Here is a 1153433-nt window from a genome sequence, read left to right on the forward strand (position 1 = left end):
AAGTCAGGAGCATCCAGACATTACTCAATATGATTTTACATGTGATAATTCACAAAGAAAATCAACATTTCCCAAGTATTTTACATTTAAAAAATTCAGGGAATTTTTTTAAACTTTTTTTTTTATTGGAGTTCAATTGCATACATATGGCATATCACCCAGTGCTCATCCCGTCAAGTGCCCCCCTCAGTGCCCGTCACCCAGTCACCCCCCCCACCTCTCTTTCCACTACCCCTTGATCGTTTCCCAGAGTTAGGAGTCTCTCATGTTCTCTTTCAGGGATTTCTTAAAAAGGGAGGAGTCCTTATCTTCTTGTTACAGGCTATTTTTCTAGAAAAGGTAACTTTTTTTTTTTTTTTTTAAGGTTTCATTTATTTATTCATGAGAGACGCACAGAGAGAGGCAGAGGGAGAAACAGGCTCCATGCAGAGAACCTGATGCTCGCAAGACTCAGTCTCTAGGATTCTGGGATCAGGCCCTGAGCCCAAGTTAGCCATTCAACCACTGAGCTACCCAGGCATCCCTAGAAAAGGGTAATATTTTAAGAACGTTTGCCATTCCTGGGTTCAAAGAAGAATGCTAGATAAAAAGCCCTGGGTTATCGTGGCTGCTTATACTGCTTTACATCTCTAGAATCGTACTTATGAAACTTTAGATACTTCACTTTTATACTATTGTAGTACTATCCTTATTTTATGAATACAGAGACAAAGGTTGAAGACTAGGGGACTCCTCCATGATCACAGACCATGGGATCACAGTAAGGAAATAAATTATCAGAGTCAACTCTCTTGGTGATTTTGCTGATGACATCTGATCACAGGATAGAGAGAATGACTTATGTGAGCATCATAATGAGTTTATCTACAAAGGGTTAATCAGTGATCTTATTTAAGAGATTTTCTAACTAGGGACATCTGGGTGGATCAGTGGGTTAAGCCTCTGACTCTTTTTTTTTTTTTTTTTTTTAATTTTTATTTATTTATGATAGTCACACAGAGAGAGAGAGACAGAGACACAGGCAGAGGGAGAAGCAGGCTCCATGCACCAGGAGCCCGACGTGGGACTCGATCCCGGGTCTCCAGGATCGCGCCCTGGGCCAAAGGCAGGCGCTAAACCGCTGTGCCACCCAGGGTTCCCCAAGCCTCTGACTCTTGATTTGAGCTCAGGCAGGTCCTGGTTCTTTTGGGGTTGTGAGATCAAGCCCCAGCATCAGGCTTTGCCCTGGGCATGGGGCCTGCTTAAGAGTCGCTCTCTCTCCCTCTTCCTCTACCCCTCCCCTCCACCAAAAAGAGGTTTTTCTAACTCAAATACACATTTTCCTGGAACTGCTTTTCCCCAACAAACCCTGTGACTGGTAGGCATTTGCCCTAGTCATTATTTTTCATCTGGTACCACAGGAACAGTATTTGGAGACTAGGAGTTTTCCAAGAGTCTAGGAAAATGTTGGAGAAAGGGGACTTGTAATATGTGTTGTTAAATATATGAAAAAAAATCACAGAATTGAATTAATTAACATGTAATTCATGGTCTACAAAATGTAGCATTACAGTATTGTGGCAAATGCAGTCCAACTCTTATGATTATGTGTAAATTATAAAGTACACTTTAATATCTGATATAGGTACGTTTTAAACATGTTTGATGTGACATTAAGCATTTCAAAGAATATCTAGAGCTTATGAAGGACCTCTTTCCCAGGCCTACCTGAAGACAACTATTCATCTATCAAATGCCAGCTCAAGTGCCACTTCCTCCGAGAGGCTGCTTATTATTCTTCATTTCTGCTTCCTCTAGGCTAAAGAGGTAAGCACTTATTTCTCTGTGTCCTGATGATGATTTGTTCAGATCACTATTTTTTTTTTATTTGAGGTTAAGATTATTTATTAATGAGAGAGACAGGCAGAGACACAGGCAGAGGGAGAAGCAGGCTCCATGCAGGGAGCCCGACGTGGGACTCGATCCCGGGTCTCCAGGGTCACGCCCTGGGCCGAAGGCAGCGCCAAACCGCTGAGCCACCCGGGCTGCCCTCAGATCACTATTGTAATAGTTTATTATAGTTTTTGATTGTTGGTTGGTATGCTTTAACATGCTGCGTGGATTCTTAGTTTATCAAGGGCAAGGACCACATATTTCTCATCTCTGTATTTCTAGTATTGAGAACAGTGCTGGTAATATGATAGGTGCTCCACAGTCGTTTAATAACTTAAATTCTTTTTCCATGTAGATACCCGAGCATCTGAAATTCTACCAATGTAGTTAAACTTCTGGGGGGGGGGGGTGTCCAGATATATTTATAAAATGCACATAATCTTGGAACTTATATTGGATTATTTTCCCTGGATCTCTTTGCATCTGTAGTAGTTTTTCCCAGAACTGGATAAGCAAAGAATGATAGAATTATTTTTGATCATTTAACTTTCTTCACAGGTTGGCCAGTGGGGGACCCCTGGGTGGCTCAGTGGTTTAGCGCCGCCTTTGGCCCAGGGCATGATCCTGGAGACCCAGGATCGAGTCCCATGTTGGGCTCCCTGCATGGAGCCTGCTTCTTCCTCTGCTTGTGTCTCTGCCTCTCTCTCTCTGTGTCTCTCATGAATAAATAAATAAAATCTTAAAAACAACAACAACAAAAAGGTTGGCCAGTAGCCTAAAATTTCCCTGATGTGCCTCTCTCCTCCATTTTTTTTTTTTTACTAATTTATTTTTTATTTATTTATGATAGTCACACACAGAGAGAGAGAGGCAGAGACATAGGCAGAGGGAGAAGCAGGCTCCATGCACCGGGAGCCCGACGTGGGATTCGATCCCGGGTCTCCAGGATCGCGCCCTGGGCCAAAGGCAGGCGCTAAACCACTGCGCCACCCAGGGATCCCCATCTCCTCCATTTTCTTATTCTATTTCTTCTTTCTGTCATTTATCTCCTCCACTTTGGAGAAAATTTTGGACCTATCAATAAAGGTTTTACTTAGAATCAGTTCTCTTGAGAGCTATTTATATATAAGAACTCTGAGGATTCAAGATTTTCCTTCCTTTAAATCTTTTCATAACTTACTCATTCTACCAGGCTGTTTGTTTTCTATTTAAATGGAGGGAGAGGGATCCCTGGGTGGCGCAGCGGTTTGGCACCTGCCTTTGGCCCAGGGCGTGATCCTGGAGACCCGGGATCGAATCCCACGTCAGGCTCCCGGTGCATGGAGCCTGCTTCTCCCTCTGCCTGTGTCTCTGCCTCTCTCTCTCTCTCTCTCTGTGACTATCATAAATAAATAATAAAAAAAAAAGTTAAAAAAATAAATAAAAAATAAATGGAGGGAGAAAATGCAAGAGACAGAACATGCTTATCCTCTTAGTATTTTCACTTACCCACTTTTGATTAATTACAATGATACGCTGCAGATGTCCAGCATCATTTAATGTGTAATTACACCTTTTAGATGAATTCCACATCCTACTGCTGTTATTTTCCATGGCCCAGAGCGGTTATGTGCCTGAGCACATATCATGTCCATGATAATTTCATGGAAGATGAGAGTGAAATAGAAACTAGCTTGAGGATAAATTTTTCTTATGATAGAAAAAGTGGTACTTTGGGAATGCTTCGAGGTTCCTAAATGACAAGAGACTGCCAAATGTTACTATTAACTCATGTGAAAAAATAAACTCCATTTTTACAGATGGTGAAACTGACTAAGCACATGACTGAGTACTATTGTCACTAGAGGAATAGGTTTTTCAAGATATATCGTATCATGGAGTTGGTAACAAAATACTGCAAATATGCTCCAACTTTCTTCATATAGGAGAATATTTATCCTTTAAACCCAAGAAAAAATATTTAGTGTTCACTTGATAAAAGGGTTAAAAAATATAAAGCATAATTTTGGGGGCTTCATTTTAAACTTTATTTTTTCGAATTGGCATAGAGCTGACAAGATGGATGTGCATTTTTTTTTTTTTTCCCTGAGCATAACTATTATTCAAGACAGCACTGATCATGTTTGGCTCAGTTTTTAGAAATAACAGTAACCTTTTAAAATTGATTGGTTTAATGTCATAGCAGCATCAGAGTTTTAACACCAACTCAAAAAAGTCAATATCAACTATATCTCCAAATTATTTAGTTGAATTGTAGACTCAAAAGTTTGATTTGATTGTAGGTTTTGAACATTTGTCTCCCTCTTGGAAATGTTTAACTACTCAGGTGATAAACTACTGTAAGTGCTTTCAAAGTCAAAAAACTGTGTATCAGAGTTCCTTCCATGTGCAGTATTTCATGGATCTATTTTATTGAATTCCAGGGTAAGTTCCAGAAAGAAGGATGAATGTGGAGCCTCTGAACAGATTTGATATGGCAGACTTATAGACTGAGAGTCAGAAGCTAGACATGCAAGATCAGTTCTGGAACTATACATACTTTGTGACTGACCATGTTCAGACAAGTCATAAGCCTTATAAAATGAGGGTGATAATATCTGCTTCAAAGGATGGCTGTGAATTTGATCAGATGAGATGTGAGAACGGACTTTGAAAGTGCAAATATGAAACTCTATTTAATATTTTTCTGCTCTGCTACCTCAAAGTATCAAACTTGACCTAAAGTTGAAGTATTTTGTTAACCCACAAAAACGTACCTTGAAGTACTTCTTTAGACTTAACTTCAAATATATTATATACTCTCTGTGGATTATTGAATTTATTTCTGTTAATCCAGATAACTTCAAAAATAGATAGCAACAAGCTGTCATTTTTTGAGTTGATGTGCATGCTATTTAGTCACCCACTGAAACTCTATGAGGTAGCTATTACTGTCTGCATTCTTATTACTTTTATCCAAGTATAATTAACATTGTTTATTGGTTTCAGGTGTACAATATGGTTCAGCAATTCTATACATTTCTCAGTGCTTATCAACATAAGCTACTACTCTTAATCCCTTTTATATATTTCACCCATCCCCCTACTCGTCTCCCCTCTCATAACTACCGGTTATATATTGAGTCTGTTATTTTTTTTTGTCTTTTTTTCCCTTTGATTCTTAAGTTCCATAGATGAGTGAAATCATATGGTATTTGTCTTTCTCTGACTGAATCATTCATTTAGCTTTATACCCTTTAGGTCCATTCATGTTGTTGCAAATGGCAAGATTTCATTCTTTTTTATGGCTGAGTAATATTCTGTTTACATACACATGTGTGTGTGTGTGTGTGTGTACACCACATTTTTTTCTATCCATCTATGGATGGATACTTGGGTTGCTTCCACAATTTGGCTATTTAAATAATCCTGCAATAAACACAGGGGTGTATGTATCTTTTGGAAGTAGTGTTTCTGTATTCTTTGGTAAATATCCAGTAATGGGATTACTGGATCCTATGGCCATTCTATTTTTTTCTTTTTTTTTTTTTTTTTTTTGAGAAACGTACATGCTGTTTCCCCCAGTGGCTACATTACATGAGGGTTCCTTTTCTCCACATCCTGTCCAACATTTGTTATTTCTTGCGTTTTTTATTTTAGCCATTCTGACAAGTGTAAAGTGATACCTCTTTGTTGTTTTGATATGCATTTCCCTAATGATTAGTGATGTTGAACATCTTCTGTGTCTGTTGGCCATCTGTGTGTCTTTGAAAAAAATGTCATGACTTGACATTGAGGACCTGAATACTCAAGTCCTCTGCCCATTTTTAACCAGACTTTTTTGGGTGTTGAGTTATATAAGTTCTTTATATATTTTGGGTATTAACTCCTTGTCAGATAGTATCTTCTCCCATTCAGTAAGTTGCCTTTTTGTTTTGTTAATGATTTCTTTTCTGTGCAAAAGCCTTTTGTTTGGTGTAGTCTCAATAGCTTGATTTTGTTTTTGTTTTCTTTGCTAGAGGAGACATTTCTTGTAAAAATGTTTCTATGGCCAATTATCTGCACTTTTAAAAAGAAGTTAAAATAATTTTCCAGGAAAACCAGGACATAAACTTTCTTGTCGTATAAGTTGGTGGAAGATTTTACCTGTGGATACATTTACCTACTGTTTATTATTTTTATTATTTTTATTTTATTTTAATTTTTTTAGAGAGTATGAAAGTGGGGAGGGCCAGAGGGAGATGAAGAGCAAGCATCTGAAGCAGGCTCTATGCCCAGTGTGGAGCCTTATGCAGGGCTCAGTCTCACAACCTTGAGATCATGACCTAAGTTGAAACCAAGAATTGGATGCTTAACTGACGGAGCCACCCAGGTGTTCCTACCTACTATTTATTAGAACCTTTACATTGGTATCACTACCACCAGCAGCTATTCCTTATCCAAAACCATCTATCACATTGAAACCAGTGATTTTGTAAAATAATAACTAAAAAATAAGTGGTCATTCTACTTCTGTGCTAAAATAACCACCATGGCTTTTCTGGTCAATATACTAGAATCAAAACTCCTTATCAAGACATAGTGTCCTTTTTCATTTGCCTTGACTTAACATTTCTGGTCTTATTTCCTGTCTCCATATCTTATATTTGTCTCACACTCATTAAAATCTTCTAGAAATTATCCAGTACTTCTCTGTTTCTGTGTTTTTGTTCAGATTTTATTTCACTGGACTTTCCCAATATTTCTTGCCATAAAAACTTTCATTCAGTCTTCAGACTAAGCTTATGCTACCTCTTTATTGAATCTGTCTTCTTTTTTGTGGTTCTAAAAACTGTTTTTCTTTATTGTTATTTTACAGTGTACCATATACATCTTCTCCATGTACATGGGTGAAAATCCCCTACAGAAAGACAGAGACCACTGTAGTCAGATTCAAAGGCTGCTGGCAACAAGAGTAACACCTAAAGCAAAGTTATCAGTTTAAGGTTAAAGCACATAGCCTGGCAAATGCCTTCCAGGGAAAGCAGGGTCAACAATATTCTCTTCAGATAAATTAGAATTGAAGGCTCAGGTTATTAAATATATGAAATATCATGTAAGCCCCTTTGGCCCCTACCTCTGTCCTGCATTCCTCTGATACCTCGTTGCTTCCTTGGAGTGAATGGATCTTGTACATCTCCTTGCATCCAATGAAAACCACCCATTTTTCTGTTTTTTTTTTTTTTTTTTTTCTTAGCTCTTCCTGAGCCCTTGACATATCTCCGCATTCTTCATCATCTCCTCACTGCCCAAGTGCCTTTCCTCTAAATCCTCCTGATAGTCCTTGGGGGAATCATCCATCCCCCTATCTGTTTTTCTTTTTGCTTTCTTGGGTATGTAATCTTCATGTAGGCACTTGTTGGCAACTCACAACTCACTCTCAGCCTTTGACAGATTCTAGCTTGCCTTCATTTTGTGGTTTTCCCTTATTTTCAGACTTGCCCTACTTTCTTGCTTTTCCTCGTCTTCTGGATGTTTCTTATCATCTGGCTGTCCCTCATTGTGGAGCTTTCCATTATGCCCTGGCTTCCCCTCTACTTCACCTTTTCTTCCTCATCTGATTTTTCTTCGTCGTTAGGCTCTACTTAAATCTTCTGGCTTTCCCTCAATTTCCAGCTTTATCTTCATTTTCATTGTAGAGTTTCTCTATGTTGAGATTTTCCCTTGTTTTCCTGTCCTGTAGAGATTCTGGACAGGCTCTTCCTCCTTATCCAGCCTTACAGAGTACTAGCGACAGACACACAGACCTGTGGGGCCCCGGGAAAGCGCTGCATCTCATCTAGCTCACTAAAGCCCACTGGCTGGAGGCCTGGGAAACTCATGAAACTGGTTTTGCTTGGGGAGTTGGAGTAGACCATACAGGGACAGGATCACAGGATGGGTGAGTGGCTGTTGAATCTTTCTTTAGTTTTCTGTCTACATGTATTTCTTCTAGTAGACTATGATCTTCTGAAAGATAAGACTTAAGGTTTACTCCCTGACAACCGCAGCACAGAGTATCATATATAGAAATGTTTGCTAAATAAATAATTGAATTAATAATCTATTTCTGAACACACTAGAAATTCAAAGGATAATCAAAAACATAGCTTATTTAATAATGTCTGGGCATATTTGTACTCAAGAATATTGTTTAGATATAGAAAGCTTAGGATAGTTTTGTTATTTTCTCATTCTGCCTCCTAAACTGCACCCATTATAGTTTTACCATCTACAAAGTAGGAAAGCTAAATAAAATCTACTTAATATGGGATCCCTGGGTGGCGCAGTGGTTTGGCGCCTGCCTTTGGCCCAGGGCGCGATCCTGGAGACCCGGGATCGAATCCCACGTCAGGCTCCCGGTGCATGGAGCCTGCTTCTCCCTCTGCCTGTGTCTCTGCCTCTCTCTCTCTCTCTCTCTGTGACTATCATAAATAAATAAAAATTAAAAAAAAATCTACTTAATATGAAAAATAAAAACAAATAACAACTTAGGATGTAGAAAGTAAAGAATGTATCACCCCAACCTAACCATGTAAAAAATCCGACAACCTACAATATCATGATTTGGGGTGAATCTGTTAGAAAGCTGGGGATATAAGGTAAAGCAAGTTGACTCAATTCCTTAGTTGTTTCTCAGAGAAAAAGAACAAAACAACTCTTCTATCCTGACAGAATGGAGGTGATAGAGGTGACTACCTTACAAGTAGGTAAGAGGAAATCTAGTGATAAACTTCCAAATGATAGCATGAGGAGCTATGCTGCCTGTTTTCCAGTGAAACTGGTGAAAACTGTTTTTAAAACAAACAAACACTTAACATCTCTGGAAATGGTCCCAAAGGTAAATAGTGAGTGAAGAAACATCTGTTCAAGAACGCCTCTGAAAATTTAGTAATAAAAGTGAGTTTTTCATATTTGAACTAGTACTCTTTTGCTGCCCATTCCCAGGTTGGTGAAGCAGATGCTCTATTCCACACTACTGCCTTCAAGGACTTCAGATATTGTTCTCCTAGCTCCCAGAGGGAGACTTTCTTCCCAGGATGAGTAGAGAATCAGTGTTTCCTATTTCAGTGATCAGCTACCTGTTACTGAGGCTAAGTCCTGGATGAATACAGTTGAGAGGTAGAGGGTCTCTTCTTCTACTCAGCCCCTACTCATTGAACAGAGAGTCTGCCTTCGGTGCAGCATGCTAAAATACTGGAGCCCTGGTCACTTTTGCCCTGACTTTGGAGCTGGTGCTTTCTTACTAAGATCGGCAAGTTAAGAGAACCCTATACTCTTGCCCCCACCTACAAAATGCTGGATTCCTAGAGCAGAGTGTCACTCAGAAGACTGCCATTGCCCCCACATCAACTCCAGAACTTTAGCTCAGAGATTTTGTCCAGGAGGAGAAACAGGCCAAAACAACAAAACAAAACAAAACCCACAAAAAAGCAAAACCAGTTTCCTACTAATTTCTTCCTAAGGAACTTAATTCATTTGCAACAGAGTGAAGAAATTTAAGCCTGAAGGCACTCTGAAGAATAGTGGAGATTGTGGTGAAGCCATATGGGAGGAGATTCAAGCTACAGGCTAAACTGTAGGTCAAGTAGTTTGAAGGAAAGAATTTAGGGAATAATGGAACAGAATAGAAGTCCTGGCATCAGAACAAAATGAAATGCTTATCAGAAACTGTTAACTTCAGAGAAGTCATGTTTGATTGGATTAGTTTGTAGAACAATTTATGCCCTGGGCATTATTAAAAACAATAGATCAGCTAGCTGGTAATTGGTACAGTTTAACTTTTAGAGGCGGTTAGGGATATAGATGAAAAGAGTCCCACTAGTACCACTGTCATTTCAGTCTGAGTGTGGGTATACCTGATGTACTCCTTTGAGGAACAACATCAGAAGCTGATGCTGATGGTGAGGGGAGATCAACTTCATTAAAATAATGTAGTCACTAGATGACCAAGCAAATAATGATAATAACAAGCCCCATGGAAAGGGGTGGAATAATAGAGTTGCTACTCTGTATTATATAAAATTTTCAGTTTTGCCCCTCTCCCCCAATTATAAGAATATAAAGAAATGGGAGTATATTGATAAAAAGGTCAATATGTCAGGAGGGTATAGTGATTATAAACATGTATTCAGTAAATAATAGAGTACTGAAGTATGTGAAGCAAAAACAGGGAAGTAAATAATTCAACAATAATAGAGACTTGAATATCCCATTTTCAATAATGGGTAGAAAATCTGACAGGAGATCAGAAAATAGAAACTTAAACTGCTCTATAAAGCAACTAGAACCAACAGACATTTTTAGAACGTTCTACCCAACAAAAGCAGAATATGCATTCTTCTCAAGTGCACACAAAACATTCTCCAGAATAGACCATATGCTAGGTCATAAAAGAAATCTCAATTACATTTTTTCTTTTCTTTCTTTCTTTCTTTTTTTTTTTTTTTTTGATTTTACTTATTTATAGAGACAGATCATGAATGGGGGGGAGGGGCAGAGTCAGAGGGAGAAGCAGACTCCCTGTTGAGCAGGGACTAGACGCAGGGTTGATCCCAGGACCCTGGGATCATGACCTGAGCCAAAGGCAGTCTACTAACCAACTGAGCCACCCATGTGCCCCAAATCTCAATGACTTTAAGGATAGAAATCATACAGAGTATGTTTTCTGGTCACAATGGCATGAAATTAGAAACTCCTAGTTGGTTGGAGTGCCTGGGGTGGCTCAGTTGGTTAAGTGCCTGACTCTTGAGACTTAAGTTTGGCTTAGATCATGATCTCAGTGTCCAGAGATCAAGCCCTATATTGGACTCCCTTCTCAGCAGGAGGCTACTTCTTTCTCCCTCTCCCTCTGCCCTTCTCCTTTTTTTTTTTTTTTGATTTTTTTTTTTTTTTTTTTGCCGTTCTCCTTCTTGAGCGCATCTGTATGCACATGCTCTGTTTCTCTCTCTCTCTCTCTCTCTCAAATAAAAAAAGAAAAACAAAAAAACAAAAAGAAAAAAGAAAAAACAACCAAACATGATAGCTGGAAGAATTTGGAAACTCATAATTATTTGATAATTGAATGACACACTCCTAAATAACCAGTGAGTCAAAGAAGAAATCAAAAGGGAAATAAGAAAATATTATACAATAAATAAAAACAAAGATAACACACTAAAATTTATTGGCTGAAACTAACCAGTAGTGGTAGATTTATAGTAGTAAATGCCTATATTAAAAAGAAAGGAAGTTTGAAAATTAACAACCTAAACTTTCACTTTTGAACACTGAAAAAAACTACACCTTTAAAACAAAGAGGAGAAATAAAGATTAGAGCAGAAATAAAAGAAATAGGGAATAGGCAAGCAATAGAGAAAATCAATGAAACCAAAAAGTTGGTTCTTTGAAAAAGTTGTTAAAATTAACAAAACTTTATCTAGATTGACAGGAGTAAAAAGGACTCAAATTATTGGAATCAAATGAAAGAGGGGAATTTATAGGGCTGACCCTGTAGGAGCAAAAAGGATTTAGGAAGAATCCTATATAAACTCCTATGCCAACAAATTAGGTAATTTAAACGAAATGGTAAAATTCCTAGAAATGCACAAACTACAGAAACTGACTCTGGGGGAAAAAAAAGAAATGAACATTCTGACTTGATCTATATAACTTGAAGACCTTAAGTAATTTTTTTAAAAATACACATTTAAAAAAATATATATATATAACTTCTTTGTTCATCAATTGATAGACACTTGGGTTGCTTCCATAATTTGGCCATTGTAAATAATGCTGCTATAAACATAAGAATATGTTATGCTTTCGAATTTGTGTTTTGGTACTCTTTGGGCAAATACCCTGTACTGTAATTACTGAGTTGTAGGGTGGTTCTACCTTTAAATTTTTGAGCAACCTCCATACTGTTTTCCACAGTGGCTGCCCCACTTTGCATTCCCACCAGCAGTGGAGGAGGGTTCCTTTTCTGCAACATCCTCACCAACACTTGTTATTTCTTGTGTTTTTGATTGTAGCCATTGTGACACGTATGAGATAATCTCCTTTTAGTTTTATTGTTCATTTCCCTAATGATTGGTGAGATTGAGCATCTTTTCCTTTGTTGACCATTTATATATCTCCTTTAGAGAAATGTGTGTTCATGTTGTCTTCCTATTTGGTATTTGGGTTATTTGTAATTTTGGTGTTGAGTTGTATAAGTTCTTTATATATTTTGGATACTAACCCTCATCATATATATCATTTGAAAATATCTTCTTCCATTCAGTGGATTATCTCTTAGTTTTCTTAATTGCTTCCTTTCCTTTGCAGAAGCTTTTTATTTTGATGTAGTCCCAATGCTTTAGTTTTGCTTCTGTTTTCCTTCCCTTAGAAGACATTTCTAGAAAAATGTGATCATAGCAGATCTCAGAGAGATTACTGCCTATGTTCTCTTCTAGGATTTCTGTGTTTTCAGGTCTCACATTTAGGTCTTTAATCTGATTTGAATTTATTCTTTTGTATGGTGCAAGAAAGTGGTCCAGTTTCAGTCTTTTTGCATATAGTTGTCCAGTTTTCCCAGCACCATGTGTTGAAGAGACTTTTTTCCATTGCATATCCTTACCTCCTTTGTCATAGATTCATTGACTACATAACTGTAGGTTTATATCTGGGCTCACAGATCTATTTCATTGATCTGTGTGTCTGTTTTTGTGCCAGTACCATACTATTTTTATAACTACAGCTTTGTAGCCTATCTTGAAATTTGGGATTGTCATACTTCCAGTTTTGTTCTTCAAAAGATTGCTTTGGTTATTTGGAGCCTTTTGTGGTTCCATACAAATTTTAAGATTCTTTGTTCTAGTTCTGTGAAAAATGCTATTGGTATTTTCATAGAGATTACATTAAACATGTAGATTGCTTTGGATAATTTTGGGCATTTTAACAATATTTATTCTCCCAATCTATGAGTATGGAATATCTTTCTATTTGTGTCATTTTCATTTTGTGTTGTCAGTGTCTTATAGTTTTGAGAGTATAGGCCTTTTACCTGCTTGGTTATGTTTATTCTTAGGTATTTTATTATTTTTAGTGTAATTGTAAATAGGATTCTTAATTTCTTTTTCTGCTACTCATTATTAGTGTGTAGAAATACAACAGGTTTCTGTATATTAATTTTGCATCCTGTGACCTTACTGAATTAATGTATCAGTTCTAGTAGTTTATCGGTGGAGTCTTTAGCGTTTTCTATAGATAGATTCATGTCACCAGCAAATAGTGAAAGTTTGACTTCTTTGTTATGAATTTGGATGCCTTTTATTATATTTTTCTTGTCTGATTTCTGTGGCTGGGACTTTCAGTACTTTGTTGGTTAATAGTGGTGAGAGTGGACGTCCTTTTCCTTCTTCTCTTAGGGGAAAAGCTCTCAGTTTTTCACCATTGAGTGTGATGTTAGCTGTGGGTTTTTCATATATGGCCTTTATTATGTTGAGGTGTTTCTCTAAGTCTAATTTTTATTGTGTATGAAGATTAAAAACTTTTTTGATCATAGAATATCATCTAGAAAGTTAAAAGACAAAATCCAGAATGGCAAATTATTTGCAAATCTTACAGATATTGCTGATCATGAAGGTGAAGCTGGAATACTGAAAAAAACCTTAAGTACCTCAGGTCCCAATCTAAGAATAAGGTAACAATAGCTAATTGCTATAGGTATTTAAAGTCTGTGGCAAAGAGAAGGTTATGACATAAATAACAAAATCTACAGAAAGCCAAAAAACTCCTGTTTAGAATAGCAGTTCGTCATACTGGCAACATGACAAAAGAAAAGTTATACTGCTTTTAAACCATAACTGCTACCTTGCTTGGTCTCTATATTCCACATATGATACCCAGCACTTAGTAAAAAATTAATGAGATAAATAGGAAAACCAATCAATAATCAAGAGGTAAAGTAATAAAAAAATCTAGTTTCAAAATGACCCAGTTATTGAAATGATGTTAAATTTTTAAATAACTATAATTAACAACTATTGAAAAACTGAGCATCATATAGAAGCAGATTGGAGATTTCAGCAGGCTGAAAATAACTTTCTTAAATATCAAATAAGAACACTATAAATAAGGGGTGCCTGCATGGCTCAGGTGGTTAGGTGTCTAATTGTTGATTTCGGCTCAGGTTGTAGTTTCCCAAAAACACACACATCATAGTCAAATAGCTAAAACTCAGTGATTAAAAAAGAAAGTAAACAAAGAAAAAAACTACAAACAAAGGGGCAAAGGTAATAATTTCATCAGACTTTTACTTAGAAAATATACAGCCCAGAAAAAAATGAAATGATATCTTTAATGAAAGAAAAATCTTTCAATATAGACTTTGTTAGCTAGGAAATGTATCTTTAAAAATAAATGCAAAATAAAACTTTTGTTAGGTAAACAAATAAAAGCTGGAAGATTTACTGCCTCAGGCCAGTGCTAAAAGAATTTTTTAGGGAGTTCTTTTTAACAAAGGAAAATGGTAACAGAAATTGAGAACTAGTCAGAGAAATAGTACAGTGGAAAGGGTAAAAATCATGGTAAAATATGGGGCACCTGAGTGTCTCAGTTGGTTGGGCATTCAATTCTTGATTTTGACTCAGATCCTGGTCTAGGGGTTATAGGAACAAGCCTTGCAAGGGCTCCCTGCTCAGTGGGGAGTCTGCTTGGGATTCTCTTCCTCTGCCCCTCCCTCTGCACTCCCATGTGTGCACACTGTTCTCTCTCTCTCTCTCTCTCTCTCTCTCTCTAATATAAATCTTTAAAAAAATCATGGTAATATATAATAGATATTTTTCATAATCTTAATTGCTTTAAGAGAATGATGCTAAAGTACTAACAATGCCTTGTAGAGTTCTGACATATATAGAGGTAAAAAGAATGACAAAGCATATAAAATTAAGAAGGAAATGGATACTATTTTAAGATTCTTACACTATATATGAAATGATACTTAAAGGTTAACTACGCTAGGTTAATGATATATACTGTGAGCTCTATAATAGTCACTTAAAAAATAGGATGACAGTGTTCCAGTATAATGTAGAAAATCTGTAGGAAAAACTACTATAGTCTAAAAAGTTATCAATTAAAACCTGTTATCTTAAAACACATTTGTTATGCCTTGAAAATTAGTAAGTCTTTAATCCTAAAATCAGTAAACTTTGCCTTGAATAGTTATAATTAATATAGTAAAGAATTTAGTGGAAAACATGGACATTTTGTTCTGTTCATACAGCACTATCAAACCTACTAGTGGACGTTTAAAAATATTTTGTTCTAAAGAGCAAGCAATAAGATGAGATCTTTCCATTTTTTACTATGGTAGGAAAAATAGCAAACTTGCTTTATAAAATACCTTTCAGAGCATCACATTTCAAAATATACCATCAAAAATCTATAGACAGTATGAAGAGCCCCAGGCAATAAGAGGAATGTTAAATGTAGAGCCTTCCATGTGAAGAAATAACACTGGTCATTTTTTCCTAATACTTTCTATTTTATTTTTACTTACACTGATGTTTTAGATTCAAAAGGCATTGGGAAAATAGAATACTTGTTTTTTCAGTTGTCATACAACACATTTAGTTCTAATAAAGCAAAATAAAACAAAAAAATAAAGTTGATATTAGGATTAAAAATTCAACTTTTTAATTTTCAAATTATAGTTATTACTGTAATATGATTGATAGAAACACATCAAACACATTTTCTTGCATTAGTTGGACTACATTTTTTCTAAACTTTGGCTCGGTGATATTTTTATGCTCTGCATGGGAATGAGCAGTGACTGGTTTTCTGTAATCTCTTTCCATTCCCCTTTCTTTCTTTTCAGTTCTGCCTCTAGATGCTGCAGTAGATCAAAGCTTTTCAAAAGCAGTATCTTGCTCATTGTCTTTCGAGTCATGGTATGATAGTGACAAAGAGGAACAAGAATGTTTGGAACAACTATAATAGTATCTATTATGCATCAATCATAGAAGGATGAGCTGAATTGTGTAGAATTGATATGTGCCTATTGTCAAAGCTTTTTCTATAACATCAGATAGAAATAATCATTCTGAGGCAGGCTTTCCTGGGAAAGATATCCTCTGTCTTTCGGACGTGTGTTTTCAGTATAGTAGGTGGTTTTGCAGTTAATGTAAGGCACATCAAATGAGTAATTCAATTTGAAAGAATTGGTTTTAATTATTGTGGAAATACTAAATGATCAAGCATTAAAATATGTAATACTAAGCACTGAACTGGCAATCCTCTGAATTAGAAATTGTCTTTTTTCGTATTTGTATCTGGCAAGTAGCTTAAGTGTGGAGAAATGCAAATGCTTCAGGGAACTGCAAATGGGTATCTGCCAAAAAAAGTACCCATTAAGAGTAAAATATCTGGTGCTCTTGAGAATCTTGAAATTTGTTTTCAGAAATCTGCAGATCACAAAAGTCTTACTTGGCATTTGTATAATTTGTCCTGTGTCCCTACTTATGGCACAGGTTACTTTGCACCATTTTCTTCTGTTAACATTTATAATTTAAATGAAAATGTTAAATGTTTTATTCTATTTACTTTTATAATAAAATATCTTTGATTATGGTATACTTCATTAAATGTCCTTCAAAAAATGAAATTCCAAGGTCTTTTTCTAACAGTTTCTCTGGGACTCATTTTGTGTTTTTTTCTAACTATTTTTCAGGGATACATTTTGTAGGAAAATATACAAATTTATTAAAAAGCAGATGGATCTTTATAGCTTTATAAGCACTAACAAAAACATAATTTTCCAAAAGACACGTTATTAAGAATGTAAATTGACAAATTTTAGATTAGAAAGGGAAAATAATCTATAAAAACTTTCCTATAAGTTCTTCAGTATTTTCCTCTTATAATATCTTCAGGGAAAATATCTGTCACTAGACTGTCACAATTGGTCCTTCTTACGCAGCAGAGTTCTTGAACCTAAGAACTATGCAGACATAGAGAAGGTGACGTAAGAATTTGACTAAGAGCACTTTCTGTCTGGGCTCAGATAGGCAGGTTTGGAGAGGTGACTTCTCTCTATAATGCACAGTCAAGATTTAGGCCTCAATTTCAAGATATGACACAAGCCAAAATATGATCTCTCATTCTCTCTCTCTGGATCTATTTACTTATCAACCTACCTGCCTACATGCACATCCATACATAATCGGCATTGACAGAGTTCGATACCTATATCTATTTCTACAAATGTCTTTATTTTTAAATTTTTTTAAAAGATTTTATTTATTTATTCATGAGAGACAGAGAGAGATAGAGAGGGGCAGAGACACAGGTAGAGGGAGAAGCAGGCTCCACACAGGGAGCCCGACCTGGGACTCGGTCCCAGGTCTCCAGGATCACACCCTCGGCTAAACCGCCGAGACACCCAGGGATCCCAATATGTCTTTATTGTAGTTGAGAGTCTTGGACTTGAGGCAGTAGTTAGTACCATCACTACAAAGCTCTTTATTGAATTACATGTTGTTTGGACATAAGGACTTTTCCTTTCCTTTTATATAATGTAGACATTGTAGACTGAATATAGACATAGTATAGAATTGCACATGGGCTTGAGTGTGCTACTTAACCTATGTGGACAAAACTAATGTCATTTAAATGAACATATTTCCTGCTAATCAAAGCTGGAAGATCATCACTAATTTGCAGGCACACATAAATTGTTATCATTCTTGATACTAATGTAATTATGTCAAATTCTAGCATTACCTAGCAATACGTATGCTTTAATATAGCAGTAAATACCCTTTGATTCTTGAAAATTATTCTCATGTACAGATTACACTCAGGCCTTTATTTTATTTAGTTTCCAAGTTTAATACACTTCAGTAGTTTACACATTTGTATCTGAAACAAAAGCAACACCCTATAAATCAATTTCTGAGGAATACCATTTTTCCAAATCTTCACCATAGAATGTTTATTAAGACAGTGAATGTTAAGTGGAATTTTATTTGTTAGGAACAGAGTTTGGCAAAGTTAGATGGAATCTATATAAATCTATATAAATTTGGCAGATAAATATTATATGGTTCTTCATGCTTTATTTATTTTTTTAAGATTTTATTTGTTTATTCGAGAAACAGAGAGGGGCAGAGACACAGGCAGAGGGAGAAGCAGGCTCCATGTAGGAAGCCCGACGTAGGACTCGATCCCAGGACTCCAGGATCAGGCCTTGGGCTCAAGATGAAGCTAAACCGCTGAGCCACCCAGGCTGCCCTAAAGAAAATATTTTATATTATAATGATTTTTTAAAAACTTAATTTTTAATTACTATAATTAACACATAATAATGAATGGCATGCGGGATTTATCTGTAAAGAAGACTGAAGGAATTGTTAGAAACTTAAAGGAATAAATGTCTTAATTCATTCTTTTTTTTCAATAAATTTATTTTTTATTGGTGTTCAATTTACCAACATACAGAATAACACCCAGTGCTCATCCCGTCAAGTGCCCCCCTCAGTGCCCGTCACCCATTCACCCCCACCCCCCGCCCTCCTCCCCTTCCACCACCCATAGTTCTTTTCCCAGAGTTAGGAGTCTTTATGTTCTGTCTCCCTTTCTGATATTTCCCACACATTTCTTCTCCCTTCCCTTATATTCCCTTTCACTATTATTTATATTCCCCAAATGAATGAGAACATATAATGTTTGTCCTTCTCCGATTGACTTATTTCACTCAGCATAATACCCTCCAGTTCCATCCACCTTGAAGCAAATGGTGGCTATTTGTCGTTTCTAATGGCTGAGTAATATTCCATTGTATACATAAACCACATCTTCTTTATCCATTCATCTTTCGAGGGACACCGAGGCTCCTTCCACAGTTTGGCTATTGTGGACATTGCTGCTAGAAACATCGGGGTGCAGGTGTCCCGGCGTTTCATTGCATCTGAATCTTTGGTGTAAATCCCCAACAGTGCAATTGCTGGGTCGTAGGGCAGGTCTATTTTTAACTCTTTGAGGAACCTCCACACAGTCTATGTCTTCGTCTGTGAGATTTCTGTTCATGTCTTTTGCCCATTTCATGATTGGATTGTTTGTTTCTTTGGTGTTGAGTTTAATCAGTTCTTTATAGATCTTGGAAACTGGCCCTTTATCTGATACGTCATTTGCAAATATCTTCTCCCTTCTGTAGGTTGTCTTTTAGTTTTGTTGACTGTATCCTTTGCTGTGCAAAAGCTTCTTATTTTGATGAAGAACTTCTGAAAGAAATTGAGGAAGACACAACGAGATGGAAAAATATTCCATGCTCATGGATTGGCAGAATTAATATTGTGAAAATGTCAATGTTACCCAGGGCAATTTACACGTTTAATGCAATCCCTATCAAAACACCATGGACTTTCTTCAGAGAGTTAGAACAAATTATTTTAAGATTTGTGTGGAATCAGAAAAGACCCCGAATAGCCAGGGGAATTTTAAAAAAGAAAACCATAGCTGAGGGCATCACAATGCCAGATTTCAGGTTGTACTACAAATCTGTGGTCATCAAGACAGTGTGGTACTGGCACAAAAACAGACACATAGATCAATGGAACAGAATAGAGAACCCAGAAGTGGACCCTGAACTTTATGGTCAACTAATATTCGATAAAGGAGGAAAGACTATCCATTGGAAGAAAGACAGTCTCTTCAATAGATGGTGCTGGGAAAATTGGACATCCACATGCAGAAGAATGAAACTAGACCACTCTCTTTCACCATACACAAAGATAAACTCAAAATGCATGAAAGATCTAAATGTGAGACAAGATTCCATCAAAATCCTAGAGAACACAGGCAACACCCTTTTTGAACTCGGCCACAGTAACTTCTTGCAAGATACATCCACGAATGCAAAAGAAACAAAAGCAAAAATGAACTATTGGGACTTCATCAGAGAGAATTTAATTGGCCTGCTTGACTGTGGGTAAAATGTAATCCAGGATATTTGTGTCAATTTTTCTAAGTGACAGGAGTCAAAAACATATTTTTCTTTGCCATTTTTTGTTTTGTTAAGATTATTTTGCAGGTATTTAATTAGAAAGGGGAATATTGGTTTAGAATATCTTAAGTAGCAAGAAATCTGATCCTAGATTTTCCTAATTTCCTTGAAAGCCATTTGTGCTTTTGAGTTCTCAATTCTATTGTTAATACGTGATTGTCAGTCATCTGTTGAATCAATATTTTGTAATTGGAATTTTCCTAGAAAATCACTGATTTTATCCTGAATTTTCAAGTTCCTTACCATTCACTAATGCAAATTATGTTTTATAGTGAATTGTTTTTTTTCCAGATTTATTGAGACATAAGTGACCTATAATATTGTATTAAAACTATATAACATAATGATTTGTTATATGTATATATTTTGAAATGATCACCATGATAAGTTAACATTTGTCAGGTCCTGTAGTTACAGCTTTTTTTCTTGTAATGAAATCTCCTAATGTTTACTCTCTTAGGAATATATATATAATTTAATAATATATTAACATATAATATTTAATATATAATTTATTAAATATATAAATAAATTTATTAATATATAATATTTAATATATAACTTAATAACATTTATGTATGCATGTATGTATGTCCCAGAGAGAGAAACAGGCTCCTCTCAGGGAGCCCAATGCAGGACTCAATCCGCGAGCCCAGGGTCACACCCTGAGCCGAAGACAGATGCTTAACTGCTGAGCCACACAGACATCCCATCTCTTCGGGTATTATATATACCCTAAGAGGCATATTATATATACCTTAATATATAAGTTATAATTAACCAGGGTCAACATGCTGTGCACTTTCTCTCCAGAACGTATTCATCTTATAACTGGAAGTTCATACCTTTTTTCTTCTACTTTCATTAAAAATAAATAAATAGGGATCCCTGGGTGGCGCAGCGGTTTGGCGCCTGCCTTTGGCCCAGGGCGCGATCCTGGGGACCCGGGATCGAATCCCACGTCGGGCTCCCGGTGCATGGAGCCTGCTTCTCCCTCTGCCTGTGTCTCTGCCTCTCTCTCTCTCTCTCTCTGTGACTATGACTATCATAAATAAATAAATAAATAAAAATTTAAAAAAAGAAAAAGAAAAAAAAATAACATTTTAATTTTATTTCATTTTTTTTAAGATTTATTAGAGAGTGTGCAAGAGAGAGCACAAGTGGAAGTGATGAGGGTTGGAGGGAAAGGGAGAAGCAGGCTCTCCACTGAGCAGGGACTGTCCCCCCTCCCCAACATGGACCCAATCCCAGGCCTCAGGTTCATGACCTGAGTGCAGGGCATACGCTTGACTGAACAAGCCACCTAGGCACCCAATTTTATTTCACTTTAAAGTGTAATTAACATAGTGTTATATTACTTTCAAGTGTACAATATAATGATTCAGCAATTCTATACATTTCTCAGTGCTCATCAACATGGTGTACACTTAATCACCTTTTTTTTTCAATCCCCCAACCACCTCCCTTTTGGTAGTAGCTACCAGTTCTCTGTATATGATAGTCTATTTCTTCTGACTCTTCTTTGTTAAGGTTGTTTTGTTTCTTAAATTCCATGTATGAGTGAAATCATGTTGTATTTGTCTTTCTCTGGCTTTTCACTGTGCATTATACCCTCTAGGTCTATCCATGTTGTTGCAAATGGCAAGATTTCATTCCTTTTTATGGCACTTAAGCCAAATTCCATTATGAGTGTATCTGTATATCTGTAACATCTTCTTTATCCATTCAACTATGGATGGATACTTGGGTTGCTGCCATATCTTGGGTATTGTAAGTAACATTGCAATAAATATAGGGGTGCGTCTGTCTTTTCAAATTAGTATTTTCTTTTTCCTTGGGTAAATGCACAGTAGTGGAATTATCAGATCCCAGGGCAATTCTTGTTATTTTTTGTTTCCTGCAGTGGCTGCACCAATATACATTCCCACCTGTCATGCACAAAATTTTCTTTTATTCCAGTTATTGTCAACACTTACTATTTTTTGTGTTTTTGATTTTAGTCATTCTGACAGGTTGAGTTGATACCTCATTATATTTTTGTTCATTTTCCTAATAATTACTGATACTGAGCATCTTTATATATATCTCTTGGTCATCTGTGCATCTTCCTTGGAAAAATATCTACTCAGGTCTTCCACTCATTTTTATTTTTTTTATTTTTTTATTTCTTTTTTGTTTTTTGTTTTTTTTCCACCCATTTTTAAATTGGATTATTTGTGTTTTGGGTATTGAGTTTTAGAAGTTCTTTATATATTTTGGATATTAACCCCTTATTGGATTTATCATTTGCAAGTATTTCCTCCTATTCAATAGGTTGCATTTTTGTTTTGTTGATGATTTCCTTCACTGTATAAAAGCTTTTTATTTTGATGTAGTCTCAGTAGTTTAATTTTACTTTTGTTTCCCATGCCAGAGAAAACATCTAGAAAAATGTTTCTGTGTTTCTCAAAGAAATTACTCAAAGAAATCTCAAAGAAATTACTACCTGTGTTTTCTTCTAGGAATTTGATGGTTTCAGATCTCACATTTAGATCCTTAATCTATTTTGAGTTTCTTTTTGTGTGTAGTGTGAGAAAGTGGTTCACTTTCATTCTTTACATGTAGCTGTCCAGGTTCCTCAGCACCACTGACTGAAGATGCTATCTTTCCCTCATTGTATATTATTGTCTCCTTTCTTAGATTAATTGACCACGAACACAGGGATTTATTGCCACATTCTCTATTCTGTTGATCTATGTGTCTGTTTTTGTGCCAGTACCATACTGTTTTGACTGCTATGGCTTTGTTTATCTTGGCTTATGATACCTCCAGCTTTCTTGATCTTTCTTAAGATTGCTTTGGCCATTGAGGGTTTTTGTGGTTCCATACCAAATTAGGATTCTTTGTTCTAATTCTATGAAAAATGCTGTTGGTATTTTCATGGGGATTGCGTTAAATCTGTAGATTGCTTTGGGTAGTATGGACATTTTAACACTGTTCTGCCAGTCCATGAACATGGAATATCTTTCCATTTGTGTCATCTTCATATTCTTTCATCAGTGTTTTATAGTTTTCAGAATAGAAATCTTCCACCTCCTTGGTTAAGTTTATTCCTAAATATTTTATTATTTTTAGTATAATTATAAATGGAATTATTTTCTTAATTTTTTCCTGCTATTCCATTAGTAGTGTATAGAAATGCAACAGATTTCTGTATATTAATTTTGTATCCCATGACCTTACTGAATTCATGAATCCGTTCTAGTAGTTTTTTGGTGGAGTCTTCAGAGTTTTCTATAGACGGGTTAATGTCACCGGCAAATAGTGAAAGTTTTACTTCTTTGTTACAAATTTGGGTACCTTAAAAAAAATTGGTATGCCTTTTATTTCTTTTCCTTGTCTAATTGCTGTGACTAGGACTTCTGGTACTCTGTTGAATAAAAGTGGTGGGGATGGACATCTGGTCTTATTCCTAACCTGAGGATGCGCACTCAGTTTTTCACCATTGAGTTTGAGGTTAGCTGTGGTTTTTCCTATACAACCTTTTACTATGTTGAAGTATGTTTCCTCTAAACCCATTTCGTTAGGACTTTTAATCATGGTTGCATGCTATACTTTGCTAAATGCTTTATCTGCATTTATGGAGATGATCATATGGTTTTTATCCTTTATCTTGTTAATGTGATATATCACATTGATTGATTTATGAATATGAGACCACACTTGCATCCCGGGAATAATTTTTACTGGTTTGTGGTGAATGATTTTTTTTTAAAATACATTGTTGGTTTCGGTTTGGGAATATTTTGTTGAAGATTTTTACATGTATATTCATCAGAGGTATTGGCCTATGTTTTCTTTTTATTTTTTGTCTCCCCTACCTCAGCCCCCTGTGTCTTTAACTGGTCTTAGTATCAGAGTGATGCTGGTTTTGTCCAATGAATTTGAAATTTTTCTTTTATCTGACACTTTTTGGAAAAGCTTGAGAAGAAGAGGTAGCAACTCTTTAAATATTTGGTAGAATTCACCTTTGAAGCCATCTGGTCCTGGACTTATGTTTGTTGAGAGTTTTTTGATTACTGATTCAATTTCATTGATAGTAATTGGTCTGTTCAAATTTTGTGTTTCTTCCTGATTCATATTTGAGGTTTATATTCCTAGGAATTTATCCATTTCTTTTAGGTTGTTCAGTTTGTTAGCATATAATTTTTCATAAGCTCTATAATCCTTTATATTTCTGTGGTTTTGGTTGATGTTTCTCTTCTTCATTTCTGATTTTATACATTGAGTCCTCTGTCATTGGATAAATCTGGCTAAAGAAATATGAGTTTTGTTGACATTTTTTAAAAAAGTAGTTGGTTTCATTGATGTGTTGTTTCATTTTTTTCAGTCTCTATTTCATTTATTTCTGCCCTAATCTTTATTATTTTGTTCCTTCTACTGAGTTTGGGCTTTGTTTTTCTTTTTCTTGCTCCTTTAGGTGTAAGGTTTGGTTGCTTATTTGAGATTTTTCTTCTTGAGGTAGACCTCTATTGCAATAAGCTTCCATTATAGCTTTTGCTGCATCCCAGAGATTTTTGGACTGTTGTTTTCATTTTCATTTGTTTCAATGTATCTGTTGATTTTTCTTTGATTTATGAATTGGCCAATTTGGTGTTTAGTAGTATGTTATTTAGCCTCCATATATTTGTGTTCTTTCCAGATTTTTTCTTGTGATTGATTTACACCTACATACTATTGTGGTCGAAGAAGATGCATGATATGATTGCAGTCCTTGTGAATTTCTTGAGACTTGTGTTGTGCCCTAACATGTGATGTATTCTGGAGAGTGTCCCATGTGCCATTGAAAACAATGTGTATTCTGTTGTTTTTTGGATAGGATGTTCTGAATATATCTCTTAGATCCATCTTGGCCAAGGTGTCATTCAAAGCCATTGTTTCCTTGTTGATTTTCTGTCTGGATGATGTTGATGTAAGTGAGGTATATTAAAGTCCCCTATTTTTAGTATATTAATGTCAGTTTCTTCCCTTTTTTTTAATGGTATCTTTATATATCAGGTGCTTCCATGTTGGGTGCATAAATATTTACAATTCTTATATCCTCCTGTTGGATTGTTCCCTTTATCATTGGGTAGTGTCCTTATCTCATGTTAGTCTTCCTTCTCTATTTTATCTCATATTAAGTACTGCTACCCAGCTTGCTTTTTGCTTCCATTTGCATGGTAAATGTTTTCCCATCCCTTTGCTTTCAAGCTGCATGTATCTTTATATCTGAAGTGAGTCTTATAGGTAGCATATATATATATAGGCCTTGTCTCTCTCTCTCTCTCTCTCTTTCTTTCTTTCTTTCATTAATTCATTCATTTTTAAGATTGAGAGATAGAAACCAGAGGGAGGAACAGAGAGAAAAGGATAAGAAGATAAGCAATCTTTGTGCTGAGCATAGAGCCCGATGCAGTGCTTGATCTTACCATGACCTGAGGCAAAACCAAGAGTCAGATGCTTAACCAACTCAGCCACCAAGGTGCCCCTTCATCTTATTTATTATCTATTTAGTCACCCTGTGTCTTTTGATTGGAGTTTTTAGTTCATTCACAGTCAGTCATTACCAATAGGTATGTATTTACTGACATTTTGTTACTTTTTTTTATGGTTGTGTAGTTCTTCCCTGCTACTTTCTTGCTCTTTTCCCTTGTGGTTTGCTCTCTTTCTTTAGTAACATGCTTGGATTTCTTTTTCTCTACCGTTTGCATATCTGTTATAGATTTTTGATTTGTAATTATTATGAGATTCATATATAGCATCCTGTGTGTACGTACAGTAGTCTACAGTGAGTTGATGGTCACTTAAGTTTGAACCCATTCTAAAAACACTAAGTGTTCACTCCCCTCCCACCCACTGCCACTTTTTATACATACGATATTGTACCATATATCCTTTTTAGTTTTTGAGTCCATTGACCAATTTTATTTATAGAATTGATTTTACTGTGCTTGGGATTTAACATCTGTACTTGGTGTGTTTCTGTTATTGAGGTTTTTTTTTTTTTTTTTTTTTTTTTTTTTAATCTCTGTTTGGTTCTTTCTTGTTTTCTGTCTTTGTTCAGTGTCTCACTGAGATTTTCCACTCTTTTCTCTAGTCCACTAAGTATCTTTATGACCATTTGAGTTCTCTATCTGGTATATTGCTTATCTCCATTTCATTTAACTTTTTCATTGTTATTTTGTCCTATTTCATTTGGGACACATTCATTAGTCTCATTTGTCTAACTTTCTGTGTTTGTTACTATGTAGTAGGAAAGTCAATTTGTGTATTATCTTAAAATAGTGGCTTTATAAAGAAGAGTTCCTGTGGTGCTTTGTAGCACAGTATCCCCTGTTCACTAGAACTAGGTGCTTCAGGGGTGTCTCCTATATTAATTGTATGTCCTTTACTGTGGTGGCTGATCCTTGTTTACTTTTAGCCCAGTGAGCTGCAGTGGTTTACTTTGCCTATTTTGGGAAGAGTTTGGTTCTTGTCCTGTTAAGAGGCCAGTCTGGGGCCATTGTGGGCTTGTAGTTAGGCAATGTCAGCAGTCAGACCAGAGGTCTGCCTCTGTCTATCTGTTGGGGCTGCAGTAGCACTGGGCTGCAGGGTGTTCTCCCTGCCTTGTACTCTGAGAGGCATTTGTTGGTAGGTGGAACAAGAATTTAAGCCAGATGCTGGGCTGCAGATGCATGGATACATCTCTTGTAATGTCAATTATGAGTGGTGCTGTTTCTGACAGGGTTGCTTGCAGGAGTGAGATGTGCAGGAGCTGCTTTGGAAGGACTCCTGCTGAGTTGAACTGGTTGGATGGGTCAAATCTTCAGGAGAATGGGCAGGTAGGCTTGTGGGACTCAAGCCATTAGCAAATTAGGTGAATGACATTCTTGCTATTTCCAGCAAATGACTGGCTATCTACACTGCAGGGCAGGGGGCATGTGGAAATGGCGTTTGTGAGGTCTTTTGTTCTTGGAGAAGGCCCCTCCAGGATGAGTTCTGAGATTCTTAAATAAATCTACTTCTTGTATACTCCAGGTGCTGTTTAGATTGCTCTTACTGTGCTCTATCTTGGCAAGATTGCTATATGCTATTTGGAAGGGCTGGAACTCAGTTTCCTATTATCCTCCTGCTCTCTCAGGGCAAGCCTGCTGATTTTTAAAGTATCCAGGTGTAAGCCCTGCTGGTTATAAAGACTCACAGAGTTAAGCACAACTGGTTTTCAAAGCCATTTGTTATGGGAACTTGTCTTTCCAGTGCAGGGTCTTTTGTGTTTGAGATGCCTAGTGTTGAGTTTGCTCCTCTCCTTTTTTTGTGTGGTAGTATCCCTCCAGGTTATGATTAGTCTTTGAGGAATTCGGTTTCTGACTATGTCTCTGCTTTTTGTACCATTTTTGGTCTGTCCTCCTCTTTAGGATTAACTGTGGAAGGACTGTTGTGCCCGGAAAGTCTGTTCTTTGGTCATTTTCTGGGTTGGATGCACTGATGTGGCTGATATCTTAGTAGGTCTCTAGGGCCAGATGAGCTTAAGATACTTCTACTCTGCCATCTTTTCAGAGGTGGAATTTTGTACCTTTTGACAACCTTTACCTATTTGCCAACATCTCCAAATTCCCATCACCTCATTTCTGACAACCAATGATCTGTTCTTTGATTCTGTGAGGTTTTTTCTGTTTGTTCGTTCGTTTGTTTTTTCCACATGTAAGTGAGATCATGCAGTGTTTGTTTGTTTTTGTTTTTTTTTTTCCTCCTGTCTGGCTTATTTCACTTGGCTTAATACCCTCAAGATCCATCCATGTTGTTGCAAATGGCAGGATTTTCTTATTCTTATTTCTCATAGCTGAATAATAGTACTGTGTGTGTGTGGGAGGGCACATTGTCTTTATCAATTCATCCTTTGATGGACACTTGGAAAATTTCCATGTCTTGGCTATTGTAAATAATGCTGCAGTGAACATGGGTGTGCAGAAAGCTCTCTGAGATAGTGATTTTGTTTCCTTCAGTTTCCTTTGTTTCCTTCCTATACATCTGGCAGTGGATTTGCTGGATCATATACTTTTGTTTTTAACTTTTTGAGGAATCTCCATGCTGTTCTCCAGATGACTGCACCAATTTACATTCCCACCAACAGTGCACAAAGATTCCCTTTTCTTCACATTGTCACCAACACTTGTTATCTCTTGTCTTTTTTTTTTTTTTTTAGAGATTTTATTTATTTATTCATGAGAAACAGAGAGGAGAGAGAGAGAGGCAGAGACACAGGCAGAGGGAGAAGCAGGCTCCATACAGGGAGCCTGATGTGGGACTTGATCCCGGGTCTCCAGGATCATGCCCTGGGCTGAAGGCGGCACTAAACCGCTGAGCCACCTGGGCTGCCCTCTCTTGTCTTTTGATAATGACCATTCTAACAGGGGTTTATATCTTATTCTGGTTTTAATTTGTATTTCTCCCGTGATTAGTGATGTTAAGTACCTGTTCATATATTTTTGGTCATTTGTATGCCTTCTTTGACAAAAAACAAAAAACAAACATATATATCTTTTAGTTCCTCTGCTCATTTTTTAATTTGATTGTTATTTTGCTGTTGAGTTGTATTAGTTCTTTATATATTTTAGACTTCAGTACCTTATCAGATATATGATTTGCAGTATTTTATCCCTTTCAGTAGATTGCCTTTTCATTTTGCTGATTGTTTCCTTTGCTGTGTGGAAGCTTTGTTTGATATAATCCCTCTACCTTAAATTTCAAAATCTGCCCAGTATTTGTGAAAGTTTTCCCTGACTCATTCTTCATGTTTTCATATTTATTTTCTTTATTTATTAGAATAGCTTTTGGCTTTTCTCTTATGTTGGTGTAGTGCATGAGTTTTTTGTCAGTTGTAATATATGTATATGTTATAATATTTTTAAATTTTCTATTTGGCCTTCATTAGACACATTTTTATGTAATTCATTTGTTCAGTTTGTTGTTCTTTTGCCAACTTAAATTGAATATGTAAGTAGATTTGTATTTATTGGTAAAGAATAAAATAATAGAATTTCATGTGCATACAGCTTTGGTGATACCTCATACAATGATTAATCATTATGTTGTATGTGTGTTTGTGTGTATGTTTTCTCCTCTAAATATTACACAATTGAATAGTTATTTTTCCTCCTTTACCTGGTCTTCAATAGTGAAACAATTCTGCCCATCTGTACTACATGTCTTATGACCCTCCAATGGTGCTATTCTGTGGGATCAATAGAACACTGTAAAACTGGTACATTTCTTTATCCTTTGCCTCTTTACTGCATTGCTCCAATAAGTGAATAAAAATTTGATTGGTATTTTCATTTGGGCTTGTTATCCCAATTGACTGCCTTGACACCTAACAGCTTGACAGTAAGATTCAAAATGTCTTTTGATTATATCCAGATGTCCCATTTTCAATAACATTTATGAGGCATATAAGGAACAAGAAATTATAATACAAAATTGTATCTGACAAGGCTCAAATGTTGGACTTATTAAAGACAGAATGATTTAAACTATTTTAAAAGTACTAAAAGAAACAATGTGTAAATAATTAATATATGGGAATGAGGTCTTATAGACTATCAGAAAAATTATAAAATGCAACTAAATTGAAATTATGGAGATAAAAATATAGTAACATGAAAAATTCACACCCAAGGCTTACCAGCAGATTCAAGTATGCAGAAAATAGTAGGTAGGGCACTTAAAGATAGGACAATTTTCTACTGTAAGAGAAAGAAAAATGAAGACCTTATAAACCTATGAGATACCATTAGGTACACAAATACATGCATATGGGAAGTACAGAAGGAGTGGGAAAAGAGAAAAGGAACAGAAATACTGTATGAAGAAATACAGGCAAAAACCTCCTTAAATTTGATTAAAATGATTATTGAGGGATGCATGGGTGGCTCAGTGGTTGAGCATCTGCCTTTGGCTCAGGTTGTGATTGTAGGGTCCTGTGATTGAGTCCCATATCAGGCTCCCTGTGGAGAGTCTGCCTGTCCCTCTGCCTATGTCTCTGCCTTTCTCTCTGTGTCTCTCATGAATAAATAAATAAAATATTAAAAAAAAAAACATTGAACACATTTATGAAGCTCAAGAAACCATATATCTCTTAGTAGAAAACATTGATATAAAAATCTTGGCCTTCCTGTTGGCAGTAATTTCTTAGCTTTTATACCTAAGGCATAAACAACTAAAGGGAAAAAAAAAAACAGATAAATTTGATTTAATCATATTAAAACATTTTCACATCAAATGACACTATTAAGACCATGAAAAGACAACCCAAACGATGGCAGAAAAATGTGTGTGAATCATTTGTCTAGTAAGAGTATAATATTCAGATTATATAAAGAATTCTTACAATTCAACAATAAGAAATGTCTATTAAAAATGGACAAAAGTATTTTAATAGACACTTCTCCAAAGAAAATACACAAATGTCTAAAATTACATAAAAAGAGGTTCAACATTATAAACTATTAAGGAAATTCAAGTTAAAAACAGAAGGTACCGCTTCATAACCACTGGGCTTGCTATTATAAAATATATGGACAATAACAAATCTTTGTGAGGGTGTTTGTTGGTACCTGAAAGAGTCAAACATAGAGGTACTATATGATCCAGCAGTTGCACTCTTTGGTAAATGCACAAAAGAAGTGAAAGCACATTTTCACACAAAAATTTGTACATGAATGTTTATAGAGGTTCTATTCAATAATAGCCAGAAAGTGGAAACAATCCTGATGTCTATCAATTGATGCATGGATAAACAGAGGTGGTATATCCATACAATGAAATTTTGTTCAACAATGAAAAGCAGTGAAATAATCATAAATGATACGTAATGGATAATCTTGAAAACATTATCCTAAGTAAAAGAACCTGACAGAAAAAGTCACATACAAATCAATTTATCTTAAGTGTCTAGAATTGGCAAATCAATAAAAAGTATATTAGTGATTGTCGAAGAATGTGAACGTACTAAAAATCTTTGAATTTTGCAGTTTAAAGTAGTGAATTTTATAATACATCAGTCATATCTCAAAAACATTTAAAAGCACCTAGTTAATTATTACAGTTAATATTTGTGTAATAACACCTAAATAAAACAAGTTAGGGCACTGTCAATATTGCATCTCTTTTAATGTTTTTTTTTTTTTCCATAGCTTTACCATCTGGATTTGCACACCCAAGTACTATATTCCTAATATATGATGTTTTTTCACATACTCTTTTTTTACTTTAAATTATGCTTGTGAGAGTCATCAGTGTTGTTGTAGGTAGTTACAGTTCACTTTCATTGCAGTATATTTTTTCTATTTTATTACTGTGCTACATTTGATTCTTTATATGCATATTCAATTGACAGAAATTTGAAATTTTTCATATTACAAATAATGCAGTAATCATTCTTGTATATGTTTCTCAATGCACATATGCATGCAGTTTTCTTGATTGCACATTTTCTTAGATGCACATGTGTATGTAATTCCTGAGAGGGTGAATTGTTGGACAATATACATATGCTCAGCTTTAAGAGATAATGACTGACAAATTTACACTATCACCATCCCAAGTATGAAGAGTCCATTTGCTTCATTTCCTTAGTGTTGTCAACACTTCCTGAATTCAGGATCCTTGGTATTAGTTCACTGTTTTAGTCAGCTCTTGCTGCCATGAGCAGGTGGCTTCTTTTAAAAAATGATTTTATTTATTCATGAGACACACACACACAGACACACACACACAGAGGCAGAGACACAGGCAGAGGGAGAAGCAGGCTCCATGCAGGGAGCCCGATGTGAGACTCAATCCCGGGACCCCAGGATCATGCCCTGAGCTGAAGGCAGACACTTAACACTGAGCCACCCAGACAGGTGGCTTAAACAACAGAAACTTATATCTCAGTTTTGGAAGCTGGAAGTCCAACATTAAGGTGCTTGGTTTCATTCTGAGGCTTCTTTGCTTGCAGGCAGCTACCATCTCACGGTGTGTTTACATGCTTTCCTTATGCTTATGAGAGAAGACAGAAAAGCAAATTCTCTGCTGTCCCTTCTCCTAAGGGCGCTAATTCCCCACACTCATGACCTCATACCTAATGACCTCTCAAAGGTCTCATTTTAAAATACTATCATATTGAGGGTTGGAGTTTCTTTTTCTGTGTCTGTTGGCCATCTGTATGTCTTCTTTTTTAGGATATATCTGTTCATGTCTTCTGCCCATTTGTCATTTGGGTTATTTATGGTTTTGGTGTTGTATAAGTTCTTTATATATTTTGGGTACTAACCCTTTATCAAATATGTCATTTGCCCTTATCTTCTCCCATTCATTAGATTGTATTTTATTTTTCTTCATCATTTCCTCTGCTTTGCAGAAGCTTTTTATTTTGAGGTAATCCCAATACTTTGCTTTTGTTTCCCGTGAGTTAGGAGACATATCTAGAAAAATGTTACTATGGCAGATGTCAAAAATGTTATTGCCTGTGCTCTCTTCTAGGGTTTTTATGGTTTCAAGTCTCACATTTAGGTCTTTAATACATTTTGAGTTTGTGTATGGTGAAAGAAAGTGGTCCAGTTTAATTCTTTTGCATGTAGTTGTCCAGTTTTGCCAACACTGTTTCTTTAAGAGACTTTTTACCATTACGTATTCTTGCCACCTTTGTTGAAATTTAAGTGACTATAAACACCTGGGCTAATTTCTGGGATCTCTACTCTGTTCCATTGATTTATGTATCTGTTTTTGTGCCAGTACAATACTGTTTTAACTACTATAGCTTTGGTAGTATATCTTGAAATCTGGAGTTGTGATACCTCCGGTATTATTATTATTTTAAAAGATTACTCTGGCTATTCAAGATCTTTTGTGATTCCATCCAGTTTTAGGACTCTTTTAATTCTGTGAAACATGCTCTTGGTATTTTCATAGGGATTGCATTAAATGTGTAGATTGCATTGGATAGTATGACATTTTAACAATATTCATGCTTCCAGTCCATAAACATGAAATGTCTGTTATCCTCCATTTCTTTCATCAGTGTTTTGTAGTTTTCAGAGTACAAACCTTTCACTTCCTTGGTTAAGTTTATTCCTAGGTATTTTATTTGGTATAATTGTGAATGGGATTGTTTTCTCAATTTCTTTTTCTGTTACTTCATTATTAGTGTGTAGAAATGCAACAGATTTCTGTGTATTTATTTTTTTATCCTGTGAGCTTACTGAGTTTATCAGTTCTAGTAGTTTTTGTTGGTGGAGTCTTTTAGGCTTTCCTATAGATAGTGTCATGTCATCAGTAATAATGAAAGTTTTACTTCTTCCTTACCAATTTGGATGCTTTTTTTTTTCCTTTTTGTTTGATTGCTATGCCTAGGAGTTCCAGTACTGTGTTTAATACAAGTGGTGAAAGTGGACATCCTTCCTCTTCTTGATCTTAGGGGAAAAGCTCTCGTTTTCCACTCTTGAGTTTGATGTCAGCTATGGTCTTTTCATATGTGGCCTTTATTATGCTTTTTGTTTGTGGGTTTTGTTTGTTCTTTTTTCCCTTTGGCCTTTATTATGTTGTAGTATGTTCTCTTTAAACCTACTTTGTTGAGAGTTTTTATCATGAGTATGTGTTGTATTTGGTCAGATGCTTTTTCTGTGTCTGTTGAAATGATTATTTTTAAATCTTTTTTTTTTTTTCTTGTTAAAGTGATGTATTATGTTGATTTGTGAATATTGAACCGCCCTTGCCTCCCTGAAATAAATCCCTTTGGATCATTTTGAATGACTTTTTAAATGTGTTGTTGGATTTGGTTTGCTAATATTTTGTTGAGGATTTTACATCTATGTTCATCAGAGATATTGGCCAGTAGTTCTCTTTTTTAGTATTGTTTTTTATCTAGTTTTAGCATCAGGGAAATGGTGGCCTTCTATAAATAATTTGGAATACATTTTGGTTGCATATTTCTTATTGATTTGTAGGTTTTTAAAATACATTTGCTGTGTAAGTTGGTTTTATGTGTTGCAAATAACTTCTCCTACACTGTATTTCATTCTTTATTATCTTTCATTGATATATTTTATTGAGCAGATGTTTCTAAATTTAACATCTGGTTTATCAGTCTTTTATTCTTTTTTTTAAAGATTTTATTTATTCATGACAGGCAGAGAGAGAAAGAGAGGCAGAGGCAGAGAGAGAAGCAGGCTGAGATCATGACCTGAACCAAAGGCAGGCACTTAACTGACTGAGCTGCCCAAATGCCCTTTTTTTTTCATTTTTACTTATTTGATTGTTTCAGAAGTCTCTCTCTTCATGGAGATAATTATCATATTTTTCATATCTTATATTCTAGGTCAGTATAGGGTGCTTATTATTGTTTGTGTTATTATTGTTCACCTTTACGTATACATAAAAATATACCTAGAATTGATTTCTATGTAAAATATATAGTAGGAGTCAAGTTTCACTCATTTTTCAAAATGCAAACAAAATTTTCAACCAATTGTTGAAATGCCTTTCTTTATGTACTGTTCTTCAGTGCCACATGGATAGATCAGATACCATATATGTTTGTATGTATTTCTGGGATCTGCAGTCTATCTCATTCTTCCATATGCATATTTTTATGCCAACAGCACTATCTTCAAATTATTCTAGCTTTATATATAGTATCCAGTAAGGAAATCCTCATGTTTTTTCAGTTTCTTGGCTACATTTGTCCCACTGTATTTCCATATACATTTTAGAATCAACTACTCAGGTCTTAAGCATCTGGTAGAAATTTGATAAGGATTTTCTTGACCTTACAGATAAATTTGGGAAAAAATGAATACTGCATCTCTATGTGTCTACTTTAGTATTGCAATATTTTAGATTATATATGTCTTTGGAAGATTTACTCCAGCATATTTACTTTTACATTTATTATAATTTCACTTAAAATAATTTTTTAGTTTGTTCAAGATACATAGGTATTCAATTGGACATTATATATTACTCTTCTATGTGACACATTTGTTAAAGTCAATAATTAGTGTTAATTAACCTAGAGATTGTTCCGAATTTTCTATATACACATCATGCAATCTGTAAATGATGACAGTATTATTTTTCTTTCCAATAACTCACTAAATTTTTTTTAATATCTTATTTTCTCACTAGTATTACCAGTGAACAGTTCAAATATTTTGGAAGGTGTGGTAATAGCCGTTTAAAATGGCTCATTCCTAACATCAAACTGAAGGTAATGTTCCATCATTTAGTATAGTTATCAGTTTTTTTATAGTTGTCATTTATCACATTAGGAAAGTTTTTTTAGTTTTCTAAGATATTTTTGCTTTGTTTTAAGATTTTATTTATTTACTCACAAGAGACACAGAGAGAGAGAAAGAGAGGCAGAGACACAGGCAAAGGGAGAATCAGGCTCCATGGAGGGAGCCCGACGTAGGACTCGATCCCAGGTCCCTAGGATCAGGCCCTGGGTTGAAGGCAGGCGCCAAACCGCTGAGCCACCCGGGCTGCCCTAGTTTTCTAAGATATTTTTATTACAAACAAATGTTGTATTGAGGTGCCTTGGCACTGCAGTTGGCTGAGAGTCCAACTCTTAGTTTTGGCTCAGGTTGTAATCTCAGGGTCCTGGGATTGATCCCCCATGTAGGGCTCTGCACTTAGCATGGAGTCTGGTTACGATTCTTTCTTTCTCTCCCTTTGCCCCTTCTGCTCATGCTTGCTCTCTTTTTCTCTTCCTCAAGTAAATAAATCTTTATAAACAAATGTTGTAATTTTACAATACTTTCAATGCACCTATTAAAACATGTGTGCTTTTTTGGTATTTTTTTAATGACTGATTTTTAAAGTTCAGCTTATATTCATGGAATAAATATGAAAATGGTAATGTCTTCATTGTATGTTTGTTTTTGTTTTGTTTTTAGTACTTCATATTTGTATTTATGAGTAAGATTGACCTAAAATTTTCCTTTAGTGTGATATCTCTATCAGGGTTTGTATTAAAATTATGCTTTCCTCATAAAATATGTTGGGAAGTAGTACCTGTTGTCTTGTTGTTTTGAAGTGTTTTTATAAATTTGGCATTATTTCTTAAAGATATTATAATATCTGCTAGTGGATCTGATGAACTTAGAGCTTTGTTTGAAGGAAGATTATGAAGTATGGATCAATTACTTCGCTATAGGACTGCTTGTATTTTCTATTTCTTCTTATGTTTGCTTTAGAAAATTATATTTTCCAGGAATTTGTTTATTTTCTCTAAAGTTCAATATTTTTGTCACATTTTTTGTTGTTTTTTTTACAGCATCTTTATTACCTTCTCACTGTTTGTAGACTCTGGTGATAATACTATTTCCATCTCTGACATAGGCTATTTATGCATAATCTTTCTTTGGTTCATTTTTTTTAGGTGTTTGTTAATCTTGTAATTTAGTTCACCAAATGTTTTTTTTTTTTTTTTTAATTGTTGGTGGTGTTGTTTCATTAGGGGTTTATTATTCTTTTTAAAGAACCTGCATTTAGTTTTATTGATCCACTTCATATGTGTGTGTGTGTATATACATATATATACATATATATTTCATTTTATCAATTTTTTACTTTATATGCTTAAAGATATATGTTAGCACTGGATTGCTAACAAGGTAGAAAAAAGTTAAGTGGTTCCCATCTAGGGCAGAATAGAAGCCCCAGATGAGAAGAGGCCACATTATATATTTTATTTTTCACTCTCCTCTCACTGTCTCACTTATTTCAATGTAATATTTATGTACAAATATTTGTTGAACAAATTAATGGCAATTATAATTACCCCACAGTGACTATTTTTTGTCTTTAACCATTATTTTATGAGTAGCAATAGACTAAGTGATTACTTAATATCTGTTGGGGGAGAATCTAAGTAGAGAAACTAGGCCTGATTTCTTTTGCTGACTTTTTTTTTTTTTAATTGACTCCAAATTATACTGACTGAAGAAAATTATGCTAATTTCCTGAGCTGATTTATTAGTAACGCAGCTCTGGACAAATATGTTATTTGTCATCTTGATAGAGCCCAGACCTAAATAAATAATGTATAAAAATTTAGAAAAGTTAAAAAGCTCTTTATTATTGCTTCCACATTCTAGAAAAGAAAATCTGCTCTTTAGAGCACTCCACTCTTGTAGAATGTTTAATGACGTGACTCAGTATAAATTTTTAAGTGTAGTTAAGTATTTTGTTTATTCACTTATTTATTTACCTATTTATTTTCGTGTATGCATAGTTATAGAATTTTTTTATTCAAGATATGACATGTATCTAGTTTCATCGAAATTTCATAAAGTATGTGCTCATACAAGTGTGGTGCCTTTCCACTTGTAATTATTTAAAGAGAGGACATTGAGTTTGATGACAACTTTAGATATTAACCCTTGGATTTGTTTTCTAGACACATTGGCAATGAAATGGAAAACATTTTGCAAGTTGATATGAAGAAAAGCAGAATAACATTAAGACTCACAAACCTGTCATTGGTTTGGCAGTGAAATACATTCTTGAAATATTTTTAAAAGGCATTTGGAGTTTAAAAAAGTCACAGCTTTTTTACAGATTTTCCTTGGTTTTTATCTTTAAGAATGAAATTTAAGACTACTTATTGCAAAAGACCTTGCCACAAATACAATTGTTGGTTTACCTGAAACACATGCTTTTAATGTGCTAATAAACACAAGGCAGTTATTTAAAGGATTTGTGAATTTTGTTCTCAGTGTGACATATGTGAAAAATGATTGATGGTCAAGAAGATTAATAGAGAAAAGAAAATTCTTATACAATTTCTTCAAGGTACCACCTAAAGGAATAGGCAAAGATGATATGATATAATAGAATGATATATGACATTTATGTCGAGAGCATTGTTAATATGTACTTGTTTATCACATATTTGTGAGTTTTCTTATAGATAAATACGGCTTATTTATAATTTATTATTATTCTAGAAATTGGCCAGTTCTAGTTAAAATACATATACTAGGCAATATTTTTAGTGCTTATTAAGTTTGTAGAGATTACTGTTGTGCTATTTATAGCAAAATATTTTAACAGTGTTCTAAACAGTGCTGTCTGAGAGCATTTTATATGATAAAAATTTTTCCAGTATTTTCCATTACTGTGGCTACTGGTTACACATGGCTATTGAGTACTTAGAATGTGGCTACTGCAACTGAGGAGATGCATTTTTCAAATTTTATTTAATTTTAATTAATGTAAACTTCACATTAAATCTACACATGTGGCTGACCACCATAGTATATGGCATAATGTTTTCATTTATCTGTGTTAAAACATGTAAAATATTTAAACAGCATTTTTAGATAATCAGTACTTATTGTCATTTGTTATTATTATTGATATTATTATGTACTTATAGTATATTTTGGGAAATAGGTTGGCCACATGAATTCAGTTAACAACATGTTGTCTGAAGTATTTGTGCAGCAAAACTCTTAAGAATCAGCTATACTCATTAGACTCCATTCTCCTGACATCCACTTATCTAAAAAAAAAAAAAAATTCTTTTGATGGGTTTTGTGTCCCATGTGACATTTAATATCTTTTCATGTTTTAAAGCTGAGTTATATAATTTGTGAACTCTCTATACCACTTGTTCTTCAATTCTGTATTTCTCTTCTTTTTATATTTTATAAATCATAATGGTATAGATTTGGACTTACATCAAAAAATTGTTAGAGGACGAATGGTGCAAATAAATTTTTATTTCTGAATGTTACATTAAATTATGAAGCACATACCTCTTCTATCTACGGGATAAGAAAAAAAATCAGTTTCATCCTTTTAGTTTTATAGAATTGCCATAGGTACTTATAGATACCACAAAATGTTTGATTTAAACATTTTATGGAGCACATAACTTGTACCTAAAAAAATTTAGCTTTTGAAAACAAAACAAAACAAAAGACAAAAAAACAAAAAGAATTGCTCTATATCCCACTTTCTCGATTTTAGGGATAATAATTGCCATATTATTTAAACCATTGGAGTAGGGACTTTTCAGTTTTTTGAAGTTCAAAGCTTCTTAACTCATGTATCGGTATTACTTTTATACCTATATGAAGATATGTATTAAATAATTATTTGAATAAAGGCAAGTTTAGGATGACAATTTCACATTTTTTTCAAGATGCGGAAATAACTTTTACTCATGGTTATGTGGATTAGGTTTACTATGATTTGTCCATTCCTGTTAATTTGTATATTAACTTAGTTCACCTTTTTGTTTCTAAGCTCAATCTTATTTAAATAAGCATTTTAAAACTTACTTATACTCAGGATATAAAACAATTTGATTTATAATTTTAAAAAATGACCACAGTAAAATCAAAGGAAAGCAAGAAACTCAAGTAGAAAATTTTATTAAACTACTCAGATATACAATAAAACTAAGGTTCTGATTCAGATTCCATGAAAACGTTTAATATATTCAGTAAGAAAATTTATCTGTGTATGTATAATAATTGCAGTAGTATTCTGAATCCCTTCTTTTTTTACTATTGCACAGGATGAGTTTCTGTCAGGTTTCAGCGTAGGATTTTCTATAAACTATATACCCTAGATCACACTTGATTTGGATGGTGCTATTTCAGATGATTAGATATGGTCTCCAGGCATCCTGATGTGCCATACAATGGATTTGAGAAGGAGTATACAGAACTCTAAAGAGAAACACATTGAGAAGATTAGGATTTTAGGCATTAAAGTCTTTCAAGATCATGCAGAATACAGTGAGTTTTAAATGGATTTCCACTGGAGTAATAACTAGAGCATTTCTGACTTTCCCTCGATCACCTGTAGTGCACACTGCCTACACTGCTGACAGGCCTAGGGCTGGTATGTGTCCACAGCCCTTGGGGCGTGGGAGTCACTGCCTTATCCTTACCCTTGGTGGAATGGGGAAGTACCGTGGGAGAATCTTAACTACATCTTTCTGTAGTGTTGGTTTCTCTAAGCCTGCTGTATTGATCATAGGTGAATTAAACAAACAAAAAGAAATACAAAACAAACAAACCAGACTTAATTGAGAGGGTAATATTTTGCAGAGTATATCAGAAAACCTGTAATGTGGAAAGTTCATAGTTCAAACACTTTGATTTCTTCAACAAATAAATTGCAAGGAAAACATGGGAGACAAAATAGAACCTAGAGACTAAAAGAGTCTTAGGAGACATGTCTATCCATTTGAATATATACACCTTATATCTCTCCTGACTAAAAACATAGCAACATCAATATATATAACCTCCCTTATTTATTTGTGAGATTATTAGGGTAGGTTGACTGCTGATTGAATATTTCATGGCATCAAATACTTATTAAATGTGTAGATATGACACTGTGTTTATATTTTTTAAAAGTCTTCATCCCTTAATGTTATAACTTAAGTCTTTACAGGTGAAATTAAATGATATCTGGAATTTGTTTAAAAATACCCTGGTTGACACCAACAGCGAACCCTAATATAAACTAGGACTCTCGATGATAGGTAGATATAGGTTTGTCAGTGTAACAAATGTACCACTCTGATGTAGAATATTGATAATGGGGGAGACTGTGTGTGTGTGTGTGTGTGTGTTGGCAGGGGGGATATAGGAGAACTCTGTGTATGTTCTGCTCAGTTTTGCTATAGACCTAAAGCAGCTCTAAACAAAACAGTCTTAAAAAAAAAAAATAGAAGAAAGAGAAATTAAGGAGTCAATCCCATTTACAATTGCACCCAAAAGCATAAGATACCTAGGAATAAACCTCACCAAAGAGGTAAAGGATCTATACTCTAAAAACTATAGAACGCTTCTGAAAGAAATTGAGGAAGACACAACAAGATGGAAAAATATTCCATGCTCATGGATTGGCAGAATTAATATTGTGAAAATGTCAATGTTACCCAGGGCAATTTACACGTTTAATGCAATCCCTATCAAAATACCATGGACTTTCTTCAGAGAGTTAGAATAAATTATTTTAAGATTTGTGTGGAATCAGAAAAGACCCCGAATAGCCAGGGGAATTTTAAAAAAGAAAACCAAAAAACAAAACAAAACAAAGAAAGAAAGAAAGAGAAAGAAAGAAAGAAAGAAAGAAAGAAAGAAAGAAAGAAAGAAAGAAAGAAAGAAAGAAAGAAAGAAAAAAGAAAGAAAGAAGAAAGAAAACCATAGCTGGGGGCATCACAATGCCAGATTTCAGGTTGTACTACAAAGCTGTGGTCATCAAGACAGTGTGGTACTGGCACAAAAACAGACACATAGATCAATGGAACAGAATAGAGAACCCAGAAGTGGACCCTGAACTTTATGGTCAACTAAAATTCGATAAAGGAGGAAAGACTATCCACTGGAAGAAAGACAGTCTCTTCAATAGATGGTGCTGGGAAAATTGGACATCCACATGCAGAAGAATGAAACTAGACCACTCTCTTTCACCATACACAAAGTTAAACTCAAAATGGATGAAAGATCTAAATGTGAGACAAGATTCCATCAAAATCCTAGAGGAGAACACAGGCAACACCCTTTTTGAACTCGGCCACAGTAACTTCTTGCAAGATTCATCCACGAATGCAAAAGAAACAAAAGCAAAAATGAACTATTGGGACTTCATCAAGATAAGAAGCTTTTGCACAGCAAAGGATACAGTCAACAAAACTAAAAGACAACTTACAGAAGGGAGAAGATATTTGCAATGACATATCAGATAAAGGGCCAGTTTCCAAGATCTATAAAGAACTTCTTAAACTCAACACCAAAGAAACAAACAATCCAATCATGAAATTGGCAAAAGACATGAACAGAAATCTCACAGACGAAGACATAGACATGGCCAACATGCACACGAGAAAATGCTCTGCATCACTTGCCATCAGGGAAATACAAATCAAAACCACAATGAGATACCACCTCACACCAGTGAGAATGGGGAAAATTAACAAGGCAGGAAACAACAAATGTTGGAGGGGATGCGGAGAAAAGGGAACCCTCCTGCACTGTTGGTGGGAATGTGAACTGGTGCAGCCACTCTGGAAAACTGTGTGGAGGTTCCTCAAAGAGTTAAAAATAGACCTGCCCTACGACCCAGCAATTGCACTGTTGGGGGTTTACCCCAAAGATACAGATGCAATGAAATGCCGGGACACCTGCACCCCGATGTTTCTAGCAGCAATGTCCACAATAGCCAAACTGTGGAAGGAGCCTCGGTGTCCATCGAAAGATGAATGGATAAAGAAGATGTGGTTTATGTATACAATGGAATATTCCTCAGCCATTAGAAATGACAAATACCCACCATTTGCTTCGACGTGGATGGAACTGGAGGGTATTATGCTGAGTGAAGTAAGTCAATTGGAGAAGGACAAACATTATATGTTCTCATTCATTTGGGGAATATAAATAACAGTGAAAGGGAATATAAGGGAAGGGAGAAGAAATGTGTGGGAAATATCAGAAAGGGAGACAGAACATAAAGACTCCTAACTCTGGGAAATGAACTAGGGGTGATGGAAGGGGAGGAGGGCGGGGGATGGGGGTGAATGGGTGACGGGCACTGAGGGGGGCACTTGACAGGATGAGCACTGGGTGTTATTCTGTATGTTGGTAAATTGAACACCAATAAAAAATAAACTTATTATTTAAAAAAAATAAAAAAATAAAGGGTTAAAAAATGAAAAAAAATAAAAATAAATAAACCAGCACCCCACTCTGATGTGTAGTGGGAATGGGTGATAGTAGAGGTGAAAGTAGAATGACCATGAGTTGGATACATGGCAGTTCGTTAGACTGTTCTTACAATTTCTATGTCAGGACCTGAGAATTTTTACTAAGAGTTTTTAGAAGGGTATTTTGGAGAAGTCTATTTCTCTGACACAAAGTCAAGGAAGGCACACTTAGTTTAATACAAACTCATTGTTTCTGAAATAATAGAAATCAAGGCAGCAAGAAAGTTCAAGAACTGTGACAGAATTTCTTTTCTAGCCATTCTTAATGGAAGGGAAAAAATGTGAAAGAGGAATTGTTTTTTTATTTGGATAGAAAAAAAGAAATTGCTTCTAAGTTTCTCTAGAGTCATTGATTGCACTGCCATATGCATGCATAGTAGAGTCTTGAAAGCACCCTGAAAGTGGGTCTTTGATAGGAACCCTCATCCATGTGCCAGAGAGGCCATTTTTTTTTTCAGTAGAAAGTAAAAGATATTTCTAGCAGCTCTTTAATTATTACAAGTTTAAAAGATATTAGGACGCCTGGGTGGCTCAGCAGTTGAGCATCTGCCTTTGGCTCTAGATGTGATCCCAGAGTTCCGGGATCGAGTCCCACATCAGGCTCCCTGCGTGGAACCTGCTTCTCTCTCTACCTGTGTGTCTGCCTCTCTGTGTGTCTCTCATGAATAAATAAATAAAGTATTAAAAAAAAAGAAAGAAAACTCCAGTTAAAAGAAGTTTAATAGATATTAATATAAAAATGTCAAATTTAAAACAGTATATTTTCTTTCCTTATATCAAATTTAAAACATTATATTTTCTTTTCTTATATCATTTGTATCTTTCAGATACTAAAATTAAACTAAAGATCTAAAAAAAGATTGAATTTCCTTTCCTTTCCCAAAATGAAAATAGGTTTGCAAAAAAAACCAAAAAAACAAAAGAGAGAGAGAGAGAGAGAAATAGGTTTGCATTACACCTACTTACTTTGCCAACAAGATACATTAGGCTTCTTAAGTATCCATTTATTTATTTATTATCCATTTGAAATGTGGGAGCTACATTTTAAGTTTTTCTCTGTGTCTTGATTGACTTGAAATTTCATCCAAATTAATTCTCTGCACCCTGGGAAAATTTTTGTTTTCATTCCTACCAAAACAGTAATAACCCAAAGCATGTATGTCATCATTATTGAATAAAAGCACATATAAAAATGTCAAGTGTTGTTTTAGCCTTCAGCCATATCAACCAAGGCTACCAAATTATTAGAAACCATCTAATCTTGCACCATAGTACTCATTTCAATAATGGTAACAGCTGTTGGTGGCCTATTTTTCATGTAAAAATAATGGGGCTATGAAAGTTTTAGCATTCTATATGCTCACTTACACAAGAGAATGAATCTGATGTAATATTTCTAAAATCAGATGTAAGGTTTTCATGGATAAGAAGTGATGTGTCATGGCTAATCCTATTTTATACCCAAGTGTATGCTCATATTATCTACTTAAGAAAGAGATGAGAAAGATTTTATTTCATTATCTGTCTAGTCTACTTTTTATTGCGCTGATAAGGAAATAGCCCTAAAAGGTCCCAAAAAAGATGTAATACACTTTAATTTCTCCTTTAGTCTTCTAAATGATCAGGTAATAGCCCTTTACTGCTCACATCTCAATTTAAAGCACAGCACAGAATGCTGTCCTTCTTTTGTCTTTGGGAATAGAATATAAAGAACAGTCAATAAAGAGTTACTATGGGTAGCTGACTAATACTCTGGGTTAAACTGATGTTTTCCAGAGTTGTCAGCTCTTGTTGAGTATGAACAGTGACCACAAAGCCACTTAAGAGTGAACTGACTTTACAAACAGATTGAATCTGTCCTGGAATGGAAAATTCTCATTGCATATTTAGAGAGACTAAAAACTCCTTCCCATTTCCAATGAAATAATTCCGTTAAAACATTATTCTTAGCCATGATATGGAATCATGTCCAAATAACACCGTGTGTGTGTGTGTGTGTGTGTGTGTGTGTGTGTGTGTGTGTCTGTGTGTCTGTGTGTTTGTGTGTTTCTGCTTCTGAAACAATACAATTCACCATTACCACTTACCTCTCTTTTCTCTGGGTCACTCCAGTTGCCATAAACTGGATTAACAAATGCACAGTTCACACTTCCTTTAGTTTTCCTTAAAGCACACAAGGCCATAAAAAAAGTATAAGTTTTGAAGTATAGCACAGTACATTTTTAGTTTATTATCTGGTAGACATCTTTGAGAGACATATTGTCTAGCCAGCATACTTATTTTTATGAATGTATTATCATAAGTAAGGCTATTACTTTTTTTTTCAGGACACAAAGGCAACTACATTCTTATAAGTAAATATAATTTGAATTCTGAATACTTAGATCCAAATAAACACAGACAAATAAGAAGTGGCATAAATTGGTCTTAAAATCGATTTCTTCAAATATCACTCAAGCGATACATAAGGTACAACATTATAAAGAGCTGGCTATATGGAAAGGCTACCATAGACTTCAAAAGTGCTAAACCACCAAATCCTGAGGACTATTTTTTCATGACAGTGTTGGTCATAAAGATCTATAGCAATGGGTCATTCCATAATGTTTTAAACAGCAAATTTAAATATGAGTGTTTTGAAGAGTTCTTAATGTTAGTGTTTCCTTTAAATGAATCAAAAAGAGATGTGTCCTTGATAATCTCACCTGTTGGTCTAGATCTGCTTAATATATTCTGATTGACTAGACTCCTAAATGATCATTTCTTTTTGTGATTTACTTAATTACTCAAGTGTCAACAGATTTATTAGAAGACAACAAACCCTGAAATAGTTGATCACAACTATGCCCACCACAGAAATACAAAAAAAATATAACCAGATAACTAAATATATCCCATTAAAGATTTATAGAATGATCCCATCATGCACACACACATTATAAGAATAATGGAGAATAGAAGACCAATTATAGGATGATTGCTAGTGTCTTGAGGGCAGCTCAGTTATGAGGAAAAAAATATGTAATACATGAATATTTTTGCCTAATCAGGGTATAATGACAGTAAGTCTGTCAATAACATACCCTTAGATCCTAAGGGAAAATGTAGTAAAGAGGGAAACTCTTACTGATTTGTTTTTTGGAAAGAAATCTTCAGTTATGACTTCTTTTTGTCACCTACCAAAATACGCAATGAGTCCAAGAGTCTAATCTGGGTAATTGTGTTTGGCTGGCCATATGTTCTTCCTATGGATTCAATCTTCAAAGTTTCCTAATCTCCACTATTTCTATACAATTGGCTTGAATATTCAGTAGCTTAACCGTTCGCCCTCATTGAATCTACATTTTGGGTATAATGTATATATATATATATCATGCATATATATATATATATATGGCATATATATATATGGCAGCTATATTTGTGGGTTGTTATTTGAAAACAGTCATAGGTGCAAGAAATATCTGTTAATTCCTTAACTACGGTGAATGAATACTTATTTCCTATAGTTAGATTGAATAAGTGGTATTTGATTCTTTGCCTTTCCCTCCTCCAAGACTAGTCAACATAAAGTTCTCAGAGTGGTAAGCTCAGTAATGATACAGTTAGGTGCAGAAATAGGCAGGGCTGCTTTTACAGTTGAGACTGGATAGGGAATTGAAGGGAAATTTCAAAATGTGTCGAAATGCCAAAACAAAGCCTGGCACAGGAGAGACTGAACATTGAAGTAAGGAGTAACAAAACAAAATGGAAATTAGGAACTAGATAAAGATCAGACAAATGCCTCAGAAAAATTAATCTCAGCTGAAATCAGGCATGAAATCAGGAAGCAAGAGGAAATCCAAACCATAGGGCTAGATAGGACAGATGGTCCAAAGGCCAGGCAGGCAACCAGGAACTGAAGGGATAGGCTTGGCAGTCAATTGGATAGAAGTGAAGTACAAGCAATACAAAAGATCTTGATATGAGACAATTATTTTTGGCTTTGGAGTTTGGACCCCAGATGACCTAGACCAAGGTTGGCAGGTAGAAGGCAGTAATTAAACAGTCTTCCAGCTCTGTTAAATTCAGCTATGGGAGCTACTTTTCTTCTGAGAAGATTTTAAGTCTTAAAAATTTTTTCTATTAAAGTGAAAAAAATAATAAAGACCTGTAGGTGGCTAGACTTTGGGGGTTGGGTGACTACAAAAAGGGTGACACTTAAGGATGTGGAGTTGTAGTAAAAGAGGAAAGGGTCACAGTATAAGTAGTAGAATGTGAGCAATGGTAAATTTACCCTCCTTTAAATTATGTTTATTAGCAGTCACAAACTACTACTATTTTTTCCATCAAAGGTATGCCCCCCAATATTAGAAACCTCTGAATTGTTAGGCTTAATTTTCAATGTCTTTCCTATATATAGTGTAAAATATCACCCATCATCAAAAGATACTTCCATTAAGTAAATTTCTAGTGTCAACTCCATACGTTTACTCTTTCAGGACTATGATATATTTTCCATATGTATCAATTATATGTAAATTTGATATTAAAACATAATTCCACTTCATTTCCTCATTTCTATGAGGAAAATGAAACATCTGATTGTAAAGTTTTCTGTCAGTACATTACACTGTTATGTGCAATGATAAGCCTGTATTAGGCTAAAAAATGCTACATTTAGCTTATACTTTGTCAGTCTGATGGGCCTAGAAGAGTTGAGGTGTCAAAGAATCTCACCACCTCCAGGATCAGCAAGGAACTGACTTAGAAGTTTGGAGTAGAGAGAAAAAGCAGCATGAATCACATGGGTTTTTCCATCCATAATTTAAATTCACTTAAATTATCCTTGAGGTCCCGCTATATCAGTATGTACAGAAACTGTAGAGGGTGGCATTTTGAATGGGCTGAAGAGAGAGATGTCAGTGCAGAACTGGGATAATTCTCATGAGAATTTGTAATTTAAACTTAGTGAGCATATGTATAACTCTAAAAGCATTCACTTCATGGCTTATTAATTAAAATTATTTTAGTGTTGATTAAAAACATGAAAGTGTAGGTATCTGAAATTACTGTAAATGATTAGTGAAGAAAAACAAAGATAAAACAAAATTCATCTATGTTATTTACATCCACTAAACATGACTTTGAGATAAGTGTTTATTATATGTATGTTTTAACAGCTTTCTTGAATTACCACACACCATATCAGTTTACTCATTTAAATAGATGGTTCAATTTTAGTAATATTAATTTTATTTTAATTTTATATAACATAAAACTTGACATTTTAACCACTGCCACTATATAGTTCAGTTGCTTTCATTATATACACAGTGTCACACAACCATCACTTCTATTTACAAAATGTTTTAATAACCAGAAATAGAAACTCAGTAGCTATTAAACCATAATTTCCCACTCTCCTATCTCTCCAGCCTCTGGTAACCTCTGGATTTACCTTCTGTTTCTCTGAATTTGCCTGTTCTAAATGCTTCACAAAAGTAGAATTGCACAATATTTATCATTTTCTGTCTGGCTTATTTCTCTTAGTGTAATGTTTCAAGTTTCATCCATATTGTAGCATGTATAAGAACTTCAGTAATTTTTATGGCTGAATAATACTCCATTGTGTGCATATGTTACACTTTGTTTACTCCTTCATCTGATGATAGACACTTGAGTTGCTTTCACCTTTTGGCTATTGTGAATGATTTATGAATGTTGTCCTAGAAGTATCTGAGTTCCTATTTCAATTATATATCTTTCATGGGTTTATTTGCCATTTGTATATCTTTAATAAAGAAATGTCTACAAAAGTCTGCTTTTAAGTGGGTTGTTTTTCTTTTTGAGTTGTAGGAATTTTTATATATTCTGGATATTAAACTCTAATCAGACGTATAATTTCAAATATTTTGTTCTATTCTGTAGGTTGTCCTTTGATTTTGCTAATATCCTTTGATACATGAAAATTTTTGATGAAATCCAACTTATCTTTTTTGATTTGTTTCTTGGGCTTTTGGTGTCATATCTAAGAATGTCTTGTTATCTTTTCACATGTCTGTTGGTCATTTGTATGTATGTCTTCTTTGGAAAAATATCTCATGTCCTCTGCCCATTTTTTAATTGGATTGTTTTTTTGATGCTGAGTTGTATAATTCTTTGTATGTTTTGGATATTAACCCCTTTTCAGATTATATCATTTGCAAATATCTTCTTTGTTGATTATTTCCTTTACCAAGCAAAAGCTTTTTATTTTGGTGTAGTGCCAATAGCTTAATTTTGTTTTTGTTTCCCTTGCCAGAGGAGACACATCTAGAAAAAATATTTCTATGGTTGATGTCAAAGAAATTACTGCCTGTTTTCTTCTAGGACATTTATGGTTTCAGATCTCTATCACATAATCAGTGAAATGAAAATAAAAGCCACAGTGAGATATTACCTCAAAATAGTAAAAATAAAAGACACAAGAATTAGCAAGTGTTGGCAAGAATGTGGAGAAAAAAAGAACCTTTTGTGTACTGTTGATGAGAATGAAGATTGGTATAGTCAATCTAGAAAAATCTAGAAAAATATAGATGTTCCTGAAAAACTGAAAAAAGAGAATTACTATATGATCCAGTAATTCTGCCACTGAGTACTTATCCAAAGAAAACAAAACCACTAATTTGAAAAGGTATATGTTTATTGCAGCATAATTTATAATAGCCAAGATATGGAAGCAACCTAAGTGTCCATCCATAGATGAATGAATAAAGAAGCGTGTGTGTGTGTGTGTATATATATATACATATATATATGGAATATATAATATATACATGGAATATATATATGGGATATATATATGGAATTACTCAGCCATAAAATAATAAAATAAAAAATAATGAAATCTTGCTATATGTAACAATGTGGGATCTGAGGGGTATAATGCTAAGTGAAATAAGTTAGGCAAAAACAAATACTATATAATTTCACTCATATGTGGAATTAAGAAAACAAATGAAAAAAAAAAGGAGACAGTAAAAACAGACTCTTAAATACAGAGAAAAGACTGGTGGTTGCCAGAGGGGTGGTAAGTGGGGGGGGGGGGGATAGATAAAAGGGGTTTAGGAATGCACTTATCTTGATGAGCGCTGAGAAGTATATCAAGTTATTGAATCATTATATTGTATACCAGAAACTAATTTTATGTTAATTATACTTGAAAACAAAAATAAAAATGCGCTGCTAAATACCAGGTCTTCAAGATGAGTCCTACAGTTTCCTCTAAATATTTTATGGTTTTAGTTCTTACATTCAGGTATTGTATCCATTTTGAGTTAATTTTTTCTGGGGTATGAGTAGGGGTTCAGCTGTATTCTTTTGCATGTGGAAATCTAACTGTCCCAGAACCATCTGTTGAAGAGACTGTTTTTCCCCATTGAATGGACTTGATCCTCTTGTCAAAAATCAGTTGGTCATATATGTATGGGTTTATATTTGGCTTTTAATTTTTAGTCCATCAATCTATATGTATATATTCATATGCCAATGCCACGGTGTTTTGTTTGCTGTAGCTTTGATTTTTTGTTAGCTTTGTGGTAAGTTTTGAAATCAAGAAGTGTTAGCTCTACACCTTTGTCCTTTGTCAAGATGGTTTTGGTTTTTTTGATGCCCTTATAATTCCACATGAATCTGAGGATTGGTTTTCTATTTCTGCAAAGAACATTGTTGGAGTTTTAATAGGGATTATGTTGAATCTGTAGATCACTTTGGGTAGCACTGACATTTTGACAATATTAATTCTTTCTGTGAACTGGAGATGTCTTTCCATTTATTTAGGTTTTCTTTAATTTCTTTTGGTAATACTGTGTAATTTTAAGTATAGAAATCTTTTACTTCCCATGTATTTTATTATTTTCCATGCTATTGTCAGGTGACTGCTTTCTTAATTTCTTTTTTCTGATTATTCATTGCTGGTTTCAGAGCACAACTGATTTTGTGTTTTGAATTTGTATCTTGCAACGTTGCTGAATTCATTTATTAGCTTTAGTGGCTTTTGTGGATTCTTTAGAACCTTCTATGATCATGTCTTTTGTAAGTAGAAATAGTTATATTTTTTCCTTTCCAATTTTGATGGCTTTTATTTACTTACTTTGTCTAATTGCTTTGGTTAAGGTTTCTTATTTATAAACACATTTATCTCTAGCTTCTTGGGGCTAAAACCTTTACTAATATAAAACTAAATTGTGGGCTGCTTGGGTGGTGCAGTAGGTTAAATGTCCGATTCTTGGTTTTGGCTCAGATTATGATCTCAGGGTTCTGGGATCGAGCCCCAAGTCAAGCTCCATGCTTAAGATGGAGTCTGCTTGTGATTCTTTCTCCCTCTGCCTCTCTGCACCGCCCAACATGTGCTCACTCGTTTTCTGTCAAGCTTAAAACTTTAGTACAAATTATAAAAGTTAAGAGGAAATGACATTTGAAAGGGCAATGCATGATGATTCTAGGTGGACTGTATTATAAAACTCTATTGCAATAACCTGTATGCTAAAAAGTATAGAGAACTGTACTCTCTGAAATGGAGGAGGTGATCATAATGCAGCTATCAGGTGATTTGAAGGATAAGCATGTTACTTTATTTACCAAAAAATATTTGTTCCTGCATGTGTTTGTTTGTAGGGATCTGTTGTTCTCTTGCTTCCACTAATGAAATGATTTGTATATATTGTTTCTAAATGTTGAAGTACATTCTAAAAATATAAGAAATGATTGTTCTGAGTTGAGTGCCTGAAGGAAAATGGTGCTCTAGAAAGTGATGCTCTAGAAAGTGAGTGCTATTCTCTTTACCTTCTTTTCTTATTCTTTTCTCCGTTTGTCATTTGTATCTTTCTTTTAAACTTCCTACTTCTTTCTCCTGACTTCAAAGCCTGGGTTCAATGAAGGGATATTGGGATAAAGAAAAATAATAAGGAAGTGTCAAATTAGAAATGGTATTAACCGTAATAGTTTTTAAATATTAATTTACTAATTTAGAGCTAGATCTTTGCCATCATCTTGTTCATGGCCTACTTTACAGATGGGGCAACTGAGACCCTTCTTCTACTAAACCAGAAGTCTTCTGGAGGATAAAGACCTTGTCTGGTTATTCTCTCTATCACAGTACCTAATACAGCAGGAAACAACTGAATATTTATAGAAAAAATTAACAATTCATATAGTCCAAAGCATCTATGATGGAACAAAATCCACTAACCTGCTTTCTTTTCTGTTCCCTTATGCTCACTCCCACCAATATATTTCATCAATTCCCGGAGAGAAAAGATAATCATATTTACTGTTGTTATCACATTTGTATTTAGCTTTCTGTTCCACTTAGCACAAAACTTCAAGTAGGCCAGGAACCTCCTTTTGCCCTCTCTTTTCATTCTTTTTTCAGTGGATTAAGTGCCAGCCCAGATGAATACTTTGGTGGCTTCCCTGAAGATGAGAGGAAAGGATAGGGTGTGGCCCTTCTATCTTTTTCTATTCATTAGAAACTGAAAAAGTCATGTGACTGGAGAAAAAACAATTTAGTACAAATAACTCATTTTATAATATTTGAAAAATAAGGGTATGAGTTCTTCATATCTCATGTATCTCGAAAAATGAGAGGTATGAAACATCCATGTATAAATATAAGGATCTTGAAATAAATTTTCAGGCTATGAAGTACTTGTTATTGCTAGAGAAAAATGTTTTCTAACCATAAAAGTACATGTGACATGTTTTTAAAGGATACATCAAAATTATGAAATACAGTAATTTCAGTGGTTGAGAAAGAATTCATTTATTCTGAGAGCCATGCCTGTTACATTAAATTTTGCTTTGCTGATCACTGGTAAATCTGGTGTGTCCTAGAGAAGTAAATCTCAATTCTACTCTCCCGGTTTCCACCTGTCATTTAAAATTCTTCGATTTGTTTTTTTTCCAAATGTTTCTAATTTTAAGACTTTGTTAGTATGCCTCAGCCTTTCTGAGTGTGCTATTCTTTCAGATGAAAGGAAAATATAAAATTTTAATAAAAATAAAGTATTCCTGAGTTTCTACTTTTACTCATCTATTTCTAATGTCCACTAAACATATTTCTCTCTGTCAAGAAGAGATTTTTTAAAGAAATAATTGTGTCTTAACCAGGGTACTACTAATTTTTTTCTCTGTCCCATCATAAAGGTTAATGAATGAATTTTTTTTTGCTTCCCAGTTTGAGTATGATGCACTGTGTTTCCCATCCAGTTGTCAGTGCCATATGATTCACATGTATCATTTTTTTTTCTCTAAGCTTTAAACAAGCTTTCTTTTACACCTGGTCTCTGTTCATTTCCAGACCAAATTTTAGCCTGTTTGAATAAGCTACTTTTAGGAGAATTATTACAGATTATGATATTTACACCTTATTTTGTTCTTTTTGTATCTTTCAGCTTGCAAAGATAAGTACAAGAGAAGAATATAAAATAAATAAATAGGTAGGAAATTAAAGAAAGGAATTCTGAGAACTGAAAAATAAAGTCAGATGTAGTGAAATAATATGTGAAATGAAAATCTATTTATTTACTAAATGAAGGATTCAACTTTAAGATTCTTAAATTTAAGCAAGATAATCAGTCACATAGGTAGTACATTCAAAAGTAAACAAAGCAGGTGCTTAGTAGCACCTCTCCAACTCAGGAGAGAAGACACATGCATATATGTGTGCATCCTCTTAATGTAATATAGGCTAAAAGAGCACCAGGTCCTCACAACATTATTTTAGAGAGAACACAATGGGTTTCACTAGGTTTCAATCAAGATTCCATCAAAATCCTAGAGGAGAACACAGGCAACACCCTTTTTGAACTCAGCCACAGTAACTTCTTGCATGATACATCCATGAAGGCAAGAGAAACAAAAGCAAAAATGAACTATTGGGACTTCATCAAGATAAGAAGCTTTTGCACAGCAAAAGATACAGTCAACAAAACTCAGAGACAACCTACAGAATGGGAGAAGATATTTGCAAATGACATATCAGATAAAGTATCCAAGATCTATAAAGAACTGATTAAACTCAACAGCAAAGAAACAAACAATCCAATCATGAAATGGGCAAAAGACATGAACAGAAATCTCATAGAGGAAGACATAGACATGGCCAACAAGCACATGAGAAAATGCTCTCCATCACTTGCCATCAGGGAAGTACAAATCAAAGCCACAATGAGATACCACCTCACACCAGTGAGAATAGGGAAAATTAACAAGGCAGGAAACCACAAATGTTGGAGAGGATGAGGATAAAGGGGAACCCTCCTGCACTGTTGGTAGGAATGTGAACTGGTGCAGCCACTCTGGAAAACTGTGTGGAGGTTCCTCAAAGAGTTAAGAATAGACCTGCCCTGACCCAGCAATTGCACTGTTGGGGGTTTACCCCAAAGATGCAGTGAAACGCCGGGACCCCTGCACCCCGATGTTTCTAGCAGCAATGTCCACAATAGCCAAACTGTGGAAGGAGCCTCGGTGTCCACCGAAAGATGAATGGATAAAGAAGATGTGGTTTATGTATACAATGGAATATTACTCAGCCATTAGAAACGACAAATACCCACCATTTGCTTCGACGTGGATGGAACTGGAGGGTATTATGCTGAGTGAAATAAGTCAATAGGAGAAGGACCAACATTATGTGGTCTCATTCATTTGGGGAATATAAAAAAAGTGAAAGGGAATAAAGGGGAAAGGAGAAAAAATGAGTGGGAAATATCAGAAAGGGAGACAGAACATAAAGACTCCTAACTCTGGGAAACGAACTAGGGGTGGTGGAAGGGGGAGGTGGGTGGGGGGTGAGGGCGACTGGGTGATGGGCATTGAGGGGGCACTTGATGGGATGAGTACTGGGTGTTATTCTATGTGTTGGCAAATTGAACACCAATAAAAAATAAATTTACAAAAATATATATATATAAAAAAAGAAAGAGTTTTCAAAATATCGGACTGAGTGACAAAGTGTGCTTCAATAAAAATTATCTAGAAGAAGGTGATAGCAAGGAGGGGAATGAATTTTATGGAACCCTTGAAGCACAACAGTGCCTCAGAGAATTTGATTTCAGGAGCATTTTCATCTGTTTTTGTTTATTGTAAAAAAGTCAACGCTAAGATTACAATTTTTAGTTGGTAATTACAGAGCAGATATTAAATCTGTTATAAGAATCTATAGGTAGAATAAAATCACATAACATCATGAGGCATTATAAGAATAAATTGAGTCCATTAAATCAACTTTTCTCATTGAATGTATGCTCCTATAAAATACTGTATAATTTGACTAATGCTAAAGAAAAAAAAAGGAAAAAAATCATGAAGGGTTGCAATAGAAATATTCCAGGTCTATAATAGTCTCTATTTCTAGCAAATACTGGCTTTTTTTTTTTTTTTTTTTTTTTTTTTTAAGAAGTAAATCTTGGAGGAAAAAAAAAGAACCAAGCCAATTTTAAAAATTGGGGATAAATTAGGGGGGAGTGTCCATGATCTCAAGTTTTCATTTTCAAGTCTTTAAGGACAAGCTGAACCAAATGTTTGGGTGAAAAAGTTCAGAAAGAATTGGGTTTGCAAACGTAACCAGAAATGCCACAAAAAGGGGAGGAAAGGATTAATCATCTGGGGTCACAGAACCAAACAACTGGGACACAGAATTTTGCTAAACTCATTCACATGACATAGCAACATATATTTCTTCTACTTTTTTCAGGCGGGAAATAAATACCACTGGCTACAAACCTGTCACTGTTTAATGCGATCTTGCTGTGGCAGAGTGCCTAAATAGGAACATGCCCTGGAATATGGATTCAATTAGTATGAATAAAGCTGACCCAAGTTCCTATAGCTTAACCTTCGGGAGACCCCATGCTGCCAATGTGAGCATAGTCTCTACTTGGCTTCTCATCTGAGTCCAGTGTTAGCACATTCACAACTGCCTAACAGGAACCAGATGCAGAACTGGAGTCCCTTTGGAAATATATTTGATAGCACACTTTGAAAATCTTTCTTGACCTAGTCAAATTACTAAGAGTCAATCTTTAGGAAATAATTAGAGAGGAAGACAAAGATTTATGTAGAAAGAGGTTCATCACAAATTATTGGTAATAATGAAAAATTAGATACAACTTAAATGTCTAATAATAGGGTAATGGTTAAATGATGATACATGTACTTGAGAGGACATTAAATAGCCCTTTCAAATAATGCTACTTTATATTTAGTGGTGTAAGGGCAGTGTTTCTCAAAGTGTGGTCTGTGGACTGCTGGAGGTCTTAGGGACCTCTTCAGGGGGCGTACAAATTCAAAACTATTATAATAATAATAAAGGTCTATTGGTAAAAGATTCATTCAAATGCAAGCTAGATCAGTGAATTTTTATTTTCACAGACGTTTAAACTATGTTGATATTTGCACTGATAGTGCAAATATGGTGTTGGTTAAAACTTTCAGTGCCTTAGCAGGAGATAAGACAATGGTATGTACCAAGCTGTATGTTACATTCTTTACCACCAGGTATTTGCAGTAAATTTTTTGAAAAGTCAATTTCATTTCAAAATGACCTTGTTGAAGGAACAAAATTGATTAAATCTCAACTGTTCATGCAAGTTTCTTTTTTAATATTCTGAGAAATATGAAACAGAATTATATAATATAAAATATATAATTTTGTTTCATAATGTGTATTTTTTCTTAACATGTAATGGATTTTTTATTTTTTTATTTAAAAAATCTTTTTTAGATTTTATTTTATTTATTCATGAGAGAGAGAAAGGCAGTGACATAGGCAGAGGGAAAAGCAGGCCCGATGTGGGACTTGATCCTGCGACTCCAGGACCATGCCCTGTGCCAAAGGCAGACACTCAACAAGTGAGCCACCCAGGTGTCCCAGATTTATTATTATTTTAAAATAAACTAATACATATAATTTAATAAACTTCTCAATTTTAATTTTTAATATAAATTTTGATAGTTATAAACCACACAAAAATTTCTTTGGGGTTCTCAATAATGTTTAATGATGTAAAGGTACCTTGAGAGTAAAATATTTGAGAATGATCAGCATAAGGAAAAAAAATTGGCAGACAACACAGATTTCAAGATGCAAGCATGTATTCATGTGTTTGTGCATATTGATAAAAATTTAGAAGATACATCAAAACGATAATAGTATGGATTTCTTGATGGTGACACTAAAGTTAATCTTAAATTCTTTTCTTGCACTTTGTTGTATTTCAGTTGTGCATTAGAATCTTGGGGTGGGGAGTAGCGAGGTAAGATGGTTTTACAACTTGGAAACTATCAGGAGGCGTTTCCCCTGCTTGAGCTTCACACCATCCTGCTCCAACCCTGGTAAGTGATTTGCCTAAAAGATAAGATCTGCTTCCCTCACTAGTTTTTCCTCATTGCCCTCTTTTAGCATTTCTTCTCAAAGTCAACTCGTCAGCCTTGCTGCCCTGCTTAACAGTTTGGATAGGCTATGCTTTTTCATAAATCCCGTTTTTGCTCTTAAGTTCACTCTTCACTGGCCAGAATCTTTGCTAGATAAACTAGCCACATAAACTTCTGGAGCCAGATAAACTTCTCTTCTTTGTATTCCATTGTGCCTGGTACATTTTACTATCAGGACATATAGTACTTTTTAAATTGGAATGAAATATTTTTCCATGTAAATTGCTCTATATGAAAACTCTCTCTAATTTCCTTATTGAATTCTCTTAGACACATAATCTGTTTGATTGAAACTGATTGCAATGTTGAAGTTAATTATCAGTTTTCATGATTTCCCTTAGCAATCACCTAGTACTTGCTGCTTTCTAAATGTTTTTTAGGAACTTTAAAATTTACAACACTATATGAAAATCTGTTTAGAAAAAATTGACTTATTTTATTATGACTCACGAGTTTCTACAAATTTTAAAAATATACTCTTTGAGATTTATTAGTATATATAGTTAAAGCTCTCTTAGATCAGTGAATAAATTTAGCTTATAATATTTAAAAGTTTGAAAAAAAACAAAATTGCATTTTCCTATTTTAAAACAATCTCTTTTTAAAAAAACATATTTAGAAATTGTAAGCACCCAATCACACAAATTAGCATTATATGTAGATATCTTACAAATATTCATTCCTTATTCCTAGTGAATTTACCACATTTTAGTCACACTAACCATCCCATTCTCAAGCCTTTACACAAGTTGTTTTTTTGTGATGTTCTTCCTCCTTTTCATCTAGTGGGTTTCAGCCCATGAATTCAGACTTTACTGATGCTACACATCTTCAGGAAATCCTTCAACCTCTCTACCATATCCTTCTCACCTCTGAAGCAACTCTTTATCTGTTTCTCCACTGCTGTGCTGTTAAGTGTCTGTATGTGCTTAATATATACTTGTTGAAGAATTGGTATTCTTTGCTTTTCTGCTTTTCTATATGCCTTCTTCACCAGAGTATAACTTATTATTTATTTTTATATTCCCATCTTTAGCATGGTGCCTACCATGAAATAGGAACTTAATAAATGTTTGCTAACAAACACATGAATGGATTACTAAGAGTTTATAATTCATCGGTTTCTTTTTATAAAGATGAATATAAGCTGGTCTTTTAATTCTTTTGTCATTTGTCCTTTGATTCATTAGTGAGCTAGAAATTTTAACACAGTAAATAGATTGTTGAACTTGTAGGTGTATCGCTAAGGGTATTTTAAGGAGAAGTTGTGTGAAATATGATTCAAAAGCAAAAGAATCTCTCAGGAGGATAGCAAAGCAATTATTGAAGAAAAATTATGAAACTCATCCCATCCCCCCCCTCCAAATTTCCCACCCTTTAGTAACCCCTAACGAAGAAAAACATTTAGCATCCTCATTCTCCAAAGATGCTGAATGTGTTTGATGCATGCCGTGGTGGAGCTGTATGATTTACTAATCGTAACTTTCCCCAGCTTACCTATACTACCTTCTTACCCTTTCTCATCTAAACAGGTTACCTCTTTCAAGGAGCAGCTCTGATTTCTTGACTATGAGAAAATAAATGTAACATAATGTTTTCTTGCTATATAAGATTTAAACAGAGACAAGATGCTGAAAAGATCCTGGGGATTATTTCTGCCAAATAGTTACTCTATTAATATGGCAAAATGTCTGTCTTCAGATCAAATAATTAGAACATGGAGCTGTTATATGGTAAAGTGCTCATTTTAAGTTTTATATAGATTTTACTTAAACTATTTGGAGTCTGTGTCCAATGACCATAGATTTGAAACAACTTGGGATAGCTAGTAACTAGTAACTACAACATATACACTCACACCAATGAAGTTTGTATTATTCAAGACTTGTATTTCTCACACATTATATATAAAATGGTTTTGTTTAGTCAGTATCTTAAATGATCAGAGAATTAGTTATTTAAAGAATGACTTAATATTTAGTAAAAATAGTGAATAATTTAGGTATTCATATGAAATTTCTAATTTTGTTCCTCTGGAAAGTATGAATATTACTTTCTTAAAAAGATTTCATCTGTACTCTAACTTAGAAATTCCTTCTCAAGAAAAGAGAATGAGAGATGTAATATAAGTAATTTTTAAAATATTTTATTTATTTATTTGAGAGAGAAAAATCAAGAGACAGAGCACGAGCAGAGGGGGAGGACCAAAGGAGAGGAAGAACCAGAGTCCCCATTGAGCAGGGAGCCTGATATGTTGCTCCATCCCAGGACTCTGGGATCATGACTTGAGCTAAAGGCTAATGCATAACCAACTGAGCCACACAGGCACCCTAATATAAGTAAAATTGTTAATCAGATTACCAGCCAGGCTGATTAGATTGTGTCAGATGCCAGGCAATGTTTTCAGAAATCAGGGCAAAATCTGTCATAAAGTTGGACATCAAATTAAATGGTCTGGTATGAGGACAGTATTGAGAGTAAAAACAATTACTCATTCAATTAAATTCAATTTCCTAAAATGCCCAGGTTTTTGGATGCTCAGTTTCTTCCATAGATTTTGAAAGCTTATACTTGTAGGTTTTTGGTATCCTCTAATGTTCATCATTAATATTCTAGGATTTAAGCTTCTGATTATGGATTGGTTTTGTAGCCCATCATTGGTCCCATTAATGAGTTTGAAAAGGGTCATACATGTAAGGCATCATTTTGTATTCCTTTATTTGCTTTCAGCCTCCACAGAATGAATGAAAATTGGTCAAGCTAGATAGAGATTTTCAGGAATACCCAACAATAATATCCCAACGTTTAGAGTCATGTGCAAGGATCCTAATATAAATAAATTCTGGAGCATAAGGCACGTAAAATATTGCTTTGGAATATAAAATGTTCATTAGGTCCCAGTATCCTATTGTAGATAGCCTGAAAATTCAATTTAATAAAATATTTATTGAGATAAATTCCTACTTGCTATTTGTTGAATTTAGGAATATAAATATAAATAGAGTAAAGATCCTGCCATCAAGAGGCTCAGAGTCTGTTATGGGAGACATCAAACCAAAAGTGAAAAGGCTGAGAACAATGTACTTTGGAAGCTCAGCGGTGGTTGCTTCTATCTAAGGTGATCTGGGAAGATTCACAGAGGACACCACTTTCGTGATTGGCCTTTGAAAGTCTTCTCTTTTTTTATATTTTATTTCTATGGTAAAAGAAGAAGTAAACTTAGCATTTCTGGAATTTGCCCTATATTTCCTTTGACCAGTAAGTTCTTGAACGTTATAGTCTGGAAAGATGGCAGTTGGAATCACCCATTCTATGTTTTGGGTATATTTAGTCCATAGAATCACAGTTCAAAGATTTTCATATATGATTGCAAATTTATAGATTCCGGCCATCTGCCTTTTCACCTGCCCTACATGTTATTTTTGAAATGCACAGTTTGTGTCAGGCAAGGTGCAAGAAAAACATTGCTGTCCCTGCTTTTCAGAGATATATCCACAAATGGAATTATGAGTGTGTTCCAGACATACCGTTTTTAATCATCAGATTGTTGTTTGGTCAAGACTACCATGCAGATAGATTTGCCAAGTGTCTATTATAATATTGAATTGTAATTTAGGAACTTTTTTGGGGGGAGGGGATAAGCATGAACTATCTCAGGGTATTGTAATGCAAATATAAAAGGCAGATTACTGCCCAGTCAGATTGAAGACACCCTAATATCTGAAGGTGTAATGCAGCTACATTATAACCAAGGGACTACTCAGGGCCTAAAGAATTAAGTTCAGTATTCTGTTTGAATCATGCAGTTTTGGAACTGGGAGAAAACTTTAAAATATTTTATCATTTCCCATGTAGAAGGGTATAGCATGGGTTTATAAGAAGGAGTAATTTAGGCAACTTAAACATCTTAACTTTGTAGTTATATTTTATATTAGAGGTAGAACAAAAACATGAATGGCACATCAAAACATACTTTAATGAATATGATTTTCTAGGAGAAGGCTAAGAAAGAGAAAAAAAAGTCTATTTAAACATGAATATATAAATAAAGTGATAGTAAATGTAATACATAGACCCTAAATTGTGGGATTAGCCTGTAAGTGATAGAAGCTTGAGAAAGATTGATTGGGTTCAACTTCCTTATTTTATACATAATATAGACTATCAAAATAGTTTTCTTCCTATTGCCCAAAACCGTCTCTCTTCCTGGGTTTTTGATCTCTGTTAGTGTGGTAGTATTAACCATGCAGTTGCCTAAGTACAATATCTCAAATCAACTTAGTTGTTTTTTTTTCATCTCCTATATTAAGGCATTCAACCACTGTTCAGATTCAAGAATTCATAATCTCTTATCTAAACCTTTTGAGTAGGCTTATGTCCTAAAAGATTAGATCTTTTCTAATCTATTCTCATGCTCTGCATTTTCATGTTTTGTTTTTATTTTTTTGTTAAACACAGATATGATCTTGTCATTCTTTTGATTAAAACACTTTCCTGGCTTGTATCAATTAAAGCCTGAGCAGGAAATAGCTGACATAGTCAAATTGGAAAATTGAATCTTTGATAAAGTGAAAGTTTGCAAAGGTATGGCCAGGATGTAGAGAAACAACACAGCTTTAGGAAATCCCTGGCCACAGGGAAGGGAGAGGAGCAGAAATGTGACTGTCTTAGGAAAATTGCTCTTTATCCTCTAAATACTTATGGGCCTTTTTTTGCCATTTTGGGAAAACAATTCTAGGATTAGGGGGGAAGTATCAGGGAATAAACAGCATAGGCCTCTCTTTAAAATAGAGAAGAGAGAGAAGAGGAAGTGGAGATATCACGTGTGGTCCAATACCCTTTTTAAGGAGAGGATTTTGAAATCCTGTTCTCAATTTCCCTTTTCCAGCAAAGCAGACATTCAGCAGCATTGGCAGAGCATGGCTCTGATATACACAGGGACTGAGACTGGGGAGTTAGGTTCCTACATTTTAACAGCTGTATTTCTTGTGGGCAAATGCACACGAATGGAGAGAGCAGAGGTTTGCCAGCATTATGAGATAGCCTGGGTTTTTGCCCCTAATGGTGGTTGTCTAAGGCTAAGTACTCAATTCTGGGATCAGGGCAGGCTCACTAGTGATGCTGTAGCTGTAAAAAGCAGCTGAATTCCTTGAGACACAGAGTAAGAGAGGTTCTGGTTTATGCTAAGGATAAATATTCATTGCTGGGCCCAAGTTAGGCCTGGATATCCAAGGATCTCGAAGTAGAAAAAGTAGCTATACTTCTGCCTCCAAAACTCCAAATTATCACACTAGTGGCAAAGGGTCTGGTTGAGAGAATATAGTATTATAGGGGTAAATAACTTTATTTGGGTGCCAGGGCCACTCATTCAAGCATCTCAAACAACAAGAACACCTATATCTCCCTGAGGTTAAAGGCAGCTGGCTCAGCTTTGGGGAGCTTAATCCCCTTTTTCTTATCAGAAATATGAACACCAGTCATTCTCTTTATTATCCTTTCCTTCCACTTTACCCCCAGAATATTCTGGTTCACATTTTTACTATTATAGTCATATTTAAACATATGCTATGAGTAAGAAAGCAAGGTATCATCATCATCTTATATATCTTCAAGCTCTCTCAACTAGCCCATAAGAAATCTTAATAAATGTTTGTGGAGTTGAATTATGAGGCATTCCCAAGATCACATTCAGGTCTTATAATTTCCAACTTAGCAATCTTTCCACTGTTGCACATATTTACAGTCCTATGAAATTATTTAGAAATTTCCAGATGCAAACTAAAACAAACAAAAATCCTCACATGGATGTATTTCATTTCTTAGCATAACTAAAAGAAATATGTTTATTTTTAACTTTTATTAAATTAACACAATACTTCAGGAGTAACTGCCACAGTGCAGCATAATAAAAAGTTATTTATTGCCATTTTTCCCCAGGTAAAGAAGATATAATCTAAAATACAAAAGCAATGGGTATTATGTAACTTCAGGTAAGGTAAGAATAAATAGTCCACTATTTATTTGAATCCTTTATTCTTCATTTCTGAGTATATGTTTGATTATAACATCTACTTTTGATTACTGAAACAACTCTAGAAGGCTGCCATATTTGTTACTTTCTCTAAAGTGTCATGAGTTAAGTTTTAGTGGCTTTTGGACCATGGGGAGAGGGATACTAGATACTTTTTGGAGACCTATCATGATGACTCCCAACTCCATAATACAGTGCCTTGCTTGTGAAGAGTCCTTGCAGCCATGTTTGTATATTGATCCTACCCCATATCTCTCTGATCTGGTTGATTTGACCAGCAATGGAATCTTGATCCCCAAGTGGGCTGATCAGAAGGGTTTCCTTTGGAATAAATAATTAGGCAAAAAGAGAAAAATCTAGTATCTCCACATGTCTGAAGACATTATGGGTAACTAACACCCACCTACAAGGCAGCACCATTTTGTTATAAAGATGGAAGCAGAGGAAATATATGTTCAGAGAGAGAGAATCACCAAACAAAGAAGCAAAAAGAAGCAGAGATGAGAGGCAGATGAAGAATACTACTGGGTCCAGCCCTTCTCAACCTCATTCATTATTATCTTTGAGCTATGGGAAAAGTACATTTTAATACTAAATATTCATTTTGATTAAGCTAAGCTTTGAGATGCTTTCTTCCCCTCACTAATATATTTGGTAGTAAATAGCTAGAAGAAGGGTCACAGAATATATAATAAAATATAGGAAACAGATCTCTAAAAGCAAGTTTAAGAAGCTTATTTCTGTGCTTAGAATTGTCTGAAGCATACAGTGCTCCATCCTTTTTTAAAAAATGGAAAATAATAAATTTTCTTTAAGTCGCTGAAAAGCTTCTTATGCTACAGATTCTTTTTACAAAATCTGAAAAGTCTTCAGTTTTATTTAAAGAGAATAACAAATTTCCTGCTTATATTAATTCCTGTATATTTCAATTTCAATATTATTTTCAGAATGAATCAAAAGATTTAAAATTTGATGTGAAAAAAAATTTTGATGTGCAGCATTTTTACATAAATATAATCAGTAGACAAGCTGTTTTTGGTGATGCTCAAAAACAATAATGATCAATAAAGTATAGAGAGTCTTCAGTAGTCATGTATCAGATACTAATTATTCATTCAGAGCTAGATACTGGGGACATAAGAAAAGGACTTTAATATGGAAATAGTTAAGTAATAACACTACGTAATAGTGCCGTAACTGTCTTCCTGAGGACAACATTCTGACAGCTCAGTGACTAAACCTGAAGGTATGCCAGTTTTTGCTTAGTATCAAAAATATATGGATTTGGATAGCTCTGCCAGTAAGAGGGTGTGGGAAGCCATGTGTTTTGAGGAATGGTGAGACTTTTCCAAAGAGTAGGGGGTGGAAGGGTGAGGCTGGTGGAAAGTTAAACTTGGTGCAGTGGTCTCTGAATGTCATTTGAGTTTCCCTAAAATAATTTAGAAAAAAAATAACTATGCATCTCCTTTTATATTTTTAACATCTAAAATTTTTATTGTTAAGTTTAGTGGTTGCAAAGGATATAATTTCTGAAATATTTTATGTGAGCTCCTTACAAATATTGGATTTGTCTGCCATTAAATCTAAATGAAAAAGTCAGTACTGCTCTCTACTCAAATCAAACTTAATTTTCAGAAAAAGACGGACTTCATTGTTCAACTCAAATAGAAATGTAAAATGTGTTTCAGGGCAATCATCTCAATTAATTGTGATTTCAAATCCTAAGTGGGAAAGGGCAGAGAGAAGGAGAGAGAAGTAACTTGGCAAAAGATTCTTTTCCTGCTGAATTCTCAGATCATGCCTCTATTTGGCACCCCCAGAGGGTATTTCTCTGCCCTTCTCCTTATAATGTATTTTGATGAGATTAAGAATAGGTGTGAGGTAAAGAGGACACCTATGAAAGAATAAATGAGTAGAGAGAAGCAGTAGGACAGATGTACCTTTTTCAACCATAAGAGAGTATGTTAAATTTTAATGTCTCCTTGAAACTACTTACACTGCATACCTTCGAACAATGTCTGAGACCCTGAGCATCCTCTCATCAGGAGACCCCTGGTAGAGAGAACAGGGGCAGCTCCAGTTTTGGCCTATCTTGTTCCTTTGAGGGCCTCCTCTCTTCAGTCCCACAAATAAGAACTTCATTATTGTGGCCTCTGGGGCAGGATATGTAGCGAGCAATTCGGAGGTCATTCACAAGACTGAGAATACAGGCTTGGGTGTTAGTGTTGGGCAGTAATAGGGAATAAAAACCTTTTGAGATTTTAGAATTCAGAAGAGAAGGTACTATAGTGGACAGCAATGTAAATCAGACAGTCACAGAGAGAAATACTGTCTGGAACCTCAAGTGTTAGACTTTGTCTCTTCTAGGAAGTAAAGACTAAGTGTTGGGTATCTGATTCAATGAGCTATTTCAAGAAAATAATTTAAAAACATCTACGTACTTTTCTTCTTTTACAATCATTTATTTCTAACATGTTCTATTAATCATCCTTTGTTCTTGGTCCAGTTCACGTATCTTAAGCAAATTTCATAACTATATCATCACTTTTAATGATTAAAAGTTAGTTTTTTTAATGACTAAGAGGTAATTCAATCCACTTGAAAGGTGCCAAGTAATATCAGACTCTAACCTCAGTCTGTGTCCTGCTCCTTCCCCATTTCAGACTTGATATTTGACCATAACTACTGCTTAGAGTAAGGAAGAGGATGAGGGTCATGATCTAATTTAGAAATATTCCCTGCCCCCCCCCCCTTTTCTTGAGGCTTAACTCTGGTGTAGAAACTGTTCTCATTTCTGAGGAGGAAATGGAAGGCTGGAATATTCCTAATACGTAGTCAGCTAGCGTTAGTAGGGAACCCCTCCTCTCATCCCTCACCACTTGCACAATGCAAATGTAGTTCTGACTTTTTTGGTGGACTTCTCTCATGAACTTCATGGTGATAGCCTATGGATTTTGATGAGAGAGAGAGAGAGAGAGAGAGAATATGAATGTGTGTAAATCAGTTTCATTGGCCCCCTTCTATTATTAAATAAAAAAAAAGAAAAGAAAGGCAACTATGTCAGCCTTCAGTTCAGCCTGGTCCCCAGTGCCCAGTCCAGGAGGGGCATCACCTCACCTAAACTGGCAGCTGCCTGAACAGCCCTACAACTCCATGTCCTCTGTGCTTCTTCAAATGGACAGAAGAAGGAAGCTCTAGGTTCTCTTCCATTCCTTTGGAGGATCATGCATAACTGGGATACAGTATAATCCCCGCCTCCCCTCTCCTGTCCTCTTATTGTTCCCAGGTATATTATACCACAGGCCTTTTAAGGCCAGTGAATGCAGAATATTCCCATAACTAACTATTTTCAGAACATTAAACCGAAAATAATCTTTCTGTCTGTCTGAAAGGGTGCATGTGTCAGATACTCCTAAGAACTTTTCTTTGTCTATACTTGGCTCTAATGAGCATCAGGAAACAGATTTTATAGTTTTTTCACCTTTTTTTCTGGATATCACAAGTCTGAACTGTTGATTCCCTTGGGACCTTCTGATCATTGGTGTTGGGTAGTGCTGGTGGTGGCATATCCTTCCCCTCCTTCACTGGAAAGAGGTAAAACTTCATACCAAAAATATTTTACTACCCCAAAGATAATGAGTCCATGAATGCCTTTTACCTCTTTTCTTTCCAGTCCTTTCCTAGTGGTAGATGGGAGAAATGAGAGGTTGGGTGATGACAATATAAATGGTTCTGCTTCCATTAGTAAGCCTCAGTGAGTTGTGTCTGATAACCCCAATTATTGGTAGTCTTCGACAGCTCTTCAAAATGTGTGATACTTGGAGCCTCTTATTTGAGGAATGTAGCCAGTTTCACTCAATTTCTTATGAATCTTCGGCAAGAGGAGTTTTTGTCACCTGAGTCCTGGTGTTTTCAGAAAGGGTGATATAAGCAATTATGTCTAAGCTTTTCATCTTTAATAATGAAATTTCCCTTTATTTCTGGGACCTCAAAGGTAGGTTCTAGAATATGGAAATAAAATATACTAAACATATCTAGAAAAAAATCTATGTAGAAGAAATAATTGAAAGCAATAATATGAATCTGGAGCTTGGAGCAGAATTTCAGTAAGAGAAAGATGATTTGAAGCCATTAACATTTAGACAGCATAAAACCTTGGAGATGAATGACCTCTCCCATGGAGAATGTGTAGAATGGGGATGGAAGCAGATATGGAGGGGAACTTTAAAATTGAAGGACAGAAGTGAGAGAGAAAAAGGAGAAGTGGCTGCCAGGCTATGGTGTAATACCAACAGCATTTGCCTGAGAGATCTCTCCATAGTCCCTGTGGTATAGACTGTCCAACATGTATTTGCAGAAGTGAAATTGAGGGTTCTTTTTGTTTATTCTCACTGGTTGTGTTAATATGACAACTTGTTCACATATTGTGATGATTAATTTTATGTGTGATCTTGGCTGGGCTATAATACCTGTTTACCCAACACTAGTCTAGATGTTAACTTGAAGGTTTTTAAGGTATTATTAACATTTACAATCAGTCAGGTTTAAGTAAGGCAGATTCCCTCCATAATGTGGAGCCTTGTTCAATCATTTAGAGGCTTTAAGGACAAAGACTGAGGTTTCCAGAGGAAGAAGGAATTCTGCTCCAGCCATACAATATAGAAATCTTGCCTTTGTTTTTAGCCCAGTACACTTGCCTGGTGGATTTTAGACTCAACCCAGCACCATGAACTCTGAATTGAGTTGAATTTCCAGCTTAGCAGCCTGCCCTCCCAAGTTTGATGTTTGCCAGCCCCCACCATTATCTGAGCCAGTTCTTTAAAGTAAATCTGAAAATAAATAAATAAATAAATAAATAAATAAATAAATAAATAAATTAAAAAAATAAAGTAAATCTGTATTTCAGTATATTACTATTTTAAATTATTAAAATGATTTCATTAATATTATGTGTAATTTGTGTAAGTATGATAAAACAATAATAGAATGAGTATGATAATGCAATATCTTAAGATATATCAAACGTGTTAATATATAATTTGTCAATATTCTATATTATATGTGTTAATATATTTAGATATTTAAAGATACAAATATACACATAGACAAAGAGAAATTATACAATATCTAATAATTTCTGTTTTTCTAGAGAATCCTAATACATGTGTGCATTCTAGCACACAAGCTTTGTGTGTATCTTTCTCACTAAGTTACAAACTCCTTTAAGTCCAGACAGCTTCTCATTCATGTGTATATCCACTTGTCTGGATATTTTAGGCATATAAGAAATAATTAAAAAATTAATTAGATGAGTAAGATCTCCTTGATAATAATAGGTAGAAGATGTCATTTTTTTTTTTCTGATGAACACAATAGTTCTATAAGAACTGCTTTAATTGATGATATCAAGATTGGTGTCTCCTAATTACCATGATTGCAGGCTAGAGATCTGAGAAGAATTCATAAAGTATAAAAAATTGGCACCAAAGAAAATGCAGTTATCCTACTGGATATCTCTGACACATTGATACTGGTGCAGCTCTAAATCTTTGATCACAAATTCTGGCATGCAAGGGATGATGCATTTCTTTAATTTCTTAAAATATTAAATCTTATTCTTAGCCCTTATCTTGCTCAGTTTGTGGAAAAGTCAATCACTTTTGTTAGTGGCGTGACCTGTATCCCATAGGGTGATAAGAAGATGTATATTGGGCAGGAAGCTCCCTGGATCCTGAATGGCAATGTAAAGTGAAGCTCTTACATATTGTTTTGGTTTTGGTTTTTAATCCAAATATGAAAAAATATACAGTGTTATATTAGATTTCAGGTATACAATATGATTCAAAAAATTCTACACATTTCGCATTGCTCATGAAGTGTACTCTTAATCCCCTTTATCAATTTCACCCATTCCCCACCCACCTTCCCACTTACCCATCAGTTCTCTATGTATGAGTCTGATTTTTTGGTCTCTTTTTTCTTTGTTTTGTTTAAAAAATTCTACATATGAGTGAAATCATATGGTATTTGTCTTTCTCTGATAGATTTCTGTCACTTAGCTTTATACCCTCTAGATCCACTTATTTCTAGTCTTTATTATTTTGTTCCTCCTATTGGCCTTGGGCTTTTTCTTTTTCTTGCTCCTTTAGGTATAATATTAGGTTGCTTATTTGAGATTTTTCTTCATGTATTGCTATAAACTTCCCTTTTAGAACAGCTTTTGCTGAATCCCAAAGATTTTTGGACTCATTTGCTGTTTAGTAGCATGTTATTTACCCTCCATGTATTTGTGTTATTTCCAGATTTTCTCATGTGATTGATTTGTACATTCATACTTTTGTGGCCAGAGAAAATGCTTGATATGATTTCAGTCCTTTTGAATTTGCTGAGACTTGATTTGTGTCCTGACAATGATCTGTTCTGGAGAATTTCCTGTGCGTCCTTGAACACAATGTGTATTCTGTTATTTTTGTATGAGACTATCTGAATATAGTTATTAGATCCATCTATTCCAATGTGTCATTCAAAGCCATTGTTTCCTTTTTAATTTTCTGCCTGGGTACTTTATCCATTGATGTAAGTGAGATGTTAAAGTCTCCTGCTATTGCAGGAGTCCTCCTGCAATATTGCTGTCAGTTTCAATTTTAATGCCTCTTAATAGTTCTTTTTTTTCCCCCTTTTTTAATGTATTAGGTGCTTCCGTGTTGGGTGTGTAAATATTTACAACTGTTATAGTCTCTTGCTGAATTGTTCCTTTATCATTGGGTGGTGTCTGTGTTTCTTGTTATAGTCTTCATTTAAGGTCTATTTTATCTGATATTAAGTACTGTTACCCAGCTTTCTTTTTACTTCCACTTGCAAGGCAAATGTTTTTCTATCCCTTCGCTTTCAACCTGCATGTGTCTTTAGATGTGAAGTTTATCTCTCGTAGGCAGCATATACATAGGTCTTCGTATTTTATCCATTCAGTTATAATGGATGTCTATGATTACACTATGTCTTTTGAAGATTTTATTTATTTATTTATTTATTCATTCATTCATTCATTCATTCACTCATGAGAGACGCAGAGACACAGGCAGAGGGAGAAGCAGGCTTCATGCAGGGAGCCCGACATGGGACTCGATCCCGGGTCCCCAGGATCACACCCTGGAGGCGCTAAACTGCTGAGCCACCTGGACTGCCCTGGAGTATGTCTTTTGATTAGAGGTTTTATTTCATTTACATTCAAAGTGATTAGCAATAGGTATGCACTTATTAACATTTTGTTACTTGTTTTATGGTTGTTTGGGTAGTTCTTCCCTTTGTTTTCCTGCTCTCTTCCCCTGTGGTTTGCTGGCTTTCTTTAGTGATATATTTGGATTCCTTTCTCTTGTTTTTTTGCATGTCTGTTGCAGGTTTTTGATTTGTGGTCAGCACTGGGTTGATGTATAATATCCTATGCATATAGAAATTTATATTAGTTAATGGTTGCTTAAATTGGAACCTATTCTAGGGATGCATGAGTGGCTCAGCCGCTGAGTGTCTGCCTTTGGCTCAGGGTGTGACCCCAGGGTTGTGGGGTATCAGGTTCCTCTCAGGGAGCCTGCTTCTCTCTCTGCCTCTGTCTCTGTGCCTCTCATGAATAAATTAAATCATTCAAAAAAATTGGAACCCATTCTAAAAGCACAAAATCTTTAACCTCCCTCCATCTTTTATGTATATAATATCATACTTTACATCCTTTTATTTTTGAATTTCTTGACTGATATTCATTAATTGATCTTACTGCTTTTATGTTTTAACCGCTGTATTTGTGTTATAGGTGATTAATCTAGTATGTGTATATGTATGCATGTTTGTTTTAAAGTTTTTTTGTTTGTTTGTTTATTCTCTACACGCAACTTGGGGCTTGAACTCACAACCCAGAGGTCAAAAGTTGTTTGCTTTTTTGATTGAGTCAGCCAGTGCCCCAAATCTGCTACTTTTTATTTTGTTTGTTTTGCTTATGAAAACTCTCTTTTCAAATTTATCTTCCATTTATGGCCTTCTTTCCAGAGTCTATTTGAACAATTCTTGTGTGACTGATCTAGTGGTGATGAACACTTTTAACATGTTTGGAAACTCTTTGTCCTTGTATTGTGAATGGTAGTCTTGTTGGATAGAGTATTCTTGGTTGTAGTTTTTTTCTTTTCAGCATTTTGAATAGATTATGCCATTTTCTTCTGGCCTGCAAAGTTTCTGCTAAAAAAGTAGTTAATAAGCTTTTAAGGTTTCCCTTACAGGTACCTGTCTTCTGTTCTCTTGTTGTTTTTATATTTTCTTTTTATCACTACTTTTTGCCATTTTAATTATTATGTGTATTGGTGTGAACCTCCTTGGGTTTATTTTTGTTGGGGGCTCTCTCTGCCTCTTGGATCTCGATTTCTGCTTTCTTCCCCAGATTAAGGAAATTTTCATCTATTATTTCTTCAAATAAATTTTCTGCCTCCTTTTCTCTTTCTTCTTCTGGGATTCCCAAAATGTGAATATTGTTACACTTGATGATGTTGCTGAGTTCCTTTAACCTATTCTCAATTTTATTATTGTTTTTCTTTTTGCTGTCCCACTGGTTGTTTTCCATTATTATGTCCTCCAGGTCACTGATCTGTTCTTCTACTTCCTCTAATATACTGTTCATTTCATCTAGTGTATTTCTAACTTGTTATGTTTTCTGTCTCTTTGTTGAATGTCTCACTGAGATCCTCCACTCTTTTCTCTAGTCCAGTAAGTTCTTTATGATTGTTACTTTGAGTTCTCTATTAGGGATTATTGCTTATCTCCTTTTTCTTTAGCTCTTTTTCTGTGATTTTTGTCCTGTTCCTCATTTGTGATCCATTCCTCTATCTCCTCATTCTGTTTAAGTCTCTGTGTTTAGTACTATAGAGTAGAAAAGTCAGTTGTGTCTTCTGATTTAAAATTAGTGGCCTTACAAAGAAGAGTCCTGGGATGCCTGGGTGGCTCAGTGGTTGAGCACCTATCTTCAGCTCAGGGTGTGATCCCGGGGTCCCAGGATTGAGTCCCGCATTGGGCTCCCTGCATGGAGCCTTCTTCTCCTCTCTCTGCCTCTGTCTCTGTTTCTCTGTGTCTCTCATGAATAAATAAATAAAATCTTAAAGAATCCTGTGGTGCCTTATAGAACACTGCTCCCTATTCACCAGAGATAGTAGCTGCATAGTTGGTTTCCTTTACTTATTGCATGCGCCCCAGTGTTGTGCATTCTGTCCAATAGGCTACAGTGGCCCCCTTTCTCTGTTCTGGGTAGGATTTGGTCCTTGTGCTATTAAGAGGCTAATCTGTGGTTGCCTTGGGCTTTAAGTTGGTTCAGACCAGATGCCTGCCATCAGCCCATTTTCTGGGGCTCTGGTAGCACCAAATTGTAGGATGTTCTCCCTGTATTTTCCCTGAGAGGTTTTCATTGGTGAATGGGGTCTTTCATGAGACCAAATGTCTGCCTCCAGTCTGTTGAGGTTGAACTACAGCCCTGGACTACAGGGCTTTTTCCTTGTGCAGCTCCCTGTGAGTTTTTTTGTTGTTGGTGAGTGGTATTGGCAATCTGATGGGATGTCTGTCTGTAGTCCCCTGCTGGGAGCTGCAGTGGAACTGGTGTGTATGATTATTTTCCCCTCTCCCCAGGGTAGCAGTTACTTTGGAATGGTGCTTTTCACTATTGTAGTTGATTGCAGGATGATACTTGTCAGAAGCTGCTACGGAGGGACTCCTCCCCAGTGGAGCAGGTTGGATGGGATGAGTCTGCAGTAGAATGCAGGGCGTGTGCTGTTAGAAAAGTAGGTGGGGAATGATACTGGTTCCTAGCAGGGCTACTTGTAGAATGAGATTTGCCAGTTGCTGCTTTGGAATGATTCCTGCCTGGTTGGGTGGTTATGATGGGGGAGGATCCACAGGAGAATGCTGGGGCAGGATATACAGTGTCAGCAGGCTAGGTAAAAAGTATTCATGCTCATTCTTAAAGATGCCTGATTGTCTAAGCTGGCAGCAGGGAAACTGTCACCTGCCAGCTCTTATGTTCTTGGATAAGTCTCCTAAAGATCCTTGCCCTTGCAGAATACATTCTGAGATAAGTAAAGAAATCTAGGGCAGCCTGGGAGGCTCAGTGATTTAGCACCACCTTCAGCTCAGGGTGTGGTCCTAGAGACCAGAATCGAGTCCCACATCAGGCTCCCTGCATGGAGCCTGCTTCTCTCTCTGCCTGTGTTTCTGTCTGTCTCTCTCTCTTTCATAAATAAAAAATAAAATAAAATAAAATAAAATAAAATAAAATAAAATAAAATAAAATAAAATATAAATATAAATAAAATAAATAAAATAAAATATAAAATAAAATAAAAAAATAAATCTACTGTATGCCTACCCCAGATAATTTTCAGACTGCTTATGCTTTGCTGTATCTTAGCAGCATTGATTGTTATGTTCTATCTTTAAGGGTGGGGACTCAGTTTCCTATTGCCTTCCAGCTCTTCCAGAGTAAAGCCTACCGATTTTTAAAGTACACAGGTTTAAGCTCTGCTGGTTATAAAAACTCTGAAAGTTAAGCCCCACTGTTTTTCAGTGTGTAACAAACGTTACACAGTTTGTCTTTCCAGTGCAGGCCCCCCATGTTTGGAGTGCTTGGTGTGGGGTCTGTTCCTCTTCTTCATGATTGTGGTATCCTCCTGTTTGTGGTTAATCTTGTAGGAGTTTGGTTCTTGACTATTTCTCTGTCCCTCCTACCATTTTTGATGTGGCCACTGCTCTGGACTTAACTGAATGGAGCCTGTTCTGTCAGTCTTTGGGTCATTTTCTGGGTTAGTTGTACTGATGTGGCTATTATCTAGGTATATCCATGGGAGGAGGTGAGCTTGGGATCTTCCTACTCTGCTGTCTTTACAGGCTCTCTCCTTCCAGTAATTGGGTTCTTCTTAGTTTTGCATGAGTTCTTTAGGTTCAGCAGCTTCTGATCTCTGTTCTGTGTATTACCTAGAACCTGGGAGTCTAGGCTTGAAATACTGATGTTTAGAGCATACTCAGAGGGCCAAGAAAGCATCTCTTTTGCAGTTCTGCTGCCGTCCCCCAGGCATCACCAACCAGTGTGACACACTCACTCATCCCTTTCATGTCTTTTAACCAACCTCTAGAGAATGCGGCATTCCCTTTCTTGTTGTCATCAAAACTGCTTTTAACATATGTGAAAAGTAAACTTAAGGCTTTTTACTGAAAAAAGAATGATTATTGTTAAGTAGCTTCTATGTTCTGCCCAGAAAGAAAGAAATCCATAAAGCATAGACACACTAAAGTTACCTGCATGTAAATGGAGTGAAAGAAAAATAGAGCAAATGAAGTGTTTCAGAAAATTGCTCTGCCACGGTATATTTTATTCAGCAATCAAAGGCATCACTTACCTGACTGGTACTTTTCTATTTGCAAGAAAACACTCAGCTGTGACTATAATATGAGTCATCAGGAAAGCTAATCCAATGCCCAGGAGAGTCCATATATCTGGAATTTCAAACCAATTAAAAAGATAAATATGCAGTGAAAAACATTAAAAACTCCAAAATCGAGCAATTATTTAGTCACAATGTCACCTACTATTCTGAGTGTTCATGAAATCTGTAGGGGAAGGGTTAACCTGGATGTGGCATTGATTTCCTTTCCATCCTTGTCCACATCTGAAAATGAGATAAAATGTGATAGCTAAATTAAGAAAAAAAGTTGAAACTTATTTTAGCAACATTATAATGGAATAAAATGATTAATGTCAATAGCTAATAATACAAGCAATGTGGATAACTTTGATAAGAAACCAAAAATATTAAAACAGAGCAAAAACAAAATTAAATCTTATTATTTTCATAATTGTATAAGATGATCTTAAAAAATATTTAGCACCGTTTGATTTTATCTCTAAGGTGAGAACTTAGTTTTCACATGTCCCTTTCTTATTTTCAGTATTGATTTGATTTATAGTAGTGTCCAATCCAATATTACTTTATTGATCATTTGTCTCAAAGCTAAAAGCTAGTACTTTTTTCACTAGTGAACAGATTTTTTTCAATATTGATGGAAATAGTAAAATTACTAGATTTACATAAATCAGTATATTTGTCACTACATCTCGATGATCCTTCAAGTGCATAGATTTGAAACCAGGTTAATAATGTCATTGGATATACCTGCAATACTACTATGATATAGTTAACTTTGCTTTATTTAGGAATATCATAATGAAACCTAAAACATAGGGAGTATTTTCTTTATAGTTGGCTTTCAGAACATTCAGAAATGGGGACTAGCTTATACTTCAAAGGGAAACCAGGTTTGTTTTTAAGCAGTAAATAGATTTTTTTTTCTGGCATAGTATGTGTTTCCATGTGAGTGTGAAAGCTTATAAATTCATAACTTTTTATCAAAACTAACAGGATACAAATTATTTTTATTTATGTTTGGTTGAATCTTCTATCAAGTTCATAATACATACCACAAAATCAGATTTAAAAATAGCTTTTAAATCTGTGTGCACTGAAACTGTGTTACAAGCAATGCTTTTTCAGCATATAGTTGTATTTTCCCTTTTTTAATTTGAAAATTTAAATGTTTAATGGCAATTTCTTCATTAAAAAATACTTCCATAAATATAAAAAGCTTAAAGTTTTCAAGAAGGTCCATAATAATGCCTTCCTTTCAGGGTGCCTGGGTGGCTTAGTCATTTGAGTGTCTGTCTCTTGGTTTTGGCTCAGGTCATGATCTCAGGGTCATAGGATCCAGCTCTGCACTGGGCTCTGTGCTCAACACCCAGAGTCTGCTTGTCCCTCTCCCTCTGCTCTCTACCCTGCTTGCACACTCTCTCTCTCAAATAAAATCTTTAAAAAAAAAGAAAAGAAAAGAAAAAGGAGTGAGAGAATGCCCCCTCACAGAACTAGAAGAAATAATAGTAAAATTTATATGAAACCACAAGAGACCCTGAATGGCCAAAGCGGTCTTAAAAAAGAACAATGCTTAAAGGTAAAATCCTGGATTTCAAGATGTACTGCAAAAAAAGTAGTGTTCAAAAGAGTATGGTACTGCCACAAAAATACATAGAACAAAATAGGCCGGAAAGAAGCCCATGCTTATATGGTCAATTAATTTATGAAAAAGAAGGCAAGAATACACAATGGAGAAAAGACAGTCTCTTCAATAAATGGTTCTGGGAAAACTAGTTTCATACAAAAGAGTGAAACTTGACCACTTTCTTACACCATACACAAAAATAAACTCAAAGTGGATTGAAGATCTAAGTGTGAGATTTGAAAATGTAAAACCCTGAGGAAAACATAAGCAGTAATTTCTTGCATTGGATTTAGTGACATTCTTTTAGGTAAATCTCAGACAAGGGAAATAAAAGCAAAATTAACTATTGGGACTACACCAAAATAAAAAAGCTTAATAAAAAATAGCCTTTGCCGAATGAAGGAAACCATTAGCAAAACAAAAAAGCAACCTAAGTAATGGGAGAAGATATTTGCAAATGATAAGGAATTAATATCCAAAATATATAAAAGCCTTATATAACAATACTCAAAAAACAGTCTGGTTGAAAATGGGCAGAGGACCTGACTATTCAGATCCTTACTGTCAAGTCATGACATTTTTCCAAAGGAGACATCCAGATGGCTGACAGACACATGAAAAGATGCTCAACGTCAACAAATCATCATTGAAATGCAAATCAACCACAATAAGATATCACATCGCTTCTGTCAGAAGGTCTGGAATCAAAAACACAAGAAATAACAAGAATCGGCCAAATGTGGAGAAAAAGGTACCCTTGTGCACTGCTGGTGGGAATGTAAATTGGTACAGCTACTATATAAAACAGAATGAAGTTCTCTCAAAAAATTAAAAATCTTATGTTCAGTAATTCCCTTACTTGGAATTTTCCCAAATAATACAAAAATACTCTTTTAAAAAAAATAAATGAACCATTAAGTTTATTGCAGTGTTATTTAAAATAGCCAAGACATGGAAGAAATCTAAGTGTCCATCATAGATGAATAGATTTAGTACGTGTGTGTGTGTGTATTTTATATATATATGTATATATATATAAATTATATATATAAAAATTTTATATATATAAATTATATTTATGCATATATATATAGTTGTTAGCCAAAAAAAATTAAGATTTGCTGTTTGCAGCAACATGGGTATACCTAGAGGGTATAATACTAAGTGAAATAAGTCAGACTGAGAAAGATAAATACCAAATTATTTCACTCATATGTGGAGTATAAGATGAAAAATGCATTAAGGGAAGAGGGAGGAAGGGAAAATTTTCCTTATGTTTTTAAAGTAAAAATGTAGGAAAATTTGATCGTTTTGATGTCTCTGAAACTGATTTTTTTTACTCTTGTCATTCATAAGATGTGTTCTTTTTCATTCCTTAGTTATTTTTGAATCTACATGCCAGTTTTCACATGTGTACACACTGATGTCATATAGATACGGGGGACACTTTTTCCTTCTGGGTTATTTCGTCTCCTTTAGATTTTGAAGTTCCATTTCACTGGCATCAGATTAGAACTCCAACAATATCTAAGCAAATTATAATTTTAGGCAAACTGTAGGTGTTTGAATGTGCCTATTAAATTCCAGTGGAAAGTATCTTGGAATACCAGTGAAAAAAATAATGGGAGAAACTTCCAGTTAAGCTGGCAGAGAAGAAGGATCCTAAGTTTTTATCATCCCATGGATGCAAATAGGTAATACTCATATAAGTATAAATAACCCAGAAAATGACCAAAGACTGACAGAACAGACTCTGCACAACTAAATATAGAGAAGAGACCATTTTGAAGAATAGCAAGGGCAGAGATCTGGCTGGGAGCCAAACTGACCCACAAATGTATATTTTGAGGAAGGATGTCACATGTGTGGAGAGTGGCACACTAGATACTCCAGGCATAGGGGAACCACACTGGAAAAACAGAGGCCCAAAACATTTGGTTTTGAAAATTTGGTTTCATGAGTTTTGATAATCACTGGGGCTTAACACCTGAAACTTTAAAAATCAGCCAGTTTAGCTGTGGGAGAATCAGAAGGCTATAGGAAACTGAGTCCCCACCCTTAAAGTGACAGTGTAACAGCTCCCCTAAGATATGGTATAGAAGCAGCAGTTTGAAAACACCTAGGATTTATGGGAACATTTATGTTCTAATCACAGAACATATGCGGAGGAGCATGGATTTTTGGGAAACTACTCCAAGAACAAAAGAGATGGCACAATTTCCTTATACCATCCCCCAGCCTAGATACAGGGATACCTGCAGGAACCGGTGCAACCTACCTAGTGGCCCTAACCCCACCCTTTCAAACCATGCCTCAACAATTTTCCAAAGCAGCCACAGGAGGTCTTTTCCCACAGAAGACCAGTGCAAATGTTCTAACACCACTCAGCCTGCCTCTGTGTTTTCCTACAGACCTGCTTCCTCCAGCCTGGCTTTGGCAGAAGTTTTCCAAAGTAGCTACAAGTCTCCTCCTACAGTGGACTTGTGCAAACCTTGCTAACACGGAACCACAACCACTGTGTTCTCTTGTGGACCTACCCCATTCAACATGCCCTTGGCTAGAGTCCATCCAAAGCTGCACCAAGCATAGCAGTGTGCAAGCAACCCATATAGGCACTAGCATCATTTCAAAGTGATTCCTGCACGGTGGAGAGGGGAAAAAAGAAAAGAAAAACAAAACAAAAACAGTTCAAGTGTAGCCACAGCAGTGTAGTCACAGCAGTGGGCTGGGGGCAGACATCTGCTCTGAATACAGCTGTGCCCACCAATGAAAGCTCTGGGGATGGCACATGCTACTGTGGCCCAGTCTGATCCAGCTCAAGCTCAAGGTGGCCCCAGCCTGGCCCCTTAATAGAAGGACCAACCACTGCCCACAATAGGAAAAGAGAACCACAGAGCTGACTGAGATGAAGGCAGGTGTGGCTCAAACACAGTGGTAGAGTGTAGGCAAAACACATAGGATGCACCTCTGAAGTGTCAGGTTCTGGTGAATGGGGGACATTGTACTGCAAGGCCCTATAGGACCTCTTCTCATAAAGCTACTACTTTCAAGAAGAGGAGATGTAGCTGAATTTCCTAACACACAGAAACACTCAGAGTGATTTAGACAAAATAAGACAGAGGAATATGTCCCAAATGAAAGAAAAGAACAAGATCTCAGCAAGAAAGCCAAACAAAAATGGAGATAACATGCCTCATAGAGAACTTTAAGTAACAGTTATAAAGATACTCCCTCAACTTAAAGAAAGAGTAGAGGGTCTCAGTGACACCTTCAACAAAGAGATGTAAAACATAAAAAAGAACCAGTAAGGGGCACCTGGGTGGCTCAGTGGTTGAATGTCTGCTTTTGGTTCAGGTCATGATCCTGAGGTCCTGAGATCGAGTCCCACATCAAGTTCCCCACAGGGAGCCTGCTTCTCCCTCTGCCTGTGTCTCTGCCTTTCTTTCTTTGTCTCTCATGAATAAATAAATAAAATCTAAAAGAACCCAATGATATGAATAAATAAATGAAATTAAAAATACACTAGAGGGGGCAGCCTGGGTGGCTCAGCAGCTGAGTGCCACCTTTGGCCCAGGGCATGATCCTGGAGTCCTAGGATCGAGTCCTGCATCAGGCCCCCTGCATGGAGCCTGCTTCTCCGCCTCTCTCTCTCTCTCTCTCTCTCTCTCTCTGTTTCTCATGAATAAATAAATAAAATCTTAAAAAAAAATACACTAGAGGAAATAAGTAGTAGACTAGAGGAAGGAAAATAATGGATCACTGACCTAGAAGACAGAATAATGGAAAGAACTCAAGCTAAACAGGAGAAAAAATAAATGAAAAAATGAAAAAAGATGAAGGGAATCCAGCAACACCACCAAGTGTAATAACATTTAGATTACAGAAATCCCAGAAGATAAAAAAGAGAAAAGAGAGTGCAAAATTTATTTAAATAAATTATAGCTGAAAATTTCCTGAATCTGGGGAAAGAAACAGAAAACATATCCAGAGCCCACAATAAAACCAACCCAAGGAATTACACACCAAGAGACATAGTAATTTAAACTGCAAAAAGTAGTGATGGAATTTTAGAAGCAGCAAGAGAGGAGATTCCCTGGGTGGCTCAGTGGTTTAGTGCCTGCCTTTGGCCCAGGGCGTGATCCTGGAGTCTAGGGGTCGAATCCAGGGGTCGAGTCCCACATCGGGCTCCCTGCATGGAGCCTGCTTCTCCCTCTGCCTGTATCTCTGCTTCTCTCTCCCTCTCTCCCTCTCTCCCTCTCTCTATCTCTCATGAATAAATAAATAAAATCTTAAAAATAAAAGCAGCAAGAGAAAACAAAAACAAAAACAGAAGATACCTATAAGGGAAACCCCATAAGGCTGTCAGCTGATTTTTTTTTTTTTTTAGCAGAAGTTTTGTAGGCCAGAAGAGAGTGGCATGATCTATTCAAAGTGCTGAAAGGAAAACCAAACAAAACCTAAAACCAAGAATACTTTATCCACCAAGGCTGTCAGAATAGAAAAGATTGAAGAGTTTTTCTGGCAAACAAAAGTTAGAAGAATTTATCACCATTAAATCAACCTTACAGGATATATTAAAATGAGACCCCTTGAAAGGAAAGACTATAAGCATCAGTAAGAAAAGTAAGAAGCACAAAAGCAGTAAAATTAAATATATCAGTAAAAATCAGTCAAGGGATTCACAAAATGAAAGAAGGTAAAGTATAGCATCATATACCTAAAATGTGGAGAGGAGAAAATTGTAGTGCTTTTAAAATGCTTTCAAATTTAAGTGACCGTTAACTTAATACAGACTACTATAAGCGTAAGTGTTACAGATAAACCTAATGGTAACCTCAAATCAAAACACAAATGTTGTGTAATAGATACACAACACAAGGGGCAGGGAGAAGGGAACAGAATCTTCATTGTGCTGAGCTCAGAACCTGATGTGGGGCTCAATTTCACCACTCTAAGATATCAGGACCTGAGCCAAAACCAGGAGTTAGATGCTTAACCACTGTGCCACCCAGGTACCCCCAAAATAGACTTTAAAACAAAAAGACTGTAATAAAAAACAAGGATAGTACATAATAATAAAGGGAAAAATCCAACAAGAAGATATAATTTTAAATATTTGTGCACCCAGCAGGGAGCACCTAGATATTTAAAGCAGCTTTTAACAAATGTAAAGGAAATAATCAATACTACAATGACAGTAGGAGACTTTAATACCCCATTTACACCAATGAACCCATCATCCGGACAGAAAAGCAAACAATAGCTTTGTTTGTTTATACAATATAATAGCATTTTTTAAAATTTATTTTTAATTTTTTAAAGATTTTTATTTATGAAAGACACACATATACACACAGAGGCAGAGACATAGCCAGAGGGAGAAGCAGTCTCTCTGTGAGGAGCCTCATGGGGGACTCAATCCCAGGACCCCAGGATCACAACCTGAGCCAAAGGGAGACACTCAACCACTGAGCCACCTAGGTGCCCCTAAAACAGTGGCTTTGAATGACATATTGGACTATACGGATTTATGTGGATCTAACTATATGGATCTAATAGATATATTCAGAACATATCATCCTAAAACATCAGAATACACATTCTTTCAAGAGCACATGGAATATTCTTCAGAATGGATCATATGTTAAACCACAAAAGAATTCTCAGCAGTGGGTGGGTAGAAGAGGAAAGAAACTTTCCAACTTCATTCTATGAGGCCAGCATTGCCCTGCTCCCAAAACCAGATAAAGACACTACAAAGACAGAGAATGAGAAGCCTGTATGTCCAATGAAACAGATGCAAAAGTACTCAACAAAATCTTTCCAAACTGAATACAATATTACATTAAAATCATTGACCATGACTTCACCAAGTGAGATTTATCAATGAGATGCAAGGGTGGTTCAGTATTCACCAATCAATGTAAAATATCATATCAACAAAAAGAAAGATAAAAAAGCATATGGGCATCTCAACGGAGGCAGAAAAAGCATTTGACCAAGCACAATATTCATCCATGATAAAAGGGCTCAACAGTGTATATCTAGAGGGAACATACCTCTAGATATATAAAAATACCACAACCAACATCATACTCAATGCTGAAAAACTCAGCACAGTCGTGGAATTCTTAAATAAAATAGCATTTAAATTGGTAGGAAAGATTCAAACCTTTCACTATTTGGAGATGACACAATACTATCTGTAGAAAACCCTGAGGATTCCACCAAAAAAAAACAAACCAAACTAACCAACAGACAAAAAAGAAATGACAATTGAATTCTGTGTCATTAGATACAAAATCAACATAAGTAATCTGTTGCATTTCTGTACACTAAAAATGAAGTAGCAGGAAGAGAAATTAAGAAAACATTACCATTTACAATTACACCAAAAATAATAAAATACCTAGGAATAAACTTAACCAAGGAGGTGAAAGATTTGTACTTTTTATTGTTGTTGTTTAAGTAATCTCTACACTCAACGTGGGCTTGAATTTATAACCTTGAGATCCACAGTCACATGTTCTACCAAGTGACCCAGCCACTGCCCCCCTATACTTTGCAAACTATAAAACTTTGATGAAAGAAATGGAAGATGACACAAACAAATGGATTCCATGTTCATGCAAGTGGGAGAACAAATATTGTGAAAGTGTCCATACTACCCAAAGCAATCTGTAGACTTAATGCAATTCCACTGAAAATACCCATAGCATTTTTCACAGAACTAGAACAACCTATCCTAAAATTGGTATGGACACACACACACACACACACACACACACACACAATAGCCAGTGATCTTGAAAAAGAAAGAAAAAAAAACCCTGGAGGTATCACAATTCCGAATTTCCAGATATACTACAAAGGTGTAGTAATGAAAACAGTATGCTACTTGCACAAAAAATAGATTAGTGGAACAGAATAGAGAGCCCAGAAATAAACCCATACTTATATGGTCAAGTAATCTCCAACAGAGGAGGCAATAATATGCAGTAGGAAAGAAGTCTTTCAACAAATGGTACTGGGAAATCTGGACATGTACATGGAAAAGAATGAATCTGGGGCACTTTCTTACATCATACACAAAAATAAAATCAAAATTGATTAAGGACCTAAATATGAGACCTGAAGTCATAAAATTCATAAAACATAGGCAGTAATTTCTTTGACATTGGCCATTGAATCTTTTCTAGATGAATCTCAACCAAGGGAAACAAAAGCAAAAGTAAACTATTGGGATTACATTAAAATAAAAAGCTTCTGCAAAGCAAAGGAAACCATCACCAAAACAAAAAGGCAACCAACTGAATGGAAGAAGATATTTTCAAATGATCTGACAAAGGGTTAGTATCCTAATATATAAATAATTTATATAATTCCATGCCAAAAACAAATAATCCAGTTTAAAAATGTGCAGAAGACATGAACAGACACTTATCTAAAAAAAGACATAGGAGGTCCATAAACAAAAAGATGCCAAATATCACTAATCATCAGGAAAATGTAAATCAAAACCATAGTGAGATACCATCTAACACCTGTGAGAATGGCTAAAATCAGAAGCACAAGAAACATGTTGGTGAGGATGTGGAGAAAAAGGAATATTTGTGCACTATTGGGAAATCAGGTTGGTTCAACCACTGTCAAAAGATGCTATGGATTTTCCTCAAAAGATTAAAAATAGAATTACCATCTGATTCAATAATCTTAATACTGATTATATACCTAAAGAACATGAAAATACTCATTTGAAAAGCTATAGGCACCCTTTTGCTTATTGTGGCATTATTTACAATAGCTAAGTTATGGAAGCAATCCAAGTGTTCATCCATAGATGAATGGATAAACAAGATCCACACACACACACAGTAACTTTACTCAGCCTTAAGAAGAATGAAATCTTGGCATTTGGAACAATATGGATGTATCTAGATGATAGAATGCTAAGTGAAATAAGACAAAGACAAATATATGATTGTATTCATGTGACATTTAAGAAACAAAGGAACAAAGAAAAAGACAAACAAACCAAAAAAAACAGACTCTATGGAGAAGCAACTAACAGTTTGTGACCAGAGGGGAAGTGTGTTGAAGGGAGGGGGAAACAGGTGAAGGAGATTATGACTACCCTTAACATGAGAGGCACTGAGTAATGTATAGAACTGTTGAATCACTATGTTGTACAACTGAAACTAATACTGTACATTCATATACTGGGAATAAAAAAAATGGGAAAAAATACTACACACACACACACACACACACACACACACACGCACACATATACATATATCCCCCATTCAGGAGAATGGAGAACGGAACTGCATATGGGGATAAAGGGTTATGTTTTAACATATGTTTGTGCATAATTTCATTTAAGACTTGAAGCATATATTATTTTTAATCTGGTAAACATCAAATGATTGAGTAAAAAGTAATCATTTGAGAATCAGTTTGGTGTGAGGGTTAGTTTTTTACTTCCAGAAACCATTTATTCATTTATATTCAGATTTATTAGAATTTTAAAAATCTGATTTCATGATATAATTAAGTTTCTGGGTCAGTGGGACTGGCCAAGGACAAAATTTATGCTTCCTCCACTCCACAGTAAAAGTGCACACTGGAACAGGGTCAGCACACAATAACCAAGTTGTAGCTTCTAAACAAGTGTTGGGTTAACCCACAGCAGCTCTGGTCTGCTTGGGGCATGGGGGAAAAACTGGGTTTAAAAGAGTTACTGTATATAAAAGGGCCAGCCCTAGAATTCAATCAAGTGGTGAAGGAGCTGCTGAAATTCTCTCTGGGTGGGAGAGACTGATGGTCATAGTCTGTGTTCCCCACACACCTTAAAAGCATAGAACAGTATACAATCCAGGTGCCCTAACTGACCTGCCACCTTAGTGTACCCTACCCCACACCAGCTCCAGCTGTCCCACCTAAGAGGCCAAAAGGCAACGTACAGTGGGATACCTCTGATTAAATGTGCTCAATACCACTCCAGCCTTTGTGCCAAGGTGAGACATGCACAAAGCACCCTGGAACACTCCAAGCCCATACCACTTCAGCTTTAGACAGCTTGCTAGGCACCCCCAGTTCAAAGTGCTCTGGAACCTTCTGGCTTCAGAACCAGGTGCCCTGTCAGGGTGTCCCAATGTTAAGCACCCTGAGAACCCCTGGTCCTTCCCTGCATTGGTTCCATTCATTCCTCCCCCACCCCCAGGGAGCACCCCTCCACCTCCTGTGTGGAGCACAAGAACACTCCCATCCACACTGGCCTCAGCTTCAGTCATGTGGTTAGGGCACCCCCAGTGCTGAGCACCCAGGGACTCCCTAGCTTTCACCACATTCAGCATCAGCTATCCTGTATGGGCAGCCCCAGTGTGGAGAGCCTGGGGATGACCCAGATTACAACTGCTTAGCTTCAGCTGCCCTGTCAGGACACATTTTACATAAAGAGCTCAGAGACCACACTGGCCCGCAAGTGCTTTAGATTTACCTGTCCTGCCAGGGTACCCCCTTGATCCCACTCCTTACCCCACCTCAGCTCTAACCACCTTTCCAGGGCACCCTCTGTGTGAAGCCCTGGAACATGGTGATTTACACTCACTTCAGTTTTACTTATCCTGCCAAAGCGCCTTCTGCTTGTAGAGCTTTGAGACAACCCAAGCTTACATCCAGGTTAGCTTTAACTACCTTGCCAGGGGATCCACTGTGTTCAGAGTCCAGGGACTACACTAATGCATGCTCACTTAAGCTTTACCTGCTGCACTAAAGCACTCACTTGATGTGGGGAGCCCTAGAAACCCCAGCCCAAGGCAGCCGCAGCCACAGCTCCAGCCAGCCAGGAAAAGTGACCAAGAACACATAGTATACATAGGGCATGACCATACACAAACCATTCCCTGAAGTTGAGAGGAAATTATGCCACATAATATATAGAAACACAATGTACAGCAAATCGGGACAGAGGAATATTCTTCAAAAGAACAAGACAAAATCTCAAACAACTAAATGAAATGGAGATAAGCAATATGTCTGATTTTTTTTAAATTAAAGTAGTGATTATAAAGATGATTACTTAGCAGGGAGAAGAATGGAAGAACCCAGACCTTCAACAAATAGATAAAGAAATAAAATAACCAATCACAGTTGAGAAATACAATGACTGAAAGTCCTCTAGAGGGAATCCTCTAGTGGATGCAGATGAACATATCAGTGGTCTGTGAGACAAGTGAATGGAAAGCACCCAAACTGAATAGCAAAGAGAGAAAGTAATTTTTAAAATTTAGGAAAGGTTAAAGGATATCTCGGATAGCATAGATGAACAAATATTTGCAGAGTAGGAGTCCCAGAGGGAGAGAGAAGGAGACAGAAAACTCATGTGAAGAAATAAGAACTGACTTGTTCTAACCTAGAGAAGGAAATAGACATCTATGTTCAGGAAGCACAGAGAATTCCAAATAGATGAACTCGAGGAACCCCAGGCTACAGCACATGACTATTAAAACATCAAAGGTTAAAGAGATAGAATTTTAAAAGCAGCAAGAGAGAAGCAAAAAGTTATGTATAAAGGAAACCCTGTAAAGTTATCAGCTGATTTTTCAGCAGAACTTTTGCAAAGAAGAAGGTGACAAGACATATTCAAGGAGCTGAAAGAAAAAAAAACCAAAGAAAAAAAAACCTGCAATGAAGAATACTGAATCCTGAAAGTCTTTCATTTACATTCGACAGAGAGATGAAGTTTCTCAGATAAAAGTGAAAAGAGTTTATTGTCATTAAAGAAGCCTTACAAGAAATGTGAAAGGGACTTCGATAAGTTGAAAAGAAATGGACATAATTAGACATAAGAAAATAAGGAATAAAAATATGTAAAATATAACAGCATATACATCAAATATGGAGAAGGGAGTAAAATGGCTTTCTTTTTTTATTTTTTCATAATGTATTTGAACTTACATGACCATAAATTTAACAGAATACTATATATACTTAGGATGTTATAGATGGACCTTATAATAACCACAAACCTTATGCCTGTAATAGATACACACACAAAATAAACAGGAAATCACACATAACACTACAGAAATTCATCAATGACAGAGGAAGAGGAAGGAACAGAGAACTATAAAAATAACCAGAAAACAAGTAACAAAGTAGCAATAAGTACATACCTATCAACAATTAATTTAAATGCCTGGAATATTCTAATAAAAAAAAGAGTGACAGAATGAATTAAAAAAAAAGACATCGATATGCTGCCTACAAGAAACTCACCTTGAACCCAAAGATACATATGGACTGAAAGTGAAGGGATAGAAAAACATTTATCATGCAAATGCAAGTGAAAAAAAGCCAGGATAGCAATACCTATATCAGGGAAAATAGACTTGAAACAGACTGGAATAAGGGACAGAGGCAATGCATATTGAGAAAAGAATCAATCCAACAAGAAGATATAACGGTTGTAAAGATCTATGCACCCAACAATGGAACACCTAAACATAAAGCAAATATTAATGGAATAAAGAGAGAAATTGATGGTAATATAATAAAGGACTTTACTACCCCACTTATATCAATAGATAGATTATCCTGGTAGAATGTCAGTAAAGAAAGTGTCCTTGAATGACACATTAGACCAAATGGACATAACAGTTATATGTACACAACATTCCATCCAAAACAACAGGATTTTTTCAAGGGTACATGGAACATTCTCCAGAATCGATCACATGTTAGGCCACAAAACAAGGCTCAATACAACTATATACTGACAAATTAGACAACCTAGAAGAAATGGGTGAATTTCTAGAAAATACAAACTTCCAAAGCTAAATCATGAAATAGAAAATCTGAGCAGACCAATTACTAGTAATGAAATTTAATCAGTAATCAAAAATTCTCAACAAACAAAAGTCTAGGACCAGGTGGCTTCAAAGGTGAATTCTACCAAACATTTATTTTTTTTATTTTTTTTTTCTACCAAACATTTAAAGAAGGGCTAATATCTAGTCTTCTCAAACTATTCAAAAAAAAAAAATGTTAAGAGGAAGGAAAGCTTCTAAATACATTTTACAAGGCCAGCATTATCCTGGTAACCAAAACTAGACAAAGGCATTATAAAAAAAAAAAAATCCTATAGGCCAATCTATCTGATGAACATAGATGCAAAGATCCTCAACAAAATATTACCAAACCTCATTTAAAAATACATTAAAATGGCTATTTGCCACAATCAAGTGGGATTTCTTCTGGGAATTCAGGAATGTTTCAGTATTCATAAATCAATCAATGTGATTTACCACATCAACAAAATAAAGGATAAAATTCATATCATCTCAATAGATGCAGAGTTTTGATAAAATTCCTGATCTATTCATGACAAAAAATCAACAAAGTAGAGTTGGGGAAACCTATTTCAAACTAATAAAGGCCATATATGAAAAACCACAGCTAACCTACTAAATGACAAAAAACTGAGCTTGTCCTCCAAGATCAGGAACAAGACAAGGATGCCTATTCTCACCAGTTTTATTCTACCTACAGCTGGAAGTAATAGCCACAGAAATCAGACAAGAAAAGGAAAGAGAAGGCATATTGGTAAAGAAGAAATAAAGCTTTCACAAGTAGACTACATGATATTCATAGACAGCCATAAGGACTCCACCAAAAAATTACTAGAAGTAATAAATGAAATCAATAAACTTGTACCATATGTAATACCCAGAAATCGGTAGTGCTTCCATACACTAATGATGTAGCAGAAAGATAAATTAAGAAAACAATCCCATTTACAGTTGCACCAAAAGTATTAAAATACCTAGAAATAAACTTAACCAAGGAAGTGAAAAACCTGTACTCTGAAAACTATAAAACATTTGTGAAAGAAATGAAGATAAAATAAATGGAAAGACATTCCATGATCATGGATTGGAAGAATTACTTTTGTTAAAATGCCCATACCCAAAGCAATCTATAGATTTAATGTAATCTCTGTCAAAATAGCAACAATATTTTTTCAGATAACTAGAACATATAGTCCTCAAATTTATATGGAACCACAAAAGACCGTGAATAGCCAGAGCAATCTTGAAAAAGAAGAACAAAGCTAGAGGTATCACAATCCCAGATTTCAACATACACTACAAAGCTGTATTAATCAAAACTTTATGGTATTGGCACAGAAAATAGATACATAGATCAATGAAACAGAGGGAGCTCAGAAATAAACCCACATTTACATAGTCAATTTATGACAAAGGAGGCAAGAAGGTACAATGGAAAAAAGTTTCTTCAATAAATTGTGCCGGGAAAACTGGACAGGTACATGAAAAAGAATGGAACTGGCCCACTTTTTTATACCATACAAAAAAAAATGGACTGAAGACCTAAATGTGAGACTTGAAGCCATAAAAACCCTAGAGAACAGAAGCATTAGGTTTTCTGAAACTGACTATAGCATTTTTCTAGGTAAGTCTCCTGAGGAAAAGGAAAAAAAATTAAACTGTTGAGACTATGTCCAAGAAAAAGCTTTTGCACAGTGAAGGAATCAATTAACGAAACAAAAAGGCAGCCTACTGAATGGGAGGAGATGTTTGCAAATGATATACTGTATAAGGGGTTAATATCAAAATATATCGAGAACTTACACAACACCGAAAAATATCCAATTAAAAATGGGCAGAGAACCTGAAGATACATTCTTCCAAAGAAGATACAGATCACCAAAAGACACATCAAATAATGTTTAATATCACTATCATCAAGGAAATGCAAACCAAAATCACAAATATCCCCTCATAGCTCTCAGAATGTCTAAAATTAAAAAGATAATAAGTGTTGGTAAAAAGATGTGGGGAAAAAAAAAAGGAACACTTGTGTATTGTTGGCAGGAATGTATGTTGGTACAGCTAAGGTGGAAAAGAGTGTGGAGGTTTTTAAAAAATAAATACAGAAATACTCTATGATCCAGTAATTTCATTACAGCGTATATACCCAAAGAATATGAAAATAAAATTTTGAAAAGATATTTGTACCCCTCTTTTTAATGCAACATTCACAATAACTTTTTTTATTTATTTATTTTTATTTTTTTATTTATTTTTTTATTTATGATAGTCACAGAGAGAGAGAGAGAGGCAGAGACACAGGCAGAGGGAGAAGCAGGCTCCATGCACCGGGAGCCTGACGTGGGATTCGATCCGGGGTCTCCAGGATCGCGCCCTGGGCCAAAGGCAGGCGCTAAACCACTGCGCCACCCAGGGATCCCGCAACATTCACAATATCAAAATTATGGACTCATTCTAAGTGCCCATCAATAGATGAATGGGTAAAATAGATGGGATGTATATACACACACATGTGAGCATTATGCAGCCATATGGAAGGATGAAATCTTCCCATTGGAGACAACATGAATGGACCTAGAGTGTATTATGCTAAGTTCAATACCATATGTGGAGTCTAAAAAATGAAAATAAATAAGGAAACAAACAAAAAGCAAAATCAGACCTGTAAATACAGAGAATAAATACATGATTGATGGAGGTTAGGAAAGTAGGAGGGTGGGTAAAACAAATGAAGAGGGGTGACCATACAAGCTTCCAGTTACTTTTTTTTTTTTTTTTTTTTAGTTTATTCCTGACAGAGAGAGAGACAGAGACACAGGAAGAGGGAGAGGGAGAGAAGCAGGCTCCATGCAGGGAGCCGATGCGGGACTCAATCCCAGGACCCCGGGATCACTCCCTGAACCAAAGAAGATACTCAACCGCTGAGCCACCCAGGCATCCAGTTATGGAGTGAATAAGTCATGGAATAAAAACCATAGAATAACAAATGTAGTCAATAATATTGTAATCGCATGGTAGGACGACAGATGGTAGCTGCACTTTTGGTGAACGTAGGATAACCTATAGAAAAGTTGAGTTATTATGCTGTACACCAGTTGCTAATACAACATTTTATGTCAGCTATACTAAAAAAATATGCAAAACAAACTAAAGATTCATGCAGAGACATGGAGATAAGTTTTTCCAGTATGCATTTTGTGAGGTATACATTCTTTGGATAATTAGTGGTAAAAGACATCCTCTCTCCAACTCTGATGTTAAAAGGAAGTATGTATCCCTATTAAGAAGTACTCTTTATCATTTTGGTACAAAAGCCAGCCTGAAGATAAAATAAACTAATAGGAATACAGAGCCTGCAGAATTACTGAAAAATGGAAGTACAACCTTAATGTCATTGCAGACATCTGTCAGTTCATCTTTTAAGACTGCTCTACATTTAGACTTTTTATTTACACACAGCAATATTTTTTTAAATCCTTTAAGTCAATTTGAGTTAGGTTTTCTATTACTAACACATATAGAACTTTAACTTTTTAACTCTCATTTTGATCTCCAAAGTTTTCTTCATTAAATCAATAATCCCTATTCATAAAATATTTATTGAATGTCTATTATGTGCAGGATACTCTACTGGATACATATAGATGGAAAAGAAATATTTGAGAATTCATAGCAGCATAAGCTTAGGAAATTTAAACATTTGAAAATAAGACACAAAGTAGAAAATAAAATATATGAAATATAAGAAAGCTTTAAAAAAAAGTGCTGAAAGAGAGGATGAAAGTTTTGCTTAAAGAATATTTTTTTTCAGATCCAGAAAATTTTAATTTTTTTTATCTCAACTAGACTTTTATGGAACAAGTGATAATATTAAATCTATTCCAAAAAATGAAGCGCTTATATATGTATTATATAACTGTTTCAGAAAAACTAGTTATGTAGTATATACAGAAATCACATATAACTGATGAAATCGGGAGATACGTTCAAATTTTTTCAGATTGTAAAGGGGATCCTAGACAAACCTAGATTTTCCAATTGTTTCTGTAGTTATTTTTTTCAGCTATACTTCCTCTAATTTTACAGTTCTTAATAACGTAGAGGGAAAATTCCTTCAGGAGCCATGTGAATTTTGGATATATTCCAGATTAGATTTATATTTTGCTGTAATAGCAGACTTATTTTTCTTTGATCAGGCATTTCTGTTGTAACACTGAGTATTAAATTCATGTATATATTTTTTATTTATAGAACCTATGTTTTTCTACCTTTGCATTCCATGCTTCAGAAAATTCCAATGTAGAAAGCCCAATAGGAATTGAACACCTGCTGTGTGCTAAAAATTTTTTTCTAAATGCTCTAATATCTTACTTGTAATACAGAAATGTTAAAAGGTAGGAATTATTTCCCCATTCTATAGTTGGGAAAATAAAGGCACAGAGAGGTTGATCACGAAGTCACCCAGAGTTATATTCTGAGTAAGCTTTATATTATGTCTCTGGCTTCTCGCGAGATGCTCTGTTCACTAAATGGCTTTCCTTCCCATAATCTTCCTAAAGTTTATAATGGTATTTAACTTGAAATGTTTTTTCTGTTAGGACAGAATTAGGACAGAAATAAGAGGAGAAATATTTTGTCCTAATGGTCTGAGAAAGTCCATTAATCACATTAAGGCTCACCCTGGAAGCACCTCTAGGTAAGAGGGTTCTCAGAAGTGGCCCAGGGGAAAAAAAATTAAGTAATAGTATCAGGGTAAATGGATTTGAGTCTACACTCTGCCACTTTCTACTTATGTGGCTTTGGAATAGTCAAATAATTTCAATTTTCTGTTATAAGTAATAAAAATTAGGACTCATAGAATGTAGCTGTAAATTAAACAGTGACATGAAAGCATACTGTTAACTGTAAAATGTTATTTATACCAAGCTGTTTGACACCCAGTCTTTTGCTTTCTGGTATAAATCATGGTGATGCCTGTTATGCTGACCTTATGCCTACATGCCCTAGGTCCTCAGATACCTGCCCTATTTCCCATTGTTTCCTGAACATCATTTAAGAATTAGGAATGAAAAAGACTTTGCCTCAGCTTCTGTTTTCATGGCTTATTAATTATGCCATTAAAAAACATTTTTCAATTCACAATTCAATTCACATATTCACATATGAATATGCCTGAGGGTTCTTCATCCTTTGCACACATACGGGAAGAAAAAGCAGGTGTTGAAGATGCTCACTGTCTGCCAAGCACATTCTTCTTCCTAACACCCCCTGGTGTTTTCTACCCACTAGAGTACTGCAAGCAGGGAGAAAGTAGTGCTGTCTCAACATAACATGAAAGCATCAGCTCAAACCAAGTGTTTTCTGGACCATGTGCTGAGCCTATGTCAGCAGAAAGGCAGTGGGACAACTGAGGTAAACCCTTAAGGAGCCATCCTTACTGTCATGGGTGAATTCATTTTAACAGAAAACAAAAAAGAAGGAAAAGCCACTAAATAATCCTGGAGCCACAAAGCTCTGAAATTTCACATTGAGTACCAGTGATTAATTTGCTTGAACTAATTTCCTGTTGATTAATTGGCTCCAACATAGTTTGTAACATTAAGTATTAGGTAGAGTCCACCTGAAAGAGAAAGATAAATGTCCCATTTCATCCATGCATAAGGGCTTGTTTTCTTCGTACAAACAGGAGAAAAGGAGAAATTATATGTAAGATGACTCTTGGAGCCAGAACCAACACCCTAATCTTTCCTAAATTCAAGCAGGTCTTCTGTTATTAATAGGTTATAACTGAAGAGTTATGAAACAATTTATTTCTCACTCTGCTTGGTAACACCCATTCATTACTCACTAATACCGAAAAAAAGCTCCTCCCATCCTTGTTGTCATTTGTGTGCCAGCCTTAGCTTAAATGTCAGGGAAAACAAATGAGGAGCTAACACATTTTCTAAGTATGTGTTCACAGAATAACTTGGTCGGAACTGGCAGAGGGTTTACTCTGGTTTTTAAAGTAGTTAGATTTTTTTTTTTAATTTTTTTTTTTATGATAGTCACAGAGAGAGACAGAGAGGCAGAGACACAGGCAGAGGGAGAAGCAGGCTCCATGCACCGGGAGCCCGACGTGGGATTTGATCCCGGGTCTCCAGGATCTCGCCCTGGGCCAAAGGCAGGCGCCAAACCGCTGCGCCACCCAGGGATCCCGGTTAGATTGTTTAGTAAGTCTAAAGTAATAAGACAAAAGTCAAGTGTTAATGTAGAGGCATGGTTATTTCATAAAATTTTTGATACTGCATATTCAAATTTAGAAGAAATTATAAATTAGCTGATATCCAATATTTTTCACTGATTCAGAATAATCAGGAAAATTGATTTGATTACATTTTTTCCTAACAATTATGAAATTAAAGGGAATCTTAATCCTATTCTGAAGTGGGACATTTCAAAGGATCAGAAAGATAAGAATTTTATGAGAAATATGTATAAATACAATTTCTGAAATTCGCATATCCATTCCTCTATTTTATCATCTCAGTCACAAAAATTCTATCAGATTACCTTCTAAACTTACCTAACATGGTCTCCTGCCCTATACTGCTCTGACCATGTAGCCAGAGTCACTCATTGCTGTATAGTAACAGGTTCCTAACTAGATGCCTTGCCTTCAGACTGATGTCACATTGTACAGCTTCCCTAATTTAAATCCTTTACCACTTTCTTACAGCTTTCAGAATCCTGTGCAGAAAAAGCAGTTTTACACGGAGGCTCTTATCTGATATTCTTGATAGCACAACTGTTATGTTCTTAATTCTGCCTTTGCTCATAAATCCTTTACTCTCATTTTTTAAAAGATTTATTTATTTTAGAAGGGGGAGGGAGACAGAGAGTGCAAATGGTAGGGTGGGGAGAGCAGGAAAGGGAGAGAGAATCTCAAGCAGACTCCCTGCTGATCACAGAGCCTGACATGGGGCTCGATTTCATGACCCTGAGACTGTGACCTGAGTTGAAACTGAGTCAGACACTCAACTGATGGGGCCACCCAGGTGCCCCAGTACTTTAATCTAATATGAAATCCTTTCATCTGAGAGATACAATCTTCCACACTTCAAGAACTTCCCATGATGTCTATTCTCATTGGCCAAAATATGGCTTCACTCCTTTTCAATCTAGCTAAGTCATTTTTACCATTAAGGACATAGACCAAATTATATTTGCCCCTGAGAAGCTTGATCAGTGCCCTATCTGACTTAAGTGTACCATCTTTGGTTCCATGGCACCCTGCAAACTCCTATTACAGTACTTACTACCCAGTACTGCAAATGTCACTTTCCTTATAAATACTAAGTTATTAAAGGAAGGTACTAGCTGTTATACTCTTCTATAGTTAGCATGATCCTGCTCATAGATATTTGCTGAAAATATTATAGTCATAGTAATGGGGGTAAACATGTGGATACTGTGTTACAGTGATCAAAGCACTTTTATTTTGTTATACACATTATCTTGTTTAAGCATTAGAAGTTATTTACAACTTTTGCATGCATCATTTACCTGGAACATTTGGTAAAACACAGATTGTTAGGTCCAACCTCAGAGTTTCTGATTCAGTAGGCATGGGGTAACCCAAGAATTTCATTTTTAATAATTTTTCAGATGATACTGACTCTTTGGGGCCATACTTTCAGAACTATTGCCTTAGATCATTCCTGTGTGGTTAAATGCTCTTATTCCCAATTTACAGAAGAAATTGAAGCTCAGAGAGCAATGACTTCATAAGTGCTGAAATCAGGTCCTAGGAACTGCTTAGTTTGTGGTCTTGTCATCGTTCCATATGAATATTTGTGAAATACTTACTATTTTCCATTCCCTCACAAAAAGCAGTGTATATATTATCAGATTCTGTCCTTAGGGGATAATAGTCTGAAAATGCAAATGACATGCCCCTGTGTGGCTTTTATTGTGATTCCATTTGAATTGATAGTTCAAGATGTAGAAGATTGCAAATGTGGCAAGGAAACACATTCAAACATTATTTCGAATTATTATAGCACTATAGAAAAAACTGATTACTTCAGAGTAAATACCAAGTAGATTAAAAGTGCTCTTTTATTTTACCTTTTGTTCAGACAGATTGGTGTGTGGTGGTGCAGGTGCTCTAATACCAAAATAATAATAATAATAATAATTTTAAAAATTTAAGTAATAATCCTAAGTTGATGTTTTGAGTTTTCCATTTCTACTGATTTTTTTGCAGATTTTATGAAATGATATTTCCCTAGAGTTGAATGGAAGAGGGGGAAAAGAAAGGAAGAAGAAATAAGGAAACTAACTTACAAACTGGGCAACTAAAAGTGCATTTCAAGTCAATAGAAAGTAGTCTAGTTCTGAAATGAAGAAAGTAAACACATTGTTTTTTTTTTTTGTTTTTCCTGTGGAGTATATAGTATTAGCAAGAAATACGTTCTTGAAAATTTTCTCTGTCATCATATGAAGTTATGAAATAATTATTTTTAAAGATTTTATTTATTTGACAGAGAGCAGAAGCAGGGGGGAGGGGCAAAGGGAGAGGGAGAAGCAGACTCCTTGCTGAGCAGGGAGCCCAACACAGGGCCTCATCTCAGGACCCTGGGATCATGACCAGAGCCAAAGGCAGATGCTTAATGGAGTGAACCATGCAGGTGTTCCAAGAAGTATTTTTTTTTTTTTTAAATACAGATTCTGATAGAGGTCCAGTGAATCTTATTCATGTTTCCTCTCCTTCACATTGAAATACACATGAAAACACACATATAAGCACAAATGGAAAGGCTGAAAATCAGGAAGAACAGACAATGAATGGTTGGGCTCTGGAAGGAACTTCCGGCCAGGTTTAGGATCCATGAGTGTTTAAGACTCACTTTGACCTTTTGATAAAGTAACAAGGTCCTTTACTTGCTTAGTACAAAACAAGAAATCCTCTAATGGCTTTCCACCAAATTGAGAGAAAAGACTAAACTCTATACTCTTTGTTCACTAAGCAATTATTCAGCATCTTCTTTTGGCTAGGCCTTATACTTATAAACAGCTTTACTGTCTATCAAATTGCATGCTTTCTGGCCTCCAAACTCACTCAGTCACAATATAGTAATGCTTTTCACTAAACATACTAAACTTGTTCTTGTATCAGAGACAATGTTTTCTGCTTCTTCTGATAGTTATGTAGTTTACCCAAATCTTGGACACTCATTTTCATGGAATTGTGATCTTGGTTCAAATTACACCCTCTCAGAAAGGCCTTAATCAACAAGCCTATCCAATATATACTACTGCTATCATTCCTTCTCCATGCCTTTCTCTTATTATCCCAGTTTTATGTGCATACACAACATGTACACTGTATATTTAAATATATTTATAAGTATAAATATTAATTTGGAAATACAGATCATATATATGTGAAAAAATAAATTTATATATTGTGTATATACCTACATAGATGTTAATTATATGAACAGAAACTTAAAAATCTCAATGAATGGTTTTGCAATGACAATATAAATTATAAAATTGTTAGTAGAAATTCAGAGTAGTTCAGTAACACTTATTAATAACACATGATACTGAAAAAGCCTTAAAAACTGCTTCAAGATGAGGCTGTTTTGCTTTTTTGTTCATTCAGAGTTTCAGGAAAAGGTAATTCTCATGCTTTACATGCTGTTTCAGAAAATAAAAGTCTACCCTATTTACTACATGGAATACATGTTTGCCTGATAACAGAACCTCAAAAAATAATTTTGCTCTGAAGGAAACCAGAGAACAATGTCACTTATAGATGTCAAAATCCTAAGCAAAATCCCAGCAATCTGAATACATTATAATGTAAGATTGAGTAAAAACTCCCTCTTCCGTGGGTATACAGTTACAATCCATGAGGAAGAGGCAAAACAGTCTGTATAAGGAGCAGGAGGCCTTATAGGTTAGTAGTATAAATATAGTAGAAAACCTACTATTCTCTGTTACCAGCAGATTCCCTTCCACTAATATTTCCATCTTGAAATCACTATACTGAGGAATTTTCTTAGCTTCTAAATGAATAAATAATCCTAGTGTTATATAAACTCTCCTAAATATATAAAGTGGATAAGAGCAATAAAACTTATATTATTTTTTTAAAGATTTTATTTATTTATCAGAGACATAGAGAGAGGCAGAGACATAGGCAGAGGGAGAAACAGGCTCCCCAGGGGGAGCCTTATGTGGGACTCGATCTCTGGGCCCTGGGATCACAACCTGAGCCAAAGGAAGACATTCAACCATTGACCCACCCAAGTGCCCCAAACTGTTTTATTAATGAAAAATCATGGAATATATTTTTGGTCTAGATCAGTTGATTTATGAATTCTCTCAAACTTCTTAACAGAAAATTTCCATAATAAATAAGCCCTTCTAAACATATGAAAAGATTCAAAGTTAATGAATTTGTTTCATAAAGCTACATATTCTCTGTTACATAAATCACATATAGCATATCCACAAAATCAGAGGTCAGTTTTACTCCAAGATGTGCAGAAGTCTAAAAGAGAGGGAAAAAAAGCCTATTAAGGAGTCTAAACAGCAGACAGTTGTGTATGTATATGTGTGTGTGTGTATAATTCCATTGTGTATATATCTGTTGTTAGAATACATGATCTTTTAAGAATTTACATTCTTGGACAAAATGAAGAATGATGGTCTTTAATGCTTAATCCTAGTAATGATAGAGCTCTAGGTGACTGGCTGGAGTTAGCACAGAGGCAGAATCTCTGAATAAGAGTAAGGTGGTGTGCCCAGCTAACAAAGTCCAGGACCAGATGGCTTCACAGGTGAATTCTATGAAACATCTAAAGAGTTAATATCTATTCTTCTCAAACTATTTGAAAAAAAAAAAAAAGAAGAGGAAGGAAAGTTTCCAAATTAATTCTATGAGGCCATCATTATCCTAATGCAAAAACTGGATAAAGACATCACTAAAAAAAGAGAACTACAAGCCAATATCCATGATGAATGTGAATGCAAAAATCCTCAATAAAGGGGGACCTGGGTGGCTCAGTGGTTGAGTGTCTGCCTTTAGCTCAGGTCGTGATCCTGGGGTCCTGGGATCTAGTTCCCACATCAGGCTCCCTGTGGGGAGCCTGCTTTCCCTCTTCTTATGTCTCTGCATCTCTCTGTGTCTCTCATGAATAAATAAATAAAATCTTAAAAAAAAATAAATACTGGCAAACCAAATCCAACAATACATTAGCAAAATGATTCACCACAATCAAGTGGGATTTATTTCTGCAATACATGGGTGATTCACTATTCACAAATCAATAACATAATATATCACATCAATAAAAGGATAAAAACCATCTGATCATTTTGATAGCTGCAGAAGAAGCATTTGACAAAGCACAACATCCATTCGTGATAAAAACCCTCGACAAAGTAAGTCTAGAGAAAACATACCTCAACATAATAGAGCCTTATATGAAAAACCCACAGTTAACATTGTACTTGATGGGGAGAAACTGAAAAATTTTCCCCTAAAGTCAGAACAAGAAATCAATGTCCACTCTCACCACTTTTATTCCACATACTACTTAGGTGGAAGTTCTAGCCACAGCAATCAGACAACAAAAAGAAATAAAAGGCATCCAAAGAGATAAGGAAGAAGTAAAACTTTCAATATTTGGAGATGACATGATACTACCTATTGAAAACCCTAAAGACTACCAAAAAAAAAAAAAAAAAAAAAACTTCTAGAATTGTTAAGTGAATTCAGTAAGGTCATAGGATACAAAATCAATATACAGAAATTCATTGCATTTCTATATGCTAATAATAAAACATGGAAATTAAGAAAACAATCCCATTTACACTTGCACAAAAAATAATAAAATACCTAAGGAATAAACTTAACTAAAAATCTGAATGACCTATACTCTGAAAACTATAAAACACTGTTGAAAGAAATTGAAGAGGGCACAAACAAATGGAAAGATATTCCAAGCACATGGATTAGAACAACAAATGTTAAAACATCTATACCATCTGAAGTAATCTACAGATTTAAAGAAATGTCTATCGTGATATCAACAGCATTTTTCACAGAACTGGAACAAGCCCAAAATTTGTATGGAACTGCAGAAGACCCCAAATAGCCAAAGCAACTTTGAGAAAGAAAAATAAAACTGGAGGTATCACAATTCCAGACTTCAGGTTATATTACAAAGCTGTAGTAATTATAATTAAAACAGTATAGTACTGACAAAAAAAAAAGATATATAGATCAGGGGATCAGAATAGAGCTCAGAAATAAACCCACAATTATATAGTCAATTAATCTTTGACAAAGGAGGCAAGAACATGCAATGGAAAAAAGTCTCTTCAACAAACGGTTGAAGGGAAACCTGGACAGCCCATGCAAAAGGATGAAACTGGGTCACTTTCTTACACCATACACAAAAATAAACTCAAAATGGACTAAGGACCTAAATATGAGACCTGAAACCATAAAAAATCCTAGAAGAGAGAATAGGCAGTAAAACTGACATTTGCTGTAATGACATCTTTCTAGAAATGTCTCCTCAGGTAAGGGAAACAAAAGCAAAAATAAACTGTTGAGACTACTACATCAAAAAGATTCTGCACAGCAAAAGAAATCATAAATAAAACTAAAAGACAACTTACTGCATAGGAGAAGATACTTCCACATGGCATATTTGATAAAAGGTTAGTATCCAAAAATAAAAAGAGCTTATACAACTCAACACCAAAACACAAAAATTCCAATTGAAAAATGGGCAGAAGATAAGAACAGACATTTCTCCAAAGAAGAAATACACTTGGCCAACAGACATATGAAAAATGCTCAATATCACTCATCATCAGAGAAATGCAAATCAAAAGCCACAAGGAGGTATTACCTCATACCTGTCAGAATGGCAAATATCAACAACACAAGAAATAACAAGTGTTGGTGAGGAAGTGGAGAAAAAGGAAACCTGTGCACTGTTTGTGGGAATGCAAACTGGTGCAGCTACTGTGAGAAAGTGTGTGGATATCCCTCAAAAACTAAAAATAGAACTACCATATGATTCAATAATCACACACCTGAGTATTTACCAAAATAAAAACAAAACACTAATTTGAAGTGATACATGCACCCCTGTGTTTATTGAAGCATTAATTACAATAGACATTATGGAAGCAGCCCAGCTATCCATTGATTGATGAATGGGTAAAGAAGTTATACACACACACAGAGGAATATTATTCAGCCATAACAAAGCATGAAATCTTGTCATTTGCAATGACATATATGGAGCTAGAGTGTATAATGCAAAGCAAAATAAGCCATTTGGAGAAAGACAAATACTATATGATTTCACTCATATGTAGAATTTAAGAAACAAAATAAATGAACAAAGGAGAAAAAAAAAAAAAAGCCAGAAACAGACTCTTCACTACAGAGAACAGATGGTTGCCAGAGGGAAGATGGAGGGGAGGGATGGGTGAAGGGGGTGAAGGGGATTAAGAGTACACTTATATTGATGATCACTGAGTAATGTATGGAGCTATTGAATCACTATATTGTACAACTGAAACTGTACTATATTTTACATTGGAGTTAAAAAAAAAAGTGGTGTGGCTAGCAGTGGAAGAAAAATGACTCTGTTAGGGACTATTTCCTGTTGTAAAAATCTCATAAATCTTAAGGATAATAGGCCATTAACTACCTGGCCAGGAATATACTAGTTGCATTGGGTGAAAGAGAAATTGTAAAAAAAGAAAAGAGAAGGAAAAAAAAAAAAAAAAAAAAAAAAGGCAGGGCAAGCACCAACTGATGATGATGCTGATGGATCTTCCCAAAGAAATGAGCACTGTATATGTTGGCATATTGAATTTAAATTTAAAAAAATTAAAAATAAATAAAAGCATGCTATTCATATCATAAAAAGAAATGTTATATTATGTTTTAGTTTCTGACACAATAAATCCTGTTAATAAACGATTTTGCCACACCCCATATGCACAGCAACAAGCATTTCCTGTTAAATTTGAAATGTTTTAATTATTTCTGAGCACTTGACTGCATTAGCAAGGAAACAAATATGGACTAAAAATAAAATTTCTAGCAATGAAAATTGACCTGCAGTATATGTTGTATGTTTATGTTACTAAATAGTTAGCTATTTTGTAGCATATTGTATATACATAAATACAGATTGGTGTAAAGAAATAATGAAATATATCTTTACATTTGATTTACATTATGAATTTATATAAATCCAGGGTTTTATACATATATTTAAATTTTTATTCAAGTAATTGTTGGATTATTTGTTCCATACTATGTACCGCACGTTATGTACTAAAACATCTTTTTTAAGGGACGCTTGGGTGGCTCAGGGATTGAAGGTCTGCCTTGGCCCAGGGCATGATCCTGGGGCCCTGGAATCAAGTTCTGCATCAGGTTTCCTGCAGGGAGCTTGCATCTCCCTCGAGTCTGCCTCTCTGTGTCTCTCATGAATAAATAAATGAAATCTTTAAAAAATAATAAAATAAATAAAATATCTTTTTTAAAAGTCCATGTTTTGAAATAAGGTTTTGTACTTGATTCATTTGTTTGAAAATATAGCAGGCCAGGTGCTAAGTCCTAAGTTTTTGGGTAGCAGCAGAAAAGACAAAGTTCTAAACTCAAGATGTGAATGTTTTACTGAAGAAGGGACATATGGAGAAAGACAATAAGCAAATGTATAAGCAATTGTGGTGCTATCAGAGAGGTTGTAGTGCCAATGTGAGGACTGAGTTGAAGACAGTGAATGTGGATAGCTCTTTTGAGAATTTTTTTTAAAAGATTGCATTTGTTTTGTTTGAGAAAGAGAGAGAGAAAGAGGAGCAACAGAGGGAGAGGGAAGGGGAAAGAATCTCAAGTAGTCTCTGTGCTGAGCATGGAGCGTGATATGGGGCTCAATCCTGTGACTCTGAGATCATGACCTGAGCTGAAACTAAGAGTCCAACACTCAACTAAGCCAGCCAGATGCTCCTGAAAATTTATATTAAGAAGTGGAGAACACAACTTTTTTGAAAGCTAGAAAAGAAAGTGGGAACATGTGAGGGTTGTCTTGTCTTCTTTTTAAAAAGAGGATAGCTACAAGAGCATGTGTTGATAATTCAGTAAACGAGGAGAGACTAGTGTCTGAGGGAGAGAGAGGGGTGACACAGGAGAAATTCTTAGGATGAGGGGAAGGAATGGGTTCCAGAGCCCATGGGGTAATGGGTCTTTCCTGAAAGAAGATATGGAGCATAAGAACAGATCATTTGCTGATGGAACAATTTGAGAATTTCTTTTTTAAAGAAACTGGAGGTTAAGTAATTGACAAAGATGATGCAGTGAGATGGGGGCTTGAGAAGCAGGGGAGAAAGCCTAAAATTGGCATAATTTCTGACTTTCAGAAAGCACTCAATTTAGAAACACAGTGGCTTTTCATGCAGTGTTTAGTTATTTGAGGTCCAAATTGTGTGTGTGTGTGTGTGTGTGTGTGTGTGAGAGAGAGAGAGAGAGAGAGAAAGAGAGAGAATGAGAGAGAGAGAGAGAAAGAGAGTAGTGGGCATTTTGCTATATTTAGATTTTCATTAAATGATTATATACAAACTGTTCAGAAACTCAAGTTGCACTAAAACTCTTAGGCTCTTAAGACAAATACTTTCAATTTCCTTAACCATTTCTTCTAGTGTGAACTTCCATTTTTATTAATAATACACATATGTGGGGTTTTTATTTATTTATTTTACTGTTATGGTTAAAAATTTCACTGCATTATATAACCAGCAGTTTCTTATTGCCTCTTAGAGGCCTCCCTCCACCACTCAATAAAATTAAATCCATACTCAGAATTTTTAATATTATTACTAAACAAATATTGCTGCTCACCACTGAACCAATAGAATACAGAGATTAAACATCCATTTCTTTTTTTGCTTTCTGTAGTTAATTTTCCAATTTATTTAAATTTGTTTAGTCTTCTGTGCTTTGTGCCCAATTCTTAAACCTTCCAACAATTTCTCAATATAATATTCCATCAGATTAAAATATCAGATAAACTATTAGTACTGTTTCTTTTGGAAACCTCCAAAGCCCCCTCTTCCTGTAAGCCAACCTGGACTGCTTACTGTCTAGGCTGCTTTTCAATAACTTGTAGGACTTCTGTTCATCATCAGCCCTGTGTCCTGGATCCCATTTGGTCCTCTTTGGTTTCCTCCCTCATTTTGCTAGGGCACAGTGTGTGGGGGATGTTTATTTTTAAAAATATGTTGTTTGGGAGCACCTGGATATATCAATCAGTTAAGCATCTGACTTTTAATTTCTGCTCAGGCCATGATCCAAGCTTGTGAGACCAAGCCTGGAGTCTGGCTCCGTGATCAGTTCAGAGTCTGTTTGGTATTCTCTCTCTCCTCCCTCTGCCTCTCACCCTGCACATACACTGTCTCTCCCTTAATAAATAAATATTTTAAAAATACCTGTTGTTTGAAATGCTACATTTACATTCAGTTTTTGGTTTGGTTGGCTTTGGCTCGCCAGTTTAAATATTATATAATCAGTCAGAAGATTTAGTGTCTTCTAGATATTTCCATCATTTTCTAGTTTCCAATATTTCTCTGATTATTCCTCATTTTTTGTATACAAACTTTTACATCACATATAGAGTTATCATCCCAGGTTTTTTTGAAATTTCCCCATGGAGAGTCCTAGTATATTTTTTCTTTACTCATTGTACCTGACACTGCATCAATCTGGAGATATTTTTTGCATTATTTCTTTGAAAATTCTTTATTTGCCTTATTTTCTCTTTTTGGAGCTCTTTGGTATTTGGATATTGAACATCCTGAGCTGATCCTTAAATTTTCTTATTTTTGTCACATATTTCCTTGGCTTTTCATATCTTTATTTTAGGAGAATGCTCTGGTTTTTTCTTCCTGCATTTTTATTAATGTTTAAAAATTTTAAGAGTTATGTTTCCTAAGGCTGTTTTTTCTCTATTTTTCATAGATAACAGGCATAATATATTTCCTCACCCTGAGCACACTGAATAGAATTAAACATTTTCTTTAGATCTCTCTATATTGTTTGTTTCATAGGAGTTCGATTTTTCTAATTGAATCTATTATTAGCTCAATCTGTCTTTTATATTAGTGTCTTTCATATTAGTGTCTTTCCTCCATGTTGGTTATTGTCTAGTTTTTTAGGTGTATTTAAGAGTAAAGCCCTAAAAAAGATGATCACTAGGTCTCTGTCATGGACTGAACTGGTTCACTGATGGGCTAAAGTTTAAGACAACAAGCCTCCTTTTTTTTTTTTTTTTTTTTTTTTTTTTGGTGCTGCCCCATTATAGAATTTGTAGGTCTTTATTCTGGGGTCATTCAGCCTCTCAGTTGAGAGAGACTTCAGTGTCTCACTTTGTGGTGAGGGTGGGAATTTGGCATGGGGAAGATACAAGATTATCTGCTGCTGTTTTGGGATCTGTGAAGGAAAAGGAAAAGACGGTTTTCATCATTAAACATGTAAACAGACAATTCTTGGAATAGCACCTCATGAGGGCTCTCTGCTAAACCTGTGTCCGGAGTCTTTGGCACAATTTTTTCAGAGAATAGATCTGCAGAATGGGTGGGTACAATTGGGGTTTGGCTAAGAACTTATAAACTTTGAACACATTATTTTCTGAGTGTTTCATTCTGACATTAAGGTACTCAGTACCCCTAACTATTGGGCATATTAGGGTGTCTAAAGTGAATGCACTTGCAATTCATTGGAAGCTCCTTCTGCATGTGCTGGGGTTCAACTTCTTCCACTCTGATAACTCACCCTCCACCTATATATTGTGTCTGAAAATGTAATCAATTTTTCTTGTTCTTATCCATTCTTCATTGCCTACCCTTGTCAATTTATATGGCTTTATTTCCCTGTTGTTATTTTGATGGGTGTGGAAAGAAGACAGGGTAAATGCTTGACCTACCAGCTTTTATAATTTTTGTTCACCTACATTTAGTTGCTCTGGTGTATTCATAGAAAAGACACATTTGGGTTCATTGAAAAGTGAAGTTTCAAAAAAAAAAAAAAAAGTGAAGTTTCTCCCAACAAATGATTCAGAAAAAAACTGGGAAAGGAATTGAAAATATCACCAAGAAAATACTTTTAATAATGGACCATGGGATTTTAAGTTTGGTAAGAATGGAAATAAAGACATGAGGAAGATGATAACAATGTAAAAACTAGCTTGAGGTCCATAGTTTGGGAATCTGAATAAAAGTAGAGACTATTGCGGTGAATATACTATGTTAATTATGTCATCTGGAAGAATAAGGCACTAGCCCAAAAGAGTATTATTGTAATCTAAATAATGTAGCTGTAGGTCATTATGGTGTCCAGAATGTGACTGTGAAAAGGAATAGATCTGCAAGTATAAAAGAAAAGCCAATTGGGGAAAAATCAGAGAATTGAAAGGATCAAGAGTATTTTGAACTCATATTCATTGATTTTTAGCTCACTAAGAATGAGTACGGGAATGGAAATGGATATGGCTGAAAGCCAAAACTCCTGCAGAGAGACAAATGCCAAGAACAATGAGGAGTGGCAAATGGTGGAGCCAGATAGCATAGTTCTCAAGGGACTCTGCTAAGTCTGTTTTCTGTTACAGCAGGGAGGTAAAGAAAATAACTAGAATATGTTGAGGCTATAGGAAAGTTTGTTGATCATGCATCTGGAGATGGGACAGAAGGAAAGAAATAGAGGTGGAGATTGATTTAGATTAGCAGATATATTTTCACAAAATGAGACTGAAAATCCTTGATCATAATAGATGGAAGAAAAAAATGTAGAAAAGTTAAAATTTAAACTAAGATCCTGAATGTCTAAGTTTTGGTAGGGTTCAAGGCAGCTGGTCTCTTCAGTAGTGTAAGGTCATTTCTTGTCTTAGTGAAGGAAGGGAATGAACATGGCCAATCCTAAATAAGTGCTCATTTATCTTTTGACAGTGGCCTTTTGATTAAATTCTTGATGATATATGAAAAATTAATATTATTTAAAAATGTTTTTATTGCAACAAAATGCTTATGGTAAAATAAAAAGTAAAAAAAAAAGAAAAAACACCCATATGCTTCAAATAGTACACAGACACTATGATCTTAATTTAAGAGTAAACATACATCAAGATACTAATTTTGATTATTTCCGAGGTTTTTCTCTTTGGTGCACTTCTAAATTTAAAAATTTTCTACAATAAATACATTAACATATAGATTTTTAAATAATAAACAAACAACCAGAATCTTTAAAAATATATCACATGAGAATGGAATCTTTTATTTAGATATGGGCTTATTTAAAACAAAAAAATTCACTGTGTGAAACTTTCAGAGTAGTAAGCCAGTCCACTCTGAGATATACAAAGGCCATGACACTTTCATCCTAAAACTGAAGGAGCACTTTAAATCAATGATTTCCAGGCTTCTCATCAGCATCTCTAAGAAAGCTATTTTAAAAAAAGAAAGAGAAAGAGATCCCGTGGTCCCACCTGAGAATTACTGAAGTGAGGCATCTTTCTGCTGATTAGACAACACTTTGGAACTGCTGTCATAAAGCAGTGTAAAATGAAAAAAGAATTATATAAAATGAAAATTATATTAGATCTAATGAATCATTAAATTAATGATCTAGTTAGCAGGTAAATTGAACTACTCATCAGGTGGGTGTTTTTTGTTTGTTTCTTTTTAATTTAAAACTATAATCTTAGATGGAGTAAAGCCATTCTATTTTACTAGGAAAAAAAAAAAAAACAAGAAAAAAAAAAAAAACAGTGGATGCATAATACTAAAATCATCTTTTTTCCTGAAAGGAAAAGAGTAGGAAGCTGGCTGGAGAGCTCAGGAATGGAGGAACCCCCGGGGGGATGAGTTTCATGTAGTTTTTATTTTTTCCTTGTCTCTGGTATATCTCTGCCTGAGTAGTAGAAAAGAGCACAGCCCATACACATCCATAGTTTTAACCAGTAAAGGTCCCCTGCAAAGTCTGTTTTCTCCCTACCCACAAAACTGGTCAAAGGTGCCCCAGCAGAACAGAGACCTTTCAACCATACTCATTATCTAGACCAATACCAGAGAAGAAATTATGCCATTTCCTCATCCTATGGGGGGAATTCTTTTGAAATGATGTGAAAAAGCACCTGGCTTGAGAGTTGAGGAGCCAAGTGGGATAGGACTCACTCAGCCCAGCCATGATAACTTTGTTTTGTTTTGTTTTGTTTTCCACAAATGGTTGTTACACTGAATCTGTTTACATATTCCAAAGTTATTCAAAACCTCAAATTCTCTCATGAGAGCAAGTGAGACTGTTTTCCTTGGTTTTCTCTCTGCGATTACATTGTTATTAATATCATTTATTTTTCTTTCTACCAAAGAAAAATTGTTAAGTGTGTTAGGTATGATGGTATTGGAATAACTGAAGCATCTAACACCTCTCCCTGACAGAAAGACAGTTTAACAAGCAAAGCCAATTGTAATACAGTTCTTTAAAGAATGATGGTCACTGTTCCTAATTATGTTTCTCTTTAAAGAAAATGTAAAGAAGTAGGAAAATCCTTCTAGTATTAATGCCACTATTTTGATAGCCTGTTATTTTTGATTAAGGGCTTATGGGAGAAAATATTCAATGTTCTTAAGTGATTACAGTGCTTGGAGAAAAGGGAACCCTCTTGCACTGTTGGTGGGAATGTGAACTGGTGCAGCCACTCTGGAAAACTGTGTGGAGGTTCCTCAAAGAGTTAAGAATAGACCTGCCCTACGACCCAGCAATTGCACTGCTGGGGATTTACCCCAAAGATACAGATGCAGTGGAACACCGGGACACCTGCACCCCAATGTTTCTAGCAGCAATGTCACAATAGCCAAACTGTGGAAGGAGCCTCGGTGTCCATCGAAAGATGAATGGATAAAGAAGATGTGGTTTATGTATACAATGGAATATTCCTCAGCCATTAGAAACGACAAATACCCACCATTTGCTTCGATGTGGATGGAACTGGAGGGTATTATGCTGAGTGAAATGAGTCAATCGGAGAAGGACAAACATTATGTGGTCTCATTCATTTGGGGAATATAAAAAATAGTGAAAGGGAATAGAGGGGAAGGGAGAAGAAATGAGTGGGAAATATCAGAAAGGGAGACAGACCATGAGAGACTCCTAACTCTGGGAAATGAACTAGGGGTGGTGAAAAGGGAGGTGGGCGGGGGGTATGGGTGACTGGGTGACAGTCACTGAGGGGGGGCACTTGATGGGATGAGCACTGGGTGTTATGCTATATGTTGGCAAACTGAACTCCAATTAAAAAAAATATGTAAATAAATAAATAAATAAAAAGAAAGAAAAAATAAAAAAAAAAGCAAAGCAAACCAAAGAAAAACAAAACAAAACTTTTTCACATGGAGAAAGGTGAAGGTAGCTTATAAAACAATTTGGACATTTTGAAATAATATCTGACTACTGTAAATATGCCTAGTATCCTGTTCTTCCATTTTCATAGACTCATCATAGATACAACAACTTGTTAAGAGTGTTTTTCTCCTCCTAAACTCTAAGGCCCACGAAGGCAGCAGTAATGTCAATCTTGTTAACTGCTTTGTTCACCACAGCCTGGGACAGGGAACACTATGTGGTCATTCAGTATACTATTCTGAATGCTTATAACTTCTTGTATCGATATCTCTGATGACCCAGGAAAAGAAAACTCAGAAACCCCAAACTAAAATCAGTATCCCATCTATTGCCAGAGACTGGGAGAAATTTCTTCAAATAACAAATCAGGCAGATTAAGATGAACATACCCGGGCTTCACCATCTTGTATAAGCAGACTTTAACTATAAATTCTGGGTCTGTGTATAGCAAAAAACAAGGAGTCATTTTGTTACTGCCATGGTCTGCTTTTATCTCTCTCTGTCTTTTCACTGGATGACTCCCACCAGAAAGCAACATGACACAAAAATATTGATTAGGGCAAATTATGTCCTGTGAGGTAATGTCCCCACAGCTTAAGTCACTGAAGGTAGGGATGGAGCTGGGGAGAAAATCTTCAAAATAGCACAGGCTATGCGTTGTTTCTTACACAATTCAGTGTCTGTTATTCATCAATCCAGCAGATCCAGGGGCCTGCTGGCAAGGGTAGGAGATTCTCCAGTTTAGCAACTCAGAGTGGAGCCAGAAATAGGACTGCTTGTGCCCATCAACATGCTCACAATTTGATTTGTGATGGACTTCAGATCACCTGAGCAGAAATGGAGATGGGACATGGGTACCTTATATATATCTATTGTCCTCAATCCACAAGGAAAAATAAATACGCCACTTTAAAAATTATGTCAGGAAAAGCTGAAAGAACATTATCCTAAAGATCCAGAGAATGATCTATTGGAAGAAGACATGGCTTTTCTGAAGCAGACAATTGGTAAGAGAGAAGAAAATGAAATACATTTGAATAGGAATAAGAAGATTATGTGGAAATTTTTAAAAAATGGTTAAAAAAATTAGAATTCATGTTGGAGGCAATGGATGTGGAAATCGGCACTTCACAAAATAGTTTATTGATAAAGAGGATAAACCTGAGAATCTCATCTAGTATGTAAAGATAAAGATAATTACATAATCTGTGCTTCAGTTTCTTCATCTGTAATATACATAAACATAATAATACCTATTCCTGGGGCTTCACTAATACATATCAAAGTGCTTATAATTGTACCTGGTACACATTAAGCACGAGATGAATATTAGCTCTTATTATAATAAAGATTTTAGTAAGCTCCTAATGTATGCAGTGTATGATGCTAATTATTGAAAATTTAAAGGCTAAAGTAACTGACATATTGACAAAAAGTGAATCAAGTGATTAGCAGAGTAAATACTAAAAAACTGAAATAGGTAGGGAAGAGCTCCCTGTCCTAAAAGAGTATCTATGGCTTAAGAGCAGAAAGTAGGAAAATACATAGACAAGTCATTTTTATGGTTGGTTTGGTAAACAGGCAACTTTGTACTTTGCCAGTTAAAACATAAGATATCAAATCATTTGTCTTCCAAAGTGAACATTTAGTTCTATTGATTTTTCATTTCTTCTTTAAAAACATCATAATTGTTTTTAATGCCATCCCTCTAATAAAATCAGGGCAGCAATATCATTATTTTGAGAGGTAAGCTACCAAGAGAGACCTGGAGTATTTTTCAATGGTGGCTAACATTACATTGAAAAATAAATTATATGAAACTAGAGGTCATGCCAAATACCATGGTAGTTAAATAGGAAAGGGAATAAAAATTCACATGAACACTCATGGTTCATTATATTTCTATCTCTCCGAATTAAGTGTCTGTAATGTTTGTACTCATAAATTTTGTTTTGAACTGACAAGAATATCAATGTTATCTAAAAGATCCTTAAAAACTGACCATACAGTTATAGTTCTGTTATTTTCATTGTACATAACTCTCAACTCTATTTTGCTCTTTTGTGTTAAAAATTATTATCTTCTACTTTACCTGAGTACCAAAATGTGGCATACTATTAGTGTGAGCCTAATCGACAAATCAACAAATATTGGCTGAGCACCATACTGACTGGAAGAGATATCAAAAAGTATAAAAAATAGCTTCTTTCAGAGTTTATCGTCTTTTTTACATCTACATAATATAATTTTCAGAGAACTCCTGTACACATTATTTTATTCAGTTCTCAGAATAGCCCTATGAAGCAGCCAAGGCAAATACTGCCAACCCATTCTAAAGATAGAGAAGTCAAAATTTACAGAAGTGTCACAAACAATAATAGCAAAAGACAAGAATAATCACCTAAGCTCTTAAGGAGATCATGGAGGTTTTAAATGATTCATGGCTTGTGCATTTTGAAATTAGTGGTATATTTAACCAAATATGTATATAATATGTAATATTTGATTACTCTTTATACTTTTACTTCCAAAGTTGAGCAAAAAAACAATAACTATACTGTCCTTGCAGTCATTTCATAGTGACTGGACAGGGCTCTTCCTTGACTAGGTCTGTCAGGCCACCAGAGGCTGCTGATGTGGACACTGGAAAATGCTTTCACTGGGTTCTTCAGGGGAAGCGGCTCTGAACTCTGCATTCTTAAAAGAGAGAAAAGCAAAGGCCCGAGGACCATTTAGAAGATTGTATATTGTTAGGATGTGGAAAATGGAATTCAGTGAAGAATAAAAATCCAATTAGTGTTAAGGCAATAGACAATAAAGCAAAGCCTGGACAGGTCAATAAGGAAAAGGATTAAATTTGATGACTAGGATAGTTGGATAGCTGTGACAATGTACCAAAATATAAAGGTAAAGTAGTGAAAAAATTGTAAGAGAATGGGGATAGCAGGTTTGATCTACAAATGGAGATATTTGGTGATAGACTGTAGTAGGCATACAAAAACACAACTAATAATTTTGCCCAGACATTATTTGATCCATAACTATACTGGCATAATATACTGATTCAGCAGCAACTATCCACTTAGATCTTACAAATGAAAAAATATATGTATCAAGATACTTAGTTTGCAATAGAACAGAGTATAGGCAGAGTGAGGAAAGCCAATTGAGCAAAAGAGATTGAGGATCTCATAAAGGGAAGAGTCCCAAAGGAAAATGTTTCATGAAGACAAGGTCAAGAGCAGTACGGGACAATCTGATGGACAACCCTAATGAAGAAACTGTTGCCTGTTGTAAAATCATCATGTTACTCATAAAGCAACTGTATAGCTTAAAAACATTTCTTAGAATGCCAATATTCTATCTACTTAGGAAGTTTTTATAAGACTACATGGAGGCTACAAACAAATGCATAGGGTTGAAGGTTAGTTTGGGTCAGACAGAAAAATCAAAGCTCGCTGTGTAAAATATTGCCAGAATTTTCAGGACCACAACACTAAAAGGAGTACTGAGAATGAATGTTGGCAATTTAGCATGATATAATTTAGCAAGAATTTAAAATAATATTCATAATATTTTAAAATTAAGCCAATTAATATTATTTTAAATTCTATTTAATAAGGAAAACCTATAGAATTAGTAAATTGGAAAATTCCAGTAAATATGTCTGATTATTGTTCTCACATATATTAATGATAACATCAATATATTGGCTATTGTGAACAAGATTAAAGCATTCTAAGATAATTGATCTTTCATAGATAGTTTTCAAATATGAGATAACTGATTAGCATAATTAAACATAAAAATGACCTGGAGCCTTTATATCCAGAATATATTAGATCTAATATATTTGGGTTAAGATATCAGATACAGTACTCTGTTTTGGTAAGCTCTGTAATATAGAACTTTTTCTTAATGCCACACCACCAAAATAATTATAATAGCTTCAAGAATTGATATGTGCTAGGCATTGTTTTAAGAGTTTTACCAACATTAACCCACTTAACTTTCACACGCACACTATGAGGTAGATTCTATTATAATCTTCAATTTTCACATGAGAATTTTAGAAAGAGTAATGAACTTGCCCAAGCTTATGCAGCTAGTTCATGAGAGCTAGAATATCAATTCAAACACCCTGAGTGAATTCTATACACTCAGTCATGATACTCTGTTGTCCTAAATCAAGATTTTATGCAATTAAGATCTGTGTGTAGCCCTCTAGTAAAGCAGAGATATGTGGAAATTTTAAGAAGATAAATAAAAAATGTGACAGGTCTAAGGTTACATCTGGTATTTTTTCAGCAATGCCTGTATCATATGTCTAGATATATCTCATATAGCAACCCTTACATCTCAGGTATAATGGGAATAATTTTGAATAACACCATTCATTGTCCTATCTCCACAAATATAATGACTTTCTGGATATCTGGCTTATTTAATATCAAGTGTATCTTCAAATCATCTAAATAGTTGACTTTGAACAACATGAGTTTGAACTGCTTGGGTCCACTAAAGGCAGATGGGTTATTTTTGGTTTGTTTTTTTGTGGGTTTTTTGATAAATACAGTATAGTACTGCAAGTATATTTTCTCTTCCTTTTGATTTTCTTTATAATATTTTTCTCCAGCTTTCTTTATTGTAAGAATACAATATATAATACATATAACATTCAAAATGTTTTGTTTTGACTTTATGTTATCAGTAAGGCTTCTAGTCAATAGGCTATATTAGCTATATTAGTAGTCAAGATTTGGGGGAGTAAAAAATTATATATGGATTTTTGACTGTGTGTGAAGAGTTGGTACCCCTAACTCCTGTTTTGTTCAGGAGTCAACTGTAGTTAAATTTAATAAAGTCAGGTCTAGAGTAGTAAATAATACGGAGCTATTAGGGCCAGTGATGGTCTATAAAATCACTTTTTTCTGTCTGCATACAAATGGCATGTCCTAGAAAGATCTTTCTCTCCAATCTTACTGTAGAAATTTAAAGATTCTTCAACTTGCATTTTTAAAAATTAATTTAATTTGAACATAAGACTGTGGAAAAACAACCACACCAAAAAATCCCCAAACTGATGCGTAGGTTTCTTTTTTATCTCAAATGAAGTTTCTCCAACTTTTGTAGCTTTATTCTGTATACAAATTCCTATTATGTATGATTTTTTTATCCCATTAGAATAGCACAAAATATTGACCAACTGCATTATATGTCCTGTTCTCTAAAATGAATCTTTAGTTTTACATAAATTCTCTGATTAAAGTTATTTATCAGAGGAGAAGGACTATTCCTTTCTGTTAAATAAACAGGAAAAAAGTTACAGTTCTTTACTCTTTAAGCCAAATACCTCGAATCTTCATAAGAGTTTTATGTAGCAGGTGGGGCAGGAAGCTGCAACAATCCATAAATATTCAGGAACTCAGCCCCAGCACACACTGCTGTGTCTTTCACATTTCTTTTTTGCATCTGACTCTCTTGATACTCACTTCCTGATTTCCCCTCTGTATGTGGATATTTTCAGCTTCAATTTTCATGCTTTCTCATTTTCTTTTTTACTGTATTCAACGACAAAGTATTTTCTTATGGGAGCTTTGTTCCCTAGCCTCTTTTTACTTTAAGAACATTGAATTTTAGATTCATCTGAGTTATTTGTTTGTGATTGGGAGTAAGTGAATGCAAAGAAATCCAGCCATTTATTACATCACAGGTTTCCTTTCCAAAATATAGTGAGAACAAGAAACTGCACTATTTAATATGACTCTCCTTTTGAGTTTATCTATGTAGAAATATGAATAATGGTCATTTGTCCCAGCCAAATACAGCCTTTATATCTGTTTTCTTATATCTTTCTTAGTGATGCTTACCTTATAAATCAGCAGAACATTAATAAACAGGCCTTCACTTAAAGGCTTAAATTACAACTATGTTTGATGGAATGTGTTATACTACATATCTTGCTAATAAGATGCATTAAAAAACACACCATTTTTTGATAATTTTTTCTTTCCCTTCTCTTAATCTTGGTTTAGTCTTTTATCCATCAAAACTGTTTTTTTCCCATTGGAGGGAGCCTGCCAGGGGAAACATTATTCCTGCCAGGTGGATGGCAGTGCATATGGGAGGTGATAAATCATTTTGTCATTTCAAGAAAATCACAAATTCATCTGCTCCCATAGGAGACAATATTATGCTATAAAGTCTACAGCTGCCTATTCTTAATGCTGTGCATGTCAGGAAGGCACTCAGTATATCAATGATAACGCTACTCATTGTTAGCAAAAAGCTTAATTAAACTGTTAACATGTGATTACAGTTCCACTTGGATTTAACCCTCCGGGTGACTGCTGGAATCAGGGATTGCTGCTCAGCAGCAGAGGAGTGCTCAAATCATCTCATCAAGGTTAAAAAAAAAAAAAAAAAAAAAAAACAGAGGAGGGAGAAAAAACCTAAATGATATTTAAAGTTCCTTTCTATCATCTATAGAAGTTTTTCTTTCTGCTTCTACTATCCTATTCCTCTCATTATAAAGTTAATTAGTTAGTTAATTATACCCTAAAATAAGTGTTAAGAGCTGTAATGCTGAAGAAGTCATATTTATCTTTATAGTTAGTACTTCAGTGGAACTAAAAGGCACAGGGGTTTTAAGAGAAGGATGTCCACAATTTATAGATTATCCAAAGGATGTGATGGGTAAACAGACTGGTTTAAAAGTCTTCAGACAACTGAAAACTTTATTTTGCAAGATAATGGTAATTATGAGCTACAAGCAATGATGCAGAATTCAGACATCTTTATTAATAGTGGAAAAACTATTAAAACGGATCACCAAAAAACAAAACAAAAAAAAAAAAACGGATCACCATGAGCCATCAAAGAATAACCAAGATATTATTCTGAAGTTTAGATAGACTATTTAGAAGTTGCCTTTGAATTATCTGAATAGAAGTAAAGAAGCCAGTCTTCTAAGAGCAATGAAAAAGTTGCAAAGAAAAACTGGAATAGAAGAGAGCAAATGTACTTTAAAGTCTTTTCCAAAGATTCCTCACTGTTTCCCCCCACCCCCACTTTTAAACCTATGAAAATGCAACTTTGATCTGAGGAAAAATAATATTCAGTAATTGTTTAGATTTATTCTTGCTAGGGATCTAGAGGATTCTTTGCATTTTTAAGCTGAAAGTAATTTCAGTACTCTCTTTTTAAAGAAATATCATTAGCTTCTCAGGTATACTCTGTATTTTTTGAAGTATTTATATTTATATCCCATGTACCTCCCCGATTCACTGAGACTGCTCTAAGGTTGCTGATAGCACTGTAGTGGTTCACAAGTGGACATCTTCCAGCATTACCTTTCTGGGCTCTTTTGATAATTAAGATGACTCTGGTTGAATCTTCCCTAGGGTTTCATGATACGAACTATCTCAGTTATCTTCCTTAGTCAGATTGTTCCTTAATTTTTTTTTCTGCACTCAGCCCTTGCATTTATATTATTCTGACGATTCCAAAATTAAAACCTCTAGTTCTAAATGTTAAGAGCTATACCTGCTTAGCAGGTATACATCCTGATTGATAAACGTTTCTTCATATATATGAAACCTATAAGTTCAAGTTATTCCCATTCTATAGTTGAAAAACTGAAATTCAGAGAGTTAGGTAACTTGCCCAGGTCACATCCTGTAAGTAGTAGAGTGGTGACTCAAACCAAAAACAGTCCAACCACAACCATCAGCCCCTGCCACCATATACACAGATTCTGATCAACAGTCTTATTTAAGCCCTGTTCATACTAAACTCTCCAGAAGATAGCTCCCTATGGATATTCTACAGGTGATTCAGGGTCAATATGTCCAAGGTTGAATTCAACAGCATCCTGCAAAACTGTCTAACGTATCTTCCTCACTTAGTTCAGAGGCTGTTATTCCATTTGCAACCTAGTTGTACAAACCTGAGTGTTATCTTAAGCCATGAGCTTTCACTCATGCCTATAGCTGATCAGTTTTCAAGTCTTGCTGATTTTTCTCTTGTGTATATATCTATATTTTCACCTTTGTTAGCTATAACCCATAGCTATAGCTAGAACCATCATCCAGGCCTTCATCTCCCCTCACCTTAATTTACTTCAGTAGCCTCATAATCGATCCTTCTTGCTTCTGTGTAGTACTGACCCAAACTCAGAGCATCATCCATTATGTATACAGAGTTTTAGAACATTAAAATCCAATGTGCCTCTTCATTTCTCTCAGGATAAGACTTATCTTTCTTATTGTGGCATACGTGAACTTCCGTGGTCTGGATACTGTTTGCCTTTAAATTTTAGCTTCCATGCCTCTGGAAGGGCTACATACATGATGAGCAAATTTAAGAGTAGTCTTTACACATTTGGTTCCTTTTTTGTAGAATATGTAACTCTTTGTCTGTTTGGTAAATATCTATTTATTTCTCAAGATTCACCCCAAAAGCACTTCCTGTCATAAGCCAGAGGCAGAGCCCACATCCCATTGGAGAAATTGAACAGTCCAGATACTTGTTTTCCCAGCTTCCATGGCAAGTAAGATGTCAGCAGATGCCTTTACTCTGCCAAAAAGAGGTTCACACTCTAGACTTTGACTTTGGAGCTCAGATGCATTACGTGCATCCTTGCTGGTATTATTGGTAATCTCATCACTTACTAGTTTCTGAGACAATATTGTACAACAGTGCTATAGGCTCAACACCAGTGTTGGGCAGCCACAATGATGCCCTTTCACCATCCGTTCTGGGGCGTGAATTTGGCCATTGTTCCTCACTTCATACTCCCCGAGCAGTGTTCTTCAGCCCTTCAAGTGTTGCTGCAGATTATGTGGTATTTTTAAAGTAAATTCCTTTCTACTTAAATCTACTGGAGTCATTTCTGTTGCTGGCAACTAAGAGCATTGATTGTCGTGCCCAGGCAAGATTAAGAAAGCTGTACTGTGATCTCATAGCATTCTTTTTGCAGGGTTGTTCTGCACATCTTTCATTATACTGTGTCTCTAATGCTTACCTGTCTTCCTCATTATTATTAATCATTCTGAAACTAGGATAATTGCCTTCTTTATGTTTCTGTCCACATCCTATCACAGCTCCTGATACATAATAGTGCTCAGTAAGTGTTTGTTTGTCCTGAATAGGGACACTATTTAACGAATAACTAAATAATTGTGATTCTGAAGTGGTCTGCTTTTCTATATTATGCTTTTTCTCCTTCAAAGAATGACCTTCTCTTAAACAATGAAGCCTAAGAAGGCTCAATCTGCCTATATTGAATGTGATGATTTAAAGTGTTTCCTAAAGATACATAGTTGAGAGACCAAACAACACACTGTTTATCTAGTAAAAAAAAAAAAAAAAAAAAAAAATATATATATATATATATATATATATATATATCTGAAATTAAGTAAGATATAGGTGACCACAAGACATCTCAGCATATTCAAAGCTGTCCCAGTCCCAATCAGTTTTACTAACTAACCTTAACCAGAAATATCAATTTTCTAACCATGATAGTTACCTCCAAAGATTACTCTAATTAAAGCAATGCCTAAATTCTTTAGACTTGTGACCATTTAATTAACTTTTTTAACAAAAAAAAAAATGGTATTATGGGAAATATTCCATTACTGACTTCAGTTATTCTGTTTGGTTCAGAGACTACCCTTTGATATGGACAATGGTTCTAGAGAGGATGAGGAGACTGGTTTTCTACTGACCACTCTGTACACTTAGAAACAACACCAAGACTCTTAACTATAAAGAACAAACTAAGGGTTGCTGGAGAGGAGGTAAGTGGGAGGATGGGGTAATTTGTTGATGGGCATTAAGGAGGGCACTTAATGTAATGAGTACTCAGGGTTATATGCAACTGATCAATCATTAGAGTCTATCCTTGAAGCTAATAATAATACAGTATATGTTAATTATAACAGTTATATATACTATATATCTATGTGTTTTTAAAATATATTTATAAATATATAACATATATTTAAAATTTATATATTTTAAATTATAAAAACAACAACAACACCTAATGCATTTTCTTTTTTTTTTTTTTTTTTTTTTTTTAATTTTTATTTATTTATGATAGGCACACAGTGAGAGAGAGAGAGGCAGAGACACAGGCAGAGGGAGAAGCAGGCTCCATGCACCGGGAGCCTGACGTGGGATTCGATCCTGGGTCTCCAGGATCGAGCCCTGGGCCAAAGGCAGGCGCCAAACCGCTGCGCCACCCAGGGATCCCACCTAATGCATTTTCTGATAGTCAATACAGTCTCCCAAATGTCGAAATTGGCTATCAGGCTGAAATGACACCAGTTCTCACTCTCAATAGGAACTGCAACTGCAGATTTAACCTAATGAGACACACAGGAAACAGTTAGTAGATACCTAGCTGACTTAAAAAGATGCATATGAATTGGTTGGAAACCTGGAATGTTAAGAAATACCAAAAGGCTACTATAAAGATATTATCTGAGGCTGAAATCTAATTTTATTGACCTTACAACTATATATTACAATTATAAATTGATGTGTCTCTCTGCCACAGTCTACCTTGGGGGTAAGAACTATGTTGGACTTTACCATTCATCTTCATATATCTAAAATAAGTACTGTGCTTGGCAAATTTTTAAAAGTGAGTAAGCCATGATAGGATAAAACCTGTAAGCCAGTTCCCCTTAAAATAAAAGTTTAAAAGTTTATTATTTAAGAGTGTTATGACCAAATTGCTGTTGGCAATAAGGTGACAGAATCTAAATAGGAAAACAAAGACACTCACCATCTACTTACAATTTTTTTTTTTAAAGAAAAGCAAGTTAAATCTTTAGTTAGCCTGACTAGAGGCTTACTGATTTCATTGATCTTTACTAAGAACCAGCTTTTGGTTTCATCAATGTTCTCTATTGACTCCCTGTTTTCAAATTTATTGATTTTTGTCCTAATTCTTTACTACTTTTCTTCTTCTTACTTTGGATTTGATTTGCTATTCTTGGGACACCTGGGTGGCTCAGTGGTTGAGCATCTTTGGCTCAGGTTGTGATCCCAGGGTCCTGGGATCGAGTCCTGCATCGGGTTCCCTGCAGGGAGCCTGCTTCTTCCTCTCTATGTGTCTCTCATGAATAAATAAAAAAATAATCTTAAAAAAAATAATTTACTCTTCTTTTTCTGGTTTCCTAAATGGAAACTCAATCTATTGATTTTAGATCTTTTTTCTAATATTCAAGTCTATAATTTTTCCTCTAAGTGCTGCTTTCAGTGCATCCCACAAATTTTTGTTATATTTTCATTTAGTTTAAAATATTTTTTTCAATTTCTTCTGAAATTCCTTCTTTGATCCATGTGTTATTTAGAAGTACATGGTTTAAATTCCATGAATTTTGATAATTTTTCCCGGTATCTTTGTATTGCTGATTTCCAGCTTAATTCTTCTGTGGTCTAAGCAGACATTGTATGATTTACATTCTTTTAAATTTTTTAAGGTGTGTTTCATGGTCCATGATATGGTTTGTCTTGTGAATGCTCCATGTGAGCTTGAGAATAATGTGTATTCTGCTGTTGTTGGATGAAGTAGTCTATAGATGTCAATTAAAGCAGTTGATGGTGTTACTGTGTTTATGTCTTTTGGATCTTTTGCTTGCTGGAACTGTCCATTTCTGACAGAGGGGGGTATTGAGGTTTCCAGCTATAATTGGACAGGTGGATTTACCTGTTTGTTTGTTTTTCTTGCAGCTCCATCAGTTTTTGCCACATATATGTCTTCTTGGAGTATTGACCCCTTTATCGATATATGATTATGTTCTTTATCTCTTATAACTCTCTCTGCTCTGAAGGCTACGGTGTCAGAAATAAAGCCTTCTTTTGATTCATGTTAGCATTTTTTGTTTTGTTTTCTTTTGCCTTCTTTTGATTCATGTTAGAATGTTTTTTGGGTTTTTGTTGTTGTTTTGAACATCCATTTACTTTTAATCTATATTTAAAGTTTGTTATAGATAAAATATAGTTGGGTCTTGTTTTTTTATCTACTCTGACAATTCCTAACTTTTAATTGATGTATTTAGATCTCTTGACATTCAGAATGATTATTGATATACTTGAAATAATATTTACCATATTTGTTAATGTTTTCTACTTGTTGCCCTTATTCTTCACCTTATTTTTCTTTTCCACTTTTGCTCCCTTTTTGATTGAACATTTAAATAATTCAATTTTCTCTTTTCTTAGTATATTGGTTATGCTTCTTTTTAACTTTTTTTTTCACTTTTAGTGGTTGCCCTAGAGTTTGCAGTATGCATTTAAAGCTAATCCAAGTCTACTTTCAAATAATATACCATTTCATAGGTAATGTGAATGCCTCATAATGACAAAATGATCCTGATTCTTTCCTCCTGTCCTGTGTCTTTGCTATCATTCATTTCACTTACATATAAATATACATAAGTGTGTGTATATGTAATTGAATAATTATTATTTTGAACAAACTATCATCAGTTAGAACAATTAGGAATAAGAAAGATAAGTTTTTATTTTAGCTCCACTTATTCCTTATTTGATGTTTTTTTAATATACATCCTAGTTTCTGACCTATAGTATTTTTCTTCTCTCTAAAGAACTTAAACACTTCTTACAAGGCATGTCAACTGGCGACAAATTCCCTTAATTTTTGTCTGAGAAAGTCTTTATTTCTCCTTCACTTTTGAAGGACAATTTCCCATGGTACAAAATTCTGCATTGGTGTCTTTTTTTCTTCCAATGTTCTAAATATTTCACTTCACTCTCTTTTTGCTTACAAGGTTGCTAACAAGAAGTCTGATGTAATTATGTTTTTCCTCTACAGTTATATTTTTTCTTTGGCTTATTCCAGAATCTTTATCTTTTATTTTTTGTAGTTTGAAAGTGATATGGCTAGGTATAGTTTTCTTTCTTTTTTCTTTTTTTTTTTTTTTTGATATTTATTCTGCTTAGGTTCTCTGAGCTTCCTCAATCTTTGGTTTTGTATTTGACATTAACTTGGGGGAAATTCTCAGTCATTTTTTTTCATATATTTCTTCTGTACCTTTCTTTCTTATCCTTTGCGTATTCCCATTATGCATATGTTATGCCTTTTATAGTTGTTCTATAGACCTTGGATATACTGTTCCTTTTTTTTAGTCTTTGTTCTCTGCTTTTTCATTTTTTGAGGATTCTAATGGTATATCCTCCAGTTCAGAGACTGTTTCCTCAGTCATTTTCAGGTTGCTGATGAGCCAATCAAAGGCATTAATAATTTCTTTCTTTCTTTTTTAATTTCTAGCATTTCTTTTTGAGTCTTAGAATTTCCATCTCTCTATTTCCCTTCTGTTCTTGCATATTGTGTACTTCATGCATTAGAGCCCTTAGCAATTAATCATAATAGTTTTAAATTCCTAGTCTGATCATTTCAATATCCTTGTCCCATCTGGTTCTAATGCTTGCCATATCTCTTAAAACCGTGGTTTTTTGTTGTTGTTGTTGTTGTTGTTGTTGTTTTGTTTTTTTTTGTTTTGTTTTTTTCCTTTTGGTATGCCTTGTAACTTTTTTTTCCTGATAGCTAGACATTATATACTGGGTAAAAAGAACTGATATAAATAGGACTTTAGTAATAAAGTGCTGAGGTATAGGGGAATGGGAAGCATTCTACAGCCTTATAATTAGACCTCAGTCTTACAGTGTCTGGATTTAGGAACTTTGCAAGTGTTTTTCAGGTTTTTTGTTTGTTTTTCTTCCCTCAGGTGGGGCAGGATGGCTAGAATGGACTGGAGTTAGGTATTTCTCTTTCCCCAGGTCAGCTAAGCTCTGATTAACTAGTTTTCCCTGAGGGCAGTCCTTATTAAGAAGAATAGAATGTTTATGGAGTAAAATAGTTCCCTTTTTCCTGCCTCTGCTGGAAGACTAAGGGATTTTTCTCTGATAGTCAATGTGGGAATCATGTCAAACTCCTGGAGGTAAATCTTAGAATACTATGGGAGTCCCTTATGACACTGTTTTCCTGGAGTTTTCAACTCTCAGCTATGTCCATATTGAGCCTCTAGCAATTTGTCAATTACAGATCAGGTTCTCCTCTCCCAGCATTGATTTCTGCAGTGGTTTCTGCTTTTGAGTCTCTGCTCTGCTAAGCCTAGACTTCCTGTATTTGCCTGACTCTCCAATATTGGGAGAAGCAGATTCCCTTTCACCCTACCTTCTCTTGTTAGTCCAAGAAGAGTTGTGAATTGTTCAGTCATTTTAGCATTCCTGCTTTTTGTTATGATCTCATCCATCTCAGATTTTTAATTTAATTTAGATTCCAAATGTTTGTTCTGTAGTTGTTGAGTTCAGTGTTCTATGGATATCATTCGGGTCAATTTGGTTGATAGTGTTGTTCAAATAATCTTTATACTAATTTTGTTTACTTTTTATCATTTACTGTGTGATGGTGTTTAAAATCTTCAACTGTGATTATGAATTTATCTTTCACTTCAGCCACTGTTTGGTTAGTGGGTTCTGAAGTTCCGTTGTTATTTGTTTATTTTTATTTTTTTAAAGATTTACTTATTTATTCAGAGAAAGAGAGAGAGAGAGAGAGGCAGAAACACAGGCAGAGGGAGAAACAGGCTCCATGCAGGAAGACATATTTATGTCTTTAGAATTAGTAGACAGAATATAATTGAGTCTTGCTTTTTTATCCAATCTGAGAATCTTCCGAGTGTTTACACATGGAACAGTGGATATAGATATCTATCTTTATCTATCTATATAATTTCCCATTCATTCTTTCTTTTCTTGCTTTTTTGTTTTTGATTTTTGTAATGCTTCATTCCTACTTTTGGATTTTTTGATAGTCCATTTTAGTTCTTTCGAGTTCTTTAGTTATATCTTTTTTTAATTGTTTTAGTAATTGCCTTAGGGGTACAAATAATGCATCCTTAACTTAGCAATTTCTACTTAGAGATTTCACACTTCTATCTTTCCGCTTAACTTCCTATTCCCCACCTTGTAAATGTAATAAACTTTTATCAGTATAATTCCATTTATCCATTTTACCTGATCCTTTTGCTACTGTTATTTCTCTCACTTTACATTTTTTATTTCCTACCTTCCAGTCTCTTTTGCTCTAAAAATTCAGTTGTCCTTTAAGGAAAAAATGAAAAAAATTGTCTTTTTTATTTCCTACTTATTTGCCATACCTGATCCTCTTACTTTTCCCTTATTTTTCTGTCCCATTTCTCTTCAGCTGAATATTCTTTTGTGATTCTTATACTGCATGGCTGCTTGTGAAAAATGTTCTGAGTTTTTGTTTATCTGAAAATGAACTGTATTTCACCTCTTTTTTGAATGATATTTTTTACTGACCAGTTTCTTTTTCTTTAATCACTTTAGATTTTGGCTTTTTTTTTTTTTTTTTTTTTCTTCTATTGCTTCTGACAGGAAGTCAGCCTTCATTTGTTTTTTTTTTTTTTTTTTTTTAATTTTTATTGATTTATGATAGGCACACAGTGAGAGAGAGAGAGGCAGAGACACAGGCAGAGGGAGAAGCAGGCTCCATGCACCGGGAGCCCGACGTGGGATTTGATCCTGGGTCTCCAGGATCGCGCCCTGGGCCAAAGGCAGGCACTAAACCGCTGCACCACCCAGGGATCCCCCAGCCTTCATTTGTATTACAGTTTCTCATAGATAATGATTTTTTTTTTCTGTAGCAACTTTTAAGATTGTTTATCTTTAAATTTGGTTTTCAACACTTTTACTATGATGTGTCTAGATGTGGCTTTCTTCATATTTATCTTACTCGGGATTTGCTAGGTTACTTGAATCTGTAAATTGATAGTTTTCACTAAATTTGGTAATTGTGTTGGTCTTATGTCCTTAAATATTTTTATAGACAATTTCCATTCTTTTCATCTGAAATTATTATAAATATGTGATATAATAGGTCACATTACCTAGTAAGTCCCTAAGGCTCTGCTCATTTTCTTTGTTATATTTCTTTCTCCACGTTTTTCAGGTAGGATAATTTCTATCCTCAATGAAATTTTTTCTGCCACTTATAATCTTCTCTTAATCCTATTCAGGGAATTTTTCATTCCAATTATTGGAAATTTAAGTTCTAGATTTTTCATTTTTTTCTTTTTTATAGTTTCCATTTCTCTGAGATGCCAAGTCTTTTTTACAAATTAACCCCAGATTTTCCTTTAATTTCCTGAACATATTTATAATAGTTGCATTGTAGTCTTTGTTAAATGCAATAACTGGCGTATTTAGAAAATAGTTTCTATTGAGTATTTTTTTCTTTGACTGTGGGCTATTGTTTTCTTCATCTCTGCATATTGGATGATTGTTGATGATATATTGTAGAGACCTTGGTCATCTTCCTTTGAAGAGTGTTGATTTTTTTTTTTTTTCCTAGAAGACAGCTCAATTATTGTTTGATTACTTTGAACTTGTGAAGTCTTGGTTCTAAGCTGTGTTGAAGCTGATTTGTTCCCCCAAAGAGTTTCCCAAGCTCCTCTAACTTGTCATGTCTCTACCTTCAAAATTTCTCCTTGACCTATTTGTTAAGGTGTGGTAGACTTTGTTAAAATGGTACAGATTAGGCTTTATTTTGGTCCTTATGTGGTCTTTAATCCTAAAATGAGGTTTTTATCTCACATCTGATTTTATGTGTTTCAGATGAATGCCAGTGGTGTTAATAGGTGTTAACAAGGTCTTTGTGGACAGCCCCGGTGGCTTAGTAGTTTAGTGCCACCTTCAGCCCAGGGCATGATCCTGGAGACCTGGGATTGAGTCCCACATCAGGGTCCCTGCATGGAGCCTGCTTCTCCCTCTGCCTGTGTCTCTGCCTCTCTCTCTCTCTCTCTCTCTCTCAATCTCTCTATTTCTGTCTCTAATAAATAAACAAATTCTTAAATAAAAAAAAAAAAAAACAAGGTCTTTGTACTATGGCTGAATTGGACTTCCAACACTGCCCCCAACACTACTTGACTGATCTCCAGAATTTCTCTTCCATTTTTGATCCCATAACAGATGTTTTCTGGTAATCATTGAACAGTTTTGCATTGTGCATGTAAAGTACAATCTTCAGAGATTTCTGGGTCTTACCTCTTCATAGTTTTTTCTTAAGTGGTGCCCTACTTTGCAAATGCTAGTAGCTTCAAATGCCCTAAACATCATGTTCTGCTTAGACACCTCCTTTTTCTGTGCCACAGTTGGGAAATTATGTCCAGGCAGAGAGTATATGAAATCAGAGACTTACCTCATAAATTTATTTACTTTAATGGATTGCAGACTTGTGCTACCTGTTAACCTAGTGTTGGAAAAATATTAGCATCATAATTTTTGCCCAGTTTTATTATTGTTTACAATAAGATGGCTAGTTTGGTATCAGTTCATACAGAATAGCTGAAAGTAAAGGTCTTAATATTTAATATTGTTGATTAAAATATTCCATGTAGTCTCTTTCCTGCCAGTCTTTTTGATATATTAGATGTCTACATTCCAGGCTAAATCTTCCTTGCTTAACCAGTTAAATTTAGATTACTATATATCCTGATGTGATATAGTAGGGAATATATATTTTGGTCTTTGTCCTCAGTTCATGACACAGAGTTTCTAAAACTCTTGGAAATTCCTGAGTAATAGAGGTGAAAAGGATTATCTTTTTGTATTCATAACCAGACCCTTGCAACCATAACTGAGCTTATGCTAATGAATTGACTCTAGGTAGGCTCCTAGATAGCTTCTGCCTAAAAATCGTTGCCCAAGAAGCCCTTCATGGAACTTTCAGCCCTATCCTTGGACCTGAGAGAACATGAGAAGGGCTCCAGATTGAGTTCAAACACCAATGGCCAATGATTTAATCAATTGTGCCTGTGTAATAAAAATTTGATTAAAAACAAACAAAACAGGGGGATCCCTGGGTGGCTTAGTGGTTTGGCGCCTGCCTTTGGCCGAGGGCGCAATCCTGGAGTCCTGGAATCGAGTCCCGGGTTGGGCTCCCGGCATGGAGCCTGCTTCTCCCTCCTCCTGTGTCTCTGCGTCTCTCTTCCCTCTCTCTCTCTAAAATAAATAAATAAATAAATAAATAAATAAATAAATAAATAAATAAATAAATATTTGAAAACAAAACAAAAACACTGAGGTTTAAATGATGAGGTTTCGAGAACTACTGAGTTGATGAACACATTCAGGTGCTGCAGGGTGCCATGCCAAGAGAAAGCATGAAAAGTTCTGTGCCTTTCTCCCATACCTTGTTCAATGCATATATTCCATTTGGTTGTTCCTGAGCTGTATCATTAATAATATATGGGTTATAGTAAGCAAACTGCTCTCCAGAGTTCTGTGAGCTATTCTAGATAATTACTGAAAATGAAGAGGGGGTTGTGGGAAGCCCCAATTTATAGCTGGTTGGTAAGAATTATGAGAGGCCCAGTACTTGTGCTTGTTGCCTGAAGTGGGGACCATCTTGTGGGACTGTGCCCTTTAACTTGTGGGATCTGATGCTAATTCTAGGTAGTGTTAGAACTGAACTAAATTGTTAGACACCCTGTTGGTGTCTGGAAAGTTAGAAAATTGGTTGGTGTGAGAAATATACCCACACAGTTGGTGTCATAAGTGTTTTGAGTAAAAACAGTTCAGACCTGGTTTATTTGAGACAGTCTTGTCTTGGCTAATTTATCCAGCCCAAGTATGCCCCCCTTTGATATTCAAACATGTTCCATTAGGAGAATAAATTATATCGTCACTTTTACTTAGCTATATAACTCTGCTCGGGTGCAGTTAATCCATAGTTGTGACTTTTTAATGTAAAATTCATTGCCATGTATGCCCAAGAAGACTGGACATGTGAAACCTCTCTAGGTTAGTTTTATTCAAACAGACATATAAAATTGGTATACTAAGGAGTATACAAAACATTATAGAAATGCTGTACCTAACTTTGGAGCATCAATTATACCTAAAGAGTTTTGAAAAACATTATAATATAATATACATTATATATTATATTAATTATAATAATATATATTATATATATATGAGAAAGAGAAACATATAATATGGTATTCACTGCAATTCTTGCTAACTTTTTAGATAAAGCAGCAGGCTATCAGGAAATGCCATACTTGGAATGAGCTGCTTCAAGCTGCACCCCTAAACTTCTCAAGGGATATGCATTTGTTTCTTTCTGTTACTACTGCTCTTTGGATGGAAAAAAAAGTTTCAGGATACTTACTTCTAGGTCATTTGAGGGCATTTTTCAAATCTTATCCAGCTTAAAAAATTTCCCCCTGTGCCTTTCCTGTTTGCCCATTCACCTCCATACATCTTTCATCACTCAATGCTTGGGACAGCTGTTATAACTTTTCTGTTAAAGACTACATATATATCCAGCACATTTTATATTTTCCACAAAGCATTGCATACTCCTGTCCCTTATACTCCTGAATCAGAAAGAGTAAAAGGCTATCCATAGGTTATCTCATTCAACACAGAAAATAACTTTATGAAAAAATGTATTATTATGTGCTTTATTTTTTTTTAAAGCACATGTGCCAAACTCTGCCCTGAATGCCAGGGATATTGACATAAACATGTACTCAGCCCTGTAATTGTGAAACTGACAGAGGAAGCTTTAAAACCTACTTTAAACCTAAAATATTTTATGTTCTGCAAATATTTTGGGTCATTGGTTAACCAAAAGTTGGAAATAATGTAACAGATGAGACACTGGAATGAGTTCCCTTATTAATAATCCCAGCCAGCGGCTACATGCCAGCACTCTCTCTATCTAATGAACTGCTGAAAAAGGAAATACTAACCTTTGAATGTGTCTCAGAGAAAATAAAAGAAAAAACAGTGTCATGTTTTAGAAAGGAAAAGTGGGGGAAAACTTCATCCACATTCAACATAGCAAAATTTTGCTTTTCCTTATTTACATGAACTATAAAACTTGCATTTAGTCAACAAAGGAAACACAAATAAAGGAAAACCAGACTTTGTTTTTGTAGGAAAAAAGATATGCTGTTGTTTAGCATACTGTTTGGGAGTTAAGAAAATAATTTGATTCCTACCTATTTCTTATACGCTGATTTCAGAAATCATTGTCCAAGATTTTATGAGATCAATGAAACCACTAAACATGATAGAAATGATGAAAATTACTTGATAATGTCCTTATATAATGAATTAATATATAGTCCATTCCAAGTTCTAATCTGTACCAGAGAACTGACTGTATACTGCTACCAAAAACATAGCTAATATTTACAGGATCTGTACTTACCCAAATAGACAGTAAGTAGTTTTATGAACTATTGGTTTTCTACATATGCAGCAAAAGGCTAATTATGAGGTTGGTGGTTAAGAGAGTATTATTTATAGTCAAGCAGATTTCATTTATATTCCAATTTTGCTACTTGTTAGCTCCATGACTTTGAGAAACCTAATAAAATGTTTGATCCTCCGGTCCATCATCTGAGGACACCCTTGTGGAGTTTTTTTTCTTAAATGAGACCGTGCTATCTGATTTACAGTATTAAAAAAATGATCATCATATTAGGTGAATACTGTCCATTAACAACAACTGTTTTGGTCTTGTCATGGGATCTTGTCATGAAGTAAGATCTTGGAAAATGCTAATTTTTAAGATCTTATAGCTTAGAATCTGAAGCTATCTTACATGTAAGCATAATATCATACAGGTATTATTTACAAAAGTATGAATGACCCCCCCCCTCGTCACTGCACATGGCCCAAATGAATGAACTGCTTCCTTTTATCTGTCTCTGAAACCCACAAGCAGACTTCACTGTCTCTGTCAAATCAATAACAAGAGGGCTTCGTTAGCAGACAGGTATCTAAAATGAGCTCAGGAAGATACTATCAAACAGGATCTCTGGTTTCCATACCTAGGGGCCCTATAACCTTACAAAGCACTACCTTTAGTCTTTTTCACTCCTTTAAATCAGGGAGTGATTGGAGGGGAAGTATTCGGTCAGGGATCTGGCCAAACACAGAGGACACAGATAAATTTGGCTTATTGAAGAGTTTATTAAAGGGAATTTTTATAAAAGTGAAGGCAAAGCTTAGGCAAAGCAACAGGAAATGGTGCAGTATACCAGGACAAGTGCCCATGGGATGTTGAAGGAGCAAAAAGAGCTCTTTCCTGAACTCAAAAATATAATTGTGGCAGGAAGGGCTCCCATTCAGAAGCAATGTCTCAGAAGAGTAGTCAGTCTGCAAGAGCCCAGAAGGGACTGGGCCAGGGAAAACACTCCTTATAACCCTTGGTCTCTACCAGTGTATCCCACTGGCTGAATTCATAAAAGCCATAGGGCAAGGGATGCGGTTCACAAAGGTCAGCATCCCAGGCACAGAGTATGGAAAAAGAGGGTGGAGAATACATTGAGGGGGATGGAATATGTGCTTCAAGGTGGGGGACAGAATATGCATATTTCTAATGTTGACACTACATAATAATAAATAACCCTCTTTTTGGAGCCAATGTTAACACTTTCATTTGCATAAGTCTAAGACTATTCCCTAAAGATGATTAAAAACACTTTCTCTCATGAGTTTCCTCTAACCTCATAATCCATACCCTTTAAAAGTAATACCTAGATGCCAGAAACCTTGAATTCCTTGACTTCATGCTCTCAAACTTGAGGCACCTAACATGGGATTTCAAATTTTAAGACTCATATCTTTAAAGAATGTTATCTAAATTGAACTTCAGAATTTCTACGTAGATTATATTTTTGTTGTTGTTGTTCTTAGATCTTTCTAAATTATTCAGAGTATCATGCCTTAAAAATAAGCTTGTCCAGTTGGATTAGATGTTTATTAATTAATCATTAATAATTAATTTATTATTAATTATTATTATTAATGTGTATTAATTTTTCGGATTTCCCCTTCCATTCTGTTCAGTTTCTAGCTTGTTTTTGTTTATTTTTTTCTTTTTATCTTTCTCTTTTATGACAAATTGGAAGTAACAGTGTAAGAGGGTCAACTAAGCAGGTAGGTTGAGTTTTAATAAAGAAACTCACTATTATTTGTTGCTTAGGTTGGCATTTCATAAATATTTTGTGTATCTCTAAGTGGATTTCAAAAGCAGGAGAACATTCTGCCAAACCTGAAAATCATGGAGTCCCTTGATATATACCCTTATATATACCCTTATAGCAGAATGATAAGATTAACCACTAAGACAATTCAAGAGATTTCCTGGAACAATCTGTTATCTTGTTTCCACAATGAACCAAGACAATATAGGGAGACACATAAACAAACCAAAAAAAAAAAAAAGGTTTGCTTGACACCTTAAAAACAAAGCAAAGTTTTTATAAAGTTAGTATATGGTTAAACTCAAAATATATCATTTGAAGATTTAAAAAATATGCCTTAAATGATCAAGATCAATTTTCATTTTGAGGGAAAGTACTCATTAATCTTTATTTCATTCAAAGATAATCTCTAATTCTGACCATTATAAGCTCATTTGTTATTACTCGAAATAGGACAGGTTTTAGATGTATGGACTGTAACACAATTTGGGTCATTTAACATCTATCAGTATTGAATTTACAGTTTAACTTTGAGAAAGCCAGGTCTAGTGACTAGTAAATATCTTGTAAAGTACACTTGTAATAAAACTTAGACTGCTTGTGACAGGCATTAAAAATCAACTAATGAGCTTGCATAAGAAAGGTAAATCCACACCAGATTATAAGTAGAGGAACAAGCTGCAAAATTCATTCTCTCCTAACAAAAGCTTTCCACTCTAGGAATATAGCAGATGGCTTCTAAGATTCCTTGAAAGTCTGAGTGTTCCATTCTTTGTTTACTGGATCCTATAATCTATAATGGAGAACTAGAGCACCAAAAACAAAAATCCTAAGCAAAGCCTAATATTGTAATGGGAAAAATAATTTCTTCAGTAAGAAAACAAAACAAAATTATTAATATGTCTCAAAGTGATATCTTTGCTTATAAGAACCACACTTTTATAAAGTATTATATTTCCCTTTTTTTGCATTTTAGAATAAACCTTTTCCTCTTTCATATAGTTTTTTTCTGATGATAAAAGGGTAATGTATGTATACATATAATTATTGTTTGACACCTTGATATGTATAGTTTATTTATAATATTTTCAGTGTTATTCATTATTTCCTTTAACCATTTTATCTAATAATAAAATTTTGAATATTCTAAATGTTACTATGCATTATAGTTTATCAGATTCATCATACTATGTATGCTATCATATAAAAACATAATCCACCATTACAGAAACTATACTAAATATATCTTTGGGAGAACCAGGAAGCAATTAACAAAATGACAATAAATATGCAGCTATCAGTAATTACTTTAAAAGTAAATGGACTAAAAGACCCAGTCAAAAGGTATAGAGTGGCTAAATGGAAAATAAAAAAAAAAAAACAAGACCCATCTATATGCTGCCTACAAGGGACTCACTTCAGATCTAAAGACACACACAGATTGAAAGTGAAGGGATGGAAAAAGATATTCCACTTAAATGGAAACAAAAAGAAAACTGGAGTAGTAATACTCATATAAAACAAAATAAGAGTTTAAAACAAAGACTATGACAAAAGACAAGCCTATCACATAAAGAGGTCAATGGAATTTTCTCCAAGATGGATCACATGTTAGGCCACAATACAAGTTTCAATAAATTCAAAAAGACTGAAATCATATCAAGCATTTTTTCCAACCATAGGGTATGAAACGAGAAATCAATTTCAAGAAAACTGGAAAAATACAAACATGTGGAGACTAAAGAATATGCTATGAAACAACCAATAAGTCAACAAATTAAAGAAAAAATACCTTGAGACAAATGAAAATGGAAACACAACTTTTTAAAATTTATGAGATACAGCAAACAGTTTTAAGAGGGACTCTGATACTGATTCAGGCCACTTCAAGAAACAAGAAAATGCCCAAGAATCTAAATTTATAACTAAAACAAGAAAAAAGAGAGAGAGAGAGAGAGAGAGAGAGAGAGAAGAGGGAAAATAAAGCCTGAAGTTAGTAGAAGGAAGGGGATGATACAGATCAGAGTAGAAATAGAGACAAAAAAATAGGAAAGATCAATGAAAGTAAAAGATGGAGGTTATTTTTTTAAAGATAAATTCAATAAACCTCTAGCCAGATTTACAAAAGTGTGCCCAATACATAAAATTAGAAGTGAAAGAGAAGTTACTACTGACACTACATAAATATAAAGGAAGAAGCTACCAAAAACAATTACACACAAATTGGAAAACCTAGAAGAAGTGAATAAATTTCTAGAAACAATCTTTCAAGACTGAGTCATAAAAAAAAAAAAAAAAAAAACATTTACAAGTGATTAAACTCAATCAGTAATTTAAAAACTCCCAAAAGTGATACCTGGGTGGCTCAGCAGTTGAACCTCTGGCTTCGCCTCAGGGTGTGATCCCGGGATTCAGGATCCAGTTCCATATCAGGGATCCTTACAGGAAGCCTGCTTCTCCCTCTGCCTGTGTCTCTGCCCTCCCCTCCCCACTCTGTCTCTCATGAATAAATAAATAAAATCTTAAAAAAATAAATAAAAATAAATTAACTCTCCAAAAACAAAAGTCCAGAATCAGATGGTTCCATAGGTGAATACTACTAAACATTTAAAGAAGTGTTAGTACCTATTCTGCTCAACTTATTTCCAAAAAGCGAAGAATGAACACTTCCAAACTCATTTTTTAGGCCAGCATTACCCTGATACCAAAACCAGATAGTTACCACACACAAAAAGAAAATTACAGGCCAGTATTCCTTATGAACATAGTTGCAAAAATCCTCAACAAAATATTAGCAAACCAAAATTCAATAATACATTAAAAGAATCATACACCATGATCAAGTGGTATTTATTTCACTGATTCAAGGATTGTTCAACATCAGCAAATCAGGGGTGCCGTCTAAGTGCCTCAGTCACTTAAGTGTCTGACTCTTGATCTCAGTTCAAATCCTGATCTCAGGGTAGGATTTAAGCCCTGCATTGGGCTCCACACTGGGTGTGTAGCCTACTTTAAAACAAAATAAAATACAACATCTGCAAATCAATCAACACGATATACTCCATTAGCAAAATGAAGGATAAAAATTATATGATCTTAATCTATGCAGAAGAAAGTAATTAGCAAAATTCAACATCTATTTAAGGTTTAAAAACAAAAAAACAAAAAAACAAAAAAAAAACCACTTGGGCAGCCTGGGTGGCTCAGCAGTTTAGCGCCGCCTTCAGCCCAGGTCATGATCCTGGAGATGCGGGATCGAGTCCCACATCGGGCTCCCTGCATGGAGCCTGCTTCTCCCTCTGCCTGTGTCTCTGCCTCTCTCTCTCTCTCTCTCTCTCTCTCTCTCTCTGTGTGTGTTTCTCATAAATAAATATTAAAAAAAAGACTCTCAACAAAGTGGGTATAGAAGGAATATACCTTAACATAACAGAGGCTATATAAGACAAATCCACATCTAACATCCTATTCAATGTTGAAAAACTGAGAATTTGTTCTCTAAGATCAGTAATAAGACAAGGATGCCTATCCTCATCTCATTCAATACAGTACTGGAAGTCCTAGCCTAGCAATTAGGCAAGCAAAAGAAATAAAAAGCATCCAGATAAGAAAAGTAAAACTGCCACTATTTAGAAATATGATACTATATATAGAAAACTCTAAGGACTTAAAAAAGAAATGAATAAAATAAAACACTAATGACTCCATCAAAATATTTCTAAAACTAATAAATGAATTCAGTATAGTTTGTAGGATACGAATCAACATACAGAAATCAGTTGTATTTCTATGCACTTAATGCAATAGCAAAACAAATTAAGAACACTAGGGGCACCTGGGTGGCTCAGTCAGTTAAACATCTGCCTTCAGCTCAGGTCATGATCCCAGGGTCTTAGGATGGAGTCTCACATCAGGCTCTCTGCTCAGTGGGGAGCCTGCTTCTCCCTCTCTCTCTGCCTGCCATTCTGCTTACTGGTGCTCTCTTTCTCTGTCAAGTAAATAAATAAAATCTTTTTTTTTTTTTAAAGGAACAAAACAACTCAACTTACATTTACAGTTGCACAAAAAAAGAATAAAATACCTAGGAATAGCCTTAACAAGGAGGTAAAAGACCTATACTTTGCTTATTATGAAACACTGATGAAAAAATTGAAGATAAGAAGGATAAATGAAAAGATATACTGTGCTCATGGATTGGAAGAATTCATATTGTTAAAATATCCACACTACCCAAAGCAATCTACAGATTCAATGTAATCCTCATCAAAATATCAGTGGGGTTTTCACAGAATTAGAACAAAGAATTCTAAAATTTGTATGGAACCCAAAGACCCTGAATGACCAAACAATCTTGAGAACAAGCAATAATGCTGGAGTTATCACAGTCTCAGATTTCAAATTATATTACATAGCTATAGTGATCAAAACAGTATGGTAGTGGCACAGATATCAATGCATCACTGATCAGTGGAACAGAACAGAGAGCCCAGAAATTAACTAATAAATGTATAGTAATCTATGAAAAAGGAGCCACAAATATACAATGGGAAAAGTCTCTTCAATAAATGCTGCTGGGGAAACTGGACAGCTACATGCAAAATTATGAAATTATTTTCATTACCCCTACTTTATACCATATCCAAAAATATATTCAAAATGTATTACAGATTTGACTGTAAGACCTGAAACACAGAACTCCTAGAAGAAAACAGAGGCAATAAGCTGATTGACACCAGTCTTAGCAATATTTTGAGGGGCTGGTCTCCTCAGGCAAGGGCAATGATAGCAAAAATGAACAAATGGGATTATATCATACTAAAATGTTTCTGTACAGTGAAGTAAACCATCAACAAAATGAAAAGGCAATTTACCAAATGGGAGAAGATATTTGCAAATCATACATTTGATGATGGTTTAATATCTTAAATATATGGAATTTACACAATATAATATAAAAATCACTAAACAACCTTACCAAAAAATGGGCAGAGGACTTGTACAGACATTTTTCCAAAGACGATATACAGTATCAACAGACACATGAAAAGATGCTCAATATTGCTAATTACCAGGGAAATGCAAATCAAAACCACAATAAGATATCACCTGATCCCTGTTAAATTGCTTTTTATCAAAAAGACAAAAAAAAAAAAGTATTGTTGAATATATGGGGAAAAAAGCAACCCCTGTGCACTATTGGTAGGAATGAAATTGGTGCAGGTACTGTGGAAAATATATAGAAGTTCCTCAAAAAATTAAAAATAAAAATGCCATATGATCCAGCAATTCCATTTCTGGGTATTTATCCAAAGGAAATAAAAACAACAAATTTGAAGTGATATATATACTACCTTATGGTCATTGCAACATTATTTACAACAGCCAAGATATTTGCTAAGAAGCAACCTGAGTGTTCACTGACAGATAATGGATGAAGATGTGGTATATATTTATGTGTGTATGAGCATACACACACACACACACACACACACACACAGAGGAATATTACTCAGCCATAAAACAGAAATGAAATCTTGCCATATGTGACAATATGAATGTACCTAGAGGGTATTACACTAAGTAAAATGAGTCAGACAAACAGAAATACCATGTGATATCACTCATATGTAGAATCTAAAAATCAAAACAAATGAACAAACAGAACAGAAGCAGACTCACAGAATGGGATACGGATTGATGGTTACCAGAGTGGGGAGGGTTTGGGGACCAAACCAAATAGGTGAAGGTGATTAAGAGGTACAAATTTCCAGCTATAAAATAAATAAAGCATGGGATATACTGTGTAGCATAAGGAATATAGCCAATAATACTGTAACAACTTAGTATGGTGACAGAAGGTAACTGACTTATGATGGGTATCAATTTGTAATGTATAAAAATATTGAATCACTGTGATACACATCTGAAACTAACAGGATATTGTATGTCAGTTATATTTCAATATAAACTTTGGATGTTTAAGTCTTATAAATTCATGATAAACATACCTTGGGGTATTTAAACCTGAGAATTTTACCCTTTTTCTCTTATGTAAGCCTAAAGTTTTTCTTCCTTTGAAACCATTAGTAAATGCTAATGTACAAGATAAATTACAGATGGCACTAAGATGATAATAGAATGAGTTGAAAGCAATTCCTAGATGCTTTCTAGTTGGGATATGAAAACTATGTAGCATATTTTAAAGCAAAACTCCATTATTCTGACACTTTCCTTATTAGTCTTTTTTTCTTTTCATTTGGTAAACAAAACAAAAAATTATTATTTAATTTCCACATCTTAGCTGTTTTGCTGTGTAATAGCATGAATGCAGTTATTTCTAAATTGTGTAGAGAGGGGAAAGGAGGAAACTAGATAAGTTCAAGAAATGAAATGAAAGGAACTTTTTAACCACACAGTAACAGTGACCCAGAGAGATTATGAATTAAAATTAGATGCTGCTGGATACCACATTTTCCAAAACAGTCTAGTGCTATGAGACTCCACAAAATAATCTGATACAGAATATGGTCAGAGTGGATAGGAATATTAATAAAATGTTTAATGCTGAGTTTCAGTTTTTTGAAAGACCTCATAGATATTTATTTATTTATTTATTTATTTATTTATTTATTTATTTAAGAAACTAAAGCAGACTTTTTTTTTCCTTCCCTTCTCCTTTTTCAGGATTGGAGACACCCTTGTATACTACAATCTTAGACTTCAGGTAATATTAGCTGAGGAGTAGAACCTAAAGAAGCAGTATCCCCTGATGGGCATCAAGTCAATGGGGAGTCACTGCAACAGGTACACATTGAGGGGAGGGGAGGTGACTTGAGATAATTTCAAATTATTTTGTGCGGCTCTGCTGTAGAAATAGACTCAGTCTCTATTACCACAATTCCTCCCGGAAAAAAAAAAAAAAGAAAAAGAAAAAAACCCCCACAAAATTCTGATATATTGATACAAAATCACAATTGGCTCTTTAAGACAGTAGCAATTCTGAGGTTTAATTAATGGTGACTCCAAGTATTTCTTGTCTTGAGTTAAAAACATTTAAATGATCTGTATTCTGAAAGTGATATAGTGGTTAACTTCCGGCCAGAGGCATGCACACTACAAATATGATAAGAGAAAATACTAATGTTCAACTGTTAACATTCACACTCTCTTATTTTAATTCCCTCTGCCAATGAAATAATTTGTATATGTCATTTCTCACACTGATTTTATGTGGAAAGGCTAGAAATGTATGCTGATTTCTATGTCAAAGGAATGGATCACTGAAATGTTATGGAGGGTCAAACTCTGATTTTGAGTGGTTATCTTATTTCTATTGATTGACTGCTAATTGTATATTTCCCAAATTATATAACAATTTATTTTACCTTATTTATTTATGAGAAATACAGAGAGAGGGGCAGAGAAGTAGGCAGAGGGAGAAGCAGACTCCCTGCGAGGAGCCTGATGGAGGACCCGGTCCCAGAACCCCAGGATCACAACCTGAGCCAAAGGCAGACACTCAACCACTGAGCTACCCAGGAGTCCCAATGTACCATTTAAGCTAGGGAAAAGTTACTTTAAAGCATATGGGATCCTCTTTGGGTAGTGGGCAGAGAGTTGTTTCGAAGGATTCTTGTGGGAATCAGAGATGTGCCTGTTGAATTTGAATTACTTCATTTCAGCCATTTTCCTAATCAAGAGCATTTAAAGATGGCTATATCCTTCCATGGTTCTACAGAAAAATAATTACATAAGTTCCATCCACCTATGTACAACTGAACCCTACTAGGTGATACAGTGGATGCTTTTTCTGAAATAAAAGCAGTCTCAAGACTAAGAGTTTTTTTCTTTGCTATACTTTTTTTTTTCCTTTTGAGTAGAAAAATGTTAATTGTTTTTGACACTATATTTGTTTCTGTATTTGAACTTCTGGACCATTCCTCACTTCTATTTCCTAACTTTTACTTTCTGTTTAGTCGTATGCCTGTAGAGCTCTGAGCTATTTTTTTCTTTTCTTTCTTTTCTCTTTTCTTTTCTTTCTTTCCTTAGATAACACAAAGCTTAAGAATTTCATTTTCATGAGACTTCAATAAAACAACAACAGCAACAACTAGCATTCCTGTTACTCTAGTCACCCACATGACAAAAAGGAAGTTAAACTGTTTGCTGACATGTCTCTTATGGTTTAAGTCTGGGCTTCCTTCACAAGGAGTCTTGCCAAATACTCAGTTTCCACAGACAATCTTTTGTGGGAGGTGACCTCATTGGAACCTAAGAGCAAAGGGTAAAAAAAAAAATGCCATAATAATTGCAAATAAACCTTACTCTGGTGAAGGATTGCTTGGTTCACATTCCTAAAGTGGCTAGAAATACACTTCCTGGAGAGTTTAATAGAATAGTAGGTCTCCTTTCTTAAAACAACTCCTCTTGCAGACATTCAAGTTCTGGCTTACAGTGCCTCTATCTTCCAAGTTATTAGAAAGGGTTTAGGATAATCTTTGATTCTTCCTTCTTCTCCACCATCCTTTACTCATATTCATTAATTATTAAGTTCTAACATCTCTTTTCCAAAATTAATCTTCTGCTATTCTCTTACTACAATATCATTTTACTTTTAGACTAGTGGTGTGCCTGTAAGTTTTATGATTAATCAAGCTCTCTAAACATTCTTTCCAGTTTCTCTTCACTCTGTTTATCTTGTGCCTTTAATGCATTTGACTTGCTTTCATAATCCATAGAGAGAAACCAATAAGGAAAAAAGAAGTTGGCCATTGGCACACAATCTTATTCATTGCCTTGTCTAAATGCTTACCTTATCTCCTTTGGCATTCCTTTTGTTGACCATTAAGGACGAAAACTTTTGCCTTCTTTCCTGAATTCTTTATCTGTCATGTGGTGCTGTCTTTCTAGTACCAAGTGGTTCCTTTCTGGGAAAATGATCTTAAACTTGTTTTGGAGACTGCATTTATACAAGCATACTGGTACTATGACATAACCCCTGGTGCCCACCCCATTATGGGGCTGGTACATCTATTAATTCATGTGTTATTTTTGTAAAAGGAATGGGATGTTAACCTTCCTAAATGGAATTATGACCATATGATTAATGTGGTTATAAACTCAACAACTCCTCTTTGACTCTGATTCTGGAACCAGGTAGGCCCATAGCCAGTTTTGTCACTCAAAAAGTGGCAAGCTGCTGAACCTCTCTGTGACTAAGTTACTTCATCTGATAACAACTGATAAGTTGTTTGCAAATATTTCACTTTAAATTTTTGCCTTTGTGTTTAGAAGTAAAATTGGTCTCTCTTTGTTCTATTGGTGTATCAACATTATCCTGTTTCATAAAATGAGTAGGATAGTTTTTCCACTTCCTTTCATATCTCTGAGTAATTGGTATAAAATAGGGATTATTGTTCTATGAAGATTTACTAAATTTCATTTTAAAAAATCATGTTGGGGCAGCCTGGGTGGCTCAGTGGTTTAGTGCTGCCTTCAGCCCAGGGCCTGATCCTGGAGACCCAGGATCAAGTCCCACGTTGGGCTCCCTGCATGGAGCTTGCTTCTCCCTCTGCCTATCTCTCTCTCTCTCTCTCTCTCTCTCTCTGTGTGTGTCTCTCTCATGAATAAAAAAATAAAATCTTTAAAAAAAAATAAAAAATCATGTTAATTAACATAGTTTTTCTTCAATTTTTTCTATATTTTATATCCTTTCATTATGTGCTTTTTCTTGACTAACTTTTACAAATTTACTTTTCTGCTTGCTATTTTTCTTACTCTTACTTATGGTTTTTCTTTTCCAGTTATAGAGCCCCCTTTGACATTTCTCCCTTTTTAGATTTTTTATTTAAATTGCAGTTAGTTAACATACAGTATATTATTAGTTTCAAGTGTACAATACAGTGATTCAACACTTCCATACAACACTTGCTGCCATTAGGACAGGTGCATTCTTTAATCCCCATTACCTGTGTCATCCATGCCCCCCCCCCCCCCCCCCGCCCCATCCACTGCCTCTCTGGTAACTATCAGTTTATTTTCTATAGTTAAGAGTTAGTTTCTTTGTTTTCCTCTCTCTCTTTCTCCCCCGAACCTTACCACCCCCCACCCTGGCTTTGCTTGTTTGTTTTGTTTCTTAAATTCCACATATGAATGAAATCATATGGTATTTGTTTCTTTCTGATTGCTTATTTCACTTAGCAAAATCTTTAGCTCCATCCACGTCATTGCAAATGGCGAGATTCCATTCTTTTTATGTCTAAGTATTATACAGTTTGTGTTATCCGTGTGTGTGTGTGTGCGCGCGCACATATACATATATTATGTTTCCATAATTTGGCTATTGTAGATAATGCTGCTATAAACATCAGGGTATATGTATTCCTTTGAATTAGTATTTTTGTATTTTTTTAAAGATTTATTTATTTATTCATGAGAGAGAGAGAGAGAGAGAGGCAGGCAAAGACACAGGCAGAGGGAGAAGCAGGCTCCATGCAGGGATCCCGACGCGTGACTCGATCCAGGGACTCTATCCAGGGACTCCAGGATCACACCCTGGGCCAAAGGCAGGCGCTAAACAGCTGAGCCACCCAGGGATCCCCTATTTTTGTATTCTTTGGGTAAATACCTATTAGTGCAATTTCTGCATCATAGGGTAGTTCTATTTTTAACTTTTTGAGTAAACTCCACACTGCTTTCCAGGGTGGCTATACCAGTTTAAATTCCCACCAGTGATGCAAGAGGGTTCCCCTTTCTCCACATCCATCCTCCTTCTTATATTGTTGATTTTAGCCATTCTGAGAGGTGTGAAGTAATATCTGAAGTTTTCATTTGTATATCCCTGATGATCAGTGATTTTGAACACTTTTTCATGTGTCTGTTGGCCAAGTGTATGTCTTCTTTGGGAAAATGTCTATTCATGCTTTCTGCCCATTTTTTAAATTGAATTATTCATTTGCTGGGTGTTGAGTTTATAAGTTCTTTGTATATTTTGGATACTAATTATTTATCAGATATGTCATTTGCAAATATCTTCCCCCATTGCATTGATTGCCCTTTAGTTTTCTTGATTGTTTCCTTCACTGTGCAAACCCTTTTATTTTGATGAAGTCCCAAAAGTTTATTTTTGCTTTTTTTTCCCTTACCTCTGGAGACATGTCTTGCAAGAAGTTGCTGCAACCAAGGTCAAAGCACATAAAACGTGCTGCCTGCATTCTTCTCTAAGATTTTGATGGATTCCTGTCTCACATTTAGGTCTTTCATCTAGTTTGAATTTATTTTTGTGTATGGTGCAAGAAAATGGCCCAGTTTCATTCTTTTTAATGTTGCTATCCAGTTTTCCCAAAACCATTTGTTGAAGAGACTTTTTTTTCCATTGAATATTCCTTCCTGCTTTGTTGAAGATTAATTGACCATATAGTTATGGATTCATTTCTGGGGTTTCTATTCTGTTCTATTGATTGATGTGTCTATATTTGTACCATATTTCACATTAAAAGATGTAAGAAAAAAACATTATCTGGTTTCAAAGGCCATTTGGTGGGGGCATTTTTCATCAGTTTATCTAAGGTTATTTTTGTTTCTTCATAAGTCATTTTTGGTAATTTATTTTTTCCAAATAATACCTAATTTTAAGTATTTAAAGATTGTTAAGAAATATAGTAATCTCATACTTTGAATAATAGCTACTCTATACTTACATTCTTTTTTTAATCATTGAAATTAATTTTCCTTTTGATTAATTTTTGATAACATGCATTTGATGTATTGTCATATGTGTTTCAGTTCATGAGAAATTATTCTTTTATCTACTTTTATTCTTGTTATACTTTTGTTTTCCCTTTTCATTCTTATTTTATTTTATTTTATTTTTAATTTTATTTATTTATGATAGTCACATAGAGAGAGAGAGAGAGGCAGAGACATAGGCAGAGGGAGAAGCAGGCTCCATGCACCGGGAGCCTGACGTGGGATTCGATCCGGGGTCTCCAGGATCGCGCCCTGGGCCAAAGGCAGGCGCCAAACCTGCTGCGCCACCCAGGGATCCCTCATTCTTATTTTAAATTAACTTTTGCCTCATTTTTACTTTGTCTAGTGCTACGGCAGTGTTATTTTTATTATTTTATTCTTGGAAATATTTTCCAACCAATTTTTCTTCAGTCTGTCTGTATGTATCTCTTTAAGCAGCATATAACTGATTATTTTTTTTAAAAAGTAATATAATTGATGGCAATAGATAAGCGATAGGTACTTTTCATCATTTAAATATAATTACTGATGTTTTAATATTCATTTTATTTATTTTGTGCTTCCTGCTTATACTGTTTTTGTTTCATTTTTTTCCTGTTAATATTGAAGTTACACATTTTATTTTTATTCTCTGGTGGTAATCTTTAAGGTTTAAAATATATTCATAGCTTTGAAAGCAGGGACTCAAACAGATATTTTACACCCATGTTCATAGCAGTATTGTTCTCAGTAGCCGAAAGATAGAAGTACTCTCAATGCCCACTGATGTATGAATGGATAAACAAAATTGTGGTAGGTATATCCATACAATAGAATATTATTTAGGCTCAATAGGATGGGAATTTTGATGCATGCTATAACATGGATGAACCTTGAGGCATTATACTAAGTGAAATACAGTCACAGAAGTACAAATACTGTATGATTCCACTTATAAAAGGTTAGAGTAGTCAAATTTATAGGAGACAGAAAGTAGGAGGTGGTTGACAAGGGCTGGGAGTAGGGTGAGGAGTTATTATTTAATAGGTAGAGTTTCAGTTTTATTAGATAAAAAGTGTTCTGGTAATGGATAGTGATGCACAACTACTTAACTCTACACTTAAAGGTTGTAAAATGCACATTTAATTTTATATATATTTCGCTGCAGTAAAAATATATTTATATTTATAGACATTATACAAATATAGTATTTCTCAAACAAATCCTAATTTTGGAATGTCTAACTTCTGAAATGAAAAAGAAACTTAGCACATAGAACTATCCTCTTAACTCTCTTCTCTTTAAACTTAGAGCTGCCTAATTACTTGAAACTTCTTTTACAGTTTGTGGATTGTATTTCTTCCTTTAGATTTTTGAGGATCTTTAACATACCTATTTTAAACATATTTTAAATTGCTTTTTAAAATTTTTATTTCACCAGAAGTATACTTCCTAATTGTTGAATTTGCTTACTGTCTCTCTTTTATTATTAGATTTTCTTCTTGCCTTTGAGCTTTATTTTGTGAACTCATCAGGAGTTGGAGTTCTCTCTCATGTTTCTCCCCATGGAATGGTTTTAGGTTACTATTTCTTAGGTTATTCTCCATTGTCAAGGGCTGCCATGATACTACACATCTCTCTCTTTTTTTTTTTTTTTAGAGTTTTTAAGATAAAATAAATATATTTATTCATGAGAGAAACAGAGAGAGAGAGGGGCAGAGACACAGGCAGAGGCAGAAGCAGGCTCCATGCAGGGAACCCAACGTGGGATTCGATCCTGGGTCTCCAGGATCAGGCCCTGGGCTGAAGGCAGCGCTAAACCACTGAGCCACCCGGGCTGCCCAATACTACACATCTCAAAAATACAGTTCTTATTCCCATAGGTAGCTTGGTCCAAGTACTAGTTGCAGTGCAATCTGTGTTCCTTGCTATGACAGGCATTTTTCTTCACAAAAGGTATAAAGATCAACACTGCAATTGCACTTTTCTTCATCCTGATTTCATAGGTGCAGAATCTTGCTTGCACACCTCATTTCACATGTTCATCCCCCAAAGTGGAAGTACATCTAGTACAGGTTTTTCTACAGGAGTCAGATGTCCAGCTAATTTGTCCTTTCTTTCTTTTTTTTTTTTTTTAAGATTTTATTTATTTATTCATGAGAGACACACAGAGAGAGGCGGAGACACAGGCAGGGGAGACGCAGGCTTCCTGTAAGGAGGAGCCTGATGTGGGACTTGATCCTGGATCTGGGATCACGCCCTGAGCAGAAGGCAGATGCTCAACCGCTGAGCTACCCAGGCATCCCCAACTTGTCCTTTCTATAGTTCCTTTTATTTGGCTTTAGCCAAATAAGTCTCTGAAATCAAACTCTTCTTACTAAATTTTTACACCTTACTTTTTCATGGCCTATTATTTCTTATAGCTCTGCAGTCATATTTGAGGACCCCAGTCTAGTTCATCCCACTTACTTTTTTTTTTTTAAGATTTTATTTATTTATTCATGAGAGACACACACAGAGAGAGACAGAGGGAGAAGCAGGCTCCATGCAGGGAGCCTGATATGGGACTCGATCCCAGGTCTCCAGGATCACACCCTGGGCTGAAGGCAGTGCTAAACCACTGAGCCACCAGAACTGCCCAATCATCCCACTTAATTTGTAGATGAGTTCTATAGAACAGACTTCTCAGCACCTAGCCATATCCATTCTTTCCTTCTTCCTTACCTGAGAACCCTGAAACACACCCAGCTGAAAAATTATTAAACCTCTACATTGGATAAGCATGGCTTTGGGGATGTAGTAAAAGTAAGACCCATTTTGTCTTCCATGGTCTTTAAAGCTACAACATATAAATAAAAATTCTAATAGGCCTCATGACTCTCTTAGTCAGTTTAGGTAAATTAGTAATGTGATGGTTACCTTAAATGATAAAAGCATCATTTTGGCAATTTAATTGCTCAATCTTATGTAGTAATCAAAACACCGAACTTAATATTGTGTTTCTTCCCTTCTTTAGCAGGGGCCAGCTTTAGGATGGTTGCCACATTTTGGGAACACATTTTGGGAACTTGGTATTTTCTTTCTCCCTCAGCCTCTCCTCTCCCAACTGCTTCCCGTCCATCTGTTCATCTGTCACTGGAATCTGGGAAGCAGCTGGGTGACATTACTAATTGAGTAGAATATTTTGTCTCCAGGATTTCTGTACTTTTGACCTACTTTCTAGGGGAGGCATGCAGTTCTTATCCAGTGCCCCAGCTACTGTTCCACTGTGCCTTGCTACTGTAGGGCAACAGCCACCACCAAACACCTCTAGACATCTCATATGCATGACAAACTCTAGTCCTATGAGCTCTTACAACTACAGAAACTACATTAGTGCTCTCTGAGAAGTCTCTTTGAGGCCAATCTTACTGCTCCTTGAGGAACAGCGTGGGACTCAGCATGGCCAAGAAATCTTCAGAAATCAACACCTTCAAAAGTCCTCCCTCAACACTTTTAATAGCCTCAATGTTGAACAAGTTGTCTAAAACTCAGTATCTTTTAACTTGATATTCTTACTGATTTTTACCTCTTAATCCAAAGTTCCCCCGAATAACATACTACATTTCTTAGAAAAATGAGATATATGTGAAAATTATTATGTGAGAATCTGGTTAAGCTCCTTTTTCCTATCTGATTTTGTTTGTTGTGGTTTTTGTTTTGTTTTGTTCTTGTGTTTTTTTGTTTTTTGTTTTTGAGTTGTCTAGGAAGGGGTTATGATGAAGTAACAAATTTAGACTTCAAATTTAGGAAAATCACATATTTAGTTTTGGGCTCCTTGAACATGTGAAATGATGTCAATAATCATTTATCTCTAGACTTTTTAAAGAAAAATAATTTTTCATTAGGTTTTAATTTAACAAGACCCAGGTATCTTCTACTAGAAGCTAAACTGGGCTTTCTAATTGATACATATACTTAGAGAGGTTCAGAGCCAAAGTCAGTCTGCTGACTCAGACCTCTTTCTATGCCCTAATCTATGGCCTGAGAGAAAAATGCTAAGGACTGCATCCTTATCTCTGTTCCTTTGTTGGCTTTCTGTTGGGGTTAGCCAATGGAATACAGAAGCTGGAGTCTGAATGGTTGTAGAGAAAATTTGAATATGTTTTGTCTGTTTCCTCCAGCTTCTCTGTCAGGGCAGTTGTATCCCTGCCCAACTACCCTAGAAGCTTGAACTCCCCCTCCCCCCACAAACACATACATAGCTCTCACTGGGAACTGGTTATCCGTGATCCACCCCTTGTCTCTCCAATTTAGGCTTTCCACTGCTGCTAGTCCCTTAGAGTCTCAACATCCCTTGTCATTACTTTAATGTTGCCTATACTGTCTTTAAATAAGTATTATTGAAAGTTTTGTTGTGTTAGCCATCCGGAGTGAATTATTTTTCCTGCTGGGTCCCTTACTAACACTGCTATATAAGTATTAAATGTAGCCTGGAAAGAACTTCTAATTCTAAGCCTAGTCTTCCTTTCCTTGAACTGCACAGTATTTCATTAAACTTGATTTTCAGTGACAAAGTTTTATATATTGTCATGTTTTATCATAAAAACAAAGAAACTTGACAAAATACTTGTCAGTATGGGTATATATGTGTTCACTAGGGTGATTTATCCTGGTGAACAAATATATTACAAAAATAATATATACCATTTATCAACATATACCTTTTTACGTTCATAGCTTGTATTCCCTCAGCATCATAAAATGCATACATAGCCAACAGGACAATAAATGCATAATTATTTACCTTGTTACAGAGAAATCTCTTATAATATCCCTTTTAATTCCAACAAAATGGAAAACAATAATATATGGAAAGCCTCATTTCCTATATTGAAATTTTTTTTAAACTAGACAGATTTTCATTCTGATATTCTAAAAAGAAAATAATGGTTTTCAATTTTATCTACAAAGGAAAAAATGCAATTATTATAAGATATTTATTACAAAATTAGAATTCTCCATATATATTCAGAAAGCATGCCCCATTGGTCCTCAACATTATTAGACAGCAGTGACATTAAAATGAAAAGATTTGCTGTAAAGTGATCTTACATGCTTTACTCTGGATCCTCAAGCAGTAGATTTAAAAGGGATGCATTACTCTGTTCAGTACCAAAATGCATGTTCTCTCCTTTTATCTTTTTCTTGCTGCTCCTAGTGGCATCTGCTATAATGCTTTTGTGTGTTCAGTTCTTGCCCCACACATAGAGAATGAAAAGGCAAATGTAAATTCTATCGACACATCACTGTAATTTTTAGAAAATTATTTTTCTATATTGTGCGTTAGACTTTCCAGGTTTTGTATGTGTGTCTCTCATAATTCATTATTCTTCTAAAAATGGTAAATAGAAGGATAATATGGATCTAGAGATTTATAGATTACATAAAATCTAACCACTGACCACGAATTGTCATAATTTAATATTAAACTTGAAGACATAAACAATTCCCATTACCTCCTTCTTCCTCTTAGTGGACTTAAGGAAAATAAACTAAGTCTATGAAGAAAACAAAAAGCAGCCCTACATCTCAGAGGTGTATAGATGGACAGCAGATTAAAGCAATGGCAAACATAAACTAAGGCTTTCAGAGGATAAGAAAAGGCCCACAGGGGTTTCAAAATTAAAATGCATTGAACTACTTAGATCTGTCAACATTTCGCTAGTAAGAAGGATAGGTTCAAAAAGTTCTACCTCATTTGCTAGATTTTGCTTCTGTATGGCAGAGATCAGCCACCTAGCAACAGCACAAAAGATTCTACTCAGACATAGTTAAACTCATGCTGGCTGAGCAGGAAGAAAAGCTATGTAGGATCAGGGCAGAGCTGGATGGCCTGCGGTTCCAGTGCCACTAGGGAGCCTGGTTTGGGAAATTGGGAAATTCATTTTGAGGAATGACTTTTTGTCAGCATTCTTCAAGGCTCAGGTCTCTGAGTGGCTCCATTGGGCTTGCTTCTCTCTTCCATTCAAGAGTACGTTGGACACATACACACACCACATACAGCAAAGAAAGAAAAGATGTCATTTCCAAACAACTGCTACTCCGTTAAAGCTCAGTTGTGCACATGCTAGAAAAACTAATAAAATAAAAATTATATAGATTAAGAGGAAACATTTTCCTATGCAGCTCTTTTAGGATCAGTGAGGTAGTGAGGTTTTTCAGGTTACTAATCCTGATAATATAGACAGCTATCTCTTGTTCTCTCTTTTAAAGCAAGTCTTTTGGCATTAGATACTGCCCCAGAAATAACCCACTACTTTTCTTCCAGGAGGAAAGAAATATCTACTTAACAGTCAGGTCATACCAGAGACTTTGGAAAATATCTGGATCACAAATCCCTGTCACCAATGACCACTATACGAAATCTGGGCCATGGCCTTCCTTGCAGAATGCCCTCCCTGGATGAGTCAACAGGTCATTCAAGAGGCACTTACATCAAATTGTCAAAGCAATGCAGTTTTCAGCTGTGAAAACTTATGCCTGGCATGAAAAATCTAAACACAATTTAACAGTTAAGTGTACAGACACGTCACAACACTTTTTTTTCTGGGAAAGGAACAGAGAAGGAAAATTAGGTATTACTGTGCTTTTCATTTTCATGACTCTTTTGGCACATGTGATTGGAGAAGGATTGAGCTTTGGGAGTGAGGCAGGGAGGGAGGTTTGGTGAGAGGTTACTTGCTTCATCTTCAATCACATTCCTAGTCTGTCTGGCTTGTTTGGCTCTGCATGAGGCAGAAAGTGTGTAATACTTTCTGACAACAAGGGAGAAAAACCAAGGGACAGGCACATTTATCTTGGAGACACTGTTAAAAGCAGCCAGTAGGTTCTGCCTTTTACTGTAAACAAGGTTATTATTTTTTAAATACTGTAACTACTTTAAGGTCTCCTTAACAAAATGCATTTCTAAGTTACAGAAGCAGTGTTTGTTAAAATGAAAAGGGAGAAACTGAAATATGAAATTGCCCTATCTCCCAAAGCCAGTTTTCTTTCTAGAGAGGTCACTTACAACTAACACTTTGATGTATACACTGCTAGACTTGTTTTTCATTTTTTACGTACACTCACATTTACACGTCTTCTCTTCCCATAGAAATTTAATATTGGAACTTGCATTTTTCACCTAACAATGTAGATACATTTCTATGTCAGGATTTATATTTTCCATCCTAAAAAAATTATTTATTTATTTATTTATTATTTATTTAAAATATATTATTTATTTTTCATGAGAAACACAGAGAGAGAGGCAGAGACACAGACAGAGGGAGAAGCAGGCTCCCTGCAGGGAGTCCAATGTGTGACTCAATCCCTGGGCCCCAGGATCACTCCCTGAGCTGAAGGCAGGGGCTCAACTGCTGAGCCATCCAGGTGTCCCTATATTTTCCATTTAAAAAATGGTTGTATAAAACCACATTACACTTTTCTGAACTTGTTTGTTTTCAAAATAGTACCATAGGGGTGCCTGAATGGCTCAGTTAAATATCTGCCTTCTGCTCATATCATGATCCCAGGGTCCTGGGGCTTGTCCCTCTCCCCCTGCCTCTTCCTCTGCTTGTGCTCTGTCTCTCGGTCTCTGTCTCTCTCTCTCCTTCGCAAATAAATAAAATCTTTTTTTAAAACCAGTACTATACTATACCAATTTTAGCACATTTTCCTATCTATTTCTTGTTAATACTCAGTAGGCTAGATTCCTAGACCAGAGATTCCTGAGTTAAACAGTGATAACACCTTGAATGGGTATTTCCACTTCGTCTTTCTTAAAAGTTTCTTTCCCTAAGAATTGTATATTTTGTTTCCTAAATAATACAGATTTATATTCCCATAATCTATGTATAAAAGTGCCAGTGTTTTTCTACATGCTCACAAATAGTGGTTATTACTAATTTTTTTGTCACCTTAATAGGTAAAACTGGGATTTCAAAGGTTTACTTTGCATTTACATATTAATGGCGGTTGAACTTTTTTCAGGTATGTGTTGAGCATTTATATTCCTTCTTCTGTGAATAATCTTTGTTTGTTGTTTATTACTTTGAAGGAATACTATATATAAATAATTAATGTTATAATTAATCCCTGTCTATATTATGTGCTGCATATCTTTCTTGTGGCCTATTACTGTGTTATTAAAAATACGTGATGTCTTTCACCATACTGTAGTTTTAATTGTTTGATAACTATCCATATGATCACATTTTCAAATTTGTTCATCTTTTCTCTTATGGCTGCTGGTAAACTTATAAATGGTGTCTATACTTCAAGATTTAAAAAAGAGTTCTTTATTCTGTATTTTCTCTAAAAAATTTTACAATTTTAACCTGTTCATACCTTTATTAAATCTGGAATTAATTCCTTGTGTAAAATGTCAATAATAATTTGTATTCTAAATAAATGGGTAACCAGTTGTCCTAATACCAATTATTACTAGTCTAATCCATCCATTCTCATCAACTTGAAATGTGCCGGTCTTATCCCAATTTCACATAGCTACATTAACCTATTTGCAGAATCTTTATTCTGTTGCAATAGCCTCTTTGTCTATGTCTGTCCTGGCTCCCCAGTGTATATTACCATGACTTTGTAGCATACTTTAATATCAAGTACAACAAATATATATATTTTTTAAAGATCTAATTTTTTTAATTTTATTTTATTTTATTTATGATAGGCACACAGTGAGAGAGAGAGAGGCAGAGACACAGGCAGAGGGAGAAGCAGGCTCCATGCACCAGAAGCCCGACGTGGGATTCGATCCCAGGTCTCCAGGATCACGCCCTGGGCCAAAGGCAGGCGCTAAACCGCTGCGCCACCCAGGGATCCCAAGTACAACAAATATTAATTCTTAAGTTTGCCTTTAAATATTATACTTATGTTTCCAGGTAACCATTAAAATTCACTGGTGTATTTGAAAAACAAACAAAAATCTAAAACACTGAAAATGTTCTTTGGTGTCTACACTGCTAAATATTGCTAACTCTAGGAAATAAGTTTATCTATTTCTTTTTCCTATCTATGTAATCAAGTCCTTTGCAGTTTTCTGTGTGTGAGTCTTCAACATTTACTGTTAAGTGTAGGCCTGTATGTATTATAAAAATTACTGCTATTTCAGAATATAGTTTAGTTTTTTTAAATAGACACATTTAAATTTTTGGAAGCGAGAGACTACATCTTTGACTTTTAAAATTTCTACTATATCATTCAATCTACTCAACTTTCATACCTCCTCTTCTTGGGACAATTTTGGTAATTTATATTTCACCAGAAAATTATTTCTTCCATGTGTTGGACTTGAAAAACAGACATCCGCATGGTCTCTCAGGCTTATAGCATAAAAGATATCTAAATGCCCTCGTCTTTAAATTGACTTTTTGAAATTTTGAAGTGATTTTCATTTACAAAACATTTAAGTTTTTTTTTACGAATATTTGTTAGTCCTTAGCACATAAGTACTGTGTTTGAAAAATAACAGAGGCCATGATCTTAAATTTTGATGGTTTGTTCTGTATTCCATCTCATAAAGAACTATTGTTGGTTGCTATAGAGATGATTTTGATGATATCAAATAAAAAATTGGAGAACAGATTATTAATGCTTCCCATTTAGATACATTTAAAAAATGTTAAGTAAATAAAACAATTATGAATTATTTATTTCAGCAATACAGAAGCCCTTTTCAGTTCACAGCTCCATGGTAGCAGAGGATGTTAGTTTCTTAGTGAATATCAATTTTTCTCTTCCTCCTTTTAGAAAAAGGTTAAGTAATTCATTCAAAGTCATGGCATTAGTAAGTAGTGGATGGAGTTCATACCTAAACTCAGATTTTACCTGTTTTTAGATTCATATCCCAGACTTCTTTTGTGCATTGTACACAGGATAGGACTCACATGCATGTGGGTTCAGGTTAAGGTCTGGAGAGGAGGGTCTACATGGGTTGGCACATAAAAGATGAATTGATAATTTTTTTTAGGTAACCCAGTGGGAAAGTATAAAATTACAAAAAGGGACAACATGAACACCCAAAGGAATAAAAGTGCATAGTGTGTTTTAAAAAGTAGCAAATAGCCAAGTGCAAATAAAGCTTAGTTCTAGATTTTCTGTAGGCATTTGATTCATATCTCTACTCACAGAATCTTGCAACCATATAACCATGAGCTACCTAGTCAAATCTCTGAAGAGGAAACATGCCACAGTGATTGAGCTTGGCCAAAAGACTTAGTTTTGAATCTGAACTCCACCATTTATTTATTTATCCTTCCTTCCTTCCTTCCTTCCTTCCTTCCTTCCTTCCTTCCTTCCTTCCTTCCTCCTACCTAGTTTTGTGTACATACACAGTTGTCTCTGAATGCTAATTTTATAATCCCCAACCTTAGTGAATTGTTTTCAATTTTTTAATTATTTTTTATGATTTTTCCTAGGGTTCTTCTGGGAGACTATCATGATAATTTAACTTCTTTATTAATTTTTTTGAGAGAATCTCAAGCAGACTCCACACTGAGCTTAGAGCCTGATATAGGGCTTGATCTCAGGACTGTGATCATGACCTGAGCTGAAATCAAGAGTTGGATGCTTAACTGACTGAACCATCCAGGTGCCCCTTTATTAATTTTTTTTCTTTCTTTCTTTCTTTTCTTTTTTTTTTTTTTTTTTTTTTTTTTTTTGCTCAAATGTTACTGCCTACTACCTCCCATTTGATATTAAATACCAAAGAGGACGGAGGTCATATATGCCTACATTCCTAATCTTAATGGTAATGTCTCTCATAATTTTCTATCAAGTAGAATGCTGAATTTGAGAATAAGGATTTATACTAGTTGGATACCAATTCATATTTTCATTAGTACTTTTTAAAATTTTTTTATTATTAATTTTATTTTTTTATTTTTAAAAATTTATTTATTTATTCATGAGAGACACAGAGAGAAAGAGAGGCAGAGACACAGGCAGAGGGAGAAGCAGGCTCCATGCAGGGAACCTGACATGGGACTCGATCCTGGGTCTCCAGGATCATGCCCTGGACTGAACGTGGCGCTAAACCACTAAACCACCCAGGCTGCCCCTCACCCCCTTTAAAAAAAAATCAGGAATGGCAATTGAATTTTGTCAAAGACTTTTTTTGCAACTCTGGAGATGATCACAATGGATTTCTTTGTTTCTTTGCTTTCAGAAGTCTAATATTAGACAATATCTTTCCTTATTATTTGGTCTTTTTCCCTAGAGACCATGAGGAGAGGTGTGTATGTGTGTGTGTGTGTATACACATGCATGCATATAGATAGATAATATTAGGCAAAATACCTATTCCTCCCATTCTTTTTTTTTAAGATTTTATTTATTTATTCATGAGAGACACACAGAGAGAGAGAGAGAGGCAGAGACACAGGCAGAGGGAGAAGCAGGCTCCATGCAGGAAGCCTGATGTGGGACTCAATCCTGGGACCGCAGGATCATGCCCTGAGCTGAAGGTAGATGCTCAACCACTGAGGCACCCAGGTCTCCCCTATTCCTCCCATTCTTGAAGCAGTATATTTTTCTTCATTTTGAAGTCTCATTTTTAGTAGGATATGTCTTGGAGTTTCTGGCTTTGTATTAAATTTACCAGGTAACTTCTGGCCCTTTTATCATGAAAATTCATTCTTCTTTCATTTCTGAATATTTTCTGAATATTCATTTCTGAATATTTTCTTGGATTACAGCTTTACGTATTTGTTCCATTCCATTGTCTTGTTTTCCTCTTTAGAGACTCCAATTATATACATTTTTTTTAAGATTCTATTTATTTATTCATGAGAGACAGACAGAGAGAGAGAGAGAGAGAGAGAGGCAGAGACATAGGCAGAGGGAGAAGCAGGCTCCATGCAGGGAGCCTGACATGGAACTCCATCCCAGGTCTCCAGGATCACGCCCTGGGCAGGAGGTGGTGCTAAACTGCTGAGCCACCCGGGCTGCCCTATATACATTCTTTATCTTCCATTTCAACTACTTTCTCTTTGGATATTTATAATTTATCTCCTTTTTATTCCCTTGCTTATTTTTCCAACTTTGTTCAGAATTCTTTAATAGATTTAATTTGAATCTATCCTCTCTTGGGAGAATGTTATAACTTAGTCTTTCTTTTCCACCCTATTTCCTTCCTGGCTTTAATCAATTCTTATTTTAATCTTATTGTTTTATTATCCATTTGTACTTAGACTTTAAAATCTCAATTAAGTTTTACCTCCCCCTTATTTCCCTAAATTTAACTGAATTAATAGTTAATTCAGTTTGGAGTCAGGGTCTTAGATCACTTTTCTTTTTTGCTTCATGTTTGTTTTTGTTTTGTTTTGTTTTTGATGGGGAGAAGGAAAGTGTTCATAAGCTTATTTTAATATATTTTTTAAAATCTATTCATGATAGACATAAAGAGAGAGAGAGAGGCAGAGACACAGGCAGAGGGAGAAGCAGGCTCCATGCAGGGAGCCCGATGCGGGACTCGATCCCGGGACTTGAGGATCGCGCCCTGGGCCAAAGGCAGGCACTAAACCACTGAACCACCCAGGGATCCCCTGAATTTTATTTTAAACAGTGGCTTTTTATAGGCGGAAAACTTATCTCTTCAAGCCCAGTGTGGAAGAGTTGAGGTAGTTTATATGATTCCTGGTTTAAGCGCACCCTCTCCTATCATTGTAGCAAAGTAGAGTTTCTTTAATGGATATTTTTCTATTTTGGTATCCATCCATTCTGTCCTATAAACTGGAGTGATTTTTGTTTTTGGTATAATGAGCATATAATATCCTCACTCAGTATACTGCTTGCTACTATTTACAAAGTCCCCAACAGTTCCTTTGTGACTGGAAATTTGGACCATGGTAGGTCATTTGCTCATATCTTAATAGATTTTAGGTACAAATTTAAAAGTACTGCCACTTTTCCTTGAAATTACAGGACTTTCCCTTTGTATTCATTAATTTATACTTCATTCAGTTATTATTCAAATAGCTCCTACAATGTCAAGTATATATTAGATACTATTCATGAAAAGGTGTGGAAAATATGACTCTTATTTTCTGTGACAATAGTCTTTAAAATTTTGCCCACACATTCTGTCTTTAATATTTAGAGATTCCAATTTCCATTTTCCAATTTTCCATTTTCAATTATCCTTAAACTGATATTTTTATTCCATTTTCTAGCAAATATTTATCCTAACTTAATATATTTTATATTTACATCCTTTAAATATGTTTTCTATCTTTTTTGCAACAAAGATATGAAAATAGTTTATTTTTTAAAAATTTTCAGTGGCCATGGTTGTTCAAGTCTTATTCTTACAAATAAAACTAGTAAAAACTGGACAAAATAAATTTTGATAGTCATAAAGAATAGTTTTAATCGGAAATATATATCTTCACAGCATAGGACAGGTTTTCAATTGGTAGTTTAGTGAAACCAATACTTGTTAAATAACAGAATGAGGGAAGCAATAGAGGAGCCCAGAAGGAGGAATAAGGCATTCTCTCTGGTTGCTCTGGGAAAGGCTTCTCAGAGAAATTGCCATTTATATTGGACCTAAAGGATTAAAAGGCATCTTTTGGCAAATAAGGTAGAAACATAAAATTTTAAGTAGAGGGAACTGTGTATACAAATCTTAGAGAAAGAGAAGAATATGGCCTGTCTAGGCAACAGGTATTTTTGCACATGATAAATCTGTAATGAATATGAGATATCCAAATGAAATCTGCTGCCTTATTGGCAAGTGAATTTAAGAATGTAGCATCTAGTGGGATAGGGTAGCTGTTGATAAATTGTATTCAAAGTCTATAAATTAACTCAAGCTTTAATATTTTTCTGCCTATCTTCACTATGTGAGCTCATATATACATATATGAAGTATATAATAAATTTATATATATGTATATGTATGATAATATATGTGTATATATTATATACAAACATATGTGCATTAATTTGATATTGTTTTCTATTTCTTTCTTTTAGCCTTGATGACTTGATTTTTTTCCCTTGTAACCTCTTTCCTGCCCTTTGGAATTTATATTTCATAGCTCAGTCTATTTTTTAAGCAAACATATTTATATACCAAAATAATATAATAACCAAGCCTTCTTAGGTGAAGAATAATTTCCCTCCTTTGGCTCATGGTTCACATCTTCGGTCCTCAGACATACCACCCTGTTGGTGGTCCTCAAGTAATGGAAAACCATGGTTTGCCTAGTAGTGTCTACTGTTGTGGATAATGATAAGCTTCCAGCAACTCACATGATCTTTTTTAAAAGTCTCTCTTGGGGATCCTTGGGTGGCTCAGTGGTTTAGTGCCTGCTTTTGGCCCAGGGCGTGATCCTGGAGTCCCGGGATCAAGTCCCACATTGAGTTCCCTGCATGGAGCCTGCTTCTCCCTCTGCCCGTGTCTCTGCTTCTCTCTTTCTCTGTGTCTCTCATGAATAAATAAATAAAATCTTTAAAAAAATAAAAATAAAAGTCTCTCTTGTCTATGATGATAGATAAAAATTGAATGTCCTTTCTTAAGGAACCTTAGGTCCTAAGAGAAAATCCAAAGGCTCTGGTTATGTCCTCCTTTTTGATACCATGAAGTTCTTATATTCACAATGCCAAGGTGAGAAAAGGGCTTTGTTTTTCTGTCATTACTTCTTTGGGTGACAAAGACCACAAATTCTCACACTTGAGAATGACAGGAGTTTGACATAAAGCCAGTATCCTTCCATAGTGCTTTATATGTACTCTAAACCTTTGCATTCTGAAGCCACCCTCGTTTAACTTTAAATCAAAAAGAATACCAGTGTGTGACAAATGACCTGGATACAAAATTTAATTGGAAATGAATTTGAAACTAAATGCAACTAGAAATAAATTATGTGTTATCTTGCATTTCAGTAAGATGTGTTATGCTTAAAGAATTGTGCAACGACAAGTCAAAGGATGGATGTTACAAGATTATTTGTGAAAGCAAATATTTAATAAAGAAACTAAACCATTAATAGGATTAATGAGGTTATTTAAATGATGACTAACTCTACATTAAATATTGTAGACTACACAGCATAAAAAAGGATGTTATAATAGTTCTGATGGCTAGTTTTCCTGTAGTATCTTTTGTATGTCAAACATGGTACCGAGTGTCTCACATATATTAACCCCTTTAAGTCTCAAAATTACCCTATGACATAGGTGCTATTATCTTCTTCAGTTTGCCAAATAAGAAGCTGAAATAATTAGATAAAGATATTTACTCAAAGCTACACAGCCAGTGCGTGATGGATCTAGAACCAAACGTACTGACATGGAAGAACAGAACAATATTTTATGAAGAGAAAAAAAAAACATAAGGTACAAAGTGAATGTGTAAAGTATAATTTACATTTCTGTAAGAAACAAATGTGTGCTTGTTGCAAACCTGTGTTAGTAAAAGGAAAACCATACTGAAGTAGATAGAAACCATAATACTACACAGTGGGATTTAGATGTTCGGGTTTCTACTTTTTGCATGATATACTACTGTATGCCTTCTAAAAGTTTATTATAATATACATATGTTTATTTTTGCAGTTCATGGTTTTAAAGTAATTAGAATTTGAATAAAGAAATTACCATATTATAATATGGAAAAAAACCTTAAGTCATTCTTCACACCAATGTGGAAAAGAAACATTACAAACCTTTGTTTATACTGATAATGATTAGTTATTTAAGTATTTGAAAAATACTATTTACCATCAAAAATACTATTTTAAAATTTCTTTCTACATTTTGCTGCAGTGATTTCCTTCCTCCAGTCCCTTTGCCTCTTAATCCTCTCATTGCATTTTTCCCCCATGTTAGTTTTCTCATGTGAGAGAAACACATTTCAGACGTCACCATCTGGATATCCATTTTTAAAGTTTATTTAAGTACCAGAGGATGTTGCCCAGAACGCAAAACTCTTCCTGCTTAGATGAGACTAGCTATAGTCCGAGAGAGCTCTTTTGTCTGGCATGGTTAGAGAGGACAAAAACACAAACCTCCTTACTGTAAACAGTTGACACTATACAACAGTATCTACTCAGCTGACATTCGATAGACATTATTTATGGCATCATTCTCCATTATTTTAGGAGATTTTTAAAAATTAATACTGTGTATCCTGTCTTTCCATCAACCTACAGTTTGTGACAAATTAATTTCCGTGGAAACTGATACAGGGAATGTGTAATTTGTTGAGATGTTGTGAAATAAATTATGTAATGAAATAGACAAAACACGTAGAGACACCCATTAATAATTCGCTTTCAACAATGTTAAAGCAGTGTCTAAACATATTTCATCATAAATTTTTTTGTTGTGTTAATTGGTAGCAAGTTTTGCTTTTTTAAGGGGTAAACAACTTTTCGTAAAACACGAGTGTTGACTCAGAAGGATATAAGAATTTAAACAACTATCAATCAGTGTTTCCCAGACACTTCTATCTGTCTGTATTTTGTTATGACTTGAGAATCAACGTACAATCCATTCTCTAATACGCAAAGCAATATATCCATTGGTCTGCTAGATTAAAAAGTCATAAACATAAACATAATGGAATATGCATCATTTCCTTTGGAATTTATGAAACTGTTTTGCACAATTCCCTAAAGGGTGAGGGAAAAAAATCAAGCAATCTTTGATATGCAATATAAACAACTCCCCAAAGAAATCACAATGACTGTTTTTGTTTATTTTTGCTTTAAGTATGCAAATGTATTCCTTATCTGTACCTTAACTTTGGCTACTCATAAACATCCATTGCACAAACTAGAAAAAGGCCTTATTTATGAATTAATTTTATCCTTTGTTGTCAGAAAAGAGAAATATGAAATGGGAAATAAAAAGGGAGTAAGGAAATAGAGATACTAAGTTCATCTGAACTAGGATAATGCCCATATAAAAAGTCTTTTTACAATTTGATATAAATATTAAAAATAAGAATTAGTATTAGAACTATACCCTATATACCATGTTAAGATATAAAATCATGTTAAATAATTGCATTTTTTCCCTAAAATATACTCACATCTTCCTTTCTCTTCTTCAGACAGAGAAATGGAAATAATGTCACTATCCTCTATTTTTGCCTTATTAACCTTGTGTTCATTGGTGTTATATTATATTGGATTCAAGAAATATAAAAATAATTTATTTTTCTTTTTTCAAAAGAAAAAATAGACAATGCTCCTTACCGACACACAGGACTGTTCTTCTCCACTACACAATTCCCACCATTTCTGCAGTAACCGAATGGGCACTCTAAAAAGAAGCATCACAAAACCCACAGATTGTAGATATTATTAGGAAGGAGGAGGACATATTGCTGTTAATCACTGCATTAAATCTAGCCACTGAGAATATATTGCTTCCCAGTTGCTAAAAGTGCAAGAATTCCCCTGTGCTCCACAAATTTGTTCATTGGCCCTTGCTGCGTTCATCCTCTTCACATGCCTGAGTGGTGAACCACAAGAGGATACTTTTTCTCTTCCCCTGGATTAAGTAAAATATACTTATTTAGATCATGTCTACATGACAAATTTGTGATTATACTGAAATTTGTTCTTTAATGCAACATGTATTGTCTTCAGTTCCACACAGTAGTCACTAACATGGCAGACAATGCTTTGCATGGAGGACCTTGACTTTTTGGCAAAATGTCACTTGTGCATGTGCACATCCTACATCCTACCTTTGCATCCATGACAGACATCAGCATAGCTCAAATTGACCTTCATTGCCCTGGGCCTGCTCCTTTGCTGCTTGTATCATTCCCTCCTTCAAGGCTAGCATTAATGTTTACTTTCAAAGATAATTTGCGTATAGATTAAAAAGAAGCTAGATAGGGGCACCTGGGTGGCTTGGTGGTTGAGGATCTGCCTTTGGCTCAAGTCGTGATCCTGGGGTCTTGGGGTCCTGGGATTGAGTCCCAATCAGGTTCCCTGCATGGAGCCTGCTTCTCCCTCTGCCTATGTCTCTGCCTCTCTCTCTCTCTCTGTCTCTCATGAATAAATAAAATCTTAAAAAAAAAAAGAAAGAAACTAAATATTGTCACATAGGTATGACCCTGGAAATGGTTGGTGCCTTTAGTCCTTCAGGGTTCTTTTTTTTTTTTTTTTAAATATATTTTTTATTTATTTATGATAGTCATACAGAGAGAGAGAGAGAGGCAGAGACACAGGCAGAGGGAGAAGCAGGCTCCATGCACCGGGAGCCCGACGTGGGATTCGATCCCGGGTCTCCAGGATCGCGCCCTGGGCCAAAGGCAGGCGCCAAACTGCTGCGCCACCCAGGGATCCCCAGCTCTTCAGGGTTCTTTACGGTCTTGATCCTCACATTCATCCTGATCTGAGAAACCTGTTGGTTTCTCTACTCAATACCCAAATTGCTTTTCTTCGCTTTTTTTTTTTTTTTTTTGACACCTCCTCTCTTGCAGGATACCATTCTTCCCTGGTTGGGCTGTCTTAACTCTAATACTTGATAGAAACCTCCACTTCCTCTAACTTGTAATTCAACACATCTATTCTGAGCATCTGTTAATGTCTGGCACTAGGCTAGGCACTAGATATGTAACAGTAAATAATCCAGGAAGTTTACAAAGTTGTTAAAGCTGCAGGCACCAGAGCCAGACTGCCTGAGTAAGAATCTCAACTCAACTTATTAGCTGTATAATATAGGATAAGCTAATTAATCTCTCTGTGCCTCTGGTTCCTCTCTGTCACACAGGGTTAAAAATAGTACCTATCCCAGAGTTGTTGAGAATGTTAGAAAAACACCCAGCTCATAGCACATGGTTAAGAAATGTTGACCTAAAAAAGATACAGTTGTGATCTTTGCTCTTGTTGACCTTCCAGCTTCATGGAAAATACAAACAAACAAACAAAAAATGACTGGGGCATTAAAATACACTATTAAAAGTAATATAATTTGGAATGGATATAACAAACATGATGGGAGTACCATGGAGAGCACCTAAATCAAATTTGGGGAATAAAGAAAAGCTTTCCAGAAGATAATCAGGCATTCATTTGGGCAGGTGTGTGTGTGTGTGTGTGTGTGTGTGTGTTTGTGTGTGTGTGTAAAGATAAGAATAAAGACTCAAAGGCTCAAGAAGAGAGTGGTGTGTTTGAGGACCTGAAGGAAGTTCAGCCTGATTGGACTGATAACATGAAGAAAGTATGGGAGAAGGTCAGAGCCACACAGGGGCCAGATCATATAGGCTGAATGAGGAGTTTAAACTTTAACTTAGGAGGCCAGAATTTTAAGAACGGAGGTAGATGTTTCTTTCTTTCTTCTTTCTTTCTTTCTTTCTTTCTTTCTTTCTTTCTTTCTTTCTTTCTTTCTTTCTTTCTTCTTTCTTGATATTATTTATTCATGACAGACAGAGAGAGAGAGAGAGAGGGCAGAGACACAGGCAGAGGGAGAAGCAGGCTCCACTCAGGGAGCCAAAGTGATATGGTTATCATGTCTGTGATATAAAGAATATAAAGAATAAAATTTCAGTGGTTTCTTTTTGCTAGAATCAGAGATAACACCTACATTTATAAATCTTAAAGTACTTGGTGATATTCTAAGTATGACATCTTTAACACCAGGACAGAGCTACTGAGAGCCACAACCTCCTTTTTAAATCTAATTTTGATGTGTGTTGTATTACTAATCTATTCAGTTTTATGGTTTTTAGAACCCATCTTTGCAAAAATAAAATGCCCTATGGATATTAAATATTTATAAATTTAGTATCCTCCATGGTTCTGAAGAGTACATTATACTCTGAAATAAATAGAAAAAAAAAAAAAAAACACGACACGGGACTCGATCCCGGGTCTCTAGGATCTTGCTTAAAACAAAACAAAACAAAACAAAACAAAACAAAACAAACAAAACAAAACAAAACAAAACAAAACAAAAAAAACACGACATGGAACTCGATCCCAGGTCTCCAGGATCACACACCGGGCTGAAGGCGGCGCCAAACGGCTGGGCCAATGGGGCTGCCCAATGGTGTAGCTGCCTTTTTTCTTTTTTTAAGATTTTAATTTATTTATTCATGAGAGAGAGAGAGAGAGAGAGAGAGAGAGAGGCAGAACACAGGCAGAGGGAGAAGCAGGCTCCATGCAAGGAGCCGGACGTGGGACTCGATTCCAGGACTCCAGGATCAAGCCCTGGGCTGAAGGCGGTGCTAAACTGCTGAGCCACCCGGGCTGCCCTGTTCCCTGTTTTAAAAAGACAATTCTGGATCCAGTATGTAAGATCAACAGAAGGGCTAAGACTAAAATTCAGGAGCCCCGTTAAAGGTTTGTTGTAATAATCTAGTAAAAATGATGAAATGAATGAAAGGGATGTAGTAGGAAGTGAGAATTGTGGGGATCTGTGAGATATTTAAATGTTGGGATTGAAATATACAGTGATAATTTGCAAGAGTCAAGGGTGGTGTTCAAGTTCCTGGCTGAGCCACAGGGTAATTGGTGGTTTCATTCACTGAATTGGGGGATTTGTAGGGAAGGAAGAATTTATAGGGGAAAATGCTGGCGTTTTAGGTACCTAAGGTGATATGCAAGGAAGTATTCCTTGGCCAATATTATTTGCAGGTCTGAAGCCCAGATAAAACATAGGCTAGGGCATGAATTTGAAGCTTTGGATTTCTCATTCTGCCTTTCAGATATCATCACTTTTCAGGCTTGCCCCTCAGAAATCACTTGATCACTTTTTAGGCGTCATGGGGTTACAAAGATACAGTCTTTGTCTTTACAGGAGCAGACTAACCTTAGCAGAGAGAGAAACAATTTACTTGGGCAGAGAAAAGATAATGATAATGAACATTAATAGAAAAGTAATAAGGAGAAACAGAAATTTTATATAGGAAAATATCCATTGGAAGAAGACTTTGAAGGGCAACTAGAGAGAGTCTGATTGTGGAGCTAGTCATTGAACATTGGGAAGGGAGTGGAAAGAGGAAAATCAGGGTAAGAGGGAAGTTGCAACAACAGGGAGGTGCAATATACCACATGTCCAGTGTCCTTTATGTTTTCAAAGGTTTCCAGTGATTTGCCCTTCCAGAGATATCCAGCTGGCCCCTGAACAATGTGGGGCTTGGGGCACTGATCCTCGCACAGTTAAAAATCCACAGATAACTTTTAACTCCCTCAAAACTTAACTACTAATAGCCTACTGTTGACTGATATCATAAATAGTCAGTAAACATATATTTTGTGTGGTATTTCTATGATATACTGTATTACTGCAATAAGGTAAGCTAGAGAGAAGATTAGGACAATCATAAAGAAGAGAAGTTGCACCTACAGTACTATACTGAAAAGACTGCATGTCAGTGGGCCCGCACAGTTCAAACCCATGCTGCTGAAGGGTCAGATGTAGTTCCCATCTTGCCTTCCCTACTTTTCCCCGTTTAATTATGATAGGGGAGCTATACCCTGCAGGCTTCTGGGCCATGCTGTGCTAAACAGAACAGATGTGAAATTTCCTTCATAAACGAGAAATTAGCTGTTTTGACTAAAAATAGCCCACCAGTATGGTAAAGCATAAATAGCTACAAACCTTTCAGATAAACCATTTTATAGTCATGTTTGGTCTTAAGTACAATTTTAGTCTTCCTTATATAAGGGCTTTGTTTTTATAAGAAAAACCAGTAGAGTGTCTGATACTGAACTACATCAAAATACATACAGCTGCATATTTTTTTTTCTGGGGTCGTTAATATTTACTTTGATGGCTGAGAGTAAATCATCGGCTTGCTTTACATCAAAATAATTCTGTGGAAATTTAAATATGCATTTTATTACACTGTATAATGGAGCACAGTGGAAAGGACACAAGCATTGGCCAGAGCAAGGAGTAAAATTTGGTGTTTTGGTGGGGAGATGATTTGTAGTTTACCTCCACAAGGCATTCTTTTCAGTTTCTGCTTAGACCCAGGTTCTTTATCCATAAGATGCAAAGACATAGTACAACATATTTTCACCTTACTCAAAACAGTTTATTTTTATTTTTTTAAAATTATTTATTTATTTATGATAGTCACAGAGAGAGAGAGAGGCAGAGACACAGGCAGAGGGAGAAGCAGGCTCCATGCACCGGGAGCCCGATGTGGGACTCGATCCCGGGTCTCCGGGATCGCGCCCTGGGCCAAAGGCAGGCGCCAAACCGCTGCGCCACCCAGGGATCCCTCAAAACAGTTTAAAGCAGGAAACAGATGAAATGGGGAGGGAGATATCCATGACTAGTTAGCAATGAAGGGATTAAATACTTCCAGGAGATAAGTAGATAATTCTCAAATGGGAAGTTGGATTCTATGGGGTTGATATTAGAATTAGCCTGAGTTCCCAGACTCTTCAGCCACATCAGTGTCTCACTGATGTTTTGCATTGGTTACTGTGACCATGTATCTGGAGGCCAGTAGGACTTAACTGACTACATAGAAATAGCATTCTAGGAAGAGTTCAAGTTCAGTTCCACTCTGGTGTATCACCCTAGAAAAACAGGAACACATATAAACCAGATGCGTGTGTGTGTGTGTGTGTGTGTGTGTCTGTGTTGTGTGGTCTCTTTCAATGTACATGGAGGCTTGGGAAGTGATAGCTATTGCATGGATCACTGAGAAGACTGACAGTCACCTGAGTCCTGGTTTTGCCTCATTGGTACATGGCTCAGTTAATGGGTTGTGTGACTTCGGGCTAGGTACTTTAAAGATAAGGTTTCTCATATTTCAAGTGAGAATTATATCGCCTTGCTTTCTAGGGCTGCTGAGAGGAGTATAAAATGAAATGTATTTATAACATTTCTACACTAGTGAGTGGTATGCACAACGTATTAAATCATTGTTCTCACCCAGCTCTCTATATTTGGGGATTCTTTAAACTGCCCATGAAACCTAACTTCTATTACCAGTGTCTCTCTGGCTTTTCCTTTTCCCCTTTACCATTATGAGCACCATTACCACTTTAATTTACTGAAAACCTGCTCTGTTTTAAGACTATCCTAAGAGTTTTGGCATTACCTCATTTAATCCTCATAACATTGTGTGGTATACCCATATATATCCTTTTTCACAGAGGAGAAAAACTGGTTAATAATATAATTTGCTCAAGTTAATAGAGAGGGAGCAGCAGATATGGAACCCAATTCTAGTCCTCTAACTCTCAAGTCTGTTAGTCTAAAAATGTCAAATGATCTGCTGTTCACATCAGAATTTCTATAACTCCCTGCTATTCCGATACTATGATCATGAACTTCTTTAAATGGTAAGGTATTTATGTACATTCATGGATTAAATATACACATATACAACAACTTGCACATAGTTTTGGTTTATGTATGGATCTGAGAGTCTTCCAGAAAACCAAATGGTTTGATGCAGTAAACCAAATACCCAGTGGGCACAGACTGTTCTCTTTATCTTGAAATCCCAGCACAGGGACTGCAGGGAAGATTAACTATGGCTTAGAAATTTGGCATAGCTCTATAGGGCTTCGATTTGGTGTCTGCTTCAAGTACAAAATGTTCTTGTTGAAAAAATAATAACTTTAACTGAGGGAATTCATTTAAAATAGAGCGAGGGGGGTGAAGGAGAATGGGTGAAATAGGTGAAAGGGATGAAGAGCACACTTATTATGATGAGCACTGAGTAATGTATGGAAGTGTTGAATAACTACATTGCACACCTGAAACTAATAAAGCACTATGTTGAGTCTCCTGGAATTAAAATAAAAAAGTTAGTAAAAAAATAAAACTTTTGAAACATTATTAGGTGTTACTGTTATTGTTATTAAATATATATTAAATCATACTCATAAAATCTCATATTACAACTTTATATTTTTTTCAAAGATTTTATTTACCTATGTGAGACAGAGAATGAGCATGAGTGGTGGGGGAAGCATGGGACAGAGGAAGAAGCAGGCTCCCCGCTAAGCAGGTAGCCCAACATGGGGTTCAAGCCCAGGACCCCAGGATCATGACCTGAACCAAAGGCAGACACTTACCTGATTGAGCCACCCAAGCACCCTTACAACTTTATATTTTTAATACTTTTTCCTAATTCTCCTTCACATGGATGATTGTCATAATACAGTATAACCTTAGCATAACTTTCATTAACCTCTGCTACTACAGATGACTGGATAAAGACTCCCAATTTAAATTAAGCCAGGCACATTCTGTTCAATAATTTTCTGTTGCATAAGCAACCAAAACTTGAAAATAACATGCCTTTCTAACATAACTTGAGAACAAACAGGCCTTGTTGAAATATACTTAACCTGCAACACTTACACAGGGCCTGAGGTCAATGTTCCCTTTAATAACTTAAACCTCAGGTGAGGGTAGGCCAGATGCTCACCACCTGCCATGTGACCAGGGACATTACTGGATGCTGTCAGGATTGGGCTCATAAAGCCTATGAAATGCCATCCATAAAAGGATATGATGTTTGGAAAGAAAGAGGAGGGCAGCCCGGGTGGCGCAGCGGTTTAGCGCCGCCTGCAGCCCAGGGCGTGATCCTGGAGATTCGGGATCGAGTCCCATATCGGGCTCCCTGCGTGGAGCCTGCTTCTCCCTCTACCTGTGTCTCTGCCTCTCTCTCTCCCGCTCTGTATCTCTCATGAGTAAATAAAATAAAATCTTTAAAAAAAAAAAAAAAAGAAAGAAAGAGGAAGGTGTCACGGGCATTGACACATCTTAGTGTGTTAGTGTGGATTAAGCTTAGACACATTTTTTTTAAAGATTTTATTTATTTATTAATGAGAGACACAGAGAGAGAGGCAGAGACACAGGCAGAGAGAGAAGCTGGCTCCATGCAAGGAGCCCGACGTGGGACTCGATCCTGGGTCTCCAGGATCACACCCTGGGCCAAAGGCGGTGCTAAACAGCTAAGCCACCAGGGCTGCCCACTTAGACACATTCTTAAACACAGAAGCATTGACTTCATCATATTTGTTTGACAAACTAAAATAAGCAGAGATAATAGAAATAGAGAACAAAAATATAATGTGGATTTTATTTCTGAAAACAGTTTCATTAAATCTTTATATTACTGTAAGCCAGTAGCTGGGACAATACGACCTATATTTTATAAATGAACTATGAATGAACTGGTGAATGGCTAAACTAGATAGGGCAACCAGAATGTGCTCTCTATTATCACTATAGGTTGTCAATCCCTCAGGATGAATGGCCAGTCTTCTGTTTTTCTGACCATATTTTTAAAGGCAAAATATGTAAAATCAGACAATAAACCATAATATGTTATATTTGTTCTCATACAGAACTGTCCTGAACAAAATCTCACCTTTATGCAAATAAGTTTGGGTATCATGTATCAGTGCTTTGTCTTAGTGGTTTCAAAGAATGAAACTAGCTCATTAATATCTTTCTCACTCTGAAAAGAAAGTGAAAGCATTTCCTTTTGGGTATCAATCTAATGTATAAGAATGCCTGGTACAGAAACAATGGCAAAGAGCATTCATCTTTGCATATTTTATGGGACCAGATTTACCTGGTTCTTGATTTCTTTTTGTACTCATAAAATTCAGTGCTCTATGAGTATTCATTTTGGCAGCATGAAAAATAAGACTTTTTTGTACAGTGATTTGATTATAATTATCATGCTTTTGTCACTTATCTCATAATAATCAGATAAAAAGAATATATTCTCACCTAGTTTTGATATTAAATATCTCCAATTTATTTAGAAAATATGATTGAATATATATTTTATTACCAATTTATATTATCTTTTAGATGTGAGAGATTTATATTGCCCCAACCTATTATTTCATATATCTCCTACATGAAATAAAAGTTCAATTACTCAGGAGAGATGTTAACAATGGACTGTAATAAATTAGAGAATTTTAAAGCAGTTTTGATAAAAGTATACTCACAAACATACATTATCAGCTCTTATAAATATTCTGGGGTCAGGAGAGAAAAATGTTTAAAAGTCAGTGTAGGGCAGCCCCCGTGGCTCAGTGGTTTAGCACTGCCTTCAGCTCAGGGCATGATCCTGGAGACCCGGAATCGGGTCCCACGTCAGGCTCCCTGCATGGAGCCTGCTTCTCCTTCTGGCTCTCTCTCTGTATCTCTCATGAATAAATAAACTCAAAATGGATGAAAGATCTAAATGTGAGACAAGATTCCATCAAAATCCTAGAGGAGAACACAGGCAACACCCTTTTTGAACTCAGCCACAGTAACTTCTTGCAAGATACATCCATGAAGGCAAGAGAAACAAAAGCAAAAATGAACTATTGGGACTTCATCAAGATAAGAAGCTTTTGCACAGCAAAGGATACAGTCAAGAAAACTAAAAGACAACCTACAGAATGGGAGAAGATATTTACAAATGACCTATCAGATAAAGGGCTAGTTTCCAAGATCTATAAAGAACTTATTAAACTCAACACTAAAGAAACAAACAATCCGATCATGAAATGGGCAAAAGACATGAACATAAATCTCACAGAGGAAGACATAGACATGGCCAACACGCACATGAGAAAATGCTCCGCATCACTTGCCATCAGGGAACTACAAATGAAAACCACAATGAGATACCACCTCCCACCAGTGAGAATGGGGAAAATTAACAAGGCAGGAAACCACAAATGTTGGAGAGGATGCGGAGAAAGGGGAACCCTCTTGCACTGTTGGTGGGAATGTGAACTGGTGCAGCCACTCTGGAAAACTGTGTGGAGGTTCCTCAAAGAGTTAAACATAGACCTGCCCTACGACCCAGCAATTGCACTGCTGGGGATTTACCCCAAAGATACAGATGCAATGAAACACCGGGACACCTGCACCCCGATGTTTCTAGCAGCAATGTCCACAATAGCCAAACTGTGGAAGGAGCCTCAGTGTCCATTCGAAAGATGAATGGATGAAGAAGATGTGGTCTATGTACACAATGGAATATTACTCAGCCATTAGAAACAACAAATACACACCATTTGCTTCGATGTGGATGGAACTGGAGTGTATTATGCTGAGTGAAATAAGTCAATCGGAGAAGGACAAACATTATGTGGTCTCATTCATTTGGGGAATATAAAAAAAGTGAAAGGGAATAAAGGGGAAAGGAGAAATAATGAGTGGGAAATATCATAAAGGTAGACAGAACATGAGAGACTCCTAACTCTGGGAAATAAACTAGGGGTGGTGGAAGAGGAGGTGGGCGGGGGGGGGTAGTGACTGGGTGACAGTCACTGAGGGGGGCACTTGATGGGATGAGCACTGGGTGTTATTCTATAAGTTGGCAAATTGAACACCCAAAAAAATAATAAATATATTATTAAAAAAATAAAAAATAAAAAGATAAAAGTCAGTCTAAAGCTTAATAAGTTGACTTTTAAACATGACTAGATCATGCAAATAGGGAGCTTTTATGAAGAATTGGGAAAATTAAAAAAAAATGTTAGGTTATTTCCTTATTTTAGAAACCAAGCAATTTGCATCAAAGAGATTTTCAAATACTAATAACTTTAAGTTACATTAAATTAAAATTAAGTGTTCGTTTTTTCTTTATTTGGGGACATCCTTTATATAGAATAGGCATGAGTTCATTATGTTATATATTTATAAGTTTATGTGTGTAGCAATGTTAGTATTCTTCCCACCCCAAATCAATAATAGAAATTCAATTATTCCATACTTGCAATTATTTAGAATTTCAAGTTTTGATGTTTTTATCATCTACATGGTTAAATCACTGGCTCATATTGTAAAGAATATTTTAATGGAAATAGAGTACCTGAGCAGCTGGATTCATCAGGCTGGAAATCTGCGCAGTTGGCAAAACCATCACAGCACTCATGAACTGGGATACAGCTGTTCGATGAAGTGCACATCAAAGCACCATCAGAATAGCTCTCATTGGCTGGGGGAAAAAAAAAGAATCATCTCTTTTTTAAGTGAATTTCTTCTAATGAAATAAGACAGTTTATTGTGTCATTCCTCATCTTTCGGTCCTATACTTAAATTATATAATTCTTTCTGATTCTTCAAAAAGTTTGTTGATAGAATCATTTCCCAGCTGTGCACTATGTACTATTATACTGGTATGTATGTATAAAGTTCACTATGTGTATACTATGTAGTCTGAATTGATTTTAGACTAGAATAAACTATGTCAAGGCAGAGCTCCCTCTATTTCTGCTTCCCTCCTTAATGTCCCGGGCATTATGTACAACTAAAGTGACAGCAACCATTACTTGTTTGAATGTTCATCCATTTCCACATGGTTTAAGTCATGGGTTGTCATATAGGTCATTGCAGCTCAGTGCCCTTATGACTATGTGCCTTTATAACATGGTGCATTTTACTAATTCCAGAGTCTCTCATCAGCCTGATTTCAAGAGACAAGCATAAGTCTTGCTGGTAAGACTTGGGTTGTTTCAGAAAAATGACTTCACTGATGTTAACTAAGGGTACTGACAATTCTATAACAATCTAGTTTGCCAAGTACTCAACCTCTTTTGGATGCTATTCTTAGTCATGAAACTGTATTTTTGTCTTCCTGCCTCTCTATCTTTTGTCTCATTAGGATGATGGTTTCCTGTAAAGCTGTATATCATGTTTATGTTCTTTTTACAAGTTAGAGCTGAACCAGAACAGAACCCTTCATTCCAGGCTGCCATCAGGCATTTCTTGTCTCCTATTTGCTTGAGAACCTGGAAACCAGCAGGCTTAGGTTTCAGGCCTAATCTCTGTTCTCTGGTTCCACCTGTTTTGTTCCATGCTGATATTTGTCATGTCTTTAAGACTTTTGATGTGATAGTTCTTCCATCTAGCATTGCTACATGTTTGGAATAGAGGGAACATTGAACCTTGGACCTACTGCACCATCCTGTCAAGAATTCTGGATATATTTCAAAAGCACTAAATAATGATTATATGATCTACACTGATTTTCTGTTCCTGATCCTTTGAGTCCTTCAGTTCTGCAGAGAGAAGCAGAGGGCAGCAGTGTACAGTCAAGGCTTTGTGGTGCCTAATCCAAGTTCAACAAGAACAATTCTGCCTTTCTCTGACTTACCTAATGGTGTCACATGCAATACCTGATTTGAACATTTTAATCCAAACCTGCTGCTAGAGTTAAAAAAAAAAAAAAAAAAAAGAAGAAGAAGAAGAAGAAGAAGATTGACCTGGGAAGTTACTTCTACTAGAATAAAGACAATTAAGTTCAAACTTCTCAACCTAAATTGATATTTTTAGAAGACTTGGAAATAAGCATCCCCATGGATGGGTCTTACACAAATTTTGTCAGTATTAATCATGATTTTTTTCTCTCTTTCTTTTTTTTTAATTTTTATTTATTTATGATAGTCACACAGAGAGAGAGAGAGAGAGGCAGAGACATAGGCAGAGGGAGAAGCAGGCTCCATGCACTGGGAGCCCGACGTGGGATTCGATCCCAGGTCTCCAGGATTGCGCCCTGGGCCAAAGGCAGACGCCAAACCGCTGCGCCACCCAGGGATCCCTTTTTCTCTCTTTCAAGTATATTTATGGGCTGGAATTTTTGGAGTTATCATAGGTTATTGACACAGTTTGATAGCTGCCTATCAAAATTAATTTTCAAATTGGACATGAAATGTTTTTAAGAGTCTTTCCATTGATTAAAAAAGCCAGTTCTGAAAACTTAAGTGATACTTTTCACTGAGTAATCCTGAGGTGCTAGAACATCAGTTCCTGCCAGTAAATATCATGGAGCTGCCACTACATTAAGACTTTATGCTTAGCACTTCAACTGGAGACTGCAGGGAAAGATTTTTTAGAAAGAGTGAATGGAAAAAAAGAAAAAGAGTGACCAGAACATAACGAGCAATAAGAAGCAAAATGACAACACAAAAGCAGTTAACAATTTAAAATAATAATAAGAGAAATGCCATAAGGACAGACTTAATTGGTAAAGTATCAGTACAGATAAGTATTATAAAAATAAGAGGTGCCTTTTAGTGCATGAAGTCTGTAAAGACTGAAAGAGTAGAGTCTTGAGATGTTTTAAATTTTCATGTTTCTAATAAGCCATTTAGCAGAGTGGGAACAAAATCTATAAATGGGGGATCAATAAGTTTGACATTAGAACAGTGAGTATAGCAGTTTGCCTTTCACTGGGGAGTTTGTGTAGGGAGGTACTGCAGACAAACTTAAAGCACAGGACTGAAACCAGATTGTAGAAATGTCTGAGGTCTCTGAAGAGATGTCTTTAAGCTTTTTCAACAGGTTAAATGATTTTAAGATCTACATTGACAAGATAAATGATATTGCAAACCAAGTAAACTAGGAAATAGAATGATCTTCCAACTCTTATAAGATGAAGAGTTGTATGTAAAAAATGAATATGTATGTATATACATGTATGTTTGTGTATATATACACATTGTTATCACCGTTGTTTTGCATTATAAGGGGCTGAGAAATCAGATTAGTGTTACAGTTTTATTTAAGATTTATTTATTTATTTTAGAGAGAGAACACAAATGGTGGGACAGGGGGCAAAGATAGGGAGAGAGAATCTCAGTCAGACACTGCTGAGCATGGAGTCTCAATGCAGGACTTGATCTCATGAGCCTGAGATCATGACCTGAGCTGAAACTAAGTGTTGGACGCTTAACTGATTGAACTACCTGGGCACCCCAACAGTATTAAGTTTTAAATAATACAGTATGTTTAATTTGTATACAAAGATGATAGATAATACGCATCTACTATTGAAACATTATTTCAAACACTTCTACACTTGAAAATGCTAATCCATTCACATACCTTCACTCAATTTCCTGTGTGACTGATAACTTATTTTCAAGTTGACTATACAATGAAGAGCTCTACCTGTAAATGGCCTAAATCCTCAGCTTAGGCCCAAATAGTATTGAAACACATAAAAAAAATGTAACAAAATAAATGGTTTCCAGTTATAAAAAGTCTTCCTTTTCCCCTTTATAGAAATTTTATATCTAAGAGACACTGTATGAAATTAAAAACAAAAATCTTAGTTTCTATGGCATTTAAAATAGTATTAGACACTGTATGAAATTTAAAACAAAAATCTTAGTTTCTATGGCATTTAAAATAGTATAACATTAAAGTTAATAGATATTTATCAATTTCCTTCTAAAAGTAGATGGCAAATAAGTTATGAATGCAATTAATATGTACCAAAACCTACACAGCAAAGGACATTGTACTGAATATAGGAAAATTAAACCATTACTGTCCTTTTCTCCTTATCACTACATACACAACAAAGAAAAATTCCAAAAGTACTCCAAATAATCTATATATAAAATTTAGAGGAAACTTAGATTTCAGAATTTCCCTGGACAATATCTACTTTCACCACATTCAAACATGATGGGTTAATGTCTATAAAAACACTTGTCTCAATCTGTCATCCTAGAGATTGACATTCTTTCTTACCAAAATGAGCCAAGTAACACAGAACATTCTGTGGCTTTTAGCTTATTCACTCAGGTATTAAACATGCATTAAATATAAGCAATTCATGAATGGTTCACTGGAGTTACTTTCCTAAAGCAAATTCTCTTTTATAAATTATTGTTGTTACGTACAAAATATAGACAAAAGTAAAGTACATGTGTCTAGGGATGTATATCCATTTACTATGAATATGAAAGCACATGTATGCAGTCCCACATTTCAAAAAGCAGAGTGACTATGATCTTGCATCTTGAGAATGAAGGTTGTCAGCCCTTCAAGGCATGTCCACACCTAGCACAGAGCAGGATGGATATTTACTCTACCCTTGAGCTAAAACCAACTACTACTCTTACTGAAATATCTTAGCAGTTTAAATAAGTTTTATAAATAAGTTTAAATAAGTTTTATAAAACTTTTTGTATAAAACTACAAAAACAATTTAACAGGTAAACATAATAATTTATTATGTGCATTATGCAACTGACCATATTCATCCAATTCTTCAGTAACTCTGGAAAATAGACAATCACCATGGTTTTAATGTTGAATAAGCTGAGGAACACTTTTGTGAGAAGCTATCAAATGCAAAGTGATGATCTTTATACTATCATAGAGAATCATAGAGAACCACCATAGGATGTTGGGATCAAAGCTAACATATTGAAAGGCTGATCATAAAAATATTGATGATAAAGGTTGACCCACCAATCTGAAGAGCCTGACCCATTTTAAATCTTCTAAATGGCAACCAACTTCATAAGATACACTGACTACTATTGGAATATGAATTAATGGTAGAAAGTGGGTTGGGTAGACTATTTGCTTCCTCATCTTTTTCAGTCACATCCATCATTGACAGATAGCTTCCAGTGCCTCTCCCAAAACATTCTGCATCTTCCCTCTCTGCTCAGAATCCAGAAGCCTGAACTATAAAGGGCACATCAACACACCTCTAGCCCTCTAGCTTCTTCTTGGTTTGGCTGATGTATAGAACCAGCAAGAGGTAAAAGGGATGGAAGAGGCTGTGAGATCAGCATGGGCTAGCTGTTCTCTGACCTTTTACCAAGTAGCCCTCTCTGATTCCAGGTTAAGACACATCTTCCCTCTCACATCCTTTGGGTACTAACAGCTCCTGCTTTTACTACCTAGTGTGGTTTCCTTATGCATACTATCTCCCTATAAATAAATAACCTCTTTATTAAAATACTCTCAGATTTTACAAAATCAATGTACCATCTGTGTCTTGTGAGGATACGACATCGGATGAACTGGAGGAGTATCAGTAGAAGAAAGCTCCTAACTTTGTGCTATATTTCTATATAATTAAACCATACTAGTTTTTTCTCCTTTTACAGGTTTATATAAACATTCTGATTACTAGAACACTTATTTTTACAAGAATAAAAGGCCATTTGATATTGATTTCCCTGCTTAAATTGTGACCACTTCAGAAATCTTATTCCCACAACATTTAAACATGTGCAAGCCTCTCAAAAACAACTTAAAAAAAAAAAAAAAAAACTTATTCCTCTTCTTCCGACTACATCACATTCTAAGTGCCAACTTCTTGGAAGAGGTGTCTATAGTTGATTTCTCTGTTTGCCTACTTTCTCTATTAAAGATTGGCTTCAGAATTCTGGCCTCCCTGCCCACCCAAGTTTCCTTTCCAGGATCACCAGGAATTCTGTTATGCTTTTCCTGACCCGATATGTTTTAGGCCTAATCTTACATGATCTCTCAGAAACATTCCAGCCTGTGAATACTCTGTATTTAAGGCTTTATACGTTTCATTTATGGTTGTCACTCTCTTACCAGTGTCCTCTCATGTCTCTGACCACATCTCAGGGTCTTTCAATGTTTGTTTTCTCTTAACTGTCCTCTACCTTTTGTTTTCTTCTCTATCCTCTATATTATCTCATCAACACCTACAGCTTCAAGCATGTATGCTGAAGGCCATGTGTCTTTATATATCTTGCTTTATCTCCTTCCTGAGTTCCACTTATCCATTCTGAATACATCTTCAATACTTTCATGTGGATGTGTCACAAACCACAAACACAACAAGTTTAAAAGTGAGGCCACAATCTTCCCCTAAGCAAAGCTTCTCCTCCCATTTTCCCCAGCTCAGGAAATGGCCCATTCTCTGTCCTGTTGTCCAAATCAGGAACTGCAAACTATTCTTGATTACTTTCTTTTTCCTCTTCATCTGAACGTTTCTAAAATCTAGTCAAAATCTTTACTTCACACTGTTATGCAGTCAATTCTTTGTACTTCATCTGTGACACCTTCTAGCCAGCCCTGTGTCTCACTCCAGTGCATTCCATGTACTACTTGAATGGTGGGTGTCAGTTGCATGATGGATGAGGAAGGACTCTTCAAAGTCTAGTCCCTGCTCATCTCTCAAGACTTATTTCTACATTTCTCACCACAAACTCTATTCCAATTATACAAAATATTCTTCAAGGCAAACAACTTTTTCTCAATTTCTGGACTTTTAGTGGAATCAAGCACTTCTATACTTTACTTGCCAAATGACTACTGTCTTTCCAAATTTGCCCCTGCAATCACTTCTCTTACTAAAGTTTACAGATTCCCTAGCACCAAAAGTATGACCTACCCTATGTTTTCAATAACATTGGGTTTATCTCTGTCACAGAACTTATTTTATCCTCAACTATCACCTTCAGTAATATATCATGAATCCACAATCTGAGCCGGTCTATGCACATCCATCTGTATTGTCAATGCCCACAACAATATGTGGCATAAATAACATTATTAATGAGACCTTGTGAGTGAATAAATAGCTGTGAGTTTAAAGAAAATACCATTCTAAATCAATAGGTAAGCCCAGAAAAAAAACAAAAACCTAGTATATCTTCAATTGTGTGAGTCATCATTAGGAGCTTTTATTCTGTAAATTTGCCCTAGCATTTTTCCCCTAATTTTCACACAATTTTCTTTATAGACTCATAACTTAATTAAATATTTCAGAGATGGATGGAAGCAATACTTTCACGATACTAGTTCCCAGCATGGGCTTATTTCCCTTTAGGAGTAGAACTTCACATGTTACTCCATCATCAAACACCAGGTTCCCAAAGAGTGTTTGAAAGTATAAGGATACTGTACTTTCCTAAGCTTCTATTTAAATAGCATTCTTATTTGAAGTCAAATATCATATGACTCTATAGAACTTAATAAGATTTCTATCAACCAAATTACTTAGAGCCCTGATGGGAATAGGGATAAATTATTTGGCAGGCTTTTTCTTCTTCATTCACTTCCATTTGTTTACTTTCCTCTAAGAAAATATTATAAGACTTGACAAGTTGGCTTTATTACATAAAGAATATACATGTAGGAAATAACAGGGGAATGGAATACCAATCTCTAAGCCTAAACTAGGAAAGGAAGTTCATTTATTTATGACTGAAATCTTTAAACATCCAAATGCTGTATCCCCTTTCTTGTATTCATCTGTCCTCCTTTTCTAATACTTATAATTCCGATGCCCACTCTAAACAAGACACTAAAATAGCTTTATATTTCTTTCAAGGTCCCCTTAAAGTTACATTCAAAGCTGTTTTTTACTACTTAAAAAAATTGTGGTCATTAACATGTGGTTTGTGTAGCTCTATCACTGCAACCTATGTCAAAATATAAAATACAATATAATGAAACACCAAGCAAACAAATAATTAACGAGATGGTAGCGGTGCTTTGACTCACCATGCTTTTGTACTCACCTTAATGATTTGTGTAATTCTTAACCAACATTCTCCCTTCCCTCTATGAAATAGGCTAGTTATAATAAAAGTAGAAAGTGCTGAATACAGGGCTGAGGATTTTCCATATATTTTCTCAAATCTTCACAGTTCTATAAAGCAGTATTACATGGATGATAAGACTGATTCTAATAATGTTCTCAAGCCTGCACTTGCAATAAGTGATAAGGATTATATTCAAAACCATGTCCTTAGGATTTACTTCCATGAATCCTTAATCACGTGACATCTTCCCAGGTAGTAGTCCAGGTCCAACCCCTACCTACATATCTTCATTAAAATGAATATTTGCCTATGTCTCTTTGCTTGATCCATCTTCATAAATACATTGGGAAGCAATTAAAACTACATGTCCTCAGTCATTTCCACAAACATTTGTTAAAACGGTAACAAGTCCCATTTATAGGTGTATCCAGAAACATCTAAAAATAAATTTAACCAAGGAAGGGAAAGATCTGTATGCTGAAAACTATAACACATTGATGAAAGAAACTGAAAACAATGAAAATAAATGGAAAGATATATCATGCTCATGGATTGGAAGAATTAATTTGCTAAAAGGTCCAAAATACTCAAAGCAATCTACAGATTCACTGCAATCCCCATCAAAATACTAATAGTATTTTCTACAAGACCTATTTATATGGTACCAAAAAAGACTCCAAATATCCAAAGCAATTTTGAGAAAGAAGAACAAAGCTGGAGGTATCACAATCAGATTTCAAAATATACTACAAAGCCGTAATAATCAAATAGTATGGCACCAACAGAAAATCAGATGCACAGATCAACAGAACAGAATACAACACAGAGGTAAGCCCATACATATAAATAGGCAATTAATCTATGACAAAGGAGACAAGAGTACACACCAGGGAGAAGACAGTCTCTTCAATAAATGGTGCTGAAAACTGGATGGCTACATGCAAAGGGATAATTCTGAAACACTTTCTTACATCACATACAAAAATGAAGTCAAATGGATTAAGGACCTAAATGCAAGACCTGAAACCATAAATTAAAAGAAAACATAGGCAGTGGACTTTTGGGCATTGGCCTTAGCATATTTTTTCTGGATTTGTCTCCCCAGGTAAGGGAAACAAAAGCAAATTTATCAGTTTGAAGTACATGAAACTAAAAAGCTTTTGCACAGAGAAAGAAACTATCAACAGAACTAAAAAAAAAAAAAATACTAAATGGGAAAAAATATTTGCAAATGATGTACTTGATAAGGGCTTAATATCCAAAATATACAACTGAACACATACACATACACACACACACACACACACACGTAATCAGATTAAAATGAGCAGAGGACCTGAATAAGACATTTTGCCAAGGAAGACATCCAAATGGTCAATGGACACATGAAAATTTGCTCAACATCACTCATCACCAGGGAAATACAAATCAAAACTACAATGAGATAATCACCTCTAAGATTGATTAGTGTCAAAGATAGGAGATAACAAGTGTTGCCAAAGATGTAGAGAAGAAGGAACACTTGTATTGTTGGTGAGAAATGTAAAATGGTACAGCTCTGATAAAAACAAAACAAACAACAACAAAAACAAATACTACAGAGGTTCCTCAAAAAATTAAAAACAGAACCACCAGACAATCTAGTAATTCTGCATCTGGGTATTTACCCAAAGAAAACAAAACACTAATTCCAAAGGATATATGCACCCTTACATTTATTGCAATGAACATAGCCAAGATGTGGAAACAAACCAAGCATCCATCAATAGATGAATGGATAAAGAAGATATGAAACGCACACACACACTAGTAATATAAACGATAAAAAACAATGAAATCCTGCCATTTATGACAATAAGGATGGATCTAGAGGATATTGTGCTAAGCAAGTCAGTCAGACAGAGGGAGACACATACCATATGACTTCACTCATATGCATAATCTAAAAACCAAGCAAAAACAGAAATAGAACCATAAACACAGAGAACAAACTGGTGGCTGCCAGAGGGGACAGAGGTTGTGTGGTGTGCAAAGTCAGTCAAGGAGATTAGGGGATGCAAGCTTCCAGTTATAAAATAAATAACTCATGGGGAAGAAAAGTACAGCATAGGAAATGTAGTCCGTAATACTGTAGTAACTTTGCATGGCGGCAGATGGTAATAAAAACAACAAAAAAGATAACAAATACATAGGAGCATCCTCCACATAAATGGCCCAGATGTAAATAAAAAAGGAAATCAGGTAAGTTTAACAGAAATTAGTGTGACTACAAACAGAATGTTTCCAGAATTCTAAGCAAAGTCTACATGCTTTGATTAGCAACAAAATACAAGCAACTACGTTACTAATGATAGAATCATGGTAAGACTCTAGAGAACTTTGCTTCATCTGTCAAGTTCTCTTTATAATTTCCAAACTGCATTTCTTCCCTGACACACTGAGTTAGTGAAAGTAACTCACAGCAGCTGGATTCGTCTTCATTAAAGTGTCAGTCGGACACTCCATCACATAGCAGGAGAGATGGGATACACTCGTTGCTGGAGCACTGGATCTCCATTTCACCACAGCGCTGAGGAGGGGGGCTGAGAGAACAATCCATTTCATCAGAGCCATCTATGCAGTCTTCCTGTCCGTTACATTTCCCTGGAGTGTGTAGATACAAGAAAACTGATGGGCTTCACAGGATGATGGCTGGTGGGGGGGGAGGGGGCACAGGACCTAAACAGAGAGCAAGTTGTTTTCATAGTAGGAGAATTATTGCTCTGTCCGGTGTTGAAATATTATAGGATACATTTATTCCTGGGTAAAAATGAAACATTATGGTAATTTAAATAAATTAATCTTCAATTAGGAATGATGTGAGCTCCGCAAAACATCCAGGTGTTATTAGAGACTATGCCCCATCTTAACCTTAGAAACAACATCCTTTAAAAAATGACACTTTCAAACTAAAGAAGAGATTTTGGTTCGTGTGTTTTAAATTTGACCACTACATCAGATTTCCCTTGAGAGTGAAGCTATTTTACACAGTAAGTTAAGTACTTTGGAAAGCTGCATTCGCAATTCTAGAATTATGTGAAGGAAACTGTCATTCGACCAGTAGGTAGTTTACAAACTTTTTGTAGCCTCCACTTGGGAAATTTGGCTCCTGAGACCCTGGTCAGGGCTGAGTCACAGAAATAGACGTCTGCCATGAGTTTGTCACACTGCTCTAGGCCCTTGGGTCTTGATGACAGCTCAAAAGTCATGTGCTGTCATATGGAAAGCACCAATGAAATCATAATGGATGGCAAGATACTGCCCTAGCAGGAATCTTGAAGATAATGTGGTTCAAATCCAATCGCCTTATTTTACAAATGGGGATGCAGAGGCCCATAATAATACTAGTTTACAAATTTTTATCACATGAAACTCTTCTGCAGCACTGGTTTGTTTGTCTGTTTGTTTGTTTATTTATTTATTTTTGCAGCACTGGTTTAAATCAGCTCTAAGCCAAAACTTAAAGCATGAGCAAAGACTGATGACTTGCTACAATTTTTAGAAGTCAGAAATATATGAGAATATACCTAATTGCATTAATTTGCTGGAATATTATTGGTGCAATGGTTCTTAAGCTTCATATTATCTCTTTAACAGTTGTTGATGAACCTGTCAGTATATTAAGGGGAAAAATAGATAATGGTGGGGACCAGTTCAGGAATAGTTTTGTGTTCTTTACATTTTAGAACAACTTTTATTCATATTGTTATTTAAATTATATATAGGATTATATATTCTATCTTATACAAAAGATATATAATTATAATTACACAATTATATAGAAGATATTGATTATATATTATATATAAGATTATATAAGAATAATTTGTTTTATGTATTAAGATGCTGTTGTGAATTTCTTAAAAAAAATGAAACTTTAAAGTTCTTTCTCCCGACTCAATCGAGTAGTGGTAATATATGTAGGATATATTTAGACTCAAACTCTGTGGTGAAAGCCATATATTTGCGGGAAATTTTCCAGGAAACCACCTTATTGGACTGGGCTAAATGTATGACTTTAAGACACTGCTACCATGTTTTTAGCTCACGACTAACAGGTCATAGTGGCATATACACTTGTAGTGCTCCGTTGTACGCATCAGAAACTCAAATTTAGAAGGTAAATTGGATTTAAGCTTTTGTTTTGTTTTGTTAAAGATTTTTTTTTATTTATTCATGAGATACACAGAGAGAGACAGAGACACAGGCAGAGGGAGAAGCAGGTTCCCTGTGGGGAGCCTGATGCAGGACTCGATCCCAGGACCCTGGGATCACAACCTGGGCCAAAGGCAGATGCTCAGCCACTGACCCACCCAGGTGTCCCTGGATTTAAGTTTTTATATCTTTATACCTACACACACACACACACACACACACACACACACACACATCCATTAGATTAAACTCACATTTAAGGAAAGGTAGACATTCTTAATTTGATTTTTTTCTAAAATATTTTATATGCTGAACTTTCATCTTTACGAACTCATCAAAGGTTGAGAAGTTTGAATAAACTGCATATGATAAAAATTTAGAATCAGATTTCATTATACACCTATTACTTAGATGAGGTACTAACCTTTCTGAAAAAAGAATACAAAGGAAGTAATTTTTCCATATTCCAAGACAAGCACAAATTCCCAGTGCTTCTCCCCTGTTCAGAATGAGGCATATATGTGTGTCTGTGTGCATGCACACGCACACATGTGGGTGTGTTCCCCTACATTTTCCCTTACATTAGATACATAAATATAAATAATACCTTTTATTTGGAGGAATTATTCAGAATTATTTATGGCAAAAGGTACTCAGAGCTCACGTCCTTCTTTACAAGGAAATTGGTAGACTTGTCCTGCCTTTTGTGGATTCTGTCTTGGGCTGAGGTTTTTCCACCAAGATTAAGGTGTTTTATCCCACAGCTGCCTGGCAGGGGGGATTTGCAGACAGCTCCCAGAGTCCAACCCTGGGAGTTTCCATCTGAAGTTACAACCCCTCCCGGGAAATGGCTCCATTCACTGACTGGTGCACTGGGGATAGACAGGCCCAGCCCCTGCGCCTCAGCCAGGGACAACTATGAAAGGGCCAGTGCGGCTCCAGAGCCCCCATGGCATGGGCTGAGGCCCCCCTACGGCACCTGCATCGCACCTGAGCGTCCCTCCGGCCAGTCCTGCTCCCTTCCTCCACGGGGCTTACTGCTGGGAGAATTTCCAATCGGCTTTCTACAAAGGAATCTGTGTCTCAAGGTCCACTTCCCTGGGAACCTGGCCTCAGATACACTCCAAGCACCAAAACGTATCCGGTTTTAAACTGAATTCCTCTGAATCACTTCCTAAATTTTCGCTAAAGTATTTCTGATGTGAGAGGAACATGAACTTGCATCCCTAGGGGGGTCTAAATAGGCTCTTAGCCAGAAGCACTTCTCCATAAAGCCCAGCATTTCTCTTAAGTCTCTTGTTTTATCTGATGAAAATTCTGTATTCTGCTACACAATATATCTGTGCTTAGCTTGACAGTAAAGTGCTCAGACAGTAAAATGCTCAGAAGTTGCCAGGGGTTGGGGAATAGAAGAGATAAATGATGTTCTCATTCATTTGGGGAATATAAATAATAGTGAAAGGGAATAGAAGGGAAGGGAGAAGAAATGGGTAGGAAATATCAGAAAGGGAGACAGAACATAAAGACTCCTAACTCTGGGAAAGGAACTAGGGGTGGTGGAAGGGGAGGAGGGCAGGAGGTGGGGGTGAATGGGTGACGGGCACTGAGGGGGGCACTTGACGGGATGAGCACTGGGTGTTATTCTGTATGTTGGCAAATTGAACACCAATAAAAAATAAATTTATTATTTAAAAAATAATAAAAAAATAAATAAAAATAAATAAAATCTTAAAAAAAAATGAGTGTGGTACAGGGGATTTTTAGAGCTAGGAAATTCTTCTGTATGACACTACAATGGTAGATATATGTCGTGCTATAGACCAAATGTCTGTGTCCTCCCAAATTTCATATGCTGAAATGCGATGATATGTAGAGGTGATTAGCTCATGAGGTGATCAGCCCTCGTGAACATAAAAATGACTCTTGCTCCTCCCACCTTGTGAGGACACAGCAAGAAGGCATCATCTAAGAAAAAGCAGCAACAATATACCTCAGAATCTGTACTTGAGGGACACCTGGGCGGCTCAGTGGCTGAGCATCTGCCTTTGGCACAGGTCGTGATCCTGGGGTCCTGGGATCGAGTCCCGCATCAGGTTCCCCACAGAGTCTGCTTCTCCCTCTGCCTATGTCTCTGCCTCTCTCTCTGTGTCTCTCATGAATGAATAAAATATTTTTAAAAAATCTGTATTCTAGCCTGTATCTCCTATTTGATGTTTTTCTTCTGAAATCTCTATGTTCTAGTTTCTTCAAATCCCTTTTAAATTTCAACATTTAAAGTACACAATACTTTAAGAGTGCCTGAGTGGCTCAGTCAGTTTAGTGTCCAACTCTTGATTTCGGCTTAGGTCCTGATCTCAGGGTTGTGGATCGAGCCACACATTGGTCTCCACCCTCAGTGGGGAGTCTGCTTGTCCTCTCCCTCTGAATCTCCCCCGTGTGCTCTCTCTCTCTCAAATAAATAAAATCTTTAAAAAAGAGTACACAATACTTTGATAAATGTAGTGTGCATAGGCCAAGCACACTGGCCCATTATTTACCATCCCCAGTGAGCTGCTTAGGCAAGTTGTTTAAAACCAATGGACCTAAAGCACAGTGGACACACAAGGAGCATAGAGCCTTATCAGTGCCAACCTTGGTATGCTGCATTGGAAATGCATGCTGCTGTACCTACATGAGGGGGTAATTTTGTGGGAGAGAGGAACGTGATTAGAGCAAAACTAAGACCTCCAGGAAACCAAGCTGAAAAGAGCACATTCAGGTGTCACTTCCATATGCCCCAAGGGGCACCATCAGGATAGAAAAAAAAGAAAGATAAAGTAAGAGAGAGGGTTGTTCACATTTTGGAGAGTGTGACAGAGGGATGGGAGCAGGAGAAAAGACACTCCAAAAAAATGGTGCACTCATTTTAACAAAATGATTCACTGTTGAACTTAAAGTCACTTCTTGTTAAGTCAACATCTCTCAAGCTGTATCTGATAAGAGGTATTGCATAGACCTGACGCTGGGCAGGGAGATGAGAGGCTGGTGTGAAAGCTTCGTGCACGCGTGTACGCGTACACACACACACAAACACGCACACACACTACTATACTATCTCATAATAACTGTAGGGGAAAGTTCGTCAAGTGAATTACAAGTCTAAAGTGTACTGGGATCAATAATGAAGTAGATCTCATGTTGTAGTTTGCAACTGATTTGTTCTCTATATATTAGAGCTAATTCAAGGCGGTATCAACAGTAAAGCTACATTCACTCACTATATCCCACCAAGTGCGCTTCCTCCAGTGGAGAATAAGTGTGGATGTACAGTAAGCATCTTAAATTGTTCATAAGTCACTGCTGTATTATATTGCATGACGAGTGGATAAGCACATGAGCATTCGTTTTTGTATGCTTCAGCAGAAAATAAGGTAAGAAATGCTGCTTGGGAGTATAGGGAATTTGTATTCAAGTTTGTTTTGAGAAAAGTGATTCTGAAACCAGCAGAAAATTCCACAATTGAAGCTCTTCTGGCACCACCACAAAAAAAAAAAAAAAAAAAAAAAAAAAAAAAAAAGCAGAATCACTACAACTGCAAAAACTGCATATTTGTCATGTCTTTATCCATTTTTTTTGCTCAGAGTTGTGATTTCACATTGAATTTGGCCATTCCAAATCAGAGTTGAAGAAGTTTCAAACTTCATTTGAAAATACCGTGACATTTTAATGTCCAAATAATTGTCATGAAGTGTTGCTCAACAAATATTTCTTAAACTGATGAATAATAAATCAATGGTTTAAATAGTAGTTTTACTTTCCTTGATCTTTCCTTGATCGTAGGCAGTGAGATAAGCGAAATGGATAAAACTAAGAATGCACTGACAAATTGACAATTTTCATTTATTTAATAAGCCACAAGATAGAGTAGATCAGAAAAAATAGAAACTCTAAAGTTCTCTAAAAAGATAAACTTCTTATATATTTAATAAATCTGTAGTTTAGCAACTAAAGCTATCACACATTCATATAGAAACTATGGGTTTTTACCAATTGCTTCAGAAGTTTTATGGGATCTTACGTAAAGAGCTTTTAAAACAATGCTCTCTATATGAATACATCTTCCCTTTTTATTTTGCAGTAAATCTCAGGAGAGGGAAGAGGAAAAAACCAAAAACAAAATACCTGGGATAAAGAAGTTTAGGAACCGACATTGTTGACTAATTTTCCTATTCCTAGTAACTAAGGCATTCCTCTGAACACCACTTTCTATTTCATTCTGTGCTCTGCAGACAGTTACAGTTCCTGACATTTTGGGTATTTCTTTGTCCTCCTACAAGATGTTGGTTCCTTGTTCACTCAGTTTTGGAAGAAGCTGAAATATCTTTCTTATACCAATAAAAATTATTTCATACTAATAATTTACAGTGAAACACTGTGAAACATTCTTATGATTTTCATGTAAGTTCAATAAAAGCCTAAAAGTCTCAAGGATAATCTGATGGATTTTTATCTTGATAATTAATATGTTTAGTGAAAGCAAAATTGATTGCCTATTTTGAAAGGAAAAATATACACACAAGGAATTTCAGTTTTAAAGACCAGGAATTAAGCTCTTGCCAAATATTGCTGTACTTAAGGATATAAATGGTAAAACGCTCACTGTTAAATACATCAGTTATAAATTGGTAATTGTTTATCTCTGCCACATATCTCAATAACAATACTTAAAAAGATCACAAAAAAATTAAGACTATAGGAGGGGAAAATATTGCACATACACACACATAATTCTTCAGAACTTTTGGTTTGAGGATATTTTGAGCTATAATTTTTGTTCATATTTCCTGAAGGATCATTCACAGAGTATAAAAATCTTCATTTCTTTAAATATTTTATTTATTTATTCATTAGAGACACAGAGAGAGAGGCAGAGACACAGGATGAGGGAGAAGCAGGCTCCACGCAGGGAGCCCAATGTAGGACTCGATCCCAGGACTCCAGGATCACACCCTGGGCCGAAGGCAGGTGCTAAACCGCTGAGCCACCCAGGGATCTCCCTTTTTTTTTTTTTCATTTCTTTTTTCTTTCTTTGTTTTATTTTTTAAATTTTTTTTCTTTTTTCATTAATAATAGTTATCTCTAATTTGGAGCCCTAAGAGGATCATAGTGATTTTCTTATTTAATTTTAATATCTAATAGCTTAAATATTCCTGGAAAGATGGAAGATGACCTTTGTTCGGACTAAAGAAAAACAGAAGAGTGTGGTACAAACAGAGATGTATGGGGAGCATGCAGAGTATAGATGAGTCAGGAGGGCTTATTTGGCTGTCAGAAGGCCTACACGAAAGAGAAAAGCCAAATGTCTGACCAAAGAGACAAAAGGAAAGGATATCTAACAGTTTCCAGAAGTTGGATCCAGTGTAAAAGCTGATAAGAACCTGAGAACAGATGCCAAACAGAAAATAATCATTATTTTCAAAGTGAAGAGCTGTAGCCACTCAAGGCTAAACTAAAATAAGTATAGAAGAAAGCTGAAAGAATTAAAAATGTATATAGAGATACATATAATGCCTTTATATATGTATACGTGCATTTGTACAAATATCATATGTAAGCATGCATGTGTGCACATGTGCCCATTGGTGCGTTGTTTGAAACCATGGAGCTCTTCACAAGTGATGGAAAGAGCGCGGATGATGGGCAACATAAGTGAGAGAGCACACAGGCTGTGGTGGAGGGGTGAACATCCTACTGCCAGAGAACCTGCTCTCCCCTAGCTCACATGGAGCTTGCACACTTGAAAGAAAATCAAGAATATACTTAGGGAAAATCAAGAGCTGAGGAAACAGAACATATTTCAGAACATATTTCCCCCAAAGAGTTATCACTTTTATTCAACATTGATGTTTGCCACGATTATAGCCAGTTCTTTACTAACTAAAAAATAGTGATAGCAACGTAAATGATTGAAATTGCATAAATGAAGAATTTTCTGTCATCATCTAACTCCAAATAATCTAAAACGTGTGTGAATGTGGGAACATATATAAAAATATAAAATGTTAGAGTGTTTTTTGGTCATTTCTTTCTTGTCATGAGGCCTGGAACCCAAAGAGACCCTAGTGGATAACTCATTCCTATTTTATGGTTTCCAGATGGTACAACAGTTCCTGGTCGAATATTTCTATGCTGGTGTGGCTTCTATTATGCACAATATTGGACTAAGTTATATATTTGACCTAATTTAATGCTATTGTTCACTTGGTAGCTCTGGCCCATATTAACTGCAATTTTATTTAACAGTTAAAAAAATTCCCCAAATGCTGAACTCTTGACTTCTAATTTTAAGACCATTATTATTAAATAAGCTTTTTAAATTCATGCTTCGTATTGCTTCCAGTTTACATTTCCCAAAGGAGGACTCCTGCTAAAAAATGATGCTTCAATACCTTACAGGATTAAGCCCACTGTCCTTGCATGATGAAGTACCATTGTCCTGATGCCTGACTCAGCCTCACCTCTCTTCTCCCTATCAAACCTACAGTTGAAGAGGAAAATAATGAATTTTTCAGATAAGATGGTATCATACTCTTTGCTGGCTCAGAAGGAACCAGGAAAGAAAATGCCATTCTCATTCCTGTGAGTGGGAAACCTTTTACTTACAGAAATGTTGAGTATCTTGACACCAATCAATTATTAAATTTTTGTCTAAGTGTAGAAGACTTGAGGTGGAGAGTGGGAAACTATTTCTCCATCATACACCAGAAATATATACAACTGAAGGAAATCGAAAGGTTTTAGGAAGGCCAAAGGAAAGACGGATGATTTGCTGAGGCTAGTGATAGAGAAGACCACTCAGGAATCAAATATAATTCTATGGTGATCTTTCAGAGATCTCTCAGCTGTGTTGTCTTGACTACTTCTATGACCCAACCCGAGAAAGTGACTGTGATCCCATAACTTCCAATTAATAGGGCATCAGCAGTAGAGATAGAGATAAATATAGCTATGTTTAACCATTATTTACTTTTGAGAAATATTAATGAGTAGCTTTATCTCTAAGTTCAGAGTGTTGTATATGATTGAATTATTATTTTAAAAAACACATGATTTTTAAGACTAATTTTTGCCTTTCTGATAAAATGATTAAAAGATTACTTTGAAGTTTATTGGGTTATCTTGCCCCATATGGGATACTTCAGTAGGCATGGCTAATATTACATTAATTGTATTACAATCAGAAAGACCAGAAGAGGCAAATAGCAAGGTGAGGATATTCTAGAACTTATGCTGACCTCCTCATTAATCAATCATTTACTCTATCTGGCAGAAACAACCCAGCCCGTCATCTCCTTATACCTGTTTTTACCAAAACTTAGTTATTTCTCTAACCTCATGTTTTCTATTTTGAGCAAGTTTGTATTAGCAAAAAGAACTCATACATATAAATCAATTTATTCTTTCTGAAGCCAAGAAAGTTGTTTTTGTTGTTTTCTATTTTTGCCACTTCCAACTATTTCCAGAAAGAGTAACCAGTCCTTTCTGGGTAAAGTGCTGTCACATGCTAATAAGATGGTATCAGAAAAACCGTTATCAGAATTGTTAAAGCCACTTGAATTTTAATTTAAAAAAAAAAACAAACTCTTCTTAAAACATTTTTTTTTTTTTTTTTTTTTTTTTTTAGTGAAGTAGTGTCACTTTCTTCTTCTATTTCTTAGGCAACAAACAAACAAATTTGTTTTCATAAAGTCTGGATGTTTTCCAAATAACAACATATGTGTTCCAGGGAATCAGGAAAACCATAATAAAAGTAGACTCTAATAGCCCAAGAGAACAAAACAGAGCCAGATTGACCTTGGCAATGCAAAGCTCCCAGAATCTCTCAGACATACTTGGCTTGGTAGACAGTTGGCCCTACTTCTGAGTGAAAAAAAAAAAAAAAGGTCTTAGCAAAGGTTATGATAATTTCCAAAAATGATTAGGAATTTAGAAGAAGACTATTGTTTTTACATGCTAGAGAAAGTACTATATCACTACACCATGCTTTGTTTTATGTATACATTATATTACTTAGACATTAAAGTGTATATTATGTATATATTTGTCATACATACAAAAATATATGTTTATATGATAATATCAGTGCTCACATAAAAGCATTTACCTTTAAGAAGAATAGTAACCTGTGGTTTATCTTCAAGTTCAAAGAGAGGCACTTGTCAAATCCAGCCAGGCTAATGGCATATAGTTCATACTGGGACTGAGTCTTCCATGGTTTTCATTTGGATTTTTCCCCCTAATTAAACAAAATTCCTTCCAGCTTGATGATCAGCAAAAAAATCAAATAAGAACCATCTCATAGTATAATATGCAAGTTTCTCCAAATGCAGACCATGGTGGGGGGGTGTGGGTCCTGCTCACATATGCCTGTCTGGTATTAGCTTTTAATGCCATTTTCTGGTTCTTGTATTTTGTTTTGTTCTTCCTTTAAATGTAATGCCCCTTCCCAGAGCAAGTAGAAATTGTCCCATCTTTTGATAAACGGTGAGGACTTCATGACCCACAATAATAGACTTAAAGGCTAACAATATTCTAGAAGTCAATAAGTGAACTATAATTGACTGATTATCATTTTCTTTCAGCTTTCTGTACATTCATCACTATTCATTTTAAAATTAGGCTCATGAGGGCATCCCTGGGTGGCTCAGCGGTTTAGTGCCTGCCTTTGGCCCAAGGCACGATCCTGGAGACGCGGTATCGAGTCCCGCGTCGGGCTCCTGGCATGGAGCCTGCTTCTCCCTCTGCCTGTGTCTTTGCCTCTCTCTCTCTCTGTCTATCATAAATAAATAAATAAATCTTTAAAAAAATAAATAAAATTAGGCTCATGAATTACTAACTGAATCAAAATTATAAAAATGAACCATATATTAAAATTGCATTTTAAATAATTTATGTATACTTGGTATATCACTTTGATATAAAATAGGTATCTATTCTCAGGGCAGCCCTGGTGGCCCAGTGGTTTGGCGCTGCCTTCAGCCCAGGATGTGATCGTTGAGATCTGGGATCAAGTCCCACGTCAGGCTCCCTGCATGGAGCCTGCTTCTCTCTCTCTCTCTCTGTGTCTGTCATGAATAAATAAATAAAATCTTTTTTAAAAAAATAAGTATCTATTCTGTATCACATGCTGACTTGAAATTTATTTTATGCTTTTCTCAATCAACCTAAAAGTTAAAGATCACTCATTCTCACTAAAATTAAAACACACACACACACACACACACAAAAACAGGATAATGACAACGGTGACTTTTTTTTTTTTAACACAGAGGGACCCAAAAAAAGACAGAAAATAAGCCATGCAAATCACAAAATACCATAAGATACATAATAGGAGAGTCACAAATTTCAGGCTAAGAGAATCTGCCACAAGGTTTGGCTTCCTGTGGGGAAGTATTAAGGATAAATTCATGACAAAGGCTGCTTTGCTCTGCCCTTGAAAGTGGGAAAGCATTTACACAAGAGGAGGTGAAGGGCAAAGCGTTCCCAGCCAGAGAAGCGGTGGGACCAAAGTCATGGAGGTGGAAGAGTATGGAGCACAGCTGGACAGAGGAGGTGGGGGGGGGGGAGGGTCATATTTTAAGGGATTATTTCATAGACACAGATAAGAGTTGTACTAAACGATAAGAAACTTATTTAGTAGGTAATTGAGAGCCTGTAAGCATTTTTCTTCTCTTTTATAACTTCTATGAATTTGTGTATTTTCATTAGTTTCCCCTTTTATTTCCTCTCTATTAGAGTACAAACAGATAATTTATTATTCTTGGTTAGCTTTATAATTTGGTCCATATACTACAGAGTATTGAAGCTTGATTATGATTAAAGAGAAAACTGGCCATCATGCAGACCTGGATGATGTGGAGATTAGATATGAGAGTATAATTTAGGGGACCCCGAAGCATGGGCTTGGTCAGGGCGCTTCTAACCAGCTCTTTTCTGACAGAGTGGTGCAGGGACCACTAGAGACCATTCATAGTGATGGCAGGGGAGTAGATAGACCATTTTCCAAAGCAAGTATTCAAAGACCATGAAATTAGCCAGTCTTACCCACTGATTTAGTTCATTTCACTTTCTTCCCATTTGTCTTTCCAAGTTAGATTCTCAGTATTACATTTAATTTTTGGACCTATCCAAAATCCTTTCAATAAACTTAGTTTCTACTTAAGTTAGTGCAAGTCAGATTCTGTTGCTTACAGGTAAAAATCTTTTTGTTACTGTGTTGAGTAAGAAAGATACCAGATCCACTTTTCTGGAACTTACTCTATAACAGGTACTAGAAGATGAATATTGTGTTTCTATACATGTCAGTAAATTAGATAAATCAGTTATGCAGCCATTACAGAGATCCTACTGAGTAATAAGGAAGTCTTGAACTAGAGTTTGAGCAGAAAATGGAAGGGAAAAAAATAAGAAGGCAAAATCTATAGAATTTGTTGCCTTAGGTGTGTTTAGAGTATGGTAATGGAGAGGTAAAAAAATAAACAAATGAAAAAAAACCACACAACTTATATTCATAACTGCCCTTGCAATCCAAATCCAGTGCAGCACACTGTAGATTCTCAACCAACACTGAGTGGATGAGGGGCAGGCCTGCTCAAGTTTACCAACATACCAAAGAGTGACAGGTCTTCTCTAACTGCAGTGACACCTCTGCTTGAACCTATCTGCCCTCACTCCTGTAGCCCCTTACCTGCCCCCTCCTTCTCTATGGACTCTCTCCCTTTTTTTTTTTTTTTTTGTCATTCTCTATGCTATTCCCTCTACTTTCCTGATCCTCTGTACAAATCCAGCTGCATGTAATAATAAAATGGAAGATTTGGAAGGGACTTAAGACATTATCTATTTCATTTCCCTGATGACAAAACATGGTCTAAGGAGTTTTAATGATTTTCTCAGAATTATATAATTATTTAGTGACACAGTCATGATTTAGACTTGCGTCTCCAAATTGTAGTCCAGCTGTCACCTCTCCATCACTCAATATATGTCTACAATATATATCATGTAATACTTTATGGAACTTCTCTCCCCAGATCTTCAAGTAAGTCAAATGGAATTGCAGTTTATTTGGTGGTATTGCATGCTCCTGACATGTCATTATTGAGGTCCTCACATCTCTGTTTGAGAAATATCGGTTTAATGGATGATTTTCTAAAAACATCTGCCTGAATCAACCATGAAGCAATCCTGTAAAAACTATACCTAGAAGTTCTGGATTTTGGATGGGCATTTGTTTGGAGGTGCTTCTTTTATAGGAAATCACAGAAAGAAGACATGGGTTAATGTGAAAGATCTTACTGTTTGTTGTTGTTTGTTTTTTTAACTGTCCACAAAAATAGAATCTGTTCTATAACATGGTGGTTAATAACCTACTTAGGCAAATGTTAGAAACCCAATCAGTTATTACTGTTATTATGATTATTTAGAATTATAGTAACTATACAGCTCAGATTTCTTAGGCCTTGTATTAAATTAGGCTCTGGAGAAGAAACAGACAAGTCCTCTTGCTCTTGAAGAGCTCAAAACTAGTGGAAAGTGATACGAAATTCATGTATGTATATGTATGTATGTGTATGTACATATGTATGTATGTTTATATGCATGTGGCAAGAGCTAAGAATAAGTAGGGAAAGGAAAAAAAAACTGGAGATAGAGGACAGAGAATACTTTGATAGAACAGTGACTGGAAGGAACTAAGAATGGAAATGACGAAGAGCATTTACTCTTGGAAAGACAGAGTTTTCCCTAAGACAGGTAGTGACAAAAAAGACTTTGGTTGTCGATACAGGTACATTTAGAGGTAGAAAAGAAACATTGAGGGAATTTGTAACCAAAGGGAGTTATCTTCTATTCAAAGATATAAGAACATTGGCAGAGTAAAGAAAGTTGAAGGGAACAGCTGGGAGACTTGAAGATTGTTGTAGAAGAGCAGTGTCAGGGAATGGGAACCTTGACCACAAGATAAGATGATAAGCCAAAATTTTTTGTGGTCTCAATAAGCATGACCAGCAGCAGCCTGGAAAATACAAATGGTTATAATAACCCAACTTCAAAGACTGATAAGGCCATTAAGACTGAACATGACCTGAATACTTGTATGTATTACACGAAGTTAGTCTGATCAATAAATATGTTAATACATGTGAAGTGCTTAGCACAATGCCTGGTACATAATTATAACCCAAATTTATCTTTAAAAAATTGGATACAGGGGCACCTGGGTGGCACAATCAGTTAAGCATCTGCCTTCAGCTCAGGTCATGATCCCGGAGTCCTGGGATAAAGCCCTGCATCAGGCTTCCTATTCAGCTGGGAGTCTGCTTCTCTCTCTTCCTCTGCCCCTCCCCTCACTTGTGCATGCACATGCACACTCTCTCTCAAATGAATAAATTTTAAAAATCTTTAAAAAATAAAAAAATGTACATAAAATAACTCAAATTGCTGATTGAGAATGGAATTGAGATGCTAGATCATTGGATCTGAGATTATTAGGAAAAAAGTATAAAGGAGCTATTTTCTGGAAGAAAGTAGGAAGCACTGAGAATCTAGAATTGTATTTTTTCTTGTTAATTATGTTTGAAAACAGGTTTAAGAGTAGTAATCAGAAAGTAGAGGATATAATGATTAGATGAGGTTTTCAACCCTAAAATTTCAGACAGGATAATAAGATCCAGGATGTTAGTGTGGGAGCGGGTTATGGAAGAAGAATATTTATAAAGATGACTAGAATTAAAGACATCAACAATTTACCTAGGCTGAGTGACCTGGAAGTTGAAATTGCCCAGAATTTAGCATTCAGAGAAAAACCATTTGGAGGATAAGAACCCAGATGTGGGAGTTAAAATGAAGAAACTTAAATTTTTTTTTAAATTTCTATTTTTCTAAAGTAATCTCTACACTCAGCATGGGGTTTGAACTTACAACATAGGGCTTGAACTCACAACTGAGCTAGCCAGGCACCTCAAAAAGAAGAACCTTTTAAATAACCCTGTAAAAATAAAATTTTGAATGAGGCATAGAATAGCCAGAAAGACAATGAATGGCTCTGTTATTTAACATTGAAAATCTGAAGACTTTAAAATGGCCACTGAAGTGGAAGCATCATAAATAGCAGACATTCAGATTTCAGTTAAGGGGATGATTTCATACAAAAAGAGTTATTGATAAGATTCTTGTTTTGACTAAGAATTCTAGATTGTACAGTAGAAACAGTGAGGAGAAGGGAGATGGCCTAGGAAATGGGAGAAAGCTAATATGGATGGAAAAGGTAGTTTGCAAGATGGCAGGTGATCAGAAGAATCCTTACCTTGTGCAGTTATTGTGAACCTTTAGAAATAAAGAAAGTAGACAATAATGCTCTTTTAATGAAACTAAACTTTCCTCTACATCTCGTAAGGAACCATAATCAATTTGGCTACCTGGAGGACATGAAAACTTTATGGGCAGAAAGCAACATCTACTGTTCTTCCTTCAGTGTATACATAGTATTGTACCTGGAAACAAATGTTATTCATCAGGAATTCCCAATTCTTCTATATATGGATAGCAAAAACAATACTTGCACACCCCATCTACTGAAGAATCACTTACCTCCAAAGACACATTCTGGGGTGAAAGTGATGTCATCAAGGGCAATAAAGATGTCCTCATTTCCAGCCAAATCAGCTTCAAATGCCACTTTAAATGCACTGTTACTGGAGAGAAGCACATGTCTATACCGCCAACCGCTTCTTTTGTTTCCAATCACTGACCACACCAGGATGTTTAGTCCAGATTCCTCAATGGTATATATCTAATAATAAGGGGGGGGGGAGAGTCCACTCTTTACAGCTTGAATGTTAGAGATATATGGGCATCCTGGTTGTTAATGAAAGAATGGAATCTGGCAATGTGACAGCACGACACCTTGACTATCATACTTTTTTTCAGTACAAATTGGAGTTACAGAGTGAGTTATATTTTCTTTAAGTAGTCAGACCTCTGTTTGATTTTGTCATGTCTATTTTTATTTTTATTTTTTTACTGTTTTAAGATTTTATATATTTATTCATGAGAGACACAGAAAGAAAGAGGCAGAGACACAGACAGAGAGTGAGAAGCAGGCTCCATGCAGGGAGCCTGATGTGGGACTCGATCCCAGGAATCCAGGATCACGCCCAGGGCCAAAGGCAGGATCTAAACTGCTAAGCCACCCAGGCTTCCCTTTCATGTCAATTTCTGTGCATCATAGTAGGCGAGGCCAAAACCTGTAACTGTCGTAAGATTCTAAAAGGCTGGAAGAACTATAAAACTAGAATTTCTCATTGCTAAAGGACTTTGTCCATGTTTTGCCAAGGTTGTTTTAAAAGAAGAGAACATTTATAATAAGTGAACATGACTATGTACAAGCCATTTCAAAAGCCAAAGTAATGCACAGGACATATTTACTATTTGAACAAATGGGGAATCTTCCTGAATTAATTAACATCAATATCCAAGACTTTTTAAGTATAAGGACTAACAGATTCAATAAATAAAAGTGAAATAGCCATAAAGTTAGCTTTGAAACCAACCACCAGGTCAAGTTCTAGTAATCTTTAAACAGTAAAAAACAATTCAAAACAAATTTTAAAAATGCCATTTCCCACTGCTCTTCAAAAAAAAATCTGTATTTTAAACAACAAAAACACACAAGGTTGTAAATATATTTTTTCTATATTACCTTTCTATACCTAAATTATTTCCCTAGAATAGTAATGTATGTTAGCAATCACTTACACAACTCTTTCTTTTTACATGGGAAAAATATGACTCAGAAAAAAGAAAACCCATGAATAATTTTCTTCTATTGAAACAGTTTTCGCCCAATGACATTCTTCCCTACTAAAAAATTATATTTTCTCATTTTTCTCAGCATCTAAATTTATCTAAGGATAATTTATCCTACAAAAGTTTATCCAGGGACACCTGCGTGGCTCAGCAGTTAAGCACATCTGCCTTTAGCTCAGGGTGTGGTCCTGGAATCCTGGGATCCAGTCCCACACCAGGTCCCCGGCATTGAGCCTGCTTCTCCCTCTGCCTGTATCTCTGCCTCTCTCTTTCTGTGTCTCTCATGAATAAATAAATAAAATATTTTTTAAAAAATGTATCTAAATGTTATACTATCAGGAGAAAATTACTACTCCTCATTCTGCTACATGTAATGATACTATATTGGCATTCCAGAAATTTTTCCAAGAGCCACCAAATTATGTAGAGCCAGAAATTAGCATGCTATTAATATTCACTATTATAAAAAATCTAAGTCAGAAATCCAACTATTAATGGAAGATTAAAAATCAGTAACAAGGGATCCCTGGGTGGCGCAGTGGTTTAGCGTCTGCCTTTGGCCCAGGGCGTGATCCTGGAGACGGGGATCGAATCCCACTTCGGGCTCCCGGTGCATGGAGCCTGCTTCTCCCTCTGCCTGTGTCTCTGCCTCTCTTTCTCTCTCTCACTGTGTGCCTATCATAAATAAATAAAATTTAAAAAAAATCAGTAACACAATATGATGATCACAGAAGAAGAAAAATAGAAAAACTTGCCCCAATCTGGAAATCTGAAAAGTGAGATTTAATATCAATGGTATGGAAAAGCACACATTTTGTAAGCAAAAATTAGTTTTTATATTGATTCCTCAATAAATGAAATAAACTAAGATTCAGTATGAAGAGATTTTGGCTCAAAACTGCATTTCCAGTCTCACACATAAGCACTCTAAGATTTAAAGCTCTAAGATCAGGTGGGTACCTATTTCTCAAATTAATACAAAATTTCTACATTTTTAAAAAATTAAAAAGGTAAGAAGCTTCCAATTAAATGTGATAGCAGGACAACTGTATAAAGTCAACCTAAGTTGAATTATCTTTTTTATCTTTATAAATCCTGGCTTACAACATAAAGATTTAAAAGGGGATGGCTTTATTTAGAACTCTTTTTCCAGAAAAACCAATTCCGAAAAACAAATTACATGAAAATACAACCCAATACTTTCTTTTTTCAAAACCCTAGTGTAAATGTATTTTGTTAATTTATCTATTTTTATTGTTTTTCATTTCATTTTTCTCTCTGCTTCAATCATGTTAATCTTCAATTAATCTTACTTGCTATTGCCAAATTCCATTTCCTTCATTCTCCTTTTACTCTGCTTCTCCTAAATCCATAATGACATCCCCTGCCTGTTCTCCCTCCCCCTGTGCCTTTATGAGCATTAACTGTCTAATAGACTTCACCTATGTTACCCATTATTTCACCATACAACAGTCCACATTAATTCTCATCAATTTCACTAATTCACTAATTAATTCCAATTAAACTTTTTGACAGTCTCAAGGGTTGTTTCAATTGTAACATGTATTTATAATGCTACTAACATATTAGATTGAATAATTGCATGTTATGTACAGTGTTTCTGTAGCTACAATGGCCAATGGTAAAAATAGGAGAATCATTTAAGGACTCCATATAATTTTAGGGTTTTTTTATGGCCAATGAGAAACCCACAAAAGGCTAATATTATTTATTTCTGTTTTCCAATAAAAACAACATTCATTATATTCAGAGAAATTTCTGTGATAACTGTCAGCAAAATATTTATTTTTCAAAAATCTATTACTTTGAAAAAGTAAAATGGCTTATTTCCTTAAATAATTCTAATTTATTCATTATATTTTATTACACATATTTTACTGAAAACCATTTTGTTTCAATAATAACTTATTATTTGAGATAGCCTCTAAAATCAGCCACTGAATAAATAATTTGGCTACTTCAATTCTGATATTCTAAGTTGTGGTTGGACACACACCCATTAACATAATAATACTTAACATTATATATTATAAAACAATAATTTTATCATGATTTTTATAAAACAAGATGGATTCAAGAATAAATAAAAATGATATAATGTTTAGATATTAAATCAAGATTATTATATTCAAGAATGATATAATTGTAACTGCTTATGACATAGGGCAGGGAAAACTCGAAGAGAACTTTCTAAATCAAAACATAGAAAAAATGATATGTCATCTAAGTGCAAATATAATACTATTCAATTAAATATATGTTACATTTTCTGAGGAGGAAACTCTTCAACACTGATTTAGAATGAGCACACCTTTGGAGGAAGATGTTCAATAAAAGATACAATGAGGTAACAGAAAATATGAGTTAATGTTTAAATTACAGGATAGTATGAAAACCAGAGACCAGCTATATCAACAATACCCACAAATGTAGGTTTTCCAGGTGAAGAAGTAAAAGAACATAATTAGCAGATTATCCTAAAGTTCCTCTCCAGCCAGCCACAAAATCCAAGTGCCTGCAACATGCAAGGTAGGCTGGTACTGATTTAGGTTTTCTAATGGACACTTCCAGATATCAGAAACTCTTTATCCATTTCATTATATATTTAGGTTATTGAAATTAGTGCATGAAATGCATCAGAAAGATAAAACCTTGGGTTTGCTTGATCCCAGTTACTCCTGGCTATTCTGCTAGATGTCTTTTCTTTAATCACCACTGATAGGGTAAAACAACGAACTGAGCTACACGATCCTTTTTAATGCAGAGTTTCTCTTGACTTCATTTGAAAACACTCAAATTTATAAAATAAAGAAAAAAATCAAGAGTAATGAAAAATTTCCTTCAAAAAGAAGAATTTATGGGCATTAAAATTATTTAATAAAAGAGAAATAACATCCACATTAATGAAAATTTAGCACTTTCACATATGTTATGTGATCTTAGTACACAGCTGAACATAGAGTAGGACTATTGACTGCCATCTACAAATCTGGAATTAGAATTGTAGACAGAGATTAAACAACCCATTACTTGTACACATCAGAGGCTTCCAATCCTCCATATGTCATAAAGAAGAGATTAGAAATCATCATACTAGTTCTAAAAAGAAAAAAGCTGAGCTAAAAATCAACAACTATTCTTAGATCCATCCGACAATTGATGTCAAAGAGCTATCATGAATACCACCCCCAAAATTCAGAAGAATAATAGGTAGACACAAAGAATCACCGCTTACTGGGACAGAAGCCTCAGGACAGAAACGCCAGTGGGAACCAGCAGCAGGGTAGGGAAACTTGGACTGAAACTGATGAATTGCTGAAGGCTCACTATAGACAAGTTTCAGGTTAAACACTCTTTTTATTTTCTTTAAAGACTTTTTCTTTATTTATTGATGGGAGACACAGAGAAAGAGGCAGAGACATAGGCCAAGGGAGAAGCAGGCTCCATGCAGGGAGCCTGATGCAGGACTGGACCCCAGACTCAGGATCATGCCCTGAGTTGAAGGTAGATGCTCAACTGCTGAGCCACCCAGGCATCCCAGGGTTAAACATTCTGAAGGGACTCTACACTTTTGTGAGTTTGACCTATGGGAATGTCACCAGTTTCTCATATTGAAAATTAGAAAAAAAATTCCCTCAAAATTTTGGCAAATGAAGGGAAAAGTTGCCATTGGAAATACACCCCAACCATTCTGTTCTTAGCAAAACCTGTGCTCAAGACTCAAGACAAACTACTTAAAGAGATTGTAATTTACTGGGGTTTAACCAAACTGGAGAGAGAAAAATACCTAACTCTAGTCCTAGCAGCTTTCCAGGTGGAGAAAGGGAAAGAGGCAATTTAGCAACTTCTAGCCTTCCTATATTACCTCAGGAGTGGGAAAACAACCAACTAACCAACCAACCAACCAATCAAAAACAAAACACACAAACAAAAAAACATCTGAGAGGCAATTATGAAGGCTACAACCCAGTGGCACTAAAAGACTCCCTGAGACCTAAGCATAGGCCCCACAATTTACCAAGGACATGAGTCAGGCATCTGTGTAAGAACAGGCAAATACAAGGAAATAATAGCACATGGCAGACCTTATTTAAAATAAATATCTCTGGAAACAGAAAGGTAACCAGAAAGACAAAAATAGACAACAGGGAAATGATAACTGATACCCACACTTACAGCAAAGAGTAAACACATCCTAACCGCCAAGAAGGGATTAATATGGTAAGGGCTATAATGGAAAAAGTAGACAATAGGCAAGAAGAGATGCAAGAAGTGTAAACAGAGAGATGGAAAGTCTAAGAAATAGCCAAAAGGAAATACTAGAAATAAATAAAAAAGTCTTTACAGAAATAAAACATGGGCTCATCAATAGATTGGACACAGGAGAGGAAAGAATGAGTGAGCTTGAAGATATGTCAATAGAAACTACCAAATATAAAATGCAAGGAAAAAAAAAGACAGGAAAAAAAATGGAACAGAATATCCAAGTACTGTGGAATTGTTCCAAAAGGTGTAATATGCAAAAACAAACAAACAAACAAACAAAAGGTGTAATATGCATAATGTAAATACCAGAAGAAGAAAAAAGAAGAAATATTTAAAGTGATAATGAATGATAATTTTCCAAAATTAATGATAAACACCAATCCACAGATCCCAGAAGATTTATAAGCACCAAATATTTATCTATACCTGGGCATATGATACTAAAACTGCAGAAAATCAAAAACAGGGATAAATCTTAAAAGAAGCCCCATATGGGTGTGGTGTGTGGGGGTAAATACCTCACTTACAGAGAAGCAAGAATTACATCAGACTTCTCTTTAGAAATCATGCAAACAAAAGAGTGTGTAATAAAAATATTTAAAGTATTAAAGAGGAAAAAAAAAGACTCCCATCTGGAATTCTTTATACAATAAAAGTATCCATCAAAATAAAGAATAAAGATTTTTCTCAAACATAAGTTAAATAATTTTTCGTTAGTCTACCTGCAAGTAAAGTTAAAATAAATTCTTTAGACAGAAAGAAATTCTATCAGTCAGAAAATCCAACTATATAAATAAGAAAGAGAATAAATGTAGTAAATAAAATATTTTATTATTAATTGAACAGGTAACAGTTTGTTAAAAATAATGATAGGAAGAATGTATTCAGTTAATTTAGGTTTGAGGTAAGTGAAATAAATGAATGGCAGCATGTTATAAAGATAGACAGGGGGACTTGAAAATGCTGTTTATAATGTTTGTGCACTACCCATGAAGTCACAGTGTTATTTGAGAGTGAGCCTGGATTACTTAAAATTGCATATTGTAAGGGGCAAAAATAGGGGAAACAAAGTTTTAAAAGAAGTATAATTGATATGCTACAAAAGGAAGGAAAAAAAGGAATCATACAAAATAATTAAGACAAAGGCAAAAAAGAATAGAGGACCAAAAAAAAAAAAAACAGAAAAAAAAAGAAAAGAAAAGAAGGTTAACAATTATAAAAGAGAAACAATTATTCTAGATATTAATCCAACTATCTATAATCCCCTTAAATGTTTTCTAAATATACCAATTAAAGAGATTGTTAAAGTAGATTTTTTAATAGGACTTAACTCTATGTTGTCTATAAGAAACTCAAGTTAAATATAAGGACAAAGATACATTAAAAAGTAAAGGGATAAAGATACGCTATGTTAATATTAATGAAAAGAAAGCTGGAAAAGCTAAATTAACTTTGGGCAGAGCAAATTTCAGAGAAAGGAAAATTATCAGGGACAGAGTATTACAAAATGAAGACAGTGCTCAATTCTCTAAGACAAAGCTGTCCTCGATGTGTATCACTAACAGCACAATGTCAAATGCTTGAGACAATAACTAGAAGAGCTGCAAGAAGAAATAGATGAATCTACTCATATAAGTGGAGACTTCAACATCCTTTTATTAGTAATTGGCAATCAGGAGGCAGCAAATCAGTAAGGTATAACTGAACTGAGCAGTGTCCATCAACTTTACATTTATAAAAAAAAAATTATCCAGGAACAAGAGAACACACATTCCTCTCAAATTCACAGTAAACACTCAGAAAGACTGATAATATTCTAAGCCATCCAATACATTACTGCAAATTTGAAAGAACAGAAATAGTACATTGTACACTCTCTGGTCACAATGGAGTTTAACTAGAAAATAATAACAGGAAGATATATGGGAAATCCAAAACTACCTGGAGATTATACAACATATTTCTTAATACCACATGAGTTAAATTGGAAATCACAAGAAACAACTAAAACCATTTCAAATTAAATGAAAATGAAAGTACAATTCATTAAAACTTGTGGGATGCAGTAAAGCAGTGCATAGAGAAGAACTTTATAGAATTAAATTCGTATAATAGAAAATGAGGAAGATCTAAAATCAGTAACCTAAGCTGATTCTTTGAAAAAATAATAAAATTACTAAACTTCTAGCCAGATTACTTAAGGAAACGAAAGAAGGTATGAATACAAATATCAGAAATGAAAGAGGGACTATGACTACTGATCCCATGAAAGTATAACAAAGGATTATTATTAACAACTCTATGTCCACAAATTTGATAAATCAGATGAAACTGACCAATTCCATGAAAGGCATACCTATTAAAGTTCACACAAGGACATATAGAAAATCTGAATAAGCCTGTAATATTAAAGAAATTAAATCAATTATTCCAAAAGAGAAAGCACCAAGCCCAGATAGATTCACTGGTAAATTCTACTAAACATCTAAGAAAGAAATTACACCAATTGTCTATAATCATAACCAGAAAATAGAAGCAGAGGAAATATTTCCAAATCTATTCTATGAGGCCAGCAAAACTAGACAAGATATTATTAGAAAGAAAAACACACCAATATCTACCATGAACATAGATTCAGAAATTTTCAACAAAGTATTGGCAAATTGAATCCAATAATGTATAGGAAGAATGACAAATAGCACTAGGTGAGATCTATTCCAGGTATGCTAGGTAGATACACACTGGGAAATCAATTAAGTAAACTATCATATCAGCAAGATATAGAAGAAAAATCATATAATAATATATATAATAATATGCACAAAAAAGCATAGGACAAAATCCAATACCCATTCATAATAATAAGTCTTAAGAAACTAGAAATAGGAAAGAAACTTCAACTTGATAACAAACATTTACAAAAAACCTACAGTTAACCCTATGCTTAATGGTGAGAAACTATAAACTTTCCTGCAAAGATCAGAAATAAGCAAGGATATGTGCTTTCACTGCTTCTCTTCAACATTGAACTGGAAGTCCTGGATAATACAATAAATAAAGAGAAAAAAGGAACTAAAAGATATACTGATCAGGAGTGTTTGGGTGCCACAGTTGCTTAAGCTTCAGACGCTTGGTTTCAGCTTAGGTAGTGATCTTGGGGTCATGAGATTCAGCCCCATGTCAGGATCTGCACTCAGTGAGGAGTCTGCTTGAGGTTTTCTCATTCCCTCATCCCCTCTCCATCTCTCTCTCTCTCCTCTCTCTTTCTCTCTCTCTCAAATAAACAATTAAATCTTTTCAAAAAAGATATACTGATCAATAAAAAAAATGTTTTTTGTTTGCAAATGACATGATTGTCTACATATAAAATCTCAAAGAACAACAACAACAACAACAACAACAACAAAACACCCCTGAAATTATTAATTTACAGCAAGGTTTCAAGATACAAGGTTAATATACAAAAGTCATTTATTTTCTTATAATCCAGCAATGAAAAATTGGATTTGAAATTTAAAACATAATGCTATTTATATCAGCAAAAAATACATGATTCATATGAACATTATAAAACCGATGAAAAAATTGAAAGACCTAAATAAATAGATGATATATTATGAGGAAGACTCAATATTGTCAAGATACAAATTCTTCTCAACTTGATATTCAGGGATCCCTGGGTGGCGCAGCGGTTTAGCGCCTGCCTTTGGCCCAGGGCGCGATCCTGGAGACCTGGGATCGAATCCCATGTCGGGCTCCCAGTGCATGGAGCCTGCTTCTCCCTCTGCCTATGTCTCTGCCTCTCTCTCTCTCTCTGTGTGACTATCATAAATAAATAAAAATTAAAAAAAAAAACTTGATATTCAGATTCAATTTAATCCCAGCAAAATCCCAGCAAGTAACTTTAAGGCTACTAAAAAAGTCATTCTAAAGTCTATAGGGAAAGACACAGAATAGCCAATAGAATATTGAAAAAGAAGAACAAAGTCAGAGAACTGACACTACCTCACTGGGATTCATTTTAAATTTACAGTAATCAAGGCAAGGTAGTATTGGTGAAAGATAAACAGAACTGAAAAGAGAGCCTAGAAATAGACCCATGTATATCTAGTCAACTGATTTTTGATAAAGGAACAAAGACAACTCAATGTGGGAGATTGGTATTTCCAACAAATGGTACTGAAATAACTAGATTCACATGCCAAAAAAAAAAAAAAAAAAGTGATCCTAGATATAGAACTTCCATGTCTCACCAAAATGAATTCAGAATGGTTCATAGACTTAAGGTCCACTGCAAAAGAATAAAACTTCAAAGAGAAAACATAAGAGAAAAATCTATGTGATCTTAGATTTTGAGATAACTTTTTAGCTATAAAACCAGAATCATGATCCATCAGTGGAAAAACTGGTAAGGTGGATTTCACTAAAATTAAAAACTTCTGCTCTGTTAAGGACACTGTCATGACAACCAAAAGAAACACATAAACTGGAGGAAATATATGTTTTAAAGATTTATTTATTTGAGAGCAAGAAAGTGTGCAAGTGGGGGGAGGGGAAAAGGAGAGAGGAAGAGAGAGAATCTCAAGCAGACTCTCTGCTGAGTGCAGAGCCCATCCCATTACCCTAAATCATGACCTGAGCCGAAACCAAGAATTGGATGTTCAAACAACTGAGCACCCCCAGGCACCCCGGAGAAAATATTTTAAAACACAAATCTGATAAAAAGACTAGTATACAAAATATGCAAAACATTTAAAAGAGAAATAAGAAAATAACCCAATTTAAAAAGGGACAAAAGACCTCATCAAAGCAGCAATGAAGATAGCAAATAAGCATAGGAGAAATTCTCAATATCATGTATCATCAGGGAATTACAAATTGAAACAGCTAAAACACCTATTAGAATGGCTAAAATCCAAATCACTGAAAATACCAAATTCCAGCAAGGAACAAAAGAAACCTTATCATTGCCAGTGGAGATGCAAGATGGTATAGCTACTTTAGAAGACAATTTTTGCAGTTTCTCACAAAACTAAACATACTCTTACCATATGAGCCAGCAACTGTACTCCCAAAGGAGTTGAAAACTTATATCCACACAGGAATCTGTACATTTATAGCATATAACTTATAATTATACTTTATAAATATGCAGATTTATAATTCTCAAAACTTGGAAGTAACCAAGAGATTCTTCAATAGGTCAATGCACAAAAAAATGCTGGTGCATCCATACACTGGAATTTTATTTAGGCATAAAAGAAAAATGAGCTATCAAGTCACAAAAAGACATGAGGGAACTTCAGTGTATATTTCTAAGTGAAAGATGCCAATCGGCTATAAAACTTCTAGAAGATAACAAAGGTAAAAAGTCTAGGTGACTTTCGGCTTTGCTTTGCTTATTGCTTTTTGGTTTTGTTTGTTTTTATTTTGTTTTTTGAATTAGAGATGAGTTTATGGATAGTAGTATGGGACAAAGTGGGTAGAAGCCAGGGCCTATAGTAATGAGCTTCCCAGGAATAGACAAATAGACAGGAATGGCCCAGACAAACAAACTGAGAGATAGACAAGAAAACAAAGCTAAATGGGTAAGAGGCCAGGACCAGCCTCAGCAGCTGTGTCTGGGCTTCAGATCTAGTTATGCTCTGGGGACCTAGAAAATGGACATGGCTGGCACCGACCTCAGTGCCCTCCTGCTCACTCGCTCTTGTGCCTCACCAGAAGCCAGGGACCTTTTGCACGTGGTCTCCTGAAATACAGAAAGGTTGTTCTGGGAGTGTGTGGACACAGAGGATCAAGGTGCTTGGAGGCTCCCTGGGGAGGTGGAGACCTGAGTGACTTGGGGTTAGCAGCAGCAATGGGGAGAATCCGCTCACACCCTGCCCACCACACCAACATGGGGCAATAAATACCATTTCAAGTAGAACTCTAACCTTATGAATTTCTGGAAAAGGTAAAACTATCTATAGACACAGTAAAGAAGATGAGTGGTTGCCTGGGGTGTTGGAGAGGAAGGAAGGGATGAATAGGTTGATCACAGGATTTTTAGAAGAGTGAAACTGTTCTGTACAATACTGTAGATACAGGTCATTACACGTATGTGAAAACCCATGGAATGTATAACACCAAGAGTGAGCCCTTATGTAAACTATAGACTTGAATAATAAAGTGCTAATATTGACTCATCAATTGTAGTCAATATGCCATAGTGATGTCAAATGTTAATAATAATGCAAAGCTGTGGAGGGATGGGGGGGTATACGGGAACTGCCTACGCATTCTGCTCCTTTTCTCTGTAAATCTAAAACTGCTAAAAAATTAAAGTACTGATTAAAAAATATTTTTAAAAACCCAAATATACACAGTTTAAGAGCGATAGAGCTAGTATGGAATTTTTCTTACTCGCTTTGATCCACTCAATTGCCTATTTTATTGGAAAAAATACTAATATCCATTTCAACACCAATTGAGCATTATCCAAGTGGTCACTTGGTTCTCTCTTTTTAAAAAATATTTATTTATTTGAGAGAGAAAGAGAGCGAGTACGTACACAAGTGGATGAGAGACAGAGACGGGATCTCAGGCAGGCTCTACGTTCAGTGCAGAGCTTGACACAGGACTTGATCTCATGACCCTCAGATCATGACCTGAGCCTTATCAAGAGTCTGACACTTAACAGACTGAGCCACATAGAACAGTCCTCTAAACACATTATTGTCTCTTTCCTCCTTTCCCTCTTTCCATCACACTTTCTACTTCCAATATTGGACATTTTAAAAAGTCAGGAGGCATACCATCTCAAACATTTACCTCAATTTCCTCTTAAGAAACTACCCATTTTTGCCTATTAGATGCATGAATTATAGAAGTACTAGGTATATTAAGCTAACAAAGGAAGCACTGAAGAACTCAGTAACAGCAATTTTCTAGAACTGGGTCTCACAACACAGGTAATAAAAATGTCCTTCCAATGGTATAAACATTTCTTCAAGATCTCTGTCCTGTCCCCCTTCTTCCATAGCTCACTACTCTTTCCCTCCATGAGGCTACCTTGCCAATCCTCTTAAATACCAAGGACACTCACAACTCAGGGTGTTGCACTGTTTTGTTTTTTTTTTTTCTCTTTATCTGAAGTGTTCTCCCATCATGGCCCCCATATTTCCATGGCTCACTCCTTGGTCTCTTTCAAGGGTTTGCTCAAAGTTTACAATCTCAGTGTGGCCCATTCTGACCATACCCAGCTCTGTTAAGGTGGTTTTCTTTGCATGTGACTTTTTTGAAATACATTGTCCCTCCCTGTGAGGACTCTGAAGCCCCATGTGGGGACATCTCTGACTAACTCACTTCTAATCCTCTTACTCTGTCTCATTTTGTTACATGGTCATTGCAAAGACTAACCAACTTACTAATTTATCACATTTCTTGTTTAATGTCTGCTTCACCATGTAGCATAAATCCTATTAGGGCAGGGAGTTTGTTTTGTTTATTTAGGTATGCCTAAAATACTGTCATGTTCATAATAGGTGCTCAGTAAATATTTGCTAAAGAATGAAAGAATGGAAAGTTTCCAGATTTAAGAACTTTATGTTGGAAAGCATCTTGGAGATTTTCTAGTCAAGAACTTCATAGGGGATTGGAAAGAATACCTGACTCACTCACTAGTCAGTGATGAAAGCAGGATTTCATGTTTCTCACTGTGCAATTTCTAACTTAGCAAACTCATTATTTCATTTGAAAAATAAATGTAACTATCTAGAAAAATAAAGATTATTTAGCTACAGCAGTGAAAGCTAGCAATGCTCTCATCTCTAAGTTTACAAATAATTGCTCATTCACACTAAAATGTCACCACAACTTGGAGGTCACTGAGTTATAAATAAGCTACACTGTCTTAAAATAAGAAATTTACCCTAGATTAAATAAAGGAATGGGTGATTAAAAAAACAAACAAGCAACAACAAACAAAAAACAAAACAAAACAAAACAAAACAAAAAACTTGGAATGATCAGAATTTGAATTGAAGAATAATCTACATCTCAGCTCTGTCTTTAAAATGTGAAGAGATATAGCACTCTTTTTTTTCTTTCTCTTTCTCATTTGAGATAGGGGATACAGAATCTCTGTTATCTAATATCTCAAAGCAAATTAAGTAAATTTATTCACACAAAACCATTGCTCAAATTAAACAGGACCACCCAAAATTGATTGCTGATTATTTGTGGTTTAGGGAGACATTTCTGGTCATCTCTATCATATTTTATTTATTTATATATTTTTTCTGTCATATTTTAAAAGCATGAAACCCTGCTTTAGTGTTTAACTTGCCTAGTAATAAGAAGACTGAACAGTGTTATGATCAGAGGCTATGACCCAGAATCCAATCCTAGTCATGCCAATAATAACTGGATGTCTTAGGCTAAATTATTTAATGTCTTTAAACTTTGACTTATCCTCTATTAAATAGAATATTAATATTTACCTGAAAAGTCTGTTATTAGGTCTAAATAATGTATATAAGGTACTAACATTAATAAGTGCACTTCCTTTTTATTATTTGTTATTCACATGTCTGTTATCATATATCCTATTTCATCTATTCTAAGAAAAGAGTTAACATACTAAGATGAGTATGTTTATGAGAATGTTAACTGGATGATTTCATTAGGAAAACTGATACCCTTTGGTGGGATTTGAAAGAATGACTTCATGGTGCAATTTCAGGTTTATCAGATTTTTTACAGAAGCATTGCTAGGATTCTTATAAATAAGGGGAATGAGAACCAGAGAGCTTTCTAAATGTTCTAAGTTTCCAGTCATTAGTAACTTGGGAAGCTGAGTCTAGGACATAGGTTTCCTATATTCTAGTCAATTGCCTTTCCTGAGCATTACTCTGTTTGCAATAAACATCACAGGCTATATCAGAGGAGAAAAGAGCTAAGAAAAATTACAGCTGAGAGAAATTACAGTAGAAATTGAAATGGTTGATTTGTATGTAGCTCTACAACATTAACTTCACTTTCTTTGAAAGAGACAGACTATTTAGGAGTAATCAGAAATAAGGAAGCAACCAATGTCTTAATGGCAGAATGACCCGAGTAGCTTTCAATGTTAGGCTGATACACATTTTTTCCCTCCCACCAAACAATATTATGGTACAGACCAACTTTAAAATGTTTCAGAACAACTTACCTCAAAGTGAGGGAAAATTTGGACTGCAAAACAGCAAAGAGAAAAACATGGAACTGTGATTTGATTTACTTTTCTTAGTGTGTTCTGCAAAACTGCAAATATATGGAGAAAAATAGTCTCTGGTTCTGTGGGTAACTGAAAACACATATTTACCTATATTCCTTAAAACTGTTCTGCTGTAAAGACAGGAGAAACTCTGAAATAAATCCCCAGGGTCACTGAAAGAACAGGAGAACAGATCCCAACATACAAAAGTAGTTTCTTACAGACTTTCTGCAAACCAAATGGAAACTGTATTTTTTTTAAATAATAAATTTATTTTTATTGGTGTTCAATTTGTCAACATACAGAATAACACCCAGTGCCAATCCCGTCAAGTGCCCCCCTCAGTGCCTGTCACCCAGTCACCCCACCCCCCACCCTCCTCCCCTTCCACCACCCCTAGTTCGTTTCCTAGAGTTAGGAGTCTTCATGTTCTGTCTCCCTTTCTGATATTTCCTACCCATTTCTTCTCCCTTCCCTTCTATTCCCTTTCACTATTTTTTATATTCCCCAAATGAATGAACCATATAATGTTTGTCCTTCTCCGATTGACTTATTTCACTCAGCATAATACCCTCCAGTTCCAACCACGTCGAAGCAAATGGTGGGTATTTGTCATTTCTAATGGCTGAGTAATATTCCATTGGATACATAAACCACATCTTCTTTATCCATTCATCTTTCGATGGACACCGAGGCTCCTTCCACAGTTTGGCTATTGTGGACATTGCTGCTAGAAACATCGGGGTGCAGGTGTCCCAGCGTATAATGCATCTGTATCTTTGGGGTAAATCCCCAGCAGTGCAATTGCTGGGTTGTAGGGCAGCTCTATTTTTAACAATTTGAGGAACCTCCACACAGTTTTCCAGAGTGGCTGCACCAGTTCACATTCCCACCAACAGTGTAAGAGGGTTCCCCATTCTCCGCATCCTCTCCAACATTTGTGGTTTCCTGCCTTGTTAATTTTCCCCATTCTCACTGATGTGAGGTGGTATCTCATTGTGGTTTTGATTTGTATTTCCCTGATGGCAAGGGATGTAGACCATATTCTCATGTGCGTGTTGGCCAGGTCTATGTCTTCCTCTGTGAGATTTCTGTTCATGTCTTTTGCCCATTTCATAATTGGATTTTTTTGTTTCTTTGCTGTTGAGTTTAGTAAGTTCTTTATAGATCTGGGAAATTAGCCCTTTATCTGATATGTCATTTGCAAATATCTTCCCCCATTCTGTAGGTTGCCTTTTGGTTTTGTTGACTGTATCTTTGCTGTGCAAAAGCTTCTTATCTTGATGAAGTCCCAATAGTTCATTTTTGCTTTTGTTTCTTTTGCCTTCGTGGATGTATCTCGCAAGAAGTCACTCTGGCTGAGTTGAAAAAGGGTGTGGCCTGTGTTCTCCTCTAGGATTTTGATGGAATCTTGTCTCACATTTAGATCTTTCATCCATTTTGAGTTTATCTTTGTGTATGGTGCAAAAGAGTGGTCTAGTTTCATTCTTCTGCATGTGGATGTCCAATTTTCCCAGCACCATTTATTGAAGAGACTGACTTTCTTCCAGTGGATAGTCTTTCCTCCTTTATTGAATATTAGTTGACCATAAAGTTGAGGGTCCACTTCTGGATTCTCTATTCTGTTCCATTGTTCTATATGTCTGCTTTTGTGCCAGTACCACACTGTCCTGATGACCACAGCTTTGTAGTACAACCTGAACTCTGGCATTGTGATGCCCCCAGCTATGGTTTTCTTTTCTAAAATTCCCCTGGCTATTCAGGGTCTTTTCTGATTCCACACAAATCTTAAAATAATTTGTTCTATCTCTCTGAAGAAAGTCCATGGTATTTTGATAGGGATTGCATTAAACGTGTAAATTGCCCTGGGTAACATTGACATTTTCACAATATTAATTCTGCCAATCCATGAGCATGGAATATTTTTCCATCTCTTTGTGTCTTCCTCAGTTTCTTTCAGAAGTGTTCTATAGTTTTTGGGTATAGATCCTTTACCTCTTTGGTTAGGTTTATTCCTAGGTATCTTATGCTTTTGGGTGCAATTGTAAATGGGATTGACTCCTTAATTTCTCTTTCTTCAGTCTCATTGTTAGTGTAGAGAAATGCCACTGACTTCTGGGCATTGATTTTGTATCCTGCCACGCTACCAAATTGCTGTACGAGTTCTAGCAATCTTGGAGTGGAGACTTTTGGTTTTCTATGTAGAGTATCATGTCATCGGCGACGAGGGAGAGTTTGACTTCTTCCTTGCCAATTTGAATGCCTTTAATGTCTTTTTGTTGTCTGATTGCTGAGGCTAGGACTTCCAGTACTATGTTGAATAGCAGTGGTGAGAGTGGACATCCCTGTCTTGTTCCTGATCTTAGGGGAAAGGCTCCCAGTGCTTCTTCATTGATAATGATATTTGCTGTGGGCTTTTTGTAGATGGCTTTTAAGATGTTGAGGAATGTTCTCTCTATCCCTAAACTCTGAAGAGTTTTGATCAGAATGGATTTTGTATTTTGTCAAATGCTTTCTCTGCATCTATTGAGAGGATCATATGGTTCTTGGTTTTTCTCTTGCTGATATGATGAATCACATTGATTGCTTTACGATTGTTGAACCAGCCTTGTGTCCAGGGAATAAATCTTATTTGGTCATAGTGAATAATTTTCTTAATGTATTGTTGTATCCTATTGGCTAGTGTCATGTTGAGAATTTTTGCATCCATGTTCATTAGGGATATTGGTCTATAATTCTCCTTTTTGGTGGGGTCTTTGTCTGGTTTTGGAATTAAGGTGACGCTGGCCTCATAGAACGAATTTGGAAGTACTCCATCTCTTTCTATCTTTCCGAACAGCTTTAGTAAAATAGGTATGGTTTCTTCTTTAAACGTTTGATAGTATTCCCCTGGGAGCCATCTGGCCCTGGACTTTTGTGTCTTGGGAGGTTTTTGATGACTGCCTCAATTTCCTCCCTGGTTATTGGCCTGTTAAGGTTTTCTATTTCTTCCTGTTTCAGTTTTGGTAATTTGTGCTGTTCTAGAAATGCATCCATTTCTTCTAGATTGCCTAAGTTATTGGCATATAGCTTTTCATAATATGTTTTTAAAATCATTTGTATTTCCTTGGTGTTGGTAGTGATCTCTCCTTTTTCATTCATGATTTTATTAATTTGAGTCCTCTCTCTCTTCTTTTGAATAAGGCTGGCTAATGGTTTATCTATCTTATTAATTCTTTCAAAGAACCAACTCCTGGTTCTGTTGATCTGTTCCACAGTTCTTCTGGTCTCGATTTTGTTGAGTTCTGCTCTAATCTTTATTAACTCTATTCTTCTGCTGGGTGTAGGATCTATTTGCTCTTTTTCTCTAGCTCCTTTAGGTGTATGGTTAGCTTTTGTATTTGAGTTCTTTCCAGTTTTTGAATGGATGCTTGTATAGCGATGTATTTCCCCCTTAGGACTGCTTTTGCTGCATCCCAAAGATTTTGAAGGGTTGTATCTTCATTCTCATTAGTTTCCATGAATCTTTTTAAATCTTCCTTAATTTCCTGGTTGACCCTTTCATCTTTTAGCAGGATGGTCCTTAACCTCCACGTGTTTGAGGTCCTTCCAAACTTCTTGTTGTGATTTAGTTCTAATTTCAAGGCATTATGGTCTGAGAATATGCAGGGGACGATCCCAATCTTTTGGTATCAGTTCAGACCCAATTTGTGACCCAGTATGTGGTCTATTCTGGAGAAAGTTCCATGTGCACTTGAGAAGAATGTGTATTCAGTTGAGTTTGGATGTAAAGTTCTGTAGATATCTGTGAAGTCCATCTGGTCCAGTGTATCATCTAAAGCTCTTGTTTCTTTGGAAATGTTGTGTTTAAAAGACCTATCGAGTGTAGAAAGTGCTAGATTGAAGTCACCAAATATAAGTGTAGTATTATCTAAGTATGTCTTAACTTTGGTTATTAATTGATTGATATATTTGGTGGCTCCCACATTCAGGGCATATATATTGAGGATTGTTAAGTCCTCTTGTTGGATAGATCCTTTAAGTATGATATAGTGTCCCTCTTCATCTCTCACTACAGTCTTCGGGGTAAATTTTAGTTTATCTGATATAAGGATGGCTACCCCTGCTTTCTTTTGAGGACCATTTGAATGGTAAATGGTTTTCCAACCTTTTATTTTCAGGCTGTAGGTGTCCTTCTGTCTCAAATGAGTCTCTTGTAGACAGCAAATAGATGGTTCCTGCTTTTTTATCCAGTCTGAAACCCTGCGCCTTTTGATGGGGTCATTAAGCCTGTTCACACTCAGAGTTACTATTGAAAGATATGAGTTTAGTGTCATCATGATATCTATTCAGTCCTTGTTTTTGTGGATTGTTCCATTGGACTTCTTCTTAAAGGGGAATTTTGAGAGTCCCCTCAAAATTTCTGCAGAGCTGGTTTGGAGGTCACATATTTTCAGTTTCTGCCTGTCTTGGAAGCTCTTTATCTCTCCTTCCATTCTGAATGAGAGCCCCGCTTGATAAAGTATTCTTAATTGCGTGTTTTTCTCATTTAGGACCCTGAATATATTCTGCCAGCCCTTTCTGGCCTGCCAGGTCTCTGTGGAGAGGTGTGCTGTTACCCTAATACTCCTCCCCATAAAAGTCAGGGATTTCTTGTCTCTTGCCGCTTTAAGGATCTTCTCTTTATCTTTGGAATTTGCAAGTTTCACTATTAAATGTTGAGGTGTTGAACGGTTTTTATTGATTTTAGGGGGGATCTCTCTATTTCCTGGATCTGAATGCCTGTTTCCCTTCCAAGATTAGAAAAGTTTTCAGCTATGATTTGTTCAAATACATATTCTGTCCCTCTAGCCCTTTCGGCGCCCTCGGGAACCCCAATTAAAAGTAGGTTTTTCTTCCTCAGGCTGTCATTTATTTCCCTTAATCTATCCTCATGGTCTTTTAATTGTTTAATCTCTTTTTTCCTCAGTTTCCCTCTTTGCCATCAACATGTTTTCTATGTCACTCACTCGTTCTTCCACCTCATTAACCCTCGTCGTTAGGACTTCTAATTTGGGTTGCATCTCATTCAATTGATTTTTAATTTCTGCCTGATTAGATCTAAATTCTGCAGTCATGAAGTCTCTTGAGTCCTTTATACTTTTTTCTAGAGCCACCAGTAGCTGTATAATAGTGCTTCTGAATTGGCTTTCTGACATTGAATTGTAATCTAAATTTTGTATCTCTGTGGGAGAGAGGACTGTTTCTGATTCTTTCTTTTGAGGTGAGGTTTTCCTTCTAGTCATATTGCTCAGTGCAGAGTGGCCAAAAACAAGTTGTATTGGGAAATGGAGCAAAAGAGAGGAGAGAAAGAAGGAAAGAAAAGAGAAAAAGAAAAAAGGAAGAAGGAAGAAAAAAAGAAAAAAGAGAAGAAAAAGAGAAAGAAAAAAGGGTGGGGGAAGCAAACAGAAATCAAAAAGCAAAAAAAAAAAAAAAAAAAACACGGGGGAGTATCTTCTGATTCTGTGTACTTTAAGTCCCTTGACTTCCCCTGGAACTTGTCCGTCTAGCTGGTCTTCTGGGGGAGGGGCCTGCTGTGCTGATTTTCAGGTGTTAGCACTTGGGGGAGCTGCTCTGCCCCCTGCCTGGTGCAGGGCTCAGTGGGGGTTGTTTACCCCGTGAGGCCCCTGGAGGAACAACCGCAGTGGCAGGGCCAGCTCTGCAGCCCTGGAGTCAGCTCCCGCAGTAACTCGGAGCTCTCCGTCTGCAGGGCCTGGAGGCTCCGGGGCGTGCCGCTGATCTGCTCAGCTCGGGGCAGGAGCGTCCTCGCTGTCCTGGGCCCTCCCAGCCTTTGCCTGTCCCGGGGGGAGGCCGGATCCTGGGCTGTGTCCCGGCGCCCTGTGCTCCCGGTCTGCGCTGTTGGATTCGTGCTCCCGCCCCACAGCCCCCTCTGCGCGGAGCCGCCGCCCGAGCTCCCCTGAGCTGCTCCCGCCCCGCAGCCCCCTCCGCGGAGCCGCCCCGAGCCCCCACGAGCTGCTCCGGGTCCCGCCGTGCGCGCTGCAGCCCTTAGGGAGCTCGGCCCATCTCCCGGGGCGCAGGTGTCTGTTAGTGTCCCCGGGAGCCCGAGGGCATCCCCGCCCTCCTGGGTCCTGCTCCACCTCCCCGCGAGCCCCTTTCCGCCCGGGAAGGTCGGTGCAGCTCCTGCTTCTCTGGGACGGGGCTCTCCTGTCCTGGGGACACTAGCCCCGGCCTCAGCCCGGCTCCTCACGGGGCCCCTCCCCCTTGGAGGCCTTTTGTTTCTTTATTTCTTTTTCCCCGTCTTCCTACCTTGAGAGAAGCGCGAACTCTTCTCACTGTAGCGTTCCAGCTGTTCTCTCTTTAAATCTCAGGCTGAATTCGTAGATTTTCAGGATGATTTGAAGGTTATCTAGGTAATTTGGAGGGGACAGGTGACTTGGTGACCCTACTCTTCCACCATCTTGCCCCACCAAATGGAAACTTTTTGATAAAAATACATAAAATTGAGAAACATGCAAACACCTACAGGTGAAACAAAGATGAACCAAAAAAAAAAAAAAAAAAAAGTTCCCAGCAGAATTCTGGAATACCCCAAATTGTAAGAAAGCATAATGAAGGAGCTGTGTATGTGTCAACAAATTAATCAAAAAACTTACTTAAAAAAATAAAGCCAGGTCAATCCCTTGGGTTAGAAGCTATTGATTCTAGCATTCATACTTAGGATACCCAGTGTAGGTAAATATCACTGATGTGGGAGATCCGACACAAGAGTTTCAATGAGGGGGCAATGGGACAGGAGAAGTGACTGCTAAGAAGAACTTTTTCCCCCACCCCACCGAACAGAAAAGCTACCAGGGCATCATTAACACTAGCCCGCTGGAAAACACTACTCCTTCTTTACACTGAGAGCAACATACAAAACAAGAGATCTTGAATCAGAACACGTATTCCCTGCTAGAGGAATGAAATTTCTTTCTGGGTCTAAGGCAATAAAATACATACAGTAATACTATTCACTCTGGATTCATCTAAATACAGGAATAGAAAACCAGTAGTAAGTAACCTGACAGTTGTGGAAAATTCTTAAAGAGACACATTATATTAAACAGAACTCTGAACCCCATGAGCACGACTGCTAAGAAAATAAATGGAAAGAAAATAAGGAACTATAATTAATTCCCTTGAGATATTGGGGCATCCATCATATCTACAAAATAGAACAGCCTTCAAAAGAAGCATTTAGAGTTCTTAGAAATTAACAAACTGATTACTAAAACAAAACTCTCAGAGAAGAACTGATGAGTGGAATCAATGCAGATTAAATGCCAAACAGTGAGCTGGAAAACTAAACAAAGTGATCCTCCCAAGACTATAGCACCAGAGAACCAAGAGATCAAAACTTTGAGAATAATTGTTGAGGGATGGCAAGGACAGATCCAAAAGTTCTCATGTAGGTCTCACAGACCTTTCCAGAAGGAAAGAATGAGATAAATTATAGATAAAATTCTCCCTGAGATGAAAAATGTTAAGAGCCCATCAAAATGCTATAGAGATCTATGAACTCCAAGGATAAAAAGAACACTTTATCCACATCCTGACAGAAAAATATGTAAAAAAAAAAAATCAGAAGAGAAATAATTGGATATCTGTCTTCTAGGCAGGTGGATAATGCATGTTAGAATGCATCGCAGCAATGCTGTCAATTATTTAAGGAGAAGTCATTTTGAACCTAGAATAAACTACTTTTTAAATATAGGTATTTATTTATTTATTTATTATTTTTTATTTTTTTAAAGATTTTATTTATTTACTCATGAGAGGCACAGGAGAGAGAGGCAGAGACACAGGCAGAGGAAGAAGCAGGCTCCATGCAGGGAGCCCGACGTGGGACTCAATCCCGGGTCTCCAGGATCACGCCCTGGGCTGAAGGTGGCACTAAACCACTGAGCCACCTGGGCTGCCCACATATTTAAATTTATATACTCACACACATATTATATAAGTTTATATTTATACATACACACATATTTTTTTCAATTAGGAACTCAAGAAACTTACCACCCATGCACAATTTCTGAAATGTGTGAGAAAAACATGGTATTGGGGCTGAATGTGTCTCTCATACCTACTTCATGTTGAACCCTAAGCCCCAGTACTTTAGAAGGTGACTGTATTTGGATACAGGGCCTCTAAAGAGATTAGTACATTAAAATGAGGCCATTAAGATGAGCCTTCATCTAATCCTGCTGCTGTTCTCCTAAGGAGAAATTTAGACCCCGGAAGAGATACCAGGATGTACACACCATGTTAGGACATGGCAAGGAGGCAGTCATTTGCATGCCAAGAAGAGAGGACTCAAGAAATCAAACCTGCCTGTAATTTGACCTTGGATCACTAGCCTCCAAGATTGGGAAAAAATAAATTTCGGTTGTGTAGACCATCCAGTCTATGATATTTCATTAAGGCAGCCCTAGCAAAGTAATATGTACATCAAACAAAAAGAATCCAACATAGCGATTGCATATAAATTAATAAAATGTTGTGGGCAAAGAAGACTATAAAACATATGTAACCATATAGTATAAACATACACTTGATAATTAGGTACTACTGCCGTCGACAGCGTTTTTAAGAATATGACTGCCAAGAGAGCAGATGAATTGCTTACACTCTGAATCTCAGGTTCCAGCCAACAGGAATGAGCCATAGAGTTGTTTGAGAAGATGAGCAGGATCAATAGAACTTGCCCAGGTTGTCTTTTATTTGAAGGGTGGGTGGAAGTATGCAATGAATTTTCAGTGATAATGGATAAATATTTTAAATGGATTTATTAAAACTGGGTCCACTTTAGAAAAAAAGGCAGCAATGAAAACTTACTGGAGGTAAGCAAGAATTAAGAAAATCTAGTCAACCCAACTAAAGATAGAGCTAAATGGGAGAACAATAAAACAAAAGACAAACAGAAAACACACCAAAAATAAGTCCACATCATGATGAAATAATAACACATGTGAAAAGCGCTGAATTAATTTATAAAAACCAGAAGCTCAGATTATGGGAAGAAAATAATCTAGCCATATGTTATTTATAACTGATATAAGTAAAGCCACGTACCATGAGATAGTTAAAAATAAAGGCATGGGTAAAATACTAATAAAATTATTTTTAAAATGGAAAAATTTCCATATAATTAGCAGAAAAAATGAGATCTAGGGAAAAGTATAAAGAGGGCTATTTAATATTGATAAAAATTATGACTTTTCAAGCACATAAAAATGTCTTGAATCTCTCTACATTCAACAATATGGCTTTGGAATATAAAGGGCTGAGACTGATAAAAACAAATTGTGACTTTTATAATTTCACTGAAGGAATTTAAAATACTATTTTCCTAAACTGACAAATTAAGTAGAGATAACAGTAGAAATGTAGAGGAATATGATTTAATTTATCTTTGTGTTTCTATCATCTCTCTAACCATCTAACTATCTTTGTACCAAAGAAGCAATCATTTTTTTCATATATCCATAGAAAATTCACAAATACAAATATGAATTTTACATGTGATAACAAAAGTATGTCAAAAAACCAGGGAGAGGACACAGTATTGAATCAATGGTATTTAAAGAACTGCCTTGCTATTTAGGAAAAACATGAGCTTTACATCTCTTAACATACATACACAAAATGAATTATAAGTGGCTTAAATAATTGAATGTAAAAATCAAAATTATACAATAACTAAAACAAATGAGAATATTTTGGGTTTTTAAAAAAGATTTTATTTATTTGAAAGAAAGTATGGGAGTAGGGAGGAAGGAGGAGAGGCAAGAGGGAGAGGTAGACTCTCCACTGGGCAGGGCGCTGGGGGGAGCCCATCCCAGACCTGGGATCATGACCTGATGACCTACGCAGAAGACAGAGAGGCTTAACTGACTGAGCCACCCAGGCGCCGTGAGACTATATTGTTATTTTATGACAAGAAAGGGCTTCCTAAACACTAAATCTGGAATCTGTAAGTAAAATAGAGATTGACAGATTTCACAAAATAAAAATGTAAAAAAAAAAGTTGCTTTTAACTTTGAGTATGTTAAACGGTTTTTTCTTAAGAAGTCATATTCAGCTTGGGACCCAGACTTCTAAGCAAAGCTGACTTTTGGTTCTTTCTCAAGGTGACTCTGCATCTAGCCCGTTTGTAGGCAGGTGTAAGAAATATCTTCTCTTGCAAATTCCCACATCTCTGTCTTAAAACTGTGACTTGATTTTAATTTTTAGTAGCATACTTCTTTGACTTGAGGTCACTTTTCTCTTTCTGTTTTTATGACAGTCTAAAGGGAAAGTCTAATTTGAAGGTCAAATTAGATTAGCTCTTTCTCTCAAGTGTTAACCTTTGTATTTCCTACGGTACTTTCCCATTCTTATAATTTATAATTTAATAGCAACTTAACAGTAGTGTTTTTACCATCCTACAGTGAACTTTTCTATTATCTACAATGGAAGATACACAGCACATATTGGCATAATTTTCTCTACCCAACCTATCAAAATATCACTGCTGTGAAGATGTATATGCCTGCCTTTGCTCTGCTGTTAATACAAGCCCATGCTTCTTCCTATGTTATAGGTGACATGTGTGTGTTTGACACACTTTTCTACATGTAACCCATTGCAGGGTCCTAGGTGTGGAACTGTCTAGCAGAATGCCTGGCATGCTGTATATCACCCTACCTTTCTCTTCTATTCAGGGAGACCTATCAGATTAAAATATGGGATATGGATATTATATAGGGAGAATCTTGAGGCTATTCACAAAAAGGAAAGAAATTGCTAAAAACTACTCCGGTTCATTTTAACTATTGTTCTTGATATTATCTCTGCCACACCAGTGTGTGTGACACATTTAGAACTAATGCCCTAGTACATTATTTTCTGTATTTCTGCTTAAAATACCCTGAATTGCTCAAATTCAGAGCAAAATCCAGATTTTCTACAGGTCTGGAAGACAGAAATTTGCTAAGTATGTTGAATGGCTCCTATGCACATCTCTCTACCTTTTATGTAAAAGGATATTTGCATTAATTATTATTTCCTGTCTTACATATTATCTAATTGTATTCTCAAAAGCTGCCTTCATAAACAAGGTGCATTTTGTGCAAAAAAAAAGACTGTGAAAAAAAGAAAAGGAAAAGAAAAAAAAAAGACTGTGAAGTTCAGTATTTTAAGAGAAGTGAGAGGGAATTGATTAGTCAGGAACATCAGTTAAAATGTACTTTACAAAAGAATAAGATTATAGATAGAACACTGATAGTGCCTCTCAAAAACTTTCATAATAACATACCATAAAAATGCATTTTAAAATTAAGCATTAATAGTAAAGAAAATGAATTTAAAAATCTATAAATTGCCTTAAGCACATGCTATGCAAACTAGTGCTTATTTAATTTTGAATATGTATTTTTGTAAATGCAAGTATATATTAAACTTCTTTGAATATATTTGCTCCCCTTTGGAAACTTTACATTTTTGCTCATTTCTGTTTTTGTTCAACATGGGACTAGAAGAATTCTGCAGCGCTAGTGGTAATTAGGAAATGGGCTAGGTCCTCATCTATGTGGTGACATCTCATGGTAATAACCAGAGCCTTTTAGGCAACTCATTAACACAGATTATCATTCTATAAATTATCACTTCACTTCACTGAGTGGTAAGCTAATGCCTTGATTAAATGAATGCAAATCTGAAACACATTTCCTCTATTACTAGCGAGTGTTTATATACCGTATTTCATTGATCTGTTATTTAATTATTTTTTAATATTTTATTTATTTATTCACATACCTGACTACACAATGATTATGCCTTTTTTTTTTAAATTTGCAAATTCAAACCAAATCTACACTGACAACCACAGTATGTAGAACATATAATATGCAAAGCACCTTTTAAAGAATAACTATTGGCATAACATATGATTTTGAATAATAAAAATATAGAACATAAAATATGCCATAAAAATAACCATCTAGTCCTAAGAGGCAGTATAGCTGAGTACTTGAAAGCACAGACTGGAGCTAGTGGATCGGGGGATACCCTGGCCTGCTGTCTGTCATCCCCCAGCTCTCTGACCATGAACAAGTTCATGAAACTTTCTTGATCTCATTTTCCTCATCTGTTAAAACGTAGATAATGTCAGTATTGCTTCATTGAAGGGTGTAAAGACTATATACATACAGAACTTCAAGCAATGTATGGTACGTAGTAACTATCTGATATTTCTGTTTTTTTTTTCTTCTGCTCTTACTATCTTCCTAAACTTCACATTAAAAAAACAAACAAACAAACAAAATTCACAAACCCCAGACCAGAAGAACAATAGTTTCCCGCATAGAACCTGTACATGCTAAATTCTAAAGGTTTTAGCAGAAATCATTTTGGTCGAAGACGCAACTCTAAGATAAAGATCACTTCAACATGGCTAAGTGTTCTGAAATATGAACAAAAGGCTTCCAGAAGCCCATTTAGAAATATTAATTCATCTGTTATCACTGAAGGAAGTAGTTCATTTTCCCCCGAGCAATTAGAAACTTCTGTGAATTACAAAAAAAATGTTATAAAAAGTATTAATTATAAAAGTTGCCTATTCATTTCCTTTCTGAGTCTTTAAAAAAATGAGGCTGGAATAAAATAAAAGGATATTAGTCACTTTTAAAGAAATTCTCTTTTCCTGTAACAAACTTTACTTCTTTTTCGTAGACATTAAATAACTCACCTGAGTTGGCCAAATATCAAAACCAGCCAGAAGCTAGGAAGCTGATCTAATGGAACTAAGTAATCTCGTGGGAGATTATTTGGTTCACTTAGGGCTCTTTTAGCAATGTGGATCAAAAAGTGACCAGCCCCATTTTAAGGAGTGCTTTTAATTTTATATGTAGGTAGGTAATGGAAAGACAGAAAAAAAAAAACTGTCCTAGAAAATAAAGTATGTATTAGCATTATTCTCTTATTTCCTTAGCCTTTGAATCAAAGGACACTGATGCCTGTGTGGACATTGTATTATTCTGAATATCATCCATTTCTTATTCTAAATATTATTCCTTTACCATCAGGCTTCCACGTTCCTATAAAACACATGCCTTCTTTATGCAGGCTTATTTTGCCAGCTTTGCTGGCTGGGATAAATCTGAATTGTTTGGCATTTATCCTGAAAACTAATAAGAAAATCATAATTGGTTTTCACCTTGATCTCACTGACTGTGCAAGTCTTGTCTGCTTTGGCTTTATATGATGCCCTTCATTAATATACTAATAAAATTAAAGTATGTTTAAAGAAAATAGTCTTTTATGCCAGGTGAAAATCCAGGTATTCATTATTTGTAGAAATTGCCTTCCAATTTATCCTTAGACTCGACTCTAAGCAAAGCTACACCTTCTCTGCTCCAGACACGTGGAAATCATCTCTTACTTGCCTCCTTGTTTCACTGTCATCTCTGGCTGCCTCCTACCCACCAATCCCCATTCCTTTCCATAGAGCAGCCAAACAGATCTTTTAAAATTTCAAATGAAGTAATATTATTCCACAATTTAATACTCTCTACTATGGACTGAACATGTTCCCCTAACCCCAATTCACATCCAAAGCTCCAAGTCCCAATGTTTTGGTTTTCAGAGGTGGGGTTTTTGGGTAGCATTTAGGTCATGAGGGTAGAGACCCCACCATGAATGGGATGAGTGTCTTTAAAAGAAGTGTCTTTAAAAGAAGAGTGTCGGGGAATCCCTGGGTGGCTCAGTGGTTCAGTGCCTGCCTTTGGCCCAGGGTGTGATCCTGGAGTCCCGGGATCGAGTCCCACATCGGGCTCCCGGCATGGAGCCTGCTTCTCCCTCTATGTCTCTGCCTCCTCTCTCTCTCTCTCTGTCTATCATGAATGAATAAATAAATAAAATCTTTAAAAAAAAAAAAAAAGAAAAAAAAAAATAAAAGAAGAGTGTCTTGGGACTCCTGGATGGCTCAGCGGTTTAGTGCCTGTCTTCGGTGTGATCCTGGAGTCCCCGGGATCGAGTCCCACGTCAGGCTCCTGGCATGGAACCTGCTTCTCCCTCTGCCTGTGTCTCTGCCTCTCTCTCTGTCTCTATCATGAATAAATAAATAAAATCTTTAAAAAAAAAAGAAGAGATCATCTCTCTTGCTGTAGGTGAGCACACAGTGAGAAGGCATCCATCTGCAAACCAGGAAGAGGATTCACACCAGGAACCAAATTCAGTAACTTAAACTTCGACCTCTCAGCCTCTAGAACTGCGAAAAGTAAAATTCCATTGCTTAAGCCACAATAATCTGTTATAGCAGCCCAAAATGACTTCCTGTGGTTCTTAGAATAAAAGCTAATTTCCTTGTGTCCCTACAAGGCCCTGCTTACATGAGCTGGCTCTTGCCTGTTTCATTATCATCATCATCATCATATTCTCTCTCTGTTTCTCTCTCTCTCTCTCTCCTCCTTTCACTTATTTGCTCCAGCTATACTGGCTTTCAAGTAGCTTCTACGTTGAGCTTTTTCACTGGCTTTTTCTGCCTTCCGGGGGCATCCTTGCTCCATATGTTCACAAGGCTGGCTTCTTCGTTTTTTTAAGCCTAAATTCAAATAACATCCTTCTCAAAGACTTTCTTACCATTCAGTAGAAACTGTCTCAGCAGACCATGAGTAACTATTTATTACAGAAACCTGTTTTATTCGCTCTAGAATACCATATCACAAGCTGAGGTATTCATATTTGTATTTTTAAAAATTTGTTTTCTGTCTTCCCCAACTGAAGGGCATATTTCTTATAAGTTAATATAAGGAGGACAAATTTAAGCTTACTCAACATTTTTCATTATGTTACAAGTTATTATCTTCAAAATATTTGCGTTTTCTTTGGAGTGGGCACTTGTATCAGACAAGACCAAGCTAGAAAATATAAACTACTCTAATGCACTTCAAACAGAGAAACTTTTATGTAGAGCACTGGTCACAAAGTTTATGGAAGAGACGATAAATTGCCAAGGAAATCATGAAGCATCCTATAAATTAATAATTACGTATAGGAAGAAGGTCTCACCTCTTAAACGAGTCAAAGGGAGGAAGTCACTGAAACTGAGCTGCTGGAAGATGGAGTTTGGCAGGCATATTTAGTGGAGGCAGCGCTTATCTAGAAAAAGCTGAGTCATAAATGCGGTTATGCAGTTAGAAACTCAGCTGAGAGAGAAGAGGGGGAGGGAGAAAGTAAAGAAATGAGAGGAGAGAGGGAGAAAGGGAGGGAGAAGAGATAGGCTTGTCTAGTCTTTCTGTTCTCAGATTTTGGGCCAGGGGAAGGCACTGGCCAAACCTAGATGGGAAAGCCGAGAGCAAAGGAGCCGGGGTAGTGCCGTTCTCTGGGGTACAGAACAAAGCACGGAAGGGCTGGGGATGCACAGCACTTAATACAGCTGCATAAAATGCGCACTGACAAGATAGCATCCTACCACAAACTAAAATCTGGAAATTCTCTCAGAAATGCCTTGCTATTTTTATTGCTTCCTAGACCCTCCACTATTAAAACTTCACCATAGGTGTTTTGTCATATTTTTTTCTAAAGGATTTTTATAATAGGTTTAAGAAATAGTTTCAGATTAGAACAATTATGATGCACCATGTGCTCCAGAGCCACACACATAGACACACACACACACATACACAGATTTTCCAGACCTATAGCTGAGAAAGTGAGACTCGTCCCTTATGTTCATCAGTGACATAAGGATATAGTACATTATGAAAACAGTTTCTCCTGGGTTTCTGTAAAAGTTAGAAATTTTCAGTAGCGAGTCACAAAAAGGGAATTTTACTGGCTCAGACAAGGTAGGATCCAAGATTTAAACTGAATAAATAAATAAAATTCTGTCCCTTCCTCTTTCTTTAGCTGGAGTCCTTTTTGTGTCAGCTTCTTTCTCAGATGGTTTATCTCCCCACGTTGGGAAAGATGGCCTCCGAGAGCCCAAATCTAGCCTATATCCTTGTGATTTATAATACAGAGGAAAGATAAATCATCTTATAATCTGCACCAAATATTAGAGAAGACTATGACTTGGGTCAGCTGTGGAGGTGGCAAAATAACTTCCAGTGACAGTCAATCCTATCAAGACAGTTTAGAGTGGGGGATATGATTCTTCTACAAAAAGCAGATGTCAGACTAATTCCCCAGCACTATTTTTTCCAGCAGACCTCGGGGAAGCAAAAGCGCACAGCTACAGTTACCTCTGCCTTCTGGTTAGAAAAACCAATAGTCATCAAAAGCAAGATATCAAAAATCAAGACTTGAGGACATTTCATTTCCAAGTTTCCATGTCTATAGAAACATGGCTAAAAGCAATGGGTGACTAAAGCAGCAGTCTCAGGATTTCACATATGAATTTGGTATGTGCCTGCGGGTGTGGAAACATTCTGTCTGTAGCACTGACCAACCAGCTGATGAATAGCTAAAAGATAGAAGGATGTTCTTTTTGAATTGAGGAAGCAACATTTTGTGAAAAAGTGACATAAATCTACTTTTCTGTTGAAAGATCTCTAGGCCTTTCCATTGGGATTTGCTTCCATAAGTAACAACCACTGACTTGTGTCCTCTTCAATCACAGAAATCTGTGTTTAAATAACGTATTGTGTAGAAATAATGTATTGTGGAGTCTCCCTAAAGTTAGTGGTTGTAAGTTACCCTGGATAAAATTTTTAAAAATGCTGTATCTAAAAACAATGACAAAAATTCCAAAGTTGTCACATGATCTTCATTTACTCAATTCTCCACTGTTAAAAATGAATCTTTTTCTCTTTTGTTTTTACTGGCTTCTCTTTAGGAAAATAGACATGCATGGAGAATCGTAAAAATTCTCTACTTTCTTTGCATGTTTGTATATTTACTTAAATAGCTCTCTTTTCTATCAGTGGTTAGAACTTTTAAGGCTTTTTTTTTTCCCCCCATACTCCTCCTTAGACTTCCTTGGTGTATACCTTTCAAACCATGCTGGGTAAGGGATGTCAGGTTTTTGAAATCAGATTTTTTTGTTACTTTTGCAATCATGGAAAAGTTACTATGCCACAATGAGTCTCAGTTTTTAAACTGTAAAACTGGGGAAAATATACTACCTCATGAGGTGAATAGGAGAATTAAATTATATGGGGGATACAAAGTTTACAATACTCAGCTTGAAAGATAGGAATCACTTAACAACTATTATTATTTATAAGGGACAATGTTTGAGATAAAGTCAAAGATTCCAGTTGTATTTATTCAGACAACAGGTGGTTGTACAATTACAAAGCATTAACACCAGGTATGGTGTTCTGATATATAATCTTTCAATTAGAATTCAAGATTTCAAAAGTGCTTCAAGCTGACTGAAAAGCCTGATATTTCATACCATGAAAAGTAAAAATGCAGCAACCTGCTTCTTCAAAGATGTTTGCATTTGATGCAGGTTCTCATCTTAATTAGTAAAAAACGGAGCAGGCTTGTTTTTTAGGGTAAGCTGATATATGCTTAAGATCTTAAATTTATTTGCCTTTATCTTGTTTTGGGAAGAAAATTCTTTTTATCATTATCCCTCCCATCACATATCTGCATTTTCCCTAAGTTGTCAGTAGAGGATGCATGGAGAATCTGCCCATACTCTTATCTCTAGATGATCTTTTAAATAGTATGCACCATAATTGAGGTCAGGTGGCAGCCATGAACGAGATAAATCTTGAATGAGATTAAGATGAATGACACTCTGCTGGCCAAAGTCCCACTGTTCCAGAAAGAAATGATAAATTAATGGAATCGACATTGGTGTGATTTTAAAAAAGAATGTTTAAACATATGCTATGAATATTTCAGCAAAACATGAATCTCTGCCTTCCTTTTGTACCTTTAATATCCCCATACTCCTGGGATCAACCGTGTAGAACCAGAACCGAACAGTACATATTCCGAGACTTGCTGGAAAGTACTGGGAAGTAGTGACTCTTGCCGTGTGTCCTTCTTTGGGTCCAGATGAGTTGACATATAGGAAGTGCTGGCCGCTCCCTTGAAACAGATGAATACAACTCTTTCAGTACAATGTTAAGTGTCACAGCATGAGGAAGAATATATTTAAACTATGTGCGAATTTCATGTCGCCCACCCGCACACAATTAAACACAACTCATTTTCTTTCTGTGGAGTCACATATCGATAATGTTTAATTCTTTTGAACCAAAAAGAAGAAAGAAAGAGAAAGAAAGTAGAAAGAAGAAAGAAAGAAAGAAAGAAAGAAAGAAAGAAAGAAAGAAAGAAAGAAGAAGAAAGAAAGAAAGAAAGAAAGAAAGAAAAAAGAAAGAAAGAAAGAAAGAAAGAAAGAAAGAAAGAAAGAAAGAAAGAAAGAAAGAAAGGGAAAGAAAAGGAAAAGGAAGACTGTCACTATGATTCTATGATTTACAAAATTCACCTGGGTATGTGACTTTCCCCTAAAGTGATCAAATATCTGTGCTGAGTCTGAAGGTATATTCCTTTTCTTTTCTAATTTGCACAAACTTCTTCAGTTTCAGGTAAGTAAAATATTTTGTATGCTGTGTAGAGAGCAGAGACACAGGGTTTTGGAGGCCGACTGATAGTATATCTGCTTTGCAGTTGCTCTGATTCCCACACTGACCAGAGCAGTAATAAATGGCAGTCACAGTAAGTGAAATCTAATTCTGAAAGTCACCATGCTTTTTTTTTTTTTTTTTTTTCTGAGCGGTGACTTCTATTCTCCTCAACTGCAGATCTCTCCATTTACACACAAATGGATTTTGTTCTGCAGACATCGTCAAAATTCATCATAGCTACTATCCCCTGCATTGCTTTTACTAGGAAAGAATGAAAAAAATCTGTGTGTATTTTCTAATATATATAAAAATATTTTCTAATTAAAGGTATTCTTTCCCCCCTATGGGAGTTTAGTATTGTTACTGAGACATATGGTTTTAAATCATCAATTGTGAGTCAGTAGCACATGAGGCTTCTTTCATGAAGCTTTCCAATTTAAGAGCTTATTGTCTGGTGAACCTGTGGAATCAGTACACATATTAGTTACCTTTATCCCCTATAGCCACTGAATTCTTCAAAGCAAGGAACACTCATGCATTACTCCCTTGAATAGAGTTAACAGAAGTAGCCAGAGCGAATTACAAAGAACAGTTAGGAGATCCCATTCATGCCGACTAATGACTTTTTGCCTACTCCTGTTCACAAAGAACATTATTTCATCAAATGGGTCATCAATAAATACAGATATGTGGTAAATAAGACAGCCTGGCTGTAGTCCTCAGCAGGCCTAAGTAGAGACAAAATTCTTAAGGGGTTGCTTGTTCTTGTATCCACTTAAATAATAATAATAATGGACTTTATTTTTCAGAGCAATTTTGAGCTTAAAGGAAGTTGAGAGGAATTACAGAGTTCCATATATGCCCTCATCCTCCCCAGCACCTGTGACTTGCTTCTTATTAACACCTTGCATTAGTGCAGTACATTTGTTACAATTAATGAATGAGCCAATGACTGACGCTTTATTATTAACTAAAGTCCATGGTTTACATTAGGGTTTATTCTTCCCCTTGTGCATTCCATGGGCTCTGACAAAGGTATAACGATACGTCCACCACTACAGTCAGGATTGTATAGGATTGTTCTCTGCTCTAAAATCCTCTTTGCTCCACCTCTCCACCTTTTCCTCTCACTCTTGCCCACCAAACATCTGGCAACCATTGATCTTTTTACTACATCCACTGTTTTCTCTTTTCCAGAATTTTTTTCTCTTTTTCAGAGTTAGAATTACATAGTCTGTAGCCTTCCTAGGTTAGCTTCTTCACTTAGCAATACACATTTAAGGCTCTTCTGTATGTTTTTTGTGGCTTGATCGCTCATTTCTTTTTATCACTGAAGAATATTCCTTTGTATAGATGTACCACAGTATGTTTATCCATTCACCTATGAGGTTTCTTGGTTTCTTGGTTTCTTCTAAGTTTGGCAATTATGAATAAAGATCCTATAGCAACAGAGTGCATGCTTCTGTGTAAACATGTTTTCAACTCATATATATATATATATATATATATATATATATATATATATATACACACACACACACCAAGGAACACTATTGTTTTTTTTGTATATTTTTTATTGGAGTTCAATTTGCCAGCATATAACACCCAGTGCTCATCCCATCCAGTGCCCCCCTCAGTGCCTGTCACCCAGTCACCCCAACCCACTGCCCACCTCCCTTTCCACCACCCCTTGTTCATTTCTCAGAATTAGGAGTCTCTCATGTTCTGTCTCCCTCTCTGATATTTCCCACTCATTTTCTCTCCTATTGGATCCTTTGGTATGAGTATGTTTAGTTTTGTGAAAAAACTGCCAACTTGTCTTCCATCAACAAAGGACAGTCCCCATTCTTCTTTATCCTCAACAGCATTCAGTGTTGTCAGTGTTTTAGATTTTAGTTATTATAATAGTTATGCAGTGGTATTTCATTTCAACTCAATGTCATCTCAATTTGCATTTTCCTGATAACATATGATATGGAATATTTTTTATACTTATTTGCCACTTGTGTATGTTCTTCAATAGGTATCTGTTCACATCTTCTGTATGTTTTCTACTTGGGTTGTGTTTTTTAATTAAGTTTTAAGCATTTTTTTTTGTTTGGACACAGATATGCATTTACAAATATTTTCTCCCACTCTGTGGCTTATCTTTCTTTTAGTTTTCTTAATAGTATCCAATGTAGAGTGAAAGTTTTAATTTTAATGAAGTGCAACTCATCAATTTTTTTCATTCACAACTCAAGTTTCTAGTATTGTGTCTGAAAACTCATCACCAAACCCAAAGTTACCTAAATGTTCTCCTGTTTTGCCTTCTAGGAGTTTTATAGTTTTACACTTTACTTTTAGGTCTATAATCCACTTCGAATTAATTTTCATGAGACGTTTGAGCTCTGTGTCTAGATTTTTTTCTCATATGAATATCCATTTGTTGAAAAGATAATCCTTTCTGTGTTGAATTGCCTTTATTCCTTTGTCAAGTATCAGTTGATCTTATTTGTGTCCGTCTATTTCTGAGTTTTCTGTTCTATTCCATTTATCCATTTCTCTATTATTTTATCAATATCACACTGTCTTGGTAACTACAGCTTCATAGTAAGTCTTAAAAAAGATAGTATAATTTCTCCAGCTTTGTTTTTTTATACTTTGTGTTGTATACATTGTGTTGGCTATTTTGGGTCTTTTGCCTCTCTATATAAACTTTAGAATCAGTATCTTACAAAATTATGTGCTAGAACTCTGAATGGAATTACACTTATATATACATCAAATTGGGGAGAATTGACATCTTCAAAATACTGATCCTTCCTGACCACAAACATGGAATATTTCTCTATATATTTAGATCTTTGATTCTTTACCAGTTTGTATTTTTCCTCATGTAGACCTTGTATTTATTTGTTAGATTTATACTTAAGTAGTTCTTTCTCTCTCTGCTATTAATGAAAATGTTATTGTGTCCTAAATTTCAAATTCCAATTTTTCGTTGACTGTATATAATGAAGCAAATGACTTTTATGTATAAACCTTGTGTCTGACGACTGTTATAACTTTAATTCCAAGAGTTTTCATGTTATATCATTGAGATTTCCTATATAGACAATCATGTCATCTGCAAAGCACACAATTTTATTGCTTCCCTCCCAATCTGTTCTGTTTTCCTCTCTTGCTTTACTATATTAGCTATGACTTCCAGGATGATGTTGAATAGGAGTACTGAAAGCAGACAACCTTGCTGTATTCCTGCTAGCTTCTGACAATTATGAATGATGTAAGCTATAGGTTTTCTTTCTTTTTTTTTTTTTTTTGGTATTTCTTTTTATTCTAAAGAATGAAAACCAAATAAGGTTGGTCAAGTAGTGAAATCAAGTACACTTAATTATTGTTTTGTGAGTTTGTATAAGTCATCTAACCTCTCTGGGCCTCAGCTTCTTCCTCTGCAAAATAAAGGAGATCAGATAATTGCATGGTTTCTTTCCACATAATTTGATTCTATTAAGCACTACCATAGTTATAATATTAGCTAGGTGCTATACAATTGTCCTTAATATACTTGAAGATTGTTATTAACTCATGCCTTAGCCTTTGTTATCAATCATAGGAAAGTTTAGGGAGTTTTTGTTTCTACTGTATGTATTCTTAATCTCTGTAATGAGTTTGAGAGTCTCAGATTCTATTTTTCTTTTTTTTTTCTCTAGCTCCTTTATGTGTAAGGTTAGCTTTTGTATTTGAGTTCTTTCCAGTTTTTGAATGGATGCTTGTATTGGGATGTATTTCCCCCTTAGGACTGCTTTTGCTGCATCCCAAAGATTTTGGATGGTTGTATCTTCATTCTCATTAGTTTCCATGAATCTTTTTAAATCTTCCTTAATTTCCTGGTTGACCCTTTCATCTTTTAGCAGGATGGTCCTTAACCTCCACGTGTTTGAGGTCCTTCCAAACTTCTTGTTGTGATTTAGTTCTAATTTCAAAGCATATGGTCTGAGAATATGCAGGGGATGATCCCAATCTTTTGGTATCGGTTCAGACCCGATTTGTGACCCAATATGTGGTCTATTCTGGAGAAAGTTCCATGTGCACTTGAGAAGAATGTGTATTCAGTTGAGTTTGGATGTAAAGTTCTGTAGATATCTGTGAAATCCATCTGGTCCAGTGTATCATTTAAAGCTCCGTTTCTTTGGAGATGTTGTGCTTAGAAGACCTATCGAGTATAGAAAGAGCTAGATTGAAGTCACCAAGTATAAGTGTATTATTATCTAAGTATTTCTTCACTTTGGTTAATAATTGATTTATATATTTGGCAGCTCCCACATTCGGGGCATATATATTGAGGATTGTTAAGTCCTCTTGTTGGATAGATCCTTTAAGTATGATATAGTGTCCCTCTTCATCTCTCACTACAGTCTTCGGGGTAAATTTTAGTTTATCTGATATAAGGATGGCTACCCCTGCTTTCTTTTGAGGACCATTCGAATGGTAAATGGTTCTCCAACCTTTTATTTTCAGGCTGTAGGTGTCCTTCTGTCTAAAATGAGTCTCTTGTAGACAGCAAATAGATGGGTCCTGCTTTTTTATCCAGTCTGAAACCCTGAGCCTTTTGATGGGGTCATTAAGCCCGTTCACATTCAGAGTTACTATTGAGAGATATGAATTTAGTGTCATCATGATAACTATTCAGTCCTTGTTTTTGTGGAATGTTCCACTGAACTTCTTCTTAAAGGGGAATTTTAAGAGTCCCCCTTAAAATTTCTTGCAGAGCTGGTTTGGAGGTCACATATTCTTTTAGTTGCTGCCTGTCTTGGAAGCTCTTTATCTCTCCTTCCATTTTGAATGAGATCCTTGCTGGATAAAGGATTCTTGGTTGCATGTTCTTCTCATTAGGACCCTGAATATATCCTGCCAGCCCTTTCTGGCCTGCCAGGTCTCTGTGGAGAGGTGTGCTGTTACCCTAATACTCCTCCCCATAAAAGTCAGGGATTTCTTGTCTCTTGCTGCTTTAAGGATCTTCTCTTTATCTTTGGAATTTGCAAGCTTCACTATTAAATGTCGAGGTGTTGAACGGTTTTTATTGATTTTAGGGGGGGGATCTCTCTATTTCCTGGATCTGAATGCCTGTTTCCCTTCCCAGATTAGGAAAGTTTTCAGCTAGAATTTGTTCAAATACATATTCTGGCCCTCTGTCCCTTTGGGCACCCTCGGGAACACCAATTAAACGTAGGTTTTTCTTCCTCAGGCTGTCGTTTATTTCCCTTAATCTATCTTCGTGGTCTTTTCATTGTTTGTCTCTTTTTTCCTCAGTTTCCCTCTTTGCTATCAACTTGTCTTCTATGTCACTCACTCCTTCTTCCACCTCGTTAACCCTCGTCGTTAGGACTTCTAGTTTGGATTGCATCTCATTCAATTGATTTTTAATTTCTACCTGATTAGCTCTAAATTCTGCAGTCATGAAGTCTCTTGAGTCCTTTATGCTTTTTTCTAGAGCCACCAGTAGCTGTATAATAGTGCTTCTGAATTGGCTTTCTGACATTGAATTGTAATCCAGATTTTGTAACTCTGTGGGAGAGAGGACTGTTTCTGATTCTTTCTTTTGAGGTGAGGTTTTCCTTCTAGTCATTTTGCTCAGTGCAGAGTGGCCAAAAGCAAGTTGTATTGGGAAAAGGAGAAAAAGAGAGGAGAGAAAGAAGGAAAGAAAAGAGAAAGAGAAAAAAAAGGAAGAAAAAAACGAAAAAAAAAGAAGAAAAAGAGAAAAAGAAAGAAAGGAGAAAAAAGGGGGGTAGGGGAAGGAAACAAATCAAAAAGCAAAACAAAACAAAACAAAAGAACCACGGGGGAGTATCTTCTGATTCTGTGTACTTTAAGTCCCTTGACTTCCCCTGGAACTTGTCCGTCTAGGTGGTCTTCTGGGGGAGGGGCCTGTTGTGCTGATTTTCAGGTGTTAGCAGTTGGGGGAGCTGCTGTGCCCCCGCCTGGTGCAGGGCTCAGTGGGGGTTGTTTACCCTGTGAGGCCCCAGGAGCAACAGCCCTAGTGGCGGGGCAGCTCTGGAAACCTGGATTCAGCTCCGGCAGGAGCTCCGTCTGCAGGGCCTGGAGGCTCCGGGACGGGGCCGCTGATCTGCTCAGCTCGGGGCAGGAGCGTCCTTGCTGTCCTGGGCCCTCCCGGCCTCTGCCTGTCCCGGGGGAGGCGGGATCCTGGGCTGTGTCCCAGCGCCCTGTGCTCCGGGGCCTGCGCTGTTGGATTCGTGCTCCCGCCCCGCAGCCCCCTCCGCGGAGCCGCCGCCCGAGCCCCACCGAGCTGCTCCTGGAACCGCGCAGCCCCCTCCGCGGAGCCTCTTCCTCTGCCCGAGCCTCTCCGAGCTCCCGCCCCGCAGCCCCCTCCGCGGAGCCGCCCCCGAGCCCCTCCGAGCTGCTCCGGGTCCCGCCGTGCGCGCTGCAGCCCTTAGGGAGCTCGGGGCACTCTCCCGGGGCGCAGGTGTCTGTTAGTGTCCCCGGAGCCCGAGGGCATCCTCGCCCTCCTGGGTCCTGCTCCACCTCCCCGCGAGCCCCTTTCCCCCGGGAAGGTCGGTGCAGCTCCTGCTCCTCCGGGACGGGGCTCTCCTGTCCTGGGGACACTCGCCCCGGCCTCAGCCCGGCTCCTCGCGGGGCCCCTCCCCCTTGGAGGCCTTTGTTCCTTTACTTCTTTTTCCCCGTCTTCCTACCTTGATAGAAGCGCGAACTCTTCTCACTGTAGCATTCCAGCTGGTCTCTCTTTAATTCTCAGGCCGAATTCATAGATTTTCAGGATAATTTGAAGGTTTTCTAGGTAATTTGGTGGAGACAGGTGATTTGGGGACCCTACTCTTCCACCATCTTGCCCCTCCCCCCAGCTATAGGTTCTCTGAAGATATTTTTTACAGCTTTATTGAAGCATAATTGACAAATACAATTGAAATATATTTAAAGTGTACAACATGATGATTTGATATTTGTATACATTGTGAAAGGATGCCCACAACTTAATCTATCCAACACCACACATTTACTTTGTGTATGAGAATTGCTTAAAATCTACTCTCATAGCAAATTTCAAATATATAATTTAGTATTAACTATATAACCATAAAAATATGGAATCTATCACAAATTCATGTGTCATCGTTATGTAGGGGCCATGCTAATCTTATGTTTATCATTTCAATTTTAGTATGTGCTGCGGAAGCAAGATATTCTTTATCAAGTTAGGGATATTCACCTCAATTCTTAGTTTACTGAGCTATTTTATCACAAATGGAGGTTATATTTTGTCAAATGCTTTTTCTGCATCTATTGACATGATCATTTAATTTTTCTGATTTACTCTGCTGATGTGATGGATTGCACTAATTGAATTTCAAATGTAAAACCAGTCTGACATACTTGAATAATTCCCACTTGGTTGTGCTGCATATATATATATATATATACACACACACATTATATATATACATATATATATAATGTTTCCGTGAGATTAGAGATTAGATTTGCTAATTTGTTGAGAGTTTTTGATGAGAGATACTGATTTGTAGTTCTCCTTTCTTGTGTTGTCTTTGTTTTTTATTTGAAATGCTGGTCTCATTGAACATGGTAGGAAATGTTCTTTTTCCTTGTCTTTTCTGGAACATATATAACTGGTATAATTTTTTTCCTTTGGGAGAATTCACCAGTGAATCCATCTAAGTCTAGCGCTTTCTGATTTGGAAGATTTTTAATTACATATGCATTTTTTAAAAAAGATTTATTAGGGAGAGAGCACATGAGGATGTGAAGCAGGGTTCCATCCCACAGCCCTGAAATAAAAACTTGAGCCACAATCAAGAGTTAGACGCTTAACTGACTGAGCCACCCAGGTGCCTTTGTAAGCAATTTCTTTGATACAGATATATGTAGATGATCTATTTCTCATGTGAGTTTGGTGGATTGTGTCTTTGAAGGAATTGCCTTACTTAGGTTATCAGATTTGGGGCATTTAATCGTATATAATACTTCTATTATCCTTTTAGTGTTCATGAATAAATAACGATGATTCCCTTTTTATTTCTGATAATTTGCAATTTGTATTTCATTTTAGGTTTGTATGTCCAAAAGGTCTTCAATTTTATTAATCTTTTCAAAAAACTAGGTTTTAGTTTTGATTTTCCCTTTATTTTTTTTGTAATTTCAGGTTCTTATTTAAATTCCGGTTGGTTAATATTTAGTGTAATAGTTTCAGGAGTAGAATTTAATGATTCATCACTTACATATAATGTCCAGTACTCATCACAGGTGCCCTCCTTAATACCTATCCCGCAATTACTTCATCCCCCCACTAACCTTCACTCCAGCAACACTCAGTTTGTTCTCTATAGTTAAGAGTCTCTTCTGGTTTGCCTTCCTCTCTCTTTCCTCTCCCTATGCTCATCTACTTTGTTTGTTTCTTAAATTCTACATATGAATGAAGTCATATAGAATTTTCTTTCTCTGGCTTATTTTGCTTAGAATAATACACTCTACCTCCATCCATATCATTGCAAATGGCAAAATTTCATTATTTTTTGTGGCTAAGTCATATTCCATTGTGTGTGAATATATAATCTTTTTAAAAAATATTTTATTTATTTATTCATGAGAGACACAGAGAGAGGCAGATACTTAGGCAGAGGGAAAAGCAGGCTCTATGCAGGAAGCCTGATGTGTGGCCCTGGGATCACGCCCTGAGCCAAAGGCAGAAGCTCAACCACTGAGCCACCCAGGTGTCCCTATATCTTCTTTACCCATTCATTAGTTGATGGATATTTGGGCTTTTTCCATAGTCTGGGTATTCTTGATAATGCTGCTATAAACATCAGAGTTCATGTGTCCCTTTGAATCTTTATTTATTTGAGAGAGAGAGAGAGAGCGAGAGAGAGCATCCCTGATCATAAGAAGGGGGAAGGGAAGAGGGAGAGGGTGAAAGAGAATCTCAAACAAACTCCCTGCTGAGCACAGAGTCAATGTGAGGCATAATCCTGAGATCTGAGGACCCTGAGATCATGACCTGAGCCAACGTCAAGAACCAGATGCTCAACCAGCTGAGCCACCCAGGAGCCCCACTTCAAATCTGTATTTTTCTATCCTTTGGGTAAATGCCTAGTACTGTAATTGCTAGATTGTAGGGTAGTTCTGTTTTTAACTTTCTGAGGAACCTCCATACTGTTTCCCAGAGTGGCTGAACCAGTTTGCATTCCCACCAACAGTGTAAGTTCCCCTTTCTCCATATCCTCACCAACATCTGTTGTTTTCTGTGTTGTTAATTTTACCCATTCTGACAGGTGTGAGGCAATATCTGAATTGTAGTTTTGATTTGTATTTCCCTGATGATGAATAATGTCGAGGATCTTTTCATGTATCTGTTGGCCACCTGGATGTCTTCTTTGGAGAATGTCTATTCATGTCTCCTGTACATTTCTTAAGTGGGTTGTTTTAAGATTTCCTGATTTCAGTTTTAAAATTACTCTTCCTAGTTTCCTAAGCTGCAGGTTACTGATTTTAGATCTTTCTTCTAATACATACATCTGATGCTAAAAATTTCCCTCTATATACCATTTCACTAAATTTCACACATTTTTATTAGTTGTATTTGCTTTTTCATTTAATTCAAAATATTTCAAAATTTCTCTTGAGATATTTTTCTTTGATCAATATGTTATTTAGAAGTCTATTTGGTTTTTTTTGTTTGGTTATTTGTTATTTTTTTGAAGTCTATTTGTTTAATCTTTAAGTACTATGGAATTTTCTGGTTGTATTTCTGTTACTGATTTCTACCTTAATTCTGCTGTGGTCTGAGAGCACACATTGTAGGATTTCCTTTAATTTTGTTAAGATGTGGTTTATGAATCAAATGTGGGCTGTCTTGGTAAATGCTTCATGTGAGGTTATGAGGAATATATATTCTACTGTTGAAGTATTCTACAGACATCAATTATGTCCAGTTAATTAATGACACTGTTCCCTTTAAGTATGTCCTTATTGATTTCTGCCTGCCCTATCACTGACAGAGGGGTGTTAAAGTCTCCAGCTATACTAGGGATTCATCTATTTCTCCTTGCAACACTATTTAGGCTTGCTTTGCGTATTTTGATGTTCTGATGTTAAGTACTTAACATGCTGAGGGATGTTTTGTCTTCTTAGTGTAATGACCTTTTTATCATTTTATAATCCTTCTCTTTATCCCAGAATGTTCTCTTTCCTCTGAAATCTTATTTGTCTGAGATTAAAGTAGCCACTGCTGGTTTCTTTTGATTAATGTTAACATCGTATATTTTTCTCCATTCTTTCATTTTTTCCCCATTTATCCACTCTATGTATTTATACTGGAAATGGGTTTCTTACTGACAATATACGATTCTTTTGTTTTGCTTTAATTTTCTCTTAGTCTTTTAGTTGGTGAACATAGACTAGCAACATTTAAGGTGATTATTGAGATAGGTGGATTAACGTTTACCTTGTTTGTTATTATTTGCTATTCACTGGTATTGTTCTTTCTTGGTTTCTCTTTTTTTTCTTTCACTTTTTCAGTCTTCTCTGACCTTAATTGAGCATTTCATACGATTTCATTTTGTATCATCACTTAGGATTCCAATATTTTATATATATATATATATTTAAAACGTTTTCAAAAAAAAAAAATAAATAAAAAAAAAAATAAAACGTTTTCTAGTATTTGACAATGAATTTGCAATATACATTCCACTAACCCAATTACTCTTTAAGATGTCATTATATCACTTCATGAATAGTGTAAGAAACATACCAGAGTATTCCCAGTAATCTCTCTCATCCCTTATCTCTTAGGTCAGCTTTTTTTCTTTCTTTCTTTCTTTCTTTCTTTCTTTCTTTCTTTCTTTCTTTCTTTCTTCTTTCTTTCTTTCTTCTTCTTTCTTTCTTTCTTTCTTTCTTCTTTTTCTTTCTTTCTTTCTTTCTTTCTTTCTTTCTTTCTTTCTTTCTTTCTTTCTTGTTTTTTCAGGTTAGGTTCTAGTAAAATAGTTTCTCTTGAGGGTGGGCTTTGTTATAAAAAACAGAAAGCTCTGGGAAATTTTCAGAATGGCTATTTTTCCCCTCTACTTCCTGAAAGCAGAAAGTTTTCTTTGGTCTTCACTGTCAGAAACTAATAGGGCTTCAAGTTAAAACTTACAAAAGTGCGTGGGCTTCCTAATGCTGATTCCCCCGGACTATCTCTCCAACTTGTTCACATTGAGCCTAGAGCAATTCATCAATAATAGTATTGGATTTCCTCCCCTGTACTGACTTCTGCAGAAACTTCTGCTTATGGGTATCTGCTCCAGTAAGTTGTGATTCTCAGTTTCCACCTGCTTGTCTCCAGTCTGGGAGCTGTGGTTTGCCTTGGAACCTCAATTCTCTTAATAAATCTAAAAAGAGTTGTTGATTTTTAGTTTGTTCAGCTTTTTATTTTTTCCTATTATGAGGAAAGAAATAATGACTTCCAAGTTCCTTACATGCTAGACCAGATACTGGAAGTGACTTGCATCTATTTTTTTTTAAGATTATTTGAGAGAGAGTGCATGTGCAAGTGTGCATGCAAGTGAGTGGAGGGAAGGGCAGAGGGAAAGAATCTTCAAGCAGGCTCCCCACCAAGCACAGAGTCCAATGTAGGGCTAGATCTCACAACTCTGAGATCACAACCTGAGCAGAAAACCCAAGAGTCCCACGCTTAACTAACTGAGCCACCCAAGCGCTCCTATATTTTTTAAAATTCTTTACTGAAAATATTTATCTTCATTCAGAACATTTTATAAAGTCTGGCAAATTAAAAAAGAAATCTTAATCAAGAAAAATAACCAAGGAATATGCCATATGAGTGACTGGTGCAAGATTTTCCTCAGTATAAAATAGTGGAAACTACTTGAAAAATTTCCTGGCTTTCACCAGTGGACTGTCTTCTATACTCACCGTTTTATAAATACATGACTAGCAAATATTGGATTAGGAAAATTATACCAAATATTTTAATTCAGCCACAGAAAAGTTTTCTTTCATATTTCTTTGCAAGGATGTCATATATTTATTTTCTTATTTGGAAAATGAAGACATTCATGTGGCATGTGCAGCCAAGATACACCTAGACTCCCTCAGTCAAATCTACTAAAAACTGTGGCTTATTCATTAAGAATACACATTCTTTAAATCTATGCTATCTTTGATTATAGAAGAACATCTAGGTGTATCCTCATTTTATTGCCTTTCACACCCGTAAGCGCACTTAGAGTACAATATCAGACAAACTTTACAGTGTTATCCTGAATAAAAGAAATGTAGCATAATCCAAATGAACTATAATAATAACTTATATAGTTAAGATGAAAGCATGGACTCTAGTCAGACTAGAGTGGATATGAAGAAATAGCCCTGACCTAGTTCCAAATAAGGTAAATTAATACTAAGTATGTTTGTGTAAAACTACTCTATATTTCATGGTTCAGCTCTTAAATAGTATGACATATATAATGGGAACTAATATACCTCTATCTCAAAAACAAATCATGTTTAAACCATACTTTCCTGCTTACCTGATATTGAAAGTCAAACATTTAGAGAAGAAGAAATAGAAGTAATTGTGTCTACTGGCACAAATTAATCCATTTTAAAAATTAAGAATTCTGATTTAAAACCTTGTATTTTGGTAAATTTATTCTTCTAACTACATAAATACATTAACCTTTCACTAATTCAGAAGTTTGTTTTGAATAATTTTAATCATGTGATACATATTTTTAAAAGTTAGATTTTAAGTTTGCATAGCAATCTGAGTGCAGGTTAACCGAATTCTCCATCCTTAGTCATTGCCAATTGGCTCTTCGTGGAACTCCACTCACAGCATTCTCAGTATCTTAATAATTTTTCTCATCGCACCCCAGGTGGGAAGCAACATTTTGGTTTTGTTAATTAAGTCCTTAACAACTTAATGCTTATTAATATTCTAACAACAACATGGGTATTCAAAAAAGTAATACACACAAATTGAAAAATATCATTCTAAATAACCACAATTACTTTCCACTGAAGAGTGTACTCATTAGGCACTTCTTGAACTCTCTAACATTGAAATTACATTGACCATCACCATCATCATTTCCTATTTCACTTTTTTTTCCCCCAGTATTTACTTTTATCATAGCAACTACCATAAACCAGCTTAGCAAAGAGATGACAATCTTTGAAAGGAATGTAGAACAATATAATATTTGCATTTTAGGGCTATATTATGAAACTTAATGTAAAAAAATATGTAATTCACTGGGGATGATAATAATCCAGCATGTTTCACTGAAGCATATTTATTTAAGTATAAGACAATGCTATGTAAAATTCAGCATCAAAGACAACATTTCCAATCATTAGGGGACTCTGAGTGAGTTTTCAAAGTGTACCCCATCTAGCCTCTCCTAATTTGCATATTCAATTTGGTCTTACAACATCCTGCAGTGAAACACCAAAGTCAGAAAGTCAGTTTCTGGCTGATGTATTAATGCATGCAAATGTGAACTTTTATCCATTTTAAGATTTAAGAATACAAAACTATGCCTGGAAATTTAGAAGCAACATTGCAAATTTGGTCTCTGGGGATTTTAAATTCTAGAACACTAGTGTATCCAAGCCTGACTTTGAAAGGGGACTAGACTTGTTGCAATGCTAAATTTTTTCCCGAGACTCACAAAGGTGAAAAGTTGCTTAGCCTCTTGAAATTATTAATAGAAATATATGAATTATCTGGGAACTATGTACTGTATCACAAAGTTATAAAACCTTACATTGAATTATATTTTCAGAAATAGACTCATTCTTTATCTAGAAAGCTCAGACGAGACCTACTTTCAAAAGTTTGTAAACTTTCAGTCGCTTCATTGAGAACTACCTATTTATATCTAGCAAAACCTTGGGGAAGGTCAATCTAGCTTCCCACACAAAGTTCAGAATTTGTCAAAGCAGATAATAAAGCTTAAAAATCTCAACTGCCACAACATATTTAGAATTTAATGGTAAATCATTGAACCAGTTGACTTTGTTTATATGTGGCTCTGGAATGATCAACCACCTTCATTTCCAATTCTACATTTATTTTCCTCGACACTTCCTTTTCCCAACGTTCATGGGACAGACTTTCACAGAAGCAGAATTTTTTGATTGTTGGTTTGATTTTAGACTGCTTTATAGTTTTCTGTTGGCCATTTTAAAAGTTACTTAATTTTCATATATTACATCAGAATGTACACAGTTAGGTTTGTAAAACTTTAACATGGCCAGATGTAGTACTGTGGAATGTGAGCATTTACTAAATATGTCTGAATGTTACTTCTCCCTCCACCTCCTGATATTTTCTGTACATTTCAATGTAATACTTCAATTTTACTTATACAGGTTTTAGGATTACAAGTTCTTAAGCTTCCTAAAGAACAAATTTTATATGTCATATCTTAATTAGCTAAAATCAGGCACTGGATAGAAGTTTCTCATCAATATTCACTTTTTACCTTAAAAGCTCTTTAAGAATTACACACATTTTCAAAAACTGGGGCCACTTAGTGTCAAATAGTGTACATTCAGCATCCTTTTGTTCAGATCACCATTGTTATTTGACAGGAGAGAGCCAAAAGATATCAGCCACATTCAGAATCCATCAGTGTGCTTAGTGGACATTCTTTTTCACTTTGGCGTTAGCATGCAGTAAAGACTCTAATTTGTCTTTTGGATGTTATTAGCTACAATCTTGAGTTTTTGAAAATGTTTGAGTCATTATGCCATAAGGTAATAAATTTGACATTTCTTTTAAAAAAAGACTGTTAATACTTTCAAAAGAAAGCTATATTTTTTTCAGCTCCAGTGCCCTCAGAAGAATCATACTCACTTATACGAGGGTCAAATCATAAAACACAATTTCCCACTTCAAATGATCTGAATTCACTTCCTTTTTAAATTGTAAGCAGTTTTAGTCTTTTTTTTTATTGTTCATAAAATAAAGCTGCCTAATGTTTTTTTTTTTTTTTTTTTTTTTTTTAATGTGATACGGTATGCCTCTCTTCTAAAATAACAAATGCTCCCTGTTCAGCGTTAGACTTACTTAGTTTGGTTCCACATCCTCTGTAATTTCTGCCTGTCCCTCACCCTACAACAGAAGGGGGGTACAATGATTATCAGCTGAAATGCCTCAATCTCTTTTTGTCTGCAAGTTTTAAAGGCCATGAAATGTAAACATGCTCAGAGGGAGAACGAAGGTTTTCCTTTGGTTGTCAAAATGGCAACCACAGATACAGTGCCTCTGAAGTCAAATGAAATGTTTTCATGGCATTTGATGAAAATGTCTGTCATTACATCACTTCTATTTGCTTGTTGAAAGGCTGTCCAATGAATTGATCTGGCATTTCTTTATTTCTATCTACCTTTTCCAAAAGTTTATTCCTCAGGCATTACTCTTCATTGATAATAATTATTACCTGTTTAAAAAAAAAAAAAAAACTTCTCAACAGCATGTCTCAACTTAGCTCTATGTACTATTACCAAATTTTGGTGCTATAAACTGTTTCCCTCAGTAATCATTCATCTGGTATAAAAATGTAGCTTATAGTTGAGACATGCCAAAACGGGGTATGTTCATCTTATTTTGAAAGCTTTTAATTTGCTTATTAGAAAGTATACCTCAATCACATGAAGGTACCGTATGAATGGAATTGGTTGGCACTTCCTATAAGTGTAGCTAGAGACACGGATTCTGAATCTCTTAATCTTCATAATGGAGGAATCCTGAAGAACCTCTTTACGTGTTATTGTTGATGCCTTGAGAAACATGCATTTGCTTAATAGCACTTGTGTAACTTGATTTTATTTGCCAAACTGGGATCAAAAAGAAAACTAGCTGGGGATCCCTGGGTGGCTCAGTGGTTTAGTGCCTGCCTTTGGCCCAGGGTGTGATCTTGGAGTCTCAGGATCAAGTCCCACATCAGGCTCTCTACATGGAGTCTGCTTCTCCCTCTGCCTATGTCTCTGCCTCTTTCTCTCTCTGTGTCTCTCATGAATAAATAAATAAAATCTAAAAAAAAAAAAAATAAGTAAAAAGAAAAAGAAAACTAGTCATGTAGGAAGGGAGAACTAATAAAGTATATACCTTTTAGGTAATTGATAAATGGTATGAACTTTAACTTTGTTTAGATTTCAGAGCCATTTTACCTGAAAGAGTGCGGAAAGCATATAAGAACAGAGAATATTTATTTTCATTGAAACAGAAACTAGTATTATTAGGTTATTTTAATGAATATGTAATGAGCAGAAACCTTCAGCATGGTGGACCAATGGTGAAGCCTGCAGGCACTTTAGCTGTAGGCTTCCATTCAAATCCTGACTTTACTACTTATTAGGTATGTGACCTTGAGTAACTTATGTAAATTCTTGAGGATTTAGAAGCAAGAAGAGATAGTTATTGTAGGTACTTTACCTCATGGGGTTGTGGTAAAGATGAAAGGATACACTACTTATAAAGTGCTTAGAACAAAGTTGCAAATTAGTGCTACTCTCCTGGGAAATTTAGAAAATAGATATAAAGATAATTCTAGTAGTAGAAAAAGACAATCAATCACAAGTTACTGATTGGATAAGTACCACAGAAAAGGCACCATGTCTTGCATTTGGATATTAAGACAATGGACAAGTTAGCTAGGAAAATATGAAACATGTCCCAAAGAAGCTAACAGTAAGTCTAGCTAATAAAAGCCAGTAGCATATACTATTTGGAAGACACATTCTGGGTCAGACTATCTGGGTTCAAATCCAAACCCAGGTACTTGCAAGCTTTGTGACTTTGGGAAGATCACTGAATCCCCACTGTGTCTCATATCCATCATCTATCAGATGGTGATAATAATAACAACATACAGCTCTTGAAGATTATTGTGAGCCTGTAACACCAGATATTGACGTAGGTTGTAAATGTCATGTAGTTCAACTGATAAAAGACGGCTTAAATTGGGTGACTAAGAAAAGAACTTATAAAAGATATGTCATTATATTAAGATGTTAAAGAATATAATGGAGATGGTAATAGGCAAAGAAAGTCATGTAGAGTGGCAAAAATTCATTCTTAAAAAAATCAGTAAGAGAATCCTCTAGGTTTCCAGTTTAGCATGAAAGAAGCTTAGAAGCACAGTCTCATCTTTACAACAACAAAAAAGCCAGACAAACTAATAGTTAAAATTCTTCCTATATCTATCAGAGAATTAGAGTAGGCATCACAGGGAAGGAAAACCAGGGGAGATAGGAAGGCAGGTACAGAGAATCACAATTGATTGGAGCAAAACCACAGAAGCTGGAACCACTGAAGAAGCCAGCACTGGGTGAGGAAAACATAAATTGGAATTAACAAATTGCTAGGGGCTCAGCATGGAAAAGCTTGAGAGAAATGAACTCTAGGGATACAAGTGTTAAGGGTATCACCAAAGTCTTCTCTCCAGAAGCCTTACCCAGTTCCCAAAGTGAAAACTGGAAGATAATCCCCTCTGTTTCTTTCCAGGACATATGAAAAGTAGCCATTTTGAAGTACACTTATTTTTCTTAGGAAGGTCTAGACTTCCTATCTTATCTAAGGGGAGGGAGAACTGAGAAGCACTTGTCAAGGTCACAGTAAAAGACCACAAGCTCCCTGAAAGACTGTGATACAACACAGAATAGTGGAAGGGCCCCATTCCTCTGACTTTACCACTCAATACCTTTACACCTTAACTCCACCTTGACACCACATCAGTAGGCTACTATATACTAGCAGAGGGCTGCAACTGAAAGGACTCCATCTCTCAGACCTTATTTAAGAAGTCCTAAGGAAACCAAAATACAACAAGAGAGAAGCCAGAGGAATTAGGATGCCAGAGGAAGTTACACCTTCAGACTCCTATAGCTACAGCCTATAGTAAATAGTAAACATGGCCTTACTTCCTGCCAGATCAACAGAAAACTTCACACACAAGGCCTGTTTACCTTGGTTCCTTTTACCTGGTACATCATATCCACTATCAACAAAAAAATTACAAGTCATCCTATAACAATGATACAACCAAAAGTTGACATTTATAATGCCCAGAGCATATTTGAGGAACAAGAACACAGAGTTTATAGGAGAATTAAAATCAGAAATGCAATTTGGGGAAGAACACAGAAAGTCCTTAATGCTACCCTAATAGTCAATGAAGAGCGTCTGATGATTTGCAGGATTAGGAGTCACCATTTAGGAGTATTAATGCTGCATCAGTGAGGAGAGTAGCCTCGTTTAGGAGAATATTTGCATTGGAGATGAATTTCCTTGACATTTGCAATAGCCCAAGAGTGACTTAAGATGACAGAAGTGAAAATGCAAAGAAGTGAAAACACGTAAGTTGAGAATGAAAAGCTGAATGAATTGGAAATTGAGAAAGAATTGTGTTAAACAATAATAATGTCAATGACAGAAATATTAGGAGCAGCAGGAGATTCTTTCTGAAAGGAAGGTAAGTCTGAGTGTCAATATGTGACTTGAAGACATTGAAAATTATGCAGCTGACAACTGACAATGTGAAAGTACAACATGGAAATAAAGACTAAAACATTAAGAAATTAGTAAATTTTGAACATTAGAAAGAATGAAAACTGAGCAAGCAAAAAATATAGGAAGAGATATAAAAAAGTGAAAGTCAGAATACTGGGTAAGACTTACATTGAGGTTTTAGAAGGAAGAAGAAAAAGATCAAAGATAAGTATAACATTAGGAGATATATACCACTGTCTACTGCAGATGAAAACTCTAAGAAAGTGTGCATTGATCAGTAGCAGTGTCGAGTGAAACATAAGAAGAAACAGAATAACACAAGAATTATGAAATCATAAAGTCTTCAAATGAGCTAGTACATAAACTCCATGAGAGCTGGGACTATGTTTGGTAAATGTGTTTAGATCAGTAACCAAGAGTTGGTGGCCAAAAATTATTTGCTGAGGAAATGATATTTTTGCAGAACACAAATTGTAGGGAACCAAAGAAGTGCGTATTGTTTGGTAGAGAATACACATACTTTTTGTATTCTCTATATCTTTGAGATAAAAGAAAAAGACAACAGTACTTAAGAGGTGAAGTTGGGGTTAGATATTTTTGGGGGGAGTGAGAAAACTGTAATGCTTGAAGGCAAAAAGTATGATACACTAATAGGCAGTTTAAGGACACTTAGAAAAAGAGTAAATACAAAAAGAAAAGTTTTTGAGAAGATATAGGAATAAGTTTAATGGTTCATTATTTTACTGAGAAATAAAATATATAATAAATGTGAACTTGGTAAATTCTTTTTAGAGAAACTATAATACCTGAATACTTATAAAATGATGAACTAATTAACCTGAAAATTATGGAACAAAGTATTATCATATTTGAGCAATAATGCCAAAAACATTTGAACATTAGAAAGAATAAAAACTGAGCAAGCAAAAAATATAGGAAGAGATATAAAAAAGTGAAAGTCAGAATACTGGGTAAGACTTTATTTATGGACATGAAAATTGCTGATATCATAAGAAGACTGTGTATTACTATTTAATGTATGTACTTTGTTAATATGCATAATGAAATATTCTGGAGATAATATATTGGATTAAATTATTATGATTGCAACACTTTGTAAGTACCTTCCACTTAAAATAGATTGGAAGCTGCACAGATTGTCTTTGGAGGTTCTAGCTGGAAGTGTGTAAATTCATCGTCAAAGACATCCAGAGATGAACACTTTCCAGCATTTCTTTAGTTGATTCCAGTGTTTTATTTACTTTGTAGTCAAGAAAGCCTTCACTATGTGTGCAGTATAATATAGAACAGGGCTCTCCCATGGAAACATACTGTGAGCCACATATATAGTCTTAGAATTTTTAGTAGTCACAATTAAAAGAGTAAAAAGAAATAAATGAATTTTTAGTAATATATTTTATTTAATCCAATATATCCAGTGTTATTTCAATATATAATCAATATACGGATAAATGTTAATATATTTTTTTTATATTGTGGTTGGCTTTTTTTTGTACTACATCTTTGAAGTCCAATGTGTTGTACTCTTATAGCACATCTCAGTTTGTACCAGCTACAGTTCAAGAGCTCATTAGTTTGTGTGGCTAGTGGCTGTTATGTTAGACAGTGGAGGCTATAGAACAAAGTCTTTTGAATCAGATTTTCGTATTCAAATCCTACTCAGTCATGCCCATGACTTGATCGAATTTTTTAACCTAAGAATTTAGTATCTTCCATGTCACAATGTTTTAAAAGGTTAGATGAGACAACATGTATATCTCCTTGTACACTGCCTGACTCTTAGAAAACATTTAACTGATATTAATTCCCTTTCTCTAGATCCCTCTGAAATTTCTGTCTGGAAAAAAAAAATATTTTGTTTGGATTTGAGTGAATGGATAAGAAGAGGAACTATTCAACATCCATTCAACCCTTCATAAAACTGAAAACAAGTAATGCAAGACCCCTCCTTCCAGCGGCTAAACATGAAAATTTCCTTAACTTACCTCCTTTCTGTACCCCCCATAACTTCTAAGCCACCCCTCATTGGCCCTGGCTCCTGATTGTTCCTTCTTTTACTGCTCTACTTTTTCCTTTTTCCTCCTTGGCACTTACTAATTTCCAACAAACTATACATTTTTTTGGTTTTAATTTATAATACTTGATACTGATTTTCTATCCTTCTCTGCTACAATGTTAGCCATGAGATGGCGGATATCCTTCTCTGATTTGATCTACATGTGTTCTAAGTACCTAAAGTAGTAGCTGGCAAAAATTAACTCTATAATTATTTGTTAAATGAATGAATGGAGAAAAAAACATTTTTTCATCATGCCAATTCATATCATTTTACCTTCCATTTCATCACATAGATCTTTAAAGTGGTGGCTGAAGCATCACACAAATCATGTTTCCTCTTAATACTCTTCTCAGTCTTTATTGTGATTAGTATTATTATGGTACATTAGGAATTAACTCCCCTTAGTGTAACCAAAAATATACAACTTTAAATAGAAATCTATTCGGAACTGGTATCATAATAAATTCTAGCATATTATTAAATGATTAGATAAAATAAAAGACAGATTTACAAATTAAATCCTTTGATATATCTCAGTGGCATTTGAATATCTAGAGAAGATATTATTTTTATTATTATCATTTTTGAATCTTTACTTCTCCCTGTTGACAATTCTCTTGGTGTTTTCTGACTACCCAGTTCTTATTGAGGGAATAATTTTTAAAACATCTCTCTGGTAAGTTTCACATTTATACCAAAGTAGAAAGAATAGTATAATGAACTTGCACCTACCTAAGAGCCAGCTTCAACAATTTCAACCCATGGTCAATTTTGTTTCTCCTGTATTACCACCTACATCCTTAACAACACTAATTTGAAAGTAATCCAGATATCAAATTACATCTACTTTCACCACATCAGTATATGTTTCTATAAGACTAGGATTAAATTTTTCATAACTAGCATTTCATACTTAAAAATAACCATATTTCCATATTTTAATTAAATTTTTGGTCAACAGGACAACATATTTTATATTAAGTTATATCAATATAGATACACTTGTTGGGATATTACAAAGATATTATATAGATGTCCCTATATTTTTTTATCATTCTGCATATAAAAATGGTTATAGTCATATAAAGTGTGCTGGGGTAAAAGAGATGGATAATGAGCCTTGCAGGCATGCATCTGAAATGCCAACTTTCATCCTATCCATGAGAAGCTGGGTGAGATGGGGTTCCTACAGTTCAATATTAAATAAACACAGCAACAGTTTTTTAAACAGCAAGAAGAGAATAGAACAAATATCCATTACACGGAGTTATCCATTTCCTCCAGGGATAAATGTTCTCTTTTCACAGCCCCATCTCTCTCTTTCATGATGTTGGCTGTCTTTAATTGCCTGGTGGATTCTTGATAATTCACTGAAACTTCTGAATGAAGGCTTTTGTTGCTTAGTGTAGGCAACTTGAAAGAATTTCCACTGCTGTTATATAGAACTGTTTTCCTGAAAGGCTTCTCCCTTGGAAGAATGAAAAGCAGGTGCTGTATAGGTGGGCTGGGGATGTAAGCTTCCCCAACTTAAGCTACATGCTAAAATCATATGAGGAATTCTTAAAAATCTTGATGCCCAGGCCACAATATTAACCAATGAAATCAGGATCTTAGTGGGTGGATCCAGATAATTAAGGGTTTTTTTTTGTTTGTTTGTTTGGTTGGTTGGTTTTTTAACTCTTCAGAGGATTCAGATATGCAGCCAAGTTTGAGAACCACTTTCTTTGGTGGAGTGGCAAAGGGCTAAGTAAGCATGCAAGCAAACTGCAATGCTCCAATTTTTCTTTTAAATATTTTATTTATTTATTCTAGAGAAAGAGAGACAATGTCTGAGTGCAAACAGGGGAGGGGCAAAAGGAGAAGAGATGGAGAATCTCAAGCAGACTCTATGTTAAGCATGCAGCCAGATATAGTTCTCAATCTCATGACCCTGATGTCATGACCCTAGCCAAAATCAAGAGTTACTGGCTCAACCCCCTGAGCCACTCAAACTCCCCTTAATGTTCCACTTTTTAACTCTTGGAATTATCTTTATTTCCCCTGAAAACCTACAGTATTGATCCCACATAACTCCACACATGACTGTGCCTCTTTTTTAGGCTGTAGGTATCTTATGATAATCTCTTCCCAGACAGATGTCTGACTGTCTTTACATGGCAGTTCTCTGATTTAACTGTGAGCATAAGAGGGAATGTAAGGGGTGGGGTCAAGTTCCCATTTCTGCCAGGTGATCTCAGTGCTGGTTTCTAGGGAGTTACTCAGAAGAATTCTTCACAACCTTTTGGTATTTGTAGAAGTCAGTTTGACCTGCCATCACAAAATACCACAGACTGGGCCGCTTAAACAACAGAAAGTGATTTTCTCACAGTTCTGGAGGCTAAAAGTTTAAGATCAAGGTGCAGACAGGGTTGGTTTTTCCTGAGACTTCTCTTCTTGGCTTAGAGGCTTCTCTTTATCTCGTCTGTGTGTACACGTCTCTGGTTTCCCTTCCTCTTTTTTTTAGGACATCAGTCCTATTGGATTCAGGACTAAACTGAAGACCTCATTAATTACCTTTCTGCCCTATCTCTAAATATAGTCACACTGGGCATTAGGGCTTCCACATATGAATTTTAGGGGGACACAATGCTGTCCAGGACAGTTCTTACTTTGATCTTAGAATATCTATGTAGCTTTCTTGGAAGACCTACAGTGAACCATGTTCCCGTGGGCTGGAATTTCTGCTGTTTTTATCCATCCATTCTGCTCCCATTGGCCTCCTCCCCAGCTTCCTGAAATATCTCAAAAATTGCTGGTACAGTGATTGGATTTTAAATGTAATGATTTAAAAAATGTGTTACAGTAATTATTTCTTTTTTTTGAGTGTGTATTGTGTGTATGCGTGTGTGTGTGTGTGTGTGTGTGTGTGTGTGCATGAGTGTATGCAAGTAAGATCAAAGTGAGCAGTCTGGTAAACTGTGAGTGAGGGCTGGCTTTTATATCTCTAAATCCATATCCTCCGCCAACCCCAACAGTCCCAAGCAAAGGAATAGGAGGGTCTCCCTCTACTCTATCAGAGGCCAGAGTGAGATGGTAATATCACCTAGACTGAAAGAGAGGAAAATGGCCCTAAATATAGAGGAAGGAGATTGAGGCAGAGCTTGATGTATCATGATTTATAAAATGATCTAATAGTAAACTCCTAAATTTAAACTCCTAAATTATTTCTTAACACTTTCCTATAGTAAACAACACAATAGTGAGTGTACATTAAGGACAAAGCATGCTTCCAGGAGGTGTGCTTGGATGAGCCTCCATACGCCAGGTGTTCAGTTCTGGCTTTGTTGTTCATTATATAGGCTTAGGCAAGTCATCTAGCTTTTCTTGTTCTTCATCCCTAGTAATAATAATAATATTTGCACTATCTAATCAAAAGGAAGTATAGTTATCACCTGCCTTGCCTACAGGGCTCTGTCAACCCAAGTATCAAGTAAGTTATATTTGTTGAACATTTAGTACTTTCAACTGTCATTATACACATTACAGCATTAGTATCATTAAGGCTATTTTGGAATATTTTTTGATCTTGTGTTGTGAATATACAATTGCACAACAGTAACCTCCTGGAGGTTATATCAGGCAGCAGATTGCATCCCAGTTACTTTACAATCATCTCCTTGACTCATACCCTCAGCTACCAACACACTGTATATTTAGTAGGCACTCAGGAAATGCTTGTTGCATTAATTAATGCAAGATACTTTGCTGTTAATAAACACAGAAGGACACAGATAGGTAACATGAGACCTACACAAGTATTATCAAGTGCTTTTCCATCTTATATGCTGGGGGGAATTTAAAAATAGCAAAAAAATGTGACTCCTATCCTTCCAGATAATTAGAGTTTAATTGTGGATATGGTCAATTATACCATGAAAAAGAAAATAAAGTTGTGAAGAAAGAATAAAAAGGAGACAGCAGCTTTTGTTTTATAACTTCGTTAGTTCATGTCCCCCAAATGTCACTCTTGCCATTAAAGCCTGTATACACTAAGCCTGAACGCTATTCATGCACACACGAGAGTGAATTAATGTCTGCAGTTTTCCTCTACAAGATCCCCAACGGCTCCAAAAAGACTCATAAATAGACCTGTGATGGGCATTGAAAATGTTCTCCTTATGGATCTAATTCTTCATCTTGGTAACAATAAGTGAAAAGATCCATAAATACAGTTTTAATTAACAGCAGCGTTGAGATGTTTGGAAATAGACCACAGGCTCTTTGAGTCTGTTGGCTGTCTCATAAAGAATTTTGTTTTTCCCAGAGGGTCAAAATTAATTAACGTCCTTACAATTTATTTAGCCGCCCACTGTTTCAGAGATGCCTACACAAGTTCACTGAGCCGTATTAGTATATCAAGGAATGATATCATCAGGCTGCTTTGAAGAGAGTACTTTGGAAAAATATACTGTTTCAAGTAATGATTAACAGGGAGGATAATACAGTATTCTGTCCAAATGATTACTTTTCTTTATCTGTGGACGTTACTTGTGTATGGTCTTGAATAATGACCAGATCCAATTTTCATGTGGCCTTTCATGAACTCACACAAGCTATAAAAGTTCAAAAAAGAAAATAAATATGGCCCTTAATAGTCTCTAATTGTTCCATTAAAAGGTATCAACTGATCAGTCATGTTTGTCTCTTTGAATAATGTACAGAATATTTCCCACATCCACTGATTATACTTTTATCTTTTCCTAAACTGAGCCTATGATACTTTTGTACCATTAGTAGTATTATACTAGCAGACATGTTCTATGGTTTCCAAATACTGCCTTAAGATACGGAAAGATTGCTGCAGATGTTATCAGAGGACCTCACAGACATCGTATCTAAATGTTACTGTCCAGATCTTAGCAGCAAAAATGAAAATTGGTTTATTTCTCATAAGTTCTCAAGAAAGAGAAATATGTATTTATCCTCAGGAACTATCATAGAAGTAAAAAAAAAAAAACACTTCTAAATGTATTTTCACTGTTGTGATGTTTACTATAGTGAAAATGTTGGAAAATAATTTAAGAGTTTACCAGTAGATAATTTTTTTTTTATAAATTATGCTATGCCCAAAAAAGTAGAATATCATGTTAAAAATATTTCATAACATATAAACTTCTTCATACTATATCCAAACTGCTGAATCTAGTAGAAAACTATTTTTATTTGAAAAGTGTACATTAAGAAAGAATTGCAAGATACACAAATATAAAGCTTATAGATGATTATATCATTCTATTGGCATTGCTAGAGAAGGTTTTTTTTCTGTTTATACATTTAAAATTTTAGAAAAAAGATGTATTGCTTAGTAATATGAAATTGATGAAAAGAAATATTGAAGTAAAAATAAGTATTAAAAAAGCAAAAAAGATAGCCATTCAGGGTCTTTCCGTGGTAAAACTTAAAAATATCCACCACATTTTCCATAAACACATGTAGATGCTACCATCATGTATATTACATTTTCTTTTGAGGTGTAGTTGCTGTTTTTACCTGTTTTGTTTTTATTTTTAGATTTATTCTCCCTCTCGTCTATTTCAACCCTATCACTCATCCAAGTAATCCACGTTAATAAACACATATATCCTTTTCTTATCTTTCTCTCCATGCTCATACAGTTATTCAAAGAGATATCTATATAGAGTTCTAAATGTGCACAAATAAGACAGCATCAGTCATTGTTGGTCTTAGAAAACACTGGACCATACTACAGACTCATTTTGTGCATTGCTTTATGCCTTTAATAATACGTTTTGGAAATCCCTACAAATCAACTGTATAGTGCTAAACTCTCTCTTTTTACTGGCTGCATGGTATTGAATGCTGTGGATTTAACAAGTTACACTGACCTCCAGGCTGTGCCTCCAGGTTCTCAAAAGGAAGTGATGTTATCCCCCAGGGGATAGCTAGCAGTTTTTTTTTTAATAATAAATTTATTTTTTATTGGTGTTCAATTTGCCAACATACAGAATAACACCCAGTGCTCATCCCGTCAAGTGCCCCCCTCAGTGCCCGTCACCCATTCACCCCCACCCCCCGCCCTCCTCCCCTTCCACCACCCCTAGTTCATTTCCCAGAGTTAGGAGTCTTTATGTTCTGTCTCCCTTTCTGATATTTCCTACCCATTTCTTCTCCCTTCCCTTCTATTCCCTTTCACTATTATTTATATTCCCCAAATGAATGAGAACATATAATGTTTGTCCTTCTCGGATTGACTTATTTCACTCAGCATAATACCCTCCAGTTTTTAAAGACCTTTTGAATTGTCAATAGCAGGGAGAAGAATGCTCCTGGTATCTAGCGGCTGAAGGTCAGGAAAACTGCCAAACATCAGTGTGTACAGGACAACACTATAATCATTAATCAGATTACCTAAAATGTTACTTGTGGCCAGAAGCACACCCACCAGGCATACTCTGATTTTAGGGCACTTGGCACTGATTGACCCTTTGGCTGCAATACTTCCTTTGGTTGTTTTGTTTTTAAGTTTTATTTAAATTCAATTAATTAACATATAATGTGGTCTTGGTTTCAGAGGTAGAGGTCAATGATTCATCAGCCTTAGATTAACACCCAGTGCTCATTTCATCATGTGCCCTTCTTGACTTGGAAATCCAAACATCTCACAAGTCATCTCCTTCAAGTCTTTTTGGAATGGTATTTTTCCCACCACAACCTAAATAACCCTTCTAGAAACTGCAATCCTTCCCCAACTGTAACACACACAACCATCCATATGCTTTCTCAATCCTACTTACTCTATTCCTTTTTCCACTCACTCGACTTCCAATGAGCCACATATTTTACTTACTATGTTTATTCAATTCCCTTTTCCTTCCTTCTAGGATGTGAACTCCACAGCAACAGTTGTGTTTTATTCACTAATGTATCCCCAGCACCTAGAACAGTGCCTAGTATTCAAAAGGCCAATTAATGAACGAACAAGGGAACAAATAACGATTGTATGAATGAGGAACATTCAATTTCTTTCCCATTACTTTCAACTACAAATGATGCTGAAGTAAATATCCTGATACGTACGTGTTTATGTGTTGGTCTTATTCTTTCTATATGGCCAGAATGCTTTCCAAAATAGAAAACTTCCATCACCATGGATGTATCCTACTCTGACTACCTGTTCTCCATTTCTCAGCCATCTATTGGTGGTTTTTGAAAACCTTTCCCCATATTTTTTATTTTGATTTGTATTTTTCTGATGACTTATGGACTTGAGTATCCTTTAATATTTTTGTTGATTATCCAAATTAGATCATCTGTGAATGAGTTATGCAGATCTTTTCTGATCGTTCAAACTTTTATTTCTAGTAAGTCTGTATCTATTTGGTTACTACTTGTAATTGACACACAAAAATTTGTTTTCTAACCTATTGTTTGCCTGTTGATTTTGTTTATAGAATTTTTAAGCCATACTTATAATTTTTCACCATCAAATATATACATCTTTTCTTTTGTGGCTTCTAGGCTTTTGGAAGTGAGATCCTACCTTTATATTGCACATAGTTTACCCTCTGTTTTCTTCCAAGAGTTTTCTTATTTTTATTTGTTGCATTTAAGTCTTGAATCCATCAAAATATATTTCTATATATGAAATCAATACAAAAGTAAAACTGGGGTTTAATTTCAATTAATTTCAGCAATATAACCATACTAATAAAGACTATCTTTTTCCCCCATTGAATTGATGTCTGTTATATATTAAATCCTCCTAATTATTGACCTCAGTGTCTTGATTCCCTATCCTGTTCCATTAACCTATGATCCAGTGTATACTAACTTCATGCTTTAAAAACAAAACAAAAACTCACAAACCAAACTTGGTGAGGAAGAGGACATACAACTTGGTAGGTCAAAAGGAATAAGAATATTCAATTTGGAGATTAATTAGGATCCAACTTTAAAACAAAAATGATCACCTAGGCTATACCTAAACATCATGATATTTTCAATCTGCCTGAATATATAAATAATAAAAGTATTCTTTTTTTACTAGTCATAAATTGGTTGAAACAACCTTGCATACTTTTTCTTTGAAAAGTCATTTTAATTAATCCCATTATAATCTTGTTCTTTTTCATTGTACCTATGCTTCAATTGTTTTGAGTGATATTGTATTAGAGTTCTCCAGAGAAGCAGAACCAATAAAATGTGTATGAATCTAGAAAGACATTTACCATAAAGAATTGGCTCATGTGATCACAGAGGCTGGTAGGCCCCATATCTGCAGTGTGGGCTGGCAAGCTGGAGACCAGAAAAGTCAATGGGGCAGAAGTCTGAATGCAGCCTTGTGGAGAATTACCTCTTGCTCAGAGAGGCCAGTCTTTTTTGTTCTATTTAGGCCTTCAACTGAATGGATGAGCCCCCCCACCCCCTCCCCCCTATTATGGAGGGTAATTTACTCAAAGTTCACTGATTTAAATGTTAACCTCATCCAAAGACACCCTCCAAGCTGACACATAAAATAATCATCACAAATATCTAAAGTTATTTTATATCCCTAAGAAAAGCAAGATTTTATCCCTAAGAAAAGTTATATCATAAAAAATTATTTTTTAATCCTTAAGAAAAGTTAGAGTCTTATGGGAGGAAGAAAAAAGTGCTGAATAGGCAACATTTCAGGGTAAAAGTAAATAAGAATACAAGCTTACTTTTACTCTCACCCTATTACCTATAAGACTATTAAAGATTCCATGAACCTCAAATCACAAGGGAGGAGGCAAACCTTGTCAAGAGTTTGTGATGTTCATTCCTTTTATCACCACTTACCTCTTATATCTCTGCTCCTACACTTCAGAGGGACTGGAACCAAAGAGTTGGCCAACTACTGGCCATTGTGGCAGTAGGAGAACTCATTTTTCATTGCTCAGCTTTGCCTACTGCATGCATTAATCTGAATGTCTTCTACTCATTTCTGCCCCCAACTGGACACTTTATGAACACCATTAGGAAAAAAAAAAAAAAACACCATTAGGGGAGACTGGATAAAATCTGTGAGTCTCTTAAAATATGAGTCATGGATTTCCTTGCTGTAGCAATGTCAGTCTGTGTCTATTCAATAATTCAGAGGTTACAAAAAAGGACTAACTCTCTTTTCATGAAGCCTATAGAGCTCTACCCACACACAGACATAAGAAATGCTCTCTGATATTCATTCCAAGAGTTAAGTAGATGTCCAGGAGTGAATCACTTGGCCTGTGTATCTCTGCTAGCTAGACTCACCTGGGATGTGATCAAAGTCTGGACTCAATGCTCCCATAGGAATTCTGTTGCCAATGGCCCAGTCCAAGTCATCTTGAGAGTCCTGAGTAAGACTGCAGTCTATGGTCCAGTTTCCTGAAGTTGTTTCAAAATTGCAACTTCCTGCTGTGCTTGTATAGTGGCCTAAGGAAATGAAAATTTTGATAAAGTGTTCTGGAAATGTATTTTACACTTGGTATTATACTACATTTGTGATTATTTAAAATTAGTGCATGCATATTTTAATGATTTATTAATAAATTTAAAGAACCAGGACATTTGCGCCCATTGGTAATATCAATTGCACATGTAGCTTTTTTTTTGTTGCTTTATCAGAAATTCTAGAGGCAGTGCATGGATATTGTCATTTATCCATGAAGGAGTTGTATGGATTGACTAATTATATCATAGATGATAAAACTGTGTCTACATATGAGCAATGAACATAATATTATGATAATATAGAGAAGTGGGGTCAAATAAGTCAATAGCTTAGTTGTCTAGAAGTTTAATTCAGTCCTCTATTCCCTCTGGTGTTTGAAGAGCATAGACCATTAGAGGGACAAAGTCATTAACTAAAAAAAATGGTGCCTCTGGAGAAGTAGAAATGGTAGAGGGCACAGACCCTCTCAGCATACCATACCAAGCATCCACATACAACATTTCAAAGTTAGCCACTAAATACTGGGTTCTTTTCTAAGAATTGATTGATAACTCATTAAAATTATGTTACTCATAATGAGAAAAATTACCAGATAATAGCTGAATGTCTACTACTTAGTCATCTGTGGAAATTATCATCACACAATTGATACCTACCTTCATTTTTCTTTTCTTTTTTTTCTTTTCTTTTTTGCAGAGGTTATTATTTTTGAGCATTCACTGTAAAACTGTGTTGTACAGACAGAATGTTTGCATGATTTAACCAGTATGAATCAATTGAGATTGTTATTGACTTTTCCTTCCTTTTTAGAAAGATGACATTTATGTTGCTTTTAATATTTCTTCTCCAGATTGTTTCCCGTTCATAACTTCCTCTTAACATAAAACTAATACCAGCATATAGAAACTGCATCAGAAGAAAACCATGCTGTTAAAATCGATACCAAACATATCACAAACAAGGTTTTAAATATTTCTACAGAAAATTTTCTGGATCCCTGACAATAGTTTCATTAATCAGTATTTATCTTCTCAGGCATGATTGCATCTTATCCCTAAAATCTAGAATTATTTTTAATTAACTGAATTTCTTTCATTCATTTGATATGACATAGATTGTATTTAATTTTATATGCTCATTTATGGGCTCTCTATATCCTCTTTTTATGTTTATTATTCCAGTATCATGATATAAGTAGGTTTATACTATGCTATACAATGTGGCTAAAGCAAGAAATCCAGTTTTCCAGGTGTTTAGCTAACACAACTGCAAACATGAAGAATCTTCCAATATAAATACGAAACAACCATTATGTATTCCTTAGAATGATGTCACAACAGGTTCTACACTATTACATTTTTACATAACTGACTCCCTACCACATAGGACCTATAAAAATTATTCTATCCTTTATGATTCTTTGTAACCACCCTTAAACCTTCTGTTCCACCTTATCTAACATATGACTTTATGTATGACTCTAAATATGTTGATATAATCAGGATCAATTCTCTTATATTTCATTCTCTCTACAGTTAAATTATGTCATTTTCTCTTTTCTAGGGCTAATCTCAGTTTATGATCTTAATACTTTATCAAGCATTCTATAGTTATTAGCATTCTACAGCTCCGTTTTTTTTTTCTGTTAGAGATAAAGATAGAGTCCTTTAATCTCACATTTTCTACAATTCATTTCTTATAACTTGTAGACATAGCCAGGGTACAGTGCCCCACTTGATTTAATTTTATATGCTTAAATTTCTCAATCTGTATAACTTTCACTCATCCTTTTCCTTGGTACTTCACACTTTAATGCAGATGACCTACAAATCTACAGCCAGGATGGAATGCAGGTGTTTATCTTCAAATGCCTGTTGAATATTCCACTTAGAAAATGCAACTGCTATCTCAAAACCAAAAAGCCTAAAATGAACTCATCATTCACCTCTGCAAATGAGTTCTTCTCATTGAGATTATTGATTAAATTCAGAGCATGGATCTTCACTCTTCTTTTAAAGATCTTACCTTTGGAGTTATCTTTGATTCTATATTCCTCATTTCCATATTCAATCTACCACCAACACTTGTAGGTTATCCCTTTGAGAGCTTAAATCACTCTTTCCCTTGGTCTATAATCCCTATTCCACTTCCATTGGTCCAAGCCCCTAGTTTATTTCAAGAGTTCTTTTCCTTTTTCAGTAGAGCCTTCATTGTATCAACTCCACAAGCCCAAACAACATCAATCATCTTTAAGAATGCTCTTGAGTTACTTCCATTGCTCAAAATATCAGGTTTTTTGCATCGTTTAATATACTCTCCTAAACCCTTTGTATTGCATATAAGAACTGTTCCTTTGATGCAGAATGTTTTTGAAATGGAATCTTAATATTGCGTCTATGCCAACCAAATTTTTCAGAAAATTTTTTCTTAAATAAAAACTGATTTTTCCCAACTTTTATGTTTCCTCTCCTTTTTAAATGTTTCTCTAGCAGCTGGGTGTTCATTTATCAGTCATTCCTTCTCTTTCTTGTGGAGGACAGAACTGTATTTTGTTTGACTCTTCAATTTCTTTCACTCAGATAGCCAGAGATGACTTATAATTTATCTAAGCAATCGTGATGTGCAGTGTTCTCTTTTTCCTCATCTTGATTAGTTTAGCCATAGTCCTTGGGATACAATTCTAGACGAGTCTTATTCTGGAAAAGGTAAGTAGGAAAAGTTTGTCTTGCAGTTAAAAACAAATCAAAGGAAAGAAAAACCATTTGTTCTTCCTCAGGATATTGCTGTAAAGACATAATCCTTGGGATTGAAGAGTTTATATGAATAGCTGACCTTATTACAAAGTTAGTTATATGAAGATGGCACAGGATAAAGGGAGGAGCAGTCCACGTGGTTCTAATCTTTTGATAACAGAAATTGCTAAAATTAACCAGCTCTAGGGCTCCTTGCTTTTGACCTCTATGTGAGATAATACATTTTCCTTATTGTATTAGTTAAAAATGCAGTTGGTTCCAAGTAACTGAAAACTCAAGTACGAGGAGCTGAAACAGACAGGAATTAATTCATCTCAATTAAAAAGAAGCCAGGAAGTTGTCCATTTAAGGTTGGTATTGCGGTTCAACTATGTGGTTGTGAAGCACATATTTTCCATCTGTTCTTTCTGTCATCTTGTCATCCTCAAGCTCATTCATGGTTGCAAGATGATTTTGGTTCTTCCTAGTATCACGTTTTTTGTTTTTTTTTTTTTGTTTTTTTTATTTATTTATTTATTTATTTATTTATTTATTTTTATGATAGTCACACAGAGAGAGAGAGAGAGAGAGAGAGGCAGAGACACAGGCAGAGGGAGAAGCAGGCTCCATGCACCGGGAGCCTGACGTGGGATTCGATCCCGGGTCTCCAGGATCGCGCCCTGGGCCAAAGGCAGGCGCCAAACCACTGCGCCACCCAGGGATCCCCTCTTCCTAGTATCACATGTTATTCAAGGAATTGAAAGAAGTGGGAAGAGGAAAGGAGAAAAGACTTTTTTCCCCTAGTCTGGTGTTTTTCTTTCAAATTGCCACATTATCTCATTGGCCTCTGGTGGCTACAAGGAAGTCTGGAGAAGATGGTATTTGTAGTTGGTCACAATGCCAACCCAAATAAAATTGGGGGTTCTGTTTTTAAGAAACAAAAAGGGGTACAGGCAATCAATAGGAACTATCATGATGTTAACTAGTTAGGTTTGAAGATTCTGCTACAAGTATATTAATCAATTTATCTCCTTCATGCCACCTAGTAAATCATACTTATATTTGAATGTTCAGCTTACATCCTATTTTTCCCTTTCCAGCCCATAACAGAGTATATGTGCATGTGTGTTTTATGGCACTTAACATTGATTATAATTTCTATTCATTTGGAAATTCATTACTTCTTTATTGTGGATTGTCATTGTAATGTTTACCATTGAATCACTATAAACATTTCCATGTGGGCAGTATCACTACTGAACTGTTACATCCATAAGTAATTCTATATATAACTGTTAAATGGTAAATGATACAAGGAACTTTGTACTATTTCTTGATGATGATTATTGTGGTCAGTATTTTCAAAATGGTTATTGCTCTTGATAAAATATTTTCTAAATTGTGATATTTGCCATAATTTCTCAAATTGATTCAAAGCAGTACCAACAATGTTTAAACAAATAGCATTTTCCCAGTGGTATGATTAATGTAAATACTGATCAACTTACTCATATATTTTTAAGAACTGGCCCTATAATTAGTTATTTTTAATTCATCATATTCACATATCTGCCTTAGTTTGCTATACCACAATGCATAAGACAGGGATATTTAATACTTTCTCCTCAGCATGAAATGGCCTCATAGAGTGCTGCATTGAGAACAATTTTGAAAAATCTGGGTTCAGTGGGAAAGAAGGCTATGGATAATGATGTTTGCAACTGTTGTAAAAGGCAGCAGAGAATAGAGAATACACCCACCCACACCCTGCACATCTCTGGCCTAGAATACAAGGCACACTTAATACAGACTTGAGGGAATAATTTTCTTCCATGTCAGAAAAGAACACTTTTTTTAACTGTTTCTTTGAAAAAGAACTTAACTGTTTCTTAACTGTTAACTGTTTCTTTGAAAACTTAACTGTTAAGTTTAACAGTTAAGTTAAACTTAACTGTTTCTTTGAAAAAGAATCAATTTCATTTATTCTAAACCACAAATTTTTGCAACAGGAGTTAGAGATGCAAAGAAAATATTTATCTTTGTTTATAACTTATAGTAAAAGTTTACTTATGAAGAATTCCTGAACTTATATAAATTACATGTAATACATCCACTAAGACTAACAAATTTCAAGAGTATAAAAATAATGAAATAGAAGAGGCTAACATTATTAATCCTAGAAGACTGAACAAATATACTCTTTACATCATTTAATTCTAAAAGTGCTCTATAGAATGGATGTGATTTATAATATATCTAATATAAAGATAAGGAAATGAATCTCAGAATTTAAATAATTGCTCAACATGTAAGGGTCAATATCAAAATGAAGACTTCAGTTTAATAAACCAAAGGTCCATTTTTCCTTTATATTTGTCCAAAGGTCATTTTGAAAATTTTGTAACTTACTTCATCATCCACAACAGATTATCTGATTGCAGGAACCTAACCCTGATGCCTCCAATGCATTCAAAAGACTAACAAAAAATACTGATGAAATCAATTTGTAGAATCAATGAGTCACCTGTATACCCCTGTGTGTTTTGTAATGCTCCTTTTGGATTTGGACAAAGTCTATCAAAGGTCTTAAGGAAAGTGACTATTTCATTTGTCAACATATTGTTTTAATTTTAATACAATAAAATACTGCATACAGTTGGACACCAAAGCTGTAGGTAACATAAACAAATATGAGTATGCAACTGACTCAGGTTCTGAAAATCAAAACTTTCTTCGTGTATTTTTATATCAATACAAAGAGCTGTGGGAAAAATAAAAATCATATGTGGCAGTCTGAGAGAAAAAATGAGTGAAGCCAAGGGGGAAAAAAAGCAGCATTCACATTTGAAAAAGCAAAATACTTAGTAACTGTTTATGTTTTACAAGCCAATATTTATGTTGCATGGGCACATGGATGCACATATGCACACGTGAGCTCACACACACACTATATTCTTCATTAGTACTCACCAAATAAACTGTGATAGTCTTTTTATTAATGGCACAGGTTACATTTCAAAAGTAATCATAGTTCTTTTATGACCAACTTTTTCAAAAAGCAAAGAAACTGTATTTTAATATATCCCCCAGTTCCCTCCCAAAGTAAAAAGTTAGTTTCTGAAGTCTAAGAAAATGTCTTAACTTTATATATTCAATATTTAGAAAGTTGTTCCTAGACCATGCTAAGGATAGGAATAAATGGAAGAATGTATTTTTTATATAAACATTTCCAATACATGTGCATCTTAAAATGAGAGGAAGAAAACTTACTTTCTGTAACTCTTTTTTCTATGTGCATGTGACAGCTGTCCTTTCCACTCACTGGATTATGCATGTCGATGTCATTATGTTCAAATTATTTTTCCTTTAGAATCTTCATTTTATTTTGATGGTGGTTTTTAAATATTCTACTTGTTATGCCTAGTGGGAAAAAGAGTGATTCTGCAAATGTTTTGGAGCGTTTTTTTTTAGAGCTCCATTGGAATCCGTTCTCGACAGTCAGTATCAAAACTGTATTTTTTGATGTACTTTTAAAAAGCTAGAACGAACAGTTGGGAAAAAAAACTAACCTATATTAAATATGTAGGCTTTTTAAAAAAGAACAGCAGAAAGTATTTTTCAATGTATTATAAATTTCATTTGAGAATACATATAAAGGGAATACACAATAATTTATAAAATTAAGTTTATAATACTGTGGCATTGATAGTAGTTTTAGGAAGTGCCAGTGATTTTCACTCCCTTTTACACTTTGACTTAAATTTAAAATATAGCATTAATGTGTTAAGAAATTTAAGCCCATCACAGAAAGACAAATACGGTATGATTCCAAATACTGTCTTTGATATCTAGATTGTCAACTGCATAGAATCAGAAAATCAAGCGGTGGCTTTCAGGGGTGAGGACAGAAGATGGAGGATTATTGTTTAATGGGTATAAAGTTTCAATTTTTCCAGATGAAAAATGTTCTGGAGATGAAGGGTGGTGATGTCTGTACAACAATCCAAATATATTTAATGCCACTGAACTATACAGTTAAGAATGGCTAAAATGGTAAATTGTATAATATGTATATTTTACCACAATTTTATAAATGTAATATATGCAAAAAAAGATAAACTTCTGAGGCATCATTACTATAAGATCCTAAGGAATAAAAATGACATTCAGTTAAAAATAAAATTTAAACATGACTTCTGTGGTACTCCCTTCCTGTACATACATGACATTTTCTCAAAGGTGGAGTCTATCCCTTTAATCTCTTTGAATCTAAGCTAGACATTTTAATTTGCCTGACTAGATTAGGTTAGATTAGAAAGAGCCAAGAGTGACAGTTTAGAATTTCTAAGGCTGTATCATAGGAATTCTTCTTGTCTTTTCTGTGACTTTTGGAATGCTTACTCTTGAGAGGGCATTTACTCTGTTAAAAGCCAATCCCATGCAAGATATCTGTCCTATGATAGCTCCTTTATGGAAAGCCCAAGCCACATTAGATTACCCTGGAGGATGAGATGTTATGTCAAGACAGACAGAGAGACCAAAGAGTACCGATGCACCAAACATGGAAGGGATGAAGCCATTTTGAAAGTGACCCTCCAGTTTCAGCTCTTCCAGCTGGAGCCATGTGGATGAGAAATGACTTGTCTCGCTGATTCCTTTCTGAATTATTGATCCACAAAATTGAGAGCAAAATGAAACTTTTTGAGGCTACTAACTTTTAGGGTAGTTTGCTATTTGCTATACAGCAAACACTAACTGCAACAGGTAGCCTGAATGGTAGCGAGGTTCTCTATGAATGCTCATCACTAAGAAATAGGAAATAAAAATGTTTGCCGATTTAAATATATGTTCATGTTTTAAAACTACATACTTGGTTTTTCACATGACTTGGAGATATCACTTGAATTAAAGTTTGAATAAAGAAATGAAAGTGCCCAATCTAGTTCTCTTTTCCCAGAGCAATATAGTTGATAAAATTAATCATTAAACTAGTATTCATTTGACGTGTTCATTTTTAGCCTCATCTATAAAATTAACCATCTTCTGGAAAAGGAAATGAAAATCAATAAAGAAATGTAAACGGATAGGTCAGTTTCTGGCAATTAAAATTCTGACACCTCCTCCCATGCAGTTCTGCACAATGACACATTGCAACTTTTTTGTGACAAGATTGGCTGCAGCTTTTAGTATAGGGGTAAAACTGTTGACAGGGCTGCAATTTGGCTATGTGTATAGTGAAGTGGGAAAAAAACTGTTTTGGCTATTTTAAATATACTCTAGTGCATGAAAAGAACATTTCCTCCCTGTCATCGATGCCAATGTGTTCCTTTCCTTAAAAAGTGAAATCTGTGCTGAATGCTCGCATCAGAGCAGCCAAATCCACTTACCACAGTGAGCCTCATCAGATCCATCAGAGCAGTCTGGTTTATAGTCGCAGATAAGGTGGGATGCAATATACTTCTTGTCGTGGCACAAGAAATCAGTGGCTTCTGGACAAATCTCTGAAGTCTCTCCCACTGGGAAAAAAACAAAAACAAGGTCATTTTTATAATATTTCATTCAATTTTAATATTCGTTTTAGTGGTTTTATAGATTCTATACTTAAATAGGTTACTGATTTTAATAGCTGTCCAAGGCAGACTTCTAGATACCTCCCCACTCTCAGTCCCACGTCCAATTTTTCAGCTACTTCTATAGGCTGTGCTTTCAAAATCATCCATTCCCTAAATCCAGTGTCTTAATCCAGACACTAAAAATGTTTTGCTTTTGGTTTCTGCTTAGTTTTCTAGTCTCATTTTCTGCAACTGACCTCATAAGTGCCTGCACCAAAACTACAGTATTTCCTACTACTGAAGGTTTCATAAATAAACCACTTGCTCTCATCTTTCTATGTGTGCACCCATGCTACTTCCTTTACCTACACTGACCATTTCCTCTTGTGCTCCTGCTGGTCTGCTCAACCTCAAGACTCAGGGAAACAGCTTCTTTCTTCCCTCGTTTTGCCTTTTCTTTGTCAGCCAAGCCCCAGGTTGGGTACTCTGTTTCATGCCAGCCAAGAACCTTTCCATTCCTATGTTAACTGTTTGCCATCTCTTATAAGAGCCATATTATATGTCTGTCTGACCCTCCAGACTCCAAGCCCCTTAGAAACAGGAGTGTGGGATGTGTTTTTAGGCTAAACATAGTACCTAATCCATAGTTTGTGCTTAATAAACTATGGGTATAATTACTGAAGGCATAATGCCTTCATTTACAGGAAGCTTAGGAATATAAGTAGAATTTGCAAAGCAAGTCACACTTTTTAATTGAAGTATAATTAACATACAGTATTATATTAGTTTTAGGTGTACAATACAGAGATTCACCAATTCTTATTTTTTTAAGGATTTTATTTATTCATTCCTGAGAGACACACACAGAGAGAGAGAGATACAGACAGAGGGAGAAGCAGGCTTCTCATAGGGAACTCGATGTGGGACTAGATCCCCAGACAAGGATTACGACCTGAGCCAAAGGCAGATGCTCAACCACTGAGCCACCCAGGCTTCCCAGATTCACCAATACTATGTATTACTCAACGGTCATGTAAGTGTATTCTTAATTCCACTTACCTCTTTCATCCTCCGTCACCCCCATTGATACACTTCCTCCCTGGTAACATTATTTTGTTCTGTGTGTTTAAGAGTCTGTTTTTTGTTTGTCTCTTTTTTTCCTTGTTTATTGGGTTTCTTAAATTCCACATATGAATGAAATCATATGATTGTTTTTCTCTGACTTATTTCACTTAGCATTATACCCTCTAGTTCCACCCATGTTGTTGCAAATGGCTGAATAATATTCCATTGTGTCTGTCTATATTTATATAATATATATATATATATATATATATATATGTAATGAATGAATGGATGTACATCTTTATGTATAGGGTATGGGGTGTGTGTGTGTGTGTATCACATCCATTTATCTACAAATGGATGCTTGAATTGCTTCAATACCTTGGCTATTGTAAATAATGCTGTAACAAACATAAGAGTGAATATATCTTTTTGAATAATTGTTTTCATTTGCTTTGGATAAATATCTAGTAGTAAGATTACTGGATCATGTGATAATTTACTTTTAAGTTTTTAAGGCACCTCTACACTGTTTTCTACTGTGGCTGTGCCACTCTTCATTCCCAACAGTGCACAAGGATTGTTTTTCTCCATATTCTTGGCAACATTTGCTATTCCTTTATGTCTGTGCTTTGTTTTAGTTTTTTGCCATTCTAACAGGTATAAAGTGGTATCTCATTGTTTTGATTTGCATTTCCCTGATGATTAATAATGCTGACCTCTGTCCATTTTTTAATGTGATTATTTGTCTTTTTGGTGTTGAGTTTTTTTTTTGGGGGGGTTAATACAAAATAATTTATTTTGTGTTTGATACCAAATGAGACTATAAGGGTGATGGTGCTTATGCCCATATGCCATCCCCAGGTGAAGTGCTCTAGGCTTCTGGCTCACTCTGCTACCTAAGAAGGTCCTAAAGGGGGAAAGGAGAAAAAATGAGTGGGAAATATCAGAAAGGGAGACAGAACATGAAAGACTCCTAACTCTGAGAAACGAACTAGGGGAGGTGGAAGGGGAGGTGGGCAGGGAGTGGGGGTGACTGGGTGAAGGTCACTGAGGGGAACATTTGACAGGATGAGTACTGGGTGTAATTCTATATGTTGGCAAATTGAACATCAATAAAAAATAAATTTATATATATAAAAAAACAAAGATACAGATGCAGTGAAATGCCAGGACACCTGCACCCCGATGTTTATAGCAGCAATATCCACAGTAGCCAAACAGTAGAAGGAGCCTCAGTGTCCATTGAAAGATGAATGGATAAAGAAGCTGTGGTCTATGTATACAATGAAATATTACTCAGCCATTAGAAATGACAAATACCCACCATTTGCTTCGATGTGGATGGAATTGGAGGGTATTATGCTGAGTGAAGGAAGTCAATTGGAGAAGGACAAACATTATATGGTCTCATTCATTTGGGGAATATAAAAATTAGTGAAAGGGAATAAAGGGGAAAGGAGAAAAAATGAGTGGGAAATATCAGAAAGGGAGACAGACCATGAGAGACTCCTAACTCTGGGAAACAAACTAGGGGTGGTGGAAGGGGAGGTGAGCAGGGGTCGGGGTGACTGGTTGAAGGGCACTGAGGGGGGCACTTGATGGGATGAGCACTGGGTGTTATTCTATATGTTGGCAAATTGAACATCAATAAAAAATAAATTTACAAAAAAAAAACCTGAAAAACGTCCACTTCCTGTAAGTTCTTCCTATATTTTGAATATTAACCCCTTATCAGATATGTCATTTTAAAATATCTTTTCCCATTGAGTAGATTGCTTTTTGGCCTTGTTGATGGTTTTCTTTGCTGTTCATAAGCTTTTTATTTTGGTTTAGTTTGCTTTTGTTTCTCTTGACTGAGGAGACATAACTAGAAAAATATCTCTACGGCTGATGTCAAAGAAATTACTGCTCATGTTTTCTTCTAGGGATTTTATGGTTTCAAGTTTCATATTTAGGTCTTTAATCCATTTGGGTTTATTTTTGTGTTGGTTTAAGAAAGTGGTCCAGTTTCTTTCTTTTCCATGTAGTTGTCCAGTGTTCTCAATACCATTTGTTGAAAAGACTCTTTTCCCCATTATATATTTTTATCTCTTCTGTTGTAGATTGACAACATAAGTGTGGGTTTATTTCTAGGCTTTCAATTATATTTTATTGATCAATATGCCTATTTTTTGTACCATTACCATACCATTGTGGTTACTATGGCTTTACAGTGCACCTTGAAATCTGGGATTGTTATGCCTTCAGATTTGTTTTCTTTATCAAGACTAGTTCAGCTATTTGGGTATTTTGTGGTTCCATATAAATTTTAGGAATACTTGTTCTAGTTCTGTGAAAAATGTCATTGGTATTTTGATAGGGGCTGTATTAAATCTGTAGATCCTTTGAGTAGTATGGTCACTTTACCAATATTCACAGGTAAAGTCTACCAAACATTTAAAGAGTTAAGGTCAATTCTTCTCAAACTATTCCAAAAAATAAAACAGGAAGGAAAGCTTCCATATTCATTCTACAAGGCCAGCTTTACTCTGATACTGAAACCAGATAAAGACTATACCAAAAAAGAGAACTACAGGCTCATATCTCTGAACATAGATGTAAAAATCTTCAACAAAATGTTAGCAAACTGAATCCAGAAATACATGAAAAAAAAAAAAAAAGATTCACCACAATCCAGTGGGATGTATGTATTCCTGGGATGCAAGTGTGGTTTAATAGTCATAAATCAATCAACATGATACATCAGATAAATAAGAGACAGACAAAAACCATGTTATCATTTCAAGAGATGCAGAAGAAGTATTTGACAAAGTACAGCATCCATTCAGGATTTTATCAACAAAGTAGATTCCGAGGGAACATAGCTCAACATAATAAAAGCTATATAGGAAAAATCCACAGCTAATATCATCTTCAAGGGAGAAAAACTGAGAGCTTTTCATCTAAGATCAGGAAAAGGATGTCCACTCTTACCATTTTTATTCAAGGTAGTACTGAAAGCACTAGTCATAGCAATCAGACAAGGAAATAAAAGATTCATATTGGTAAGGAAGTAAAACTTCTACTATTTGCAGATGAAATGATACCAATAGAAAACACCAGAGACTCCACTCGGAAACTGCTAGAACTAATAAATGAATTCAGAAAAGTCACAGGATGCAAAATTAATATACAAAAATGTTGCATTTCTATACCCTAATAATAAAGTAGCAGAAAAAAGTTAAGAAAGTAATCTCAAAAAAAAGAAAAGAATATCATTTATAATTGCACCCAAAATAATAAAATACCTAGGAAGAAATTTAACCAAGGAGTTGAAAGACCTGTACTCTGAAAACTATAAAACACTGATAAAAGAAATTGAAGATGATATCCAAAAAATGGAAAGATATTCCATTCCCATGTATTTGAAGAACCAATATTGTTAAAAGTCCATATTACCCAAAACAATCTATAGAAATTTGCGTATTTGAGTATAATTTTAAATCACAGGAAGTCCAATGATGATACTTCATACCTTTAAAGATCTACATGAAAGGTCCCAAATTATTTTATCTTGTTCAACAAATTAAATAAAGCTCATGATTCCTTTGTTACCTAGATTATTATAGGTCCAGAGCTGATGTGCCTGTGGTGAGGGTAATTTACTCAAAGTTAGGTAGTATTTCCATGAAGAAAAATAGCTAATCTCACAGATTTGATAAAAATGCAAGTTTTAACTTGTGTAATTTCCAGAAATAATTTACCAGTAAAATGTAGTATAAATACAGAGAATGAAGAGAAGCCATCTAAGAAAATGGCAAATATTTTAACTGTGGGCATCATCAAGAGAAAGAAAGAAAGGTCATGTACATTGAGTAGAATCTTTGCCAGATAATTTTTAATTAACACTAGTGAGAATTTATAGTTAACCCAGAGCAGAATGTGGACATTATTTAGTATGCAACTCTATGCATTGGGGATTATTTTATTTCTCCATGCCATAGGCTATGAAGCCATATATAATTACTCCATAGAGGAAAGGTGTTTTGACTTTAAATAATTCATTCTTTAGTTTTTGAAAGTGACTAAAATAGACTACATCTCTAAATGAAGCTTATTTCTTAATATAGAATAGCAATGACATGAAAAGAAATCAAGTCAGTGCTTTGAACTGCAGTAAAGAAAGCAATAACGAGAATTTTTATAGCATAGGCATCGCACCGAGAAAAAAGAAAAGTGCCTACGATTCTAACAAAAGTAGATCAAAAAAAAAAAAAAAAAAGTAGATCTTTAAGACAAGAATGTAGTCAGACAGTTGTTAACAAAAACATTGTAGTAAACAGAAAAGGCAGATTATGTTAGTGGGAATGTCTTACATGTATGTAGCCATTTTCAATTTCCTAATTCAGTCAAAATGATTAAGTAGCACCTACTCACCTGGTTGACAAATATGTAGAATGAGAGATAATCTTACTTATTTATAGTTAATGATATAAGAATGGGAAGAACATCGGTGCTCATTATAGTTAAAGATAATCTGGTGGCAGTGGGTTATGTAAAAAAAATACTAAACTGAATATTTATTTTAGAAAAAACAAAAGTTGAGGTGCCTGAGTGGCTCAGTCAGTTAAGCATCTGACCCTTGATTTCAGCTCAGGTCATGATCTCAGGTGAGTGATCTCAACATGGAGCCTATGTATTAAGATTCTCTCCCTCTCCCTTTGCCCCTACCCACTTTAACTTTTGAAGGGGGGAAAAAAAGAAAATAAAAAAGAAAGAAAGAAAAAAAGATGACAGGAATCCTAAAGATCTAAAACTAAAGCATGACAAACTGAAAAATCCTACCAACAAGAAAAGGTCTATAAACTAAGGTAGGTGAAATATTTACTCTAATAAAAGCATGATGTATACATAAGACTAATTCATTATGGATTTGAACAAACTGTCACCAATCTGAAAGTGACTGCAGTTTAAAACTGGCTTTATTCTGCTTTGAAACAGAACTGACAGTCAAGAAGCTTTCGCCCCTTTAAATTTCTATTCGGATTAATATAGCTTTATATGCAGGGTTCGTTATACAGAACTAGATATAATCATTCTATAGATTGTATTTGTGGGCAAACATGGGTTTTACCGTCTTCTTCAAGTGATATTCAATATGCTCTGCAATTTCAGACAGTAAATTTCACATGGGCATTCATTTTTAAGCCCCTTCATTTCTTATATAGAACATACTAATCATATGCAAGATATAAAAGACATAATGGGCATATTTCCTGCCTTTCAAGACCATGCTATTTAGTTGGTAATGCCATGTCTTTGTAGATGACTCTGCTCTGACAGTTTCTCAGGTTTACCCTGTTTCTGATGACTTTTCCTAGAGTACTGGTCAAGTATTTTGTAGGATGCCTTTCTATGGGAGTTTGGGTTTTTTTGTTGTTATTGTTTTGTTTGTTTTCCTCTCAAGATAAGATAGAATTAATGGCTTTAGAAGTGCTATTTTCATCATGTAATGACAAATATATAACTATTAACACAGCTTGGGAGAGTTCACAATGAACTTGTTCACCTGCCCGGTGTAATGCTTGTGATGATTCTCCACTATAAGGCTCCCCTTCTATCCCTTTCCGTAAACATTCTTTGGAGGAAATCACTAGGTGTAGACCACCTAGTGGTCTACCACCCACTATGGGATCTATACTCCCCTCCTCCAGGGCAAGGAATCTACATAAATTATCTAGAATTTTTACACATGGGAAATTTGTCTCTTCTCTTTCATTTACTTATATATTCAGTAAATATTTATATCAGTTTAGACTCAGAATGGAGTATTTTATAATTTGAGTCATATTACGATGCAATTTTATTTTATTGCTCAAATTGTCCCAACTTGGGATCCCTGGGTGGCGCAGCGGTTTGGCACCTGCCTTTGGCCCAGGGCGTGATCCTGGAGACCCGGGATCGAGTCCCACGTCGGGCTCCCTGCATGGAGCCTGCTTCTCCCTCTGCCTGTGTCTCTGCCTCTCTCTCTCTGTGTCTCTCATGAATAAATAAATCTTTAAAAAAAAAAATTGTCCCAACTTTGGCAAAAAAGAGCTCTTTCAGTTGGCTTTTGTGTCTCTTTGACATACCCCATCAATATAGGCTTTTCTTTTTACACACTACCTTATTTTCTAGGACTATAAGTTGCTTTCAGCTCATCTTATATGTTTCCTGACCAAGTCCTACAATCAGTCATCAGCTGTTACTCCAAGAATCCCTGGTTCCTTTTATTGGAAAATGCTTTCAGAAGTCAAGCTCTGGGAACTAGTTTGATCCTTGCCACTGAGGTGTCTAAGTGTTTCTAAACTATAATGACTTGAAAAGTCATGCCATTTTTCAGTTATAAAATAATGATCAGTATTATCTCTTCAACTAGTGTCTTTCCCTAAGTCTCTACCTCTGTAGCTCCAATTAGCAAGTGTTGAATTTGCTTATCTGATCCTCAGGGCTTCTTAATCACTATTTCATTACCCCCTCCCTCTTTATTGTGCTGCATTCTGGTGAGTAAACTCATATTTTTTTAGGATTGATTGATTTAGAGCATATGCAAGTAGAGGAGGGGCAGAGGGAGAGTCTTGAAGCAGACTTCCCACTGCGCACAGAGCTGGGGCTGATCTCATGACACATGACCTGAGAAGAAACCAAGAATCAGAGGCTTAACTTACGGAGCCACCCATTAATATGCCCAAACTCATATTAATTTGATTATTTACTCTTCAGTTGTGTCTCTAAACTCTTTGTTTCACTCTTCCATTGATGCTTATGTTCAGTTATAATTTATTCATTTCTAGAAGTTTAATTTTATTATTTTTATTTAACATCCTGCCTATTCTTTTTTCCATGCTTTCCCTTTTTCTGTATCATAATCTCACTAGCAGATGGCCCCAACAGGATAAATTTACACTGGATTCTGCACTGCCCTTGAAGTCTCCATGGTCCTAAAATTTTTAATATTAATTTATTGTGTTGGAATTCTCATTCTTACATCATCTACTATCCTATATGTGGTGTGGTACAATTTTACAGTTTTGGTTTTATGATGGTAACTCCTATTTCGTTTGTTTTTTCCAAGTCCCTAGACAAACAATAAATATCTGAGGCTTCCCTAAAAAGGACCAGGCTTTATGCAAAGGGTTCATATTTAGCTCTCTTGTTCTCCAACAGAATTAAAAAATCCAGTCCCCAGGTACCATATTCCATGTACAGGTCCCCATATCCTTTAGGCCACTAGGAAATTTGCTTTTCTACCTATGATCTCAGTTTTGAATCCCTTCTCATCATCCTGGGACTGGTATATTCTTCTCTTTTTTAAAATTTTAGAGTATTAGTTTGGGGTTTTAAAAAATATTTTTATGTTTTAGTGAGTGGGAAACATATCCCATGATATAATTTTGTCGATTCTTCTTTAGTCTAAATTTCAATATAAATTTAATATCTAAAAACTGTTAATGTCTTAGGTTACATATTCTAAAAATAATCTCAAGAAAGCCCCATAAAACATTTTACCCAAGGGATGTTCTTTATTTAATATAAACATTATGCTACTCGCATTTTGTCCAATGGTAGATCTACACTTTTAAAAAATCCCTGAAATTGACATATACAACTCTTTGTATCTTGTGTTCACATAAAGGTAAACATATATCAGCATCTGAGTGCATTTACTGAAAGAGAAACAGGAAGATGCATTTGTCATGGCTGTAAGGAGGAACTTTTCCATAAACATGATTTTTTTACTTGTTGATATGTGATTTGCTTGTCATTTGTCTGTTTTAACTTGTTGATAAATTATCATTTGGATAGTATTTATGGAAGGTATGTTTCAAAAGTTTTATCATTCTAAGTAAAAGTTTATGTCTAGTTAGAATTAGTACTAAACAGTAAATGTTGATTGCTAATGGGAAGTCCAAATATGAGGATCAAGATAATGATTTGAACCCCCATTCTTATAAACGCTCTGTGATCTTAGGTAAGCCATTTAATATTAATCTCTAAAATACTGAAAATCACTCTCTCATACAAAGTACTAAATGTTTACATCGAGTTATATCATCAACTTAGAAACTTTTATTCATTCCAAGCAGATGTATTGAGCAACTATCAGACAGCATGGTAGATACTACAATAGTTCTTACCTTTAAAGAATTTATAACCTAGTGATAAAAATTTATTAGTAAAACAGTATGTGTAGCACTATAATTGAAGATATTTATGTGTTGCTGTCAGAGAGCAATAAAAATTAGCCCTAGCTTCCAGTGTTGCATTAATAAATATTTAATAGTTATTTAGTTGATGGCCTTTCAAAGTGTCTATCATCTCAGCTACATTTAACCAAATAGAACGACACACCAGACCATTTGATTGAGACAAAGCAATTCCTTTATGAATTTACTTTATAAAACTCCATTCTTCTCCAGTTCCTTAACAAGTAAGTTTGGCAACATATTGAAAATATGGAAGGTTCAGATCTATTGGATGGAAGAGCAACATCTTGTGTAGAAAAGAAAAAGGGCAAAATGCATTTTGGAAAAAAAAATCATGCACCCCAAATCTTCCTTCACAGATGAGCTGCTTATTTCACTTGAGTGCTCTCTTGCTCTAGAAATGCTCTCAGGGGCAAGTTTGCAAATGAAAGGAGATCTCAACTCTGCTGACAGCTTAATATCGCATGACCAGTATTTTCAAACATCCGGAAATTAACAATACATCTCATAGTTTCTATTCAGCAGGACCATTTAAATCTATCTTATGTTAGAAAAATATGGTAGGTTTTAAGAAGGTCAATGCACATATCAAACAATTCTTAGCAAGACATCTGAAAATGCAACCCCAGTGATCTCTGTCATAGCAAAGTTCAGCTTGTGTTGAGATTATCAGAACTGTTATCAGAGTTACTGGACCATGTCTTGGTTTACAGTAAGAGTTTATGAACATATAAAAAATGAGATTCAACCCATGATGCACAGGGTCAAAGTGCCCGTTAAATGGAAAATCTCCTAATGACTTATTTTTTTCATGTTTTTACACAAAAAGGTGACTTTATGAACTGTTTCCGTTTGTCTGAAAGAAAATGATATATCTCAACCTCTCTTTTCAGACATGAGACTCAAATTTTCACTTTTATTTTTATTTTAGATCTAGATATATGTTAAATATCCAGTTTTCTTTGAATTCTTCATATTGTTTAAGAACAATAGATTGCGGAGCCCTAGGCAATATCTAAAATCAGTGACTTAAAGGTTTAGACAGAAAAACATTATTAGATGGCCTGAGAAGGAAGAAAAAATAATAAGGAAATAAAACACCACCAAGAACAAAACTCAGAATGTGATACTTTTATGCATGAATGCTTTTAGTGGTTTATGGATTCAGAAGTCCTCACCCATTCCCACCTCTTTTCTATTCTTCATATGCCAGGAACAGAACCTTTGTTCATCAATCTGATGAGTTCTGACTACCATTTTAAAAGAAGTATCAACCTTGGGATCCCTGGGTGGCGCAGCGGTTTGGCGCCTGCCTTTGGCCCAGGGCGCGATCCTGGAGACCCCGGATCGAATCCCACGTCGGGCTCCCTGGTGCATGGAGCCTGCTTCTCCCTCTGCCTGTGTCTCTGCCTCTCTCTCTCTCTGTGACTATCGTAAATAAAATAAAAAAAAAAAAAAGAAGTATCAACCTTTCTATTTGGGACTTCAGTGTTACCTCTGGTATGGCCAAAAGGCCATCTATTCTGAAATCCTGTTTCTTGAGCTCTTTGCTAAAGGAATAACATTCCTAGTACTTTGCGATTTCTTCACCTTCCTTCTGATCTTGGCTTCTCTTTTAGGCCAACTCTTTTATTTATTTTTATTTTTAATTATTTACTTATTTTTGAGAGAGAGTGAACATGCGCAGGTGCACACATGTGTGTATGTGGGGCGGGGGAGGAGAAGGAAAGATAATCTCAAGGAAGCCACAACCCCTCCAAGGAGCCTAATGCAGGGCTCTATCTCAGGACCCTGAAATCATGAGTTGAAATCAGGAGTTCAATGCTTAGCTGACTGACCTACCCAAATGCCCCTGACCAATCCTTAAATGCTAGCAGAACAAATTGTGATCCTGCTTTATTTCTCTTTCCTCTTCCTTGGGCATCATGGTTTTATCTGCCCCCTGGGGGCTGATGATCTGATATCCACATCCCAATCTATACCTTTTCCTGAATTTAGAAACTTACAATACATTTTCTATTGGATTTCTCTACAACATATCAGACACAATAAACCTAACAAAAAATGCATACACTTTCTTCTTTTGCCTACTACTTTATCTTTCCCACCTACTTGCTTCATAAATAAGCCTCGTAATTCCTACCTATGTCTGGTCTACAGATGCACATCTTTTTCATCTATTTCTTGCCCTTATTCAGGTTTCTATACTTTTACCCTAGAATTGTTAGCAAAAAAAAAAAATGATCTTGATTTTCTTTAGGTTAGTAAAATCGATTTCCAGGACAAGAACTAAAAAACAATGTAAGCAGTTAATTACAACTATTACTGATCTATCTTGATTCTATGGTAGATTAAGTGGGCTAAAGCGATGACTAATATATGTAATGAAAAACAATCCCATGGAGGAAAATACATGGCCTTCTTAAAAATATAAGGTTCTAGAACCTCTCTGATTTTGGTACCATTCATGGGCTTTACTGAAGTATAAGAGATTCAGAAATGCTGAGCAATCTAATTCAGACTTTTTAATTAGCCAATCTTGTCTATTATTTATGTAGTAAGGTTACCGTGGAACACTGTTATATAATTTTCAATTTATGTGCAAATTTCAGGGTTACACAATGATCAAGTTATGCTTTTGTGCATAAAATTAATACAAACAAGTCTAATCATAGTAAATATTATCTTTGACCCTTTCCATTGAACTCCCTCATATTTGTAAGATGTGTAAAATTTTATTCTGCACTGTATTGTCAATACACTATTTCAATCAGCTTTTCAGAATTTAATAGGAGTACTGTAGATTGAAGATGATTATTAAAACTGAGACTCAAAAAAGATATTTAGAGGTACTTTATGATTGTAAACAAATAATTCCCCCCAAAAAGAAAATTTTAAATATTTTTTAACAAAACCTTAAAATCTCCCTGAGTAGAATCTATAACAACAGTGTGGTTTGGTTAAATTAGGTAATCTTTCTGAGGCTCAGATTCCTTTTCCGATAAATTGAGATCCTGAAGTTCCTATATGAACTTGTGTATTAACACTAAATGAGATGTTTAAAGCAAAGTTTTCAGTATATGCTTGCCATTTTGGTAAATATCCTATTAATATTAGTTTTTCCATTTTTTTCTTAATTCTTGACTACTTGCCCTCTCAAAACCTTACTTTCTTTATGTATAGAATAGGTTCCTCTAAATTTTAACTAAGATAGAATATATAAAGTGGATAAAACTGTTCTTGACTTCTGGATGCTTGATGTCCTAATTCATTCAACCTAGGTCCGCCTTCTTTCTACAACTAATCAGTTTTGTGAAAACATTAATAATATTTTACATTATCATTCACTTTCTAAACAGAGTTAAAAATGAAACCAATACTAATAGATGATATTAATTGTTGATTTACCATGGGGTAAGTACTGTTTTAATCACTTTGCAAGGATTAAATGAATACATTTTCACAATAATTCAAATGTATAGAAGAAGCAAAGAGTGGTTAGCTAACTTGTCTCAGGTCACATAGCTGAGAAATAGTAGAGTTAAAATTCAAACTCAGGTAATGATCTGAAAGCCTATTATCTTTTATAATATCTAAGATAATTGCTTTTCAATCAAAAGAATAAAATTCTTTTTTGAGAGAGAATTGAGAGAATATATAATTAAAGTGCATTTTCTACACTTTAAAGGAAATTCGAAAAATGGTAAAATAGTTAATGTTTTCTTGGAATATAACCTAATATTTCCAGACTAGAAAATCCTAGAAGCTCGCTGGATTAATTATCAAATTTAATATTTAAATTACTTAAAATGTTTTGCAAGTTATTTTAAAGAGAAGCTCATTAAATAGTACAGTAAAGAACAAAGCAGTATTGACATCTTGGGAACAGATGTACATTTTGAATGGCTACACTTTCAAAAAATGATATTAAAATTTTTCATAACATATGTTATAAAACTTCCAAAACACCTTTATGTTAATAGTATATTTTACATTTTAAAATATTATGGACAGGGATCCCTGGATGGCGCAGCGGTTTGGCGCCTGCCTTTGGCCCAGGGCGCGATCCTGGAGACCCGGGATCAAATCCCACGTCGGGCTCCCGGTGCATGGAGCCTGCTTCTCCCTCTGCCTGTGTCTCTGCCTCTCTCTCTCTCTGTGACTATCACAAATAAATAAATAAATACCTTAAAAAAAAATTTAAACCAAAACTAAAATATTATGGACAGAAAATCATTTTGATTAGCATTTCTGGCAGTATGAGATTTTAGTCATGTAATTATTATGACCAACTGAGAAGAAATATCTACATTGTGTAATAAAATATTGAAATATGTATTTACATGCAAGAGTCTCAAAGCCAGAAATGGAATGGATTCAGCCAACTGGAAATTTTTTTCTTCCTTTTTTTTTTTAAGATTTTATTTATTTATTCATGAGAGACACAGAGGGGGAGGCAGAGACACGGGCAGAAGGAGAAGCAGGCTCCCTGTGGGGAGCCCAATGTGGGACTTGGTCCCAGAACCCCAGGATCATGACCTGAGCCAGATGCAGACCCTCAACCACTAAGCAACCCAGGTGTCCCTGTCAAATGGAAATTACTGTTGAAATCTGGAGACAACTTCATTGGCTTAGAGCCAATTCAGAGCAGGGGAAGTAATGGAGGTTCCTGCACAAAACTGAGACCAGCATGGCTTATACCTGCTGCATTACAGTAAATGAGATACCTACCTTAGTGGTAGATGGGTATATATTTGTATATATGGATGCAAATATGGATATTTGTGTGTGTATTCATATTCACATGAATCTAAAATTTATATAAAATAACAAAAGGCTAACAAAGAGCCAAGACACTCTTGTGAAAGATCAAAATCAAGAGACTATATACTTCAGACAACAAAACTTATGCATTTTAATAAGCAAGATGGTGTGGAATAACAAAGGGATAGACTAATAGACCTCTGAAACATAAAAGAAGACCTAGTCTGAGCCTCATGTGTTTAGAAATTTGATTTTTGACAGACCTGACATGCAGACTGGAAGGAAAAGAATGAACTAAACATACATTATCAATCTTCAGGCTGAGCTACGGGGATGTCAGAGTACATAAAGATTTTACAATGGGGACAAAAGAATATAGTTTTAAGGAAATCAATTTTTAGATCTCCATTTCCAAAGATGAAGCTTTTCAAAGCAGATCTTCTCAAGAATGCACCAGTGATCATTCTGATTCTCCTCTGTGCACTTGGTTTTGCAACCATACTCCACATTTTATAGAAGACAGACCTTTGCATCTTTCCTCTATTTGACATTCAGAAATATATATGGCCAGGTTGTGACAGCGGAAATGTGGTATTTCTAGTGCATTTAAAGTCTCATACTTTTAATTCCATGATTTAAAAAAATGATTCATCTAGATGAGACTAAAATAAAATTAGCATGAAACAATTTCATACAATATTATTTACTACCAATGTTACATAACTAAAAATAAAGCTATATTTTTTAAATTAGGAAAACTGAAGTACAAATGTAAATATATTTGATATTTACAAGCTCTCATCAAAGTTGCCTTTGGAAGTCGGATACAAATTAACACTGCTCAGAGTGAAAGCTAGAGAAGTATATATATCTATAGAAATATAGAAGTCTTCAGTGTACTGTTAGTAGCTACGAGTTAGATGTTCAGCCCTTCATCTCACAAAACTGATTCTCTGTAATAACATCACTGCCCCTAATAAATATGGTGGTAGAAGACACTTCAACAGATTGTATCACAAATTATGGTAGATTAAAAAGAAATTTATGCCTTAGAGCAAAGAAAGAAGAGAGACAAATGGCTAACATGCACATGAAAAGTTGCTCATCATCATAAATGCAAATTAGGGAGATGCAAATCAAAACCAAAATGAGATACTACCTCATATTCATTAGGATGACTAATATTAAAAAAAAAATAAGATAAAATACTCAGAAAATAATAAGTCTTGGTGAGAATATGGAGAAACTGGAACACTTATGTACTGTTGGTGAGAGTGTAAAATGGCAGAGTGACCGTGAGTAACAGAATGGTGGTCCTCAAAAAAACAAAATATAATTGCCATATCATCTAGCAAGCCTGCTTTTGGACATATACCTACAAAAACTGAAACCAAGGACTCAAACAGGTATATACACCATATTCTTATTATTCACCATAGCCAAAAGGTGGAAGTAACCCAAGTATAAACTGACAGAGAACCCATAAGCAAAATGTGGTATACACATATAACAATATAATTCAGCCTTAAAAAGGAAGGAAATCCTGATATGTGCTACAAGATGGATGAACTTTCTATGCTAAGTGATGAAAGCAAACCATAAGTAAGTCTGGTTCCACTTTTTGAGGCACTTAGTGTAGTCAAATTCATAGAAACAGGAAGAATGGTGGTTGGTTGCCAGGGGCTGGGGATGAAGGAAATAGGGAACTACTGTTTACCTGGGATAGAGTTCCTGTTTTACAAGATGAGGAGTACTTGGATGGATGCCAATGATGGCAGCACAACAATGTAAATATCTTAATGTCATTAAACTGTACATTTAAACATGACTAATATGGTAAATTTTATGTCCTTTATGTTTATGAACATAGAAGGGTAGGCACTGTGCTAGGTGCTGGTGTAATAGGCAAAGCCTAACTTTATCTTCAACTTAAATTTGGAAACACTATTACTAATCAACAAGTGTTGGATGCCAAACTGTCTTGCCTTGATTTGCATGGACTGTAGGATATTAGCACTAAAAAGGCAAACAGTATTGTCTAGGATATTAAACTTGCATATGTTTTAAAGAAATACGTGAGGAATGTGGAAGAAATTCATATTCTGCAAGTACTGCATTTACAAGTGGGATAGGGGATGTGTTTTTATACATTTATATGAATTTTAAAAAAGACAGGCTTATTATAACAAAAAGTAAGTCTGACTTAACCTGTTTGACAATGAGAACCGTCTTTTGCCAAACAGTACACATGGCAGACATTTTCAAATCAGTAAGTGAGCTAAGTCTACATCTCCAGAGTTTGATATAAATATGTCTGAATCATGTCTGAATGAGTTAAAATCACATTAACTTATTTTATCAAAAAATAATTGACAAAGCTACATTAAAATCATTCATGTTTCAAATTTTCCACATCTTGGGATGCCTGGGTGGCTCAGTGTTTGAGCATCTGCCTTTGGCTCAGGTTGTGATCCTGGAGTCCTGCATCGAGCCCACATCGGGCTCCCTGGAGGGAGCCTGCTTCTCTCTCTGCTTGTGTCTGTCTCTCTTTGTGTGTCTCTCATGAATAAATAAATAAATAAAATCTTTAAAAAATTTCCACATCTTTATGAGTATATTGAGTTAAACAAGGAGCTTCTAAATGGAAGCACAAAAGGTTTTTCAGTAGTGATTCTGTAAGTCTTAGTGGGTAAATCATTTTTGGATATTGTTCCCAGAAAGTGAGAGAATGAATGACTCTACCACCTGTATTATAATAAGTACTTTTATAAGTCAGGTGGTGTCTAATTTGTTGCTTTCAAAAATCTGAGGAGTGACTTAATATTCTGAATCTGGGTCAAAAAATAAGTTTTAATTAGACAGCAGTTTTTAATTTACAACCTATTTTGACATGTAATCCAGTTCAAACACTTGAGAGACAATGCTATGACAAAACTTCAGTCATAACAAATATCACAATCTTATATGGATGAGGCTGTTTAGCACTTAAGTCTCTAAAGCAAAAATTAGAAATAGAATCAAATTTCTTTTAGCCAAGGAGTAATCATCCGCAACAACATAAAACAACTGATGAAATTAATGAGTCACTGTTCCATGCATAGTGAAGAATCTCAAAAATATATAGCTAAAGGAGGAGCAAGTCACGAAAAATGCACATGATTTTACAGTGTAACTATTTATATAAAGTGCAAAAAACTGACCAAGTTAAATTACATTATTTAGTACAATCAACTGTGCTTCAACTAAAAATGAATTCCAGAGGATGATTATCATAAAAGGCAGGGTAGTGATTTCCTCCTGTCAAAAAGCACACATAAGAAATTTCCAAAGTATAGCTAATGCACTTAATTTGTGTATAGTAACTTGGGGGATCATTTTATTCTGACATTAAGCTGAACATATAATTTAAGATACTGTTTTATATGTATAAGAAGGGCTCATAGTACTAGCTACATGTTAGAATTACCTAAAGCTTACCACTCTCTTTCACCATACACAAAGCTAAACTCAAAATGGATGAAAGATCTAAATGTGAGACAAGATTCCATCAAAATCCTAGAGAAGAACACAGGCAACACCCTTTTTGAACTCGGCCATAGTAACTTCTTGCAAGATCCATCCACGAAGGCAAAAGAAACAAAAGCAAAAATGAACTATTGGGACTTCATCAAGATAAGAAGCTTTTGCACAGCAAAGGATACAGTCAACAAAACTCAAAGACAACCTACAGAATGGGAGAAGATATTTGCAAATGACATATCAGATAAAGGGCTAGTTTCCAAGATCTATAAAGAACTTATTAAACTCAACACCAAAGAAACAAACAATCCAATCATGAAATGGGCAAAAGACATGAACAGAAATCTCACAGAGGAAGACATAGACATGGCCAACATGCATATGAGAAAATGCTCTGCATCACTTGCCATCAGGGAAATATAAATCAAAACTACAATGAGATACCACCTCACACCAGTGAGAATGGGGAAAATTAACAAGGCAGGAAACAACAAATGTTGGAGAGGATGCGGAGAAAAGGGAACCCTCTTACACTGTTGGTGGGAATGTGAACTGGTGCAGCCACTCTGGAAAACTGTGTGGAGGTTCCTCAAACAGTTAAAAATAGACCTGCCCTACGACCCAGCAATTGCACTGTTGGGGATTTACCCCAAAGATACAAATGCAATGAAACGCTGGGACACCTGCACCCCGATGTTTCTAGCAGCAATGGCCACTATAGCCAAACTGTGGAAGGAGCCTCGGTGTCCAACGAAAGATGAATGGATAAAGAAGATGTGGTTTATGTATACAATGGAATATTACTCAGCTATTAGAAATGACAAATACCCACCATTTGTTTCAACGTGGATGGAACTGGAGGGTATTATGCTGAGTGAAGTAAGTCAGTCGGAGAAGGACAAACATTATATGGTCTCATTCATTTGGGGAATATAAATAATAGTGAAAGGGAAAATAAGGGAAGGGAGAAGAAATGTGTGGGAAATATCAGAAAGGGAGACAGAACGTAAAGACTGCTAACTCTGGGAAACGAACTAGGGGTGGTAGAAGGGGAGGAGGGCGGGGGGTGGGAGTGAATGGGTGACGGGCACTGGGTGTTATTCTGTATGTTAGTAAATTGAACACCAATAAAAAAATAAAAAAAAAAAAATAATTACCTAAAGCTTGAAAAATTTTGGATGCCTGAACCCCACACCCAGAGATAAGATTTGAAATGGTCTAGAAGAAGGCCTGGGTAGAAACAGTATTTTAAGCTTCCCAGGAGATTTTAGTGCGCAGCCAGGGCTGACTGCCACATTCACTGATGCATTTCACAAAAAATAAGTAAAATTGTTTTAGGAAAGAAGAAAGAAAGAAAGAAGAAAGAAAGGAAAGAAGAAAGAAAGAAGAAAGAAAGAAAGAAAGAAAGAAAGAAAGAAAGAAAGAAAGAAAGAAAGAAAGAAAGAAGAAAGAAAAAAAGAAAGAAAGAAAGAAAGAAAGAAAGAAAGAAAGAAAGAAAGAAAGAAGAGACAGAAAGAGAGACAACAAAAAATAAGGAAAACAAATGCTTGCCTTCTCAGAATAACACATTTGTCATCATAGACTATACTAACATTAGTATCAGAACCAGTAAGGAAAAAGGCTGAAATGAGGGAGGGAGTTGGCTAATTTCTGGAAATGGGTTTTCTGGGATCCTGGAAAACTGGAGATTCTGAATTTTTCAGATCAACTAATCACTGAGGTTATTGACCCTTTGGAGAAAGACCCCACATACCTCACTATGCATATGTTCTCGTGGTTTCTTGAAGATATCCCATAGCTTCTTGGGAAAGAGCATGCCCTTAACTTCATTTCAATGTGCTTACAATTTTTAACATATCCTGAGATAACATTCAATCAATGACTCAATTCATAAAAATATATCTAGGCATAAAATAGTTCTTGCTAAAGATGATCTCAAGATCTATTAACAGTAATAGATCAATTAGTGAATAATAAAATGATGAACTTCTAAATATTCTCATTTCTTTTTGGTTTTCTTTTTTTAATAGTTCAACACATTTAGCTTTAGTATATATTAAAAGAACCTTTAATATGTTGGACTAGACTTATATTTAAAGCAATTAAGAAAATGAAAGCATCACTCTGCCAAATGAATTCCTATGAGTCCTTGATAATCACCTAATTCCACATTTTAGTTTCCACCAGAGTAAGACAATTAAGAGAATTCTAATTAACTACTAAGAAATAAACAACTAAAATGAAACCAGGGTGTTCCCTCAGTGCAAAGCACAACAAATTAAAAAATAAAATAGTAGATCACAATACTAGGAAAGTAAAATGGACCAGCATGTTGTAAGGAAAACAACATCAATGTTATGGTGAATTGTTTTTGGTAGGGTACTTGGGAAAAAAGAACAAAAAATATAGAGTGTAATTAAAGTTAGACAAAATCTCTATGGTGATGGAGAAGTGTGGTGCAAGGACCTTTAAACGTAAGTACTAAAATTAAAGATGAAAAACAGAAAAACATGAACATCTGAGTGTTTCTGAAACTTAATGACAAAAGTAAACCTATATGGTAAAACCTTCATTAAATAAAATTGAACAGAATTAGGTGAATGAAATGTTCTCAGTGAAAGTACTACAAATATGAAAAGACAATGAAAAGCAAGAAAAATATATTTAGAATATGTCTTTTAAAATATGGTTTCTATAGTTAGTGAAGAAAGAGCATGTCCAAATCAACGCAAGAAAGCAATGGCCCAATAGAAATCTCTGGCAAGGAAATGAATGGGCAATTCTCAAAATAAATGTAATTGACCTATAATGCACACACCGGTTAATAAAAGATTTAACTTCAGTATTAATCATATATATATAAAAACACTATCAATTCACCTACTAAATTATAAAAATGCATTGCTCAAAAAATATGAAAAGGGAAGTGATCTTGATGAAAGAGATGGAGATTAAAGAAAGAGTTAAGAAGATATTATGGAGATGGGGGGGGGGTAGGAAGGAAGACATGCCCATGCCCAAGGATTGAGAACTAAGCAGTTGGCAATCTTAGCAGAGAGCATATGGAGAAATAGAAGAAAGAACAGGGTACTCTAAAGAAAGGTTTGACAATATATTTTTATTTATTTATTTTTATTTTAGATTTATTTATTTGAGAGAGAGAGTTGGAGTGAGCATGAGCACATGGAGAGGCAGAAGGAGAGAGAGAGAAATCCTCAAGCAGACTCCCTGTGAGCTTGGAGCTAATCATGGGGCTCAATCCCAGGACCCTGAGATCATGACCTGTGGTGAAATCAAGAGTCATAGATGCTTAAACAAATGAGCCACCCAGGATAATATACCTTTAAAGTCCTAATTCTGTATGCTCTTAGGCTTAAAAATTGCCCAGCAGGAAACTCTGGTAAGCTACTAGTTCTCTAAACAAATATCCACCCCCTTCCTCTTCCTTAGTGTTGAATAAACCCATGTCTTAGATTTTTTTATGGTTTGAACATGAACAAAATGTCGGCTAATTAGTTGTAAGTGAAATTGATGTGCAATGGTTTTAAGGAAATCTTTTAAAGGACAGTTAGTACATGCTCTTTGCCTCTTTCTCCATCTTTTTTTTTCCTGCCAGCTTGAAGGTAGACATACTGACTAGAGCTAAAGCAGCCATCCTGAACTATCAGCTCTCCCACAATTTTTCACACACCCTTCACCTCTTTCTCCATTCCTACTGCATATTCTAGGGTAGTTCTTTGATTTTTACCCACACCATTAGACTAGTCATCTACTGAAACAGTCAATTAATTACTTTGTGTACTATATTTCAACACTTGATTATAGGAAGTAGTGTATTAATATTTGTTGAATGAGTAACATCCTAAGAATACATTGTCAATGGACCCACAATGCAGTTGTTTACCTTATTTCCTTCATCTGATGATTCCCTCTCATCCATATGGTCACAAAGCTTGGGTCCCAGTAGGCTTATGTGTATAAGGACAATGTCCCTGCCATTGAGCATCATTTGACCCAAGATCAGTTGATCAGAATCCCCTACTAGGGAATTTAGAAATATAACTAATGAGTTACTGCAGCAATGTATTAGGGCCCTTAAACCATGAGGTGTAGTCATGTTTTCTATCTATGAATAGTGAGGCAGAGAAAGCTGGTTCTACAGGGTGAGGGAGTAAAACACGTGCAGAGATGCAGTTAAGAGAGATAAAAGGAACAGAAAAAAGCATGGCTCAAGTTCCCTCTTCAATCTTGGTTTTAGAATCTTCCTGAAGCTGGACTGTGTTGCTGATCTTGGGTTTCCTGAGATTCCTCCTATCCTTACATAAACTCTCTTTGTGTTTAATGCTATTGGCAATTAAACTAGACCTAATTAACCTAGAGAATTCCCAGAAATTATCATGAGAATGCATAAAGACCAAAAGACCAAAAAGTAAACTAGTGGGAAGAAATCCAAACCACACTTGGTTTCTTTTGCTGAGCTCCTTCCTGACCTTTGAGTCAACAATTTAAAACTCTGTATTTCCCAAATCTGCTCAGGCAACTTTCCAGACAATTTGTGTGACTTATTTTGGTCAAATCCTTCAAGAAGCCATTCTGTATTAAATATCTTTCTTCCCTCCTTAAAAGAAATCATGCATGTGCTGCATCTAGTTTGACCTTGGCACCCACAAATATCCAGTATATACCAGTTTCCTTCTACTGTCTTGATGCACAGGCAATGCATGTTTCTGGAGAACAATGAAGACTGTATGCAACTAACCAGTGGGGGGATTAGGCCTAATACAACACAGAAGCAGTGCTGATTCCCATATGATTTTCTCCACCTCAATAACGTCTTGTGTCACCAAGGAAGACAACAAACACAGCTGAGCCAGAGAGCCAAGAAAGAATGCAGGGCTGTTTGGGGTGTGCTTTACCTGTTTCTCCACATGCTTTTTTGCAAGTGCTTATTTATTGTATAGCTTTTTCAGCCTTTGGGCACTTTCCCCTTGTCTCCATACTTAAGTTACTTAAGTTACTTAAATTACTTAAGTAAGGCTGTTACTTAAACAGCCTTAAACATTATTTTTAAAGATTTATTTATTTATTCATGAGGGATGCAGAGAGAGAGAGGCAGAGACACAGGCAGGGGGAGAGGCAGGCTCCCTGTGGGGAGCCTGATGCAAGACTCAATTCCAGGACCCCGGGAGCATGCCCTGAGCCAAAGGCAAACAACTACTGAGCCACCCAGGCATCCCTAGCCTTAAATATTTTTAAACCAAACTTCCACCAAGGTTTCTTGCTTCCCAACTCACCTTTTTTTTTTTTTTTTTTTTTTTTTAGGTAAAGTAATACATTTACTGAAAAGTTCCTCTATTTGGACTTTAAAATATTTTGTACTGTGCTAGTACCTATTATGGTTGTTACTGTTTATATTAGTATTTAACTTAGTTACTTATGCTTCCAATAGCTTTCCCTAATCCTATTTTCCCACAAGCCCTTTCTTTGTGTTACTATTCAAAATATGAGATTTTTCAGAAACTCATATATGCCTCTGTGTATAAGTACATGTGTGTTATATCAAATATAAGACAAGAAAATTTGTTCCTATTCTTGGCTTTGTACATGTATATATACATGCAAATTTTACTAAAACCAAGTTCTTTATGTTTGCTTCAACTGATATAAATTTCTTGAGCTCCACATCTATTTATTTAAAACTCACCTATAGCTTGTATATATTACATATATTTGTATTAATGTTTCAGGACTGAAGAATATATCTTTCAACTGTGTAATGGAAATTAAAAAAAATCATTAATGTAAAATGGAAGTCCTGTTGATATGAATATTAACCTTGAACAGAAAATAATTATTAAAACATAATTCAATAAAAACTGAGTACCATATTGTCACAAATACTCTATGAAATTATCTTACTGACCAAGGTATTAAGTGTGGAAATGTTAACTGTAATTAAAAAAAAAATTCTAATTAGAAACTATATGAACCAAGGATAATGTTAGTTTTCAGATCTACAGTACCCTTCATTTGAACTTAGGGGTATTTCAAAGGCTATTTAAACCTTACTGAAGTGTATGCTTAATTATTTTTCCTTAATATTATGAATGAATTATATCATTGTTCTTAGATTACAATCAAGTATAATCACATCAATTATAATATTTACTTTGTCATTGTAATAAGATTATAATTACAGCGTCAAATGTGGACCTTTTTGACACTGGAACACTAATCTTATCAACTATTTTGATAGATAAAGTAGTATCTAATATTTTCTAGGTATGTAACAAATGATTTCAATATACTGCTAAGAAATTAGATCTATCCATGGCTTTGATTTTTTAACTTAAAATAGCTGATTAAAGATATAATAAACTTAAATGCATAGTCCTGATTTTAAAAATGTGGGCATGGTGCCAAGAGCAAGAATCGATGCCCTGATTTTACAAGAAGCAAGTAACTTGGCTCTAAGGCTTATTGAAGAACGATGTTGTTGGTTGACTGTGACAATGAGGCTTCTCTCCTGAGGCCTGTCTCAGATCAATTCAAGCAATAAAGCAAAGCGAAGACTATAGCCGGAGCTCTGATTTCACTTATTGCCAGGGTTGATGGCACAAGGACTCTCCACCTCTTGGTTCTGAATTTTGTGTAGTGTCAACTTTTTCCTCCTGACTTACTTTCCCCACAAGGCTAGAGTAGCAAGTTTGCTAAAAGCTCTTTCTTAACATATTTAGAATATTAGAATCTGAAAAGTAGGTAGGTATCTTTCTCTTTTACATCTTCAGTTTGAAAAAACCTGCAAAGGATTGATAGCTTGGTTGTAATTTCTTTTTTGTTCATTAACTAAGCAACCGCAATCCTCATGCGGTAACCTCAAAGAAAGCAAATTTATCTGATGTGAGGGTCACAATGCTGGACAACCCAATGTCGAATACAACCCTACTGATGTATAGTACAATTCTATAATAGCTCTATCAAAATACTCCCTGTAGTATAGGAAATTGCATGGAGTTGTTAGATATGACCAAGTAGATTATATGACACATAGTAAATAAACCAAAATCTCAAAAACACCATTTCTCAAGGGTCACTTACTATACATATTTAGAACAAATTGGTAGAGGGACTTTACCAATTCAGAAGACCAGGAAGATGTAGACACGACATCTGGAAAATAAAGCCTCTTCTATGACAGTATCAGAAGGGAGACATGGAGGGTCTCCAGCGTGTAAATGCCTCAACCTGGAAGTGACATGTTACTTGTTCAGAGCACACTGGTCACATTGATTCACCTACCCAAAAGGGTCTGAGACACATGGAAAGAAAATGGATACTTTGCAAATAGTTAATAATCTCTACCACAAACAATTATAGGTTTAAAAATGTGTAGTATTTGTTTATAAGTCAGTGGATTGATATAACTACTTCTGCATTGATGAAGAATCAACATTTTGAATCAATAAAAATTAGCTACTTTTCTTTCACTGAAAAGTCAAAATATTAATATTTGCATCACTATATGGTATATATTTAATAAAACATGCATTTATATATGGACATGTTAGTAATACAGATATTTAAGTTAGAAAGGAGATCTAATCAGGGTATAAATTTATCATAACAAAAATCTTAAAACATGACCTTCACACTTTTTGTTTTTTAATAAAAGATATTTCCAGGTAGGTAAAGTAGTTACTTCAAATAAGGTTATTTTTTTCCACTTGAGAACCACTGAGTATTTTACCTAGCCTATATATATATATTTTTTTTTTTTTACCTAGTCAATATATATTTATATATTAAACAGTCATCAAAAATAAATGCTACTATTTATAATGATGTGTATGGAGCTAGTGTATAGCATGCTAAGTGAAATAATTCAGTTAGAGAAAGACAAATACCAAATGATTTCACTCGTGTGAAATATAACGAAACAGATGAATATAGGGGAAAGGGAAAAGAAAAAAGAAGGAAGGAAACTATATGAGACTCTAACTATAGAGAATAAGTTGAGGGTTGGTGGAGGGGAGGTGGGTGGGCAATGGGCTAGATGGGTGATGGGCATTAAGGAAGGGCACATGTTGTAAAGAACACAACATGTGTAAGTGATGAATAGGTGAATTCTACCCGAGACCAATATTATAATATATGGTAACTAACTAGAATTTAAATAAAAACTTAAAAAAGAACAGTTGAAATTACTGACACACTATATATGGCAGGTGCTGTGTGTCCGCTTTTACTCCCGAGGTATTTATCAGAATTTTAGTACTATTCCACATTTTTATGACTAACTATGGCTAAGGTTCTTTGCTGTTAAGCATCAGTAAGGGAACTGACCTGGCTGGTATTAGTTATTGCAATGTCTGGGTACCACAATTTTCTGGAGATTTACTGAGGATTAAATTAAATATGATGGTGATGATTGTGATGATAATTGTAAGTTTAGCATTTATTGAATAGTGAACATAAAGCGTTTTTGTTCAAATGTCTCGGCATATGTTAATTTGTTAAATCCTTACAATTACCTATGAAGTAGGTCTGATTTGGAGGCAAATGGAGGCAACAGAGTTGATAAGCATTTATTCAAGGTCACATGGCAAGTAAGTGGCAGCGACAGAATTTAATCCTATGCAGACCGATGTCAGTCAGCTTGTTTAAACCCGTGCTGTGAAGAAATCTTCAGTACAGAGCAGGCATTTCTGATGACAAAGTTCTGAATAATGAAACCCATCACTATCCTCCTACCCTTCTTTCTTCAGCTTCATCAACATGCTTTCCTCCTGATAAATCTGCCTGGCTGGTCCCGAGGTCTGAGGAACTCTTCATTGAGATGTTTGCATGGTCATCTCTTATTTCATTTAAGATTCTACTCAACTGTAATCTTCTAACAGTTTCTTACCACTCTAATCAAGGTAATAATTCTCCACTGTTTTCTCCCTCTATCATTCACAGCATCTATTACCCATGATACAATATTACATGTTACTTTATCAAATGTAAATCAGGTGAAGGCAGAAACTTGCTCTGAATTTGCACACATATACCAAGATATGAGTAAATGGGTTCTATTAATCTAACTGTCCATCCATCCATCCATCCATCCACCATCCATATATCCATTCAGTCTTTATTTATACATCCTTATGTTATACAGAGCTACAAATCAGTTAGTCATTAGTTATTAAAAACAAGTGACTTAATTATTTCACTAGGATACAATGTTCAGTTATTATATATATATATATATATATATTTTTTTTTTTTTTACACACTTCCATCCTCCTTTTCTTTTTTCTTCTCTTTCCCTTTTCTCATAACATATGCTTTGAAAGAAAACTGTGTGAGATCTAAAAGCAACACTTGGGGCACTCATATGTTGAGTGAAAACACAGCTCTTCATCTAAACTAAGTGAAGAATGTTAAGTTTTGAAGGCAAATTCTACAGGCTTCTGTTTATAGATTTATGTATTCGTGAACTTTATATAGAGCAATCACTGTTTTGTGATCTCCCAAGTTCCATTTGAATCCAGAGTAATGCTGCACTGAAATCATTATCATCAAGCCACTATTTTTCACTCCAGATCAATTACCTGTTTAAAGGACACTTAGGAGTCGTACATACAGTTTTTGAGGGGAAAAAAATGAAAGATGTGAAAGTGCTTATAATAAAAGAGAAAGCTATTCAGGTTATGTGTGAAGACAATGCACCAGACATCTAAAATTATAATGACACTGGCTTCTCTTACTTTATCCCCAAACTATTTCCTTCCTTTCACATTTAGGATTATTTGGGGAGCATGATGAGCTTTGTTCAGTATGTATTTAGAGAAAGGCAGAGTCACTACTGTGCTACTGTCTACTTAGAAGATTTTATTGACTTCTAGAAGCATTTTCTATTCCCTAAGATATTCCTTCATTTTCCCTGAAAGAAAATCTGGTCATCATTCAATTGAATCTTTTAGATGTTTTAGTGGTAAAGGCAACATCTTATACTGTGATTGGCCCCGCCCTAAGGTACCAGGCTAAGGGACCCAACTTATGAGTTTCTTGGAAACAGTTCACAGAGCAGTTGAAGAAATATAAGGCACAGGGGCATGTGGGGAAAGGGAGGAGGTGCCGGGAGTCCAGGAAGAAGCACTGAAAAGGGGAAATGGAAAATCAATAAAGCCAAACACTATAACACGTGCATCTCAGCCCTGTTCTGAGCAGATGTGTACAGTACATTGCACAGAGCTTTCTGCAGCTCAGGCAATCGATAAATGTTTGCTGAACACGTGAACAGAACAGAACCAGATCTTAAATGATGATGACATAAAAAGTGTTGTGCCTAAAACACTATCAAGTCTTTTGAACTGGTTGTTCCTTTATACATTTAGCTAACATATATTCAGTGTTTATCTCATGCATTCTTCAAAGCACTTTGCATAAAAGGAAATGATTTAGTCCTTCTAAGAGCTCTCTCAGATGGAAGCAGTGTTATAGTTTTGTAGCTGAGAAAATGAGACAAGGGAAAATCATGTGACCTGCCTAAAACCACAGAGCAGAAAGCAAGAGGGTAACTGGAATTTGCACCTAACCTAATGGCTTTGTAGAACTGGGCTCCCAACAACTAACATAAATGCTACTTAGTATTCATAGTAAACTCAACAAGTATCAGCTGAAGGATTGTACTTAATAAATAATACTCTTTGAAAAATGAGTAACCACTTAAATTTAGAAATGACACTTTGATAATTACAATGATGGAATATTACTTTCCTGTCTACATAAATTTCAGTCCCACTTCTCTCTTCTATAGGTTGGTAGTTGCACTTTACAAGATTTTTATTTAAAAAAAATCATTTTAAATCAACTTGAATTTTAAAAAGAGGAGATATCAAGTTCATAATCTGTCACTTACTTTTTCATGAATAAGCTACTTGCCTCTTTGTTAACTTTATCCAGAAAGGAGATAAGCTTCCTAGTGTGTCCTTGGACAGACCATATGCCTAAGCTTTTTTTTTTTTTTCATATGCCTAAGCTTTTGCTTTATTTTTCTTTTTTAGAAAAATATAATAGATTTGATAGTAAATTGAAGATAGTACTATGATGTATTCAGAATGCAAAGAAATAAAAAAATAATACATATAGCTTTATGTCGGTCATGTACTAAACATTACCTAATAAATTGAGTTGTAAGTCTTTGAAAGGAAAGTTAAAAGTAATCACAAAGCTCAAATAGCTTTCTTACCTGCAGGTAATGTAGATAACCACCAAATACAAATATAAACACATATAATTTATATATATCCTCTACCTTCTTCCGATTTCATCAATTTTAAACTTTGTTCTCGGTTATTCTGAACTTTTTAAAAATATGCCTAGATTCCAGAGTTGTCAGATAGTTCTAGGAATATCTCAGAGAATCCATTATGATCCTGCCATTGTGTAAATGTGAAAACTGAAGCTCTATAATGACCTAGCCAAAGTTAGAGGATTAGTGTTAAACCTCTGAAAAAGGTTATAAATCTATAGAATCTACATAAGTCCATAAAAACATATAATACCTTGCTTTTTGAGATTTTCTGGCTCTGCCCCACCCCCTACTTTGATGTAGGTCTTCTCTTCCCTTCATCTGTTCCTAGCCTACTCAATTTTGATACCACTCCCAGTGCTGTGTCTGTTAATACTTTGTTTTGTGGGGTGTTTGAAAATGAATTGCTGAAATGGAAGAGGATTATGTTGTACCCAGTTTGAGAGTTCAGTGTCAACTGCCTCAACCCCACAGAACTTACCACAGAGCCCTGCACCCACTCATTCCATAAGTGAGTGAAACCCCTCCAGTTTTAGCTGACATTATCAAATCACCTGACTGCATATTCCAGGGAATATCTATTGGCTCTTTCATGATTCTCATGTCTTCTCCTTTATAGACATAAATAACACAAAGGTCTTGTGGTTGTTAGTGGTGTGTCCCTAATTGCTTGTATACTGGCTTTTGTAGTGATGCGTTTTCACTTCATTTTGCTGTCTATGTTTTCTGTGACTTACTGACTTTGCAAACTAGGTGCTCTGACTGTCTTGATGTGAGACCTTGGGAAAATCCAGCAACTACTACTCCACCATCACCACCATCAGCACTCATGTTTCCATAATTCTCTTGCTTTTATATACTTTGTTTAAAAGCATATTGATTTAGCATTTAGAATTTATGTACCATTAAGGTCACCTATATTAAGTTTATAATTTTATGGCTTTAGTATATTTACAAAGTTGTGCAACAACTGCCATAAAAAATGTAGACTATTTTCATCATCCAATGCAGAAATGCCAATAGTCATTAGTAGTCACTCCCCACCCCTTTTCCCTTCAGTCCTAAGCAACCACTAATATACTTTCTCTCTCTCTCTCTCTCTCTCTATATATATATATATATATATATATACATCTGCTGTTGTGTATATTTCATATAAATTGTATCATATAATATATGGTCTTCTGTTATCAGCAGTATGTGACAGAGAAATAAATAGGAAGCAATGTTTTAAGTTCTTCACCTCAAATAGAAAACAGCAATAATTCCATGATAGACTTTATGGCAATGTTGGTTACCTAGTACAGAGAGTGGGCAAGTGAAGGAGGGAGGGGAGCAGGGGCAGAAGGACAGGGAAGAGAGAGAATCCCAAGCAGACTCCTGCTGAGCATGGAGCCCAATCTCATAACCCTGAGATCACAGTCTGAGCTGAGACCATCACCTGAGCTGAAATCAAGAGTTGGATGCCTAACCAATGGAGCCATCCAGGTGCCCCCCCAAGATTCCTTGTTTGTTTGTTGTTCTTTTTTTAAGATTTATTTTATATATTTTAGAGAAAGCATAAGTAGGGGGAGGGGAAAAGGGAGGGAAGCAGATTCCCTGCTGGATGGGGAGCTTGATCTCACCACCCTGAAATCATGACCTGAGCTGAAATTAAGAGTCAGACACTTAACCTACTGAGCCACCCAGATGCCCCAAGACTCCTTGTTCTTGACCACTGTTCTGTAGTGCCTCTCTGATTTTTAGGTGTTTAATTAAATGCCATTTACTTCTAAATTGGTGATAGTGCCAAGGAACTTAAGGTAACATATTCTGAGTAATACTAATATTTTACTAGCATATAGTACAAAACTAAGGAGACAAAATAATCATTTTCTTTTAGTTCCATAGATATTCTTTCACACTTTCTCATAATGTTTTTTTTCCTCTTTCTATCCCAACAAAAACATAATTTGAAAACCCTTATTATTTATAGCAGATTGGGCTTTAACTGCTTTTTAATAAAGCAATGGTTGGGCAGCCTGGGTGGCTCAGCAGTTTAGCGTCGTCTTTGGCCCAGAATGTGATCCTGGAGACTCGGGATCGGGTCTCCCATTGGGCTCCCTGCATGGAGCCTGCTTCTTCCTCTGCCTGTGTCTCTGCCTCTCTCTCTCTGTCTCTCATGAATAAATAAATAAAATATTTAAATAATAATAATAATAATAATAATAATAATAAAGCAATAGTTACTTTGTCCTAAAACATATTTGTTACACAACTGTCCGTATTTAAGTACAATTGGCCACAATTGGCCTCTTTATTTTGAGGACACAGAAAGAACTATAGTCCCCAAATGTAGTTTATCACTAAACATAAGACATTAAAGTATTTCTCAGTAAGCGGAGCATTGGATTGAGCTGAGAAAAATTAACTAGAATCATGTAAATTCTCACAGGACTTTACAGGAATAGAGGGAAAAAAACAGTGCAAACTTCTCTACGAAACTGGCAAAGTTGGAATAATAACTCTCGGATTTCTTCTGTCCTGAATCAACCCATCTAATAATCATTCTGCCTCCTTTAGGAGGAAAGGAATCTCTCTTGTTTAATAAAAGCTTCTTTCTTTCTAAAATCTTAGAAAAAAAGTTTTTAAGATATTTTTAAACTTGTCAGAATCATTTATAGATTGAACTAACTATAACAGAAATTTAGCTTATTACTAGGAAGATGACTAGCAAAGAACCAAAGAAGCACATTCTTCTAGAATAAGCACATATATTCTAAGATAAATTTTCATGATTATATGTTTATAACCTCATTTTCTGTTATCCAGTACTCTCTCCCAAACATCTCCAAGCCCAAATCCCATCCCTCTCCTGACATGGATACTTAGAGCTCTGTGCTCCCTAGATCACCTGGGATCTTTGAAGCAGCCTTACTCATAAAAGAGCCGATGCTGTAACATCACCAAATACCAAACTTTTGGCATTTTGAAATGCCTCAGTGAAAAGATACTTTAGTGTAAGAGCGATAATAAAATTAAACAGCACTTAACTTTAGCTTCCTATTTCAGGATCTTGCCTCTGAGTGAATCTGTGTAGAATTCATTGGCAGTGTATGTCACATGGCACTATCTTGGAAAATCAAATGGAATAGTGCCTCCAAAAGAACTTTGCCAGTTGTGAAACTGTACAAGGATATTTATAATTATTTTTGACATTTTCTGGGTAGTTTTGTAAAGAAAATCTAAGTAGAGTTAAACTTCACACTTTTGGAAGTGAGATAAATGATAGCAAAACTTTTCAAGTTGCTGTTCACTTGCTGTAGTAGCATAAATACCCAAAGCCTTGCTCTCAACTCAAGTTCTGCTTGAATTACACCTGGTTGAATTTATTTCTCATATATCCACTAAGTGACAGCTTTCAAACATTTTTTTTTACTGGCTCACTTTAAATTACTTTAGATAAACATATGTAAATATTAGGCATACACTTAATTCATGTTGAAAAATAGTGCAAAGGAAAAAAGTGCAAAGAAGAACACTTCTACATGTTAGAAAAGGGATGGTCTGGAACAAAGGAAGGAATTAAATGTTTGTGCACTTGTGGGAGGGAGAAGCTATCCTCTCTTAACATGTAAGTTCAACAATTATGGAATGATGGCTTCCAACTTATTTTTATGGAGGTACCAAATATGTAACAGCAGAACATTTTGTAAATGAGAAATAAAGATAAAATGGCTAGAGTATGAAAACTGTTCCAAGTAGAAGAGATTTCCAGAAACTTACCAGTCATGCAGTTTTTAAATTCAATGTGATCAATTGCAGCTCCTCCTCCTAGATCTCTTGTTCTGATACCTTGGAATATGACTTCAAAATTCCTTAGCTTTCCTAGCAGGATGACAGCCTTTTGCCAATGACCACTGGAGTTCTGCTCACTCTCTTGCCATACTCTTGAAAGTCCTTTTTCTGTCTGAAGGTAACAAGTGTGTATGAGAGTAAACACAAAAGAAAAAAAAATCAATCATTTAGAACAGAGGCATTTTATTAGTGAAAACTGATTAAAAAACAAACAGTGGAACTCCAACAATATCAATGCTATACTTGATCTCATCAAAGCAAAGAAGGATGTTAATTTACTACAGTGCTTCCTACAAGAAGTACTGATAAATCTGTTTTGGTGTTTTCAGAGACACCACTATTTAAAAGGGCTCTATCCAGGTCATTCTATCTCTCCTTTGCATGAACGCAAAATTCTCGATATCTTAAGGGATCTTAACATTTTACAGAAGCCCTGGTTTATGGCTCTGGATGCTCCCTCAACCTTCTATTCACATTCTGTAATTATTTAGATTGTATCTTCCATCAAAGAGTGGATATAATTTCCATAGGGAAAGAGAAAAAAGGATTGAAGGAGGAATACGTGGGAGAGTTCTCTATTCCTGATGGATACAACAGAGGGATTGTGAAGTGAGCCATGGTGGCAAAGTGATGCTTTCTAAGATTAGTAAGATTTCAAAAATTCTGTTATTCTCTTAATTTGGGTATTTAAAAATTATATTATAATATGATTGCTATATGAGAATCAACTACAACTGTGTCTATATCACATTCTTCAGTTGTAAAGGAAAAATTAACTTCCTAAAAAAGCTTATGTAAGTATCCCCTCTGAAGGTTTAAGTTTGGTTGTCATTGTTCTTTGTGTTTCTGGTCCCTGGTCATCCTGAGAATTAGATGTTTTAATAAATCATGATGATAGTGGACACATTACAAAGAAAGAGAATAAATAAACCATATATTTGCTATATATAACATTATAAATAATATATATACTTGCTGTATATATTATACACGTACATATATGTTAATGGTTATGGTTAGCCCCAAATGTTTAATATCTCAGGGTCCACTATTTTGTTTTCATAACAAATTAGCATCAACAACAACGAATAAAACCTTTGTGTCTGAAGCTTGTAATAAAACTTGTGGAGTTGAGGGGAATACTGAGGGGAATGGCAGTCAGAAAATCAAGCAAGCTGTTCCAATAGATTTATGGCATGCAACTGTGAAGTACATAATTTATAGGTACTTTTAAATATAAGCTGAAGAAAAAGGAGAAATAATTTTAAAAGGATCCAAAGGAGTGACATTTCTGTAGATCTGTGCTTTTTGGGCACTAATGTTGATAAATAAGGCTGACACATTGTTCTTCTGAGGAAGACCCAATCCAGGAGTTCTTCCTTAGCTGAATTACAGAGAAAGTGGGGCCACCTATCAGTTAATCCAAAATTAACTTTGCAAAACAACTAATAGTGTCTAGACAGATTTCTGAACATCCTTTCAAAAAAAAAAAAAAAGATAAATCTTTATACCCAGAGACTCATGTAACTTTTGCCTTGAAGGGAATGGGAAATTCACACCTACTTAATGGAATATCATATTTTTTTGATGACTGAAGAAGAGAAGCCTTTTTCAAGGTTAATCTTTGACTGTCATGATGTTGTAGTGATGTGGAATCAAAGGAATGATTAGTTAAAGATTAAAGTAGAGAGGCCTGTCTGACACATAGCAACATAACAAGGCATGGATATTGATAAAGTCTGTCTCAATTTACAAACTTAATTCACTTTGCTAATATTTTCTATTAATTTACTTCTGAAGTTTCTAGAGCCACTCATTAACTATGACAAATCCCCATAGGGTTTTCAACAAATACCATCACAGAAGGTTGTGTGATCACTTTAATCAATAACATAAAAACCATTTCTTCAATCTTACAACTGACCTTCTAGTGAAAAAGATATTCGAATAATATATCCATTATCATTTTATGTAGTAAGAAAAGGAAACAAGGGTGAATTCTTTTGAAAACCAATCATGGATCAACCAAATGGCACTTTGCTATAGAATATCATTCTAATATATTTGCTATCATTCCTCATAATTATCAAAATTATATGTATCCAAATGTAAAATGGAAGTTTATTTACTTACTGGCTTATCATTCATCCATTCATTTATTCTGCAAATATTTGATGTTCACATGCACTATGTTAGATACCAGGAATAAAAAGGTGGAAAAAAAGAGACTAACTTGTGGAGAATGTCATAAAAATAAATTACTAGAAAAGTTATATACAGATTTTATTTATTTTCTGGTATGTATTAATATATATCAGAACAATTTTTTAGAACAGTAATAATATATCAATCTAATTTGTGCTCCACATACATTGTGTTTTATTTACTTAATATTCTGATTCTTTCCAAATTGGAAAAAAAAAAAAAAAAAACAAAACCTCTTACTTTCAACTCATGATTCTGCCACTGGCCAAGGATATATCTCTTGCATGCATTCATATGGATGTTAAATTCAACACCTCAAAATAATAAACATATGAAAAGTGGCCACAATAGTAAAAATAGACATAATATAATAATTAAATTGTAGAAATTGAAGGAATACTCTCTTCTCATAATTCAGTCATTTACCCAACTTTGAACTGATTTCCCATGTATTATGTTATATATATTGACCGTTTTTTTTTCATACTGCATATTCGTTTTGGCAATGTATTTGCCTCATACTGTATGTTAAAGTTTCTCTTTAGTGTCATGAAAAGAAAAGCAGTAAGAAATACTAAAACTCTGTCCCCATTCCCCAAAAACAAAGGCTGAGCAGAGCCTAGACTTCAACCCAAATCAGGTCCAGTGGCCCCAAGACCCCTCCTTCCAAGACTTTTTCAAGTAAAGGAAAACTATGAGAATTTGTCACCAGTAGACATACCTTAAATGAATGTCTAAAGGAGTTTCTTTAAGCATAAAGGAGATGATAAAAGAATGAATCTTAGAATATCAAGAATGAACAAAAAAACACAGCTAAAATATTAATAATATAGTAAACGTTTCTTATCCTCTTGAATTTTGTTATTTTGATGGTTGAGGAAAAATTAAAATACCATCTAATATGGTTCTCAATTTATATAAAGGAAGTAATTAAGGCATAAATATTATAAGTGCAAAAGACCGAAGACATGGGGATCCCTGAGTGGCGCAGTGGTTTGGCGCCTGCCTTTGGCTCAGGGCGCGATCCTGGAGACTGGGGATCGAATCCCACGTCGGGCTCCCGGTGCATGGAGCCTGCTTATCCCTTTGCCTGTGTCTCTGCCTCTCTCTCTCTCTCTCTCTCTCTCTCTCTGACTATCGTAAATAAATAATAAAAGAAAAATTAAAAAAAAAAAAAAGACCGAAGACATGAAGGGAGGTAAAATTGCTACGCCTGAGTTGACTGTCTTAATGTTGCCTTTTAATACATCACATTTTCTGTTTCTTTTAATACATCACATTTTCATCCTTAATTTTTTTGTTGTTGTTGTTCTTTGGGTTTTCTCATACATTCAGTCTCCCAAATGAATCTTAAAATAATTTAATGAATAACTAACATTTTAAATATTGACTTATTTTACCCTGAGTTATCATTTGTTTTTTGGCTTGGTCAGGACTCTTCATGCCACTTAACTAGAATTTTAGTCTTTTTAATAAATAAGTTACATACTTATTATAACATTTATTTATAGATATATGACAACATGTGTTACAGTGGTGAGTGGGTTGCTGGCAAAGGGTTGGCTTTCACCAAATGTATGAGTTCACAGGTCAAAGTTACTAGGCTATCATAGGCCAAAAGACCATTACAAGATGACAATAATTGAATAACGTATAACATCTAAAGCAAAATTTTAAAAACAAATTAAATCAGAGTTTTAGCACTGGGTGTTGAATGGAAGTGTTGAATCCCTATACTGTACACCTGAAGCTAATATTACATTGTATATTAACTGGAAATTAAATACTTAAAAAATATATAGAAAAAATAAAAATAAAAGGCTTCATGTATATACCTAAGGAGATAAGCAAAGATATATTAATATAAAATAAAACAGGAAATGATGAAAGCAACTAAATTGAAATATTGGGTAAGAAAAATATAATATGTACACAAAGAATAAAACAGGTTTGAAAACAGCAGGACAGTCACAATTGAAGAATTAATGAGTAGAAAGATCTGATTCCAAAACTTTTAGAGAAATCAGCAGGAAAATGAAGAGTATGAAATATTAAAAATCAAAATGATATTTTAAGGATAAAAATAGAAAGGCTTATATATGGATAAAAGAAGTTCTACAAAGATTAAGAAATAAGAGAAATAGAAACAAAAATATTAAAGATAATATTTCAGAAGTGAGAGAACACTGAAAGAGATCATGAAGTGCCAAATGAGATAAAAAAGAAAGACAAATGCACTTATGAGCTATAGTAAAATTTAAGAATATCAAAGGAAAAAAAATGCTAAATGTTTCCAGAAAAAGGAAAGGTCAATAATTAGATAGAAATCAGACTTCTTCATAGCAACCTTGGATACAAGAAGACAGTAAAGTAATAACTGCATGTATTCAAGGAAATGACCTTGAATCTTGAGTTTTATGTAGAGTCACGCTGGCAGTCAAATATGAAGGCATAAAAAAAGTGATCATCAGATATACAGGACTTCAAATTTGACATAAAAGAGAGCCCTTCACAAATACTGGAGTATATGCTAACATAAGAAAAAAAGATCTAAGGGAATCTCACAGAAGATATAGAAAGTAAGATCAGTTTTAAAATATAAAAGTTAGGGCGTGCCTGGGTGGCTCAGTCAGTTAAGCATCCAGCTCAGGTCATGATATCAGGGTCATGAGATCAAGCCTGGTGTCAGGTTCATGCTCAGTGTGGAAAATGTCTGAGATTCTAAAATAAATACATAAAATCTGGGGATCCCTGAGTGGCTCAGCAGTTTAGTGCCTGCCTTCAGCCCAGGGCATGATGCTGGAGTCCCAGGATCGGGTCCCACATCAGGCTCCCTGCATGGAGCCTGCTTCTCCCTCTGCCTGTGCCTCTGCCTCTCCCTCTCTCTCTCTCTCTCCCTCTCTCTCTGTGTGTCTCTCATGAATAAATAAATAAAATCTTAAAAAAAAAACATAAAATCTTAAAATATAAACATCCCTTCGTCTTGGGACCAAAGAACAGAGAGAGTTATTACAAATAATCCAGAGTCAAAAATATAGAAAATATTAACATAATCAGTTCTTAGGGCAGAAAAGAAAGAAGGACAGAAGGAAAGAATAGAAGTAACTTTGCCATGAGAGCATGGTAAATGGCTTACCTAGTTAAGGGGAAGAAATTAATAGGGATAAATGAGCACAAGTATATACTTTAAGTTAAAGACCAAAATCAGCCTAAAAAATAAAAATAAAATGTAGACTTAAAAAAATGAGAAAAAATAGCAATAATGTCTTACCATGGCAGCAATAGAAATATAAAAAGGTTAAATGCCAAAAACTTAACTATAAAAATAATTCCAAAAAGTTCAGTAGGAAAATGACAAGGCAGAAAAAAATGTGTAAGATATTTACAAATAATTTATGTAAGAAGAAACTTTAAAGATCAAATAGCTTATAAGGAGATGCTCAGGCTCTGTGGAAGTTAGATAAATGGAGGATGAAGTGGCAAAACATGATGAGTACACCTTGTAGAATGTTTTGCAGTAATGGGAAATAATCAACTGGATGCATATATTAAAACAAAGATGTATCTTTAATATACAGATTGAAGAGAAAAAATAGTAAAATGAAAGTTAAAACATTCAAAAAGAGCAGCACATATATTATAGAATGCATACAACTAAGCATATATATTAAAATGGTTGTGGAGGGAAAGAGTTATTAGAAATGAAGATAAAAAATTAATATAGATACAAAATGAAAGATAAGACACACTTGAAACAATAGCACACATAAAATAAATTAAAAAATTGGTAAAACCTATGGTTTTTTTTTAATATAATTATATTGTCCCTGGCTAATGTGCTGGACTCTAGATAGTTTTATTAAATTTTCAATACATAGGATTTATAATTAGAGAATTATATTGTCTTTTTTTTAGACTTTAAGTTATCTCTACATCCAATGTGGGGATCAAACTCACAACTCCAAGACCAAGAGTTGCATGCTTTCTAACTGAGCCAGCCAGGCACCCCACCCCCATTTTGTCTACTTATTACATGGGTTTTATTTAATCCTTGGCAATATTTATTCTTTTTTTCTTTTTATGTTATTCTTATACTGTCTTGAACTTTCAGAACACTGTCAAACAATGGGCACTGTTTGGCAAACAGTGGTCGTTTCTTTTCTTTCCTTCTTTCTTTTTAAAGATTTTATATATTCTTTTTTTTTTTTATTGGTGTTCAATTTACTAACATACAGAATAACCCCCAGTGCCCGTCACCCATTCACTCCCACCCCCCGCCCTCCTCCCCTTCTACCACCCCTAGTTCGTTTCCCAGAGTTAGCAGTCTTTACGTTCTGTCTCCCTTTCTGATATTTCCCACACATTTCTTCTCCCTTCCCTTATATTCCCTTTCACTATTATTTATATTCCCCAAATGAATGAGAACATATAATGTTTGTCCTTCTCCGACTGACTTACTTCACTCAGCAGATTTTATATATTCATTCACAGAAGACACAGAGAGAGAGGCAGAGACATAGGCAGAGGAAGAAGCAGGATCCCTGCAGGAAACCCGATACAGGACTGGATCCCAGAACCTAAGCAAAAGGCAGATGCTCAACCACTGAACCACCCAGCTGTCCCACAGTGGTTGTTTTGGGCAACTTTTAAGGGAAATAAAATCTAACACAAAAAATTCAACCTATAAGCATTTTAGAAGTATAATGTGAAAATTTCAATGCAATTAACATCTTATATACACATTCATAACTTAATCATTCTCCTGGTTTCCTGCTGGAGGATAAACAACCAGTGGTGTCAAGGAAAGGAGTGGTCTGCCTGTGGAAGTTAGATGTATCTTCCCCATGCCCCAGGAGGTCATTGAGTAGAACTTGTAGAAGGGGTTTTTTTATGGGCCATTATTCACACTGCAATTATAATAAACGGCTATCTATATGAGCTGGTATGGGCCTGGTAAGTACCAGGAAAAATCACTCACTATTAAAGAGGACTCATTAGCTTAGATGGATATTAAAGTCAGCAATAACAAAACAACTTCAATGTGACACCTTACAGCTGTTAGAATAGCTATTAAAAAAAGAAGGAAGGAAAAAGGAAAGAGAAAGAGAGAAAGAAAGAAAGAAAGAAAGAAAGAAAGAAAGAAAGAAAGAAAAAAAGAAAGGAAAGAAGGAAGGAAGAAAAAGGAAGAAAGGAAGAATAGTCCTTTAAGGTCCGCAAATAGGAAAGAAAGGAATTAAAGAGGAAAGGAAAGGTACCGGCCACGAGGAACGTAAAGGTACGCTGCGGAGGCCCTAAGGCGCCCGAAAGCAATGAAGAAATACCCCTCCCTCCCCCATACGAAATCCCTCCTCCCTCCCGCCCTACCCTCACCTCACTCCTCCCTCCCTCCCACCCTCCCCCCCCCCCCTCCTCCCTCCTCGCCCTCCCCCCCTCCCCCTCCCCCCCCCACTCACTCCGACACGCCCCTCCCCGCCCCGCATCCGACCTAACAACGCATCCGCACGACAAGCCAGAAAAAGAAGAAGAAAGTGTTGGTGAGGATGTAGAAAAACTGAAATCCTTGCAGACTGTTGTTGATAAGTAAGATGGTGCAGTCACTATAGATATTAGGCAACTCCTCAAAGACTAAAGATATAACTACAGTATTATCCAACAATTCCTCTTCCAGGTACCCAAAGAACTGGAAATGGACTTGAAGAGAAATATTTTTACACCCATGTGCATAGCACTGTTACTCATTATAGTGAAAATGTAGAAGCAATCCAAATGCCCAATAACAGATGAATGATAAATAAAATGTGTTAATTCATACAATGAAATGTTTATTTATCCTACAAAGGAAGGGTATCCAACCTAACCCACAATATAGATAAACCCTGAAGACATTATGCTAAGTACCAGTCACAAAAAGACAAATACTATATGATCTAAAGTAGTCAAAGCCATAGAGACAGAAAGTAACATGGTGCCTACCAGGACCATCAGCCCTCAGCCCTCAGGTAAGCCTGAGTCAGAGTCCAGGGGGCTTGCCCCTGCCCACTGAGTCTTCTTGTGAGGGCTGGATGGGTCATAGATCCTATCTCTGACTCTTCTAGCACTATAAGCCAACTTCCCCACCCAGTTTACACCACAAGCTCAATAAGCATCTTCAACAGAGGGATTGGGGGACCTGAGGCTCTCCCCTGCAGCCTGAGAGACCATTGTCCCCCTCCTCCTGTTCCTTTAATAAAAACTAAAAAAAAAAAAAAAAAAAAAAAAAAAAAAAAAGGACAAAAACAAGAAAACATAAAGTTTGAATAGAAACCTGAAAAAAAAAAGGGAGGATGAAAAGGTGGCTCTTTTTAATAGGTAGAGTTTCAGTTATTCACCATAAATTCTTGGATAGATGATGGTAATGATCACATGATAATATGAATGTACTAAGTGCCACTAAACTGTACACTTGAAAACTGTTAAGTTTTGTGTGCTATGTATTTTACCATAATTTAAAAAATAGATTTAAAAAATCACATTGAAGTCTCCTGTTGAGGTATATTTAAAAGCAAAGAGAGAAGTGTTCCAAAAAAAGAAACTACCAGTATAAAGGGATCAATTTTACAAGAAGACATAACAATTTTTAACATGTAAGGACCTAACAATAGAGCATCCAAATTATATGAGATAAAAATTGATAAAACTGCAGGGTGAAAGAGATGAATCCACTATCATAGCTGGAGACCTCAACATCTCTCTTAGAAATGGACAGACCCAACAGGCAGAAAGTCAATATAGACAGAGCTGAACTCAACAGCAGAATCAATCAGCTGGACATAATTGACAACTATAGACTACTTCATCCAACAACAGCAGAATACAGATTTCTCTTAAGCTAACATGGAGCAGTTGCCAAGATAGATCATACAATGGACCATAAAACAAACCTATCAAATTGAAAAAAAATTAATACAAATCATACAGAATCTGTTCTCATACAACAATTGAATTAAACTAGAAATCAGTGACAGAGAGATAGTTAAAATGCTAAGATACATGGAGGTTAAACAACACATTTCTAAGTAACAGATGAATCGAATAAGAAATCTCAAGAAAAATTAAAAAATATTTTGAACTAAACTGAGATGAAAACAAAACATCAAAATTTGTGCAATTCAGAGAAAATGATATTTAGAGGGAAATTTGTAGTATTAAATGGATATATTAGAAAAGAAGAAAGATCTAAAACTATCTAACTTCTTCTTTACCAATACATATGCCTTTTATTTCTTTTTCTTGTCTGATTATTGTGGCTAGGACTATAAATCTGTACCTGGAAAACTATAACAAGAAGAGCAAATTAAGTCCAAAAAAGGGAGAAGGGAAAAAAAAAAAAAAACTAAAAAGCTATAGCAGAATTCAATGAAATTGAAAACAGAAAATCAATAGAGAAAATCAATGATACCAAAAGCTATTTTTTTGAAGATAAGATAAAAACTGATAAATCTTTAGCCATGCTAAGACAAAACAGAGAGTGAACAAATACAAACAGAAATGAAAGCGGGGACATCACTCTAGATCCTATGGAAATTAAAAAGATAATAAAGGAAAACTAGAAACAACTCTTTTCCCACTAATTTGATCACACAGATAAAATGTACTAACACTATGAAAGGCACAATTTGCCAAAACTCACACAAGAACAAATGATCTGACTATGCTTGTAGCTATAAGAGAAACTGAATCAATAATTAATAATCCACCAAAAATAAAAGACTCAGACACATATGAGTGCATTTGTGATATCTACCAACTATTTAAGAGATACATTATATGAATAATCTACATTTTATTTCAAAAGATGGAAGCAGAAGGAATAGTTCCTAATTCATTCCATGAGGACATGGTTATTCTCGTCCCAAAACAAACAAAGACATTATAAGAAAGGAACTATACACAAATATCTCTTTCCAACTTGACCTATAAATTCAATGCAACTCCAATCAAAATTCCAGCAAGCATTTTCTGGATATTGAAAAACTAATTCTGAAGTTTGTAAAGAGAGGCAAAAGACCTAGAATAGTTAATATAATATTAAAGGAGAAGAACAAAACTGGGGGACTGATGCTATCTGACTTGAAGACTTTCTATAAAGCTATATTAATCAAGACAAAGTGGTATTGATGAAAGAATAGATAAATAGATAAATGGAATAGAACAGAGCCCTAAGTAGACTTCCACAAACACAGCAAGCTGATCGTTAACAAAAGAACAAAGGCAACACAATGAAACAAAAACAGTTTCTTCAACACATGGTGCTGGAACAACTGGACATCCACATGAAAATAAATGAAGACACAAACTTTGTACCCATCACAAAAAGTAATTCCAAATGGATCACAGACCTAAATGTGAAATGTAAAACTAAAATCTCCTAGAAGATAACATAGGAAAAAACGTACATGAATTTGGGGTATGGTGATATCTTTTTAGGTTCAACATCAAAGACAAGATCCATGAAAGTATTAATAGAAAAGTGGGACTTTATTAAAATTCAAAACATCTACTTTGTGATAGAAAGTTAGAAGAGAAGCCTACACTGGGAGGATATATTTGCAGAAGACACTGCTGATAAAGGATTGTTATCTAAATTACACAAGTCAACAATCTTAAAGGTCAACAATAAATCCAATTAAAAATGGGCAAAGAGGAGGAGGGGCGAGATGGTGGAAGAGTAGGGTCCCCAAGTCACCTGTCCCCACCAAATTACCTAGATAACCTTCAAATCATCCTGAAAATCTACGAATTCGGCATGAGATTTAAAGAGAGAACAGCTGGAACGCTACAGTGAGAAGAGTTCGCGCTTCTATCAAGGTAGGAAGACGGGGAAAAAGAAGTAAAGAAACAAAGGCCTCCAAGGGGGAGGGGCCCCGCGAGGAGCCGGGCTGAGGCCGGGGCGAGTGTCCCCAGGACAGGAGAGCCCCGTCCTGGAGGAGCAGGAGCTGCACCGACCTTCCCGGGCGGAAAGGGGCTCGCGGGGAGTTAGAGCAGGACCCAGGAGGGCGGGGATGCCCTCAGGTTCCCCGGGACAGTAACAGACACCTGCGCCCCCGGAGAGTGCGCCGAGCTCCCTAAGGGCTGCAGCGCGCACGGCGGGACCCGGAGCAGCTCGGAGGGGCTCGGGGGCGGCTCCGCGGAGGGGGCTGCGCGGCCCGGGAGCGCGAATCCAACAGCGCAGGCTCCGGAGCACAGGGCGCCGGGACACAGCCCAGGATCCGGCCTTCCCCGGGACAGGCAGAGGCTGGGAGGGCCCAGGACAGCAAGGACGCTCCTGCCCCGAGCTGAGCAGATCAGCGGCCCCGCCCCGGAGCCTCCAGGCCCTGCAGACTGAGAGCTCTGGAGTTCCTGCGGGGGCGGAATCCAGGGCTCCAGAGCTGGCCCCGCCACTGGGGTTGTTCCTCCTGTGGCCTCACGGGGTAAACAACCCCCACTGAGCCCTGCACCAGGCAGGGGGCAGAGCAGCTCCCCCAACTGCTAACACCTGAAAATCAGCACAACAGGCCCCCTCCCCCAGAACTTCTCTCTTTTTTCTTTTTTTTTCTTCCTTTTTTCTTTTTCTCTTTTCTTTCCTTCTTTCTCTCCTCTCTTTTTCTCCTTTTCCCAATACAACTTGTTTTTGGCCACTCTGCACTGAGCAATATGACTAGAAGGAAAACCTCACCTCAAAAGAAAGAATCATAAACAGTCCTCTCTCCCACAGAGTTACAAAATCTGGATTACAATTCAATGTCAGAAAGCCAATTCAGAAACACTATTATACAGCTACTGGTGGCTCTAGAAAAAAGCATAAAGGACTCAAGGGACTTCATGACTACAGAATTTAGATCTAATTAGGCAGAAATTAAAATTTAATTGAATGAGATGCAATCCAAACTAAAAGTCCTAAAAAATAAAAATAAAAAACTAGAAGTCCTAACGATGAGGGTTAACGAGGTAGAAGAACGAGCGAGTGACATAGAAGACAAGTTGATGGCAAAGAGGGAAACTGAGGAAAAAAGAGACAAACAATTAAAAGACCATGAGGATAGATTAAGGGAAATAAATGACAGCCTGAGGAAGAAAAACCTACGTTTAATTGGGGTTCCCGAGGCCGCCCAAAGGGACAGAGGCCCAGAATATGTATTTGAACAAATCCTAGCTGGAAACTTTCCTAATCTGGGAAGGGAAACAGGCATTCAGATGCAGGAAATAGAGAGATCCCCCCCTAAAATCAATAAAAACCGTTCAACACCTCAACATTTAATAGTGAAACTTGCAAATTCCAAAGATAAAGAGAAGATCCTTAAAGCAGCAAGAAACAAGAAATCCCTGACTTTTATGGGGAGGACTATTAGGGTAACAGCAGACCTCTCCACAGAGACCTGGCAGGCCAGAAAGGGCTGGCAGGATATATTCAGGGTCCTAAATGAGAAAAACATGCAACTAAGAATACTTTATCCAGCGAGGCTCTCATTCAAATGGAAGGAGAGATAAAGAGGTTCCAAGACAGGCAGGAACTGAAAGCATATGTGACCTCCAAACCAGCTCTGCAAGAAATTTTAAGGGGGACTCTTAAAATTCCCCTTTAAGAAGAAGTTCAGTGGAACAATCCACAAAAACAAGGACTGAATAGATATCATGATGACACTAAACTCATATCTTTCAATAGTAACTCTGAATGTGAACGGGCTTAATGACCCCATCAAAAGGCGCAGGGTTTCAGACTGGATAAAAAAGCAGGACCCATCTATTTGCTGTCTACAAGAGACTCATTTTAGACAGAAGGACACCTACAGCCTGAAAATAAAAGGTTGGAGAACCATTTACCATTCAAATGGTCCTCAAAAGAAAGCAGGGGTAGCCTTCCTTATATCAGATAAATTAAAATTTACCCTGAAGACTGTAGTGAGAGATGAAGAGGGACACTATATCATACTTAAAGGATCTATTCAACAAGAGGACTTAACAATCCTCAATATATATGCCCCGAATGTGGGAGCTGCTAAATATATCAACCAATCGATAACCAAAGTGACGAAATACTTAGATAATAATACACTTATACTTGGTGACTTCAATCTAGCTCTTTCTATACTCAATAGGTCTTTTAAGCACAACATGTCCAAAGAAACGAGAGCTTTAAATGATACACTGGACCACATGGATTTCACAGATATCTACAGAACTTTACATCCAAACTCAACTGAATACACATTCTTCTCAAGTGCACATGGAACTTTCTCCAGAATAGACCACATATTGGGCCACAAATCGGGTCTGAACTGATACCAAAAGATTGTGACCATCCCCTGCATATTCTCAGACCATAAGGCCTTGAAATTAGAACTAAATCACAACAAGAAGTTTGGAAGGGCCTCAAACATGTGGAGGTTAAGGACCATCCTGCTAAAAGATGAAAGGGTCAACCAGGAAATTAAGGAAGAATTAAAAAGATTCATGGAAACTAATAAGAATGAAGATACAACCGTTCAAAATCTTTGGGATGCTGCAAAAGCAGTCCTGAGGGGGAAATACATCGCAATACTAGCAGCCATTCAAAAACTGGAAAGAACTCAAATACAAAAGCTAACCTTACACATAAAGGAGCTAGAGAAAAAACAGCAAATAGATCCTACACCCAGGAGAAGATGAGAGTTAATAAAGATTCACGCAGAACTCAACGAAATCAAGACCAGAAGAACTGTGGAACAGATCCACAAACCAGGAGTTGGTTCTTTGAAAGGATTAAGAAGATAGATAAACCATTAGCCAGCCTTATTAAAAAGAAGAGAGAGAAGACTCAAATTAATAAAATCATGAATGAGAAAGGAGAGATCACTACCAACACCAAGGAAATACAAACGATTTAAAAACATATTATGAACAGCTATACGCCGATAAATTAGGCAATCTAGAAGAACTGGATGCATTTCTGGAAAGCCACAAACTACCAAAACTGGAACAAGAAGAAATAGAAAACCTGAACAGGCCAATAACCGGGGAGGAAATTGAAGCAGTCATCAACAACCTCCCAAGACACAAAAGTCCAGGGCCAGATGGCTTCCCTGGGGAATTCTATGAAACGTTTAAAGAAGAAACCATACCTATTCTACTAAAGCTGTTTGGAAAGATAGAAAGAGATGGAGTACTTCCAAATTCATTCTATGGGGCCAGCATCACCTTAATTCCAAAACCAGACAATGACCCCACCAAAAAGGAGAATTACAGACCAATATCCCTGATGAACATGGATGCAAAAATCCTCAACAAGATACTAGCCAATAGGATCCAACAATACATTAAGAAAATTATTCACCATGACCAAGTAGGATTTATCCCCGGGACACAAGGCTGGTTCAACACCCGTAAAACAATCAATGTGATTCGTCATATCAGCAAGAGAAAAACCAAGAACCATATGATCCTCTCAATAGATGCAGAGAAAGCATTTGACAAAATACAGCATCCACTCGTGACCAAAACTCATCAGAGTGTAGGGATAGAGGGAACATTCCTCAACATCTTAAATGCCATCTACGAAAAGCCCACAGCAAATATCATTATCAATGGAGAAGCACTGGGAGCCTTTCACCTAAGATCAGGAACAAGACAGGGATGTCCACTCTCACCACTGCTATTCAACATAGTACTGGAAGTCCTAGCCTCAGCAATCAGACAACAAAAAGACATTAAAGGCATTCAAATTGGCAAAGAAGAAATCAAACCCTCCCTTTCGCCAATGACATGATACTCTACATAGAAAACCCAAAAGCCTCCACCCCAAGATTGCTAGAACTCATACAGCAATTTGTCAGTGTGGCAGGATACAAAATCAATGCCCAGAAATCAGTGGCATTTCTATACAATCCAGAAGTGGACCCTCAACTTTATGGTCAACTAATATTCAATAAAGGAGGAAAGACTATCCACTGGAAGAAAGACAGTCTCTGCAATAAATGGTGCTGGGAAAATTGGACATCCACATGCAGAAGAATGAAACTAGACCACTCTCTTGCACCATACACAAAGATAAACTCAAAATAGATTAAAGATCTAAATGGGAGACAAGATTCCATCAAAATCCTAGAGGAGGGATCCCTGGGTGGCGCAGTGGTCTGGTGCCTGCCTTTGGCCTAGGGCGTGATCCTGGAGTCCCGGGATCGAGTCCCACGTCGAGCTCCCGGTGCATGGAGCCTGCTTCTCCCTCTGCCTGTGTCTCTGCCTCTCTCTCTCTCTCTCTCTCTCTCTCTCCTCTGTGTGTGTGCCTCTCATAAATGAATAAAATCTTTTATATATATATATATATATATATACATATGTATATGTATATATATATACTTTAAGGAATGGAAAGGAGTGGTTAGAACTCAGAATAATATCTATATCAAGCAGATTAATATGTATAATTCTAAATCCTCTAAAGTATTAAGTATTTAAAAACAAATCTAGAAATATCTTTAAAATGGCAAATATACCAAAATGTTATAGTTTATGTATAGGTTAATGCTACTTTGAGTTTTCAAAAATAGAATGAAGGGTAGGTTATTTTGAAATGGCATAAAATCTCTTCCAGAGAAATATCTAGCAAACAGTTATTATTTTGGAGTAATATCTTTAGTCAGCGGTTCTTGTGTTTATAGGAATTTTTCTGCTGAGGGGGAATAACATTGAGAGATCAATATACTCATTGGGTAGACAGATACATGTGGTTTTTAAACATATATTTGGTAAAACCATTTTAAACAGAATACTGTTACACTTTCTGCTAGAATATTATACCTTCAAATCCAAAACATGCATGTCTTGTCAAATTTCTTAAAAAATTTAGGCTACTGAAATGTGTCACTTAAGTAAAATAGTTTGTGAGTACAGAGATCAAGGAAGTTGAAGTTATATAATTATTTTCTTATAATCACTTCCATTTTACCATACCAATCCTCCCATTTTCCAGGATTTCCAACCACAGAATCATAGTCATTTATAGTGTATAACATAAAAAGTTTGCTTCCTTTTTCATTCATAAAAACACATAAATCTGATATAAATATCTCTATTCACATTCATATGTATTTTTGTCATATCACAGCAGGTGAAAGCTCTTTAAGGATCTTCCTTTGGGTTTGGGAGCCACATGTTTACATGGTCTGGAGAAGTTCATGCAAGTATTTGTCCTCTTTGTTTATAGAGTGATCACAAAGTCCCCATGAATGACTCTTATTTGATTTCTTCCATTTCCCACACAAATATTATTTTTTTTCCTCCATGTTCACAAGGTCACTTTCTTCCACATTCATTGTTGAAAGTAAATAAGGTAATACCTGACAGCTGTCTTTACATCTTCAGATATAGTTAGTAGAGCTAAGGAATTTTTCTACCATGATGGCCTAGAATGAACGGTCATTGTTTGTTGGGTTTGGACATCAAGAGTGCCACAACATATCTGACCCATGACCATGTTATCATCCAGTGAATATGTCAAGATATTCTTTCACCAGGAAAGCATGAGATGCTGGTACACCAACTTGTAGGTGAGCTGTTGCATGGACACGTCTATCTTGGTGGCATAGTAAATCATGAATAAGTGCAGTGTATATATGTTCAATAGGCAATATGGCTGATACGCTATTAAGGAAAATTTGGCCCCATCAAGTGATCTCATAAAATCAGTGTTCACATTATGAAATAGGGAGGCTGCTACTGTTCAATTAGCAGATATTTACAGTCTCTATATTAAAGTGGCTCAGAGGCCCTCCTGCCCAACCTCATTTCCTACCAGGCTTCTCTTCCCTCCTCCTGCTTTAACTGCGCTCACTCTCTTGCAGTCCTCCAATGGTCCATGTTCCTTCTCTTTTCAGTACATTTATATAAAATGGTCCTTTTCATTCCTCCTTTCTCAATTCCCACTCACGTTTCAGGAAGGTCATCACTTCCTCGTGCAATCCACATTGATGTCTTCAAAGATCATACCTCCCTGCCACAGATTCTGAGAGCATTATGCAATCCTCCTTCATAGCACTTACCACACTTATAACTATATAAAGTCTTCACTAGTATGATGCCCAGATAAATATCTGCCTCTCCCATTAGATACACAGAATGCAAGGCTGGGCAAAATCTGATAAACAGTGCCTAGCACGGTGCCTTGCATAGAATAACCGCTTAATAACCACAAACAGATTGCATGTATCTATGTAGACATATTTGTATGAAAAGAAACAAAAGCACATTGTGTAACTGATACTAAATGAGTATGTAATATATAGAATATCATCTGAAAACGTTTTTATAATAAAGCATCTAAAATATTTAAATTTCCTTTTCAAACTGTTGACAAGGATTGAGAATATTTTGAGTTTAGGGGAACAAAAAAAAAAACATATCGGGAATGCAATTAATGGAATTATAGAAATGCACTATTTAGTGATGGGACTTTTTCTTCCAGTATCACCTTAGAGAAATAGAACCTTCAGGGTGGGTTCTATCCTCACTCATGTAGTATCATCTCACCTTGTTGTTGAAGTACCTTTTACTTCTCATTTTTCAATATCACCTTATGTTTCAATTACTTCAACATTTGTTTATTGTCTGTCTTTCCCAAAACAATTCAAGGTCCATGAGGATGAGAGCTTTTTTCATCTTATTCACCTCTCAATCCTCATGCCCCACACAGAGCTGGGCATAGTGTAGGTACTACAAAAGCATTTGTTTAATGAATGTGTATTTAATTTCAGCTTGGTGAATTAAGATGTTGCATGGAATTACTAGTACAGCTGAAAACTGTCCCAAAGCTTCCCTATAAAACTTCAAATTGATTTCAGATTCTTTTCCTGATATAGGTAAAAACTAAATTTAATAGGTTTAAATTATATTACTTAGTTGTAATAAACATTTAAAAACTAAACAAAAGTTATGTTGTCTAAGCAGTGAGTTACTACATTCTAATAGATAATTTTCCTGAGACATACTACAATTGTCCTAAATCTTAGGTCATACAAAAAGAAGTAAGAATTATCCATAATAAGGAACAGGCCATGGAGCTGAAAAAGCTGCACTCAGAATGATTCTTGCAAGGTCTTTCCTGTACTCTTTATAGACAAAGTTCACTAACCCAATTAAAATTCCCAATTGATGATATTCAAGGTGATTTCCTACTTAGTGGTTGATGGCTAGTTTCTACTGTCTTTCACACTACATTTGGTTCCTGAAGGAGAAAAGCATTCATATGGTTGAACATAGAAGAACAATGGGAAAAAATAAAAATGAGAAGTCCTTAGGAAGCATCTGACAGGAAGACTAATAAGAGGAGACAGCAAGGTCTGGAGCAAAATGTCAGTCATGAATGATTGTATCTGTCCCTTGGCACACTGCTGCTCATGAGAGTAGATAACAATTCAATGCAAACAGAAGAGCAGCATTTTATGACAAAATTATTGGACATAACTCAGTTTGCTGTCCTTCTTGAGGGGTAGGGAATAATGAGAGAGAAAATAAAACAAATATATGTACGTAAAACAACAAATGTGTACAAATGAATAGCAAACTTCAAGCTAAGATCCTTGCTCAAATTTTTCTTCCCAAAGGGACACCAGTATACATTGTTTATAAAATGTAAATAAAAATCTTTCAATAGAATGTTAAAAGTAATATTCTCAATTCAAAATCCTCTAAAAATCAATACTATCCAATAAGCACAGAGTATAATGTATAAAGGAGCTACTACTCAGGAAAGTATACATTATGTATATATAAAGAATGGGAGAATTTTCTTGCTTGAATAAACCATTGGATTCCCCAAAATAGGAATAATGTTTGATACTTAACAGACACATCAGGCAGCCCGGGTGGCTCAGCGGTTTAGTGCCACCTTCAGCCCAGGGTGTGATCCTGGAGACACAGGATAGAGTCCCACGTCAGGCTTCTGGCATGGAGCCTGCTTCTTCCTCTGCCTGTGTCTCTGCCTCTCTCTCTGTTTCTCGAATAAATAAATAAAATCTTTTTAAAAATTAAAATTAAAAATAAAAGATCCTTAACAGACATGTCAAAAATACCCAAACTTTTATTCTCAAAGTATACTAATGAAATTAAAAGATACATTGAAAAAAGATCACAAACTTAAAATATAAACACAAAGACAAAAGACCATACTAGTAAGAGAATTAAGTCAATAGCAAAAGAGATAAGACTAGCCATTAATTCACACAGGATTGGAATTAAACAGGATAAACAATGGTTTATTAATTAAAGATTAAAACCCTAACACGATAAAATAAATTTATTCATTTTTCTACTTATTTAACCCATATATTGAGCATTGACTCTAAAGCATTCTTCCATTTGCTGATAAAATGTTATAATGATAGAAATAAAACTTTAAGTTTTCTTTTGCATAAACTCAAAGAGAGCATGTTTAAATTGCTAACTACTTTTTAATATTCCCTGATGCATGTGAGGACAAGTAATGAAATCTGAATAGATATGATTCACATGAATGCTGTATTTTAATTTCAATCAATTATTATTAGATATCTTTTACATGCCATTAATTCAGCTGAGGGTTGAGAAGAAAAATAAGTTATGATTTAAATGGCTCACAAATAAAAAGGAGGAAAAACACCACATATATTGCACTTGAGTGTGAGCAAATCCCATGCTATTATGGAAAAACAGTACAGTGCTTTGGTGGGATTGTTATGAGATGAAGGGCGTATGTGAAATTAGCAAGGTATATTAAAGGATGTAGCATTTGAATCAGGCTTTGAAAATTGAGAAAGATACTACCAAGTACATAAAGTGTAAGAGAACATTTCAAGCAAAAAATATCACATGATTAAAGGCACTGACATATAGAAATGTTTGAATATATGGGGCCTTGAAGAGTCTGATGCAATTAGAATATCAAAAGTGACTTAAAGACTGAAGAGTCAAGATCAGACATAGAGAACAAGGCCATGTTAAGGCAAGTGTTTTTAATGCCATTGTGAGAAATGAAGACTCAGTCTTGTAGCCAATGGGAAGCCACTGGTAGCTCTTAAGTAATGGAGTCATCTAACAAGACGGCTTCCTCGGTAGCCTGAAACTGAGAACTAGAAATCATACAAAGACTGTTGAAAATATGAAGGTAAAATTTGTAGGACAGAGTTCAGAAAATTTAGAGCTAAAGAATTTATCAGAAGCAGCACAGGCTTAGAGATCAGGTTCCAGATACAGAAGGACTTTGGAATTTTAGTTATGTCAGTTGCTAGTGTATGACTTTGGGCAGGTCGCCCCACTTACTTTGGCCTCTTCCTCCTTAGCTGTAAACTGGACATGATAGCAATACTCATTCACTGCTTGTTATTTCAACCCTTTGTGATTAAATGTGTTTTTTAACTCATAATTGTTTAGATTTTAGGAAGACATTACAGTACACATACCTTATTTTAGGTCTATATCCAGCAAGTTTGTGCTATTTATTCCATAATAAGATATGTGAATAATTCCAAAGTAAAATATGACTATTTATGTTCAGTGGAATAAATAAAGATTACAAGTAGCCTTGTCTCAGTTTGTGTCAGGGCTTGATATCAGATGAGTAAAAACATTGTTTTTAATTTTCAGAGCTTTTTAGGTTTTGAATTTATGGGTAGGGAAGTATGGACCTATAGCACCCAATACATAGGGTTAAAATGACTAAAAGAGATAATATACATAAAGGATTTTGAAGATCACTTAGCATAGGGGAAATAATCCTCTCAGGATGGGGAAGGGTGTGGTGGTCATGATAGAGAAGAAAAGGCAGAGACTAGGAGAATAAGAATTGGGCTCACCATGAGATAGAAAAGAATGTTTAGTATTTTTTAAAGATTTTATTTATTTATTTGAGAGAGAAAGAATAGGGGAGGGGCAGTGTGAGAAGCAGGCCCCCCACTGAGCAGGGAGTTGGGCATGAGGCTTGATCCTAGGACCCGAGGATCATGACCTGAGCCCAAGGCAGATACTTAACTAACTCAGCCACTCAGGCACTCCAAGAATGTTTAGAATTTTGAGAAATAAATTGATAGGACATAGTACTTTGAGATTAGAATTTCAGAGTTAAAGAATGCAGAATTAGACCAACTTCAGAAATACCTTTTGAGCACCTGCCTGGGTGAGAAGCTTGAAGAGAGGGGGAAAGAGGGAGGAGATAAACATATACCTGTATTTTATAAAGAAGGAATATCTTTGATGTAATTCACCAAATACGGCGCCTCCAACAAATGCTAGCTAAATCTTTTAGAGATCATCCACTCACGTCCAGATTGCTAGCACTTCATCTACCAAAGCCTCTCTCCCCACCCCAAGAAGACACAAAAGCAGTAAGGGAAAGTAATGTGGGGTCAGACTCTTTATTATGTCCACAAGGTTTGAAGGTTGGCCTGGAACAGTTGACAGTGGGCAGAGATTCTGGACAGGTGGTGAGAAAGAGGTCAAGTACTTACAGCTCCTGATATTTCTAATTCAGGAAATTATTGCATGTGATTTTATATTTAGTCTGCTTGCATACATACACATATATTTAGTGTGTGTATATATATACATATAAATATATAAATATCTTATTTATCTTATATCTACATCTATATCTTATTGGGATGAATTCCTTCATGGGAAATTCCAATTTCTATGTTCCTCTATCAAAGTTGCCATGTAAATTATCTCCTATACAGAAGATGCTCAGTAAATTATAAAATAAGTGAGCTTTTGATTTGCTTTCATATATGTATATACTGTATGTGAATAATATATAATATACTATATGTATAGTAATTGCTGTAATTATTCCGGCATCTGAGATATAGTCTTATAATGTTAAAAATAACCCTGAAAGTACCTATTATTAATTCACTTTATAAATAAGAAAACTGAATCTCAGTAATTAGGAAACTTGAAGCCAAGAACACACTGCAAGCAATTTAAGGGTAGAGCAGAGACTTTTTTTTTTAATTTTTATTTATTTATGATAGTCACAGAGAGAGAGAGAGAGAAGGGCAGAGACATACGCAGAGGGAGAAGCAGGCTCCATGTACCAGGAGCTCAACGTGGGATTCGATCCCAGGTCTCCAGGATCGTGCCCTGGGCCAAAGGCAGGTGCCAAACCGCTGCGCCACCCAGGGATCCCCTAGAATGGCGACTTAACTCACATTTGTCTGAATCTAATGCCCATGCTGCTTCTATGACCTGGAATTGGAGAGCTTTGCTAGGGGAGGCCATCTGTAAGACATGGTTTATGCCCCTTTAAAAAGGTAGGGACAATGTTTTCTCTATAACTTATTATCTGGATAAAAAATTGCTGAAATGCTAGAATAAGATCTATAAATCAAAGTTTTATTTGGTTTAGCCTTTCAATTATACACACACACACACACACACACACACACACACACAAAATAGGAGAGCCATAATAAGATTTAATATAAAAGAGCTGTGTGCATCCCTTAAATTTTTAGGCAACATCACTGTGACCCCAGTGCCTATGAGTGGTGGGTTAATTACTCAGCATAAATGTTAAGAAATTTACTAGGGACAAGAACATTACATGTAAGGAATAATTATTGCATTTATTGCATTTATTGAGTTTATTTAGTCCTACTGTTGTTCCAGGGATTAGGAACGGTGATACAAGATGAAACTCAGTGATAATATTGTGGTTAAGAAAAAGTTATAGTAAAAATTAAGCAGATTCTAGTACACTAATGAATGTACCAAAAGAAGCGGCAAATAGACAAACATACAAACACACACACACAGAAAAGAGGAAGGTAATTAGATAAGTATTAGGGAAATATATTCAATGAGTAGATTAAAATAATAAAAATGACCATAGATTTCTAACAATAGATTTGAGATGCCAAAGTTTCTTTCCATTTATCAAAGACTGAAAATTCGAAAACTGCACATGGGCTTAGCAGAAAAACCACAATTAGTGATGTCTTCCATGAAACTTGGATGGGAGGGCAGTGCTGGTTTTTTTCCAGTATTTTCCATTCCTTAAACCACATAGTCAGTGACAGAGAAGCCAGAGCATCCCACTATTTTCTAATCTCACTCAAATATATTTATTTTGAGCTCAATGGAGTGTAACAAAAGTAAACCAGTTCTTTACTAATTAGACATCTTGTTAACTGCCATAACCTTCATTTTATTTATGTGAAAAATGAAAACTATCATATTTACCTTGTCTTTTGTGAGAATTATAGATTATTTAAGGTTGCTCACACAATGCCTGGAATGTAGAACACATGAATATTTTTCCAATATATTCATGCATGCATATTTAAAATTATTAGTAGTAAATTAAAAATATATTTCTAAAATATAAATCATAATTATTTAAACAATGTCATCCCTCATTCTATTTTTTTTTCCAGTGAGATGACTTGGGAGAGCAATGAAGAAAAATAAAAATAAAGAAAAAAGACAAACATAAATATGTAAATATGAGATATACAGATCTCTTCAGTCTCAAGGATTAGATTAGTGCCCTAGCATACCTGGGGAGAGGAGACTAATGAATGAGCTGGAAGCTTGTCACTTGAAGGACACTCTAAGGACAAAACAGTTACCCAGCAATCATCCTACTGCACAATGCCCTGGACCACAGAGGTCTGCACATTTGTCCTGTCAAGAAGTACAGCCAAATGTCTGCTGGAGATCTTTCCCCTCTTACTTCCTTCTGCAGTTCTAATCATCTCAGGAGAATGCATGCAGCTCTTTTAACACAATAGACAGAAGAGGCACAGGGTCATTTGCTTCTGCTCCATGCTTGTAGTTCACTACAGCCCGCTAAGAACAATCATATCCTCCCTCTGACTGCACATTCATTGAGATCCAGTGAAAACATATATGTAGGCATGTATACATACACCTGTACACACAGGCATGTGTATATATGTATCTACTATACCATGGATATAAACACTTGTGTATATGCATCTACTACCATACCACGTATACACACCCACACGTATGTATATTCACCAGAACATTTTCCATGCTACTGCTCCTCAAGAGCCGTTCTCTTAAAGGGAGAAATCATAAATAACAGGTGAAGACCAAAATGAGGTGAATCAAAATGAGCAGCCAAGATTCTATTACTGAGGCTAAAACTAGTTTTTAAGGTCCAGTAAAAAGAGTAAGAGTTTACATTGTCATTTAACAGCTGTTTTAGGGCAGATTACCATTGTTTCGGAAAACCACTCTGGCTGATAAAGAAAGGGAAGACATAGCCCCTAATTATCTTTCAATGATATGATTAAATATACACTATCATATTTAGAAAGACAAAGCCCAAAGTAATTCATGTAAACCATTAATATCTTTTTAGAAAGTGTCTCCCTGTTGCAACCCTCCCCTCTTACCCTTTGTTTCTTTTTTTTCCCCACTCTTGCAGTCCCTTGACATCCAGTTTTAAAGAGCTACCCATTTTGTGGCTCAGCAGTTGAGGCTCAGGGCATGATCCTGGAGTTTGGGATCGAGTCCTGCATCAGGCTGTCTGCATGGAGTCTGCTTCTCCCTCTGCCTGTCTCTGCCTCTCTCTCTGTGTGTCTCTCATGAATAAATAAAAACAAAATCTTAAAAAAAATAAAGAGCCACCCATTTTCACCTATGCCCCCAAATTTTCTGATATCAGAATTGCTGGCATCTGCTGCCAAGCAAACTCTAGCTCAGAATTTTATCATTTTTGGACAAAGGCCATTTCAAGACTTAAAGAGCATGAACTTGGGATTTTTAGGGTAAATGTTAGTACTTAATATACCAAACACAACTGGAGGAATTTCTGAACACAAAAGCAGGTAATAGTGAATTGTCCATTTCACAAAATCAGCAAATCCATTTCTGTAATATTTTAATTGTATATTGAAAATTACTTTAGCTTTGATTTTTGAAATGTCCCTATAAAAAGGCAGATCTCACAATAACATGTTTGTGTGAAGGACAATCAGTAATGTCTTTTAGTACTACTTGAGCTGAAATTAGTTAAGATTACATTAAGAAACAATTGGCATAATTCCAAAAATATGAGCTGGATTTCCAAACTTTTGGTTCAATTCATTTAATTAAATAGGTATCCCAAACAAATTGTTTTTCTTTTTCTTTGCTCTATTTTAGACTCTACATGTTAGTTATACTAATCTCTTTTTGACTGGTTTCTATATATTTTTACACATCATTTTTAATTAGATTAATGCCTAATGTAAATGACCCAAATGACATAATCATCTCATTTCATCCTTGTGATATTTGTTAGTCTCTTCCTATGTCACACTGTGCTCCTTGGTAGGATGGTTGTCCTTGTGCTGATTGAAATTGGAATCCCTGCTGTGTCCTGGCCTCCATGAACAGCAGAAGGAAGTGCTTCAGGGTGACATAGAGCTGCCAATAATACAAGTCTCTTTTCAGCCTTGTCGATAGTTAGGTTCTGGGCATCATGTGCAGAAGGAATGCACAGCCTTTCTCCCATGGCTCCAATCCATTGACTTTTCCTCTCTTCCTTCTTGGCAGCAGGGTCAGTTGGTTATCTCATGTCTTTATACAGATGATGACTTACCGTTGGGGTCTCTCAATACTCTGATATTCTTCTGTGAGTACTCAAGGTGCCAACTGTACTATATTTCTGTGCGTGTGTGTGTATCTCCTGTGCAAGCAGGATACTCATGATTTAATGCATTTAGTTTAAACCCTGATGTCATTTGCAAAGAGTACTTCATTGTAGGGTGTTTACTTTTGGTCATTTTAGTTTCAAATTGACTTTAAAGCCAACTATTCCTAAATCATGGTCATTTGAGTTTAAATAGACTACCTTAAAGATAGTTGAAATAATTATTATGACATTTGTTCACAAAGTTATAAATTCCCATCTCCAAAGAAACAGATTCAGAGTAAAACTTAGTAAATAGGATTACATTTTACCACAGAATGGCAGGAGTATAAAATATGTATATAACAGAGCTATGCTTTGTTAGAACAATACAATTACCACCTTATAAAATCTACTAGGCCAGATTTAGCTGAGCCTCATATAGCCATCACTAGGCTTCACAAAACTTCTTCAGTTAGAATGAGCATTATTTTTTTGGCTGAATCTCTCATTCTTTCCATCCTAAGGGGCCTCTTCCAACCTGACAGCATAACCCAGCAGCCACTGAATACAGAGTGAGCACTGCAAGGGCTTGAGAAGCTCTTTGGGGACTTCACTGCTTAGGAGAAGATTAGTTATGTTCATGACAAGTGAGGGAATGGAAAGATGGAATTGCCCTAAAGTGGAACAGAAAGAAGAGTGTAGACCCAAACTACTTCTCTTTGGGGTATACTGGAAGCACAAAAGTGAAGAATGAGAATGCTATCATTATTCCATACTTATATACTATATATTTTTCTCATAGAAATTTCCAGTCCAATTAGTGAGGCTTCATAAACTTCTCACATTGAAGGGAAAATGAAAACTCAGACAAACTCTAGGAAAAATTCTAACAGGAAGTGAAATCTGACTTGGAAGATTATATAATGCAGTAATTATATTACATTGTTCCCATAAACCATAGATCCAGAGTACTCTACATCTCATCATTAGGTATAAAAATACAATTCTCATTTGTTAAATTTCAGCCTAAATTTGTATCTTTGGAGCCAGAAAGCAATTACCACTCTATGCACAAATATTATGGGGTAATAATTATCTTCATCATTCTTAAATTCTAATGTGTTATTTCATAAGCCTTCAGGTTTTAATTCATGACTTCTCCAAATATTGTAGGTCTTCTGGTTGTAGTATATGTGTTGCAATGTTTATTTTCTATATGTGACATTTTTAATATCTAAAAGATATTTATCTTGCTAATACTTTTATTATTGTTTTGTTTGAAATTCATTTCTCATGCATTGATTACTATGTTCTGGCATAAGGGTATTTTATTGATCATAAAACTGCAAAGATATTGCATAGTGGCATTCCATCTCAGGGCTTCAGAGTCAATCTTACTAAATGTTATTAGTGCCGATACGAGGGTAGAAAAGAATGTTAATGGGACAGAGCCCACATAGAAACAGTAAGACTTCTTTAAAGGTTAAAGAAATGAATTTTCCTTCTCACAATTTCTTCCTGAAAGAAATGCTGTTTTTCTGCACCAGAATCTTTATCAGCCTTCCAGAGGATTTTGTTCACTACTGGGATCATTCAATGTTCTTTGTTGTGTTTTAATTATTTTTTGTTGCATCATCAAAGGCAATTTGCTACAGATGGGTCCAGTCATATGCTCCTTCCATCCTTCTTCTTGGCACAAACATACTAACTTTGGCTCTGGTCTTTGAAATCCCTGTAACTAAGCCAAACTTTCTACATGTCTTTCAAGTTGAGGGTTTTAACCCTGTCCTGTTTTAAAAGAAATAAAAGAAGATGTAGTAACAGTCTGCTTTTGAAGACTGGGAGGGATATGATGAATTATAAAAATCTTCTTTATGTATTACTGACAAGCCAATGCTCTGAGAGTGGGAAAAAAACAGTGATATTTCTAACCATATTAATTTGAGAGGGATATACAGGATATGTTAACTAAAGCAGCAATTAATCACTGCTGCGTTTGGTCAAATTTGCAATGATAAAATGTGTTTCTTTCTTATACTCTGCAATGTATAAGCCTTTTAAACATTCTCTAACCCTGGAGTAATTATCCAGGGATATAGTAATTATAAGACTTTGGTGTCTGTAATGCTTTGTACTTATTTTACTTGGCCGTTAACCAAGAATTAAAAGTGCCCTCTTTTAAGATTGTCTTGTCCCACAAGGACCCCAAGTGAATTAGGTATTACTTGTTATTCCTTATTTAAGTTAGTGAGTTTCTTTGCACATCTCCAAAGCCAGAATTGTAATGTCAGTGCTTGGAAGCAGAGTGCATTAGAGACCCAGGGTTCAAACCCTAGTTCTCATTAGCAGAATTTCTGTAATATACTGTGTCCTAAATTCCAGGTTCAAAACATACACTCATGCGTGTGCACATGCACACACACACACATACACCCACACACCAGAAACATCTATAGCGACACAACTATAGTTATTATTGTTTTGACAGACCTGAAAGGAATCCCTTTGAGACAGATGACAAAAGCACAAGATCTTTCCCATTAGCTTAGCTACTGTGCCCTACCTATCTTTGGTAAGATTTATCTTCATCTTTGAGAGTCCATAGTGGGCCAATAGATAGAGCCATTCTGCAAGTATAACGGAAGGTACTGAGGTGAGTTATGTGAGCAAAATAAAAATGAATGAAAAATGAAAGAAAAGTAGCCCCTATTTTTTTTAAAGAAAATGGAATATATTCATTTCACACTGGTGGTGAAGATGATTTCACAGCCCTGTACTTTGTAGTTTCTCATAGGAGGGATATTGTGAGCCTTTGGTCATATCAATGCCCCCTATGTGTTGTTTCAAACCTTCATCCCTGAAAATTTCTGCAAAGAAAATACATTCTTTTGTTTTATAAAATTGTTGTCCAACATGGACAGCAAAGATGTGATCCAGGCAAAGAGAATAAATGCACAGAATACTGTAAGAGACACAAAAATAATAGGGTTTTAAAAACAATATGCTTCATTTCTAGTTGAATCATGTTTCACTGATGAGCATCAGTTAACTATAGAGATGACTTCAGAGGAAACACTCTTCACATCTAATGAAGAAAACAGTGATTCCACAAATAAGATATGGAAACAAATAAATAGGTGATTGCTCTCCTTTCTGCAGATAAATTTTATCATTACCTTTAAAAGAGGGCAAGGAAAATAACACTTCACTTTAGGTCATCTTGTTTTTTCCCTTGCTAACAACAGCACCATATTTAGTCCATCGATCCATTCAGTAAACATTCATCACACCTGGTTCTAAGCCTATGAATAAAGAAAGTTCACTGTCTTTGGGAACTCATAGACTACAGGAGTAGTAGGACTAATATTTATATTATATTATATTATATTATATTATATTATATTATATTATTATATTATATGGCAGCCCCGGTGGCTTAGCGGTTTAGTGCCACCTTCAGCCCAGGACCTGATCCTGGAGACCTGGGATCAAGTCCCCCATCAGGCTCCCTGCGTGGAGCCTGCTTCTCCCTCTGCCTGTGTCTCTGCCTCTCTCTCTCTGTCTCTAATAAATAAATGAAATTTTAAAAATATATATATATTATATAATATATTAATGTATTATATAATATATAAAATAGTACAACCACTACAATTGAAGTATGAGCAAAATGCAAAGGCCACATGTTTTTGGCTGGAATATTTCATAGAAGTGGTGATACTGACTTGGTTTTGAAGAGTAAGTGGGATCTTCCCCCCCTCATTTGAAATAAGGGAGATCATTCTGCAAGGACCATGCACAAAATGATGACAACCACAAAGGAGCATTCATTACTGAGGGAAATGTAAGTATGAATAGACCAGTGTGGCTAGAGTATAGACCGTGTGGGACTCAGCTGGCAGTGGAGGAAGGTGGGAAAACAAAGCAGCTAGCTGGAAAAGGTTGTGCATATTGAAACCATTTGAGTTCACCCTCGAGGGTAATAAGAGTCTGCCAAATGATTTTGAATAATGAAGTGAAATGATCACATATGTTTCAGAATCCTGCTTTTTGTGGATTGATATGGAGGCAGAAAAGACAGAGTGCTATCCTAGCTGGTAAAGGACATGTGAGGATAGAATGTTAGAGAAGCCAATCCCAAGGTTTCTGTGTGAGGAGGGACTGAAGTAAGATGTTGGCTATAAGAAACAAGAAATTATAAAAGGTTTATTTGTTAAATCGGTAGAAAATTATGATCGATTTATTTTGGGAAAGGAAGTATATAATATTTTTCTTGAATTTATGGATAAGAAGACATTCTCTGTGACTCTGAAGAGATTTTCATCATGTTTAATGTATAGAATATGTGACAAGGCTTCATTTTGCAGTAATTTCAATAATCAGAAATATACCTAAGGAAAGCCAGGTGACCATTAGAGTGTGGCTACCATCCTACTCTGGAATTATTCTCAGTGACAGTAAACAACTTGGACATCATAGAAGGCACTGCAAACCAACATTTATTATAATTTTACCACATGTTAGACACTACAGTGGGTGCTGGAGCATATTCAAAGAACAAAACCCTAATCCCAACCTCCAAAATGCTTATGCTAAAATTCCAAAGAAAATATAAAATATACCTTAAAATAGTGAATTATGTTGAAAATTATCATCTTTGTTTTATTATTATTTTTATTTTATTTTTAAATAAATTTATTTTTTATTGGTGTTCAATTTGCCAACATACAGAATAATGCCCAGTACTCATCCCGTCAAGTGCCCCCCTCAGTGCCCGCCACCCAGTCACCCCCACCACCTGCCAATCTCCCCTTCCACCACCCCTAGTTCATTTCCCAGAGTTAGGAGTCTTTCATATTCTGTCTCCCTTTCTGATATTTTCCACTTATTTTTTCTCCTTTCCCCTTTATTCCCTTTCACTATTTTTTATATTCCCCAAATGAATGAGACCATATAATGTTTGTCCTTCTCCGATTGACATATTTCACTCAGCATAATACCCTCCAGTTCCATCCACGTCGAAGCAAATGGTGGGTATTTTTAGTTTAAAATCTTCTAAACTATGACATTAATGTTTGAAAGCAATGCATATGTGTATAGGGGTGGTGGTATGCATTTTATCCATCTGGATATACCTCTCTCTTAAGCACCAGTATGATACTTTATCAGCACATAGTTATCTATGAAGATTTATATTTATCCTAAATCTATGCATTCTTTGTGATGATAAATAATACTTATGGGTCATGAAAATAAAATTGTTAAGACCTCTCTTAGGTGAATCTACTTGTCTTAAGAGAAATTAATCCAGAGGGCAGGGGTCAATGTGTTTGCTGCTATAACTCCAGGGCTGGGCACACTATAGGTACTTGGTAAACATCTGTTGAAAGAAAAGGAAATGATATTAACATATTTATATGATGTTATATGTAATGTGATATATATGCTTACCCTATCATCTATCTATCTATCTATCTATCTATCTACCTACGTACCTACCTACCTACCTACCTATTGGAACTTTGAATTGAGAACCCTACATTCTACACTGTAGCAAAGAAATGAATAAAAGTAGCAGTGAAAATAATTGCACAAGGCATAAATAAAAAGAAAGGGTGTCAATCTAAGAAAAGTATTTTTTTATTCATTTAAGCCAATCACGAAAGCATATTCTATCCACTTGAAAATATTACATGTGCTTAAGACATAGTTTTAGATATTTCTGTTTGTGTAAATTATTATAGAAAGATTAATTAACAACTGCTGATAGAAGTAAATTTGTTTCGTTGCCTAGAGCAAAGACTGCATTTATTTTACAGAGTTTATTCTTCCTGCCATATTGATACATCAATTGAATTTGATGAGTATTGAGTACCAAATAACTCCTTCATGATAAAGATAAAGATGTAAAATACAATTTCAAAACTATATCCTTACAACCACTCTGGAGAAGATAAATCATGAATACATGAAGCTATTATAAAAATAAGGGAACATTAAAGCATGCACCAAAATCAAAGTTTAATTTGGATATGTTAAACTCATTGGAAATCGAATTCAGTAGACAGTTTGATGTGAGACAAGGAACAGTGGACGCTTAAACTATATAAAGGACAAGATAAGATAAGGAGACACAATAAAAATAAGGAAGTAAGGATTCTGTCCTGAGGTCAGCCAGTATTTTACAAATTGAGCAGAAATGAAGAGTTTGGAAAAGGATGTGAAAGGAAAAGATGAAGGAGTTAGAGTAAACCATTAAGGTGGAACATCCCACAAGCTAAGAAAAGAAAAAAGAAAGTGTTTCTAAGCAGGAATGGACACAGATGTAGAATACTGCTGAGCAGCCAAGCAATTTGGGCACAGAAAAGTGTTAATTGGCTTCGGTGAGAGAAAACTGGTAACCTTTCCAAGAGAAGATTCAGTGCAGTTTTGAGAGGTGAACATAAGCTGAAGAACTGAGAGCTGAGAAGCTGAACAAAGAGATGGTAATTGAAGTCAGAAATGAGATAGGTAAAGGATTTTTGGAAGATGTGCACAGGCTGACTTGATGCAGTGAAATGGCGAGACTAAAAACACAGGAGAAAGGACAGGGTCAAGGAAGCAAATATAGAAGAAGGAGAATGGATTTCTGGGTGGCTCAGTTGGTTAAACATCTGACTTTAGCTCAGGTCATGATCCCTGAGGGTCCTGGGATTGAGCTCCTTGTCTGGCTCCCCACTCAGAGGGAGCCTGCTTCTCCCTTTGTCCCTCTCCCTGCTCATGCTCGTTCTCTCTTAAATAAAATCTTAGAGAAAAAAAAAAAAAAAAGGATGAGAGAGATTACAATCCAGAACATGAATGGATGGTAACAAGAGGTCCCACAGGGACAAGGAGGTGAACACTGGTTACTGACAAACCAGTGAGAGCAACTGAGCAAGGATTACAGGTTTGAATTTTCTTTTTTCACCCAGGCATGAGGCACTGCTGAATATATATGAGCAAAGAAGGAGTATTAGAATTTACATCAGTGCAGATTAATCTGGTAGTGATTATCAGGCACCCAGCCTCCCAAGTGGTCCTCAGTCCCCACCTAGGTGGTTAAAGACACTGTGACCTCTGCCTTGTTCCCTTGGGCAAATTAGTTGTCAGGCAACCATTGTTTTCTTACAAACAGACAGACATTTGTTTACAGCCAGAAATAAACTACAAGGCTCCCCTTAAATTATTTTTCCTTAAAAGTCTAATTCATTTAGTAAATGAGGAGTTGAGTGTCTCTCTTTACCACGCCTGATCCTGATGCTTGAAATTAATCTATGAACAAAATAGACAAAAAAATCCTTGACCACTTCAAAACAATTGTTCAGAGATCAGAAAAACCATGAGTGCAACCTTTCCTACTGGCAGTATTACATAGTCAGGGTTTTTCCACTTCTTAAAATTCTTTTATTATGCCCAATTAAATAAGGAAACCATCCTATGATCTTTTAAAAAATGATCATTATGTGGAAATCTACCGAAATCATCTACTCTCTAGGATCTGTTTCTTAAAAGAGCACATTCATGAATTAAAACAAAAAACAAAAAACAGCCATTAAAATGGTCTCGTAATTTGTGTATCTCCTATTTAAAAAGTTCTGCTTTCTTGTCTGATCAACACATTAAAATGGCATGTTGTCATTTATCATGTTTAAATATGCAAATCAACTCAATTAGCCTGAAGACAGTGTAATAATACATTATTTATGAAAATACAAATCGTTTTAAAAGATTCTCAAAAATTACAGGGATTATGTCTTTAAATTATTGATTTTGTCTAATAACTCAGAAGGGGAATTTCAATATCATTATTTTTTTTAAAAGATTATGCAACTAACCTTCATTTAAATGAATACACAGGGGATCCCTGGGTGGCTCGGGGATCCCTGGGTAGTTCAGCAGTTTAGCATTGCCTTTGGCCCAGGATGTGATCCTGGAGTCCTGGGATCGAGTCCCATGCCAGGCTTCCTGCATGGAGCCTGCTTCTCCCTCGGCCTGTATCTGCCTCTCTCTCTCTCTCTGTATCTCCCTGTCTGTGTGTGTGTGTGTGTCTCTTGTGAATAAATGAGTAAAATCTTTTTAAAAATAAAATAAATATACAAATACAGATCTTATACTAATTTGAAGGTATGACCAATGCCCAAACAGAAAATTCTTTTATAGCTGTGTTTCCCTAGTATGTGCACTTTAGCTCGATGGCCAACTATCTGCGGGGTTATTCAGGCTCTTATCATCCCCACCCAGGTCCTACATACCCTGTTCATCACCCATTTGGCATCCTTTAGTTTATCTGTTGGACTGAGTAGACTGGGTGAGCTGCCCTTCCATGACCACAGTAGCTGATTCAGTGGCCTTCTTCCCATTCCAATCCTACTGCTTTAGTTTTGAAGATATAATGTTACTTTTGGTAAGAGGCCATAGTACTCCACAACCAATTGCTTAAAGCAGTTCACTGGAACCTTTTTTTAAAGATTTTATTTATTTATTCATGAGAGATACAGAGAAAGAAGCAGAGACATAGGTAGAGGGTGAAGCAGGCTCCATTCAGGAGGCCCGATGTGGGACTCGATCCCAGAACCCTGGGATCACACCCTGAGTCAAAGCAGACGGTCAACCGCTGAGCCACCCAGCTGTCCCCACTGGAACCTTTATAACACCTTACGTCCTATGGATTAGTCTATACCTCCAGGGTAGAAGAATTTGAATGTGTTGCTGGGAAGTGCCAGTATAGGAGTTTCTCAGGGAGTGACACCTGTCAATTAAAGAGGCATCAACATCACTGTGAAGACCTGAGCCCCTGAGCTCAGATACTTTCTGGTTAAAGACTGAGTCCAGTCATAGGCAAAAAGTAAAACAAACAAATATGTAATAGAAAAAAAGGAGACTGATGAGTCAGGAAGGATCTTCTACTAAGGAACTAAGCAAAAAATAATAATAAGAAGAAGAAAAATATAATGCAGTAAAATAGAGAAAATTAATCTAAAGGAGATCAGAAGAACTTTTAACCATGAAAGATTAGGAGAGGCAGTCAGAGAAGCTTGGTGCTTTCAAATAAAAACATATGCTTTAATTATAATTCAAATAAATAAAATTAACTTAATTGCTGGTGTTGGCAATCTATAAATACCAAGGGAAAAAGTAAAAAGTATTAAAATTAAATGAACAGAACATAAATAAATAAATAAATAAATAAATAAATAAATAAATAAATAAATAAAAAATTACAACAAATGTTCAAGGACTCTGAGACTGCCCACGAATTCCTGTTAGTCTTCACATCTCTCCATTTATTTTATCACTCCCAAAATAAATTTAATTTTTCTCAATTGCTAACATCCAAAAGCAAATCTAAAAACCCATTTTACTGAAGGCATGTTTTCCATTTGGTTTAGTTATCTCTAATTCAACACATTTAAAAATTATTGTATCTACTGAAGGTTATTTTGTCTTTCCCATTTGCCTAATTATGTTTCTGATGTATACAAAAAAGGAAAAGAAAAAGATGTTTTCTCTATGTATGATTTTAACTTCAGATATAGAGCTGCCTTATAGTTTCAATAGGGTTTTTCAGACTAGTTTCTGAAACAAACCATGATTTACAATATTGTTTCTACAGAAAAATGTCTTGCAAGTTCAAACCAGCTGATTTACTGATGATATTTTGAAAAATAAAATATCCATGCATTTAGGGCTGCCTAGCATCACTGTGAGGAAGGTTTGGTTTGTAGTAAAGACTTACAGTGTATTCAAGATGCTTTCTGCTATTTTGATATTTATGTAAAAAGTTGTGCCACTCATAAATTTTGTAAGAGATTTCCTAAGTCCCACAATGGTCCAGAAAACTGCTAACCTATAGAGTTCTTGGGGGAGTGGGTGGTTCAGAGGATGCTGATTACAATACTCATTGTCAGCAGCTGTCACTAAGACCTCCTGACATTTCTCTTACACACAGATATTTAATCTTTAGGTCTTTTCCCACAATTTTAGTACATTTTTGAAAGTAACTACCAATTCTACATCTCCCACTCCAGTGTCTTCCTGGTCACAGCTGCACAATTCAAATTATCGTTCCATGCATGTAAGTAAGCACTAAAACACAACCTAAAACTAATTCATCATCTTCCTTCTTTATTTTAGTTTGGTCCTCCTCTGATTTTCCTTTTATTATTTTTTTAAAGATTTTTTAAAAATTTATTCATGAGAAACACACACACATACACACACAGAGAGAGAGAGAGAGAGAGAGAGAGAGAGAGGCAAAGACACAGGCAGAGGGAGAAGCAGGCTCCACTCAGGGAGCCCAATGCAGGACTTGATCCCTGGACTCCAGGATCACGCCCTGGGCTGAAGGCAGGCACCAAACTGCTGAGCCACCCAGGGATCCCCTCCTTTTCTTACTACTTATAATTTTTACCCCAACCACTTAAATTCAAAACTTAAGAATTTTATACTTCTTTTTACCTGACTTTCCAATTCCAAGTCACAAATCACTTATTTGACAATGTGTTTTAAAACCTTATATAGTGTCCATCCTATTTGTGACAAAATGATTTATCAATAACTACTTTATGAATTTTAAATTATACCCGAACAAAGTTTGTTTTTATTCCCCTTCATGTGTATTCCATGTGCTACCATTAGAACGACCATCTAGAAAAGAAGTAAAGATTATTTATCCAGAAGTCTAATTACAGAACAGCATCTACAACTAGGAGAATTGGAAAAAAGTACAGAATAATGTATTACATTTAAAAGGAAATTAGCTTAGGGGGATGGAGCAGGAAGCAGTGATGAGGAAAGAAATAGTTAAATAGAAAGTTAACAAAACAAACCCAAGTCAGTGGCTGTGTACTGGAATAGGAAAACAAGGAGAAACTGAAGAATAGTAACATGAAAGATGGACGGAAAAAGTTGGGAATGCAAATAAATGATTTCAAAAGTTTTTATATTTTTAATGATTAAAAGAGAAATAAGTCAATCAGAGAAAGATAATTATGATTTCACTCATACATGGAATATAAGAAATAGTGCAAAAGATCATAGGGGAAGGGAGGGAAGCCATCACATGGCTTAAACCATAAGACCTTAACACCAAGAAACAAACTGAGGGTTACTGGAGGGGAGGTGGGTAGGGGAATGAGGTAACTGGGTGATGGGCATTAAGGAGGGCATGTGATGTGATGAGCACTGGGTGTTATACGCAACTGATGAATTATTGAGCACTATGGCTGAAACTAATGATGTACTATATGTTGGCTAATTGAATTCAAATAAAAAAATGAGAGGGGCATCTGTGTGGCTCAGTGGTTGAGCTTCTGCCTTTGGCTCAGGGTGTGATCCCCGGGGTCCTGGGATGGAGTCCTGCATCAGGCTCCCTGCAGGGAGCCTGCTTCTCCTTCTGCCTATGTCTCTGCCTCTCTCTGTCTCTCATGAATAAAATAATAAAATCTTAAAAAAAATGAGAAATAGTCTAATTGAACCATGCACACCAACAGAAATTTAGCGTATATTTTTCTAAGCACAAATAAAAAATCTTGAGTAAAGAAGCAGAAGGAAAGAAAGCCTAGCAAATTGAGTATTAATATTGAAGTATTGTTATGCTTCCTCTAAGAACTTTAATCAGTCTCTCAGTCCTACATGGAACTTGTGTTGTAAAATGATAAAAAATAATTAAAGGTATTTTATAAAAGGCCAGCATAAAATTATCAATAGCTCCCAAATTTCAAAACTAGTAGTAGTTCATTGTTATCAAATGCTATGAAGTCAGATTTCAAATCTCTGTGTCTTGGTTCCTCATTTGTAAAATATAACAGACAACTATTTCATAATGCTTTTCAGGGGAATTACAAGAGATCATGCATACATGTGCCCGCACATAGAAGACACTATATACTGGTATTTACTATCACTTTGTTTTTGACGATTTTGATCTAGGTATATCAAGAGAGTTTAACATATAAGGATAAAATTATCTTCTAAAATGCATCATCCAGGAGTGGCTTTATTCCCCTTCCTTGTAAACTTTTAATTTACTCAATGTTATAAGGATCCAACACTTGCCATGACTATGAGAGAGAATAGGGACACACCAATCATGGAATTCCCTGGATGATGGGCAATTTTTCAGAAAGAAGCATGGCAAGATCTCAGGAACAGAAATGACATTATAGTTCTTCAGTTTTATGGTGGCTGATACAAACTTGAGGTGGCCCATTTACTATCTTGGTTTGTCATTTTCCATTGTGAATCCATCCTTTGCAGGAGATTGTGTGTTTAAGTTATGACTGTCTCCACAGGACTTCAAGATCAACCCTAAAGTTTCTAGCTACCGTACGTTCATGTTAATCCTAAACTTCTAGCTCAGTCTGTCTTCAACACGCAGATAGTGTACATCGGGATTTCCCCATGAAGCATTTTATAAATCTGGGTTTTCAAGTTATTTTTGAGACTTTCTAGGCCCACACAAGACTTTGAGAGATGGCAAACTTCTTTGTCACCTTTCCTTACTGGTTGAAGGGGTTTTGCTAGTACCATTTTTATTGATTATTGGTTGACTCAATAATCATTATTCCAGACCCATTATTCCTTCCTTAAAAGCATGAATTCATTCTGAACTTTCAAATACAGTGTGTGTTATGCAATTTTTTTACACAGTAATCAATGTGAAATAAAGGTGACAGAAATGTATCAGAAAAAAAATGTGTGTAGATCTTCTACACCATTCATACCTTCTTCAAAATTCTTTAATAGAGTTCTATAATTAAGCAGGAAAATGTTCCCTTACCAAACTACAAATCACTGTTACACTTAAAGAATTCTATGACAGTGCTAAGTGTCTTTAGGTTTTGCCTGCTGGATGTTGAGTGAAGGCTATATATGGAATTTGCAAATCTGTAAGTTCTACAAGTTGACAGGCAGCCTGAGGTAACAGGAGCCTGAATCCTCCAGCTGGACTACCTGGATTTATACTCCAGCTCAGCTATCAACTTGAGCAAGTTAATGAGAACTCTATAAGTTGTTCCTTCTGAGTAAGAGTATAATGAGAATGCATTTTTCGTAGAATTATTATAAAATGAGATAATGTATTTAGTTAAAAGAGGGCTTAGTAAGAACAGATGACTAAGATTTAACTACCACTTGTTTCATTAAGCACACGTTTATCAATTGCTGATTAGGTGTTGATAGTCTTTCGATAATATTGGCATTAGACAATAATGGGTAAAAGCTAGCTGCAGCTGCTGCTGCTACTAGATTTTAGAACTAAGCTAATCCATTCACAAACCCAAACATTTTAAGTTATCTTCTCCATATCTTTCCTGAGCCTAAAATAGTAAGAGGATAGAGTCAAACAAACAATATCTTCTTATAAGCCCGAATTTTATACATTCAAGGGTGGCCCACACATCAGTGTAAACAATTGCTACAGCATATTTGAAAATGTCCTTCCTCCCCACTTGCTGTTGTCTAAGACTGTGGCCCAATATCCAATTTCTTCATCAAAACGTGTCCAGAAGGAGGGGCAAGATGGCAGAAGAGTAGGGTCCCCAAGTCACCTGTCCCCACCAAATTACCTAGAAAACCTTCAAATCATCCTGAAAATCTACGAATGTGACCTGAGGTTTAAAGAAAGAACAGCTGTAATGCTACAGTAAGAAGAGTTCGTGCTTCTATCGAGGTAGGAAGACGGGGAAAAGAAATAAAGAAACAAAAGGCCTCCAAGGGGGAGGGGCCCCGCGAGGAGCCGGGCTGAGGACGGGGCGAGTGTCCCCAGGACAGGAGAGCCCCGTCCCGGAGGAGCAGGAGCTGCACCAACCTTCCCGGGCGGAAAGGGGCTCGCAGGAAGGTGGAGCAGGACCCAGGAGGGCGGGGATGCCCTCGGGTTCCCTGGGACAGTAACAGCAACTGCGCACCCAGGAGAGTGCGCCGAGCTCCCTAAGGGCTGCAGCGCGCAGGCGGGACCCGGAGCAGCTCGGAGGGCTGGACCCGGGAGGCCTCAGACGGCGGCTCCGTGGAAGGAGCAACCAAGAATACTTTATCCAGCGACGCTCTCATTCAGAATAGAAGGAGAGATAAAGAGCTTCCAAGACAGGCAGGAACTGAAAGAATATGTGACCTCCAAACCAGCTCTGCAAGAAATTTTAAGGGGGACTCTTAAAATTCCCCTTTAAGAAGAAGTTCAGTGGAACAATCCACAAAAACAAGGACTGAATAGATATCATGATGACACTAAACTCATACCTTTCAATAGTAACTCTGAACGAGAACGGGCTTAATGACCCCATCAAAAGGCGCAGGGTTTCAGACTGGATAAAAAAGCAGGACCCATCTATTTGCTGTCTACAAGAGACTCATATTAGACAGAAGGACACCTACAGCCTGAAAATAAAAGGTTGGAGAACCTCAAATGGTCCTCAAAAGAAAGCAGGGGTAGCCATCCTTATACCAGATAAACTAAAATTTACCCCGAAGACTATAGTGAGAGATGAAGAGGGACACTATATCAAACTTAAAGGATCTATCCAACAAGAGGACTTAACAATCCTCAATATATATGCCCCGAATGTGGGAGCTGCCAAATATATCAATCAATTAATAACCAAAACTAAGACATACTTAGATAATAATACACTTATATTGGTGACTTCAGTCTAGCGCTTTCTACACTCGATAGGTCTTCTAAACACATGTCCAAAGAAATGAGAGCTTTAAATGATACACTGGACCACATGGATTTCACAGATATCTACAGAACTTTACATCCAAACTCAACTGAATACACATTCTTCTCAAGTGCACATGGAACTTTCTCCAGAATAGACCACATATTGGGCCACAAATCGGGTCTTAACCAATACCAAAAGATTGGGATCATCCCCTACATATTCTCAGACCATAATGCCTTGAAATTAGAACTAAATCACAACAAGAAATTTGGAGGGACCTCAAACACTTGGAGGTTAAGGACCATCTTGCTAAAAGATGAAAGGGTCAACCAGGAAATTAAGGAAGATTTAAAAAGATTCATGGAAACTAATGAGAATGAAGATACAACCGTTCAAAATCTTTGGGATACAGCAAAAGCAGTCCTGAGGGGGAAATACATCGCAATACAAGCATCCATTTAAAACTGGAAAGAACTCAAATACAAAAGCTAACCTTATACCTAAAGGAGCCAGAGGAAAAACAGCAAATAGATCCTACACCCAGCAGAAGAAGAGAGTTAATAAAGATTTGAGCAGAACTCAATGAAATTGAGACCAGAAGAACTGTGGAACAGATCAACAAAAACAGGAGTTGGTTCTTTGAAAGAATTAATAAGATAGATAAACCATTAGCCAGCCTTATGCAAAAGAAGAGAGAGAAATCATGAATGAGAAAGGAGAGATCACTACAACACCAAGGAAATACAAACGATTTTAAAAACATATTATGAACAGCTATATGCCGATAAATTAGGCAATCTAGAAGAAATTGACGTATTTCTGAAAAGCCACAAACTACCAAAACTGGATCAGGAAGAAATAGAAAACCTGAACAGGCCAATAACCAGGGAGGAAATTGAAGCAGTCATCAAAAACCTGCCAAGACACAAAAGTCCAGGGCCAGATGGCTTCCCTGGGGAATTCTATCAAATGTTTAAAGAAGAAACCATACCTATTCTACTAAAGCTGTTCGGAAAGATAGAAAGAGATGGAGTACTTCCAAATTCGTTCTATGAGGCCAGCATCACCTTAATTCCAAAACCAGACAAAGACCCCACCAAAAAGGAGAATTATAGACCAATATCCCTGATGAACATGGATGCAAAAATTCTCAACAAGATACTAGCCAATAGGATCCAACAGTACATTAAGAAAATTATTTACCATGACAAAGTAGGATTTATTCCCGGGACACAATGCTGGTTCAACACTCATAAAGCAATCAATGTGATTCATCATATCAGCAAGAAAAAAACCAAGAACCATATGATCCTCTCAATAGACGCAGAGAAACCTCTTCTATTCAACATAGTACTGGAAGTCCTAGCCTCAGCAATCAGACAAAAAAAGACATTAAAGGCATTCAAAATGGCAAAGAAGAAGTCAAACTCTCCCTCTTTGCCAATGACATAATACTCTACATAGAGAACCCAAAAGCCTCCACCCCAAGATTGCTAGAATTCAAACAGCAATTTGGCAGCATGGCAGGATACAAAATCAATGCCCAGAAGTCAGTGGCATTTCTCTACACTAACAATGAGACTGAAGAAAGAGAAATTAAGGAGTCAATCCCATTTACGATTGCACCCAAAAGCATAAGATATCTAGGAATAAACTTAACCAAAGAGGTAAAGGATCTATACCCTAAAAAGTATAGAACCCTTCTGAAAGAAATTGAGGAAGACACAAAGAGATGGAAAAATATTCCATGCTCATGGATTGGCAGAATTAATATTGTGAAAATCAATGTTACCCAGGGCAATTTACACGTTTAAAGCAATCCCTATCAAAATACCATGGACTTTCTTCAGAAGGTTGGAACAAATTATTTTAAGATTTGTGTGGAATCAGAAAAGACCCCAAATAGCCAGGGGAATTTTAAAAAAAGAAAACCATAGCTGGGGGCATCACAATGCCAGATTTCAGGTTGTAGTACAAAGCTGTGGTCATCAAGACAGTGTGGTACTGGCACAAAAACAGACACATAGATCAATGGAACAGAATAGAGAACCCAGAAGTGGACACTCAACTTTATGGTCAACTAATGTTCAATAAAGGAGGAAAGACTAGACTATCCACTGGAAGACAGTCTCTTCAGTAAATGGTGCTGGGAAAATTGGACATCACAAACAGAAGAATGAAACCTGACCACTCTCTTGCACCATACACAAAGATAAACTTAAAATGGATGAAAGATCTAAATGTGAGACAAGATTCCATCAAAATCCTAGAGGAGAACACAAGCAACACCCTTTTTGAAGTCGGCCACAGTAACTTCTTGCAAGATACATCCACGAAGGCAAAAGAAACAAAAGCAAAAATGAACTATTGGGACTTCATCAAGATAAGAAGCTTTTGCACAGCAAAGGATACAGTCAACAAAACTCAAAGACAACCTACAGAATGGGAGAAGATATTGGCAAATGACGTATCAGATAAAAGGCTAGTTTCCAAGATCTATAAAGAACTTATTAAACTCAACAGCAAAGAAACAAACAATCCAATCATGAAATGGGCAAAAGACATGAACAGAAATCTCACAGATGAAGACATAGACATGGCCAACACGCACATGAGAAAATGCTCTGCATCACTTGCCATCACCAGGGAAATACAAATCAAAACCACAATGAGATACCACCTGACACCAGTGAGAATGGGGAAAATTAACAAGGCAGGAAACCACAAATGCTGGAGAAGATGCAGAGAAAAGGGAACCGTCTTACACTGTTGGTGGGAATGTGAAATGGTGCAGCCACTCTGGAAAACTGTGTGGAGGTTCCTCAAAGAGTTAAAAATAGACCTGCCCTATGACCCAGCAATTGCACTGCTGGGGATTTACCACAAAGATGCAGATGCAATGAATTGCCGGGACACCTGCACCCCGATGTTTCTAGCAGCAATGTCCACAATAGCCAAACTGTGGAAGGAGCCTCTGTGTCCCTCGAAAGATGAATGGATAAAGAAGATATGGTTTATGTATACAATGGAATATTACTCAGCCATTAGAAACGACAAATACCCACCATTTGCTTCAACGTGGTTGGAACTGGAGGGTATTATGCTGAGTGAAATGAGTCAATTGGAGAAGGACAAACATTATATGGTCTCATTCATTTGGGGAATATAAATAATAGTGAAAGGGAATAGAAAGGAAGGGAGAAGAAATGGGTAGGAAATATCAGAAAGGGAGACAGAACATGAAGACTCCTAACTCTGGTGGTGGAAGGGGAGGAAGGTGGGGGGTGGGGGTGAATGGGTGACAGGCACTGAGGGGGGCATTTGATGGGATGAGCACTGGATGTTATTCTGTATGTTGGCAAATTGAATACCAATGAAAAATAAATTTATTATTAAAAAAAACAGTGTCCAACTTGGTATCATATTAAATCATGCATTCATAGACAATACTTTTCTGAAAATGAAATTATAGCACATTTATTTTTTAAAAAGGCCATTAGGAAACACTAAAACTAGTCTTTTTTTTTTACTATTTTTTTTTATTGCAGTTCAATTTGCCAACATAGAGTATAACACCCAGTGCTCATCCCATCAAGTGTAAAACTAATCTTGAAGAAAAATCCTTATGGTTGTATGTTTAAGCTATTAAGAGAAACTATGTTGCTAAGAAACATTGACACAAAAGAGAATATTGTTTGTTTTTAATGTTTTACACAAGTTCAATTTCTGATAGAGTGAGGTACAAATCTGAAACCTCTTCAGTACTCCACAAGCTAAAACAAAATGGTAGAATATTAAATCAATTATCTATTTGCTGCTACCATGCAACATTTATTCTCACCTGTGCCTAGTTTAAAGTAGGTCCTCATTAAAAAGCGGAAGAATGGAAGGAAGGAAGGAAGAAGGAAGGAAGGAAGGAAGGAAGGAAGGAAGGAAGGAAGGAAGGAAGGAAGGAAGGAAAGGAGGGGAGGGGAGGGGAAGGAGGGCAGAGTGTGGGGAGGGGAAGAGGAAGGAGGGTAGAGGGTGGGGAGGGGCGAGGGGAGGGGGGAAGGAAGGAAGGAAAGGAGGGGAAGGGACAGCAGGGGAGGGGAGGAGAGGGGAAGTGGAGAAGAAGAAGAAGAAGGGGAGAGGGCAGGGAGGGGCCAGGGGAGGAAGGAGGGAAGGAGGGAAGGAAGGAGACGGACAGACAGGTAAGCTAGATCACCAACTTCTCTCTGTTCCACTCTCCCACATCTATTACCAATATTATTTTCTTAACATGCACAATATTCACAGTTAGCTGAGAGATTTAATTTAGATTTCCAGAGGTCAAAAGCTAGTTTGTACACTATGTAATTCTGCATTGAAATACCTGACTACAGCTTCATCGCAAGGTGAGGTGTTTCACCTAAAATTTCCAAAGTTGTGAGAGAAGTATGTTCTGAACTTGGCACAAAATATCAAAAAAGCATTTATCATGCTCTCAGTTAAAATCTAAAACTTAACATGGGATAATATAGACAATATGAAAAGCAGAGAGTGTGAAAATAATACATTTGGAAATAGGAATTGCTGAAGTAAGGGTAAAATTGAAAAGAAACTCTAAGTAGCTAGGGATACTATCTGTGGGTTAATTTCAAGACATGGCTTATAATAGATACAGAGCAAGTTTCCAATTAACTAAAATCTGGAATATCATAACCCTATTAGGGCACCCATTTTGTAATATTATAAACTACAGATTTTATAGGGTTAAATCTAATGCCACAATTAAGAAGATGGAAATACATTCAGACTGTACAAATTGCAGAGACAACGTAGCTATATATTAGCAGAAACAAAACCACCAGTAGGATTTGAATTTTAGACTTGTAGCTATTTTTAGTTAAACTTATTTTGAGATAATTGTAGATTTTCACACAGTTTAAAGAAATAATGCAGAGATGCCCTTTGTCCAATTCCTCCAGGAGAAACATGTTATAAAACTATAGCACAATATCCTCACCAGGATATTGCTGTTGATACAGAATGTTTCTATGACCACAAAGATCACCCCATCCTAGCTGTTCTCTCCCTCTTCTACCCCTCCTTATCGCCTATCAACCACTCATTTGTTAGTCATTTTTTTAAATAATTCTTTCACTCCAAGAATGTTATATAAATGAAAATGTACAGTTTCTAAAGTTCTGGGATTGTCTTCTCTCATTCCGCATAACTGGAAATATATCCAGGTTGCTGCTCCATGTATCAATAATTTGCTCCCTATTTATTGCAGACTTAGTATTCTATGGATGTGCCACAGCTCAGTTAATTACTTGCCCACTGAAAGAAATATGGGTTATATCTAGGCTTTGGCTATCACAAATAATGCTGCTATAAACATTTGTATGCAATTACTTATGTAAACGTAAGTCTTCCTTTTCCTAGGATGAACACTTGAAAATTCAGACTAGATCATATGGTAGTTGTATATCTTTCTGTTGTTTTAAGAAACTGCCAAACTGTTTGTCAGAGTGGCTGTACTATTTTATATTCTCAGCAACACAGGAATAACCCAGGATCTGTATATGCTTCTCAGCATTTGGTGTGGACATTATTTATATATTTTTATTTTAGCCATTCTGGTGGGTGTGTAGTGATATTTCACTGTGGATTTAACTTGTATTTTCCCTAATAGCTAATAATATTGAAAAACCTCTGATGCTTTTTTCTTTCCTTGCCAAATGTCTCCTCATGTCTTTTGTCTGTTACCTAATTGGATAGTTTGACATTTTGTACGTTAACGTATTTCACTATCATATGATTAACGTTGTTTTAACATACCACACATTTTGAAAGATTTTATTTATTTAAATTATTTATTATTATATTAATAAATATAATCCATTTATTGATAAATATATTTATAAATAAATTAAATTATTATTATTTATTTGTTATTTTAATTTATTTTTATTTTAGAGACACAGAGAGAGAGAGGCAGAGACACAGGCAGCAGGAGAGGCAGGCTCCATGCAGGGAGCCCGACGTGGGCCTCGATCCCATATCTCCAGGATCAGGCCCTGGGCTGAAGGCAGCACTAAACCGCTGAGCCACTCCCACCAAGAGTGCTCAAAATCTTTCATTTGCTTGTTCTGCATTCTTGGCAATATTTGGTACAGTCTTTTAAATTTGTTGTTGTTGTTTTGATTTGATTTGGTTGTTATTGTTGTTTGGTGCCAAAATGCCTTTTGAAATTTTTTCTCAACAACTCAGTATGAAATAAGATCTGCCTATGTTTTGACTTGCATTACCCTGATTATACCACAGTGGTAGAGCATCTTACATATGTTCACTGGCCATTTTGTACTTTCTCTTAGGTAGACTACCTACTTAGGTCTTTTGCTCATTTGGCTATGTTTTCACAATTTGTAGGAATTCTATATTTATTTACAGAGGAAATATGGTACAATGATTAAAAGTACGGATTCACAAGCTTAAATTTTGAGATTTAATCCAGGCTGAGGTTGGGATGCTTGGGCAGCTCAGCATTTGGGCACCTGCCTTTGTCTCAGGATGTGATTCGGGGATCCGGGATTGAGTCCTGCATCGAGCTTCTTGTGAGGTGCCTGCTTCTCCCTCTGCCTATGTCTCTGCCTCTCTCTCTCTCTCTCTTCTGTGTCTCTCATGAATAAATAAATAAATCTCTAAAAAAAAATCCAGGCTGAGGTCAAGCCAGATTCTAGGATGAAGGTACAATCAAGACCAAACATGGAAGATTTAACCTATATCAGGAGCACAGGTCCTATCATCATTTATGACAGCTGTACATATATTTATTTACAGGTGGAAGACGGATACAATGTTATACATGGAAAACTTAAAATAATAATCTAAAATAAAATTAATCATTAGATTATCTTTGTCATATGCAGTGCTTTTGTGCAGAACTGGCATTCTGATAAAGTGTGAGCATTGTATTTTTTTTCTCAGCAGAGAGCTACTAAATGAGTTGTCTGCAGCACTATGTCATGTGAATGCTCTTCTACCGTGAGAATTGGTGATTATTTGAACATTCATTGTTTGGGGAAGGGGAAATAATGTATTTTTAATAGGATATGTGGACATATCTCAATGCCCTTCCTTTACTTTAAAAACAAACATCTTGGTTTTGCCTGGATATTTATTTGTCATGAATTATCTACGTCATGACAACATTCTGCTATTTTAACATTATCTCCTAAATGACAGACATCCTTAGCCAGGTTATGGGAAGCAAACAATAACAGCTTGTACTCTAAGCTTAACATCTGACATAATCTCATCATGGCTCAGCTATGAGTGAACATAGGGACAAAGTTCTATGCACACTCATCCAAGCAGACAATGTGTGAGAATAAACAAGATAACAAGTTACGTCATTAGAAAAAAAAGGATCCAATAGGAAAACTCTCATTTTTTTGGATGATACATATAGTAATAATTTATTTTTAACAAAAGAACAAAATAAATATCCTGAGTTATTCTTTTTGTTCCTTTCCCATGCTTATTTTTCATTAATAATAGGAAAAATGACCTAAAGTTTGTTAAGTGCCTTAGAGTATCCAAAGCACACTCCCACGTATAGCACCTGATGATCCTAAAACTATTTTAGTTCATGTTAAAACTATCATTTTATATAGATAGATGGTGGTTCAGAGATGCTAAATGATTTGCCCAAGGTCATGAGTCATAAGTGGCAGAGGTAGGATTCAAATCTAAGTTTCTCTGTCTCCATGTCCATACAAGATATATAAGAAAGTTTTCAGGCAGCCTGGGTGACTCAGTGGTTTAGCACAGCCTTCAGCCCAGGGCATAATCCTGGAGACCCAGGATCGACTCCCACGTCGGGCTCCCTGCATGGGGCCTGCTTCTTCCTCTGCCTGTGTCTCTGCCTCTCTCTCTCTCTCTCTGTGTGTGTCTCTCATGAATAAATAAATAAATCTTAAAAAAAAAAAAAGAAACTTTTCATATGAAATAGAAAGTACTACATCTTAGCTACAGATAAAGTATCTGGAGCTCCAGGTCAAAGATATGCCTCTAATTGTTTTACAAAGTATAAAAACATTTTTAGAATTATATATCCTGACCCACTGATCATTCTTAGTACCACACAGTGTTAATTACTATAGCCTTAAAGTACTTATTGAAATCAGGCATTGTATATCTGATAACTTTTTAGCTAATCTAGGTGCTTTACATTTTCATAAACATTTTAGATTCGTTTTTAAATTTTTACAAAATCCTACCGAAATTTTGATTGTGATTAAACTGAAATTATAGATAAATTTGAAGAGAATTGAGTTCTTAACAATATTAAGATTTATGATGCATAAACCTTATATCTCCATTTATTTAGAGTCTCTTTTCCTATCAATATTTTGTAGTTGTCAGTGTAAAGGCCAGACACCTACTTTGTTAAATTTATTCCTACAAGTGTACGTTTTGAAATGCTCTTTTAAAAGACTTTTTAAAAATTTCAGATTCCAGTTATTTATTTCTAGCATACAGAAATGTAATTGATTTTTGTATATTGATGACATATAATTTTTAATATTGTTATTACAAAGAGCTCTCTGTAGATTTTGTATTATTGTAAGGTGAATGCATTGAGCACACTTGTGCTTTACTTTCTTTGTCTGAAAATTTCATCACCTCTGTTGTATCTATATTTGCTTTTATTGACTATTTTTTCACCTGGTTATTGATCACATTTTCATGCTTCACATTCTAGTAATTTTTAATATGATGGTGGAATTGTGAAATCTGAATTGCTAAGTGTTGAAACTTGGTTAGTTCTTTAAAAAGCATTGAACTTTGTTTTAGAAGAACTTAAGTTGCTAACAGCTCTGTTTGGTCCTTTTGAGGTTTAGTTTTAAGTTTATTTAAAGACGTATTTGGGTTAGAAGTTGGCAATTTTTTTGCTATTAATTTTTTGAAGTATAGTTATACAATATTATATTATTTTCAGGTGACAACAGTGATTTGATAAATACATATATTACAAAATGCGCACCACAATAACTGTAGTTACCATCTGTTATCATATTAAGTTATTACCGTATTACTGATTATATTCCCTATGCTGTACTTTTCAACCCTGTGACTTATTTATTTTATAACTGGAAGTTTGTATTTCTTTATCCCTTTTCTCTTTGTGAATTTTTTTCTGTATGTTTTTTCAACTCAGGAAACTTTAGTTTTTAAACTAATCTAATGTAAAAACAAGTTGAGATTAAAAGAACATGTTCAGAAAGTTATTATGTTCAGTTTTGCAGGCCATATGGTCTTGATTCCAACTACTTAACTGCCATTTTAGTGTGAGAGTAACCATAGATGATGTGTAAACAAGTGGGTATGGCTAAGTCCCCATAAAACATTATTTACTTAAACAGGTGGTAGGCCAGATTTGGTTTTAAGATTATAGTAGAGACTATTTCCTTCCAGAGTTACTTTGCCCCATACTAAAATGTGCCTTTCTGGAGTTCCTACTGAATACCCTGTGTATTCACCAATCACTCTCTCTCTATTCTGGTGGGTAGAAATTCACATATATATGGCCCTCTGTGGATTCTGGCAGTTTTTCAGCTTATAGCTCCTAGTTATTGCTGTCTTAGAAGTTTGTTTTCTATCTATTCTTTTGGATTTTACCTACAAATATAAAAACTAGAATCCAAAGACTTAAGCATATCTCTGGATCTCCTTCTCTGTCTAGCTCCCTTTCCTCCACCATTCAGTATTGAAAATTCTAGATGTCCCAAACTCTGTCTCCTCCTATGTGTAAGTCCATTTTCTGGTAGGCTGACCCTTTTGGAGTTATAGTTCATAAGTGCCTCCATGCAGAAATCTAGGGGTGATCATAGGGTGTGCCTTTTTTCACACAGTCCTGTGTTTCCTTATGTTCAATATCTGAAAACACTTGTTTTATGTATTTTGCCCAAGTTTCTAGTTGTTTGTTGCTGAAGAATAATTTCATACTTTTTTACTGTTTCTTACTGTGTTTAAATTGGGCACAAATTACTTAATCTTGATATTCTAATTGCCTCTGATTTGACCAGTAAGTTTCTCTAAAAGCTGGATCCTTAAAACTTTCATCATAATGCTATAATTTTTTGAGCACTTTCTTATTTTCTGGTACAGAAATAAATCTAGGCTCATTTTGAATTTTTTTGTTTTTAGTTCTAAACAGACCATTTCTCAAGAGGACCTGGCTCGTTTTAATGGGAAATAGTATTTAAATAGAGGTTGGAATAGAGGAGTGACATTCAGTTATGTTAAAATATCATATGGTTATCTTTTGTTTAATGGACCATAAAGGGTCAAAGGAGATCAGAAAGGAAAGCATTGTAATAAAGTCACACAAAATGATAGCCACTTAGACCAAAATAGTAATGGTGAAAAATTGTATATGAGTTATGAGATAAAAACTTGTACACACACACAACTTGGGCCAATACTTAGAAGGTGGGCCTCTATTCAAAATTTGGTTTGGATGTTAAGACTGACAATACCAGAGGCACCTGGACGGCTCAGTCAGTTAAGCATCTGCCTTCAGTTCAGGTTATGATCCTGGGGTCCTGGGATCAAGCCCCACATTTGGCTCTCTGCTCAGGAGGAGAGTCCGCTTCTTCCCCCTCTCTCTGCCACTCCCCTGCTTGTGCTCTCTCTCTCAAATAGAAAAATAAATTTAAAAATATAAAACTACTTTCAGATATGCCTTGGAGCTACCCTTATGTCACAGAAAGCCTCATTATGTGAGTAATAGACATTTTCAATCCTTTTTAAGAGACCAAGGAAAAGAAACTGACTTAGAGTTTTATAGTATTTGGAGGATGGGTCTGGGGTGAGAATTTCTGTGCACAGATAAGGACGTACTTGGTTTGAACCTCCTGCCAATAAAGGGAGCACCTGGACTATCTTATTAGGTTTCCAGATGTGGAACACAAAGGAAGAGCTGTCAGCAATCAAGTCTAACATCAAAAAGTAGAGTCAGACTCAATTACACAGAGCTCCTTACAAGATTTGTTTTCCCTCTGAGTAACTGGCGTTATAGAATTGCCATAAACACAGTTGAAGAAAGCTGTTAACTTGAAAAAATTTGGAGGGGAAGAATCAGAGTTTGCATCTCAGCATGTTAAGCTTCAGATTCCGTCTCTAAGATTTATTTAGATTGGAGATTTTTTACTTTCATAATTTGTTCTTTTTTACAAAAAAAAAAAAAAAAAAAACCTGCCCACTAAGAAGTTCTCTGCCTAATTTAAAAAATATATTTTTACTAAAAATCAAAGTTACATAATTTCATAGAAGCTTTAATATCAGAATCACTTAAAGATATACACCCTCCCCCTTAGTAGCTGATTTCTTTGGACAAAACAACAGACATGGAAAATAATTTGGAAATAGGTAAATAACATTAGTTGATAATTTTGATTATTGCTTGATATTTAGCAAAAAAGTGTTTTATGGGTAGGATACATGATAGCAGTAAAATTGTCTTTATTAATGTGAAGGGTTTTCTGTTCAAAATTAATATTATATAATATTTAAATTAATGTCTTTTTTAATTATGTAGCTATTATGTTTTAGAACTTAAAAATTATGATTATTCTAAAATATGAGCTGTATTGAATATGTAATATATTGGGATTTGTAATGTGATTCCATTTAGAAACATGTTCAAATTATTTTCTTGTTTGTTTTAAAAGAATTAAATATAAGCTTGATTCAGTCACTTTGGAGAAAAGTATCTTAAGAACCAGTTTTGTTTTTACTCCCCCAAACAAATTGGAATTGACGGAATCAATACAAATGCCTACTTGTGTAAAATTAAGTGATCTAGTAATTTCACAAGTTTTCAACAGTCCCATGAGAAATAATTTGTCTGGTAGTCAACATCACCATTTCTCTTTCTTGGTGGTCTAGTCTTGTGATAGTTGAACCTGGATCACTGCTCTTCTTTTCAAGTCAATAGATTTTAAAAAATAGTTCAGAAGATAATAGACCTGGGTGCAAATTGTACCTCTGCTATCAAAAAATCATCAAGTCATTTAACATCTATAATCCTCATTTATTTTTCATCTATGAATGAAGGTTAATGTAAATGATCTCCATTTCTATGTAGCTCTGAAATGCTTTAAAGTTCTGATTCTGAGTCAAGCTCTGTGATTGAAACATTAAAGGTCTTTTGCCTTACCCCCAATCTGCTAAAACTGAACTGGGCAGCTAAATAAAAATAGTTTAATCCCATGCTGCAAGAAAAGAAAATGTTAGCAATTAACCCAGACAAGAAAGTTTTGTTAGAGGCAGAATGCATGGTTGAAACTTATTTTCAAAAGCTTTGCAAGTGTAAAGGGCATTTAATTAGGCAATTTTGAACAAACAGTCCAGAAACAGCTTAACACACAAAATGGCTAGAAGCTTCCAGAACACGTCTTCTCCCCTCAGTGGTTTCTACATGGCATCACATCCATCTCCTCCCACTTCTTCCCTCTTAGCCATCTATTTTCTAAAATGTGGGACTGATCGAGGACATGAAAGCTTCTTTGTAAAATCTTTGTAAGATTTTATCAGCAGGAGATTTTAGCTCCCAGAACACCTTCCCAAATCACTTCTCAGCTCTAATCCACACCAATCCTCCGCCACCAGACAACCCCAGGCCACAGAAGCTCAAGTAGAAGTAAAATAGGAAGGCATTATTGGTTCCTCTACCTACCAGATGGGAAAGACAGGAAGGAAGAAAATCTCAGATACCATAGTGTCACAGAGCACCCGGAAAGTGGATATTCCAAGATGGATCTTCAAATGACTTTTTCTACTGAAATATTGTTACCCTGGTGCTATGCCCTATTGTAATATTGGAGCAGGATACCAATTATACCCTAAATGTGAATATGGAACTGCTTTGTCATTTCCAGAGCACTGTATTTCACTTCTCTCTTTATTTGACTCATATTTTTTGGTCACCTACAAATGGCCAGGCACCATTCTAGATGCTGAGAATAACAACAGTAGTCTCTTTAATGAGCTTAGCTAATTAAGCCAAGTCTCATAGCTGAGAAGTATCAATACTAGGATTCAAACTCAGGTCTTCAAAAACATTGCCCTTTATTTTAAGCTTTGTGGGAAAAAATATTTATTGTTGACATTGCTATGTAGGGAAATTGGTTCTAAAATTCTAAATGATTGACAGATATATATGCATTTTGAAGGAGAATATCTGTTAGAATGTTGAATATTACTTATATATTCATACCCCTGCTTTTGAGGAAGTACCATGTATATATTTGGTTTCTGATAAATCTTGAAATGTGTAGGTGGTAATGGAATATACTTCCAAATACACCATAATACATAAGCTCTGAGTACCCTAAAGATTTTGTTTCAGGATAAAAAATTGAAAGCCTCACTTTGGCTTTCAGATCTAATTTATATCCTTGAACTTACAGGAAATGCTGTATTTGAGGAGACTTGGGATACTTTCCTAGATCAGTAAAATGATACTTTTTTTTTTTTTTTTTCATTTTGAGTAATCCTTGTGAGTGATCTATTGGCCAAAACCCTGGAGGGGGAGAGGGATAGGGATAGGGGTCAGATAACTGACATTCCTAAGAACACCATGTTTCTTTATGTGTTAAAGTGAATCTACTCTTACTAGCTTTTAAGCTAAGTAAGGATGTCATGTAGCTTTTCAGATATGTTAGTAGTATTTCCTCATCTTCATTTGTTTTCTGTTTTCTGGGTGTCTGTCCCCCTGGCTTTCGAGAATGTCAGAATGGCAAATGTTATAAACCAGAGCAAAGCTGTAATTTTGTAGATGACTGTGGAGATGAGACTGATGAAAATGAATGTGGTACCTCCTGTACTTTTGAGAGAGGCTGGTGTGGCTGGCAACACTCCTTGGTTGAAAACTTTGATTGGGCTTTGGGAGTTGGCTCTCATCAAACCCTAAGACCTCCTAAAGACCACACACTTGGAAACAAAAAAGGTAGGTTATGAGGCTTTTACAGCATCTCTAGAGAGATTACTCTGGTACCATGGCAAGCGAGGCAAACATTTAGTGAGCCTATTTGTCTCCTGGGTCTGCCATCACAAAGTACCAGATATGTAAGCCACAGGCATTGTTGCACAGTTCTGGAAGCTAGAAGTGTGAGATTAAGGTGTTAGCAGAACTGGTTCCTTTTGAGGGCTGTGAGGGGAAATCAGTTATTTGCTTCTCTCTTAGCTGCTGTAGACTCACACGTTACTTGGCTTGTAGATGGCCCTCTCCTGTATCTTTACATTGTCTTCCCACTGTGCATGTCTGTCTCTGTGTCTGAATTTATCCTTTTATTTTTATTCTTAGTATGGACTGAGGCCTGCCCTGATGACTTCATTCTAATTTGGTCATCCATAAAGGACCTATTTCGAAATAAGATCACGTTCACAGGGAATGGAATTGGGACTCCATCATCTTTGGGAGAGCGGGGGATGTAATTCGACACATAACGGGGGAGTTACCAAATTTTGAGAGAATCAAGTTTTCCCAAACAAGGATTAGAGAAATGGGATGATATGTGTGAAGGGAAGGTAGTTGGGAAGCTGCAGAGTTGATGTGACTGTAAGGTCACACATGTCAGAAGTGTTGGGAATGCCTCAGTTTTGCCATGAGTAAATGAGGTCAAGTCTCAGACTCAATGGTCAAGGGATATCAGTAAAGAAGGGACCCCGAATTCCTGGAAGCTATCAAATAGGAAAGATGGTGTCTAAGTGTGGAAACTCCATGGGCTTATGATGAAACAAAGTCCTCCAGGAGCCCAAACTGACCACACCAGAGAAAGGAAGGTCTGAGCCCCAAACACTCAGTTCTACGTACATAAATAAAATGTTTCAAGTATTTGGATACGCAATATAAAACTCAATATCTTTTTTTAAAGATTTATTTATTTATTCATGAGAGACACAGAGCAAGAGAGAGACAGAGGCAGAGGCAGAGGGAGAAGCAGACTCCCTGCAGGCAGTCCAATAGGGGAGCCAAAGGCAGACACTCAACTGCTGAGCCACCCAGGCATCCCAAAACTCAATATCTTTCATGTTACATATTAAGATTCTCAGCATTTTACTTATGCATTCCATAGGTGACTGAATTTGTGAAAGTATACCATAATTCCTTTATATATTTTTCGTAGATACTATTTTTGCATTGTTTTACAAACGGGTAGTTTAGGGGGTCCATGAAATGATTTCTATAACTATTTGTTGATTCAGTGGCATAAATATCCTGTCACATCAGTTAATCTGCATACTGTGAAGTACTTTGCTCAAAGCACAGACAGTTGGAAATTGTTCTGTCAGTGAGCTAGAAGTAAGGCTATTGGGTTTTCTTTCTGTTTCAAATGGAAATGCCTTTAGCAGCTCATAGCCTATGAAATATACTTAAAAACCCTAAGTAAGATGGAAGAGCTAAAATGATCCCCTCATTCTTGTTCGCGCCCTGTCTGAATGCCGTCCTTGTTCCTAGGACACTTCTTGTATCTGGAGGCTACTCCATTGGGTCTTTGGGGTGAAGAAGCACACCTCAAGAGTGCTGTGTGGCAAGAATCCAGTGCTGCCTGAACCCTAAGTTTCTGGTATTTCCTATCTGCAAAAGCCACGGGGTTCATTCATATCCTCATTAAGGTAGGATCTTTGCCTGTGATTCCTCTGGGCTTATCAAAGTGTTCTACAGGCAGCCCATGGCCAAAGGGAGTTTTTACAGTTCTGCTAACTTGGCCAGAAGAAGCTTCCTTTCATCTGGGATGGGAGCTTCTACTTGTGGTTCACATGTTCTGTGGGGTTTGATAAGCATGGCATGGGAACTAGCTTTGAGCTCAACATCATACCCTGTGATTATGACTGAATCCCAGAGACTCCTTTTATGATAACATGTAGTCTAAGACTCATAAATTTCTTCTTGCTGTTTTGACATTTCCTTCCCTATCCTTCTCAGAAAAAAAAAAAAAAAAGAGATTATTTGTTCATCTGAAGGGAGAGTGACTTTTCATTTTAACTTCTGTTTGAGCAATCATTAAGGGAACTAATATTAGACATTTTGGTTCTAACCACACCATGCAAAGGACTGAACTGCTCCAGAGAATGATCAAGGTGTGATTACATTGAACTGCTTATTAACTATGACACAATAATGCATTTTCTTAGTGAGGATTAATTGGATGTTTCTGTCAGGGCTTTAATTTAGTATAACAAAGTGACAGTGTTCAGGGAGCAAAATAACAAAGTATATATTAATATTAATAAGACCTGATTCATATACCTTTACTCTTTGGCAAGTTAAAACAGCAGCAAAAATGAGATGAGTGTGCATGCATATGTGTGTATGTGTGTGTGTGTGTGTGTGTGTTCATTTGAGAAATCTAGTTAGAATTCTGAGAGAGCTGACTTTAAAAACATGCTCTAGAGGCCACTGCTGTTTTATCACACATGAGCTTTGCTGAAGTACCCTAGCACTGTTAGAGAACACCTGACTAGAATACCGAAGGGCTCCTCTTTTGGAATAGCTGATGGCTGAATAGTCTGCATTTTATCCAAAAACCAAGTTAACTGTATATTCTAGGGTTATTCGATAATCAGAAATGCCTACCTAATAAAATACGTGCAGCAAATACCGCTGTGATTTATGCTTGCATATAAATATAGGAACTTAAATATAATGATTAAAGTTTGCACAAGAGTGTCCTGTGAGTACACTGCTGCATGTGACACCTGGCTACACAGGGAAGGATTTCGCACATGAAAGATTTTGCACTGCCTTGTGCACTGCCTTTGCTTTAGTATTTGTTTCCCTCATATTCACCTTAGTCTCTCTTCCATCATAGTAACAAACTTTATATTACTAATAATATGTAAAATTAAACTATTGTGAGAGAGAAGTCTTCCTGTCAAGTCAGGTTGAACTCCTATGATTCTTCCGATTGATTCCTATAGACATTTAACAGTATTTTTTAAAAACTATCTTTCTGCCATGTTTTTTTTTAAACCCAGTAACACTTTTTTTTTTAAGAAAAAAAAACATGATTATCGCATTTAGTGATATTTATTGCAAAAGAGACATCTTTCATTGTGTATATTATATTCAGGAATTTTAGAGCAATCATTTTATTTTGGTAATTAATATGATACGTATTTTTGATCATCATTACAGAGTACTTCTTAGGCTTCTCTCTTTGTGGAACCATGCTGGATTTTGACCTGCTCATTAATTTGAAAGCATCCTAGCCAGATGGCAGACACAATAGGGGCAAGAATTCTGCCTTTTATTTCTTTCTTTCTTTACTTCTCGTCTTTTGAAATGGTCTCGATTTATGCAGGTGTTGCCTCTGGCTCAGTCTCCCCTGTCTCTTCCCAGGAATATCTCCTTCTGTGTTTCCCTCTTTTGCCTCCATACCAAACCCAACACAATCTGGTAGGTTGAGCTTTTTGCAAAACTTTCCTTGACAAATTTTGCCCACCATGATTACTCCTCAGAATAATAAGCTGTGTCCTTCACAGCTCCCAAAATTCTTCTTTTTCACTAAATGTTCAATTTATATATTCTGTTTCAACAGGCAGGTCATAAAATCTCGAGAGAAATTTTAGTGTTTTTTTTTTTTGTCCTTCTGGGCTCTTCAGAGAAGGGACTGCAGAAGAGGAGTGGTGCCATGCCAAAGCACCCTTTTTGGGGACAGTCCTTGTGAAGGAATGACTGTTATGGGTTACCTGCACAAAAGTAAAATCTAGTCTGGGAAGAGAGGGTGGTTCAAGATGATGGTGTAGGAATACCCTAAATGCAACTCCTTCCTTAGACACAACAAATTTCTAGCTATACATGTAATAATTTTCCTCTGTAAACAAACAAGGGAAACCCCCCCATGAGAACTAGATGACTAGCCTTTCTACAATAAAAGACAAAAAAGACATTTGGCAAAGGCTAGGAGAGGAAGAGGCATGGCCTCCCTGGGGCCCTGCCCCAGATGCAATAACCCCACAATAGGGACCAAAAGAATCATAGAACTATAAGGAACATATATCCCACTCTGAAAGGGCTCACCTGCAAACGCACTCACATGAAGATCTAGCACAAGAGGAATAGACTTGAAAGTACCTAAACCATAAGCAAGGGAGATGCACTAATTTTAAAATGACTGCCAGAGGGTCAGGAACCTGTGAGGACATTATCCAGGGATGGAAGTGCTGGTGTGTGCCATTTTTGCCACTCATCTTAACTTCCTGATGATAGAACAAATGGGTGCCATCTTTGGTGCCCTCCCTCTAGCTAACATATGGAGGTCATGGTCCGCTCTCCCTGCCACATAACCAGGCTGGGGGAAGCTCCCCACATTTCATTCACTCTGTGCATTATCAGAGCTGCATCAAGACCAGGCGAGTGACAGGAGCCCATCTTCCCCATGTAGCAGCCAAGCCACAAGCAAGTCAGATGAGCACCCTAACTCTACCTATCTGGTGCATAAATGGAGTGGGCAAGTGGTGGGAGCCCTAATCTCCCTGCACAGCAACTGTGGCTCTTTCAGAGCCAGCAGACTTTTTTTCTTTTTAAGATTTTATTTATTTATTCATGAGAATACACAGAGAGGAAAGAGAGAGAGAGGCAGAGGGAGAAGCAGGCTCCACGCAGGGAGCCCGATATGGGACTCGATTCTGGGTCTCCAGGATCACACCCTGGGCTGTAGGCAGCGCTAAACCGCTGATGCCACCAGGGGTGCCCCAGAGCCAGCAGACTTACTCAAGCCATACTGTAGATGCCCATAGAGTGCCTGGTTCTGGTGGCCAGGGGAGGATGTGCTTCTGGCTCACATGGAAAAACTCCTACACAAGACTACTCTCTCAAGATGAAGGGAGGTAACCATTTCACCCAATACATACAGAGAAACAGAGAGAGGCAAAATGAGGAGACAGAAGAATATATTCCAAACCAAACAACAAGGAAAATCCTCAGAGAAAGACCTTAATGAAACTGAGATAAGCAGCACACTTAGTAAAGAATTCATAGTAATGGCCATAAAGAGGCTCACAGATCTCAGGAGAAGAATGGATGAACACAGAAAGAACTTCTACAAGGAGATAGAAAATAGATGAAAATACCAAAGAGAAATTAAAACTGAACTGAGAAACACACTGTAGGGGTTCAACAGCAGAATGGATGGAATAGAAGCATGAATCAGTAAAATAGAAGCAAATCCATGGAAAACACCCAATCACAGCAGGAAAATGAAAGCAAAAAAGAATTTTTAAAAAGACAAAATGCCTTAAGGGACCACTGGGACAGTATCAAGCAGAATAACATTTTCATTATAGGAGTCACAGGAGGAGAGGGAGAGAAAGGGCCAGAAGAATTCTCAAAGAAATAATGGAAGAAAGCTTTCCTAATTCAGGGAAGGGAATAAATATTCAAGTCCAGATAGCCCGAGAGTTTCAAATAAGGTAATCTGGTGACGCCTGGGTGGCCCAGTTGGTTGAGTGACTAGCTCTTGGCTTTGGCTCAGGTTGTGATCTTGTGGGTCATAGGATTGAGCCCTCATGTTGGGCTCTGCACTCAGTGGGAGGATTGCTTGGAGATTCTTTCCCTCTGACTTTCCTCCTGCTCTCTCTCTCTCTCTCTCTCCCCCCAAGTAAATAAATAAATCTTTTTTAAAAAAAGAGAAAAGATGAACCCAAAGAGAAAGACACCAAGACATGTTATAATTAAAATAGTAAAAATTAATAATAAAGAGAAGATATTGAAAGCAAGAGAAAAGCAACATGCTGTATAAAAGGGAGCCATTATAACTCTATCAGAAGGTTTCTCAGCAGGAAATTTATACAACAGAAGGGCATGCATAGCATAATATATTCAAAGTTCTGAAAGGGAAGAACTCCCAACCAAGAATTCTCTACCTGGCAAGTCTGTCATTCAGAATTGAAGAAGAGATTAAGAGTTTTCCAGGAAGCAGAAGCTAAAGGAGTTCATCACCACTGAACCCAACCATACCAAAAATGTAAAGGATGCTTTTCTAAGCTAAAAAGAAAAGGTACTAATTACTAGTAAGAAAACATATGAGAGTTAAAAATCTAACTGGAAAGGACAAGTAATCAAGGTAGTGAGTGGATCAACAACTTATAAAACAAATATGAAGGGTGAAAGACAAAAGTAGTAAAATAAAACTACCGCAATGAGTTAAGGGATAAATAAAATAAAAAATATGTTAAATGTGTTATCAAAAATATAAAAATGCAGGGGAGAGGAGTACAAATATAAAACTTTGGGATACGTTCAAAATTAACTTACTGTCAACTTAAAGGAGACAGTTATATACGTGTTATATGTGAACCAGACAATAACCACAAAGAAGAAAGCTTATAGTTAAGAACACAAAAGTAAAAGACAAAGGAATCTAAATATAAAGAAAACAAACACAAAGTAACAAACCAAGAAAGGAAGCGAGAAGGACAACAATAACAGTGAGGAAACAATTAACAAGATGACAGTAAGTACATACCTATTAATAATGACTTTAAGTGTAAAGGAACTACTCTTCAATCAAAAGACATAAGATGGCTAAATGGATAAGAAAAACAAGACTCTTCTATAGGCTGCCTTATCCAAACCTCAATGAGATATCACCTCACACTTATCAGAATGGCTATTATCAAAAACACAAGAAATAAGTGTTGGTGAGGATGTGGAACCCTGGAACCCTCCTGCACTGTTGGTGGGAATGCAAACTGGTTCAGCCACTGTGGAAATCAGTATAAAATTTTCCTCAAAAAGTTCTCAAAAGTAGATTAGATATCATGTGATCCAGCAATTCCACTTATGGGTATTTATACAAAGAAAACAAAAACGCTAATTGGAAAATATATATACATGCCCGTGTTTCCTGCAGCATTATTTACAATAGCCAAGTTATGGAAGTAACCCTAAGTGTCCATTGAGAAAAATGTTAAAGAAGATGTGATATACAAAAGAATATTTTTCAACTGTAAAAAAAAAAAGAATGAAATCTTACCATTTGCAACAACACAGATACACTTTAAAGGCATTGTGTTAAGTGAATAAATCAGAAATAGACAAGTACCATATGCTTTCACTTATGTGTAGAATCTAAAAAAAGTAAACAAACGAAATAGAAAGATACAGAGGACAAACTAGTGGTTGCCAGAGGGGAGAGGGTCAGGGGACAGTTGGGATAGGTAAAGGAGATTAAGAGTTACAAACTTCCAAAAAAAAAAAAAAAAGAGTTACAAACTTCCAGTTATAAAATAAGTAATTTATGGGCATGCAATGTACAGCCTATGGAATATAGTCAATAACATTGTAATAATTTTTTATACTAATAGGTAATAACCAGACCTCTCCAGGCGATCATTTCATAATATGCAAAAATATTGAATCACTATGCTATATACCCAAGACTAATATAATATTCCATGTCAATTATAATTCAATAAAAAGTCTGATCTGAAAAATTTGTATTCTGAGATACATACATGCAATCAGATGCAAAAGGTATGCTACCATTGAGCAATAATTCAATATCAATGTTGTTGTAAAGTGTAGTTTTGATTATACATCACAACCACAGTAGTGGATACATTCATTGAACATCAAATATTTAACATTTATTGAACATAACACTTAATACTATTTTATGTAATTAATTCTTAGCACAACCCTCTGAGTTAAAGAATGCAAGCTCCATTTTACTGAAGGATGGTAAAGGGAGTTTCATAGAAATGTCTACCTAACCAGTCACTGACAGGCTGGGACTTTGAATTTAGGTATATTTACAACCAAAACTTATGTTTTTATCCTCACCTTTATTCCCAAGAGTTTTTCACTGATACTAATGAGTTCTGCTTTTATAATGAAATACAGATTCTATTTTAGTGAGATCTATTTTCATTGGCTCAAATCATGAAATAATTTTCTTTTTTAGGAAAACAAAATGAGTAACAGTTCCTAGCATACATATTTGTGACTCTTAAACTACTCCTGTAATAAAGGAGTTAATTTAGGGAAATACCAGGAAAGCAAAACTATTTGTTTAGGAAACATTTAGTAAAAAACTGCACAATTTTCCATATTCTATATGCTATATTTTTATTCTATGTATTTTTATTCTATATTGCTTGCCTACAGTCACATGACAATAAATTTTCACTAAAGTGATGTATCTGGAACAAATGTAATCTTTGTGTCTTAAGGTGACGAGTGAATTACATGAAGATGGAAAAAAGTATTTCATTTAGAAATTAACTTATTTTTTCTTTCCTTTGAATTTGCTTTAGTTATATGTGTAGAAACACACAAAATAAAATGAAGTGAATTTTTCAAGAGAAATAACTTTTTAAAACATAACTAATTTTTTTAATAACATTGGACAATTTACCATATAGGAGGATAGATCTGTCACTCTCATTTCTTGGACCAAACCACTTTGTGAGTAGGATTTAGTCAATGGTGACTAGTTGTGTCTTCATTTATGATGAGTCAATGAAAACTCAGAGGGACTAAGTATTAAGTTCAAGGTTGTAAGTAAGTGGATGAGCTAGGACTAGAACTCAAGTGATTAAAAATTAAGCTTAGAATGTTACGCAATCAGTTTTGTTTCTGTCTTTCTATAGAGGAAAATCAGATGTTAATAATTTAAATTACATTGCCAGGTCTTTTCCTGATTTAGTAATTCTTTTTTTCTTTTCTTTTTTTTTTAATTTATTTTTTATTGGTGTTCAATTTACTAACATACAGAATAATCCCCAGTGCCTGTCACCCATTCACTCCCCCGCCCTCCTCCCCTTCTACCACCCCTAGTTCGTTTCCCAGAGTTAGCAGTCTTTATGTTCTGTCTCCCTTTCTGATATTTCCCACACATTTCTTCTCCCTTCCCTTATATTCCCTTTCACTATTATTTATATTCCCCAAATGAATGAGAACATATAATGTTTGTCCTTCTCCGACTGACTTACTTCACTCAGCATAATACCCTCCAGTTCCATCCACGTTGAAGCAAATGGTGGGTATTTGTCATTTCTAATAGCTGAGTAATATTCCATTGTATACATAAACCACATCTTCTTTATCCATTCATCTTTCGTTGGACACCGAGGCTCCTTCCACAGTTTGGCTATCGTGGCCATTGCTGCTAGAAACATCGGGGTGCAGGTGTCCCGGCGTTTCATTGCATTTGTATCTCTGGGGTAAATCCCCAACAGTGCAATTGCTGGGTCGTAGGGCAGGTATATTTTTAACTGTTTGAGGAACCTCCACACAGTTTTCCAGAGTGGCTGCACCAGTTCACATTCCCACCAACAGTGTAAGACGGTTCCCTTTTCTCCGCATCCTCTCCAACATTTGTTGTTTCCTGCCTTGTTAATTTGCCCCATTCTCACCGGTGTGAGGTGGTATCTCATTGTGGTTTTGATTTGTATTTCCCTGATGGCAAGTGATGCAGAGCATTTTCTCATATGCATGTTGGCCATGTCTATGTCTTCCTCTGTGAGATTTCTGTTCATGTCTTTTGCCCATTTCATGATTGGATTGTTTGTTTCTTTGGTGTTAAGTTTAAGAAGTTCTTTATAGATCTTGGAAACTAGCCCTTTATCTGATATGTCATTTGCAAATATCTTCTCCCATTCTGTAGGTTGTCTTTTAGTTTTGTTGACTGTATCCTTTGCTGTGCAAAAGCTTCTTATCTTGATGAAGTCCCAATAGTTCATTTTTGCTTTTGTTTCTTTTGCCTTCGTGGATGTATCTTGCAAGAAGTTACTATGGCCGAGTTCAAAAAAGGTGTTGCCTGTGTTCTCCTCTAGGATTTTGATGGAATCTTGTCTCACATTTAGATCTTTCATCCATTTTGAGTTTATCTTTGTGTATGGTGCAAGAGAGTGGTCTAGTTTCATTCTTCTGCATGTGGATGTCCAATTTTCCCAGCACCATTTATTGAAGAGACTGTCTTTCTTCCAATGGATAGTCTTTCCTCCTTTATCGAATATTAGTTCACCATAAAGTTCAGGGTCAACTTCTGGATTCTCTATTCTGTTCCACTGATCTATGTGTCTGTTTTTATGCCAGTACCACACTGTCTTGATGACCACAGCTTTGTAGTACAACCTGAAATCTGGCATTGTGATGCCCCCAGATATGGTTTTCTTCAGAGAGTTAGAACAAATTATTTTAAGATTTGTGTGGAATCAGAAAAGACCCCGAATAGCCAGGGGAATTTTAAAAAAGTAATTCTTTTTTTCAAAAAATTTTACTCATTTTTGGTAAGATGTCTCCTTTTACTTATATTTACTTACCTTTTACTCATTTACATCCAGTATTAAATTTCTTGTGAAATGTAAGTGTATTGCTTTTCAGATCATCTAAGATTTAAAACAAAAAATGAAACAAGTTCTCAGAGGTAGAACAAAGCTGTATTACATAAAAAGTCAACTTGTTTTTACAAATATATTTAATTGTACCTGTTTTTCTGGTTACTTGTTTTCTGATCAGGTTAATTATGGATGAGTTATATGTAGATTTTAATGCTCGAAAAATAATTTGAGAGGGGTTTTTCAGTGTACCTGTGTTTGACAGTTTGTTTTCATAGGTAAAATTCTGTCTAACCTCATCAGGAAACAAAAGACTTTTGCATCTTTTCAGTCAGCCATTTGAATAAATGCAGGAACACCTGCTACCTGAAGAGTATTAACCTGTTTTGGAACTACTCCATCTGTAATAAACTGTTGATATTTTAATCAAGATGACTGTATGCTGTAGGGAATTTTGATATATTTGACTGAAGGCATTCAGGGCTGTTACACTGTTATGATAGAAAAAATAATATATTCAAGCCAGAAGTGGAGAAAAATAATGTATTTCAGGAGAGTCCTCCTGATTATAGCAACCTAGTTATGCTGAAAGACCATTACTAAATTAGTTCATTGTTTTATCTTGCTTAGTGGTTCAGAGAATTTTAGAGCAGATGGGGTCGCCTGTAATTTGTTTAATCTAAACTATTCATTTTGAGATAAAGGGGCTAAGATTATGAGGTTATATTTCTTGCCCCAGCTCACATGGTATTTTAAGAAAAAGAATATGAATCCAGTTTTTTTCTGACTTCTAATTTAGAGCTCTGATATTTGTCTACCTAGAAATTCTATCTGAAGATCATATTCAGTATGGAAATACAGATTTTGTTCAATAGGCTGTGAAAAATGTCAAATCAACAAACGAAAGGCCAGATCCCTTTGCCTACTTAGAAGACTGGTTGTTCTGGGTCTGCTTTTACCCTGAAGCTAGTGAACAGTGAACCTCAGTTTTGTTAAGGGTTAATCAACAAAGCGAACATTCTCCATCCTTCCGAACTCACCACTATGCCACCCCTTACACATATGCTCACCACAGTCTTACTCTGAGAAGATTTACAACTAATTGCTAACACTACAGGTGTCTAACTATTGGAGTGTATCAGAAACATTTTCGGATTTAGGCGTATTTTGATCTGTCCAGCCAACCAAACATCTGATACTATTTTAGTCATCTTGGCATTTTATTCATTATTTCAGAGAAAGGAATATAGAAAACATGGATAGAGAAGATACATAGAATCAGGATATAGAAAATCGATTTTTTCAAAGACTGCCTTGTAGATTTTAGATTGTAAATCGATTAAACTAAGTCTTTAGTGCCAGAACTTCACTTGCTTTTCCAGAATTGCTTCAGCATGTTAGCAATTCAATTTACATAATTTTGGCTATATTATATTATTGACCTGGACCAAATTGAGAGAGAAAACAGTTTGATTTTGGCATTTTAAGCTATAGCACACAAGTAGCAACACCTTTAGAGTTTTATTAAATTAGTTGTCACAGGCTCACAGTGCCCTGATTTATATAAAATCAATGTTCCTTTTTATCATCTTGGGGAGCGTGGCAGTATTTGTTCAAGGCATATTTTTGACTGAGATGTTTCTAAAGTTCTTTCTCCCCCCCTGCCATGATTTACCTCTTTCAGATGTCTTGAATGCTACCCACTATGGCTTCTGAGAAGCTGGTGCCTCTGGAGTCCCTTGTGTCATGAAGAGAGAATTTCTATTAAGATACTAACAATTTTAATTGATTCCAGTAGTTTCTCTTTTAAGAGAATGATATGGCCAATTCTAAAGAATATAATTTTCATGCCATTTCTGCTATTTTGCTTTCATTTCTTGTCCCACAACTGTTGCTACTCTTGTGATCGATTCCTGGTTACAAACTGATTCCTTTTTTCCTGTGTGATGTGCTAATTCTTTTGCACTTATTAACTCTCTTAATCTTCAGAATAAATTTACAAGATATTGATATTTTATCCTAATTTTTCAGGCCACAAAATTGAGACTCAAGTTATATAAATTGTAAATAGTATAATCAGCATTAAAAACCAATTCTAACTCCAAAATCCATCCTCTAAACCATTGCATTCAATTTCTGTTTTTAGAATTTAAAACATTTAAATTAAAACATTTAAAACATTCTCATAGCCAGGAAACAGTGTATTAGTGATGATCAGTGCTTTCCAGGGGCTCTGATCCACATATGTTAGAGAAGGGAAGTGATTACTTTGTGTTTAGCAACTATTATAGTTTTGTTTGTTTTCTAACTTAGCTTGTCAACAGCTGGCAACAGTAATTATATTTATCTAAATCATTCTGCCTCACATCTAACTTAATTCAAAAATTTCAAAATCATATTTAATAGCATTTTAAAGTTGGTGAGGAAAGAATGAATTAGAAACCATGTAATTTGATTTTTGTAAGAGCAAAGCTAACTAGATACAATCTCTTAATTATATTATTTTTTGTTCAAATACGAAATCTTTAAAACCATTGCAAACATCTATTCTTTGGGAGTCTTCCTCTCTCTTGGCTTTTTAAACTGGGTCAATAACAATTTTTCCCTCTGAAGACAGAGACATTGTAAATTAAAAGCAGAATTCTTCACAGCAGTTCTTTTTTTAAAAAATATTTTTTATTTTTATCTTTAGAGAGAGACAGAGTGCACACATGTCGGGGGACAGGGAGAGGGAAGGGATCTCCAGAAGACTCCATGCTGAGCATAGAGTCACATGTAGGGCTTGATCCCAAGACCCTGAGATCATGACCTGAGTAGAAACCAAGAGTTGGACACTTAACCAACTGAGCCACCCAGGCTCACAGCAACCAGTGGTTCTTAATCATGTGTGTTATGTGTCTCTGTGTGTCACAGATCTCTTTGGCAGTCTGATGAACTTCTTAATAATACTGTTTTAAATATATGAAACAAAATACTAGCATTACAAAGGAAACAATACCAATTATTAAAATAGTTTTTAAATCCCAAAATTTGATTTAGTAAATGTATATTAAGTGACAAGGTCTGAAGGAGAATGGAATAAACATAAATGACTGATAAGCATAAATGACATTCTTGAGATATTTTCAGCTCTGTAAAGTGATATTATTTTTATTTTTGGTGAGAGAGTCACAGGTACTACTATTACCATGATGTATTGCTTGCATTCATTAAAGATTAAAGAAAACACCAAAGTTTAGTTGAGTTTACCAAAAATAAAGATGTATTTCCCTCATCCATGTTACAGTCCCTTGAAAACCAGTATCTTATATATAAGAAGCCTTGAAAAGTTTTATTGTGTTCAGCATTTACATTTATTTTTTAAGAAAAATCAGTGTGCCTTCAGTTTCCAGTAACTGAAGCACAGACACTGAAGAGGGCATTCCATCTGAACCAAGGTCAGAACAGGTGAATTGTACATAGACGTAGGTGACACCACAGCAAAGAACTGGTTCAGCAGGCTAGGTATCAGGTTCACAGCCAGGTACAAGTAGCCATTTACAGACTTCTGCTGGGGGATTAATATATTGAGATTTTTTACCCAGATTATGAGTTGTTTTTTTCAAAAGTCGTAAGTAGCCGTAGCTATTGATTCTCTGTAATATAAAATAGGGGAGAAGGCAGAGAAGAGAAACTGTTGTAATTTACCTAGTTTAAGATGTCTTTAGCTAGTTGCTTCACAGGTTTACTGTTCATTTGTTTACAGAAAAGTCAGGTGCAATTGTGTACAGAGTTGCCTCTTGTAGGAATCCCATGTGCCAGTTAATTTCACTTGTTTGTTTCCTGCCAATGTTCGCTTTTTAACTGTTTCAAACAAATTTTTCATGGGAAAACAGTCCTTTGTTCTCTCACTACATTTCACTTTTTTTTAAAGGACATTGCCTGAAAAATCATAATAGTCTTCAGCACATGGTGGTAAATTTTTGGAATTCACAGGTTCTCATCAGTTAATTTTTAATGCCTGCTCTGTTAATTTTCTATGCAGCCTGTAACATAGGCTTCTATCAATATAAGTTGGAATTGCTTATCTGTGGGTTGATTATTCTAACCAAAATCACATCTCTGACTCAGAGGCTGCTACAAGATTGGCAATATGTGTTTACTAATTATAGATCGCAGAGTCCAAGTAGGGAGAAAACCCCTGTAATTCACCCTCATATGCATTATCAAAATAAACAAAATTCTAGTAATGTTAGTAATCTTTGCTCTATAAGAGATGAATATATCACATGTTCCTATTTGTACTCTTTGGTGAATTTCAGCTAAAACAAATGTTTAAAACCTATTATTTAACAATGAAGAAATATTTAGGCCCAAATTCACATTTTCCAGATGAGTGCATCTCTTCACATCTTCTAAAGAGGCCAGGAATATTTTCTATTAATGTATGAATTGTTTCAACAAAGGCCCTCGGTGAGTTCTGCTGGGATTCCGCTTCTGTGGATAGCATTATGTGACACATAAATAAAAAAAAAAAATTGGGGCACTTTAGGGTATACTGTGCACTAATTTATACAGTCTCTTGCTAACTAACCATTTCTTTATTGGACTACAACTTTCCTTTGCAAATACTGAGTTCTGTCTCAGTCCCTACTCTGTCCAGGCCTTACTTCTAATTCATGCACTCAAACAAATCTTTGCTGAGCTTCTACTAAATACACTCCTAGCTGACATGAAGCTTGTGAGTTTGAAGTGGAATTGACTGTTTGCAAAAGGCAGCAGTATGCCAGTCAGTCTTTCTACCAGAAGCGGCCAAGGCTCTCCCATTAGTCCTTGGGTGTTCTTCAATATTTAATCGTCCTCTTTCTGAAATTATCCTCTTTCTGAGAAGTGACTTATGACTTCCTGTGCTGTATTCTTGGAATGGAACCTCTCCAAGCCTGCATCCTCACTGAGTGGCATTGTATCCCATACCCCTGGGGCTTTTTTCATGGTCCTACTCCCCTGCTGGATGACTCTGTGTATAAAGTTCTGTTTTCCAATGACTAGGAAGCTTTAATGATGAACAGAGACTGCATCTGCCTTGTTTACTGTCCTATTTCTAGCTGTAGCAGAGTGCCTAGCATATAGTAGTTACTTTAATTGCATGAGTTGAAAGGACAAGCAGTGCATAATTACATGCCAGTTACCTACAAAAAGCATTTAATATTCTAGGAATTCAAAAGCTATAACATGTTTATGTACTGAAAGTGCTGGGAGGAAATAAGAAAAAAATGAACTGGATTTTGAGAGTTAAGGATTTGGATAAATAGAGGAAAGAAGAGAAGGTATTTCAAATGAGAAAACAGAAACATAGGGAAGCATAAGATGTATTCAAAAAACCTTGAATTTACCAATTATCAGTAACTAAAGATATAAGATTAAGGAAAGTAATAAAGTAAGCATTAATTTAACTCTTCAGTTTATATCTGATACTGCAAAGTAACTGTTATTCAACACAATATTGCTTACATTTATTTTTATAGTTGTCAGTTGTTTCTGATGTCTTATCTTTACCTTTTGTCCTTTTTGGGGGGAATACTCTATTTTATCCATGCATTTAATTTTTACTGAAGTATAAATGATATACAAGATAATATTAAGGTATATATCATAGTGATTTGATATTTTTACATGTTACAAAATGATCCCCATGATAAATCTGCTTGTCATCTCCCACTATGTGAAGTTAATACAATACTATTGACTATATTCTTTATGCAGTACATTACATCCCCATGACTTATTTCTTTTATAACTGGAAGTTTGTGCCGTTTAATCCACTTCACCACATTTACCTGTTTCCCCCATCAACTCATATCCTCTCTGGTAGCCTATAGTTTGTTTCTTGTACCTATGAGTCTGTTTCTGTTTTGTTTTGTTTTTTTAGAGTTCACATATAACTGAAATTATAAAGTTTTTCTCTTCTTCTGTCTGACATATTTCACTTAGTGTAATAGCACTGATCTAAGTCCATCCATGTAGTTGCAAATGGAAAGATGTCATTCATTTTTATGGTTGAGCAATATTCTGTTGTATATACCTACCACATCTTCTTTCTTCATTCATCTATCACTGGACCATTAGGCTGCTTCCACATCTTGGCTGTTGTAAATAGTGCTGCAGTAAACCTAGGGTGCATATATTCCTTCAAATTGGTGTGTTCATTTTCTTTGGATAAATAAGTGAAATTGCTGGATCATATAATAATTCTAAATTTAATTTTTTGAAGAACCTCTATAATGTTTTCCATAGTGGTTGCACCAATATACATTCCTCCCAACAGTGCATTGGAATTCCCTTTTCTAAGCAGACTCACCAACACTTGCTGTTTTTGTCTTTTTGAAAGTTAATCTGGCTAGAGTGATTTGCATTTTTCCCTGTTGTTGAGTGACTTTGAGCACCTTTTCATATGCCTGTTAGCTATGTTTGTCTTCTTTGGGAAGATGTCTATTGAAATTCTCTACTCATTTTTAAATCAGATTGCTTTTTAAATATTAAGCTGTATAAATTCTTTCTGTATTTTGGATGTTAACTCCTTATTGAATATATGATGTGCAAATATCTCCCACCATTTGGTAGGCTGCCTTTTTGTTTTGTTGATGGTTTCCTTCACTGTGCAAAAAGATTTTTACTTTGATATAATTTCATTTGTTTGTGTTAACCTTTGTTCTCCTTCCTTAAGGAGACTAGTCCAAAAAATGTTGCTAAGATGAATGTCACAAGTTTATTGCCTGCGTTTTCTTCTAGGGGTTTTATGGTTTCAGGTCCTACATTCAGGTCTTTAGTCCATTTTGAATTTATTTTTTGTATATGGTAGTAAGATAGTGGTTAAATTTCATTCTTGTGGCTGTCCAATTTTCCCAAAATTATTGATTGAAGAGAATGTCTTCTCTATTGTGTGTTTTTGCTTCCTTTGTCATAGATTAATTGACCATATATATGTGGATTTATTTCCAGGGTCTCTATTTCATTGACCTATGTGTTTTTTTTTTAATTTTTATTTATTTATTTATGATAGTCACACAGAGAGAGAGAGAGAGAGAGGCAGAGACACAGGCAGAGGGAGAAGCAGGCTCCATGCACCGGGAGCCGGACGTGGGATTCGATCCCGGGTCTCCAGGATCACGCCCTGGGCCAAAGGCAGGCGCTAAACCGCTGCGCCACCCAGGGATCCCCGACCTATGTGTTTTTGTGTCAGTACCATACTGTTTTGATTACTATAGTTTGAAATTAGGGACCACTATGCCTCCAGCTTTGTTCTGTGCCAAGATTATTTTGGCTATTTTGAATCTTTCATGGTTTCATACAAATTTTAAGGATTCTTTGTTCTAGTTATGTGCAGAATGTCATCAGTACATTGATGGGAATTGCATTGAATCTGTAGATTCCTTTGAGTAGTATAGACATTGTAACTATTAATTCTTCCAATCCATAGCACAGTATATCTTTCCATTTCCTTGTGTTGTTTTCAGTTTCTTTTTTCAGCATTTTATAGTTTTCAGAATACAAGTCTTTCACCTCCTTGATTAAATTTATCCCTAAGCTTTTAATTTTGATGCAGTTGTAAATGAGATTGCGTAATTTCTTTTTCTCATAGTTACTAGTATAGAGAAGAAACACAATGAATTTCTCTGTATGCTAATTTTGTATCCTATAACTTTATGAAATTCCCTTATTAGCTCTAATAGTTTTTTTTTTTTTTAGTCTTTAGGGCTTTCTATATATAGTGTAATGCCATCTGCAAATAGTGACAGTTTTACTTCATTTTCAATTTAGCTTTTTTTTTAAATTATCTAATTGCTATGGCTAGGACTTTTAATACCATATTGAATAAAAGTGACAAGGTTGGGCATCCTTGTCTTGTTTCTGATCTTTGAGGAAAAACCTTCAGTTTTCACCACTGAGTATAATGTTAACTGTGGATTTGACATATATGACCTTTATTATGTTGAGATATGTTCCTTTATACACACTTTGTTGAGACTTTTTTTTTATCATAAATGGAAGTTGAATTTTATTATATGCTTTTTCTACACCTGTTGAGAAAAATCATATGATTTTTATTCTTCATTTTGTTGATGTGGGTACATCATGTTGATTTGTGAGTGTTGAACCATTCTTCCATCCCTGAAATAAATCCCATTTGATTATAATGTATGCTTCTTTTAATGTGTGTTGAATTAGGTTTGCTAATATTTTGTTGAGGGTTTTTATATCTGTGTTCATCAGAGACTCTGGCATGTGATTTTCTTTTTGTGTGATGTTTTTGGATTTGATATCAGGGCAGTGCTAGCCATTTAAAATGAATTTGGAAGTGTTCCTTTCTCTTCGGTTCTTTTTAGGGGGAGAGGAATAATTTGAGAGGTATAGGACTTTGACTATTTGGTATAACCATCAGTGAAGCTGTCCAGTCCTGGACTTTTGTTTTGGGGGAGTTTTTATTCCTAATTCATTTTCATTATTCATCATTGACCACTAAGATCTTCTTTAAAAAAATATTTTTAAAGATTTTATTTATTTGACAGAGAGAGAGAGCACAAACAGAGGGAGCAGCAGAGGGAGAGAAAAAGCAGGCTCCCTGCTGAGAAGGGAACTGGATATTGAGTTCAATACAAGGACCCTGGAATCCTGACCTGAGCTGAAAGCAAATGTTTAATTGACTGAGCCACCCAAGCATCTGTATAATTGACCTACTAAGGTCTTCTGTATCTTCATGATTCAGTGTTGGAAGATTGTGCATTTTTAGGAATTTATCCTTTTTTTCTAGGTTTTCCATTTTGGTTGTGTATAATTGTTTGTGGCCATCTCTTATAGTGTTTTTGTATTTTGTGGTGTCACTTGTAACTTATCCTCTTTCATTTCTGATTTTATTTGTGCCCTCTTTCTCTTTTGATGATTATGGCTAGTTTATAGGCTTTGTTTATCCTTTCAAAGAACCAGCTATTGATTTTATTGATCTTTTCTATTGTGCATATTGTTTTGTTTGCTTGCTTGTTTCTTTTTTGTTGTTGTTTTGTTTTGGTGGGGTTTTTATTTTAAGTCTCTAGTTCATTTACTTCTGCTATGATCTCTATTATTCCCTTCCTTCTACTAACTTTGGGCTTCCTTCAGTATTCTTTTCTCTTTTTTTGTTCCTTTAGGTGTAAAGTTAAATTGTTGGGATTTTCTTGTGTGAGGTACACCTGTATTGCTAATGGGTTTCTCTTTTAGAACAGTTCTTGCTGCATGCCCCAGATTTTGGAAAGTTGTATTTCCATTTTCATGCTTCTCAAAATATTTTTGATTTCTTGCTTGATTTCTTTGTTGACTCATTGGTTTTTTAGTAGCATGTTGTTTAGCCTTTACATTTTTGCCTTTTCACTTTTTTCTTCACATGATCTATCCTAGAAAATGCTCTCTGTGCATTTAAGAATTTTTATTATTCTTCTTTTTGATGCAATGTTCTCTATATATCTATTAAATCAATCTGGTCCAATATGTCATTTAAGTCCGTTGTTTCCTTATGGATTTTCTGTCTGGATGATCTATCTGTTGATGTAAATAGGGTATTAAAGTTGTCTACTATTATGCCATTACTGTCAATTTCTCCCCTTATGGCTATTAATATTTGCTTTATATATTAGATGCTCCTATGCTGAGTACATGAATATTTCTGAATTCTGAGTCTTCTTTCTTTTTAAGATTTTATTTATTTATTCATGAGATACACACAGAGAGAGAGGCAGAGACACACAGGCAAGGCAAGACGCAGGCTCCATGCAGGGAGCCCAATGTGAGACTCAATCCTGGAACTCAATCCTGGGATTCCAGGATCCTGTCCTGGGCTGAAGGCAGGCGCTTACCCACTGAGCCACCCAGGCGTCCCCAAGTCTTCTTTAATTGACTTCTTTATTATAATGTAATGTTCTTCTTTGCATTTTGTTACAGTCTTTGTTTTAAAGTCTATTTTGTATCGGTGAGTGTCGCTACTCCAGCACTCTTTTCTTTTGTTTTGTTTTTTGTTTTTTGGTTTGGTTTTGTTTTGTTTTACTCTGTTCATTTGCACTTGCACAGACTATCATTTTCTGTCCTTTCACTTTTAGAATATATGTGTTTTAGATCTGAAGTGAATCTCTTATAGACGGCATATAGATGGGTCTTATTTTTGATTGTTTGTTTTTATCCACACTTAATGTTTTTTGATTGGAGCATTTACATTTAAAGTAATTATTGATTGGTATGTATTAATAGGTATTGCCATTTGGATTTTTTTGTTTTTGTTTTGTTTTGTTTTGTTTGTAGTTCTTCTCTGTTCCTGTTTTCTTCTCAAGGTCTTTTCCTTTGTGGTTTGATGGTTTTCTTTAGTGTTATATTTGGGTTTTTCCTCTAGTTTGTATGTGTGTGTGTGTGTGTGTGTGTGTATCTAGTGTGTTTGGTTTGGTTTGTAGTTACCATAAGGTGCATATATATCAACTTGTATTTAGGGCATCTATTTAATTTGATAGTCACTTAAGTTCACACACACTCCAAAAGTATTACCTTTTTACTCCCCTTCATGTTTTATGTTTTTGCTGTCATATTTTATCTTTTTATATTTTGTATCCTTTCACTACATTATTAACTTTACCTATTTATTATAGTTGATTTTACTAATTTTGTGTTTTAATCTCAATACTACCTTTTTAAGTAACTGATCCACTGTTTTTACTATAGATTTGCCTTTACCAGTAAACATATTTTAATACAATTTTTTTAAAGGTATTTATTCATTCATGAGAGAGAGAGAGACAGAGACAGACATAGGCAGAGGGAGAAGCGGGCTCTTCTCTGGCTCTCAGGGAGCCTGATGTGGGACTCATTCTTGGACTCAAGGATCATGCCCTGAGCTGAAGACAGATGCTCAACACTTAGCTACCCAGGCGTCCCTTTACTATACTTTCTTATTTCTAGTTATGGCATTTACTTTTCCACTTGAAGAAGACTCTTTAAAATTTCTTGTAAAGCCTGATTAATAGTGATGAACTTCTTTAGTTTTCTTTATCTAGGAAAGTTTATTTCTTCTTGAGATCTGAATGACAACCTTCCTGGGTGCAGTATTTCTGGTTGTCTTTCCATTTCACTACTTTAAGTATATCCTGACACTGCCTTCAGACCTATAAAGCCTATGCTGAAAAATCAACTAATAGCATATGGGGTTTCCCATATATGTGACTATTTGTTTTTTCTTGCTTCCTTTAGGATTCTCTGTTTAATTTTTGCCATCTTAATTATGCTATGTATGGTTCAGGATACTCATGCTTCCTGGACTTGGATGTCCTTTTCCTTCCACAGGTTAGGGAGGTTTTCAGCCATTATTTCTTCAAATATGTTTTATACCCCTTCTCCCTTCCTCTCCTTTCTCCTTCTGGGATTCCTATGACATGAATGCTACTATGCTTAATGTTGCTTCAGAGCTCATTTTACTGTCCTCATTCTTAAATTTATTTTTTCTATTTGCTGTTTTGACTGGATAACATGATTCCCTCTGGTATATTTCCATTTTAGTTATTGTATTTTTCAGCTTCGAGGGGTTCTTTCATGAATTTTCTAAGTCTTTGTTCAAGTTCTCACTGTGTTCTTTTATTCCTTTCCTGAGTTTAGTGAGCATTTTTATAACCATTAATTTGAACTCTGTTAGGAAAATTACTTATTTCATGTTCATTATATCTTTTTTTCCCTAGATTTTTTTTGCAACTTCTTTTGTTTGCAGCTTAGGGTTTTTTTTTTTTTTCTTTTTTTTCTCCTCATTTGTTTGATTTTCCAGTTTAGTTTCTATGAATTAGGTGGAATAGCTTTACCTCTCCCACACTTGAAGGAGTGGCATTGGGTAGGAGCATCCTCTGGTAAATTGTGTGTTCCTGGGGGCTTTGGTAGGTGAGCTGTGTCATTGTCACTTGATAGGATACCTGGAGCTGGACCAAGTGTAGGCTCTGGGATTCCTGCGTATGCTGTGCCAGGACCACCTTAGTAGGATGACTGGAGCTGCCTAGGACACACTTTGCTGGGTCTGCCTTTGGAGATAGCTAGAGCTGATACAAATGTGGTCTGGTGAGAGAGTCTCATAGCTGTACTGGGGCCATGTTTGCAAGATAGTTAAAAATGGTGTGAGTACTATCTGGGGTAGCTTGGTCACTTCACATGAGGATCACAATGGTAAGATGGCTGGCTTGGATGCAGGCTGGGGTGGAGGGCTGTAGAACACATACTGTCTGAGTCAACTGTAGCTTTAACTTAACTTTATAACCACATTTCTTGAGTAATTTATAATGTATTTACAATAAATAAATTGTAATGCATCAAATTATAATTGGAAATTAGCAAACTGTAAACACTAGTTATAGCAGTGTAATCAAATTAAAAATAATTCAAATTGCTACTGAAAAGCAAAACACTTGAAAATTAAGTTCTTAAAGATTATTTTCAATGAATTTAACTTTTAAATTTTCCTTGACGTTGGAAAACAAATTTCAACTGAGCTGTTATATATTCATTCAGGCATTATTGATATTTTATTTTCAGTAATTGGCATGATGGTTTGTGTAACTTCTGTAGAATTAAATTAAAAATATATATAAATTTTCTCATAGCTTAAATTATGCACAAAATATCTTAAGATCAAATATAAGCAGTATTGATAGAGACAGCTAATTGCAGCCAAATATACACAATGTCCACCTTTAATGATACGACTTTAATATTGAGCATTTATTTATTGCAGAGCAGCATTATTTATAATAGCCAAGATATGGAAGCAACTCCCATCCCCATTGATAGATGAATGGATAAAGAAGCTCTGGGTTTTGTGTGTGTGTGATATAGATATCTATAGATATATATACATAGCCACAGAAAAGGAATGAGATTTTCCCATTTGCAACAACATGGATGGACCGAGAGTGAATTATACTAAGTAAATAGGTCAGAAAGAGACAAAAACCATATGATTTCACTTATATATGGAACCTAAAAAACAGAACGAAATAAAACAAACTAACAAAGAAAACTGAACTCATTAATAGAGCAAATTGGTGGTTGCCATGGGAGAAGTGGGCAGAGGTTTGAGTGAAATAGATAAAAGGAATTAAGAGGTACAACTTTCCAGTTATAAAAGAAGTCATGGAGATGAAAAGTACAGCATAGGGAATATAGTCAATAATATTGTAATAACATTATATGGTGACAGATGGTAACAGCACTTACTATGATGAGCTTTGTGTATATTTAGAGTTGTAAAAAATCAGTATGTATTAAACCCCAAACTAATAAAACATTGTATGTCATTAGCCTTTAAGTGAGGTAAGAGAGAGGGGAAAGGCTTCGGTCTGTTAGGTTTCTGGAAGATTCAGTCATGGGCCAACTGTCACAGATGTCACCTCAGCATCAAGACCTAGTGCTCATACCCACCTTTTCCCAAATAGGTCTGAAATATTCTAAAATCTGTGTGCTACTCAACCTAATATCCATATGAGTTTTATATCCACCTTTATCCTAATTTTTAACATTGTGTGCTTGCCTGCCTAATTTCCTGTCTTCTTGCCTTCATTTTTAAAATATCAACTTTAGGATAGCGTTTTGTTGTTTTGGTTAAAACTGCTGCCATAGAGAAGTCTTAGATTAATCTCTAACCACAGAAGTCTAATGTATGTTTGGGGTGTGATGATACATAGTGCTGTCTTGGAGAGATTTGCACAGATTTGTGATAGAATCTGTGCAAATAGGTTTGATGGAAATCTATTAGATGATGGAAATCTCTTTTGCATGGGATAGTCCTTGTATAACTGTCCCCATGTAATTATCAGTAGCTCCCATTCACTCTCAAAAGTATCCCTGTTGGGATGGTAAAGCATATGATTACCCTAAGTATGTTATTACCTAGTAAATCAGTGAAATGTTTAGATTTAAGAAAAACACTTCGTTAGAAAAAATAAGATTCTCAGTATTCTCAGTATAGGGGGAACAGTATATTAATACATAATAATAGAAATTTGGAAAGTGGAAGATTTGGGGTAAATGTTGATGGGAGTTGAAGAAGAATTACCTATGCAATCTAGATAGATTGTTCATTCTATGCAGAGCCACTGCTTTAGTGGCCCTAAACTAAAACCTCTATCATGTTGTAGTTGGTATCAATCCCTTAATAATTGAAAAAAAAAATAGAAAGATGGTTAAAGTGGATTTGGCTGAAATACTATTATTTTTATTAATTAAACCATCTATTTATGAATTTACTTTATAGGTCAGACCATACATATCAAATTTCCATGAATTATACATTGTGAAGACTTTGATATGGGTTCAAATACTGGTAAATTTTATTTTTCACTAACTGTGTGCTATTTACTGTATTTTCTAGATGATCATTGTGCATTGCTTTGTCCTCTTTTATGTTAACCTGGTAGTGACAAGAAAGCGTACTTAGTTCTTCAGTTTTGTGAGCTGAGGGATCATTATTCTGAGTGCTAGCCCATGCTAGACATAGAGACTTGAGGTTAAAAAGAAGGGTAAAATAATATTTTCTGTGAATTCATGGATTTCTTTTCACCAGCATTCAAGAGCCCTAAGGATTTTAGGGGTCATATTTTTAATGAGTTATCTTGACTCTTTTTTAACTTCAGTGGGGGTCATTCAGCAAATAAAATCTCACCAAAGTTAGAGGTGCCTATGGTTCATGAATGACAGAATAGTGAGAAAATTCTTTAAGTTACAGGAGGAAGACTTAATGGGGGGGTGGTCATTGAAATTACTGTTGAGAGAATCTTTAAATTATAAGGTAGAATGTTAATAACTGTCTTAGTTTCCTTAGAACTGGAGCTAATGTTTCCTTGTAGTCAAAAGAATATATATATATATATATATATATATATATATATATACTATATATACACAAACACATAAAAAGTAGAAAATAAAACTTTAAACAAGCTAAGCCTTTACAAAACAATTTTGTTCCTTTTGAGGTTGATTTTCTTTTCTTTCAATAAATGTTGAAGAGAAGGTATATTAAGAAAAAAGTCACAATTACAGGAAAATTTTTTTCTTTTTCATTTTCCTCCTACATTTGAGCACAAAATATGTTTGGACCATAGATATGAACTTTTTTGCAATTTGCTTTGTTTACTTAGATGTGGAGAGATTGTGAGAAGTTTACAGATATTCAGTTAGTAGTGATTTTAGAGTGCATTTATGCTTTTTTATTACTATTCTGTCCATGCAGTAATATATTTCATTAGGAAAAACTCATATGATACTTTTAAACAGATATTTCAGTATTTTAAATGGATTCAGAAACATGATCAATGGATGTTCAAGAAAAAGTAACAAAATAATAGATATTATTTTGACCAAGAAAGAATGAATTGAAATTAAATATAAAGAGAAATCAACAAACACCAATTGAAGGATACTGTTTAAAAAAGGTCTATATTTTTCAAAGAAGTCAATGTCAAAGAAGGCAAAGAAAGGCTGGGAAATTGCTGTACATTTAAGAACTGAAAACAAACTTAAAAACTAAATGCAGTGATCCTTGATTAGATCCTGAACCAGGCAAAAACCAAAAATAAAGGACAATTGATAAAGTCTGAATGGGGCCTATAAATTGAATAATACTACTGTATCAATGTTAATTAAATGTACATGTAAGCGAACATCTTCTATTTTAGGAAACAATGAATTATTTAGACATAAAAGGGTGAGATGGTATCTGCAATGTGCTCTGAAATGATTGGGAAGTAAAATTTATATAAAACAAATGGATAAACTGATAATAATCTGCAAATCTTTATGGAGTACAAATTCTGTATAGTCATTATAATATTTCTGTGAATGGAAACTATCACAAAATCTTTAAAAAATATAAAATTTTAACAGTTAAAAAAAATCCTCCAATGGCATCCCATCTTACTCGGAGTTAAAAGCCAAAGTCCTTAAAAGGGCACACAATCTTGACTCCATTTTCTCTGTCTTATCATTGCCTTCCAGCCAAAGACTACCAGGCACTCTGTAGTTGAATAAAGTTGGGTTTATTACTTGTTGCAGTGATGAAGAACACATACCATGGGGAACCATTGGACAGTTCAGTGAGAAAGTATAAAAAATGGCTTAATAGGATTAGGGCTTTGCATAGGTTATTTTCCAGAGGGTCATAGAAAGTGGAGTTTTGATCCAGATTGGATGACATCAAGAAACAGGTATAATTATGCAATTGGCTATCTGAATGTTTCCTACCTAACAAAGGGAAGACTATAATAGGCTGAAGTTATAATTGGTTGAAAACACACCTATGAGTCCAGATAGGGGGATGTTTGGTCATTTCTTTGGCCAAGGAAATGTTCATATTTTTTCTGTGTTCAGTCAGATTACATAGTGATCTTGTTTTTATCTTGATCCATGGTTCCAGAGTGGCTTTGTCCGATGTTGATGCTCTGTGAAATTGTTTATGTTCAACAGGGGAACCACCAGTTCATAGCAATACCGAGGCCTAAATGAAATAGTACCAGGCCAGGGCCCAGACACCAGGGGCTGCTTTTCTTTTTCTTACTTTGCAATTCTATTTATGTGGCAAAAGAGTTCAATGGAGCAGCCAATCCTACTAAGGAAACTAAGGAAAATAAGGATAGAAAATCCTATGTTTCTTCTCGGTTTTTTTGCAGTAGATAAAAAAATTTTAAAATTTTAAAAAATGGTAGACCAGTTGCTTTGGGAAATCCTGAAACATTTATATTTGTTACTTTTTAAGTGTCTTGATCTCTCCCCTTAGTAATTTGCAGCAAAAACTTGAAAATGTGGACAGCTGGGTGGCTCAGTGGTTAAGCATCTGCCTTTGGCTCAGGGTGTGATCCTGGGGTCCCAGGATCAAGTCCCACCTTGGGCTCCCTGCAGGGAGCTTGCTTCTCCTTCTGCCTATGATTCTGCCTCCCTGTGGGTCTCTCATGAATAAATAAATAAAATCTTTTTAAAAAAACTTGAAAATGTGAAGGTGCTGTGGCATCTACTTTACTGTTAGTACAAAAGGAGGTAACGTGGAAAGATATTCCATAAAATAGATGACAGTAACCTTAGGGAATGGACAAAGAAAACAGATGAATTGTGATTTGCATTAAAAAAAACAAGGAAAACATGGAAGGAAATCTAGGCAGAGCAGAAGCCCCTAAGGAGAAAGGCCAACTGGTTTACTATTGCAGGGTGGCTGAGGCTCTCATTCAAAAAACAGTAGTTTCTGTATTTATGTTTCTTGGGCCCTCAGCTTATCCCTCAAATGAGAACTGCCAAGTGGCTCAAATACTGTTCCAGCAGCTTCCATCTTCTTAATTCCAAATAGTTGCAGTTCAAATATTCAAAGAATACTTTCTACAGCCTTGATCAGCATGGTATAAATTTACGCTAAATTGTTTCTTGTAAAATAAATAATAAAATAAAATAAAAAATAAAAAAATAGTTTCTCGTATTCATTCAAAAAGATATTTCCAAAAAGAATGGTTTATTCCTCAGTTTTTTAATTACTCAATTTTAATACTTAATAGTTAAAAAATGCTATGCTAACATTACATGCTAACATTCAATTAGTTCTAACCCTATACTAGAAAAGCTCTCAAACAATAAATCTAAAGGTACCTTTTAAAAATAAATATTCCTTCATGATTCTGACATGAAGGAAATTGCTAGTAGTTTAGTGGTGAACAATTTGTATACTCGGAATTTCTAGTGTATCATATTTAAAAAGGTAATGAGCTTGATCATTAAAATCATCATTTTCTGAAGTTTCAAATTCAACTATCAGGGATAACATATGGACAGGCCAGTGAATTATTTCTGCTGTCAGGAAATGTAAAATGTAATAATATTTTATTGTTTTTCACTGTACGTGATAGAGGCTTTGAGTATTTAAGGAGAATTGGTTCTAAGACATCACAAATGGAGCCACTTACGTAAGACAGAACTAGAGCTGGAAGTATGACCTAAGGATAAATCTCAAGATCAAAACCGCTTCAGGAAAATTATATTTTGTACTTTTATGCAGTCAAATCTGTCAATCTTCCTTTGATGGTTTTTGACAATCCAATATTAAATAAAAATTTCCCATATTTTTTCTAGTACTGTATGATTGCTGTATAATTTCATTTCTAAAAAAATTAAATATTTTAAACCTTTGAAATTTACTTTGGCATATAGAAAAATGATAGTATTTTTAAGTGAGGAAGAGGAATACGTACATACAACATGCACATGTACTGGTGTGTGTCTGTTTTCAGATTTATTTATCCATTTTGGAGAGGGAGCGAGAGAGCATGGGCAAGAGGAACAGAGGGAATGGGAGACAGAAACTCAAGGAAACTCTGCACAGAGCACAGAGCCCAATGCGGGGCTTGATCCATGACCCTGAGATCATGACCTGAGCTGAAATCAAGAGCTGCTTAACCGACTGTGCCATCCAGGTGCCCCCATGCTAGTGTATTTAATGCATGTCTCCACAAAGGTACATAAGAAATTAGCAGTTCCTCTGGAAACAGAACATAAGGACAGAAGTCAGAAGAAAATATTTTTAATCTAGCCCATTTTTTATAATACTATGTGTATTTAAATAAATGTTTGCTTTATGTAAAAATAACATACTAAGGCCTCTACCTAAGATAAAGAAAAGGTTCCAGTAGTAAAGTTATAGGGGGGAATCCAAAACAGGTTAAACCTCCTCTGAGGAGTATTAACCTGGACAGAGGGAAAAGAATGTTGACAGTTTTCTGTACACCATGGTTTATGACAAATAGAAGACTGAACATTCTCCACTCCAGGTGGCTATGGAGGAAATGGTGAAATTAAGGAAGAACTAAGATCCAGTTTAGAATAGTAAATGTAAGGATTGAAATGCTCTACAAAATATCTGAGATCTATACTATATTATAGTCAAGTATGAACTACAAAAAGGTAGAATAGGGAAGGTAGGCAGTCGCAAAAGAATTCAGAAGAAATCCAGTACTCATCATCAATCTCTGCTTCTTCATTTCCCATATTTCAATAAACCACTAACGCTGTCCATTTTACTTTCTAAGTATTTCTTGAATCACTCACTTTTCAAGGGACATTCATGTCTCTCCTTGACTAATAAAACAGCTTCCTAAATGATGATTCTGTGTCCATATCAATCCTCCTGAAATTCATTTGTACATTGTAAACAGAATAATGTTTTCGAAATGCAAACCGGATCACTACGCTAGTTGAAAGTCATTAAATGGGGGATCCCTGGGTGGCGCAGCGGTTTGGCGCCTGCCTTTGGCCCAGGGCGCGATCCTGGAGACCCGGGATCGAATCCCACATCAGGCTCCCGGTGCATGGAGCCTGCTTCTCCCTCTGCCTGTGTCTCTGCCTCTCTCTCTCTCTCTGTGACTATCATAAATAAAAATTAAAAAAAAAAAAAAAAAGAAAGTCATTAAATGGCTCCCTATCAGAGTTAAGGTAAAGAGCAAATTTGTTAATAGTGTAATGGACACAGGTTCAACTCAAAATGTGTGCACTACTCACCTTTCCAGCCTCATCTTCTGTCATCGTCCCCATCCCTCTCAACTCCCCACCACAAAAATCTACAAGCATTTGTGCAGTCCCTCTAACCACAGATACTTCACATATGCTGAGCAACTTGCCTCTAGAAATCTTTGGAAATCTTGCAGATTTCAGCTCAATATCAACTTTCTGCAAAAAGTCCTGATTGGTCAGGAGTAGTCTTGATTACAGCCTCTTGATGTACTAGGCAGCTCTTCTTCACAGAAATTAAAAACATTCATTGTACTTTTCTACATAGTTATGTGCATAATGATTCTTTCCACTGCTATTTAGAACCCATGGAGGATAAAAACTGCCATGTATTCATAGAATGCTCACTGTGCACTTTTCTGGGTAAACAAAAAATAAATGAATGAACAAATGAATGAATGAACTGAAGAGAGCAAGGAGGAAGGGAACATAACAATGAACAAATGAGAGCCCTCCAGGAGATGGCTCACTAGAAGATGAGTTGGCATTTTGTTGACAAAAATGACAAGGATAGAGCTACATTTGGATTGCTGAACTTTGACATGTCAAGACTGAGGGTATCCAAGAAAGAGAGTCAATCACCTCTGACCTATTTACTATGATGAAAATGACAAACATTTCTGAGTTTCTTTCTTCTGTTCTAGATAGTAACCTTGGGTAGTCAATTTGTTCAAAATATACATTTCTGACACTTTCAGCAAAGATTTCCCTATTATGTCTATAGACAGATTTCTAGAGTTACAATCCCAATTTAATACTATCTTTGTATAATTTGATCTATAACAAAGATATTTCCATTTGTAAACCTTATCGACCTGATAAAAACAAATTCTTTGTAATGAAGCTAAATAATTATCTAATTCAAAGGGGAAAAGGAAACCAAGTGATCTAAGCTAAATTTTATTAATAGGAAGCAAAATAAACTCTAAGTATTTGTATGCCTAAACACTATTCCAGTTATGCTTAAAATTAAGGGGACAAATTATGTTTGGATTTGTTTCAATGTATATATTTTCTACTTCATATATATCTTTAATAATGAATAGAGTACAAAATCTTTTGAAACAGGAATAGCATATGGGCTCTCTTTCCTTAAAATATATATCATCAAATGAGGTAAAATTGTTCTCTAGTATCTGTGTGTGTGTGTATATGCATGCATGCATGTCTGTATACACACACATACAAAGGAAGGATGTGAAAGAATGAAATCTTACATTTGTGACTTAAGACTGAAAGAATTGAAAGAATGAAATCTTACATGTATGAATTATATAATTTACACATTAGAGATAGCCTATTTTGTGCATGGATGCATGAGTGTATTACATACATGAATTTACATTTGTATAAAAGGTGTAGTTAAAAACGACTGCAGAGCAATATATAAGTGGATGATAAAATTAGTCATGATGATTAACTACCAGTTACTCATCACCTCCTACATGCTGTGCTTTGTGCTGGGTACTTAATGAATATTATCTCTAATCCTTATACCAACATTATAAGAAAAGTTAGTTACCGTTATTTTCTTTCCTTTTCTTTTTTTTTTTTTTTTGGTTTTCATTTATGTTCCAGTTAGTTAACCTATAGTGTAATACTGGTTTCAGGAATAGAATTTAGTGATTCATCATTTAGGTATAACACCCAGGGCTCATCAAGACAAGTACCTTCCTTGATGCCTATCACCCACTTAGTGCATTCACCCTCCTCCCCTCTGGTAATCAGCAGTTTGTTCCAAAGAGTGAAGAGTCTGTTTCTTAGTGTCTCTTTTTTCCCCCTTTGCTTGTTTCTTAAGTTCCACATATGAGTAAAATCATATGGTATGTGTCTTTCTCTGACTGACTTATTTCACATAGCATAATACTCTCTAGCTCCATCCAGGTCATTGCAAATATAAGATTTCATTCCTTTTGATGGTTGAGTGATATTCTGATATTCTGATATTCTGTTGTACATACTTCTTCTTTATCTGTTCATCAGTTGATGGACACTTGGGCTGTTTCCACAATTTTAGTTAACTCTATTTTCAAGTGTAGCAATTAAGAATGAGAAAGCTAAAGTGCAATTTCCAAGGTTATTACATCTAGTATATATCTGACTTAAAGCTTCCTAACATTATTAAAATTCATCAAATATGTACAAAGCAAAATAATAAGACATTAATAATAGCTTATAATATAATTACCAAGTGTTTAACTCTGCCTGTCCCTGTGGCAGGTGTTTGCAGTGCATTATGTCATGTAATTATCAAAATCACCCTATGAGGGTGATACCACTGGTACACTGAACATCTACGATAGCATTGTGCTAGAACTGGACAATTTATCTCATATTATCAAATATGTAATCTCATTATTAAATATGCAATCTGATTAACATATCAAATATATAATATGCTCCCCGGAAGAGCTAACAACCCTATTGAAATATATATGTTTGAGATGTGAATTCACACACTATACCCCTGTTTTTGTGCCTATCTATGACTCTTAAAATAATAATGGAATGAATATGATTGTTCTATTCCTTTATGTGGTAATGAGCAGGGATAGAATACCTGAAGCTCTTTGTTTAATATTGAACGGATAGTAACTATCATGGACATGGCAACCCTGAGAGCACTCCATTCAGATCTGTTGGGCAATCTTCCAACAAATGTGAGGATAAACAGATTAAGGAGTCAACATGGTTAGAATCACCTAAAGATTTCATCTAACAAACTCTAGCCTCTTGTATCAAGGGCAAGTCATTCTCTTAGTTTAAAGCATGATGAGCTAATACACATGTCAAATAATGGATAAACACAATTTCAGAGATCAATATAGATACATTTTAGTATTTTAATATTTTATTTCTTTTCAGTAAGAAGTGACCAAATGGGTAAAGTAATTGAATCACCTCTCTATAAAGAAGCACTAGTACAATGAATCTAGATTACAAACTTAGAACACACAAAAAAAAAATCATCCTGCAGTTATAACTGGGCCACAAGATCACACTGAGAATACTATAAAAGGGAGGCATGAAGAATTATAAAAAATCAGTATCTGTAAGATAAAGTCACATTATTTGCTTAGGAGAAACATAGCACTCTCTGACAGTGCTGTAAAGAAATTTCTCCCATGGATCTTCAATATTGTAAATATTATAAATAAATAGGACATTGAGAATTAAACTTTGTAACAAGCTTTTGATAAGATCAAAAGTATCACAAGAGTTTTCACGTCATTACTTCACTTATTCCTTTATACAATAAAGAATTAACAATTTTCTCTTTTGGGCCAGGCACACTGCTCTGGCACAGGGAGTATAGTGTCGAAGAAGACAGTGTTTGTCCTCATGGTGTTTCTCCTCCAACAGGGAGAAAGATAATGATGGAATACACATACAGAGGGAGTGAAAGTAAATTGTATGGGGGTGGAAGAGGAGGTGGTCCTTTGTAGGCACCCCTAAGGATGTAATATTGGAGAAGGGAACCTAAATAATGTGAAGCAGAAAGCCATGGAAGGTAGGACAAGGGAAACAGTTCAAGTTCAAGGTTCTCTGGTGGGAAAGAGTCTGGAGTTCCGGAGGGGCATCAGAAGCCCATGTAGCTAGATCCTGATGAGCATGGTTCTGAGTTATAGGAGGAGAGACAGGGAGGACCAGTAGGCAGGCTACATGGCCATTGTGAGGACTTTGGCATTACTCTGAGATGGGGAGTTATTGGCAGCTTTTGCCTAGAACCTTGGGAAAACTAATAAAATTTAAAAATTCTAAAAAATATATATTTGGCTAGTACGTAGAAAGTGGACAAGAGAGAGTAGCATGAATGCATAAAAGGAGACCAATTAGGAGTCTGTTACAGTAACCCAGTTAGGCAGTGAAGTAGGTTCACACTAGCAGTATTAAGAGTATTAAATAGGCAGTGCCTGGAACATAGTGAGTACTTAACAAATGAGAGCTATCATTATCATCATTAGAGTGATTGCAGGTTTGATAGTAAAAAGGGGATGAAATTTGAAAAAGTTTTTAAGATAGAGCCCACAGAAATTTTTGACAGATTGGAGATGGATAATCAGGTGGAGAGGTCAAGAATTGCCTTGAAATTTTGGCATAAAAAACTGAGTGAATGATGTAAACTTTTCCTTGGGGGTGGGGGGAAGAAGTTTGAGGCAGAATAAAGTTCTATTATTATTTGCAAAAAAGAAAAATTAGAATCATGCTTGGAAATAATATAAATACTTTATTTTATGGGATATTAGCATGTATTATTATATATTACTCTCATCTCATTCCCTGGGGACATGTAGAAACTAGGATTCTTTTGTATAGAAGAGGAAATCAAATTGGCAGGAAACATAAAAGGCTTCAAAGTCTATAAATCAGCCAACATATATTATCACAGCTAATCATGCCTTGGTAAATATTGACTATACTGTCATATTCAACTCTTATCTCTGGAAAAGGATAATACTGAATTTTCCCTGAAATTTGCTAATGAGTAACCATATCTATCATCTATCTATCTATCTATCTATCTATCTATCTATCTATCATCTATCATCTCTCTATCTATATATCTATCTATCTAATGTATTAATAAAGAGAAAGAGGAATAGTTATAAATTACAAAGAATAGGTTGAGAAATGAAGTGTGAAGTAACTTAAGCAATTAGGTAACCCAAGGTACCTTCCTTTTGAAGTTTTTAAAACATATAACACTTTTGTAAATAACAAATAACCAAAGTGAAGAAAAGCTCTCTACTTTCTTTTTATATTTTCTGCTGCATAATCAAGAGGGTAAATAATTTTTATGAAGATGTACAAATGCCAGATAGTCTTAGCACCACAAATGTCACCTTTGGTGAATTGCAGGAAGCAAAATAGTTAACTAATACAAAAAGTACAAAGTACAAAAAATCACCACATTGAGGTCAATTCACAACCTTCCTAGATTCAAAGTCTGGTCTTAATTAGTTCTTTTAACCTTTCTGTATAAAAATGTTTCCATTACTGTAACAGTTATTATAACCAACCTCAATTACAAGGCTGTTTTGAAATATAAATAAATAATTAGGGGGATCCCTGGGTGGCGCAGCGGTTTGGCGCCTGCCTTTGGCCCAGGGCGCGATCCTGGAGACCCGGGATCCAATCCCACATCGGGCTCCCGGTGCATGGAGCCTGCTTCTCCCTCTGCCTGTCTCTGCCTCTCTCTCTCTCTCTGTGACTATCACAAATAAATAAAAATTTAAATAAAAAAAAATAATAATTATAAGATATTTTGGGGGGAAAAAACCTGATCATGACTTAAAGAACAAAATAAATGTAGGTGAATATACATATGCTTTGGTTAAAAAATGAAAACATTCATTAATAGTCATCACTTTCATCATCACAGCTAAAATTAATTGAATGCCAACCAATATCAGATATTTTATATATATATATATATATATACACACATATATATAACTTCTAATTCTCATGACACTGAAAAATAAATATTATCTTAATTTTACACCAAAATTAATTAGCTTGTGCATTTATATTGTTGGGATATAGCAGAGCCAGGATTGAGACCCAAATGGATCTAATACTGAAATTGTGTTCTTTTCATTATAGTCCATTGTCTAAAATCCTAGGCAAAGCAGAAGAGCTAAGAAATAACAGGAAGCAAATGATTACATCACTGTCCTAAAAATAACACCCATATATGCAGTTATAGTACAGATTCACTACTAACACAGTTCAATGTATGGTGAAAGAACTGAATGACATTGTGAATGCCATGAAAGATCTCTGACATCAGGGGACATGGTGTGACTGAGGTCATAGCAACTGGATGCTAAGGAAAGGAACTGGATACTGAGTTGCCTTAAAAAGAAGAGTAGTATTCATGGAAGAAATGCAGAGAATAGAAAATGCCTTTCCAGCAATTGAAAACTGGCAGATTAATAAAAATAGTCATGAGTCATAGCACGCTTTCAGATAAGAATCAAATTGATCTTGTCTGAGATCCAAACTAATATTTTATAGCACTTGACAATTTACACACACTTTCATATGTGTGCGTGTGTAGAAATATATGCACATGTGTACGATATATTTGTTCTGCATTAAACTGGAAAAGCAACCATGGAGAAAATAAACTGGAGGCAGAACCCAATCCATGTCCCCTCACTCCAAAATTAATGTACGGAATTAATGGAGATGTAATCATGTGGGATTTTCAGCTGTCTACTTCATGGTCAAAGCATTTCCTCATCTCCATCTTCACTGCGATTTCCTCTCAATTCCTGAATACATTACTCAAAGCCATTCACAAGGCAGACCCAGTCCATCTTTCATTCACACCATAAATCTGACCATTCCTCTAAACACACATGCATGGATCCTATGTACCTGAGTCTTTAACCATGTTCCTCCTAGTTTCAGGTATAATCTATCTCCTAAAAAGCTACTACTCCATTAGATCCAACTAATTGAACTTTATCAGATACCATATTCTTTAGGGGGGAAAAAAAAAGCATAAAGAAACAGAGTGGTAGTCTGAATAATGTCCCTGCTCAAATCTCTGCAAATATGTTGCTTTACATGGTGGAAGGCTGGGGTGGAGATGTGATTTTGGAAGAGGTGATGAAAGGTAAGGACCTAGGGAATAATATCCTGAATTCTCCTAGTAAACCTAATCTAATCTCATAAATCCTAAAATGTCCCAGAGTTAGGCAGAAGAATAAAGTGCAAAAACTGAAAGAGAGGCAGAAAATACTCAAATTATGAGAGGGACTGGATCCACTATTACTTGCTTTGAAGATGGAGCAAAAGAGCCACTAGCCAAGGACTGTGGGTGGCCTCAAAAGCTGGATAAAACCCTCCAGCTGACAGCCAGCAAGGAAATAGGAAGCTGTGCCCTACAACCATGAGGAGGTGAATTCTAACAACAGCCTGAATGAGCAAAGAAACATTTCTCCTAGAGCCTCTGGAAAGAAATGAATGCATCCCTCACACAGTGTGATATTCCACTCAGTGAGACGTGAGTCACAATTCTGACCTACAGAGCTATGAGATAATAAAAACGTGTCCTTTAAAGCCACTAAATTTGTGGCATTTTGTCATGGCAACCTACATAAAACCAATATGGTGAGGCATGGATGTTGTAATTAGGCAGATCTGAGTGTGCATTCCACTTACCTTTATGCAATTTGGTAAGTCATGCTTACATTAAATTATATCATTTGTAAAAAGAAGATAATCTTTCGAAAAAATGCATCTAAACTTCCAAACAGGGCCCTGGTTGCACCATACATCTATCAAAAAATAATGGCTATCATTATTAATATTATTACTAACATAATGGATAGTATTACTATTTTAATTAATATTGCTTTTGGGGGATCTTCATAACACTTATGTTTATCACAGTACTACTGCATATAGTATGATTTAAAAAAATAACTGTGGGGATCCCTGGGTGGCTCAGCGGTTTGGCGCCGGCCTTTGGCCCGGGGCGTGATCTTGGAGACCCGGGATCGAGTCCCATGTCAGGCTCCTGGCATGGAGTCTGCTTCTCCCTCTGCCTGTGTCTCTGCCTCTCTCTCTCTCTCTCTCTATGTCTATCATGAATAAATAAATAAATAAATCTAAAAAAAATAAACAAAAATAAAAAAATAACTTCCTTTACAAAGATGTCTCTCCTATTAAACTCTAAGCTCCTTACAAAAAAAAAAAAAAAAAAAAGAAGGAAGAAGCCTATGGCATTCATCTTTGCATCTCTAGAGCTTGGAATATTATTATATATAAGCATCCACTCTATAAATGCATGTTGAATTGAAAAACAAAGTGGCATACCCATCTGAGAAGTTTGAACTTTATCTTTCAGCATAGGAAATATTGAGAAATTCTCAGCAGGGGGGTGATGTGGTCAAAATATTGTTCTAAGTTTAATCTTTTAAAAACTGAAAAATGAATTGAAATTGGGAATGACTGGAGGCAGGAAGACTAGTTGGATTCAATTAGTTTCTTTTATTTGAGATTTGACACATTAGAAAACTGGCAGAGATTGAAGTCACTTAAGGCTCTATTTTTAACTCTGAGGAGACAAAGGGCTAAAACTCATTAAAAATATCAAGTCCAATATTCTTTCTACCATGCGGTACTACTACTCCTGGTTTACAGTCTGGTGGGGAACTTAATGCAGAAACCTACGAAGCAATATCACCTGCCAGACAGTATCCACTTTCCAATGTATAATGGAAAATTAATGATGGGCAGCCTCCTCTGCTCTAGCTTAATAATTTCCAAGGAAGCACTGATTCAGAGGGCTGAAGCTTGACATAAAATCATGCAATGCTACTCCTGTGATTCTATGCCCATAGTAGTTTCTGGTTACATTAGGTCTCATAAGACTCAATAATATTAAGAATCATGAAGAACTAAGTATAATTACTGGTGGCAGTAGCTCTGGGTAGGGATCATTCAGCTTAACAGGATTCTTTGAATCAAAGAGACACACCTCTCATGAACTATTGGGACTTCATCAAGATAAGAAGCTTTTGCACAGCAAAGGATACAGTCAACAAAACTCAAAGACAACCTACAGAATGGGAGAAGATATTTGCAAATGATGTATCAGATAAAGGGCTAGTTTCCAAGATCTATAAAGAACTTATTAAACTCAACACCAAAGAAACAAACAATCCAATCATGAAATGGGCAAAAGACATGAACAGAAATCTCACAGAGGAAGACATAGACATGGCCAACATGCACATGAGAAAATGCTCTGCATCACTTGCCATCAGGGAAATACGAATCAAAACCACAATGAGATACCACCTGACACCAGTGAGAATGGGGAAAATTAACAAGGCAGGAAACCACAAATGTTGGAGAGGATGTGGAGAAACGGGAACCCTCCTGCACTGTTGGTGGGAATGTGAACTGGTGCAGCCACTGTGGAAAACTGTGTGGAGGTTCCTCAAAGAGTTAAAAATAGACCTGCCCTACGACCCAGCAATTGGACTGCTGGGGATTTACCTCAAAGATACAGATGCAATGAAATGCCGGGACACCTGCACCCCGATGTTTCTAGCAGCAATGTCCACAATAGCCAAACTGTGGAAGGAGCCTCGGTGTCCATCGAAAGATGAATGGATAAAGAAGATGTGGTTTATGTATCCAATGGAATATTATTCAGCCATTAGAAATGACAAATACCCACCATTTGCTTCGATGTGGATGGACTGGAGGGTATTATGCTGAGTGAAATGAGTCAATCGGAGAAGGACAAACATTATATGGTCTCATTCATTTGGGGAATATAAATAATAGTGAAAGGGAATAGAGGGGAAGGGAGAAGAAATGAGTAGGAAATATCAGAAAGGGAGACAGAACATGAGAGACTCCTAACTCTGGGAAATGAACTAGGGGTGGTGGAGGGGGAGGAGGGCGGGGGGTGGGAGTGAATGGGTGATGGGCACTGAGGGGGGCACTTGACGGGATGAGCACTGGGTGTTATTCTGTATGTTGGCAAATTGAACACCAATAAAAAATAGATTTATTATTAAAAAAAAGAAAAACGAAAACGAAAACGAACAAAGAGACACACCTCTCAGGAGCCAATACCAGTCCATTCTCTCAGTGCATCTGAATGGGACAAATAGACCATGGAGATTTGCACCAGGACATAGTAGGAATTCACCACTATCTATACCCAAACCTCAGTCTACAAGTCATCTAAATATTCTACTTATAGTAAGATGAACTGTTGTGTGGCATTATGATTATTTTTCAAAAACTAACAAGGATGTTAGATATTCAAACAAATAAACTAGACTATATGCTTCAAATGCATTGAGGCAAGATACAAAATAAAAATATACCGTTAAAACATAAAATTGTATTTAAATTCACTTAAGTGATAAATTCCTTTGAAACGTGGATCTTGAACTAGGGGACAATTCTTGTAGGACTTGGCATGGAAGCATGTGATGTGGAAGATATGATCCCTACCTTCCAAGAGTTTAAAATCTTCCTGGTAAATTAAGACATTCAGAAGCAAAACATACACAATAAAGACCAGTTTGCAAATTACTCCTCTAAGACAAGGGTTAATAGTCAGAGTACTTACTGGGGCTGGATGACTGCTGCCACCCAGTGGACACCAGCAGCTCTTAATCTGGCCAAGCCATCAATAAATCGAGTCCAAGCATTCTCAAGAAATTCCTGGAAGAGGGCTTGGGAGGTAGTCAAATCTTCTTGGTTATTGGTCAAGGGGGAGGTGAAAGGCTCTAAAGATGTGCCTGTGACCATTCTGCATAAGAAAGACATAACTGCAGAACCAGATGGCTTCTGTGTTGAATATACCATCTTCACCTAATAAGAGAAGACTTGAACCTTTCCAACTCTGTGGCTAGCACTTGAAGGGCTCCCAACCAACACAGGACTATCTGGGTACAACGTTTCACCTGGAAACCCTATGAAAGGCACTTGGTCTCCAGGAGTTTCCAAAAGCAGGCCAATATCTGTCTCTCAAGTGAATATAGCGGTAGATCTATTGGGCAAGCAAGGTGTCCTGCACTTACAGAGAACTGCCACACAGAAGCTGCTTCCCTTGGTCAGAAGGCGGCAGTCAGTGTAGTCTTCAAAGAGATATTTGTAGTTCAGATGAAACCTTGGGAAATTTAAACCCCAAGAGGAATGTTGCTGAGACAGCCTGATGTCCTGCTTCCAGTGCTGTGGGCTGCTCAAGACCCCAGCCACACGGAGTATATTTTCTGGTCAACTTATACAAAGTTCCCAGACAAGGCGAATATTGTCTCTAATATCCAAGCAGTCTGATTAAGTGCTGGACTTCCTTTTTGATATTGAGGGCCATAGGGCCAAGTAAATTCTCCTTTCCTGTCTCAGAGATCAATCTTTGAGCCTCAAACTTATGGTGCTCCTTAGGATCTGACTTGGTTATCAAGAAACTGTGTATGTTAAGCAACATGCATGATGGAAGAGTGTAAGAATCTGAATGGTCATACCCAAACTGTTGTAGTTATCTCCCTTCCTGATTTCACTTCATTTCCAAAATCCTGCCAACTGAATGTTTGGCTCACACCTCTCAAGGGAACCTGATATTCAGAGAGCATAAATGCTTAATTCTATCATTTTTTGCCCCTATACCAACTGTATCTTCACTGGAATGTCAGGCTTTCTGCTCCACCTGCAGATAGGAAACCTAAGGTCCTCCCTGATTCTTCCTTTTCCTTCAAGGCTTTTAAATGAGAATAAGGAGGTCCAGGGTCATATAGTAGAGAAGCATAAGGATTAATTGATTATTAAAAAAAAAAAAGCCATACCCTTGGTTTTTCCAGTAAAGGAAGATTTCTATGGAAGAATTTGGTTCTGTAGAAATACCTTCTGTTTCAACTAGTTGCATAATTGCCTGATTGGCTTGGATTACATACTTTGCTTGGTTTATGGAAGAGTCTATATTTATCTCCAGCATCCTTTGGCTCAAAATGATCACAGCCTGCTACATAGGGCCTCCTGGCACTAACAACAAATTTAGTGAAGTCCTCCATATTGTGACTGCAGCAGACCTTCAAACTTATCAGTCATTCTCTGTATGAGGAATTCATGTTCAGAGCTGTCATTCTGTCAAATGATAGAGCCAGGATGAAGCAGCTTTCACTAGCATCCTCCATGGGATTGCATGGAATTTTACTGGCCTTGGAGAAATGTCGCTGTGTTCACTATAATGTAATCACAGAAACAGAAATCCAAAGCAGCAAGCTCTCTTCAGGGCAGATGAGGACCTCACTTGAATCACAGTAACTTGAGGTATGAAGTTTTGTGTGCACTATTTGCCATTTGCCCTCTAAGAATATAACCTTTCTTACTGCTGCTTCTCATAGAGGCACCAGCCCAGGCTCTAAGAGCATTGTGGAATCTTGTTGAAAGTGGTCCTGGATTGCCCTTCTCTTTGTCTAATTATAGATCAGCATCTCAGTAGCACAGAGGCACTTTGATATTTGGTGATGGTTCACCATGTGCCACATCTGAGGCCTTCACTCAGGGCTCTACTTTTATAACCAGCAGCAAACAGAAACCAGTTTCTCTCCCCTAGGGAGAAACCAGTCACAGGAAAGCCATCCTGTAGTCATCTTGACCTACTTAACTGCCTTTGTGACTAGCTACAGGGAGTTCTCAATGTCAAGGGACAGATTGGTACACTCGGCAAGAACATGAAATGGGCTGATGGTCGACTTTATGTCCCAACAATAGATTAACACTGAAAAATAGCAGTTAAATTCTTTGTAGAATAGTAAAATTGAGTTGACAATGTCATATGATGCACACTCTAATAAAATCCACTTTTCTGGATTTTAACACTATACATTGTAAAAAAAAAGTTGATAAACTTTGAGATATCAAAGTAAAACCCCTAAGAATACACATCTGTAGATTTGAAATAAAGTCTTAATTTTTAGTTACTAATAAGTTGATTTAATGGCACTGCCTTTTTTTTTAATGGCACTGCTTTTTAATGAAGAATACAAAGTTAACAAAAACACTAACTCAAGAATATACAAATTGGGACCTTTGTTGGAGGCAATAATGGATCACTGCGCATGTGAGATGTGCCTATTTCACACCCTCCTCACAGGTAGTAGTCCAACCTGGGTACCTTGACTCTAAGAAACATGAAAAATAAACAAAAGCTAGAAAGGAACCTTTGTCCTTTTCCCACATTTATATCATAAGACAAGTTAAACATACTCATCATCTAGGATGTTTGTTCCCAATACCTTAAACAATGCACTCTGTGTTTCAAATATTTACAATGGTATCAGTAAAAAGAACTATCTGATTCACTCAAAATGGGAACTTAGTAAATACAAAATATTTTTGCTGTATCATTTAAAACCTGCATTCCATTTCTAAGACTGTGTTTAACAATTTTACAATTCATGCATGTCTTGCACATAGTAGGCATTCTAAGTACCTGAACTACAATACGGTTCTAAAAACAATTCACAATTTTGATGAGAATCGCTCAGGTATGAATAGGTTGGTCTTGGAGCGGTCAGAATAAATGCAAAAAATTAATAAAATGAAACACAATGAATACCTGTGAAACCATCAAAAATATTTTAAGTAGTGCTGTAGACATAGAAAAATACACCTTGAGAGCTGTGCTGTTTGAGAGCAAAGACAGCTGGGGAGAATCTTATGATTTATTTAGATGTGCTTTTCAGTGCAATTCCCTACGTGGCTAAGGGCCATGATTCCAGTTTTACTATCCACATAAAGCATATATTATTTAAAGAAAGGAAGAGAGGTTAGGAAAGAAGAGAAAGGAAGAAGCGGAAGAAGTTTACTATAAAATTCTTGTTTTTGGGATGACTGGGTGGCTCAGTGGTTGAGCATCTGCCTTTGGCTCAGGGAGTGATCCCAGAGTTCTGGGATGAGTCCCACATGGAGCTCCCTGCATGGAGCCTGCTTCTCCCTCTTCCCATGTCTCTGTCTCTCTCTGTGTCTTTCATGAATAAATAAATAAAATCTTAAAAAAAAACCTTTATTCTTGGTTCTTTATTACTGAAATAAACAATATTAACAATCAAGAATCATGGTGACATGGTTCACAACCACATACTCATTAACTGTAGTCTTCCAATCCCCTTATATCTGTCACTTCTGGAGTTAAAGTTTTGGGGTTTGGCATGGGTTATGGTTCCTACTTCTCCAGGTACATGAAGCTTAACGCCATTTTCTGTTATGTACTCACTAAAGAGAAATAGTTCTCCTCTATAAACATGACCTCCATTTACGGATTTTTCAGAGAAGGAAATGAATGGCAGTATGACTTTAACCAGGTATTTATCTGGAAGCCTCATGACTGGCTTTAGTGTATAAGACAAACTCTGAGCTGGTCTGTTAAAAAAATAAATAAATAAAAAAGGGAAAAAAGAGCTCCTGAGGGCTCTTTGTGTTCCCTAAAGTCACAGTAGAACAATTCATTTATGTGACGCTTCCTTTCCTATTTCTTTAATATCAGTGGCCTCTGGACTATGCAACTCACTTGACAAGGCAGCTTAGGAAAGTGCTCCTACCCCGACAATGGATTGTAGAAAAAAGTCAGGAAGCTATTTTCAGAAGACACTGGAATTAAGAAAACTTAGGTAGGGGCACCTGGGTGGCTTAGTTGGTTAAGTGCCTGACTTTTCAGCTCAGACCATGATCTTGGGGTCCTGGGATCAAGCCTCACTTCAGGCCCCCTGCTCAGCAGGGCCTATGCTTCTTCATCTCCCTCTGTGCCTCCCCTCTGATCATTCTCTCTCTCTCTCAAATAAATAAAAACCTTAAAAGAAAGAAAATGTATGTAAAACTGACCCCCCCCCTTTTTTTTTTACGATAGTCACACACAGAGAGAGAGAGAAGAGGCAGAGACACAGGCAGAGGGAGAAGCAGGCTCCATGCCGGGAGCCCCACATGGGACTCGATCCCAGGTCTCCAGGATCGCACCCTGAGCCAAAGGCAGGCGCCAAACCGCTGCGCCACCCAGGGATCCCCCAAAACTGACACTTTTTAAAAACTGATTAAGAGGTACATCCTCAGGACTCCTGGATGGCTCAGTGGTGGAGCATCTGCTTTCAACTCAGGGCGGGATCCAGATCCCTGAGTTCCTGGATCCAGTCCCACATTCAGCTCCCAGCAGGGAGCGCGCTTCTTCCTCTGCCTATGTCTCTGCCTCTCTCTGTGTCTCTCATGAATAAACAAATAAAATCTTAAAAAAAAAAAAAAGAGGTACATCCTAGTAGCACCTATTGTGATAATTTTAATAGGCTGTATTTTCAGCTTAAAATGTTTTCAAGTTTCCCTTGTGATTTCTTTTTTGATGACTGATTTATTTGGAAGACTCTGCCTTAATTTTGTGTATCTGAAATATTCCAGATATGATAACATTAATGCCTAAGTAAATTTATTATGTTTAAAGAACATAATATATGATTTTGGTGATTATTTGTCTAATTTCTATTCGTTTAAATTTATTGAGACAAGCTTTAGGTTCAACATCTAGTTGAATGTTCTTTGAACACTTGAAGTCAGGGTTTTTGCTATAGCTGCACATAAGTTTCCTATTGCCATGTTATAAATTTCCTCAAGTTTGGCACCTTACACGACATCCATTTATGATCTCAAATTCTAGTTGTTAGAAGTCTGGATAGGCTATACTGGCTTTTCTGCTTAAGGTCCCACGAGATGAAGTCAAGGTATTGATTAGGCTGAACTTCTATCTGGAAACTTGGAGAAAATTATACATGGAAGCCCATTCAGATTGTTGGCAGAGTCCAAATACTTGCAACTGTAGGTATAAGATCCCAGTTTCCTTGTTGTTATCCAGGCATTGCTCTTCTGCTCCTATAAGCCACCTGCACTCCTTTCAAGTGCTCTTCATCATTCTCAGAGCCAGCAACAACTCTGCCTACCAGCCAGAAAAATGGTTCTACTTTACCTTTTTTTTTTAAGATTTATTTATTTACTTGAAAGAGTGCACACACAAATGGCAATGGTGGCTGGAGTGGCAGAGGGAGAGGGAGAGAGAAACTCAAGCCGACTCCATGCTGAGCATGGAGCCCGATGCGGGGCTCAATCTCCTGACCCTGAGATCATACCTGAGCTGAAACCAAGAGCCAGATGCTTTAACTGACTATGCCACTCAGGTGCCCCTAAAATTGCTCTACTTTGAAGGGCTCACTTAGGCAGGACTCTAGAGGCTAATCTCCTTATCCTAAGGTTAAACTGACTTGAGACTTACATGATGTAGACAAAACACCTGGATTAGTGTTTGAGTAAACAGGGGACAGGAATCTTGATGGGGGTGAGAAGGTATCAATAGAATTCCTCCAGTGAGACACTGGGTCAAGTGTCCCAAAGATGTAAATTATAACAGTACAGTTGTTAATGATTTTTTCAAATCTAGACTTTGCTCTCTTCTTGTTCCCTCGAATACTGAGAACAAAACACTAAAATTTAGTATATTTTAATTTTTTTTACTTCTCCTTTTAGTTGTCAGTTTTTCACGTGTTTTCATGTATTTTGGATCCTAGCTATTGATTGCATATACTTTTAGTAATGTATGACAAGTTGACCCTTTTATAATACATCATTTTTCCTGGTAATACTTTTTTTTTAAGATTTTATGTTTTCATTCATGAGAGACACACAGAGAGAGGCAGAGACATAGGCAGAAGAAGAACCAGGCTTCCTGTGGGGAACTCGATACATGACTGGATCCCAAGACCCCAGGATCAGGCCCTGGGCTGAAGTCAGATGCTCAACCACTGAGCCAGTCAGGTGCCACTCCTGGTACTACTTTTTGTTTTTAAAATCTATGTGCGTGAACTTATTATACCTACTCCAATTTCTCATTGTTTGCATTCCATATCCTTTTCTCTCTTTACAAAAAGAAAAAAGCTTTTTTTTTTTTTTTTTTAAGATTTATTTATTTGGGACAACTAGGTGGCTTAGAGGTTAAGCATCTGCCCTCAGCTCAGGGCCTGATCCTGGAGTCCCAGGATTGAGTCCCACATCAAGCTCCCCATATGGAACCTGCTTCTCCTCCCTCTGCCTATGTCGCTGCCTCTCTCTGTGTGTCTCTCATGAATAAATAAATAAAATCTTTAAAAAATAATAAAATAAAGATGTATTTATTTTAGAGAGACAGTGTGTTAGCAAATACAGGGAAGAAGTAGAGGGAGAGAATCATAAGCAGATTGCCCACTGAGTGGAGAGCCCAACACTGGCTAGATCTCAGGACCTAAGACATCATGACTTGAGCCAAAATCAGCCACCTATGGGCCCCTTTTTCATTTGTTTTTAAAGTAGGGTTTTTTTTATAGCAGTATGCTGTTGAATAGTGCTTTTTAATCTAATACTTGCCTTTTGAATGAAGTGTTTAGGGTATTTGTGATTATACTTAAGTCTCCCTTATTAGTAATTGTTTTCTATTTGCTCTATGCATTGTTTGTTCACTTTCATATATTCCTTCATTTATATTTTTACATTATGCAAGCATTATTTTGCATTTTATATCTTGCACTGATTTTCTAATGGTTCCATCTGTCCTTCATTCCTCCTTCTTCCTCTTTTTTTAGCTCCTTTTGAGTATTTGTAATAATTCACTTTATCACTCTACTGGTTTATTAATGTACTGTTTTTAAATTTTATTTTAGGGGATTACTCTTTGATTTAAAAAATCCATCTTTAACTTATAATAGTCTACACTCAGATACTCTTATTTCTGTTAATGAACATAAGTAAGAACCTTACAAAAGTAGACTTCATTATTCACGCTCTCCCTGTGATTGTGTTGTCACATATTTTCCTACTTTATTATTGCTTTGATGAATTCATTACAATACATTGTAAATATTATTCCTTTAAACAATTATCTTTTAAAGTTTTTTTAAATGAGAAAATTATGCTATATTAATCCACATATTTAACTTTTTGGCGTTCTTCATTTCTTATTTACATCTGAGTTTCTGGATGACATAAGTTCCTTCACCTGTAGAAATCCCATCAGCAATTCTTTAGGCACATGTAGGGTGATGAAGAATTCCCCCAAACTTAAAAAAAAAGTTCCAGTTTCAGTTTGAAGGCTAATTTTACAATTCTCTTTTCACACAGAAGTTTGATTACTTACGTCTTAGAATTTTTTTTTTTAATTTACACTGGTGCTAAGATTTTGTGTCAGTAGGTACAGAATATACAGTATCAACTATGTAGAAATTGTAGATACTTCTTCAAATTATTTTCTAGTCTCCATTTCATTCTAGGATTCAAACTAGCAGTATTTTAATTCATTTGATATTTTCTTGCAGGTCACTAAAGCTGTTTATTTTTTAAATTTTTTCTCTCTTTGCTTTAATTTAGATTATTCCTATTGCTTTGTCTTCAAGTTCACTGATCTTATGTTCCACACTGTCAACCCTCTGCTAAGTCTACCTACTGAATTTATTTCATAATATTTTTCATCTCTATAAATTCCATGTAGTTTTTCTATATATCTTCCATTTTCCCATGTTCATATTTTTCTTTAAAACATTGAGTGAATTAATAATTTCTAAATCTCATTCTCTATTAATAATTCTATTATCTCTGTATTTTTTTGGTTTCTATTGATTAATTTTTACTACCATTCTTGTGTGTTTGTATATCAGCCATATCTAGCAAGCTTTTTAATAATTTTTTAAGATTTTATTTATTTATTCATGAGAGACATAAAGAGAGAGGCAGAAACATAGGCAGAGGTAGAAGCAGACTCTGTGCAGGAAGCCAGTTGTGAGACTCGATCCTGGGACTCTGGGATCATACCCTGAGTCAAAGGTAGATGCTCAACCACTGAGCCACCGAGGCATCCTTAACAAGTTGTTTTTTTTTTTTTTAATATTTTCAGGAGAGAGAAAGAGAGGTAGAGACATAGGCAAAGAGAGAAGCAGGCTCCTCACAGGGAGCCTGATGTGGGACTTCATTGCCACATCCGGGATCATGCCCTGAGCCAAAGGCAGACACTCAACTGCTGAGCCACCCAGGTGTCCCCATATCTAGCAAGTTCTGATTGAATGATGGAGATTGAAAATGTAACTTTACTGAGTGTCTCATTGTTTCTTTCATTTAAAGAGTCTGGTCTTGAGAAGGACATCAGCAAGATGTTAAAATAGGAAGTCATAGCTCTGTCAGTGCATGGAAAAAATAAACCAATTTACCACCAATAGATGGGCTAAAATATCCTTATGAAAAGTCTAGATAGAACCTAGTTGATAGAGTACTCCAGACAAACATAAAACTGACAACAGTTATGTTGAAATAGACTAAGAGTAATTTCACCTTACCTGCAGTCTCTCCCCCAAGGTGGCCCAGCTAAATACCAAAAGAGAGTGTGTCAGCTTACAATTTCCTCCCTGGAGAAAAGAGAGAGTGGAATGTGCGCCCAATATCCCAGCCACCTAGTGCACTGCCTGAGAGACTAGGTTATATCTCACATAACATAGGGCACTGATGAAACCAGCTTAGTTTTGATAGCTGGAGGCAACAAAGAATAAGCAATTATTGCTTGTGTGAAAGATTCTGTAGGGCTGGGAGAAGGTGCAAGTTTGTGGCTTCTCCCCTAGGTGATAATAAAAGATTGGAACTTATCTAACCTCCTGTCTTTCAGTGCACTACCCTAGAACCAGTTTGTGTCTCATCTTACTGAGAGTGCTAAGGGAATTAAAGGCTTGGCTGCCTAAGGAGAGCTAGGAATAAAGGAGTGAGCAGCTTACTGAACCCAGCATGGTTCTGCAAGATTGGAAGAAGGGAAAAAAGACTGTAAGATGATGCAAACCTTGAGGCTTCTCCCCCAGGAAGAAGGGAGAATGTAGAGCACGTATACCTCTAAATTTCAACTTTTCAGTGTACAATCCTTGAGACTGGTTTCTCTCTCACTTCAACTGAAATGCTGATGGAACTAGCATGACTTGGTGTGGACAGATAAAAATAAAGAAAAATGGTCAGCATCTTATTGTGCCCAGCAAGTAAGGAGATAGTGCAAGATAAGGAGAAGGTACAGAACTCAAGCTTTTCCATAAAGAAGAAGGGAGAAGAGCAGAACATGCCTCCAATGCCCCATCCCACAGTATAGCAGGAAGACATCATAAAGAACAAGGGATTATGGGATGCTGGGAAAAAAAAAAGAAAAGAAAACACCCTTCTATTTAGGAATTTACACTCATAAGTCCAGAGTATAATTCACTGAAAAGAATTAAGTGGCTCTTGGAATTTCAAGTTGGCCTCGCTGTTGAAGCCAGACTATAAGACTAGGAGAAGTGCCTGTTTCTTCTAATGACACCAATACTAAGCCACAATGAACATGAAGATTCAAGGAAACAGGACACAAACAAAGGAACCAAATAAATCTCCATTAAAGATTGAATAAATGGAGATCTATGAATTTCCTGACAAATAATTTGAAATAATTATCTTAAGGCAGCAAAGTGAGTTACAAGATAACATGGTCAAATGAAATTAAGAAAATAATATCTGAACAAATGAAAACATCAACAAAAAGATAGAAATTATATAAAAGAACTAAACAGAAATTTTGGAACTGAATAATTGCCTGAAAAAAATACACAGAAAGCTTCAGCAGCAAATTCGATAAGCAGGAGAATTAGCAAATTCAAAAAGAGATCATTTGAAATTATTCAGTCAGAAAAGCAAAAGAAAAAATTGAAAGAGTGTGAAGAACAACAGAGGGATTTATAGGACAATAATCAAGTGAACCAACATATGCATTATGAAAGTCCTACATGGAAAGTCTAGAGAGAAAGACACAGAATGCTTATATAAAGAAACAATGGCACAAAACTTCCCCAAATCTGGGGAAACAAATGGACATCCAGATTCATGAAATCCAAAAGACTCCAAAGAAGATAAATCATGAGAAGTCTATACTGGGATACATTATAATTGAATTGTCAAAATTTAAGCACAAAGATGGGGATCCCTGGGTGGCTCAGGAGTTTAGTGCCTGTCTTTGGCCCAGGGTGGGATCCTAGAGCCCCGGGATGGAGTCCCACATCGGGCTCCCGGCATGGAGCCTGTCTCTCCCTCTGCCTGTGTCTCTGCCTCTCTCTCTATGTCTATCATAAATAAATAAAATATTTTTGGGCAGCCCCGGTGGCGCAGTGGTTTAGCGCCACCTGCAGCCCAAGGTGTGATCCTGGAGACCGGGAATCGAGTCCCACATCAGGCTCCTTGCATAGCATAGAGCCTGCTTCTCCCTCTGTCTGTGTCTCTGCATCTCTCTTTCCCTGTGTGTCTCTCATGAATAAGTAAATAAAATCTTCTAAAAAATAAACCTCATATTCTTTAAATATATATATATATTTTAAAAATTTAAGCACAAAGAGAATTTTGAAAGTTTTGAAAGAAAATTGTTCTTCAAATGTGAAGGATAGACAAAGACATTCACAAACCATCAAAGAGTAAGGGAATTTATCACCACCAGAACTGATTGAGGAAATATCAAAGGGAGTTCCTCAAGTTAAACTGAAAGGATAAACCACAAGAAAGCATGTGAAAGCATACAATTCACTGATAAAGGCAAATATGTAAAGGCTAATATATAGAATGCTGCAATACTGTAATGGTTGTGTGTAAATCACTTTTAATTCCAATTTAAAAGTTAAAGACAAAGTATTAAAAATAACTACTACAAAAATCTATTAATGAATGTACAATATAAAAAGATGTCAACTGTGACATTAATAACAATATTGTGTGCAATGGAGAAGTAAAATTATAGATAGTTTTGCACACAGTTATCAGTTTAAAATAAACTATAATTATTATACATGTAGGTCTCATAGCATCCACAAAGAAAATACCTATAGAAGATACATACAATTTAAAAAGGAAGGAATTAGACCAAAACACTACAAAGAATCAACAAATCTTTAAGGAAGGCAGCAAAAGAAATAAGGAGGGACAAAAGAACTAAAAGTCAGAAAACAATTAAAATGGTTATAGTAAATCCTTAACTATCAATAATTACTTTATACATAAATGGTTCAGCTGTCCAATCAAAATACAAAGCTGAATGAATTTTTTAAAAAATCTGGCTATATGCTGCCTTTTAAGAGACTCACTTTAGGTTTAAGGACAGACATAGGCTGAAAGTAAAGCGATAGGGGAAAAAAAAAGATATTCCATGCAAACAGTAAGCAAGAGACTTATATCTACAGATAGACTTTGAGTCCTTTTGTCATAAGAGATAAAGAAGGCCATTATAAAATGATAAAAGGGACTGTTCTTCTGGAATATGAATATATATATAGTTATTATAAATATATAAGCCCTGAACATCAAAGCACCTAAATATATAAAGCAAACATTGATGGATCTGAAGGGAGAAACAGGTTACAATACAATAATAGTAGGAGAATTCAATATCCTGTTTACAATAATGGACATATCATCTACACAGAAATTCAATATGTCAAGAGCAAACTTGATCAACTGTCTAGAGCAAATGGGCATACAGACATACATAGAATATTCCATCCAACACCAGCAGAAAATATACATTTTTCTCAAGTGTACATGGAACATTCTCCAGGATAGATCACATGTTAGGTCATAAAACAAGTCCTAACAAATGTAAAAGATAAAATCTGTATCAAGTATCTTTTCTGACCACAATGGACTTACCTAGAGATTAATATAAGAAAGAAAACTAGAAAATTCTCAATATGTAGAATTTAAAACATTCTTGAATAGTGGGACAAAGAGGAAATTAAAAAGAAAATTAAATATCTCAAAACAAATGAAAATATACTAAAATTTAGGATGTAGCAAAGTAAGAACTGAGTGAGAAATTTATAAGTGACAGTCAGCTATAGTGAAACAAAACAAAAATCCAAAACTTAACCTCACACTTCAAGAATTTAAAAAATAAAGATCAGAATAAGCAGAATGTAATAGAACAGAAATAAATAGAGACTAGAAAGACAGTAGGGTCAAAAAAACTAAGAGTTGTTTCTTGTTTTTTGTTTAAAGATAAATTAAATTGACAAACATTTGCTAGACTAACGAAGTAAAAGAAAAACCCAAAATCAGATATGAAAGATGAGACATTACAACAAATATAAGAGAAATACAAAGGATCACAAGACTACTAAGAACAATGATACAACAATAAATTGGATAATCTACAAGAAATGGATAAATTCCTCGAAACATATAACTTACTAAGACTAAATTATAGAGAAATAGAAAATCTGAACAAATTACTGGTAAGGACATTGAATCAGTAGGCAAAAACCTCCAACAAACAAAAGCCCAGGACAAGTAGGCTTCATTGGTGCTTTCTATCAAATACTTGAGTAATTCTCACCAGTCCTTTTCAAGGTCTTCCAAAAAACTAAATTGGAGAGACTATTTACAAACTCATTTTATGAGGCCACCGTTACCCTGACACCAAAACCAGGCAAAGATACTAAAAGAATAGACAACTATAAGTCAATATACCCGATGAATATAAATGTAAAAATTCTCAACAAAATACTAGCAAATCAAATTCAGGAGCAGATTAAAAAGATAATACACCATTCCTCAAGTGGAGATTATCCCTGCAATGCAGCAGTGGTTCAAATTATGCAAATAAATTAATGTGATATTCCACATTAACAGAATGGAAGATAAAAATCAGATGATCACCTATTCAAAAAAGAAGAAAATCATCTGACAAAATTCAACATCCATTCATGATAAAAACTCTGAACAAATAGAGGAACATAACTCAAATTCATGGAGGATATGTGAAAAGCTTTCCACTAACATCATACTCAAGGGTGAAAAACTTAAAGCTTTCCTTTCCTCTAACCCTGCTTCCACCATTTCTATTCAACACATACATCTGTTTTCAAATGACATGATCTTACATGTTGAAAACTCTAAAGACTCTACAAATAAAAACTGTTATAATAGATTCAGAACAGTATACAAAATCAACAAAAATTACTTGTGTTTCTACAGTCTAACAACAAAGTCTCTGAAAAGAAAACAAAGAAACAATCTCATTTACAGTAGTATCAAAGAGCATTAAATACTTAGGAATAAATAATCTTAACAAAGGAGGTGATTAACTTATATAATGAACAATATAAAACACCCATGAAGGAAATTTAAAAAGGCACAAATAAATGGAAAGAACCCTCTTGTTCATGGATTGGAAGAATTTATATTATTAAAATGTCCATACTACCAAAGGAACCTACTGATTTCATGTAATACTTACTAAAATCCAAATGTTATTTTTCCCAACAAAATCAATCCTAAATTAAAATGCAACCACAAAAGATTCTAATTAGTGAAAGCAATATTGAAAAAGAGGAACAAAGCTGATAGTACCATATTTTCTGATTTTTAAAAAATTTACAAATGTACAGTAATAAAAAGAGCATGATCCAGACATAAAGGCAAACATAGAGACCAACAGAACACAACAGAGAGCCTCAAAATAAACTCTTGCTTGATGTGGGGTTATCATAAATCTTCAAACTATAAAAACTACAGTATCTGTGAAGTATAATGCAATGAAGCAGTCTAAGACACTATATGCCTGTAGTCTTAATTACAAGAGATGACAACGGACACAGTTACCATTATATACCATTTAAACAAAGGATTATTCAAAAATAAAGATTTCTTTTTCCTGGGGAAGAAAAAAATGTATAGTGCTACATGTCTCTGCATCCTTTAAAAAAAAAAGATTTTATTTATTTATTCATGAGAGACACACATAAAGAGAGAGAGAGAGAGAGAAAGGCAGAGACACAGGCAGAGGGAGAAGCAGGCTCCATGAAGGGAGCCCAACGTGTGGGACTCAATCCTGGGTCTCCAGGATCACACCCTGGGCTAAAGGCATGCTAAACTGCTGAGCCATCAGGGCTGCCCATGTCTCTGCATCCTATTTCAATCCCATAATCATTAACATACACTTAAATATTATTTAGGAAGATAATTGGGTGTAAAAATATCTGATCCCTAAAATCCACATTATTTATCTGCATTTACCAGTGTATATGAGGCTTCTTAGCTGCTTCTTCCACTTCTCAATAAAATTAGCCCACATGAATTAGAAATAACTACTTCTGTGAAGCACAATGATCCCTCGTGAATAGTTCAAAAAAAGGAAATAACATAATATTAATTATGTGCCTTGTTTTGTTTTTACCCCTTGTCGCACTAACTTTATATTAGTGTCTTTAAGACTTCAGCATGAGTCAGCTCTTGTTTTTGTATCTATTGTAAAATGTTCATCTTTACATCTTTATATTCAATTCTCTCAACATTACTGTGTGCCCATTTCTTTATTTTTCATTTTCAGATTATGCTAATTTTTATGTTCACGCACACTTTTCTGGCAAAAGAATTAACTCTAAATTGTGTTGATGCTCCCATGCTATTGCACTTAGTAAGATGAGGAGCCAGGTAGTAAGTGCAATGCTTTGCTATCAAGCTCATTTTAACCATCCCTGCAACACTGACCTAGGCCTAGTGTTTTTCCAGGACAATATTAAGCACAGTGGTTAGAAACACCAAACATTCTATTTAAAAAACTGGATTTCTCTAGCATCTTGACAACTGCAACAAGAATTATTTTTGAGTACAGCATCTTATTTACATTAGCCCTAAATATTTCTAATGGTTATTTTTAATGTTGCCATGTCTGTTATGAGATTAAAGCATATGACTACATTTCAGTGGTTATGCCACACAGCCCTAAATGGATGTAAAATATTTGCTTGATGGCCTCACTGAAAGGCTCAATTCATTTTGAAAAATAAAAGAAAATAGCTATAAAATTTGGCTGTCTCTTGAGTCTCTGGTAATTAAATCCCCATGCATATGTTTTGTGTGGAGTGTTGGCTGTTTTCAGCTATTCTTGTGGCTTTCACTTCAGACCTCCAATTTTTTTTCTGTCCTTTCAGCTTGGCATGCCTTCATTAGGCAAATAACCCACTCAAAACAACTGTTTGGTAAGTGTGTTTACGCTTCTGTCATCTGTTAAAGGTCAATGTTTACCAAATTGTTCGATCTTTTTTTTTAATTTGTTCAACTTCTTCTTACATCTGTGTGCCTTATATACAGAGTAAGTCTGTCAGCAAGAAGCTACACAAAAGAGACTGTCATGAAGGTAGTGGCATTAGTGTCATGAAGGTTATTGTTTGTTTTGTTTTGTTGTGGAATATGATTGGAGGCGAATTGTGGCTTTTGCATCCACCCTACTCTTTTCATCTGTTCAACAATCACTAAAATGTCATTAGTAAAACTGTAATTTACCAGGTCTTTTAAGGACTGATAAAGGTACATTTTCTAGCAACGGTGGCATAGTTATTCCTACTTTTCTCCTCCTTTACTCCTCTCACCACCATTCTGATGGGACTGGTACATGTCTGTTATGATGTAACCAAGACAGCTCCAATCTAGTTATCTAAAAAGCATCCATATTTCTGGGGTCACTATTTCCTCCAGGATTAAGGAAAGAGACTAGATAAAGCATCCATCCCGTGTACTATGGAAAATCCAGAGCCCTACTCAAAATTTCTCTGGATGATAAACATTTTTAATTAATGGGCTCTCTATCCACAAAAATTTTGCCTTATCTCCCTACTAGTAAACTTGTAATACTGACTACGGACTATTTGGCTTCTTAATTCCAAATCCCAAGATTTATCTTGATTATATCCCAGGTAGACATTTTCTATGTCCAGTTGCTTCAACAATCTTTAATCAATTTCTCACTATAGTGGGTAATGATCAACTATATTCTGGCCTATTTTATTAACAAAAATTATCCAATACTTGGAATAAAACACAAAGGTTATATATTCTTTCGGTATCTATGGGGGCATTAATAAGCTCATCATAAGATTATTTAATTTTCTAGGACAATGTACCATTTTTGGAATTGCTAATTAATATTAAGGGATAAGAGTATTCAAATTGTCTATTTCTTCATGTGTGAGTTTTGGAAGATTATGACTTTTAAGAAATTGGTCCAGTTCATCTAAGTTATAAAATTTGTAGGAACAGAGTTGTTTATAATATTCTTTTATTATCCTTTGCCCATGTGATCTATAGCAAAGTTCCCTCTTTCATTTCTGATATCAGTAATTGTTGCCAAAAGATTAAGAAACATGTATTAGGTCCTATAAACAAGTTTGTTTCTGAAAGGTGGTAAGAATCTGATTATTGAAGACATCCTTTTACTTTCTGGAGAAACATGGAAAGTCCTAATGGAATTTCCCCATATAAGCCTCCTGATAGGCATTCAGGTGTATCAAAAGGTCCTACTCCCTGAACCTTCTGGATAATTGAGGTTGAGGGTTTCCTGACTTTGTAAGGATTCCCACAGTAGATGAGGCAAGTTTATAGAAAGCACAAAGTTCCTAAGGGAAAGAAAGACAGAATCAAGTCCTTTATCTTAACTGCACAGCAGGTAAAAAATTTCAGGTTATTACTTCCTCAGCCCTATGCTATATGAACTCAAATAAGACAAAAGAAACTGTATTATAAAAATCAGAGAGTTATTAAAATTAAGAGACATAAATAAGAAAATGTCACCTAGGTTGTAATCATGTAAACCTTAGCAGATAAGCCAAGAATAAAGCCACTTAGCTACTCTGACATTATGCCAATGCTCTTTTACCCTCTTTCCCTATCTTCATCTCCCAAATAGACAGACAGACAGACAGACACACACACACACACACACACACACACACACACACACACCACACAGGCACACACATCTCCATCTATCACATAATATCAAATGTTATATACATCATACTATTGCACAAATCTATGAAGCCTATTTTAAACATCAAATTTTCACTTATTTTTACAATCACTTAGAAAAGGGTATCAAAACAGTGTGCTGTGAAACTATTTTTATTCATTTGTATTTTTTGTAATGCTGTGAGATCAAAAACCCTTAAGCTATTTTCCTTAATTGATAAAGTCAGGAGGCATTTGAAAGCAGAGATAGATTCTTGACATTAAGGATAGTGTTTTTAAGTTCAATACTCTGTAAGATATTTCTCAAAAAGTACACACACCTGAATATATACACATACAAGTTTTATAGCATTTGTGATCATGTTTTAACAGATGCCAGAAAGTTCAGTTAAAACTTAATTCAGAAAAAATAAATAAATAAAATAAAACTTAATTCACTTGGAAATATCTTTTTTCCCTGAACTCTTATATTTCTTTATGTTCCATAACATTAACAATAACCCTATTTTTTAGTGAGGCAATAATGAAAATTACAGAAAATAAGATATACTATAGATCTATAAGGAGAGCTACTTAGAGATAAAACATTTGGTTAATGTGCCTGCAACAAGTCCAGTATCTTAACTCACTACTGTGAAATGAAATTTAATGCAAGAATTTGTTCAGCATTCTCTCCTCCAGACTAGGTGCATTCATCTTCTGGGAAAATATGTAAATGATATTTGCATATCTTCAATCTTGAATGTAATAGTATGAAATTAGCAGTCATGTTATAATCTATATTGTATTTTTATGAATATTTTACTAAGATAAAATGGCTACAATTTCTATGTATGATATTATTTCTTCCATTAATTCTGATTTCATGTACATTAGCTCTTAAGATAAAAATGAAATAGATTCCTTTTTTTTAAGATTTTATGTAGTTGTTTGAGAGACAGTGAGCACAGAGGTGGGGAGATGGAGAGGGAGAAGCAGACTCCCCTCTGAGTAGGGAACCTGATGTTGGGCTCAATCCCAGGACTCTGAGATCATGGCGTGAGCAGAAGGCAGATGCTTAATGGAGTGAGCCACCCTGGTGCCTCAAAATGGATTCTATAAAGGAAAATTTTAAACCAAATAAGAAGTAGAGTTGCAACTATTTCTTCTTTTCTTTGATATTTTGTATTTCTGTTTTTTTAAATTTGTTTCCTCAAATGGTTGACAGTGGAGAACTACTGGATAATACCCAGATTTGATATCTAAAAACCTTTTAGCAAATAGGAAATTACAATATTATAATTTATATAGACATGCAATTTATATAACAATGTTAATTATTTACAACATCACTATCATGTATCCTATTTTGCCAATATAATATAAATTTACACGTGCCTTTTTTTTTTTTTCTGGGAGCTTAGAAAATAAGAAAGGCCCATTCACAGTAGACAGGAAAGAAAAAAAAAGGCAGAAAAATTCTTCCCAAATTATTAAAAAAAAGGTGAGCACCATTGTTGAAAATCTCTATCCCTCAAGTAAAAATCATGCAGTAAGGGTTCCCTTTACAAGAAATACAGTAGAAAAGGCCTTTTGAGGTTCATGCCCAAAGTAACAGATAATTCTGTGAGTCATAAGAATAAATGTATAGGGACAAAATTAAAAATTTGTGCAGTGCATGGAATTAAGACGTAATAAGTTGTTAGGCCATAAGAAATTTGATGCAGGGCAGCCTGGGTGGCTCAGCGGTTTAGCACTGCCTTCAGCCCAGGGCGTGATCCTGGAGACCCGGGATTGAGTCCCACGTCGGGCGCCCTGCATGGAGCCTGTTTCTCCCTCTGCCTGTGTCTCTGCCTCACTCTCTCTCTCCTCTCTGTGTATTCTAATGAATGAATAAATAAAATTTAAAAAAATAAGCTTGATACATTATATTATGGAATATGACATTCTAAGTAACTGACATTGTATACGGCTTAGGCAAGAACAAGATAGTTTTGGGTCAAAAATAAATGATATTAGATATCCACCATAAAGAACCTTTTCAAAAGAACTAGAAGATTCACAAACCATGAAATTCACAAGGGGCAAGGTAATGACTTTGCTCTCTTAGGAAATGACTCCTGTGCATAGGCCACACATGGGTGAACATGTGTAAGACCAAGGCTGTAGTAGACTATATCTACTGACAATAGACAGTAAGCTTCTCCTATATAAATTTAGGGTCAAAATCTGAAGTAATGTCATGGTCTATATATGATGATTAAGCAAAATGAAACCCAACTATCACATGGCTTAAGTTCTCCATACTTTCTATGACATTCTAAAACCTCAAATAATTCCACTTGAATGGAAAAGGGATCTTTTTTTTTTTTTAATTCTGTCATTCTGTCTTTCTTTTTTAATAATAAATTTATTTTTTATTGGTGTTCAATTTGCCAACATACAGAATAACACCCAGTGCTCATCCGGTCAAGTGCCTCCCTCAGTGCCCGCCACCCATTCACCCCCAACCCCGCCCTCCTCTCCTTCCACCACCCTTAGTTCCTTTCCCAGAGTTAAGTCTTCCTTGTTCTGTCTCCCTTTCTGATATTTCCTACCCATTTCTTCTCCCTTCCCTTCTATTCCCTTTCACTATTATTTATATTCTCCAAAAGAATGAGACCATATAATGTTTGTCCTTCTCCGATTGACTTATTTCACTCAGCATAATACCCTCCAGTTCCATCCACATCGAAGCAAATGGTGGGTATTTGTCATTTCTAATGGCTGAGTAATATTCCATTGTATACATAAACCACATCTTCTTTATCCATTCATCTTTCGATGGACACCGAGGCTCCTTCCACAGTTTGGCTATTGTGGACATTGCTGCTAGAAACATCGGGGTGCAGGTGTCCCGGTGTTTCATTGCATCTGTATCTTTGGGGTAAATCCCCAGCAGTCCAATTGCTGGGTCGTAGGGCAGGTCTATTTTAACTCTTTGAGGAACCTCCACACAGTTTTCCAGAGTGGCTGCACCATTTCACATTCCCACCAACAGTGTAAGACGGTTCCCTTTACTCCGCATCCTCTCCAACATTTATGGTTTCCTGCCTTGTTAATTTTCCCCATTCTCACTGGTGTGAGGTGGTATCTCATCGTGGTTTTGATTTGTATTTCCCTGGTGATGGCAAGTGATGCAGAGCATTTTCTCATGTGCGTGTTGGCCATGTCTATGTCTTCCTCTGTGAGATTTCTCTTCATGTCTTTTGCCCATTTCATGATTGGATTGTTTGTTTCTTTGCTATTGAGTTTAATAAGTTCTTTATAGATCTTGGAAACTAGCCCTTTATCTGATATGTCATTTGCAAATATCTTCTCCCATTCTGTAGGTTGTCTTTTAGTTTTGTTGACTGTATCTTTGCTGTGCAAAAGCTTCTTATCTTGATGAAGTCCCAATAGTTCATTTTTGCTTTTGTTTCTTTTGCCTTCCTGGATGTATCTTGCAAGAAGTTACTGTGGCCGAGTTCAAAAAGGGTGTGGCCTGTGTTCTCCTCTAGGATTTTGATGGATTCTTCTCTCACATTTAGATCTTTCATCCATTTTGAGTTTATCTTTGTGTATGGTGCAAGAGAGTGGTCTAGTTTCATTCTTCTGCATGTGGATGTCCAATTTTCCCAGCACCATTTATTGAAGAGACTGTCTTTTTTCCAATGGATAGTCTTTCCTCCTTTATCGAATATTAGTTGACCATAAAGTTCAGGGTCCACTTCTGGGTTCTCTATTCTGTTCCATTGATCTATGTGTCTGTATTTGTGCCAGGACCACACTGTTTTGATGACCACAGCTTTGTAGTACAACCTGAAATCTGGCATCACGATGCCCCCAGCTATGGTTTTCTTTTTTAAAATTCCCCTGACTATTCGGGGTATTTTCTGATTCCACACAAATCTTAAAATAATTTGTTCTAACTCTCTGAAGAAAGTCCATGGTATTTTGATAGGGATTGCATTAAACGTGTAAATTGCCCTGGGTAACATTGACATTTTCACAATATTAATTCTGCCAATCCATGAGCGTGGAATATTTTTCCATCTCTTTGTGTCTTCCTCAATTTCTTTCAGAAGTGTTCTATAGTTTTTAGGCTAGACATCCTTCACCTCTTTGGTTAGGTTTATTCCTAGGTATCTTAGGCTTTTGGGTGCAATTGTAAATGGGATGGACTCCTTAATTTCTCTTTCTTCAGTCTCATTGTTAGTGTATAAAAATGCCACTGATTTCTGGGCATTGATTTTGTATCCTGCCACGCTGCCAAGTTGCTGTATGAGTTCTAGCAATCTTGGGGTGGAGGCTTTTGGGTTTTCTATGTAGAGTATCATGTCATCGGCGAAGAGGGAGAGTTTGACTTCTTCTTTGCCAATGTGAATGCCTTTAATGTCTTTTTGTTGTCTGATTGCTGAGGCTAGGACTTCCCGTACTATGTTGAATAGCAGTGGTGACAGTGGACATCCTTGTCTTGTTCCTGATCTTAGGGGAAAGGCTCCCAGTGCTTCCCCATTGAGAATTATATTTGCCGTGGGCTTTTCGTAGATGGCTTTTAAGGTGTTGAGGTATGTTCCCTCTATCCCTACACTCTGAAGAGATTTGATCAGGAATGGATGCTGTGTTTTGTCAAATGCTTTCTCTGCATCTATTGAGAGGATCATATGGTTTTTGGTGGAAAAGGGATCTTTGATGATAAAAGTCAAACTATGATGATAGTCTTTATTCCTCTTAATCTAAATTTTCATCATCAATAAACTCATTTTCTCACTCCTCAAAAATGAGGGCTTATTAAAGGCACTTTCAGGTGAACAAAAATTGTAAGCTTATAATCCAAAGACCCCTATTAAGGAACTCTACAAAATGTTTTCCAGGATTAAGTCAAATGATTCTAGAAAAATAATCCGAGATGTTAGAAGAGATACAAAGTAAAGTAAATGCTTCGGGAAGGTAAATATTACAAAACAATGACAGCAGTAAGGTCAACTTTTGATATGAAAATATCAAAATAGAGATAAAGCACTTAAAAATTCATGTAAATGATTAGATGGAAAAATAAAGTTAAATTATTTTAAATTCTAAGTAATTTTAAGAATGATGGTAAAGATATCAAATTGCATTAAACACTATGTGTGCACATTAAAATTCTAAGGTAAAATCTAAGTTTTTTAAAAAATATTTTATTTATTCATTCATAAGAGACACACACACAGAGAAAGAGAGAGAGAGAGAGAGAGGCAGAGACACAGGCAGAGGGAGAAGCAGGCTCCATGCACCGGGAGCCCGATGTGGGACTCGATCCCAGGACTCCAGGATCACGCCCTGGGCTGAAGGCAGGTGCTAAACCACTGAGAAACTCAGGGATAGTCTAAATTAAAAGTGTGTATTTTCCAAAAGAGGTAGGGATTACAAGTAAAATAAACTTTATTTATTTATTTATTTATTTATTTATTTAGATTTTATTTCATTTATTCATGAGAGACAAAGAGAGAAAGGCAGAGATACAGGTAGAGGGAGAAGTGGGCTGGATCTGGAACACTGGGATCACGCACTGAGCCGAAGGCAGATGCTCAATCACTGAGCTACCCAGGCGTCCCAGTGTAAAATGAACTTTAAAAGTCATTTTTTTAAAAGAAGAAAACTAAGAAAACTTCAAAACAAATCCTTTAACTCCCAGAGGTCTGGGAGATCTTATGATTTCATCTCATCAGAGAAGATAGAATAAGTAGAGTTCAAGGTGAGAAATACTTACCAACATAAAGAGGGACGTTTTACAATGATAAAGGCTCACTTTAACCCAGAAAAATGTCAGAATCCTAAGAGTATATACATCTAATTGCACAAAGCAAAAATGGAACAGATCTAAAAGAAGAAACAAGAAAATCACAATTTTACTTGTGAATGTTACCACTACTCTTCTAGTATTGATAGAACCAGTTTAAGGATAAAAAAGACTTGAATCCATTAACAAGCAAATTGCCTAGTTAACATTCATAGGACACTATGGCCAACAAGAGCAGAATACACATTATTTCCAAAGGCGTATGGAAGGGTCACTAGGACGGACCATATGCAGAGCCATAAAAAATTTAAAGAAATGAAATCAGACAGAATGTGTTGTCTGAGCATAAAAGAATTAAATTAGAAATCAGAAACAAAAAGATCTCTGGAAAATCCACCAAATATCTGAAACCAAACAACATACTTGTAAATAAGCCATGAGTCAAAATAAACACAAAGGTAATTAGAATACATTTGAATTGAATGAAAATGAAAACAGCATTTCAAAATTGAAGGGATACAACTAAAGCAGAACAAGTAAATACATAGCTTCAATGCTTCTATCAGAAATTTCAATTGTCTTAAGTTTCTATTTTAAGAAGCTACAAAAAGCAAATTTATCTCATAGAAAGTAAGGGAAGGAGGGACACCCAGGTGGCTCAGCGGCTGAGCATCTGCCTTCTCCTCAGGGAGTGATCCTGGGGTCCGGGATCGAGTCCCGCATTGGGCAGGAGAGCCTGCTTCTTGCTCTGCCTATGTCTCTGCTTCTCTCTCTCTGTCTCTCATGAATAAATAAGTAAAATATTTTTTTAAAAGGGAAGAAAATAATAAAGAGGAGATACCAGGGAAAGGCAAAATTAAAAGATGAAAAAGATTAGTCAAACTAAAAGCTGTTTCTTTGCAAATATCAATAAAATTGATCATCTTCTCCATTTACACCGATTGAAAAAATAAAAATGAGACCCAGTTTATCAACATGAGAAATGGAAAAAGGGCTATCACTACATGTTGTACAGACATTAAAAAGATAATGGGGTTTATATGAATAAGTTTACAATAATAAATTTGACAATTTTGGTGAAACAAATTCCTTCAAACAAAATGCCAAATCTCACTCAAGAAGTAACAAAAATGGTAAATAACTCTATATGTATTAATTAAATAGAACTCATAATTAACACCTTCCCACAAAGAAGATTCTAGGACAAAATTTAGCTGATGAATCATACCACACTTTTAAGGAGAAAAGCCTGACAAACAAATATATGCTCTTCCATCAAAAAGAAGAGGAAACACATTTTATGAAATCAGTATTACTATATCCCAAAAATGACAGATCGATATTGCTCATCATGAACATGGCAAGATATTCTTCAATAAATTAGTGAATAAAATCCAGTGATTCAGAAGATATAATAATGAAGATGTTTATGCCTGGAATTTGTCTGAATATTAGTATAAACAGCCATATAAACAAAATAATGAGAAAAAAGCACAAAGTTTTTTAAAAGATGCAGAAAAATATCTGCATGTATCAGAGTAAGAGCTAGATAACACATCTGGTGACAGGCTCTGTGTTCTTTCAGCTATATGAGAACACCACAGGTTCTCATTTCCATTATCCCTTTGTTTCTGCAGATCAGGATGATTTACCATGACAGCCACAGAAATACTATCTGAATTGGAGAGCATCTGCTGGTAAGGTGGTATAAAGGGAGTCTAGAAAATTCCATCCAGTAAATCTGCTTCCACTGGTAGATTGTATCTCACTATCATCAAGATCATCATCAAGTATATCTGGTAAGTCAGAGTAGAGAAATACCTTTTCTTCAATGAGGCTTTGTGAAATTCAAAACTATTAAATGTCTTTTTTCATAAATTTAATACATATTATTAAAGCTTCAGTGTAATTTTAGTTCAAGAAACAGAGATAATTTCCATTTGGTAAAATATTTAGTGCCCAGTCTTCGAGAATTTTAATTTTAGTGTGAAAAACTCATATGCATTGAGAAAGCTAAATCATTAATGTTTCCTTTTTTTTTTAATGTTTCCTAATAAGGTATGTAATGGGAGGTATGGAAAAATAGTGTCAATTAATCCAATTAAGTTTTAAAATCTATATATCAAGTTTAGTTTTCTCATGAAATCCCTGAGGATTCTTAGGTTGACAAAATGGGGAAAAATGTGAATTTAGTTGTATTGGGAATTTATTACTGGTAATTATCAGTTATGTCATAAAACTAAGCAAATAATTGCTCAACGAGTATTTAAAAGTCTACTCAAAAAATTACATGTCAATTTTATGAACTGTGGGCTTATTAATTTGTCTATAGATTGCTGGCAATATAAAAAAAAACTCAGAAATCATAGTCTACTATGTCTTGACATCACATTTAAACTATACCTTGTATTTTCTTTGAACAGAAATGCCCACAGTAACAAACTTGGCCCTAATTCATCAATAGACAAGTGATGAGTGGTAATTATTAACAGCAATAACAGAACAACAAATATCACTAACACTTATATTTACCAGGGATCCCTGGGTGGTGCAGCGGTTTGGCGCCTGCCTTTGGCCCAGGGCGCGATCCTGGAGACCCGGGATCGAATCCCACGTCGGGCTCCCGGTGCATGGAGCCTACTTCTCCCTCTGCCTGTGTCTCTGCTTCTCTCTCTCTCTCTGTGTGACTATCATAAATAATAAATAAAATTAAAAAAAAAGAATTTGCCAATTGCTAGTCACTCTTATAAATGCTTTACATATATCTTATTCAAGCTTCACAACAGCACTGTGGGGGTTGATTTGCTTAGTCACCCCATTTTACAGGTGAAAAATCTATGAATAGAGGGTAAAGCACCTTATTCAATGCCACATAGGTAGTAAGGAGCACAGCTGAGAGGTGATTCCAAGGTAATTTGGTATGAAAGTCCATATTCATAAATTTTATGCATTTTGCTGCTTGCTTAAGGGCATGAAATGCATTTTTTAGCTCATGGACATATACTTCTTAATTTTTACTTAACAGCTAAAAATCACCAACATATGTTAATTTTTCCTTATTGTTTTAAACAATAAAATACCAAACCATCTTTTTTATTTTTTGAAGTGGCCCTCAGCTTTCTTTCCATTTTATAAGCATTAATGAAAAAGTTCTATATAGATGGCTCAAAAAATAGTGTTTGAATAATTGTTTTAAACACAGATTTTGCCTACTTTTATTTATGCCTCAATCTCAACAATATGTTATTTTTTTGTTATACTTTTTAACTATTTTGTACTAACAAAGAATCATGTTGTGAGAATTGTAGAACATGTTTTATTTTCCTTGCCTTGCCAATCTTCTCCTTCTACTTAACAAAATTTGAAAAGAGAGTCCCTCTGCTATTCCTAGTTTTTTTTCCTTGATAAATCAAGTTAGTACAGTCTCTTCATAAGAACAAAATGAATTCCTCCCTTTTAAAATAATATCACTTGAATAGGATAATATATCAAACCCTTCAGCTTTAAAATCTTTTTATTCTCAATTGTTCAAGCAGTGCCCAACATCAAATAATATCCACCAACATGCTGTAGGGAAAGTAAGGTTATGGTGTCTGGAGACCTCTCTTCTGAAATTCTTTTGCCACCACATGTAATTGCTTCTTGAGGGACCCCTCAGATAAGCAGAAACTAAGTGTAATATGACTTGAAAATCCTTGTACTAACCACAGAATCATTAGCCCAGATTAATTTGGGGTAGGAATTTGAGGAAATAAAATATTTAACAGTTACAATTTGAAGGACATGAGGACAGAGGAAAGAGATCTTTAACCGCTTTGAAGAATTTTCCACTGAAACCATGAGAGACTGAAGATTTCATTTTAGGAAGCTTTGTAATTATTAATTCAAGTTCTGTAATGGTTATAAGACTGATTTTCAGGTTTTCTATTTCATACTGGTTGAGTTTTGGTAGTTTATAGCATTTAAGGAAATGGTTTCTGTATCTTCTTATAATAAGTAAATGAAACTTCTGACTTCTATCCCAAAGGTTCTCAACCATATCATGTATCAAAATAACCAATGTGTCTTAAAAAAATACATGTAGTTAGGCTGGGCCTGAGGCCATCCACCTTAATAAGGGAATATGAGGAAAGGGGTAGTGTGGCTGAATGTCTGATTTTTACAAGGTTTTATAGGTTATTTTGGTATGTCAACAAAGTCAAGACTGTTATCATAAAGTCCGGTATACTTTTCTATGATTACAGTCTTTTCTCCCAACATCCATCCTCACCATCACAGTGAAATTCTTTCTCTGTAACAAACACTACACTAAATCAAGCTATATCATCCTAAATCTGTGTATATTTCTTATTTTTCTAAGTTGCTATTGATGAATTTTACCTTGGCATACTCTGAGAAATACCTATTATACCTACGACTGAGAATGTTGAAAGTGGGCCAACGGTAAACGCTATCAGATCCTAAACTAAGGGAAACTGTTTCTATTGAGCTGATTATTGGTTATGGCTATGGACGTTGTTATATCTTATCATAATTTTATTTTCCCTTTGGTCAGTAAGAGGCTTTTAATAACAGTTTGGTCTACCTATAGAAAATGTGTAATACTATTGGACATGACCTTTTGTTGTAACTCTTACTCTACAACATATTATTTCATAGCACAGCCCACAGTTTTTCCTGTATATCTGTCCTCTGCTTCTGTTATAAAATTTCTAGCTGGATGCTTGGTTACCTAGAAAAGAGTCCATTTTCCAGAAACCCTTCCTGTGACCAGGTGACTAGATTCTCACCGATATCATGTAACCCCAAGTATGTTGTGGCAACTTCCAAAAATGGTCCTTAAATTTCTTTACTTCTTCATCCATCATTTTAACTCTCTCTCCAACCATCTCCCTACTACCATCTTTGATGATGAAGACTGAGGACTGTGACTAATTGCCTTAAATGGAGGGCAGTGAATTAGTAGAAACTTGGCTCCGTATACCCTTAAACATACACACACATATACACACACTCACTCTCTCGCCCCATAACTTTTCTATATATAGATAGATTTTATATATATATATATATATATATATATATATATGAATGTATATATGTATGTGAATATGTACTTATGGATATGTTTCTTTAAATCACTTATGAGATAAGATGCGATACTAAATAAAAGCATAAAACTGTCTCAAAAATTTGCACAGAATTTCAGAAAATATGCTAACTAGGTTAGTGATAGCTTAAAAACAGCCTATAGCATTTGTGCTACTGGGGTTTTTACCAATCATAAATTCTTTAATGTGAACATTTATTATGAAAAATATTACATTAGAATTTTTAATTTATCTGAAAGAAACTATTGTATTGTACTGTATTGTATTGTATTAATATAAATTGAAGTCTCACACCAAATGCAAAAAGCTCTATGAGAACAGGGCCCCTTTTTGTATTCTACTGAATCCTGAGTGCCTACATTTGAAACAGACACATGAAGTAGGAGCTCAACAAATCACTGTTGGAGAGGTGGTTCAAACTGGTGGCATAGAAAGATCCTGAAATCACCTCATCCTGTAGACATGACAAATCCACAGCTACATATGGAAACAGCAGTGAGGACTAGCTGAATGGCTACTCCATAAAAGAGGATAAAAAGGCCATGTCAAGACAGAAAGAAGAGAGTAGACATCACACCACCAAACTCCAGTCCTGGCACAGTGAGCTACCAGCACGAGGAACCTACAAATATGGAACTCCTCCCTTTGGAACAGGAGTTTGTGCTCCACAGGAGGCACCCCAAACCTCAAAACCTGGACTACAAAACCAAGTGTCCAGAACATCTGGCTTTGAAAGCAACTGGCTCATGTCCCAGAGAACCATAAGGCTGCAGAGAATGGAGATTCTGCTCTTCAAAGATCACATGCAGGTTCACTAGCCCCAAGGCCTAGATCATATGTGAAAGAGATTCACTTACTAATCTTAAAGAGACTACAAGAGGCAAAAGCCTCGAAATGCTATCCAGAGAAAGAGGTGCTAGTGAGCATCATTTTTATCTTCTCCCTGTACCTGGTTAATGCTGGCACTGCCAGGCACAATTTTTGCACTATCATTCTGTCCAGTTCATGCCTGCCTCCATTCACAGGTGTCATGGCTCTGCCAGAGGCAAACAGTGAGCACAGCCATCCCTACTTCCACAGCCCTGAGCACCGCAAGCCACCATGCCATTCTTGTAGCCCCAGCAGAGACAGTAGGTGAGTGCCTTACCCCACCATTCACACGGACTTGCCGGAGGCACACACCCTGTCTATTCCTGCCTTTAATGGTGCCCCAAAGCCAGCCCGAGCATGCAGCCCACACAGGGGATACCCCTTGAGTGCCGATTTGTGGTGGACAGGTGTGACTACATTTCTGGACCTAATGGGACTGAAACAATCAGGGACATAATTTGAGAGACAACCAAAAATAAGATTAAACAATAAGAGAGAGAGACAAACCATAAGACTCTTAATCATAGGAAACAAACTAAGTGTCACTGGAGGGGAAGGCGGCAGGGGGATGGGGGTAAATGGATGATGAACATTAAGGAAGGCACATGATATAATGAGCACTGGGTGTTATAGAAGATGAATCACTGACCTCTACCTCTAAAACCAATAATGAATTATACATTAATTAATTGAATTTAAATAAAATTTAGGAAAAAAACAACAAAAAAAGAAATAGAACTATCAAAAATATAAAAAATTTTTAAAAATTGGGGCACCTGGGTGTCAGTGGTTGAGCATCTACCTTTGGCTCAGGTCATGATTCCAGGGTTCTAGGATTGAGTCCCACATCAGGCTCCCTGCAGGGAGCTTGCTTCTCCTTCTACCTAGGTCTCTGCCTCTCACTCTGTGTCTCTCATTAATAAATAAATAAAATATTTAAAATAAATAAATAAAATTATTGGCCTCCTGCTGTGAAAAAAATCAAACCATAAGTTACATCTCCTATAGAAAGCCACCTATTAAGGAATGGGAAAAATAGCTATTTTGTCTAATACACAGAACTGAACACAGACTCAACCAAAATGAGGAAATGGGAATATGTTACAAATAAAAGAACATGATAAGACCCCAGAAAAATCCTTCAATGTAATGGAGATAAGTAATTTACTTGATAAACAGTTCAAAGTAATTGTCAAAAAATGTTCACTGACCTTGGGAGAAGGATGGCTGAACACAGAGAGAACTTCAGTAAAGAGGCAGATAATATAAGAAAGTACCAAGTGGAAATGACATAGTTACAGAATATAAAAACTAAACTGAAAAATACATAGGCGGGATTCAACAGTATATTAGATGAAGGACAAGACAGACGAGGGATCTGGAATTCAGGGCCATGGAACCCACCCAAATGAAATACAAAAAATAATTTTTTAAATATTTTATTTATTTATTCATGAGAGGCACACAGAGAGAAGCAGAGACACAAACAGAGGGAGAAGTAGGCTCCCTGTGGGAAGCCCCATGCGGGACTCAATCCCAGGACCTCAGGATCACAACCTGAGCCAAAGGCAGACACTCAACCACTGAGCCACACAGGTGTCCCAGAAATAAAATTTTAAAGGGTGAAGATAGCTTATGGGATTTATAGAATAACATCAAATGAAATAACATCACATTCTAGGGGTACCAGAAGAAGAGAAAAAGTAAAGGGCAGAAAATAAATTTGCAGAAATGATGGCCAAAAACTTTCCTAACCTAGGGAAGAAAACAGACATCCAGCTTCTGGAAGCCTAGAGGGTTTCAAATAATAAGAACCAAAAGAGACTCATGACAACATGCATTATAATTGAAAAGTCAAAAGTTAAAAATAAAAAATCTTTTAAAAAGCAAGAGAAAACAACTTGTTACATACAAGGAAACACCATAAGGTTATCAACAGATTTCTCAGCAAAAACTTTGCAAGCCAGAAGGGAAAAACACGATGTATTCAAAGTGCTGACAAGAAAAAACTTCCAACCAAGAATTCTCTACCAAGAATATTCTACAAAGAGAATTGAGAGATAAAGAATTTTCTAGACAAGCATAAGCTAAAGAAGTTCACCACCAATTAAGGAATCCTATAAGAAATTTAACAAGATGATTTTTAGCTGAAAAGAAAGGGTACTAAATTATCAATAAGAAAATATGAGAAAGTAAAAATCTCACTGGCAAAGTTAAATATATAGGAAAAGGAGTGTACTAATCACTTAAAAAACTAGTACCAAGATTAAAAAGACAAAAGTAGAAAAAATAACTCTAATAATTAGATAGGGGACACATAAAAATGTAACACCAAAAACATATTGATAGGTGGGGAGTAAAAATGCAGTTTTCAAATGAATTCAAGCTTAACTTGTCTGCTTAATTTAAAGTAGACTGGTGTGTATGTGTCCTCTTATGTGTGAGCCTCACAAAGCAAAAATCTATAATAGATATAGAAAGAATAATGAGAAAGGGATTTTAGCATAATACTACAGAAAGTCATGAAACCACAAAAGAAGAGAAGAAAGGAACATAGAGAAACTACAGAACAGCCAGGAAATAATTACCAAAATAGCGCTTCTCAGTACCATACCTATCAGTACACACCCATCGGTAATTACTTTAAAGGACTTTAATGGATTAAATTCTCCAATCAAAAGACACAGCCTGATTGGATTAAAAAACAAGACCCAACTTTATACTGCCTACAAGTGACACACATCAGATGTGAGGATATGCACAGACTGAATGGAAAGAGATAAAACAAGATGTTTCATGCAGATGGAAACCACAAGAAGAGTGGGGTAGCTCTACTTGTATCAGATAAGAGACTTTAAAACAAAGACTGTAATAAAAACAAGGAGGCACATTACATAATTAAAAGGGATCAATCCAACAAGAACGTATAATGGTGTAAACATTTATTCACACAACACAAGAGCACAAATATATGTATATATATATTATATATATTATTATATATATAATATCACCAGACATAAAGGGAAAATTGAAAATACAATAATATTAAAAGACTTTAATATCCTGCTTCTATTAATGGACAGAAAATAAATAAGGACACATAAACATTGGCGTTAAATAACACATTTGACCTAAAGGACTTAACTGACATACAGAACATTACATCCCAAAGCAGGAAAATACATTATCTTCTCAAGTGCACAGGAACATACTCCAGGATATACCATATGCTTAACCACAAAACAAGCCTCAATAGATTTAGGATTGAAATCATACCAAAACAACTTTCTGACCAAAATGCTATTAAATTTGAAATCAACTATAAAGAAAAGTGGAAAAATAAAAAAAAAATATTTAGTGATTAAACAAGATGCTACTGAACAACCAATGGGTCAACAGCAGAGTTAAAGGAGAAATCAAACAATACTTTGACACAATGAAAATGGAAATACAACATACCAAATGCTACGGGATGCAGCAAAAGTAGTTATTTAGAGGAAAGTTTGTAGCAACACAGAACTGTCAAAACAAGGCAAATCTTAAATAAGCAATCTAACTATACATTTTTGGGAACTAGGAAAAGAAGAACAAAGCCTAAATTAGTAGAAGAAAGTAGAAGACAGACCCGAGTGGAAATAAGTAAAATCATGACTAAAATGACAATAGAAAAACATCAATAAAACCAAGAACTGGTTCTTTGAAAAGATAAAATTGACAAAACTTTTTCACTAAGAAAAAAAAAGAGAGAGTTCAGATCAATAAAAACAATAATAAAAGAGGAATAATTAAAACTGATATAATAAAAATATTAGACTACTATTATTATATAATAAATATAATAGACTACTATGCAATTACAGATGAACAAATCAGATAATTTTAAAAAATGGATAAATTCCTAGAAAGAAACCATCTTCGGAGACTAAATCATGACAAAACAGAAAATCTGAATAGAACAATTATTAGTAAGGAGCTTAAATTACTAATCAAAAAACTTTAAACAAGAAAGGTTCAGGACTAGAGATCTTCCCTGGTAAATTCTAGCAGACATAAAAGATTTAGCACCTTATCTTTCTTAAACTCTTCCAAATAACTGCAGAGGAGGGAATATCCCTAACTCATTTTATGAGGCCAGTTTTACCCTGCCACCAAAACCAGACAAGGATACCACAGACACACACAATGGTAATAAATAATAGTAATAATAATAATAAATAATCATAAGCCAATAACCCTGGAACAAAGAGGCAAAAATCTTCAACATAGTAATAGCAGAGTGAATTCATTGAGAGGCTCATATATCATAATGAAGTGGTACTTATTCTATAGATGCAAGGATGTTTCAACATCTGCAAATCAAGCAATGTGATGTGATATACCACATCAACAAAATAAAGTATAAAAATAGTGTGATCAGGGACATCTGGGTGGCTCAGCAGTTGAGCAACTGCCTTTGGCCCAGGGCGTGATCCTGGGATCTGGGATTGAGTCCCACATCTGGCTCCCTGCATGGAGCCTGCTTCTCCCTCTGCCTATGTCTCTGCCTCTCTCTCTCTGTCTCTCATAAATAAATAAAATATTAAAAAAATAGTGTGATCAAAAAATAAAAAAATAAAAAATAGTGTGATCATCTCAATAAATGCAGAAAAAGCATTTGATAAACTCCAACATCATCTATGATAAAAACTCTCAATGAAGTGGGCACAGAAGAAACATATCTCAATGTAATAAAGGCTATAAATGACACCCTACAGCTAACTCCAGACTCGATGGTGAAAGGCTGAGATCTTTTCTGTTAAGATCAGTAACAAGACAAGATCCTCACCCCTTGCCACTTTCACTGAACATAGCATTTGAAGTATTAGAGCAATTAGGCAAGGAAAAGAAATAAAGACCAAATTGGAAAGAAAGAAGTAAAACTATCATCATTTGTGAAAAACATGATTTTAATATACAAAAAATCCTAAAGACTGCCCCAAAATTTTAACAGACTGTTAAAAAAAAGGAATTCAGTAAAGTTGCAGGGTACAAAATCAATGTATAAAAATATGCTTGTTTTTATATACTAACAGAAAACTGTCACAAGGAGAAATTAAGAAAACAAAACAATCCCATTTACAATTGCTTCAAAAACAATAAAATGCCTAGGAATAAATTTAACCAAGGAGCTGAAGGACCTATATTCTGAAAACTAAAGACACTGATGAAATAAACTGAAGATGACACAAATAAATGGGAGATTATTCCATGCTAATGGGTTGGAAGAATTAATATATTGTAAAAATGTCCATATTACCCAACACAACATATAGGTTTGATGCAATCCCTATGCAAATTCCAATGACTTTTTTCACAGAAACAGAACAATCCTAAAATATGTATAGTACCACAAAAGATCCTCAATAGCCCAGCAATCTTGTGAAAGAAGATAAAAGATGAAGTCATCATGCTCCCTAATTTCTAACTATATTACAAAGCTATAGTAATCAATACAGTATGGTATTAGCATAAAACCTGCAGATCAATAGGACAGAACAGAAAGTCCAGAATGAACACAAGCATTTGTAGACAATTAATTTATGATATACAGGCAAGAACATGCCACAGGGAAAATATAGTCTCTTCAATAAATGGTGCTGGAAAAACTGGACAGCCACACACACAAGTGAAACTGTACCACTATTTTACATCATACATAAAAATTAACTCAAAATGAATTAGGAGAACTGAATGTAAGACCAAAAACCAGAAAACTATTAGAAGGAACCATATATGGTAAACTCCTTGGCATTGTTCTTGGTAATAAATATATATTTTTTGTTATCTGACTCCAAAGGCAATGGCAACAAAAGCAAAAAAAAAAAAAAAAAAAAAAAAGAGAGGGAGGGTGACTATATCAAACTAAAAAGTTTCTGCAAAGTGAAAGAAACCATCAACAAAATAGAAAGGGAACCTACTGAATGGGAGAAGATATTTGCAAATCAAATATCTAATGGGTTAATATCTGAAATATATAAGGAACTCATATAGCTAAACAATAGGAAAACAATTCACTTAAAAATGAGCAGAGGATCTTAATAGATATTTTTCCAAAGATACACAGATGATCAACAGACACATGAAAAGATGCTCCACATTAGTAATCATCAAGTAAATACAAATCAAATCCACAATGAGATATCATATCATACTTGTGAGAATGGCTATTTTCAAAAAGACAAGAAATAACAAATGTTGGTGCAGATGTGGAGAAAAAGAAATCCTCATGCACTATTGGTGAGAATGTAAATTGGTAGAGAAATTATGGAAAATGGTATGAAAGTTCCTCAAAATTGTTTTTTAAAAAAATGTCACAATGCAGAGATTCCACTTCTGGGTATTTATCAAAAGAAATCACAACACTAATTCAAAAAGGTACATGCACCTCTATGTCCATCACAGCCTTATTTACAAGACATGGAAACAATCTACTTGTCCCTTTATAGATGAATGGATAAAACAGATGCGGCATGCATACACACACACATACACACACACATACAATGGATATGAAATAAATCAAAGACAACATTTCACATATATATGGAATCTAAAAGAAATGCAAATAAACTAAACAAAACTCATAGATACAGAGAATAGACTGGTAGTTGCCAGAGAGAAAGGAGCTGGAGGGGCTGACAAAATTGGTGAAGGAGATGAAGAGATACAAACTTCCAGTTATAAAGTAAATGTCAGGAGGATATAGTATACAGCATGGTGATTATAGTCAATGATATTTGAACCTTGTTAAGGAAGTAAATCTTAACAGTTCTCACCCCAAGAAAAAACACTTGTAACTTTGTATGTTAACAGATGCTAAGTAGATATTGTAGTGATCATTTTGCAATGTATATGAATGTGAAAGCATTATGTTTTATACCTGAAACTAACATAATGTTATATCAATTATGCCTCAATACAAAAAAAAAAATCCATAAAGAAGCTTACAGCAAGGACACATTTTCTTAAACGGTTTATAGAAACATTTCCCTCATGTTCTACATTATTATCCTTTTTTCTTTATTTAGTATTTACTAAAATGCAAAAAGGAAACCTTCTGTAAAAAAAAATGAGAGGAACTTTTATCTGTACTATTAAAATATCATTCATTTTGCAAAGACTTACTTTCTTCCCAAAAGTGTAAATTCACAGTTTCTAAGAATTTCAATTACTAAAAGACCAACTTGAAAATATTTATTTTGCCAGAAGACTTTAATTCACAAGAATATGGATTTTTTCATCATTAATGATTTTATGTAGATTATTTATGAACACTATAATGACAAAGAAAAATATATGATCTGACTGGTAGTCCCAGACTTGAGAAACTTGGTGATTTCTCTAAAAACTAGACCAGTCTTATCTTCATTATACACAATCTTCTTAATCAGATAAAATTTACTTTAATTTTTAATTTTTTTAATTTTTAAATAAGTTAATACATATGTGGAGTTTTTTAAAAGCTGAACACTAGTTCAGATAACTCAAGTCTCATCATCCCATACTAAGTCTATTACTATTACTTTGGATAAATTCATTTTTACCTTTTTTATCTATTTTGTCTATGATTTTCTGCATGTGTATAAATTAAATATTTATACTATCCTTGATTGTTTTTTAATTTTTGGTATAATCTATCACTTTTGTCCTTTAGGAAGTAAAGACATAAGGCTTACACTATTCTCTTCTTCAACACATATATTCCATCCCCTCATATATACAAAAGTTGTTTTAATTTGGGGGAAAATTCATAGTCACTGTTCATTATTAAAAAACATATACATACTGTCCTTGACTTAACCATACATATACTTATTACATTTAAGTTTATACAATTATTAGTTCTCCTATACTCAAATGTTCGTATGTTTTTTGAAGATATTGCTTCTGTAGTCTCTGCCTCCTGACCCAGTCTTGGCTGACTGCTTCATGAACCACTCACTCCATGTCTATATCTGTAAGAATTCCCTTTGCCTTTCTCATTAGTTCATTTGGAATATAATTACTGAGCCCCAATTTTGTGCCAAGCAGTAAAAAAAAAACCCTGAAATTTTAAAAATGCCTGAAAAGATGCAATAAAATTCTGTGAGAGAAAATATAAATGTATAAATGAATGGATGATATATACTTTATAAATGATGAGGTAATCATAGGGAAAATACAAAAAAAAAAGGAAAGTTAGAGAAAATGCTTTTCACTAGTATATATACAAAAATCCCTAACAAAAACTTATCAGCTAAAATCTAAAATGTAGACAGGACAACATACTCTCATCCAGTGGGGTTACATCTAAGAATGTAAGGCTTGTTCAAGACTTGAAAATAAGCTAATGTAATACTCACAGTTAGATATTAAAGGAGAAATAGTACATGATTTTCTTCATGAATCCAGAAAGAACATTTGACAAAATTTAATATCCAATCATGATTAAATATCTTAGAAGATCAGGAACAGAAGGAAACTTCTTCAAACTGATAGAGGGCACAACTTTAAATAGTGCAACTAACATCATAGTTAATAGAAAAAGACAGACTACTTTCCCCTAAAATGAGAAGGCAAAATGTTTCGGCTTTCCACTTAATTTTTTTAAAAGATTTTTATTTATTTGTTTATTTGAGAGAGAGAGAGTGTGTGTGTGTGTGTGCACATGTGCATGCATACCAGCGGGGGTAGGGGTAGAGGGAAAAGCAGACAGCAGGGAGTCTGACCCCAGGACCCTGGGATCAGGACCTCTGCCAAAGGCAGATGCTTAACTGACTGAGCTACCCAGGTGCCCCCCTCTCCCACTTATTTTTGATGTTGTCCTGTGTATCCATTCTAGCCATCAAGAAAAACAAGTGCTTTAAGCTTAGAAAGGAAGAATAACACTTTCTTTTATCATGTTCCATGATTTTAAGTCCTAGATAATTTATGAAAGATGACTATAAGAATATGTGAATTTTGGAAGGCTGTAGTTATAAAATTATCAAAGTCAAATATATTAACATTGATTCCCTGTAAAATAAGATAAAATAAAAGAACACTACTAACAATAGCATTAAAAAGTTAGAGAATAATTTTTTAAAGATGGAAAAGACCTATACAATCAAACTACAAAGTATTACCAAGAGAAATCAAAGAATAAGTGAATAATAGGAGAGAGATGTCATGCCCGTGGATAGGAACACTTAGTATTATTCATATATAAATTCATTTGAAATCAATAGATACAATGCTTTCAGAAACAATACCCCAGTAGACACTAACATTTATATAAAAATATATAGGATATAAAATAGGTAGTAAGAGTAAACAAATCAATGGAAGAGAACAAAGTACCAGTTTTAGTTCTACACTTACATGATTAAATTTTGACAAAAGCTTCCAGGCAATCAATGGGTAAACAAAAGTAATTTCAATAAATGATGTTGGAACACTATGCATGATATTAATTCATGATGAATTAGAGACCTAAATATAAAAATTGAGGCTCTAAAACTTATGAGAAATTATAGAAGTTAAAGAAGAAAATTTTTGTGACCTTAAATAAGGAAAGTTTCCTTAGTAAGGCACAGAAAGTAGCAATCATTATACAAAACAATTGATCAACTGGACACTTCTCAAAAGCAGAAGATACCATTAAGGAAACAGGACACTTACTGAGAAAAAAAATTGCAGTACATAAAAATGCTGATACTTACATCCTCAGTGTTTAGTAAATATCTATAGCTCAATATTAAGCATACAAATGGAAAAAACTGCTTACACAGACACTACAAAGAGGAATATATACAGATGACCAAATAACACAAGCAGAAAGCAGATGAAAGTAAACTGAAACCACAATAACATGTCCTTTCATACCTACTAGGATTGCTAAGATTAAAAAAAAAAAAAGCCAAATAGTGGTGAGGATGGGTAGCAACTGGCAATCTCATACATTACTGGTAGGATTATAAAATCATTAATATATATCAGTAATATATAATCATTAATTTTTTTGTTTTTATAAAGTGAGACATACATCTATCTGATCCTATGACCAAGCAATTGAAGTCCTAGGTATTTACTAGGAGAAAAGACATTTCCACAAAGAGATATATATACAAATTTTCCTAGCACCTTAATTCACAGCATCCAATAATTTGAAGCAACCCATGTGTTCATCAACAGAATAAACACATGATAATAGTTCACACAATAGAATACTATTCACTGATAAAAGAAATAAATTAGTAATACACTTGACAATATAAATTTCAAAAATTTATGCTGAGCAAAATGAGCTATATACCATTGATGGGAAGCTCATGAAAGGCAAATCTAATATATAGTGATAAATATTAGGACACTGGTTCTGACTGAAGGGAGAGGAGGAAATTTTTTTTTTGTTTCGTTTTGTTTTTTAGAGAGCAGTATTAATGAGAAGAAGAAGGAAAATTTCTGGGGTGATAGAAATGTTCTATATTTTGAGGTAGTTTTTGGTTATATGGGTATGCATTTGTTAAAATTCATTGTATAAACTGAAAATGTACATATTTCACCATATCTAAATTATACTTCATTTTTAAAAAGGAAAAAAAGATGAAAGATTCAAAATAAGTCTTACCAGAGATCCAGAGAAAAGGACTGAAAAGGGAAAAGTAACATCAAAAGACATAATAGCTTAGAATGTTTAAGAATTCATGAAGAACATTAATTCTGATTCAGAAAGTTCAATGAATCTCAAGCAGGATAAATAAAAAGTAGACTACTTTATTCACATAATTAGTGGAATAGCAGAGAAAAAGAGAAAATTTAAGAGCTGAAGGGAAGAGAAACTACTTATGAATGAATAGCAATGAGATTAAAATTGATCTTAACAGCAGAGGCCAACATCCAATGGGAAAATGTCCATTAAAAATATTTAACAGAAAATAATAGCCAAACAAAACCGATATGCCCAATGAAACTATCATTCAAACATTACGTTGAAATTAAAGCATTTATTAAAATTATAATTTAATATCAAAAGATCATCATTAAAGGAACTTCTTATAGATATGTTTCAGGAAGAAAGAAAATAATCTCAGAAAAACAATCAGAAATACAAGTAAGAAAAAATGAACCATAAAATAGTCTAAAATGTTAAACTTTTTCTGTACTAAAATCCTTTTAGATGAAAAGATTTCAAAGAGAAAACATCCATATTCTGGCACAAAATTTTATATTAGCAATTATGGCATTTTAATGATACTCTGATTAAATAATTTTATTTTGGTTATCTACCTATATGTCCATTAAAGCAGACAATGTTCATTGAAAATTTCAAATATAGTTAAAATAATACCCCTCACATATCCTAATTCTCAATATTCTTTCCACAAAATAAAAGAAATGGCTCATGTGGAAAAAATCCTAAATTTAATAAAGGACATTTTATTGGAACAATAATACAGTTAAAAATTAAAGTATTTTAAACTTTATCTCTCCACTACTACATAAGTAGGGTATAGCCAATTGGCATTTCAAGTGAAGCTGAAATTTCCCGACATATTAAGTTCATTGGGTCATGAAATATATTTGATTTCACACAATCATATTTTTCTTCCAAGAGAAACATAATCTCTGTTGTTTCACTTACACTGAACCATTCAAACAGATTATCATATGACCTTTTGTTTTTTATGTAACTGGAATATATTTTGGGGGCTCAAACAATAAAAATGGTTTAATTTTACCTTGATAACTGAGATAATATGCTGCTAATGTTATGATTTCTAAGTTTTCTTATAATATAAATATTTCAGTGAGGATCAAGTTTATAAGAAACACAAACACGTATTTTACATAAGGGATTACAAATGTAGTGCTCTGTCTTTTCTGAGTTCCTAAGAACCAAATTGTAAATGCAAAGGAACATATTAACTTTCAAAAGCATATTTTTGAGAATTATGTAATGATATCATATTACCAATCAATTAATAAGAAATGATCATTATAAACTGGTTTAAAAACAAGTACTACAATTTAAACTATTTCAGTAGTTATTCAACAAATACAGTGTACCTACACAAGGTTCATAGAACATTGTCTTTAGTTAATTCCATTTTTTCTTACATTTAAAAGTTAATTCCATTCTAGCTTTCATAATTTCCTAACACTTTATCAAAAAACCGGTGATTTTTAGATTCCCATCCTTTCTTATTCTCTCACATAAAAACTGGTTTTCCTTTCCTTCTTCCATGCTTTTTATTTTTTTAATTTATGTGCCCCTTTCCATCATATGCTATGATTCTACTTGCAAGCAAATTACTCTGTATTTCAGAATCAGAATGGCACATTTAGAAAATCCATATAATTACAGTGATCAAAATAATAAAATTATACTTTTGGTGCCAGATGCTTGATCAGTCAGGATTTAAAACCAGATAACATAAATTACTCTAAATATTTTAAACAGAATGTGATTTGATAGAATTATATATATGAAAAATTATTGAAATAGTTAAAGGAGTGATCTGGTGATGTTTGTGTGATCCCACAGGAATGACTCCCAGAACTGAATTGCCAAGACGCCAACTATTGACACAGAAATCACAGAACATCTTTCTTGGTGACATAGGAAAACTAGAGATCCTCTAAATATAAATAGAGACAAGCCAATATCCAAATAAACACCATAATTAAACAGTGTCCAACAAATGCAGCCAAACTGAATTTGGTAATATATTAAAAGGATCATTCACCATGACCAAGTGGGATTTATTCCAAGAATGCAAAAGTGGTTCAATACTCTCAAATCAATCAATGTGTTAGACATTAACAAAATGAAGGATAAAAACCATATGATTATCTCAAAAGATGCAGAAAAAGCACTTGACAAAATATCTGTTCATGATAAAAACTCTCAACGATATCGGTTTAAAGGAAACATATCTGAACTTGATAAAGGTTATATATGAAAAACCCACAGCTAACATCACACTCAATGAAAAAGTGAGAGCTTTGTCTTAAATCAAGAAGACAAGGATGTCCACTCTCACCACTTTTATTCAACATACTACTGGAAATACTAGCTACAACTATCAGGCAAGAAAAAAAGAAAAGGATCCAAATTGATAAGGACAAAGTAAAACTATCGCTATTTGCGGATAACAAATTATATATATAACATTTCACCAAAAAAACCTCTTAGAACTAATTAATGATTTCAGTAATGTTGAATACAAATTAAGATACAAAAAATAATTAAAGGAATCTATCATGTTGCTATAAAAATAAAGCAGCAGGAAAAGAAATTAAGGAAAAAATCCCATTTACAGTTCAACCAAAAAGAAGAAAATAACTAGGAACAAATTTAACCCCGGAGATGAAAAACCTATACTCTGAAGACAAAAGACATTGATAAAAGAAACTGAAGATGACACAAGCAAATGGAAAGATTCCCAAAGATCTTTGGGAAAGATTCCCAAACTGGAAGAATTTGTATGGTGAAAAAAATCCATAGTATCCAAAGCAATCCACAGGTTCAATGCAATCCGTATCAAAATACCAACAGCATTTTCCACATAGCTACCACAAATAATGCTAAAATTTATATGGAATCAGAAAAGACCCCAAATAGCCAAAGCAATCTTTGGAAATGAACAAAGCTGGAGGTATCACATTCCCAGATTTTAAGAAATACTACAAAGTTATATGAATCAAAACATTATGGAACTGGCACAAGAAATAGATACAAAGTTCAACAGAACAGAATAGAGAACCAGTAACAACGCTGCCTATCTATGGTCCAATAATCTGACAAAGGTGGCAGGAATATATAATGAGAGAAAGACAGTCTCTTCAACAAATGGGGTTGGAAAAACTGGAAAGGTACATCCAAAAGAATGAAACTGGACTGCTTTCCTACACCACACACAAAAATAAACTCAAAATGGGTTAAAGACCTAAATGTAATACCTGAAGCCATAAAACTCCTAAAAGAAAATTTAGGAAGTAATCTCTTGGACAACAAACAGCCTTAGCCATGTATCTGTAAATATGTGTCTTTTGGCAAGGGAAAACTAACTACTGAAAGTGCACCAAAAGAAAAAGCTTTTGCAGAGAAAATGAAACCACCAACAAAGAAAAAGGTAAGCTGGAAAGAGCCGGAAAGCTCCAGGGGAAGTCCAGGGATTTACAGTATTTAGAACCAGAGGGTACCCCTCCTATTTTTTTCTTCCTTTTCCAGTAAAACTTGTTTTTATATCAGACTGTAAATTTTCTTTTTTTTTCTCTTTTCCCACCTTACTACAATATTTTATCATCTCTTCATTTTTAAGATTCTTCCTTTTTGACTTTCAAATTTCTACAATGACACATCCTAGATGTATTTTCCACTTCTAGATTCCCTACAACATACTCAATTTTGGGATATATAAAAGATATGTTTTGTTTTTGTTTTGTTTTGTGTTTTTCTCTGCCTCATTTTGTTCTACAATGGCACAAGTTAATACCTTCTAAACCATGACCAGCATGCATCCAGAACTAAGTGGTATACCGTGCTGGTTCATTCTGTGAGATTCCCCATTCCCATTCTTCCCCCCTCTTTTATTTCATTTATGTTTTGGTGGTCAATGTTGGGGGGTTCTACAAGTATTTCTGGTTTATATAAATTTGGGACTGAATGTCCTCTAACATACAGAAATTAATATACTCAGAAACAAGAGGATCACCCTCTAGAATCCATCAGGTAAACTACATTCTTCCTCCACTAAAACTTCGTCATCACCACCATCTTCCAGCCCTCTCTATTTTTCTTCTCTTTTGTTTTCTTTTTTTCTTCTTATTCCTTGCGATTCTTGGCCTTTTATTTTTTTACTATTTTGTTTTAAAATTTGTTTTTTACTTTAGTGGTCCTTTTGTGTTATATCGTTCTGATCTTTGTTTTGAATGTCTGGTGTCCAACCTCGGCAGAATCATCTAGGGTGAAATTTACATATCCGTGGTTGATATTCTTGACTCAGCCCACTCATACAACCATTGTGCATTTAGCAAAATGAGTAAAGGAAGAACTCACCACAAAAGAAAGAATCAGAAACAGTGCTCTCTGCCACAGAGTTATAGAATTTGGATTGCAATTCAATTTCAGAAAGCCAATTCAGAAGCAAAATTATAAAACTACTGGTGGCTCTGAAAAAAGCATTAAGGATTCAAGAGACTTCATGACTGCAGAATTTAGATCTAATCATGCCAAAATTAAAAATCAATTAAATAAGATGCAATCCAAACTGAAAGGTTCTAACAATGAGGGTTAATGAGGTAGAAAAAGAGTGAGTGACATAGAAGACAAAGGATGGCAAGGAAGGAAGCTGAAAAAAAAAGAGGAAAACAATTAAAAGACCATGAGGAAAGGTTAAGGGAAATAAATGACAGCCTCAGAAGGAAAATCTACGTTTAATTGGGGCTCCAGAGGGCGCCAAAAGGGACAAAGGACCAGAAAGCATATTTCAACAAATCATAGCTGAGACCTTCTCCTAATTTGGGGAGGGAAACAGGCATTCAGATCCAGGAGATAGAAGGTCCCCCCCCAAAATAAATAAAAAAACGTTCATCACCTTGACATTTAAGAGTGAAACTTGCAAATTTCAAAGATAAAGAGAAAATCTTTCAAACAGCAAGAGACAAGAGATCCCTAACTTACATGCATAGAAATAGTAGATTAACAGCAGACCTCTCCACAGAGACCTGGCAGGCCAGAAAGGGCTGGCAGGATATATTCAGGGTCCTAAATGAGAAAAACATGCAGCCAAGAATACTCTATCCAGCAAGGCTCTCATTCAGAATGGAAGGAGAGATAAAGAGCTTCCAAGATAGGCAGAAACTGAAAGAATATGTGACCACAAAACAGGCTCTGCAAGAAATAATAAGGGGAATTCTGTAAAAGAAAGAGGAAGCCCAAAGAAATAAACCACAAAACAGGGACTGAATAGGTATTATGATGACATTAAATTCATATCTTTCAATAGTAACTCTGAATGTGAATGGGCTAAATGATCCCATCAAAAGATGCAGAGTTTCAGACTGGATAAAAAAGCAAGACCCATTCATTTGCTGTCTACAAGAGACTCATTTAAGGCCTAAGGATGCCTACAGCCTGAAAATGAAAGGGTGGAGAACCATTAACATTCAAATGGTCCTCAAAAGAAAGCTGGGTAGCAATACTCATATCAGATAAATTAAGTTTATTCCCAATACTGTAGTAAGAGATGAGGAGGGACACTGTATCATACTTAAAGGGTCTATCCAACAAGAGGACCTAACAATCATGAATATTTATGCCCCAAATGTGGGAGCTGCTAGGTATATCAATCAATAACCAAAGTAAAGACATATTAAATTATAATACACTAATAGTAGGAGACTTCAACATAGCACTTTCTGCATGACATCTTCTAAGCACAACATCACCAAAGAAACAAGGGACTTAAATGATACACTGGACCAGATGGATTTCACAGATACACACAGAACTTTGCATCCGAACACAATTGAATACACATTCTTCTCAAGTGCACATGGAACTTTCTCCAGAATAGACTACATACTGGGTCACAAATCAGATCTCAGCCAGTATCAAAAGATTGGGATTGTCCCCTGCATATTTTCAGACCATAATCCTTTGACACTTGAACTCAATCACAAGGTGAAATCTGGAAGAAACTCAAACACGTGGAGGTTAAAAGATGAATGGGTCAACCAGAAAATTAGAGAATAATTAAAAAATATTCATGGAAACTAATTAAAATGAAGATACAACCATTCAAAATCTTTGGGATACAGCAAAAGCAGTCCTAAAGGGAAAAATACATCATAAAACAAGCACCCCTCCAAAAACTGGGAAAAAAAATACACAAGCTAACCTTGCACCTAAAGGAACTGGAGAAAGGACAGCAAATAAACCTGCACCAAGCAGAATAAGAGAGTTAATAAAGATTCAAGCAGAACTCAATGAAGTAGAGACCAGAAGAACTGTAGAACAGATCAATAAAACCAGGAGTTGGTTCTTTGAAAGAATTCATAAGATAGATTAGCCAGCCTTATTAAAAAGAAAAAAGACTCAAACTAATAAAATCATGAATGAAAAGGAAAGATCACAACCAATGAGAAGCTATATGACAATAAATTAGGCAATCGAGAAGAAATGGACACATTTCTGGAAAACCACAGATTACCAAAACTGAAACAAGAATAAACAGAAAACATGAACAGGCCAATAACCAGGCCAATAAACAGAAAACATGAACCAGGCCAATAATTGAAGCAGTCATCAAAAACCTCCCAAAACACAAAAGTCCAGGGCCAGATGGCTTCCCAAAGGAATTCTATCAAACTTTTAAAGAAGAAACAATACCTATTCTATTAAAGCTGTTCTGAAAGATAGAAAGGGACGGAATACTTCCAAACTTGTTCTATGAGGCCAGCATCACCTTAATTCCAAAACCAGACAAAGACCCCACCAAAAAGGAGAATTATAAACCAATATCCTTGATGTACACAGATACAAAAATTCTCAACAAGATACTAGCCAATAGGATCCAACAGTACATTAAGAAAATTATTCACCATGACCAAGTGGGATTTGTCCCCAGGATGCAGGGCTGATTCAAAACTCATAAAACAATCAACGTGATAGATCATATCAACAAGAGAAAAAAACAAGAATCATATGATGCAGAGAAAGCATTTGACAAAATACAGCATCCATTTCTGTTCCAACCTCTTCGGAGTGTAGGGATAGAGGGAACATTCCTCAGCATCTTAAAAGCCATCTATGAAAAGCCCACAGCATATATCATTCTCAATGGGGAAATACTGGGAGCCTTTCCTCTAAGATCAGGAACATGACAGGGATGTCCACTCTCACCACTGCTATTCAACGTAGTACTAGAAGTCCTAGACTCAGCAATCAGACAACAAAAAGAAATAAAAGGCATTCAAACTGGCAAAAAAAGTAGTCAAACTCTCCCTCCTCGCAGATGACATGATACTGTACTAGAAAACCCAAAAGACTCCACCCCAAGATTGCTAGAACTCATACAGCATTTTGGCAGTGTGGCAGGATACAAAATCAATATCCAGAAGTCAGTGGAATTTCTATACACTAACAATGAGACTGAACAAAGAAAAATTAAGGAGTCCATCCCATTTACAATTGCACCCAAAAGCATAAGATACCTAGGAATAAACCTAACCAAAGAGGTAAAGGATTTCTACCCTAAAAACTATAGAACACTTCTGAAAGAAATTGAGGAAGACACAAAGAGATGGAAAAATATTCTATGCTCATGGATTGGAAGAATTAATACTGTGAAAATGTCTATGCTACCCAGGGCTATTTACGCATTTAATGCAATCACTATCAAAATACCATGGACTTTCTTCAGAGCATTGGAACAAATCATCTTAAGATTTGTGTACAATCAGAAAAGACCCTGAATAGCCAGGGGAATTTTGATTAAGAAGACCAGAGGCGGGGGCATCACAACGCTGGATTTCAAGTTGTACTAAAAAGCTGTTATCATCAGGACAGTGGGACAGTGTGGTACTGGCACAAAACAGACACATAGATCAATAGAACAGACTAGAGAACCCAGAAATGGGCCCTCAACTCTATGGTAAACTCATATTCGACAAAGCAGGAAAGACTATCCACTGGAAAAAGGACAGTCTCTTCAATAAATTGTGCTGGGAAAATTGGACAGCCACATGCAGAAGAATGAAACTAAAACATTCTCTTACACAAAGATAAAGTCAAAATGGATGAAAGATCTAAATGTGAGACAAAAATCCATCAAAATCCTAGAGGAGAACACAGGCAACACCCTTTTTGAACTTGGCCACAGCAACTTGCAAGATACATCTATGAAGGCAAGGGAAACAAAAGCAAAAATGAACTATTGGGACTTCATCAAGATAAAAGCTTCTATACAGCAAAAGAAACAGTCAACAAAACTAAAAGACAACCTACAGAATGGGAGAAGATATTTGCAAATGACCTATCAAATAAAGGTCTAGTATCCAAGATCTATAAAGAATTTATTAAACTCAACACCAAAGAAACAAACAATCCAATCATGAAATGGGCAAAAGACATGAACAGAAATCTCAGAGGAAGACATAGACATGGCCCACATGCACATGAGAAAATGCTCCACATCCCTTGCCATCAGGGAAATACAAATCAAAACCACAGTGAGATACCACCTCCCACGAGTGAGAATGGTGAAAAAAAAATTTTTTTTATCTATGATAGTCATACAGAGAGAGAGAGAAAGGCAGAGACACAGGCAGAGGGAGAATCAGGCTCCATGCACCGGGAGCCCGATGTGGGACTCGATCCCGGGTCTCCAAGATCGCGCCCTGGGCCAAAGGCAGGCGCCAAACCGCTGCGCCACCCAGGGATCCCCAAGAGAATGGTGAAAATTAACAAGACAGGAAACAACAAATGTTGGAGAGGATGTGGAGACAGGGGAACCCTCCTGCACTGTTGGTGGGAATGTGAACTGGTGCAGCCACTCTGGAAAACTGTGTGGAGGTTCCTCAAAGAGTTAAAAATAGACCTGCCCTATGACCCAGCAATTGCACTCCTGGGATTTACTACAAAGATACAGATTCAGTGAAAGACCAAAACACTTGCACCCCAATGTTTCTAGCAGCAATGTCCACAATAGCCAAACTGTGGAAGGAGCCTCGGAGTCCATCGAAAGATGAATGGATAAAGAAGATGTGGTTTATGTATACAATGGAATATTACTCAGCCATTAGAAATGACAAATACCCACCATTTGCTTCAATGTGGATGGAACTGGAGGGTATTATGCTGGGTGAAGTAAGTCAATCAGAGAAGGACAAACATTTTATGGTCTCATTCATTCGGGGAATATAAAAAATAGTGAAAGGGAATAAAGGGGAAAGTAGAGAAAATGAGTGGGAAATATCAGAGAGGGAGACAGAACATGAGAGACTCCTAACTCTGGGAAATGAACAAGGGGTGGTGGAAGGGGAGGTGGGGCAGGGGTGTTGGGTGACTGGGTGATGGGCACTGAGCAGGGCACTTGACAGGATGAGCACTGGGTGTTATTCTATATGTTGGCAAATCTAACTCGAATAAAAAATACACACAAAAAATAAATCAAAACCACAATGGTATATCACTTCACATCAGTCAGAATGACTAGTGTCAAAAAGACAAGTAATAATAAGTGTTGGCAAGGATGTGAAGGAAAGGAACCCTCATGCATTATCGGTAAGAATGTAAATTGGTGCAGCCACAGTGGAAAAACAGTATTGAAGGTCATCAAAATGGTAAAAATAGAAATACCATATGATCCAGTAATTCCACTATTGGGTATTTATCCAAAAAAAAAAAAAAAAAAAGAACAAAAGCACTAATTTGTAAAGATATATGCACCCTTATGTTTACTGTATCATTATTTACAATAGCCAAACTATGGAACAAATCAAGTACCCATGGATAGATGAATGGATAAAGAAAATGTGAAACACACGCATAATGGGATATTAGTTAACCATAAAAATGAATGAAATTTTATAATTTTCAACAACATAGATGGAACTCGAAGGTGTTATGCTAACTGAAATAAGTCAGAGAAAAACAAATACCATATGATTTCAGTTATATGTGGAATCTAAAAAACAAAACAGATGATCCGACAAAAATCAACTCATATACAGAGAACTGGGGGTTGCCAGAGGTGAGTGGGGTGATGGGCTTAAAATAGTTGTAAGAGGATTAAGGACTACAGACTTCCAGTTATAAAATAAATAAGGAGATCAAAAGGGCAGTATAGGAAATATCGTCAATAATATTGTAATAACATTGTATGGTGACAGAGGGTGACTACATTTAATTGTGGTAATCACTGAGTAATGAACAGAATTGTTGAATTACTATGTTTACACCCGCAACTAATATGACATATGTCAACAACATAAGTAATGAAATTCTTGCTTTAGCATTTAAAATGAGTACTTAAAAATATCATTTTTATCATTAGCATCTGAAATATTACATAAAATGCTCTCTCCTTGGGCTGCCCGGTGGCTCAGCAGTTTAGGGCTGCCTATGGCCCAGGGTGTGATCATGGAGCCTCGGGATCGAGTCCCACGTCAAGCTACATGCATGGAGCCTGCTTCTCCCTCTGCCTGTGTCTCTACCTCTCTCTCTCTCTCTCTCTCATGAATAAATAAATAAAATCTTAAAAAAATGCTCTCTCCATAAAAACTACAAAACATTACTGAGAAAAATTAAAAATCACCAAAATAAATGCATTTAACCTTGCCATATACAAGATTAGTATTTTAAACCATTAATTGCTTATCCATATACCAATGAAAAAAATTAAATTTTAAAAAGATACCTCTTATAAAACATCATAATTTTCATTAGCATAAAAATACTAAATGCCTTTACATTAAACTGTAATACAGGGATCCCTGGGTGGCGCAGCGGTTTGGCGCCTGCCTTTGGCCCAGGGCGTGATCCTGGAGACCTGGGATCGAATCCCATGTCGGGCTCCCGGCATGGAGCCTGCTTCTCCCTCTGCCTGTGTCTCTGCCTCTCTCTCTCTCTCTGTGTGACTATCATAAATAAATAAAAATTAAAAAAAAAATAAACTGTAATACATTATTCAATCTTCAAACCATGGAAATAACATGTTTTTCCATTTACAGCAGCAAAGAAATGCTATGTACCTAACTAACTATTGAGTTTTATTAATAGAAGAAGCAGGAAAAAACTGGCTATTGCAGAATAAATAGAACACACCTCCAATCCTGGATGATTCAAGAAAAAAAATGACACCTTTTCTACACAGCAGCACTTTCTTTTATGTAGTTTATTTGTGAAATAATCATACTGTAGTAAAGGTACATGAAAGAACAAATTTTCAAAAAAATTCGCTGGTTACCTTAACAACTAAGGAAAAATTTTAAATTAATACAATGCCTATATTAGCTAATAAAAAGAAAAAATAGAAGATATGTGTGTGTATATGCACATATACATACCATGGATTATTACTCAGGCATAAAAAAGTATAAAATCTTGACTTGGATGGGGCTAGAGAGTATGATGCTAAGAGAAGCCACTGGGAGAAACACAAATGCCATATGATTTCACTTATAATGCATGATGAAATAATGGCTCACAGCATGTTTGCTGCTGCGATATCCTTCTTTTAGCCATAAAAAATGCCCAAAATGAACATCCTCTGTTCATTTATTGAACAGAGTGTTCATATATTGCCACTATATGAAATTTTGAAATCATCTTTATCTACCAATTGTATTTGGAATGGGACTTGAGGATTTTTCCTGTAGAATATATTGCTTAAAGAGTATTCTAATGAGTTTTGGGTGATATAAATATATCTTCCAGTATAAATATTAGTGCCCTCTCCCAACAACAACAAAAAATGAGTAAGAAGAGATACAGGGATATGAGTATGCAATAAATTTGACCAACAGGTGTTCTGCTGTAACATTAACTTAGAAAACACTCTATAAAGAGTATGCTTGTGTATTTAAAAATGAACTTCTTTTCTCTTTCCTCTCTGTAGCATATCCAACCAAACATCCGCTTCTGAGATTCTCAGGAATATTTCTTCCCTCTGCATTGATTATGAATAATAAGTGAATTCAGCAAATTAATTTTTTAAATTAGTTTCAGGGGTAGAATTTAGTGATTTATTCAGTAACAACGTATTTGAAGCTTTTGTGAGGGCAATTTCTTTGAAGGGAATGATAAAGGCAGAGGAGTTCTGAACCCTTGCTTTGAGCAATAAGTGGTACATGGTGGTGAAAAAACAGCTAGTAGGCAATATGTTTTTAATACATTTCAATGTGTGCACAGTTAAACTTTGTAATCTCTCTAGCAGGAAAGAGGAGTAACCGGGAAAAAAAGAAAGTAACATTTGCTGAACACCAACTATTTGCCAAGTATTGTTTAAAACACACTGCATATTATTATCTTAACTATTTTTCAAATTACTCAGAAGTAAATTTCAATAGTCCCATTTTTAGAGACAAGGAAGGAATCAGAGAGGTTAAGTAGATCAAGTGATATTACACATTGTATTGGGCCGTGCAAAGGTCCAAGCCCATGTCTTTAAACCTCAGACACATGCATTTTGCACTAAGCATTGTGTACAGGGATCACTAAATTAGAGCCAAGTACAATCAGCCAAATTCTTCCTAACTCAGGACTCTGCCTGAGTTGCTGCGCCATCATTCTCATCAGTAGTTCGCAAGCAGCCTTTTAAATTACAGCCAAATATTTCAGGGAAATAAGTGACCTCAAAGAGGAACTAATCCATTTAGTGCCCATTGCCTTACATTTTTTAGAGCAAAAATTGATTAGCATGTGATATCCCAAAATATATTTGTTGTATAACTCATATTTGGAAATGACTGTGGGATTTTGAAACATACACACACACACACATATGCACACACACACATAGACCTGCTCTCTGCCTCCATCATAGTTGGACTTTTTATTAAATGTCTGCCAACAATACAAGAATTTGATAGTGACTAAATTTGCATATGGACATTCAGAAGAGGAATCTTGGTTGCCTTTTTCTTATTAAAATTCATTAAACAATTACTTTTATCCAACATCACTTAGCAATTAGCAAAACTGCCATCAAAATGAGCTCTTAAATATAACTTCTAGAGGCTAAATAATAGTTTAATATTACTTTTGCTAATGAAGCCCTTGGTCTTATTTGACTAATTAGAATCACTGATTCCAGATTCAGTTCAATTGCATCTTCCTAAATATATATGTTTTGCCTCGTCTTATCTTTTCTATTTTAAACTATCCTTGATGGAGTTGTTACCCTACCCCCATAAATATTGATGAAAAATACATAAATATGAGTCATTTCTAAAAGTTTAATGGATGTAGCCATTGCTTATGGCACATAATGCCATTTACTCCCTTCAATCTGTGCAAGTTCCAAGTTGAATGTTTTTGCAGCAAAGAGAAATTAATGACCATTAAGGCTTTCAAAGATACACATGTACACACACATTATTCATGATACTTCAAAAATATCTAATTGGACTGTCAGTAAGTGATAAGATTCAATAATTACAATGCAGTGTAAAAAAATTATGTTTGTAATCTCTGCAAGGAAAATATTTTGGTCAAAACCAATGGTAGAGACATATTCTTAAAAAGGTGCAAATAATGAAGACTTACTCTCAAATTGCTACACCACCTAAGGAATATTGACAAAGATGCCCAAAGGATAATATGGGTTGATTTTATTGAATAAAATGTCTACCATGTACCAGACATGAGATTAGGCAAATCACAGAAGCAGTGACCTCTTTATTTTCAAGGGCCTAAGAAACAAGTGATATTCTCTCTGCTTCACGGATGAGGAAATTGAGTCTCAGGGCAGTTATGCAATACAGAGTAGTAAGAAAGGAGTCTGAGATTAGTAGCTAGTCTACTCAAACAGGGAAGCTGTGCTTTCACATTTGGTGTTGTGCTTCTATTTAAAGAAGAATACAACTGCAATTCTTGGATATTCATAAACTTTACATTGTCCATGGAAACCCATGGATGGACCTGAAAGTGCCCTATAATATTCATTTCACATCCTGGACTGCCTACTAGTTTGACCATTAGCCATAAGTGGCTATTCACTCATGAAATGAATTGAAATGTAGCTAATCCCAAATGAGGTGTGCTGTAAGTATAAAATATACACTGGATTTAAAGAGTTAATATGAAAAAAATAAAAATAAAGAGTTAATATGAAAACAATAATGTAAAATATCTCAATATTTTTCTGTTGTGTTTGTATTGAAAATATACTTTTTAATATATTAGGTTAATGAAAATATATTAATTTCACATTTTAAGATATAACTACTAGAAATGTACATATGTGGCTTACATTTATGACAATACTTCTGTAAGACATTCATGATATCAGTAATGTGTTCAGGATACCACTTTCTACCAACACCCCAAAGTCTCCATAGAGAGAGGGTGCATTCCTTTAAAAATATCAGTGACTCCAACAGAGTCCTTTAAACCCATGATGAAGTCATAGTTTATCAGAATTACTTGACAGTTCAAGTCTAAACAAGGTATAGCCTTTCACTTTTCCAAAGACAAAGGCATAAATTTTTAGTTTTTGGAGGCACAGTTACAAATACCTCTAAGTTTATAAGAATATTAATGTCATACACACGTATTTCTCATCTGCTGCATTTAAATGTGGGCATTGTAGCTAAGGGAGCTGTGAAAAATTAAAATATTTCTCCTTATTTTTCAGAATGTTCACTAATAATATAAATCAAGACTTTTTTTGTTTGTTCATTTTTTTCCCTTCTTGGTGTCTAACTGCAGCCATTTCTACCAGTTATCATACTTTAATGCAAATGAATACTGTACCTTCTTTTTACCTATTCCTGTTTTCTTTGCTTTCCCTTCCTTTCTTCGCTTCCTTCCTTCTTTCTTTTTTTGTCTCCTAAGACCAGTCAATACATTTTTAATGTATATTCATTTTGGGAAACAATGGAAACAAACCAATATCAAGGTGGTCCCAGGTTAGCTCCCCATTTCCTCTGTAATATTACACAGAGACTTAGTGAAAGGTTCCTGCTTCAGCCAAATTACCCATTCACAGAACAGGCCACCTTGGCAGTCTGTGTGGCACCCTCTCTCTTGTCTCATGGCCGTAGGCTTGTCTACAGTGCTTTCTTCCCCATATTCATTATTTGGTCTACTGTACCCACACATGGTGCCCCTATACTGCCAACTGGAGTCTTTCCTTCCTAGCCCCAGGTACAGGTTCAAACTCCTGCATATCCTATAAATAAGTATCAAATCAATGTCCTCAATTGGGGGTTTCCTTCATTTTCTTTGAATCCTCATAAATTTTTGTTTTTCCTGGCATTTAATTATAGCCTATCTAATATTAGAGTTATTTGAAGTGTTTCTCCTACTCCCCTTACCATACTGATTTATTCTTAAGAGCAGAGATTCTTTTATTTTCCATTCATCAAAAAATGTAATATGATACCTCAAGTATCTATAAAGATATACAAAGAATTCTACTGTTATTAAAATACACCCTTCATTTGATAATATATATTTTATGCCACTTTATAATACTTTTAAATTTTCCTTTTGGAAGTTGTTTTAAAATAACTTTTAGCCAAGATTTCACAATTTAAGAATGTGATATTCCCAACAAGACTGGCTTGTTCCTCTTGGATCCTACTTTGTAGTTGTTCATTAAAGTTTGAGGTGGTTCAATATAAACTTGCTCCCTTACTACTTAGATGCTATAAGATTATTTTTTCAAAATACTAGACCTATACACAAGCTAGTACAGCTGCCATCCAAATAGTCGACACAGAATGGAAAGCAAAGCTTTTCTCCAGGAAGAAGATTAAGTCTGAGGCATCTGAAATGCTCCTGCATTACATTTATATAAGGATACTTATCTCTAAACAGCCTTCAAATATTCATTTGTTCTTCTCTATGCTATCCCACATAGTGCTAGGAACATGTCAGAAAAAGACTCTGTTCAACTAGTTGTCAAGTGGGAAGCACTTATCTAGAAGTTTCCTCTTAAAATTAAAATGCTCCCTTTGACATGAATGGAGAAGTAAAGGCAGAAATGCAGTGTTCTTTATTCCATCTACCATGCTAAAAGCCAGAGCAAACATTCTTTTTAAAGCACTTTTAGAGAGAAAATGAGTGAAAATATCAGTAAGGGTGACAAAACATGGCAGACACCTAACTCTGGGAAATGAACAAGGGGTATGGAAAGGGAGGTGGGCGGGGGGTGGGAGGGTGAAGTGACTGAGTGATGGGCACTGAGGGGGGCACTTGGTGGGATGAGCACTGGGTGTTATGTTAAATGTTGGCAAATTGAGCTCCAATAAAATAAATAAATAAATAAATAAATAAATAAATAAATAAATAAAGCACTTTTGTCTTCACTAATTATAAAAGATATAATTTCTATAGCAAAGGAATGGCACTTTTGGTTTCTTTACTAAACTCACAGTTGAAATATTAATAGGTCATATCAATTGTCAAAATCTTATGTTTTATCATTTTAATAATATATACTGCATTTGTTCTCATTCCATACCCCTGGTATATCATGTGGATTAATGGTGCTTGCTATTTCCACTTTTTACAACATTGTCACTAAACATTTTATATTGAGTATATACTAACTCAACATTTTAATAAAATTCTTTAGACAAGTTACCAAAGGATATTTTAATTTAAAAGAGTATATGGGGATCCCTGGGTGGCGCAGCGGTTTGGCGCCTGCCTTTGGCCCAGGGCGCGATCCTGGGGACCCGGGATCGAATCCCACATCGGGCTCCCGGTGCATGGAGCCTGCTTCTCCCTCTGCCTGTGTCTCTGCCTCTCTCTCTCTCTCTCTCTCTCTATCATAAGTAAATAAATAAAAAAAAAAGAGTATATGGACATATTCAATCTACTAAACTATTTAATCCTAAACTATTTAAATATGTAAACACAATCGTTCAAAAAAATTTTTTTTTAATTTTTATTTATTTATGATAGTCACACAGAGAGAAAGAGAGAGAGGCAGAGACACAGGGAGAGGGAGAAGCAGGCTCCATGCACCGGGAGCCCGACTTGGGATTCGATCCCGGGTCTCCAGGATCGCGCCCTGGGCCAAAGGCAGGCACTAAACCGCTGCACCACCCAGGGATCCCAACACAATCGTTCAAATCAAATTCATGTCTGCAGGTCTAAAAAGAATAAAGTAAATGGCACATTCATAGCCATGCCTAACTAAAATCAAATAACTCTGTTCTTGATGTTTTTATATTTTATTGAGTAAATGATATTTATAAAAAACTGAATTCTGAATCAGACTGCAAACAAACGAGTCTTCTCTCCTTTTACTGATCTACAAAGCAACTGACTAAACAGAAATCAGAAACTGGTAAACATACCGAAGCTTGGAGAAAACTGAGAGGACAGCATTAGGAGTCAAAGCTTGAAATTTTTTTTTTTAATTTTTTTTTTTTATTTATTTATGATAGTCACACAGAGAGAGAGAGAGAGAGGCAGAGACACAGGCAGAGGGAGAAGCAGGCTCCATGCACTGGGAGCCCGACGTGGGATTCGATCCGGGGTCTCCAGGATCGCGCCCTGGGCCAAAGGCAGGCGCCAAACCGCTGCGCCACCCAGGGATCCCTTGAAATATTTTTTTAAGATTGTTTTTCTTTATGAGACCAAAATATTACTAGGTGTTTATATCATTTCTTTTCCATTTCTTTCCTTCCTTCCCACCTTCCACTCTGTAAAAATACCGAACAATCACAACATAAGATGTACCTGTTGGAAGAGTTTCTGTGAGTTCTTCTTTCATGGAATGATGGAATGACAGACAACTCTTTGTAAGCACGATGTCATCCAGGGCAATATCCCCATGGTGTCCTTCATCAACTCTGCCTTCAAATTTGAGTTGGAAGTCCTCATCACCAGACTGATAGTTCTTTCTGCTGCCAGAAATTGCCTTGTTCTACGGTGAGTTTAAGTAGGACCCTAGTTTCGTTCGAGACTGATACCCGGATCAAGGCAAGTGCCCCAACGCCATTTCCATACATGTGATAATGAAAAATTATCTGTAACCAAAGATAGGAATATTGCATTTAATTAGTACAATTCTACTTTACTTTATATTATATTGCCCTCTCCTTTGTGAACAGACTCCTAAAGGAAAAAGGAAAACTAGATCTGCATGTCCTATTGTTCTGTGAGTGAAGTTAGGCCAACCTTAAATTAGAAGTTATAGTATGTGGAAAACAAAGCAGTAAGAATCAAATAAGATTTGGGGGGAAAATTGAGCAGAGTTTATTTTTCATCTGACTTTTAAATGCAGATTCCTTGATAAACTCTTAAAGTCCACTGTCTAAGGAATAAAATATCATGAAAAGTGATTCATTATCTAAGGACTTTCCATGATTAAGCAATAGTAGGAAGTAAAGAAGACCATTTTCAGTCTCATAAAATTTTTTATATATTTATTTTTTATTGGTGTTCAATTTGCCAACATATAGAATAACACCCAGAGCTCCTCCCATCAAGTGCCCCCCTCAGCGCCCTTCACCCAGTCACCCCCACCCCCCACCCACCTCCCTTTCTACCACCCCTAGTTCATTTCCCAGAGTTAGGAGTCTCTCATGTTCTGTCTCCCTTTCTGATATTTCCCACTCATTTTTTCTCCTTTCCCCTTTATTCCCTTTCACTATTTTTTCCTTTCACTATTTTTTATATTCCCCAAATGAATGAGACCATATAATGTTTGTCTTTCTCCGATTGACTTATTTCACTCAGCATAATATCCTCCAGTTCCATCCACATCAAAGCAAATGGTGGGTATTTGTCGTTTCTAATGGCTGAGTCTCATAAAATTTAAATCATTTTCTTTAAAATAGTAGAGTGTGCTGTTGCTTATTCTACTACATTCTTGCACTTGAAACACACTTTTAGTCTGACAAGATCTTCAGGACTCTACTATACGCCATCAAGCTACCAGAACAGCATTACCCAAATTTAGTTGAAATGCTAGAAACATGATGGCAGAGAGCAGCCTAGGGTATTTTCCCACCAAAGAAAAATTAATATAAGTATTTGCAAGTATTAACATCCTAATGTTTCAAAGATGGGAGTTCACCAGATTTTTAGTAATTATCACACAGAAGGGAAAAGTCAGGGGAAGTTCTCAAAGAAACAACAGTGCAGGTTAGAAATAATAGGAACTCAAGAGCATTTTCAAGCTTTTGTCTTGTCATGTATATGAATGAACACAGTAAAGGTGAATGATCACACAGGAAAAAGACATTTTTATTGAAACAGTAATAGTCATGGATATTACACTCTAGAGAAATAAAGAAACGAAGGTGCTTAAGGGTAAAGAATTCGATTAAACAAAATATGCAATGCACACTTCAAAAAGCATCAACTGAGAATAGGTAAGCCATGTGAAGTGACTCTACTCAAATTTCCCAGCTGATGAAATCTGCAGGTACTCTTCTGTAATCCAAAATGGTTCCTTCTGTTGACAAACCTTTCCAACACGAGCTCTGTGATCATTATGACTTGTTCTGGGAGAGGACCCATGAAATCTGGGTCACATGACTCCTTAGAGTAAGAACATAAGGGGCTTAGGCCTGTCTGATGGGCATAACATGTCTTTTTGGATTCCCTGCAGTCACAGACATGGTCTTTCTAGGGCTCTGCCTTATTTTGTCTTATTTGTGCAACAAATGTCAGGCCCATGTTTCATGTCACAGGAAATATTTCCCTGTCTTCTCGAGGTCACTTTTTGAATGATCCTATGTAGCTAGCATGCAAACAAACATATAAACCCCTCTATTTTTACACAAAATACTTGACAACAACATGGTCTAATCACAGGGCATTGTGAGGGAATAAAACTCTTCTAAGTACTAAATTCTTGTAGAGAGGCACTTTCAATGGAAATTTCAGAGTTACTCAAAGGTCTCATCTCTACCCACATCCATCTGTCTCATTCCACCCACCCCTCATCCCTCAAAAGGAAGAAAAATCTTCAATTTGATTTTGTTCTGCTTGAAGGTATTCTACAAGGTCAAGTGACAGAAAGGATTTTCATGAAAATTTGGGAGGTCACTATTGCTTACCTGATATACATATTTTTTATATGAGCAACACAATCATTCCCAGCATGACCTTTCCTCACTTCTTTGTATTCAATCTATATCATAAATATTCATAAAATAAACCATTCATCATTAATTTTTTTGACATTTCTTCTAGGCATATTTCATTATTCTCACACAGGTGTTTAAAACAGTAGGGACTACAGTTCCAGGACCAGGGAAAAATAGAGAGAGATAAAATCCTGAGTTGCTAGAGTATGAAAAACAAACCTTTGGAGCGTTTTCACAAGAAGCCTACATAGAAAAGCTGAGAAGTCAAGCTGGAATTCTATACATTTTATATTTAATTTTTAATTAGCTTTCTAAGACTAAAACAAATTTGCAAATTTCAGAATATCTTATGGATGTAGAGAGATATATAAAGACTTGACATATAAAAATCCGGTGTGCTTGGGCTTTGTTTTTGAGAAAGTTATCAAGTAATTTGGAAAACAACAAAAACAGACAGAAATATATTTGATTAAAACTCTTTTTTGGGGGGGCAGCCTGGGTGGCTCAGCGGTTTAGCACTGCCTTCAGCCCAGGGCATGATTCTGGAGACCTGGGATGGAGTCCCACATCAGCCTCCCTGCATGGAGCCTGCTTCTCTCTCTGCCTGTGTCTCTGCCCCTTCCTTCCTTCCTTCCTTCCTTCCTTCCTTCCTTCCTTCCTTCCTTCCTTCCTTCCTTCCTTCCTTCCTTCCTTTTTTCTTTCCTCTCTCTCTCTGTCTCTTGTGAATAAATAAATAAAATCTTAAAAAAAACACTTTTTTTTTTGCCAAACGCACTAGATAAAGTTTAATGTTACTCTGTTTGTTATATCTACTCTAGACTGTTGTTATCTCTCTAAAACTCTAATCATGAAAATTCTATCAAATGTCCCTGAAGAAATAGAAATGAGGTTACCCGTTGAGAGTTAAACTATGAAACCAACTTAAGATAAGACAGAAAAACATCCAATACAAACTAAAAGTTTAGCATGTATTAAAAGCACAACAATGGTAGGAAGTCAGTATATATACTGGTCAGTATAAATCAGAGATGCAAACATCTGTAATGGGTGCAGATTATTTGAGGAGCTTTGGAGTAAAGTTTAGAGCTTTGTGGCAGAGCCAGGTACACAAAAATATTACATCTGGATGACAATAAAGATCTCAATCATCTTATTGTCTCCCAGCCTGTCTCGGTCTCTTTGATCAGCTCGAAACTTTTTGGATGTAATTTGCTTTCCTTTCAGTGTGTAGACCCTGGAGAAAACACCAGTCCAAATATGTGTGTTCAGATCTTACAGAAATCACGTTTCTCATTGTAGATATAAATAGATGGCACATTTATTCATATTACCATTCTTGTAAGCAAAATTCTTGTGAAGTCATCCCTGAGCATTTAATTTACATTATGTGTAAAGTGAAGTTTAGATCCTATTAGCTAACTTAAATCCTTTGTGAAGTAAAAACAATCAATAGAGAGAAAGGGAGGACCTGAAAATACACAGTCATCATAGAGGCTGGTTGTCCCAAAGAGCAATACAATCCTATTTATATTTTTAGTAGTACTAACATTTTCCTTTAAAAGTTCCAAGGGATAATGGCCAAACCATCTTTTCTTCTTGCCTAGGAAGTTCTTCTACCTTCTTTAGGGCTAATTTTAGTCTTTACTTTTTCATGAAGTCTTCTTCAACCATTTGATAGTGGCTCCAACTATCTCTAACATTCATTCTTGGGAATATTTAACTATAAACTGCTTGAATTTTCTTTCTGACGGTGACATTCTCCTAATTATAGTAAGTACTAATTCGTTGAGGGGAAGCAACTGCATTTTACTTATTTCGTACTATGCATAATTACAGATAATAACCATGAAGTTTTCCAGTAGTTTCCAAATTCAAATATCTATGGAATTCATCAATAGGATAATGCTTCCCATGGTTTTAACAGCCCCTCTCTTTCATTCTTGTTTTACTTTCTCCTTCCCATACATGTCCTAGGTTGAAGAAATTCATGTTTCAGCTTTGGTTTGATCCTGGTCATTGCATTTTCTGTATTACCTCTATCAGCAGTCACTTATAACATTTCTGGGTTTTTTTCTCACCTTGTAGTTTTTGTTTCATCTACTTATGACTGGGCTTGAAATTCTGGCTGCTATCATGGGCTGCTGAGGGAACCAGATCTTTATGAAGATGTAATGTCCAGAGGAGTTTTGTATGGTGTGATCAGCAGCTGGATCTATGCCTACAGTAGGGATGCTGCTAACTTTCAGATTCCAGTCAAAGTCATCATCCTGCTCCTGCTCCCAAGAACAAAGGTCAAATTCAAAATTACAGCACCCATTTGAGGTACCTGGAAAACATTTCCCAATTTAGGGTAGAGAGAAAAAGGAAATTAGCTGACTTTAAGATGCCATACAAAATTACAGTGATCTTGATCCATCATGTAATACTCAACACCTTGGAATATTATCCTGACACTAGCATTAAAATAGAATATTTTAAACTTATGTTTAGTAATTAATGTTTCAGCATTTTATCTTATTTGGAAAAGATTTAGATATCAATAAATTCAACCCAATTTATTATTTAACCTAGTAAAACGTCAAAGTTTTATGTTACCAAATATTTTGAAAGCTATTTAATAGTTTGTCTACTATGCTTTTTATCTTTCAACCAACTTGACTTGTTCTAACAATTACCCATGAAAATTTCCTGAGACAAAAATCAACCTTTATCTTAAATCACTTTTGCTGGCAAACTGCACCACTTGCAACATGAATTTAACTAATAAGCTCAGGTAAAATAAAAGCTAATTATCAAGAGAGGCTTAGGAAGATGTGGGAGTAGGATAGTTCACAATTGGTTACTACTTGGTTTTTAGAAACTAAGTTTTCTAAGAATTCAAATTATGATAAATGTAATTAAGATGCTAGAATGGATCAGAGAAGCCACTCTGTATATGAGAAAGTAAGAGATTCATAAAAAGGCATAAAGAATGAAAATAGGAATGAAATTTTTGTTAAGGGAAAAGAAACTAATTTTGTCCTAAAATGAAACTGGTTATTTAGAGAGAAAAAACTTACAACAAAATCTGCATTGAAAAAGAAAAAGAAAAAAATGTAAAAGATTTGTGAAGGAGAAGGGTGCCTGGGGGGCTCAGTTGGTTAAGAACATGCCGTCAGCTCAGGTCATGATCTCAGGGTCCTGGGACTGAGTCTAGCACCAGGCTGTCTGCACAGTTGAGTCTGTTTCTCCATCCCACTCTCCTTCTATGTTCTCTCTCAAATAAATAAATAAAATTAAAAAAAAAAAAAAGATTTGTGAAGGAGATGCTCTGGAAAAATTTTTTCCGGGGTCAGGATCAATTAGGATTGTAATAAATGAGTTTTAAAAGTACACTGCTATAAAACTGAAACTTGACTTTTCTCTTTGCTAAAAAGACAAAGTTCTTTTGGAGCACTGCTCTGCTCTTAATAAGAAATTTTAAGCAAAGTTTCTGTTTTGTCCTTATCAGGTCTCTGACTACATGAAACAGTTAAACTTCTCAAAATTAAAGGAGCAAAGTTTTGCTAACAACTACATAACCTGATGTTTTTTGCCTTTGGAACCCTTTGCTACCACCTCAGTTAAATAAATAATGAAACATTAAGTTTAATAGTAATCTGTGATCCTATTTAGGCATATGCTTTAGGACCTTCTGACATTTTTAATAAACTTCTCAAACATTCAAATTCTCAATAAAGTCTTTTTGACTAAAAAAAAAAAAAAGAGTATTTTCGTGTGTTACACAGAGCTATTTCCATGGCTTGTGGAAGTTTATTTCTCCACAAATCTGGTTCCCCATCCCAAAATCAATAAGAAGCTATTTTAGCATTACACACACTTCCTCTTCCAAGTACCTATTTGGTCAATGTAATTTTCTTTCTTCTTTCTTCTCATCTTTGCTCCTCAGGTCCTGGTAGGGAATTTGGGAAGCTTCTTATTCTATTCGATACACTTTTGGCTTGGGAAATGCTGCCTAAAGCAAAAGTTATTAATCACTGTAATTGTTTTCTAAAACATAATCCTTATTTTAGAGATGAGAAAATTGTGAAAAAGTAAAAAGTGTACTAATTGGAATTTATTATAATAAGCCGCAGAAATTAATTGGTTTAAGTTGCATGAAATACCAACTCTCTCTCCCAGGTCCCTAACGATATTTTATTACAAACACTGCTTAAATGTTTTCTTCCACTTCTAGAATAGCAAGACTTAATGAGTTGAACTATGACCTTTGATTTTTTGCCTGATAGATCTATCCATTTCTGATAGATGGGTGTAGAAGTCTTCAGCTATGATAGTGGATTCATCTATTCTCCTTGCAATTCTATTAGTTTTTGTGTCATGTTGTTTGACATTCTACTGTTAGGTGCATACATATTAAGAATGGTCTTGCCTCCTTGAGGAAGCAAGGGCATTATTATGTAATGTCCTTATTTATCCTTGGTAATTTGAGAAGTTTTTATCTTTGCTTCCTCTCCAAGGCTCTCTTTCCCTTAGGTAAATCTGAGTTTCTGATTTATATCATTTTCCTTCTTCTAAAAACATTTTTTTTTTTTTTGCAAAGTAAGTTTTCTGGGGGAAAAAAAAGAAAACAAAAATCTCAATCTGTGTTTGTCTGAGACAGTATTTGTCCTTCAGTTTGAAGGATGACTTCATTGGGTGCAAATTCCAGGTTGGTAGTTCTTTGTTGTTTTTCTCCCACAACACCTTAAATATTTCAGTCTACTTTCTTCTCATTTGTACAATTTCAGAGGTGTATACTCCTTACCTTTGTTCTTCTTTGGGTAAAGTGTCTTATCCCTCTGATTTCTCTAAGGATTTCACTGATTTTCTGTATCTTAGGAATGATATGCGTAGGCATAGGGTTTTTTGTTTTGTTTTGTTTTTCCTTTATCCTGCTTCATGTTCTCTGCTGTGGTTTTCTGTCCAACATTCATTTGGTGGGAAATTCACAGTCATTATTCTTCCAAAAGTTTCTTCCGTTCCTTTTTCTCTTCCTTCTCTTATTTCTTCTCTTCCTTGTATCCCTACTCTATACATTACACCTCATGTTGTAAAGTCCTTGGATAATCTGTTGTGTTTTCTCAGTCTTTGTTCTCTCTGCTTTTCAGTTTTGGAAGTTTCTGTTGTAATGTCCTCTAGCTCAGACATCATTCTTCATCTGTGTCCAGGCTACCAATAAGCCCTTCAAAGCCATTCTTCACTTCTGTCACAATGTTTTTGAGCTCTAGGATTTTTTTCTGATTCTTTCTCAGGACCTTCATCTCTCTATTTACATTGCCCATCTTTGCTTACATGCTGTTTTATCCACTAGAGGTCTTAGCATATTAACCATAGTTATTTGAAATACCTGGTCTGATAATTCCAACATCCCTGTCATGTATCTTTCTTGTGCTTTCTCTGTCTCTTCAAATTTCAGGTTTTTGTCTTGGTTTTTATTTTTATTGTCTTTTAGTATGTCATGGGATATTTTCTTCATAACTGGAAATGATATACTGGATAAAAAGAACTGCTTGTAGATAGGCCTTAGTCTGGGGAGAGGGGAAGTATTCTATTGTTCTATGATTAGTTTCAGTTTGTGAGTGAACCTATACCTCTAGACTGTGAACTTCACAAGGGTTTGTCAGGGTGAGAAACCCTTTTTACCCTTCTTCCTCCCCTTAGGTGGAACAGGACAACTAGAGAGGGTAAGCAATGGAAATTTCCCCTCCACCAGGTCAATTAGGCTCTGATAATACCCTGGCAGTTTAGGCTTTCATTATCTGAGGGAAAATATTTTTAGGAAGAACAGAGTGCTCTGTGATACTTCAAAATGTTTTTTTTCAGGGTGCCTGGGTGGCTTAGTCAGTTAAGCATCTGCCTTCAGCTCAGGTCATGATCCTGGGCTACTGGGTTTGAGCCCTGCCTCGTTGCTGAGCAGGGAGCTTGCTTCTCCCTCTCCTTTTGCCCCTGCTCCTGTACTCTCTCTCTCATTCACTCTCCCTCAAATCAAAATGATTTTTCCCCCTCCTCCTATTTGAAGCAGGTAAGGATTTTTCTCTGATATTTACTGGGAACCTGGTCAAAATCTTCATAATGTTATATTTATACATAATATTGTAAATAAATATTATAAATATAACTCTCACAATATTATAGCATGTCCTGATAAGTGGTTTTCCTGACGTTTTTAGCTCTTGGGCTTGTCTATATGGCAGCTCCAGCATTTCCATCAATGCCAATTCAGCCTTTCCTACCTGGATACTGGTTCCTCTACTGGATTCTGCTCCTGAATCTCTAATCTGATAACATGTGACTCCCTATATTACCTTGCCTCTGTTCAATCTTGGGAACATTTGTCCTGTGTCCTCCCATCTTTAATGGATTCAATAAAGTTCTTGATTTTCTTTTTAGTCTGTTCAGCCTTTGACTTGTTAGAACAGAGAGTTGTGACTTCCAAAATCATTATACACAGAGTTCGAGATTAGGAACTGCACAAACATCTTCCTATAATTCTGTTGGTAAGTTATAAAGCTATAAAGGTAAGTGATGATGTTGTAAAACTGAGCACTGTGTTACTAAGAGCTTGTATCTTATAAAATTGCCCATTTAGGATACATTTCATGTTCTTTATTTTTAAATGCATATGCATGATGCAGCACAAAGCCAATGACCTATTTGATCTTAAGTAATAAAGTGTATACTTTAAAATTCTTTGCATATAGTAATTCTTTATTAAATTCTCTCTGGATATTAAAGTGAAAATGAAAATCTTAAAAATCATAATTATATGTGAGATGGTGTCCAAAAACCAAAACCACTTAAGAAGAATCTAAGCTGCAGCATGTTTATAAACATCTACATAAAAACTTGTCTCTTTAAGAAAACTCAATTAAACAAGTACTCAAAAATTTTAGGAAGTTTAATGTAAACAAGAATGGGAATGATTCTGGCCCTGAAGCTCTCTGGGCCCTGCTCTTCAGCATACAGGCCAAAGGAAGGCAGGTCCACATCCCAGCTAAAGCCACAGCAATTTTGGGACAAAGATCCTACACTATTCTATTACATAAGACTCTAAGAATTTCCAAATTGTGCTGAGCATCAAAATCATGCCTTTCTTTATGGTTGCATTCTTACAGTTAGCATAGGTCAAATACAATTATTTAAATACAGAAAATAACTTTTATGCTCTTTGTAGCTAATAAGGTGGAAAATTTGAAAATACGTGGGCTCTACTATTGTTTCAATACCATTTGAGTATAAAGGACACTAAGATGAAAGTTAATTTTATCACACCCTCCAGCAAAAGCACTTGCCCAATAATGAAGAATGGCCTAAATTAATAATTTTCAGTTGTTGAAAGAACGAAAAATTTAAAAGCTTAAGAAAGCATCATGACTAATATGCTTTTTAAAATGGTTTAAATTAACACTCAGGCTAACACTAATTTTTAATATTTTCAAGAATAGAGAACATTTTTCTGTCTTAATTCTGTTACCAAATGAACAGGATGGCATTTTCTATCCAATTGCTGATTCAATTTTAAAATTTCATTTGAAACATTCTGGTAACTTACTATTTCCCACAATAGACTAATAATCTCCTTTATTTTATGATACTAAAGTTCTCTTAAGTACCCTTTCAAAGGCCTAGGAGGTAAATACACTAAAATAATAATGAATCCCAAATCAACATCAAGTTAAGAATCTGAACAGTTGTCCCAGCTAAAAATTATAAAATGAAGTAACTAATTTAGTTGACCTTGTGTTGGAAAATACAGCTCGTGAAGCCTAGATTCCCATATAGACTGGCATCCAGAAAGACCACTTGTATAAAGAAATAATCTGTGCTGGGGAAAAGCAGACTTATTCTGTTTCAAAAATCATACAAATGCTGCTCTATGAATCTCTATTATGCAAATTCTATTTTTCTTTTGATATGTACCATTGTTTTGAAGATATGTGTCCTTGAAAATTTCAATTCTAATGTGTAGGGTGGAAAATACAATAAGTAGGTATAAGCTGTTTGGATTTCACATCACTGTGGTGTGAGAACAACTTATAATTTGATATTTCACAAATTCCCATGGGTGCCAGGTGGGAAAGGCAGCATTCTTCTGCGCAGATGCCAATTCCTGTGATTTTATGGAGCTATTAATGCCAGCACCAGACAGGTGTGCCATCGGGAAGACAATGATCACTTTTGTCTATAGTTGTATCATCCATCAAACCAATTTCTACATTTCTAAATGCTATAATTTTTCCATCGATCACTATCTTCATAAACATGAGATATCAGTCTCACTAAAAAAAAGCCTCATAATTTTGAAAGACCATAATGCAAATCCTTTTAAGATCCAATCATCAAATTTTGAAAATTAAGATCTCACCGTCCTATTTAATTATTCATTTAATCTAAATTTATTGAGCATATGCTATAAGTAAAGCACATTTAGGAAGATAAGAAACTAACTGGAAAGGGGGCTAATGTGTTTTGACCACAATCTGTGGCAGATTCTGAACATTCTCTTTGTTTATGTTATTTTAAGTCCCACAACATCTCAGTATAATAGTTATTTCTTTTATTTTGATTGATGAGAAAGCTGAAGTTCAGAGTGTGATACTAAGCAAAATATCACATTATAAGTAGCAGAACTATCAGTTGAAGAATGGTGTAAATGGAACACTGTGCCACTACTTCTCTTTATAATGTGGTATGCAGTGATCCAGGGTGGGCCTGCAAAAAAAGAAAGAAAGAAAGAAAGAAAGAAATCTACAACTACTACAGGATAAGAAAATTTATGTATCTATGAGGAAATTCTTGAAGAGATCTGTGTCTATAGGTAGACAACTATGGAGAGATGGAAGTTATCCATTTTGGTTTGATTCTTCTTGAGGTAGCGTGATGTAGTTTATCAATTCATCTAAATATGAATGTCCCAGGGATGTCAATTTGTCATCCAAAGGAAGAAGGTTTTGTAGTCAAATGAATATGATGAATCTGATAAATTATAACCTTCTTTGGTAGATTTAAAAACACTAACATATTATTAACACACTAGCTCTGAGAATTCCCACAATTCTCACAACATGGAAACTATATGACAAAAAATATTCCCAATTTTTTTAAGGGAGCTATGTATATTTACTTATTCATTTAGTAGAACTATGAGTATTGTGTAGATTACTACACTGATGATGCTCAGGACAAGGTTTACAAATGCTATTAAAATAAATAAGAAGAAAAAAAACAAACAAAAAAAACCAAAAAAAAAAAAAAACAAAAAAAAAGAAACAAAAAAAAAAAAAAGAAAAAAGGGAAATTTGAGAAGTTAGTTTCCAGGTATAAATGGGACACTTTCTTAGCTTTGTGACTTTGAGGATTGTATTAGTTTCTTAGCACTTCCATAATAAAGTACAACAAAATGAGCAGCTTTAAACAATAGAGATTCATTCCCTCAAAGCTGCTAAGGCTAGAAGTCTGAAATCAATGTGTCCACAGTGCCACGTTCTCCCTGATGGCTCTAGTGGAAAATACTTCCCAGTCTCTTTATAGCTTCTGTGGTTACTGGCAATCTGAGCATTCCTTGGCTTATAGATACATCCCTTCAATCACATGGCATTTTCTCTGTGTATTCTTACACTATCTTCCCTCTGGGTGTCTATGTCCATACTTCCCTCTTCTTAAAAGAAAAACAGGCATTGGGTTAGGGAGTACCTTAATCTAATATGACCTCATTTTAACTCAGTACATCTACAAAGACCCTGCTTCCAAACTAAGGTCACATTCACAGGATATGAGTTTGGGGATGACACTAAACAACCCAGTACTAGAATGATTACATTTTTAAAAGTAACTATCTTGGGCTTTTGAGGTATATTAGCATATCATTAGAAAATCGGGGCACCTGGGTGGCTCAGTTGGTTAAGCATCTTCCTGTGGCTCATGTCATAATCCTGGGAACCCAGGATGGAACCGCACATCAGGCTCCCTGCTCAGTAGGGATTCTGCTTCTCCCTCTGTCTCTGCCTCTTCCCTCTGCTCTAGTGCTCAAATATTTTTTTTAAATAAAATAATTATAATAATTATAATTTAGTGTTACTGTAATTCATTTTATGCCTTACATACTGCCTAGAACCAGGAGTGTTAAAAAGTAATAGTAAATATTACTATAATCTTGATTTTAATGAAAGTATTTCCTTGTTCCCTTTGTTTAATCATCTGTAAGATGTTAAGGTTCTATCATTTTAAACATTACAGAAATGGGTGTTGAATTTAAATAAATATTTTAGCACCTGTTATGATTTTTTCGGTAGTTTATCTGTTTACATGAACAGTGTATTACTTCCTTTAAGTGGTGTAATATCCTTACCTCAAAGTGGATGATACAATGATTCTATTGCTGAATTTGGCTTGCTAGCATTTTAAGTTCTACATTTATATTCACAGGGAGTTTGAATTACAGTTTTCTTACATTTCTAATTTTTTGGAGGCTTCATTATCAGTGATATATTAGCTTCATAAAATAAATTCAGTCATTTTGTATGGTTAGAATAGTTTCTTTGGCCATTATCAGTTCATTAAAATGTGATAGAACTCAGTAGTATCTAACTCAAGAGACAAAATTGAAGGACATTTGTTGATAACTTTATTTGACAGTTAATGGTCTATTCAGGTTTTCTGCTTCATTAGTTAATTTTGGTCATTTTTCTCAAAGAAAATTAACTATTTTATTGACATTTTCAAACGATCACAGAGTTATTTATTTCTATGTGGTTATTTATTCCCCTTTAACAAGCCTCCATTTATTCAAATTTTTTTTCTCCTTTATTAAAATTAAAAATTGGTGTTTTGTTTACCTTATCTGCTTTTAAAAATAATTTTGGGTTTATCATTTGAATTGTTTTTGTGTTCCAAACTATTACTTCTTTCTCCTGAGTTTCTTAATACTACTTCATTTCTTAAAAATTTTTATTTTTAAATAATTTCAAACTTATAGAAAAGTTGTAAGGATAGCATAGCACCAGAAATCCTATTTACATTTAAATAACATAAGGGAATAACTGCTACAAATAATTAATTTATTCTAAAAAAATCAACAACTTGGAAGAAATGAGAAAATACCTGTTAAAAAAACACCTTAAAACTGGAATAAAGCTGAATATGACTCTATCCATTACAAAAATTGAACTCAATACATTTTGCACATATCCAACTTTAATCTCAGATGGCTTCACGGGTGAAATCGTACCAACTTACATAGACTCTCTCAGGATCTAAGGAAAAGAGAACTCTTCCCAACTCTCCTTATGAAGCCAGTAAAATGCCAATACAAAGGCAGACAAGCAGCTACAAGAACTTTAGAGACCAATATCCCGCATGAACGTTAAGTGCAAAACCTTTAGCAATACATTTTATCCAGGAATGTGTTTGACTTAATGTTCAGAAATCAAATAATGTAATTCACCACTTTAACACAAAAGTAGAAAAAAATCATATCATCTTCTCATCTAGATGCAGAAGAGGCACTGATAAAGTTCATCACTACTTTATGATAAAATGATGTAAACTAGGAATAAAGGGGAGCTCTTTCAAATGGAGAAATGAGACCTGTGAAAAACATATAGCTATGGTCAGACTTAAATATGAAATACTGCAGAATCACCCTAAGACTGGGAACAGGGTAAGATAGTCCAAAAGCATCCCTTTTACTCAACAACTGTACTTAAAGTTCTAGTTTGTGCAGTAAGAATTAAAAAGAAAACATATAAAAGCATGTAAATTGATCAGTTGTCTACATAAAAAAATTCTAAGAAATATGCATGGCAACTTCTAGAACCCTAAAAAAATGATAAGGTTTAGGATACAAGGAAAATAAAATAAAATCAATTGTATTTCTACGAATAGGCAGCAAAAGTTTACAGGTTGAAATTAGGAAATACTTTTATTTACAAGACTGTGAAAAGAATAAGGTACTTAGCAATATACATTTTTAATTTATTTATTTATGATAGAGAGAGAGAGAGGCAGAGACACAGGCAGAGGGAGAAGCAGGCTCCATGCACCGGGAGCCCGATGTGGGATTCGATCCCAGGTCTTCAGGATCATGCCCTGGGCCAAAGGCAGGCGCCAAACCGCTGCGCCACCCAGGGATCCCTTAGCAATATATTTTTAAGAAACATGTCTAACCTGGACTTGTCTATACAAGATGTCTATACTAGAAATTGAAAAACAGTGTCGAAAGAAATTAGGAAAGATCTAAACAAATGGAAAAGTGGACCACTGGAAGACTCAATATCATTAACATGCAGTTTTTCTCTAGTTTCATTTATAGATTCAATATGAATCTATATAATAAATCTATCAGGTTCCTATCTGAAATAGAGTCTCTTTCTAAAAATTAATACGGATACAGTATATATACAAATAAATATACAAACATGTAATGGAAAGGAGTGTGAAGAACTTTTTGGGGATATATAAATGTTCCATATTTGTGATATATGTGCATGCATTCATCAAAACATCAAATTATGATGTATGTACTATGTATTTTACCTTTAAAAACTAAGAACAAATATCAAATTCTATTTATTTAGCTTGCTTCTAATAGTAATGTATGTTGAAAAAATTTGAAATTGGAATGACTTCTGCATATTCTAGATTTGAGCAATTAAATATAAATATTAAAATTGGTACTAGACTATTGCTGTTGTAGATAAAGGTGACAAATATGAACACGTGAAATTGGATTAAAATTAGTGGTATCCATATAAATTCATGATGGATGGATGGAAGAATGGATGGGTAGATGGGGGGCTGGCTGGGTAGATTGATGGCTGGGTAGGCAGGCAGATAGACACACAGACAGACATGTGGACATATACATATATTCACTGGCTCTGTCCACTGAGAAGACCAAGAACCAATGATACATTACTAAGGAGAATCTTGTTTTTTAAAATAGCATTCTCCATTAAAATGAATCAGAGCTCTTTAGAGCTGACACCAAGTCTGGGGAAGAGAAAAGTGTCAGATGAGCCTGGAATAAAAGGATATGATCAAAAAAGTTTGAGTTTTAAACATTTGAAAAGTTTATATAAAACGGTTTATAGTAGGTTTCCATTAGCTAATCTGGAATAAGCTCATAATCAGTATAACTCATGATAATTATAACACCTTGAATGAAATTTAAATCTATGAGATCATAATATAAATAAAAAGTAAAGATACAAATAAATAGAGTAAAGGCAAAGCTCTTCTTTATAGTAGAAAATCAATTTATGTGGAATGAAGACATAAGAAAATCATCAGTGGGCTATATGATCCAGCAATTCCACTTCTGGGTACAAAAAAAAAAAAAAAAAAAAACTGAAGTCAGGAACATGAAGACAAAGCTGCACTCTGATGTACATTATGGTATTATTCACAATAGCCATGATATAGAAACAACCTAAAGATATGCTGATGGGAGAACAGATAAAGAAAAAATGGTATTTACATAAAATGGAATATTATTCAGCCATAAAAGGAAATCCTGCCATATTTGGCAACATGGTTGAATTTGGAATATGCTAAGTGAAATAAGTCAGTCACAGAAAGACAAATACTGCATGATTCCACTTATATGAGGTATCTAAAATAGTCAAACTCAAAGAAGCAGAGTAGGGATGCCTGGGTGGGCTCAGCGGTTAAGCATGTCTGCCTTTAATTCAGGGCATAATTCCAGAGTCCCAGGATTGAGTCCCACATTGGGTTCCCTGCATGGAGCCTGCTTCTCCCTCTGCCTATGTCTCTGCATCTCTCTTTTTGTGTCTCTCATGAATAAAAAAATAAATCTTAAAAAAAAAAAAAAAAAAGGCAGAGTTGAGTGATGACTGCCAGGAGCTGCAGAGAGGGGCAAATGGGAAATTGCTGCTCAATAGGTATAAAGTTTCAGTTATGCATGATGAAAAAGCTCTAGAGATCTGCTGTACAATATAGTGCCCTTAGTCAACAATATTTTGTTCACTTAATAATCTGTTGAGGGTAGATCTCATGTTAAATGTTCTTCCTATGGAAGGAAAGAAGGAAAGAAGAAAGAAAATAAATCCTCAGTAGGAGTTAAAACTAGTGGTTGAATGTTTGAAAACCAGGGCAGCATATTTTCATAGTCACCAGTATTTGCATATGAATTATTACTTTTAAAAGATGAATTAATTTATAATAGAGATGTGACTGACTGTACCTTAACCAGTTAATCAAAGTAAATATCAGGTATAGTAGGACAAATTAATACCGGGCTTCCTGATATGATGCCCTGAGAAGGACCTGTGATTGCGTCTATAATATTCTTTTTTTTTTAAGATTTATTTATTATTTATTTTGACAGAGAGAACACGAGTGGGGAGAGCAGCATAGGGAGAGAGAATTTCCAGCAGACACCCCACTGTGTGAGGAGCCCACCTTGAGATTATGACTCCAGATGAAGTCAGATGCTTAAAGACTGAGTCACCGAGGCACCCCTATATCTGTATTCTTGCTAACACACTGAATATTTTATTTAGTTCTAAGAATTAATGACAGAGAAATAATCAAATCTCTCCCAATGATGTGAATATTTCCATTTTTATTTAATTCTGTCAGGCTTTATTTCATGTACTTTGAAGATCTACACAGACACATTTCTCACATAAGTTCTTGATAACTGACTACATTATCTTAATTTTCCTTTATCATTGTAATTTTTCAATATAAATACTTTTATATTAATTTATATACTATATATATTTGCTGTCTTTAATACAACAGTTTTAAATATAAAGTCAGCAATAGGCTGGAAGTAAAAGGTTGGAAAAATATACACCCAATTGCTGTATCATGTTTTTTAATTGATCGGAAATTTTTGCATTTTAGTTGTAATTGTTTGGCTATTTACATTTGATATAATTAATATTATGACAAGATTTAGATCTTTCATTTTATCTTTTTTTTCTATTTTTTAAAATTATTTTTCCCATGTGTTTTTTATTATCTTCCTCCTGTGTCCTTGTGAACATTTTTAGTATTCCATTTTAATTCTTCTATTAAGTTTTTAACTGCGTCTTTTTATGTTTTAGTGTTGGTCTAATGATTGCATATGAACACTTAAGTATCACTGTCTAGAGTTGATATTGTTCTTCATGCAAAATTTTAAGAATTTTGGTACAGTTTAATTTCACTCACCTCTCGTTCCTAGTGCTATTTTTACCATATTTATCTACATAGGATATAAGAGCCATAAAACAAGTTTTCTTTAGAAAAGTCATGTCTCAAATTAACAAAAGAAAAGAGAAAATGTGGCCTTGTATATTTACCCACAAAATTATTTCTAGTTCTCTTCATTTCTTCCTGCAGGTTCAAGTTTCAATCTGGTGTCATTTACTTTTAGCTTGAAATATATCCTTTAAAACCTTTTATAGGACATGCTGGTTTCACTTATCTAAAAAAATATCTTTAAAAAAAAGTCTTATTTTGCCTTAATTTTTGAAGATATTTTCCCTAGATACAAAACTCTATATTGATAGGTCCTCCCCTCCCCCATCTTAGCAATTTAAGTATAATCTTCCAATGTCTTTAGGCCTGGTTTTGGCTTTTGTTTTTTCTGACGAGAAAATGATATACTATCAAGTATATGATTATTCTATTTTATATGATTTTTTTTCTGGTGTCTTTCAAGATTCTCTCTCTCTCTCTCTCTCTCTCTCTCTCTCTCTAATTTTTATCAGTTGAATTAGGAGGTACTGAAGTGTAGCGATTTTCATTTGTCTAGATCATCCTAATCATTTTAAGTTGTTTTCCATAGATATGGAAAGGTTTTGATAATTATTTGTTCACATATTTTTCTGCCTCATTTTTACCCATTTCCTTGTGTTGCTTCATTTACATGTAAGTAAGAATATTTGATGGACTCCTGTGGAACTCTAAGGCACTGATCAGACTATTTTCATGTTTTATCTTCCTAATTAGATAATTTCCAATTAGTAGATTTGTCTTGAAGTTCAATTATCTTTCTCCTGTTGTCTCTAATATGCCTTTTAAGTCATCCAGTATATTTTATTTCAGATAATGTACTTTTCAATTCTAGAATTTCCCTTTGGTTCTTTTTTCTGTTATTTTTCCTTTTCTCTTTTTTCTTTACCTCCTCCTCTCCTTCTTGTTTTTCTTCTTCTCACTCTTCATTTTCATTACACCTGTTTATTCATTACAGCTATATTCTTATTTAAATCTTCAAACATATTTGCAATACAATGTAACACATTTGTAATTTGTAATTCCTTTAAATCCCCTGTTTACTAAATCTAAGTTTTCTGTCATCTTGGGTTCAATTTCTTTCTTTTTCTTAAAGATTTTATTTATGTATGTGTGTGTGAGAGAGAGAAAGGACAAGCAGAGGGAAAGGGACACACAGACTACATACCAAATCTGGAGCCTGATGTGGGGCTCACTGCCATGATTCTGTGTTCATGACCTGAGCCAAAATCAAGAACTGGATGCTTAATCAAGTGAACCTACTAGGCACCCTGGGCTCAATTTCTGTTGATTTGTTGTTGTTGTTGTTCTCTCAAATGTATGTTAATTTTCCTATTTCCTTTTTTTTTTTTTTTTAGATTTTTATTTTATTTATTCATGAGAGACACACAGAGAGAGGCAGAGACACAGGCAGAGGTAGAAGTAGGCTCCATGTAGGGAGCCTGACGTGGGACTTGATCCCGGATCTCCAGGATCACACCCTGGGCTGAAGATGGCGCTAAACCGCTGAGCCACCGGGGCTGCCCTGTTTCTTAATATGTGTAATTCTTTTCTTTTTACTTATATTCTGGAATTGTAGATGATACACTGTAGCATATTTGAGTTATGTCATGTTCCTTAAAAATGTATTATACTTTTTACAGTTAATTCCTGACAGATCTTTCTCATCTAATCAGGCTAAGTTTCATTAATGTTTTGGTTAGATATATGAAAGTTTTCCACTTATCCTAAATTATACCCCTTATTCATAACTTGAGGTCTTATCATGGTCTCCTTTGAATGCTTGAAGTGTTTAGTAATACCTTTAAACACTGGCTGTGTTGGAAATTGAATATATCTCCAACTTGCATTGCCTTTGGAATAAATATTCTGTCCTCAGCCCTGCACCAAATAGTCTTTCCTTAGAGAGTCTAACTCTTAGATTTTGTGGTTAATACCCACAAAATCTCCTAGGGCAATTGCAGGGACCAATGCCTTTTTCACAGATAGTCACCCACTTCAGCAGCCAAGAATTCTATTTTCTCTCTCAACTTAGTAACACTGTTATGTTTTAACTCTCCTGCTCTATGATACAAAAATTTCCTCATATAGAAATCTGTGACAATCTTGGGGCAATCAATCCTGGGGCAATCATGAGCTCATCTTTTGTGTTACCATTTCTCAAGAATCACAGCCCTAAGCTACAGATTGTTTAATGATTGAAAACAATGGTCTCATATGTTATGTCCCATTCTATTTGTTTTTGACAAAGGAACAAGAGCAGTAACAGCTTTCCTCTGATAGATGGAAGCACAAGTTCTTCCTTAATATTAATTTATATTCTAATGTCTAAAGTTTTCTTATTCTTTTATTATTGTTTCAATAATAAGCTTTCATAGTACACACACACATTGGTGAGAAATAGAAATCTATCCTCTTCCTCTTCTCTCTAGACACAGACATAGATAGATAGATAGAGAGGTCAATGTAGAAATATGCATCTCTCTTGGTAATAGTATGCAAATATGCATACATCTTTTATGCTACTATGTTTAACCTTTTCATATGTATCTTTAATCATCTTTTACATAAATTGTTTAAACTGTAATTACTTAAATGCATTTTCATTTCTCTTTTATCCTGTAATTATTTAAAGAAGTAAAAAAATTATGTATCTAATTGCCCTGGCATTTTAGCTTAAACTTGAAAATTAATATTTAGTTTTACCACATTTTCAGTAAATAATATGACCTAGTAACTTCTGTAATAAATGTAGTAAATTGTCTCCCAAATCTTGAAAATTTGTAAATGTAAAAATATGATTATAAAATACTTTTAGTGCTCAAAGTTCCATATATAGGTATTAATTTAATGCTATTTATCATACTTTTCAAATACTCTATCCCTTTTTACCTTACAGTTCACCCTTGAACAACACAAGTTTGAACTGTGTAGATCCACTTATACATGGATTTTTTTTCCTATATAATACAGTACTATAAATGTATTTTCATTTATGATTTTCCTCATAACATTTTCTTTCTTTTACCAGCTTTAAATAAAAAATATGTTCATAAAACTTAAAAAAAGGCAGATGTTCAACCAACTGAACCACTCAGGCACCCCTGGTATTAAACTTGTAAGACTCTTAAAAAAATTACAAAATATGTGTTAGTAGACTGTTTATGTTATTAGTAAGGCTCCAGTCAATAGCAGGCTACTAGTGAAATTTAGGTAAAGTAAAAGTTACACAGGGATTTTGAAATGCATATGTGGGTGTGGGTGTGTGAGGGGGTTAGCATCTCTGATACTTGAGTTTTTCAAGGATCAACTGTAATTAATTAGCTAGTTAGTCTGTATGTCTTTTAATCTAATCAGAAAACTAGAGGTATTTTGAAATATGGTTCAACATTTGGATCCTCGTATTTTTCTTGTTATACTGCAAATAGTTTACTTTTATATACTTAGTTATATTTAAGGCAGAAAGCTTCAAAATTACAACTCCATTTTAAATTTCACCTTTTAACATTCAATAATTTTGATTCAGAATTTAAAATTGACTCACCTTTCACTCATCATAAATCTTTGTCCATGTTTTTATTCACTAACATGTCTACACTTATTTAAAGATCACTAATACTCCTTTGGTAAAACTTACTGATTAGTTCTTAATGTAACTCAATTTTAAGTAGTTTAAATACTTTTAATTTTGTGAAAGCCATATTTCCTATATTCTGACTATTATTTGTTTTACATATGCCCTATTGTCTTATCACTGTTATGTATGGTACTAATTTTCATCCTATGTCATATCTACTATTTCCCCTCAATCTTTCATCTCTTTGAACATTTCTTCCCGGTATTCATACCACATGTTGAACATGCATGACATATATAAATTGGTTTTATATGGATTAATGTAATAAAAGCATTTCAGAAGAATGAGATACCTCTGATGTTCTATTTTTTGTTATTTTACTAGTCAACATTTAGGAAATATTGAAAAGCTGGTTATGTCAATAGGGTATGAAACTTTCCTTTGACTCATTCAATATTATTTGGTAATTTGTAGAAGAGATACACATGGAGGTCATAAACTATTCATATTCCACTTCTAGTACATAATAGATTATAATTAATGTAACCTTTTATAATGAGGTGGAACTATTTCTTCTTGGCCCTGTGACTATTTAATTAACAGAACAACAACAACAACAAAAAATAACAGAAACAACTCAAAAACACAAACCTAAACTTGTCAACTAACACCAATTCCTAATTATTCTTGGCTGGATGCATTTTCTAACCCTTCAAGAGCCAGTGCCAGTCCTCACTAGTCCTACATAAGCCAAAATGCAGCTTCTTGCCTTCTTTTATATGATGTTGTGTCTTACTTCTGGAAAATGACTGTGGGGGGATGAAGAAAATGTAAATCAGCCTTCTTTTGTTCAAATTTTAAGGAGAAAACTCTCTTAAGAAGTTAGATACTATGTTATGTTCTTTAAAACCAAATAGCTTTATATTGACTATGTTACTTAAAATAAAACCAATTTGCCTTATATTGATGGGTCAAATTCAAAAGCTATATGTAATTTCACTTTCTCTTTTGTATAGATAGAAAAAGCAACTTGATTTTTGAGAAATATTTAGGTAATGGGGAGTGACAGCACCAGGATGACAGCATAGTTTGTTTCTGACTTCACTTCTGCCATAAGAACTATTTAAAAAAAAAAAAATGACACCATTGCAAGAATCCTAAAACATAGAGGTAAGTGTGAATTAGCCCCTGCATCACAGGGACCACAAGAGACTGTATTAGAAAGATTTAAAAAATTGCTACACATTGACTGCCTTGCCCCTCCCCCAGGTCAGTTCAGCACCACATAGAGAGGTCACCCCTGAGCCTCAGTTCTTCTAGAAGGAAATGAGAAACCAAATGGGACAACAAGAACTTCCCAGCATGGTATGTCATTTCACAGGAACTCCACAAGGATTGCAGGGAAATATGCAGGGCTCAACAACTGGGAATCACACTGACAGAGAAGCAGAGAGGGGCTTGTAAAAGGCGCAAGGATCTTGGCAGACAGAGTTCATACTTTAAGTGACCAAGGAGTAATTCAAACCAGCAGTTTTACGCATCTGCAGAATCAAGACATTATGCACCCCAAACAGGAAATGTGGAAGATTGCAGATGTGCCTGATTTGGATCCTCAAAGGAGTTTAGCTGGCCCCAGAGACAGGTGTGCCTACAATGAGGCAAGTAGCTGAATCACATCCCCACACTCTGTAGAGTGTGTCTTCTACCACATATGACTAGAAAGACCAGTGATAACTGCTAGAAGCAGTGTGGTCCAGCGCCACCTGAGCTGAGAAGTGAGTGGGTACAAGTGATCATCTCTAGAACAACACCAGTATCAGGCATCAAGTGTCCCCCCTGCATTCCCCAGGCAGGGGGATAAATTCATAGTCAAGGCTGAGGGCATATCCTGGCCCTGCTTGACTTAAAGTCTATATAGAAAAAACTAAAGGCCTAGAGAGACCCCTCCCCATTCTAGCCAGACAAGGGAATTCAGACATAGCCCCATCTGCTGTGGAGGGTCTCATGGCCCTATCTGATCAAAGGAACTGTCAAAAATACCTGGAAGCTACATAAGCTAGTGATGCTCAAACCAGGAGACAAGCAGACAAGGCCAACAGTTTAAAGAGCAAAGCCAAAAAAAAAAAAAAAAAAGAGCAAAGCCAGTAGTCCTGTTTGGCCACAGAACCTTGGGTGTAACCTGGCATGGATTAACACAGCAAAGATTTTTATTGGCTTTAACTATTTCTCCTGCTGAGAATCTAGGGTAGAGAATTGAATTCATAGCCCTGCTGAATACTGATTTCAGCATATATGACCAGAGAACCTGCCTTGAGCACATAAGAAGCTGTTTAGTGCAATAAACACCTCTATGAGAGCACAGCTCATGACATCCCCTGTATACAGAGCAAAACTAGTAGTCTCACATGACCAAAAAATTCAGTGCACACTCTGGCCTGATTTGGGTCCCCAAACAAGTAGCCATACAGGTTCTGGGTTCTTATCTGGCTGCTCAGTTAGGGCTGGGAAGCTAATTTATAACCCCACCTACTAAGGAATATAGTACCCACTACCAAAAATCTCATAAACCTCACCAGAGAATCAAAGCAACTGAGGGCCCATAATACAGCCTCACATGTGCAGGGAACCAAGTCAACAGCCCTATCCAATTATTCCCAGCTAGTAGATCAATCCCCTATCTTAGCTCTCAGAGTTCAAACAGTTCTTTCACCAAACATAGACCCCAAGTGTCCAAAGACATTATCAGCAGGCATATCCAGAAACCTGAACTGAGCTGATTAAGGAAAGCACAGCCATCAAACACACATAGACACATACACAGAGAAATTCTATAGTTGAAAAACATAATAACTGAAACATTCAATATAGTTTAAATGCATATTCAATGATACCAAAGAAATAATCAGCAACCTGGAGAATAAGACTTTGGAAATTATCCAGTCAGAGGAACAGAAAAAAAAAAAGAAAAAGAATGAAGGAAGCCTATAGGAATATGGAACACAATGAGAAGAAACAATATTTTCATTATGGGAATTCCAGAAAAGGAAGAGAAAGACAAAAAAAATACAGAAAGTATATTTAAAGCAATAATGGCTGAAAACTTCCCAAACCTGGGGAAAGAATGGTCATTCAGATTCATAACAGCCAAAGGATCCTGAATACATTTGACCTTAATAGAACAAAAATGAAACACAATTTAATTATAATTAAATTGTCAGAGGTCAAACACAAACAAAAAAAAATTAAGAGCAATAAGAGAATACAGAGAAGCTACAAACAAGGGGAACTACATAAGACGTTGTTGTATTTCTCAAAAGAAACTATTCAGGTCAGGAGAGAATGGAATGACATATGTAACATTTTGGGAAAAAAAATGTCAACCAAGAATTCTACACCGAGTAAAGCTTTCTTTCAGAAATGGAGGAGGGGTAAAGATTTCCCCAAACAAGTAAAAAGTGATAGAGTATTACCACCAGATCTGCCTTATAAGAAATGCTAAAGAGAATTGAGTGGATGAAAAAGATTGCTAATTGATAACATAAACACATAACATTATATGTTCTCATTCATTTGGGGAATATAAATAATAGTGAAAGGGAATATAAGGGAAGGGAGAAGAAATGTGTGGGAAATATCAGAAAGGGAGACAGAACGTAAAGACTGCTAACTCTGGGAAACGAACTAGGGGTGGTAGAAGGGGAGGAGGGCGGGGGGTGGGAGTGAATGGGTGACGGGCACTGGGGGTTATTCTGTATGTTAGTAAATTGAACACCAATAAAAAATTTAAAAAAAAAAACACATAAGACATAAAAGGTAGTGTAAATCTTACGGCAACAGTAACTATATAATTAAAGTTAGATTCTGCAATATCAAATAATGATGCATAATTCATTTACAACCCTAGTTTAAAAAATTTTTAAAAAGATAGTATAATTACCATAACTACAATAATCTGTTATTCATTACACAATATTTTAAAAACATGTAAATTATGACATAATGACTTAAAATGTAGGAGAGGAAAAAGCAAAAGTGTAAAGTTTACTAATTCTATAAAAGTTATTTTTAGTTTAAAATAAGGTGTTTAAGAAATTTTATGTAAGCTTCATGGCAACTACAAAGGAAATTCTGTAGTAAAAACACAGGAGACTATGATAATTATGTCAAAGCCTACTGATATCAAGAAGCAGCAAAATAGACGATATAGTATAAAAAACAAAGAACAATGGATCTATAAAATATAAAGAAAGCAATGAACAAAATGTCAATAGGAAGTACTTACCTATAATCATGTAAATCGACTACATTCTCCAACTGAAAGACTAAATGGATTCAAAAGAAAAAAAAAATATCCAACAGAATGCTAAGAGACTCACATTGGCCTTAAAGGCACATAGACTGTGAGTAAAGTGATGGAAAAAGATGTTTCAAGTAAATAGTAACTATTACTAATAATAATATTTTAATAATAATGCAGGGGTAGCTATACTTCTATTGGACAAAATAAATTTTGAACTAAAAATGATACGAAAAAGGAAAAGGTCATTTTATAATGATAAGATGGTGAATGCTCAAGAAGATATAACACCAGATATTTATGGGTCCCAAATTACAGCACCTAAATATGTAAAGCAAAACCTAGCAGAGATAAAAGGAAAAATAAATAGTAACCCAATAACAGTTGGGAACTTCAATCAATACCATTTCTTAATAATGAATAGATCATACAGAGAATCAATAAGGAAACAATAGACTTCAACAACACTATAGGCCAAATGGACCTAACAAATATATATAGCACATTATATCCAACAATCGCAGAATACACAGTTTTCTTAAGTGGACATAGAGAATTCTCTAGGATAGACCACAAAACAAATTTTAGTGAATCAAGAAGACTGAAGTATCTTCTTTGACCAGGATGACATGACACTAGAAATTAATAGCAAAAGAAAAAACTAGAAAATCCATGAACACATGAAAACACTCTCCTGAACAATCAAAAATTCAAAGAAGAAACTTAAGGGAAAATTAAAAAGTTCCTTGAGACCAAAATGGAAACACAATGTACCAGAATATGTGAGACACAGAAAAAGCAGGTCTCAGAGGGAAGTACTCAACACCTATGTTAAGAAACAATAAAATACCAAATAAATAACCAATTTCAAGATTTATCATATAGCTGGCTTTAGTTAACAAACTATGTACTGATAAAGGAATAAAAACTTGGATCAGTAAAACAGAACAGAGAAGCCAGAAATAGCTTTGCACACGTAGAGCCAATACTTGGTAAGGCTACAACAACAGTCAAATGAAGGGATAAAACTCTTGTCAATCATGCTGCAGGAATTAGATAACCATAGGCAGAAAAAATCTTGACCTAAATCTTGCACCTTAAATGAAATTGTTTTAAAATATTATTTATTTATTTATTTATTTATTTATTTATTTATTTATTTATTATACACATAGCGAGAGAGAGAGAGAGGCAGAGACACAGGAGGAGGGAGAAGAAGGCTCCATGCGGGGGAGCCTGACGCGGGACTCGATCCCAGGACTCCAGGATCGTGCCCTGGGCCAAAGGCAGGTGCTAAACCGCTGAGCACCCAGGGATCCCATCAAATGAAAATTTTAAAAATGAGTCATAAACTTAAATATACAATACAATACTATACAACTTTAACAAGAAAACATAGGGAAAAAAATCTGGGACCTAGGACTTGGTGAAGCATTTTCAGATACAGTATCAAAAGCAAAATCCCTAAAAGGAAAGATCAATAAATAGGATGGTATCAAGATAAAATTCAAATCTGTGCTCTTTTCCTGTGAAGAGAATGAAAAGACAATCTAAATCCTGGGAGAAAATATTTGCCACTTATTTGTCAAAGGACTTATAGCTCAAATATTTTAAGGAAACAAAAAAACCTTCAAAACTCATCAGTTTAAAAAAATTAAATTAGAAAATAGGCAAAAGACATGAAGAAACATTTTGCCAAAGAGTATATATACATGGTAAAGAAACATAAGATGTTCAACATCACTAGATATCAAGAAAGTGCAGATTAAGCCATGACTAGGTATTACTCCACATCAATAAAACAACAAAAATAAAAAGAGTGAAAATACCAAATGCTCATAAAATAGCAGAGAAACCAGATCACTTGTGCATTGTTGGTGGTAATGCAAAAGAACACAGTTGCTCTGAAAAAATAGTACCATAGTCTGTTACACTCATGCCATGGGACATGACTTAGTAATAAGTAAAGAAAAATGACTTATGTACATAACAATTTTGATGGATCATAGGAAGATTATGCTGAATGAAAAAAGTCTCAAATGGTCAGATACTATATGGTTCCATTTTTATTACTTTCTCAAAATGACTAACAATAGACATTGGGAACAAAGTCGTTTCCCAAGGCTCGGAATGGTAGGAGTAAGTGTAACTATAAAGGAGTAGCTCAAGGAAGATCTTTGTGGGGATGGAATATCTTGCTTGCATTACATAAAAAAATGAAAATATGCGTGTAATAAAATGCCATAGAACTAAATATGTATATTGAATCAAAGTCAGTTTCCCAGTTTTAATAATTATTCTAGGGTACCAATGCAGGAAATGCATGAAGGGCACACAAGATTTCTTTCTATTACCTTTGCAATATCTGATGAATTTATAATTACTTCAAAATTCGAAGTTAAAAAATTCATATCATTTTCCTATTATCATTGGGTAACATCATTAGGAATTTAATTTCTTTTGTATATCCTTATTCTATCAAGTAATAAATTTTTGAATCAACATCTTCCAGACTGTTTCATAAAACAAATGTTCTGTACAGAATATATTTGTTCCCATACAAAAAAGGGCTTGGGGGATAATCTGGAAAATCCTATTAATAATATCAACTTTTCAAAAATTCACAAAGCACAAATTGATTAAAAGATGCTCTTAACACGTAAATTGTTTCTTTCCTGATAACCATGTGACTTCATAAAATAGAAAATAATACCCTAGCACCTATTACTTAAAACATTGGGTTAGTGAAAGCAGGGACTGGGATTAGTAATTTTGCAAAGACTATGAGAGCTTTCTGAGCTCCACTCACTCGGCTCCAGTCTACAGTGATGAATTTCTGATGCTCAAGACAGTTGATCCTTCACCAGAAGTCTTTTTTTTTTTTTTTTTGACATTATACCTGGCCTACTTTCTCACATAATCTCCCAAAGAAAACAAAAGCTATTCACAGGCTATGATTAATAAAGTCGCTAAAAAACATACCAGCTATTTTCAAGGTGATGTATTACTTTTGAAAACTCATGCTGAGATTAGTATTTTATATATAACTAAATTATCCCCACTTGTCCCCTCCAAAAGTGATTTGTACTTATTTTAATTCTCATTCCTAATATGAATGTTTATGTATCTCTTTTACTAGAGAGGGAGTCCACAGTTATTTAGGTAACATCTTGTTTTTGTATGTTTATACTCCAGGGCCACTTAGATCAGAGGTACCCAGTGTTTATCAAATAAATAAAAGTACATGTCGTATATGCAAGGGTTAATTCCAAAATGCTTGGTTGGACTTTATATGATTATTGACAAAGAAGGAAGTAATTATCTAGGTCAGTGGTATTCAGTGATGTGCATTACTGCACTGTTGCCCTCCAACTGGGGGACCCTATTCTTTGAATTTCATTTTTGCCACAACTGAGCACAAATTCTGATATGCTAAAAAGTTTCAGATGGAACACTGAACTCGATATGGTAGGGAAGTAATATACAGAATTTTACAATGAGCGAAAAGTAAAATATATATAATAGTATCATGCCATACTTTTTCATTCCCCAAAATTCACCTGTTTACTAAAAAATGAGAGATTTCTGCTATAACAAATGAGAGAAGGCAGTCAGGGTATAAATAAGTCAACAAAAAATCCTGAAGGATACCTATGTCAGGAAATTATAGTTACACATTTATAGAAACCAAAGGACGATGCTATTGACATAGTGATAATATAGAAGATACTGTGTTTTCATTATTGCTGACTTTTTAAATATTTTTGTTTTCAAAATTTCAGGCACAAATATCTGATTTGTCTTAATCTATTTTTTTCATTCTTTATTCAAATATCAATTTGAATATTATTTTTTCAGATAGCAATTTCTCAATGAGGATGACTCTGCCCTATTTAAAACTAGAGCCACCATTCCAAATATTTTCTTTCCTACTTTTCATTATTACATTTTGCTAGAGCACTTACCAATTATGAGATATATTGTGTCATTTCACTTATTTTATTTATGTTTGTGTCACTTTGCACCACCACCAACCACAATGAAAGATCCTTGAAAGCAGGAAATTTGTCTACATTGTTCACTATATCCAAATAATTAGAACAAATGCTGGTACATAATAGATGTTGAATAAATATTGCTGCATGAATAAATGTTCTTTTAAAATTTTTTCTTAATACATCCAAAAAATTATGTCTGGTAATCAAATATGCATACCCACTAAACCTTGACTTCATTATAACTGTATTAATTAAACAATTCAAGAAGATATATGCAGAACGATTTTCTTTTAATTTAAAAATTAACTATTGGGGATCCCTGGGTGGCGCAGCGGTTTAGCGCCTGCCTTTGGCCCAGGGCGCAATCCTGGAGACCCGGGATCGAATCCCACGTCGGGCTCCCTGCATGGAGCCTGCTTCTCCCTCTGCCTGTGTCTCTGCCTCTCTCTCTCTCTCTGTGATGACTATCATAAATAAATAAAAATTAAAAAATTAAAAAAAAATTAACTATTGCCAATGATTGAAAGCCTGATATGAGTGCATGTGCCATTAAGGAAATAAAGAATAAAATAAGAGCTGTCCTTTCACCAGACAATGTTTTCAGAATTTTGTATTGTTTTGATTAGTGCTTCTCAAATTTTAATGCACGCATGAGTCACTGGAGGATGTTGTTAAAATGCAGTTTATAATTCTGGAGTGGTTACTGAATTCTTTTTTTTTTTTATTTTTAATTCTTTTTCATTTTATTTTATTTTTAATATTTTATTTATTCATGAGAGACACCGAGAAAGAGAGGCAGAGACACAGGCAGAGGGAGAAGCAGGCTCCCCAGGCAGGGAGCCTGACATGGGACTTGATCCCAAGTTTCCAGGATCAGGCTCTGGGCTGAAGGCGGTGCTAAACCGCTGAGCCACCCAGGCTGCCCTGGTTACTGAATTCTAAGAGCTGTTTACACATGGGCCCAGATTTGAGTAGCTGAGTTTAGATATTTTTTTAACAATGTTAAATTGCACACTAATATTTCTAAAACCTGATATTTTGAGGAATATTTTATTCAGTAGGAAAAATGTGCTTTAAAATATTTTTAATGACTCAAATAAGACTATTTAGTAAATGAGTAAAAGAGCATGCTATATTGTTTATCAAATGTCCTTTCACCAAAAGGGAACCCTAAATAAACTATGGTCTGTGAAGAATGACTGCACATCCAAGTAGGGTCATTGATTGTAACAAATCACCACTCTGTTGGGGGAAACTGATGGTAGGCAAGGTTGTAGGTGTATGGGAGCTCTGATTTCCTGTGAACCTGAAACTCCCTTTAAATACAGTCTATTGGGACGCCTGGGTGGCTCAGTGGTTGAGTCTGCCTTCAGCCCTGGATGTGATCCTGGGTCCCGGGGAGAAAGCCTACTTCTCTCTCTGCCTATGTCTCTGCCTCTCTCTCTGTCTCTCTCATAAATAAATACATAAAATTTAAAAAAAAAAAAGGTCTACCAAAAGTAAAATAAAAATGACAACCTACAGAATGAGAAAAATATATTTGCAAGTCATATATTTGATAAGAGCTTTTCAGATCTAAAATATATAAAAAACTCCTATAACTCAACAACAAAAGACAAACCATCCACTAAAGAGATGGGGAAAGGATTTCCATAGACATTTCTCCTAAAAAGTATACAAACAGATAGTAAGTGCAAGAAAAGATGCTTAACATTATTTGTCAATAGGGAATGGCAAATCAAAACCACAATGTGATTCTCCATTCTATAACACACTAGGATGGTTAAGCTATTTTAAAAATAATTATAAGAAGGAAAATAAGTAACAAGTGTTGGCTAGGTCCCAGACCTCATCCAAGGATTTGCTAAATATCTTTCCTCCTGGCCTGTTCTTACCATGCTTCTTAACTTTGTGATTTGCCCTCTCTCCATTTATGGTCTCCCTCAACTTACTCTGTATTTTCACATAGCACTTGTCACCTTTTAACAAACTCTATAATGTACTTTATAGACAAAGGGGGTAGATGGAAAGGGGGGAGAGAGAGATTTTGTGATTAAATCTAGAATATGGGAAAAAACATTTTTGTCTGTCTCATTTACTGATGTATACTAGGTGCCTCCAACATTGCTTAATATGTAATTTCTTAATAAATATGTGTTAAATTTATTTGCTCTCTTTTCTCTACCTCCTGTGATCATTTTTGACAGGGTTTTAAAATTTTATGTCTTTCCAAACCCTGTCTTATATCTATATTCTATTCCAATAATTTGCACTATTAGCTAATTAGTTTCTAATGGAAGTCTTTTATTTAGGATATAAATTTAGGATATTTATTTGGGACATAAATTTTTCTCTAAGCACTCACTTAGCTAAATCTCACAAGCTTTTTATGCATTGTTTTTATTATTATTTATTTAAAATATTTTCTAGTTTTATTGTAATTCTTTTGGAGGGGTGGGCATAGGTTATTAAAAGTGTGTTTCTCCTAACCTAATAGGTATTTTCCAGCTTTTGTTTTCTAATGGATTTCCAGCCTAATTAAAAAGACATAATGTGTCACTTTAATCCATTTTAAATTATTGACATTTCCTTACTGTTTAATAATATAATATCTCTTTTTTGGTAAATATTCTATGTATGTTTCAAAAGAATAGATATCTGCAGATGGTAAATACAGGGTTACATTTGCCCATTACTTACTAATTATGTTGACTAAATATCTACCATCCTTACTAATCATGGTATAGAATTAAACTATTTTCAGTATGCCTGAGACATTCTTAATTGTGTATGAACAATAAATACGATAATTAGAATATATGGTGAAACAAAAAATATGGTTGCTTTCCAAAGAAGCCTGTATATCATTGGCAAAGATATGTTCAAATAGGATTTTAGAGTTATCAGACATACATATCATTTTCCTGTTGACTGTGCTTCATATTTTAGAAATAGTACTTATATAATAAAGCCAAAAATAATATTTTAATTTTTCTGCCAGATTTTGTTTTCAGAGTCTATACCAATCTGTGGAAAATTAAAGCTGCAAGTATTTCCATTTTAGAAAAGATTATTTTCTCATTTTCTATCAGAGACAATCCATTTCTTTAAAATGAATTTTAAATTATTTCTGTTATTCTTCCATGGTGTATTTCTACCTAATGATATTTCAGAATGTTTTCTTAGAAGCATGATATTAAATCAGTCTTTATTTAGAATTCTCAAAAAATCAAAGAACGAAAACTCCAAGCACTATGGAAGTTAAGGTTAAATTTTTTATTGATTGCCACTCAAATTTCTGAAATCAGTTGCTACGGTAATTTTTAAGATTTTTCCCCCTTCCTATTCTTCTTGATCTATTTAGGGCATCAAAGTTTAAGAATATATACAGGATAATAAATTCATAGACCATATGTTAACAACTCTATAATTAAAACATTTAAAATTATAGAATGGGAACAAACGTAAATTTTTAAAAATACATAATAAAAATAAGCAATGCTATTAAAAAAAATCATACTAATGCATGTGAACCACTATCAAAATGTGGGTTTCTTTTTAAGGTCTAGTGTCATGTTGTTATTTGTTCTAACAAGCTGAAAAGTTGTGTTTTATCTATATATCTGGAAGTAATTCAGCTTTCTTGCTTCAGTATTACTGATATGAGAAACCCCACTCAAAACTTAAGGGTGATTTGGTAATCAATTCACCAAAAAGCATGTTCTGGTGCAACTTTCCTTCCAAAATTTTAACATTACTTTTACAATTTTTTCATACAAAAGAACCACCAGTATTATGCTAAGTGAATTAAGTAAGAGCAAGACAAATACCACATGATTTATATGTGGAATCAAAAAAAAAAAAAAAACAACTAAACTAAACAAATGAATAAACAAACAAAAAGCAGAATAAAACCCATAAATACTGAGAAACTGATGGTTGCTGGAGTGTAAGGGGATGGAGGATGAGTAAAATGAAGAAGGGGAGTGGGAGACACAGGTTTGCCATAGGGAATAAATAAATCATGGGGATGAAAAATACAGCATAGGGACTATAGTCAATGGTAATGTAATTGCATTGTATGGTAACAGATGGGAGCTACACTTGTGGTGAGCACAGCATTATGTACAGAGCTGCTGAATCACAATGTTGTACACCAGCAATTAATGTAACATTGTGTGTCAACTATCCTCCAGAAGAAGGAACTACTAAGACAGTAAGTTCCCATACATTACAGACTCTCCTACCACATCAGCACTCTTTCCTAAATACAGACAAAGCATTTCTAGAAATAGTTACAAACTTAGAACCTAAATACAAAGAGCGGCAGGAAAACTTAATCATAAATAAATCGATACATTCAATACTGAAAAATTTCATTGAATTTTATCTGGGGAAATTTTATCTATTTTTACATAAAAAATAAAATTCAAAATAATAATATCTGCTCTATTTGACTGATAACCTAATAGATTTGTGATACTGAAGTGAAAATGGCAATGAAGAAACTGTAAAATCATTTAATGCAGAAAGTAACTAAACATGCAGCAGAAAATATAAGGTAAAGGTAAATATTAATTCAGAATTCAAGATCAGCCGAATATTTTTGCTTGGTTCACATGTGCTAATAACAGATACTGTAAAAAAATAATCTGCAACTGAAGGGACAGTTACTGGATATAAATAGAATTTCTATATCTGTAACTTTTTTTATATTTTAAAATTCAGTTACACACAGAGGTGGTATAGTAGCTTCAACAAAGCAGGAAATCATAAAGTCCTTGTTTCTAGGACCAACTCTGAAAACACCGGTCTTAAGAACTTTGACAAAATTGTAACCACTTCTGTTGGCAGCTTCATCGGTATAATATACACCAAGAGTGTCTGTCCCCCTAACCCCTCAGGGTTTCTGTGAAGATCAAGCAGACAGTAGTAGTAGATTAGAGGACTTTGAAAGTTAAAAGTTCTATACAAATGAGAGCTCTTAATTTACAGAAGACATTCTTGACATTCCAGACTTGGTTCAACAACAACAGCAGCTCAGACTAAAATATTCTTGCTCAGAAATTATTCCTGGTAAGTGGAATAATTTGTCAACCTTCATTTCAACAATCTGTATTCATCTCATTTGCCATGAAATGAGGCAATAACTGGACTGTGCTGCACAATTTACAGACTTACACAAACGAGCATATATGGCCCATTTAGCTAAGGATATTTTAATCGTGCTGTTTATTATGAGTTGATCTCCTATAATAATATCATATATCAGCTGATATGTATTTCCTTTAGAAGATGACCTTGTTTAATAGATTACCTAGGTATTTTTTTTAACATTTATCACATCTCATAATTTACACAAAGGAATGATAACTCTCTAAAATGCACCAAGCATAGAAACCTATTAACCCTGCATGAATTGGCTATGGTGGATGTTTTGCTTGTCTTTTTTTCCAAAACTTTCTTTCATATGAAAAATACTTGTTTTCTTCTGTTTGTCTTTGAAGACACCTGTTTTCCAATTTATTGCCAATTATCTCACACACACCAAGACACCAAGTTTTAAATGAATTTCAGTTCTAAAGTTAAGTACTGAGAAAAGAAAGAAATGTATTTAAATAGGTAAATTATCTTACCTGCCTTGGCTGCTGAGCTATACGTACTTTGTATGCTTCAGCAATTAACACACCACATGCAGTGTAAGGTTGTAGGAAACAAAGGCAAAAGTAAGGAAATAGAAAACTTCCACTTACTGCAAATGAAAGCAGTCTCATCTGAATTATCAGCACAATCATTCACAAAATCACACAGCTTATCCTTCACAATGCAATGCTTGTTTGCACACATGAATTCTTGAGCAGTACACTTTCTGTCTGAGCTAAGTAGAGGGGAACAATCTTGAAAGGAAATATCATCCACTGCTACATCTCCCATGTAACTGATACCACGCTTTGCCCTAAAGACAATCTTTAAAAAAACGGAAGGAAAGAAAGAAAGAAATCCAATTTCAGTTGAAACATCCAAGAATTCAAAATTTGAGGCAAACATTAAATATATGGCATAAGGTTTGAATTTAATAAAAATATTCCCAAAATGAAATGACCCAAGATGTTTGAGGGTCATCCAACAGATGTGGGAGAGGCAACACCACTGCCTCTTGTCTAGATTTTTAGGGCAGGTGGCATAGAAAACCTGCAGGAGCCACCAACCTACCAATGCTGCAGCTCTCTCATCCAAAACAGTCCCACTTCACTACTTAGAGCCTCATCTCCTATGGGAGGAAGGAGGCCAACTGGCTGACAGAGCATACTAAGAGGAAGAAGATGCAAGTACATCTTTTTTTTTGGCCAATTTTTTTTTGCCACTCCTCAGGTCTGTCCACCCCAACCATGTGAAAGTGAAGATATTGAACCTCAATTCCATGAGGTATTTTTAATTACCCACATCTTTGGAGTTAAAATTATTTTAATTTCCCTTTAACTAAAGTATGTATAAACAATATTCTCCTATGTGTCCTGTTTTTCAGTGAAATCCCACTTACATGGACTCCAAAAAAAAATGATAAATAATTAAAAGTAATAACAAGAGTTGTTAAAATGTTTACAAATTTCATCTTCAATTTGTAACATTACCAATGCATAGAAGAACAAATAACACTGTTTTACAGAACACCAGAAGTCATAAATTGTTTAGTTTTAAATTTCTAAGTGAAATTAATTCAGAATGTTTCTATTAATTTTCTGCATGCCATCTGTATTTGTGTATTAACATAAGAAATATTTTTATTTAAATTCAATTAGCCAACACATATAGTACATCATTAGTTTCAGATGTAGTATTCCAATAATTCATCAGCAGTGTATAATACCCAGTGTTCATCACATCACGTGCCCTTCTTAATACATTTTAAATTAAATTTAGAACAATTCGAAATGAGTTAACAAGGAATACAGATTTACTTCAGTGATTTTACACAAATATGTATTGTTCAAGCTCCCAAACACCTTTTGACAAAATCTAAACTTTTTTCTTGAAAGAATTACAATTTTTTCCTTAAGATGTATTATGCTTTTATGTGACTGTTTGAAAACCTATGTGTTTTCCTTTTAAGATGAGATAATGGAATAATTGAAAATCATGCCTCTCAAATTATGAAAACCAAAACAAAAAATGCAATTTTTATGTAAATGAGCATAGCAAATTTACATAAGTTGTTCTTCATAAGAGATATGCTGGTAAGACCAATAAATTTGATAGAGTGAGAGGTTGAAAGTCATTATGAAGTAAAACTAGACAGAGTAAGGACTACAATGTTCTTATAAGGAAACACTGATAAACTGCAAAGGGTACTCTATTTTCTGGATGTATCTAAACATTTAAACACATGATACAATGTTCTGTGAAAAGGAAATTAGATAATAAGTATTTCCTTATTACTTTGTCTATGTGCAATCCTATAGATGTACTCTCAGGTACCTACCATGTCCAAACGATCAAATCATTGCTTATATCCCAACGCTCCATAAAATCTTGGTTACGATTCCATGGGCTTTAGTACTGAATGTGATTACACTTTTTTAAAAGTATAATTGTATGTTTTCAGTAGAATAAAGGCAGGATCAATTATTTTGGAAAAATCTGAGGAACAATATGGCACAGTGTTTGGATTATGGACTTGTAGATGAACTGTCTAGGCTTAAAGTCCATCTATGCCATTTTGTAGTATGCAACGAGAGCAAGTTCCTTAATATACTGGTCTTTCTGTATTCTGATCTATAAAAGGGGGATAATTATCATATAATTACTATCAAAACTAAGGAGTAAGTATTTCAAATTCATAGAATAGTACTTAGCACTTACTAAGTTCTATGTACATGCCTGCTCTAGTCATGCAAAATAATTAAATACTCTAAGTTTGAGGGCTCTCAGATAAAAGTGAAAACTACTCAGTGCTGATTCTACATATAATTCCTAAAAATATCTTATGCTCAAGGGATAGAGGTATTCTTTTTTCTGAGGTAAAAGGGAATGATACTATGAAAATAGAAGAATCACAGACAGTATGCCTGGCTCATCAACTCTATCTCCAATACATAGTAATGAGCTTTGCACATAGTAGGTGCTTATTAAGTTTGTATTGAAGGAATGAGTGAATCACAAAAAAATATTAAATATTTACAAGCCATCTGATTTTAAGATTCAAATAAGAGTTCTCTTTACTCAAATTTCAATATATGAAAAAGTAAATTTCAGAAAGGCTAAATTAACCAAGTAATTAATAATTGATTCCTCCTGCTGAAATTCCCCCTTAATGTTATTTTGAACATAATTTTACCATACAAATATTCTACTTGCACAGACATGGTTAAGAATTCACTGCCTGGGGTAGAAGCCTATGTCTGGTAGCAGGAAAACCTACTTGTTCTTGCTGAGGTTTCTTCTACCCTCAGTTAAAAGATCTCAGAGACTGAACAGATGGAATCATGTTAATAACAAATTTCATATTGTTCAATTTGAAATTTCAGTCTAATAATTACATCTTCAGGGTGAACTTATTTCTTATCAATTTCCTAAATTATCCACAAATGACCCATAAGAAAACTGGACTCAAGTGAGAAGTCCAAAAACATATGGAATTTATTACACCTACTATTCCAAGAAATTAGGGACAATGATATATCAATGTATTTCTTTAAAGATTTTATTTATTCATGAGAGACACACAGGGAGGCAGAAACAGGCAGAGGGAGAAGATTCCCCACAAGGGAGCCTCACGTGGGACTCGATCCCAGGACCCCGGGATCATGACCTGAGCCAAAGGCAGAGGCTCACCACTGAGCCACCCAGGTGCTCCATGTATTGATGTCTTTACGCAGAGGGAGCTAGCCCGTGCTTCCACTGGAATTGAGAGGGGCTGATCTATCCAGCACATAACTATAGATAGTTACTGAATATTCACAGTAGAACTGGCTACTATTTCTGCATATACAGAGGACTGGAAATGCAATAATTAGTCAAGATATATCTTCTATCTAGAGGTAAATGGTTCTAAACTCACGAAATTAAGCCCTGAGCAATTAAGACTAAGAAAATGTTCCCCAGTATAAATGGGTAACTGAATTCTGAATTCTCCTTCTCCTGATACAAATCTTAAAAATTTTAATCATTAACCCTCATTTTCCAAAAAAATGCCAAACACACACACACACACACACACACACACACATCCATGAGTTATTTTCCTGATAATCCATAAAAAACAAAATCCATACCAATTACCTTGGCATGTAATTATCTTCAATTTAAGCATTTTAATCTATGTACTACTTCTTCTTATTTTAAATTGTTAGATACGTATAAGTCTTATCCTCCTAATATTACTGTAATATACACAGAGACAAATACAGCGGCACACAATTTGGTGCCTCCCCAAATATTTTTGAATTAGGTAAATCTATTACCTCTAGTAAGGTTTAACCACATAATGTGCTTTTAAAAGTCTGTCTTTTAATTAGTTTTGAAATAAATTAACATAATTAATCCACAGTCTCCAAGAATATGTCTGTAAAATCAAGGGAGGTGTTCTTTCTATGAGGGAGGCTGATTGTGAAATGGAGCGTGGTTGGCATTAAAATTACATATTCCTAGAATATGGTTGTCTGGTTGGGAGAAATTAGAACATCTAGAACTGAATTCCTCATGGACATGCTCCATGGCCATGGAGTGTTAGGCATTCATATAACACATCAGGAAGGGAATGGGAAGACTATGAGTGGAGGAAATAAAGTAGGATTACAGGGGAAAAAGCAACAAAACTCCCTCATCACCCAACTGTTTGGATTACAAACCTGTATATGTGATTGAACACCTAAAAACACTTCTACTTTCTTCCACCATGCACCTTGCTGTCCTATTTGAGCTCACAATTTAGAAGTAACATTGTCTTTCTTGCTGAGTACCTATAGGGATAAATCAAGTAAGAGATGTTAAAATATTTGGTCTTGATAAATTTTAAACATTCAGAACTTGCCCAGTGATTTTTAAAAACATTTTATTTATTTTTTTTAAAGATTTATTTATTTATTCATTCAGAGAAAGCGAGAGAGAGGCAGAGACAGGCAGAGGGATAAGCAGGCTCCATGCAGGAATCCTGACGTGGGACTCGATCCCAGGTCCCCAGGATCACACCCCGGGCTGCAGGCAATGCTAAACAGCTGCGCCACAGGGGCTGCCCTTAAAAACATTTTAATATCAACATGAAGTCCCTTAGAGAAAAGTGGGGACAGTTTTCATGAGATATCTTTGTTTTCTATACAGCAGTGTATCTCCAGGATACCTCACAAGCTTTGTGTAATAAAGGTGTACTTGAGAATCTGCCAGTCAAGTCCAACAGGTCTAGGCATCATTTAATTAACTCTTAACTACATTAGCTTAAAAAAAATGACAGAAGTAACAACTGAAATTTTACATATTCAATAATATTCATGAAGTTGAATAGAAAGCACTTATTACTGCCTAAAACATTTTTCTGAGGATGACTTTCTTTCCTCATCCTTCTGGGTTCAGTGGAGACAGTGGTATTACAATGGGAGCCCATTCACTTTTAACAGCACTCCTGGGTGGTCTTAGTGGGCACTGACTCACACTGTTATAGTTAAGATGCTTCTACCAGAGAGCCTTGAAACCTCGAATTCTCAGTACTATAACCTTATTCTAAAGAGAAATTCTGATTAGTCTCAGCAGACAAATTATTCTGGCTCTCCTTTTAGAATGCTACAAACTGAACCAACGAGAGGGTAACTGAAGAGAATAGGGAATAGCAGAACAATTCTACACTTTAAAGTAACTGACTTAGATGGCTTACTTAATTATTTCACAGCACTACATTTTAAAAATACAATGTGTACAACCCAAAGAATCGTTCTGATAAAGGGTTCGTGAAGGTTTTGACTTTGCAAAGTGAAGGTAACTTTTAATGGTTTTATTATCTATTTTCAATTAAATTCAAATAGCTATTTGATTGGAGCATAATTAACATTCAAACTGTTAATTTTATAGAAGTAGAGTTTCTAGACCCTTTAGAATCCCTAGGTAATATGAAGCTAACAAAAATATCACCATGGTTTTAGTCTTTATAATTTAAGTTAAAATAACATGCTTGTATCAAAGTAAAAAAATATATAATTTCTAAAAAATCAAAAACTAGTTTTTGATGAATACTTTTAAAAAGCATGGGAAATAGATCTTTGTATGAATACCATTCTACATATAAATGGCTAAGGAAAATGTGTTCATACACAAAAATAAGGATCACATACATTATCATTTTAAGTATTTGATAAATAAGTACTTATAACATTTCAATAATATTTTCTAAATTTTTACCCAGTAATACAAAATTGTACCTGAAAAAAGAATTAATCTTAACCACAAAATGTGCCAGTTAAATAATTCTCTTTTTCTGATGAAAATCCTATAGTAAGCTGTATTGAATATTTGCCAAAAAAAGCCAATGTAAAACAAATGATAAACTATAACTTTAATCCATAAGACTATTGGATGTTTTTAGTTTATCAAACATGCACACATATTTATAATGCAAATGTACTTTTAAATCACTATTGGTAAGGAGTCTCACAATAAAGAAGATAATTTCCTAAAACTAATAAGTTAATTTAATATATTTCCAAGTTAAAAAAAAAAACAGCATTTAGGGAACTATGTTTATCTATAACTTGTTTGTAAAAATAAATATTTAATAGAGCCAGGAAAAACTTAGACTAAGACAGTAATAAAATGAGGAGACAAAGCACATAATAATAAAATTATAATCAAGGTACAGGGGAAAAAGTGGTTGAGCAGCTGGCCTGCAATCTGTGTCTCTTTTTTTTGGTGGTGGAGGGGGTAGGTGACCTACCTGTAATCTCTTTGCAAATATGCTTTATGTAGACATCTTCGCTAATAAATTAATGGTGTTTGATAAGGGGGGAGAACCCTTTGCTATGCCTGCATTTAGCAAGATATTCCTGGTCTGAAACTTCTCACGGGAAACAACTGTAGAATTTTGAGATTGATCTTTCAGACATCGCTTCCTGGAAAATGCTACATGAAATAGTACAAATGGAGATGTTTGACAACTGAGCTGGCTTGTTCTGTGTAAATGATGCATCTATACATATTACTTAAAATCCCATATATTATATAAGGCATGTCCAATATGAGAGAACAGGATCTAGGGACCTGTACTGAGACTCTAGAACCTCTCTCTGTTTTGCCTGTATAACTTGGTCTTCTAAAAGAAACCAGGAACCCTGGATAAAGTTAACTCCAGGGATAACACAAGATAAAAATGAATCTGGGACATCTTGGATAGAAAGCAAGAAAAGGCTCAAAAATTGATGGGATTGTTAAAGAGACAGAAGTCAGCTTAAAGGGTCTCCTATGAGCAAATCTGGGGCAATTTAAGACACAATTAACTAATAATAATTATAATTGACAATAAAAAATTGAATACAAAAAGGATCCATGAACCCACACTGATGTAAATCAATAAATGGAGAGGTAATTTTGTTGGTGGTGGCAATGCTATTTTTTATAACAGAAAACCAATCAACAAATGTAAACAGAATAATTGAGTTTGAAATAACAATTAAGCTATCATCATAGTAAAATTCATTCCAGTGAAAAATACTAAAGGAAACAAAAACTAGCAAGTAAAATTGACTTGAGAACAGGATTTTATATACTATCAAAATATCTATTCACAAAATATTTATTGATAACAAGTGGAATAAAAGTAATAAGACCTATAGATATCATATACCACCATGGGATGCAGTAAAAGGAACACAATATTGATGCTATTACAACACCAATGTATGTATGTATACATATATATATGTATATATATGTATAATATATGTGTTTATTGAAAATATATATGTGTGTGTTCAAAACTGAGTGGATTCTACATACTGGTTTAGATGATAATATTTTAAAATATCAAAATCATAAAAATCTAGAGAAGATTAAGTAATTAGTCCAGTTTTAAAGACACCAGAAAGAAATGAGTAGGTATGATACATGATCCTATATGGAATATTTTCTATAAAAGATGGTACCGGGACAATGGGCAAAAAAATAGGAACTCTGACTGAATGTTATATCAGAGTTTGTGAGATTCTTGGAACAATTTGAAATAGTTTAAACAATAATTCTGAAATAGTTTATTGTTTTTAAACAAAGAAACAATTTTCAAAAGACAACTGGAAAATGTAGCAGCAGTCCCATCAACAGGAAGAATGGACCTTCAAAGGTCACCAAAGTATGTGTGATCCATTTGAACATGGACACTAAAACCTACACGAAACATCTCAAGTATAAAACTGCACTACACAAAAGCTATAACCTCAGAATAAACCTACTAACCATAAAGTGATTAGTAAAAATGTTCCACTGGCCATTCAAATCCAATTCTGCTAAAGCTGTTTTTTCAATCGTATCATATTGAAACTAGTTAGGTGTTGATAATTACCCATTCTCATCTATTAGAAGACTACATTTTAATAACACTAAATTGAACCATATGAATTTTATAGGGAAAATGTAGAAAGTGCAATTGCCTAAGTAGTACCTGGAGACAACCAACTGTAACACCATTCTCTGAGTCCAGAACACCAGGGTACATTTTGGTCCCATGCGTGAAATAACAGGAGTCAGTATATCAGCCATGCCACCAAATTTTCCATTTGAACTATTAGCATACAGGTACCAGCCATCTGTGGTATTTCTGGGGAAAGTACAAAGTATTTGTCAGATTAAAAAGAGAAGAAGATCATAACATATATAGTTCAACACTGACCATATTTTATTGTTCCATAGGTTTTCCTAAAAGCATAATGATGTTTTACAGCATAATGATGACTCAGAATCTGCAGCAGAAATAACTATTCTCCTGCCTCTTTTCCCTAGCCAGGAGGATGCCACAGTCCGTTCGCTCAAGACTGGCTCTATGTGACCCATTTCTGGAGACTGGGAAATAAGATCGCAGGCCTTAGCCTCATGTCATCCCAGGGGCATTGGGACAGGAGAGTGGGAATCCTTTCCTTCCACCCAGACATGGTTTGATCCCCATGGCTGCCTTTCTGAGGGAGTGTATTCAATTTTTACTTAAGAGATATCTTATGTACAGCTAGAGGAGAAATGTGCCCAACACTGGAGATGTGACTCTCAACAGGGTCCTGTTCTTCTTCATGGCACTGCCAGCAGTGGTCCCAGAGCAAATGACAGCAGAGATGGCAGGGGCATCTGCCCTACATTCCCTCTGCTGTCTGACCCTGTGGTACTAAGACCACTCACCTCCTTCCTCAAAGCCTTCTTGCCTCTGGACATTCCCTGCCTCTATCATTTCCTTCTTTTACAATTATCAGCTCCTTGATGTATCAGCTATCTCCTAGAAAACCAGTGTTTGGAGCAATAAGATTATTTTTGCTTGAGTCTTTTTTCTAAGAAAAGATAAAGAGCTAGCACTGTGGGAATCTTCTTTTTATGCTGTTGTGGTTTACCTTTTTAGAAAACAGTACTTAATAGGATGGATGTCTGACAGAATCAGAGTACCTTTTGGAAACTTGGAAGAGGAGTTCCTCCTCTACTCCCTAAGGAGAGGACCTCTAACTCTCTGCCCTCACCTTGCTCCATGCTGCCTGGGTTTCCATCCCACCCATCATGGACACCACTCACTTTTAATCCTGCTTGTACTGTCACCCCCCACATATCTGGGGGACACTGGTAGCTCTTGGATTTGTTGCTCTCCACTGATCCTTTCCCCTTCCTTGGTCTGGTGGCCCTCAGACAGGCACTACTGGAGTCACCTAGGAACTGGCAACATGACAACAGCCAAGGTTGGGGCCAGTGCCTCGGCCATCCTCCCAAAACAGGCTGAGATGTAACCTTTGAGATGCTAGGCCCATCTCTGATCCTGCCTGCTAGTCTTGAAGGACGGGACTCTGTCTATAGAGATGTCTTCAGAGGGCAGACCAGGAGTGGGACATGAGGGTTGGCTAATGTAAGCTTCCATAGCCACCATCAAGAGGTGGATCCACTGCCACTGGTTGCCCAGATTCCCCACTTATTTTTCCAATAGAGGCCATAGGAGGAAAGGAGTTTACTTAAGAACATTTTAAAGAAATCTTTCATGCCGTAGGGACCTCTTCATCAGAGCACAAGAGTAGGTTGCAATGATTTAGCATTTGTTTGGGGTCAACTCAGGTGTGAGGGAGGTTTGAACCCAGGCCTGAAGTTAGTTTCAAATAATAAATAATAAAACAATTTTTCATTTTCTTCTTTTGCACAGAAGCTGGTAACCTAGGACCTATGTGTAAAGAGCTTTATATGAATATTTTTTGTAGTTGGCTTTCTTGGGTTGGTAAGATACATTCTATTTAAGTTCCTTGAACATTATGGATTCCCCTAATGTGTATGAATGACTGAGGCTTTGTAAATTCAGGGACATTTCTGTGAAAGAAGTTATTTGATGGGGTCAAAGAAGCGAAGGGGAAAAAAAGAAACAAAACAAGTACTCCACCATTTTGATTTTAAATTCATGTATCAGCTGGTACAATGTGCACATGTAATGGTAAAGCCTGAAATTACCAGGTCTAATCTGTAATAACTTAATCGTGTGCTTTTTTTTTTTTTACAATAATGCGGTCACCTTTAGACAGCTTATTTTTTTAACATTTTTAATTGACATATAATTGACAACAATGTTATGAGTTTCAGATATACTACATATTGATTTAATAATTTTATACATTACTCAGTGCTCACCACAGAAAGTGTAGTCACCATCTGCAATCACATATTATTACATTACTGACATTATTCCCTATGCTGAACTTTTTGCCTTTGTGACTTAATTACTTTATAAGTGGAAGTTCAGAGTATGTATCGCTTAATTTATTTCCCCAATCCCCTTATTCACTTCCCCTCAGGAAACCACCAGTTTGTTCTCTGTATTTAAGTTGCTTAAAAAAAAAAAGTCTATTTTTCTGTGCATTCGCTTTGTTTTTCAGATTCTACATGTGAGTAAAATCATATTTTCATGTATGTAAAATAGACTCTTAAGAACCAAATAGTTTGAGTCACATAAAGAATAAAAAAATATGTATAAAAAATTAAAGCATGTAAAATAGAAAGGAAACTGGTCTGAGGTTCTACTTACAGCTAAAAGGCTTTCAAGGTTCAAGTCTAGTCTCTGTTAAATATATGTCAGTTTTATTTAAATATATTTTAATGTTGGTAGATAATTTTTTAAAGTGTGTCTTTTTCCTCCTTACCTCCAAATCAAAGAGGAAAACTCAGGATGAAAACAATTAAATATCAGCATACTTGCCATAAAAGAGTTTATGCTCCTACTTTAAATATCAATTCAAAAAAGAAATAATAAAACATTAAAGACATCTGGGTAACACATAGTGTTTTGAAGTACTAAACGAAGAGCTGATTCTTCACAGTTTGGGCATTCTGGCCCACTTTGATTCATTAGACTTCTTACCACTTTCTCACCAAAATATTATGCTAGAATGTAACTTTGCTATTTATTAAAACCATTTTTATTTTGAAAATTTTATCATTTTTCTTGAGGAAAGAATTATGAGTCAATAGCAAATGGATAGAGAAAAAGACTAAGTATGCATTCAGTCCCCACATACTTATTGTCATTCTTTGCAGTCTTGCCTGCCCCATGCCCTGGAAATACGATTGTGAGCAAAGCATCCAATAGAGTTTGTCCTCTGGCCTCACCATTTACTAGGTGGACAACATTAGGCAGCTTAGTTAATCTCTCTGAACATATTCATTTCTTCATTTATGAATGGTCCATAGAAGGTCTCATTAAGAATTAGAAGTAAAATAAAGGAACATCTAAAATGGTACTTGGCCCATCCTATATATTTAATAAATGTTAGTTGTGATTTGTGGTTATGTTTATGTCATTAGTTGCTGCTAATAGAACAAAGAGTTTAGTGTCCCACAAACCACAGAGTGTATGAATTAAGATCATTTTTAAGAAGCAGGATTATTATATTAATTTAAATTATGTCTCAATAAGTAAGCACTTCCAGCTTCGTTCCTTGCATGCTAATATCCCAGGATCCTAACAGAAGTGGATATATAATTGATTTACTGATTTATAGATTCACTGAGATCTGGCTCAATTTCCACAGATATTCTTTCCTAGACTGACAAACAGACTCTAAGCATCACATGGAAATCTAAAGGAATAAGAAGAGCCAGATCTCTAATGTAAAGGAGAACAAAGAGAATTTATTCTAACATATCTATTCATTATAAAGGTGGAATAATCAAGATAGAGTGGTACTAGACAGGCAAACAGGCCAGGGAAAAAGATGGAACAGTCCTGAAACCAATTTACACACACTTGTACACATGATTTATGAAAAGTTTGGTTCTTCAGAGCAATGACAGAAAAGACAATCCTTTTAATGTATACTGAATAAATTAGGTAGCAATGTGTGGGGGGGGGGTCAAAAAAATAACACTTAGCCGTATTTCACAGCTTTTAAAAAATTATAAATTCTAGGCAGGTTGTACCTGGACTGTAGAAGGTAAAACAATAAAGTTTCTTCTCTACAATAAGGAAATAATATCTTCATGATGTGGAATTGAGAAAGTTTTAATGATATGTAAAAATTACTAACCATAAGGGGAAATATTGAAAAATGGACTGTATTCAAATTAAGGAGTTCTGTTTATTAAAGATACCAAAACAATGATCAAAATGATCACTGAATCATGATTAGTGAATGGGAGGAAAATATGTATCACCTTTAATCAAAATACCATTTATTGACTGCTTACTATGTACCACGCACTATGCCAGACATTCAACAGTATGTGGGTATTTGTATGTTTGTGTGTGTAGGGGCCATGCCTATTTTGTTTCCAATGCAGTACCTGGTTCATAAATCCTCAAAAACTGCTTGACAAACAAAATAAAGGAGTTTAAAATTAGCAGAACACTTGTAGAAATAAAAAGATCAAAGGACTAACAGAACTGTGGATTCAGCTAAAATTGTTTGTAAAAAGTTGACAAAAAGCAACATAAGAAAAGACAAAACAAAAGCTCACAGATCTTGGAGACCATGGAGGAATTAAGTGACTGAAAGTTTGAATTCTGGCAACAATAAAGGCATCTAGTCAACAGTTTTCAATTAGAGATCTCTGTTTTGATTTCCCAGAAGCTACACAATGAAAAACTATGAATGTTTAACTTTTACAAATCAAATTAATTTGATAAAATTCAAACACAGAGATAAATATAAATTTCTAAAACAATTCCTTAAATTATATACTCCTGAAGTATCCCACATATTCAAGAAAAAGAAAAAGGAAAGACATCAGGAGATAGAGGGGCACCTGGGTGGCTCAGTTGGTTAAGTGTCTGCCCTCACCTCGAGTCATGATCTCAGGGTCCTGAGATCAAGCCCCACATCTGGCTCCCTGCTCAGGGGGAGCCTGCTTCTCTCTCTACCTCTGCTCCCAACTCATGCTCACTCACATGCACTCTCCCTCTCAAATAAATAAAAATCTTAAAAAAAAAAAAAAAGATCTACTTTTAAAATGCAAGTAAGAAAATTGCATTCATGTTTTTACATCATACTATGAACACAGTGTGGGCGTAGCAGTACATTGTTGGTCACCAATATTACCTGCATTAATTGTGGGTACATGATGTATGTGCTCAAGTATCCCAGAGCATGCTATTTTAAAGAAAGTCTCCCAGGCCACATAGGATAATCAGTTTCTGAAGTCTTGACATGGGATGCCTGGGTGGCTCAGTGGTTGAGCATCTGCCTTTGGCTCAGGGAGCTATCCCAGAGTCCTGGGATCAAGTCCCACATGAGGCTTCCTGCATGGAGCTTGTTTCTCCCTCTGCTTATATCTCTGCCTCTCTCTCCCTCTCTCTCTCTCTCTGTCTCTCATGAATAAATAAATAAAGTCTTTAAAAAATAAATAAAGTCTTAATGCTACACAAATTAAGCAAATAAAATACTGACTTATTTGAGAATCTCCTGGGTATTCACTTTAATTAGTAAGAAAAAAATACGCTTGAATGGACAAATCAAAATATTTTTGAGTTGAGTCAACTGACCTTTGACCCTATATATACACAACATCAGGGATGTATTCTCCAGACTTATTCTTTGGGCTGAAAAATACCTTTTCATTCATTATGATACAATAGGCTTTTTTAGCATACTTGATGAGATATGATCTACTAAAAGTTGTCACCAACTTTATTAGCTTCATGTGTAGCAGAATATACAAAGTGCTCAATAGCACAGTTTTTCTAATGGTTTCCATAGCATTACTCTAGTATCGATAATGTACAATTCTTGTTTTTGGAAACTAACTGCTCCCCTACCAGAGCCACCAACTCTACTGTGTGAGACAAACAAAATCCCTGATCTATCAACTGCTGTAGTAGACTTCTTAAGCAAGCCAGACCAATTAGAGGCTCTTGTGGGGGATTTTTAGAATATAGGGTAAGAAAAAAGGCATATTCCCTCTTGAGTGTCAAATCATACTAGCTGAGACCCCAAGGTTTGAAGCCAGTTCTCCCTGACTCCCAAATTCCATACATGCCATCTATTCTATGCTTCAGTGATACAGAATAAGAGATTAAAAAAATAATAAAAGGTTATATTTGACATTATGGTCCTTTCAATACACAATGATCCCACCATCCTGCTTAGCAATATTCAATACAGGAGCACCTGGGTTGCTCAGTAGGGTAAGCATCTGACTCTTGGTTTAGGCTCAGGTCATGATTTCAGGGTCCTGGGATTGAGCCCCATATCAGACTCCAAGCTCAGTCAATATTCCTCTTGAGATTCCCTTTCTCCCTCTCCCACTACCTCTCCCCCTCCCCTGGCTCACACGTACCCTTTCTCTAAAATAAATAAATGAATCTTAAAAAAAAAAAAAAAACTTCAATACCTCTTTACTGATACAAAGACCCTTGAACTAAACTATATGCTATCAGGTTACAATAAAAGGCTTCAGTAAGATATAAATCTATTCGCTACACACATGGTCTAGATCAGCTGACATTGCTTTTTTCATAACACAGCTTTCCTGATAAAGGAAGCAGTGAATTAATTTGCATTCTGGTGCAAGCTCTTTATATTATCATGTATTTGTAACTGATAGTACACAGACTGACATTTTATACTGCGCTGAAACATAACTGGGTCAGTTTTTTGTGAAGCCCATAGAATAAATATTTTAGGTTTTATGCACCATAAGGTGTCTTACAACTATTAAACTTCTGTCTTTGTAGCATGAACACGTCCATGGACTGACTGCTTAAAAGAATGGTTACAGCCATGCTCCCATAAAACTATATTTACAAAAACAGACTTCAGACCAGAATCGTCCCACAGACCATACTTTGCTCACCACTTATTCTACGGATAAAACCTCAATTCATCAGGATTGAAGGAATAACTTTCTATAAAAATATCTAGCATCAACTTTCACCTATTACTTTACTCAGACACCCAGATTTATACCTATTGTAATGTTCATATAATGACCTGAATACATCATGCGCTTTCTTTTCTCCGTCTCCCTTTTATCTGTCCTTCCTCTAGGCACACTTACAATCTCTGCTCTTGGTCTGCCCTCTATACAACTTTGATTTATCCTCCACAACATATCTCAAATATACTTATTCCAAGCCCTCTTAGAGCCCTAGACTCAAAAGCCCTTGATTCAAAATTACTCCCTCCTAAGAATTTCATAGCATTTATACATAACTTTTTAAATGTATTCTTCATATTACATTTTAATTCACTGAATAAACCTTTATTCCTCAGTAGATTCTATACATATCAAGGCACCATTTTAACTTATTTATCTACATCACCTTGTGAATCTTGTAAAGTGGCTTAAACTCAATTGGTACTCGATAAGTATTTCCTGAATCTGTTGCTGAAAATTAAATAAAAGTGTTACAGAATTCTTGCTTTTCTATATCAAAATTCTCCTTTACAAGTGCAACGCTTCTCGATTTTTAAAAAGGACTTACAATTTTAGCAGAGTGCTTTTGGGTTTCTCTTTTTTAGCCTCATGAAATAAAAATGAAGTAATGAACAACATTTGCTGAAATTTTATACAACCACCTGAGGTTTTACATACTCAGAATTCAATATCAAATGTATCAAAGCCAACTTTTTAAATTAGGAGCCCCCACAGTTCCTGTTTTAATATTGTATGACATTCACTGCAGAAAAACTTTGTGAGGCAAGTAGAAACACAGACAAAACAAACAAACAAACAAACAAACAAAAAAACAATGGATAAATTTTAAAGTCATAGAAATTACACAATGTAGTTGTATTTGTTTATTTTCTAATTTCAAAACAAAAATTTTTAAAGCTCACTGAAGTGAGTATATTCTTTGTAAAATAGATCCTGGGGGAAAAAAAAATCCACGAGTTTCTGAGATGTATAGAATTAAGTATTTGAGGTTTTTAGATCAGTCTTTAAATTGTGACATTTAAATTAGAGTATTAATAATAGTTTGTCATTCAATATATGTAACAAAGATGAGAAGCTAGGATCATAACCACTATTTCAAAGATAACAAAAACTGAATAATTTTCAGTGCTAATTCCTTCAGTGTGAAGTGAAATCATGACCACACTTAAATCCTTCTCCCCATGTTTTATATTCAAAACTAGTCATCCTCTAAGCATGATGTCAGAACCAGCCACATTAGAATTACCTGGAAACTTATTTTAATCACCAGATCTTGGGCCCTATCTCAAACATATAAAATCAAAACTCTGGAGTAGAGCGCAGCAATGTGTTTAACAAATTCTCCAGCTTATTCTGGTGCATGCTAAGTTTTGAGACCCACTGCTCAAAACCACTTATGCTAACAACTAAAATAGTATCTACAATTCAAGTTGCCAAATCAAGATGCTAATCCAAAAGGAATACTTAGAAAAACAGACATTCAAGCTTAATTCTTCTTCCCTAAATGAACACTCTGTGGAAAATAAGATTAAAAAAAAATTAACACTTGTTTTTACAACACCTCATTTTCTATCACATACTGTGTAGAACACAGGAACCATATTCTAGTAAAAAAAGAAAAACAGTTGGCTCAGAGAGGTATGGGTTGGAATTCTAGTCAAATATATTTGAGAAACTCAATGAGTAATTCCAGGGTACTATTTACACACAGACATACACATAGAATTTTACAGAAATAATCATTTAGGAGTTCAGTAATCAGTTGTTCATTATATATTTTTTAATAACTCACACATTGTTAATGTATTTGATCAAAAAAGTGTCTGGCATATGGTAAGTCCTTAATTAAATATTTATCAAGTGAGTGTACAAAGCTTGTTTTTGAGAATGACTAGATAAATCCCTTCTAATAAAAATTTTTGACCTACATTTCAAAACTAATTAGAGTAATTTAAATTTTTGAGAATTTAAAAATCATTTTTAAAATTATACTTTATCAGAAATGAATATTATTGGGCAGCCCGGGTGGCTCAGCGGTTCAGCGCCGCCTTTGGCCCAGGCGTGATCCTGGAGTCCCGGGATCGAGTCCTGTGTCAGGCTCCCTGCATGGAGCCTGCTTCTCCCTCTGCCTGTGTCTCTGCCTCTCTCTCTCTTTCTGTGTCTCTCATGAATAAATAAATAAAATCTTTTAAAAAAAGAAAAGAAATGAATATTATTAATGCAATAATTTATTCACATATTACTGTAAATGAAAGTTATATTTGTTTCAGGCAAATTTGTTTCAGGTTTAAAGGTAAAGAAAGTTATCAGGGATAAAGAACAGTATTACACAATGATAAAGAGTCTAAGAAGACATAATTCTTAAGGTACATGGGCTTAAAAACAGAGTGTCAAACCATGTGAGGCAAAAACTAACAGAATTGCAAAAACAAAATAGAACCCACAAAAGCAAAAAACAGATGAATTCACTATCATAGCTAGAGACTTCTACACCCTTCTATCAGAAATGGACACATTTCACAGGCAAAAGATCAGTAAGGACAAAGTGAACTCAGCATTATTAATTAGCTTGATAGATATCAACAGACTATTTTATCCAGTAACATCAGAATATACATTCCTGTCAAGCTCACATGGAACATTCACATCTAATAAGGACTGCTAAATAAAACATACAAAAATTCTCTAATAACAGCAAGAAGATAGCCTGATTAAAAAATGGGCCAGAAAAAAAAAATGGGCCAGGTTTTAGAACTGTTTCTGTCCATCATGGGTTGTATGGAGTCAGCTTGTGGGTCTGTGAGACCTGAAAATTAAGAGTTTCTTTGCTAACTGGCAGCTCCATGGCCTTCATTATGCCACAGAATGATTACTTTGAGTTGTACCAGAAGTGCTATGGCTATAGTTTGGATTACCATGAGAAAAAGAGAAAGGAGGAAGGTGAGAGGTTCATGAACCTTCAAGGAAGGCAAAAAAGATGAAAGCTAACCTTTAGCATAAACAGCATGACAGGAAAATACAAATGAAAAAGACTCAAGATACATGAAAAGAGAAACACTAAACAAAAGAAAAATGAAGAGTCTCCAATAAGGAGCAGCATCCTGCATATCTACTGGACAGGGAGGAACAGTCTGGAGCTAAAGTATTTTCCAATATGATTAAGCAAAAACAAAAAGAGAAAGCAGAAAAATGGCTAGTCCCTTTCCCCCAAAGTTTGTGCCCAGGGAGAAACAAAACTCTTAAAAGCTTTTCAAACAGGAAAGAGAAAGAAAAAAAAAAAAAAAAAAAGCATAGAAGAGGATGGTTACTGACGTCTGCTTTGTTGGAGAGGGCTTTAGTCAAAAACCATCTAAATATGAAAGACTCATTAGGCCGATGGGCTTTGTGTCCAAAAGGCCCACGTAACATCACCTTTTGCGTGCCAGTGTTTGGTGTAAAAAGAATCCCTCATCCCAATATATACAACTTTGGGTGTTATTACTGAAGATACTATCATTGAGGTGAACGTGATTTGAGTTGGGCCTTGTGACATAAGATGGTAAGGTTATTTAGGGGAAAATATGCCCAGGTTACCAACAATCCTGAAAACAATGGATGTACAAATACAGTATTTGACAATAGTTTCAGAGAAATAACTCCTTATAATTACTGCAGACTACACACCAATAAGGAAAACTGTCATTACCGTCGTGGCTCTGAGTACCACCAAACAACCTGACATATCTGCAGTCACCAAGAGAACTATTTATCCTATTATAAAAGGTATTAAAATAGTCTAGTTTTACAAAAAAAAAAAAAAGCAGCAGTAGTAGTAGTAAACATGAAAGGAGCCCAACACCTGAATAGATACCTCACCAAAGAAAATACACAGGAGGCAAAATATAAGCATATGAAAAGATACTCCATACATATGTCAGGGAAATGCAAATTAAAACAATATCATGTTACTAATATGCCTATTAAAATTGCCAAAGTGCAGAAACTAACAACATCAAATGCTGGCAAGGATGTGGAGTAAGAATTCTCATTTATTAATGGTGGTGATGCAAAACTGTACAGCCAGTTTAAGAGACAGTTTGGTAGTTTCTTACAAAACTGAACATATTCTTACATGATCCAGAAATTATGCTCCTTGGTATTTAGCCAAAGGAGATGAAAATTTATGTCCAGACAGAAACTTGCACATAGATATTTATAGCAAGCTTATTCACAACTGCCAAAAGCTGGGAGCAACCAAAATGTCCTTCTGTAGATGAATAAACTGGTACACTGAACAATGGAATATTATTCAGCACTAACAAGAAATGAACTATTAAGCCATGAGAAGACAAGGAGGAAACTCCAAGTGCATATTATTAAGTGAAAGAAGCCAAATTGAAAAGGCTACAATACTGTATGATTCCAAATATCTGACATTATGGAAAAGGCAAAACTATGGAGTCACTAAAAGATTAGTAGTTGCCAGGGCTTTGGTGAGGAGAAGGGAGGGATAAATAGGCAGAGCATAAAGGATTTTTTAGGACAATGAAGGTACTCTCTATTATACCATAATACTGGATAGATGTCATTGTACGTTTGTCCACACCCACATAATGCATAACACCAAGAGTGAACTCTAATGTAAAATATGAAATTTGGGTATTTTTATATGTCATTTAAGTTCATCAATTATAACAAAAACAATGGCACTAATTCTAGAGAATGTAGCAGGGTTCATCTTGTATATAAGGGAAGAATCTATAGATGCAGAGGCTGATACATCACAGATGCATTGCAAATAGAAATGAGGTAAAAGATACAAAATTACTTGAAAATTAAAAACTTCAATCTGTTACACAAACAATATAGGCATTACCTTATTGATTTCAATGTCAGGCAAAACTAAGTTAAAAGAGAATTCTTAATATTTCCTGAAATAATAAGAGCCAACCATATTTGCACTAAAAATGTTTATTAAGACTGACTTGATTTTTAAAAAGTTCAGTCTTTCCAGCACTGGTCTCTAAGGCTATTTACTCAAAACTTGACTTGTAACTTCACTGAAATTTTAAAAGTTCCATGTAATACAACTAGCAAATTGGATTATGCTCACTAGATTCATAATTTTCTCCAAATTTATGAAATGGATTTATAAGATTACATGCTTGTGAAATTCATAGTAAGCAGAAATCAGTATAAGATACAGCCAAAATTTATTTTGAAAGGTCATATAGATGAAATCCCAGAAGTAGAAGGGATTAAAATGATTATGCACTCCCTCTCCCCAGGGATAACAATTGTAGATACTGTGCAAAACATATACGTTAATTCTAAAATAGGAACTGGAATATTTCCAAAGCAGACAAAAATCAGAGGAGAGCATAATACATACACAAACCTGCAACTCAGAGTAGTAAGAACAGTGAGTCTGTGGCTTTTTGATCTGAGAAAATTGACAACCTCCCTACCCTTTGGCTATGTTTGCAGAAAATGACACTATTGTAGCCTTCCGGACTAAAGGAATTAAAGATTAGAAATTCAGAGGGAAAATTCAAAGGAGACATCCTAGAAACCCTAACAGCAAAGCTACACAGGTACAAGGGAGACAATGGAAGTATGACAAAATGCAGGGAGAGACCAGAGAAAAAACTGTGCTCAAAGACTAGAGCTATGTGGACCCAGTCTTCAAAGTTGAGTTTTTCTTAACAGTAAATTTTTTACCGCACATAACTCTAACAGCAGAAGGCACAGCTTTAAGTCGTTGTGGACTTGAAGTTCCAGAAAAGAGAGCCTGAAACTGACAGAGCACAGTAAACAGAGAAGGAATGCATAAAAAAGCAACAGTAGAAAGCCATAAAAACAGGACAGAGATAGGGGTAGCTGCATATGGTACACTAGATAAAGTTCCAGTTTGAAACCAGGTAAATTAACTATTTGTTAAAATAAGAAACAAAAATCTTCACACGAATATGACAAAATCCTGAGTCACTAAAATGTATTATCAATAATATCCAGTTCTCAATAAAAAACTGCTAGATATGCAGAAAAAAAATGTAGTGTGATCATTATGGACTAAGAAATAACCAATAGAAAACTACTCCAAGTGGGTCAAGATGTTATTAAATGGACCAAAGTGCCATTTATATGGCTACTATTATAGATATATTCAATGAACTAAAGGAAAATTATTCAATAAATTGAAGAACATTATGGTATTAGTGAATGTACAGATGGATAATATCAAGAGTAAAATGAGAACTCTAAATAAATAACCTGACAGTAATTCAGAACTATAATCAAGCAATAACCAAAACTAAAAAATAAGATGCTAAGTAGACTGGATGTCACCAAAAAGGGATGAGTAAAGGCGAAAATACATCAGTAAAGATAGTAACTCAAGAATCACAAAGATAAATGGTTGACAAAAATTACCACATTAGAGATTTGTAATACAATATGAAACAATCCAAATAGAATCCCGATTAAGAGGAAAGATAAAATACATGAAAAAATAAATGAATGGAAACCTCAAGTTTGGTAGAAAACAATATGAGGACCTAGTAAGCTTAATAATAGATACACTATAGCCAAAATGTTATAAGCCAAAGGTAAAGAGAAAATCTTACAAGCAAAGGAAAAATGATCCATTTACTAATGAAAAACATCAGTATGAATAACAATTGATACCTGAAATGATTGAAGGCATTGGAATTATACAGTGTTTAATAAAAACAAAAAATAATTCTATACCCAGTGAAGCTGTCTTTCAAAACTGAAAGGGACATAAACTTTTAGACTCAAAAAAGAGGGAGACTCATTTGCCAAAAGATCTTTAAAGGAATATCTTTAGAAAGACTGAAAAAATAACATAAGCTAGGAATTCAAATTGACTAAAATGATAAATATGTTTTTAAAAAGTATATGTATAATACAATTTTATATATCTTACATATTTAAATTATTTAAAATGTATGTATATATGTATGTATGTATGTATTTATGAGAGACACAGAGAGAGAGGCAGAAACATAGGCAGAGGGAGAAGCAAGCTCCTCGCAGGGAGCCTGATAAGGGACTTGATCCCTGGACCCAAAGATCACACCCTGAGCTGAAGGCAGATGCTCAACCACTGAGCCACCCTGGCGTCCCTAAATATTTTAAGTTATATATATTTAATGTATGTATGTGTGTGCACTCTTTTTTTCCTCTTAATCCTGCTAAAAGACATGAGATGGAAAAAAGTAAAAATAATAACATTGCTTTGATAGGCTTATCATTTATATTGACAATATATATGACAACAATAGCACTAGGAATATGTGAGAATAAAAGGAAATAATCAGTTCTAAAGCCCCTATATTTTACCTTGACTAATTCAATATTCACACTAGATACAATGGGTTAAATTTAAGATGTGTATTGTAACATCTAGAGTAACCAATAAAAATTGCAAAGATATATAGTTAGAAAGATAAAGGGCAAAGTAAAACAGAATGATAAAATTTTTGAATTAAAAACTTAAAAAACAGGGCAGCTCGGGTGGCTCAGCAGTTTAGCGCCGTCTTCAGCCCCAAGGCCTGATCCTGGAGACCAGGGATCGAGTCCCACATCGGACTCCCTACATGGAGCCTGCTTCTCCCTCTGCCTGTGTCTCTGCCTCTCTCTCTCTCTCTTTGTCTCTCATGAATAAATAAATAAAATCTTTTTAAAAAATTTAAAAGGAAAGGTAGAAAGAGGGAATTTTAAAAACTGAGAATTTAAGAAATAGTCCAATAAAAAACCTAAATATGAGCATAGCAGTAATTACATGAAATGAAATAAATATGCCATCAAAAGATATTGTTGGTTAGAATAAAAGAGCAAGAAACAACTGTATGTTATCTATATGAAGCACATTTTTTAAAGATTTTATTTATTTATTTGAGAGAAAGGGAGCATAAGCAGGGGGGAGGGGCAGAAGGAGAGGGACATGCAGACTTGATGAGGGAACAGAAGGCTAGTTGAGGACAAAGCACAAGCCTACACCCTGCAAATCACCCCCCCACACACACACACACACACACACTCGTGGGTGGGATACAAGTGACATTCCCCCAGGAAGCTCCCAACTGTCTTAAGGTTAGTACCTTGCTAAAGGGAAAAACAATCTTAACTTGACAACGGCAAGGCCTCCAGTATCCTGTGAGTCCTCTTCAGCATATGAAAATCTTTTAGCAACCTCCCTTTTCTTTACCTCCCCCAACTCCCAAGTGTATAAATAGCCACCCCTCACAACGTTGGGCAGCAGCTCTTTCTGCCCATGGGTCCTGTACCCATGCTTTAATAAAACCACTATTTTGCACAAAAAGTGTTTCAAGACTTCTTTCTTGGTCATTGGTTCCAGACCTCATCCCACCAAACCTCACTTATATTCTAAAACTACATCAATAAGAGTATGAAGACTAGTCAATAGGGAAAGGATAGCCTTCTCAATAAATGGTGCTGGTTAAAATAGATATCCATCTGCACAATAGCAAAGTTGATATATATATATATATATATATATATATATATATATATATATTCAAACTAAGCCAAAGCCTTAAATATAAGAGCTATAAACACTCAAGAGAAAACCTAGGGGAAATACTTCATGGCTGCATTTGGCAATAATTTCTTAGATATGACACCAAAAGCAAAGACAACAACAACAACAACAAAATAAATACACTGGACTACATCAAAATTAAAGTTTTTGTACATCAATGGACACTACCAACAAAATGAAAAGTCAACCCACAGAATTTGAAAAAAGTATTTGCAAATCACATTCTGATAAGAGGTTAAAATCCAGAATATATAAGGAACTCCCACAACTCAAAAAAATATAAATAAATAAATAAAAACACAATTCAAGATAGACAAAACTTGAACTGAGATGCAAATAAGTATATAAAAAGATGGTCAATGTCACTATCCCTAGAAGAATGCAAAATCAAAACCATGAAACCACTTCACATGCATAAGATGCCTATTATCAAAAACAAAAGAGAAAATCAGTGTTGTCAAGCAACAAGGAATACTTGTTATATATGCAAAATTTTAGGTTACATATGTTTTATCACAATAAGAAAATTAAAAAAAAAAAACTATTTTAACAGGATACAGGGATCCCTGGGTGGCGCAGCGGTTTAGCGCCTGCCTTTGGCCCAGGGCGCGATCCTGGAGACCCGGGATCGAATCCCACGTCGGGCTCCCGGTGCATGGAGCCTGCTTCTCCCTCTGCCTATGTCTCTGCCTCTCTCTCTCTCTCTCTCTCTCTGTGTGACTATCATAAATAAATAAAAATTAAAAAAAATTATTTTAACAGGATACAAATTCGTTTTTATTATATTTTTTAAAAAAGAACTAGTTCTATTCAAATCCTGTATTCCAATGTTTCACTTTTTCTTACCATAATTACACAAAGAAATCATGAAGACTTTTTAATCTTAAACATCATATATATAAATACCCGCTCAAATCCCCTCTAATTTACCCAGAGTATTACTATACTATTGTTTCCTACAGGTTCAATGATGTGACAATGATTGAGAAGCACAGCTATATTTAAGCTTTCTTTCCTATTTATTGGTCAGTTAATTTAGTTTTAAGAATATATGAACTGAAAGTCGAAGGAGAAATTGGAGGGAACAGAAATATAGCACTCTGTCTCAAAAAACTAGTATCTGTGATACAGAGACAACTGTGTGAAGACACTTTCATTTGAAAAGCAGTTTTGCTTACTCTATAATCTAAAATCAGCATAAACCTACTAGTGTAAGGGTATAAAAGAAACTACAAGCAGTCTGTTAACAGGTGATAGATAGGCTTGTCAGATGTAAATGACAATCACATGTATGCAAATGGATCAAGGTTTTCCAGTTAGATTCTCACTCCTTCAATATTACAGGACTCTGGAAAACAAAGAACGTGTCATTTGCTCAAAATGTAAGTGATTCTTATATTTGAGTGTTCACAACTGGAAATACCTTTCAAGATGCTAAAAGCTATGCTGCCTTGAGATCTGAAACATTTCTACTTTTGCACCATGTTTTTGTTTAAAAATCTGCACTATACTTAACCAGAGATTAAATGAGTAATAGAGCATGAGTAGCTAACAGCCGTGATGTATAAAATTATGTGTATACCTGTGCTATGCATGGAAAGCTGACCCTCAGATTTAGACATTCATTGAAAGAGTAGATAACTTGGGTCTAGTTTTTAACCTTCTCACATTCACATTTACTTGAGGGGATTCATGTTGTGTCATTCCTTCCCTCTGCTTTGCCACCAGAGTTCAATATGAGTATTTTAATGCCTTGTACACTTTGTTAAGGATGATCATGAATTATCATACTTTGACCTTTATGTTATTCTACAGCATCCCTCATCAGCAATTGCCATTATCAGTTATTTATAGCAGCGCTGGTCTGTAATGGAAAGGCCAATCTAAATTCTGAATATGTAAAAGATGTAGATCATGTAAGAAGTACTTAAAAATGTAAACAAATACCACTGCAGTGTTTGGTGGCTGATTCCTTTTTTCTAACTATAGGAGTACAAAATGTCACAACTGAAATCTACACTAAGGAAACACTATCCATAAAATGGAAATGATATCAAGCTACCACAGTTAAGCACTGTTCAAAGGGAATTCTTTTTTGATTTTAACATGAAGACTAAGTGTAATACAGGATAATTTAGGACCAGATATTTCCATCTCCTAAATAGCCTATCATGTCCTTTCATTCATTTTAGACAGGGCTTTGAAATACGCTGATTCTTTTGGAACTATTGGGTGTTCCTATTTATATGTTCTAGAAGTTCTCTTGATAAAAAGTTAAAATATTGAATTTAATAATAAAATAAAAATAATTTAATTTTTAAAATCTACATTTTCTGGATCCCTGGATGTGTCAGTTGGTTAAGCCTTCAACTTTGGCTCACATTGTGATTTTGGGGTCCTGGGATCTAACCCAACCTCAGGCTCCCTGTTCAATGCAGAGTCTGTTCTCCCTCTTCCTCTGCCCCTCCCCACTGTTCCTCCTCTATCTCTCTTTCTCAACTCTCAAATAAATAGCATCTTTTAAAAATCTACATTTTCTAATTAGTTCACTATAAGCTTTCCCAGAGTACTATTTTGAGTTCGTGACATCCTAGCCAACAGTATGACTGTGTTTAGTTAGAAAACTTTTTATTTAATTTAAAAGAGACTGAGAAGTAATCCCTGGCAGGAAATTTAGATCTCTACTCTAAAGAGAATATGAGTAAATTTAATTTTAAACCTAGTGATTTCCCCAAAGAAATTCTAGCTCAAGACATTTTTCTATCTTTCCTCTTTTTTTTTACAAGAAACTTCATACATCTCATGTAAAATATATCCGAAGTGAACAAAAGTAATATATTTGTACACATGAGTTAAGAATATAACACATAAGGAAATAATTCATCAAAGCACTTCAATTTTCTCTATATCAGCTTAGAAAACTAATTTTATTCTCAAGATTTTATTATTGTCACCAATATCCTTTGGCTTTTCCTTTAGCTCTCCTTTTTAAGGACTCTTCTTGTTCCAAATATTAATTATTTCATCATTGTTGTCATTTCGTCAATGATGGTATCCCTTTTTCTCACAGTTACCTGATACGAGATAGCCCCATGCTAGGTGTTGGCTAAAATAGTCAAATTAGTCATTGCCTTTTCCTTTGAGATGCTTATAGAACCATGAAGGAGGTAGACAAGTAAATTAATATGGGTGGTATTCTGGGACACATGGTATAATGCAGATAATATCCAGAAAAGAAATATTTGAATCAGACTAGGGAGAGGGTCCAGGGAAGTTTTCCCAGGAGAGCTGACTTTCAGCTCAACTTTCAAAGGTTAGGTAATTGTTGAATGAAAGCCCGATGGCATGAAATACTAGTAGAATAAACAGATTTGTTGATAGATGGGAGAGTGGGATGATGATGAGGGCAAAACAAGAGATCTGAACCAACAGTTAAAGATCCTAATGACAGATGTGTCAACTAATATTATTGTGGTTCTACATATAGAGAATCATTACTTCTTACACCTTGAACTTATATTCATTTCACTTCAAGCACATTTCATTAAAGCTGGAAGCAAAACAAAACAAAACAAAAAAATCTTAAGCTCAAGTTCTGCTAGGGAACTGTGTTCTTTTGAAGGTTTTTTTTCTTTTGGGGCAATGCCTCTTTTACAGCTCCAGCTTTTCCTAGATTTCCATGACTCAGTCTCCATCCTGTGCCCCTTTGAGTTAGAAATGATAATGCCTTCTTTTTGGCTGGTCTTTGGAAGCATCACCAGCCCTACCCATGGCCAGGATGAGTTCATCATGACATCACAGAGGCCCATTGCATAGCTGGCAGTAACAACTGGCATAGAACTCATTTTACTTATTACATTGTGAGCCCTTTAAGGTTAGAGATATGTCTTTTCTGTCTCAGGCACCTCAAGTTTTAATATGATGTTTGGAACAAAAGAGCTCAACAAATGTAAATTTCAAATTCAGAGGAAAAAAAAGACGTGACTCAATCTTCAGGAAAAATTATTTTGCATTTAGAATGTTATAAATCAAGTACAGCTAAACTAAGAAAGCAATGCAGTAGATTTACATATGAGGTAAGATTGGTTTTGTTTTAGACCATTAAAAGAATGATACTTTGTATTCTGTGTTTTGTGCTTATATAACAAATCAGAATTATGAAAGACGAATAAATTGGAAAGTACAGGACTTAAGGTCTTCCTATTATCAGAATTCTAAATTTAACAGTTGTTATATAATTGTTAAAGGAACCAGAATTTCTTTTCTTTTTCCCTGCCAACTGAATTTCGTCTGACAGTTTAAATTTATTTTTAGAGAATATATGACAATCAGTTTACAACTTGGGCTTTCCTAATGTGGTGATTTTGACTTTCTAATTAAAACCTCCAAAGAACAATGGCCACCAATATTTAATGATTTATAAACCTTTTATTTTCTCTGCTTACCTCTCTTATTTACCCTGCACCTTATTAAATAAGAAGAGGAATTTTTACCAAAATGTATCTACTTATATTTCTGGTCATGTTTGTATTTGGTCATATTTATGTCTCTTAACTGAAACTCATTATATGTGTGATTCTCTACAGTATATCCATGTAGTACTATCTCACACTCTATACATAAAATTTCATGGATTTTACTGCTAAGGTCATTCAGCATTTACAAACTAATGCTATGAATCATGTCAACGTTATGGAACCACTGAAGGAAGTAGAAGGCAATGAATTTAATGACTGCATGTATGTTCTTTGTCAGAGTATGTTGGATGAATAGTGGAAGAGATTCATAAAACTCTTATTCAGAGTTCTGTATATGTTAATTGTTAACTCCAATTCAAGATTTCTTTAAAACAAAAGCAATGCTTACTAAATTCTCAATGATAAAAAAAAAAACTGGCACTGTGATATATATTTTCTCACCTATATCAATATCACATTGCATATGAACAAACAAAACCAAAAAATTCAATAAAGAAAAAAAGCTCACTTTTGACACTGTAAACTAGGTCACAAGTGGCAGGCACAAGAATTCATATTGAAACTGAAGGTTTTCATAATACAATTTAATAACAATATTATTACCTGTTTTCTAACATAAATCAACATGCAGCTCAATTTAGATATAATTGGTAGCATTATATATAATATATATATTATATATATTGTATTTCTCAAATAATTTTAAGAAAGCTTTATTGATATTAATGGATTTAAATTTGCTTTTCAGGACCCTGCCGCACATTTACAATTATGGATCATCCACATCCAAGTAAATACACCAGAGTTTTCCTAAGATGGGCAGAACAAACTCCACAACAAAGTTAAGAGAAGAAACTGTATCTGAATGTTTCAGAAGGTCAGAAAGGCTGAGGGAGGCTGTCTGCAGAAGGGAGGGAGCTACACAAACAAAGACAGCAGAGAATAGGGCCCTCGCACCAGAGGGCTCACATGGGGAAGACCAATCCTCATAGCACTCAGCTTTAAAAATCATAGGGACCGAATTCTCTAGTTTGTAAAAACCAATGGTACTTGGAACTTGAATCTTTGGAGGTCACCTAACTCAGCAATGAGTGAGAGAAGAGGGTGAGGGATATTAAGTTGCAGCCCTTAAGGAGAGGTCAGCCTGTGTGGTAAGCAACATTAAAAGCAGTTTACACAACAGTAGGGGCAAAAAAAGACAGATCTGTTCATATTGACTTTGGAGCATGCTGGGGGATTTCTTTGAAATAAGGGAGCTAGCAAGCACCATTTTCCTCCCCCTGGCCCGCAGCCTAAACACAGAAATACCTGCAGGAATTTAGGCTGCATAGCTACTTACAGCCTCTGCCCAGGGCTCAGAACAAATTTTGTTAAAGCTGCATTTACAGCCCACCCAGCTACCTGGGACAGAGCTGCTTCCATGAGCTCTATTCAGCCTCCACATGAAACCCAACTGCATACCACCAGCCACTTTCAGAAACCAAACCCAGCAATCTCTATTCATCAATGCCTGCTGAGCCCAGCCTCACATCTGCAGTGACCCTTGTGTGCAGTCCCTAGCCACCACACTTTGGCATCCAGCATACAACTAGTGGCCCTACACAAATTTTGCTAACATTGCCACCTCACTTCCAAGTTCCCCAGCAGACACCACCCTCCTCAGAGCTGGCCTGGCTGTGTCCTACTACACCACAAGGAGCAAACACAGCCCACAAGCAAAGAGTCAGTTCATTCAAAAGGAAAAGTGACTCAGACATAACAGCAGGATGTAAGCAACACAGATAGGATAATCTGAAGTGCCAGGTTCTGATGAACAGGGGACACTGCACTGCAGGGGACTCCAGGACCTCCTCTTCATAAAATTACTACTTCCAAGAGCAAAGGACATAGCTGACTTTCTTAACACATAGAAAAAGACACAGAGGCAGACAAAGTGAGGAGACAGAGAAATTTATCCCAAAAAAGAAAAGGACAAAGCTATAGCCATAGATCTGAGCCTGCCTTCAGCTCAGGTCATGATTCCGGAGTCCTGGGATGGAAACCCATGTAAGGCTCCCTGCTCAATATAAGAGAAAAATAATAAAAGAAGACCTAGGTCTGAAAAACAAATTAAGTGGTGTGTGTACACACACACAATGGGACATTATTCAGCCATAGAAAAGGAAGGAAATCTTGCCATTTACAATAACATATATTAAGCTAGAGTATGATACTAAGGGAAATAAGTCAGTCAGAGAAAGATACCATATGATTTCATTCTTATGTGGAATTTAAGAGACAAAACATAAGAGCAAAGGGAAGAGAGAGAAAGAGACAGACTTAATTACAGAGAACTGCTGTTTGGGGGAGGGGGAAACAGGTGAAACAGGTGATGGGGGTTAAGGAGGTCCCTGTGATGAGCACCAAGTGATGTATGGAATCACTACAATCACTATACACCTGAAACTAATATAACACTGAGTGTTGATAGGAATTGAAATAAAAACTTCAACTGCCTTTCAATTTCTGATATACATCCTTGAAACTGATGTTAATAATGCTAAGTTGGTAAAAGGGTTAGAAAATTCATTTAACTTGAATAAATGAAGTTTGTTTTTAAAGATTTTATTTATTTATTTATTCATAAGAGACACAGAGAGAGCAGCAGAGACACAGGCAGAGGGAGAAGCAGGCTCCATGCGGGGAGCCTGATGTAGGACTCGATCCAGGGACTCCAGGATCACGTCCTGAGCCGAAGGTACACGCTTATCAGCTGAGCCACCCAAGTAGCTCACAAATGAAGTTTCGAAACTAATATGCTGTTGCTTTAATGTCAAAGTGGTAACTGTAAATACAATAAGCCAGTTTCTCAATTATGACGACAACATGAAAGGAAAATAATATTTTGATATTAAACTCAAATATACTGGGAACAATCTGAGTACCTGAATTTACTTTTTCAACTGTGAACTTTATTAAGTCTACATAGAAAAGAACTATTTCCGATGGAAATTTAGTGTTCAAATGGCAATGTGAAATGTAAAGTTAACACTGGATATTGAAAATTGATTATAAAAAGGATCATAAATATCTCAATTTTATATTTATTATATGTTGAACTGAAGTTTGCATATATTGGGTAAAGATATATACCAGAAATAATCTCATCTATTTTTCTTTTCATGTAATAGAAAAAAATTTAAATTACACATGTGTCTTGCATTATATTTCTTTTGAACAACATGAGTATAGTGTTCTAGATGCATGAATTACTTCAAGTTTACCAATTATATGACTTCTATATATTGATTTGTCTGTTTAATATCTTTCTGAGGGAGACGTGTCAAAATTTTCCATTTAATTACAAATATGCATATATCTGTGTCTTCTGGTCATTCTGCAAATTTTGTTATGTATATGATAAATTATAAAAGACAAACTTAGAACGATAATACATGCTGAGTGTAATGACTATCTTCTCATAAAATGGTCCTTTAAAAAAAAAAAAGCAACTTTATTTTACCTGAAAGAGATAAAGAGAGCATGAAAGGGCAAAGGGGCAGAGGGAGAAGCAGTCTTTCCACAGAACAGGGAGCCAGATGCGGGGCTTGATCCCAGGACCCTGAGATCATGACCTGAGCTGAAGGCAGATGCTTAACTGACAGTTACCCAGGTGCCCCAAAACAATCTTCTATCTCTGGTAGCATTTTTGACCTAATGTTTGCTTTTTCAAATGTTATTGTCACACTGGCTTGTTTTGGTCTTTTAATGGTATAAGTTTATTTCTTTATCATACTATCTTCAAACTTGCTAAATCATTTTTTATTTAATGTGTTTTATAAGCACGAGATAGTTGAAGTCCAAATCTATTTAACTTAAATATCATGACCTTATGGTTTATCCTTCCTCCATATCATTTTTTCTTATTTGTTCCAACATTTTTAGATTTCCTTTTCCTTTCATCCTTCTACTGAGTTAGTCAAGATTTTTTTTAAAGATTTTATTTATTCATGAGAGACAGAGAGAGACAGAGAGAGAGAGGCAGAGACAAAGGCAGAGGGAGAAGCAGGCTCCCTTCGGGGAGCCCTTTGTGGGACTTGATCCCAGAGCCTGGGATCACACACTAAGCTGAAGGCAGACACTCAACCACCCAGGCACCCCTACTCAAGATTTTTTTTTATTCCACTTCCCTCTCCACTCTGTTACTCTGTCAGTTACAACATCTTCTAATTTTTACCTCCTTTTAGAGATTAAAACATTCCTAATTTAATCATGTCTTTAAAAATTCACTTCTTACCAATGGAATATGGGAGTCTAAAATAAACTTACCCCTTTGTTGCTTATTTTTATAATAATCTAATGGAGATACAATTCACAAACCATAACGTTCACATTTATAAAGTACATAATTCAGAGAATTTTAATATATTCATCGAGTTGTGAATCCATGAACACTATTCAATTCTGCAACATGTTCATCACCCCAAAAAGTGACCTCCTATCCGCTAGCAGTCACTGTACATTCCATCCTCCTCCATCCTGGTTAACCACTTACCTACTTATAGTCTCGGCAGATTTGCCCATTCTGGACACTTCATGTTGGTGGAATTATAAAATATGTGACCCATAAATGTGTATTTTTAGTTCCCTTTTTCAGCCCTGCTACACTAAAAGAAGAGTCTCTAAAGTCATGTTCTTCTCTATACCCCAGTGATTACATTATCCTTTTGACATTAATGATTGCCAATAATCAGAGAACACACACACACACACACACACACACACACACACACTCTCTCTCTCTCTTTCTCTCTCAAGGGCTTATGTTTCTTAATACAGTAGCATGTTCCCTCTCTGATATCATTTTTCTTCCTTTTCTTTCTTAACTGTTGTCTTACAAATCATCACAGAAGATCTTTATTTCTGGCTTTGGTACCACCTCTCTTCTAGTCACCATGGCACAGAATCTGGGAATCAAACATTTTCCTGTCAACCATTTGCTCCAAGTTATTAAGTTTGTATGTCATAAAACTAATGCTTATCATTCCTTCATAATGTGTATAACCACCACTTTTATATTGCCTTAATGAAATTCTCTACAGCTCTTCAAAGCCAGCTCAAAACTCACTTTTTTCATAATGCTTTTCTTTGTGTGCTATCCATCCTCTTTCCCCTGTGCCAGGTAACACTGTACCTTCTTTGTATTCTTTAAATTCTGTTTTAAATGATACCTAATTTTTAAAATCTGTCTTATCTGTACTCTTAAATTTTAAGATTCTTGCATCTCCTTCCATTACTAGCATAAAGCATTCCACATAATTCATGTACAAAAATATCTTTTAAATTACATTTTAACATGCCTTCACAAGTAATAGTTCTTAGGGAATATCATGTTACAGTTTTCGTATTTATGAAGCTGCCTACATAGTCACTACATTCTTATGAAAATTTGACCAGATACAGAGGCAGTTCTAAAAAATGGTAATACTGATAGTTTTTAAAATCTGAACCCAAACTTTATCCCAGAAATTGCATTACTTGTATTATTATGCCAGAAATAAAAATACTACATTCTCAGTTGCCTAAAGAACTCATCTATATATAATCTTCTAACCTTACAATTGTAGAGTTTTAAGAACTTTTAAATTATTTTATGCCAAATAATGAAAATGAAATTACTTCATAATAAAGTAAAAAAATTATAAGCAAATAATAAAGTGTTCTAATTAAAACAAATTCACAGAACTAGTATATTTGAGAGCATTAATATTACTTTTACTTCCTTAATTTTTATTATTTTTAAAATCTCACCCTGTTATCAGAATTTAATGCTGTCTACAAAAATACATATAAGAAAACATCATAAACTAAAAGACACAAATATATATAAAATATGCGTTAAACAGTACATGCAGTCATGGATAAAACTAAATCACAAAATGCATTCTGTAAGTTTCACAGAATCACTAACATGAGATTAAATATTTGATTCAGAGCTTTCTATGAGCCAATATAAACAGGGAAGCATAAACAGCAATATAATTCAGAGCCTCAAGGGAGCACAAAACCAAATGAATTGCATTATCCCTTTGTCATCAGTAATTTCCTACAGTGGTAGGGAACACACACATCCCTACTGCTGATGGGTTATATTTCAATACAATAGGATGTTGATAATGATGAAAAGTTATCAGTTAGAAGCCCACTCCTGTATGAGAATCAGGGCAGGAAACAATCCCCAGAGCTTGGGTTTTGAGTTATCTTTAGGACGCCTGGGTATCAATAGTTTTTAACTATATCTCCAAGTAACCAACTGGTCACCAATTTGAACTGGATCTTGACTAAACAAATGAGACCACAAAGTGTGATTCCCAGATTGGCAGGGAACCATATCACCTGGGAACTTATTAAAAATGTAAAATTTTAGGGTCTACCCCAGGCCTACTTAATCAGAAACTCTGGAGTGAGCCCAAGATACCCAGGTTTTAACAAACTCCCTAGGCGATTCCAACACACGCTTGAGAAGTGGAGGGCTAACATGGTCCTTGGCAAAGCGGAATGAGATCACCTTGATAGGCTCATCTCCACAAAATCTAGGGTCTGGACATTAGGAAAAGAGGAAGGCAAGAACCATTTGGATTACTGGACACTTCCTGATTATTGTTTTTTCTCCTGGTCGCCATCACTAACACTTCACTAGTCTTCTTTTTCTTCAGATGTATTTATAGACTACCATCTTTTCTCTCTTTCTATCTCCTGAGGCATAAAACTGCAATAAAATCATTTTATAAACCTTTGAAATGCTTAGCTTTTAAGCGAGAGAGATTCATGAGAAAATTTAGGATGGTGTTTAAGAGCAAAGGCTTTAGCATCTGTGAGATGTGGATTTCAAGATTCCAGCTCTCAAGCTTACTAAAACTATAGGCTCATATAGGCAAGCTGGTTAAAATCTAAACTCACAGGAAAATAGGGATAATTATACCACCCTACAAAAGTTCACTGGGTGAACTGAATGTGATTATACATGAAAGGCATCCACACAAAGCCTATCATACAATAAATATTCAATTAGTATTGCTTTACTTTGAAAATGCTTCATTACATGAAAGCCACTACTGTTCATTTATAAGACCTCCCTGTTAGCTTTGTGTAATCAGAGAAGACATCCTAGAGGACATGTACCTACTTAGATGTCAGAATTTACCTATAAACCTCGCATTTTCCCCCATTTTCATCATCGTTCACTTAACTGTTTAGATATTATTCTTTGAAATAGGCAAATTAAAGATAGGCTTTAAGTATAAACCATAGACATAATTTATTTTTATTCTAGTTAAAGTTTACTTCTGAGAGATAAATCACCTGAAATCTCTAGAGAAAAGGATTTAAAGCAGAAATGATTTTTTCCATTAGTGCCAACACATTTATATTACTATTAAGTGGTAAGTACATTAGTGTTAGTACCTATTATGTATGACTACACATATTTTTATAAACGATTCAAATTACTTTTACAGATTCAAATTACTTTTACAGATAAGTTTTAAATAAATGCTATGGAGTCGATCTATGGAGAGATATATATTCATTAATGCATGAAAAAATAATATTCCATGTTCTTTATTTTGTCACACCTCAATCTTCTATCCTTTGGTTATTTAGCCTATAAAACAAAATATAATTTTTTGTTATCAGCTTCTTTTAATAAACTAATCTGATCTTCCCCTTTGATAACTAAGGCATATCCTTTCCTTGGATAGTATTGTCACTAAAACTTGAAGAAAATTAGTTCTACATAGGAACCTTGCTGAAAAAATCCATGCGATAAAGGAACTATATTTTGAGTTTCATTATGACTGCAGTTCTAAAAGACAGACTTTGTAAGATCAATGTAAACAGTACCTCAAAGAAAAGATCTGTGCCAGATAGCATTACTAAATGAAAACTACCTTTGCTCCTAGCTTATTTTAAGTATCATATAACTCTCAGAAATAATTTACTGTCTTAATATTAGAGATACTTGGATGGCTGCATTGAACTCATATCATCCTACAAATAAATATCTTTTTTAATTTATTTTTATTTTTTTAGATATTTATTTGTTTTAGAGAGTACAAGTGAGAGACAAAGAGAGAGAATCTCAGGCAGACACCCTGCTGAACCCAGAGCCCAATACGGGGCTCAATCTTACCACCTTGAAATCATAACCTGAGCTGAAATTGAGTCAGATGCTTAACCCATTGGGCCACCCAGGCACCCCTAAATAGCTTTTTAATATGCAAACACAAGCACCAGATTTAAGCAAAAACCTTCATAAAGAAATTGTGCTATCCTCCCTTACTTATATTTCTGTGACTACTGAATGAATATACCAACAACTGGAGAAGATAACAGAGCTTTCTTTTCTGCTCTACTGAAGTTCACCATGTATTTTTTTTATACCAAGCCTCATGTAGACTTTAACTTTTGTTCAATATGTTTTAGTATCTCAAAATCTCCAGAAAAGTTGAAATTCAATGCATTTTCATTTAAAAGGATAAAAGTTTTTAAAACCCACTTTTATGGTACTCCTTGGTGACTGAAGATATTAAACTAAATTAATGATAAATTGAGAGTACAACTAAACCAAGCAGATGTAGGTGAAGAAATGTTTCCATTAGAATAAAATTATTGAAAATGCAGATTATTGTAAGAGATGTTTTTGGCTAAATTTTTAGGGAGCCACTTTATGAAGTAAACTCAGAAAAAGTGTTTCATTAAAAAAAGGCATTTCAAAGCACGTTTCCTAGTGCTGATATTTAAGAAAGACAGAGAAGGGAAAATATTAAGGCCCTGGGATTAACAAGATTTATAATCTAGTAGGAGAAGGAAAATAAACCCACATGGATATGCAGAAAACTCAACAGACAGAAATAAATATGTGTGAAATAAGAACAACCATACAGTATATTACTGAAATAAATTAAAACCCTAAAGTCAGGAAGAGTGCTCACTTTGTCAGCACATATGCTAAAGTCAGGAAGAAAGTTTTCTCTTTCTGTCTCAGCCACCTCTACCCTCCACTTACAGATACAGCTTACCTGACAAACATCCTAAAGCTTAATTGGTACCATTTCCTTCCTGGCATCTTGACCACAGCAAAATATATTCTCCACTATCCTAGCAACTTCTAGTCAAGATTCTCATCTAATATGATTCTGATATAAATATTCAGTGCCCTTAGAATTTAAAATAATGGCTGTGATTTGGCGGATCAGTAGTGTTATTTTCTAGGCATATTTGCCCACAGTATTTTTTCCACACAGTCCTCCATGCCATCAGATATGATGCCAACCCCAGAAGCAAAAGTTACTTTCACTTCATTCCGGACATAACTTCTCATTTTTTCTAAGTAGCATCCTTTAGTTTTGTGAATATCTTTATTTCATTTTAAAGATCCATCTTCTTCCCATTATGGTTGATAGTATTCATAAGTAATTGAAAGTGAATGTATGTTACAAACAGAAAATTCTTTAGAACTCTGGAGAGGCAATCATTCATCATATAGGTAAAAATAATGGCATTGCTTCTGCCTTGCTGGAGCTTATGGGCTTGGAAAGACATAGAAGGTCTTTACTTCTCAGAGATACTGTTTCTCTTTAGTTCGTGTCAATAAATCTCCCTGAATCATTTCAATGAATTTTCCTCTTTCTTTTCTCAATTCTGTCCACAGACACCAGAATTAATTTTTAATGCCCCTCTCTTATCTTATGACTCATTTGCATAAGAACCTAAATGACTCCTGTATGCTCCCAATATCCCCCCAACCCCTGCCAGTATTAAACCCCTTAGTGTAGTATATAGGTTGTCTGCAATTTAATTCAACTGATCCTTCCAATCCTCTATCATAATGTAAGAACTAACATTTAACACTGCATTAGGGACACGTACTTTGATGACTGTTTTGCATGTATTTTCTTATTTGTAGCTGACAATAATTATATGAGATATGTAGTAGTCTGCTGATGTTTTTTTCAGATGAAGAAACTAAAATACAAAGAGTTTGTACCATTACCTATTTCCACACAGTTAATGAATGCTGGCTCTGGTATTAAACTTTGTGTTATTTGATCTCACTTGTTCACTACAGTAAGTTAAATAATGGCCCCCAAAGATATCAGGTCCTAAACCCTGGAACCTGTAAAACCTGATATCTTATTTAGCAAAGCCTATGCAGATGTGATTAAAGTAACATTCTGGAGGTGGAGCAATTATCTTGAATTAAATGGATGAACTCTTAATGCAATCACAAGTGTCACTACAAAAGTGAGGCAGATAGAGACTTGACACAGATATTAGAGAAGGAGGCAATGTGACCATGGAGGCAGAAAATGGGAGTGATGTGTCTACAAACCAAGAAATGGCAGCAGCTACCAGAGTCTTCAGAGGGGAGTACCCTCTCAATACCTTGCTTTTGGCTCAGTGATATTTATTTCAGACTTTTGGCCTCTGGAACTTGGAAAAATTGTTTTCTATTGTTTAAAGCCTCCAAGTTTGTGATAGTTTGTTACAGCAGCCACGGGAAACTAACACAAGAACAGAAACTGTTCTACACTGCCACCTATAGGCAAATTCTCTGGTTCCCAAATTGGAATCATCTCAGTAGGAATTAAGAGTAATGGCCACAGATCTGGATACAGGGGCATTACTTCCAAGTCTGTAGTAATAAATACTTGGGTAGAAAAGTCAGATAACCCAAACCTGAAGGAAATGAGATACCCAGAGTCCAGGAAAACTCTTCAAAAAAAAAAAAAAAAAAGGCATCAAATTAGAATTAGAGAAGCATCGCAGAAGACATAGGCCAAGAGTAACCCTAAATAATGATGTTAGCTTCCTTTAGTTGTTATACTGAAAGAAAATTTGGTTCTTGAACTTGTCAGGCCTAATCCTGCAAGATGGAAAGAGCTGGTTATTTCTAAAGGGAGAGATTCCCATGTAACAACAAACTAGTAAGGTAGGTTTAATGAATGTAGTCACATGTATTCATTGTTGGGTGAACAGCTGCAAGTAGGTGTATGGTTTAATGACGTGGCAACATAAAAACAGATCCCTGGGTATATGTAAACGTTTGGGCTTTGACTGATTCTACTCAACATGTACATCATTAAGTGCTAGCAACAGAAAGACACCAGGATCAAGATGCAGATTTCGTCACCTAGGGCTACACATCATTCAGTGACAAATTATAGTAAATTAAACCAGATTGTACTTATAGGTACACCTTGGAGATATTGTGTCTTCAATTCCAGGCCACCAAAATGAAGCAAGTATCTCAGTAAAGTGAATCAACTGATTTTTTTTTTTTGGTTTTGCACTGCATATAAACATTGTGTGTATACAATATTGAAGTCTATTAAAAGTGTGCAATAGCATTATGTCCAAAAAACACAATGTATATACCTTAAATTTAAAAATACTTTATTACTGGGATGCATGGGTGGCCCAGTGGTTGAGCGTCTGCCTTCAGCTCAGGGCATGATCCTGGAGTCCCAGGATGCAGTCCCACATGGGGTTCCCCACAGGGAATCTGCTTCTCCCTATGCCTAGGTCCATGCCTCTTTCTCTTTCTGCATCTCTCATGAATAAATAATTAAAATCTTTAGAGATCCCTGGGTGGTGCAGCGGTTTGGCACCTGCCTTTGGCCCGGGCGCGATCCTGGAGACATGGGATCGAGTCCCACGTCGGGCTCCTTGCATGGAGCCTGCTTCTCCCTCTGCCTATGTCTCTGCCTCTCTGTCTCTCTCTGTGTGACTATCATGAATAAATAAATAAAATCTTTAAAAAAATAAAAAAATAAAATCTTTAAAAAATAAAAATACTTTTATTACTAACAAATACTAACCATCATGTTAGTTGGTTGCAATCACTGATCACAGATCCACGTAACAAATTAAGTAATAATAAGTAAGTTTGAACTGCAAGAAGGACACAGAGACATGAAGTGAGAAATGCTGTTGAAATAAAAATAACACCAAAAGACTTGCTCAATGCAGGGTTGCCACAAACTTCAATTTGTAAAAAAAAAAAAAAACAAAAAACAACAACAAAAACAACAACAACAACAAAAAAAGATATGTTTGAAGCATGATAAAATAAGGTATGTCTATGTAAAAAAGTGTTAAAGTGATTAGTTATTAAAGAAAAAAGGGTTTTTTCTCATAACAGTTATCAAAATAAATTCTCAGATGAATTAAAGGCATAATTGTGAAACAATGAAACTACTGACATATAGTAGATAATATAGGTGAATTTTATATGAACATGGCTAGAGAAAGCCTTTTTAAAGCATAAAAGTCATAATGATATCACCAAGATGGCAAGAAAAATGGTCTTCTTCAGTTCCCTCAGAGAAAAACCAACTAGGAATATTCATAGTCAAGGCATCTTTGTGAAAGTCCCAGAACCAAGGATGAGGCTGGAGTATCTACTTGGCTCAGAAAAAAAAATAATAATAAAATAATGCATTTGAAGGGTAAAGGGAGCAGTTTTACTTTGACCTATTCACCCTTTCCCCAAACCAGTGCCATACAGCACAAAGATGTACTCCCAAAAACCTCTGATTTCTCCAGTGTGAAAAAGCCCAAGGGAGGGTATCCAGCTTCTCCACTGTTATGAGTGCTTCTAAGGATGCCTACACTTCAGTCTCATCTCACAGGGACCACTGGAGAAATAAATAGCATAAGACCTTCAAGTATTAGAGATGGAGAGGGGGAAAAGGAGCTCATAGCAATTAAGGCAGCGATCATGGTAAGCTGTGGTTTTGGTAGTGTAAGTACCTGAACAGAGCTCTTAGCTAAGAGCCAGAGTGAGAGCCATTTGGAGAATCAAAGCGATGGTGCTTGCTTCAGCAGCACATATACTAAAATTGGAATGATACAGAGAAGATTAGCACGGCCCTTGCACAAGGATAACATGAAGCATTCCATATTTTTTCAACTTCTGGTCTTTGACCTTGTCAGAATCATCAAGTGTGAAATTTATTTAGGTCATGGTTGATATTCTTGACTCAGCCCGCTCATACAGCCACTCTGCACTTAGCAAAATGATGAGAAGGAAGAATTCAACACAAAAGAAAGAATCATAAACAGTGCTCTCTTCCCCAGAGTTACAGAATTTAGATTACAATTCAGTATAGAAAGTCAATTCAGAAGCACAATTATAAAGCTACTAGTGGCTCTGGAAAAAAAGCATAAAGGATTCAAGAGACTTCATAACTGCAGAAATTAGATCTAATCAGGATGATATTAAAAATCAATTAAATGAGATGCAATCCAAACTGGAGGTCCTAATGATGAGGGTTAATGATGTAGAAGAAAGAGTGAGAGATATACAACACAAGTTTATGGCAAGGAGGAGGCTGAGGAAAAAAGAGAAAAACAATTAAAAACCAAGAGGAAAGGTTAAGGGAAATAAATGATAGCCTCAGAAGGAAAAATCTGCATATTGAACAAGTCATAGCTCAGAACTTCCCTAATTTGGGGAGGGAAATGGGCATTCAGATCCAGGAGATAGAGATATCTTCCCCCCAAAAAATCAATAAAAACCATTCAACACCTCAACATTTAATAGTGAAACTTGCAAATTTCAAAGATAAAGAGAAAATCCTTAAAGCGGTAAGAGACAAGAGATCCCTAACTTATATGGGGGAAAATATCAGATTAACAGCAGACCTCTCCACAAAGACCTGGCAGGCCAGAAAGGGCTGGCAGGATATATTCAGGGTCCTAAATGAGAAGAACACACAGCCAAGAATACTCTATCGAGCAAGGCTCTCATTTATAATAGAAGGAGAGATAAAAAGCTTCCAAGAGAGGCAGAAACTGGAAGAATATGTGACCACTAAACTAGCTCTGCAAGAAATATTAAGGGGGACCCTGTAAAATAAATAGGAAGCCCAAAGAACTAACCCACAAAAACAGGGACTGAATAGGTATTATGATGACACTAAGTTCATATCTTTCAATAGTTACTCTGAACATGAATGGGCTAAATGATCCCATCAAAAGACACAGGGTTTCAGACTGGATTAAAAAAAGCAAGACCCATCCATTTGCTGTCTACCAGAGATTCATTTGAGACCTAAGGACACCTCCAAACTGAAAATGAAAGGGTGGAGAACCATTAACATTCAAATGGTCCTCAAAAGAAAGTAGGGGTGGTAATCCTCCTATCAGATAAAGGTTATCCCAAAGACTATAGTAAGAGATGAAGAGGGACACTATATCATACTCAAAGGGTCTATCCAACAAGAAGACCTAACAATCATGAATATTTATTCCCCTAATGTGAGAGCTGCCAAGTATATCAAACAATTAATAACCAAAGTAAAGACATATTAAATTATAATACACTAATAGTAGGAGATTTCAACCTGGCACTTGTGGCAAATGACACCAAAGAAACAAGAGCTTTAAATGATACACTGGACCAGATGGATTTCACATATATATACAGAACTTTGTCTCTGAATGCAACTGTATACACATTCTTCTCAAGTGCACATGGGACTTTCTCTGGAATAGACCACATATTGGGTGACAAATCAGGTCTCAGGCAATACCAATAGATTGGGATTGTTCCCTGCATATTTTCAGACCACGATGCTTTGAAACTTGAACTCAATCACAAGAAGAAATCTGAAAGAAACTCAAACACATGGAGGTTAAAGACCATCCTGCTAAAAGATGAAAGGGTCAACCAGGAAATTAGAGAAGAATTTAAAAAGATTCATGGAAACTAATGAGAATGAAGATACAACCATTCAAAATCTTTGGGATACAGAAAAAGCAGTCCTGAGACAGAAATACATCACAATATAAGCATCCCTCAAAAAATTGGAAAAAACAAATACACAAGCTAACCTTGCACCTAAAGGAACTGTAGAAAGGACAGCAAATAAACCTATACCAAGTAGAAGAAGAGAGTTTAAAAAGATTTGAACAGAACTCAATGAAGTAGAGACCAGAAGAACTGTAGAACAGATCAACAAAACCAGGAGTTGGTTCTTTGAAAGAATTTGTAGAGAGATAAACCATTAGTCATCCTTTTTGAAAAGAAAGGAGAAAGAACTCAAATTATAAAATTATGAATGAAAGGGGAGAAATCACAATCAATACCAATGAAATACAAACGATTTAAAAATATATTATAAGCATCCATACACCCATAAATTAGGCAATCTAGAAGAAACAGACACATTTCTGGAAAACCACAAACTACCAAATTGGAACAGGAATAAATAGAAAACCTGAACAGGCCAATAACCAGGGAGGAAATTGAAGCTGTCATCAAAAACCTCCCAAGACACAAAAGTCCAGGGCCAGATGGTTTCCCAGGGGAATTCTATCAAACATTTAAAGAAGAAACAAAACCTATTCTACTAAAGTTGTTCTGAAAGATAGAAAGGGACAGAATACTTCCAGACTCATTGTATGAGGCCAGCATCATCTTAATTCCAAAACCAAAGACCCCACCAAAAAGGAGAATTATAGACCAATATCCCTGATGAACACAGTTGCAAAAATTCTCAAAAATATACTAGCCAATAGGATCCAACAGTACATTAAGAAGATTATTCACTGTGACCAAGCGGGATTTATCCCTGGAATGCAAGGCTGGTTCAACACTCCTAAAGCAAGCAACGTGATAGATCATATCAACAAGAGAAAAAAACAAGAACCATATGATCCTCTCAATAGATGCAGAGAAAACATTTTTAAAAAGATTTTATTTATTTCTTCATGAGAGACACACACAGAGAGAGAGAGAGAGGCAGAGACACAGGCAGAGGGAGAAGCAGGCTCCACATAGGGAGCCCAAGGTAGACTCTATCCTGGGACTCCAGGATTAGGACCCTGGGCTGTAGGTGGTGCTAAACTGCTGAGCCACCGGGGCGGGGGGTGGGGGGCAGAGAAAGCATTTGACAAAATACAGCATCCATTCCTGATCAAAACTCTTCAGAGTGTAGGGATAGAGGGAACATTCCTCACCACCTTAAAAGTCATCTATGAAAAGCCCAGAGCAAATCTCATTCTCAATGGTTAGAAACACTGAGAGCCTTTCCCCTAAGATCAGGAACAAGACAGGGATGTCAACTCTCACCACTGATATTCAACATAGTACTAGAAGTCCCAGACTCAGCAATCAGACAACAAAAAGAAATAAAAGGCATTGAAACGGCAAAGAAGTAGTCAAACTCTCCCTCTTCACAGACGACATGGTAAGGTACCTATAAAACCCAAAAGACTCTATCCCAAGATTGCTAGAACTCATACAGCATTTCGGCAATGTGGCAGGATACAAGATCAATGCTCAGAAATCAGTGGCATTTCTATACAGTAATAATGAGACTGAAGAAAGAGAAATTAATCAATCCCAAAATCCCATTTAGGTTTATTGCACCCCAAAGCATTAGATACCTAGGAATAAACCTAATCAAAGAGATAAAGGATCTATATCCAAAAACCTACAGAATGCTTCTGAAAGGAATTGAGAAAGACACAAAGAGATGGAAAATATTCCATCCTCATGGATTGGAAGAATTAATACTGTGAAAATTTCTCTGCTACCCAGGGCTATTTACACATTTAATGCAATCTCTATCAAAATACCATAGACTTTCTTCAGAGAGTTGGAACAAATCATCTTCAGATTTGTGTGGAATCAAAAAAAGACCCTGAATAGCCAGGGGAATTTTGAAAAAGAAAACCAGAGCCGGGGGCATCACAATGTTGGATTTCAGGTTGTACTACAAAACTCTGATGATCAAGACAGTGTGGTACTGGCACAAAAACAGACACATAAACAGTGGAACAGAATACAGAACCCAGAAATGGGCCCTCAACTCTATGGTCAAATAATATTCGACAAGGCAGGAAAGACTATCTACTGGAAAAAGGACAGTCTCTTCAATAAATGGTGCTGGGAAAATTGGATAGCCATGTGCAGAAGAATGAAACTAGACCACTCTCTTACACCATACACAAAGATAAACTCAAAAGGGATGAAAGAGCTAAATGTGAGACAAGAATCCATCAAAATCCTAGAGGAGAACACAGGCAACACCCTTTTTGAACTTGGCCACAGCAACTTCTTGCAAGATACATCTGTGAAGGCAAGGGAACCAAAGCAAAGATGAATTCTTGGGCCTTCATCAAGATAAAAAGCTTCTGTGCAGCAAAAGAAACAGTCAACAAAATTAAAAGACAACCTACGGAATGATAGAAGATATTTGCAAATGACATATCAGATAAAGGGCTAGTATCCAAGATCTATAAAGAACTTATTAAACTCAACAGCAAAGAAACAAACAATCCAATCATGAAATGGGCAAAAGACATGAACAGAAATCTCACAGAGGAAGACATAGACAAGCACATGAGAAAATGCTTTGCATCACTGGCAATCATGGAAATACAAATCAAAACCACAATGAGATACCACCTCCCACCAGTGAGAATGGTGAAAATTAACAAGACAGGAAACAACCAATGTTGGAGAGGATGTGGAGACAGGGGAACCCTCTTACACTGTTGGTGGGAACGTGAACTGGTGCAGCCCCTCTGGAAAACTGTGTGGAGGTTCCTCAAAGAGTTAAAAATAGAGCTGCCCTATGACCCAGCAATTGCACTGCTTGGGGATTTACCCCAAAGATACAGATGCAGTGAAAGACCGAGACACCTGCACCCTAATGTTTATAGCAGCAATGTCCACAGTAGCCAAACTGTAGAAAGAGCTTCAGTGCCCACTGAAAGATTAATGGATAAAGAAGATGTGATCTATATACACAATGGAATATTACTCAGCCATTTAAACGACAAATACCCTCCATTTGTTCAATGTGGATGGAACTGGAGGGTGTTATGCTGAGTGATGTAGGTCAATCGGAGAAGGACAAAAATTATATGGTTTCATTCATACGGGGAATATAAAAAATAGTGAAAAGAATTAAAGCAGAAAGGAGAGAAAATGAGTGGGAAATATCAGAGAGGGAGACAGAACATGAGAGACTCCTAATTCTGGGAAACAAGGGGTAGTGGAAGGGGAGGTGGGTGTGGAGATGTGGTGACTAGGTGATGGGCACTGAGGATGGCATTTGATGGGAAGAGCACTGGGTATTATACTATATGTTGGCAAATCAAACTCTAATAAAAAATATACAAAAAAATGAGAAGTGAAGAAAAAAAAGTGATGACACCCCAACCCAACTGGCTGGGTTTGGTTCTGGGTGTCCATCTAAAGGTCTCTATAAGGAATTCCTGGGTGGCTCAGTGGTTTAGCACCTGCCTTTGGCCCAGGGCGTGATCCTGGAGTCCTGGGATGGAGTACCACATCGGGCTCCCTGCATGGAGCCTGCTTCTCCCTCTGCCTGTGTCTCTGCCTCTCTCTGTGTGTCTTTAATGAATAAATAAATAAAATTTTTAAAACAAACAAACAAACAAACAAGAAAACAAAGGTCTCTATAGACAGAGTCATCTTACAGCCTGCTCACACAGGGAAGGAAGTCAGCAACCCCACCCAGTGTGGTACACTGCCTCACCTAGGAGCCTAATCAATGATCTATGGGAGGTCACACAGCCCAGGCTATGACCTCACCTAGACAAGAAGCCAACCCAGTAGCTCTGTTCAATTGTTGAGCAGAGACTACAGCCCTTCTTATTCAGGACATCTCAATAGTGACCATGGACATCCTTGGAGCTCAACATACAGGACACAAAGCATAGCCAATGGCCCTGTCCAGCACTAGAACTCAGCCCACAGCCCTGCCTGATTGCTGAGCACAGCCTGAGGTTCCCCCTAATCCCAAAGAGACTTTACCTGAATGCCGAGTCATGCCAGAGGCACATCTGGATTGGGGGCACAGCCTGCATTCTCACCCAACCAGGGCCAATTGCAGACCCAGCATGCACCCCTCACTCATATGCAAAGTCAAACTAGTAGCACCACTCTGCCTGTGACTCCAGCCAACCAGAGGTGATTGCTGGTCCAGCTAGTGGCTCCACCTGACCATGAAGCCAATCCATAGCCACTCAACCAGGGAAGCCAGCCATCAAGCAGCCCAATCTGAATGCCAAGCTGAGTCAGCAGGCTCACCTAACCAAAGAGCTCAGCCAGGAGTACTCCTATCTCAGAGAAGAGACAGAAGCCTCATCAAATTAGAGACCCTAACAGTAAGCCCCTCCTGCCCTCAGTTACTTCCATCTGACCCATCCAAGCCCCACAGTGAACAATTATTGGTTTAAAAGAGAATGCTGAAACTATAAGATAGGGTACATAAGCCTCATGGCACTAACAAAGAAAAAGCCTGTAGTAAATGAGCAAAATATTGAGATAGAAGAATCAAAGCACACCACCACAAAGGGTCATCAAATCAGAAAAATAAGACAGCAAGGAACAAAGAAGAGAATATAGGAATTACAAAACAGTCAGAAAAAAACAATTAACAAAAGTTAAAAAAGAAAAGAATACAATTAACAAAATGACCATAGTAAGGCCCTACCTATCAATAATTACTTTAACATAGGTGGATGAATTCTCCAATCCAAAACCTAGAGAGGCTGGGATGGTTTAAAAAAACAGGAAACTAGATCCAACAATATGCTGTCTACAAGAGATTCACTATAGTTTTAAAAACACACATAGATTGAAAGTGAAGGGATAGAAAGCATTCCATACAAATGGTAACCAAAAAAGAGGAGGGATGGCTATACTTCTATCAGAAATAGACTAAGTTTCAAATAGTCACAAGAGACAAAGAATGTCACTGTATAATGATAAAAGGATTAGTTCATAAAGAAGCCATAATAATTGCAAATATTTATGTATCCAACATCAGAACATCCAAATATATAAAGCAAATAATAACAGAGCTGCATGGAGAAATAAACAACAATACAATAAGGGTTTTAATATTCCATACTCAATAATTGATGGATTACTCAGACAGAAAATCAATAAGGAAAGAGCACTACGTGTTATCTGACTGTATATACACATGATTGCATATAACATATGACTATATGATCATATATTATTTAACACTAGATAGTGATATATGAAAACACACTATAGATCAAATAGACGTAGCAGACATATATAGAACATTCCACCCAACAGCAGCAGCATATACATTCTTCTCAAGCGCAGACAGAACATGTTCCAGGATAGATCATATGTTTAGCCACAAAAAAGTCTTAACAAATTCAAGAAAATTAAAATTATATCACATGTCTTTTCTGACCACTATATAGCTACCAATAAGAAGAGGAAAGTTGGGAAATTCACAAACATAGAAATCAAAACACACTACTGAACAAACTATGGATCAAAGGAGAAATTTAAAAATCTTGATATAAATTAAAATGGAAATATAACATGCCAAAATTTATGGAATGCATTAAAAGCTGTTCTAAGAGGAAAGTTTACAATTATAAACACCTACATTAAAAAAGAAATATCTCACATAAGCAATCAAACTTTACACCTCAAGGAGCTTGAACTAAGGTCAATGGTAACAGAAGAAGAAATAATTAGGATTAGAATAGAAAAAATGAAACACAGAAGAATAAAATAAAAGACTCACAAAACTAAAAAAAACTTTAAAAAGAATTAGTTTTTTAAAAAACTAAACAAAATTGACAAGCCTTTCACTAGGCTAACCAAGAAAAAGAGAAAATACTCAAATGTATAAAATTATCAATAAAAGAGGGATATTACAATTGAAACATCATTCCAAAATATCAGAAGAGGGCAGCCTGGGTGGCTCAGCAGTTTAGCACCTGCCTTTGGCCCAGGGCCTGATCCTAGAGACCCAGGATCGAGTCCCACATCAGGTTCCCTGCTTGGAGCCTGCTTCTCCCTCTGCCTATGTCTCTGCCTCTCCCTCTCTCTCTGGCTCTCATGAATGAATAAATAAAATCTTTTAAATATATATATATATTTTTTAATCATATATATATATCAGAAGAGACTACTATAAGCAATTATATACCAATGAATTGGATAATCTAGAAGAAATTGATACATTTCTAGAAACATACAACCTAACAAGACTGAAGCAAGAAAAAAACAATATCTGAGCAGAATAATTATGAGTAAAGCCATTGAATCAGTAATCAAAAACCTCCTAACACAGAAAAGTCCAGGACAAGATGGTTTTACTCATAGATTCTACCAAACACTGGTGAATTTAAAGAATCAAAGCCAATCCTTCTGAAACCCTTCCAAAAAATTGAAGAAGAGGGAATACTCCCAAATTCACTTTATAAGACCTCCAATATCCAGATACAAAAGCCATATAGAAACTAAAAGGCCAATAGCCTGATGAACATAAATGCAAAAATTCACAACAAAATACTAGTTAATAAAGTTAACAGCACATTAAAAGGATGATATGCCATGAAGATGAGATTTTTCCCTAGGATGCAAAGAAGGCTCAACTAACACAAGTCAATAAATATGATACACACATTAATATATCGATGGATAAAAAACACAGAATCCTCATAGCAAAAGCATAATAAAAGCATTTCATAAAATGCAACATGACAAAAATAAAGCCCATATGTAATATAATTAAAACTTCTGGAAGAAAATATAGGGTTAAAAACTCCTTGATGTTGGTCTTGGTAATAGTATTTTGGATAGAACACCAAAAGCACAAGCAACAAAAGCAAAAATAAACAAGTGGCTCTACATCAAACTAAAAAAATTATATTTACAGCAAAATGAATTATTAACAAAATAATTAATAACAGAATAATAAAGGTAACACAAAGAATAGGAGAAAATATTTGTAGACCATATGTCTGATAAGGCATTAATTTCCAAAATATTTAAGGAACTTCTACACTCGATACTTAAAAAAAGCAAAGAAAACCCCAAATAATTCAATTAAAAAAGGGGCAAAGGACCTGAACTGATATTTTTCCAAAGAAGATATCCACATGTCCAAGAGGTATATGAAGTTGTGCTTAATGTCAGTAATTACCAAGAAATACAAATCAGAAACACAAAAAGATATCACCTCACACTTGTGAGAATGACTATCATCAAGAAGACAACATATGCTGGAAAGGAAGTGGAGAAAAGGAAATCTTTCTGTGCTGCCAGTGGGAATGCAAATTGGTGCAGTAACTATGAAAACAGTATGAAGGATTCTCAAAATATTAAATACAGATTCTCAAAAAATTAAATACTCTATATGATCTACCAATCCCACTTCTGGGTATATATACCTAAAGGAAATGAAATTAGTATCTTTAAGAGATACCTGCATCCCTATGTTCACTGCAGCATTGTTCACAATAGCCAAGACATGTAAAGAATCCTAAGTCTCCACTGACAGATGAATGGACTAAGAAAGTATGGTGCATAATACAGACATATATACTAATACAGGTGTGGGCACACAGGAATACTAAAAAAGAAAAAATCTTGGGGTGCCTGGGTGGCTCAGTTGGTTAAGCATCTATCTGCTTTTGGCTCAGATCACAATCCTAGGGTACTGGGATCAAGCCCCACATCAGGCTCCTTGCTCAGTGGGAAGCTTGCTTCTCCCTTTCCCTCTGCGCCCCCCGCCCCCACTGTGGTCTATCAAATAAATAAATAAAATCTTAAAAAGAAAAAGAAAGAAATCCTGCCATTTGGAACCACGTGGATGGATCTTGAAGTCATTATGCTAAGAGAAATAAGTCAGACAGAGAAAGATAAATGTTGTATGATCTCACTTACATGTGGAATTTATAAAAATCAAACTCATAAAAATAGACAATAAAAAGGTGTCACCTGGGAGAAAGGGATGGAGAGATGGAGGAAATGGTTACAAGATAAATAACTACTGGGGTATAATACACAGGATGGTGACTACAGTTAACAGTAATGTATTGTATACATGAAAGCTCCTAAGAGAGTAGATCTTAAATGTTCTCACCACATACTCTAAATAAAGGTAGTTGTGACATGATGAATGTGTTAATCAACCTTCCTGTAGTAATCATTTCACAATGTAATCACATTGTACACCTTAAATTTACTCGTTATATGTCATTCATGTCTCAATAAACCTAATGAAAAATATCATTCTGGAAAAAATAACAAAAAGACAAAACTATAAAGGACACCCTGGCAGACATAACTATGCACAACCTAAAAACTAGGAAGGGTGAAAACATGAAAAACTAATAAAAGGTCAATAAAACTTGGGGAAAATCTTTGCAACTTTCACAACAAATAAAAAAAAATACTTCGATGCTTTAAAAGATTAAGTCAGTAAGAGGAATAACCATTACACACTGAAAACCAAGCAAAAAGCACAAATAGGAAATATAGATACACACAGAAACATAACTACACAAGGCACACAGGCACACAAACTTGATCAACCTGCTTAGCACTAAAGAATTGCAGAAAATATACAATTACCACCTACTTTAACCATATTTTCAGACTGAAACTATGAAAAAAATAATTAGACAGTGTTTGGCAAGCATACAGAAAAACAGACACAGTCATGTATTGCTTGTGAAAAAAGGGTACATTATTGAAGAGTAATTTAAAATTATAAATCAAATGGTTTAAAAATGAATATCAATTAAAAATTCTACTCTGTATTTTCTTTTACTCTTAAGATATAATTTGCAATGTGTGCAAACCTGTATATTGTTCAGTAAAGACTGTTTAAATTTGTGTACAATCAAAAGCAACTCCTAAATCAATAGTGAGGAACTGAATTAGTGAAAGGTGGTACATCCATTTGATGGAATACTATTGGCCCAAACAAAATATTGGTGAATAGGTATTTAAAAATTATATATAAAATTAAAGCAAATTAATTGAAAACAATGTTGCTTTTATTTATTGTATTAATTGAAAGCAATGTGGTAGATTGTAAAGACACACACAATGTTTTTATCATGAGGGTGTAATCAGCACTGATGTGGTTTACCTTTTCTACCTATATTTAAACATTTTCCTACAATAAAAATGAATTTCATCTTTTATGGTAAAAGGAAAGATTTTTTTAGAAATAAAAATAGTTAAGTTCTTAAAAAGAGTCAGTATGTGGTCTTTATCCATAGTATTATCTTAGTTCATTTGTATTATCCAGTAACATCCAAAAGTAAAGACTCCCTTCAAGTATTATTAAAGACACATACACAACCAAGATAGACCTGAAGACTTGGTAAGTTACCTGAACCTCCCAATGGACCTCTCTTTCAGCAAATAACACTTCCCCGAGGCATTACACATCAATTCTGCATATGCTGGTTCCATGTGTGATTAAGTTTTCTCTTCTCACAGAGTAGATGCTCCAAAAACACATGCCTAACCTAACAAATTATGTGCCTAGCCAAGGCTATCTCTGCAATCTTTCAGGCCAGAAAGCTCTTTGATGTCTCCTCTAGATGTCTAACACATCTGTGCAGGAAATAGATTAAAACTACTTTTTTTTTTTCATTTTAATATAATTAAAGGAAAAGCATATTTAAAAATTATACAATGAAAATGAAGTTTTAATTAATTTCTGAATGCAGTTATACCCATGACATAAAATTATTTTATTATTAAAAAGTGATCTCGGCTAACACATAAAAATCATACACAGTATGATGAATTTATTCTTAAAATTTTACCTTGTATAGCAAATATACTACCTAACCATTGTATATCTGTTATTTTATGTATGATGCACAAGTACTACTTTCGGCAAAGATTTTTCTTAAATTCCGTGTTTTTAAGCCACTGTGGTTAACAAATTACTTATCAAGTTAAAATACACTGGAATAAAATTAAAGTGATTTAATTCACTTAATTAACACAAATTAATGTATGCAAATATAAGGAATAGATACTTACCTCAAGGATAATGTAAACAGTAGCAATTTTCCTTGGGCTTTAGAGGTACAACTATGCTTTATACTCAGTCCTGTGGCAATGCAGCCAGAAATGCCACTTCCCACAAGTGTTACAACAGTTAAGAGAAAATTATTACAGTTAATTTAGATTTTGACTGTTTGCACTTTTATTTTTATTTCAGCAAAAGTGTTACTAAGGCCTGATATTTAACTATTATTCTAGATTTATAAAACTGGATCTTTTAGAAATTATGTTGAGAGAGTGTTAAAGCATCTAAATTGGCCTATAAAATACTAGCTTATCTTCTTACCAAAGAAGCCTTGGAGAAAGCAATAATTTTAGTATTTAATGTCTAAGAGATTAAAGCTTTAGAAATTGTTATTGTTGCAGAGCAGAAAACATTAAAACATTTTCAGTTTTACTGAAGCTTTTATCCACATTTACATCTAGCACTTAGATTATGATGTGCACAGTTATGTCACAGGGACAGTTTGCATTATTTATGTGCCTTTTAGTTTATAATGATGTTAAACCTGCACAAACGCATAACATAGAGAGGAATGTAGGTGCATTTGCAACAGTGGAGACTATAACTCATTTCTACCTGAAAGACAAGTGTTATGAAATAAAAGGAAAAATCTAAGAAAAAGTACTTCTACTTTACAAATGACACACTTAAGAAACTGTGTTCTATGTAATCTGCATTTTTAATGAGATAGTTCATATTCAAATAGTTTCTCAACAATCTGTAAGCAAATTCTAAAATCCAATGTATTTTGAAGTATCTGTCTTTTTCAGATAGGCAAAAAGGTCTGAGGGAAAAAAAATGTTGGGTATTATACAATGAATGGAGGAATGTAGAGAGTGCCTTGAAATTACATTTCTTCTAGATTAACTGAGGGGAAAGATTTTTTTTAAAGATTTTATTTATTTTTTTATTTGAGAGAGAGAGAGAATGTGTGTGTGCATGTGCACGCGCACGCACATGCAAGAGGAAGAGGGAGAGAGAATCTGAAACAGACTCGGCTGAGAATGGAGCCCAATCCCATGACCCCAAGATCATGACCTGAGTGGAAACAGAGTTGAATGATCAACTGACTGAACCACCCAGTGCCCCCAAAGGTAAAGATATTTCTCACACACTATTTTTCAGTTACGTTATTTTTCAAGACACAAATTTTATTTTTAAATGCAATTACCTTAGAACAAATTTTTTGTTTGTCCTGAAACATTTTGTACTATATTTTAATTAGTTACTATATTAAGAGAAAAATGAATCTGCTCTGATCGAAATTAGAATAAGGACATGAGAAAGCCATCTTCTTTTATCAATACCTTCACCACTTCCTGACATGGTACCCTCTAGGGATGAGGTTCTAGAACCATCTAGGAATTACACTAAAATATAGATTTCCAGATGTACTCTTTGAGATTTTGATCTAAGTGTTTCAGAACTGCATTTAAATATATATATGTATGTATGTATACATACATATATATGTATATATATAGTGTGTGTGTGTATATGTGTGTGTATGTATAAATTGACAGTGGCCCTGATCACCATTTTGAGAAACTTCCCTAAGGCTTCTATGAACACAGTTAGAAACCACTAATCTAGAACAGGCATACACATTCCCCTAGACATCATTCCATAACAGCAATGAAGTGTGGAGAACTTAATTTTGCCTGAGGGAATGATATATAAAATCATCCCCAAGATAAATCTTAATAACAAACCTCATTTAACCAACAGATGGGCATTTAGTCAAAAAAATTGATTTAAGGGCCAAGGACTCAAAACTTTGCGCTCTTTGGCTTCCTGTAGTAAAAATAAATAAGCTGCATCAAACAAAGACTCCTTCTAGGAGATAAAAACAATTACAAATTTATGGTACTTAGCTATGAACCAATTTTTAAATATTACCTATTAAATAGTCATATTTAAAAATATATTTAATTTTATTTTTTGCTTTGCAGCCCATAATTATAAATCTATAAATATATGGGTCCTAATCACCAATTAATTCAACAAATAATTATGAAGACTTAATATATGTCAGCCATTTAGAAATAATGTAATAAATAGGGAAGCCACAGACCCTGTGATTCCTCAGAGTATGCAGTCTATGGAGGGAGCAGGGGGAAAAGACAAGTCAATTAAAAGCCAATTATATTACTCTGCTTATAATATGCTAACACATATTTACACGTTTACCACATGGAAGGAAAATTCTAGTTTGCCTTTTTCTTTATTGAAATACAGATTATTAATGCAATATGGTTTATTTAGATGTGCCGGAAATACTTTCTGAAATTACCCTTTGCTTTTCTAGGAGTCAGAAGTGGCCCAAGGAAAATTTGAATATTGAAAATCTCCAAAATTAACTGCCAACTGTTGAAGGGAATCAAAACACATGGTATTAATATCTGCCACTCTATATACTTTGGACAACATGGCTGATAATATTGAAATCCAATGATGGTAAAACTGGAACCATTTTAACAAAACAAAACAAGAGAGAGATCAGAAAACCAGTGTTAAAAGCCAGCCCAGAAGATATTATGGCTTCTTTGAGTACCTGGTCAAGTTGCCCAAGGTAATAATTAACTAGCAGTAGACACACCATTAGTTTTCCTCGAAAACAGAAGCCATAGAAGTGGGGCTCTTGAAACTTTAACTATGGAGAGGTATGAAGGCATAAAGGTTTTGAAAACATTCCCTGTAATATAAATGGGGATCCTTTCGCCATCTTTAGGATTACTTCAATGAAACCATTAAAAGAAAAGAATAAAGGATGGGACCTTATGAGAAGTAAGCTCTAAATATATCTGTGGCCTACAAAACAAGGAAAGGTATGAGTTATGAAGCCTTGGAAAGAAAAGACCAAAATAAGTGACAATAAAGATGAAAGACTAGAAGAAAAGGGAAAAGTGAGGAGAAAGAGGAGCTTAAAAAGGAGAAACAAAAGACTCAGGCAGAGGAAGGAAGAAATGGATAATTCTATTCAATTTCTTTAAAATTTTTTTTAACTTTTTAAGTAGGCTCCATTCCCAACATTGGGCTTGAACTCATAATCCTGAGATCAAGAGTCACATGCTCTGCTGAATGAGCCAGCCAGGTGTCCCTGAATAGATAATCTTAAAACAACATTTGTGGTGATATTACAAATTATTATTTTTCTTATATATTTCTCTAGTTTCTATGACTTTTATAAGAGCATTCATAGCTTTTTAAATTCAATGGCTTTTTTCCAATTTTATATGAAAACTACACGTAGTCCATCTACTCTCCAATTTGATCTTTACAATAGTAGTGGCTTGAAATAAGGTGATGTAGCAGGAATTTGGAAGCTGCTTAATACAGTTCCTAAAAACATGTTCAAAATGTGTGGTCACTTACGCTGTATGATCCACCAATGGCCTGTGATTTTCTTCCCCATGATGAATACTGGTCCCATTACCAAGTCCCCATCTGAATGTGTTTGAATCTTGAATTAGCATTTCTGGAATTGACTTGGTACCAATTACACAGGCTTCCTTTTTCAAAGCTGCAAACTTTCATAACTTGAATAGAGTAAAACAAAGACAAGATGAACTAATCACAATAAATGTATCAATAAATGGCAACTTACCTGTAACAGGCACTTTTTTACTGTTGGGTTTCTTTTCTAAGTTATCTTTTAAGCATACTTAAAATAATTAGACAAATGATTTATATAATCACTAGAAGAGTTTTAAAGAAATCTATGTGCACTATATTCAAATATCTACAGTAGCTGTAACATGGGCGTAAATGCATATAATAAAACATTTGTTCTGATAAGGAGGTGAGATTTTAATTAGGTCCTAGAATAGCAATCTAAGCATTGCCAGTTTCTCTTCACATAACATTGATGTTACTTACCAAGGTCTGGTAAGTCCATTCTTTTGCCACAGTATTATTTAAAATCTAAACTTCAGTTAAGTCTTTGAAGCAGTCAGTCCAAATTCCAAACTACTTTAATTCAAAGCAGTAATATTTTCCTTGAATTTTTTTCAATATTCTTGTAATGACTGTATTCTAGTATCACATGCAACTACAACTCCAACTCCAATGATTTTTGAAATACATAGGCTCTGTGTGAAATGTTCTTTCTTTCTCTCTAAACATGCCCATGTGTCTTAAATTCTCCACTGTTCTTGTGTATACTACAGAAGACTCCAACTTTTAAGTGGCATAAGCAGTGTTGGCAAACCACCATCATCACTTGGAAACTTGAGTTCATGATTTAATGTAAAGTTTGAGAAGGAAACACTCCATCAAAAAAAGTGATTTTTAATCACAACATTCAGTTATGTTATTTAATCTCTGACATTAATAGTGATCATATAATTATCTTGTGAAGAGATTTAAATAATTTTTTTTGTTTCAGAGGTAGAGTTCAGTGGTTCATCAGTTGCAATAACACCCAGGGTTCATTACATCAAATGCCCTTCTTATTGCCCATCACCCAGATACCCTCCAATCCCCACCCACCGGAGATTTAAAAATCAATAGGATTCTGTTCTTCATATCATTAAAAAAGAAATGAATCACAGATTTTTCTTAAATTAGAGAGCATAAAGTTTTAGTCAAGCAAGATGAGTGAGCCTAAAGATCTGCTGTACAACATTGTACCTGGTCAACAATAATATATTGTGCACTTAAAAATTTGTTAAGAGAGTAGCATTCATGCTGTGTTCTTTACACAATAAAAAGCATTGGAAAATGTAAGATCAAAGATAACAGGCAGACATAACATTTCATCTTACAAAAAGATGGAAGAAGCAAGATCACATAATTTGTTCAGAATGAAGTAATAATTCAGTTCATGTGCATTCAAAGTAAATTAATAATCCCAAGATTTTAGAATAGTAATTTAGTAGGAGATATTCATTCAGGACATTTAAAGAATTTTATCAAAACAGCTCACCCCATCATAAATGATGTTACTAAAATTGCAAAGTTGAACTAAGAAGAAAATCAGTATTCACTAAAGACACTCATTAGGTGTAATTAACAGGATTCTGTGTAAGCTTTCAGAAATGCCACAATTTATGTATGATCATAACAGGATTTGGTCTTCCCAGGAGGAAGTTTAAATACCACAACACCTTCCGTTATATTATCTCCCATCTCCAGTGCAACGTATGTATCCCTAGTCAACTTGAGTTAATTACTATCTCGTCTCATCCACAGAGTGAGTTAGCTTTGATTTTTTTGAGTTTGGGGGTCTAGATAAGTTAGTTAATTTACTGTGTATTCTTACATTAAAAAGCATTTCATTTGCTAAATTAAAATAAACATGAACCTTATTTGACTTTCCAAGTTTTAGAACTTCTTCACAATGCTGGCAGAAGATGGAATAGAGCTTCATTACAGTCTGTATTATCTGCATGGTCTGAACCCTTAATATCATCAAGACACTTGAGAAATATTATACTATAGGAAATTCATATACTATCCAATAAATAGAGAAGGGGAAAAATGGCAAAAGTATTCACTCCTTCTGATCTTGCACTTTGCCCATTCAGACCTAGATCAATTTTTCTCCTCTATGACTGTATCTTTGGCTGAGAAGTTCACTTTTAGATTAAACATTTGCCTTAGAAGCTATATATTGGCACATGCCAGTAAGTTCCAGAAAAAGGGGCCCATCTGTATTAAAATTGGGTCTTATGAATTCTACACATTTAACATAGTATTCATTTTATATTTTGCTAATGGCAAATAGCAAATATTTGCTATTAGCAAAATATAAACAAATTCATCTAATTTGAGAGTATTAAAATACGTTCACCTTGACCATTCCTATTTCATGAGTGTGAGGAGTAGAATAGAGGCAAACAGGGGGTGGATAGCAAAGAACTAGTAAATCATAGTCCCAGAGTCAAGTAATATCCATGAAACAAGTGTTTTGAATCCAAACATCAATTTAAAAAAAATTACCTCTTGTTGAGCATCATAGACGAATGCATGCTGATTCTTCTATAATTTGCTATACAAACAGCTTTTATATTAAAAACTCATGTAAGCTAAGTTGAAAATTTCTAACTATGGCACTAGGCCATGCTACTTAAAGATTATACAGGTATTGTTTTATCTGTTTCATGGCTATATTTAATACAAAATAGAAATTCACCTACCACAGAATGATTCATCTGATTGGTCAGGACAATCATATCTAAAATAACACTTCTGGACTTTTTCAACACAGTGACCATTGGACCTGCAAACAAATTCATTGTCTGTACAGTTGTGTGGAGGTAATGTTACTGGAGCGGACATTTCTGGTGGAGTTGGGAGGTCCACTGGCAAGTTACCTTGAAAGGAGATAACATACAGGCATGATTCAATAGATTTTCCATTTAAGATTTTACACAATAAGTTTTTCTAAGTATGTTTCACATTGTATATTATAAAAAATATTCAGTACTCTTTGGTAATAAGCTGAATTTCATGGAATTTGGAGTCCTCAGTCTTAGTAACAAATAATTGCATATAAATAAATGAAGGTGCAGACAGAAATTACTGAAAAACTGTTCAGTAATATCAGAATAAATGAGAGGCTCAAGGGCAGTGCAAGGAGCAGTGGGAGTCAAGGGAGTCCCAGAGGGTGACATTAGGAACCAGAGGCAAGGTCTGGTTAAACCTTCTAGTCCACTAGGTAAACTAACTTTGCTCTTCCACTGCTACAATTAATCCAGCAACTCCTCATTCTTGTTATATCTGCTCTCACATATTTAAGATTCACAGTTGCAAGTGAGACCCAAACTAGAGGTATTCACCTGGAAGTATTTATATAATTAAGTAATAATTTCTGAAGTTACAGAGCTTAGAAGAAATATATAGAAGTTAATTTATACAGTAAGTTATTCAATCAACACTAATTAATAACAAGCTATGTCATAGACATGATTGGTGCAATGGATTGAAAGCCAAGTCTGCCATCAATGCAGTAAAATAATTTACTGACTAATAGATAAAGCAATTAGATAAATCTTTCATTATAGTTCCACGGGATACATTTATGATAAAAAGTATAACACCATGGAGGCAAGAATGACACCTATCCTTTCACTCCTTCATTATTATTATTATTATTATTATTATTATTATTATTCAGTGCTGGAAAGAAATGTACAATTCACAGACCATGGTACATGGTTGGTACACTACCACTGCGAAGCGAATTAATAGACGAGTAGAAGGATGGATGGATGGATGACAGAGTGAATGAATAGATGGACAAATGAAGATTGCACTGTATATGGAGAACACATGAAAGGCATATATCAGATGGGAGGTAGGGAAGACTTCCTGGAAAAGTAATGTTTTAAGTTTTTAGCTATATATATTTTTTAAAGATTTTATTTATATGAGAGAGGAAAGAGAGAGTGCACAGGCAGAGGGAGGGGCAGCAGGAGAGGCAGAGGAAGAAGCAGACTCCCTGCTGAGCACAGAGCCCTACACAGGGCTCCATTCCAGGACCCTGAGATCATGACCTGAGCCAAAGTCAGATGCTTGACCAACTGAGCCACCCAGGTGCCCCAAGTTTTTAGCTTTAAAAGCTGAGGAGTTCCTGTCAAGATGAAAAGGGGTACAAGGTCTTTTGGGGCAATGAGCAAAGATTTGTGTGAAGGCAGAGAAATACACTGGCCCATCGTTTGTGGAATACTGTGAGAATTTGCAGAGAGCATCTTGTGGTGCAGTAAGAATGTGTGTGATAAAGTCACTAGATGTGTAACTTGTTGGGAGACAATTAGCACTTCATAAAGAGCTAAGTGGGACCAACTTTGGAGTTTGGAATAAATACAAGAAGCAGTGGAGAAATGCCAATGTATACAATTTCCAATTTAAGAAATACTTCTCTGTCATTAGTGTGAAGAATGATTTGCAGGTGGTTCTGACAAGAAGGAGAAAAACTAAGCTTTCACTTTAATTCCAGGCAACTAATAAACTAAAGCAGAGAGAGTTTGGAGGAAAGAGCAGAGACCTGAGCAACAGCAAACATCCAGTATCTAGACTGGGAATTCAGGTGCTGTTGGGAATTTGAGGAAGGTCCAATAAATAGCACTTTGTTTCTTAGCTCAAGTTTTGAAATAATTAAGAACTGAGACTGAAATATATAGCAGATAGATCAAAATATCACCTTTTTATGTAAGAGTTGATCATGAAGAAAATGTCCCATACCTATAAGACAGGGGGTCTTTTAAAGTATAAAATTCAGAAAGGAACAGACTCTCTAAATTATAACTTGTGCTAGAAACTTCCAGTTCTCCTTGTATAGAAGCCTATCATTGTGAACTACAGCAAGAAGTGAAGTAGATCTTATGCTTCCTTGAACTAAGTAGCTCAAAAAAGAAAAGAAGAAAATAAGGGAACAGGTATGCATACTGAGGCCCTCCTTACAAATCCAGCAACCCATTGTTACTTTTCCACAGCTGACATTAGGGTGCACTCTTAGAGTTTTACTTGCTATGGGTTTTAACAAATGTACAATGATGCTTCCACCATGACAGTGTCATACAGAGTATGCATTAAAATAATCTTTTGTCTCTGCCTTGCCATCCCTCCCCTCCCCAGAAGCCCTGGCAAACATGGATCCTTTTACTGTCCCCATAGCATTCCCTTTCACAGAGTGTCATATAGTGGGAATCATATGTTACCTTTGCAGATTGGCTTTTTCCTCTTAATAATATGCATTTAAGTTTATTCCAGGTCTTTACATGGCTTGACAGTACATTTCTTTCCAGCACTGAATAGTATTCCCTGCTTTAGGGTATTCAACTAAATGAATCATCAGCTAAATATGTATTATATGAATAGTCTATATCTCTTGTCAGGCAGGGCAGTAACATTGTATATACCTTTCTTATTATAAAGTGTTAAAGTACACTACAATACAAATCATTGTACATTTCTTTTTGAACACTTCTTTGTGAACACAAGCCAGAGTATTTCCAAGATAAAACATCTTGAAATGAAATTCCAGTTATAGGGTATGTGATCAGTCAACTTAAGTAGTTATTTCAAAAGTGGTTTTATCCATTTCCATTCAAAAATGTGTGTATTTCACATATTCTCAGGCTGCAACTATCACTTGGTATTATCCAATGTAGGAAAGATTTGCCAGTATAACGGGTCTGAAATAAAAATTCTTTTATACTTTAACATGCATTTCCCTAAGTATTGAGACATTTTTTTAATTTTAGGGTTCACTCAGGTACCTTACTCTAGCTTTTTTAAAAAACTTTATTATTCAAAAGAGGCAGAGACATAGGTAGAGGGAGAACCAGGCTCCCTTGGGGGATCCTGGTGCAGGACTCCACCTCAGGACCCTGGGATCATGACCTGAATCAAAGGCAGATGCTCAACCACCAAGCCACCAAGGTGCCCCCCTTACTCTAGCTTTTAACTATTAATATCCCTTGTTTTTTTTCTATTGAATTCTTTGGGTTTTTAAAAATTAATTTATAGGTTTATATCCTATATATACTACACTAATCCTCTGTCATTCACCTAGGTGGCAAATATACTCTACTAGTCTATGGTATGCCTTTTCATTTTATACAGTGTCTTTCAAAATAAAAATTTCTAATTTAATGCCTTTCAATTTATCAGTTATTTTCTTTATGGTTTGTACTTTAAAGCTTCACTGGAAAAAAATTGTTTCCTGTTTTATCATCAATATTTTTTCTACAATTTCACAAAATTTTGCTAGTTTTACTCTTCACATTTAGGTTCTTACTCCCTCTGGACTTTACTGTTAACTGTTGTCTGTATAAGATTCTAAATTAAATTTTCTTTATATGAATGGCCAATTTTTGATCTAATGATCTATTGAGCAACTCAAATTTTTCTCACTTTATATTTGATTATGAAACATATTACTCAGATATAAGAATGGATAGAAAACATATGCCTGGTTTAAACAGTAATAAAAAGAATAGCCATAAATCTACCATCCAGCCTATGAAATTAAAACTCGCAGCTTTGAACCCTCCACTGTTTCCTTGCAGATCCCACGCCCACATTCCCATCTCTCCAGGATAGCAGTGCACTGAATCTTGTGTTTTCCATTTGCTTTTTTTTTTTTTTTTTTAAGATTTTATTTATTTTTAGAAACAGGGCATGTGAGTTGGCTGGTGGGGGGAACAATGGCAGAGGGACAAGCAAACTCCATCCTGAACATGGACCCTGACAGGGAGCTTGATCTCATAGCCCTGAGATTATGACCTGAGCCAGTATCAAGAATTGGATGTTTGGGACGCCTGGGTGGCTCAGTAGTTGAGCATCTGCCTTCAGCTCCAGGAGTGATCCTGGGGTCTGGGAATAGAGCCTTGCATCCACTCCTCACAGGGAACCTGCTTCTCCCCCTATGTCTCTGCCTCTCTCTCTCTGTATTTCATGAATAAGTAAATAAAATCTTAAAAAAAATAAAGTTGGATGTTTGAGCCACCCAGGTGCCCCGAGTTTTAATTTGCTTTTATCATTTTTCTTAATTTGCATATAAGCCAGATAACTATCTCTGGTGCCTATTAGCTCATTATGTGATTAACTGGGTTTACATGGTGAACTTCTTAGAACAGTGACTATACACATGGAACACCAGGTAAGCCCTTTTTAAATAAATAAACCACTTAAATTTGAACTTGTATCAATGGACTCATTCTTTATATAACTATTGGCAACTTGATTTACTTCCTCAGCAGTGTGCATTCACCCATCCTTGCTAATTGAAGTGTTGCGGTTCACTTATTTTGACTGCTGTGTATATTTCATGATGTGATCAAATAACATATATTATTTAGCCATTCTATCATTGGTAGGTTTTTTTTAAGCTGATTCTGTTTGAGGTTTTATTTCATACATTTCTCCTGATGTTTCTAGGAGGGCAATTGCTTGGTCACAGAGAATGGAGAACCCTATGGTGATTTTATTAGAAAAGGCCAAACTGTTTTCCAAAGTCATGGCATCAATTTCCATACCTCCCAACAGAGCATAAATATTCTGATTGTGTTACACACACATTTATCCATTGGTATATCTAGATTTACCCATGTGTTGCCATTTCTTTGTAGTCTATTCCCTTGTGCATCTTAGCCATTGCTGACCTCATTTTATCTTTGTCTGATGTTCACACTTACATAAATCATTTGTTAAGAGTCTGGTGCAGTAAGTTATATTTTGTGTTTGTGGGTATTATCCTCTAAATGCCTTTTTTTGACCCCCATTACTAAAAGAGTTTTGCTTTGCTCTAGACTAACAGGTATTATTTCTCAGAACTTCTTTTAAAGATTTTTAGTTATTTATTTGAGTGAGAGGCAGATAGTGAGAAAGAGAGCACAAGTAGGGGAGAAGGACGGAGAGAATCAAACTCTGCTAAGCAGGGAGCCTGATGTGGGGCTTGATCTCAGGGTTCTGGGATCATGACCTGAGCCAAAAGCAGACACTCAACCGCTGAGCAACCCAGGCACCCCTAATGGTTCACTTTTATACAGTGTGTTGCTTTTATTGTTTTTCTAACTCATTTCCATGAGTCAAGCCCCGGATTTATTCCTACTATAATATTTTGCATGAGGCTCACTTCACCTATAAATCTGTATTTTACATTAATTTTAAGCCAGTATAGGCTTTTAAATGACTTCTTCATTTCCTTTATTCTCTTTCTTGAACTCCAACAGCTTTTATAATCTACACTTCAAGTAAGTCTACCTATTCATTTCCCCATCTATACATATATGGCATTCTGAAATTCTCTCATAGCTATTTTCCCATTAATTAATCAAAACACTGCGGTTATCTTTTATTTTTTTTAATTTATTTTTTATTGGTGTTCAATTTACTAACATACAAAATAACCCCCAGTGCCCATCACCCATTCACTCCCACCCCCCGCCCTTCTCCCCTTCTACCACCCCTAGTTCATTTCCCAGAGTTAGTAGTCTTTACGTTCTGTCTCCCTTTCTGATATTTCCCACACATTTCTTCTCCCTTCCCTTACATTCCCTTTCACTATTATTTATATTCCCCAAATGAATGAGAACATATAATGTTTGTCCTTCTCCGACTGACTTACTTCACTCAGCATAATACCCTCCAGTTCCATCCACGTCGAAGCAAATGGTGGGTATTTGTCATTTCTAATAGCTGAGTAATATTCCATTGTATACATAAACCACATCTTCTTTATCCATTCATCTTTCGTTGGACACCGAGGCTCCTTCCACAGTTTGGCTATCGTGGCCATTGCTGCTATAAACATCGGGGTGCAGGTGTCCCGGCGTTTCATTGCATTTGTATCTTTGGGGTAAATCCCCAACAGTGCAATTGCTGGGTCATAGTGCAGGTCTATTTTAAACTGTTTGAGGAACCTCCACACAGTTTTCCAGAGTGGCTGCACCAGTTCACGTTCCCACCAACAGTGTAAGAGGGTTCCCTTTTCTCCGCATCCTCTCCAACATTTGTTGTTTACTGCCTTGTTAATTTGCCCCATTCTTGCTGGTGTGAGGTGGTATCTCATTGTGGTTTTGATTTGTATTTCCCTGATGGCAGGTGATGCAGAGCATTTTCTCATATGCATGTTGGCCATGTCTATGTCCTCCTCTGTGAGATTTCTGTTCATGTCTTTTGCCCATTTCATGATTGGATTGTTTGTTTCTTTGCTGTTGAGTTTAATAAGTTCTTTAGAGATCTTGGAAACTAGCCCTTTATCTGATATGTCATTTGCAAATATCTTCTCCCATTCTGTAGGTTGTCTTTTAGTTTTGTTGACTGTATCCTTTGCTGTGCAAAAGCTTCTTATCTTGATGAAGTCCCAATAGTTCATTTTTGCTTTTGTTTCTTTTGCCTTCGTGTATGTATCTTGCAAGAAGTTACTGTGGCCGAGTTCAAAAAGGGTGTTGCCTGTGTTCTCCTCTAGGATTTTGATGGAATCTTGTCTCACATTTAGATCTTTCATCCATTTTGAGTTTATCTTTATGTATGGTGAAAGAGAGTGGTCTAGTTTCATTCTTCTGCATGTGGATGTCCAATTTTCCAAGCACCATTTATTGAAGAGACTGTCTTTCTTCTAATGGATAGTCTTTCCTCCTTCATCGAATATTAGTTAACCATAAAGTTCAGGGTCCACTTCTGGATTCTCTATTCTTTCCACTGATCTATGTGTCTGTTTTTGTGCCAGTACCACACTGTCTTGATGACCACAGCTTTGTAGTACAACCTGAAATCTGGCATTGTGATGTCCCCAGATATGGTTTTCTTTTTTAAAATTCCCCTGGCTATTCGGGGTCTTTTCTGATTCCACACAAATCTTAAAATAATTTGTTCTAACTCTCTGAAGAAAGTCCATGGTATTTTGATAGGGATTGCATTAAACGTGTATATTGCCCTGGGTAACATTGACATTTTCACAATATTAATTCTGCCAATCCATGAGCATGGAATATTTTTCCATCTCTTTGTGTCTTCCTCAATTTCTTTCAGAAGTGTTCTATAGTTTTGAGGGTATAGATCCTTTACATCTTTGGTCAGGTTTATTCCTAGGTATCTTATGCTTTTGGGTGCAACTTGTAAATGGGATTGACTCCTTAATTTCTCTTTCTTCAGTCTCATTGTTAGTGTATAGAAATGCCACTGATTTCTGGGCATTGATTTTGTATCCTGCCACGCTACCGAATTGCTGTATGAGTTCTAGCAATTTTGGGGTGGAGACTTTTGGGTTTTCTATGTAGAGTATCATGTCATCGGCGAAGAGGGAGAGTTTGACTTCTTCTTTGCCAATGTGAATGCCTTTAATGTCTTTTTGTTGTCTGATTGCTGAGGCTAGGACTTCCAATACTATGTTGAACAGCAGTGGTGAGAGTGGACATCCCTGTCTTGTTCCTGATCTTAGGGGAAAGGCTCCCAGTGCTTCCCCATTGAGAATTATATTTGCTGTGGGCTTTTCATAGATGGCTTTTAAGATGTCGAGGAATGTTCCCTCTATTCCTACACTCTGAAGAGTTTTGATCAGGAATGGATGCTGTGTTTTGTCAAATGCTTTCTCTGCATCTAATGAGGGGATCATATGGTTCTTGGTTTTTCTCTTGCTGATCTGATGAATCACATTGATTGTTTTACGGGTGTTGAACCAGCCTTGTGTCCCAGGGATAAATCCTACTTGGTCATGGTGAATAATTTTCTTAATGTATTGTTGGATCCTATTGGCCAGTATCTTGTTGAGAATTTTTGCATCCATGTTCATCAGGGATATTGGTCTGTAATTCTCCTTTTTGATGGGGTCTTTGTCTGGTTTTGGAAATAAGGTGATGCTGGCCTCATAGAACGAATTTGGCAGTACTCCATCTCTTTCTATCTTTCCAAACAGCTTTAGGAGAATAGGTATGGTTTCTTCTTTAAACGTTTGATAAAATTCCCCTGGGAAGCCATCTGGCCCTGGACTCTTGTGTCTTGGGAGGTTTTTGATTACTGCTTCAATTTCCTCCCTGGTTATTGGCCTCTTCAGGTTTTCTATTTCTTCCTGTTCCAGTTTTGGTAGTTTGGGGCTTTCCAGGAATGCGTCCATTTCTCCTAGATTGCCTAATTTATTGGCGTATAGCTGTTCATAATATGTTTTTAAAATCGTTTGTATTTCCTTGGTGTTGGTAGTGATCTCTCCTTTCTCATTCATGATTTTATTAATTTGAGTCTTCTCTCTCTTCTTTTTAATAAGGCTGGCTAATGGTTTATCTATCTTATTAATTCTTTCAAAGAACCAACTCCTGGTTCTGTTGATCTGTTCCACAGTTCTTCTGGTCTCGATTTCGTTGAGTTCTGCTAGAATCTTTATTAACTCCCTTCTTCTCTTGGGTGTAGGATCTATTTGCTGTTTTTTCTCTAGCTCCTTTATGTGTAAGGTTAGCTTTTGTATTTGAGTTCTTTCCAATTTTTGAATGGATGCTTGTATTGCGATGTATTTCCCCCTTAGGACTGCTTTTGCTGCATCCCAAAGATTTTGGATGGTTGTATCTTCATTCGCATTAGTTTCCATGAATCTTTTTAATTCTTCCTTAATTTCCTGGTTGACCCTTTCATCTTTTAGCAGGATGGTCCTTAACCTCCACGTGTTTGAGGTCCTTCCAAACTTCTTGTTGTGATTTAGTTCTAATTTCAAGGCCTTATGGTCTGAGAATATGCAGGGGACGATCCCAATCTTTTGGTATCGGTTCAGACCCGATTTGTGACCCAATATGTGGTCTATTCTGGAGAACGTTCCATGTGCACTTGAGAAGAATGTGTATTCAGTTGAGTTTGGATGTAAAGTTCTGTAGATATCTGTGAAATCCATCTGGTCCAGTGTATCATTTAAAGCTCTCGTTTCTTTGGAGATGTTGTGCTTAGAAGACCTATCGAGTATAGAAAGCTAGATTGAAGTCACCAAGTAGAAGTGTATTATTATCTAAGTATTTCTTCACTTTGGTTAATAATTGATTGGTATATTTGGCAGCTCCCACATTCGGGGCATATATATTGAGGATTGTTAAGTCCTCTTGTTGAATAGATCCTTTAAGTATGATATAGTGTCCCTCTTCATCTCTCACTACAGTCTTTGGGATAAATTTTAGTTTATCTATTATAAGGATGGCTACCCCTGCTTTCTTTTGAGGACCATTCGAATGGTAAATGGCTCTCCAACCTTTTATTTTCAGGCTGTAGGTGTCCTTCTGTCTAAAATGAGTCTCTTGTAGACAGCAAATAGATGGGTCCTGCTTTTTTATCCAGTCTGACACCCTGCGCTTTTTGATGGGGTCATTAAACCCGTTCACATTCAGAGTTACTATTGAGAGATATGAATTTAGTGTCATCATGATAACTATTCAGTCCTTGTTTTTGTGGAATGTTCCACTGAACTTCTTCTTAAAGGGGAATTTTAAGAGTCCCCCTTAAAATTTCCTGCAGAGCTGGTTTGGAGGTCACATATTCTTTTAGTTGCTGCCTGTCTTGGAAGCTCTTTATCTCTCCTCCCATTTTGAATGAGAGCCTTGCTGGATAAAGGATTCTTGGTTGCATGTTCTTCTCATTTAGGACCCTGAATATATCCTGCCAGCCCTTTCTGGCCTGCCAGGTCTCTGTGGAGAGGTCTGCTGTTACCCTAATACTCCTCCCCATAAAAGTCAGGGATTTCTTGTCTCTTGCTGCTTTAAGGATCTTCTCCTTATCTTTGGAATTCGCAAGCTTCACTCTTAAATGTCCAGGTGTTGAACGGTTTTTATTGATTTTGGGGGGGGGGGGATATCTCTCTATTTCCTGGATCTGAATGCCTGTTTCCCTTCCCAGATTAGGAAAGTTTTCAGCTAGAATTTGTTCAAATACATATTCTGGCCCTCTGTCCCTTTCGGCACCCTCGGGAACACCAATTAAAGGTAGGTTTTTCTTCCTCAGGCTGTCGTTTATTTCCCTTAATCTATCTTCATGGTCTATCTTGTTAATTGTTTGTCTCTTTTTTCCTCAGTTTCCCTCTTTGCTATCAACTTGTCTTCTATGTCACTCACTCGTTCTTCCACCTCGTTAACCCTCCTCGTTAGGACTTCTAGTTTGGATTGCATCTCATTCAATTGATTTTTAATTTCTGCCTGATTAGCTTTAAATTCTGCAGTCATGAAGTCTCTTGAGTCCTTTATACTTTTTTCTAGAGCCACCAGTAGCTGTATAATAGTGCTTCTGAATTGGCTTTCTGACATTGAATTGTAATCCAGATTTTGTAACTCTGTGGGAGAGAGGACTGTTTCTGATTCTTTCTTTTGAGGTGAGGTTTTCCTTCTAGTCATTTTGCTCAGTGCAGAGTGGCCAAAAGCAAGTTGTATTGGGAAAAAGAGAAAAAGAGAGGAGAGAAAGAAGGAAAGAAAAGAGAAAGAGAAAAAAAAAACGAAAAAAAAAAGAAGAAAAAGAGAAAGAAAAAGAAAGAAAGGAGAAAAAAGGGGGGTAGGGGAAGGAAACAAATCAAAAAGCAAAACAAAACAAAACAAAACAAAACAAACAAACAAAAAGAACCACGGGGGAGTATCTTCTGACTCTGTACTTTAAGTCCCTTGACTTCCCCTGGAACTTGTCAGTCAGTCTAGCTGGTCTTCTGGGGGAGGGGCCTGCTGTGATTTTCAGGTGTTAGCAGTTAGGGGAGCTGCTGTGCCCCTGCCTGGTGCAGGGCTCAGTGGGGGTTGTTTACCCCGTGAGGCCCCAGGAGCAACAGCCCTAGTGGCGGGGCAGCTCTGGAAACCTAGAATCAGCCCCCGCAGGAACTCCGGTGCTCTCCCTCTGCAGGGCCTGGAGGCTCCGGGGCGGGGCCGCTGATCTGCTCAGCTGGGGCAGGAGCGTCCTCGCTGTCCTGGGCCCTCCCGGCCTCTGCCTGTCTCGGGGGAGGCGGGATCCTGGGCTGTGTCCCGGGGCCCTGTGCCCCGGCGCCTGCGCTGTTGGATTCGCGCTCCCGAGCCGCGCAAACCCCTCCGCGGAGCTGCCGCCCGAGCCCCTCCGAGCTGCTCCTGGAACCGCGCAGCCCCCTCGGCCCGGAGCCTCTTCCTCTGCCCGAGCCCCTCCGAGGTGCTCCCGGGGCCGCGCAGCCCCCTCCGCGGAGCCGCCCCCGAGCCCCTCCGAGTTGCTCCGGGTCCCGCCGTGCGCGCTGCAGCCCTTAGGCAGCTCGGTGCACTCTCTCCTGGGCGCGCAGTTGCTCTGTTAGTGTCCCCGGAGCCCGAGGGCATCCCCGCCCTCCTGGGTCCTGCTCCACCTCCCCGCGAGCCCCTTTCCGCCCGGGAAGGTCGGTGCAGCTCCTGCTCCTCCGGGACGGGGCTCTCCGGTCCTGGGGACACTCGCCCCGGCCTCAGCCCGGCTCCTCGCGGGCCCCTCCCCCTTGGAGGCCTTTTGTTTCTTTACTTCTTTTTCCCCGTCTTCCTACCTTGAGAGAAGCGCAAACTCTTCTCACTGTTGCATTCCAGCTGGTCTCTCTTTAATTCTCAGGCCGAATTCATAGATTTTCAGGATAATTTGAAGGTTTTCTAGGGAATTTGGTGGAGACAGGTGACTTGGGGACCCTACTCTTCCGCCATCTTGCCCCTCCTTGCGGTTATCTTTTAGTTATTTAATTCATCCACTGAGATTTTTATTTCATTGAATTTATTTCTCATTTCAAGAAAGCCAACAGGATTTTTTTTTTTTTAATGTTCTGCCCTTTAAAAAAAATGTCATGCTATTTTCTTAGGCTTGGAATCCTTCCATATGTTTACTTATTGGCTTTCTGGTTTTGCATAACTAACCTCCACAGACTTTAGAAGCTCAGATAATAAACACTTATTATCTGGCACAGTTTCCAGGAGACTGAAGTATAGAAAAGGCTTAGTTAGCTTGGTGTGATTCAGACTCAGGGTCTCATAAGAATGCTATCAAAGATGTTAGTCAAGGATGTTATCATCTGAAGGCTGGATTGGGGCTGGAATATCTGCTTCTAAGGGAGTTCACTCACAATCCTGAGAAGTTAGTGCTACTACTGGCAGGAGTCTTCTTTCCCCTTCTTTCCCCATAGGGCTACTTGACTATCCTTTTCACATGGCATCTGGCTTCCCCTCAGACTGATCCAAGAGAAGATAGGGGAAGCCTAGATTTGGAAATTATACACTGTCATTGCCATGTGCATCATTATACACAGGTCAGTCCTACTTAGTGTGGGAGGGGACCGGTACACAAGGCACAAACACCAAGAGATGGGGATCGCTGGGGGCTTCTTTGGACTATGGTTACCATAATTTGCTATCTTTTCTTTATCACCTAGTGTACAAGAGTTCTTTTAGATCAACTTTGAGTCATTTCTTTTGGAACCCCAGTGGTGCCTCCAGGCAAGGGGTGGTATATCCCCTTTGGCCCTATTTTACTCTTTTCTTCCCTCTCATCTATCCTATATTTTGTTACTTAATTCTAACAGTCACATTATGCCTTCTGTTCTATTTTTTCCATACTCTGTTCCTCTCATCTGGGGATTTGTTTTTTACACTCAACATTTAAATACATGCATATTATATTTGACATTTCTGGGTATATGTAGTGTTACAGTGTTCAGATCGCCTGGTCTTTCATATTATTAAAACAGTAGTCCTAACTGCATCCTTAGGCCTGATTTCAACTTATATGAGGAAACAGTTCCTCTTAAGAACAAATCATGAACATGAGTGGGTATCAGAAAAAGAAGGCTCATAGGCCAATGCTCAGGAAAAATAGAGACAACTCATTTTGTATATGTACATCAGAAGTGAGCCAGCAATGACAGGTCAAAGGACCAGTACTCTAAAAAAGAAACTAAGATCTTGAAATACTTTGTCCTGTCTTCACTACCCTGTTAGTCTACCAGAATTAGTACATCTTAAAAACCAAGTAAGTTCAATATGTTTGTATTTGAGAAGCAACAGAAGAGTAAATAGAGAAAAGTGTGTCTTTTACTCCAGAGCCAAATTTTGGATATGGTGTTGTTTTAACTATCTATAAAGGTGGAGTTGCAACTGATTCCTTGAGATCTGGCATATAGAAGTAAATCACAGGCCTGAAACATGGTTAGGCCAAGTCACAATTTGGAGACTGAGGCATGCAAAGGACTGCAAGCTTCCTGACACATTCTCTGACCTGTGCAGATGATCTAGATTTTTCATCTAAAGTGCATGAAAGTCAACTTATTCTACTCTGCAATAATTTCAAGCAGTAATTCCTAAAGTATCATACTCTCAACTCAGGCGATACTAGAGATTACTTCATAGTATATGGGTAAGTTCAATTATTTTTTAAACTATGAATTTTGAACAATTTTAAGAGTGAAATATACCTAGAATGATATACCTGTCAGCTTGGGCTGCTATACCAGAATACCATAGACTGGGTGGCTTAAACAAATTTCTCAGAGTTCTGGAGGCTGAAAGTCTAAGATTCGAGTGACAGCATGGTTGAGTTCTTGGTTATGTCCTCTCAGCTTTTTCCTTGGTGCATGTGTGCAGAGAGAGATCTCTGCCTCTTCTCATAAGAGCACTAATCCCTTGTTGGGGGCAGCACTTCTGTGACCTACTTTAGCTCTATTTACCTCTAAAAGCACCCCCCATACCTTCCAAACAGCATCCCATTGGGTTTGAGGGTTTCAACATATGAATACTGGGAGGATATAAACATTCAGTCCATTGCAAAGGTTATGATGATTATTTCTAACCTATACTTGCTTAAAAGGCTAGAGTTGATAGCAATGATAGAGTTAAGTCTCTTTAAACAAACAGCTTTGCATATTAAACAAAATTGCAAAGGTGAAATGCAGATGACTGAAATTTACACTCACTAAGAAGCAGAGATTAGTATAGCTGATCTGATCCTCCATATCCCTAAGCCACAGGGAAACCAACTCACCTGCACACCTGTCATCCTAAGAAAAGGACTCGGGCTCCAGATGGACCCAATGTTCTAACTTCTTGCTTTAAGAATACTTGTAGCAAATATAATTCATGCTGCCCTAATATAATCTTTCCAATTAAGGAGATTTTCCAATTGGTTTTATACTAGACTTCATTCCCTACAGCCACTCCTACATTGGTAATTAAGAAAATAAAACCAATATTTTAACATCTCTAGTCCTTGATAAATTATTACCGCCTTTAATTTACCATAACTGTGTGAATTACCTGACTGATATGTCTAGTTGTTCTTCCTCTATGTCTAGGTGATAATATCTATGTTTTTCTTGTGACTTCTGATGTTAAGAGATATATTCAATTTAAAAACCTAAAAGTCGGGATCCCTGGGTAGCGCAGCAGTTTGGCGCCTGCCTTTGTCCCAGGGCGCGATCCTGGAGACCCGGGATCGAATCCCACATCGGGCTCCCGGTGCATGGAGCCTGCTTCTCCCTCTGCCTGTGTCTCTGCCTCTCTCTCTCTCTCTCTGTGACTATCATAAATAAATAAAAAAATTAAAAAAACACAAAATTATAAAAAATAAAAAATAAAAAAAATAAAAGCCTAAAAGTCTACTTAAAGTTTAAATATAATCACTCTTCAGACAATTGAAAAATCTTAAATATCTCCAAGAGAAAAGTGTACATTCTTCCTATTGCACTGAATACAGCAATTTGGTCATACACACAAGGTAAAACAACTATACTCAGCATAAGTGTACTGAATGCCTGTTAGGTCTCCTTTCCAGGACAGTAGGTTTTACTAAAACTTAGCTATTCTCTGGATATGATTTATAACAACTATGTGATACAGCTATTTACCACACATTATGCAATTCCTTTTTTTCCCTGTCTACAGTAACAAATCCACTCTTTTTCAAATGTTATTGCTTTCACTCATGTATCCAATGAAATTTTCTAGGTGGCACAGAGTATTTTCCATCTTTAAAGGTACTGTATCATACATGAATGTGACTACAACTAGACTGAAGTAGAAGTTGAACAATTTTCAAGCTAAAAATCTAAGTACTTTAACAGCCTTATGCTGTTTAAATTAGCATTTCCCTCTATTAAAAGATGACAAAATAAAGTTTTAACTATAAAATAGATTAAAGTTATTTATTTGCCCAATTTTATTTTCTAGAAACAAATAAAAATATTAAGTTGAATGGACCACAGGCTTTGGCCTATTTTTCCCCTATATATTTGCTAATATTTTCTATATATTTCTATATATTGTTAATATTCCTATATATTTCCTATATTTTTCAAGACTACACCAAACCTGCTAAAATCAGAATATTTAAGATTGCAAACATGAGTCTCAAATTTCTTGATTTTTTGCCTTGAATCTTTAATTTTTTTTAATTTTTATTTATTTATGATAGTCACAGAGAGAGAGAGAGAGAGAGAGAGAGGCAGAGACACAGGCAGAAGGAGAAGCAGGCTCCATGCACCGGGAGCCCGATGTGGGATTCGATCCCAGGTCTCCAGGATCGCGCCCTGGGCCAAAGGCAGGCGCCAACCGCTGCGCCACCCAGGGATCCCCTTGAATCTTTTATTGAACTATAAATATTTCCAATAATTTGCATTTTTTTCAGAGTCTGTATTTCCTTTTGAAAGATATGGAAGAAAGACCTTAAAACAAAATGCTTTTATGGAATGTATTATTCTGAGACAAATAGATAGACCTAACAGCTTAACATTCTAAGATAAAAAGCTGCAGGCAAGATCTTAAAAATGAAGACAAAAGTACTCAAACTTTTCCCCTTGCCTTTTCATTTGCACTGAAGCAAACATTACTCTTTGCAGAAAGAAGGGGGACTTGAACAAGCATTTATACACAAAGCTGGTGAGACACTGAGGTTAATGAGGAGGGATGCCAAAAATTTAATCAGCTCAGTCATTTTAAAATTGACAATAACAAAAAACATTCAGACATAAAAACTATGCTTAAGCATCCTATAAATAGTTACCATACTCTCTAAATTTTAAGCCATCATCAGTTGCAAGATACACTACTAACTTTGTTAACAACTTTCCTGAAAAAATAATACACTAATATCTTTGGATACTGATATTCATTCTAATAATTGATATTTTTACAAGTAATAATTTTTATATTGCTGAATTCTGTATTTTTAGAATAGGATGAAAAACATGTAGGCAATTTCTTTTCAGTTTGTAAACAGTATGTTGTGATCCCATGCAGTTATGGCTTTAGTTTTACAAATACCCCAGCTATCTCACAAATAATCCTTGAAGCAAGATAGAAATTGCCACATGTGTTCTGCCGAAGAGAATTTTTTTCTTGCTTTTCGCGTGTAGTATGGAAAAAGAATAATGCAAAACAGATATTTCCTTTGGGGTACTTATTTTTAAATCTGAATATTGACTGGCAATAATACTTTCTTAATAATAATAATAATATATTCTAATGATCTGATTCAAAGTGAGGGTATTTGACTTTGCCATAATCCTCCATCATTGTCTATTCAGGGAATGAACAACATCATCATACGCTGATGCAAAAAAAATCATAGGATTCTATTGCATGGTTAAGTTTGTCTACTTTCCCTAGAAATGCAATTAATCTTGTTTAAAAAGTCTTTCCTCTAGTATCCTTCTGGATTGGTTTTAAAATAAGAATCTACATTCATCAAGATATTGAAACAAAGAAGCTACAATCCATAATAGAGAATGGATTTGAAAATTAAGTTAGAAACAACTGAAAAAAAATAAAAAAAAATAAAAAAAAAAGAAACAACTGGAAGTGAGAAATTGAGAAAGAGTTGGCCTGGAAAAGTAAATAATAATGCTGTTGGAAAAAGTGAAAGGAAACGAAGTTGGTGGCATACATACTACTGAGGGAAAAATAATGAAAGTTTGCAGTTAAAAGGTTACCATTTGAGTCAACACTGTTTTGAACTAAGGTAACAATGGAAAAAAACAGAAAAAATATTGTGAAGTTGGAGTCAGCAAGGTTTGCAAGTAGGCAATGTTAAAGGAAAAGTCAAAGAATACTGTGGAATTTCAATCCTGGGTTGCTAGAAAATAGTAATATCATTAGAGGAACAAGGAATGAGGGGGGAAAGAGGCTGATTTTGAGGGAATAGGCAAAAATGAAATAAGTAACTCCTTATGGACACTTAGTATAAAATAAAAGTTGCAAGTAATGTGCCGATTCATACCTTGGGGATTAGGTGAATATTTTGCATCTGTGTGTATTTTTAAGTTTTTGTTTTGGTTTATTAGCCAAGGAAGAAAAGTGCTGTAGATAAATAATCAGCTTATACTGGAAACAAATCAATGTCTGTAAGGGAATCTATATGCCCTGATCCCATCTCAGCTAACAGAAGAAAAAAAATTGATAATCATCAAAAGCAATATTTTTATTGAAAACCAAATTTCTATTTGTATTTTCATCTTATGGCAAGATGACATAAAATTCCTTTAAGAAACCTATAGTTTCAACAGGCTCTGTGGTTTCAACCCAGTGTTTCTTTTGTTATGAAGCCAACATTAAAACCACACAGTTCAGGCAGTTTTTTAAATTCCATATTTTTTTTTCCAAAACTTGAACCAGAAAATCAGGACAAATGATCTATAACTGATACTTCATATCTCTGCTTCTGAGTCTGGCCACCCTTCTCTCTCTCCTTTGAAATCATCAGCCACAGAATATAAGTAACCAAGATAACTAGAGTAGCAACAGTATTGGCAGTAGTTTGTGTTTCCTTTTAATATTCTTTTATGTTATCCTCTGCCACTGGTCTCGGTGATGCTCTCTAAGCTCAAAGTGAGAGGTCATTTGGGAAAAGCCCTGGCCACTGAAATCAAATAAGCTTAGGTGAAACTCTCATTTTCCCCTTCAACTATGTACTGTTATCCATATCATTTATGCTCTTTACTACGTTTAATTTTTCACATCTATAAAGTAGAAATTGTATTCTCTTCCTTGTGAGGTTAGTGTTGGATGAGTGGTATGAAATGGTTAACACTAGTCCTAAGAAGCAGACATAATTTGTCACTTTTTAGCTAGGTAGCCTTGGGCAGGTTATTCCCTTCTCAGTTTGCTCCATAAAATTGGGATAATAAAGATATCAATCCTATCCAACATTTAAGAGCTCTTCACTGGCAATGGACTAGACATTATTCTAGATTCAAAAAGTTAGAGGACTGGGGTGCCTGGGTGGCTCAGTCAGTCAAGTGATCGAGTCTTGTCATGATTTCAAGGTTGTGAGATTGAGCCCCACATGAGGCTCTGTGCTGGGCATGGAGCCTGCTTAAGATCCTCTCTCTCTCCCTCTGCCTTTCTCTACACCTCCACCCTAGCCATTCGCAGGTGTGTATATATATGCATGCATTCTCTCTCTCTAAAAGAATTAAAATAAAATAAAATAATAAAATAAAATGTTAGAGGATTATATAAGATGCTACATACGAGTGGTGAATGGTATCAGCTCACTCTCTCTCAGAAGGACTTTCCGTATTCCCTACCTTTGCCAAGCTTCTTGTCCATTGAGAATGCTTCCCAACCCACTTGTTGGGCTTGACCACATGACTTGCTCTGATCAATGCACATGAGCAGACATTATGCATACCATGTCCCAACAGAAGCTTTAAATGTGATTTCTTTTTCCTCTCCTTCTACTTGACAACAGAATATGTCACATAGGACCTTTGTCCTTAGCTTTGATCCCAGATAAACAGGAAAAGTAGTACACTGCTTGAAGCTCTATAGAACTAAAAAGATCTATGAATAAATATGTATTTTTGCCATTATTGTTCTATGCCCACTCACATGCTTGAGATCAAGAAATAAATGCTTGTGGTTACAAGCCACTGAGGTTTGGCTTTCAACAAAAGCTGGCATATATCATTGTTTTGCATCTGAATATTATCTTAGCAAGAATAACAAACTAAAATATGTAACAAAAGTATATAAAACACTTGAAAAGATACTAGGCATCTATCTACCCATTCACCAACAAATGTTAATATTGAGTAATATTACATGCCAGAAACTGTTTAAGCTCCTGGAGATAAGGCAGTGATAAGACAAAAATCCCTGCTATCATGCAGCTAACATTATTGTTGGGGAAAATAGAAATATAACCATACGGAGAAAGAAAATGTCAGACAAGGAAGAGACTCTGTGTGGAAGGAAGTCAAGTGCCTAGCTGGAGGAGGTACATTCCAGGATGAGGGACAAGAAGGTGTAAAAGCCCTGAGGCATAAACGGGTTGGAGTATTTAAGGATTAGCTAAGAGGACGTATAGTTGTCAAGTAGAGGCACAGGGCTGGAAGGTGAAGTATGAGAGGTCTGAGGGGACCAGTCAAGCACACCTTGGAAGCTACTATAGAAGTCTGGCTTTTGCTCTGAAAAAAAAAACAGGATGTCATAGGAAGACTCTGATGATAGGATGACATGATCTTATCTAAGTTTGAAAAATGATAAGTCTGCCTGCTGCTTTGAGAACAGATTATATTCTCAAGGGTAGAAGCAGAGATAATTTAAAAGGCAACTATAATAATCCATGCAGACACAACAGTGGCTTGGGAGGGGAGAGTAATGAGAAGTGGTCGACTCTTGATATATCTGAAGCTAGTGGCAAACCAGATTTGTTCATGAAAAATAAACAAGTAGAAATATATTGTCATTTACTGAGAAAGGGAGGCATGGAAGAATGGCAAGATTGAGGGGACAATTAATAATCAAGAATTCACTAGCAGCCATGGAGATATAAGGGTCAACTCATTGAATTATTGATTTCCTTTTTGCCTGACCTTGTCCAGAGAGGGATTTAGCTTTGTGCAGAGTTCTTCAGAAACCACTACATGGAGTGGCTAAGGGAATTAATCCTGCCAGGATGATGAGGTGGAGGATCAGAGCTGAGTCCCAGAGCTACAACTGAAAGAACTGGAATCCAGCCCTGATTATGTCCAGGGAGAGGCTGGTGTTCTTCCAACCAAGAACACTACATTGATGGAGCAGGACTAAAGGTTAAGTTTTCAGCACTTGAGAGTGCTCACTACATGGATTATTGCAATTCATTTTTAAATTACCTTGCCTCTGATCTCTTCAAGAAGGAAACTGTGCTCCCCACCTTGCCATACTGAGCCTACAGCCTCGGTATCAGGATTACCCAAGAGCTTGATAACCAGTAGATTACTACACACTGCCTGGAATGAGCTTTTTCTGGGGTGTTTTAGTTTTATTTTAATTTATTGTAGGCTTGTTTTAGGTTATTTCCCTTCATTACCGTCGAGATGTCTACCAGACATCTAAGTTGAGACGTTTAATAGGGAATTAGTATACAAGTCTGGATTTCAGGGTAAAGGTTGAGAATGGGGACAAATCTAGGAAACTTATATTTGTTTTTTAATAAAAGAAAGGCATAACATGGAGAAGAAGCGGTTGACAACAATCCTTAGGAATATTTAGTGCGGACTGACAGGAGAACAACTCTCAATGTAACTGAGAGAGATTAATACAGTCTCCAAAACAATGTAATTATAAGGTAACCAGTTTGGTTATTATAACCCCTCAAATATAATGGAATTACAGTTTAACTTCAGACAAGATTTCTTAATATTTTCCACAGGATGAGACAGAAGCACAACTGATTCAAACCTCTTTACTATCTTTACAAAGATACTAAGACTAATTACTAGCAACAATTCACAATAATCTTTTCCAGGATTAATATACTAGTAAGAACAGAAGGGTATTCTTAGAATATGTGTGGAAATGAAATATTGATTTCCTCAACAGTGCCTTTTAAAGTAAACAAGTTTGAAAATACTCATATATTAAAATATTCTTCTTTGCCAAGGTAGAGGGCACAGTCCATGAATGACAAATCATCGATTGCAATGTCTCCAGTGAAGCCATCTCCTACAAAAGCCTCCACCAAAGTCTAAGAAAAATACAAGAAATCTGTTGCTATTGTGAAGGACATTAACTTATGAAAACCACATGATAGGATAAAAAATCAATTTACTTAAAGAGAAATTTTTTTCTGAACCATTAAAAAAATACTTTCCAATAGTATTTATAAAATAGGCATCTTGTCCCTACCTAAATAATTCCAGTAACAGGAATTTCTGTTCCTTATTGGGCCCATTAGACCCACAAAACTCATCGTGTTTCTAGTGATTTTCTGAAATTATAATAGGTCAGATTGATATCTTCTTCCCTATAACTTTCAACCTTTAATTCTAGACTTGTCCTATTTTTTTTCTGATCCTTTGAGTATTTGAAGGCAAATCATGGTCTCCTTTTCCCACCTTTGCCCAAGGAGTTCATCTGTTTCCAAGGTTAAACCTCCTCATTGTTCAAGAAATCCAATTTGCAGCCAGAGGTACTTGCTAGAATGTACATTTTTAAGAGCCTTAGAATTTTTCTCACACCGACCTTATTCTGTAACACTTTATGAAACTGGCTAATCGTTATTAGATCTCCTTCAGAACCGCATTAATCACAGCGAATGCCGATGACATCTATGCTCTTACAGGAGTTGCAATTCCACCAAACCTCCAGTAAAACATGAAATACTGACAAACCACTATGTTATATGGCAGATTGTGATTAGGGCTGAAATTTGCTATAATGGAATTAATCATGATAAATTATTTTAATACTTATGCAAATATGTTGCATACTGAACAGGAATCCTGCTATAATTTAATAATGAAGAACTTCAAGCAAACTCAGAAAACACATTCTTTTCTCCCACTATTATGTGAATATATGTTTCTGTTGCATTTTTCCTTACAAATGTTTTTTTTCTCCTTACAAATGTTATATATGGGAGTTAAAATTTTATTTCATTTTTTAAAAATTCTTAGCTTCTATCCAAACTTGTCTCACACATTATTTATGAGAGTCTTAGAGGTAGGAAATTTTTAAAAGATCAAATTACTGACCTCAAACCTCTTGACATCTTCCCCCAACTTCCTAGTCTTTCTTGAGAATTACCAGTTTTCTCCATAATTTGTCAGTTAGGAAATTAATCAATGTGGGAAAGGTTTATGTATCTAACTAATGGGTAAATGTATTCCACTTAATATTGCCAGAAGAACATTTATTTATCAGTACTATGCAGGAGTGTCTTGGTGCTTTATAATGGATCACTCCATATATAAAATGCACCCTTAGTTTCTCCACTATCATGAATGACAGAAATATTATAGGCAGAGAAAACAAAAATGCATAAAGAATACCCAGTAGAAAAAAAAAATACCCAGTAGAAAACCATACAATTATTCTAATAAACAAAAAACTGTCAGAATTTGACAGAACCTACTGTAAGAAAATATTTTTTGTTCTATTAAAACAAAAAAGACTGAATTTGGGTAAGCCAGAGGAAAAAGGCAAACACAAAGATTGATTACTAATAAATTCCCTGGATCAATAGGCCTATCCTACTGCAGTACAACATAGGACATGGCTGAGACAAAAGCTGAGAAGATGCAAGAAAGGAGAAATTAGGGTAAATAAGAGGAAACATTGATTTTGGTACACTGCTCATGATTATATTAGTTTACTAAGAAGGAGGGATAGAAAATGACACCAACACTGAGGGGGGCACTTGAAGGGATGAGCACTGGGTGTTATATATATGTTGCCAAATTGAACTCCAATCAATCAATCAATCGAAAATGACATCAAAATCCCAAAGTTTATGGAAAGCACAGTTCTTCTGCATAAAAATATCTGTAAGCTAACTTTGTGGATATATACATGTATAGCTCCACTTGAGAATATGCGCTCACTGTTCAAAAGTATTTTTTTGTTGTCATTATGCAGCCATAAATTTAAACAATAGTCATTTGTGAAAATTGTAAATTTTCTCATTTGTGGGCCACACTAGGTAAGTAGTACCTCTGAGTGGATTCTGTTTGCAAAGGCTTATTTCTATTCTAGTTCACTGCATACTACATAAGAAGCATTTTGATAGTGCTTGTATCAGCATTAAGTGCCAAGAAGATGACAAAAAAAAAATAATCTGAGGCAGAAGACAGTTGGGTCTTGTGCTGAGATACAATATAATCATAATTTTTACCAAAATACATTCAATTTCCTGACCCTTTAAACATTAACATTGTTGAGAACAATAGCTTCAAGTTGAAATACTAAAACTGTTTGTATGTATATTTGCAGTCTCAGCCTCTTTGAGAATTTAATTAAGCCAACCACTAAAAAAAAAAAAAAGTTATGAATGTATGAATGTTCAGGTTTTATTCTACCTTGTCCTACATTTAAATGTGGTCTTGCGAAAAGCTTTGCATGTCATCCTAAGAAACTAATCCTAAGAACATAGTCACACAAAAAAGAAGAAACCCAAGTGTCTCTGTTCTGAAAAATTCACTTTCATTTCTGGTGTTTTTCCCAGAATAAATGGGAGAATATTAAAACACAAACATTATAGTATGCAGGGCAGTACTGCCATCCAGGAAATTAGAGAAGCCACATTTTACTCTTAAGTGCCATTAGTACCTTACTGAATTACTTAAAGGGCAATTGGAAATTCCAGTTTGGTCTAAACGACCTGCATTATCCGTACAGGCCAATTCTACTTACATTAGAACTATCACTGGCTTGGAAATTTTGTAAAGTAATGCAGTGCTTCTAAGTTGTTCTTTTCATGGGCTGCCACATCTAGGTGCTCCAACTAAAGACAAGATGGCTTTGTCAACTACATTGCGACTTTTAGTTCTAATATAACCAAAGACTCAACTATTAATAAGGGTCTCAAGACTTGCTAGAACTCATTTATCTCTATATTTAGGAAGTTCTGAATTTCTAACCAAGCATTTTAAATGATCTGGAAACTCCCATTATCATATATATGTAACACACAATTATAATTTTACTAAAATACCTTCAATTTCCTAACATATATATGTACATATGTGAGAATTAACTCACGGGAAATAAAAAAATGGCATTAATTCAACCTGTCACCTACTATTTTAACCATCCCAAGTTTGTGAAAGAATACAAAATTCAAACATATCAATTTTTGATATAATCTTCAGGAAGACTTGAAATAAAGGATTTCTTCTCTAAGATTAAACAACAATATACACTCAATGTGGAGCAACTCTGATGCATTGCTGATGGGAATCCAAAATGGTTTGGAAAATGGTTTGTCAGTTTCTTATAAAATTAAACATACTTCTCTATAATGTGGCAATCCCACATATAGGTATTTGCTTACTCAAGAGAAATGAAGCCATGCCAAACAAACACCTGCTCACAAAGTGAAAACAATCCAAATATCCTTCAACTGGTAAACAGTAAAGAAACTTGTGGGAGATCTATACGATGGAATGCCACTCAGCAATAAGAAAAACTAGTGGTACATATAACAACAGTTGCGCATCACAAAAGCATTATACCTAAGCCAAATAAGCCAGTCTCAAAAGGTTACATACTTGATCAATCCATTTATACAACATTCCAGAATAGGCAAAACTACGGAGAAAGAAATCCGATGAGTGTTGTCAGGGGCTCTGGGGATCTATGACATGGAGGAATGGGGAATCTGAGAGGATGAGAGAAATATTTTCTTACTTGTGGTGGTGGTTACACAACTGTGTGAGTTTACTGAAATTCATAGAGCTGATCACCTAAACAAGATGAATTTTACTTAAATAAACTATACCTCAATAAACAAATAAAAACATTTATTCTATACTTATTGCCACAAATCATTATTATCTCAATTACTATTTTTACTGTTTTCTAAATCACTAATTTCATGCATGGAATTTTATAATTATTACATTGTAATCTCAATTATTACACCATTTTAATTCAGCTATGAACATTCTCTTGTAATCCACTAATACCTCCCCAGAGAATATTTGTTTTCCATTTTACTTGTTAATGATGTCCACTTATTTTCATTTACTATTTTCATAGTTAAAAATGCAAAGACAAAGAAAATGAAAGACATAAAAATTCCTTTACCCTGTTTTTTATAGTTGACTAACAGTTTGATGTAGCCAAACTCCTATAAACACATTTAGACAACTATCCGATATTTTACCGTATAACCTAAAATTTAAGGGGCTCATAGAAAGTCAGTTTAGGATCTTAAACTTTCTACGCTAATATTTAGGGAAACATTTGCTAGATTCAACATAAAAAGGTTTTTAAATCACTGCTGGAATTTTTTATATAACCTTGAAACTAACTTCAATGAAATATAACTTAGATTTTTGTCTAACAAATTTTATGTTTCTCTTTGTCTTTTTTTTTATATGTCTCTGGCCATACCAAATACAAAAACTGCAGAATAATTAGAGTTTTCCAATTATTATACTATACATAGGAACACTATCATCAAACGTGGGCCACAAAAGCTCTACTTAAATTGTGTATACACCTGAGCATAGAAATGTATAATAAAAATAAAGTCACGGTACTAGAAGAGATGAAATAAAATGCTGGGATAGATAAGTAAGGGAAGTGCTATAGAATGATTACTTAGAGAAAGTATCTGATGTGCCTCACCTGTGTAAGATCCTATTTTGGGAAAAAATCATGACAACAATTTTTATTGATATTTTGGCATTATACCCTATTTCTTCTTACCTAATGTCAGGCATAATATATGGCTTCCTAAGAATTTTTTATTCTTCAATGACTGTGTGCTTTGGCATTATGCCAAGTGTTTCCATAGTTACCAAAAAGAATTTTTAAAAAAGTTATCTTGATGGTTTCTCACCATCTAGGACAGAAGAGACAAAATGGTTATAACCCAGCTCCCAGGAGTGTGGTTTAGCCAAAACAGTGCTTTCAAGGAGAACAGGTTGACAAATATTTTTAAAGTAGGATTATTTCACAAAAAGATACGGTCCTGTGGTTGTTACAGTCTGATTATTCCCTATTAAAAATATAACTCTAAGGCTGACAGTTGTCATTTATTATTTAACACCTGACCTACTTCCAATTCATGTCCTTTGCCTGGTTCCCATAGGCATTTGAGTTTCCAATTCCTTGTGCATGTTAGGTCAGAAACCATGAAGGATCTGACACTTTACCCTACTCACCAGCTAACAAGGTAGCTTGCCAATGTTTCATACACAGATACTGACAGAAGACACCAAATCCTTGATTGAGAAGGAAAGCAAAAAGCATCACTTAGAAAAATTCCTTCCACTTGTCTCCCTCAATCAGATGTTTTCCTTTGCAGAAGAAGATCCCAGACATTAGGAGACTAGCTGTTATAAGCTGCTGGTATACATGCTCATCTTCAACTCCAGAGAGAGAGAGAGAGGATGGGAGGGAAGGAGAAAGGGGGCTTAATTTGGAATTTGTAAGCAAATGTCTCAGGATAAAGGCTATTCAAACACACTCTTCACTCAGAGATTGAGCTGTGAAGAACACAAAAAATCCATGGAGAATTACCTCCCAGCTGTGTAGCTGGATGGTGCTACACTCCTGATATATTTAATTTGTGGAAGCACTAGGACTCCCCCAATGTGTGCGTAAATTACAATGTTTGTATCAATTCAGCCTCCTTTTCTCTTATATAATACCTCATTTTATACTATTCTGAACTAAATGGGTATAAATTGTTGGAGTCTTCCGGAGATGACCACTCACCTGCTGTTGGCCTAGCAACTTTAACGCCCACAGAATCTTTTCCCATCTGAGCTTCTGTTGTATTGAGAGCAGAGATTTAAAAAAAAATCAAGGACAGGGAATGTGGCAGAGGAGAAATAAGATCATTCGAAATATCATTCATGTTTCCTTATTTAAATAGAATTATTTCTGTTATTCTTTTTTTTAAGATTTATTTATTTATTCCCCCACTGGGGAAATTTATTTATCACCCCCCACTGGGGCTGCCCTCTTTCTGTTATTCTTGAACAACAGAAACAGATACCTTAAAAAATAATTTCTAAGTATTCAGATCATATGAAATTGATTTTCTTTCCATATTTGTTAAAAGGGTTGGCAAAACACTGCAGGTATTCTGCTACATTAGCTTCCATGTAGTTTCAAATGTATAAGAAGGGCCAAAATTTGGGTGAGTTCCCTCTCTCCCTCAACATAGTTGCCTAATATGCCTACATTTAATACAGATAAATGTTAACCAGTTTGAAACTAATTTGCTACTTGACACTCCGCAAACCATCTCACAGGTAACCCATTTCACACCCCATGTATTATTTGAATGATGACAAATAGTACTCAATTTCTTCAGTCCTAGGAATTTATGGAACCTATTTGATTGGAGGTTATAAAGAAGCATTTAATTGAAAATAGTTGGGCAGCCTGGGTGGCTCAGTGGTTTAGCGCTACCTTCAGCCCAGGACCTGATCCTGGAGACCGGGGATGGAGTCCCATGTGGGGCTCCCTGCATGGAGCCTGCTTCTCCCTCTGCCTCTCTCTCGTTCTCTCTCTGTCTCTGTCTCATGAGTAAATACATAAAATCTTTAAAAAAATAGAAAATAACCTGATAGATATCAGAGAGAAAAAAAGTGAAGGTTTGGAACTATTAGTTTAAAAGTTCACAAAAAAAAGGTTTTTATTATTTAAAAATGATTCAGTAAGGTATAATAAGATTTTAGTATAGCACAATACTGTCCCAAGTGATTGGTTCATACATGCCAGAGTAAAATTCCTTTAAGGAGCAGGGTTCTAAAATCCCTAAATGTTATTTTTTTTTTACCAATCACCAGGCTAATTTTTCATCCCCTACACCATTAAATATAAGAGTTAAAGGAAAAAAAGTGGAACTATAATTTATTATTTTGATATACAATGTCCTTTTATGACATTAATCATGTAGTTCTCATTCTTCTCAAGAAAGGAGGCTCCAAATAACCCCTACACTTCTATATGACAACTTAAAACTGATTCATACCTAAAGCACCCAAAACTAGGTCATACATTTAACCACAAAAAATAGCCCTCATTTGCCTTTTGTTCTAGTTTAATATCCTATAAGCCCACCAAGTAGTTATCATGAATTAAAAATCCCACTTTAGTTGTCAGCGTCAAGGGTACTTCTTCAGAGAAGCCTTCCTTCATAACAGAAGCTGAGGAAATTTTCCTTTAAAATTTTCCATAATTTTTAATTATATCAGTACTTGTACATTTAAATGTTTGTCTGTCTCCTCTAGAAGACTTTAAGGACAGGCTCCATGAGGCTCATTGAGGGACAGATACAAAGCACCTAGCACAGTGATGAGCACACACTAAGTACTAAGCAGCTGAATACTTCAGGGAAACATACAATTTCAACTAAAATTGTTGATGTCATTCAATGGAATCCCTATCAAAATACCAATGGCATTTTTCACAGAGCTACAGCAAAAAAAAAAAAAAAAAAAATCCTTAAAATTGCATGGAACAACAAAAGACTTGGAATAGCCAAAGCAATCTTGAGAAAAGGAATAAAGTTAGAGGTATTACACCTCCTGATTTCAAACAATACTACAAAGCTATAGTAATCAAAACAGTATGGATGGTACTGGTAAAAAAAAAAAGTGAATATATAGACCAATGGAATAGAAGACAATACAGAAATACACCCACGCTCATACAGTCAGTTAATCTTTGACAAAGGAGGCAAGAATATACAATGGGGAAAAGACTGTCTCCAATTAGTGGTGCTGGAAAGACTGGATAACTACATGCAAAAGAATGAAACTGGACCACATTTTGTACCATCTACAAAAATAAACTCAACATGGATTAAAGATTTAAATGTAAATCTAGTAACCATAAAACTTCTGGAAGAATGTATAGGCAGTAAGCTCTTTTATAATAGTCTTATAAATATTTCTTTAGATCTATCTTCTCAGGCATGGGCAACACAAAAATTGGACTACACCACACACATCGCAGTGAAAGAAACCATCAACAAAATGAAAAGGTGACCTACTGAATCAGAGAAGATATTTACAAATGATATCACTGATAAGGGGTTAATATCCAAAACATCAAAAAAAAACCTCACACAGCTCAATACCCCCCTAAAATATCTGATTAAAAAATGGGCGGAGGGCATGACTAGGCATTTCTTCAAAGATGACATACAGATCAATAGATGCATAGAAAGATACTCAACATCACTCATCATCAGTGAAATGAAATCAAAGCCACAATAAAATATCACTTAAACCCTGTCAGAATGGCTATTACCAAAAACAGGAAATAACAAGTGTTGGTGAGTTGTAGAGAAATCTAGGGAGGGAACCCTAGCACACCATTAGTGGGAATGCAAAATGGTACAGACACAATGGAAAACAGTATGGAAGTTTCAAGAAATTTAAAACAGAGCTACCATATGATCCAATAATTCCACTGCTGAGTATTTATAGAAAGAAGATGAAAACACTAATTCAGAAGCATTCCTGTGTTCACTGCAGCATTATTTACAATAGTCAAGGTATGGAAGCAATCTAAGTATCCATCAATGGATGGATGGATAAAGAATATATGGTGTGTGTATGTATTGTGGAATCTACAAAAAACAAATAGATACAGAGAACAATCTGGTGGTTGCCAGAGGGGAGTGGGGTGGAGGATGGGCAAAATAGGGGAAATGGATTAAAAGGTACAAACTACTAGTTACAAAATAAGACTGTGGGATGCAATGTACACCATAGAGAATATACTTAATGATACCATAACAACCTCATACCCTGACAGATGGTAGCTGGGTTTACCATACTGATCACCTTGTAGTGTATATAAATGTTGAGTCACTATGTTGTACACCAGAGACCTAACATTGCATGTCAACTACATTTAAAGTAAAATGAAATTATTGCTGTTATTCATGTCATACCATATTGCCCACAGGTTTCACATGACACGATTGTCATATCAACAAGAAGGTGCAATACGTATTGATTTTCCTAGTTATTTCTCCACATATCTAAGCCATTGACAAATTCCACTTTTTTTTTCTTTTACAACTCCCTGTATCGTTCCCTTCCCTGCAGTGCCTTATTCCTGGATTCCAATTCATTTCTACCTGTATTTATACAGTTTTCCTATGCTTTTCTCCCTTTTTCCATTTCTAATGCAGATATATCTGCATTTCCAGGTTTTTTCCCTTTAATCTGAAGCATTACATTCTTTCTGTAATGATATAAATTTCATTTGTTACAGGGATTTTCTCTCTTATATATTTGATAGCTTTATTAGTTGTAGGCAGTCTTGCAACCTTTTTTTTAATCTATAATTTAAGCACTTAGCATTCAGAATCCCAAACCCTTATTTTCTATTTGAAATAATGAGAGCCAGAAAGTTTAAGTAACTCACCCATAGGTCCACAGGTAGACTCTACTGGTAAAATGATGTTCAAAACACTCAAAAAAGAGTCTAGTTCTTACCTAGTTTTAAAAAGTCAAAAACTTTAATCAAATTTTAACTTTCCTTTTTCTTTTTCCTTTTTTTCTAGGCTTCTAAGCTTTTTGATTAATCAGATAGTGAAGTACAAGTGTTAAATGACAAAAGAATCTATGTAAATAATACAAGGCCAACTTAGTTCTATTTATGTAATTATTCTGATTACAAATTTGTAGCATCTAAGTATGTAGCACTGTGATACTACCAATACAGTATCTTCCAAACATATCATACTTTCACTTTCATGGTACGTTAATATTCATTATGTATTTGTACTTCAAAGTTTTACCACAGACAAGACTTTCCTATATACTAAACATTCTTCGAGAATAAACTTTTCCCAATTTAGATTTTAAAACATAAGTACAGTTAAAATAATAATTGCTTTTGAAACCAGTACTTTTAATTAATTTTTTTCTTCTCTAAAAAAAGTTACAGTATGCCCTTTAAAACATAGCTTTCAAGCATTTGTTACTATCAAGTGCATGGTTACTTTGCAATTGTTCTTCAAATTTGACTTCTTCAAAATAAAAATCTTTATTACCTACATGTAAAACTGTAAGTAATCATCCCAACTATTTATTACTGAAGAGATATTTGAAGGTATTTGGGTTGTTAAATTTAGTATAACAGGCATTACAATGTGGCTGAGGGTGGAAAAATGTAGCTCATTGAAATCCATGATTTCACATATATTCACACTTTAGGCAAAAGTATGTAATGGACCTCCCTGAACCACAGATGTACAAGAACACCACACAGGAATACCCATAAATGTTGCACACCCTTTAGCACAGTAACTAATCATCCCTCCCTAACTGCTTGGAAAAGTGGATAAGTTTAACTACAGAGATCTAGAGTAAAATCTACACTGTATTTTACATTGTGGGAAGTCCTTGCAACCCAAGTCAAATTAAAAAAAAAAAAAAAGCAAATACCAATTTCTGACAAATTAGCATATTACTTTCCCTTAAAAACAGGGAATGAGTTATCAAAACCTCTCCCACTGCACTCTGCTGGCTCAGCTGGATGGCCCTTTGTCCCCATTTCGCCTGAGGAAAATATCCAAGAGCAAGTCACCTCAACTTTATCTGACATGAAATATGCCTGAATTCTTCTTTGTTCTCACCCCATGGTGGCTAGTCTCTGCCCTGGGGCTACTTTTCAAGAGAATGAGTTAGTCTCTGGCAACATTTCAAATCAGAATTTACTTCAGAGGGCTGCGTCAGAAATCCCAGATCAATATCCATCCTGTTTTTTTTCCTTCATGCCCAGCCACTCCAATGCAGAAGAAAATAAACACTAGAGGCTTGCCAGCTTTCTCTCAGAATCTGCAACTCAGTACAGCCACCTTGGGGCTGGTCTTTAGTGACCCAGACCTTTTCCCCAGAAACTGAATATATACCAAAAATGCCAATCTATTAATATAAGATAAAAGCATAAGGAAATGTGTCTGAATACCTATGGCAGCTTGTCATCAAACAGGCTGATCACGAGAGGAAATCTACTGGAACAAAATCAAGATGAAAAGCATGTTTGATGGGTATACAGCATGGAGGGGAGGCAGTGTGGAATATCCTGGAGAGAGTAGCAATTGTCCAACAGCTAGAAAGGCATAGCATCCTTTATAGAGAACTAAAAACATAGGCAAATTCTTCACCATAACAGAAGCTTTACATTAGGAGTATAAAACATCAATTTATTATATTCAACTATCTTCCATTAACTACATTTAAGTCGGTGTCTTTTTAAGGCAATTTAGTGAGAATATAGGCTCCTTGATGCTATTTGGCAGAAAAGCTAAAATGAATAATCACATTTACAATTCATCTCCAGGTATTTTAAAAATAGACTCTGACATTTAAAATAACTGTGGCTCTTAATTTAGACATCATTTAATCTAATCTTTCCTATATTTTTCTTTCTTTCTTTCTTTCTTTCTTTCTTTCTTTCTTTCTTTCTTTCTTTCTTTCTTTCTTTCTTTCTTTCTTTCTTTCTTTCTTTCTTTCACCATCAGAATCCCTAGCAGTTTTTGTTAAAAATACAGATTCTTAGGACATTCCTCTGGAGCTTCTGATATGATTCATGTAAAGACTGAGAATTTATATTTTTCTTAAAAACTCCAGATGATCCTGGTCATCAAGAACATTTGAGAACTATTAATCTAATCAAAATTCTGTGTTAAAAGGACAAAGTGGATTCTTAGAAAGCTAAGTCCTTTGCCTGATAAGGTATTAATATGCACCTTATGTATGTATGCATATAAACACAAACAGGTAAATGCCCTAGAGACATAGCATTCTTCCTTATGCTATGATTCAATCATATTACCAGGAAATATATATTAGGCACAGATTTCTTTATTTTTTTGCTCAAAGGAAATTTTTGCTTTTTTTCCTAAACTCTGGAGGATTCCTAATTGGATCTAATAGCCTCCTGTATACCAACTCAAGCCTTGTGAGAAAATTATTTTCCATTTGGATAAGCTCCCTGTTCAGTTTCTACTATCTAAAAATCTGTTCTCTTTTCTCCAGTTCTCCACCATTTCCCACACTATACCTAAAAATACTGCATCTCAGTGTGCGCTCTCAGTATTTGAGCTTCTCAAGATAGGAGTCTCCTTTAACACAACATTTTGATACTGAAACAAAATTACAACTATCACAATAGGAAAGCCACTTAATATAGAATTTATTTAAAGGTGATTTTCTTTTTTTTTTTTAAGATTTTGTTTATTTATTCATGAGACACACAGAGAGAGAGAGAGGCAGAGACGCAGGCAGAGGGAGAAGCAGGGAGTCTGATGCAGGACTTGATCCCAGGACATTGAAGGCAGACACTCAACCGCTGAGCCACGTAGGTGCCCAATGACATTACTTTTTAAACATTTCTTGAATCTCTTTCATTCCATCTGTAATAGATTATGTTCCCTTTTTAGGCCCTGATTATCTCTTATCTGGACTGATGCATATATATTAGTGTGTGTATACACACACACACACACACACACAAGTGTGAACATCAGATGTACATAGGTAACTTCTATATGATGGCATATAAATAATATATAATTATATATTATATATAAATACATAATAATGTACAATGCATATTTAATGATATATATAGTATATAATGGCACATATTTAATAGTGTGTATGTGTATGCATATTTAATGGTAGGCCTACTTTAAGCCTGTCCTCCTCATAAAGTGATTCTATCTAAAAGGTTCTGATTAGCTCAGTCAACATATTAAAAGCTTTAATGGCTCCCAATTATCTGCAGGTCAATGCACTCATTCTAGAACATGGCATGTGAGACATTCCCTGATCTGGATTCTGTCTACCTCTCCTTGCTCAAACTTTATGCACCACGAATTCTAGAACTGCTTAGTTCTTCCCAGGAGCATGCTACTTCTCATGTGTGCATATTCCTATAGGTCTCCTTGTCTCATTCATTCCTGACTTCCAACCCCAACATGGCTTTTCCTACTATTAGTTTATGATGTAAGTCTTGCAACACTTTCCTTGAAATCACTATGCTAAGACAGATGTCACTCCCTTTTTTATTGTGATTTTTTTTTTTGTCTCCATCTCCCTTTGTCCTCAGTGTGCTCCATGAAGACAATCATCATCTAGTATTCATGTCTGTATCCTGCTACGTGGCACAACACCCAGGGCATTGTAGGACCTAATATCAGTGAACAAATGAATATGTCAACAGACATGAATTAGAACTTAAATAAAATAGTAACCATTGAACTAACTTATAATTTACATAGGGAGATTACACTCAAAAGTTAATTTTTGCTATTTATGTTCCATTTCTTTTGGACAGTTTATTCATTATTTCCTGCCAGTGTATCAATACTTTTCACAGATATAAAAAAAAGAGAGAGGAGCTATAATGGCCTTATCAAAGATAAATGAAAGTAGAGCTAATGATATCCAACAATAAAATTTGCATATATTGAAAGTAAGTTAAAAACACACAGTGATTAAAAAAAAAAAACCACACAGTGATATTAAGTGTGTCTTAGGTATCCAACAATAATTGGAATAATAGCTTATACTGGAAGTTAAAGAAAACTTTCTTTAAAGATATGATAAAGTTTTCATTTCTAATAAAGATTATTACAGCTATTAGAATATACAAAATGAATTATAAAGTTCAATCATTTGTGAATTTAAAAACTAGAATTTGTAGAACTTTATAATTGAAATAATTTGTAGATTATTACATTATTCTGTAGGAATTAGATCATTGAAAGATTAAGGAGCATCCAGAAGATCACAAAGTCCCTTAGTAAAAAATTTAAATGTATGAATCAAGGTATTGTAACTCCTGGACTGATGTCATTTCCCTTTTATCATATTGTTTCCCTAGTACTTTTAAAAATAAATTTGCAAATTGTGGAAATTTTACTTCTTTCTTGCCAATTTGGATGCCTTTTATTTCTTTTTCGTGTCTGACTGCTGTGGCTAGGACTTTCAATAATATGTTAAATAAAAGTAGGAAGAGTATATATCCTTGTTCCTCATCTTAGGGGTAAAGCTCTCAGGTCTTCACCATTGAGTATGATGTTAGCTGTGGGTTTTTCAGGTATGGTTGTTATTATGTTGAGGTATGTTCCCTCTAAACCTACTTTGTGGAGTTTTTTATTATAAATACTTTCTCAAATACTTTTATTGTACTTTTCTCAAATACTTTATCTATATCAATTGAAATAATCGTACATGATTTTTGTCCTTTCTCTTATTAATATGATTTATGCTGTTGATTGATTTGCAAATATTGAACCACCTTTACACCCAGGAAAAAATCCCACTTGACCATGGTGAATTCATTTTTATTGTTGGATTCAGGTTGCTGATACTTGAGGATTTTTTGCTTCTATGTTCATGAGAAATATTGGCCTGCAGTTTTCATTTTTTCTAGTATCTTTAATCTGGTTTTGTTGTCAGGATAATGTTAGTCTTGTATAATGAATTTGGAAACTTTGCATCCTCTCCTATTTTTTGGAATAGTTTAAGAAAAATAGTTACTACCTCTTCTTTAAATGTTAGGTAGAATTCACCTGTGAAGCTACCTGGTCCTGGACTTTTGTTTGTTGGAGTTTTATGATTACTGATTCAATTTCATTGCTAGTAATTGGTCTGTTGAAATTTTCTATTTCTTCCTGATTCACTTTTGGAAGGTTATATGTTTCTAAGAATTTATTTACTCTAGGTTGTCCAGTTCTTTGGCATGTAATTTTCATAATATTTTCTCATAATCTTTTGTATTTCTGTGGTGACATTGTTATTTCTCCTCCTTCCTGACTTTAGTCTTTTTTTTAATGAGTTTTGGTAACAGCTTATCAATTTACCAGCTCCTAATCTGCTCTATTTTTTTAAGTCTCATTTATTTCTGCTCTAATCTTTATTATCTCCTTCTTTCCACTGGTTTTGGGTCTTGTTCTTATTTTTCTAGCTCCTTTAGGTATAAGATTAGGTTATTTGAGATTTTTCTTGTTTCTTGAGGTAGGCCTGTAGCGTTTCCCTCTTAGAACAGCTTTTGTTGCATCCCAGAGATTATGAAACACTGTGTATTCACTTCTATTTGCTTCTATGTACTTTTTAAATTTCCTCTTTAATTTCTCGTTTGACATATTCATTATTTAGTAGCATAATATTTAGCTTCCATGTATTTATATTCTTTCCAGATTTTTTTCTTGTGATTCATTTCCAGTTTCATACTGTTGTAGTCAGAAAAGAGGCATGATATGATTTCAAACTTCTTGACTTTAAGAGATTTAATCGATATTACATATAAAAAGTCCTAGAGACTCCACCAACAAATGACTGGAACTTATAAATAAACTCAGTACAGTTACAGGGTAAAAAATTAGTATGTAGAAATCTGTTGCATTTCTATATACTAACAATAAAGTAGCAGAAAGACAAATTAAAAAAACAATTCCAGAGGTGCATGGGTGGTTCAGTTGGTTAAGCAGCTGCCTTCAGCTCAGCTCCCTGCTCAGTGGAGAGTCTGCATCTCTCTCTGCCTCTCTTCCTTGCTCCTGCTCTAATATATAATTTTTAAAAAATTCCATTTATAATTATGCCAAAAATAAAAAATACCTAGGAATGACCTAAACCAAAGAGGTGAAAGAACTGTAATCTGCAAACTACAAAACACTGAAATGAAAGAAATTGAAGATGACACAACAGAGGAAAGATATTTCATGCTAATGGATTGGAAAAAGCAATATTGTTAAAATATCCATATTACCCAAAGCAATCTACAAATTTAATGCAATCCGTGCCAAAATACCAGCAACATTTTTCACAGAACCACAGAAACTAGAAAAGACTCCAAATAGCCAAAACAACCTTGAAAAAGAAAAACCAAGCTGGGGGTATCACAATCCCAGATTTCAGATTTACTATAAAAATAGACACAGATCAATGGAACAGAAAAGAGGGTCCCAAACAGACTCATACTTACATGGCCAATTAATTTACAACACAGAAGGCAAGAATGTATAAGGAGGAAAAGACAGTATCTTCAACAAGTTGTGCTGGTAAAACAAGACAGCTTCATGCAAAATAATGAAACTAGTTCATGTTCTACTACACACAAATAAATTCAACATGGATTAAAGACCTAAATGGAGACCTGCAACTATAAAGTTCCTAGAAGAAAACACAGGCAGTAATTTCTCTGACATCAGCCATGGAAATATTTCTCCAGATATCTGTCCTCAGGCTAAATTGAACTATTGGGACTGAACCAAAATAAAAAAAAAAACTTTTGCACCACAAAGGTCAATCAATGAATCTAAAAGGCAACCTACAGAATAGGAGAAGATATTTACAAATGACATATCTGATAAAGGGTTAGTATCCAAAACATATAAGGATGTATACAACTCAACACCAAAAACAAAAATACATCAAAAACTCAATCCAATTAAAACATGAACAGAGAACCTGAATAAATGTTTTTACAAAAAGACATACAGATGGCCAAGACACATGAAAATATATTTAATATCACTCATCAACAGGGAAAAGCAAATTGAAATCAAAATGAGATATTATTATACACCTGCCACATGGCTTAAGTCAAAAAGACAAGAAATAACAAGTGTTGGTGAGGATGTAGAGGAAATAATCCACTGTTGGTAGGAGTGCCAACTGGTGCAGCCACTATGAAAAGCAGTATAGAGGTTCTTAAAAAAAATAAAAATAGAATTACCTTATGATTCAGTACTACTACTGTTGGGTATTTATATAAAGAAAATGAAAGCACTAATTTGAAAAGAGATGGACCCCTATGTTTAACTGCAGCATTATTTACAATAGCCAAGACATGGAAGAAACCCAAGTCTCCCTCCATAGATGAATGAATAAAGAAAAAGTGATACACACACACACACACAATGCAATGCTACTCTGTCACAAGAAAAGAATAAAATCTTGCCATTTGCAACAATATGGACAGATCTAGAGACTATAATGCTAAGTAAAATAAGTTTTTCAGAGAAAGACAAATGCCATATGATTTCATTCATCTGTAGAATTTAAAAAACAAAACAAAGGAACAAAGGAAAAAGGAACAAACACACAAACAAACAACAACAAAAAATTAAATACAGAGAACTGGTGGTTGCCAGAGGGGAGGTGGGTGGTGGGATGGATAAAACAGATAAAGGGGATTAGGAGTACACTTATCTCAATGAGCACTGAGAACTGTATAGAATTACTGAATCACCATTAGTTTTATACACCTGAAACTAATTTAACTATGTTCATATTTTTGAGACATTACATTTGCTTTACATGTATAGCATCAAATATTAAATTCAGCAAAGAGCATAACCATATGTATTTATCAAAAATAAAACAAGAAAATTCCACATTAAAACACGTCATGCTGAGTGAAATAAGTCAATCGGAGAAGGACAAACATTATATGTTCTCATTCATTTGGGGAATATAAATAATAGTGAAAGGGAATATAAGGGAAGGGAGAAGAAATGGGTAGGAAATATCAGAAAGGGAGACAGAACATAAAGACTCTAAACTCTGGGAAACGAACTAGGGGTGGTGGAAGGGGAGGAGGGCAGGGGGTGGGGGTGAATGGGTGACGGGCACTGAGGGGGGCACTTGATGGGATAAGCACTGGGTGTTATTCTGTATGTTGGCAAATTGAACACCAATAAAAAATAAATTTATTATTAAAAGAAAAGCACGTCAAAATAACTTAATGTAATTAATAGGGCAATCAAACAGGAAAGCTTCTTGAAAAGGTATTTTTCCCCCAAAAAAGAAACAAATTGAAAGAATAAGATAAATTCTTTGTAAACAAGATGGAATATGAATTAATTCATTTTAATCCAATCCTTCAAATTGAAGCAAATTGAATTGAGTAATTCTCATTTTTCATTACAATCTTGTTTTCATTACATTATGCTTCATACTAAATATAAAATCTATTTTTCATCTTAACACATGCTAGAATTACAAAGGTTCACCATATTGGGATCAGTATGAAGAATATTTATTTCCAGCTAAGTTTTTTTAAAGCTTATTTGAAAGCTTTTATAATTCAACAGCCTTATTCAAACAAAATAATTCTTTTAATCCCAAGAGCTCGGGTCTATAAGGAAAAGTAAAAAGCATCTTGCAGATGACAAAGAGTTACAGATAACATGTTATTAACTAAAAGTGTGGCAGGACAAGCCAACTGCCTGAATCATTTCCATTTTTGGAATACTGAAGAGCAAGAGGTAAGAGGTTGCAAATATTGAGCATAGAAATATTCAGGTTACACCAGGAAATTCTGTGATTCTCTAAATAAATATCTAGATATTTAGAACAAAGTAAATGATGCATGCTGACAACAAACAAAAGCTGTTTATTTCATTGTTGTTTTGGCCACATGTGGATGGTATGTAAAAACGGGGGGGGGGGTAATAGTAAAGGGGAAAAGAAAAAAACTGTTTTATGTAGGTGAAAGCTATGACAGAATAAATTTGAATTACACATCATATGCAAGTCAAACTAGAGGCATGAAAGGCCAAAATTAGGCAGCAATTAAAATAGATATCATCTAGAAGAACAATGAAAATGCCACACCCAGAGAGGCTAAGGAAGTCTTGGCAGCAGGCGCCAAAGTTAACTAAGGAAATGGAACTCAAAGAGGAATATATTATCACATATAAATGAAACCAAGTAAATTCTCAAATAATCTGATCGATCAATTTTTCTTCTAAACATTTCAGAAAAAAAGTATATAAAGCTAAATTTAGTTCCCTTCTAAAGAGCATATAGCTTTCCTATATTAGATTGCTGTTTTCTTTACCTAATATTTTATGATATATAATTACATAAATTAAAGATGTATGGTTCATGCCAACATAGAAAACACACCTAATGCAGGCAATACAAGCCATTTTCAAATTCTTTTGGCACGCTCCTTATTTCAAATAACAATTTAAAAATTACACATCAGGTATGCAAGAATGACCATCCAAGATGGCAATGTACGAAGGCCCTGAACTCACCTATGTCCATGGACACAATGAATCTGCACTCACATATTAAGTGAGTCTTCCAAGAAACAAACTAAGGGCTAATTCAAGAGCATCTGCACAACAAACAATAGACATACCACATAAAGACAGGTAGGAGAAAAGACAACAAGATAATTATAGGAATTCCACCTCCCAATCCAGTGACCTACAGTAGGAAAGGGTAGCATTGCGAAGCCCATGTGCAGACTCACCTATCCAAAGGCACAACAACAACAAGAAAAATAGCAGTTTAAAGAGCAACAAGATAGCAAATAAAGGATATCCATCTACTAAACCTAGAGCACTGACCAAATGGACAAGGAACTTCTAGAACTCTCATTAGGGACAGAGGTGCCAATGAATGTCATTTTTTATATTCTTACTCCATTTTGATAGTAGGAGATAATGGGAGCAGGGTCCAGGTACTCTAGCTGGCCTGCTAGGGCCACCTCAATGTATCCTGGGCCTCTGGCCCATACCAGTTCTAGCCACACCCAAGAGGCTCCAGGGAAGAGTGCCTAAGGACAATCTCTCCAACCTATATCCACTTTAGCTGTGCTGTCCTACCAAAGTGGCTTCAGTGTGGCATGAGCTCAGACCTCTGGCCCACACCCACCCTAGCTCTAGACAACCAACCAAGACAGTTCCAGCACTGTGCACTCCAGGACAACGTCCCCACCCATTGACACCTACTCCTGGCCCTTGACTGCTCCAGCTCCAGCAGACCTGCCAAAGCCACCAAGTAGACATAATTTATACAGGAAATATGTCTACAGGAGTGCACTAGTTTAAAACCAGAAGAGGTAGCTGTTCTGCCTAATTAATAGAAACATATACAGAAAGCCAACCAAAATGAGGAAAGAGAAGAATATGTGCCAAATCAAAGAACAAGATAAAACCCAAGGGAAGAAAAAAAAAAAAAAAACCCACTGCTAAAACAGAAACAAGTAATTTATCTAATAAAGAGGTCAAAGTAACAGTCATAAAGATGCTAAGTTCAGAACAATGGAGAAACAAAGGTAAGAATTTCAGCAAAGAATTAAAAAACGTAAAAAAGCATCAGAGCTGAAGAATATAGTAACTGAAATAAAACACACAACGGAGGAAACCCGCAGAAGATTAGAGGATAAGACAAATCAGGGATCTGTAAGACAAAATACTAGAAATCACACAATCAAAAATATAAAAAGAAAAATAAAATTTAATGCCTGGGTGGCTTCAGCCTCTGCCTTTGGCTTAGGGTGTGATCCCGAAGTCCCAGGATCGAGTCCCACATCAGGCTCCCTGCATGGAACCTGCTTCTTGCTCTGTGTCTCTGCCTCTCTCATTCTCTGTGTCTCTCATGAAAAAAATGAATAAAATCTTTTAAAAATAATAAATAAATGTTTAAAATGAGGATAGTTTAAAAGTCCTCCAGGACAGTACCAAATGTACTAACATTCACACTATTCAAAGTCTCATAATGAGAAAGGAGAGAGAAAGAGACAGAAAATTTTATGAAGAAATAATGCCTGGAATTTTCCTTAATCTGGAGAAAGAAATATACATCTAAATCCAGGATGTACAGAGATTCCCAAATAAGATAAACCCAAAGAAATCCACATCGAAGGGTACCAGGTGGGCTCAGTTGGTTAAGCATCGGACTCTTAATTTTGGCTCAGGTCATGATCTCAGGTTCATGGGACCAAGCCCTGCCTGGGGCTCTATGCTCAGTATGAAGTCTGCTTGTTGCTCTCCCTCAGCTCTTCCCTCCATCCCCCGTTCTGTCTCAAAAAATAAATAAAATCTTTTTAAAAAGACAGATACACACCAAGATATGTTATAATTAAAAGTTCAGAAGTTAAAGAGAGTCTTAAAGGCAGCAAAAAAATAATAATAATTACTAGTCACATACAAGGGAAACCCCATAAGACTATGAGCTGACTTTTCAGCAGACACTTTGCAGGCCAGGAGAAAATAGCAGGATATATATTTAAAGTACTGAAAGGGAAAAACTTACAACCAAGAATACCCTACCCTGTCAAGTTATCAGAATTGAAGGAGAGAAGCAAAAACTAAAGGTGTTCATTACCATTAAATCAATATTATAAGAAATGTTAATGGATCTTCTTCAGGCATAAAGACCCTAACTGGAAATAAAGAAAATACATGAAAGAAAAAAAACCTCACTGGTAAGGCAAATAAATAATCAAATTTTACCTCTAAAACAATACAAAAATAAGATCAAGGTCTAAAGTTAGAAGGAAGAAAATAAAAAAGATAAAAGTGGAAATTAATGAAATAGACTAAAAAAATATGGAAAAGTTCAATGAAACTAAAACTGGTTCTTTGAAAAGACAAAGTCAATAAATCTCTAGCCACACTCAATAAAGAAAAATAGAGAGGGCCCAGATAATTAAAATCAGAAGTAAAATAGAAGTTATAACTGATAGGGCAAAAAAACACATTATTACAAACAATTGTATGCTAACAAAGTGGAAAACATAGTAGTAGTAAATACATTCCCAGAAACACACAACCTTCAAAGTTTGAATAGATCAATTTTGAGTAATGACATTGAATCTGTAATTTAAAAACTCCTAAAACACAAAAGTACAGGACCAGACAGCTGCACTCTTCTCAAATTATTCCAAAAAACTAAAAGCTCCCATTTTGAGGCCAGCATTACCCTGATACCAAACAAGACACCAAGAAAGAAAGAAAGAAAGAAAGAAAGAAAGAAAGAAAGAAAGAAAGAAAGAAAGAAAGGAAGGAAGGAAGGAAGGAAGGAAGGAAGGAAGGAAGGGAGAAAGAAAGAAAGAAAGAAAGAAAGAAAGAAAGAAAGAAAGAAAGAAAGAAAGAAAGAAAGAAAGAAAAAGAAAGAAAGAGAAAGAAAGCCAATATCACTGATTAACTTATGCAAAAATCCTCAACCATATACTAGCAAATGAAATTTGACAATATATTAAAAAATATCATATACCATCATCAAGTGAGATTTATTCCTGGGATGTAAGGATAGTTCAACACCCACAAATCAACCAACATGGTACATCACATTTAAAAAATGAAAAATAAAAACCATATTACCAACTCAATAAATCTGGAAAAAATATCTGACAAAATTAAATATACACTTATGGTAAAAACTCTCAACAAGGTGAATATAGAGGGAATATACCTAAATATAATAAAGGCTATAGATGGCAAATGGACAGACAGGTAACACCATACTCAGTGGTGAAAAGCTGAAAGTTTTTTTATCTAAGATTAGAAAGAAGACAAGGGTATCCAACCTCATCCAACCTCACCACTTTTATTCAATATAATATTGGAAGTCCTAGCCACAGCAATATGGCAAGAAAATAAGCAAAAACATCCAAATTGTATAAATAGAAGTAAAACTGTCAGTAATTGCGTATGACATGATACTATACATAGAAAACCCCAAAGATCTCACCAAAAGAAACTTAGAACTAATAAATGATTCAGTGAGGTCAAAAGATGCAAAGTTAACGTACAGAAACTGGTTGTATTTCTATACATTAAAAATGAGCTATAAGAGAAATGAACAATCCTCTTTATGATTGCACCATGAGAATAAAGTACCTAGAAATAAATGTAACCAAGGACGTGAAAAACCTATACTCTGAAAACTATAAAACATCAATAAAAAAAAAACTGAAAAAGGAAATAAATGGAAAAATACACTATGCACATGAATTAGAGAGGTTAGTGTTGTTAAATGTCCCTATCACCCAAAGCTATTTATACATTCAATGCAATCCCCATCAAAATACCCAATGGCATTTTTCAGAGAACATATCATCATAAAATTGGTATGAAACCATGGAAGACCCCAAAAAACCAAGGCAGTTTTATAAAAGAATGAAAACAGAAGTTTCACACTCCTTTATTTCAAAATAGCCACAATGCTATAGTAATCAAAACAGTTTATTAATGTCACAAAACAGACACACAGGTTAATAAAATAGAATAAGAGCTCAGCAATAAACCCATGCTTATAAAGTCAATTAATTTATGACAAAGAAGGCAACAATACATATTGGAATTATACATATTATCCAATACATATGTATTGGAACAATACATATACAATTTGGAAAAGACAGTCTCTTCAATAAATGGCGCTGGAAAAACTGTACAACATGCAAGAAAATGAAACTAGATCCCAATCTTATACATAAATATAAATTGAAAATAGATTCAAGATGTGAATGTAAGACTTGAAATTAAACTGCTAGAAGAAAACATAGGCAGTAAACTCTTTGCTATCCATCTGCTTTAGCAATACTTTTTGGATCTATCTCTTCAGGCAAGGGTAATAAAAATAAATGAGGTTACTTCAAACTAAAAAAGCTTTTGCATGGAAAAGAAAATCATCAACAAAATGAAAGAACACTCTATCCAATGGGAGAAGAGACTTGCAAATCATACATCCAATTAAGAGTTAATATCCAAACTATATAAAGACTTACATAACTTAATATTAAAAAAACAATTAAAAATGGGCAGAGGACTGTATGGATATTTGTTGAAGACATACAAATAGACAACAGGCACATGACAAGATGCTGAATGTCACTAATCATCAAAGAAATGCAAAGCCAAACCACCATCAGATATCAGCTTATAATAGTCAGACTGGCTAGTATCAAAAGACAAAAAATAATTAGTGTTGCCAAGGATATGAAAAAAGAAATCCTGTGTACTACTGGTGGTAGTGTAAATTGTTGCAGCCAATATGAAAAACAGTATGGAGTTTCCTCAAAACAATAAAAATTCCACCCAGGACCTAGCAATTCCCCTTCAGTGTATTTATTTTAAAAATATGAAAATACTAATTAAAAGACATATACCTCAGGACGTGATCCCAGGGTCACAGGATCGAGTCCCACATCAGGCTCCCAATGGGGAGCCTGCTTTTCCCTCTGCCTATGTCTCTGCTGTGTTTCTCATGAATAAATAAAATCTTTTTTTTTTAAAAGGACATATATGCACCTCTATGTTCACTGCACCATTAACTACAACAGCCAAGATATTGAAGCAACCTAAGTATCTATTAACTGATGAATAAGGAAGATGTGGTATATATACACATAGAATATCATTCAGCCATAAAAAAAGAATGACATCTCGCCATTTGCAACAGCATGAATAGACCTAGAGGGTATTATGCCAAGTGAAATAAATTAGACACAGAAAGACAAACACGCTCTGATTTCACTTGTATGTAGAATCTAAAAAACAAAACAATCAAAATAGTAACAGTCTTGTAGACACAGGAAACAAATGGTTGGTTTACCAGAGAAGGGAGGGTTGGAGGGCAGGTGAAATTGATGAAGGAGGTTAATAAGTACAAATTTCTTATCATAAATACATCATAGGAATATAATATACAGCATAGGATATATAAATAATATTGGTTTATCCTTTTGTCAGTTGATAGATCCTATCCAGCATGATCCTTTCAACATGATATTCCTTTGCGCTGACATGTTTTTACATCTCTTGTGCAGGAGTGGAGCTTCTTGGCCATAGGGTCCATTTTATACTTAAAGCATTTTATGCTTAATGAACTGCTTTCCAAAGTAGCTGTTCCATTTTGAATTTCCACTAGCAATGTGAATACCAGTTGCTTGATATCCACATCAACATGTGACAAGGTAAGTATTTTCATTTTGGTTATTACAATAGATATGCAGTGGTACGTCAATGTAGCTTCACTTGCTAACTGGCCATTTGTATGTCTTTTTAAATAAAATATCTATTCAAATACTTTGCCCATTATGTTGTTCTCTCATTACTGAGTTGCTATCTATTCATATATTCCAGATACAAGTCCTCTTTTGGATACATTTAAAATTATTTTGTCTCAACTTGTGGTTTGCCTTTTCAGTTCTTAATGGTGTTTTCAAATAGAAATTTTGAATTTTGACAAATTCCAACTTACGTTTTACCTTTGTTTTAATTTAGAACATTTTCCTATTTCAAAACCATAAAAATATTTGTTTTCTTCAGTAAGTTTTTATAATTTTATGTTTATGTAAATGATACATTTTGAGTTACTCTGAGGCTATGATGTAGGGCAAGTATTGAAGTTCCTATTTTCCATTTAATATCCAATTTTATCAGCACCTTCCAAAAAAATTATTTCCCCCATTGAATTACTTATAATTTTGGTGAAAATCAGTTGGCTATCAAAGGATGAATCTCTTTCTAAACTCTTTATTTTTTTTTGATGTAAATGCTTTATGTCAATACTATGCTATATTGCTTAATGTAGACTTAGTCCTTGAACTCTGGAATGTTAAGTCCTCCAAAAAACATGTTTTGACTATTCTAAGACTTTTGCATTTCCACAGAAATATTAGAGTTAACTTTGCAATTCTTTCCAAAAGGCTCATATTATTTGATTAGGATTGCATTGATTCTAAAGATCATTTTGGAAGAATTACCATTTAATAAATATTAAGCCTTTATTTATGAATTCAGTATAGATCTCCATTTATTTAGGCTTTCTTTAATATGACATGTGTTTTATCAATTTCAGATCTGCACATACTTCCTTAAATGTGTTCCTAAGTATTTTATCATTTTTCATCTATTGTAGAATTATTTATACAATTTTCTATTTGCTTGTTGACTGTATATGGAAATACTATTAATAATGTTAACCTTTATCCAACAAGTTTGCCAAATCCACTTAGTTCTAGAGCTTTTCTGCAGATTTATAGGGATTTTCTATGTATACATTCATGTCATCTGAGAATATAGTGTTTTTCTTCCTTTCCTTTAGTATGCCTCTTCATTTTCTCCCCTCCTTCCCTATTTTCTTTCTCCGTTTTGCATTAGGTTTGTGCCTCAGTACAATATTGAAACTACTGGGGAGAGAATATCCTTGATTCTTTCTAGCCTATGGAGAAGGCAATAAGTCTTTCACCATTAAATATGATGTTAGCTGTAGATTTTTTATAAACACATGTAATTGGTCTTAAAATGTTTTCTTCTGTGGTCAAAAAGTATAGTTTTTATTATAAAATAATTCCTGGGGGGGGGTTCCCTGGGTGGCTCAGCGGTTTGGCGCCTGCCTTTGGCCCAGGGTGCGATCCTGAAGTCCTGGGATCGAGTCCCCGTCGGGCTCCCTGCATGGGGCCTGTTTCTCCCTCTGCCTGTGTCTCTGCCTCGCTCTTTCTCTATGTCTATCGTGAATAAATAAATAAAATCTTTAAAAAATAATAATAATTCCTGGGGACATAATATACAGCGTGGTGACTATAATACTGCGTTGCATAGCTGAAAGTTGTTCAGAGACCTTAAGAATTCTCATCACAAGAAAAAATGTGCAATTATGTGTGGTATGGATGTTAACTGGATTAACTGTGGTGATCTTTTTGCAATATAGACATATGTTGTATACCTAAAACTCATGTGTTATATATGTCAGTTATAATTTTGAAAAGAAAGAAAAGATAATAAAAAGAAAAATAAATATTTCCCTTCTATTCTTAGCTTGTTGAGAGATTTTAAGGTAAATGGATGTTGCATTTTGTAAAATCTTTTTATGAATCTACTGAGATGATCTTGTATCCTTTCTTCCATTAACATATAGATTCTCAGAGGGTAACCTAAATTTCATTATTGAGATAAACCTCATTTGATCAAATTTATTTATTTAATTTTGCTGGACACAATTTGCTAAAATTGTACAAAGAATGTCACATCTAATCCATTATACATTATCAGCCTCTCATTTTCTTCTCTCATGTCATCTCTGGTTGGTTTTGGTGTTAGGATGATATTGGCCTCAGTGGAAATGTTCCCATTGGTTTTTTTAAAAGACTTTTTAATATATTAAGTGAATATATCTGGCCTTGCAGTTTTTCTTGTGTGAAGTTTTAACTGTAAATTAAATTTCTTTAACTAGTAAAGGGCTCTTTTGAGTTTCCTAGCTCTTCTTGAGTCAGTTATGGAGGTTTGTATTCATTTTATCTAAGTGCTCCAGTTAGTTGGCATAAAGTTCTTCAATATTCCTTTATTGTCCTTTAAATGAACTCTGTTGTTACATACCCCCACAACTACTGTTCAGTACTATTATCACATTGACCTTTTATCATTCTTACAAAACAAGAAAAATAACAAGCAGTTTCTTCTGGCTACCATGAAGAAATGCCATTCTTTAATTAGAATAATTAGCTAAGCATGAAGACAGAAGAAATGGCTTTTTTCTCCTAAACCACTTAGGAAGAAGAGAGAGCTCACATAATGTTAATTCTAGTTCAGTGACAACCTTCTACTTTTATTTTTCAACTTAATAATTAATACCTATTATTACATATTTATTGTTTTTATTGTTAACATTTGAGTTAATTACTATATGCTTGCCCCTTTTCTAAGTGTGTGTGTGTATATATATATATATATATATTAGTATATGTATTAACATATATGTTAATATATATTAGTATATATAATCTTCACAAAAACTATTTAAGGCTGGGCAGGCCAGGTGGCTCAGTGGTTTAGTGCCACCTTTAGCCCAGGGCCAGATCCTGGAGACCCAGGATCGAGTCCCACGTCAGGCTCCCTGCATGGCGCCTGCTTCTCCCTCTGCCTGTGTCTCTGCCTCTCTCTCTGTCTGTGTCTCTCATGAATAAATAAATGAAATCTTTTTAAAAAAACTATTTAAGGTAGATACTATTATTACATCCAATTACAAATGAAGAAATTACAACACAAAGAGCTTACATAATTTTCCTATGGCTACAACAGCTAATAAATGACAAAAATATTTAAACAGTTTTTCTTAAAGATTTTACTTATTTAAGAGAAAGCAAAAGCAGGGTAGAAGGGCAGAGGAAGAGGGTGAAGTGGCCCCTCGCTGAGCAAGAAGCCCAATGCAGGGCTGGATCCCAGGACCATGACCTGAGCCAAAGACAGATACTTATTTGACTGAGCCACCCAGGCACTCTTAAACAGTTTTACTCCAAAGTTCATACTACATATCTTGTTTAATAGCTTGAATTCACTCTAAAATAAACATTTAAATTTATTATACCAAAAATACAATAGTAGCTCCAAGGTGATAGAAAGTTATAATATTGTATAACATTATAATTTGTAATACAATGCCACAAATCATATTTACAAGGAATGCAAATCCTACTTAAAATAGAATGACATATAAAATACTTATCCCTCTATCATTAGCAGTTATCTGAGGAGGAATAAAGTCAAGAGTTATAGAGGAGGCTGCCATTGCCAATACAAGCAGAGATAGCAGAGAAGCTGAGAAAGAAGCAAAGATAAATCTTCAAATGTGATAAAATCAAAGATCAGAAAGCATAAGCAACATCACAGGAAGAGCAATAGGGTCCTGAAGGTCAAAACAAGCACTTATACAGTTTATATGATAAGGAAACATAAATCCTTATCCTAGGAGAAATCTGGGTACTCTCTAGCTTCTTTAGCACTTCTCAGTGGATTGTTATTGCTTTTTGAACTGTTAAAATTTAGATGGAAGTTACAGCCAGGGACACTGTGGGTGAAGGTCTGCTGTCTACTGATTAAAGCAATAATAGGAACACTACAATTAAAAGAATAATCATACTAATAATAAGTATGAATGAAAATCATAGCAATCATGCTAATGACAGAGATAATTTTAACGTATGTATTTACACACATACAGATGATCACAGAATTCTGAATTTAGAGGCAAGAGAATATGGAAATAGCTTTCCCTAATAAGGACTACTATGTACAAGGATACACATTCCAGATTTTCCCAAACAGCCCACTCCAAATTGCATAAAGAGTTTCTACAGACCTTTCAAATGCCCTGGAAATTTTAATGGGTTCAAACACAAATGAAATTTCCATACTACAGCAACTCACAGAGAAATTGGGAGGAAAAAAGTCCTATGTCAATTGTTCAGGATAAATAGAGGCTTTAGGTACATCATGAAATTCCCCAATAGATTGGGGGAAGTTCAGTGTTATGGAGACTGACTTCTATTTTTATCATTTTTTTAGGATTTTTCTCCATCTTCTTTCTCTATTCTTAACCCTCCTAGAGATCGGTTCAAAGATCAATAAACATCAACCCTAATACCTCAGAATTGCATCATTCATATATCTGTTTTTCTCCCATTGTCAAAAGGCTTTATAAAATAAAATGTAAAGAGCATTGATACAAGCATGAAGCAGGACTGATATCTTTTAAGTTCAATAAAAAGTTCAAGATGGTAACAATGAAATATTCTGTTTCCAACACAAATAATGACATCATAAAGCAAACTAGAATGTGTATTTGAGTAAAAATGTACTTGAAAGATAATATCTTGAAATGCATTTCAAGAAATTAGTTTTCAAAAGTTTATAATCGGATTTCAGTTTGGCAATAGTTGACAAAGCAGTTTTGAAAATAATTTCAGAAGAGCCCCTAAAGCAGTTCCAAATGGCAATCCTGATCTAAGTAAGGGAAATTTTGTTAAGACCCAAGAACACTGAGTTTCTTTTTAGACCTTCAAATTCTGGGAAGCACTAGAATGATAATTATTTACAATCTCCTTTTAACTTATAAGGAATTATTTTTACCAAAAATTTTAATTTAAAAATTTGGATATGAACCCAAATCATCAATCTAAAATGTTTAAGAAAGAAAAAACATTGTGTTCCTAATCTATAGAGTTGATATGTTCCATAAACAATTCTGGAAGGAGGCTGTGGTGAGAGCATAAATTGGTATAGATCGCTTTGCTCTCACAGCAACACAATATTTTCTGCTGAATGAGAAAAACTTTAAAGGCATAAATCAAGATAAAGCAATCATCTGACAAAGAATTACAAAAAAGGTCCCCTACCTTCTCTTAGTGAATACTACGACACATTGATTTTCTACTGAAGATAAAAGACAAAATCATGTGTCATCAATATAAGCAAGCACAACTATTTGGTTCAATATGTTATACTTAAAAAAAACGCAGAGAAAAGGGAAATCTGAAACATGTCACATGATTAAAACAAGTTTAGATCAGCAGAGGAAAAACACATTTAAAAGAAATTTCTCAGAGTTTATTCCTAGAGAATGAACAATATATTGGAGGAGAAGAAATTGTCGCTTTTGTTTGTCTGGCCAGATACAGAGATACTGTCCCAATAAGATTCATATCCAGTGTGCTATTTGAATGTGTAATTTTTTTTTGCAAAATTATTTATCCCTAATAATCTAATGTACTTTACTTCATATGGTAGCTTCACACAAGCACAGTCAAATACTTCCTTGTAAAAAGGAGGCCAGGAGGGCAACTGATAGCATATTTAGAAATTTTGCATAAATGCCAAATGGCATGTAAATTCCATGACTGATGACTTCAACCCCACTCAGAGGCCCTTGGCTAGACAGTCTTGCTGTGGCAAAATCTGCATAATCAAATATGGCAACCTCCAAACTAGGTCAGTGTTTTCTCATTCCATTCTACTAAATCTAGCCAGAAAGTACAGGAAAGGATTTGGAAGTACTTATGATAGGGCCCAAATAATTTATATACATGTAATACTAGGGACAAAAAGTAACAAACAAAAATAGTTACATGAAGTTTTAAAATAGGGCATAGACTGAGACCAGATAAGAAACACACTAGAAGTAAAGCATTCATTTATACTTAATATTTTCCTCACCCCTTTCTTTCACCAACCAATTGGCAATGTAAAAAAATCCAGCCCAACAAATCTTATTTTTCTGTCCCTCTTTCTTTCAATATAGATTATATAAATATTTGGATCTCACCATATGATATACTGATTTTTATGATTTCCCAATGCTTAATGACCTACAATTATATATTATTAATAATATATATAAGTTATATATATTATTAATGATATATATATAAATATATCCAATGTTTAATGACCCACAATATCCTACTGTAATTGTGGAGGATCAAAAATATTAGATGCCGGTAAGTATAACAGAAGTCGTAACAAATACAGTAGGATTTAAATAATGGATTTACTAGGAAATAAAAGAAATAAAGTGTTTAGTCTACACATTCTTTTAAAACCTCTACCTAAACTTTTCTTCTGTCCTTTCTTAATTTGTTCTTCACACTGGAAACCAATCTCATTAATTTGCAGCAGGAATTGATGAAGACGTGACATAATAAGCTGTAATTATATTTGAATTCAGTTCAAGAAGATAGCCTATGAGAAACTAAAGATTGTGAACAAGATTTAGTATGCTGTTCTGTAAGCAGCAAATCTGAGTGTTGCTTACACAGGCTTTGAGCCAGCAGACTCCATCCAAAACATTTTGATGCAAATTTTAGCAAATGGTACACACTTGGAAGAAAAATGTTATATGAGGCTGCATATATAATTTATACTTTTAGCATTTCTGTATACAATTTCACAGAAAGTGGAATCAACTTAACATTATTAAAGTATGACCCTGTTTTATTTACAGCAGAACTTCAGAAACATTTATTCCTAGAAGTGCTGAAAAGTGATGCATCATCTAAAATTTAAAGGCATATTCCACAAATGAAAAAAATTACAATTATGATTTTCTTTTCATTTTTCACCTCCAAATCTCGCTGGGAAAAACCTATTTTTCTTTATTGTTGAAGGATGTTATCAGAACCCAGCAAAATCCTGCCAGATTTAGTCAGAGAGTTCCATAGTGTTAAAAGGCCTTGCTGGAGAATTCTTTCTTTGAAATTCAATGACCCCTTCCCAGGCCAACCTCTTAAATATAACTTCAAGAAGAGAGGTCAGGGATGCCTAGATGGCTCAGCAGTTAAGCTCTGCTTTTGGCTTAGGGTGTGATCCTGGAGTTAAGGGATACAGTCCCACATTGGACTCCCTGAGGGGAGCCTGCTTCTCCCTCTACCTATGTTTCTGCCTCTCTGTGTCTCTCTCATGAATAAAAAAATAATATATTTAAAAAGAGAGAGTGGGGGGGGAGATCATATTAGGAAGAGGTGAGTTGAGGATACTAAGTCCTGGTTTCTGTAGTGCCAAAGAACAAATAAACTAAATTAAAGTGGGTTTTTGTAATACTTATCAGGGACCACCATGGATAATGAATCCATGTCAAGAAACTCAATCCTCCGAGAGAAGCAAAGAAAGTGACAGATTTGAATTCTGTATAAGAAAACATTTTCTGTTGGCATGTCCTCAGGTAAGATAGGAAACATCACAAACCAATAAATTCTTAACACCAAAGGTACCAGGGTACATCTGGGTCAAATATATGGGAAGGAAATGTTTGAACTAATTTTACTGTAACATAATTCAAAATATCTTATGATTCTGATATAGCATTCCTAGCGCACAAATAATAAAGGCAGCTGAGAACACCAGATAATAGCTACTTGTGTGAGATATTTTTTTTACTATGTACTTAGACCCTCATTTAAGTGTTAGTAAAAATGAGATACACAGGTGAGGCCAGACACATAATAAAAAATCTCACTCTGTTCCCTTTGTTAGATATAGGTCTTTCAGAAGGTCAGTACTATGCTCACTATTATATGAGTTCAAACATCTTTAAAAGTTATAATTGGACATTTTCTTCAAAACAGTTGTGATAAAAGCATCCTTTCTTTCTTATTCCCATTCAATAGCCTCTACAGTTAAGCATGGCTCAAGTATCTTTCCTTTTTGACGTGTGAGTATCCCCTAACACATAGGGTGCTCTATAACAAGTTGTTTAGCTATCTTGATTTTTCATGGAAAATTCATGCAATATAGACTCAAGAGAAAAAGAGGTATCTCCTCTCCAAAAACCATTCTGGGAAAATTAAGTAACAGTAAGTCCTAAGAAACTCTAAATAGCTTCTAAAAAATCGAATCAAGTATTACTGGACACCTTTGATAAAACTGGCTTAGGAAAAAGCAATGAGAACCCTTCAAAGAAAAAAAAATTAACTGGGCTTTAAAATGTAAAGACTGCGAACCCAAGAGCAATCTAGATTAACAAGTATAGCAATGTATATTGGACCCTAAGATTCAGTGATAAAGTTTGGTCATATTCTTCTAGTAACAATATTCTGAAATACATAAAACATCTGCTTGTCACACCTGAAAGTATCCACAATATTAGTATGTAGGATCACAGATTTACTATCTCATTCTCAGATCCACACTTCTAAAAGTACACCGTTTGAAACACAAAATATTGAAGAATATCTCTTGGAAAAAGAAACATTATACTGATATACCCTACATGTCCATATACAAACATTCTGCAGAGAAATAATATAATTTCATTCAGACCAGTGTAATAGTTAATAATTGAATATAGTGTATTATTAGTATAGTACATTATATAATTAGTATAAATGACCAGTGCTACAACAACCAAACATATTCCAAAAGTAACTGAGATGTCTTGAAGTAAATGCTATTACACTCCTTCATAAAGCTGTTGTTATACCATAATTTTCTCTGCATCATGAAAATCTGAAAATGCCCTCTAAAATATGTCTAGAGAAACTGTGGGAAACAGAAGTATAACTTCATAAGACTTACATATTTGAAAATTAGCCTTTTGGAATAAATATTCTCCATGGCACATAAATAAACAGATTTTTCAGACCATAAGGGTAGTAATTGGAACAGCCAAAATTATTACATTACACAATTGTTGTCTTATTGGAAAAATGGTTTACTCAAGGAATCACTGGAATTATTCATCTTTGAATTGTTACATATTGAATTTGAAGATCAAATATGTAAGATAATATATTTTTCAGTGTACTATCTCTTAGTATTTATGCTTATTTTAATATGCAATTATGTTTAGCTATGTGGATAATGTTGATTGAGGGTATTACAGTGTCTAGATTATTGAGTTGGAATGTGAAACCCTGAGTCTAATCTTTCTTTTTAAATATCTAAAAGAGGGGCACCTGGGTGACTCAGTGGTTGAGCATCTGCCTTTGGCTCAGGATGTGATCCTGGGGTCCTGGGATCAAGTCCCACATTGGGCTCCCTGCAGGGAGCTTGTTTCTCCCTCTGCCTATGTCTCTGCCTCTCTCTCTCTCTCTCTCTGTGTCTCATGAATAAATAAAATCTTTATAAATAACTAAATACATACATACATATCTATAAAGACATTAAAGAATAAAGATTTTCTTGATCTTCATTTTATCACCTGTAGAACAAAAGGGTTGTACTAAATAATCTCTTTCTGCCTGTAAATTTCTATGACTGAGCTTCCACCTGGAAGACAAAGTCTGTCTTCTATACCAATTAATGATGGAAATGAATACAATCATGCCTTATGATATTAACCTCAAATATTAATGTCAACTGTTCTGAGGGACTTCAGCACATGTGTCACAGGAATTCTGAGGTATTAGAAATAAAAGTAAGAAACATAACAATTTTTACACTTCTGAAAAAGATTTAAATAATTTATATGCACACAGTAGTCCGTACTGAAGAAAAGAGGAAGGCATAATCTTGGCATAGTCAATGTCTAACCAGAACTTTTACTACTTCAAAGTAAATCTAAAGTGATACTCATCATTGGCAGCCCCTGGTGGCTCAGCAGATTAGTGCCACCTTCAGTCTGGGGTGTGATCCTGGAAACCTGGGATGGAGTCTCACGTCAGACTCCCTGCATGGAGCCTGCTTCTCCCTCTGCCTGTGTCTCTGCCTCTCAATCTGTGCCTCTCATGAATAAATAAATAAAATATTTAAAAAAATAAAGTTATACTCATCTAACTATCATAGCACGAGTGCTTTTCAGGTGAAACATAGCTTGATCTTATATTTAAAATGTACATAATAACAACAATCCAAAACATAGGAAATAATTAGATTGATTACTGAAAATGAAATAAAAATTCCAAATTATGAAAGCCTCTTGCATGTGTAAACCAACCAATATTTAAATGACTCTGACATAATAGCTCCATATTTTCAAATCACTAAGAAACTATCATGAATATATACCAAAGGAACCAAAATTACGTACAAAGGACTGAAAACGATTCAGGCTCTCCACTTACTAAATATGACTTCAGTCATGCAGCCAAAGAGTTATTCAACATTTACTACCCACTACCCCTATCTCATGCACTGTGCTATATGCTAGGGCAACAGAGACATGGTTCTTGCTTTGATTTCATAGGCAAGTGAACAGATACACATGAAAATTGTATGATACAATTGTGTCTACAAAGAGAACAGGAGAATGAATGGCCAATTCCATGGAGGCATATGGAGCTATTGGGAAAATTTTCATAAAACAGTGAAACAAACTGAAGTAAAAGCTAATATGAATCTGAAAAAGATGAGTGGTTAGATCCCAAGTATGTTTGCAGAAATAAAGATGCAGGACAAAGGAGTCTTCCCAAGCATGGGAAGAGAATGATGTCAGTACACTCCTAGCAACTTTTGACACTCACGAAGCAGACATAGACTCAGGCATGGAGAGAAGAAATACAGGAAGATACATAGGAAAATATATATAACACCCTATAAGACAAAATCTACCATATCTATCATCCAGATGCTAATTATTACAAGGCATTTTTAAAAGCAGGAAAATATGACCCATAATAAGAAGAAAAATTATTCATTCAAAACCTACTCAGAATAGGAACAGATGCAAAAACATCAATCAAGGACATTAAAATAATTATTTTCCCCAACTTAACTGAGGTATAATTGACAAAAATTATATAGATTTAGGGGTTACATCATCATGACTTAACACATTGTGAAAAGATTAGAACATCTATCACCTCACACAGTTACCATGTGTGTGTCTGTGTATGAACATACATATGATCTAATCTCTTAAAAAAGTCAATTATAACACATTATTACAGTCTCCATGCTGTATATTAGATCCCCAGAAGTTACTCATCACTGGAAGTCTAAACCCTTTGTCAATATTTCCCCATTTTTCCCACTACCCAGCCCCTGGAAACCACCAATCTACTCTGTGTTTTGTGAGTTCATATTTTCAGATTACACACATAAGTGATATATAGTATTTGTCTTGCTGGCTGACTTAATTCACATAGTATAATGTCCTCCAGGTTCACTCATGTTGCAAATAACAGGATATATTTCCTTTTTTAAGACTGAGTAAAATTTATTGTGTACATATACAGCATATTTTATTAATCAACAGATACATAAGTTATTTCCATACTCTGCCTATCATGAATGATATGGCAATGAACATGAGAATAAGAACATCTTTTCAAGATATTGATTTAATTTCCATTGGATATATACCCCAAAGTGAAACTGCTGGATCAGATGGTGGTTCTATTTTTTTCTTTTAGTAATCTTTACTAAAACTTTAGTAATTGCTTTCCATAATGGCTGCAGAAATCTACAATCCTACCAATAGTGTACTAGGGTTCCCTTTTCTCCATACCCAACACTTGTTAATTTTTAATGTTTTAATAATAGCCATCCTAATAGGTATCAGATCATATCTCATTGTGGTTTTGAAATTTATTTCCTGATGATGACTGATATTGGACAACTCTTCATGATCCTGTTGACCATGTAATATGCCTTCTTTAAGAAAAATGTCTATTTAGATGGTCCTCTGTCCATTTTTACTTAGCTTATTGATTTAATTGCTATTCACGTCTATGAGTTAATATATTTTCAATATTAATCTCTTATCAGATATGTGGTTTGCAAGTATTTTCTCCCTTACTGTAAGCTACCTTTTCATTTTGTTCACTGTTTCCTTTGCCATGCAAAAGAATCATAGTTTGATGTAGCTCCACTTGTTTATCTCTGCTTTGATAAAAAAAAAATCATCGCCTAAATCATTGTCAAGGAGCTTTTTCTCTATATGATAGAAATTTCATGGTTTTGACGGGATGAGCACTGGGTGTTATTCTATATGTTGGCAAATTGAACACCAATAAAAAATTAAAAAATAATAAATTAATTAATTAAAAAAAGAAATTTCATGGATTCAGGTCTACATACAAGTCTTTCATCCATTTCAAGTTAATTTTTTGTAAGTTGGTGTAAGGGTCCAATTTCATTCTTTCACACGTGAATATTCAGTTTTCCCAATATATTTTATTAAAGGGCCTCTCCTTTACCTATTATGTATCTCTGGTACCCATGAAAAAGATTAGTTGACCATTTATGTTTAGGTTCATTTCTGGGATCTCTATTCTGTTCCACTGCACTTTTTGTTTTTACATCAGAACTATAATGTTTTGAATATATGAATTCTGTACTATAGTTTAGAAATCAGGAACAGTGATACCTCTAACTTTGTCCTTCTTTTTCAAGATTGCTTTGACTATGTGGAGTCTTTATTGGTTCCACACAAATTTTAGGAGTTTTCTATTTCAATGAAGTGTCAACAAATGTCTACAGGAATTACATTGAATCTATATGGACATTTTAAAAATATGAATGCTTCGAACTCATGAAAACAGTATATGTTTTGATTTACTAATCATTTATTTTTTCATCAATGTCTTACAGTCCTCAATGTGCAAATGTTTCACTTCTTTGGTTAAATTTGTTCCAAAGTATGTTATTCTTTTTGATGCTACTGTAAATAAATTTTCTTTACCTCATTTTCAGGTTATTCATTGTCTGCCTAGAAAAGCAACTGATTGTTGTTTATTGGCTTATATCATGCAAATGTACTGAATTCATTTACTAGTTCTAAAGGTTTTTGGTGGAATATTTAGAGTTTTCCCTATCTAAGAACATGCCATTTACAAACTCAATTTTATTCTTCCTTTCTGACTTGGATGTATTTTATTTCTTTTTCTTGTCTAATTGCTCTGGCTAGGACTTCTGGTAATAACTCGAATAGAATTGATTAAAGTGTGCCTTTCATTGTATTCTTTCTGATATTAGAAGAAAAGCTTTCAGCTCTTGCCTTTATGTTATCTGTGGGTTTGCCATATATGGCCTTTTTATGTTGAAGCACATTTGTGTATCTACTAGAGGTTTTTCCTTGTAGTTATGATGAGACTTAATAAACTGTCTTACAGTTATAACAATCTATTTTAAGCTGATCACTTCCATTGCATTTTAAAACCCTATAAATAGGGATCCCTGGGTGGCGCAGTGGTTTAGCGCCTGCCTTTAGCCCAGGGCGTGATCCTGGAGACCCGGAATCGAATCCCACGTCGGGCTCCCTGCATGGAGCCTGCTTCTCCCTCTGCCTGTGTCTCTGCCTCTCTCTGTCTCTGTGACTATCATAAATAAATTTAAAAATTTTAAAAATTAAAAATAAATAAATAAATAAATAAAAATAAAACTCTACAAATACTGCTACCTTCCCTTCAGACTTTGTGCTATTGATATTTTAAAATCACGTATAAATTGTATCGTCTAATATTATGTATTCAATAACAAGTTATTATAGCCATAGTTATTTTTAATACATTTTTATTCTTTTTTACCAGAGTTATACTGGATATGTGCACCAGTATAGTATTAGAACATTCTGAATTTGAATAAATTTACTTTTACCATTAAATTTTATACTTTCACATGTATTTATATTGTTATTTAGCATCCTTCTGTTTCAACTTAAAAGAGCCTCCATTAGCATTTATTGGAAGGCATGTCTACTGGTGATGAAACTCCCTCTGCTTTTGTTTATCTATGAATGTCTTTATCTCTATCACATTTATAGAACTGCTTTACCAGGTATAGTATTCATTGTTGGCATTTCTTTCTTTTCCTTTGAATATATCATCTCATTCTCACCTGACCTGTAAAGTTTCTTTTGAGAATATCACTGATAGCCATATGGTAGGAGTTCCCTTGTATGTCACAAGTCACTTTTCTCTTATTGCTTTCAAAATTTTTGTTTGATTTTTGACAACTTGAATATAATTGTTCTCAGAGTAATCTTCATTGAGATAATCTTACTTGGGAATCCCAAGCTTCATATATGATTAGCCAAATCTCTCGCTGGATATGACAAGTATTCTGTCATAATTTCTTTTAAATAAGCTTTCTGCTCATTTCTCAGTTCTCTTTCTGGGATACCCATAATGCATAAATTTATTCCCTAGTTGATTTCCCACAGTTCCCATATGCCTCCTTCATTCTTTTTTTCTTTCTCTTCCTCTTACTGGCTAACTTCAAATACTTGTGTTTAAATTCCCTGACTCTTCTGTATGATCAAGTCTACTGTTGAAATTCTCTAATAAAGTTTTCAGTTGTGTCACTATTCTTCATCCCCAGAACTTCACTTTTATAATTTATATTTCTTTACTAAACTTCTAATTTTGTTCATGCATTGTTTTCTTAATTTCATTTAGTTGTATATCTGTGTTCACTTTAATGTCAGTGACCTTCTTTAAGATAATTACTTTGAATTTTTTGTTGGAAAATTTGCAAATCTCTTTCTTGGGTATCAGTTACTGGAGGTTTATTAATTTGTTTTGGTAGCACCACGTTTGCTTGAATCTTCATTATCCATGTGGCCTTGCTTTTCTGTCTGTGAAAATGAAAGACTAAATACTCTCCTAATTTTTATGGACTGGGTTCAGCAGGAAAAGAACTTCTTCCATCAGGTACCCAGGCCCACAATATCACAGGTGGCCAGAATTGGAACCAGGTCATAGAGCTGCTCCTGAATCCTCAGGGGGTTTTACAGCTTTCAGGCCTGTTGCCAGTGGCTTAGGTTGACAGAGATCTTGTCTGGTCTCTGATTGGAAAAAATAAAAAAAACTGCCTTATGGTCTGTATTTGGGCATGCAAATGGCAGGCCTGTTACCAGGTATGCAGACAAATGTGGTTCCTATGTGGTCTTAAGCAAGCTCCTGCCAGATCACTGGGAAGGTTCCTGAGTGGAAAGGACCATCCCCTGAGGATGGCTGTGAAAAGCTGGAACTGGGTTATAGGGATGCTTCAAGATCTGCAGTCAGACCAAAGTTTGAAGGTCTGCCTCCAGAAGAACAGACGGACATATCTCCTGGTGGATCCCTGAGTAGGTAGGATCACTCCTGTACCATGAATGAGAGGGAATGGATCAGTTATAGTGATGATTTAGGATTGTTGTTAGATTGGTGGGGGACAACCTCTTGGAGGCATGGATGTAACTTCTGGAAGCTGAATGAGCAGGCAGGATGACTCCCAGCCTATGGCTGGATCCCAAAGCTCCCTCAAAGTCATCTTGTCTATGGATGATTACCAAATTCTTTTTGAGAATACAAGCAGGGGATCTTGTTTAGTGCTACCTTGTTTCCATCACTTCAATCATCTAAAACAGTTACTAAAACTATTCTATATATTCTAAAATAGAGACATGGAAAATAAAGGCCCAAATCAAAATTTAGATATAAAATTGACAATTAGGAGATGAAAATATACACTGGAAATGATTATATAGCTTAGGCATTGAAGATATAAAAGTAGATACTATTCAAAATAAAACACAGAAAGAAAAGAAAATTAGAAAAAAGTTAAAGCAATAATATGCTCTGGAACAACAACTTTAAACAGCTTAATTTACATGTAATCAAAGTTTACAAAGGAAAGGAGAAAGAGGAAAAGAAAGCTTTGAGGATCTAAGTTAGTAATAAATTGGATTTCATCAAAATTAAAAAGCCTCCACTCTTTGAAGAATCTATTAAAAGAATTAAAACACAAGCTGAGAGAAAATATTTGTAATTAACATATCTGAGAAAAAGCTTGCATCCAGAAAATCTAAAAAAGCTCAAAACTCAATAAGAAAACAAAAATCCAATTTAAAAATTGGGCAAAAGATTTAAACAGACACTTCAAGTTTTGCTCCATTTGGCAAGCAAGCATAGAAAACATGTCCAACATAATTAATGCTAAGGGCAATGCAAATTAACACCACAAAAAGATACCATTACAGACTTCTAATAACTAACATTAAGAAGACTGATAATAACAAGTACTGGCTAAGATGTGGAGGAACTGGAACTAATATTTTCTGCTGATGGGAATAAAAATGGCTCAGTATTAAAAACAGTTTAAGAGTCTCTTAAAATGTTAAACATATTTCTAGCATGTTATCCAGCCATTCCATTCCTGGGTATTTACCAACATAAATAAAAGCAGATGTTTATATAAACATTTACATGCAAATATTTATAGTGGATTTACTTATAATACCCTGAACTACAAGCAGCCCAAATATTGATCAATAATGGAGTAAACTGCGTTACATCCTTATAATAGAATACTATCTGGAAAGAGATACAAATGAATTACAGATACATTCCATAACATAAAAGAATCTTCTGAATGCAATAAGTCAGAAAAAAATACATACTGTACAATTTACATAAAAATTTGGAAAATATAAATTAATGTATACTGAGAGAAACCATGTCAGTAGTTGTCAAGGGATGGGAATGAGGGCCAAATGTATTAGAAAGCAACATGAAGAAGCTTTTAGAGGTGAAGCATATTTATCTATTAATTATCTTAATTGTGATAGTTTCAAAACTTTGAATATGTGTAGTTTATTAAATGTCAAATATACCTCAATAAAGATCATAATAAAAATCAGTTAGAAGCTTCATGTAAAGTCTTATATGTGAATGACCAGCTGAGCCTTTACTGACCATGCCACACATATAGCAGTGCTCAAAGTGCTCAATTATTTCAAATGACATTGACAAGTAAAACAGTGCCTATACCTGCATGTGCAATCTAGTTCTATCCTATGTATTTCACTTTAAATGAATGATCCTGAATGGAAAACCCATAAACTAAACAGTATGATGAGAAAAGGACTTAAAATTAAAGGTAGGTTAAAAGATCTCTTGGACAACAAATATTCACATTACAGGGGTCCCAGAAGAGGAAGAGAAAAAAAAAAAAAGTGTAGAAAGCTTATTTGAAGAAATAACTAAAAACCTTCCTAACTTTGGGAAGCAAATGGACATCCAAGTCCAAAAAGCAGAATTCCAAGTGAGATGATCTCAAGGAGGTCCACATCACCACATATAATCATTAAAATGTCAGAGGTTAAAGATGAGAGAATCCATTGCTGACCTAAGGAAGTAGGTAGAGTAGGAGGATTCCAAGCTCAATTCATCTCATGGACACACCGATATAACACTTATATCAGAGAAAATAAATGAGAAAATGACACAAAGACTGACTGAACAGACTCCACAGCTAAATGTAGAGAAGAGGCCACATGGAAAAAAGTAGGAAGGGTGGAAATGCGGCCAGGAGCCAAACTGACCAGTGAGATTGTCTGCAAAATGAGAGACACTAGAACACAGCAGGGGAGAAGAGCAGACCCCACATCAGGCACCTGAGGCATGGGGTACCCATCTGGGAAGACAGATCCCCATAAAATTTGGCTTGGAACTTCAGAGGGGCCTAACTTTGTGAGTTCTTACAGTAAGTGTGGCTTAACAGCTGGAATTTTAAAAGTTAGCAAATTCAGATCTAGGAGAGCCAAAGTTCACAATGAAGCTGAGTCTCTTCCATTAAAGAGACAGCACAACAAACAGTCCCACTGAAATACAGCATAGAAGTAGTTTGAAAAACACCTGGGGTATACAGGAGGGAGATTTATTTACTAATCTCGGAGCACATGCTAAAAGGGCAAGGATCTTTGGAATATTAGTCCAAGAAGAAAAGAGTGGATGGGAACCATTTCCTTCCCCCAGCTTCGACAGATGGACACCTGGAGGACCCAGCACACAGCACAAACGCTCTCCATCTAGCTTCCTAAGAGCTCAATCAACCTCCCTGACTTTCTGCATATTCACCCTCCATTCTGGACTGACCTCTGCATGAGTTCCCCACTGGGCTATAGGTCCCCTATGGTAGCTGACTTGCATGGCCCTTGCTGGTACCTTGTGCTTTTGACCCCCATTGTCTAGACATGAGCCTTCCAAAATGCCTTTTGCAGGAGACCACCCAAAATGTTGCTACAAGCCTGGTAGGATGCAAGCAAACCCAATAGGGGTTATTACCACTTCAAAGTGACTTCTGCCCCATGAAGAGGCAAAGATAATGATAAACACACGTGACTAACTGTAGCAGTGTGCTGTGGGCAGACATCTGGTCTGATTATAGGCCACACCCACCAATGAAAGCTTCTGAGAACACACAGGAAGAGTGCCCTGCAGTTTGGTGCTAATGCAGCTCTGGTAAACACTGGGTCTGACTCAATTCAAGCCCCAGGTGGTCCCAAACTGGCTCACTAAAAACAAAAGGAACAAACCCTGATCACAACAGGAAAAAAAGAGCCATAGCAGATGACTGGGCTGAAGGTAAACATGGCCCAGCCACAACACTAGGGACCACAGTGCACATAAGAAAAACCTCTGAAGTGCCATGTTTGATTCAACGGGAAATTGCACTGCACTACAAGACCTCCTCTTCATAAAGCTCCTACTTTCAAGAGCAGGAGACAGCTGGATTTCCCTACATATAAAAACAGACACAGAGAGTTAGAAAAAGTGAGGGGACAGAGGAGGATGTCCCAAATGAAAGAACAGAACAAAATCACAGCCAGGGAGCTAAATGGAGCACAGATAAGCAATATGCCTGATAAAGAATTTAAAGTAATAAATTAGGGATCCCTGGGTGGCGCAGCGGTTTGGCGCCTGCCTTTGGCTCAGGGCGCGATCCTGGAGACCCGGGATCGAATCCCACATCGGGCTCCCGGTGCATGGAGCCTGCTTCTCCCTCTGCCTGTGTCTCTGCCTCTCTCTCTCTCTGTGACTATCATGAATAAATAAATAAAATCTTTAAAAAAAAATAAAATAAAATAAAGTAATAAATTATACTTTAATAAAAATACTCACTGGACTTGAGAAAGGAGGGGAGAATTTCAGGTAGATCTTCAACAGAGGTGGATAATATAAAAAAGGCCTAGTCAAAGATAAAGAACTCAGTAACTGCAATTTAAAATGCAATAGAGGGAATAAATAGACTAGAGGAAGCAGAATAACTGATCAACAACCTGAAGGACAGAGTAATGGAAAACAAGTTGAACAGATGAGAGAACAAAAGAATCAGAAATAAAAATAGATTAAGGGAACTCAGTAACACCATCAAGCATAATAATTTTAATGTTATAGAAGTCCCAGAAGAAGAGAGAACAAAGGGATCAGAAAATGTATTTGAAGAAATAATGGCTAAAAACTTCCCTGATACAGGGAAAGAAACAGAGATCCAGATTGAGGAAGCACAAGAGTCCCCACCAAAATCAACACAAGGAGGTCCACATAAAGACATACAGTAATAAAAATGCCAAAAAAAAAAAAAAGTGATGGAGAATTTTAAAAGCAGTAAAAGGAAAAGAAATTGCCTGCAAGGGAAATCTCCTGAGGCTATCACCTGTTTTTTTCAGCAGAAACTTTTCAGGACAGAAGAGAGTAGCATGATATATTCAAAATGCTGGAAGAAAAAACCTGCAACCAAGAATACTCTATATAGCAAGGCTGTCATGCCAAATAGAAGGAAAGATAAGAGTTCCCAGATAATCAAAAATGAAAGGACTTATTAATAAAAAGATGTAACTTATGAGAGTATATACCTAAAATGTGGAGAAAAAAGTAAAAATTTAGTGCTTTTAGAATGGCCCAAACTTAAGTGACCATCAACTTAATATAGACTCTGTATGAATAAGATGTACATAAATGTAATGATAACCACAAATCAAACAGTGGTAATAGATATGCAAACAATAAAGAGAAACAAATCCAAGTATATTACTAAGGAGAGCAAGCAAACCCTGAGAGAAAAGAGCAAGAGCAGAAAGGAATCGAGAACACAAAACAACCATAAAACAAGTAAAAAAAATTGCAAATAAATACAAACCTATAAATAATTATTTGAATGTAAATGGACTAAATGTTCCAGTCAGAATAGATAAAAAAGCAAAACCAATCTATATTCTGCTTTTAAGAGACTCATTTCAGACCCAAAGAAACATGCTGACTCAAAGTAAAGAGATGGAAGAGCATTTATCATGCAATGGAATTGGAAAGAACACTGGTGAAGCAATACTTGTATCGGACAAAACAGACTTTAAAACAAAGACTATAACCGGAGACAAAGAAGGACACTATATCATAATAAAGGAGACAATCCAACAAGAAGATATAGCAATTGTGAATATAATTCACCCACCCACCATGCACCCACCATGAGAGAACCCAAATACATAAAGCATAATAAGAAACATAAAGGAAGTAATCAAGAATAATATAATAATAATAGTCAGGGACTTTGACAACCAACTTACATCAATGGGTAGATCATCTAAACAGAAAATCAATAAGGAAACACTGGCTTTAAATGACACATGGACAAGACATATCTAACAGATACACTCAGAATATATAAACAGTGGAATATACATTCTTTTGAAGTGCAAATGGAACATTTTGCAGAATAGATAAAATATTAGGCCACAAAACAAGTATCAACAAATTCAAAAAGACTGAAGTCATACCATGGATCTTTTCTGACTGCAATGCTATAAAACTAGAAATCAGCAGCAAGATAAAATCTGGAGAATAAACGAATACATGGAAGTTAAATGACATGCTATTAAACAAAGGGTCCACCAATAAATCAAAGAAAAAAATTTAAAAAATACACAGAGACAAATTAAATGAAAACACAATGATCCAAAATCTTTCAGATGCAGCAAAAACAGTTCTAACATGGAAGTTTATAGCAATAATCTCAAATAAACAACCTACCTTTATACCTAAAGCAGCTGGAAAAAAACAAAACCAGTTGAATGATTGAATCAAAGAAACTATAAAGATTAGAACAAAAATAAATGAAATAGAAATAACAATAAAAATTAAACCAATGAAATCAGGAGCTGGTTCTTTGAAAAGATCAACAAAACTCACATTTAGCCAGACTCACCAAAAAGAAGAGAAAAAAAAAGAGGACTCAAGAAATGAAAGAGGAGAAGTAACAACTGACATAGAAATACAAAGGATTATAACAGCATATTATAAAAATAATTATAGGCCAACAAAATGGACAACATAGAAAACATGGATAAATTTCTAGAAATATAACCTCCCAAAACTGATCAGGAAGAAATAGTAAATTTGAAGAGACCAGGTAACAGCAATAAAATTGAATCAGTAATCAAAAAACTCCCAACAAACAAAAGCCTAGGACCACAAAGCTTCACTGGTAAATTCCACCAAACAGTTAAAGTAGGGATCCCTGGGTGGCGCAGCGGTTTAGCGCCTGCCTTCAGCCCAGGGCGCGATCCTGGAGACCCAGAATCGAATCCCACGTTGGGCTCCCGGGGCATGGAGCCTGCTTCTCCCTCTGCCTGTGTCTCTGCCTCTCTCTCTCTCTCTCTCTCTGTGTGACTATCATAAATAAATAAAAATTAAAAAAAAAAAAAAACAGTTAAAGTAGAGTTAAAACCTTTACTTCTCATATTATTCCAAAAAGTAAAAGAGGAAGGAAAGCTTCCAAATTCATTCTAAGAAGCCAAACCAGATAAAGATAAAACAAAAAAAGAGAACTACAGGCTGGTTATCGCTGATCAACACACATGAAAAAATTGTAAACTATGTTAACCAAATCCAACAATACATTAAACAAATCACGCCCCACAATTAAGTGGAATTTATTCCTTGAACCTGAGTGTGTTTTAATATACACATCAATCAACATGAACCATCACATCAAAAAGAGAAAGGCTACAAATCATATGACCATTTCAATAGATGCAGAAAAAACACTTCACAAATTTCAACATCCATTCATGATAGAAAAACCCAACCAACTAGGTTCAGAGGCAATATACCTCAGCATAATAAAGGACATATATGAAAAACTCATGGCTAATCATCCTCAATGAGGGAGTTTTTCCTCTAGGATCAGGCACAAGACAAGGATGTCCACTCTCAGTTTTATTCAACATAGTATGGAGAGTCCTAGCCACAGCAATCAGATAAGAAAAAGAAATAAAAGGTATACAAACTGGTAAGGAAGAAATAAAATTTTCCTTATTTGCAGTAATACTATATATAAAAACCTTTAAACTCCACCAAAAATATACTCTAACTCATCAATGAATTCAGTAAGTCTACAAGACACAAATATACAGAAATCTATTCCATTTCTATACATTAATAATGAAACAGCAGAAAGAGAAAATAAGAGAATAGTCCCATATACAATTGTACCAAAAGTAATAAAATACCTAGGAATAAATTTAACCAAGGAGGGAAAAGACATGTACTCTAAAAACTATACAGCAATGATAAAAGCAATTGAAGATGACACCAACAAAAATAGAAAGAATTTCTTTGCTTGTGGATAAGAAAAAATAATATCATTAAAATACTGATACTACTGAAAGCAATCTACAGATTTAAAATATAATATTAAAATGCCAATGGCAGTTTTCACCAAACAAGAACAAAGCATAAGAAAATTATGAAAAAAGTTATAAAATATGATGACATATACATAAAATGTGGATGAGGGAGTAAAGAGGAAAAGAACAGAAAAAGAAAAGAAAGTTTTAGGAATGTGTTTTTGTTTTCTAGAACATGTTTGAACCTTAATGACCATCAAATTAACATAGACTGTTATTTACTTAGAATATTACATATGAACCTCATGGTAACCACAAACCCTAAATCTATAGTAGATAAAAAGTATAGAGAAAGTCAAGCATAACAATATAGAAATTCATAAATCACAAGAAAATAAAACAAGAGAAGAAGAAATGTAGAAAGAAGAACTACAAAAACAAACAGAAACCAAGTACCAAAATGGCAATTATTACATACATATTAATAATTACTTTAAATGTAAATGGGCTAACAGCTCTAATCAAAAGATATAGGGTGGCAGAATGGATAAGAAAAACAATATCCATTGGGGTCACATTGGTGGCTCAGTGGCTGAGCATCTGCCTTTGGCTCAGGTCATGATCTCAGGGTTTTGGGTTCAAGTCCTGGATCAGGCTCCCTACAGCAAGCCTGCTTCTCCATCTATGTCTCTGCCTCTGTGTATCTCTTATGAATAAGTAAAATATTTAAAAAAAAGAAAAGCAATATCCATCTAAAGATGCCAACAGGAGTCTCACTTCAGACCTAAAGACTCATAAAGATTGAAAATGAAGGATTAAAAAAAAAAATTCACCATGCAAACAAAAGCAAAAAAAAAAAAAATCCAGGATGGCAATACTTATATCAGACAGAACAGACTTTAAAACAAAGAGAGTAGCAAGAGACAAAGATGGTCATTACACAATGATAAAGGGATTAATCCAAAAAGAGGATATGGCAATTATAAATATCTTGATCATATGCTATAAAACTAGAAATAAATCACAAGAAATAAGTGAAAATGTCACAAATATATGGAGACTCAACAACGTAATACCAAACAGTCAACAAAGTAATTAAAGGAGAAATAACAAAATGCATAGACACAAAAATAAATGACAACACAATGGTCCAAAATTTTGGGAACGCAGCAAAAGCAGTTCTAAGAGAGAAATATATAGGGATATCAGCCTACCTCAAGATTCAAAATAAAGCTCCAATAAACAATTTAACATGTAAGGAACTAGAAAAATCCCAAGTATTTTTCAAAGAACTACAACAAATAATACTGAAATTTGTATGAAACCACAAAAGACTGAATAGCCAACACAATCTTGAGAGTGAAAAACAAAAGCTAAAAGTGTCATAGTTCCAGATTTCAAGATATATTACAGAACTGTACTAATCAAAAAACTATGGTACTGGTACAAAAAATCAACACATAAATCAAGAGAACAAAAGAGAGAGTTCAGAAACAAACATAGGATTAAATGGTCAATTAATCTATGAATAAAGAGGCGAGAATATACAATGGAGAAAAGATAGTCCTTCGATATATGGTGCTGTGAAAATTGGATAGCTACATGAAAAAGAAGGAAATTAGACCACTTTTTAACACCACACACAAACTCAAAATGGATTAAAGAACTCAACATAAGACCTGAAACCATAAAAATCCTAGAAGAGAGGACAGGCAGAAATTTCCCTGGCATCAGCCATAGTACTATTTTTCTAGATATGTCTGCTGAGGCAAGGAAACAACATCAAAAATAAACTATTGGGACTATGTCAAAATAAAAAGCTTTATACAGCAAATATAATTATCAACAAAACAAAATGACAACCTACTGAATGGGAGAAGATATTTACAAATGATATATGTAATAAAGTATTAATATCCAAAATATATAAGGAATTTATACAACTTAATACCAAAAAAGCCAAACCATCCAATTAAAAAATGGGCAAATGACATACATACATTTCTCCAAATACATATAGATAGCCAACAGACACATGAAAATATGTTCAACATCACTAATTATCAGGGAAATGCAAATTAGAACCACAATGAGATATCACTATAAACCTGTCAGAATGGCTAAAACCAAAAATACAAGATACAAAAAATTTTAGCAGGACATATAGAAAAAGGAACCCTCTTGCACTGTTGGTGGGAATGCAAGAGGAGCAGCCACTGTGGAAAGAGTATGGAGGTTGCTCAAAAGCTTAAAAGTAGAAATATCTTATGATCCAATAATGCACTATTATTTACCCCCCAAATACAAAAACACTAATTTGAAAAGATGTATGCACCCATATGCTTACCACAGCATTATTTGTGATAGTCAAGATATGGAAGCAAACTAAATGCCCATCAATAGACAAATGGATAAGAAAGTATTATGTATACACACACACACACACACACAGACACACACACACACACACGGAATATTATATAGCCATAAAAAGGAAGAGGTTTGCCATTTGAGAAAACATGGATTAACCTAGAGGGTATTGTGTGAAGTGAAATACATCAGACAAACACTTAAGTGGAAGTTTTTTTAAATGAGTAAACAAACAAAAAGCAAAATGAGATGCATAAATCCGGACCACTAACTGGTGGTTGTCACAGGAGAGGAGTGTGGGGTGTTGGGCAAAATGGTTGAAGTGAAGTGGGTACAGACTTCTAGTTATTGAATGAGTAGGCCATAAGAATGAATGCACAGCATGAAGAATACAGTTAAAGATGGTGTAAGAGCAGTGTGTCAGGACAGGCCATAGCTACACTTATGGTGAACATAGTATAATATATGGTCTTGTTGAATCACTATGTTGTACACCTGAAGCTAATGTAACCTTGTGTGTCAACTATATATACATACATAGCTTCTGAAAAATTCTTGGATTTTTCTTTTAAACAAACATTTAATGAGCACATTACCTGCTGGACTGACACTAGCTAATTTCACCTACAATATCACAGCTAAGTAAAATCTTGGTTATTTCTGCTCTCACCACAACTCTGTATACTTATTATTCCAGGAAGGAAAATCTCTGGTCACTGAAATTGGACCCAATTTTTATTATCTTAACTACACCACAAGCACAATCTGATTTTACCTTCTCAAGCCTGGATGTCATTGGAAAAGAAAAATAAAGCCTAGAAGAACCATTGGATAAAAACGAACAGAGTACTGCATGTATAACCCAAAATGGGTTCCACACACCAACTTCTATATTTTGGATTCATAACTAAAGGATTCCTTGGTTAGTTCTCTGTTCATCTGAATGTGAAACAGCTCCCTTGCCAAGGTGATTTTCTCCTGGCAACCAATTCTTGAGTAAATATCAAAAGGAGAGTTTATCCACTGAATACTAGTTTGACCCAAATTACAATTCGTCTGATTAAATATTAAGAACTAATTTGAAGTGGGTGATCCGTTATTAAATAAAAGTCGAAGAACCTTCCTTCCTTTTCATTTCTTGTGATTACATGCACCTGCCACGATGGCTGAAAAGCAAAACAACACTCTACATATAGCAGACTAGTTCTCATAATTTCAGCCTGTGTCTATCTGGACAAATCACCCATTTCAATGTATTCTTTAGTGAGTCATATACAATGTGTATCTATGATGGCTTTTTTTAAAGCTTTTATTTATTTATTTGACACAGAGAAAGAGAGCACAAGCAAGAGGAGTGGCAGGCAGAGGCAGAAGCAGGCTTCTTAGTGAGCGGGGAGCCCAATGCAGGGCTGGATCCCAGGAACTGAGATCATGGCCTGAGCCCAAGGCAGATGCTTAAATGATGCAGCCACCCAGACACTCCTCTATCATGGCTCTTAAGACATTTAGGTTGAAACAGTGCTTTAAATAAGGGAACAGAGAAATTCAGTACATGTAAAAAAAAAAAAAAAAAGTTTAGCCAGGAGAGGTAAGGAGTTTCTCCCTGTATATTACATATAGATCTATTTTAGCAAAGAGAAAAAGAATATTCGACCCTCCTACACATGACAGGCTGTATGATATATTAGAAAGGGAATGAATGTGAATTAATCGGAAACTGCAGATTCCATTCCAAGCCCCCATTCTGCTGCTCACCATCTATTTGGCCAGATATAAATAACAACCTCTCCAAGATTTTTATTCATATTTGTAAAACTGATAAAAAGATCCTGACTTACCCACTTCAGGGAATTGCTAAGGGAATCAAAGAGATAATAGAAATCGCCTTCATAAAATCTTAAAAGCTACATAAGCATTTAAACCCACCATTCCAAGTTTTCCTTTTATTTATTTTTTTTTAAGATTTTATTCATTTATTCATGAGAAACACAGAGAGGAGAGAGAGAGAGAGGCAGAGACACAGGCAGAGGGAGAAGCAGGCTCCTCACAGGGAGCCTGAGGTGGGACTCGATCTCGGGACTCCAGGATCAGCCCCTGGGCTGAAGGCAGCGCTAAACCGCTGAGCTTCCTGGGCTGCCCCGAAGTTTTCCTTTTAGGAGAAGGTAGGTGAGAATCACAGTAAAGAATATTTCAACAGGAGACCTAGCTAGACCTCTGGCTCTGCCCCAGAGTAGCTGTGTGATTCTCCAACACAGCATGCACCCTTCTCAAATTTCTGCTGCTTACCTATAAAATGTGGAAAAGTCTGATGGAATATTTAAAAATCACAGATTTTAGAACCTGAACATTTGGCAGAGTACCATATATTGAGCAAAACTCTTTTTCCCTCCAGATTTTTTATTTCAAGAGAACAATGACTTAAAGTCAGAGGGACCTGCAGCTGCTGCCAATGCCATGTGTCCACCTTTAGAAATTTTAATCACAGATTATTGGGGGTAGTCAAGGAGGAAAGCAACTTCACATGCTTTGACACAACCTTAATTGCATGATAAATGTACTTCCAAATAACTCTGATCAAATTCCACTGGCTTTTAATTCAAGGATATAGCGATCTTTCATATTCCTTAGACATTCTGATGCATCTTAAATACACATTATGAAAGCCATTATCTATACCTGAAAAGGCTGCCTGCTGGAAAGATTGAGGTGTTTCCTTATCCATCTGTTGCCTTGATTCCCAAATATCTGCCACAGCAGCTGTCCTCTTGTGTTACTCCAAACTCTCTGGTAGATGGCCAGCCTATAAATATGCTTTCCAAACATGTGGTAATATAAGTGGAAGGTGCAGCCCCCTGCATCGGTGGCATTGAGGACAGGGCTGAGTAAAGTAGCTCTGTTTTGGAAAACCTGTGGCTCCGAAGATTCTATGTAGAGATAGTGTCCTTTAGCTGTGCCCAAGGTATGATCCTTCATTGGCCCTGTATTAAGTGTTGAAGTTGGACCGTGCTTCCTAGTCCAATCAACGTCGTCTTCTGTATCTTGTTCCCAGTTACAGATTCCATTTTCAAAGTTACATTGGAACTCAGGTACTGAAATTGGCATTAAATAACAACAAAAAAATAATGAAGGACAAAAAAAAAAAAAAACATGATTAAGAATACTTGTGATATTTGGCTCCTGCCAAGGTTAATGATTTTAATGTTTTTTAAATGTGACACTAAAAGGTTTTAAAAAGTGAATAAATCCTAGATTTATATCAAGTAATAATATTTTATAGACTGCCGGGGGCATTACTTCAGCCATTATTTTCCAAATGCCTTTTATACCCATCCTTCACCATTTCCAGCACTATAACTTTATGCAAATGATGAGGGCACCATGGCTGACTCAATACTATAAACTTCTGGCTCAGTCGATTTCAACCTTAGCCAAATGTCCCAATCACCAGTGAATGTTAAAAATCAAAACAAAACAAAAAACATGAAGTTCCAGAACTCATCTTCAGAGATGTTGATTTATTTTTTTTTAAGATTTATTTATTTTAGAGAGAGAAAAGGGGGTTCAGGGGACAGAGGGAGAGATAATCTCAAGCAGGCTCTCCACTGAGCACAGAACCCTACACGGGGCTCAGTCTCACGATCCTGAGATTATGACCCAAGCCAAAATCAAGAGTTGGATGCTGAACCAACTGAGCCACCCCGGCACCCCCAGAGATGTTGACTGAACTGCCACAAATAGTGCGGTTGAACATCAAGATAATTCATTATCTCCCTTGGCGATTCTAACATGCAGAACTGAAGAGTCATACTTTAATAGAGTCCAATCTTTCAGAATCACCTGATGTGTACAGCATAATTGCTCGCTCCATGGCGAAGCTCCATACCAGCACTACCTGGTTAGATATGGGGGACCCAGCAATCCATATTTTTAACAAGTACTCAACATGATCCTGATGCCAGCATTTTCCAGACCTCAGGCTGAAAAACTCCTCCCTTTGGTTTCATCTTGCCCCAATTCCACATTTCCCTCCATCAGTGCCAGAAAGACCATTCTTCTGCCTTCCATGGCAATTTATCATTTTCTTCCTGTATATACATACTCATTTAATCCAAACTGAAATCTAAGCTCTTCTTTCAAGCTTTACCTTTCCCAAGTTAAATTAACTTCCTGTTTGTCCCTGGCCAGCCTTTTCTTAGCATACACCACCTTCCCCACTTGTCTTAAACACCTCACTCCTCTCTCCTTCTCTATTTATGCCTCCTGTTGTGCTGCGGGCTCTTGGCAGCATCTCCTGAGAGGCAGTCTTTTCTTCTCACTGGATTGCAGCTCCTTTGAGCTGGAGCTTTTAAGCTTTAAACCCCTTCCAGGCACTAGAAGAATTCAAAGCACTTATAAAGGATTGACTAGCCCCTCGTCACCTCGCTTATCTACCACAATTTCCACAATATAGTAATGTAGTCATTTTCAGGATGTGAACATTTTGTTGACAACAAGGATTTGTTTTTAGAATAAAAACATCTAGCATTATTTGGGTAGAAGGAACAGGAGTTAGAATTAATGCATAGTTTTACATTTTAGCTTCATTCACCTAAGTTAATATTTTTTTAAAATATAAATGTCAGCTGTCCTTTCACTATTCATCTTAGTAAATGCACTTGGTGCCAAAGGGGAATAAATATTCTGAAACAATAAATATAAGCATATGTGGATAAATGCAGCCAGGCTAGAACAAATCATCTGTCTTCGAAAACCACAGAACAGGAGCTTAGAACTAATGATGGGAGCCCAGTGAGTAAATGTCAAATGGGAGATGAGCTTTTGTTTGATATTTCCTCACTTGTGACTAATCAAGCCCAGCTGTGACGTGAACTGGGGACCCAAAGCGTACTCTCCGGGTGTCAGTCTTTGGCTGTGGAGCAGAAGGAGAATGTCAAGCTGCTAAGGTTTTTGACATAAAACTGGCACTAAAGCCAACAGATTTTGATATTGCCTGTCTCCATATTGACTGTATGTTCAATCTCTATTTCGAAAAGGAATGCATGTAGCTCCACCTTCAAATAAAAAACCCTATCTCTAAACGTAGGAAGCTTTAGGAAATACAACATAGATTTCTGGATGCCTAATGTATTCTATGGAATCCAGGAATACATTTATATGGAAAGCTGCAAGAGAAACTGACAGTCTGATACCACTACTGTTCTCTTTCACTAATATTTAGTCACAAGTAGTATTTTGATTATTATACTTGTACTGACATAACTCCATTCTAAGTTAATAGTAGTTTTAAGGATAATTTGCCTTTTTTTTTTTTTTTTTTTTTTTTTAAGGAGTGGGCTTTGGAGAGCTTCAGAAAGATGAAAAAGCTTTCTAAATCCACAAAAATAAATTACCTTGGGGACAAGTAACACTTCTTATGGTAGCCATTGTCTAAATTATCAACTTTATTTATATCCACTCAAAGAATTAGTTGTGTAATGAGATGCATGGTAATTCTGACTTCAATCCACCTGACTGTATCAAAGATCACATATATGCATCATGCTGTACAATAATTTATATGGAAATTTCTTAATGCAGTGTTTCCTATGATGCACCAAGCATTTTATGGCTTCACTTTGGTTTATAATTAGCCTCTCAATTTAATAGGCATATAGCTTGAATTTTAAGAATTGTTGCTATTTCTGGACGAAGAAAGATGCAGATTCTTTTTCTGATTGATTTTGTAATTGAAGTAAAAAACAGCTATAAGCTTCTGATTCATTTGCAGGAGCAAGTGCAATGGGCACTACCTGGTGCTAGGTTTATTAAATTATAAAATGTATACAATCATCAGATACCATAAACTTTCTGGTAATTTAAACCAGAAACTCAATACATACCTTTGACACAGCACTCCCTGCTCCCTATAGACAAAACATCACCAAATGTCCCTCCTAAGTATTTCCCCAAACATCAGTCCCTCCATCTCCATCACTGCCACTGTGATACAGGCTGCCCACACCTCCTCAGTGGATTACCGCAATGGCCTCCTGATGGGTCTCCCAAATCCACTCTCCTCCAATCCACTTATCACTCTGTATCTACACTGACATGTTTTAATATGCCAATTTTATTATATCGCCTTCCTTCTTAAAAACCCTCATGAAGAAAAACTTTCCTAATATAGACTATAAATATCTGCAAATCTGGCCTCCCTCACATTTCTGTCCTTATACTGCACCCTATCTCTCCTTCACCTCCTGGCTCCTACCACACTGGCTGGTCTCCATCTGCTACACGGTCACATATCAGGGCTTTTGCATATATATGCTCTGACTTTTTTATTTTCAGATCTCAGCTAAGTCATCTCCTTTAGAAAGTTTAATACCATTATTATAGTCACCGCACTCCTCTCCGTATCTCCCATCAAAGCTTCCAGTTTGTATTTTTAAAACAATATTTGAATAATATCTATCTTCTCAATTAGACTGTAAATTCCATGAGATCTGAAACTCAGTCATTGTGGTTAGCACTTTATCTATAGTATCTAGTTAATAAGTCCACATAACAAATATCGGTAGCCCGATTAATCAACCACTCATCACCGTCGTCAACTCTGGAACAATGCTTCCTGTCTTTGCCTTGATTGGCTAGAAAACAGTGAACAAATCAAGATCTCCACTGTAAAAATACGAAGGACCAAAATAACAACAACAACAACAACAACAACAAAGCACTTACCACAGTCAATCTCATCAGTGTGATCACCACAATCATCCAGCAAATCACATAACAGAAGCTTTTCTATGCAAGCCTTGCTGCGTCAACACCAGAAAAAGTCCGGCTCTTCACAGCTCTCTGCAGGAAGGGGAAGGGTACAATTTTCAAATCTGATGTCATCAATAGCTGAGACTCCATCATAAATGCCAAGACTGACTTTATCTAGTGACAAATGGAAGGGCTGAGTAAGGCGTCCAAGCTGAATAGTGGCCTGTGACCACTGGTTGCCCTGGTTATACAATACTCTCCAGAGTACTGTAGAGTCGTTGGAATCTTCCACATGTAGCTGTAGCTCAGCTGCTCCCACTGACAGACCATGGTCATAAAACCTGAAAAAGAACAAACACAAGGAATGGAAATGATTTATTGCATAGACTAAATATTTAACTTATGGCTCTTTCACTCAGTCAACCGTTGATTAATAATTAGCTACAATGGACGCCTTTATTTCTTGCAGTAATCATTGCTGTTCATATGTGAGAGCTTATCTGCTGAGGTGCATACTCTGGCTCCAGGACCCTGGGAGCCTTTCTCAAGGAGTTCCATCCAGAACAGAGGAGGCAGAGTTAATTAAATTATAATCCACTGTTGGAGGGAAAGAGTCTCTTTCATCTAAAGAAAGAACACAACAAATACTGATAATGTGCTTCTAAGTAAACTGCTAATTGTATAAATATAACAGTACCTATTTTTAAAGCCAAACCAAGGGCAAATCATAAAGTCTAACAAGTGCAGAAGTACGCCTGCAACCACCGGGTTGCTGGGGTAGCTGACCACAGTTTTTAGTATTTACCAGAAGGAAAGTATGCATCCAGGTCCTGCCTGGCTAAACTTTGGGCTCTGAAGTTTGGGAACTTGTGACAAGCTTCTGCTTTCTTCAGAATGAACATAAAATGCCCTATTGAGATACAAATACAAATTGTAAGTTAACCGACTGAGTTGAGGCACCTGCCTCTTAACCTTGTACTAAGCTCTGTGTCTGACTAAAATTAAGACTATACAATTAAGACTAAAATTAATTAAGACTAAAATTAAGACTATACAATTAAAAATCAATAAATATGATGAGTCAAATTTGCTCTTATGAAAACTAAACTAGTATCTACCTCCAGGTTGAAAATCATGCAAAAAGTTAATAATTTAAGTGAATTCAGCCAAAAGCATATCTATACTCCCTCCCCACCACCCTTAAAGGAGTCATTTCATACTAACAACATAAACATAATTGACAGTATTTAGCTATTTGTCACACTATTTGTTGCAGTAACATAGAGCTTTAATTGCTTATCTTTCTCTTAACAGGCCTGACCAAGGGTGAACAAAAGCCTCTCCTTGCTTATTACCTTCAGTTGTGTTGGGAGTATGATCCCTAGGTGGAGCCTGTTGCTCAAATTCAGCCGAAAGGTTACTTCTAGAGTTCCATACCCAATCAAAATGGTCACCACTAATTGCTTCAAACCAACCACAGCTATCTGCTTCAAAGTCACATTTGGAGCCTGAAAAACAAAATGTGACTCCTAGGATGGCTCTCCAGAGTATTCATATACTTTAGAATGGGTAAAGTTCAACTGAAATCACCTTGTTATACTTCTCTAAGTACATTAAAGGATACATTTGAGGAAAAAATAGATCCTATCTGATCTAAAAAGAAATAAAAACCAGAGTTGTGCTTTCCATACTGAAAAATTAATAAAGCAGATTTATCAATTTAAGAAATTACATTTTTACCAAATAATCTTTCAAAGAAACAGCATTATTCAGCTATATTGAGTATAGAATTGCCAAGGTCTACCTAATTTATTCAATACTCCTGTTATTTCTCTGCCACTATGACATTATTTGGAAGACTTCATTGTTCCTACAGATTATTTTATACTAAAATATGAAAAGTATCTACTTCAAAAAAATTAAAATTTGAAAAACCAAGATTATTATAATTAATATTACGTTCACCACCAATTTTGTAGAGTTTAATATTTCCCAAAGTACTGTATGCATTGCATAATATTTATAGGGCAGAATAATTTGACCCACTTTTCAGGAAATAGGTAAGAAATAGTTAATTTCTACAAAGCCATTAGAAAAGAGGAAGAGAAAGGCAGGACTGAGAAGTTATAATAACAGTATGAATTATAGCTAATATTTAATAGATACCTATGTCATAGACCCTGTACTAAACACTTTATATAGATCCAACTTTCACAATAGCCCAAGGAAGAAAGGGAAGTTCAAGGAAGTTATTAATCTAACTAAGGTCATAGAGTTAGGAAACTATATAAATGGATTGAAATCCAAAGATTTTTCACTCCAATGATAATTAAGACAAGTTAGGAGAAAATGCTAAGAATATTTAAAACTACATTTTTATAGGCCATCTCTGTTTATAAATACATAATATATAAATAACTCATAAATATACCTAGATTTCAGTGGTTTCAAAGTATGTAGTTGCCATTTCAATCCCTGGGAAAGTAATGCTTTTGATTCCTTTTTCAGACAATTAAAAAAAAACAAAGGGGGACACCTGGGTGGCTCAGTGGTTGAGCATCTGCCTTCGGCTTAGGGCATGATCTCAGGTCCAGGGATTGAGTCCCACATCAGGTTCCTGCAGGGAGCCTGCTTCTCTCTCTGCCTATGTCTCTGCCTCTCTGTCTCTCATGAATAAATAAAATCTTAAAAAAAAAGGATCCAGGAGTTCTTTTATGAAAATACAGAAAGAAAACAAGTTATTGCTACTATGGAATAGCTATCACACATAGTTACCTGGAAAGGGAGCCTTATTGTCTATTGTCTGCTATCCAAGGAGATACCAATGTAGAAATAAATGAATATACTAATGGTGGTAAAATTTCAGGAACCACTGTGGCAATTTTCTAGTTTTCTTAGATAAGATCCACCAAAGACAGCAATTTTTAACAGATGATTTGCTGCTAAAATTTAAATATGCCTATCTAATATATTGTGTTCCCAAATATTTAGATTTCTATACACATTTTAAAAACTCACCTCAGTTGGTCAGAGATGTAATAAACCAGCTGAAATTAATCTAGCTAGCTGTTAACCAAATATACACTTCATAACAACACCTATTAAAAATCTGTATGTCGGGACGCCTGGGTGGCTCATCAGTTGAGCAACTGCCATCAGTTCAGGTCATGATCCCAGGGTCCAGGATTGAGTCCCGCATTGGGTTCCTTGCAAGGAGCCTGCTTCTTCCTCTGCCTAAGTCTCTGTCTCTCTCTCAGTGTTGTTCATAAATAAATGAATAAATAATCTTAAAAAAAGTCTTTTCTTTTCTTTTTTTTTTTTTTTGGTGTTCAATTTGCCAACATACAGAATAACACCCAGTGCTCATCCCATCAAATGCCCCCCTCAGTGCCCGTCACCCATTCACCCCCACCCCCTGCCCTCCTCCCTTTCCATCACCCCTAGTTTGTTTCCCAGAGTTAGGAGTCTTTATGTTCTGTCTCCCTTTCTGATATTTCCTACCCATTTCTTCTCCCTTCCCTTCTATTCCCTTTCACTATTATTTATATTCCCCAAATGAATGAGACCATATAATGTTTGTCCTTCTCCGATTGACTTATTTTACTCAGCATAATACCCTCCAGTTCCATCCATGTTGAAGCAAATGGTGGGTATTTGTCATTTCTAATGGCTGAGTAATATTTTCAGACTTAGAGATATAATATTCTGGGTAAATCTTAACAATTGAGGTTCAAAGATTGTTCACTTTTCTGGAGCTTCACTATTGACTTCCTTAATTATCATCATTATCAGAAACAACATAATTTGCAAGAATCAGTTATCACTACTTCAGGGTTTATTGTATACCAAGCTTTGTGCTAGAGGCTGTTATGTTCATCATAGGATACCTGTTGACATAGTTTCTTTTTTTAATTTTTTTAAGATATTATTTATTTATTCATGAGAGAGACAGAGAGAGGCAGAGACATAGGCAGAGAGAGAAGCAAGATCCCCACAGGAACCTGATGCAGGACTAGATCCCAGACCCCAGGATCATGCCCTGAGCCAGAGGCAGACACTCAACCACTGACCCACCCAGGTGTCCCTGACATAAAGTTTCTAAAACTTATTTCTATATTTCTATTTCTATGGATATGAGTAAAAAACCTAGTGACTCTATAACAGCTTTTAATTATTTTCAGTAAAATTACCCTTGTTGCCACTATTAGTTATATAAATATAATTATAGTAGCTACCCCCAAGGAAAGGAAGTTAGGGGATATTTGGTAGAAAGACACACAGGTCCATCACCCTACACTATCACTGTCATGTTGAGAGCTTTTCACTAGGAGAGAAGAAATTAAATTTATGTAGGAGCCAAGGAACCTTGGCAGGGTGATGGATACAGAATCAGATGGTCTTATATTAGACTTACTGTTAGAACTTTGATGGTTTGAGATGATTCCTACAGAGAATCATGTATAAGAAATAAACATGAAATGAGCAAAGCCTGGAGCTGATAATTTGGGTCTCACGCAAAGACTTAAAAATTTATAGAAGGGTACTCTTTGATATATACCCAAAGGAGCCCAAAACACATCCACACAGAAACCTGTACATGGCAATTCCTAACTGCCAAAACATGGAAAAAAAAAAAGTCCCTCAATAGGTGAATGGACAAACCGTACTATACCCAGACAGTGGAGTGTTATTCAGCACTAAAAATAAATGAGCTATCAAGCCATGAAAAGCCATGGAGGAAACTTAAATGCATATTACTAAGTGAAAGAAACCAGTCTGAAAAGGCTCCATACTGTAGGCTTTCAACTATTTAACATTCTGGAAAAGGCAAAAATATGAAAAGAGTAAAAGGAGGAGTGGTTGCCACAATTTAAAGGTGGGGGGAAGGCTGATGAGGTGATTCACAGAGTATTTTCAATACAAGAGCAATGTCATGAAAATACTTTGTATGATACCATATTGACAAATAGATTTTACCACACATTCTTCCAAACCCACAGAATGTAACACACCAAGAGTGGATCATAATGGGCTTTGAGTAATTATGATATATCAGTGTCGATTCATCAGTTGTGACAAGTGTCCCCCTCCCCTGCCCGCTGGGAAATATTGATGTAGGAGAGGCTCTCTCTCTCTCTCTCTCTCTCTCTCTCTCTCTCTGTGTGTGTGTGTGTGGCAGGAGAGGTATGTGGGAAATCTCTAATTTTTCCTCAACTTTTCTGTGACTTGAAAACTGCTCTGTAAAAAAAAGTCATAATAATTAATTAGTTGAGCTGCAGAAGAAAAGTCTGAGCTAGCAGAGGTTAGTTCATGAGGTTTAAGGAAAGAAGCCATCTCCATGACATAAAAATGCAAGGTGAAGCAACAAATGCTGATGCAGAAGCTGCAGCAAGGTATCCAGAAGTTGTAGCTAAGAGAATTAATGAAGGCAGCCACACTGAACCACAGATTTTCAATGTAGATTAAACAGCCTCATAGTGGATGTTAGGACTTTCATAGCTAGAGAGAAGTCAATGTCTGGCTTTAAAGCATCAAAGGACAGGCTGACTCTCTAAGTTAGGGGCTAATGCAGCTGGTGACTTTAAGCCAAAGCCAATACTCATTTACTGTTATGAAATTCCTAGGGCCCTTCAGAATTATGCTAAATCTCTTCTATCTGTGCTCTATAAATGGAACTGCAAAGCCTAGATGACCGTACATCTATTTATGACATGGTTTCATGAATATTTTAAGTCTACTGTTGAACTGACTGCTCAGAAAAAAAAAGATTCATTTCAAAATATGACTGCTCGCTAACAACACACCTGGGCACCCAAGGGCTTTGATGGAGAGGTACAATGAGATTAATGCTGTTTTTATACCTCTAATACAACATCCATTCTGCAGCCCATGGATCAAGTGGTCATTTTCAACTTTCAAGGATTAATATTTAAGAAACACATTTCATACAGCTATAGATGCCATAGATACTGATTTCTCTGATGGATGTGGGAAAAGTCAATTGAAATCCTTCTGGAAAGGACTGACAATGCTAAATGCTGTTAAGAACATTTGTGATTTGTGAGAAGCATTCAAAATATCAACATAAATAGGAATTTGAAAGAAGTTGACTCTACACCCCAGGGATGACTTTGAGGTGCTCAAGACTTCAGTGGAGGAAATAACTGCAGATGGGGTAGAAACAGCAGGAGAACTAGAATTAGAGGTAGAACCTGAAGATGTGACTGAACTGCTGCAATCTCATAATAAAACTTGGATGGAATAAGTCAGTCAGAAAAAGTTCAATACCATATCATCTCACTTATATGTGGAATTTAAGAAATCAAACAGATGAACATAGGGGAAGGGAAAACAAAAAAAGAAGCAAACCACAGGAGACTCTTAGCTACAGAGAACAAACTGAGGGTTGCTGGAGGGAAGATGGGCGAACTGGGTGATAAGTATTATTGGTTGCACTTGTGATGAGTACATGATTTTATACATTAGTAATGAATCACTGTACTCTACTTCTGAAACCAATATTGCACCACATGCTAGCCAACTAGAATCTAAGCAAAAACTTAAAATTTTTAAAAAAGTACTAATGCCAAAAATGATGGCCTTAAAAATGGGGGAAAAAAAACTTGAACAGATTAGGAGTTGCTTCCTATGGATGAAAAAAGAAAGTGATTTCTTGAGACGTAACCTATTCCTACTCCTGGGGAAGAATCTGTAAAGACTGTTGAAATGACAATAAGGGATTCAGAATATTACATAAACTTAGTTGATAAAGCAGCAGCAAGGTTAGAGAAGACTGACTCCAATTTTGAGAGAGGTTGTACTGCGGGTAAGATGCTATCAAATAGCACCATATCCTACAGAGAACTGTTCATGAAAGGAAGAGCCAATTGATGTAGCAAATTTCATTGTTGTCTGATTTTAGCAAATTGGCACAGCTACTCCAACCTTCAGTGACTACCACCCTGACCAGTCAGCAACAATCAACATAGAAGCAGGACCTTCCACCAACAAACAATTATGACTCCTTGAAAATTTGTATGATAGAATTTTCTAACAATAAAGTACTTTTTAATTAAGGTATGTACATTGTTTCTTTAGACATAATACTACTGCACACTTAACAGACTAAGGTATAGTGCAAACATAATTTTTATATGCACTGGAAAAGCAAAGAATTGATTTTATTGTGATACTTGCTTAACTGCTGTGGTCTGGAACAAAAACCACAATATCTCTGAGGCATAGCTATGATAACTGTAAGTCCACTAGGTTAACTCTCCCTGTTTATCTCTCTTTCTTCCTAGATTTCATGACCCTCCTTGAAAGTTGCATGAAGGAGGACAAAAGTTATTTGAGTGTTCTAGTACATTGAGGTTCTACTTTATTTGATTTGATTAAGCAGAGGTTATTATAAGCTTTAAATGCATTAAAACTATGCATACTATTTTAAAACATGTTCTCTACTCATAGTATTTCTTTGAGCTTCAGGCTTTTTCATGCATTCAAATGGAGTTATAATAATTTTGGAGTTATAATGTTAAAATAACTGTAGTCTTCATCAATAGTTAATATTCATTAGTTATTTAAAGCACAAAATAGTCAAATATTTGTAAAAATACCATGAAATCAAAAAGACTGCTATATAAATAAATAGATGAAGTCTTTTAAAGGAACACCAATGCACAAACAGTAACACTTTACATTCAAAATCATTGCATTTGAAGTAGCAATTATTAATTACATTATTCTACACATGGTTTTAAGGGTCTCCTGGTAATCTGACCAGTGGAGGTACTATTGGGACATAATTCTCCAGGGTCTCTCATGTTTCTGCATGTCCTATAAGCTGAGCCATTAACTGCCCCTTTGTACCAGACCATCCTTTTAAGGATACTAAAACAGTAAATGCTCATGAAAAATAGTAATGACTCCATCTATAAGAGAGGGCAAATTATTATCTTGTATAATATAATAAGGAAAATGTACTCCTCTTAAATATAGGTCAGACACATTTGCTTGAATCCCACTATAAGATTTGGGTTCCATAAACTCAGGTTTTCTTAGCTGTGATGCAAAACCTATTTCTTATGCATATCTGCTTGGGCCCCTCTGAGCTGCTACTGGGACTCAGGGAGCAAGAGGAACTAAGGCAAACAGGACATTTATGCTGTGTGTTACACCATTAATAATATATCCTTTAGTCTCTGAACCAGAAGTCTCACCTATTTTGGCAGCATCCATAGAACTGCACAGGCTAACTTGCCAGCTTATAAGTAAAGTTTCAGACTCTTCACATTTCTCAACACATCCTACATTAAATATTATGTATATACATATAAAATACATATATATATATATATAGTGCTCACCAATAGGGAGCCTAGAATCTAGCATGGGAAATTTATAAACAGGAAATTATGACAACAGAATAACAAGTACTCATTCATTCACTCTTCATTCATTTGACAAAGATGTACTGCGTACACACTATAGGTTTGGCACAGGTATAGAGTCTTCTAAGAACACAGAAAAGTAAAATGGGGAAAAGAAAACAGAAAAAAATCTCTGTCTTCATGGCATTTAAATAATGTGAGTGAGAAAGGTAGAGATACTAGGTGAGATATTGGAAAACAAAAGAAATAAGTAAGACATATATAATTCATTTAATGATAATAAGGCAAAAAAAAAAAAAAAAAAGAAAGGAATAGAGCATGACAGAGAAGGGTTGAAAATTCACAGATGGTGATCAAGGGAGGTGTCCTAGAAAACCTGGCAACTAGGTAAACTCAGAGCAATCACTTTAATTTTTTGGCTTTAATTTTGAGGTATTGGAAACAATTAGGGATGCTTTAACAAATTCTGACTTAATCCCATCCCCATGGCTACTGTACTGAGAAAAGATAAAAATAAGGTGACATCAGCAAGAAAAGGAGATTTCAAAAATTCCGATAAGGAATGATAATGGTCTGGACCAGGGAGGTAGTGAGGAGATAAAAACGAGGCATTCTGGTTATATTTTAAAGGCAGACATGATAGAAATAACTGGCATCAGTTACAAAATGTAAAAAAAAGATGAATCCATATGATTTTGAAGTCTTTGACCTGAGCATCTGAAACTATGGCAACGGGGGGCGGGCCAGGATGCAAAGGAGTGGGGTCCTCCACACACCGGCCCCACCAACACCCCTAGATAACTTTCAAACCATCCTGAACACCTCAAATTCGAACTGAGATGTAAAGAACGCTACAGAGAGAAGGCTTTTCGCTTCTGACAAGGCAGGAAGGCGGAAAACAGGGCGCCCCGCCCCGGGAAGCGGGAACGTTGACAATCCCCATGACTCTTCCCGGACGGAAAGGCGCTCAGCAGGGACCCCGGGCGGGATCCCGGTGGGGGGGGGGGACCTCCAGGTCCCGGGGTCACTGACCCAGGAGGGGCGCCGGGGGAGAGCGCCCCCCACACCGGCCCACCTCCGTAAAGGGCTGGAGCGCGCCCCGCGGCCTCGGGGAGCAGCCGGGGGGTCGGGCGGGGCTCCGGGCGGAGGGGGCTCCCCGGGAGCGCGACTCCAGCAGCGCAGGCCCCGGACCCCAGGGCGCCGGGGACACAGCCGGGATCCTGCGCTGCCCCGGGACGGGCCGAGGCGGGGAGGGCCCAGGACAGCGAGGACACTCCTGCTCCGGCGCCCCGACCTGTGCAGATCGGCGCCCCCGCCCCGGGAGCACCCAGGCCCCTGCGGACTGGGAGCCGCGGTGGTCACGGCGGGAGCGGACTCCAGGGCTGGGGAGACCTGGCCGCCGCCTGTGGGGTTGTCCCTCCTGGTGTCACCCTGTGCCTGGGAGAGGCGGGGCTGCCAGGGGACAGGGGCCTCACAGGGGCAACAGCTCCCCCTGAGCCCTACACCCGGCAGGGGGGCGGGGCAGCGCCCAGGTGCACACACCTGCGAGTCAGCACAGCAGCCCCTCCCCCGAAGACCAGCTGGAAGGTCAGGGCAAGAGCAGGTTCACCGAGCAGCGCTGGAAAGCTCCAGACGGAGGGGAAATTGAGGGAATATAGTATATAGAATTAGAGGGTCCTCCGCTTTTTTTTTTTTTTATCTTATTCTTTTTCTTTTTCAATTACAACTCGTTTTTATATTAGACTAAAAATGTCCAATATTTTTTCTCTTTTCCCACCTTTAGTATAATATTTTACCTCCTCTTCATTTTTAAGATTCTTCCTTTTTGACTTTCATATTTCTACAATTACAGGTCTTAGATATATTTTTTACTTCTGAATTCCCTACAACATACTCAATTTGATTTTGGGAGATATATGAGATATGGGTTTCTGTTTTGTGCTTGTTTTCTTTGCCTCATTTTGTTCTACAATGGTGGAAGTTAATACCTTCTAAAACATGACCAGCATGCACCCAGAACCAAGTGGTATACCGTGCTGGTTCATTCTGTGAGATTATATTCTCTCTTCATTCCCATTCTGCCCCCCTCTTTTATCTAATTTATGTTTTGGTGATCAATGGTGGGGCTCTCTACATGTATTTCTGGTTTATATAAATTTAGAACTGAGCATATTCTAACATACAGAACTTAATATACTCAGAACCAAGAGGATCAACCTCTAGGACCCCTCAGGTAGACTATGTTCTCCCTCCACTACAACTTCGTCCCCACCACCATCTCCCTTTTTTCTTTTCTTTTTTCTCTTTTTCCTCTTTTGTTTTTTGTTTTGTTTTCTGTTTTTTTCTTTTACTTTTTCCTTCTTCTATGGGATTTTTGGCCTTTTATTTTTTGTTGCTTTTTAGTTATTTTTCACTTTAGTGGCCCTTTTCTTTTATTTTGTTCTCATCTTCGTTTTCATTTTCTGTTCTCTGACCTCATCAGAATCATCTACGGTGAAATTTACTTAGGTCGTGACTGATATTCTTGACTCAGCCTGTTCATACAGCCACTGTGCACTGAACAAAATGACTAGAAAGAAGAATTAACCACAAAAGAAAGAAGCAAAACTGTACTCTCTGCAACAGAGTTACAGAAAATGGGTTACAATTTGATATTAGAAAGCCAACTCAGAAGCACAATTATAAAGGTACTGGTGGCTCTGGAAAAAAAAAAAAAGCATAAAGGACTCTAGAGACTTTTTTACTACAGAATTTAGCTCTAATCAGGTTGAAATTAAAAATAAATTAAATGAGATGCTATCCAAACTGATGTCCTAACAGCTAGGGTTAATGAGGTGGAAGAGTGAGTAACATAGAAGACAAGGTGATAGCAAGGAAGGAAGCTGAGGAAAAAAGAGAAAAACAATTTAAAAACCACGGGGAAATGTTAAGGGAAATAAATGACAGCCTCAGGAAACAACTGGGGTTCCAGAAGATGCCAAGAGGGACAGAGAACCAGAAAGTATATTTAAACAAATAATAGCTGAGAACTTCCCTAATTTGGGGAAGGAAACAGGCATTTAGAACCAGGAAACAGAGAGGTCACTCCCCCAAATCAATAAAAACTGTTCAACACCTTGACATTTAATAGTGAAACTTGCAAATTCCAAAGATAAAGAGAAAATCCTTAAAGCAGCCAGAGACAAGAGATTCTTAACTTATATGGGGAGAAATATCAGATTAACAGCAGACCTCTCCACAGAGACCTGGCAGGCCAGAAAGGGCTGACAGAATATATTCATGGTACTAAATGAGAAGAACATGCAGCCAAAAATACTTTATCCAGCAAGGCTGCCATTCCAAACAGGAGGAGAGATAAAGAGCTTCCAAGATAGGCAGAAACTGAAAGAATATGTGACCACAAAGCCAGCTCTGCAAGAAATATTAAGGGGAACACTGTAAAAAGAAGAGGACACCAAAATAAATAATCCATAAAAACAGAGACTGAATAGGTATTATGATGACACTATATTTATATCTTTCATTAGTTTCTCTGACATGAATGGGCTAAATGATTCCATCAAAAGACACAGGGCTTCAGCCTGGAAAAAAATAAATAAAAATTAAAAACCCATCTATTTGCTGTCTACAAGAGACTCATTTGAGACCTAAGGACACATCCAGTCTGAAAATGAAAGGGTGGAGAACAAGTTACCATTCAAATGGTCCTTAAAAGAAAGCAGGAGTAGCAATCCTCACATCAGATAAATTAAAGTTTATCCTAAGGACTGTAATAAGAGATGAAGAGGGACACTATATCATACTTAAAGTGTCTATCCAACAAGACCACCTAATAATCATGAATATTTATGCCCCTAATTGTGGGAGCTGCCAAGTATATCAGTCAATTAATAACCAAAGTAAAGACACACTTAGATAATACACTAATAGTGGGAGACTTTAACACGGCACTTTCCGCAAATGACAGATCTTCTAAGCACAACATCACCAAAGAAACAAGGGCCTTAAATGATACACTGGACCAAATAAATTTCACAGATATATAAATAATTTTGCATCCAAATGCAATAGAATACAAATTCTCCTTAAGTGCATGTGAAACTTTCTCAGAATAAACCACATACAGGGTCACGAATCAGGTCTCAGCCAATACCAAAAGATTGGGATTGTCCCCTGCATATTTTCAGACCACAATGCTTTGAAACTAGAACTCAATCACAAGAAGATATTTGGAAGAAACTCAAACACGTGGAGGTTAAAGAGTATCCTGTTAAAAGATGAAAAAGTCAACCAGGAAATTAGAGAAGAATTAAAAGATTCAGGGAAACTAATGAAAATGAAGACACAACCTTTCAAAATCCTTGGGATACAGCAAAAGCAGTCCTAAGAGGGAACTACATCACAATACAAGCCTCCCTCAAAAAATTGGAAAAAATTCAAATACACTGCTAACCGTGCACCTAAAGGAACTGGAGAAAGAACAGCAAATAAAACCTACATCCAGCAGAAGAAGAGAGTTAATAAAGATCCGAGTAGAACTCAATGAAATAGAAACCAGAAGAACTGTAGAACAGATCAACAAAACCAGGAGTCGATTCTTTGAAAGAATTCATAAGATAGATAAGCCATTAGTCAGCCTCATTAAAAACAAATTAGAAAAGATTCCAATTATAAAATCATGAATGAAAGGGGAGAAATCACAATCAATACCAATGAAATACATACGATTTTAAAAACGTAGTATGAGCAGCTATATGCCAATAAATTAGGCAATCTAGAAGAAATGGATGCATTTCTAGAACACCACAAATTACCAAAACTGGAACAGGAAGAAATAGAAAACCTGAACAGGCCAATAACCAGGGAGGAAATTGAAGCAGTCATCAAAAACCTCCCAAGACACAAAAGTCCAGGACCAGATGGCTTCCCTGGAGAATTCTATCAAACGTTTAAGAAGAAACCATACCTATTCTACTAAAGCTGTTCCAAAAGATAGAAAGGGATGGAGTACTTCCAAACTCATTCTATGAGGCCAGCATCATCTTAATTCCAAAACAAAAGACCCCACCGAAAAGGATAATTATACACAAATATCCCTGATGAACTCAGATGCAAAAATTCTCAACAAGATACTAGCAAATAGGATCCAACAATACATTAAGAAGATTATTCACTATGACCAAGTGGGATTTATCCCCCGGATGTAAGACTGGTTCAACACTCATAAAGCAATCAACGTGATAGATCATATCAACAAAAGAAAAAACAAGAACGATATGATCCTCTCAATAGATGCAGAGAAAGCATTTGACAAAATACAGCATCCATTCCTGAACAAAACTCTTCAGAGTGTAGGGATAGAGGGAACATTCCTCAGCATCTTAAAAGTCATCTACAAAAGCCCACAGCAAATATCATTCACAATGGGGAAACACTGAGAGCCTTTCCTGTAAGATCAGGAACAAGACAGGGATGTCCACTCTCACCACTGCTATTCAACATAGTCCTGGAAGTCCTAGCCTCAGCAATCAGACAACAAAAAGATATTAAAGGCATTCAAATTGGCAAGGAAGAAGTCAAACTCTCCCTCTTCGCCGATGACATGATACTCTACATAGAAAACCCAAAAGCCTCCACCCCAAGATTTCTAGAACTCATAGAGCAATTTGGCAGTGTGGTAGGATACAAAATCAATGCCCAGAAGTCAGTGGCATTTCTATACACTAACAATGAGACTGAAAAGAGAGAAATTAAGGAATCAAACCCTTACAATTGCACCCAAAAGCATAAGATACTAGGAATAAACCTAACTAAAGAGGTAAAGGATCTATACCCTAAAAACTACAGAACACTTCTGAAAGATATTGAGGAAAACACAAAGAGATGGAAAAATATTCCATGCTCATGGATTGGAAGAATTAATATTGTGAAAATGTCAATGTTACCCAGGGCAATTTACATGTTCAATGCAATCCCTATCAAAATACCATGGACTTTCTTCCCTGTGTTGGAACAATTCATCTTAAGATTTGTGTGGAATCAGAAAAGATCCCGAATAGCCAGGGGAATATTGAAAAAGAAAACCAAAGCCGGGGGCAACACATTGCCAGATTTCAGGATGTACTACAAAGCTGTGGTCATCAAGACAGTGTGGTACTGGCACAAAAACAGACACATAGATCAATGGAACAGAATAGAGAACCCAGAAATAGGCCCTCAACTCTATGGTCAACTAATAATTGACAAAGCAGGAAAGATTATCCACTGGAAAAAGGACAGTCTTCATTAAATTCATTTCAATAAATGGTGCTGGGAAAATTGGACAGCCACGTGCAGAAGAATGAAACTAAACCATTCTCTTAAACCATACACAAAGATAAATCCAAAATGGTTAAAAGATCTAAACATGATATTAGAATTCATCAAAATCCTAGAGGAGAACACAGGCAACACCCTTTTTGAACTTGGCCACAGTAACTTCTTGCAAAATACATCTATGAAGGGAAGGGAAACAGAAGCAAAAATGAATTACTGGGACTTCATCAAGATAAAAAGCTTCTGCACAGCAAAAGAAACAGTCAACAAAACTAAATGACAACCTACAGAATGGGAGAAGATATTTGCAAATGACATATCAGATAAAGTGCTAGTATCCAAGATATATAAAGAACTTATTAAACTCAACAGCAAAGAAACAAACAATCCAGTCATGAAATGGGCAAAAGACATGAACAGAAATTTCACCAAAGGAGACATAGACATGGCCAACAAGCACATGAGAAAATGCTCTGCATCACTTGCCATCAGGGAAATACAATTCAAAACCACAATGAGATACCACCTCATACCAGTGAGAATGGTGAAAATTAACAGCAAAAGAAACAAATGTTTGAGAGGATGTGGATAAAGGGGAACCCTCTTGCACTCTTGGTGGGAATGTGAACTGGTGCAGCCACTCTGGAAAACTGTGTGGGGGTTCCTCCAAGAGTTAAAAATAGAACTGTCCTACGACCCAGCAATTGCACTGTGCACAAAGACACAGATGCAGTGAAAAACCAAGACACCTGCACCCCAATGTTTATAGCAGCAATGTCCACAATAACCAGACTGTGGAAGGAATCTTGGTGTCCATCGACAGATGAATGGATAAAGAAGATGTGGTCTATGTATACAATGGAACATTAGTCAGCCATTAGAAAGGATGAATATCATTTGCTTCAACGTGGATGGAACGGGATGGTGTTATGCTGAGTGATGAAAGTCAAGCAGAGGAGGACAAACATTATAAGGTTTCATTCATTCTGGGAATATAAGAAATAGTGAAAGGGATTATAGGGGAAAGGAGGGAAAATGAGTGGGAAGTATCAGAGAGGGAGACAGAACATGAGAGACTCCTAAGTATTGGAAATGAACGAGGAGTAGTGGAAGGGGAGACAGGTTGGGGGATGGGGTGACTGGGTGATGGACACTGAGGGGGGCATTTGACAGGATAAGCACTGGGAGTTATATGTTGGCAAATCGAACTTCAATTAAAAATATTTTTAAAAATGAAACAATGGAAACACCATTTATGAAATGGAGAAGACTGTGAAGAAGTAGGTTTTGGGAGAGAGGGGGAAACAGGACCTATGTTTTGGACATGCTATATTTAAGATCCTGTTAGGTATTCAAGTAATCATGTCTAGTGGAGACCTAGATATATTAATCAGTCTGTACCTCAGGTGAAAATTTCAGGCTGGAGATATAAATCAGAAAATAATGAAAGTGGCAAGAATAAGGCACAAAAATAAGAGAAAGATTAAGAGTGATTCCTAGTGTCAAGGACATCAAGTCAAGTAGGTATTAAACTATCAATGTCAAAAGCCGGTGATAGGTTTGATGAAGATTGAGAAGAGACCCCTGGATCTAAATCACTGGTGACTTTGATGAGAACAGTGTCTGCTTGATGGTAACAGCAAAGCCCTCACTAAAGTGAATTTAAAAAATTCTAAAGATAAAAGCTAAAGGCAATATATGTAATTATTTTTAGGTATATATTTTGTAAAGGAAAGGGAAAAATGATGTGATAGCTGAGGAAGAATTAGGATGGAGAGAAAAACATTTTTTAAGATGTGAGATACAAAAACTGTCTTTAGGCCAATAGAAAAGTCTCTGGAGTCATGTCAGGCAGGCATGGGCTGTACTTATAGGAGAAAGGGGTGACAATTGCTGGGAGCATGGACGGTTTATCCAGGATAAAGGAGAAAAGAGAGTTTGTAGATAGGTTGAAGGCTTGTTGGAGCTTACTAAAATCTTTCTGATTGTTCCTATTTTCTCAGTGAAATAAGATATAAGATCATCATCTGAGGCTAGGGACATGAACGCTGAAGATGGATATTAAAGACAGGAGAAAAATGTGCTATACCCTGAGGTAAATGGGTGAGTGAATGGAGTAGAGAAATACAATGATTCCTTGGAAGTACAAGAACAAAAATAAGGCAGTGATCATCCACATACAGTGAGGACAGACAACACTGCTTGTTTTCTTCCCCAGCCACATTCAGCTGCACAGCTGAGGGGGCTGAGAGGCACAGTTAATCTGTTAGTGCTGGGCAGCTCAGGTGGCTCAGCAGTTTAGCACCGCCTTCAGCCCAGGGCATGATCCTGGAGACCCAGGATCGAGTCCCACATCAGGCTCCCTGCAGGAAGCCTGTCTCTCCCTCTCTCTCTCTCTCTCTCTTTGTGTCTCTCATGAATGAATAAATAAACCTTTTTATAAAAAATCTGTTAGTGCTTTAGTGACTATCAAAGGACAACAAGGAAGTTGAAGGTCGATGTAAGGCAGTCATTCCAATATGAAGCAATGGAATTTAAACTGCCTAAGAAGGGAAGTCAGATATGAAAGGATGAGAGACACTGAAGTGTTGGTATGATCAGCAGATTGTAGGTACTGGTAACACTGATATATTGATGGAATGGTAGAAACACAGGAAGAGAGCTAAAAATGGTAGGAAGTAGCTAAAAAAGGAAGATGGTTTGCAGGTTAGGGGTTCTAGTTACTGCTAAGAAAACACATACTACTTTTCATGCAAAAGGAAGAATGACTCAGAAGGTGGAACCAAGAGTCCAGACAACAGAAGTAAGAACCCATATCTTACAACCAAATCAAAGAACTCCAGCTCAACTTTTCCCAGCTACATTTCAAAACTGCTTTGAACCAGTGATTTCTTTTTCTACCTTCCATTCTCCCTCTCCTTTTTAACTAAAATGTCAGGTGTTATCCTGATGCCTGTCCTATGATTATATGTTAAGAATTTTGGAAGGAGATAACTTCTATAGTTAATTTCACAGGTTAACAGATGGAAGGAATTGTGTCTAGGAGATCTACCACATTTACTTGATAATTTGCGTGATGATTTCTAGATTTACAGAGAGACTAGATTTAATTGAAGATTTAGGCTTTTTATTGTGGCTATAATGGAGTGAGATCCTTGGAAATCATGGGAAAAGGTGAATGCATTTTGTATATGAGAGGAATCACAGGGACCAGCGATTAAATTACAGTAAGCAGATTTGTAACATAGCCCTCATGGTCTCCAACCCTGCTGTTATAACATTATTAAGTTATGTTACATGGCAAAGGAGTTTTGCCAATGTAACTAAGGCTACTAATCAGTTGATCTTAAGATATGAAGCTATCTGTTTAAACTAACCTAATCAAATATAGTCATGACTACCATTATTAACATGTACTCATTAATGAAATTTCACAATCCAAATATAATTGTGAGATCCTGATGAGCCTGAGTTAACTTATATTTCCATATATACATATATGGAAATGTGTGTATACATATATCACAATTTATGTATGTGTATATATAGCCCAATATATATAGTGTATGTATGTATGTGTGTGTATGTGTGTATCCCAAAGAAGATCAATTTAGATTCTTGCTAACTCTGAAAATTTAAGAGACAGTGGCATCAACAAGATGCTGACATAGGTCATTTCTGCTTTATTCCCCTTCAGAAAAACAACTACTGACAAACAAGACACAGCTGAGAAAATCCTAGAATACAGAGATGATACTGAAACATCCCCTGCATCACAGAGACCAAGACAGACTGTATTAGAAGGGTAAGAGAAGCAACTATATTCTGACTACTTTGTCTTTCTCCCAGACAGGAGCAACACCACATGGAAAGGTCTTCCCTGAACCTCCAGTTCCCCCCAAAAGAAGAGAACTCAAGGGGACAATCAGCACCACCACCACCACCCCACCACTGCAGATTACTTCATGAGAGCCCCTACTCTGGTCCCATGCCATGAGAATTGCAGGGGAAACTGTGAGGCTTGCAATAACCAACACACAGATCTTAGCAGATGGAATTCATGACTACAACTCCCCAAGTGATTAGTAATCCAAGTAGTGGCCCCAACCAGCAGCTTTGCTCATCACCAGAACCAAGTCTGGGACAAACTGTGACCAGAGAACTCACTGGAGTACAGGTCTGCTTCATTTGGGTTCTCATACAAGTTTTGCTGACTCTAGAAACTGTACCCAAGCAAGGAGTTGTAGCTCCATCTGCTGGGGAGACTGTCTTCTGGTCCATCTTGCCAGAGGGCACTGACAAGAAAACCTAAAAGCTGTATAGCTCAGCAATACTCCAACCAAGAGGTGTGTGGGTGGTTCTGACAGTCCCCAAGGCGAAGCCAGTACAGGGTATGAAAAATTCCCCTGCTGCACCCAGGCAGGGGAATTAATTCACAGCCAAGGCTGAGGGTGCATCATGGCCTCACCCAGAAGAAAAACTCGTTTGGGGAACATGTGAGCAAGGCCAGGAGGCGCCCCTCCCAACCCCACCCAAGCAAGTAACCTGAAACACAGCCACACCCACTGTGGCTCCCAGGCCCCATCTGACCAGAAGGGCTGGCAAGGATATCTGGAAGCTCTGTAACCAACAATGTGTAAGCCAATAAGCAGAAAGGCAGAGCTAACTGTCTCTAGAGCAAAGCCAGTACCAGGTGTAGAGGGGTGGCCTGCTGTACCTAGGAAGAGGAATTAACTCATAGCCAAGGTTGAGAGTAGCTTCTGGCTCTCACTGAGTCAAAAGACAGAAAAGCAGAGAAGCCTGGAGCAGCACCATCCCATCCCATTCAGAAAAGGGAACTAAAACAGCCCCACCACTGAGGATAGCATCTCCCAGCCCCACCTGACCAGAAGGGCTGGTGAAAAATGGGAGCTACAACAAGCCAGCAATACTGTAGCCAAGAGACAGACAGGCATATACAACAGTGAGCAGAGCAAAGCCAGTGGCTGATATTTGGCCAGGGAACTTGGGACACAGGTCAGGATAAAATAACACACAAAGAGCTTTATTGCCTTTAAAGGTGCCCCTCCCACTGCTCCTGGGCAGAGAAACTAATTCATAGCCCCAAGTATATTAATATAGCCTTCAACTTTTGTGACCTGGGAACCTAACAAGAGCACATGGGGAGCTGCTGTACAGGCCATCCAAAAGCTCTGCTTCTAGCTGCACTTGAAAAGAGAGAACAGCCCATGGCTTTCTACATCTGCAGAGCAGATGACCAAGAAATTCAGTGCACACTCTTGTGTAGATTCAGGTACCCTCAAATGAGCCATGCGGACACTGGGTCCTCCCCTGCTAGTGAAAGGAAATGAATTTACAGCCCTGTCTACTAAATGTAGTACCCAGTCCAGACCATCTAGTAAGCCAGATGGAAAATTCATGCAACTGGGGGGCACATCTTACAGATTTCCACCTCTTTCCCTATACCCAAACTTAGAGCTTGGAAAGTTGCCTTGCCAAAAACTAGACCATAATAGCAGGCACCACCTCCCAAAATCAATGCCTAGTGACCTAAACTGAGGTGACTATTGAAGATCTATCTCTGCCAAAGCAAATCTATAGAGTCTAGAAGAGGAGCCAAATTATTCAAGTGTGCAGATACCAATGTACGAAATCAAAGATAACAAAATCCAAGTAAATATGAGACCATCAAAGGAAACTAATAGGGACACCTGGGTGGCTCAGTGGTTGGGCACCTGCCTTTTGCTCAGGGTGTGATCCTGGATTCCCAGGTTCAAGTCCCTCATCAGGCTCCTTGCATGCAGTCTGCTTCTCTGTCTGCCTGTGTCTCTGCCTCTCTCTCTCTCTCATGAATAAATAAATAAAATCTTAAAAAAAGGAAACTAATAAAGTTCTAAAAACTGACCCTAAAAAAATGAAGATCTAGGAACTATCAGATTTATAATAATTTTCTTAACTTTAGGTAACTACAATAACACATAGACAATTAAATGAAATTAGGAAAATAATCCATGAATAAAACAAGAAGTTTTATTGACATAGAAACAGCAACCAGAAAAAAAACCCAACAAACCCAGAAATAAAAAGAAATCCTAGAGTTAAAAAAAAATAGTAATTGAGCTGAAGTAGTTAATAGAATTTCAAAAGTACACTTAGCCATGCAGAATGAAAGAATTAGTGACCTAAAAAATAAGACATAGGAAAATTATCCAGTCAGAGAAACAAAAAGATAAAATGAGAAAGAGTGAAAAAATCCTAAGGGACTCATAAATACAATGGGTATTCCAGGAAAAGAGAATGAGAAAGGGCAGAAGCAAACTGAAAGCAATAGTGGTTAAAAATTTCCCAAACCTGGGAAGAGAAATGAACATACAGAACCATAAGGCTCAAAAGACCTGAAATAGGCTGACTTTGAAAAAAGCTGTACCAAAAAGGACCAATTAAATTGTCAAAGCCAAAGAAACAATTTTAAAAGCATTAAGGAAAAAAGAGAAAAGTACATACACAGGAACTTCTATGACTATAAGCAGATTTCTCAACAAAGACTTTTTAGGACAGGACAAAATGGGATGACATATTCAAAATATTGAAGAATAATTAAGAATTCTATACCCAGCAGAGCTGTCCTTTAGAAATGGAGAAATAAAGACTTTTCCAAACAAAAGATGAGGGAGTTCATTATCACTATACTTGCCTTATAAGAAACACTAAGGGAATTCTGAGTAAAAGTAAAACATAAGCCTTATAAAAATATAAAAAGAAAGTATAGGGATGCCTGGGTGTCTCAGTGGTTAAGCGTCTGCCTTTGTGGTCCAAGGCATGATCCTGGAGTCCCGGGATCGAGTCCACATCAGTCCCTGGAGTCCCACATGTAGGCTCCCTGCATGGAGCCTACATCTCTGTCTATGTTTCTGCCTCTCTCTCTGTGTCTCTCATGAATAAATAAATAAAATTTAAAAAAAAAAAGAAAGTATAAAACTCACTGGTAATAGTAAACAGTAAAGGTTAGATTCTGTAATATGGTGATGGTGGTGCATCATTCACTTACAACTCTACTTTAAAAGTTAAAATAAAGGTAGTAAAAATACAATAACTACAGTAATTGTTATTAGTTATGAATACAAAAAATATGTAAATTTTATAAGAAATTACCTAAAATATGAGGGGGAGAAGAAGTAGAAGTATCAACTTTAGGAATTTCAGGAAGTAAAGTTGTTATCAGCTTAAAATAGGGTTTGTGATTTTAAGATGTTTTATGTAAGCCCATGAAAACCACAAAGAAAAAAACTGTAGCAATCACACAAAAGAACAGGACAAAGAAGGCAAAGGATACTAGTACCAAAAGACATTAAAACAAAAAAGAAAACATGGAACAATACATCTCCAGAACAACCAGAAAACATTTTTTTAAAGATTTTATTTATTTATTCATGAGAGACATGGAGAGAGAGGGAGAGACATGGGCAGAGGGAAAAGGAGACTCCCCATGGGGAGCCAGATGCAAGACTCAATCACAGGACCCTAGGATCACGCCCTGAGCCAAAGACATATGCTCAACCACAGAGCCACCCAGCATCCCAAAAGCAAGTTTTTAAAAGGCAAAAATAAGTCCTGATCTATCAATAGCTACTTTAAATGTAAATAATTCTCCAATCAAGACAGAATAGCTAAATGAATTTAAAAGAGAAAGAAAAGAAAGATCTAATACTTTAGCCTCAAAGATGCACATAGACTGCAACTAAAAGGAAAGGAAGAGATATTTCAAGAAAATGGTAATGAGAAAAAAAAAAGGCAGGAATAGCTGCATTTATATCAAACCAAGAGGCTTTAAAATCATAAAAAAGAGAGGCACCTGGATGGCTCAGTCAATTAAGTGTATGCTTTGGGCTCAGGTCATAATCCCCAGAGTCCCCAGCCGGGAATTTGCTTCTCCCTCTCCCTCTGCCCCTACTCATGCTCTCCCTCTCTCAAGTAAATAAGTAAAATATGTGAAAAAAAGAAAAAAACAAAATAAATTATAAAAAGAGAGAACAAAAAGGTCATTATTTAATGATAAAGGGGTCAATACATCAACAAGATATAACAACTAGATATTTATGGAACCAACATCAAAGCATCTGAATAAATAAAGCAAAAAAGAACAGAGATAAGAGGAGAAATAAACACTAATACAATAACAGTTAAAGACTTTAACATGTTACGCTCAACAATAGTAGATTATCCAAGGAATCTGTAAGTTAATAGCAGATTTGAACAACACTAGAGGCCCAATGGACTTAGACATATACAAAACATTCTATGCAATAACAGCCAAATTCATTCTTCTTAAGTGCACATGGAACGTTGTCTAGCATAGACTATATGGTAGGCCATAAAACAGGCCTTACCAAATTTGAGAAAATTAAAACCATATCAAATATTTTTCTCTGATCACACTGATGTGAAAATAGAAGTTGAAAATAAGGAAAACAGGAAAATTCATGAATACTCAGAAATTAAATAACACATTCTTGAACAATCAATGAATCCAAAAAAAAAAAAAAGGTGAAATAAAAGTTCTGTGAGACAAATGAAAATGGAAACATTACAAAAATTAAGGGGTGGAGCAAAAGCATTTCTAGGAGGAAAATTCATACCAATAAATGCCTACACTAAGAGGCAAGAAATATTCCAAATAAATAACCTAACTCTATCCTTTATGAACCAGAAAATAACTGAGCCCAAAGTTAGCAAAGAAAATGGAAAACAATGAAGATTAGAGCAGAAATAAATGAAATGGAGAAATTAAAAACAATAGAAAAAAAATTAACCTAAGAGTTATTTCTTTGAAAAGATAAAATTGATACATTTTTAACAGGAAAAAAAAAAGAACTCAAATTACAAAATTATAAGTGAAAAAGGAGATATGACAATGAATACCACAAAGGTACAAAAATTCATAAAAGGTTACTACAAACAACTATACACCAGAAAACTGACAACTGAGAAGATATAAAAAATTTCTTTGAAACATACAACTTACTAAAATGGACTCAGGAATAAATAGAAAATCTGTCTAGACTAATTACTAGTAAGGAGAGTGAATCAGAAAAGGAAGAAGGAAGGAAGGAAGGAAGGAAGGAAGGAAGGAAGGAAGGAAGGAAGGAAGGAAGGAAGGAAGGAAGGAAGGAAACAGAGAACAAAGGAAAGAAAGAGAAAGAAAGGGATCCCTGGGTGGCATAGCGGTTTGGCGCCTGCCTTTGGCCCAGGGCGCGATCCTGGATCCTGGAGACCCGGGATCGAATCCCACGTTGGGCTCCCAGTACATGGAGCCTGTTTCTCCCTCTGCCTATGTCTCTGCCCCCCCCCCTCTCTCTCTCTCTCTGTGACTATCATAAATAAATAAAAATTAAAAAAACAAACAGAAAAAGAAGTTCCTATGAAGAAAAGCCTAGAACCAGATGGCTTCACTGGTACATTTTACTAAACTTCTAAGAATTAATATACCAATATTCTCAAACTTCTCCAAAAAAACAAAAAGTAGAGAACATCCCCAAATAAGCCTTATGAGGTCAGCACTATCTTCGTTCTCAAAGACAGATGAGAACCCTACTAAAAAAGAAAACTATAGGCCAATATCCCTGATGATTATAAATGGGAACATTCTCAACAAAATACTAGAAAAGATATCAGCAGCCTATTAAAAGGACCATTCACCATAATCAACTTGGATTTATCCCTGGGATGAAAGGATGGCTCAAAATATGGAAATTGATCAATGTGATACATCACATTAATAGAGTGAAAGAAAAGAATCCTATTATCATCTCAATAGACACAGAAAAAGCATTTGACAAAATCCAACAGTCATTCATGAGAAAAACAGTTAACAAATGAGGTATGGAAGTAACATACCTCAAAATAATAAAGGCCATATTGACAAGCCCATAGCTGATATCACACTCAATGGTGAAAGGTTGAAAGCTTTTCTTCCAAAATCAGGAACAAGATAAAGTGCCCACTCTCACCACTCCTCTTCAATATAGTACTAAAAGTCCTAGCTAGAGCAATTAGTCAACAAACAGAAAAGGCATCAGAATTCAAAAGGTAGAAGTAAAATAGTCTCTATTTGCAAATAACATGTTTTTGTATAGAGAAAATCCTAAATATTCAACCAAAAAACTGTTAAAATAATCAACAAATTGAGCCAAGTTGTAAGACACAAAATTGACATACAAAATAAAATTTCTATAATAACAAATTTTCTGAAAAGGAAATAAAGAAACATATCCAATTTATAATTGCATGAAAAACAATAAAATACTTAGGAATAAATTTAAGGAAGTGAAAGATCTATGCTAACAACTGTAAGACAATGATGAAAGCAATTGAAGAAGACATAAATGAATGGAAAGGTAGGGCAGCCCAGGTGGCTCAGCAGTTTAGTGCCACCTTCGGCCCAGAGTGTGATCCTGGAGACCCAGGATCAAGTCCCACGTTGGGTTCCCTGCATGGAGCCTGCTTCTCCCTCTGCCTGTGCCTGTGTCTCTGTTTCTTTCTCTGTATCTTTCATGAATAAATCAATAAAGTCTTAAAAAAAAAAAAAGGAAAGGTATCCTATGTTCCTGGACTGGAAGAATCACTATTATTAAAATGTCAATACTACCAAAAACTATCTATAGATCAATGCAGTCCCTATTGAGATTCCAGTGACTTTTTTTTTTAGCAAAAATAGAAAAAAAACTTAAAATTTATATGAAGCCAAAAAAAAAAAAAAAAAGGCAAAGAAATCCTGAGAAAGAACAAGGCATGAGGCATTCTTGTTCCTGATTTTGTTATATTTATTATAAAGCCATGGTCACTAAAACAGTAGAATACTGGCACAGAAGCAAAGAGACCAATGGAATAAGGAATCAGAAACAAATACAAGCATATATGGTCAACAAATATTTGAGAAGTGAGTCAAGAATGCCCAATGAAGAATTGTCTTCAATTCTTCAATAAATGATGTTGGAGCAAATGGATACTCACATGTAAAAGAATGAAACTGGACCCATAGCTTACACCACTCACAAAATTAACTCAAAATTAAATAAATGCTTTACTGTGAGACCTGAAACCATAAAACTCCTAGAAGTAAAATACAGGATAAAAGCTCCTTGACACTGGTCTTGGTAATTATATTTTGGAAATCACACCTAAAATGTAACCAAAAAATAAAAAATAGACAAGTGGGAATACATCAAACTAAAAAGTTTCTTCACACCTGAGGAAGCCATCAACTATTGAAAAGACAACCTACAGAACGGGGAAACAATATTCACAAACCATATATCTGATAAGGGATTAATAGCCAAACCAAATAAATAATGCACATAACTCTATGGCAGAAAAATCACCCAATTTAAAAATGAGCAAAAAACCTAATAACCATTTTTCAAAAAAAGATACACAGATAGGCAACAGGTATATGAAAAGATGTTCAACACCTCTAGTCATTAGGGAAATACATATTAAAACTACAATGAGATACCACCTCATGCCTGTTAGAATGGCCATCATCCAAAAGACAAAAGATAACAAATGCTGGTATGGATGTAGAGGAAAGAGAGCACTTGTGCACCTTTGGGGGGGGGTGGGTGTTGTAAACTGGTACAGCCACTGTGGAAAACAGAATGAAGGCTCCTCAAAAATTAAAAATAGAACTAGTTACAGTCCATTTCTGGGAATATATCCAAAGGAATTGAAAACACAAGAAAAGATAAATGAACCTCCCGATACACAGCAGCATTATTTATAATAGCGGAAACAGGGAAACAATCTAAGTGTCCAATGATGGAGGAATGGTTAGAGCAGTTGTGGCATATATGGTTGACTCCTGAACAATGAGGGATTTAGAGGTGTGACCCTCCACATAGTTGAAAATCTGCATATAAAATTTAACTTTCCAAAATTAAGAGGCAAACTCGTAATAGCTTACCGTTGACTGGAAGCCTTACTAATAGTATAAACAGTCAACTAATACATACTTTGTTTATGTATTATATATTGTATTCTCACAATTAGGTAAACTAAAGAAAGGAAGGCGCTATGATGTATACCTTAAACCTCATTCAGTGATGTGTGTCAACTATCTCTCAATAAAAGTGAAAAGAGATGAAAAGATACAATTTTCACTTGCTTTTTTGATCATTTTTTTCCCATAAACACTCTCCTCCAGCCACACTGGTCCCCTTGCTATTGCTCAACTCAGTATGCTCAACTCAGTATGCTCCTGTTTCAATTCTTTCTTTGTGCCTGGAACACTTTTACCTAAAATATCCTTAAGATTTATTTCCTTATCTTTTCAAGTCTTTGCTTTAAATCAGTGTGTCATTGAAATCTACTATGACCACCCTATTTAAGTTTGCAAAGTTCTCTGCCAACCACATCATTTCCCCATTACCCTTACCAGGACTTTTTTTTTTTCTTCAGCATTATGCCCTTCAAAAATATGTAATTTACTCATTTATTATAGGTTCAGCCTCTCCCCAATTAGGAAGCAGGCTCTGAGAGCAAAGGAATATCTGCATTTTTGCTTACTGTGGGATCTCAGATCATGCATGTTATATAGCAGGTACTCAAAAAACGAGCACTAGTGACATTCCTTTTTCTAATATGAAATTTTCTCCTTTCTCATTTTCATCAAATTCTTGGTTCTATTTAAGAGTTAGACCTATTTGCTGGTATCCCAAAACAACCCTACTTAATAGTTCATTCACTTCTAATTTTTCTTCAAAGGCTTATCTTTCCTTACATTTCCTTAATTATGAGCTTCTCCTTAGGGTTTAGTATTTGACCCTTTATCCTTCTTTATATTTACACTTAATAACCTCTCTCCTTTGAATAGAGGAGACTTCATTTTTCAGACTTCAGCTAGAATGGAAAATTTTAAATGGTCTGCCATGTCAAAGTTTTAGTTAAGAACACTGGACCTTACTCTCACCCAGGTAAATCCAGTAAAGTATCAAAGCTTCAATTATTTATGTCAATAAATCCAAATATTGTTTCTCTAATGCACTGTTCTCTTATTAGTGCCAAAAAAAAAAAAAAGTAATGATCTCCTTCCTCCCTCCTGCTCCCCACCCCCCTCAATCTATATCTTAGAAGTCAAGATAAAAATTCAGGAGTATTACTTAAAACATCCCTTTTCCCTTTCTCCCAAAACTCAGCCAAGTGTTTCTTTATTCTACTTATTAAATTTTTATTATGACCTATCTCTTCCATGTCACTTCTATTCATGATAATCTCTTACCTTTCCTCTTAAAGCCTCCCAACTGAAACCATTATTTCCCTACTTTCCCCTTCAATACATTCTACACACTGCCAAAGTATAAACACTTAAAGACCTTTAAAATTCATGCAATTGCATAAAAATCCTTAAATGGCTTTCCTATTATTTAGTATAATAGTCTTACCATGGTTAAGCTAATACTCAACAATCTCTATGCTTCTCTTGCACATATGCTCAAACTATCACAGTTTCTTTAATAAATCAAGATTCCTTTCCTCCTCACTCATTTCAATGCCTTACCACAGTCCATTTCTTCTGTTTGGAACCTCCCATTTATGTTCACTTAGCTATTCAAATTCATTCTATCACATCCTTTTAAAAGTTAATGAGATTCATATAGTCAATGGATCTTGACAGAGGACTAGACAACACAATGAAAGAAAATGACAGTATTTTCAACAAATGATAATGTAAAACTGGACACCACATGCAAAAACACTGAGTCCCGACACAGACTTCACATCCTTCACAAATATAAAACTCAAAATAGATCACATTCTATTTATAAATATTCTAAATATAAAATGCAAAATTATAAAACCTCTGCAAGATAATGTAGGAGAAAATGCAGGTGAACTTGGGTATGGCTATGATTTTGATCCAACACCAGGGCACAATCCATGAAAGAAATAACTGATACACTGGACTCCATTAAAATTTTCTGTTCTGCAAACAGCAATGTCAAGAGAATAAGAAGACAAAGCACAGAGTTGGAGAAAATATTTACAAAAGAACCATCTAGTAAAGAACTGTTATCCAGAATATATATAGGGAGCGGAGGGACGGCCGTCGGAGCCGCCGAGGCCAAGTGCTGCCTGGCTGGGCCTACAAAGGGGATGTCAGGCCTCCAAAAGGAGCGCAGTGGAAGCGAGGGCCTCCCTGAGCCGCTGCTGTGACGGCCAGTGAGCGAGCCGCGGAGGATGTCCACCACCAGGACGGTCGCGCCCGCGGGGATCCCGGGGAACCCGCGGGAGGTCTCCAACCCCGCCAAGCCTGGCCGCAAGACCAAGCAGCTGCAGTACGCGCAGAACGTGGTGGTAAAGACGCCCTGGAATCACCAGCTCGCCTGGCCCTTCTACCAGCCCGTGGATGCAATCAAGCTAAACCTGCCCGATTACCATAAAATCATAAACACCCAATGGATATGGGGACTATTCAGAAGAGACTAGAAAATAATTATTACTGGAGCGCCAGCGAATGCTATGCAGGACTTCCACACCATGTTTACAAATTGTTACATTTACAACAAGCCCACAGATGACACAGTGCTAACGGCCCAAGCCTTAGAGAAAATTTTTCTGCAGAGAGTGGCCCAGGTGCCCCAGGACGAAGTTGAATTATTACCCCCTGCTCCGAAGGGCAAAGGCCGGAACGCGGCGCAGGAACCCGGAGTGCAGGTGGGCAGCAAGTGGTGGCCGTGTCCTCTGTCTCCCCAGCAACCCCCTTCCAGAGCGTCCCCCCACTGTCTCCAGACGCCTGTCATTGCTGCCCCCCCTCTGCCAACCATTACCGCAAACATCACGTCGGTCCCTGCGCCCCCGCCGCCGCCCCACCCCCTCCCTCGACGCCCATCATCCATCCCTGTGGTCCCTCCCACAGCGCCTGTCGTCAAGGAAAAGGGTGCAAAGCGGAAAGCAGCCACCACGACGCCCACTCCATCCGCGAGCCGGAGCGAATCGCCGCCGCCACTGTCAGACCCCAAGCAGGCCGAGGTGGGGGCTCGGCGAGAGAGTGGGGGCCGCCCCATCGCACCGCCCTGGAAGGGTCTAGAGGACGGCGAGGTGCCTCAGCATGCGGGCCGGAAGGGCGAGCTGCCGAGCACTCGCGGCACTGTGACAGCGTCCTCGAGGACAGGCCGTGCAAGAAGCGTGCGGCCTGCGCCTGGCCCTTCTCCAGCCGGTGGACGCCGAGGCCCTGGAGCTGCACGACTACCACGACGTCACCGAGCACCCGATGGACCTCAGCACTGTCAAGAAGACGGACAGTCGCGAGTGCCCAGACGCGCAGGGCTTCGCTGCTGACACCCGGTTCATGTTCTCCAGCTGTTACCAGTACAACCCCCAGGCCACAAGGTGGTGGCCGTGGCCAGGAAGCTGCGGCCGTGTTTGAGGTGCGGTTTGCTAAGATGCCGGCTGAGCCGGGGGAGGCGCCGGCCCTGCCTGCGCCCGCAGCCCCGGTGCTGAGCAGGGGCGCCGAGAGCAGCCGCAGCAGCGAGGAGAGCTCGGAGGAGGAGGAGGAGGAGGAGGAGGAGGAGGAGGAGGAGGAGGAGGAGGAGGAGGAGGAGGAGGAGGAGCGGGCCCGGCTGGCGGAGCTGCAGGAGCAGCTGAAGGCTGTGCACGAGCAGCTCGCCGCCCTGTCGCGGGCCCGGGAACAAGCCAGAGAGGAAGAAGGAGCCGAAGGGAAAGGAGGAGAAGGAGGAGGACGCGGACGAAGACGAGGACACGGAGAGGCACAAGGCCAAGTCTGAGGACGAGAAGGCCAAGGGGGCCCCGCCGCCAAGCAGGCCCAACCGAAGAGGGCTCCCGCCGAGAAGGCCGGCAGCGCAGCCAGGCCAGCAGGCAGCCGAAGCAGGGCGGCAAGCAGGCATCGGCCTCGACGACCCGGAGAGGAGGAGCAAGGCCTGCCCGTGAGCTAGGCCGAGGGCGCCAGCTCAGCCTAGACCGCCCGGCTGCCCGGGGACACGGGGCTGCGGGGTCCACTTCATCCAGTCCCGGAGCCCTCGCTCAGGGACCCAGGCCTGAGCAGAGAGAGATTGACTTTGAGCCTCTGAAACCCACCACTGTGCGGGAGCAAGTGTTGTTGACAGGAAAAGCAAAGGGAGCCTTTCTCCACGAGCGGGAAGAAGCAGGCGGCCAAGTCCAAGGAGGAGTTAGCTCAGGAAAAGAAGGAGTCGGAGACGCGCGGCAGGACGTCCGTGGGCAGCTGAACAACAACGAGAAGCCTGCCAAGGAGGAGAAAGCGGGCTCTGCGCCCTCGGGAGGGCCGCCCGGCTCAGCAGCAGCAGCTCCTCGGTCCGGGAGCAGCAGTTCGGCGGATCCAGCTCCACTGCAGCGACTCAGACTGAGCGCTGGACTCGCACATCAGGACAAAACCAGCGAAGTCGCACCCGCCGGAACTCTGCAGTGTCCCTTGCTCTGGTTGATCTGCTGCTGCTCTGGTTCCGCGCCTGCAGGTTTTCTTTAAAACTCAGGGTTACGGAATCCAGGGATCCCCGGTGGCGCAGCGGTTTGGCGCCTGCCTCTGGCCCAGGGCGCGATCCTGGAGCCCCGGGATCGAGTCCCACGTCGGGCTCCCGGTGCATGGAGCCTGCTTCTCCCTCTGCCTGTGTCTCTGCCTCTCTCTCTCGCTCTCTGTGTGACTATCATAAATAAATAAAAATTAAAAAAAAAAAAAAAAACATGTCAGATGTGATCTGAAGTTTCTTGCAAAACCCCTTTCTTATGCCCAACGTGGTCTGTAGCTCCAGAAAGCATTGTTTGAAAGGAAGTTTCTCTGAGATGGTACTGCACCATAGGCTGTCAGCTTTGCAAACAGGCGATGTCTGTGTCCCCTCAGCTCAGCCCCACGGCCGGGGTCACCTCTTGCTGCAGGGTGAGGGGACTGTGGAGGTGCTGCGGGCTCCAGTCCGGGCTTCTGCAGCGGTGGGGAGAGGCGGATGGGCACCGAGAGAGGGGCGTCGGGAGCTCCTGGGAGGGAATACGGGGGGCCGCCTGTGCCACGCGCAGCTTTCCATACACTGAAACTTTTACCTCAACTGGAAAAAAAAAAAAAAAAAAGATTAAAAAAAAAAAAAAACTAAAGGAGACTTTTTTGTAAGGTTCAGCAATTTTCTACGAAAGTCCAGCCCCATGGTGTGTCCCCAACTCGTGAGCTGCCGCTGCTGCACACTCAGGGGCCCATGAACACTTTATTTATTAACATCATTGGTGGTTTAGAAAAAAAAACTGCAAAAGAAATGCATTAAAAAAAAAAAAAAAAGAAAGAAAAAGAAATGCAGGCCTTTTCAGTGGTTGGAGGAGAGCCCCAGACCCTGCTCCGATGGCAGACCCGTGGCCTCCAGGTGCTGGCCTCCTGCGCCTGTCCGGTGCTGTCTCCTCTGCACGCTCGCCCTCCCCAGCCCTGCCCCACAGGGCTCTGTGTGTCCTCCCGGCCCACATGTGGGATTGGGAGACGTGTGGGTGTAGACAACTTCCAGCTGCAGCGCATTCTCGGTCTTCACATTTTGTGTGTTGAGTTCTTTTGTACTCACTTCTGGTCTCTTTAGGACTGTTTTAAAAGAAATCAATTTAGGGAACCCCAGTTATATAATATAAAATTTGTAATCTGAGAGAAAAAAATGTATAGTAAATCTAAGTCTTGATTTTTAACTTTCTATTGTAAATAATAATAATAATAATAATAATAATAATAATAATAATAAACAGAGTTTAACAGAAGGTTATGTTTCGGTTTTATTTTTTCCAGAGGCTGCCCTGCAGCCTTTGAGTGCAGGGACACCCCGCACTGCCTGCCTGAGCTTGGAGCACTGTGGCTTCCGCCGAGAGTGCCAGGGGTCGGCCGTCCAGGACCCCCAAGGGGGTACCCCTAACCTCCCAACCCCCAGGTCAGGGGCCCTGCGGCCCTGTGCAGCCTTCCAGTGCAGCCTTCCAGCCAGCGACAGGGGCCTGGCCAGACTCTCACGGGGGTGGAAGAGCCTCTGGCCACAGGAGGGTTTGCTCCCTGAAGACCACACTGGGCTCCCTGCTTGAGCGTTTTCCCATTAGCACAGAAATAACAGGGCACTGTCCCAGACCTCCCTGCGAGGACTTCCTGGAAGTGGGTGCTGGGGACGGAGCTGCAGGTGGCCTGGCCTGTGGTCCGGTGGTGAGTTTCCAGGTGGTTGGAGTGGGTGGGAGGTTCGGGTCATCAATATCCTAGTAGGGGGCAGTCTGTAAAAATCCTAAAGTGGATTCAGGTTCCACCGACCCTTAGGATCACAGATGCCCTTGCCGGACATGGAACCGATGAAGCAGCGGGTGGCGGGTTACCATGTTTCTTACTGCTGGTGATTCTGACGCTTGGTGAGTGTTGAGCCAGTTTGTTAAACTTTTCATTAAGTTTTGTTTGTAATAAAAATATATGTGGATTTTCAACTTAACATTTTTTATTTTTTTTATTTTTATTTCTTTTTATTTATGATAGTCACAGAAAGAGAGAGAGAGAGAGAGAGAGGCAGAGACACAGGCAGAGGGAGAAGCAGGCTCCATGCACCGGGAGCCCGACGTGGGATTCGACCCCGGGTCTCCAGGATCGCGCCCTGGGCCAAAGGCAGGCGCCAAACCGCTGCGCCACCCAGGGATCCCAACTTAACATTTTTTAGAGTTACCCTTGTGTTTCAAAGGTGTTTTCTAAGCAGATCGGTAATGGAATATTTAAACTAGGACTTTAAGGAATTAATACATGACACGACGGATGGTCTTACAGCAGGATCTCTGGCAACGTGCAGCGAGCGCACGTCCCTGAGCAGAGGGTGCCTGGGGGCGCGGGGGTCCCGTGGAGCACCTGTCCAGCTGCAGGCCTAGCGGGGGCGGTGGCCTGTGTGAGCCCTTAGGTTGGTGGGGAGCGTGTGGTCCTCGCCCCCGGCACAGTGGGAGCGTTTCAGAGCACTTGGTCACCCGCTGGCTGCGCGGGACACACGGGTTCTGGAACACCTCTGTCCCTCGCCCCCGGGAGGAGGCCGCTGGCCGCCACGGCAGAGGGCTGCCATCCATTCGGAGCGTGTAGCTGGACGGTGCTGTGGCTTCTTGAGGCTTTCCGTGCACACTTCAAAGCCGATTTCTCTTCAGAGATATCCTCGGCCCCCTCGAGTCAGCCTGTGGATGTTTGCGGGAAGGAACCGTGTGCTTAGTAGGTGGGCCTCACGGGAGCCCTGGAGGCCGGGGGTGGCGGCAGAGACCCCTGCTCGTGCTGGGGCGCGTCATCTTGCTTACAAACTGTAAGGTATGTCTTCTTTTTGTTTCTGTTTTTGTTCTGCCACAACCACGTCTGTGACAGCCCTCTGGGAAACCCCCCCCCCCCAGAGAAGGATGCAGTGTAACCTGGTCCCCAGGACTGGCATAACGCTTCCGGAAGTTTTCTTTTTTTATATTTAAAATGTTACTTTTCTGTATGATGTGCCTGCAAGTTTACTGTAACTTTTTCTTAAAAACTTTCTAGTGCCGTTTCTAGTATATTCCTGTAAATGTCAGTTACTGAAAATGAGTCCGAAACTATTTAGCTTCTTTATTGCAATGCTGGCCTCAACACAACAGAATAAAAATGGTAGAAAGTACTCTTTGATGTTTCTGGTAATCAAGGACCCTTCTCCTGGGGTATTTGTTTTGTTTTCATAATAAAACCTTTATATATATATATATAATTAAAAAATAGGCCAAAGACCAGAAGAGACACTTTACCAAAAATTATATATATAATTAGGCAAATAAGCATGTGAAAAGATGCTTTCCACATCATATGTCATCAAGGAAATGCAAGTTAAAGCAAGATACCACTAAACATCTATTAGAATGGCTAAAATCCAGAACACTGACAATACCAAAAGATGGTAAGGATGTGAAGCGACAGGAACTCTCATTCATTGCTGGTGAGAAAACAAAAACACTACAACCATTCTAGAAGACATTTTGGCAGGTTTTTATAAAACAAAATATATACTTATAATATGATCCAGCAGGGATGCTCCTTGGAATTTACTCAAAAGAATTAAAAGCTTATGTCCACACGAAAACCTGCACATGGATGTTTACAACAGCTTTATTCATATGGAATATTGGACAATGTACTATTCAACACTAAAAAGTAATGAACTTACAGGACATGAAAAAACATGGAGGAAACAAATGCATATTACTAAGTGAAAAAGGATAATCTGAAAATGCTATAAATTGTATGATTCCAACTATATAACATTCTAGAAAAGGCAATGAAGACTATGTAGATAGTGAAAAGATAAGTGGTTGCCAATATTTAGGGGCAGGAGAAGGATGAACAGTCAGAGCACAGAGGATTTTTAGGGCAGTGCACATAATCTATGTGATACTATAATGCTGGATACATGTTGTTGCGCATTTGTCTAAAGCTATACAGTGTACACCAATAGTGAACCCTAAGGTACATCATGGACTTTAGATGATCATGATGTGTCAGAGTAGGTTCATCAGGTGTAACAAATGTCTCAGTCTGGTTAGGGATGTAGATAATGGGACGTTATGCAAGGATCAGGACAGGGGCTATAAAGGAAATCACTGTTCCCTTCAACTTTTCTGTGAACCTAAAACTACTCTAAAAAAAAGAATCTTAAAGAAAAAAAGGGAGAGGTTAATGCATTTTTACATCCTGCTCTCACCACACTAGTGCTAATCATTGAGCCAATCTGTAAATTTCACAGGCTACTGTGTAACTCATATACTGCTCATCAAGATCGGAATTATGTATACATGAGTGTAACATAGTTCTCCCCACTAGACTGAAATCTCTATGAAGGGAGGAAACACATATGTCTTGTTCACTCTGTAAACATCTATAGAATCAAGTATAGTGCCTGACAAATATTAATGAATGAATGGAGTTCCTTAAGACAAATGTCATATAACACCTGCTTCCTGTTACTATCCTATCCCTCCAGGTGTCCTCCCGAAGTACCCACTCTTTTACCTGATATAAAATTATCTCCCCAGGTAGACCCTCTCTAGCCAACCTGCCTCACTCTCACTTTTAGCAACAATTCATTTCCACAACTGAAAACCATGCTTCCAGCCAACGTCTCCTGAGCTCTATGGAATTTCCAAATGCAGTCAAGAAATGTCTTTATTCCCAAGGTTTTCTTTTTTTTTTTTTTAAGATTTTATTTATTTATTCATGAGAGACAGAGAGAAACAGAGAGAGACAGGCAGAGGGAGAAGCAGGCTCCATGCAGGGAGCCCGACGTGGGACTCGATCCCGGGTCTCCAGGATCAGGCCCTGGACTGAAGGCAGGTGCCAAAGCATTGAGCCACCAGGGCTGCCCCCAAAGTTTTCATTAATGCCCCTCTTGTGTTCCTTATCTTTGACTCCTAAAGATTCCGATCTAGACCATCCCTTATTATCAATAGAGCCAAATCAGCTTTTTCTATTCATTATAATTTTGTGTGTATTTTTCATCCTCTCATCTAAACTGTAAACTATTCCACAGCAGGGCAAATATACTAACATCTTTGCATCCTCTGCACACTTTCTTTTAGTAGGTATTAAATAGTTATTCTTAACAACTATATTTTATGGGCAATAGATTATTATGGCTTCTTTTATGCACTTGTATTTAGATTCCCTTACTAGATTATTTGTCCCTAAAGGAAAAACTCCTACGTCTACCATACAAACCTAGCAAAATGATGGAAATGCTCAAACACTCTTAAAATAGAGTCACTGGAAATTAAGAAATAGTAGCCTATTTTAAAACTTCCTTTTAACTGCCCATGGTGTGAAGGGGGTTATACTATTGGAGAACCTTACAAATTTAATTGCCCTGGAAGACTTAGTGACTTGAAAAACAACCCTAAGATCCATTTCACCCTACTACCTCTAACCTGAAGTAACTGTGTAAAAGTAGCCATGACATGCATTCTCTTTACACCTTACTTTTCTGAACTGTAAGTTAGTTAATACATATAAATATACTTCAAAGAATGTCAGGTACAAAATAAGTGCTTTATGACTGTGGTATTTATATTGTTATCATATGGTATCTTCAGGCATCTTTAAATCTGTACCCCAGGTATAGATTTCAGGTATCTTTAAATCTCTATTCCAAACAGAGAAGTTTCTATCAACACTGAAAGGAAATGTAAATTTCACTATCTACATGGTAAAGTTCTGCAAGGCAAGGAGACGTGGGCTGCTAAGAAAACTTGGTGTTGACTAGGGAAGGATCATTGTCTCTTCTTATACTTTTCATACACACTGCTAGTATGAAAATAGAAGCAAAATGGACCAGAGGGATACTTATGGGAGAAAGAAAAAGACTTGAGAAGTTCTGACATGCAAGCAAAAACAAAAACAAAAAACGCCCCTTATAGTTCTAATTTATAATTTTTAGAGTGAAGAACAATGATCTTGCAGAAAAATAAAATCCAAAGGAGCTCAAAGTAAAGACACAGGAAAAAAAACTACTCTCTCCATAGACATCCTTAATAATGTAACTTATTGAAATTTAATCTTGAATAATCATAGAAAAATACTTTCTTATTAAATACAGATCTTATTCTCAATAGAATTTTCAAATAAGAAAAATCTTTTATTTTTTGTCTTGACTCCATATTATATACTTTATGTTTTATTATTTATTTCTACTGACGTGAATTTCTCTAATCTAGCAACATAATTATCTACAGCAAAGATTCTTCAAAATACCATGGGTTATTTACCAGATTTTACTTGTCTACAAAAAATATATATTTTCCCCCAGTGATCAGTGACTCCATAAATGGGAAGGAATGGACTTTTTCTCCATTTCTTGGTTTTATGTCATAGTAATGATGAAACTTTTACCTCAACAACTGCTCATTCCAGTCTTTTACAATCACTTCTGTCAAGGGACTGTGTTTGTTCACTGCAAAACAGTGTCTAAATTATAACTTGAGGACAATATGAAGACGACAATGAAAATCCAGTTTACTAAGAAGAAAACAACTAGATACCCTTCTTTCTACAAGGACTTATTTATGAATATGCACTTAATAAAAAAATAAGATGCTCGATAATTAATAAATTTAGGTTTATTCTGCAGTTAGGCTTATAGAAAAGAGCATAAACTGGAAAATAAAATAGTCGCTTCATTCCCCATCTTCTCTTTTAGGAAGACTTTAAATCCATAATTAATTTTAAAAATGCCAAATCTCACACATACAAAAAATACTTTCTTGAAACATTTTTTTTTCAGAATATATGCAGAAAAAGCACAGCCCTAAATAGAAGACCAAGACGCGTGTGCACACACACACACACACATGCACATGCTCAATATATTCACAGCAAAAAAACATAAGGGATGGGCAATTCAAGCTTTCTCCCAAAGCATACATGGGATGACAGAAATTCCTAAATCTCAATGCAGAATACAACAATTACTACCAGAGGGTAATGAATTAATGAAAACATAAATACAGTTACTACTGGAGCTGGCTTCCAAAGCACCAACACACAAACTCATTCAAGACTCTCTTTTAGATCTCAGCTACAGAAATGCCAACCAACATTCCTATATTTAGCAGATATAGTAGTTTGAGGAAAAGCTACAATTATGATTTTAAATTTGAAAATGAACATCATAAAAATAATAAATCACTCCTTTTTCCTATATTGCTCCACCTGTCTTTGCTTAGCCTTTACTGAATTCAAACACTAAGTATTGACTTATATGGTTTTCCCATGAACAGATAAAGTAGAAAATGAGAAATAGTTTAGATCTCAAAAAAAGGACATGACTCAACAGTTTGCAGGCAGAAATAAATTACAGTGATCAAAAATATTGTTTGGGAATATTAAAATATCTTTACTGTGTACAGAGTTGTTTATGAAAACTTTGGCTTTCTCATCTACATTATACCATGGAGAATAGAACAAAATAATGTAAAAATGTCCTGTTTACACAACGTAGACTTGAGAAAATGCACCACTGGTGCTATTTGATGTATGAAATCTTCATTTTCCAGTATATAGGTTATTTTCTGGAACTAAATCAAGCTCAGTGTATTTTTGTCTGAGAAAGCTTATATTTTTTCACAAAAATAGAAACTTCTGAAGAGTATCTTCGTGACCATGAGAGGAATAAAAGCAAATTTCAAAATGTACTTTAAGCACAGACAAACTAGAACATTTCTACTTTGTTGGTATGACTGTTTTTTTTTTAACACAGTGACCCTTAAGGGAAAAAAATGGGTGGGGGGAAAAGTGGCAGGAAGATAGGCTTCATAAAATACACTTAGGTTGAATTAAAGTAGTTGTAGTTTAGTATTTTAAATAAGGAAACATTCAATTAAATAATCAAGATTCTCAATAATCTGCAAATTGCTGTAACCTCTAGTTTTGAAATCCCCAATCTTTGAAAAAAATTAACTTTTTTCTTGCCAAAATTGTGTCAACATATGTTTGGTATTTTCTTTCCTAAAAAGTTTGGAGATATTTTAGAAGCACCCAAAACCTAAATCCATGGTAAATTTAATAACTCTTTGGAGGTAAGTAATAGTCTCATCTAAAAGAAAGAGAAATCGAGTTGGGTTACAGATGCTTACAAAAATGAGAAAATTAGGATAAATTTCATTAAACATATTAAATATCTGAAATTCTAGATTGCCAGTATTCCTTTTAAGGAGGATTTATGTTTATGAATAGAAATCCTCAGGGTAGTATTGTGTTTTTCTCCTCATAGGAAACGCCTATTTTGTCAAGCAATTAAGGTTCTCTGTGGAGAAACTGATATGTTAGTCAGTCCACCGCCAGACTCTCAGCCTAAAATCCATGGGCTTCTCTCCCTTTGCTGCAAAACAAAGACCCCTACTCTTATTCTCCTGAACCCTTTGTCTTTTCCTCATCTCAACTCAGTGTCAGAATTTTTTTAACACATAGATTCATAAAAATGGGGTAAAAAAAACAATTTCTATAAATAAAACAGATCTACAGTATAACATTAACTCTGCAAAAAAAAAATCAGACAAAGAAATAAAAATAAATACTCTAGAAATCTGGAGCTCATTTACTAATTTTCTAACTCAATTCACTATGATCATGGGTCCATTGCCAAATCATGGTCTCCTATCCTCTTTTCAACTATCTTATTAAATGTAATGTGATTAAATAAATAATTACTAAAGGAAAAAGATATTCTTTTTATTTAAGAAAAAGAACATGAAGAATGACATCACCAAGATGGCAACATAGGATATTCCTGACTTCACTCCCCTCCCAAGACAAGTGAACAACTATTCAAGAGCAAGACAACATTGAAAGAACCCTAGAACATGATGGTGAGGTACTCCCCACACCTCAGAGGCCAAGACAAACTGCATAGGACGAGAAGGGGCCACACGCTGGCTGCACTTCTCCCAGACCATTTCAGCACCAACCTGAGGTCTCAACTGAGCCTCCAATTCTTCCAGTGGGAAAAGAGAGCACAGGGGGGAATAGCCAGCCCTCCAACTCAGCACTGTGGCTGCTTTGTGGGAGCCCCTACTCTGATCTCATGCCTACACAGGGATTGCTGGAAAACTATAAGGTTCAAACACTGGGATTCTAACTGTGACAAAGAATAGGAGAGAGGTTTGCAACAACTAGCATACAACCTTGGCCGACCAAGTTCATACTTGCAGTGTCCAAGTAATAATACCAACCAGCGGCTTTCCTCATTATCAGAACCAAGATGGATATATACTCTGACCAGGGAATTAACAGAATATAGATCTTATTTATTCTGATCTAATGAATACTGTCGACCATAGAGCCAAGTTTGCCTAAGCCCAGGCAGGGAACTGAATCACAGCTCCCTTCCTCGACTGTGGAGAGTATCTTCTGGTCCCATTTGACAAGAAGGGCTGGAGAAAACTCCTGAAAGCTTTGTGACACAATAGCAGTCAAGCTGAGAAGCTGGTAGAACTGAAGTTTGTACAGCGGCTCTGTCAGGGAACTTGGGGAATGGATCAGCCTGAGTTGAAACAACAAACAAAGAACAATAGCAGCTTTAACTGCTTCTCCCGCTGCACCCAGACAGGGAATCTAATTCATAACCCTGCTCATTGTTGAATGCCATCAGTCTGTCCAACCAGAGAATCTAACCAAAGCACAAGGAAAGCTCTGTAGCCCATCCAACAGCCCTACCTACAGTGGCATTTGAACAAAGAGCATAGCCTGTGGCTTCCCCAATCTGCAGAGGAAAACCAGTGGCCTCATCTGACCAAGCAACTCAGTGCAGACACTACACTGATTCAGGTCCACCAACAATGAGCTATACAGACCCTGGTTCTATCTGCTGTCCTGCCAGGGAAGGGAAACTAATTCATAGTCTTATCTACTGCTGAATATAGTAGCCAGTCCAGACCATCTAGGAAGCCTAACCAGATTAGGAGAGAATCCAAGCAATTGTAGACAAGCCAGGCAACTGCAAAGCCCATCCTATAGCTTTTCTTAGGGAGGGAACCAAGCTGTCAGTCCTATACAACTCTCTCAGTCACTGGAACATCTCCTATCCCTGACCTTCTCCATCTCCTATCCCTGAAATTATCCTATCTCCACCTATCTCCATCTCCTATCCCTGAAATTACCAGCAAATGCCCAGAAACTGAAACTGAGCTGAAACTGAGCTGAATGGTGAAGAAGTGTCTCTGCCAAAGCAAACTTGTCAAGTCTGGAAATGGAGCCCAATTACTTAAATGCACAGATGCCAACATGAGGAATCAAGGATCACAAACAAAACAAAACAAAACAAAACAAAACAAAAAAAACAAAAAACAAACAAACAAAAAACATGTAAATAGGACACCACCAAAATAAACTCATAAAGATCCAAAAACTAAACCTTAATAAATGGAGATCTAGGAACTGTCAAAGAATTCAAAGTGAACCCCCTTTAGGAAGTTAGTGAACTACAAATCACACAAACACAGACACACACAGAAAAGTAAATGAAATTAGGAAAATAATGAATAATAAAAATGAGAACTTTGAAAGAGCAACCATCAAAAACAAATCCAAATATAATTCTTAGATTTGAAAAATAAGTAAACTGAAGAATTCAACAGAAAATGTCAAAAGTAGACTCAACCATGCAGAAGAGGGAATCGGTAATTTGAAAGAGAAGTCACAGAAAATAATCTAGAGGAGCAAAATGAAAAAAGAATGACAGAGAGTGAAAAATCCTATGGGAATTATGAATCACAATCAAAAGGAATGACATTTGCATTATAGGAATTCCTGAAGGAGACAAGAAAGGGAGAAAGACCAGTAATGGCTGAAATGTCCCCTAATCTAGGGGAATAAAATGGACATCCAGATTGATCAGGTCTAGAGGACCTCAAATAGGATGAACCTGAATAGGGCTACCCTGAGACACATTATAGTCAAATTGTCAAAAGTCAAAGACAAAGAAAGAATTTTAAGAGCAGTGACAGAAAAAAGTTACACACAAGGGAACACCCAAAAGATTATTAACACATTTCTCACAAAAACATTTTAGTCAAAAAAATTTTAATCAAGGAATGGGATGACATACTCAAACTATTGGAGGAAAATAACTGTCAACCAAGTATTCTATACTGGCTAAACTGTCCCTTGAAACAAAGCAAGGATAAAGACTTCCCTGAGCAAATAACCATTAAAGGAGTTCCTTATCCCTATATCTACCTTACAAAAGATGCTAATGGAAGTTCTTTAAGTAAAGGAACAATAATTATCACAAAAACATAAAAAGATAGCAAAAATCTCAGTGGTAATGGTAAACATACAGTCATATATTCTACAATATGGTAACAGGGATAGTTAATTAACTTAAAACTCTAGCTGAAGTTTTAAAAAATGTACTAAAAATAACTATGTTAATCTGTTATTACATAATGTAAAAGCAATAACCAAAAAGGAGGAGAGGAAGTAAAAGTGTAAGGGTTATCAATTTTATCAAAGTTGTATCAGTTTAAAATGAGGTGTTATAAGTTTAAGATATTATATATAAGCCTCATTGTAATTTCTAGGAAAATCCTTTAGTAATTACATAAAACATAGATAGGAACTCAAAGCACAATGATACCAAAAGACATCAAAACACACCCTAAAAAAGTAACAGGTTTAAGTAAGAAATAATAGTTGTACAAAATAACCAGAAAATAATGAACAAAATGGCAATAGTAAATCCTTATCTATAAATAATTACTTTAGTTGTAAACAGATTTCTTCAATTAAAAGCCACAAAATGGCTAAATGGATTAAAAACCATACCCAACATTATGGTGCCTAAAAAAGACTCACTTTACCCTCAAAGACACACAGAATAAAGGGATGAAAAAAGACGTTTCAAGCAAATGGTAACTAAATTTACTTACATTACATGTATTATAAAAGTGATATGAGATAAAGAAGGTTATTATATAATGAGAAAACGGTCAATGCTTTAATAAGATAATAACTATTGTAAATATTTTGTGCATAACATTGGAATACCTGAATATATATAAGGCAGAAACTGACAAAGCACAAAGGAGAAATCGACAGTAATGCAATGGATGGATCATCCAGAAAACCAATCAGGAAACAGTATACCTAAAAAACATTACAGACCAAACAGACCTAACACATACATAGAACATTCTCTTCAACAACGGCAGGACAGATATTTTTATCAAGCAGGCAGGGAATACTTTTTAGAACAGACCATAAACTTTGCCACAAAACAAGTCTTAGCAAACTCAGGAAGACTGAAATTACACCAAATATCTTTTTTGACTACAATGGCATAAAATTAAAAATCAATCCCAACAGGAAAGCTGGAAAACTCATGACCATATGCAAATTAAATAACACTCTCCTTAAAACCATTTGATCAATTGATAGTTAAAGGGGAAATAAAAAAGGGTTTTTTTATTTTTTATTTTTTTGAGACAAACAAAAATGAAAGTACAACATACCAGAACTTGTGGGCTATAATAAAAGCAATTCTAATACGGAAGTGTACAGCAATAAACATCTACATTAAGAAGCAAAAAAAGATCCTAAATAAGTAACCTAACTCTCTAAGCCTTAAGGAACCAGAAAAAGTGGAACTGAGTCCAAAATTAGAAGAAATAAAAATGAAAGTAAACATAAATGAATTAGAGAATAGAAAAGCAATAGAAAGGAATAGCCAAAGTAAGAGCTGGTTCTTTGAAAAGATAAATAAACCCTTAGGCAAACCCTTAGGTACACTAACAAAGAAAAAGGCAAATCAATAAAATTATAAATGTAAAAAAGCACATTACAAGTGATACTACAGAAATACAAAGATCTTAACAATATACCAATATACTACACAACATAGAATAAATGAAAAAAATTATCTGAAATGCACAACTTACCAAGAATGAATCAGGAAAAATTAGAAAATGTAACTAGACCATTTACTAGTTAGATGATTGAATAAGTAATCAAAAATGCCCCAAGGGGGAATAAACATTGTTAAAATGACCATAGTACCCAAAGCAATCTACAGATTTAATAAAATCTCCATCTACCAACAGCATTTTTCACAGACCTACATAATCCTAAAATTTTTATGGACCCACAAAAGACCCCAAAGAGCCAAAGCAGTCTTGAAAAAGAAAAACAAAACTGGAAGTAGCACAATCCCAGATTTCCAGTTATATTGCAAAGCAGTAGTAACAAAAATCATATAGTACTGGCACAAAAATAGGCACATGGATCAATAGAACAGAACAGAGAGCCCAGAAATAAGCCCACAGTTATAAGGTTAATTAATCTACAACAAAGGAAGCAGGAATATGCAATGGGAAAAAGTCTCTTAACCAAAAGGTACTGGGAAAACTGGACAGCTACAAGCAAATGAATGAAATTGGACCTACACCATACACAAAAATAAACTCAAAATGGACTAAGGACCTAATTGGGAGACTTGAAACCATAAAAATCCCAGAAGACAACATATCTGATATCAGCCACAGAAACATTTTTCTAGATATATCTCTAAAGCAAGAGAAATAAAAACAAAAATAAATTATTGCAACTACATCAAAATAAAAACTTTTGCATAGCAAAGGAAACCATCAACAAAAGACAACCCGCTGAATGAGAGAAGATATTTACAAATGACATATCTGATAAGGGATATCCAAAATATATAAAGAACTTCTACACTGAATGCCAAGAAAAACCAATCCAATTTAAAAATGGGCAGAAGACATGAACAAACATTTCTCCAAAGATGATACGCAGATGGCCAACAGACACATGAAAAGATGCTCAACATCACTCACCATCAGGGAAATTCAAATCAAAACTGCAATGAGATATTACCTCACATGGGTCAGAATGGCTAAAATTAACAACACAGGAAACAGATGTTGGCAAGTATATGAAGAAAAAGAAACCTTTGTGCAATAATGGGGGGAATGCAAACTCAAGTGCATCCATTGTGGTAAACAACTTGGGATTTCCTCACAAAATTAAATATAGAAGTTCTATATGATCCAGTAATTCCACTGCTGGGTATTTATCCAAAGAGTATGAAAACACTAATTTGAAAGAATCATGCATCCCTATGTTTACTGAAATATTATTTTTAATAGCCAAATTATTGAAGCAGTTCAAGCATCTATCAATAGGTGAAAGGATAAGAAGAGGTGGTGGGGATCCCCGGGTGGCTCAGCGGTTTAGCGCCGCCTTTGGCCCAGGGCATGATCCTGGGGTCCCATCGAGTATCACATCGGGCTCCCTGCATGGAGCCTGCTTCTCCCTCTGCCTGTGTCGCTGTGTCTCTGCCCCCCCCCCCCTCTCTCTGTCTCTCTCTATCTCTCATAAAATCTTAAAAAAAAAGAAGAGGTGGTGGACACACACACACACACACACACACACACACTAGAATATTACCCAGCCATAAAAAGAAAGAAAGAAAGAAAGAAATCTTGCCATTTGCAACAACATGGAATGAGGGTATAATGATAAATGAAATAAGTCAGAGAAAGACAAATCCCATATGATTTCACTCACATGTGGAATTTAAGAAACAAAACAAAAAAGACATACCTAAAACAGACTTTTAAATATAGAAAACAAATTGGTGGTTGACAGAGGAGAGGTATGTGGGAAGATATGAGAAATGAGTGAAGGGGATTAAGAGTACATTCATTATGATGAGCACTAAGTAATGTATAGAATTCCTGAATCACTTTATTGTATACTTGAAACTAATATAACACTGTATGCTAACTATAGTGGAATTTTTAAAATAAATAATTTTTTAAAGTTGCAACTTCCCTCCCCACATGAGTATCTCCCTATTATCATTACCTGATTAGTTTTTCTCCATACTGTAAACATTTTACTTCTTTAATAGTCTACATTCCACTTCTTAAATTTTTTTTTAAGATTTTATTTATTTATTCATGAGAGACACACACAGAGAGAGGCAGAAAAACAGGAAGAGAGAGAAGCAGGCTCCATGCAGGAAGCCCAATGTGGGACTCAATCCCAAGACTCCAGGATCACACCCTGAGCCAAAGGCAGATCAACTGTTGAGCCATCCAGGCATCCCTCCACTTCTTAAACATAAATTCACCTAGGGCAAAGACTTTTTGTCATTTTGTTCAATGCTCATTCCTGGCATATAAAAAGTGCTCAATAAATATATGTTGAGTAAAAAAAGAAAAAAAAATGTCCCAGAGAAGAAAAGTCCAGGACCAGATGGATTCACTGTGAATTTTACCAAACATTTAAATTAAGATTTAAAACTAATACTTATCAAATTCTCCATAAAATTAATAATGAAGGAACACTCTCAAACTCATTTTAGGAGGCTAGCATTATCCTGATAACAAAATCAGAAAAGAATGCTACTAGAAAGAAAAGAAAACTACAGGCCAATATCCTAATGATTATAGATGCAAAAATTCTCAACAAAGTACTAACAAAAAATTCAGTAGCCTATGGGGCGCCTGGGTGGCTCAGTCAGTTAAGCATCAGCCTTCAGCTCAGGTCATGATCTCAGGGTTCTGAGATTGAGCCCTGCATCAGGCTCCTCTGCCCCTCACTTGGTTTGTGCTTTCTCTCTTACTCTCTCAAGTAAAATCTTTTAAAAAAATTCAGCAGCCTATTAAAAGAATCATTAAAAGGATAATTCACCATATTCAAGTGGGATTTATCCCTGGGATGAAAGGATGGTTCAGAATATGGAAATCGATCAATGTGATACATCACATTAATAGAATGAAAGAAAAGAATCCTATGATCATCTCAATAGACACAGAAAAAGCATTTGACAAAATCCAACATTCATAAAAAAAACAGTTAACAAATTAGGTATGGAAGTAACATACCTCAATATAATAAAGGCCATATATGCCAAGCCCATAGCTGGTATCACACTCAATGGTGAAAGGTTGAAAGCTTTTCTTCCAAGATCAGCAACAAGATAAGGTACCCACTCTCATCACTCCTATGCAATATAGAAATAAAAGTCCTAGCTAGAGCAATCAATAACTAGCTAACTAAATAAATGCCATCAGAATTAAAAAAAAATGTATGGTCTCTGTTTGAAGATGACATGTTTTTATATATAGAAAATCCTAAAAACTCAACCAAAAGCCTATTACACCAACCAACAAATGCAATAAAGTTACAGGACACAAAATCAGCATACAAAAGTCAAAAGAATTTCTACATAGCAACAGCAGTTTTCTGAAAAGAAGCTTATCCCATTTTACAATTGCATCAAAAACAGTAACATACTTAGGAATAAGTTTAACTGAGAAAGTGAAAGATATCTACCCTGAAAACTAGAAGGCATTGCTAAAAGCAATCCAGGAAGACACAAACTGTGGATTAAAAAATATTAATACTATTAAAATCTCAATACTACCAAAAGCCATCTATAGAGTCAATGAAATCCCTATCAAGATTCCAATGGCTTTTTTTCCCAGAAGGAAAACACTCCTAAAATTTATATGGAACCAAAAGAGATCTCAAATAGGCAAAGAAATCCCGAGAAAAAAAGAACAAAGCAGGAGGCATCGCTCTTCCTGATTTCCAGCCATACTATAAAGTTCTAGTTACCAAAACACTATGGTACTGGCACAAAAATAGACAAGAGATCAATGGAAAGAATAGAAACCCAAAAAATAGACCCAAACACATAAAGTCAACAAATATTTGACAGGGAAGACAAGAATACTGTATGAAGAAAAGACAATCTCTTCAATAAATGATGCTGGGGTAACTAAATATTCACATGTAAAAGAATGAAATTGGACCCATATCTTACACCACTTATAAATATTAACCGAAAATGGATTAAGACTTAAGTGTGAGACATGAAATTCCAAAAATAAAGCATAGGACCAAATTTCCTTAACATGGGTCTTGGGGATCATTTTTTTTATACTAATGCAAAAGCAACAAAGTAAAAAATAAATAATGTAGTATGACTACACTAAAAATCTTTTGCACTCTAAAGAAACTATCCACACAGTGAAAAGACTACCTGCAAACTGGTAAAAAAGCATTTATAAACCATTTATCTTCTAAGGGATCACTATACAAAACATAACTCATGAAATTCAATAGCAAAAACCAAATAAGTCCATTAAGAAATGGCAAAGAACATGAATAGACATTTCTCCTAAGAATATATATAAAGGGCCAACTAGCACATGGGAAAAGACATTCAAAAGGGATGCCTGGGTGGCTCAGGGGTTAAGGGTCTGCCCTTGGCTCAGGGCATGATCCCAGGATCCTGGGAGTCAGTCCCACATTAGGCTCCCTGCAGGGAGCCTGCTTCTGTCTCTGCCTCTGTGTGTCTCTTATGAATAAAAAATAAAATCTTAAAAAAAAAAGACATTCAACATCACTAGTCATTAGGGAAATGCAAATTAAAGCTACAATATCCCTTCACACCTGTTAGAATTGCTACTATGCAATTGATAAATTATTGAACGCTGTATCTGAAGCTAAGTATGTACTACATGTTGGCTAATTCAATTTAAATTTTTTAAAAAAGAAAAAGGGTTGCCTACATGAAGCAAAAAAAGAAAAAGAGTGGGTTCTACCAAAAGAGAACAATTATTGGCATGGCTGTGGAGGAAAGGGAATCCTTGCTGATAGGATTGTAAATTCATGCAGCCAATATGGAAAACAGCATGGAGAATCCTAAAAAAAAAAAAAAAAAAAAAAAAAAAAAAGATCTAGTTAGGATCTAGCAATTCCACCTCTGAGAATATACTGAAGGAAACAAAAACACTAATGCAAAAAGATACCTGCACCCGCATTGTCACAGCAGCAGTATTTACAAAAGCCAAGACATGGAAACAACCTAAGTGTCCATCAGTAAGTTAATGAATAAAGAAGTAGTGGTATGCATACACAGATACACATTTCTTTTCTGAATAGCTCCTACAGTGTTTGGCTTTGTTAGCAGACAGCACAAGTCAGATACCACAAAACACAGCGTGTAGGAAGCTTCTCCTTTTGGTTCCAGTGCACTTATTGGTTTTCCTTTTCTTTTCTTTTTTTCTTTTCTTTTCTTTTCTTTTCTTTTCTTTTCTTTTCTTTTCTTTTCTTTTCTTTTCTTTTCTTCTTTTCATTTCTTTCTTTTCTTTTTTTCTTTTCTTTTATTTTTTCTTTTGGCTTGTTTGCTTTGGCCCTGTGACTGATAGCAATTTAAAGCAACCCAGTTACAGTCCTCCTTCAGTGAGTTTTACAGGCATCCTGATGGATAAATTCTCCCTTTCCCTACCAGCTACTAACCAAATCTAGGTCACAATATCCCGGCAAATTTTTCTACCTTCCAATGGGTCCCAGTAACACACCCTCTCCAATAAAGTCTAAAACTCATTGTTTGGATATGGGGGTGGGGGGGATGCTCTCATCTCATCCAAAATGATGCCTCCTTTGGACTGTCTGTCTCAGCACTAGAAGTAGTAAGTTGCCCCTTACATCTGTCATTCCTCTCTTCCTATTGTTCTTTTGTTTCTCGTTATACATAACTACTCTTTAAAATTACATAGTTATTCTTTTTATTACATTTTCCTTGTTCACATTTCTAGTGTGGTTTCTGTCTCCTGAATGGACACTAACTGTTAAGAAAGTCTATAAAATGAGGCTAATACTAGTGACCCCTTAGATTGGTTTTCATGATTATAGGAGTTATATGGATAAAGTTCTTTTTTTTAATAAGATTTCATTTGTTTATTTATTCATGAGAGACACAGAGAGAGAGAGGCAGGGACACAGGCAGAAGGAGAAGCAGGCTCCATGCAGGAAGCCCGATGTGGGACTCGATCCTGGAACTCCAGGATCATGCCCTATGCCGAAGGCAGGCTCTAAACTGCTGAGCTACCCAGGCATCCCTAGATAAAGTTCTTAAACCATGTAGATTGGTAATAGTCTTAATCTATTCAGAGACAGGTGTGCAACTGGTAATCCTTGGCAAAACTTTCAATAGATAATTCTTGTAACAAAAACAAAAAAATTTAAGAAATTCCTGCTGAGAAATTATCTACCTTCTTCTTTTTTTAAAAAAATTATCTACTTTCTAAAGAACACATTCTCCAATCCTTAGAGTTGTAACAGCACCTTGTTTACACCTCTATTCTAATTACAGTACAACCTTACTATATACAAACTATTTCTTACCCAAAGGACTCAGCTTCTTGAGGAAAATCATCACATTTTATTGTTTACTGAATCTTTGGTATAGAATAGATGCTCATGTAGGTTTGTGATGAGTCAGAGTACAGCTACCTTGCCAACATATCACAACCCAACAATGTCCCTGATTTTTCTCAACTCTCTTTTTAAAAATATTTTATTTAGTCACGAGAGAAAGAGAGAGAGAGAGAAAGGATGAGAGAGAGGCAGAGGGAGAAGCAGGCTCAATGTGGGGCTCGATCCCAGGACCCTGGGATCACGACCCAAGCCGAAGGCGGATGCCTAAACAACTGAGCTACCCAGGCACCCTTTTTCTCATCGCTCTGATCTACATTCTGCATGGATTGCTGAAAGAGTCTTTCCAAAAGTATGCTCCACCAAACTTCATAAAAATAATCACGCCCCTATATTATCTTGACTCAAAACTACTTGAGTTTCATTTCAGGTATGGGTAGATCAATAAAATATGATATTCCTATAACCTTCCCTCTTGTCTGACTTAAAGATCTTCAACAGGAATTAAATAATTTTGCAAAAAATTGTCCACAAACACCATCTCCTCCTTTTACTTAATAATTTTCAAGGGACAGTAGGATAACTTTAGAGTCATATAAGTATAATACAGAAAGAATGGATGCACTACCTTCAGAAAGGAAAAACTGAAAAGAGACCTTTAAAGATTTGAAAACATAGAACCAAGCGAGATCTATAGTTTTATGACCAACTTATTTATTGGTACACTATAGTTTGAAAGAATATTCTTCAGGGATCCCTGGGTGGTGCAGCGGTTTAGCACCTGCCTTTAGCCCAGGGCTCGATCCTGGAGACCTGGGATTGAATCCCACGTCAGGCTCCCGGTGCATGGGGCCTGCTTCTCCCTCTGCCTATGTCTCTGCCTCTCTCTCTCTCTCTCTCTCTCTCTCTGTGTGACTATCATAAATAAATTTTAAAAAATTTAAAAAAATATTCTTCAGTATTATATTCTTCTGCCATTAATTTTACTTGAATGGCAATTGTTTAGAGTAAGAGCTAGTGTTCTTATATATACGAAAAAAAATCAGTGAAGGAATTTTTATATTATACCCTTGTTCTTGTCTTTTGAGTTCTATCTTGCATTTATTTCAAATTCTATACTCCAACACAGCAAAACCAAAAGTTAAAGAGGTGTTTTCATTTTTTGCTACTGTTTTAAAGCTAATCTGGTTTGCTCTCAACTGCAAGTCATTTTAGTTTTATAAAGGTCTCCATTCTGGCTGACTTCATTAAATATTCACTTGAGTAGTGTGCACTTTACATTAAGAGAGTAAATATGACAGTATTCCCCTCTTGTCTGTGGTTTTGTTCTCTGTGGTTTCACAGTTACCCAAGGTCAACCGCACTGTAGGAAACAGATGATCTTTTTTCTGATGTATGGTCAAAAGGTCAATAGTAGGTTGCCTTTTGTTTTGATTGTTTCCTCTGCTGTGCAAAAACTTTTTATTTTCATATAGTCCCAATATTTTATTTTTGCTTTTATCTCCCTTGTCTCAGAAGACATATCTAGAAAAATGTTTTGGCTTATGTCAGAGATGTAAGAAAGCCTGTGCTCTTTTCTAGGATTTTTATGGTTTCAGGTCTCACATTTATGTCTTTAATTCATTTTGAGTTTATTTTTATGTATAGTATAAGAAAGTGGTCCAGTTTCATTTGTTTACATGTCGCTGACCAATTTTCCCAGTCCTCTTTGTTGAAGAGACTGTCTTTTTCCAACTGGATACTCTTGCCTGTTTTATTGAAGATTAATTGATCATATAGTTGTAGGTTTATTTCTGTGTTTTCTATTGGTCATTGGTCACTGCATCTATTTTTGTGCCAGTACCATACGGTTTTGACTCCTACAGCTTTGTAATAGAACTTGAAGTCCAGAATTGTGATACTTTCAGCTTTTGTTTTAAAAATTGCTTTGACCATTGGGAGTCTTTTGTGGTTCCATATATATTTTAGAATTTTTTTTATTTCTATGAAAAACGCTCTTGGCATTTTCATAGGGACTGTATTAAATCTGTAGATTGTTTTGGATAGTATAGATATTTCAACAATATTTGTTCTTCCAATCCATGGGCAAAGAATATTTTTCCATTTATTTGTGTTGTATTCAATTTCTTTCACCAGTGTTTTATAGTTTTGAGAGGGACAGGTCCTTCAACTGTTTGGTTAAGTTTATTCCCTGGTCTTATTATATTAGGTGCAATCTATTGAATGGGAGAAGATATTTGTAAATGGTTTATCTAAAAAAGATTTAATATCCAAAACATATAAAAAACTTATACTCCACACCAAAAAATAAAGCCAAGTAATCCAATTTAAAAATGGGCAGGGAAAAAAAAAATGGGCAGGAGACATGAACAGACATTTCTCCAAAGGCAGCATCCAGATGGCCAATAGGTACATAAAAAATGCTGAACATCTTTCATCATCAAGGAAGTACAAATCAAAACTACAAGATACTACCTCATATTTGCCAGAGTATCTAAAATCAAAAACACAGGAAACAAATATTGGCAAGGATGTGGAAAAAAAAAAGGAACCCTGTACATGGTTGGTAGGAATGCAAACTGGTGCACCTACTGTGGAAAACAGTATGAAACTTCTTCAAAAAGCTAAAAATAGAACTACCCTATGATCCAGTAATCCCACTACTCAGTAGTCATCCAAAGAACACAAATATAAAAAGAGAGATGTGCCCATATGTTTATAGCAGAATTATTACAAATAGCCAAACTTCCATAGTCAAACTATGGAAAACAGCCCAATATCCATTGACTAATGAGTAGATAAAGAAGATGTGGTATAAGATAAACTCAAAGATAAACTAAAAATGGATGAAAGATCTAAATGTGAGACAAGAATCCATCAAAATCCTAGAGGAGAACACAGGCAACACCCTTTTTGAACTTGGCCACAGTAACTTCTTGCAAGATACATGTAATGAAGACAAAGGAAACAAAAGCAAAAATTAATTACTGGAACTTCATCAAGATAAAAAACTTCTGCACAGCAAAAGAAACAGTCAACAAAACTAAAAGACAACCTATAGAATGGGAGAAGATATTTGCAAATGACCTATCAGACAAAGGGCTAGTATTTAAGATCTATAAAGAACTTATTAAACTCAACAGCAAAGAAACAAACAATCCAATCATGAAATGCGCAAAAGACATGAACAGAAATTTCACCAAAGAAGACATAGACATGGCCAACAAGCACATGAGAGAATGCTCTGCATCACTTGTCATCAGGGAAATACAAATCAGAACCACAATGAGATACCACCTCACACCAGTGAAAATGGTGAAAATTAACAAGACAGGAAACAACAAATGTTGGAGAGGATGTGGAGACAGGGGAACCCTCTTGCACTGCTGGTGGGAATTTGAACTGGTGCAGCCATTCTGGAAAACTGTGTGGAGGTTCCTCAAAGAGTTAAAAATAGAACTGCTCTATGACCCGGCAATTGTATTGCTGGGGATTTACCCCAAAGATACAGATGCAGTGAAACTCTGGGACACCTACACCCCAATGTTTATAGCAGCAATGTACACAATAGCCAAACTGTGGAAGGAGCCTCAGTGTCCATCGAAAGATGGATAAAGAAGCTGTGGTCTATGTATAAAATGGAATTTTACCAGCCATTAGAAATGACAAATACCCACCATTTGCTTCAATGTGGATGGAACTGGAGGGTATTATACTGCGTGAAGTAAGTCAATCAGAGAAAGACAAACATTATATCGTCTTATTCATTTGGGGAATATAAAAATAGTGAAAGGGAATAAAGGGGAAAGGAGAGGAAATTAGTGGGAAATATCAGAGAGGGAGACAGAACATGAGAGACCCCTAACTCTGGGAAACAAACAAGGGGTAGTGGAAAGGGAAGGTGGGCAGAGGGATGGGGTGACTGGTGACAGGCACTGAGGGGGGCACTTGACGGGATGAGCACTGGGTATTATGCTATATATTGGCAAATTGAACTCCAATAAAAATTTTTAAAAAAAAATAAGATGTGGTAGAGATATACAGTGGAATACTATTCAGCCATAAAAAAACAATAAAAACTCGCCACTTCTAATAAAATGGATAAAGCTAGAGATCTTAATGCTAAGCAAAATAAGTCAGAGAAAAAGAAATACCATAGATTTCACTCATCTGTGGGATTTAAGAATAAAACAAATGAGCAAAGGGGAAAAGAGAGAAAAACCAAGAAACAGACTCTTAACTCCAGAGAACAGACTGATGGTAACAGGTCACCAGGTGGGAATAAATGAAACACGTGATGGGGAATAAGGAGAGCACTTGTTCTAATGAGGAATGGGTATCGGTGTCATATGCAGCTGTTGAATCACTATATTATAAACCTGAAACTAATATAACACTGTATGTTAACTATGCCAGAATTAATTTTTTTAAAAAGTCAATAGTAGGCTAACTGTACATCATAAGGACTACATTGCTCACCTCACTGCATCTCATCAAGTAAGCATTTTATCAACTCATATCATCACAAGGGTAATTATAGTAAAATATTTTGAGAAAGAGACTACATTCACATAACTTACATAGCAGTACACTGTTATAATTGTTCTACTAATGTTAATTTTCTACTGTTCCTAGCTTACAAATTAAGTTTTATCATAGATATGTACATATAGAAAAAAAAACATAGCATACATACATATCTGTGGTTTCAGGCATCCGTGGGGGTCTTGGAATGTATCCCCTGTGGATAAGAGGGACGGGAAACCACTGCACACACAAATCTCAGCCAAATGACAAAGTAGTAACATGACTAAGTGATTAAAGTACTGGCTCACCACAACGGGCTTCATCTGTTCCATTTGGGCTGTCAGATGGAAAAATCACAGAATTTGCTGGATGAAATGTAGCCTGTATCCTCACGTAATACAAATCCAACTTCAAAATTAAGAGGTGGAGAGGACAAAACATACTCTTCTCCTTCAATAAATAAATGGAATACATAATTATTTTATGAACACTAGTTTTTAAATATGCTAAGGACACAGAAGTTAGATGATAAAAAAGCAGAGTTAGAGTATAGTTTTCTGTTTTCATTCCATTTTGCTTCAAATGTATAGGGAAGGCACTAGGATTGCTCTGAAGTGTGACAGCCATTTGCATGCCGATTAAAGCCTTCAAAAGCTTTAATTAAACACAAGGTCTAGATTAATCTCTGGCCATTCTGCCCCGCATATAAAACATAATTTAATACCAGTGGGATTTGCCTTATTTTTTAATGCCTATTTCAATCGCATCCCTGAACTTCTGCTGGGTAATACTAAACTCCACAAAAAAGATCTTATAATTATCTATTGGAAAAATTTGCAAAAACAGTAAGAAAGGTTTTCTTTTCTCCTCATGTACAGCAGTTGGCCTTTCAGGAAAAATTCCTATACTTTTGATCTAATTAGAATTATACTCTAACCAGCAAAGATGGTGTTCAAATTGAAGCACACAAAAATTGAGTTTTGATTTAATTTCTGAAAAGAATTCTCTGTGAGATCATGCACTCTCAGAGACTTCTGCTAAGGTTAATTTTGGTGATAATTTAAAACTTTTAACCACTCTCTTGCCTCCAGTTACATTCTATTCAATGTCAACTTTCTGTTATTCTAATTCTGGTGATGTGGTATTTGATTAGAGAAGGAAAATGTTTAATTAAGAAACAGAAATAAGGTAATGCTGGTTAACCCTCAAAAGCTCATTAATCATTAAATCTCTTGTTCTACATTCCTCCATTCTTCAATGTCTATCAGAACCAAATACATACACACAGGTTAGAAAGGTTTATTATAAGTTCAGAACACACATTCTGAATAAATACACAGCACCATACAAAATTAGTACAAAGAATTATACAATCTCAACAATGAAAGAAGTCTTGAGTAAAGGATTACTAATTAAAAGTTCTTTAATCTAGTTCCCAATCCAGACTTTTATCTCCTATATTATCATTGATAACTGCCTTACGCTCAGGTAATAATTCAACTTCTCCACTTACTAAATATCATTTAATGAAACATAACTTCAGAAGATACAATGTGCCTAACTTCTAAATGAAAATAATGTTCATGTATATGGATAAAGAAAAATAAAGTATGAGCATTTTCAGGCAGCATGTTTAATGTTGTCTATCCACTAACAGACTCTGGGATAGGAGTGATCAAAGAGAAACATCAATCAGTGTTAAAATGACAAAGTAACTGCAGGCACAATGCATACTGTTTCAATTCATTCTCAGAACCTAAATAATGGATAGACTTTCAAAAATGCCTACTTGACTTTTTGGGATTCATTTTTATGACAATCATTCTGCCCCTTAATTGAAATGCTCTACAAAATATTTAGTCAAAGAATTAGACAAATTCCATCTATTACTTGAAAATATTATGTTTTTAATTTAAACAGAATTTCAGGATCAAGACAAATTTTTGGCTGGCCTTAAGTCACTTTTCCAAACACAGTAAGTTTTTTTTTTTTAACTCCTAGGTGGTTCTGAAATATGAATTTCATTATATACTCATTCGAAGTGCCAAACAAAATTAAAATACAATTAAATTTTATAGAAGTGTTTTTAAATTATGTAAAATAATTTAAAATACTTTCATAATTTTTATAACTAAAAAACTGTGTAAATTTTAGCCACAAGCACAGAATATTATTGGAAGTCTCTCTAAGGCCTAGGCTGTGATATAGCATATAGATACACTAGTAATATGTTTTAGTTTTTGAGGATATGTGATATAACCTACATCCTGGTATTCACTATTAGTGAGCTATATTACTGAAGGACTCTAATATGTTTTAAATTTTGGTAGCAGGAGGAAGTAATTATTTCAATGTTTAAAACTTCAGACTTCAGTGAACACTAGAAAAAACTTACCTTTCTTTAGTATGCTGGTATCTGGAAGTGATTTATCAGAAATTTTACATTCCTGGGTCATACTAATGTCATCTAGAGCAACAGTAGCATTTGATGATAAAACAGTAGCTTCTAAAATCAACTACAATTACAGAAAAACAAATTATTAAAAATATAACATAAATGTCTTACAATCATATATCTTTGTTTAAAGAAGCTTATTTGCATTTGTCCCACCTTCCTAATTTTAGAAAACTGTTTTGACCAGAACATTCAAATTATAAATTTATAAAGTCATAACAGCTTTGACAGAATCTTATGTAACCTTAATGTCTTAGGTAACCTTGTTTCCATTAAAAGTTGAAACATTCATCACTCCTGAAAGGTTGCCTTCCCTTTGGAGCTATTAAGAGTCGTATGCATTTAAAATGAGCTCTTTGGGGTAATCAACTGTGTGGTTTACAACTCAATTTAATTGAGATATGAATTCATTTGTAATGGGTCTGCTGGAGGCAATGATTCATTTTAATATCAGAATATTTAAATACTAATACATATTATATATACATATACAGATACCTACTTAGTGAGGTAAAACAGAATCAATAACCACGTACAGTGGTTAATAATATTCATAAGTTAAAGCACTCAGGCATCTATTTCAGTTTAATTTATTCTAACACTCTGAATAATGACTGATCTAATTTGTTTTCTTTCTTGTTAATCACATTATTATGTTGTTAATCTACCACTTTAAAAAAGAGAGAGAAAAATTATATCTGGAGTCTTAAAGATATGTAGCAGGACCACTAGTCCGGGACACAGTAGGTGGTACATCTCCATCTTACCAGAGAGGACCTCACATCCCAAAGATCTTACAATTTACTTGGTATAATGCATTAACAACTAAACTACACCAGAACTGCTATACAAAAAGATATGTATAGGATACCAGGAGAAGAGAAGAAAAACATTTTACTACTTTTGCTGAGAATGTGAGGTAAAATTTGAAAAGAAGTTGGTAAAAATACTAATTACCTAACAACCAATAATTATCTAATAATAGCTCCTCAGTTATAATTGCTGTTTCAGATTCTGTTAGAGAAACTGGTAACATCACAAGCAAAAGCAATGAGAGGTTATAATGTATGGTACATTTAGAACACTTTGGAGGTTATAGGATGATGGGTTTGGAGATGAGCTATCCCAAAATATGACACACCATGGTATAATGAATATTTCAAGCTGAAGGAATTTAAGACACAGTATGTGCAGGATGGACTTTCTGATTTTTTCCGCCACAGTGGATCATAATGCCCTCATGTGAGAGGTGTCCTCTGTATAACTGGAGAAAGGAAGCATCCTTATTTTGGAAGATGAAAGGACACATAAGCAGAGGAAGCCGAATTTTAGCCTGGCTAAGTTTCTCCCAGTTTATTACACTTAGCTTATACGCTTTGATCCATGATATCTTTCCATGACTGTCCACTCTTCTTCAAACCTTGCATAAAAAGGCTTAGAATTAGCAATTTCTTTATTAACTGGTCTTTTTGTCCTTATTAAGGCTTCAGTGTCATGTAAGACATTAAATAATTTTGTATGCTTTCTCCTTCAATCTGCTTTGTTAGTTTAATTTTCAGACCCAGCCAGGAACCACGAAAGATCCAGGGAAAATGTTTTCCTCCTATACTTAGGAATATAGGATTTTAAGAGGACAATAAATTAAGTAATAGATGGAACTGATTGTAAGAAATGGTGCAGCCCAATTAGAGGGCAATTTGATGTTATTTATTAAGAAGAAAAATAGCACAAAGTACAAAAATTAACCCCACTTCTCAGCATTTAGTCTAAAGAGACACTCATAGAAATGTACATGAAGGCCTGTTCAGGAATGTTTACCTCAATGCTGGTTTTGAGAGCAAATAAATGGAAACAATTTAAAGGTGAATCAAAAATAAATAAATAAATAAATAAATAAATAAATAAATAAATAAATAATAAATAAATAAATAGTTATACAGACCATGGATAACCATTCCAGTTAAAAAAATACTGTCTCTATGTGCTAATATGGAAAGAACCTCAATATGTGTTTCTAAGTGAAAAATTACAGAAAAAAAAGTTTATGATAGGATACTACTTAGGCTAAAAGCATAATGGCTTAGATTACTAGATACAGTGGTTCATACATATACATCACATAAATAGAATAGGGTCCAGAAGTAAAAATGAACTAATGTCTACACTAACCTCAAGATAAAGACATAATAAGAGGTGAAGGAGGTCAGGAGAGACCATTGCCTTTATCTGCAATTTTTGGTACTTTGTAATGAGATGTCTATAATTTTAAAATTTTTAAAATTCTGATTTGAACTGGTTTTTGGTAGAGTCTTAACCAACTAAGAAATCTGGCCTTCATACATAAGGCAGGAAACCGTTTTTAAAGAAGGATTTTGATAAAATATCCACAGGCATTGTTACTGAAAAATATATTATGCCTAAACCATTAAGTTATTGTAATTTATTTTGGACAGCTTTAATTTTGAAAGATTTTTCCTTATTACTAGAACTCATCCCAGACTGAAATCAGTTAAAATTCAGATACTTAATTCTCAAACTCATTAGACAAGCCTTTATTGACCATTGTATTTTAAGCCCTGCACAACTTTTTAAAAAGTGAGGACCAAGAATGCTTGGGGCACTTCTCTGTGCCTCTAGAGAGGTATATGGAGTAGGTGGGACTCTACAAGTTGAAATAGAATTGTGAAATAGGTCTGTAAAATATGGTTATATCATTTTGTCTGAAAGAAAGCACCAGACTTGTAGATATTCACATTAAAATGTTAAAATAAAACTACTTCCAAAGCCAAATAAAAATATGAGGTCATCTAACCTCTGCTTGTTTACTTCTTTATAATTAAACACAGAACTCTAAAATGAGAAATTCTAATTCTACCATGAATTGAAATCTTCCAATTTAAAAAAGAATAAAAACAACTTATATCTGTAAATATACCATTTGATGATTCCAAAATCTTTTTGGCTATTTGTTTTTTATTGCTTATTTCAACTAAGCCAATCTTTTGATTTGTGACCAAAGGCAGTTTTCCCTTGGGAAATACAGGACCAATTAATAATCAGTGAGAAAGAGTTCATGCAGAAGAAATGTTTCAACCATGTGTATTTCAGTTACAAATGAAGGAAAAGTGAAAAACCTCATTTTTTAAGATTCTTAAGGAAATCTGGGAATTTAAATTCCAAGTTATATGCTCTCCCTTCTAAAACTCCTTTTAAGGATCTTGCTGATAATTTGTTTTATTCAGTGATAATATAGTACTTCCTGAAAGAGCAAATTCATGCCTTGTTTTTGTTTTCAGGAACCAAACAACTTATAACTGTTGCTTACAATCAAATGATAATACTTTTTTTTATATATATATATATCTGAAAAACCAAGGTAAGCATTTCCAGAAAAATACTCAATTAGCATATTCACATTTTGGTTCTTTGATATCTCGTTTTTTTTTTTTTTAAAGGAATAACAAGAAAATATGTGAATCTAAGAGGAAGTGGAGAAAGTAGGAATAAGAAAAACTGAAATATAGGGACGCCTGGGTGGCTCAGCAGTTGACTGTCTGCCTTCACCTCAGGATCCTGGGATCAAGTCCCATACTGGGCTCCCCTCAGGAAGCCTGCTTCTCCTTCTGCCTGTGTCTCTGCCTCTCTGTGTCTCTCACGAATAAATAAATAATTTTTTTATAAAAAGAAAAACTGGAATATATTAATTTTTGAATGATGGTGTCAATAATAAGAGCAACCACAAACTTATTTAAAGCTTACTGCAAACCAAACACATTCACTTGTTTAAACCCTGTGAAGATGGTATTATTTTCATCCATTTTAAAGTAAAAGAAACAGAAGCTCCAAAGGTGAAGTAATTGGTTGAAGGTCATATATCTAATAAGAAAAATATGTAACCTGAACCATTAATGATTAGGCTATACTGCACTGCTAGAATAAAATAAAAAAAAAATAACTAGTCTTTAGTAGATGCTGCAGAACAAAGCTGTCTGCTGTAACAATATTCAATGCAGTCCTAAATAAAGAAGGCTGAGGACATTGTAACTTTATAGACTAGACCAGCTTTTACTATTGTATTATAAATCTTACCCTTCACTGAATCTTCAAATAATGTCAGGAAATTATTATTGATTTATATCATGGACTGATAAAGAATGAACATGGTATCAATCATTGTGGAAAATCTCACAAAAGGGTCATTTCAAAATGAAGTCTAAAATATGACACAATTATGTATTAATAGGAAACTCAAGAAAAGTAGATCAGCTGGAAATCAATGGACAGTACTCAGAGAAAGAACCACCTTTAAATATTAAAACTAAGAGCAGTTAAGGGAAAAAATAAATTGTAAATGAAGTGAATATATTTCTGTAAAAGCTCAAAATATCCAATGAGCAGACCAAGTTAAAACAGATGGAAAATAATACTATTAACTATTTGACTTATCTCCATCCAATAAAAAAAAATATAAGAAAGGGAGAGATACTGAAATGGTGTTAATTTGCTGTTCTTGGGATGCCTGGGTGGCTCAGTGATTTAGCATCTGCCTTTGACTCAGGGTGTGATCCTGGAGTCCCAGGATAGAGTCCTGCATCAGGTTCCCCACAGGGAGCCTGCTTCTCCCTCTGCCTGTGTCTCTGCCTCTCTCTCTCTCTGTGTCTCTCATGAATAAATAAATAAAATATTTTTTTAAAAATTTTGTTGTTCTTATAAAGAACAAGCCTTACCCTTTTCCAGCAGGAAGAATAAAAGCCCTACCTAAGTAAGGGTGCCTATTTTCTAAGAAACTCAAAGTGATTTGTAGTCTGTTGTGATGTCTACAAGAGACATCAAAAGTACCACACTGCATTAGAAGTTCATGGCTAGAAGGGGACACAGACGTCATCCAGGTTGATGCCTTTCTCCTTCCCGGTGTTTGGATTAGACTCCACTGTCTAAATATGTTCACAGTTTAGTCACATTGAAGGATAGTCAGGTGGTTACTGAGGTCACCCTTAAATGATTCGGTCCACTAAAGTGCCAAAGAAGCCCATTCCCAAGAACATAAACTTTAAATATTTGAATATTTAAAAGCTAGATTGACTATTTATAGAGTACCTTTTGCAACTGTTGTTGCTAAAAGAATGAAGTAGAATTGCACCTAGCTAGAATCCTCATGCATATTTTCATGTTTTTAAAAATGCATTTTCAGAAAATAGGTTAAGGACAACATAAAATCTGCAATTTTTCTTCCAGCAGAAGACAAGAAAAGGAATAGAAATGGGTACAAAGAGGACCTGTATCTTTATGTGCACACACGTATTAACATTATAAGGAAACAAAATGCTAATAGATCATTCTGATATGTGAATACAAAGATATCTGCCCCTCTCTGTATTGTCTACTTATTCGAAATATGTTATATATAGTGATAATATATTAAATACTACCCTGTGTACGTATCTATGTGTGACTGTGTATATTTATGTATCGTGTGTGTGTGTCTACATGAAATCTGGACTGATTCACACCAGAATGTGAACACTGGCCTGCAATTCCTTACCTCAAGTCTTTGGGGCCAGCTGGGTTTTGAAATTTGAACAGGTTGGAGTTGAGAATGTTAATTTGAGAAACACCGTGTATATGACGTGATACCCTCAGTAGAGACTGGGGGCAGTAGTATCTAATCAAAAACATCTCCCTAAATGAACTGCCTAAAGACCTCACACAGGTTCAGGTGAGGTTAAGTTTTTCTTCTAAATTGTTTTTTCAAAAGCTTACCGTTTTCTAAATTTTAATTTTCCAAATTTTTGGTTAGAGATTGGACCTAGGGTGCCCAGGTGGCTTAGTTGGTTAAGCATCTGCCTTTGGCTCAGGTTATGATCTCATGGTCCTGGGATTGAGCTCCACATCAGGCTCCCTGCTCAGCAGGGAGTCTGCTTCTCCCTCTCCCTCTGCTGTTCCCCCTGCTTTTGTTCTCTCTCGCTCACTGTCAAAATCTTTTATTTTTTAAAAAGAGAGAGATTGTGGACCTATAATGGGCTTCTTAAATGATGAAAACTGAAGGAATTCTTATTTCTGTTTCTTATTCACCTGCAGTTTCTAAAACAAACATACTACAGCCAAGTAATAGGACTAAGGGGGACAGAGCAGAGACTAAAAACTTCTCAGGGGTGAAATAAGACTTATAGCAAGAACCCAGAACCATGTGCTCCCCTCAAAGGCCATCACAATTAAGCAGAGGCTGATTGGGGGTAGATTAGGAACTCCAACTGGGGAGAGAGAAAAGTCAACATGGTGAGCTAAGACTCCACAGACAGGAATGAAGATCTAGCAGAGCAGGGGTTTTTTTGTTTGTTTGTTTGTTTGTTTTGTTTTGTTTTGTTTAGAAACACATCACAAATCCAGTGCTGCCCAATTATAAAATCCTATCAAACCATTGGTCAGCCTACAAACCAGTTGGTATGCCCCAGATAATAAAGAGCAGTTTCACTTTGCACTGCAAAGCAAAACGCGAACCAGAACCCCAAAGGAAGAAATACTCCAGAGGAATAAAGACGTTACCTTCAATAATGGTGATAGGTAAATGAGTGCCTGCAGGCTCAGAAAGGAATGGCAGGCATTTCAACTCAAAATGTTTCTAAAATAACTGGTTCTAGCAGAAGACATTCTGGTTTAGTTTCTTTTTTTTTTTTTTTTTTTTTTTTTTTTTATTAAGACCTTTAGACTAGCTTTAGGTTCACTGCAAAACTGAGGAGAAAGTATAGAATTTTTTCCTATAACTTCTGGCCCAACACACACACAGTCTCCCCATTATCAACATCTCCCGGGGTGCCTAGATGGCTCAGTTGAGCATCCAACTCTTGATCTCAGCTCATGTCATGATCTCAGTGTTGTGAAATCAAGCCCCACATTGGGCTCTACGCTGGGAGTGAAGCCTGCATAGGATTCTCTCTCCCTCTCCCTCCATCCCCCTACCCCACACTCTCTTGGAAAACAAAGGAAAAAACAAACCAAAAAATTCATCTCCTACTGGAGTGGGACATGTGTTACAAATGATGAACCACAAAAATCACCCAAGGCCCATTGACTACATTATGGTCCATTCTCGATATTGTACATTCTATGGGCTTGGAAAATGTATAACATTTGTCCATCATCAATCATATTATCATACAGAGTATTTTCACTGCCCTGAAAATCCTCTCTGCTCAGGACACGTTTGTGGCTCAGTGGTTGAGCATCTGCCTTTGGGTCAGGGTATGATCCTGGAGACCCGGGGTCAAGTCCCACATCAGGCTCCTTGCATGGACCCTGCTTCTCCCCCTCTGCCTATTTATCTGCCTCTCTCTGTGTGTGTTTCTCATGAATAAATAAATAAAATCTTTTAAAAAATCCTCTCTGCTCTATCTATTCATCCCTCCTCTCTCCTTGCACCCAACCCCTGGCAACCACTGATCTTTTTACTTTCTCCCTGATTTTGCCTTTTCCAGAATGCTATATAGTTGGACTTAGAAAGAAAGTAGCCTTTTCAGGTTGGCTTCTTGCACTTAGTAATATGCACCTGAGGTTCCGCCATGTTTTTTTCATGGCTTGATAGCTTATTTCTTTTTAGTGCTGAATGATATTCCATTGTCTGGAGGTAACACAGCTTATTTATCCATTTACCTACTGAAGAACATCTTGGGATGCTTCTACATTTGGGCAATCATAAGGTAATCAGGAATAATTATTCAAGTGCACGTTTCTGTGTGGAAAAGGACATTCTGTTTAATTCCCAATAATGTCCATTAACAATGGACTCTCAAAAATCTTCACGCTGAGTTTCATTCTAACTAAATGCAAACCTAATGAAAATAATGTTATACAGAATATAAATAAATGAAGCAAGGGATCAGACTGTTCTGAGTTTATTTGTTCTGTCACATGTAATGGAGATTGGCATTTACATGATTCCATGACTGGCCTTTACTATTTTCCTATTAAGAGTTACAATTCATAGTATTCTTGTATTAGATGTGGGAGTGCAGTCATAAATATGGTCCTTGAGAATCAGGGAGTTTAGAGACCTGGGTAGAATAGCTTCTAAACTCTGAACCTAGAGTTCTGGTCAAGAGGAGACTTCCTTTCAAAACTAATATTTACTGAGTGTCTACTATGCCCAGGTAATGTCCAAGTGATAAACACAGCAATAATAAGAATTTTGTGTGTTTATGCCAGAATATCTTCTATGTGCTTCATATATAAAAATCATTCAATTCTCACAATAGTCCTAGAAAGAAGAGAATATTGGCTGGAGTCCATATTTATTCTCTCTTCCTCCTACTTCCATGAGCAGGAATTTCCCTGCAATAACACTGCTGTTACTGACTTCTTAGTCTCTCCCATGGAGAGGAGGATTTAAGTGATTTGTGATGTTAGAAGAATAAACTGGATGTGCTAAACTCATGCTGTGTGTCTCCCATTCAACTCCCACTCTCTTTGGACACATACACTCTGATGTTAGCTCTGGCTAATAGTAATAGGTTTCCCCCAAAGTATGAGTCCTGGATTTCTTTGGCAGAATTTGTTGTTCTTTGGGTGAATATGTTTATTCTGAGGTGAAGCGTTATTTAAACATATGGCTGCAGATTCTAAAACCACCTTCTCTAAAATATTTTTCTGTTTGACTTATTTATCTTAACTGGTTCAGAGATGAGGACCAATGAGGTACGTTATTTATTAGCAGCTCCTAACACCCCAACAATGAGCCTCACCCCCTATTTAACAGAAGAAACAAGCACAGAGGGATTAAGCAACTTCCCCATGATTGTACAATTGGCTTGAACCCTGGACTCCAGAGCTGATGTTTATGGCTACCATTTTAGCTTTAATACTCAGACTCCCCTTAAGTATTGCTTTTACCATCACTATGGTTTTAACAGATAGGTAAATGTGAGGCTCAAAGATATAACAGTCACTTGGCAACCCAGGACCTGAGCAGAGATCAAGAGTCAGACCACCTAATTCCAAAGGCTGTGTGTTTTCTGCTATATTCTATCACCCAATCTAGTTCCTAAAATCACTCCTTTCAAATGTCATCGAGAAGGAAGCCATATCCAAGAGGGTGGAAATGTGGGCACCAATCAGATTACCTACAGTTGCCTTCTTTTATCACTAACCAAGAAAATGATATAAAAGATTCATAAAAATTCTCAATATTAATAGGCAGCAGAAAATTAGGCATTAGAATTAAAATGTGAACATAGTCCAAGCTAGGTTTTTTCACCACCTCATATAATCTGCCATCCTCACTTTTAAAAAATAAATATTTTCCTATTAAATTACTTCTCTCTCTGTCATTGTATTTAGCTCTTTGGGTTTTTTTCTTGTCCTCCTATTCAATTCTTATCTCTACTTTCACCAAGTGTCCACACGTAAGTCTTGAGCACTCAGTCAATTAACATCTGTACTCATCCCTGATTGTCAATATGTTTGCATTATTGATATCTGATAAATCTATGGGATATATGTGTTATATATGTGCTACATTGTTCTCTGAGAAATAAATTAGTATTACATTAGCATCTCCTGATGAGTTGCATTAATTTCTTATGTGCTTGCTTACCTGAAAAGGTAAGGTTGATTCTCCAGGCTTCACATAGAGATTAATTTTTGCTTGTTTCCACTGAGATTTGGAGATTCCAATTAGATCACCTTGCTTTTGCAAATCCCCATCCAGTGATGTTCTTGTAAAAACTGAGAGACGTGAATGCTGAGACAAATGATACCAAAATCGCACCTGTTGGAAATGTTTTTGAATTACATAAATATCCCATTTACCTGTATCCAACAGCTTTTCTATAATTAAAAATATCACAAACTATCCCTTCTGTTAAATATAATCTCAATTATTGTTTTCTCCAAATATACAAGCCCAAAAAATGCTAAGTAATTATTTTGTCTGCCTTTGCACTCTCCCCTTAAGAAAAGGCTTAAAGTGCAGATGCCTGGGTGGTTCAGTTGATTAAATGTCTGCCTTTGGCTCAAGTCATGATCCCAGGGTCCTGGGACTGAGCCCTACATCAGGCTCCCTCTTCAGCAGGAAAGCCTGCTTCTCCTTCTCCCTCTGTCCCTGTGATTGATTTCTTGCTTACTCTCTAATGAAAGAAAGAAAGAAAGAAAGAAAAAAGGGTGGGTGGGCTCAAAGTGACTCTTCTAACTAGTATTTTTAACACATGCCACCAAGATGTCTAAAGAAATAGGACATTAGCACACCACTAAGACAAGTTTGAGGACACATTATTTGTCCACACCATCATGGGCAGTACCACCCTGTTCCCACAGAAGTTTCCATGGTCTTTCCTTCTGTGGAAGGACTCTTCTCTCATTTCTTATAAATCTGAGGAGGTACACATTCTTAGTGTATAAATTCAGGCTTTACTTATACTTTTTCCTTGATGTCTCAAATACCAAACCAAAAAAAAAAATATATTTTCTTGAAAAATTATTTTCTCAGGTAAAAGAAAACTGTAAGGAGTCCTTTTCATTAATTCTTTCTCATGGGGACACTATCAAAGAACTTGGGAGCTCATATAACACTGTTAAGTCATAATTTAATCAAGTAAGAAACCATCCTTGAGGAGGGAGGTGATCATTTCACCTCCTAATCACTATTAGGGATGACATAATTAATCTAAGGTTTTGAGTGCCTAACTAGGTAGTAAAAAAAAAATGTAAAGAATTATTTTAGTGCTGACAGCAATAGCTACAACATGGAATTCAGGACTCTCATTTATTCAATCAATGTTTACTGAGCATTTTCTAAGTAAAAGGTACTATGTGAGGCAGAAATTAATTCCCTCAATGGCTGGATGATTCACTCTATAAAACACATTGACAAAATCTCCATAAACACAAGTTTAGACAATTTTTTTCTTCTCCTATCTTCAAAAAGTGCACTTTAGGACTTTCTAAGAAAGCACAACATTCAGAGATGAAGAGTCTCAGAAAAAAAAAAAAAAGAGTCTCAGAAATAAAATTTTTATCTTTGGATTCAAAGGGATTCCTTTTCTGTTGCACTATATTTTAAATTCTTGTTTTTTTTTTTCCTTCACTGCTATGGTTTTGTTACATGGACAGATACCTCCCATTTCATGGTACCAATTTCAGAAGAAATTCAAGTAAAAAAAATATATTTGTTAAGATTTGACAGAGAGTGAGCACGAGCAGGGGGAAGGGCTGAGGGAGAGTGAGAATCTCAAGCAGACTCCCTACTGAGTGTGGAACCCAAGGCGGGGCTCAATCTCACAACCCTAAGATCACGATCTGAGCCAAAAAGCAAGAGTCAGATGCTTAACCAACTGAGCCACCCAGGCACCCCCTGAAGTCCCCCTAAAATTTTAGATGCTCTTTTAAAAAGTCATCTAGCTTAAAGAAGTATTCTCTGTTCCAAAGTGGTACACTTTTTTTTTTTTTTAAGTGTCTACTCAATTGCCACCACTTGATCAAAAAATATTTTCTGGTTGTCTACTACATTTCAGACTTTACTACCATGCTCTGCTAAACTCAGATAAGCAAGGCAGGTAAGTGAGAAATGTAAAGTCAAATGCAAGTGCTTGATTAGATTCTATGGGAGGGGAAGATTTAGGTTCCTCAACCACAATTACCTACTAGATCCCTGCAAAGTTTCAGCATGGTCCAAGCTTATTATTTTTTAAAGATTTTATTTATTTATTCATGAGAGACACAGAGAGAGAGTGAGGCAGAGACACAGGCAGAGAGAGAAGCAGGCTCCATGCAGAAGCCTGACATGAGACTCGATCCCAGGACTCCAGGATCACATCCTGGGCCGAAGGCAGGTGCTAAACCACTGAGCCACCCAGGGATCCCTGGTCCATGCTTATAAATAAGCAAAACAGAGCTTTAACCTTAGTGGTAAAAGAAATACATATGCCCCATCAGAATAGCAAGCTGTCAAACTGTCATTCAGTACATCACCAATGCTACTGTATTCTAATAGTGTATTAAGAATAAATACCAGGGCACCTGGGTAGCTCAGTCAGTTAGTTAAGCATCTGTCTTCGACTCAGGTCATGATCTCAGAGTCCTGGGATTGAGCCCCATGTCGAGCTCCCTGCTCAGCTGGGAGTCTGCCCCTCCCCCTCTCCATCTGCCCCTCTCTCCCACTCCTACTGTGCTCTCACTCTCTCTCTCTCAAATAAATAAAATCTTTAAAAAAGGAAGTAAATCCCAATGGGATCTATATTTAATAGGATAAGAGCTTAAGCTATATTTAATTTACTCCTTTAAGAGACTTGGCATTGTAGACAATTAAGGAGCTTATTAGCTCCTTAGCTAATTATAGACCAAGCTTTTAGCTTATTATAGACCAAGAAACCTTCCATAGATTTTTTTTCAAGTTTAATATTCATAAGGGTGAAATCACTGAACAAAGTCATTAATACAGCTGTGATTTCAGATAGGCACTTGTCAAGTGTGCAACCTCTGTGGCTTTCAAGCTAATACACACTAGTAGAACACTAAGCCATGAACCCAACATCATGATGTATGCTTGAAGTCCTCGCAGAATTAAAGCAGTTTGTGTTTAGTAGGTTTTCAGTTAATAGATATATTTTTGAAAGAAGAAAAAGGATGGGTAGGACTATTAGCATCAATGCTTCAGTAAACATCTGTACTTTCCCAGAGAGTGAAAGAAGCTGCTCTGTGTCAGAAAAGGTATAAAGTATTAGGGGTCTTTAGGGACTCCAGAGTTTGATGGGGGGAGAGGGGGAATGAAAAGAAAAGGGAACAAGGACACCTGGGTGGCTCAATCAGTTAAGCATCTGTCTTCAGGTCAGCTCACAATCTCAGGGTCCTGGGATTGAGCCCTGAGACTGCTGCTCAGTGGGGAACCTGGTGCTCCCTCTGCCCCTTCCCACCACTCATGCTCTCAGGTAAATAAAATCTTAAAAAAAAGAAAAGTATTAGAAAAGGGAATATTTAACTATAATGTGTATATCGGCAAAGGTGTGAAAAGTGTGTGGCTATACATATGTAACTTAATTAAAATGAAACTAAATAAAAAATCCAGTTCCTTGGTTACACTCATTACATGTTAAGTGCTCAATAGCTATATGTAGTTAGTGGCTATCATATTGGACATAGCAGAGAAAAACTTCCATTGCCACAGAAAATTACCTTTAAAAAAACTATGAAACAGGTATATTAAAAGTATAACTATTTAAGATTTACTACTTATTTCAAAATGGAATTATTTTTATGATTCATACCTGATTCATTAAAAAGTAGTAAGATAAATGTTAATATTAAATAATATTATTTCTCTTGGTTTTTCACTAAGACACACTTTATATAGACACTGAATTACAATGTTCAAAGCAATTTCACATGGTTAAAAAAAAAACTTTCAACAATGCAGTTCCTTTAATTGCAAATTAGAGGGGGGAAAATGAAGCTCGGACTAATCTATTGGTTTAAATTGTATTCTCTGTGCATTATTTTATATATTTTTTAAATAGCCAATCATTCATTTTTACAAAAGGAAAGGATTTTATTTTGTATTAATAGTTATTGTACAGGTTATGAGTACAGGTGAATAAGCTGGAAAGTATGATGGCCTTGGCCACACCACTTGCTCTTTGGTTCCTGCAGGGCTTTGTGACATTGCCCAGAGGAGTGGCCAGCTCCACACAGGAGTAACTAGGCTCTCTGATACTTAACTCTATGAAGGACCTAACAGGGCATTATTAATGAGTTTAAAATAATTTCTTCCTCTTTCTATTTCATTCGATTTTGGTCTGTGCCCAACTGAAACTCTACTCTTCAACGGTTCTGCTTCTTTCCTCAGTCGTCCTAGAATCTTTCTTTCAACTACTCCCCTATCTCACACTCCCTTGGCCAGATCTTTATACCCTCTCTCTATCTCTGCTTTCTCTGATTCACGTCAGAGTCTGTCTAGTATATGAAACATCTGTTTTACCTTCTGTTTTACCTTTAAGATCTAGAATAATAGTTTTAAAAAAAAGAAGGAAAAAGAAAAAAGAAAAAGAAGAGAGAGAAAAGAAGATATATGTAGCTCCTCAAAATTCAACTGGGACTAAGTTCGTGTTGGGAGGGGGATCATTTATCACACACACACACCCTCTCAACATTACCACAGTGACTTTTCTGACTCCTAGTCATAATTATGTTTTTGCTTGAGTATTCTTCATCTGAATAAGCTTAATTAGAATCTTCGGTAAAATGTAATGTTTTCATTTAAATGACTAGCCTCCATATGTTTTGCTCATGTACAGGTGGAGAGTAATTGTTCAGCTTTTCCCCCCATATACTGTTGCCCTCTCTAGAATACATCCCATACTCTAATGTCTATCCTTGGATTAAACAGAATAATCAGAGAATGAAGTGTGATTGTACCATTGCAAGCTCCACTCCATAATTTTTATTATTATTATTTTATTTATTTGTTTGTTTTTACTAAATTTCTCCACGTGAGTTCATCACTCTAGTTGGGGAACATTTTAAGACATGGCGTTTCAAAACTCAAGAGAATTATTATTATTATTGTCATGGTGTACTTACCCTCTTGAAGCACTTAACACTGAATTGCTGTCAGAATGCCTAAATTGTCATTTCATTAGGGCAAAGCATGTACTTAGGTTGTCCCTATTCCCAGCATTGAGGGCTGTAATCAGCAAGGAACAGGTAAGCAATATGCATGTACTGAATCAGAGAAAGAATGTTTACATTGTTGTCTCTGCGTACATTCAGGAGATGATTCTCAGGAGAACTATTTTTTTGCTTTATTTTGTTATTTTTACTGCCTTGAATATAAACCAAATGATGATTCATCTGTCTCTATTGGTTGCTGGGAAACTTAGTTCAAACATATAGCTTGGCTCTAATAAACCTTATTTGTGGAACCAACCCATTTCTTGCCTCACCTATTTTTACCCTGATAACCTCATCCAGTCTTTTAAAATTTTTATTATCTTTTAAAGAATATTAAAACAAGTGCAAAACAAGTTGGGGAGTTTTTTTTTTAATAGACTAACGCAAAGAAGGTTGGAAAGCAGAAGCTTTGTGTTATCAATCTTCCTGTCTTTAATTGTGAAGTCCTAAAAGTAATTTTTTACAGTAACTCAAATATGAGAACTCAGAAGGTATTAATACCTACCATAAATCTCCTTCATATTTGATATTTCCGTTAATTCAAAACAGTAACAGCATCTCAACATAAGTAAGAAATAGTAGCTTCTGGCTCCCATGTGTTCTGTTTGTCCTATCTCCTGGCCATTCCATGGAAAAATGCCAAGTTTCCAACAGTAACTTGAAGGGACTTTTGAAGCTCTTAAAGTTCACATCTTGAGCAAGGAATGAGTGGGTGTAGGAAAATTTGTGCATGTTGATGCCATGTGCTGGCTATACAAAAAGCACAAGATAATTCACAGAAAATTACTAGCTTGTTGTTAAAAAAGGAGACTCAAAAGAAAGTTTCCTGGTTTTAAAGTCCTTTCAAAAAAACATTCCGAACTGTATTAGCTTCATGTGATTAGTTAGGGAAAAAATGTAATTTCATAAAATGAAGACTTTAATCATATCAAAGCACCCAGGATCAGTTATCTCCCTGCCTAACTTTACCATTTTATAATGACAAACATCTGCTATTCCACGAATATAACTATTATTAACATGTTCCAATTAGGAAGACTGGCTGGATTTTCTGATTACTCAAGAAGATAAGAATTCAGTTTGTTTGCTTATTCTGTAACTTTTATGAAAGAAAGTATTACATATTACCACAGACTTGTAAAAAAAGTAATACTATATTCTTAGCAAACTCCTTTGGGAAAGAACATTAAGCTATGTGTATGTCAGACTATAAATAACCTTCTCTCGCTATCTAATTCTACTTCCTAAACCAACAAGTATGATCAAGTAACCCAAATATCCCTCCCTCCAACTCAGAAGTCCTAACATTCAAGCAGATACAGACAAAAGAGTAAAAAACAAACACCTCTTCTGGCCATCTGTTGACGGCTCTTCGAAACACTTTTCTAAAAAGCAAGGCAAACCACTAACTCAGTATCTGAGGCCTTGGGAGGTTGAGTACTTGGTTCTGAGAAATAAATCAGCAAGGGTCTAAACTGCTGAGGATTTCACAGAGGCCCCACCACAGCTAAGTTCCAAGTTTAAGCAACAATAGAGAAAAAATGCTCCCAAGTGGAAACAATCATATGTTGAAACAATCCCAATGACCACAAATTAATGGCCACCAGTATACAACAATGGAAAATGTAGATCATCTTTCAAAAAGAGAAGATGTTTATGATTTCTGATTTCATCTCAGAAATTTCTAAAAAGCCTTAATGTTTGCTTTCAAATTTCTGCAGAACAACTAGACTTAATGCATTTTATTGTTTTGTATCCAATGCCTTATGTATATAACAATGGTGATCACATCACTTCGGCATATGACCTTGAATTAAAGCTAAGCAAGCTTGTAAACTACTTTTACAGAGCAAGTAAATGCTTCAGGAGTTCTCAAAAAAAAAATCTATATCTATCACATAGGATTTAATTGAAATCAAACAAAGGAGAACAAGTATAGAGTGCACTGGGTGAAGTGGAAGTGGAGTCCAGGAAGTTATTTTAAATGTAATCCCCACAGAGAAATGGGCAGGGAATAACAAGGGGGAAAAAAAGAGAGACAGAGGACAATCCACTAAGAGATCTGAACACTCCCATTTAGATTTATATCAAGCTGAACATATAATTAGATTTATTCCTCTGAACAATATATAATTTGTCACCAGGAATGCCTGCATAAACTGCTGGACACCCACATTTATGGATGATGAATTTAGTGTGCAGCAGTATCAATATGCATTGTCTTCTGATAACTAAAAAAATAAAATACACTGAAATCCTGAGGGCTTAGAGGCTTTCTAGAACTCTCTAAAGGACTGAAAAGAAGGCAAGCTGAATAGAAACATCAAATGTGGGTGTTAGTTCTATGGAAAATAGCAGAATTCTGTTTAGTGAACACCTATTATGTGGCAGATACTTTATTTAATGACATTTTAATCCTGACAAATGGGGCACCTGGGTGGCTCAGTGGATTAGTGTCTGCCTTCAGTTTAGGTTGTAATCCTGGGGCCCTGGGATCCAGTCCCACATCAGGCTCCCTGTAGGGAGCCTGCTTCTCCCTCTGCCTGTGTCTCTCTGTGTCTCTCATGAATAAAACCTTTTATAAAAAAATCCTGACAACCATGGGAAAAAGGTACACTAATATTACGCTTCCAGTGCAGACACGGAGCCTCAGAGTAAATATAATCTGTGGCAGAACTGAGGTTTGAACCAAGTCGGCCTGACTCAGAAGCCCTTCTTTGCTTTCTTCTCTCTATTGTGCTGGCAAAATGGACAGAGTCTGTATGGTCTATGTTTACTGGGCACCACCAAGACTAACTGAAAAAAAATAAAATTTCACAAAATGTAATAAATTTTTTCTGCACATACTTAATCCCTCTTTATTCCCCTTTTCATCCTACTTTCCGCTAGCCCTTGTTTGGCTTATTTTATTCTACATAATTAAACTTGTGGCCAAAATGATCAACAGTTTTGGCAATATGTAGCCACAGCTTTGGATTACTAGAAGGACTATATGGGAAGAATACAAAATGACAGAAATATTCTTTGATAGGCCCCAAAAAAGAACCATTTAAGTTATATGTTGCAAATGGTCTTTGGAAGGACATGACATTTCATGTTGAAATAGCTCATATAAATCCTCAGTTCGTCATGAAAATGGCAGTAAAACATAGCAGGCATTTACTAGCATAAGTAACCCACACCTAACAGTTTATACCACAGAATGGCCAATGGAAATTCCAACAACTGGTGACCTGACATGGGGTGGAAGCAGTGAGTGCTTTTATAAGAATAGGACTTCCAAGCTTGGCCACTCTTGGAGATTGATGTGATCTGAAATAAATGAATGATCCTACAAAAAAAAAAAAAAAAAAAAAGGAAAAGTCACATGGATATAAATTCTGAAATCAAATTAAATGAAGCTTGTAAGCTTACAATTAGATATTCAACATGCCCTCATGAAATTCTCATGAGAGCATTATTTTTAAGTTTCTTCACAAAGGATGTGAGCCTGTGGAATGAGTTTGGTTTCTCCTGGGGCTTACGTGTTTCACATTGTTGTCTGTGCTACTGGGGATGAAAGCTTAATTAAAGATCTAATCTGAGCGTTAACAAAATAACTGCTTTTAGATTTTAACTACAGTGGATGTGCTCATGGCAAATGTACAGGGGGATAGCATCTCTTAGCAGCTCAAAAGATCACACATTCTGAACTGCTGTCAGGGGTAGTTTCATTGCATATTAAAAATTTACAAGGAAGGTTATGTGGAACAATGTCAAGGCCTGATTCTGCCCTTTGATAATCAGGAAGTGATACACAACTTGGAAAGCACAGTATTTTGACTGAAAAATACCATATTCAGAAAGTGATTTTCCTAGATACAGGGCAGTGCTCACTACACAGAAAGGAAAGGATTTCCAAAATAAACTGTATTATTTTATAGCTACCACCACCTGTTTAACCAAGCAATCAAAGTTGCAAATGAGCAGTATCATCTCTGAATGAAAAAATAGAACCAGTTTATATGGGCTTTTTTAAAGTAGGCTCCACACCCAATGTGGGGCTTAAACTCATGACCCTGTGACCAAGAGTCACATGCTCTACTGACTGCATCAGCCAGGCACCTCTATATGAGCTTTAAGATCCCAAAACCAACAGAGAAGAATAAAATTTCAAACCAAGAGTGATAGAAACTATATAAGTTCATTAAATTCTGTTTCCCTAATTCAAACTAAGAGTGATAGAAACTATATAAGTTCATTAAATTGTTTCACCTATAAAAGAATAGCATAGGAAAAGAGGATTTTGAAAAAAATTATCCCAGCTTAAAAATCCTCAGGTTCAACTAAAAAGTCTCATAAAAGACTAATCAAAATTCTAGAAAATAACAAATATTCAAGGAACCTAGTCCCCTGATCATTTAAAAGCAATATATAAAAATTTCAAACAAGCAGTTAATAAAGGAAGGCACATATAAACTAAAACTCCAATTCTAAAAGAAGCAAAAGGTTTAAATAAATTAGCTAAGCCACAAAAATGACCGGAAAGGTGATTTAAAAAATCTACTGGAAATTTATGGCACCGCAGTTGAGTTTTATTTTTAAGGAATACTTGTAACATTATTGAAGGGATCTTAAGTCTTAGAGAAATATGGAGAACTCCTTGACTCATTTTATATTGTCAGATATCTCTAATTTAAAAATTATGGAAATGGAAAAATAAGAAATAAACTTCAGAGTAATGTCACTCATGGCCATAGATATAAAATTCTAATTATAAAGTTATCAATTACATTTGAGATCCTTATAAAAAATATAAGTCCTGACTGATAATATTAAATCAGTCAGGACTATAAAAAATATTAGTCCTGACTAATCAGAGCTTTCCAAGAATGGAAGCTGAGTTTAATTTAGCTGCTCTATCAACATAGTCAATCAGATCAACAAATCAAAGGGTAAAATCAGACTCAGATCAACAAATAATGAGAAGACTGAAGAAAAAAAATAGCCATTCCCAATTTAAAAAAAAGAAAATATTAAAAGTAAACAATTAAATGAAGACTAAGACCAACTCCAAAATAAATATCCCAAATGGCAAACAGAGCTATTTTAATTAAATAAGAAACCAGAGATTTCTATCCTTATTAATAACAGATATTACCTTAGACTAACATTATCTTATAGGCCTAGTGAATCTGATAGTCTTGAAAATAATAAATTATAGTAAACATAATAGAAAATAGAGTTCTCATGTTTTGCCAATAATATAATAGTAAAAGTAGAAACTCCCAAGGCTTCTATTTTTAAATAATTACAATATTAATAAGAGAATTTGGTAAAGTAAATAGAAACAGATATTATTTTTTTAACTTTAGAATAAGACCCTAGATTTAGAAATGGTGAGAAATATTCTCCTCACAATTACAGCAATACAAAAAAATAAGTTTGAATAACTTTAACAAGAAAAGAACAGAACTTTAATGAAGAAAATTATAAAAACTTGTGGAAGACCATAAACCCTCTGATTAAATAGAAATAATATAGTTTTAGATGAAAAGATATTAAAATATTAATTTAATGAAAATGTATTTGAAAGCTAAATAAAATCCTAAGAGAATTTTAATATTTATAAAACAAAAGGACTTCTAGGAAAATGTCTCTGGATTTACTTTCTTATAAGTCTTCTATGCAGAATATACTAAGAGAACAATGGGATAATAGTATATCAAGGAGATTGTTCCTGATAATCTGAATTGTTCCATGTAAAATTCCTGTACACCCACAAACCCAGAAGGGTGACATGACTACATAGTACAAGAATTAAAGAATGAGGGGGTCAGCCTCCGTGCATTACACTGTCCGTGCCAACCACAACCTCACCTTTTGCAAAGCATGCACCTGCTTTTAATGCAATGGTCTAGAAGGGACTCTACATGATCTGAGAACATGTAGAAACCAGATTTATAAATATAGATACAAATATCATGAACCAATATTATGATATATAATAAAAATCATGAATACCATAAACAAAACCAAGTAAGATTTGGTTCATAAATGCAAAGGTGGTTTAATTTTTTAAAAATTCACCTTATGAACAAACACAAAAGATAATGATGATATGATTATAATGATACAGAAAAAAATCTGACAAATTTTAACATAGGCTCATATATACAGACAAAAAATACATTATGAATAGAAGGGAACGTTTTTATCTAATAAAACAAAACAATTTTTCAGCACATATAGCACTTAAGGTTGAATTACTGAAAATTTTCTTCTGAAATAAGAAGTATAGCAGCTATCACCAGTTGTATTTAACATTTGTCCAGAGTCACTAGCCAGTTCAATGAAACAAAGAAAACAGAAGGCTTAAGATTTAGAAACAAGGAAATAAAAATCATCATTTGCAGAGAAAATAATTGTGAACCTAGAAAGTAAAAAATTTTTAAAATAATATATATATATACACACACACTCTCTTAACTATAATAAAATTAGCAGTTATTGGATACAAGATCAATATTTAAAAATATAATTGCACTTCTATATAATAGCAACACCAAAAAAGTTAATATAACTTATAATAGCTGTAAGCATATCAAAAACCTAAAAAAATTAGTGTTTTTTAAATCTACACACCAAAAGTTTCAGAACATTTAGAGAAATTAGAGATGACCTAAATAAACTGAGAAATTAGAGACATTTGAAAAGATCATTTGTCAATAAAATATAAGTAAGGGTTACAAATAAGAAATCACTTTATACCCACAGATTAGAAGAATTTTAGAGAATATAATGCCTATTGCTGATAGACAAATGAAAAAAGGCATTCCTATTTCGTTAGTGGAATTTTAAGTATTTAATGATTTAAGGGGAGAGTACATCTTAAAAATATATAGTGCCAGTCATAGTCATTTACTGCATGGAAATGAAAGCATCCTATATAAGAAAATGTGTACAAGAATGGATCTTGCAGCACTCTCATGATATTGTCACTCAATAGGATAGATACATTTTGCCATATCCAGACCAAAGAATTTAAGCAAGCAACAAATTAGGCTGCTTCCACTTCTAGGCAATGTTGAGTATCAGGGACAAGATTCAGTCGTCTTGAACTAGCCAAAAACAAAACAAAACACACAGAAAAAGACACCCATACACGATCCATTAGACATTGGTTTATGTAGCACAATGAAAATATAGGAACACAGGATAATGATCTCTCAGAGAGGAAAACCAAATGAGCTAAGCCATACTATTTCCCTAGCTTACCACCTAAATAGAGTTTCTAGCTCTATGTAGAAAGGTAGGAGCCAGGAGGAGTATGGTGGTGTCTTTAAGTTGAAAAGATGGAGGTGCTACTTTGGGGAGACTCAAGTGCCTAGAGTTCGTAAGGCAGCATACCAGGATGACAGGGCTGCAAAGAGAGAGAGGTCCAGAGATCTGCAGAGTCTCCTCTTTCCCCAAATCCCCACCTGAGCAAATGACCAGTGCATGGACGTGAGAAAACTATCTGAAATGGGCCACTGGAACATTTCCCAGAGGTTACAATGGGCCAGAAATGGAAGGCTCTTGTACCTATCACCAAAATGAAAAAAAAAAAAATTATACAAAAGGATTGGATGGAGCACTCAAGTCAAATGAAAACTTATGTCCAAACAAAAACTTGTATGCAAATTTTGCAGAATATTCGTAGTGACCAACATTTAGGAAGAACCCAAATACCCTCCAACTGATCAATGGATAAACAAACTGTGCTTTATCGATGTAATGGATTACTACTCAGCAGTCAAAAAAGAAGGAACTACCACTGCAGTCAACAACATGAATGAGTCTCGAATCCATTCAGCTAACTGCAAGACAGATAGACTCCAAAGGCCACATACTGTAGGATCCTATGTATAGGACGTTGTGGAAAAGGCTAAACCATAGGGATAGAAATCAGATCAGTGGATGTCAGTGGCTGGAAATGAGACAGACGTGGACTATTAAGCTTTGGGAGGGGGGAATGGAACTCTGTTATATCTAGAGTTTTCTGATGGTTACACAATTATATATGTTTGTTCAAACTCAGTGAAGGTTGAATTTTATTGCATTTAAGTTATACTTTAACAGATGGACAGGGCCCTCAGATACCTGGGTGGGGTGCCATGAATGGCAGGGTCCCTGACACTGAAGGAGGCAGGCTGTGCCATCATTTGTGTAATGCCCTTCCCATAATAAAGTCTTCCAAGAGGTCACACCACTAATAAAAATAAATATCATTATATATTATATAATTAAACATAATATTATATAATTTAAATATTTATTTAATATGTTATAATATAAATATTACAATATAAATACATTAAATATATATAAAAAACAGAAAAAGTAAAATACAAAAGGACTGATGACTTGGAGGAATTGCCATGAGCTATCTTAATAAAGGAAACAAGATAGAGATAATAGCTACAATAAGATCTCATTCTTTGGTAAAAACAAACAGTCGCCAAAATACCTATAACTTTAAATGTATACATATCTATTATATATACATACGTGGGCATGAGCATAGATAAAGGTCCAAGATAATTAACATGAGTTGCCTGTTTGGATATTTAATAAGGTAACAACTAAGAACTGGAAAATAAGAACCAACCAAAGAAGGAAGTTTAGAAAAATCAAGATTTTACCCTAAAAAGAAGAGCTAGATAATGTCAAGCTGTTCATCTCTTACATAAAGTTACATTTAGGAGTGTACATATAGGAGGAAAAATACTGACAATTAAACAGGTTTTTAAAGAGCTGTAACCCACAGACACAAATGTCTAAGAACATAATAGGTTGATATAAGTCTACAGTCTTAAATGTGGGAACCATGAGTCTGACCCTGCTGCTTCTCTCCCAGAATTCCCACTTCATTTGTCCTTGCACTTCCTGGTACTGATTTTTCCCCTCCTCATTTATGATGTAAGACCACTAGTGATCATCTTTAAGTTTGATAATGACAATGATAGGTGAAGAAGAACAGACTGGATGGAAGAGGTACTCCCTGATGTGCCTTTTTTTTTTTTTTGAGATTTTATTTATTTATTCATGAGAGATACAGAGAGCGAGGCAGAAACATAGGCAGAGGGAGAAGCAGGCTCCCTTCTGGGGAGCCTGATGCGGGACTCCATCCGATGACCCTGGGATCACAATCTGGATCAAAAGTAGATGCTCACCCATTGAGCCACCAAGATGCCCCTGATTTACCCTTTCTAGAGAACAGCTGTAATTTCTTTGCTGCTCTCACTTTCAATTTTAAAAGCCATCCCTAGTTTTATCAGTTTGTTACTTGTTAACATTGTTTATATCATAGATAAAGAAAAATGCATCCTTCAATATTTAACAAAGGGGACCTTTTAGAATCATTTTTAGCATAAATCATCATTAAACAGTAATTATAAGATGTCAGAAGACTGCTTATAAATGTTTTCTAATTGTCAAAGTCCTGGTGGTATTCCTAGTTTTCTGACCAGAATGCACAACAAATAGATTTTAACATTGAATAGGCTTTTACTCTACAAAAAACCTTCCCAGGAATTACTTCATTTAATCCGCATAATAATTTTACCTAAAGGATAATTTGATTTTCCCTATTTTCTAGCTGAAAAAAAAAAAAAAAGAGTACAAAGGCATTTAGCAGATTTGTGCAATGTCAACAACATCCTAACTTAGCCTTGGGCAACCAGTGCTCTCTGCCACCCTGCTGTGGGAGACATCACCTAAGGCCACCATACGCACTGAATAGCTCCTGGAATCACTGCATTGGTTTAGCCCTGCATATGGTTTCCCTAGGACTTCCACCCATTCATGGTTATCTACCCAAGTCTTGCACACTCTCTATTCCCCTCATCTCAGCAAGATTATTTTTTTTAACAGAAAACTGATTTATTTGTAACACAGCCCACTCCCAACACTTTGATAAACATACATGTAGAAAGAGTCACACTTAGCCATTTAGCCAAAGGCAGAGCTTCATGGCTCTCAAAACAGCAAGCCCATCGCTCCCAGGGACCCAAGTGCAGGGCCAATCTGAACACACCAACAGACAAGCTCCCAATGAGGATGGCCCTTGGTCTCAGAGTCTCACTCTTCCCGGACACCTCTTAAACATAACTGCAGGGGTGCCTGTTGGCTCAGTGGTTGAGCCAGCTCAGGCTGTGATGATGGGGTTCTGGGATCGGGTCCCACATCAGGCTCCCCACAGGGAGCCTGTTTCTACCTCTGCCTATGTCTCTGCCTCTTTCTGTGTCTCTCATGAATAAATAAAATAAACATGCAAAATAAAAAACGTTTCTTAACTGCAGCCTTCTACCCTGCACCCCCCACCAAGCCAAGTCCCAGCCTCTGAGCCACTGGAGAAGTTTCGTTTGTAGGATCACCGACATGCTTCCGGCCTTACAGAAAGTGTTGTGTCTCCGCCTTTTAGAACAAAACTAATTGGTCACATGCTTTCATAGACTGAATGGTCACCATGGTCCTCCAGAGAAATTTCACATTCCTAAGCCCTCTGTAATTCCCCTCTTTCCTCGCCTGCTTCATCATTTCTGTACTCTGCCCAAGCATGTGTCTCTCAACTAGAACCACCTGCAACTCTCCCATCCTCTTCTAGCATATTCCCTCAATTAGAACATCTCCCTTGGCAGCTCTCCTTCCTTATTTCAGCCTTTCTGGCAACTTCTCATTTCCCTTCATGCTCAGTTCAGGAGTCACCTCCTTCAGGAAAACATCTTGATTCCACCTGAGTCACCCTCCATCTCATATAAAACATTTATTATATCTTATTGCAAATCCTCATTTATTTGCTTTGGTTACTAGACCTCAGACCACCCCAAAGGCAGGGAGAATGGCTTCCATCTGTGTACCCCAGGTCTAATATAGGATATATTCTCAGTAATTGGTTTTAGAAAAGAAAAAGAAACAGTATATGAGCTTGAGGAAAATGGACTATTAACTTAGAGTTCCAATAATTAGTCCTGATTCACACTTTAATCCACCACAGAATCTTAAAAAATAAGGTTCATTGGTACAAAAAGAAAAATTAGGACCTTACAGCCTTGTCAATTAAACTGGGTTTACAGTTTTAGACAACAGATGGATGGCCAAAGTCTCACTCCCTATTCCCTTGCATGCTTCCCCACCAACTCCAGTTTCCAATGGTTGTAATTTAAAATACTGTCAACACTGTTAGTTCAAGCATACCTCTTTGGAAATCTCAAAGGAGAAATAAATAGAATAATCTCCAAGGGGGCTATATGAGCTTAAAGAAGATCGACAGTACAGTTGTATTATTATAAAGTTAATATGAGACTCCTGTACCTAGGCAATGACATCCACACAAATGAGAAAAAGAACAAAACCCTTCTGATTTCCTTGGAGATTCAGAAATCCTTATTGAAATGTTACGTGTCCTTTGCTCTATTTTAATAAGCGATGTAAAAATTGTAATGGTGGTTAAAAATACATGAGAAAGGGGATCCCTGGGTGGCGCAGTGGTTTAGCGCCTGCCTTTGGCCCAGGGCGCGATCCTGGAGACCCGGGATCGAGTCCCACGTCGGGCTCCCGGTGCATGGAGCCTGCTTCTCCCTCTGCCTGTGTCTCTGCCCCCTCCCCCTCTCTGTGTGACTATCATAAATAAATAAAAATTAAAAAAATAAAAATATTTTAAAAAATACACAAGATAGAAGATTGTTACAAAGAAGCTTTTAGAATGATTACATTGCTTTCAAGTATTTGTCAATTTATTTTTATAGATAGTGCTAAACCTCTGTTCTCTATTTCCAGAAGGAAGATTAAACTATTTTTTTCCTGTTTTGCAAAAATTGGGTTGCTCTAAAAAGAAAGCAAGGGTACTGTACATGAGTTCTGGCAATTAGAGGAAATTATCGGAAGACCTGCCCCCCTCGCCATGCCTTCAACCCAACCTTGTAAAAAGTGAGACAACAAAAATCTTGGTTATTGAAATAATACTCTTTTCAGGAAACCCAATTAATTTCAAATTATCATGTTGGAGAGTTTCCAGCAAGACACACCAGAGTCTCAGGCATACGGTCTATAACTAGAAATGAAAACGGATAGTATCATCATTTGGCAACATGAAAGAAAGGCAACAAAATGTTTTTTAGGAGGAATATATCCTATCATGACTTGTGTTTGCCATGTGATCAGCATCCTGAAGGTGGTTCTCTCCACTGGCCAATCCTTTCGTGACTTCCCAGTGTGAATCTTCTGTGAGAAATGGCTCCCAGCTGCAGAAACCAGACTCAAAGTCACACGTGAGATGATTTGCTGCTCCACATGGAAAACCAGTGAAGAGAAATTAGGTAGGAAACTTAATTCCTGAAACACTTATTTCATATTAGCCAACCAACTCCGGAGGGCTGAATGATCATTTCACTTTATAATAAATGTTTTCTGATTATCCGAATAGTTTTACTTTTTCCAACAGCATAACTTTCCATGTGTTGGGTGAGGTATCACCCTTCTATATGCTTCTAACTAAAAGTCTGGCACATTTCATCCTGGCTGGCCATCTCTATTGTACTTAGAGATGCAAGGTGAAACTACAGCTTTTCAGGGAGTTAACTGATTCATCTGCCAAGACTAACAAGATTCGCCTGCCGAGTTAGTAGTTTTAAAAAGATCCATTTGAAAGAGGGGAATGGATTCTGGACAGCTGAATAGTTTGTGGCTGGCACCTTGGTATTCATTCCCTTATGCTATTTTTAACAGTTTCTCAAAAAAAAAAAAAGTCTAGGCACTTTGGAATTGCAGGTAAATTAAATACTCTGACCCTTGCTTTTGTTTGCTTCTTAATACACAACTAAATAGTTGGGAAATAGTTAAGTTTCTTTGATCACAAAAAAAAAAAAAAAAAAAAAAAAACATATGGAGTTTCCTCAAAAAGTTAAAAATAGAATTACCTTTAGGATCCAGCAATAGCCCTACTTGGTATTCACCCAAAGGGCACAAAAATACTGATTTGAAGGGATACCAGCACCTCGATGTTTATAGCAGCATTATCAACAGTTTCCAAATTATGGAGAGAGCCCAAATGTCCATTGACTGATGAATGCTTAAAGAATATATGGTATATACATACACACACTGACACACACACTGAACTATTATTCAGCCATAAAAAAAGATTGAAACCTTGCCATTTATAATGACATGGATGGAACTAGAGAATACTATGCTGAGCAAAATAAGCCAGTCAGAGAAAGACAAATACTATATGATTTCACTCATGTAGAATTTAAGAAAACAGATGAACATAAGGTGGGGGAAAAAAAGAGGCAAAGCAGGAAGCAGATGCTGAACAAAGTGAGGGTGGGTGGGGCATGGGGGTTAAACAAGTGATGGGGATTAAGGAGGGCATTTGTGATGAGCACTGGGTAGTGTAAGTGATAAATCACTAAATTCTACACCTAAAACTAATAACACTATGTTGACTAGAATTTAAATAAAAACTTGAAGAAAAAAATAATGCAAAGAAATAACTTAAGAAAAGAGGAACTAGTTCTAGATTAAGTGGGTGTTTGGGGTTATTAGCTTCATGGGTCTTTACCAGTTTCGCCACCAGATTAGTGAGATACAGTAGCAAGACTGAGCAGTAACCTAGAAATTCTAACAACTTGATGTGTGCTTTTGAGGAATTGGTTTTTATGTGTTTAAATTCCCTTTGAATGAAATAAGAATCATAGTATCAGGCTATCTTAGATAATAGCTTGGGGAATAAATCAGTACAATGTAAAAAATTATTTCTTTTTTTAATAATAAATTTATTTTTATTGGTGTTCAATTTGCCACCATACAGAATAACACCCAGTGCTCATCCCGTCAAGTGCCCCCCTCAGTGCCCGTCACCCATTCACCCCCACCCCCCGCCCTCCTCCCCTTCCACCACCCCTATATTCCTTTTCATGCATAAGCTTTTTTACAACACTGGGAGAAAGGGGACAAAATAATTCTTGGCCAGACTATATCCAAAGTCTTAACAAGCTCCCTAGGATCCAAATGCTATCTTAGTAATAAGAACAATAGACATGTTACCAGAAGTTCCCAGTATGTGCCAGGTTTGTGGGTAGTTTGTTTGTTTGTTTGTTTTAACATATATTACCATTAGACCTTTCAAATACCCTCCACAGTAAGTGTAATCATCCGCTAAAAAGAAAAGCTGCTCTAAGCAACTTGTCTGTGGTAAATTTAGTAAATGGAACATCCAGGCTTTAAAATGTCTGACACCAAAGCTTATATACTATGAAGCCTCCCGAAACCAGGGATTCCATCATCATATGCCTGCTCTTATTATTTTCAATTTTAAATAATATGACCAAATTCAGGCACCCAGGGGACTCAACTTGTTAAGTGACCAACTCCTGATTTTGGCACAGGTCATGATCTCAGTGCTGTGAGATCGAGCCCTGCATCAGGCTCCAGGCTTGGCTCAGAGTCGGCTTGAGATTCTCTGTCCCTCTCTGCACACCCTCCCCTCACTCAGGCTCTCTAAATAATAAGTAAGCAAATAAATGAATAAAATATTTTAAAAAATTATAATATGACCAATTTGACCATTATAATGAGTAAGCTCATTGTATCTTAACTATCAAAGGATCTTCAAATTTCTATAAACAGGGACGCCTGGTTTCACGACAAGATAGTTCATTACTAGCATGGCAATTCTTAAAACACTCAAGTCCACTATGCAAGTAATACTGCCACTTAAAATTTCTCTGCATGTCAACCTTTAGATCTCAGAGCTATGCTTGTTTAGCTAGTCATATAATGGATATAGAATATTATTTTTTTCTTTACAAGCAAATACTTTATTCTCCCTTAAATAGATTTCCCCAAAGATAAATATGAATTAAGTGCAGTATGATAATGAAAAAATGTTGTGTATCACCTAATGGTGAATCAATATACAAGGAAATGTCACTCACCCATATACCTAGCTGAAAATCTATTGCTTCTGAATGTGATTTTCTTTCTTTCTTTCTTTTTTTTTTTTTAATTTATGATAGTCACACAGAGAGAGAGAGAGAGAGGCAGAGACATAGGCAGAGGGAGAAGCAGGCTCCATGCACCGGGAGCCCGACGTGGGATTGGATCCCGGGTCTCCAGGATCGCGCCCTGGGCCAAAGGCAGGCCCTAAACCGCTGTGCCACCCAGGGATCCCCTGAATGTGATTATCTTTACTCGGCTCTGCCTACAGGGTTTATAGGATATCACTGACAAAAAGTTACTCCTCAAAGAAGACTCTCTTCTCTTTTTTGCCATAGACTTAATCACCAAAGACCAGCTGTGATGGTCTCTCTGGGCATCAGGAAAATCCTCTGGTCTTGTTCCTTGGTTCTCTATGAACCTTGCCTCTTCTAAGTCAATTGGTAGAGTGCAGAAATACTCAAGACTCAAAATACATATCTGACCTCTGAAATGTGCTTAAAGGTTCCAAATACTTGGTTTTGGACCTGATCAAGAAACCCTTCCACTTACTTCCAAGGGTACCTTTCTTCCCTGAAGTACACTTTCCTGGAATAGAAAATCTTACATTAAAAAAAAAGAAAAAAAGAAGAAAATCTTCCATGGGTAGGGTGACCACACATCTGGGTCACCACAGTTTATGCCTATTGTCCCAGCATAATAAATAATACCTCTTCTTTTTTTTTTCTTCTCAACTGTTCCTATTTGGCTGATAAATTCAATATTGCTCAGTTGGGGGTCAATAAATTATACATTGGGGGATTCTGAGTGGTTCAGTCAGTTAAGGATCCGACTCTTGGTTTCAGCTAGGACTGTGACCTCAGGATGGTGAGATCCAGCCCCATGTGGGACTCCACGATCAACAGGGAGTCTATTTAAGATTCTCTCTCTCCCTCACACCTCCCCCATTCATTCTCTCTCCCTCTCTCAAATAAATAATTTTTTTGAAAAAGCTGTATATTAATACACAAAGGAAATAAATCTGTGCAAATAACAATCTTATGCACTGCAGGTGACCACTGAAGTTAGAAGTAACCGTCGGATTCCTCAATGAGGCAGCATACGGAAATGGCAATAAGGCCAGTAAGCATGTATGGAAAGTACAACGTGACCCAAGCATCACCAAATCCTTCCACAGGCTCTTCACAACTGTACCTAGGTCACTGAACTGCAAAGATACGAAGATGTCAAGACAAAATAACTTTGGATTGGATCAATGTTGAAGTGTGGCTTTAGAAGAAAAGTTGATTTAACTATCCAGATATTTCACCAGGTAAAATGTCAATCATTGCACTTCCCACAAAACATGCAACACCCTGTCCTTTGAAAAATGAAAATTAGTTTTTAAAATCCATCACCTTCAAAATATATGAAAGCAAAACGATGCAGTCATCTCTATAAAAATCTTGGTGAATTGCTCATCTATGAGATAATGACATTTATCTCAATATACTTCAAAGGACATTTTTTAAAGCTAAATATTCTAGAACCTAACTGCACTATAAAATATATATCAAATTTCAGTCACCAAAGTTTAGATTTTTCCATTAAAATTTCCCTACATAATTCAAAAAGTTTAGAGTGTAGTTATAAATATCTGAAGAAAACCAGGAGATCCAATGTGTCATTAGAGACACATTCTGGCCACTAATAAATGCTGATAATGCCATATAGAATAAATGCTACCTGTCTATAAAATCTAAAAAAGCATCAATTCATAAGTAGAATATATTCATTACAAACAGTGATTTTGATTATTTTGTTGCTTTTAACTTTCTGTGATTGTAGAACACACTTCACAATTTCTAATCAGAGCATGAGAAATGCCACTGTTCATAATTTTAGTGAAATTTTGCTGAGTTCACTTGAGTAATATTTTAAAATTATGACAAAGCTTTCTCTTGCATATTTAACCACTGCATTATATTGGCAGGAGAGAAAAAATTCACTCTGGTAGCTGGGGAAATTCTTCTGGATCATGAAAATTAAAATATTTATGAATCATCTAGTTCAGAAGTAAATCAACTTTCTATTATATTAGAAAAAATATGTATAGGGATAAATGGAGAATGTTCCATTCAATAAGCATATACTAGGTCTTAATATGATACAAACATTTTGTTAATATTTATTGAGTAACCACAGGATCTTTTCTCATATATATGTGTGTATATATATATGTATATATATATATATATATATATACATATATATATATAGGAAATAGGAAATTTTTAGCACAATTTTTTTTCAAAATAAAAAAAAATTCAGAGACAGCATCACAGAATACATTAAATGCACTGCATTGGATTCTTAGTTTAAGAGTCTTTCCCTTGAATACTGTACCAACTTTCACTTGAATATTGTACCAACTTCTTCTGTAAAGTGTCACCATTTTTACAGCATTTTCTTTTTTAAATCTTTAAAAAAATATTTATTTAGAAAGCAAGAGAGCGAGAGAGCAGGCACACGCATGCAGGGGTAAGTAGGAGAGGGAAAGAGAATTTCAAGCCGACTCCACACTGAGAGTGGAGCCTGACTTGAAGTGTGATCCCACCACCCTGAGATCATGATCTGAACTGAAATCAAGAGTCAGATGCTTAACTGACTGAGTCACCCAGGTGTATTAGCATTTTAAAAGCTCTATAAAATTCTTACAATTAAAAGAACTTTTTTATCCTCCAGAATTTCCCACACAATTTTGATTTGAACATAAATCTGTCTATCCTTCCTTTTTTTTTTTTTTTGGAAAAAAATAGTCTTTTTCCATGCCACAACTGAAAAAGATGTATACTTTTTCTTCTTTTGTGATAAAACGTTGATGGCATAAAATTGACCTTTTTAACTATTTTTTTAAATTTCTATTTATTTATGATAGTCACAGAGAGAGAGAGAGAGAGAGAGAGGCAGAGACATAGGCAGAGGGAGAAGCAGGCTCCATGCACTGGGAGCCCGACGTGGGATTCGATCCCCGGTCTCCATGATCGCACCCTGGGCCAAAGGCAGGCGCTAAACCGCTGAGCCACCCAGGGATCCCCCTTTTTAACTATTTTAAATGTACAGTTCAGCAGCAAGTACATTCACACTTTTGTGCATCCATCACCATCACGCATCTCCAGAACTTCATCTTTGCAAAGTGAAACTCAATACCCATTCAACACCAATGTACCATCTTTCCCTCCCCCGTCTCCCCTGGCCTCCGTTCTGCTTTGTTTCTATGAATCTGACTCCTCCACGTACCTTATATAAGTAGAATTATACAATATTTGTCCTTTTGTGACTTATTTCATTTAACATAATGTCTTTTAGGTCCATTCATATTGTAGCATGTGTCTGGAAATTAGGAATATTTTATATGTAAATTTTTCAGCTAGCCAATGTATACCCTTTGGTATGTTTGGAACAAGGTCTATTGTATTTATTTAATTAAATAAATTAATTAAATATAGAAATATTTAAAGAGGGATCCCTGGGTGGCACAGCGGTTTGGCGCCTGCCTTTGGCCCAGGGCGCGATCCTGGAGACCCGGGATCGAGTCCCACGTCGGGCTCCCGGTGCATGCAGCCTGCTTCTCCCTCTGCCTGTGTCTCTGCCTCTCTCTCTCTCTGTGTGACTATAATAAATAAATAAATAAATAAATAAATAAATAAATAAATAAATAAAAGAAATATTTAAAGATACATTGCAATGTAAGCTCCTGTCTTATACAGGAGCATATTAATAACTGTCGAATATCTTTCCCTTGGAATCATGCAGATTTGTCCCGTGATTGGCGTATTTTACTTAGCATAAAGACTCCATTTACGTGGCTATCTAAAATATTCAAACTCCTAGAAGCAGAGTGTAGGACAGTGGCTACCAGGAGCTAGGGGGTACAGGGAAATGGTGAGTTTTTGTTCAATGGCTATGAAGTTTCAGTCATGCAAGATGAATTAATTCAGAATTCTGCACAGCACACAGCCTCCAGTCAACAGTCTTGTATTGGGCACTCTCCGTCCCCCCCCCAATTATTTTGCAATGCTTTTATTGAAAGCTGTGCTGAAAAAATACGGCCTTTCCTACACGATTTTCCGAAAAGGCAGAAAAGAGGTATGAAAAAAGAAAAAAAAAAGTCACTTTTCTGCTCTCTAACGCCCGTTTTGCAGGAACGTTTTCCACGTTCATTTAAATGATGTGTTTGAGGCTGGAAGTGCTGTCACAGGTGTTGGCCCCTGGGACTCCCCCACACATCTCCATGATGGGGATTTCTGGGGCCTGAGTGGCGAAGTTTTACTGAGCAGGAGCATCTAGTCTGTCTACAACTTTGACAGGGGAGATCTTCCCCTCGGGAGGAGTTCTAAGGCTTCTGACAAGTCCCGCAAAGTCGCCTGAAGGTAGACCCTGCTGCGAGCGCCCCTACGCAGCGCGCGCCGCCCCCCGGCCACGGGATGCTGCGGTCCCTGCAGCGGTAACCGCCCATCGGTGCCCTGGGAGCTGGGGGCGCGGGGGTCTCCACGTCTCGCGCGCGCGTGGGGAGGGGGCGGCTCCCTGCGTCACGGGGCTCCCGGGCTCCCCGCACCCCGGCCCGCGCTCGCTCGCCCGCAGTCTCGCCGCCTTCCCGGAGGAGGCGCGGCGGCAGCGCTCGGGGCGGGGGGCGCGGCTCGGGGAGGGGCTGCCCTGCGGGGTCGCCGCCCTGCTGCACCGCGGCCGCCCCGCCCCGGGCGGGCTCCACACCTGCACCCCGCAGCGCTGCTTCTCGGGCGCGGCCCGGGGCGGGAGAGGGGAGCCCGCGGCGCGCTCACCCGCGGCCAGAGGGTGCCCCCCCGTCGCCCGCCCGCTGCGGGGAGGCAGGTGCGGCCCGCGAGGCCGCGGAAGGGCAGGCCGGAGGGTAGCCCCGCCCCGGCGCCCGAGCTTCTCGGAACCTCCGCCCCCCGGGCCCCGCCGCGTCCCCCGCCAATCGCTGGCTGTGTCCTTCCTCCCTAAGGAAGGGACACCAAGGATCAGGGGGCCTCCGGGCTCCACGAACTGCAGGCGGTGCTTAGCGTATCTGTTGTAAGGCAATGATGCCTCAATACAACTTCTTAGAATCTATCGTTTGGTGTCATAGCGATGCTCTTTGGAAAAAGTTACAGGCGTTTTAGCTTGTTTGAAAGGTCAGAAAGACGGGATAGAAGCATGTTTCATTCACTTCATGAACTTAAGAATTCTGTTTATAACAAAAGTCTGCATTACGGAGTCAATTTGTTAAACAAAAATTTTAAAGTATGTGTAGAAGGACGCCTGAGCATCTGCCTTCAGCTCAGGGCATGATCCCAGGATCCTGAGATGGAGTCAGGAATCGGTGTCCCCCTCTTCCTATGTCTCTGCCTCTCTCTCTGGGTCTATCATGAATAAATAAAATAAAGATCAGCCCCGCATTGACTTCCCCAGTGAGGGTTGAGTCTGCGGATTCCCTCTACCCCTCTGCTTGTGTATTCTCTCTCTCTCTCAAGTGAATGAATAAATAAATAAAATATTTTTTAAAAACAATATGTGTAGGATGTTTCAAAGTGGTTTTAAATTTCAAAGGGAAGTTTCTCCTATTTGGTAAAAATATATATAAGCATGTGTACATATGCACAAATGTATTAAATATCTTAGTGCAGAAAATAGTGTAATGTCATATCAGTTCTAATAATTCCATTGCTGTATAAATAATTTTCTCAAAACAAACACGACTGTACAAATATTGACATGAAATACTCATGTTGACATCAAAATAGATGGATATATATGCATTAAAATACATAAATGTTTTGTAATCTGTAAAATGGCTACATTTTCATTTCATAAAAGCTATAGGAAGTTGATCTCAAGCAAGCACGCACGCCAGGTTTTCTTTGTTCAAATGAAGTTACATAAGTTGGAAAATTTAAACACTAACGCTATTTGTTGATAAGCATGGACATCTGTCCCTTCATTCAAAAAAAAAAAAAAAAAAGCAAATAGCAGAATGGTATCAACATAGAATCCACTTGAAAATTCCCAAATATGTAACCAGTGGAACTTCAACAAAGGAAGAGAAATGGGAAAATATACTCGAAATCAAATGCTAAAACACCTACTAACAGTCCAGGTGGAATTTGATTAAGAAAACCAATTAAAAGGAGAGCATAAAGAACCTCCTCACTGCAGGGGGGGAGTGGGGAGGAGAAAAAAAGCTAAGTGTCAATATGCACAATTGAAAAGAGAGGAGATATATTTACTTTCAACCATTGAAAGTGAGAATAATTCAAACCATTAGAAAGATAAATCTCTCCAAAAGAAGTGGACCAAATAGCTTATAAGAAAATTTAAAGCATAGGAAAGAAATTGCCAGTCACATTAGAGAAAATGAATGGTCCTCACATAATTTTTTGAGTGAGAAAAGCACCCAAAAATTCCACTGAAATCATATTGGGAAGTAGATTGTTTTGTTTAAAACTAGGGTTAAGGGATCCCTGGGTGGCGCAGCGGTGTGGCACCTGCCTTTGGCCCAGGGCGCGATCCTGGAGACCCGGGATCGAATCCCACGTCGGGCTCCCGGTGCATGGAGTCTCCTTCTCCCTCTGTCTGTGTCTCTGCCTCTCTCTCTCTGTGACTATCATAAATAATAAATAAAAAAGAAAATAAAAATAAAAGTAGGGTTAAAACTAGGTGTCTGAGGAATTAATGAAATTAAAAATACCCATCAACAGAAGCATTTTATACCAAGAACTTTTCATTAAAAAGATGACATTTATCTTGTTGCAATATTTTTCTCTTGTTCAATAAAATACATCACTAAAATAAAACTGTGCAGCAAAATAAATGTCAAATTTTTAATAATTAAGAAGACCCACTTGGTGATATGGGATTTGGATTCATTTAGTTAGAATCCATTGTTTCCAAAGAGACACAAATATCATAGTTGCTAAGTTACCTCATATGAGAACCATCATGTGGGTTGTAAATTAAATTATATTACCTTTCAAATACAACTACATTGGAATAATAATTAGATTTCTTGTCATCACTCCTATCAAAGATTCTCCGTAAAAGTCCTAAAAGGCAGGTGTTGAACCTAAATTTTGCCTAGTCATGATAGCAACCGTGATTGACATGATTTCTATAGTCATCATGGCTGCCTTCTAGGCAACCCTTCCTCTTTTACCCCTCCCCACAGCTTTCTACATAATTGGTCAAAATCGAAAATGCCCTATACTTTAATAAAGGTCAGCAATTCATAATATATGTCTGCTAAGAGAGAAGTATAAAGAGCTTTCCTCTCCTATCCATTTTCCTCTTTAACCAAAGTACACACACACACCACAATTATTCCTTTTTTGAACAAATAGAATTTGTAGTGTTAACAAAAAGCATCAAAGGCTTAAGTTAGCATAGAAACCCCCACAAAGAATAGTAGTGCTAATAGCTTCAGAATGAGAATGTTCATTTTATTTCATACATATTACCCTTACCTCACTGAAAGCAAAGACTTTTAAATCCAACCACAGTCATGAATGTGAGTATGTGGACAAATAAACCATTAATTCACTTACAGCAAGTTGCAGGATCTTCATCACTGTCATCAGAACAGTCCCGCCAAGAGTCGCAGACCGATTCTTGGGCAATGCACTGGCCACTGGTACAAGTGAATTCATCAGCTGAGCAAAGCTTTCTGGACGGGGCAAGTGCACAGGCATAGACCCAGAGCTGATTCAACCCAATAAAACCTTTCTGGCTCAATATAGTCCCTTCAAATATAATCTTCAAAAAGCAAAACATAAAAAATTTATGAGTTTAAAATCTCCTTTAAGAGACTCCTCCAAAAAAAAAAAAAAAAAAAGGAATAAACACTTAATAATTACTGAAAAAAACACCTGTTAAAACAGCCAGCAAGTACAACCAATAAAATTCCTACTCATAAAGCCTGACTCACATGCATAATTGGTCTGAATGGAAAAAAAAACCCTACACTTAAGAAAAGTCAGCAATTTATAATATGATGTCTCCAAAGGGAAATTATAAGGAGTAGAAAGAGTACATCCACCGAGGCCTACTGAGAAACCACTCATGATCTAGTGAAATGCAACATGCCACTTAACCACTGGCATTGTCCCTGACTTCAAACTTGTTACTTGAGCATCATTTTCATGGCTCTCTTTCTTTACTATTCAGGGAAAAGAATAAGCATTTTCACTACTTTTACACCAAGAGCTATAACTGCATCTGGGTTTTATACTACTGAAATTAGCACTGGAATGCAGGTAGGGAAATACTAGGCAAATAGCAAGGGACACAAGAAAAGAATAGAACATTTAAAAGAATAAATATAAAAATCCATTTTCACAAAAAATAATTTCTCTAACAAAGAAGTGCCAATTAAAAGAAATAAATCTCATTTTCTCCAGTTGAATCGCTAGCTTTTTTTGGAGGTATACAATATTAGTAAGTAAAGCAACCATACTTGCTATTCCAATGTAAGATATTTTCAAAGTAATAATATTTCTTGAAGTTCTACTAAAAGCAATGATTACCTAACACAAGAGTGAAGAGGAGAAATGAATAGCTGAATAGACTCTACCAAATAACTGATTCTCTGCTGCCCAACAATATAGTAGCCACAGCTACAAAAGGCTATTTCAATTTAAATTTACTAAAATAAAATAAATAAATAAATAAATAAATTTACTAAAATAAAATTAAAATTCAGTTCCTCAAAAATACTAGAGACATTGCAAGTGTTCAGTAGCCATATGTGGCTATTGACTACCATACTGGAAAGTGCAGATACTTAAATTTTCCATTATGACAGAAAATACTATTGAACAGCAATGAATGTACTAGGTGTAATTCATATATAAATAAGATACTAGGATGAAAAATAGAAAATCTGAGTAGATTTTTCTCCTTTGGAAAAATATGAGGAATATATATATATATATATATATATATATATGAATTACTCAAGATCAAGTTTCAGATTACAAATATATTTAACAATTTAGCCTAGAAAATAATATTAAATTTAAATCATATGTAATAATAGGAAAATCTTGTATGCTGCTGTATACATTCCCCATAGTGAATATCATAATATAAATATATATATAGATTATTGGATCTACAGCTATATATTTTCATAGCAGCAAGAGATCTGATATGCATAAATGATAATAGTTTCGGTTTCAAAAACTGATGAATTTAAAGTTAGATTTCCAAAGGGTGCTATTATTGAAAGTTAATTACATTTAATATGCCCCTGGACATCTAGGATAACTCCCAAATTACTCTCTTTATATTTCAGTTTATTTTTGAGTTAAATAACAAAATAAACTTTAATATTCAGTTTTTATAAAAAGAATGAAACTCCAATCATTTAGTACCTCTTTCAGAAGTTATAAAGATAAATATCAACTTAGAAAATTAAAATAGTGTCAAATGTTAATTCAATAGGCTATGATATAAACCTCAACTTTGCTGTGATTAATAGAAAAATGCTATGGTTCAGAAATTCCAATCTCAGCAGTAAATGGGATTCTAAAAATCTTCATGGTTACAGTTCAGTATCATTTGGGTTCTCCCTCTCAACACCTAGCAAAATGTATATGTGTGGTATTACCATAAAGGAATGAAATTGGTTTCATGAGCCACACATACAGTCTTATTATTTTACACTCGCAATCCTGCATGAACATATCTATACATTATACATCACAAAAGTAATAGAATTTTATTTTTTATTTTTTTACATTTTATTTATTTATTCATAGACACAGAGAGAGAGAGGCAGAGACACAGGGAGAGGGAGAAGCAGGCCCGATGCGGGACTCTATCCCAGGTCTCCAGGATCACACCCCAGGCTGCAGGCGGCGCCAAACCGCTGCGCCACCGGGGCTGCCCAGTAATAGAATTTTAAATAAAATACTGCACTTCAAAAATATATTACGAATTCCAATTAATAATACCAGCTATTTAAATGTTGATCCCACTGACATTACTACATTTTGCAATATTGCTATGATATTAGAAAAGAAGGAAATGACAGGTAAACATTTAATATGAAGGTTTTAAAAAGTTAACAGAGATACTTTTCTACACAATCTCAACTCTATATACAACACAAAATCCCAAGTTAATTTTTTTTAAGAGACAGCATCCCACTGAGCATATGTACATTTTGGATACATCTTTGCCCAGGCAGATACAACCATGTTTTTTAAAGATGTGAATTACTGCATTCAAAACATTTTTATAGCCTTTATGGATTTTTAATACCAATGTATTATTTATCTGCTTCATAATGCCATTTGCTTCCTTGTTCGCAATGTATAGTAATGGGGATGGGGGGGCCAGGAAGGGAGCCCACGTAAAATGAAGCAGCTCTAAACAGGAGTTGTCATACTCTGGCTCTCCTACTCAGGGCAAACATGGCCATGGGAAAGGCTACAGACAATGAAAATAAGTAGGCAGTTGCTCTCTCCAAATATACAAGTCCACATCCTTAATTTAAATCCTAATTTAAATTTAACAATGGGTGATAAAATTCACTACTGCAAAGTTACAAGTTAAACTTATAATAGAAAAGGAGATTCGTTTTTTTTTCCATTTTGTACCCTAACTGTCTTCAGGCTTTCTGGTATTAACATCTCTGCTTTCACCCATTTTCTGTCAGTTGATGTATTGAATGTCCAAAAGATTTCTTCCTCCTTTGATTCAAGTAAAACAACATTACTCATTCCCCAAATTCCACTCTCATATTTACATATGTACTCCCTCAATTACATTTCAACAGACTTCACCCTACCTGTATAATGTGAAGTACTGGGAAGCCTAAAGTATTGGTAAAAAGGTATATAACATTTTTTAAAGGAACAATAAAATGGAGGCAGGGAAAGATGAAAAGGCAGAGCCCAGAGAATTTTTTTAGGGCAGTTAAAATGCTCTGTATGATAACATATGGTAGACACATGTCATCATACATTTGTCCAACCCATGGGATGCACAACCCCAAGCTGGAACCATAATGTAAACTATGGACTTTGAGTGATGATAATGTGCCAAAGCAGGTTCATCATTTATAACAAAGGTACCACCCTGATGGAGGATGCTGATAATAGGGAGATTGTACATGTGTGGGGACAGCAGGAAAATGGGAAATCTTTGTACTTCTCCACCTCATTTTGCTAGGAACCTAAATCTGCTCTATAAAAACAAACTTTAAAAAAAATAAGAAGGAAATAAAGCATGTCTACATGGCAAAGCTGCTTTTTTTATGATGGAAAGTAAGGACAGGACAAACACTTGAATGAAATCTTAAATAAAGTATTGTACTCCAAAAATACAATTCTAAATAGAAATTCATAAAGCCAGCTACTAAATGTTCATCCCACTAACATTACTACATTTTATAATATTTCCATGACATTAGAAAAGAAACAGCACGCAAACACTTAATATTAAAAACACTTAATATTTAAAAATAATGACAAGCCAACATTTAATATTTTAAAAAAACAATGTTATCAGATATATTTTTCTGGACAATCTCAATTTATATACATATCTTTTTCTATGGGAGAATTCATTCCACGTTCCAAAAAATACAGTTATTTTCTGGAGATTATATTTCTATTTGACTCTCTTGTCATTCTATCAAAGACCTTTTTGTGCCTTCCAGAGCATGCTATGTCATGCATCTGTAAAATGATAATTTTCCAGGTTGCAAAGTGTATGCAAAATTACATTCTACTTGTACTACTTATACTAAGAGATAAGATACGCAAAAGAAGTCTATAATGTAGTCCAAAGTTTTGCATATGTTGTTGTGCTTTATGATTTATGACCATGCTTTTATGCTCTGAAATAATAATTTCTTTAGATTCCATCAAACATGCACGTTAATTTGACATTTCTCTACTAAAGATAGACCATATTTTTCATAATGTTTACCCATAGGATGCACTGATTTTTTTCATGTATCAATTTAGTGAAAATACAGAGTGGCATAAATGTTTCTCAGGTTGAGCTCTGAGACCGTCTGTGCCCTCCTTCTACTGTGAGAGAGAAAACAACTGGAAGGTGACATCTAGTTGCAATTCAAATGACATATGACACACTTTTTCAGACTCTTAGAAGCATTAATCTCCTGGCTTCACTTATTTCATTCATAGCCAACATTTTCTAAAAATGAATCTATTTTCAACTTAGTCCTTTACCCTCTGATGTCTACTCCAATTTCCAAGTCTTAAATATTTTAGAAGATAGTCTAAACCCATTAAAATGTACTTCATTTTATTACTTATTCATATCAGCTGTTAAGACTTCCACATGACAGTGAACCATCCATGGTAGACATATTTTGAGCTGAGAGCTTCTGGGTCACTTCAGGATGAACTAGAGCTACACAAAGTTGGGACACATAACTAATTTTTCTTTCAATAATTTCCTATGCAACTTCAGCTACTTAGCATTGATACATTTAAATCCTCCACAGACGCTTTAAGTGAAACTGCTTGGCATGTTGCATTCATCACGTCCCTTCACTTCTATCTTATGAAAATAACTTAGAGCAATTTGTACTCTTTTTTCCTCTAAGACTAATTAATTCCCCTCTGTTCTACCCAAAGAAGAATGTGTTTACATTTTTTTGAAAAGCAAGCAGAATTCTTTTCTAAACTTAAACAGCTTTTTGTACGCTAAGTTAACAGTATATTATGAAGTACAGATTTCTATATCACATTTTCCTGCTTCACAACATAAGTAATGAAAAAGAAAATGAGTTTACTCCAACTAAATAAAATCAACTTTTATTTTATTCTGTTCTCATTCTCAGACTCTTACCTGGGTACTTTCAATAGGCATCAATGTGAAAAAGAAACCCCTTGGCTCAGAAAAACCTTTCAAGTGATGTTCTAATTTTCTATTACCTTAAAATCAATCAGTCAATCAATAAAAATTCTTAAAATGTCTTTACTCCTCCAGACTAGGATCAATAATGCCATTTTACCTTTCAAGGAAAGAATTGCTCTATCTCTTGGAGACCTTAGCTTATCCTTCCCTCTTTCAGTGAGGAAATCAAAGATATTAAATTCTAGGTTGTTGTTTCTGTTCCATTTAAATCACTTTTGAATAAATGTGGGAATAGGATCACGTACTTTGGCAAAGACATTCCTGCAAGGAAAGCTTATTATGGCCTGTAAAAACTGTTTCATACAAGAAAAGATACTTTCTAAAGTATTTTCTTCCCTGCCCCAGCTATGTCTTCTTCCTATTTGTCACTGGGAATTTTAAAAATAATCTAAAAGGTACCACAAGCTGGGTACCCCACTACCCTTGGTTCACTGATGTGGAAACTCTCTTCAGGATAAAAGATAGGCTGTTGCTATGATTATGATTTCATAGATGTGAGACAGAGAACTAAGCTCAAGGATTAGCACTGCTACACATTTAAGCTGACCCTAAGAATCAACTCTTTACTTAGGAACTTGCCTTTCACCTGTGTTTTCTACTTCTCAAGTTCTAATGTCTCCTGAAAATAAAGAAAGCCACTTTTAGCATCATCACTAGATTATTTCTTGATTTACCTGCATATACCTTAATGGTTGCTTTCTTCATTCTATCCAAGGAAGATGTAAATGATCATTTAAATGTTAGGTTTGGAGTCCTTTTTAACTTTGTGATAAAACTTCAACTTGCAATTTAAATGTATTTTGATGCAAATTTTACATTGGTGATCAATATGTGTTATATGTATAGAGTAGAGCAAACAGTGTAAGAAAAGGTAGAACCCTGCCTTGCAGAATACTAGGTAAACTAATACACCAAACCACTCAGTATTCTAGGATATACCCCCCAACTAATTTTGATTAGTACATTAGATCAGTTCTCCATGGTAAACTTCTTTTCTTATAATGCAGGAGATGGAGTTTCGATAACTCTATTCTTATTATATGATGTGGTATCTAAAGTCAATTTGTTGATGATATCTTCTATACAGTCCCAAAGTTTCTAACCCATCACTGATGTTCATGGCAGATTAAGATAACTTTAGGATTAGAAGATATATGACACAAATTTCTACTTGTTTAAGATAACTCACTCAACATTCAGTGAATAATAATTATCTGTCATGTGAAAAGTACTATCACAGAACCACATATTTTAAAGCATCTTTAACTGTAATATAAACTCAACAAAATTATTCTTGTGTCAAATACTATGCAGATATGTCATACAAATATAACATATTTTCAGAACGCTAGAAATTGTGTCTCATTCATGAAAACAAACAAAATGTATTAGGCTATCTAATGAACATATTCATCCAATTTCATGCTTTTGAACTCTGTGAATGTTCTAGAAAAGAAGAGGAAGAAGAAAAAAGACTGGACTGAAGAAAATGACACAAAAGAAAAAAGAAATGGGTGATGTGATAGAACTAGGAAGAAAAAGAGAATTCCTCTTAAATTTTCAGTTCTCACAATAATAGGCAGGTAATAGGTCATACCTGAGGATTAATTCAGATTGCAGAAGCAAATGGATGAGAAGAAAATGTTATTGACAGATGGTTCGTGATACTTGATAAGAACATATGATAAACTTTTGTTGGAAAATGAATCTGGCCAATGTCAGGAGGAAGTTTCAACTAGATTTATTTGAAGCAGCTGAAGCCAAAAGAATCTGACTGGGATATTTTTACTGTCTTCCTTTTTCCTGTTAGAATTCCTGCAATTATTATCAAATGTCTCCCATTGCTAGAATGATCACTATTTACTCCTGTGATTTTCTTTCTTTTACTTCTATCTATAAATAATTTTCTTCACAATAGAAATTCTCAGTGTCTCAGATATTTACCACTTGTGGAGGATTGTTTTCAATCAAAGTTAGGGGGGAATTAAAAAAGTTTGGATTTGTCTTATTTGCTAGCATTACCACAGCAACTTTCATTCTACTCAGTAAGCCATTTTTTCTCATTCCAATGACTCATTTGTTTGTATTTAAACAGTAATTACCAGTCTCCAAAACTGTATCTACTGGTACCATAACAAGTAATTTGTTCCCATCATAACTATAGCTCTAGTGATATATGGATCTAAAATCCAAAACAGATTCCATCAGAATGTCAGTACAGAGCCACTATACAGAACCTCAAATATCTTGTTTGTTTTTAATTAGACCTATAATTTCTTTACAATACTTCCATGAATTTTAACAATTTTTCAAAATAATACTGTGCAAATTATCACATTACATGTTCTACATGAGAGTATTTTTTTTTTTAAGCAGGTTCCATGCCAGGTATGGAAATTAACACTGAGCTTGAACTCACAACCCTGACATCAGTGTGAGATCAAAAGTCAGACACTTAAACAACTGAGCCACCCAGGCACACCTATATGACAGTAGGTCTTAAACCAGGTTCTTAATATTTCTTTTCAAAGGTATAATAAATGAAGTTAAGTTAAAGAATATCTAAAGCCTGCACACAACTGAGAAATAGAAACACAAGTTGCCAAAATGGAATTTCACTTATTCAATGATTTTGAAATAAATCCAAGTTTCTTCTCCCCTTATTATTATATAGTCTTATTCTCAGAGCACTGTTTTCCATGGAGTAATAGAATTGAAGATGGCAGCTCTTGCTGAGGCAGTGACGTACAGAGCTATTTAAATAAGCTCTGCTGTCTAAATGGTTAAGAGTAGAAGCATCCTTAGCTCCTACCCATATATAGTAACCTGAAAAATAAAGGAAAGGGAAGTAGTTTAGAAAAAATTAGCTCCTTTTTGTTGGAAGAAAATTATTGTATTTCTGAACTTTTCAAAATCAGGTTTGAAAGACAAATATTTTACTTAAATGTGATGTTTTATTTACTTATTATTTTTAGGGATATGATATTTTAAAATGATTATATCAACTACAAATTATAGGTTTTAATTTCTATATGTGATTTTAAAATACATTGATATCTGCTGCTTGTTCCTGAAATTTCAATTCAATATTCTTCTATAAAGATATCCGCTGATATAAAAATCTCCATGCTACCAAATTATCATTTTCTTTTAAATGTCAAAATGCAATGTTTATTTAACCAAGAATTCCTCACCTTTCTTCCCAGAATTCTTTCCCCTTTTATTTTTTTCTATCTTTTAGTTTTAGAAAAACCTTTATAGTTTAAGGAAATGTAATTTAAACAGATCCTCTTTCTTACCTAACCACATGAAAGTATCAGATACCACAGTCCTATTAAACTGCACCTATGGATTTTATAGTACTTAAAAATATTGTCAATCAATTTTATCCTGATACCTAAAACCAATTTGCACTGTTCTTAAATTTATAATATATACAATGCAGAGATACAAAGATATTTCTATGATTTTACAACTTCACTTTTCAATAATAAAATTTTTCAATGTGTTATTTCTTTGTAAGTTAGTGAATATTCCCTACAATTTCTAAAAACTATGAATGTAAATTAGGTAAAAACTCTTATTTACTTAGAAATGTAAAACTGTAAGCAAAATACCATTGTAAGTTAACACTTTGCTTCTGACTTATACACAAAGAAATGATACATAAGATAAAGACATTTTTACAAAAACTGAGACAGATCAATTGCAACATAAAATATCTCAAAAGATAAGGAAAGAACAATTCTACCAAGTGATTGGGATGGCTGAAACCACAGAATTCTTGAACTTCGAGACCAGATCCAGGCTGTGGTAGTTTAGATTCTGACTAATTTGAATGCTGCAAACAAAAGCTAGAGGAAGAGTCAGCCTCTCTCAATGAAGTCAAAGACTAGAGGTGGAGAATTATGCTCAAAATCCAATGTGGAAAATATACCGACATTCACTACCTTGGGCTATGACTAAGTGACAGGATGTGCAAAATTCCAAGGATTATCACAAAGTATAAAACCCTAAACTAGTAGTGTTACTGGGGTTAGTCTTGGGGAAACAGACATCAAAAAACACCTGGATTATTCATCTATTAATAGCAAGGCTTATACTCAAAAGAAACTACTTTTCACCACTTTACTAACTTGAGTTTGACCAAAGTCTAACTGACTTGGGAAAAGAGAAATATCAACTCCAGGATACTCCAGCCTTCTACATGAGGGGAAGCAAATACCTGGATCTAGTCCCCTCTAGCCTTACTGTCTCACCTAAGGTTGGGAGAGGAAGCACTTTCGAAGGTCACTTAACAGAGGAACAATCTCACTAAAAGAATGAGATACAATCATAGGATTCTAGAATGTTTCTCTTCCTCCTTACAACTTACCACAACTCACATAAAAGGGGGTCCTGCATAATAATAGAGTAATACTATTCAAATAACTGTAGGTCTTAAACCTATTTTAAGATGTCTCTAAATTCAACAGGTAAGACAAAAACAAGGATATCAAATGAAATTTTAGCCTTACACATCTGAACCTTCAGCAAACAATAAAAATTCTAATTTCTAGCTACATAAACATAATAGGTCATGCTAAATACCTATTGACTTTAGTTCCCTTTATACAGCACATTATGTCTGGCCTTCATAAAAACATTACAAAGCATACTGAATGGAAAAAAAAGAAAAAGAAAAAGAAAACTAACCAACAACAACAACAACAAAACACTTAGTTTGAAGAGACATAGCAAGTGTCAAAACCGACCCGGCTCTAACAGAAAAAAGTAGAAACATGCATAAAAAGATGGACAATGTAGCCAGAGATATGGATATTCTAAGAAAGAATTTTAAAATGACCTATTATGTACTCTAGATGTCAAAAGAAAACACTATAACAGAATGAAGATTGCCTTTAATAGGGTCATTAAGTACACGACTTGGTACAGCTGAGAAATGAATCTCTAAGCTGGAGAATATGTCAACAGAAATTTTCAAAACTAAAAAGCAAGATAATTTTTAAGTGGAAAAAAGGGAATATAATATTCAAGGACTGTGGAACGACTACAAAAGGTTTAACATACATATAATGGGAATACAAGAAGAAGAAAGAAAGGAACAAAAGCAATATCTGAAACAATATTGACTGACAATTTTCTCTAAATTAATGCCAGACTTCAACTCACAGATCCAGGAAACTCAGAATACAGCAAGTAAGATAAATACCCAAAAACCTACACATATAAGCATGTCATATTTAAACTTCAAAAGATCAAAAACAAAGAGACAATCTTAAAGAAAACCAAAGGAGATAAAGAAATCTTACCAAGAGGAATAGTGATTAGAATTATATTGGACTTCTATTTAGAAACCATCAAAACAATACAAATATAGAATAAAATATTTAGTCTTAAAAAAAAAACTAAACTCAGAATTCTATATCCAGCAAAACCATTCTTCAAAAGTGATAAGGCTGCAGCCAGAGATCTAAGTAAAACAGATATAAGTAACACACCTGAATGAGAATTTAAAGCAACAATCAGGGATGCCTGGGTGGCTCACCAGTTGAGCATCTGCCTTTGGCTCAGGTCATGATCCTGCAGCCCGAGGATCAAGTCCCACATTGGGCTCCCTGCATGGGGCCTGCTTCTCCCTCTGCCTCTGTCTCTGCCTCTCTGTGTGTGTGTCTCTCATGAATAACTAAATAAAATCTTTAAAAAAAAAAAAGCAACAATCATAAGGATACTCACTGTGCTTGAGAAAAGACTAAAAGACATCAGTAAGACACTTAACATTGAGATAACAGAGTTTTAAAAGAATCAATCAGAGATGAAGAGTACAATAAATGAGGCTGGAAACAGACTTGATGCAACGAACAGCAGGCTGGAATTATCAGAGGAACAAATTAGTGATGTAGAAGACAACATAATGGAAAGTAATGAAACTGAATAATAGAGAGAAAGAATTACACAACATGAGAATAGACTTAGGGCACTCAGTGACTCCATCAAACATAGTAACAATCAGGTTATAGGAGTTTGGAAGAAGAGGAGAGCAAAGGGGGGCAGAAATTTATTTCAAGAAATAATAGCAGAAAACTTCCCTGATCTGGGGAAAGAAAGAGATATCCAGATCCAGGAGGCACAGAGAATTCTCATCAAGATCAACAAAATAGGCCAACATTAAGACATTTTGTAATCAAATTTGCAACATATAATGATAAAGGAAAAAATCTTAAAAGAAGTCCTTAACTTACAAGGGAAAACTCATAAGGCTGGAGATTTCTCCATAGAAACTCTGCGAGCCAGAAGGAAGTGCTATGACATATTCAAAGTGCTATAATGGGAAAAATGTGCAGCCAAGAATACTCTATTCCAGCAAGGCTGTCATTCAGAATAGGAGGGAAGATAAAGAGTTACCCCAAGAAACAAAAACTAAAGGAGTCTGTGACCACTAAACCTGCAAGAAATATTAAAGGGGACTCCTTGAGTATAAAAGACACCAAAAGTGACAAAGGCAAGAAAGGATCAGAGAAAATCTCCAGAAGCAACAACAAAACAGTAATAAAATGGCAATAAATACATATCTATCAATACTTACTTTGGATGTAAATGGACTAAATTCTCTATTAAAAAGACAGAGATTTTCAGAATGGCTAATGCCTATATGATGTCTAAAAGAGACTTATTTTAGACCTAACGGCTCCTGTAGATTAAAGGTGAGTGGATGCAGAAACATTTACCATGCAAATATATGCCAGAAGAAAGCAGGAGTAGCAATACTTATATAAGACAAATTAGGTTGTATTTTTTAAAAAGATTTATGCATTTATTTTAGAAATTGAGCATGTGAGCAGGGAGAGGGGCAGTGCCACAGGGAGAGAATCTCAAGCAGACTCTGCACTGAATGTGGATCCTGAGATGGGGCTTGATCTGAGATCATGACCTGAGCCAAAACCAAAAGTTTTATGCTCAACTGACTGAGTCACTCAGGCACCCCTAGACAAACTACATTTTAATCCAAAGACTATAACAAGAGATGAAGAAGGGCACCATCCTAATAAAGGGGATAATCCAACAAAAAGATGTAACAGTTGTAAATATTTATGCATTCAACATGAAAGCAACCAAATGTATAAAGCAATTAATAACAAACATGAACTAATTCATATTAATATAATAACAGAGGCCTTAACACCCTACTTATATCAGTGGACAAATTATCTAAACAGGAAGAAACAATGAAACAATGGCTTTGAATGTAAGTATTGTTAAAAGAAATTCTTCAAAGAGAAGGAAAATGATATCCATTAGAAACTTAGATCTCAATAAAGAAAGGAACAGTATTAGGAAAGCAGTAAATAAAACACATCAGTTGCTTCCAAGGTTTGAAAAATCTTTTAATTTTAATTTTCTTAATTTATCTCAAAGAGAACAGTTTGTTCAAAATAGTAACAGCCACAATGTATTTGATGATATAGTTTGCATATAAGTGAAATGAATGACAACAATACAAGGGACAGGAGGAAGCAATGAGGAATATTTTCTTATTATAAGATACCTGCACTACATGAAGGAGTATGAAATTATTTGGAAATGGAATCAGATTAGTAGTAAATGTTTTTTGCAAACTCAGAGAACGCACTAAGAAAGGGTAGAAAAGGCAAGATGGAAAATTATGTAAAAAATAAAAAGAGGGACACAATATTATAGGCATCCCTAAAGGACAAAGTTTCCTTTTAGGTGGGAAATTAGAAGTCTGTATTGAGATCTCATTTCAGACAGCCTGAAAGGGATGGATGAGTAAGGTTTCAATAGGCACTAATAGGGTCAAATATGCTTTAAATAGAAGGACTCTATAAGTGCAAAGGCACCAATTTGAAGATGCATATGTAGTAAAGAGTAATTTGGATCACTGTTTGGTCACCTCAGCCAAGTGTGCCAGTCACATTCCATCATGCAAATGAATTGTTTTATTCATCTGGAATCTTCTATTAAACCACTTGCTTGTATTAGAAAAAAAAGAAAGGGTAGAAAAGGAATTATAATTGAAATACTAAAAAAGGAAACAAAAAAGGAGCATATAAAATCCTCATTAAAAAGTACAAAGGAATAACAGGAGTGGAAGACAAAAGTAGGGACAAAGATCAAGTGCAACAAATAGAAAGCACTAACACAGAGGCCCCTAGGACAAACATTTAATAGAAGCTCCAGAAGACCAGAACAGAGGGATGAGAAGAGAATCACTTAAAAATAGTAACACACCATTTCCACAAATGATAAAATGGATGCATTCTGAGCATTGAAAATTGTAAATAAAAATAGGTTCACATCTGCACTCATCATCATGACATTTTCAAACATTAGAGATAAACATTTTTAAAAATCTGCATAAAAATGAAAAACAGTTAGCTCAATTTAACACTCACACCTCAATCCTTCATCTGTAGAATCAAAACTGCAGAGTCTTGTATCTAGATGGCACGGTTCCTGCTCTGTATTCAATGCTTGACATGGTAAAATTTCATCTGTTAAATTTAAAGATTGGCAAGAAGTGAGATTTAGGTGCATCTGGAAAGACATGTGTATTTCTTAAAATGTTAGCATTTGTTCTAGAAAGCACTCCCACCCAGCTTCTCTCTGTGGCCACATCTCCTCTCATGAAACATTACACATAGAGAGACAGAACAGTATGACCATGCCCATGCTTCTGGGTTTTTAACCAGGTCTCTGGGGTGACAACTGAGCTTCCATGTCTCTCCGGATGTAACATGGCTTCACATGGAAACAAAAACCTATAATCAGGAGGATAATTGTACACATATCAACTAAAACATAGGCCATCCTCTTTAAGTGGAAGCTGATCTACTGGAAGTACTGCCCTGCAATCCTCTCCCATGGTGTCTGTTTTTCCCTCCATTGCCCTCCCAATACAAGGCTGCAAAGTGCCCTGTTGCCACTTCCAGACCATTCTATCTCCTCTCCAAAAATACTTAAGCTGTGAGTCTCCTGACATTCAGTGACATACCTCACTATGCCAGCTTGTGACAGTCATCCACAGACACTGGTGCCACCACTACCCACCCTGAAGATTTTGGCTCTTGACTCACTGTCACTATAATTTTCACCTTTAGTTTCATCATCTTGCCTCTAAATTTCTTGCTTTTTTCTCATTGATGATCATGAAGAAAGGTTCAGTAAAATGACCTCTGCCACTGCTCCTTTGACTACTGTCATTATTAGTGATGACAACATTTCCTTTACCTTAACTTTGAGCGGTCCACTCCCCAACCATCATCTCTGTCTCTCCACTCATTCCTTCCAGTATCTCAGCTCTACAATTTTTTGACAGCACTAGGCCCCACAACCTATTGGTCCTAGAGTTTTCTAATTCCTTTCATCCTCTTTCATGTTCTCATGTCCTTTCTCAAGGATGTGTTAGAGCCATGTGTCGGTGCTCCTATGATTCCTCATACCATCAGGGCAAAAACTCTGTTAAGTACAACCTGGTGCACATACTGTAAGTCTCCCATAAATAGCTTTTTTTTTTTTTTTTATCATACTGTGTCAAAGAACATGAATTCAACAGAGTGAATTTAAAGATCTAGTTGGCTTTTTAAGCAGATTCATGAATTGGGCAGCATCCCATCTAGCAAGTAGAGCAGGACTCTGTGGAGCTGTACAAAATGGAAAGTTTTTATAGGAAGGAGGGTGGGGCGAGGAGTTATTCGCAAAAGAGAAGAAAGGCTTGTTCCAGGCAAAGTCACCTTCCCTTGGAGAAGGCCAAGGGGTCTTATCAGGTAGATTGCTTCATCTTCCCTTGGGGGATAGAGAAGGGACCCTGTGACAGAGCAACTCATTAGTGCTGATCAGAAAATTCCTGATTGGCAGGTTAAGACACATTTCTGAGGAAGCTGAAACTGTAATTAGGTTAGATATTAAGCCCTAGTTTGGTAACTTAGCCTTGCCCACGTGACACCTAGGCTTGTGGTTTTCTTTTTAACAAATGAAAGTGCTTGATGTTAAGGTTTTGATGGGCTCCATTTCAAAGACCTCCATCTCAAATAAGCAATTTATTCATGAGAAGCACAGAGAGGAAAGAGAGAGGCGGAGACACAGGCAGAGGGAGAAGCAGGCAGAGGGAGAAGCAGGCTCCATGCAGGGAGCCCGACGGGGTCTCGATCCCAGGTCTCCAAGATCAAGCCCTGGGCAGAAGGCGGGTGCTAAATCGCTGAGCCATCAGGACTGCCCTGGAGTTCCCCTTTTAGAAAGCCCTGGGTGGCCTAGATAATGGATGACTTGAGTAACCCTGCTTCTCCCTTCCTGCCTGCCCTTTAAGTCCCACACATTTTCAATTCACCAATAGAATGAGTCCCCAAAACCCTAGGCCCACCGCCCTTGGACCCAATGAAGACAGAACCCGATGCTTGCCCTCTCTCCATGACCTCGCTGTATGGCCCTTGGACTTGGATGTGCTGGGTATCCTCCAAGACCTATGAGTAATGAACCTTGTTTTTTTTTTTTGTTTTTTTTTTTTTTCAAAGTTCTCTGATGGCTATCGCTGTGGTGCATCCTGCAATCCTAACCATAGCCACAAGGTCTGGGTCAGCCCCAAGAGCTCTGGTCGGGGAAATGTGTGTGGGGGTTCACATTAGCAGCATGGGCCCAGGTGAGTGCTCCAGGTATTTGCAGCCAAAGGCATCATTAGCAATAAGCTGACACCTCCAGGAAACTCACCACCTTCCAGCCTACATTTGTGTGGCTGAAGGTTAGTGAAGGAGAGCTCACCACCATGATGACTGAAATGGCTTTATATCTGTGACCACTCACTCCATTGCTTGTGGCCAGCCTAACACATTCCCCTTTCTTTCCTTCCTTTTCCTCCATTCCTAGCCAGCTATTCAAACCCTTTATCCCTCCCTCCTTCAACAGCCAACTCCTCCTCCCCTATTATCATTCTCTGCTAATCATCTTGTTTCACATTTTTTTGGGAAAATGAGAGGAAACAGCACAAAGACCTCCAAGAACCAAAACCCATCTCCTTGCACTGCTGCCCATGTTTCTACAGAAAATCATCTCTTCCTCCCTGTTTTGGGAATTTTCCAGCAATTTCCTCCCCTCCTTTACATCGATAGGTTTTCTTTCACTTCACACAAAGGCACCAAAATTGTACCCATCTTAAGAGAACCCTCTGACCCTGTGGCCCTCTCCAACTAACTTCCTATGTTCTGCCTATTTACATGGACTCTGACACCAAATCTTTCCAGTGAGCTTTTTTTAAATATTTTTTAATGAAGTAAAATTCACAGAACATAAAACTCACCATTTTGACCATTTTAAAGTGGACAATTCAATGGCTTTTATACATTCACAATATTGTACAATTATTACCGCTAATTCCAAAACATTTTCCTCATCCCAAAATAAAACCCATACTCATGTAAGTCACTCCCCATTCCCTACTCCTCCAAGGACAACCACAAATCTCCTTTCCATCTCTATATATTTGCCGATTCTGGACATTTCATATAAATAGAATCATACAATATATGGTGTTTTGTGTCTGACTTCTTAGCATAATGTTTTCAAGGTTCATTCATGTTGTAGCACATATCAGGACTTCTTTCCTTTTCTGTACTTTACCACTCCACAGAAAGTGCATCTATCATGAATGACCTCTATATTGCTAAATCTAACATTTAATTTTTCCTCCTGAGCATACCTTATGTGTCAGTAATATTGAACATAGTTGATCACTCTCTCTTTCTTGAAACCTTTTCTTCACTAGGTTCTGATACATAATTCTCTCTTGGTTTTCCTCTTAAATTTCTAGCTTTTCATTCTCCATCTCCTCTGCTGTTTGTCCTCATTTCCTCCACAGTACACAAAGTAACATGAGAATGCCCCAGAGCTCAGTTCTTGGATCTCTTTACACCCACAATCTTTTTTTTTTTTCCACAATCTTAATGTCACCTTGTCTCATGCATTTAAAACATTTCCTAAATGCCAATTACTCATAAGATTATATTTCAGGCCCAACTTCCCTGGATTCCAATATACATATCCCATTGCTACCTCAGCCATTTCACGTGGACAGCTAACACGTATCTCGATAGAAATGGATCTAAAACTAAAGTTCTGATTCTGTCTGCTTATACTTTATCCTCCTGCTTTTCTTCCCATCTCAGCTTGTGACAACTCCATCCCTCCCATTTCAGGAAGAGATCTGGATTCATGACCCATCTCTTGCTCTCATCCATCATGTCGTCCATCAGCAAATCTTTGTTTTATCTATAAAATACATCCAGAATCTCACTGTCTTACAGCCTCTGCTACTACTACTACCAATTCTGACTCAAGGGGATATTGCTCTTTCTGGTTACACTAATAACATATTTTCCCCCTTGTTGCTGCCCTTGTGGCCTTCTGACCTTTAAATATGGCAGTCAAATCATGTCTCCTCTGCTCAAAATTTTTACATGGGTTTCTGTCCTTCACAGAATAAATGCAGAAGCCCTTACCATGATCTTTCTCATACAAACCAGGATGACTCTTGCCTCAGGACCTTTGAATTTATGATTCCTTCCAAATTGCACATGGCTCTTTCCCTCAACTCCTTGGGGATTCTTTTTTGCTCAGAAATATGTTCTCCATGTACCATGCCTGACTATTTAAAAACTTCATCTTACCTTCACCTGTGGCACTTCTTATCTTGGCTTTCTATTTTATTGTTCTCCATAGCACATATTACCACTTGACATAAATTTTTTTAAATTTATCTGCTTAGTGTCTTTCTCCCTTTTGCTAAAAGGTAAGTTCCATGAACACAGGGATTGCTGTTTGTTTTTTACTGCTATCTCCCCATTGTCTGAAACAACTCTTGACACAACATAGGTGCTCAATATTTACTTAAAGACTGAATAAACATATGACCTAAGAACAATTCAACAAAACACTTGAAAATATCATAGATTGCATGTAAATTGTTTACACTTTTATTTGAAATAAAATTGAAGCAACTGGTTATAAAACGATTTATGAACAACATTCATAAACTGATTTCTTATAATGGAAGCTCATAAATGATGAGTATGCAAAGCCTCTTGAATGTGAGATCCACTGAAAATAAAACTGCATATGCAATTAAGGGACGGTAGGTAATAAATGAAGCTAAGATTGCACAATAACAATGTGAGACAATTAAAACTGTAATTTTTGTAGATTCATGTATAGCTGCAGATCTGCTGCCCCCTAGAGCTAAATAATTATTGGCTATAGTTCAACTAACTATCATATATTATCTCTAATTTTTCACTATTTATAGAAGACAAAAAACTCACAAAAATACTATAAACAAAAATAGAAAAAGTCAAGTATAAATTACAAGATATTATAAATGTAACTTGTGTCAATTGGCATTAAGTATCTTTCACCAACGTCAACCATTTTTATTGCCTTCATCCCCCAAACTGGAATTTGTAACCATAAAAACAGCAGATGGGGGTATAAGTCAACAATCAGTTAATCTGGACATCTCTTTTTATTTTAGTGTATTGAATCTCAGAGTTCAAAACTATTACACATTTTTTCTACATGCCCACTCTCTTTCTTTCTTATTTTTTCATGGCACCACAATCTAGCTGCAGAAAATTGAGTATTTTCAAGTCCTCCATCCGTGATACATGATCATCAGGATGAAGTTCTGCCAACCATTTTAAGGTCTCTATACCAATAAAGGCACATTTCCTTCAAATCTCATCTTGTACAAGCAGGTTATGCAAAATTGGCCAGACTCTCTCCGACGGGACATAATGAAGTCCAAGTCTCATGGCCATTGCAGTAAAAGCTATAATTGACATCCACTTTTGACTCCAGGGAGTTTAGATAATTTCTTAATCAATTTTCTTAAATTAATAATGAATTTCAAGGAATGGTTGTTAGATCTTAAAAGGTAGTTAGAAGTTAATAAGACAAAAAAGGTAACTAGGCGCTTAGTTATTTAACTGGATAATATGTATGCACCATTCAGATTCTCATTAAAGGATGATTTGTGTATTTGGGGCCTTTATAAATGAGACAAAGGCAACATCCTGGCAAATCAATCTAAATATATTCAGAGAATTTTCACAATATTCTGATTATGAGCCACAGCAGGCAATTTTTATAAAAATTATAATAAGAAATGTATTCAAAAATCAGTGGCTAAACACATATTTATTCATAGTCATAAAGCTTCACTTTTTTTTTCATACACGATACTTTGGTAAAGTCTAAAAAGATATTCCTTTCAATGAATGTGCAGTGAATTTTCTTAGAAAAGGGCAATAGTTAGAATGATGCTGTTTGAAGGTGTGAGAATAATCTAAAAGATTTATCTAATAAAAAAAAGAATTTAGTTGAATTGTCCAACTTACCAAATGTTCAGATACGATAGAGATACCTATACCATAAGCATTTTTTAAAATTGTTCACATTTTAATAGTAAAGAGAAATATCACAGCAAAACAATAAAGTTATGCTTTTTCTTTAAAGATAATACTACTTAGTACTCTGTGGCAGCTTCCTGGCCATCAGAATTGTTTCGATTTTAAAAAGTTACTGTTTGTTCATTAAATGTACTTAATTTACATAGAATAAAATCCAGACTTTGGTTATCTGGTTCTATGAGTTTTGGCAAATATAGACCCATGATTTTTCAATCAGTCAATACTCTATTTATTTAGTCAGATCTTCTTGATGCCTTTGATCATTACTTTGTAGTTTTCAGAATACAAATCCAGCATATTTTTGCTTGGATGTATTTATTTATTTTAGATTTTATTTACTTATTCATGAGAGACACAGAGAGAAAGGCAGAGACACAGGGAGAGGGAGAAGCAGGCTCCCTGTGGGGAACCTGATGCAGAACTCTATCCCAGGACCCAAGGATTGGGAGCTGAGCCAAAGGCAGCTGCTCATACACTGAGCCACCCCGTTACCCCTATTTTGTTGGATTTATATGTAAGAATTTCCTTTGATTGTATTAAAAATTGTTGTATTTATGTGCATAGAATTTTTTGTAGTATTTCCTTATTACTATCATTCTCTTAATACCTGCAGAGTCTTCGATATTAGCACTATTTCACTCCAAATGTGTGTCTTTTCTCTTTTTCTCTACCTTCTTCTCAGGTAGAACTTTATCAATTTTAGTACCTCTTCAAAGGACCAGCTTTTGGTTTTGATAACTTTCTCCAATACTTTCCCATCTTAAATTCTATTATTTATTCTTTATATGTATTATTTTCCCACTGCTTGATTTAGCTTTTAAAAGTTCTTCTTTTTTACTTTCATTAGATAGATAGTTAAAGTTACTGACTTGAGAGCTTTTTTCTTTTCTAATAAAAATTTTATGTCAATTATTTTTTTTCTAAGCACTGCTTTAGCTATATTTTACAAATTTTAGTAAGTTATATTTTCAGTTACTTTCAGTTCAAAATATTTGGCTATTTCAAACTATGTTTCATTTAAATGTGTGATATTTAATTTCCAAATGACTGTGGATGTCCCAGATTTGTAGTTTAATTTCATTTTGCTCAGAGGAGATACATTTTACGATTTCAATTGTTTTAACATCCTTAAGGTTTGTTCTGCAGCCCCAGTAGTACTGCTAAGCCATATTGGAAACTGGAAATTTCAGTAATACGATCTTCATTTTTTGTTCATCATTGATTTTTTTATTAATTGTGAGCTTTTAATACGTGGTATTAAAATATTATTTACCTTAATTAGTGCTTGTCTCACTCTGCTCAGGCTGCTATAACAAAGTGCCATAAATTAGATGGGTTAAGGAACAAAAATTTATATTCTCACAGTTCTGGAGGCTGAAAGTATAAGGCATGTTTGGGTTCTCATAAGGGTCCTCTTCCTGGCTTGTACATGGCTACTTTCTCACTGTGTCCTCACATGACAGAGGGAGAGGATGAGAGAGAGGGAGAGAGAAAGACATGGTGGTGGAGAGGAAGAGACAAAGAGTGGGGGGGAGAGAGAGAGGGAGAGAGGGAGAGAGAGATCTCCTCTTTTTATAAGGCCACAGTCCTTCCTGTCATATTAGGACCCCACCCTTATGATCTTATTTAATCTTAATTATCTAGATACTATTTCCAATATAATCACACTGGGGATTAGAGCTTCCACATGTGAAATTTGGAGGGGACACAGTTTGTTCCCTAACAATAAGTTTTTACCATCCCCTTGAATTCTGCATCTGCAGGAGTAGGTCGCTTGCCTCCCTATAGCCTTGCCACTGGGCCCAGGCTGCTGTCCATCTTAGTAAATGTTCCACATGCACTTAAAAGGAATTTAAGTATTAAATTACTTTTTAAAAATATCAATTATATCAAGTAGGTAGATATTGCCTTTTTATTTTGTTGTTTCTTTTGCTGTGCAGAAGCTTTTTGATTTGATGTATAGTCTCACTTGCTGATTTTTCTTTTGGTGTCATATCCCCCCAAAAAAGGTTGCCAAGATTAATGTCACTGAGATTTTTCCCCTATGCTTTCTCTACAGGTTTTATGGTTCCAGATCTTATGTTTAAGTTTTTAATCCATTTAGGATTAATTTTTGTTCATGGAATAAGATGAGTCTGATTTCATTTTTCACCATGTGGCCATCCAGTTTTCCCAATACCATTTATTGAAGAGATTATCCTTTCTCTATGAAGCATTCTTGACTCCCTATCAAATATTAGTTTATCTACTTACAGTGTTTTATTTCTGGGTTCTCTGTTGTGTTCCATTGCTCTATGTGTCACTTTTTAAGCCAGTAGCAAATTGGTTTTAATTAGTATAGCTTTGTAGTCTAATTTAAAATCAGGAAGTATGAGGCCTCTGGCTTTGTTCTTTCTCAGGATTGCTTTGGCTATCTGGGGTCTTTTGTGGTTCCCTACACATTTTAGGGCTTTTTTCTTTAAGTTTTGCAAATTCTTGCTGATTTTGGGGGTGTGTTTTTTCTATTATTAACTGAGAGATATGTATTCAAGGCTCCTTGTGTAATTGTAGATTTTCCTATTTCTTCTTTTATTTCTTCATACTGTTTTTAGGTGCATACATATTGAAAACTATTCTGCCTTTCTAGCGAATTTACCCTTTTATCATTATATAATGTCCTTCTTTGTTCCTATTAATTTTCCTTGTTCTGAAGCACATCTTGTTTGATATTAATATAGCCATATCACCTTCTTTTAATCCCCTTACTATTAAAAATTCTTTATTTGTTGTTCTTTTTTTTAAGTGTAGTTGACACATAACATTACATTAGTTTCAGGTGTACAACCTAGTGATTCCATAAATCTATACGTTATCCTAGTGCTCACCAAAAATGTAGCTACCATCTGTCACCACAGAACATGATTACTGTACCATTGACTATATTCTCTACACTGTACCCTTTAGCCTCATGACTTATTCATTCCACTCCCCTTCACTCATTTTACCAATCCCTCCACCCCCTTCCCCTCGCATCCATCAGTCTGTTCTCTGTGTTTATAGATACATTTTTGCTTTTTGTTTATTCATTTTTTTCTATTCCACACACAATTAAAATCATGTGGTGTGTATCTTTCTCTGACTTATTTCACTTATCATTATACTCTCTATGTCCATTTATGTGGTCACAAATGGCAAGATCTCATCCTTTTTTATGACTGCATAATATTCCAATGTGTGTGTGTGTGTGTGTGTGTGTGTTTATATACACACACACACATACTACATCTTCTTTATTCATTTGTTTATTGATGGACACTTAGGTTGCTTCCATATCTTAGCTATTTAAATAATGCTGCAATAAACATAGGGGTTCATATATCTTCTTGAATTAGTGTTTTTGTTTTCTTTGGTAAATATCCAATAGTCGAATTTTTGGATCATATGGTAGTTCTATTTTTAATTTTTTGAGGAATCCCAATATTTTTCCATAGTAGCTGCACCAATGTACATTTCTCTTCCTCCACACCTTCCCTAATATTTATTTCTTATCATTTTTTACTTTAGCCATTCCAACAGGCATAAATAATATCTTATTGTGTTTTTTTATATTCATTTCCCTGATCATGAGTGGTATTGAGCATCTTTTCATGTTGGTCTTCTGTATGTCTTCTTTGGAAAAATGTCTATGTAGATAATCTGCCCATTTTTTATTTGGGTTATTTTCTTTTTTTAGTGTGGCAGAGTTTGTGTCCTCTGCATTTATTGTACTTTGTGCTCTTTACTACCACTCTACTATCATTTTTGCCTTCACCATCTGTTTTCCTTTTTCTTCTAGTGGATTGTTTCTCTATTTTAATATTTTTATGCTCAACTTTAGTGTATCTATTTTCCTTTACTTGTAAATGTTTAGTGTTCACTCTAGGGATGATATGTGCACCTTAGTTTAACACTCTATGTAGAGTTTGTTAACATTTCAAATAAAATGTAGACATCTTAAAGCTATGGACTTGATTCTCCCAATTTCATGGTATACTTATCATATGTGCTACATCTACATACTTTGAACTCACCAAAAGGATGTTCAAATGTCTGCTTTCAAGAGTCCTGTGTACAACAAAAATCTTTAGAGGAGAAGATAATTCCATTATATTCTCTGATATTTATGACTTCAGTTGTTCTTTATTCCTACCAATAAAATTTTTCTCTGGAATTTTTTTTCAGCCAGGAAACCTGCCTTAACATTTCTTTTAGAGTACATTTTCTGGTGATGAATTATGTTAGTTTTTCTTCTGAGAATATCTTTCTTTTACCTTAACTCCTGAAGGATATTTTCAATAAATATAGAATCCAGAATTACTTAGTTTTAACATTTAAAAAATGCATCTCTATAGTCTTGCTTCCATACTGATGGGAATACTACAATCTCTACAGAAAGTAGAGACTACCATCTCTCCCAAGCAGAGACTTAGGTGGCTACAGATGAGAAAGTATTCCTATATTATAGAATTAGCTCAGGAAAGCCCTGTAATAGTTTGCTAGAGCTGCCATAACAAAGCATCACAGGTTTGGTGGCTTAAACAACATAAATTTATTTTCTCATGATTTTGGAAGATATAAGTCTCATAAAATCACATTAGATAGCTTGAGGACATACCTTAATTTCTGAGTTTAGAAAAAAAGCCAAAAAATAATATATATTCTTAGCATAAATATAAGTACTGCTAAAAAATAGTTCCATGATATTTTATTTAATATATTTTATATATTAAAATATAATATAATTTATTTAATATAAATATATTATATATATTAATATATATTAAAATAAATATAATTTATTTAATATAAATTAAATTCTGGGTTGCCTGGATGGCTCAGTGGTTGAGTGTCTGCCTTCAGCTCAAGGTGTGATCCTGGGGTGCTGGGATCAAGTCCTGCATTGGGCTCCCTGCAGGGAGCTTGCTTCTCCCTCTGCCTGTGTCTCTGCCTCTCTCTCTCTCTGTCTCTCATGAATAAATAAATAAAATGTTAAAAAATAAATAAATCCACCTTCTGTGAAATGGAGCACTGTGAAGTGGAGCACTCAACTCAATGTTGAGTCATTTAGTTGATATATATTCATTAAGTGCGTGCTCTGTGCTGGAGATCCACAAAGGAATAAGACACTAGTAACTGTTTCCTCAAGAAACTCAACATTTAGCTATGGAAATATATTAATACTCTGTATGTATGTGTGTTTGTGTGTGTGTGTGTGTGTGTGTGTAGAGCATGGGGGGTATTTTTTGTAAAAGAAGGCTTCCCGGAAAAAAAGACTTCCACTCAGTCTTCTCAGTATGGAAGAACACATAGAACAGGTACTAGAAGGACAGGCAAAAAAAAAAAAAAAAAAAAAAAAGCCATGAAATGGGCAGAGGGAGCAAGGTTTACACAGATTCCCAAGAATAAGATGACACTGTGTTGCTGACCCCACAAGAAGTTTCTTCTGGCCAGAGTATGGAGATTCTTGGAGGACTGTGAAGGAGGAAATGAGGCTGGTGTGCAAGAGTAGGATCATGATGAGCTTAGAAATTTGAATTCATAAGAATTCATAAGAAATTTCAATTCTATCATGAAGGCAATAAGAGTTATTGACAGATTTTAACAAGTAGAGATTGGTCATATTTGTATGTCAGAAAGTACAATCTGATGGATAATAGATAGTACTGGATAGGAGAGTTGAAGAGACCAAAACCAGAGTTTTTAAAAATCCAGGGGGAAAAATACATGCTTAAATGAAGTCATAGTTGGATAAATAATAATTATAAATAAGAGGAGATAATGTGAAAAATGTAAGGACACTCCCTCTCTACTATTTTTTAACTTAATTCATACAGGAATAGGAAAAGGGGAGAATGATTTAAGAATGACTCCTAGGCTACTGAGTGAGACCAGATGTCAATAATTTAAAAAGGGAATCTAGGCAAGGGAACAGATTTTGAAAGAAAACTGGAATTTATTTCTAAGTATGCTGATATTGAGTTTCTCTGGAAAATATATTTGCTCACTCAGCTCATCAACCTGTTCTCCTTGCCTGCCTCAACCACAGAGGCTGAATTCAAATATTCAATTATATTAGTCTGCCTAACAACCAAGGTACCTGCATGACAATTGCCAATGGTATGGACAAAAAAATTGCCCTTTCTCATTTCTCCCTACTTTCTGTCCTGGATGTGAGATGTATAGAACCTCAAAAGTCGTTTTAAGAAGATAAGGTGAGGGGATCCCTGGGTGGCGCAGTGGTTTAGCGCCTGCCTTTGGCCCAGGGTGCAATCCTGGAGACCCGGGATGGAATCCCACGTCGGGCTCCCGGTGCATGGAGCCTGCTTCTCCCGCTGCCTATGTCTCTGCCTCTCTCTCTCTCTCTCTCTGTGTGACTATCATAAATAAATAAATAAATAAAAATTAAAAAAAAATAAAGAAGAAGAAGATAAGATGAGAAGCATGAAGCAAATGTCAAGGAAATCCCTTAGTCCTTGATTTTAACAGTATCAGAGTCGAAGAATCTACGTCATAACTGTCCATCTCCTCTGTTTTCTTAAGTCATCCAAGAAAACTCCTCTTTTCTTGCATCCAAATGCACTCCTAACTCTACCCTCTACTGGAGCAAGATTTCTGATGGTGATGTCTGGAAGTGGTTGAGTTGGCTCTGCACCCTGATCAGATGTACCCTGACCATCACCATCAGGACTGCACGAGGCTGAAACCACTCTCTAATCAGCTACAACCCTGTCTCCGGGCACTTACTGCCAAGTTCAGTAATCAACATTAGACCAGGCTTCATGGTTCTCAAATGCTAGGTTGGTTCTTTGTTTTGATACTTTTTTTTAAGAGCAAGAGAGTGCATATGTTGGGGGGCAGGGGTGGTGCAGAGGGAGAGAGAGAGCAGGTTCCATGACCCTGAGATCATGACCTGAGCCAAAATCAAGAGTCAGAGGCTTTAACTGATCAAACCATTCAACCATCCCAAAAGCTAGTTTGGTTCTTAAACCTGAGGTTAGCTGGCTTCACAAAAAATATCCTAAGAACCTTATTTAAAATGCAGGCATCATACTCTGTGATTTCCATCTAATGGTCTGAAGTAAAGCTCAGAATCAATCACTTTTCTTTGTGATTCTGGAGACTGACTAGTGTCGAGGGTTAGTTTATCATGATAGCCTCTGAACTTGACTAGAGAGCATCATTTGGAAATTTAATGTTACATAATACTACCATCTCTCACGTTTCTACCATTTACAAAATGCAACTCCATCCAAATACCAATCGTATTCCATGACACTTTATTCTTTTTCTCCATTATCAATCCTCATGCTGCTGTGTTTTCCTCCCAATAGATGGTATATTTATATACCATCAACCCTCATTCTAGCTGAAAAAAACAAAAAACAAAAAACTTCTTGCACCCTCACCTTCAAAGAACATATTGTGATCTTACCTGAATATTGGCTTTTTCCAAAAAAGAGACTCCTTCTTTTGCAATTCTCCCAAGGGATGACATCCTTTCCCAATGCCCCATAAAACACCCTTTAATTTTAGGGCCTAAAATTAAACTTGACATTCTTCCAAATCCCCAGTTTTGATTCATTTATTCTTCCATGTGTAGAAACATTTTGGCTCATGACATCCAATTTACTGCCCTGGGTCTCCATGCATCCATATTCATGAAGACTTCAGTTTGGGGTTTCAAAATCTTCTCTAGCCCCAAACCTTATAATGTTGTATAAATTTAATATCAATGTGAAAGGCCTAGCCAATAAATTAGCTTTAAAATTCATGCCTCATCATCTTTAGTAAACTTTATTTCCACACCACCTCAAAAACAATATGGCTGTATCATTATATGGAACTATTGTCTTAGAAATTATAGACATCAATATTTCTCTATTTGACCACGAACTTTCATTGAATGTCCAACTTTCTGTGCTCTCACTCCTGTGACTATTGCTTTTTCACTTCTACAGTGATCTTATAAGAGTTATTTTAAGTGCTTACTAAAAATCTGTCATTTGTCTTCCGAATATTTATTATGGTGCATCTACATTGGCCAGTATATGGATCATGGGTAATCAAGGAACTGTCTGTGGGTCCCATGTCCAAAGATGGAGAGAAAGGTTGTCTGTGAAATGATAGTAGAGTCCTATTACAGGTGATGTCAAGTCCCAAGCGCAATCCTAGCATCCTCCCACATGTACATTTGTAATGCAGCTTCAATGGCAGAGGCCAGGTCCTAATTTTCCTTACAGTTAGGAAAGTCCAGTCCATAGCTGATGTCATTCCTTATTTTCTTTTGAGGGTGATTAGCTGGGCTGAGCATTACATAGGACTAGCTGGGGATCATTTTGTTTGGCAGACCTCAGTTTCTGTAGAAACTATAAAAATGAGGTATATAAAGATACTGCTGAAGTGATCAGTTAGGGACTAGCTGCCTTGTAAAAAGCCAAGCATAAGCTGACTGTGCACTGGACCCAGGAATGTCATGCAGGGTAACAGAAGAGAGAGCATGAATGGTAGAGCAGTCAGTAGTTGTGTCTGCTTTGCCTGTGGTCAACAGTGTGTTTGTCCTAATCTATTGCTTCCCTTCCAATAAATCCCATAAATGTTATCTTCTATTAGTGAAAAAGCATTGAAATTTATACTTCAATTATTTACTTCTAGAAATAGGTGGAGCTTACAGTCTGCTCCCATAAAATTCTCCAAATTAATTTATCTATACTTCAATTTATCATGTAGTGATTTCTTACCTAAAATATGCTGAGAAGTGATAATATAAAGATGAAGGAAATCTTTTTGTGTTCCAGTATGGGACGGAGCTGTCAGAAGCTCCTATAAAATCCTATCATGGTCCAAGTGGCAAGAGACACATTCCTATAAATGCTCTTATAATACCAGCAGAAGTGCTGTTTAAAATCAAAGCATAATATAGGCATCCTTTGTCAAAATTCCTTGGTCACCTTTAGGTAGATCAACTCATCTCTTCAATTCTTGAAATATAAATTACCACAACTACCATATCTTTGTACCAAATTAGAACTTAGAATCCTCTCTACAAAATAGGTACTTTTATTATGCTATATCAGATTACAATACAATAACATTAAAAAAGAAAAAATCTGTCAACTCTCTATAATTGTATATATGATTCTTGTTTGATTATTAAACTAATTTTATCCACTTGATATTTTTAACATTAAACATTTCTATTGAGAAAAATATGCATAGTGAATTGAATAGTATTCAGTTAATATAATTGAAGGATCAATATGGATAATTTTTTAGACTTGATATATGTGCCTTATTGATCTAGTTGTTTCAGTCAAAATAGAAAATAGATTATAACCAATATCTCTCTCCATTTGTGTCTTTCAGTGGAATAGTTAAATCAATTCCCATGAAGACAATTTCAAGCCTAGAGAAGCCAGTTTTCACCTGTCTCCTAAAGGGCAGGGAGTTCTCTTGATAAGATTTAACTAGCCATTGTGAACATTGCTACAAAGTTCCAAATCTGAGACTAAATTACCCCTTCAACTCGTTATAGCATCAGACTTGGTGGAAAAATAGCCTATTCTCACTTCTGGCATAAACCTAGACATTGTTATACTATGGTAAATAGCCTGCTTTAAAACATCAGGCCAAAAGAAAAAAAAGAGCAGATGAAAGTCATTACACAATGCTTAAAATGCACTGAATTTATATATACAACAAGGATCAAAATGAGAAAAAGTTCTTATCATTTGCAGGCAAGCAGCCTGAACTGAAAGATATACCATCAATAGCTATGACTTCATTTTGTTCAGGAGTTGAAATTATTTGACCTTGAAAAACAACCACACAAGAAAAAAAAGCACAAAGCAAGGAATATCACTGTTTCACAGTCTTACAGCACAGAGCCTACAAATAAAAAATATATCATTTCCTTTAAGCACTTTGATAACCATACTAATTCCAAGTGGAAAGAGATCCACACATACACTCTCAAGGACAAGAAAATATGGTCATCTCTGTATGTCAAACATAGAGATTAAGTAAAATGTTCATGAAAGGAAGCAATATTTATCTGTTTTTTAATCATCTCTGTTTGGTTCATATGTTTTCATACTATTTAGTGTTTACCAGCTCTTGGACTCAGCTCCACCTTGATCTCTGGGTCTTTGCATTTTACAACTGTGCCCCATTTACACCTCTGCTTCTCTAGATTTTGCTCACAGACTTGCTTTGGATGTCCTTGTGCTATATCCTCCTGTGCATCTTCTGCTATTATCTAAACAAAACTTGGGATAGTGATTAGAAATGAATGTTCAGTGACTTATTATTAAAGTGAGTGAATGTGAGAGTTGGTTCAGTGTCTGACTCTTGATTTGGGCTCAGGTCATGATCACAGGTGCCTGAGATTGATTCCCGTGTTGGGCTCCAAGCTCAGCGAGGAGTCAGCTTGAGGATTCTCTCTCTCCCTCTCCCTCTGCCCTTCCCCCTACTCATGCTGTCCCTCCTCAAATGAATAAAGAAATCTTTAAAACCAAATAAGTGAATGTGATATTGTGATATGAATCCAGCCCAACTCTGCACCAAGAGATAATACTCTGGTATAATAAATCTGAGAAATTTAGGAAGAAACTACTTTCTAATTTCCTAGTTATTTAAATCAACAGAAAATTAGTGTGTTGGTGGAGAGTATTATCCCAACCTCACTAATGAATACCAGTGATGTTTGAGGCTTAATTCATAGATGCATTAAACTTGTGTGGATTGTTCAGGCTTGCTTATAATATAAACATTTTATTATTTCAAAATGTCAGCACAACTTCTCAGCTTGTCAACTGGTCTGCATACAGTAGACCCTAGCAGATCATTTTACCGTGCCTCATTCTCTTTTCTTTCCTGTACTACACATTACATACTGATATATTTCCTTTCAAACCAGATGCTATCTACTAGACTATTAAAATATGATATGAAACATCCACAACCTATCGGGTAATATGTGAACATGGAGTCTTAAGAGCATCATCTTTTCTTCACATAAAACAGAATAATCATGTGACTACTTGTAAAGCAGGCCCATGTTGGAAAGGACCTATCAAAGATTGTTGTGTAGGCAAAATATTTCACTTGGCATCTGAAAAGCTGAGCTCTGGTTATACATTTGAAATAGAAAATTTTGAGGAAAAATAGAAATAGGATGGGAAAAGTACTTGGCAAACGGTAGTATCCAACTCCAAATATTTTCAGTACAGATTTGTGTGATCTCTGGTAGAGACCATATCTCTTGGGGAATACACATAAGAAAGCAGATTGAATGTGACTAACCTCAGGTAAACCCTATCTAGAAGACAACAGTTATAAAGAGTTAGTCTCAAGGTTTATTTGTGGCACCTTGCAGATCAACTTTTGCAAAATCCCTTTACAGTGTTATGAGTGTCAGAATCATGAATAAAATGGGAGAGTTTTACATGCATACTGATTGATATTTTCTCAGTATTTTATCTTACTGCTTCTCCCAGAGTTTTCCATAAACTTAACTACTTGGCTTGCAATTTTAAAGTCATTCTTTTGACAATTTCTAAAAATTTAGTTTGTAGATTTCATTTGGAAACAAAATTAGTGGATATTACTTCCAATTTAATATTTTTAAGGTTTTATTTATTCTAGAGAGAGAGAGAGGCAGAGACAGAGGCAGAGAGGGAGAAGCAGGCTCCATGCAGGGAGCCTGACATGGGACTCGATCCTGGGTCTCCAGGATCATGCCCTAGGCTGAAGGCAGCACTAATGTGGCAGAGCCACCCGGGCTGCCCAACATTTTATTTTTTTAAAGACTTTACTTATTTATTCATGAGAGACACAGAGACAGAGACATAGGCAGAGGGAGAAGCAGGCTCCCTCTGGGGAGCCTGATATGGGACTTGATCCTAGGACTCCGGGATCACACGCTGAGCCAAAGGCAGATGCTCAACCACTGAGCTACCCAGGTGCCCCTAATTCTTTTTTTTTTTTGTAAGTAGGCTCTATGCCCAGTGTAGAGCCCTACATGGAGCCTGAACTCAGGATGCCAAGATCAAGACCTGAGCTGAGATCAAGAGTCAAATGCTTAACCAACAAAGCCACCCAGGTGCCCCAATTTGGGCTACTCTTAGTCATGGAATAATCTTATGTTTGTATTGGCATAAGATTTGATGAATGGCTTTAGCCGTATGAATATAATAGTTATACTGCAAATATTTTGCATCCCTTTTGTAACCTAACTTATAAATATTTAAAATTGTTTTACAATTTTTGCTTTGCTATTAGAGAAAAGGGGGGCGAAAAGATTGTCATATAAGGATGGTTTTATATGAGGGCAGTAGAGCACAGTGATTAAAGTATGTGTTTGGAAACAGACTACTTGGGTTCAGATCCCAGCTACACTCACCAAATAGCAACATAGAGAAGTTATTTGTTTAGCATTTCTGTACCTCACTTTACTTCTTTATAAAAAAGGTACTGATAATAATAAGTTATTGGGGCACTTGGGTGACTCAGTCAGTTAAGCAGGCTCAGGTTGTGATCCCAGGGTCCTGGGATAGAGCCCCGCATTGCATAGGGCTCCCTGCTCAGCAGAGAGTCTGATTCTTTCTCTCCCTTTGCCTCTCCCCCTAGTTTGTGCCTTTTCTCTTTCTCTGTCCCTCAAATAAATAAATAAAACCTTACAATAATAATAATAATAAGTCATTACCTATAGGAGAAGATTTATGCAAGGATAAATGAGTTATTACATGTATTTCAGCACTTGGTGTATGGTTAGTATTAAATAAGTGTTACCTATTATAACACAGAGTTATTAAAGTATGTAAGTTATTGTGTGAATAGTGTATTTGTACATTAAAAAATATATTACCTACAGATTAACACTTTATCCTTCTTGAAAGCCTTTTCACCTGTTCTTGCTAAACTAAGAACACACCAGTAGTAGCCATATTTAAAGAGAGGAGCAAAAATAATCATAAACTAATCACCAATCTCTTCCTTTTTTTTCCACACTCTCTCCTCAAACCCATTGATCTTCAGGGTGTCAACTGTTACTGAGGCTGATGAAACACAAATTTATATCACCAATGTCAACCACCCTTCTGAGCTCTCTGCCCATATTTCCACAGTCTACTGGACATTTTCACCAGATGACACAAAGTCACTTCTAAGTCATAATGTTTTTTCCCCCTTACATGGAACCTGTCCCACGACTCCCATTCTCTGTCAGTGGCACCTGAAGACTGGCACTTTTCGATGCCCAAAACTCCAAAGCAGCTTGCAGAATCACTTTTTCTTCCAGCCTCACATCCAATCCATTAAGATCTGTTAAACCCTCTCTTCTTTCCATTCCTACTTCCACTCCTGTATCTTCACTCCTGATCTGATGAAAAGGCTTTTAAATGACCTTCTCACCTTCAATTCTCTCCAATGGAGTTTGCAATATATTTATTTGTTTGATTCGATTAAATTGCAAGCTAACTCCATCTAACTGTGAAAATTGGCTGCCATTTGAGGCCACTGTTCCAACAAGAAGAAATGTATTTCTTGGGGAGAACGCTATATCTCTGAATATAGGGAAATTCACCAATGGGTCTTGTAGCTATAAAACATAAGATCCATCAGGCATAACTTGACATTCTAATTAAATATATCTAAACAGAAAGACTTTCCAGATATTTTTCATTGGGATCCTGAAAAGATGGAAGGGTTGAACTAGTTCAAGAAAGTTGAATCTCAAGATGATTTTTTTTATAAAGTCAGGTCTAGGGTTGGAAGCCATGTTGGCATATGGTTGTCGTATTTCTAAGACAAGTGAGGTCTAGCATTCTCTGCTTTCCCTCAAACTTTGGCAAGTGTGTTTTTCCAAACATCCACCTCATTTTAACTATGTTAGGGGTACACTAACAGATAACATAGATAATGATCATGGCAGTCAAGTATGGCCTGCACTGATCCAATAGTAAATAACAAATTGCTTTCACTGCAAACATTTTAAGAGAAGATGGTCTCTGAGGGAGGCAGGAGTCAGTGCTCAACTGCTTTAAGATTTAAATCTTCAATTTGACAGTAGCCAAATAATGGACATAAACTCATTTGGATGACACTAGTAACTACATGAACAGAAATGCTTGTAGTTGTATTTATTGCATGAAAGTTTTCTTAATCAGTAGTATACATTCAATATGATTTCTCAAGCAAACACGTGAAATACAAAAAGATGATGGTGATTTTTTGCCGTCACCTGTTTCACATGGTAAATATTCTTGAATTACAAGGGAAAATGACTCTGATTATGATTTAGAAAGGTTTGAGAGTAGCATTTCTTTTAATTTGCGATTTGTATTTATTTTATGAATAACTCATCTTTTGTCTGTGTTAAAATCTATTGTTTCTGACTACAAGGCTGCTAAGAACCCTTTGGTGTGTTGAAATGGATGATCAAAGAAATGACAAGTAGATAACAGCATATTAAAAATGCCTCAATATCTTTTTAAAATTCAGATCTGACTTCTCATTTACTTTGAGAATCTAAACATTCAACGTGAAAGCCACAGTCAGTGATATATTTAGTAATACAGTATTCCTTCCTTCCTACCTATAAAACCAATATGTAAAGCACCTTAAAGAACGAAAAAAAAGGGGGCACCTGGATGGCTCAGTTGGTTAAGTGTCTGCCTTTGGTTCAGGTCATGATTCCAGGGGTCCTGGGATCAAGTCCTGCATTGGACTCCCTGCTCAGAGGAGAGCCTGTTTCTCCTTTTCCTCCTCCCTTTCACTCATGCTCTCTCCCTCTCTTGCTCTCAAATAAATAAATGAAATCTTTAAAAAAATAACAAAGAAAAAGAGAGTGAGGGAAGGTTTTACTTGCATTTGAGACAAAGTTTCTGCTATATGTGTAGCCTGGCTTATTCTCTGCTTCTGCAAATATTTTAGGACAATAGCAAAATTAATTGCTTAAGTCCACAATTTTGAGAAATGCAATTGCAGTTAATCAGCAGAATAATGTGTAATAATGTTGTTTTATCCAACACAGCAGACAAAAGAATGTTTAATGAGTCACCTGCAACACATTTGGCCAAATCCAGAAGTTGGATTTTTTCCCCATCTATATTTTATAAATCATTATGATGTTTTAACGTGATAAAACAAAACAAAACGATCATGGCTCAGTGAGTAAATGATTGAGATGCGAAATCAAACTATCCTGGGGTCTAATCTGGATGGTATGTAATAGGTTCTTTCACTCTCTGAAGCTTGTAAACCAAACATGAACAGGGCGGTGAATTATAGTTCTGATTCGGAAGACTGCCATCCTTGGAGGGCCAATAAAATGTACAAAAGACTAAATGCAATGCCTCACATATCGTAAGTGCTCAGTAAATACTAAATGTTATTACTCCTTAACCATCTTCAGAAACTTTCTTAAATGCTATTATCTTTGCTGACTAGATACATAAACACCATTCCTTATTTCTTGCAGCATGCACTCAGAAATGAATGGGCTTCGATTTCATTAAGGCATGGACCCAGTACTTTACAGAAAAAGGTAACAAAGCCCTCCCACCTGACAACGGTCAGATCCAAAGGCTTTCTTGGAAACCCATGCTAAACCAGGGTCCAGCTGAAACTAAAATCTCTTATTTGGATATTTCTAAAGGCAGCATGAATGGTTTTAAAACAGAAGGCAGCGTGGAGGGGCAATTGCAGAAAACAGAGTAATTCTCAGAGGCTTTTAAACTGATGAGGCACCAGATATTGTCTGGAGATGGTGATTCCAAAATGCCCTCAAATAAGCCTCTTGCTTAAGCTTTTCAGGGCCAAGCTACAATAGGGCGGCCGGCAGTATGACAAGCACAGCACATCTCTGTGGCCTAGCTAAACAAAAGCATGTGAACATCTGCTCTCTTGCTGACAGGACAGAACTGAAAGATACCTGCAATCTTAAAGATTGGTGTCGCCTAAGGATCCCAAGAGAGTCATAGGGTTTCCTAAGTTGTACAAAGCCTGTAAGGTAGAGGCACTGTTTTCGTATCAGCAATAAAGTATTTTGGCAAACAAGTTAATATACTGCACATGCATCTGCTTTTGCTGGAGCCACTGCTGCATTTTAAAGCACTCGAGTGAATAACCTCGCTGCCTCAGCTATAGCTGAATGGCCCTGGAGGTGATATATTTGGGAGTTTTAAGTTTTATATTTAGCTGCTACACATATTTAATCATCAGCCCCTGCAATGTATCATTTGGAAACGGATGGCTAGAAAAAAACAGGGAGGTGGTTTTAAAGGTTTAACACACAAGACTCTGTAGGTTCCAGCTCTACCCAACATTGGGCTGCTCACCAGTAAAGACTTTGACCTTAAGTTAGAGGCCGAGATGAGAAGGCACAAAGGTTGGCAAAGATAGGTTAGGATTCTTTTACCATCCATTCTGGTTCAAAGTCAGAAGAAATGTGTTAAACGGTGACAATGTTTACACGCAGACAAAATCTTATTTCAGCCATGAAAGTTTGTATGAGCATACAGACAGAAGGAGCTTTCAGCTCCAGTCAATGTGACTTAATCTCCTCAAAAGCACTCTCGGCTCTGTTTTATTGTTCTTTTGTTTTATTCTGTTTTACTTTCTTATTGAGAGAAGACAGAGAGACATAGGGGAGAAAGAAGAGAAGTGTTAAGAAACAAACTAGCAGTGCCTGGGTGGCTCAGTGGGTTGAACATCTGTCTTCAGCTCAAGTCATGATCTTGGGGTCCTGGGATGGAGCCCTACATTGGGCTCCTTGCTCAGTGGGGAGTCTGCTTTTCTCTCTCTCTCTTTGCCCTTCATCCCCACTCGTGCCCTCTCTCTCTTTCAAATAAATAATACATAAAATCCTTTAAAAAAAAGAAATAAACCAGAAACTTCTCTAGCAGTTAATGACATGTGAATATACACAACAAATTAGATGCATTATCTAATGCTCAAGGTTCTCAGTCTGCACACACATACACAGACATACCTCAAAGCCAGGAACACATAGGCTATCTTCTATATGCCTATAAAAAATCTTCCCCTTACAAATCATCTACCAGATAAGGAGTTAATATCCAAAATATATAGGAAACTCATGCAACTCAATAGCAAAAAATTAAACAAAATACCCACATAAATAAATAGTTAGAGAACATCGTTCCAAAGATAGACAGCATTCCAAAGAAGACATAAAAATAGCCAGCAGGTACAAAAAGATACTCAATATTACTGATCATCAGGGAAATGTAAATCAAAACCACAATGAGATGTATTTCATACCTCCTAGAATGGCTATTATCAAAAATACAAGAGATAATGTGTCTAGAAGGATGTGGAGCAAAGGAACCCTTATTAACTGTTGGTCGGAATGTAAACTGGTGCAGCCATTATGAAAAAAAGCATGGCAGTTCAAAAAACTAAAAATTGAACTACCATATGATCCGGCAATCCCACTTCTGGGTATATAATCAACAGAAATGAAATCACTATCTCAAAGAGATATCTGCATTCTCATATTTATTGAAACATTATTTACAATAGCCAAGACATAGAAACAACTTAAGTGTCCATCAACAGAAGAATGGATAAAGAAAATGTGGTGTACACATACCAGGGTATAATTCAGCCAGGAAAGGAAGGAAATCCTATAATTCATGACAGCATGGCTGAAACTTTTAAGGTATTATGCTAAGTGAAATAAGTCAGAGAAAGACAAATATTTTATGATTCACTTATATGTACAACCTATAAAATCCAAATTCATAAAAACAGAGTGATTATTTGCCAGGGTCTGGATGGTGGGGAAATGGGGAAATGTTGGTCAAAGGGTACAAACCTTCAGCTATAAAATGAGTAAATTCTGGGTATCTAATAAGCAGCATGGTGAATATAGCTAATGATACTATATTATATACTTGCAAGTTGCTAAGAGAGAAGATCCTAAATGTTTTTACTGCATGAAAAAAAAATGTAATTAGGTGATGTGATCAACATGTTAACTAACTTTATTATGGTAACCATTCCATAACGTACATACATCGAATCATCACAGTATATACCTTAAACTTACACATATATCAATAATATCTCAATAAAGCTGGGAGAAAAATCTTTTCTTTACATGCATTAGGAACATTTCCTGAATTCCACCAGGCATATCCTGAGTGTCCCAAGTGAGTCTTTGTTAAATCAATCAATCAATCAATCATTCACTGGAAGACTTAAATGCCTGATGGTTTAAGATACCTTGCCCCATTCCCACCCCACACCACTATATTTGACTTCAATAGACTGCAAAGCTTCAAATGACAGAATTATGTTTCCAACCATACAGTTCCTCTGAAGTCCTATCATCCAAGTGTCATTTAACCCTCTTCTAAGTGATTTTCTTTGATCCTCTTTGGATCCCCATTTAGTTTACAAAAGCCTGAAATTTCAAACTACAGTGAATTTATGACAGATCAATTAAGAAAATGTGCCATTCTTATATCTTACAATTCAATTTTACAATAGAAATCCTGCTCATTATCCCATCTTTCCTCTTATCATTCAAAATAACAAGTTAAAATTCAATCCAATTCAATCCCTATAGCTAAGCAAGTGCTAAATCCATCACATAACAGATGATTTTCTATTCTGTATCAAAATTATAAAATTGATTATTATACTATTCAAATAATAGATGATAAGGAAAACCTGCTTCAGTTGAGTTGGCTAAATCAGCCTACAAACCAGCTTTAAAAAGCAAATTCATTCAGAATAAAAAGCTTTAAGATCCTGTTTTTTAATGGGAAATTTTTTTCGCTTTCCCAAATATAAAAATATGCAATACTTTACCAAGAACTCCTGTAGTAATCATTAGATTATAATTTCCACCATACATAAGTTTTATTAGGCTGCATAAATAATTTTGTCTTTTATGGGCTATGGGCTCTCATTCTCAAAATTATTTTGGAAAATAAAGGCTGTACTGAATAATTTGAGTTTAGCCATGAAATGAATATGACAATTATTCTACTTCAATAGCATTTGGAATTAGTATTTAAATCAAAGAGTATATTTCCTCATTACTCAATATAACCCTGTTCTCTCAAAAGTATGAGAAAAGTCTGGAAGATAAGAAATTCTTAAGAATAAGAAATGAAAAGAAAGAGGAGGTTGGAATAGTAAGAGAAATAGAAAATGAAGGGGATTTAAGAAATTAAGAGGATAATTAGAAAGTTATATTTTACTTACATATAAATATATGTGAATATATATCAACTTTAGTTTTTATACATAAATTTAAAAACTTCTTTTAAAAGTGTCTTTTAGGTAGACTGGCCATCTCAATTTCCTGAGACTCTGGTTTCAGTGCTTGAAAATCCTGGCAAATCCCTCACTCCTTGGCCAATTGGGAGAGTGACCATCCTATTTTTAAATGATTAATGATGTAGAAAAGACATTAGGGTTCAAAGCTGACAGCCAAAAAAGAATTCCTGAGATGTCTTTGGTGCATAAAGGGAGTTTTATTAAAGCAGTATACAGGACTCATGGGCAGAAAGAGCTGTAGTGGGACCATGAGGAGTGGTCCATTACATACTTTCAAGTTGGGAGGGGGTTAATGAGAGCCTAAGTCTCTAAAAAAATTTGGAAGCAAGGTTTCCAGGACCTTGGGGGGGGGGGGGAGGGCTAGCTATTGTTGGAAAAAGATCATTCATTACCGTCTAATAAAACCTGAGTCATAAGACCTTTCAGAGGTTTATCAGTGGGTCATATGCTTGGGGTTTTGACTGCCAACATGTATCTTGGGAAGTAGAGATAAAAGGTAGACTTATAGGGTCCTGAGAACCAGGCTAAGATTGCCTTTTGCCCTTAGCAAAGTATTAACATGGAAGAAGCTAAGTCCCTAGAGGAATGTCACTCTGCCCATCTCAAGGACTTATCAACGAGCTGTAGATAGTAAGGAAATGTAATAATTTGTCTTTTGCCTTTGTTTTCCACATCAGTTAAAGACCTATATTTTCTCATTTTTTTCCCATCAATGATATGATTAGAAAACAGGAAACACAAACCTGAAATTTCTGGTTGCTCTTGATGTTCATGACATTTCTCTCCCACTGACTCTGGAGAGCGGCAGTGTTTTGCCATAAATTCTGAATGGGACCATCACATGTAGTTTGAAGGCCAGCCATTAATTTGCCACTCACATGGCTGGAGAAGTAATAAAATGTGATCTATGAAAAATAAGTAATGTCCGAACAATTACAAAACAGAAGTTCCCAAATGTGAAAGGTATTTAAAATGGTGTATGTTTTCAAATACCTGACAGGCATGTTGGTTATTCGTTGGAAGAAAAACCCTACTTCTTAGGTTTGTGGATGTAGAATCCATTTTGGAGACCAGTGAGAGGAAGTGGGCTGTTGGCAAAAAAATCAGCATGTTACAGTCAGAGCAATGCTTGGTAAACTTACTTAGTACGCCAGGAAATAATAATTCAGGCCCATATCCGCATTAGGTCAATATATTTTTGTTTAAAGAATGAAACATTTAACCACACCATTCACTTTTGCAAATGGTCTGACTGATAGCTTTATATCATTATATTCTCCAGCAAGATAGCTCATTGCAATTATATTCCCTATAATATAATTATACACTGCAGTCCATGACCTACTTTATCCCCTATAACATAGAAAGTTATAGCCCTGCAAAGATAGTATCCAGGGAAAACATTGCACTGTGGTGGCCACCAAAATAAAAGAAATTGTTGTGGTTTACTCTAGAAAGAATTAGATCTAATAGTCCCAGCTTTTCCTGGGATCATGGAAAACAATGCAGAGCCCTAATGCTCTCCCACATGTTGCAGTACAGACTATGCTAATGGACTGTTACCGTTTAGAAGCTGCAACATGAATGGAACATTTCCCCGGCTTTCATAAATTTCCTACAAACCCTGACAGGGTTATAGTGTATAATCGGGGAACCACTGTGCTCTACTACTCTATTCAGTATTTTGCTATTTGTCAAAAGGAATGAAAAAATAATGTTGATGATTATGATAACCTATCTACCAAGTTATTCCATGAGTTTAAAGCTGGATTGGAAAAAAAAAAAAATAAAGCTGGATTGGAAATCAAATTTAATTGTCACATCATTGAGAGAATCAATAGTAAAATTATGAAGCCTAAGAAACCTCTTCTTCCTTACACTGATTCCAATATTATACACTAATTAAGTAGAAAATAATGACATTAATGATTCCCATAAATATGGTCAGAGGCATAATTGAAATCCCTTCAATAACAGGAAACCATTCTCAGAATGTACTCTCTGTGATAATTATATAAACATAATGTAGATGAAGAGCTGGTATCACAGTAATACAAGTGGACAATCAGTAATTTGCTCTTGCTTCATTTTTAGAAGGCAAAGCAAAAGCTAAGCAAATGAATAATCAAATAATACAATAAGCTATTATATTTATTATATACTATATATTGTTTTTAAAATAAGTATTATTTCAATATTATCAGCAATGCAAATGGTAATAGTATTCAACAGTCCCTAAATTATTATTTATAGGTACTCACTGTTAAAATCATCCCTGAAAGGCAAAAAATTTCCATTTATCAAGGAAATTACTTAAATTAATTATATTTATTTTAAAGAGTTTGAACTTAAAAATTAGATTTGGCTCTATTAAATAGAGTAGAATGTATAATAAAATAATAGATTATTTAAATATTTAAGCAGTATATTTTATAAATTAACAAACTATCATTTGGTACATGTTACAACACTCTAAGTTATTCTGTACTTTGTCCAAAATCACGTGAAGATTAATCTTCAGGTTATCATAAAAAGTAAAGTTTTGGGGGCACCTGGGTGGCTCAGTCAGTTAAGCAACTGACTCTTGATCTCAGCTCAGGTCATGATCTCAGGGCTGAGATCAAGCCCCATATCCAGTTCCATGCTCAGCTCGGAGTCAACTTGAGGTTTTCTCTCTCCCTCTACCCCTTCCCCTCCACTCCTCTCCCACTCTAAATTAGATAGATCGATAGATGATAGATGATAGATAGATGATGGATAGATAGATAGATAGATAGATAGATAGATAGATAGATAGATGATATTTTTTAAGTAGGGTTTTAAATTCAGAAACAGCTTGAGATCTTTTGACCTTTGTCTAGGAATAAACTTCCTTTCTATGGCCAAAAACAAAAACAATGTTCAAAATGCACCCAATACCAACATCTGATTTCTACCTTTAACTCCAACTTAGTGGCAATAGGAAGCATTTTTTTTAAATGCACATTCAATTTTACCTTGCTCCCTATAGTGTGAGTATAGAATTTAATTCACTGGTAAAGATGTTCCTTAGAGAAAAATACTATCTTATGGAAGACTCTTGTTTTCCAAAGCAGTTTAGTCATCATGTCTATGAGTAAAAAAGAAAGAAGCACATCCTTGGTGGCATAAGTTTTTCCCACACGTCCTTCATCTTACACCACTTCTAAAGTGGTGCTTTTACAGCGAGTCTCTGGCAAGATATGGCAAAAGCCCGTACCTCTACCCACTGTATGGCCTTGGGGAGCTGCCGCAGGGATTTGCAAGGCTAAGTGCTATTCATGGTGGCACCTACATGCTCAATAAACCCATTGAACAATCATTGTGCAAAATGGCAAAGTGATTGGTGTGAAATCTGAAGGAGAGGTTGCTCGCTGCAAGCAGCTCATCTGTGACCCCAGCTACGTCAAAGACCGGGTAGAGAAGGTGGGCCAGGTCATCAGGGTTATCTGCATTCTCAGCCACCCCATCAAGAACACCAGTGACGCCAACTCCTGCCAGATCATCATCCCCCAGAACCAGGTCAATCGGAAGTCAGACGTCTACGTGTGCATGATCTCCTCTGCCCACAACGTGGCCGCGCAAGGGAAGTACATCGCCGTAGTGAGCACAACGGTGGAGACCAAGGATCCCGAGAAGGAAATCAGACCAGCTTTGGAGCTTCTGGAACCAATTGAACGGAAATTCGTTAGCATCAGCGACGTCCTTGTACCCAAAGACCTGGGGACGGAAAGCCAGATCTTTATTTCCCGCACGTACCATGCTACAACTCACTTTGAGACCACCTGTGACGATATTAAAAACATCTACAAGAGGATGACCGGCTCCGAGTTTGACTTTGAGGAAATGAAGCGCAGGAAGAACGACATCTACGGGGAAGACTAGGAGCAGTGCACGTCCTCCTCTCGCTAGGACAGGCCTAACTCTACTGTTCGCCCCCGACAGCGATAGCCTAGGCCTGCGGCTGTAATCCGCTCCGCGATTGCAGGGCGCTGTACCGGTAAATACTCCTCCCCTTTCTTTTTTTTTTTTTTTGTTTTTAATTTTTATTTATTTATGATAGTCACAGAGAGAGAGAGAGAGAGAGGCAGAGACACAGGCAGAGGGAGAAGCAGGCTCCATGCCCCGGGAGCCCGACGTGGGATTCGATCCCGGGTCTCCAGGATCGCGCCCTGGGCCAAAGGCAGGCGCCAAACCGCTGCGCCACCCAGGGATCCCGCCCTTTCTAATATCAGGTAGGAACGTGTCTCACGGCGGGGCTGCTCCGCCCAGGCAGGTCACCGCGTCTGCTCACCTTAGTGGAGGGGCACCCTGAGGACATCCGTGATCCTGGTACGGAGCACTCGATACAGACTTTGTATCTTTTAATCCGCGTAGCCGCCGCGGCCGTGGGCTTCTGCTGCTCCGGAGCCGGAGCGGTACCACTTGCCATCTGTCCCCCTGGCGTCGAGATTCAAGACTGAATCTCCCCTACGGGACAGCAGCCCTACATGCGCCCCCACCTTCCCGTGCTGTGTCCTGTCCGCTACTCCGACAGTGCCCGTGGCACACGGCCACGAGTGGGGAGACAGGAGCCCAAAATCTAACCCAACTGCAGACCCTGAGAGTCCTTTCGGAGGAAGCCTGTGTGCGGTGTTTCAACCTTATAAAATGGATGAGCGCGAAGAGGAAAGAAACCCCTTGTAAGCAGGTAAACGTAGAAGCTTCTTTTGTATCCCAGGTGTGGCTTCTTCAACGGACCAAGCTGCGATGCAGTATTGATTTGACGGGGCCTCCACTTCAGTGTCTGTCACGAAGGGGCTCCACATGATTTCTGTACTGCAAAATAAAGCCAAACTCTGGAAACCAAAAAACAAACAAACAAACAACAAAAAACAACAACAACAACAACAACAAAACACCACTTACTACTTCTAATCATTGAGAAGAGGCTTAAGCAGCTGATAACCAAAATGTACCCAGGGGTTTCTGCACACACCCCTCTTACCCTCTGAAGTAGCCTATTAACAATCATCACACACGTATACGCAAACATCACTGTCACCATTTTAAGTTTCATATTAATCTTTATCATATCCATCTCAGTTTGTTCATATGATTCATAAATTCCCATTTTATCCATCCATATAAGCCACCAAATAGTCTATCTTTAAAACATATGTCACATAATCTCATGGTGAAGTGTTAACTATCAAAATGACAAAATAAGAACAAACAGTATGATTTTATTGGTAATGTTAAATGTTTACATTAAAGGGCTTTCAAAGGATATTTTTTTCTCATTTGCTGGGTAAGTGGTGAAATAAAATCCCAACATAAACTGAGACTGATGATCAAAAAAAGAAAAAAGAAAGAAAATAAAGTATATAAAATATGAAAGCAACAAAAAACATGAATCAAGGGTGGAGGGCTAAATCCAACAACTTTGGCAGTGAATTCTATCAGCCTTGATCCTCAGGAAAGATAAGGCAAAATTTTCAGTCTCACTTTCTTCAACTATTGACAGGCAACCTTGTATTTCCTCCATTTCCCAAGAGCTAAGTGATTAATAGGAATGAGTGTGAGCAGAAGAAACATAAATCCTATTGCATGTTATAGAGCAACCAACTGGCTCAAAGGAACTTAAAAAAATTGAGTATTTTGACAGTGAGATAATATCAGTACTCAAGAGCATTTCCCCAATAATCAGGCTGCAGGAATGGATCATCATGACAAGGTCTAAGGCCTGAAACAAAGGTTAAAAAGTCAAAACTTTTGGAAAGGCAAAAGTGTGCTAATCTATGACAGAAATATGACTAAGTCCAGATAACAGGGAGGAAATAATAGTCTTTGATATTATCTTTTTTCCAGTTGGTAATTTCTATTTATTAAATTGTTTCCATTAAATCATAAGTTTTGCCTCATACCTTCTCATTAAACTAACAAGTTCAACACAACCACATATTTTCTAGAACTGTATCTCTTAAAGGATATCCTTGAATAGCAATCTCTTAAAATTGCTGGTAACTTATAAATGAATGTAGCCGTGTCAATTTAAGCCTGCTTCAGTGATGAAGAGCTAGAGGAATCACTTTAGTGGATCATAAAACTTGACTATAAACATGAGGGTGATGTTAACAAAAATGCCAATGTAAAGACCTCTCAAAATTTACCCCTCCATAAAGGCAATGAAAAAAAAAAAAAAAAACGGCGAGTTTTGTGGGTTTTGTTTTTGTTTTTTTAAGTAGGCTCCACATCCAGAGCAGAGTTCAACATGAGGCTTGAACTCACGACCCTGAGATCAAGACCTGAGCCGAAATCAAGGGTCAGATGCTCAACTGACTGAGCCTCCCAGGTACCCCTTATGGTTTTTTTAACTTATCCTATTCCCATTGCCTACTTCCAGCTTCATAACAACTTTGAAAAACAGAAGCCACAGCAATAAGCAAAATAGAGTTAGAGCTCTCAAAGCATCATTACCAAATAATTGTGATTATTTGACATGTCTGGTATTTCCCTTAAGACCCCACTTACAAGGCTGTCTGAACTTCACCACATTAATAACTTGTCCAGTGCAAAAGGTCTCTTCCCAGCACGCATTTAAGTCAGTTGGCTACTCTGTAACATGCAATAGGATTTATGTTCCTTTCTGCTCTCATTCATTCCTATTAATCACTTAGCACTTGGGAAATGGAGGAAATGCAAGGTAAACATTTTAATTTTAGAGTTGCCTGAGGTAGTGTATAACAGTTGGAGAGCCTAAATAGTTGAACCAAAAAGATTAAAGCAAACTCTAGGGAATGGGATATCCCATAGGACATGGCTTTGAAATATTCCTATTTTTCCTGCAAATCTAGATGGACATGTACTTGCACACGGCTATGCACATGCTATGGAAAGACCTGAAAAGGCCCTAAGCTCTAATTTCTGACCGACTTTGAGCATCTGTGAAAGCAGAAAGCTAAGATTAAGAGCTATCAACTGCCTGGTTTTGTTAAAGGTGTCCCTCGACATGCACACAAAGTCCCTCAACAAACACTGGGAGATTTATTGATTCCAGGCATTTAAGGAACTCTGTTTTCAATCATGAATTGACCACGAAGCTGACCAAGCAGAGATTTCAGTGGCTACACATGACAAGAATAAAGACTACAGAATTGGTCTAGAAAAGTCACTAAAATAAACAAAAACAACAAATTAGACAACAACAAAAAATGTGGAAGAGACCAGACTTTCAGATTTGCCATATTATGTTGTTTTAAATGTCCATGTTTCAAAAGAAATTGTGATAAATGTAAAGAAACATGAAAATATGACGTATACTGAAGGAAAAAAGTAATCAATGGAAAGTGTCTCTCTATTGGATAAAGACCTTAAATCAGCTATTTTAAATATTTCAAAGAGCCAATGGAAACCATGTCTAAAATGCTAAGGAAACCATGAGAATGATGGCTCACAAAATAGAGAGTATTAATAAAATAGAATATCTGGAACATCAAGAGATAGAAACTATACAAATCAATAACCATCATTATAATTGGTTTTTATAGTTGATAAAAATAAAAATTATAATTCACTGTTGATGGGCACACAATATAAAAACATGTACTTTAGTCAGTAACAGTGTGAAGTATGGAGAATGGAGATGGATAAGGCACATTTATTTCATACACTATTGCAGTTAGATTGATTATAATCCAACCTAGATTGTTATTATCTCTAGGGCAATCACTAATAAAGTAATTCAAGAAATACATAGTGAAAAAGTAAGTTAACATGATGTACTACAAAATATCTATGTAACAGAAAACAGTAATGGAGGAAAAGAGTAACAAGAAAGACAGGAGACAGAGAAAACAAACAGTAGGTGCCCGGTGTAAATACCATCTTATCAGTAGTCATGCTATTTGTAAACTGATTAAAATCTCCAATCAAAACTCTGAGGTTGGCATGTTGTATAAATATATGATCCAACAATACAACCACCCAAAAAGGATGAAAATAAAAGGACGTAAAACCATGATATATAAACAATAACTAACGGAGAGTTGGAAATTCAGGGGGGAAAAAAGATTTAACACATGAGAAAATTGTTATTAGAGATAAACCAGTACATTTTATAATGATAAAAGGATCAAGTCATCAAGAAAATATAATAATTATAAACATGCACCTCAAAACAGAGCTGTAAATTATATGAAACAAAAGCTAATAAAAGCAAAGTGAAAATAGACAAATTCAACAATAATAGTTGGAGACTTTGGTACCCCACTTTCAAAGATAGAACACATAGAAGATCAGTAAGGAAACAAAAGACTTGAGCAACACAATACACATATTGGACCTAACAGACACATATAGAACACTCCATCCAACGACAGTAAAATTCATATGTTTCTACAGTGTACACAGAATATTCTCCAGGAAATATCATATTTCAGGCCATAAAACAACTATCAACTATCACATTTAACAAGATATGAATTAAACAAGTGTGTTCTATGACCACAATAGAGTGATTTGAGTCAATAGCAGAAATAAATGTGGGAAATCCCCAAATATGTGGAAATCAAAAAACATACTCCTTAAATAACCAATGGGTCAAAGGAAAAACCAGAAGGGATATTAGAAAATTCTTGATATGAATGAAAATAAAAATACACTGTATCAAAATGTATGGGACACAGTAAATCAGTGCTTAGAAATAAATAGAAGTAATTTAGTAAATTACTAAATTAAAAAAAGTAAGTTTCTAAATCACAGTCTAACCTTCCACTTTACAAAGTTCAAAAGAAGAGCAGATTAACCCCAAAGCAAGCCCAGCTTTGATTTGATATTAGAGCAGAGATAAATGAAATTAAAAAACAGACAACAGAAACAAATTAAACCAAAATTTGGTTCTTGAAAAGATCAACACAATTAACAAGCCTGTTACTGGATTGATTAATAGGGGGAAAAATTGCTAAACGAATAGTGAAACAAGGGTCAGAACTACCAATGTTATAGCAACATAACTATAGGGTAATATTATCAATGATTGCAGCTAACAAATTGGATAACATAAATAGATGATATGACAAATTCCTAGAAAGACAGAAACATTGACTCAGGACCAAAACTAATTCAAGGAGAAATATAAAATCTGAATGAACTGTAACAAATAAGGAGAATCAGTCATCAAAAAACTTTCCACAAAGAAATTCTCAGTCACAGAAGGATTAACCACCAGTGAATTCTACAAAACATTTAAATAAGAATTAAAACCAATACTTCACAAACTCTTGCACAAAGTGGAAAAGGAAAGAATACTTCTCAACTCATTCTGCGAGGCCATTATTATTTGGTATTACCTTGGTACCAAAACCAGACAAGCATATGACCAAAAAAAAAAAAAAAAAAACTATAGATCGATATCTTGATTAATATAAATGTAAAAATCCTAAACAAAATATAATAAATCTCATCAAGCAAGATATAAAAAGGATTATTCACCAGGACTAAGTAGAATTTATCTCAGGAATGCAAAGTTAGTTCAACATATGAAAACCAATCACTATAAAATGCTATATTGATCAAGTAAAGGATAAAAATCACATGATCATTTCAACAGATGCAGAAAACACACCTGACAAATTCTCATGATGAAAACATTCAACATGCTAGTTACAGAAGGGAATATGCTTACCAGACAAATGACTTTTACAGAAAACTCTCACCTAACAATATGCCTGATGGTGAAAGAGTGAAAATTGTCACCCTAGTAGGAATAAGATAAGGATATCTGGCATTACCACTTCTATTCAAAATTATACTGGAGTTTCTAGCCAGGGAATTAGATAAGGAAATGAAATAAAAGGCATCCAGAATGGAAACAGAAAGTAAAACGATCTCTACTTGCAAATGACATGATCTTGTATACAGAAGGTCCTAAGGAACTATGTGATTACATCGGTTGAATAGTCCAGGTTAAATTAAAGGTCAGCTGATTAGTAACCATAGTACATCTATAAAGTCCTTCCACAAAAGTACCTGGATTCATTTTGATTGAATAACTACGGGATGGGAAATTTGGAGGGTACATTTTTAGAATTCTGCTACCACCATTAGGTAGGCACTAGTCAGGAAGGCACTAGTTTGGTTCTCCTGTCCCACTTGCTCCATTTTAAGGTGTTGATCAGTCTATGAAGCCTAAACTAGTTACGTCCTTGTAAATTCTTCCTTGACTAATTCAGTTATAACACACATTGAATCAATGTATGTACTCATCAGGTTGCCAGACTTCATTTGCAAAGAATTGAAATCCACTGTGTCCTTTCCAACTGCTTTAATTCGTAAAATTCCCTGCCTGCTTTCATTTGAGAGAATCTCAGTCTACTGGCTATATATGGCTATATATTCTTTTTTTTTTTTTTTTTTTAAGGTGGGGGGCAGATCCCTGAGTAGCTCAGCGGGTTTAGCGCCTGCCTTCCGCCCGGGGCATGATCCTGGAGTCCCAGGATTGGGTCCCACGTCAGGCTCCCTGCATGGAGCCTGCTTCTCCCTCTGCCTGTGTCTCTGCCTCTCTTTCTCTCTGTGTCTCTCATGAATAAATAAATAAATAAAATCTTTAAAAAAAATAAAAAAGGTCTATTCTTTGAAACTTGTATTACATTTATTTTAATTCACTGTTATTTGATTTTATATATTTCTGTTGAGTATGGATTTTTTTCACTTGTGAGTGAATTAATTTGAATATACACTTATATAAATTTCAAATAAATAAGCCATCTGCCTGTAAAGAATAAAATTCCTGCCAAAAGAAAAACAAATGATATATATGAAAACATTTCTGTATGTCTACAGAGAAATTATAAAATGTATTATTGTTTAGCTCAAATCAGTGGAATAATAAATTTCTGTATTTCTACAGAGATATTACAGAATGTATTATTATTTAGCTCAAATCAGTAGAATAATAATATTTACTTTAAAACATTTGACAGCTTGACTACTTTTGTTATATGGAAAAATTTCATTGACGTCATATCAGTTAATTCAAATAATCATCTAAGTTGTCAACTATGATTTCCTGACTGATGTATTACTCAGAATTTGAAATAAAAGAAATGGGAAAATAAACAGATATTATATTATCTAATAAGAAATAGGCATCAATTCTGTTCAGGAAGTATGAAAACTTCATGCAGCTCACTAATTTAAAATGCACACAACATGCGGGCACACATCAAGGACCTTGATATGATTAGCTTGACAATCAAATAATTTGTGGAAGAAATAAAGCCCTCTGCAAAATACTACTTGAGGCAGAGTGAATCATTAAGGATCAAATATATACACTTTTGAAATTCTTTGTGCAACTCCTCAGTCACTGCCATACATCCATCAACATCTCTCATTTCTGCAGCCTGGTCAGACAGAAACAGATTTAAGATTGTCAACTGGGTTGGATAGAGGGGGGAAAGAGGGAAGGCAATGATACTGATGAACAAAATCAGTAACCTTCGGATGACATAGTTCTTGATATTCCCAAATATACATTTGGCTTAATCTTCATTTCCAAAGACAGTATCCTCAGAGCAGACCGCCTGAGCACACCAAGTATCTCTACATGGTCCTTACGTGGTTCTTTCATTTTCACATATCATGTCTCTCACTTCTCTGTCCATTGAAATACCATTCATCTTTCAAGTCCTTTCTCAAGTCTTAAAGTGATGACACCAGTTTGCAGTTGGAGTGGTAAGAATTTGCTTATGTCCACAGAGCAATATGCTCAGGCTAACATTGCAGCACTTTTAAAATTTCCTCTGTGTTATAATTAATTGTGTTATTGTCAAGAATGCTTTTCAAAGAGATCATATCACATGCAGCATATACCATCCTAGTCTTTATAACAGTCATAGCTTTATCACGATGTCTTACACACTCTGGGGTTAACAAAATCTTCTGAATTGAAATTAAATTCACAATTGTCACCACCATACATAAATACATGTACATAAATATATAAAATAAATTTTTCATGTCTAATTATTTTTTATTTTTAAAATAGTGTTACTACAATATTGAAATGGAACAATACTCTGAATTTCATTTCAGAAATACAAATTTTGCTTGCATTTTTTTTGTAAGTCACAGGCTTACCTACTATAATAAAATCTCCTTCACTGAAAATTCAGATGAATTTGCAAGAAACAGCATAATAGAATTGATTCTTATACAGAATCAGAGTATATGTCAAGGTATGCCTTACCTATGTTTGCTACAAAAATGACCTCCAACCACTAAAATTAAGATAACTTATCTGTTAGTTCTTGGAGGAGAAATCTGATCCTTAACTCACATATCTCCATAGTGCATATTATCAGATGCGAAAAATGCTCAATTAATGTTTATTGAACAGAGTGAGACATAGCAAACTATGGCTCATTGACCAATCAATCCCACCTGCCACCTGATTTTGTATGGCCTCAAAGCTAAGGGTTTTTACATATGTAAATGATTGAAAAAGCTCAAAACAAATATTTGCTGACATGTGAAAATTATATGAATTATAAATTCTAGAGTCCATCAATACAGTTTTATTGTAACATAGCCATGTTCAATCTTTATGTATTGTCTATGGCTGTTTCTACAGTATAATGGCAGGATTGAGTAACTGGGACACGTGAATAATCTAAAAAGCCAAAACTATTTACTATCTGGTATTTGAAAGAAAAGTATGCAGATTTCTAGAATAGAAAAGGTATAAAGTTTATGTCTCCCTCACTAGATTATGAATTCACTGGGGAGAAGAACTTTGTTCTTCTTCACTCTTATATATGCAGGTCCTGGAATAATATGTAGAGCAAAATAAATGCTCAATAACAAGTTTTAAAAATAATAAAGAATAAGTGAACATTAATTTTTCACTGATATCAAAATAAACAGATACTAAGATTATAAAGACTACAAAAACTTAACCTAGGAAGTGAGTATGAGATTCTTTTTTTCCGGTTTTTGTCTTTTGCTGTTTCTTATCAGTAAAATAATACAACTCACTGTCTAAATAATGCAGCTTGCCAAGTATTAAAAAATGTATTACGGTTCCTAGTGCCCATTACAAAGGGCAGCATGGAACAGTTTAGGCCATGCTGATATGACAACACTCAGTGATAAATATAATGTTTATACAGAAAGATCTAAAAGCTAAGACCTTGGGAGGCTTTAAAGATAAACCAAAGAGGCATACTTTATGCGAACAGAAACTTGGAGGAAGGCATCAGAACATGTTACATTCTTTTGGGCTTTGGCCTAAAGTCAGGCTGCAGTTGTACCTGGTGTGTGTGGCTAAAATTCTGATAGAAAGGCTGCTATCTCCTTGACCCAGAAGAAAGGAAGAAGCTGGGACAGCCAACTCTACCATAAATAAAGGGAAGAATTCTAGAAAGAAGAGAAACAGAAGAGGTGGCCTATGTTCCATAAGTACCCAAATCTCTGGCTAAACTTAAAATATGCATGTGCAGGCAGGGAGCACGTCTAGTAAAGGTTAAAAGTACTGAATTGATCTTTGAACCACCACCCACAACAAACAAAACAGGGTCTTCAATTTGAGTCTAAACAAGCTAACCATCCACTTAATCAAACAAATTATAAACACCTTAGAAAAAGCTCTGGCAATTCTCATAAAACTGGACATTCGTTGAGACAGCATTTTGCTTTTAGGTATTTACCTGAGAGAATTAAAAACATAAGGACACAAAGACTTATAGAGGAATGTTTATAGAAGTTTTATTCATGATATTCCATAACAGGAAAAAACACAGGTGTCCATCAGTAAGAGAATGGATGAATTAACTTACACAACTGCATTCTACTCAGCAATAAAAAGGAATCTTTTTTAATATAAAGCTTACCATTGTTGCAAAGATGTATTTGAACTTTTGTAGTGATTATCATTTCATCTAAATGCAATGCTATATACTTTAAAAAATCAATATTATATTTTAATCACTCTGCCCCAAGCTTTAGTAGACTTCAAATATTGACACAGTGATGTTTTTAATGTTCTAATAGATTTTCAAACTTAGCTCTGAAAACTTCTCAGGGCATTGATTACATGATGGAAAATATTATTTTGGAGCACTAACAAATTATTTCAAGAGTAACTTAATCAAAAATTTCATTAATACTCATGAAATAAGGATTTTTGAATGGAGACAAGATTCCAACAAGTTAATTTTTCTATAAACATTTTCAAACAGCTAATATCTAAAGGCAGAACATTTGCTTATTTAAAATAATATCTAGGGAAATATTCACATTTAACATTTAATTTAATTATTTAATTATAGTTACAAGAGATGCATCACTATTATTGAAATCACCAGCCTTCAACAATTATGCCAGGCAGTATTTTGCCCCCTTCTCCCTATGAGGCTTGTCTTATTATTTTTTTTTAAGATTTATTTACTTATTTATGATAGACATAGAGAGAGAAAGAGAGGCAGAGACACAGGAGGAGGGAGAAGCAGGCTCCATGCAGGGAGCCCAACGTGGAACTCGATCCTGGGACTCCAGGATCGCGCCCTGGGCCAAAGGCAGGCGCTAAACCGCTGCACCACCCAGGGATTCCTGGCTTGTCTTATTATTATTCCCACTTTTCACAGATGAGGAAACTGAGAATACATGAGACTAGCAGCTTGATGACCAGGGTTCAAAATCATCCAGTTTGACTCCAGAGATCTGAACTCAAACCAAGTGATGTGGATACAATGGTGTGCGCCTATAAAACATCTCAATTTAGATGTAATCACCACCATTTTATTTCTTGACTGGCCATTCAAAGAATAAGCATGACAAAATGAGAAAAGAGTAGAAAGTAAGAAAAGAACGAAGGAAGAGGGCCGGAGCCAGCGCGCCGAGGACCATGTTGCTTGCTCACCAGTACCCCGGGGGGTTGGAAAAACCACACTAGGCAAAGAACTTGCATCGAGATCAGGAATGAACTACATTGATCTGGGTGATTGAGCTCAAGAAGTCTGATCAACAGATGTCATGGAGTCTGGCGAGATGGCTTCTCCCAAGAGCATGCCGAAAGATGCACAGATGATGGCACAAATCCTGAAGGATCTGGGGATTACAGAATATGAGCCAAGAGTTATAAATCAGATGTTGGAGTTTGCCTTCCGATATGTGACCACAATCCTAGATGATGCAAAAATTTATTCAAGCCATGCTAAGAAGGCTACTGTTGATGCAGACGATGTGCGGCTGGCCATTCAGTGTCGTGCTGATCAGTCTTACCTCTCCTCCCCCAAGAGATTTTTTATTGGATATTGCAAGGCAAAGAAATCAAATTCCTTTGCCGTTAATCGCCATATTCAGGCCCCAGGTTGCCACCTGATAGATATTGCTTGACGGCTCCAAACTATAGACTTAAGTCTTTACAAAAAAAAGACATCAACTTCTGCGGGAAGAATAACAGTTCCACGGTTAAGTGTTAGTTCTGTTACTAGCGGACCAAGTACTCCCACTCTTGGTACACCAACCCCACAAACCATGTCAGTGTCAACTAAAGTAGGGACTCCCATGTCCCTCACAGGGCAGAGGTTTACAGAACAGATGCCCACATCACAGTCCCCAACTGTAAAAGCATCAATTCCTGCGACATCCGCAGTTCAGAATGTTCTGATTAATCCATCATTAATTGGGTCCAAAAACATTCTTATCACTACAAACATGGAGTCATCACAAAATACTTCCAATGAATCATCAAATGCATTGAAAAGAAAACGACAAGATGATGATGATGATGACAATGATGACTATGATAATTTGTAATCTAGCCTTGATGCTTGTAACATGTAACCAACCTTGGTCTTAAATCCATTGTACTGAGATTAAACGTGCATGCTGGGTATTTTCAAGTTGTGTTGTAGAAAACTTAAATGGTATTTAATGAGTAAATATAGTTATCCTTTCCTATTGAGATGTTGGTTTTTTTTAAACAGGATTAGTAATGGTTATTCATTAGCCTTTAAGTATGAAAAATAAAATTGTTGTTCATCAAAAAAAAAAAAAAAAAGATCGAAGGAAGAGAGGGAGGAGGGAAGGAAACGGGAGCAAGAAGCACAATGACAGAGATCCCAGTTGTCCAACTCAAAGATGAGGAGGCACACAAGGAGAAGAGAATAAGAGACACATGCAACAAAAGGAGAAAATTTCAGGTATCCTGCCCAAGAAGACCAGGATAAGTAAATGCATGCTGTGAAAAGTCTTGAAGTAAAAGAAAGAAGTGGTGGGGAGGTTCTAAAGGAGAGATATACAGAGTCAAACAATTTGCAAGGTTTTGTAATGGTTAAAAGGTGGGAGCCAGATTCAATACCATCGCCATCTAATGTAACTGGACACATCGTAAAAATTTTGTTTTGCAGTGAGTCTTTGGTCCTATTTGTAAAGCTGATCCCTGGTTTATCATAAAGTTGGCTTATTCCTAACAAGTGTCAAAGATTTTTTTACAAAGAAGTATTTTTGCCATCAAAGCCAAGCAAAGTAATAAACTCCAGTTCACTTACCTAGAAGTGAAATTTAGGAACACCAAAATTATCCAGAAATGTACCAAATATCAACTTTTTTTGAATGTCAGATGTTTCAAGGCAAGTTTTACTAATAATATCTCATTTAACTCCTACATCAACTACCTATGAACTAAGTATCATCATTGTCCCTCTTGGAGTTGAGAAAACCATGGCTTAAAGTAAATTGTTCAAGATCATACAGCTACTAAGTGATGGAACCGGGATTCTAATCCACATGTGTAGTATTTATGTAAACATCTCCAAACAATTAATACCTGATACCTGAACATTGGTTTGATTTAAATTATCTCTAGGGAAAATACTCACATTTCTAATTAGGGTGTATTTATTTGAGAGAAGCATCATTTTTATAAAAAATCACCAGCCTTCAATTAGTTATACCAAGCAATATACTACATTGTTTTTTATATCATGTGTAAGCCCATCCAATGAGGGAAGGCATAGAGTTGATTATTGCTCACTAAAATATCTTAATCACCTGGTATAAAATGGTGAATGAATGAAGTTCATTAGTTATCAAATAAAGAAATGAATAAATTTCTGGCTCCAGAGCCACCTCAAAGGCTAGTGAGCAACTGATCAGAGCTACTAGATAGCCTGAGAAAACAAGTGTTATTAGAGCTAAAATCAGTATAGCCAAAAGCAATATAGGCAAAAATAATTTGATGAATTAACCTATATAGTACTATCATGTTAAATTTTACATTTTCCATAAAGAGCCAAAACAGCTAGAAAACCCTTAATTATTGTCTGGATAGACCTTCAGGATTCCAGGAATGCAAGTAATGAGAATCCAATGTGATATTTTATATCATAAATAACCTGAAAATGTTTAAAGAATGCATAATATTAGAAATTATAACAATTGACATCTAAATATCAGCCAACATTCCTCTGCCATAGTCAACCACTTGACAAAAAAGGAAGAAAGAAGCAAACAGAAAAAATTCAAAGCATTTACCAGACATATCACCGTTGTGATCATAAAGTGGAGGTGAGAGACCAGTCATCCCTTTTCTTTTTGTCCAACCAAGTTGCAAACTCTGATCTCGTGTCATATTACAGAGACCACTCTCAAAATCACATCTTTCATAATTTGAACCTAATGAGAGAAAAAAGAAATTAGCTTTCACAATCCCATTTGGCTTCTTAAGAAATCAGACAATAATAGGGAAAAAAAAAAGCTTAGCAACAAATGGCAAATGTAGATTAACATAAGGATTATTTTCCACATTTTAAGTCTACTTTATTAATGCAAAGCTTTTTTGCACATGACATTCTAATAAATCGCCACACACAAAAACCAGTGTGGTCAAACAGAAAGAAGGCCACGCGAGGTCAGAGGACTGAGGATCTAATCCTGGTTTTGTCTCCTATTACCCGAGTGCCTTAGCTAAGCCACTTAACCATAGCAAGTCCTTTTCTTCCCTTGTAAGATTAGAATAATGACATCCTGCCCTCTCTCCCTCAGATGATTGCTATGAGAATCTAATGACATAATTTATATAAAATACAACTCTTAGAACCATAAAATATGAGGAATTATTATTAAGATCATACTTTCAACTCCACCTGGATATTCCAGCCTCCCAGGCATATCAGAGTCTCAGGTGTGGGCAGATGGAATATGAGGACCCTCCCACTAAAAGTCAACCATCCATGGCTGGGAGGCACCCCTGGTGTTAAACAAAACATAAGCACCTTCCTGTTGAATATCAATGTTCTTGGAATTCTTGGTGCTTCTATCAACAACAGACTCTTTCTGGGGTTCTTTTTGTTTTTATTTCCAAGTTTAAGCGATCTAAGAGGCTTGGCAGAAGCTGAAGGATTTGGACATTTGCTTGTTTACAATAACCACCAGGTAGGGTTTTATTTCATTATCCAACATCTGCAAATATCATTCTCTCAAAAATAGGTTATCTCAACTATAAATAGCCCCTGATGGGTGATAGTTCTTAGCAACGGTGGAGATTTTTTTTTGACAAGTTTGTCCTTCCCTGACTGGTTGCATTAGCCATTGTGGGAGGAAATATGCTGGTGAATATTGAGGCGGTGTTGGCAACCCAGTCACAAAATCATAATTTTTACTTAAGCACATTTTGGGCAAAATATTATTTGATAATAATGGATCATGTTCCTGAGATCATACATATGAGTATTGAAAGCTGACTCAGAAACACCACTTTTAAATGACGTTAAGTAAACTCGGTTTATTACCAATGCTCTATTTCATTTATTTTATTCCTAGATCCTTATCTTGAAAGATTTCATAGACCAACTGTATTCTGTAATAACAGGAATCTTAATAGCTACAATTTATCAAGGTAGTTTGTTCTGTGCTAGGCATTCATTGTACCTGCAGTAATTGATTTATTCCTTACAACAGCCTTATGAAGCAGGCATTTTTTTTTTCTCCATTGTAAAGGTGAGGAAGCTGGAGCATCTGGGTGGCTCAGTGGTTGAGCATCTGCCTTTGGCTCAGGTCATGATCCCGGGGTCCTGGGATGGAGTCCCACATCGGGCTCCCCACAGGGAGCCTGCTTCTCCCTCTGCCTGTGTCTCTGTCTCTGTGTGTGTGTGTCATCTCTCATGAATAAATAAATAAAGTCTTTATTTAAAAAATGTGAGGAAGCTGGGGCATCTGGGTGGCTCAGTCAGTTAAGCATCTGCACTGGACTCAGGTCATGATCCCAGGGTCCTGAGATAGAGCCCCAGGTAGGGCTCCTTGCTCAGCAGGGAGTCTGCCTATCCCTCTGCCCTCCCCCCACACATGTGCACTCTCAAATTAATTAACTAATTAATTAATTAAAATCTTTTTTAAAAGTGAGGGAACTTAGACGATGTTTTATGGACATAAAGTAACTGCCCAACATAGGACAGCTAGTGAGTTGCTGGGGCTAAGATTAGAACCCTAGTCTTTCTGACTTCAGAACATGAGTTCTTAAAGCTCTGTTCTGAGGCCTAAGTATTAGTCCACTGTCCTATTTTGATCAAAAACCTAGAGTTAGAGGTCTATCAGAATTTCTAGTCAGCTTGAGGGAACCGGTCTTTCCAGACAGAATTGATGTCATTCTATCCAAAAGCTAAGAAATTTGATTAGTCTGTAAATCATACCATGGCTAAATTTACAATTGCTATAAGGCCTTTGAAATATTTCGGATAGCTGGAATATCCCAATTATTACCTCATGGACCTCTCGTGATCTGGAGAATCTGGTTGAACAAAAAAATGAACTAAATTATATAATTATTTGTATATATGTGTGCGTGTCATTCAATTAGCTATGCTAATTGAATTAGCATAGTATATTAGTTATGCATATGTATCTGCATAAATATATCTTCAAGTTTCCTATAGTTCCTAGCAATTTTTACAATCTATTTGTGATTCTAAAATACTCTAAATTTTTTATCACCATACTTCAGCAATTATGTATATGAAATGTACATACATCCTCACATAAGTGTGAAACACTTTTTAAATACCAAGAAATTACTTTGCATTACAATTAGTTGATGTCTGTTCATGATATTTTGTTCTTTTTAATACAGAAAGATAATCATAATGATTTCTGGAAGTGTTAAAACTAGAAAAATAGCTAAACAGAATGCTTTTTTTTCTTTCTGAATAATCTCAACAGGGGTTCTTTTTGTTATAAAATGAATCTAATGAGCATACATTTTCAAGTGTTTCTTATAAAAACCACAAACTTCTAATAACCGCTAGATTATTCAATAACTGCATCGAAAAAGTTTCTATTTATTCTCCCCCAACAGAGAAATGCATATTTTAAACCATTTGAACAATGTTTCTTGCCCTGAAGCTGATTTGCCTTTTAATTCCATATGCCACACATCTACATTCAAATCTGAAACCATTTGCTATGCTAAAATCTGCCTGCATAGAGATTTCTGCTACCACAGCCATCACTAAATTGTGTTGAGTAAGGCCACAATTCGATAGGATATGGAACAATGAGAAATGGTGTGCAGGAACTTATCAGTAGAATCCATGTTCCTGGGCTTTTTGAATACGTGGAACTCATTTTTTCAATTTTGTGATCCTAAAGGTGGGGCGTACTATAGTCAAAGAGGGAGGGTGTCTCCATGTTGTGATCTGAGGTTGTTTGGAAGGCCAAATTATCCCCAGTGCCAGACTCTCTCATTTAAAATTCACTGAAGAGTTTCTCTTAGATTCAATCATTAACACCTTCACGGGCAGAAAAATATTATATTATATCCCCAAGTGACAGTTAATTTAGGGCATACTTCTGAAAAAATGAGTAAGAATAGAATAAAATTTAAGTAGTGGTAATGGTGCAGAACTCAGAATTAAGGATGGTAGGGGTAGATCATCACAATAAAAAGTTCTTAGAAGACAGAAAAAAATAGAAGAATTAGGAAAAATCTAGAAAGGGAGAGGCAAAGATATTAAATGCAAACCACATATCTCACAATTTTGCCTGGGCCTATATTACTAATGCATGTCTCTTTTCCTCTTAAAAAATCTATGAGGTCCAATTGTAGTCTTAACAATGAGTCCTGCTCTTTCTGAAAAGTTGTGGCAAAATATACATGACATAAAATTTACCTTTTAACCATTCTTAGGACTGCTCTGTGGTATTAAATACATTCACGTTGTTATGCAACCATCACCACCATCCAACCCCTGAGCTTTTCGTTTTTTCCAACTGAAATTCCATATACATTAAACACTGACAACCCATTCTCTCCTCCCCCAGTCCATCATTTTACTGGCACCCATCCTTCTTTTCTGTCACTATGGATTTGACTACTCTATATACCTCATGTAAGTGGAATCATACAGTATTTGTCCTTTTGTGACTTGCTTATTTCACTTAGTATTATGTCCTCAAGTTTCATCCATGTTATAGCATATGTCAGAATTTGTTTCCTCTTTGAAACTGAATAATATTCCTTTTTACATATATACACATTTTGTTTATCCAATTCACCTTCTGAATGGGTATTTGGGTTGCTTTCACCTTTTGACTATTGGGAATAATGCTGCTACTAACACTGGAGTACAAATATCTATTAGACTCCCTGCTCTCATTTCTTTTGGATATATCTCCAGAAGTAGAATTGTTGTGTCATGTGATAATTCTATTTTTAATTATTTGAAAAGTTGCCATGATATTTCACAGAAAAGCTAAAAATAATTTACATTTCCACCATAGTGCACAAGTGTTCCAATATTTCAACATCTTTGCCAACACCTGATATTTGTTGGGTTTTGTTTGCTTATAATAGCCATTCTAATGGATATGAGGTGGTATCTCATTTTGGTTTTGATTTGCTTTTCCTTAATGATCAGTGATATTGAACATCTTTTCATGTGCCTAGGCACATTTGTATATTGTCTTTGGAAAAATATCTTTTCAAGTCCCTTGCCCATTTTTAAATCTGGTTGTTTGTTGTTTTTGTTGAATTGAGAGAGATCTTTATATATTGTGCATTATCAATCTCATATCAGATATAGATTTGCAAATAATTTCTCTTATTCAATGGGTTGCCTTTTCATCTTTATAGTCCTTTTTTGTCCTTTGATACACAAAAGTTTTTCATTTTGATGAACTCTAATTTATTTAGTTTTTCTTTTGATATCTATGGTTTTCATGTCATCTAAGAAATTACTGCCAAATCCAGTATTATGAAGCTTTTCCTCTGTGTTTTTTTTCCTAAGAGTTTTATAGTTTCCTTACATTTAGGTTTTCAATCCACTGAGTTAATTTTGTATGTGAGTTAATTTTGTATATGGTAGAAGGCAAGGATCCAACTTTAATCTTTTTGCATGTAGATATACAGTTTTTACAACACCATTTGTTGAAAAGGCTGTTCTTTCTCCACTGAATGGTCCTGACACCCTCATCAAAAATTATTTGCCCACATATAAAAACTTACTTCTTGGCTCTCTGTTCTGTTCTATTGGCCCATGTCTGTCTTTATGCCAATGCCACACTCTTTCAATTACCATAGCTTTGTAATAAGTTTTGAAATCAGGAAATAGCTTGGTTATTTTTCAAGGTTGTTTTGGTTATTTGGCATCCTTTGAGATTCCATATGCTTTCTGGAATGGATTGTACTATTCCTGCAGAGGGGATCCCTGGGTGGCGCAGCGGTTTGGTGCCTGCCTTTGGCCCAGGGCGCGATCCTGGAGACCCGGGATCGAATCCCACTTCGGGCTCCTGGTGCATGGAGCCTGCTTCTCCCTCCGCCTATGTCTCTGCCTCTCTCTCTCTCTCTCTCTGTGACTATCATAAATAAATAAAAATTTAAAAAAATATATTCTTGGGATTTTGATAGGGGTTATATTGACTATGTACATGACTTTTGCTAATATTGACATCTAAACAATATTGAATCTTCCTATCCATGAACATGAGACGTCTCTCCACTTATTTGTGTCTTCTTTAATTTCTTTCAGCAACAATGTTTACTTTTCTAGGTATATAGGTTGTCTCCTTGGTTATGCTTTATTTTTTAGAGGCAGAAGTATGTACTTTTTATTGAAGTATCATTTACATAGAATATTATGTTAGTTTCAGGTGTACAACTTAGTGATTTAATATTTAAACACATTACGAAATGATCACCACAATAAGCCTAGTTGTCATCTGTCATCATACGAAATTTTACATTATTGACTATATTCCCTATGTTGTATATTATATCATGTCTTATTTATTTTATATTTTATAACTGGAATACTATACCTCTTTTTTAATTTAAATTCAAGTTAGTTAACATATAGTGTATTATTAGTTTCAGTAGAGTTTAGCGATTCATCAATTGCATATAATACCCAGGGCTCATTATATCTAGTGCCCTCCTTACTGCCCATCCCTCAATTACCCCATCCCCTCACCCACTTCCCAAGACTGTACCTCTTAATTCCCTTCAAACATTTCATCCATTTCCCCATTCCTCTACCCTCTGGCAGCTAACAGTTTATCATCTACAAGTCTGTTTCTGTTTTGTTTTGTTTATTCACTCATTTTGCTTTTTAGAATCCACATGTAAGTAAAACCATATGGTATTTGTCTTTCTCTGTCTGACTTATTTCACTTAGCATAATACCCTTTACATTTATCCATTTTATAAATGACAAGATTTCGTTCTTTTTTATGGCTCAGTAATATTTCATTGTATATACATACCACATCTTTTTATCATTCATCTATTAGTGGATATTGGTGGCTTCCATATCTTGGCTATTGTAAATCATGCTGTGATGAACATAGGGGTGCATATATCTTTTTAAATTAGTGTTTTCATTTTCTTTAGATAACCACCTAGAAGTGGAATTTGGGGATCATATGATAGTTCTATTTTTAGCTTTTTGAGAGACTTCCATACTGTTTTCCACGGTAACTGTGCCAATTTACATTCCCACCAACAGTGTAGAAGGACTCCGTTTTCCACACATTCTCACCATTTGTTACTTATTATCTTTTGATAATATCCATTCTGACAGGTGTGAGATGGTATTTCATTGTTGTTTTGATTTGCATTTCCCTGATTAGTGATGGTGAGCATCTTTTAACGTACCCATCGGCCAAATGTATGTCTTCTTTGGAAAAATGTTCTTAATTAGAATGTATGTTTTTTGATATTACACTGTATGCGTTTTTCATATGTATTAAATGTTAACCCCTATCAGATATATTATTTGTGAATATCTTCTCCCATTCCGTTAGTTGTTCTTTCATTATGCTAATGCTTTCCTTCACTGTGGAAAAGCTTTTTCATTTGATGTAGTCCCATTTGTTTATTTTTGCTTTTGCTGTCTTTGCCTAAGGAAACAGATACAAAAAAATATTTATAAGACCTGTCAAAGAGCTTACTGCCTATGTTTTCTTACAGGAGTTTTCTGGTTTTAGGTCTTACACTTAAGTCTTTAATCCATTTTTAGTTCATTTTTGTATATGTTATATATAAAAGTGTTCCATTTTCATTCTTTTACATGTAGCAATCCAATTTTCCCAACACCATCTATTAAAGAAACTGTCTTTTCCTCATGGTGTATGCTTTCTTTGTCATATACTAATTGACTATATAAGTATTCATTTATTTCTGGACCTTCTATTTTGTCCCATTGATTTATATGTTTGTTTTTGTGTCTGCAGCACCATGTTTTGATTATAAAAGCTTTGTAGTATAGCTTTAAATCTGGAATATGATATCTCTAGCTTTGTTCTTTCTCAAGATTGCTTTGGATGTTTGAGTTTTTCTGTGGTTCCACACAAATTTTAGCTTTATATGTTCTAGTTCTGTGGAAAATGCCATTGGTATTTTGATAGGAATTGCACTGAATCTGTAAATTGCTTTGGGTACTATGGACATTTAATAATATTTATTTTTCTAATCCATGAACATAATATGTCTTTCTATTCATTTGTATCACCTTCAATTTCATCAATGTTTTATTCTATACTTTCAGAGCAGGTCTTCTACCACCTTTGTTGAAATTATTCCTAGGTATTTTATTCTTTTTGATGCAATTGTAAACTGGACTGTTTTCTTCATTTCTCTTTCTAATAGTTTGTTATTTGTAGAAACACAACAGATTTCTGTATATTAATTTCGTATCCTTCAACTTTACTGAATTCATTTTGTAGTTCTAGTGTGTGTGTGTGTGTGTGTGTGTGTGTGTGGAATCTTTAGGATTTTCTATATACAGTATCATGTCATCTGAAAATAGTGACGGTCTTAGTTCTTCCTTTCCGATTTAGATATCTTTTATTTCTTTTTCTTGTCTAGATGCTGTGGCCAGTACTTCCAGCACTATTTTGAATAGAAGTAGCAAGAGTGGGAATCCTTATCTTATAGGAAAATCTTTCCTGATATTAGAGGGAAAGTTTTCAGTTTTTCCCCATTGAGTATGATGTTAGCTGGAAGTTTGTCATATATGGCCTTTATTATGTTGCTGTACATTCCTTCTATAACCATTTTGTTTTTTATCATAAATGGATGTTGAATTTTGTCAAGTGATTTTTCTGTATCTGTTGAGGTGATTCCTAAATATTTCATTCTGTTTGATGCTTCTGTAAATGGAATGGTTTTTTAATTTCCTTTCCATATTGTTCATTAGTGTACAGAAACGCAACTGATTTTGGGGTATTGATTTTGTATCTTGCAACTTTGCTGAATTTGTTTATTTGTTCCAACAAGTTTGTTTTTGTTTTAAAGAATCTTTAGAGTTAAAAAAAAAAAAAGAATCTTTAGAGTTATCTACATTAAGATCACATTTTCTGTGAACAGATGATTTCACTTATTTATTTCCAATCTGGATACTTTTCTTGTCTAAATGCTCTGGCTGGGACTTCCAGTACTATGTTGATAGAAGAGATGAAAGATGGCATCTTTGTCTTGTTCCAGGTCTTAGAGAAAAAGCTTTCAATCTTTCCCCATTGAGTATGATATTAGCTATGGGTTTTTCGTATATAGCCTTTATTGCACTAATTTTGTTCTATTCCAAGTTTCTTAAGTGATTTTAGTTCCTTCCAATTTTGAGAAAATCTATGTATTACATTACCACAGTATTTTACATACCATTCATTTTTCTATTTAGAAAATTATTTCCTTCATGTAGATAAAAACATTTTCACAAAAAATTGTCTCTCACTCTCATTTAATGTAAAAATTAATGGCCAGTTCCTACAAAGAATGAGATGAATCTAAAATATTCCAATTAAATAAAAGTAAAATTTAATTACACTCAAAAGTAAATTTCAAGGAAAGATTGCTATTATTTGGCCTGGAAAATTAAAAATATTAATTAATCTTTACAAGGAAATATTTATTTTTCACACTGAATTAATTTTAACATTTTCATTGAGACAAAAACAGGAAAAACCCTAACTCACAAAGTTATGTGATAGCAAATGGAATTAGCACTCTCATGGCTCACACCAGAATTATCCAATATTATTTTTGGATGGATTCTTATCTTATAGTCACCTTTATTCTCAAATCATTGAGACTGTCTTTGACATTGAGATTGTGAGCTGAGTCATTGATGGTATCTAAGACAATAAGAAAAGGATTGTGAAACCATATTTTAATTTTAACATTGTTTTAGGATTAATAACCTTCAAAGAAGTTCAAAGGCGTGTTTGTGTCTGGTGATTTCTGAAGAAATATTGACAAGGCATGGCATTAACTCCAGTCTGCAGCAGTATTCACTCGAGTATTATAAATGTTGCATAGCTATTTACATATAATTTTCCATTCCAGAGGAGCAGCTAAGCCAAAGTACCTTATGGCTTTTCAGTAGTTTCTATAATGGTGAATACAAGGACTCTAATAGAAAGTTATATCATTTTGCATGAAGAAACTCTGCATCACATAAACTAATTTGGGAAAAAAAAGAAAAACTCTTGTCATATGTTTTTCCCTAAACAGATTTTCAATTTCTTTCAAAATAAGTAAAATTTTTCTTCTAAATCCAGTCAAGCATTTGAAGACTTATTCACTGTAAAGTCACAATTATTTCTGGGTAATAAATAACATTGTATTATATTATTCCCATTTTTTTCATGGAAACTTATTTAAAAGCTGTGATTCAAGGTTCTTGCTTTCATAAATCTGGTAATTTGACAACAGAATGCAACCCTTCTCTTAAGATTCCTAGCCGAGCCTTTAGTGTCAACCTGCTCCCCTAGAAATGATGTTTATTGACAAACAGAAAAGGCATGTGGGGTAACAAGAATTGCAGAAATTCTAGCTATGTATATATTTGGGCTTCAGAAGATACTTTGCTTGTGGAAGAAACAGTTTGCCATTTGATGTCAACAGGTGTCTGACTTTTTTTTTTTTTTTTTTTTTTTTTTTTTTAGGTGCCTGACATTTTTTAAGGGAACTCATAAACTTAATGTCCTCCTTGGATGATGTCAATTTGCACACTTGAGCAGCAAAACAAGAGCAGACTACATTGCAAGACTGAGTAGTTGTATTGAATTCCACAATGAAGGAAAATAGTGCAGCTGACAAATCCAGCCAGTTAGCAAACCAGTAATTACTCAGTCTATCTAACACTTATTGACTCTATGTACCAGTCTTCTAGGAAAGGGAGTGAATAAGGTAAATTTCCTGTCCTCATGAAGTTAATATTTTGCTTTTCTATGACCTCCTTCAAAATATTAATGAAACTGTTGGCAGCTCTGGAAGGATAACACCCATGTAGGCAGACTGGAACCTTTGAAGATTTTAGGTATTTTTGTACAGGTCTTATGAATCTAGAACCTAAAACACTCTTGGGTCATTTTAAGGACTAGAATTCTGGAATGAGGATCTGTTCCTTTCTGAAACCACATCAGTATATTTTATCCAACTCCCTCAAAATGGGGATTCCTCTGCGGATTAGACACGTTAGACCCCATTAAATAGGGATTTAGACCCAATTAAGATAATTCTCTTTTTTTCTGGTTAAACCTTTCCTTATTTGAGTATAGTTGACAGCCAATGTTACATTTGTTTCAGGTGTACAACACAATGATTCAACACATACATTATGCTTTGCTCACAAGTGTATCTACCATCTGTCACCGTATGATGCTGTTACAATATCATTGATTATATTCCCTATGCTGTCCCTTTTATCCCCATGACCTATCATTCCATAACTAGAAGGCTGTATTTTACACTCCTTTTCTATTATTTATTTATTTATTTATTTATTTATTTATTTATTTATTTATATTCAATTAGCCAACATACATCATTAGTTTCAAAGGTAGAGTTCAATAATTCATCAGTTGTGTATAACACCCAGTACTCATCACATCACGTGCCCTCCTGAATGCTCATCACCCAACTGGAGGAAAAATTCTCACTGTTTGCAACCTCCAGTGGAGCCCACAGTAGAGTTCTGAACTTGCAGTTATGCCTGTGATATCCAGGCAGAAGCAAATACAAAAATCAGAAATTTAGAATATATAAAATAATAGATTGAGTATAACAAAGCATTGTACATAAAAAGAAAGAGGAACAATGCTTTCAATATATTTGACAAATAGTTTTCTTCCAGGTAAATATATTAAATAAAAGATTTATTATCTCATAGAAGTTATCTCATAGAAATATGGATAAAATTCCTGAAAAGGCAATTCACAAAACACAGAAAGAAAAAAAAACACATATGTTGAAGTGATCACTTCACTGTCAATCATATATCACAGTTGAGTTTTGAGAAAGGATTAAAAGGCAAAATAGAAAGAAGGAATTCTGCTTGCATCAATGTGGCCTACAGGTCTAATATGACTTTGCTTTCATTTCTTTCTTTCTTTTTTTTTTTTTTGCTTTCATTTTTATAATAAACAGAATAGAGCAGTTAATAGAAAGCATTTTATTAATTTTAAAATGCCATTTTATTCTGATTTTTAAAAGCAACAAATCCTATTTTGGAAAAGTTGCAATATAAATATGTACAAAAAAAGAAAAGTCACTTTTAAGTCTAACACCTAGACATTTTTCTACCTAGTATTTTATGCAATTGCCACACTATTTTTAAGAGTATGCATTGATCAGTAATCATAACTTTTCTTTTGACAATATATCATGAGCTTTTCCCCATTTTTGAATAGCACCAAAAATTGACAGATGGCTACACAAATGTCCATGGTAAAGATGTATCATAACTTATTTAAGCATTGACCTAATATTACAAAATTATGTTATTTCAAATCTCCACCATCTTAAATAGTGCTGTGATGAGACTTTTGACATGAACTCTTTCTAAATTTTTTCCTAGAATAAATTCCTAAAAATGAAATTACTAGCCAAAGGGCATGAACACTTTTAAAATCTTTATTCATATTTCAAAGATATTATCAAAAATGTAAGATTTTATTAACACCCTTGCCTACAGTATATAAAAATGCTCATTTTTTCATACCCTTCACAACCATGGACATTATTTTAAGTAATTTATGTGTATTTAATTTTTAAAATATTGGAAGCTTTTGATTTTCAACTGTGCACATGATTGGCAGTGAAGTTGATCACTTCATCATATGTGGTTGTTTCCCTTTCTGTAAGTTTTGTGAATTGCTTTTTCAGGAATTTTACCCATATTTCTGTGAGATAATGCATCTTTTATTTGATATATTTACCTGGAAGAAAACTATTTGTCAAATACATTGAAAACATTGTTCCTCTTTCATTTTATTTACAATGCTCTTGATACATTAAAACTGTTATTTTATATATTCTAATTTTCTGATTTTTGTACTTTCTTCTTACATGTAATGCATAAAAAGGCCTTTCCTCATTCAAATATTTATTCCATACCAATTTCAACAAATATATTTTGAGGATTTATTACACCTCAAAGCAAAGAGAAACTTTTCCTGACTTCAAAACTTACTGTAAAGAATAATAAAGACTATGGTTTTATTTTCTACGTTTAACACGTTACCTTTTGGAAACTTTGATGTGTGGAATAAATAAGAAATTTGTTCCATAAAATTGCCTAATTTTCATTTGTAACAAATGAAAACATAGTCAGTGTTGTATGGTGGTTGGAATTAAGGATTCCAGGGGGGCGTCTGGGTGGCTCAGTTGGTAAGTGTCTGCCTTTGGCTCAGGTCATGATCTCAGTGTCCTGGGAAGGAGCCTCACCTTGGGCTCCCAGCTCGTGGGGAATCTGCTTCTCTGCACCCTGGTCACTTGTGCATTCTCCCTCTTTCTCTCTCTCTTTCTCTGTCCCTCTCAAATAAATAAATAAAATCTTAAAAAGATAATTAAGGGTTCCAGAATCAGACAAAACTGGTTGTGAATTCCAGTTTCTCCACTGAATAATTCTGTATCCCTTGGCATTTTAGTTTACTTAATCTGAGCTTCTTTTTTCCAAGCTGTAAATTGGGAACAATAATAGTTCTTACTATTTTGATGTTTGATGAAGATTAAATGAGATACTCTATGGAAATTTCTTAGCAGTGCTCGGCTTATAGGGAGTGCTATAAACTGACTTGGAATGCCACTATTATTTTTTAATATATTATAGATATTATATTTCTTAATATTCCTTATATATAGAAATCTTAATATTTCTAGCAATCAGATTCTTTTCTTATTTTGAACTTTCACATGTTGGAATAGTTTACATGATACCTATTATAAACCTACTAATAAAAGTTATTCCCCATTATTAATCATTTGATTCTCCCTCTTTCTAGCTGTTCTCACTCATTTTTCTGGATAAACTTGTAAGTCACTTTAATCAGATTCCAAAATTTATCATGGTGACATCCTGTTTTAGAATTTAACTAGATTGATTTCATGACTGTGAAAATGTATATATTTACACTACTGAAACACTCTGTTAAGAAAATAGTCTTGTCATGAGTCTTTCTTCCATACATCAGTAATTTTGTATAATTTTCTTCAGCTAAGCTCTATACATTTATTATATTTCTTAGGTTTTATTGTGCTATGGACTGAATATCTGTATCCCTTCAAAATTCCTATGTTGAATCCTAATCCCCGGGTTAACGTATTTAGAGGTGGATAATGAAATTAATGCTTTTATAGAAGAGGAGGAGAAACCAAAGCTATCTCTCTCCCCACCATGTGAAGCCACAGTGAAAAAACAGCTATCTGCAGCAGCACCTGGGTTGTTGAGTGTCAGACTCTTGGATTCTGCTCAGGTCATGATCTCCAGGTCTTAATATTGAGCCCCATGTCCGGCTCCTTGCTTATTGTGGAGACTCTCTTTCCCTCTCCTTCTGTCCCTCCCCTACTCTGTACATGTGCACTCTCTCACTCAAATAAGTAAATAATTCTTTTAAAAACAAAAAGAAGAAACAGCTCTATGCAAACCAGAGGAGTCCTCATCAGACACCAAATCTTCCAGTACTTTGATCCTAGACTTCTCAGCCTCCAGAACCATGAGAATTAAGTGTTCTTTTTGCTTCGGCCACACAGTATATGGTATTTGTTAGAGTAGCCCAAACTAAGACATTTTGCTTAGGATTTTTGGCTGTTTCATGAAAATATGCAACAAACATTTTGCATACATACAATATAGTAATAAGATAAGCATTGTGAATGAAATCTCACATTTTACTTTATTAATTCTTTACTTTCAAATAATTCAATGAACCAATTACTTTTTTAAAGTAGTTGACATGTCATCCTTTGAAGAAATAACATTTGTACTTAGCATCACCTAATTAAACACTATCACCTCTCAGATTTTGAGAATGCACCCCTAAGGTAATTTTTTTTACATATTTCTCATATAAATTTAGATTTATATGAAGTAACTACCTTTTGAAAAAAATTATTGTCCCTAAATCCAAAAAGTTTGTAAAAGAAATAAGGTAAAATCTCAAAATCTTATGACATATTCCATCAAATCAAAGTACAAAAATAGATTCCTATCTCCTTATAAAAATACTAGACCAAATGGAAAGTTCCTAGTTGTGGCAAGTAGGTAGGAGAGAAAAATGTCAGATTAACTGAATACATTTTTTTTTCTTTTGAGTCATGAGTTAGCTCTAAAAGTGAATGTATGTAACAGTTAATTTGACTACTGACTTCAGGTATGCAAAAGCAATTATCTAAAAATATTTTCTGGCAGCATCTCAACAGGTGAGGATCCATTTCATGGGATATATCTCAACAGTAGTTTATACTCTTCTGGTTTACTTGGATCTGAATGGTAGCAATATAAGCAAGACTACTGTATTTATAAGCAAAAATGCAACAAGGTAAAGCCTTTGTATACCAAATAATTTTGAGAAATTGCTAGGAGAAAAGCTAGACTCTCTCTGTACTTGATATAATGGCTCAGATCTTTAAATAAACAAATATAAATCAAAGAGAATAAGGGAGACTAGGCAATAAGGGAGAATAGGCAATCAAAGATCAGCATGGAAGCAGACAATGCAATGTTTGGAACCATGATTTATTTCCCTGGCTCAGGACATCAATAAATTATAATGAAGAGGGATTCTTGTCAACACTGGAACCAAACAGTTGTTAGACCTGAAAATTATTTTTCTTAATCACTACATATTAAATGTTCAATATCATGTATAAATAGAATTTACTTCACTGTAAAGATTCAGTCTTTCTAAGCCTCATATCTTTAAAATAAATTCCAATTTATTTTAAATTCCAATTTAAAACAAAGGTTCAAGTATTCTGAAAAAGAGGACCATCATGTAAAATAGGAAAACTCTCAAAAATCTATTAATAGAATCAGTAGCATCTGAAATTCAACTTCAATGAGGCCAATTTCATTACAAAAAGTCAACATAGTAATCTATTTCTTTAAAGGTCACACCATTTGAATGCTAAAAGGGGGCACTGGTTGATGTTTGTTTTCAAAAAGGCACTATTTTAACATCATTCCAAAGTTATCTTTTAAAAAAAAAAAACTCATCCATAAGTTTTAACGTCACAAATTTTTATGAGAAAAACTGCTTGGCCATCATTATTCCTGCACAGTATTTTCCCCTCTTGTGGTATACGGAAAAAACCCACACTTCAAAGTGATTCTCAATTTTATCTACAGGTTATGGTCCACATTTTAAATAAAATACCAAAGCGGATAGTTCTCAGAAATGAAAATGAAAAGTGAAAAAGCCAAAAGGTGATCTCCTAATGTAACATTTAAAATGAAATCTGTTTATTCGACAGATCTGTTCCTTCGTTTCCCTCCACGGCCGCAAGTTATTAGAATTTGTCATGCAGCCGAGACCTTTTGCACTCAGCAGCTTTCTCCTCTTCCACATTAACCTTTTCCCCAAGCAGGACCATGCATGTTATCACAGCAAGCATGCTAAAGGAAGCCTCACAGAGATTAGTAAAAGAAGGGACTTTGCACTTCTTGTCAAACCAGCCAAGTGGTTCCTCTTTGCTGCTCACCAAAGAATAGCAAGGGCTTTCCCAGACAGGTCAGAGAAAGGGCAGCACACCCACATTCAGCCTCTCTGGGCAAATTGGACAAATATAAATGAATCCCTGTCTTCGGTTGTATTCGGTATTTAGCAGTTACTAATAGAATGATCGCCATCCTAAACTATGGGAGACAAATCAATAGCTTGTTTTCTTCCACAGAGAAGAAATTTTTCAGGATTTAATCTTCTAGTTCTAATGTAATAACAACTGAATATGTAAGTAGAAGGCCAACAATAGCAAGACTGAATACATAGAAACTTATTTTAGCTGAAGAAAATAAAGAATTCTATCAACATGAATTAACATAGTATCTGAATATAAACTAGAAAATCTGTTTGACAAAGGTGCTTGAAAATACTAGAATTAGTCGATCCAAATAATTGAATCAGAGGTTATAATGAACCAACAATGAACCCATTTAATTTCATGAAAACATTGTCTATGAGCACTTGTTCCAATGGAGAAATGCAGTTTTCCTTCAGGATGTCAGATTGCAAGAGAAACTACAGAAACATACATGTCTTTACTCACATCTTGGGGTGGTGAACAGTTTCCTTTTTACATATGATACCAACAAGCAACGGAGCATTTTCCTGCCACTGAGAGTCAATTTATTTCACTTTACAACCTCTTGTGATGAGATGGAGGTTCAAGATCACACAATTAGTACATGGTTCATGCAGGATCTGAATCGAGGTCTTGCACTCTCTGAAGCTGGTACATGCAGTTTCCTGCACCCCAGAATCAAAGGAAACAAGCCAGTGTTGTACTCTGTGTGCAATTGGTAAAACTCACTTGGAGGTAATGTCATACAAGCAAAAATGAAATCTACTCCTGCAACTTAAAATTCATTTCAAACATCTCCATATTGAATCCAAATTTAAGCTCATCATTTCCATCAAAGTATTTTAAAGCTTTAGTAATGAGCTGCTTTTGAATTTTGCTTCCATATATTAAAAGCTACATTACTGCATATCATTTCCTTCTTTATAATCAGTAAAAACTGTTTAAAATACGTTCCCTCTACTTAGAATCTTAGCAGCTTGATATTGTTTAATTAGAGTAATTTTGGTATGGGAACACATCTCTTTATTGCAAAGTATATTTTAGTTTCTGATTTATGCTAAAGGCATATGAGTGAAATCCATGAGGGCCAGGTAGCTAGCCGAATCTCCCTGGGCTGCCCATCAGCCCCTGGTCTGAAGGTGTTCAGGGAACTGAAATTGGACAAAGGAAAAGAATCACACTTACATTGCTGTTCATCACTCTTGTCCTCACACTGATCTGTGAAATCACACACGTTGTCAGGAGGCAAGGACAACCCATTGCCAAACTGAAAGGCTTCAGTTCCTTGCTGAATCCATGTAGAGAGGAAAACATAAGAAATCCAAAGGAAACAAAAAGCTTCATTCCTTGGGAATGCTAACATTTTGGCCAAGCAGAAGAGCATCACTTGATATATCTCTGGGAAATCAGGCAATTATAATAGGTGAATCCATAATTAGAAACATTCTTTCTCTTTTCTCTACTCTTTATTTTCCAGATTTGCCTCTTACCACTAGACTCTTGGTCACTATCTGCAACCCTAACAAATGACTCCCAGAGCAGTTCATTCACTCTTTCAGAGGAGTGTCTTTAGAAAATATTTAGCTTGAGCAATTGCACCATTTCTGTATCTAGCAAAACATGGATTATTTATTGCCCCGTGTATACCATATTTAAACAAATTAAGCCTTTATGATCATGTTATCTCCTGAAAGAAAATTTTAAGAAACAAAGGGCAGGCACATAAATGGAGCAGGGAGCCAGGAAAGGACCACAATAAAGTTATAAGGAACACAGCAACATTCTGTACTACTTTCCATACTAACTTAATCACATTCATGTAATTTAGAACATTATTGAGGTCACTAAAATTCATTCAAATATCTCAGGCCCGATTATTAGAATTTCTCTATGAGCACGAAATGTGTACCATAGTTATTGAAGGGAAACTTCACATTGCTTGCTTAGATTGTACCACAGGACTTTTTCAAAGAATTTATTTATTTATTTGAGAGAGAGAGCAAGAGAGCGAGAGCACAAATGGGGTGAGAGGGGGAGGGACAGAGGTAGAGGGGGAAAGCAGACTCCTTGCTGGGCAGGAAGCCCTACTTGGGGCTTGATCCCAGGACTCTGGAATCATGACCTGAACTGAAAGCAGATGTTTAACTGACTGAGCCTCCCAGGTGCCCAGAGAACCACAGGATTTTAAAAGTGGAAGGGACATTAAAGGCCACTGTTTTACAAATCACATAACTTAGGCCCAAAGAAGTTAAGAGTATTTATGAGAAAATACACTAATTTGGTGTTAGAAACTAGAATTCAAATTTCCTACTGCAGAGAGCAGTGTTCTTTCTTCTGTAGCACACTGATCCTCTTGTCAATTCATCTTAATCTACTTCTACAACTGAAACATGATTTCAGAATGCATATTCAGAATGAACAGTATACTGAAGCTCAGGACACGCTGATGTATTCATAATAAAATTCTATGAAGCTGCATAACCATAGAAATTATACGAAGTTGAATATTGAAGATATTCTTTTATATTTGATTTCTTAAAGGCACATCGAAGTTCTTTTTCAACTACTCTCTTTTATTTCTGCAATATAATGGCAAGGAACAAGACACCCGATGAGACTATAGGAAGTAATTAGGGAAGGTAGAGACATCCAGGACCATAGATCAGGGACAAGCATGCATCTGCACATTTAAGAAAAATATTGGGAAAGTAAGATCTTCCCCATATTCTAGAAAAAAAGACCCACAATATATATACATTAAAGTCTAAAGTATAGACATTCAGGATTCTGGGAGGAAAATCCACCATGTTGCCCTATTGTTGAGCCCTCCATGTAATCTGGCATTTCATTGCTCTGTGTTTTACTCCAATTTCAAAAATATTTCTTCTCCTTACCTTTGTTTTATAAATAAATATTAATACCTAATCTACTTTCTCCTTTGTGTGTCTCTTAAATGTTGATTATCCTTATAGCTCCATGTTAATCTTTCTGCTCAGATGATACATTTTTTTTCTAGGCTTTTTCTTCACTATTGTGATTCTAAGCATAATCTATACATTGTCCTAAATCCGTATCTGAAGTCCTGATATGATATTTTCCTCAAATCTTTATTACAAGCCTTTTCTATGAGCACACACACATGTACACGCACCACACGGACAGGCAGCTTAAATCTCCAAAACTAAACTCTCCTTCCCTTCTCCTACCCACCCAACCAGCTATTACCCATGTTCTATATTTCAATGAACTGTACCTTCTCCCGTTCGATGCCAAGAGAGTATACAATATTCGTGGGCTAGTCTCACCCACTCTACCTATCAACCATCTAGTCTGCATTCTGTATTTCAGGTAAAGACTCTATCGATTCTCATCTCAGCCACACCCCAAACCAGATGTTGCTGCCACCCACACTCATTTCCCATCCTGCAGTCATAATTTTAAAGCACAAATGTCTTCCTACGTATTTTCCTCTGAAATCAGTATAGATGTCATATTCCTTGGCAGGACTTACAAACACAGCTTGCCTTTCCAGATTCATTGCTATGCCTTCCCTCATGCTCTCCCCCATAATATTCCCAAATTACTGTGCTGGCAGTTTTCTGACCATACCATCTCTTAACTCCAGATCTGAGATCTCTTCCCCACTCCAATCACCAGAGAGAAAATTAACACTATTTTGTCTTTATTTTTCAGCTTAAGGGACTTTCTCTAAATCTTGGCTGTTTCTCCAAGGCTGAGCTAAGTTTCACTCCTGGATGCTCTCACAGACTGCTGTCCCCAGCCATCTCAGCACCTGTAGCTCTGGGATGGTCATTGTCTGTTTGCTTCAGTGATGCCTCCACTAGTCTGTGAGAATAAAGCAGGACAGTATCTTTTCCACTATTGTATCCCCAGCTACTAGCACAGTTCCTGGCAGATAGTAGTTGCTCAAGAATTAATTGCTAGTTGAATGGAATTAATGAGAGATTTGCAATCATGTTGAGTTTGACTAGGCACATATAAATAAAGACGTGAAATTTTAAAACACCAGTATATAAAAAATAAACAACTCTTGTGTTTAATGTTGTTTTTCCATTTCCCAAGGGGAGAGAGAGGTACATGGCCTCCAGTTATGGAAGGGGGAAGGAAAGAAGGAAGGAAGGAAGGAAGGAAGGAAGGAAGGAAGGAAGGAAGGAAGGAAGGAAAGAAGGAAGGAAGGAAGGAAGGAAGGAAGGAAGGAAGGAAGGAAGGAAGGAAGGAAGGAAGGAAGGAAGGAAGGAAGGAAGAGGAAGAAGAGAGTGAAAAATGAGAGAGGAATAAAGAACGAGGAAAAGAAAGAAGACTAGAGGGGAAGAGGGGGAAAAAAGCAACAGCATAAAGAGACATGCAAAAACCCCAAAACATTCCAGTTTTATATCCTGATTCTGAATTCAGGTCCCATAACATTGGATATGTTCACTGTTTTCCATTTAGAAAAAAAAAACACATATTTTGTTGCCATCACTGCTGTTTATTGCCTCGTTTCAGCTGGGAAACTCCTTTATTAATGGTTCTGCCTACTAAAAATAACATTAACATATACTGTTTCAAGTGGAATTCATCATTTAGACAAGAAATGAACTGGAATCACCCAAAGTAAATCAGCATAATCCAGTGGCATAATATTTTATAAGACAAATTTATATTCTGTTACCAAAAAATAAAATTATTTTCAATTGATAATTTCTGAATCACTTTTTCTCTACATGTACCAAAAAGGACAGGAATAAATAGATACTGATAGCAACGAGGGTTTTCTTTGCCCAGTTTTTTGAGGACAGGAAAAACACCTTATAGATGCCAATGTTCTAACACTGTGCTAGGTACTACATACACATTTTCTCATTATGTCCAAAACATTATGTGCTGTTGTTTCTGTCTTAAAAATCATTAGTCAATCGCCCAAGATCCCATAAGTATTAAATGATGGAACTCGGATATGACCCAAGACAGGGGAAAAAATGATCATATCATTTTAATTGAGGTATATAGCCAAAAATTTTCATGAGGCATTAAAAAATCTCTGAGAATTCCAAACAGCAAGATATTCAAAAGTGACAGAGCAAATTCATTTTCAAGTAGACACACTGTTTCTCTCTCTCTCTCTCTCTCTCTCTTTTAAAGACTGAACACCTGTTTATGCTAGACACTGGAAAAGGGGTCAGGAAGATAGGAGGGATACAATGAAGAATAAGATAGTGTCCAGATTTTAAAAACATACAGCCTCAGAAAGGAGATATAAGATATTTATGAAAATGTACACATGCTGCATTTAGTTTGGAAAAAACAGTGAGTTGTATTTTTTATAAAAATATATGAGACAACTTTCAACTATAAAAATATTAGATGTGGAAGGAAGTGGAATATAAAATGCTTTTAAATATATAATATATAACTGCATCCTGAGGCTGCAAAATGTAAACAAATCCCAAGAATTGAAAGGGAGATGGGAGGAGGTAAAGCCAATATAACAGAGTTTATTACTAAATGGCCATCCTGAATAATATTTTCAGAACAATTCTAGGGGCCCCTGGGTGACTCACTTAAGTGTCCAAATCCTGATATCGGTTCGGGTCTTGATCTCATGGTGGTGAGATCACAACAAACAAACAAAGGTGCAAAAACAAAAAAACTAAACTAAAAAAAAAAAAAAAAAAAAAAAGAACAATTCCAGAATTAATGCTAAAGAAGAAGATTCAAGAATGTGAGGAAAGACTGAAGCTGTACTACAGATAAAAGCAACCCAGAACCCCAGTCTTGAAAGTGGAACTGAGACAGGTAACAAAAGAATTTAGGTCTGCATAAGATAAGGAATTAGAACTGATACCTTTGCATAAACCCAGAGGAAGAATTTGCTAGGGAAAAAAATTCCTGGAACCTTTGTAAGGCCCTGTCAGGATTCCCAAAGATTAAGGTCATCCAAATAAGGGCTCACATGAAGGGCAGCCCGGGTGGCTCAGCAGTTTAGTGCCTGCCTTCAGCCCAGGGTGTGATCCTGGAGACCTGGGATCGAGTCCCACATCAGGCTTAAATAAAATCTTTAAAAAAAAAAAAAGGTTCACAGTGAAAAATTAACTGGCAAATGACAAACATATCTCTATGATTCAGAGCTATCATAAATAATCAAATGAACAAGGGCTCAATTAAATACCCAAAGATTTCATACATTGGTATCATGTGATAACTAGTATTAAAAAATGTATGTATCAAATATAAAAATAAGCACAAGGAAGAAAAGACCAGGCATGATTTTGTAAAAGTTACCAGGGAAAACATAACCATTTCAAATGAAAACAATGTAGATGGTATAAACAGGGAAACAACACAACAACAACCCAGAAGTGCATACCAAATTCAATGAATTGGAAGATATTTATGAGAAAATATACAAATGCAACAAAGAGATGTATACAAATATGAGGAGAGAAATATAGTTTAAGAAACTGCAAGATAAATGATAGAGTCTGACCCATGACTAGGTAACCATATAGGGAAGATAAAAGAAAATAGGGAGAGGCAGTATTTGAAATGAAAAATTTTCAGAAATGAAAAAAGTCATGAATTCTATGAATCAGGGTGCAGGATAAATTAAAAATATATTAATAAATACTTTGTAATTAAATTGAAGAATTCCAAAGAGAAATGAAGTTCTTAAAATCAATTAGAGAGACAAAACATAACTACAAAGGAATATTATTCAGACTGGTTGATAGCTTTTCAACAGCAACAGTAGAACTAAGATAATGGTATAGGTAGCAAATGTAAGATAATGGAATAATGTTTTCATAGTGATAAGAAAAAAACCACAATGAACTTAGACTTACAGGTGACTTGAATGTTTATTCAGGATAGGGGATAAAGTAATTTTGAAATGATTAAAAACTGAGGGAGTCTGTTTTTGACAGACCCTAAATAAAGGATATATTGTAAATTCTGCACCCAACAGGAATACATGGAAATAAAATACTAGTTCATAAAACTAATTTCAATGTATTTCATAGACCCTGTGTTACCCAGATGACTTTCTCTGCTGACAATTACATTCAATTAAAAATCAGAAAATAAAAATTAATTTTTTGAAAGGTGAAAATTAAAAAAAAAAACACATATATCTAAATGATACAGCATTGTGAACAGACACCCTGAGAGCGTGAGCCATCCGCTTTTGGCACTTATCTGAGATTTCAGGCCCTACTCAGTTCTGGTATTGTTTATACTGCTTCTCCGGATGATGAATTGTTGCTGGGCACACTCAAATTGCATCACATTCAACTTGGGACACCTGGGTGGCTCAGCAGTTGAGCGTCTACCTTCTGCTCAGAGCATGATCCTGCGGTCCTGGGATCGAGTCCCACGTCGGGCTCCCTGCGAGGAGCCTGCTTCTTCCTCTGCCTCTGTCTCTGCCTCTCTCATGAATAAATAAATAAAATCTTTTTTAAAAAATCACATTCAACTTTTTTCAGGTGGCTTAAGTTGCAGGGTCGTTGTTAGTCTAGGGTCAGGAATTCAATCTTAAACTGTCCCCAAAGCTATTTCTCAAGGGAAGAATACCTATTTGCTGGATTTACTCCAAAATGATCAGGACAGATAATGTGATTCTCTGACAAAGTCAGACATACTCTTGTCAAGCAGACAAAATGTCCACATCACTCTCAAGTTTTAACAAACTCAAGAACACTGCCTCATATTGGGCACCACACAGCTTCATGTTTTGGTTTACATAGCTTGCATCTGAAACTCAAATAACCCAACCAAGTTTTCTAGACCTTTCTTAGAGGTATAATATGGAAAACAACACAAAATTTTTCTCATTCTGAGAGTTCTTTCTTTACTACAAGTAACTTCATCAATGTTTTTGAACTCTGTATGCCTATGGGGTTTATTACCTAATCTCTGACATATATGAACCTTTCCAAAGTATTTTAAAAATCTGCTAACCTGTGCTTACCAAATTCTGTCAGATTGTTTTAAGATTTTATTTATTCATGAGAGACACAGAAAGAGACAGAGACATAGGTAGAGGGAGAAGCAGGCTCCCTGCAGGGAGCCTGATGTGGGACTCGATCCCAGGACCCCAGTATCATGCCCTGAGCTGAAGGCAGATGCTCAAGCCCTGAGCCACCCAGGCATCCCCAAATCCTGTTAGATTATTGCCATGTCTGTAGTAGATGAGTATGATGAGTATGCTGTCCTGTACAATGATGAGACAATCCTGGCATCTACAGACCATACATGACAGGGAGCAAGTGACTTGATCGTGCTCTGAAGTATAGCAGTGAAGGCATATTTTTGTCACTCATAATTGAAAACAAAATATTTCTAGAGTTCTCTGCTTATTGGAATAGAGAAAATAAATGCATTTTCCACAGACAGAACTTTGCTGACTTGCTCAGTAAAGATACTGCATGTGGAAGAGCATTGTTATCAGATACCTGAGCTAGTTATACTTTCAATAATCATCCATTATTTTCCACTCTTGCAAAAGACAAAAAGGCAGGTCAAACTTATTGACAGGAATTTGTGCCCATGGTGGCACCAATCTCCACAATTTCCCTGGGGGAGGGGGGTTTTCCTTTTGTTTATTCCTACCTATGAAGAAAGAGGTAGCAGGACTGGGTGATAGCCTTCAAAAGACGGACTTTGAATGTTGGCCCTTGGCCAGCATCTGGGACTACCAGTTCCCACCATTCTGATTGAGTCGCTCACTATACCTAAGTTGTGCAAACAAAAATATAGTTTATGCTGAACACCTGCTTTCCTTCTTGGAGTCTAGAATTTTAATATGTGCCAGGCAGAAACTATGTACATGACCAACCACCAATAAAAATATCCAGGGCATTGGGACGCCTGGGTGGCTCAGTGGTTGAGCATCTGCCTTTGGCTCAGAGTGTGATCCCAGGATCAAGTCCCACATCCGGCTTCCTGCATGGAGTCTGCTTCTCCCTCTGCCTATGTCTCTGTATCTCTTTCTATGTGTCTCTCATGAATTAATAAATAAAATCTTTAAAAAAAAATCCAAGGCGCTGAATATCTTAGGATCTCCCCTGATTGTCACAACTCATTGCTGTAGTTAAGTGTGTCCTGTGTGACTCCACTGGGAGAAGACTCTGGTAGTATGCCCCTGGTTTCCTCTAGACATTGCTACATGCATCCTTTCCCTTTGTTGATCTTGCTCTGTATCCTTTTACTGTAATAAACCATTACCATGGGTACAACTATATGCTGAGTCCTGTGAGTCCCCTAGCAAATAATTGAGCCTAGGGATGGTTTTGAGGACCCCCTGACACACTCCCATATAGAACTCATTTAATGTATTGGGAATCAGTGTGAAGATACTACCAATTAGTGGGTACATCTATTGCAACTACCCATTCATCAGTAGAAAACCACAAAATGGTCTTGTAGAATCTATGAGCCACTGGGAAGTGGACTTGGATCTAAGTTCCATGTATCACTTAACCTTCATATGCCCCATGTCTGACTGATAGAACCATGGTGATTTTCTGGATACCCAGGAATTAATATCAGATTAGAACCAGCATCTGGGTATTTCCCATTTTCTAGTAAACCATTATCATCAAACAGCATAGGCACCTAACCCAGAAGAGTTTTTGTTGTTGTTGTTTTTATATCAAGCCATGTAGGATTTTCCTAAGTGGCCTACCTCTATTATTGGTATGGATCTCAAGTTTCATTAGCCCACCAAAGGACTTTAAAGTACCTGGCTTTGCTGACTATTATGACAACATTATAGTAATCATGCTATCCTTGCCTCTAACAATTACGTTTGGTTACTGGCCGGGATCACTTTGAAATACCATCATCTTCACTTCATGTGAGGTCTGAATAGTTCAACCATTTAGCATTTCATATGAATGCTGACGTTCTCCTCAACAAAAGACTTCTAAATGTTTTATTATAAATGGTTGTATAAGCTATCTCATTTCATATAGAATAGGAGAAGAATAAACAAATCACACCAAAATTATACTGGTTACCATTTGGTCTTGGTTACCAAACAATCCACTCCAACATTCCTAAGTCTTTTTTTTTTTTAAACATTCCTAAGTCTTAAACTTCTGCCTCTTCATTATTAGTATCTCCAATTAATTTAATGTAAGCCTCCATAAAGTCTAGGTGTCAGTGAGTCAAACTGAGCAACTAGTTAGAACCTCTCTAAATGATCAAAAATAAAGAGATCTTCAACTGAATTCAAAATTATATTTCTTCTTACCTGAACTAGGCTCTTTATTTCCACACATATTTCCCATTTTCTATTGGTATGATTTAGCAAATAGTTGCAAATCCTGTTTGCATATCCATTTGCTTTTCACAGATCTGTTTATAGTTCAGAATGCAATGAGGATGGTCAGAATGAGGCATGAGGAAAACTTGCACACACAAGTGAGATGACTGCATATCTGCAGACAAGGTGGAATCAGGCTTATCAGAGGAGGAAGGGATACTTCTTTTATCCAGGGAAGCTGGGAGCAGGGATTAGAGGCATTTGCAGTCATCCAAATGCTCCCCAATTCCCCATTCCAATTCTTAGGATCTCACACTCTCATAAGCAATGTCCTAGCTTTTCTACAAGAGGCTTAAGGAGTCTTTGAATTCAAACTACATTGTAAATCAACAAATTGCACAAACAAACTTAGCCTATAACAATAACAACGATATCAACAAAGGTTATTTTAGGGAACCATAAAGTTTCCTGGTCCTTTGACCATGCCCTCCCCCAAGATTAATAGTCTGAATCTGTCATTTATTTCAAGAATTGTACCCAGCCAATGCTACAATTCTTGAATTCCTCATTCTCAACCACAATGGTTTTCACAGCAGCAAAAGCTGATTCGCCAAACTTCACCTTCAATATATCCTTCAATCCGTATTGACACAGGTGAAATTTTACCACCCTTTGCCACAAAATACTGTGGTAAATGCTAATAGGATTTTTACTGCTTTAAACTCCAGTCAGGTCAGATACTCCATCCTAGACGTAGTTTCCTTTAGAAACTGCAGTTGGCAACCATCCTTGTGAACAAGTATATTATCAATTAAGAAGTCAGTAGCAAACAAGACAGTATTTCAATGGATTAAGCAGAAAGTAATTTATTGTAAACTTTTCAAAAGTTTCAAAATAATGTGCAAGGGCTGAAGGAGTAAACTTTAGAAGGAAAATAAAAATAAAAACAAATACCATAACATCCAGTAGTCCTACTTCTGGGAATGTATCCAGAGGAAATGAAAATAAGATATTGAAGATATTTGCTCTCCCATGTTCATTTAAGCATTATCCCAAAATCCAAGATATGGAAATAACCTCAGCGTCTATCAACAGATGAATGGATAAAGAAGATATAGTATGTATAGTAGTAAGATATTATTATAGCCATGGAAAGGGAAGGAAATCCTGTAGTTTGCAACAACATGGACCTTGAAGGCATTATGCCAAGTGAAATAAGTTAGACAAAGAAAGATAAATAGTGTATATCATTTATATGTGGAATCTAAAAAAGCCAAACAGAAAAATAAAGCAGAATGGTGGTTACTGGGGGCTGCAGGGTAAGAAAAAATGGAGAGATGTTGGTCAGACAGTACAAATATCCAGTTATAAGAAAAATAAGTTCTGGCCATCTGATATATAGTTTGGTGGTTACAGTTAATAATATATACTTTAACGTTGCTAAGAAAGTAGAGTTTAAATCTTACCCCCAAAAAGACAATGGTAATTATGTGACATGATGGAGGTGTTAACTAATTGCTATAGTGGTAATCACTTTGCAGTTTATAAATAGATCAACACATTCTGTACCTCAAACTTACTTGATGGCATGTAAATTTTATTTTCACAAAGCTAGAAAAAATAGTTTAAGGGCAAAAGACATGAACAGACACCTCACCTAAGAAGATAGACAGGTGGCAAATAAGCATATGAAAAGATGATCAACATAATATGTGTTCAGAGAAATGCGAATTAAAATAATATAATACTACACATCTATTAAAATGGCTAAAATCCAAAGCAGCAGGAAATCTCATTCCCTGCTGGTGAGAATGCAAAATGAGTCACTTTGAAAGACAGTTTGGCAATTTCTTACAAAACTAAACATACTCTTTCCATAAGATGCAATAATCTCACTCCCTGGTATTTAGCCAAATTAGTTGAAAACTGTCCACACAACTCTTTCACATAAATATTTAGAGCACTTTATAATCACTGAAAACTGGAAATAATCAAGATGTCCTTCAAAAGCTGAATAAATAAATTGTAGTACATCCATACAATGGAATATTATCAAGCAATAAGAAGAAATAAACTATTAAGCCCTGTAAAGACACAGAGGAGATTAAATGCTTATTCTAAGTAAAGGAAGTAAGTCTAAAGCTATACACTCTTTGATTCTGACTATGTGACATCTTGGAAAAGGCAACATTGCAGAGATAATAAAAGATCAGTGGTTGCTCTGGCTTCCAGGGAAGGAAGGAAGGCAAGAATGAATTGATGGAGTAGAGAATTTATTTACAGGGCACTGAAACTATTCTGTACAATACTGTAACAGTGGAGATGTGACATTATGGGGTAGGGGAGAGAGGGGATCTCAGAACTCTCTGTAAACCCGAAACTTCTCTAAAAAATAAAGTCTATGAAGACAAAAACAATTGGCATGAGTTCAGTAACTGAACAAGTGACCCTGATTTTTATTGTGTCAGCTACTGTCAACCTTCTGCATTTCATATTTGCCTTTTCTGTTGGTAGATATTAAGCAGCACTCTCACTGGCTGCCCATCTGTGCTCCCCTTAGGATGCCAAGTTCTACTGACCATATCCCTGTGGGTCAAGGCCCCTTGGCTGTCCCTCTAACCTTGAGAGTCATTATGGATGCTCAATTGCAGCTTCAGGCTTCTGGCACTTAGAACCTGTCACCTGGTCTCTATCACTCTAGGGCCTCATCATTCCCTTGGATAAGAATGAGCCCAGTTCTGTGACCACTGCTCCTATCAAAAGCTCCAGTCTGCTGAGAGCTGCCCCTGAACGTACTAATATCCCTTTCAGCAGCACGGTCCGTGACATATCCTTTGGACCTTTCCTTAACTCTTTAATGTATCTCTCTCTCTGCTTCTCTCCTCTACCAGGGAGACTCAGGCACTTCCACTTCACTTGCCTTTGGCCATCACTTTCTCCAGGCTTGTTAAGAGCCACCCTTGGTATGAGTTTACCCCATCCCCCTGGGCTACTGGCTAGAGTTTTAAATCCTGTGTTCTGAAAAAGTTCCCCCAAATCAATGAATTATTGTTTACTCAGCCTTATATTGTGGCACCTTCAAAATCTACTTCTGAAGGGTACAGTGGAGGACAGCAAGGAGGTATGTGGGGAAAGGGGTACCAATGACAAGAGAGAGTACCAAGCCCTGAAAGGAGCCCATCAGAGCCACCCTGGTAAGTGACTGAGTGAATGAGTAGATGGAGGCCAGACCACAGAGGACACCATCATTTCTGCAGCAACCAGCCCAGGAAGCCAAACCACAATCATTGTAGCAACTAACACAGAGTGGTTAGGACTTGCTCTGTGACCACCAGCTTCGATCCTTTCTTGCTTCTGCTTCCAACTCAGGATCGACCAGAGAAGGTCAAGTATGCTTTCCCAACCAATCACATAACAGGCCTCACTTTCAATTTGCTAGTCTGCCTCCAGCTTCCTCATGCCAACTTTGTCCAAGCAGGGGAGACCTGCAGCCCACCCCTCCTTTTTTCGTTATACAGCTTCTCTACTTTTCTTTCTGCCTTGGAGTCTCTTTGCAAATGATGGCAGCTGACTCTCTTGCTACATCAAGTTTTGAATAAATAGACTCTATTTGTTCTCATCTGAGTGGTCTTTGTTTATTTCCACACAGATAAGAAGGTGAATACCCCCACGCCCCCACTCCACTTCCTGCCCACTCTGCAAGAGAGTGAATCAGCTCAGGAACTTGGGGATGAAAATGCATTAGATGTGTTTAAAACCTCATCTGACCACTTAGACCTTAGACCACTCACAGTACCATGTGAGTGGTACTTCAGGTCCCCTGAGAGTAGATGCTAAAATGGAGCATCTTATTTTTTATTAGTCTCTTTTATAAGAGACTGATTGGGGGACCAATGACAAAGGGCTGGGAGCTGGAGAAGGAGGAAGTGTTTTCTAACACCTTGCAGAAAAGATGGAAGGGACTGTATAGCAAGAAAACTGAGACTATTGCACAGAGAATTTTCCAGAAATAACCAAGCTAATGAAACCCAACTTAGAGAAATAGTTTTGTGTTAGAATAGCCATTTTCCCCTAAACTAAACATACAATTTTTGCCGTTAAGACTCGAAAATGTTTTGTTGAAGATTTTGTTCCCACTGGACTTGGGCATATAGTGGGATGATCACATTCCTAGTTGAAGAAGAGCCATCCAGAGGACTCTGGAGTAATCAAAATTGTATGATCTCTCCAACTGTGGAGTTCTATTGCTTTCCTCCACAGTGGGGTGAGTGTCTGTTATTATTGGTTTCTACCATAAGATAAATATGACTCTATAGAGAGCTAACTGTGCAGAAGTGAAGGGAGTGTAACACAGGTCAGATTTCCAACAAGTATTAGAGCTCCTCTTTTCAAAATGTCTATTAGCACACAGTTAAACTTTTGCAGCCACTTCTCACTGGGGGTATTTCACATTTGACTTTTTTCTCTCTTTGGTAGAAGAGACAATCTGCACAACACACTTCTTCTGACCTGAGTTTGTCCACAGAAAAAAACAGAAGCTGATCCGGGCAGTACTAACCCTGTCACCACATCTCTGGATGGGAGGCATGTGCTCCACAAGGCCAAAGCTCAAGAAAAAAATGATTCCATAGGTCATGTAACCTGTGAATAAGCTGGGAAGAAGGAAGAGACATTGAGTTGCTTTGAAAGTGAATTCAGTCTCATAATTTCTGTGATTTCTCACTGCCCTCTCCTGAAACCTCTTCCACACCTCCCATTTCTATCACTACCCAGGGACAGAATAAGTGCAAGCATCAGGTTAACAAGGTGATTCTGTTCAGAGTTTAGAAGCTGGCCTCTTCTCCTTTTGCCACCTCCATTCTGTCCCCAAATACATGGCCTTGTGTCACTGCAACACCTCACCTGGCCTTCCACTTTCACAACACCCAGTGACCTAAATCTCCTCCTTCACCCTCAGAATATCTTTCTGATACCTCCTAAGCATTCTGACTTAGATTGTTTCACCTTGAGAAACAATGGACTTCCTAGAGAATTTGTACTATTTAATAGAGCTTAATAATAAAATAGTGTATTTAAGTGTATTAAGTGTGTTGAATTTCAAACAATATTGAAAATGGTTAGTGTTATTTTAGTCTTGGTTCTTTTGGTTGCCAGTAATAGCATTATTCAAGATACCTCTAAAGATAGGTAAAGAAGGAAAATTCATTGGAAATCTGCATTAGGACTGGAGTTATTTGATCAATCCATTTCTAACTGATAGCCAAGTACTTTTCTAAGTTTTAAGGACATCATGATAAATAAGTCAAACAAATTTCATATTTTTGTGTGCTCATATTTTTTTTTAAGATTTTATTTATTTATTTGAGAGAGTAAGAGAGCAAGCAAGAAGGGAGGGGAAGGGCAGAGGGAGAAGGAAAAGCAGATTCCCTGCTGAACAGGGACCCCTGCATGGGGCTTGTTCCTAGGGATCCTGGGATCATGATCTGAGCCAAAGACAGATGCTTAACTGACTGAGCCACCCTGATGTCCCAACTGTGTGCTCCTATTTTAATAGAGGAATCATCTAAAGAAAAATTAAATAGTTAATATAGAAAGAGAACAGGGCTGGAGATTTACCCCAAAGATGGATGCAGTGAAACACTGGGACACCTGCACCCCAAAGTTTATAGCAGCAATGTCCACAACAGCCAAACTGTGGAAGGAGCCTTGGTGTCCATCGAAAGATGAATGGATAAAAAAGATGTGGTCTCTGTATACAATGGAATATTACTCAGCTATTAGAAAAGACAAATACCCACCACTTGCTTCGATGTGGATGGAACTGGAGGGTATTATACTGAGTGAAGTAAGTCAATCAGAGAAGGACAAACATTATATGGTCTCATTCATTTGGGGAATATAAAAAATAGTGAAAGGGAATAAAAAGGAAAGGAGAAAAAAATGAGTGAGAAATATCAGAGAGGGAGACAGAACATGAGAGACTCCTAACTCTGGGAAACGAACTAGGGGTGGTAGAAAGGGAGGTGGGTGGGGGCTGGGGGTGACTGGGTGACGGGCACTGAGTGGGGCACCTAATGGTATGAGCACTGGGTGTTATTCTATATGTTGGCAAATTGAGCACCATTAAAAAATAAATTTATATAAATAAATAAATAAATAAATAAATAAATCCTTACAAAATTAATTAAATAAATAAAAAATTTAACTGTCAAAAAAAAAGAATGAGAACAGGTAGGAGAAGAGAGAAGAGAAGGGACAAAAGAAGGGAGGGGGAGGAAAGAAGAAGGAAAAAGAAGGAAGGAGGAAAAGAAGGAAATTTCAAATATTACTAAGTTTATGAAAAAAACAAACAACTAGATACAGTGATAGAAAACAGATGGCAAGGTGATTTTTGAACAGGTACCATTTAATCTGAGGCTTAAAGAGTCACCATGGAAAGATCTGGATGAAGAGTATTCCAAGCAAACAGAACAGCTAGGGCAAAGGCCTTGAGGTAGGAACAGATATGAGTTCCCTAGGACAAAAGGAAGACGGAACAATGTGGTGTGTTTGGGGTACAGGCAGCCTGTCGGTGCAGCTGAGCCCATGGATGGAGGAAAAGAAGGGCCAGCAATAAGGCCAGAGAAATGGAAAGGAGCCAAATCATGTAAGGAGTTTTGCCTTTAGTGTATAAGCAAAGGAAAGCCATAGGAAGATTATTTTTAGAAGCTGTCCATCATCTGATCTATATTCTAAAAGGTCATGTTGGCTCCAGTTTGGAGAATGGGTAGGAGAGGAAAAGGAGTGGAAGCAGAGTAATCACATAGGATGTTGTCTTAGGACAGAGAGATGACAGAGGGCAGTCTGCATTGGTGATGGAAGAAGCAGATGAGAAATCCAGGAACTGAGATTTCCCTAGAAATGAACATCTCCCACTCTCTTTCTCTTTTTCTCTGGATCTCACCCTAGTGTTCTGCACAGGTGGATTTTCTCAGGCCAAAGAGTTACCTCTTTTCCCTTTCTAGTGAGAGCTTCAGCTGCTTATACACAGATTTTGCTTCCTCAACTGTTCAATTGTGGCTTGAAGATAAACCTTCTCTGGGCCACTTGACCCCTGAGATGCCAGGAGCTTTCAGAGAATTTCATCCCTTCTAGCATTTTGTCTTTATATTGATTAATCCACATTTCTGATTCTCCACATTTATGCGAGCCCAGTCAGTCATATCAGTAGCCTTCCTAGTGATAAGTTGGTCTGGTCTGAGGATGCCTCACGGTTCCTGATACTAGAGCCAGAAACATGGTCCCCTGGGGAGCACAGGCTGGGTCAAGGCAGAGGAGGTCAGAGCACCCTTTTATACTCCCCTCCAACTTTACCTACAACATATTTCTTCTGTATCCACTTACTTATTTACAATTTTAGAGAGAATTTGGGGGGCTTATGAAGCTAAGTACTTTATTTAAAAATCTAGGGCAAATACCTAAAAAAATAGTGATAACAAACTTGAATATTTTTTTAAAGATTTATTTATTCATGAGAGGCAAGAGAGAGAGAGAGAGGCAGAGACACAGGCAGAGCCCGATGTGGGACTTGATGCCAGGACTCTAGGATCATGACATGAGCCGAAGGCTCAATCACTGAGCCATCCAGGTGTCCCACAAATTTGAATATTGAATTAGTTACTAAGACCATGAAACAAAAGTAAGTTATATTGGGCCAATATCTAATAATTACTGTGACACTGCTCGGAAGTCTCTAATGGGGAAAGTCCAAGTGTTTTAACATTGCAGATGCTTTTGCTTTGTGTACTATGTCCTTCTAAGTCATCTGCCTGAATAACTCCTGCCCATCCCTCAAGACTCAACTTAATCTTAACATCCTCTGAAAACCATTCCTGACTTCTGCTATTTCCTAGATCATTTGTTTGTTCATTTCTATGACAACCAGTTCACATTTCTGTGATAGACTCTATCTTGATGATAAGCTTTAGTGTCTGACCCTCTCTTCTAAATTGTGACCTCTTAGGGCTTTGAATTCATTCACTGTTTATCCTCACTGCTAAGTATAGCATTCACCACATATTAGTGCCCAATAAATATTCATTGAATGTATACATGAGTGAATAATGACTATATTATAAAAATAACTGCCTTGAATTCTTCCTGGGTTTTTAAAATTTAGTTTACCTGATGGTCAACTAATCTTTGACAAAGCAGGAAAGAATATTTAATGGACAAGAGACAATCTCTTCAACAAATGGTTTTGGGAAAAACTGGACAGCACCATTCAGAATGGCACTGGACCACTCTCTTATACCATACACAAAAATAAATTCAAAATGGATGAAGGAACTCAAGGTGAGACAGGAAACCATAAAAATCCTAGAGAACACAGGCAGCAATCTCCTTGACCTCAGCCATAGCAACTTCTTACTAGACACATCAACAGAGGAAAGGGAAACAAAAGCAAAAATAAACTATTGGGACCTCATCAAGATAAAAAGCTTCTGCACACAAAGGAAAAGGAAAACCAACAAAATTAAAAGGCAATATATTGAATGGGAGAAGATATTTACAAATGCCATATCTAATAAAGGGTTAGTATCCAAAATCTATAAAGAACTTATCAAACTCAACACCCAAAACCAAATAATTCAGTTAAGATGTGGGCAGAAGACATGAATAGACATTTTTCCAAGGAAGGCATACAGATGGTTAACAGACACATGAAAAGATGCTCAACATACTCATCATCAGGGAAATACAAATCAAAACCACAATGACATATCCCCTCACACCTGTCAGAATGGCTAAAATTAACAACATTGGAAATAACAGATGTTGACAAGGAGAACCCTCTTATACTGTTGGTGGGAATGCAAACTGGTGCAGCCACTCTGGAAAACAGTATGGAGGTTCCTTAAGATGTTAAAAATAGAACTATCCTATGATCTAGCAACTGCTCTACTAGGTATTTACCCAAAGGATATAAAGATACAGCTTTTAAGGGGTACATGCACCCTGATGTTTATAGCAGCATTATTAACAATAGCCAAACTATGGAAAGAGTCCACGTATCCATCAAGTGATGAATGGATAAAGAAGTGATATATATATATATATGAATATTAGTGTTTATATATATGAATATTACTCAGCCATCAAAATGAATGAAGCCTCACCATTTGCAATGATGTGGATGCAGTTAGAGTGATTTTATGCTAAGTGAAATAAGTCAGTCAGAGAGTGACAAATACTGTATGATTTCACTCATATATGTTTCACTCATTTTAGGAAATAAAGCAGATGAACATATGGGAAGGGGGAAAACAGAGAGAGAAAGATTGGGGAACAAACCATAAGAGACCCTTAATGATAGAGAATAAAGTGAGGGTTGATGGAGGCAGATGGGTGGGAAAAAGCTAAATGGGTGATGGGTATTAAGGAAGACACTTGTGATGAGTACCAGGTGTCATATGTTGAATGATGAATCACTAAATTCTCCTGAAATCAATATTATACTATATATTAATTAACTAGAATTTAAATAAAAAATTGAAAAAGAAAAAAATTGGGAGGCATCTGGCTGGCTCAGTCAGTTGAGCAGTTGACTCTTGATTTTGGATCAGATCATGATCTCAGGGTCCTGGAATGAAGCTCAGAGGCAGGCTCTGCACTCAGCGTGGAGTCTGCTTGTATCTCTCTCTTTCTGCTCCTTCCCCCACTCTTTCTCTCTGTCTCTCTCTCTCTCAAAAAATAAATAAAAACTTTAAAAACATTTTTTTTTTTTTTTGCTTACCTGTCCAGCATACATTTCCCCCTTTTGGTGATAGCGGACTGGTTTTCATTGAGAAACCGCAGAAACTAATTCTAAGCTCTTGCAATTTCATAGGAATCGGTGGTATTGAAAGAGGACTCAGTCTTGGTCAATCAGACCCAACTCCCCTGGCCACAGTGACTTGTGTCGGGATAAACATATGACCCAGGCAAAGCCATGGAGGGGCAAGTCCCAGATTTCAGAAACTATTGAAAAAAAAGTGCTCCTTCTGCTGAGGTTGTCAAGCCAAGACAGGATAGGCCAGATTTTCTGGTGTCTATCTTTGGTAATATTTGAGGATAATCTTTCTTAGAATGAGGCCAATAGACATATTAGCGGAGGCATAAGATGAAGATGGATAAATCTGTCTTTCATAAGTCCCTAAACATAGCCATGCTGAAAGCTGAATTCATACCCAAGATTCTTAGTTTACATAAGCTGAGAGAATTGTTCACTTAGTTGGGCTTCTCTCCAAGTCAACCAAAAAACTGAACTAATAGATACAATTTTGCTTTTTTCTCTTACTGTATTTAATATTGATTTCAAATTTAAGGGAAAAAATTCTTTTTCAAATAAATCTCTCCTAATTTCTCTCTATTCAATTAGTTTTAATAAAGCTTTCCTTTATACTTGTGAAGCTTAAAGATAAATTTCCTAAAAAATTGTAACCAAACCAGATATTTATCTCATGGTTTTCAATATGGTTTTCAATCTTAAAAAATGGTTCCTGTAAGATAAGTTTGTATTAAGATATGAGAATGCCAATACCACCCTCACGGTGTTGCTGCCAATTCATAGGAAACCTAATAACCTATAACTGAATAAAATGTTTCTGTTGGAAGTTATAAGTGACTCTCTGATAAAGTAAGATGGTAGAAAACCCAAGTAGTAAATGCAAGATGAAGGGAATAGGGTCTCTTCTAATAGGGGTGCACTCCACGTAATACTTAGTTTCATTGTGAGCAGGTGGTCAGGGCCCAGCTTTTGCTGAGTGACCAGCAGTTGCTTATTGGTTCATTGTCATCCTAGAAAAGGAGGAAATGGAGTACAGTACTTGAGGTCCAAGTGTAAGTCTCAGGATCTCATGTGGGAAGAGCAAGTAAGCTGGAATAGAGGCCTCTCTGTATTTCTGAAAGCAGGACAACACAGTTGCATAAGGACTAGGATTTGATAAGGTGAGGAAGTTGGTAAGTTATTCATTCACAATATACTTTTATTTGAGACTATCTCATTTTGCCAGTTTTGTTTCAAACTGTGAATGGCATATAGGGAAAGAACACTTTGTTATAGTATAAGAGATATTCCCAGGTAAAATCTATACCAAGAAAGCTTGTGGGTATATGGAATACTTAAACAGGCAATCCTGAAACTCTGTTTTGGAAAAAGAACCCCATTTAACATAACATGTAAGCTCATTTGCTAGTTTAGAAAAATGTAAGTCTATTTGTAAGTTTATCATTCAGTTTATCAAATCTTTGAAGATATATAATTTGGAAGAGTCTTACTCCAGTTTTCTCATAATTATTTCATTTTGTATTTAAATCACACATATAGGCCTCTAGAACAATTCCATTCTTCCACTTAGCAGTTACTGAATATCTGCTATTGCATGCACCCAGCTTGGCACTGGGCATACAGAACTAATTACGGTGCTATCCCAACTGCATGGAAATAACAGTAAATACTCAAGACCTGCATGCCAGCCAATTTATCCCATAAAGAATGTATCTTAATTGGTTCAGTCTACATTCAGAATTTGTCTGAACTCTGTTTGAGATGCAAAGAATATTTCATTTAGAAGGATTTCAACAACACCATAATGTAAGTGTCTGTCATCCCTGCTAATCATATTGCAAGGGCAGAAGAGAATTTCATTACTACCTTTCAAAACTTCCTCCAAATTGTAGGTTATGGATAATTCTTACTTCACTCATGTGATTTGCAAAACTTGCAAATATTAATAAATATGTTTTAAAACAAAATGATGGAATATTACAAATTTTACATTAGATAATACAATTAAAAGCACAACCTAAAATCTCATCTAAAGCATTGACAATTACTGCAACAAGGAAAGTCTGAGTTAGTGCTGAAAATCTGGGTTCTAGCTCAGGAGAAACACTGATATGGCAGCAGATTGATTTTTTGAGGGATGAAATATAGTCTCAAAGACTCAAATAGATCACAGGAAGGAAGTTTGATTTCATCCCCATCAAGGTTCCTACATAACCTACCTATTGAAGTGCAGGACTCACTCTGTTTCCTTGATACAGAAACTAATACATTCAGTTATAACAACATGCCCAGAGCCATCCTTTTAAAAACTTTGGAATGATTTAGCTCTATCAAGTGACATAAATGGTCCTCTGTACACAAAATGTGGGCAGCTATGAAAACCAGGAATTCACCAGACCAAATGAAAAGAATCATAGAGCTTCTTAAAGCAATGATGCTTTCAAAATGCTCTTGAAATATGACTTTTGAACATTTCTCTAAATACCAAAATATTCCAAATTTTCTTTATCTTTTCCACTTATTTAAGTCTTAAGCAGAAAATCCATACTCTGGTCTTAGAATGCAGAACCATAATTGCTGTGAGCTTATTTAATTCAAGTATATCAGTCTGTATTTTTGGTTTTCTGTTAGATCCATATAAGTCTAAGACTTCTGTTCACCCACAAGCTTAACTCTGCACCCATTTGATAGATGGTCCTGACATAATTAGTGTCTCTAAATCAGTTCAGATCTCCCAGAGTGCTGAGGCATCTCAAGGACAACATTAGAGTCAAGCACACCTGCGGAATTAAACTCAGCAGGTGCTGGAATGTGGCTGCTGCACAAATGAAGACTTGCCTTGTATGACTGTCATGCTAATTTTTGGAGTGCATTATAATGACCCAGTTACCTGCTCTCCACTAGAATTGAGGACAAGGATGAGATCTTCATCAGTGTGTCCTCAGTGCATGACAGTAGAAAATGTACTCATAACTAAGAAACAAACTACAGGCTAGGGTTTGATACTGATCCAGGAAAACGATTTTAGAATAGTTCAAAGAAAGTGTATGAGCCATTAAGGAAGAAAACAGTCCTGATTTTACTAGTCTGATGACCTCTGATATTATTGGGAGTTACTGAGAAAAATGTGTGTGTGATGTTAATTACAGTTGTTTAGAATTCCCTTCTCATTTAAAAAGCGTTCCAAACAATTCGAAAATATATGATGTCAAAATAAAAGTAGATAGGTAATTGCATGCTGCTCTACTCTACTTTGACCTTGCCACTGGTTTAGATGAAGGACTTCTAAAGACATTCTCCAATAACCAGAAGCTGTGGAGAATAGCTAATAATTTAGATGACAGAATCAGGCTCCTAATTTAATGTCTTATACTCAGCTTAAAAGATAACATTTTCAATATGTGCCAAAAAAAATGTTAACCAAGCAACGCTGCTTCTACAATTTTCTCTAAGCAAAGAGCAAAATTGTTCAAAACCCTCTTGTATTTCTTAAGACAGGGGAAAATGTAAAAAGTGGAAGAGTTTAATAAATATTACATATCTACATTTTAGTTACTGAGAAATCATTACATAGATCAGAATTGGCAAAGTATGGGCTGCAGGCCAAATTTGGCCCTGGCCTGTTTTTATATAGTCTGTAAGCTAAAAAGTGTGTTTTTTCTTTTTTTTACATATTTAAAGCTCTATAAAATAAAAAAATAACAACAAAACAAAACAAAGAATACCATTCACCAGAGACTGCAGGTATCTCATGATGCTAAATAAAATATTTGCTATCTGGCCCCTTGTAAAAATTGTTTGCTGACCCCTGACAAAAATTGACATGAAAAGGTATTCATATAATAGGTAGGACACAAGACAGCATGTGTGGTATTTCATTTTATAAAATTCTTCAGATATATACATATATACACAGAAATATCTAGAAGAAAATGAGTGAGTGATAGTGATTTCTAAGTTATGAAATTGTACTTTTTCTTTATCCATTTCATTCATAGAATTATTTTTAAAGTAATGCACATGTGTCATTTTTATAATAAAAGGCTATTTTCATTTTGAAAAGGAGAGCCACCTAAAATCTAGTAAATGCTAATACTTATCATGCTTCTTTTATTTGGCAGCAACTGCTCTCAGGACTTGACATGCATTTGCTCCCACGAATCCTTTACAACATCCAATAAAATATATTTTTTCTAATCTTATTTTCAATTTCAAAACTAAAAGAGAATTAATTACTTGTTCAAATTTGCACTGGTATGTAGCAGAGCTGGGGTTAAAATCTCAATAGCACAGTTCCTCAGACTATGTGTCTGACCACTAGACAATACTGCCCTACAAAGACATGGATCAGATATGCCTTCATGACAAGGCTGAGGCAAACTCCTGGGTCTTTTTTGATATCAACTTTTGTGTAATTTACTGTGTGGTAAGACATCCAGAAAAAGATAACTCAATCTTTTGTTTCATAAACAGTATCTAAGACCAAAGAAGTCAGACTTCTGCTCTGCATCTAGAGTGTCTGACAAAACTCTGAGGATTGTATTCCATTCTGAGTGTCCTGCTTGGGGAAAAAAATTGACAATCTGAAGCATTTCAAAGGGATAACAAAGAAAGGTCAAGATGGAAAAATAACCCAATGTTTGTCCTAAGAAGATTAGCAGAAGACATAAATTGAAGAAAATCAACAACTGTCTTCACTGTTTGAGGACCACTTACAAGGGAGAGCTAAGTCTTGTTCTCTATGGCTCCAGCAGTAGAAATAGGATCATTAGGTTACAAATCATGAGGAAGGAGCCCTTACCCTAATATATGTAAGAATGTTTTTTTCTGAACACCTATAGCACAAGAAATGGACATTAGTGGTGTGCTACTTCCCCAAAGCTTTTATAAAAAAGAAGGCTGGGACACACCTCAAAGGAGATTGAGTGTGCTAGCTTAGCTATAAATGGCATTATGAAATGGCTACTGGCTGGAGGGTAAACTTGTTACACACACTAGAAATAACTTGGAAACATAAAAACTCGACCAAATGGACCAGTGTTTTCAAACTCTATCCTAGAAAATATCCATCATTGGATTGGAAGTAATCATCTCTCCGTTCACAGGAGGATGTGAGAAAAGGCACAGGTATTTTTTGACATTTTAGTTCTTCAAGAATATACATAAGAAATAGACAGTGAGAGACAAAACTGTCAACTTCAACACTCAGCCTGGATGTTGAAACCAAACCACTTCTTACTGTCTTCATGAACATGTCTCTGCTGCCTTTTCCTGCCTTCATTGCCATTACTTCTGGGACTCTTCCAGGGCTACCCTTGGGCTCACACCCGAACATGCCTTGAATTGCTGCCTCAAAACCTTCACCTTGCTGTCTCTGGCAATCCTGAACTATTGTATCATGACTCTTACCCAGTTGTAATCAAGTCCTTGCATTGGAAGACCTGCCTTAAACCAAATTTTCTATCCTGTGAGGCAGTGCCAAAGCCTTGTGAGGAAGGGTACTTTCTTGTTACTGTAGGCAATAAGTTTGGCTTTGTCTTATCAAAAGGCTTTGTTATAATGTTTGGGGACCTAGCTTTTGACAAAGGCAGCTAGAGAAGAATGGCACCGAAAAATAATGATTCCAGAGAGAGAGAATTAGAAATGGATACACAAGGAAAATTAAAGTAGTGAGGTATGAGCAACTTGGCAACCCTAAAAACATGGTAGACACTGTGATGGTACATAGATCAGTTCAGGAGATATGTGATTATAAATAAAGAAAATTAATTGCACCTCTATGTGTATTTGTATTTAGAAAAAAAGTGGATTGGATTATGCTACTTTTGTTATCTAACAAATGACTAAAACTCTTATCCCTGGTCATGACATATTGAAGACCTGACACTCTAGGCTTAAAGATAGAAGCTAGACAAATAAATCACACATGGAATATGCCAAATGTTGTGATTAAATCCTGGTACTGCTCACTTTCTTGACATTTACTTTTGTACTTGCCCTTTACCCTTTGTTCCTTGGCAAGAGTGCAGAGGTGGGAGCAAGAGGAAGGGAGCCATAGGACGGGCTGCTTATTATTACAATTTTCACAAAATGGAACTTAAAAAGCTTGAAAGAGAACAGGAATATGTCCAAGTGAATAATAAAGAATGATTTTTTTCTTTTTTCTTTCTTTCTTTCTTTCTTTCTTTCTTTCTTTCTTTCTTTCTTTCTTTTTTGCTCTTCAATGGTAAACAAAGATGCATCTGGTATTTCTCACTCTATTCACTATTTCTATTTTCTATTGCTTTCACTTCAACATCTTAGTCTCAGATGCAGAGTTCTTAGAATATCAATTGAATAAGCTCCAAAGTCAGAGAATATAAGATGTGTATAGTATGGACTTGGGGAGGGGAGGAAGCATGGGTCAGATACCTTGTAGCAAGACACTGTAAGGTATGTTTAAAGCAAATGATTAACAAAAGCAAACTGGGCTGTTAGTGAAACCAGAAAGACTCACTAGGGTAAAGAGAAGCTCAAATCATCAACAGAAGTTGAAACAGCACCTACACTGAAGGCTAGATAACTATAACTGTTTAACTAGAAAGTAGAAAGTAAAATGAAGGAGGGTGGGGGGAAATGCCATAATTTACTCTGGGTGAGTATGTTGTAGAAACAGAGCAAAATTGCTTATGAAATGACCCAAAGGTGTGCAGTGAGTATAACCCCACATAGTAGACAGATACAGAACATCCGACCCCAAATAATTGTACAATATGATTGTTGTGAATAATCCTGGAATCTAATGAAAAGATACTGTCAAGGCTATGTTTGGAGTCTTTTACAGAAAAATGTGAATGGTATTTATTCTTTGCTTGTTCTCACTCTTGGAAAAACTGTGAAAAAGTGAAGAAAACAAAAGCATCAGAGAGAATAACAAAATTGACTGTGATAAGAGGGCCAATAAATGTGAGAGAGGAAAGAATTCATCCACTGAACCTCAGCACCAGGTGATGTTACCCTCTGCTGGGCTGCAGCTGTATGGATGGGTAGCATTAGCAGAAAGATCTCCAGGTGACATTAACAGAGAAGCTTCTTGCAGTGTGCTAGGCCATTCCGGCTGCTATAACAGAAGATCATAGACTGGGTGGCTTATAACCACAGAAATTTATTCTCACAGTTCTGGAAGCTGGCGAGTCCAAGATGAGGGTGCATTGCATATCTGGTGAGGTCTTGTTTCCTGGTTCGTGGACAGCTGTCTCCTCTGGGCCCTCACAAGGAGAAAGGGAGGAAGGAATAATCTTTGTCTTTTATAAGGGCACTAATTTCATCCTTTATCACCTTATCACCTCTCCAAGGCTGTACTTCTGAAGATCATCATCTTGGGGATTCAGCTTCAACATAGAATTTTGAGGAGACAGACTCAGTCTGTGGCATGCAGGAAGCCAAAAACAAGAGGTTCAGGGCCAGGGCTGAAGGATGAAGATAAGGGAGCTGCAACAAAAGAAAGGATCTCAGAGGATCTGAAATGTACCCAAAACAAGCTAATTCAAGATGGAGAGCATTGAATGCCAATGATACAGGATGGAGAACAGTAAAGCAGTAAGGAAAGAGAGAAACTCTGAATCCAGGGCCACCTCAGTGTTTCGAAGTCAGAAAGATAAGGAACTGATGTGGCAGAGAGGCAACCCCTGGGGAGGAAGGATGAAAGCCAGGACAGTGTGGCATTCTAGGAACTAAATTAAGGGGGATTCAAGAGGAGATGGTCATCGAGTAGATCAAACACAGCTAGGTTAGCAACTGAGAAAGGGCTGGTGGCCACAGCAGCAATGTGAAGGTTATTGATGACTTTGTCAAGAGCAGCAGGAAATGAGGGATTCAAGACTGGACACAACAAGAAGGATTTGGGAAAGTGGTTATAGGTAACTCTTCTGAGAGTTTTATCGTAGTGGAAGAAAAAAGTGGGAGAGTCACTGAAAAAAAAGATATGAGGTGAGAGAAGCTTCTTTTTTTTCAAGAAATTTATTTTTCCACTTAGTCACCATTTTATTTTTTTATTAGTTTTTAATTTAAATTCAATTAGCCAGCTTATAGTACATAATTAGTTTCAAATGTAGTGTTCAACAATTTATTTGAGGGAGAAAGAGAAAAAGTGGGTTGTGGGGAGTGTCAGGGGGCAGACAGAGAGAGAGGCTTAAACAGACTCCACACTGAGCACTAGACGGAGGTGGGGCTGGATCTTAGGACACTGAGATCATGACCTGAGCTAAAGGGATCCCTGGGTGGCGCAGCGGTTTGGCGCCTCCCTTTGGCCCAGGGCGTGATCCTGGAGATCCGGGATCGAATCCCACGTCAGGCTCCCGGTGCATGGAGCCTGCTTCTCCCTCTGCCTGTGTCTCTGCCTCTCTCTCTCTCACTGTGTGCCTATCATGAATAAATAAAAATTAAAAAAAAATTAAAAAAAAAATAAAAATAAAAAAAAAATGACCTGAGCTAAAACCAAGAGTCAGACGCTTAACTGACTGCACCACCCAGGTGCCTCTTCTTTTTTTTTTTTAAGAATAAAGAAATTGCATGTGCATATGTTTATAAAGCTAACACAGCAGAAAGGACAAAATTAATAATGCAAAAAAGGAGAAAACTGGTGTAGGCTTCAGTGAAGTGGGTAAAAAAAGATATACTCTCATATGCAGGGGCAGGAGATTTCCTGAAGATGGGTCAGATTATGAAGAGCAACAGATTGAGGTAGGCAGGAAGTTAACAGTGGTGTAGTTCTCTTTGGTTTATTCTGATTTTCTCGTAGACATAGAAAGCAAAATCATGAGCTGAGAATGAACATAAGAGAGGAGGTAGCAGAGACTCAAGGAAAAATGAGTTGTATACAATAGTCCTACAAGAGAGGAAGGGAGGGTAAATGTACTAAGGACAACTGTACACCAGCAAGACAACATTCAGAGCCCCCTTGGGGGTGTGTGTGACATGGGGCTTATAGCACAGACCCCCATGGTGGAGAGGCTCATTGAGAACCCTCCTCCACCAGCTTTTACCTATGTGATCTGGACAAATTAATAACTCTCTGCCCTCCCTCTCCTGCTCTACAAAATAGAGGTAATAATAATAATACTTTCCTCAAAGAATGGAGGATTAGATGATCATACATATTTATCATACATGTATAGATGATACACAGATAACATAGAACTGTGGCTGAAACAGTGAATCTCATGTGACAGCCACTATCTATATTGATGTTAATGACCATGAATTTAAATTTAAGATAAACACCAAAGATCCATATTTATCAAAGTCACTTAACTCCTTCTTTTTTCGGCATCTAAAAAATAAGTTACCAAGTCCTGTTAATTCTATTTCTTTAAAAATTTAAATATTATATTGCATCATATGAAACTGCTCATTTTCTTCCATAACCAAATGCAGTTCACAATTCCCTAATTTGTGTCAGACCAACTTTAGCTAAGGGACCCAAGACCTAACAGACCGTAGGATTTTGGGAGTGCTTTACTGACAAGTTTCTTCAAATGCCAAAAAATGTGTCTGCACTCACAGCCTTTCCCTATCTTTTTCTGTATCTATTCCTATTTTGTTCTAGAACTTCATGGCATTCACATACATGCATACACACACACACACACACACACGTATACACAATCTAAAAACTTTCTGTGAAAAAAAAATCCCTGGCAAAAAGCATTTTTTTAAATTGAAGAAAGAAGCATCTAGGTCAGTCAGGAGAGAAATGAGTGATGAGCTCTCTCAGAAACTGAAAGGGAAGTGATGGATCCAGTGAGTAGAAAGATCAATTGAGCCCTGGAGGGAGAAAAGGGAGCTTCAGCAGGAACCACCCCTGGGCCCATGCCTGAAACAAAGATTTCCCAGAAAAATATCACAGAGATGAAAGATGACCCACAGGAAAAGCAAAACCCTAAAAACAATAACAACCCCCAAAACCCTCTAGAATAGTCAACGCTTGCTGAAAAACAAACAAGCAAACAAACCTCAGCTCTGAGACAATGTGACTTGCACCGTTTCTCCTGCAATACATAACTCAGTGGGTTCCACTCACTCAGACATTTGTTACATCCTGAAAAGTTCCAAATGGCAGTGCAATTATCCAGTTTGAGCCAAAAGAGTCAATTAAGACCTCTTCTGAACAGGTCTATGTATAGATTTGCTGGACAATAGTTTACATTTAAAAAACATGGCTACAGTTTCTGAAGAGCGAAAATATCATTTAAATTCAATCTGCTGCTGGGATCGTAAGGGAGGCTGTGTCTGCTGTACCTCCAAGCTGACGTCCTTTAAACTGAGGAGAATGCTGGGCAGATGTGTAGGCTGCAAAGTCTCCAGGGTCTCTGTGCTTGAGGAGAGCATTGCACAAACATAATCAATTTTAAAATATGCAAACGTCTGCCTATGTTTACACAGAAACAATTTTATTTTCTAACTTAAATAGCAAAAAATAAGTTATATTTCCAGAAGAATTCACTACCAAACTACTTCATTTTGAAGTCGAGGTGTCAAGATGCATAATGTATATGTAATTCATGTGATTTCTACACATTTTAATTGCCAAAGTCAAATTGAATGAACTATATTAATGAAAATCCAAGCAGTTGCAGTAACCCTTGGCTTAATCCATATTTAACAAGTATTGACAGGCTTTTTTTTCTTAGGAAGGCAATAATCACACACCATCTGGTATCAGTTAAATGGAACTAATTCAATTGTTAAATTACAAATGTAAAGGACTGAGTTATAAATATGTTAGATTAAAATGGACCCCAGGCAGATTTCTTTTGATAGCGTCTGGTGCGGCCAATGCTCAATCATTTCAGGGTGGATAATTCAGTTCCTTTCCTTCTTTCTCCCTCAGCTTTGCAATTTCAGCGTATGAGCACTTCCGCCAGAAAATGAGCGGAACGAGGAGTGATGAATACACATACATCCCTGCCAGGTGTATGACTCCGTGGTAAAAACAGGAACCACACATTGTTTGGACTTGTTTTTAAAAGACAGAAAAATGACCAAAATTCTGTATAGTACTAAGGCCCCTTATGGCAGATAGAAAACAGAATTTTTCATTGTACCATACAGTGTTCAGATTCATGAATTTCTAGACTTACAGACATATTTAGTAGATAAAATTGTTATTAACCACTGCTTCCTAATTTATTCAATTCTCTCTTGAGTCCGTTTGTGAAATTTACATTCTCCATGAGTCAGTTTATAAAAATATCAAAGAATTTTGGCTAAACAGAGCAGCTAGTCTCTTTGACTCCTAAGCTAACTAAGAATAAAAGACTGAAAAAATATATAAACACAGAAGTAGAGACTAGCAGAAATGAGATTTCAACAACATTGTGAAAGATGGAAAGTATGTGGAGAAATTATAAATGACTTCATAGTGAAGAAGAGGACAGAAAGTGACCCATCTCACAGAAATCCGGAGAATTTCAGGCATTGGAGACACTGACACTTTGGAAAGCAGAGTTGAGTTACAGGAATAAAAATTAAGACTTTATTAAAAGCTGGCATGCAAATCTTAACCTCCCAGATCTCTCCCCAATCCAGCACACTCGGACCACTACCTTTATTCTTTCTAGTCCTTTCTCCTTCCATTGATCATATGGAAGACCAAAGCTTGGCCTCGAGAAATCCTACACTTTCCAATTGGCTTTTAATTGCATCATTCTTAAAGCAGAGCATAGCAAAGGAATGCTAATATTTGAAAGAGGCTCAGTGATATGCTCCATTTGCCTCTCCAGAACCACCCTCCTTCCTCTCTGCCCTGAAGTGTGACTCAGGAGGCCAAGCCCTAGAGACTGTATCACCCAGACTCCTGAGTCCTGTCTCCCATGTGGATTGGAAAAGGGGAGGCGCCAGCCACAGAGGGCAGGTGAAGGAACAGTGAAATCTCTCTCTCTGCTGGGCTGCAGGTGAACAGTAGCACCATTCCCTTATCAAACAACATATTATTTATTAAACAACAGAATAGAGACTTTTTTAAAAAGTAGCTATTACAGGGAACACTCTTCTCCAGTGGCAACTATCATTAGTGCTCTCTCTAGGTTCCAAGAATTTCTTTCTCCCGCCCTTTAGGCCTCAGGGAAGTAACAGCCCTTTGCAGCTGCCAACCTCTATTTTTCACCATTCCTTTTTGTTAACCCTCAACCCTGCAAACAGATCTTGCTTGTGTGCCAACCGTTATCTATCAGAATCCTATTGCACAGCCTCTGACTTGAAAGATACAGACCAAGTCAAACAAGCAGAGACACCTTTTTTAGAAATAGCTAATAACACAGGAACAGAAGATATAAAAATAACATGAAATAATAAGAGAAGGTATTAAGATAGAACGTTCAATGAACAACAATAAGAACGTAATGCTAAAGGAAAACTATCAGAGAACAAAGAAAGTCTCTTGGAAATTAAAAATATAACCAACTGAAGGACGCCTGGGTGGCTCATTGGTTGAGCATCTGCCTTTGGCTCAGATCATGATTCCGGGGTCTGGGATCGAGTCCTGCATGGAGCTCCCCACAGGAAGCCTGCTTCTCCTTCTGCCTGTGTCTCTGCCTCTCTCTCTCTGTTTCTCTCATGAATAAATATATAAAAATCTCTAAAAAAAATTTTAACTGAGATTTTAAAAAATCAAGATAGAACAAAGAAAATCTACCAGAAAGTAGATCAAGAAGACCAAAACAGAAAAATGGGAGAGAAAATATACAAAAATTTGAGCATTGATCCAGGATATAGAACATCCCACTAAGAGGTATTTCAGAAAGAGAGAACAGAGAAAATAAAAGGAGTAAATTATCAAGAAAATAATCTCAGAAATCAAGGAAGTTGGGTGAGGGATATATAAGAAATATTTGTATTATGTTTGCAACTTCTTATAATTTTAAAATTATTTCAAAGTGAAAAGATTATTTATATGGTACATGTACATACATATATAACATATATAAAATCTTATTTGGCTATATACATTCAAATAGGAAAAAACATGTAATATACAAAGGATCAAAATGATACTGGACTTCTTGATGGCAACAGGGATGTGAAAGCAATGAAGTAATAATGTCAAAATTTTGGTGGAAAATTACTTTCACCCTAAAATTATGAACCCAAACTGTCAACCAAGTTTTAAGTTCAAAATATAGATATTTCAAAGCTTGTAAGAACTGCAGAAAATTTATCATCGAGGCTCTCCTTAGAAACCCGCAATAGAATGTGTTATAGCAAAACAAGGTAGAAAACTAAGAGAGGAAGACACAGCATCAAGAGATAGGCTTTTAATCATTGGGGCTAGACAGTGGGAAGGCCCAGGAGGACAGCTGTGAAGCACATCTAAATGATAGTCCATCAAGCAGGAGTAGGGCCAAGAGATATAGCAGGACGTTTCCAGGGGGAAAATAGAGGAATCGTGGGTTAACTGATGTGATTAAAAAGCCAAAATGTGTCAGAAAGAAAAACATTAGCAATATTCACATAATAATGATAATGTGAGCACTGACTATTAATATAAATAAAAACTCTAATACAAAAGGGGTGTAAGAAAGGCATATTATCAATCCCCATCATAGGAAGCAAAGTCCAAAATCGATGATAAAGAAATAGCACTTATATGTTGTTTGAAATATGGATGTAAATGCCAGAAGAAATAGCAAGAGAATGAAAAGTTATTGCTTTTGCAGAAAGAGACTAAGCGTAGAAGGGAGTCAGGGTGGCAGACGCCTGTTATTGAGGGTAAGCTTGGCATTTTAACATTAAATGTATATATTACTTTGATAAAAAATAAAATTAATTTAAAAAAAAATACAATGACCAAGTACTCCTTCTATCTCCTATCATTTATAGTCAAATATATTTATATCTACATCATTTGTATCTATATCTAAAGATAAGCTTAATTAACTTCAAGGAGCTTCTTGGTAAAATAAATAACCTGTGGAATGGAAATAATAATGTACCTTGAAATCACCTAGACAAATGCTCATCTGTTCATACCTCCTTAGATTTTCCAGAAGTCATACTTTTGAATATTTTATCCTACTGTCCTGATAAATATGCTTACGCTTGTCAAGTAATGTGACCTAATTTTCTGATCGCAAACTATCGCTACTCTACCTTTAACCTATCACTAATGTGATTTAAGTGCATCAAAGAACTGAATGCTGTGTTATCACAAACCTTTTACACAAGATACAGAAAAATCTATTGCCTATATCTTCAGCGTGATAAAGGTCACCTTCAGACAAAACAATCATCGTACTGTTTTAGTCTTGGCATTTAAAGAATTACAGCTACGGTTCTAGAAATACAGATCCATTTTGAAATCACCTGCCACAGTTTGCTTAACCTTTTCAGATAGCTAAATCATAAGATGTGTTGCAAGTAAAGTGAAGAGCTTTAAGAAAAATATATAAGTGATAGACGATGAAGCAAACGGAAAAAAGAAGCAAAAATGCTTTCATGTCCATCTGTTCACTGAATTCGCCCTTTTTAAATCTTTTTTTATTAAGTTTTTCATATTTTAATTCCAGTATTACATGCACTGTTATATTAGTTTCAAGTGTGCAATATAGTGATTCAACAGTTCTGCACATTACTCAGTGCTCATCATGATGAGTGTACTCTTTAATCCTCAACACCTATTTGAGCTATCCCCCTCACCTACCTCCCCTCTGGTGACCATTAGTTTGTTTTCTATAATTGAGTATTTCTTGATTTGTCTCTCTCTCTCTTTTTCCTCCCATTTCTCATTTATTTTGTTCCTTAAAGTCCACATATGAGTGAAATATAGTATTTGCCTTTCTCTGATTTATTTTTGCTTAGCATCATTCTCTCTACCTCCATCAATGTCATTGCAAATGGCAAGATTTCATTCTTTTTTTTATTGCTGAACAATAGTCCATTGTATTCATCTATTGATGGATACTTGGACTGCTCCCATAATTTGGCTATTGTAAATCATGCTGCAATAAACATAGGGGTGCATGTATCCCTTAGAATTAGTGTTATTATATTTAGGGGATTAATACCCAGTAGTGCAATTAGTGCGGTCATAGGGTAGCTCTACTTTAAGCTTTTTAAAGAATCTCCATACTGCTTTCCTCATTGAGTATGATGTTTGCTGTGCATTTTTTATATAAGGTCTTTATTATGTTGAAGTATGTTCCCTCTAAACCTACTCTGTTGAAGTTTTTTTTTTTTTTTATCATGAATGGCTATTGTACTTTGTCAAATGTTTTTTCTGCATCTATTGAAATGATCATATGGTTTTTGTCCTTTCTCTTATTGATGTAATGTATCACACATTGATTGATTTGCAAATATTGAACCACCCTTGCAACCCAGAGTGGTGAGTGATTTTTTTAATGTGTTGTTAGATTTGGTTTGCTAATATTTTGTTGAAAAATTTTGCATCTATGTTCATTAGACATATTGGCCTGTAGTCCTCTTTTTTTGTAGTGTCGATATCTGGTTTTGGAAGTAGAGTAATGCTGGCTTCATAGAATGAATTTGGAAGTTTTCTTCCCTCTTCTGTTTTTTGGAATAGTTGGAGAAGAATAGGTATCAACTCTTCTTTAAATATTTAGTAGAATTTATCTGTGAAACCATCTGGTCCTGGGCTTCTGTTTGTTGGGAGTTTTCTGACCACTGATTGAATTCCTTTGCTGGTAATTGGTCTGCTCAAATTATCTATTTCTTCCTGCTTCAGTTTTAGCAGGTTATACATTTCTAGGAATTTATACATTTCTTCTAGTTTGTCTAATTTGTTGGCATGTAACTTTTCATAATATTGTTACAATTATTTGTATTTATGTGTGTCAGTTGTATTTCTCCTTTTTCATTAGTGATTTTCTTTATTTGAGTTCTCTCTGGCTTTTTTTTTTTTTGATGAGTCTGGATAGAGGTTTATTAATTCTATTGGACTGTTCAAAGAACCACCTCTTGGTTTTATTGATCTATTCTATCATTTCTTAGTTTCTATGTCATTTATTTCTGCTCTAATATTTAATTTCCATCCCTTTGTTGGTATTAGGTTTTGTTTGTGGTTCTTTCTTAACTCCTTTCGGTGTAAGGTTATGTTGTTTATTTGCGATTTTTTTCTTGCTTCTTGAGATAATCCCCTCTTTAAACCACTTTTGCTCTCTCCCCAAGTTTTTGGACTATTGTATATTCATTTTCATTTGTTTCCATGTAATTTTTTATTTCTTCTTTAATTTCTTGCTTGGCCCATTCATTGTCTACTAGCATGTTATTTAACCTCCATGTATTTGTGGTCTTTCCAGATTTCTTCTTGATTTCTAATTTCATAGCATGGTGGTCAGAAAAGATGCATGGTATGACTTTGATCTTTTTATATTTGTTGAGGCCTGCTTTGTGATCTAATATATAATCTATTCTAGAAAATGTTCAGGTGCAATTGAAAAAAACTCTGTATTCTGGGGATCCCTGGGTGGCGCAGTGGTTTGGCGCCTGCCTTTGGCCCAGGGCGTGATCCTGGAGACCCGGGATCGAATCCCACATCGGGCTCCCAGTGCATGGAGCCTGCTTCTCCCTCTGCCTGTGTCTCTGCCTCCCTCTCTCTCTCTCTCTCTGTGTGACTATCATAAAAAAAATAAATAAATAAAAAGTGTATTCTGCTGTTTTAGGATGGAATGTTAGGAATGTATCTATTAAATCCATCTTTTCTAATGTGTCATTCAAAGCTACTGCTTCCTTATTGATATTTCTGTTTGAATGATGTGTCAATTGATATAAGTGGAAAGTTTAAGTCCCATATTATTATTGTATTGTTATGGTTTAGGTCCTTTACGTTTGTCATTAACTGTTTTATGTATTTATATTCTGTTGTTGGGTGCCTAAATATTAACAATTCTTATATCTGCTTGTTGGATTGTCCCCTTTATTATTATATAGTGCCCTTCTTTGTATCGTTACAGTCTTTGTTTTAAATTCTATTTTGACTGGTATAAGTATTGCTACCCCAGCTTTGACATCCATTTGCATGATGTTTCTCCACCCCATGACTTTCAATCTGCAAATGTCTTTAGATCTGAAATGAGTCTCTTATAAGCAACATATAGATGGGTCTTGGTTTTTTATCCATTCTGTCACTCTATGTCTTTTGGATTATTTCAGCTATTTACACTAAAAGTAATTATCGATAGATGTGTATTTATTGCCATTTTGTTGCTTGCTTTGTAAATGTTTCTATAGATTTTCTCTGATCTTTTCTTCTCTTGCTCTCTTTCATGATTTCCTTGCTTTCTTTAGAGATATACTTGGGTTCCTTCCCTTATGCTTTGCATATCTATTACTGGATTTTGCTCTGTGATTGCCATTTGGTTTACATACAACATCTTCTGCATATAGCAGTCTATATTAAGTTAATAGTTGCTTAAGTTTGAACCAATTTGTTACTCCTCTTGCCTCCCACATGATTTAGGTATATAGTGTCATATTTTACATCCTTTCATTTTGTGAATCCCTTGACCGATTTTTACAGACATACTTATTGTTACTGTTTTTATCATTCCTACCTTTCATACTGTCACTTATGGTCTTTCCTTTCCACTCAAAGTGTCCTCTTTAATATTTCTTACAGGTCTAGCTTAATGGTCATGAATTCCTTTAGTTTTGTTTGTCTGCAAAACTCTTTCTCTCTCCTTCTATTCTGAATGATGCCTTGCTGGATAGGGTATCATTGGCTGCAGATTTTTCTTTCTCAGTACTTTGAATATATCACACTACTTCCTCCTGGCCTGCAAAGTTTTTGCTGAAAAATCTGCTGATAGCCCTATGGGGTTTCACCTTATATCTACCTGTCTTCTCTTCTCTTGCTGCTTTAATTTTTTTATCACTACTTTTTGCCATTTTAATTACTATGTGTCTTGGTGTGGGCCTCCTTGGGTTGATGTTATTGGTGGATTCAGTGCCTCCTGCATCTGGATATGTTTCCTTCCCCATATTAGGGAGGTCTTCAGCTATTATTGCTTTAATTAAACAAAGTGCCCAATTTCATCTCCTCTTCTTCTTCTTCTGGGGTCCCATACAATATAAATGTTATTATGATTGATGGAGTCACTGAGTTCCCAAGGTCTATTCTGTTTGCATCATTTTTATCTCCCTCATCTATCTGTTCAGGTTCTTTTTTTTTTTCAGTAATGTCATACATGTGACATGCATGTTTATTTATTTTTTGTATATTTTTATTGGAGTTCAATTTGCCAACATATAGCATAAACCCAGTGCTCATCCCGTCAAGTGCCCCCCTCAGTGCCCATCACCCAGTCACCCCAACCCCCCACCCACCTCCCTTTTCAACAGCCCTTGTTTATTTCCCAGAGTTAGGAGTCTCTCATGTTCTGTCTCCCTCACTGATATTTCCCACTCATATTCTCTCCTTTCTCCTTTATTCCCTTTAACTATTTTTTACATTCCCCAAATGAATGAGACCATATAATGTTTGTCCTTCTCTGATTGACTTATTTCATCCAGCATAAAACCCTCCAGTTCCATCCATGTTGAAGCAAATAGTGGATATCTGTCATTTCTAATGGCTGAGTAATATTCCACTTTATACATAGACCACATCTTCTTTATCCATTCATCTTTCAATGGACACCGAGGCTCCTTCCACAGTTTGGCTGTTGTGGACATTGCTGCTATAAACTTTGGGGTGCAGGTGTCCCGGCGTTTCACTGCATCTGTATCTTTGGGGTAAATCCCCAGCAGTGCAATTGCTGGGTCATAGGGCAGATCTATTTTTAACTCTTTGAGGAACCTCCACACAGTTTTCCAGAGTGGCTGCACCAGTTCACATTCTCACCAAAGGTACAAGAGGGTTCCCTTGTCTCCACATCCTCTCCAATATTTGTTTTATCCTGTCATGTTAATTTTCCCCATTCTCACTGGTGTGAGGTGGTATCTCATTGTGGTTTTGATTTGTACAGCCAGTGATGCGGAGCATTTTCTCATGTGCTTGTTGGCAGTGTCTATGTCTTCCTCTATGAAGTTCCTGTTCATGTCTTTTGCCCATTTCATGATTGGATCATTTGTTTCTTTGCTGTTGAGTTTAATAACTTCTTTATAGATCTTGGATACTTTATCTGATATGTCATTTGCAAATATCTTCTCCCACTCTGTATGTTGTCTTTTAGTTGTGTGGACTATTTATTTTGCTGTGCAGTATAGATTTTTATCTTGATGAAGTCCCAATAGGTCATTTTTGTTTTGTTTCCCTTGCCTTCCTAGATGTATCTTGCAAGGAGTTGCTGTGGCCAAGTTCAAAAAGGGTGTTCTATGTTCTTCTCTAGGATTTTGATGAATTCTAGTATCACATTTAGATCTTTTATCCATTTTGAGTTTATCTTTTTGTATGATGTAGGAGAATGGCCTAGTTTCATTCTTCTGCATGTGGCTGTCCAATTTTCCCAGCACCATTTTTTTAAGAGACTGTCCTTTCTCCAGTGGAAAGTCTTTCCAGCTTTGTCGAATATTAGTTTGCCATAAAGTTGAAGGTCCATTTCTGGATTCTCTATTCTGTTCCATTGATCTATGTGTCTGTTTTGAGCCAGTACCACATCGTCTTGATTATCACAGCTTTGTAGTACAATCTGAAATCTGGCATTGTGATGCCCCTGGCACTGGTTGTCTTTTTCAATATTCCCCTATTTGAGGCTATTTGAGGTCTTTTCTGATTCCACACAACTCTTAAGATGATTTGTTCCAGCTCTCTGAAGAAAGTCCATGGTATTTTGATAGGGAATGCATTAAATTTGTAAATTGCCCTGGGTAACATTGACATTTTCACAATATTAATTCTTACAATCCTTGAGCTTGGAATATTTTTCAATCTCTTTGTGTCTTCCTCAATTTCTTTCAGAAGTGTTCTATAGTTTTTAGGGAATAGATCCTTTACCTCTTTGGTAGGTTTATTCCTAGATATCTTATGCTTTTGGGTGCAATTGTAAATGGGATTGACTCCTTAATTTCTCTTTCTTCAGTGTCATTAGTGTATAGAAATGCCACTGATTTCTGGGCATTGATTTTGTATCCTGTCATACTGCTGAATTGCTATGTGAGTTCTAGCAATCTTGGGGTGGAGTCTTTAGGGATTTCTACGTACAGTATCATGTCATCTGCGAAGAGGGAGAGTTTGACTTCTTCTTTGCCAATTTGAATGCCTTTTATTTCTTTTCGTTGCCTGATTGCTGAGGCTAGGACTTCCCGTACTATGTTGAATAGCAGTGGTGATGGTGGACACCCCTATTGTGTTCCTGATCTTAGGGGAAAGGTTCCCAGTGTTTCCCCATTGAGAATGATATTTGCTGTGGGCTTTTCATAGATGGCTTTTAAGATGCTGAGGAATGTTCCCTCTATCCCTACATTCTGAAGGGTTTTGATCAGGAATGGATGCTGTATTTTGTCAAATGCTTTCTCTGCATCTATTGAGAGGATCATATGGTTCTTGTTTTTTCTCTTATTGATATGATCTATCATGCTGATTGATTTATGAGGGTTGAACCAGCCTTGCATCCTGGGGATAAATCCCACTTGGTCATGGTGAATAATTTTCTTAATGTACTATTGGATCCTATTGGCTAGTATCTTGTTGAGAATTTTTTAATCTGTGTTCATCATTGGTCTATAATTCTCCTTTTTGGTGGGGTCTTTGTCTGGTTTTGGAATTAAGGTGATGCTGGCCTCATAGAACAAGTTTGGAAGTATTCCATTCCTTTCTCTTTCCGAACAGCTTTAGTAGAATAGGTATGGTTTCTTCTTTAAACGTTTGATAGAATTCCCCTGGGAAGCCATCTGGCCCTGGACTTTTATGTCTTGGGAGGTTTTTGATGACTGCTTCAATTTCCTCCCTAGTTACTGGCCTGTTCAGGTTTCTGTTTCTTCCTGTTCCAATTTTGGTAGATTGTGGTTTTCCAAAACTGCATCCATTTCTTCTAGATTGCCTAATTTATTGGCGTATACCTAGTTATAATATGTTTTTAAAATCATTTGTATTTCCTTGGTATTGGTGGTGATCTCTCCTTTTTCAGTCGTGATTTTATTAATTTGAGTCTATTCTCTTTTGTTTTTAATAAGGCTGGCTAATGGTTTATCTATCTTATTAATTCTTTCAAAGAACCAACTCCTGGTTTTGTTGATCTGTTCTACAGTTCTTCTGGTTCTATTTCATTGAGTTCTGCTCGAATCTTTATTAACTCTCTTCTTCTGCTGGGTGTAGGTTTTATTTGCTGTTCTTTCTCCAGTTCCTTTAGGTGCAAGGTTAGCATGTGTATTTGAATTTTTTCCAATTTTTTTGAGGGATGCTTGTATTGCAAAGTATTTCCCTTCGGGACTGCTTTTGCTGTATCCCAAAGATTTTGAACAGTTGTATCTTCATTTTCATTAGTTTCCATGAATCTTTTTAATTCTTCTCTAATTTCCTGGTTGACCCTTTCGTCTTTTAGCAGGATGCTCATTAACCTCCACGTGTTTGAATTTCTTCCAAATTTCTTCTTGTGATTGAGTTCAAGTTTCAAAGCATTATGGTCTGAAAATATGCAGGGGACAATCCCAATCTTTTGGTATCAGCTGAGACCTGATTTGTGACCCAGTATGTGGTCTATTCTGGAGAAAGTTCCATGTGCACTTGAGTTGAATGCGTATTCAGTTGCGTTTGGATGTAAAGTTCTATAAATATGTGAAATCCTTCTGGTCCAGTGTGTCATTTAAAGCTCTTGTTTCTTTGGAGATGTTGTCCTTATAATATCTGTCATCTGCAGGAAGCACCGTGTTGAAGTCTCCCAGCATAAGTGTATTATTATCTAAGTATGTCTGTACCTTGGTTATTAATTGATTGATATACTTGGCAGCTTCCACATTAGGGGCATAAATATTCATGATTGTTAGGTCCTCTTGTTGCATAGATCCTTTAAGTATGATATAGTGTCCCTCTTCATGTCTTACTACAGTCTTTGAGATAAACTTTAATTTATCTGATATGAGGATTGCCACCACTGCTTTCTTTTGAGGACCATTTGAATATAAATGGTTCTCCAACCTTTCATTTTCAGGCTGGAGGTGTCCTTAGGTCTAAAATGAGTCTCTTGTAGACAGCAAATAGATGGGTCTTGCTTTTTTATCCAGTCTGAAACCATGCGTCTTTTGATGGGATCATTTAGCCCATTCACATTCAGAGTTACTATTGAAAGATGCAAATTTACTGTCATCGTAATACCTATTCAGTCCCTGTTTTTGTGGGTTATTTCTTTGGGCATTTTGTTTCTTTTACAGAGTCTTCCTTAATATTTCTTGCAGAGCTGATTTGGTGGTCACATATTCTTTCAGTTTCTGCCTATCTTAGAAGCTCTTTACCTCTCCTTCTATTCTGAATGAGAGCTTTGTTGGCTAAAGTATTCTTGGCTGCATGTTCTTCTCATTTAGGATCCTGAATATATCCTGCCAGCCCTTTCTGGCCTGCCAGGTCTCTGTGGAGAGGTCTGCTGTTAATCTTCTCCCCATATAAGTTAAGAATCTCTTGTCTCTTGCTGCTTTAAGGATATTCTCTTTATCTTTGGAATTTGCAAGTTTCACTATTAAATGTCAAGGTGTTGAATAGTTTTTATTGATTTTAGGGGGGTCCTCTCTATCTCCTGGATCTGAATGCCTGTTTCCCTCCCCACATTAGGGAAGTTCTCAGCTGTGATTTGTTCAAATATGCTCTCTGGTCCTCTGTCCCTTTCAGCGCCCTCTGGAGCCCCAATTATATGTAGATTTTTCCTTCTGAGGCTGTCATTTATTTCCCTTAACCTTTCCTCATGGTCTTTTAATTGTTTTTCTCTTTTTTACTCAGGCTCCTTCCTTGCCATCCATCAACTTGTCTTCTGTGTCACTGACTTGTTCTTCTACCTCATTACCCCTCGTTGTTAGGACCCCCAGTTTGGATTGCATCTCATTTAATTGATTTTTAATTTCAGCCTGATCAGATCTAAATTCTGCATTCATGAAGTCCCTTGAATCCTTTATGCTTTTTTCCAGAGCCACCAGTAGCTTTATAATTGTGCTTCTGAATTGGCTTTTTGACACCGAATTATAATCCAAATTCTGTAACTCTGTGGCAGAGTGTGCTGTTTCTGATTCTTTCTTTTGTGGTGAGTTCTTCTTTCTAGTCATTTTGCTCAGTGAAGAGTGGCTAAAAATGAGTTGTACTTGTTAGAAGCACAAACTCTTCTCTCTGGAGCATTCCAGCTGTTCTCTCTTTAAATTTTAGGTCGAATTCATAGGTTTTCAGGATGATTTTAAGGTTATCCAGGTAGGTTGGTGGGGACAGGTGACTTGGGGACCCTACTCCTCTGCCATCTTGCCTTCCTTCCCTCATCTGCTCAAGTTCATTACTTTCCATTACTCTGTCTTCCTGGGCATTAATTCATTCCTCTGCTTCCTCTAGCTTGCCATTTATTCCATCAAATATATTTTTAATTTCATTTACTGTATTCTTCATCTCTGATTTATTCTTTTTTTTCCTTTTACCTCTTTGTTAAGAGTCTCACTGCTCTCCCTGAAGTCCCCCACTCTTTTCTCAAGTCCAGTGAGTACCTTTATGATCACTACTTTAAATTCTCTATCAGGTGTACTATTTATATCTGTTTCACTTAGGTCTCTTGTTCTGGTTTTGTCCTGTGCTTTCATTTAGGACATATTCCTCTGTCTCCTCATTTTGTCTACCTCCCTGTATGTTTCTGTGTGCTAGGAAAATCAGATACATCCCCTGATCTTAAAAGTAATGGCCTTATGAAGAAAAGGTCCTGTAGTGCCCTGTGGTACAGTGTCCCCTGTTCTCCAGGACCTGGAACTTCAAGAAGTGTCTCTTACTTATGCTACCTATGCCCTGCTGCTGTGTTCTGGCCACTTTTTCCTTAAGTCCAGTTGTCTGCAGAGGTTCTCCTTGTCTGTTGTGGGCAGTGTTGGGTCTCTGGCTAGGTGGGGTGCACTTTAACAAGGCGCAGGCTGTTCTTCTTATGAAATGGACCTGTGTCTGCTGCCACTGAAACCAAGGCCCCTCAAAATACACGGATCAAAGACGTGGTGTTGGTGGGGTTTATGCTGGTCTTCTAGAGGAGGGGGGAACCCACAGCACCAGGAATGAGGCAAGTATGACTGGTAAAGGCAGATCTGCCTAAGTGCAGCATAGTAGGGCTGGGTTTATGCAGTTAGTGAGTGTCAGCACTTATACTGGTCCCTATATGTGGCCATGCATTTATGCTGGGGATGCGGGGCAGGCAAATGGCACCTTCCAGTTCCTTTGTCCCTGGAGGAGTCTCCTTGTGATCCCTGCCCCTCCAACTATGCTCTGAGTTGAGTAAATAACTATCCCTCCCATGTGCCACAAACATGTTTCAAACTGCTGCTTTTATGCTATATGTCTACAGGCTATTTGTCATGTTGTCTCTTTAAGGACTGAGACTCAGATTCCTAATGTTGGTAGGCTCTCCCAGAGCTGAGCCTGCTGATTTTTTTTAATTCCAAGCTTTAAGTACAGTTGTTTGTAAGAACTCACAAAATTCAGCCCCTTCTGCTTTTAAAGCCAAATGTTATGAGGATTTACCTTCCCCAAGAAGGCTGCCCTCTACAGTGTGATAACCTATTTCTTGCTCTTCTACATGCTACTGGCTCCTTCCTCACCATGGGTGGTCCGTATTGCTCCCAAACCACATCTCTCCTCTCCCTACTTTCTTCCATGTGACCTCTTCTCTACCTTTAGCTGTGGAGTTTGTTCTGTCAGTCTTCAGGTTGTCTTCTGGTTTATTTACACTGATGTGAGTGTTATCTAATTGTATCCATGGGAGAAGGTGAACTTAGGGTCCTCCTAGCCTGCCACCTTCCCAGCCTCCTCCCACTGAATTCTCTTAACCAAATACAATGGATTATCTACACTTTACAAATGAGGAAACTAAGGTTTAGAGAGCTTTTAACTTGCCAAGGATCATAGATTAATTTAATTAAACAATTATTAAGCAGCTACTGTGTATAAGATATTGCACCATCACACATTGGGAATATGATAATGATGGTTTTCAAGGAGCTCATAAAATCAGGGAGAACACATAAGAAACTATTAATGGATAAGTAGGATACTATGGAAGCATTTGGGAGAGGCAGTAAACCCAGGGCTTTCTGGGAAGCTAACAGTTTTAAGCTAAAACCTAAAAAACAGGTAGGAACTAGCCAGGCCAAATAGTTAAGCTTTCATTCCATACTGTTTTAATATTTGTTGTTAGGTATTTTAGAGCATACCCTATATATACAATGCATAGTTCCTATCTGTTACTCACTAAATGTGTCTCCAGAACATCCCTATATTAAGCTCTAAGCCCTAATGAGATAATACTTAGAGGTGGGACCTTTGGGAGTTAAGTTTAGATAACACCATGAGGGTAGGGCCACCATAATGGGATTAATATCTTTATAAAATGAGGAGGTTAGACCAGAGTGTGCTTTTGCTCTCTCTCTCCCTCTCTCTCTCTTTTTTTTACTCTTTCTCCCTCTCTCTTGTAAGGACACAGTGAGAAGGTGGCCAGCCAAGAAAAGGGCTCTCACCAAGAATCAAATCTTGATCTTCAACTTCCATCCTCCAGAACTTCAAGAAAATAAAATTATGTTGTTTAAGCCATCCAGCCAGTGGTATTTTGTTGTGGTAGCCCAAGGTGACTCATTATCACTTTTTATAAAATTCAAAATCTACCTATGAAAGTAGAATAGAATCATAGAACAAATTAATAGGTCAGACACAGTCAAAATTGTTTTGTTTTGTTTTGTTTTGGCTGTGGGGTATTTTTTGACAAATATACACAATGAACAGCACCTGGGAAGTTTTGCTGGCACATAAGGCCTGAGACTGAGGAATCTAAATGTCCTGAGCAATCTCTCACCATGAAGAATTACCAAGGAAAAACAAAAACAAAAACAAAAAACCAATAGTACTCCTCTTAGGGACACCACAGGGCTAAGTTTCATAGCTTCATCAGCTGCTGAGACTAGGAACCCAAGAATTTGGGGGTTCTCTTAATAGACAACTGTACCTACTTGCTCTCTGGTTAAAGAATTCTCTTTCCTCTGCCAACAAGTTTACCCTCAGCCAAGAAACATTCCTAAACTGCCTTTTCCAAGAACCCCTTACTTCTAATTAAAGTAAACCTCTCAGTTGTTTATCTGATGCCTTAAATAAGCAACATTATAGTAAATATCTGACAAATTAATTTTTCCAACAATCTATATAGTCTCAAAGGGAGTTGAACTACAACCATTATAGCTCTTAAACAAAATTTTTAAAAATAAAGTTTTAAAAAAATAAATATACTAAATTGGTATCAATCCATATTAGTAGGATTTGGGTAGTTGTAGGCAATAGGAAAAAGCAATGTAATCATACATTTCATTTATTTAATACATATTTTCTTGAACCCCTAAGTAAATAGGCACTGGGCTAGAAGTATGGGTGATATAGGCATATATCTGAATCAGTTCAGAGTGATATAGTAAAAATACAGACTGGATGGCTTAAACAATTGAAATTTATTTCTCTTCCAGTTTTGAAGGCTGGAAATCAGAGATGAGACTGGCAGCAAGGTCAGGTTCCTGGTAAAGACCCTCTTCCCAATTTGTAGATAGCATCTTCTTGCTGTGTCCTCACATGGCAGAGAACAGAGAGAGGAAGTAAGCTCTATAATGTCTCTTTTTTTTATAAAGAGGCACTAACCTCATTCATGAGGCTCTATGTTCATGTCCTAATTACCTTCCAACATCCCATCTTCTAATAGTATTGAATTAGGGCTTAGGATTTCTACATATACATTTTAAGGGGGGGAGGCACAAACATTCAGTTTAATAATAGTTTATATGGCACTTGGTCCTTGCACTAATGACATTGAGAGACAATATTCCACCAGCCTCATGATTCCACACACCTTGTGAACAGAAGCACAAACTTGCTTTTTTGTTCCAGACTATGTTTTCAAGGATAGTTGTATAGCGAACAGCCTTATAAGGCAAAGCAGAGGGCAGATTTTCTGATTGTAACAACAACATCCTATATACAAAGAATGTCTCCTTCCTGAGAAAAAAACTAGGAGATCTATTTGCAGCCCATTTAAAAATAATCAGATTTCCTAAGTTTGATGGTCCTCAACTGTGACACAAAGCCCCTGTATACAGTCTCCTCTGGGCTTCTCTGTGCTACTCTCATGGCACTCAAGGAATATGAAGAATCAACAAAACATGAAGCTCATTCTTCATGCTATGCCATAGTACTGATGTCTTTTGTCTCTGACTCAGGAGTCTCGTGTCTTTTGCCAACACCCATGAAATTGTGAATTGCTAACTTGTTAGCATATGATTAGGACAAATTCTCAGGTTATTTATGATACTTGACAATGTGAAATAGCAATTATAGTGTAAACTAGCATAGAGCATACACCTTGAAAAATATAATACTAAAACTGTATCCAAGATGAGAGAGAAAAAAAAATGTCCTATGGTATTTGAGCTCAAAAACAACCATTTAAATGTATAAGGAAAATACATTTCAAACAGGAAGAAATGTCATGTGTAGAAGTACAGAACTGAGAATTATGAGACAAGTTCAGGAAGTGACAAATAATTCTTTTGGTTCAACCAGAGTTGATGAAAATAAAAGTAAATATAAAGATGTTGCTTTCTGGCATGCAATATTTATTTCAGGACTTAGATTGGAGAATAGTGATATATTGCCCTCAGATACCATTGAATAGTCCAGAATTTGTCTCTCCTGCTTTTGGAAATATTCTAGGCTGGTTCCAAGATAGAGACTAGCTACATAAATGATTCTCAGAGCACATCATCTCTCATTTGGATGACTGCAACAGCCTCCCGTTGGTTCTACAATCTCTACATTTGTCCCACCCACTACACCACATTCCCGTCTTCACAAATTGGTCAGAAAAATCTTTCAAAATTGTAAGTTAGATCCAGTCATTCTTGATTTAAACCTTTCAAGGACTTTTAATCATACTGGAATAAAATCTGAACCCTTACCAATCTAGTCTTGGTTTACACCTCTCTTGCTCATTTTTATATTGTTATAGGCTTAGTGTGAATAAGTGTAAGAGTTAAAAATTGCAGGAAGATATCAATTATGGTGAACAAGGTGGAGGCTCACATTTACGAATCTAACCTCTAGGAGCTCTACCAGGTTCTCATAGTGAAGATAAGACAAAATCCTCTTGGACTTTCTGGTACAGGGAGAGGGAAAGCAACCATTGTGAAATACTCCAGTACGTTTTGTTCTTAGCAAGACCTGCCCTCAAGAGAAACTATTTGATCAGAGCCTAACCTATTGGGGTTCTAGCAGACTCAAAACAACTTGGGGCAAGGGAAACACCTAACTCTAGTTCCCTATAGCCATCTTTGCATCACATAAAGGGTTTTTAAACACACACATACACACACACACACACACACACACCAAAAAAAAAAAAAAAACCACCCTAAGCTGCACCTGTTAAGTTCTCAGCCCAGGGCTTCGGGTCACTAAAAGCACAACATAGGGCTGTGAGATACTCCTCTCCTCCTACACCTCACCACTCCATTACTAAGAGCCTATTTACTATGGTTCTTTTTACCCAGTACATTGTATGTGGCTATCAGGAAAGAATTTTAAGGCATATTAAAAGGAAAAAATCACAGTTTAAAGAGACTGAGTAAGCATCAGAACTGAAGTCAGATATGGCAGGAATGTTAGACCAGACTGTGAATTTAAAACAGGAATGATTAACATGCTTAGGACCCTAATGGAAAAAGTAAACAGCATGCAAGAACAGATCAAAAATGTGAGCAGACAGATGGAGATTTTAAGAAAGAATCAAAAAGAAATGTTAGAGATCAGAAACACTGTAACAGAAATAAAAAATGCCTTTACTATGCTCATTAATAGACTGGATACAGCTAAGGAACAAATCCCCGAGCTTGAGGATAATGTCCAAAACTTAAAAATAAAGTCCCAAACTGAAAAACAATAGCCCTAAACTCCCCCAAATTTGAGGAAAGATGCCAACTTATAGATCCAAGAAACTCATCATGCCCCAAGCAGGATAAATATAAAGAAATTTAGAATAGAATAGAATAGAATAGAATAGAATAGAATAGAATAGAATAGAAATTCCTATTATCATCATAATTAAAGAACTAAAATAAATAAACGAGAGAGATTCTAGAAGTAGCATGAGAAAATGTTTAAAAATTATTGCTTAATGGCACCAAAAGACCATGGAACAACACTATTAAAATTGCCGAGAAAAAAAGAAGACTGTCAACCTACTAATTCTATATCCAATAAAACTATTCTTCAAAAATAAAAGTAAAACATAGAAATTTCAAATTATTAATAAAATGTAAACGCATCACAAGAAATGCTAATAGAAGTTCCTCAGGCTGAAGGCAAATGATACCAGGTGATAATTGGTGGAGAAAACGATGAGAATATGAGTACACTTCTATAACAGCCTAACAAATCACCCCAAAATTTAGTAGCTTAAAATATTGTTTTTTAAAAAATGTTTATTTCTCTCTTATAGTCCTGTAGGTTAATTGGGGTCAGCTGGGAAATCCTTACTTAGGATGTTTCATGTGGCTGTAGTTAGATGATGGCTGAGGCTGGAGTCATCCAAAGACACAACTAGCAAGATGACCAAGATGGCTCACTCTGTGGCTAACAATGGTGTAGCTGCTGGATAAGAGCTGACTTGAGACCTCTCCCAAGCACCATTTGAGCTTCTCACATCATGGTGGCTGAGTTACAAGAGGGAAAGTTACAACAAACTTAAACAGAAGCTGCACAGCTTTTTGTGAGCTAGCACTGGAAGGCTAAGAATGTTACTTCCACCACATTTTATTGAGCAAGCACTAAAGTCAGCCCCAAGTCAAGAGGATTGGAAATTAGACTCCACATTTCACAGTAGTAGCAAGAATAAATATTTGTGGCCATGTTTAATCTATCATAAAATATAATTGATCACAAAGTCCACAAAGTCTTAATTTCTTTATATTATAGTTTAAAACAAAAATTATAACACTATATTGTAGAATTTAGAACAAATGTAGTTATAATGTATAGACCACAGTGGCACAAGAAATAAGTGGAGTAAGTGGTATTATGCTGGTGAAAGATTGCTATATTTTTTATGGATTAGTACAATAATAGATTTTTGTTAAATATAAAAATCGCGATTCCTAGAGCACCACTAAAAGTTTTTCAAAAGGAAAGAGCAAAGCTGTAAATATAAGTATCAGAATATTTCAAAATATTTGGTTTGCCCTAAAGACAGTAGGAAAAAGGAAGAAAAGAAACAAAAGAGAGAGATGAGATAAATAGAAGACAATTAATAAAACAGTAGATTTAAATCCTACCATATCAACAATTACATTTATTTTAAATGGGCTAAACTCCCCCCCCCCCGAGGCAAAAATTATCAGACTAGATAAAAAAGCAGAGCTCTATATATAGTGTGTCTTTAAAAGGTACACTTTAAAGACATGATCAGGATGAAAGAAAAGGATGAAAAAAGATAGACCATGAAAAATTAATCATAAAAAAGCTAGAGTCACTGTATTAAAATCAAATAAAACAGACATCAAGACATATGATAAAATACCAAAATAAAAAGAAACTTTGCATCACAAAGAAGACTTAATGCACCATGGAGACATAACACTCATTAATGTGTGTGTATCTAATTACGTAACATCGAATTAAATGAAGTAAAAACTAACAAAGCTAAAAGGCAAACTAGATAAGCCTAACATCAAAGCTAGATATTTTTGTATCGCTACTCAGTAATGTATAGAACTACTAGACTACCAACCAACTTGATCTTATTTTTTTAAGTTTTATTTATTGATGTAATCTCTACTTTATATGGGGCTCAAACTCATGACCTCAAAACCAAGAGTCACATGCTCCTCTGACTAAACCAGCCAGATGCCCCCCAACTTGATCTTATTGACATTTATAGACACTATATTCTCAAACTGTAGAATGTATTTCTTCTCAAAAGCATGCAAACATTCAGCTATACGGACCATATACTGAGCCATAAAACAGTACCAATCATAATTCCAGCAAGATATTTTTATAAGAATTGATCTACTCCTAGGACCTAGAATATGTAAAATAATCTTGTAAAAGAACAACAAAGTTGGAAGACATATACCATCTGACTATAAGATTTACTTTAACTTTATAGTAATCAGTTTGTACTTGGAAAATGAATATTGGAACACAAGAGCAAGTCTAAAAATAGACCCACATTTGTACGGTTAAATGATATTTGACAAGACTGTCAAAGCAATTCAGTGGGAAAAAGAAAATCTTTCAAACAAATAATATGGGTACAGTTGGATGTCCAAATGGAAAAATAAGTCAATTACCTCCACCCCTATTTCACATCATATATAAAAATTATCCTGAGATGAAGCAGAGTCACAAATGTAAAAGATAAAAACTAAAATACTTTTAAAAAAAAAAACATGGGGGGTGCCTGGCTGCCTCAGTAAGTTAATTGATCAATTCTTGATTTCAACTCAGGTCATGATCTCAGGGTTATTAGATGGAGTCCCAAGTCAGGCTCCATGCTCAGCATGGAGTCTGTATGAGACTCTCTCTCCCTGTCCCTCTGCCCTTCTTCCCCATACTTTCACTCTGTCTCTAAAATAAATAAATAAATCTTTAAAAAAAACAAACAGAAAAAATGTCTTTGCAGACTGAAGTTAAACATAGATTTATTAGACAGGAATAAATAGCCAGAAGGGGGAAAAAGAAAACAAAAATCAGACTTTCCCCAAATTAAAAATTGTTCATCAAGAGACATCATTTAGAACATTAACAGCAGGGACGCCTGGGTGGCTCAGTGTTTGAGCATCTGCCTTTGGATCAGGGCATGATCCTGGGGTCCTGGGATTGAGTCCTGCATCAGGCTCCCCACAGGGAGCGTACTTCTCCCTCTGCCTATGTCTCTGCCTCTCTCTCTGTATCTCTCATGAATAAACAAATAAAATCTTTAAGAAAACAAAATAAAAGAAAATTAACAGAAAACCACTGACCAGGAAAAAATATTCACAAAACATGTAGCTTACCACTGTCTTGTATTCAGGCTATATAAAGAATGCTCACAATAGACACTTAACACACTTAACAAATGAGTAGCCACTAAACATATGAAAAAAAATGTTCAATATCATTTGCCAACAGGGAACTGGAAATTAAAACCATAAAGCATCATTATAGGAAATATAAAGTAGTACAACTATGCGGAAATATGTTTGGCATTTGTTATAAACATATACCAATACTATATACTAGTATATATACCAATATAGTAGTATATATACCAATATACTAACAATCTGACTCCTAAGCATTTTCAAAAAAAAAAAAATGAGGAGGGGGTGAAATAGATGTCTTAAAACAAAACCAGATTTATAGAAGAATGCATGTGATAGCTTTTGAACAGTAGCCAAAAACAAATTCCTTTCAATTGCTCATGAAGTATACAGCTAGATAGACCATGTATTAAGCCACAAAACAAGGGCAAATGTCCATCACTGAGAGAATGGAATGATGAGTTGCCATATATTCATGCAATGGAATACTACTCAACAGAAAGAGGAACTTATTACTAATATATGCAAAAACATGAGTAAACCTCACAGACATTTTTCTGAGTGAAAGAAGTCAGAAAAAAATGAAGAGTCCCTATTGCATGGTTTAATTTATCACTGATGTTCTAGAACAGTGAAGCCAAGTTAAGGTAGGGAAAAAAGCAGAGCAGTCCTTAGCTGGGTTGGGAGGTAGGTGATCGTGGCAGGAGCAGATTACCTTGGAAGAGATATGACTGGACTTTCTGGGCAGGTGACAATGTTTCATATCATGATACAGGTATGTTTTACTTAGGTATATACACTTGTCAAAAACTGTAGAGACAAGATTTATTTATTCCAATATATGTAATTTTACCTGATAAGAAAAGAATTGCAACCCCACTGAAATGAGTAGGAGATAGATAGGCTAGATGATATTATAATGGCAGAATGAGGATCATGGTTGAAGCTGGTAACTGGTACAAGGGTCCATTACACTATTGTCTTTGCTTTGTATATGTTTTATATTGATTATGATATTGATCGTATATTACTGTATAATGATTCATTCATTCATGCAACAAATATTCCTTAGTGATTTCAATGCACTAGGTGATCCTCTGATAATAGAGCAATTAATATAAGAAACATCACTACTGCCATGGAGATCCCATTGTAGTAGAGGAAGATAAAAAATATATAAAACAGTAAATAAATAAGTAATGAAGAAGTAAAAGATAAAGTATAACAGGTGGTCATAGGTGCTGTAAAGGAAGAGTGGACAGAGAGGGGGAAACAGTGAATAACAAGGGCTGGTGATGTAATTTTAATAGTGATAAAGGACCTACAAGATGATAAAGGATGTTTGAAGAAGGCTTGGGGAAGAAAAGTAAGAAATAGGTCATAAGAGGGAACAGGAAAGCAAGTGCCCCAAAGTGTGAGCATACCTGGCATGATCAAGGGGCAGTATGGTGGGAAGCTGAGCAGATCATTAAGGAACCTTGTAGGCCATTATAACAATTTTGTCTCTTACTTGTAATAAGATGTGAAGCCATTGAAGGGTTTAAACAGAATAGTGGCATGATCTTATTTACATTTTAATAGAAACATTCTGGCTCTTGTGTTGGGAATAAATTTAAGAAGGCCAAGGTGGCAGCGGAGAGGACATCCAGATGAAAGAAAACCTAGGTAAGAGAATGTTGGTTCATACCACCAGTGTTGTAACTATGAAGGTTGTGAGAAATGGTCATATTTGGGGCATATTATTAAGCTAAAGCTACCAAGTTGTGCTAAAAAAATTATTTCTGAAATCAAAAATGAATCCCAGATATTACCCTGACAAGTAAAAAGAGATACAGAGTTACCTCTTATGGAAATGGGTACGACTTGTAGGAAGAGACATTTTGGGATGCACTCCATCCTGTGAGGGCAAGGTGAAATGGTGGGGATTCTAAGCATCCATCATTGTTCCCCCTAAAGCCTCAACATCAGATCTGACAGGCTTTGGGGCTTTCCAGTCCTTAAGAGTGGGACTCTGCAACGCAAACCAAGCTTTTACTGTCTTGTCGAAAAGCTCCTCCCAAATTGAACACCAATAAAAAATAAATTAAAAAAAAAAAAAAAAAAGAAACAAAAAAAAAAAAAAAAAGAAAAGCTCCTCCCAAAAGAGAATGAAAGTCAGAAATTTAGAATTGCAGGAAAGAGAAGTGAACTCCAACTCTGTTCCAGTGAAAGCAAAGAAAATGTATATGACCATCAAATTTCAGACTGCAATTATTCATCGTCCAAAATGCATTTTTAAATTCCTAGTGCATGTAAGAAGGAATTTAGATGAAAACAGTTTTAAGAGACGGTAGAAGTGAGAGGGTATCATGAAAAGAATTCAGAGTAGCAGAAAACCAAAAAGAAGGAAAGAAAGAAAAAAAAAAGAAGGAAAGAAAGAAAGAAAGAAAGAAAGAAAGAAAGAAAGAGAAAGAAGAAAAAGAAAAAGAAAAAGAAAAAGAAAAAGAAAAAGAAAAAGAAAAAGAAAAAAAAAGAAAAAGATAGGCAGGCAAGCAGGAAGGGAAGGAGGGAGACACCAGGATGATAAAAGCAATCAATGCTTTTGTGTCATTTCAAATACTTTATGGAAAACAAAAAGCTAGATGGTTGTTGGTTACTAATCAGTGGTCATTTTAATCTATTCCCTTCTTCCTCTTTTGCTAAGAGTGTTCCAACAGTAGATACTAAAAAACATCTTCTATCTCTCCATTTTTCTGCCCCTGAGGGCTATCATGCTAGTACCTAATGCTTAGAACTGCTGCAGCTATCCAGTTACAGGTGGACGTAACATCCAGAGATATTAGGAAGACACAACCAACACTCACTGTCACAGAAGGAGGAAAAGAATGTGCGCCCTTGATGGACTTATGCCACCTGGACAGTTCAGTGGTTGAACATCTGCCTTTGGTTCAGGTTGTGATCCCAAGGTCCTGGGATCGAGTCCTGCATCAGGCTCCCCACAGGGAGCCTGCTTCTCCCTCTGCCTATGTCTCTGCCTCTCTCTGTGTGCCTCACATGAATAAATAAAAATATTTAAAGGAAAAAAAGAAAAGCACCCCCCCCCCGGGATTACTTCCTCTGTATTAGTGGTTCTCAAAATGTGATCCCCATGATAGCAACATTAATCTCACCCGGAAACTTTACAAAAATACAGATTTCTGAGACCTACCCCAGTCTCTGAGATGGAGCCCAACAATCCAGTTTAACAAGCCCCCCCGCCCCAGGTGATATCAATACACCTACAACTTGTGAATCTCTGTACTTCAACAAGTAGGGGAAGATGGATAAGATAATTTTCACTGGATTCTCCTAAACTCTGACTCAGGGTAGCACCAAGAATCTACTTCAACTGCAAGACCTATGCTTACTATAACCAGTAAACCTATGGGCAAACTCAGGAAACAATTGAAACAACTACAGTCTTTGAAACAGGTTTATCCTCCTAAGTATAATTATTCATGAGGGATATTGAAAACTTAACTACTGGGAGGAGAGAAAGGTATTAAGTCCTGCTCGGGGCTCAGGAAAGGCCCTTTCCCTCAATATGCCACATCAAGGCCAAAGCTAATTTCACAGCCACTGCTAATACCCTTTCTATATGCATATTTTAACCACTTCACCTATAATCCCCAAACTTGGTCCCCACTGTTAAATTTATATATCAGTTGCTGGCAGCAGCTGAGTTTTTTAAGCATGGCCAATCATATTCCATATACTCTGCATTTAAAACATTTGAAACTAATTTAATGGTTATGTCTAGCATTAGATATTTTAAGTGCAGCAATAAACCCTTATTGCTTTCTTGACTGATGGAACACATAATACAATTGCCACTGTGTGTTTTGACTGTCAAAATGATTCATTATACCCTGTATAAAACTTTTTTACAAAGAGAGAAATAGTTACATCAAATAAATTGAATAAGAGTTTAAACCCAAGGTCATCAAAGTGCTTGACACACCTTTTAGAAATAATTGAAATTCAGGTACATTCTCTGAAACGATTTGAAGTCTCTTCCCAAACACACAAGTCGTCTGAAAGCAACAACTTGCCATCGTGCTAACTGAGCTGTTAAGCAATTATCAGTGACAGCTGTAGCTCAGGGAGCCGCCAAGCAAGACCGCACGCGGCCAACTTTTTCAATTCTTTGAGCTGACAGTTACTGGATTAACATCTGACACAGCCCAACCGGCTCCACTTCATTTGTGATAATGGGGCCCCAAGACGCAAACTCCGCGGAGGGCCTACTAAGTGCTAAGCCTAGCGCTGCGCAAATTCACACGCATCACCTTGCTCACATTTGTCATCACAATTTAAAGAGGAAACGGGGACCCCTGGCTGACTCAGTGGTTGGCATCTGCCTTTGCAGGTCGTGATCCTAGGGTCATGGGATCAAGTCCTGCATCCGGCTCCACACAGGGCGCCTGCTTCTCCCTCTGCCTTTATCTCTGCCTCTCTCTGTGTGTCTCTCATAAATAAATAAAATCTTTAAAAATAAAAATAATAAAGAAGAAGAAACTGGAACTTGGAGAAAATAGACTGTTACCATAACTGTAGGACTCCTGATATTTGAGTTCGGATGTCTCTGATTCCAAAGTGCTTCTTTTCTTTTTTCTTTTCTTTTCTTTTCTTTTCTTTTCTTTTCTTTTCTTTTCTTTTCTTTTCTTTTCTTTCTTTTCTTTTCTTTCTTTTCTTTTCTTTTCTTTTCTCTTTTTTTTTTTAGCATGTTAGGGTTTTGTGTAATAATTTGCCTAATTCTTAAAACCATTTTGTGATGTGAGAAGCCTATATCCTAATGTTTAAGAAATCAGACACCTTGAACATTTCACTGTGAATTTTAGAAGTTGTCCTTCTTTTCTAAGATTTTATTTATTTATTCATGAGAGACACAAATAAACGGGCAGAGAGAGGAGGGAGAAGCAGGCTCCATGCAGGGAGCCCTATGCAGGACTCGATCCCAGGACACCGGGCTCACACCCTGAACTGAAAGCAGCCATTTAACCACTGAGCCACCCAGGTGTTCCAAGAAGGAATTGTCATACTGTGAGCTAGTTTTCAAGTAAATCATGACTACACTAACCTCAGGAGCCCTCCCACTTCCTTTTGTTGGAAAAGAGTAGAGGAAGAGTGGGTCAAGAAGGCAGGCCGGCAGAGAGCCAGGCACTCACCCAGTCCCTACCATGTGGCAGCCATGGTGCCAGATAATTTCTGCACATGTTAACTCACTTCACATTGTTTTCCCCACTACCCAGTGAACTAGCTATTTATTCCAATGGTGAAGCCAAGTCTTCAATTGGTGAGATAATTGCCCAGAAATTATAGGAAACTACTCAGAGGTACAACTGGGATTAAAATTTAGTTCTGCTCGATCAAAAGTAATTGCTTTTCCCTTCACACCTTTAGGATATGTGCACTCCCTTCTCTCACTCTTCCTGGAACAAAGCTCTAATAATAAAATTTTAGGCAATAGGGCAAGTTCCCTACTCCCCACTGTAGACAAATGCTTCCTATGGCCACCCTGGCTTTGGTCCTGATTAATCCTGAAAAATACTGCATCAATCGAAAACTTTATTTTTAGACAAGCACTTGAACTGCTATTCGTCCTCTGTACTTGGATTTCATCATCTTTCATTTTCCCTGGGCAACTTTCTGATGGAGTCACTGTGAAGGAAGGGTTGAAAGGAGGAAAACAACCAACTGAAGAAGTTTACAGCATTATGTTTGGAAAATTAATGCAACTCCCTTGTAACACATACGTTTTATTTAAAATGCAAATATTATTTTAAAATATTTTATTTATTTATTCATGAGAGACACAGAGAGGGAGAGGCAGAGACACAGGCAAAGCAAGAAGCAGGCTCCATGCAGGGAGCCTGATGCAAGACCCAATCTGGGGACTCCAGGATCATGCCCTGGGCCAAAGGCAGGTGCTAAACCACTGAGCTACCCAGGAATCCCCTAAAATGCAAATATTAATTACAGATTGATTTGCTTTAAATATTGCACAGGCATTTTCACAAAAAAACTTCTGGCTTGTAATCCACCCATTAGTTTACCAAATGAGAACCTTACAAAATCTAGGATGTGATAAAGGGATTGCTCTATATAACAAAACAGGAAAATTCTCACTGTAAGGTTTTCCCTCATTTTAATGGGATTCGCAGTGGTTCTCAGTGCTGTATTTATCAGCACACATTTATCAAAATAAAGAAGGGTTAGACCTCCACATACAGTTAATCTGCAATGATTGTCAAATATATTCTAATTGATTTAATGCCCATTAAAATTCTATTTTGACATATAAAACATCCAGACATGTGATAAATAAATGATCAGTCATCTAGCACAACCAGAAAAAAATCACATTGATTATAAATTATTCAAAGTGAAATGGTGTCTCAGCAAAATCTTTAGACCATCTCTGTCTGAGAATTAGACTAATAAGGAAGAAGAAAAACCAAGATTTTAAATGGATTTTCATGGCCAAATTGGTATTATGTTTCAAATACCCATTAATAGCTACAAGAAAATAAAGCTAAAAGAAGCTGAAGTATTTATATTATTCTTGCTATATTCCACTAAAGAAGATAAAACAAAGAATCTTTCATTAAAATTATGAAGATTATTCATTTTGAGGTTTAATGTTAGACCAACTACTTTCCCAGAAATCTAATATGCTATGAAATGAATCTTGATAAGCATGAAGATATTTTCAAGATAACAAGAGGAATTTAGTACGTATGAAAAAAAGAAAAGGAAGCAGACACACAAAACATATTTTAAGCATTTAACTCTTTGAAAGAGAGAGAGATTATGTAGATATATCTATGTATCAGAGCAAAAGACAGAGAGGAAGAGATGGAGAAGGAGAGCATGAGAGCATAGAATCTAGAAACATACCAAAAATTTGGCATATTTGACCATGTTAAGTGTGATAAGGAACTTGTCAGATGGTAATTGGCAAAGCTGCATTGGATGAATCTAGTGGCCGTGTGAAATGGGCTGTGTGCTTGCCAGATCATTTCTTCAATTACTACTTCTCTTGGATTATGCCAAATATATAGGAATATTCAGCAAAGATCCAAAAGATAAATCATATGATGCACTGTGTCACATATTTAAGTATAAAGATTGATTTTAAAAAAAAACTGGGTTAATGTGTCGTGTTCATTGCAGTTTTGTCTAGCACATCTAAGTATGCATTGCCTTGGCAAACTCACTTCCCCAGCCCTTGAGGGGTGGCTTAACCACACCTTGCTCAAGAAGTTCAAGCTGTGCTTGAGGTTGAGGTGAAGAGGTTACAACTATTAATTCACAAACAGATAGGTGACTCACTTCCTATCACTAAGATGCAAGGAATTTATTGTGGCTTCTAAGGAAGATGTTTATTCACTCTTGTGAGAGATTTCTAGAAGGGCACTTCTCTCTTCCTAGTGGTGACCAGAAAACATATACCTCTGGGAATGGTTGGCAGCATCAATTCTTAAGAACAGATTAGAATAAAGCTGACACTGTCAAAGGCAGTACACAGAAACATGGCTGAATTCAATCCTTGATGAACTGAATGAGCCACTACGTCAATCCAGGCTCAAAGACTCACCTTTGTATTTACTGAAACGTAATCCAGTGATTTCCTCCTCACTGTTTAGGCAAGTTTGAGATGGTTTTATGTTACTTAGAATAAAACCCATTAAATATGGGATTATTTACAAAGTCTCAATTCAATCAAAAATATGTATTTAGCTTCTACTTTTAAAAAGGAAACTAAAATTTAGTAAACTAAATACTTCCAGACAACATTCCAGCAATAATAGAACCCTGCATCACTCAGGTTTTATTAAGTTATGCAATAGTAACAAACTACTCCATGATCTCATGGCTTATAACAACACAGGATTATTTCTCACTTTGGTTATAGGCCCACTGTGGCTCTCTGCACCCACCTCCCCTACCCCTGCCAATGTTGTCTTCATTCTGAGCACTTGTTTTGTGGTAGCAATGATACCACACAGACTCAGAGCCCCACCTACAATCTCATCCAGTAGCAGTGTCTAAAATATGGCTTTGACCAATTGTTTAACACAGGCTCCAGCCCCACTCAACTGTGTGGTAAAATTATAGGTCCTTATCAACCAGAGAGCCTGAACAGTGACTTCAACCAAAGACAGAACACAACCAATGGCCTACTCAATTGCAAAGCCTAGCCTGAATTTCTGGACAACTTTGGGGCAGAGCCTGAGGCTACATCTGACCATAAAGCCCAGCCTACATGCCTGCCTGAACATCACGTCAAACCAGTGGAACCATGCAGTCAGGGAATATAGCCTAAGACCCCCACCCCCACCCCCATCCAGGAGTGATTGTGGATCATGGCTCTCTCCCCTGCCAAATTGTGGAACACAACCAGTGGCACCACCCTGCCAGAGAACACAGCCTACAAACTTGCCCAATCAGAGCTGATTGCAGAACCTATCTAAGGCCCCATCTGGATATGGAAAATAGCCAGCAGGCTCACCTAATCAGGGATTTCGCCCAAAAGACCCACTTGAAAACAGCCCAGACTGGGACATCTTGGTGGCTCAGTGATTGAGTGTCTGCTTTTGGCTCAGGGCATGATCCCAGAGTCCTGGGATGGAGTCCCACATCAGGATCCTTGAATGGAGCCTGCTTCTCCCTCTTCCTGTGTCTCTGCCTCTCTCTCTCTCTCTCTCTCTCTCTCTGCCTCTCATGAATAAATAAATAAAATCTTAAATAAAGAGGCATCCCCCAGCCCTCACAATTAGAGCACAGGCAGTGACCTTACCCAACTAGAGACCCTGAGAGCAAGACTCACCTGCTCACAGATGTTACCAGATAACCCATCCAATATGCCAAGCTGAGGTAATGGTAAAGACCTTTCTCTGCTGAAATGAACCTATAAAGTCTGGAGGAGGAGACCAATTATTCAAATGCACAGATACCAATACATGTACAAAGATCATAAAGAATCAGTAAACATACCACTAAAGGTAACTAACAAAGCTCTAATGACTAACTCTAAAGATATAAAAATCAATAAACTTGCCAAAAAATTTTCAGAATAATCCTCTTAAAGAAGTTCTGTGAACTGCAAGAACACACAGACAACTAAACAGAATTAGGAAAACAATGCATGCACAAAGTGAGAAGTTCAACAAGGAAATAGAAACCATCACAAAAAGAATCTGAGAGATGAATAATATAATGGTTGAACTGAAGAATTCAGTATGGTACAACAGCAACTTTATTACAATATATAGATGTATCAAAGTAACACACTGTACACCTTAAATTACACAATGTTACATGCCAAATTTATCCACCAAAAGAGAATTCAACAGTTTCAACATCAGAAATTCAATCAAACTCATCATCAGAAAAAGAAAGAATCAGTGAACTTGAAGACAGATCTTTTGACATTATGGAAATCCCAGAAGAGAAAGAGAAAAGGACAGAAAACATTTATAAATAAATAATTGACAAAAAATTTCCAAACTTGAGGTGAGAAATGGACCCAGATTCATGAAGCTAAAGGGATTCCAAATAGGTTGAACTTGAAAAGTTCTACACTGAAAGACATTATAATTAAAGTGTTAAAATCAAAGACAAAGAATTTTGAAAGCAGCAAGAAAAGCAAATTCTCACAAAGAAGCCCTACCCCTGCCCCAACCAAAAGATTATCAGCAGTTTCTCAGTGGTAATTTCACAGGTCCAGAGACAGTGGGAAGATGTATTCAAACTATTAAACAAACAAAAATCAACCAAGAATATTATATCTGGTAAAGCTGTCATTCAGCAACAGAGTAGAAATAAAGACTTTCTCAAACACACAAAATGTGAGGGAGTTCATCACCACTGGATCAGCCTCACAAGAAATGCTAAAGAGCATTCTACAACCTGAAATGAAAGGATGCTAATCAATGTGATAAACATATGAATGTGTATAACTCATCAGTAAAAGTAAATGTGGTCAAAATCAGGGTTTTCTAATACTGTAATGATAATATATGACCACTTAAAAATCTAGTTTAAGAGAAAAAATAATAATAAAAACTAGCATCAGGGGCACCTAGTAGCTAGTCAGTTAAGCATCTGATTTTGGTTCAGGTCATGATTTCAGGGTTGTAAAATCAAGTTCCAGGTCAGGCTCCATGATCAGCAGGGAATCTGCTTCTCTCCCTCTCCCTCTCTCTCAAATAAATAAATAATTTTTAAAAATTAGCAACAATTTGTTATTATATATATGATATAAAAATATATATAAATTATAACATTGATAACCGAAAATGTTAGGAGAGAGAAATAAAAGTTTAAAGTTTCCATATGCCGCATATTTAAGCTTAAAATAGGACATTATAAGGTATTTTATGTAAGTTTCATGGTCACCACAAAGGATCCACCTTCAGTAGATATACAAAAGATATTGAAAAGGGTGTCAATGCATACTGCCTCAATGTCATCAACATAAGAAATACAGCAAAAGAAAGCAAAGGGGAAACCTGGATGGCTCAGCAGTTGGGCAGCTGCCTTCAGCTCCTGCATGATTCTGGGATCTAGGATGGATTCTCACATTGGGCTCCCCATGGGGAACCTGCTTCTCCCTCTGCCTCTGTCTCTGCCTCTCTCTATGTGTGTCTCTCATGAATAAATAAATAAATCTAGAAAGAAAAAAAGAAAGAAAGAAAGAAAGAAAGAAAGAAAGAAAGAAAGAAAGAAAGAAAGAAAGAAAGAAAGAATCTATAAAACAAAAAAAAATTAACAAAACGTCAATAGTAAGTCCTTACCTATCAGTAATTACTTTGAATATAAATGAATTAAAATTCTCCAATCAAAAGGCCTAGAATGGCTAAATGGATTAAAAAGATGCAAAGACAAGCTGCCTACAAGAGGCTCACTTCAGCTCTAAGGTCACACATAGGCTAAGAGTAAATGTGGTCAAAAGGTACAAACTTCCATTTATAAAATTAACAACTTCTACCAATCTATTGTAGAACAATATAGTCTTGTACACTTGAAAGGTAAAATAATAAATTTTAAAAGCTCTCACCACTTCCTCCTAGAAAAGGATAACTATATGAGGATGTGTTAACAAAAAAGGAAAAAGTGGATTTTCAGAATACCATTGATATCAAAGGACCCTACGTGTCTTCAGGAGAAACTACACACACACACACACACACACACACACACACACACACACACACACACAGGACTAGAAGCCACAAGAGCTTCTCTCCCACAATCCTAGATGGTAAAAGTAGTTCTACCATTGCTTTGAAATTATGAAATGAAAATAATTTTTTAACCTAGAATCTGTGTGATCCTAAACACTCAAAGTTAAGGGGAGAGTAAGGATATTTTCAAACAAGGTCACAAAAACTTTGATTCCAAAGTAACCCTTCTCAAGATGCATGGAGAGGCAGAAGCAGAGAATAGCCAAGAAAGAAGATGTGGGATCCAGGAAGCTGTAGTCTACACAAGAAAGAAGGACAATGTGATCACCTCATAGGTGATAACTGTGGGGCAGCTCTAGAGAGGAGCAGCAGTCTGCATTAAAGGAAACAGGTAGAAGTTTCTAATCCCTAGGGCTGATATCCCCAAGGGAATCCAAACCAGTGGGACTTGGGACTCAAAACTGTTGGATTTGATTAACTTCAGAGGCCAAAACCAACACAAAAAAGGCAGCTTCCTCCAAGGAAAACAAGATTGTACATCAAAGCAAATATTATCACTGAGTGCAATGTAGTTCACTTGTCAATAACATTTACATATTATCAATACCATCATAATAACAATATTATCAGAGGACTGGGACAGGGAGCTGCTTTTTAAACTTACAATCCTCATGGTCCTACTTGACTTTTAAATTATGTCCAGCTACTTTTTCATGCAAAAATTTAAATTTAAATAAGAGAACAATTTAAATGCTTTAATGTTCATTCCACAGTTTTCTGTCTATTTCAAATGAGCTTCATTTCCTGTCTCTAAGATGAGAAGCTGGGCCAAATACTTTCTATGTTTTCTCTTAATTCCATTATTTATTCTGTGTCCATGTGTCCACAGATATAATTTATCTTATTCCATTGGTGAAGAATTATGAATGTATAAAGAAATAAAGTGTTGGATTCATTTTCTGAGCAATTCTCCAGAGTTCACGTTTGCTGAGTTAACAGGTTATTTTCAGGAACCATTGTTTTATATTTTTATTGGTGTGATGTAGCTAATCTTTATCTCTGTACTCCAACCTTTAAGAAGCAGCATAACCTTAAAAGCTGATAAATATCTGTGAATTACATGTTAGAATAATCTTTTAAGAAGGAGATGGCTCCCTGGATATCAACTAGTTCCCATTTCCTGCACTTGCCCATCTTCTAAGTGACTTTTAAGATATATTTTTCTTTTTTCTGAATTTATAGAGTGATATTTGTGAAAATGAATTTTGTGCTAAAACTGATGATATAGAGACAGCCCTGATTGCTTTATGACAAGGTGAATTCTAAAATCAAAGATGCACAATTTCCTTTTTCACATTAAAGGTCAAATTTACAAAATGTCTCTCAAAGGCACAAGTCTGCTTGTCATCTTTATCAAATAAGATCTGGATGTATTGATTCAATCATTTTGATTGGTAACCCAACTATAAACTATATGCCTTACCAGGAAGGTTACCTAATGCTATATCACATTCTTTTTACAGATACCAGAACTGAAAAAGCAGAACCAATCTGGCAGAGTTGTACATGAAATCTTTTATGGTACACCAGCTTCACCTTTCTTTTTTTTTTTAAGATTTTATTTATTTATTCATCAGAGACACAGAGAGAGAGAGAGAGAGGCAGAGACACAGGCAGAGGGAGAAGCAGGCTCCATGAAGGGAGGCGGATGTGGGACTCGATCCCAGGACTCCAGGATCACCTCCTGGGCCAAAGGCAGGTGCTGAGCCCCCCAGGGATCCCCTTCACCTTTCTCATATAAAGCATCGTAGAACCCATGAGCAATTATATCTGAACCTTCCCACTGAGACAACTAATGTGATATTATGGACACGATCATTTGAATTTGGTATGGACTGGATTTTTTATTTTATGGCTGGATCAATCAACCTATTTTAACTTTTAATGAATGGCGATATCAACTTTCTTTTTTCTCAAAATAGCAAAGAATTTTTAAAACACAATGGAAATGGATTTGATGTGCTTTTGCAGTCACAATATTCTAAAACAAGGTGAGAAGTACTGTACCTTATTTAAAATATTTTCAGCTTTAAGCGAAATTTAAACAACCAGGAAAAAGATGTTAAAACTAATATTGAAGTAGTATTTGAACATCTCATTGGTAATATTCTATGTGTAGTGAGCCTCTATAGACCCAAGGTTAAACTCTTCCGAGAGTCAGGAAGGTTTCCGAGTATATTCCTTCTTCGAAAATAAATTACTGCCCACTTATTTCTGTATTATGCAAAACAAAGAAAAATGGGAGACTTGATGCTACAGTATTAATTGGTTCTGAAATCTGGAACTTGCAATAGTTAAGTATCTATAGTGATGAGGACCCTTTTAGTCGTAAGAGTAAAAAGCCTAAGTAAAATCAGCATTTTTTTAAAAAAAGAGGAAATTATTATACAGCTAAAAAGTCCAGTTCAGAGTGTGAAGCACTGTCATAGGATTCAGTTTCTTTCTCTCAGCTCCACCTTCTCTGTGTTGGCTTCATTATCAGACTTTATAGTTGACTCTTGAGAGAGCCAGTTATGCATTCTTCCTAATGGCAAGGGGCCAACTGGGGCAATGGAAGCACATGCTTCCTTCCACCAACAGTCCCAGGAGACATGCCCTGGCTCTGACTGGTTTCAAGGCCATCATTAAACTAATCCTTGTGGAATCCTTGTGTAATGTGTTGCTTGGAAGAGCCAAGATTGAGTTACAGGTTGACCAATTCAGTACACAGACTAAAAATTGCTGTGTGAAATAATAAGAAATGTTTATATATATTGGTGTCTGCCTTGGGTTCCTGCTAATATTTTGTTTTTGGTCCTGTTTCCTGACACAAAGATCCTAAATCCCTCGTAACTCCCTAAGTGATAACAGAACTCCTAAATCTCTTAGGATTTCTTTGGTGTGCGAAATGTCTTTGGTTCTAATAAGATGATTTTCCATGGGGTCTTGCCTGGGTGCTGGTCACCAGAAAGACCACTCCCTTATTAGAAGCTTGAAAGTTTTAGCCCTACTCTCCATTTCCAGAAAGAGGAGGAGGGTAGGGACTTACTTGAGTTAATAATTAATCATGCCTATATAATGAAGCTTCCATAAAATCCCCGAAAGTATGGAGTTCAGAGCACTGTCAGCTTAGTAAACAAATCTGCATGCCTGGAGGGAGGTGCACCCCAACTCCACAGAGAGAGAAGATCCTCTGCTTAGGACCCTTTTGGACTTTAGCCTATGTATCTTTTCATCTAGCTGTTCATGTTTATTATATCCTTTATAATAAACTGGTAACCTATAAGAAAGTATTTCCCTGAGTTCTGTGAGCCATTCTAGCAAATTATCAAACCAAAGGCTCCCAAGACTTTCAATTTACAGCCAGTTGGTCAGAAGTACAGGTAACAGCCTAAGACTTGAAATTGTCTTTGGAAGTTGGGGTAGTCTTTTGAGACCAAGCCCTTAACTTGTGGGATCCAACCTAACTGTTCATAGTGTCAAAGCTGAACTGAACAGTAGGACACCCAGCTGGCCTTGAAAAAAAAGGTCAGTGTGAGGAAATAAACTTCACAAATTTGGTGACAAGAGGTAAAGTGTTTATTGTAAAGGAAAAATGAATTTTTTTTCCTAGAGAGGAACATAGAGTTCTCTAGAAGAAAACTATAATATTCATCCCAAAGAAAAATAAATGAATACTGGATGGCAAAACCAAATATCATCTATTTAAGGCCCTCTATACTCTTTTACTCATTTTCTCCCTAACTACAACTCCCAATCACTCCATAAATTAAAAAAAAAAAAAAAAAAAAAAAAAGATTTTGTTCACTGTTAGACTTTGGTTTGTCAGTGCTGTGCCAGAGAGGACTAGTAATTCTGATTCATAGTTTCATCTAAAATATAATTTCTCTGGACCACACCCCTCCCATGCTATTGTAACTTTGAAAGGCACAACTGTAGTTCTTCATTATGATAATGATATAATAATAAGCATTAATATATTCTATTCATGGCGCATTCTAGTATGCTAAAATTCTTGATACAAATAGGTGCATTTTGAAGCTCTGATTCTTAAAACTAAGGACTTACTGTTATGTATGTCAGCTTTAAAGGGCATAGAAAATCCATTTTCTAGATCAAATATTAATGACACAGTGGTTTAAGAGCATATTTCCACTTTTTAAAAATAGTTAATCGATAATTTTCTTTTACAAAGCATCAAAGTTCCTTATATTTTCTATGTTGTTCTATTGTATTTTAAGAAGTAATTGCAAATATCACTTGAAATTTTACAATAAGGCATGGTCAAATTTTCATCTTATAAGATTTTGCAATAATTAAAATGTAGGACCAATATCCAGGAAAAGAGAAATCTAAGCATTTCCATCCAGTCAATGATAATCAGAGGACAAATGGCACCCCATAAGCTCTTGTTAGATCTTTATACAAAGAAGTAATTTCCAAGGCCCTTACCAACTTCATGACCCATACAGAGTCACCCTTACACATGACTTCTATGCATTACTATCATTCAAATAAGACTTTAGGCTTTTTGTGATTTCATTCATATATGGAATTTAAGAAATGAAACATATGAACATAGGGGAAGGGAAGGGAAAATAAAATAAGATGAAAACAGAGAGGGAGGCAAACCATAAGAGACTCTTAACTCTAGGAAACAAACTGAGGGTTGCTGGAGGGGAGGGAGGTGGGGGGAGTGGAGTAATTGGATAATGGGCATTTAGGAGGGCACTTGAAGTAATGAGCACTGGATGTTATATGCAACTGATGAATCACCAAATTCTATCTCAAACTAAATACAGTATATATTAATTAAATTGAATTTAAATTTAAAAAAATTTTTAAAGCAAAAAAAAAGGTCTTTAAGCTCTTTTGGCCATGTCTTTTGAAATAAGCATTTGAAAACAAAAGACTTGATCTTCTATATCAGACTGGCCCATTCAGTCTATTTTTTTCTGAGTGGATTCCAAGTGATTTCATGTGACAAAATACTCTGAATTGACAGTCTTAAAAGGTTGTGGATGCATCTCTCAAACACCCTAAGCCTCCTTTTATAACATATTATATATAGTTAATTCTCACTATTCATTGAAGTTATGTTCTATAAGGTCATTGTGAACTGTGATTAGTGAATACTGAACCATTGCTTCTTAAAAAAAAAAAAAGATTTTATTTATTTATTCATGAGAGACAGAGAGAGAGAGAGACAAAGACACAGGCAGAGGGAGAAGCAGGCTCCATGCAGGGAGCCTGATGTGGGACTCAATCCCGGGACTCAGATCATGCCCTGGGCCGAAGGCAGGTACCAAACTGCTAAGCCACCCAGGGATCCCTGAACCATTGCTTCTAAGGGAAACTCATGATTGGGTTCCTGTGAGTCTCAACCAATTAACAGATGTCTTTGCTCCATGGGTGTTTCTGTTTAAACACTCCCTACTTTTTGTTGATCCACTATATATATTGCTACATATATTGTTGACCCATTAACATTGAACTCACAGCCAACAGCACTAGAACTCCTGCTTGAATGAAGCTTATCTAACTCATGTATTTTTTCTGTAAGACACATCGCTGCCTCCTTCACTTAAGTACATTGGCCATCACTTGGGCACTATCCTTGGAAGCCATTTTAACAACAAAATCACCAAAGGAAAACACAAAAACATGCACTCTCCATATTGTTCTCCACAGCAGCTACCCCATTTTGCATTTCCAGCAACAGTGTACAGGGGTTCTAATTTTTACACATCCTTGCCAACATTTGTTGTCTTTTGTAATTTTTTTATAATAGCTATGCTAACAGGTGTGGTTTCGATTAGCATTTCCCTGATGATTAGTGACACTGGGCAAGAAACACGGCACTAAATAGACCATGAAAAGGGCACTTGTTTACAGAATGAAAGCTGAAACAAGAAATCAGAGGATGACTTTGTTCAACCTCAGCTGGGAAAATGAGCTTCAGGTGACTCAAATTGTTTGCCAGTCTGCATATACCCTGCAAACCATGGTAAGTATTAATTTGGAGGTTATAAATAAATGTTAGCATGCAGGTAAATTTGCAAATATAGTGTCTGTGAATAATGAGGATTGACTGTACCTCCTACCCAAGGCTTTTTTTTTTTTTTTTTTTTTTTTAGATTTTATTTACTTATTCATGAGAGACACAGAGAGTGGCAGAGACATAGGCAGAAAGAGAAGCAGCCTGCCTGCAGGGAACCCAATGTGGGACTCTATTCCGGCACTCCAGGATCATGCCCTGAGCCCAAGGCAGATGTTCAACCACTGAGCCACCCAAGCGTCCCTCCAAGACGTTTTTAAATCCTTCTTTAATATTTAATGTCCTTGTTTTACTATCAACTAGGTAAACCTATATTTACTTATTCTTTCTTTCTCTTAAAGCTTTTATAGCCATCTTTTTATTAATCCTCTGCTGTTTTTTAAAGATTTGAACAAAAAATAAATAAATAAAGATTTGAACAAACCATGCTTCTTTTTTCATTGTTTTATATTCCAACTCCATTTTGGGAAAACTAGAACAATATATATTTATATGCTTGTTAATACATGACATACTGTCTTACTCTAGCTTTTAGATGCTATTTTGCCTTGTTTCTGTGTTAATAGTTCATTTCAGGCCACAAATGATACATTGGTTGTGATTTTTAAGCTTCTCTCAAATGGCAGCTTCAGAGGGCCTGAAGCCCAAATGAGATTTGCATGATATTGCACTTAGGGGTTGGAAGCTAAGCTAAAATTATTTGTGAGGAACCTCTCCCCTACTGTCTCTTTCTTCTGAAGCCATATTGAAGACAGAATAAACAGATACCTGAAACTAGAAATATGAGGCCAGAGGCACCTGGGTGGTTCAGTGGTTGAGCATCTGCCTTTGGCTCAGGTCATGATCCTGGGGTCCTGCGATCAAGTCCCACATCAGGCTCCCTCTGCCTATGTCTCTGCCTCTATGTGTGTGTGTCTCTCATGAATAAATAAATAAAATCTTTAAAAAAAAAGAAATTCGAGGCCAAGTACCAACTTTGAAGCACTTCAATCCTCCCCATAATGCAGATAATACTTTTTCTTACCTGTATATTTTAAGACTAGGAAGAGCCACCAAACTACTAGAACATTTAAACTGGGTCTGAAAATCCATTTTAATTTCTGCTATAACTCTTTTCCAATCGCCTGTGCTAATTAGGTGTATTTTTTAAAATAAGAAAATATTTAATATCTTAACTTCCAGGAAAAAAATGTCCAATATTCTATACCTTTCTTTTTTTTCCCAAAGTATTTATTTGTAAAGGATTAAAATCATTGTGTCCAATCTAGATGGTACTTTGAAATATTAGCCTTAAGATATGTGAAGAAAGAATCCTTTGGTTGAAATGGTGCCCAGAAAAAAAAAAAGAAAGAAAAGAAAAGAAATGGTGCCCAGACACTTTCTTGAATTTTCTTCCTAGCTCCTATCTCTGAATTAGCTTTCTCTTATCCTTTCTCCCTCCCACTGATACATGACACTTTTTTGCCTGGTGTCATCTCACTTGTCACTTGGTGTACTAAGTTTCTATCACAGAGAAGCTACAGCATATCAAAGTTCAAATTTATGTTGCTTTATCTTTGTTCTTTGTATCTGAACCTTGACCTAACTCCAGTTAGGTCCAACCTAACTCCAACCACAGGGAAGATCAAGATGGGTATAAGAGTTGAGTTAATGTTGTAAAAAATAAAAGAATCAAGAACAACACTGATAGTGACTTTCATTTGAAAGTCATCAATCTGTAGGTGGTTCTTATCTAAGCTAAGGTTGACAAGCTACTAAACTTCAATATTTTTGGCTTTTATATATATATAAAATTCACTGTTTAGGGACACTAATTGTTCTCTTTGCCACTGAGAATTCAATCTTGGGAATTACGATGGAAACTATTATTTTAGATTTCAGTTGTGTAGGCAAGGAAGTCAGATAAACTGAAATAAGAACTTAATAATGCTTATAACTTATTACATAAAAGACTTCCAAATTGAAGGTATGGAATCATAAGGACAAAAACTCCAAAGAAGTCATCCCACTCATTTTCAACCCTCACTCATATCTGTCCCTCTACCATTGCAGGCAGATACGGGGATAGGATCACACTGGCTCATAAGAGCTCAAAGGTTTGCATCTTTACTCAAATCCACCATCAGTTAGTTTACAGTGGCAGCATGAAATTGACCATGGCAGAAAAATTTCTATCAATTTCAGAAAATGATAGGAATCATATGTTTTTTCTTGAAAATTCACTGTTAAATATTTATCAGCACACCACTGATACTATTATTCTAGTTTTGTAAAGAGAGAAAATGTCTATTTCCCAAAGTAGATGGCTTCAGAAAGGAGTAAGACCACAGCTCATTAGTGATACATTTCTTACGTGTTCATCCTTGATTTCTCCCTTCAGCCTACACAATGTAAAAGTCACAAATTGCCCCCACAGGCTATTGAGTAGTTAGTTAGTCATTTGTCGTAAATAATTACTAGGCAGACACTGCTCCAGTGTCTGAACTGGACATGTAGGCTCCTTTATCTTACTGACCATTACAGGGGGCCACCTTCCCATAGTCCAACATGGCAACCTCAACAGTCCAAGCAGAGAAGGATGAAGGAAGGGACAAAAGAAGAGAAGGAGAATGGCATGGACATGCCACCTCCCAAAAAGGGTTCAAAATGATTAAAACCTACAACCAGAACTTGGCTGATATATCCTATAACCAGAACTTGGCTATACCAAACTGCAGAGGAAGTGGAAAAACAATTTTATCCACTATTTATTTGTATGTGTTAATATTATATGCTTTTCCTCCCTCCATATATTTATGTAGAAAAGTGTATTGACAGATTCTCTAGCTAAATTACTCTTGAATTTCTGGGATAATTCTATTTGATCACGTATTCTTCCCACATGTTGCTGCATTATGCTCGCTAATATTTAGGATATTTGAGGATTGTAATGGGTTCATATACCTAAAGCAGTTAGGAAAGCACTGAGTTTACAAAAATATTATATAACTGTTGGCTGTTTTTAAGTTCATAATTCAGCTTGTAATAATTTTTCAAGATAATATAGCCCTTTAAATGTGTTGGTAAGTTTTTTTTTAAACTTTATTTGGAGCAGTTCATATGTTTGTATAAACATATCATTTATGAGTACATTTCAAAATGTCAATGTAAACTTTATCAAAAAAAAGATGGTGGTTAATTCCAGTTTTTTCTCTCTTCCTGACAAATTTTTGCAATCCATATTTCTCTAGAATATTGTGTATTTCATTTGTGTTCAAATTTGTGAGAGAAAAGGTATTCATAGTGTTTTCTCATGCTTTTTAAAGTTTTCAAAGTTTTCTGCATTTATGAGTCCTTTTTCATTTCTAAAACTATTCACCTGTGACTCTTTCATTTTCCCCGTAACTTTTGATGGCATTTTCTCTGTTTTAACTAGTGTAAGTTATTTTATTGCTTTTAGCCATACTGTGTTGAATCTCATTTTCCCACTGGATCCTGGTCTCTTCATAACCTCCTTACCAGACTGCATACTACTTGAGTTAGTAAACAATTGCATTTTTATATTTAATGAGCATTTACCTATTTGTATTGGTCTCCTTTATTTTTAAAATATTTAATCTCAAAATTAGTTATCACTACATTTATTGTTATTGTTGAGGTAATTCTTGTTGTTTGTCATGGTCAATGGTTAGATAGAATTACTCATACAGTTACTATTTGTCTTTACACACTCTTGCTTCTGAATCTCATTTCTTATTTCTAGGTTCAAGGTACTCCTTACTGAAGTGCAGTCTCTAGTAGCACTTCCGGGAATTATCTGAAATTTTATTTTATTTATCTATTTTTAATTATCTGAAATTAAAAAAAAAAACATTCTCAGGTTTGCTTCAGTTATTCCTTTTTACTTTACCCTTAAATGTTACGTTAGCTGAGTTTTGACTTTTAGGTTCTAACTTCCAAATATGTTGTTTCTACCAAAAGTACTCTAAAAGGTTATCAGTATAATTGTCACTCTTTTTTTAAGATTCTATTTATTTATTTGAGAGAGAGAGAGGGTGCACAAGTCAGGAGAGAGGGTAAGAAGGGAGAAGCAGACTCTGCTGAGCAGGACGCCTGACATCCACTCCATTAGAGGTCCTCAGGACCATGACCTGAGCCAAAGGCAGACACTTAACCACCTGAGCCACCCAGGTGCCCCTAATAATCATTCTTTTTAAATAATTGTCTTTTCTCTCTGGTTGCTTCAAGCTTTTTTCCTGTTTAACTTTCTATAGTTTCAGTCCAGTGTATCTAGTTGGATCTGTGTTATTTATCTTATTTAAAAATCAATGAGTGTCTCAGTTCAGATTCTCCTCTTTTGCTCATTTAAGAAAATGTCCATCCATTATCCCAATGAGTCCTGCCTCTCTATTTTCTATTTTCTCTGTGTAGACTTCTAATTGATTATATTTGGTGATCTATATATAACATTCATATTTTTTAATCTCTCATGTTTTCCATTTCTTTATCTTCAGGAGTCTATTCTGAGTCCTTCAGCCACATCTTCTAGTTTACTAACTTTCCTTACAGCATTGTCTAATATTCTCTATAACCATCAGGTTGTTAATTTCTAATCTTATCAGCTTTTTAACTTCAATGAATATATTTTTCATTGAAGTTTCAGTTCAATGAAACCAGTCGGTACTTATAATAATACTATCTATTCTTTCTTCATTGTGTTCTATCCTTTGTTATAGTTTCAGTTCTTTATTGCTGGAAGAATTTCAAGTTGATATTGTATACTCTTAGATTTTTTTTAAGATTTTTATTTATTTATTAATTATATATATATATATATAGAGAGAGAGAGAGAGAGAGTTTTCTTCTTATTTTTCTGGAGATTCAGATACTTTTTCTAGAGTATTTTTGGTAGAAACAACATCTTTGTAAATCAGAACCTCAGGACTACTGTTTATAACTCAGCTTGGGTTTTCCCAGCAAGCATGTCATATAAAATCAAAACTCATTTCCATATCTTAGTAGTTGCTTTCAGGGAAATTCTATTTTTTTTTCCCCTGAGAGTTTGAGAAATCATTGCTGCTCCATGTTCCATAGTTTTTCTCTTCCATTCCATTGACTGGAAAGCATTTCTAGTATCTCAGCATCATACAAAATACTGGCTGCAACTTTCCACTTAGTATAGGATCAAGACTATAAACCTTGTTCCCATATTCTGGTTAAAATTATAGCTTCCTTCCCCCAAAGGCCAATATTCTTGTCTAATGTCCTATGGATTGTTTTAACATGAACTATAATTCACAACTATTCCTTTTGTTTTCACCTTTTAAATTTGGAAATGTCTCTGACCTTTCTTTTTTTTCCTCATGAGCATGGTAATATTTTAAAAATCATTTTATTGTACGGTATCCTACTGTAGCCAGCATTTCACCATAGTTGTACCAGGAAAATAGGGATTGTTTCCTTTTTTTGACAGAGTTCCCCTTTTATAACAGAATTTCAGATTCCCCATTCCCTAAAATACATATGTAAGTCAGTGAAGGGAAATTTGATTAACAGATATAATGCTATATTTAGTATCACCCCACCCCATGACAATTGGCCTAATTTATAACTGGATCAAGCTCCTCTGCCTGAATCCAACTTCTTTTATGCAGAGGTTCTTGAGGAAGCATCTTGGTCCCTCAGGCAACTAGGATCTTAACGCACATTTCCTATGAGTTTTCAGATATATCTAATGTAGTTTGTAGACTAAGCATAAACTCAGCCTGGGAACTCCTCTATACAGAGAGATCATCTCATAAATGAAATATGTATGAGTAAGTAATAAGTCCTCAGTGTACATCATGGTACAGAAAAAGAAATACAACAATGTGAACCACGAAGAAACAGAAAGAAGAAGAATATGGATAAAATTATTATCTTAGTCACTCTAGTTAAGCGATATACAACAATTTGATTAATGAAAAGGAACGAGACACAGATTAAAATCCAATGCAGGTCTTTTATTTTTCCATCTGGTCTCTCAGGTTTCTCTGTGAATAATTTTAACTTTTTTCCAATTGTGCAACCAAAACCCAACACTATATTGGATCAATAACCACTAATCCTTGGTTATTGATCAGCCCACACATGACCTTATCTCATTTACTGAATTTTTAAAATATAATGGCCAATTTTAATTTGCGTCTCAAACCAAAGACTAGTAAATTAAGAATCATTTAAAGCTACCTATAAATGCCTCCTCTTTATCCAATATCCAGTTTTTACCCATTCAAATCTGGCAATAACATATAAATCTGAATTTATGCTAATCATTCTCTGCTATATATGCCAATACAAAATGTTGCTTACTGTTTCCTGTTTTTGAACTGTATATCCAGAACATAGTCTTCTGGGATTTGACTTTTGTCTTTCCAAAATTATTCTATGAGTATTATCTATTATTATATATATTTATAGCTGAAGTATCCCATAGTGGAAACATACCAGAATTTATCACTATTTGATGAATAGTCCATTTCCTTCTAATTTTTTTGCTCTTAAGAACAGAAACACTACTTTTCATTTCTCCTGATGCTTTTAGGTGAAATTGTCTCTTGAATATATAGCTAGGATTGGAATTGTTATATTTTAGGGCAAGCGATTAAAATAGGATGGTCAGTGCTTTTAGCAGCTTTACTCCCAGCAAATAAATTACCAGCAATATGTAAAGGATCCAGCTAATTCATATCTCAAACACTGGCAATTGTCAGGATTCTTGATTGTTGCCAGTACTAATTTCTCCTTCCATGAAGTATCTATTCATACATTTTACCTACTTTTACATTGTGTTCTTTCTTTGTATTATTGATTAGTAGAAGTTATTTAAATAATCTTGTTACTAGCATTTTGCCAGGCATTTATATTATATTTCCTAGGTTGCAGCCTAGGAAAACCTCTTCAGGTTTTTCAAGTGTTTTTGGTAAATAGAAGTTCTTAATTTTAATACAAATACCCATAATTTCTTTACCCATTGGCTTTTTGCATGTCTTAAGAAATCTTTCCTAATCCTAGAACCAGCAGGACATTTCTTTATATTTTCTCCTAAAAGTTTTCAAACTTTGTGGTGCCTAGGTGGCTCAGTTGGTTGAGCACCTGCCTTTAGCTCAGGTCATGATCTCAGGGTCCAGGGATGAGCCCCACATCTGGCTCCCTGCTGAGCAGTGAGTCTGCTTCTCCCTCTGCCCCTCCACTTCCCCATGCTTGCACATGCACACACTCTCTCAAATAAATAAAATCTTTTAAAAAACACTTTGCTTATGATAATGTCTTTAATCTATTAAATATTAAATTAAATATTTAGTGTGATACATGTAAGGATGTAATTTTATTTTGTCTTCATATGGTGAACCAGCTTTTCCAATTTCATTTAAAGAACAGTTTCTCCTTTATCAAGGATCTGTTTTGTCACTTCTACCAAATAATCAAGTTGCAAATATGCATGGTCCATTTCTAGTCATTCTATTATTTTACATTATTCAATCTGTCCATCTCTGCACGAACACCATACTGTCTTAATTACTACAGCTCCATAAAAGTCTTGATATATGTTAAGGCTACTACTTCTTCATTCTATTTCTGTGGTGTTTTGATTTTTCTTATACCTCTGTTCTCTCATATAAATGAGATTAGCTTGTCAAGCTCCATGAATAACTCTGTTGAGATATTTCTTGGCCACACATGGATTCTATAAACAGTTTGGGAAAAAGTGAATTATTAATGATACTAAGTCTCCTCATCCATGAATTTGATATAACCCTCCATTTGCTGAGTCTTCTTTAATGGCTCTAATAAAATCTTATAATTATATATCTTGCTCATCATTTGTTAAATTTATTTACATGTATTTTATAATTTTTGTTGCCATTATAAATTATGCTTAAAAACTTTTTCTGGTAAATTGGGATACAGTTGATTTGTTTATATTAATCTTATATTCAGTCATCTTGCTAATCTTTCTTTTAGATTTAATGACTTGTAATAATTAATCAGATTATACTAAATATTTTTGGTAGACAATTCTATCAAGCAAATCCAGCAATAGTTGCATTTCCTATTTTCTAATCTTTATGCTTTTACTTTCTTTTTATTGACTTACTACATAGCCAAAACTTCCCGTAAATTCTTTAATAATGACAAGAACATATCTGGATCTTTGAATTTTTAAAGAATGCTGCTAATGTTTCTTCATTTAGATGACTGTTGTATCCATATAATAAGTACTGTACATATATTAGCAATATTTATTGCCTTTTTATTGTTAAATACTTTTACTTCTTTAGCTTGATTTTAAAAATTGTATCCCACTATTAATAATTTATAGCTTTTTTACTAGTATTAATAGTATATTTATAGTCTATTACAGTATGTGACAGTATTTATACTTAATATTTGTACTATAGTATGCATAATTATTTTTGCCTTCCTATCATCCCTCCTTTCTTCTCCATAAAAAAGAGGATATATTTAAATGGTTTATACAGGGGTGAAGTTTCTCACCTATCCCAACCACGGACTTGAATAATTTCCATAGTAATTGCCAGCTGAATAAGAAGCCATCTTAGCTAAAACAGCAGAGAAAGGAGTATTTACCTCCCTCTGAGATCATAGGTGCTAAGGACAATGTAAACTGAGAGTACAAGGATTCATTTTGGCTAAGATGTGCAGACAGCCTGCTTGATAATTAGTAAGCTACCCAAAAGGAAATTGAAGCTGGGAAATGGTGACAGTTCCCTGGTCCAAATGCCTGAAAAATAACCTACACCTTTCAGTTATATGTGCCCAAAATTCCAACCCACATGTACCATTTTTATCTCCACCACATTGATTTTTATTTCTTTTACTTACAGTCAAAAGATCCCAGATAGCACTTTTAATTTTTTAGTTTCTTTTTTACAGTTTATATTTAAATTCCAGTTAGTTAATGAACAGTGTAATACTAGTTTTAGGTGTAGACTTCAGTGATTTGTCATTTATATACAACACCCATTGCTCAACAAGTGCCCCCCTTAATACCCATCACCTGTTTAACCTATCCTCCCCTTCCCCCAACCTCATCTCTGTAATTCTCAGTTTGTTCTTTATAGTTGAGTCTGTTTCCTGGTTTACTTCTCTCTTTTTTTCTTCCCCTATGTTCATCTGTTTTGTTTCTTAAATTCCACATATGAGTGAAATCATATGAAAATCATATGAAATCATATTTGTCTTTCTCTGACTTATTTTGCTTGGCATAATACACTTTAGCTTCATCCATGTCTTTACAAATGGAAAGATTTTATTCTGTTTTATGGCTGAGTAATATTCCATTGTGTATATATACCACAACTTCTTTATCCATTCATCAGTTGATGGACACTTGGGCTGTTTCCATAATTTGGCTATTGTAGATACTGCTGCTATAAACCTTGGAGTGCATGTATCCCTTTGAATTAGTATTTTTGTATCCTTTGATAAATACACAGGAGTGCAATTGCTGGATCACGGGGTAGTTCTATGTTTAACTTCTTGAGGGACTGCCGTACTGTGTTCCACAGTGGCTGCACCAGTTTGCATTCCCACCAATAGTGCAACAGGTTCCCCTTTCTCCAAATCCTCACCAACATCTGTTGTTTCCTGAGTTGTTAGTTGTAGCCATTCTGACGGGTGTGCAGGGGTATCTCATTGTGGTTTTGATTTGTATTTCCCTGATGATGAGTGACACTGAGCATTTTTTCATGTGTCTGATAATCATCTGTATGTCTTCGGCCCATTTCTTAACTGGATTATTTGTTTTTGGGGTGTTCAGTTTATAAGTTCTTCATGTATTTTTTTCTTCATGTATCTTCATGTATCTTCTCCCCTTTAGTAGGTTGCCTTTTAGTTTTGTCGATTGTTTCCTTGACTGTGCAGAAGTTTTTATCTTGATGTAGTCCCAATAGTTTATTTTTGCTTTTGTTTCCCTTGCCCCAGGAGACATATCTAATAAGTTGCTGTGGCCAAGGTCAAAGAATACACAATGCCTGTGTTCTCGTCTAGGATTTTTATGGTTTCCTATCTCATATTTAGCTCTTTCTTCCATTTTGAATTTATTTTTGTGTATTGTGTAAGAAAGTGGTCCAGTTTCATTCTGCATGTGGCCGTCCAGTTTTCCCAATGCCGTTTGTTGAAGAGATTGTCTTTTTTCCATTGGACAGTCTTTCTTGCTTTGTTGAAGACTGGTTGACAATATGGTTGTGAATTCACTTCTGCATTTTCTATTCTGTTCCATTGATCTCTGTGTCTGTTTTTGTGTCGGTACCATACTATCCTGATCACTACAGTTTTGTAATATAACTTGAAGTCTGGGATTATGATGCCTCCTGCTTTGCTCTTCTTTTTCAAGATTGCTTTTGCTATTAGGAGTCTTTTGTGGTTCCATACAAATTTTAGGATTGATCTGAAAAATCTGAGAAGTATTTTGATAAGGATTGCATTAAATATGTTCATTGTTTTGGGTAGTATAGGCATTTTAGCAATATTTATTCTTTCAACCCATGAGCATGGAATGTTTTTCCATTTCTTTGTGTCATCTGCAATTTCTTTCATAAGTGTTCTATAGTTTTCATCATACATATCTTTTACATCTTGGTCAGGTTTATTCCTAGGTACCTTATAGTTTTTTGGTGCAATTGTAAATGGGATCGATTCCTTGATTTCTCTTTCTGCTGCTTCATTATTGGTATATAAAAATGCAACAGATTCCTGTACATTGATTTTGTATCCTGTAAATGTATTGAATCTGTGTATCAGTTCTAACAATTTTTTGGTCATGTCTTTTGGATTTTCTATATAGAGTATCATGTCATCTGCAAATAGCAAAAGGTTGACTTCTTCCATGCCAATTTGGATGCCTTTTATTTCTTTTTGTTGTCTGATTGTTGAGGCTAGGACTTCTAGTACTATGTTAAGTAACAGTGATGAGAAAAGACATCTCTGTCTTGTTACTGACCACAGAGGAAAACCTCTCAGTTAAACATCACTTTGTTATTATTTAGTCTCTTTATTTTTTAAGATTTTATTTATTTATTTATTCGTTCATGCATGCATGCATGCATTCATGAGAGACACAGAGAGAGAGAGGCAGAGACACAGGCAGAGGGAGAAGAAGCAGGCTTCATTCAGGGAGCCTGATGTGGGACTTGATCCCAGGACTCCAGGATCATGCCCTGGCTGAAGGCACGCTCTACACTGCTGAGCCACCCATGCATCCCTATTTAGTCTCTTTATATCTCAGTAGTCCATTAACTGTGAAAATAGAGCCCTATTTCTACTTACCACTGTATACACAACACTCATCATAATGGCTGGCTATATACATAATAGTACATAGTTCATTTTTAATGCATCTATGAATATACTAAGTATGTAAAAACTATATTTTTATATATACAATATAAATTGCCTCATTCTGTCATATCAATCTAAATTTCTTTTGAAAAATTAATCTTTTATCCACAACCCAATAATGATAAAGATTAGATTTTTATTAATCTTTTCTATCATTTTATGGTGGTCACTCTTGGTTGTCACCTTTTCTCCTGCTTTTATTTGAAAAATGTAAACTCATTACTGGTCTTGTCCTCTCTTTCAAGCATTCAGTCAACAGGTGACCTGTGCCCATGTGACACCATGTTAAATTCTCCAGGTGGCTCAAACCGAATAAGATAATTCACTACCTTCAAAAATCATCCCTATGATCTCCCCCATGAATTCCAAATGTCTTCTGTGCATCTCATAGAAACAAAGTACAAGGAGTAGAAGAGAACTATGATTACCAGATGGCTTTCTAGTATTCCAAAAAATAAAAGGCTGTAGATATGTGTCCTTGCCTGAAACAAGCACAAAAGGAGAAAAACAACAGCAAAGGGCAAAAAGTAATACGTTGAAGAGGTTAAAAAGAGAGAAATTAAGACAGCCAGAAACATGTAATTAGAATGGAAACAGATGCAGAATTACCAGCAGCATCTTTAAAATAGCATTTTACAAAAAGGCAATCATTTCTAAAATCTTAATCCATTATCATCCTTTTTCATACAATTTGCCCATTTTTGGCTGTAATTAAAGGACTCTGCATTTATGCAGTAGACTTAAGAAAGCAATGCTCTTGTGCTGCTCTCAAACTGTTGTTGCAACTATTAATTCGGCTATTTATATCCTGTTGAGGCAAAATATTGAGTCTCAACACTCTCATCTGGAAATGCAAAATGCAGAATTTCCAACATCCTAAGTAACATTGATATTGGGGAATTAAGTAAAATGATGCATTCAAAAGCACAGCATACACACAATGGGCTTGGTAAAATTAAGCAATGATAATGAAGGGATTGCTACACTAAGAGAAATATTTTCTATTAAAACAAAAGAGGTGTCATAAATTCTGTGTGGCAAATAAGACATGAAGGTTATCCTCAACCTCTGGAGCTGTTCTTTTCTTTTCCAAACCATATAGACTCCTCCCACTGGCATAAGATGGATCAGTTAACAGAGCAGTGATGCAGACAGAAATCCATACTGGATTAAAAAAAAAACAGCACTCTTAGGATAACAGACTGCAGATACTTCTCAGGGACTTTGATGAAGGAGAAAGAAGATTCTTTGAGAAAAGAATGATGAACCATCTTTGTTCAGATATTCATAAGTCATCAGAAGTAAGATGATGTGTTTGCTGACTCTTAGCAACTTGCAGAGACCTATTGCTTAGATCAGCACTGTGTTCCTTGTGGGGCCACCCCACTATCCTGTTATAGGTACCCAGACATATTAAGCAAAAGATGAGTTCTTTTGTACATGTGTTAAGAGTTGACAAAAATAAAGGACAATATAGTATGAAGAAGAGGATCAGAAGATGATGTCACAGGATCAAGACTACAGAGGTGCAGCCAGAGCAGAGACAATAATGGATACCAACTGGTTATGAATTCATCAAAAAGTCCATATTACCCAAAGCTATTTATAAATTCAACGAAATCCCTTTCAAACTTCCAATGACATTTCTCACAGAAATAGAAAAAATATCCTAAAATTTTTATGGAACCACAAAGGACACTGAATAGCTAAAATAATCTTGAAAAAGAAATATCTGGAAGCCCCATACTTCCAATTTCAAACCATATTACTAACTATAGTAATCAAAACAGTATCGTATTAGCATAAAAATAGACACATACATCAGTAAAAGAGTCTTCAGCCCACAAATAATGTATATATATGATCAATGAGTATTTGACAAGGGAGCCAAGCATACTTAATATGGAAAAGACAATCTCTTCAGTAAGCAATGCTTGAAAAGCATATCCACATGTAAAAGAATGAAAACATAGTCTTGAGAAAGAAAAAGCTGGAAGCATCACACTTTTTGATTTCTAATGATCCTATATAAATCATATATATTATAGAAAGTAGTCAAAAAAATAGAAAAAAAAAAAAACACTTGAAATCCAAGACTTAAACATAAGACCTGAAACTGTAAACTTCTAAAAGAACACATAGAGAAAAACCCTTTGACATTGGTCTTGGCAACAATTTTTTAAATATGACACCAAAACCACATGCAACAAAGGCAAAAATAAATTCATAGGACTATTTTAAACTAAGAAGCTTCTGCCTTTGGCTCAGGTCATAACCTCAGGGGTTCTGGGATCAAGCCCCACACCAGGCTCCCTGCTTCTCCTTCTCCTCACTCTGCCACTCCCCCTTGTGCTCTCTTGCTCGCTCTCTCTCTCAAATAAATAAATAAAATCTTTTAAGCCAAAAACCACAATATCACCTCTCACAGTTAAAACAGATGTTCTCAAAAAAGATAAGAGAATGTGGAGAAAAGGGAAATCCTTGCACACTGATGGTAGAAATGCAAATTGATAGAGCCTCTACGGAAAAGAGTATGGAGTTTCCTCAAAAAATTCAAAATAGAACTGCCCTATGGTCCAATAATCCCACTTGTGAGTACATATCCAAAGAAAATGAACACAGGATATCAAAGAGATATCTACATTCCCATCATTATTGCAGCATTATTCACAATAACCAAGATATGGAAATAACCTAAGTTTCTGTCAATAGATGAATGGATAAAGAAGATATGATCACACACACACACACACACACACACACACACACAAACTGGAATATGACCCAGCCATGAGAAAGAGGAAAATGCTGCCACTTCCAAAAATGGCTGGAAGTTGAGGGCATTCTGGTAAGTGAAATAAGTCAGACAGAGAAAGCCAAATGCTCTACGATATCACATATATGTGTAATCTAGAAGAGCCAAACTCATAGAAACAGTAGAATGGGATTACCAGAGGCTGGGGTAGGGGACATAGGGAGATGTTGGTCAAAGAGTACAAACTTCCAGTTTGAAGATGAACACATTCTATGGACCTAGTTAGCAATACCATATTATAAACTTGAAAGTTGCTAAGATAGTAGATCTCAAACATTCTTACTACAGAAAAGAAATGGTAATCATGTGACATGATGGAGATATTAAGGGTAATTATGTGACGCAATGGAGATTAACTAACACTATGGTGGTAATCGTGTTGCAGTATATAAATGTATCAAACCAACATATTGTACACCTTAAGCTTATACAATGTCATATGTCAATTACGTCTCAATAAACCTGGAGGAAAAAAGATATTTATTATATATATGATTATATATGAATATATATGTATATAAATATGCAGGTATATAATGTTTACATATGTACATGTTCATATATATTCATGTTTTAGCTAATTGATAAATAAATAAGCTACTTTATAAGTAAAAATTAAACAGAGTCTATTCATTCAAACTAATTATAAGGATGTCTTTAAAATTCTTAAAGAGTGCTTATATTTTTTTCTCTCAACCATATTTTATATGCAGTGCTGAAATTACAAATGGTGTTTTCTTTAAGTTGTTAGATCAAAGTGATGAGAACATTCAGGAGGTCTAGAGAGCTTAGAGGGAAAAGACAGAGCAAGAAAGTTACTTAGAAGAATCAGAGAAGCAGCCTTCTTACAACCAATTCTCCATGCAATTAGAATTTATTTTATTTCAAATTATGACCATAGGATACATTTCTGGAATGCAATACATTTCTGAACAAGGCCTGCCCCTGTTTGGATGAATTATGGAGAGTCCATTATATGATCAATCAGGAAAACAATAAAACATTCACTATAAATATATAAACACTCAGTATAAATATGCACATGGTGTCTGATCTAGAGAAGAAAAAAAAAAGATACTACTAACTCACCAGTATTAGAACATGTGCTTAAATCGTTTTCCAACAATGATGAGGGCCAGGTGCCTGCTTCCAGATGCCTGCAATTTCCTCCATGACAATTAGCTCTATTACTTCAAAGACAAAGTGGCCAAGAGAAGAGTTCCATGTGTCCTGTGTGCCAACAGATGCAGACCCTGAGCCAGGATTCAGGTGCCCAGTACTTTGATGGGCACGGGAATTTACTGTCAGGGAGTGAGGATGTGAAAGCAAAGGGAAAGCAGCCAAAAAAGTCTGTGTCACTAAGCTACTGATGCGGTTAAGAAATGATGTAGAACATATCTGCAGAGTTACCCTCCAGAGGCCAGGAGTCAGAACTATCAGCCAGTGGTTGAAAGCCATCGAGGGTGGGGACAGCACTGGTTAATTTCTTAGCATTTTCCAGACCACAGACTGAGCTGCCTTTTGATGCTTCAGAAAAAACCCTCAGACAAGTTACAGTAATGCCAATTGAAACATAACTTTCAAACAATGAACTGAGTCCTTAATCAACTCAGGTTACCACGACAAAGTACCTTAACTAGGTGGTTTAAACAATAGAAATTTATTCTCTTATAGTTCTAGAAGCTAGAAGTCCACGATCAAGATGCCAGCACAGTCAGTTTCTGATGAAAGCTCTCTTTCCGACTTGTAAATAGCCATCTGCTACAAGAAGAGGAACTGGGGTAGGCAGCACAAGCTACTGGTATATCTTCTTATAAGGGCACTAATCTCATCAGGAGGGCCACAGCCTCATGACCTCATCTACCCCTAAGGTCTTATCTGCAAATATTGTCACATTGGGGGTTAAGGGCTTCAACATATAAAATGTGTGAAACAGTTCAATCTGTAACTTTGGTAAGTCCCTCAAAACATGGGACAGGGTGAAAGCTACAAGTATATTTCCAAACCTAACTTGCCCACATAGAAACAGGCTATGATTTTGATCCATCAGTCTCCTGGCCTAACCATTTGCAATCATAAGACACCGACCTCTGCATCAAGGGCAGAGTTTGAAAGTATCCCTCTCTGAAGTGATTATTATCATACTTTCTAAGAATATTTTACTTACAATTATTCAGAAGTAGGATGGACTGAATTACAACATCCCCAGTTCCCTATGCAAATGTAAACTTCACAAGTATTAAGTGGAATTTTTAAAAAATTAATTAGCAATGAACATTAAGTCTTATCCTAAAGAGTATTCCTTTTTATGATAAAACAAAACTAAGTAAAAATATCAATGAATACGGTTTAAATTGGAAAATCATTCACTGTGTAATAGAAGCACCAAATGGATTTATAGATAGAAACTAAATGAGCTGGAAATGAAGGAGTAATGCACTAGGGATGCTATTCTTTATGTAATATGTTTCTTGTATCTGACAGAATCTGATTGACCACCTCTCCAATATCTCATGAGATGGAAATGCCAACATTGAAGAAAAATGCTATAACTAAAATTATTATTGTTCATGGTATTCATTTATCTTAACCATATGAAGCTTCAGAGCATCAATTATCTTTCCATGTACAAGTGTTTTATCTTCCTGCAATTAAACTACAAACCAAGCTCTTTCAAGAATTCAGGCCACATCACAACAGATCACACCTCTAATTTTTTAAAACTGTATAACATTTCAATGTTAAAGCAATTAAAAATACACAGTAATGACCCTTAGTGCAACCAATCTAATATCGTGCACATTTTTTCTGTCTTCCTTGGAATATTCTCATCTATATTCACACAGTTTTATAGTTATCAAGACAGCTTACATATAGTTTTATGTTGTCAGGTTGCTATAGTGCCTTCAAATATTCCACCAAGTTCACTTAACAATTTGTGTAACCATTTGCCTTTGTCTCTAGTTTAGTCTTTTCAAAATTTTTACATTACAAAAAATTTTGCAACTAAACACTCCATGCAATTAGATTTTATTTTATTTCAAATTATGTCCATAGGATACATTTCTGGAATGCAATACATTTTCTAAACCAGCACTAGGATCTGGAACTGCTGTGTAAACAGTAAGCACACAATAAATGTAAAACACAAATCTAGAGATACTCAAGGAAGAACCATAAGAATATTAATCTACAAGGACCTGTAGATTCTTGAAAGCTAACCATTGAAAGAGGGTATTGGGACCATAACGATCTTATAAAGCCTTCTAATTTAACCCATTGGATGAAAATAAATACTTTGCATTACCAGGAGGAAGAATATAGAATAATGTAATAAAATGAGACATAATATAGTTTGAAAACTAAAGATCAAATGCTTATAATGTTTTTTTCAAGTATCGCCTGAGTCTGGGAACATTGCTCAGCAGGTGGTTGTTCTCTGACCCTACCTCTGGCCCTCCACAAACTCATTCTTTACCTGCACACTGGGAGCTCTGCCACTTTTGGTTGACTCTTCAGAATTTCAGGATTAGTGGCCGAAAATCTGCTTTCTGATACAATTAAAATTCATCCCTTCAGGGTAAGTTCTCTCCATTTTCCTGTTCTCCATTTCAAGTAGAATTAACCAACAAGATAAACTAATTTAACAGGATTATAGTAATGTCTCCTACCCCTGCTACTTTGACTCTTCCAATTGGAATTACAGATCAGACAGGGAAGAAGGCAATACTTGATTGGTCAATAGGAAAACTATATTTTGATGGGTAAACAGGACCTCTGGAACCTTTCTGAATATGACTTAGAGATTATTGCATGGCCCACCTAATATTGTGTAAAAGAGCATTTATTTTTATTTAGAGTCTACTTAAATATCTCATAAACCATTCTAAACTAATAGCATGAAAGAAAAATAGCTCATTCATCCAATTTCATAGTTTTGTATTTACAGGCAGATTAAGAAGACAGAATAAGAAGTTACCTAGATTAGGAGGACTTCAACCAGGCCTAGGGCCACTGGACACCCAAGGAAAATTGAAGAAGTAGCCATGTAGGATACTGAGTGGCACAAATTTGTAAAGCTCTTTTGAAAAACAATTTGACACTAGCTATCAACACATCTAAAAATAATTTTCTTATCCTTTGATTCATTAAATTTACTTCTAAGATAAATCCTAATAATTTTATATACAAAAAGCTTCATGACCAAAAGTTTCAATTCTTCTTACAAATATTCATAATCAGAAAAATAATTACAAACAGTTTGAGTGTCCTTTTATAGGAACTTGGTTATGAATCTTGGTTCTACCACTTTCTAGCCGTGTAACAATAAACTCTAGGCAAATTACTTAACTTCTACTGTGTCTCAGTTTCCTTATCTGTAAAATGGGGATTAATAATTTTGCCTGCTTCATAGTCTCGTAGGATTGTCATGAGCATTCCATGAGCTAATAAAGGCAAAATGCTAAGAGGCCATAAAGATGTCAGATAAGCACATAAAATGATACTTAACCTCACTTGTCATTAAGTAAATACAAATTAAAATGATGATAAGCTGTTACTCCATCCCTATTAGGGCAAATAAAATTATATTTAATACTAAATACTGGCAAAGATGTAGAGCACCTGGAACTATGACACTTTGCTGATGGGAATGTAAAATGTACAGCCACTCTGGGAAAGTTTGATAGTTTCTTGCAATATAAACATTCAATTAGCATATGACCCAGCAATTTACTCCTGGAGAAATGACAATTTATGTTGCAAAAACTGTATGTGAATGTTTATAGAAATTTATTTATAATCTCTTCCCAAAATGGAAATAACCCAGATGTCCTTCAACTGGTGAATGGATTAAAAGAATTGTGGTGCAGGGGTGCCTGGGTGGCTCAGTCAGTTTAGTGGCCAATTCTTGATTTTGGCTCAGGTCACTATCTCAGAGTGGCTAAATGAAGCAAAGAGCCTGCTTAAGATTCTCTCTCTCCTTCTATCCTTTCCCCCTACTTTTGCTCTCTCTCTCACATAAATAAATAATAAATAAATAAATAAATAAACAAATAAATAAATAAATAAATATCTCTTTTTCAAAAATTGTGATATAGCCATACAATGGAATACTACCCAACATTCAAAAGAAGCAAACTGTTAATACATGCAACACAGTACATTACTATCAAAATAAGACATTACAGTGAGTGAAAGAAACCAGTCCCAAAATGGTATGTACCATATAATTCCATATATATGATATTCTTAAAAAGACAAAATTGCAACAATAGAGAACAGATCAGTAGTTGCCAGCAGTGAAGTGTAATAGGAAAGTTTGTCTGCAAAGTGGTAGCACAAGGGATGGCTTTAGGAGGATAATGGAACTGTCATATATCCCAATTGTGGTGGTAGTTAATGCAAATCTATTCATGTGTCAAAAATCATAGAACTGTATGCCAAAAAGGTCACCTTTAGCACATAATTTTTAGTTGACAATAATAAAAATAGTAAATGTAAAGTGCCTAGAAAATGAACTGACACACTTTTGGGTGCTATAAAATGAAATTTACAATGATCACATGATATTCAAAAACCTTATGAAATCATGTTGCTGGGAAACATTTTCTATGTAGTATAATAGTAGTTATATTATAAAAACTATAGGGTATTTTTGTTTTTTTTTCTTTTGTTTTTTTCTTAAGATTTTAATCTTTTAAAGTAGTTTTAAGCTCACAGCAAAATAGAAGGGAAGGTACAGGAATTTCCCATATAGCCTTACCCCCATCATATTGTCCCCCCTTATCAACATCCCCTGCCAGAGTGCTACATTTATTATAACTGATAAACCTACATTGATACTTGATTATCACACAGAGTCCACAGTTTACATTATGATTCACTGTTGGTGTTGTACATTCTGTGGATTTGGAAAAATATATTTTGACATGTATCCATCTTACTAATGTTACACAGAATATTTTTACTCTCCTAAAAATTCCCTGTGGTCCACCTATTCATGCACCCAGCCAACCCCTGGCAACCAGAGATCCTTATAGTCTCTATAGTTTTACTCTTTCAAGGATTTCCTATTGTTGGAAAAAACATGGTAGATAGTCTTTTCAGATTGGCTTCTTACAATCAGCAATATGCATTATAGTTTCCACCATGTCTTATTGTGGCTTGACAGTTCATTTCTTTTATTGCTGAATAATATTGCATTGTATGGATGTACCACAGTTCATTATTCCTTCACCTACTGAAGGGCATGTGAGTTGCTTCCAAGTTTTGGCAATTATGAATAAAGCTGCTATAAACATCTGTGTACAAGTGTTTGTATGGACAAAAGGAGTTGTCCTTTGGGTAAATATCAAGGAGATAAAAACTGTATTTAAAAAGAATATATCGGCAAAGAAAAATAGAAAATGTTAACAGTGTTGGTACTTGGTGACTCACAGCATGGTGTGAGTCACAGTGTGATGAGGAAACCTCTTCAAGGATATAATACTAAGGGGCATTAGTAATGATAAAGACTGAGATGACTTGAATTCCTCTTCCTACGACAAGCAACAAGAAATGCTGGATAAATTACAAGAATTTTTTTCAAAGGACTAAATTAAGACAATCTACTCAAGCTCAAAATATTGAAAGGAAACTCCCAGACTGTTTCAAATTAATTCACTCATTTTATACCATCTTACAAGATCAGCTACTATTATTGTGCCCATTTTTTTTTTATATATATGATAGGCACACAGTGAGAGAGAGAGAGAGAGGCAGAGACACAGGCAGAGGGAGAAGCAGGCTCCATGCACCGGGAGCCTGACGTGGGATTCGATCCTGGGTCTCCAGGATCGCGCCCTGGGCCAAAGGCAGGCGCCAAACCGCTGCGCCACCCAGGGATCCCTGTGCCCATTTTTTATATGAGCAAACTAAGGCACAGGAAAGCTGAATAAACATCTCCAGCTTACTGTAATGTGTCTAGTGGCTATCAGAGTTGGAATTTGAACCCTGACACTTTGTCTCAAAAGATCACACTGTGAAATGCTACAAAGTAAGCCTCTTTAGAAGTGAACTGGTAAATCCACTCATAAAATAAAATCACCACAATGAGCAATGGGACACCAATTCACATTCATTAGGATGCATAATAGCCTAAAAAGGAAAATAACAAGCATGGGTGTGTTGGTGAGGAATGTGGAGAAACTGGAGAACTTTGTGCATGGCTAGTGGGAATATAAAATGATGCAGCCACTGTGGAAAACAATTCGGCAGTTCCTCAAAAAAGTGAGACATAGAATTACCATATGATCCAGAAATTCTACTTCTGGAAATAAACTCAAAAGAACTGAAAGCAAGTATTCAAATAGATATTTATATACCAATGTTCGTAGTAGCATAATTGATAAGAGCCAAAAGGTGGAAACAATCCAAATCCCCATTAATAAATGGATGGGCATACAAAATGTGATATATATATGTATATATACTTATTTACATACATACATTTATACAAATGTATACATATATACATACATACATATGATTATATATAATTAAATATTATTTAAGCTTAAGAAGGAATTAAATTATGATAAATGCTACAACATGGATGAAACTTGAAGGTACTTTGCTAAATGAAATAAGTCAGACACAAAAGAACAAACATGGTATAATCCTACTTATATAAGGCACTTAGAACAAGCAAATTCATAGAGACATATAGACTAGGAGTTACTAGAGCCTGAAGGGAAAATGGAGTGAGGAGTTATTTTTTAAAAAGTACAGAATTTGTATTTGGAATGATAAAATAAAAAGTCATGGGAATGCATAGTGGGGATGTTTGCACAACTCTGTGAATACACTAAATGCCACTGAATTATACAATTAAAATGGTTAAAATGGCAAATTTTATATGTATCTTACAACAATGAAAAAAAATTCAAGAATCAGTAAATAAAATCACATGGGTCCTGAATAATTAACAAACATTTCTTTGTCCTTGAGGTACACAGTTAACTCAATTGATCAATATACTAGATTAAAACTGAGATTATTCTAAAATATGTGTTGCTTAAGTAAAGATAAGTATTTCTTAATTATAAGTCTTTTTTCCTGGTATCTAATATTGCTCTTTGCCTGTCTGATAGTGGAAGTTTGCCAGGAGAGGCAGAGAGATAGAGACAGAGACAGAGATCTCACCAGTATAAATGGGAGACAAGAGCTCAGATCCTTACAGAGAATGTAAAAACAGCTCAATCTGGCATAAATAGTAAAAGCCATTTATTTTCCCAAGTAACTGAAAAAAAGCAGAGGTGTTTAGAAGTCAAGGTCAGGCTCAGGAGAGTCAATTCAGCCTGGTTCTGCTGTGGGATTTCCTCAGCTTCTCCTTCAGGGTGTCTCAGCCTTGGCCTCACAGTTGTTTTCTAGAACAGACAGTGAAAGAGAAAGCTTCTGTCCTTGAAGCCTTTAGCAAATCTGTCTTTGAAGGTTACTGTTTCAGATTCAATCACAAATCTATTCCAACCCTTGGCCAAGAGAGTGTCATAAAGCAACCAGCTGACCCTTCTAAGTCCTAAACCTCCCACTAAGGCAAGAATGATCAAATTACCCAGTGGCATAGATTAATAAGTATCCCTTTTCTTGAAGTTGAAGTCCATGCTCCAGAAATCACCCTCACACCACCTATTATATAAAAGAAGAGGATAGAATGGATGCCGAGAAACAACCACAATGATACATAAAATTCTTCATTTCCTATCTTGGAGAAAGAACACAGTCACCAGAGTCTAATATCTCCACTTGAACAGAAACATTTATTAAATAACTACTATGTTACTTTCCAGGCAGCCAGGATATGTATGAATTAGATGGACAGGGTTCAGGCCAATGGGAAAGGAGACATTAAACTTAATTATACCAGTAAATGATTAATTCCACTTAAGTAAATGCCAACGGGGAGAACAGGACAGTGTGAAACTTTATACATAGGGTAACTTATCTGTTCTGGGTGTCTTCATGATCTGAATGAGAATGATTTTAAGCTGAGTTCTGTAGGGTCAGGGATCAAGGAGCCTGTGTAAAGACAGGGAATGACAGGAGCTGGCCTAATTCAATACCTAAAGTTGACTACTGTGTAGATGGTGAGGGAATTTCTGCCTCTTCTAAGGACTTTACAGTTTTTCTTTAATTATAGTCTCTTACTGTTCATTTATTTGCATGATTTTATTTAATGTATCTTTCTCATTAGATAGTAAGTTCTTCAAGGAAGGGCCTTCTATATTGCTATCTTTCTTAGGATGTAGCACAAATGAAATGTTCCATAAAAATTTGTGGAAGGAGAAAAAGGGGTGGGGAGGAAAAGGGAGGCAGGGGAAATAGATCGAGTACTGAGATGTGAGGTTTGGGCATTTAACACACAAATTCCAACAAAACAGGCACTCTACATGGTGGCAATCAATCAATCAGTCAATAATACAGAATCAGGTAAAACCACAAAGTGGGAAATTTTGCAAACTTGACCAGATCCCATCTAGATATTAACACAGCATCTTTGCCTCAAAAATGAAGGATCTGAAGAAAAGCATACATTCCCAATAGGATCCAATGTTACTTGTCAAGCTTATATTATACAAATGAAATCTTGATTCCTATGACAGAAATGGACCAGACACAAAATTAGAAAATAAAACCGAATGACATCAATTTTATTTTTTAGACTTTAAGAAGTAAGTGTTTCAAAAGGAAAATAATATCCAACCAATCAGATAGATAGTGAGTCAAGTCCTAAGAACTGGGGCTTACAGCTTGAGCATAGAGCTCTTAAGGTACGTTAGAAATGCAGTAAATTACTATGAAGAGAGTTAGTGGCAGGTGTTTTAGCAAAGTTCCCTAATCAGAAGACATTTGTGGCTGTTCTATGATCACACCACCAGAACTGAGGGTTCTCCCAAGTTTCTGACCCTGATTCTACTTTAATCCTAGTTGAATCTGTCCTTATTTAAATATCACATTCAGTTTTAGATTTTTTTATATTAAAATGGACTTCCTGGGGTGCCTGGATGGCTCAGTCAGTTGAGCATCAAACTCTTGATTTTGGCTCAGATCATGATCTCAGGATTGTGGGATAGAGTCCCTCACAGGGCTCTGCACTCAGCAGGGAGTTTGCACCAGATTCCCTCTTCCTCTCCCTCTGCCTCTGCCCCTCTCCCCATGCTGTCTCTCACTCTCTCTTTAAAATAAATAAATCTAAAATAAAGTAAAATGGACTTTTTAGAGGAATTTGTCTAAATGTATACCAAATAGTGTCCATCCTACAACATTTGAGATATTCTTGTGGTACCTAAAGGAAAGGATTCATTCTGAAGGTTTGAATCATTTTTTCATATCAGTAGAGTCATGAACAGCTCAGAGCAGATTGCTTTTTCTTCCTTTTCAATGATGGATATTAACTCTTAATTATTGCCTCCATTCCTGCCCCAAAGGTTACCTAGCTCAATGGTTAAAAGAAAAAAGTCCCTAAACTCATGTACCAAGGGGTCTTCAAAGAGTTGATGCATTTCTGGGAGAAACATGAGTCCATGTTCATGAGTGACAAGATCAGGGCCTTGTTTTAATTTGGAAATGTAATAAGAAGTTAAATAAACTTAACTAGTTGGCAGCTCTCATAAGAAATCTGCTGGATGTCAGCAAATATTGGGAAATAGTGGAGTGGGGTGATGGGGCTAGACCTTGAATCTCCATTCTGAACTTAATAAATATTTAACAAATTGATTGATGATGACAACCTCAGAAGTCAGGTAGAAGATAATTAATAAGTGAAGTTCCCATGAGTAGTTTTGTTGATGGAATGAGGGTAGGAGGGAGAGACTTATAATATTGGCAGTAGGCCAGGCCAGAGAAAAAAGCAATTTTGGACTATACTCAGGAGAGTGTTGAAAAATATGGAAAGCTGAGACAGAAAGGATTCACATAGACAAAGTGAAGATAATTCACGGCTGTGAATTTAAGGGAACTGTTGGAGCAAAAGGCAACTTCCAAGACAGGAATGTCTTATTTATGATGCAGGGGCAAGAAGAGGTTGGAAGCATGTCCAACAGATTTAGGAACAGAGGAATAAGTTGAAGCCACTGTGGTGTGTTAATGGGGTCATGAAAGTGGACATTTGCCCTTCCTTCACCTTGCCCTCTATTTCTACTTTGTTTCTATTCCTGTGCTTTGTTTTGTCTTTCTCTTTCCCTTGCTATTTTGAAACTCTAGTTCACATCCAGCTCTTACTCTTGTGCTTTTTGATTAAACAACATATTATTAACTTTTGAATAACAAAAGTAGTTTGAATATTGCGTATATTACTCTAATTTTTTTAATTCTTTTTTTAGTATAGGACATGACCCTATTTTATTTTTGTTCTTTGGATAAATGACTCTCAATAGATATATATTCTACGTTTTTTCTAGGCAAGTATAATGAATTTATTAATTTATAATAATTTTTCTGATGACATTTTTTACAGCACAAAAAAGAAGACCTTCTGAATTAGTATAAGATAGAACTGGGGAAAAAAAGATAGAATTGAATTATTTTGGAGAAGGGTATAAAACTCTAAAAATGTCTCAAAATAATTTATCATTTTGTATTAACATATTCTTGGGAATTTTTTATTCAAATATAATTAATTAGCTAAAGACAATATAATCACTTAGAGTCATTCTTAAGCCAACTAGACCCACCTAAATTCAATTCTTCTGAGTACTTTCAAAAGTTTTTTTTAAAGTAATGTTATCTTTAATTAATGTAATCTTAAAATTAATAATATTAGGTAAGTTCTGACATCTGCCTAGAGGCCCAAAATTCCAGTTCAAAAGGAAGTTTAAAAACCATAAAACTATTACAATTTTTCAAACACATATTTTTGTTCTGGATATTGCTGAGTTTGGCCTATTTATAGTCATTCCACTATCTCTGATAATGATAACCTAATTTCCTTGTGCAAAAGCACTTCTTGGAATCCCTGGGTGGCTCAGTGTCTTAGGGCCTGCCTTCAGCCCGGGGCGTGATCCTGGAGTCCCAGGATCGAATCCCACATCAGGGTCCTTGTGAGGAGCCTGCTTTTCCCTCTGCCTGTGTCTCTGCTTCTTTCTCTCTTTCTGTGTTTCTCATGAATAAATAAGTAAAATCTTAAAAAAAAATCACTTCATTCTCCCTATTTTGATATAGTCAGGAAGGGCTTTTAATCAAGGTAGAACTGGTTAAAGCTTATTTGTTCCAGCTATACTGACTAGAGCAGAATGACTCTACTCTGTCTAATAAATAATTGCTACCAGACTTCAACAACTGTCCTAGTTTCCATCCATTGCCAAGTCTGATTCTCTGAACTTTCTATCTGGAAGCTCTTTGATTTCCTTTACTCTCCTCATAAATTCCTTTTTTGTTTGTTTGTTTGTTTGTTTGTTTAGATTTGTCAAGTTGGTTTCTGTTGTTTGCAACTGAAATAGGCTTATATGAGCCCATTTCCAATCAACACTTGGAAACAAGTGTTCTTATGAATTTTAATATTGATGACAATAAAATCATCACCTACTAAGGGAAACACAGAAATTAATATGAAAATCTTACATCTTACTACATAAATGCAGTATGGCATTCGTTAGGCAACCCAGAATGGCCACAGAAGTTAGAGACAGTTTATAAAAAAAAAAAAAAAAAAAAAAAGAACAAACCTAGATGAGTAGAAGGAAGTGACTCAAGTCAGAATGCAAGATAAAGAAAACCAAGCAGCCACAAGAAATCAACTGGACCCTAGGGAATGTAATTGCCTGGGATAGCAAAATAATTTCTAAACCCACACTTATCCAAAGTATAGGTAAAAGAAATTCATTTTCAAAGACTAATGTCAATACCATTTTACTTTTCTTTTTTTTTAAGATTTTACTTATTTATTCATGAGAGACACAGAGAAAGGCAGAGACATAAGCAGAGGGAGAAGCAGGTTCCCCACAGGGAGCCTGATGCAGGACTCCCAGGATCAGGCCCTGAGTCAAAGGCAGATGGTTAACCACTGAGCAACCCAGGCATCCCTCATTTTACTTTTCAAGTTTGGAGTTTGCCAGAACATTCTATACATATACTATGAAAGTAGCAAATGTAATTTTTAACCCATTGTAAGGAAAAAAAAAAAATATATATATATATACCAAATTATCCTTATCATAACACATTAGCTCTTACGTCCCCATAAAAAACTTAATGACAACTCTTGATGACCTTCATGTTTGCAGTAGCACAATCAAACAACCTACTGCAATCATCTCTTCTTCCAAGAGTTATAGAGTTGCCTATAAAGTGGCACTCATTTGTTCAGGAAGAAAAATTAAGCAGAAAAGGAAAAATTCAAACAATCATGCAGCTGCTATGACCCCATAGCAGTCTCCTATGAACATGAAAGTCTTTGGAAAAAGTAGTACAACTGAATATTTCATCCTAGTTGAAGATCAAGTCGTTATACAGACTGACAGAAATTTGAGATTTTCTTTCTGGCTTTATGAGTCTGAGCATAAGAAGTTAAAGATTCTAGAAACTATTATTATTTTACATATGCAGTTTAGCTAGAACATAAATGCAGTTGTTATACCTCAAATTATAGTTCTCAAAGAAAATCTCTTCAAAAATACCTTATCAGACACGTTCAGATATGGAAATCTATTCTCTTAAGAAACAATGGAATACTAAAAAGGCAGTAAGAAACCAATTCTATGCAAGTCAAAGAAAAAATGAAAACTATTACTTCCTATGTCTACATGTATGGCATTCAGACAATATGTTGAAAAATAATCAGGGCACCTGGGGTGGCCTAGTCCTTTGAGCATCTGCCTTCAGCTCAGGTCATGATCCCAGATTGCTGAGATCAAGCCCATGTTGGGCTCCCTACTCAGCAGGGAGCTTGCTTCTCCTTCTCCCTCTGCCTGCTGCTCTCCCTGCTTGTGCTCTCTCTGTGTCAAATAAGTAAATAAAATCTTAAAAAAAAAAAAAAGAAAAGAAAAAGATTCAGATAAAAATGAAAAAAACAACAACTAGGCCTTTGGTTTTAGAATCTCTCCCTCCAAAATTGTCAGGAGCAGGGGATAAGAAAGCCTAAAGTAACAGAAGCATTCACTCAAAACTACTGTTCTATAACCAAACCCTGAAATGTTTCTATTCTAAGAACCCATCTAGATTCCTCCTTCTAATTTGAAAGATTGTAATTCCTAGCCTCATAGAAATATACCTATAGAATTTTTTTAAATATCTTGACTGAGAAATTATGTGAAATGAAAACTGATTTAAAAAAAAAAAGACTATCATAGAAGATAGATCTATCTGGTTTCAACTAGAACATAAACAATGGCATGTGCAGATGTGAAAGATCTTAAAATAATTTAGCAGGGAAATCACCAGATATTGGAGAGGGTTAGCATCTGATTACATAAGAGGATACTAAATAGGCCCTTACTGTTTGGTCTCCTCCAAACTTGAGTCACTATTTCTAATCCTTCCAGCATTATATAGGAAAGAAGGGATTGGATAAAAAGGCAAGTTTTTAGGGCTATGTTTAGACTTAATCTCACAGGCCCTCTGGAGCAGCAATGTCCTCAGGTGGCTCTTTTTTCTATGAGTGCACATGTGATTTTCAACAGCAGCTCCCTTGAAATAAACAAGTCTCCACTGCTGGCCATATAGATAGCTGTCATGGTCCCTTTTTCTTCCCAGGATCTCTTGCATGGAATCCTAAAATTGTGCCAAATCCACAAAGTGCCTTTCTCTCATATGTACACAGATGCATGTGGGCTGGTCACATGTCTGCATACCAGAGGCGAGAAAAAAGATTATCAAAATGATGCCAGGTTTCTGGTCTGGTCTGTAGATGCTACTATTATATACTGAAGAGTAAGCTGACAATGAGAAGCAGGGGAAGGGGATGTTAGTTTGGGATATACCAAGATGGAGCTGCTGGACTGGTGTGGAGTAAGCGAAGCAGTGGGCGGGAAGAAGAGAAGTTAAAGCAGTGGAGAATTGTTATACTTAATGATCAGGAAAAAGCAAATGAGTCAATAAAGGAAACTGAGAAGAAATAGCTAGGAAACTAGGAAAAAGAGAAATATGTGGGTTTCAGAAGCACCAAAGAGAAAAGATGGTTTTGAACATGTTTTGGTGGGCAGTTACGTAAATGTCTGCTGAGATGTCTAGTACGTTGAGGGCTGAAATTGCTAATTAAATTAATCCATGAGGAAGTTATTTGTGATCTAAATGTATTTGATTTTGCTGAGCAAAACTCATCAGCTTGACAGCCTGGGGAAGGGAGATAATTAGGTTCATTCAGGATTAGGGCATTTGCCAGAAGTTGTGGCAAAGGATAGGAAGGGAAAAGGAATTTAATCACTTAAAAAAAAAAGATTTTATTTATTTATTTGACAGAGAGAGAGTGAGAACAATCAGGAGAGCTCCAGAGGGAGAGAAAGAAGCAGACTCCCTGAGGAGCAGAGACTCCCCAGACCACGCAGGGCTCAATCCCAGGGTCTTGAGACCATGACCTGAGCTGAAGGCAGATGCTTAATGAACTGAACAACTCAGGTGCCCCAATCACTTTTTAAAAAATTCATACTATATATTGCTTTATTTTTTCTTTTAATTTTATGACTATCACTCTATAGTGAGGAGGAAAAGGATGAAGAGAGGAGGCTGGAAGAATTTAGTGAAAATATCCCCTTTCCCATTTTGCCTCAGCCCTTCCTAGAGCGAGCTCTTCATAACAATAGAGAAGAGAAGGTTGTTGAGGCCAGATCCAACTCCAATGTAAACTCCAATAAGGTCAATAATACATCTGTGGTGCTTGCTGCTATACATGCAGCATCTTGAATGGATGGCAGATACTCAAAAATGTGAGATAAATAGTTACAAGCTGAATTTACATCTTGTGCAACTTCTTAGGAACTTAGTAAGTGAATGCACATATCTCTCCCCAACGTGTTTCAAAATATTAAAACTATATATGGTTCTGTGACCTCCAAAAGTCTTAATTTCTCTTACATAGAGCTGAACTAAATGCCATAAATAAACCATATGTGTGATTTTTGCAAAAGACTGTAATATTATGTTTTCAGCAAGCTGGTGCACCTAGACAAAATTGAGAAAGCAATATTCTAACACAAAGTGCGAACACTTTTATGAAAGCCTCTTAAAATATCCAAATATTGACCTCATTTATATATAAATACTCAAAACCCTCAATGGAGGTCACACAACAGAAAGTCACCTCAACAACTGGAGAGATAGACACACACAGAGAATCACAGTATACCAGGAGCAGAAGAGATTGTTCAAGCCAGTAACTGATAGAAAAATGTAAAGGGTAATTAATTTATTGCTGCAAACTGAGCATGGAAAAGATTGAGAGATTATAATTCCTAGGAACCCTGCCTCACAGAAATAACCCAACACTCTCATGAGTTTGTCTTCAGGAGTGTGTCTCCCATCTTGTTCTTAAGGTGAAGTTTGAGGGGGGCAATACCCACTTCTTTGCAGAAGGGGAGGGCAAAGTAACCACTTTTAAATATTCCCAGAGCTCAGTGTTACTAGACTATAACTAATGTGGGTTCCACCAGAGCCTACCGACTCCAGCCAGCTCTCAGCTTTCTGTCTCTTCCAGAAGGATGTGAGGGACATGGAAGGCAGAGAGGAGTTGTGAAAGTTACAGCCAAAGATGCAGGCTCACCAAAACACTGAGACCCAATTGTAGGATTATAGAATGTATTATTTTCTCTCCCCAAAACATCAATCAGGCTCCTGTATAACAGCGGCAAATTATACCTAAAAGGATTAGAAACCCACTTAAAAAGATTTAAAGAAACCTAAAGACAACAGAGGAGCCAATAACAAGACTGCCAAGGGATTTTTTTTTTTTTAGCCTCTAAGACCTACAGTTACAGCAAAGAGTAAAACACAGCCTAACTTCTTACAGATGAACATAACACCTCAAATGAAAGGCTTGTTTACTGAATCCCTTTCACCCTGTTTATCATGTCCCTTTTTCAACAAAATATTACCAGGTATGCTAAAAGCAAGCAACACAGGCTGAAGACATAATCAAGCATCAGAAACAGACTCAGGGCAGAGATTTTGGAACTGTCAGATGAGGGATTTAAAGAACACTGATTATTGTGCTAAGAGGGCAAATGGAATCACAAAACTGAAGGAAAGAACAAAGTTAGAGGACACTGGCACCAACCTGACATTAAGACTTACTATAAGACTATAGGAATCAAGTCAGAGTGACATAGACAAACAAATAGGTTAGTAGAACAGAACAGAGAGCCAAGAAACTGACCCATACAAATATAGTCAACTGACCTTTGACAAAGGAGCAAAGGCAAGTCAGTGGAGAAAGGGTAGCCTTTCCAGTAAATACTGTTGAAGAAACAAGACATACGCATGCAAGAAAATGTATCTAGAAAGAGATGTTATCCCTTTCACAAAAACTAGCTCAAATGGATCATACTTCTAAATGTTAAATGAAAACTATAAATCTTGGGACACCTGGGTGGCTCAATGGTTGAGTGTCTGCCTTTGGCTCAGGCCACAATCCCAGGGTCCTAGGATCGAGTCCCATATCAGACTTCCCACGGGGAGCCTGCTTCTCCCTCTGCCCATGTCTGTGCCTCTCTCTCTGCATCTCTCATGAATAAACAAAATCAAAAAGAAAAAAAAAAGAAAACTATAAATCTTCTAGAAGATAACATAGGGAGAAAATCTAGAGATCTTGGGTTTAGCAATGACCATTTGGATAAGATAATAAAAGCATAACCCAGTCATTTTCATATTATTCCTTATAGATTACACATTTTCCATAATAATAACATATTTTGATTTTACTATGTTTAGTAATGTATTTTAGAGCATTTTTAGATTTATTGGAAAGTTGTGCAGAAAGTACAGAGAATTCCCATATGCTTCCTCTCTTGCCTGCATATATTTTCTTCTACTATTAACAACCTTGCATTAGTAGATATATGTGTTACAATTGGTGAATCAGTATTGATGCATTTTTATCAATCAAAGCCCAGGTGCTCTGTAAGTGATTTACTTATAAACAGTGATACGTTTACATCAACTTAAAGTATAGGATCTGTAGATGAGAATTTCTGTCATCAACACTATATGCATAAATAAATGAGCTCAGGAACAAAAGACAAAGAGATTGAACATTCAAAGGAGCTAAAATTACAAAGTACTTGAATATTTTCATTCAGAAAGCTATCAAAATGGCCTGTCATTGAACATTTTGGTCACATTTTCAATTCAGCATCTCCAATTACAACACTAAAGTTTACAAAATGGTTTCTATTGAAATTTCCCATTTTCACTAGCATATAACTCCTTTGAACAATCTCTGTTGGTTTTACACTTTACCTTTCCTGTTTATTGCTGAATGAGAAATCTGAGAGATGTGGTGAAAATCCTTTTAGCTATAATTAGTTTTATTTGTTAGAGCTAGTATCAAATTAACACAGTCAAAAGGAGTCTTTTCCCATTTTTCCCCCAAATTTTGATATAATGAGGCATTGCTAGTAGTAGAAAGGGAATAAATAAGAAAGATTATGAGAATATATCAGGTATAAACAGGGTGCTATTAATGTTTGAAGATGGCAATATGTATCATATGACTTTCTAACTGAAGCTGAAAACACCATAAAATGTATGCCTTTCATTCACTGTAGAAATGAGTACTTACTACTTGCCGAGCACTATGCCAGGTATCAGTAATTTATGTGCGAAGACTGACGAAAACCCACTATGGCCTTAAATAGGACATGTTATGTCTTGATAGAATAACCTCAATACAAAGCCACTTTAAGAGGTATGTCATTCCTAAGTGAAATAGGTCAGACAGAGAAAGATAAATACCATATGACCTCAATTATATGTGAAATCTAAAAACAAAACAAATGAATAAACAAACAAAAATCAGAATTAGACTATAAACACAAAGAGCTGGTATTTGCTCGGGGGCAGCAGATGGAGACATGGGCAAAATGGGTAAAAGGGAGAGGGGGACACAGACTTCTTTGGAACAAATAAGTCATGGGAATAAAAGATACAGCATAAGTCAATGATACTGTAGTAGTGTCACCATATGGTGACAGATGGTAGCAACACTTGTGGTGAGCTTAGCATAATGTGTAGACTTGTGGAATCACTATACTGTGTACCTGAAACTAATGTAACATTATATGCCAACTACATAAATAAAATAAAATAAAATAAAATAAAATAAAATAAAATAAAATAAAATAAAATAAAATAAAATAAAATAAAATAAAATAAAATAAAATAAAATAAAATAAAATAAAAAAGTAACAAAGGTAAGGGGGAAGAAAAAATTCATCAAAAAGAATAATTGTTCATCAGGATGTGATGTACAGCATAGTGACTCTAGTTAATAATCTTGTATTGCATATTTAAAGTTACTAAAAAAATAAATCTTAAAAGTTCTCAACACAAGAAAAAAAGAATTTATAACTATGTACAACTCATGGCAGAAGACTTGGGAGAAGGAAATTGAAACGGGAAATATCCCAGCATGGCGAATAAGGAGTACATCTTTACTAATTTCTACTGGCAGAAGCCAGGATAAGGTGGATTTTTCTAAAAACAAAAAACAAAACAAAACAAAACAAAACAAAACAAAACAAGAAAGGCACTGTGGGGATCCCTGGGTGGCGCAGCGGTTTGGCGCCTGCCTTTGGCCCAGGGCGCGATCCCTGAGACCCGGGATCGAATCCCACATGGGGCTCCTGGTGCATGGAGCCTGCTTCTCCCTCTGCCTGTGTCTCTGCCTCTCTCTCTCTATCATAAATAAATAAAAAATTAAAAAAAATAATAATATAAAAAAAAGGCACTGTGGATTTCTTCCAAGGAAAACAAAGAAATCTTTTTTTTTTTTTAGAAAAAAACTATAAAACTATCTTTTCAGGTTTACCACAGCATATAAATAGATTAGTCAGTAAAAAGTGGCCTTTATAAATGCTTGAATGCATTATCAATGTATACACATGTCTTTATCAATGTCATCATTCTCTCTGTTTCAGCATTTTTCCCTTGCCTTATCAGGACCAAGGTTCTGATCATTTTTCACCATCAGTTTTTTGGACTACAGCCCATCTTCCTTATCAGTAAAGAAATCTAGCCCTGCCCAATTATTCAACCTTTATCTCTAGAGCTGAACTTTTCAGATAAATCAGATCAAAAGTATATGTGAAGAGCATGGGTGCATTCAGGCTTTTTCCCCCTAGGTCCCAAGTACACTAAAATTCCACATTTCCACACCAGCCTTTTTTTCCCCTGCATTTTCTAACTTTCTACTACTGCCTAGCCTCATAGGGCTAATCCTAGAAGTAAACACCATGGGTGCTAATTATATCTGCCCCATGCTTCCCAAGTATACAATAGTATGTAATTTAATATAATTTCTTATCCTCATAATTAAGTCATTCATCTTGCATTTCTTAGTGCCTGGTAGGGCAGCAAACAATTAGGACATACTATTTGACTGATTTGATATTGTTAAAAAGAAAGAAAAAAAACTGGCCTAAAATGGAGTCACTTGCCCTCATGATAGCAAACAGACTTTAACTTCAGGAATGTGACCTTTAAACAGTAATTCTGGGATTTTCTGAGCAGCAATAGTGAGGTAATCTGCATGACAGACCCCTGCCTTTCCCCCAAAGGAAGGTGACCTTGCCTGAAACAATTCTTTCGTTAATAACTTTCTTGTCCCACCTCCATTACCATATTTTATAGGAGAAGCCTTCCATTTTGTACAGCTCCTCAGAGCTCCTTTCTACTTGCTAGACAGGATGCTGCCTCACTCAGGAATACTTGAATAAAGTCATTTAGATCTTTAAATTTAATCAGATACATTTTGTTTTTGAACAATCTTAAGGTAATTCTTCGCTGTAGCCATTTCATTTCCTGCATGCATTTCCAGGTAAATGGTGGACTTATTTTATTAAACATGGAGAATCAAATTATGTCCTTCTTTCTAATCAATATCAACTTTAAATTCTTATCTTAACATGGTATTAAATAAATTGCCATTCTACTCCTCTGCAGAACGACTTGACTCCCTCTGGCTATTTTTATTCTCAGAAAGGACAAGTCTAGAGAAGCTGGCCCTTTTGTATTTTCTCACTTCACTTCACTTCACTTCACTTCACCACTATTATTACTCCATTTGATCTTTAGGTAAAAGTGTGGGCTAGCTGACTGTCAAGAGAGCTCAAGGAATGGCCATGCTATTTACACAGAAAATAAGAAAAATATAAGAAGTGGTTTTATTAAAGCATGGGGACAGGACCCTTGGGCAGAAAGAGCTGCACTGCGGTTGTGAGGAGTGACTGGTTATAAAACTTCAAGTTGAGAGAGAGTTAAGGATAGTGGAAGTCTCTAAGGAATTTGGAAGCCAGGTTTCCAGGATCTTGAGGGGTCATTTACTACTGTCTAGTAAAACCTTAGTCATGAGACACTTCAGATGTATACAATGGGCCATATGCTTGGAGGATGATGGCCAACATATATGTTGGAGAAGTAGAGGTAAAGGAAGTTTCCAAATGGATTTTTCTATGTTAAAGAAGACTTATAGCATCCTGAAGGTCTGGCTAATGTCAAGCTAAGGTTGCCTTCTGCCTTTAGCAAAGTATTAACATTAAGGTAGCTGAGTTCCATCCATTCCTGATCAAAACTCTTCAGAGTGTAGGGATAAGGGGAACATTCAACATCTTAAAAGCCATCTACAAAAAGCCCACAGCAAATATCATTCTCAACAGGGAAGCACTGGGAGCCTTTCCCCTAAGATCAGGAACAAGACAGGGATGTCCACTCTCACCACTGCTGTTCAACATAGTATTGGAAGTCCTAGCCTCAGCAATCAGACAACAAAAAGAAATAAAAGGCATTCACATTGGCAAAGAAGTCAAACTCTCCCTCTTCACCGATGACATACTTTACATAGAAAACCCAAGACTCCACCCCCAATATTGCTAGAACTCATACAGCAATTCAGCAGTGTGGCAGGATACAAAATCAATGCCCAGAAATCAGTGGCATTTCTATACAATAACAATGAGACTGAAGAAAGAGAAATTGGGATCCCTGGGTGGCGCAACGGTTTGGCGCCTGCCTTTGGCCCAGGGCGCGATCCTGGAGACCTGGGATTGAGTCCCACATCAGGCTCCCGGTGCATGCAGCCTGCTTCTCCCTCTGCCTGTGTCTCTGCCTCTCTCTCTGTGTGTGACTATCATAAATAAATAAAAATTAAAAAAAAAATTTGAAGAAAGAGAAATTAAGGAGTCAATCCCATTTACAATTGCACTCAAAAGCATAAGATACCTAGGAATAAACCTAACCAAAGAGGTAAAGGATGTCTACCCTAAAAACTATAGAACACTTCTGAAAGAAATTGAGGAAGACACAAAGAGATGGAAAAATATTCCATGCTCATGGATTGGCAGAATTAATATTGTGAAAATGTCAATGTTACCCAGGGCAATTTACATGTTTAATGTAATCCCTATCAAAATACCATGGACTTTCTTCAGAGAGTTAGAACAAATTATTTTAAGATTTGCGTGGAATCAGAAAAGACCCCGAATAGCCAGGGGAATTTTAAAAAAGAAAACCATATCTGGGGGCATCACAATGCCAGATTTCAGGTTGCACTACAAAGCTGTGGTCATCAAGACAGTGTGGTACTGGCACAAAAACAGACACATAGATCAATGGAACAGAATAGAGAATCCAGAAGTGGACCCTCAACTTTATGGCCAACTAATATTCGATAAAGGAGGAAAGACTATCCATTGGAAGAAAGACAGTCTCTTCAATAAATGGTGCTGGGAAAATTGGACATCCACATGCAGAAGAATGAAACTAGACCACTCTCTTGCACCATACAAAAGATAAACTCAAAATGGATGAAAGATCTAAATGTGAGACAAGAGTCCATCAAAATCCTAGAGGAGAACACAGGCAACACCCTTTTTGAACTCGGCCATAGTAACTTCTTGCAAGATACATCCACGAAGGCAAAAGAAACAAAAGCAAAAATGAACTATTGGGACTTCATCAAGATAAGAAGCTTTTGCACAGCAAAGGATACAGTCAACAAAACCAAAAGACAACCTACAGAATGGGAGAAGATATTTGCAAATGACATATCAGATAAAGGACTAGTTTCCGAGACCTATAAAGAACTTATTAAACTCAACAGCCAAGAAACAAACAATCCAATCATGAAATGGGCAAAAGACATGAACAGAAATCTCACAGAGGAAGACATAGACATGGCCAACATGCACATGAGAAAATGCTCCACATCACTGGCCATCAGGGAAATACAAATCAAAACCACAATGAGATACCACCTCACACCAGTGAGAATGGGGAAAATTAACAAGGCAGGAAACCACAAATGTTGGAGAGGATGCGGAGAAAAGGGAACCCTCTTGCACTGTTGGTGGGAATGTGAACTGGTGCAGCCACTCTGGAAAACCGTGTGGAGGTTCCTCAAAGAGTTAAACATAGATCTGCCCTACAATCCAGCAATTGCACTGCTGGGAATTTGCCCCAAAGATACAGATGCAATGAAATGCTAGGACACCTGCACCCCTATGTTTATAGCAACAATGTCCACAATAGCCAAACTGTGGAAGGAGCCTCGGTGTCCATCGGAAGATGATTGGATAAAAAAGATGTGGTCTCTGTATACAATGGAATATTACTCAGCCATTAGAAATAACAAATGCCCACCATTTGCTTTGACGTGGATGGAACTGGAGGGTATTATGGTGAGTGAAATAAGTCAATCGGAGAAGGACAAACATTATATGGGCTCATTCATTTGGGGAATATAAAAAATAGTGAAAGGGAATAAAGGGGAAAGGAGAAAAAATATGTGGGAAATATCAGAAAGGGAGACAGAACATGAAAGACTCCTAACTCTGGGAAACGAACTAGGGGTGGGGGAAGGGGGAGGGGGGTGGGGGTGACTGGGTGGTGGCCACTTGATTGGATGAGCACTGGGTGTTATTCTGTATGTTGACAAATTGAACACCAATAAAAAATAAATTTATTAAAAAGAAAAAAAGAAAGGTAGCTGAGCTCCTGGAGGAGGTCATTTGCCTGTCTTGAGTTGTAAGGAAATTGAATTTTTTTTCTCCATTTCTATTGTCTTTGTTCTCCACATCAACTTTTAGACATTTAGACAACGTGGGCCCTTTTAGTTTTCTAAATGTCGACAAAGACATTTAGGGTATAGATATGAAATGATATACTTTGAATTGATTTTATTGGAGGAGAAAAAAATCCTCTATAGGTCGAGACCTAGATATATATTCCATTGTGTTTTTTATTTCTTCATTATGAATAAAGAATGCAAATTTGTTAGAAATATTTCATGAGAGTGTCTTTGGGTGCAACCTCTAATAAATTCCAATAAATCTGAAAATTTTTAAAAGCATGTTAGAAATAGTAGACTATATGTTAACTAACTTGAATTTAACTAAAAACTTAAGAAAAAAAGAAATAGATTACAACTTTTAATATCATCAAAAACTAGTAATTTCAATTAATATCATTACAGTCAATTGAACACAGCAAAATTATAAGCTTATAGCACCCTTGCCCACATTTTTTTTTCCTTGCCCACATTTGACCAAAAAAAAAAAAAAAATTAAAAAGACACATAGAGGATTATTATTTAGGATACTGAAGCTTGAAGCACATGTATTAAATTTGGGCAATCTTGGTGAAAATGAGAATGGGTTTCCTCATTATGAAACCTGACATCCTTCATCTAAAACCAAATGAGATAATAAAGTAAGAGAAACGAGATATATTTTCTGCATAAAGAACCATATAATCCTTTACCTCATTTAAATAATAGATTCATAATTTTATTCCAACCAAACTATTTGTTGAAACATTGACATGCTCGATAATGCCCCATGCTTGAAATATACTTTTTATTTCTGTATAAATAAATGCACAAGTACTCTCATGTTTTGATTTTGGTCTAGTTATTTTTATGGAGCTTCTCATGTGCCATATATTATAAAATATGGCAATATATGGAGGTAATTTTTCAAAAACAGGATGACAAACTACTTTTATATAAAACTGAGAGCCAATGAGACTAAACTGGCAACATTTAACGCACCTATGAAAATCTGAAAATAACTAAAGTGTGCCATTCCTAAAATAGCTTATCCAGAAGTAGGATTTTTAATTCTTGAAGATAGAGTTAATATAAAAGAATCAGCTCAAATTCTTAAAGATTTCATAAAAATAGGTAATGTCATTATACACTAAAACGAAGTATATATTTTGCTCTATTTTTATACTTAAAAATCTTTTCCAAATTCTTAAGCAAAGTGAGTGATGAAAACATGGATGTTCATCATATCATTCTCTATTCTTTTCTACCTGGTTGAAATACTTCATTATTTTAAAATAATTTTAAAATACTTTAAATTTTCATTTCATAAGCACTAACAAAATCTCTGGAACTTGGATTGTATTAAATGATTATGCTTCCATATTCAAATATTTAAAACAAAATATAAAGATAATTTTCCATAACATAGATTATTATGCCTAGCACAATATTACACTTCTGAGTATGAACCAGCAGACACATTTCAATCCCATCAACCCTACCAGTTTCTCCCTAAAATTCTTAAAAGCAAAGAATGACTATAAAAATTAGTTTTCTAAGATTAATAATCCAAGAGATCTTTAAAATTTTAGTTAGCTTTTTTCCCCACCTTGATAAGACTTTATGAAGTCACAAAAAATAAACTCCTTAATTCAGTTCAGCATATAACGCCAAATAGAGACCTTCTTTAAGAATTCAAACTTTAGCGAAGTCATCAAAAAATAGCAGCTGATACATATGGAAGTATTTTTATGAACTATATTTTATACTCAATAACTCAAATTAAATAGAGTTTGCTTTATTGACTGATGCACTCTAATGCAATGCTAAAAGAAAAAATATCTATCTCTAAATCTATAGTAAGTGCCAGCAACTTTGGAGTTCCTAGAAGCTTTAGTGGGGAGAGTGGGGATATTGGGCTCCAGCTGACAGACACTAAGACTTCCTATCTTCTTTCTTCTTCCAGTCCCATCAGCACCACTAGAATGATCTCTACATTAAATCCCTCTCTACTCAAAATATTCAGAATGGCTTGTTTTCTCTAGGTAGGCACTACCAACTGATAACACTAGTATGAAATAGATCAACAAAATCTTGTCAATCAGAATAATTAGAAAATGTTCAGTTCCTCAGTGAACTGCATAGTAGCTGCCAGAAACAGTAAACAAACAGCAATCTAAATGTATTAATATATGTATAATAAAAATTCTATGATAAAGCAGGTCAGGAAAGTCAGTACATTTGGGTAGGTCACTGAAAGCTAATGCTACATTTGAAAATTCTAATGGAGTATGCAAACATAAAATAGTTACTACCATTCTATATTTTTTCTGATTGATAGTTTATTAGCTAAGATATATTAGAATCACATTTATTATTTTAATAATATATTTTTAATAACCCTAACTTCCACTGTTCATTGATTTAATTCAATATTACCGATTTTCTTCTATGTGCTAAGAATTCCAAGTATAAAGAAAAGCAAAATAATATACCAGTTGCCTTAACAATCGGAGTCTAATCATTTTCCCCTTAAACAATAGCCTTCCTATGTTTCAACTTTAAGTTATGAATATGTCACTCTCATTTTGAAACAGGGAGATCTTATTGTTTTTCAAAATTAATATTTTACTTAAAGAATAAAGTTTTTAGTTACATAATACATTATTATACTTTGAAACAGAGAAGAAATTTATCTAACATTAAACTATTTGTATTAAAACTATATGCCATTAAAATAATGTGTAAAGTATCAAAAACTATGAAAATCTAATGATATAAGTAATTTTTCATTGCTTAAAGAAGATACTAATGGTAAAAAGCACCACTTAGAAAACAAACATTTCTTGTGTGCTTACTATGTGCCATGAAGGGTGCTAGACACCAGGGTACTAAGGAATACGGTGCAGGTCTATCTCTGAGGCACTCACAGGTCCAATATAACTTCTCTTTATATATAAAAGTGGTCACTTCAAGGAACCTCAAAAAAGAAAAATGCAAAATTCTTATTTAAAATGATGATATATAAATTACATATAAAGCAAATTTGCAAAGGTCCTCTAATAAATCAGAGGCTTGGAGGTTGGATTCCTTCTTGCAATAAATTCTGAGAAATGTGGGATCCCTGGGTAGCTCAGTGGTTTGGCGCCTGCCTTTGGCCCAGGGCGTGATCGGGGAGTCCCGGGATCGGATCCTGCGTCGGGCTCCCGGCATGGAGCCTGCTTTTCCCTCTGCCTGTGTCTCTGCCTCTCATTCTCTCTCTGTGTGTGTCTGTCATAAATAAAATAAATAAATCTTTTTAAAAAAATTCTGAGAAATGTACATACATTGAAAATATAAGTGATTACAAATATAATTTTCACTAAAAGTGATTTGGATCCAAATTATCTATGAGGAACATTAGAAATTTCAAATTATATATCTGAAGCTTTGGTTGATTATAAGCTCTGTATCTGGCTTTAAAAAAATTCTTAGTGTAACTCTTTTTGCTTATTTTTTTGAATTTAAATATTGTCGACTCTATTCTTCTAGGAATGAATATTAGAAAATGGTATTTTCTGTAATGTATGTTAAACCAAATGTGCTTAATTCTGTACAATAATAATTCTATATCATAAGCTTGGCAATAAAGAATCATATCTACTGACAAAATTAATATACTATAAAAATTAAAAATGATAATTAATATTATATCCTATACAAATTCACTACCTGTTAGGCCTAAAACATTAAACTTTGCTACTCAGGCTTCTTTTCAACATCCTACAAAAGCATATTTTCAATGTGAGGAAAAATACACAATGACTCTTTACTCTGGTTAGCTTGTTTTTAAACAAACACATATTATAAAATTCATTCCATAAAAATTGCAGCCTTTTTGGCATAAGAGGCAAAGAGGGAAAAAATGTGATTTAAAAGAGAACAAACATCACCTTGAATCTGTCCCAGTTCTCCATTCCTGTCAAATTTTAATTGGCTTCAGTAACACGAGAAAGGAAATACCTAGTCATTTTATTTTTTTTTTATTTTTTTTTTAATTTATTTATGATAGTCACAGAGAGAGAGAGAGAGAGAGAGAGGCAGAGACACAGGCAGAGGGAGAAGCAGGCTCCATGCACCGGGAGCCCGACGTGGGATTCGATCCCGGGTCTCCAGGATCGCGCCCTGGGCCAAAGGCAGGCGCCAAACCGCTGCGCCACCCAGGGATCCCAATACCTAGTCATTTCAACCAGGTGTTCCGAACAACTTTCACCCATACTCATCTCCAGGTTCCATACAAATAGATTTAAAAAGAAAAAAGAAAACAAAGAGAATATTTTTCCATACACATCTAATCCTGAGTCCGCACAGCCTGTGTTGCTCTTACCATTTTCTTCACATATTTTTACTGATCAGTGAACCTTCAAGTTTACATTTGAATCCAGCCATTAAGAAATAAGCACTAAGCACAAGAATCAGCTTTAATATGCCTTAGTTAACTTTGTCCAAACACATAGAAGGTACCATGTGTTTAGAAGAAACTGCACTAGGAACAAGCTAGAATGTCTGTAATTGATTTCATTCACAGTGTGAACTAATGAGTTACAAACAGAAAATACTTATTGTTTGATCACTTAAAAAAACAAAAACAAAAACAAAAAAAAACCTCTGACTTCAAAAATGCTTTCTGACTTTTCCTTCTCAAGATGCCCTAAGACAAATTTTTATAATTTATGGTTACTTTAGTTTATTAAAAGTCTGTACAGATTTTGTTTCCTGTAATGGCAAAATAGATGACTCCCATGGACAGCAACTATAAACTCTAGCCAAAATATGAATAAAAACAATCATTTTAAGTTAAGGCACTAAAGAATGAACAAAACTTTTGGAACTTATGGAGAAAACACCTATGAAAGAGAGTAACTGCACTGGGTGAAATTTATGTTCATGCAACTTTGTCTGCGAGGGCACTTCCCATTCTGAGTAGCCCAAGACATTGTGTACTCAGAAGACAGAATTCAGGCCTGAGAAAGAAAATTCCCAGTAAAGAGAACTATAAAGAAAAGGGAATAAATCTTTTTGTAAACCCTATCCAAACCCTGGACTGGTCTCTGAACTACATATACTCCCTGGGACCAGGTGAAAAAAGTACTGGAGGCTCAAAGAACTGATGAGAAATTTTAACGATTTGCACACCAGAGTTGTGGCAAAGTTAGAAGTTGCAAGGCAGCTAAGTTAACTGCCTGCTAGAACAAAAGTCAAGATTCTACACCGAAAGACATAAAAAATCCAGAATCCCTAAAATACATCAACCACAATGTCCAATACACAGCAACAAAAAAAATTGACATTAAAAAAAGCAAATAGCAAAATCAAAAGTGTCCACGATCAAGAGAAAAAACACTTAATAGATAGCAACTCCAGGATTATCCAAATTTTGGAGTTGGCAGACTTCAGAGAAGCTATTATGAACATGTTCAAAAATATAAAAGAAAAAGTTTTGGAAACCATAATAGTGAACAACATGGAAATTAGAGAACTGAAAATTACAATGTCTAAGTTAAAATTTTACTGGATAGTCTTAACAGCATATTTGAGATTCCAAATGAAAGGCACAAAAAACTTGGAGATAAATTAAAATTTTCCAATCTAAGGAAAAAGAGAAAAAATTATTATAAAAGGCATTGAAAAAACCATTCCTAACAAAACTTCAATGACATTGTTCACAAAACTAGAACAATTCTAAGATTTGTATGGAACCACAAAAGACAGCAACTAGCTGCACAAAGAGGTACAGAGTTAAAGGAATCATGCTTTCTGATTTTAAACTATATTACAAAGCCATAGTAATCAAAACAATACAGTATTGGCATAAATATAGATCCATATATCATTAGAACAGAATGGAGAACCCAGAAATAAACTCAAACATATAAGGCCAATTAATTTACAACAAAGGAACCAAGAATATACAATGGGGAAATGACAGTCTCTTACATGGTGTTGGGAAAAGTGGACAATCACTTGCAAAAGGATAAAATTGGACCACTACCTTATACTATACACACAAGTTAATTAAAAATGGATTAAAAACTTGAACCTAGGACCTGAAACCATAAATCTCCTAGACTAAAACATGGGCAGTATACTTCTTGACATTGGCCTTGGTGATAACTTTTTGGATTTGACACCAAAAGCAAATGCAACAAAGGCAAAATTAAACAGGTAGAACTCAAACCAAAAACCTACTGCACAGCAAAGGAAACCATCAATGAAAGGCAACCTCAGGAATGGGAGAAAATATTTGCAAATCATATATCTAATAAAAGATTAATGTCCAAAATATGTAAAGAACTCAGATAACTCAATAACAAAAGAACAACCTGATGATAAAATGGACAAATCTAAATAGGCATTTTTTCAAAGAAGACACACAGATGAGGAACAAGTAAGTGAAAAAGTATTCAATGTCACTAGTTATCAGGGAAATGAATATCAAAACTACAATAAGATATCACCTCATACCTGTTATAATGGCTATTGTCTAAAAGACAATAAATAGCAAATGTTGGAAAGAACATAGAAAAAAGGAAACCCTTGTGCAGTAATTATCTCTCTGTGACTGGCTTATTTCACGTAGCATAATTTCTTCTAAGTTCCTCCATATTGTCACAAATGGCAGAGTTTGGGGGCACCTGAGTGGGTCAGTCAGTTTAAGTATCCAACTTGATTTCAGCTCAGGTCATGATTTCAGGGCCATAAGATTGAGCCCTGCATTGGGCTCCATACTCAGTAGGTAGTCTGCCTGAGATTCTCTCTCCCTCTCCCTCAGCCCTTCCCTTGCCCTGTGTACTCTCTCTTTCTCTCTAAAAAATAAAGAAATAAATCTTTAAAAACAACAACAACAATGGCAGGGTTTCTTTCTTTAAGGCTGAATAATATCCTACTCTGTGTGTGCATATGTGTGTACATGCTCATGACATTGTCTTTATCCATTCAACCATCCATGAACACTTAAATTGTTTCTATGTCTTGGCTATTGTAAAGAATGCTGTAATGAAATAGGAATGCACGTATCTTTTCAAGTTACTGTTTTCATTTCCTTTTGATAAATACCCAGAAGTAGGATAGCTAGATAATATAATAGTCTATTTTTAATGCTTTTAGGAAACTCCACAGTGTTTCCTATACCAATGCCTATACCAATTTGTAATCCCACCATCACTGTACAATGGGTCCCTTTTCATTGTAGTCCTCAACAAAATAACAGCAAACAGTACAATTCAATTAAGTACATTAAAAGGACCACATTCTATGGTCATTGGGATTTATCCATGCAATGCAAGGATGGTTAAATATATGCAGATCAGGAAGTGTAATACACCACATCACCAGAATGATGTATATCATATAATCATCTCAACAAACACAGAGAAAGCATTTGACAAAATTCAACATTCTCTCATCATAAAAACACTCAACAAATTAGGCATAAAATGAATGTAGCTCAATAAAATAAATATTGCATATGACAAACCCACAGCTAATATCATCATACCCAATAATGAGAAGCGGAAAGCTTTTCCTCCAAGATCAGGAGTAGGACAAAGATGCCTATTCTTTCCACTTGCATTCAACATAGTATTACAAGTCCTAGCCAAAACAATTAAGCAAGAAAAATATATAAAAGACATCTAAATCAGAAAGTCTCAATAAATTTTAACATATTTAAAGAATACAGATTAGAGAGTTTCATTCACTTTAGCAGAAATTCAGCTAGATAGCTATCAAATCATTCTGAAGAACTGCAAACTCAACCAGGGATCTAAGAATAGCTGCATCTCTACAAATAGAACAGCAATCACTTTGGACAAGGTAAGAGGTGTGAAGAAGTGAATACAAGGCAATATATGGGAAGACAGACCTAGGGGGAGGGAGTCTCTGGTAGCTGGAACCAGAAAGTGATAGAATAGTGGAGTGCAAAACTGGAACTTTTTGGAGTCTGCTGCAGTAAGGGACTTCCCAGCCTGGAAGGTGCTCAGGTGGCAAAGCAGGAGGAGCATTCTAGGTAGGACAGTGTGGTCTCAGGATCCTTGGAGTCACAGGAAGACCAGTGGCGCCTGATTGCAGCAGATTTCCCAGGCATCACAGTGGGGGAAGCCAGCTGCATTCAGCGAGCTCAGGAGTGGGCTCTTGGCTCAGGTTGCCATAAACTGAACCACAGCTCAGTTGCGGGACTGCTCTCTGAGCAGACAACCAAGCAAGCAGCAGAACCACCACAAGACACGCTCTCCCTCCCCTGGGAAGAGAAGCATGGGTGTGTGGCTCAGGAGCCTGCAGGGTTTGGAGACTCCAAAAGAGGGTCGCATGCCTCAGACAGAAATGCTCAGTCACAGGCTGGGTGAGCATGGAGTGCGAATGTAGACCAGGAAGACAAGAATGATTGACTGCTTTTCCTTGAGGGAACACTGAGGAGTGGGGCCCCTGGCTTTTGGCTCCAGGACTGGAGATTGGGAGGCTACCCTTTTCATTTTCATTCTCTAAAGAGATACAGAAAGATTTCAGGGAGCAGAAGCCACATAGAGCAATCTGGAGCTGATTACTTAGCCTGGCCCCACCCCCTGCAAAGGTGATGCAAATCTGCCCAGGGCAAAAACACCTGAGAATCAGCCCAACAGGTAAGTTCACCCCAGAAAATTAGCAAGAGCATCCAGCCAAGACCAAGTTTACTGATCATAGAGAATTGCAAAACTCCAGTGCTAGGGTAATATAGCATACAGAACTCATGGTTGTTTCCCATGATTCTTAGTTTTTCAATTTGAATATTTTTTCTCTTTCCCTTTTCAACAAATTTCTTTCATCAATTCTTTTTTAATATTTTTAATTTTTACAGTTACATTTTACGCTTTCATTGTATTTAATTAAATTCTGGGTGTATTTTTTTTAAGATTTTATTTATTTATTCATGAGACACACACACACACACACACAGAGGCAGAGACACAGGCAGAGGGAGAAGCAGGCTCCATGCAGAAAGCCTGACGTGGGACTCAATCCTGGGACTCTAGGATCACAACCTGAGCTGAAGGTGGCACTAAACTGCTGAGCCACCCGAGCTGCCCAAATTCTGGGTGTATTAAATACACTCAGAATCTAGCATATGGTTCTGTTCTCTTCACCTGTCTGATCATGTTCTCTCTTTTTCTTTGTTTTTAAACTATTTTTAAATTTTCATATTTGCAGTCATATTCTATCCTTTCAATGTATTTTAATTTTATGTTTTAATTTTAGGTATTTAATTATATATACAATTTTTTTCTTTACTTACAATTTTAAGATGCAGTTTCTTCTAACAAGCTAACCAAAATACACTCAGGACATAGTGTATTGTTCTGTTCTGTTCACTTATCTGTTTATATTCCTTTTTTTCTTCGTCTTTTCATTTTCATTTTTACAGTTAGATTTTATCATTTCATTGTATTTAAATTTATTTTTGTACATATATAATTGTTTCTTTCTTTACAGTTTTGGGATCTAGTTTCTAGCAAACAGACCAAAAAATACATAGGATCCAGTCAATTACTCTGTTCTGTCCACCTGTCTGACTATATCTTTTTTAAAAAAATTTTTTTCAAAAAAGTTTTTGCTTTCAGTTTTGAGTCTCTTCTGATTTGTTTAGTATATATTGCCCTGGGGTCATTGTTGTCATTTTAGTATTTTTTTTTCTCTCATTCACATATTCTTTTCTGGATAGAATAACAAGATGGAAAAAACCTCAAAAAAAGAGAACAAAAGTAGTACTGACTGCCAGGAACCTAATCGGTATGTACATAAATAAGATGGAACTCTGGTTGGAACCAGAGTTCAGAATACCAATTATAAAAATAATAGCTGGACTTAAGAAAAGCACAGAACACACTAGAGAATTCTTTTCTGGAGAAATAAAAAAAGGTAAAATCTAAAGTTGAAATAAAAAAGGCTACTAATGAGATATAATAAAAAAAATGAAGGTTCTAACTGCAGGATAAATGAGGCAAAAGAGAGAATTAGTGATACGGAAGACAAAATGATGGAGAATAAAGCAGTTGACAAAAAGAGATACAACTTGGATCATAAGGGGAGAATTCAAGAGATAAGTAATACCACAAAGCAAAACAACATTAGAATAATTGAGATCCCAGAAGAAGAGGAAAGGGAAGAACATTTATTGGAGCAAATTATAGCAGAGAAATTCCCTAATCTGGGGAAGGAAACAGGCATTCAATTAAGGAGAGAGATCCCCCTCAAAATCAGTAAAAATAGGTCAATACCTTGACATATAATAGTGAAACTTGCAAATCTCAGAGACAAAGAAAAAAATCCAGAAAGCATGTCTGGACAAGAGGTCCATAACCTACAAGGGTACAAACATTAGACTGGCAGAAGATCTATCCATAGACACCTGGCAGGCCAGAAAAGACTGGCATCATATATTCAGGGTGTTAAATGAGAAAAATATGCAGCCAAGAATGCTTTATCCAACTAGGATGACATTCAAAATAGAGGGAGAGATAAAAAGCTTCCAGAACAAACAGAAACTGAAGAATTTGTTATCACTAAACCAGCCCTGCAAGAAATATTAAAAGGGATCACTTGGGTAGCCCAAGTGGCTCAGCAATTTAGCACTGCCTTCAGCCCAGGGTGTGATCCTGGAGACGCAGGATCGAATCCCGCGTCTGGCTCCCTGCATGGAGTCTGCTTCTCCCTCTGCCTGTGTCTCTGCCTCTCTCTCTCTCTCTCTCTCTGTGTGTCTCTCATGAATAAATAAATAAAATCTTTAAAAAAATAAAGGGATCCTTTAAGCAAAGAGAGAGCCCAAAAGCAACACAGACCAGAAAAGAACAGAGACAATATACAGAAACAGTGACTTTATAGGTAATACAATGACGCTAAAGTAATATCTTTAAATTATTACTCTGAATGCAAATGGGCTAAATGCTCCAATCAAAAAACACAGAGTATCAGATTGGTTTAAAAAGCAACCTGCACCCCGATGTTTATAGCAGCAATGGCCACAATAGCCAAACTCTGGAAGGAGCCTCGGTGTCCATCGAAAAATGAGTGGATAAAGAAGATGTGGTTTATGCATACAATGGAATATTACTCAGCCATTAGAAATGACAAATACCCACCATTTGCTTCAACGTGGATGGAACTGGAGGGTATTATGCTGAGTGAAGTAAGTCAGTCGGAGAAGGACAAACATTATATGTTCTCATTCATGTGGGGAATAAAAATAATAGTGAAAGGGAACATAAGGGAAGGGAGAAGAAATGTGTGGGAAATATCAGAAAGGGAGACATAACGTAAAGACTGCTAACTCTGGGAAACGAACTAGGGGTGGTAGAAGGGGAGGAGGGTGGGGGGTGGGAGTGATTGGGTGACGGGCACTGGGGGTTATTCTGTATGTTGGTAAATTGAACACCAATAAAAAAAAGAAATTTTAAAAAATTAAAAAAAAAAGCAAGACTCATAGATATACTGCTTACAAGAGATTCATTTTAGAGCCAAAGACACCTCCAGCTGGAAAGTGATGGGGTGCAAAACCATTCATCATTCTAATGGACATCAAAAGAAAGCTGGGGTAAAAAAAAAAAAAAAAAAACAAGAAAACAAAAAAAGAAAGCTGGGGTGGCAATATTTATATCAGAAAAGTTAGGTTTCAAACCAAAGACTGTAACATAAGATGAGGAAGCACACTATCATAATTAAGGAGTCTATACAATAAGATCTAACAATTATAAATATTTATGTCCCTAACATGGGAGTAGCCACTTATATAAAACAGTTAATAACAAAATCTAAGAAATACATCAGTAATAATACAATGATAGTAAAGGACTTTAAGACCCCACTCACTGCAATAGATGTAAGTAGAAGATCAATAAGGAAACACGGGCTTTGAATGACACACCGGACCAGATGGACTTCACGGATATATTCAGAGCATTTCATCCTAAAGCAACAGAATATACATTCTTCTCTAGTGCACATGGAACATTCTCCAGAAGAGATCACATACTGGGTCACAAATCAGGTCTCAACTGTTACCAAAAGACTGGCATCATTCCCTGCATATTTTCGGACCACAATGTTTTGAAACTGGATCGCAATCACAAAGGGAAAATTGGAAAGAACTCAAATACATGGACGCTAAAGTCCTACTAAAAAATGAATGGTCAACCAGGAAATTAAAGAAGAGCTAAAAAATCATAGAAACAAATGAAAATGAAAACACAACTGTTCAAAACCTTTGTGATGTAGTACAGGCAGTCCTAAGAGGGAAGTATATAGCAATATAGGCCTTTCTCAAGAAACAGGTAAGGACTCAAATACACAGCCTAGCTTTACATCTAAAGGAGCTGGGTATTATGCTGAGTGAAGTAAGTCAGTCGGAGAAGGACAAACATTAAATGTTCTCATTCATTTGGGGAATATAAATAATAGTGAAAGGGAATATAAAGGAAGGGAGAAGAAATGTGTGGGAAATATCAGAAAGGGAGACAGAACGTAAAGACTGCTAACTCTGGGAAACAAACTAGGGGTGGTAGAAGGGGAGGAGGGCGGGGGGTGGGAGTGAATGGGTGACGGGCACTGGGGGTTATTCTGTATGTTGGTAAATTGAACACCAATAAAAAATAAATTAAAAAAAAGAGAAAAAATTACAACCAAAAAAATAAATAAAATAAAATAAAATAAAGGAGCTGGAGAAAGAACAGAAAATAAAGCCTAAACTCAGCAGGAGAAGATAAAATAATCAAGATTAGAGCAGAAATCAATGAAATAGAAACCAAAAGAACAGTAGAACACATCAACAAAACTAGGAGCTGGTTCTTTGAAAGAATTAATAAGACTGATAAACCACTGGCCAGACTTATCAAACAGAAAAGAGAAAGGACCCAGGTAAATTAAATCATGAATGAAAGAGGAGAGATCACAACCAACACCACAGAAATACAAACAATTATAAGAATATATTATGAGCACTTATATGTCAACAAATTAGGCAATGTAAAAGGAATGGATGCATTCCTAAAGATGTATAAACTACCAAAACTGAAATGGGAAGAAATAGAAAACCTGAACAGACCAAGAATGAGCAAAGAAATTGAGTCAGTAATCAAAAATCTCCCACCAAACAAGAGCCCAGACCAGATGGCTTCCCAGGGGAATTCTACCAAACATTTAAAGAAGAATTAATACCTACTCTTCTGAAGCTGTCCAAAAAAGCATAAATAGAAGGAAAACTTCCAAACTCTTTCTATGAGGCCAGCATTACCTTGATTCCAAAACCAGACAAAGACCCCACTAAAAAGGAGAATTACAAACCAATATCCCTAATGAATATGGATGCAAAAATTCTCACTAAGTTGCTAGCCAATAGGATCCAACAGTACATTAAAAGAATTATTCACCATGATCAAGTGAGATTTATTCCTGTGCTGCAGGGGTGGTTCAACATTCACAAATCAATCAACATGATACACCACATCAATAAAAGAAAGAATAAGAACCATGTGATGCAGAAAAAGCATTTGACAATATACAGCTCCCTTTCCTGATAAAGAAAAAAAAAACCTCAAGTAGGAATAGAAAGAACATAAAGGCTATATATGAAAGATCTATAGCTAATATCATCCTCAATAGGGAAAAACAGCTTTTCCCCTTAAGGTCAGGAACATGACAGAGATGTCCACTCTCTTCACTGTTGTTCAGGAAGAAGTCCTAGCCTCAGCAATCAGACCACAAAAGGAAATGAAAGGCATCCAAATAGGCAAGGAAGAAGTCAAAATTTCCCACTTCACAGACAACATGATACTCTCTCTAGAAAACCCAAAAGACTCTACAAAAAAATTGCTAGAACTTATATATGAATTCAGCAAAGTCACAGGATATAAAACCAATGTACAGAAATCTGTTGCATTTCTATACACCAATAATGGAGCAATAGAAAAAGAAATCAAGGAATCAATCCCATTTACAATTGCACCCAACACTATAAGATACCTAAGAATAAACCTAACCAAAGAGGTAAAAGACCTGTATTCTGAAAACTATAGAACACTTCTGAAAGAAATTGAAGATGACACAAGAAATGGAAAAACATCCCATGCTCATGGATTGGAAGAATAAATATTGTTAAAATGTCTATACTGCCCAAAGCATTCTACACATTCAATGAAATCCTGATTTAAAAAAATACCAGAATTTTTCACATAACTAGCACAAACTATCCTAAAATTTGTATGGAACCAGAAAGGACCCCCAATATCCAAAGGCATGTTGAAAAAAAAAAAAAAAAAAAGCAGAGCAGGAGGCATCACAATCCCAGACTTCAAGCTCTATTACAAAGCTGTAATCATTAAGATGTATGGTACTGGCACAAAAATAGACCATAGATCAATGGAACAGAATAAAGAACTCATAAATGGACTCACAACTATATGGTCCACTAATCTTCAACAAAGCAGTTAAGAATATCCAATGGGAAAAAGACAGTCTCTTCAACAAATGGTGTTGAGGAAACTGGACAACCCCATGCAGAAGAATGAAACTTTCTTACAACATACACAAAAATAAATTCAAAATGTATGAAAGACCTAAATGTAAGACCAAAAACCATCAAAATTCTAGAAGAGAATACAGGCAGCAACCTCTTTGACCCTGGCTAAGTAAGTAGCAACTTCTTACTAGACACCTCTCTGGAGGCCAGGGAAACAAAGGCAAAATGAACTATTGGAACCTCATCAAGATAAAAAGCTTCTGCACACAAAGGAAAACCAACAAAATTAAAAGGCAACCTATACATATATATAATGGAGTGTTACTTAGCCATCAAAAGGAAGGAAATCTTGCCATTTGCAACATCGTGGATGGAACTAGATTATATTATGCTAAGCTAAATAAGTCAAAGACAAATACATGATTTCACTCATATGTGGAATTTAAGAAACAATATAGATGAACATAGAGGAAGAGCAAAAAAAAAAAATAAGATAAGATAAAAATAGAGAGGCAAACCATAAAAGACTCTTAACTATAGAGAACAACTAAGGGTTGCTGAAGTGGAGATGGGGGGATGGGCTAAATGGATGATGGACATTAAGGAGGGCACTTGTTGGGATGAACACTGGGTGTTATATGTGAAGTGATAAATCACCAAATTCTACTCTTGAAACCAATACTACACTATATGTTAATTAACTTGAATTTAAATTGAAAGCAAACAAACATGATATTGGAACAATTGGCTTTCCATCTGAAAGAAAATTAAAGCAAACCCATTCTTTCACCACATACATAAAAAAATTTCAGGACTAAATATTTAAATTTAAAATATAAAATAATAAAATTCCTACACAATATAAAATCTAAGAAGATTTTCTTTAAAATGGAAACTAAGTAGCTCTAAAAGAAGAGATAAACTTATTTGAGCTATAAATTTTTTAAAATAAATTATTTTGCATGATACAAGAACCTAACAGATAAGCAAGAGATTTTGAAAATATCAGAAGAATTAACATGTAATTAACATAATATAATAAAATTCTTACAAATAGCCAAGGAAGAGAGAAACTACACTTTAGAAAACATACTAAGGAAAGACAATTAACAGAAGATATCATCCAAATGACATAAAATACATTTTAAAAAAATGTTCAGCTATAGTAGCAGTATGGGAAGTAAAAGTTAAAGTTACTGTAATATATCATCTTATTCCCATATAATTGATAAACATTAAAAATTATCTTACCTTTTGTAGATAGAAGTGTACTCTCATACATTTCTGGAGGGAAATTTGGCTTCTAACAACTCTATTGGAACTCTTTTGTAAAGCAATCTATCAACAATTATTTAAAATAAGAATATTGTACCCCTTTTGGGGTACTTAGGGACTTAAGTATGTTAAGTGTCTGACTTCAGCTCAGGTCATGATTTCAGGGTCCCAGGATTGAGCGCCATTTCAGATTCCTCACTCAGCAGGAAGTCTACTTGTCCTTTTGCCCCTCCCCCAGTTTGTATGCACTCTCTTTCTCCCTCTCTCTCTCTCTCTCTAATAAATAAAATCTAAAAAAAAAAAAAAAAAGAATATTGTACCCCTTCAAACGGCCACATGAAGATAATAAATAATGTTAATTGCAACACTAGCAATAGTGGCTACAATTGCAAACAAACTGAAATGCCCATCACCCAGTGAATACTGGACAACTTAGAGGACACCCAACCATGATACATTATTTAGCAAATGAAAAGAATGACAACTAAATCTTTGAATTTGGAGAAATTTCCAAACTCCATAGTTAGATGAGAAAAGCAAAATGCAGGAAACTGTATATTTCAATATGATTATTTTTCACATTCATGTATATTTTATATGATTATATAAGCACGAAGAAAATAGGATGGGATACCTGTGGTGCAGATGGAGCACCAGGGAAATGTAATGGGAGAGGGAAGAAAAGGGGAACGAGAAGTTTAGCAAAAAGTATAGGAGAATAGATGGTATGATAACATAAATTCATGGAGTATGTGTGTGTGTACAAGTACATGCATATGTGAGAATTTTAACCATCAAAAAACAGTGGACTGTTGGAATAAATTTTTAGAGTAATGGACTCTCTAAATCATAGTAGTAAAGGGGGGTGAAGTAAGTGACCTGGTTTCAAATTTTGCCTTTGCCAGTTACTAGCTATACCGCCTACACAAATTAAGTAACCCCCAGAACCTAAGTTTCTTCATTTGTAAAATTTAACAAAATACAGTTCATCATCTACTCTCATAGCATTGTTACAAAGATTAAATTCTAAAAGGTACATACAATTTTAATAAATTATAAAATTTCCACTGCACAACTGTTGTTATGATTGTGTTAGAATTACATAAATTAGAGACACCTAGGTGGCTCAGTTGTGTCTGCCTTAGGTTCAGGGGGTGATCCTGGGATGGGGATCAAGTACCACATTGGGCTCCCCACAGGGAGCCTGCTTCTCCCTCTGCCTAGGTCCCTGCCTCTCTCTGTGTCTCTCATAAATAAATAAATAAAATCTTTTTTAAAAAAAAGAATTATATAAATTATAGATTTCATTATGACACTTTCCTTAACCACTAACACTACCACCAAATAGAAATTATCCAGTCTTCCAAAGTAAGGTAATGAGGTCACCAAAATGAAAAATGAAAATTATAATCATAAGCATACAACCAGGTGGTATTGTACTATAAGCTTTTCCTACAGCTACCATCATCATCATCATCACTTACTTCCAAATTTTAGGTTAACGTAGGGCAGCCTGAACTTCTTCCTACAGAAATGTCATGTACAATTTGTATTTGACCTTGTTTGTAAGAAAATGAAATATTTAACAGATACTATTTTTTCTGATTCTACATTACTGCACCTCAAGGGCAATCACTGGGAAGAGAGGCAGCATGCCTAAGTAGATGTTCTCCCAGTGGCCACTGACAGTCCAGGCAATGTCAGGGGGAGCCAGCATCAGTGAGGTAGGGCTGGAGTAGGAACAAAGAAGAGCCTGAGTAGGGTATAGGAGTGGAAAGCTTTGCTCTAGAGACCCCTTGAGGGACTGGCTAAAATAATGGAAGCAGGATTCCTGAGGCTCTGTGCCAACCATGGGTGTTAAGAGTCAGCAAAGAAAGGATGGATGTTCTTGAAATGATCCCTTTCAGATCCTCAAGCTACCTCAGGTTGCCTTGTGTGACTTGGGGAAATACAGATTAAATTATGCAGCATTTCTACTTTTTTTTCTTCTAAGATGGAATCTGAATACGGTTAGGCCACTATTTCTTAGACTTTTTAGGGCAAAAGAGTTTCTATGCATCCAGCATATTAGTCCAGTTAGAAGCAAAACACAGTAGATTGACTTACATAGCACTAGCAATAATATTTATAGTTAATGAAAGAATCAGCTCTCATTTTTTAAAGCTATTTTTCCAGGATGACAAAAAATGATTGCTAATATATTATCTTGCTTTAGACTACATTTTTTTTTTCTTGTCAGTGACAATGAGAGCATACTGTTTTTATATGGAGCAGCTTTAAAAAGATGTTTTCCATATCCTTAATTGAATTTGGTGATTATATAATCATCTCTCCTCTAAGGAAGACCAATGGCGCTATAATTTTTTTTCCCACTCTCTGAACTAAACTCCTACAATCAAACAGGGAGAAGGCAGGGCAAAAGTGTATATTCATTTAAAGTAAAATAAATTGAACCTTGACTTATTAGGAAATGCAATTTGAGAACAGAAAAATTACTTGCTTCATATAATGGCTTGGCATTTCTCATCCTTGCATAAACCTGTTCCTTTTAAACTCTTAGCTTTTAGGCCTTGGCTGCTCTCATTATATTTAGGAAAATTGTCTTCAATTACATGACCCCAAACAAGGCCCTGGGCTCTTTATAAATCCATTTCTAATGTGTCAATCTTTATGCTGCACCTTAAGGACTCTTATATCTAAGACTGAATAGAACTTTATAATGGCAGAGAATTGTTATTCCCAGTATCTTAGACACCAAATGAATAGTGAAGCAAAACAGAATTCTCATGCCATGCATAATTGTCTCTGGGAAGCTAAAGCACAAGATTTTCCAGACCTCAAACATCAGTTCCATTTCTCCTATCCCATAATTTCTGTTACATTAAGAACTGATAGTATGGACTGTACACATAGTTTTGACATTTATTCAACACAAATTTATTAAAAACCTACTATGTGCTAGACACTGATCCAGGTACAGGGTTAGAATCTGAACAAGGTATATGGAACTGTTAATAATTATATGTGACTCAATGTTAATTTTTATTGATTCTATTTATATTTGTAGGTCCCAGAAGGAAATAATTACATGTGCTGGATTTTGTTAATTTTTTAAATGAGACAAGGTACTAGTTTTTATGACTTCAACACATGCTAAAAAGGAAGAGTAAATACAGAATAAATATGGTATTTACCTGACATTATATGCTATTCAATTATTAGCTTCTACTGCTCCTTACTGGATCCCACTTTAAACCACAAGAGGAACAGAAGAGAATTGAAAGAATCATATTCTTTGATCTTTCCTGATTTAACTATAATTCAAAATCTCTAGCAGTAGGCCCCAAATGCTTTTTCCAAAAGCAGAAAGCATAAATTGAGGAAACCAGCCTTCCTGGAGTTAGGTAATTTTTTTTTAACTATACACATTCTTATTCTTTCAATGAAAAATAAAATTCTAAGTTTTCTTGGAATGTAACCCTACTGGAAAATTAAAATGTGAACATAAATATATTTGTAAAAAGATGTGCTTTGCATCAGTGTTTTTAATAGTGTAAACTAAAGCACCCTCAAAGTCAGGGATCAAATTAATAAATCTTGGTGTAATTAATTGTAAAATACTATGCAAAATTAACATCATGCTACATTTGTATTATGGCTGATTATATTAATTATTTCAGTTTTTCATGTCTCCTTGTCTCAAATCCCCATATTGATTCTAAGCTTGGCCTCCTATTGTCAATAGGGCAATAGGAAATGTGATGCAAACAGAAGCTTGACAAAACTCTTGTATACTTCTTCACTAATCTTGGATCCCTGGCTCCATGATTAGAACATGCCTGAGCTAGCCTCTTGAGGAATGTGAAAGATACATGGAGAAAAGACAAGTTTTCCAGTTGAGGCCATTATATAGCAAGCTCATAACTTACTTGTCAGCAGGTGCATGCAAAAGCCAAACCTAGATCAGCCTCAATCAGAAAGAACTATCTAGCTAAACAATAGATTCATTAGAAATAATAAATGGCTATTGTTTTAATTCACTAAATTGTAGGGTGTTTTGTTACACAGTATCATTGTGGCAACAGATCATTGAGAAATACATTAGCACATAATAATCTCAAAGATACATAATGGAGTCATAAAAGTCAGCCACTGGAAAATGATTATAGAATGATTACATTATGTGAAAAATAAATCTGATTAATGTATTTTTTTATTTTCATTTTTTAAAAGATCTTCTTTATTTATTCATGAGAGAGAGAGAGAGAGGCAGAGACATAGAAGGAGAAGCAGGTTCCCTACAGAGAGCCCAATGTGGAATTCGATTCCTAGACCCAGGATCACGCCTTGAGCCAAAGGCAGACATTCAACCACTGAGCCATCCGAGCATCCCCTGACTAATGCATTTTTAAGAAATATAGTCTCAAAGGATATACACCAATGTTTATAATATTTACCTCTAGGGAGAAAAGTAGAATAAAGAGTAAAATAAAGGGATATCTGGGTGGCTCAGCGGTTGAGCAGTCTGCCTTCAGCTCAGGGTGTGATCCTGGGGTCCAGGGATGCAGTCCTGCATTGGGCTCCCTGCGAGAAGCCTGCTTCTCCCTCTGCCTAGGTCTCTGCCTCTCTCTTTCTGTGTCTCATGAATAAATAAATACAATCTTTTTTTTAAAGAATAAAATAGAGTCTTGCCTTTAAAATCTATATAATCTTTTTTTTTCTTACTGAGCATATTTTCATGCACTATTTATGTGATTAAGAACACCTTCAATAAAGCATAGCTCTAGGAAACTACCACAACAAAATAGATTTCTGTCTTAGCTCATTTGTTAAAAGAATATTACACAGTGAATGATAAATATTTTAGTGATAGTTCATCTGATTTGCAGAACATCTTGAAAAACTAGGAACTTGAAAGAGTCTCTTCAAGGAAGACATAAGATAAACAGGTAGACAATAAACAGTAAGAGTTGATCCCTCTTTTACTGAGTTTTTGATACTATTTGTGGCTTTAATTTTGACAGATGGGCAACAGACACAGCAAACTCAAAATCCTCTTAAACTACCTGGGAGGATCAGCATTGTCACTATATTGAATATATATATTAGTTCCTTGATCCCAGAATTGTCCCCAATACTTCAGTTTTAAGAGATATATCACTGCAGGGCCTCTAATTCTAAAGTATATCTATTAATGGAGTTTCCATTAAGAAAGTTGATATGGTCTGAGTGTTTGTATCCCCCTAAAATTTATATGTTGAAATCCTAATACCCAATGTGATGATATTAGAAGGTGGAGCCTTTTAGGATGCTTTTAGTATGCTTACATCATGAAAGTAGAGCCCTCACAGAGGGATTAATGCTCGTATAAAAGAATCCCACAAAGTTACCTTGTCCCTTCACCATGTAACCATATGAGAAGAAATACAGGACCAAGAGGAAGGCCCTCACCAACATGCTGGCACCCTGATCTAAGACTCCCAGACACTTGAACCATGAGAAATAAATTTTAGTTGTTTGTAAGCCACCCAGTCTGTGGTATTTTGTTTTGCAGTCCAAATAGACTAACACAAAAGTCATAGCTTTTGGGCTAGAGAATCCAGTATTTGAGCCCGTAAGTTAGGCACTTTTTTCAAAGCTTTTCCTCAATTTTTTATCTGTAAAAAAGGATTTAATTCCATGCTCTCACAAGACAATTGTGAAGATTATGTAAGGGAGGAAAAAGTTTTCCTCAGTCCTCTTAGGGTGCCCCTGGCTAGGTCTGAAAATTAAACCCAAAGACAGATTAACAGGAAAAAAGCATAAACACATCTTCTATAAATTTTATGTGGCATGGGAGCCTTCAAAAGGAATGGCAACCTGAAGAAATAGACCTGAGTATTTTTATGCTAAGTTTGATGAGGAATGGACAGTTGTAAAGAATATGATAGGTTAAAATATGAAGTAATTGTAGTCAAGTGGGAGAATTTAGCAAGGTCAATTTATTCAGACTCTTTTTGGCATCCCTTTGTCTTTCTGGGATAAGGATGCTCCTCTTCTCGGGGTACAGGGAAGACACCTTTCACATGGGCCTTTGTGATCTGTTTTAAGGGAGAAGAAGGTAAAGAAGTCTGCTTCTGTGATTTTCTCAAACTCCTTCAACTCAAAATATTCACTCTGTTCATGATAAAATTCTCTTGCAAAACAGAAAAAAAAAAAAACTTTTTTTTAACTCATTACTTTCAGCCTAAGACTAAGGAACTCAGTCTTTTTCTAACAAGCATCAGAAATGAATCAAACCAAACTTGAGCTTTAGGAAGAACGTTCTGATAGCAACATGGAGGACAGACTGAAGAAGAAAGGAAGGGTTGGGTTTCGAGATACCAGTAAAGAAGTGGTTGCAATAATCCCTAGGATCATAAATTAAGGCAGAAATAATAGAAAATTGAAAGGACTTGACTAATTCCAGAGGGGAGGTGAAAAAGAGGCATATGTCAATAGTAACTCCTACATTTCTGGCTTTTGTGACTTTCAGTCACTAAAACAGAAAATATGGAGAAAGGAATCTCTCCAAAAGTTGTCCTTATAAGAGAAAATGAATAGCAATTCAGCACATTTACAAGAGAAAACCACAAAGCAAACTTGAATTACATATCTTATGTGATAGCCTGACCTGGAAAGAATGCATTTGTTCTTGGCTTAGAGCTATGAAAATATAGAGAGTAATGCTATAAAATGCATTCACCTAAATCAGAGCATTCTCTATTAAAATTAAGGAAAAATGATATGTTTATTTAATTGCTTATGTATAAAACTCCACGAATCCAATTTATTTGGTACAGAAACTTAGAGATCCCTTCATTAATAAAATAACCACTGATTGATCTGAGGCTGAAACTCATCCCTAGTGTTGAATTCATGTGCTTGTATACACCCAATTGTGGCATTTTTCCTATGTAGCACATAGCACATATGTTTTGCACTTGAACACATATGTTTATAATAAGGGATAAGGATGGTCATTGCCTTAAAAAAGCAGTGAGAAATGTAAATATTAAAAAAAAAAAAACAGGCGCTATTCTCCTTTTAGAACACAGTTGCTTAGATTAATACTTTCCAACTTGCTTCCCATCGTGAAATACATATTACATGGTCATGTTTACAAGAAATACTAGAGTAAATGGAGAAAAAAATCCATTTACAATCTGGCAACCCCATAACCCATTGGCTTGGGAGCTCTGCACCACATTATGTAATTTGTACTTTCTAATGTCTCCCTCTAGCTTCCAATTTCATTTGAGTTCCAAAGCCAACAGTGCACTGTGTTTGAGGAAGGGTTACTGAAGACCTGGTATGCCTGGGCTTTGAAAAATATCTCTGAACAATCACCAAATCCTTATCTTTTCTGTGATTGTTCCACGTGTAATACATTCTATGCCCTGAAGAGCAGAAAGACAAGAGAGTAGAGTTGATTTAAAAAAAAAAAAAAAAGTCTTCTTTCTATTAATCCTTCCACATGAATCAAATAGGCCCTCATAGATTCTAGAAAGGTGTACAGAACAATTCTTTCCTTCAGGCAGGTCATCCATTATTATCCAGTCTACTTGGAATGGGCTCTATGCTGTTCAACTTGTCCCAACAGAACCTTAACAATCCAAGGAAGACTTCTATGCTTTTCCTCAAGGTCATTCAGAAAAATGTCACCTTCGCCATGCAGTTAATTTTAGAATGAAAGGAAAGTACAGTCCATAATTTCCCCCAAAGTCCTTTTGACAGCTAACATATTACAATGTTTGAGTCTGCCCAGATATGTAGAGCAATCTCTCACTACAGGCTCATGCTGCATTGAAATCCATAAATCGCCCCATTCAATTCAACCTATCTGCTTCTTACAAACCTGACAGGCCCTCATTTCAAACTGTAAATATTTCCAAAAATTTCTCTTTTCTCCATTCTCTGTGATAAGGATGTTTCTGTATCCTAAAAGCAGTTGTTCACTCAGCTTCTTCTCCTTTGTAAATGAAGACATTCTGTCTCTATCAAACTTGCTTTGTCATTATTTTCTTTCAGTAATTGTTGCAATATCCTAAAGAATGCACCGAATGAGAGTGGGAAAAAAAGATTGGAAAAATTCAGAAGATTCACTAATTTCAATACATAATAATATTTTTTTTAATCTGGGAGAGAATGGAGAGGGAGACAAAGATCTACATCAAGGTCTCTGCCCGTGTCATTTATTCCTGGGGAGTTGTTGGTGGAGTTGCATACTGGCACAATCACAGCCCCTTCTCACAAACCTCAAGGCTTCCCATGGCTTTAATCTTCCTTAGCCTTTGGTATTTCCATTTCTCCCTTACAATGGAGGATGCTAGCCCATGGTAGCAACTCTCTCTGCTGAGTAGCAGACATTGATGAGCTGTTACTCTTTTCTACCACTGATGTAAACAAAGGGCTCTTCACTGCAGTTGGGAGTCTACAGACCAACAGGCAATGAATGGATACTGTATGAATACGAAACCTCTCCATCTTGCAAGCCCGGACTGGTTCCAATGCTTCCCTAATTTATTTGATCATCTCCTTGCTACATAATATGAATAAGATAATGGTTCCAAATTTGTGATCTGTGTGAAAATTAAAGAAATATACACCAGGAGGGGCACCTGGTAGCTCAGTTGGCTAAGTGTCCAGTTTTTTAATTTTATTTATTTATTGGAAAGAGAGAGAGAGGGCACAAGTTGGGGGGACAGAGGCAGAAGGAGGAGCAGACTCCCCACTGAGCAGGGAGCCAAAGCAGACACTTAACCAACTGAACCACCCAGGTGCCCCAAGTGGGCAACTCTTGATTTTGGCTCAGGTCATGATCTTAGAGTCATGAGATCAAGCTCCATGTCAGGTTCCATGTTCAGCATAAAGCCTGCTTAAGATTCTCTCTCTCCCTCTCCCTATAACTTTCTCCACCCCCATGCCCCCATCTTCCCACCTTCCCCACTCCTGCTTGTGCTTGGGCACACCTCTCTCTCTCATTTTCTCTCTCTCTTTCAGAAGAAAAAAAAAGAAGTAATCACTGTGGAGTTCCTGTCACAGTGCTTGACACATAATAAGTATACTCAGTAAATGGTATATATTAAAACCATAACTAATCATTTAAAATTTTTATGTAATGTCTCCCTTGTTGCTAAAATGGTTAAATACAACCAGGCCCCAGATTTCTGAATGATTTCAAATTTTAAAAAAATGAATGGGTCATCAATCAAAAGAACACAAGATTTGTCATTTTATCACTCACAAAGTATTCTGATTTGTTTTCAAAATAACCAGCCCACTTGTCATGTTACAGACAATATAACTTGTAAAGTGTTCATTCTGAAAGGGAAAGAAATAATAATGATTGTGACAAGGCAAGAAATCATTAAGCATTCAGTAATAAAAATACATAAACATAGATATGGAATGAATCTTTAAAAAAATTTAAATGTCAATAAATCTTAACTAAAAATATCACAGCATATAGAATCTAGATATGCATAGTTTTGGTGGGATGTCTAATGGTTTCCATACTGTGCTGGTTAATTTTGTGTGTCAACTTGACTGAATGATGAGGCACCCAAATGTTTCATTAAAGATTCTTCGTGTTCCCATGAGGGTGTTTTGGACGAGATTAACATGTAAATTGGTAGACTGAGCAAAGCAGACTGACCTTCTTAATGTGGATAGGCATCCAATCAAGCGGAGGCCCCAAAAGAACAAAAATAGTAAAATAAGCCCACCTCTACCTGAAGAAAGAGAGAATTCCACCTTTCTACCTGCTTTCCAAATGGAACATCAGCTTTTTCCTGCTTTTGAACTCAAACTGAAACATCAGATCTCCTGGGGCTCCAGCTTGCTCTCACCCTGCAGATCTTGAGGCATGTCAGCTTCTGTAGTTCTGTAAGTCAGTTCCTTAAAATAAATAAATAAGTAGATAGATATAAATCCTATTGGTTTTGTTTCTCTGAAAAATCCTGATTATACATGTATAATAATGAGAAGAAATAATCACAGGAAGCTATGTGCAAGACACTGTACTAAGGTCTTTCTAGAAATGTCTTCATTCTTTACAAACAATTTGATGCACTGGGTACTACTGATATTTTCAGTAGGAAAAACAAAGGCATAGAGAGGTAAAATAATAGCTTATATCAGCTTTTACAACTAGAATTTTAACCTATCCACTATGGCTCCAGAATCTATGCTTCTAACCATGATTATATGCTGCTCTCATACTTAACAAAATACTGAAGGTGAGGCATGAAGAGGAAATCTGCTGGAAATCCAGTTCCACTGTGAACAATTCTGTCTGACTTCAACCCCACTCTCTTGTCTTTTTAAAATGACTGGTAGGAATTTTATAAAAATTAAATATTCAATTCATAATATGAATGCTACCATATTTTCCTAACATACTATTAGTACTCAATGATTATTATTTCTTTGTTCCACTGTGAACAAAATATTCTTGATTCTATTTTCATTAACATAGACTATAGCAACCCACAAGTATTTCTCCTCACTAGAAAGTGATATACTTCTATGTTCTTTCGTCCTTTGCTCTTTTGATGATATATCTCCCATACACTTCCGAAATTAGCAGTAAGCATAAAAGCAACTCAGTTTTAATACCCACTTTTCTATCAAGTTACACCACTCTTGCCATGTTGTGAAACAAATTTTCATAATTTTATTATCATGATGAAATGAAAAAGAACTTACGTTCTGACATTTAAAATAATATACCTTCCCCCAAAATAATATACCTTCTCTAAGAGCTCTAACTTCAGCCTCACGGATGTGACAAATTATTTTTTTATTCTATTTATACTTTATATGAGAAATGTACTTGTCAGTCAAACTACATACAAATTGCATTGTTCATTATTCCTTATGAAACACAAACTACAAGAGTTCATAATTTTTATGACATCTGAATTGATGTTAGTGGCAGTAATGTTTTGTATACCTTAAGTTTCTTAACAGGAAGCTGACTACATTAATATCATTAGTACATTTTCAACTAGAGAGCAATCAAGGTTGTAACCATAAGTTATCTGCAGCTAAGGAAATGCCAATGTTTTTCTTTACCTCTTTATTCTTTCTTGGTTTTATATGTCATTTTAAGCTGCCGAACTTGGGGAAATATTGTCATAAAGCCATAGATAACTAATATGCCATGCAACCACTGGTCTGCTTTCTGTCACAGTAGATTAGTTTACATTTTATAAAATTTTATATAAAAGAAAATATAGAATATAACTCTTTTTTTTGTCCAGCTTCTTTCACTGAATATAATTATTGGAGATTTATCTACATTGTTGAATGGGTCAATAGTTAACTCCTCTCTACTGTTGAGTAGTATTGTATTATATGGATATCCCATAATTTGTCTATCTTTTCATCTGACAGTAGACATCTCAGTTGTTTCCACTTTATGATTATTACAAATAACAGTGCCATGAATGTTAGTATCCAAGTCTTTGTATGGCTAGAAACTTTAATTTCTCTTGGGTAAATACTTAGGAGTAGAATGGCTAGGATTACATGATAAGTCTCAGTATTTTACATCCCCACCAGCGGTGTGTGGAATTCTCGTTCTTCTACATCTTACCAGCACTTGATATGGTCAATCTTTTAAAAAGGTGCATAGTTATATCCATTAGAGTTTTAATTTGCATTTCCCTAAAGGCTAATGATATTAAACACCTTTTAAAGTGCTTATTTTCTATCTGTATGTCATTTGCTTAAATTGGTCCATTTTTAAAGTTTGGTTGTTTTCTTTTTTTAAAAGATTTTATTTATTTATTCATGAGAGACACACACAGAGAGAGAGAGGTAGAGACACAGGCAGAGGGAGAAGCAGGCTCCACGCAGGAGCCCGATGTGGGACTCAATCCCGGGACTCCAGGATCATGCCCTAGGCTGAAGTAAGGCGCTAAACCACTAAGCCACCCAGGGATCCCCAAATTTTGGTTGTTTTCTTATTCCTGAATTTCGATACTTATCAGACATGTTCTTTACAAATATTTTCTCTCAGTAAGTCTTTTCATTCTTTTTTTTTTCTTTTTTTTTTTTTTGAGAGAGCGTGAATATGCACACATGAGTCAATGGGAGGGGGGGAGAGGGGGCAGCGGGAGAGGGAGAATCTTAAGCAGGTTCCATGCCCAGCACTGGGGCTCTATCTCATGACCCTGAGATTACGACCTGAGCTGAAATCAAGCCAGACGCTTAACCAACTGAACCATGTAGGCATCCCTAGAAACAGATTCTTAACTATAGAGAACCAACTGAAGGTTATCAGAGGGGAAGTGAGTGGGGGGTGGGGGGGTGAGTTAAATAGGTGATGGGAATTAAGGAGCACACTTGTCATGATGAGCACCGGTTGTTATATGGAAATATTGAATCACTATATTGTACACCTGAAACTAAGATAATGCTGTATGTTAACTACCTTGAATTTAAACAAAAGTTTAAGAAAATAATGATGTAAGGTAATGCCTGGCAAATAATAAATGATTAGTAAATATTTGCCTTCCAAAATATAACTTTCTTTTGTACTTATAATACTTAATGCTAGGGGGGGATCAAGTAAGGTCAGTTGTATATGATAATGATTAGTAATAATAAAGAAAAATTAGAGAAAAAATGGAGAGATGTAGCAAAAGAAAAGAATAGGATTAGTGGGGAAATGCAGTGACTAATTATTTTTCTGGCACTTTAACATACATTTTTTTTTCTTTTCACTCAGAGACCATGGTAATCATTTGATACTGAACTAAACCCTGTTTTATACCATCTATAACATGCTGTCCTTATTGTTGAACAAAATATTTAAATTCTCTTCTATTTATATTTAGCTATTCACACACACCTAAGAGTCACAGGACCTAAAGTGCTAAAAATCCATAGGAAGTTAACTGCTCTCAAAACTATGGTTTTTGCTTCCCATCAGGTCAAATTAATATATATCTCCTGAATGGTAAGGACAGACATTGAATAGGAAGGATCATTGTCCTTGAAGTTTTATTTGCACTGTGGACTTAGAAACATAAGTAGATGATTCCAAAGCAATGAATGTATTAAAGAACAATGAGATATACACAAGGTACAACTTCAAGGACTTAAAGCCTACATAGTAGAGAAGTAGCTGTATGTAATGTATTTGTTTCCCAGGTTTTATCAGAAGTACTTTCACCTAAGTTTGGTATTAAAACTTTGTCATCCTGCTAGGATAAACCCAAAATCAAAAGGTATAAACTATACAACAAGGGAGTTTAAGAACAAGTTCAAGGGGAAAATAATCTCAACACAATTTTTCTTTTATTACCATCCACATGGAGTCCTGCCTCTATTCAGTGTAAAGAGTCCATATATTTTGTTGAAGGGCTAATGATATTAAAATGAGGCAGAGGACAAGCCTTCACAGTGTCCTAATTAGATTTGTTAGAATACCAATTATTACAAACTTTTAAAAATATATATGGAAATTTTACTTCCTATTAGTGGCAATCCAAACTTCCCTGAAGAAGAAAGCCAGAAGGCTCTCTAAAAGATTTTAAACATCCATAACTGGCACTAAGTGGCTAATAAGACAATTTAAAAATGACAAGGCCAAGACCTAGATAAATACCAAAAGAGGTATACCCAATACTTAAGGCTATTTTCATGCTAGGGATATTTTCTAATTCTAGAAGAGGTACATAAGATGGAGATTAGATGAGCAAAGCTTTAAAAAATTAATTAGGCCTGGGGATCAAAACTTGGAGTTCAAGAACAGCTGAAAAGGGACTGTCAACATGAGTACTTTTCCTCGGGCTTCACACTGGATTTAAGCCTGTCACATCATGATAACTGAATTCCAAGAGGAAGCATCTCAAGAACATACTAAGAGCCCCAGATAGAAGCTGCAAGGCTTCCTGTGACTTTGCTCAATAATCATATGGCATTATTTTTGCCATATTCTCCTGCTTAAAACTGAGTCACAGTGTCAGCCCAAACTTAAGGAGGAGATTTCACAATGCTTTGAATACTGGAGGACATGATCCATTAAGTAGTACATCTTTGAAGACTGTTTACTTTAGGTTATGGGAAAAGTATGCTCCCAACAAACAACTAACTGCCAACCGCATGAGGAAGCCATCAAGAATCCATTCTTACTAAGCCTTCAGATGACTATAGCTTTGGTCATCATCCGACTAGAACCATAAACGAGAACTCAGATGAGAATTTTCTAGGTGAACCTAGTTACCACAGAAACATGAGAAATAATAATAAATTGTTGTTTTAGGGCATTAAGTTTTACAGTGGTCTGTTATGAAAAATTAAATGAAACATCCTTCATTGTCTAGGCAATAAAAATAAGATTAGAATGCATGCTATAGTATTTAGGATAACAACTTAAAATAATAAAGAAGTAACTATACAAGTGAAAAGCCAATAAAGAGGGGTAATAAAAATAACCAATCCAGACATACTTGAGTTTATAGCTATTTCACAGCAGGCCAATGCTCCTGCAAAACTAGGAAAAAATCAACTATTTGAATTATATTTTTAAAGATACTAGGAATTTGTGGAAGCAAAGAGTTAGATGAAATAAAATTCCAAGGAGAATTCTAAGGAGAAGTACCTAAAAAGAGAAATTTTCTCAGGGGAGCTAATAACATCCAATTATTTTCCCCACAGAACATGAGGTAATTTCAACTGTAGACTAAAGATCTAGTTTGTCCAACCTTGAGGTTTGGCAAAGTACAGAGCCTCTAATGGGGGAAATGTAAACTGGAAAAGTTGTGGGTAATCAGAAGAAACAGTGTGGCAAATTGAAAAACTGAAGGAATTAGAACAAAAGCTGATGTATTCATAGAACATTTTCTGCATTCGGAGGCCATGATGATGTAAAAGGGACATAGGTTAAAATCTAGAGGCAGATTGAAATTCCGTCTATTTCTCAATACTTAGGAAATAAAAGCTTGCTTCAAACATATTGTCAACTTCCTCTTTGAATATTTGCCACATTTTGAAAATACACAGGTATTAGTCTAGAGATTTGGCTCTGAAGCATAGAACCAGAACTATTACCGTGATTCACATCTGAGAAAAATAAGACTGTCTAGGCCCTAAAACAAACGTCTGGGAGAGCCTCATCCTAGAAAAAAGGTAAGCCAGAGGTAGAATGTATAAGTAAATTCAAACTCTGCTATAACCCAGTTTAATTTTTAACTGGATTGAGAAGATGCTCACTCTATTTGCTCAGCAGAGGAAACAGAGAATCCTTCACACAAAGCTTAAAAATTAGGAGTAAATTAAATCCAAGGAAGAAGGTGGAAAAAACTTTAAAAGAACTAAAATTAGTAAGATAGAAAACAAAATGTAAAGTTCATCAACAAATCTTAAAATACTTTTAATGAAATGGCAAATAGCATTGATAGATAGCTAGCAAGACTAAGAAAAAGAGCAAGACAGCTCAAGCAAACATTTGAAAAGGGAGCATCACTACAGATCCAATCAACACGTAAAAGATATTAGGAGAACTTTATAAACAAAGTTATAATAATAATTTAGAAAATTTAGATGAAGTGGACAAAATCCTTGAGAAATGCAACATAACAAAACTGACACAAGAAGAAATACTAACTCTGACAACTTTAACAAAAATTTGAGATAAAATCCACACTTTTAAGCTGCCCACACAGAGAACTACAGTTCCAGATGGCTTCACCAGCAAATGCTACAAAACATTTAGGAAAATATATAGCAATCTTATATTTACACTTTCAGAGAATTGGAGATGGGGGGATAGTGAGTGAAGGAAAGAGATGGTTAAATAGTTTTCCACATCATATTATGAGATTAGCATAACTTTGGTACAAAAACATCATAAGGACATCACAATACAGGAAAATTATTGTCCAATCTTACTAATAAAAATAGATGTAGATTAAAAATAGATGTAAAAACACTAAACAAAATACATGTAATCTGAGTCCAGTTGTACATAAAATGGATACTTGATAACACAATCAAATAGGTTTATATTAGGAATGAAAGGTTGGTTTAAACATAAAAATCAATGAGATGCATTCACCACACTAACAAAATAAAGAATAAAAATATTTGATCATCTTAACAGATGCAGAAAAAGAATTTTATAAAAGCCAACATGCATTTATCATTTAAAAAATATTTAACAGGGGTGCCTGAGTGGCTCAGTTAGTTAACTGACTCTTCATTTCAGCTCAGGCCAAGATCTCAGGGTTGTGAGATCGTGTCTTGTGTTGAGCTCCATGTTGAGTGTGCAACCCACATAAAATTCTCCCTTTCCCTCTACCCATCCCTAACCCATGATCACATACACGGTCTCTAAAGTAAATAAATAAAAAAACAATTTTTTAAAGATTTATTTATTTATTTATTTATTTATTTATTTATTTATTTATGATAGACGGGGGGGGGTGCGGGGGGGCCAGAGACACAGGAGGAGGGAGAAGCAGGCTCCATGCCGGGAGCCCAACACGGGACTCGATCCCAGAACTCCAGCATCGCATCCTGGGCCAAAGGCAGGTGCCAAACCACTGAGCCACCCAGGGATCCCAATAAACAAATTTTTAAAATAAAAATAAATAATTAAATGTTTAACAAATGTAAAAGAGAAAGCGACTTCTTTAAGCTATCAGAGTGTTTACCTAAAAAAATAATTCCAAACATCATCTTTAAGGGTGATACAGACAAAACTTTTCCTCTGAGATTATGAACAAGAAAAGAATGCTCAAATTACTATTTCAAGTTAGTATTTTACTAGAGGTGCCAGACAGTGTGGTAATACAAAAAATATATATATTGGAAAAATAGGAAAAAAATGTTCTTACTCAGAAATAACTATTGGATACTTAGAAAATTCAAAGGAATCTACAGTTTAATTATTAGAGTTAATAAATAATGTATGAAGTTTGCTGGATATATGACTAACACAGAAAAGCATTTCCATGTTAGCAACAAACAACAGAAACAGAGTTTAAAAAGAATCATTTAGGGACAGCCTGGGTGGCTCAGTGGTTTAGCGCCACCTTCAGTCCAGGGAGTGATCCTGGAGACCCCAGATCGAGTCCCATGTCGGGCTCCCTGCATGGAGCCTGCTTCTCCCTCTGCCTCTATCTCTCTGTGTGTCTCTCATGAATAAATAAATAAATAATCTTTTAAAAAATTAAATTAAAAAAATAATTTAAAAAATCATTTATAAGGCACCCAAATGGCTCAATCAATTAAGCATCATACTTTTGGTTTCAGTTCAGGTCAAAATCTCATGGTCGTGAGATGGAGTCCTGCTTAGGGCTCCCCAGTTGGTGCCGAGTCTGCCTGAGATTCACCCCCACCATACCCATCACCTCTATCCTCATTCGTGCTCTCTCTTGCTTGCTCACTCATTAATTAATTAATTAATTAATTCTCTAAAAGAATAATTTACAAAAAAATACCAGAAATTCATAGATAAATCTACCAAAACATGCAAGACTGCTACACATAAAAAAAAACTGTAATAGTCAAGGAAATTTTGTAAGATTTAAATACGTGGAAAAATTACTGTGTCCATAGATGGAAAACTCGATATAAAAGATGTAAATTTCCATTAAATGGATCTATGGCTTAAACACAATCACCTAAAATATTTCCATGCTTTTTTTGTGGAAATAAATTAATTCTAAACATCTTATGAAAGCAAAGAGCCAATGATAATCAACATGCCCTTAGAAGAAAAAAATATTTGAGAAGAATTATAATACCAGTGTTAAAAATTATTGTAAAGTTAAAGCAATGAGAGCATTGTGGTATGGGCACAAGGATACACAAATAAGCTAATGGAACAAAAGAAATTATAAAACAGACTCACATTTATAAAAACACTTTACATATGACAAAGATGGCACTATACATTAATGAGGAAAGGATGGTTCTTTCAATAAGTGGCTCTATATCAAGTGGATATCCTCAGGGGAGAAAAATAAAACTCAACATACCCACAATAAAAGTTTCTAGTGGACTGTAAATCTAAATGTAAAATATAAAAAGAATTCTAGAAGTCTTATGATATTTTAGAATATTTTAGAAGCCTTTATAGTATATTTTTAGAATATTTTATGACCTTAAAATATGAAATTATTTCTCAAACAAGACAACACAAAAAAAACATTAACCATAATGGAAAAGATTGCTAAATTGGATGTTAAAATTAAGAGCATCTTGGTATCAAAAGACAGCACTAAAAAGTGAAAAGCCAAGCCACAGAGTGAGAGTTCTCCTTGACTCTACAACACCAGAGTCAAGGAGAACCCCTACTGCCCAAGGAGGATCTGTCCAAACTTTTGAAGCTACTCCAGCTTTCTGCCAGGATGGATTCTCTGCTCATTGCAGGCCATATTAACACTTACTGCCTGAACATCAAGGAGTTCGCTACCCAAAACTTAGGCAAAGTCTTCAGGGCCTAGGCTCTTCAGGAATACAACTGAGAAAAGGAAGTTTCCAGAAAAGGAGTTAACATGGACTCCTGATGTGGAAAAATGGGAACTCTTATACAGTACTGGGGAAAGCGTAAATTGGTAAAGCCACTATAGAAAATTGTTTGGCATTATCCACCAATGTTGAATATACACACTCTTATGATCCAGCAATTCCATTCCTAGGTATATACATATCCAATAAAACTGCAAATGTCTGTACACCAGAAAACAGGACAGAATGTTCATAATGGCATTGTCCATGATAGCAAAAAACTGGAAACAACCCGAAATTCCCCCTAAAAGCAGAACAGGTTGTGATATATCCACGTAACAGAATATATGAAACAAATTAACCATAGCTAGTCTCAAAAATTTGGATGAATCACATGGGCATATTAATCAACAAAAACCATACCCACAAAATACACAACATATAATTCTAATTAATACATATACCAAAGCTAATAAAGTTGAAACTAAGCTATAGTGTTAAAGGTCAAAATTGTGATTCTTTTGGGAGAGGAAATAAAGAGATTGAGTGAAGGCATTAAAGGGTCTTGTGTGATATTGGCAAAATTCAGGGGTTTTTGGTTTTGTTTTTTTGTTTTGTTTTGGTTTTTTGGTTTTTTGGTTTTTTTGTTTTGTTTTGTTTTTTTGTTTTGTTTTTAATCTATTCATGAGAGACACAGAGAAAGAGAGAGAGGCAGAGACACAGGTGGAGTGAGAAGCAGGCTCCATGCAGGGAGCCTGATGTGAGACTCGATTCTGGGACTCCAGGATCATGCCCTGTGCTGAAGGCAGCGCTAACCGCTGAGCCACCCTGACTGCCCCAAAGTTCAGTTTTTGATCTGGCCAGTGGTTATAGACTTTGTGGCAATTTATTAAGTTGAAAACCTATAATTTGTTGGGTGCTTCTGGATGAGTATATTAATAGAGAAATATAAAGTCATATAAATAGATTTGTTTTTAAAAGAAAACATTTCTGATTTTAATTAATCAATTGAAATATTAAGCAAATATTTATGTAATAATTCTTCTAGCAGATATATTTTTGGCAAACAAATTTAAAGATAATAAGACAATGTGGGCTGTAAGAACAGGAATGAAAGAGGTACAGTTCCAAGGAAAGACAGCCTACATTGAAAAATGCTTGTTAAAAGGCAAATCTATGAAATTTTCTATCAAATCATGATATAATTACATGAAAATAAATTGAAGTTTTCAAGTAATCACTTAAGAAAAATGTATTTTACTGAGTTGTTTTCCTCATCTACAGAAATTCATTTGACTAAGCCTAGTGACATATATGAATTGGCAGTTGCTCTGTAGGATACAATCACAAATTTGGGGGCAGAAAATTATCTATTTACCTGATCTTTACAAAAAGGTATCACATTTAGAAAGTAATATAAATTTTATAATGGCAATATTTAATTTTCTTAGATTTATATTTGAACAATTATGAAGGAACTTGGCTTAATAAATACTTAAGAGAGGAGAGAGAAAAGCTTCACAGTTACTTAGTTGGAACTTTGTGGAATTCCACAGTGGAAGTCTGATTACAGACATCAGGACTCCAGAACTTGGATCTCCAGATTTCAAACTCAAATAGGTATAGAAATATAAACAAACAAAAATATAGGAATTTCACAAAAAAATAAGTAATAGGCCAGTGAAAATTTCTTAATTAGCAATCATGGAAATGTAATAGATGTAAATAAAGACCAAATAAAGATGTCATTTTATATTCATTAGACGTGCAAAATATAAGAATCCAGCAATATTGTTTTGGCAACAATGTGGAATCATGAGAATCCTTACACAGTTCTAATGCGATGGATGTAAGTTGATATAACCACTTTAGAAAGCAACTTGTCAATTTCTTATAAAGTTGAAAATGTGCATACCTTCCCTTAAAACCATTTTATACCTAGGTGTATACCCACAGAAATGTTTGCACATGTGCATCTAGATAGGAGTATGATAAACCAGGTAACTGTTAGTAGTAGGGAAAAAAAACAGCAAAAAATGGAAGTGTCCAACAGAAAAATAAAACATTATGGAATATTCATGCAAAACATATTTTATAGCAGTGAAAAGACCTACTCAATACATGAATTATTAGTATTGAATCTCACAAGCATAATCTGAATTTCTTTAAAAAGGCATTTTAATAAAGCTTGCAAATAAAATGAATTACTATATCTTTTAAAAAGAATAGTAAATATCAAAATCAGAACAACTGTTACTAGGTATAACAATGGAATATTACTCAGCCATTAGAAATGACAAATACCCACCATTTGCTTCAACGTGGATGGAACTGGAGGGTATTATGCTGAGTGAAATAAGTCAATCGGAGAAGGACAAACATTATATGGTCTCATTCATTTGGGGAATATAAATAATATGAAAGGGAATAGAAGGGAAGGGAGAAGAAATGGGTGGGAAATGTCAGAAAGGGAGACAGAACATAAAGACTCCTAACTCTGGGAAATGAACTGGGGGTGATGGAAGGGGAGGAGGGCAGGAGGTGGGGGTGAGTGGGTGGCGGGCACTGAGGGGGGCACTTGACAGGATGAGCACTGGGTGTTATTCTGTATGTTGGCAAATTGAACACCAATAAAAAATAAATTTATTATTAAAAAAAAAGAACAATTACTGCTCAGAGCAAAGGTGTAAGGGAAGAGTAATGAGGAGCTGTAATGGTAATGATCTAGTTCAGGGGTCAGCGAGCTATGACCATGGGTCAAATCTAGACAGCCACCTTTTTTGTAGTTTTATTGGAACACATTCATTTACACAATAGTGTATAGTGGCTTTCCTGCTACAACGGCAGAGTAGCAAACAAAACAGAACAAAACAAAAAAAAAAACCCTACAGAACCTGAATATTTTCTATCTGGTCCTCTACAGAAAATATTTGCATACTTCTGTTCTAGTTTATAAAATATAAATAGGTTCATGGTTTATTATGCTTCATAACTTTCAGAATATGTTATATTTTTGTATATATCATTACATAATTTTTAAAAACATTGTTATTGCAGAATTGCTGCATTGTTAGATTGGATTACTTGAATTGGCATGGCTTTATATTGATGTGGCCGAGAGTGAACTTGATTGACAAGCACTCCTTTCTAAGGTCATCACTTACTTTTCATTAGATCAAGCATGCAAATGACCTGGTCCCAGTCTTGGGGAAAATCAGCAGACTGGACTTAACATGAATTGGGAAAGAATTAAGAATTACAATGACATAAATTAGGAAAGAAGTAAGGAATATTATAAATTAGGAAAGAAGTAAGAATTACAATAATAGTAATGCTAAAAATAGTTGGTCTATTAATTTCCTAGGGCTATTGTAATAAAGAACCACACATTGGGTGGCTTTCAAGAACAGAAATTTATTCTCCTACATTTCTGGATGCCATAAGTCTGAAATCAATTGTGTTGGCAAGGCTGGTTCTTTCTGGAGTTTCTGAGGGAGAATCTGTTCCATGACTCTGCCAGCTTCTGATGATTATCAGTGATTTTGGTGTTCCTTGGCTTATAGACATATAACTCTGATCTTTGCCTCAGTAGTAACATGGATTTTGTATAAGGACACCAGACATTGGATTAGAGCTCTCTCTAATTCAGTATGACCTCATAATAACTAAAAATATATGCAAAGATCCTATTTCCAAATAAGGTCACTTCGCAGTAAGTAAAGCAACAGTGAGCCTGCCAGGCAGACGGGGGTCCTTGAGGAGACTGAGGAGCTGCAGAGATAGATCAAGGCATAGGCACATGGGGAGAGAAAACAGGCTGAGATAACTCGTAATTTCCCACCCATCATCCTATTTGCCAGGCCCAGCTGGAAGCCCACATCACCTGGAAAAAGCAGCCTATGGGTGTTGATCCCTACTGCCAAGGTAAGAGAAAGGCTAGGAATGGTTGGAGGGCAACAGGCCACAGTCAGCCCAGCAAACAAGGAGAAAGGTAAAATTACAATTTCCCAAGATGCTACTAATTTGGATGGAAGATTGAAATAAAATATTTTAAGAAAGTAGGCATGGCCTCAAATACTTCCAAATTATTCAGTTTTCTCACAAACAGGAAATGATGCTTTATTAATTCTTAGAAAACTGACAATTTCAATAAAATTTACTTAATGGATTTAGGAAAATCCTTAAAAGACCTTAGAATATTTTTTAAATGTGACTACAGGGTGTAACTTAATCAAAGTATGTATTGACCTAAAATTCTAAATACCTCTTTTCTAATTTTACCTCTTCTCTAGGCTTGTTTTGAGCTTATATAAAATCATTTTCTGTAAGAATAGCCACATTAATAAGTAAATAACAAAGTGTACTTTTCCTCCTTCCTCCTCTTTGGAATTAAAGAAAGTAAAGAATATGAAAATATACTCCTCCTTGAAAAAAGTATAGTCTCCTTACACATATACCAAAAAACCCAAATAATCCAATTTAAAACAGATAGAAGACATGAATGAATAAACATTTTTCCAAAGAACACAGAGATGGTCAGCAGGCACGTGAAAAAATGCTCAATTATCAGTCATCATCAGGGAAATGCAAATCAAAACCACAATGAGATATCACCATAACACCTCACACCTGTCAGAAGGATTATTATTCAAAACACACAAAAAAACAAGTGTTGGGGAGGGTATGGAGGTAAGAGAACCCTCATGTACTGTTTGTGGGAATGTAAATTGGTGCAGCCACTGTGAAAAACAGAATAGAGTTTTCTCAAAAAAATTTAAAAGAGAAATATCATATGATCCAGTAATTCCACTGGTGGGTATTTGCCCCCACACACATCAATGAAAACACTAATTCAAAAATACATACATACCTCTATGTTTATTGAAGCACTCTTTATACTAGAAGGATAGGGAAACAATCTAAGTATCCACTGAGAGATGAATGGATAAAGACGATGTTATACATGACAGCTATAGATACAAATATTTATATAATGGAATATTAGTCAGCCATAAAAATGAAGTCTTGCCATTTGTGACAGAATGGATGGACCTAGAAGGTATTATGCTAAGTGAAATAAGGCAGAAAAAGATAAATACCATATGATTTCACTTATGTGTGAAGTCTAAAAAACAAAACAAAAAGCCCAGAAACACTCTCATAAGTACAAAGAATTGGTGGTTGCCAGAGGGGATGGATGTAGGAGGACGGTTGAAATAGATAGGGGGGAATTAAGAGGGACAAACTTCTAATTACAAAATAAATAAATCATAGGAAAGAGAAGTACAGTATAGAGAAAACATTCAATAATATGGTAATAACTTTGCATGGTGTCATAAACTCTGTTTATTATGGTGAACTCTGTCAATGTATATAATTGTTGAATCACCATATTGTACACCTAAAACTAATATAATATTGTATGTCAACTATACTTCAATTAAAAATCTTTAAAAATTTAAGCTCTAAAAAAATAATAAAATAAAATAAAAATTTAAGCTCTAAGGTATTCAAAGAATTTTGATTTTCCTATAGAAGTGCAGAAAGAATGTTTTCATCATGTACTGATATGATAAAAAGTATGTAAATGTTATCAACATTGATATTTGTGAATTGTCTATATCCTGAGTGCAATTCAGTGTCTCCACTCATAAGAAGCTAAAAAAAAAAGAACTTTGAAGACATGGATTGACTCCAAAGCTATTGAAACCTTTCACATTTTAGATGCCAACTATTTGTTTTCTGCCCATTTAAAATATTCATTGTTACCTAAATAGCTTTGATACAAGGCCTTCTCCAGAATAATAGCACAGCAAATTAATAGGACTGTGGTGATTTTGTTGGACTTTAGTGATGGCAATATTACGTGCAAAAAAACTGAACAAAATAAGATGGCTGAGATAAGGACTGTGTTGGAGAATTTGCAACCTAAAACATCCTTGGCAGATGGCACAGTTGTCCCATCATCTTGGGGAAATAACAAGAAATTTATTTAAAGCTGCCCTTCAAATCTGAAAAATTTGGCAGACAGCAAGAACTCACAGGTGTGGGGTTGTTCACCAGATATGCTTTTGCTGGTCATTTGCCTCAATCTCAGTACAAACAAACAAGTAGCCAAACAAATAGCTCATATATTGTTTAATTACAACATTTGTGAAAAAATGGAACTGGATCAGTTCATTGGAACTGATCTTTTAAGAAAAATCATCCAGACAAAAATCATTTAGACAAATTCACTTTCAAGCTATCTTGAAGATTTTCTTAAAACTTAAATAACAAAATTTCGTGCTTTCAGACTATAAAAGAGATATGTTTGCACTGCCCTGTGATCTCTCAAGGTATAATTGAAATATAAATCAGTGGACTTTTAAGCCCAGTAAAGAGTTTTTCTTTTCTATGTGAAAAGATACTGCAGTCATACTTGCTTTTATAAAAAGTATTCTGAGAGTAAGGAGAGCCAGTAGAAGACAGATCATCTGAAGTATAACTATAATTCATTGATCAAACAGGAAATTTTACTATCAATTTAAGCACCAGGTTATATAACAAACAATTAAACATAACTGAATTGTGCCTTGGGGTTGAATCTGTAGTTGTTTTAAGGGATGGCCTGCGTAGCCAGATCAGACCTCTGTAGCGTTTACAGACCCAGGCTGTAGAGTCAAGTACAACTGGATTAGGAATTGTGCTCCACCATTTTTGATGTGTATGACCTTGAGAAGTCACTTAAACTATGCTTCAGTTTCATTATTTTTAAAATGGGATCATAACTGTATCACACATTTCTTCTAAGAAGTAAATGAAATAATATGTCGAAAGGGCTCAGAGTCTGGTATTGGGTGATTGCTCAGTAAATGATTTTACTATTGTTTGATATTGTTATCAAGGCATGAATTTGTAGGATAACAAATTACAAGGTTTTCTCAAACTGTGGCTAAAACAAGTGACTACATCATGGCAGTCAGGTCAGTTGAGTTGAGTAGTATGTCATTAAAAATATCTAAAAATATCTGAGGAAAATCTTTTATGATAGGAGAAAACCTAACTGATATCATTCTAAGAATTGTTTGCTGTTCAAATTCTCAAAGGCTCAGGGAAATGGGGTCTGCTGACCATGGGGCAGAGCAGGGCACCAGAAATAAAGTAGCAGCTCAGTAGCTATTCAGTGGAGAAATTTAGGTTTGGCAAGAGGGGTGAAGAGAAATATGTGGGGGTCAAGGTCTCGTAAGGGCCACAGGGAAAAATGTTTAGTTTTCCAAGGTCCTTTATACATACAATTCTATGATGACAACAAAATCATTACTTCTAACTACTAAATTTACACAAGAGAATGAACTATAAGCTATGTTAATGTGACCTTATTACAGTCAGATCTAACTACACTGGGGTTATTGTCATTAGGTTAACACAGGAAAATGTGGAAGCCAAGGGAAGAGTTGGGAAAGAAATTATGGGCAAAACTGTTTTAGCAGAATGTTTGAGACTGGAAGGAGGATTGAAGAGGGGTGTAAAATGAAAGTGATTCCTTCATGAGGTGAAGGGTGAAGCCCAGGAACAGCTAAGATTGACCCATTCAGGTTATTATCTAGTTTATTTGCCCATCTGGTCAGATTAAGAGCACAGACTCTAGAGTCAAATTAACATTTGCAGACCTTGAGCTCATCCTCATGGCCTTGGTTTACAAACTTGCAAAATGAGAATAAAAACAGTTGTCTCATAGGACTGCTCTGAGGATTACAGAAGATAATGTACGAAAACCCCTTTACAAATCAGCAGTCACTCAAGTGATCACTATTATTCTGTGTCAGCCATTGATGTGCTTCTATAATTCATGTCGAATTTCTCAGATTTGCATTTGAAAGGAATAATAAAGGCTCTCTAGCTCCTGAACTTCCTACATTCTCCAGGCTAATGCAAGAACTATTAGGAACAAAAGTAACTAGCTAGAAATGATCCATTCATTTCTCTTCTAGTAATATTTCCTAGGGGAATAATTTAAGATATTAGCAAAGGTTTATGTACAAAGACATGATTATTCTTTAAAAATTATGCTTACCAGGAGTTTTATGCCAGAGGGAAATTCTAACATTGCCTGAGAAGAATAAGACTCAAAATTTTATCTGCAGTCCCAAGTTAGCTATTTTAAGATGCATAGAGAAAAACACAGGATGGAAACAAAAATGTGCTTTGAAACTGACCTCTGCCTTCTGTACAAGGCCTCATACCACAGGCTTTCTTTGTGGGAGGTGAAGTTTTTTAGACCTTCTTGGCTTTCGGTAGGGGCATTGTATCTTCCAGGCCAAATGCTGCCTGAACAACCCTCTTGTGCTATTCAGAACCTCATTGCTTTATAATTGTCCCTACCATTTGCAATTACACATGGCCCTAATGGTGGATATTAAACACTGTGTTGCTGCTCCAATGGTGCATTTTAACATATGAAGTTGTGTTGATCCCATGCAGTGCAATTATTTCTTCATTCTTCAGAATTTTTAAAAATTGTATTTGTTTATTCATGAGAGACACAGAGAAAGGCAGAGACATAGGCAGAGGGAGAAGCAGGTTCTCTGCAGGGAGCCCAAAGCAGGACCCGATCCCAAGACCCCGGAACCACGACCTGAACCAAAGGCAGACACTCAACCCCTGAGCCACCCAGATGTCCCATTCTTCAGAATTCTTGAAACAATAACAAAAACCATCACTTCCTCTACTCCTTCTATTTCCATTGTGTCCAGAATGTCTCATATATGGATAATTTTGGCTCCAGTGTTCCTGCTCACAAACTCCATCTCCCTCACCCACTGTGCAACCACAAAGAAATCAAATGTCCTAAACCAAAATGTTAATTATATTACTCTCACAATAGATGCTTATCTCCTATCTAACAAAACCTATATTTCATGTGATTTTGCCTCCAATTACAGTCTCAGTGTCTCAGCCACCCCTTGCCCACACAAGAGATGTCCTTTCTATTCTCCTATCATAAATCTCTCTTCATTGCCTCTAATTCTGCTCATACCACTCCTTCACGTTAAAATCCTCTTCCCATCTATCCTCTCAGTCTTACTCTGCTCCAATTGTCTTCACAGTCAGCTTTCTAATTGTTTCTGCTTCCATATTTGGCAGCATCCCTACTCTTGTCTACATGGCGGCCAAACTGATGTTTAGCAGTTAGCTCATCCCACTGTCAATGATGTCGGATGACCTCAGAGTAAGTCTAGACGACATGTAGGACACCAACACCCCAGGCCTCACCCCTCATCTTCCTCTGAACTGTCCTCATTGTCATTAGCACTCTCCATGCTCATTCTCTACCTTGGGCCCTTTGCTGAGAGACATCTCATGTACTTCTAGCTTATTCCCACCTCTGAGCCTTTACACCTGCCTTGCTTTCCACCAGAGACACACTTCTCCCTCCTACACTTACCTCCCAAACTCCTCACAGCTTTTTCCTTCACAAAATTCAAGTTTCTGCCCCAAACATTACTTTTTTCAGAGGAGTCTTTTTTAACTACACCATCTAAAATAAGTTCCTTCCCACTTCTTGATCACACTTTATTCCTTTCCCGGAGTTTCTATTTTTGCATTTATTTGTATTATTTAGAGCATGTGTTTTAAAAGACTAAATATTAAAAAATACAGTTATTTATCATATATAAAAATAGAACTCTGACTCACAATCTACAGCAACCAGCCCAGGAAGCCAACCTTTTATCTACACATCAGACTCATAGAAAGTCCAACTAGTATCTCTTAACAACCATTCCAGGAGCCAAACAATATCTCTGGTAACAAACTGGTCCAGAATGTCCAGGATTTGATTAGCTTAAAGCTTCCCAAATATCCAACCTGCTTCTTAGGGCCAACCAGAAAAAGCCAAGTATGCACTCCTAACCAGTCACATAGGGTTTCCACTTTTATTAGCCTGCCTACAGCTTTCCCATGCCAACTGCCTAAGGACTAACTTTTTTTCTCTCTTGTAAAGCTTTTTCACTCCTCTGCCTGACTTTGAGTCTCTGCCTAATGCAAGTGATGGCAGTGGCTCACTCACTTTACCAGCAAGCGCTAAACAAGTACCTTTTGCTTATTCTCATTATTTTCATTGGTCTTCATTTCTGCCTTGTTAACAATCTATCTCAGTCAATATATAAATTCCATGAGGACAAAGTGTGTCTATCTTATGCATCACAGATTCTCCATAATGTAGAATGGTGTTTGAAACATACGCTAGGTTTGAAATATGTTAAAAGAATAAATGAATGAGCAGCTTTCCTGAATACAACAGAGATACCAGAATGTACCCCTTATTCCTCTATAATCCCATATAATCTACCTCTATAATTGACTGCTACCTCTACCAGTGTGGACCCTATCAGACTGCTTTGCAGTGTAGGATATCATACCTGGTATTGTCTTCTCCTAACTATAAAGTTACTCGAATACAGAGAATGACATAATTTTTTTCATGGTAACAGCTCGGCTATCCTCTGATTTGTGTCTTTGTTTTATGTCTGTCAGTATCGTCTCTAAACAGGACTTTTCTCATTTCTATTCCCCCTTAATTTATGTGTGACCTCAGGTGAGTCAGAGCTTCTCTGAACAGTAGCTGGCTTGTCTGTAAAAGTGATTATTGGACTATATTATCACCAAAGTCCCTTCTAACTTCAACAAGCTATAATTATCTTAGGACCGGAGATAAAAGATCAAGAGTCCAGATTTCAAAATGACTTCCCATTTAGTGTATTCCATTAATATGCAAGTTATAAAGTCAGTTGTTATGCATTGCAGGTAAAGCTTATTTATATTCAGAGCACTAGGGAAGTTTCTGTGTAAAACACAAGAAATGTCTAGCATTCCAATGCAGTTTCTGTCCTTTGAGGACAATCCAACTTGAAAAACAGGACAACAAAACTAAAGAATTGCTGGAGGTAAAATGTGTCAATCTTTCATGTCTTAGGGCAACAACACCAAGGAGTTTCCCATCAGACATAAATAAAGTCCTCTAATGCAGATATAGTTTCATAGTCTCCACAAATTATACAGCCCAAAAACCAAAGGAAAGTGCATCAGTATTAGATGTAGAATTTGCAGGACCTTTGTGTTTAAGTCTTTCTTTAAACAGCCACCTAATATTAATTCATCATACCTTCAGTACATATTCACTGACTATCTACTGTATCCAGTTCTACATACCTACTGTACCCACCCTGCATTCCTACCTATGTGAGTTTGAGAAAATTATTTAACTTATTTGTGCCTGAAGATTCCTCATCAATTAAATGGGGATTATGATGGTACCCAATTCATGGAGTTGTTGGATGGATTCAATGAGTTAATATGTACAAAGCTCTAGGACAGGGACTAGCACCTACTTTAAGTGGTATTATTGTTGCTATTACTGTGGTTGTTCTGCTACCATTATTTTTCCATGGTAAGCATTCAGCTAAATATGTAGGAGAATTAAAAAAGAGATTGTAATGGAGGTGAAAGGACCAATAGGCATAACACAGAGGATTTTTAGGGCAGTAAAAGTACTCTGAATGATATTATAGTGTCAGATACATGTCATCATACATTTGTCCAAACTCAAAGTACAACACCAAGAATGAACCCTAATGTAAACTATAGACCTTGGGTGATGACGATGTGTCCATATAGGCTCATCAGTCATAACAAATGGGGAGGTTGATAATAGGGAGGCTGTGCATGAGTGGGAGAGGGGATATATGGGAAATCTCTGCATATTTCCCTCAATTTTACTGTTAACCGAAAACTGCTCTAAAAAATTGTTTTAAAGGGGCACCTGGGTGGCTCAGTGAGTTAGGCATTTGACTCTTGGTTTCAGCTCAGGTCATGATCTCAGGGTTGTGAGATCAAGTCCCACAACAGGCTCCATGCTCAGCACAGAGTCTGCTTGTCCCTCTCCCTCCTCCTTTTCTCCTCCTCCTGCTCCCTCTCTCTCTCTAAAGTAAAAAAATAAATAAAATCTTAAAAAGAAAAATAATTTTAAATTGTCTTTTAAAATATCAAAAAACCTCATATCCATATCTTTCCCTTCAAAACCTTTGAAGTCAGAAGGGAGAAGTAAATGACTGTCTAAAAGGTAAAAGTCATAAAGTCATATAAGAGATTAAGATAAAATGTTATGAGGGGCACCTGGATGGCTCAGATGGTAAAGTGTCTGTCTTCCGCTCGTGTCATGGTCTCAGGGTCCTGGGATGGAGCACGAAGTTGGGCTCCCTGCTCAGCAGAGAACCTGCTTCTCCCTCTCCCACTGCCCCTCCCCCTGCTTGTGTGCTCTCTCTGTGTCAAATAAATTTTTAAAATTAAATATTAAAAAAATAATAAAATGCTATGAAAATTAAGAGAAAAAAGAACTACTTGCATAAATTTCAGTTAGAGCCCTTACCACACCATGTGACTTTTTTACATTCTGTGTGTCCCTCCTCTCCATCCCCACTAGACTGAATGTCACTGGGAAGGTAAGTACTGTGGCTAATTCATCTTTGATTCACTTACCTCACACAGAATACAATATAAAACAAGACTTCAATAAATCTTGATTTAATGGGAGTAAACGTGGCTAAGTTCAGACTCAGATAACATTTGACTATAAGGTTGGCATCCACATAGAAATGTTTAACAAGGAGCAATTAATTCAAGTTTTCTTCAGGGAAGGAAGGGCCATACAATAGGATTTGTGCTATGAAAATATTCTGGAGGCACCTGCGTCGCAGCCAATTAAACATCCCACTCTTCGTTTCAGCTCAGGTGGTAGTCTCGGAGTCATGGGATTGAGCCCTGTGTTGAGCTCCATGTTCAGCATGGAGTCTGCTTGGGAATATCTCTCCCCTGATCCTTGCCCCTGCTCTCTCTCTCTCTCTCAAATAAATAAAAAATTTTAAAAATAAAGAAAATATTCTAATAGTTATCTATAGGATGAATTTGATAACAGGAGGCCATTTAAATTTTTCACTGCTATTCCAGTGTAAAAAGAATTTAATGCAACATATTTTCAATTTTACTTGAGCTTTTTATCTTTAATAAGATTTATATAAAACACTTCAATTGCATTATTGGAGTGGTACTACTTGGCTCATTATTAAAATCAAAGGAGAACATTCTAAATGAGGCCAGTCAGCAGATATGAACTTTCATTAGTTCTAAGGCAACATTCATGTTGTAGATACTGTCAGAAAGAAGGGTCTTTGAATGGAGACATAGCTAAGAAAACTTTATTATGGAATCTGTGATTGAGATTTTCCATACATCTAGTCCTTTCCATGAGGATTAGACAATAATCTGTGGCATTTAAAAATAATTTAGGGGGATCCCTGGGTGGCGCAGCGGTTTGGCGCCTGCCTTTGCCCCAGGGCGCGATCCTGGGGACCCGGGATCGAATCCCACGTCAGGCTCCCGGTGCCTGGAGCCTGCTTCTCCCTCTGCCTCTCTCTCTCTCTCTCTCTCTCTCTCTCTGTGTGACTATCATAAATAAATAAAAATTAAAAAAAAAACTTTTAAAAATAATTTAGGGCAATGGCTTCACAGTTACATAGAGAACAGAATTAATAAGTCATCTCTTCATCTCTTCTATCTTCTATCTACAGGCATTGCAGAAGCTGCCATTAAAATAAAATGTCCTCCCTAGGTCTAGCCATACCACCTCCCAAAATTTTGACATTTAAATGGTCTTTAAATATACCTTCCCACATGGCAAGGCAATTATTTATTCCCTTTATTTCCTTCTTCTCCAGGAACTCAGAGTAACTGCAATGTTGGTTCCTTATATTTCTGAGAATTAATACTCAGAACCCACTACTCCAACCTACTGCCTTAAAGAAATAGATATTAGATAAATTACAAAAGTCATATTTTTCAAATGCATTGCTAATCTAAAAAGAAAGTCTGGGAAAATCTCCCAAAGGCAAGAAATAATGATGATGACAGTAATAATACAAAAGCTCATAGTAGAGTAAGAAAGAGAACATAAATGCCAATAACAGGAGTCTAGAGCATTTGGAATAGAAGTCTCACCAAGCTGGTAACTGAGGACAGGCTTGCCAGGATGGGAACAGTTAGACATAAAACTCCACACAAAGAAAGAACTTTAACCAGGATGAAAATATGAGTAGGCAATTCAACCCTGCCACAAAGAGAGCTAAGAAGAAAACCTGTCTGTCCCAACCTTGGTTCCAGAGTGTAAATAAAGAAGAATAATGGCATAATAACAAATTTTAGCCATAGACCTACCAGCACATGTACCTTGGGCTTGATTTCAGATTACATGTATGATTATGATTTGGGAAAGTAGAAGATAAAATATTAATTAAAGTCAACCTAGGATGATCACACAAATCCTCTCTAGAGGGAATCATCTTCCACGTAGATCCCACAGGATTTACCCACAATCAAATATTAGTCCAAAATAATCATCAAATGCATACAAAAACAAGTCATCTTCAATAAGAGACAGTAGGAACAAAAACAACAGACTAAGATCTCAAGGCTTCTATTACCAGAACACACAGAAGATAAAATAATCAAGCGATAAAGTGTTTAAGAATAAAGAATCAAACCATAACCAAGGATCAAGAAGATATTAAAAATGACCAAGTCAATTTGACAAAGAACAAAGTGAAAGGTCTAAAAAAAAAAGAATCATTGAAGTTCAGGACTCAAGGAAGAGTTAAGTAGCACATGAAGCAAAACCAAAGAGAGAATTAATAAACCAGAAAATAAATCTGAAGAAATTACCCAAAGTGGCATAAATAAACTAAAAAATTTAAGAGGTATACAAAAATAGAATGAAAAGCCTTAGCATATATCTAATCAATATTCCAGACAGAAAGAATATAGATATTGGGGGGGGGGGGGGGAGCCAACAACAAAAACCAAAGAGTAATGCCTAAGAGTTTTCTAGAAATAATAAAACACAGAAACACTCAAGTAGGATTTTAAAACATGAAAATCATAACCTAGATATATCATATTTAAAATGCAGAAAACTGGGCAGCCTGAGTGGCTCAGTGGTTTAGCGCCACCTTTGGCTCAGGGCATGATCCTGGAGATCCGGGATCGAGTTCCACGTCGGGCTCCCTACATGGAGCCTGCTTCTCCCTCTGCCTGTGTCTCTGCCTCTCTCTCTTTCTCTGTTTCTCATGAATAAATAAATAAAATATTTTAAAACTAAATAAATAAAAATAAAATGCAGAAAACTACAGATGCAGAAAAGATTATTTAAGAAGTTTAAAAGCATAAATCAGGGCACCTGGGTGGCTCAGTTGGTTAAGCATCTGCCTTTGCTCGGGTCATGATCTCAGAGTCCTGGGATTGAGCCCCACATCAAGCTCCCTGCTCAGCGGGGAGTCTTCTCCCTCTCCTCTGCCTGCCACTCAGCCTACTTGTGCTCTCTCTGTCAAATAAATAAATAAAATCTTTAACAATAAAAAAATAAAAATATAAAACATAAATCAATGAAAGATAAAGATCAAAGCAGAATTAAATAAAATAGAAACCAAAAATAAAAATACAAATATTTTAAACTTATCTCTGTCACCCCAATGAGCAGCATATGGCTCTCCACTAGGGAGTAGGAATAGGAAGCTCCCAAACAGACCTTCGTAGACATGGAAACATGGTACCTCACAGAGAAGGCATTGCTAATCATACAGATGAGCTGTGGCTTAATAAGGATGCCAGAAAATGGATCAATTAAATAGTGGTGCTGGAGTACTTGATTACACACTTAAAAAAGGTAGGGGAGGAATAAGAAAAAAAGAAATGGAAACTCTACCTCACACCATACAGAAAAATCAATTCTAGGAGATGAGAGACTTAGATGTGGAAAGATTTTCTTTTAATTAGAAAAAATATATAGGGACACCTGGGTGGCACAGTTGATTAAGCATCCAACTCTTGGTTTTGGCTCAGGTTGTGATCTCAGTGTCATGAGATGGAGCTCCAAATTGGGCTCCATCCTTAGTGAGGAGTTACTTGAAAATCTCTCTCCCTTTCCCTCTGCCCCTCCAGCTCATACTCTCTCTCTCTCTCTCAAAGAAATAAATCTTTAAATATACTATATATTTAAATAAAAAGTTTATTATTTATTATTTATAAATATAATATGTATATTATAAATAAATATACATATATATTTAGGTGAATATCCTCAACTGCAGTAAAAATGACTTTCTTAAACAAGACACAAAAGCATAAGTCCTGTTTGAAAAATAAATACATTTAACTTACTAAAATTAAGATATCTTTTCACCAAAAGATATTTTAAAAGAAAATGTAGAATCAAATATCAAAATTAGATGATACGTTTGCAATTCAAAAAGCATAAACTGGAATCCATAAACAATTCTTAAAAAACAAAAAGGAAAAGAAAACCAGTTGAAAAGTGGCCAAAAAGAGAAATATAAATGCCTCATAAATATGTGAAAACATGCCCAATCACTCTTTTAATCAGAGATATGAACATCGAAACCATGAGAGAACATTTTGCACAAGCCAAATTGGCAAAAATTTCAACACCTGACTTTAGCAAGTATTGACGAGTACAGTGAGCAACAAACCATGCACTGTTAGTGTAAGGTAAATTGGTTCAACAATTTTGGAAAACAATTTGGCTTTACTTTGTAATGCTACTTGTCTGTGATGCACATCACACTTTGCTTTAATGCTTATTCAATAATAAAATTGTTTTGTTTCTCTTCTTCCTTTGTGGAGAGCCAATCTGCGTTGGCAGGAGATTTTGTTTTTAATTACATTTCCTCAGGAATAGCAAAAGCAAATCACAGAACAATACAAAATAGGATACCATTTATGGATAATTCAATATCCAAAATTGATCAATATGTTGTTAAAGATATGTATACATTTTTAAATGCTATTGAAAACAATAGAATTATACTGCAAAAATCAGAATAGATATGATTAGGAAGGAGAAGAAGATAGTTTGAATGGACAAGGGCATATAGGGAGCTACAGTGTTATTGGTTCCATTCTTCTCTTTAATCTATTTGGGGAGAAGCATGATATTTGATTTAATATTCTTTGTACCCTTTATATACTGTTATTTGGGTTCAGTTTATGTGCACCCAGATCCAAAATCTTGCCTTGCTATCTAGACAGAAGAACCCTCTGAAATGAGGGCTCCCAGTCTTTCATGCCTCTCTCAGCACACCTCACCCTGTCCAGCCTCCACCCTGGATGTTCCCTACTGTCCCTGAGTCACGAGACCAACAATGCAGGACAGAGAACGCAAGGAGTTGGCACTCTGACGAGTTAAACTTTGACAAATAGAATACAATGAATACATAGTCTACCTCCCAAGTAGACTATTTGTTGGAGCTTCCTGGAGCCCCTTTGAGGACATCAAGGTATAAATGAGTGACTGGCTCGCCCTGAAAGCGTGAGCAGCTCAGTAACATACTAATTCATATTCACTCCCCGCTCCTTCCCTGCCTCACGCTCCTTTGTTCCCAATAATGCTTTAGCGACAAAGTTTTTGCCTCAGGCTCTATTTTGCCAAGAAACTCACACGAAGAAAAACTTACATGCATTTTAAAAACTTCCATGTAAATATACAGAGTTTTAGGAAATGGTAACAATATTATTTTAAAACAAACAAAAACAATGCTAACAATATAAGAGATCAGTACAAAAAATCATCCCAAGGAAAATGGGAATTGGAGAACAAGTGGAAAGCTTATTTTAGCAACAGCTACTCAGCTCTGAAACTGGATGGAAGGTTGAGGCGAAAGAAGAGAATGTGATGAAATAAATAAGAATTTGGGCAAGGGTGTTCATGTTTCATCTTTTTTATCAAACAGAAACTTTGGCCATTCACTGGGATCAACAGTGGCAAGAAGAAAACAACCGAGAAAAAGGGAAGAGGAATTCCTTTACTTATTGTAGGTGAAGTGTGCATCCATCCCCAAGAGGTGTCGGGAGAGGGTGGGATGAGATGGTCAACAGGAATCTGAAATGGGCCGGCTCCATTCATTCTCTGGCTCCCACAAGCAGTGATTTCTGGTTCCAGCACAATGGCAAGACAGAGAGGCCACGAGGACTGGAGGTTATCCAGGAGTACAGTCCAAGTGCAGAGTCAATGGTCATAGATCAGCGCAAATTAAATGGCCTGCCAAGATGGCAAAATAGCAGAATTGCTAAAACCTCTTCCCAAAATTCAACCTCTGGAGAATATATGGACTCAGGAAGCAAATATGGATTCCAGAACAAAGGAAAAAACAAATAGAGTGAACAAATCAAATGTGAGAAACTACTGGAAAGAATGAAAGCTGCCTTGAATTCATGTATGGGTAGGGGCAGGAGGGGGTGGGAAGGTGAGTGACAACTGTGGAGGATGGTGTGGAGGAAAGATTTTTCACTGCTATTTTTTTCCTCTCCCTTATGTTGCCCTGGACAACTACTGTGTCTACTCTTACCACAGAAATCAGCAATAATAGCACAGGTCTCTGGGGCTGGTTAGGGAGGAGAGTATCTAGTACAAAAAACGTGCTACAGGGTTAGGGGTTGGTATAAGCAGGTATGGCCTGACCAGTTGCCCTACTGCATTACTCCTCCATTCACCCTATCTAAGGCTCCCAGGGCTCAGGAAACAGAACTCAAGGAGATTACATCTGCCCAGCGCTGGCTTGGTCAAGGATTAAGGTGGTTCTGGGTGCAGTTATCCCTTGCAGAGTCTGTAGAGACTGGTGTTATGGAGTGTTGCCCCTCTCCCCCACAACAGTCTCCCAGTGTAACAAAGCCTGGATTTCCTGCTCTTCCCAAATTCACAATGCCTGAGGCTACCCCAGAAAAACACATACAGACAAAAATAATACACAACTGAAACTTAAAATGACCTCAACTGAAATGGATCAAATCCACAACACATAAAATTTACAAATAATTTTTTAAAGATTTTTTTTTTTTTTTTTTTTTTTTTTTTTTAGAGAGAGCAAGCACAAGCTGGAGTTGCAGAGGGAGTGGAAGAGAGAGAATCTCAAGAAGACTCCATGCTGAGTGCAGAGTCCAGTGCAGGGTTCAAACTCACAACCATGAGATCAAAACCTGAGTCAAAACCAAGAGTTGGGCACTTAATCAACTGTGCCACCCAAGTGCCTCTGAACCTATAGCAGAATTATTGAGGACCAAGAAACAAAGAGTAGAAAACCCTTAGAGAGATTTCCAATTTGAAGGAAGCAAAAGCAATCACAAGTAGGGCCAAGTATAATATTATTTACAAGAATATAATATGTGAAATAATGAATACAATATATAATTTAAGCAATTAGTTGGATATTATTTTTTCAAAAAACACATTAGAGTAGAAAATATACTGAGAAAATAGTAGGAAAATAGAAAGAATTTCTTTTCAAAGCTAAAGAATCTGGAAATAGATGTGCCAAGATAGGGATTATAATAGTCCTGGAAGAGAAGTAAAAATTTGAAGGGGCAGGGGACCCTGGGTGGCTCAGCAGTTTAGTGCCTGCCTGCAGTGAGTTATCCTAGAGTCCCGGGATCGAGTCCCACATCTGGCTCCCTGAATGGAGCCTGCTTCTCCCTCTGCCTGTGTCTCTGCCTCTCTCTCTCTGTGTGTGTCTCTCATGAATAAATAAATAAAATCTAAAAAAAATATTGAAGGAACAAAGTCTTGAAGAAATAATAGAGATAAATTTCCCAAAATTAGAGGGACAAAAGACCGCAGATCAAAAGAGATCACAGAGTGCTAAATATGAGAGGTAAGAAAAAAGGAACCACAGTAAGACAAATGGTGGGACGTTTTAAGAACATCAAACAAATAGAAAATTCTAAGGCCTTTCAGAGAGAAAGGAATCCAAAACGAACAAAAATCATATCCAAAGTGAGGTCTAAGAATTTGCATTTCTAAATTCTCAGCCGATACTAAATGTGCTGGTCCCAAACTTTGAGAACCACTGAAATACATTTCACTCAGAAATTGAAAATCAAGCAAAAAAAAAAAAAAAATCAGAGATCTAGACTATCTGAATAATATATTCATATATTGTTAGATGAACAGAGAACTCTATGTCTAACAAAGAATACACACTCTTTTCAAGTACCTATGGAAAATTACAAAATAAACTATTAGGCCTCAATACAAGGAAGCTTGACAAACTCCAAAGAATAAATATTGTGTGGACCCTAGTTTCTAACCATAATGCAAAAAAAAATAAAAATAATATTGATTTTTTTCTTTTTTTTTTTCTTTTTTTTTAATATTGACTTTCTTAGAATGAAACTGGGTAGTGTGGGATAGGAGTTAAAGACATCATGGTGCGTTTAAGACAGAGAGAAAGAGGAGGGCGGGGCAAGATGGCGGAAGAGTAGGGTCCCCAAGCCACCTGTCCCCACCAAATTACCTAGATAACCTTCAAATCATCCTGAAAATCTACGAATTCAGCCTGAGATTTAAAGAGAGACTAGCTGGAACGCTACAGTGAGAAGAGTTCACGCTTCTATCAAGGTAGGAAGACGGGGAAAAAGAAATAAAGAAACAAAGGCCTCCAAGGGGGAGGGGCCCGCGAGGAGCCGGGCTGAGGCCGGGGCGAGTGTCCCCAGGACAGGAGAGCCCCGTCCCGGAGGAGCAGGAGCTGCACCGACCTTCCCGGGCGGAAAGGGGCTCGCGGGGAGTTGGAGCAGGACCCAGGAGGGCGGGGATGCCCTCGGGTTCCCTGGGACAGTAACAGACACCTGCGCCCCAGGAGAGTGCGCTGAGCTCCCTAAGGGCTGCAGCGCGCACGGCGGGACCTGGAGCAGCTCGGGGGGGTCGGGGGCAGCTCGCGGAGGGGGCTGCGGGGCGGGAGCAGCTCGGGGGGCTCGGGGGCGGCTCCGCGGAGGGGGCTGCGGGGCAGGAGCGCGAACCCACCAGCACAGGCCCGGGAGCACAGGGCGCCGGGACACAGCCCAGGATCCGGCCCCCCCGGGACAGGCAGAGGCCGGGAGGGCCCAGGACAGCAAGGACGCTCCTGCCCCAGCTGAGCAGATCAGCGCCCCGCCCCGGAGCCTCCAGGCCCTGCAGACCGGGAGCTCTGTAGCTACTGCGGGAGCTGACTCCAGGGCTCCAGAGCTGGCCGCCGCCACTGCGGTCGTTCCTCCTGGGGCCTCACGGGGTAAACAACCCCCACTGAGCCACACAGTGGCCTCACCTGATAAACAGCTTAAACATTACTCGCTGAGCCCTGCACCAGGCAGGGAGCTGAGCAGCCCCCCAAGTGCTAACACCTGAATATCAGCACAATATGCCCCTCCCACAGAAGACCAGCTAGACGGACAGGGAAAAAACAAATTATTGACCAAGCAGCACTGGAAAGTTCCAGGGGAAGTGGAGGGATCCACAGTATACAGAATCAGAGGATACTCGCCTTCTTTTTGTTTTTTGATTTCTGTTTGCTTCCCCAGCCCCGAACCTTTATTTTTTCTTCTCTTTTTTCTTTTTTCTTTTTTTTTCTTTTTCTTTCCTTCTTTCAGGCAGAAATTAAAAATCAATTGAATGAGATGCAATCCAAACTAGAGGTCCTAACGACAAGGGTTAATGAGGTGGAAGAACGAATGAGTGACAAAGAAGACAAGTTGATGGCAAAGAGGGAAACTGAGGAAAAAAGAGACAAACATTAAAAGATCATGAGGATAGATTAAGGGAAATAAGTGACAGCCTGGGAAAGAAAAATCTATGTTTAATTGGCTTTCCCGAGGACGCCGAAAGGGACAGAGGCCCAGAATATGTATTTGAACAAATCATAGCTGAAAACTTTCCCAATCTGAGAAGTGAAACAGGCATTCATGTCCAAGAAATAGAGAGTCCCCCCCCCAAAATCAATAAAAATTGTTCAACACATCGACATTTAATAGTGAAGCTTGCAAATTCCAAAGATAAAGAGAAGATCCTTAAAGCAGCAAGAGACAAGAAATCCCTAACTTATACAGGGAGAAGTATTATAGGGTAACAGCAGACCTCTCCACAGAGACCTGGCAGGCCAGAAAGGGCTGGCAGGATATATTCAGGGTCCTAAATGAGAAGAACATGCAGCCAAGAATACTTTATCCAGCAAGGCTCTCATTCAGAATAGAAGGAGAGATAAAGAGGTTCCAAGACAGGCAGGAACTGAAAGAATATGTGACCTCCAAACCAGCTCTGAAAGAAATTTTAAGGGGGACTCTCAAAATTCCCCTTTAAGAAGAAGTCCAATGGAACAATCCACAAAAACAGGGACTGAATAGATATCATGATGACACTAAACTCATATCTTTCAATAGTAACTCTGAATGTGAATGGGTTTAATGACCCCATCCAAAGGCGCAGGGTTTCAGACTGGATAAAAAAGCAGGACCCATCTATTTGCTGTCTACAAGAGACTCATTTTAGACAGAAGGACACCTACAGCCTGAAAATAAAAGGTTGGAGAACCATTTACCATTCAAATGGTCCTCAAAAGAAAGCAGGGGTAGCCTTCCTTATATCAGATAAACTAAAATTTACCCCGAAGACTGTAGTTAGAGATGAAGAGGGACACTATATCATACTTAAAGGATCTATCCAACAAGAGGACTTAACAATCATCAATATATATGCCTTGAATGTGGGAGCTGCCAAATATATCAATCAATTAATAACCAAAATTAAGACATACTTAGATAATAATACACTTATACTTGATGACTTCAATCTACTGCTTTCTACACTCGATAGGTTTTCTAAGCACAACATCTCCAAAGAAACAAGAGCTTTAAATGACTCACTGGACCAGATGGATTTCGCAGATATCTACAGAACTTTACATCCAAACGCAACTGAATACACATTCTTCTCAAGTGCACATGGAACTTTCTCCAGAATAGACCACATACGGGGTCACAAATCAGGTCTGAACCGATACCAAAAGATTGGGATCGTCCCCTGCATATTCTCAGACCATAATGCATTGAAAGTAGAACTAAATCACAACAAGAAGTTTGGAAGGACTTCAAACATGTGGAGGTTAAGGACCATCTTGCTAAAAGATGAAAGGGTCAACCAGGAAATTAAGGAAGAATTTAAAAGATTCATGGAAACTAATGAGAATGAAGATACAACCGTTCAAAATCTTTGTGATACAGCAAAAGCAGTCCTGAGGGGGAAATACATCGCAATACAAGCATCCATTCAAAAACTGGAAAGAACTCAAATACAAAAGCTAACCTTACACATAAAGGAGCTAGAGAAAAAACAGCAAATAGATCCTACACCCAGCAGAAGAAGAGAGTTAATTAAGATTTGAGCAGAACTCAACGAAATCGAGACCAGAAGAACTGTGGACAGATCAACAAAACCAGGAGTTGGTCCTTTGAAAGAATTAATAAGATAGATAAACCATTACCCAACCTTATTAAAAAGAAGAGAGAGAAGCTCAAATTAATAAAATCATGAATGAGAAATGAGAGATCACTACCAACACCAAGGAAATACAAACAATTTTAAAAACATTTTATGAACAGCTATACGCCAATAAATTAGGCAAACTAGAAGAAATGGATGCATTTCTAGAAAGCCACAAATTACCAAAACTGGAACTGGAAGAAATAGAAATCCTGAACAGGCCAATAACCAGGGAGGAAATTGAAGCAGTCATCAAAAACCTCCCAAGACACAAAAGACCAGGGCCAGATGGCTTCCCAGGGGAATTCTATCAAGCATTTAAAGAAGAAACCATACCTATTCTACTAAAGCTGTTTGGAAATATAGAAAGAGATGGAGTATATCCAAACTCATTCTATGAGGCCAGCCTCACCTTAATTCCAAAACCAGAGACCCCACCAAAAAGGAGAATTATAGACCAATATCCCTGATGAACATGGATGCAAAAATTCTCAACAAGATACTAGCCAATAGGATCCAACAGTACATTCAGAAGATTATTCACCATGACCAAGTAGGTTTATTCCCGGGACGCAAGGCTGGTTCAACACTCATAAAACAATCAGTGTGATTCATCATATAAGCAAGAGAAAAACCAAGAACCATATGATCCTCTCAATAGATGCAGAAAAAGCATTTGACAAAATACAGCATCCATTCCTGATCAAATCTCTTCAGAGTGTAGGGATAGAGGGAACATTCCTCAACATCTTAAAAGCCATCTATGAAAAGCCCACAGCAAATATCATTCTCAATGGGGAAGCACTGAGAGCCTTTGCCTAAGATCAGGGATGTCCACTCTCACCACTGCTATTCAACATAGTACGGGAAGTCCTAGCCTCAGCAATCAGACAACAAAAAGAAATAAAAGGCATTCAATTTGGCAAAGAAGTCAAACTCTCCCTCTTCGCCGGTGACATGATACTCTACATAGAAAATCCAAAAGACTCCACCCCAAGATTACTAGAACTCGTACAGCAATTTGGCAGTGTGGTAGGATACAAAATCAATGCCCAGAAGTCAGTGGCATTTCTCTACACTAACAATGAGCCTGAAGAAAGAGAAATTAAGGAGTCAATCCCATTTACAATTGCACCCAAAAGCATAAGATATCTAGGAATAAACCTACCAAAGAGGTAAAGGATCTATACCCTAAAAACTATAGAACACTTCTGAAAGAAATTGAGGAAGACACAAAGAGATGGAAAAATATTCCAAGCTCAAGGATTGTAAGAATTAATATTGTGAAAATGTCAATGTTACCCAGGGCAATTTACATGTTTAATGCAATCCTTATCAAAATACCATGGACTTTCTTCAGAGAGTTAGAACAAATTATTTTAAGATTTGTGTGGAATCAGCAAAGACCCCGAATAGCCAGGGAAATTTTAAAAAAGAAAACCATAGCTGGGGCCATCACAATGCCAGATTTCAGGTTGTACTACAAAACTGTGGTCATCAAGACAGTGCGGTACTGACACAAAAACAGACACATAGATCAATGGAACAGAATAGAGAACCCAGAAGTGGACCCTCAACTTTATGGTCAACTAATATTCGACAAAGCAGGAAAGACTATCCACTGAAAGAAAGACAGCCTCTTCAATAAATGGTGCTGGGAAAATTGGACATCCACATGCAGAAGAATGAAACTAGACCACTCTCTTGCACCATACACAAGATAAACTCAAAATGGATGAAAGATCTAAATGTGAGACAACATTCCATCAAAATCCTAGAGGAGAACACAGGCAACACCCTTTATGAACTCGGCCACAGTGACTTCTTGCAAGATACATCCACGAAGGCAAAAGAAACAAAAGCAAAAATGAACTATTGGGACTTCATCAAGATAAGAAGCTTTTGCACAGCAAAGGATACAGTCAACAAAACTCAAAGACAACCTACAGAATGGGAGAAGATATTTGCAAATGACATATCAGATAAAGGGCTAGTTTCCGAGGTCTATAAAGAACTTATTAAACTCAACAGCAAAGAAACAAACAATCCAATCATGAAATGGGCAAAAGACATGAAGAGAGATCTCACAGAGGAAGACATAGACATGGCAACACGCACATGAGAAAATGCTCGGCATCACTTGCCATCAGGGAAATACAAATCAAAACCACAATGAGATACCACCTCACACCAGTGAGAATGGGGAAAATTAACAAGGCAGGAAACCACAAATGTTGGAGAGGATGCGGAGAAAAGGGAACCCTCTTACACTGTTGATGGGAATGTGAACTGGTGCAGCCACTCTGGAAAACTGTGTGGAGGTTCCTCAAAGAGTTAAAAATAGACCTGCCCTATGACCCAGCAATTGCACTGTTGGGGATTTACCCCAAAGATACAGATGCAATGAAATGCCGGGACACCTGCACCCCGATGTTTCTAGCAGCAATGTCCACAGCAGCCAAACTGTGGAAGGAGCCTCGGTGTCCATCGAAAGATGAATGGATAAAGATGTGGTTTATGTATACAATGGAATATTACTCAGCCATTAGAAACGACAAATACCCACCATTTGCTTCAAGGTGGATAGAACTGGAGGATATTATGCTGAGTGAAATAAGTCAATCGGAGAATGACAAACATTATATGGTCTCATTCATTTGGGGAATATAAATAATAGTGAAAGGGAATAGAGGGGAAGGGAAAAGAAATGTGTGGGAAATATCAGAAAGGGAGACAGAACGTAAAGACTGCTAACTCTGGGAAACGAACTAGGGGTGGTGGAAGGGGAGGAGGGCGGGGGGTGGGAGTGAATGGGTGACGGGCACTGGGTGTTATTCTGTATGTTAGTAAATTGAACACCAATAAAAAAAAAAAAAACATTAAAAAAAAAATAAAAATAAATAAATAAATAAAAAGAGCAGCATCTCAAAGGCAGTGATGGAGAGCCAGGTGAACAACTAAGGTCCCCAGGGTTTAAGAGTACTTTGGAACCTGAGCCTCCCTACTTTTTTTCTTTTTTCTCATATGTTGGCCCAGGAGCCCTCAAAAGAGTCTGAGACAAAAATTTGCATGCAGCTAGTTTATTCTGGAAGGCGACTGTAGGAAAAAGAAATGACAGATTGAGAAGAATAAAACAGAGAAAGTATGATAATAAGAAATACATATTTGGTCTTTGTTCCCAGCTCCTGACATAGAGCTTCTAAAACTCCTGAAGTTCCTGAGAGAAGTTTTTTTTATTCATAATGAGCCCCTTTCTTACCTTACCTGAATTTATGCTAATGAGGTGATGCTTGGTAGGTCTCTAGATAGTTTCATGATGAGGCTGGTTGCCAGAGGAACCCGCCATGTGTCAGAGTGTTGAGACTTTCAGCTCCACCTCAGGACCTCTGGAGAGAAGAAAAAGACTGAAAGTTGAGTTCAATTACCAATGGCCAGTGATTTAATCAAACGTGCCTACATAATGAAACTTCCATAAAAATCTCTAAACAATAGCTTTCAGAGAGTTTCTGGATTGGTGAACACATCGAGATGCTGGGGATTTGGCTCACTGAGAAAGAGCATAGAAGCTTTGTGCACTTCTCTCCCCTTGCCCTATGCATCTCTTCTTCTTCTTCTTTTTTAAGATTTCATTTATTTATTCATGAGAGACACGGGGAGGGGGCAGAGACACAGGTAGAGGGAGAAGTAGGCTCCATGCAGGGAGCCCAACATGGGACTCGATCCGGGGCCTCCAGGATCACACCCTGGGCTGAAGGCAGCGCTAAACCACTGAACCACCCGGGCTGCCCTGCATCTCTTCCATATGATTGTTCCTGACTTGTATCCTTTGTGATGTATCAGTAAATCTAAATCAAGTGTTTTCCTCAGTTTTCCCTGAGACATCCTAACAAACTGTCTAACTAAGGAGGGGATTGTAGAAACCACATCACTTTTATATCCAGGTGGTCAAAAGTCTAGGTGTTCTGGACTTGCAATTTGCATCTAAAATGGGGGCACTCTTGTAGAACTGAGCCCTTAATCCACAGGGTCTATGAAAAGTCTGGATAGTGTCAGAACCAAAGTGAATTGTAAGACATCTGGTTGGCATAGGAGAATCAGTTCATGTGAAGAAACAAATTCCACACATCTGGTGTCAGAAGTGATAAATGTAAAAACACATAGGAGGAAAAGCCATCTAAATATACATTATTGGGATGCCTGGGCAGCTCAGTGGTGAATGTCTGCCTTCGGCTCAGGGCGTGATCCGAGAGTCCCGGGATCGAGTCCCATGTCAGACTCCCTGCATGGAGCCTGCTTCTCCTGTCTCTTTCTCTTTGCCTCTCTCTGTGTCTCTCATGAATAAGTAAATAAAATCTTAAATAAATAAATAAACAAACAAACATAATTGAGTTGATCGCCACTATGAGCAACTAGAACTCAATCCTGTTATCCTCACTGAATGCACTTCAGATTTACATGAAGAGCAGAAAAGGGAAGTGCTCATGTACAGGTTTCTGCTTTATTGAGGGCAGAAGGACTACCCCATGAATCACAAATTCTCTCACCCTTGCAGGTTTTGCATAGGTCTAAGGGATTGAGTATATTCCCATGGACATCCCACACAACAGTAGCAGAGAAGTCTGGAGGCAGAAATATTAGATCAGGTGAGACAAGGTTTTATCAGGTTATACCTCCATATAGTTACCATAGCAACAACTGGTATAAAAAGGTAGGTCATGAAAATATGGGTGGTGAGGAGGACACAAGAGGTGAGCAACACTGCTGACTTCCTACCCCTCTTAGCTACCACATAAATTACATTCTCAAATATATGCTACATTTATTTAATAAAGTTCCAAGTTAACTATTTCAAAAAATTAATTCTCTCACTAGTCAATAAAAAAAGCAAATCTAAATTTGATCTTGTTTGATCTTTCATGTTCATAGTGTTAAGTACCAAAGCATTTACTCTTAACATAACTTTGCATGATATGGTAGTAAGCAATTAGCTGAAAACACAATCCTAAATCATTATTGGACAGGGGAGTGATTAGAAAAACCCAGCTTATGATTCACAAGGCCCTTGCAACAGATAAACACTTCTCTCCATTTATTCTGTCAGCATAAAAGGTGCATCTAAAGTTGCCATGTACAAGGGGTGAGTTTATGCCAATAATGAGGAATGAGTGGAGCTGCACAAAGCGGAATGGACTGCTATATGGAACAAAAAAGTTCAATACTCATTCAATGAATTATGGTATCACAGTGTATTAAGTGAAGGGAATGTACACGTACCCAAACAAGCTATAAAAGACATAAAAATGCCATGACAGGTGAGTACTGTCAGGATATGTGAGGAGTATAATGGAATTAAATGTGCTTAAGGAAGTAGAGAAACTTGTATAGTAGGTGAGCAGGATACCAGCTACTCTCACTTGGCCATCTCTTTGCTCTTCGGGACTCCTGGAAGGAGACAGATCCCAACAGAGGCCCTTGCTATTTTAGGAGCTTTTGGGTTTTAGCTTTGGTTAGTATTTTTTTTTAATTTTTATTTATTTATGATAGTCTCACAGAGAGAGAGAGAGAGAGGCAGAGACACAGGCAGAGGGAGAAGCAGGCTCCATGCACCGGGAGCCCGACGTGGGATTCGATCCCGGGTCTCCAGGATCGCACCCTGGGCCAAAGGCAGGCGCCAAACCGCTGCACCACCCAGGGATCCCTGGTTAGTATTTTCAGTGACCCATATTAAGTTAACTTTCCCCTTCCTTGACACATTATTTTCTCTCCCATGAAATAAACATAATGCCATTTTAAATCATTTCACATCTTCTATCCTTAACTGCTGCTAAGCTGTATTTGTGCTAAACCTTCTTTTCAATTTTTAAATTCAATTAGCCAATTTATAGTACATCATGAGTTTCAGATGTGGGGTTCAGCGATACATGAGTTGCGTATAACACCCAATGCTCATCACATCACGTGCCCTCCTTAATGCTGAAATTGTGTCAGCGAACGTTTTAAAGGATTGCAGCTGTTGTGTTCCGTCAGCTTCTCCAACTCTATTTCACTATTCTGGAGCTGCTGAAAAACCCTGCTACACGCCCTGAGCCAACTTTTGCAAACCCTACCCTACCCTTATTGGTGGAGTGTTTTCTCTACTTTGATCCTGCCCTATCTTATTTAAGATGACTATCAGTGACATTGTTCAGAATGGTGAGGGTGTGTTCATAATATTTCCATTACAGTTTATCAAAGGCTGGTCACTAGCTCTGCTGTAGGCTTTACTCTCAAACATACACTCATACACTGATGTCACATGGAACAAGAATTCCTCAGTGATGTGTTTTATTTTTCTTAATTCAAGTTGTATTGCATATTTTTTATGACAGTCTTAATACTTCTAGAGACAGATGACAACAAATCGTTGGTGATTTATAGTTCTTTGTTCATTTGCTTCATTAGAAATTCTTACATAAATATACGAAATGAACAACGATGCCTATGGTAAGGGAAGATGTAGAGTATCAAGGGACAATTCGTGTTTTTAAAGGAAAAAGAAATAGATGCTAATCAAACACTGGGAGTGCTATTTATAATGATGTATGTTTATTGTCAGTAGTTCAGGAGCCACCACCCAGAATGCGGTGGTTTTAAAACATGGCCTCCAAATTGTACACTACTCATTGAAAGGTGCTGTCTAGTTCCTTCTTCTTGAATTGGGGCTCTATGAAAAATTGAAAAATAGAATATAGCAAAAGTAACACTATATCTGTTTCTGAGCCCAAATGCCTATAAAACCTGCAGCTTTCACTTCCTGTCTCTTGGAATACTTGCTCTTAGAATCCAGCCACCATGCTGTGAGGAACTCCAAATAGTCCATGGAGAGGCGCAGGTGAAGAGGAACCAGGGTTGCCTGGGAGGCTCAGCGGTTGAGCATCTGCCTTCAGCCCAGGGCATGATTCCGGAGTCGCAGGATCAAGTCCCTCATGGGGCTCCCTGCATGGAGCCTGCCTCTCCATCTGCCTATGTCTCTGCCTCTCTCTCTCTCTCTCTCTCTCTCTCTCTCTGTCTTTCATGAATAAATAAATAAAATCTTAAAAAAAAAAAAAAGAGGAACTAGCCCCCAGCCCACAGCACTGAGTTCCCAGATAATGGCCCGTACACACTTGCTAGCCATGTGAGAGAGCTATCTTAAAAATGGATCCACAAGCCTCCACCCAAGCATCCCCAGCTGATATCCAGTAGAGACGAACCACCCTATCAAGCTCTGCCCAAATTGCAGATCCATAAGAAAAGGAAAAAAAATTGTTGTTTCAAGCCACTATGTTTTAGGGGCGATTTATTATCCACCAGCAAAAACTAGGACATAGAATCTTATAAAACACCTTAAAATCTTTAAAAGTCTTTAACTTTTAACAAAAGTTAAGAGAAATAAAATGAACAATACATATGCATTTTATATGCATATGTCAGATACATTTGATATACATACATCAGTTCTAGAAATATTCATGCGTTCTCATTATAAATGGGAAAATGGTCACCAAAGGTTAAGGGATTTTGCCCAAAATTAAAAATTTAATAAGGAGAGCCATCAGGATTAAAATGGAATCCTCTAGCCTCCTACTTTGATGTTTTGTCAATAGGTCGTGCCCCTCTGCACACAGCCTATTTTTGAAAGGCATTTGTTTCCTACGGCAGGTCTGCACTTAATTGGCATTCTCCAAAAGATAACTCCAACACTAATCAGGGCAGAGGAAACTCACATTACATTGAAAGGCAAATGCATGTCCCACATGCAAACATTTATTTTAGGATCAAAACTCCTTCCCTAAACCTTATATAATAGTATTTATTAATTATTGGAAACAGGTCTCTACCTAAGCATTGGAATAGTACAGTCACTAAGTAAGGAAAAGAGAACAGCATAAATGCCAGCAATAACAAAAACAATGGCCAACCATATTAAAATTTTAAAGGCTAGCAAAATAAATATATCAAATAATAAACTCTAATTGTATGCAACTTGAGATACTACTCACCTATCACTGAAAAGAAATTTAAAATAAAAATGTTCACCTGTCATCCCAGAAAATATCACTTGGTGTTTCCATTTCTATGGTACATTTACTGAGAAGGGACCTATGTAACTGATACTTCCTACCGTTCTTGCATCTTGCTAACACCCAGTAAATATAAAACAAAATCAAAGTAAAATGCCATATGAAAGAGGTTAGACAAACCTGACAAAGCCAAGTACACAAAGAGAAAACATAAGCAGACTGTAACTCTTGTTTGTTAGCTGAAATACCTGGAACACAGCTCAGGACTCCTTTCCACACCAAGCCAACAAAAAAAGAAACTTTCTGTCCTTCTGACCAGTAAAATAAAATAAATATTTCCCTCTTCTACTCCAGTGTTTTGGCACATATGAATCAAATAAATATATAAATCTAAATCATAGCTCATGTTTACTGGCTATTCTAGTCAAACAATCTCAGCAGCTAATATACAAGATCCAGGACTTAATGGATAACAATTTGTTTTTTATAACAGATTTCTTTCTGAAAATAAGTTCTGTAATAGCAGTGACAGGTGTCTTTTTCTAGGGAATTTCCCTGCTTTGATTTCTTTTCCTTAACACGACTATGTCTTGTCTGTTTCCAAAGAGTACTTTAGAATACTGTTCAGGTACCTGCTGATGGAGCTTCTCCCATAAATTCTAAGTACTAGATGTTAAACATCTGCTACCGATTATACCAGATACTTCATGGATTTATAATAATATAGTGTTTAAGAATTCAGGATTGGAAGTCACGTAGACCTTAGTTTGAATCCTGATTATCTTCTATTAGCACTATGACACAGGGAAAGACAATAAACCTCTCCAATCTGATCTGTTTTTCTGAGGATTAAATAGGATTAAATAAGAAAACAATTTTTAAGATTTTTTAATCACCCATGGATGAAGAAATAGCCTAATTGGCAATAAAACTCAATCTTGCCTGTTTCCAAAGCCCCTACTTGCTACCACATAATACTATGTCTAAAATCATATTGGAAATGCAAACTGAAGCACATGGCATGAAGTTATTCTATGCAGGGCTTATTTTAATCAGCATTTAAATATATTGTCATTGTAAATCTTTAAACAAATATCGCATTTTCCATAAAATATAGCAACATCAGAAGTGCTTCCTATGAGAAAATATCTCCTTGTAATAATTGTTGGAAGACAACTCTCCATGGGCCCCTTCACACCTATGACTGCCTTATTGGCAAGGCACTGACTATTCTTCATTCTGGACTATACTTTCAAGGATGTTTGTATAAAAAATAGCCTTGGAAGATAGAGATCATTTCTCCCTCAGGAGCAAGGAGTTGGTTTGCTCCCTCAGCAAATATAGTGTCTCCCTCCAGAGCAAAGGGCAGACATGCTTACTGAACAGCATAAGAAAGATAAAGCTCCTTCAAAAGCAAAGGGCAGTCATGCTTACTGCCCATTATAAAAGTTTCAAGTTCCCTAAACTCAGAGCTCCTCTCATATAATTCAACCTGTTGTGTGTACAGGTGTATTCTGACTCTCTTCACATCACATGGTGGGAACTGGTACAAAATTCTGATACTCTGGCTACTGCCAATGCTGTGAGTGATACATCACTCTTCATCTTTGACCCAGGATGTCTGTTTCTCCAGCATCCATGAAACTGTGACAGGCTAACTTGTGTCTGCACACAGGGTAAAATCTCAGATTATTCACAGTTCTTAACAACAATTTCTAACATATATTTTATAAAATTATGCTCAGATTTTTTAAATTAAACCTCTAGGTTATGATAGTTAAGTTGGACCACAAATTTCTGCCTCATGTAACTAATGAAATAACTAAATGGTAGCAAAAACCTACTAAAGAAGTAGGTACACTCTAAATTCAAAAGATTTCAAAAAGTGACAGGGCAAGGGGAGCTGAACAGAAGACTCTAGCTCTGTGAGAACACTAATCTCAGTACTAGCCCTTAGAAAAGGTACTGATAAAAGAAGAGAAAGCTAAACGCTATTATTATTGTCAATCTGGAAAGAAGCCTGTTAGGTAGAGAGATAGGAAGTCACAGAACATTTCTTGAAAAATGAAAACCAAAAAGCTCTCAGGAGAAAAAGCCACTACAACCACCATAGGATATTCAGGTGTGTAGTGAAGACCAGCAGGATTCATCATCTCCATGACTGTTATGGATCGAGTTGGATCCCCCCAAAAAGATATGGTAAATGTGACTGTATTTGAAAATGGGGTTGCTTTGGGGTTAATTAGTTAAAATGAAGTCATACTGGAGTGAGGTAAGCTCTTAGTCCAATATTACTAGTGTCCTTATAAGAAGAAAGACAAAAACACACATGACAATGGCCATGTGACAAAGGAGGCAGAGATTAGATAAGAATCTACAAGCCAAGGAACACCAAGGATTACTGGCCACCACCAGAAGCTAGGGAGAGTCAAGGAAGGATTCTACCCAAAGTCTCAGATAAAACATGACCCTGTTGATACCTTGATTTTAGACTTTTGGCCTACAGACTATAGGAGAATAAACTTTTGTTGTTTTATGGCACCTAGCTTATGGTATTGTGTATGGCAATCCTAGAAAACTAATGCAATGCCCAAAGTAAAGGAACAGTCTGAAATTTGAGGAATATACCCATACAAACAGCATAGACAAAGGCTGCATGAAGTCCAAACTAATATCCTCAACAGTTCCCCCTCAACCATGACCACCCCTCCATCCTACCACCAGCTCAATGAAACAAAAAAAGGAAATATGACAAAGTGCATTACTCCTCTCCTGTAAATTAGGAAAGATAGATCTTAAGTTAGTCTCTTTTTCTCTTTTAATTTGCCCTCACCAATGCTACAGTTTATTTTTTTCTGAGTCAAATTTACCTTTCTTAACTCTAATGCTCTTGAATAACTATGCATCTAATAAAACAAATGTTAATATTTTACCTTTTCTTTGCATTTTCATTAGCCACATAACCATGTGTTGTATGCCTCAATAATAATTTTAAGAGACATACAAAGGAGGGAGTACAGTTTGCAATTATATTCTTCAAAATCAATTCTGAAAGTTTGTGAAAAGAGTAAAACATTCTTCAAAGCAATGATTTCAAACCTTGATATTATACAAACTAATATAGAATTCAAATGTGTGGCTAGCCAACATATGGCCAGTGTTTTGTTCTCTAATGTGTAAAATTCCTATTGCCCAAAGTTAACATATAAACTTGTCAAATATAGTAATGAGACCAACACAACGATGTACATCACAAGGCTAGCAAGGCATTTACAAGTATATAAACTGTTAGGATAAATTATTTCCTTGACTTCTTAGATTACAATGTTATTGGAGCTTGGCATTTGGGGGAATTGGAACCTAATGAACTTTAGATGAACTGGGATATGGGCGGTTGCCTCAAATGAATCATTGTGACAAAGGCTTCTTTCCTTCCTTCCTTCTCTCTCTCTCTCTTTTTTTAAGTAGGAAAGTGGATGCAGTGAGAGTTAGTTTATTTCCATCAAAAGCTCAATAAGAATTTGCAAGGTGAGTGGGAGTCTGAGACTCTTTTTTTGATAAATAACTAATAGGGTTCACTTGCTGAATGCTAGATATCCAGCACTGTGCCAAGCATCCAGAAAATATAACCTTCCAAAGCATTTTACAAAATAAACTTGGAAGCAATTTAGAGTACAATGTTTCTCCAAAACAGTTCATCAGTCAAAAGCAACCTACCTTCCCACTGGCATACTCTCAACATCAACCAAGAGAACTGCCTTTCAGTTCACAGGCATTAATAGAAGGTTTTGCTTGAATTTCTAAGAAAGGAGTTTCAAGGCAAAACAAAAACGGTGCAATTGCCCAATTCTTGGCCACAAATCAAGAGATACAAAATCTGACATCAACTGACCCCTCTAAAAAGAATTTCATCTCTAAGTGATAATTTTCATATACCCACCATCTGCCTCAGAATATTATGATTCTTAACAGAAAATAATTATTCCACCACCTACTCATTTCATTTCCCTTCCTGTCTTTTCTTCTTTCCCTCCTCCTACCGGCATCGTGGCTATTAGTGCGCATCCCTATCCATTTGCCTTTGAATGATAGTGTAACAAAGCTGCCATTTTAATCCCTAGAGCAAGCACAAAAACCACTGCTAATCACATAAGCAATTAATCTGAGGAATATCTGAATAATATCTGAATATCCATGGGGAACCAAAAAAATAAATCAAGAGGAACATCTTCTTCCTCATGCAATTTTTTCCACTCTTCTCTACTCCAGATGAAAGAATAATACTTATCAATGACTGAGATATATAATTTAAAGTAACATGATGATCCCGCGGGCCTGCTGGAAATACAGCCCAGCTCATTTGAATTCATCATGGCTTAAACAAGGTATAGCTGGCAGTTAAAAAGCTTCTAGTTTTATTCCTCTGCAAGGCTTTTTAGAGTCTGACCCTGCCAACTTGTACTACATCATTCGGTTAGCAGCCTCTTAAACACAAGCAGGCTAGAGTCTAGGATTAACGTCAAAATTCTCTCTGCTTTCATTTTGACTTGGCCACATAGACTAGAGAAGAGCTAGACCCATTGTTCTAAATAATGTCAGTGCTGTGACACAAATGTTTGCTCTCCTTGTGGGATGCTATAACTGGAGAAGGAGATCCAAACACTAGCAGGAAGAGGTGCCAGCCACCCAGCGAGACTAAAAGATTTTCCCTTCTATTTCCTTTTATGATATCTCAAATCCTCCAAAATTATCTATGGGTTGCCTTGCCTACCAGACGGTACCAGTTCTAGAGCCAGACCATCTGAGTTAGAACCCAGCTTTATCACTCTTGGGAAGTCACTTGTCTTCTTTGTAACTCAGTTTCCCTATCTTTAACACTAATCACATGGTATTGTTGTAATGACTAACAGAATCAATTCTCACAGAACAAAGCCTGTGGAATACTTGGTGGTGGTGGTGGTGGTGGTGGTGAAAAAGACGAGATCTTTGTGTTTGCACTCCCAATGAGTCAACTTAGTGCTTAACCCTAGGAGAGACTTGAACAGCATGCTAACTATGTAGACTTGGCCGTGGCATTTAAATTCCCTGAGCTGTAGGAAAGAAAAATATGGTGGGCAAGTACGGAAGAGAGAGTAGGTGAAACAAGATTGACATGTATCGGTAATTCTTGAATGTGGGTCTTCTGGGGTTTTCTTGCCCCCTTCTCTTTATTTTAGTGTAGGTTTGAATATTTCTACAGTAAAATGTAAACAAAAACAATCATCTGAGCCTCAGTTCCTTCACCTGTAGCATAATGATAATAAAACCCTCTTACAAAGTTGTAGAAAGTGTGAAAAAATGCGTGCAGCACAGAATATGATGACACATGGCAAGGGCTGAACAAATGGTTACTACTATTTCTATTCCTTTTTCTAGCTGATGAACCAAATGCCAGTTTGAACCAGCAACATCTAAATATAGGCATCTTGTTCCACAGTCCATCGCCTTCTGGGGGATCTAGAAACTCTGTTATATTAATGTACCAAAAGAGTTCCTAATAACCTGATTAAAACTAACTAACCATGTATAAGTTAATAAATAAATTTTTCACTGGAGCTGCTTGGGGGAGCCCATTAGTAGTTAAGCCACAACACAAGTAATAGGACCCCAAAAGGAATTTCTTTCATGCAGGAAATGCATAACAAACTGGTATGCCCTCTGCCTTCAGTTTCTCTGTCTCTCTGTCTCTCACTACAGGGTAAAAGATGCCAGACTCTGAGCTTCAAATATCTTTTCCCAGGCTACAGATCACCTCTCTTTCTTCAGATGAGTTCATGCTAGCAATGAAGCTAGGCTTGCATTTCAATGCTCAACCTCTCTCAAATAAAAACTAGGAAATAAACAGACATGTCATCTCACTCCCCTTCTCTTTCCACATACTGTTCTACCTTCTTTCAAGCTTCACATTTTTGGCATGGCTTCTTGAGAAAATGTTCTGCACGTGTCTCCATTCCCTCAGCTCCAGCTCCTTTATTCACTCTAATGTGGTTTCCACAACTCAACAAAACTACTCTCCACCTCAGGTCACCCATGACCTCACTGCTAACTAAATGTCAATAACGTTAGGTGCCTGGGTGGCTCAGTCAGTTCAGCATCCAACTCTTGGTTTCAGCTGGGTCATGATCTCAGGCTGATGGAATTGAGCCCCACATCAGACTGCACTCAGCAGGGAATCTGCTGGAGAGTCTCTTTCTCTCTCTTTCCCTCTGCCCCTCCCTCCCTCTCACTCTCTCTCTCTCAAAATAAATTAATACATCTAAAAAAATCTTAAAAAAATAAAATAGAATGCTTGGGTGGTTCAGTTGGTTAAGCGTCTTCCTTCAGCTCAAGTCATGATCCCAGAGTCCCAGAATCCCATCTCAGTCCTGGCTTCCTGCTCTACAGGGAGTCTGCTTCTCCCTCTGCCCCTCCTCTGCTCATGCTCTTGCTCCCTCTCTCTCTCTCAAATAAATAAAACTCTAAAAAAATAAAATAAAATAAAATAAATATCAATAGCATAAGTCTTACAGTTTTTTATCACATTTCAGATCTCCAGAACATTCCATACTGATGACCCATTTCCTTTCTAAAGCCATATTTTCCCTGACATAACACTATTAAAGTTACATCCACATTCTAGCTCCTCCTCGCCTTTACTGGTTCATCTACTCCTCAATGCCTTGAGATGTTATCATTTGGCTAGTCTGAGTCTTAAACCTGTTCTTTCACCAATAAATGTTCTCTTCCTAGATTCACCAGTATTTCCTAACTTCCTCATTTTTTACCCAAACTCTTCTCTAAATTTCATATCCACATAACGTGGCCTACTTGACATCTCTAAGAATTTACAAAGCCACTTTGCAATACGTACAAAACTCAATTCATCATCTTATATCAACCTAAATTGCTTCCTATCCTCCTTACAAGATATCTAGTCTACATGCAAAAACAGCAAAAACAAAACCAATAGTGCTTTCCCTGACATCCTCTTTTCATTGATATCTTCATTCATATACATATATGATTTACATATAAGTGTGTATATGTGCATGAGTGAGCATCCTAGGAGCTTTGCTAGGTAGTTTTGAGTGCCTGTTTGAGACATATGATAACTAATTTAAAGAGAAATCAATAAACAACAGAGTGTATGATTTGCTCTAGAAACATTCAGCTGCTCAGAGCCGGTAGAGAGGTCAAAGGGTCAAATTTAACTGGGGTTGTGTTTTGCAAGGCGGGTATAATGGTAGAAGAAAGGACAAGGGTCTGGAGAATTGTGAGACAGTGATTACAATGACAGATCATGGAATCTGTGTAGAGTAGTGGAGAAGTTAATATAAAAGGGATTGATGACTAATAGAAATATTGGTGAGATCAATGGATCAGTGATCAAAAAATGAATGGAATGCTTAAAATCAAAGAATTGAGAGCCCAAGTTCTGAGAAGGTCAAAGAAATATGACAAAGTCAATGTTAATCATGATAGGGGAGAAAGGCATCACTAAATCAAGGTCATTCGTTTTCACCATCACACCCTGGCACACGTTACTATATGTGGAAATGTCCAATAATACATCAGTTCAATACAGCATATATGGCAATTTTTATATGTACTTCTATGGCCAGGACCAGAATTATTTCTAAATTCTGTAACAATATTTTTCTTAAAATAAAGAGAACAACAACAAAGATAAGCATATCTACTCAGGATAGTATCAATGTTGGCTAGAATCTTATATAAAAAAAAAGTGTACATTACAGAAAAAATATCCATCATATACACATTTAGAAAAAATTATGTAACTGCATGCAGCAAGTCTGGGAGAAATAACTAAAAATATAAATTTAAATATTATATTTCCAACATAAAAGCTGAAAAGGAAAGTGTGGCTAACCAACACAATTCTCAGATATTTTATTCTTCATAAATACCTTACACATGGCTTTGAAAAAGAAGGATATGTCCTCTGACATTAAAAAAAAAAAATGAGAGAGGAGATGAGAGATGGGGTTTGGGGTCTCTCACAAGGCAACAGAAACAATTGCTTTTACATTATATTTCTTTTTTCAACCAAAGACATCTTAGTTGGGAAGTGAGTGAATCATGTGGTAGAAACGCTGTTATGAAATTGGTCAAGACAGTCTGGCATGTTGTGAAGACATTCCAAGCACTCATAGTTATATTATTCCTGCTAAAGTACCATAATTATACTTTTTTAAAAAAGATTTTATTTACTTATTTGAGAAAGAGTGAGAGTGAGCATGAGAGAGCATAAGTTGGGGTGGGGGAACAGAAAGAAAGAGAAAAGCAGACTTCCCACTGAGCATGGAGTCCTATGCTATGTGGGGCTTGATCTGGAGCCTGGGGGATCATGACCTGAGCCCAAGGTAGATGCTTAACTGACTGAGCCGCCCAGGGTCCCTATACTTTAATTTTTAACAAGAGATTATGTAAATAAATATATTCTGTTGTATATAATGAATAACATTTCAAACCAATTTTTAAAAACCACAGTGCTTCCTTATCACCTCTAGAGTGCATTAGGCTCTCTATAAACGCAGCTACCCAATTTAGTTATGTTAAAGTATTTCATACACTCTTTAAAATTCTCTAAATTAGTGTTAAACTGAGTGTCAGCACTACTGTCTAAATTACTCAGCGTAGCACATACCAAATCCAGCAGTGTAAATGTAAATAAACATTTTATTAGTGATGATATAAAAATTTAAGTCTATCACTTGCAGACAGAATTATTAAATGTCTACAAAAATGCTTCTAAAGGAGGAATTATTCCATTACACTACAAGCATCTCCTTTTAAGTAGAACCATCCTTTTGAATCACCAGACTTGGACTATAAAATATGCCATGCTAAACCCCATCTATATAGACAAACTCTTCAAAATACAGATTTTGCACTGCTTTAAAATTTTTTATTTCAATGCAACTGTAACAGACCAGAGTAGGTGTGAAACACAAAGATGTGAGTGCCATATCTTATCATGGCTTCCCCTGAAGCTGAATCACAGATACAGCAGTGAGAGCACAGAGATTGATCTTTCCTATTTCTGAAACTACATGAGAAGAAAGCATTTTTCCAAGGTAAACTAAAGTCTGATCATAACATTTTTCATTTAAAAAGTCAATGCCTCAAATTGTAACCTGCTGGTGAATCATAAAACTGCTATAATGCCTACAAGCTTCATATTTCTCAAGGACATAGACCAAAATGTCCAAATTAAAGAAAGAGTGGTATTTCACAGATATCATGAGGCACTTGCTTAAACAGAAAGGAAAGCCTTAAGATGCAAATAATACCCTGTGAGATTTTTTTTTAAGCACTAAAAAGAAGGCTGAGGTAGGAAATTACAGAGATTATAGAAATGAGAAAACAGAATGGTTTCTCTATAAATGTCAGGTGTTTCTAGTGCTAATGAAGATATAGTATCAATCATTCCAAAAATGCTTTTTAAAAATATATTCTATTTTTTTTTCAGTTTTTATTTCACTTCCAGTTAGTTAATATATAGTGTCACATTAGTATGTAGAATAAAGGGATCCAATAGTTCCATACATCACCCAGGGCTCATTACAACAAATCCACTCCTTCATCCCCATCTAAATTTTAAATGTAAAACTTAGAAAAAAAATATCACTTCAAAAGCAAAAACCGTATTTTCCCTCCCTTTCATCATTTTACTATTCATTACAAGAGCACAGAGAAAGGAAAGTTAGATTTCAAATCAGATAAGTTCTGCAACTTACTCAAGAATCTTTGGGTGGCCATGGGCAGGTGTTTTATGGGGAGGATGGTTTATGGTCAGGAAGTCGGCTTATCAAAACTTTGGAAATTTTTCAATATCAATTTCAATGATTTCAAAAAAAAGAAATCAATAGGCAAAATCAATGAAACAAAAGTTTATTTTTTTTAAAGACTGTTAAAATTGATAAATCTCTTACCAAGTTAACATGGGGGAAAAGAAGAGAGACAAAGAGTGAAAAAGAGAAGACACAAAGTACCAGTATCAGAAATGGAAGAGGGGACCCCACTACCAGTCCTATGGACAATAAAAGAATAATAAAGAAATATTAAGAATCCAATGTCCACAAATTTAATGACCAAGATGAAATAGACCATTTCCTTGAAAAACACAATCCATCAAAACCAATACAAGGAGAAAAAGGGAATCTGAATATAGGCCTAAATCTATCTACTAAAGAAATTAAGTTAATTATTAATAAGCTTCCAACAGAAGGCATCAGGCCCAAGTGAGTTCACTAGTGGATTCCACCAAACACTTAAAGAAGAAATTTATATTAATTTTCTATAATATCTTCCAGAAAGTACTTCGTAAATCACTCTATGAGATCAGCATTACCCTCACACCAAAAACCAAAGACAAGAAAAAAAAAAGCTATAGACCAATATGTCTCAAAGACAGAAAAATCTTAAAATATTAGCAAATCATATCCAACAATGCATAAAAAGAACTATACATGACAACCAAATAGGATTTATTCCAGATACATTCAAAAATGAATTAGCAGACAAATAGATCAATGAGTCAAAACAGTAGGCCCAGAAATACACCCATACCTAAATGGTCATTTGGTCTTTGACAAAGGAACAAAGGCAATTAGATGGAGAAAAGATAGTCTTTTCCACAATGGTGTTGGAACAACTAAATGTCCATATACAAAAAGGAAAATAAAAAAACTAAACCCATACCATACCATTCAAAAAAAATCAAAGTAGATCATAAAACTAAACATAAACTGAAAAAATATAAAATTCCCAGAATAACTTAAAGAAATCTAAGTGACCTGGGTTTGGAAATGATCTCTTAGATACAACCCAAAAGCATGATCCATGAAAGAAAAAAAAAGGATGTGTACTTCATCAAGATTAAAAACTCCTGGCCTATGAAAGACACTGTTAAGAGGAAAAATAAAAAAAAATTAAAAATTAAAAAATTAAAAATCAAAATAAAATAAAATAAAATAAACAACCCAAGCCACAGACCAGAAGAAACTCTTAACAAAACATGTGTGCCAAAGGACTGGTATCCAAAATTCACAAAGAACTCTTAAAACTCAACAAAATGAAAACAAGCAACCCAATTAAAAAATGGGCCAAGACCTGAATAGACCCCTCACCAGAGAAGATATGCTGTTAGAAAATAAGCATTTGAAAAGATGCTTAGCATCTCATGTTATTAGGAAATTGGAAATTAAAACCACAATACACTTACCATATGACCCAGCAATCACACTTCTTGATACTTACCTGATTGAGTAGAAAACTAATATACATACAAAACCATGCATAAAAATATGTATAGCAGCTTTATTCACAATGGCCAAAACTTGGAAGCAACCAAGATGTCGTTAGGCAGGTAAATGGATAAATTAACTGTAATACAGTGGAATATTATTCAGTAATTAAAAAATGAGTTGTCAGGCCACAAAATGACCTGGAGGAAATGCATATTGCTAGGTGAAAGAAACCAATCTGAAAAGGCTACATACTGTATAATTACAACTACATGTTATTCTGGAAAAGGCAAAACTGTGGAGATGGAAAAATAGAGAGAGATTAGGAAAAACTGTTCTCCAGTGTTGCAGGAAGAAGGAGAGAAATTTTAGGGTGGTGAAACTATCCTATATGAATCTATAATGGTAGGTACATGCCCATTACACATTTGTCATAACTCATAGAACGTGTAACACAAAAAGTGAACCTTCATGTAAACTATGAACTCTTGTTAACAAAAAATGAATAATATTGGCTCATTGACTATAATAAGTGCACTACACACCAATGCAAGCCATTAATAATAGGGAAATTTGAAAAAGAGCAAGGAGGAGCCTGTGAAAGTGTATATGAGAACTTTGTACTTACTGCTTAATCTTTCTTTAAAGAAAAAAAGATTTATTTATTCATTCATGAGAGAGACAGAGAGAGAGAGGCAGAGATACAGGCAGAGGGAGAAGCAGGCTCCCTGCAGAGAGCCTGATGCGGGATTTGATCCCAGGACCCCGGGATCATGACCTGAGACAAAGGCAGATGCTCAACCTCTGAGCCACCCTGGCACCACCCACCCCCCTCCGCTTAATCTTTCTGTAAACCAAAAGACTGCTTTGAAAGAAAATCTATTTAAAAAGCATCAAAAAGATTGTCTGTGGGGGGTCTATTTCTGGAATTTGTCTATCTTTATGCCATTAATCACAAAATCTTGATTACTTTGGCATTATAATAAGTTCTGAAATTAAATAACTCTAGTCTCCAATTCAGCTCTTCTTTTTCAGTTATTCCAGATCCTTTGCATTTCTATATGAATTTTGGAGTCAACTTGTCAACTTTTACAAAGCGGCTGCTGTGATTTTGACTGGGATTGTTTCCAATCTATATATCGACTTAACAATATTGAGTGTTCAGACCTAGGAATAAAGTACATCTCTTCATTCTCCTAGGTTTTTAATTTCCCTCAGTGATATTTTATAGGTTTCAGTATGTGTTTTACACATTTTTGTAGTATTTATTCCCAAGTATTTCTTATTTTGATGTTATTATAATTGTTTTGATTTCAGGTTCCAACTATTTATTGGCAGTATATAGAAATACAATTGATTTTTTTGTATACAGATATTGTATCTTGCAACCTTGCTAAGTTTGCATATTTCTTTATTTAAGATTTTAGTTATTTATTTGACAGAGACAGAGGGAGAGAGAGAGAGCACAAGCAGCGGAGGGGCAGAAGGAGAGGGAGAAGCAGACTCCCGGCTGAGGAGGGAGCTCAATACAGGGTTGGATCCCAGGACCCCGGAATCACTAACTAAGTGATGATCTTCACTTCATTTCTTTTATTGGTAATTTCTTTCCTTTTTTCATGATAGTCTTGGTAGATATTTGGTTTTATTGATCTTCTCAACCAACCAGCTTCTGATTTCACTGATTTTTTTTCTCTTACTTTCCTGCTTTTTATTTAATTGACTGCTTCTTCCATTTCCTTCCTTCTGCTTACTTCGGGTTTAGTTTATTTTGTTTTGCTTTTTCTAGCTTCTTAAGCAGGAAACTGAAGTCATTGATTTGAAGCTTTCTTCTACTAAAGACACCCTATGCTATAAATTCTGAGACAATGTACGTTCATTTTCATTTAGTTCAAAAAATTCAAATTTTTCTTTTGATTAATTCTTTGACATGTGAGTTGTTCAGAATTATGTGTTTAGTTTCCACATACTTGAAGATTTTTCAGAGATATTTCTTCTTGATTTCTAGTTTAATTAGAATTCTCTATAATTAATTTAATTTAATTCTTTATAGTTAGAGAACATACTTTGTGCAACTTGAATCATTTTAAGCTTATTTAATCTTGTATTATATGGTTCAGAATGTGGTATATCTTGGCAAATGTTCCATAAGACTTGAAAAGAATGTGCATTCAACCCTTGTGTGGAGTCGTTTTGTAAGTGTTAATTAGACATTTGCTTTTCAAGTCAATATCTCACTGATTATATAATTGTTCAAGCAATTATCTATCCAGAGAGGAGTACTGGAATCTCCACATTCAGTTATGGATTTGTCTATTTCTCCTTGAAGATCTGCAAGTTTTTGTTTCATGTATTTCAGTGATCTGTTCCTTGGCAAACAAACATTTCATATTAGTATGTCCTTTTTACTAAATGACCCTTCATCATTATGAGGGGAATTTATCCTTAAGAATATTCTTTTCTCTGAAATCTATTTTGTCTCATATTGAGACACTTTATTTTGATTCTTGCTAACATTATATATATTTTCTTTTTTTTAACTATTAGAAGTGAGATATTTTATAATGAAGGACCTATATTGCTTCCAGGCCATTGTTTTGTAATAATGACAATAACTGCAACATGGCATGTTACATATTCAAGCGAACTCCCTTAATGCACAAAAAAACTCTGACATGGGGACCATCACAACTTTGATTTTCCTGGTGAAGATACTCAGGGTCAGAGGAGCTGTCAAGGGAGGAAGATGATTCTGAATACCATTACTCTTACCCAAGAGTTTATTTTCTTAACAATTATTTTATACTTGTTAAAATGATAGGCGTCAAATCAATCTTCATTGATTTGTTGTTGTTGTTGTTTCTATTAATTACAACTACAGAAACTCTGAAACTGTCTTTTGAAAGTTTGAGGGGAAGATGATCTTTTATAATGAACATTATATATATTTTCAACCTTTTAATCTATTTGTCTTTACATTTAAAGTAGATTTCTAGAAGGTAAAATACAAAATGAGTCTTGCTTTTTTATCCAATCTTTCAAGATCTGCCTTTTTGGAAGGTATTCATGTCATTTGCATTTAATATGGCTACTGATATGACTAAGTCATGCTATTTACCTCATCTTTTTTGTTGTTTCCTTTTTCTTCTTTTCCTAATTTCTTTTAGATTGAATATTCTTATGAATTCATTTGATCTCTGGCTCATTTATTATAATTTTTCATTTTGATATTTTAGTGATTGTTCTAGGGTTCATTTTAATTTATCACAACCTACTTTCAAATATACCATGATATTAAAAAAACATAGTATAACAGCTTTACAAGATTATACTTTAATTTCTCCTCTCCTGATCTTTATGCTATTTTGTTACATTATATATATATATATATATATATATACATATATACATATTATAAATATAAAATCAACCTTACGGTACATTATAATTTTTGTTTAAACAATTATATCTTTAGGAGATTTAAATAAGGAAAACATTTTATGCATTGACTGGTAGAGTTATCATTTCCAGTGCTCTTTATTCCTTTCTTTGGGATTTATAAAATTTCCTAGCTCTGCAGGTCTACAGTTTTCATCAAATTCAGATAATGGTCAGCCATTATTTTATCACATATTTTTCCACTCACTTCACCTTTGGGAACTACATCTATGTGTATATTAAATTATAGTCAGTTGTCTCACAGTTGCACAATTTTTTTAAATTTCATTTTCTCTCTTCATGTTTTATTTGGATTGTCTATTACTATGCCTTCAAACTCACTAATCTTTTCTTCTGTGATATCAACTCTTCCATGAATCCAATTCAGGATAGTTTTTTTTAACACACTGTAGTTTTCACCTCTAAGAAGTTTGATTTACATATTTTTTTATATCTTCCATGTCTCAACTTTTTTTTTAAATTTTCGAGTACATGAGACATTATTTATTTTAGGGATAATTATTCCACTGTACTGAGGCAAGATATTTCTGAGCTTCTCTGCCCAGCACCCCATAATTGTGAAATTTTCCACGTTGGCTGATGAGACAGGTACTATTCCGACCTTGACTGACTGCCACATAATGTTCCTGGCAACCCTTTCAGGTGGTTTCATTCCCTGAACTCAGGTTTATTGTTTTCTCACATACATATACTGATCAGTGCCCTGCTAAAAACTCAAGTGGATCCTCCTGTTTATTTGTACAACTCTCTCTTTTCCAGGACTCTGTTCTATACACTGCAGCTGATTTGGTCACCTGGAACTCCCAGTTCTATCTCTTCAATTCCAAATGTCCTCTGGGTTCTGCCTGAGTTGCCTCAACCTGCATTACAGCCTGGGAATTCTCTCAAGGCTACTGTAACTATCAGAGGGCTCATCTCACTTATTTTGTCTCTCCTCATTTTCACTGTCCTTCATATCTGATGTCCAATGCCTTCAAAATTGTTGTTTCATATAGTTTGTTCAGTTTTGGGTTTGTTTTAGAAGAGAAAGTTATCTAGTAGAGACATTTTTTAATTTCAGAAATGAATTTGGGTTATGACTTAAATGAGAGTAAAAATTTCTATTTCTTAGGAGTAACCAGATAAGGGTTCCCAGAGTTTTTAGTCAGGGCAGAAGACAAATGAGACCCACAAAATAAGGGAGGAGAGACTATTAAGAAAAAAATAAAATTACCTTTTCAATCCCACAAGTTGTTTTGTTCATTGTAGCAGTTATTGGACAACTGGAAAAACTTCAGTGAATGTGAATATGGAGTTTGCTCGTCCGTGCCATCCTTTACTGTCACTGGTGGATCTGCAACTTGCCTTTCTTTATTCAACGATAATTGTAAAACTTACTCTTAGAATGAGGCATTCACTATCTCCTTGTAAAGTTTTCCAGTCAACATTTTCTGCCCATCAGCTGTCACTGGAACTTAAAGAAAACCTGCTACATCCTGGTCATATTTATTGCTCCCACAAAAGGATTTAATAATGGAATCAGGCCCCTGGAAGTTGTTTCTGCAGGGTCACAGGTAGGAGAATCTTTACAATAATGCCAAATTGGATTTTAGTGCTCCACACGCTGTATTTGATATTTCTCTGACATAAACCTATCTGATCTGTGTGTCTCTCACTACATGGAATCCCTGAATACAAGGTTTCAATCAAGAGCTTTTTTGGGTATTGCAGGAATAAAAATGTTTCCAAAGGCAAAAAGAAACATTTATTGGTATGCTTATTATTTTATAAAAAGGGACCCTTGAATACTTACCTTGTTTCTAGATTTTTCAGATTTTTTATTGCACTTAAGGCAGACTGGAAATATTTAAACACTTGATTGCTTCAATCAATTAAAATATCAATTAAATATCTATTTAGTGATGGACACTATACTGTGCATGGGAAATACAGAATTGAAGTAAATCAGCTCTGCCATTAAGATGCTTATAGTCTGGAGAGGATCTCAGGGTTATACAGGCAAATAAGTGTGAAATTGTAAAGATTTGGGTTTTTTTCCATTAAAGGTCATACCCAAGATGAACTATGATAGAATTTAAAAATTATAGAACAATTGAGAATTATAAAAATAATTAATTATAGGATAATAAAATCACAGAAATAGAGTCCACTTATTATCATTTCTCTTAAACTCTACCAACCAAACGTTCCAGTCTTCTACAGGAAAATATCAGATCACAGAACTGGCAAACTATAGCCCAAATTCCACCTGCCTCCTGTTTTTATGAATAAAGATTTATTGAAAAACAGCCATGTTCATTCATTTACATTGTTTAAGGCAGTTTCATCCTATCACATCAGAGCTGAATAGTTGCAACAGAGGTCACATGGTCCCCAAAACTGAACATGTTTACTATCTGACCCTTTAAAGAAAAAGTTCGCTAACTCCTGCATCAGATATTAACTTGTCAGTCCTGTGTCTAAACAAAGAACTCTAACTAAACTAAGATTAACACTCATCTGCTTTGTAATCTGCAATAAAGAAAATTAAACAACCCATTAGCTAATTTGATGCTCAACAGTTTAACAATTGCTTTCTTTACATTTAGCCCATGTCTTTTTTGCTTGCTTATACAGTGCCAAGTCCACCCTCAATGGAGGTACAGAACACCTGATCACTAAACTCCTCATTATAGTCCTCTATATATTTTTGTGCATTTCATCCTTTCCCTCAAAAACCAAAATATTTCAAGGTTCTTAGAGTCATCATAATGTAAATGATACAGTGAAAACCTTGACTCTCTTTCCAACTGCTATGGGACTCCCCAAATACATGATTATCTCCCCAAATACATGATTATTGGTAAATCTTTTTCTTTTCATTACCCTAATTTGGTGAATGTCATCAAATTATCAAGTATTTCTAGTACTATCTTCTTGAGAAGATTTCCTGTAGCCTTTTTATAAGAAGGGAACTATTATCACAATATTAATTTCTCACATTCTGTTGTTCTATCTTCACCTTTTGTCCATAACATAGGTGTTCTAATTTGTTTACAAATACTTCAAGATACCTAACAGTTTAGCCATAGTATAGCAGATTTCTTAATATCATTCAATTTGGAACTCCTTACATAAGGTAGAACTGCATTAAAATGTTATCAGTTATTCCCAAATAGATTATTAGGCAGCTGAACTGCTGAGCCACTCAGGCATCCCTGAAGAAGGCAAATTCTGAAGAAAATTTCTTAGAAATAGAAATGAACATCCTTAAAAATAAAAAGTCACTGGTGTTAACATAGCTATTTCTTATAAAGTGTAGTACAGTAGGGGCTCCTGGGTGGCTCAGTTTGGTTAAGCATCCAACTGTTGATTTCAGCTCAGGTCATGATCTCAGGGTTTTAAGACTGAGCCTCTTGACGGGCTCCATGCCCAGCTTGAGATATTCTCTCTCCTTCTCCCTCTGTCTCACACCCCCCATTTGTGCACACGCTCTTTCTCAAAAAAAAAAAAGTGTAGTGTAGAAAATGTTTGTATGTCTATATGGACATCCATATTTCTGTTTGGATTAGATTCAAATTGGTAGTTGTCTTTGTCAACTTAAGCTGCTGTAACAAAATCCATAAACTGGATGACTAAAACAACAAATTCTCACAGTTCTAGAGGCTGGAAGTCTGAGATTGGGGTGCCAGCATGGCTGGGTTCTTGGTGTAGGGCCCTCTCCCTGGTTATGTCCTCACATATTTATATATAGACTCTGAAAAAGAGAGAGAGAGAGAGAAAGAGATCTCTTTCTCTCTTTCTCAGAAGGGTATATATGCATAGATAGGACATGGATCTCTTTCTTTTTCTTATAAGAGCATTAATCCACATGAGGACTACACCACTTTTACCTAATTACCTTGCAGAGGCCCCACCTCCAAACACTACCACACTGGGGATTACAGTGTCAACATATGAATTTTAGGGGAACACAAACATTTAGTCCATAGAGTAGTAATTATCTTCTAAGATGAAAATACATTAGATAGGAAACATCCATCTCTACAGACATCCATATTTATAGGTGAACTTTATTTCTACCTCGTTTAACCTACTGAGGAGGCCTCAAATCAGACTTCTAGAATCTCCAAGCTTACTTTTAGAAACGAGATTGCCTCAAGGGTCCTTGGCTGAAGTAAAGAGATAAGTGTTCAGATTTCTATTTATCAATTTGAGTCAGTGAGAGGCTGACCTGTTTAGCAGCCTACTTCCCAGGCTGAACTGCTGTATTCTTTAAATGTAATTAGAAACATGAACACCTTTGTAAGTTTGTGAGGATGGAGGCCGTGGGAGGTGGAGGGGTAGAGTTATGCTATTACTCTAATATTACTGAACTTTAAACATTTCAATCAGTGCTACGTGTAGTAACCAAATTATTTGTTACTTCTTAGAAAAATAAAAAAAATACACTCTGAAGTTTGCAAAATAAAAAGACAATATAGGAGATGTGCAGTCCAATGAGATTTTTTAAATTTCATTTATATTTTTACATGGCAATACTTACATACATTATATGTAATAATATACAATAATAAAACTAATGTCATTATTCCAATTACTGTCTTAATTAATTCCTCCACAGTTTTATTCATAAAATGCTTTCTGCTTATTTGGCAATTAGTTTCCTTTACTGTTTCTCTGTGAACTCTCATTTTAAGTAAATATTTACTTTTTTCAGTTTAAGCACCATCAAACCTATTTTTAAAAATCCTTTGCTTTCTCATATCTCTTGATTTGTTATTTGAAAAATCACTGGATAAAGATCACTAGTTTTCTTTTTATATTTTTTTTTTCTTGGCTTAGTCTTCTGATGAGAACAACTTTAGGATAGTAGAGGAAAAATAAGCAGCATGCGCTACTTTCTCCCTGACAATTTTATGGTAACAACATAGGTGTCCATGACAAAGAATTATCATGTAAACTACTCAAACACCCTGTGGCATGTAATCCCACACTCTCAATACTGCCCACTTCTGAAATAGCAAGCCCTCTGGAGAAATGCCTTTTGACACCAACAATTGCCCTCAAACTGATTTTTTTTTTTAATGTCAAGCCAGTCCACTAATATTGGATTCTTATTTCTCTTTTTAAGATTGTATATATATATATATTTATATTTCAGAGAGAGAGAAAGAGCATAAGCAGAGGAGGAAGAGGCAAAGGGAGAGGGAGAAGCAGACTCTCCACTGAGCACAGAACCTAATGTGGGGCTCGATCCCAGAACCTGAGTCAAAGGCAGATGCTTAACTTAGGCACCCCATTCATATTTCAAAAGATTTGGCTGAGTGTTATAGGAAATACTAGCAAAATACACCCATCTAGAAAAATGTAAGTCCTTTTGTTTCTGGTACTATTTACTTGTGTACCCTTGGAATCACAGCTTCTGCTTTAGAAATTATTGTCATATCTAGAAAGGATGGAATTTAACAATAATGGTAATGATGATACTAATAATAGCTATCACAGCACTAAAATGTGCCAGACTTGTACTAGGTACATTAAATATGATAAACTTAATCCTTACCATAATCCTAGTAACTGTCCTTTTTTACACAGAAAGAAATTGAGAACTAAAGAGTTAAATAAAATGACAAAAGGCAGGCAGCTAATAAGCCCCAGATCTAAAAAGTTCTTCAGTGCCTGAGTCCCAAAGCAATGCCAAATTCAACACAACACTGACACTCATTAAAAAATGGCTATACTTGGTTTTAAATGTTTAGTGGTTTCTTTATTAAGGTCAAAACAATAGGCTAACCATTTTGGGGTAACGCCTCATAATTTCTCTAAATTAAAAAAATACTGACAAGTTCAAGAATTTCAAATGGAAACTTTATCATCAAAGGAACATACGTCACTTAGTTTACAATACTGAATGCAAAACTTTAAGAGTGTGATGCTAGATATCTCTTATATGGAGTTTTAAAAATTTCTGAAAATCACTGGACATTTGGCAGGCCCTCCCAAGAAATCTACTGACCTTTGCTATTTTGCTTAGCTCCCCAAACCCACTCCTTTTAGATCATTTCTATTGAATTCTAGAAGGCAGCATTAGAATAAGTCTATGGATCCACATAGCACTACACATTGAATGTAGATGGAATAAATAATGTGTTTCATACATGATTTGTTATTATCTTTCAAATATACACAGATTTTAGCGATTAATACATTAAAATTATTTGAAGTATTCTCAAATTCATAGCATTTTTGTTCTGTCAACTACCATAAGAAGTATAAATAACATAAATGTTTCTATTAATTTCTTTTTTACTTTAAATAGAATTCCTCAGAGAGAAAAAGTTGAAAACTTCTACACTAGTCCTGGAACAGCAAAATGCCCATTCTACTAGTCCTACCATGATCTGAACAAAGTAGTCTAATATCTTCTCCATAATTATGCAAGACTACAGCATTAGACAAATGAAAAAAACACAAGCAAAAAATGAAAAGTTCCCCCAGTATAATACCTCATTAACTGCACCCATGAAATTGATATGATCCTAAAAGAACAAAATGCTCTAATGCTGACTCAGGATACCCACTCTGTCTTCTCTCCCAGCATAAACAACATCTATTGCTGCAGCCCCTTCATACAGAAAACTGAGATACAGAGTCTGAAAAGAAATGTAGTCTGGGCCATGTTTCTCCTCAATTATTAGCTTGTGTTTTTCAAAGGACGTAGCAGTATAAAAGTGAGGCACAGATATTTTAGGCAAAGTATTCAAGAGCCCTCTCTAATTAACTTCACCAAAGATACTCAACATTATACACCAGTGATTAGAAGGTGGAACTATTTGCTCTGTAATATTAAAGAATGTCAAGACTTCCATTATTTATAAAGCTGTATTTTTTTAGCTTTTCATTTCACTTGCTCAAATTGGTTCTGAAAAGACATGTGAAAGTATCTAGCTCCACCATTAAGCAAAATCATTTGAACACTACACCATGTTTTCATTCCTAGCAATGGTCACTTAAATAGACACTTACTTCATAGTCAGAAGTGATTAACCTTGATTAATACTGAAGAAACGTCCCTCCAACAGTTACTTGAGAAACAGAATGCTGGCTATTGGCTGACCTTTGATCCACATAATTTCCCTTAGTCTTTTATCCTAAACCAGTAGAAAGACATCAACTTCTGAGCCAGACCTGTCTGCCAATCCCAGCTCCATTATTTGCCATTGTATTATTTAAAGCCAAATGCTTAATTTCTTTGAAGTTTCCTTCCAAAAAATGTACTTCACTGTCTTGTCAAAATTACATGAGACAATGCTTCTTTACATAGAATTAACATTAAGTAGGATTTAAAACAACATTGTTTGGGGCACCTGGGTGGCTCACTTGGTTAAGCATCTGACTCTTAATTTTGGCTCCAGTCAGGGTCTCAGGATGTTGAGATCAACACCTGCATTGGGTCCTGTGCTGGACATGGAGCCTGCTTAAGATTCTCTCTCCCCCTCCCTCTCCATCCTCCCCCTTGCTTGCATGTTCCCTCTCCCTCTAAAAAATAAAATAAATAAAAATAAATGAATGAATGAATAAATAAACAAAAAATGGTTTTATTCCCTCAAGTAGCCCACACCCACATCCACTTCCCTAAATGCATTTTATTCACATCTCTTCCTCAGCTCTGAACACTTCTTTCACTCTATACAGTGCCTAGTGGCTTTGACTCACCTGCTCATGAACTATGGAGATTGGCTAGGAAAGGCTTGAAGGATAGACAGCCATCGAAATCATTATCGTGGTTCTTGCCAGTCCTGTTTGCAGTGGCTTCTTTTCATTTGCTTACTTCATCCTCAATGGATTAAGTTTAGTTTCAAGAAACATTTAAGTAGGTACTAATAACATGACAAGATGAAATTCACAGTTGTTGCAAATCCAGTCAAAGGGGTTGTGTGTGTGTGTGTGTGTGTGTGTGTGTATATGGCAATATTAGTTAAATTACAAATTGTCAGAAATACAGTGCTTATGGATTTCATGAATGCTAAAAGCTGAATGTTTGGATGCTGTGAACTAGATATGAAAAAAATCATCCACAACCTTATTATTTCTTAACTTCTGTAACAGAGACTGGAGAATTGAGATACCTTCTCAGAATCCCTCACTGCTGAGTTTAGCCTCACTTCTAGTCAATGAAATGCAAGCAGACATCATTGACTAGACTTTTCTAAATGGCCAATGTTATAAGTTTTGGCATTTTGTTGTTGCCCTTTACCCTTTCCTTTTCCTTTACATGGAACAAGGATACAATGCCTAGATGTGGTACAGCCATAATGTAATCATGACGATGAAGAACACAGTTTAAGGATGAAAGGAATCCAGGTCCATGATGAAACAACCGAAATTACTACACCATCCTAAGACCTCCTGCTTCCAAATTTCTTGTCACATGTGACAAATAAATCTCTTACTTGGTTAAATCACTATTAGTTGAGTTTTCTGCTACTTATCATTGAACTTTATCCCAGGTGACACAGTTTAAAAGCAGAATAAAATTTAGTTTTACAGAGAAAAATGGGAGGGAATTCCAGTTAGGAAAAAAAACAGGAAATATGACCATATCCAAGAATGAATGCCCTCTGTTTGGAGAAAAATGAACAAAATAAATTCACTGAAGCCAAAGATATACAAGAGGCAGTAGGAGATAAAAAAGGGTGTTTCCATGGGAAATGGTCCAGATACACAGTGTCTGAATGCCAGGACCAAGAATGGGAATAATACGAAGAATGGTAGAGTACAACAGTCTGCAGGGGATTTTTCCGTTGCTGACTCCATGCATACATTTTTAAAGATCTAGAATGATACAACCATCTAGCATGTATTTCTAGTAATTTGCACTTTGTAATCTGTGAAGCAGCCCTCCCTCAAACCTTCTAGCCTTAGTGGTACTCAGTCCAGAGCAATACTAGGGATAGGTCTCAAAGCAAGCAAGTAAATAAAAAAGCAAGAATGTATCACTTAGACACTTCTGTCCTTACATGAGACATCAAACCATTACTTGCTCTTATCTCCCATATCGCTTGAGATACCAACTAATGTGACAGTGGCAACAATCGATCCCAGCTTTTCCTGTACCTGAAGAGCATCTCAAATTTGACTTTATCACTTTAACCTCTATTTTACACATTTAAGTGACATGTGGCTCTTAGTTTGGGTTCCCCTATCAGCAGATGCTGATAAAATATTTGAATACAAGACTTTTATTTGGGAAAGAAAGGAACATCAGGGGATCCCTGGGTGGCGCAGCGGTTTGGCGCCTGCCTTTGGCCCAGGGCACGATCCTGGAGACCCGGGATCGAATCCCACGTTGGGCTCCCGGTGCATGGAGCCTGCTTCTCCCTCTGCCTGTGTCTCTGCCTCTCTCTCTCTCTCTCTATCATAAATAAATAAAAATTAAAAAAATAAAATCTTTAAAAAAAAAAAAAAAGAAAGGAACATCAGTTGGGGAAATGGAGAAGTCAGTCAAGGAAGGAAAGGCTTTTCATAAAGACAGTTGCTAGTGTTTAATTCACTGGAAGAGACCTAGACTTAACCTAAGGGAAAGGAACCTGATATATGTAGCTACCATCTCCTATAGTCATGGGCTGAGAGCCAGTGCTGGGTGATGCCAATTCTTTTACTTTAGGCCAGCCATGCTCATCAGCAGAGTTTAACTCATTAGCTTCTGAGAAATTCCTCTGGAAGATCATTGTATGTGGAATTCTGATGTGAGACATAAACATGGTAAATTCTGAGAGATAAGGATGGAGAAACAATAGCAACTGCTACAACATGTTTGGGCTGACCAATGACTGATTCCAGGGACCAGTTTAAATAGCAAGTTTCCAGTTCTACAGAAAGAATAAAACACAAGAATTAAGGACACACCAACAGAGCATAATAAGATCTTCCTTTCTTTGCTGCATTCTAGAAGTCACATATGAAACCCAAAATGACTCCACAAAGGGAGTGCTCAAATGAGATTTGCTTTTGCTCCACAAAGTTTATGGTAGTGTGATTGCAACAATAGCCCTTTTGGATTAAAGTAAAAAATACAAAAAAAAAAAAAAAAAGTAAAAAATCCTAATGAAAATCACAGGTGGTCAGGATTATTCTTTTCACTTTTGGCAAACCCAGTAAGAGGAAAAATCAAACTCTTGGTTGATCTGGATGGTAAAGAATAAATGAAATTCTAAGATCAGGGTCTAATATCTGAATAGCCAGGCAAGAATCAGGAGAGAAAGCCATACTTGGTTCCTCAAATAGGCCATGAATTTTTGCAACCCTAAGTATTTTTTTCTCTATTTAACAAATACTAATATAATGGTGACTATATGCTTGTTACTATTTTAAGTACTTTGTAAAGAAAACTCCTTTAATTTTTCTAACAATTTTATGAAGTACTTACTATAATTTATCATCATTTTACAGACAGAAGCATAAGGAAACTAAGTAACTTTCCCAAGAAAAAAAAATCTACTTCCAAAGTATTTTCTTTGCAATCACTGCAGTCTTCTACCTCCCTCTCAGTAAGAATTCGATCAACGCCATGGGCATATGATATTCCCCGAATCCCTATTACAAGTTTTTATATCCTTATAATTATCATTGGCCTAACCTCAGATAAAGGATAACGGGAGAGACAAGAGAGGACTGAGTCTTCTGGCAAATGTCCACTGCTAGGCTAATTATAACAATTACACAAGAAATCACCTCTATCCTTATGAATGTTTGGCGCAACAGGAATTGGATCAATTGGCTAAAGCAAGAGTGAAATAATTGCTCTAGAGAATCTAGAATACCAGCCAACTGGTTTACTCTGAATTATCCTATAATCACAATAATGAGGAACCATTGAAAAACCTGAGAAAAAAGTTAGGAGCATGTACATGTGGTCAGGAGGATAAGTAACAAAAATGGCAGATGTGTGGTACTCTGTGCTGGGAAAGAGGGACTCCAGGAAACCACAACTATCTGGAAAAATCCACATTGTCACAAGAACAGGACATAATTGCTCCCATTCTAGCCTTCTAAAATTCAAGTAACAGGTAAGAAATAATAGTTCTATTCACTTTGAAAGAAAAAAAGAATCTCTGCATTTTAAGGTTAACATTCATAACCATGGACATCAATTGATTTCTTGTGGTCCCAGAATTCATTCTCAAGACAAATCAAACAAATATGCTATTGTTTTTTTAGGAGCCACTTGGTAATACGTAGGCAAACATTCTTTCCCCCAAGGACTTGTTCCACCCAAACCACAAAATGTGTTCAACAGCTGCTTTCCACACCCCCACTAGACAGCCAAAGATTCCTGGACATCACTTGCTTGGGTACTAATGGATGGTAAAGAGTTAGGCGCCTTCAGTGATACTGTTCCCATAGGGGATTGCCATTCTCACTTATCTTCACATTTTTCTATATCCTAGAAGTGCTTCTCAGAGCTAACCACACTTCAGAATCCCTGTGGTTTTCTTCCACGCAAGCCCAGACTCCAATTCCAAAAATTTTGATTAATGGGTTTGGGGTAGACCTGAGCATGTGCATTTTTTTTTTCAAACTCCATGGGTGACTGATGCAAAGCAAGGTGAAGAAAGGCAGCGCTGAAAATAAAAATGATGACGGGGGTTCACAACTTTGGCATGTTCACTGTGTGCCAGGCAGTTGGCTGAGAGATCCACGTGTCTCAATTCATTTGATCCTCATAACAACTTTCTGAGGTTGGAGCTAGCATTATTTCTACTTTTCTGTTATGGAATCTGAGGCAGTGATAAACTGAAGAACTTTCCCAAGGTCACATAGGAAACACATGGTGGAGTCAGGATTTAAATGCAGGCAGCCTGCTATAAATATACAAGTTCCTCACACCAAATCAGAAAAAGCAATTTCTTTCTATAGCCAAGCTGATGGCTTAATAAGGTCTCACATCTTAAAATCTTAAAGCGTCAAGACTGTAAGATATAAATGATATTGGCTTTAACCTCCGTTGAATTTTCTATGGAAAGTCTAATGACCTCCCCCAAATTTCAACACAGGATCTTCCAAGCAGTTCTAACTCCAACTGAATTAGCTCTGTTCAGGGAGCATCCTGACCACTGCCTTGCAATTGCCTGTATTTTGGTCTTTGTTGGCCTATGGGATCACCACACAAGGTAATCAGCCACTCCCACTATTAAAAAAACAAAACAAAAAACACTAAGCTAAACAAGTCATAATAGGTTTTATAAGGTAGTATGTAGCAAACTTCCTTGCTGATTTCTTGGGTGAGACAGAGAGTTTGTTATTGTTTTAATTGCAGTAAGACAAACAACCTAAATAATGATGTCCTTTCATACAAATTTTCCCAGGCACAGAGTATACTGGTTGCTCAGCCATACTCCTTTTTGCCCTCACTCCTGTCTACTCTTGCTTATTTTATACAGCCTTTGCTCTCTCCCCACCCCTGGATTTCTCTTATTTCCAAAACAAAAGCATATAGTAAGCTCAGCTGTTGCCTCTGGTGTATTCTCTTGCTAATTTCTACTTTCAGGTACTCATATTTTATCTTAAAAGTGACTTATCAAGTATTAAGCATATATAGTGCTCTCTCTGAGTGGTATTCTGTTGTGTTGCTTTGCTTTTCACCTTCATATACCTTTTCTTTGCCAAAGACTGGGCCTGTCACTAAAGAAGGTTGAGATACGGTCCTTAATCAAAGAGTTGACAGTTTAGATGGTAAGGCAAGATATGTGTAAGACAATGTGATAAGGATTTAATAAATAAGTAAGTGTTCTAGGGCATGATAAATTTGGAAATTCAGATTAAGAAACAGATTGGAGATGAAGAAGAAAATAACTACAGAGAAGAAAATACTTTGATGAATTAGGATTCAGATCAGAAATATGAATTGGGAAGACAGTATGTCCCATCCCAGGTCAATTCAATCAGAAACTTTGTAGATGGGCCCTAGAGTAAAATGTATTTTTTAAAGTACTTCAAGTGATTGTAATTTAACTATGGTTATTAATCACTATTCTATTTAGTGCCTCATAGCTTAACAAATTAGGGAAATATCAAGCAAAGCAATTTTCTGACATGGGACAATATCCCAAATTTTGTAATTGACCTTTATATTATATACACAATAGGCTTGAAATACGGCATTTTATGTGCTTTACTAAAGGTCTGGTATATTCTAAATTATAATCAGAATATGGGTACAAGGCAAGCTGGATTCTCACCATCTAATCTTATTCTTTATTTCTTCTAGTTGTTACACCAATAGTTTACAAGCAGCATTTGGAAGTGAGTACCTGTCAACCAACTGTCAGATGGACAAAACTTTCCACTTAAAAGAAATATTGTTTAAAAAAAGAGAGAAATATTGTAGAACACACTATTTTGTTTCAGTTTTCATGGATTATGAATCGATACTGGTAAAAGAGGAACAAGAACAGCATCAGTGTGATTCCAGAACAATGATGGAATTTGTTTCCAGAACTGAATCAGACAAACTCCCCATTACACTTATGTCTATGGAGGCCAGCTGGTGTCTGACCATTTGCTGCTGAAAACTAGGAAACCTGGGTAGAATGTTTTTTTTTAAAGGAAAAAAACAAAACTGAAGGCAATGTGCTACCAAGACAGTGAGGACCTGAGGGGCCAATATCTCCAAGAAAAGGGGAAAACAGAGATAAGGCTCAAATTCATCATATTTTCCGTGGAGTCACTGGCTTTGAAGTGGTGGCCAGGAAGCTGAAAAGTTGAGCAGAATTCCACAGAGTTCAGTGGCCTCAGGAGATTAAGAAAATAAAAAATTGCAAAGGAGAGCTCACCAAGGGGAGAAACCCAGTAAAGACTTCTAGATGTTACTTAGGACTCATGAGAGACTATGCTATAGGAAAAAGGGCAACTGGAAATGGAACGGTTTTCATAAACATTTAAATATGGCTGTAAATCGTCTCCCTTCCAGATGAGAGTGAAGTATTTTTCCCCCTGAACCTCCTGCATGCCAGAAACAAAGGTAAATTCTCTCTGCAGGAAGGTAACACATAAAGCTTCAAAAATAGTCTATAACTCTTCACACACAACAACAAGAAATAGTCACTTTCGTAAAATGGGGATAACAAAATTTACCCTATTCTGTAATTATGAGGATTGTAGAAGAATTCCATCAATTACCCACCACAGGAAATGCTTGACAAATGACAACCCTAATAGCAGACACTGCGAAAATATTTATAGATTATGTCATGTGTATTTTTTTAAAAAATTCTTCCTCTTATTCTTTCTACCAGAGCCTCTGGGTAATTGATTCATAACTTTGTGTTATATAAGAGAAAAAGATGTGCTGACTTTTCTAATTAGATTAACATTAGTATTAGAAGCGAGAGATGGATACTTTCCCCTGTCAGGTCCTCAGCAAGCAACCAGGAGTCAACAAAGAGGACCGTTCTACACTAATGAAACAAGCACAGCTTGAAAAGCTCTTAAACCTTACTTTTCTATCCATTGTCACCATGTCAAATCCCAGGCTGTTCTGTTTATAATTAAACAAAATTTCTGCATACCTCATGGCAACCTAGTGTTTCATAATCAAGGGAAAAAATTACCTTTCACTATGGGTGTTCCTTAATGAATGAAAATGAAAATGTATTATCCATGGTTTAAAGCCTCTATATTGTACTGCACTTTGAACATCAGCATATAGTGGTGGGAGATTTGAGATGAAACGCACTTCAAGTTTATAAAGTGTTTTACAAACATGTGAGTCCTTTCTATACCCTTAAGAAAAGATTGTGTTTTTATATTTATACACTAAAGGCTAAGAATATGAGGCACACGAAATCTAAATGCCAGTAATGGCCCCAGTCATACTAAATTTGTGTCAGGTTAAGTCTAAATTGTGCAGAAATGATCATTTCAATTTTACTTGCGCCATTTAATCATCAAGCTTATAATGAGACTTCAAACTAGATTTGAAATATCCAAATACCATTTTGAAGAACTGTGTCCACGATTTTAGCTAGACTCAGCCTGGAGAGTTGTATGGCTAAAACATACAAAGTTCCAGAAGGAATAAAAGGAAAAATGTTGAGATAAAAAAATCTTTTGACCCACCCCACCCAACCCCCACAAACTAAACCACTGCTGCCAACCACTCTGCCATAAACCCTGCACTGACAGGGATACACTTGAAAGAGGTGACCTATAAAAGGGGTAAAATGATTATATCTTATGAGTCCTAACTTCCTTATAGTTCTTATTCTTAAGCAGCAACAAGATATCCCAAGAGGCAAGGTGCCTTAGCTACAATAGAATTATTGTACTCCATGTAAGGAATCTCTCTTTCCTGAAGAATGGAGAAAATAAAGAGTAAAATGTGTGAAACTGGAGAAATGCAAGGAAGGGCCATGACTTCTGATGAGTGTCAATAAACAGACAAGATCTGAAATACGGAACAAGGACATATTATAAAAAAGAAAAGAACACATCTACATTGGCAGTTTTCAGTGGCATTAGGTCAGACAAAATTTTTGGATGACAGGAAAAGGAAGTATTGGATCCTTGGTTTTTAAACAGTTTCAAAAAGCCACCTATGGATTAAAACATATTTAGAGACTTACAGACCATGACATGACAGGATAGATATGATAGTAGTTGAATAGTTCAGCAAGTGGGCAAGCATTTTTGGCTAAAGCACTATTTTTGACTCTAAGAAATATCTGGTTTATAATAGCAACAAAAACTGTGAAGTGCCAATGAATTCACATAAGAATGGTTATACAAGAGATATACCAAGAGGGCTTTTAAATTTAAACTGTTTTCATGAACACAAAACAGAATTAGAGAATCACACCTGTTCTGAAATAAAGGTAAAAATACAATAAGCCTGGTCACCTGGGTAACTATTGGCTAAGCAACTGCCTTTGGCTCAGGTCATGATCTCAGAGTCTTGGATAGGACCCCATATCCGGCTTCCTGCTCAGTGGAGAATCTGCTTCCTCTCCCTCTGTGCTCACCCAACTCATGCTCATTCTCTCTCAAATAAATAAATAAAATCTTAAAAATATATATATTATAAGCCTATCAACTTTCCTCAAATCTATAAAATCAATATGATCTTAACCAAATTCAAACAGAATTTTTTTAAAGATTTTATTTATTTATTCATGGAGACAGAGAGAGAGAGGCAGAGACAGAGACACAGACAGAGGGAGAAGCAGGCACCATACAGAGAGTCTGATGTGGGACTCAATCCCGGGTCTCCAGGATCACACCCTGGGCTGCAGGCGGCGCTAAACCGCTGCGCCAGCGGGGCTGCCCTCAAACAGAAATTTTATAGAATTTTACAAAGTGATTCCAGGATTCATCTGAAAAAGTAAATTTGCAAAATAAACAATAAAATCTTAAAGAAATGAAAAAGAATAGTCAGAATGATTCATTTGACAACTCAAATACTAAAACAATAATAAAAGTTTAGTACTAAGAGAGACTCTAATTGTATGAAGAATGATGAAGTAGATAAATGGAACCAAATATGCAGAACAGACCTACACATATACGAATTAATCTAAGATAGTGTTGACATTTCATATAATTGAGAAAAATGGCATTAAAAATTATTTACTTGAAAAATTGTAGATCACTATATTAGAAAATCACAAAACTAAATTCCTGTCATACTAAAGACCTAAATATAAACAAGAAAACTATTAACTTTTAAAAGAAATTACAGGAAATTACATTTTTGTAAAGAAAGCCTTCTGAAGCAAAACCAGAAGTCATAAAAGAAAATTTTATTATTTGACTTAAAAAAAAAAGTGAGCAACAAAAATCCCTTAAACAAAGTAAAAATAAATGAGAGAATGAGAATATAATGAGTATATAAAGGACTTCTGGGCAGCCCCGGTGGCGCAGCGGTTTGGCGCCGCCTGCAGCCTGAGGTTTGATCCTGGAGACCCAGGATGGAGTCTCACATCGGGCTCCCTGCATGGAGCCTGCTTCTCCCTCTGTGTCTCTGCCTCTCTTTCTCTGTGTCTGTGAATAAATAAGTAAAATCTTTAAAAAAAAAAAAAAAAGGGGGACTTCTACAAATTTAATTTTTAAATAAATACAAATGCCTTTAAGACATATATATGAGCAATTATATAGAAATTAGAATAAATGCATATAAAGTCCATATAAACATATAAAATGATCCAATCATTGGAAACTATGGGAATGCAAGTTACCATCAACATAGCATAAATTGAAAAAAAAAAAGCAATAAAATCTAATGTTGGCATGGCTTTACCCTATATAAGATGTTAGAACCATTTTGAAGGACATTTGATACAATCAATCCAAATTTTAAATGGGAACATATCCAGACCCAGGTACTTTAGTCTTCAAATTTATCCCTCAGAAATAGTTGAATAAATGCACAAAGAAATAAGCATTGCTTGTAAGAAAAAAATTAAAACAAGTGTCCCTCAATTAAAGAATTTTTATGTATCATAATACCCATGGAATTACATGTAGATGTTAAAAAGAAAAAGGGAAACCTATGTGTTCTAACACAGAAAATTCTCCCAAGATGAAAGTTAAATAATTGAGGCTATATGCAATATATACATTGAGATGCAATTTGTGGTTTTAAAACATAGACATATGCATATACATGCAAATTAATAGAATGTCATATGAAAATATAACATCTTAATCTTAGGCAGAGGTAAATGACTAAGAATATCCACTTTAAACTATGCATAGACTAAGTGGTAAGAAGATATAGCCAACCTACTTTATAGATATCTTGTAATATGTACCTACTAACTTTATACTGTCAATAAAATTATTTAAAACATATGTAACTGATCCTGAAAATTGACTTTTTATTAAGACAGAAGAAAAGCAATACCAACATTCATCAACAAAAATATAACCAATAAAATTACTTTGAGTTTTCATTTAAATTCCCAGTCTTTTAAAAAAATATATCTGACAGTTGTTTCCACATGAATAAATACCTATATATGAAATCAAAATGAAATCAAAGTTAAAATTATCATCATCCTCATCAGTTCTGTAATATTCAGGTGCCAAATTAATCTTCGAAGGTGAAGAGATAGCCTATATTTATTCTTGAAATGGATATTTTGCTTTTGTAATTTGCAGACATTCCTAAGGGAAACTTAAACAATAACTATAGTTTTGCAGTTATTTCTTTTAACCAATATTTCAAGGCATTTCAAAAATTGGCATTGTGAGCATCTGCCATACAATCCGAAACAGAGGTCTATGAGAAAGGTAGAAACAAACCAATTTATCCAAACTGAAGCCTACCTGAATTATTCAGGGAAACTGAGGAACAAGCAAAAATATTATGCAGAGCCATCACTTCACTTCATCACACCAAACTACCCACCCAGGTGTGGTCAGAGATGAAGGATCATTTCTCTGTAATGAGCCCTTGGCACATTCTTGTGGCAGATTTCCCAGTAATCCCAAGTAGTTACACTCATACCCGCTGTTCCAAATACCCCAGCTGGGAAAAATGCTATGAAAGGAACAAAAATTGCCTTAAGGATAATTGAACAAGTGTGAAATTGCTTCCTGAGGCAATCAAATCAAGATATTTTCATAGTCCAACTGGAAAGGAAGAAAGCATTCCTTCATAAGTGAAAGGCCTATTGCCACTTAATTGGCAAAGACAGCTATCTATGTAGCCTTAAATACTCTCCCTGAAGTTTATTCTCCTGTCTGTACAACAGACCGATTGGACTAAATGATCCCTAAGATTATTCCAATATTTACTGAGCTGATGGGCCAGGCCTCCAGGCTTAAGAGAACCAGAGAAAGGGCATCAGGTGCTAGAGATGGAATTAGTTATCAGGGAGTGTCAGTATCGGTTTATACTACGTAACAAACCACCCAAAATTTGGAAGCTTAAAACAAGCATTTATATCCCTCATTACTTTGTGGCTTAGCTGAGTAGTTCTTCTGGTCTGGGCCAGCCTACCTGGGACTGGATGGTTTACAACAGGAGTCAACAAACCTTTTCTGTAAATGACTTTGTGGATCATGTGGTCTTTGACACAGCTCAGCACTGCTGTTGTAGCACAAAAGTAGCCATAAACAATACCTAAATGAATGGGCATGCCTGTGCTCCAATAAAACCTTATTTACAAAAGCAGATGGTGGGCTGGATTCCACCCATACACCACCGTTCACCAACCCCTGGCCCATGTGGTCTAACACACAAGTCTGGCTGGCTGGTTCAAGATCAGCCAGGGTGCTTCAGTTCTCTTCCACATAACCCATCATTCTCCATGAGGCTAGCCTCTGTTCATTCCCATTGCCTACTTGGAGTTCCAGTTGCAGCAAAACAACGTGCCCTATTGCATAGTATTCTTCAAGTATGTATTGAAGAGTTTGCCTCATTGGCCAAAGCAAGTCACGTGGCCAGGATCTGAGTCAATAAATGAATAGACTTCACCTCTTGAAAGGACCAACGGGAAAAGTCAAAACCTATCACAGTGTGCATAAAGGAATGGAAAAAAATCTGTGGTCATTTTTTGATATGCCACAGGGAACCTGCTGAAGATATATCTACAATGAATCTTAATTTCCAATCATTTAGGCTTAACCAACCCTGAGCCAATTAGAAAGATAATGTTTTGAGATGACATGAAGTATACTTGATTTCTCGGAAAAGTAATTTTATTCTTGTGATTATGTCTAGCTTCTCCGCATGGAAAGAAATATTAACACCTGAGGAATTCCAGAGTTTCTCTGACAATATAACTTGTAATATATAAGGTTTGTGGAGATGAGACCATTAAAAAGTAGATTAATAGAATCTTTTTAAGTTGAAGGTGGTGTTTTTGGGGTTTTTTTTCTTTTTTTTGTTTGTTTTTTGCCCATCTGTATATGAAAAAAGATGTCTGTGGCCCACAGCAATAAGAGTACATTTATCACTTGAGACTAGACATACACACTTCACACCATCATTTTCACTCCAGTTTGATATCTGTCCTCCAGGCAACAGAGACTTGCAATGATGAAGGCAGCAATCACTACAGAAATTGACTGGCGTTACTTTATAGCAGAAAAATGTCTGCGAGAGTAGTCAAAAAAATGGAGAAGCACCCTTAGAAAGCTAAAGGTGGAGTTCCCCCTTAGCATTTTGTCAAAAATACAGAAATAAAAGTGAGAATGCTTACTTATTTGAGATGGCTTTTGAAATAACAGACGGCATATTATGGCAGCCAGAGTTGAATCTAGTACTAAGACACTTTAAAAAAAAAATAGTTCTATTTATATGAAAGTAGACCATTAAATTTGTCAGCAATAGAGAAGCATAAAGTTATACCAAGATAAAGAGGCATTTGAAACAAAATTATAAGTTTCCTGTACATGAGAGAGTCGCCGTCTGTGTTTGGAAGATTTTATTTGTTGTTCTTAAGATTAGCTTTCATGAGAACACTTCTTGCCCCCGCCTACCTTCTAGTTCTCAGGAGGGGAAAAATAAATCTTTAGATAACACTTTTAGAGAAGAAGCAATCGACACTTATAAGCATGAAAAGAGCAATGTAAGTTCTTTTATAGATTACCTACTGTGGGGAGGTCAGACAAGTGAACGAACTCACGAACAGGGGTTCTTAAAATGTGGCCCTTCACCAGCAACAGCAGAATGAACTGGTAATTTGTTAGGAATGCAAGTTATCTGGCCTCACACCCTACTCAGTGTAGTAGAAATTCTAAGAGTGGGACCCAGAAATCTGTCTAACAAGCCCTCCAGTTGATTGTGATGCATACTAAAGTTGGGAATGACCATATTTGAATATAATCCAATGTGATTATTACATTGAGAAGGAGTACTAGAAGCAATTATGCCCAGGGATTTTAAATTATCTTTCTGCCCTCTTCATGGCCGATTCATTTTTAAAAAATAGATATTTGGGGCTCTTGGGTGGTTCAGTGGTTGAGCTTCTCCCTTTGGTTCAGGTCGTGATCCTGGGGTCCTGGGATTGAGTCTTGCATCGGGCTCCCTACAGGGAGCCTGCTTCTCCCACTGCCTATGTCTCTGCCTCTTTGTGTGTCTCTCATGAATAAATAAATAAAATCTTTTAAAAAATAGATATTCAATCAGGAATTTGTAGTTATAGGAACACAAGTTGACTACTGACAATAAGTTTGATTGGTTTGCATAAGTATGCATTCAAAGCATGCTCTCATTTCTTACTCACCTGAGGTGGGATCAGTATAGTTAAGGAAGTATTAGTCATAGAAGTGAGATAAAATTCCATTTTCTTCTCTACAATAATTTTCGAAGTTGTGTACTTCCCATGACTCCAGGGGATCAATTTGGATGATAAAAGGATTAATGAAAACTTGCCATTCTGCCTTTAAAGCATTGAAATCACACAATATAAGTCCAGTATAAACAGAAAAAAAGAAAAGGTTTTCTCACTTACTTAAAGAAGTACAATGGAATTTTTCTTCTTTTAATGAAAAAGCTAAAAGTAAATAGACACTTGAAAATGCTAGAGACAAAGGAATGGAAAAGTGGATAACAAACTAAAAAGGCAATTTAGCAAAATGTAGGACAAAATGATAGACGTTGAGTAAACTGGACACAATATGACATGGGAAAGAGTTCCAGAAGTTCAGGCATTTTTTACTTAGGTGGTAGGCTTCCATGAGTTTATAACTGTATTTCTTTTTGCTGTTTTCTGCCTTCACAGAAGTAGCAAACAGCCACGATATTAAAGTATAGATTACTTGCTCTTTTCTCATCAGTCCTTCATCTCCAGCCATTGTCTACTTTCTGTTCTCACTTTTGAACATGGTGTCCTGGTAGAAATACATATTTTCATAGGACTTTCCAACACAGTTACTTAATTGTCATCACTTCCCAAATAACTCTCTACCCCAAGAAGCATATGGCATTCCCAAGTGCATTTACCAGCCGCCAAAAATCTTAAGTTTAAATAATGTTGAGGTTGATGGAGTACAGGACCTGCTGCCCCAAAGTATGGCACCTTGGCATATTGAATATTTCAACTGAAGCAGTTTGAGAAAAATGGCAGAAGCAGGAAGGTTACTCTGATCTTCCTACCCACCCTTCTCGCCCGAAACAGTTAATAAAATCTGCATGTGAGGGATGCCCTCACCATACCTGAAGGAAAAAACCATTTTTATCTCTGAAGACTACACTAAACTCTTACCCCTTAATCTGTCATCTTTCCACACAACTGCCCACTTTGAAACTGTGCCCCACAGGGCTAATGAGGTTACAACTAGCAGAAAAGCTAAAGCTTGTTTTTCAGAGAGCATTTCTCCCCGGTCAGCTATTGTGTCTTTTCAGACCCCACTAACAAATCCACTAGCCATCTCTGCAGAAGCCTGGTCTCAAAGTCAACGGGTATGTTTTCAGCCTGTGAACAAGCAAGACCCTGCATTCCTTCCCCAAGATAATGAGCTCAAGACTCCATCCAGTTTACAGTGACTATTGAAGCATGCCCATACCTCTTCCTCTTGTCCTAATATAACCTGACTCAGGGGCTGAATTTTATCTCCTTCTGATGTTGCTTTCACCCCAAAGTGCACATGGAATATATGTTACATACATGTTTGTTCAATGCACATGTTCCGTGTTTCCTCATGAATAGTCATAAGTTTCTCTGCCCTTTTCATCAATATGTTTGTAATCTCAACCCCTATGATTATACAAAAACTTGCTCTCTCTCTCCTTGGAGATTTGAGGCTTGCTCTCCTGTCTTTTCATTTGACTGCCTGTCTGATAAATCCTTTCCTTGCTGCATACCTGATGTCTCAGTGATTAGCTTTGCTGTGCAGAGGGCAAATGCATTTGGGTTCAGTTACAACTTTTCATCAAACCTTGCTTGAAAATACACAAATCTGTATCTTTAGGTCTTCATTTCCTTATAGGGGTTTCCAAGTCATGTAAAACTTATGTTAATACATTTTGCATGTTTTTTTTCCTGTGGATCTTTCCTTTCTAGTTTAAATTGCAGGCATCGCCAGGCATCCAAAGAGGGTCGAGAAAAACTTTTTCCGCCCCAACAAGGTCGTAGAAACTCATGAGGGAAAAGAACATCTTAAAAGCAAAAGATTGGTCTTTTCTGTATGTGTATTTTGCACAGTTGATAGAGCTATAGTTAACCAGTTAACAGGTGACAATTGTGCTAGGAATATGCCTTCCTGGAATAAAGGTGGCAACAAGGACACTTTACTAATTTGGATTACTACAAACCAAAGCAAAGCACCACTAACTAGTACCAGTCTCAAATATTCAGAACTGAAACTTCTATTTCCAAAGTAAGCCTCCAAATTGGAAATGATATTTTACATGGAATTTTTAAAGGAAATGACCCAATAACATGTGCTCCTTTTATACTGCATGAAAGACTGGCTTGTACATCTTTTAAAAAATAAAGGAGCCATAAAACATTTACACTAACGAAGAAGTTAGGATGTTTCCTCATGCATTATATTGTATGATTAGCGTATTACAAGTAATTATTTGCCAATTTTTAAAGGTTTGTACATGAATGACAATAATATATTAGCTGTGCATACATTAAAAGTATGATTTCCAGGTACATCTTGGTGGTTCAATTGGTTAAGCACCTGACTCTTGGTTCCACCTCAGGTCACAATCTCCCAGTGTGACAATCGAGCCTCAAGTCAGGCTCTGGGCTAAGCACAGAGTCTGCTTTGAATTCTCTCACCTTCTTCCTCTCCTTCTTGCTCATGCACACTCTCTTTCTCAAATAAATTAATAAAATCTGAGGAAGAAAAAAAAAAGTATGATTTCCACAAAGCCAGTCTGAGACTAAGAATAGAAACCATTGGCTGGGAGCTCATACTTAGTCTAGCAGTATCTTTAAAATTTAACCATAAATATGATTTAAAGCTCAAACTATGGATGTAATCAATTACTTATTGACCTTACTGAGCTTATTTAAAAGAGAAATTTCTCAATTGATCAGCCTTATTTTGTTTTTACGATTTATATCCATGACTAAAATCTAAGTTATGTGTGCTTTTTGTGGGAAGGAAAAGGAGACGTTGCAGCTGATATATCTGAAAGATCAAATCATGTAGGATGCAGCAAACACAGTGCATAGAGGGAAATTGATCTCATTGAATGCATGTATTAGAAAAATAGAAATATCTAAAATCAATAATATAAGTTCTACATTAGGAAACTAAAAAAGAAGGTCAAATCAAATGCAAGGCAAGCAAAAGAAATAATAAAAATGAGAGTAGATATTGATGGCATTGAAAACAGATCAATGAAACTAAAAACTGGTTCTTTGAGCAGATCAATAAAATTGATTAACCTGTAGCCAGGATAACTAAGAAAAAAAGGGAGCTGACACAAATTACTAATAACAAAAATTAAAAGGAGTGGTTTTAAAAAAAATAAAAAAATAAAAGGAGTGGTTTTGTTTGTGATATCTCTTGTCGGTGAAATGTTTTCTTCTTCTATATGATTTTTTGTCTCTCTTCCTTTTTAACCTTTTCTGCTATTTCTTTTTGCAGCTTGCATTAGTAGAGTCTCTAGAGTTTCTGATCTAACCTGGGACTTTTTTTTTAAGATTTTATTTATTTATGAGAGACAGAGAGAGAGAGAGAGAGAGAGAGAGAGAGGCAGAGACACCAGCAGAGGGAGAAGCAGGCTCCATGCAGGAAGCTTGATGTGGGACTCTATCCCGGGTCTCCAGCATCAGGCCCTGGGCCGCAGGCGGCTGAGCCACCTGGGCTGCCCTAAGCTGGGATATTTTTTAGTACAAAAGGGGATGCTAACATAATTAGAATTGTATAACTTCTGAAACATTTATTTATTAACTGAAAATTTCATTTTATTACAGTGGTGGGCCATTATATTTTTATATAAAATTCAGCTATATAAAATTAGCTCTTACCAAAAACTATTTCCAAAAGGAAAATTACTTATAAAAGTAAAATTAGCATTATATACACATACATTCAACCAAAATTATTGCTTTGTACTATTTGAATACTTCAAAATATCAGAATAATTAATTTTGATACATACTGATATCATTTAATCCATTTCTTACCTGTATGTCTCTCTGGTGTCATATCACCAGTATTTTTCTTAAATTATTTATTCCACATGGTCTTAATATTTTAACTTTCTCTTCATAAAAATTTGTATTATTTTTTAAAAGATTTTATTTATTTATTTATTTTTAGAGAAAGAGTACTAGGAGGGGAGAAGCAGAGCAGGAGGACGAGTGAGAGGGAGGGATAAAGAATCTCAAGCAGACTGCGCTGAGCATAGAGCCCCCCACAGGGCTTGGTCTCACAACCCTGAGATCATGTCCTGAGCCTAATACCAAAAGCTGGATGCTTAACCAGCTGAGCCACCCAGGGGCCCCCAAATTTGCATTCTTATGGTTAGTAAATCTGAAATTGTTAACAACCCCAATTAGCTCTTCCTGAGAAGCTACAATGTTTTAAATTTAGAAAATTATCTCCTCATAGATTTTGAGGAATCTGGTCAGCTCAAACCCAATTCAACTAAATGAGAATATTTCTACTCTGATTGAAATGTATAACTATTTCACCCTAAATATTTTCACAAATATTCACTTTTTGCCATCTTTCAGAAGATCTATCAAATTTTGCAAGATAAAACATCTCACATAGATGTTTACTTAGGATTACTTTTTAATATGAAACCAACTTTAGATGCCACAAATTGTTGCACATCACAAACTCATTCCATTCCTGGGAAGACTATGAATGTGTCCAGTTCAAATAGTAATTCCACCAAAAGATTCAATTCTTGCACAAGTCAACATATTTCAAAGTGCAATTACAGAATTTTTTAATTAAATTGTATACCATTTACACTCAATCTTTCATTCAATAAGTTCTCTGTATTTGTGGGCATTTATTTCAAAATCTTCCTTTTTGCAAACTCGGATCTCAGTAAATCCTATCCAATAAGTTATTTTACCAAAATCTAGAACAATACTCAGGCCAGAACAGACACTCAACCATATATATTTGTGGGCTGTATTAATAAATCAATCGATCAGAATTTGAGTAAGGTATACAAAGTTCTGTAGCTACAATTAGGGATTTGGCCTTTTTAAATTGCAGTTCTATCTTTGTTTTGTATTTTCTGAGGCTATGTAGTTGCATGAAGTAGTTTGACAGCATATCTTCTTGGTGGGTTATCTTTTTTATCAATATGAAATTCCTATCTCAGCATTCATTGATTTTTGCCTTGAATACTATTTTGTATTATAAAGCTATCCCATCCTTTTTGTTACAATTTTTCCTTCCTCTTATTTTCCAATCATATCATTTGTTTTTTTCAAATTCGTCTCCTAAAAGGATCATTTCATTTAATCTAGGACCATCACTGACTGTATATGCACCATTATATAATTTATCTCTGTGAAAGAAAAATCTCTGCTAATTAATGTGTAAATAGGTATATAATAAATACAATGTATAATACAGATAAATATAAGCAAACATAATGTGTAAAAATAATGTATATATTACTTAGATCTATATTTTGTACTTTATGGAACAACTCTTACAAATCAGTATTTAGAAATTGGTTGTTAACATATATCAACCAGGTGCATATACATATTTTTTAAAGGAATATAACCAAAATCAAATGGTAAAGGTATGCCTGAGTGAAAATTTCTTCACATTAAGAATCCAAGACTAAGAATTAATCTTAATCTTTACATTAAGAACCCAAGATTAAGAATCCTGAATGGCTTTTTACTCAGGGATGTTGATATTCACTCTTTCCACATGCTATTGTCCTGTGTGCCATCAAGAGAATGCAGGAGGGGGATCCCTGGGTGGCGCAGCGGTTTAGCGCCTACCTTTGGCCCAGGGCGCGATCCTGGAGACCCGGGATCGAATCCCACGTCGGGCTCCTGGTGCATGGAGCCTGCTTCTACCTCTGCCTGTGTCTCTGCCTCTCTCTCTCTCACTGTGTGCCTATCATAAATAAAAAATAAAAAAAAAAATTAAAAAATAAAAAATTAAAAAAAAAAAAAAAAGAGAATGCAGGAGGTGGCGTTTATTAGAGAGTTTCATTCTTGCCTCCAGAATTTCTTTCCGAGCTGCTGACACTTGTTCTGACATCAGGTTTGATGTCCATGTTTTCTCAAACTTATTCTAAGATGTCAACAGAAGGTTTTCAAACAGTCCAGACTTAGATTTCTTTCAAATGATCCTTAATGATTTGTTAACCAGAACATCAAAGGGTTGCTATTGCCCCATCTTGCCACCACGGATTATAAGCAAGCTGCACAGCCTAGTGACAACTACATCACAAGTGTTGTCTCGATATGCTGACGTGTCTGTCGTGCCTAAGATATTTTGTAGTTTCAGAATTGTCAAAAGTGGGATCCCTGGGTGGCGCAGCAGTTTAGCGCCTGCCTTTGGCCCAGGGCGCAATCCTGGAGACCCGGGATCGAATCCCACGTCGGGCTCCCGGTGCATGGAGCCTGCTTCTCCCTCTGCCTGTGTCTCTGCCTCTCTCTCTCTCTCTCTCTCTCTCTCTCTCTGTGACTATCATAAATAAATAAAAATTTTAAAAAATTAATCTTTAAAAAAAAAAAGAATTGTCAAAAGTGACGCTAATACGCATCTTAGAATCAAGGAAACATAAAGAGCTTGGCTTTATTTTCTTTAATGAGTCTGAGAGATTGTGCTACTGGACCTAAATCCATTTCTATGTATAATTATTACTGATATATGTGGACATAAAACTGCCACCAAATTGTGTATATTTAAAATAGTAACAGGAACTTCCAGGCTCCATGCAATTCAACATCTCAAACATGAACTTTCTAAAATCCACTCCTTTTTAAAAATTCCTATGTGTTATAGAAAAGAAATATATATCCTTTAATTATTTGTTGTATCATAATAGCTCACCACAAAATGAAGTTTAAATTTATGCAAATAAATAAATAAATAGTGATGCAAATTAAAATCACTGGATCGTTGTTGTGTAAAATATGTAGATGGGGGAACCACACTATTCCTGCTTTCAGTATAATGCAGTGTACCTTGTAAAACCAAACCGTTGATTTTTCAGAATTGTGTAGTGTCTATATTAAGGTGATTTCTAACAACAAGAATGTGCTACTTGTAGGAATAAAATTGATTGCTATGAATCTTTACGATGAATCAATTTAATTCGAATAAAATCCCTCCTGAGTGAAATACCTAATATTTCACTTCAAAATGGATTTAATTACCTGTGTTACCATTTTTATTTTTTGAATAACACTCATAAAAAGATAAGATTTGAAAAAGGTTATAAAAGTCTGAATTTAAAATTCCAAGTTTTTGGTGCATCTTGGGGAGAAAATGCTATCCACCTGCAGGAGTTATTAGGATGACAGTATTTACTATTTACTTTAAATTCTGACAATGTTTTCCAGGAAACTTTAGGGCAGGAAACAGTAAGACATTATCTTTGAGAAAAATGCAGTTTTACTCTGATGGTTTTCAAACCCAATCTTTCTTCAAAGGAAGAACACTCTGCTTTTAAATGCAGTTCATTACTGTTCTCCTAGAAATGCAAAGAATGGGATGAAGCAGGAAAGGATTCTTATTTTTACTTTGACTACTATTCTCTCGGCGTTATGCCACTAAATGTGTGAGAAATGGAAGAACTTTAAGGGACAGTCAGTAAATAAATACAGAAAGTGAACAAACTATAATAGAAAACAATATCTTTAGGGTAATTTTTTTTTCTCCGAATCAGGATCTCACTAAATTCTAACTTTCATAAGTTTGAGAAGTTAAAAAAATGCTTTTTTTTCTGTTATCTTACTATTTACCAAATATATTTTATACACTATAGACTCAATAAATACTGAAAGGGACAGAGTCCCCCAGGACAAGTAGACAAAACCTCAGGGAAAGACCATTGTCTGTGTTTCTCTACAATAATTTTAAGCACGGGAAATGAAAAACTAATAGGCTGCCTTTCCTTTAATTACTTTGTAGAAAATAAGTGGATTGTCTATTTTAGCCCTCAGTGGTATCATCTAGATTATGTTTTTAAGCTTGGAGACCAAAAGGGAAGAATAAAGACAAAAATTGTTTAACCTTACATACAACCTAGATATTAAGGATGATATCAAATGGGGGGGGGGCACTTGGATGGCTCAGTTATTTGGGTGTCTGTCTTTGGCTCAGGTCATGATCCTGGGGGCCTGGGATGGAGCCCCCTGGTGAGCAGGAAGCCTGCTTCTCCCTTTTCTTCTGCCTGTGTTCCCTCTCTCTCTCTCTCTCTCTCTAAGTACATAAAATATTTTTTAAAAAGGATGATACTGAATGGCCCAAATAAGGTATAGTCCCTTCTGTGTTAACTCATTTTCAAAATTCAAGAGTCATCTTGACCTAAGTTATTAAGGAACTCATAATCTGTCCCATTGAATTCAAGGGTTGGTTCACCAAAAACAAAGAAAAATCATACAAGTAGCTCCTGTGAGGCAAGATTTTCTCTTATTTTTCAATGTATCCTCATTGCCTTGCACAGTCTAATTGCATCATTAATAAATGTTTGATATCTATTGTTTACTGAAAGAATTTTTTTAAAGATTTTATTCACTTATTCATGAGAGACAGACATAGGCAGAGGGAGAAGCAGACTCCCTATGGGAAGCCCGATGTGGGACTCGATCCTAGGACCCCAGGATCACGCCCTGAGCCAAAGGCAGATGCTCAACCACCAAACCACCCAGGTGCCCCTATTGAAAGAATTTTTAACTGAGCTGACCCAACTACCTAGGAAAATGACCTGCCACCTGTCTCCCCAATTTCTAACCCTTTCAAGCACACACATGCACACGTATACACACATCAAGGAAGTTAATAATAATCATTTTGCCTTATTAGTTCTCTCTTCCTTTAAGAGAGTAACTACATTTCTATTTGTCCTCACATGTAGTTTTCTGCAGCTTTCTAATTAGGCTTCCACAGAATCAAGGGGAAAGAGATTTGGTTGAGAAGCATGTCTTTCTGAATTGTGCTGTAAATTGCCTCTGACAATGACATTTATACTTGCCAGGCATTCAGTTGAGCAATATGACTACTGTGGCAGTATAAATTTATGCCAGCCTATATAATTGCTGATGATGGGAGCAAGATAATTGAGCTTAATATTTGATGAGAAAGACAGAAAAATTACGATCCCTCCTGGTCCCCAATATGCCGAGTTCCCAATTATCAGGATTTGAAGCTGAGTGTCACAATGAAAAGAAATAACAACAGTGGCGAGCCTCATCGAGAATTACAATTTAGCCAGGGGGAGAGATTAAGGCCTGCTAATGATAGGTGAAGAATTGGTTCAGGGATTCAGCACAGATTGAAATCAGAACCCACAGAGAGTGGCCAAATCACAGTCTGAAAGGCAAAACTTAGGCTGTATGACAGGGAGGGTTCAGGGACAGGGCAATAATCAAGGGAACAGCCAGCATGCCAGAAAAGCTTCAAGCAGGCAGTTTTGAGCCAATGGAGCATGGAAGGATTTTCATTTCCATTTCAACTGACCAATGGCCAGTGATCCCAGTCCTGTATGTGCAACAAAACCCAGGATTGACACCCAGCTCCTGGACTTCAGATGTGACCAAATCAGCTTAGTAGGCCCATGGGGTTTTGCCCTGGACACGAGGAGACCAAATCATTCTCATCATCAATGCACTTGGATTGGTTCTTCCTTGTTGCTAATTCAGTCAAGGGACAGTCCTTAGTATTCATGAAGTCTCACCTCCTAAAATAAATACCATTGTATGCACTCATCCATTCAGGTGAGCTTCGCTAAGCCTTTCAGATTTGGAAATGAAAGTTTTGCTCTTACTAGATGGTGCCACATTGGAGACAGCTTTGTGGTATGAATGGGAGTTTAGAAATAAATAAAATTTAAAGATATTATGTAGTCATGACTGTAGAGACTTATTTTTTCTGAGCCAAGAGACATGCTGGCATACTCATATTTAATCACCACAAATTTGAAAATGCCCATATTTGGTTTTATTCTTCACAAATTCTTGCTAAAAGAAAATCAGATATTGTCTGTCTTTCTCTTGTTATCCTTCAGTTTTTAGTCATTTATCTCCATCAGTTCTGATCTTATATTCAAGTCAGATTCCATGAAACAGTATGTATCCTTGTTAATAACGAGCTTCCATTTTGATTTTGCGCTCTCTAGAGAATGTGGACAAAGCACATCAAATATGAGAGAACTTCTCAAGAAAATAGGCCAGCAAGAAAATACATCAATTTCATAGTTATTATACCATTTTCTTTCCACCTAGAGCAGAACTGAAATAGTTCCTGTTATGGGGTTCAAGACCTACCTTCTCATGTATTCCTCTGCCTGTAATGATGGCCTCCTGGAGAATCCTGAAATAACAGCCAAGATAGATACAAGTCTTCAATCTGAATCTGAAGAAATGCTAAAGATCCCTTGATCTTCCAGCTTTATGGAAATAAGAGACAGGTCTCTAAAGCCCACATCAATAAAGTAAAAATTGAAAACCTTAACTGTTGTTCTCTCTTTATCCACTGTATTAGTTTCCTATGACTGCTACAAAAAATTATCACCAACTAGGTAGCTTAGGAGAACAGAAGTTTATTCTCTCACAGAAGCCAGAAGTCCAAAATCAGTATCACCAGGCCAAAACCAAAGTTTCAGCAGGGTCATGCTTCCTCCGAGGCTCTCGGGGGATTTTGTTCTTGCCTCTACTAGCATCTGGTGACTGTCAACATTCTTTGGTGTGATGGTTAATTTTGGGTATCAACTTGCCTGGGCTGAGGGATGTCCTGATAGCTGGTAAAACATTATTTCCAGGTGTGTGAGGGTGCCTATGTAAGAGATTCACATGTGAAATAATAGATTAAAGAAGATTGCTCTCGCCAATATGAGTGGGCATCATCCATTCTATTGAAGACTTGAATAGAATAAAAAGCCAAAGGAAGAGTAAATTCATTCTCTCTGCTTGAGCTGAGACATTCATCTTCTCCTGCTCTTGGGTATCAGTGCTCCTGGTCCTCCGGCTTTTAGACACACGCCAGATTTACATCATCATCCCCCAGATTCTCACTTGGACTGAATTATAACATGGGCTTTCCTGGTTCTCTAGCTTGCAGAAGATAGCTTATGGGACTTCTTGGCCTCCATACTCGTCTGAGTCAATTCCTAAAATTATTCTATTGGTTCTGTTTCTCTGGAGAATCCTGATTAATACACTTAGCTCATGGCCACAGCACTCTACTCGGCCTCCTTGATCACATTGCCTTCTCTTCTGTGTGCAATCTCCACCTGCCTATCTTTTATTAGGACACTTGTGATTGCAATTAGGCTCACCCAGATAATTCAGAATAATATCTCCATCTCGATATCATTAATTGTATCTGCAAATACCCTTTTCCTATAAACAGTAACATTTCCAGTTTCCAGGGATTAGTACCCAACATCTTTGGGGCCATTATTCAGCTAATTTTGTTCACATTGCATAATCTTACAAAATGTTCTTCAAGTTCAACTTTCTTATCCCATAATAAGAGGCACAAATATTATTGACAGAACTGGAATGAGTAATCTTTGCTTGCGTATTAGAGATGTTTGTCCTCAGAGGGTCCATTTCATGATTTTATCTTTTTTGTATAGACTCTTAGTTTCTTGCAACATACAATTACACCAACTAGATCTGAACCAAACACTGCTGGATTCCAGGCACTCTGACATCTTCAGACATCACCAAGTCCCCCTATGTTTTTACAATCCTGCAGATCAATAGTTAAAGGTGAAGCTCCCCACCTCCACCTCAACAAATTCCAACTGTCTAGACTAGCAATTTACAAAAGGGTTGCCCTCAGTTGCTTCTGCCCTCAAATGTTAATAGATACTGATGGGGAGAAATGTGACTCATGATCAAATCAGTTTAGAAAACCCAACATTGAAAAACAGTAAACACACAGGGCACTCAGGTGGCTCAGTCTGTTAAACATCTGCCTTGGGCTCAGATCATGATCTCAGGGCCCCACATCAGGCTCCACACTCAGAAAGGAGTATGCTTCTCCCTCTCACTCTCCCCCTCCCATCCCCCATCATGCTCTCTCCCTCTCTCTCAAATAAATAAATAAAATCTTTTTTAAAAAATGTTAAACACAATTCACTGGGACACCTGGGTGGCTCAGCCATTGGGCGCCTGACTTCAGCCCAGGGCATGATCCTGGAGTCCCAAGGTCAAGTCCCACATTGGACTCCCTGCATGGAGCCTACTTCTCTCTCTGCCTGTATCTCTGCCTTTCTGTGTGTGTGTCTCTCATGAATAAATAAATAAAATCTTTAAAAAAAACACTATTTACTATGGGCCAACTGAGAGCCTTCAATAAGCTGATACATGCTGGGATTCTCCTAGAAGGTGGTGGCATGTGTACCACTTCCTGGTCATAGCCCATTTATGAGGGATTAACTTCAGGGGACCAGAAAGGTGTGTAGATGATAGTTTGTGGAAAACATATCTACACAGCACCAAGATTACAAAGCAAGTATGGGGTGGTCATAGCTATAAAGAAATGCAAGTTGCTAAGAGAGCTATCAGGCTTCTTTCCAGGAGAGCCTCAGAAAAGGAAGAGAGAAATACTGCCTGGCTTCAGCTTCCATCCCTTAAGCTAGGTATGCTCAACATACTTGCCTAACTTTTTTAAGTCACCTATTTCAACTTGGCATATGTGATGGTGTACCTCTGTAAATAATGAGAGTAATCAAGTAATCAATTACAAAAATTTGCTTTATGGCGTATCAGTATAGAGGGCTAGGTAACATCTGAAAAAAAGGATTTTCTGAGTGATCTGTAGAGTAGCATGGCTTTTTTTTTTTTTACTTTATGGGGCCCAAGAGGAGAAAAGTATTCAGTGATCACTGGAAACAGTTCATCTGAGGACTTGCCCACCCAGCTTGGGGAGGTAGTCTAATCAAAAACTACAGGAAAACCAATGGGCTAGCCTTTCTGTCCTGCCTTGAGAAGTAAGCAGATGGGTCTTTCAGACTATAAGGTTATGATGCTAATCAACAAAACTAAGTATGAGACATTACAATCATTACAGAAATCTTTCATGTAATAGTTCCTTGAATTACTTGAACAAAAAAAAAAAATCTAATAGACTCATTCAAAAAGACTTCATCCTGAAGTACTTAGGACAATGGCCTTTGTATGAAAGTGTCCTTGGAGCCCTTAAGACTCAGATCTAACCAGTTGAAAAAACCCCATAAAAGTACTTAGACGCATGGGGGGGAGAAACAAGGAAAATATGTTATTTTTATTCTATCTACACATTTCAAAAGAAAACAACCTGATAGCAAGGGTGGGATGGGAAAAAATCCTGGTGTAACAGACAGGGCCAGTGACATAATTTCCAAGGCATAGCGCAAAATGAAAATGCAGGACTTCTCTGTTCACAAAGCTGGCAAAAAGCTCCCTCTTTGCTCTTGCCATTGTCTCTTGACCAGCCCTGGTGTTTTTTTTTTTACTTACTACTAAATTTTGCACTATATTGTGAGAGTGAAGACCTCACAGCTCCATGCAGCTGGAAAGAGGGTGCACACCCAACCACAAGAGGCTCCCTGCACCCACACCCAGGCCTCCTGCTGGGCAGTAACAAGGCAGTAACTGGGAAGAGCAAGAGAGCAGGTGCTGGAGCATCTGTCCTGGGGAAGCACCAATGTGGCAGAAGGCAAGCCCTCACCCGAGCCAAGGCTCCAGGCCCCCAGCCCATACTTCATTGTCCCATCAGACCTCCATCATCTAGCATATACTCAAAGATTAAATTACTAAGAATTTCAAGATGGCAATTGCAAAGCATGAAACTCCAAGTCCCTGTATTGGTCACCCATGAAGCAGGTCCTAGGAACAGAGGGTCATCCAAGCCAGGGTATATGGATTGATTGCATGATGACAAATGAGAGCTGACTGAGCCACGGAAGTGGTGACTCTGGCACAAGAAAATCCTCCTCTCCCTATTTTTTATCTGCTCTGCTGAGCTGCCAGGAAAAAAACAAATGAGATTTAACCAAATATGTGATGAAAGGGAGACTTTCCGAGATGTGCTTCGAGTACCTTCATTTTCTCTTTCTTATTATTGATGACACTTTTAATTAACAGCTTTGCTGTTACTGGGTAACTATAAAAATGTTTAGGAAATAAATCTGTTCATTTTACTTGATTCTACCTCTTACCCTGAACCGCTTATTTTTTTTTATTAGTACCAAGAAGATGCACAAATTTTAATCTAGTTGTGATTAAATTTAGTTCCCCCACACATTGAGAGTGACTGCAAAAAAAAAAATAGTACAATTATGTGTTTGGTATGTGGTGACACAATCTGAACAATTTTGCCTGGTTATTTCAAATGTTTTTGAAATCTTTTCTGAATTGTTTTCATGTGCTTGGGAAAAAAATTATCGTACAAGGATTGAGACCCATAAATTTCACAAAGAGGGCAGTTAGTGACTTTTTTTAAATGTAGCTTCTCTTTGCCAAACTCAGAGGATCTAGAACACATTAAATAAATCATCAAAAAGATGAAGTCCTCAAAGTTAGAGGAGACTGTGGGTAACAAAGGGCTGCTAATGAGAGTAGCAAAGTTTTATTACAACGTCCTGCAGTTCTTTCAAAATTATGAAATGATTTATAAAGTTCTGACAAGGGAATAATACGGCATCAGATGCGGTCTTATTAACTGTAAAGCATCTAATTCTTGAACAGATGCATTATCCCTATTCAACTACCTCCAGGGGCTAATTCAACACCACAGGGTGTAATTTGAGGGAAAAAGAGAGTACTTTTCTTTTTCTTAATAATATCATAGTTTCAAAAAAAATAATAATAATATCATAGTTTCAGCCTACTCTGCTGCAGTCGTAGGAAAAGGACACAGAAAAATAGCCCTGTTTGAGTCCCAGCAGCAAAAACACCTGAGGGGACGAATCCTTCCCAGGGCTTTTGTCCATTACTATTTTCAGCCCAACTGTAGAGATCTGGAAAGATCAACACAGAGTCTAAAGTGGATAAAAACATAGTGAAACACGGTTTCTAATGGGATGGACGTTCTGCAGGAGACAGGATTCATAATCTCCACAGAGCCCAGCTGATAACAAAAGATTCCTGGAAAGAAAAACAGGACTTGTGTTCTTTAGGATGAAATCTTCGAAGCAGGCTTACCTTGTTTTCTTTTTAATTGCAAGCAGAACAGAGCTTTTTTCAGTAGTACTCAGCCTCTTGTGTAAGAAATGTTAATGCTATTGGCAAATCCAGTTAACATACTCCCTCTGCTGGTTAATAGCTGCCTTCCTCAAGCAAAAGGGCGTTCAAGTTCATCTCTTCCTCACATATGTGGTTCCTTCACACATCAGAATTTCTATTTTACACTACTGTCTAAAGAACCAAGTTACCTCAGTAAGCTATGAGTGAATAAGTAAATAAAAAAATTCTTAAAACTATGTTTTTATTGAACTTATTATACACAAAATCTTCCTTCCTGCCTAATTCCAACCATTTTGAAGATTTTGATAACACTATCAAATTTCAACCCTCCTCTGTTGCATCTCCTACAAACTAAATTCATTTCCAAAAGCCACTTCTTAAAAACTTTTACTAAAGCCATCCTGCCTCTATGATAACTAACTACATAACCTCTGATATCATAGAATACTTCCTAAAATATTTTCAACATTAAATATAAAAATTAAAATGCACACAGAAAATTATTCATTTTATTCCATTGACTAAAAAACTCATCTTCAGTTACTTAATGAGCAGTATCTTCCTTTTTTGGCCTAAATCTCCATGCCTACAGCTGCCTTTCTAGTTCAAATCACCTTCATTTCGTATTTACATTTCTCTACTCAGTTCTGTCCTGGCTCCAATTATTTTATTTATACTGCTACCAGGATAATTTCTCTAAACCAGAAAAATGTCCCAATAGAATAATTTCACTCCCCTGCTCATAAATCAACAGTCACTTTGAAACAAACCACTTAAAAAAAGAAAAAAGAAAGAAACCACTTCTGTGGTATTTCCTCCATTAGCTTTTAAAGAAGTTGTAAATCTCTACAATTAAATACAAAATGTTGCATTTGTATGTGTATGTATTGCTCTGGAGAAAGGGTTGCACCACTTTCATTAGCTTCTCTAAAGGATTCATGCCACCCCCAACCAAAACATGAGAACTCACTTCTTCTATGTGTCTACATGATACCTGCCCCTCTACACAAACGTTAATGTATACCCCTCATTGGCCCCTTTGCTCTGCTGGATCCCAAACCCAGAATTGCCCCCTTTTCCACATGCCTCTACGCAAGTTCTGTCTTCCTCCAAAGGACCACCTCCTCTAACCCTTTACTGAATTTCTATCCAGCAGCTCTCTCTTTAGCACTTAATCATTCTTTAATAATTTCCAATTATGATCGAATAACCATCTCTTAATATTTGTGTCATGCATATTGGTTTTATTTTCCCATCTAAGCCGCATTTGTCTCTATTGTATTGTTTAGTGTATTTTTTCATTCATTCGATGGTGAGCTCCCTGAGGACAGGAAACTGTATTTGTTTTGTTTTTTTTTAATTTATTTTTTATTGGTGTTCAATTTACTAACATACAGAATAACCCCCAGTGCCCGTCACCCATTCACTCCCACCCCCTGCCCTCCTCCCCTTCTACCACCCCTAGTTCGTTTCCCAGAGTTAACAGTCTTTACGTTCTGTCTCCCTTTCTGATATTTCCCACACATTTCTTCTCCCTTCCCTTATATTCCCTTTCACTATTATTTATATTCCCCAAATGAATGAGAACATATAATGTTTGTCCTTCACCGACTGACTTACTTCACTCAGCATAATACCCTCCAGTTCCATCCACGTTGAAGCAAATGGAGGGTATTTGTCATTTCTAATGGCTGAGGAATATTCCATTGTATACATAAACCAAATCTTCTTTATCCATTCATCTTTCGTTGGACACCGAGGCTCCTTCCACAGTTTGGCTATCGTGGCCATTGCTGCTAGAAACATCGGGGTGCAGGTGTCCCTGGCGTTTCATTGCATTTGTATCTTTGGGGTAAATCCCCAACAGTGCAATTGCTGGGTCGTAGGGCAGGTATATTTTTAACTGAGGAAACTGTATTTGTATAAGCTTTCCCAGTATCCAGCATTGCACATGGTATAGAGATTCCCTAATGTATGAAGAATACAACTATTAATGCTCTGAAGGAAACAAAATAGCTCAGTATTTTGCTTGCTTGGATTAAACCAGTACCCCAAATTATACTTAGTTATGGATTTTTTAAAAAGATTTTGTAAAAACGTTCACAATCTAAGCTCTTCCTTACTTGGAAAAGAAAAAAATAAAAGGGCTTCACTTTAGAGACACAATGGCACATCTTAGAAGTTATAGGCCTCAATACTTCAGTCTCTAAGGAAACACATAGTCCACTACAAAATATTTGGAATTATATTTTCTTTGAAAATGGATGGCAAGAGACAAACTAAAATCCTGGTTTTATGGAGATTATATCCATATGTTAAAACCTGGTGGTAAGTGCTTTGGTTACAAGGTACAAAGTAATGTCTGATCCCATTGTTTTTCCTTTTGGGCCTCCATGAAGCAATATGCCATCTCATTAAAGTCTGTCCTGTATAATATAAATTTTTGCATTAAAAAGATATGTAAAGCAACAACGAAAAAGGCATAATGCAAAAGATCTCAGTGCTAGTTTAAAAACTTGAATGCATTAATAACAAGTACAATTACCTAGCTATTCTCAACCCTGAATGCCATTAGAATCAACTGGAAAGCTTTCAGAAGAATACAAATACTAGCCTCAGATTGAATTACTCGAGGCGGCAATTAGGCATTTTTTTCTAAACTCCCCCAGATAATTCAAATGTAAGGTCAGATTTGAGAAACTCTAAACCTAATCAAAATCATATCCAAACAGTGCTTATTGAGACAAATTATACAACTCAGTAAACTAAATTCTGTAATACAGATTCCAGGCATGAATGAGAAAAAAGAAAGGCAGGAAGTTAGAAAGGAAAACAGGGGGAAAGATTGGAATTATCACAAGGGAAAGGAAAGATAATAAGGAAGATGTGACATTGTAAAACCTTGCTTTAGCCATCTTCAGACCAACAATTAGAAAAAATACTGCTCTAGATCTCTACAGCCTCCCAGGTGTTAGCCTGAGGTCTATTAGCCCTTAAAAAATTATTTCACAAATACTTTTCTCCCAAAGTCCCTTGATTTTATATAAGTTCTCAAATGTAGCTGAATCAGCAGATTTAATTTCAATTTTTTGGAAATACAGATTTCTTGTCCTCCCTCCAAAAGCTTATGATTCAGTAAAATTGCAGTGGGGTTCAAGATTTTATATCACTACAAGTTTTCTAGGCATTTCATAGGACCAAGAACTACTGATCTCAATTACTAAACTTCTTCAGGGCAAGAGCATGCCCATTGCAGAGATACCCAAATCAACTTTTTTCAAAATAACGCACATTCAGACTCAACCCAAGAGATACTCATTTGGCAGACAAAGAGTTTGGGCTGAAGCACCTGTATATTTTAAAGCACCGTAGGTTATACTGAAGGACCCAAAGTTGATCCCTCTCCTTCTGCTCCTCCCCCTACCCCTACTCGCTTGGGCGTGTGCTCTCTCTCCTCAAAATCTCTTAAAAAATAAAGATTCAAAAAATTAAAATACCAATTTATAAGGATGGAAGGTAGCATTTAATATCCATAAAATACTGACTGATGAAAGCTAAAACAGCTAAACTCAAAGGTTTGCTCTGAACCTCCCAGCAGCCTAGGAAAGTTTGATATGTTTATATACCTCTCCCACCTAGGGAAAGAAAGCATATCAGTTCATCAGGCAAAAGAAACTTTTTCTTAAATCTAAATGTTAGGAAAAGTTTGTCCCAAAAGTCTTTTTATAAGGACCATTGAGAATGTAATGGGCTGCGAACTCTAAAGCAGTAAAGAACAAAGAATGTCATTCAACACATGGCTATTTTTAATATCAAAGCCTCCATGAAAGCAAAGAGCATAGTGCTAATGATTTTGTACAGGTAGGTAGACTTCTGGTAACTTCCTCCAGTGGAAGAATGGCTAGTATCAGATTATGCTCAGAAAAGCTTGAGAAATTAACAAATCCATTAAGCCTGTGTTTCCCTAAATTAATAATTTCTAGGAATCACACAGGAGCTGGCAAGAGTATAAATTCCTAGACTGCTCCCTACGATCTCTGAGCTGGGACCAGGAATCTACATATAGAACAAATGATCCTCTTGATTGTTGAAAACCACCTCTGAGAACTCCCACTTTCAAAAATCTATGGTCACTGCTGGAATTGTTCTGATTCAAGAAAAAGAAACAGGAAGGGTCTGGCAGATACACTGGCTGAAAGTAAGGGAAACCATGGTCTCTAAGATCAGTTTGTCCAAGTATGGCTCATTCCCCTTAATAGCTTGCTAAAAATACATACAAAAATACATCGCAGAGCAGGAAAATCCCCTTCTTCGTGATGGAATACAGGAATCTACATTTTAACTAAGACTACTGGTGATTTTTTGTACAATAAAGCTTGAAAAACTTTGTCCTAGCTATTGGACATACAAATGAAAGAGAAATGATTTTTTAAAATATATGCTTTATTATGTGAAGTAAAATCCCCGAGTTGAAATATGGCCAGAGTGGAAGATATGGAGCTCACACAGGTCATCCAAGATTTCTTAGAGAGCAATTTCAGATCTGTTCCAGTGCTTGAACCAGAAGTCAACTGAATATTGCACTAGTGATGATGAGTAATTAATCTAAAATTTCCAGCAACATTCAGCTCTAGGAAATGTCCTAATATAACGTCAGTTGGCATTGCAGACCTATGCTTCCAAATATAATCATTCTTCCTCTGAAACCCTTCTTAAACAACAGCAGAGCCAGAAGACTTTTCAATTTATCTAATTAAATTCTCTCAATTTGCAAATGGAAAAAGCTGAAGACCAGAGTTCATGTCTGAGGTGACATGGCTAATTTTAGCACATGTACCTCAAAAATCCGGGTCCCTTGGTACTACCATTAAACAATGCCTAATATTACAAACTTTTTTTTATTTTAGAATTATTTATTTATTCATGAGAAACACACACAGAGAGAGGGGCAGAGACACAGACAGAGGGAGAAGCAGGCTCCATGCAAGGAGCCCGATGTGGGACTCAATCCCGGGTCTTCAGGATCACACCCTGTGCTGCAGGCGGCGCTAAACCGCTGGGCCACCGGGGCTGCCCTACAAACTTGTTAATGCAAACCAAAGTTGTTATTGGTTGAGTTTGGTTTGTTTAAAGAAAGGGTTAATTTAAGCGGCACCTGGGTGGTTCATTCAGTTGAGTAGTTGAGCGGGGTTGAGTCTGCCTTTAGCTCAGGTCAGGATCTCAGGGTCTGCTCAGCTGGAAGCCTGCTTTTCCTTCTGCCTCTGCTCCTCCTGCCCTCCCCTCCCCCTGCTCATGCATGTGCTCTGTCTCTCTCAGATAAATAGATAAAATCTTCTTTTTTAAAAAAAAAAAAGAGTTAATTTAAGAGTTATGAAAGCAAGAGCTTAATTCTCTTAATATGCTCTTTTTCACGTACTAAGACCCTGACTCATCCTCTGTAAATGTTAATTTTTTTTTAAGAAGAAAGGACTTGATTTGGTTTTGGTTTACATTTATTCTTTGTTATATTTTGGTTTTCTTTTTCAGAGATGATACTTTTGTTGATCTAGCTATTCTTTTCACCCAGACTCCATCATATTTTTTAAGATTTTATTTATTTATTTATTTACTTATTTACTTATTTACTTATTTGTTTATTTATTAACTAGAGAAAGAGAGTACAAGCAGGGAGGGGGGCAAGAGGGAGATGGGGAGAGAGAAGCAGACTCCCCACTGAGCAAGTAGCCCAACACCGAGCTCCAACCCAGGACCCCAGGATCATGACCTGAGCCTAAGGCAGACACTTAACCAACTGAGCCACCCAGGTGCCCTATTAGACCCCATATTTATAAGCTTCCTACAGTGAGTAGGGATAAAATCTGTACTTTTGAACAAACTGACCCCAATGGTCTATTGTTAATCCTATTACTTTGGCCATCATGGTATAATGTGGTTCTTTTTAAGTTTTTATTTATTTTAATTCCACTTAGCTCACATAGACTGTTATATTCATTTCAGGTGTACGATATAGTGACTCAATGCCCTCCTTAATCCCCATCACCTATGTAACCCATCCCTTGGCCCCTCTCTCCTCTGCTATCAGATTGTTCTCTATAATTGTCTGTTTCCTGCTTTGTTCTTCCTCTCTCTTATTTTTTTTCCCTTTTGTTTGTTTTGTTTCTTAAATTCCACATATGAGTGAAACTATATGGTATTTGTCTTTTTCTGACTTAGCATTCTACTCTGTAGCTCCACCCATGTTACAACTGGCAAGATTTCATTCTTTTTTATGACTGAGTAATATTCCATCATATTTATATATCACATCTTTTTCTTCATCAGTTGATGAACATTTTGGGCAGCTTCCATATCTTGGCTATTGTAAATCATGGGGCTATAAACATGGAGGTGCACGTACCTCTTTGAATCAGTGTTTTTATATTCTTCGGGTAAATACTCGGTAGGGCAATTCCTAGATTATAAGGTAGTGTATTTTTAACTTTTTGAGGAACCTCACTGTTTTCCAAAGTGGCCACATCAATTTGCATTCCCACCAACAGTGCCCAAAGATTCCTTTTTCTCCACATTCTCACCAATACCTGTTGTTTCTTCTGTTTTGAGTTTAGCCATTTTGACAGGTGTGAAGTGATATCTCATTGTAGTTTTGATTTTCATTTCCCTGATGATGAATGATGATGAGCAGTTTCATGTGTCTGTTGGCCACTGGATGTCTTCTTTGGAGAAGTGTCTGTATTTCTTCTGCCCATTTTTAATTGGATTTTTGATACTAGTTCCTATATACTTTGGATATTAGCTCTTTATTGGATATGTCATTTGGAAATATATTCTCCCATTCCACAGATTACCTTTTAGTCTTGTTGTTCCCTTCACTATGCAGCTTTTTATTTTGTTGTAGGCCCAATAGTTTATTTTTGCTTTCATTTGCCTTGCCTCAGGAGACATACCTAGTAAGAAGTTGCTATGGTTGATGTCAACGAAATTACTGCCTGTGTTCTCATCTAGGATTTCTATGGTTTCCGGTCCCACATTGTCTATTTTGAATTTATTTGTGTGTATAGTGTAAGAAAGTGATCCAGTTTCATTATTTTACATGTTGCTGTTCAGTTTTCCCAATATTACTTGTTAAAGAGCCTATCTTTTTCCCACTGGATACTCTTTCCTGCTTTGTTGAAGACTCATTGACCCTATAATTGTGGGTTTATTTCTGGATTTTCTATTCTTTTCTATTGATCTGTGTATTTATTTTTGTGCCAGTACCATACTGTTTTGATTACCACAGCTTTGTAATAGAATTTGAACTCTGAAATCATGATACTTCCAGCTTTTCTTTTCTTTTTCAAGATATTTTTGGCTATTCAAGCTCTTCTATGGTTCCATACAAATCTTAGGATTGTTTATTCTAGTTCCATGGAAAATGCTAGAGGTATTTTGATAAGGATTATATTGATTTCAGTTTGCATAATTTGGGCAGTATAGACATTTGAATAATATTTGCTTTTCCAATCCATGAGCATGGAATGTCTTCCATTTCTTTGTGTTATCTTCAGTTTCTTTCCTCAGTGTTTTATAATTTTTAGAGTACAGATATTTCACCTCTATTGTTGGGCTTATTCCTATGTATCTTATTATTTGGGGTGCAATTATAAATAAGATTATTTTCTTAATTTCTTTCTGCTGCTTCAGTATTACTGTATAGAAATGCAACAGAAAAAAAAGAAATGCAACAGATTTCTGTACATTAATTTTGTATCTGGCAGCTTTACTGAATTCATGTATCAGTTCTAGCAGTTTTTTTGATAGTCTTTTGAGTTTTCTATATACAGTATCATGTCATCTGCAAATAGTGGGAGTTTTACTTCTTTACCAATTGGATTACTTTTATTTCTTTTTCTTGTCTTATTGCTGTGGGTAGGATTTCCAGTACTATGTTGAACCAAAGTGGTGAGAGTCCTTGTCTTGTTTCCAACATGAGGGGAAAAGCTCTCAGCTATTGTTTTTTCCTACATGGCCTTTATTATGTTGAGGTATGTTCTGTTTGAACATACTTCATTGAGGGTTTCTTTACCATGAATGGATGTTGTACTTTGCCAAATGTTTTTCTGCATCTACTAAAATGATCATATGGTTCTTATACTTGCTCTTATTGATGTGATATATCACATTGATTAATTTGTGAATATTGAACCATCTTTGCAGCCCAGGAATAAATCCCACTTGATCATGGTGAATGATTTTTTTAATGTATTGTTGGATTCAGTTTGCTAAATTTTTATTGAGAAATTTTGCATCTATGTTCATCAGGGCTATTGGTCTATAGTTCTCTTTTTTAGTGGTGTCTTTATCTGGTTTGGTGTCAGGGTAATGCTGGCCTCATAGAATGAATTTGGAAGTTTCCCTTCCTCTTCCATATTTTGGAATAGTTTAAGAAGAATAGATATTCACTGTTTGGTAGAATTCACCTGTGAAGCCATTCAGTTCTGGACTTTTGTTTTTTAGGAATTTTTTTATTGCTGACACAATTTCTTTGCTGCTTATTGGGATAATCAAATTTTCTATTTCCTCCTATTTCAGTTTTGGTAGGTTATATGTTTCTAGGAATTTATCCATTTCTTCTAGGTTGTCCAATTTGTGATATATGTTTTTCATAATATTCTCTAATAATTTTATTTCTTAGTGTTGGTTGTTTCTTCTCTCTCATTTGTGCTTTTATTTATTTGAGTCCTTTTTCTTTTTTTCTTGATAAGTCTGGCTAGAGGTTTATCAATTTTATTGATTTTTTTTCCCTAAGAACCAGGTCCTAGTTTCATTGATCTGTTCTATTGTTTTTTTAGTTTCTTTTTTTTTATTGTTTTTTTAGTTTCTATATCACTTATTTCTGCTCTAATCTTTATTGTTTCCTTCCTTCTGATTGTTTTAGGTTTTGTTTGTTGTTATTTTTCTACGTCCTTTAGGTGAAGAGGTTAGGTTGTTTATTTGAGATTTTTTCTTGCATCTTGAAGTAGGCCTGTATTGCTATCAACTTCCCTCTTAGAACTACTTATACTACATTCCAGAGGTTTAGGATTGTTGTGTTTTCATTTTCATTTGTTTCATGTACCTTTTTATTCCTTCTTTGATTTCCTAGTTGACCGATTCATCATTTAGGAGCATGTTATTTAACCTCTATGTCTTTGTGGTCTTTCCAGATTTTTTCTTATGGTTGACTTCAAGTTTCATAGTGTTGTGGTTGGAAAATATGCATGGTATGATTTCAGTCTTCTTAAATTTATTGAGGTTTGTGTTGTGGATTAATATGTGGTCTATTCTGGAGAATGTTCCATGTGCACTTGAAAATAACGTGTATTCTGCCACTTTAGGATGGATGTGATATACTGTTTTAAAGCCAGAATGGCCCTGGATCCCTCAGGAATCTGCTTTTTGTGAAAACTACTCCTTCTTGACATTTTCTAACAATACTACCCAGCTTTCTAGGTATAAAATTAATCCTGCCTGAAAATGAGGTTAGCCCTCCTAAAAAACAAATATAGATCTAACTGTGAGAATACACATTTTGACTTTATATTCAAAAAGAACTTTAGCACCACCTTCATCCCAGGGCATAATCCTGGAGGCCTGGGATCGAGTCCCACATCAGGCTTCCTGCATGGAGCCTGCTTCTCCCTCTGCCTGTGTCTCTGCCCCTCTCTCTCTATGTCTCTCATGAATAAATAAATAAAATCTTTTTAAAAAGAAAAACAAAAAGAACTCAGAAAGAAATGATGCTTTTTCTCTAGAGTTTTTATCTGCAACTATGTTATCCATAAGTCTTCCTAATGATCCTACAAATCTGATTTTTTAAAAATGTCTTCAAAGGGAAAGACTCAGAGTAAACACTAATTATTTCCCTGAAACACTTGAGAGTGTTTGTGCATTATTTTTGTACACATTTTTTTTTTCCTTTTAGCTTCATCTGAGCAAGGCCTTGTTAGAGTTTGATTGGAGGGGTCCTAAAAGCCTGCTAATGGCAGCTCTGAGGAAGATAAGGCATTATTAGCACACATTTCAGGAAAACAGGCTTAGCAAACAAGTCCCTGCACTTAACAGAGGATAAGATGTTCTTACACCAGAAACCCTATTTTACCTGAGACTCTACTGAAGGAAAGAATATTTTTAGTAAAACTTAAAGAAAAAATGTTGTGATCAGATATTCCTCGTTTTGATTTATGGAATATAAGAAAACCTATCAAATAGAACAATCATGATTAACAAATCCTGCCACCAAAAGAAATTTGAACTCTGACATGATTTCTGTAGTCTTGATGAAAACATTTGTCAAGTAAGATAAGTGGAATTTGTTTTTAAAAAGCCTCAGTCATTATGATTACATTTTTTTAAAAATCATTTACATTTCAGGGGACCTAGCCCAAATAGACGCTTTTCATCCAGTATATGATTCATCGATTATTTACTAGTTACCATGGGCCATTTACCACACTGCCAATAGAAAAGAATCTTTTATATTCACTCAACATTTTTTGTAAATCTTTTTTGCTTCTGGGACTAGGACTACAAGGAAAAATAAGATCGGAGCTCTTCCTGTTAAGAGCCTGTTGATGAGTAAGAAAATAATTACAATTCCTTGTGGTAACTGTTAGATGTTTAGATGCTAAGAAGGCCCTTGAACAACCAAGTTTTTTTCTGGGATGAAAACAGATTTATTTCAAAGCCCTCTCAAAACAAAACAAAACAAAACAAAACAAAACAAAACAAAAGCAAAGCCCTCTCCAAACTGAGGTTTATAGCATAAGGAATTGATCAGGATATATGCAAATCCTGGAAGGCTGTCCCAACAATGAAAAAACAGTACAACAAATGTAAAGGCAGGATCTTTAACTGGATTAGTATGTTCAGAAGACCACTCATACTTTGGCATGTATGCCTGCACTGGGGAAGGAGGTGGTAAGAATGGAAGGAGATTAGAACAGAAGCACAGGAAAATGCCAGGTTATAAAGGACTTTATATTCTATGTAATGATTTTTTTTAACTTTACTCCATAAATTCTGGGGGATCAAGGAGAACCTAAAGTAGTGAGGATAAAGAAGATTAAAAATATGTATGAAGTATTTATATATCTGGTGGTAATATGGGATAAATTAATTAGTTTAACAACAAAGACAGCTAAGTTTCGAAAATTAACACATCTGTTAACAAAGGCAAAGTTGACATTGTTAAACTGGGTAAATTTGAGGTACTCTTTTACTTCTATTCTCAGTAGTGAATTTACTTTAAAACTATAAATTTGGGGTTGTTTTAGGGACAGCAAATGACAGCTATCATGTGCTGAATCTAATTTTTTGCATTCATTGAACTTAGGTGGTTCTATCCTTTTATGCCTATCTCAGTTCCACATGTTTATAATTTATATTCTGACTTCTACTAGCATTCTACTGCAGTCTGGCTTGAATGGGCCTTAAATCATCATTCTTCCTTAGCAGCATCTAGAGACTTCCTCTGTTAGGCAGTTCAGGTGAATGTCAAGTAATCACTCATCTAAAAACAAAATAAAAATACATAATAATATAGTGAGAGCTTTGAAAATTGAACTGTAAACACCCAGTACCAAAACAACAAAAATACAAAAATGCAATTTCATAAAGGTTTTTCAAGGTCTTAGAGAAGTGATTATGGAATACAGATTGATAAAAATATTGACTTCCCATCAGACCATTCTAGGGCTATTTCAAGTTTCACCCTCTCCATAGATAATGGATCAGTTATAGATGTCAATGCCACCAAACACACACACACACACACACACACACACACACACACACACACCTGCGAGAGGTTATCTCCTTCTCTCACATCCCCAATCATGTTTGTTAGCATGTTCTCCTGGCTCTATCTCCAGAATATATCTGAAATCTGACCTCCTCTCACCATTATGAAGGAATCAGGAGACTAATAAATAGAGGGATGTCAAGAAAGGAAGTTTCATGATGGACATATAGTTTCTAGAAGGAAGGTGCTGCAAAAAGGGGAAAAAACTACCATGGGTGGGAAATAATAGATGAATAAAGATTTCAAGAGTTAACTGTGTACGTTTTATCTCCTTCATAGTGCGTGGCAATATAATAGATACTTTAATTACTTTGATTTAGACTTAATGAACTGCATGTCTTTGGATAATTATTCTACTTCCTGTCTAAACCATACATAAGGTCTAGCTTAGTAGAAGAACTATAGAGTCTCCGTTGATTGTTTTCAGTCAGTTCTCTCTTTGTAGAGGAATCTATTTATACCCCTAGTCCTGCTTTCTGTCCTGGACACCAATTTTGTATTTTAACAGCCTTCTCCTCAAATACAACATCTTTAAAATTTGCCAGTGTTTCTTCTAAACCTTCCCCTGGTCTTCTGGTCTGTGTGAACAACTTCCATTCCCCTAAACAGCATCCACTTTGTTGCCTTCCCTTCTCTGCCCTTGACATTCAGACAGTTGCCAAGTCCTATCTCTTCTTCCCTTGCATCATCACATCAGTAATGTATTGAGATGGCACACTCAAAGTGGGCAATTTGAGGAAAGGTTAATAAAGGCATCAATACAATATTATGGAGAGAACCCATTACTACCCCCAGGACTAAAGGACCAACAAAAGGAAAAAAAAATGATAATGGAAATAGGAAGCCACTTGGAAAAGGCTAGGTCTAACAGAAACTATAGGCTTGGGCCACAACAAGTCTATGATGATCCCCTAAAAGAGAAGCTGCTGGGGCAGCCCGGGTGGCTCAGCGGTTTAGTGCCACCTTCAGCCCAGGGCCTGATCCTGGAGACCTGGGATGGAGTCCACATCAGGCTCCCTGCATGGAACCTGCTTCTCCCTCTGCCTGTGTCTCTGCCCCCCGCCTCTCTCTCTCTCTCTCTCTCTCTCTCTGTGTGTGTATCATGAATAAATAAATAAAATCTTAAAAAAAAAAGAAGCTGGTGGAGGTAGGGGGCAGGATATAAATATCCTGATCTCACATTCTATCACTCCACTGATGTCCAGCCTTCACACATCATTGTCTGAACATAGCTGGAAGCCAGAGAATAAAAATACCCATTAATGTAGTCCAAGCTGTTTGGCTTCTGGATTCTAACACTTCAGAACAGGCTACAAAGGGACAAATGGAAGATGTATAGCACAATTAGTATACTCTTTATCTCCTTTGTTACTCCACTAATTCAGGACCCTATTTTCTCCTCCCTGATTTGCTGTCTTCTAAATATCTGCCTCCTTACTCTTAGCACACTGAACAATACTACCTTTGACACTAGAAGACACTATCTCTCTCTTCCATGGATGTTCACTGTACACTCTTAAAAATAGTCCAGAAGAATCTTGGTCCCCTCAACAACCATCTTTCAGAGGTCTGGTCCCTGGCCCGTTATGCCACACAAAGATCCCCACACATCTCCTCTCTTGATTTCCATGGTATGCTCAATGCCTTTGGAACTATCACAGGAAGAGACCACTACTTGGTACCTGAAATTAAAAACTGAATTTATTGCTTACCTAAGTAAAAGAGAGCTATGTTGACCAGGTATAGTCTCTTGGGCAAAGGAAGTTGCTTCCTTTATACAGGGTTTTGAGAAAGCATTCAGTTTCAGAGTTGTATTAGTTATGTCAGCAGGAATGAGTTGATGTAAACATGTTTTTTGTTACAGAGATGAGACTGAGTTAACATCAGGGACTGAGTTACATCAGTCTTACATGTATATTCATTGGAATGATTTCACCATCAATTGTCTGACTTTCAAAGTATGAAGTTATCATTTGTGGTTAGATTTTAGATTTGTGGTTAACTCAAATGGTTAGTCATTAGTCAACTAAAGAAATTTAAACCAGGTCTGTTGGTTACTACAATAGCTATAGAACTGTCATTGACTGATTAAACAGATTTAAAACCAATTTTTTTGGTTTACTAGTGACCTTGAATATACAACAATAGCCTTTTCCCTAACTTTATTTAAAAAAAAAATCTGCTCTTATAAGACTTTTGGCTATGTGACCTCCCAAATCACATCACTATGGGCCAAGTGCCCATAATCTTATCTCATATCTGAGATATCCTTTTCCAAGCCTCAGATATGATTGTATTTCTTTCCTGTCATCAAACTGATGAGAGCAAATGAGTTAACTTCAAATGAAAGAAACAGCTCTAATTAAACTACTAGCAAGTCTACTGTACCATCTACTTGCCCATGGTACAAATCAGAACCTATGCCAGATGATATTCCCTTTCATGGCATCTCTTGGTCCCCAACTCCAATATATCAAATGCTCTGATATTATTCTGTCCACCTCAACCTTTGCTCAATCCTTAGAGAGCTAAAGTCTCTGACAAGAAGATAAATGGACTGTATTTCAGCAAGTCTAGGAGAGGCATAATACCACAATAGATAGATCTCCCAAAAGAAAGGAGACCATAAATCAGAGAGCAATTCTGGAGTGATGTACATCTCAGAACATCTGCTTTTTATAGCCCTCATGGAGTACAAATGCTTGACTAAATTATGGTGTTCTGCCTCAGGTTCCCTTCCATCTTCCCCCTGCCTCCTGATCATCCCCTTGCATAACCTCCTGTGACCCTCCGGGTCTGAACCTACTGGGATTTTCCTTTATAGTTACAGTTCTTTCATAGAAACTTCATTATAGAATATTGAGAATCTTAATAGGGCCATAAGTTGTAAAATGGGTTTTTGAGAATTTTAAGATTTTGAATCCTACCCCTTATCACTTTCTTTCCATTCTTAGGTTAATAGTAAGAATAAATTCAGTTCTATAAATCTTTATAAACTCTTACTAGCTTATCTTGCCAATTCATAACCATTAAGTGTCCTTATATACTTCATAGCATAGGAAGGACTAAAGTTGTTAGTGGACATAACCCATTATTAAAAAAAAAAAAAAAAGCATCAGCTAATTGAATCCTCCACTGTAGATCAGAGTCCCAATATGTTGGCTTCACATTTAACATCTTGCTACAGGTGATGCAGAGACCTCAGCTAAAACCTGATGGTGAGTGATAGGAAAGAAGCACCATAAAACAACTATAGAAATGGAACCCTAAGCTGAATTATTCTTAAATCCATTGTGCTATTTCCAGAAGCCTGAGCATAACTATGAGTATAATTATGTTCCATGGAGTTACTCAAGTGAAACGGAAAGTACATTTTCTGGTCTAAAGCAGTATATAATTTGATATGGAAAAGTGAATGGACAAATAAAAAACTAAATAACATGTGAAAAGAAAATGTAAGTACAGCTAAACATAATTACCCATCCTTCAGTTCTCAAGTAAATGGCAATCACATTTTCCTGACTACAATCAATTTGGTTTTGTTTTTAGAGTATTGTCATAATTTCCTTTATTTGATGTACCCAGTTGTTAACGTTTATGTATGTGTGTTATTTGGTGAATACAAATACAGCCAGCACACTTCTGTGCTGGTTTATAATCACCAGGTAGGTGGAGCCCATACCTGTTTTTTGCTCACTGTTTTACCCCCAAAATCTCATCTATTGCCTGGAATCTACTAGTACTACTCAAGAAATATTTCTGAATGAATCATTGAGTATAAAATGCTTCCATTAAATTTTTATCAGTAGTTATATCTTCAAAAGAGTATTCAGTGGTGAATATAGTCCACTATTGAACTGACACTAACTTATTCATAAACCCTGAAAATCTCTCTCTCTCTCTCCCTCTCTCTCTCTCTACTTGTATTTCCACAAGTAAAATGGTGATTAAAAACATCTAACTTGGGTAGCCCGGGTGGCTCAGCGGTTTAGTGCCTGCTTTCAACCCAGGGCCTGATCCTGGGGACCCAGGATTGAGTCCCACGTTGGACTCCCTGCATGGAGTCTGCTTCTCCCTCTGCCTGTGTCTCTGCCTGTGTGTGTGTGTGTCTCATAAATAAATAAATAAAATCTTTTTAAAAAATCATCTGACTAACCTATTTTTCCTTATATGGTTGCTACATAGCAAACCAAACCTTAGAGATATAAACCAGTGATTTTATTATGCTCACAAATTCTGTAGGTCAGGAATTCAAATATGGCAGAGTGGACTCTCTTGTTTCTGCTCCAAAATGGATACCATTTCAGCTGGGAAGACTTAAAAACTGGAGGTGACTCAATGGCTGGAATTTTCTGAAGGCATCTTTACTTACATATTTGGGAATTGGTGCTGGTTGTTGACTAGGAGCTCCACTGGACTATTGGATAGAAAACCTACAAGTGGCCTTTCTAAGTGGGCTAGTTTTGACTTCCTTGCAAGAGAGTAGCTGAGTTTCAAGAGGAAGCATCAAAAGAGAATCAGGAAGGAACTATAGCATCTTTTATGACTTAACTTCAAAACTCACATAGTTTCACTTGCACCTTTGCAGTCTCAAGTCTTCCAGGCTCAAAGTGATGGAGATTATAGATCCAATCACTCAATGGAAGGATGGTTATAGGAAGAGAAAGTAGATGGGAAATATTGTTCTGGTATTTTTAGAATCTCCCACAGCTGCTTTGATGATCCAAGAGGGTTCCAGGAGAAATGCTAAACTGCATCTTCAAGTGTTTGTTTTTGTCTAAATCTTGACTCTTTCTTAATCTAACAATATTTTGAATCATGCATTTCTGAGGTTTCCTCATGGTCCCTATTGGCACTCTTATATTGTTGTAATGGTTCTTGATGGAAAATCAAGGAAAAAACTGAAACTCTAATTTAAAAAACAATGGAGAGACACAAATCACCATTGGAAGTGAGAAAAATATGGTTAATTAAACACAGGGAAATCATTAACAAGTATTTATTATCCTACACAATTTCTGGGGGTCAAGAATCAAGTAGTGGCTTAGCTATTTTGTCATTCTGGCTCAAGAGTTCTCATGAGGTGTCCATCAACTTGCTGACCAGGGCTGCAGTCATCTGAAAGGCTGGGCTAGGCCTGGAGAATGCTTGCAAGATGACACATTTATATGACTGCTTGCTGGAGGACTCAGGTCCCTGTTGGTTCTTGGGATACAGCATCAACTTCTTGCCACGGGAACCTCTCCTTGGGGCTGCTTAAGTGTTCCCATGGTATGGCACCTGGCTCCCTCAGAGCATGCTGTCCAAGAGAGGGCAAGGCAGATATAGCAATGTCCTTTCTGACTAACCTTCATTTCCGTAATATCATATTGGTTTATACAGGACTTTCCTATTCATTATGGAAGAGACTCCTCAAGGGCCTAAATACCAGGAGGGAGGTATTGGAATAATCACCAATAAATTAGTATAACCACACTGGAGAAGCAACTTTATAATATGTATCTAAAGACAAAAAATGTTTCAGAGCACAAAGTTGGCTTTCAAAAAATATTTTTTGCAGGAATGATTAAATAAGCAAATAACCCAGTAGTTCCAGTCCTAGGAATCAACTCTACGGAAATAATAAGGTAGCAATGACAAAGATTTATTTATCAACATGTTTATTAATGCATTATTTGTGACAGGGATAAAATAGAAATAAACCGGTCCAAATAATAGGTTCATTAAATGAATTATATTATATCTTGATTGTTTCTGTTATTAAAACTTAATTTTCAAGGAATTTTAATGAGATGTTCCTGATACAGCATAGATGAAAAATGCACAAATAATAAAAAACAATAATTAAATATGATCCCAATTAGTTGCATTCATATCTGAAAATAAAGAATACTGGAAGGAAATATAACAAAGAGTTAACAAAAGTTATTTCCAGGTTTCATGTTATAGTTTTTGTTCCTTCTACTTCTCTATACCTTCAAATTGTCTATATTGCATTATTTTTATTTTTATAATCATCAATATTACTTTTCTGATTCTGATTTATTGCTCTTCCGACACACTTTATTCTCATCTGCTCATGCAGTCCCACATAATCTTGACAATAAGGTCATAGCTAAACTTTTGCACTTTTCTACTGTTAATATTTTAATGCTATGCAAAGGGAGAAACTAACCATAAAACTTATCTTAAGATCTACAATCACTAGAAAGTCAGCAATACATATAGCAACTTATCAGACTATATTTTTGGCTCCTTTAAATCTGGGCCACTTTTTATTTCTATATCACAAAATTATCTATTCTGGAAAATATTGCTATTTAAATCATAGAAATCATTGAGTAAATATACAATGAATGCCATTTGGAGACAAACACAATTTTTGTTTTGTTTTTTCTTTCTTTCCTTACTAATTATACTTAGACAATTCTTGTGACTTTAGACTATACAAATAATCAGTTTGGCATTTGACCTCAAAGCAATTCTGAAGGTCTCTGTGCTTGTTCTGTCTGCCTCTTATAGAGACCCTAAAGTCTTTCATCCAGAAACAAAATCCTTTCACAAATGCTTTATTAAAACACATAGCCCTACAGGGAAATGAAATAATTTGATTGTACAAGGTAAGACAAGCAAAACTTAAATGACCAACAGAACTTCCAAAGCAATTTTTTTTTTTTTTGAGAGAAAGAGAGCAGGGGGTAGAGGGCAGCGGGGAAGGGAAGAGGGACAGGGAGAGAGTCTCAAGCAGACTCCAGACCCAGCATGGAGCCCTTCACAGGGCTGAATCTCACAACTGTGAGATCACAACCTGAGCCAAAACCAAGAGTCAGACGCTCAACTGACAGTGCCCCCCATGTGCCCCCAAAGCAAATTTAGAAACGTCCTGGAAAGAAAATGCTTTTTTTTTTTGGAAAGACTAGGCTTTTTTGTCAAAAGTCTTTTATATCATTGTCCTCCCTTGCAAATAACCATAAATATAAGAAAGAGCTTGAACCTTTGCACTAGAATATCCAGCATGTCCCAAATACCTCAATACAACACATGAAAATTTCAGTTTTCTTAGAAATGAGAGCTATCATATTCCATCACATATTAATAAGATCATTTTTTATATTTCTTTAAAAATTAATTAAAGTCAACCCATTCTTTTGGAGAGAAATAAATACATAAATAATACAAAATAAATACAAATAATACAAAATAAATACAGTTTGAAACATGTTTGATTTCAAAAGAGGAAGCTGTATCTTCCTTGTTTGAAATCAAACATGTTTCAGACTAGAAACCAAGTTCAAAGAAATTATAGCTCAGACAAGACCAATGAAATATCTCATATGTACATTTTGAGGTCTTTAATATATTATCTGTTCCATCATTAAGCTCAGAACAAGTCCAATCAAATATGACATTAATTAAAATATTCCGCACTTCTATTAGTGTTGATTAGTTATTAGAATGAAATTGTTAGCATTTTTATGGAAACAGTTTAAAAATTCACCTCCAAAGAAGGTGCAAACCACGTATTTAACAACAAATGCCAAGTGTGAGATTATCCTCTCTTTAGAGGCACACAATGCACCACTTAAATAAAAAAATAAGAACCAGAGAAATGATGAAAAATACTTTTCTCCACTGGTCTTTTTTTTTTTTTCCACTGGTCTTTTCTGTCTTCACACATAAGGCCTGAGTACTCATATTACAGTAAAACTGAAGGCAGGCTATTTATTGGTGAATTAGTAAGTTAATCCAAAAGCTTTTTTGGCAAATTGCCCACCTTATAAGGGAAAATGTGTGAGTTTTGCTACATAACATAAAATCAACTAATCTAACATGTATAGAAGTCTTCATTTGAATTCTACATACAGTATGAATCACCTATTTACATTTTCAATTGCATTTCTGATAAACACCTCAAAACACAACATTTATATTCAAAAAATATAAATGCCTATCATTTTAGAGGCATTTGAATAAGCAGATGTAAGATATCTCTACCCTTTTAAAAACAAATCAAAGAAAGACATTTAAAATTTATCTCACATCATTCCATTTTAAACATGCATTATCCATCCCTAACTCAAATGACACACTATGTTGAATAAACAGTTATTAAAAGCTATCTAAGGGTCAGAGAAGCTGCTGCTTGTCCTCACATACAACATAGAATTTCCAAATACTATCTAAATTTCTTCATGAACACCCAGAGGCAATGGGACTTAGCCACTAAGAGCATAGACTGTGTGGTCATGTTGCCTAGTGGGATCCAGGCTGTTATCACCTAAGAGTTATGTCCCGTGGAGAAGTTACATGACCTCTTGCTCAGTTTTCCCATCTGTAAAAATGAGGATGATTATAATAGTACATACCACATAGACAATTTCTGCAAGGAGTAAATGAATAATACAATAAAATAATAGTGTCCCACATCACAATGGATCTGCATTAGCTATTATTTTTTCTGATCATTTCTGTTCTTGCTACCACAACTTTAATTAAAAAAGAATATTTATGTACTCCCAGATTGCTTCACCATCCCATCAACTTCTCTCCTTGCCTTCTCTATTTTCCACATCTAATATATTTTTTAAAAATTGAGGTATACTTGAGATATGGTATTATACTAGAATCATATGTATAATATGATGATTCATTGCTTGTACCCATTGAAAAATGATCACCATATTTAAGTCTACTTACCATCTGTCATGGAACATTTAAGATTTACTCTCTTAGCAACTTTCAAATTTGCAATACAGTGTTATTGACTACAGCCCCCTGGTATACATTGTACACTCATGACTTATTTATCTTATTTTTAAATTTCTATTCTTTATTTTTTAAGTAGGCTCCATGACCAGCATGGAGCCTAACACAGAGATTGAACTCACGATCCTGAAATCAAGACCTGAGCTGAGATCAAGAGTAAGGTGTTTAACAGACTGAGCCACTCAGGCACCCCATGACTTATTTATTTTATAACTGGAGGTTAGTACCTTTTAAGCTCCTTATTTTCAAGAAATTAACAAATAAATGAACCTATTCACAAATGCCCTGCTCAAATAATTTTGATTTCCAATTTTCTCCAGAATAAAGAGCAAATATCCCATCTTCGTGGTCTCCCAAAATTTGCCCATAACATGTTCCAATATTATCTTTCTCTGTCTGCCATTCACAGGAGTGCAAGGGGACAGCCTCACTATATTCCTTCAGCTTTCCAAGACTGCTCTGCTGTTTCCCCTTTTAGAATGTCTTCCCAACCACCACTCCATCTACTGAGCTTCCTGTTCATTCTTCAAAGCCATTGAAGTTAATCCATTCACAGAAACTTCCTCTCTAACCACAAACCCACAGTGATGTAACCTGCTATGTACACATGAATCTAAAATTCCTTATCTGGGATGCTCATTGAGTCCTTTGTCATGCATTACCCTAAGCTTCAGTATTTCAAGGTATAATTCCCGTGTAAATATAAAACAACAGCATATCTAAATTTAGGCATTCCTCCCAAACAATTAGCCTGCTTCTCTGAGGATCAGAACTGTATTTTACTCATTTTTAATAGAGCTACAGCGAGGCACATAACAAGCACTACATGGAATTGATTTGAATATTTATGACCCCTGTCTAGGCCAACATTAGCATATTAGCATATTAGCATCTTGTAACTGACAAAAAAGAGAGGGGTAAAGCTCTGAGGGAAAAGTTCATAAAAGAGTGCACAAAATTCTCGAGTTGATTACCCAACATTTGTATCTGGGGCAAGAGGAATCTTATTAGAGCAAATGCAGCAACCTTGAGCTGCAGCTGCTGTCTTGGTGTCCCATAAGGAATTCCCAATGGTCTAGATTTCACCTGGTCCAGGTATACTAATCCCTGCCCGAGGCATAAGGCTATGACTGTTCTAACTTATTGCTGTCAAATTGCTGATTTCTTTTCTATCCATTAAGTGGGTCATGTTTGGCCAACTGGATTAACAGTGTTGGAATTAGGATGCTGGCCCCTTTAGGTTTTGCCTGTGCCCTATCTGCAGGCCTGGAAGGATACTGGGGAAAGGATACTGGGGAAAGCCCTGATTTCCTAGAGTGTGTTCAGACTGCACCAAAAAGATAAGTGGCCACTACCATCAAGATTATTTTTTGTAATTGAGAGATCCAATGGTGGAGTTTGTAAAAAAGGACTAATAGATGGGGATTTTTTTAAATCATTATTGTAAAATACATTTGTTAAGTCACAGTTGCCATCTATCTGTCCAGACAACCAATGTATCCATATCCCTTCCTAGAAGGCTTTGGGGCCACCATTTCAATTCTACATAGTTCAGTAATATGTATCAACATTTCCCCCACTTTACTACTTTTACCATTTGGTTTCTCTTCTTCACTACTGTTTTTTGTTTTATTCAGATGGCCACTACTGGCCATCTATAATCCCTTTGCATCCTCAACTCCCTGTAAAGTCTTAAATGATAACTTATTTCTGGAACAATCTTTCCATCCAGGAAGACCCATGCTTGAGGTATGGGACCATGTCTGCCAGCTAGCCATTATGTGGGTCTAAGGAGGACACCCACCTAAGGCAAGGCAGAAAAAGTCCTGCAGGGAGTAAGATCCCATCTCAGTGAGATGTTGATAATGAAGCATGTAGACCATCAAGTGATGAAGAAACCAAGAGAGTCATAATAAGAAGTCTGATCACTCCAGGAGATTCATACAAGGTGGTCAAGAGTAGGATTACAGTTACTTTCCGGAATTGGAACTGGACAGGAACCATCTAACCCTGCCACTGTTTAAGAACATCAGGTTCAATTCCCAACTGGATTCTCATGCCCTGGAGGAAGCACTCACTCTTTCACAGAGTAGGACCAAGCAGCAGCCTGGCCACCCATTGCAGGCATTCAAGGAGAACCACCTGAGAGATGTCCATCCTCAAACAACACCACCAAATTTCCTTGTGCCTTTGCTCTGTGCTTTCATGTAAGCTATCTACAATGCCTAGCATTCTAAACTCCACTCCTTAAATTAGGAAAACTGCTCTTACCTTTTAATGTTAAGTGTAACTTTCTCCCTCCACCTCATAGGTAAGATGCCTCTCCCTCTGCACCCAGCCATAATTGTATTGTTATGGAATGATATATTCATTACCCCCAACAGACTGAGAATTCCTTGATGTCAGAAATTATATGTTGTTTCCAGAATTGTGTCTCCAGAATTGCCTTACTCATGTTGATGAGCAAATGAGCAAATACACAAATAAAAGAAAGAAAGGATGAGCACATTCCTGAGCATTTGTGGTTTTGACAGGGAGACAACTATCAATTATTGAACCCTACTGGCACTGAGAGCTTTGATAAATGGGTGAACCAATGGTATGGAATTATGGAATTCCTCCCTCTCTTTGGGAGGGCTGGTGGGATGGACAATTGATGACCTGAATGAGAGGCAGAGCTGCCTCCTGACACCAGGGTGGCACATCAGAACATCAGAAACACAGGGATGGCATTTGTAAAGATACAAGTGCTGATACCACCTCTAACGATAGTATTTCTCAGGGAACTAAAATCTCATTTCTTTTCTTCCTGCCTCCAACCAGAATCAAGGAATGAGTAACTGCACACTGCTGATATTTCTCATTAGGGTATTTTACACTAGCATGGACATTCCTGCCTTGGAAATAAGCCCTTTAGGGAAATGACTACAACCATATTCTGTACAGCAGAAAGCACGTTATCACCATGAAGATAATAGCATGCCACCTCTAAGGCTAGTGATAAGAAGTTAGTTTAAACTTTTCCTGAGAGAACTGAGATTAAAGAAAAGAATAATTACAATATTTCAGGGCAAATCTGTTCCACAAGTTTGAATAAGAGAACAAGAAAAAAAATCACAACTCAAGTCTCTGTAGTCAGTGATTTCAAGTGCAGCAATGGTGTTTTATCCTTATCAATAAGTTTATTCTCACACAATATATAGAGCTATAGAAAAATGGCTGAGTTTTGTAAGGAAGAGAAGGGAAGATTGGTACCAAAAAGCAACCTTCCGTTTCTTTCTTACTTACTAGTTTGCTCAAACAATATTTCTTAGAAATCATACTTAAGAATGTCTCATCCAACCCCCCAATCACCCATTTTGTGCTTTCAAATGTCAGCTGTCAGACCACATCAGAGAAATTAATAAGTCTAGCAATACTGTCAAGCTTAAATAACAGAAATTAATTAATGATATTATTGGACCTTATAATTTGCATATATATTATTTTTCCATGAATGAAGAAATAATTTAAGTCTAGTATTATAACTTAGAACATAAAGAATGAATAGCTATGCAAAAGAATGAAACTAGACCACTGTCTTACATGATACACAAAAATAGACTCAAAATGGATTAAAAATCTCAATGTAAGCTGAAGCCATTAAACTCTTAAAAGAAAATATAGGCAGTCATCTCTTAGACATTGGCCTAGCAACTTTTTTCTGAGTATATCTCCTCAAGCAAGGGAACAAAAGTAAAAATAAACTATTGGGGCTATCTTGAGCCAAAAAGCTTTTGCACAGAAAAGGAAGCAGCAAGCAAAACAAAAAGGCAACCTACTGAATGGGAGAAGATATTTGTAAATGACATATTTGATAAAGGGTTAATATCCAAAATAAAGATTTTATATTAACTCAACATCAAAAAAAAAAAAAAAACAATCTGAGTAAAAAAGGAGGCAGAGTAGGCATTTTTCCAAAGAAGATGGCCATCTGGCCAACAGACACGTGAAAAGATGCTCAACGTCACTAATCATCAGAGAAATGGAAATCAAGACCACAAGGAGCTATCACCTCACACCTGTCAGAATGACTAGAATCAAAAAGACAAGAAATAACAAATGTTGGTGAGGATGTGGTAAAAAGGGAACCCTTGTAGGAATGTAAATTGGTGTAGCAACTGTGGAAAATAGTATGGAGTTCCCTCAAAAAATTAAAAATAGAAATACCATATAATCCAGTAATCTACTACTGGGTATTTAGCCAAAGAAAACAAAAACACTAATTTGAAAAGATATATGCACCTCTACATTTATTGCAATATTATTTATAATAGTCATGATATGGAAACAACCTAAGTGTCCACAGAACGGATTGGGAAGATGTGAGATAGATATATTTATATAATGGAATATTACTCAGCCATAAAGTAAAATGAAATCTTGCCATTCATGACAACATGAATGGAACTAGAGAATATTATGCTAATTGAAATAAGTCAGAGAAAGACAAATGCAATATGATTTTACTCATGTGTGTAATTCAAAAAACAAAATAAATAAGGGGCGTCTGGGTAACTCAATCAGTTGAGTATCTGACTATTGCCTTTAGCTCAAGTCATGATCTCAGGGGTCATGAAATCAAGCCCCATTTTGGGCTCCACTCTCAGCAAGGAGTCTGCTTGAAGATTCTCTCCCTCTGCTCCTCCCCTGACTCTCTCTCAAGTAAATAATTAAATCTTAAAAAAAAAGAATATTTCTAAAAATGAACAAATACACACACACACACACACACACACACACAAAACCAGAAATAATCTTACCAATACAGAGAACAAACTTGTGATTGCCAGAGGGGAGGCGGCTGGGACGGATGGGCAAAATAGGTGGAGATTAAAAAGTACAAACTTCCAGTTTTTAAGTAAATAGTCACAGGTATGAAAAATACAGCATAGGAAATATAGTCAATAATATTGAAATTACATTGTACAGTGAAAGGTGGTAACTACACTTACTGTGCTGAGCACTGCATAATGTACAGATTTGTCCAGTCACTGGACAAATTAGTCATACATTAGTCATACACCTGAAACTAATATAACATTATATTTCAATTATACTTCAGTTAAAAGAACCTATAGCAGAGTCTAAATGCATCACACATTCTTCATTTCCAATTTAAAACACTCCCTAAGTGAAATAGACATACACGTGTCCTTTGATTATAACAACAACAAAAAAGTAATTCCAACATTGTTACCCTGTTTTACAGATTAGAAAGTTCAGGCTCAGAATCATGAAGCATGATGTTCAAAGTCATAGCTCACCTACAGTAGAACTTAGATTTGAACTTTTGTCCTTTGCATTAATGATACAAAGGTAAATAGGGAATTCTGGTAGATGGATAAATCAACTTTTATTTATTTTTTATCAACTTTTATTTGACTACAGACATTATTCAAATTCTCTACAGTCTTTTCCTTCAAAATAAATAAGAATATGATGTATCATAAATGTGAAAAATGACATAAACAAATTTCCCCAAATGATATGGAAAAGCAAACAGGTTTAAAGGAAGGCTTTGCAACAGCAATGACAACAAAAATAAGTATATCCCTTTGGGTAATATTTTCTAAAGCGTGCTCTCTAGGACCACAGTTTTACAGGATTTTTAGGGATATTAAATGAGGGAAAGAAAGGATTCAACAGAAATCAGTTGCATTTCTATACATTAACAATAAGAAATCCAAAAAGGAAATTAAGAATACCATTCCATTTAAAATAGCTTCAAATTGTGTTAACTAGCCTTATTGAGGTCATCATTTCATAGTATACACATCTGTCAAATCGTCACCTAGTACACCTTAAATTTACACAATGATATATATCAACCACATCTCAATAAAGCTGGGAAAGACATTTAAAAATAAAAAATAATATGGCATCACAAAATAATTAAATACTTAGCAATAAACTTCATCAAGGAGGCAAAGACTGAAAACTGTAAGATGTCGCTGTAAGTGGTTAAAGAAGACACCAATAAACAGGAAAGACATCCATGATCACGGATTAGAACACTTAACAACATTCAGCTATCAATACTACCCAAAGTGATCTACACATTCAATGCAATCCCTTTCAAAATGCTAAAGACTTTTTTTTGCATAAATAGGAAAATCCATTCTAAAATTCATATAGCATCTCAAGGATCCCGGAACAGTAAAGTATGTGATTTTTGATCGCAGGGTAGTGAGTTTGAGCCCTACTTAGGGCAATAAACCTACATAAATTTTTTTAAAAAGAACAAACTTAGAGGCCTCACACATGCTGATTTCAAAACTTACTGCAAAGCTGCAGCAGTCAAAGCTGTGGTGGTGGCGCTATCATAAAGACTAACATATAGGGGTGCCTGGGTGGCTCAGCCGGTTAAGTGGCTGCCTTTGGCTCAGGTTGTGATCCCTGGGTCATGGAATCAAGCTCTGCATCAGGCGCTGCTCAGTGGGGAGCCTGCTTATCCCTCTCCCTCTGCCACTCTCCCTGCTTGTGTTCTCTTCTCTCATTCATTTATTCAAATTAGGTCTTAAAAAAAAGAAAGACAGACATATATTCCAATGCAATAGAATAGAGATCCCAGAAGACATACATGTCTTCCTATATGTGGTCACATGATTTTGACAAGGACCATTCAAATGAGGAAAAGGCAGTCTTTTCAACAAGCATTGCTGGGAATACGGGATATCCACATGCAAAAGAATAAAGTTGGACCCCTACTTTATACTATATTCTAAAATTAACTCAAAATGGATCAAAGAGCTATTTATCCCATCTCACTAAGTGGCAATCTCATCCTACCAGTTGTTCAGACCAGAAGCCTCAGTTATCTTTGTCTTTTCAATGCCACACTACATGTTCACTCCAACAGAAGACCCATCCCTTATCCTTCTAAATACATCCTGAATCTGACAACTTCCAGTATTTCAAAGATATAGTTGCCTTCTCTGCACAAAACTGCTATCTACTTTCCCTTTTCTCTTCTCATCTTTATATTTTTTCCACATTGTAGGGTCATGCCTTTAAAACGAATCTGATCATATCTCTCTTGTGGTCAAACCCTGCAATGGATTCTTCTCTCATCCTAATTTAAAGCCAAAGTCATTACAGTTTTTAAAGTTCTACATCATCCACACCCTGCACTCCCCAACACAACCTTTCTGACTCATTGTATGTAATTCCCCATTCTGTTCCAGCACACCTGCTTCATTGCTTTCTCTGGACAATACCCAAACTGTTCTACTTCAACACCCAGACACTTGCTATTTTTTTACCTAGAAGTTCTTCCATGTACCTGAAGGCTTGTCCCTTCCTGTCCTCAGGTCTAGAGTCTAATTCCTTAGACCTTCTATGACCATCTAATATAAAATACATCTGGTGGCGCCTGGCTGGCTAAGTCAGTAAAGCATGTGATTCTTGATCCCAGAGTAGTGAGTTTGAGCCCCAATTAGGGCATGAAATAAAATAAAGACAACAAAATAAAATAAAATAGGCCTACCTACAGTGTTTTTACCTTACTTTTTATTTTACTATACAATCTGAAATTTAAAATTTTATAAATGTATATGTTTATCGTGTAGCTTCTATCTCACTCCACTAGAATATAAGTTGCATTAGAGTAGGGACTTTGTTTTGTTCTCTATCATATCCCTTAGACTAGGGCCTGCCTCATGCAAAAACTCAAAAAATATTGTTATGAATGTGAATATTGTTATAATGTGAATTAATGAATGAATGAACATAATTAATGCTACATTTACACACATAATTAACAACTCATGAAATTTACAATTTACTTCATTGCTCCAATTAAGTCTTTAAAATTGAGTATTATCATTTTGGTCATAAATTGTCATAGCTCAATTAAGTGAACAAAATTAGCTTTTAAATTACAATGCGGGGGCAAGACGGCAGAAGAGTAGGGTCCCCAAGTCACCTGTCCCCACCAAATTACCTAGGTAACCTTCAAATCATCCTGAAAATCTACGAATTAGGCCTGAGATTTAAAGACAGAACGGCTAGAACGCTACAGTGAGAAGAGTTCACGCTTCTATCAAGGTCAGAAGACGGGGAAAAAGAAATAAAGAAACAAAAGGCCTCCAAGGGGGAGGGGCCCAGCGAGGAGCCGGGCTGAGGCCGGGGCGAGTGTCCCCAGGACAGGAGAGCCCCGTCCCGGAGGAGCAGGAGCTGCACCAACCTTCCCGGGCGGAAAGGGGCGCGCGGGGAGGTGGAGCAGGACCCAGGAGGGCAGGGGTGCCCTCGGGCTCCCGGGGACACTAACAGACACCTGCGCCCCGGGAGAGTGCGCCGAGCTCCCTAAGGGCTGCAGCGCGCACGGCGGGACCCGGAGCAGCTCGGAGGGGCTCGGGCGGCGGCTCCGCGGAGGGGGCTGTGCGGCCGGGAGCGCGAATCCAACAGCACAGGCCGGGAGCACTGGGCACCAGGACACAGCCCAGGATCCCGCCTCCCCCGGGACAGACAGAGGCCGGGAGGGCCCAGGACAGCGAGGACGCTCCTGCCCCGAGCTGAGCAGATCAGCGGCCCCGGCCCGGAGCCTCCAGGCCCTGCAGACGGAGAGCTCTGGAGCTACTGCGGGGGCTGACTCCAGGGCTCCAGAGCTGGCCCCGCCACTGGGGTTGTTCCTCCTGGGGCCTCACGGGGTAAACAACCCCCACTGAGCCTCACAGTGGCCTCACCTGATAAACAGCTTAAACATTACTCGCCGAGCCCTGCACCAGGCAGGGAGCTGAGCAGCCCCCCAAGTGCTAACACCTGAAAATCAGCACAACAGGCCCCTCCCCCAGAAGACCAGCTGGACGGACAGTTCCAGGGGAAGCCAAGGGACTTAAAGTATACAGAATCAGAAGATACTCCCCCGTGGGTTTTTTTTTTTTTGTGTGTGTTTGCTTCCCCCACCCTTTTTTTCTTTCTCTTTTTTTTCTCTTTTTCTTCCTTTTTTCTTTTTTCTTTTCCTCTTTTCTTTCCTTCTTTCTCTCCTTTTTCTCCTTTTCCCAATACAACTTGTTCTTGGCCACTCTGCACTGAGCAAAATGACTAGAAGGAAAACCTCACCTCAAAAGAAAGAATCAGAAACAATCCTCTCTCCCACAGAGTTACAAAATTTGGATTACAATTCAATGTCAGAAAGCCAATTCATAAGCACTATTAAAAAGCTACTGGTGGCTCCAGAAAAAAAGCATAAAGGACTCAAGAGAAATCATAACTGCAGAATGTAGATCCAATCAGGCAGAAATTAAAAATCAATTGAATGAGATGCAATCCAAACTAGACGTCCTAACGACCAGGGTTAACAAGGTGGAAGAACAAGTGAGTTGCCATAGATGGCAAAGAGGGAAACTGAGGAAAAAAGAGACAAACAATTAAAAGATCATTAGGATAGAATAAAGGAAATAAGTGACAGCCTGGGGAAGAAAAATCTACATTTAATTGGGGTTCCTGAGGGCGCTAAAAGGGAGAGAAAGCCAGAATATGTATTTGAACAAATCATAGCTAATCTGGGAAGGGAAACAGGCATTCAGATCCAAAAAATAGAGAGATACCCCCCTAAAATCAATAAAAACCGTTCAACACCTCGACATTTAATAGTGAAGCTTGCAAATTCCTAAGATAAAGAGAAGATCCTTAAAACAGCAAGAGACAAGAAATCCCTGACTTTTATGGGGAGGAATATTAGGGTAACAGCAGACCTCTCCACAGAGACCTGGCAGGCCAGAAAGGGCTGGCAGGATATATTCAGGGTCCTAAATGAGAAGAACATGCAACCAAGAATACTTTATCCCGCAAGACTTTCATTCAGAATAGAAGGAGAGATAAAGAGGCTTCCAAGACAGGCAGGAACTGAAAGAATATGTGACCTCCAAACCAGCTCTGCAAGAAATTTTAAGGGGGACTCTTAAAATTCCCTTTTAAGAAGAAGTCCAATCGAACAATCCACAAAAACAGGGACTGAATAGATATCATGATGACACTAAACTCATATCTTTCAATAGTAACTCTGAACGTGAATGGGCTTAATGACCCCATCCAAAGGCGCAGGGTTTCAGACTGGATAAAAAAGCAGGACCCATCTATTTGCTGTCTACAGGAGACTCATTTCAGACATAAGGACACCTACAATCTGAAAATAAAAGGTTGGAGAACAATTTACTATTCAAATGGTCCTCAAAAGAAAACAGGGGTAGCCATCCTTATATCAGATAAACTAAAATTTACCTCGAAGACTGTAGTGAGAGATGAAGAGGAACACCATATCATACTTAAAGGATCTATCCAACAAGAGGACTTAACAATCCTCAATATATATGCCCCGAATGTGGGAGCTGCCAAATATATCAATCAATTAATAACCAAGTTAAGACATACTTAGATAATAATACACTTATACTTGGTGACTTCAATCTACTGCTTCCTACACTCAATAGGTTTTCTAAGCACAACATCTCCAAAGAAACAAGAGCTTTAAATGATACACTCGACCAGATGGATTTCACAGATATCTACAGAACTTTACATCCAAACGCAACTGAATACACATTCTTCTCAAGTGCACATGGAACTTTCTCCAGAATAGACCACATAAGGGGTCACAAATCAGGTCTGAACCTGATACCAAAAGATTGGGATCGTCCCCTGCATATTCTCAGACCATAATGCATTGAAAGTAGAACTAAATCACAACAAGAAGTTTGGAAGGACCTCAAACACGTGGAGATTAAAGACCATCTTGCTAAAAGATGAAAGGGTCAACCAGGAAATTAAGGAAGAATTAAAAGATTCATGGAAACTAATGAAAATGAAGATACAACCATTCAAAATCTTTGGGATGCAGCAAAAGCAGTCCTGAGGGGGAAATACATCTCAATACAAGCATCCATCCAAAAACTGGAAAGAACTCAAATAAAAAGCTAACCTTACACCTAAAGGAGCTAGAGAAAAAACATGAAATAGATCCTACACCCAGCAGAAGAAGAGTTAATAAAGATTCGAGCAGAACTCAACGAAATCGAGACCAGAAGAACTGTGGACAGATCAACAAAACCAGGAGTTGGTCCTTTGAAAGAATTAATAAGATAGATAAACCATTACCCAACCTTATTAAAAAGAAGAGAGAGAAGACTCAAATTAATAAAATCATGAATGAGAAAAGAGAGATCACTACCAACACCAAGGAAATACAAACGATTTTAAAAACATATTATGAACAGCTATATGCCAATAAATTAGGCAATCTAGAAGAAATGGACACATTCCTGGAAAGCCACAAATTACCAAAACTGGATCAGGGAAGAAATAGAAAACCTGAACAGGCCAATAACCAGGGAGGAAATTGAAGCACTCATCAAAAACCTCCCAAGACACAAAAGTCCAGGGCCAGATGGCTTCCCAGGGGAATTCTATCAAACGTTTAAAGAAGAAACCATACCTATTCTACAAAAGTTGTTTAAAGATAGAAAGAGATGGAGTACTTCCAAATTCATTCTCTGAGGCCAGCAACACCTTAATTCCAAAACCAGAGACCCCCACCAAAAAGAACTATAGACCAATATCCCTGATGAACATGGATGCAAAAATTCTCAACAAGATACTAGCCAATAGGATCCAACAGTACATTAAGAAGTTTATTCACCATAACCAAGTAGGATTTATTGCCGGGATGTAAGGCTGGTTCAACACTCGTAAAACAATCAATGTGATTCATCATATCAGCAAGAGAAAAACCAAGAACCATATGATCCTCTCAATAGATGCAGAGAAAGCATTTGACAAAATACAGCATCCATTCCTGATCAGAACTCTTCAGAGTGTAGGGACAGAGGGAACATTCCTCAACATCTTAAAAGCCATCTACGAAAAGCCCACAGCAAATATCATTCTCAATGGGGAAGCACTGGGAGCCTTTCCCCTAAGATCAGGAACAAGACAGGGATGTCCACTGTCACCACTGCTATTCAAAATAGTACTGGAAGTCCTAGCCTCAGCAATCAGACAACAAAAAGACAAAAAAGGCATTCAAATTGGCAAAGAAGAAGTCAAACTCTCCCTCTTTGCCGATGACATGATACTCTACATAGAAAACCCAAAAGCCTCCACCCCAAGATTGCTAGAACTCGTACAGCAATTTGGCAGTGTGGCAGGATACAAAATCAATGCCCAGAAGTCAGTGGCATTTCTCTACACTAACAATGAGCCTGAAGAAAGAGAAATTAGGAGTCAATCCCATTTACAATTGCACCCAAAAGCATAAGATACCTAGGAATAAACCTACCAAAGAGGTAAAGGATCTATACCCTAAACTATAGAACACTTCTGAAAGAAATTGAGGAAGACACAAAGAGATGGAAAAACATTCCATGCTCATGGATTGGAAGAATTAATATTGTGAAAATGTCAATGTTACCCAAGGCAATTTACACGTTTAATGCAATCCCGATCAAAATACCATGGACTTTCTTCAGAGAGTTAGAATTATTTTAAGATTTGTGTGGAATCAGCAAAGACCCCAAATAGCCAGGGGAATTTTAAAAAAAGAAAACCATAGCTGGGGGCATCGTTGCCAGATTTCAGGTTGTACTACAAAGCTGTGGTCATCAAGACAGTGTGGTACTGGCACAAAAACAGACACATAGATCAATGGAACAGAATAGAGAATCCAGAAGTGGACCCTCAACTTTATGGTCAACTAATATTCGATAAAGGAGGAAAGACTATCCATTGGAAGAAAGTCAGTCTTTTCAATAAATGGTGCTGGGAAAATTGGACATCCACATGCAGAAGAATGAAACTAGACCACTCTCTTGCACCATACACAAAGATAAACTCAAAATGGATGAAAGATCTAAATGTGAGACAAGAGTCCATCAAAATCATAGAGGAGAACACAGGCAACACCCTTTTTGAACTCAGCCACCGTAACTTCTTGCAAGATACGTCCACGAAGGCAAAAGAAACAAAAGCAAAAATGAACTATTGGGACTTCATCAAGATAAGAAGCTTTTGCACAGCAAAGGATACAGTCAACAAAACTAAAAGACAACCTACAGAATGGGAGAAGATATTTGCAAATGACGTATCAGATAAAGGGTTAGTTTCCAAGATCTATAAAGAACTTATTAAACTCAACACCAAAGAAACAAACAATCCAATGATGAAATGGGCAAACGACATGAACAGAAATCTCACAGAGGAAGACATAGACATGGCCAACATGCACATGAGAAAATGCTCTGCATCACTTGCCATCAGGGAAATACAAATCAAAACCACAATGAGATACCACCTCACACCAGTGAGAATGGGGAAAATTAACAAGGCAGGAAACCACAAATGTTGGAGAGGATGTGGAGAAAGGGGAACCCTCTTACACTGTTGGTGGGAATGTGAACTGGTGCAGCCACTCTGGAAAACTGTGTGGAGGTTCCTCAAAGAGTTAAAAATAGACCTGCCCTACGACCCATCAATTGCAATGTTGGGGATTTACCCCAAAGATACAGACACAATGAAACGCCGGGACATCTGCACCCCGATGTTTATAACAGCAATGTCCACAATAGCCAAACTGTGGAAGGAGCCTTGGTGTCCATCGACAGATGAATGGATAAAGAAGATGTGGTATACAATGGAATATTCCTCAGCCATTAGAAATGACAAATACCTACCATTTTCTTCGACGTGGATGGAACTGGAGGGTATTATGCTGAGTGAAATAAGTCAATTGGAGAAGGACAAAAATTATATGGTCTCATTCATTTGGGAAATATAAATAATAGTGAACGGGAATAAAGGGGAAAGGAGAAAAAATAAGTGGGAAATATCAGAAAGGGAGACAGAACATGGAAGACTCCTAACTCTGGGAAAAGAACTAGGGGTGGTGGAAGGGGAGGAGGGCGGGGGATGGGGGTGACTGGGTGGCGGGTACTGAGGTGGGCACTTGATGGGATGAGCACTGGGTGTTTTTCTGTATGTTGGCTAATTGAACACCAATAAAAAATAGATTTATTATTAAAAACAAAAAAACAATAGAAACAAAACAAAAACAGAAAATAAAAAATAAATTATAATGCAGCCCACTAACAGATAAAGAAATCCTATTGCTCCCTGTATACTGTCTTACAATTAAGATGAACCCCTGATCCAGTGATGTCTTGGTCAGTTGGACCACGATCTAAAAAAAAAAAAAATCTTACCAGTCATTAATATTTTCTTCATGGCTTAATGACAAACAAAACTGACAAATGTGGCTCTGACTTTGGCACCATTGTTACCATAGTCATGTTTCTGTGTTGTGTTAAGTTTCTGTTCAAGTAAATTTATTATTCTTCTACCAACACTGAATATACACTATGAATCAGTAATATCTCCCTAAACTTCCTCCAACCCAAGACAGAAAAAAATACTTAAAATCATTTCTTTTTCCTTTCAGGTTCTTTCCACGTCTGTGCAAACTAACCTCCATACAAATTGTACAATTTGCACGCTTCAACCCAATAATAGTTTTTATACTGCAAATGAGGTGTCTTCATGACCCTTTGGGTGTTGACTCTCATACAAGAGCCTGTGTTCAGTGTCAGCCCACAAGCTGGGTTTCCCAGGGCAAGCCTAGGTTCAAGCACTCACTGTCTTCTCCATTCAAAATGTATTTCTCATATTTTGACTAGAACTAATAAGCTAACTCGTTCAGGCCAAGGTTAATAATGAATAATAATTTTGCATGGACATTTCAAAGTGAGAAGTATTTTTCAGCCCTACTCCAATCATACCACATCGGGAATTATTTAATATAACTTAATATGTTAAGTGCCTTCTCAGGAAGCAAACAAGTGTGACTGAATCCAGCATGAGAGAAGTAGTTAGGCAAATTAGAGCCATCCACTGAATGGAATATTGTGATCATTAAAAATGATATTTACAAGATTACACAAGAATATGTGAAAACATATATAATTTTAATTTAAAATCATAGATATAAAATTGCATGTAACATGATTATATCCATCAAAAATATGTATGGATTGAGGTAAGGACTGGAAAAAACATGAAAAATAAATGTAATTTATGCATCAGAATGTTCCAACTTCTTGCTTTAAATTTTTCATTAATTTTATAGCTATTTTATGTTTAAAATGATGTAATTTTATGGAATGTATTATAGTAATATAGTAATATGTTCTGTCCTGGGTTTCCTTCTGAGACTATTCTTTATATTTTTCAAAGTTAAAAGTCTCATATGAGGATATTTGAGCATTCTAACTTATTTTATGATATATCACAAGAAGTCTAGGAAAACCTCATCTATTAAATGTGAAATATTTTAATGAATGAAATAGCAAAAAAAATCTAATTTTTACATTAATTTTGTAATTTATGATAATTACATGGAGAATTTTAATCATCTTACTACTGTAATATTTATTCCATTAGGACTTCCATGGTATTCTCTTTAATGATACCTTTTACTGAAAACAATCTTTATCTCAAATAATTTTTAAAATTATTATTTATTTCAACAGTGGCACTCACTGCTAGAGAAGAACATATATTTATCAAATATTAAAAATTATCTATAATTTTTCTATCCTCAGGATTTATTTGAAATGGCAGATTTAATTTAATTTCTGTCAAACTGTACCTTGAAGAGATATACATCACAAAAAATCCTATGAAATCTTGAATTTGTAGCAGTAAAATGTATGCCTCTGACTGACATTTTATTTTGCTGCAAATGATTTTGATAAGCACTAAATATCCAATGAAAATATCGACTTCAAAGTCAGATTCAGAAAATTTGGCCACAGAGAAAATACTTCTAATATATCCTTGTTTTAGAGCATTTTAAATACCTTCCCCCAGCATCTTCCCATAAAATAACAAAATAAGGATTCTATAAAACTAGGTTCCAGAAAATAATTATGTAATTGAAAATAAGTCCTTCTCTCATGAAGAGGTGACCAAAGGGTACTGGTCTTGTTCAATCCAGGATCCAAAAACTGTGGAGTAGGAGACAAGTTTCACAGCAATCACCTTTCTTGCAGTGCTGGATTGGTTTTCCACTATAACTCTAGCAGGAAGCAGGAAGAGACTCTTTTAGCAAAGAGCATGTGAAATGACCTTGCATTACCTGCATGAGCTCAGCCGGAAGAATACAGAATTCTCAGGATAGTCATAGTGTTGATTAATTGTATACCCACACCAGCATTGTATAGATTACAAATTAGAAAAGGAAATGCTTCCAACCAATACCATAAAAGCTATTTCCCATTTCTTCTATTCATTCATTAAAAACAATACCTATTGAACACCTGCCATAGTCAGGCACTCCTCCAACATTCAGACTATAACTGCAAAAACAAAGGCAAAATCCCTGTGACCAGAGACCCTATATTCTATTGAAAAAAGGCAACAATCAAGCAACTGAATCAATAGGTAATACTGATATGTGCTCTAAAGTAAAGAAAAGTGATGAGGAAGGACACTATATCATAATTAAAGTGTCTATCCAACAAGAAGATTTAACAATTATAAGTATTTGTGCCCCTCACAGCAGCCAGTTATATAAGCCAATTAATAACAAAATTAAAGAAACACATTGATAATTATACAATAAGAGTGGGGGACTTTAACACCCCAATCACTGCAATCGACAGATAATCTAAGCAGAAGATCAATAAGGAAACAAGGGCTTTGAATGACACACTGGACTACATGGATTTCTCAGATATATTCAGAACATTCCATTCTAAAGCAGCAGAATACACATTCTTCTTAAGTGCACGGGGAACAGTCTCCAGAATAGATCACATACTGGGTCACAAATCAGGTCTCAACTGGTATCAAAAGATTGGAATCATTCCCTGCATATTTTCAGACCACAATGCTTTGAAACTGGAACTCAATCACAAGAGGAAATTTGGAAAGAATTCAAATATGTGGAGGCTAAAGAGCATCCTACTGAAGAATGAATGAGTCAACGACAAAATTAAAGAAGAATTTTAAAAATTCATGGAAACCAATGAAAATGAAAACTCAACTGTTTAAAACCTTTGGAATACAGCAAAGGTGGTCCTAAGAGGGAAGTATATAGCAATACAGGCCTTTCTCAAAAAACAAGAAAGGTCTTAAATACACAACCTTACGTTATACCTAAAGGAGCTGGAGAAAGAACAGCAAATAAAGCCTAAACTCAGCAAGAGAAGATAACTAATAAATATTAGAGCAGAAATCAGTGAAATAGAAACCAAAAGAACAGTAGAACGGATCAACAAAACTAGGAGCTGGTTCATTGAAAGAATTAATAAGATTAATAAACCCCTGGCCAAACTTATCAAAAAGAAAAGAAAAAGGACCCAAATAAAATAATGAATGAAAGAGGAGAGATCACAACCAACACCAAAGAAATACAAACAATTATAAGAACATATTGTGAGCAACTATATGTCAACAAATCAGGCAATCTGAAAGAAATGGATGCATTCCTAGAGATGTATATACTAACAGAATAGGATAAAAAAGGAATTAAATGGCTGGCAGAGCGCCTATGTTTGAGGGAGGTTCAAGGAGGGACTCTTGGATTAGGTGGTGTGGCATTGGATAGAAAACCTATGTGAAGTAGGACAATGAACCACGAGGCTATCTGGCAAAAGTGCTTCTGACAGAAGCAGCACCATGTGCCACGTCCCAAGTGGATTTAGCATGATCATGGATGCCACAAGGAGGTGAGCTTGGCTGAAGGAGAATGAGTGAGGCCAAGATTGGGAAGAGATGGAAAGAAATAAGTAAAGGTGATTTCATTGATAAGGTTATTTGCCATGGTAAGCACTTGGAATTTCATTCTGAGAGAAACTGCAAGTCATTATTGGGGCAGGGGAAGAGGAGGATCACAGGGCAAAAGGGGAAACTGGGAGACAATTTTGAAACCTATTGCAATAGACCAAGTAAGAGATAATGGTGGCTTGAAATATAAAAATGTTTCATTGATTGCCCAAAATTAGGATCCATGTTGAAGGCAGAGCTGCTGATATTTTAAAATATGTAGTTTAAGGAAAAGGTAGATACTTTTTGAGAGTCACATCTCTGGGTCAAGATGAGATCACCCAAGTGAGTGAATATAGACAGAGAAGAGAAAAGATCCAAAGACTAGATCTTGAGAGGCTACAATATTTGAGGTCACAAAGCTGAGTAGGACCCAGCAAAGAAAACAGTCCAGTGAGGCAGAAAAAAAACATAAAGGGAATGATATTCTGGTGACCAAGTGCAGACACAGTTTCAAAGAAAAAGGAGCAACCAGTAATATCAAATGGGGCTGCTCAGTCAGCAAGATAAGGAATAAGGATTCACCACTGGATTCAGCAACATAGAGGACATTGGGGGGGCATGGATAAGAAACAGTTGTGGAATGAGGGGAAAGACTGGAGTGGATTCAGTGGGACATGAGAAGACAGAAAGTGTTGACACTATTTCAAGGAAGTTTGCTAGTGAGGAAGATAAATTAGACAGGAACTGGTGGGATATGAGGGGTCAAGAGAAGGTTTTTGGATAGGAAATATTTCAAACATCTTTTATGCTTTCAAAGATGAAAAAAGATCCATCCTTATGTATCCCTTTGGGAAATATCAGAGTTATATAGCTTAATTATCAAATCATTCACAAAAAAATTAAAAAACACCCAAGTATTTTTCTCAGTCCTACAATTTTCATGGCAATCTTTAAAGCACACTTTGTAAGGAATACTTCCTTAAGGTATACTTCCTTTTATAAAAATGGCAGTCTTTTGAAGAAAATGTATTTTAATTTTTTTAAGATTTTATTTATTTATTCATGAGAGACAGAGAGAGGCAGAGACATAGGCAGGGGGAGAAGAAGGCTCTCTGCAGGGAGCCAGATGTAGGACTCGATCCCAAGACTCCAGGATCACATCCTGAGCCGAAGGCAGACACTCAACTACTGAGCTACCCAGGCATCCCTATTTTTTAATTCTTGATATAAGATGAACTAACTATAAAATTTAACATTTGGGTTCCCTCAAAAAAAGTAATAAAATTGTTCATGAAATGGGAAATAAAAAAACTATTGTTGCCCTATTGTACTTTTCATTTGCAGTAGAAAGAAAATTTCCTACTAATAATTTTATTAATAATATTTAATGATATGATGAATATTGCTAAATGCGTGTATCTTCCATAACAATATATTCTATGTGGATTTTTTATGATAATCTTCTTTAAAAAACAAAAATGCTGGGCACTTGGGTGGCACAGTCAGTTAAGCAACTGACTCTTGATTTTGGTTCAAGTTGTGATCTCAGGGTTGTGAGATTGGGCCGTCTACTGGCTCCATGCTGAGCACAGAGTCTGCTAAAATTTCTCTCCAGCTCTGCTCCTTCCCCCTCCTCACTCATATGTGTGCCTTCTCTCTCTCTCTCTTTCTCTCTTTTTCTCTCTCTTAAATAAATAAATTTTTTTAATGTTTAAAACATTTGTTATAATTATTTGAGTAAATTTCTACAGTGAACTAAAGTAATCCAAAGTATCAATCTAACTTTCTGGTGATATTACATTAGAAAATCCAGAAAATTAACAATCAACTTATCTCTTGGGCCATACTTTTTCAGACTCCTACATGTCCCTCCAAGGGTCTTGAACAAGCCTACTTACAACTGGATAGGACCACAGACTTAGTATCTCTCCATAACTTCAACTCCTCTGTGGTAACACCAGCTGAGAAGAGCCTTAAATTATGACTCTCAAACATGAATTGTTTTAATCTGTCTTTTGAGACAAAAGGACAGTAAAATCCAGACCAGACTTTCTGGCAAGTACCTAAGATGTAAAATGAAGAGATCTCATTTGCTATAAGTACCTGATATGCCAGGAATGAAGCTGGATTGTTGCTATAAAATTTTAGAAATCTATCTAAAATTCTTCTTTATGAGAAAGAAAACACCAAAAGCACCTATAACCAGAGAGAAAGCTGTCCTCATGTAGCAGCTTCCGATTGATTCAAACACTAAGATTAAGGGAATCAACAAGATGATCTGTTGGGATTACAGAAAAGAATATTATAACTTTTATTCACATTTGTTATTGTTATTTCATCAGTTTGCAATTTCTTATTTGTATAGGTTTTATAATAATGATAATATTTAGTACAGTTATACATTTGTATACTACACACATACATATATTTTAGAAGAGGTGCTCAAAAATATCATGGCATGGTGTTCAATCAAAAAGTTCAGAGATGACTGCTTAGATGTGATCTTAAAACTACTTTGGCTTGGGAATGCGTAGGGGTTGGTGTTAATCACCTACCACCTTGGCTGAAAGTAATCTCAATGTTGGCACTCTAAATGTCACATTTTTGAGGAGCATCATGTTCCAGCACATCTACCTTTGGAGAGGTGCCAGTGCTTTAAAGGCTTGCAAACCCAGTGGAGAGAGGTACAAGAATTCTCATTACATCCCAACTGTTGTTTCCATGTACTGCTATATTCCACATACTTCCACTGCTTAGAGGAGTGTCTGGCAAGTAAGTGCTCAATAAATATCACTTCCAAAATTTTTCAGTGAACATTTTATTGAGAACTTCCTGCACACCAGGCACTGTCCTAATACAACTGTTCATGAGAACACTTAAGAGGAAATATATATATATATATATATATATATATTTGTATATGTATATGTATACATATACATATATATATTACAGAAATTTGATACTGATACCTTTTACCAAAACATTTCTTTCACCATAATTGGATTTTGAAATACTATTTGGGAACAGTTTACAAGATCACTTGCGTTTTCGAAACGCTTTATTTCAGGTTTATCTGCTTCAATGTCTTCATTCAGCATAACACCTCAAAAAGAAAAAAAAAAAGCCAAACTCATATAAACAGTAGAAAAGTTGTAGCCAGGGGCTGGAGAAGGGGGACAACAAGCAGAGGTTGGTAAAAGGGTACCAACCTTCAGCTATAAGAAGTAAGATATAAGATGTAAGATAAAAGTTCTACAGATCTACTATATAACATGGTGATGATAGTTGATAATATTGTTGCCTAATTTAATATTTCCTACCAGAGTAAAACCTAAATGTTCTCCCCAAGAAAATTAAATAGAACATGTATGTATATCAAATCACCACAATGTACAGTTTATTTTTTAAATAGTACCTATCTTTTTTTAAAGATTTTATTATTTATTCATGAGAATATACAGAGAGGAGACAGAGAGAAAGGCAGAGGGAGCAACAGGTTGCATGCCGGGAGCCCGATCCGGGGTCTCCAGGGTCACGCCCTGGGATGAAGGTAGGCGCTAAACTGCTGAGCCACCCGGGCTGCCCCGATGTACAGTTTAAACATTGCATCTTTGTATGTTTATTATACCTCAGTTAAGCTGACATTTTGCGGGGAAACAGCCTGATTGTTGGACCAATTCTCAATGGAATTTAGCAGCCTCCTCAGTGATCATCTGCTTATCCTTCCACACCAATGATAATTTCTTATGATGGTACCTCTTTTATTGAGGGTATCAAAGGTTCAAAACAAAATTCTGTCTCATTTTCCCCAAAATGAACAACTATTAAACAAAAATTTTATTTTGCTATGGAGAGTATTTTTGTTCATTTGTTTATACCCTATTCTAGAATAATGCACATATGCCTCCTACACTCTCCTTTTTCTCTGCAAGGCTTATAACAATGGGAAAAAAATCTTTCACTTAACTTTTCAGAACCACATAATTTTCCTCCAGAAAAGAAAAAAAGTGAGCACCCAACAAACCACAAAGCCTTTCAAATGAATTATTTTACTAAAATGAGAAGTGAGTCTAAAAGAGAAATATGTGCAGCCATGTACTGTGTGCTAATGAAGACTCCTAATTTCAAGATTCCCCCCAAAATAAGTTTATTTTGGAATACCCAGCTTGTGCTGGGACAGATAGATGTAGAATGAGAAGGTGACACGAAGGAAGGATCCTGCAAAGGAAATATAAAGGATGAGAAGGCTATGAGAAAATGTTATTTACACCCCTAGAACAAAGCTATTTCTAAGTCCAGTGAAGCTAAGAACACCCACAAAAATGAAATACCATCAGTGCCCAGAATTTAGTCAAGTATATTTTATCGAGTTCTACTACTCAGTGTGAAATGAACTCACAGAGGAATTACAATCCAAGCTCAGATGCTTTAGATCACAAATTTTCTCCAGTGCTGGGAAAAGACACATTCTTTATAATGTTTTACATTAGAGGATTTTACAAATGTGCAGTTTCCTAGGAAGCTTGGGCTTCCACATTTCTTCACTATTAACATACACATGTATCAAATAGAGAAAAAAATCATTAATGAGAAGCAGCATCTATCATTTAAAAAACAAAACAAATTGTTTCTGGATTTTGTACTGTCTAGAGGAATAAACATGTTCTGACAGTTAGAAATGATGGATGGTCTTGGTTCCTTAGGACTCACTTGGTTGTAACCTAGTTGTTCATCCATCTTGTGCCTTAGCCATGGCATAACTGCATGTGCGTGCAAACACACACACACACACACACACACACACACACACAACTTAGTATATCCAACATCACATGCTAAATTTCAGAGCATTCTAGGACAACAAAAACAAAAAGACCATATATGGGAAATTATTGGATTCAGATTTAGAAGGTTAATATAAACACAAATGGTAAACTGTTAAAGAAGCAATTCTATTAAAGTATTACTTGGAAAACCCACAAGTTTTTATGGGCCTTGCAAATAAGGGGATGCTTGTAATGGGCCAAGACAGTAATAAATAGGTGCTGTTGTTTGCAGGTTTTTCTCTAAGTATTAGTCATATTGGTATGTCCAATAGTCCCTTACAAAGTGAGCATCGTAGTTATTCAATACTTTTTAAGTTGTAGGGAATAAAATCAATAACAACATAAATCATTTACAGATCATGATGTTCATTTGAGAGAAGCCAAATAGGCCTGAAGAATCAAGGATCAAATTCAAAACCCAGCAATTTGTGAACATTTAATAATGTAAATGCTCATATCTTCTTTTGATCACAAAATCATATCTTCATGAGAAGATGGCTGAGATCCACACTTTGAGAACTTTGCTGTCATGGCCATGGACAGCATTACAGACAGCACTTAGCTTCAGCCAACACCAGTGTTCCTGGTGATCTCTGGGCTCTAAAGTGCTATCCACACTTGGGCAGACTTCTCACCCCTGCTACTGGGAGACTGCAAGTAAGCAGTTTAGATGAGATCTTTGTGATTGATTAGATGTGTACATCTGAGCCTTTGTTGAGTATCTTAAGTCAGGTTTTCATCATTTCTGTCTGGAGTATCAGATCAGCCTTTCAATTATACCCCTCCCACCTGCCCTTCAGTCTCCCCACACACTGCACCAAGCTTATTTTTCACACATGCACACCTGGACTTATCATACTCCTACTGATGGTTGCAATTTTAATTGGGCAACAGGAATGGACTCACTGAGAAAACAATATTTGAGCCAAGGTACAAAGAAGAAAAGGCAGAAAGCCACTGAGGTTATAGCAGTTGTTGTAACACAGGATGCGATTGTAATAATCCAGGTGAAACATGATACATGGCTTGGATCAGAGTGGTAACAGTGGCAGAAGCAGTCAGAACCTTGACATAGTTCAAATACGAACCAATAAAATTTACTCATAGATTATACTTGGGATGAGAGATTAAGAGAGGAGTCAAAGATGAGGGAAAGACAGGAGTCCAATATTTTTGGCCTGAGCAACTGGAAGGATTTGCATTTAACCTGAGCCCAGAAGACTGAGATGATCAGGCCCTGGGGAAATCAGGAACTCAGTTTAAGAAATGTAAAGTTTGAAATCCAAGTACAAATGCCATGGAGGCAATTAAACATAAAAGACTGTGGGCAAGATCTGGGCTGAAGATACACATTTTGTAGTTTTCAGCATAATATTTCAACCACAAGACTATATGAGCTCTCCAAGGGAGCTGATGTAGCTGTAGAAGGAAAGAACCAAGGACTGAGTCACTGACATTCCAATTCTCAAAGGTCAAGGAGATAAGCAACACCAGGTAGGTAAGTTAGAAAGGAAAGCCGGTGAGGGTGGAGCAAACCAAGACAGAAAAGAAACCAAGTAAAGTGCTTTTCAAAGATGGAGGAGTAATTAACTTTAGCAAGAGCTGATGACAGATCACTTTAAAATGTTATAACCATTCTCTTTCACTCTTAGTAGAATACCTGATATGTAATAAAAATAAATAAATATTAACTGCTTAGCTCCTTGAAGCTCCAGCTTAGTTCACAGAAAAGAATGGGCTGCATCAAACAATCCTCCATACAAATCACTTGTCTTCAATGGGGCTTGGAAAAATGTTAAAATAATACTCAAATATTAAAAATATTAGGTCTTGTGAACTGAATCTTTGCATGCCCCCTTCAGTTGAACATCTGTCCTAACTGTCCTATCTATGATGGCCTTATCTGGACATCAGAAGCAGAAGTTTTCAAAATACAAAATGCAAACAGAACCATTCATTCGTTTAAAACTATCTCAAAAAAAAAAAAAAAAAAAAAAAAAAACCAAAAACAAAAACTATCTCTAGCAACAGAGCAATAGAGGGACTCCTCTCAGGAAACACGATTCCTTTCTCATTGTTCCTTTTCTCTTTTTCTTACAGCTTTAAGCCTAAGCTGTACGCTCCTGTAGTCCTTGTCCCACAAATAAACTTCGGATAACTCCAAATTAGAGAAGTTAATTTTTTGAGTACCTATGTAACAGTAATCACACATATTCTACTTGATACACATAACCCTGTTTGATGAGCAATATTCAACTTATTTTATTTATTTTTTATGGCTATTCAACCTATTTTAGATTGGAGCTATTTAAAATTTATAGAAATACAATTTTTTCTTCTGCTACTACATACCGTTAAACAGTAGAGCCAGACTTAAACTTCCAAATCTATGCTCATTCCACATGATCCAATATTGCTCTCCATCTTCCTTATTACTTTCTGTTCAAAGGTTTTGACTACACATATCCAAACAAGACGTGCTTCTTCAAAACTGGAACCTGATATAAGCTCATGCTCTTAATTTGCTGTTCAGAAATTTAAAGTAAGGCTTATTAAAACAACACTTTTTTCAGGAATAGAGCTGGATATGAAATTACCATGCATCGAAATTATGAATGCACAACTAACAAACTTCAAAGTGCGTAGCAAGTTGTCACATAGAAATGTCTTATTTAAAGAAAAAAGTAAGAATCTCATCCAGAATGGCCCATAATAAGCTATAAATTCAGAATTTCCTTCTTTATTTACAAACATTGAGCAACAAATACATTTAGGACATTGGTAGCAGTATCAAAAATAGTATAGACATATAAATTAGTTCATTACAAATGTTTATATAAATCTTTTGGAGCTAAAAGCAAACTGCTTATTTTATTGATGTATGTGTGTTTGTGTGTATAATCAATTTTATAGGCTAAGAGTACAGTTATATACCTGAGAGATGTAGAAAACAGCTAAAATTGGCATATATAAGCCAAATATAGGACTTTGGCAAATGCACATTAGGAATGCTACAGCTCAAATTTGGTTAACCCCATCACATTATCTGAATTCAAAGGTTTTATAAAATAAGGTAAAATGATTATGAAGTCAAACTAGATATCAAATTCCAAAATATTGAGAATAACTTGTCTAATGAATACACTTAAAATTGGCATGAGCTGAATAATGATCAAATTAAAACTTTTTACCTGTAAGATATGTCATTTCTGAAATATTATTTCACTAACCTAGAGGAAAGAAATGAATTGTTTCTTTTTCTTCTAATATTGTGTCTCAAAAGATTTTCATCACAGCTACCAAATATTCTTCTTGTAATTTGAGATTATCCTTGAAATAAAGACATGATTTTTAATGTGAACTGTTAAGGAATCACGTACTCTTTGCAATAATGTCTCTTCTTCAATGTAAAAGTTGGCTTTGTTGCAATCTTGTTGAAGTAAACCTGAGATTATTCTATACCACAAAAACAAAATCTCTCCAAGATTTTCTAATGTGTTTTGTGTTTATAAATTCTTTTTCATGTCCCCAAAACAGTTAGAACCTGAGGTTTATAGTGTTTAAGGGATGACTGTTAAAGAAAGAATTTAAATTGTAATAAATATATCATAATGCAATTTTTAAAATGGAGTCATCTGGGGGATCCTTGGGTGGCTCAGCAGTTTGGTGCCTGCCTTCCGCCCCTGGACGTGATCCTGGAGTCCTGGGATCTCTCTCTCTCTCTCGACTAAATTTTTTTTTAAATCTTTTAAAAAGTAAATAAAAGGGGATCCCTGGGTGGCGCAGCTGTTTAGCGCCTGCCTTTGGCCCAGGGCGTGATCCTGGAGACCCGGGATCGAATCCCACGTCGGGCTCCCGGTGCATGGAGCCTGCTTCTCCCTCTGCCTGTGTCTCTGCCTCTCTCTCCCTCTCTCTCTGTGACTATCATAAATAAATAAAAATTTTTTAAAAAGTAAATAAAAAATAAATGAAGTCATCTGTATCGTGCAGTTCCATTTTCCGATAGTACAAACTGGATTCTGTAGCTGATCCTCCAATGAAAAACAAATTAAAATGCTAAATCAGATGTATTTGGAAATCTTTTCAAATACCTATATCTAACAAGACAGTAATACTCACATGCCAAAATATAAGTGAGGGCAGAAATTCAGCAAGGTAAATAGAGAATTTAAAATAGGTTATTCCTTGGAGAAAGCCAATTTCTGAGCTTAAGAATTTGAAGCCTTGGCTTTCATGATTTTAAAAGGTGCAGGAGCAGAAAACAATGCCCCATGCATGCACAAATAAGAGTTGAATAGAAAGAGAGGGGAAAGAGAATGAACCATGAGAGATATTTGAATAAGCAATGACTTAAAGTTTCTAAAACTTACAGAGGACCTCTCTCCACAGATTCAGAAAGTATCATAAATAAATATCAGGTAGGGTTAAGAAAGAGAAATCCACATCGCAATGAAACTATCAAAAACCAAAGAAAAACAGAAGTTCTAAATAGAACCAGAAAAAAAGGAGGAGGAGGGAAGACATTACTATAAAGAAATAATTTATGTTAACAGCTGATTATCATTTGTGACAGTGGAAACCAGAGATGGTGGGCTTATATGTATGCTGCAAGAAATCAGCTACCAGCATTCTAAATCCAATTAAAACAAGTAATCCAAATGTATCAGTGTATAATATATTGAAAATGAACTGCAAGCATATAATGCGTACAATTTGCTCAAGCCCCTCTGTTGTGCATCCCATCCCTTACCACTGGCACCAGACAACCACAGATAAGATATTTTTGCCAATAGAGCATTTTCTGTTCTTTTTTGCATGAATGGCATCATACAAAATGTATTTTTTGTATGGACTCTTTCACTTAGCATAATGATTTTGAGGATGATTCATGTTGCATTATGAATCAGTATTTCATTGTTTTTTTTTTATTTTGGAATAATATTCAGTTGAATAGATATGCCAAATTTTTAAAGGATATTTTTTTATTTTGTACCTCAAATGAAATGCCTGGATCATGAGGTAGGTATTTGTTTACTCATTAAAGTAAATGTGGGTGTCAAAGTGGCTCAGTCAGGTAAGCATCTGCCTTTGGTTTGGGTCAGTATCCCAAGGTTCTGGAATCGAGCCCAGCATTGGGCTCCCTCCTCCATGGGAAGCCTGCTTCTCCCTCTCCCTCAGCATGCTGCTCCCCCAGCTTGTGCTTTCTCTCTCTCTCTCTCTCTCTCTCTCTCTCTCTGTCAAATAAATAAAATCTTAAAAAATAATAAAAAAATAAAGTGTCAATTTTTTAAAGTACTTGTAAGCATATGAGAGTTTCGGTTGCTTCACATTCTCATGAATATGTGTATCTTTGCTAATTTTAATGTCAGTGTTCTACCAGTAAGCAGTGGCATCTCATGGCCTCGACTTATATTCTCCTAATGATGTCAAACATCATTTTATGTCATAATGACCACTGTTTTCTAAAGTATCTATTGAAATTCTTTGCTTGTTTTTAAATTGGGCAGTTCATGTTCTTATTTTTTAATTAAGAAAGCTTTTATATATATTCTAGATATATTTTTTGTCAGAAATATGTATTGCAATAATTTATTCAAGTCTGTGGCTTATCTTACATTTCCTTAGTGGTGTCTTTTGAGGAGCAAAAGTCTGTAATTTTAATAAGGTCCAATTTACCAATTTTTTTCTTTTGTGGTTAATGCTTTTTGTGTAGTATCTAAGAAAAAGTTTCTACTCAAAATGGCAAAAAAAAAAAATTCAGCTTAAGATTTCTTCTAGAATTTTTTTACTTTTAATTTTTCCGTTTAAGTCTATAATCTACTTCAAGTTAATTTTTGTGTGTAAGGTAAGGTAAGGATTGATGTTTACTTTTTTATATGAATATCCATTTGTTCTCACAATATTTGTTGAAAAGACTTTCCTTTCTTTAATAAATTGCCTCATCACCATTGTTGAAAACAAGTTACTACATAGGTATGAGTCTATTTCTGGATTCCTAATTCCGTCCCATTGATCTATATATCTATCCTTTCACTAAAACCATTCTATGGGTAAGACACCCTGAAATCAATAAATAAAACAAAAGAGGTTATTCCAAATATATTAATAACTTAAAATTATATGGACTAAATGTTTCAATTTAAGAAAAAGAAAATGATAAACTATTTAATTCAACTATATCTTATTTATAGGAATTATATCAAAAACATATAGAAAGTACAAAAGCATAAAAATATAAATTTATATGCTAAGCAAATACTAACTAAAGGAAAGCTTGCATAATTCCATTAATACCAACAATTCATTCATAAACTAAGAGCATTACTAGAAATAGGTCAACACATTATGATAAAAGTTTCAATACACACGGAAGAATATCAGTTCTAAAATAATATGCAACTAATAACACAGTTTCAGTGAATATAAAGCAAAAATTACATAAATACAATTAGAAATAGAAAAACCTACCAACATAGTAGAATGTTTTTAATATACCCTTCCCATTAATAAGACAACTCAGGTACCATATAATAATATAGCCCAAACGAAATACAAAAAGTGTTCGAAAACCCATAGATCAAAAGAAATCCTCTCAAAATATTCCCACCAAATATGCCACATCCAAAAATATCTGTAGCCCTCCACCCTCATGAATTTATCACCTCATTACTCTCTTACCAAAAATTCCAAGCTCTTAATATGCCTGAAAGGCAAAGAAATATGATTGTTTCTATTTACATTAGGATAAGTAACACAGATTCTACAACAAAGAAACCTAATAAATTCCAGTTACTTTAACAAAATAAAAGTTTATTTTTTTATTCTCATTATAGTCCAATCGAAGGTTTCCTTCCATATGATTCAGGGACTCAGGTAGCTTCTACTTAGTAATTCCAGTTAAGTCCACAGAAACTTAAATCTGTTAGTGGATCTTCTGCATCCAACCAGAATTTGTGGGAAGAGAAAGAGTAGAATTTAAATTTTTATGGACCAAACTTGGAGGTGGCATGAAAACTTCTACAGGATTTAGTCATATGACCAGACATAATTGCAAGGGAGGCTGAAAATTATCATCCAATAGTGTGCCCAGGAGGTAAATAAAATGGTTTTAAGATACACATAGCAGTGTCTTTCACAATACCACACCATCCTTCTTAAGCATAGAGCAAATGTTTCTATTTCACTCCATAAACATTTTCTTTTCTTTTTTTTAAGATTTTATTTATTTATTCATGAGACACACAAAGAGAGGCAGAGACATAGGCAGAAGGAGAAGCAGGTTCCCTGCAGGGAGCCAGCCCAGTGTGGGACTAGATCCCAGGACTCTGGGATCACGCCCTGAGCCAAAGGCAGATGCTCAATCACTGAGCCACCCAGGCATCTCTCTATAAACATTTTCTATCTGTAATATCATTTGTATGATATGATTATATAATTCCTTTCTTAACCTCTTGTACTCTTTTCCACTCTATGTCCTTGATACTTTCAGAGAGAGTGATGCAGTAAGAGAACAACTAAATAAAAATTATTACCTTTTTTTATATTAAGGAATGATCTCCATATAGTAAAAATCTCATTTTAGTGAACAGCTTTGAGTTTTGACAAGTACATACAGTTGTTCAGTCTGTACCACAATCAAGATACAGAATAATTCCATTAACCATCCTTTCCCCAAAAAATTCCCCTTTGTCTTTGTAGTCAATTTTTACCCCAACGCCCCTCCTCATAACTACTGATATATTTTCTGTTAAAAACTAGCATACCAATTTTTAGCAGCTTTATTCATAATGGCCAAAAACTAGAAATAACCCAAATGTCTTTCTACTGAGCAATAAACAAAACTATTATTTTTCGATGCTAAATTAGGCCATTTATGAGCACATAACAAGGGTTCTAAAATGTGGTATATGAGCAAGTTATATCATATTAAGCTATAGTCTTAGTTCTACACTACTTTTTAGAACTAAAGTTTGCTATTTTGTTGTCGTTTTCGGATTTCAAAGAACTATCAGTTCTCTTCAAGGAGACAATGGAAAGAGAAGAGAGCTGATGTCTGTTTGGCGAATGTGTGAGATTGAAATATCTATTAGGTCAAAAAAAGATTGTGAGAAGATTACTCCAGATGAGACAGTCAGTCGTTGGCGCTAAGCAATTTCAGCTGTGTCCTAGATTCCAAAAGCAAAGTCAATACTGAGTATAGTGCTTCTTCAAAACCTCACGAAGGTCTTATTGATGGCTGGGCTCTCACAATGAATATCCATTTCCCAGTCATTAAGCAAAAGTTTCAACCAATACATTCTTAGTAAAATAGGCCAGTTTTAAAGACAATATTATGTGTGAACCATTCAGATTTTCAACATGCCTAGACATAAACCTAAAACTACTTGGTTTTAAAGAAATGCTTGTTACATGCTATCTTCCTCACCTTATATTTATTCTATTTTTTCATTGAGATGTAATTGACATACATTATATTAGTTTCATGTGTGTAACAATGATTTTATATATTATAAAATGTTTATATATATTTGTGTATATATTTGTATATATGTATTTGTATACATTAAAAAATGATCACCACAATAAATCTAGTTGCCATCTGTCACCACACACAATTACAATTATTTTTCTTGTGATCAGAAGTTTTAGGATTTACTCTCTTAGCAATTTTCAAATACACAATACAGTATTATCAACTGTAGTCACCATGCTATACATTATATCTCCAGGACTTATAACTGGAAGTTTATATGCCACCCTTAAATTTAATGTTTTATTTTGAGTTTTTCCTAATATTTAATTGTTTCATGTGTAACTCTTTTATAATTATGTTCTGATTTTTTTTCTTTAATTGTTATAGAACATTCCCAATTTCAAAAGACATGAATGGAAATCTCACAGAGGGAGACACAGACATGGCCAACAAGCACATAAGAAAATGCTCCACATCACTGGCCATCAGGGAAATACAAATCAAAACCACAATGAGATAGCACCTCACGCCAGTGAGAATGGGGCAAATTAAGGCAGGAAACCACAAATGTTGGAGAGGATGTGGATAAAGGGGAACCCTCCTGCACTGTTGGTGGGAATGTGAACTGGTGCAGCCACTCTGGAAAACTGTGTGGAGGTTCCTCAAAGAGTTAAAAATAGACCTGCCCTACGACCCAGCAATTGCACTGCTGGGGATTTACCCCAAAGATGCAGATGCAGTGAAACGCCGGGACACCTGCACCCCGATGTTTCTAGCAGCAATGTCCACAATAGCCAAACTGTGGAAGGAGCCTCGGTGTCCATCGAAAGATGAATGGATAAAGAAGATGTGGTTTATGTATACAATGGAATATTCCTCAGCCATTAGAAACGACAAATACCCACCATTTGCTTCAAGGTGGATGGAACTGGAGGGTATTATGCTGAGTGAAATAAGTCAATCGGAGAAGGACAAACATTATATGGTCTCATTCATTTGGGGAATATAAAAAATAATGACAGAAAATAAAGGGGAAAGGAGAAAAAAATGAGTGGGAAATATCAGAAAGGGAGACAGAACATGAGAGACTCCTAACTCTGGGAAACGAACTAGGGGGTGAGGGAAGGAGAGGTGGGCGGGGGGTGGGGGGTGACTGGGTGAATGGCACTGAGGGGGTACTTGATGGAATGAGCACTGGGTGTTATTCTGTATGTTGGCAAATTGAACACCAATAAAAAATAAATTTACAAAAAAAAAAAAAAAGAACAGTTCCAATTTAATTCTCCACAACGTACTTAGAGAAATCTACACTATACCACTGCCAATGAAAAGCTTGATACTTATGTGTTGTAAAAGCTTTGACAAGACCTATGTCTAATCTGTTGACAGGATCCTAGGAAGGTGATTTGCCAGAAATATAAGGGAAAAAATCACCAAAATCCAGAGAAATGGGGCTGATGCATGCTGGAGGTTTCTCAACCATGTTTGAGAACCATCAGAATGGTACGGGGGATCAGTTTTACATTCTAAAAGGAGTGTCCACAACAGAAGGAAAGTGTGAAGAAGATAAAGGTCATCATCACCCATTGCAGTAGCCTGAAGCCTGAGACACCCACACAGAGGCATCTGGCCCAGGTATGAGCAGCTGGGTTAGCCTGGCATCAGAGCGGGATTAGTGAACCACTGGTATAGGTCTAGGCTTCAGATTCTTAGGGAGTCCCCCAGGCAAGCATTTCAGAAGTGTGACGACCCAGATAATCAAGTGCAACAAGAGGATTCATGATAGTCACATCTCAAGCACCACCTATTCCACTTCACAGAGGAAGAACGTTACAGAGGCTAGGTTCCAGTGCCCCCTGGAGGAGCATGAACTGAACTGCAGAGTGCCAGCGTCAGCCTTAGGGGATTCTTAGTCTCAAAACCTTGTGGCCAGGAGAAATAGGTGTTAGTACAATAATATTCCATCACTATTTAGTATTCAGCAAAAAGCAGACAGTTCATTCATGTATTTGCTTTGACTAAATACATGGTAAATAGCTCTCAGAGAATGTCTTCCAACACCAGTTTGGACTTTTCTTCACATCTAAAAGAAATTCAAATTTTAAATGGGATAGCATCCAGAGTTAATTTTCCACTGTCACCTCTTATATTCTTATTTCAACTTCTATAATGCACTGAAAACTAATGGCATTTTAATAGTAAAAAAAATGAGTCACAGGTAATCAATTCTATTTTGTCAGGTTGAAAACACATTTGTCGAGAGCATACAATGAACAGTAAAGGCTAACACACTATTTTGAACTCTTTTCGAAATCAACTGCAATGACTCAGGGTTTCTCCACAGATAAAACAGCAGATGTTTTTCTACCAAGGTTAACTTTCTCTTGGAATTTACTGGGTAAAATCACACAAGTAAATATAAGCGGAATTTTCTTATTTTCTTATTTCTTATATTCGGAATTTATTCGGAATTTATCCGGAATATATTCGGAATTTTCTTACTATTAATTTTCTTATTGGACCAAGACTTTGGAAATAAAAATGTCTCATATCATCAGAAGAATTTGAAATCTACTCTAAATTGCATCCATGTTCTAAAAATAGTATTTGGAAACATGGATCAACTGAATGATTCTTTTTTTATTGGTTAAAATCTTCAGAAAAACATTTTGAGGAAATAATAAACCACAGTGGTTGATGACAGTCCTTTGAAGTTAGTAAATCTGAGTTCAAATCCCACCTCTAAATCCTACCTTAAACTGGGTATGTCTTCTTTAGCAATCAGCTTCTTTTCTGTTTCACCTTCCCCCCTAGCAAGGAGACAACACCAATACCTCCCCGCAACTGAGCGGGTTGACCAATCTTTGTGGACTGCAGCTCCTCCAGCTGTGAAAGTGAGCTGTTGATCCTGGTCTCACAGCCTTATTGTAAGAACTGATGAAACTTGCTAAACACATTAAATGTGAGGAACTATATAGATCTCCTGATTAAGGGGTGCCTGGGTGCCTCAGTCAACCATTGCCTTCTGCTCAGATCATGATCTCTGGGTCCTGGGATGGAGTGGAGCTCTGCTCAGCAAGGATTCTGCTTCTCCCTCTCCCTCTGTTCCTCCACTTGCTTGTACTCTCCTTCTCTCAAATAAATAAATAAAATCTTTAATAAATACACAAATAAATATCCTCATTAGGTTGCTTTGTATTATTCGTGGACCACGGTGGTGTACGAATAATCCATACGGATTAGCAAGTAATTAAATAAATATATCATTAACATAATTTGTCAGGAGAATTATCTAGTCAATTGTCAAACAGGGTCTCCGGCTTTTAGGCAAATTAGAAAATCACATTTGGAAATGGCCTGATTTACCCTCTCCTTGCCTTTGTGTTATTGAGTGGGTTCATTATGGAGATAAATGGCCACCAGGCATGACCACACAAACCCATTTTACCTCATGACCTGGTCAAATCTGAATGCAGGTGGGCATGTGAGATAAAAATGCAGCTGCACCTCAGCACTATTCTTACTTCATCAGTTTTCAGCTCGGGTTTTTTCCAGAAGAGAGTTTATTTTTTATTGCTTCACTTCAGTCTCTCAAACCCTAGAGTATAACATTTCTAGAGATTTCTGCACAGCAATGAGGATTTTTCCACACAAAAACAATGTCTCAGACTTTTGCTATTGTTCTGACATATTCTTTATGTCTTTTTCTCCTTCAGACCCCAGTGCTAAACTCCAAGGGTAGCTTATTTAAACTTGCTTTCACATCATACAGTCATACAGGAAAGTTTAATACAGTTGCAATATCTCTGAAATCTCCTTTTGTTAATGTCCTCCAAGTGATAGCATTCACTATTATCACTTTTTTTTTTACAGTTGCTAAGGATGAGAAGTTATTCTTTTTTATTTCTTTTTTATTTTTTTGAAGACTTTATTCATTTATTCATAAGAGACAGAGAGAGAGAGAGACAAATAGAGAGGCAGGGACACAGGCAGAGGGAGAAGCAGGCTCCATGCAGGGAGCCTGACGTGGGACTCGATCCCGGGTCTCCAAGATCACGCCCTGGGGGGAAGGCAGGCACCAAACCCCTAAGCCACCCAGGGATCCCCCTATTCTTTAAAAAAAAAAAAAGATTTATTTGAGAGAGACAGAGTAAGAGCATGGGTCAGGGAAGAGGCAGAGGAAGAAGCAGACGCCCTGCTGAGCAGGGAGCCCAACGCCAGGTTTGATCCCAGGACTCCAGGATCATGACCTGAGCCAAAGGCAGACACTAAAGTGACTGAGCCCCACACGTGCCCAAGGAAGTTATTCTTAAACAGAATTTTAAGGTAATAACCGGTAACCTTACTATAGACCTCAGAATTCACAGCACTCAGGAGCTGGAAGCTTCTTGACATTTAAATATATTTAAGTGTCTCTGCCTGGGCATACTGTCAACTTTGGAATTTGTATAAGGCAGGTGTAATAACATACATAAAGACAGAACACTTTTAAATTTCTATAATGAAATATCTAATATATACAAATAGTGGTATGCAGGCTAACTTCTTTCACTTGGTGGTAAGTAATTAAGTTTCCTCCATATTTTTTCATGACACAATAGCTCATTTCTTCTTAGCACTGAATCATACTCCATTCTGGATTTACCAGTTTATTTGTCCAGCTTGTTAATCCTGAAGGACATCTTGGTTGCTTCCAAGTTCTGGCAATTGTGAGAAAAGTTTCTATATACATTCATGTGCAGGGATTTGTTGGGATATACCTTTTTAACTCATTTAGGTAACTGCCAAAGAGCACAATTACTGATCATAGGGTAAGAGAATGTTTAGTTTTCCACCAGTATTTGGTCTGTTAGCATTCTGGATTTGGGCCACTCTAGGAGGTCTATAGTGGTATCTCATTGTTGTTTTCATCTGTAATTCCCCAATGATGTATGATGTTCATCATCTTTTCACACACTTACTTGTCGTCTGTCCATCTTTTATTCTGGAGTTGGGACAAATAGAGATGTACCATGGTTCAATTTTACTCTAGGTGGATAACAAACCGTGGTATGGGAGCAGAGAGTCAAGAACAGAAGTAGGTGGACCACCTGGGAAGAGTGTACAATAGTTCATGCAAGAGATTTATGATGACCTGGACTGGGAAAGAAAAGATGGTGAAGCTGCCAGATTCATTATAAATTTTAAAGGCATGGGCTCATAAGATTTGCCAAAAGATTGTATGTGGAGAATGAGGACCAAAAAGTGTAAGGAAGATTCCTCCTCCCCATCATCATCATCATCATCATCATCACTACTATGATATTTATTGTGTGTCAGGCAGTATGCTAGGTTCAGTTCTTCACATGCATTTTCCCTTCCTGTTCCTCACAATAACCCTTGAAGTATTAGTATGATATCTGTTTTATAGGTGAGGAAACAGGCTCAAAGAAGCTAAGCAACCCAGTTAATAAGGAGAAAAGTCAAGGTTTAAATTAAGTCCTGCCACTAAAGCCCAAGCTCCTCCCTCTATGACCCTGACTCTCATCCCGTTACCATATCTATGGTGTCAGGCTCATCCTTCACTCAAGCAGTACTTGCTCAGCCTTCCCCGTTATGCTGAGTAACCATAGGAAATCATTTTGTTTCTTATTTCAGTTTTTAATAAGTCATTTTATGCAAGAGTCTTGTGATATAGTTTAGCATCATAGTTTTCATTGCAATTTCTTATTTATCCATTTATCTTGCTTAGGAAGAGGTTTTTATTCACACTTATTAGGTGTTTGGAAAAGCTCCCTATGTTGTACTGGCCAAGATACATAGTCTTAAATTGGTAAGGGTAGCAATATGAACTGGTGTTGTATTTAAGTTTGTCCTCTTTTTTTTTTATGATGCTGAGAAAGAGAAAAGCAGTCCCTGGCATCCACAAGTTGGCCTGGCACTCCCACGTAGGACTTGGTGTACTTCTGGGTGCAGGGACACCTATGTAGCTCAATCATTTAAGAGTCTGCTTTCAGCTCAGGTCATGATCCTGGGTCCTGGGATTAAGCCCTGCTTCAGGCACCCTGCCCAGTGGGGAGCCTGCTTCTCCCTCTCCCTCTGCCCCTTCCCCCCACTTGTGCTCACAAGATCTCTCTCTCTGCCTCAAATAAATAAAATCTTTTTTTAAAATGATGTTCTATGGCCATGATGGATCAAGACAAACACAAGATTACCATGTGTGTCTAACACAACAAAACATGAACATTGGCAAAGCCACATTAAGGACCAAAGATCCCTATCCCAACTAGTATGAGTAAATACCTTACCCTAGTCTGAACTTCTGGGTAAGATTATTTAAGACATTTCTTATGGGATGAACTGTGACCCATCAAGATTCATATGTTGAAGCCCATATCAGTATATCAGAAGTAACTATTTTTGGAGGTAAGATCTCTAAAGAGATAAGTTAAAATCAGGTCACCTAACTCAATATGATAAAGTCATTATAAGAGAAGATTAGAGTAGAGAGACAGAGGGAAGACCATGTTAAGACGAAAAGAGAAGATGGCCATCTACAAGGCATGGAGAGAGGCCTCAGAAGAAACCAACCCAAACAACATCTTGCTCTTAGACTTCTATCCTCTAGAATTGTGAAGATATAAATCCTGTTTTTAAGCCACCCAATTGGTGATAATTTGTTATAGCAGCCTGTGGTATAATAGGAAATATATTTGGTCTTCATCCTGGTTTCTGACACAGAACTAAAATTCTAGTGATCCCCTAAGTGACAGTGTGTCTTGCCATTCATAGCAAGACACACTTTGGAGCACACTTGAGGTTATGCTAATGGGATGACTTAAGATGGGGTCCTTACATAGCCTTAGGATAGAGCTGGTCACTAGAAAGACCAAGTGATTATAGGGTTGGAATTTCAGCCCCAGCCACCAACTACTGGGAAAGGTAGGAGAGTGGCAGGCAGGAGATTAAACCTAAAGGCTCAAGAACTCTTCAGCAACAAGATTTGATGAGCTTCTGGGCTTGTGAATGTCATGTACCTGGAGAGTGGTACACCCCAGTTTCATGGAGACAGGAGCTCCTGCTCTTGAGACCCTTCCAGAACTCACTCTCTGTACCTCTTCACTTGGATGTCCACCTGTATACTTTATGATAAACTGATAAAGTAAGTAAATGTTCTCCTGAGTTTTGTGAGCTATGATAGCAAGTTAGCAAACCCTAGGAGGAAGCTGAGGGAAACCGATTTATAGTCAGTCATTCAGAAATACAGGTGACAATTTGAATGGCATTTGAAGTGGAGTCAGCTTTGTGGGACTGAGCTCTTAATATGAAGTATCTGATGCTGTTTCCATAAGGATGGTTTGAGAATGAAGTTAAATCTGTAGGATACCCAGTTGGTGTCCACTGAGAATTGGAGAATTGCTTGGTGGTATTGGCAAATGTTCCAGACAGCCTTAGCGGACTAATATAATACCTAGTCATAGACATTTCCCTCTTTACACCAACACCCTCTCCCTGAGAGCAGCTGATCTAAAATAAAGTTCTGCTTTCTTAAACCATCCCCAAATCCTTAGGACAGCCCCAAATGCTAGAAGTCCTTCCTTACTACTTCTTACTGAGATACCACACTGTCCCCAAAGTGTGTGTCCCTGCCTCCATCTAAAGATGTGTATCTTGGTGGACTTTGGTTGAATAGCATTGACAGTGTCTTGAGTTCATTGAGAGGTTTCCTTTGTTACATACACTTGGATGCTTATAATTATCAGTTTCACTGAAGTACCAAATATTTTCCCACCCAAATGATTCCAGTGCAAATCAAGGGGACTCACAGTTTAAAGGCACACCCCACCATCTTACACCCCATCTAACAAAAGACAGGGCTCTTGCATCTTGAAAAGACCCTCAACACTCTTGGTCAGGCCCTCCTGCACTATTGAGCAAGATGCCAGGTACTTCATACAACTGATTTCGTTTAATAAATGCTTTTATCCGCCAGGTGAACAGACATTAGCTTCCTCGATTTTAAGTAAAGGCTACACTGATGAAACCAATGCTAAGCCAGAATTTCAGTTCAGTTCTAGCTCCATCCAACTGCAGGGACTTCTATAAGACTTTGGTAACTTAAAGCGTCCTATCCAAAGGACACTTCCAAATTTAGGGAAGTCACCCACTTATTAGGGATGATTTCCATGCTCAGGTTGCTCCAGACTGCACTGAAGAAATAGCAAAGGGAATGGAAAAGACATTATATGTGGTCACTGTTAACAAAGAAGTTCCTTTCCCCCTTCTTTTCCTGTGCATGGGTGTGTATACTACTTACAAAGGCACCATGTTGGGTGAAAGAAAACAGATATAATGCATTGATATGTAAACCGCTTTCATAGATTAGATATTTTATAGATTAGACTCACTATTAGAAGCTTCCATAAAATGAGCATTCAGTAAAAATTTTTGAAAGAATGAATAAAACGTTTTACATTTTCTTCCTCTATCCTCACAAAAATCCTCCGAGGTAAGGAAAGGAAAAGTGGCCCCAGGAGTGATTTTTTTTCTGATCAAGAGATGTTATCTTTTAATTTAGTAAGAGTAAGGAATCATTTCTAAAATTTTTGCTTCAAAGACAACCGCATTTATTTTTCCCATTTTACAGTATAGTTTCTTTCATATCAAACAGACATAAAATTTATCATTTTATAATGTAGTGCTCTTTTCTTTGATCAGCTTACTTCTGGGCTTCCCAGAAAGGATTAATAGAATGATACTTGGGATATAATAAATGACATCAATTTTCTGATTAAAAAGACATGAATTTTCTATCAAAATGAATTTCAGTATGCGTGCTTATATATTTATGAAGTACAAAATCATAGTGGTTTAATAATAAGTCATTTTATAGGATTACCAAGGTTTTCATTTGAAAACCTTCAGAATTACAATGGTGGATGAATATCGGTCTGATTACTATTTGCTGGTTCCTCAGAGCACATCATATCTTGCAAATGATTAGAGACTGAGTAAGCCCTCCAACCAGACCACTTGCCCATGTGGTTTGCTCATGACTCAGGTCAACATCTCAAGCTAGAAGGAGAGTCCACCTATTTTTGAGAATACCTGAATATGCAGTGGGCCTGATTCCAAAGATCGTGATTAGAATTTCAGATTTGAGAGGAACAAACACAGAATAAGTCACTGAAGTTCTCTCAGATATTTTTCAGGCATGAGTTCAACCATAGGAGTGTTCTCTCACAGAGTGAGCAAGTCCTGACTGACACTCACCAGAGAAAACTCACTCCCTAGCAGCCTGACACTCACTTCAGCTTCCAAATATGAGTAAATCACTCCCAGTCTTACACGGAGAAAATTATAATTGATAAAATTTCATGTCCTGAGATCTTATAAGTAAAGATTTTTATTTTTATGGAGAGTTTTGATATTTCTAGATGGATTCTGAAGCACTGTTATTTTTTTTCTTAAATTTGCTACATTAAATGGAATCAGTTTCTAATAGGTCCCTGAGCCACTAGATAGCAGGTTTCTACCTCACTCTGTCCCTTCTGTCGGCAGAGGTCTGCAGTTTCTATATAAGACTGCATATTAATCTCATCATGGGGCATGTGGAGGGCTCAGTGGTAGAGCGTCTACCTTTGACTTGGGTCGCGATCCTCTCATAAGTAAATAAATAAAATCTTCTTTGAAAAAAATCTAGCCACATTGAGAATGGTATTAGAAAAACCATCTCTGGTTTGACCAAGTCCCCCTATATCTACTCAAAACATCATGATTAATAACATGATTTCATAGGATTATTGAATTTGTAGTCTATAAATAAATTAGTGCATGCTTTCTAAGATTAAAATAGTCTATAAAGGGAAGACTATGATTAAGGAAATCATGTTTTAGACTGAAATTTTCAATTTAAAAAAATATAAAGGAACTAGAGATTTCTGATACAATAATTGGGCATGTGCAAAATAGGCCTGTAAGTTCTAGAATTTGGGGTAAGGAGTGGGAAAAATGGTGGTCACCACAAAGGTGGTCAAAGAGTACAAACTTCTGGTTAAAAATAGAGAAGTCCTAGAGATGTAATGCACAGCATTATTATAGTTAATAATACTGCATCTGAAATTTGAAAATTGATAAGGATAGGTCTTAAAAGTTCTCATCACAAGAAAAAAATTTGTAACCATGTGTGGCGATGGATGGTAACTAGACTTACTGTAGCAAACATTTCACTATACATACAAATATTGAATCATCATGTTGTAATCCTGAAACTAATACAATGTTATATACCAGTTATATCTCAAAAAAATTGTACAATTCTGAACACCAGTTTCTCATGGATGGTACGTATACAAGGGCATGCATACACACACATCTTTCTCTGTCTCTCCCTCTCTCCTCTTCCCTCTTGGCTCCCAGAGAAAACAAGCAGAATTAATTAGCAATAGGTTCAAAGATCTGTTCAAATAAGTTTACAACTTGTTAGAAAGCTCAGTAAAGGGGATTATTCTCACATTGGCCATGTAAAATCTGGAAAACAGCAAAAGTTCTCAAAGAAATGAATACTAAAAAGTAGGGAAGTATAGTTCTTAAAAGTCAGATTATTCACTTTTGTAAAGACTTTTCTACACTCTCCAGGTCCTGTATATTCTCCAGGTTCTGTGAGGTATAAGTAGTTACAGTGAAGTAGGGAATGACATGGTGATGTGGACATTTGAGACTAAGAAGGTGACAAAATCTTAAATCCTGAAGCTTGACCAAAGCCAACTGGCAACTGGGTCACTGAGCACAGCAGAGCCTTGCTATGGATTCCAGTGAGCCAGGGAGCAGAGGTGTCCCCAGAGCAGTGGGCACGGATCCACACTGTTAGGTCACTTTCAAGGATAGCTGGCATGGAGAGAGCTTGAGTGACAGTGTGGGCTTCTGGATGTAGGTCCTTTCTTATCAGATAATAACACTGAGTGAAGAGTCCAAGTGTCCTGGAGAGAATCTCCCATACACATTTGAAGGGGTGTTTCAGCTGATGCGTTTTAGTCCCTCTGAAATGAGAAGTGTCAAGAAAATTAAAAGAGAAGCTCTGAAGTGAGACACTCAGTAGAGAAGAATAGTATCGAGGAATTTCAGCTTCTGCTGGCTCAGAAGAGTGGAACTGTTCAATTTTTTTTTCTATTTTAAGTAGGTCATTCTGTTTGATATAAACTCTTTGAGATATATATATATCTTTAAAATTCCCACAAAGTACGAAAGAAAAATTCTCTAAACATCCAAATTGACCCAAAGGTTACATAGCTCTCAGAAAAGAAAAAGTGTGTGTTTCTTATCTATTATTGAATTGGATGTGTTGTTTTCCCATCTTATCTTCCTGGGGTAAATATCAAGTTAAAGGATAATATCAAGTTATATTCATGAAATCTGATTTTCCTGGTGTCAAGGCAACTCCCTGAATGAAGAGGCTTGGATTCTTTCAGGCCTGAAAAATCCTCCATCATGTTTTTTTTTAAATTAATATATCATCTGCATATACCAAATACACCAACTGAATTAAAAGAGTCGTAAATGTATCTTGGTACTAGAACAATTCATTCTAGCCAATAAATTAAAGATTTTGAGGCCAATGCTCCAGGAAAATAAGCATCTGATGTTTTATAAGGAATTTCCAAAAAGTACTTGTGAGTTTTCACAAAATAGTATTACACACACACACACACACACACACACAGTTCAGTTATTTGAAATTTTGACAATAATTAAAGTTACAGGGTCCCCTAAACCATTTATTACCAAACCCTGTGTATCCAGGTTAACAGTGTTTTTTTCACTTACAATTAATGTTGCAATCACTGACTTTTAAATAAGAGTAAAAATAAAAATGTTTTTCCTGTGCTTTTTCCTGTGGCATAAAAGAACACAGAAAAATAGCACCTCTTTAAAAGCACTTCCCTCACACTTTTGACTTCTCATACTAGTATCTGCCCCCAAAGATGACATTCTGTCTTCCTTTACTTTAAATTGTTTGCCATCACAGTGTCAATCAAAAGCAAGTTTATTCCCAAGACAGATGCAAAGCATAGCTTTTCCATAGTGTTTTCAAGGGCAATGAGTCATTTGTCCATCAGCCAAAATCTACATAGTCATATTCACAAAGCAACAGGAACTGTTTTGTGGAGTCTCTGGATAGCCAGAGTTACTTTCAACATAGCAGGATTGGTCATCGATTTACCAAGCCATAGAAAGACTTTTAGTACCTATTTTGCCCCCTTGTTAAAGTCTCTTGGATTGTCACCACCTCAGGAAAAGTGGGAGAGCTTTCTCACCAAAAGTGTAGCATCAGCAAAGCCATCCAGCAGCATATCTTGCCCTTTTAAAAATCTCAGACCCCTTTAGGAATCCAAGAAAAAGTTACAAAAAATTTCTCCAGAAATAAATACACGTGGGAATGATCACAAACATGTGTTTCAGGCATTCCCACATTTCCAAGTTCAGTCATGGATCCTAGGTTTTAAAAGGCTTGCCCATGGCTTTTGAAAAGGGTTCAGTTGCCCAGGGAGGTTATTGCTTGGTAGTTCTGTGCTACCTGTGTCTACATTGTGGCTTCAGATGGTGACCAGTGGACAGAAAACATTCAACTCCAGGGGCACCTGGGAGGCTCAGTAGGTTAAAGATCTGCCCTCAGCTAAGGTCCTGATCCCAAGGTCCTGATATCAAGCCCCGCATTGGGCTCCCAGCTTAGTGGGGAACCTGCTTCTGTCTCTGCTTCTCTGCCCCCTCCCTTGCTCATGCTCTCTCTCTCAAATAATTAACTAAATAAGAAAGAAAAGAAAACATTTGACTCTATTAACTGCTATCCAACAATGGCTGGAGTTTTATTTCCTCCCTACACTATATTCCATTTCTCCCCCTAATTAAAGACCACCCTTGAGATAGTCCCTTTCTCCCTCTAAACACAACCTCTATTTTTAGAAACGTTTTCCCCCTTTCAGAAGACTCTTAGCATCTGTTTTAGCCACATGTTACTGCCTAGGCTACACACACAGAGACTCGCTCTCCAACACTCCAGACATCTATCACTGCACCCCCAACCCTTTCTTCTATCGGAAAATTTTCTTATTCCATATTAAATGCCGGTTAAACACACAAATTGGCTCCCTCACCATATGCCTCACATTCTTCAGTTTCCCTGGTACATTTAGAAAGCATTGGAGGGTCACTGCCAGGCTCTCTGTCAATGTCCCTTCGGGTTACAGGCCTATCTCTTGGCATCAACAATGCGAATGAGAATTCTCTGGGCTAATCTATACATTACGTCTACCCTCCAACTCATGTTGAACTCCCTTCTATCCCTCTTTTTAATTTGTATTTTATTTAATTAATTAGTAATTTATATTGTCTGGCTGACTAATCTGAAGAGACCATATTCTTAATGAACCAGTAGCTTTTTTTTTTTTTTTTTTTTTTACACAAAGGTCTACTCTTACTACGTCAGAGGCCAGAGGAACCTAATCTCCTAGGAGTTGGTAATGGTAATTGCCAATCTCTCTGTAGAGAGAGAGAGACAAACTAATTGAAATACATCCACTGGGGGCACCTGGGTGTCAGTGGTTGAGCATCTGCCTTTGGCTCAGGTCATGATCCTGGAGCTCCAGGATCAAGTCCCACATTGGGCTTCCCACAGGGGATCTCCCCTGCTTTTCCCTCTGCCAATGTCTCTGCCTCTGTCTCTGTGTCTCTCATGAATAAACAAAATCTTAAAAAAAAAAAAGAAAGAAATACATCTACTTTACTACTGTGCAGTTTCTATGGGTTGTCAATGAACCAACTAAGAAAAGAAGAAATAATTTATTAATATATTCACTCAAGAAATATTTACATGACTCCAGACTGTTATCAATCCAGAAGTATGGAAGGAAAAGAGACAAACAATGCTTCTCCTCCATCAAGTTACATTCTTGTTGAAGGATGACAAAAAGTAAACAGAGGATTGAACATGATAACTTCAGATAATGAAAAATAGTATTAAAAAAAATCTGGGTGACATGATGTACACTGGGATCAAAGTTACCCTTAGGTTTGAGAGCAAAGAAGACCTTTCTTGGGAGGAGATACATTTGAGTAGAACCTGATTAAGCAGCCAGTCATACAAAAATCGGGGAGCAGAGGTTTCTAGGCAGTAGGAATAGCAACTGTAAGGTCGTAAGGTGGGTATGTAGCAGGCAGTTTATCTAGAAACAGAAAGATGTCTGTGTGATTGGAACCAAGTAAGCAAATGGGAAAGTGTCATGAGATAAGGCTGGTGAGAAAGGGCTCATTCCTTCCAGCTCCATGTCACGAGCAAGGGAGTTCAAATTTTAAATGTAAGAAAACCAATGGGAAGTTAAGCAGAGGGTGAAATAATCCTATTTACATTTCTGGATTACTCCAGTTGTTATCTGCAAATAGAATGTAATGGGCTAAGAGTAGAAGCAGGAAATGAGAGAAAACCAAACATCAGCACTCTGTACTAAGGACAAACGACTATTCCTCACACAATTTGTGAAAAGTGATTTTGCTTTACCTCTAAACAATACAGATCCTTACAACACAAGTCACAATGTAGTAGAATAGTCCTCTCTTATCCAGGCCTTTGCTTTCCACGGTTTGTTATTCAAGGTCAACTGGGTCTGGAAGCAGATGATCCTCCTCCTGATGCAGCCTTATAGCAGAAGGTCAATGCCTAATGTGACATCACAAAGCCTGTGTCATCAGCTCACTTCATTCCACACGCAGGTGCTTTGTCACCTCAAAGCATCCCAAGAAGGGCTAGCACCCTACAATAAGATATTTTGAGAGAGAGGGACACCTGGGTGGCTCAGTGGTTGAGCATCTGCCTTTGGCTCAAGTCATGATCCTGGCTGGGGTCCTGGGATTGAGTCCCACACAGGGCTCCCCAGAGGGAGCCTGCTTCTCCCTCTGCCTCTCTCTGTCTCTCATGAATAAATAAATATCTTTAAAAAAAAAACATTTTGAGAGAGAGAGGTCACATTCACATTTTATTCCAGTATATTGTTATAATTGTTCTATTTTACTATTAGTTTGGGTGTTCACCTCTTACTGTGCCTAATTATAAATTAAGTCTATCATAGGTATGTATGTATAGGAAAAAAACTAAAGTATAGATAGGGTTGGGTACTATCCATGGTTTTAGGCATCTACTGAGGGGTCTTGGAACACGTCGCCTCAGATAAGAGGAACGATTATAAAGATAAAAACTCTAGCTGGCACCATTGTCTAATGAAATGTTTTTGAATGTCAAATCAAAACAAGGAACCATTTTTGCATGACCTTGTTCTTTGTACTTCTTGGAACATTGAAATCTCAGACGCAGAGGATTACCTAAAGTTAATGGTTGCTTCAGGTTTAATCAATTTGTTCCTTTGAAAGAAAACATACATAATATGATATTTTAGTTGTGTTTTGACTACAGCTTTGAAGTTTTAAATACTTTTTTTAAATTTTTTATTTATTTATGATAGTCACAGAGAGAGAGAGAGAGAGAGAGGCAGAGACATAGGCAGAGGGAGAGCAGGCTCCATGCACCGGGAGCCCGACGTGGGATTCGATCCTGGGTCTCCAGGATCGCGCCCTGGGCCAAAGGCAGGTGCTAAACCGCTGCACCACCCAGGGATCCCCAGCTTTGAAGTTTTAAATAACAGTATAGTACTCATAATATTATAGAATACAAATTTTTGGAATTGCCTGGGATTTTTGCAGAACTGATCCATGTCTGGGTAAAATGATTTCTCCCGCTATCACTATGCTTTCAATCATATTAATTGCATTTTATTATTTTATTTTATTTTATTTTATTTTATTTATTTATTTTGAGAGAGGGAGAGCATGTGGTAGCGAAGGAGCAGAGCAGGATGGGCAGAGGGAGAGAGAATATTAAGTAGGCTCTACACCCAGTATGGAGCCCAGTGGAGGCTCAATCTCAAGATCCTCAGATCACAACCTGAGCCGAAATCAAGAGTTGGATGCTTAATTGATTGGGCCAACCAAATGCCTCCTCTTTTTTTAAATGCCTTTTAAAAAGAAGAAACAGCAAGTACAGCTAGTAGTAAAAAAGAAAAGAAAGAATACAAAAATATATTGATATGATACAAAGACCTATTTTTCATTCATCCCCCCCTGAATATCTGAATCTTCCAGAGCCAATGGAATCTTCCATTCCAAGAGAATGAGCTCTTGCTCTGGAATGTTCAGCATATTTATTTTTGCCCCTCCTTCCACTTCCAGCAGAACTATTTCCATCTTTGTAATCATTGTCCACTGCCCAGTGCACATGCATTCTATTTTAGTAGGTTTTTCTCACTGTGGGGGGAGAAGCAATTAATCTAGAGTTTTAATAGCTATTAATGTTTAAGATATTTATCTGTCCTGATGGCAGGGGAATTCAGAAATCCAAATAATGATGCAAAGATATAAATTTCATTCTAGTGGGAAAAACTGCAGACAACACTGAATGCTCTAGAAGCAGAGTGATGCAGGCAGGCTCTCAGGCTCTGCACAAATCCTATCACTAAAGCCCTAAGTGAGTCCCACGTGGAAACCTACCTTATGGATTGCCGTTGCCATCACTATCATTCCCACACACGGAAGATGCTCAATATTTGAACAGACCAGCTGGGGAGAATCAACCATGTAACAAATACCACCAGATTTTTCTTCCCTAAAGTTCAATTTTCTGTAAAAGTGCTAAGGCTTTGTAACTTTAATGACTTCTTCCTTTTACCCAGGCCTTTTCCACAGATCCTCTTTCTAAAATCTCAACTCTTACTATGCCAAACAGCAAAAGGCACACATTCAGCACTGTAAATTTTTTAGCTAATTTGCTAGCTATTTTCATCATTCATATTTGACAGGCCCAAATAAAAAAAAAATCAATTTCTGTCTCTGATGACAGATAAGAAAAGCCTAAGTATGGCAAAATGGTGTCTTTGTCAATGCTTAATGAATAAACCGCATAAAAGGAATAGGCCTGATACATTTTTTTCTCAGAAATCAATAGGAACGCTCTCCATTTTTATATTAATCCACTCTGCATTAAAACCTAGAATTGCAGATTAAGCTTTCATGTCTCTGTACTCATTTCCCAACCCGCCCTATTTAGTGATGTGGTTTTTTTTCTAAGCATTGAGCAATTGTCCATCACCCCTGCATTTCACCAGCTCCCTGCAAAGAAGTTATTTGCTGACATGCTGATCTATTAAGCAACATACGAAGAAATCCACAAGCTTGTGTTTCATTGAATCACAAGAAACTTGAGGAAACCCAACAAAGGGTGGTGAGCAAAGGGAAACTTAATTAGTTTAAGTGAAACTGACTCAGACAAATATGCTAATTTGCTAGCTCCACCAGGATCTGGTTTTCTCTATACTCTGTTTTAACTTTCAAGCCACATTTGTGACTGTAGACTATCACAGACCCAGACTTTCGGAGCCAAAGTTGGCATGGGTTTGGTGACAAAGAAGACCAGCCAGGCAGGAAAGCCAGGCCTGGCTCAACTGGGGCTGTTCTCACAGTCAAGTCAAACAGGGCTCCTAGTGGAGGGGGGATTGTCACCGGTTCCCAGGGGAGCAGCTGAGAAGACATCGCAAACAGATGGCAGAGTTGGTCCTAATCAGGGTGTCGAAGTGCAGGTCTGAGCTAGTTGGCAAAACCAGAAAAAGGGTCAATGTGGGGCAGGCTGTATGCCTTTTAGATGATGCTTGAAATAAAAGGTTTTCTTCCACCAACACTGAGATGACTTCAGGTAACCATTGGTCAAGTGAGAATTATATTTTGGCCTGAAGGCAATCCTTCCCCAAAGCTTTGAAGCAGTGCCTGCCTCATAAGCAAAAGTGTCTCAGGGTGACTAATAATAGAAATCCTGGGACCCCTGAGAGGCTCAGTTGATTAGGGGTCTGCCTTTGGCTCAGACCATGATCCCAGAGTCCTGGGATCGAGCCCCCCATAAGCTCCCTGCTCCGTGGGGAGTCTGCTTCTCCCTCTCTCTCTGCCCCTCCCCCTTCTCGTGCACACTGTCTCTCTCAAGAGTGTTCTTTCTCTCCCTCTCAATTAAATAAAATCTTTTTTAAAAAAAGAAATAAGAGAAATAGAACATCATTAGAATTTTACAATAGTTATTATTGCCACAGGGAAATTCCACTGATGGATGCTTAACTTAGTGGTCAGAACTTTAAGGAGAAATAGGATATCAGCATAGCCTCAAAGTATCACCCATAAGTAAGTATTGTAAGCATTGTGGTGGCTATTAATTACTGTGGTTCTGGCAGGTGGAGCCTAATTACCCTTTTTTTTTTTTTTTTTTAGAGTTATCTGGATTTAGTGACTGGTTTCTAATGAATAGAAAATGGAATGGGAAAAATTAGAACTTCACAGGGGAGAATCCTGACAGCCCCATAACCAAATGATCAAGAGTAACATTATCTGTATGAGTCATATTGCTATCATGTACCCATTTATATGTCAAGATGAGAAAGCCAATTTGCTCCTGTGGTATTCTTCCCAGAAGTCCATCATTCCAATCCAACTAATAGTAAGATATCATCAGACAGACACAAATTGAGAGCTACTCTACAAAATATCCACCTGGTATTCTTAAAAGTGTTGAAGTCACAAGAAACAAGGAGAGACAGAGAAACCACAAAAGATTAGAGGAAATCTAGGAGACATGACAATTAATACAACGTGATACGCTATGTTGGATCCTAGAATAGAAGAAGGGCATTAGTGGAAAGCTGGTCAAATGCCAATAGAACTGTAGTTGAGCTAAGAGTGTTGTTCCAATGGTAATTTCTTAGTGGTCGTGTACCATGGTTATGTAAGATGGTAACATTAAGGAAAGCAGGGGGAAAGGTAAAGGAGAACTCCCTGTGCTAATTTTGCAATCCTGTACATCTGAAATTATTTTGAAATGAAAATGTTTTTTAAAAGACTAGAAAAACAGTCTAGCCACTTAATATTTTAGAGTGGAAAAATAAGCCCCACAATCTTCTCTAGCTGCTCAAATGCTATTTCTCGTCACATTATTGTGATAAGTTTCTAGTTAAACAATTTTTTTTCCTATTTCAATCTTTTTTAACTTGAAAGATTGACCTAGGTCAAGAGAATGAGAATACAAGCCACAGACTGAGAGAAATATTTGCAAAGGACATATTTGATAAAAGACTGCTATCCAAAATATACAAAGAACTCTTAAAACTCGACAATGTGAAAACAAACAAACCTATGAAAAATGATTAAAGGGGGCAGCCTGGGTGGCTCAGTGGTTTAGTGCCTACCTTCGACTCAGGGCGTGATCCTGGAGACCCAGGATCAAGTCCTGCGTCGGGATCCCTGCATGGAGCCTGCTTCTCCCACTGCCTGTGTCTCTGCCTCTCTCTGTGTGTGTCTCTCATGAATAAGTAAATAAAATCTTTAAAAAAATGATTAAAGGAACTAGATACCTTACCAAAGAAGATATATAGATGGCAAGTAATCATATGAAAAGATGCTCAACATCATACATCCTTAGGAAATTTCAAATTAAACAACAATGACACACCACTGTATATCTATTAGAATGACCACAATCCAAAACACTGACAACATCAAATGTTGACAAGGATGTGGAGCAACAGGACTCGTATTCATTGCTAGTGGGAATACAAAATGGTACCCCCACTTTGGAAGACAATTTGGCAGTTTCTAACAAAACTAAATATACTCTTATAATGTAATCCAAGAATTATACCCCTTATTATTTACCAAATGAATTAAAAGCTTGTATGCACACAAAAGCCTACACACGATGTTTATAGCAGCTTTATTCATAATTACCAAAAACTTGGAGGCAACCAAGATACCCTTAATAAATGAATGAATTAATAAACTGTGGGACATCCACAAAATTGAATTTTTTATTCAGTACTAAAAAGAAATGAGCTATCAAATCATGAAAAGATATGGAGGAACCATAAATACATGTTACAGGGTTAAAGAAAGTAATCTGAAAATTATATATATTATATGATTCCAACCATACAACATCCTGGAAAGGACAAAACTATTTGAAGACAGTAAATAGATCAGTGGTTGCCAGAGACTGAGGGAAAGGAACAGATGAAAAGGTAGAGCTCAGAGGATTCTTTTTTAATAGACTTTATTTTTTAGAGCACTTTTAGGTTCATAGCAAAATTGAGAGCAAAATACACAGATTTCCTTCATACCCTCCCCCCTACATATGCACAACCTCCCTCACCAGAGTGGCACATTTGTTACAACCAATAAACGTACCTTAACACATCACTATCACCCAAAGTCCATGGGTTTGTCCAAGTCCAAGTTTGTATTAGGGTTCAGTCTTGGTGTTGTATATTCTAAGGGTTCAGACAAGTAAATAATGATATATGTATCCAATTCCTTTCAACATGGGTTCATTAACTGTAACAAATATATCACATTTGTGGTATATGCTGATAGTGGAAGGCTTGCATATATAGGAAGGGAGTGTTAGGGACCCTCTCTATATTTCTGCTCACCTTTGCTATGAATCTAAAATTGCTCTAAAATAATAAAATTATATTTCAGAAAAAAAGAAAGAAAGATTATCCTGGAATAATGAATGAAGAGAATTTTCCAAGTACAGAAAACAACTTCATCCTTATGGATAAAAGAGTACATTCACTGAAACATGGAATTTGCCATGTGTCAAACATATTCAAATAGCTGTGTATACATAATTTAATAATCACAGCAATTCTATGAGGTAGTTACTTTTATAATCATTCCTTTACAGATGAGGAAACAGATTCAAGGAGGTTAAGTAACTTGCTGTGAAGACAAAATCATGGCTCAGGGTGGGGGATGTGGGGGAGGCTGGTTCTTACTTTCTGGGCATACGAAACCCAAAAACTGGGATGCTTGAGTGGCTCAATGGTTGAGCATCTGCCTTTGGCTCAGGGCATGATCCTGGGATCCTGGGATCGAGTCCCACATGGGGCTTCCTGCAGGGAGCCTGCTTCTCCCTCTGCCTATGTCTCTGCCTCTCTCTCTCTCTCTCTCTCTCTCTCTCTCTCACTGTGTGTGTGTGTGTGTCTCATGAATAAATAAATACAATATTTAAAAAAAAAAACTGAAGTCCATTAAAATTTTTAAGAGTTTAAAAAAATTATAAGAGTTTATTTGAGCAAACATCCATTTAAATCAGGCAGCACCAAGCTAAAATTAGGACCTTTCTGTGGATGGAAGCTAGGAGGAAGGCTTTTATGGGGCAGATGCAGAAACAAAGCAAAGAAATTATTTGATTGGCTCTAGCTTCATGTGCTGCTCTATTGGGGAAAACCTAGCTGGCTGTTTGTGATAAGTTAGTCTCAAGTTTTGTTTTCTTAAATTCAATTGCATTGACTCTGGTTTAGGTTTCAGTTTGCCTCCATGCGTCCCCAAGGTATCAGAGTCACCTCGGTCTAATGCTCTCCTGGTTTATTACTTTAACAGAATATAACTAAATTTGGGACATTAAATGAGTTCTCAAGTTATGAGTTCTACTTATAACATGCAACATGAAATTTTATATTCCTTATACAAAACTGTAATACTGACTGAAGAATCAAATTTACATGGAAGTACAGTAGTCTCAGCAGAAAATCACATTGTTTCGTATGGATTCAGAACACAAATTTTTAGGCAGCCCGGGTGGCTCAGCGGTTTAGCGCCGCCTTGGGTCCAGGGCGTGATCCTGGAGACCTGGGATTGAGTCCCACGTCGGGCTCCCTCCATGGAGCCTGCTTCTCCCTCTGCCTGTGTCTCTGCCTCTCTCTCTTTCTCTCTCTCTCTGTGTGTCTCTCATGAATAAATAAATAAACTCTTAAAAAATAAAGAACACAAATTTTTCCATATGTGTTACCTTAAGCTTGTGCTTATTACAGATTATAAGTACTCAAAAAGGTAGCACTATTTCTAAAGAAAATGCCTATTTTATGCTATCAGCCAATATCCACTAATTAGTTTACATTACCAACATTTGACCCAAGGCAAATTTGATCTACGATGTTTTTATTCAAAACTAATCACTGAGGAGTGCTTAGGTGGCTCAGTTGGAGATGTCAGGTCATGATGCCAGGGTCTTGGCACTAAGTCCAAAATCATTATCATCTGGCTTCCTGCAAAGCGGGGAGTCTGCTTCTCCCTGTCCCTCTGCCCCTTCCCATTGTTCCTGTGCTCAAACTCTCTCTCAGATAAATAAACAAAATCTTTTAAAAATAAAACTAATCAGGGATCCCTGGGTGGCTCAGCAGTTTAGCGCCTGCCTTTGGCCCAGGGTACGATCCTGGAGTCCCGGAATCGAGTCCCGCCTAGGGCTCCTGGCATGGAGCCTGATTCTCCCTCCTCCTGTGTCTCTGCCTCTCTCTCTCTCTCTCTCTCTCTCTGTGTCTATCATAAATAAATAAGTCTTTTAAAAAATAAAATAAAATAAAACTAATCACTGAAGAAGCTCAGGTCACTAGAATATATATTATAAAGAATGTTCCCCTTGCAGCTGTCATTTAGAATATGTAAATGTAAGTTAGGATCCCAGAGAATAATAAATCACCTTAACAGAAGACACAGTACTCCCTGTCCAGAGGGAGTCATAGCAAGACTAATGTGAGGCAGAGGGAAAGGCTAGGTAGGGCTGACCAACTGCTTTAATGAAAAGCAACTCTTTAAAGAAGGAACAGAAGAATGGAACAGAAAGAGAGAAGAAACAAGGACTGATTTTGTCCCTTTTTGTTTAAACTTTTTGAGTGCTTATTATCAGTAAAACAAACTCCAAAACCTTAGTATGTCATGCTAGTTTTTTAGCAATCGCTAGCCCCTAGGCTGCAATAGCCAGGCATGATTCCCTAGATTCCAGTTCCATAGACTCACTCAAGTTGTCCGGACTCATTCTTCACTTTCTGGCCTCTGAGCCTTTACTCACATATCCCTGAACCTTCAAATGTCCTCATTCAAAACAGAATGCAGCAGTGCCTGGGTGGCTCAGTCATTGAGCCTCTGACACTTGGTTTGGGCTCAGGTCATGATTTCAGGGTCATGATCTCAGGGCCATGAGCCCCGTGTTGAGCTTCATATTGGGCTTCCCACTCACAGAGAGTCTGCATGAGATTTTCTCCTTCTCCCTCTACCCCTCCCCCTGCTCGAGTTCTCTCTCTCTCTCTAAAATAAAGAAAATCTTAAAAAGGAAAAAAAATGGAATTCAGAGGCCAAGATGGCTGAAAAGCTCTCCCAAATCATATTTCATTCTCCAATTGAAGTTTTTCTTTCCTCTCTCTTCCTGTATTACCAATGCTCCTTATACATCTGTAAGAGCATATATCATTCTGCCTACTGTGGCAGTTAGCTGTCCAATCTCCTCTGCACGGCTGTAATCTGAGAGCAGAGACCACATCTCCTCGCTCGTACTCCCCAGCACACCTATTGCAATGCCTGACATGTAAAAGAATCTTAGAATCTCAAACTCAGAGTTAGAAGGAAACTCAGAGATGAAATAGGACACATTTGATATAAGAATGATAGAGGAAAGATTGAGGGGAAAGGTTAGGAAGAGAAAATTAGAAAGGGCAAGAGTAATAATAAATATTTCTTGAGAATTTATTACAGGCCACATGATTCCAAGCTCATTATATATATATATATGTTAATGTTATAATGTTAATATATAAATGTTAATTTATATATTATGTTAATTTATATATATGTGTTATGTTATAATGTTAATATATAAATGTTAATTTTATAACAATTTGACAAGGAAAGTATTGTTATCATTCTCTATCAGAGAAGCAAACCGAGACACAGAGGTTAAACAAATTGTCAAAGTTGAGCAGTTAAGGAGAGATGGAGCCAGAACTCCAGCCCAGGCAGTTTGGCTCCAATGTTTGCTTGTCAGTAAAACAAAGCCCAGTAACGGAGCCTTACACACATAGCACAAGGAGAAGGAACCTTCAGGAATGGGCACCTGCAACGTACTTTCCATCTTGCTAACCTCTAGATGCCCATGCTATGTACACTGGGTGTAATTATCTTGAAGTTCAAAAACCTTACCCAAAATGGTCAGCATTCACAAAATACTATAAAACATTCATATAATATGACACTTTCAGAAAGCACCTTTCCGTGATTTTTAATGCACAAATCCCCATGAAAGGAAGACATTTGGTAACCAGCCCAGGCATTGTAGCCACAAGAGAAGAAATTCAGTGAGTTTAATCAAAAGCATATACCTAGCCACCAGGGCCCCTTTGGGAATGCTTGCTAGAAAAACCACATGTAGCTTTCAGTTTCTATCATCTGGCCCTAACACAGCCCTTGTTTTTTCTGCTTAGGAATAATTCAAAGTAGGTTGCCTGTAGGAACAATTTTTAAAAGACTAATTTTTTTTATAACTTCAATGTTAGGCAAATTTTTCAAATTTTCCCATTACAATCAAAGCTTAATGAAATATTTATGAACTACTGAGGTTGATAGTTTGTTAATTTTCGTTTTCTAACCAGAATGGGATAACACGGAGCACTGATGTCACATACATTCTCTGAGGTCACATGGACAGGTTGTTAAGTCTCTTTGACTTTCAGAAATAAGTGGGTCAGTTCAGGTTGCAGAAACCTCCTTAAACTCAGTCTAGTGTAATAGAAGGGCACATTTTAAAATTGACCAAGGAAATGCCTTGGAAACTGCTATAAGAAGTATTTGACAAAGAAGAAAAATATGTCCTCAGTTTGTCTTCAGTTAAACACACACACACACACACACACACACACACACACACACATTCTCTTCCCACCATGGTGTTGGGTACTTCTGGGGACACCACTCACATTATAGTCTAAATAAGCATTCCTACCTGTGTTCTTCCCTTTCTTGCTGTAATTTCTTCTATTAAGTGACTACAAAATGCCCCCATCTCCTGGGAACACCAGGTCTCTTGCCTTTCATTCAATTATACAAATGCCACTACTTATTTGAAGCTTAAAGATCCAGCCTTTATTCATGTTAACAGGAAGGGGGAAAATGCTTTGACAGGATTAGAGCCTAATGTTTGAGGCTGTGGAATTTCAGACATCAGTTAGCAAATAGCAGAAAAGATCTGGGACTACCCAAGCAGCTCATCCTTAATACATCACATTGATGAGCACCTTGACCTCTTATATTAAGCTAGTCCTTCTTCCTATTGTTCATGGAACTTCAGGGTCCTTCATCCCCTGTGTTGCTGTTGGTGAGCTGGCAATGTACTATAGCATAAAGAGACGTGAATGGAGAAGTAGGACACCCAAGACTAATGTCTAGCATCATGCTCATCAGCAGTGCTAGCTTCGGCTTCCACATCCTTGGGCATTGTATGGATACGTGACTTATTCAGTCCATCCCTGTTTATAGAGCTCCAAATGGAAAGGGGCAATGCTCCTATTACTTCTCACAGGGCTGTGGTAAGTTTTCAGCGAGGTCTCACAAGTCAACATGGAGCACAATCCTTGTGGCACTCAACACACGCTAGCTAGTACGGTTAAATATCTCTAAAGCTAGCATGAAATTCAATCCCTAAAGAAATCACTCCACAACTTCTTGTTTACAGAAGCTCACATTTACTTCTTCCCAGAATTTCATTCCCGTCTCTCTCACCAAGATGACAGGACTCCAGATGTTGTTTCTCCTTTCTCAAATTACATAACACCTTTGATCCCTCACTTTCAATCAGGACTAATAGGCTCTAATTGCAGACATTATCAATGCGAATGGTGCTAGTTCCTGATAAATGAGCTGCTGGCACAGGGTGTCCTGCCATGACATGTAGATGAGCGCAGGGAAAGCACTGCCATTCCACAAATCACTCAGCACCTGGGACTCGGGTTGGTGGCACCTGGCAGTCTCCTTGTTTCAGGGCACACAGCCTTGCCAGCCGCTGACTGTCATCAAACAATACACTCTAATATTATTCCATGGTTTGCTTTTAAAGAGATCCTTCCTAGAACAGGCCAACTGATTCATTTCCAAGCCACCGGCAAACATAATCACATAGTGCAGAGAGAATAATAGAACATTTTGGTGGCTTGCATTTTCTGGGATAAAATTAGGAAAAATCAAAGACCGTGTTTTGCCTAAAGTTTAAGAACAAGAGTTTCCAGGGCCAGAGGGTGGACACGCATACGTTATGGTGGTATTTTTTTAACAAGGATTTTGAGTGAATCCTTTGATTAACATTTATACTGTAAATGTAACATCATCATTACCACAGAATTTATTCTACAACTGTTTAAAGCTTCAGCACTTAACTTCTCAGCTTCCCCAATATGTTAATATGTCACAGATGATTCTGAAAAATTAAAATGGCCAGGAATGTACTTGACTTGCACCAAATACCATAAGCTCAACCATCAGTGAAACCTGAAAAAGTGAAAATAATGCGTTTGATCAAGTTCATTTTACAGAATATAGATAATATGGAAGCAAGCAGTCAGAATCTGAAAGGAAAATATTCTCTAATTTTGCCTGTTGAATTTGGAAATCTTTAGTTTGCGAATCCATCATTTCCGCAAAGTTTCTCTGACTCTATGATGTATTATCAAGGTTAGGCCCTGAAAGACCCACCTGCCTCCAGCCACACTGGTCTGATTTCAGTTTCTACAACTAATTCATCTATTTTTTCCATTACCTTAGAACCTTCACCTTTGCTAGTCCCCCACTGTGGAACATTCTCCACACCCTCCCCCATCACCACCCGCTTACCCTTCAATTTCAACTTAAAAATCATTCTCTCAGACTGATCATCCCAGACACCACGTCTCCTCAACCCAGTTCTTGTTCCCTCATATCCCTAAACTACCATTTCTTGCCCCCCTGGTTCCTTTGTAATGCTCTTCACATAATTACTCCAGCATAGCTCTTTCCTGTGGCCTCTACAGTCTCTGATATAGAGGGACTTATCTTTTTGTCCCTACCACTTACCAAGAAGCCTATCACATATCAGGCACTCCATACATATTTATTGAATTCGTTGATTAGCATATGGATGAATAAATTCAGGCATTCTCATGCATTTTTTGTAGGGTAGGCATGGATTGGCACCAGGAGACTATTGCTTTTTTGCAACATGACATCAGAGGGCTTTCAGAGTCTCCATAGAGTATTCCGTGTTTAGACACACGGTGTACAGATGTGGCCTAAAAGATAAAAGTGAAACCAAAGGCCCCCCTTTTGTTCCAGGTTGTTTCCACACCAATCAAGACTAAGAAATCATGGGGCACCCCCCACCATCCTCTAATTTCATGTTTAGCCAGGATATTAAGGGAGGAAATCAACCAGAAGTAAAACAGTTTACTTCTACTTACATTCCACTGGATAGAACTATCCACATGGTGAATCTAACTGTAAGAGAAAATGAGAAATGAAGAGTTGCACATGGGTATGGGTGAGTATAAACAAGGACTAGTTTGGTCTTAACAAGTAATTCTCCTTTTTGACACCTGGTCTTCATGATTTAGCTAAAAGGACTAATTCCTTTATGAAAATTGGATTCAGCCCAGACACATTTTAAATATACTCTCGAAAGCCCATAGCTTTGCATTTATACTGTCTGGCATTGTGCTCCGGGATATACTTAAGGTATCAAATTATGTATTTCCATATCACAAATTACCTCAAAAGTTAGCAGCTTGAGACAGAAAACATTTGTCTTCTCAGTGTCAGGAATCAGGAATTTAGATATGGCTTGGCTGTACCTCTGGCTGAAGGTCTTTCCTGAGTTTGCAGTCACACTGTGGCTTGGGGTGAGGACACATCTGAAGGTTTGTTTGGAGCAGGATCCACTTCTTAACCCACTCATGTGGTTATGGGCAGGATTTGGTTCCTCACAGGCTGTTGAACTGAGGGCCTAGTTCCTCACTGGTTCACTAGGTCCTCCCTGGCTATGGGCTGGAGGCCTCTCTCACTTCCTTGCACAGGTGTCCACAGGGCAGCTTACAGCATGGCAGCTGGCTTCTCTCCGACCAAGCGAGCAAGAAAACAACAGGTAGTTGCCAAAGCTGGAAGCCAATGTTTTGTAACCTAATCCAGAAACGGCCGTCATAGTTCTCATCTCCTGTTCCTTAGAAGTGAGTCTCCAGGTGCAGCCCACATTCAAGGGGCAGGGTCACACAAAGACATGAACACGAGGAGGCAGGGATCATTGCGGATTGTCTTAGAGACCACTTACCACTGATGTTCTTCTAGGACACATAATTGTTGGCCATCGTTGTTCAACAGTTTTGTTTCTGATTTTCTTCTCAATATTTCCTTTAAGATTTTATTTATTTATTCATGAGAGACAGAGAGGCACAGACAGAAGCAGGCTCAATTTGGGACTCAATCCCAGGACCCCAGGATCACAACCTGAGCCAAAGGCAGATGCTCAACCCCTGAGCCACCCAGGTGCCCTCTTCTCAAGTTTATGATGTTGAAGATGGCCCATAGATGATGGACATTGTGGACAATCAATTTATGAAAATTACAGTAGATTAAAGTAGTAAAATCATCTAAAAAGAAAGAAGTATAGCCTTTGGTCAGCTATCTAGCACTACATTAGTTATATTGTATATACTTTCCTAGTTAATCCTTTATAGGACTAGCTAGGGTTTTTTTTTTCTTTTCTCATTTTAAGATTGATTGATTGATTTGACAGAAAGGGCACAAATAGGCAGAGTGACAGGCAGAGGGAGAGGGAGAAGCAGACTCCTCATGGAGCAGGGGACCCGATGTGGCGCTTGATCCTAGTAACCCGGGATCATGACCTGAGCTGAAGGCAGACATTTAGCGGATGGAGTCACCCAGGCACTAGCTAGTTTTTCAAATTCTATCTGATACTACTCTGTCAATTAAAGTATCTTTGGAGGGAAACGAACTACGGGTGGTGAAAGGGGAGGAGGGCGGGGGGTGGGGGTGAATGGGTGACGGGCACTGAGGGGGGCACTTGACGGATGAGCACTGGGTGTTATTCTGTATGTTGGCAAATTGAACACCAATAAAAAATAAATTTATTATTAAAAAAATAAAGTATCTTTGGAGAAGTGAAATGGACTTACATGGCTTCCTATCTGTGAAGAGTCAGGAAGTTCAATTCTTTCACATGCATAGGGTATAGAAGAACCAGAAACATTTGCAAACAACACTAATAGCCCTCCCCGCTTAACCTTACCAAATATGAGGAAATCTTTTATTTCCAAGTTGAAGATCAAATAATCCTATTCATATGTTCATATTTGGGTTTATAATAATATTCTTTCTTAATACCCTACATATTCTTTTTTTTAAGATTTTATTTCTTTATTCAAGAGAGACACAGAGAGAGAGGCAGAGGCAGAGGCAGAGGGAGAAGCAGGCTCCCTGCAAGGAGCTCAATGTGGGACTCAATCCTGGGACCCTGGGATCATGACCTGAGTCGAAGGTAGACACTCAACCATTGAATGACCCAGGTGGCCAATACTCTACATATTCTTGGAACTGCATCCAAACTGTTCTGACCTTCAGGTCCCCAAATACAGATTCTGGTGAAGCCTAGACATATTTGTTTGTCACCAGTAATCTCCAACTTAGCATCATTGATATTTGTGCAAAGTCTGGTAAATGGGGCCTAGGTGTTTCTTTTATGTCTCTTATTATCTAAATTAAGAAATCGCTGGTTTTTACGTTTTCTTTTTTTTAAAGATTTTATTTATTCATGAGAGACACAGAGAGAGAGGCAGAGACAGAGGCAGAGGGAGAAGCAGGCTACATGCAGGGAGTCCAGTGCAGGACTCGATCCCGGGACCTTGGGACCACACCCTGAGCTGAAGGCAGACGCTCAACCACTGAGCCACCCAGGCAACCATGTTTTCTAAATTCTAAAATGTTATATGATATATGGATATTTGACCTATATTAAACAATACAAGGGCTAACTAGTTTAGAATTTCTTCTAAAATACATAAAGTTTTAATCACTGAGAATTTTGACAGTAGTATATATAGTTGCACAGAAAGTATAAAAAGAAAATATATTGCTTTATAATAATTTTTATCACTCTTTACAATAGAGTTTTATTTCCTAGTCTCCATACTTAATCTAGTTCTCTCTTTGGCCTACACTCTCTCAGTGTGAATATTTTATTTTATTTATTTTATTTTATTTTATTTTATTTTTATTTTATTTTATTTTAAATGATTTTTTAAAGATTTTTATTTATTCACGAGAGACACAGAAAGAGAGGCAGAGACACAGGCAGAGGGAGAAGCAGGCTCCATGCAAGGAGCCTAATGTGGGACTAGATTCCGGGGGGCCTGGATCATGCTCTGAGCAGAAGGCAGATGCTCAACCGCTGAGCCATCCAGGCATCCCATCAGTGTGAATATTTTAACACAAATTCAGATTGTGTCATTGCTCTGTTCACAACCCCCAATGTCTCCCAAAAAGCTTTGAATAAAAGCTAAAGTCCTTACCATAATGTTGTATCTGGCTACATCTGTAATTTGTTATCTTAACCTTCCCTGTTAGGGGCTCATTGGTTGAATTCCACAGTCTCCTAGGTGGGTGCTGTGTTCACCGGAGCACATGACCTATTCTCTGGTTGCCTCCTTTCTCTCTACCCACCAGTCTTCACAAAGATCTTCATTCATAGCTCTATTTAAAGTTCCAGAAAAGGGATGCCTGGGTGGCTCCGTGGTTGAGCGTCTGCCTTTGGCTCAGGATGTGATCCCGGACTCCAGGAGTCCCACATCGGGCTCCCCGCAGGGGGCCTGCTTCTCCCTCTGCCTGTGTCTCTGCCTCTCTCTGTGTGTCTCTCATGAATAAATAAGATCTTTAAAAATAAATAAAGTTCCAAAAAAGAAAAAAAAACAACAGAGAGAACTAGCCTTTCCCTTCCTATTATCTTCTGCTTTCCTTTATAACATGCATCACTGACATTGTACTATAAATTTAGACATGTATCCCTCCCTCTTAAATGAAAGCTTTATGAAAGTAGGAACTGTGTTTTACTGTTTTAGTCACTGATACATCCACAGCACCTAGAATACCAGCTGGCACATTCTGGGAGTCAACTGGACTTAGACGATCAAATAAAGAAATTTTAAAGGACCTCAAATCTAAAAGGAATCCCCAGGACCATGAGAATATTCTTTCCCCAGCACTGTAAACCGTGTACCTAACAAAGTGCTCTGCTGTGTAATATAGTCTTTATGGAAGTATCTGTAGTTGAAATGAATGAACAAATGCCTAAATTGAAAAGAATCAGTGCTATTGTTTCTCAAACTGTGAATAAACTATGTTTTTTTCTCAGCTAATAATACTTTCCAGTGCATGCCAACCAAAAAAACAAACCAAAAATAAAAATACAAACTGGAGAAAGCCTGGCAAAGCTTTCTGAAAGGCATACCTGAAAAGCCTATTAGAGTAGTGGAACTACTCTAATCCTATAATGCAAAAGCCATGTATCACTGAATTCCCCTGAAGAAATGACCCTGAAATCTCTCTGACATCACAGCCAGAAGTCAGAGGAGAAGACAAATTCCTGTTGTGCTTGTCCTTCTTCCCCATTCTTCCACCATGACAGAAAAGGCTCATCAATCACCTCGTCTTTCCTTCTGAATGCAGACTTGGCCTCAGAATGCCCAGCAAGCCTCTCTTAGAAGCCATAACTGCATATACTCCAGACAATGTTTGTCACTGTTGCTTGCATTCATCAGTTGTAGGCAAAATTACCAGAGACTGAGAAAGCACAGATTTTATTACTTTTGTCTGCTATCTAAAAGGAATAGAGAATTTAGACCTCAATGTAAGCAAACCTAAAACCGACATATTGGTCTTCATTACTTTATCCATATTAGTGGACAGAGTGACCTTCATTTTGGAAACATGAGATCCAAGTTTTCTGTGGAGGAAACCTGATCTCTCTCAGAAAGATTAAACTTCAGCTCTTTAGTAGTATCTCTTGAGATGTTTCACATCCAAGCTTTGAATGTGACCTGTATTCAAGTCCATTCAAATTCATAAATATTTACTGAATGTCTGCTCTCTGGAAAATGTATTCCCTGGTAGGAATTGGTTATTAACAGATGGAAGAAAGAATAGATCCTCTATGGCAACTGTATTCAGAGATGACATCTCATAATATCACAAACTCTTAGAAAGGATTGCTTAAGGGGCTAATATAAACCTTATCTTTCAGACGTGACCAATCCAAAATTCCTAATAACAGGTAAATCTATTCTAAAATTTGTTTTTGAAATTTCTTTGAGAAGAAAATATGTTACTAAGCAAATTTGCAATATACGGGCAAATGTAACAGCAGTTTTAACCTAGATAAGAGAATAATTTCCAGGGACTCCAGCAACATTAATTAAGTAGCGACAATAAAGGTCAACAACTTGACAACAAGTCTTATCTGTCCATTAAAGCCAGTCTTTTTTTTTAAGATTTTATTTATTTATTTATGAGAGACACACAGAGAGAGAGAGAGAGGCAGAGACACAGGCAGAGGGAGAAGCAGGCTCCATGCAGGAAGCCCGACGTGGGGCTCGATCCAGGATCACGCCCTGGGCTGAAGGCGCCGCCAAACTAGTGGGCTACCGTGGCTGCCCCATTAAAGCCAGTCTAGCAGGATCTACATTTTGGCAAAATAATAAGCAATTGATTCAAAATAATTTAGTAGCTTAAGAACATCAAAAATTTTGGATTTTTTTTTAAAAATTCATTGTTCAGATTTTCTCCTAATGCACCTTGCTTCTTTTGCCTGTGACTTTGGATTGGTCAAGTGTTATCTGTACAAAAGAAATTCTTAGACATATATTGAGTCTTTCGGTTGAAAGATTACTAAGAACTTTGTGCAATAGGAAATCTTGAATTAAATGACCAAAAGGATTCAACAGCGCAAAACGAAATCCTGTTCTGCCATCTAGAGGACACATACTGACTGCCTAGGAAATATCTTAAATCTTAATGGCCCCTGAAATATAAAATATACAGATATTCTGTTTAAAAGAAGGGCGCGGGCAGGGGTACCGTGAAAGAGATTGTTTTTTTCTTTATGAAGCTATCAGATTTCACCACACAGGGCAGCCCTGGTGGCTCAGCAGTTTAGCACCGCATTCAGCCCAGGGCCTGATCCTGGAGACAGAGGATCGAGTCCCACCTCAGGAGCCTGCTTCTCCCTCTGCCTGTGTCTCTGCCTCTCTGTCTCTCTCTCTCATGAATAAATAAATAAAATCCTAAAAAAAAAAAAAAAAAAAAGATTTCACCACACAGAAAAAATAATTTATTTTAAAAAGCACTCTTTTAAAAACTGTGCATTAGGCATGTATCAAGCTGAGATTTACACCTTGCCAAGTTTGCTGGGCTCAAGCCTACCTTGGGTATATCTCCTAAGAACAGTCCTGGCCAGTTATAGTTGATGCTTCAGCTTAAACTGAAGCTTCTTTTATGATGGTTTCCACTGAATTTTCAGTCCCACATTTTAAGATTTTCTAAATTACCTTAATATATATATATACATATTACCTTAATATGTAATGCTAACCAATACTATACATTGCAATGTGGCATTTTACAGGTACAAAGTATTTGCTTTTCAGAGTATACTACAGCCTAATACATACTTCTTTAAATAATCAGGAAACAGACTGCCATCCATATAATCAAAGAGCTTCATAATTAAAGGGGAAAGTAAAGATAATCTTCAATCTCTTCATCTTCAGTGGAAGAAAATGAAGTCAATAAAATTCTATACTCTGTTCAATGTTATACACTGGTTATTGGTGCTTTCATTATCACCCACATTGCTCAATGTAAGTCCAGTTTTTTTTTTCCAGGTCATTTATCCATTCATCCAACAGGTATTTAATACATGCCTACTATGGGCTAAGCATTGCGATAGGCACTGAAGGGAAAATGCCACATGAAAGAGACACAGTCCCTGCTCCCTAAGAGCTCATAGTCTTCTGGGCTTGAAGCATTCATTAGTCACATAGAATTATAAAAATATAAGGGACTAACTAAGAAAGAGTTTAATGGCAGCAGGACTTAGTCTAGTCAAGAGGTCAGGTATGACTTCTTTAAAGAAGTTATTTTTAAACAGAGATCCAAAGGATGAGCAAAGCAGAAAGAAAGAGCATTCCCAGCACTGCCAAAGGCCTTGGATGGGAGAAGGCATGATGCTCTTGTGGAACTAAAAGATTAGTGGGAAACGAGTATGGCTGAGCCTGCAGAGGCTGCCTGGGGTCTAATCATCTGGAGACAGATGACAGACAATGAGCAAGCTATGAAGAGTTTCAAAAGAGAGAATCAATCAGATTTATGCTTTTGAAAGATTGCTCTGGATCCAGGCAGTGATTGAGAGAAAAGAGCCAAGAATGGGCTGGACAGAAGACCAATTAAGAGGCCACATGTGATGACAAATTGTTGTACAGCAATGTCATGGCAAAAGACAAGTCCCCCGAGATTGTGGTCTGTGTCAGCCATGTCTCCTGGTGTTGGGCGGTACACTGCCAACACTGCCATACTTCAGTCCTGGATGGTGATAGAGGCTTTGTGCCCACCCTCCCCCAAATTCATATGCAATGGTATAAGGAGGTGTGGTCCTTGGGAGGTCATGAAGGTGGAGCCCTCAGGAATGGGAACTGTACCCAGTAGGAACACCAGAGAGCTCCTGTACCCTTTCTACCGTGTGAAGACACAGTGAGAATATGCCATCTGTGAACAGGAAGCAGGTCTTCAACAGACACCGAATGTGCTGGGGCCTGGTCTTAGACTTCCCTGCCTCTAGAACTGTGACAAATAAATATTTGTGGTTCAGGTGACTCAGTCCCTGGCTATTTTTTTATAGCAGCCTGAACGGACTAAGTCTCTGGCTAGTCTCTGCTAATTTTTTATAACAGGCTGAATGGACTAAGACACATAGGGACTTGGTCATCAACCAAGAGGGGGCTCTCTGTTGCTGTCAAAATGACCTTTAGTTGTCTAGCGTGTACAACCAGACAATCGGGCCATTTACTAAGATGAAAAATCTGCAAAAAGATATCCTCTGGGACATCTGTACTTATAATGATGGATACATGACATTATGCATTTGCCAAAACCCACAGAACTGTGTGACACAGAGTGAGCCCTAATGTAAACTACAGATTTAATTTAATAATAATGTATTGGCATTGGTTACTGAACTGTAACAAATGTACCACACCAGTGCGAAGTGTGTAGGGAAAATTGTGGGAAGTGCGGAGAGAGAATATATGAGAATTTTCTACGTTTGACAGAATTTTTCTATAAATCTGAATCTACTTTCAAAAATCAAGTTGATTAATTTTTTAAAAATGTTCTTGGGAAAAATCAAGGTAGCCCTCTAACTGGTAATAAATAAGAAAGCAAAAGTTATTTTCTGTGGAACAAGGTTGAGAAAAGGACAGGTCTTAAAAAAATAAAAAACTTTTATTAAAAAATGCATGAGAGACGCTTGGGTGGCTCAGTGGTTGAGTGTCTGCCTTTGCCTCAGGTCATGATCCCAGGGTCCTGGGATAGAGTCCCACATCGGGCTCCCTGCAGGGAGCTTGCTTTTCCCTCTGCCTGTGTCTCTGCCTCTCTCTCTCTCTCTCTGTCTCTCATGAATAAATAAATAAAACATTTTTAAAAATGCATGAAAAGACTATGGTAAAGATATCACAGAGGGGATTCCTTTTTTTTTTCATTTTGTATAGGTAATTTATTGTTAGCTTGTAGAAACATATCTTTATTTTATTTTTTATAAATTTATTTCTTATTGGTGTTCAATTTGCCAACATATAGAATAACACCCAGTGCTCATCCCATCAAGTGCCCTCCTCAGTGCCCTTCACCCAGTCACCCCCACCCCCCGACCTCCTCCCTTTCTACCACCCCTAGTTGTTTGTTTCCCAGAGTTAGGAGTCTTCCATATTCTGTCTCCCTTTCTGATATTTCCTACCCATTTCTTCTCCCTTCCCCTCTATTCCCTTTCACTATTTACCTTCGTGGATGTATCTTGCAAGAAGTTACTGTGGCCCAGTTCACAAAGGGTGTTGCCTGTGTTCTCCTCTAGGATTTTGATGGAATCTTGTCTCACATTTAGATCTTTCATCAATTTTGAGTTTATCTTTGTGTCTGGTGCAAGAGAGTGGTCTAGTTTCATTCTTCTGCATGTGGATGTCCAATTTTCCCAGCACCATTTACTGAAGAGACTGTCTTTCTTCCAATGGATAGTCTTTCCTCCTTTATCGAATATGAGTTGACCATAGAGTGGAGGGTCCACTTCTGGATTCTCTATTCTGTTCCATTGATCTATGTGTCTGTTTTTGTGCCAGTACCACACTGTCTTGATGACCACAGCTTTGTAGTACAACCTGAAATCTGGCATTGTGATGCCCCCAGCTGTGGTTTTCTTTTTTAATATCCACAGAGGGGATTCTTTTTGAAGTTTTTTGCTTTAGTAAATGGCCCAACTATCTATGGGAGAGGGAAGGATGAATAAGTAAAACAGGAAGTGCAACCATCCTGTAGGATACTATTCTGGTGGGTACATGTCATTATATTTTTTTCAAAGCCCATAGAATGTATAACACCAAGAGTGAACCCTAAGATAAACCACGGACTTTGAGTGATAATGATATATCAATATAGGTTCATCAACTGTAGAAAGTGTACCACTCTCGCGCAGGATACTGATGGTAGGGAAGGCTTCGCATATGTACACGGCAAGGGGCATATGGGACATCTCTGTACCTTCTACTCCATTTTACTGTGAACATAAAACTATTCTTAAAAAAAATCTACCGAAGCTTATTTATCAGGGACCTGCCAACATGGGCTGTGCTCACCCCGAAACTGTAAAGGTAGCAGTCTGGGTCAGCATTGAGAAGTACTACGTGTGCTTGGACAACGACTTTCACACCAACAAGCTCATGTGTGAAGAGATAACCAACATTTCCAGCAGGAAGCTCCTCAGCCAGCCAGCAGGCTATGACACGCATCTTGTGTCTTGCTGCTTTAAGGACTTCCTCTTTATCTTTAGAATTTGCAAGTTTCACTATTAAATGTGGAGGTGTTGAACGGTTTTTATTGGTTTTAGGGGAGGATCTCTCTGTCTCCTGGATCTGAATGCTTGTTTGTCTCCCCAAATTAGGGAAGTTCTCTGCTATGATGTGTTCAAATATGCTTTCTGGTCTTCTGTCCCTCTTGGCATTTTCTGGAACCCCAATTGCACGTAGATTTTTCTTTCTGAGGTTGTCATTTATTTCCCTTAACCTTTCCTCATGGTCTTTTTTTTTCTTTTTTCCTCAGCTTCCTTCCTTGCCATTAACTTGTCTTCTATGTCACTCACTCTTACTTCTACCTCATTAACCCTCATCGTTAGGACCTCCAGTTTGGATTACATCTCATTGAATTGATTTTCAATTTCGGCCTGATTAGATCTAAATTCTGCAGTCATGAAGTCTCTTGAATCCTTTATGCTTTTTTTCCAGAGCCACCAGTAACTTTATAATTGTGCCTCTGAATTGGCTGTCTGACATCGAATTATAATCCAAATTCTGTAACTCTGTGGCAGAGGGTACTGGTTCTGATTCTTTGTTTTGTGGTGAGTTCTTCTTTCTAGTCATTTTGCTCAGCACAGAGTGCCTAAAAAGTTTTACTGGAAAAAGGAAGAAAAAAACAAAGAAAAAACAAAGAAAACAATAAACAAGGAGGGGTATCCTCTGGTTCTCTATACTGTAAATCCCTCGACTTCCCCTGGAGCTTTCCAGCACTGTGGGGTCAAGAACTTACTCTTCCCCTGTCCTTCCAGCTGGTCTTCTGGGGGAGGGGCGGGCTGTGCTTATTCTCAGGTGTGTGCACCTGGGGGAGTTGCCCCGCCCCCTGTCAGTTGCCAGGCTCAGGGGAAGCCGTTCATTCCTGTGAGGCCCCTGTCCCCTGGCAGCCCTGCTCCGTCCCAGGCACATGGTGACACCAGGAAGAACAACACTGGCGGCGGCCAGGTCTCCAGCCCTGGAGTCAGCTCCCCGCAGTAACTACCGCAGTTTCCCAGTCCGCACTGGCCTGGATCCTCCTGGGGGTGAGGGGCGCCGATCTCCACAGCTTGGGGGTGCCAGGCAGTAGGAGAGTCCTCATTGTCCTGTGCCTTCCCCACCTCCACCTGTCCGAGGGAGGGAGGCAGCGCAGGATCACCAGCTGTGCCCCTCGGCGCCCTGGGATCCAGGGCCTCTGCTGCTAGAATCGGGCTCCGCCCCGGCTCCCAAAGGCAGCAGGGCATAGCCCCCTCCGTCTGGAGCCACCCGCTGGACCGACAGGCTTCTCCCCGCGGCCCTGCCAGGTGCACTCCAGCCCTTTACCGAGCTCGGCCCAGTGTGTGGTGCTCTCTCCCCCAGGCACACTTCCTCTGTTAGTGACCCCTGGTAATTGGAGGCTTCGCCGCCCCTCCTGGGATCCTGCCCGAGTTCCCTGCTAAGCGCCTTTCCTTCTAGGAAAAATCTGGTGCAGATTTTAAAGTTCCTGCTTCTCCGGGCCTGGGCTCTCCTGTCCTGGAGGTTTCCCCACAGGCCTTAGCCTGGCTCCTGCAGTGGCGTCCTCACTTGATTCCTTTTTTTATTTTCTTCTGCCTTCCTATCTTGGTAGAAGTGCAAACTCTTCTCTCTGAGGCATTCCAGCTGTTCTCTCTTTAAGTCTCAGGTCGAATTCATAGGTTTTCAGGATGACTTGAAAGATACCTAGGTAAGTTGGTGGGGACAGGTGATTTGGGGACCCTACTCCTCTGTCATCTTGCCCTGCCCCTATATATATATTTATATACATATATATAAATGTATATATGTGTCTATATATAAATGTATAAATGCATATATGTGTCATAATACACGATGGAGTATTATTCAGCTATAAAAAATGAAATCCTGCCATTTGTGATAACACAGATGGACACTGAGGACATTAAGCTAAGTGAAGTAAGTCAGAAAAATAAAAACACTGTATGATCTCACTTATACATGAAATCTAAAAACAATGAAAAAGAAGCAGAGAGTAGAATAGTGGTTTCCAGGCATTGTAGCGTAAGGGAAATGGGGAGATGATAATCAAGGGTACACATTTTCAGCTATACTAGGAATAAGTTCTGGGAATCAAATGTATAACATGGTGACTATAGTTAGTACTGTATTAGATACTTGAAAGCTGCTATGAGAGTAGAGCTTCAATGCTCTCACCATAACAACACCAACAACAAAATGGTAATTATGTGAGTTACAAGATGAATAAACTACCCTTATTATAGTAGGTTTTTCACAATATATATGTATCAAGTCATTTTGACCACCTTAAAACTTACATGTCTATCAATTATATATCAATAAAGCTGTGAAGGGCAGCCCAGGTGGCTCAGTGGTTTAGCACTGCCTTCAGCCCAGGGTGTGATCCTGGAGACCCGGGACTGAGTCCCACATCAGGCTCCCTGCATGGAGCCTGCTTCTCCTTCTGCCTCTCTCTCTGTCTCTCATGAATAAATAGATAAAATCTTTAAATAGATAAATAAATAAATCTGTGAAAAAAGTTTAAGGGTATGCACATCCACCCCCTAGATTTTTAAAAAGCTATTTTTCAATGTGATTGTTCCAAAGTAAACCTCACTCAGTGTATATATGAGGAGTTCCTATTGGCATATACCCTTATTAGCACTTAATACTGGCATACTTTTTAACTTTTGACAGTCTGAGCAGAATGAACCAGTTTCTCATTGTGGTTAACTTGCAATTCCTTGATTATTCAGTCTTATTGGCTATTTAGATTCCTTCTTTGGTTAAATTCCTATTTTTCTCCTGTTTTATTGAGATAATTGTCCTTTTTTTCTGGATTTAAAATAGTTCTTTATGTCTTTTGTATACTAATGATTTGACAGTTTTATGTATTCAAAATATCTTTTTCCACTATGATTTATTTCAAAATTTCCTGATAGTATGTATTGACAAACAGATATTTTTAATTTTAACATAGTCAACTTTATCAAGTTTATCCCTTATGACTGTTACCCTTTATGTCTGGTTTTAAAAATTATTTTCTTGCCACATAGTAATGAGGATATTCTCTTAAATCACCCAAGAAAAAAGTTATACTAATACCTTTTGTATGTAGGTGTTTAAATGGCAATGAGTTAATTTTGAATATGTTTTATTTTCCCCATGTAAGTATCAATTATCACATTACCACTTACTGAAAACTCCATGTTTTCTCAACTTACCTGTAATCCCTATCTCTGTCATATATCATGTACCTAAATGCATAGGTCTGATTTGGGGCTTTGATGCTATTCAGTTAGCCCACTTGTCTATCTTTACCCTGTCTTAATTATTATAGCTTTATAATAATCCTTTCATCTTGGAAAATTTTTTCTAATTTTATTTTCACTTTTATCCAAAAAGATGAACTTCACACAGATAAATTTAATGAAACCTTATAAGAACTTTATAAAACACTATAAAGCATTGCAAAAACAAATTAATAAAGACTTAAAAATGGAGCTATGAACAATTTTCATGTAATGAAATCATCATCAACTTAAGAAACTAAATGTTTGACTTTGAGTTTATTTTTCTGTATGGCATTAGAAAGTGGTCCAATTTCATTCTTCAGCATGTGGCTGTCCAGTTTTCCTAACATCATTTGTTGAGAAGACCTCTTTTCTCCATTGGATATTCTTTCCTGCTTTGTTGAAGATTAATTGAATGTATAGTTGTGGGCTCACTTCTGGGTTTTTCTATCCTATTTCAATGATCTATGTGTCTCTTTTGTGTCAGTACCATACTGTCTTGATCACTGCAGCTTTGTAATGTAACTAGAAGTCTGGAATTGTGAAGTCTCCAGCTTTGCTTTGCTTTTTGAAGATGGTTTTAGCTATTCCACTTCTTTTGTGGTTCCATACAGATTTTAAGATTGTTTGCTCTAGCTCTGTGAAAAAGGTTGGTATTTTTTTTTAAATGTTGGTATTTTGATAGGAATTGCATTAAATCTGTAGATTGCTTTGGGTAATATAGACATTTTAACAATATTTGTTCTTCCAATTCTAAACATGAGACAGGAAACCATTAAAATCCCAGAGGAGAACACAGGGAGTAACCTCTACATCAGCTGTAGCAACTTCTTACTAGACATGTCCCCTGAGGAAAGGGAAACAAAAGCAGAAATAAACTATTGGGGCTTTATCAAAATAAAAAGCTTCTGCACAGAGAAGGAAACAATTAACAAAACTAAAAGACAACCTTTGGAATGGGAGAAGATATTTGCAAATTACATATCTGATAAGGGTTAGTATCCAAAATAAAGAAAGAAAGAACTTGTAAAACTCAACACCCAAAATAAAACAATCCAGCTAACAAGAGGCTAGAAGACGCGAATAGATATTTTTCCAAAGAAGATATTCGGACAGCCAACAGACACATAAAAACAATCAGCACCCTCATCATTGGGGAAATGCAAATCAAAACTACAATGAGATATCACCTTACACCTGTCAGAACAGCTAAAATGAACACCACAGGAAACAACAGATGTTGGCGAGAATGTGGAGAAAGGGGAACCCTCTTACACTATTGGTGGGAATGCAAACTGGTGAAGCCACTCTGGAAAACAGTATGGAGGCTCCTCAGAAAGCTAAAAATAGGGCAGCCCGGGTGGCTCAGCAGTTTAGTGCCGTCTTCAGCTCAGGGCGTGATCCTGGAGACCCGGGATCGAGTCCCACATTGGGCTCCCTGCGTGGAGACTGCTTCTCTCTCTGCCTGTGTCTCTGCCTCTCTCTCTCTTTGTGTGTCTCATGAATAAATAAATAAAATCTTTAAAAAAAAAGTTAAAAATAGAACTACCCTATGACCCAGCAATTGCATTACTAGGTATTTACCCAAGGAATACAAAAATACTAATTCAAAGTGATACATGCACCCTGATTATCAACCAATAGCCAAATTATGGAAAGGACTCAAATGTTCATTGACTGATGAATGGAAAAAGATGTGGTAAATTGATAGATGATATGTAGGTAGGTAGGTGGGTAGGTAGGTAGGTAGGTAGAGATAATAGAGATATATACAATGTAATATTTCTCAGCCATTTGCAATGACATGGATGAAGTTAGTATTATGCTAAGTGAAATAAGTCTATCAGAGAAATATGATTTCACTCATATGTAGAATTTAAGAAACAATCACAGGAGGGTGGGAGAGGAAAAAAAAAAAAAAACAAGAAATAGACCCTTAACTATACAGAACAAACTGATATTTACAGAGGGGAAATGGATGTGGGAATGGGTTAACTCAAAATGGATCATAGATTTAAATATAAAATGCAAAAATATAAAACTTCTAGAAGACAATATAGGAGAAAGTCTAGGTTTCATTAGGTTTGAAGGTGACTTGTTAGATACACCAAAAGCACAATCTAAGAAAGATAAAAACTGATAATTTCAACTTCATTAAAATTATGAAGTTCCATTCTACAAAAGACACTAGTAAGGGAATGAAAAGAGAAACTATAGATGAAGAGAAAATCTTTTTATTATTTATTTATTTATTTATTTATTTATTTATTTATTTATTTTTATTCAGAGGTGAAGAGAAAGAGAGGCAGGCAGAGAGGCAGAGACACAGGCAGAGGGAGAAGCAGGCTCCATGCAGGGAGCCCGATGTGGGCCTTGATCCCGGGTCTCCATGATCACACCCCAGGCTGCAGGCAGTGCTAAACCACTGTGCCACTGGGGCTGCCCCAGATAAAGAGATAATCTTTGCAATTATCTGACAAAGGGCTTGTATCCACAATATATAAAGAACACTTAAAACTCAACAATAAGAAACAACCCAATTAAAAATGGGTAAAATATCTGAATACCTCACCAAAAAAGGCAAAAACATATCTTAAAAATTCTGATCAGGTATTACAAATTAAAACAATGATATACCACTAAACAACTTTTAAAATGGCTAAAATCCAAAATTCTGACAACACCAAATGTTGACAAAGATAAAGAGCAACAGGAATTCTCATTCTCATTGTTGGTAGAATATGAAATGCAAAAAAAAAAAAAAATGATGAAAAAAAAAAGAAACTCTTTGCAAAAGAATTTGGCAGTTTCTTACAAAACTAAACATACATGTATAGTATGTATAGTATGTATATGATCCAGCAATTGCACTCCTTTGTATTTACCAAAATGAGTTGGAAAAACATGTCCACATGAACAAAACTCAATTTGCAGCAGCTTTTCTGTAATTGCAAAACCTTAGAAGAAACCAAGATGTCCTTCAATAGATAGATTAAACAAACTATAATATATCCACACAATGGATTTTTATTTAGTAATAAAAAGAAATAAGTGATAAAACCACAAAGATCATTAAGCAGGAAACTTAAATATATATTACTAAGTAAAAGAAAGACTGTAAGAGTCCAAATATATGACATTTTTGGAAAGGCAATACAACAGAGATATCAAAAAGATCAATGATTGCCAAGTACTCAGGTGGATGGTCCTACATAGGAGGGCCTACAATAAATTGGTAGAACATGAGATTCAAGACAATGAAACTCTTCTGTTGATACTATAATGGGGGATACATGACATTATACACTTGTCAAAAGGTATAGAACTCTACAGCACAAAGATTGAAAACTATGTAAACTATGGACTTTAGTTAATAATATTGCATCAATATTGGTCCATCAATTTTAACATATGTAGCACATTAATGCAAAATGTTAATAAAACTTTGTGTAGGAAGTAGGAGGCAGAGAATGGTTATATGGGAACTCTGTACTTTCTGCTCAATTTTTCTATAAACCTAAAACTGCTGTAAAAAATTAATTCCATTAATTATGAAATGAAGCAGCATCAAAATTAAACAGTAGTATAATAACAGAGTGGAATACAAAGGGAGCTTTTGTCTTATTGATGAAACTAAGGCATAAAATAGAATTTAGAGAAGGGGAAGAGAAGAAAGTTTGTCTGGAGAGGATGAAAAAGGATACTTCTGACAGAAAAAGAGAGTGTATACAAGTAAAACTGAAAAATAATGAATCAGTAGATCTATACCAAAGGAGCCCAGGGACTGAGGCAGCTGCCATGGAAGAAAATAGCTCATGGATACAGAGAACAAATCATCAGCTCCCAGAGGTGGGGGTCAAAGTGGGGTGGGTCAAATGGGTGAAGGTGGTCAAAAGGTATAAACTTCCCGTTATAAATAAGTTGTGGAATGTAATGTACAGCATCTATAGTTAATAATGTTGTATTGCATATCTGAAAGTTGCTAAGAGAGTAGATCTTAAAAGTTCTCATGACAAGAAAAAAATTCTTGTAGGGTGTGGTGATAGATGTTAACTAGACATATTGTGATGATCATTTTGCAATATATACAAATATCATACACTTGAAATTAATGTAATGTATGTCAAGTATACCTCAATTAAATGAGTGAATGAAGAAAGAGATAAAGTGACAGACAAAAAGAACATTTTTAAATCATCACTAACATTTCTACTATTTTATTCTCTTGGGTTTGGTAGGAGGTTATGTTCCATCAGCCTATATGTGGGCATAAAGATCCCTGGTTTTGTCCATGGTGGAGCACCAGGGACTAAAATCATCCTTTCACCTTAAGCCAATTAAAATCTGGACAAAAATATGTGAAAAAGCAATATTCGGACATTGTCAAACAAAAGGGGCAAGGCAGTCATCTCTGACAGAAGGGAAACAAAGGAACAGACAGAGCCCTTTGATAAGCCCGACTTCCTTCCTGAGGTTTCTAGGCCACAGCATAAGGAGAGGGATCTAAACAGAGTCTGCTATTCTCCTGGAGTGCAGAGACAAAGTTTAGAGTTTTGGAAGCCCAAAGCAGCTAGAATTCACAGGGTACAGTATTAGAGGGTTTCCCTTGAAGTAGAAAGAAACTTTCACTATCCACTCTGCAGCTCTAGATTTCTTTCTATCCAACTAGTCACTCAGGATTCTCTTGGATCAAAGGTATCTACAGAACTTGGGTGTGCTGTGGCATCAAGCTGCCCTTGGCTTTAAATATGGCAACATTAGAGTTTAAAGCTGAGGTTGAAAGACAGGATTCCCATCAATCATTTCCAACCAAATCTTATTTTCCACTTCTGAATTGTATTCTTTTTTTTAGATTTTATTTATTTATTCATGAGAGAGAGAGAGAGAGAGAGAGAGATACACAGGTAGTGGGAGAAGCAGGCTTCACACAGGCAGTCCAACGTGGCACTTGATCCCGGGACTCCAGGATCATGCCCTGGGCCAAAGGCAGGCACAAAACTGCTGAGCCACCCAGGGATCCCTCTGAATTGTATTCTATAGCATACATTACATGATCGCTTCAAAATTCTTTCCAGGACTAAGGCATAAGCAAGGTAATTTCTCCTTTACATTGATAAATAGAAGTTTAACATACTAGTTCTAGTAGCTCTTTATATTTATGCACTGACAGGTACTCAGCTGTTTTCAAGGAATTAATGCACATGAGATCATCTGTAATTCATAGAAACAAAACCTACAAATGACCTCTTAAATCCATCACTATTCATCTCAAAGGCCTAGCACCTCTAAAATATTTCTGTAGCATATTCTAATCAAAACTAAAAATCCTCCAATCCAAGTGATAGCAAGGTATTCCTCAAAAATTAATCTGTTTTATGTAGCATGTAGCTCTAGCTAAGAATTTCAGTACTTGCTAGCCAGCTCAACTGTTTATCTCCAAACTCCAGGGAATCTATGTTATCACCATAATAATAACTTTAATAAAATTATAGAAATTAATGCACTCAACAGAAGTTATTAACATCAATAATGCTTAGACAAGTAAAAACTTACATGGATCAGTTGCAGAAACATCTATAAATTCTTCAGTTGAGTGGGTTTTTATGAATTCTGAAATAATAGTAAGTTTGTCATAAATTTCAAAATCAATTATATGTATTGAGCTTAAATTTCATAGTTTTTTTTTTTCTAAATAACTCATTCAAGAGAAAGAAAATTCTAAAAAAAAATAATAGAGCTGCCAACACTGGAGATCCTCCCAATCACACAACAAATGGTAACATCTGAATTAATGTATAGAACAACTAAGTGACATGAAGTCATCATTTTCTCAACAACACTTGTTTTTCCTCTCCTATCCCCTTAATGTTACTATGATTTACTCTCCCTTCCTTTCATATCCAATCACCAAGTTTTGCCCAGTAAATTTTCTCAACTCTGCCCCTTTTCTTCTTATTTGCACTCTAATAAAAGCACTTATCACACACCTAAAACAGAGCAATAATTTCCCTTTTCCATTTCTAGTCCCCAAAACCAGCTTCTACAAATGGCCAGAATAATCTGTCAACAATTGAATCCAACAATGCCCCTTCCCTACAAAAAGTCTTCAGTGATTCTCTATTATATATGGGGGAAAATATAAAAAAGTTCCTTCGCACACCATCTAATCCCTCTGCTGAGGCTCTCTCTTCTTACCTCATCCCTACTTACTAGCTTCACATTCTAATACCATTCTACTTGTAATTCCCTCTTCATACTGTTTGTTCACGCTATATCTTCTTTGTAAAATACCAGATATCTTCCTTCTTCACTTGACTAAATCCTATTCATCCACTAAGGTTGTATAAAATCTTCCCAACTTCTTGGGTTGACCAAATTGGCTATCTGTGGACTCACTGCAAATTATATATAACTTTAATCATGTGTCTCGCTATATATTAAAGTGATGCATAGGGGATCCCTGGGTGGCTCAGCGGTTTAGCTCCTGCCTTTGGCCCAGGGCATGATCCTGGAGTCCTGGGATCAAGTTCCGCGTCGGGCTCCCTGCATGGAGCCTGCATCTCCCTCTGCCTGTGTCTCTGCCTCTCTTTCTCTCTGTGTCTCTTCATGAATGAATAAATAAAATCTCTTTTTAAAAAGCGATGCATAATGTGCTTTTGTCCTTACTAAGTTATGTATTTAATGGTGGCTAACAACCAAGGTTTATTTGTTTTGTACAACTCCCAGAATCTGAAACATAAGAACTTTTATTGAAAATATCAAACTCACTACTGAATATCTTTTTAAATTTGCTACTGTATAATTTTATGGCTATAAATTTTTAAACCGTAAGTCTCAAAATGTTAACGTACTGTAGGAAACCCAATAAATGCTAAACATGTATAAGATATTATCACCTTCAATTAACTGCTGTACAGCTTCATAACTCTGTACTGCCTCTGGTGAACTTTCACTATCCCTGTTAAAATTTTATTTTTTATTTTTTTTAAAGATTTATTTATTTATTTATTTATGATAGACATAGAGACAGAGAGAGAGAGAGAGAGAGAGAGGCAGAGACACAGGAGGAGGGAGAAGCAGTCTCCATGCCGGGAGCCCGACATGGGACTCAATCCCGGGACCCCAGGATCACGCCCTGGGCCAAAGGCAGGCGCTAAACCGCTGAGCCACCCAGGGATCCCCCTGTTAAAAATTTTAATAAGTACAACATTTATTTATTATCAAAAAATAAGAGTTTAAATTACACTGAAGAAATAGAATATATGCTCTAGTTATACGTAATTTGTAAAATAAAATTTAAACTATTCTTTAACCTTTATTCAGACACTAAGGTAAATTAATTAGTATAATTGCAAGCAAATAAGTATAAAATTCACACTATGTAATTCTATAATTGCTATATAACCCATGAATATAATTAGGTATAACAACAATATTAATAACAAAAAATAACAGAAGTAAGTTGGGTAGAAGCATGTGATTCATTTTAATGATGTACTTGTTAAGAGTTCAAGTTCTAGAGTCAAACTGCTCAAAATTTGTTTTACCCACTTACTAAGTATATGACCTTGGGCAAGTTATTTAATCTGACTTCATTTAATAAAATTGGGGTACTAGAGCACATATCTTGTAAGATAGTGGTAAAGATCCAATAAACGTAAAGTTACTAGGAAAATATCTGTACACATCAGACACTTAAATTTCAGATATTACTATTTAATATATGGTCTGAAACTAATTTTTTGCCTCACAATAGCTCAAGTGAGTCTATCTGAGCCTCTGAACCAAGGATCTAGTCATGCAGCACCTATTGGAGCCAATTAAAGTGCCACTCCTTTCATTACTTTCAGTCTAGTCATTGACAGATGGAGATATGACATAAGTGCATAATAAATAGTAGTCCCTCCCAATTACTTTCTATTTTAACATTATAAAAGGGTTTTATATTTAATGCAAAAAATGCCTATAAATATAAACTTTTATTCTGAAAAGTTACTATACCAAATATAGTAGAATAATAGGGGAACAAATGAGTTAACTTAATTCAGGTATTCATAAAGTTACACATATTTATTTACTGTTTACATGTGATAAGAAATATGTAGATGTGTGTGACTTATTCTGATCTTAAGGAAATAGTCTTTTCAGAAAGACTTACACATAAATCACTAATTCATAAACAAAATTACAAGGTACAAGTGTACATTATTTTATTGTTTTACTTTACTGCACTTCAAAAGGTTATATTTTTTAAAGATTGGTTTGTGGCAACCCAGGATACAAAAAGTCTATTGGTGTCATTTTTCCAACAGCATCTGTTCATTTTGTGTCTCTGCGTCATATTTTGGTACTTCTCATAATATTTTAAAACTTATTATTATTATATTTGTTACTGCTGTAATCACTATCTTTGATGTTATGGTTAAAATTGTTCAGGGGTACCATAAACCATGCCCATATATGGCAGAAAACTTAACAATAACTGTCGTGTGTGCTCTAACTGCTCCACCAACTAGCCTGTCCTCCCATCTCTCTCCCTCTCCTTGTGCCTTCCTGTTCCTGGAAACATAACAATATTGAAATTAGGCCAGTTAATAACTTTACAATGACCTCTCAGTGTTCAAGCTAAACAGGGAGTCTCACGTCTCTCACTTTAAATCGAAACTAGAAATGTTTAAGCTTAGTGAGAAAGGCATGTCAAAAACCAACACAGGTGGGCAGCCCAGGTGGCTCAGCCATTTAGCATCGCCTTCAGCCCCGGGCATGATCCTGGAGACCTGGGATCGAGTCCCATGTCGGGCTCCCTGCATGGAGCCTTCTTCTCCTTCTGCCTGTGTCTCTGCCTCTCTCTCTCTCTTTCTCTGTCTCTCATGAATAAATGAAATCTTTTTAAAAAAACAAACCAACATAGGCTGAAAGCCAGGCCTCTTGCACCAGTTACCCAAGTTCTGAATTCAAAGGAAAAGTTCTTGAAGGAAATTAAAAGCACTACTCCAGTGAATACACAAATGATAAGAAAGCAAAATAGTCTTATTGCTGATATGGAGAAACTTCTACTGATCTGAATAGATCAAACCAGTCATGTTATTCACTTAAGCCAAAGCGTAATTCAGAGTAAAGTCCTAATTCTTCAATTCTATGAGTGCTGAGAGAGGTAAGGAAGCTGAAGAAGAAAAGTTTGAAGCTAGCAGAGGTTGGTTCATGAGCTTTGAGGAAAAGAAGCCATCTCCATAAATAGAAGCACAGGGTGAAGCAGCCAGTGCTAATGCAGAAGCTGTGGCAACTTATCCAGATCTAGCTAAGAGAATTAATGAAGGTGGCTACACTAAATGATAGATTTTTAATGCAGACAAAACAGTCTTTTATTCAAAGAAGATGCCACCTAGGACTTTCATAGCTGGACAGAAGTCAGTGCCTGGCTTCAAAGCTTCAAACAACAGGCTGATTCTCTGGTTGGGGACTAATGCATATGGTGACTTTCAAGCTAAACCAATGCTCATTTACCATTCTGAAAATTCTGGGGCCCTTAAGAATTATGCTAGAAGAGGTTGGAAAATGACAGCAGAGTAGGAGGACCCCTAGGCTCACTTGGTCCCATGACTACAACTAGATAACAATCAAATCATCCTAAATACCCCAGAAATCAACCAGAACACTGTCAGAACAAACTCTCTAGCACAACATCCAAGACCTTTGGGATACTGTGAAAACAGTTATAAGGGGCAAGTATATAGCAACAAAAGCCTACCTCAACAACAACCAAAAAATCTCAAATAAACAACCTAACCTTGCATCTACAGGAGCTAGAAAAAGAACAACAAAACCCAAAACCAGCAGAAGGAAGGAAATAATAAAGATTAGAGAGCAGAAATAAATGATAATGAAACTTCAGTCTGTCTCTGAGAATGGAGACCTGATGCTGAAGCTTGCTTCATATCAGTACTGGGACTGGCATCTCCAAGATTTCCACCCATATCTTCAAGTTTGCACCTTGATCCAGACATCAACCCTGTCTCTCTAGTTCTCTTTGTCTGTTTAAGATTTTATTCATTTGAGAGAGAGAGAGAGAGAGAGAGAATGCAGGAGGAGGGGGTGGAAGGGCGGGGGCCTGAGGGAGAACGGGGAAGGGAGCAGAGTCCCCTGCTGAGTGTGGAGCCCCGGATAAGACTGATCCCAGGGCCCTAAGATTATGACCTGAGCAGAGGTCAGATGCTTAACCAACTGAGCCAACCAGACGTCCCTGTCCCCCTAGATCTTGACGCTAAAAATGACACCATCCGCCCCACCGAAGCCCCAGACCTGGACCCCCTCTCATCCAGGTTCACTGCTACATTCAGGGTCCTGGCCACCAACCCCCCGGTGCCTCCTGCACCTGCCAGCCCTCTCCGGCACTTCTGCCCGGCTTAGGGTCAAGCCTTCTGCCGCAGCTCTGGACAACCCAGCCCTGCCGCCCCACACAGCCCGAAGCCCCTGTCCGACTGCAGCGAGAAGCCAGCCACGCTGCGCTGACTTGCGGTAAGTCGTTCATCCACCGCTGCACACTGGCCCAGCACTGCAGTATCCAGGCATCCACACCGGCTGGTGGCCCTACCCGAACACCTCCTGCGGGACAGCCTTCAGAAGCACTGCGGCCGCCGCAGGCACAGGAAGCCGCAGCACCGCGGGGGTGCTGCAAGGCCTTCAGCGTGGCTTGCTGCTAACTCAGCACCTGCGCATGTGCACAGCAGCCCTCCCCTGCGCAAGTGCGGGGTGTGCACCAAGGGCTTCAGGACTCAGCCACTGAAGCACCTGCGAGTGCACATTGGCTGGCTAGCAGCCATTCCCATGCCTGCAATGTGACAAGGCTATCGGCCAGAGCTCGGCGCTGCTGCAAAGTGCCTGTACCACGGTCCCCATTGGCGCAAGGCCTTCAGCCAGAGTCCAGTTTGCTGTACAACCTGTGCATCCATATGGCAAACGGTCCTGTGCCTGTCCCGTCTCCAAGACCTTTGGTGGGGCCTCTGCAATGCTGCAGCATCTGCAGGTGCATTCCGGAGTGTGCCCTGTACCGCTGTCAGCTCTGCGGCAAGGCTTTCTGACAAGCCTCCAACCTCACCAAGCACAAGTGGGCGCTGCCCCAGGCCCCGACCTCAATGCTGCTTCAGTGTTGAGGCCAAAGCAGGTCTCCCTCCTGGGTCTTGATGCTCTCTGTTCTTGGCTCTGGCCTCAACTCTGACCCTAACTCTGGCCTCGGCCCTGACCCTAGCTCTGTGCAGGGCTCCCTCCCTAATCCCAGCCCCAAAGCTGTCTCTGGCTCTGAATCTACCCTCACCCCTAATTCAGACATATATTCTGACTGTAAGCCTGGTCACAAGGCCAATCCCGGCCTGTGGCTAGCCTTGACCATGGATCTGGTCCCAGCCCCAATCAGCATCCAATTTTATTCAACACACTACTAGAACACCTAGCTGCCATGGCAGTAAGAAACAAAAAGAAATAAACAGCATCAAAGTTGGATGCTGATTGGGGCTAAAGAAGAACTAAAACTTTCACTATTTGCAGATGACATGATACTCTAAATAGAAAACCCTAAAGACTCCACAAAAAAAACTGCTAGAACTGATAAATGAGTTCAGTAAACTCACAGGAAACAAAATAACTGTGCAGAAATCTGTTACACTTCTATAGCCTAATAATGAAACAGCATAAAGGGAAATTAATAAAACAATACCATTCATAATTGCACAAAAGTAATGATACCTAGGAATAAACCTAACCAAAGAGGTGAAAGACCTATACTCTGAAAACTGTGAAACACCAATAAAAGAAATTGAAAACAACACAAAGAAATAGAAAGATATTTCATGCCCATAGATTAGAACAACAAATATTGTTAAAATAGTTATACAATCCAAAGCATTCTACCGATCTAATACAATCGCTAAAAATACTAATAGTATTTTTCACAGAGCCAGAACAAAAAAATCCTAAAATTTATACGGAACCACATAATCCTGAATTTCCAAAGAAATTTTGAAAAAGAAAATCAAAGGTGGAGGTACCACAATTCACACATCAAGTTATATCTCAAAGCTAAAGTAACCAAAATATGATGCTGGCACAAAATTAGACATGTAGATCAATAGAAAAGAATAGAAAACCCAGAAATGAGCCCACAGTTACATGGTAAACAATCTTCAACAAAGCAGGAAAGAATATCTAATGGGAAAAAGTCTCTTCTACAAATGGTGCTGGGAAAACTAGAGAGTAATGAGCAAAAAAAAAAAAGAAAGAAACTGGACAACTTTCTTGCAGCATACATAAAATAAATTCAAAATGGATTAAAGACTATTATGAGACCTGAAACCATAAAAATCCCAGAAGAGAGCATAAGCAGTAATAATGTCTCTGATACTGGCCATAGGAACTTCTTAGATATGTCTCCTGAAGCAAGGGAAACAAAAAAATAAATAAATAAACTAGGGGCACCTGGGTGGCTCAATCAGGCACCTACCTTCAGCTCAGGTCATGATCTCAGGGTTCTGAGATCCGGCCTGCTTCTCCCTTTGCCTCTGCTCCTCCCCCAACTTGTGCACTGTCTTTCTCTCTCTCTCTCTCTCTCTCTCTCTATCTCTCTCTCAAATAAATAAATAAAATCTCTAAAATATAATAAAAATCAAAAAAAAACAAAAACTATTGGGACTACATCAAAATACAAAGCTTCTGCACAGCGAAGGAAACAATCAACAAAACTAAAAGGCAACTGACGGAATGGGAGAAGATATTTGCAAATGACATATCTGATAAAGGGTTAGCATCCAAAATGTATATAAAGAACTGATACAAATAAACACTTAAAAAAACCCCAAATAATCCAATTTAAAAAACGGCAGAAGACACGAACAGACATTTTTCCAAAGAAGGCATCCAGACGGCCAACAGACACATAAAAACATGCTCAACAGCACTCAGCATCAGGGAAATACAAATCAAAACTACAATGAGATATCACCTCACACCTGTCAGGATGGCTAAACTCAACAACACAAGGAACAACAGGTGTTGTGTTGATGTGAACAAAAAGGAATCCTGGTGCAGTGTTGGTAGGGGGAATGCAAACTGGTATAGCCCCTATGGAAAACAGTATAGAGATTCCTCAAAAAGTTAAAAATAGAGCTACCCTGTGATCCAGTAATCCCACTACTGGATATCTACCCAAAAAAACCAAAAAATTTCAAAGGGATACATACATACCAATGTTTATAGAGCATTTACAAAAGCCAAATTATGGAAGCAGCTCAAGTGTTCATCTACTGATGAATGGTAAAGAAAAAGTTATACACACAAAATGGAATATGATTCAGCCATCATAAAGAATGAGATCTTATCATTTGCAATTATATAGATGGAGCTAGAGAGTATAATGCTAAGTGAAATAAGTCAGTAGAAAGACAAACACCATATGATTTCATTTATATGTGGATAAAGGAAACAAAACAAACAGGAAAAAAGAGAAAGAAACAAATTAAACAGATTCTTAATTATAGAGAACAGACATGGTTACCAGAGCTGAGGAGGATGAGTGGATGGTGAAATCAGTGATGGGAGTGCACCTGGGGAGGCGGGGCAAGATGGCAGAAGAGTGGGGTCCCCAAGTCACCTGTCCCCACCAACTTACCTAGATAACTTTCAAATCATCCTGAAAACCTACAAATTCGGCCTGAGATTTAAGAGAGAACAGCTGGAATGCTACAGTGAGAAGAGTTGCGCGCTTCTATCAAGGTAGGAAGATGGAAAAAAAATAAAGAAAGAAAAAGCATCCAAGGGGGAGGGGCCCCGCGAGGAGCATGGCTGAGGCCGGGGCGAGTGTCCCCAGGACAGGAAAGCCCCGTCCCGGAGGGGCAGGAGCTGCACCGACCTTCCCGGGCGGAAAGGCTCTCGCAGCGAGTTGGAGCAGGATCCCAGGAGGGCGGGGGTGCCCTCAGGCTCCCAGGGACACTAACAGAGGAGGTGTGCCCAGGAGAGAGCACGCCACACACCGCAGCAAGCTCCCTGAAGGGCTGCAGCGTGCCCGGCGGGCCCCAGGAGCAGCTCGGAGGCAGCTCCGCTCCGAGGGGGCTGTGCGCCCCGGGAGCGCGATTCCAGCAGTGCAGGCCCCAGAGCCTAGGGCACGGGGGACACAGCCCAGGATCCGGTGCTCCCCCAGGGACAGGCAGAGGACGGGAAGACACAGGACAGCGAGGACGCTCCTGCCGCTGGGTGGCCCCGAGCTGTGCAGATTGGTGCCCCACGTCCCCGGAGCATCCAGGCCCCTGCGGACTGGGAGCTGCAGTAGTTACTGCAGGAGCTGACTCTAGAGCTGGAGAGCTGGCCGCCAACACTGTTGTTCCTCCTGGGACCTCACAGGATAAACAGGATAAATAACTCCCACTGAGCCCTGAACCAGGCAGGGGGTTGAGCAGCAACCCCAGGTGCTCATACCTGAGAATCAGCACAGCAGGCCCCTCACCCAGAAGACCAACTAGAAAGGAGAAAAGCAATTTATTGACCAAGCAGCACTGGAAAGTTCCAGGGGAAGACAAGGGATTTACAGTATATAGAATCAGACGAAACTCCCCCTTGTTTTTTTTTTTTTTCCCCTTGTTTTTTGTTTGCTGTTTGCTTCCCCACCCTTTGTTTTTCTTTTCTCTTTTTTTTCTTTTCTTTTTTCTCTTCTCTCTTTTTCTCCTTTTCCCAGTACAACTTGTTTTTGGCCACTCTGCACTGAGCAAAATGACTAGAAGGAAAACTCACCTCAAAAGAAAGATTCAGAAACAGTCCTCTCTCCCACAGAGTTACAAAATTTAGATTACAATTCAATGTCAGAAAGCCAATTCAGAAGCACGATTATAAAGCTACTGGTGGCTCTAGAATAAAGCATAAAGGAATCAAGAGACTTCAAGACCGCAGATTTTAGATCTAATCAGGCAGAAATTAAAAATCAATTAAATGAGATGCAATCCAAACTAGAGTTCCTAACAACGAGGGTTAATGAGTGAGTGACATAGAAGATAAGTTGATGGCAAGGAGGAAAACTGAGGGAAAAAGGAAAAAACAAAAGATCATGAGGAAAGGTTAAAGGAAATAAATGACAGCCTCAGAAGGAAAAATCTATGTATAATTGGGGTTCCCGAGGGCACCGAAAGGGACAGAGGTCCAGAATATGTATTTGAACAAATCATAGCTGAAAACTTTCCTAATCTGGGAAGGGAAACAGGCATTCAGATCCAGGAAATAGATTCCTCCCCTAAATCAATAAAAACCGCTCAACACCTTGACATTTAAAACTGAAACTTGCAAATTCCAAAGATAAAGAGAAGATCCTTAAAGCAGCAAGAGACAAGAAATCTCTAACTTTTATGGGAAGAAATATTAAATTAACAGCAGACCTCTCCGCAGAGATCTGGCAAGCCAGAAAGGACTGGCAGGATATATTCAGGTTCCTAAATGAGAAGAACCTGAAGCCAAGAATACTTTATCCAGCAAGACTCTCATTCAGAATAGAAGGAGAGACAAAGAGCTTCCAAGATAGGCAGAAACTGAAAGGATATGTGACCACCAAAACCAGCTCTGCAAGAAATACTAAAGGGGATTCTGTAACAGAGGAAGTCCAAGGGAACAATCCACAAAAACAGGGACTGAATAGGTATCATGATGACACTAAATTCATATCTTTCAATAGTAAACTCTGAATGTGAATGGGCTTAATGACCCAATCAAAAGGCGCAGGGTTTCAGACTGGATAAAAAAGCAAGACCCATCTATTTGGTGTCTACAAGAGACGCATATTAGACCTAAGGACACCTCCAGCCTGAAAAAGTTTGGAGAACCACTTACCATTAAAATGGTCCTCAAAAGAAAGCAGGAGTAGCCATCCTTATATCAGATAAACTAAAGTTTATCCTGAAGACTGTAATGAGAGATTAAGAGGGACACTATCTCATACTTAAAGGATCTATCCAACAAGAGGACCTAACAATCATCAATATATATGCCCCAAATGTGGGAGCTGCCAAGTATACCAATCAGTTAATAACCAAAGTGAAGACATACTTAGATAATAATACACTTATACTTGGTGACTTGGATGTAGCACTTTCTACAATCGACAGGTCTTCTAAGCACAACATCTCCAAAGAAACAAGAGCTTTAAATGATACACTGAACCAGATGGATTTCACAGATATTTACAGAACTTTACATCCAAACGCAACTGAATACACATTCTTCTCAAGTGCACATGGAACTTTCTCCAGAATAGACCACATACTGGGTCACAAATCAGCTCTTAACCGATACCAAAAGATTGGGATTGTCCCCTGCATATTTTCAGGCCATAATACTTTGAAATTAGAATGAAATCACAAGAAGTTTGGAATGATTTCAAACAGGTGGAGGTTAAGGACCATCCTGCTAAAAGATGAAAGGGTCAACCCCCTCCCCCAAAAAAGTAACTATGTAAAATGGAATAAAAGTCATAGAAGGTATCCTGTGAGATTATTATTCATCTATTTAATTTTAAGACAGCTAAACCTCAAATACCAAAAGTTTGTGTCAACAAGTTAATAAGAGTATCATTGTAATCATTATTTGAATCTTCCTCTCATCTGTCAAAAAAAGGCTTTCTCAACTAAAAAGTAGGAAATTATTCTCTGGAACATATCCCTGTCCCTTTGAAATTTTTAGTAATGCTTTTTCATAAATAATTAATTCTTTAATTATATCTTAGTTTCCTATTTATTATAGAAGATACATAATCAAATTGAGAGAAGATTTTAAAAGCCAGATATTCAAAGCCAGCCATACCAATAGAACTTTCCAAAAACGACCACATTGGCTACTAGGCATTTGAAATGCAGCTAGTGTGACAGCAGAATTGATTTCTTTAAATTAAATTGAACTGAGTTTTAATTTTGGTAGCCAAGTGTGACTAGTGACCACTAGTTGGACAGTGCCATCTCAAACTATTAAAAATTTCAGGTAGGGGAGGGAGGAGCAAGATGGCGGAAGAGTAGGGTCCCCAAATCACCTGTCTTCACCAAACTACCTAGAAAACCTTCAAATTATCCTGAAAATCTATGAATTCGGCCTGAGATTTAAAGAGAGACCAGCTGGAATGCTACAGTGAGAAGAGTTCGCGCTTCTCTCAAGGTAGGAAGACGGGGAAAAAGAAATAAAGAAACAAAGGCCTCCAAGGGGGAGGGGCCCCGCGAGGAGCCGGGCTGAGGCCGGGGCGAGTGTCCCCAGGACAGGAGAGCCCCGTCCCGGAGGAGCAGGAGCTGCACTGACCTTCCCGGGCGGAAAGGGGCTCCAAGGAGTTGGAGCAGGACCCAGGAGGGCGGGGATGCCCTCGGGCTCCCGGGGACACTAACAGAAGAACTGCCCCCGGGGGAGAGTGCGCCGAGCTCCCTAAGGGCTGCAGCGCGCACGGCGGGACCCGGAGCAGCTCGGGGGGCTCGGGCGGCGGCTCCGCGGAGGGGGTTGCACGGCCCGGGAGCGCGAATCCACCAGCGCAGGCTCCGGAGCACAGGGCGCCAGGACACAGCCCAGGATCCCGCCTCCCCCGGGACAGGCAGAGGCCGGGAGGGCCCAGGACAGCGAGGACGCTCCTGCCCCAGCTGAGCAGATCAGCGGCCCCGCCCCGGAGCCTCCAGGCCCTGCAGACGGAGTTCCTGCCGGAGCTGAATCCAGGTTTCCAGAGCTGCCCCGCCACTGGGGCTGTTCCTCCTGCGGCCTCACGGGGTAAACAACCCCCACTGAGCCCTGCACCAGGCAGGGGCACAGCAGCTCCCCCAACTGCTAACACCTGAGAATCAGCACAACAGGCCCCTCCCCCAGAACACCAGCTAGACTGACAACCTCCAGGAGAAGCCAAGGGACTTAAAGAACACAGAATCAGAAGATACTCCCCGGTGGTTCTTTTTTTGTTTGTTTGTTTTTGTTTTTGTTTTTGTTTTTGTTTTGTTTTGCTTTTTGATTTGTTTCCTTCCCCCACCCCCTTTTTTTCTCCTTTCTTTTTCTTTCTCTTTTTCTTCTTTTTTTTTTTTCGTTTTTTTTTTCTTTTTTTCTTCCCTTTTCTTTTCTCTTTCTCTTTTATTTCCTTCTTTCTCTCCTCTCTTTTGCTCCATTTCCCAATACAACTTGCTTTTGGCCACTCTGCACTGAGCAAAATGACAAGAAGGAAAACCTCACCTCAAAAGAAAGAATCAGAAACAGTCCTCTCTCCCACAGAGTTACAAAATCTGGATTACAATTCAATGTCAGAAAGCCAATTCAGAAGCACTATTATACAGCTACTGGTGGCTATAGAAAAAAGTATAAAGGACTCAAGAGACTTCATGACTGCAGAATTTAGAGCTAATCAGGCAGAAATTAAAAATTAATTGAATGAGATGCAATCCAAACTAGAAGTCCTAACGACGAGGGTTAACGAGGTGGAAGAACGAGTGAGTGACCTAGAAGACAAGTTGATAGCAAAGAGGGAAACTGAGGAAAAAAGAGACAATTAAAAGACCATGAAGATAGATTAAGGGAAATAAACGACAGCCTGAGGAAGAAAAACCTACGTTTAATTGGGGTTCCCGAGGGCGCCGAAAGGGACAGAGGGCCAGAATATGTATTTGAACAAATTCTAGCTGAAAACTTTCCTAATCTGGGAAGGGAAACAGGCATTCAGATCCAGGAAATAGAGAGATCCCCCCCTAAAATCAATAAAAACCGTTCAACACCTCGACATTTAATTGTGAAGCTTGCAAATTCCAAAGATAAAGAGAAGATCCTTAAAGCAGCAAGAGACAAGAAATCCCTGACTTTTATGGGGAGGAGTATTAGGGTAACAGCAGACCTCTCCACAGAGACCTGGCAGGCCAGAAAGGGCTGGCAGGATATATTCAGGGTCCTAAATGAGAAGAACATGCAACCAAGAATACTTTATCCAGCAAGGCTCTCATTCAAAATGGAAGGAGAGATAAAGAGCTTCCAAGACAGGCAGCAACTAAAAGAATATGTGACCTCCAAACCAGCTCTGCAAGAAATTTTAAGGGGGCCTCTTAAAATTCCCCTTTAAGAAGAAGTTCAGTGGAACAGTCCACAAAAACAAAGACTGAATAGATATCATGATGACACTAAACTCATATCTCTCAATAGTAACTCTGAATGTGAACGGGCTTAATGACCCCATCAAAAGGCGCAGGGTTTCAGACTGGATAAAAAAGCAGGACCCATCTATTTGCTGTCTACAAGAGACTCATTTTAGACAGAAGGACACCTACAGCCTGAAAATAAAAGGTTGGAGAACCATTTACCATTCGAATGGTCCTCAAAAGAAAGCAGGGGTAGCCATCCTTATATCAGATAAACTAAAATTTACCCCAAAGACTGTAGTGAGAGATGAAGAGGGACACTATATCATACTTAAAGGATCTATTCAACAAAAGGACTTAACAATCCTCAATATATATGCTCCGAATGTGGGAGCTGCCAAATATATAAATCAATTATTAACCAAAGTGAAGAAATACTTAGATAATAATACACTTATACTTGGTGACTTCAATCTAGCTCTTTCTATACTCGATAGGTCTTCTAAGCAAAACATCTCCAAAGAAACGAGAGCTTTAAATGATACACTGGACCAGATGGATTTCACAGATATCTACAGAACTTTACATCCAAACTCAACTGAATACACATTCTTCTCAAGCGCACATGGAACTTTCTCCAGAATAGACCACATATTGGGTCACAAATCGGGTCTGAACCGATACCAAAAGATTGGGATTGTCCCCTGCATATTCTCGGACCATAATGCCTTGAAATTAGAACTAAATCACAACAAGAAGTTTGGAAGGACCTCAAACACGTGGAGGTTAAGGACCATCCTGCTAAAAGATAAAAGGGTCAACCAGGAAATTAAGGAAGAATTAAAAAGATTCATGGAAACTAATGAGAATGAAGATACAACCGTTCAAAATCTTTGGGATGCAGCAAAAGCAGTCCTAAGGGGGAAATACATCGCAATACAAGCATCCATTCAAAAACTGGAAAGAACTCAAATACAAAAGCTAACCTTACACATAAAGGAGCTAGAGAAAAAACAGCAAATAGATCCTACACCCAAGAGAAGAAGGGAGTTAATAAAGATTCGAGCAGAACTCAACGAAATCGAGACCAGAAGAACTGTGGAACAGATCAACAGAACCAGGAGTTGGTTCTTTGAAAGAATTAATAAGATAGATAAACCATTAGCCAGCCTTATTAAAAAGAAGAGAGAGAAGACTCAAATTAATAAAATCATGAATGAGAAAGGAGAGATCACTACCAACACCAAGGAAATACAAACGATTTTAAAAACATATTATGAACAGCTATACGCCAATAAATTAGGCAATCTAGAAGAAATGGATGCATTCCTGGAAAGCCACAAATTACCAAAACTGGAACAGGAAGAAATAGAAAACCTGAACAGGCCAATAACCAGGGAGGAAATTGAAGCAGTCATCAAAAACCTCCCAAGACACAAGAGTCCAGGGCCAGATGGCTTCCCAGGAGAATTTTATCAAACGTTTAAAGAAGAAATCATACCTATTCTCCTAAAGCTGTTTGGAAAGATAGAAAGAGATGGAGTACTTCCAAATTCGTTCTATGAAGCCAGCATCACCTTAATTCCAAAGCCAGACAAAGACCCCGTCAAAAAGGAGAATTACAGACCAATATCCCTGATGAACATGGATGCAAAAATTCTCAACAAGATACTGGCCAATAGGATCCAACAGTACATTAAGAAAATTATTCACCATGACCAAGTAGGATTTATCCCTGGGACACAAGGCTGGTACAACACCCGTAAAACAATCAATGTGATTCATCATATCAGCAAGAGAAAAACCAAGAACCATATGATCCTCTCATTGGATGCAGAGAAAGCATTCGACAAAATACAGCATCCATTCCTGATCAAAACTCTTCAGAGTGTAGGGATAGAGGGAACATTCCTCGACATCTTAAAAGCCATCTATGAAAAGCCCACAGCAAATATCATTCTCAATGGGGAAGCACTGGGAGCCTTTCCCCTAAGATCAGGAACAAGACAGGGATGTCCACTCTCACCACTGCTATTCAACATAGTACTGGAAGTCCTAGCCTCAGCAATCAGACAACAAAAAGACATTAAAGGCATTCAAATTGGCAAAGAAGAAGTCAAACTCTCCCTCTTCGCCAATGACATGATACTCTACATAGAAAACCCAAAAGTCTCCACCCCAAGATTGCTAGAACTCATACAGCAATTCGGTAGCGTGGCAGGATACAAAATCAATGCCCAGAAGTCAGTGGCATTTCTATACACTAACAATGAGACTGAAGAAAGAGAAATTAAGGAGTCAATCCCATTTACAATTGCACCCAAAAGCATAAGATACCTAGGAATAAACCTCACCAAAGATGTAAAGGATCTATACCCTCAAAACTATAGAACACTTCTGAAAGAAATTGAGGAAGACACAAAGAGATGGAAAAATATTCCATGCTCATGGATTGGCAGAATTAATATTGTGAAAATGTCAATGTTACCCAGGGCAATATACACGTTTAATGCAATCCCTATCAAAATACCATGGACTTTCTTCAGAGAGTTAGAACAAATTATTTTAAGATTTGTGTGGAATCAGAAAAGACCCCGAATAGCCAGGGGAATTTTAAAAAAGAAAACCATATCTGGGGGCATCACAATGCCAGATTTCAGGTTGTACTACAAAGCTGTGGTCATCAAGACAGTGTGGTACTGGCACAAAAACAGACACATAGATCAGTGGAACAAAATAGAGAATCCAGAAGTGGACCCTGAACTTTATGGGCAACTAATATTCGATAAAGGAGGAAAGACTATCCATTGGAAGAAAGACAGTCTCTTCAATAAATGGTGCTGGGAAAATTGGACATCCACATGCAGAAGAATGAAACTAGACCACTCTCTTTCACCATACACAAAGATAAACTCAAAACGGATGAAAGATCTAAATGTGAGACAAGATTCCATCAAAATCCTAGAGACCAACACAGGCAACACCCTTTTTGAACTCGGCCATAGTAACTTCTTGCAAGATACATCCACGAAGGCAAAAGAAACAAAAGCAAAAATGAACTATTGGGACTTCATCAAGATAAGAAGCTTTTGCACAGCAAAGGATACGGTCAACAAAACTCAAAGACAACCTACAGAATGGGAGAAGATATTTGCAAATGACATATCAGACAAAGGGCTAGTTTCCAAGATCTATAAAGAACTTATTAAACTCAACACCAAAGAAACAAACAATCCAATCATGAAATGGGCAAAAGACATGAACAGAAATCTCACAGAGGAAGACATAGACATGGCCAACATGCATATGAGAAAATGCTCTGCATCACTTGCCATCAGGGAAATACAAATCAAAACCACAATGAGATACCACCTCACACCAGTGAGAATGGGGAAAATTAACAAGGCAGGAAACCACAAATGTTGGAGAGGATGCGGAGAAAAGGGAACCCTCTTACACTGTTGGTGGGAATGTGAACTGGTGCAGCCACTCTGGAAAACTGTGTGGAGGTTCCTCAAACAGTTAAAAATATACCTGCCCTACGACCCAGCAATTGCACTGTTGGGGATTTACCCCAAAGATACAAATGCAATGAAACGCCGGGACACCTGCACCCCGATGTTTCTAGCAGCAATGGCCACGATAGCCAAACTGTGGAAGGAGCCTCGGTGTCCAACGAAAGATGAATGGATAAAGAAGATGTGGTTTATGTATACAATGGAATATTACTCAGCTATTAGAAATGACAAATACCCACCATTTGCTTCAACGTGGGTGGAACTGGAGGGTATTATGCTGAGTGAAGTAAGTCAGTCGGAGAAGGACAAACATTATATGTTCTCATTCATTTGGGGAATATAAATAATAGTGAAAGGGAAAATAAGGGAAGGTAGAAGAAATGTGTGGGAAATATCAGAAAGGGAGACAGAACGTAAAGACTGCTAACTCTGGGAAACGAACTAGGGGTGGTAGAAGGGGAGGAGGGCGGGGGGTGGGAGTGAATGGGTGACGGGCACTGGGTGTTATTCTGTATGTTAGTAAATTGAACACCAATAAAAAAAAAATAAAATAAAACAATAAAAAAAAATAAAATAAATAAAATAAAATAAAAATTTCAGGTAGGAGCAAACTGACTAGACTATTTGATTTGATTTAGAAACTCTAGGCACAGTATAATATCTGAACAATTGTCTTACATCGATTAGTAATCATATACCCACTCATTGTTTTGGATTCTATTAACTCTTATATTTTACTTACTTGGCTTTAAGGAGTATTTAGACTCTTGTTTAAGGCGATTTTTCAGTTCTTCTGGTTTTTGAACCTGCTTTACTATTTGTGCAATGCTTAAAGTGACTGTTTTGTCAGATACTGGAAAGTTTGCTTCTGAAAAACTTTGATCTTTACTTATCTAAAACAATAAAATTAGCCAGCTACTTAGGAAATACCCATTTTGCTCCTATACCTCAAAGAAATTTCATCATTTTATTTACCATATTTAAATAATTTTTATGATATCCTTATCTATAGGTATAATAAAATATTGATATTTTATAAATATGATTTTACAAGTAATTACCTAGCAACAGGATTATAGATAAGTGCTGACTTTCACACATCAAACTCAAATCCAATCTTCCCTTTATTATCTCAATATATAATAATTTTAAGCAAGTTCAATAACAATTGAAACAGGATCAGTTAAGGGAAATTCAAAATATTTACAAGAGCATTCTAAAGTAATTGCTTCCCCAAAATCCTTTCTAAGAATAGTCTTAATCTATGATAAATATGGAAAGACAGTAATTTTCTCTCAAAAGCAATACTTTCTACTACTAACTCCCAGAAGTTAATATATAAAAGTCTATGAAACTGGCATTCCTTGGTCTATCTAGGAAAGACTGAGACCCATTTGGGTGTCTCAAGACTTTTAGAATAGATCAAGCTACAGAATAATGAGCAAGAAAGAGAATCAGTAAGATCCACAGAATAAGGTGATAGACCATAACTGATATTCTAGGCATTAAGTCTACTTAAAGATAGTTGAGTGGGACACCTGGATGGCTCAGCGGTTGAGCACCTGCCCCTGGCTCAGGGTGTGATCCTTGGTCTCGGGATCGAGTCCCACATCAGGCTCCCTGTATGAAGCCTGCTTCTTCCTCTGCCTATGTCTCTGCCTTTCTCTCTGTGTGTCTGTCATGAATAAATAAAATCTTTAAAAAAAAGAAAAAGAAAAAAAAAGTAAAAAAAAAAAAAGATAGTTGAGCAAGATGAGTGCCTCCCTCCTAAAGAACAAAAAAACAAAACACAAAACACACACACAAAATGAAAGAAACACAGAAACAGCCAATATGTGGAAACATAAATAAGTAGCATAACAATTGAATGTAAATTTTTTTTTTACAAAATAGCAGAGATCCAACCTGATGGGAAGGAAAGCAAATGAATGAATGAATGAATGAATGTTTAAAAAGTAGTGATAGTCAAGGCATAGACATAAAACCTAGCAAAGAGAAATTCTATCAATGGGATTTAAAAGAGACTTCATTTTAGTAATGGCTACTTGAAATGGAAATAGGATATAATAGCAGGAAGTATACACTGGGCAATGTTCTGGAAATCTGAAATTGGGGGATGCAGAACAGGGGGAAGGGAAATAGAGGAGATGCATAGAAACTCTATGGATAAAGGCATGATCCCAAGAGAGGACACATTTGGTATATCAGAGACATTGCCAAATCATAAGTGGAGTCTAAAAGTGATGTAGCAATCAGCCACAGTGATCAATGTACTGCATCTCATCTAAAAATCCATTCTTCCACTGTCCTGGTTATAATAGCAGAACTTTTCTCTCTTGACAGGTATCATGTTAACCTTTATCAATAGAGGGTCCTAGACATGAGAGAAAGAAGCAGCTTTCTTCCTAAGTCTGTCGTCTCTCTCTGCTTAATCCTAGAAGACTGCACAGTATACCAGTAGAGATCATCTCCAAAAAGCTTCAACAGCACCACCCCCATCAGTGTTTTCCTCACAATATCCCTGGCATGACTCATTCCCTTGGACAGCTTCTCCCAGAACTTTAGCAAAATCTATCAGTGCAGAACTTCCCTCTGGGAAGCTTTCCAGCATACCACCCTTTTTTTTTTAATAATAAATTTATTTTTTATTGGTGTTCAATTTGCCAACATACAGAATAACACCCAGTGCTCATCCTGTCAAGTGCCCCCCTCAGTGCCTGTCACCCATTCACCCCCATCCCCACCCCCGCCCTCTTCCCCTTCCACCACCCCTAGTTCGTTTCCCAGAGTTAGGAGTCTTTATGTTCTGTCTCCCTTTCTGATATTTCCCACACATTTCTTCTCCCTTCCCTTATATTCCCTTTCACTATTATTTATATTCCCCAAATGAATGAGAACATATAATGTTTGTCCTTCTCCGATTGACTTATTTCACTCAGCATAATACCCTCCAGTTCCATCCACGTTGAAGCAAATGGTGGGTATTTGTCATTTCTAATGGCTGAGGAATATTCCATTGGATACATAAACCACATCTTCTTTATCCATTCATCTTTCGATGGACACCGAGGCTCCTTCCACAGTTTGGCTATTGTGGACATTGCTGCCATAAACATTGGGGTGCAGGTGTCCCGGCGTTTCATTGCATCTGTATCTTTTGGGTAAATCCCCAACAGTGCAATTGCTGGGTCGTAGGGCAGGTCTATTTTTAACTCTTTGAGGAACCTCCACACAGTTTTCCAGAGTGGCTGCACCAGTTCACATTTCCACCAACAGTGTAAGAGGGTTCCCTTTTCTCCACATCCTCTCCAACATACCACCCTTATAGACAGCGAGAGGTACAACATATCCCTGGAAGATGGCTTTTCCAAGGACTACAGAGGATGGCTTCCCAATGTACTGCCATCATGGGCAGCTTTCCAGTAAATCCCAGTTCCACCAGCATGGCACCCAAGCAAACTTCTCTGTCAATCAGTGATCGCAGCGTCTCCTTCTTCACAAGGTGTGGACCTTAACCCTAGGTTAGGGAAAGGGTAAGGACAGGGATATTAAGCTTTGTTCCTTCCTTAAGTGCCTTGCTTTCATACTCTCAGTAGAGGCTGCTCCTTATACCTTCTATCCTTGTATTCTTTAGAGTTGTCTTTATCACTTTAGTAGGTATTCTCCTGTTATAATGATTCTTTATGTTAAACTTTCCCTATTCAGATTACTGTATTTCCCATTAGGAATTCAATTTAAACAGGGATCCCTGGGTGGCGCAGCGGTTTAGCGCCTGCCTTTGGCCCAGGGCGCGATCCTGGAGACCAGGGATCGAATCCCACGTCGGGCTCCCGGTGCATGGAGCCTGCTTCTCACTCTGCCTGTGTCTCTGCCTCTCTCTCTCTCTCTCTGTGACTATCATAAATAAATAAAAATTAAAAAAAAAAAAGGAATTCAATTTAAACATAAGTCCTTTCTGGGAGAAGACATGATGTTGCAAAACTAAAGGAATATGGACTAGACAATGAGATAGGCTATAAGATTTCATTAAAGGGACATAATGGGCAGAGGTTCCAGCAGAACAATTCTGAAGGGCATAGCCTACATACTTATCCTACATTTTTCAGCTGTGGCTTACCATATGTTATGAAGGCTTCGCCATGTATTTATGTTAATGCAACATGACAGGCATAAGCCTCACCAGCATGTACTAACAGTAAAATGTGTCAGCAATTAAAACAAGATTATTCCATGATTCTCAAATGTTAGTATACATAATAATCCTCTAAAAAATCCTATTTAAAAGGCAAATTCCTACTATACATATAAAAGAAAACTTTAAATCAGTAAGTCTGACATGCAGTTCTGAAATGAGCATTTTTAACAGGTATCTTGGGTGATATTTAAACATGATCTGTCAAATATATTTTAAGAAACATTTATTAAAAGGCAGAAGATATGGGCACCTAGGTGGCTCAGTGGTTGAGTGTCTGCCTTTGGCTCAGGTCGTGATCTTGGGGTCCTGTTATTGAGTCTCACATCAGGCTCCCTGCATCAGAGCCTGCTTCTCCCTTTGCATGTGTCTCTGCTTCTGTGTGTCTCTCATGAATAAATGAATAAAATCTTTTTAAAAAGAGGCAGAGGATAATAAAAACACTTTGGCAATGTATCTGATACACCAAATTAAATAATTATTCAAAAGAATTAATTATGGATGTAAAAACTGAGAAATTGGGAATTCCAGATCAGAAATTTAGTTGTGTGCTGAAGATTCCTCCTGGTGAATATGAATGCATAAATCAGGATTTCAGGATTTTACCAGAAATGATGGTAACTGGCACTAAGGTATAAATAATAGATACAGAGAAAAGTAGACACATAGTATTTATATATATATAATAATATTTATGTATATTAGTATATATTTATAATAGTATTTAAGGTAATAATTGATAAGATGGAAATTTTTAGTTCAAGAATTAGTTCTCTGAATTAGTGATTTTTAAAATAAAGCAATTTGGTTAACAATAAGGTCTAGAGGACAACTGGACATGAAGGCCAATGCAAAGAAAGACACTAGAACTGGGGAGATGAGTCAAGGAACTGAGAGGCTAGGATTTAGGGTAGGTCTCCACATTGACAGGACAAAGTATAAAAAGAAAAGAGACAAATTCAGGAATGAAATAGAATAAAAAGAAGTTGGTAGACGAAAATAAGAAGGCAGAGGCCAGCTAGATGATTCACATTGCAAAGTATGCATTTTACAAGAGGGTAGAACAGTAGACTTCACCTCAATCCCATATCTCTGCAAAGATAATGACCAATCTACCATAGTAAAAGAAAAGCTACTAACACTCTTCCAATGTTAGCCATAGCTATCCTAAAGCAAAGAGTATACGGACCATAGAAGTCTATTCTGGAGCCAAAGGTATGATAATAAGAAGGTGTTAGCAGACAGTTACAATTTCTATCTTTATTTTTTAATTTTATATCCCAAATAAATGAACTTATTTAATTTAAAGTGCCTGGGATTCAAGAGCGTTTAATTGGACTAAACCATAAGCATAACCAATGGAGAATCACAATGATTTTACAAATCAATGATGCTACTCTAGAAATCATCCTGCTATGTTAATAGCATAAAGTCTTACCCAAAATAGAATTAAAAACCCTTAACGTTAGAGATCACCAGTTTTCAAAATGACCAAAAGACCTCTGAAAAATCTAAAGTACAAAAATATTATTAAAATAACACTAGGGCAACCCCGGTGGCGCAGCGGTTTGGCGCCGCCTGCAGCCTGGGGTGTGATCCTGGAGACCCGGGATCGAGTCCCATGTCAGGCTCCCTGCATGGAGCCTGCTTCTCCCTCTTCCTGTCTCTGCCTCTCTCTCTGTGTGTCTATGAATAAATAAATAAAATCTAAAAAAATAACATTAAATTTAAAGAAAATCAATATATAATTTTATAAGTAAATATATTATCATATTATATATGCTTTTTTAAATATAGGAGAAATGTTTAAGTTGACAAGTTTTCTCTTGTCACTTACTTTTATGTCAGATAGGATAGAAGGATAATTAAAATTTCCATTATTTAATTTTAGGAGAAAGAATGTGTCAGACTCAGAGCATTCCAGACACATGCATGAATGCAGTGTGTAATCCCTGGGAAACATTTTGTCCTACCCATTTTTTTTCCTTCTCTAACTAAATTAAAAGATTGCAAACAATGATTATTCAAACACTTTTCACTTCAAATTGATTTCCAAGTGAGACAAAATATCAATTTAATTCACAATTAAGAAATGTTATACTTACCTCTTCTATCTGATTGACCTGTCACTGAAACCACTTTGAAAAGAAAAAAAAGAAAGAAAATAAATACTTATTGACAGGTTATTTAAACATATGGGTACACATGCATGCATTTGTGTGCATGTATCTTCATCTATCACATATTAGCCCTGAGCCAAAGATCATTCATCTTGGGGTTCAGAATAGGGCTAATGCAACATAACTGGAACATAACATTTTTAACAATATATAGTAGCAAGTTTGGAAGTTCTTTTTACTCCTCAAAACTTAGAAACCTCTTCTTCATTAATATGTATTTCTGTACTAAATGTTAGTAGGCTTAAATAGGCTTAAACTGCAGTATATTGAACGTACCTTAAAAACAGATTCCAAAATCTGGAAAATAAAGTTTTAATTAAAACATTTTTTTAATTTGTCATAATATATGTGATAAAATATTTAAGTCTAATTCTCAATCAGAAAAATGCACAAATCACTAAAACTATAAATCTATAATCCAAAAATCATAAGTTTTATAATACATAGTTTTATACATATACAGCCATATACAGTTTTAGTATATGTTACATAGACAACTCAATTCTAGAAAAATTTCTGTCATTATAGATCGATATTAGAATATCAAAAATAATTTACATATATGATTTCATATATTTTCTTAATATAGGTAAGGAATAAACTTAAGATTCCTTTTGAAAGAGATTTTTTTATATAGCAGAGAGTACAATAATGAAAAAGCATTATCATAAGAACATTATTTCTTCAACATAACTTTGCTCTGTTAAAGGGCCTAAAAATCAAGATATAAAATATTATACTACTACTTGATATTTTTTTAAAGATTTTATTTATTTATGATAGTCACAGAGAGAGAGAGAGAGAGAGAGGCAGAGACACAGGCAGAGGGAGAAGCAGGCTCCATGCAGGGAGCCCGACGTGGGACTCGATCCCGGGTCTCCAAGATCGCGCCCTGGGCCAAAGGCAGGCGCCAAACCGCTGCGCCACCCAGGGATCCCCTACTTGATATTTTTAATGGAAATTGCAAATAACTGGTTTGGGAAATTGTGACAGAAATTGAATATCCAAAATGAATCTTACAATCCAAAATACCAATATTTAACACTTAAAAATGTAATGTTAAAATGATTGTTTGCCACACACACACACAAAAAGCCCATTCTATCACATCCAGATAAACGTTTTTAATTACTTTATTAAGTAAAAATATTACTACATTCATTCAGGCAGTAAAGAAAAGTTAATTAACTAAAAATCAGGGTAGTCTAAAATTTCCCTTCTTCCATACTAACCCTAAATCAATGGTTCAAAAAGTGTGGACCCATAGTCAAAAGCCTCAGCATCACCTAAACAAACATATTCATTGGTAATATAAATTCTTAGGCCCCATCTCAGTCAACTGGATCAAAAACTGTGGGAGTAGGACCAGCAATGTGTGTTTTAACTAGCCATCCAATTGATCCCATTGTATACTAAAGTTTGAGAATCACTGTGCTAAATAATAAGAAATCAGAAATCTGAGGAAAAGGCTGACATCCTCAAGAAAACATACTAAAATTAAATAAACATCCATGTCTGAAGGAAAATATTTTCAGCTATATAAGGATTTAAAATGTAATATTCGCTGAGGCATACTACCTTGGAATAAACTTGTTCTTTCCATCATAAAAAGAGATTCCAAGGTTCTCAAAACCTCCTTTCCTATCTTAGAAGATGATGGGAAACCATCATATATCAATTCATCCATTCATGAGAGCCAGAGTTCAACAACTATTTAAGCCACTAAAAGCCTGGAGAACAAAGGCTTTCTCAGCTACTGAGAAAAATCACATCAGTTCTAGTAATGCTGAATATAGAACATTATTAATAAACATGGAAAATGAAAACTGACCATATGTGAGAAAATCAATTTCAGGCAAACACTAAACGGAATGAGAAAATTCTGTGAAGATGTGGAAGAATATATCTAAAGTTCCCCAGGAAAATATTAAACTTCCATTCTAATTTTAAAAATATCATTTAAGTGTAAAGCCAAAATAAAACTATTTTCAGAAATAGTTTTCTATTTCTATTTCAAAACTATTTTCAGAAATTTAAAGGCTCAGAAATAATTTCACCACACATTCTAACCTAGCAAACAATACCAAAATTAATTCCTAGAAAAGTAAACCCAAGAAAATACTACAAGCAAGGTAACCAGGAAATATCCTACTCTTTTTGTTTGTTTCAAGTTTTTATTCAAATGCCAGTTAGTTAACATATAATATTAGTCTCAGGAGTAGAATTTAGTGATTCATCACTTACGTATAACTCACTGCTCATCACAAGTGTCCTCCTTAATACCCATCACTCATTTAACCCATCCTCCTGCCTGCCTCCTCTCCCCCTCCAGCAATCCTCAGTTTTGTTCTCTATAGTTAAGAGTCTGTTATATGGCTTGCCTCTCTATCCCCTTCCCAAGTTCATCTGTTTCATTTCTTAAATTCCATATATGAGTGAAATCATATGGTATTTGTCTTTCTCTGACCGACTTATTTCATTTAGCATAATACAATATAGTTCCATCTATGTTATTGCAAATGGCAGAGTCTCATTCTTGTTTATGGCTGAGTAATATTCCATTGTATATATACCATAACTTCTTAATTCATTCATGAGTCAATGGACATTTAGACTCTTCCCATAATTTGGATATTGTTGATAATGCTGCTATAATATAAACATCAGGATACATGTATCCCTTTGAATTAGTATTTTTGCACTCTTTGAATAAGTACCTAGTAGTGCAATTGCTAGATCCTTGGGTAGTTCTATTTTTAATTTTTTGAGGAACTTCAATACTGTTTTCCAGAGTGGCTGCACCAGTTTGCATTCCCACCAACAGTGTAGAAGGATTCCCTTTTCTTTGCATCCTCACCAACATCTGTTGCTTCCTGTATTATTAATTTTAGCCACTCATCAGGGGTGAAGTGATATCTCATTATAATTTTATTTGTATTTCCATGATGATTAATATTGAGCATATTTTCATGTGTCTGTTAGCCATCTGAGTAAATACCCTACTCTTAAAAAATTGTGGTTAATGGGCCTGGCACTCAATGCTGCTATCATAAAAAGCTTCCTAATAAGAAGATGTCATAATATTTTTTAAAGTGAAATAATCTGCAACTAACATTCTAGATAGGCATATTATATCACTGAAGCCAAGAGAAGTCCTGAAGCAGCTTTTGCCTTTTTTTTGTCTACCTCAGAACCCTCTCAAAGCAAAACAAAACAAAACGAAAAAACAAAAAACAAAACAAAACAACAACAACAAAAAACACCAAAAAAACCCCAGCTAAGTGGAGGGCATTCCTCAACATTGAAAGGCAAATAAATAAGCCATAGCTCCCTGGAGAAAAAGATTGCAATTGTGGCAAATAATAGGCATGTCAATGGCTTGGAAGAAAAAGCTGGGGAGAGAGTTACTTTGGAAAATAAGGATTTTGAAAAGATCCCATATATAAGGAGGAATCTTGTCAGCCACACACTTGCCCATGCCAGGACTCACGCTCAGAAAATTTCTGAGTGGACATTAAACTTCCACCTTTTTTTATCTTCGGCTCAAGGGGAAGCAGAAAAGGAAGGCTAACTCAAGATTTGTAAATAGTCTGGCTAAGCTTTGAAGGAGTCTCCCAACACAGAGCCAATCTTAAAGGAACAGGGGAGAATTTTTTTTTTTTTTTTTTTTTTGTGGCTCAAGGCATTTAAGGAAATCTTTATCAAATCCACCAGCTGACCACAAGCAAATAGGAACAGAGCTAAGAGAAAAAATACATCATCAAAGAATACAGACTTCCAAAATAAAATTTAGACTTCTGATTTCCAATGTGACATGGGAGGAACCTGGATTAGTCACTCTGACCTAACAATTAAAGCTGAATGAGCTGAAAATCAACAACTCTTCTTATATCTATCAAAGAATCAAGGTCACAGCGCAAATCACAGCACCAAAAATTGAAGAGATAAACAGCTGATACTAAGAATCAGAAATTATCAGAGCAGAAATCCATAAGAACAAACTTCCCACAGGAACTAGCAGTGGGATAAGAAAACCCAAACTACAAATGAATTGCAGGAAGCTCAGCATGGACAAGTTCAAGTTAAAAAATTCAATGGTGATAAGTTTTGAGGAGTTTCTTTAAAAACTAAGCCTACTTTTACTATATTATCTAGCAATCATTCTCCTTGGTGTTCACCCAAATGAGTTGAAAACTATGTCCATGCAAAAACATCTGCACATAGATGTTTATAGCAGGTTTATTCATAATTGTCAAAACTTGGAAGCAAACAAGGTGTCATCCAGTAAGTGAATCAACAGACTGTGGTACAACTACGCAATAAATTGTTATTCTGCATACATCCAAAAAAGAACTATCAGTCCATGAAAAGACATGTATAAATCTTAATTGCATATTGCTAAGTGAAAGAAGCCAATCAAAAAGAGGCTATACATATTGTATGATTCCAACTATATGACATTTTGGAAAAGGAAAACTATAAACACATAAAGAGATCAGTGGCTATCAAGGGTTAAATAGGGAAAGGAAGATGAATATGTGGAGCACATAGAATTTTTAGGGCAGGGAAACTATTCTGTATACTATAATTGCACATACATATCATTTTACATTCGCTAAATCCCATAGAATGGACAACACCAAGAGAAAGCCATATGTAAACTATAGACTTTGGGTGGTGATGATGTGTCAGTATAGTTTCATAGATCATACGGAGATAACAGTCTGGTGCGTTGTGTTAATAGGGAAAGCCATGTATGCATAGAAATAGGGGAAATATGGAAACTCTCTGTACTATATGCAATTCTGCTTAGAACATAAAATTGCTTTAAAATGAATATTTAAAAAATAATAGCTTGGAAAACTCACTAAACAAAAGTAACCACAAAATTTAAGGAGAGGGAAATATCTGATATCCAGAGTTATCATATATTCAAAATATCTAGTTTTTAACAAAAAATTATGAAGCAAGCATTCAATGAAACAGTAAATTGTGACTTATTTGAAGGAAAAAAAATAAACAGATACTGTCCCTAAGAAAGCTTACACACTGAACTTAGTAGACAAAAACTTTAAATCAACTGTCTTAAATACATCCAAAGAGCTAAAGGAAATCATGCACAAAGAATTAAAGGAAACAAAAAAACAGCATTCTAACAAATATAAATAAAGATATAGAAATTACAAAAAGAAGCCAAATTCTAGAAATTAAAAATTAAATAAGTGAACAAAAGGAACTATAACTGAAATGAAAACTTTACTAGAGGGTTTTGAAAACAGATTTGAACAGGCAAAATAATCAGTCAATTTAAAGACAGGTCAATTGAAATTATCCATTCTGAGAGGAAAAAAAGAAAAATGAATGAAAAAGGGGACAGAGACTAACAGAACTATGGGACATCATCAACATTATCAACATAGACATAACAGGACTCCTAGGAAAATAAAAAGAAAAGAGGGTAAAAAGAATAAGGAAATAATGACTGAATATTTCCCAAATTTGAGAAAAAACAAGGATTTATATGTCAAAATCCTAGAAGAATAAATGAAAAAGATCTATATGAAGACATATTATAATAAAACTGTTGAAAACTAAACACAAATATAAAATCTTGACAGCAACAAGAGAGAATATGTACAAGATATCTTCAATAAAATTAACAGCTGATTTCTCTTCAGAGACTATGGAACCAGAAGGTAGTGTGATGGCAATTAATGAAAAAATACCATATGCCAAGTATTACATATCTGGAAAAATTATCCTTCAAAGATGAAAGAGAACTTAAGAAAAAAGCCATTGTTAAATTTAAGAAAATTATGAATAAAAAGATATAAACATGACAGCATACACATAAACTGTAAAGGAAGGAATAAAAGGAACAAAAAAGTTTTTTAAGAATGTATTTGAACTTAAATGACTGGCAACTTAATAGAGACTGCTATATGCTTAAGATGTTATATATGAACTTCATGGTAACCACAAACCCAAAATCTATAAAAGATACAAAAAAATAAAGAAAAAGAATCCAAATATAACACTACAGAAATTTATCAATCACAAAGGAGAGCAAGAGAAGCAGAGAACTACAAAAAAAAAAATAATAATTAACAAAATGGCAATAAGTACATAACTAACAATAATTACTTTATATATAAAAAGCCTAAATTCCTCAATCAAAAGACATAGGGTGACATCGTGGATTAAAAAAAATTAAGAATCATCTACATAATCCCTATAAGAGACTCACTTCAGACCCAAAGACCCATACACACTGAAAGTGAAGGAATGGAAAAATACTGATCCTACAAATGGAAGGGGGAAAAAAAGGCCAGGTAACAATACTCATATCAGACATAATACTTTTAAACAAAGACTAACAAAAAATAAAGGTGTTACATAGTAATAAAATAAAGGAATCAATCAAACAAGCAGATATAACTATTGTAAACAGCTATTGTAAATATCTAAACAATATTAGAGCACCTAAGTACATAAAGCAAATATAAATAGACATAAAGGGAGTAATTGATTGTAATACAATAATAATAGGAGACTTTAACACCTCACTTATATCAATGGATAGATCATTCAGGCAGAAAATCAATAAGGAAACAAGAGTCTCTGAATGACACATTAGAACATATGGACATAACACACATATATAGAACATTCCATCCAAAATAATAGAATATGCATTCTTCTCAAGTGTACATGGAACCTTCTCCAAAATAGACCACATACTGCATCACAAATCAGGTCTCAACTGATACCAAAAGATTGGGACTGTCCCCTGCATATTTGCAGACCATAATGCTTTGAAACTTGAACTCAATCACAGAAAGAAATTTGGAAGAAACTCAAACACGTGGAGGTTAAAGAGCATCCTGCTAAAAGATGAAAGAGTCAACCAGGAAATTAGAGAAAAAGTAAAAAGATTCATGGAAACAAATGAGAATGAAGATACAACCATTGAAAAATCTTTGGGATACAGCGAAAGCAGTCCTAAGAGGGAAATACATTGCAGTACATGCATCCCTCAAAACACTGGAAAGAACTCAAATACACAAGCTAACCTCGCACCTAAAGGAACTGGAAAAAACCTACACCAAGCAGAAGGTAGTTAATAAAGAGTCGAGCAGAACTCAATGAAACAGAGACGAGAAGAGCTGTAGAACAGATCAACAAAACAAGGAGTTGGTTCTTGAAAGAATAAGATAGATAAACCATTGCCCAGGCCTTATTAAAAACAAAAGAGGAAAGACTCTAATTAATAAAATCTCAAATTAAAAAGGAGAGCTCACAACCAATACCAAGGAAATACAAAAAATTTTAAAAACTTATTATGAGCAGGTATATGCCAATAAATTAGGCAATCTAGAAGAAATGGATGCATTTCTGGAAAACCACAAACTACCAAAACTGGAACAGGAAGAAATAGAAAACCTGAACAGGCCAAAAGCTATGGAGGAAATTGAAGCAGTCATCAAAACCTCCCAAAACACAAAAGTCCAGATGGCTTCCCAGGGGAATTCTATCAAACGTTTAAATAAGAAACAATATCTATTCTACTAAAGCTGTTCCAAAAGATAGAAAAGGATGGAATATTTCTAAACTCGTTCTCTGAGGCTAGCATCACCTTAATTCCAAAACCAGACAAAGACCCCACCAAAAAAGAGAATTATAGACCAATATCCCTGATGAACACAGATGCAAAAATTCTCAACAAGATACTAGCCAGTGGGATCCAATAGGACATTAAGAAGATTATTCATCATGACCAAGTGGGATTTCTCCCAGATGTAAGGCTGGTTCAATACTCATAAAGCAATCAACGTGATAGATCTTATCAACAAGTGAAAAAATAAGAACCATATGATCCTCTCAATAGATGCAGAGAAAGCATTTGACCAAATACAGCATCCATTCCTGATCCAAACTATTCTGAGTGTAGGGATAGAGGGAACATGCCTCAGCATCTTAAAAGCCATCTACAAAAAGCCCACAGCAAATCTCATTCTCAATGGGGAAACACTGGGAACCTTTCCCCTAAGATCAGGAACAAGACACGGATGTCCACTCTCACCACTGCTATTCAACAAGTCCTAGCCTCAGCAATCAGACAACAAAAAGACATAAAAGGCATTCACATTGGCAAAGAAGAAGTCAAACTCTCCCTCTTTGCAGATGACATAATACTCTACATAGAAAACCCAAAAGACTCCACCCCAAGACTGCTAGAACTCATCCAGCAATTCAGCAGTGTGGCAGGATACAAAATCAATGCCCAGAAATCAGTGGCATTTCTCTACACTAACAATGAGACTGAAGAAAAGAGAAATTAAGGAGTCAATCCCATTTACAATTGCATCCAAAAGCTTAAGATACTTGGGAATAAACCTAACCAAAAAGGTAAAGGATCTATACCCTCAAAACTATAGAACACTTCTGAAAGAAATTGAGGAAGACACAAAGAGATGGAAAAATATTCCATGCTCATGGAATGGCAGAATTAATATTGTGAAAATGTCAATGCTACCGAGGGCAATTTACACATTCAATGCCTTCCCTATCAAAATCCCATGGACTTTCTTCAGAGAGTTGGAACAAATCATCTGAAGATTTGTGTGGAATCAGAAAAGACTCCAAATAGCCAGGGGAATATTGAAAAAGAAAACCAGAGCCAGGGGCATCACAATGACGGATTTCAAGTTGTACTACAAAGCTGTGGTCATCAAGACAGTGTGGTACTGGCACAAAAACAGACACATAGATCAATGGAACAGAATAGAGAATCCAGAAATGGACCCTCCACTCTGGACAATGAATTCTTGACAAACCAGGAAGGACTATCCACTGGAAAAGGGATAGTCCTTTCAATAAATGGTGCTGGGAAAATTGGACATCACATGCAGAAGAATGAAACTAGACCACTCTCTTGCACCATACACAAAGATAAACTCAAAATGGATGAAAGATCTAAATGTGAGACAAGAATCCATCAAAGCCCTAGAGGAAAACACAGGCAACACTCTTTGTGAACTCAGCCACAGTAACTTCTTGCAAGATACATCCATGAACGCAAAAGAAACAAAAGCAAAAATGAACTATTGGGACTTCATCAAGATAAGAAGCTTTTGCACACCAAAGGATACAGTCAACAAAACCAAAAGACAACCTACAGAATGGGAGAAGATATTTGCAAATGACGTATCAGATAAAGGGCTAGTTTCCAAGATCTATAAAGAACTTATTAAACTCAACAGCAAAGAAACAAACAATCCGATCATGAAATGGGCAAAAGACATGAAGAGAAATCTCACAGAGGAAGACATAGACATGGCCAACAAGCACATGAGAAAATGCTCTGCATCACTTGCCATTAGGGAAATACAAATCAAAACCACAATGAGATACCACCTCACACCAGTGAGAATGGGGAAAATTAACAAGGCAGGAAACCACAAATGTTGGAGAGGATGCAGAGAAAGGGGAACCCTCTTACACTGTTGGTGGGAATGTGAACTGGTGTAGCCACTCTGGAAAACTGTGTGGAGGTTCCTCAAAGAGTTAAAAATAGAACTACCCTATGACCCAGCAATTGCTCTGCTGGGGATTTACTCCAAAGATGCAGATGCAATGAAATGCTGGGACACCTGCACCCCGATGTTTCTAGCAGCAATGTCCACAATAGCCAAACTGTGGAAGGAGCCTCGGTGTCCATCAACAGATGAATGGATAAAGAAGATGTGGTCTATGTATACAATGGAATATTCCTCAGCCATTAGAAATGACAAATACCCACCATTTGCTTCAACGTGGATGGAACTGGAGGGTATTATGCTGAGTGAAATGAGTCAATCGGAGAAGGACAAACATTATATGGTCTCATTCATTTGGGGAATATAAATAATAGTGAAAGGGAATAGAACGGAAGGGAGAAGAAATGGGTAAGAAATATCAGAAAGGGAGACAGAACATGGAAGACTCCTAACTCTGGGAAATGAACTAGGGGTGGTGGAAGGGGAGGAGGGCGGGGGGTGGGGGTGAATGGGTGACTGGCACTGAAGGGGGCACTTGACGGTATGAGCACTGGGTGTTATTCTGAATGTTGGCAAATTGAACACCAATAAAAAATAAATTTATTATTTAAAAAAAGAAACTCAAATAATGCTTTCAACACTAACATTATCAACCAATTAGTAATTTATGTGTCGAAAAAGTAATCAAAATGGAAATTTAAAACTATTTTGAACTGACTGAAAATAAAAACAAAGCATATCAAATTGTGCGGGATACAGCTAAAATAGTATGTAGAGGGAAATGTATAGATCACTACACACCTATAATAATCAGGGTCTCAAATCAATTATTTCAAATTAGAAAGGGAAGAAACTTAAAAAAAAAAAGCAGATGAAACACAAAGGGAGCAGAAGAAATGATCCAAAACAGAAATTAATAGAAAACAAACAAAATAGCAGAAACCAATAAACCCAATATCTAGCTGTTTTACAAAATCAAAAAGAAAAAGAGGTTAATATCTACCCAGAGTAATAAGGAAAAAAGATAGAAGACCCAAATTGCCAATATCAGGTGAATTCTACAGATGTTAACAGGATACTAAGGGAGTTTTTGAACAAATTTATGGTCATAAATTCAACAACTTGGATAAAATGGATAAATGCCCAGAAAGACAGAAATTAACAAAGCTCATTCAACAAGAAATTGATATGTTGAATGCCATTATATCTAAAGAAATTAAATTTGTAGTTAAAAAATCAGAAAAGTTTTCTACCAAAAGAACTCCAGGTCCAGATGGCATCATTGATGAATAATAAAACATTAAAGAAAAAACAATACAAATTTTATACAAATGCATCCAGAAAATTTCAGAGGATCTAGGAATACTTTCCAGCTCATTCTGTGAGGCAGCATTACCCTAACACCAACACCAAAGACATTATAAGAAAACTTTAGGTCAATATCCCACATGAACATATATGCAATAATTGTTTATAAAATTTTAGTAAAATGGACCAAACAATATATAACAAAAATAGTAGTCATGACCAGGTGGGGTTTATCCCAGGGATACAAGGTGGCATTAACATATGATAATCAATGGAATTAATCATATTTACAGGCTAAAACCCAGAGATGCATGAACACACATATGATTATCCATCCAAAGAGGGGCTGAAGAAGTAATTGACAAAATCCAGTATCCATCTCAGATTTTTTTTAACCTGAAAACATGAAATGGAAACTTGAAATAAACCAATGAAAAACTTACAGGTAACATCATACCTAATAGTAAAGAATTATTTCTTCCTCCCATGATAAGGAATAAGGTAAAACTCTCTGCTCTCATTACTTCTTTTCAACAATGTACTTACAGGAAGTTCTAACCAATGCAAATGTCAAGGAAATGAAATAGCATTCAAACTGGAAAGGAAGAAAAATGAAATTTTTAACAAAGAAACAAAATGATCAATGTAGAAAATCTGATGACACCTTCAAAAATCAATGCATTTAACATGGTTGCAGGATACAAGATCAAAATATACAAAAACCAACTCTGTTTCTGTATGCTCTCGATGAACAATGAAGGAAGTAAAATAAAATACATACTATTTACTGTGGCATCAAAAATATGAAATATTTATGCATAATGCTGAAAAAATGTGCAAAACCTCTACACTGATTAACTACAAAAAATTGCTGAGAGAAAATAAAGATCTAAGTACATGCAGATATACCTTGCTCTGAATTAGAAGATTTACTAATGTTAAGATGGCACTTACTTACTTAATCTAAGAATTCAAAACAATCTGAATCAAAATACCAGCAGGCCTCTTTGAAGAAATTGGCAACCTGATGCTAAAATACCTTTGGAAATGAAAAGAACCTGCAAAAACTGAAACAACTTTGAAAAACAATAAAGTTGGAGGCCTTCAAGTAAAAACCATAGTCCCAGATGAGTTCCTGGTGCCCCTGGAACTAAAGTCTTGTTTATAGTTGTTGAGCAACACCCCACTTCCCAAGTGGCACCTATAGCACTTAGAGTGCACACAGTGGCAGCAGTTCCGACATGGCCTCCCAGCGGCCGATACACCTTAGGGTTCTTTCTTCTGTTCAAATCATTGAGAACCCTTATTTTTGGAGGGACTGCAAAATGGCAGTCCAATCTGTTCTGTTTACAATAACAGTTGGGTGGGATTTGTCCATCGCATGAAATAACAGGTATGGGAATGTCTGTGAGGAAGACAACAAAAATTTTCACAAGATTTTGCATAGGAGGTGAAAAGTGGGGGCCATTTACTGCTATTTCCAATACTGAGAAGAAAGATTAAGAGAATAGCATTCAAATTGTAGTCAAAGCCATCTGGCAGGTAGCAATTCAGAAGTCAGTTAAATTCAAGGAACTTGCATAAGTTTGGGAGAGCTGGACCAAGGCATTGTCCTTGGGAGGGAGGGTCCAGAAGCTATCCTAAAAGGCAAAAGAATATTATTCTTCCATTTCCCAGTACCTCCCACTGTTTAAGGTATTCTGTCCCTAGGTGCTTAGGTTTTCTCCCCATCCTAATAATTGCCACAAAATAATGTGTCTCATTCCTATAACTTCTTTCCAATTAACCTCTACTCTCACCCAAATGTTTCATCTAGAAGAATCAGTCAGAAATAAGAGATCCAAAGGGGATTTTTATAAAGACCCATTAGGTTCCATTCTTTCTGCCCATGTGGGCCAGTATGTGGGAGTATAGACCCAAGGCAGGGCAGTAAGAGCCTGAATACTGCACAGTGAATTGTCTATGATTTCCCATGGGATTTTCTCTGTTTCAAGGAAATTTCAGTAAGAGGGCCAAGGTGCCTTTATGGCCAGAAAAAAAGCATTTCAAATAACTCAGAGACTTTGTACTCTCATCTTTGAAGTCAAACTGAGGAGCAGTTTATCCATAAGGGGCCAAACTGTCATCTTTCTTCTTCAACAAACATTATGTGTCCCTCCTGTCATCTCCTAAGCTAACATGCCAGAGTTCTAAAGATTTGCATGATTTCTCCCCACAGAGGTCACAAATTTCCTTCCTTTTGCATTTGGTGTATATGTGTGTCTCCGTAAGTGTTGTCTAAGAAGGAGCAGAACCTTCCTCTAACCTGGGACGGATCTTCACACTAGTTGTTTCAACAGGGCAGGTATGAAGCTAATCATCAAACTGTCCTTCTAGCCCCCACTCCGATGAGTAGGAACAAAACTAAGTCAGCTACCATTCAGGCAGCTACCTTTCACCCTGCTTCCCAGTACACAGCTTGCAACCCTCTCCCTAATTCCTCTTCAGCAACAGGGAACAAAGTGGAGGCTTACTTATTGCTTGACTGATCAACTAATTGAATAATACGACTGTTACTAAATCCCAAGGACATCCCTCAAATCATGTTAAGTGCAAAGGCTCTTGTCTTGCCTATTCCAGAAAAGCAAGTCTTGTCAGTAGTCCATCTTTTTCACTGAAACTGTTAAGAACTATGAAAGGTCTACAATTTTCCTTATTTGATGGAAAACAAAATAGCTTGCCACAATATCATAGACACTGGCATAACATTTTATATTCCTGGGGCAAAGACAAAGGACCATTTATTAATCACAGCTATAGCAGCAACCAGAGTAACAACATTTGTGCTGTCTCCCCAAGCCCTAACTCCTACAAAGCAAAGCAACAATGGCTAGGTGATACAGGCACACTCAGTGAGTTGAGGTCTCTGAGAGAGACCCTGATTAGGAAGCTCCAGTCTTCTCTAAAAACACTTCTAGCATATCTTCTCTTCCATATTCCCCTGAGAGATATGGTCTTTATTATCATGAACAGCCAACAAATCTCCCCACTGTCCCAGAGAGAGATGCTCTAGTGTCCAAAGCTGTTTGCTGTACAAATATCCTTGAAAAGGTATCCAGAACAAAATCTATCAGAAGATATGCAGAAACATGAGAATCTCATGGAGAATTATCTCCCAACATCTCATTAACTCCAAATGGATTGTGGGCCTTGGGATCCCTGGGTGGCCCAGCGGTTTAGCGCCAGCCTTTGGCCCAGGGCGCGATCCTGGAGACCCGGGATCGAATCCCACGTCAGGCTCCCGGTGCATGGAGCCTGCTTCTCCCTCTGCCTCTCTCTCTCTCTCTCTCTCTCTCTCTCTCTCTCTCTCTCTGTGTGTGTGTGTGTGACTATCATAAAAAGAAAAAAGTTTGGATTGTAGGCCTATCTAAGTGTAAACCTAAATCTATAAAGCTTCTAAAACAAAACATAGGAGTAAGGGCAGCCCTGGTGGCTCAGCAGTTTAGCGCCGCCTTCATACACCTTCAGCCTGGGGTGTGATCCTGGGGACCCGGGATCAAGTCCCACGTCAGCTCTCTGCATGGAGCTGCTTCTCCCTCTGCCTGTGTCTCTGCCTCTTTCTCTCTCTGTGTCTGCCATGAATAAATAAATAAAATCCTTAAAAAAAAACATAGGAGTAACCAGGATAACTTTATAGCAGACAAGGTCAATAGTCCAAAGAGCTTGACCCACATAGACATGAACAGGATTGTGAGGCATCTCATGTGGAAGATTTAATGAGGCACTTGCTCTCAGGTCCTGAGCCTATAGTTGCACAATGCAGAAAGAACCTCCTTAAATTTGTTATTATCTACTTGGATTTGCCATAATCTCCACACTGCATCTTCTTCTATCATTGATAGTTCCAAAACCAGAAACGTCAGATTGTATTGTCCAAGGAGCAGTACAGCTTACATCATAGCCTTAGACCTACTACAGAACTCTTTTCTTCCCCAGGCCCAGCTCATATGACAGCCTTCCATGTCCATACATTATGTGCTGGATTAGTACTTGGCAGTGTGGAATGTTATCTACCAGAACCCAAAGAGATCCACCAAATATTGGATTTCCTTCTTCATAGCAACTGAATGAGGAGAAAAATCCAGAGATTAGTTTTCAGATGGGTTGTCTAAGTATGTGGGATCAAGACAAAAACAGGTGGTGGAGATGACAGAGAGAAGAGATGGTAGCTCCTATAGCCATTGTTAGGGATGATCTTTCTTTTTTTTAATTATTTATTTATGATAGTCACAGAGAGAGAGAGAGGCAGAGACACAGGCAGAGGGAGAAGCAGGCTCCATGCACCGGGAGCCCAATGTGGGATTCGATCCCGGGTCTCCAGGATCACACCCTGGGCCAAAGGCAGGCGTTAAACCGCTGCGCCACCCACGGATCCCTGTTAGGGATGATCTTAAATGACAGTGTTGAAGGAAATTTTTCCTAATGCAAGAAGTTATGAGCAGTGTGTCTGACTTATCCACTCCACAAGAAAGAAATGGCTCAAAATAAGAATATATAGGGACTCATGGTGGTGGCAAATTGCTTGGCCTGCTGAGCAAGGGTATAGAAGAAAATAAACTGAAAGGTCAGAAACAGATACTAAGTGGAGGCATATGGCATATGAAATTTTCCATGTTACATGTAATTGCCTACTAGAAGACATCACCACAGAGGAGGCACTGAACAATTTAGTAGATAAAATGATTTAGCTAATTGATGTTAGCCAACCATTGTCCTCATTTATACTGAACCTGGTACATTGAGTACATGAAATAAGTAGTCACAGTAGGAGAGATGGAGGCTACACATGAGTCCAAAATCATCATCAATTTCCTCTTACCAAGGCCAATCAAGCTACTGTTGCCTCTGAATATCCA

General features: G+C 36.2%; 2 protein-coding genes, 3 long non-coding RNA genes and 6 pseudogenes across 6 annotated transcripts; 6 read left to right on the forward strand and 5 right to left on the reverse strand.

Moving 5' to 3' along the window:
* Positions 1 to 6926: 6926 nt before the first annotated feature.
* LOC102156560 lies at positions 6927 to 23458 on the reverse strand (annotated as a pseudogene).
* Positions 23459 to 39341: 15883 nt separating this feature from the next.
* MALRD1 (MAM and LDL receptor class A domain containing 1) lies at positions 39342 to 793430 on the reverse strand. Its single transcript, XM_038532060.1, is given in 44 exon segments — positions 39342 to 39624; positions 44762 to 44837; positions 74580 to 74676; positions 74770 to 74849; positions 160619 to 160685; positions 171190 to 171315; positions 181112 to 181297; positions 181300 to 181342; positions 183940 to 183956; positions 196475 to 196676; positions 229102 to 229259; positions 259702 to 259863; positions 268002 to 268130; positions 300807 to 300990; positions 450055 to 450247; positions 452748 to 452921; positions 452923 to 453062; positions 457211 to 457458; positions 488025 to 488238; positions 492120 to 492230; positions 495905 to 495933; positions 495936 to 496060; positions 544161 to 544273; positions 544275 to 544324; positions 546926 to 547102; positions 568058 to 568145; positions 620515 to 620927; positions 624559 to 624926; positions 625391 to 625466; positions 625469 to 625495; positions 625941 to 626093; positions 681950 to 682070; positions 691596 to 691769; positions 699895 to 699993; positions 708819 to 708964; positions 719200 to 719407; positions 722257 to 722352; positions 727215 to 727378; positions 732967 to 733066; positions 748768 to 748864; positions 759100 to 759260; positions 759349 to 759443; positions 775891 to 776031; positions 793112 to 793430. Coding segments are annotated over 44 exon segments (6105 nt in total). The 5' UTR covers positions 793311 to 793430; the 3' UTR covers positions 39342 to 39546.
* LOC119871153 lies at positions 236893 to 236991 on the reverse strand (annotated as a pseudogene).
* Positions 505695 to 506474, forward strand: LOC119871058 (annotated as a pseudogene).
* Positions 515230 to 543753, forward strand: LOC119871079. 2 transcript variants are annotated; one of them, XR_005355196.1, is made up of 3 exons: positions 515230 to 515481; positions 516632 to 516760; positions 543094 to 543753. It is a non-coding gene; the product is annotated as an uncharacterized LOC119871079 (long non-coding RNA). The 2 variants fall into 2 exon arrangements; XR_005355195.1 differs by lacking the exon at positions 543094 to 543753 and adding an exon at positions 518511 to 519028.
* LOC119871152 lies at positions 528738 to 528834 on the forward strand (annotated as a pseudogene).
* Positions 653526 to 655838, forward strand: LOC119871076 (annotated as a pseudogene).
* LOC119871068 (rab GDP dissociation inhibitor beta-like) lies at positions 759464 to 762294 on the forward strand. The gene is given in 3 exon segments (XM_038532046.1): positions 759464 to 759487; positions 761546 to 761687; positions 761690 to 762294. Coding segments are annotated over 3 exon segments (735 nt in total). The 3' UTR covers positions 762259 to 762294.
* Positions 773350 to 774171, forward strand: LOC119871077 (annotated as a pseudogene).
* Positions 793431 to 1078789: 285359 nt separating the features above from the next.
* On the reverse strand, positions 1078790 to 1083047 carry LOC119871080. Its single transcript, XR_005355197.1, has 2 exons — positions 1082896 to 1083047; positions 1078790 to 1079383 (listed from the first exon to the last, which is right to left on the reverse strand). It is a non-coding gene; the product is annotated as an uncharacterized LOC119871080 (long non-coding RNA).
* Positions 1083048 to 1093387: 10340 nt separating this feature from the next.
* Positions 1093388 to 1096871, reverse strand: LOC119871047. The gene is made up of 4 exons (XR_005354934.1): positions 1096036 to 1096871; positions 1095728 to 1095764; positions 1095345 to 1095559; positions 1093388 to 1094783 (listed from the first exon to the last, which is right to left on the reverse strand). It is a non-coding gene; the product is annotated as an uncharacterized LOC119871047 (long non-coding RNA).
* Between the last annotated feature and the right edge of the window lie 56562 nt (positions 1096872 to 1153433).

The sequence above is a fragment of the Canis lupus genome, chromosome 2 (genome assembly GCF_011100685.1).
Source record: "Canis lupus familiaris isolate Mischka breed German Shepherd chromosome 2, alternate assembly UU_Cfam_GSD_1.0, whole genome shotgun sequence".
Lineage (NCBI taxonomy): Eukaryota > Metazoa > Chordata > Mammalia > Carnivora > Canidae > Canis > Canis lupus.